Source organism: Schistocerca nitens, chromosome 5, assembly GCF_023898315.1.
Source record: "Schistocerca nitens isolate TAMUIC-IGC-003100 chromosome 5, iqSchNite1.1, whole genome shotgun sequence".
In the NCBI taxonomy this organism is placed as follows: Eukaryota; Metazoa; Arthropoda; class Insecta; order Orthoptera; family Acrididae; genus Schistocerca; species Schistocerca nitens.
The window spans coordinates 429,551,046-430,623,942 of record NC_064618.1 but is presented as its reverse complement, the minus strand read 5'-3'; the positions used below and the strand labels follow the sequence as shown (position 1 = coordinate 430,623,942).

Genomic DNA, 1,072,897 nt, shown 5'->3' with positions numbered 1-1,072,897 from the left:
CATAACTGAATAATATAAAAATCAAGAGGAAAATGTATAATCTCTTCAAACATACTACGAACTCTTTATACAAAAGAAGGTTGAACAGACTGAATAATTTAGTAAGAAACCACCTAAACAGCTGCGAACCCAAAAATGGTCCACACAACCATAAAACTGGATAGTAAAAAAGGTTTACTGTTTTGGAAGACCTGCAAAAATACAATGGGAAATGTCAATAAAGGAAGTCCACCTTTGGTCCATCAGGAGAAAATTGTAACACAAGATGAACGTATAGCTGAAATCTTCAGAAGTATTCTGAATAATGTTCACCTGTTTCCAACTGATGTTAGTTTCGATCTAGATCATGAAAAATGGCTCTGAACACTATGGGACTTAACTTCTGAGGTCATCAGTCATCATACGGAGTGGCCGTGCGGTTCTAGGCGCTACAGTCTGGAACCGAGCGACCGCTATGGTCGCAGGTACGAATCCTGCCTCGGGCATGGATGTGTGTGATGTCCTTAGGTTCGTTAGGTTTAATTAGTTCTAAGTTCTAGGCGACTGCTGACCTCAGAAGTTAAGTCGCATAATGCTCAGAGCCATTTGAACCATTTTTTATATATCATAAACAATTAATTCTATATATATATAACCAGATTTTAGAAAACCACATTCAACCATGGAACCAATTTTTTGTTTAGCAAGCAGCGTGCCCAAGCACTGAACGTTGAGGATTATGCTTTAGTCCTAATGTTGGGTACTGAAAGTGCATTTCACAAAGTCTGGCATTCGGGGCTATATTATAAATTAACAAAACTTGACTCTCCGGTTCAGTAGGTAAAACTAGTTGACACTTCACTTGATAACGCACCAGAATCGGTGTTCATAAATTACAGCAGACCAACATCATTTTATCCTCTCTCTGGGGTACCTCAAGGAGCAAAATATTATCGCCCATAATGTATACGTTATATACATCGGATACTTCCCTACCAATCAAGTGGAATGAAGAATTAGGCTTTTATGCAGATGATACGACTTACTGGTACAATGCATCCACATCTGAAAGCCTACGCAAATCAGCAACACAATATATCACTGCTTTTTGAACCGTGGCTTGCCAGATGGAGAATACCCCTGAATGACCAAAAAGCCAACTCATAATATTTCATAATAGAAATTTGACAAATTGCAATCTGCAAAAGGCAGAAGATTTTGTATTAACAATATGGAGAAAACTAATAACATCCAGGAAATCCGTCAGATACCTTGGAATCACCTATGAAGCGACAATGGCATGTAGGCAAGTAATGAATGAATTAATCGTGAAAGGCAGAGAGAGACTAACTTACTAAAATTAAAAAAAGGAAAATACGACAGAGCAGCTTCATCTATGCTCATATATACAAATTTTAGTTTTATAAGACCGCTATTAGAATATGGAGTGCCTATACGTATGGCAGGGTCAGCACATACGCCAAAAATTTTCAACACTGAAAGAAGGATTTAAGTAACAGCATCAAGACTGTATCCAAGCAGTAGTAGGAGAGAACTTGATAAGTATACCCGTTTACAGTCATTTGAACAACTTTGAATTAAATTAACTGCAAACTTTGAACTGTCAACATTGACAGTAGAAAGCAAAACAACAAAATTGCTAAAGCGGATACCATTTAAAATTAACTTTCCTGAATATAAATGCCTATGCCCTCTAAGCATAATCGTCGAAGGTTTATAAACAATCTAACCCCAGGAAAATAGTATACAGGTAAATCTGCACGGAAGGCGATATTTTTACGAAATCTTAAAGAACACAATCAAGAAGATGAGTGAATTAATTTATATGAAACTCTTCTGAGGTTCTTACAGAAGGTTTTCCTCTGTACTTAGGAAGAATGTAGGATTTATACTTTCCTTCCCGGTGCAGCCAAAGAGCATTAATATTAAAACAAGAGCACAAATCACAATACTTAACAAATAAACATTGTCACCACAGGTTTTGCCTAAACGAACACATCAGTCTGTTCTAAAATGGGTTCTCCATCCCCCATCAGGGATGGAATCAAATGAGAGGAAAGTATGCAGGAGTGGTACGGGAGGCATACCGAACACCTATGAGAAGGTATGGAAAAAACTTGTTGAGTTTCCGCTCATGAAAAACCAAAATTCGGTGCTTATGTTTATTGGTTTCAGAAATATAGACGTGCCAAATCGGATGATTCTTGTTGATATACCCCGTAAATCTTTCAGTTAATACTTAAATAAAATTATTCAAATGGCATAAGTCTTTTGGCAAAATATGTCTGCAACTTGGTGTTTCCTTTCAACACGTAAATACATAGTATATGATAAGCTTGCAATACTGTAATTTGCTAACTAATTCGCATTTTAGTGACTACCATATCATTAAAGCGTAGATCCTTTCCTTTAAGTAATAACTCAAGGTTAAGTGCTCTGTCGGCTTCTGATAGTATCAGTTAAATGAAAAAAGATTTATTATGAATGATGTATATATTGGAAGGCGAAAATGATATAAATTTGGAATAATGTTATCATTCCTGAAAAGAAGAAGTCTGCACTAATTAATATGCGGTGCCTTCCAGTTTGAGCTGTAAGGTGGTCATGTCACTTTGATTTTTGTATGTCATCGATGTGCTCGTCAGAGAGAGCACCAGTTACGTTACTGTTAAGCAATGTTTCGTCTTGTCATGGCACAGTCTTTGCCTCTGGGTAGTCTGATACATTCTTACTTGTATTGTCGTCGGTGATGGACGTATTCAGTAGTGCTCAAAAATGGCTCTGAGCACTATGCGACTTAACTTCTGAGGTCATCAGTCGCCTAGAACTTAGAACTAATTAAACCTAACTAACCTAAGGACATCACACACATCCATGCCCGAGGCAGGATTCGAACCTGCGACCGTAGCGGTCACGCGGTGCCAGACTGAAGTGCCTTTAACCGCACGGCCACACCGGCCGGCTCAGTAGTGCTGTGTTGACTTGTGATGATATCTGTTAGATGAAGAAAGGTTTATTCTGAAGGACAGCAGGGATGAAAATGATGTATACATTGGAAGGCGAAAATGTTATAAAATTTGAACACTGTTATTATTTTTGAAGAGAAGAACATTCGTTTAGCACAATTTCGGATGATGTTTTATGCGTACCTCAGGAATTAAATACGTAGTTTCGCCAACATATCGAGGGTAAATTAAAATCACCACCAACTATAATTGTATGAGTCGGGTACATATTTGAAACCAAACTCAAGTTTTCTTTGAACCTTTCAGCAAATGTAAGACCTGAATTGGGAGGTTGGTAAAAGGATCCAGTTATTGTTTTATTCCGGTTGCCAGGAATGAGCTCTGCCCATAATAACAGGAACTGTCTATTTCAACTTCGCGACAAGTAAGCTACTTCTAACAGCGAAAAACACGCCACCGCTCACTGTGTTTTCCCATCCTTTCGGAACACCGCTAGGACCTCTGCAAAAATTTCGGCTGAAATTATCTCCGGCTTTAGCCAGCTTTCAGTGCCTGTATCGATTTGACCGTCTGTGCTTTCTATTACCGCTTGTAGATCTGGCGCTTAATCACATGTCTTACGAAAAATACACTAAAACCAGTAAACCGCAGAAAAGCTGGCAGAAATAGGCCACAAGAAGTCATTTCACAGCTTAATGCAGTGTAGATGAAAACTGCATCAGGATGAAAGATCGCGTTCTGCATTGATGCCACGATCATTTTGTAAAAAAAGATTCCCGCGTCTGAAAATTAAAAAAGTGTGCATTTATCTAATATCAGAGCGAAAGCTCCCAGGAGATAAGTAGTTATCATTACCTCATAGTAATCTTATATCGTGCAACAAGCTGAAAACTAGAACACAGCACGCAGTCCTACTGTGTTCTGCTAATGAAATCTTACAAAGGGAATGCATCTCACATTTAGGGGTAACGGAAGACTAATCTGCAAGCATGACATCACTTTATGTGTCTGGTTGCAAATAAAAGCAGATTTCATTAGCAGGATACATTACGATGGCGTACTGTGTTCTATTTTCGGGTTTGCTGCACGTTATAAGATTACAGTGAGGCAATGATAACCACTTACCTCATGGCAGCTTTTGCTATCATGTTAGTTAAATGTACGTACTTTTTTTAATTTTCAAACGTATGAACCTTTGTTCGTAAGATGATCGTTGTTTCGTTGCAGGAATGAATGCTGGAGTATATAATGTCTTTCATCTCGATGCAGTTTCCATCTACACTGCATTAAGGTGTAAAATGATCAAACGATAACTGTTATGACGTCTTATGATCCATTTCTGCTGCCTTTGCTGCAGTTGACTGCGTTTAATGAATTTTGTCGTAATGTTTTAAAAAAGTGTGATTGCAATTATTAATGCAGTTTTCTAAGTTTGTATTTACATTTGAAAATGTCGACTCAGTTCGTTGAAACTATTTATGTACTCTTTTAAAAATTCCATTGTTTTAGTGACAGTGGCTTGACGACCGTTAGTGGTGTCAAATAAATATTTTCAATTTCTACGTATTTCTTTCAATCCAACGGTTTTTACGGATTATTACCGTCTAGATAGACGTAATACATGTAAACTGTGTTTTTGAACTGTTATTCTTTATCGTTGATAACAGAAAGCTTATTATCTTTGGTTTTTATTTTTACGTATTTTTTAAAATATCTCTTGTGTTATTTTTTTTGGGTCACAGAGTAACTGGGGGAGGGAGGGGGTGGAGGGGGAAGCTCTGTTTACACAAAATAAAAATTCTAGAGTTTGGTTTAAATTTGCCACTAATCAAAGTTTATTTGAGCTCTATTTCCAAACAACAGTTATTCGTGGATGATTTGCAACGATGCTAATTCCTCAATTAACGACGATAGACAATCGTAAAAAAATGCAAACATGAACGTAGGGGCGACCACCATTTGAGGCCCAGAAGTTGAAAACAAAATTCTAGTCTTCAGCTATTTGACAACGCGACCTACTACCGTTTCCTCAATGCATTGTCACTCACCACAGTAAATTCTGCAAGCAATGATACTCGTAATTCTACTGGAAGCTTACATTAATGATTCCTTTCGGGGAAAAAATTTATGCAGCGGAATAAATCTGCGAATTTACGCTAAACGACAAAGCGAAGTTCCGTTTAAAATATCTAGTGTCTGTGAAACAAAATATCCTGAAATGGAGTCAATACCTTTCTCAAAGCAGATCACCAACCAATCTCCAATACACATAAACCAAATAGTCACTTACTTTAGTGGGTGACAATTCCCGAAGAAGTACTGCAACTACACAGTTATCTTAGGGAGTACCAAATCCCTGCACAAATACAGCAACCACTCTATTGCCATAGAGGTTACCAAATAGTACCACTAGCCACAACATACACAATAAATGGGATCATGTCCGACTGCAACACGCCTTCATACCAAAATACGAATAACAATTGCTTGTTCTAGATACCGCTCTGTCAGTCCAACACAGTAGTAATCTCACAACTGATATACGCGTGCCCTCCATACCGTTATTTCACAAGGTCTCCGTGCACTAGCAGTGCTACCTTTAAATTAAAAACAATTCTAACCATGATAATCAGAACCTATTACATCATATTTAATCGACAGAAAACTCGAAGAGCTAAAAAATTTCCAAGTTTTTATTCTCATTATAGATGCATATGTCAATGCGGTATTCAGATCGTTTCCACACTGCAGCGAGAATGTCTTCAGTTACAGCTTCCACAGCTGCTGTTATGCGATGTCTCAGTTCAATCATTGATGTTGGTAGCGGAGGCACATACAGTTTTTTCATAAACCTGGACAAGAAATAACCTCCTACAGTCAGGCCCGGTAACCATGGAGGCACATAATGTAAGGCTAAATCATTTTGTCCAATGCGACCGATTCAGCTTTCAGTAATCCTTTGATCTAAAAATTCCCACACTTCCAGATGCCAGTGTGTCGTTGCCCCATCCTGTTGGCAAATGAAGTCGTTCGGATCAGTCTCCAACTGTGGGAAAAGGAAGTTGTCATACATGTCGAGATATATGCTTCCTGTAACAGTGTTCATCTACATCTACATTTATACTCCGCAAGCCACCCAACGGTGTGTGGCGGAGGGCACTTTACGTGCCACTGTCATTACCTCCCTTTCCTGTTCCAGTCGCGTATGGTTCGCGGGAAGAACGACTGTCAGAAAGCCTCCGTGCGCGCTCTAATCTCTCTAATTTTACATTCGTGATCTCCTCGGGAGGTATAAGTAGGGGGAAGCAATATATTCGATACCTCATCCAGAAACGCAGGCTCTCGAAACCTGGCGAGCTAGCTACACCGCGATGCAGAGCGCCTCTCTTGCAGAGTCTGCCACTTGAGTTTATTAAACATCTCCGTAACGCTACCACGGTTACCAAATAACCCTGTGATGAAACGCGCCGCTCTTCTTTGGATCTTCTCTATCTCCTCCGTCAACCCGATCTGGTACGGATCCCACACTGATGAGCAATACTCAAGTATAGGTCGAACGAGTGTTTTATAAGCCACCTCCTTTGTTGATGGACTACATTTTATAAGCACTCTTCCAATGAATCTCAACCTGGTACCCGCCTTACCAACAATTAATTTTATATGATCATTCCACTTCAAATCGTTCCGCACGCATACTCCCAGATATTTTACAGAAGTAACTGCTACCAGTGTTTGTTCCGCTGTCATATAATCATACAATAAAGGATCCTTCTTTCTATGTATTCGCAATACATTACATTTGTCTATGTTAAGGGACAGTTGCCACTCCCTGCACCAAGTGCCTATCCGCTGCAGATCTTCCTGCATTTCGCAAAAATTTTATAATGCTGCAACTTCTCTATATACTACAGCATCATCCGCGAAAAGCCGCATGGAACTTCCGACACTATCTACTAGGTCATTTATATATATTGTGAAAAGCAATGGTCCCATAACACTCCCCTGTGGCACGCCAGAGGTTACTTTAACGTCTGTAGACGTCTCTCCGTTGATAACAACATGCTGTGTTCTGTTTGCTAAAAACTCTTCAATCCAGCCACACAGCTGGTCTGATATTCCGTAGGCTCTTACTTTGTTTATCAGGCGACAGTGCGGAACTGTATCGAACGCCTTCCGGAAGTCAAGAAAAATAGCATCTACCTGGGAGCCTGTATCTAATATTCTCTGGGTGTCATGAACAAATAACGCGAGTTGGGTCTCACACGATCGCTGTTTCCGGAATCCATGTTGATTCCTACATAGTAGATTCTGGATTTCCAAAAACGACATGATACTCGAGCAAAAAACATGTTCTAAAATTCTACAACAGATCGACGTCAGAGATATAGGTCTATAGTTTTGCGCATCTGCTCGACGACCCTTCTTGAAGACTGGGACTACCTGTGCTCTTTTCCAATCATTTGGAACCCTCCGTTCCTCTAGAGACTTGCGGTACACGGCTGTTAGAAGGGGGGCAAGTTCTTTCGCGTACTCTGTGTAGAATCGAATTGGTATCCCGTCAGGTCCAGTGGACTTTCCTCTGTTGAGTGATTCCAGTTGCTTTTCTATTCCTTGGACACTTATTTCGATGTCAGCCATTTTTTCGTTTGTGCGAGGATTTAGAGAAGGAACTGCAGTGCGGTCTTCCTCTGTGAAACAGCTTTGGAAAAAGGTGTTTAGTATTTCAGCTTTACGCGTGTCATCCTCTGTTTCAATGCCATCATCATCCCGGAGCGTCTGGATATGCTGTTTCGAGCCACTTACTGATTTAACGTAAGACCAGAACTTCCTAGGATTTTCTGTCAAGTCGGTCCATAGAATTTTACTTTCGAATTCACTGAACGCTTCTCGCATAGCCCTCCTTACGCTAACTTTGACATCGCCTAGCTTCTGTTTGTCAGAGAGGTTTTGGCTGCGTTTAAACTTCGAGTGAAGCTCTCTTTGCTTTCGCAGTAATTTCCTAACTTCGTTGTTGTACCACGGTGGGTTTTTCCCGTCCCTCACAGTTTTACTCGGCACGTGCCTGTCTAAAACGCATTTTACGATTGCCTTGAACTTTTTCCATAAACACTCAACATTATCAGTGTCGGAACAGAAATTTTCGTTTTGATCTGTTAGGTAGTCTGAAATCTGCCTTCTATTACTCTTGCTAAACAGATAAACCTTCCTCCCTTTTTTTTTATATTCCTATTAACTTCCATATTCAGGGATGCTGCAACGGCCTTATGATCACTGATTCCCTGTTCTGCACTTACAGGGTCGAAAAGTTCGGGTCTGTTTGTTATCAGTAGGTCCAAGATGTTATCTCCACGAGTCGGTTCTCTTGCAAAGAAAAATGTACTATACACCTTTTCCCGTGAAACACCAGAAAACATTAAATTTTGGAGAGTCCCTGTCATGTTACACAACTCCACGTGGTTTTTCCATACCCCGTAATATCACATTATGACAGTTCACCCTTCCATTTAAATGGGGTGTTGCCTCGTTACTAAACACTAGTCATGGTAGAAAACTGTCATCCTCCATCTTCCTAAGAACGAAATTGCAGAACTCCACATGTTGTTGTTTGTCACCTTCGCGAAGAACTTGCAGTAGCTGAATTTTGTATGGTTTCATGAGTAAAAAACCGACGCAACACTCGCCAGATGGACATCAGGGGCATGTTGAGCTGTCGAGCTGCGCGGCGAACAGACTTCTGCGCACTCCTTGTGGAACTATGGCGGATGCGTTCGACGTCTGTGTCACACACTCGGGGACCGCTCGGCGATTTGCCTTTACACAAACAACCTGTTTCTCGAAATTGTTCATGCCATCGTCTAATGCTCTGTGCTGTAGGAGGATCCACGCCATACCTAGTACGAAAGTCTCGTTGAACAGTTATTACTGACTCGCACAGCACATAACATACAATAAAAAACGCTTTCTGTTGTCCCGACAACATTTTTACTAGAACTAAAGTGGGAGCACCCTGCTGCTACCTAGCGGCAACCATGTAAAACTCGAGAGTTTTCTCTTTCCAACAGTACGTTATAATTTTTTAAAACAGGATGATTCTTTTTGATGCGTCCTGTGCTGTAGCTGTTACTATACGTATAAAAATTATATCTATTGTTACCACTTGGAGTAACACTTAAGGAAATTACCAATTTCATATTAGAAATTCAAATACGTACGTACAGCATTTTAACAATATCTGCATCTATGTACCAGGTATATGTCAGTCAGATGTAAAACTGCAAAACGTTACATGTAAGTAGCTACATTATTGGAATGTGTAATGGAAAGGGGTAATATGAGATTGATACTAGCGGGGGCTTCTACTTTTCATTTACGCATGTAGTCGTTAATTACTCACAGAAGTACCCCAGTCAGTCATACATACAGGATACAGGAGGTGCTGAGCTCGTGAAGTGTTGATCATGGCCAGGATTTGTTTTAGCGATTGTTTATGAAGTACCAGAGTGTTCTGCCAACTAAATGATGTTTTGTGGTAGAGTATAAAGAATTTTGACTTCTGCAGTAATTCATATTAGAGGAACATGATTTCATAGTAGATGTAGACCCTTCAGAATGTTGTTAACATTGTCAGAAGTATTCCTGGAAACTGACTACATGTACATGTATCATTCACATTATTCCGCCACAGTACAAGCATTTCTCAACATACCCCACGCAGCTTTCGACGGAAACTTAGGAACGTAAAGTTTCAAGGACCACGGCCATTCAACCCAGGAGACTCAGCAGCAGTCAGTAGTGCTTTTACTTAATATTATCAGATTTTCATTAATCATTACTCAGAGCACTGAAGTTCTTGGCGTATGCCTAAGTATAATCTGAAGCTTCCTGTTGTCATAGTTTAATAATGTGTATGTTTTATAATTCTGTGTTTTGTGAGCGTTTTTTAAAAAGTTGCAGTTACCATGTATGCCCAGTTCACTGCGTGAAATTATCAAGTTACACCATTTCGCTAGACGGAGTGCGTGTCTAGTCTTGGCGACAGAGGCGGCTCCTGACTACTAATTTCCTGCGTTAAAACATGTTATTACAACAAAATAAAAAATTTAAGGGCGTTGTTATAAATTTTTATGTGTCAGCCTGGCACAGCATTAATTCCATGTATTTATTGTCAAACCTCACGACAATAAACTTCCGCATATTTTATTGTTTTGGTGCAACACTGGCTTCCAAATACAATAACTGATTTATCTGAGACAACTTCGACTCTCAGCTTCCCGGTCTCTATAGCCTATGCTACACTACTCTGCAGTTCGCCCAAACGGTTTCGTGAGACTTATTATGACACCAACGCGTGAAAGTCATTGGTCTTAATCTAAAAACTGTTGGATTCGCTTTCAGAGTAATTTTTACGATTCATTTGTAGGCAATATTAAGCAATGACCTCTTTTGAGAAACTGAGCACTATACGAATCCCCCAGTAGTGTAGCTTGAAAGTTTTGAAAGATTTACAGAAAGTAACTTTTCACCATTTTCAACCAGCATTTTGCTTTCCACAAAAATAATGTGTGCAACTGTGGCACGGAAACAATGAAATATGAGACAAATAGCCTTCAAGTTGTACGCCAGTAAATTTGTCCGAAATAATTTATTTTTGCAATTACGATAGACAACCTCAGTACGATTTAAAGGAAAAGTTGGGTGTTCACGCAGCGATGCAATAAGTAATAAAAACGTAATAACCAATAAAATAAGCACGATATAAAATTTTTGTTTGTACCCATATCATCAAAAATTGTGTGACGTATATAAACCGAGCAAAATTATTAGTCCTAATTTGATTAGAATTTTGTTAGGATGGGATGGTTTAGGTTTGGTTTCTTATTAAAAATTGTTTGACATGTAAAAACCGAGCAAGTGAGAAAAGGACTCGCAGTCTGAGGGCTCCATGCAAACTTTATACCGTATCTGGATACGTAATACACCATTATAATAATTACTTTTTTTGTAAAATTTTGTGTAAAAAGCATCCAAACTTTTCGAGATCTCCTTGGACGTGTATGTCTGTTAGTTTTTGACTTTTGATATTTTGCTTTATTCACATAATGATCTTTCTCTGTAGCTCTGTATAAATTGTGTTATATTAATTCTCTAACGACAGGTGAATGTTTTCTTGTCACACCAGTACATATAGTTATGCTAACTAACCATATATTAAGAGCTTCATTTTTCACACTTTTTGGGAGGTATGAAACATTTCGACGTGGCACCAATCCACCACTGGCATGACTTTGTTACAAATATTTAATTTCTTCTTTTACTTGTTGTACAACCTCAACCTGCAGCCATTTTGAGAACTAGTCCGAAAATTTTAACTAATTACACCGCGTAGAGTGACAGCCAGATCATGTTAAAAAACTTACGTTTCAAAATTCTGTCAGTCCACATCTGTAGTTGCGCTGCTTCCGATACAAATCTGGGCCAGTAACATCGTACAGCTTCGCCATAAATAGTGCGTGCAAGTCCAACTCTCGCTAGCGACCGCACCCATAAACTTATTAAATAATTTCTATTGTATAAAAATTGTAATTCAACATAGGATTAAAGAGCCATCGGGTTGCCCATAAACGTTAGGTACATTGACCAAAGTTTAGACAACTTCTTGGGGTGTCTTCATCAGCATAAATGTCGCTAAATCGTAAAATTACATTGCTAAAAAGCAATGCATTCTAATTGTCGCTCTTTTGCAACATTTATTCAGATGTAGACACTCCCAGTAGGTGTTGGAACCCTGTTCAGTGTACCTACCGTTTATGTTCAACCGGTTGGCTGTTTAACCCTATGTTAAAACCAGTGTACGGCCGCTAAACAATTTACACGTTCAAAACTGAGAAATTGTGATTGTTTTGATTTTTCCGATTGTCTTATTTTCATAATCGAGTGATCGCTCAAAACGTTATTATATGGTTACCGTAAATCAATTGCAAACTAAAAACTTAAAAACTGAGTAAAATAAGTCACGAAAGGAAAACGCAATTAAACATGGAAATGAAGAAATTAAGAAGCCTAAGTACATTGAAAAAAATTAATGTAAGGGAGAATTCGTTATTATGTTTTACCACTTGAATTAATGATTGCTCGGCTACGATCTCATGCTTTTTTATTTAAATATCACAGCAGCACATTACGTTTCTATCTTAGTTATTTACATACGTACAGCACAAAAGGTAAAGATACGAGATTAGCTTGTCCAAGGCGGACGATCTTGTTACGTCTCGCGTGTAACGGCGTGTTCCGTGATCGAACTACTGTGGTCATTCACCAGCGGTGTTAATATTTTCAAGTGTCAGTTAATGCCATTCATTCGCTTTTGTGATTTGTTAATATTTCAGTATTACGGTAAAAACTCGTAAGAAACAAAAAAGTCACAGGAAAACTCTGGCAACCTATCTTCTGATGGAAAAAGTAAAGATGTAGACATCAATTCAAACGCGAAGACTATCAATGTTGTTGTCTGTGAAACCAGTTCGCAATCTGAAATTGTCACATTTCAATAAGATATGCAATCGACTACCAGTAAAGAAAAGGTCGCGAATGCAATGTTTTTACCTTCAACCGACGTTGCGTTTCCGCACGTACAAGCTCCTAGAGAACACAGTATTCGATAAATATTCCAAATGATATTAGGTAACATGACCAATAAAGGTGAAATCACCAAGTTTAAGAACTAAATTGCTACAATGGCACTAGATGAAATTACCACGTTCTAAAGTGAAACTGAAACAATGATATCAGATGAAATGGCTTCAAGGTTCGATGAAGCAAAGAAACATATCGCAACACAAATTCCAGAGCTCTCATCCATTATGTCTCACTTTCAGTCACAGTTTAGGAACATTTTCGTAGATGTAGGACCAATATCCCAACACAATAAAAATTAGAAACAACAACACTGAACGTTAGGTAGGCATCTAACAAAATTATCAGTTGTCCGACTTTGTCAACTAATACGTACAAGCTCACTGATGGAAATACCACACTTCATGGCATTATACACTCCTGGGAATGGAAAAAAGAACACATTGACACCGGTGTGTCAGACCCACCATACTTGCTCCGGACACTGCGAGAGGGCTATACAAGCAATGATCACACGCACGGCACAGCGGACACACCAGGACCCGCGGTGTTGGCCGTCGAATGGCGCTAGCTGCGCAGCATTTGTGCACCGCCGCCGTCAGTGTCAGCCAGTTTGCCGTGGCATACGGAGCTCCATCGCAGTCTTTAACACTGGTAGCATGCCGCGACAGCGTGGACGTGAACCGTATGTGCAGTTGACGGACTTTGAGCGAGGGCGTATAGTGGGCATGCGGGAGGCCGGGTGGACGTACCGCCGAATTGCTCAACACGTGGGGCGTGAGGTCTCCACAGTACATCGATGTTGTCGCCAGTGGTCGGCGGAAGGTGCACGTGCCCGTCGACCTGGGACCGGACCGCAGCGACGCACGGATGCACGCCAAGAACGTAGGATCCTACGCAGTGCCGTAGGGGACCGCACCGCCACTTCCCAGCAAATTAGGGACACTGTTGCTCCTGGGGTATCGGCGAGGACCATTCGCTACCGTCTCCATGAAGCTGGGCTACGGTCCCGCACACCGTTAGGCCGTCTTCCGCTCACGCCCCAACATCGTGCAGCCCGCCTCCAGTGGTGTCGCGACAGGCGTGAATGGAGGGACGAATGGAGACGTGTCGTCTTCAGCGATGAGAGTCGCTTCTGCCTTGGTGCCAATGATGGTCGTATGCGTGTTTGGCGCCGTGCAGGTGAGCGCCACAATCAGGACTGCATACGACCGAGGCACACAGGGCCAACACCCGGCACCATGGTGTGGGGAGCGATCTCCTACACTGGCCGTACACCACTGGTGATCGTCGAGGGGACACTGAATAGTGCACGGTACATCCAAACCGTCATCGAACCCATCGTTCTAACATTCCTAGACCGGCAAGGGAACTTGCTGTTCCAACAGGACAATGCACGTCCGCATGTATCCCGTGCCACCCAACGTGCTCTAGAAGGTGTACGTCAACTACCCTGGCCAGCAAGATCTCCGGATCTGTCCCCCATTGAGCATGTTTGGGACTGGATGAAGCGTCGTCTCACGCGGTCTGCACGTCCAGCACGAACGCTGGTCCAACTGAGGTGCCAGGTGGAAATGGCATGGCAAGCCGTTCCACAGGACTACATCCAGCATCTCTACGATCGTCTCCATGGGAGAATAGCAGCCTGCATTGCTGCGAAAGGTGGATGTACACTGTACTAGTGCCGACATTGTGCATGCTCTGTTGCCTGTGTCTGTGTGCCTGTGGTTCTGTCAGTGTGATCATGTGATGTATCTGACCCCAGGAATGTGTCAATAAAGTTTCCCCTTCCTGGGACAATGAATTCACGGTGTTCTTATTTCAATTTCCAGGAGTATACATACACTTTAGTTTTAAGTACAACATTTCAGTAATGAACAGGCAAACGTTTTAGAGTTACAGTTCACTGACCATGTGCACAACTTTAGCAGTATTTATTTTGAATGTGTAGGCAACAAAGACAAGCACACTGATAACTGTATTACTGAAGAGTTAGCGCGAGTTGCACAACGGTCGGTGAATGAATACTTTGCAAGCAATGAGACTGAAAAAATTGAACAGAGCCATGAATTTAAAAAACTGAGGAACTAAGACAAACACCGGAAAGTGTAACGCATTCCTCACCCACGGCTGCATCCAATCACGGATGTTCCAGCAGCGTGCAAATTGAACGGAATTTCGGTAATGAAAATGGGTATGGTGCTCACTTCACCGCTAGACAAATGTTGCATAATCCGGGGAAAGTACTCAACTTGTCATCTGTATTTCTGGACGTGAGTTTAGTAAAACACCGTCAATTTCAAGTGTGCATTCCAGAGAAAAAGACTATTGTCCACCTTGTCGTTTTCCTTAAATTATTCACCTAGAACTTGGAATGACGGCAGTAGTGTGAAGCCGACGTATGAGCAAACGAAACAGTAGATAACTGTACCATTATCTACAATTTCACCGTGCTTTCATGCGAAAGTTAGTTCCGTTCGGGACAAATTGAGAAAATAGGTCTTTGAGCCAGAATACTTTAAGCCACGTCAAGGTAGCCTGATGCGTTATTTTAAAAAGTATATCAATATGACGCACTATTGAGGCGGTTCTGCCTCCAAGCACGATGCGTTGTGGATGCAAAAGCAAAATTAACCGTTGAGATACGTGAAAAACGTACACATTTTCGAGAGACAGACACAGAATACCTTACGTCAGTACTCGACTCACTGGATTTAATCCAGGAAGACATATGCACGTCTCGAGTAACAACAGCCACATTGCCTAAACTACATAAGACCGGGTAATTAGCCTACAAATGCGAATCCGACTCGTCAGAAGTATGGACCGAAATCGCCTACCATGAAAAGAGAGACCAAAAACCGTTTTCATCCAGGATTCAATGGTATTCATAAGAAGGAACAACTGGAATGGGAGCAAGAATGACACTGGAAACAGCAACTACGGTAAACGTTGAAATAACGGCAATAGCAATAATTACCAATACAGACAATTTCAGTCGTATCCACCATACAACAATAATAGCTGTCCTGGGAACCTGACTTCCTATAGTAAAAACAGTAGCAATCAAAATATTTCGGAAAATAACATATAAAGTCGTGTTATCCAAGACGACGGGTGCACGCAGCGTCCTCATGTGAATATAATAGAAGTGGTGAATGAATGAAAGCCCGTCACACAAGATTGGGTCTCATCTCACCTCTAATCAAGACCAGGTCAGTACCAAGAACCAGAATAAACCAGATAATAGTCAGACAGATCCCGTATTCATATTGAGGTGTTAGAAAAACATGAATATACGCGACGAGTTAACAAAAGAGGATACGAAATGTTGTGGCCCAAAGAATAAAGTGGTGCATGGTAGAGCACAAGCTATCATGGATGGTGTACCAACCACCAATGTTATAAATACGGGGGCAGTCATATGTGCTGCATCATGAGATTTATGTAACAGGACGACGGTACGATGCGCAATTCCATACTTTCATGTCTAGAAACGGCGAATGACAAGTGCAGTTGGTGTCAAGTAGCGTGAGGTTGGCACGCAGAATTTTGTGACATTAATCTGGGAAATCGAGTAATAGAATGCCCGTTCCCAGTAACTGATCATTTAGTAACTGATTGCCTCATAGGAGTAGATTTTCTGAGAGAGAAAGATGGAATAATCGATTTCTCTTTAGGAATAGGTTTCTTGATGCACAATGGGGAAAATATTGACATAATTCTGGATATAAAAAGCTTAACTCATGGCAAATACTGCCAGAGCTGTCGTATACAATTCTTAGGCAATAATTATGGAAACTGTGTTAGCCATCTTTTAACAAAGATGCGTTATCAGACTTATAGGAAATCGTATGCGAGAAAGCGAATGAATTTAGAGCAAATTCGAGTACAAAGGAACAACAAGGTAAGTTGTATGAATTATTATTACACTACTTACAGGTATTTTCATGAAAACTAGGTGATACTGAAACGTGTATTTACAATATGAAAGTGTGCCTCCATGATGTATTTTGCCACAACACATATGTGATCCCCTGGTTAAAGTGAGCAGCAGCGAGAGCTGAGACCACGCGCTAGAATAGAACATAACTGATCCATATCACCATACTGCAGTGCACTGTTTGCGGAAACCAAACCTAATGGAAGTGTTCGCCGCTTGTTACACACTTGAGCCGCAAATAAGATAACTGTACCTGTACCCACAATACCTGAAAATCTTGATGAGCAGTTTCAAAAATTCCATGGTGTCAAATATCTCACAAGTACTGGTTTAAAAAGTTGGTACTGGCACGTAAACCTAACGCCAGAATCTACAAAATATACGACCTTCATTTTTGGTGGTAAGAGTTGTCTGATTAACGTCCAACCATAGGACTTAACGTTTGTTCTGGAGTGTTCATCGCTGCTTTAGGATCAGAACTGCAAGAAAGTGTACCACTGTATGTTGACGACACTCTCATCGCTACAAATACTTGGGAGCAAACAAACTAACTTCTTCCGAAGAGGCGTTGAAGGCTCAACAGTACCGACCGGCCGCCTTGCCGTCCTCAGCCGTCAGTGGATGCAGATACTGTGGGGCATGTGGACAGCACACTGCTCCCCGGCCGTTGTCAGTTCCTGGGACCGATGCCACCATTTCTCAACCACGTAGCTCCTCAACTGGACTCATAAGGGCTGAGTGCACCCTGATTGCCAACAACACTCGGCAGATTCGGATGGTGACCCATCCAAGTGTTCGCCAAGTCCTACAGCGTTTAACTTCTGTGGTCTGACGAGAACCGGTGTTACCACTGCGACAAGGTGGTTTGAAAATACTTAGGTCATATAATATCGTCTTAAGGAATATGATCAGATTCTGATAAAATTAACTCAATCAAGAATTTCCCATATCCAAACACTAAGAAGCAGTGAAAATAATATTTTGGTCTCTGCTCTTTCTTCTGACCTTTCGTCCCTGACCAAATACTATATAGCACAGAATTCCTACGATTCATTAAGAAGAACGCTTTGTGGCTTTGGACAGATGAATGCGTCAATAATTTGAACGCAATCAGTGCAGCATTAGTAAATTCCAGTGATACTAATATGAGCAAAAAATTTGTGTCCCCACAGATGCCTCATACACAGGTCTCGGCTCCTGTCTGTTTCAGACAGATCAAGAACAACGTAAGTATGAAGTAAAAGTGATTACCTTTGCAAGTAGTACACTCACTGAATGCGAGTGTTCTTGTTCGGCAACAGAATTGGAAACGTTATCAATTGTCTGGGTATTTAAAAAATTCAGTTACTACATTTATGGTAGAAAAAAACGTAGTTAGTGATCCTCAGGCTTTGAGTTTTTTGAAATCTTGCAGATTATTACACCCATGCCAAGTGCACTGGGCATTCTCCTTACAAGAATATTCATTTGTACTAATTAACATGACAGGGAAAGAGAACAGAGTAGCTGATACATTGTCTAGACTGCCACAAGATCTAACTGAAAACACTGGATCATTAGGAAAAGTAGCTGGTTATCGAATTTTCTCATCAAAGACAAACCCTACCGACAATACTATATTGACATGTGAAGAAACACGAAAAGACTACGAGATCCACGTTGGCACAGATGAGAACACAGCTGAAACAGGATAAAGCTAGCAGTTCGGAGCATGTGACACCTTACACAATAATGTATTGTTCTATAAAAGGCACCCCAACACAAACGCTTGGTGTGTATGGATACCGCCTGCAAGCATTAACAAAGACTCATCATGCATTGGGACACAAAGGTATCGCAAAGTGTGTAAGGAAACCCAACATAATCTGCTTCTTTCCCGAAATGAGACGCGAAGTACGTCGATTACTAAACACTTGCGCCATTTGTCAAAAAGCAAAATCCATTAAAATTTAAAAATCCTGTGACTCAAATACTCTTTCGGATTCTCTGCACGACGATGAAGGAAATTTAGTAACAGTGTCTTTTCACTTACATCTTGAAAACAGTTTGAATGCTTGTCATTACTGCTTCTTGCTGTAAATATTCGCGTTGAAGAGCATCCTGTGTAAATCACGTGTTTGGAACTCTCTAAGCAAAGAGTACACCATGTTGAGAGCTATGAAACTCCGCCCATGCCTCTCTACCTCGTATTTCCAAACCACAGTATCAATGGAACAAGTCTCTCTCTCTCAGTATCTGTGAGGTTTCCATGATCTATCTGTGACTCACCATCTAATCTGTGACTCACCATCTAACAACTTCTTGCCCTTCATGTCCTTTTCCAGTTATAGTGATCTTGGTCCTATTTCTTTTTCTCTACTTGTCCACAGCATTCTGTAATTTCAGTTTATCTTTCACTTTTGCTTCTTTCACCGTAAAATATTCTCAGTTTCAATCGACAGGCGAAATGATGCAGCTAAAATGGTATAATGCCATACACCTTTGGAACATTCTGAGAAAGCCTTCACCTTATATTTCCACCTCTCGAAAGTAATTTATGGAACGACTAAGTAAATTGTCCTGAACGTCATATACGGACCTCTGGCAGATATACTTTCAGTCTTTTATTTTCTGCATTTCAAGTGGCAAGAAAAGACGTGTGGAAACTTTAAAACTAATGCTGACAAACGCAGCTGGTAATCGAATCAGATACACAAACTGTAGGTGTGTGTAACCTAAAATAGCGTACCAACAATACAGTAGTAACATTAAGCAAGTGTTCAATTGATTGTCAGGCTTTAAAAGCAGAAAAATAGTTTAAATGAAACAAAGCTAGCACGAGGGGAAGGGTTTTTTTTTTGGCCTCTGCCGCACCTCTTGAAATGTCCAAAAAAATTTATGTGCTCAATGACCGGAAACAAAACATAATTAAATTGTCCATCAAGCAGGATTAAAAAATTAATTATAAATAATTAAAATCGAATATTTTACTAACTGCTACATCTGAAACTCAGTTCCTTTTTCGATGTTAGAAAGGGCCATTGTTGATGTTATCATGGTTCAAATGGTTCAAATGGCTCTGAGCACTATGGGACTCAACCGCTGTGGTTGTCAGTCCCCTAGAACTTAGAACTACTTAAACTTAACTAACCCAAGGACATCACACACATCCATGCCCGAGGCAGGATTCGAACCTGCGACCGTAGCAGTCGCACGGTTCCGGACTGCGCGCCTAGAACCGCGATACCACCGCGGCCGGCCTGATGTTATCATGTATTTTAGACGTGACTCTTAGGCACGGTTGGATCACTCGCCAACTGCCTATGTTATGTCTTCCGTTGTCACACTGTGTATTAAATTTCCAAAGGCGTATCTCTTATGACAATTGTTGTAACATGTGCACCTTTTTATAACGTTTTGTTCATTTACTTAATTATTACCCTTTGCATAAAGCCATTTACCTCTAATTGTTTGAGTACTGAATGTTTACGTTTTACTAATGTCCAATCATTTTAAAACTAATCGCAGGGTATTAATAACATACAGACTTAGCTCTATGAGACCGGCGTCTTCGATATAATACGAGTTCCCCTTCCCCTCTAATCCGGATTCCAAGCCAGCCGTTGTGGCCGAGCGGTTCTAGGCGCTTCAGTCTGGAACCGCGCGACCGCTACGGTCGCAGGTTCCATTCCTGCCTCGGGCATGGATGTATGTGATGTCCTGAGGTTAGTTAGGTTTAAGTAGTTCTAAGTTCTATGGGACTGATGACCTCAGATGTTAAGTCCCATAGTGCACAGAGCCATTTGAACCATTTGAACCATATTCAAAAACCATTCGAGAAATTTTCCCAATTCCACAGATGATACATTGCACTTTATAACTCGATTTATTTTTCTCGAAGATATTTGCTTTTCTACAATTCTGCGTTGTACCAAACCCTAATCTGTCCATCCTTGTCGAATTTACTCCATCGATTTGTAAATGTGTGTACGTCCCTTAAGATTGCCTTTCCCATGTTAAGTCGCATATTGCAACAGTGAACCTACTCATTATTTTGGTCCCATTTGAATTTATGTAGTATCGTTTAACAACGAGCTTCTGTGCTTCCTTCATTAAAAATACTTTGGCGGATGTTGGACATCGGCGGACGGTATATAGCCAGCTTTTAATGTATTTGTAAAGAGTTGGCTGCAAATGTATCTGCCGCAGATGTAACGCAGTGTGCTTGCTCCTGTGTCACAGAGTAAATATACTCCAGGATCGCGGCTAAACATTTAGATTAGGAACGAGGAAATGTTACGCGTCAAGTTCAGTAGTTGGTTAGAAGATTTCATTGCCACGTGGCAAAAGCCCGTGACACATAAGATGCGGGACCATGTTAGTGGCCGTAAGCGTACGTGTTGAAGAAGACTTCATATCATTTGGGACAATAACTGTATTCAAAATAGCAGAAAAGGTAGGAACATACTCGAACATCTGTGTGCTACATTCTTCAACATATCAGTAACCAATTTTTATATCGGTAGGAATATAAACGCTCAATAAGTGTGGCACTTCACAGCCTAGTTCTCTTTCTAACCAGTCAAATATCTTCCAATGAGAATTTTCTACATATTAAACTTGTAAATAGGAATTTTTTTCGCCGTAAATATGAATGCAATGAGAGTTATTAGAAATGAAATCTTAACATCGAATTTAGTGATCACCAAGTATACTAAGAGAAGGAATTCTGTTACTTCAGAAGCAATATAACGTACTATGGACGAAGCAAGGACATAATAAGCATAGTAGTACAGACGAACTAGAAATCCCTGGCCAAAAGAAGGCAGATATCAAATCCCTAATATTTAACTTTCACTTCCATTTATTGGATTTCATAGCAACAGTTGGTGCCATTTCCTCATGACACGAACTTGCTACAGTCAAACCTATTCCACCCAGTGTGACAGTCTTTATACCATCGACGTACACTTCGAAATTAATTTCGAGAACAACATTTTAAAACACTTTTGAAATTCAAGGTGCGTTGTGAAGATCCATAACGAAACCCAGTACTCAAACCGTTCTCATTCTGTGATGCTCCAAGCTCATAAACAATGAGTTTCCCAGCGTGGAGCCACTCTTGGAAAATAATCTTATTACCTACCTCTGAAAACATACTTAGCGTTCCTTAGACGCAGACCACGCGCCTACCTTGCAATCCAAAAGTCTGAAAATGTGCAATTCTGAGCAGCTGTTCACCGTCCAGAAACGAGCAGCTAGCCAACATGTACAACCTTGGGTACATTATGCGGGTCTTGTTTTTACAAACACTTGCCAGCATTAATAGTAACTCGACTTTGCACCACATAGAGAACAGCTGGAGCCGAATCATCTGTACTGCTAGTGACATCTGTTGTGTCATCTATGCGAACCATTCGCATGTGAACAGAATAGGAAAATTGGTGAATCAGCGTTGAATTACGAGCGGGAGAATCAGGGACCACTTGCTAGTGATCTATCAGCCCCTCAAGGACATTAATATCTTCGTGTCAAGTTTGCGACGTTACTGAAGTAAAAATTAATTATATTTAATTTAATTTAAACCTAGGCTCTGTTTCTGTTCGCCTAGGGGCAGATTGTATTACCTAAAATGCGTCACTCCAATTTTAAATAATGTTGTAGAATGGCTACTGACAACTAGTCAGAACAACACTAACTGCTAAGTTGAAAAATAGCTGCTGTTTTAAATCGCTACCGCAGCTACAGTTATTTCAGATTTCACAAATAAAATTTATTGTTGCACTCACCACTCGTCTTAATTTTATGGTGATCAACAAATGTTACTGTGCAGTGATAAATTACACGATTCGAGCCATCAGTGGTGCAAAACAAAGCTCCATAAAGTTAATGAATCAATAAAGTAGCAAGAAAACACCACACTGTGTTCACAGGCACAGATTACGAAAAAACTACCTTACTCAGAACTACGTTACCGACACAACGCTGCAAGTAGTGGAACAAAACGACATCTGGTGCAATTCTGATATAAAATTGATATGAACCAATGATAATTAAGTAATTAGTCAATTAATTATCCCCACTCACTGATGACATCATGGTTCTTCCCCACGTGGCAAATGGGCTCCCCTGAGAGAACTCCCAGCCCCCTCCCCTCCCCCCTCTCATCCACCACAACATCTCCATAATCCCACATGGCCGCTTGAGGGAAAAATGTCGAGCTGCTGGACTGGGAAGACCTGACGACCGTATACTAACTTTTTCTGTTATATCATGTGTTCCGATTGGTTTTATATGGCCCGCCACGAATTTTGTACCTGTGACAACTTCTCCATCTCACAGTACCACTTCCTGTTTATGTCCTCAATTATTTGCTGCTTGTAATCCAATCTGTCTTCCTCTACAGTAGTTTTCCTGTACAGCTATCTCTAGTACCATGGAAGTCATTCCATGAAGTCTTAACAGATTTCATATCATTCTGTCCCTTCTCCTTGACAATGTCTTCCACATGTTGCTTTCCACTCATATTCTGTGCAGAACTTTCTTATACCTTATCTTATCAGTCCACCTAATTTTCAACATTCGTCTGTAACACCATATCTGAAATGCTTTGATTACCTTCTGTTCCGGTTTTCTCACTGTCCTTGTTTCACTACCACACAATGCTGTGCTCCAGAAATGTCTTCCTCAAATTAAGGCCCATGTTTGATACTAGTAGACTTCTTTTGGCCAGTAATGCCCATTTTGCCAGTGCTAATTTGCTTTTGATGTCCTCCTTGCTCCATCCATGATTGGTTGCCGGCCGAAGTGGCCGTGCGGTTCTAGGCGCTGCAGTCTGGAACCGCGAGACAGCTACGGTCGCAGGTTCGAATCCTACCTCGAGCATGGATGTGTGTGATGTCCGTAGGTTAGTTAGGTTTAACTAGTTCTAAGATCTAGGGGACTAATGACCTAAGAAGTTGAGTCCCATAGTGCTCAGAGCCATTTGAACCATGATTGGTTATTTTGCTGCCTAGGTAGAATTTCTAAAATCATTGGGGGAAGTGGCAACAAAACGACTATTCACGTTGGTGTGTAGAATATATGAGTCTGGCGACATACCATCTGACTTTCGGAAAAGCATCATCCACACACTTCCGAAGACGGTAAGAGCTGACAAGTGCGAGAATTATCGCACAATCAGCTTAACAGCTCATGCCTCGAAGCTGCTTACAAGAATAATATACAGAAGAATGGAAAAGAAAATTGAGAATGCGCTAGGTGACGATCAGTTTGGCATTAGGAAAAGTAAAGGGACGAGAGAGGCAATTCTGACGTTACGGCTAATAATGGAAGCAAGGCTAAAGAAAAATCAAGACACTTTCATAGGATTTGTCGACCTGGAAAAAACGTTCGACAATATAAAATGGTGCAAGCTGTTCGAGATTCTGAAAAAAGTAGGGGTAAGCTATAGGGAGAGATGGGTCATATACAATATGTACAACAACCAAGAGGGAATAAGAAGAGTGGACGATCAAGAACGAAGTGCTCGTATTAAGAAGGGTGTAAGACAAGGCTGTAGCCTTTCGCCCCTATTCTTCAATCTGTACATCGAGGAAGCAATGATGGAAATAAAAGAAAGGTTCAGGAGTGGAATTAAAATGCAAGGTGAAAGGATATCAATGATACGATTCGCTGATGACATTGCTATCCTGAGTGAAAGTGAAGAAGAATTAAATGAGCTGCTGAACGGAATGAACAGTCTAATGAGTACACAGTATGGTTTGAGAGTAAATCGGAGAAAGACGAAGGTAATGAGAAGTAGTAGAAATGAAAACAGCGAGAAACAACGTCAGGATTGATGGTCACGAAGTCAATGAAGTTAAGGAATTCTACTACCTAGGCAGTAAAATAACCAATGACGGACGGAGCAAGGACATCAAAAGCAGACTCGCTATGGCAAAAAAGGCATTTCTGGCCAAGAGAAGTCTACTAATATCAAATACCGGCCTTAATTTGAGGAAGAAATTTCTGAGGTCTTGAGTACAGCATTGTATGGTAGTGAAACATGGACTGTGTGAAAACCGGAACAGAAGAGAATCGAAGCATTTGAGATGTGGTGCTACATGTTGAAAAGTAGGTGGACTGATAAGGTAAGGAATGAGGAGGTTCTACGCAGAATCGGAGAGGAAAGGAATATGTTGAAAACACTGATAAGGAGAAGGGACAGGATGATAGGAAATCTGCTAAGACATGAGGGAATGTCTTCCATGGTACTAGAGGGAGCTGTAGAGGGCAAAAACTGTAGAGGAAGACAGAGATTGGAATACGTCAAGCAAATAATTGAGGACGTAGGTTGCAAGTGCTACTCTCAGATGAAGAGGTTTGCACAGGAAAGGAATTCGTGGCGGGCCGCATCAACCCAGTCAGTACACTGATGACCAAAAAAAAAAAAAAAAAAAAAAAATAAAGGTAGTATAATTCCTTAACTTGATCTGCTTGGTGACCATCAATCCTGATGTTAAGTTTCCCGCTGTTCTCATTTCTGCTACTTCTCATTACTTTCGTCTTTCTTCGACTTACTCTTAATCCATAATCTGTACACATTAGACTGTTTGTTCCATTCAGCGGATCACGTAATTATTCTTCATTATCACTCAGGAAAGCAATGTCATCGGCGAATCGTTTATGATATCGTCTCACCTTCAATTTTAATTGCATTGCTGAACTTTTCTTTCGTTTTCATCATTGCTTCTTTGATGTGCAGATTGAACAGCAGGTGAGAAATATTACATCCCTGTCTTACACCCTTGTACATATCGTACATCACACATCTCTCCCTAAAGCTTACCTGTATTTCTCTCATAATTTCGAATATCTTGCATTGTTCCACTTTATCGAATGCTTCCTCCAGGTCGAGAAATCCTATGAACGTGTCTTGATTTTTTCCTTAATCTTGCTTCCGTTGTCAACCGTAATGTTAGAATTGCCTCTCTAATACCTTTACCTTTCCTAAAGCCATACTGATGGTCCTCTAAAAATGGTTCAAATGGCTCTGAGCACTATGGGACTCAACTGCTGAGGTTATTAGTCCCCTAGAACTTAGAACTAGTTAAACCTAACTAACCTAAGGACATCACAAACATCCATGCCCGAGGCAGGATTCGAACCTGCGACCGTAGCGGATGGTCCTCTAACACATCCTCAATTTTTTTCTATTCTTCTGTAAATTGTTCTTGTCAGCAACTTGCATGCACGAGCCGTGAATAAGTGCGATAATTCTCGCACTTGTCAGCTCTTGCAGTCTTCGGAATTTTGTGGATGATAATTTTCCGAAAGTTGGATGGTATGAACCGAGGATCATACGTCCTACACACCAACATCAATAATCATTTTGTTGCCACTTCCACCAAACATTTTAGTAATTCTGAAGGAATGTTATCTCTCCCTTCTGCCGTATTTGACCTTAAGTCCTTTCAAAGCTCTCTTACATTCTGATTCTAATAGTGGATCCTCTATCTCTTCTAAATCGGACCTTCTTCAATCACATAAGATAAATCTTCCCCCTCACAGAGGGCTTCACCATACTCTTTCCACCTTTCTGCTCTCTCCTCTGTATTTAACAGTGGAATTCCCTTTGCTCTCTTAATGTTACTATCCTTGCTTTTAATTCCGCCGAAGGTTGTTTGATTTTCCTGTAAGCTTGTTCTGACTATACGACAACCATTTCTTTTTCGATATCTTCCCATTTTCGATGCAGTCATTTCGTCTTAGCTTCCCAGCACGTCCCATGTATTTCATTCCTCAGCTATTTATATTTCAGGGTACACTAATATAGCGTGAGTAAGACATTGTTTAAACAGTTTAGTTAAGAATATTGTTTGTTTAATTCAGAAATTGCGTTACACCTCGAAATTCAAGCTGGTGTTTGAACAAATTAGACGGCGTTAGACTATTATGATACTTTTCTATTCTGATAGTGAAAGGAACCATGTGAATATACTGTCACAGCTCCCTCTAAACATATCTGAGGAATATTCTCGAATGCACTGCAACCACCGGAGCCATGCGCCGGACTCAGGGCATCGGCTACTGTCCGATACGTAGCAGCCACTGTGCAATGCTGAGCACTTCCTGCAGCATTACCTCAGCTTTCTGCCTCCCTGGCGCACTTTCTTTCTTCGTGGCACATGAGTACTCCTTGTCACTGAACATGAACTGTTTCGGGAGTTATTAAATCTGATGTTTAAGCAACGTGCAGAATTTTCTCAGTAGAAATGCTACTGCTATAGAAGGTGTGCCACAGGAAATGTAAATTAAACGATTCGCTTCACAAACTGAATATATCACGAAACTACTATTCGAAACACACTCGCACACAAAGCACTGTGAGGGTTGCTGCAACCAACTCCAGAATCAGGAATTACATGGATTTTTACTTTCCTAAGCTATGTCAGTGAGATGTGAATCGGCAATCGCGAATTAATTTACTGATCTTGAAACTTCCTGTGAATGGAGCATTCTGACTCGTTCTTACTGAATTTACGCACCAAATTGCTGCTTCTGGTGTGAGGGAACTGTCCGCCATTATTTGCAGACGGACAAATTACGAGATTTTCTGCGGTAACTGTTTTGGTAGTGATCGTAAATCATATAGCACTCGTGTTGCACTGATACTCAAATCCTGCAAGAGTGGTTTACAGTTCATGAAATACGGAAATTATCGCCTAAGACACTTCCCCGGTTACATTGCTCTGTTACTGTCGAGGAAAGCTTGAATTTTTCGACTTGAAATCGTTCTCCAACCAGGTTATATCACCACTAACGATTGTACCAACATACTCGTACCATTGGTACCATTGGTATCCTCCACCATAGAAAATCTAAACTTCTGCATCCAGCACGTAGCTACCGATCGGCAGACTCTCACACATATATTGCGAAGACAGACAGATCCCATAAAACATAAGCACAATAAATGCATGTAGTCGCAACACTCGATATCTTTTGCGAGGTGGCTCGGCTATCCACCATGGCCAACGGTCACGAGGCAACTGCCTACCTAGCACACGCTGGCATCACGCACAATCAGAGTGCCCTCGGACAGCGATCACTCTCCAAACTGATGTACAAAGCCTGGGCTGATTCCCCCCGCACAAATGTGTCCACTAACGATACTGTTTCCGGTTTAGCCTGCTTGCGAATTTCTTCTGCTTTCACATGGTTTGCCAGAATATCATAACATTTACGCTGTTGTTCTAGATATCAAGCACATAGCATTATGCTATCGATCGCTTGCACAGTACAACTCCGAAGATAATAAGTAGGAATTATATCCGTAGAAACTCGAAACTTTAGCGAGGTGATTATGTGGGACGTGCTGCAAACCAATGAGCAAATAGAAACTTACCCAATCTGCAAAGATCTTGATGTGAAATCTCGAAGACAGAGGAATCTGTTCATTCCACTCGTATTTTTTAACGAATACCGATGTAAATAGTAAAACAGATTCTAGATCATCCTTGTACTTTACAAAGTCAACCAGGGTCTTAATACATATGGTCATATGTGTTTCTCAACTGTAGAGAACCAGCAAAAGTTCCTTCCAATATTTTTCACCTTCTAGGTGCAAACAACACATATCACAGTTGATGTTTTCTCAACCAAAGAAAAATGGGAAACATGTAGAATTGCCTATCAATATACATTGGAGGGAATAATTGACCAGCGCAAACAATCACCACATTGAACCTTCTCACATTTGTACAGAAAATTCAGGGAATACTTGCAACACACCCGATCACGAGGGCTGCCCAGTATATATTCGCTATTCATCCATCTAGAGGGCAACACAATTAATCAGCTGCACGTTTATAACCCGCATATAGTGCCAGTGGCGCAGTGATGACTCATGCCGTAAGCAGGAAATGTCAGTTCGTTCCGGCCTCCAGCTACCTCTCCCATGCGCCACGCGCCCCAGTGTCATCCTGGGAGACCAGACATATATTTTCCACTGTAATTATATTTAAATATAATGAGTGATTACCCAGTTTGGTGACATTTGACAATGAGGAAAGTACTGCTGCGTCTCTGAAAATATTAGTATTTATATCCCCCTTATGTCTGGACATTATTTTCTACGAAAAATCTTTCATTCTTCTTAGGGCTATCGATGCGTTCAAATCACAGTTCTCCCAGTCAAAACCATGCCTCCCTTACTAAATCATAGGTATTCTTAACCATTCACAACAATTCATTGTCAGCTAACATTCAGCTATATTTTTATTAAAGTAATAGTGGTACAGGTCGCGGTGGTCTAGCGGTTCTAGGCGCTCAGTCCGGAACCGCGCGACTGCTACGGTCGCAGGTTCGAATCCTGCCTCGGGCATGGATGTGTGTGATGTCCTTAGGTTAGTTAGGTTTAAGTAGTTCTAAGTTCTAGGGGACTGATGACCACAGATGTTAGGTCCCATAGTGCTCAGAGCCATTTGAACCATTTGAATAGTGGTACACGCAGGATGACTGCTGTCTTTGATGCTTTCCTGGAAAAGAAAAGCAGCTGCCTCTAAACTGATTTGGATCTGCGTTAAAGGGTGGTAGAAAGCGGATGTAGTGATGGTTTGAGATCACGTTGTAACGAGGTATGATTTAGTGGTAAACTTATGGTGCATTCTCGAGAGAGATATTGCTGCAGATCATTTATCGCGCATTCAACCACTATTTCCGTTGTTCTTTCTGGTTGTATCAATTGTGTGGTATAACCTGCGTTCAAATTGTATGCCACTGCATGGTCTGTGTGTCACTTAGAGCGCTATCTACCTGAAATTGTTAACAGCAAATGTCTCCATACCACAGTCAGCAGAGAACTGACATGAAACATGCCCGTTGATGGGAATCCTATTTCAACACCATATTCTAGAGGAGCATAGATGTATGCGACGTACTCCATTTTCTCTACCACATCTTGGACATAAATCAAGTCTTCAGTTTCATAACTGTCATGGTTGTAAGTTAGTAGCAGGTGATTGTGAGATACTGCAAACCCTATGAATAAATTTGCTTGACAGTTGTGCTGTTTACCGAGTTAGTGCAGCAAGGCGTGTAATTTCACATGTCTAGCACTGCTGCTATGCGTTTGTCTGCTTCCTTGTAAAAGATAATCTCCGCTGCTGAGGGTCATTTTATACGACTGATGTCATGGTATAATTTACGAACCATGATCAGATATGAACAGTGGGCGACATACATCTCTGGAAAGCTGCATTGCGCGTGTATCACAAACAGTCTATAAAGGAAGTATGTTTATCATCTTAAGGTTTGTCAACGTAGTTAGTGGGATATAAAATTTGAAAGGTCGATGTATGTCAGATGTTAGACGTATACACACATCACAAAGAGTTTTGCATCACCCCAGTTGACAGGATTACTGAAGATAAACGTTGACTGTGGATATTGTATCGCAGAAACAGTCATTTTGACTGTTCAGAGATTTCACTAAACCCAACCAAATATGTAAGCAACCATGCATGAGCAGCGCCTGTTTGACGGAGGGGGTCCAAGAACCAATCATTTCCAATGATTCCACAAGGAAGAAGGTACACGGCTCGTGTTGTCTGTAATTAAATCATCCCTAGATGGTCAATATCGCGGTTCAATCGCGTCCGCATTGTTACTTTGTGCCAGGAAAGGCTTTTAACAAAGGGAGTGTCCAGGCGTCTTGGAGTGAACCAAAGCGATGTTGTTCGGACATGGAGGAGATACACAGAGACAGGAACTATCGATGACAAGCCTTGCTCAGGCCGCCGAAGGACTACACCGCAGTGGATGACCGCTATCTACGGATTATGGCTCGTGGGAAGCCTGACAGTAACGCCACCGTGTTGAATGATTCCTTTCGTGCAGCCACAGGACGTCGTGTTACGACTCAAACTGTGCGCAATAGGCTGCATGATGCGCAACTTCGCTCCCAACGTCCATGGCGAGGTCCATCTTTGCAACCACGACACCATGCAGCGCGGTACAGATGGACCCAACAACATGATGAATGGACCACTCAGGATTGGCATCACCTTCTCTTCACCGATGAGTATTGCATATGCCTTCAACCGGACAATCGTCGGAGACGTGTTTAGCAACCCGGTCAGGCTGAACTCCTCAGACACACTGTCCAGCGAGTGCAGCAAGGTGGAGGTTCCCTGCCGTTTTGGGGTGGCATTATGTGGGGTCGACGTACGCCGTTGGTGGTCACGGAAGGCGTCGCGACGGCTCTACGATACGTGAATGCCATCCTCCGAGCGATAGTGCAACCATATCGGCAGCGTATAAGCGAGGCATTCGTCATCATGGACTTCAGTTCGCACCCCCATCATGCAAATCTTGTGAATGACTTCCTTCAGGACAACGACATCGCTAGACTAGAGTAGCCACCATATTCTCCAGACATGAACCCGGTCGAACAGTTCTGGGATAGATTGAAAAGGGATGTTTATGGACGACGTGACCCACCAATGGCTCTGAGGGATCTACGCTGAATCGCCGTTGAGCAGTGAGACAATCTCGACCAACAGTGCCTTGATGAACTTGTAGATAGTATGCCACGACGAATACAGGTATGCATCAATTCAAGAGGGCGTGCTACTAGGTATTAGAGGTATCAGTGTGTACAGCAATCTGGACTACCACGTCTGAAGGTCTCGCTGTATGGTGGTACAGTATGCACTATGTGGTTTCAATGAAAATGACAGAGACTATGTTTATGTTGATCTCTATTCCAATTTTCTGTGCAGGTCCGGTACTCTCGGAGCCGAGGTGATGCAAAACTTTTTTTGGTGTGTGTATGTTCTGCTTTAGAGTATTAAAAGGGTTACACTCTAAAAGACTAATATTTCGGAAACGGTATGGCTTTAATATTATAGCGAATTTAAGTGCAGAACGGTGGAGCCTTAGGAGTGCATGTGTTTATGCTTCACAATCTTCTCTCTTTTGCCAGCACCATCTTGGTACTGACACCAGATATTAGAAAAATGCTTTAGAATTGATAGTGCAGTTGATTTACGTAAAATGCTTCAAACTCCAACCGTCTGGAGCGCCATCATGCATAAACCACTTGTTTCTTCTTATCCGCTTGTTATATCATCGCAACACTCTCATATCAACTACACAGCAAGAAGTGATGCTAACCTCCTGAATATGCACGCATCTGGAGAGATCTTGAGCACCTGGATAGGTGCATGAGTAAGACTGGTGCGGAACAGTCTTTGATGAGTAGCACTTGGCTCAGTCTGTTCCTTCACAAGATATGAAATGTAGTCGGTATAGTATACTCCTACTTCTAGCCAGCAGCAAATTAAATCGGTGATAGTGTTGTAGAGAGAGGTGGTCAAAGACAATGCAGGGAGATATTTCAATCTCCAATTTTATCCTAAGAATGCGACAGTGCTCTGTTACCCCCATCTAAATAGCGAAAAAGCGTAACCGTAATCGTAAATTAACCACTACGATCAATGTGCAAGAAGTATGTAGATTACCTAACTGCATCGGTACAGGACGCTGTCTGATTTACTTTGGCGTACATATTCGAGAATTAACTATGAATGGACGTTCTGCCCAGTCTACATTTAGTATATAGTACCTGCAAAGCAGAGAGGGGTGGCTCAACGAAGATACAGAAGTTGGGAAGCATTTTACTGTGTCACTGCTTGGCACTGAAAGTGAGGAAAAAACTCGTAAAATTGCTAACACTGATCACATTATCAAGTGGAATGGTTGTTGCAGTTCATCGTCCCATATCGACGGTGTCTTTTCCATCACATCCGTGAACTGGTATGCTGTTGATTACCAAACAATTATTGATTGATTTCCACTTGTTTGAGATGGAGAGAGCCTTGATGGGAACAATATCTTCTGCAGATGACCGGCACTGTAACAGTGATCGCGTACATGGATGCAATTTAGCGAATCGAAGCCCTTGGTCTTTTCAAAACAGAACATGGAGATATATGCTATGTGTTACTGTGAAAGATGAGATTAAATGTAGAAGTCATCACCATCGCGTAGCTCTTCAGAAATGCTCCACAATGCCACTAACTCTTCCAGCTAGCATATGTTGCGATGTCATACACATTTTTGTCAGTAAGGGACACCGCCTCTGCCTTTTATTTAAAGCATCATGGGTGTTGTATGAGTAGTGGTTACATAAAGCTATGACCAGCTTTCTGTGAGAGCTAAAGGATCTAAACGTGTTTATGTTGGTTTAGCATCTGACACAGGTCTCGAAGTGGTGGTAGAAAAACAAAACGTGTGGAGGTGTACGAAAAGTGGAGGTGTACGAAGATACAGCCTTACGCTCCTTTGATGAGTTATAACAGAGAAAAATGTACCAAACTAATTATGAAAGAACGACTCAGGGACTCTGTCTTACTACTGATAATCTGTGGGCTATGGTCCTACTACAGTAAAGGCGACGAAACTGGTATGTCTAAGCGAATTCGATCACTGACCACCTGCTCCAAAGGACCAATATCTGTATAGCTATTAGTATCGTCATATACGCTCGATTTCAGCAAACAGGCAGTGTTTGTTTTCGATGTAAAGATGTAATATCATATCGATTTCTCTACTAGGTGAGGTTAGCGAAGTTTATATAATGCAAAGATATTCTCTGTTGGATAAGGGGGATAGATAGAATGTTTGGGTGACAGATGTGAATGCAGCCTGAGGGATGCAGGTTTTCTTCGCACTGCAGTACGAATATGTAGTTCAAAAACGCGCTGCAATGCAGTAGCAAAATCCTCGCCTTCTTCTAGTTCCCGTATGATAGGGAGTCTTCCTAATCTTCCCGAAAGAAAAACCACAGAAGCTGCTTGTACTGTCTTTTCTACTATCTCATGTTGCAGCAGGAAACTTCGTTTGGCGCTAGGCGCACCTATTCTACATGGTTGGCTGAGTTACGACAACATGTTCACATTTCCACCGAGTGATAAAAACACGGTTCTGCTGCATTAACACTACTCACTATGTTTCTCCATCTGATGCATAATGTGGTAGATATAGTGGTCTCCGGCTGCCGCTCAGTTCCTACTTACAATGGAACGATCACATGGACAGAGCTGCAGGGAGAGTAGGGTAGAGACTGAGGAACAGATACAAGAAATAGAGAGATTATGGTTTTGCTGTAATGTGATTCACCAGTGGCTGTAATCATTAAAAGACATCTCCACAGGATCCAACGCATACGTGTGGCTGAATGCAGAGACTTGGTTCCAAACCACAGACAGCATTTCGACTAGAAAGCTTTACAATGTAGATCTGAGAAGCCAACGTCTCGGTCATAGGATTTTAAATATTTATTATGAGCTCAGTCTGGCGTTGCGTTTTTAAGTGATTCCTGACATAGCACAACATCGACTGCATGTGATCATTATGAATCAGCCATCGTCCTCTTCCACCTATAATCCAGTGGCAATATCGCAGAACCTCTGTTACACAACCAACACGGCATTCAGATAGAATGTGTTAGAAATACCGTTTGATAGCGTGAGAAATATCTGTTGGTGACATGAAGTAGTTGCAAATATCAGCATAACATCATGTTCCATAGCCAAATCTAAAATCTTTGGGAATGGCGATTTTATTACGAGCTTACACGACCGACAGCGCGCACCCGAACTTAAGTTCTATTGATACACACCCCAGTGATAACCATCTATATTGAACGTTACGATATTTGTGTGGAAGACTTCAATCAGAAGCCATCCCCTACTCGATTTATATAGCTTGTATGGTTTTCAGCATGGGTATCCTTAATGTTGCTTGTGTGCCCCAGGACCGCCCATTCTGCGGGCTGAGAGTGACATAGTCGTTGCCATCGCGTTTTCAATACGTTTCTCTTTCTAAGACACACGGGTACCAACTCGCGGATTTTCACTCAGTATTGTTTGGTGCATGCAGCATTCGATTACTGCCGAAGAATTGTACTAGTACTTAGTAGGGGATCTGTTATTGATTCACTGTGATCAGCAGGTTTATAAAATATGTGTTGGGGTGTAATGTTACTGTGGTAGATATGTACAGATAATGACTATGTCCAGTCATGAGGGTGGTATAGATTTTCTGTGGCGAACTGCGATGTCAGCGCATCGATAGCCATATTGGGGATGAAAGATTTTAAGTTAAAAATTATGTCCAGTCACATTGCTACTGATATTTCCAGAGCCACTGTCATCGAGAGGGAGTATTTCGGATACTAGGCTTATTGTGAACGTCACCAGATTGGGGCTGCTTTCGTGATAACTGTACTTAAGGTGATAAATACGTGTTTGGTCTCCTAGGATGACATCTTTTGGCGTGCGGGACTCGTGGCGGAGGTAGGCAGTGGGCGGAAGTAGCCAGTGGGTGGAGGTAGACAGTGGCCAGAACGAATTGACATTTTCGGATTAAGATTGAGCCGCTGCTAAGCCACCTGAACTGGAGTTGCAGAATACAAATGTGCAGCTGACTAACTGTGTCGCCTTCCAGGTAGGTGTATAGCGAACTCATACTGACTATGTGTTGGGTACCCTTCGTCATCATGTGTGTGTCGAGACTTCCCGATTTTTATGTGTAAAGTTGAAAGGGTTAAATATGGCAAGTGTTTGCACTGGACGATTATTCTCTCCCATGTAAACTGACAGGTTTACTACTACTGCTGCCACTCTACACGTTTCCCCTCTTTATTTCGTTGAGAGAACACGGATTACGAGGTGTGTTGTTTGCATCTAGACGCTGAAAAACATTGGAAGAGACATTTGCTGGTTATCTAGACATGAGAAACACGTATATGTATTAAAACCATAGTTGACTTTGTAAAGTACAAGTACGATCTGGAATCTATTATATCATTCACATTGGTATTCGCTAAAAAATATGAGTGGAGCTACCATTTCCCTCCATTTTCGTGTCTCCATATAAAAATCTTTGTACACGAGAAAAGTTTTTAGTCATTTAGTGGTTTGCAGCACTTTCCACATAGTTATCTCGCTGAAATTTCGGGACTCTGCAGATACACTTCCACTCCTTATATTCGGAGTTATGCTGTGCAAGCGATCGCTAGCATAGTGCTGTGTGCTTGATACCAAGAACAACTGCGTAAACGGTATGATATTCTAGCAAAATTTCGGAAACTTCCAAATGCTACTCGATGATTTCAGCACAGAAAGTATCATAAAAACGTCGTTTTTTGGCTTGTAAAATCGCATGCTGCAGCCGATATAGATTTCGAGAACGGAAAATTAATTTGGGATTGGCCACGCGTTTCTCTTCGGCCTTGCTCAGAAAGTAAACGTTCCTGTGATCCCAGAGTCTGGAGATGATTACAACTCGTTACAGAAACCACGGCAGCAAGCAGACCAGACCGGAAACAACGCCGTTAGAGGACACGTTTGTGCGGAGGGAACCAGCCCGGCCTTTGTACACCAGTTCGGGGAGTGGCCGCTGTCCGAGGGCACTCAGATTGTTCATGAGTCCAGCGTGCGTGAGGCACGCTGCCTCGTGACCGTTGACCATGGTGGATGACCGAGCGACGTCACAAAAAGTATCTAGCGTTGCGACAACATACAGTTATTATGCTAATGTTTCTTGGGATCTGTCTGTCTTCGCTGTATATGTGCGAGTGTCTGGCGGTCGACGGCAATATGCTAGGTGCATAAGTGTAGATTCTGTTTGGTGATGGTTACGAATTGTGTTTTCTGCATCGATATGGTTTGTTGGTACAATCGTTAGTGGTGATGTATTCTGGTTGAGATCTATTTCACTTCGAAAAATGCAAACTTTCTTCGACAGTAGCAGAGCAGTGTAGCCGAGGAAGTATCTTAGGTGACATTTTCCATATTTCACTAACTGCAGACCACTCTTACAGGGTTTAAGTGTCAGTACAATACGACTGCTATATGTCTTTCTATGGGTAGAAAATAGTTCCCTCAGAAATTCTCGTAATTTGTCCGTCTGTGTGTGTGTGTGTGTGTGTGAAATCTTATGGGACTTAACTGCTAAGGTTATCAGTCCCTAAGCTTACACACTACTTAATCTAAAGTATCCTAAGGACCAACACACACACCCATGCCCGAGGGAGGACTCGAACCTCCGCCGGGACTAACCGCACAGTCCATGACTGCAGCGCCTAAGACCGTTCGGCTAATCCCGTGCGGCAATTTGGCCGTCTGCAGATAATGGCGGACAGTGCCCTCACACCAGCAGCACCAATTTGGCGAGTAAATTCACTAACAACCAATCCCAATAATCAATTCACAGGAATGTCAATGATGTCGCAGAGTCACAAGACATCCTTTGTGCGGGGTGTAGGAGCCAATACATATTGGCTCAAACAAGATCGGGGCAAGGTGTGTCCGGAAAGTTTCATGATGTCTGAGAGTCACGTGATATCTTCTTTGTTCGAGTGACAAAGAAAAGTCCAACCAGACAAGCGCCCCTGGTTCAGACATGTGGGATACTGTCCCCTACCCGCCACTGTGGCTTTAGAGCATCTCCAGATCTGAAGCTGTAGGATATCGAAAATTCGCCGAAAATTCGAGCAATTTTTCTCGTCTTTAAGACAGGCTTCGAATTCTGTTTGTGTGTAATTTTTTCTTTTTGCGATCTGTTGTGGGGTTCAAAATGTGTGATGAACTTCTAGATACCTAAGTGCCCCTTTTTTACCATCTGTGCTTAGACATCAGTCTGGAAAATAAAAGGAATAATGGCCATAACATCATTGGCTCCAGCAGCAAATATAAACTAAGCCCACTCAGAGTTTCAGAAATGTGATGAACACATAGCAACTGTAGGACTCCGAAATTTTTCTCTCTCTGGCAGCGCCTTCAAACAAGCAGCTAAAACTCGAAAAGTGGCGAGCATCCTATTTGGAGTTACATATATAGTTCTTTCAACTACCGAATATCTCGTTTTGGCGTGTATGATCGGATACTGCTGCTTATATCGATTTGGAGATCGCTAAATTAATCTGCGATCGACATACACTGAAAAGCAAAGTAACTGGTACACCTGCCTAATACCGTGTAGGGACCCCGCGAGCAGGCATAATTGCCGCAACACGATCTGGCATGGAAACGACTAATGTCTGAAGTAGTGCTGGAGGGAACTGACACCATGAATCCTGCAGGGCTGTTCATTAATCTGTAACAGTACGAGGGGGCTGGAGATCAACAGCACGTTGCAAGGCATCCCACGCGTGCTCAATAATGTTCATGTCTGACAAGTTTGGTGGGCAGCAGAAGTGTTTAAACACAGAAGAGTGTTCCTGGAGACACTTTGTAGCAATTGTGGGCGTGTGGGGTGTCGAATTGTCCCACTGGAATTGTAGAAGTCCATCTGAACGCACAATGGACATGAACGGATGCAGGTAATCAGACAGGATGCTCACGTTTGTGTCACCTGTCAGAGTCATATGTAGACGTATCAAGCGTCCCGTATCTCTCTAACTGCACACTCCCCGCACCATTACAGACCCTCCATCAGCTTGAACAGTCTCCTACGGACATGCAGGGTCCTTGGATTCACGACATTGTCTCATACCCGTGCACGTCCATCCGCTCGATGCAATTTGAAACGAGACTCTTCCAACCAGGCAGGCTATATGTTTCCAGTCATCAATAGTCAAATGTCGTTTTTGACGGACCCAGGTGAGGGATAAAACTTTATGTCGTGCAGTCATCAGGGTTATAGGAGGGGGCCTTGGGTTACAAAAGATCATATCGATGATGTTTCACTTGTTGATGGGCCAGCGTAGAAATGTGCAGGCAGTTGCGAAAGTGTTGCACCTATGATACGTAGAACGACTCTCTTCAGTCGTCGTTGGCCCCGTTCTTGCAGGATCTTTTTCCGGCCGCAGCGATGTCGGAAATGTGATGTTTTCCCGGATCTTGATATTCGCGGTACACTAGTGAATTTGGTCGTACGGGAAAGTCCCCACTTCATTGCTACCTTGGAGATGATGTGTCCCATCGCTCGTGTGTCGACTATAACACCATGTTCAAACTCACTTAGGGGGAGCCGGAGGTGGTCAAATCCAAAAAACTTACGATTTTCTTGCTACCGAAAATTAATTGGAACATTCCTCTTTAATGTAAGCTTTGAATTATTGTTCTACTCGCCCTAGAAGTGGAGTTATTACCATTTTCCCCCACGCCTGCTGAGGAAATGGGCGGCCGCTGAATGCATCTAACACCCTCTCGTGACTTCCTGGCGAACTGCTTGGGATTTTCTCGGCCTGTTACGCATACAGCGCCTTATGTTACGCATACAGCGAGTGTGCAAGTGTTGGCTACATTGTTTTCTGTGACAAATATTACCCGTATTTCCTTACAGCTTACTCCTATTTTCCACAGAATTTCGAACATCTTGCTCCATTTAATATTGTCGTACACTGTTGTTCTGGTTACGACGCCACGTTTTAGTAACCGTGTATATAAGAAGGGGAAGAACGTAGGGAAAACAAAATTAACACTAATACCAAGTTGCGATACTACAATGAATAAGAGCCCGGAACATCGTCTCTTGGCGATTTACCGTTTCGAATTAGTTCAGTGTTGCGCCTGTTGTTGGTAGTATTATACTTCTTGTGTAAAGCGGGTAATATGCAGTATGTACTAGAATCAGGAGGGAACAATAAAACCAATTTTTCATGACTTAGCACAGCCAGAATTGTTACACAAATGTCTACACGGAAAGACGCAGAATCCTAATGAGAGCGTAAACAATTTGACTTGGAAAGTGATTCCTAAAAGGGTGTTTGTAAGCATAAAAACACTGCACTTTGGCATTTATGATGCAATAGCAACCTACAACCAAGGGAACAGTGTGAAGTGTGAAGTTCTGAAGGCATTAGGATTTACAGCTGGGGTGAACACTGTACGAGCACTAAGAAATATTGACAGAGAAAGGATAAGAGGAGCAGAAAGATGAGAAAGGCATATGAAGTATCACGGAACAACAGGCCAGAAAAGAAGACAGAAGAGGAAGCTTTTGGAGGATGAAGAAGAAGACCCTGATAATCCATACTATAGTGCAGGAATGTATTGAGAAACTTTGATAGCCATTTCCCGTAAATTAGAATTTTTCGAATATAAGGAACATTTTCTCAAAATCCACTGAAGCTAGAGAACTGAAATTTTAATACAGCACTCCTAGTGGTCAAACTTACATTGAAACACAGCCATTTGGCAAAATGTTCAGTAGTTTTGTTTCAGTTTAATTATAAAGCAATTATTTGTAAAAAAATTTCGGTCATTAAAAAAAATTATTGGAAGGAAACTAGAAAAAATACTCCAAAATCCCTATGTCATAACTGCAATACTAAACCACTCTATATGTAAAAAAAATTCAAATTTTTCTATTTGGTAGTTTATTCATAAATGTTCCTCAGACTTAGTGATTTTAACATGGGCAGCATAGGCACCTCCGGCTCCCCTTAAATCTTGATAACCTTCCATTTTAGCAGCAGTAACCGATCTGACAACTGCACCAGGCACTTGTTGTCTTACATAGGCGTTGCCGACCGCATTGCCGTATTCTGCCTGTTTACATATCTCTGTATTTGAACATGCATGCATATACCAGTTTCTTTGGCGCTTCAGTGTAGCTTATATTGTAAATATTAATGTAATTCCAGAATCTGGAGATGGTCGCAGCTCCAACTACAGCTCTCACAATGCTTTGTGTGCAGGTGTGTTTCGGGTAGTAGCTCTGTGATATATTCGATTAGTGAAGCAAATTATTTAGTATTTCCCATGGCAAACCGTCTGTAGCAGTAGCATTTCCAGTGAAATGCCACATCTTCAAGATAGTTATGTCACCGTATTCCACACATTGCTTCAACACTAGTCTTAAAAACTCGTGAAGCTGTTCGTTGTCAGTTACAAGGGGTGTCTGTGTGCCACAAAGAAAGAAAGTTCCCCGAACAAGCAGAAGGTTGAAGTATTTCCCCATACGACAGAAAGCGCTTAGTGCAGCCCTGCAGCTGCCATATCTCAGACACTGCCCGGCGCAAGGCTCCAGTAGGCAGAGCGCAGGCGAGAAAGTGTTTGAAATATGTTAGCGCAATCTGTGATCGTGTAATTACGTGGTTCCATTTGCTATTGGAATAAAAAGGAGTCCCGCTTTTGTTTAACACCGTATAATTGCTTAAGCATTTCCGTAAATTTTTATGTGTATTCCGTTTTCAGAAATAAACAATATCCTTAAACAAATTTTTGAAACAATGCCTTTTGCAGTCTATATTAGCCTACCATTGTAACGTCTTCCCAGTTCAGGAGCTCGACACAGACTGAGAGACTTTCCCACCATTTTTTCCTGGGCAGCCATCTTGGATTACGTCATGGGAGGAGAGGGTGAGAGGGGATTCGGTGGGTGAACCGGAGGTGATTGGGGTTTGCATTAAGGGGAAACATATGCTGGCTGGGGAAGACCCATAACGTCATCGGGAGGCGGGAGGTAATTAATTGATCAAAATTAATTTGCATAAATAATTTGATACCAATTTGATACCAAAATTTCACCAGAGTTCGCTTTGTTCCACTATTATTTTATTGCGCTGTAGGTCAATTGCATATGGAATTGGAATAACGTTTTCCACTAACTGCTGTGGCACACTGCAGAATTATCAGAGTTCAAACTGCGCAAGAAAAATTTTAAGTCCTGCAGCTGTGCCAGAAACTAAGTCGAGATGCTGGAGAAATTCGTCACAGTCCACACGGAACGTGCAATGCAGACAACGTTGTAGGTGCAGTAACCAGAGCTACAGGCAGTCGTCGTGGGTATTAATAAACGGCTTGAGCTTTATTTAGTCCCTTATTGTCGGATCACTATCGATTTCATAGCATTAAAAGCCACATCTTCAGGTGAACATGTAACTAAAGCACTAGAGCTGAAAAGCTCGGAACCTTGTAACCAACATTCGTTGTCCGTCGAAAAAAAACATCGCGAATAGTCGGTATGTCACAGAATAATGTTTTCGTTATATGTTCACAAGAAAATGTGGCTTCTAGTGCCACGAAACAAGTAGTGATCCAATAACAAAGGAATAAATACAGCCCAAGAGGTTTATTAATACCCAAGACGGAACGCGTAATATTTTCAGGTACCCAAATTGTGTCTAGACCGCGCCTCAGATCTATCATCTTGACTTTCCATCTCGTTGCGACAGACGGACACCGGGGAACCTGGCGGCAGACCTTTTAAAGTCTTCGTCACGCCCCCCCAAAAACGAGCCCGTCTTCACTCACCGTCTCCTATCCGCGAGAGGTTCACTCAGTGACGTCAGACAGGACCCTCGTATGATCAACAGCACAAATTTAAAACCTTTACACTGCACATACATTAAACTGAAATTCTGTCTGCGGCATAAGCCAAGCGCTAAAATTCAAATTAAAAAAGGAAGACATTATAGTAATTTCTAAGTATTGTCCATATATCAAAGATTAATTATTCACAATTTGAGCTTACGACGGCGAAAATTGTCTATGCTCTTGACATCATTGTTATTTGTCTTACAGTTACAAATCGTGTATCATTTTCATCATATTTTCTTTCTTCTTCCAAGTACTGTATTCAAAATTTACGTATATTTGGTGAGATTCAGACTAAGGGCAAAACTACGTAAATTTAACATTAAACAATATAAATGGTTCGTAAAAAGTAACACTCTTATAATCAACATAGTGTCTGTAGTTACAAGTATTGGCTGCCAACACATACTTCGATGCTGTCAGTGTACACTGAGGTGGCAAAAGACATGGGATACCTCCTAATAACGTGTCGGACTTCCTTTAGCCAGGAGTTACTCAGCAACGCGAGTTGGGATGGACTCAACAAGCCCTTGGAAGTGCCCTGCAATTGCGAAAGTGTTTTCGGTGCAGGATTCTGTGCACGAGCAGGACTCTCGACTCTGTCACACGAATGTTCGTTGGGACTCATGTCCGGCTGTATGGATAGCCAAATCAATTGCTCAACGTATCCAGAATGTTTTTCAAACCAATCGCGAACAATTGTGGCCCGGTGATACGGAGAATTGTCATCCATAAAACTTCCATCTTTGTTTGGGAGCGTGAGGTCAAGAGTAGCTATAGATGAAGAGGCTGAACACAACCACTTTTAGTTAATGATTGGTTCAGTTGCACCATAGGACACAGTCAATTCCGTGTAAACACAACTGACAATACTATGTAGGCACCACCAGCTTGCACAGTGCCTAGTTGACTACCCGAGTCCATGAGTATGCACCTCAGTCGAACTCTGTCACCAGCTCTTAACAACTGAAATCGGTATTCATCTGACCAGGCTAAAGTTTTCCAGTCGTCTAGGGTCCAACTGATAAGATCACGAGCCAGTTAGAGGTGCTGCAGGCGATGTTGTGTTGTCAGCAAAGGCACACGGGTCGATCGTCTGCTGCCAAGGTCCATTAACGTCAAATTTCGTAGCACTGTCCAAAGAGTACGTTCATCGTGCGTCCGACACTCATTTCTGCAGTTATTTCAAGCAGTGTTGTTCGTCTGTTAGCACTGACAACTCCATCCGAACGCCACTGTTATCAATTGTCCAGTGAAGGTCATCGACCACAGCGTTGTCCGTGGTGAGAGATAATGCCTAAAATTTGGTACTGTCGGCTGACACTTGACACTGTGGATCTCGGAATTCCCTAACGATTCCGAAATGGAACGTCCCATGCGATAAGCTCCAACTACTATTCCACATTCAAAGTCTGTTAAATCCCATCATGCGGCCATAATCGCGTCGAAAACTTTACACATAAGTCATCTGAGTGCAAATGAAAGACTAGCCAACGCACTGTCCTTTTATAACTTGTGTACGCGACGCTGTCACCGTTTGTATACGTGCAATCGCTATCCCATGACTGCTGTCGCCTCATTCTATCTGTCTTCGTATATAAAATAAGCTGAATCGAATTAATTTCAAATTAAATTCATTGTGTCAACTGAATTATTAGAGTTATAGATGATATGATATATAAAATACTCAGACAATATCATTATATCATTAAGTGTGTAGATAAAGCCTTTTTCGTATGACACTTCGTGTTTAATCTTTACAACTGTCAGATAGTAAAAAACGGATTATAATATACGTGCAACATCAGATTATCGAATAACCTTCAAACGTTGCTGAAAATGTCATTTTAACCAACAACTAAAGACAACAGTAAGGGTTTACTGGAAGTTGAAATCTACAACGTCAGGACTTGTACTGGTGAAGGCAATAAAGCCGAAATAAGCTTATATACTAAAATAAAATATCAAGCAGCATACTATTTTCCAATTCTCTGCATAATTATTTAACTTACATCCAAAATGGCAACAATGAAAATAAAACTAGGCTGCATTAATGTAGAATTACTATGTCACAAGCTAATTAGCAGGACTCAAAAACCCCACACTCCTCCTGTAGCATTTAACATGGTGAACTGCTGCTCTTATTACGCCTGTTAATTGTTGAATGAATTCAGTACATGTTCTGTAGCACCTTACTGATTTCCTATATTATTCCTTGACATGTCGTAAAATCCTTGTAGTCATCTTCAGTAAATAAGCCTATAACTTTGTACGCTTCACATTTGCGTAAGAGTATTATTTACAACTCATACGATTCGACGTGTTTGCAGATTAAAATACATACAAGGTGGACTTAACAACACCAAGAAGCAGAACAACAGGCACTCACAGGATATTTCAAAAATGAACCACAAGCTACAGATATGTTCATTTAAGAAAGCCTGTTTTAGTGGTTCTAGGTTAGTGCAACTGTAATTAATCCACTCAAACGGATATCGAAAGAAATGCATTTCGCTTGGGTTCAACGCAAAGACTGATTCTGGAACCATATATACTGTCTCTGATTTGCTGATGTTTCGTATCACATTAATTTTCTTCCTCTGAATCAAGAATGTAGCTCCAATTGTGTATGATACTTCTTTAAACTATATAGCACATATAAAACCGTTATAGTTTCAACTTAAATCATTTACAAAAAACATTCCTGAATGCTGATAAAAACTTAACTGCTGCTACGACTATAGTAATTATTGCTGACGAATTTTTATCGTACAGCTCGATTACATTGCTTAGTAGAGTTCCAAATTTCGTTGCTACTTCACAAGTTGTATGTAGGCTGTTTAGGTTTTCTTATTGGTAACGCCACGCAGCGCTCTGTATGAAAAATCACTGGCTGTGCTGTGCGCAGTCTGTGGCTACTTTGCATTGTTGTCTGCCATTGTAGTGTTGGGCAGATGGATGTGAACAGCGCGTAGCGTTGCGCAGTTGGAGGTGAGCCGCCAGCAGTTGTGGATGTGGGGAGAGAGATGGCGGAGTTTTGAAATTTGTAAGACTGGATGTCATGAACTGCTATATATATTATGACTATTAAGGTAAATACATTGTTTGTTCTCTATTAAAATCTTTCATTTGCTAACTATGCCTATCAGTAGTTAGTACCTTCCGTAGTTTGAATCTTTTATTTAGCTGGCGGTAGTGGCGCTCGCTGTATTGCAGTAGTTCGAGTAACGAAGATTTTTGTGAGGTAAGTGATTTGTGAAACGTATAGGTTAATGTTAGTCAGGGCCATTCTTTTGTAGGGATTTTTGAAAGTCAGATTGCGTTGCGCTAAAAATATTGTGTGTCAGTTTAAACACATTCATGTATAATCGTTTTAAGGGGATGTTTCAAAGTATAAGAGCTGTAATTGTATTACTAACCATTTAATAAGACAGGTGTTTATTTCTTTTTCTATTTTTGAAAGAGACTCTTCCAGAACATATACTCTAACCAGATAAACAAGTGAGTGCAGTTTACACTATCGGCACTGCACGGTAATGAACAGGAAAAAAAAAAAAAACCAAAGGATCTTTATTGCTTCCAAGGCTCTAAATCTGAAATTGTCTTAGAACTTGCTAACAAGTTTATAGCATTAGATTTACGCCTTTAGGTGTCTACCGAAACACAGGTCGCATTAATCGCACAGTAACAGAGAATTGTGCAGTATTATGTTTGGTGACAGGTGTGTTCTCAAATGTGGTACAGATTTGTTGGGACTAATTTGAAGTGAGGTTTCGAGAACGAAGTGTAATCCTCCAGTTGAGTTTTTAGTGTCGTAAAAGGCATCGTTTATCTTGAACGGAGTTACTTCCGACATCGTTTAAAACTTTCAGGCATAGCTTTCACCTAGAATATCATCGAATTAATGAGCTAATTCCTGTAACAGGTTTATCCATTAAGCTTTCTAACCAACGGCAAGAATAAGGAAGAGAACTGCCAGAAAAATGCTTAAACACTAAATGCTGTGTATTCCATGATTCTTTGGAAATTTATTTACTGAAACTGGTCCTAAAAAGTATTGCAGCGCTTAGAATCATTTTGAAAAGAACTGTTTACGTTGAGCTAATTATCAATACTATTTTGTTTTCCTGTGAAAGTAGAACAGTAGAAAGGCTGAATTCACGATTATTTTGGTAATTAGATGCACTTCATCCTGGTAAAATTGTTGTGGTTGGCAGGAGAGCCATCACCGTGTTACTAGAGGAGGCCGAAATGCACGCGTTTTAGCTCACGCAGGCTGGCGTGAGGTCTGGAACAGGACAAGGAAATTAGAATTTAGAAAAACGGACGTAGCTGGTGGAATAATTAACTTTAATCCATTAATGATGAACGTCGGTCTTGACGGTACATGATTCACAATATCAATAGTCTCTGAATATGGCGCCTTGCTAAGTCGTAGCAAATGACGTAGAGGAAGGCTATGCTAAACTATCGTCTCGGCAAATGAGAGCGTATTTTTTCAGTGAACCATCGCTAGCAAAGTCGGCTGTACAACTGGGGCGAGTGCCAGGAAGTCTCTCTAGACCTGCCGTATGGCGGCGCTCGGTCTGCAATCACTGATAGTGGCGACACGCGGGTCCGACGTATAATACCGGACGGTGGCCGATTTAAAGGCTACCACCTAGCAAGTGTGGCGCCTGGCGGTGACACCACAAAAATAGTTTACTAAACTCTTGTCACGGTTTCAGCTCATTGCGAAGCACTTTATTTCACTCAGTCAAGGATTTCAGTAATTCAAGTTGGCCACCGCACCATAACAACTAAAAAAATGTTTCCTATTTTTATATATTCTCTCCACTGGCTCTTACTACAAATGTCGACCGTAGCGCCAATATCTGAAATATACTGACATCTTTTTCATTTATGCTTATCACTACACTCACATAGAGAAACCTTATGACATTAACATTTGCCGTAAATGAAACTGGACACTAGATACAGCTTTGATTCTAAAGAAATTTAAGAAAGCTAATTGTTCTGTAAATCAACCATCTGTGCAATTACAAGAGTTACTAATATTGCACTTGATATTTAAGGAATGAAGAAACTCGGTCTAGAAAAACATTGATCAATGACTTTAGTCATCGGAGTATGATGAGTAAGTAGCATACAATAAATGTACTTTATTTCCGTCTGTAACCACAAAATCTATGGCCCTTGGGCTACTGGTTTCGATTAGAGGCGATCATCTTCAGAAAAAGGAAGTCCCACAACCAAAATATTTGTGATCATAGAGAGAAATAAAAGATTTCTTGTAATAAGACAGTTTTGGTTGCAAGCGAGATTGCTTTGTTCCAAGAAAGTCATAACCGGTTGTTCTACCATGCACCCAGTCTGGAATGAACAGTTTTACTAGGAATAAAGAACATTTATTCTACACTTTTTAGATCATTATTTTATTCGCGACAATACCACAGCTTGTGAAGTAAATAGCGTTCGCAGATGAAACCAAGTACAGCCATAGTATGACGGTTTTCAATTGTTAATACGAATGTAGATAATGGACTCCGTTAGCATATTAAATTCGTTAACGTATTTCTGTAATAGTAACTACACTGCGTACAAATGAAGTAACAACGTCTGGAACCTTCATTAAAATGAACGAAAACCGTCCTAGCTGTAGCTACGGGCAGTTTGGTGATAGAAATTTGATTTAAAAACTGAGCCTTGGTGGGTCCAGCGAGGGCGCACCCCCGATCCTACTGGCGTCACTTGTGAACGCGTTCCATTGATTGTAGCCTTCGTTCTACGAGCTTTGCTTGATTATGTGTTCCATCTAAGGCGGTGTGGTAGTGGGTGTGTGGGACAGGAAGCTGGTCGGGTTTGCGCCAGTAATCGGTGTCCTGGCAATTGCAGCGTGTTGAAACGGTTGACCGTTGGTACCGGCGAGTTTTGCGTGCAGAGAGCGGCTCTCAAATGGCTCTAAGCACTATGGGACTTAACATCTGGTCAACTCACATCGGGGTAGAATTAACGATCTTTCAGTACAGTACTTGCTGAACAGCCTTCATAAATAATTTCAAATTAATGCCGAAGAGGTCAGTAGCTTCAGGTTTCCAGGTACGTACCGGATAATACCGCCCTCCGGCTCGTAGCAGTCACTCAATACATCTCGGCGTATTTAGCACACCGCAATTGATTGATGCATTTCGTAACGATGTTGCACGCGATGAGAGCCGCTCGCCGGCCCTAGTGGCCGTGGGGTTCTAGGCGCTTCAGTTTGGAACCGCGTGACCGCTACTGTCGCAGGTTCGAATCCTGCCTCGGGCATGTATGTGTGTGATGTCCTTAGGTTGGTTAGGTTTAAGTAGTTCTAAAGAATCCTGCCTCGGGCATGTATGTGTGTGATGTCCTTAGGTTGGTTAGGTTTAAGTAGTTCTAAGTCCTTTAGAACTACTTAAACCTAACCAACCTAAGGACATCACACACATACATGCCCGAGGCAGGATTCGAACCTGCGATAGTAGCGGTCACGCGGTTCCAAACTGAAGCGCCTAGAACCGCACGGCCACTAGGGCCGGCGAGCGGCTCTCATCGCGTGCAACATCGTTACGAAATGCATCAATCAATTGCGGTGTGTTAAATACGCCGAGATGTATTGAGTGACTGCTACGAGCCGGAGGGCGGTATTATCCGGTACGTACCTGGAAACCTGAAGCTACTGACCTCTTCGGCATTAATTTGAAATTATTTATGAAGGCTGTTCAGCAAGTACTGTACTGAAAGATCGTTAATTCTGCCCCGATGTGAGTTGACCAGGAATCCCGTTTCTTTATGCCTTTTAGTGTCCTCATTTGGGGCTGTGTGTGTTAATCCGGTGGTCTCTGCAAGCGCAAACATTTTGCAATGTTAATCTGTTACTTGGTTCAAAATGGTTCAAATTACTCTGAGCGCTATGGGACTAAACTTCTGAGGTCAACAGTCCCCTTTAACTTAGAAGTACTTAAACCTAACTAACCTAAGGACATCACACACATCCATGCCCGAGGCAGGATTCGAACCCGCGACCGTAGTGTTCACGCGGTTCCAGACTGTAGCGCCTAGAACCACTCGACCACTCCGGCCGGCTTGTATTTGCACACTTTCTTATTCCGCACTGAGGAGTCCACCGGCTTATAAGTGCGCTCTTTAACCAGCGTCTGCCATTAGGTGCGTATCATAATTACTAAATTACCTTGACTTGTTTAACATTTTTTGATTGTTATGTGAGTCTTTTTTTAAAAGACTTTGTACATTGTTTCTTTTTATTGCTAGAAAGGTTAACTTCCAATGTTTTTGAGCGGGTCGCTTCTATATCGAAGTTTTAATAGATGGTTTCCTTGAAAATAATATTTTATTGCCAGTTTAAGTATTGGTGTGTATGCTAATTTCAATCAAACTTGTTTGCTGTTTGTTGTTTGGTGTATATTGACATCTTGCATAGGCAGCGGTTGACGCGTTGGTTTTCTGCTGGTCCGGGGCAGGGGTGCGTTTATCTTCTGCTTCGGCATCCTTCCCGACATCGCATGAGGTCTAGGTGCCGGCAAGTCACACGCGCTTCTGCGGATCTCCCGTTACAGCCTCATGTTGTGAAGCTTATGGTCATTCTTTTGGTAGAGTGCTGCGGCGGGGGCGGTTGCGGGATAGGACTTGGCTTTAGGGAGTTTTGGAAAGTATTTTACTCCGTGTTTCTGTTATTGCAAGGTCCTTGTAAGCCTGTGATAAAAGCCTTCGGGCAAACTGAGCACTGAGTTTCTTGATTTCATTAAAAATAAGGGTTTAATTTTCATTATCATTTTAATAGTGTTTCAGGAGCCCTGTTTAGTTTGAGTTTTGTGTAACAGCCTTGTGGCTAATCGGTGAAGTATTACTGTTTTCTTCCGTTTTTAAACGTGGGTAGCGTTTGGCCAATATGGCCGTATCTTGTCTATGTGGGAGCGGAGTAATATTGTTTTATGACACCAAAGTGTCGCCCTTTGCCTTACTCTCCCTAGTATTGTTAGTGAAAGGAAAATTTAACGTTATTGTGTACCTCCTACTGGTGAGATAGCTGATGAACTTTCGATACTAATTCAATTTCTCGCCTTGCAGTAGGCCTCGAGCTTACTTTTGCAGTGGAGATATATGCATTCTAATGTCTTTTGAGTAATATTTGTTGAACTTATATTCAAATCCTGTCCGGGGATCAACCCACAGTTGTTATCGTAGTCGTGAGAAACAGATTGCCGCCGCAGGTCTATTTAATCAGTTTACTGTTTGTAATCGGGCCACCATAGTATGATACAGTTGACATGTTCTTCGAATACCATTTGTAATTTTATGTATAATGCAAATGTCCTTATGCATTGTGACATTAATTTAAGAATCTTTACTATGTGTATGAATTTGGCAAGAATCTAGGCAACTGGATTTTGATACAATTATTATTAATAAAAAAATGTTTGTTTGGGAATAGTAAACATGAAGTTGAGCAACCCTTCCATGTGTCTACCTTAAATTAATCCCTATCCTTGTCCTGGTTCTCAAAAATCATGATGAAACGAATAACGACCTCCATTTTACATACATAATTTGCCCGCCAATTGGCTCGACAACCAAGAATAATATATGAATATGAAGAAATAAGTCCGGAGCATTTGCTGCTTACAGGCGTTGATAAATATCTACGGGGAGAGTTGAAAATGTGTATCCCGACCGGGCCTCGAATCCGGGATCTCCTGCTTACGTGGCAGACGCTCGATCCGACTGAGCCATCGAAGATACAGAGGAGTTCACGACTGCAGCGACTTATCTCTGGCAAACTCCCCGTGAGACCCAAATTTCCAACTTTCTGTCCACGTACTATATTTGTAGTGCCCCTGCCCACTATACTCATTATACGCGGCAATCAGTCTACCGATTCCCGTAAGAGTTTGAGCAATGTGAGTGCATCCAAACTGAAGGAGATAATTGGCCGGTAAGCCATATCTATATTAAGATGGTATCTTACATTGCCATGTAAGCAGGAGATCCCGGGTACCCGTCACCGAGAGGGTGCACATTTTCACTCTTCCCGTTGATATTTATCAACACCTGAAAGCGTCTAATGGTCTGAATTTCATTGTATTTCCATTCATCGAGAGCTGTTAGATCATTCCTATCCACAAACCATCCAGTGGCACAGGGATACAGACCTACCGGCCATTGACCCTTCTTAATTGCGACTACAAGATCTACACCAGTTTACTTGCAGCAAGCTTTAAACGCGTACTACGCCAAGTGATATCACTCGACAAAACTCAACCAGGAGGAGACAGCAATATACAAACGGCACTCAGCGACTACCGCGATGAGACCACACTGGCTACAACATGGCTGCGGGGTGCACTGGTATCGATACACTTCGATCGCGCCTTAGACAGGGTGAGCCACTACTATCTCGTGATAGTGATGACGCAAATGAAGTTTCCAGAGAGTTTTGTCACCGCCGTTATGCGACTACTCCACGGTGGCTCACCCAGAGAGCTCATCAATGTACGCATGGTAGGGCCTATCAGCATCTTACGATCGGTCAGACAAGGGTGTCCGCTGTCGACGATACTGTATGCCATCGCTGTCGAGACGTTGCTCTGCGGGCTCTGAATCGACTCCAAGGAATGACGATAAGGCACAACAAGTTTATATGCAGAACATACGCGGGGTACCTAGTGTTTTTAGCACGGCTGGGCGACGCGGCAAGAGCGGCCTCGCATTGGATTATTTCGTATGGTATGGCTACGGGAAGTGGTATGAACATGGCAAAGTCGGGAGCGATGACCATCGGGAGAGGACTACCGACGGGAAGTGTAGCACCATTACAGCCGATAAACAAGATGAAATGCCTAGGAATTATCTTCACCACAGACGTTCGACGCACGGAGTCACTGAGCTACAGACTACTTCTGCAAACAAGTCGTGCGAGTGTCAGAAGTCGCATGTTAAGGACTCTGGACATGATACAACGGGTCACCTCTTCCAACACTTATCTAGCTTCTTGCATCCCCCATCTGGCCCAAGTTCTTTCTATGCCGGTGTTGTTGGTGCGCCAAATCCCGACGCCATTATGCTATTTTATCTGCATGTAGATAAGGCTTACCGGCCAATGATCTTCTTCAGTACGGATGTACTCACATTGCTCAAACTCTTACGGGAATCGGTAGATTGACTGCCGCGACATTGTGGGCAGTGGCCCTACAAATATAGTGTGTGGACAGTAAGTTGAAAATGTGGGTCTCACTGGAAGCGTGCCAGAGACAAATCCTCGGTGTCTTCGATGGCTCGCAGTCTGAATTCGGCGGTGCTACGGCACTGACGTCTGTTTATATCCCTGCCGTGGAAGTTAGGACGCGCGCTGTTTTTTACCTATTCGGCGTACTCGCACTTTTCGAAGACTCGATGACGAATGGCACATGCATACAGAAAAAGACTCTCAAGATTAGCTTTTCGAATTAATATGCGAGACGGAGAGTCTATGAAATTGAAAGGTTCCTACGAGACGAAGTTAATCTTAACTACAACGAACTTCTTGGAATACACCTCCCCATATGAGCAGTGTAGTCTACGTCAAACTGATTTACGTTGCAGTGTGTGACAGAATGATTCGAGATACTAAACATGGACTCAAATTTCGTCACTCTGATGGACATGTTGGAGAGCTAACTATTGATCACCCAGGACTGGGATTACGAGGCATACGTATTTTCGAACTTCACTTCGAGGTTCCGTCTTACTTGGTGATCGACGCCTTACGCCCATACGGAAGAAAGCTTGGCCACGTAGAGGAAAAATGGTCAAACCTCACGACAAATGAGAATAGAACTGACGCAACATACACCCTCATACTTGTTCCTAAGAGCGGATGCAGAGCAATAGTCATCTACGATGGAAAACGCAAAACGTGCTCCGGGTGCGAGAAAGATGGCCACGACAGTTCAGAATGTATGCAGCGGACGATTCTACAAGTTCCAATTGGCGAATCCGTGCCCACGTCCACGCTGTCGCCACTGACGCTAACGTATGCGGACGCATTTCGAACAGATCCCATCCCGAAGAATGACCAGCTCCAACATCCTGACAGTTTACGGCAACCAACAGCAGCAGAGACCGTCAGCTTTGACGAAACGACGCAAAATTCTGCCACTCCGGCGCCGACGACGCCGTTAACCGACCCGAAAAGATCGGTAGGAGGTATGGAAATTGATCCTACGGCTGGCCGCGTGGGGTAGACGCGCGGTCTAGGGCGTCTTGTCGCTGTTCGCGCGGATCCCCCCGTCTTCGGGTATGGGTGTGTGTGTGTGTGTCGTCTTTAACGTAAATTAGTTTAATTTAAATTAAGTAGTGTGTAAGCTTAGGGACCGATGACTTCAGTAGTTTGGTCCCGTAAGACCTCACCACAAATTTCCAAATTGCCTACGCTTTTGCTGACAGATGCTTTCATCCATGAGCACCAGAAGTCACTCCAACACTCGGACACGGAGGCGCACAAGCGCAAACAACGATCGCCGAAGCGCCACAAGAAACCTGCTTAATGCATCCCACGTCTGACGGAATTGCGTGTAATACCGATACAGTGAATCCGGATGCGCAACGGGAGGTTTTACTTCCCGCGAAGCGAATCACACGAGGCAGGCGTTGAAAACAGGCCCACCGGACGGGGAGCCACCGGTAGGAGTCCCTCAACCCACAGAAGCAACACCTCCGTTTTCGGTCAGCTCGGCCGGAGAAACACGATGAGTGATGGACCTCCAGCACAGCAACTGGGTCGATGAATCCGATACTGATCCACAGATCGGCGACGCAGACGGACTGGTAAGTGCGGCGTCCACCGGATGTTAACCACGCAGAAGACGCCGACTGTCGCACAGACAGCATGTCGCTGAGCAACAGCACAGAAGTTAACATAAGCGTCCATGTGCGCTTTACGCAATGAGGAACAGTGGCCAGTGTATCGAACAGCTTCTATTAATATTAATACAATTACAGCGCCAGTCAGATTGCACTTATTACGAGGCATGCTGCATGTGTCAGACGTCGATATCGTCCTTCTGCAGGAAGTATGTTTTTTTGTTTTGTTTTGCTTTAGGAGCAAAAAAGCAACTGGGGTCATACGCGCCCAAGTCAAAACTATAGAACACAACACAAAGAGGAGATAAACGACTATAAGTCATTCCCAATGGATAGAATAGGCACATGGAAAACGGGCTAAAAAAATTCAGAAATGGAGGTCCAAAACTAAAAATTAAATGACCGTCGCCATATTGCTTCGGCGGATAAAAAGTAAAATGCGATTGACATGGCCGCGTGTCATTTGCTAAAAAGGCTGATAAATCAAACAGCAAACCCAAACTGGAGTGTAAATGGTTAAAAAGGGGGCATTCCAGCAGGAAGTGGCAGACAAATTTTGGCCGCAGTGTGTACAAAGTGATGGGGTAGTGCCACCTAACAAATGACGATGGCTATAAAGGCAGTGCCCAACACGCAGCCGAGTAAAAATAATCTCCATACGGCGGGAGGACCAAGAGGAGGTCGTCCAAGGCGCTGGGAGAGGCTTAATACGCCGAAGCTGAAGGGAGGACCATTGGCGATGTCAAAGGGACACCACCTGCTGACAGACGGCAACGAAGAAATCATCGGAGCAAATAAAGGTACTCGCGGGCTGAGGTACGACGACTGCAGCCTTGGCAGCAGCGTCAGCAGCCTCGTTTCCTGGCAGACTGACATGACCACAGACCCACAGAAAAAAGACACTGGTTCCACGAAGAGTGAGCAAGTGACAGTTTTCCTGGACCCGCTGCACTAAGGGATGAGCAATGTGCAGCGCACAGAGACTTTGGAGGGCACTAAGTGAGTCTGAGCAGAGGACACAACTGGAAAGGCTGTGTCGCCGGATGTACTCCGTTGCCTGATACAAGGTGTAGACATCGGCTGTTAATACTGAGGAATGTGTCGGAAGTCAATATCGAAAGACACAGGTGCCAATGACGAAGGCACACCCGACCCCACAGTCACTCCGAGAGCAATCAGTGTATACAAAGGTAATATCGCGAAGTTCCATGCATAGGTCGTGAAACTGGAGGCGATAGACCGAGGCTGGTGTTCTTAGGAAGCGAATGAAGGCCATGGTTAACATGGGCCGTTTCACGAAGCCAAGATGGTGAAGGGTTCACACCCATTGGGAAAGTTGCAGGTAGTGATAATTTAAGCCGCCATAGCAAGTGGTGAAAGCGGACTTAAGGAAGTAATAGGGAAGAGGGACGAGCCCCATACTGGCGATCAAAGGAATCATCAAAGAAGGAAGCGTATGAGGGGTGTCCACACATGGCAGACAGACGGCATATATACCCACTGAGGTGAAAATCACAGCTGTAGGACAGTGGTAGTCCAGCAGCTTCAGCATACTCTCAACCAGGCTGGTGTAAAAGGCGCCCGTGGCCAAACGGATGCCGTGATGGTGAATAGTGTCGAGACTGTGTAAGAGGGATGGGCATGCAGACGCATAAACAAAGCACGCGTAGTTGAGTTTCGAACGGAAATGGGACCGGTACAAACGGAGAAGGGTGATTCGATCGGCACCCCAGGAAGTACCATCGAGGACACGTAGGAGATTGAGGGACCGCTTACAGCGGGCTGTCAGGTAAGACATATGGGAGAAACAAAAGTGGTTTCTATCAAGCACGAGCCCCAGAACGGAAGGCCAACAGGCCCAAGATGTAGAGATGGTGGGAGAAACCATTTGCACCGCCAGAAATTCATACAGATGGTTTTGTCAGGGGAAAATCGAAAGCCATTGTCGATGATCCAGGAGTAAAGACGATCAAGGCAGCGCTGAGAACAACGCTCAGTGAGACAGGTCCGTGGAGAACAGCAACAGATGGCAAAATCGTCAACAAAAAGAGAGCCGGAGATGTCCGGCAGGAGAGAGGCCATTATAGGGTTAATGGCGATAGCAAAGAGGACGACGCTCAGGACAGAGCCCTGAGGCACACCTTTTTCCTGTATAAATGTGTCCGGCAAGACAGAATCCAAACGGACCTTGAAAACTCGGTCTTGTAAAAATGCCCGAAGAAAACAGGGCAGGCGCCCACGGAACCCCCAAGTGTAAAGAGTACAGAGGATACCAGTTCTCCAGCAGGTGCCGTAGGCCTTCTCCAAATCGAAAAACACGACCACAAACTTTGATTTCCGCAGAAAACCATTCATGCATGACATGGGTGGACAAAGCAACGATATGGTCAACTGCAGAATGCCGCGCTCTAAATCCATACTGTACATTCGTTAGTCAATGGCGAGACTCGAAGCACCATACCAGCGGGCATGGATCATACGTTCCATTACCGTGCAAACGCAGCTGGTAATAGAGATTTGTTGGTAGCTAGAAGGAAGGTTTATGTTCTTACTGGGCTTAGGTATGGGTATGACGGTGGCTGCACGCCAGCTTCCAGGAAATGTGCCCTCTGCCCAGATGCAGTTGTACGTGTTAGGCAGAAAATGCTTGCCCGCAAGGGAAAGGTGCTGCAACATCTAAATGGAGATGACGTCTGGTCCTGCGGCAGAGCATTGGGATAAACTGAGAGTAAGATCTAGCTCCCTTGTAGTGAAGGCGGCATTGTGGCAGATTCGGTGAAGGGTATCGTCCGAGCCTCCTCCGCCCGTTTCCGATAGAGGAAGGCAGGGTGATAGTAGGAAGAGATCGAAACTTCCATAAAATGGCGGTCCAAGGTGTTAGCGATAGGGTCTACTATGAAGTCGTCAGCTAGTGTCAAGCCGGAAATTGGGGAATGGATCTTGGTCCCAGAGAGCCAACGGAGGTTGGCTCACACGGCAGAGGAAGGACGGCACTGTTAAAAGAACTAGTGAATGAAATGCAGCTACCTCTTTCGCTATCCCGAAGAACGCGACGACACTTTGCACGCAACTGTTTAAAATGTATACAGTTGGCCAGCATAGGGTGGCGGTTAAAAACGCGGAGAGCACGCCTACGTGCGCCAATTGCGTCGCGGCATGCCGCAATCCAACAAGGGACTGTGAACACGAAGTGGTAAAGAGAAAGTGCGGGGGATGAAACGTTATGAAGCAGTAAGGATTATTTTTGTGAGCTATTCGACTTGCTCATCACAAGGGGGGAAATCTTGTTCTTCGAAGGTCGCCAAGGAGTAGCGTAGCTGCCAGTCAGCCTTAGGAAGCTGCCATTTAGGCGGGCACGCGGATGGGGTAGGAGTCAGCAAGCCGATAGCACACAGGAAATGGTCGCTTGAATAGGTGTCAGAAAGAAAATGGTTCAAATGGCTCTGAGCACTATGGGACTTAACGTCTGAGGTCATCAGTCCCCTAGAACTTAGAACTACTTAAACCTAACTAATCTACGGACATCACACACATCCACGCCCGGGGCAGGATTAGAACCTGCGAGCGTAGCCGTCGAGCGGTTCCAGACTGAAGCGCTCGGTCACTCCGGCCGGCATGTCAGAAACAACGGACCATTCAAGACGATGGGCAAGCTGGGAAGTGCAAATGGGAATAGGTGTGCGAGGAGTCGGGAAGGAAAGTGGGTGCTCCAGTGTTGAGACAGAAGAGGTTAAATTGGTTAAGAAGGTCAGCAAAGGGAATGATGTGCATTAAAGTCACCGAGTAAAAAAATGGGGGAGGTAGCTGCTCAATAAGTTGATGGAAGTCTGCCCTGGTGACATCTAATGATGGAGGGACATATATAGTACAGAGGAAAATGACAGTTGGGGAAGGAAAAAGCGAACTGCAACAGCTTGAAGATTGGTAGTTAGGGAGATGGGTTGACTATGAATGTCAACCCATATGAGCAGCATGACGCCCCCTGAGTGGGAATGCCGACCACAGGGGGGTGATCAAAATAAATCGGTAAGAAATGTTAAACCTCAAAATGAGGGAGCAATTTCGTTTCCAGAAAGCAGAGTACAAGGGGACGCTGCGACGCTAAAAGCAGTCGTAAAACCTCTTTGCGGTACCGAAGGCCGCGAACGTTCCGTTGGAGGAGAGTCATGTTGATGAAGAGACGTAGTGACAGCTAGGGAAGAGACGCTGCTACAGGGCACAGAAGCAGGAGGATCATGCTCCATGGGGTCCACAGAAGCATCAGGTCACTTGTGCGGTCGGTCTGTGGAGTACAACACCGAAAAACGGTTGTTGGTGTGCACCGGCGACACTGACGCTGGCCGGGCTAGGTATCACATGGAGACACCATCTAAGAGGAACGAGGTGGCGAAGAAGAAGACCCTTTGCCCTAGGTGGGCTTCTTCGAGCATTTCCGGTTAGATGAAGACTCGGGTTTGGTTGGGGGGACAGAGGAAGTCTTCACAGGAGTACTCCTGTCCTTTCTGGCCTACCGGTTGTGCAGCTGGTGGTTTCGCTCCTTAAGGCGAGAGTTTGATGGCTTGTTGCACAGTTGGACGGGACGATGGCGATGCTACCTTGACACTGCGCGATTTCACAACCTCAGAGCTGAATGGGAGGTCGCATGTCTGCGTGGTCACGTCCTTCATGGAGCGAGGTGTAACAAGAGGAGAACTATAGATACCAGAGGAGAGAATGCAGGGTTTGCTACTAGCCACTGGATATGGCCCCTTTTCCTTTACCCAGATCTTTTGAACAGCCCGCTCAGCAAGATACGCCGGACCTTCCCGAGAGGAGGCGGCATGGCCACCACTGCAGTTGATACAGCTGGGAGAAGGAGATGGACAATCGTCCTCGTGCGCAACCCTATCACAAGTGACACATATGGCTTGGTATGAATACGACGTTCTAGTGTGGTTAAAACGATGACACTGGTAGCAGCGTATCGGGTTCGGAATGTATGGAAGGACAGTGATAATTTCACAGCCTTCTTTGAGCTTGGACGAACGCACCACTCTATCAAACGTGAGAAAGAGAGTGCGGGTGGGCACTAAGGAGGAATCTACCTTGTTCATTACATGATGAACGGTAATGACGCCCCGATCAGAGCGGTAAGATTGTGTTTCGGCGTCAGTTCGACCGTCGAGCAGCCTGTTGTAAATTATACCGCGGGAAGAATTCGAAGTTCTATGGGCCTCGACACGAACAGGGTAACCTTGGAGAAGCGAGGCAGCATGCTGTTGTTATGCCTGAGAATCAGCAAAAGCAAAGTGCCATTCCGTGAACGGCAGCAGGATTTCACAGGGCCACCAATTGCTTCTACACCTTTCTGGATAATAAGCGGATTTACCACCGTGAAGGACTGACACTCTTCAGTACGCGAGAACACGAGGAACTGTGGTGCAGCGCGAAGGGTCTTTGAATCATTAGCCTCGTTGCGTTTACGTTTTGTAGACGTTGAATGGGAAGATGATTGACTCATCGCGAGGAAATCCCCCATGATTGCCAGCATCTCCAATGCCGCGCTCCTTCCAACTGGGGGCCCCCTTCACAAGGGAGCGCACCCGCCTTAGGCGATCGTTCGCACATCACATCACACGTCCCGAACACCTGACGGATGGACCAATCGGCAAATTGGGAAGGTTACAGCTCAGGCCATCACCCCTCCCTGGGCCTGGCCTGTACCATGGTGTACGTGCGAACCCTACCTGTTGATCTGGGGCTGGGTATTACGCGTTACCCTGTCACATGTTACGCGCCAGACACGTGGGCCGGCCTTCAGCAGTGCACAAGGAGGAAGAAGATAAAAGAGGATCCTCAAACGCCGAGACGAAGGAACGAGAGGAGAAGGGAAACGAAGAAATGAAAAGCGAGAGAAAAACTAAGGGGATACTGTTCGCACGTCAGCGACCGAATTCAGAACATCCGCAATAATACCCCAGACACGTTCCCATAGGGAGAGGAAAACGAAAAGCAAGAGGATAGATATGCAACACGGAAAGGAAAAAGTGCTGCAAAGTCTGGGGCCCCGTGGCGGCCAAGCACAAACCCGCCAAAGAGTGGCGAGCCCCCTGGGAGTAGGAAGTGTGTGTCCTTGACCTCTATGAGCACGCTACATACACTACACCAACTACAGACGGCGGCAGCCGAACAGTGATACTTCAATGTTGCCCAGGACGTGATGTATCTGCCGTCAGCGCGAGGACTGGTGCTCACAGTGCTAAGAATACGGATCCTTAATATCTACGCACCATCGGGGTCCGACAGACAGTGCGATCGATTCCGGTTTTACGCAGAGTAGATTGCACCAGGCCGGCATGCACATGACTTATTTGGAGGCGACTTCAACTGCGTGCTCACGCTAACGGATCAGCACCCACGCTACAATTCAAGCCATCATTTAATGGAACAACATAAACCTTTATTTCAATTTTCATTATAATATTATTCAATAATTTCATAGGATTATTTTCTTATACTTTTTACCAGAGCAAGCCACTTAGCGTTAACATCGCAGTTGCTTCATCTACAGTTTGGTCCATTGACAGTGAAAACGAAAAACTAAACAGAAAGAAACTCGTCTAGCTTGAAGGGTGAACCGAGATGGCGCTATGGTTGTACCGCTAGATGGCGCTGCCATAGGTCAAAAAGGAAATCAACTGCGTTTTTTTAAGTAGAACCCCCATTTTTATTACATATTCGTGTAGTACGTAAAGAACTATGAATGTTTTAGTTGGACCAATTTTTTCACTTTGTGATAGATGGCGCTGTAATAGTCAGAAACGTTTAAGTACGTGTTATCACGTAACATTCGGCCAATGCGGACGGTATTTGCTTCGTGATAAATTACCCGTGTTAAAATGGACCGTTTACCAACTGCGGAAAAGGTCGATATCGTTTTGATGTATGGCTATTGTTGTCAAAATGCCCAACGAGCGTGTGCTATGTATGCTGCTCGGTATCCTGGACGACATCATCCAAGTGCCCGAACCGTTAGCCGGATAGTTACGTTATTTAAGGAAACAGAAAGTGTTCAGCCAAATGTGAAATGTCGACCACGACCTGCAAGAAATGATGATGCCCAAGTAGGTGTTTTAGCTGCTGTCACGGCTAATCCGCACATCAGTAGCAGACAAATTGCGCGAGAATCGGGAATCTCAAAAACGTCGTTGTTGAGAATGCTACATCAACATCGATTGCACCCGTACCATATTACTATGTACCAGGAATTGCATGACAACGACTTTGAACGTCGTGTACAGTTCTGCCACTGGGCACGAGAGAAATTTCGTGACGATGACAGAGTTTTTGCACGCGTTCTATTTAGCGACGAAGCGTCATTCACCAACAGCGATAACGTAAACCGGCATAATATGCACTATTGCGCAACGGAAAATCCACGATGGCTGTGACAAGTGGAACATCAGCGACCTTGGCGGGTTAATGTATGGTGCGGCATTATGGGAGGAAGGATAATTGGCCCCCATTTTATCGATGGCAATCTAAATGGTGCAATGTATGCTGATTTCCTGCGTAATGTTCTACCGATGTTACTACAAGATGTTTCACTGTACGACAGAATGGCGATGTACTTCCAACAAGGTGGATGTCCGACACATAGCTCGCGTGCGGTTGAAGCGGTATTGAATAGCATATTTCATGACAGGTGGACTGATCGTCGAAGCACCATACCATGGCCCGCACGTTCACCGTATCTGATGTCTCCGGATTTCTTTCTGTGGGGAAAGTTGAAGGATATTTGCTATCGTGATCCACCGACAACGCCTGACAACATACGTCAGCCCATTGTCAATGCATGTGCGAACATTACGGAAGGCAAACTACTCGCTGTTGAGAGGAATGTTGTTACACGTATTGCCAAACGCATTGAGGTTGACGGATATCATTTTGAGCATTTATTGCATTAATGTGGTATTTACAGGTAATCACGCTGTAACAGCACGCGTTCTCAGAAATGATAAGTTCACAAAGATACATGTATCACATTGGAACAACCGAAATGAAATGTTCAAACGTACCTACGTTCTGTATTTTAATTTAGAAAACCTACTTGTTACCAACTGTTCGTCTAAAAGTGTGAGCCATATGTTTTTGACTATTACAGCGCCATCTATCACCAAGCGAAAAAAGTAGTACAACTAAAACATTCATATTTCTTTACGTACTACACGGATATGTAATAAAACATGGGGGTTTCTATTTTAAAAAAAACGCAGTAGATATCCGTTTCACCTATGACAGCGCCATCTAGCGGGCCAACCATAGCGCTATCTGGTTTCCCCCCTTCAAGCTAGTCATGTTTCGTTCTTTGTAGATTTTTCGTTTGACGCTTATTTCGTGAGATATTTGGCCCGGTCACGATCAGTGGACCACCCAGTATACAATTAAAATTTATATTACTTGGATGAATCAATCACACTAATCACATATTACACAAGGGGCTCCTTGGGCAGCTGCGGCAACTGATACAGAACATGAATCCAGTCGATAGATGAGAGACGACACATGGCTACAGACACGGATGTACCTATGTAACTCGGCAAGTCGCCTCGATCGAATTTACGTAACACGTCGTCTAGAAACTGCAATCCTCGATGCGGAATTGTGGCCCGTCTCCTTCTAAGATCGCATAGGATACATATGCAGGTTTTCCCTAAGTCATCAGCGAATGTGGAGGAGTCGCAGTGTTTGCAATCCGAGCGCAAACATTTATCGGACACGTCGGGCACATTTGTGAACGACGACTCCCAACATATCCGACGACATTGTGGCTGGAATGCGTTAATCCTGTACTGCGCCGAGCGTTACTTGCATATGGAAGAGAGCAGATGATGCAGAGGCGCCACACGACGGAATTTTATTTCACGATGCTCCACGAATTTTCTGTACAAGCGTCTTTGCAGGATCGGTGTGCTGCTGTAAAACGAGCACAGGCCCAAGTAATTTCCATAACGCGACGCCGTCTGGAGGGTGTCGCAGTCCGCGCAAGGGCATTTGAACGAGTCTGTGGAGAATCACCGTCGATGTATTACGTTATCAGAGACAAACAACGTAGCCGTAGCACCTTAATACAGGCGTCGTATTGCCTGACGGTCACCGTATGTCAGCCCAAACAGACATCGCCAACGCCTTTGTGGAACAATACGGTTAACTCTATGAAGAAGCGGAACAAGATCAGGCAGCCTTCCATGAGGTCCCACGAGCGCTAACCACGTGCCTCGACGCGACGGCCGACCAAGAGTTAAGGGGGGGGGGGGGAAGGTCACAGATGATGACGTAATAGAAGCGGTCAATAAGGGAGCGTAGAACCAATCTCCCGGGGCCCGACGGGTTTCCTCATGACTCCACGATGGACTTCCATGTATCGCGAATTGATGTCTCCCAATGTGCCTCTTCCACCCTCCTTCGTAAAAGGAAAGATCATTCCTATCCACAAACCATCCGGCGCCACAGGGATACAGGTCTACCGGCCACTGACCCTTCTAAAGATCAATATCAGGATGCTTTCAGCGCGCTTTAAACGCGTACTTCGCCAAGTGATATCACTCGATCTAACTCAACCAGGAGGAGATAGCAATACACAAATGGCACTCAGCGATTATCGCGATGTGATCGCACTGGCAACAACATGTCGGCTTCGAGGTGCACTGGTATCGATACACTTCGATTGCGCCATTGACAGGGTGAACCACGTCTGTCTTGTAAAAGTGATAATGCAAATGAAGTTTCCAGGAAGTTTTGTCACCGTCGTTATGCGACTACTCACGGCGCCTCATCAAGAGTGCTCATCAATGGGCGCATGGTGGGGCCCATCACCATCTTACGATCGGTCAAACAAGGGGGCCCACTGTCGACGGTACTGTGTGCTATCGCTGTCGAGCCGTTGACTGCGGGAGCCGGAACTGACTCCAAGGAATGACGATAAGACACAGCAAGTTTATGTGCAGAACATACGCAGATGACTTAGAGTTTTTAGCACGCTCGGGCGACGAGGCAAGAGCGGCCTCGCATTGGATTAATTTGTGTGGCATAGCTACGGGAAGTCGTATGAACATGACAAAGTCGGGAGCGATTAACATCGGGAGAGGACTCCCCACGGCAAGTGTAGCACCATTACAGCCGATAAACAAGATGACATGCCTAGGAATTATCTTCACTACAGACGTTCGACGCATGGTGGCACTGAGCTACAGACCTCCTCTGCAAACAAGTCGTGCGACTGTCAGAAGTCATAGGACATGATGCAACTGGTAAGCTTTGCCAACACTTATCTAGCTTCTTGCATCCTCCACCTGCCCCAAGTTCTTCCTGTGACTGTGGTGTTAGCTCGCCGAAACTAGGCGGCATTAGGATATTTTGTGAGCGCAGGTATGCTTTTTAAGGTCGGATCGAAACCCGCAACCTTGCTAGTGGTCGTGGAGGTCCTGGACTATTCCACGTCGGCGACCGAACAGTGGCTGTTTACGTACACCGGACAAGTCTGACGGGCACGTTGGTAGACGAACTGACTCCATCTTCTCGTCTGGCACCGGCAGCGGTGGTTCACATCTCATCATCGCTTGCCCATATATGAACCTCCTCTCGTGGAATACAGTTATCTACATAGGGGGCTACCGACTACCAGGACGGCAACGGCACATGATATGTATCGCATCTTAACTCGACGACGGCCGAATAATGCCGTAGAGCGCCGAAAATCAACCATGACATGGTCAGTGGTATGGCGTACAGTGCACCACCCATTCCTTGATACGGGGACACGCGCACTGTGGTATCAGGTAGTAAATGGAAAATTTGTGAGTAGTTCCAGGTTGCATACAATTCATTTGGTGGATGCGGCACTGTGTCCACAGTGCAATATTATAGACGCAGAGGAACATCGCCTGATAGGCGGGCCTTCGGCGGACGTATGTTGTTTGGTCCAAAAACTGACCGCCTTTCTGCTTCGGGTGGTGCCGCAAGCAATATAACCATGGACAATACTTCTCCCAGATATGACATATTATCCCCGAATACAGACGAATGCAGAGACATGGATTCGGTGCCTCACTGTGCTTTACCTTTTCCGAGAGGGCAGTAAGAATGTACTCAACTTTTTGCCCTTACTACAGTAACATCATTCACAAATTATGAGAAACCCGAGATGTAGAACATATTACGGAAAATTTTTGCTTGGTCCCCAACTCAGTTGGGGTGTACCAGGTAAAAGAATGTTATTATTGCCTATAAGTATTCCCAACCAGAAAGGACTAGGACATCGGAGAGGATCCACCTCCAAATTTGAAGACTTACCCGGTACCAAAACGAGGTACAACGGATTAGCGAGGGACGCGCTCAAGAAGAGGGAAATGGTCCGCTTTGTTTTGTACTGATAGAAGCAGTTTATGTTTTTTATTGTTACACTATTATGTAAAGAAAAAGGGGACTTATTTACGTTTTGTAGAAATATTTAATTTTGCACAGAACATCGTCTTACTTTTTCGCAAAAAAGTCGGATAGAGCGTCTGCCACGTAAGCAGGAGATCACGGGTCCGAGGCCCGATCGGGGCACACATTTTCAACTGTTCCCGATGATATTTATCAACACATGTAAGCAGATAATGGTCTGGATTTCACTTCGAGAGCTTCAGGATCACCAATATAATATGTTCTTTCGGGCATGTCCTAATAGCGTCATTTTGACGAGATACGGAGGGAAATGGGGACAGCGTACCGCTTTCGCGTTTTTGGAATCGCTCCGTAAGAGTCAACTACATCCTCATTAGGTCTCTCAAGACTGCACCTCTTTCCAGGCCTCTCATCGGTCGCAAAATGGAGACCACAGTGAAAACCAGAAACATTCTATTTGTAACAATTAGGTATACCTTCCACCTACTTCTCTACATAGTCGCTGCTCCATCTTCGAGTTATGTCGTAGTGCTGTATCAACTTTCCAATATTCTCGTCATAGAAAGCAGCCCCCTGTGCTTTCGGCCAGTTATCTGCACTGGTCTGCAACTCGTTGTCTGTGGAAAAATTTTATCCCCATATCCAGCGGTTCTTGTGAGCAGAGATGTGACTCAGGGGGAGCCAATTACGGACTCTATTGTGGGTGATCAAACACTTCTCAACGGAAAAGCTGCAGGAGCGTCTTCATTGCCCCTGCAGTTTGTGGCCGTGAATTGGCATGAAGATGGAACTGCTCGACAGCTGCGTTATGTGGGCTGCATGACACAGGCGAAATCTCTAACCAGGCCCTCATACTTGGCGGGAGACACTATTCTTTATACATCTTTATGTGCTCACTGTTGACTCAAAACCGAAAAGAGCGACCGACATGATCGACGGGCATAGTAGAGCCACTGTCCAACACATCTGTGCCAAGCTTTACCGGATTTTCCCAGTGGTTTCCATTTCGCGACCGATCGGAACTTACTTTCTGGACAACCCTCGTAGCTAAGGAGGGTGTGTAGGGAGTCATCTACTTACCTTTTATAGTGTGGCCAATAGGGCAATGTAGAGGCTTCGCCATGCTATAAGATTCCGTTCCCATCAAACGTATTGATTCCCTAACAGCCACCCTCGGCCATACTGCTGTAGTCGTTAACCCCACATATCGCTAAACTGAAAAATAAAGGAATTGCAACTTCGAGATAATAAAGCGGCCACTGAATTGTCTGGTAATTTTCAAGACTTGTTTGAAAAGCAAGTTTAATAACACATTGTACACAATCACTGGATTTTAAGATCACTCGGCCATTGTGATCTGTACTGCGACACGTCACCCATTCTGCCAACTGTGTTATTGAACTTTCTCTTCAATTATGTCCTGAAAATTAGTAGGCAATTCCGGGGCTGCTTTATTATCTCAAAGTTGCAATTCCTTTATTTTTCAGTTTAGCAATATGAGGGATTAAGGACATCAGCTGAATTTTACCGGACTGCGGCACCCCGATGCTTCCTAATCCTTCCCTAACATAATCTTCTGTTTAATATTTCCTCGGGTATCCTGTGACCAGTAGGTATTTAGGAAAGTCTCTCTGAATTCACCTTAACTACGGCAGTTTTCTGCAACGCTAAGCATTTGTTCTACTATTGAGCCTTCCAGGTATTCGCAGACCAATTCCAATTTGTAGACTAGTGGCCATGATTCGGATAGTACCCCGTCATAATGAGCAATCGATGACTTGGGGAGTAACGAATTGTGCTTGTTTTGTAAATCAGTAAATTTTGAACTGAGAGACAATGTTTTAAGTCGAAGTATTGATGATTTTGCGACCCTGGAGGTGGTCCGGCTCCTTACTTAGTTTGCCGGCCGGTGTGGCCGTGCGGTTAAAGGCGCTTCAGTCTGGAACCGCGTGACCGCTACGGTCGCAGGTTAGAATCCTGCCTCGGGCATGGATGTGTGTGATCTCCTTAGGTTAGTTAGGTTTAATTAGTTCTAAGTTCTAGGCGACTGATGACCTCAGAAGTTAAGTCGCATAGTGCTCAGAGCCATTTGAACCATTTTGAACCTTACTTAGTTTACTACTCGCCACTGACTGCGCGCGCTCGGCCGAACGTCGTACCCCGTCAAGCGGGCGCTCCTGCCGTGTATCGGCCTTCGCCAGGAATTTGGCTCCAGGTTTGGTTTTAAGATTTTGTCTTTGCATTCGTGGTGACCAACGACCTCACGGCAACGTGCTGTTTATTCTGGTTGAATTTCTACAGGAGCGACCCGTTAGCAAATTTGCCTCATCTCATCCGCCAGGGCATTCTGCTGGGTAGTGACAGCTGTTTGCTCGTCTTTGATTTCTAACAATTCTTCCTGCGTCTTTTCAGCCACTTTCGAAAGCAGGGAAAGCCTTCCTGGTTGCGCTCACTTCAAACCTAGCCAGCGCTGCTCGATCTCGCATAATTTCGGTATATTTTCACGCATATGGTGCGATTAATCTGGCTGACCTTGCGTCACGCTATTTCTCGCGTCTCATCTGACGTTTTCCTAATGTCATCAGTCTCCGATTTTACACCATTAACTTCATTCCTGAAGTGATTTACGTTTTCGTCAAACTGATCAGCCCTCTTTTGAATTTCTTTAACTTTTTTGATGACTTCGTTCTCTGTTTCCCTCCTTGTCTTGCCGCTTCTAAATTTCCCCAATTTCATTCCGCATCTCCTGTATTTGGCCTTCTCCCTGCCGTCTCTTTCCTTCCCTTTGCTTCCACTGGTTTTCCTCCTCCTGTCGTTTCTTCTCTGCCTATTGCATAAATTGAATGACCGACTCCAACTTCGTACTTCCAGCAACGTACCCTGGACTGGTTCAAATGGCTCTGAGCACTATGGGACTCAACTGCTGTGGTCATAAGTCCCCTAGAACTTAGAACTAGTTAAACCTAACTAACCTAAGGACAGCACACAACACCCAGCCATCACGAGGCAGAGAAAATCCCTGACCCCTCCGGGAATCGAACCCGGGAACCCGGGCGTGGGAAGCGAGAACGCTATCGCACGACCACTAGATGCGGGCGTACCCTGGACTACACGTTTGCGACTCAACTGCTAAAGGACGCCTTGCCCGCCAAGTCGGACTATTACTTTCGCTTCCTGTGCGTCTTTCCGTTTTTACAGAATCTATGTGACCAGCCACCTCGGCCCCGTTTCCACTTTCATTCTCTGAGTGAACTGAACGCCCATCATCGCAGTATGCTACATTTCAAGTTTTTGTCCTGTTTGCAGAGTGATTTAAATGTACTTCTTCCACCTTTCTGTCTTGTTCTGCAGCAATAGCTAGCTCATGTTCCATTTTGGACGGCATTGACGCCTAGCTTTTCTTTTCTACTCACACCAGTTTGGCTTCTCGTAAGAATTCAAACCAGTTGCTACTTGTGTACACACAACAATGATTTCCTTTGTTTGCAACCAGTCCTGACCAAAATAAACCTGGCGCCAAGTTCGAATAACTCATACATATGATACCAAATAACAGGAAAATAACTTGACTTAAGATATTACATAAGCTAATAAAATCTAATTTGTAATGAGAGAACTAATCAAAAGTAAATGCTCCAAATCGACGAAGACCAGCTAGATATCTATTACACTGCACTGTCACGGGGTCTTTTAATCGACGGACGTGTAAACCTCTCTCTTGCGACACCACATAATCATAAGTTACGTATAATGCAGTGTCAACAAAACATGCACGGTAAACATTAATGAAACTGAGAAACTGCTGGGACGGATTCCTCGCTGGAAAAAAAGGGCCGAAGGTCCGATGGACATGTGTCCGGAAATGCATGGTTGCCGCGGTAGAAGGCGCTGACGAATTAATATTCCTCTGACCGCGTACCATGTTTTCCTTACGTGCTGTAGGCTGTGTCATTGACGCAGAATACTTTAAGCAACAGAATGGTCTTTTATTCAGCTTGGGAACAAGCCGAGATGGTGTCTGTGTACGGACAATCAGATGGAGCCGGTCGAGAGGCAGCACGGCCACACCAAAACAAGTACCCTCACAGACACGAACCACATCACACTACATTCAAGCCATTTTCGGCATTTTTGTGACCATGGACCCTTTCAGATCGACGAACGTGCAGGGAGGCGGCAGACTGTGTACACCACACTTGGACGACCGTGCTACCTCTCGCCCGTTTCCATCTGCTTAGCCGTGTACGCAAATACCTGAATACCGGTTAAATCTGCTGCATTCAGTACGCTGCGTCAATCACACAGCCTACAACACACGGCACATGATCAGAGGAACTTCCATTTTTCAGCGCCATATACCGCGGTAATGAAGTATTTCCGGACACATGTTCATACGAGCTTCTTTCCTCCTTTTCCAGTCAGGAATCCGCCACTGCTGTTTATCGGTGTTATTAACGTTCACCCCGTCTAAACAATTTATGTTGAACAGCCGGCTCCGGTCCTCCTCCGTGCTGTGAGGAAAGGTAGGCAGACATCTCTGCAAACCCACCAAAGCGCGGATACCACGAAGCCCAACCGGTACGTCGCCGGCGCGACACACGGCTCACTGCCTACTGACTTGTTACAAATGGACCTACACAGCTCATTAGCTGTCTTTCGAAAACCTTGTTAGCAAGAACCGTGACCTGTGCCGACCGTATACTGATAAGGTGACACTGATAAGGCGACACTGCTACGTGAAACTTCCATTGCAGTTCCAGGAACTGCTCCATGGCAAATGTAATGACACGATAGAAGTATTCAAGAGCGGTCTACGAGAGTTAGATTTTGTCAAAGGAGGCACAAAACGCGAGGGACTGAATGAGACACAATGAACGAAATTCGCAAGGTGCATCAGGTGGGAATAATGACGGGCAAAACACAAATTGAAACAGGGTGACAAAAAAGAAACCAGTGTCAAGGACAAAGATTTAGCAATGAACCTCAGTGGAATGATAGAAGTAGACAGGGGACGTATGACGGTAACTTTCACGAAAACAGAAATAGCAATAGGAGGGAAATGCAAAATTCTAACCACTTAAAGCAGCGGGTCTGCAAGTCATGGCAAACAAGGAATATCGGAGGCATTGGTAGGCGAAGCCCGCAACGGAATCACCAATGATGCAGTGGATCAGCAAAAGTCCGCAAAGCAACTCACAGTCGGCCGCAGCGGCCTCCTTATAGCATGAAGTTAGTGTTAAGAATCATTTTTTTCCAATTCATTTATGTAGTCCTTTGGCGTATTGTTCTTTATTTGTCTACATCTACACTTCTTGCATGATTTATTATTGTAATTAGCGGATAAGACCTTATCCTGTGACATCTGTTCAATGCGTTTGGTGTTTGCAATTTTCTGTCCAGCTTTTGCACTTTGATAATACACCGTAAATTTGAGACTTACTGGCAGCCTCTCATTTTTCACAAAGTCAAATCCATTTCGTGGATTGGAATGTGCCGATTTTTCGGCGGAAACCTGTTGGCTTTATAATAAAACTGGGTGGTTCGACACTTGAACATTGTTATATTAGTAGCTTGTCACGCCACAGAAAAGGTGTGTGTTAGAACAACGCAAAGATATATGTTATAACAACGCGAAAATTGCACTTTTTGGTTCATAAATAATTTCACATGTCTTGGAGACATTATTCTTCTCAGAATTCATCTTGAAATGGAGTAATGGTTTCGTTTCTTCCGTTGATATTGTGCGCATTGCCGGTGGGGCGTATGCGCAGTCTGTTTCACCATTCGGAATGAGGAGGCTATAGTTGTGCCACGGAAGTTGATTTCTGAACCGATTGTGGATCTTGGCGTGAATTTGATCATGCCACCGATAACGATGGGGTATCTAGCGAGATGGATATGGGTTGTCCACGCCAGAGGCGTATTGACGTTACAGTATGGTTATTTTTCGCGCTGTGGTTCGATTAGGGGTATCGACAGTGGGTCGACTTGTCCTCTTTGTTGGTTTTAGGTGTGGTTACACTTACAGATATCCGCCTATGGTGCGATATTTTTCGCTGGTGGTACTACTTTGTCTGTGATTATTGTATATGGATTATCGCCAGTAGTGCGGTGGTGTTTGCCTTGTGGTATTTCGATTGGGGATCGCCAGTGGTGTGTCATAGGCATTTGATATCGGTAAGTCGCTCTTTGAGAGTTATTGGTCAGTTTCAGAGACAAAGGTGAATTCATGCCGATGTCCGATCCATGCTGACAGCACAGTAAGGAGTGTACAAATGGCGGTGAGCAATATTAGCCGGCTGGTGCGGCCAAGTAGTTCTAGGCGCTACAGTCTGGAAGCGAGCGATCGCTATGGTCGCAGGTTCGAATCCTGCCCCGGGCATGGATGTGTGTGATGTCCTTAGGTTTAAGTAGTCCTAAGATCTAGGGGACTGATGACCTCATAAGTTAAGTCCCATAGTGCTCAGAGCCATTTGAACCATTTGAGCAATATTCGACTCAAAAATGGTTCAAATGGCTCTGAGCACTAATCTACTTAACTTCTGAGGTCATCAGTCACCTAGAACGTAACTAACCTAAGGACATCACACACATAGATGCCCGAGGCAGGATTCGAACCTGCGACCGTAGCGGTCGCTCGGTTCCAGACTGTGGCGCCTAGAACCGCACGGCCACTCCGGCCGGCTATTCGACTCAGATTGTGCTCCACATAACTGCATCAGTATGGCCATCCAGTAAGTTAACATCAGCAGGAGTATCAAACTTCAGATTACGGTAAAGTAGAAAGGGCTGGAGGCAGCTAGACTTGGTAATTAGAAGTAAATGTTGCATTGTGTGAGTGTATGAATGTGCAGGCTGTGCCAGCTTAGCCCATTGTGTTTTATGAAAGGTGTTGGGAAACTCAAAAACACCGCAATATACAACAGCTACGTGGCTTCACAACTAGAAAACGGTTGTTATGTCTTTTAGATAATTGATTAATTAGCAATAATAGTGCGATATCTTTTATGAAGGATCCTTAGTAGTAACATCGCTTAAATGAGAGAAAGCAGTAAGCCACTTTCTTGCTTTAATCTCATTGTGAAGTTTCACTTAGAAACAGTTCCTATTTTTGTTATGATTTTCTACGTTTGCGTTTTCGTAAACATTCATTGTGAAAACACAACCCTATAAAATATGCGCTGAGGATTGTGCAAAGGACCACGGCGTTCCAAACGGCAAGTAGGAAGCGTATCGTGGCTCGACGTCACTGGGCGTGCGGCAGGCGCCACATATGGCAACGTTGTTGATAGGACGGGCTCGTGACGTAGCGCAACCTCCAGTGCCCCTGCTGTCATAACGTCACAGCAAGACGACCACCCCAGGAAAGTGACTAGCTGAAGTGACGTCACTGCATGGCAACATCGGCAGCAGGCAGCTGTCAGCTATAGGCGACCTGTCTCTCCCTGAGGCAACAGGGAAGGCAGCGTCCTGACGTGATAACACTGGGGCAGCTCAAGGATGATAGAGACGAAAACGGAGTCCCACTTGTGCCGTTGGAGGGTGAAAGCACCACCAGCGACGCCTCGCCTGCGGCCAGTAGGTTACAGATTCTCGCTCCTGACGTCACGCCACCACCTGGAGCCGCCACTTTTTGATGCAAGAGTCTCAAGCGGCCAGATCTGTATGTAGTGCAACTGCTGAAGAGAAAAGAAGGATTAGAGTGCTCCGAACCAAACGATTGACCTCGCCAGACACTTACCACAACGCTGACAACTGCTGCTGGAGGACGGTCTTCAACAAGAGCGACAGTTTGTCAACTAATGCCCTACCTCTGGTCGGTCAGTAGTCCAGATGCTTGCATCTTGCTGCCAAAGCCTAGAGCCAGGTCTTGCCACAGACACCGCTGCCACCACTGATGCTGCTAAGTAAGAGGGTAACTTTTCTCTTAGCTTCCAACTCACCCCTGTACGCCTGCCATGACCAAACACGACTTGAGTGTAGTACTGTATTTAGTGATGTAAAGTAAATTTTTGGACTCCCTAAACATCTTTGAGAAGTGACCAGTTATTTTTGGTCATCAGTCTTCTGACAGGTTTGATGCGGCCCACCACGAATTCCTCTCCTGTACTAACCGCTTCATCTCAGAGTAGCACTTTTTTTTATTTCTATCATTGCTTCCTCAATGTACAGATTGACCGAACAGTAGGGGCGAAAGGCTACATCATCGTCTTACACCCTTTTCAATACGAGCTCTTCGTTCTCGGTCGTACACTCTTATTATTCCCTCTTGGCTGTTGTACACAATGTGTACCCAAAGAAATTTCAGAATTTCGAATATCTAGCACCATTTTACATTGCCGAACGCTTATTTCAGGTCGACAGATATTATGAATATGTTTGGATTTTTCTTTAGTCTTTCTTCCATTATTAACCGCAGCGTCAGAATCGCCTCCCTCGTGCCTTTACCTTCCTAGAGCCAAACTGATCATTATCTAGCGCATCCTCAATTTTCTTTTCCAGTCTTCTGTATATTATTCTTGTAAGAATCTCGGATGCATGAGCTGTTAAGTTGATTGTGCGATAGTTCTCGCACTTGTCAGCTCTTGTCGTCTTCGGAATTGTGTGGATGATGCTTTTCCGGAAGTCAGATGGTATGTCACCAGACTCATGCATTCTACACATCAACGTCCATAATCTTTTTGTTGCCACTTTCCCCAATGATTTTAGAAATTCTGATGGAATGTTATCTATCCCTTCTGCCTGGTTTGACTTTAAGTACTCCAAAGCTCTTTTAAATTATGATTCTAATACTGGATCCCCTATCTCTTCCAAATCGACTCCTGTTTCTTCTTCTATTATATCAGACAAATCTTCCCCCTCATGGATGCTTTCAATGTCCTCTTCGCAACTACCCATTCTCTCCATTGCATTTAACAGGGGAGCTCCCGTTGCACTCTTACTATTTCCATCGTTGCTTTTAATTTCACCGAAGGTTGCGTTGACTTTCATATATGCTGAGTCAGTCCTTCCAATAATGATTCCTGTTACGATTTCTTCACGTTTTTCATGCAGCCATTTCGTCTTAGCTTCGCTGCACTTCCTATTTATGTCGTTTCTCAGCGACTTGTATTTCTTTATTCCTGACTTTCCCGGTATATATTTGTACTTCCTCCTTTCGTCAATCAACTGAAGTATCTCTTCTGTTACCCATGGTTTCTTCGCAGTTACCTTCCTTGTACCTATGTTTCTCTGATGGCCCATTTTAGAGATGTCTATTGTTCTTCAACTGTACTGCCTACTGAGCTATTCCTTATTGCTGTATCTAGAGCATTAGAGAGTTTCAAGCGCACCTCGTCATTCCTTAGTAATTCTGTATCCCACTTCTTTGTGTATTGATTCTTCCTGACTAATTTCTTAAACTTCAGCCTACTCTTCATCGCTACTATATTGTGATCTGAGCCTATATCTGCTTCTGGGTACACCTTACAATCCAGTACCTTACCTCGGAATCTCTGTCTGTCCATGATGTAATCTCACAGAAATCTTCCCGTATCACCCGGCCTTTTCCAAGTATACCACCTACTCTTCTGATTTTTGAACAGAGTACCCGGTACTGCTAGTATTCGCTACTACTAGCTGAAAATTGTTACAGAACTCAGTCTTTCTCCTCTCTCATTCCTTGTCTGAAGCCCATATTCTCCCTTAACCTTATCTTCTACTCCTTCCCCTACAACTGCATTCCAGTCCCCCTTTACTGTTAGATTTTCATTCCCCTTTACATACTGTATTACCCTTTCAATATCCTCATACACTTTGTCTATCTCTTCATCTTCAGCTTGTGAAGTCGGCATGTATACCTGAACTATCGACCCTGTCACTGAACTGTTCACAAAGACACACTCTTTGCCCTACCTTCCTGTTTATAGCGAATTCTACTCCTGTTATAATATTTTCTGCTCCTGTTGATATTAGCCTGTACTAATCTATCCAGAAATCCTTGTCTTCTTGCCAGTTCACTTCACTGACCCCTGCTATATCTAGATCAAGCCTTTGCATTTCCATTTTCAGATTATCTAGTTTTCCTACCACTTTCAAGCTTATGACATTCCACGCCCCGATTCGTAGAATGTTATTCTTCCGTTGATTATTCAATCTTTTTCTCATGATAAACCCCCTCTTGGCAGCCCTTCCCGGAGATCCGAATGGGCGACTATTCCGGAATCTTTTGCCAATGGAGAGATCATCATGACACTTCTTCAATGACAGACCACATGTCCTGTGGATATACGTTAAGTGTCTTTAATGCAGTGATTTCCATTGCCTTCTGCATCCTCATGCCGTTGATCATTGCTGGTTCTTCCGCCTTTAGGGCAGTTTCCCACTCCTAGGACAAGAGAGTGCCCTGAACCTCTGCCCGCTCCTCCCCCCTCTTTGACAAGTCCATTGGCAGAATGAGGGTGACTACTTATGCCGGAATTCTTCGGCCGCGAATGCTTATTATTAATCAAAATTTAAGCAGCGGCGGGATTCGAACCCGGGACCGAAGACATTTTAATTATGAATCAAAGACGTTACCACTTGCTGTATTTACTTCATAAGGTTAAATGTATTGCGTTCACTTTTCTATCGTACTATGTTTGTCGTGTGAGTCAACACCATTTTTAGATATGTACAATGTCACTCTCATCTAAAATCTAAGATAGACAAAATATCACACACACCAAAAATACATTATTATTCAAATCACTTCTTGAGAATGACTAAAATTTGTAAGTTGTCTTTCTCATTTTAGTGAAGTCTCACTATGTTCCACATATCATTGAAATATTGTTTTTGTTGTGTTAACATCATTTACTCCCTTGTACTAAAAGAACTAGATTTGTTGAATGCTTTGATAGAATTTGTCATGTTATTGTTTCTATGGAAGACTGGATCACTTTGAATGCCTGGGCATGAATAACAAAATCTCTGAGGCAGAGAATACTCAACGCTCAGCGATAGTGTACTGTGTTTAGGGAAACCATCTCACCACTGATCTCAACTTCATTGTGAATGGGTTAGTTAAAAGTCTGCATGACCTTTCAACCATTTAGTCATTGTATTTATGGTCAGGCGTATATGTCAAAGACCTAAGGGTCCACAGGAAGAATCCTGGCACCCAGATAATCACTAAACAATTGCAGAAATGCAGCAGTGAGCGTACGTTTGACTCTTGGTTGAATAAGGTTAAGGCATGGTGTGATATTTTTTGGTTTTTATTTGGTGAAGTTGTCGATGTACTGCATGGAATTCTCGAAGACCCAACTCAGATGTCGTAATTTCGTCAGCTCCACGTCACACTAACCTCATTATTGCAGTGTGACACTCCCCAGGCAGAATATATTGAATAATGTGGAGGTAGTGAAAGGTAGCATACCAATCTCTCAATTTAACAACATTGTCAATCAGATTAATATTTTAGGTTATGATCTCTGTGTTCATCAGTATTACATTTGGTACCTCTCGTTTACAAAGTTTTTACATGAGGAGATTGTGGGCAGAATGAAACGCAGGTAACAGTTTCAGTATAAGAAAGGATAAAACACCAACACGAGGAAGGGATGGTTCAAATGGCGCTGAGAACTATGGGACTTAACATCTATGGTCATCAGTCCCCTAGAACTTAGAACTACTTAAACCTAACTAACCTAAGGACATCACACAACACCCAGTCATCACGAGGCAGAGAAAATCCCTGACCCCGCCGGGAATCGAACCCGGGAACCCGGGCGTGGGAGGCGAGAACGCTACCGCACGGCCACGAGCTGCGGACGAGGAAGGGAGATCCATCAGATAGTTCGTCGTTTTCACCAAAGTAACATTTATTTAAGAAAAGCATACCGATCAATTAAATTACAAATTAATAACAACATGAAAACCTTGTTAATTCGTCTGAAGGAGAAAGTAGTAAGCACCCGTGGAGGTGAAAAATCAAACATAGTTTTAACTGTATGAAGTGTTAGTGCCGTAAAAGGGAAAGGCAGGCCTAGAGAAGCCGCCGAGACTGAATGGGCTACTGCCCAAGAAAGCAGGAGAGGAGGGCGTCCGATCGGGTCGGAAGTTGCCAGCAGAAGAGAGCGAACAGCGTGTCCGCTCTCAGCAGCTGGCCGTGGTGCCACCTCCACTTCACGGACACTCTATTGGCTGGCCAGATCGTAAGACGCGGAGTTCGATAGCGTTACCTCGTCAGCAACACGTGAATTCAGCTGCTGATGGTTCAACACGTGAGTTTCAGAGTGGTTGTATTCGGCTCTAGGCAAAGTGACTGAGACGCTGCAACTTGCCGCAAGGCATAAGGCACTGACGAACATCAAGTGAAGAAAACTCCAATTTTTATATTCATAAATCCATTCAGTATCGGCCCCCACTGTACTCCCTTCTCCCCTTGGCAGGGCTGAAGCGTAGGGAGGTGGTAAATTGACACTTACTAGAGGGGCTCCTGCGAAGGACGGCCCTTACATAATTTTAAAAATACATTTTGATTATTTGTGTTTTATTGTTAGATTTGTATTAAAAATGATAATAATTGGGTGATAAATGCTTGCTTGACAAAGGTTGGACGACGGTAGATGGTGCGGTGGTGGTTTGAGACGCTGCGAGTGGCGGTGCGAGGTGCGGCGATAAGCTGTTGACGGTAGCAGCGGCGAAGGTCGCTGACGGAAGGTATAAGCGGGTAAGCGGGGAGTTCCGGAAGGAACGATGCACAGATCACAGGGGGGGGAGTGTTGACACTTTTGAATCACTTCGCACTCATACTTTGCTGCTTACATCTGCATGTTACGTCACACTACTGACACCAATTGTAAAAGTGTATGATCCCACTTCTGGTCACCCATTGTAAATGTATACGAGGTTTGGTACAGGAGGTCGAGCTGTCAGGATTAGAGAGTGAGCATCCAGGGCTGGGGTTAAATGACAAAACGGGAAATTACGTACAACAACGAGAATATATTTCAGGGTACGGTATACAAGGGGCGTATACAAGGGGCGCGTCTAGGGTCGGAAGTTACCAGGTGTAGACCAGTCTAGGAGGTCGAACAATTCATTGAAATGGGCAACGGAAGGGGAAGCGGTTCATGTTAAATTACGTTGCTGGCCGGCCGTGAAAAGCAGAGGGAGAGGCTCTGCCTTCATCGAAGATGTCTGTTCTTTTCGAAATCTGGATTACATGAGAGAGAAGGAACCGTGTTCGGCTCTGCAGAACACTCCACCGTCCACACACGTGATCGGAATCCCATGCACGCTATTGGCTAAAACCAATGGCGTGAATTCGCTAGCAGTTTCAGCAGAGGGTTCAAGGCGTCTCTTGTCAGCAGCTTTAACTGGACAGAACTGCCACGGTTTTGAAAAGCAAATGACTTGTGTCACGTAGGAATGGCTTAAGTTAGGGGAGAACAAAGATTTGACTGGGCCTTTGAAATAATTTTTTTAAACTTATTCCCTAAAATATTCCTTGACTGGCTGCCACCATGTGCTACCATTATAATTATAGTGACATATAAAGTGACAAACTACTGAAATTTACCAGTATAAGCAAAAGCAAACAGTATTCGATAAACACAAAACATTTAAGTTTATGAATAGTAAAAAAGAAATTTGAATCTTTCAGCAAAGGGAAATTACATTTACCAAATACAGAGCACACCCGATTTTATGAAGAATAGTTAGTAAAGAATTCGGACACTCTTCTTTTATGAACAATAAGAGGATCAACAGATTGATTATAATTTAAACCCGTTAAACTCCACAGCCTACAACCCTGGTGGCCGATGCTTAGAGGGTGGCGGTTCGGTCCTGAGGGGAACGTTCACTGAATGATCAGCTGGTCACTGATAGAGATTCTGAAGCTCGGGGAAACTGTAGTTTCTTGAGTAAATTTGGTAAACTACCGAACCCAATCATGCTTCTTTATTGGAGGGCGCAAGGAACTTCAGAAACGTTAAGCCAGTGCTTCGAACGTGTGCGTATGGCAGTGTCAGGTCTCGATATGGGCGAGACTCAGGCGGAGAGCGTTTCTAATATGTTAGACGGGATGCGACCTCAGGATCACTTTCGCTTGAACTTTTCCCACCGGCCTAGTAGTTTTGATCAGTTTTGAGAGCTGATTAACTCTATAGAGGCACTTTCGTTTTTAGATGAACAACGCAAGAGGGAGGAAGGAACGTGGATGTTCCCTTGAGTACTGAACCCCCAGTGGCACGAGTGGTAAATCGGGATTCTAATTACAGTCGGTGTTATTGCTTTGGAGCGCCAGATCATTTAGTGAGCGAGTTTCCTGTTAGGAGAAATCCTAGATCTACCAGCAGACACCATACCATGTGGGGGTCGCAAGCGCCCGGGCATCTGGCCTTGGTATTGGAAGGCTGTTAGTGTTCCTAAGTATGTGGCTCTACCGTATGTATGTGCCCGACTTGGACCAGAACCTGTGTGTCCCCTCCTTGATTCGGGCAGTTTAATGCCATTGTTAGATTCCCAGTGATATTTGGAATTCCGCCATTTGTGTAAATTCTCTTCCACGCATCCTGTCGCTCAGATATGTTGTATGGCCGATGGGTGGGAGTTACCTCTAGTGGGCAAGGTGCGGGGCAGCTTTTCCCTGGGGAATTTTTCTTGGTCGGTTGACCTGGTTTTGGTAAAGGATCTTATATTGATTCTTAATTACGAAAGTTCATGAGTTAATCCCGCAAAACTACTCACCCTACAAACCTGGAGGCAGTCGCTCAAGCCAGGTATAGCTCCAAAGAACAAGACAACTACTCAACTTTTGTTAGGTACGACAGGCGATGTGGCAAAGAGCTTCCGCGGCAATAACTTTGACCTCGGGCTTTGGGCAGGATGCCGCCAATGTAGCGGCCCAGAAGTCACGGCTGCAAACACCAAGGTGGACTCGAGTGTTTCGCAGTCAACTGTGAATGTAAATCACACGTGAGGCAGTGCCCTCAAACAATAAGAGAACATACACTAACATATGATGAGACTAATTTTTCTAAATCACAATTAGATTTCAAATTCATACACAGTACCTGATACAGTACCATGACATTGCCACAGAGTACATTGCCTCTCACCGGTGTTATCCCTTCAATTCATAACATCGCACCCCAAGTGGATGCACACAAGCGGTTTACCAATTAACAGAATAACGTGGCTTTAAAGAAGACACACTAACATCTATTAGCCACTATCAGGCCAAAGCAGACTGCAGAACAAAGAAATGCATATTATTCACTGAAAAAGAAACAATAACACTGCGTCAATTTTCCTTCAAACAATAAAACCATAGGGCCAGAATATCAATAAGCAGTATGTTATGGTGCACTCTCCCCACCACCAAATATCCTTTTAACTCCTTTTCAAATAACGGAATGAGGCCCGCATCACCAGAGCTCCCAAGCGCAACCTTCGTCACCTTATTTAGTGGCTGGCCAGCATTCGACAAGTAGCTTGGCGATTCGGCCAGGTACAGTCATGCTCAAAAGTATCCGAACGACCTGAATTGCATTTCGCCTGATTCGCATGCAACACACATAACGAAGCTGTAAAGCAGGTCCCCTAATCGTTCCTTGGTACAGTCATTTGACCATTGAAAATGGTTCCCTGCTCTGTATCGCAATAACTCAAGATGTAAAGTAATACTACGATACTACAAATATCAGGGAACACCTTATCACAGGTAAGACTGTTCTTAAGGCTTGTAAACTCACATTTATTACAATAAATAACATACCTGAAATGTTACCACTGTCATTATTACGTCAGATGGCAATGCATGTAGTAAGGTCGTCGTATTCATGATTTCCCCTTCAAAGTAACAAACCGTACTTATTATTTAACAAAAAAGACATTAAAAATTAAGGTTATTCACGAGCAGGTAGTTGAGAATATGTATGAAGTTCAAATGACACGACAAACCGTCTCGTTCTGCATATGGATTGAAACTCAGGTCATGCAGACTAAGCAAATATTTCGTGACTGACGGAAACTAACAGGCATTCCTGATTAGGCATACAGAGAGTGATATACCTCGATTTTAGACAGTATCAGTTAGCAAATACCAACTTTAAATTTTATAACGTAGACATTTTTAACGGACACGAATTCCTACCCAGCACCTATTGTCCCTGTTAACGAACTACGAGAGATGTTAAATATTGCTTCTTAACAAGTAACTTATTTGAAATGCCGTGAGGCACAGTTTTGTGTTGGACAGGGATTCGAACCCAGAACCTAATAAGATAGATATCGAAGCACAATCGACTGTGACATATCGGATTTTCTCGGCAGTAGCTAGACGTTTTAACTGAAATGACGAGACGAAACATTAATTTTTTCCTTCCCAGCACTCCAACCCGGCACCTATAGCTGTTATATTCTAGAGAAAACGAACATTAAATATGGGTTTGTTGAACCAGCAGCTACAAGTGAGCATGTCTGAGCTAGAAATAATATGACAAAGAGTTCATGGATGACTGGGAATAGAGCTCCACACATATCGTTGTTGACTACACTCAAAGAGACGTCAGCTACCGAAATTTTCTCCACCAGCAGCTCGGAATAACATCTTGAACTTAAAGTGATCTCGCAAATAGTTCTGTGTCTCACTGGGAGTCAAAAGCGTCAAATATCGTTAGTGTTGGCAACGAATGAAAATACATTAAAAATCGAAATTATTATCCACCAGCAGATAGGTGTTCTCATGCTAGAGCTTGATAATACATCATGAAATCTTTAGTGCCAGGCCAGGATTCAAACCCATTCACGCGCAGTATGTGGAGATGTTGAGGAATCTGCAGTTTTGAACAAACAACAAATTGTAGCCGAGCTGTATTGTCACGAAGGGATCAAATTCCGCGTTAAGGGCGGTCTGAGTTGCATTCCCAGTTCAGAACCAATTTTATCGACATACAGAATCTCAGATAAAAGATGGAATAAGTGTCCTGTGAGCCAACATAGCGTTTGTTTCGTCACTAGAGATAAATAACTAGTATAAGAAACGTTACTGATGATAGAGTTTCTACATGTCGCCACTCCAGACTTTATTATGGATCAACATAACGTCTACTTGGTAGAGAAGGAATATCATTTTTAATGTGAATTTCAGACCACAATGCCATTATATCTTCTTCACTTGCTGTAGCCAGAAGAGAATAGAATCTGTCTCTCCCTATCTAAAATCATTGGCCAAAGTTGAAAAGCAACCCAGACTATAGATACATGAAACTATCATCAGCCCAACAGACCACCAAATCCTCTTCTCAGGGGCTCATTTTTCTATCATAACGTCGTTGTACCACACTTTCTGAGAATTCTGACACACAGGCTCCCTGTATCAATTTTCAGCATGTTCAGTAAATTCATTTACTTGGTTGACCGAATCACCATGAACTACCTGCCTCGGCCACCCAGTGTATGCATTCATCTTCATTTTGTAATCACCAAAATAAAATCACGTAACTGCCACCAACACAGAACTGCCAACAGTGTAGGATGCAGAAATTAAAATAGGAAATGAGCTACTCTATTGCGCTATCGGTTTGTTGAAAACGTCATGCAGTGCAAAAGAAAAGGTATAATTGTTTGTCTCTCATAAGTATTGACCTGGCGATATGCATCATCCCACAGCGCTGTGGAATGCAGAAGATCTGGAGGAATTGTTCTTGACTTCTGGAGCTGTTATAGCTACGTGTCAGCTAGTGGCGTAATGGTAAGTATCGCGCACGGTAGATAAGATATCGTGAGTTCGAGTACATTCTCTGCTGTATTTTTTAAAACGCAATTCTGCTGTCTGCTAAAATTATCAATCTAATGGAACTTGTAACATAATTTCCTTCACTTCTCAACCCAAAATAGTCGTATGTGGAAAACGGGCTAACTTCTGCTACATTTTGTTCATTTCAGGTTTAATAGACAGCCAGACAGTAGATGCATCTCGAAACTTTTGTATTATGTATGGGTAGAGCGCATCGTGCCAAAATACGTCGGAAAAATATTTTCTACATTAGCTGTCGTCTGGTAGTGGCATTTTATTCTTCTTCAAACCTTGTTTGACAGCTTTAACTCACAACCAGTTTTCTACATGCAAGTAATCAATAAACTGTATGTGCATTTTCAGACTGTTATAGATGACATCAGAGAATTCGCATATATCGTTGATGATTAATTTCTCTCTCATGTTTACTATTGTTTTAACAACATTAAAGGAAACTTACGAAAATTGTCAACTGTATTATAAAAAATGAAATAAAACTACCCACGATAACCTATTATCTGTACACAAGCGTGCCTCTATCATCAGAAATTGGTAAAACAGTACTCACTTAGATTTTGATTGGGTCTGTGTTTAATTGGTATGCTGTGTCCTACTCAAGAGGTGTGCAAATGTGCCATTTCATAAATAAAGTTACGCATTCCTAGAAACCCAAAATTTTGCTTGTCAGCAGCGGAAAGAGGCGTTACCTGTTGTGAAGCATTGTAAGTTTTTCACCATTGCACTATGAGCCGAAAGTATTTTCTTGCGATTTCCTTATCGATGTTTGATCTGGCTGCTTGTAGCTCTTTCACAGAAGGGATAAAAACGCAACACTCAGTGAGACTGGAACTGCGAACCATATCAGAAGCCTTTTCACAGGTCAGTACGTTCCCACAGAGCTGGCGAAGAAGTATGTGTCTTAGCTTCCTCTTACGAGACCAATAGTGGCTAGAACTCGTAAACCGCTCAAAAGGGCTCTGAGCACTATGGGACTCAACTGCTGAGGTCATTAGTCCCCTAGAACTTAGAACTAGTTAAACCTAACTAACCTAAGGACATCACAAACATCCATGCCCGAGGCAGGATTCGAACCTGCGACCGTAGCGGTTTTGCGGTTCCAGACTGCAGCGCCTTTAACCGCACGGCCACTTCGGCCGGCCCGTAAACCGCTACTTGAAGGACGAGATTAGTTGCGATTTCCACGTACAACGACTTTCCTGAGCTGAAAACCGTAAATTTACAATCTTTTGTTACACCTCAAGCGATAACAACTCAGATTATTTAATGGAAATGACAGGAAAAGTCAAGTGAACTTTGTGGCTTAATTCTGTGCACATCAGGAAGTAACTCGACGATCACAGAGTTGCCAAATATACCTTGCCTTTTTGCCAAATCTCAGTTACATTACCAGCAGGAAGAAGACGAACCGATGTGATCCTACATTGGGCTTGGAAGTGACCATAGCTGACGTCTCAAAGGCGCGGCTGTTACGTCCTGGATTACGTAATCCGTCTCAGAGTAGCACTTGCAGCCTACGTCCTCAATTATTTGCTTGACGTATTCCAATCTCTGTCTTCCTGTACAGTTCTTGCCCTCTACAGCTCACTCTAGTACCATGGAAGTCATTCCCTCATGTCTTAGCAGATGTCCTATCATCCTGTCCCTTCTCCTTATCAATGTTTTCCACATATTCCTTTCCTCCCCGATTCTGCGTAGAACCTTCTCATTCCTTACCTTATCAGTCCACCTAATTTTCAACATTCGTCTATAGCACCACATCTCAAATGCTTCGATTCTCTTCTGTTCCGGTTTTCCCACAGTCCATGTTTCACTACCATACAATGCTGTACTCCAGACGTACGTCCTCAGAAATTTCTTCCTCATTAAGGCCGATATTTGATATTAGTAGAATTCTCTTGGCCAGAAATGGCATTTTTGCCATAGCGAGTCTGCTTTTGATGTCCTTGCTCCGTCCATCATTGGTTATTTTACTGCCTAGGTAGTAGAATTCCTTAACTTCAATGACTTCGTGACCATCAATCCTGACGTTGTTTCTCGCTGTTCTCATTTCTACTACCTCTCATTACCTTCGTCATTCTCCGATTTACTCTCAAACCATACTGTGTACTCATTAGACTGTTCATTCCGTTCAGCAGATCATTTAATTCTTCTTCACTTTCACTCAGGATAGCAATGTCATCAGCGAATCGTATCATTTATATCCTTTCACCTTGTATTTTAATTCCACTCCTGAACCTTTCTTTTATTTCCATCATTGCTTCCTCGACGTACAGATTTAAGAGTAGGGGCGAAAGGCTACAGCCTTGTCTTACACCCTTCTTAATACGAGAACTTCGTTCTTGATCGTCCACTCTTCTTATTCCCTCTTGGTTGTTGTACATATTGTATATGACCCGCCTCTCCCTATAGCTTACCCCTACTTTTTTCAGAATCTCGAACAGCTTGCACCACTTTATATTGTCGAACGCTTTTTCCAGGTCAACAAATCCTATGAAAGTGTCTTCATTTTTCTTTAGCCTTGCTTCCATTATTAGCCGTAACGTCAGAATTGCCTCTCTCGTCCCTTTACTTTTCCTAAAGCCAAACTGATCGCCATCTAGCGCATTCTCAATTTTCTTTTCCATTCTTCTGTATATTATTCTTGTAAGCAGCTTCGATGCATGAGCTGTTAAGCTGATTGTGCGATAATTCTCGCACTTGTCAGCTCCTGCCGTCTTCGGAATTGTGTGGATGATGCTTTTCCGAAAGTCAGATGGTATGTCGCCAGACTCATATATTCTACACACCAACGTGAATAGTCGTTTTGTTGCCACTTCCCCCAATTATTTTAGAAATTCTGATGGAATGTTATCCATCCCTTCTGCCTTATTTGACCGTAAGTCCTCCAAAGCCCTTTTAAATGCCGATTCTAATACTGGATCCCTTATCTCTTCTAAATCGACTCCTGTTTCTTCTTCTATCACATCAGACAAATCTTCACCCTCATAGAGGCTTTCAATGTATTCTTTCCACCTATCTGCTCTCTCCTCTGCATTGAACAGTGGAATTCCCGTTGCACTCTTATTGTTACCACCGTTGCTTTTAATGTCACCAAAGGTTGTTTTGACTTTCCTGTATGCTGAGTCTGTCTTTCCGACAATCATATCTTTTTCGATGTCTTCACATTTTTCCTGCAGCCATTTGTGTTAGCTTCCCTGCACTTCCTATTTATTTCATTCCTCAGCGACTTGTACTACTGTATTCCTGATTTTCCCGTAACGTGTTTGTACTTCCTCCTTTCATCAATCAACTGAAGTATTTCTTCTGTTACCCATGCTTTCTTCGCAGCTACCTTCTTTGTACCTATGTTTTCCTTCCCAACTTCTGTGATGGCCCTTTTTAGAGATGTCCATTCCTCTTCAACTGTACTGCCTACTGCGCTATTCCTTATTGCTGTGTCTATAGCGTTAGAGAACTTCAAACGTATCTCGTCATTCCTTAGTACTTCCGTATCCCACTTCTTTGCGTATTGATTCTTCCTGACTAATGTCTTAAACTTCAGCCTACTCTTCATCACTACTATGTTGTGATCTGAATCTATATCTGCTCCTGGGTACGCCTTACAGTCCAGTATCTGATTTCGGAATCTCTGTCTGACCGTGATGTAATCCAGGGCCGGCCAGAAATTTTGCACGCGTGCTGTGCTCCTGCACATGTGCAACCTCCGGGCCACAGCGTGCACGCCGCAGCCGTGAGCGTTCACGTAGTGCATGTTTCTACGCACAGATGTCGCTTTATCCACTTGCTGGGATACTCTGTACCGGCGAATTCTAGTGCTCTTTCCACAGCTTGCAAGCCAACCATGGGAAGGTATTTCGCTTATTAAACATTACTGTCACAGTCTGCTCATTGAAACGTCTACTTTCATGTTAACAGTTTAACCCAGTAAGACAAGCAATACAGTTAACAACCGTGGGTTTTTCTTAAGGCAGCTTGACTGACGGCACGTAAATACGTGTAATGTTTTTGATCTAGTATTTAAGAAAGAGAGCATTTAGCGACTTCCAACGAAGTTTATTCATGATTTCAAATAACATTAAGCTAATGCACCCACTTAATTTCTGACTTACTGATATCTGAAGAGAATGACAACCGCAGACCTCTCGATGATCACCTGTTATTTCCATACCATTAATGCTGTATCTTTCATCAGTTTCGTCTGAAATCTGCATAATAACCGACAATTAGATGAATGTTATGTTTTATCGATTTCAGCTGAGCGTAGCCCTTCACACATTAATAAAAACCTCTAAATGTAAGTATACATTGAAACAATCGGTTTAATGACCAATTTTCCTGATAATAATGTAACATGGAGCACCATGAGGCAATAATGCACAATTAGTAAACAATAATTTTTAATTATGAAAGGAATAAATCCGAACACGTTTATCACTGGTCATGAGAAATGATACAGTTAAAATGGTGCGCAAAAGCACGGCTCATAGACAAACGCAAGCAGTTTCGAAGATTTTCATCACTTATGCTTGATCGAAACCTTGACTTATTCATTTTTATCACCGAGAAAAATCTTTCACAAACAAGCTCTTGCTTGTACCACATAAACAGGGAAGTGGAACCGCGGCCGTTCATTTAGGACACATGTCTAATAACAGGTGTCGCTGTCGCTCGCTGTCGCACTCGTGCGCACATGTGCAGCACTTCCGCACGTCTGCACACTGTGCAGCGTTTGGCCGGCCCTGATGTAATCTAATTGAAATCTTCCCGTATCTCCCGGCGTTTTCCAAGTATATCTCCTCCTCTTGTGATTCTTGAACAGGGTATTCGCTATTACTAACTTGTTACAGAACTCAATTAGTCTTTCTCCTCTTTCATTCCTTGTCCCAAGCCCATATTCTCCTGTAACCTTTTCTTCTACTCCTTCCCCTACAACTGCATTCCAGTCGCACATGACTATTAGATTTTCGTCCCCCTTTACATACTGCATTACCCTTTCAATATCCTCATACACTTTCTCTATCTGTTCATCTTCAGCTTGCGACGTCGGCATTTATACATGAACCATCGTTGTCGGTGTTGGTCTGTTGTCGATTCTGATTAGAACAACCCGGTCACTGTACTGTTCACAGTAATACACCCTCTGCCCTACCTTCCTATTCATAACGAATCCTACACCTGTTATACCGTTTTCTGCTGCTGTTGATATTACCAGATACTCATTTGACCAGAAATCCTTGTCTTCCTTCCACTTCACTGCACTGACCCCTACTATATCTAGATTGAGCCTTTGCATTTCCCTTTTCAGATTTTCTAGTCTCCCTACCACGTTGAAGCTTCTGACATTCCACGCCCCGACTCGTAGAAGGTTATCCTTTCGTTGATTATTCAATCTTTTTCTCATGGTAACCTCCCCCTTGGCAGTCCCCTCCCGGAGATCCGAATGGGGGACTTCCGGAATCTTTTGCCAATAGAGAGATCATCATGACACTTCTTCAATTACAGGCCAAATGTCCTGTGGATACACGTTACGTGTCTTTAATGCAGTGGTTTCCATTGCCTTCTGCATCCTCATGTCGTTGATCATTGCTGATTCTTCCGCCTTTAGCGGAAATCATGGTAAACAGAAATACAATCGCCAGTAAACTTACTTACATTAGAAAATTTTATTTTATTTTATGAACCGATAGCCATTTAAAGGAACAGGGCTCTTACTTTACTTGCACTTGATTGAACTAGAGACGTTGAAAAATTTGGTGCTGGACCGTGATTCGAATTCGTATCTCCTCTTTCGAGGATCTGAATCTCTCGGAACGGTATAGTTCAATCATTTTGTTCCTTATCTCAAGACTGCAGTCTTCTCTAGGTCTCCTCCAAAGGTACGTATATGGGTCCGAATCCTGATCCAGTACAAAATTATTCATAATTTCATTTCAAGCCCTATCACGTGCACACCGGTCTGTTAGTGAAAATTAACGTGCATTTTTAATGCCTGTTCATGTGCTGCCAACAATCGCAATAGGTGTCGTTATTTCTGGTCAAACACGCTTACATCTTACTATTGGTGAGTAAGCAACTGATACTATATTCGTGGATGCACGGTAGGTAAGCAGTTCGATTGTCGCTTGGGCACAAAAGTTTGTATCCTTATTTTAGAGTGAAGCACCTAGCAGCTGGTAAGAAAAACCTATACGTAACATTTGATTTTACATGGTTAACAACCCGATTACGTGTTGGGTTCGTATCTCCGTCACATAACTTCACATCATGCACTTCATCTTTAAATGCATGTACACTTTGTTACTTCAGAATAGAGGTATATCAGACTTCTTTCGTGGTTAGTTAACAGGGACGAAAGGGTCTAGATAGATGTCCCGGATTATTACAAAAACTGTCGTCTTTTATTTTCAAGTTTAGTTTTGGTTCCTGGTATTGGCAAAAAATTCGGTAATTCATGACTCTTCATGGCAAGACATCATTTTGATATTATTAGAGTAGATTACATTAGATTAATTCATATTTCATAGATCATGAATACGATATTTCGTAATAATGTGGAACGTGTCATTTTTATGAAATATTTCTTTACAAACCATGATTCAACTTCTTTACAATTTTTTACTTCCTCTTTCTCATTATTTTTGATTTTTATCTCTCTCTCTTTCTCTCTCTCTCTCTCACACACACACACACAAATTCTTTTTTTTTTTATTTGTTTGTTGTGCTCGAACATCGGAGAGTCACGAAAACGTCTGTGAATGAATTTCATAGTTTTGAGTACACTTACGAAAGAAATATAAAAACCACTATGAGAGTTACTGATTTATGATGCCTACTTTGCAGTCGGTTCTGAGTATTTTTAGTAACTACGCTCCAGTCCCTAAACCTAGTTACAGACATGCGAATCCTTGTCAACTCCTGTTAACTCAGACACTGCTCTGATTGTTAAACGGCGATCTTATCGTACAAGTTTACCGATTTTTTGAATGTTTGCATCAGTTTTTGCTGACAACGGTCTGCCAGTGCGAGTGTCATCACTGGTGTCTTCGCGGCCATCTTCAAATCGTTTAAACCACTCAAACACTTGTGTTCGCGATAAACAATCATCGCCGTACACTTGTTGTAACATTACAAACGTTTCACTTGCAGATTTTCCTAGTTTGAAACAAAATTTGATGTCAACACGCTGCTCTTTCTGTACACTCAACATTTTCCGACGCACAGACAAAACGTCAACTACTTAGACGCCACGGGCAGACTGAGTGCAGGAGGCTGATGAAACTCGAGCAGTAGGCGGAGCAAGTGTCACGTGACAGGCCACGCGACTTTCAGCCTTATTGCATTCGTTTTATTGTTTCACCAGTACTAGTCCGGTTTTTTTCTAGCCACACCTCGTATTTACCGTGCGCGGCACTTATCATTACGCCACTAGCTGACACGTAGCTATAACAGCTCCAGAAGTCAAGAACAATTCCTCCAGATCTTCTGCATTCCACAGCGCTGTGGGATGATGCATACCGCCAGGTCAATACTTATGAGAGACAAACAATTATACCTTTTCTTTTGCACTGCATGACGTTTTCAACAAACCGATAGCGCAATAGAGTAGCTCATTTCCTATTTTAATTTCTGCATCCCACACTGTCGGCAGTTCTGTGTTGGTGGCAGTTACGTGATTTTATTTTGGTGATTACAAAATGAAGATGAATGCATACACTGGGTGGCCGAGGCAGGTAGTTCATGGTGATTCGGTCAACCAAGTAAATGAATTTACTGAACGTGCTGAAAATTGATACAGGGAGCTTGTGTGTCAGAATTCTCAGAAAGTGTGGTACAACGACGTTATGATAGAAAAATGAGCCCCTGAGAAGAGGATTTGGTGGTCTGTTGGGCTGATGATAGTTTCATGTATCTATGGTCAGGGTTGCTTTTCAACTTTGGCCAATGATTTTAGATAGGGAGAGACAGATTCTATTCTCTTCTGGCTACAGCAAGTGAAGAAGATATAATGGCATTGTGGTCTGAAATTCACATTAAAAATGATATTCCTTCTCTACCAAGTAGACGTTATGTTGATCCATAATAAAGTCTGGAGTGGCGACATGTAGAAACTCTATCATCAGTAACGTTTCTTATACTAGTTATTTATCTCTAGTGACGAAACAAACGCTATGTTGGCTCACAGGACACTTATTCCATCTTTTATCTGAGATTCTGTATGTCGATAAAATTGGTTCTGAACTGGGAATGCAACTCAGACCGCCCTTAACGCGGAATTTGATCCCTTCGTGACAATACAGCTCGGCTACAATTTGTTGTTTGTTCAAAACTGCAGATTCCTCAACATCTCCACATATTGCGCGTGAATGGGTTTGAATCCTGGCCCGGCACTAAAGATTTCATGATGTATTATCAAGCTCCAGCATGAGAACACCTATCTGCTGGTGGATAATAATTTCGATTTTTAATGTATTTTCATTCGTTGCCAACACTAACGATATTTGACGCTTTTGACTCCCAGTGAGACACAGAACTATTTGCGAGATCACTTTAAGTTCAAGATGTTATTCCGAGCTGCTGGTGGAGAAAATTTCGGTAGCTGACGTCTCTTTGAGTGTAGTCAACAACGATATGTGTGGAGCTCTATTCCCAGTCATCCATGAACTCTTTGTCATATTATTTCTAGCTCAGACATGCTCACTTGTAGCTGCTGGTTCAACAAACCCATATTTAATGTTCGTTTTCTCTAGAATATAACAGCTATAGGTGCCGGGTTGGAGTGCTGGGAAGGAAAAAATTAATGTTTCGTCTCGTCATTTCAGTTAAAACGTCTAGCTACTGCCGAGAAAGTCCGATATGTCACAGTCGATTGTGCTCCGGTATCTATCTTATTGGGTTCTGGGTTCGAATCCCTGTCCAACACAAAGCTTTACCTCACGGCATTTCAAATAAGTTACTTGTTAAGAAGCAATATTTAACATCTCTCGTAGTTCGTTAACAGGGACAATAGGTGCTGGGTAGGAATTCGCGTCCGTTAAAAATGTCTACGTTATGTAATTTAAAGTTGGTATTTGCTAACTGATACTGTCTAAAATCGAAGTATATCACTCTCTGCATGCCTAATCAGGAATGACTGTTAGTTTCCGTCAGTCACGAAATATTTGCTTAGTCTTCATGACCTGAGTTGGAATCCATATGCAGAACGAGACGATTCGTCGTGTCATTTGAAGTTCATACATATTCTCAACTATCTGCTCGTGAATAACCTTAATTTTTAATGTCTTTTTTGTTAAATAATAAGTACGGTATGTTACTTTGAAGAGGAAATCATGAATACGACGAACTTACTAAATGCATTACCTATCTGACGTAATAATGAGAGTGGTAACATTTCCGGTATGTCATTTATTGTAATAAATGTGAGCTTACAAGCCTTAAGAACAGTCTTACCTATGATAAGGTGTTCCCTGATATTTGTAGTATCGTAGTATTACTTTACATCTTGAGCTATTGCGATACAGAGCAGTGTTTTCTAGTGGTGATTTGTGGGAACCATTTTCAATAGTCAAACGACTGTACCAAGGAGCGATTATGGCACCTACTACACAGCTGCGATATGTGGGATGCATGCGAATCAGGCGAAATGCAATTCAGGTCGTTCGAATACTTTTGAGCACGACTGTACATGTGTTGTCAAACCCAAATCTGCCCAACCAAACCCCGCCGCCAGGGACTGACACTCCAACCCTCCTCCTTCCGTCACTTCCATTCATCACTCACTCCCTCCGTGCCGATCCTCCACACCTCAACCAGGAATATCAAAGATAAGTCACAAATGGGGTGATTATCAATACTGGTGCCTGAGGTAGTTAGGCCAGCTAACCAAGCCGCCACTCTCACAGAATGTTCTCATAACTCTATATGTGACCTGTAGAGAACTTGTACCCGACGGGCCATAGTGGAGATGATGGAGAACAAGGTGAGAGATGGATTGGGGGCCATAAATTCGGAGTGCTGCAACCTGGATGTGTGAGTGATTCTGGGAAGCAGCACTCAGTGGATCGTACCTACAGAGGGACTTTTTAGTCTTAGCACTCTCCTTCTCCCAATTAGGGTCAGACAGGAAGGCGCCAGTTCGCAAAATATTTAACCTGAATCAGGTGGCAGTCCATTGTGAAGGCATACAGTTGGTGTAAAGTGAGTGGAGTAAACCATTTAAGAGAAACTGCTGTAAGCTGAGCCCTTGTAAAAATGGTGGGAAGGTCATAAAACTCAGTGCCTCTTCATTTTGTGTGATGTCCTTAGGTTAGGTTTAAGTAGTTCTAGGGGACTGATGACCATAGATGTTAAGTCCCATAGTGCTCAGAGCCATCTGAACCATCTGAACCTCTTCATTTTGCAAACTGGGACGATATGGACAGAACGACTGTTGCACGTGTTTAGCGGAGGCAATACTGTAGCCCCTCCTGATGGCAGGAAGTTGCTGCGTCCTTTTAGCGAGCCTTAAAAAGACAGATATATATCATGTGCACGACTGTCTGGTAAAAATGGTTCAAATGCCTCTGAGCACTATGGGACTTAACTTCTGGTGTTATCAGTCCCCTAGAACTTAGAACTACTCAAACTAAGGACATCACACACATCCATGCCCGAGGCAGGATAGAACCTGCGACCATAGCGGTCGCGCGGTTCCAGGCTGTAGCGTTTAGAACCGCTCGGTTACTACGGCCGGCGGTTGTCTGGTAAGCTTAGAAGCCTTGCTCCATAAACTGGAAATTCGCCTGGAAAGATAAGATCTATCTGTAACTGAGGAGCTGTGATCCCATCTAGGTACTTGTATTTTCGGGCAAACATGGCCATGCTTGCCTTCAGAACAACGCCTCGCTAGTCTAAAAACTTCTTTCATACCAGATAGGTTTGGAGTCGCTTATTGGCTCCTCTCTGGATATGCAAAATTTAGACTTGCTCCTCCAGCATGGGAACCCCAGTGCTGTGTCTGGATTGGCTAACAGGCGAACAGAACATTCAAGGGGGGAGATTCAATGAGTAGAGGATAGTTCCATTGGTTTGTGCAATGTTGGGGAGGTTCCGTTTTTGCTAATTATGCTCCCATTCCTAAGCTTGATGGAAAGTGATGGTGATTCTTTGCATTCATTGTCTTCTGGTCCTCCCTGGTGGACCACTTCTGGTCAGATGAGACTTGTGGTCTGTATCTTGTGGTGGACTAAGGCCAGTGATAGTTTCCAACTGTAACAAGAGAGGAACTGCATATAATCTCAGACACGTTTCACGAGGGTGAACTTATTCTCTTGAGTCGGCCATCCGATGTTTGACAATTCCAGCATGCACCGTCGTGATTAGTTTGGTTCTAGCATGCACCGTCGTGACTGGTTTGGTCAAACCAGTGAACAGGTACACCTCACATTGAAACTGCCAGGATTTCAGGACTCCGATAGGGAAGTTTCCCTTGTGCTGATAATCAGAACGCCAGACCCCGTAGTCTGTAAATTTCCATGGATGCGTCAAACATTACTGCTGCCACAGATCACCACTCCTCGGCCACAGCGCACGGTTTTCTGCTGCTGCCTGAATCAAATTGAAAAGGTAAAATACTGCTGCACAGGGGTGGGGTTGTTAAATGATATTCGAAGCTCCCTGTTCTCAGGTGAAACATAGTTTGTGGTTTACTTGGTCGTAGTTGAATCCATTTGAATAGCGTGGATCTCACAGTGGATTCATGTAAAGAGAGCCTGATTGCCTTGTAAAAGGGATTAATTCAAAAAAATGGTTCAAATGGCTCTGAGCACTATGGGACTTAACATCTATGGTCATCAGTCCCCTAGAACTTAGAACTACTTAAACCTAACTAACCTAAGGACATCACACAACACCCAGCCATCACGAGGCAGAGAAAATCCCTGACCCCGCCGGGAATCGAACCCGGGAACCCGAGCGTGGGAAGCGAGAACGCTACCGCACGACCACGAGATGCGGGCGATTAATTCAGGGGAGAGTTTGTGTAGCTTCCACTCCAATGTATACTTTGCCATTAGAACACCATCCCTTTTCTGATTTGTGTTTGACATTTTTTGTGTAAGAGTTATCAGCGTGTTGTAGTTACAAAAAGGATTAATAAAACTTGCCGTTATTTTATAAATTAAATGCGTCACCGTTCTCGTTCTTAGTCCCTCAACTACTCACTATTTTTATTTTATTGTGGTCGTACATAGTTACACGAGCAATGTAAGGTTCAAACTTATTAAATTTATTAAATTGATTATTAATTTGAGTTCTGAAAGTGACTGCAGTCATGGGAAACAGAAGGGCCATAAGTAAATTCACTACTTTCATGTATAAAAACTAAGGGCTTTGCTCACGATTTGGAGGTTATTGACAAGATAATAATTTTCTTTATGTAAAGATAACAATTATCCTTGGAGACCATGCCCATCTCCTCTGTCCCCTTGACCGTGCAGTTTGCTTTTCCTTGGCATGATCTACTGGCAGGCATCTACCGACAGGATAATGCAACATGCCGAATAGTTCGCAGTTTATGTGCGAGGCTTCAAGAGCATCAGGATGAGTTTAACGTACTCCTCTGGCTATGAAAGTCCCCAGACTTAAGCCCTGTCGACAGTCTATTGGACCACCTCTATCGGGCTGTGCGCACCATGGATTCTAAGCGGAGAAACGTAGCGCAACTGACCACTACACTGCAGTCAGCATGGCTCCACTTCTCTATTGGTACATTCGGTAACGTCACTAAGTGTCTTCCTGTACGTCTAGCAACGGTCCGCGCTGCGAATGCCGGTTATTTAGGCTTTTAATAAGTGGTCTAGTTAATGTTACTGGACAGTGTATTTGCTAGAAAGTCTTCAGTTCCAAACAAAACTCTCCCGCTATACAGCGAGCGCCAATACTGCCACCTAAATAAAAGATTCTAACTACTGAAGGCACTAACTACTGATATGCATAGTTAGCCAATGAAAGATTTTAATAGAGAACAAACAATGTATTTACCTTAATAGTCATAATTGACATCCAGTCTTACAAATTTCAAAACTCCGCCATCTCTCTCCCCACAATACAGCGAGCGCCACTACTGCGAGCTAAATAAAAGATTCAAACTACGGAAGGCACTAACTACTGATAGGCATAGTTAGCAAATGAAAGATTTTAATAGAGAGCAAACAATGTATTTACCTTAATAGTCATAATATATATAGCAGTTCATGACATCCAGTCTTACAAATTTCAAAACTCCGCCATTTCTCTCCCCACATCCACCACTGCTGGCGGCTTACCTCCAACTGCGCAACGCTACGCGCTGTTCACATCCAACTGCCCAACACTACAATAGCGACTATTCCAGCAATGCCAACCAGCCACAGACTTCACACAGCACAGTCAGTGATTTTCATATAGAGCGCTACGTGGCGTTACCAACATAAAAACCTAAACAGCCTACTCACACACTGTGCGAGCTGGTGGTAACTCCATAATGGCGTGGCATGTGTTTACATAGAATGGACTTGGTCTTCTTGTCCGACTAAACCGATGCTGACTGGAAGTGTTAATGTTCGGCTACTTGGAGACCATTTGCAGGAATGAACGATGGTATTTTTGTGAATGACTTTGCACCATGTCACCGGGCTAAAATTTTTTGTTATTGAAGAACATTATGGACAACTCGTTCGAGTAATATGGCCACCGTGGTCGCCCGACGTGAATCCCGTCGAAAATTTGTGGGAGATAATCGAGAGGTCAGTTCGTGCACAGAATCCCACACCGGCATTACTTTCACAGTTATAGGCGACTACATAGGCATATATATTGGCCACGACATCTTGGTAGATGATTATTGCAGTGTCTGTGAGTTTATGGGTTGCATTTTTTCATATGACTTGTCAAGCCAATGGCAGCACGGCATCTCTTGCCGCAATTGTCACACGTGTATCTGGCTGTTGAGGCAGGAGCAGTGGTAACATTGCGAAGCTTTTTCTGCCTTAATCTTTCTAACTAGCCTTCATCGTGCTTCGACATTCCAGATGAAATATCATCACGCCACTCTGGTCTCATGCTAGCCCGTGCCTCCCATCTGTTTGTGTCGATTCCAAAGCTCTCCATATCTCGTTTACAGGAGTCCTTGAACCTCAATACAGGACGTCCTACAGGTCTTTTGGCTATAGAGGTCTCTCAAGGGGTAATCTGTCAGGATCCATACGGTGGACATGTCCCAGCCAGCGGAGTCGTCTCTGCTCCAAGATAGCTGAAATACTGTTGCAGTTAGTTTTAGATAGCACTGCTTCGTTGGTCACTCGGTCCTTCCACGTTACTCCGAGGATGGATCTCAGGCACCGCATGTGGAAAGCATTAAGGCTACGTTCTTGTTTGGCATAGATAGTCCATGATTCCGATGCATACAAAAGGTTGCTGAGGACGCAAGTTTGATATACAAGAATTTTGGTGGTCAAAGAGAGTTTGTTGTTTTTCCAAACACGAGTAAAGAGTGGCTTTTGTTGACATAGGCATAATGGCTTAATATAACTGCAAGGGACTTCCGACGACTTACTGAGTCCGTGCAACGTCGAGTTGCTGCACCACTCTGACTAAAATTAGGACTCACACCATATTAAGAGGTATCCCACGGCTTCTGTTACCTCACTGTCGACTAAAAGCCAGAGATTCAACATGGGCAGGCACCTCGGCGAATAGTCTCGTATCGACGACCTGATGTAGTCTCATCCGAGAACTAAGAAGAGTAAAGAGGAAGTTCGTGCTCGCTCTACTCCAGCTCCCCACGCTGCTGCCGCCGACAGCGTCGTACGTCACAATAAATGCCGGCGCTTTCATTTTCGTTTAGGAAAGTCGCATCGTACGTTGACATCGATCGCGGTCCCCGGAAGAGGGTGCCTACTGTAGCAGTGGCCGCGATAATGGAGAGGGAGGGCCCGGGAGGCGGCGGCGGCGGCGGCGGCGGCAGCGGCGCGGCTGGGCGCGGCCGAAGCCAGCGGGGCTCGCGTCGTCGCCGGCGGAGCGGCGAGTGCTGCGCGCGCACCTCAGTGGCGCTTCAGACGCGCTGCCGTCCGGACGCCAGCGGCCCGCGACGAGCTCAGCAGGCAGCAGCCCGCGCCACGCCACGCCACGCCTGCCGACGCGACGCCGGAGCGCGCACGGTCTCCTGCGGCACTGTGCTACGTGCGGCGACACAGTGCTTGCTTAACAACGCGTGAAGCGATACGCTGTAGAACCATTTATAGCTTTCATTATACTCTTTGTCATCAGCTGATTAGTGGCTGTTGACGTAAAGGTGCAGTTGTTTACATAACCTGCTCGGACCACGTAAGGGATTGTTTACGAAGCATCGGCGAGGGCTGCACAGCGACGCGGACGTCATGGGGTCCAGTGTTGGCGCCCTGTTAGCGCTCTGCTGTGTCCTGTGTGCCGCCGAATGCTCCGCCCAACTGGGTGAGTACAAAACGGGTGGGCGTAACCAGCGCTCGCCGTGCCGCCGTGGTCACTGTGCACTTGCTACAGGCGTTTCCTGCCGCTATTGTATCTGGCGCGTGGCGCCCTTCTCGGTACGAGTGCATAGTGGTGCATTGTGAATAGCTCTGCGCCTAAAGTACTGTTGACCTCATCGTGCGTTTCAGACCTTTTATTCCCGTTTATGCATGTGTATACCACCGCATGTATGTAGTAGGTGGTACGTAATGCACCAATAATAATTTCCACTTATTATCTGGCTTGCAAACGGTATTTTGGAACAATGAATGGCACCTGCGCTTACTCCATAAGGTATTCATCAAATAAGTGAATTTATTTTTAAGGGTGAAGAGATAGTGAAAAATTGTTACAATGAACTACAGCAGGGACACATGTGTTTTATTAATCAGTAAAAAGGGGAACACAATAAAGATGCTCAGATTTCCATTTACATAAACTTAGTTAAACATTCAAAACTAAAGATTGGCAGTTTAGGTCGTAAAATAAGTATTCCTCTGCTACGCTGAAAGTTACACTTTGAATTTACAGTGTTGTTACTAGTACTTACTCTCCCCTCCTTTCCTTTTTATAATATCTTTCATTTTAAATGAAATCTATGTTTGAACCATTATCTTGTGCGAAAATGTAATCCTACGAATGATCCGTGTCTTTCACACTTCTGGATTAACGTCTTTTTAGGATGTTTATGTATACGTCTGGGCCATAATTCCATCAACGGAACAAAAATCGCCTAGCCATTTGTACTCATGCCACCCCAGACAAGTTCTGAACGTCCTCCATGTGTACATGTGGCTATTATATTTCCGTCTTCAATTTCAGAATTCCTTTTTCTCCGTGCTGTTACTCGCCCATTTGACTTAAACAGCTCAGATCGACTCTAGCCAGTAAAAACTCCATACTCAGCTTCATAAAGCACAGACTTTCCTGTAGGCATATGAACTGCTAACAAGGTTTGGAGGGTTTACGTTTGGTTTTTTCTTGACTCCTGTAAGTATATCTGATAGAACTGCAGGAGGATCGCTTTGCGACTGAGTTTCGTACGGATTTGTTCTGATGAAAGCTGTATATAACTTTCTTCAATATACTGTGGGTCTGCCAATGATTTCTACGACTTCCTGAAAATATTGTCGAAACAACCTGATGCAAGTTTTTCTGCAACGGCTTTGAAAATGGACAGGGAATTATCCACTACAGTCGATGAATCACAACTGCGTGAGGAAAAGGAGAGGGACGTGTGTCAGTGAAGCAGCATACCTGGGATCTTGTTTACTAGACGAATATTTGTTTGGCATCAAATAGGGAATGATTTTAAATAACGCGGATTTGTTAGCAAATTAAGCAACATATGAACCCAAATAGCGTTTTATTTCAAAATACAGATAGTAACCAATGTTAGGAAGTAGTTATTGTTCGTTTCTTAGCTTTTATTTATGACTCTGCCTGTTACATTCTTATCGCTAAGGTGGAATGAATACTTATTGGAATCACTGTATCTTCGTTAAACGTAATTAACTAGATGTTAAAGGTCATCATAATTACAGATATGTCTGTGAACGGAAACCTATAATATTTTATTTATGTCGGACCTGTAGCTCTCTAAATCTCAAGACTAAGCATTTCCCTGAACAGTTTAATAATACAATCGTCCTAATGTCCTTTCAACATTGCTTTTACTTCATCAATGTATAGTTATAACAAAGAGTTTTATATTTAGGTCTTAAAGTGATATTTTATGATATTTATCGCAATGTCATCATGACAGAAATTTGTACCTGCGAATTTTGCTGATTTTTTACCTATATGACATCGCCATGAGTAGCTCGCCCATTTTGTCTGCACGGTTTCCAAAGGCGACATCGGTCACCAGACTGTGTACAACACTGATGTGAAGATGTCAAACAGTGAACGGAATCAGTGATAACTGTGACAAAAAGTCCATCATTTGACTTAGATGACATTCCCACCTCTGTAGCCTCTCTCCCTAAGTATACAGATCGGGTTTCAACAACTCAGTTTCTTTCTTTACATCCTCCACATTTTACTTTAATCGAATTTAGCGAGGGTCGCACAGTGAATAACGACACTAAAACTGGGTCTGAATACTATTATGTGAAGAATTTCGAAAATTAGAAATTATATTTCTTGTGAATTCCTCTAGTCTGTCGCCGACATGTTCTGTCCGTACAACTAGACTTGTTCTGACCCTTCACATTGAATCCCTCCAAATGAGTCATATCTATAATTTGAATGCTGCCACCCTGATTGCTGTCAGTTATATTTCTCATTTCATCAGTTCTCGTTTCATTTTCACCTGTGTTGACGTTGCAGTATCCAGATAGTAGTAAATGTTTTGAATAATAGTATTTTACACAATAAAATAAGCAACATGGTGTTCTGAATATGAGTTTTTAACGCGGTTTACACACGTAATTATTTACTCTTCGAGCTCATTTTATTGATATAAGGGGAGCTTCACTTACCCCGAAAAATCTGCCAAATGATGATCATTAAAACGAAGGAAGATTAAGGTTTAATGTCCCTCAACACCGAGGTCATTAGAGGTGGAGCACTAAGAAAATTTTAAGGATAGGCAAGGAAATCCGCGTGCCCTTTGGAAGGGATTATGAAGGAATTTTCCTGGAGCAATTTAGGGAAATGGGTGGTCAGAGGCGGATCTTAACCGTCTTCTTTCAGAATACGAACCCATGGTGCTAACCACTACGTCACGTCGCTCTCTCTCTCTGTTCATCGTTCTGAACTTCCCAACAACTGTCTGATAACGTCTTATCACCTTGTACGTACCACGATAAGGATATGTGACGATTACACATGAATCCAATTGAGGAAAAGCCCTCGGTTCACGGAAATATACGGCCACTGATATGAATCCCCTTACAGCCGACAAGATACAAGGTTCTTAGAGTTTTCCTGTGTCTCTTAAGAAAAATGCCCGAAAGATTCTTTTGAAGAGGACAGGTCCGGTTTACTTCCAGACTGTTGTCTAATAGCAGCTTGCGCGCCAATGTCAGTGGCATCGACGGCATGTTAGTCCTAAATCTGTTTGCAGAGATTTTTCTTTCAAATTTCCTTCGGTCGATTTTCTGCATTAATGGGACATTAAACCACCAGTATTCTGTCTTCATTCCTAGTATACAATGACGCCTGTTAACATCGTCCAGAATTACCTACACTATCAATGAAGTCTTTCTCGTGTTTTCCAACAATGTGGGGCTTCGAATATTTAGTAAATGATTTGAAGGAAGAAATATTAAAGTTTAACACCACGTCTAAGATGCCTGTGATATAATGAAATTAGGGGTGGCTTGCTTTTTTTATATATAATAAAGTAGCAACGCCCCTCTTCAGCTCGTTCGAGATCGTTCGAATTCCTTGTTTCGAAAACCGACAGGAAATGAGATACGCCCATTCAGTAAAATTTGCAAAAGAAATAGAACTACTCTTTCCTTGCCGGCTAATTAGTGAGGTGAATCGCCATACAAACCTCTTCATTTTAAAGGGTGCACTGGAAACAAATTTTACATCACATTAATTGTCTATTCTAATCATCTCTAGCGTTTCCAAGAGCAGTGTACCACTTCACGTAAGAAAACACAATGACGTCAAACCGCGTCCAGAAGCACCTACGCTATCAGCTGAGTATTTCTCATGTTGTCCAACAACAAGGTGGGGCACCTAATTCAACAGTCTCCTTTTCTACTAGTCATAGTCGATAACTAGTTCCGATCACATGTAATTATCGTCGTTGAAACTAATAAAGAAATAAAATTAAAAATTAATAAATAACTATTTCTGTAGATGATGCGCAATGATATCTTAAATATTTTCAATTTTGTATACAGAAATAGTTATTCATTAATGTTTTAATTTATTTCGTTTTTAGATCCTAAAATGACAATTAAATTTGGCCAACACTGATTATTAAGTGTGAGTTATAGCAATTGAGATTCTTAAAAGAAGTATTTTAGAAAATGTATACAGTTGTTGCATCTCTCGTGCCAGTACATCCATTGTTAAAAAAAGTCTTCTGAAGAGTAATGCAACACATCAACTAAAAAAAGAAAATATTGTCCTTAATATCATTTTAAGAAGCATTTACGTACAATAAATGCACAAATGAACACTAGCCTTATGCATGTTAGTAGTTGTCGAAATATTTATTTCCATGTCGCGATCATTTATGAACATCGACATGTTTCCATATAACGTGAGATATGCTGTGTGTGGTGAATTCTCTGTATTAGCTTATTGCGTTCCTTAAGATTGGTCTAATCTTCTCTTCATACGATGCGTCCCTATTCAGAAAGAAGTAGAAAAATTAGTTTGTTAATAGACCATCAAACTAGTATACAGTCATCTTCTCGTTCACTTACTAAACGTTCGCTGTTGTACATCAATAGTCCGCAAACAAATGCGAAGTGTATGACAGATGGTTCTTTCTATTGAAATACTGATTAGGGCTCCTTCGCAGTCCATTCCTGTGTGGAACGTTGTCTCTGCGAGCCGTAATTAATCGAGTCTTCGCGATACGTATGGATCTGTGAAAAAACACTAGTTTCCTCAACTAATACCGCTTCGTCAAACGTTTTGTGTAGGCTTCCGGGGAAAAGATAATGCCAGTCTCCAGAAGTCCGGCATTTCAGTTTTTTCAGCATTACTGTGACTCTCCCATGGATCACTCAAGCCTGTTGCCACATGTGCTGTTCTTCTTTGTGTAAGACCAATAAGCTCTATTTTATAGGGTACCACAAACAAGCATTATTTCCGGGAGGGTCCCATGAGCGTTCTGTAAGCAGCTTCCTTTGTAGAATTAGTGCATCACCTCAGTATCCTAGCCGGCCGCTGGTGGCCGAGCGGTTCTGGCGCTACAGTCTGGAACCGCGCGACCGCTACGGTCGCAGGTTCGAATCCTGCCTCGGGCATGGATGTTTGTGTTGTCCTTAGGTTAGTTAGGTTTAAGCAGTTCTAAGTTCTAGGGGACTTATGACCTCAGCAGTTGAGTCCCATAGTGCTCAGAACCATTTGAACCATTTTTTTTCAGTATCCTACTAATGAACCGATGTCTCTCACCTGCCTAGTATACGACTAAGCCCATATAATTATTTCATTTCGTATCCCCACAAATAGTTACTCCTAGTTGACTGGTTCCAATTGTGACTCACTGATACAGTAGACACAGGGTACCACCTTTTCCGTTTGGCGAAGCGCACTATTTTACCTTTATAAACGATTAAAACGAGTCGCAAATCTTTCTACGCTTCGAATCTTAACCATATGTCACTGATTATTTTTGCAGCTTTATTCACACAATTATATGCATCATCTGTGAGAATTCTGAGGTTAGTGTTAACACAGTGTACACAAGTATTAACACGTAATATGGATAGCGAGAATTCCGTCGCAATTCTGTTTGTCACGCCTGAAGTTACTTCTACATCTCTCGATGACTCTCCAGCCAATATAACATGCTACGATCTCGAAACCAAGAAGTCCTCTGTCCGGTCATCAATTTCGTTCGAAATCCCATATGATACTTCCTTCATTAATAAGCGTTGGTTTGGTACAGTGTCAAAGGCTCTTCGAGTACCGGCATAATTTTCCTCACTCCCTAACTTCGCTAATTTAGTCGCTGTTTTTTTAGTTCTCTGCGCACGAGAATTAAAATATTACTAGGAATCACTGTGGTATTAAATGTTTCATAGGCATGACCAAACCTGTTCATCACCCTACCAAACAAAAAAAAAAAAAAAAAAATCACCGATTTGTTAACTGACGGAACAGGTATCGTACAAATGTTTAAAAAAATTTCTTTTGCACGTAAACTACGCCTTCTTATAATTATTGAAGCACTCTGCATTTCGCATCTTGCTTCCTCTCCGTAAGATTCACGAGGTAGAATTCTCCCACAGACACCGTCGACAGAGAGTCATTATGTCTGACATGTGTCATATCCACTCTCTAAATTACGAACCTGCTAATAAAGTACTTAAGCAGAAACTCTAACTTTCATCTATGTGTGCGCATTGGATTGCAATTTCTAATGTCTAATGGTAGCTGTCTGTCATTCGCTTTTATTTGAAAAATTTCTAGGGTCAGATGAAAATTTTTGTGCGTTGCTGTCAGATACAGTATGTGAATAATTTGGATTTGAACATCTTCTAGGATTGTGAGTCCTAAAGTATGTACAAAAGATGCTCATTTGCTCCTTCCTACGGGCATTTTTGTACAAATATTTAAGTAAAGGAGCCTTTCCAACAGTCCTGGTTTGACGTTACCAGTTTTCTTGTAATCAGAGTTAGTTGTTTGTGTTGTGCTTTAACGTTACTGAAAAAAGCAGAATGTGTGTTAGTGCCGTAAAATGCATCTTAAAATTTGGACCTTGCCTGGGAACAATGAAACCGGTTTCAATGAGGATTCCTTATTGGTAAAATACGTAGTAAATAGAGAAGTCAGGAAGATATTTAATTTCAGGATTGAAATTAATAACTTACACTCTTTAACCTTCGTTTTCCTAGTATTGTACGACAATCTGACGTCATGCAACAATCTTAAAACTGTCTTACAATGTGTGTTGTTGTTTCTTTTTCGCTTTAGGCCTTCCCTCTTTGGCGTGCAGTTATTTGATGGATAACTAGTTACTACGTTAAGTAGTACACCTGTTTCCGAACTTTGAACAAGGGACTTTCTAAATGCAAGTAAGATGTTTGAAGCGTTGAAGTACACGCACCGCCTCCGACAGAGGTTAAAGAAAAGGATAGATTAGCGAACTATATTATTGATAGGCCGGGGTTTCATTTGTCATTGTGCCCTAAATCTCGTATCAGTTACCCATCTGGTCGGAGACGAATTTCGATTGAACCACTTTAGAGCACGGTCATCTGCTTCCGTAAAAAGCCGCACTATGTATATGAGTGGTAAGGAATGTGAATCATTCAGCTTTCATCAGTAGACCACCTAAAAAGGAAAAAGCAACTTGTCAGTATCATTTACAACTTCTCATTTGAGAGCTAAGGAATCAGTTGTATTAGACAAGATATACCACTTTGCATTCACTTCTGGGTATTATCTACCATATCGTCTTTACTAATCTCTTTTTGAGAGTATGCTGTTATGCAGTTTCTTATTTGCACTTTTTCTTTCATAGTTACACTACCTAGCCCAGTATGCCTTGATATTTTGCACGACCAAGATTAATGTCATTTCCTGCTTAATGAATACGCTTGGTTCCTAGCATCAGTAGTCTGACTTTCAAATGCATCTGGTGTAAGAATTCTCCAGTTTCACCAAATACAGCTCTTAGAGTCTAGATTGTGTTGCTGTTCAGTAATTAATGCAATAGAAACTAATCATGATACGATATTACAGTGCCTGTGTTGTTCCGAATTCCGATGCAAATTTCCTTCAGACACTCATGCATATCCGAGGAAACATTGCATTGTAATTTGGAATAACACAGATACTGCAATATCATAACTATCCGGGCAAGCGACTTTCAAGTAAAATATCACCTCTGAAAGGGAATATACATAATGGAGGCATGCGTACAGGATGTAGACATATGGTTGATGACATATGGAAGTTTGGGTCGGGCCATGTCTCGTTCTTTGATAGTCAAATAGTATGGCAGCCGCTCGCGATAAGCGGGAAATTCAGTTTCGAGTGCCGTTCCGGCACACATTTTGACTGTCGTCATTCCATTATAAAACTGATGGTTGTCCATCGCAAATGCGAATACATTGTATGTACTAATAATTATGGTTTGAACTCTAAAACAATGTAAATAATAAGCATGAATATTTTCACAATCGGTCCCTTTCAGATTGTTTTTCATAACAGTGTCTTATTCTTAGTCGTTCATTTTTTGAAGAGAGGTAACGCACCATCAACAACTAAATTGCTATAAGACATACTGATCGGTAGCAGTAGACGGCTATGTTAATTTTTAATGAACCATTTCAGTTTTCACTAAAGAGACGTTGGGGAATCTCCAACTACTTAAGATGATATGCCTGTATTCTTACATATCTTCCGTATTTTAATGATAACTTGCTCATTTTATACGTTACACACACACACACACACACACACACACACACACATATATATATATATATATATATATATATATATATATATATATATATCAAGAATGGTTCTCTCTCTATTCGTTTAGTCGGTTCCGACTCTCCGTGACCCCATGCACCAAAACAAGCCAATTTCTGCTGTCTTGCACTTTCTCCTGTACGCCTTCCTGGTTGGATCACGTTATTTCTGTGATGCCATCGATCCATCTCATCCTTTGACATCCTGTTCTTCTAATGCCTTCGATCTTCCCCAGCATTTGTGTTTTTTAGAGTGAAACATGTCTTCTCATGGTGTGTCCAATCTTGTCAAGGTTTAACACTGCTTTTCTACCAAGCAGTAAGCGTCTCCTGATTTCGTGGCTGCAGTCACCGTCAGCGGAAATCTGGGAACCGAGATAATTGAAGGGAGACACTACCTCTACTGTTTCTCCTCCTATATGCCATGAAATGATAGGCGTAGTTACCATAATACTCATTTTCTTAACATTCAGCCTAAGACCAGGTTTTTCACTCTCAGCTTTGACCTTCAGCAAGGGAGTCTTTAACTCTTCTTCGCTTTCTATCAGCAGTATACTATCACCTGCGTATCTAAGGTTGTTTATATTTATCCCAGCATTTATCTTCATGTAGCCCGGCATTCCTCGTAACGCGCTCTGAATAAAGATTTAATAAGCAAGGTGATAACATGCAGCCTTGCCGTACCTCTTTCTGAATCTTGATCAATTTGCTTATTCGATACTTAATTCACACCTTGCCTTATTGGCCAGTGTATGAACTCCATATGAGATGGATGAGGTTATTTTTGAGTTCTTCCCACAATTTATTCTGATCGACACAGTGAATGTTGGCAATTTGATCTATGGTTCCTCTTCCATTACAAAATCCATCCTGCTCTTGCGGTAGTTCTCGCTATAGATACTGGTGAATTCCACTTTGTAAGCTTTTCAGCTTCACTTTCAAATTCAAATGGTTCAAATGGCTCTGAGCACTATGGGACTCAACTGCTGAGGTCATTAGTCCCCTAGAACTTAGAACTAGTTAAACCTAACTAACCTAAGGACATCACAAACATCCATGCCCCAGGCAGGATTCGAACCTGCGACCGTAGCGGTCTTGCGGTTCCAGACTGCAGCGCCTTTAACCGCACGGCCACTTCGGCCGGCCAGCTTCACTTTGCTAGCATTTGAGATAAGGGCGATTGTTCGGTGATCTGAACATTGTATATAAATTCACTCCTTTGGGATTGGGATAAAAACCGATCTTTTACAGTCCTCTGGCCACTGTTGCGTGCTCCATATTTTCTGACATATTGAATACATCATTTTTACTGCATTATTTCTAGTGACTTGGAACAATTCTGCTGGAATTTCACCAAGTACACTAGTTATGTTTTTAGCCGTATTTTCGAGAGCCGATTTGACATACTCTTCAAAATATCTGACTCAAGTTATGAAGTAACATTATCTTCATCATCGTCAGCGTCGTCGGTATGCAGTCCTTTCTTATATAGATCTCCTACACATTCAGCCCATTTTCCTTAACGTCCACAGCTTCTGTTAGATCTTTACCGCTTCTACCTTTTATCATTTCAATTTTCGACTGGAATTTTCCTTTGATATCTCTAATTTTCTTGAAAAGATCCCTTGTCGTCCCCATTCTGCTCTCATCTGCCACATCTTTGGACTGTTCGTTTAAGAAGACATTTTTATCTCTTCTGTCTAATTTCTGAAACTCCGTATTTAAATTAAACATTGCTGATCCATCCCCTTTGATTTTTGCTTTCCTGCATTCTACCGCAACTGTCAGTACCTCAGCCGGTAGCCATCTGGCCTTCTCGTTATTCTCTTTCTTGCGAAAGTGTTTTTCTGCTGCCTCCTTAACAGTATTGGCTACCTCTGTCCACATATCTTGTGGGCTTTCGCCTTCTAACTCTATAGTGCATCAAATCTGTTTCGGACTTTTACTGTGTAGTCAAAGGAAATGGTCTCAGGGTCATATCTGTAAGATGGAAGAGCTTTTGCTATTTTCCACAATTTCACCCGGAGGCAGGTCCAGGTCTTGTAGCTGACTGAACCTCACTCCTCCGCCTCTGATTACAAAGTATGTAATCTATTTGATTCCGGTGTCGGCCGTATGGTGAAGTCCAAGTATATAGGCGTCGTCTGGAAGCTGGAATAATGTGTTAGCGATAACCAACGAATCGTCTTGGCAGAATTCTAGGAGTCTCTGTCCTACGTAATTTGTAGTATCAAGACCAGACTTTCCCGTTACACCCTCTATAATTTGATTTCCCATTTTTGCGTTCCGGTCTACAACTATGAAGATGACATCCTTCTTGGGTGTGGACAGCGATAATTCTGGTAAATTTTCTTAAACCTGGTCAATAATTTCCTTTGCAGCATCGGTGGTTGGCGCATAAATTTGAATGACCGTGATATAAGGTGGTTGACCTTTAAGTCTGATGGACATCATTCTGTCATCTTTATAGTTGCATCTTATTAAAGCCTACCCTACTCTGTCACTAACTATGAACGCTACTCCATTACTTCTGTTGTTCTCTTGTCCGTAATAGTATAGTATATGGCCGTACGAAGCAAGCAAATTCTCCCTTACCAGTCCATTTCATTTCATTTATTCCCCGTATGTCGATGTTCATCCTCTCCGTTCCTCTTTTAACTAATCTAATTTTCCTTAATACATGCATATTACATTCCATGTTCCTATGCAGTGCTTCTCCTTGCAGAAGCTTTTCTCAATGTGGCTGGGACAGCCGAACGGGACACTTGAAACTGCGGAACATTTTGAGTTGAGCAAAGCCTGCTAAGCGACTCAATTTTCCATTGGGGTTGGTTACCAATTCTTCTGCTGAGTTGCTCGGCTTAACAGGGGCACAACGTGTATGATGGAAATTGGAGAATTGAGGTGACAGAGACTGTGAGAACTGTCTTGCTCAGTTCTTGTAATCGCCTATCACTCGATTTTATGCCAGGTTTCAAGGTTTTTGCAGAGACTCCCACAAGAATGGTTACACTAACGTCCAACAGATCAGAGGAAAGTAGACGTCGGCAAGAACAGTGCGTACTTGGAGGTATTTATTAACGTATTTATTTATTTTTTGCTTGCCGCACTTCTCACGGAATGACATAAGATACTGCACTGTTTTCGATGTGACAGTGGTTGATCAGTTTGCAAGAAGCCGGTTATACGACTCCATACAGGATTCGCAACTTACAAAGAAGATTTTGAGAATTCAGCAAACCAAACGATATTAACAGTGGGTGCAACTGGTCAACGACATTAAGAAAAAACGTGTTGTTTTAATATCCAAAGAACATTATTTACGAACTTGAGCCATTTCATAACCACAGTGCAGTACTTTAAATTGTTATCACTGAGTACACGAGAATTCAGGCCTTAAATTCTATTCCAACCTTGTTCATCTTTCTATTTCACAATTTCTCTCAAGCTCCTGAGGCTTTTGCCAGTGGTGAAATTGTGTTAAATAACAATGAATCCTTAAAGTATTCAGTCACTGGGTACGTTTTTATTGCATACACGGATCTTACAAAAATATAACAATAGGCCACTGTTGTGCCCATAATATGCTCACGCTGAGTCCTGTTATTTATTACATTACTGTTAATTTTCTTTCCGGCTCTCGTGAATGATCTGTGTCGGTAACTTGAGGAGCCCTTGGCGTTATATCCTCCAAAGAACTGACAAAAGGAGTTTTCAGAGAAGAAAAGCATTATTTCAAGATTTACAAAAAATCGCAACGTAACAGGACATGGCTGTTTTTATAACAAAAATAAAGTCTATAATTCAAAGTAAGACCATGTACTAAACAAATGTAGACAAACGGATAAAAGACAAAGTTGAATACTTTAACAGATACTGCGTTCAGAAAACATTGGCAATGTTCTGGATGTAGAAGACACTAGTCTATACAGTACTGCAGCTATGTTTGAGCTCGCTGTATGACGGCGAGCACTAGCTTACGTATGCAATGTAGGAAACGGTGTGGATAATTTTCTTGCCGGATGACATCTTGTAGTCAAGAATATTAGATTTATATTTATTTTTAGTGGTTGCCTGGCATCAAAAGGTTAATTTATATTCTGGTCCACGTCGGAAACATTAATGTACAATGAATGACCTGTGAATGGTAGGTGTCATCAACTTTGCCTGCTTCAGCACAGGGGACGTCGTGAGCGTATCTGAACAGTTAAAGATACTCTTGTATACGTCTAGGTTGAAATTGTGGTTAACTTTGCACGTTAAGATGCCAACGGGCTTGCCGCAGTGGTAACACCTACTCCCGTCAGATTAGCGAAGTTAAGCGCTGTTGGGGTTGGCTAACACTGGGATGGGTGACCGTCCGGTCTGCCAAGTGCTGTTCGTAAGCGGGGTACACCCAATCCTCGTGAGACAAATTGAGGAGCTACTTGACAGAAGCAGCGGCTCCGCTCACGAAAATTGATAACTGCAGGGATAGCGGCGTGCTAACCACATGCCCCACTATGTCCGCATCCAGTGACGCATGTAAGCTGAGAAATTTTTGTATATTTGTGGTAAGGTTCTATGGGATCAAACTGCTGAGGTCATCGGTTTGGGGGGGGGGGGGGAGGGGGAGGACCCGCGCGAACCATGGTTGGTTGTTTTGGGGAAGGAGACCAGACAGCGAGATCATCGATCAAAGTAGGGAAGGACAGGGAAGGAAGTCGACCGTGCCCTTTGAAAGGAACCATCCCGGCATTTGCCTGGAGCGATTTAGGGAAATCACGGAAAACCTAAATCAGGATGGCCGGACGCGGGATTGAACCGTCGTCCTCCCGAATGCGAGTCCAGTGTCTTACCACTGCGCCACCTCGCTCGCGCGCGAACCATGACAAGGCGCCCCAGACTGTGCGGCTACCCCGCGCGATTGTAGGCTGAGGATGACTCTGTGGTCGGCCCATACATTCGGCCTTCCGAGGCTTGTTCGGACGTCTTTTTTATATTTTTTTTTTATTTGAGCTCTGAGACAGGTTTCCGGTAATTTAAGGAGAATGTCCAACTTCGATGGTTAATATTCGATCAAAAACGGTGTCCTTAGGAAGGTAGCTCAAGGTAGGATAGATCAAAGGCAGATCCAGGCAAGAGCCATAATGCATATAGGGAAACCATGAGACAATCCCATGAATCGATGGATGGACAGAAGTTTCAACAGCCACATACCCAAATGTGAAGCCTGTACCATAACCACTTCCCAAAATCGATATAATGAATTCGAGTCCTGCGTTTACACTGAAATATATAGTAATAAGTGAACATTAAGGAGAATAATGTGTCACTTCCACTGACATAGATGGATTAAATTTGTAGCGTACACAGAAATAAGTGCTTTAGTGTCGTACAGAAGGCAACAGAAGGAAATACGCAATGAGACGAACAGAAATTACACTTTAATTCAAAGACAATAGTTACACTGACGTCACCGCGATTTATGATGATCCTCAGGACATTAAAAAGGGCGTGACATAGTTATTAATTGGTGTGTGGTCATCACGGACGGCAGTGGAAGCTGTGCAACGTGTTCTAATGACGGCTACAGGGTTAACGAGGAATGCTTGTGGTAGGACGTTCCATTCACCCATCAGTGAGGTTAACAACAGGTGGATGCTGCATGTGTACATACTGCAATACTTCTCCCCAATGCATCCCACACGTGCGTGATGTCGCGTATGTCACGAGAAAGGGCAGGTCAGTCCAGTCACCACACAACCCTTCGTTGCAAGAGCTCCTCCACTTGCGTTGTTCGATGTGGCCGCACACTGTCGTCCATAAAAATGAACTCCAGGTTAAACGCACCACTGTAAAGACGCATACGGGGAAAGAATACAGTGTCAGAAGGATGTTGACGGCTGCGTGTAGCATGTTCAAAGTTATGGAGGTCACTAACCCCCGGCAGCATCGCGCCACCCAATGCTGTAACACCTGGCCCACCAAACGAACATTTTCTAAGATGTTCCTGGGTGCATCGTGTGTTCACATCTCTCGCCCTACGAGGGTACTTAACCCAAGACAGTTTTTGAACATGATCGTTTTCGTGGCCCATGTGTTACGGTGAGGCGAAACATAGCGTTCATATCGTTGTTTTGGCATAATTACCTCCAAGTGTGTGAACACCATACACACATTGGTGAAGGTAGTTGTGACAGTATACACTTTCAAAGTGTTCGTCTTCTCAGAGGTGAATTCGTTCCTAACTTAATTTCTTATGGATGACGATGTGCGACCTTATCGAACAGTGCAGGTAGAGATGCTCCTGGAACGAAAGGATATTCGTCGAATGGACTGGCCTGCCCATTCCCTCGTCATAATTCCCACCGAGCATTTGTAGGATACGTTGGGGAGATGTATTGCAGCAGCTCCACGTGCTCCAACGGCCTACCGTCAGCTGTGAATTGCGTTGGATGAGGAGTGGAGCGCCCTACCACTAGAACTTCGTACCATGGGAGCACGTTGCAGAGACTGTATGGTCGTTCGTGGTGGTGGTCCATCTTCTACAGTGTCCACGAGACCATCACCAATCACGTGGCAAAGTGACAAACCTGACTTTTTTTATTGCCTAGATACGCAAAATTTGAGAAAAAATTCACGTACCAGCTACTAGCGTTCGGTCATCCAATTTCTACCTGGAAACTAAGATGATCTCCAAAGTGTTTATGATACATAGATTTCTAGACACCAACAGCAGCCCTTGCTAAAAATAGGTCCGTAACTTACACATAGTAACAGTTACAGGCAGATTGTCAGCAGTTGTAGAGATGATCAGTTAAACGTATAAGACAATGTGCTGAGGAGGCATTCCGACATCTCAGCATACTCCGAACCAGAATTTGGTTCTGCTGGAAAGTACCTCGATAAGCCATAACATAAAAATGGGTCCGTTACTTACACATACCAATTGTTACTGGCAGATTGTCAGTAGTGGTAGAGATGATCTGTTAAACGTATAAGACAATGTGCTGAGGAGGCAGTCCGCCGACATCTCAGCACACTCCGAACCAGAACTTGGTTCTACCGGAAAGTACGTCGATAAGCCACAACATACCCGCCAACTGCGCGTGGAATGGAGACTCCACAAGTTCTCGATAGTCTTCCGGAGATATGTGGCACCAGATGTCTCCGCACCAGGCACGCAATCCCATTACACTGTTAGTCGGTGGTTTATAAGTGCGGTACTGGAGGCCGATAGCTTCCTTGATGTGTTCTGAGAGAACGTGATCAGATGATTTTGATGATTAAACTAATCAATACGATTCACGTACCGTACTTTGTCACATTGTCCTACAGGAAGATGCTCTTGCCGAAGGGGGTGATATCAAACATGAGGGGATGGAAATGGTCCGCAATGATAATGAGTTAGCCTATTGACTGTGATTACTAGCACACGCCCTATGAAAGATCAGATGAATGTTCCCCCCTATCATAATACTGTCCCCATCCATCTGCGATCGTGATGTAATCCACGTTTCGAAGGTAATAAGTTGTGCTCTCATGCGATAGTCATTTATTTTCAATTTCTTTGCCAGATAAAAAAGCACCAGCAAAATAAATATTCTAAATTTTCGTAGAATGGAAGAAAGTGCAGTCACGAGTGTGTTTATAGCATACTGAACATAGAACCTGTAAGAAATATGGACCGAGAAAAGAGGGGAGGAGATGATGGACAAACAGAGGGGAAAAGAGAAAGGGGAGGAGGAGAAAAGGAGAGAGAGGTAGAGGGTAAAAGACAGAGGAAGGTGAAGTAGGTGATGTGGAGGAAGGGAGAGAGAGAGAGAGAGAGAGAGAGTGAGAGAAGAAGCAGGAGATGGACAAGGAGACTAGGAGGAGAAGTTGGACAGACAGGGGGAGAAAAAGATTGTGACGAATATCCCATTTTCGTATAGAGAAACGCCTGCCTTCTCTTCTCTAAGCCACAGAAATGTGTGGCCGGAACAGCTAGTTTTGAATAAAAATAATCAGTGATGATTCTGTGTAGGCATGACAACCAACAAGCTGTCCGGCCACATGAATGGCCACCGACAAACTGTGGCCAAAAAACAAGTGGACTACCCGTTGCTGAACACACTGCCAAACATGCAATATATCCTACGTTCCCCTGACTCTCCTGGCCTCAACCTTCGTTAGTCACTGTCCTCGCCCATCCAGCCCCCTCCCTGTTCCCATTCCACCACTACTCAGCCGTCATTTCACCGCCACACCCAGTCTTTTAATTTCTTTTTTAACCCTCAAATTGCCAATGGAATTGTAGAAAGAGGACACGGCAGAGGAGACAGAGTAACAGGGCGACTGATTCCCCTTGGGTAAGAGATTACCTCTAAAAGGTGGAAGAATCGGCAATAATTAATGGAATGTGAATGAAGAAGGCAATGGAAACCACCGCATTAACGGTACAAAAAAGCGAATCTACAGGACTGCGTCACATAAAAGGAGTGACATATTGAACTCACCATTGCAAATGATCCCGGATTAACCCCTCATTCGGTTCCCCGTGAGGAGACTACCAAAGGGCAGGCGATCATGAGAAAAAGATTGAGTAACCAACGAGTCATACCACGAATCAGAACATGGAACGGGCGTATGAACGTAGCAGGTAAGCGTGAAAATATGAAAAGATACTGTAAAGGCTCAGTTCAGACTTGGAGGGCGCCATTGAAGTGAAAAGGAAGGAACATAAAAGTTTCTGGTCAGAAGAATATCAACAACAGAAGAATACGGTGTAACGAGAGTAGGTTTCACTATGAATAGGAAGATAGGACAGAGAGTGAATTACTGTGAACAATTCAGTAGTAGAGTTGTTCTGAACAGAAACCAACACCTCCAACAATAGTCCAGGTATACATACTGACGTCTCAAGCGGAACATGAAGAGGTAGAGAAAGTACGTGATGATACTGAACGGTATGTAAGAGGGATGATAATCTAATAATCACGGATGACTGAAACGCGTTAGTAGGGGGAAGAAAAGAAGAAAGAGCTAGGGGAGAATAGGAGCTTGGTAGTAGGAATGGAAGGACAGAGCGACTGAGTTCTGCAGTAAATTTAAGGTTGCAATAGCAATACACAAAACTAGACAAGGAGGTATATTTCGAAAAGGCGGTAGTTTAAAAGACTGGTTCAGAAGAATTATTGTGAAAATAGGAATGACCGAAGTGAAGTTCTCTAACGCTGTAGAGAGACTGCAGTGGTGAAGCAACAGAAGTGTTTCAGTTGAAGAGCAGCAGAAATGTCTAGACAGGACAGTTGTATAAGCTGGACTAACATCGATACAAGGAAGGAAGTTGCGAAGAAACCTTGGATAACAAATAAAAATCGTCACTGATTGACAAAAGAAAGAAGCGCAAAAATGTACAGGAAGAGACAAGAATACAGCTGCATAAATGGACGAGGTAGGAATTAAACGTAAGTGCAGCGAAAAAGAATTTGCTGTCGGAAGGACGTAAGGAAAATACAGGAAAGAATAAAAAGTACTGGATGATATGAAAAGCAAGGGTGGCCTCATTAAGATTGCAATGGAATTCCACTGTTAAAAGCAAAGGAGAAACGAAAAAGTTGAAATGAGGCCTCTGCGAGGGGATAACTCGGCAATACAAGAACAAAGGTCAGTCGAAATGGAAGGATCCAATGTTACGAGGGCTCGCTGAAAAGTAATGTCTCCGAATTTTTTATTGTGTTCTCAATATCAGTTGAGGTATTACACGTCACGAGTATTACACGGTCGACTTCCACTCTTCCCTGACGCAAGTAGCAGCACTCTGTCGCTAGAGGGCTCCGAATTGTAATGGGCAACCTTGCAGTGTGTAACACAACTGTGTGAGTGTGTGAGAAACAGAACGCTGTAATAGAGTTTAAAACGGCGGAAGAAAAAATGGCTCTGAGCACTATGGGACTCAACTGCTGTGGTCATTAGTCCCCTAGAACTTAGAACTACTTAAACCTAACTAACCTAAGGACATCACACACACCGATGCCCGAGGAAGGTTCGAACCTGCGACCGTTGCAGCAGCGTGGCTCCGGACTGGAGCGCCTAGAACCGCACGGCCACCGAGGCCGGCAAACCGCGGAAGAGCTCATCCACACTTGGAGTACCCTCTCCTTCAGCATGACAATGCCATACCACAAGGAGTGCATCTGCAACAATCTGACGCCTTGGGTTCGCTGCCATCGACCATCCTCCATACAGTCCCGCCTTGGCTCCATCCGATTTTCATATGTTTCTAAAACTTAACAAACACCTTCGAGAACTTCACTTTGAGAAGGACGATGCGGTGCACGCAGAGGTGAGGTTGTGTCTGTGCTAACAAAGTCAAACATTCTAAGCTGACGATATCAACAAACTGATCTATCGTTGAAAGAAGTGTGTTCGTCAACAAGGAGACTACGTTGACAAAAAAATATATACAATAGATATGAAGAATATGAAGAATAAATACGTACAATGTTATGAAAGGTTGATTTACTTAAAACGCATTAAGAATTTCGATTTAAAACATTATAAATCATTATTTTTCAGCACTCCCTTGTAGATTAAAAGAGTTGCATTGCAATAAGGAAAGTGAGACAAACAATATACCGCTGGAATTACCAAAATCATTGGAATTGCAAGTAAACGACTGTTGAAGTTACTGTTTAGAATAAATGATAATGGGCACACACCATCAAACTTTCAAAAAATTATCATTCATATAGACCTGAAGACAGTGAGGGCAATAAGTGCGAGTGCTGTTGTATAATCAACTTAACAAATCGTACATCCAAGTTGTTGACAAAAATAATATACAGAAAAATGTAAAAGAAAACTGAGGGTGTGTTGCGTGACGATCGCTTTAGCCTTAGGTGAGGTAAAGGCACGAAGAAAGCAGCTCTGGAGCTGTGCCTGAAAATGGAAGCAAGAGTTAAATAGAATCCAAATAGGGTTAGAAGACTTGTACACCAAGAAATGCGTTCGAGAGTGAGAACTGCTGCAAGATTTACGAAATTATGAGAAAAATAGGAGTAAACTGCAAGGAAAAACGAGTAATACACAATATGTACGAGAACCAAGAGGGAGCAATAAGAATGACAATCGAGGAACGTGGTGTTCGGACAAAAAATGGTGACCCATATCTTTCGCTCCTGAAGTTCCATCTATAACTTTAAGAATTAATAATGGAAGTAAAAGAAAGCTTTATGGTGGGATTAAATTTCAGGATGAAAGGAAATCAATGATAAGTTTGGCTGATGATTTTGCTGTCCTTATTCAATGTGAAAAAGAAATACAGGATCTTTGTATTTGAAAGAACGGTGTAATGAGTACAGAATGTGGCATCAGATTAATCCGATGAAAGACGAGAGTAACGATCATTAGTTGAAGCGTGAGTAACGGTAAACTTGATATCAAAGTTGATGATCATGAAGTAGATGAAGTTAAGGAATGCTGCTGTCTTGGAATCAAAATAAACCATGATGAGGACGGAGCTAGAAGCTTCTAAAAAGCAGACTAGCACAGGCGAAGATGGAATTCTTAGCCGTAGGAACTGTGCCAGTACCATATGCAAGTCTGAATTCCTGGGAGAAATTTCTGATAATGTAAGTTTCGAGCACAGCATTGTATGTAAGTGTTTATGGACTGTGTGAAAACAAGAAACGAAGAAAGTCAAAGCATTTGAGATCTGATGCTATAGTAGGTTGTTGATAATTAGGTAGACTGATTAGGAATGAACACTTTCTTCGCAGAATCGTGGAAGGAAGGAAAATACGGAGAATCCTGACATGAAGGCGGGACATGATGATAGAACGCATGTCACGACATCAAATAGCTACTTCCACCGTACTAGGCGTAACTGGAGAGGGTAAAAACTGTAGAGGAAGACATAGATTGGACTGTATCCAACACATAACTGAGGACACAGGCAGCAAATTCTATTCTTAGTTGGCACGAGAGAGGAAATTGTAGGTGGCTGCATCAAACTAGACAAGAGACTGATGACGCAAAAAGAACCCGTCGATCACCCGTCGCTGTCATGTTATATTTTTATGTGTGGCACCCATTTCACTCCACTATCCTCACCTACATCTGCATCTGTATCCACTCGTACATCAACATGACCCCCAGCAGTTCATCCTTCGAACAACCTACGGACTATTTCTGTACCGTTCCAGTCTCGAACAGCGCGAGGGGAAAATTAACACTTAAATGTTCCTCAAGAGACTCTTATTTCTCTTATTTTATGATGATGATCATTTATCCCTATGTAAGATGGCGTCAATAAAATATTTTTGTCCATTATGAGGATAAAGTTAATTGATGCATCGAAAACGACATTGTCTTAGTGATTCCCGACCCAGTTCGCTGTAGTACTCTTGATACTATCTCCCCTATTTTCCGACAGTGAAAAAAGACCTGCCGTCTTTTGACTTTCTCGGTGTCTGCCCTCAATCCTGTTTGATAGGGTTTCTATACCGTACAGCAATACTTTTGAAGAGAGAGAACTATCATAGTGTAGACGGTATCTTTGGTAGACCTGTTGAATGCACTAAGTGTTCTGACAATAAGACGCCAACGTAAGTCACGTTCCCCACAACATTGTCTATGTGATCGTTCTAATTTAAGTTGTTCATAATTAGAGACTATTTTGTTCTTCCCAGTACTGACGCTGGAAAAAGGGGGGGGAGGGGGGGAGGGGGGGGAGCGGACAGCGAGGTCACCGTCCTGGAAGCTACAAGGGCTCGTTACCCAAATCATTTTTTTTTTACGCCTACAACACCTTTATTTCCCAGTGCCACTTTTTTCTTTTTTCTTTTTTACTAATGAATTTGGTACAATGTTAAACTTCCCGTTAAAGTAAGGCTTCATTAACAATAATTATATTATTACCAAACAAGTGTACTGACTCTAACTGTTAATCTATTTACCCGCCTATTTAAATGAAACGTCAGTTAAGGTCTCTATAATAATGCTGCTGAGTTGAAGGGATGGGTTGAAATGGGCGTGACGCATTGTTTTGAAGCAGATTCTATTCATTGCGATTCCAGCATCCAACTAACGTTTCTTCAAGAAATCATACTAACACACCCATTAACACTTTCTTTATTACAATGTTTCGGATTTCGAATCGCAAAGACTCTCACTACATGTTACTTACAGATTCTCACAATTGTAATAAAATAATACAAATTACTTTCCACACAATTATAATAAAATGGAGTACCATTGACTTTCCATCCAGTTATAATCAGACACAAATCTCTTAATTCCAGTTAACAGTCATGTATAATTTAATGACTTGCTCGTCGAGCTAGAAGCAATATCAGTAATCTTAGAGAATACGCCCCTTTCATTCTCTAAATATTACAATATTGTAATATACTTGAACAACGAACTATACTTATGCAAACCTCTCAACTAGTTCCGATAGGGACACAAATCACTAGTTAACTGTATGATGCAGCTCGACACCATTCTTAATCTTCAGAACAGGCAGCTCCCGATAAACCTCAGGCAAAAACAACCCAGGCATTACGGCTTACACAAAGACACCATCGGATCCTATTCATATGCAGCACAGCACCAAAGCAGCCACATGAAAACCTCAGCCAACCCATGCAGCCTGGCCCGCCAAATCTGCAGTCCAACATTCAACCACTCTGGTATCGACCCCAACTATTACACCATATTACGTGGATTTTGGCATTAACTTCCATTATAACAGATACGGACCAAGCAACCGCTCTGCAGTGGTGCGGCGAGCAGCGATCTGCGTGGAGAGCGAAGTGATTCCTTGGTACTTCCAAGCCGAAGTCTGAATGCAGGAGGACGCTCCACACGTGTTCCCGGTAAGCCGCAGCTGCAACTAGGCGGCGACACAGTTGCTCTGCTCCCAGCACCGCTCGCGTGAATACAAGTCAGCTCAACTCGTGATGACTTGAGGTCGGCACAGTTTCCGAAAATCAAGTGAATGAACTAACAAAAAGCTAGCGGCCTTAATGGAACGGACTCTACTGAACTTTAAACAATCAAATTTAATCTTACGTAAAACTTAATTGACCAGACAAAACTTGAAAACGTTGGAGAAAATTAGTTTCAGCTGAATGACAAGAAATTTTGTAGAACAAATTTATGAAATATTAAACAAGAGAATACATCTGTTACACGTAGTGAAAACCTAACAATGAAGAATATATCAACCATGGTGGTGAATGAACTGGTTTCGATAAGCGAGACTGGAATGTGCTGCCGTTACTTAAACCTTACATTCTCGTCCAGACGTTAATGGGCCTGAGTTTAGTACAGATAACGATTTAGTGAAACACAATAAACAATTATGTACAATGCACTGTACATACTGACATAAAAAAGGATTATCTGAATCATATCGCAAGTCCGGAAACTGACTGATCCAAGCACCGCCACATAACACAGGAAACACAGAGAACAACTGGTTCCTTGGCTATCTCTCAAGTATATACAATATTGTAATGGGGTAAAAGAGTTTCATCAGGAAATGAATAACAACCATGGGCATTACAAAAACACATGAGTCTGAACACAGTTACAATGTTTTATTTGGAATTGATGCTCACCAGATTAAATTAACGAAGCCACAATTTTAACGTGTTACAATTAAAAGCTATTTCTTTGTAGCAACTTTGCGTGAACGGTAGCGTAGCATACACCACACTCAGGAAAAACTAGGGCCGAAAACTTCCATCCCATTCCACAGCGAGTAGTTCGCCCCATGAAATAATGACGCTGCAAGCTATCCACTGCTGTCCATCTGTGTGTCTATGTACTCACAACAGGCCTGCTGTGCTAAACATAAAGGAGGAAGTCTCTCCGCATGTTTGCTCACTCACTTGCTGCCACGCCGAACTGTGAAAGCATATAAGCAGTGAGGACAGCAAATATCTTTGATTTTCTCAACAATCGAATCGGGCCGCACCATGGCTCATATACACTGTTACTGTAAAAATATTTTTAAAAATCCCGAAAATAATCTTAAATAATTCGCTAAAATTTTTTTCGAAAGCAAGCGAAAATACTTCAAGGCTGCACCAAATGTATACAGTGTATACTGGTGCCTTTATTGAGCCACAGAACAACTTTTACACCATTATCAGTGCATCCTCAGGTCATTACCTGTATTGAAAACAAAAGTGTTTTACTACGAGGGACGTTCAATAAGTAAGGCAACTCATATTACCTGAAATCAGATTAATTTTATTCAGTATTCCAATAATTATTTTCCACACTTCTGGCTACAAAACCATATTTTTCAACATTATCTCCGGTCATTGCGACGTCCTTAAGCCACTTTACTGGGAGGGCCTGTATGCCCACGTGTTACCACTCTACTGATCGACGTCGGAGCCAACGTCCTGCTGCATCAAATATCTTCCCCTTCACCCACGTACTGCTTCCCGCAGAGTGCATCCTTCATTGCCGCAAACAGGAGGAAGTCGGAAGGTGGGAAATCCGGGCTGTAGTGTGGAAAACTGGGGGCACACGGTTTTTTGCACCCTAAGAGGTGGACGAGCGTGGTAGCACTGTCAACAAGACGTCAATTTGTGCAGCGAGATGATTGATTGTGATCCGTTTATTTCCTCAAATAAGGGTGTCCCCGAGTCCCAACATTGCAGGGGTCACAGCTGTGTGCGACAGGTCAGCATGCGGGAGCTCGGAGAGGTTTGCGCTGCCCTGTTGCGATGCTGACAGACGCTTGGCCAACGAATGACAGTGTTTTTGTTCACTAAGTCTCTGCAGAGAGCCTATGAATATCTGCGATGCTACGGTTTTCCGCCAAAAGAATGACAGCTCTGTGCTTGAAATGGAACTCCGTGCAGAAGTCATTTAGAAAGGTACGTCAAGCGCCGCCACCAATCGGAACTTCAAGAAACTATAGGGAGTGAAGCGGGAACACTCCACAATGTTAACCAAAAGTTCCGCATTTTTTCAACCGAAACTGACCTAGAAAAAAAAGTTGCATTTCTTACTGAATGCACCATCTCTCTCTCTTTTTCTTTGTATGTATGTATGTGTGTGTGTGAATGTGAGTGGGGGCGGGGGGTCTACTACATGTCCGACAGAACACACATCACATGCATATGTACGTAGTACATTTGTAGAAGTGCCTGCCTGTGACAGCTTCAGTGCTGATGGACAACAGTGTCCAAGCCTCTTGCGGGAATACAGGACTCGCTGCGAGCAATTAGGTGAATGGACAGTGGACGCTGCTAGCGTGTGACAAGTTGAGAATTCGGATCAGACGTGTAGCGTGTCCGAACGGCAGAGGTGGTTAAGGCAAGCGCTTGCATAAGCAAGAGATGCGGATTCCAGCCACGGTTCGGCACTGTCTTCTAACTTTCATCATCGAATTATATTAAGTCCCGATTGCGACTAGCGTCGGTCTTTTCTACGAGAAGTGGAAGACGTATTTTTATAAAATGGTGTTAATACATGTCTTATAACAGCGAGAAAAAGGAACAGGTTATTCATACAACGTAGGCTTTCACGGCCGGTGTTGTCTTCAGTTGAAACTTCCGGGCCGACGTTTCGTCTGCATCTGCAGGAGACATCTTCTGAGGTCGTCTGGCTACTGCCACTGACGCTCTTTTTTTTTTTTTTCTTTATTGAATTTCAATTCCCCCCGAAGGGGGCGGGCTGGCAGCAGCTGACTACGCCGCTCTGCAGCCTACAGAATTTGTGTTAAAAAGATGAAGATAATAAAAAATAACAGTTGGCGATAAAATCGGTGACTTAAAGGTAAAATGGCAGAATATTCTAGAACTTAAAACATAAAACACATGGGTGATGATGCTAAGATAATGCACAAGAAGCAGAAAAATAACAGACAGACAGTTAAAAAAACACGGCGACAGTCTGGTTTCTGTTCGCAAGATATAAAATGCACACCCAGCGACAGCATGATTTCTGTTCGCAACACTGTGGAAAGACGCACAACACTGAACACTCACTTAAACACGGCACTAAAAAGTTGGCACAAATATGACATACCACAGCCGAGAGCAGGTGGGGGGGAAACTGGACAGATGATGAAGAAAATAAAAAAGGGGGGGAAGGAGAAGAAAAGTGAAGGGTGGGAGGGGGGAAAGAAGCCAATGGAGAAGACCCATAAGAGGGGTGGGGGGTGCTGAGCAGACGTGCCAGGGAGTGGGGAAGGCAGAGGAGGGGAATGCAAAAGGACTCGGGGGGTGGGGGAGGAGAAGGGACACAGGGGGAGGTTAACTGACGCTCCAGGTACTCTAGCATTTATAGAGCGGATAGAGGGCACCACCATTCGTCACGTGATGCCGACGGTATGCCTATCTTTGGAAGGCATCTTCATTCTCGATTAAGAGTAATCGATTGTCATTCCGCTGGCGCAACGTCGACATCCATATTTTGTCTAACTTTAAAACTTCCTCTTTCCTATTAAAATTGATATGGTGTTTGTGACTCTCTATTGCTTCTCTATACATGCGCGCATAATAATGGGATGTTCGTGCTAGAACGCTTGTCTCATTAAATTTAATTTCGTGGTCGGCCGATGTGGCCGTGCGGTTAAAGGCGCTGCAGTCTGGAGCCGCAAGACCGCAACGGTCGCAGGTTAGAATCCTGCCTCGGGCATGGATGTTTGTGATGTCCATAGTTTAGTTAGGTTTAAGTAGTTCTAAGTTCTAGGGGACTAATGACCTCAGCAGTTGAGTCCCATAGTGCTCAGAGCCATTTGAACCTTTTTTTTTTTTTAATTTCGTGGTACCCATCACGAAAAACATGCTCAGCTACGGCCGATTTCTCGATGTGTCCTAAGGGACAATTTCTTTAATGTTCTGCTAAGCGGGTGTTTACACCTCCTTTTGTTGTTCCAATATATACTTGTCCACAACTGCATGGAATTTTGTATACCCCATTTGTTGCTACGAGGTGTCTGGCGTCTTTTGCAGTTCTTAAATATTCCTTAATCTTCTGTAAACGAAGCTATTTCACATATAGCAGATATTTTTCCGACTGACATAGTGTCTTTATTTAAACACTGCCTGACGACACTTATTTCCGGTACAACAACGAGTCTTACGAACAGATCGACGGGGTGGCGATGGGAAGCCCTCTCAGCCCAGCTGTTGCCAATTTATTTATGGAGATCTTCGAACAGCGAGCGCTGGAGCCTCAGTGGTAGTAGCCGGACGACCTCAGAAGATGTCTCCCGCAGATGGAGACGAAACGTTAGGTGGAAATTTTATATATCGACCACAGCCTCTCAGCCCGGAAGTTTCAACTGAAGAACAGGTCATTATTCACAACTATTTACTTCACATGGCTAGGTGGAATGTACGACGTCCCAACCTTCAAGATAAACCGATGAATTGCCTAACCTTTTGAAAGGTTGTGATTCTTCAGTTTCTCCCGGCGTATTTCTTGCTCGAACAGCCCACGGGTGCCCGTTAGACACTATGGACCGTCAGTACACCCGTGGATTGTTCGAACTGTTTTGAAAGGTTGATGTTGGAGTGGTAAGATCAACGTCGAAAGCTTCAAAACTCGTGCTCCAGTAAAATACCTGGGGGATGAGAGCAAATCGTTGCAAACTAAAACATACAGGGCAGAAACAGTGAGAATGGACGCTGTATAGTGGTACATGTCACTCACTGAAGGCTGTGTTATAATAGATATAATAGACTCCAGGTTTAAAAAGTTCACTCCTTATTAAAAGTAGTGCTAAAATTTAGTCCACATTAAAAGAGGAGTGCAGTTAAAAAATGGTTCAAATGGCTCTGAGCACTATGGGACTTAACATCTATGGTCATCAGTCCCCTAGAAGTTAGAACTACTTAAACCTAACTAACCTAAGGACAGCACACAACACCCAGTCATCACGAGGCAGAGAAAATCCCTGACCCGGCCGGGAATCGAACCCGGGAACCCGGGCGTGGGAGTGCAGTTAGTAAACTAAAGATACCCGCCAGGGGAATAAAACCATAGTCTTGTAGATCACCCACGGTGAAAGATGAAACGACATTTTTTGGTACGACTGTACTGGAACATAAATATGGAAAAAAATTGGACTGCAAGCGGAAAGTTGTTAGAAGGGAAGAACTGAGAAGAAATTTCTTTTTTAAATACTTTCACATAAAACTGTGCTAAGACAGTGATCATATGGTTAGTGATTCTTGCATTAAGCTATTGAGAGCCCCCCTTGCATGTTACCCATTACATTGGACCATTATGACAGTCCCATAGTTGAAGAGATCACTGAGGAGCACTAATAATAACAACGCGAGCAGAGCAGATGTGGTGTGAATGAATGAAATTTATCGTTACGTCGAGGTGTTTCCACGACATCTCAAACACCAACTTTCTCCTCCGCATGCGAAAATATGTTGTCGATGCTCAGATATAATAGGGCGAAATGATCTTCGTTGTACAATAAGGGAAATGAGAGTTCGCACGGAAAGAGTTGTGTGTTCTTATTTCCCTCGCAGTGTTGGAGTGTGGGACGGTAGTGGAATAGTCTGTAGACAGTTCGACGAGACCTCTTCCGTAGCTGGGTGCTCAGCGCTTCCTACTGCCACGCGGAGGACACGGGTTTGTTTCCGGGTTCTTCCAGGAATTTTCTTGGTGGGAGGAGTGGCCTGCTATGCTCCCTTGCTCGTCATGCCAACTGAGGAATAGCGGCTCCTGGTCACGGGGATCGGAGTGCTGACCCTCGCCCCTCCATACCGGATCCGATAACGCCATTGGCAGAGGGCGGCACGGTGGTCGATCTGTACCGAGAAGACCACCCGGGCCTGTGGACTCTGTTTACTTGCTTCGATGAACTCTCGGCCAGGCACCTAAGTGTGGTCTGCGGAATAGACATGTAGACGACTTATATGTAATGTCGCCATTGTTTAATTTATGATCATGGACTAAAGATTGTGTAAGTCACTTTACTTTTTTAGAACTAGTTGTCATACAATTGATGACATTGTACACAGCTGTTTTTAATCACACTTAACAAACAGAATTCAAAATGTTATGCTGAATAATTTAAACAATGTCGTAAGGGTAGAAAATCACTGCAAACTGAAAACATACAGAGCAGAAACAGAGGTAATGGACACCGTGTAGTTAAATATGTCACTCACCCAAGGCTGTGTTATAACAGACTCAACGTCTCAAAAATGTACACCTTATTAAACGTAGTACCAAAATGCAGTCCTCATTAAAATTTTAGTGACTAGGGAGAAAGCAGTGCGCAGCTCGTGGTCTCGCGGTAGCGTTCGCGCTTCCCGACCACGGGGTCCAGGGTTCGATTCCCGGCGGGGTCAGGGATTTTCACGTGCCTCGAGATGACTGGGTGTTGTTGTGTGATCTTCATCATCATCATTCATCCCCATTACGGTCGGAGGAAGGCAATGGCAAACCACCTCCACTAGGACATTGCCTAGTAAGCGGTGCAGGTCTCCCACATCGTCCCCTACGCTCTGTTACGGAGCGTGGGACTTTATTATCATGATCATTGGGGAGAAAGTACAGGGTTCAATAAGCTTCAGTTTAGGGTTAGCTCCTACTCCTTATGTATGTGAATGACCTATCACTTAACATTCAGTAAGCAGAACAGCTACTATTTGCAGGTGATGTTAGTGTTAGAATAAATCCCATTAGAGAGGTAGCAGCAGAAGACGTGGTAAATGATATTTTTCAAACAGCTGTGAATTGGTTATCAGAAAATAGACTATCTCAATTTTTATAAAGACACTATATTTAGTTCTGTACAACAAGTAGTCATACCAAAAATTGATGTAGCACCTGAGCAGGAGTCAGTGAACAACGTACAGTTCTCCAAATATTTGGTTGAACATATTGATGAAAATTTCAACTGGAAGGGGCACAGTGCTGAGCTCCTTCATCAATTATGTTAGCTAGATTTGCTCATCATATAATTGCTATTGTTGGAAGCATATAAATCAGAATATTGTGCATATGTCTACTCTATTTCTTATATTTACACTCAGTAATGCCGTCTGGAATAGCTGCATGAGATAACTCACCACTTAGAAAGAAATTACTGATTGCATAATAGTGAGCATTAAGAATAATACGTGGTGTTCTCCGACGGACGTGTTGTTAGTACCTCTTCGAGCAGCTAGGCATTTTAACGGCGCCGTCACAATACAGATATTCGCTAATGAAATTCGTCATAAATAATATATCACAATTTGAGTAGAACAGTGACGTCCATACCTAAAGGAACAGCTACTTATAATCCATTAATGAATTTCTCCTTAATTCTGGTAGCCAGTTAAAAAAAAAAGAAGATAGAACTTGATTTTAAGTGAAGTGTTAACATTAACCACGTATACATATCCTGCAAGCTGACTCATTCCACGTCAGTTCGGTAAAAGAATCGTTCAGATGCAACTAACTAATCTATTATTGATTAAAATTCTCCTGGGTATTACGCCGCATCATTGCTAAAAACTGACAGCAATAATAAACTAAAACCGACGTTTCGGCCTAATTGCAACGGCCTTCCTCAGGGCACGAAAGCCGTTGCAATTCGGCCGAAACGTCGGTTTTAGTTTATTATTGTTGTCAGTTTTTAGCAATGATGCGGCGTAATACCCAGAAGAGTTTTAATCACTATGACACCGGACGCGGAAGCATACGTTCTTAATCTATTATTGTCAATCATTTGTTAGCAATGGAGATGAGTTAACTAGACATATCATTGCGAAAAAGACAGCACTTTGGGGTTGGGGGTACTGCTTATGTAGCTTTGTCATAGCAAATAAACGGGTAAAAAGCACAACGATTTCAGCTTCGGTAGAAGTTTGGCATTATGATTTCGATCGATAGGTCCGTCTCACCGGAGCTGGCTACGTACAGTCATTGGGCTGCTGACGTGGCGCCACAGACAAAGCAACGTCACCGCGAAAACCTGGCGGCAGCGCGCGCTGACGGGATCTCGCGGTTGGCGCGGCGAGGCGTCAGCGGCGGGCCGCGTGACGTATGAGCGCCGGCGCATCAGAGTCCCGTGGCGGCGCCGCAGGCCCGCGTATTGTGGCGCGCCGGGCGCATTGTGCGGCGCAGTTGCTAATACGGCGGCGCTCGCCGCGGCGGCCGCCCGGCTAATCCCGACATGGGACGCGGCCCTGCGTCCACCGGCCCTCTATACGCCGTGGTCAGGCTTAATGGGAGATGAATGAGCCGTCCGCATAATGCTCCTCCAAACACGGCGCAGCCTCCACCGCCGCCGCAGCCGCCTCGCCGCCGCCGCCGGCTGCCTTCCTGCGCCGACGCGTTGCCTTCAATTGGCATCAATTAAAACGGAACCGCCGCCGTGAATCATACCGCCCTCGCCGGCCTTCTTAAAATACTCCTCCGCGTCACAGTGACCCGTCCGTCTCGTATCGCAGTACCGTCTCTGCTGGTGCTAAATTACCATAACGAGTCCACCCAGGGAGGTCAGAGTGTCGCCGAATCGTCACTCCGGACGTCGAACCCCTCCTGGATTCCACCAAGTTCATCGTGGACTAGAATGCCCGTGCCCTCATCTAAATTATTGTCTGCATCTTAAACCTACTGCAGCAACGCAGCAATGGGCAGGGAAATCACAAATACAGTCACAAATGACTGATAACCCCAGGATGGAAGGATGAGGAAGCGTGAGGGGGCAGAGCGGTAATCTCATTTGTAAATTTAATTGACTTTAGACTCAGGTATTCATATGGCTAATTAAACATTTCAGTTGAATCAGAATTTCACGTAGCCACCCAAAAGAAAACTCAGACCCAGTTATATCATAAGCCTGTTTAAACAATTAGAGAACTAATTGACAATCAACCCTGAAAGTAATTCCTAATACAGTAAAAGGATAAATAATATTAGTTAAATAATTTCCTTCAGCCACTGTAACTGGACTTAAGCGACCAAATTACGCTTGCCATAAATAAAGAGGGGAAACCACCTTTAGAAGGGCACTGAAAGGCACAAAAATATAATTAATAAAAATACTAACAAATAAGAAAGAGGCTCAGTCATTAATCACATTAAATACAGTCCTTCAGGAAGCCACCAAGATCGGGCAAAGCCAAAAGCTCTCCTAGTACAACACTGTGCATGGAAGGTGAAAAATGCCAAGGAAAGTTGAATATTGTCATGGCAGTATTAAGGGAAGGTTTACTGTCTTTTGGTTCAAAAAATAGATTTTTTAAAATTGCATTTTTGGATCCATAAAAGTGTTTAGAATCCACCCCTGAAACGGTTTATCCGAATAAGGAACGGAAATGTTTGTTATTCGCGGTTGGACAAAAAAAATGCACCTGCCTGAAATCGGCCTTTTTCACGCACCAGTTTTTTGTTTTGTTTCGAAGGACGAGTTATTGTACAGGTGCTTCGGAGGAAACACACAAAATTCAAATGAAAGTTAGAACGCGTGTGTTTGGAAATTAGCCCCAAAGCATTTGCATTCTGGTGCGAAGACTGTGGAGATTGCGACTTTTCTGGCAGTGAGCAGCTTCAACGAAGGGTATTCAGCAATTCTGAAGACCATGACAACGATGGACGTCGCCCGGGGACTCTATTCGACGCAGTTCGCCAAGCATTCGGACGACCACCGGATTCAAGCGGCCGAAAACAGCTTGTCACTGGCCGTACGATCGGCCATGGAGCAGCGCATTATGGCCCAGATCGAGCAGAATGCTCTCTATGAGGAAGAGGAAGGACTAGTCTATGAACCCGGAATAGCAGATTGAAAGTAAGTTGCATAATATTGCATTTATATGTAGTCTTAACTTCTAACGCGTTTATCTCGAAATGGCTTTTTTATCGCGTGGTATGGTAACTTCAAATCTACTGAACCGATTGGCATGATTCCCTTGTTTCCGACGAAGCTAACTAAACTGCCTAGGAGTTATACCACTTTTATTCCGATTCATCAATTATAAATACTTTTACTTGGCCGACGAAGTCGAAAAATCGATGAAAAGAAACCCTATTTTTTTCAAATGGCCACTATTTTGTTTCCTATGGTCCAAATAACTTAAGCTAGGTACAACTCCTAAAGAATCTTATATACTTCGCTAAAGTCAACTCAATTTTGATTTCACAAGAGCCGGCTGACCTGTGACATACCGCGAGTGGAGGTCTACATCGAAATTTTGTTTCGTTCCGACGGCACTTCCGCCTTTGCTCTTCGACATTTCCGGTCGAAAAAATTGCAATTGTTAGAGTAAATATCAATAAACATTTTGACTAAATTTGACACTGATATCTAAAACACATCCCGAGAAAAAAATTCTCGAAGAACATGCTTTTTTCGGACCAAAGATATTAAACCTCCCCTTAAATATCCAATCTCACACAGCACTGAATAACCTGAATCACAAACCAGCGGACGTCGACACGACTGAAATTCATACCCCGTCTCTCCAAAAACTGCAGCAGATGAGAAACGCTAAGGCCGTGACCAAAACAAGAACTCGACAAATACAGCAGCCGCTGGTAGCCCGGGCCGCTGGTCGTCCTGATCCGCCGTACCCAGATCCGCCGTGGCCGTGTCCTTCTCCTCTATGCACCGCCAGAGATGTTGCTTCACAAGAAGAAACGATACACAGAGGAAATGTATAGCTACAGACTCATACAACTACGGAAGGCAGAGAAGAGTTGAAAGGAGTCCTCGCCACGGCTCAATGACAACATAATGTTACTTACAATCCGTCTTGATTGCAAATTTTTTTATTCATATGACCGGTTTCGGTTTATTCTGAACCATCTTCAGATCTGATATTTCAGTTACAGGAGTAACCCGTCCCGTTGATGTGACGCAGCATGTGAAAGTTGCTGGATTTGGACGGGTTACTCCTGTAACTGAAATATCAGATCTGAAGATGGTTCTGAATGAACCGAAATCGGTCATATGAATAAAAAAATTTTCAATCAAAACGGATTGTAAGTAACATTATACAATCACTGATTGCTGCTATCCCATCAGACATTGTCTGTTTTTGTCGGCCGCCCGGGATTAGCTGAGCGGGCTAAGGCGCTGCAGTCTTGGACTGAGCGGCTGGTCCCGGCGGAGGTTCGAGTCCTCCCTCGGGCATGGGTGTGTGTGTTTGTCCTTAGGATAATTTAGGTTAAGTAGTGTGTAAGCTTAGGGACTGATGACCTTAGCAGTTAAGTCCCATAAGACTTCACACACATTTGAACATTTTTCTGTTTTTGCAAAATCAATGATAACATTTAATCTGCAGGATTCTTCGTTGATATGATGTTAATACTCCTGTGTTTTGCTGCATTGGTTGAAATTTTGGACCCCAAAATGCGGCTGTGTCGTATGCATGTGATCAAATGGGTGGCAAGCTAGATGCACGAGATCATGCTGGTAAATATTTGAGTAGGACAGATAGAGGAGTCCAAACACATAGGTTACCGCCTGTGGTGTCGATACATGTGGCTATCGGAGAAAGAATAGTCCAGATTTCAATAATCATACTACTGGGTAGTTGTAATTAAAGTGCAGCTTCTCTCAGAGCCCACTGTGGGCCGTAATTATCGTATGGCAGCGAAACTTGGTAGGTATTGTATTGCATTAATGCGAACCTGATTTATGCTCCAAAAAAAGAAGTTCCTAATTTGCCCATAAGGTACAAATCTGGCTCTGCAAATGCAAGAAACATCTATGGAAATGTTTTCAGATCTCATGGATAAGGAAAGTGAGGTGGTCAGCAAAAGGTCAAACAAGTGGTGAAGGCATTGTGACGATTTTACTATTAACTGCCGCTCACACAACTTCTTCGATTTGAGCACCGGAGACTTCGATGAGACGTCGAAAAGCACCGCATTTGCATCTGGTGGCCAAAACTGAAACAACTTTTTCCAGTATAAATCGGTTCTACATTAACGCATTAGCAAATCTACAAACTTCCGCTGCCATAAGATAATTTCACCCAACTGTGGCCGTTGCATTTCAATTATTATCACCCAGTATAACATGGTCGTTTGCGAGGCCATCTTCCGCCACAGCTCTTATAATAGATCATAACTGGCTTCTGCGTCTTACGTTTACTGCAGTAAAGGACTGTTTTCCACCAGGCGCTTTAAATTTTATTTATAAACCGTCTTTTGCGGTCATTTGTCTTGTGACAGCCAGAGCGAGAGCACCGGCAGCAGCGAGTACTGTTTGTATAAAGCGTTTATTTTGCATTTTGTTTACGACCTTCCACTAAGGAAGGGATTCTATTTGTGTTTATCTGCTCTGCATAGTAACTAACAGTTCTTGATAAAACTTTACGTAGTTTTCGTGTTAGATTTCTTAGTGTTTTCTTGATCGTTTAGAACAGAAAGCGCCCTAAAACCGTCTTTTGTTTGTTTCGCGGCCGTTAGCCACTAGTCACTTGAATCAGCAGTTGTCTTGTGACAGCCAGAGCGAGAGCACCAGCAGCAGCGAGTACTGTTTGTATAAAGCGTTTTTGTACTTATTTGCTGCGCTTAGCCTTTAAATAGTTTTTCTGGGAAAACCTAGCGTAGTTTTCGCGTCTCGTATTTCAGTGAGTGTTTCTTGATTATCAGAGTAGCTCATCAGAAGATTATCTTGGGAATTTGTCACCGTATAGAGTAGGGTAAACATAGTCATGTGTAGGGACTGTGGTTGTTGTGAGCGGACGCAAGGAGAATTGGCCACTCTTCGGGGGCAGGTGGAGGCTTTGTCTGTTAGGCTCATCGAGCTCGAGGCGCAGGCGTCGGCTCGTAGTGGCGTTGGGGCAACTGTGGTGAGACCTATGCCTACTTCGGTGGCCTTGGAATCACATGGAACCCCTGATGTCGCTGCGTCTTCCGGCAGTGAGCATCTTACCGGTCAGCCATCACTCCAGGGTGAATGGCGGACAGTGGTGGGCTCGCGCGTGCCTGGCCGAAAGGCGAAGGTGGGATCTGGCCGCGTGGCAGCTGCCTTACCCCTTTCCAACAGGTACGGGATGCTTCCTAGTGGTGATGACATCGTTTCCGAGCCACCACAGGATGCCTCGCCTGTTGGGCCAGTGGCCGATTCTCCGGCAAGGTCCCGACAGTCACAGAGGGCGGGCCTATTAGTTATAGGGAGCTCCAACGTTAGGCGGGTTATGGAGCCCCTCAGGAAAATAGCGGGTAGGTCGGGGAAGAATGCCAGTGTGCACTCGGTGTGCTTGCCGGGGGGTCTCGTCCGTAATGTGGAGGAGGCCCTTCCGGCAGCTATTGAACGCACTGGGTGTGACCGGCTGCAGATAGTAGCACATGTCGGAACGAATGACGCCTGCCGCTTGGGTTCTGAGGCCATCCTTGGTTCCTTCCGGCGGCTGGCTGATTTGGTGAAGACAACCAGCATCGCACGCGGAGTGCAAGCTGAGCTTAATATCTGCAGCATAGTGCCCAGAGTCGATCGCGGTCCTCTGGTTTGGAGCCGTGTGGAGGGTCTAAACCAGAGACTCAGACGACTCTGCGACTATAATGGTTGCAAATTCATCGACCTCCGTTATTGGGTGGAGAACTGTAGGGCCCCCCTAGACAGGTCAGGCGTGCACTACACACCGGAAGCAGCTACTAGGGTAGCAGAGTACGTGTGGCGTGCACACGGGGGTTTTTTGGGTTAGAGGAACCCCCCCCCCCCCCTTGGGCGAAACGATAAAATACCTGACGGCTTACCAGAGATAACATTATCATCGTTGATAAAGAACGTCCGTCCTCAGAGACCAAAAACAGGAAAAGTTAACGTAATATTGGTAAACTGCAGGAGTATCCAGGGCAAGGTTTTTGAATTAGTATCTCTTATTGAAGGAAATAGTGCGCATATAGTATTAGGAACGGAAAGTTGGTTAAAACCGGAAGTGAACAGTAACGAAATCCTAGACACAGAATGGAATATATACCGCAAGGATAGGATAAACGCCAATGGTGGAGGAGTATTTATAGCAGTAAAGAATTCAATAATATCCAGTGAAGTTATTAGCGAATGCGAATGTGAAATAATCTGGGTTAAGTTAAGTATCAAAGGTGGGTCAGATATGATAGTCGGATGCTTCTATAGACCACCTGCTTCAGCAACCGTAGTAGTTGAGCGCCTCAGAGAGAACCTGCAGAACGTCGTGAAGAAGTTTCGTGATCATACTATTGTAATAGTGGGAGACTTCAATCTACCAGGTATAGAATGGGATAGTCACACAATCAGAACTGGAGTCAGGGACAGAGACTCTTGTGACATTATCCTGACTGCCTTGTCCGAGAATTACTTCGAGCAGATAGTTAGAGAACCAACTCGTGAAGCTAACGTTTTAGACCTCATAGCAACAAATAGACCGGAACTTTTCGACTCCGTGAATGTAGAAGAGGGTATCAGTGATCATAAGTCAGTGGTTGCATCAATGACTACAAGTGTAATAAGAAATGCCAAGAAAGGAAGGAAAATATATTTGCTTAACAAGAGTGATAGGGCACAAATCGCAGAATATCTGAGTGACCACCATCAAACGTTCATTTCTGAGGAAGAGGATGTGGAACAAAAATGGAAAAAATTCAGAAACATCGTCCAGTACGCCTTAGATAAGTTCGTACCGACTAAGGTCCAAAGCGAGGGGAAAGATCCACCGTGGTATAACAATCATGTACGAAAGGTACTACGGAAACAAAGAAAGCTTCATCATAGGTTTAAGAGTAGTCGAATCATAGCTGATAAGGAAAAGCTGAACGAAGCGAAAAAGAGCGTAAAGAGAGCAATGAGAGAAGCATTCAACGAATTCGAACATAAAACATTGGCAAACAATCTAAACAAGAACCCTAAAAAGTTTTGGTCATATGTAAAATCGGTAAGCGGATCTAAATCCCCTATTCAGTCACTCGTTGACCACGATGGCACCGAAACAGAGGACGACCGAAGAAAGGCAGAAATACTGAATTCAGTGTTCCGAAACTGTTTCACTGCGGAAAATCGTAACACGGTCCCTGACTTCAGCCGTCGCACGGACGCCAAAATGGAAAATATTGAAATAAACGATATCGGAATTGAAAAACAACTGCTATCACTTAGTAGCGGAAAAGCATCCGGACCAGACGAGATACCCTTAAGATTCTACAGTGATTATGCTAAAGAACTTGCCCCCTTTCTATCAGCAATTTATCGTAGATCTCTGGAAGAACGTAAAGTACCTAGCGACTGGAAGAAAGCGCAGGTCGTTCCCATTTTCAAGAAGGGTCATAAATCAGATGCGAATAATTATAGGCCTATTTCGCTTACGTCAATCTGTTGTAGAATAATGGAATATGTTTTGTGTTCTCGTATTATGACGTTCTTAGATAATACAAATCTCCTTCATCATAACCAACATGGATTCCGCAAACAGAGATCATGTGAAACTCAGCTCGCCCTATTTGCCCAAGAAATTCACAGTGCCGTAGACACTGGCGAGCAGATTGATGCCGTATTCCTGGACTTCAGGAAGGCATTTGATACGGTACCGCACTTACGTTTAGTGAAAAAAATACGAGCTTACGGAATATCGGACCAGGTTTGTGATTGGATTCAGGATTTCCTAGAAGAAAGAACACAACATGTCATTCTTAACGGTTCAAAATCTGCAGATGTAGAGGTAATTTCGGGAGTACCGCAAGGAAGCGTGATAGGACCTTTATTGTCTACAATATACTGAAAGGTCTCTGTTGGATTCCTTTCATGTTTAATTTCTCAAATTTGTTGTCTTTTAAGGAATAAATTCCTCTTCTAAATTTACTGTGGCGTTTCTGACTATCTGGGAGGAGACTGAGTAGTGGAACGTGTTACTTTTACACGTAAACAAGAACGATCTCTCACACTACTACACTTTAAAGCACAGTTTATATGTAATTCTTATATGTAATTCATGTCACACAGTCTCATACGGAACCTACATCCGCTTTCTTTTATATACTGTGTATGATAAGATACTGTCATCCCCCTTCCCTTCTGTGTGAGAGGATGAATGATCAAATGTGTTTGTAGCTGCATGCTTGAGGGTAGCAGACAAGGCTGTCTGCTAGAGAACAGTAGGACCAACGTTGAAACAGGTAGCTACGGTTCCTAAAAGCAGAGAGGTTTCCATTCTTAGTATGGTCCGGTCCGTCCCCTGTCATGTTGGTATAGGAAGCTGCCCCTCTGGCGCCTTCCGTTGGTCTTTGTGAGCGACTCTCGGGAGCACGCTGGGTAGTTCAGTGGGAGTCTGGCAGCTGGAGAGTAAGAAGTTGGAGTCCAGTAGTAGCGCAGGGCAGTCCAGCAGTTGCAGTCTGGCGGTGCGAGCGTCTGAAGTGGTAAGATCTCCGGCCAAGCGCGTGTCTGTTAAGTCCATAGGACAATGGATTTGTTAAGTTCAGGTTAACTGAGAATTTAATCATTTTATTTCGGGTTAGCTTTAAAATAGCTAAGGTTATCTTTAATTGCAGCGGAGTGTAATTCTCGTGTCCAGTTCAGATTAATTGGCGGTAGTTGCTTTGTTATTACTTTGTGAGTAAAGTGGAACCACGTGTTGGTCAGTAACTCTAAGTAAGATCAGTCTTAAAGGCAAATGCTTGTGTGATTATAACGTATCGTCTTGAAAAGATTTTGAATATACCAACTTTTCTTTATGTTCAACCCACGTGGCGTGTACTTTGTGAGACCAGTACCACGTGCTTATATAACTGTTTGACCCATCAGGTTAGTAGTAAGACGTTAGTAACCAGTTCGAGGTTTTTCTTTTGTAATTTGCTTTTCGATCGAATGTATTTTTATTATCTAAATTATTGTGGAGTTATACGCTTTCTGTAAATCAAGTTGACCACGTGGAGCATGTGGTGTAATCACCAAAGTAGCCATCAGCTATTCTTCTTGGGAAGATTTCACAAAGATTTAATGTGAATTTAGTATACCAGTGTGTGGTAATTACATGACGGACAGGATTGTGCTTCGAACGGAAACTCTTTGGGTAAAAAAAAAAAATATAAGAGAAAAAACATGTTTTACAAAGTGGTTATCGCAAAAAAAATTCTATATCTTATAAAACTAATAATCTGTAGAATTAACCTAACTATGTGGCACTAATTTAATCACTCTACAATATTTCAGTTAGTCAGCAAACAATGAGCACTGTGTCATTATACTGAAAGTACAATAATTGTGTGATTGTTACCCTTAAGGGGTTCCTCACAATAAATATGCCCCATGCAAAGGCTAATCGATCACAGTCCAATGAGAATGAATAGCTATCTGACTCATAAAGGAAGCAGTGCCACAGCAATGAATTTTCGAAACAAAATATCACAGATCTAATACCTAACACAAGAACAAACATTGATCAATAAAACAGTACAATAGTCAACATCTAAAACAAAACACCAATAAATAAAACACCTGCAAAATACAATAGTCAAAGTTTTTAAAAAAAATATAGAACACCTGCAAAATACAAGCGTCAAAGTTTAATAAAGACCAATAAATCGAGTCCCTGCAAAACACACGAGTCAAAGTTTCTGTGACAGAAACACACGTATATGCATTGAACTAAGAACCGTATAATCACTGTTCACTGATACACTCACTAGTTCCACTGTTCCGTGGCACAATATAAGGGGTGGGGGAGGGGGTTGGTCGCCGCAGCTGTCAGTAGGGATTTTTGTCCATCTGTTGCGTGCGATCCCGCCGTCTCTGCCCTCTCATGAAGTTTCTCTTGTGTCACGTACATCTCGATTTTGTTCCATGTTTGTATTGTCAAATTCGTGCAGTATCCTCGATTGACATGCCAGGTTGATATTCCTGGGCAAGGATGACACTTCAATGGCTCTTCTTCGTGTCACCCTTAGCGACCAGAGAACATCTAACCATGAATTACTGTCGCTTGACAGTGGGCATCCATCAGGAAATGTCGATAGGCGTCGTTGACGTCTGCAAGTTTCTTTGGACAGTACCTGTCAAAAGGTTCCACGCCCCTTGTGTTGTTTCTCCGCGGCCGTCTCGTCACGGTCGCGTGCGTTGCCAGGAGATGGATTTCCGCGCGGTGGACCGCTCGCCGATCTCAGGTCATTCCCTTCAGCTAGGGTCGCGCGGGCGGCCGCCCATTAGCTGCAGGTATACGGGAAAGTGTTTGCGGCGTAGGGTCTTTTGTTGTCGGCCGCGCTCCCGAAGTGGCCTGGCTGACAGCGTGTCCCGCTGGGAAACCCGCCAGTTTACAACTAGCTGGCTGCTCCCGCTGTCTCTTAAGAGTTTTGCCGGTTCGCTTTCACGTTCTCAACTGCATTCACAGAAATTTTTTTATCATCCTTATGTGATTACACAATGTCATACATAATACCACTTAGTATTGTCTTTCACAATTTTTAAGAACAAAGTGAGATGAATCGACAATATAAAATTAAAAGTTAAATGACTTGACAATATAAAAAGATAAAAGTGAAATGACTTGACAATGTAAAAAAATTAAAATTAAATGAACTGACAATATCATATTTAAATCCACATCACTAATGTGGTTCACTTGTGTTTTAATAAATCAAATGCCACTTATTAATTCACTAAAATGAATAGGGTTATGCGTTGCGCAAGTATAGGTTAGGAGAGCATGGGGTTCACATGTTATTTACACACACACATGCACACCTGTTGTCTATTCTACAAACTAACTACCCATAAACATGCATTACTCAAAATTCTACTTCTATCCACTACTAATTAATCCCACAAGCCACTTCAATGCTACTTCAACAAAGTGTTTACACCACTACAGAAATGTTCTAATTCGCCCTCTTCTTGACGCTCGCGGCATACGTCTTGTCACATGATAAATGGAGAACTTTCCTTAAACATACACAGTAAAAAGAACAATGGTTATTTACACGCAAAAACATTTATACCAGTTCACACACCTGAAAAGAGACTCGCAATTATACATTTATCATACTCATATATTCACACATAACACAGTAAGAAAATTTCATCTAAAATTACGTTATTACAAGAATTAATCACACAGATGGCTCTGAGAAGGTTAAATTATTTGCATTATACAGGTTATATTACATTCTCTTACCCATTTTGCTTCGATTTCGTTCCTTCTTTACGTTACCTTTCGCTTCCAAATCAGTTATTTCGCCTGTGGTGGTTATTCTGGATTCATTTCTCATGAATGGCAAAATTGTGGTCACCTCTATTCTGTAAAACAGTTTCATCTTTACATATTTGAACTTACAACAGACACAAAAGCTCCGAATCCTCCTGTAGTTTAAATGACAAATGTTTTGCTTCATCCTTATTACCTTAAACCAAGCTTTCCTTCGTTCCCATAATCAAAATTATTTAATCATCCTCTACCTTCAAGAGGGAAATTTCCTCAGTACAAATCCTATACGCTGCAGTGCATCCCGCACCAGCGAAAACAGTAGGCTGTAATGCTCACAGCATCAGCAAAATCACATAAACGTCGCTTTTCTAGGACAAGTATTAACGCAGAATAAGTTTTCCAGGCTTTGGCTCAACATCAATCAAGACTACAAAAAGGATCCATATTTCCGTTCCATCCTCCATTTGCTGAAAAAAAAAAAACTGCTCGTATTTGACTATCACAATAATATTTCAGGGCCACGTAAATTACACAAACCACAATTCTTCTTTCACCTTGAAGGGAATCAATATACTTACGAAATCCACAGACAGCACTTTACGTACTCAGCTATAAAGAACAAAAAAAACATATATCATCAATATTAACATATCATCGCATATTGGGAAGCCATTGGTTAAACAATCGTATTATCGCATCCTGTTTTCAAGATTCCAGATTTACTCATTCCTTTCTCAGAGTTCTCCTATCTTAAAATATTCATACAGCACGCATACTATAGTAAGAGATCCTCATTTATACTGACAGATATAGAATAGTAATAGATAGATAGTAGCACGGAAAGCAGAAAATCGGAAACAAGGCTACTAACAGCTGGGGACCTGGGTTTGCCAGACCCATAATACCCACAGATCGGATATTCCCCTGAGTTTTTGCAATTTCAGCAACGATCTTGCTTCTCTCAGGAGCGACTCTTTTCAATTGACACAAAAAATAGCATTTCACTTGTTCACAAGGAAACCTTTTATCTTTACGTTTGAATCAAACTAAATCCTAATTGCACAAGGAAAGAAAACAAATTAACAACATCACTTCAATCAATCACATAAAAATATCTTTATCATTATTTTTACTAACATATTATTCAAAATTCATACGCCACAAATTTAAACTAATCAATTCATTCTCCGCTCTATAAATCCTATGTACTCATTTGCCATGTCGCTCATTTGTTCCGATTGGCGCCTTCTGGGCTGATCATTTGTCATTGCCGGTTTCGTTCATTCCCATTTGTTGGACTATGTCTGGGGTTGGCCGGCCGAATTTCGACATCATGTGGGGCTCCGCCTACAATTCTACTCCCACCGTGTTCATCGTAGTAACGATGCTGGTTGCCGTACCTGTTGCGTTCACGATCTTGTCCCCATCCTCGATCATTTCTGTTGCTCCATCTGTGTTCGCGACTGTTACCCCAGTTTCTGTACGGCCTGTCTCGATTATTGTTTCGTTCGCGTCGCGACGACCAGTCACGCCGTTGATTAGTAATACGGCCACGACTGCGATCGCGCTGCTGAGCCCCGTAATAACTTTGTGCCTGATTAGGCGGGCATTCTGGTGTATTGTATTCCAACTCTTGGAGAAGCGTTTTAAATGTTTCCACGTCCTCTTTGCATCGTCCCGCAAGAATGACGTGCCGCAAGTGCATCGGCAATTTGGTGATGCATATCCTAATTAGTTCCGCAGGTCCGTATGGGTCGTATAAAAATTGATTTGCCTGCAGCATGTGGTCGAATAGGCGTGCAGGGCTGCCGAAACCAGACTGGTTCAAATTTGGCAGCATAATTATGCCATGTTTGACCCTATCTTGTGCCGCTTCCGACCAATAGGCGGAGAGAAAGGCTTGTCGAAACTCCCGAGTGGAGTTGCAGTGACGCGCTGCCGACCTCATACGACTCGCCGGTTCGCCTTCCAAATAGCCACACATATACTCTATTTTATGTGAACTTGCCCAGTCGGGAGGAAGACAGAACTCAAATTGCTCGAGCCATGCTCGTGGATGTATGCCTTTTTGAGAATTACGGAATATCTCAAATTTTCTTACCGTAAGGAAATGTTTGAAATCAAATCCCCGCATTTCCTCCTGGCGAGGCCCTTGAATGTTTCTATTTGTCTCATGTCTGCCCCTTAAATTACATTTTTCCCTGTCGTCACAATCTCCCTCGTGGCCGGAGTCCCTCTCTGCACTGTTCGTACGGCTATTTTTATTGCTATTGGCGAGTTCGGAATCACACGCCATGCGGTTTTCCAGATGCGCCACGCGTTCTTGTAAATCGCCTGTTACAGCTTTGTGCTGTCTGTTTACTTCAAACTGTCCCTTCTGGAATTTAAGAAGCGAACGCACTTCTTCGGTCTCTGCGGCCGCTACCTGTGTGATATTGTTCTCGCTTTCCGTCAGCTTCATTGTGCCTACAATGTCCGCTAATGCCGCGATCTTCTCATCTATTTGTCTCTTGTCCTCCGCCCCAGTCTGCTTCAATTGTTCGACCTGCAGTTCCAACGCGTGGATCGCTAAACTGTTGTCCGCTATTGTGTTGCTAACGGCCGTGGGACAATGCGTTTCAGCATCTTGGACCCTCGAGAGTACCTGCTGACGATCTCTTTGGCATTGTTCTCTCAGCTCTTGGAAATTCCTAAGTAGCCGTTCTTCGCTTTCTTTAGATTCCGCCTCGCCACACTGCTTGCTCTGTTCTAGGGCTTGCAGACGGTCATCGATTTGTTCAAATGTACGGCCTAATTCTTTCATAATATCGCTTTTTATTTCACTTGCCAGATTGTTTATTCTTTGTGAGATATCATCGGACACTCTCTGCATCGACTTGTCGACTTTATTTGTCTGCTGGATTAGTTTTTCGTCTATTTGTTCGCCTAGCTCTCGGATCGATTTCTCAGATTTTTCTGATTTCTGCGTCATTTGTTCGCCTAGCTCGCGGATCGATTTCTCAGATTTTTCTGATTTCTGCGTCATTTGTTCGCCTAGCTCGCGGATCGATTTTTCGGATGATTCTTTTTGTTCTCGGAACAATTCTTTATTTTGTTGCAATAAGGCTTTCATGAATTCCGCCAAATCAATTTGGTTATTTGGAGGCGAATTAATTTCTGGCTCTGATGTGAGCCCGTTTGTGCTGTTTTGCATTTCGTCTGAAGTATTCCCCATTGCATTTTCGGAACCGCCCGACGCGTTAATATTGGAAATCAAATTATCCCCTTGGTCCATGTTGCTTAAGTTGTCAGACCGCTTACTTTTAGCTTGGTTACGTGTCAGCATTAGTGCAATTTACACCCAGTACGTAACACACTAATCACAATAAATGTGTCCCCCAAAAATTACGACAGTCACAAGAAAGATACCCAACCTAGTACGCAATTTTTCATACGCAAAACAATTTTTTATCTTTGTTAGAAACCGTGGAATTTACAAGCGAAGAGAAAAAAAAAACAACACACATATATAGAACAAACAAATATAGAAAACAAAACAAGACAAACAACACAACGCCGATCAACAACGCCGTGAATCTTTTGAACGTCTGCTCGGAAACAACGCAAAAGTTGTTTGAGCGCTGTAGGAAAAAAAATTAAGATTATAACACGCTCGCAATCTAACGTATCAGAGATTCCAGAGTCTAGCGGAATCACAGAACAGGGTCGCCATGTGAAAGATTGTAACTCTAATTTGCTTTGCTGAATAGCGTAAGATTGTGACTTGAATTTGGTATGCTGAAATCGAGTGCTAATTAGACCATGAAAGCGGTTACAAGCCGTTGAGCTGTCTGGGGAGAAGTTAACCGTGCGTTTACTGGGCCACTGTTTCAGCAGGTAACTAGTCTAAGTTTACCATATTACCAATCAGTCTATCATTGATTATAATCTTTTACAGTCATACAACAACCGGTAATATATCTATATAAAAGGAGAATTTAAATAAAAAGAAAGAAATCAGTTTATATTTGCAAATTTATTTTAAAGATTGTTCATTGAAATTTCAGCATATTATACGTGAGTTATAACTGAGCTGGTGCCTTATTTACGATTGTGAGACTGTGAGATTGGAATATTACGGAACACATAAAATATGGAGTCAAGATTGGGAGACTGGATACAACACTGCATTCATAAAACAACACACAAAGAACATTGAAACGCATGCAAGAGAAAGTTAATCACTACAAACAGATTCAGAGATTACTTTCATAGCACAATCCTGTCCGTCTTGTAATTACCCTTCACGTGGTCAACTTGGTTTACAGAAAGCGTATAACTCCGCAATAATTTAGATAATAAAAATAAATTAGATCAAAAAGCGAATTACAAAACAAAAACCTCGAACTGGTTACTAACGTCCTACTATTAACCTGATGGGTCAAACAGTTATATAAGCACGTGGTACTGGTCTCACAAAGTACACGCCACGTGGGTTGAACATAAAGAAAAGTTGGTATATTCAAAATCTTTTCAAGACGATACGTTATAATCACACAAGCATTTGCATTTAAGATTGATCTTACTTAGAGTTACTGACCAACACGTGGTTCCACTTTACTCACAAAGTAGTAACAAAGCAACTACCGCAAATTAATCTGAACTGGACACGAGAACTACACTCCGCTGCAATTAAAGATAACCTTAGCTATTTTAAAGCTAACCCGAAATAAAATGATTAAATTCTCAGTTAACCTGAACTTAACAAATCCATTGTCCTATGGACTTAACAGACACGCGCTTGGCCGGAGATCTTACCACTTCAGACGCTCGCACCGCCAGACTGCAACTGCTGGACTGCCCTGCGCTACTACTGGACTCCAACTTCTTACTCTCCAGCTGCCAGACTCCCACTGAACTACCCAGCGTGCTCCCGAGAGTCGCTCACAAAGACCAACGGAAGGCGCCAGAGGGGCAGCTTCCTATACCAACATGACAGGGGACGGACCGGACCATACTAAGAATGGAAACCTCTCTGCTTTTAGGAACCGTAGCTACCTGTTTCAACGTTGGTCCTACTGTTCTCTAGCAGACAGCCTTGTCTGCTACCCTCAAGCATGCAGCTACAAACACATTTGATCATTCATCCTCTCACACAGAAGGGAAGGGGGATGACAGTATCTTATCATACACAGTATATAAAAGAAAGCGGATGTAGGTTCCGTATGAGACTGTGTGACATGAATTACATATAAGAATTACATATAAACTGTGCTTTAAAGTGTAGTAGTGTGAGAGATCGTTCTTGTTTACGTGTAAAAGTAACACGTTCCACTACTCAGTCTCCTCCCAGATAGTCAGAAACGCCACAGTAAATTTAGAAGAGGAATTTATTCCTTAAAAGACAACAAATTTGAGAAATTAAACATGAAAGGAATCCAACAGAGACCTTTCATAACCCCAACGCTCCGGGAAAAGACTGTGCAGGGAATTTTCTGGCCATGCTAGGACATTCCCAAGCAGGCTTCTCACACCCTACTTAAACCAAAAGTGTAAAGAAAAAGGCAAAAGGTCACCAGCTACTTGCTAAAACACAATAATTTCAAACATCTTTACAATCTACCAATTTCAAAGAGAGAAAAAAAACACACAATCTGTGACACCTATTTAAAAGGTCGTGTAGACCTAAATCGGTCAGCAAGTAAAAACAATGGTTCCTGTGTCATTGATATGAAAACAATTTCTGGTTGTTACCCTTATGGAGTTCACCAGTATTTGCTCATTGCAAGAGCCAACTGATCACAGGCAAATTTATGACAGTTTATTAACAGGCAAAATTTATGAAAATAGCAAAGGTGCCACAGCAATTAAAAAAAGAACATCAAATAACATCAGTATCATAAAGTAGAACATTACAATGCACAATTCGCAAAAGCAAAAAAAAATATAAGAGAAAAAACATGTTTTACAAAGTGGTTATCGCAAAAAAAATTCTATATCTTATAAAACTAATAATCTGTAGAATTAACCTAACTATGTGGCACTAATTTAATCACTCTACAATATTTCAGTTAGTCAGCAAACAATGAGCACTGTGTCATTATACTGAAAGTACAATAATTGTGTGATTGTTACCCTTAAGGGGTTCCTCACAATAAATATGCCCCATGCAAAGGCTAATCGATCACAGTCCAATGAGAATGAATAGCTATCTGACTCATAAAGGAAGCAGTGCCACAGCAATGAATTTTCGAAACAAAATATCACAGATCTAATACCTAACACAAGAACAAACATTGATCAATAAAACAGTACAATAGTCAACATCTAAAACAAAACACCAATAAATAAAACACCTGCAAAATGCAAGAGTCAAAGTTTCAAAACAAAACAAAAATATAGAACACCTGCAAAATACAAGAGTCAGAGTTTAATAAACATCAATAAATCGAGTCCCTGCAAAACACACGAGTCAAAGTTTCTGTGACAGAAACACACGTATATGCATTGAACTAAGAACCGTATAATCACTGTTCACTGATACACTCACTAGTTCCACTGTTCCGTGGCACAATATAAGGGGAGGGGGTTCGTTGCCGCAGCTGTCAGTAGGGATTTTTTGTCCATCTGTTGCGTGCGATCCCGCCGTCTCTGCCCTCTCATGAAGTTTCTCTTGTGTCACGTACATCTCGATTTTGTTCCATGTTTGTATTGTCAAATTCGTGCAGTATCCTCGATTGACATGCCAGGTTGATATTCCTGGGCAAGGATGACACTTCAATGGCTCTTCTTCGTGTCACCCTTAGCGACCAGAGAACATCTAACCATGAATTACTGTCGCTTGACAGTAGGCATCCGTCCGGAAATGTCGATAGGCGTCGTTGACGTCTGCAAGTTTCTTTGGACAGTACCTGTCAAAAGGCTCCACGCCCCTTGTGTTGTTTCTCCGCGGCCGTCTCGTCACGGTCGCGTGCGTTGCCAGGAGATGGATTTCCGCGCGGTGGACCGCTCGCCCATCTCAGGTCATTCCCTTCAGCTAGGGTCGCGCGGGGCGGCCGCCCATTAGCTGCAGGTATAAGGAAAGTGTTTGCGGCGTCCCATCCTTCTTTTGTTGTCGGCCGCGCTCCCAAAGTGGCCTGGCTGACAGCGTGTCCCGCTGGGAAACCCGCCAGTTTACAACTAGTCTGGCTGCTCCCGCTGTCTCTTAAGAGTTTTGCCGGTTCGCTTTCACGTTCTCAACTGCATTCACAGAAATTTTTTTATCATCCTTATGTGATTACACAATGTCATACATAATACCACTTAGTATTGTCTTTCACAATTTTTAAGAACAAAGTGAGATGAATCGACAATATAAAATTAAAAGTTAAATGACTTGACAATATAAAAAGATAAAAGTGAAATGACTTTACAATGTAAAAATAAAAATTAAATGAATTGACAATACAATATTTAAATCCACATCACTAATGTGGTTCACTTGTGTTTTAATAAATCAGATGCCACTTATTAATTCACTACAATGAATAGGGTTATGCCTTGCGCAAGTATAGGTCAGGACAGCATAGGGTTCGCATGTTATTTACACACACACACACACACATGCACACCTGTTGTCTATTCTACAAACTAACTACCCCTAAACATGCATTACTCAATATTCTACTTCTATCCACTACTAATTATCCAACAAGCTACTTCAATGCTATTTCAACACCGTGTATATACCACTACAACATTTTTTTACTTCGTACTCTTCTTGACGCTCGCTGCCTACGTCTTGTCACATGATAAATATGGAGAAACTTTCCTTAAACATACACAGTAAAAAAAAAAACAATGGTTATTTACACGCAAAAACATTTATACCAGTTCTCACACCTGAAAAGAGACTCGCAATTATACATTTGTCATACTCATAGATTCACACATAAAACAGCAAGAAAATTTCCTCTAAAAATTACATTATCACAAGAATTAATCACACAGATGGCTCTGAGAAGGTTAAATTATTTGCATTATACAGGTTATACTACTTTTTCTTACCCATTTTGCTTCGATTTCGTTCCTTCTTTACGTTACCTTTCGCCTTCAAATCAGTTATTTCGCCTGTGGTGGTTATTCTGGATTCATATCTCATGAATGGCAAAATTGTGGTCACCTCTATTCTGTAAAACAGTATCATCTTAACATTGAACTTACAACAGACACAAAAGATCCGAATCCTCCTGTAGTATAAATGACAAATGTTTTGCTTCATCCTTATTACCTTAAACCAAGCTTTCCTTCGTTCCCATAATCAAAATTATTTAATCATCCTCTACCTTCAAGAGGGAAATTTCCTCAGTACAAATCCTATATGTTGCAGTGCATCCCGCACCAGCGAAAACAGTAGGCTGTAATGCTCACAGCATCAGCAAAACACATAAACGTCGCTTTTCTAGGACAAGTATTAACGCATAATAATTTTTTTTTTTTTTTTAGGCTTTGGCTCAACATCAATCAAGACTACAAAAAGGATCCATATTTCCGTTCCATTCTACATTTGCTGAAAAACTGCTCGTATTTGACTACCACAATAATATTTCAGGACCACGTAAATTACACAAACCACAATTCTTCTTTCACCTTGAAGGGAATCAATATACTTACGAAATCCACAGACATCACTTTACGTACTCAGCTATAAAGAACAAAAAAAGACATATATCATTATTAACATATCATCGCATATTGGGAAGCCAATGGTTAAACAATCGTATTATCGCATCCTGTTTTCAAGATTCCAAACTTACTCATTCCTTTCTCAGAGTTCTCCTATCTTAAAATATTCATACAGCACGCATACTATAGTAAGAGATCCTCATTTATACTGACAGATATAGAATAGTAATAGACAGATAGTAGCACTGAAAGCAGAAAATCGGAAACAAGGCTACTAACAGCTGGGGACCTGGGTTTGCCAGACCCATAATACCCACAGATCGGATATTCCCCTGAGTTTTTGCAATTTCAGCAACGATCTTGCTTCTCTCAGGAGCGACTCTTTTCAATTGACACAAAAAATAGCATTTCACTTGTTCACAAGGAAACCTTTTATCTTTACGTTTGAATCAAACTAAATCCTAATTGCACAAGGAAAGAAAACAAATTAACAACATCACTTCAATCAATCACATAAAAATATCTTTATCATTATTTTTACTAACATATTATTCAAAATTCATACGCCACAAATTTAAACTAATCAATTCATTCTCCTCTCTATAAATCCTATGTACTCATTTGCCATGTCGCTCATTTGTTCCGATTGGCGCCTTCTGGGCTGATCATTTGTCATTGCCGGTTTCGTTCATTCCCATTTGTTGGATTATGTCTGGGGTTGGCCGGCCGAATTTCGACATCATGTGGGGCTCCGCCTACAATTCTACTCCCACCGTGTTCATCGTAGTAACGATGCTGGTTGCCGTACCTGTTGCGCTCACGATCTTGTCCCCATCCTCTATAATTTCTGTTGCTCCATCTGTGTTCGCGACTGTTACCCCAGTTTCTATACGGCCTGTCTCGATTATTGTTTCGTTCGCGTCGCGACGACCAGTCACGCCGTTGATTAGTAATACGGTGACGACTGCGATCGCGCTGCTGTGCCCCGTAATAACTTTGTGCCTGATTAGGCGGGCATTCTGGTGTATTGTATTCCAACTCTTGGAGAAGCGTTTTAAATGTTTCCACGTCCTCTTTGCATCGTCCCGCAAGAATGACGTGCCGCAAGTGCATCGGCAATTTGGTGATGCATATCCTAATTAGTTCCGCAGGTCCGTATGGGTCGTATAAAAATTGATTTGCCTGCAGCATGTGGTCGAATAGGCGTGCAGGGCTGCCAAAACCAGACTGGTTCAAATTTGGCAGCATAATTATGCCATGTTTGACCCTATCTTGTGCCGCTTCCGACCAATAGGCGGAGAAACAACACAAGGGGCGTGGAGCCTTTTGACAGGTACTGTCCAAAGAAACTTGCAGACGTCAACGACGCCTATCGACATTTCCGGACGGATGCCTACTGTCAAGCGACAGTAATTCATGGTTAGATGTTCTCTGGTCGCTAAGGGTGACACGAAGAAGAGCCATTGAAGTGTCATCCTTGCCCAGGAATATCAACCTGGCATGTCAATCGAGGATACTGCACGAATTTGACAATACAAACATGGAACAAAATCGAGATGTACGTGACACAAGAGAAACTTCATGAGAGGGCAGAGACGGCGGGATCGCACGCAACAGATGGACAAAAAATCCCTACTGACAGCTGCGGCGACGAACCCCCTCCCCTTATATTGTGCCACGGAACAGTGGAACTAGTGAGTGTATCAGTGAACAGTGATTATACGGTTCTTAGTTCAATGCATATACGTGTGTTTCTGTCACAGAAACTTTGACTCGTGTGTTTTGCAGGGACTCGATTTATTGATGTTTATTAAACTCTGACTCTTGTATTTTGCAGGTGTTCTATATTTTTGTTTTGTTTTGAAACTTTGACTCTTGCATTTTGCAGGTGTTTTATTTATTGGTGTTTTGTTTTAGATGTTGACTATTGTACTGTTTTATTGATCAATGTTTGTTCTTGTGTTAGGTATTAGATCTGTGATATTTTGTTTCGAAAATTCATTGCTGTGGCACTGCTTCCTTTATGAGTCAGATAGCTATTCATTCTCATTGGACTGTGATCGATTAGCCTTTGCATGGGGCATATTTATTGTGAGGAACCCCTTAAGGGTAACAATCACACAATTATTGTACTTTCAGTATAATGACACAGTGCTCATTGTTTGCTGACTAACTGAAATATTGTAGAGTGATTAAATTAGTGCCACATAGTTAGGTTAATTCTACAGATTATTAGTTTTATAAGATATAGAATTTTTTTTGCGATAACCACTTTGTAAAACATGTTTTTTCTCTTATATTTTTTTTTGCTTTTGCGAATTGTGCATTGTAATGTTCTACTTTATGATACTGATGTTATTTGATGTTCTTTTTTTAATTGCTGTGGCACCTTTGCTATTTTCATAAATTTTGCCTGTTAATAAACTGTCATAAATTTGCCTGTGATCAGTTGGCTCTTGCAATGAGCAAATACTGGTGAACTCCATAAGGGTAACAACCAGAAATTGTTTTCATATCAATGACACAGGAACCATTGTTTTTACTTGCTGACCGATTTAGGTCTACACGACCTTTTAAATAGGTGTCACAGATTGTGTGTTTTTTTTCTCTCTTTGAAATTGGTAGATTGTAAAGATGTTTGAAATTATTGTGTTTTAGCAAGTAGCTGGTGACCTTTTGCCTTTTTCTTTACACTTTTGGTTTAAGTAGGGTGTGAGAAGCCTGCTTGGGAATGTCCTAGCATGGCCAGAAAATTCCCTGCACAGTCTTTTCCCGGAGCGTTGGGGTTATGAAAGGTCTCTGTTGGATTCCTTTCATGTTTAATTTCTCAAATTTGTTGTCTTTTAAGGAATAAATTCCTCTTCTAAATTTACTGTGGCGTTTCTGACTATCTGGGAGGAGACTGAGTAGTGGAACGTGTTACTTTTACACGTAAACAAGAACGATCTCTCACACTACTACACTTTAAAGCACAGTTTATATGTAATTCTTATATGTAATTCATGTCACACAGTCTCATACGGAACCTACATCCGCTTTCTTTTATATACTGTGTATGATAAGATACTGTCATCCCCCTTCCCTTCTGTGTGAGAGGATGAATGATCAAATGTGTTTGTAGCTGCATGCTTGAGGGTAGCAGACAAGGCTGTCTGCTAGAGAACAGTAGGACCAACGTTGAAACAGGTAGCTACGGTTCCTAAAAGCAGAGAGGTTTCCATTCTTAGTATGGTCCGGTCCGTCCCCTGTCATGTTGGTATAGGAAGCTGCCCCTCTGGCGCCTTCCGTTGGTCTTTGTGAGCGACTCTCGGGAGCACGCTGGGTAGTTCAGTGGGAGTCTGGCAGCTGGAGAGTAAGAAGTTGGAGTCCAGTAGTAGCGCAGGGCAGTCCAGCAGTTGCAGTCTGGCGGTGCGAGCGTCTGAAGTGGTAAGATCTCCGGCCAAGCGCGTGTCTGTTAAGTCCATAGGACAATGGATTTGTTAAGTTCAGGTTAACTGAGAATTTAATCATTTTATTTCGGGTTAGCTTTAAAATAGCTAAGGTTATCTTTAATTGCAGCGGAGTGTAATTCTCGTGTCCAGTTCAGATTAATTGGCGGTAGTTGCTTTGTTATTACTTTGTGAGTAAAGTGGAACCACGTGTTGGTCAGTAACTCTAAGTAAGATCAGTCTTAAAGGCAAATGCTTGTGTGATTATAACGTATCGTCTTGAAAAGATTTTGAATATACCAACTTTTCTTTATGTTCAACCCACGTGGCGTGTACTTTGTGAGACCAGTACCACGTGCTTATATAACTGTTTGACCCATCAGGTTAGTAGTAAGACGTTAGTAACCAGTTCGAGGTTTTTCTTTTGTAATTTGCTTTTCGATCGAATGTATTTTTATTATCTAAATTATTGTGGAGTTATACGCTTTCTGTAAATCAAGTTGACCACGTGGAGCATGTGGTGTAATCACCAAAGTAGCCATCAGCTATTCTTCTTGGGAAGATTTCACAAAGATTTAATGTGAATTTAGTATACCAGTGTGTGGTAATTACATGACGGACAGGATTGTGCTTCGAACGGAAATTCTTTGGGTAAAAATTTGAATCTGTTTGTAGTGATTAACTTTCTCTTGCATGCGTTTCAATGTTCTTTGTGTGTTGTTTTATGAATGCAGTGTTGTATCCAGTCTCCCAATCTTGACTCCATATTTTATGTGTTCCGTAATATTCCAATCTCACAGTCTCACAATCGTAAATAAGGCACCAGCTCAGTTATAACTCACGTATAATATGCTGAAATTTCAATGAACAATCTTTAAAATAAATTTGCAAATATAAACTGATTTCTTTCTTTTTATTTAAATTCTCCTTTTATATAGATATATTACCGGTTGTTGTATGACTGTAAAAGATTATAATCAATGTTAGTCTGATTGGTAAGGTGGTAAACCTAGACTAGTTACCCAGTCGTGAAACAGTGGCTCAGTAAACGCACGGTTAACTTCTCCCCAGACAGCTCAACGGCTTGTAACCAGCTTTCACTTTTATTGATTAGCAGTAACGCTTCCAGCATACCAAAATTCATGATACAATCTTTCAATACATAAATGACTTAGTTGACAACATCGGTAGCTCCGTGAGGCTATTTGCAGATGACACGGTTGTCTACAAGAAAGTAGCAACATCAGAAGACTCGTACGTACTCCAGGAAGACCTGCAGAGGATTAATGAATGGTGCGACAGCTGGCAGCTTTCCCTAAACGTAGATAAATGTAATATAATGCGCATACATAGGGGCAGAAATCCATTCCAGTACGATTATGCCATAGGTGGTAAATCATTGGAAGCGGTAACGACCGTAAAATACTTAGGAGTTACTATCCGGAGCGATCTGAAGTGGAATGATCATATAAAACAAATAGTGGGAAAAGCAGGCGCCAGGTTGAGATTCATAGGAAGAATTCTAAGAAAATGTGACTCATCGACGAAAGAAGTAGCTTACAAAACGCTTGTTCGTCCGATTCTTGAGTATTGCTCATCAGTATGGGACCCTTACCAGGTTGGATTAATAGAAGAGATAGACATGATCCAGCGAAAAGCAGCGCGATTCGTCATGGGGACATTTAGTCAGCGCGAGAGCGTTACGGAGATGCTGAACAAGCTCCAGTGGCGGACACTTCAAGAAAGGCGTTACGCAATACGGAGAGGTTTATTATCGAAATTACGAGAGGGCACATTCCGGGAAGAGATGGGCAACATATTACTACCGCCCACATATATCTCGCGTAATGATCACAACGAAAAGATCCGAGAAATTAGAGCAAATACGGAGACTTACAAGCAGTCGTTCTTCCCACGCACAATTCGTGAATGGAACAGGGAAGGGGGGATCAGATAGTGGTACAATAAGTACCCTCCGCCACACACCGTAAGGTGGCTCGCGGAGTATAGATGTAGATGTAGATTTCGTAAAAATTGATACATGATATGTCCCCATGTTGATATTTACAAACAGTACTTCCTTGTAAGAGTGGTGTACAATTCATTTACGGTGTTGGTAATTTCGTGTACGTAATCTGCAACCGATAGCTTTTTCCTTCGCTTTTTGTGAAGATTTAAGTCAAAAGAAAAGTTTTTGGACGTTCACTCTTGCCAGTTTTTTGCCTTCTTTTAACTAAAACAGTGTAACAAAAAGTGGATTCAAAAGGGGTGAAAATCACGAAGAGGGACATTGTAATCAAGTTTCTTTCGACCTCAACCGAAACTAACTATGGAGGGAAAAGGTATTGCTTTGGAAAATATTTGAACAAGAGGTAAAAATACCGTAAGTAAATTGTACCCAAATTTTATTAATAAATACTGTTTCTAACCTACAAATACCAAAATATAGATACATATTATGTATCCATATTTGCTGAATGTGTAAGTAGGCTGTTTAGGTTTTTATATTGGAAACGCTATGTAGCGCTCTATATGAAAATCACTGGCAGTGCTGTGTGCAGTCTGTGGCTGGGTGGCATTGTTGTAATATTCGCCATTTTAGTGTTGGGTTGTTGGCTGTTAACAGCGCATAGCGTTGCACAGTTGGAGGTGAGCCGCCAGCAGTGGTGGATGTGGGGAGAGAAATGGCGGAGTTTTGAAATTTGTAAGACTGGATGTCATCAACCTCTATATACACTCCTGGAAATGGAAAAAAGAACACATTGACACCGGTGTGTCAGACCCACCATACTTGCTCCGGACACTGCGAGAGGGCTGTACAAGCAATGATCACACGCACGGCACAGCGGACACACCAGGAACCGCGGTGTTGGCCGTCGAATGGCGCTAGCTGCGCAGCATTTGTGCACCGCCGCCGTCAGTGTCAGCCAGTTTGCCGTGGCATACGGAGCTCCATCGCAGTCTTTAACACCGGTAGCATGCCGCGACAGCGTGGACGTGAACCGTATGTGCAGTTGACGGACTTTGAGCGAGGGCGTATAGTGGGCATGCGGGAGGCCGGGTGGACGTACCGCCGAATTGCTCAACACGTGAGGCGTGAGGTCTCCACAGTACATCGATGTTGTCGCCAGTGGTCGGCGGAAGGTGCACGTGCCCGTCGACCTGGGACCGGACCGCAGCGACGCACGGATGCACGCCAAGACCGTAGGATCCTACGCAGTGCCGTAAGGGACCGCACCGCCACTTCCCAGCAAATTAGGGACACTGTTGCTCCTGGGGTATCGGCGAGGACCATTCACAACCGTCTCCATGAACCTGGGCTACGGTCCCGCACACCGTTAGGCCGTCTTCCGCTCACGCCCCAACATCGAGCAGCCCGCCTCCAGTGGTGTCGCGACAGGCGTGAATGGAGGGACGAATGGAGACGTGTCGTCTTCAGCGATGAGAGTCGCTTCTGCCTTGGTGCCAATGATGGTCGTATGCGTGTTTGGCGCCGTGCAGGTGAGCGCCACAATCAGGACTGCATACGACCGAGGCACACAGGGCCAACACCCGGCATCATGGTGTGGGGAGCGATTTCCTACACTGGCCGTACACCACTGGTGATCGTCGAGGGGACACTGAATAGTGCACGGTACATCCAAACCGTCATCGAACCCATCGTTCTACCATTCCTAGACCGGCAAGGGAACTTGCTGTTCCAACAGGACAATGCACGTCCGCATGTATCCAGTGCCACCCAATGTGCTCTAGAAGGTGTAAGTCAACTACCCTGGCCAGCAAGATCTCCGGATCTGTCCCCCATTGAGCATGTTTGGGACTGGATGAAGCGTCGTCTCACGCGGTCTGCACGTCCAGCACGAACGCTGGTCCAACTGAGGCGCCAGGTCGAAATGGCATGGCAAGCCGTTCCACAGGACTACATCCAGCATGGGAGAATAGCAGCCTGCATTGCTGCGAAAGGTGGATATACACTGTACTAGTGCCGACATTGTGCATGCTCTGTTGCCTGTGTCTATGTGCCCGTGGTTCTGTCAGTGTGATCATGTGATGTATCTGACCCCAGGAATGTGTCAATAAAGTTTCCCCTTCCTGGGACAATGAATTCACGGTGTTCTTATTTCAATTTCCAGGAGTGTATATTATGACTACTAAGGTAAATACATTGTTTGTTCTCTATTAAAATCTTTCATTTGCTAACTATGCCTATCAGTAGTTACTGCCTTCAGTAGTTTGAATCTTTTATTTAGCTGGCAGTAGTGGCGCTCGCTGTATTGCAGTAGTTCGAGTAACGAAGATTTTTAGTGAGGTAAGAGATTTGTGAAAGGTATAGGTTAATGTTAGTCAGGGCCATTCTTTTGTAGGGATTTTTGAAAGTCAGATTGCGTTGCGCTAAAAATATTTTGTGTCAGTTTAAGCACAGTCATGTATAATTGTTCTAAGGGGACGTTTCATATGTCGACCTTTAGCCAAGGATACCTCACTGGAATCTTCTGATTTTTTTTCTTGTAGTTTGTGTAACTAGTGAAGCTATTGTTTATTGCTAGCGCGTAATTGTAGAGAGAATCTCCTTTGTAGTTGCAGTCTTTCATTGTTGTGGCATGCATGTAGATTTGCACCAAGTATTTCGCAGCAGCGCTTGCATTTAACTAGATATTATTTTCAGTGCTATGTTAATGTGTTTTCTTATTTTGCTCTTCAAATTATTCTTTTCTGTGTTGTCGTGTGAAATGTTGTGACAATAATGGAGTGTGAAAAACGTAATACTAGGCTCCAAAGTAAACTGAGAAATGACAGTGAAGACGAAAGCAGTGTGTTAGCGCCACAGTGTAATGAATTAACTAATGTTCAAACTAGTGATTTGGTAATTGTGCATAGGGAAATGGAGCGAGCGGCAAATAATGGCGTAGACAGTGAAACAAAAAAATGGTTCAAATGGCTCTGAGCACTATGGGACTCAACTGCTATGGTTATCAGTCCCCTAGAACTTAGAACTACTTAAACCTAACCAACCTAAGGACATCACACACATCCATGCCCGAGGCAGGATTCGAACCTGCGACCGTAGCAGTCGCACGGCTCCGGACTGCGCGCCTAGAACAGTGAAACAATTAGTGAACAGGGAAGCATTATCGATAGATCGGTCGGCAATAGCTCGCCTCAGGAATCCGAAATGACAGGACACAATCTCGCAAATACTGTAGATTCAGGTTTTGGGTCCTCACCGTTTTCTCAAATAAGTCAAGACACATTTTCTGCTTGTCAGAATGTGAATGTTGCCGGTGAAAATTCTCTGCCGAAAAGCACTGAGGAACATGTTTCAGACACCAGTGCATTGTTATTACAATTAATACAACAAATGGGACAAACACAGCAAAAGCTTCAGAAGTTAGACACAATGGAGCAAAATCTTCGAAAGTTAGACACAGTGGAACAAAATCAGAGACAAACACAGCAAAAGCTTCAAAAGTTAGACACAATGGAACAAAATCTTCGTTAGTTAGACACCACGTTTGAACAAACACGTGAAGATTTAACTACTGAGTTACATAACATTTAATCGAAATGTCAAAAAGTCTGTAATGACGTAGAAACACAAATTTGCGAGCATTTTCAACCTATTTTTTCGCGGCATGAAAATGCATTACAGAATCACGAAGCAGCCATAAAAGAACTGCAAACTATTGTTCATGAAAATCATGAGACCTTGGAAGCTAAAATTAACTTAGTTGCATCTAGTATTCGGTTACGCAACTTGCAAAAACTCAGGAAAACTTAAAGGACACAGTAGATACTCTGAAAATTGGTTCAGAAAGACACATGGAGGAAATTAGTTCATTATCAAAGAAAGTAGTTGAACTTTCGGATCAGCTAAATAATTTATCTACGAAGGTAGACGATAATCTGAATGACTCAAAACCGGTAGTCTTTAATGACACAGAAGAGTGCGAACAAATTAGGAAATTCAAACAAAATCAGAATCAAGTTAATACAAAACACCAAAGAGAAATTCGGGAAGTACAAGATCAGCTGACACAGGTAATACAAGAATTATGTATTTCAGAGGACACTCGCGCCCCAATACGGGAAGAGGGACATAGAAATACGGAACAGCCACAAAATAATAACACAGCGCATTTCGGAAATTATGAAAGAAATTGGCAAGGTGCACCGAATTTTTAAATGGAACCGCCGAAACGACGTAACAATGACCGATATGCGACTCGCAGACATGATGATTTTGACTATAAGCTGTTCATTACTACACGTAAATTTAAAACATTTAAGCCCGCTGAAGTGGCCGCGCGGTTCTGGCGCTGCAGTCTGGAGCCGCGAGACAGCTACGGTCGCAGGTTCGAATCCTGCCTCAGGCATGGATGTGTGTGATGTCCTTAGGTTAGTTAGGTTTAACTAGTTCTAAGTTCTAGGGGACTAATGACCTCAGCAGTTGAGTCCCATAGTGCTCAGAGCCATTTAAAACATTTAAGAATTCTGGCAACGACATTCATCCACAAGCGTGGCTTCATCAATTCTCTCATTGTTTTCCTCCCAACTGGTCATTAGAGCACAGATTAGAATTTGTGTGTGGCTACTTAGAGAATGAACCAGCTGTAGGAATGCGATCGGTCATTCACGATTGCCACAGTGAAGGAGAATTTTACCATGCCTTCCTCTCAGCATACTGGTCTCAAGCCACACAAAACCGAGCAAAACATAGCATCCTAATGATGAAACATTTCGAACAATCTGAATTTTCCAGTCTTGTGAAATATTTTGAAGACATGTTGCACAAGAATCAGTACCTGTTAAACCCTTACAGCCCCTCAGAACTCATTCGCATTTGCTTAATCAAATTGCCTAAACAATTATGACATAGTATTTTTGGCAGGACGTTGCAAAGACGACATTGAAGCTTTTCAGGGACTCTTACAAGAATTAGAAATTGACACTGACAATCGCGGAACGCGAAAACAGGAACATAACAATTACAGGTCACATCCGTCGCAATTCCACGATGAAAGAAATAATAACTGGACACGACAAGGCTATTCTCACAACACAAATCGTGACCAAAACAGACACCACCCGTATGACAACCGTTGCCAGAGTAGTAATAATTACAGGGAAAGATCACCTCTCCGTAGTAATGAATATGACAGAGATTACCATAGAAACAGACAATATGGGAACAAAAACAATTATTATCAAGGGAGACATAATAACTTCAGACTATGAAACGTCCCCTTAGAAACAATTATACATGACTGTGCTTAAACTGACACACAATATTTTTAGCGCAACGCAATCTGACTTTCAAAAATCCCTACAAAAGAATGGCCCTGACTAATATTAACCTATACCTCTCATAAATCACTTACCTCACTAAAAATCTTCGTTGCTCGAACTACTGCAATACAGCGAGAGATGTGTCTGGTGAACCATATTCTTCTAATTACAAACATGCTGCCAACAACCTGAAGTGCTAAAAGAACAGTCAACAGTCGGCTACAAAAATTGGAACGCTTCAACAGTGGTACAAAAATTTACAAATATGAAACAAATTTTGAATCAAATGGAGGGATCTGATAACCACTTTCACACAACTTATCCTGGTTCAAAAAACTTCAGGGATGTAGGAGGAAAAATAATATAATATAAAACTGTTAGACAACGGTTTTATGTCCTATGGACAGGATTAGTATAGACGGAGGTAAAATGAGCTAGACTATTACAATTATTGGCACTTTTTCTTGTTAAACATCCCAGTCCACGACTAAAGTGATCGAGAGAGACCATAATTAACCAGGACCTTACCTGGGTTTGAGCCCATCTCATCCAAAATAGTCGTATCTTGCATCGGCAAGAGACGAAGAGGCACCGTCAAAACCCTAACACGGTAAAAATATCAAGATTTATAAGAGATTTAACTTCGTAATTGCATCAGAAAAACACCGTTTTAGTTACGAAATGTTATTTGTCGATAACATTATACTTTATCTGTCTTCTACAAGACGTGACTGTGTACTGAAAATACAAAAAAGTGTTCAAATGTGTGTGAAATCTTATGGGACTTAACTGCTACGGTCATCAGTCTCTAAGCTTACACACTACTTAACCTAAATTATCCTAAGGACAAACACACACACCCATGCCCGAGGGAGACTCGAACCTCCCCCGGTATCAGCCGCACAGTCCATGACTGCAGCGCCATAAAATACACTATAAGTATCCGGACATCCCTATGTAATGCGGGTTTGACAACTAGATGCCACAAGAGACAAACCCGCCAGTACGGATAGAGAAGTTACACCAGAACGGATCTGTCAGAAGAACTGAGTAACTTAGAACGTGGACTGCTCCCTGGACATCACCTCACTGATTTTTGGTGTTTGAGAAATCCGAAGAAAGAATTGCAGATAAACCGAGACCAGGCAGGCCTGATGGACTGGAGGACAGGGGCCGTCGAGCGTCGTGGTGGATAGCTGTAAAAAATAGCGTGAATTTAGCGGGGAGCAATCATTTCTGAGATTAAAAAAAAAGTGGCTCCGAGCACTATGGGACTTAACATCTGATAACATCAGTCCCCTAGAACTTAGAACTATTTAAACCTAATTAACCTAAGGACATCACACACGTCCATGCCCGAGGCAGGATTCTAACCTGCGACCGTAGCGTCACGCGGTTCCAGACTGAAGCGCCTAGAGCCGCACGGCCACAGCGGCCGGCTTGTGAGTTTCAAAGTGCTACCAGCACTCCAAATGGAACAATGACTGTTCGCACGCCGTCAAAAGTAACGAGTTACAGTGGTCGAGCAACTTCTCATTAAGCGCACCTTTCTGTAACGAGTGCTAAGCGACGCTTCAGGTGGTGTAGTGAACAAAGCCAATGGACGGTAGATGATGGTGTGAGGTAACAGGCGAGCTGTGCAGCCCTGTAAATATTCTTAGTTGGGAGATGGCGTGGCTGTACGGGACGCTCAGCAAGCCATGGCTCGTCAGCAACCACGTGGTGCCGAAAATTAGCTGGAGCAAGAGGGGTAGCCCCAGTGCGAGGTCCAGGCCGGCCGCCTGGCTGGGAATCCCATGTTGACACTGTGTCTAGGACTGTGCTTTGTTTCTATGAAGGAGATTTGTATGCCGGGAGTGCCAAAGATGGCGGACTTTGTGAAACCTTAATGGCAGACATTACACAGTTCGTGTACTAATTAATAATAGCTAGAGGAATCATGATACGTTGAAAAGAAACATGTACATTACCATTGTCTACACGACGATTATGATGGTGTAATGAGATTTTCAATATCTTTTTTAGTTTAAAGTTTAGTACCTGAGTGTAAATTATACATCTAACAGCCAGCAACGAGTTTCCAAAATCTAAACGGTTCATCCGATTTTGTAGATCGATGTGTCTTTAGAAATCTATTAGTGTAAACCTAAATTGGTATGAATTACAGGCACGTTACTTGATTAGTGCATGAGTTATTGGAGGTCAAAGTTGTCTATTACTATTGATCGCGTTAGGCAATAAGTACTCCACAGTTACACGGAAACACGGTAGCAGCATGGTTATAAATATATTTATTCGACTATGTCCTTTTTTATATCCGAAATATATTATTCATGAAGAAATTGGTCAAATATTTACTGTGTTTTAGAAAACACACAGACATTACGCTACTGGCCTACTTTTGCTTCTATTCCTTTGATATGTGTGTATTTAATTTGTTTATGTATTTAATAATGAGTGTTAGAGAGTGTTTATGGTCCAGCAGTAGGAATATTTATTTAATTTCAAGTTATTTAAAAGTAAATCCATTATCTCGTATGTGTTTTAGTATGTTTGTGAGTGTGCATTGGCTTAGAGACATGGCGGGAGCGCTCTAGCCAATCACAGTGCTTGTTAAAATGGTAGGCGACTACCGAAGTCAATGGACAGACTGTATGGAAGTGGGGGTGGAGCATCGGGTTGCAGAGGACAAGAGGTGTGCTGGACGAGAAGGCACGACAGAGGATCGCAGGAAATACTTGGAGAGTGTTGAGCGGTTTGCGCATGGCCACTGGAGATAGAAATATTTCGTATTGCCGACTAGTGCACTTGTGAGATTTCCGTGGATTCTGTAGTGAAGACGTAGTATGGGTTGAGAAGTGAATATCGTGCGAGCTATGTTGTTGCCCATAACTAATTAAGTGAAGTAAGAATCTATTGTTTCCCTGTTACTCAACTTATATTTTATTTAATTGCAATCTTTCATTTATAGATTTCTATGTTACATTCAAAATTCGCAATTGCTGAGTGATTGGAACCTTCCACCACTCGATTCATGTGTATAAACATATTGTATACTGTAGACTCAGCAGTATTTGGCTTGCAATGCGGCAACTACGTATCCCAGCCCCTAGACAACGAAAGCAGTCAAAACTTTTAATATTTCAACTCTGAATCTGAGGGTACGTTGTTGAAGGCCACCACGCCACATCATTTTATTTGAAAGCCCTTAATTAGAAACAAGAGATTTGGAGTGATCAATCACACCCTTTGCCAGTCCGATGGAAAGTACGGAGTTTCCCGTCATGGAAATTTCACGTGCCATCACGTGTAGCGCCAACAGTGAAATAAGGAGCAGCTGGTGTTATGTTACGGATCGTTTGCCGTGGTTAGGGTGTGGTCCTCTCATTGCACTGACGAAAATGCTAAATGTGGTAGGATATGAACACTTTACAGCATTGTGTACCGTGCACAAGAGGAGAACAGTTCAAGACGTTGATTGTATTGGTATCACAATGCTCCCTATCACAAGGTAGCATACGTGAGGCAATGGTTTATGGACAATAACGTCTCTGAAATGGACTGGCATGCCCACAGTCCCGACCTGAACCCGGTAGAATACTTTTGCGGCGGTCTAGGACATTTACATCGTTCCATACCTCAGCGACCAACATCACTATCTTTGATTTCGGCCCTTGAGGAAGAATGGGGTGCCTGTCATTCCTCCGCACACATTCAGACAATTCGCTGCCACCAGCAGAATTGTGTCATGAGGACGGAGGGTGGACATACCCGATACCAATGAACACTACTTGGTGTCTGGATACTTTTGATCCGATATTGTAAACACAGATAACTACAACAACCAAGGACGTGACAGCTGTGCTCGAACGTGACACTAATACTGACCATTAAATATAATGCTCTTTTAAATTACCGTGACTGCTTTAATAAACTGAATCCGTGTTTACCATAAGCCTGTAATTCCATAGCACGTTAAAATAATAGGAGGAATGAAGCAACAGTTCACCTTTGAATATACGAGTATTTCAGAAAATTTGACATTAATATATGCGTATAAAGCAGCTATAACATTCAGAAATTGTAATCACTGTAACACTACGTTTCATGTTAACACCAGTTTAGATCAGTATATTTGACCACGCAGCGATTGTCTTTTGTGCACAAAACCCAAGGAACTGTATCTTGGCAAGGTATGTTACATCTTCGAGTGGAGTTTTGGGTAAAGTGGAGCATGTACAACGTATGCTAGACGTTGGCGGAATTATGGCGACAGTGAGTGTATTTACAGTGAAAATGATTAATCAATGTCAATAATCAATAGAGATGGAAGCTGCCAAGTGCATGCTAACTTCAGTAAATAAAAGAATTCGTTTTCCTCGACAACTCACCATACATACGGTGACAAGTATTGAACTATATGAAATAAAATCGTCATAACGTTTGAATGGTTTGCATTAGGACGTTCAAACGGCACGGTTGGCCGCGGGGCACATGGGAATTAGTATGCGCATGCATGATTTGGTTTAGTGACGAAGTCCACGATTTCATTGGGATGGGTACGACAATAACGAAAATTGGCGCGTTTGGGGGACTGAGAATCCGCATTTCGCGACGGAGACGTCTCTCTACCCTCAACGGGTGACTTTATGGTGTGCAATGTGCAGTGACAGAATAATCGGTGCGATATTCCGTGATGGCACTTGATTACCGAACGGCACGTGAAGGTTTTGGAAGATGATATCATCCCTATTTTCCGAAGTGACCATGTGTTCGACATGATATGGTTCATGCAAGACGGAGCTCGATCCCATCGAACCAGGAGCGCTTTGCGGAGCGCACTGTGGCTATGAGTTACGCCGAGGCCACTGGCATGTACCTCGATTGGCCGCCATATTCTCCCGATTTGGAACATGCGACTTCTGATGTGGCTTCGTAAACTTTCCCGGCGTAGTAATAGGTTGTATTCATGTCGGGTCTCCAGCCGGAACGTATCGTCATCTAGACACCAGATATCCAGATGACGTTATGTCCCGCCTGGAGACCCGACATGAATATAACAATAAAATAATAATAATAATACAATACTGCTTTTTGTGGAGCTATATTAAAGACAAGGTGTACAGCAATAACCTCAAACCCATTGCTGAACTGAAAACAGCTATTCGTGGGACCTTAGACGGCATCGATATTCCTACACTTCAGCGGGTCATGTAGAATTTCGCTATTCGTCTGTGCCACATCATCGCCAATGATGGCAGGCATATCGAACATGTAGCATAAATCCGAATATCTGTAGTGACGTTTACATGCCAAATAAAGTGAGTGCTCGCAGTAGTTTGTAACTAAGTCCAGTAATTACCACTCTCTAACTATCTCTCATGACGCTGCATGAACCTTTTTTTTATGTTTTCTTGACACATACTAAATTCCCAGCATCATGATACGGAAATAGGGGTTAAGGATGTAGCTTCCACGTGCTCTATCTGAAGACTGACCTGAAAAGTCTTGAAAACTATGGAATACACAAGTATTTCAAAACTTACTTGTCACAGTTTTGTATAATTGTATTTTGTATTATATTTTTCACCCCCAGGTCACACAAATGGGTCATAACTGCCTTCAGAGTCTTAGCTAGCCGTCATCAGATTTGCTCTAGTTAATGCCCTTCAGTTGTTTCGTTCTAAGTATACTGTTACAAAAATGGGTAGCGACACCGACTGTATAGTTAAATTTCGGTAAAGGAAAAGAAAAAAAGCTAACCAACAAAATTTGAACTAAGGAAGATCAAACGACCGCGAAGCAGAGATTCCTCCGTAGAAGACATACCGACCAGGACACGGTTTCATTGAATGAGATGCAATATGGAAAGAGACTATACGGTAATTCTCTCTCTCTCACTCTCTCTCTCTCTCTCTCTCTCTGTAGCTTTCAAACGGTTTCATTGAATGAGATGCAATATGGAAAGAGACTATACGGTAATTCTCTCTCTCTCAGTCTCTCTCTCTCTGTAGCTTTCAAACGGTTTCATTGAATGAGATGCAATATGGAAAGAGACTATACGGTAATTCTCTCTCTCTCTCACTCTCTCTCTCTCTCTCTCTCTCTCTCTCTCTGTAGCTTTCAAACCTGAAGTTAGTCTACAGTACACATTTCAGCGTATGTAGTGCATCCCACATCATTCATAATCTGCTAGATGTATGACACCCTTGGTAGTCCCGGCGACTCCTTCCCTCAACAGCTCTTTGTGCTACAGTCCCAATGATGTTGTTGTGTTCCAATCATGTTGTTGTGTTATTCTTGAGTTTCTCCCGGCGTATTTGATAATCAAAATATCCACGAGTGTACTGCCGGTCTGCAGTGTCCAATGGGCACAATATTTCGGCGATCATACATGTCGCCATCATCAGGTGAACTGACGGACTGAGCTCCTGTGAACGTGCCGGTACGGAGATCAGTACGCTATGGTTGCTCAGTTCCCCCTGAGACACTGTAGACCGGCAGTACACCCGTGGATATTTTAATTATGTTGTTGTGTTTTAAATGTGTCCTACTAGTTTGTCCCATGGTTATTGGTTGTGCCTCCACAGAGATATGGTTTTCTGGACACTGCCCAACACCACCTCATTCGTAACTTTTCCTCACCTGCTGATGTTCATCGTCCTTCTGTAACACCAAATCTACAGAGTTCCTAGCCGTATTTCGTCTTGTTTTCCTGCTGTCCAAGCCGCACCAAAAAAAAAATTTTTTTTCATGGGCCGGTCCCTTACTTCCAGACTGATTTTCTTGCTGGTGAGTATGACCTTTCACAAATTAAATGGAATTTTGGCCTGCTGTATTCTGTTCGAAATTTTTTCCGGCTTCTGTCATGCCTTGTGATTTTGCTTCCCAAATAGGTAAATTCCTCAGTCACTTCCATCCCCTCTCTTCCAGCTCTTATTCCTAAAGATTCATATTCTTCTTCAGTTCAAAATGGCTCTGAGCACTATGGGACTCAACTGCTGAGGTCATTAGTCCCCTAGAACTTAGAACTAGTTAAACCTAACTAACCTAAGGACGTCACAAACATCCATGCCCGAGGCAGGATTCGAACCTGCGACCGTAGCGGTCTTGCGGTTCCAGACTGCAGCGCCTTTAACCGCACGGCCACTTCGGCCGGCTCTTCTTCAGTACTGCATACTAAAACTTAAGTCTTCACTTGTTTGTTTTGATAACATACCGATTACAGAAAATTGTTTCCATTGTGCTGAGGGCCCTCTCTAGAGCTTAATAAATTAACCAGTATTGTCATTTTAAATATTTTCAGTCCTTTCCTTTAGTTGCTCTAAATATGTGGAGGTACGTACCGTCTGTGCAACTAAATGAAGGCAGTTTATTTCTTGCCATACGCGTTTCGCTTCTTTTATTTGGGAAGCATCATCTGTGACCTGAAATACATATTTCTTTTCACACATACAATATATGTATTATGTGATATATATAATATGCTGCTATATAATATTTTGTCATCTTTTTCTCTTGCTTTTTAGGTTAGAACTGACTTTTGTAGCACAAGTTCCGTATTGTGAATGTATCGTTCGGTGTTACAGCCGGCCGGTGTGGCCGAGCGGTTCTAGGCGCTTCAATCTGGAACCACGCGACCGCTACCGTCGCAGGTTCGAATCCTGTATCGGGGATGGATGTGTGTGATGTCCTTATGTTAGTTAGGTTTAAGTAGTTCTAAGTTCTAGGGGACTGATGACCTCAAATGTTAAGTCCCATAGTGCTCAGAGCCATTTGAACCATTTTTTGTTACTTACGTTTCACAGCGCTGTTAACTCCAGGACCACACACATATGTTAACAACTCTGGAAATCGTTAGTAACACGAGTGATACATTCACAATAGGGAAATTGTGCCACAAAAGTTGCTTCTAGCCTAAAAATCAAGAGAAAAACATGACAAAATGCAATGTAGCGGCATATTATATCAATCATATAATACATATATTGTATGTATAAAAAGTAAAATGTATTTCAGGCCACTGATGATGCTTCCCAAATAAAAGTAGCGAAACGCGTGTGGCAAGAAACAAACTGTCTTCATTTAATTACATAGACGGTACATTCCCCCACAAATAACCATTATTGATTGTAAAATATTTTATTCATAATTACCGTTTCAATATTTTAAGATAATCTTCAGATAACATGGTCGGCAATAAGCAATCTAAAGGTAATTGCCGGCCGCGCTGGCCGAGCGGTTCTAGGCACTTCAGTCGGGAACCGCGCACTTGCTACGGTCGCAGGTTCGAATTCTTCCTCGGGCATGGATGTGCGTGATTCCCATAGGTTAGTTAGGTTTAAGTAGTTCTAAGTTGTTCCCTTCCTCAGCAGCTTCACTTCCTGGATGTAAGCACTGAATATAAGAGCTTAGAAAGCAGATCCTTCTCTGACGCTTTTTCTGATTCTTGCTTCTACTTCCTGTTGAAAATTTCTTTCTACAGCTATTTAGTTCTTATAGAAGCTGAGTACCATCCATATGGCTATGTATTTTAGACCAGCTATCTTCAGCATTCTGAACATAGCTTGCGAGATAACATTATCAAACGCTTTTCCCAGATGTACAAAGGTGATATAAGTTAGTTTATTTTTCTTTGTACGCTTTGTGATAAGAAGCCTCGGTGCCAAAATCACCTCGTTTGTTTCTGGTTCTTTCCTGAATCAAAACTGATCGGTACTCAGCATACCCTATGTCTTCTCTTCAATTCTCCTCAAAATGTACGTATAAGGAAACTTATGGAATAGAAACAAGCAGGTGCAAATTCGTTACATAAAAAAGCAAGACAAGAACCCATTTGTCAAAAAAACTAAACTGTGCAGATACAAACACGCAAGAAGCAACCCACTTTATCTTCGTTTGCCTATTACGTCACGTTTAGACAGTATTATAAGGTGAAAATCTAACTTTTATGTAGGTAAAACACGTAGGTAAATCACATGTAGGTGAATCATGGTGTGCCGGCCGAAGTGGCCGTGCGGTTAAAGGCGCTGCAGTCTGGAACCGCAAGACCGCTACGGTCGAAGGTTCGAATCCTGCCTCGGGCATGGATGTTTGTGATGTCCTTAGGTTAGTTAGGTTTAACTAGTTCTAAGTTCTAGGGGACTAATGACCTCAGCAGTTGAGTCCCATAGTGCTCAGAGCCATTTGAACCAGTTTTGAATCATGGTGTCTCGGATGTTTCTCAAGTGAAACTTTTTGGTCCAGAAGTAAGCATCCATTAGGGCATTTCTTGTACGTTCTGTAGTGTAGATTTGCGGGATTTTTTCATACGAACTCATCAGTTTACCGCAACACGTGAGTCCCAGTGAATGTTCCATATGCTCACGTACGTAAACAATTACTGCAAAGGAGATATGCTGTTAACATTACTGTTCGGAGCTGCGAAAACAGAGTATTCCCTCGATAAATGAGAAAATTATCTTAATATTTCAAAATGGTTCAAATGGCTCTGAGCACTAAGGGACTTAACATCTGAGGTAATTAGTCCCCTAGAACTTAGAACTACTTAAACCTAACTAACCTAGGGACATCACACACATCCATGCCCGAGGCAGGTTTCGAACCTGCGACCTTAGCAGTCGCGCGGTTCCTGACTGACGCGCCTAGAACCGCTTGGCCACCGCGGCCGGCTCTTAATATTTCACATCACGTTTGAAGGTGACGTTGTTTAATAAATGCGTGAACGTGTTTGACAAGTTCATCTGTAAGTATACAGGGGAGGAAGCTATACGCTATTAACAAGTAACATTCGGAACTGCATCAGCTCTAATTACTCTAAATGAAGCTTCATTCAAAACTTGACCTCCAACTTTGTGCTTGCAAAGTTTCATGACAGCTCCGAGCCCTTGAATCCCATCACAATATTTCCCGCGAACGACGTTATGAAGTTGTAGCAGCATAGTGTCTCCACAGTTTCTCCGTTACTTCACCCGCACGCTGGATGTTGGGGTAAATGAATGCAAAATTAATGAATTCGGTGTCGCGTCGCCGTCGCCCCACATTGCAGACGTGTAAGAAATGTGCCGCCGTCGCCGCAGTTGGCAGCCGAAAGTTTGCCTTGTATAAACAGGTTGTGCGAGGGACCTAATGGAGCGAGTCGCATCTGCGAGGCGACGCCAGAGTGGAAACTCGCGTTGCGCTGCACCCGACGCAAACACCTAGTGTCGCCGGTGTTGTAAGTTAGGGTAATCTCTCACAGCGTCCCCTTATACTTATTATTTCTTTTTCTTATTAATTTGTCGAATACGCGCCTGAGTTCTGTCGTTCGAGAGGATCCCAATTCGATCAAAATCATATGCTGTTCACTGAGACATATAAACTTATATGTCTAATATCGCTTTAATTGCCACCACGTTGGCAGGACAGTTGTAAGATAATAACAGTGGAGGGTACGTGGTAGCAATATTATCGTTTATCCTTCTGATTCTATTCGCATATGAAGTGACAGGAGTATAATTGTTTATATGGCTCACTACGTGCCATACACTCATCTTTTTATTACGATTCCTCAGCGAGATATATGGCGGTGACTTCATAACAGTCGTACAGTCGTACAGTCTTCTTAGATACAGATTCTCCAAACATAATCAGCAGGGTTTCGCAATATATACGTCATACTTCTTTCAAGGGTTACCATTTCAGTTCCCAAATAATTTATGTTACACTTTGGTATGAGATATGCCGGAATGGTAGAAATCTAGCAGCGTGTCTCTGAGTACGTTCGATGGCTAGTGAGGCATACTCGCTAAGGACGCTGAACTGTGGACAAAAAGTTTTTGCGCTAAATTTCCCGTCACAAAAAGAGGTAGAGAATGTTGGTATCGCCTTCTTATAGTTTTTCCAGTTAGTGATAATTTCAAATTTTAATAGAAAACCCGAAAAAGTATTTGGAATCTCTACTTTTAGTCTAGAATATGACAGACAATTTTCCAACGGAATTACTTAGCAGTCACAGAGCATAGATTATTAGGACAGGTATCCGTATTTTATCAAAGTCTCTGATGCATGTTTCGTATCTTGTAGATGTACACCTGAAGATGTGATTCGAGATCACGAAACCGGTTGTGTTCCTGTAAAAGTTCATGTACAGCTTCAAGCGGTTTATTTGAGGAACCTTAATGTACGAGTGCTAGTCGGAAAATAATGTCCGATTGGTTGCGAAATGAAAGCACCAGTGAACATCCGATGAAGCTTTGCACAGACTTGTTGAATATGCCTGCCGATCGTGTCACATCGCTCTTTTCAGGTCTTAGCACACAGTAAGCACGTAAAAAAATGTCCAGAACAATAGTGTTCATATGGGGTTCATATGGCTCTAAACACTATGGGACTTAACGTCTGATGTCATCAGTCCCCTAGACTTAGAACTACATTGACCTAACTAACCTAGGGACATATCACACATCCATGCCCGAGGCAGGATTCGAACCTGCGACCATAGCAGCAGCATGGTTTTGGATTAAAGCGCCTAGAACCACTCGGCCACAGCGGCGGGCAACAATAGTGTCACCCGCCAAGTATGGGTACCCGCTGCGAGCTTTCTCGTGATTTCATACAACCCGACGTTCTGTACCTGTCATACATTTCATTCTTCATGACAGTTCTCAGCCACACACCGCTGGAGCAATGAAGACGCCCATGGAGCATTTCCGATGTGAGGTGTTTCATCACCCACCACATAGCCCGGACTTAGCTCCCTCTGACGTTCATCTCTGCCCACTTGAACCGCTTAGCAGACTACATTTTGGCACAGACAACGAACTGCAGCCCAGCGTGGTGAAGTGGCGGAAAGCACAGACGAATGTCTTCTGTGGCTCTTGTTTACTATCGTTATGACTATGTCATTGGAAAACTGGTACAACGCTACTACAAATATCTAAGTTGGACAGGCGAATATGTAGAGAAGTAGATGGAAGGTGTATCAGACTTTGATAATAGAACATTTTTGATTTTTCCTACTGGTTTCCATTTTGCGACCGATCGGACCTCTCTTTCCAAATAGGCCTCGTACTTTCAAGCAACTACGTCCACTGATGTCGAACAAAACATATATGTTCGTATAGTTTTGTGGAACACAAATTTTATCGAAGTACACTACAAGACTATTGTTCTCAGCACGCAGTATGTGCAATGTACACAAAACTGCGTTCTTGCTGCTGCAGTGTCTCTACACTCCATTAAAAATTTTCGTCCATCATTACACTTTCTTAATCAAAAACCAAGAGCGCATTCACACTTAAAAAGGCTTTACTGTTTCTACGTGAGTAGGATACGATAGTAAAATCTTGTTGTCTATGTAGTGTGGCTCACACAAGTTTCGACATAGAGTATGATCCGCTGATAGGCGGGAAACCCGCATGATTTCTGCTCACGTTATTGGTACTGAGAAAATGTTTCACATGTTTGATATGGATAGGGAAAATAGAATGAAACAAATAATGCAGTCGATTTTCTGCGGGACGAGCTGCGATATAGTAATAGGATCGTTCCACAAACGCTAGGTATGGGGCGAAAAAGTGAAGACTCAAAATTAAAACAGATTAAGATATCTTTGGATCTTAACGGTGATGGTGAATCTACACTGGCCGAAACAAATCACATATGGTAAGGTATAGGATTGGTAAGCAGGGCACATATGCTGACTCCATTCCAGGATACAAAAATTTATTTCAACCACATTAATTAAAATAGAACTGGTAACAACACAATGATTAATTAACATTTCCAAAATGCGATGATCCACACCGATTATTCATTGTATAAAATCGATGTGATTAAAAAATTTTAAAAGAAAAACAGCCTTATGGCCCCAATTTTAAATTAATAAAAAATTCCTCTACACATATATGGCTTTAACATAACAACAGATCTGAGCTCACAAGTTGCGAAATTAAGTCAATTATCAGGCCGTGTGAATATGAAAAACAACAAATTGTGAAAGCTATTAGTGTTGTTGATGAGGTCCTCAGTCCAGAGACTGGTTTGATACAGCTCTCCACGCTACTCAATCCTGTTCAAGCTTCTTCATCTCCCAGGTACCTACTGCAACCTACATCCTTCTGAATTAGGTTTCAAAAAAATATTCAAATAGCAAGATCTCATAATTACGTGAATTAACTATAATGGAAAACATTCGGCAATATAAAGCCTGAAAGATCTATACAGCAATCAGCACATTCTCTACGTTTGGCGTTCACATAGGCCGCGCGTCTGAATTCCGTACTCGAGAGCTCAAGAGACAACAGGCAGGAGGGCCTGCGCACACCAATAACGGCTTCTAGAACACACAAACCCTGTATTAGTACACAGTTCACTAAAATGGAAACCAATAGTCAAGCACTGGGTAGCGCCAGTAGCCGGAAGAGATGTAAAACGTTATAATGTGTTAACCACAGTTACTATTAAAGCTATAGTTCATTAAACAATCTTCAATGACGTGAAATTTCAGTTGATAAATTTATAAACCACAATTAGCTCAAGGTTATAATGACCAGATAGTCCGCACACAACCTTAAATACCAAAGCACCGTTGGACGGCGCAAAATAGTTACTACACTCCTGGAAATGGAAAAAAGAACACATTGGCACCGGTGTGTCAGATCCACCATACTTGCTCCGGACACTGCGAGACGGCTGTACAAGCAATGATCACACGCACGGCACAGCGGACACCCCAGGAACCGCGGTGTTGGCCGTCGAATGGCGCTAGCTGCGCAGCATTTGTGCACCGCCGCCGTCAGTGTCAGCCAGTTTGCCGTGGCATACGGAGCTCCATCGCAGTCTTTAACACTGGTAGCATGCCGCGACAGCGTGGACGTGAACCGTATGTGCAGTTGACGGACTTTGAGCGAGGGCGTATAGTGGGCATGCGGGAGGCCGGGTGGACGTACCGCCGAATTGCTCAACACGTGGGGCGTGAGGTCTCCACAGTACATCGATGTTGTCGCCAGTGGTCGGCGGAAGGTGCACGTGCCCGTCGACCTGGGACCGGACCGCAGCGACGCACGGATGCACGCCAAGACCGTAGGATCCTACGCAGTGCCGTAGGGGACCGCACCGCCACTTCCCAGCAAATTAGGGACACTGTTGCTCCTGGGGTATCGGCGAGGACCATTCGCAACCGTCTCCATGAAGCTGGGCTACGGTCCCGCACACCGTTAGGCCGTCTTCCGCTCACGCCTCAACATCGTGCAGCCCGCCTCCAGTGGTGTTGCGACAGGCGTGAATGGAGGGACGAATGGAGACGTGTCGTCTTCAGCGATGAGAGTCGCTTCTGCCTTGGTGCCAAAGATGGTCGTATGCGTGTTTGGCGCCGTGCAGGTGAGCGCCACAATCAGGACTGCATACGACCGAGGCACACAGGGCCAACACCCGGCATCATGGTGTGGGGAGCGATCTCCTACACTGGCCGTACACCACTGGTGATCGTCGAGGGGACACTGAATAGTGCACGGTACATCCAAACCGTCATCGAACCCATCGTTCTACCACTCCTAGACCGGCAAGGGAACTTGCTGTTCCAACAGGACAATGCTCGTCCGCATGTATCCCGTGCCACCCAACGTGCTCTAGAAGGTGTAAGTCAACTACCCTGGCCAGCAAGATCTCCGGATTGTCCCCCATTGAGCATGTTTGTGACTGGATGAAGCGTCGTCTCACGCAGTCTGCACGTCCAGCACGAACGCTGGTCCAACTGAGGCGCCAGGTGGAAATGGCATGCCAAGCCGTTCCACAGGACTACATCCAGCATCTCTACGATCGTCTCCATGGGAGAATAGCAGCCTGCATTGCTGCGAAAGGTGGATATACACTGTACTAGTGCCGACATTGTGCATGCTCTGTTGCCTGTGTCTATGTGCCTGTGGTTCTGTCAGTGTGATCATGTGATGTATCTGACCCCAGGAATGTGTCAATAAAGTTTCCCCTTCCTGGGACAATGAATTCACGGTGTTCTTATTTCAATTTCGAGGAGTGTATTTTAATTGCCAACAAGGAAGAGGTTAACAATTCCAATTTAAATTAGCCGCTAAAGTTTTATATAGAAAATAAACTTTGATTCATAAAATTAACGTATTAACAATAAAAAGATAAAGGACTCTCCGAACATCCACCACAATTGTGATTCGAGATAAATGCAACGGAACCAGGGCACAGCACAGTTACACGAACTTGCAATACCAATTATCACCAACCCACGTCAAAGTGGTTTAAGGAATGACTGCCGATAATCAAAGTGGCTACGCGTAGCAATCACATACAGAAACTCCGCCACAAAATGGCTCACCCTTTAAAGTTAGTCGAAGAGCTCGCTGTTAACATGCACACCAGGTTAAACTCGCGCGCTCTCCTAAGGATTCGAGATAGACATGAGCTTGTGTTGACCGGTGACTGCTTCCGCACTCCAATTCCGCTCGCCGTCAGACCCAGGCGCCGGAATGTCAACACCGTGTGTCCTCGTAGTACACAAATAGCCGACTGAGTACTCGCGATGCTCCGTGCGCTGTCTTCCCTGTCTTACTGCCGCCCACCCAGTCTCCGTCACTGACCCCGACCGAGTCTCATCTCGCGAGCCGCGGCCGTTCTAAGCGCGTTAGCCAATCAGGACGCCTCAAAGCGCGTAACTTCCCAGAGAAACTATCTTGCCAAGAGCCTCGCAGGAAGTCACGGCTCAGCAACATTAAAAGTAATTAATGTAGAGCAATGAAATTTTCGGTAATACATTTGTCTAGGTAACATACTTAAGTGATTAACATTGCAAGATCAGAGGTTAGTGTAAGTACTAGACAACCGTAACCTTAACCGTGAAACCGTCACAATATCGAGTGCAAGCAAGCAAACATGCGTGTATCGTGTTGTACAGGTGCCGTATGTGTTTGGGATGGACTTCCACACCTGTTACACTTGAACTGTCAAAGCAGAGACTGCTAATGCTGTTTGTGGATAATGATGGAATTGTCATTCGATGACGTCCATATGTGCTCGACTGGAGCGAGATCTTGTGACCAACAGCCAAGACAACATGTCGACACTCTTTAGAGAATGTTGTGTTACAACAGCAATATTTGGGCGAGCGTTATCCTGTTATAAAACACTACCTGGAATGCTGTTCATGAATGGTAGAACAACAGGTCGAATCACCAGACTGACGAACAAATTTGCTGTCAGGGTGTGTGAGATAAGCCCGAGAGTGCTTCTGCTATCATACGGCATCGCACCCGAGACAATAGTGTTAGGTGTAGGTCGCGTCTGTCATAGCCATAAACACGTTTCTTGCAGGCGTTCACCTGGCGTCGGTCTAAAAAAAATGCGGCCGTCACTGGCAGAGAACCGGAACAGACTTTCATGAGAGAGCACAATACACCTCCACCCGGCCCTCCAATGAGCTCTCGCACGACACTACTGAAGTCGCAAAATGGTGATGGTCTAACTTTCTAGGCGCTTCAGTCCGGAACCGCGTTACTGCTACGATCGCAGATTCGTCCTTAGGTTAGTTAGGCTTAAGTAGTTCTAAGGGGACTGATGATCTCAGACGTTAAGTCCTATAGTGCTTAGAGCCAGTGGATTACACGCTACAGAGCATCTGGCTCGAGGCTGTCCTTGAAGTAACCGATTCGTAACAGTTCGTTGACACACCCTTGACTAACATCGTCAAATCACGTTTAATCTCAAAGTTAACTAGCGCTGACGACCCTCACAACAAGTATTTGAAGCAAACGTGATTACATCAGACTGGACCGCAGATTTCATAAATACGTTTATCAGATGTAGAAAGACGCCTACCAACTTCCAGATAAGTTGTTCTTGTTGTTGTCCTCAGTCCTGAGACTGGTTTGATGCAGCTCTCCATGCTACTCTATCCTGTGCAAGCTTCTTCATCTCCCAGTACTTACTGCAACCTACATCCTTCTGAATCTGCTTAGTGTATTCATCTCTTGGTCTCCCTCTACGATTTTTACCTTCCACGCTGCCCTCCAATGCTAAATTTCTGATCCCTTGATGCCTCAGAACCTGTCCTACCAACCTGTCCCTTCTTCTTGTCAAGTTGTGCCACAAACTCCTCTTCTCCCCAATCCCATTCAACAACTCCTCAGTAGTTATGTGATCTACCCATCTAATCTTCAGCATTCTTCTGTAGCACCACATTTCAAAAGCTTCTATTCTCTTCTTGTCCAAACTATTTATCGTCCATGTTTCACTTCCATACATGGCTACACTCCGTACTATTACTTTCAGAAACGACTTCCTGACACTTAAATCTATACTCAATGTTAACAAATTTCTCTTCTTCAGAAACGCTTTCCTTCCCATCGCCCGTCTACATTTTATATCCTCTCTACTGCGACCATCATCAGTTATTTTGCTCCCCAAATAGCAAAACTCCTTTACTACTTTGTCTCATTTCCTAATCTAATCCACTAAGCATCACCCGACTTAATTCGACTACATTCCATTGTCCTCGTTTTGCTTTTGTTGATGCTCATCTTATATCCTCCTTTCAAGACACTGCCCATTCCATTCAACTGCTCTTCCAAGTCCTTTGCAGTCTCTAACAGAATTACAATGTCATCGGTGAACCTCAACGTTTTTATGACTTCTCCATGAATTTTAATACCTACTCCGAATTTTTCTTTTGTTTCCTTTACTGCTTGCTCAATATACAGATTGAATAACATCGGGGAGAGGCTACAACTCTGTCTCACTCCTTTCCCAACCACTGCTTCCCTTTAATGCCCCTCGACTCTTATAACTGCCATCTGGTTTCTGTACAAATTGTAAATAGCCTTTCGCTCCCTGCATTTTACCCCTGCCACCTTTAGAATTTGAAAGAGACTATTCCAGTCAACACTGTCAAAAGCTTTCTCTAAGTCTACAAATGCTAGAAATGTAGGTTTGCCTTTTCCTTGATCCATTTTGTAAGACAAGTCGTAGCGTCAGTATTGCCTCACGTGTTCCAACATTTCTGCGGAATCCAAACTGATCTTCCCCGAGGTCGGCTTCTACCCGTTTTTCCATTCGCCTGTAAAGAATTCACGTTAGTATTTTGCAGCCTTGACTTATTACACTGATAGTTCGGTAATTTTCACATCTGTCAACACCTGCTTTCTTTGGGATTGGAATTATTATATTCTTCTTGAAGTCTGAGGGTATTTCGCCTGTCTCATACATCTTGCTCACCAGATGGTAGAGTTTTGTCAGGACTGGCTCTCCCAAGGCTGTCAGTAGTTCTAAAGGAATGTTGTCCACTCCCGGGGCCTTGTTTCGACTCAGGTCTTTCAGTGCTCTGTCAAACTATTCACGCCGTATCGTATCTCCCATTTCATTTTCATCTACATCCTCTTCCATTTCCATAATATTGTCCTGAAGTACATCGCCCTTGTATAGAACCTCTATATACTTCTTCCACCTTTCTGCTTTCCCTTCTTTTCTTAGAACTGGGTTTCCATCTGAGCTCTTGATATTCATACAAAGGGCTCTCTTTTCTCCTAAGGTCTCTTTAATTTTCCTGTAGGCCGTATGTATCTTACCCCTAGTGAGATAAGCCTCTACATCCTTACATTTGTCCTCTAGCCATCCCTGCTTAGCCTTTCTGCACTTCCTGTCGATCTCAGTTTTGAGACGTTTGTATTCCTTTTTGCCTGCTTCATTTACTGCGTTTTTATATTTTCTCCTTTCATCAATTAAATTCAATATTTCTACTGTTACCCAAGGATTTCTACTAGCCCTCGTTATTTTACCTACTTGATCCTCTGCTGCCTTCACTACTTCATCCCTCAGAGCTACCCATTCTTCTTCTTCTGTATTTCTTTCCCCCATTCCTGTCAATTGTTCCCTTACGCTCTCCCTGAAACTCTGTACAACCTCTGGTTTAGTCAGTTTATCCAGGTCCCATCTCCTTAAATTCCCACCTTTTTGCAGTTTCTTCAGTTTTAATCTACAGGTCATAACCAATAGATTGTGGTCGGAATCCACATGTGCCCCTGGAAATGTCTTACAATAAAACCTGGTTCCTAAATCTCTGTCTTACCATTATATAATCTGTCTGATACCTTCTAGTATCTCCAGGATTCTTCCATGTATACAACCTTCTTTTATGATTCTTGAACCAAGTGTTAGCTATGATTAAGTTATGCTCTGTGCAAAATTCTACCAGGCGGCTTCTTCTTTCATTTCTCTCCCCCAATCCATATTCACCCACTATGTTTCCTTCTCTCCCTTTTCCTACTCTCGAATTCCAGTCACCCAAATTTTCGTCTCCCTTGACTACCTGAATAATTTCTTTTATCTCATCATACATTTCATCAATTTCTTCATCATCTGCAGAGCTAGTTGGCATATAAACTTGTACTACTGTAGTAGGCATGGGCTTTGTGTCTATCTTTGCCACAATAACGCGTTCACTATGCTGTTTGTAGTAGCTTATCCGCACCTCTATTTTTTTTTATTCATTATTAAACCTACTCCTGCATTACCCTTATTTGATTTTGTATTTATAACCCTGTATTCACCTGACCAAAAGTCTTGATCCTCCTGCCACAGAAAAACCTATCCATTTCCCTTTTTAAATTTTCTAACCTACCTGCCCGATTAAGGGATCTGACATTCCACGCTCCGATCCGTAGAACGCCAGTTTTCTTTCTCCTAATAACGACGTCCCCGCCCGGAGATCCGGATGGGGGACTATTTTGCCTCCGGAATATTTTACCCAAGAGGACGCCATCATCATTTAACCATACAGTAAAGCTGCATGCCCTCGGGAAAAATTACGGCTCTAGTTTCCCCTTGCTTTCAGCCGTTCGCAGTACCAGCACAGCAAGGCCGTTTTGGTTAGTGTTACAAAGCCAGATCTGTCAATCATCCAGGCTGCTGCCCTTGCAACTACTGAAAAGGTTGCTGCCCCTCTTGAGAAACGACACGTTTGTCTGGCTTCTCAACAAATACTCCTCCGTTGTGGTTGTACCTACGGTACGGCCATCTGTAACGCTGAGGCACGCAAGCCTCCATACCAACGGCAATGTCTATGGTTTGAGGATAGATAAGTAGCACAACTCGATCTTGTTGCATTATATTCTTGTCCCGTCAGTGTTTTTATAAGATGGGGCACAGTTATCCGACCGCGAGAAATTTTTTTTCTATATGGATAAATATGGTACTAGCTGGCAAGGGGTAAGGCATGTCAAAAACGGCAGTATTTCATTTCCTTCTGGAACTGCTGTGCAGTGATAATTAGAGCTCGTCCATGACATCTAAGCTCATCAAAGGCATTTAAACGTGTCAGATGATACTGTAGATAACAAAGGAGAGAACCCTACATTAGTGTTGTTAATTAACCTGTGTTTCTACTTTTAATAGCGAGAACGTGGGTAGTAACACATGTTTCCACTTTGAGGGTAAATGCAGTCTGCTCCTTAATTATGTACAGCACTGGTGCGCAAGACTCGTGTGTTGAATAGCAGTACGACGCGATAATGAAAGAGAGGTAGCGCCTGGTTTACTTTGGAACGAACACAAACGATTGACAATTGTCTTTGGCGTAAACGGTAGGCGAGCGCGCTCGAACTTGATCATGTTCAGCTGCTTGTCGGACTTTTCAACGAACCATCTGAATAAATTCGCATCTCTTCGTTTCAGCATGAGCAGCACAGATAGCTTTCGGTTGTTATGTTGTCTGCCTTTTTTATAGAAATGAATTGCATGAGCTGTGGAACGGTCTGACGACAAGGAAAATATTTATAACATATCTGCTTCTGGGACCCAAGAGAACCAGAGTAAAATTGCAGATAGTAAAGAAATATGTTTGGCAGCAGATTGCCGTAGCGCTCAAAGGTCCTATTGGGAACAATAGAAAGACTGTAAAGTTATAAGATGGATGTATCAGGCGTGAAATTACTGAACAAGCACTAGCTTTCTATTTCTTCTTATTAAGAAGGAAATGTTCAATAAATTTCCATGAAAGTAGACCAGTGCAAATATGTACGTATTACGAAAAATAACATTAAAAATTTACGAAAGACGTGATCATTCTTCTTGCTGACGGTCATAGTATCTGTAATTATTAGGCTTTGATAGTTATTTTTGGTGACAAATACAGATGAGTTATACGGAATAAAGCTATCTGCCTTCTTAAAAAATTTTACATACGATTTTATAAAGTAGCCTTTGTGATAAGTCGTAGGTATGTTCCACACTTTATTAATCTTATTTCATTGACATTATCTTCATTCCATGTACTTTAATAAAATTCTTGAAATGCCTTTTAAATGGCACTACAGACATCAGAAACTGCGTGAGATACAGCAGCTACTGAAATGCAAAAATAGTCACTAGCATAAATGCATAAATGTTTCCAACTGCTACTGGCTAGGGTGGAAATGCTAAAGTTTCTTCAGCTTATGTTGGTTGTCGACAATTAGTGTTCTGCTCTCAAATTTCCTTCTCAAGTGTAATGAGAGACCAGCGAAAAGCACCAACAGACACCTGCGTGAAGTTTGATATATTCCTAAGGAAAGAAGGAGCAGCAATTCAGTGTCAAAGCATTATCTCCACGTATTTCAAGCTTACACGTAAATTTAGACACTTCAGTTCTTCTTTTCCTACGACAATTTGCTGACTTCGTCAGAAACAATGCGTTCGCCGTGCTAAATAACACTTTATAAATATTAAAGTTTTGCATCGTGGCTTTACCTATGTAGTGTTATTTTGCCGTGCTAAATAACACTTTCTAAATATTAAAGTTTTGCATTGTGGATTTACCTATGTAGTGTTATTTTCTGTGTGCCAAATCTCAGAAACAGAAATTAGTACGGCAGTTTTCACACCATTTACTTCCGATCTCTGTAGCGTAAAGGCTTGATTACATATATAAATGAATGGTAGTGAAAACAAACGAATGGTATGGAACACTGGCGAATTATCTAAGAATGCTCTTTCACTTGTGTTTGCTCCTATTCGCTCTACTGTAAATAAAACTTTGGTAGACTTCTACCGGGCGTACTGCAACGGACCAATAAGAGTATTACGAATTTAAGTCGTAATACTTTTATAAGAGGGTATTTTGTGCTTTATAAGTCTGTGTCAGAAAATCTCCATCTATTAATCCTGCTCGGTACCTTGCTATATTCACTCCTCGACACTCCACAGATTCAAACAGATTAAATATTTGTTAGATGAACTCAACTGTTTTATTTTGAAGTAACACTTAAAGTAACACATAACCAGGCAAAAAAAAAAAAAAGACAACTCTTTGGATGCATGGTTACGGAAGGAAAAGGCTGTATCTTCGTACATACCATTCGCAGTAAAAGATTTAGATAAATCAGGGAAAATATGAATGATACACGGACGAGGAATTCAATTCATTCCTTCCGAAAACGATTCCAGTTTCTATACACGAGGGGCGTTTAGTTAGTAATGCAACCTATTTTTCTCTGAAAGCAGTTTAGTTTTATTCAGGACTATAATAAACCGTATTATTTTTAACTCTTTCGGTTACAAAACCTTGTTTCCCAACATAATCTCCATTTAATTCGATGTCCTTATGTCACCTCACTGGGAGGGCAGGCGTGCCCACACGATGCCATTCTACTGGTCGACGTCGGAGCCAACGTCTTGCTGCATCGAATGATCTCCCCATCATCTACGTACTGCCTACCGTGGTGTGAATCCTTCGTTGGGTGAAACAGATGGAAGTCGGAAGGTGCGAAATCCGGGCTTTGGGGTGGATGAGGGAGAACAGTTCAGCGACTTTTTGTGAGTTCCTCTTGGGTGCGCAGACTTCAGTGCGGCCTTGTGTTGTCGTGGAGAAGAAGTCCGTTTGGTTTGCATTTTTGTGGCCTCGAACATGTTAGTCACTGCTTCAAATTCGTAAGGGTGTGTGAGGTCAGCCGGCACGCGGAAGGTAGGACAGATCTGCGCGACTTGTGGTGATGATGACAGACGCCTTACCCAACGACTCACTGTGGTTTTTGTTTCACTGCCAGGCCACCGTAGACATTCAGCAAGCGCCTATGAATATGTCCGATGCTCTGGTTTTCCGCCAAAAGGAACTTAATGACAGCTCTCTGCGTGAAAAGCACCTCCGTTAGAGATGCCATTTTGAAGGTTACGTGTAGTGATGACACCTATCGAAAGTACATGAAACTGTGGGGTGTAAAACGGAAAAAATTCGCGATGTGCCACAAAATATTCCGATTTTTTTCATTTGAAAATGGGAGAGGACGAAAATGTGTTGCATTACGTATTGAAAGCCCTTATGTATACTCAACAGTCCACCTTACAGTATTGAATGGTGGTGGAACTTAAGAGTACCAATGTCACATGCCACATCCCTGTGTGAAAAATCCACTGTAGCTCAACCTCGACTCAGCTGCTATCTATGAATCTATTGCCATAGTGGAAGGAAGAAATATGTTGCCCAACATTTCTTGGGAAGGAAGCTCAACCACTGAGCTTTTCTTGCATATTTGTAACGGTCTCGTGCTTACTAAGCGTTTTCGTAATGAAACGGGCAGCTCAAGATGGGTCTCTGTTGCTCCTTCGTTGACCGTTCTCTGTTTCTCAGACTTGATAAATGTCTCTTATACATGAACAGTACTCAATATTAGGTGGAGTGAGCGTTTTGTAGAAGTTTCGTGGATACGTAATATTTCCACATCTTCATCGCTACTCAGCAAGCCACTCATAGAATATAATAGAGAGTACTTTTTATCCCTCAGTTACCTCCGCCATCTCCTCTTCCAGTCAGAATGACTGGTGGGAGAGTAATTGTTGGTAAGCCTCCATGTGAGCATGAAATACTATAATTTCACCTTAATAGTCTCTTCGTGAGATATATGCACAAGGAACGAATATATTGGTTAACCTCTCTAGGAAACTATGCTCAACCAATATTAACGGTATGTCACTTCGTGATGAAAAACGCTTCTTTTGTAAATTCTACCACTGTAATTGGATTAGTATCTCTCTGGCGCTTTCATGTTAAAAGAACCCACAGGTTTGCCTGTCCTTCTTGGATCATCTGTATTCGTCGTATCGATCTTTTCTAGAGTGGTCCCGAGACTGCCGAGCAATTTTCATCGATCGAACAAGAGTTCTTTAAGCTACCTCCTTTATTGACTGAATAAACTTCCTGAAGAAATTACTAATGGATCTTATCTATCATTGTTACGTTTAATCTCATGTGGTCGATCCACTCAACATCACTGCATATGCCTATTAACTACCGAATGGATGTGAGTGCTTCGTATGTTTGTCCGACATTTGTTTGTGGTCATACAATAACAGGTTTTTCCGTCTAATTATGGGCAATAGATCACAATCTCTTACACTGAGGACCATCTGCCAAACCTTTATCGAAGCATGTTTCCGTTTGAAGTTTATCTGCAATTCGCTACTCTTTTGTAGCTCTGTGTAGAACAGAATCATCCGCGAAATGAATTGGCCATTTTGCACTCCCATGGGGCACTCTAGAGGCTGTACATCTCAAGATTCCTCTTCATTAACGGTACTGTGCTGTGTTCCATTCTTACGTAACTCTTAAATGCATTAACAAAGATGGTCTGGTATTCCACTCGCTCGTATGGTATTCATCAGGCTGCAATACCGAAATCCCTTTCCTTCAGTAAGTTAACGAACTTGACTTCAACCTGGGCGGTGGTATTTACTACCTTCTAGGGCTCGTCGACGAACGGATGAAGCTATACATATCTTAATAATTGCTTTTTCAGTAATATCATATCCGAAAAGTAATTCATCTCTTCGCCTGTTGCTGGGAAATTCGTTAAATTTATTTACGTACACCAGCCATTGATCCTTCACAGGTCTTCCTGCTTGTCGTTAATCTACTGGGGTTGCAACATTCAAGTAAACAAAATCGCCGTCTGCGTACAGCCTCATGGAGCCTCCGTGGACACGTACACACACACACACACACACACACACACACACACACACACACAAGTATATTAGATGTGTTCAAACACATACACACACGTATGAGTATCTTAGATGTGTTCAAAAGAAAAGTTAGAAATAACACTGGGTATAACTGAAGACTCTATTCTAAAGTAATCACCAGAAGCCTGAGCTCAACTATTCCATTGTTTCACGATCCGAATGCTTCCCTGTTCCCAGAATTCCTGTGATTGTGACAGGATCCTGTCCTCCACTGTTTCTTTCCGTCATTTGTCTGAGCTGTAGCGCTTCCCTCTGAGAGATTTTTCTGAGCGGACCAGACACACGTAATCCCCAGGGCGACATGCCAAGTCTACGTCGCTGAGGAATGAAATAAACAGGAAGTGCCGAGAAGCTAAAACGAAATTCACATTTGTTGAAATTAAGAGCAAGGGTGGTAACATGAGTGCCATTACCGCTGTTACATGCAGAGGAGAAGGCAGTTAGGTGGACAGAGCACACTGAAGGCCTCTGTTAGGGAAAGACTTGTCTAATGTGATAAAAGAAGAAACAGGAGTATATCTATAAGAGATTAGAATCAGAATTTAAAAGAGCTTCGGGAGATTTAAGATCAATAAAGGCAGCAGATGTTGATAGCAATCCATCAGAATTTCTAAAACCATTGTGGGAAAGAATAACGAAATAACTATTCTCGTTGGTGTGTAGAATGTACGAATCGGACGATATACAATCTGACTTTTTGAAAAACATCACTCCTCACAATTACGAAGACTGCGAGAGCTGACAAGTGCGAGAATTATCGCACACCAGCTTGATAGGTCATCCACGCAAGTTACTGACAAGAATAATATACAAAAGAATGTGAAAGAAAATTGAGGGTGTGTTAGTTGACAATCAGCCTGGCTTTAGGAAAGGTGAAGCCACTAGACAGGCGGTTCTGACGTTGCAGCTGATAATGGAAGCAAGACTAAGGAAAAATTAACATCCGTCCATAGTATTTGTCGACCTGTAAATAGTGTTTGACAATGTCAAATGGTGCAAGATGTTCGAAATTCTGAGGAAAGTATGGGCAAGACACAGGGAGAGACGAGTAATGTAAACCATGTAGAAGACCCGAGAGAGAATAATAAGACTGGAAGATCAAGAAGGAAGTGATCAGATCAGAACGGGTGTAACGCAGGGACGTAATCTTTCGCTCCCGCTGTTCATTCTATACATCGAAGGAACGATGATGGAATTAAATGAAACGTTCAGGATTGGGATTAAAATTCAACGTGAAAGGATATCAACGATACGACTCACTGATTACATTGCTATTCTCAGTGAATGTGAAGAAGAATTACATGATCTGATGAATGCAATGAGCAGTACAATGTGTACAGAATATGGATTGAGAGTAAATCGAAAAAACGAAATAAGTCAGAAGCAGGAGAAAGAAGAACAGCGAGAAGCTTAACATCATAATTGACGGTCAAGAAGTAGATAAAGTTCAAGAATTCTGCAACCTAGGCAGCTAAGTCATCAATAAGGGGCGGAGAGTGGTGGACTTCTAAAGCAGACTCGCACTGACAAAAAGGGCATGTGTGGCCAAGAGAAGTCTACTAATATCAAACATAGGCCTTAATTTGAGGAAGAACTTTTGAGAATGTACGTTTGGAGTACTGCATTGTATGGTGGTGAAACACGGAACTTGGGAGAACCAGAACAGAAGAGAATCTAAGCATTTGAGATGTGGTGCTACAGATGGATGTTGAAAATTAGGTGGACTGATAAGGTAAGGAATGAGGAGGTTCTGCGCAGAATCGGAGAGGAAAGAAATGTGTGGAAAACACTGAGAAGGAGAAGGGACAGGATGGTAGCACATATGTTAAGACATCAGGGAATAACTTCCATGATATTAGAGAGAGCTTTAGTGGGTAAAAACTATAGAGGAAGACAGGCACTGGAATACATCCAGCAAATAATTGAGGACGTAGGTTACACGTGCTACTCAGAGATGAAGAGAATGGCATAGTTCGTCGCAGACCGCATCGAATCTGAGACTGATGGCTCAGAGGAGGCTGACGCTCAAGCTGCTCTCACTTAAAGTTGGGAATTACACTTTGTGTGATCCTGTATACGTGTGGACGTGCTTTATGGTGGAGCAGAATCTCTCTGAGCAGCCTAGTGAGTTTGCTATTGATGAATTTGCGTAGACTAAGGAGTGTCCCACAGTACATGTGCTTGAGTAATTCGATGAGTATCCGATCTTCGAAGTCCAAGATGGCCGTGGGCGTCACATTGTCTGTTGAGGGCACAGCTTTGAATTTTTTATGGGGAGGTGACGACACTACTTTTGCGTCCCTAGAGGTCTCCCAAAGCGGCGTATACACTGATGAGCCAATACATTATCACCACTGCCCGCCGCAAGGTTGTATGGTTCCTGGTGGCGCTGTGGGCGCTTGACTCCGTAAGAGAAGCATACGATCGGAGCAGAGACGAACTGTGGTACATTTTAGCGACGGCAAATGCGAAAATATGCCTACCGCAGAGACTTTGACAAAAGCTAGATTGTTGTGGCCAGTACCTGGTCGGCTGTTCGCGTGATACTCTAGTGAGAAATTGTGGAAAGTGGTTGAAGAATGCTGAAACCACGAGTGGACAATAAGAAGTTGGTCGTCCATGCCTCGTAACAGAACATGGGGACCAAGGCTTGCCCGCTCTGTGAAGTACGATAGGTGGCGATGGGTGGCAGATCTGACGACAGAGTTCAGTGCTGACGCAGGCACAAGTGTTTCTAGCACACCGTTCAGCGCACGTTGTTTAACATGGTGTTCACGGCAGGGGACCCCTACGCGTTCCCATGCTGACCCAACAACATCGTCAGTTATCATTACAGTGGACACGGGGTCATGGAGATTGCACCACTGATGAATGGAATCGCGTCGCCTGGTCCATTAAATTCAGTTTATTGTTATACAAGATCAATAGTCGTGTCCTTATACGCTGTCATCCAGGTGAACTGCTGTACAAATCACGCAGCGCTCTATGAACGCAGGCCTGTCGTAGCAGTTATGGGGGACATACACCTGGGCTTCCGTGGGACCTACGGAAGTAACCGAAGGCACCAGTACAGCGGTGGACTCCTTGAACATTGTTAGGGACCACCTGTAACCCGTTATCCTTGATGTCTTCCCCAAAAGCTATGGCATCTTCCAGCAGTTTCACTGTCTGTTTCAATAGGCCAGAATCGTGCTACAATTGTTTGCAGAGAACGATACTAAACTCACGTTGATGTCTTGGCCTTCAAATTCTGCTTATCTAGACCCGACGAAGCCCAACTGAGACATTATCGGGCGTCAGCTCCGCACCCACAGACGAACAGGGAAGTGTGAGATCTGTGCGTAGACATCATGTGCCGCAAACCTTTGGAAATCTATCAAATCGAATTCAGGTCTCGCAGAATACGAGGTGGACCAACGCGCTTTTAAGTAGGTAGTCATAATATTTTGTCTCACCACCATGCATATTCCAACCGGTTTGGTTGTTACGATTACTTTTGTGTACTGCGTAGTTACCTTTCGATCTGTTTCGACCCACTAAGAACAACGTGCTGAATTCTGAATCCGGTCGAAAATCTGATCCGATACTCGATAACCGCCGGCTGGCGTGGCTGAGCGGTTCTAGGCGCTTCAGCCTGGAACTGCGCGACCGCTACGGTCGCAGGTTCGAATCCTGCCTCGGGCATTAATGTGTGTGATGTCCTTAGGTTAGTTAGGTTTCAATAGTTCTAAGTTCTAGGGGACTGATGACCTCAGATGTTAAATCCCATAGTGCTCAGAGCCATTTCAACCATTTGAACTCGATAACCTCGTATTTTAATCACTGAACGACAGTGCGGTGCTTTCTTGAGTGCCTCCCAGAAGTCAAAGATGACATCACCTGGGCTGCCTCTGGACTTCGAGGGCGAAAAGAGTGCGCAGAGGTTTGCAAAATATCTGTTAGGCACAAATTTACAAACGATGGATGTGTAATTATTTCTGTAGTTTTGTCCAATAAGTTGGTTCCCTTAATTTCTCCAGCGACGTACGGTTAACTAGTGGCAGAAGGTGAGGATAACATTTCCTTTATTTCTTCAGAAACTCACTGGTATCTTATCCGGCCCATGTAATTAGCAGTATAAGTTGTTTTCAGTATTTTTTTTTTCAAAATCTCAAAGTAAATGTCTCGATGACACTCCATCTCCTGTGTGTTTCATCCAAGATGACTACAAGACACTGAGCAACCAGAACATTATGACCATTGACCTGCTATCGACATAACCCGTCCAGGCAAGGAATAGACATACTCATGGTTCCCGTAGTATCACTGAGCGTACTGTCCGTGTATAGAATGAGGAAGGCGCGCAATCTGTCTGAGTTTGACCGAGGGCAGATTTTGATGGCCCGGAAGCTCGGCACGAACATTTCGTCGGAAACTGCACTACTTGTCAGGGGCTCAAGGAGTGATGTGGTGAATGTCTTCAACACGTTGGGAAACCTAGGAGAAACCACGTCCAGAGGACGTGGCGCTGGACGGCCAAGCCTCAGTACACAAGTCGGACGTCGTAGACAGGGCAGACGGGTAAATCGGGTCCCTCAGTAAACTGTGCCGGAACTAACACGGGATATTAATGCAGGACAGAGCAAAAGCATGTCTGAACACAGTGCACAGAACACTCCTAACGATGGGCCTCTGCAGCCGACGACCCATGCATGTGCGAATGTTAACACCAGGAAGTCGGCAGCTATGACTGAAAGGGGGTCACGTGACAATCGACACTGGACGTCGGCTCAGCAGCATTGCGTTGCATGGTCTGATGAATGCCGATACATTCTTCACATGCCGATGGGAGTGCGCGATTCGTCGTCTCTCAGGGGAACGGTTCCGTGACGCCTGTACTGCTGGACGGTGACAAGTTGGCGGCGGATTCGTCATGCTCTGGGGAACACTCACTTGAGCATCTATGTGTCCAGAGGAGTTCGTGCAAGACACCATGACGGCCAAGGTTGTACGATACACTGGTTGCAGACCACGTAGCCTACACCTCTTATGACGATCATGTTTCCCGACGGCAGCGGCATTTTTCAACAAGATAATGCGACATGTCGCAAGGCCAGGAGTGTGACTGAGAGTTCCAATTGACGTGCTGGCTCTCCAAGTCGTCAGATCTGAAGCCGATCGAACACATATGGGATGTAATTGAATGTAGCGGCAGATCTCGTCACGGCCCTCCCTAGGTTTGCACGAATTGGGTTACTTGCGTGTGCAGATGTGGCGCAATTTCCCTCCAGCGACCTGCAAATGCTACACTACTTACTTGCCAAGATGTGTAGCTCATATTATCTGTGCCTAAGATGGACATAATGTTTTGTGGTTAGTTCCTATGGGACCAAACTGCTGAGGTCATCGGTCCCTAAGCTTACAACTTCTTAATCTAACTTAAATTAACTTACGCTAAGGAGAACAAACACACCCATGGCCGACCGGGGGGAGCCACGCGGACAGTGGTAAGGGGCCTCAGACCGCGCGGGTAAACCGTGCGGCGGTGGACATACCGGCTATTAGATAGGTGGTCATAATGCTCTGGCTAATTAGTGTAAATCCTACACAGCTGACGTATGCACAAGAAATGGCTCCTGTCAGTATTACTAGTTCGACATTTTCATGGTGCAGATGAATGACTATTTACGTCATCCACTAACGGTATTTTTCTTAATTTTACTTATAAGTTGCTTAGAATTTTATTCCCGTTTGATACGTGCCGTCTGTTAATCTCAAAGTATTTTTAACCATCATGTATCATTATCTACTGGCTGCAGTAAAGTTTACAGAGTTTCAGAACTATCGCCTCAATTTAATTAAATATTTTGTCTGAGGGTACACGTTATATTAACTGGATGGCCAAAAGTCACGGGAAGGGGTCTCTGAAAGGTGTGTCGTGTATGACGCCTAAATGTTGCAGCTCTACGCGGCGTATAGAGGGAGTGCACACATGGTGTGCGAGCAGTGTTTACAGACAATTATGTACTCAACATTGCCACAAGCTTCGAATTAACCGACTGTGAACGTGACGGTACTCACGGATCACTGAAAACTTGACACTATACAAGAACTCGTGTTTCCTAGGTAAATGTGTCTAGTGTGGATCTTCAGCATTCCAAATCTTCCCACTCACGTAAACTACTAGAAAGTACTAGAACGGTCCTAACTACTCTACCTTCTGATTAACTCCTACTTCTGTATCCATATAGATTAAGACAGTTTTATGCAAGTTAGCGGAGATACGACTGTAGTTAACAAGTAAAGGCAAAATCAGTATCCATCTCACTCTGTATTTAACACTGTTATAACAAGAGTACGCTATAATGTCTTGAATACGTAATATCTTAGCACACAAACGGTCCAATACAGCCGTTAGCTGGTTAAATGAACTTGATATGACACCCCCCACAGTCCAAGTCTACTTAAAGCTAGCAGTTTATAAATTGAAACGAAACACATATGAAATTATCTGACAGTTAACTCTTCTCTTTATATCTGACTGAAATGAACAATAAAAACACACACACAATAACGCTTGAAAACCAGTATACCAATGAAACACAAAAATAGATCAAAAATAAAAATACTTCAGGCATGACGGTATTGATGATTGTTGCTGGTGAACTGCTAGCTATAGGACATAGATGGAGTGGGCTAGTAACTCAAATATCTCTATGTAAATATTATGCACAGAGCAAACGAAGAGAATAGCTTTACCGATGCGTATTGACAGGTCAGTGGAGTAGAAGTTTAGTTCGATCGTAATAACAAAATGCAAATTCCTGTGTGTGCTAGAAGCATGTATCGATGTGAACTATAGCTGCAGTAAAATGCTTTGTAATGTTATCTTGTCTTTAATACAAATGTTTAATAATAATACTACGCTATGTGATCTCAGTTTAGAGCATCTTTCGGCTGAATGCAATGTTCTGTTATTCTTCGCAACAGACTCTACATTTAAACTCGTAAGAGGAAGTAAATTAATATCATGTTTAATTTCACTTGCCCAGCGCACTTTGACCCAGTGCACTTAGATGTAATCCGCTGTCGGGACTTTTATCTGTACGACACACCTATGAGATGGCGGCAGACTCACTGAGTCATAGATTTTCCAGCCTCCTGATGAAGCGCAGTGTGGTGGATTCTGTCTCCCGTCGTTGCGATGCGGCTGGGTCGCCGAAAAATAGTGACATCTCTTTTGTTAATTAAAGTTTGAACAACTAACGAAAGGATAACGTTCTATGAGACTGGGCGTGGAATGTCAGAAGCTTGAATGTGATGGGGAAGATCGAAAATTTGAAAAGGGAAATGCAAAAGCTCAATCTAGATACAGTAGAGGTCAATGGAGTGGAATGAAAAGACGACAAGGATTTCTGGTCAGATGAGTATAGCGTAATATCAACAGCAGCAGAAAACGGGATAACGGAGGTATGATTCGTTATGAATAGTATGGCAGGGCAGAGAGAGTTTTACTGTGAATATATCAGTGATAGGGTTGTTCTTATCATAATTGACAGCAAACCAACATCGACATTGATAGTTCAGGTATGCATGCCAACATCGCACGCTAAATATGAAGGGAGGGAAAAAGTATATGAGGATATTGAAAGGGTAATACAGTACGTTAAGAGAGATAAAAATCTTCTGGTCATGGGGGACTGGATTGCAGTTGTAGGGGAAGAAGCAGAAGGAAAGGTTACAGGAGAAAATCGGATTGGTACACGGAAAGAGAGAGGAGAAAGAGTAATTGAGTTCTGTAATAAATAAGAAAGTTTCAGCTGGTAATAGCGAATACTCTGCTATAGTAAGGCGTACCCAGGAGCAGATATAGACTCAGATCACAATGTAGTAGTGATGAAGATTAGTAGAAGTTAAAGAGACTAGTCAAGAAGAATCAATATGCAAAGAAGTGGGATATTGAAAGACAAATGAATGGCAACATAGTCTTGAATTTCTCTAAGGCTATAGATGCAGCAATAAGGAATAGCTCAGTAGTTAGTATGGTTGAAGACAAATTGGTATCTCTAAAGAGGGCAATCACAGAAGTTGGAAAGAAAAACATAGGTAGAAGGAAAGTAACACTGAAGAAGCCATGGAAACAGAAGAAATACTTAAACTGATTGATGAAAATGATCAGGGAAATTCCGAAATACAGAAATAGAAGTCGCTGAGGAATGACATAACTAGGCGATACAAAGAAGCTAAGACAAAGAGGATGCATGAAAAATATGAAGAAATCGAAAAAGAAATGATTGTCAGAAGGACTGACGCTACATATAGAAAAGTCAAAACAACCGACGGTGACATTAAAAGCAAGGGTGGTAACATTAAGAGTGCAACAGGAATTCCACTGCTATATGGAGCGGAGTGAAAGGAAAGGTGAAAGAGTACATTTGTCTGATGTGATAAAAGAAGAAACGGAAGTCGATTTAGAAGAGACAGTCGATCCACTATTCGAATCATAATTTAAGAGGTATTTAGAGGACTTACGGTCAAATAAAGCAGACGGGATAGATAACATTTCATCAGAATTTCTCAAATCATTGGAGTGAATGGCAACAAAACTATTATTCACGTTGGCGTGTAGAACGTATGAATCTGGCGACTTACCATCTGACTTTCGGAAAAATATCATCAATACAATTCCGAAGACTGCAAGAGTTGACCAGTGCGAGTATTATAGCATAGTCAGCTTAACAGCTTATGTATGCAAGTTGCCGACAAGAATAATATACAGAAGAATGGAGAAGAAAATTGGCTAGGCGTTAGATGACGATCAGGTTGGCTTTAGAAAGGTAAACGCACGAGAGAGGCTATTCTCACGTTGTGGTTAATAATGCAAGCAAGACTAAAGAAAAATCAAACACTTTCATAGGATTTGTCGACTTGGAAAAAGCGTTCGAAAGTAAAAAGAGCTGTTCGAAATTATGAGAAAAATAGGGGTAAGCTATAGGGAGAAAAAAAATGGCTCTGAGCACTATGGGACTCAACTGCTGTGGTCATAAGTCCCCTAGAACTTAGTACTACTTAAACCTAACTAACCTAAGGACAGCACACAACACCCAGCCATCAAGCTATAGGGAGAGATGGGGTAATATAGAATATGTACAAGACGCAAGAGGGAGTAATAAGAGTGAACGCCCAAGAAGGAAGGGCTCGGATAGAAAAGGGGTGTAAGACAGGAAGATAGTCTTTGCCCCTACTGTTCAGTCTGTGCATCGAGGAAGGAATGATGGAAATAAAAATGGCTCTGAGCACTATGGGACTCAACATCTTAGGTCATAAGTCCCCTAGAACTTAGAACTACTTAAACCTTACTAACCCAAGGACATCACACACACCCATGCCCGAGGCAGGATTCGAACCTGCGACCGTAGCAGTCCCGCGGTTCCGGACTGCAGCGTCAGAACCGCACGGCCACCGCGGCCGGCTGGAAATAAAAGAAAGGTTCAGGAGTCGGATTAAAACTCAACGTGAAAGGATATCAATGATACGATGTACTGATGAGATATCCTAAGAGAAGAGGAATTACAGGATCTCATCAATAGAATGAAGAGTCTAATGAGTACAGACTGTGCATTGTGAGTAAATCGAAGAAAACGAAAGTAATGAGAAGTAGCAGAAATGAGAACAGCGGGATACTTAACATTATGATTGGTGGTTACGATGTAGATGAAGTTAAGGAATTCTACTACCTAGGCAACAGAATAACCAGGGACGGACGAAGCAAGGAGAATATCAAAAGCAGACTAGCACTGGCAAAAGGAGCGTTCCTGGCCAAGAGAAGTATACTAGTATCAAACATAGGCCTTAATTTGAGGAAGAAATCTCTGAGAATGTACGTTTGGAGTACAGCATTGTACGGTAGTACAGAAGAAAACCGGAACAGAAGAGATTCGAAGCATTAGAGATGTGATACTACAAAAGAATGTTGAAAATTAGGTTGTCTGATACATGATGTGATCAAAAGTATCATGACACCCCCTAACACATACGTTTATCATATTAGGTGCATTGTGCTGCCACCTACTGTCAGGTACTTCATAACAGCGACCTCAGTAGTCATTAGACATACTGAGAGAGCAGAATGGGGCGCTCTGCGGAATTCACTTACTTCGAACGTGGTCAGGTGAATGGATGTCGCTTGCGTCATACGTCTGTACACGAGATTAGCACTCTCCTTAGCATCCGTAAGTCCACTGTTTCCGATGTCATAGTGAAGTGGATACGTGAAGAGAGATGTACAGCACAAAAGCGTACAGACATACCTCATCTGTTGACCGACAGAGACTACCGAAAGTTGAAGAGCGTCGTAAAGTGTAATAGGCAGACATCTATCCAGAGCTTCACACAGGAATTCCAAACTGCATCATGATCCACTTGAAGTACTGTGTCAGTTAGGCGGGAGGTGAGGAAACTTGGATTTCATGGTCGAGTAGCTGCCCGTAAGCCACACATCACGCCGGTAAATGCCAAACGACGCCTTGCTTGGTGTAAAGGAGCGTGAACACTTGGCGATTGAACAGTGGAAAACGTTGTATGGTGTGTCGAATCACAGTACACAACGTGGCGATCCGATGGCAGGATGTGGGTATGGCGAATGCCCGTGAACGTCTTCTGGCAGCGTGTGTAGTGCCAATAGTAAAATTCGGAGGCCGTGGTGTTATGTTGTGGTCGTGTTTTTCACGGAGGTGGCTTGCACCCCTTGTTTTATTCCGCTGCACTATCACAGCACTGGCCTACATTGTGGTTTTAAGCACCTTCTTGCTTCACACTGTTGAAGAGCAATTCAGGGATGGCGATTGCACCTGTGGATAGTGCACGGCCTGTGGCGGAGTGGTTACACGATAGTAACATCCCTGTAATGGACTGGCCTGCTCAGAGTCTTGACGTAAATCCTATAGAAAACCCTTGGAGTATTTAGGAACGCCGACTTCGTGCGAGGCCTCACCGACCGACGTCGATACCTCTCCTCAGTGCAGCACTCCGTGAAGCATGGACTGCCATTCCCCAAGAAACCTTCTAGCACCTGATTGAACGTATGCCTGCGAGAGTGGAAGCTGTCATCGAGGCTAAGGGTGTGCCAACATCATAGTGAATTCCAGCATTACCGATGGAGGGCGCCACGAACCTTTAAGTCACTTTCAGCGAGCTGCCCGTATACCTTTGGTCACATAGCGTAGGGTAAAGAAACAGGGGGTTCTACGCAAAACTGGAAAACACTGACAAGAAGAAGGAACGGGATGATAGGACATTAGTTTAAACGTCCGGGAGTGATTCCAATTGTACTAGAGGGAGCTATAGAGCGCAAAAACTTTAGAGGAAGAGAGAGATTAGAATATATCCAACAGATAATTAAGAACGTAAGTTGCAAGTGCTGCTCTGTGTTGAAGAGGTTGGCACAGGAGAGGAATACGTGTCGGGCGGCATCGAACCACTTGGAAGACTGATGACTCAAAAATAAATTAAAGAAAGATCGAAAATATGAAATAAAATGAAATGTACGTGTGCACGGGGCACTGTTTCGTACCTAAACACAAGGTAGATGAGCCATAACTGATTTCAGAACATGCGGCCCAGGCTGCATCAGGTGAGTACTGAGAACACGGATTTTCATTTTCACATGGACGACTCCTTGATAGAATATTTGAGTAGCATACCACCAGTTTATTTCTACTTTCAGAATCGTTCGGAAGCTTGGAACTCACTCTAGTTTAGAACAGAACCGCTAGCATTTAGATGCATTGCATTCTATTAAGATATACCTTAAAACGGTAGTTTCCGTGCGGTTCTAGGCGCTTCAGTCAGGAACCGCGTGACCGCTACGGTCGCAGGTTCGAATCCTGCCTCGGGCATGGATGTGTGTGATGTCCTTACGTTAGTTAGGTTTAAGTAGTTCTAAGTTCTAGGGGACTGATGACCTCAGAAGTTAAGTCCCATAGTGATCAGAGCCATTTGAACCATTTGAAAACGGTAGTTTTATGAACTGAATTATAGTCATCAGTCCAAGTCGTCATGCCATAGTATGCTAAAGTTGATTGGCTCTGTTTTTTGGCCGAATAAGTGTCACCTATGATCAGAGAAACGACAGAAAGTCGTACAGAAAGCATGCGACAGTACTGTATGATTGGAACAGTAGTGCACAAATACTGAATAGGTTACTCACTAAAGCGCCATGAGCTGCTTAATGACTGACTTTGAGCTAATATATTGTCATTCATTCTGAATAGATGACGTTTCATTACGTGACCTATTCAGTATTTGTGCAGTGCTGTTCCAACCAGTCGTAATACCGGCCTCCGTAGCCGAGGTCGCTAACGGACACTTAATGCAGGGGCGCTCGCCCGTGGAGTACGCTGGGTCGAATCCTGAGGGTGGATGAAGTTTTCACTGCCAGAAATTGGTCGGAAAGAGGAGGAGAGGTCCTGGTGTGAATCTCGTGAACATCAATCACTGTGTCAAGGTCCTGGATAAAATTTCAAACCTCTCCACAATGTCTCATGAAGTGAGGGCATGTGCTACTGTTGATGGTGGTCTGTCGGTCGTTAAACTCGGCGGCCGTCTTGGTGCTAATCACGAGGAGTAGGCTATGTGCAGCGCCGAGTTTCAGCCTCTCCCGTCTCCTGTCATCTCCAGCACTACGCTACGCACACATTTTACTCACGTACACTTCACAGTTACACTTACGTACTCTTCACAGTTACACTTACGTACACAAGTTTCAGCAGGCTCAAAGAACAGAGAAAAAGCTTTACAGTTTTGCGGCTGAACCTGCCCTTCGTGGTATCCCAGCCATTCATGCCATACGAATTTACCTTCACTACTTACAATCGTTCGGTTTGTTGCCCGGTTGCGCTGCGATGTAACACTGTTCTTGTAATCAGATGGCTGCTGATTACAGAAAGTGCAATATGTCTATAGTCTCCTCGTTTCCTTGGCGTCTTCTGAGATGACTTTCTAAATTCTCTTGCTGTTAATTTCTTTTTTTCTGCTCCTAGTGTTTTCTGCACTTGGGCATCCCCTTCGGAATTGATATTTCTTCTCAACGTTTAGAAAAATAGAGCCACATCAGTGCATTACTCGCTTTCCATAATGATGTATGTGCAGTTAATCTTTCCTCGCATATAACACCGTCTACTGCCTCGAAGTTACTGCCTCAGATTTTCTCCGGACTCCTACAACTTTCAGTACTACCAAAAATGTCCTTTTTTCCACTGTTAGATAAACCTTTAACCGATTCACACCACACTCGTGACTGATCAGTCTAGACACTTCCCCACCATCCCCACTTCCCATCTTGAACTACTTACTGTTTCCCAGTGGCACATACTCTTTCTCCAAGCTCCTTCTACACGTGGCCATCAAGAAACACTTCTCTCCTCAAAATATACTGCCTTTGCCGGCGATAATTTAACTCACTACACTCGACCGTCATCACACGGAATAGTTCCGTCATTAACTACTGCCCTAATCATCTGTATCTAGACCCTTCGCGATAGTTTTAGATAGGTGATATTTTCTCTGCTGGACCGAAGCTTCCAGAAATACAAAAGCAATATACTGATTTACGGTTAGAATAATATACTCAAAGAAGAAGTATTAGTTTTATTAATAGTTTTTCGTAACATGTTCACACTAGATAAATGAAGTTTGAAGAAAATAAAATAAGGGAAACATATGCAATTTTATGATTCTTATTATGAGATATTGAAATAGAGGAGAGGCTGTTACATAACAGACATCAAAAATTGGACTGAAATATTCCCGTCTCAGGAGGACCACTAGCCTTTGACGGAGAGACGTCACGTCGGATCAGCAAAACCAAACGGACGATCAGTGGATTCCTGTAAATCGGGTGGCTGCCGATTTGAGTGTGAGGCATCACGATCCTATTTCTATCACAATTACACAGAGAGAGCTGCACTGCGCAGGATTCGGCATCAGACGACCGTACATCACATCCGGTGCCTTACCACGACTTTTGGCCGTTCAGAGAGTGTGTCAGACAGTGACATATAAAAAAGTGTCACTGATACGCCCGCTAAACCCGCTGAGGAGAACAGGTGATAGGATTGTGGAAAAGGCCAAATAAGGATGGGGTCAGTTTCACCTCAAAATTGTAATTTATTGCACTTTAATAACACATTTACAACCAAAGTGCCACATAGCCGAACTTTTACAACTACGAGTTTCAAATTCCAAATCTTTCACGGCAGAAGGCCTCCAGACAAGAAATCTTAAAGAGCAACTGCAGTTAAAACTGCAAATAATATATACAGCTAGGCTGAAAAGCCTCAAGGCAAGGGTATATAGACAAACATAAACAAGGTGCAATACAAACGGCTGAAGGCGTACAGTAAAATTTTCAAGATTTTAAAATAAATTGCCATAACCTTTCAAAGGCAGAAGGCCAAAATGTTTAAGCTTGAAAGGTAATTTTAAGAATAAGGTTCCAAGGCTGAGGGCCCACAATTAATTTTCCAAAATCTTTAAAAAATATAACCATAAGCGTTAAGTTTTAAGTAGCTGAAACCGCACTAAAAGAAAAGACAACACAACGGTAATAACCTTTCAGCAAATATCTACTTGCCAGAATTCAAACTTACTTACAAAAAACACAGAAAAACCAATAATGTTTTGTTAATCATTAGCTACGATAGATTATAAACAGACAGTTAAACACCGGTGAGAGAGACAGTAAAGACAACAGCGGTCAGAAGCCTCCAGGGACTCGGTCTGCCCTCGTCCACCTAGGTGAGACAGGTGTTGAGCCCAACTACACTTGATTCGTCGGAACCCAACCAAGGTACAGCCACGGACCGATCGACAAACGACTTGCTTGCCACCAATCGATACATGAGAATTCAAACACAAAATGTCACGGGCGTGATTATCCACAATCAAGTATGTCTATGTATTAAGCTGCCAAAACTACACCGTGTAGGACAGCGACTACAGGTGAGGAAAAGACACTGCCTGAAACTACGTTAGTGGCCATGGCAGGTAACGGCCACAAGGCTGGAAATTCCGCTGGTGAACTCGAACTATAGTCAACGAATATATTTAATTCCACGGCATGGCGGCCAAATTTCAGCAATACAAACACTCATGTGTTGCTCACAGGAAAACCTCCCCAACAATGAACCACCGAAACGAATCACACAACATGAATGGACGTGGCTTGCGTACTTGAAATCACTACTCAACTTTGACGACCTCTGTCGGTGAACCACGAAGCTCGTAGCGATCGGACAGCTCCACACACGCTCCGACACTGCTCAGGGACCGCCAGCGGACCCAGGCGACTGCACCGCGCGGAGATAACTTCCGTGGTCCGCAGCAACCGACCGACTCCGCAGAATGCCGAAAACATAGAAAATAGTCGTCAGCGGAAATTGGTTGGTTGGTTGGTTGGTTGGTTTTGGGGAAGGAGACCAGACAGCGTGGTCATCGGTCTCATCGGATTAGGGAAGGATGGGGAAGGAAGTCGGCCGTGCCCTTTCAGAGGAACCATCCCGGCATTTGCCTGGAGTGATTTAGGGAAATCACGGAAAACCTAAATCAGGATGGCCGGACGCGGGATTGAACCGTCGTCCTCCCGAATGCGAGTCCAGTGTCAGCGGAAATAACGCCAACTAAACACACAACCTGACAAACAGTGCACGAAGACCTGAACGATACCAAACAGTAACTAAGCACGCACGAATACAAATCGGGAGTCGATGCACACTCACGCAACCGACTCATGAACGATCGGCGAGCAAAAACGCGCCGACCGGTAGGACGACAGACCGACGATCCACCAAGAAAGACCATGGCCCAGCTGAAGTGATGCCTGGTGGCAATGGTCGGGCGAGCCATGTCGACTCAGACCTCACTGCTGCTTCAACCCGACTGCACTAGTGCTGCATTGCAACTCCGCGACTGGCAGGTCCGGACTGCGCTCCAGACGCGTTCCAGCTCACTGGTAGACCCGAACTCGCGACCCGAACTGTTTACGGCAGACAACCACCGGGAAGTAATAGCAAAGATACTACGAGAGGGGATATATAGATACGCGCTGCTAACGCCGCTCACGGTCAGGCAAAGCAGCAACTCAGTGACAGTAGTAATTTAAATTAACGTAGTGAGGTGCAAGTGCGTTAAAAACTTGGTTTAAAATACATGATGGCAGGAACACGAGCCACGCACGGCTCAGTGACCTTCAGTCAGGTATCACTGAAAGTAAATTGTGTGTAACATGTGTTACATTTCGGCGCGATTAGACATTCGTAACGCAGTCATGTTCATGAAGTAAAGCATCCTCGAAATCCGGTAGGAAACAGCAAGTCACGTCCGCAGTCTATAGGCCTCAGAGACACACGTGACAAACGGCACTGAGGTACGAGACTGCTTAATTTCACTGCAACGGTCTTTGTTGGCAGACGTCTTGACTACGGGCCTTCTGCCTGCGATTTGTACGCGTTACGCACACGGCCTTTAAGTCATGGGTAAGTGGAATGGCTCACTGAAACTGGATGTACGGCCGGATCATTCGCATATGGAGGCCGGCCAAGCTTAGAGCGAGTTCAGCGGCTCGTGCAGTGCCATTTCATTGCGGTTGGATAAATTTTACAATGGAGGAGACAATAAAGAGCAGTACGGGCTAGGTCGGTCACTTTCTGTAACTCGGAACATCATCCTCGTACCACGAGGCGTCCAACAAGCGTTACTCCTGCCTACACTGGAGATCTGAAGGTTGCCTTTCCCGTTATACTTTGTACCTTCAATTACGAAAGACTGACTTTCACTTTCGGCAATCCATCCCAGTTATGCCACCTAATACAGAAGCTTCGCATCGTCTGATGGCTATAGCGACCCACTGTGCGTTGATCGGGGAGTGGATGGCATCACCTTCCTGTTTGAAAAACAGTTTAGCTTCGAAAATAGTTTATTTGTTAATTATTTAATCTGATCAGAGTAACGTCTTCGGGCTATCTGGACAAACACACACATCCCTGCCCAAGGGAGGACTCGAACCTCCGCAGGAACCAGCCGCACAGTCCATGACTGCATCGCGTTAGATTACTCGACTAGTCCCGTGCGGCCGTCTATATTACAGTTAAAGATAATTTTACAACAGTAAACAGTAATAATATTGTTGCAATACTACTAAAAATCGTTTAAAGCAAGAAACTGGCGTATTGCGTCTTTACTTCGTCACTGTTAAAAAGGCATACAGCGGTGCTAGTGTTCTGAACTGGGACAGGATATTGTTATCACCTCGTACACTACCGTATTTGGTTATAATAGGGTACTTTGTGAGCTGCGGTCCTCAGGGACGACATTTTAAAGTGGCATGTGCACCTGTTTCAATTTAACTAATTTGTTCATGGTATGGAAGTTAACACACAACCACAGAGCGCTTGCCACACGCTTCAGTCCGGAACTGCGCAGCTGCTACGGTCGCAGATTCGCATCGTGCCCCGGGCATGGATGTGTGTGATGTCTTTAGGTCAGTTATGTTTAAGTAGTTCTAACTCTAGGAGACTGATGACCTCAGATGTTAAGTGCCATAGTGCTTAGAGCCATTTGCCATTTGAACCATTTTTTTAATTAGTATTTTTTTGTTTTTTTTTTTTGTTTGCCACACAGCATATGCACTATAATCTGAAACCTAATAGTCAACTTGATCGCCGATTAGAATGTAAATCAGAGTATGTGGGACGTTCTAACGACGCCGCTTGGCTCCCCTGCTAACTTCTAATAGATCTATCTTCATCTAGTAACCATGCTCAACGGCTTGATACACAACCTCACAGAGAAAGTGAAGCAGTCAGAAGACATTGTCGGATGTCAGTTTATGTAAATAATCTTTTTAAACATATCGGGCATAGCAATGATCACAATGAACAGTAATAAAATATTACATGGAATAGCCTTGATCAATTAAGAACTCATTTATTCACCAGTGATGACCGGTTCCGACTCGATGTGGATCACCTTCGTACCACACTCTCGTGATAACGTGTCAGAATGCTGGCACGAAGCAGGAACTATGGTTACCACCCCCTGATGTTCAAATGGTTCAAATGGCTCTGAGCACTATGGGACTTAACATCTATGGTCATCAGTCCCCTAGAACTTAGGACTACTTAAACCTAACTAACCTAAGGACAGCACACAACACCCAGCCATCACGAGGCAGAGAAAATCCCTGACCCCCCCCCCCCCACCCCTGATGTAAACACGTCATCACTGTAGGGTGTCCCGAAGATGACCCACGTCAGGTCGAAACCGGTCACCACTTATGAATAAAAGTATTTTAATGTGATTAAAACTGTTGTATAGCATATTTTTAAAATGGTATATGAGTGCAATTCTCTGTGACGTACAGCGACCATGAGAATGCGCTGGTGTTCATTCTGATTAGTGTTGTTACTAGGCCTGGTGGGGCATACAAGGGACGTGAACAGCGTCAGATTTTGAGTGATAACTGTGAAGGACATGAGGGTGCAGCGTACTGGTAGCGTACTGCTATGAGACAGCGGTATCAGCACTTGACAGAGTTTGAAAGTGACTTCGTTGTGGGCTCCCTCTTGGCCAGCTGATCGAATCGTGTGGTGTCCAGATTTGTGGGCCATCCAGTGCGACACTGATCGATGTTGGACTGCATGGGAAAGTGAAGGGAAGCATATTCGTCGTCAAGGATCTGGTCAACGAGGCCTGACCACCAAAAGGGAGTATCGCCGCACTGTACACAAGACACATCGTAATCCCTTACCATTTGCGCTTGTCACCCGAAAACTAGGAATGAACGCAGTGCAACACTGCTTGCCATCTCATTACATTGTTCGGAGACTGACAGTAGCCGTACTAATGCATTATAGACTCACGCATAGGCTGCCATTAACATCGCAACACAGACGGTTGCGTTTGGAGTGGTGTTGTTAACAGGAAACGTGTACATCTGATTAATTATGTTGCACTTTGTTCAGCGACAAATAGCGGCTCTGCGCTGCTACCACGTTGGCGAACCTAACGGTGACCTGTGTAGAGGTCCCATTCTCCCATTGTTATGGAGAGGCATAACCGTGTTACTCTTTGCCGTTGTCTATGACTTATAGTTACGGCTGATATCGACTGAAGGAACTCTTGAAGGCCCAGCGGTACGTCAGTGACATCCCGCGCCCTCACATGAAGCCACTCATGAGGGTGTATCGTTGTGCCATTTTTTCAATGGACAATGTCCATCCACCCACGGTACGTGTCTCCAACTGCCTACGTTATTTTGTGGTACTCCTGTCCACACCAAGATCTCCAGATCTGTCGTTGGTAGAACATGTGTGAGACTAGCTCGGACATCCTCTCCGTCTCAGTGCCAGTTTTGAGGGAAGGGGAGTTGTGGGACAGCTTGCCTCAAGAGAAGATACTATGACCTTACGACACCATCCCCTCCCGAATCTGTACGTGTATCCTGACCAGACGGGGCGCAAAGTTATACTAATATTGTGCTCATGCTACGTTAGTTCGTTAAAAATTTTGCGTCCTCGACCACTAAACCTCACAGCATGGCAGCGTTCGAAAAGTTGCAGATGTTTAGCACTGATGTCGTTACGTGAAATATTCACAAAAAGCTTTGTCTACGTAGCAAAAGCAGTACTGATACTGGTAACAAGTTGTCTAGTTTTTTTGCCACGTCGAAGGTTGAAATTTTATGTTCAACTTCGATGTTCCAGTGATTCAAAGACAAGAGTTCCGATGTTGAAATACCGATTTTTGAACTCTCGGTACCGACATTTCTTTAATATCGACGAACGTCGAGCATCGCTAGTTGCACATATCATTACTGTCCCCGAAGATAGAAATCTGTGAACTTTACCTGCACATAGCAAAGTGCAGAAACATACACTCACTCTGGGTTCCGTATGGAGCACTAGTTATTTATAGTACACACGCCCATCAGTCGGACATAGACGGCCTAGAGGACCCGCTACAACCTTACGCTGTAACACTGAAGACCTTTATTGCTACAAGTATATTTTACTACAGCCTAGTGTATCTGAGATACTACTTTATTGTAAAGATTCCATTAGTCTACCTCTTTTCTGTTTCATCTGTGTTGGAGCATTGTTCGCAGAGCGTAAACTGCTTTCAGTTTCAACTCTAGTCACACCGCTACGAAAATGTTTCGTAACTGAGTGTGGCAGGTCAGTAGACAACTATTTAACATGGTGAACACGATAGCATCATCACTGATTTTCGTTAGACCTTACAGTTCGTTTGTATCCGATTTTGCAGCTTCTATTACTCGCAAATAATGTCAATATTATTCCGTTATTAGTTTTGTTTTCCAAATTATGTCCCCCAGTGACCCTTTTCTTCGCGCATTTGAGTATGAAGCTCGTCTTCCTGACAGTGTTAAAAATTGTCTTCTCATTTAAGTCAAGGTATGACTTCATGTACACTGTACTGATGATAAGCATCATTACAACAGTAGAAACGTTCCTTGAATTTGGATGCATTAGCTAAGTATGTTGGGATATATTAGTTTTTTGTATGTTGGTTGTGACTCGGTGGCTTAGGTAGTATGAGGCACACCAGAAATCCAAAAATCATACTTTTGAGCCACTCAGTAGTTGTCGTTGCCTTTATTTAATTATTTTTGTTCTTGTCTTACTGTACAGAAGTTGTAATTTAACGATGTAAGGCACCCATTAGATATCTGTAAGAGTTGGGAATAAATCACTTCAATTTTTTCTGTTTTTTAACACACGTGGCAAATGTAAATGAGAGCAATGCAAAGTCTTATCATGCTTCAGTGTCACCGCTACTCTGCAATTCTTCCCATAACTGGCTGAGTAACTCAGTTCGAAGGTCGTAGAAACACAGTGACATACCACTTCTTATAGAACTACGCAAACTTATGCACTGACGTGATCAACGTTTGGATTAATGGTACCTTTAACATTGCCTTGTGTAAGTTGAATCTATTAGTTATGTTTACGCTTGTGTTATCCAGTTATTAGAATGGCGTGATCTGAGCTGCTGCCTACTACTGAACATGATCTAGAGACTCTAGTACGTAATTGTACCAGAACTAACAATCATAAAGAAATAAAAAAAATTCAAATCGGTGAAGTACGAAATGAATATTGGAAAACTATTAGCTGGGCTTCGGCATGTATGTGTCGTATTTGGCTGCCGGATATTTCTGTGAACTGTCTGCTACAGGAAGTCGACGTGTTTACTGAAGACAGCGTTTCCATGAATTTCTGCCGCTATCGCGACGTCTGCCTTGCGTCCTGGTCTACCAAAATGTCGACCACAGGTGGCTATTCCTGGAAGACGTTCAAGTCTCGGCATGTGCTTGGCTGCTAGCCACGTGTCTCATCATCGGCAAAACTTTCGAACACATATGATGCGCACAGATAGCTGCCCACCACTTTGAAACAAGGTTACTTTAAGGTTCTCTCGCCTTTATGGTCGTTTACGTCCTCCTTTTCCTGCTTTTAGAAAATACTGTGCGCTAAGTTTAATCGGTCAATATTTTTAAAAAAATTGATAAACGACTTTGCTACACCACACCTTTCTCCTCTGTTTCATGTTACGAGAACTGTTTTCCTCCATATTTTCCTTTCATCTAATTATAACAACTTTTCCTTGTGTCTCTGTCTGATATCGGTGCAGGGACGACAATGCTGTTGACTGCTTTGGCTTGGTTACGTTTAAGTGTTGATCGGATGCCCATCCTGTGTGGAGTGCCATTCATGTGAAAATGGGCGACGTTTTTCTAAATGCTGTTGAATCGTGTATCTAAATTTACGATGGATGCTTCATTATGTGATCCTTTTCTTCTTTGGTTCTGCTGTAAATTGTTTCTGTCTACAATGAATGAAACAGTGCTGGTATTTAGACTTCCGAGTTTCGTTTTTCTACTCCCCCTACGGGAATATTTACTTACTATTCTTCTTGCTTCAAATTAATGTGTTACGTGGAACTAATCCAATTCTTCGGTTACGCTTTTTTCACGTAACTCTCTCTTAACTTACAAAGACAAATTGTATATGTGAATTCGTAGCTGAATTCGTATTTTTCATTAATTCCTTAACTACAGGTGCTTATTTTTTTTTCTTTGTTCGCTACTGCTGCCTAAATAGGGACAGTGATGGGGCCTGATTGCAACATGACAGCTTGCGTGATGTGGGTGAGAATGAATGCTTGAGGACAGGGCTGCGACTCCGGAACATAGAATCAAAATAAAAATATAGCTCTGAAACTGATACTTACAGGACAAAGAGTTGAATATATTTCCCCACTTAAGAAATTTCTTTGACTTCCACAGTGAAGATAGATGGGGAAATCAGGAAACGTTCACTTTTACTTGCAGATTCACAGTTGCGTCACAAGATACAATACGGTACGGTTGACATACTGCACTCGGAATTCAGAGGAGTGAGTTTCCAAAATTTAGGATCCCATAACCTCTGTAAACAGTTTACTTGTCGATTGTGTTCCACAGCTTCCGCGAGTTGTAGAAATGGCCTTGCGTAATATCTTAAGCTGGTGTGTAATTTATGCTTCATTCTGCGACCTCTGTCGGTCAGCGACTAATAGCAAGCACAGATTTTTGGCAACAGAAGCACTATGAAACACTATATTTACCTTTCCAATCATAAAGTTGTTTATAAACGTTATATTTTTTAATATATTTTCACTGTAGCTTGGGATTTAGGTGTAATGGAGCTCGGGCCCGCAGTTGGGTTGACGTGGGGCTCACATTAAAAATAATTTATTTAGCGTCAAAATTTTCAAGTAGCAAAATAGAAACAAGTTACGTTAAAGCAACATGATTCTCTGTAGCCCTAAAGGAGCAGGATCAGCATAATTGAACATAAAGTATCCTTTTATAGGGACAGAAAAAGGTCAAATGAAGAACAAGTTATGGAACAATTATAAAACATTTACTAAAAGGAATAATCACATTAGCTGCTAGAGGGTACTGAAATAAATCACTGGGAAAAGTTGAAAATTTGTACCACGCAGGGTTTCGAACCCGGATTTTTCCGTTTCTTACGAATGGTTGACGTGACTGCCTCAGCCACGTGGACATAGAACCTGACAGACCCAAATTCCCAAGTTATCGATACACTACTGGTTTAGTGCTCCTACCCATTAGTATCATTATACTCCCATTAACCAATTTGTGACTGACAAATGACCGTGGTGGGGAGCAGATTTCCCGGCTGGTAAACAACAAGCCACGTACTCACGCGGTCGGTAGTTGCTTACGCACCAAAAAATAAACAAGGCATCACCTTATCGACTTTTGGAAGGCCAGTGGTGGGGCCGGCGGCGTCTGTAGGAAAAACGATGCCTCTAATACGGCAATCATATCACTAACCAGGCAGCGGATACACTTATTTCCTTCTCGCCAGCAAAGCAACCCGTTCGTGAACCACAGACTTATCCCTGTGTTGGTAACAGTCTGTATCCAATTGACTCTTAAACAAAGTGCTGCTTATCTTCCATTTCCAGAACTACCGTTGTCTGTCAGAGTATTTTTTCTGAGAGTTTCGACGCTGTTACGCAACAAGTGACTTAGCAGTAGAACTATGTCATATTAAATTGCTGTTAATGACACTTACCTGCTTCCCGACGAATTCATTCCTGTGGAATCCTTCGAAATTGTTGATGTTACTCTGAAATTACATGTATTTTGCCGCGCGCTGTGGCCGCGCGGTTTGAGGTGTAGTGTCCCGGATTGCGCGGCCCCTCCCGCCGGAGGTTCGAGTCCTCCATCGGGCATGGTGTGTCTGTTGATCTGAGCGTGTGTTAGTTTAAGTTAGTTTAAGTAATGTATAAGTCTAGGGACCGATGACCTCAGCAGTTTGGTCCCTTAGGAATTCACACACATTTGAACATTTTTAAACGTATTTTCCTTTCATACCAAGAAGAGCTGGAGAAAGTTTCACAGATTCCAGTTATATAGTCTTTTAGCAGAGACATATCCCCATTGCATTTTATTACACCGATCAACCAACAAAACAAGGGAATAATGATTTATATAAATTTTCAGTTTTTTATAGTCATGCACGTAGAAATGAATTACAAATCATACGGTTTGTTAAGCTTATACCAGGATTAGTGCTAACTGGAAGGAGAGCCATCAATTTTAAGAGCACATTAGTAGAAGAGCATGGTTTTTCTTACAGAAAAATAACAAAATATCAAAAAATTGTCTGAATATGTATTTGAAGTCACGACCAATCTATTACTCGTCAAGTGCTTTGCACTCACACGAACTTGTCACAAGGACAATACTGTTAAATTTAATTTTGTTACTGTACACTGCAACTGTAATAACTTAGATTTCAGTTGTGACTGCGTAAGATAAACTGCTTAAGAAACGAGAAGGACATATATGATTTTGGCATAGCGTACGGTGACAGCTTCAACTGTAGCGCTCTGTGATGACTCCATTACTTAAATTTGTTGGATATTATCGTTAGACATGGCTCTCCTTCCACCCTTAAAAATAATTTCGGTATGATAACTGCATTTGATGTGCCGTATGCATTTCATGTGCAGTAATGTATGGTACAAGTACTGTCCACTGTATATACAGCAGCAAGCGAACACATTTTTCACTGCAAGTTCCCCAATTTAACTGCTGCTTGCTTCTTAATTTCAGAATATCATGCTGACTATGAGCACGAAATACAAGTTATAAAGTGAAACTGTAAGATGCGAAGGAATCGATGTTTCCAACCAATCACTTCCTTTACGATTGATATTATGAATGTGACCTATTTGTTCTACTTTTCTGCAGTTTACGAAAGTATAAACTTGCACAAATTTTGTTGTCTTCAGTCCTAAGACTGCTTTGATGGAGCTCTCCATGCTGCTCTATCCTGTGCAAGCCTCTTCATCTTCGAGTAACTACTGCAAGCTACATCCTTCTGAATATGCTTACTGTATTCCTGTCTTGGTCTCCGATTGTTACCCACCCAGGATTCACTCAAGAACTTGATGTCTCAGGATATGTCCAATCAGTCAATCCCTTATCCTAGTCAAGTCGTGTCACAAATTTCTTTTCTCCCCCCTTCTATTCAGTACCTCCTCATCAGTTACGTGGTCTACCCATCTAATCTTTAGCACTTTTCTGTAGCACCACATCTCTAAATCTTTATTCTCTTCTGGTCCAAACTGTTCATCGTCCTAGTTTCAGTTCTATGCTTCGTTACATATCACACTTTGCCGGTCGAAGTGGCCGTGCGGTTAAAGGCGCTGCAGTCTGGAACCGCAAGACCGCTACGGTCGCAGGTTCGAATCCTGCCTCGGGCATGGATGTTTGTGATGTCCTTAGGTTAGTTAGGTTTAACTAGTTCTAAGTTCTAGGGGACTAATGACCTCAGCAGTTGAGTCCCATAGTGCTCAGAGCCATTTGAACCATTTGAGCCACACTTTCAGAAAAGTCTTCCTTACACTTGAATCTATACTCAATGCTAACAAAATTCTCTTCTTCAGAAACACTTTTCTTGCCATCGCCAATCTATATTTTATATCCTCTCTCCTTCGACCATTATCAATTATTTTGCTGCCCAAATAGCAAAACTTGACTACTACTTTAAGTGTCTCATTTCATAACCTAATTCCCCCAGCATCACCAGATTTTATTCGACTACATTCCATTATCCTCGTTTTGCTTTTCTTGATATTCCATTCCGTTCAACTGTTCTTTCAAGTCCTTTTATCTGTCTAAGAGAATTACAGTGTAATCGGCAAACGTGGAAACTCTTAATTCTTCTCCATGGAACTTAAATCCTACTTCATATATTTCTTTTGTTTCCTGTACTGCTTGTTCAAAATACAGAATAAATAACATCGGGGATGGGCTATAAATCTGTCTCACTCCTTTTCCAACCGCAATTCCCAATCCTTTCATGTCCCTCCTGCCGTCTGGTTTCCGTAAAAATTGTAAATAGCCTTTCGCTCCCTAAGTTTATCCCTGCCACCTATAAAATTTGAAAGAGTATTCCAGTAAACAGTATCAAAGACTTTCTCTAAGTCTACCAATGCTATAAACGCAGGTTTCAACTTCCTTAACCTATCTTCTATGAGAAGTCGTTGGGTCTGCTTTGTCCCGCGTGTTTCTACATTTCTCCAAAATCCAAAATCATCTTCCCCGATGTCAGCTGTCTTCTGTGAATAACTAGTGTTAGTATTTTCTCGGCTGGCCGCTGTGGCCGAGCGGTTCTACATCTACATCTACATTTATACTCCGCAAGCCATCCAACGGTGTGTGGCGGAGGGCACTTTACGTGCCACTGTCATTACCTCCCTTCCATGTTCCAGTCGCGTATGGTTCGCGGGAAGAACGACTGTCTGAAAGCCTCCGTGCGCGCTCTAATCTCTCTAATTTTACATTCGTGATCTCCTCGGGAGGTATAAGTAGGGGGAAGCAATATATTCGATACCTCATCCAGAAACGCACCCTCTCGAAACCTGGCGAGCAAGCTACACCGCGATGCAGAGCGCCTCTCTTGCAGAGTCTGCCACTTGAGTTTATTAAACATCTCCGTAACGCTATCACGGTTACCAAATAACCCTGTGACGAAACGCGCCGCTCTTCTTTTGATATTCTCTATCTACTCCGTCAACCCGATCTGGTACGGATCCCACACTGATGAGCAATACTCAAGTATAGGTCGAACGAGTAAGCCACCTCCTTTGTTGATGGACTACATTTTCTAAGCACTCTCCCAATGAATTTCAACCTGGTACCCGCCTTACCAACAATTAATTTTATATAGTCATTCCACTTCAAATCGTTCCGCACGCATACTTCCAGATATTTTACAGAAGTAACTGCTACCAGTGTTTGTTCCGCTGTCATATAATCATACAATAAAGGATCCTTCTTTCTATGTATTTGCAATACATTACATATGTCTATGTTAAGGGACAGTTGCCACTCCCTGCACCAAGTGCCTATTCGCTGCAGATCTTCCTGCATTTCGCTACTATTTTCTAATGCTGCAACTTCTCTGTATACTACAGCATCATCCGCGAAAAGCCGCATGGAACATCCGACACTATCTACTAGGTCATTTATATATATTGTGAAAAGCAATGGTCCCATAACACTCCCCTGTGACACGCCAGAGGTTACTTTAATGTCTGTAGACGTCTCTCCATTGATAACAACATGCTGTGTTCTGTTTGCTAAAAACTCTTCAATCCAGCCACACAGCTGGTCTGATATTCCGTAGGCTCTTACTTTGTTTATCAGGCGACAATGCGGAACTGTATCGAACGCCTTCCGGAAGTAAAAAAAATAGCATCTACCTGGGAGCCTGTATCTAATATTTTCTGGGTCTCATGAACAAATAAAGCGAGTTGGGTCTCACACGATCGCTGTTTCCGGAATCCATGTGGATTCCTACATAGTAGATTCTGGGTTTCCAAAAACGACATGATACTCGAGCAAAAAACATGTTCTAAAATTCTACAACAGATCGACGTCAGAGATATAGGTCTATAGTTTTGCGCATCTGCTCGACGACCCTTCTTGAAGACTGGGACTACCTGTGCTCTTTTACAATCATTTGGAACCTTCCGTTCCTCTAGAGACTTGCGGTACACGGCTGTTAGAAGGGGGGCAAGTTCTTTCGCGAACTCTGTGTAGAATCGAACTGGTATCCCGTCAGGTCCAGTGGACTTTCCTCTGTTGAGTGATTCAAGTTGCTTTTCTATTCCTTGGACACTTATTTCGATGTCAGCCATTTTTTCGTATGTGCGAGGATTTAGAGAAGGAACTGCAGTACCGGTCTTCCTCTGTGAAACAGCGTTGGAAAAAGGTGTTTAGTATCTTCTAGGCGCTTCAGTCTGGAACCGTGCGACAGCTACGGTGGCAGGTTCGAATCCTGCCTCGGGCATGGGTGTGTGTGATGTCCTTTGGTTAGATAGGTTTAAGTAGTTCTAAGTTCTAGGGGACTGACGACCTCAGCAGTTAAGTCCCATTGTGCTCAGAGCCATTTGTTAGTATTTTGGTACCGTGACTTATTAATTTCCAAATCTGCCATCACCTGCTTTCTTTTGAATCGGAGCCTCTTTAAATCCTGACTCTAATGATTCGTCTCCTACATCTTTGTTATTGACGTCAATTTCTTTTTCCATCATACGATCAATCAGTTCCTCTCTTTCATTGAGGCCTTCAGTGTACCTTTCCCACATATCTTTCCCCTGCGGTAAACAGTGTAATTCCTATTGCTCTCTTAATGTTACCAGGCTTGCCTATAGTTTCACCGAAATGTTTTACGACGTTTCTGAATGCTGAGTCAGTCTTTCCGAGACCTTTTCTTTTTAGATTTCTTCATATTTGCTGGAGCCGTTTCGATTTGGCTTCCCTGCACTCCCTCTTTATTTCGTTCCTAAATGATCTATACTGCTGTTTTCCTGTCATCCCATGATCACGTTTGTATTTCTTGCTTACGTCGATCAGTCGAAGTTTTTTCTTCTGTGTCCCAAGACATCTTCAGAGTTACCCTCCTTATAGTTGTGTTCAACTGTCCAACATTTCTTATTGTTCCTTTTAGAGATCTCCACTCATCTTCAGTTGTATTGTCCACCACGGTATTCTTTATCGCAGTAACTATATCCTTAGCTAACCTCAAATGCTTTTCATCGTTCCTCTGTGTTCAGTATCCTACTTCCTACCACATGTATTATTCTGGACGATTCCCTTCAACTTAAGTCTTCGTTTCATCATTATTAAGTTGTGGCCTGATCTGTATCTGCTTCTGTGGACGCCTTAATGTACAGTATCTGTTTCTGAAGTCTGTGTCTGAGCACGATTAAATCCAGCTGTAATCTCCCCTCGCCTCCGGGTCTTTTCCACGTATACAATATCCTCTTCGGAGTAATGAACAGAGCATTCGCTATTACCATCTGAAATTTATAGCACAACTCAGTGCATCTTTCTGCTCTCTCATTCCTACTGCCTAGCCCACTAGCCCATATTCTCCCGTAACTTTTTATTCTATTCCTTAGCCTACAGCCGTGTTCTAATCCTCCATGATCATTAGGTTTCCCTTTACATACTGAAGTACCCGTTTCAGTATCCTCATAAACTTTCTCTCTCTCTTCATCTTCTGCTGAAGACGTCATCATATATTCCTAAACTACCGTTACCGGCATTTTCTGCAGTGGAATCTGATGAGAAAAAACCTATTATTAAACTGTTCACAGTGCTTACTATGTGCCGTACTTCCTGTTCATACTGTGCCATATTCGCGGTAACGCTGCTCTCTGTTGCTGTTGATATTACCCTTGACTGGTCTGACCAGAAATCAGTATCTTCTTTTCGTATCACTTACTTCAAATTTTAAAGTTCGGCTAACAGTTATATGATATGCTGAAAACAAAACTGTAGTCGGCCCCGAAAGCTGTTAGTTACGATACCTGCTACTTGTATTGTGTTAACGTTTGGACCTATTATTAATATAGATTACCAGTGCTCACCTCAATAGTGCTGAGAGACATGAAGTTACATCGAATGTTAGACGGTTGTTCCATTTAGAGCCCACCCTTCCTACTACCTGCGAATTCCAGACCAGCTTCAGGATAATTGTGCCGCCGCTGACGCATGTGTGACGTGACTATCGCCTCTTGAGAGGCAGAAACAACTGGCAAACGGTGCCCCACTAACCAATCCCATCGAAATTCCGCTTCCGTGCTGCGGAATGTGCAGCCACACAGAAATAATCACGAGCGCAGAGGACGAGAAAATCGATTAGCGCACAATGCACACCCGAGAAAACAAAAGAGAATGGAGGTATTGTTAGGAGCGCCGCACCAGATAAAAGGCGGAACAGAACCCGATTTGGAGTAAAACGGAGGAAAGCGACTTTACGAATTGCCGGCAGCTACTACCGTAAACGGTAAGGCGAAGATAAAACCAGCGCTTGCTGTAGCACAGTTGACGCTGCTGCTTTGGCAGTTATTTATTAGAAGCTTTCACTACGGATTTCCTGCAAGAAATTGCTTGTAATTGAGATAAAGGCTCACTTCACGAAGGATCTATTAATCGTTTTCGTATATTTACCACCGCATAACACATTACCTCTGTAAAAAAAGCCTGCGTGAGCAATCGTAAAAGTGCCTATAGGCTATGAAGCGTGTTGGTTATGGAGTACTTGTGGCGTTCGCTGTGTTATTCATTGGTTTGGTATTTAACTAATTTGTAAATGAAAATGATAGTCTCATTTTATTACAGTGAGTAATTACTAAATAATTTTTCTCCCGGCTAAAGAATTTGTCAAGTTGCTAAAGAACTCCAAGTTAACGTTGTGTTAAAGTGTTGTCTGTAAGTTGTGTAAGCGTCACTAAATCACAGTTCATACAACAGATTCTATACAACTATTGAATATGATGGAAACAGTTATCTTCAGCAAATGATCATTAAAACCACCGAATATCAGACTTGCACAACACTGACGTATGCTGCCTGAAACAATATTCTTCGCAACTCGTGCGTAATTAATTTCGGCTCCATACATCAGCTAGAAAAGTTTGTTATATGGATCGTGCTATGAGCATTGTTTTTAAAGAACAAATCTGATTCGAACTATTTTCATTAAAATGAGTTCGGGACCACCGGTGCACATTTATTTTTACAAATTTTTATTACCTTCTGCATTTATGTCTGCAGAGTTGCGTAATTAGAATTTGCCGTTGAGATAATTGTTAAGATGGCGGCAGACAATTGATAGAGACTTTCTATTGTTAGAGCATATCTTTTTTTAACAGGATAAGTATTTGAAGTGCTTATTAAACTTTACTTTCATATTGTGCACTATTTAGACTAATTTTCATCAATCAAACCTTTGTCATTTTCGTAAGAAAAACAGATAAAAACGCGATACAAATCGCTATATTCAATGGCTGCGCTCCTTGTATCAGAAAGAATTAACACAGATAATGCTTGTTGAGAGAGGAATTAAAGTTACAAATAATTATTCACTCATATTTATAATAATAATGAACTCTATTCTCAAGTAACAATTAACAAATAATTACAATTTCTTAACAGACCTCAGTTTGATATGCGTCTTGCGTCCCCAACCTACAAAAGCCAATCAACAGAAAGTAAAAACAAAGGATGACAAACGCAGATCATAAAAGGAGTTTACAATCATCATTGTCTTTGTATGATACACATCGATACATCCAATTACATCATAAAATGTTATATAAATAATTAATATTTATTTCACTGTTTTTTCATATGTCAGATTGATAATGTTTATAACTGTTAGAGGCATAATTTCCTCTCGTCGCACTGTAGTTAAAATTTGTCTCGTGGACGTTACATACTGATGGCTTCCTCGCTTTTCTGTGGTTTGATGGTTAAATATTTTAAGATCACACGTAAAAACACAGGTGTATTGGAAATCAGTACCGTGAAACATGTTTAAAAGAGAGTGATGAATAACTAATAATGTAAAGCTACGTTTATAACATACGCAAATCAGTGTGTGTGTTATGGTAATAGCAGTTACAACATTGTAGTGCTTGTCGCCATTTACTTGGAGACCAATTCGATACTATTGTAAAAAGCGAGTAAGTAAAATTAGATATACGACTCACGTCACACTGTCATTTCTGGCTTGTAACTACCGTTTGTATGCACCTTGATCCAACGAGCCACATAAAGCAATGCCGTTTCATTGCTGGCGATATTGGCTATACGATTGAGTAAGTGCGCATGTATTGAACCAGGGACCTAGAAACGACGAAATGGGTTCGTCGCGCGGTAGCCCTCGGTGTTTCACAACCCCACAACAGGCCACAGCAGTCCACCCGCCCCACACTGAACCCAGGGTTATTGTGCGGTTCAGCTCCCAGTGGACCTCCCCCACCCCCCTGGGAACGTCTCATAACAGACGAGTGTAATCCCAAATATTTGCGTAGTAGAATAATTATGGTGTACGCGTACGTGGAGACAGTGTTCGCGCAGCAATCACCGACGTAGTGTAACTGAGGCGGAATAAAGGGAACCAGCCCGCATTCGCCGAGGCAGATGGAAAACCGCCTTAACAAACCATCCACAGGCTGGCTGGCACATCAGACCTAGACACTAACTCGCCCGGTGGATTCGTGCCGGGGACCGGCACGCTTTCCCGCTCGTGAAGCAGCGAGTTAGACCGCGTGACTAGCCGGGTGGGCATGGGTATACGATATTGAAAGTACTTTAGCAGTTGGTCATCTGTCTTTTATTGAGGTGTAAGTCGTGCTAAAGTTTTCAGATAATAACACTGACGCCATTTGACGGTATGTATCTTACTGGAACAGAGTGGCTTGGGATTGAATGACATTTTGTTTCAGAGTTACGATTAATTTCTTTCAGAAAGTTTGTATTTTAACATTATGGATGCATAAGCTATTCAGATTTGTTAAATTGTGTATTTTCTGCATGTGTATTCAGCGCAAGGCCGAATAAATCACCTGTTTACCATCCTTAATGAGATACTGCCATAAAAAAAGGTTAGCTACGTAACACAAATACTCGTATACAGTGGTTTATGCCCCTCTCACTTGAATAACAATCTCTGAGCTATCTCAAATGAATCGCCAGTAAGTTCTTGTTTAGATGTGTTTATTCCATAGAAAGGCTTTGTGTTCTCTAATTGCAACACAACAGTTGGCGTGAAAGTGTATCTGCGGTGTATTAATTGTTCTCTTATTTAATGACGAGATTCTCGATTAAATATAGAGATATGAGCCATAAAATATTGATGACGACTTGGAATGTAAAGGTGTCTCACATGTGCCCATAACACTAAATGCGGACGTGTTTTTCACAGATATTCTCATTATGCCACACATTTTATCATGTAGAAGTTATATTATTTTTAGTTTGGCAGGTGCGCTTGAAAACTGCTGAAAAGTCGAAATAACTATGGTTGAAATAATGAAGTTAAATACACAGTTAAATATGAGGCAGTGTTATTACTTAAAAACTTATTAGCAGTTATCGTCTAGCCGGCCGAAGTGGCCGTGCGGTTAAAGGCGCTGCAGTCTGGAACCGCAAGACCGCTACGGTCGCAGGTTGGAATCCTGCCTCGGGCATGGACGTTTGTGATGTCCTTAGGTTAGTTAGGTTTAACTAGTTCTAAGTTCTAGGGGACTAATGACCTCAGCAGTTGAGTCCCATAGTGCTCCGAGCCCAGCCAGTTATCGTCTGTGCAGCCAACGAAACGTTACATCGTTCTACTAATAGCAGTGACGTGTTGTTTCGGCTTTCTAGAGCCTTCTAGACGTTTCGGGTGGATTTAGTGCTGATTACACCGGCGTTCATTTCTCAATGATTTTACGGTCTGATAAGCTGTCTTCTCGTAGTAGCTAGCATATAGCCAATCATTTACTAAATATATCAACGAAAACATCATCTGAAGAAAATAAAATACATAATGATCTACATCTACAATTACATCTACATGATTACTGTGCTATTCACCATAAAGTGCCTGGCAGAGGGTTCAATGAACCACTTTCAAGCTGTCTCTCTACCGTTCCACTCTCGAACGGCGCGCGGCAAAAATGAGCACTTAAATTTTTCTGTGCGAGCCCTGATTTCTCTTATTTTAACGTGATGATAATTTCTCCCTATGTACGTGGGTGCCAACAGAATATTTTCGCAGTCGGAGGAGAAAACTGGTGATTGAAATTTCATGAGAAGATTCCGTCGCAACACAAAACGCCATTGTTTTAATGATTACCACTCCAATTCACGTATCATGTCTGTCGCACTATCTCCCCTGCTCCGCGATAATACAAAACGAGCTGCCATTCTTTGTACTTTTTCGATGTCATCCGTCAGTCCCATCTGATGCGGATCCCACACCGCACAGCAGTACTCCAGAATAGGTTGGACAAGCGTGATGTAATCGGTCTCTTTAGTAGGCCTGTTGCACTTTCTAAGTGTTATGACAATGAATCGCAGTCTTTGGTTGGCTCTACCCACAACATTATCTATGCGATCGTTCCAGTTTATGGTCTTTGTTATTGTAATCCCTAAGCATTTAATTGAATTTACAGCCTTAGATTTGTGTGACTTACCGCGTAATCGAAATTTAGCGGATTTCTTTTAGTACTCATGTGAATAACTTCACACTTTCCTTTATTCAGAGTCAACTGCCACTTTGCTCTGTGGTGGGTCAAATAGTGCGCCCAGCGTTCCCTTAGATAACGCAAATGACACCTGCGACTGTCTTAACACAGTGAGACACTAATGAGAAGCACAGGACGCTCCTATGGAACAGCAATCCACTTAACAGTGCACCTGTAACGTGGAATCATAAACAGCAACAACCTTCTAAATGAAAATAGAGTTCTACTGAAACAATTGCAACAGAAGTCTCAATAGCATATACACTGTTACAAAAGTCTGTCGTGCATACACGCACCACACACACACACACACACACACACACACACACACACACACACACAAAGAGTTGGAATGTCGGGATACGATTTAAAGAGTTTGAATGTTAGGCATATGGAAGACCTTATGGCTAATACGCGTTAATTGGAAAATGAACATTTGTGTTATATCTTGCTTTCCGTTATTCCGTATGAGGATCACATCATGCCGACCAGCAGCCGTATTATCCTCCGTTTAATGGCATTGTCCGACGCAGCTTTACCTATCTTGGAGACGCTACTTTCCAAATAGTTTCTCAACAGGCGGGGCACATCCCACTCCCGTCAATCAACCAATGGAAAAAAAATCCCTTGTAGTACCGAGAACTGAACCCGGGACCTCCACATGTTAGCGGGACGAGATTATCACTTAACTACGAAGTTGAACGCTATTCAGTGTACTGGTATAAATATAGCAGATTGAGAGATAAAGCTATTGACAGTGGCTAGAACCGATTATTTCAGTCAAAATTGATTATCAGTGATTTCTGCCTTAACGATCAACCTTATAGTCTTTACCAGAAGAGCTGCTGCGTTACAACGACATCCGTTAGTTCAAAACTGAAACACTGGGGTATTCCAAGTGACCCATTACATCGTAACCAAGCATACAGGTCTGAAATTCATTCTTATGGCTAAAACTGACCATTATAGCTCCAGTAAATCCGCAACAGAAATTGAAAGAAATTACCAGTGCCAGATCACTACTGTAATTTAATTCTAATATGGGACCCGAACGTAGACTTTGGCCGGCCGGAGTGGCCGAGCGGTTCTAGGCGCTACAGTCTGGAACCGCGCGACCGCTGCGGTCGCAGGTTCGAATCCTACCTCGGGCATGGATATGTGCGATGCCCTTCAGTTAGTTAGGTTTACGTAGTTAAGTTCTAGGGGACTAATGACCTCAGCCGTTAAGTCCCATAGTGCTAGAGCCATTTTAACTGTTAAGTCCCATAGTGCTCAGAGTTATTTGAACCATTTTGAACGTAGACTTTCTCCGTATTTTGTCTCATATAGGTAAATGATACGCATACGGTATTGTTATAGGTACTGTAGGATGCAATAGTTATTCGCATGTGAAAGGGTTGCACAGGATAGAGCCTCATGGGGAGCCAGTCTTCAGACTCAAGACCACAGCAACAAGAGTATCTGTTTTACAAAAAGGAAAAAGAAAAAAGAACAATCTATTCTTTGAGATCTACAACACCACACATACATTTATGCTCTAGCGTTAAAAGGTTTTTGCTTTTCACATTTAACCAAATACGACATTGATGATGATAATTTATGGCAATGTTTGCCGACATGATAAAGAATGCAACCTTTAACACTAGATTGCGTACTCACGGCAGTTCTCCTTGGCCGTTTTTTGGTACGACTTGGAAAGAGAGAAAAATTAATGAATGATCGCCGATGCGTCGGTTCTCGATTGTGTTCAGGAGACGTACAGATTGATTGCGCGAAAATAGTTTCTCAGATGACCTCTTAACCCGGATTGCTTTCACGCAATCAGACTCTTCAATGAAATTACCTAAGGGACCTATTTGAATAATAAATAAAAAAATGGAAATGAATGCAAAACAGTGAAATTTTGTAAAAAAAAATTGTCAGGTCGGAAATTGAACACATTAATGGTCTCCCAAATACAATAGAGACACCGCGATAAAGAGCGAACCTGTAACAAAGTTCATTTAAACATAAACATTATTTGTGGTTAATTTAAAGAAAAGAATAAGCATAGATTTTCTGTACAGTGAAGCATCAATATATTCTCAAAGAACAAAGGCGTTAAACTATAAACATTAACAAATTTACAATGAATACAACACTTAAATTTTTATGTTTTTCTCATACATGGAGCTGTCCAACAATCGCTGCATTTGTATGTGTGATATTTTGTAAAAAATTAAATGTCCTGGCGCGCGCGTATTTTTTATCGTCACAAAGTTTACAAAAGCGTTTTTTTTTCTTGGTGATAACGTGGTTTTTCACACTAAATGAAATATAACTTGTACCGGTGTTACACAACACGTCTTAACAAGTCGGCAACCAAACATCAAAGGTAATGAAGTACATGTTAACATATCGGCGACCAGAAGTACAACAGCTATAAAGACTCTAGAATTTTCCTAACAAATGATAAATTGTTCTTTCTTCTGTTTCGCAGCTTCTGGCTATCAAGCGCTGCGGCAATGATTTTAAATATCTGCGCCCAGCGAGTCATAGTGTACCTTTTAAACGCTGGCCGCGCGTCTTGGTATAAAAAAATGGCTCTGAGCACTATGGGACTCAACTGCTGAGGTCATTAGTCCCCTAGAACTTAGAACTAGTTAAACCTAACTAACCTAAGGACATCAGAAACATCCATGCCCGAGGCAGGATTCGAACCTGCGACCGTAGCGGTCTTGCGGTTCCAGACTGCAGCGCCTTTAACCGCACGGCCACTTCGGCCGGCCGTCTTGGTATAGGCGCACGTTATAAACAGATTTCATTTCTTTACTCTCGCGTTGTCATGCTTAGTATCATTACAAACTACAGCTCGGTGGCTATCCTTTTCTCATATGCAAAATGTCTGAAATCCAATAATATGACAATGCATAGATCAAGATGATAATATCGAGGTTTTTTAACAGTTCGGTTTAAATTACAAGGTACTTTAGGGATACATTGTAACAGACTTTTGAGATTTCTCGTATTACCATAAATTTTGCAGACCGAAATTTTCTCAATTAAACCACAAACTGCTTCAAACTTTTTTGACATTACATTGAGTGGTTATCTGAATGTGCTTTCAGAAGCTTTTGGATAAGATTGGCAATGTACGACAATCGCTGCTGTAGGGGATTATTGACTGTTCGAGGCAACTAACTTGAGCATGCAACGCACGGCCCTCACGGGCAACTGAAACCACAAGAAAGTCGTATTAACACGGAGGACTCTACTACTGTTTCACGATTCGAACCATCTCGGCACAGTTCCCGTTTCCGAGAATGAGCCCTATTTCCCGACCAGCTTCAGAATCGCGCCACTGCGGTAATACGCACGGTGCCGCCAACCGAGCGCCTCTTAACTACGCCCGGAGAATGAAACCGTAGCTAGAACACCTGCTGCGAACAAACAGAGTCGCCGTCGTGTTTTGTTATCGCGTGAAGACGGCGGCGGCGTCAAAGTAGCCGCTTTAGGGCTATTGTCCGCGGCTGTTTCTCATCTCGCGGCCACTACACAGTGATTTAAATGAAAATGCAGACATTGTGCAGGAGCTTCTGCACTGGAAATGCTGCTTTCTACGCTCCCCTTCCTCTTTACTTCCGTGCACAGAGAAATAAATGAATAAATGAATTTTAAAAGTGCCTCAATTTTGATGCTACTACTGCTGCGGCGGCCGTTTAATTTTTCTTGCTGGAGGGGGTCTAAAATGTGTAAAGACGGCACCACAGGTTAACGAAATTAGATTAAGGTTTAGTCCATTCAGGACAAACAAACTGGAGTGTGTTCTCTTGAGCGACAGTTGTCGCGGCTATATGCAGTTTGTACTGTGCAGTTTCGGTTCCCGTGCGGCAAGAACCGTTATGAGCACCGATGAAGCTGCTTGCCACTTTCGTTCTCCGTGGTTTTGTGAAATGGTATGTCGTTTGCATTCCACGAGAGCAATGAGGATTACACGTTACTGTTTCAAATGCATATGTAGAGCAACGGATTCTTCCCCTAGAGAGTTTTCTCTATGTGAGGTCAGTAGCTCACAAGTAGACACTTCAACTAAATCCCTCTCAACTTTAATTGGATCTCTGCTATCCATCTGTGCTCCGAAAGGTGGCTTCGAGAAGCAGCCTGGCTGATTTTTATTTTGAAATTAAAGTTAAAACACCATAGATCGTAATGTAATGTTTATAAAAAAAGGAAACTGGTATCGGTAAAACATCACTGTCTTCAGACCATTTGCACTATTAGGGCAGATGGGGGCGGTGCACGGAGCAGGTATCGTCACTGCTCAGCACACTGTTGCTAAAAAAAAATGGTTCAAATGGCTCTGAGCACTATGGGACTCAACTGCTGAGGTCATTAGTCCCCTAGAACTTAGAACTAGTTAAACCTAACTAACCTAAGGACATCACAAACATCCATGCCCGAGGCAGGATTCGAACCTGCGACCGCAGCGGTCTTGCGGTTCCAGACTGTAGCGCCTTTAACCGCACGGCCACTTCGGCCGGCCCACTGTTGCTATTTGACGGAAACCGGTTGCCATTTTTAATAAATATTCTGTTGCGAACAAGACCGTTTTAATTTTAAATCATTCCATTGAGATCGCTGTCTCGCCTCCATAAAAATACCTTCAACACTTATTTTTACTTCATTCTTTTTTTGGCGACTCATGTTTGTTCCGCTGCCGAACATCTACCAGGATACGTTTGTATGAATATTACAAACGTTCTGTATCCCCACAAGAAGAAGATAGGCTCTGAGCGCTATGGGACGTAACATCTGTGGTCATCAGTCCCCTAGAACTTAGAACTACTCAAACCTAACTAACCTAAGGACATCACACACATCCATGCCCGAGGCAGGATTCGAACCTGCCACCGCAGCGGTCACGCGGTTCCAGACTGCAGTGCCTAGAACCGCACGGCCACTTCGGCCGGCCTGCATACAGTACATTAGTAATCTGAGGGACATGGTTGGCAATAATCTACCACTTTCTGAGGATTGTGCTGTAGGAAGATACACCACGTCTTGGAAAGAATTTCTATTGGTGTGATGGATGACACCTTGCAGTAAATGTGGAAAAATGCAAGTTAATGCTGATGAGTCGTGCATGCTCGAATACAGTGTTAGTGGGTGAATTATGCAGGTCACGCCGATTAAATATCCAGGCGTAACTTGACATGACGACTTGACATGAAACTAGCACGTAAGATCGATTGCAGGGAGGGTGAAAGGCTGGCCTCTGTTTATTGGGAAAACAAGAAGGAGGTGTAGTTCATTTGTGAAAGAGAACGCGTATGCAGCACTTGTGTGACCTATCCCTGAGTACTGCTCAAAGGCTGAAGATCACCACTAGGAAGACAACGACTCAATACAGAGCCATACTCTTACATTTGTTGCCGGCAGTCTTGACCGACATCCTAGAATTATGGAAATGCTACTTGAACTCTAATGGGAATTCAGGGACGGAAGAAGTTCATTTCGCGTAGAGCTCTTGAGAAAATTTAGAGAACCAGCATCTGCGACAGACTGCAGAACGGTTCTACTGACACCAATGAACGAAATGTTTGTTGACAATGTACCCGCTATTTATGAAACACGACTCGTGTGATTTGCTTTATAAAAACAGATACAAGTGAACAGGTCGATTCTGCCTTCCTAGACTTCGGAAAACCTTTCGACGGAGCATCGTGTCGTCCACTACTATCATACGAAGTATCTTCACATATATATGATTGGCACAATAAGTATTTGACTAATAGAATTGAGTAGTTGTAATGGCCGGCGAATGTTCTACAGTAATGTTAGTAACATTGGATGTCCGCCAGGAAAGCGTGTAGTACTTCTAATATGCAGGGTGCAAGCTATAATTCGAAGTAATAGTTTGTGCTCATTAGTGAAGGTTTGGATGTAATAAAATGTGGTCAGTAGACTAAAACTTGGCTCTTCAACGATTTCCTTGGAAATGAACATTAATAAAATGAAGATACTAAGCACAGGCTACCAACCAGTTACAGAGACCAGTGTGTAGAGGCTACTGAAGAATACGTATATCTTCGCCACTAGTTAAACTATGGAAAAAGAATCAAAATTGCAGAAATTACTCGCACAGTAGAACTGTTCTGTGCAGCATTCCAGAACCTAAGATTTTTCCTGACCATAAAGGGTGTATCAAATAACGTAAAGATTAATGAAGTGCGCAATATGTGCAGACTATGTACAATATGTACATTTCACCAGTCAAAACCAACGTTTTGGGAACTGTGACTCCGGCTGAGACAAATGCTCGTAAATCAAGGCCCACCCGACGAGCCATAGAGCGACTGACGCAAGGAGTCAGCCTCAGGGATAGAATTCGATCAGACATTACAAGGAGAGCAAAGGTAACAGACGTCCTTGAGAGAACATCAATACTGATGTGGCAATGGGGCGGACACGTAGCGACAACATCATAGCAGGTGGACCCCTAAAATTGTTCACTGGATACCACAGGACCGCAAGCGAGGCATTGGAAGACCTCCAAAGCGATATCTTGTTGACATGAATCTGGTAGCTGGAACACGACGGTGCCAAGAGGCTCAAAATTGAAGACAGTAGAGACATATTGAACAGGCCTATATCCAGCAGTGTACTCAGATAGGTTGAAGAAGGAGAAGAATGAGAAGAAACTTGAATTGTTTGTAACGTATCATAATGGTGTAGAGGAAGTCGAGTCTAAGAATTTGATGCAGGACACTTGTTACCTATCACGATGGGAAACTAATTCGAACTGACCTACAAAAACAACTTAACTAATGTGCAAACGGTCTCTAAGGGCAAACTATTAGGCCCAGAGAAAGAATTGAATAAGACTTGTGGTATGGGAAATATAATGTAGTTAACAGTTCAGTGAGGTGACTCGATACAGCTTGAAAGGTGGCTACACTGAGCCACAGCGCCAGAGATCGCGCTAGAGAGTATTGTTCCGCCGCCTCCACTGGCAGTGATTATTGAAATGTCGTAGTGGGCAGTGCTTGGGGAGAGCTCGTGGTAGTCAGTGCTTGTTAAGAACTCGTAGCAGAGAGTGTTTTTTTGAGATGTGCTAGTAGGGAGTGCTTGCTGAGATGTGATACTGAAAAGTTCTTGTTGAGATGTGGTAATAGCGAGTCGGTGTGGAGATATATTGTAATGATTAGAGTGATTTTGGTCAATATATGAAGGTAACGAAACTTGATTTATTTTTCATTATTTAATGTCGTAAATAATGCTTCATTACAGGTTCAGTCAACAAAGCATCTGGCATGTGTTCTTGGATTAGAGGGTGATTCTGGTTTTCTTGAGTAATTATGGTATTTCTATTTCCTTTAATTAATTCAGTATAAATGATATTTAAAATTTCTTGTGTTGTTGAAGAAGAACCGTGCCAGATGCGTACGTTGAGTCATACTTCCACACACAGAACAGTTATACTTGTGCTTTGGTTTCGTAGGTTTTATAGTTGCTGGGGACTTAATTAATTAATTGTGTTAATGAAAATTTCCATTTCATTCTTTGTTATTGTTCTATGCAGTCAGATAGCGTAATAATACTAGTCAGGGCCAACCGTTTACGATACATAACGTAATCGAACAGACAGCTACTAAAGCAAAAAATTAAAATTATTTGCATTCTATTATAATTAAGCCCCCATGCAAGCTGTCAGGTATTCAGAGAATTGCATGTTTGTCATCAGTTGAATAAATTTATTTTCACCTATTTAGGGCGTAATGACCACCTTCACAGGAAGAAAAAAAGCTGTGCATCAAATGAATATGGAGTACAACTTTCCATTGGAGAAACTGAAAACCACAAGTCCAAAAATGCTTAAAGAATCGCGCATAACACATCATGATTTCGATAGCAGCACAAAATTGACTTCACTATAATTACACAAAAAGATCATTGGGATGGTAATACGAGAACTGGCCTCATACTTTTTCGGGTAAGTTTAAAGAAGCAGTGTTCGAAGAAATATATGAGATCATTAGTCTGTCACTGTCATTAAAATCGCATTTGAGGCCACAGAATAAGGGAGACTAGAGCCCGTACAAATGAGTTTTTACTGTGCACAGTACGCGCATTGTATATGAGAGATAAACGGTAATAGTATCCTCCGATAGGCATTGTACACTGACTTGCGGCAAACTAAACGGCCTGACAAAAAAGTTGTCAACCAGAAGGGCAGGAGGAGACGAAATGAAAAATCACGTGTTGAGACAGTATGTGATGTTATTGCAGTGATCACAAAATCGAGTCAAATTTACAAAGAGCTTATAAGAATGGCCTTGCGTCTTCTTTGATCTGGATGAAAGCAGTTGTAACTGTACCGGTACAATAACTCGTGCTCCGAAAGAAAATAACTGGTGCGTGAAAAAGGCCGATTTCAGGCAGGTGCATTTTTTTGATCAACCGCGAATAACAAACATTTCCGTCTCGTATTCAGAAATACTGTTTCAGGGGTGGATTCTAAACACTTTCATGGATCAAAAAATTCAGTTTAAAAAACGATTTTTTAACCAAATAATAGTAAATGTAATAACCGCCGACGGTAGTCATCCGGTGTAGTGCAGAACCGCGATTCACACTGAATACAGGGCGACGTCGTTGATTGGCAGTGCGATACAGCACCATACCAAATGCAGTTCATTGTGTTGAGGTGTACACGGCAGGCTACACATGGGATGGTAATGCACTAGTCCGGCTGCCGCCAGTCTCCGACTAAAAGTGCAGGGTGACAAAGAATGTTCCAGACGTGAAGGGGTTACGATGTGCTTGGTACTCGATAAGCCAATCCTCCCTTGCGGTGATAAGATGCGGTCGACCGGACCTTGACGAAGACTATCCCTGCCCTCGTTTTCCCATGCAGAGCAAGTCGAGCCATTGCCACATCCGTACGACCCAAAAATCTGGATATTACACAGTTCGACCAGTCGGCGAAATGGAGATGCGTAGTGAGTCTCCTTCCAACCTCTATCAGATAGTGATAATGTTGTCCCTCCACGTTCTTCACAGTGATAACATCTGACGCTGTTCAGGCCCTTTATATGCCGTACAGAGCCTAGAAACAGCACTATACGCGAAAAATCGCTGGAGGACGTTCTACCTGTCAGAGTGAGTCGCAACTCTAATAATCAATGTACTCACGGATCTTGTGTGCGCGTACGAAGTTACACCGACATCCGACAACTATTTCTGAGGGCTTCACCTGTATCAGGCAACAACGTTGCTGCTGTTAACGCTTCGCTGCAGGCCGTGAGTGGGGACAAGAACAGAGGACGTGTGTGGCAGCTGTTGCTGTGTCGCCGCTAGCTGCCGCTGGCGGCGTTAGCAGGTGGCTTGGCGCATCCGTCCCCGCTGCGTCCACCGTGGCTCTCGCCTTCCATTAGCGAGCTGTCTCCTATTTCACGGCGGGCAGACGGGAGCGCGTGCTGACGCGACGTGCGGCCGACCGCCTTAAATTTAGAGCTCCAGCCGTTCAGAACGGCGCAGCGCGTGCAAATTTACGGGATCCCCAGTCTCCGAATAGCTGCGCGCGTCGCGTAAACAGCCCGAGGATGCTGGAAATAACACCCCACTGACGCCAGTGCTGCCGATAACAGCATCATGCAGATCTCGCTTTCTTCCAACTGAAACTTCGTCTGTCTACCGACTTTCTCTTAATTTGTACTCAGTCTTGGAGGTTTACCTGCGCCACCATCGATTTCTGTAGTCCCTTTTTGATACTGGAGCCCCTCATTTACCAATATGTCGAGTACTGACGCAGGGTGGGACATGAACAGTTGACAAATTTTATATTGTCACAACACTTTTATTTCTGAAATGAAAATTTTCAAATCTTACACACGGTTAGTGTGTGGTCCGTGGAAATTCATTTCCCTTTATACATATTTGATATGCACTCTATGGCACCGCACTACTTCGCGAAGGTGAGTACACATATCCCTTACAACTTCGCGGCAGAAGTATCTCGTTGCACAAATACACTTTTCGGTCACGCATTTGCATAATATTCTGTGAACTCAAAGGGGAAGCCATCTTGGGTATTAATAACAGCTTTATCTGTATTTAGTCCTTTATTACTGGATCACTGCCGGTTTGGTGGCACTAAAAGGTGCCATCTGTATGACAACGTCTGTATAACAATAAATCCAGAAGGAATAACAACCCTGATATGCATCGATATGGTAAAAAAAAATTAAGACAAAAATATTAAAACTTCAGCACTTATTGTTATACAGATGTTCACCTGAAGAAATGGCTTTTAGTGCCACGAAACCGGCACTGGTCCAATAACAGAGGACTAGATACAACTGACGAGGGTTGATCATTCATAAAGCCCCAGAAAATAATTTATGTGTTAAAATGTGAACTTGGAGGACGCCAAAAGAATACCCCATGAAGGCGCAGCGGGAAACGATGGAACATTATACGATTGCCAGATATATCCTGTCACATATCCAGAGCAGCATTGGCTGTAGGAGGTGTTGAGGAATCGTTACTAAGGCCCTGTGTGTTCATTTGAAGACTGGTCGCAAGATAATGTGGCACAAAGTAATTTTCCAGCGTTGACTTATATCGGTCAGCATTGAAAATGTTATTCAAAACCGTTGATCCTATTAGGTCATGACTGCGTAGAGCTACGCACACGGTGACCTTTTTCCCATGTGTCATTTGTTCATGAGAATGGACATTTTCTCTGCCCCAAAGTAAAACATTTTGTTTGTTTATAGTTCCCCCGAGGTGGAAATCAGCTTCGTCTGAGAACATGTCTCGAAAATTATTTCGTCTTTTTCTTCTGCCCATTATGAATCCGCTAACTTAGCTTTTGTAACACAGTCATTTTGTCAAGGAAGAGCTTAAGAATATTCGGTAAAATTAATCGTACTGAATGACGAGATATCCCAATTCCCCTTGCTGGTTGCCGGCATAACTTGTTTGGAGTTCGCTGAATACCGACCAGTAGCACTGTGATGTTTTCAGGAGAACGAACACTCAGTACCCGAGGTCCTTACCCTTCACATTAATCGGAGCACTATCCCCCTGAGGGAGCACAGCACGTGTCAATCATTGTCCTAAAACTCATTTGCCTTGCTGATACACTTTTGCAATTCAGTATAAAGATGAATTGCCTTAAAACGCTACTGAACAAATAAACGGCCATGCTCGGTCATGGCGAAAAGCTGTGAAACCAGGGACTGGCGATATTGCAACAACACGACCTGTACCGACATTTCCATGCAACAAAACAAGTTGGAGCGAAATTTGGATGAAACATAACTAGAGGTAAAAGTTTTTTCATTGTTAAAATGTGCCAATTATTTGTACGCTACCTTCAATCTACAGTCTCTTTACGGTATACTATTCCATCAATATGTAATTATGTTTAGTATCGTACTCGGGGCCTCTGAAACTTACCTCATATGGGGCCGGACGGGGTAGCCGCGTGGTGTGAGGCGTCTTGTCACGGTCCGCGCAGCTGGCCCCGTCAGAGGTTCGAGTCCTCCCTCGGGCTTGGGTGTGTGTGTTGTCTTTGCCGTAAGTTAGTTTAAGTTAGATTAAGTAGTGCGTAAGCTTAGGGACCTATGACCTCAGCAGTTTGGTCCCATAACACCTTACCACAAATTCCCAAGTTTTTTTCCTCATTACGGGAATTCGTCTCTATAGTGAAATTGTGTCGAAGATAAACTATCGCCTACTTCGTGAGTCGGAACTGCAAAACTGTACTCTCTGTTGATATCAGTGACTAACGTTATTTTTTTAAAAGCTCTCCCAACAATTTTGATGACAAATTAATCGTATAAGATGACTTTCATCCCCATTTTATTGATGTCTTTCTCTAGCAGGAAAAGATCTTTCCACAAGAGGTAACTGGTATTGCAATATTCGCAAATAACGGGAGTAAGGGTAAGAATTTCCAGCAATTCACTGGCCGACGATTTTCTCGTATCTTAAAACTACTGTGCTATCGCTCTGCACCATTACTTCTCTACCCTCCTTACTGCCGTACCTCGTGTTTGCTGTGTTATTGCATCTTAGCGCAGACTTCTACAGTTGTTAAGAACAGGTTTGAGCACCTGACTGTGTTAGTTCCGAGCAACTACGTCTTTTTGTAAGCAGCGACTGCTGCTAATACGGATAAAAGAAGGCGGCCATAATGTGACTCGACAGTACGGTTTAAAGGCTAGCATCATCACAGTTATTTCAATTTAGTGTTGTCTTCAAGGGGTGACGACAGCATATAATAATTGATGAAAACCGCTTCAGCTGTATAATCACATATCTATTGTGCTACGACAGGTTTTGAGCTTTGATTCAAAGAACTAAACCGGTCGTTGAGCAGTAGAATTGTTATTGTACACCTGAGGTAGTTATCATCAATTATCAAAATTTGTCAGCCTTAATGCTCATAATGACCGAGAAACTAGATGTTACTTTTAGTGGCGCCAAAGGCATTCCTCGTCTCGTTGTGAAGACTTTTCCAACAAAGGATATTTATATTTGGAGCAATATTTATGGAAGCATAATTTGAATCAAAGAAAATAAAAGCCAATATGTTTCTGCAGTTGGTAGTAATATGTTATCATGGGAAGATGGACATGTTGGTCTAGTGGCCCCAGACTATCAGGTAAACAGTGTCAATCCAAAGATTAAATTTACTATCGATACGGAGAGGGATTGTAGGTTGTCATTCTTGGATGTTCTAGTTCAGTCGGAGGCAGGAGGCTCGCTTAATCATTCAGTGTATAGGACACCGACACAAAGTGGTATTGAAAACGTTACTATACAGAGCTATGATTATTTAGCGCCACGTCCACCTGTAGTCTGAATTGCAGCACATTAAACGCGTGATCACAGGAAATGGTTATGGCAAGAGAGGCATTGCGTTGAGCATAAGAACTATCAGTGGAAAAGGTCAAGCCTGCTGCATTCCTTCCATACTGTGAAGTAACGAACAGCAATGTAGGACATGTGCTACAAAGACTCGGACTGAGACCAGGGTTTCGGTCCACCTCCAAGGTACGAGATGTGTTACTCTTTGAGTGGCCAATGTGTGTGGTGTGTGAAGCGAATGTGGCAGCGTATACACTGAAGAGCCAAAGGAACTGGTACACCTGCTTAATATCGTGTAGGGCTACCGTGAGCATACGGAAGTGCCGCAACACGACGTGGCAAGGACTCCTGTAATGTCTGAAGTAGTGCTGGAGGGAACTGAGCGGGCCGGAGTGGCCGAGCGTTTCTAGGCGCTTCAGTCTGGAGCCGCACGACCGCTACGGTCGCTGGTTCGAATCCTGCCTCGGGTATGAATGTGTGTGATGTCCTTAGGTTAGTTAGGTTTAAGTAGTTCTAAGATCTAGGGGACTGATGACCTCAGACGTTAAGTCCCATAGTGTTCACAGCCATTTGAACAATTTGCAGGAAACTGACACCAAGAATTCTGCAGGGCCATTCATAAATCCTTAAGAGCACGAGGGGGTGGAGATCTCTTCTGAACAACACGTTGCAAGGCATTCGAGATATGCTCAATAATGTTTATGTCTGGAGAGTTTCGTGGAGAGTGGAAGTGTTTAAACTCATATGAGTGTACCTGGAGCCACTCTGTAGCAATTCCGGACGTATGGGGTGTCGCATGTTCCTACTGGAACTGCCCATGTCCTTCGGAATGCACAAGGGACATGAGTGGATTCAGGTGATCAGATGCCTTCGTACGACTCACCTGTCAAAATCGTATCTCGGCGTATCGCAGATCCCATATCACTACAAAATGCACACGGCTCACACGAATACAGAACCTCAATCACCGTGAATAGTCCCCTGCTGATATGCTGGGTCCGTGGATTCATGAGATTGTCTCCATACCCGTACACGTCCATCCGTTCAATGCAATCTGAAACGAGGTTCGTTAGACAAGGCAACATGTTTCCAGTGATCAACAGTCTATCCTCGGTGTTGACGGGCTCAGGCGAGGCTTAAAGCTTTGTGTCGTGCAGCCATCGATGATGTTTCGTTGAGTGGCTCGCACGCTGACACTTGTTGATGTAGCAGTCTGGTCCCTTTGATCCCCCAAACCAACCAACCAACTTGTTGATGGCCCAACATTGAAATCTCCAACAATTTGTAGAAGGGTTACACTTCTCTCACGTGAACGATTCTATTCAGTTGGTGGTCCCATGCTTGCAGGATCTTCTTCCAGCCGCAGCAATGTCTGACATTTGATGTTTTACCGGATTCCTGATACTGACGGTACACACGTGAAATGGTCATACGGGAAAATTCACACTTCATCGCTACGTCGGACATGTTGTGTCCCATCGCTCGTGCGCCGACTATAGCATCACGTTCAAACTCACTTAAGTTTTAAAAAACCTGCCATTGTAGCAGCAGTAAACAATCTAACAACTGCACAAGACACTCGTTGTCCTGTATTGGCGCTGCGACCGCAGCGCCTTATTCTGCCTCTTTACATATCTCTGTAATTGAATACGCTTGCCTATACCAGCTTCTTAGGCGCTTCAGTGTATGTGTATTCACACTGTTGCTGACTGTCGTGTGTGCTCAGCAATACACTAGAAGCTAGGAGAGAGCGACTAGTTCAGGCTTAACGCCGGCACCTCGCAACGGGGCCAACGAGAAATACGGACCCAACAATGAACTATGTTAAAGAAAGTGACCCTGAGGTGTTGGCCATAGCTGAACATTAACTGGAAAACGGACCAAAAATACAATTTGATAAGACGGAAGTCATCACTCATACATCATATCGGGATATTGTCATAAAATAAAGGAAGTTGTCGAAATTAGAATAAACCGTAACAATTTTAAGAGAGACCAGCGGTATGCAGTACTGTTAGGTGGTGGTCTGTAGAAATTAAGCGAAAGCAAAGATGGGTGCTTTACACTTGTAGGGAGGCGAGGGTGAATATTTCGAGCGTAACGCTGGCCCCTCGCGCCAGGACCAACGAGAAATATGGGCCGTGCTACGAACTTGTGATGTGTTACTAGAAGGCTTGTCCGCTACATGTCGCGATCCATGCAGGGCCCACGGGAAATCAATACGTAATTGAGAAGGTAGCGATTAAGTCTTAACTTTGTGTACTATCTAGAGCTTGTATGCCTTGAAACACGCACTTAAGAATTATCAAGCTCAGAGATGGCTGCTGGCGCTCGTAAGACATGCAGTGTCGCGTGCTGTGACGTGCGCTGAGTGTTATCTGAAAATAAACAGCGAAGATTTTGTTCTGGTGGTCTAATGGTAAAAAACGTGCCTGGAAAGCGACCGGTCTCAGGTTCTAAACCCAGTCAAACAAACGATATTTTCCATCTACCTTTTATCTCACCTACACTTTTCAACGAGGTGGGAAGTCTCCATGAACGACCCAGAATCTACTCTGTAGGAATCAACATGGATTCCAGAAACAGCGATCGTGTGAGATCCAACTCGCTTTATTTGTTCATGAGACCCAGAAAATATTAGACACAGGCTCCTAGGTAAATGCCATTTTCCTTGACTTCCGGAAGGCGTTCGATATAGTTCCGCACTGTCGCCTGATAAAGTAAGAGCCTACGGAATATCAGACCAGCTGTGTTGCTGGATTGAACAGTTTCTAGCAAACAGAACACAGTATGTTGTTCTCAATGGAGAGACGTTTACAGACGTTAAAGTAACCTCTGGCGTGCCACAGGGGAGTGTTATGGGACCATTGCTTTTCACAATAAATATAAATGACGTAGTAGATAATGTCGGAAGTTCCATGCGACTTTTCGCGGATGATGCTGTATAATACAGAGTGGTTGCAGCATTATATAATTGCAGCGAAATGCAGGAAGATCTGCAGCGGGTAGGCACTTGGTGCAGGAAGTGGCAACTGAGCCTTAACATAGGCAAATGTATTCCGAATACATAGAAAGAAGGATCCTCTATTGTATGATTATATGATAGCGGAACAAACGGTGGTAGCAGTTACTTCTGTAAAATATCTGGGAGTAGGGGTACGGAACGATTTGAAGTGGAATGATAATATAAAATTAATTGTTGGTAAGGTGGGTGCCAGTTTGAGATTCATTGGGAGAGTCCTTAGAAAATGTAGTCCATCAACAAAGGAGGTGGCTTACAAAACACTCGTTCGACCTATACTTGAGTATTGCTCATCAGTGTGGGATCCGTACCAGGTCGGGTTGACAGAGGAGATAGAGAAGATCCAAAGAAGAGCGGCGCGTTTCGTCACAGGGTTATTTGGTAAGCGTGATAGCGTTACGGAGACCCTGCAAGAGAGGCGCTCTGCATCGCGGTGTAGCTTGCTGGCCAGGTTTCGAGAGGGTGCGTTTCTGGATGATGTAGCGATATATTGCTTCCCCCTACTTATACCTCCCGAGGAGTCACGAATGTAAAATTAGATTCGAGCGCTCACGGAGGCTTTCCGGCAGTCGTTCTTCCCGCGAACCATACACGACTGGAACAGGAAAGGGAGGTAATGACAGTGGCACGTAAAGTGCCCTCCGCCACACACCGTTGGGTGGCTTGCGGAGTATAAATGTAGATGTAGATGTATATGTGGCTCGGATTCGGCGTTAAAGTATAGGCCCTCTTTCTACCAGTTGACTAAATGGGATAAGGTACAGAGGCGCAAGTCGCCGCCGTGGGGTCTAATTGAAAGACTTGTACTTTACCAATGAGCCAAACGAAATTATAATCATCGTGCAAATAATTACGGTAACCATAAATTAAGTCTGCGTAAGTCTGCACATCTGAGTCTTCTCGAACATGCAATCAGTGTCTCAACAGGCCCTTAATATTGTGTTTACTTACTTCAGTATTTGTAAGGACAAATTTACCATTTGTTGATTGGCTTTAATAATTTTTTCAGTGGCAGAAGAATGTATAATGAATGTTCTTGCATAAACGCACATTCTTTCTAAATTTTAACGACTTTGCTTCTGTGTGTGCCTGACATGTTCTGCGTGTAAGGCCAGGAAAAAAAAAAGAAAACTCTCCATTCAGCTCGGCGTGGCATTTGTAAAGCTGTTTTCCGGAATGTATTCACCACCACGCGAAACACGTGCAGCAATTTTTGACGTACTACGGTTTGGCGTACAACGTGGAAGCATATTCATTACTACCGCCTGCCTTGCAGCCGCTCATTATTATAGCAAACTTTTTCGTTCTTTCCTTTTTTTTCATTTTAAATTCGTACTACACTTGCCGCCGGAACTGCCAAATGCCCATTCTTTCGCATGTTACATCTGATGAAACTGCTGCATTTATTTCATAAATTAAATGACTGCTGCCGTACAAACAGGGGACTCATAATAAATAATGCGAGCCGCCGAACGTTGGCCGCGCTGCGAGTGGGGGGTCCGTATTTGGTGGAGCGACACAGACTGACCGCGCGACCTGCGGGCTGGTGATTGATTAACACGGCAGCATCACGGTATCATTCGGTTACACAACGGTCGAATTCGGCTCATGTTGAATTTTGTAGCGCCGGTCCCGAGCAATATTTCTCGCAGTGGTGGGAGGGGTATCTGGATAAAAAGCTAAATTGTCGCCTTTGGAAATACAGCGAGAGTGGCATTGCAACATTGGCAAACACGCGATATGCCGTATTTAACACCGAATTTTGCCTCGGCGGATGGCGCTGATCATCACACAGAGCGCACAATACCCGCGTCTACGAGAGCTCGATGGGAAAATACGTAACTGGCTAGTTGCTTAGAAATGAATATTAGAGTGATCATCAATTCGAGCATTGCTCTTAACGCCACAGCGGTTTTGTATGGATAGCCCTCTTCGAAGTGCCGTTCCACTCGCTTCCACCCAGCTTCTAAAAATCTTAACCAGCTAGTAAAAGCGGGGGGTGCAGCATAAAATGGGACTAATCCATAGTTTGTTTTAATCAAATAGACCTATATGGTTCCAGAGACCTTTCGAAGTCTCAAACATCTATGAGGTACATTTGTGGGCGGAAACAAGAGGGGACTTCGGTCAAAGCCATTTGTTCAGGATCGTCGGGAAAAGTGATTTGCTTTAAAACCAACGTTTTTATTAATTTTTTGTAATTTAACAGACTTAGATTTGTCCTCTACAACATACAGTCGATAATGATACAATTTCGAGTAAACAAAACACTCAAATACGTCGTTAAAATAGTGAAGTCAATCGTAGAGAAAGCTAGCCCTTACCGCTTATGGAGAAACATCACGGGCCGATAAGAGGTCCCTTTCCATTAATACCCTTGGCTAACACACATCACTTTGAAGATCTCTAAGGAATGCTAGCGGCAGTTGGTACAACTATTATTGGTCTCTCTCAAGAGAGGAACGTTTCCTGATAACAGCTACAGGTCTCTTTACCTTCCTATGTTTACAGGCCATTAATATTGCAGATCCTCAAAATTTCTCTGCGCATTTCAAGAGTTCATGATTAAGAATGATTATTAATTTTAAACATATACCGTACTGTATTTAGCTTTTGCAAACAAGCACTGGTAAGGATGCAAACTACTCCAAATCGATTACGGGAGCAACACTTCTGACTGAGTTTGTTTCTGAACTGTTTGTCCAGTGTCTAATTCAAATTAAGAGTGATTATAAAGTTTCACCTGTCTTCCTATGATTTACTGATGGGTGTCTAGTAGAAATAAATGAAGATAGAGTTTTAGATGTATTACAAACTGATGGGTGTCTAGTAGAAATAAATGAAGATAAAGTTTTAGATGTATTACAAACTAATAGTTCGTTGTAGGGAACCAACGTAAAGTCTACTACAAAATCGGCATTCCAGGGAATGTATTAGTGCACCTCATTTTACCGGTAGAAGACGGATCTCACGGATTTACCGATGTAGAGACTCCGGAAGGAATGACAAGGGAACGTCAAGAATACATCATACCAAACTGTAAAGACGAATTCAAAGACGTTTTATGTTCTCATGTTGGTCTCGAACCTGTTGCAGAACCAACAGTAATGCAGAGCCTGACGATCGACATGCAAAATTAAAGCAACAGCAGCCCTCGTTCGCAAAAAAGAAGTCTTTTGATCTAAGTTTCGGCACTGCTATGAGAGCCTTCATCAGAAGTGAAACACTGAAAATGGCATGTCACGTATAAAACTAAATATCAAGCGATAAAGCTTTAGACACAATTTTTTCTGATGCTACCGTAGCTCCACACGTGTGAGCAGCCCATAGTGGCTTGAATTCTATGTATTCTGTTTTAAAAATTCTGTGTCTAAAGCTTTATCGCTGGATATTTAGCTTTATACGTGATATGCCACTTTGAGTGTTTCGCTTCTGATGAAGGCACTCGTGGCAGTGCGGAAACCTAGGTCAAAATACTTATTTTTTGGACCGAGGTCTGCCAGTGCTTTAATTTTACTTTGTAAATGGTCGCTGACCACGCAGACATGTTCAAAACTTTAAGGTCGATGCGTAGTTGCTGAACCCTCAAAGAAGCGTCGAAAAGGTTCAGTTTAAGATGCCGAACATATTTTTATACTCTTTAAAGGAGGACACTTAAAGCTGTCTTTTGGTATTAAACTGATGTGTTAAATGTAAAGTACAAAGGTACGATTACTTTGAACTTCTGAATGCCCATATCGTTAACGTCGATATGCAGCAGGATTTTGGAGCATATATTGTGTTCGAACATCATGAATCACCTCGAAGAAAACTGTCTATTGACACACAGTCAATTTTATTGTACAATGATCTACAACTGTTAAACTACTTTTCTACATAGCTTCCGAAATTTTGTAGGCAGTTGTCATAGCGTGGCACAAGTTTTTGTGTGCCTTCTTCATAGAAGGTTGCCGCCTGTGTATTCAACAATTTGGTAACATGTTCTTTCAGCTCGTCATCATCGTTGAAGTGTTGACCACCAAGGACAGATTTTAGGTGTAAGAAGAGATGAAAGTCTGTAGAAGCGAGGTCCAGACTGTACGGAGGATGATCAAATGCGTCCCAGTAAAACTCCCGTAAGAGTTGCTTGGTCACATTCGCCGTGTTAGGTTGGGCATTATCGTGGAAAAAACAACACCTTTTGACAGTAATCCTCGGCACTTGTTCTGTATTGCGCGGCGTTATTTCTTAATGGTCTCGCAGTAACCATGTGCATTGATTGTTTGGCCTCGTGGTAAGAAATCAATCATCAAACTGCCTTTTCTGTCCCAAAACAACGGTGCACATGAGGTATCAAGATTTGCTTAGGCGTAACCCTAATTGGGGATGAAGTGTGCCTCCATTCCATTGATTGCCGTTTTGTTTCATGGATGTCGTACGATACCCAAGTTACATCCCCGTGACTATCCGAGAAAGAAAACCATCGCCTTCTTCATTGTAGCGTGTCAAAAACTGAAGTTCACGGACAAATTTCAGTTTCTCAGTAACAATTTCATGAATTAGTGATCGTGAGATTTGCGGAACTTCCATAGCAAGGGCACTAAGTGTAAACTTACGGTTGTGATTAATGTTTTCTTCAGTTGTGTGAACCAGTTCATCAGTAACCACAGGCGGACGTCCACTTCGTTCTTCATCCTGCACTTGATTACGTCCTTCACTGAACAGTCTGACCCATCGTCTAACCACTGAATCACTCATAGCATTTTGTCCGTAAACCTCGCAAATTTGCCGATGAATTTACTTTGGTTTAACTTTCTTTGCACCTAAAAAACGAATCACAGATCTGATTTCACACGCGGCGGCATTTTGAATTACGGCTGACATTATAAAGAAGCACTACAAAGCACACGTCGGAAGCAGCGATATGAAAATGGCGTACATGTCTCCTCCTTGAGTCAGAGTAGCCGCGCATGCTGGGAACAGCGATCGTAGCGCTGTCGCGGATATACACTCCTGGAAATGGAAAAAAGAACACATTGACACCGGTGTGTCAGACCCACCATACTTGCTCCGGACACTGCGAGAGGGCTGTACAAGCAATGATCACACGCACGGCACAGCGGACACACCAGGAACCGCGGTGTTGGCCGTCGAATGGCGCTAGCTGCGCAGCATTTGTGCACCGCCGCCGTCAGTGTCAGCCAGTTTGCCGTGGCATACGGAGCTCCATCGCAGTCTTTAACACTGGTAGCATGCCGCGACAGCGTGGACGTGAACCGTATGTGCAGTTGACGGACTTTGAGCGAGGGCGTATAGTGAGCATGCGGGAGGCCGGGTGGACGTACCGCCGAATTGCTCAACACGTGGGGCGTGAGGTCTCCACAGTACATCGATGTTGTCGCCAGTGGTCGGCTGAAGGTGCACGTGCCCGTCGACCTGGGACCGGACCGCAGCGACGCACGGTTGCACGCCAAGACCGTAGGATCCTACGCAGTGCCGTAGGGGACCGCACCGCCACTTCCCAGCAAATTAGGGACACTGTTGCTCCTGGGGTATCGGCGAGGACCATTCGCAACCGTCTCCATGAACCTGGGCTACGGTCCCGCACACCGTTAGGCCGTCTTCCGCTCACGCCCCAACATCGTGCAGCCCGCCTCCAGTGGTGTCGCGACAGGCGTGAATGGAGGGACGAATGGAGACGTGTCGTCTTCAGCGATGAGAGTCGCTTCTGCCTTGGTGCCAATGATGGTTGTATGCGTGTTTGGCGCCGTGCAGGTGAGCGCCACAATCAGGACTGCATACGACCGAGGCACACAGGGCCAACACCCGGCATCATGGTGTGGGGAGCGATCTCCTACACTGGCCGTACACCACTGGTGATCGTCGAGGGGACACTGAATAGTGCACGGTACATCCAAACCGTCATCGAACCCATCGTTCTACCATTCCTAGACCGGCAAGGGAACTTGCTGTTCCAACAGGACAATGCACGTCCGCATGTATCCCGTGCCACCAAACGTGCTCTAGAAGGTGTAAGTCAACTACCCTGGCCAGCAAGATCTCCGGATCTGTCCCCCATTGAGCATGTTTGGGACTGGATGAAGCGTCGTCTCACGCGGTCTGCACGTCCAGCACGAACGCTGGTCCAACTGAGGCGCCAGGTGGAAATGGCATGGCAAGCCGTTCCACAGGACTACATCCAGCATCTCTACGATCGTCTCCATGGGAGAATAGCAGCCTGCATTGCTGCGAAAGGTGGATATACACTGTACTAGTGCCGACATTGTGCATGCTCTGTTGCCTGTGTCTATGTGCCTGTGGTTCTGTCAGTGTGATCATGTGATGTATCGGACCCCAGGAATGTGTCAATAAAGTTTCCCCTTCCTGGGACAATGAATTCACGGTGTTCTTATTTCAATTTCCAGGAGTGTACATAGAAACGGAACTTACTTTGTGGACGACCTTCGTATTATACATTATACACCCAATTTTCCGTGGTGCATTTATTTCTCGCTGAAGTTCGCGGTTTTGGGTTATTTGTGGTTTATACAGAGAAATGGTCAGAATTGTCAGTAACCTAATGAAAATCAAAGAGGTAAAACTAGTTAGTTTTTGCTTTATCTAATACTCTTCTTATACTTATTTATATGCAGTTTATTTGATACTGAACCGCCATTTTTAACACATGAATCAACATTCCTGCCAATAGCTCAGACTGTACTGCTTTAATGAAAACTGTAAGGCTGTTTTCCGGGAGTGCTGTTCAGGCTCCCTTTAAGACCTCTTACGGAATTTAAAAGTTATTAATTTTTAAAAAATAATATGTATGTTCACATCATTCGTCGTTAGTATCTCAATTATTAGGAGAAGTCTAATGAAAACGACTCAAGTGGGAAACAAGTAAGTAATCTGTTTATTATGTGGGCGGAACCATAAGCTGCCGCCCTTTTTTCTACTACGCTACAGAAATTTGGCTGGGAAGCAGTTATGCATCCCATATAATACCGATCTCTCCCCATGCGATTTCCTTATTTTTGGACATTCGCGGCCGCCGATATGCATCGGATGAAGAGGTGCATACCTGGGTACAAGCCGGTCTGTGTGGCCGTGCGCTTCAGTCTGGAACCGCGTGACCGCTACGGTCGCACGTTCGAATCCTGCCTCGGGCATGGATGTGTGTGATGTCCTTAGGTTAGTTAGGTTTAAGTAGTTCTAAGTTCTAGGGGACTGATGACCTTAGATGTTAAGTCCCATAGTGCTCAGAGCCATTTGAACCATTTTAACCTAGGTACAAACTTGGTTCCATAAGCAATTCCAAACATTTTTCCATGATAGCATCGACAGCCTTGTGGAACTAAAGAAGAACCGAATCGACAGTTGTGGTTATTACTTTTGAAATAATAAACAGTTTTTTCTTTTTTCGTCCTGTCTCTTTTTCATTTCATTGCTCCTTATGTTGACACAAGTACAGGATGGGTGTTTTTTTTTTTTTTTTAAAGTGTGTGAAATCTTATGGGACTTAACTTGTAAGGTCATCAGTACCTAAGGTTGCACACTACTTAACCTAAATTATCCTAAGGACAAACACGCACACCCAAGCCCGAGGGAGGACTCGAACCTCCGCCGGGACCATCCGTACAGTCCATGACTGCAGCGCCCTGAGACCGCTCGGCTAATCCCGCGCGGCGATGGGTGTTTTAGACGTGTTTTATGGCCTCGTTTCAGTCTTACATCTGACAATTTTGTATAATTATTTATAACTTTTTCATTATGAGGCGACTAAGGAATAATTTGCGGCCCCTAAGTTCCCGCCATGAGGGCCATCAACGGACACTCGGATTAACCCCAACTATCTGATCTCACGCAAGAGACAACTTACTTCATGGCCTTCATATTCCGCCAACAGCAGAGCGAACAGTAGACCTCTGGCAGCGCATAATGCATTTGAGTCGCGCATCGACAAATCGAAGGAAATCTCGCTTAGTCCCTTGTCCTAAATAGAGCCCGGCGTTACAGCAAAGAATGCTCCGCTCGTAATAGTGCTCCTCTCTGGGGAGAAAAGAATGTCGTCGACGAGCGCGCGAACGCTGGAAATACGAGGAGCGGAGCATAAAGAACAATAAGAGAGAGGACTCGTCTGAGAGGGACGAATGGGCGGCATGCGTCGGGCAGCGGTTGGATGAGGGAGGGTGGGAGGGAGGGGCCACCCGGAAGCAGTCTCTGTGCCGCGGCGCCTCCCCCCCCCCCCCCCCCCCCCATACCCTCCACCACCAGGCGCCGTGGCGTGTGGCGTGCCGGCGCACAGTTCGCGTGTGCGGCTTGCCCTCCAGGAACCGACGGCAGCGCCGGCGTCGACCGGACACGGCGACTCCGACGAAGGTCGCCTGACGCTGCGGTTACTGCCGTCCAGGCGGCTGGTGAACCCTACGCGACCGCCAGAGTTGGTGTCAGCTGTGCGGAGATAGAATGTGTTGGTATTTTTGCGGCGCCAAAAACTTTTCACGTAGGTTTTTGCTTTCACGTTCGTTGGCTTGCGATGTGCCGGGGCTAGCAGTGTATTTAACACTAAATTCTTCTAGAATCTTCATATGGAAATGATGCTCTAAGCCCCTTTTCTAACTCCGACTTTTACTGGTACACATGGATTAAGAAGAAACGCGAACTGACTGTTGTCGGCCCTGCAAGTGGAGTAGAAAAGAGTTTGGCACCTGCAATAATATAATTGGATAGAAATTAATTAGATAAAGGAAAGTTTCATAAACGTAGTGAGAAATGAAAGGGTTGATCTACCGATTAACAGAATGAGAGTTCTGTCCAAAATAACAATTTGATTTATTATGACTAAACTCAAAATCATAAACAAAACACATGAAACATTTACAATACATCAAATTGGATACTCAAATAAGTGTGGTGAAGGTGAAGTTGTCCATAAACTAGATTGTGACATTTATGGCCAAGTGGTATGTGGAACCAATTCCTTGCGACTCAAATCTTAAGAGGAACACCCAGACAAACCAACATTAATTGCTGCTACATTAGTGATAACTCAGACAATGAACACCCAAGACAGAACAAAGTTGGGAAAGAAGAACAGGCGCGCTCTGCTGAGCTCTGATTATCACCTAGCAAAATTCCCTGGTTTGTCGGCGCTGCGGACGTACATTACCAAGCTGTCTTCTTAACTGCAGGGACACGATCTGGCATACCGGAGTCGATGGCTGGTTGCTTCGACGTCCCGTCGTGGTGATGATAATGTCGCGAGTATAGCCCGAAACTAATTATCCTGGTCTGGTTGTTCCAAACTAAAGACTTCCTAGCAACAGAAATACGCCTCTGAGGGAGACAAAGAAGGCTCGCTACACAATCACTGACGGTACAGTGAGTGATTTTAACCAGAGAAGTCACACAGTAACTGCGGCACAGTCAACTTCAGCCAAAACGGCTCAAGACGGACAACATAGGCCGCTTGCACGCAGAACGCTCAATTGCCAGCTGTACTCGGAAAGTTATGCTGAAGTCGAAACTTCAGCAACTTCGTCAAACAGTTACAATTAAATGAAAGTATATTAGACACCTAACGGAAGACAGGCTGTCCAGAACAGCGAGAGCTCAATCTTGTAACCTAATCTGACCGAAAGGCGAGAGCCGACCCTCTGGAGAGCACCCTTACAAGCCGAACACAGAACATTCCCGCCCCCACGACCGTGGCTGTAGTTAAACGTTCCAGTCAGCAACTCGAAAACCGGCGGAAAATTCCACTCTATTGCCTACGCACTACTGTTCCACCAATGGAGATACTTGGCGCCAATTTCTGGGCCGTTTTTGCTACGTCACGGAGCTATCCCTTGAACAAGCCAATCACAGTTGTGATTTGGCAGAAAACGCGGGAATTTGCCCGCCAAGACTGCCTGGGAACACAAGTCATTTCCAAGCCTCGCTGGTAGCTCGCCAGAAAGTGTTTTCACTAAGTTTCTGCGAAGTAACGGAATCTCTAGCCCAGCCGCTCCGTCAGACCCCTGTGGGCGTGTCGCCCCCGGTCTTATGACAATGTCGGCGTCTGGAAAGCATCCACTCGAATCCCTCGCACTCGTCGGCTTAACCCTTTCAAGATCAGGAGAACCCGCCTGTCACCGGACCACCCGGGTGACGAGAGAGGCCTTCGTGGGAAGTCCGCGTGTGAAGGAATAGCAACTTTTCACTGCGTGCAATTAGAGAGGAAAATCGAATTACTCAAAGATAGAAATATGAGAGGGGGCTCATGCCACCTCTCAGGCTTCGCCAACTAGTAACAAACAAGTCACAATCCAACGTAACCTGTGCCCTGGGCTATATGCCACAGAACAGTTTGTCACTACATTTAGATTTTTTATTGTCATTTTCGTTGGCTACCATTTAGTTTCCCACTCAAGACGTCCTTGCAGACGGGAAACACCAAGTCGCTCTTGACGGTACAAAACTGACAAATTGAAAGGTAATTTCCTGAATATCTCAAGGAAGTGTGATAGGACCATAACTGTCCGCAATAAATGGAGGGAGCTCCAGAAATGTTGCGGTAAACTTCAAGCGATTGTAAAGTGCGCTTTGAGGAACAAATCCAGGGTAGGAAACCGTGTCCAGAAAAGCCAACCAAAGACGTTACAGAGCGACGAAGCTATAGCCGCCAATTCCTGCCCACTAGGCCACCCCTTCAGCAGCGAACGTGACTTTGTACGGCGACGTATCACGGGCGGTAAGTCTGGCTGTGATTGTTATTCAGTGATCGGCAGTGCAGAAGATGGAGCTAGCTGCTGTTTAGATAGGCCTTGTCTCCTGTGTCTGCGAAGCTCTGTTGCCTCTGTGGATGACGGCTTTGGAATCGGGTTCCCATTCGCAGTTGATCTTTCACTCTGAACCCTCTAAAATCTTCGTTGTTTTTCAATACAGAGGAGAGAAAAACTGCAGTTGGAAATCCGTCTTTGAAACCGTCATCCACCGAGGCAAAAGATCATCGCATTCATAAGACACAAAGCCTGTCTACGCAGCAAATTGCTCTCTCTTCTTCACTGACGACGATGGGAATCGGTCACCATCACTGAACAACAAACGACATTGCAAGACTTTCCACCCACGGTCCGTCGGTGTGCGAAGTCACGGTTGCTGTCGAAGAGGTGGACCAGTGTCACGCAACGGCGCCTGTAACTTCGATGCATGCGTACTCTTACCGAGACGCACGGATAACATCACAGCCCAGCATCCTGTGATCCACTTACTAGATAACTAACATGTTGACGGTGGTGACAGTAGAACTTTTGGTCTGGTCATCACGTTGGTGCGGGCGTGGAGGGGCACCATCTCTTATTTAAAAGTTGACCCTGAACGTAAATAAATGTAACATATTGCGCATAAACCGGAAATCTGTTGTTCAAATATACTACTGATGACAAATTGCAGGAAACATTTTCTATCGCAAAATATTTAGGAGCAGCTATCTGAAGCGATTTAAGTGGAATGACTGCATAAAACAGAAGGTAGGAAAAAGAGATGTCACACAGGTTCATAGGGAGAATCCTAGGAAAAAGTATTTCATCCACTAAGGAAGTGACTTACAAGGCGCTTCTTCGATCGATTTTTGAGTACTGTTCATCTGTGTGGGCGCTTACGAGGTAGGACAGAGAGAAGAGATAGAGAAGATCCAACGAAGAGCTGCCCGTTTTGTCACTGGGTCTTACAGTCGAAGTGAGATCGCTACAGAGACTCAACAAACTACTCTGTCGCCGCGCGGGATTAGCCAAGCGGTCTAGGGCGCTGCTGTCAGGTTCGAGTCCTCCCTGGGGCATGGGTGTGTGTGTTTGTCCTCAGGATAATTTAGGTTAATTAGTGTGTAACTTTAGGGACGGATGAACTTAGCAGTTAAGTCCCGTAAGATTTAAAAATTAAAAAAAATAGAAAACTACTCTGTCAGTCGCTACGAAAGATGCGTTGTGCATCACGAAGTGGTCTGTTATTGAAATATTTCAAATATCCCAGAAGAGCTGCTGTCTTCCTTGGTGGAAGTAAGGTAACATTCACTAAAGTGTGCGGGTAATGTTTCTTCAAAAATTGCCAAGATATTGAAGAAGCATAAAGTAGATGTGGTCTTTCTTCCACTGTCCATAACGGCAGCTGAGATACATCAAAGACGACCTGCTTTTATAAATGCCGCTATATATGAATTTCTTCGTGAATGTGCTAAACAATACACACTGTAGAAGAACGTTGGATTGAACCGGCTCAATCGTGACGAGGGTTCCAGCTCAACAAATAATGGATACCCTTTACTTCATGTCTACGTTCTCAAAGGAAATATTGTTTTGCGTATTCACTGTCTGGCATTCCAACACATGCCATCCAAAATAATCACCTAAAAGCTTCGTACGAACTAAAGATTCACGGACTCTGCGTTTGTTTCGTTTTGCTCTTAGACGTGTAAAATTTTGTATTTGTTTGAAACTCTTGCAACGAGCAGGGTTATCTCTGACACATGCTTGATCACTTCACTATATTCTGAAAAATGACTTAAAAATATTGAAGCAACTCGCCTAGAAAATGACTGAAATGTAGTCAACAGAAGAATCGTAACAAGAATTAATAATATCCCGGATGCAAGCCCGAAAGATGATATTCGATACGCCGGGAAACTTCAAGAAACATACAGATATATATTATTGTTTGTGGTAGCCACCTTACAATGTTTCAAATATGATGTATGAACACGAAAAAAGGTTGCTGCTCATACACTTTTACTTTTGTGTCTACAAATAATAAGAAGTAAAGGAATTGAGAAAATATTCCTTTCCAGAAATTATATTTTTATTATAATTATTTCGCTTTTCTTTGCTTTGAAGGAAGCAATTTCAATAAAGATATTACTGAAATCAATTTTAGTAACTGTGCTTTACTTTATCGACTTCTGGCTGCTTTCAGTCTTACTCGAACTAAAGTTTTTTATCATCTTTAAGGGGGGTTGGACGTGAAACATGCCGACTTGGAGCAGGAGAGGCACCACAGAACATTTTAATTTGCACTGTCTATACTTTTACAAATAAATTCATAAAACTTTGTCAGCATGACCAGGAAGGATTTCGAATTCACACTAATAGCAGGGGAAGTTCAAAAACATAACAAAACAAATTTTTTTTACATGTGAAATTTCATCATTTTGTTCACTTGGTATTGGCTACATTTGTTGCTGTAGGTACACTTTTCTTCATACGTAAGAGAGATTCTTCGATAAATTTTGCACAGCACACAAACCATACTTACAGGTGTATGAAACTCTAGAATTTCCCAAATCTGTTAAAAACTGTGGTAAAAATTGGGATAATTAACTATAAAATTCGAGTTTTCTCTAAAGAAGAAGTTTAAAACGTAACAGCCCATTCATTTTTCCATAGATTAAATAAATTCTAGAGTTTCATACACCTGTAAGTATTGTTTGTAAGCTGTGCAAAAGTCATCGAAGAATCTCTCTTACTTATGAAGAAAAGTGTACCTATAGCAACAAATGCAGCCAACAGTAAGTGAAAAGAATCATGAAATTTCTCATTTAAAAAATATTATTTTTTCGTGTTTTTGCACTTACACTGCTATGAGTGTGAATCCTAAATCCTTCCTGGTCATGCTGACAAAGTTTTATGAATTTATTTGTGAAAGTATAGACAGTGCAAATTAAAATGTCCTTTGGTGCCTCTCCTTCTCGAAGTCGGCCCGTTTGACGTCCTACCCCCCTAATTTGCTGAAACTGCCTTTACAAGATGCTGCACTCACTGACGTTGTCACGTACGACAATGCTTTTCAGATATTTCGATAACATATCTTACCATTATTTTGAAAAAAAGTTCTTCGAAATATCGAAACGGGAAGCCGTGGCAATGTTTTTAATTAACTCCGTCATCTGGAACTTGAAAACAGAGTGTAGCTGTCAACAGGCTTAACGTCTGCCAACCCCCGTAATATCATTAATCAGCTACCAAAGGGTTATTGCCGAACTGTTTTTTACTTACATAGTAGATCTAGCAACTTAAACAGGGGAGCAGAAAAAATACTGAATGAAAGAGGAAGTAAATTACATTGTGTCGACGCAATTAGACGAAAACTATCTATGAAGCAGTGAAGAGTGAGATATCTTTGTTTGGAAACTTCTCTCTCTCTTCCCACCTATCGACTGGCATGTTTTGTTTGTGTGTTCCGGCCGCTGTGACCGAGCGGTTCTAGGCGCGTCAGTCCGGAACTGCGTGCTTGCTATGGTCGCAGGTTCGAATCCTGCTTCGGGCATGGATGTGTGTGATGTCCTTAGGTTAGTTAGGTTTAAGTAGTTCTAAGTTCTAGGGGACTGATGACCTCAGATGTTACGTCGCATAGTGCTTAGAGCTATTTGAACCATTTTTTTATTGTGTGTTTCTAGTTGCAGTGTTTCACGTATCTCTCACTGAGTTTTAATAAAGTGTGTGCCATCAGTATCAACGAATACATACCGTAATTACTGTGGATCGATGTCTCCCACAACATACCTATCCATAATTTTTGCTTATTTGCTACGTAGTCGCGCCACCATTGAGTATGTAGTCGGTAAAATTTGGCAAATATCTAATGCGTTCCGTGAAATAGGATATTTACTTCAGCACCCACTCGTCGACCTTTCATATTCTACATTACTGTAGTAAAGCAGAAGGGATAACTCCCTTGTTGAACCCGAGCGATATGTTTAGCTTGCAGTTGTTGAACCAAGTCCACTGTTGCTACATTAAACCGTGTTAGCGACAGACCTCCGGTCAGTAGGACTCATTCCCTTACGATACTGCTTGAACGAAGTGACTCGATAAAAATTAGACTGTGACAATAGCGCGCGTTTGCAGTGGCTGGCCGATTTGGTGTGTGTTGCATTGGGTATAGTAGTCTCTAACGCAGATGCAACAATCTGGTTTTCGTTTAACACCGAACATGATTAAAGGTACGACAGTGAATACGAGAGAAACACAAATCGAGAGATACGAATTCCAATCGGGAGCTTTCTGATTCCAATGAGTTGTCCAATCGGCCTGCCTGCAGCGACGTGAATACGTCGTCGCAAACGTGATGAGAATCAAGACATCGGCGCTTCCCACGAAGAGACCCCACAATCGGCCGCAGGGGGAGTGCGTCATTTGAATATGAAGAGTCTCGTTGCCGCCTTGGTCGCCTTCTGGGCTCTGATGTGATTCACAGGTTGGTCTTCCTCGCTTTACGCACCACAGCTGCGGGCTCTATTCGGGGAACGGCGTTTGTCGTGACAGACTTACACAATTTGAGGCCTTCAAGTGAAAAGATATAAAAGCTCAACTATGGCAAACTGCCTCATACTTCTCTTCATAATCTTATAATGGAACTTTTGTGAGCAACTATCTATTCATGGAGAACATAGTAGAGAACGAACAGAGCTCTGAAACGCACTAGTCAGAACCACCGGTCAACACATTGAGAAGAAAATGGGCCAATGCTGGGTTTCAAGAGATTATGATCACAATCCCTCGATATTACCATTGGAAGTGAAAAACGTCCTTTTCACTTGGTTAGAATACTCAGCTTTGTAGAGAACAGTAATCTTTTTTTCATGTCTTCAGTTTCATTTCGATACGTGTAAATGTTGCTCAATATATTACATCGTGATTTACAATAGTCAATGACACTATGAGAGGATGTACTATGGTTAGTTCCTGGATAATATAGTAACTGTCACAGACTACTTTGGGTATTATCTTTTGAGCTTGGACTCGTATTCAAACAATATGTATGATACTAAGAACACCAAAGCAGTCCAAAAAGCGTCATTTACCATTGCTCGTAGGAAAAGATGAAACCTAGAGCTGTTGCTAGAGCTCGTAATAACTACTATGAGGCAAATGTGGTTCCTAGCTGTCCGCAATTATCTAGCATGTGGACCCAAACCACATGCCTTATTAACATTTCCATACTGTCTGAAGACCTACGTCTAGGGACTGTCACGCACGAAGCAATGTAAGGAAAAGATAGACTGCTACTTACTGTAAAGTTGACACATTAAGTTGCAGACAGGTACAACTAAAATATACTTTTACACATTGGCTTCCGGCCACAGCCTTTGTCAGAAAAGGAAGAGCGCGCTCGCACACACACACACACACACACACACACACACACACACACACACACACACACACATTCCTTCACATAAGCAAGCGCAGCTCACGCACATAAGACTGTTATCTCCGGTATCTCCAACCTGGAGTTTCCATTGTTTGAGTATCATGCTTGTTCATATATGCCATATTGAGCAGAAGCTGAGGATCAGGGACAACATAAATTTTCGCTTTAAGTTTATGATCACAAAATTATTTAATTTATAATCATTATTAATAACCCACAAACACTGCTTGGCCGATGGCTGCATTAAAATGTGCTAGTTGCAAACATTTAAATGAAACTCTTGCTACTGTGGTTTACAGTACTTTTAACTACCATACTTCTCACAACTGAAGTTACAATCAGAGAATTCAGACGTTCCCTTGCTGGAGAGACCAATTAACGCGGAAGGGCTCTCCATATTTGTTCGCGTAATGTGTTGATATCACCGTGGTGTATCCTGTAGGATTGACATCACATTTTCTAAAACTATGGAGAGTTTAGAAATAGGACCCTACCATTTTTATTCTGTTGTACGCTGACTCTACTGGCTATTCTTTCGATTAAACAGCCGTCGTATTTGATTCTGCTGACATGAAAATCGTGCTGTTCGGCAATGAATGCTTCTGAAAGGATTTTCTTTTGATTTGTACAACAGGGTGGCCAGTGTGATTTATGAGTGGTGCATGTATAAAGCAGTTGAATGGTACAGTCGAACAAATATTATTTCAGTAAAACATCTCTAATGCTATAAAATACAGATTTGGAACTGAAGAAGGCGATCTGAAAGTTTATATATGAAGCATAACAATGTACGAAAATGAATTGAGTCATTGGATATACGGAGAAGAAAAAAAGGTAAGAAGTTTTACAAATGTGATTCTGTCGATGAATGACACAAATTACAGACACAAATACAGCACAAAATGAGGAAATACTGAGACTAATAGCTGAGGACAGAAGTCTATTTGAGACGCTTATCAGAGTAAGACACAGTTTAGCGGTATATCCGCTACAACTCATAGGAGTAATTTAAGTGCCTCTGGAAGTAGAAGCAGAGCAGAGAAATAACAGGAGCAGATTAAGATTAGGAAATGCGAAACATTGTAAACTATGTCGGGTGCAATAATTTCGTAGAGAAAATATGAATAGCAAAAAGCAAGGTACGACCGTTGAAAGAAATAAGTCGAACGACCGGTGACTCGCGATCGGTACTTGGAGTAAGCTGAGGGAGTACCTGGAGCAGGCGAAAGGACGTTGTGGGATTCGGTGGTTTCCAACTACTTTCCGGGGCTACGATTCCTCGGCCGACTGCTCGACGCACACTAATGCAGTTACGTAAACGGTTGAACGAATTTGCAGAAAAGCTATCACAAAAATTTTCTCTGTTATAGATCTCCACAACAAGTACAATAGCGCTGTTGGTACATGGTGGAGGCAGTCGCTTGTGACCTCACCATTTCACAGAATCAGAGATCCCATCGGATGTTTTATTACTATTGTGTAGAGGATAAAGCTAATCCCGTAAGTAGGAGATTAAGGCTGCTGCCATAAGGAGGATCCGATCCTCTAACAGGTTCTAACCCGTCTTTTATCTTAACGCCTGCGTGTTCTCTTCCAAGGGTCTATGAAGGACGTAAATCTATGGAAAACACTTACCAGATGGGTACGTAGGTGCCTATCTGATGGATCTTTAAGAGTTTTTGGTGGCACTGCGATAGACACTGATTTTTACCAAACGAATAAATTTGCTTTACTTTCTGTTTGTAGAGGAGGCACCATTTCTGCACGTACTGACAGTACCAGTTCGTGTAGAAATAACAGTTCAGAGTAGGATATTTCAATCCTGGTTGGGTCTCATATTGAAATAACTCTTTTATGATCCATGCATTACTATGACTTGACCCTTCACTGTAACACAAGCTATAATGCTTGCTGAGCCTTTCTTTAAAGAAAATGTCAAGAAAACAGAATCCTAAAGTGCTCGTCTTACTATTGGTCAAACGTACCCCACAGATGGAATAGTGCAAGAAATGCAGGATGCTCTCCTCATGAAAATTAAGAAAAATGAAGTAATTTTCTGCTGGGTACCTGGACACTTACGGATCCGGGAAAAAGACGCGGCTGCCAAGAATGCCTACTCCCTTCCACTTTCTGCTCGCTGGAAAGTCCCCTTGCAGGCTGTTGCCACAAACGTGATCCAGAAGACTCAGTGGCTAGAAGTGAGGAATAATAAACTGTGTTCAGAGAAACCTTCAGCGCGACCGTGGCGTACCTCCTTCCGACCACGAAGGACTGAAGAAAGCAGCGCTGTAGTAGCCTAGCGGTCTTAGGCGCTGCAGTCGTGGACTGTGCGGCTGGTCCCGGCGGAGTCCTCCCTCGGGCATGGGTGTGGAGGAGGAGGAGATTAGTGTTTAACGTCCCGTCGACAGTGAGGTCATTAGAGACGGAGCGCAAGCTCGGGTTAGAGAAGGATGGGGAAGGAAATCGGCCGTGCCCTTTGAAAGGAACCATCCCGGCATTTGCCTGAAAGGATTTAGGGAAATCACGGAAAACCTAAATCAGGATGGCCGGAGACGGGATTGAACCGTCGTCCTCCCGAATGCGAGTCCAGTGTGACATGGGTGTGTTTTTGTTCTTAGGATAATTTAGGTTACGTAGTGTGTAAGCTTAGGAACTGATGACCTAAGCAGTTAAGTCCCATAAGATTTCACACACATTTGAACATTTTTTGACTGAAGAAGTAGTCCTTATACGGTTTGGAGGAAGACATTGTCTCTTTTTCTTACGTGGCGAGGAACCACCAGCGTGTAACAGATGTGAATACAGCTTTTGATACGACAAGTTGTAGCCGAGTGTGTTTTATATGATGGCTTGAGGGCTGTTCTACGTCTTCCACAGGACCTGCCCTCTATTTTGATTGATAATGAGGCGAGGGTGATTCAATTTGTGTGTGACGTCTGCACTTTTCCCCAAAAGATTGGGTGTGGTGTTTAATGTGTCGCAGAACGGCTAGGTCCCCATTATTTCTAAGTATTCACCCGACCACGACATACGACCAATTTTAACAGTTTCTGCTATGATATTTTATCCTTGATTTTACCTGGTTATTCGGGAGTGTTTTGTCGGCTTCTTATGATTGATATTCGTTTCGCACAGACTTATAGTCTCACTATTTGTATGTCGACACCACTCTGATTTACATTTTACTATATATTCGTTTTGTTTTTTTACCACCCTCATTTGTATTTATTCCAAGTAAAGGCATTAATGACCTCGCTCTTTAGCGACCTGAAACACCAGCCATCATCATTATTATCAACAGGACAGAATAACTTTTTGACTTACTAAAATATGACAATAACATAGCTTAAGCATGCAGAATTTTTGCAGTAGGTTCTTTGCAACTGTGGGGATGTTACTTGCAAAACTGGACTAAATGGTTCGTTTATAACTTTGACAAGAGAGGAACACTACTGCAGCACTGTATTTTGACTGTTGCACTGCTTTGAGGTACCATACCATACGCAATATGAGAGTGAACGTCATTTGGTGTTATGAAAAATGGTTCAAATGGCTCTGAGCACAATGGGACTTAACATCTGAGGTCATCAGTCCCCTGGAACTTAGAACTACTTAAACCTAACTAAGCTGAAGACATCACACACATCCATGCCCGAGGCAGGAGTCGAACCTGCGACCGTAGCTGTCGCGCGGTTCCAGACTGAAGGGCACAGAACCGCTCGGCCACACCGGCCGGCTGCTGTTATGAGTTAGTGTTTATTGGCTGCAGCTTGGCAATCTTAACAGAGTTCAAGCGTTATTGCATATTGCTTTAGGTTGAAGATAAAATATATTATCGCTTCTTTACTTTCGAACAGGGTATAGAGCGCGTAAAAATGGGTTCAGTCTGAAATCGGTGACACTGTGATTTCATTTGTAGAACGAACCTGCAGAATAACTCATATATTTTACACCTATGTCTCAACAAGCGTTCGAAAAACGCGCCAGCGCTACAGAATGACACACGCGAGGGTCTTTGAATTTACTGTCTGATTTGCAGAGGTGTCGGGGCTGGTAGTCTAGCGGTAAATCGCATGCCTAGAGACAGACAGGTCGCGAGTTCAAATCCCCGGCTGACAGCAGAAATTCGTACAGTCTGCCTTGAATCTGGCCCTCACCTATCACCGATGTGAGAAGTTGCCATCAGATACAGGTGGTTCGCATTCCATGTTGAACTTCAGCCGCGCAGGGTGGCCGCGTTGTTTAAGACGCCACGTCTCGCGGATTGCGCGACCACTGCCGCCGGAGGTTCGAGGCCTCCCTCGGGCATGGGTGCGTATGTTGCTCCTAGCGTACATTAGTTTAAGTAGTGTAATGTCTAGGTGCCGATGTCCTCATCAGTTTCGTCCCTTGGGGATTCACACCCATCTGAACATTTTTATTACACTGTAGGGCCCCTTTTCCGAATCGGGTAACTGGGGTAGACTAGGAAGACGCATTTGTGGCGTCCAATTGAAAGACTTGCACCAGGTCATTGCGCCAAAATTGTAGGCGTTACAGGTTGCTAGTATGCAACTAATGCGGTGTTTACCACTGTGACTACAGCTGTAATCAGAGCCAATGTGTGAAGACTTTTTGTCCACCTGAACTATTGAAATATGCCGCTATCCTTTTACGATTGGAAGTTTCAGCTGAGCTCTTGTACAGACTGGCTTAGCAGACTATTTCACGTATACTTACAAGTAATTTTTATCTTTGGTGTTTTCTAAAACGGTGTTAGCAAGTACTTCCCCTGAAAATGTGTGCCGGGATGCAGACAGACATTGCTCTAGTTATTATGAATTTCTTGGCTGCACAGTTTGCCATAATAGGGTTCTGTCGCGGTCGTGCTGTTCCATGGCAACGCCCTCGATCATAAAATGCGAAGACGGTGCTCCGACTTAATGGGATCGTTACTGTTTACGAGACTCAGGTGGACATTACCGTAGGAGAAACTACTAGGGTAGTCACCGAAGCTGAAAATGTACGCCAGCCTCCTAACGTAGGGCAGTGAAGCTGTGCTGAAGTCGTTTCAGATTATCATGAGGGTTGTCATTTTATTAAAAGGCGAGTAGTAACACTAAGAAAAGTACGTCGCACTTCCGTTTAGCATTGTTTTAAGAGGGGAGAATAGAAATTAGCTTCTTGTTGTTAACGAGCTCATCAGAGCATAAACTGTGATTAGGGAAGGAAATTTGCCACGTTCCTATCAAATGCGGCATCTCGGCATTTGCCTACCGATCTAGGGAAGTTTTGGGAGACCTAAATCTGGACGAACAAATGGAGATTTCAACTGTTATCCTCCCGAATGCTAGTCCCAGTCTCAGGTAAGTGTAAGTGTAAGAGTAAGTGTACACCAATTTTTACTTATTGTGTTTTACCCTGCTTATTGTTATTTCTAATTTTTGGTGATAATTTACTCCTGTGTAACACTTGAAAAAGTCGTAAGGATAGGATCTATTGAGTGAAATAAACACATAATGTTAAGCTTCTCAACCTACTAATAGTTCGATTCGCATTCGGATCATATTTAACAAAGGTTACTGTGCACATTTACAACCCTGTTACGAGTTTTGTTATCTGTGTGTTTGCCTCGTTCTTGGAGGAGTTGCTTTTGGGCAGTCTCAAGAACATCGTGTTTTTATTTACATTGATCTTGACTGACAGAGATCAGACAAACATTTCAGTAACAGGGAGATCCTATGTACGCAATACAGCTGGCGCCAATTTATTCGCATCCAGCGAATTTATTTGGATCTAAAAGCCGCTCACCACGCTCATTCGTTCATTCATATGTGAGTAAACTCAACTCGTTTTGCTTGGTAGAATATATAACTGCCTTTCAAAATCGCTTTTAGGTTTGAATAATATGCTATTCAATAAAATCAAATGGCGCTGTTACGCCAGGATGCCTGGTGGAAACGGGGCGTTACCGACAACCTAGAATTCCGAAAATTTCTCATGTTTCTCGGTACTTATTTTAAGATCACGTTGCTGTAGCTATGTTTCACGAATTGATACAATTCCAAGCCGCCTCAGTACCAAGTTGGAAGACTGCGTGTAAAATAATTATGATGGCACTACGCAGCAAGTGACAGTTGCTGCTGTGATTAGAAGGAAATGAGCAATGGAAAAACGACTGAAAGGTACAAGCTTCCGATTATAATTATTTACAATAAAGTGTCGCCATTCAAAGACATCGGTATTTTTCCTGTGTTGAGCAGTGGGAGCAAAAAAAAAAAAAAAAAAAAAAAAAAAAAAAAAAAAAGAAGAAGAAGAAGAAGTAGAGAGTCTTACACGAATTCTTGCAGGTTCTATAGTGATAATGTATTATGGGTTTCATATCTACGAACAACTGACGGTTGCAAAAATGTTTCTTCGAAAACATGCATGGCGAGGTTTACTCATCATGCGCAGTGCCTCGTATCTAACTAGGGTCATTCAATACACTTTTACAGCCCTTTATACATATAAAGCAATACATCGTTTTAGGTACTTCTAATCTGATGTTTCTTCTGCGTGTATGTGAAGTTTTGACCAATTCCGACAGATGGGAGACCTGTTGTCAGCCATCGTAATGACACATATGCAAGACACTCGTTACTAGCATATGTAATGTACTAGAAAAGAAACGGTTGTGCACATCCATAAAAAATTGCGTATAGTATATGGCAAATGAGTCGGTTGATTGCAGTACTGTTGGGCGGTTGGTAAATTGAGTTAAAGTGTCAGGCTGTGAGAAGACTGAATTCCACGTCCGGAACGTCCAGTCACAGTCATTGCTACTGACACAATTAACCGCGTGGATGGCGTTATTCGTGCACACCCTCGCATCAGAATTCGATAATTGGCTCTACGGCTGTCTGTGAGCATTGGATGGATATACGTGTACAATGATTGCGACTCTTGGATGCTGAAAAGTGTGTTCGAGACATGTACCAACAATGCTCGCAACAGACCACAAGAATCAAAGAAAAGCCGTCTCATCAGATCTGCTGGAGCAGTTTCAGATGAATCGAGAGTTATTTATGTTAGTTACGGATCGCTTCAATTGAGGAAGCCGGGGTACATCAGTTTGAGCCGGAAAAAAACACAGTTTCTGGAGTTGCACCGTCCACATTCACACAATAAGAAAAAAAAAATTCAAGGTACTGTGATGGAAAAGTCATGATAACGGTCTTTTGGGATAGTGACGGTGTCATCATTGTAAATGAGCTGTCAAATGGATCAATCATTAATTTAGGGGCGTATGTGAAGCCTCTGAACAAACTGAAGAACCGTATCAGATGTGTTCGGTCTGACAAGAATTCAAAATAAATCTGGCTCCAACACGACAACGCTGACGCTCATGCCCCAGAACGTGCCAACAGATCGGCAGATTAGATTGGTCTCATCACCCCGTAGTCCATAACGGAGTCCCGGACTTCATCTGCCTAAGGATTCTCTATCTGGGAAACACTTTGAAGATGGTGAGAAAATAATTCATGCATTAAAAACATAGCTTCGAGTATAGGACAGAGATTCTATTGACAAGGAATACACTGCTGGAAAAAGATAGTACACCTGGAAAGAGGACATCGACTTTTATCCGTTGATCCTGATGATAGTAAACTACCAATAACGCTTTCAGTACCGACCGCCAGCAGATAGCGTAGTGACATAGCTACTACTGCACCATCTGTGTCTACCCTATAATAGGAAGTGCTCACAGCCAGAAGGTACTGTGTGATGCGGATGTGTGAAGCATGATGCACACGTGATTTCTACAGCTAACTGAGCAAGGCTAAAAGGGGTGAAGCTGCGGCATTTCGAGTGGTGCATATGCTTCATCAGTGGTGCAAAGATGCTGGTATCAGTGGTCACGTGAACACACTTACAGCCTTATACGAGATTCTGGACCTCCATACAGCACAGAAGCTCGCCAAGATCGTCGTATTGTAAGGGCAACACTCGCAGATCGTACAGATACTACGACACGGAGACGAGGGCTTATTGGCCCACACGTGTCGACAAGAACTGTCGCGAATCGGTTATTAGAGAGAGACTGCGAGCACTCACACCTTCAGCCCATCTTCCACCCACAGCACAGCATCGAAGTGCGCGGCTCGACTAGTGCATTGAAGATGAAATGCACGCCGTTGTCTTTATAATGAAAAGTAAATTCTGCCCGCACCCAAGTAATCGTCATTTAGGTGTGTGGTGTCACCACCAGACACCACACTTGCTAGGTGGTAGCCTTTAAATTGGCCACGGTCCGTTAGTATACGTCGGACCCGCGTGTCGCCACTATCAGTGATTGCAGACCGAGCGCCGCCAGTTGTACAGCCGACTTTGCTAGCGATGGCTCACTGTCTACAGACGCTCTCATTCGCAGAGACGATAGTTTAGCATAGGCTTCAGCTACGTCATTTGCTACGACCTAGCAAGGCGCCATATTCAGTAATTAGAATGAATTCTGAACAGACAATATTGTGAATCATGTACCGTCAAGAGCGACGTTCATCATTAATGGATTAAAGTTAAGTATCAAACTAGCTACGTCCGCTTTCTGAATTCTAATTCCTTGTCATGTTCCAGACCTCACGTCAGTATAGTCCTTCCCTCCTCACGCCAGCCTGCGTGAGCTAAAACGCGTGCATTTCGGCCTCCTCCAGTAACACGGCCAACACTACAAGGTGTACGACGTAGACATGGTGAATACCGTCTCTTAAAATGTGTTCGTCCAAGAGTGATAGGCCTCAACCCAAGCCTTACGGCCTGTGGTGAGGGGGGGGAGGGGAGGGGGGGGAGGGAGACTATAAGCTTCAATTGTGATTCACCTTTGGTGTTTCCGGAGGGGACGCTAACCAACGCTCGGTACATGCAGTATGTTGTTAGACCCGTACTTTTGCCATTCTTGTAACACGAATGTCATGTGTTGTTCCAACAGGATATTGCTGACCCACACCCTGCCCGTGAAACTCAACGTGTCTGTATGACGGGCAGCAACGTCCTTGGCCAGCAGATCTCCGGATTTCTCTTCAATCGAGCACGTGTCAGGTAAGATGGGACGAGAAGTGACGCGTGCAACTCGTCAACCAACAACTTTTACAGAACTACATGAACAATTCGTGCAGTCGTGGCACCGTATCCCAGGACAGCTTACGCGATCTGGGTGCCAGAGTCAGCGTCAGCATTGCTGCCCGTGGACACTGCATCAACTACTGATACGGGTGTTTCGGCATAGGTCTGCACCTAGTACCTCAGAGCCGCTTGTGCCTCTGGTCTGTAAATTTAATAATTCATGTGCTCCAAAAGGTGGTCCAAATGGATGTACGCACTCTGAGGTCACCAGTCCGCTAGACTTACAACTACTTTAACCTAACTAGCCTAAGGGCATTGCAAACATCCATGTCCGAGGCAGGATTCGAACCTGCGACATTAGCAGCAGCGTGGTTTCTGACTGAATCGCCTAGAACCGCTCGACCACAGCGGAAGGCCATGTGCTCCATATGCACTGTTGTAAATGTTAAGTGAAATATAAACTGCTAAAAGCGCTTACTATTTTTTTTTTCTACAGTGTACATGCTCTTACGCAAAACTAGCGTATGGCCTCAGAATGTAGAAAAATAATATACCTGAAGGAAATGCTACGTAATTTTGTCAACATATTCTAACTCTTAAGAATAAGTAAGTTCTGACAAAATATTCTTAGGCCTTTACTTATTGACCAATCAAGTAAGGGACCCTTCTTATAATGAAATCTACAGGAAATTAGCCATTTCTGATCAAATTTTCTGGGACGTATTTCAGACGTCCCGCGCTAGGAAGCTCTGTAACAGAAGTTTAATACATTTCCATACACCATTTTTCAATGATGACATTCACTTGTTAAATGGAGCAGTCTGTTTCTCAAATTGCAAGAATTACTTCGAAAAATAAGGTTTTACCAAATGTGAAAATTGTTGCAAGGTAGAATACGATCGTGTACCTAGTAAAAAATATTTTATTGAAATCTGAAAGCGTTTCAATACAGAAGAACATTGTCAATACTCTATTTAGTCGTCCATGAGCTCCGTTATTACTCTATTACGAACCAGTAGTCAGTAAGTGAAACCAAATTGTACAAAATTATTTTGAAAGGCTAGTAACAAATACATCTTGAAACAGAGGCTACTGAAAACTACAACAAATTTCCATTTTCAAGACTGGTGAACTATTGTTAAGACATCAGAGATATTCAGTTTATTCGCATGTGTAACATGTTCCATGAAAAACAGACCTTCGTCTGTTTGAAGGCACAAGATGATATGTGCCTTAACTGCCCACATATTATATAAATAGTTCTAAATATATAAAGCAGTTTATTGAATATAAAATTCTGTGCCCAAAGAACTAACGATGGATTTCAAATGGCTTTAACTTTTTTTACAGCACGTAAATGTCTATATCACGAAATATTTACAAATGGCTCTGAGCACTGTGGGACTGGACTAGCATTCGGGAGGACAACGGTTCAATCCAGTGTCCGGTCATCCTGATTTAGTGTTTCTGTAATTTCCCCAAATCACTCCAGGCCAATGCCGGGATGGTTCCTTCGAAAGGGTACGGCCGACTTCCTTTCCTAATCCGATAAGACCGATGACCTCCCTATCTGGTCTCCTTCCCAAAACAACCCAACCCAAGCACTATGGGACTTAACATCTGAGGTCATCCGTCCCCTAGAACTTAGAACTATTTAAACCTAACTACCCTAAGGACATCACACACATCCATGCCCTAGGCAGGATTCGAAACTGCGACCGCAGCGGTCTCGCGGTTCCGGACGGAAGCGCCTAGAACCGCTCGGCCACAGCAGCCGGCGAAATATCTACAAATAATGCACAAAACATAACCTCATTCTAACAACAACAAAAACGATTAAAAATGGTGGAAACTACTGGAGACAGTCTCCAATCAACGTTCCTTCAATGTTTCTAAAATCAGTCACTAGACACGTGCTGACTAAAAGACATCACGTGTTCTTATTTAACTATCCTCTAGGTTACAATACCTATACATGATCATCGGTTCCCCCTATCGATCGTTTCATGCGACATGCCATGTTATATCCGGCCTTCAGAAACCACGTGCGAGATTTTCGTATACTCTCGCTTGCTACGCGGAAAACCGTTAGTCCTACAGAAAAAAATGAGCAGTAACTTTTCGTATGAAATTTAATATAGTTAAATTTTGTACTGGGATACGTTTTCGCTGGAAAGAATGATTCTCGCGTTTTTCAACAAAAATTACAAAAGTGACATTTATACGCAGCTGCAACAGCACACTCATCTCTCGCTAGTCAGTATTTCTGGTATGTTATTCGTGTCACTCCCTCTCACTACTGTACAAAAATTTCTAACTGCCGAACTGTTCCCGATATTCAATCTTTTTTGCTCTCTATTGACTGGGCTGTTGCGCCAAAAGCACAGTCGGCTACTTCATTAATGGTGTTAATTTAAACGTTACCTTAAGGGTAGTGAAAGAAAAAAGACTTTTCCAGACGTTACACTAAAACTAATTAGTTGACAATTCGATGCAATTTTAATCCTTACTGTCCGCAGCTCGTGGTCGTGCGGTAGCGTTCTCGCTTCCCGCGCTTGTCTTCCCGGGTTCGATTCCCGGCGGGGTCAGGGATTTTCTCTGCCTCGTGATGACTGGGTGTTGTGTGATGTCCTCAGGTTAGTTAGGTTTAAGTAGTTCTAAGTTCTAGGGACTGATGACCATAGATGCTAAGTCCCATAGTTCTCAGAGTCATTTGAACCATTTTTTTTAATCCTTACTAGCACAGTAGTTTCATAGTCAGAAGGCCTGACAAATACAACGATGTAATGGGTTATTTTATGCTGCGAAAGTTAACAAAACTGTTAGTTAAAATTACCACACACATCAATTTTAGAGTTTGCGAGTGCTCGACGAGGGCGGTAGCTTAATATTGAAGACCAAAAAGCTCACTTCTGTGAAATAATTCGTGCAGCGGCAAATTTTAGTATATTGGTATCCGAGAGTGCTATAAACAACATTATAGAAATCATGACCGGTGGTGGCAGAATGTGGCAGTGGGGTTGTGACTGAAAGTCAGTTGTGAACGTTTTTCCTGAATAAGTCTGAAATACGGCCTCTGGTGGTAACGTATCCAATACAAAAGTCGACTACATTAAGTTTCCTATAAAAAGTCCTGTTCGTTTTTTCTGTAGGACTAACAGTTTGATAGTAGCGAGCGAGTGACGGTGAAAATCCTGCGCGTGGTTTTAGAAGGCTAAATAAAACATTGCGGGTTGCAGAAAACACATCGGTAGGGGCAGCTGAAGGACGCTGTACGTGCTACATTTCTTTCTAATAAGGAGTTTTTAGAGGTTAAATAAACTTTTCTCTAGCATTTTGGCGGAGTTTCACTCATTTTAACGAAGTTGATAAATTTTCGCTGTTCTCAAAGTAACTTTGTCATCTCGGTTTTTCTTATTATTATTTCCTTTAACATGTATAACTTCTCTGTAGGTCACAAGTTCGCACAATTTGCAATATTTGGCTTCGAGATTATTTGTGATGATTCTGGAGCATTTTCATTCGCGTCATTTAAGACAGCGCCTGAAAGGAAGGAAAGAAGTGGCGAAGTTGTTTGGAAAATATTACCCTGCCGAGGACGTGTTGACGTGCTCAAACAGCACTTATCGACAGCAGCCTCGTCGCGACAAAGACGCGGCTTTGGCGATGCGTGGGACGTGTCAGCCGTCGGCTGAGGCGACACCGGACCGTCTTAGTTTTAATGAAGTCTGACGGCCACGCATGACCCGGCACGGCAGGTATGGATTTATGGCAGGGACAAGTCCACGACAGCCCCGCCGGCCCCACGCCACGCTTAATTGACGGATGTGCCAATACAGGCGCCCGGTGCCGGCGTCCGCTCTGGATATTGCACCCGCTGCCGCTGCCCGCAATCATCGCGCTGATGAGGCTGTAATGCAGCCGCTACCTGTGATTTCAAAGCACATTACGGCCCACCCGCGTGTTACGATCGCGCCCTGCCCTCTGTAGGCTCCGCAATTACGGCACACTACCCGCAGTGGACATCGGTCACGATGAGCAGCGCTATTAAGCGACGCTGAAACTACCACATTTCCTTCTGCCACTGGAAATCTAGATCACCTTTGACACTACAACATAATTTACGTGATACTCAAAAGTACAGTCTCTCGCAGCAATTTAAAATGACATGACTTTCACCGGCAGCTGATTTATAAGTTGCAGTAGTTTAAGAGGACCTAACATCGACAGATAACATTTTCACCCCATATCTCAAATTCTGAGAGAAGAATGGGTAAAACACAGAGAGCGAAAGATTACTGGCAGCTTGATACAGAAACCAGTTGCCGCTTATAGATAGGCGAAGGGGATGCAGGGGGAGTAGCACTTTTTGAGAAGGAAGTGAAACATCCCCAATGTTATTCAGACTGTATACTTAGGAAGCAGTAAAGGAAAAACCAAGGAGAAATTTGTAGAAGCAATCAAAGTTCAGGGAGAAGAGTTAAAAACTTTTGATTCTTTGATGTCAGAAACTTAGAAGAATCGATGAACGGAAGGGACAGGGCCTTGAAACGAGGGTATAAGATGAACAATAGCAAAAACGAAACAAGCGTAATGGACAGTAGTCCTATTAAATCGGGAGACGCTGCAGGTGTCAAATTAGGAAACGAGACACAAAAAGTTGTGGATGAAGTCTGCTGTTTTGGCAGCGAAATAGCGGATGATGGCCGAAGTACAGAGGTTATGTAATGCAGACTGCCCATAGAAAGAATAACATTCCTGAAAAAGAGGAACTATTAAAGTCTAATGTAGATGGAAGGGTAAGGAAGTCTTTTCTGAAGATTTTTGTCTGGAGTGCAGACTTGTGCGGAAGTGAAATGTGCACGATGAGCAGGTGTAAGCAAAATGAGAAGCCTTATAAGAGTGGCGTTACAGAATAATCGTTAAGGTTAGGTGGGTAGATCACGTTACTAATGAGGAGGTGCTGAATAGAATTCGAGACAAAAGAAATATGTGGCACACCTTGACTAAATGAAAGGATCGTCTGATACGACACATTCTGAGAACCAGATAATCAAGAATATAGTATTGTAGACATGTAGAGAGGGTAAAAAATATAAAAAAAATCGAAAAGATAAATGCAGTAAGCAGTTTCATTTGGATGTAGGTTCAAGAAGTTATTTGGAGATGAAGAGGTTAGCACGGGGTGCACTAGTGTGCAGAACTACATCAAACCAGTCTTTGGACAGAAATCCACAACAACACCTAGAGAGTGCGTTACTCTTGCTCTACAATATTTAGAGTGTTCGGTTTGTATGTCAGCTCTGCTTAACATTAGGCAAATCACTGTTAGAAATTACGTTTATTTATTTATTACAGTTTAACTACTAAAACAATTTGTCTACCAAATAAACTCTGAATGCATGTTTAGTTTCCAGTAACGCTCTCTGGGACATCATATACACTCAGACATCCATAGAAATACATTACGCTTCGCATGTAGTGGTTTGGAATATAGCTGCGGAATAACAATTTATTTCAACTAATATAGCGGTAAAATTGTGTCGGCAGAATGCGAACACGAAAAGTTATAATGCCAGCAAAACACCTTGCTCTTATAACAATCGAAATCAGAAGCTGTATTAATTGTTTTAATCGGTATTGTGAAGTTAACGAGAATGTTATAAATTATGAGCTTGAAAATTAGCAAATTATAGTTGTATGGTGAAATAACGCGGTCACTAGTTTGTAAACGGGCAAAAGATATGAAACTGAGATATTCTGAGAGAAAATACGATTTTACGTAACACTTTTAGAATATTATGTAGGCGGCAACTTCTACCACTTTGTGGCAGTGTGTACTGTTTCGGGCAATTCACGTGCAACGTTACCTCACAGTAATATTCACTGTCTTCAGGTTCCACTAACAATTACTTTCTAATAAACAACACTCATTAGTACAAAGAAAATAACTGAACACTTAATATGTCACAATCAGCAACAACGGAAAAAGATAACGCAGGAAGTACGAAAGCAAAGACTCACACAACACATAAGTCAATACATACAATTATTTAATGTTAGTAATTAGTAATTTGAATTTTCCGAAGCATTAATTTTGATACTTGATTAGTACTTTCTGAGATAGATAATAAATGTGGTCATATTTACATGTTTTGAAAAAGCACGTTCAATTACGCTTAAAAAAATTTTTAACTGAAGTAGCAAATCGTACGACATATTTTCTGGCCCTCTGTGGAATTTAGTATGCAGGTCCCTTTCACTACTGTGGCACCTTGTTATTGAAGTGATAGTTGTAGTATCCTACAACTAAAAGCGATGACTTAGGAAATTATTAAAACCTGGTTGAAATTACAGTTCAACTAAAATTATAATGTTAAAAAATAAATCAACCACGCTGTCAAGTCTTTTACATTTCTAATTTTGTGAAATTGCACTCTTACTTTTAGGTGGAGCAGCTGCCGGCTTGATGTAACGATTTGATGCCCTCAATTCTTAGGTAAAATGCCCTTCTTTTCTCTGCGAGCTAAATTAGATGTACTCGTATTTGTCCATGCAGTGCTCTTCTTCCATTAATAGTCTCGAAACTCTTCGAAGATTATTACTGTATTGGGGATTATACTACTGCTCATTATCTTCACAGCCCCTTGCCTAACATTTTATCGCCACTTGTTTGACTCACATAATTTTGCACTCGTTTTCTCCATTAATCACGTCCGACCTCACTCAATCTCAACTTGCAATAACAACAGTGGTCGTGTTCTAATGCACCAACGAAGTTAGTACAGTGCCGACATTATCTTTGGCCAGCGATTGTTATTATACATAGCAATATTCTAGACTTTTTTGACATGTCTACGTGATTTATAATAACATTCTTTTGAAATGATTTGTAATTTGCATTACTATATTTCAGATAATAAGTATTGACAATAAATGGAAGCAATATACGTTAATGATTTGAAAGTACTCCCAAAACTGAGGAAAGAAAATTTGTTAAAATTATGAAGTGCAGTGTAATTGTGTAGTACGTTTTATTACAGACTACCAGATATGATGCATAGCATATTATCTGTAGACGGTGTAGGAAACCCGACACAGTTTAAATCAAGTTGTATGCATGATGGCCGGCCGGTGTGGCCGAGCGGTTCTAGGCGCTACAGTCTGGAACTGCGCGACCGCTACGGTCGCAGGTTCGAATCCTGCCTCTGGCATGGATGTGTGTGATGTCCTTAGGTTAGTTACGTTTAAGTAGTTCTCAGTTCAAGGGGGCTGATGACCTCAGAAGTTAAGTCCCATAGTGCTTAGAGGCATTGTTTTGTATGCATGATGTCACAGGTTAACGACACAGAAATCTTAATGTGAATTCAAAATTCATCTCGCAAGGAACTGTTGTAATAAGTGAACTGTGTAACGCAAAACTGACATACAATCGCAGCGCCCCAGTCGTTATAGATCAAGAATAATATTTCCTCAAACCGTGATTTGAATATACTACCTACCACGTCTGTGCCCTTTAACAAAAACTGTCCACGTCTGACGAACTTTAGATGGACTGTGTGTTATGCTTTTATGCAATGACTTTTTTTTAAAACTGAAATGCATCTGTCTATGAACCAAACAGAAGGAGGTGACGCAGTGCTAACATAAAGGACAAGTATTTAGAATGACAGATATCAAATCCATGACAAACCATCCAAAATTACGGTCTCAGTGGTCTCACTTAAGAAAAATGCGGGATAGTTAGTTTGAAAACGAAACAGTCGCTTTCCTCCTCCATCCTTGGGGAAAGTGTTTCTTTCTGCGAGTCTAACGACCTCGTTGATATTTAATGTTGATTTTTCATTTCCGTTAGCCGTCAGGGATTTTCCAAGCACTTACGCTCTGAGACCATGACGTTTTCGTTGATGAGATACGGAAAACCCTACATATTAAAATATTCAAGAAGGCTGACTTTCCAATAGTTTCCTATATACTCGCAGTTCTGTAATATAATGAGTGGGGGACATGCTATAGAAAACACACAATTATGAAGGTTGGAACTTTAATAGAGTTCACCATTATGGAAAGTTCATATAAAATGTATACGTGTTACAAAGTTTTACTGCCTTCCAACACTGTTTATAATCCTTCCAGCATTGTGTATAATCAGCTGCCAAGGATGTGAAAGTCGTAGATAACCTTGACAGTGATAGTTGTGTTGATAGTTGGAGTGGAGCGGTCTATTGGCCGACGAATGTCTGTAGCAGTTCTGACGTGAATGCTTCCTTGAGTTTAGGAATCAAGCTGGAATGACAAGGACTTAAGTCAGCCACAACTTTCGCCTTAAGCGACCGAGCATTGTGCTGCAATATATTGGCTGGGTCCTGCAGAACGTGTCGCCTTCTTCGTTCTCTAAGCTGGTCGTCTTTGGAAGACAGTCGGCGACCAGCTCAGAGAAATATCGAGCGACAATTTCTCCAGGAACAGCCCATCATTTTGCAGGAGTGCTCGGGAACATATGACTCAAATTGTGTGACTGATTTGATCGATCGATGGGACTGGGAAGTGCTGTACCACCCACTACACGCCTCGGAGTGATAACCTTGTTACTTCAGCTCCACTCCTCTAATGAAGCACTTCACGGCATTCCCTTTAGAACTGTTACAGAGGTTCGTCAGACAAAAGACCATTCCAATGAAAACATCAATGAAACTGGCGCTGCTTAAGGCATCCTACGACTTACACATCACTGGAGACCAATTATACACAGTGCTACTGACTACTCTGAAGTACACTGAAACTTTGAAACAAATATCTATTTCATGTAAGTTGTAAATAAATAGTTGTCACCACTAAAATTCCAACCCAGGTATGTAGAATGAGGGCTCCTTAGAAAATACCCGAAAGCAATTGTTGTCAACAGAGGGACAGGCGCAAAGATAAATATATTGGTGGACGCACAATGAAGAAATACGATGGGACTGACATTACTCACGATATACATAAAAGATGTGAGTCCTCACGGACGAGGGATTCTTATACAGCGAGATAAAGTCACACAAAGCATATAGTCCTACAGATGAAGCATGCTCGTTGCAGAGACTGGAAGTTGGTCTTCACCATTAGTACATGTAATGCGCTGTAATATAACAACGTACACAACGTAGGGTAAATTTGCAGTGTCGGTCACTGAAATCAATCCCTTCTGTTAAATATGTTATGTTGCCAATACGAAGAAATTGAAAGTGAAATGTCGGCATAGACGTAATTGTATGAACAGCAAACAGTAACACGAGATACAACGGAAGATATTTATGAAATCCATGTACAATGAAGCTTCTTTCATAACCTCGTACGACCGATTATTATGTATTAACGGTGCTGCTTACATTGTCGTATTGACGTAATGAGAATATGACTATGTGAAAGTACTGAAAGATTCTTACTGAAAAACGAAATCGCAACCAACATATGTTACTTACACTCTTTCGACTTTTAGTAAGAATCTTTCAGTATTTGTTAAAGGCCACTGAAGATGCTCTATAAATAAAAAGATTTGCGTTATAAAACGATTACAGGTATATCACGATATTACAGGTTTTTGTTATTCTCGTACTGTTAGAGAAGAAAAAAACTTTCCAGACTGCAGATTTCGTAAGATTAGGGGAAAGTGGCCCAACATGACGTAGTAGGGCAAAAGGGCATATTGGCTTTTTTTTTTCAATTTGGCAGCTGACAGGATCTTAATCTTTGGTGTTTCTTGACAGCTTGTGGTGGCTACACATTGGCCACAAGCCATTAATCTTTGCCAGCTTCCATTCGCTGAAGTGAAACGCGGAAAACCATATTTTAAAGTCAACGAAACCAATATTTCTATTAGATAACTTTCAGATTTGTGCAGTGTTGATTATTTGTGAGGAAAATTTACTACCAGGAGGACATCTTATAAAGGTAAGTCTTTAAGTCTGTGGCAATATTTTGATGGTGTGTTTGTTAAATGGTTCGAATGGCTCTGAGCACTATGGGACTTAACATCTTTGGTCATCAGTCCCCTAGAACTTAGAACTACTTAAACCTAACTAACCTAAGGACATCACACACATCCATGCCCGAGGCAGGATTCGAACCTGCGAGCGTAGCAATCGGGCTGTTCCGGACTGAGCGCCTAGAACCGCTAGACCACCGCGGCCGGCTGTGTTTGTTAATTGTCGAGGTTACGGCCAAGGATTACGCTAGTGTTGAAGACGGCAAAATGACACAGGACTATGCCATTTTGCCCTGCTGTGCTAGATAGCTATTCAATTGCTGAAATGCAGTGTGCCTATTTATAAAAAGCCTATTAGAAATTAACAAAATAACTATCAACCATAAAATAATACTTTTCTGCAACTTTCTGAAACATTTTTTGCAGACAATTGTGTACAAATACAAATGGACTTCAAACATTGTCTCGTGGAATGGAAGTGACGTGGAATCTGCCATTGATGCCATTAGGGAGGGTAACGTGGCATGGGTTATAGCTTCTTTGGTGTACTGTGTACCTCAGGTTACGCTAGGACGACACTGTTCTGAAAAAACAAGGTGGCAAAAGACGGCAAGAAGACACTCGATCGATTTCGTACTGTATTTGATCACAAGATTGAAAAGCTGCTAGTTCAACATATTTTAGACCTGAAATCGCAACTTTTTGGGTTAACCTGTACAGATATTCCGCGCCTTGCATTTGATCTGTCTCAGAGAACGGGCATTGCTTCTCCTTTTAATGCTGACTGTCAAATTGCAGGCAAAGACTGGTTGATAGGTTTTCGAAAGCGTAACCCTGAGATCAGTCTACAGCAGCCAGAACAAACCTCTGCAGCACGTGCACAGGCTTTTAATTAGCCAGAAGCCTTACAGTTTTTCTCTCTGCTTGGATGAATAGTTAAGGTTCACAATATGTTGCCAACACGAATTTGTAATATGGACGAATCAGCACTCACAACAGTTCAGAAACCTCCAGGAATTTTTGCTGAAAAAAAAAAAAAAAAAAAAAAACAGGTTGGTGCTATAATGAGTTCTGAGCGTAGAATTCATGAGACTGTCGTAGAGCATTGCAGTTCCAGTGGACAGTACATTTCACCTGCATTAATATTTCCTCGAAAGAAGCTGAATCCAACGCTTTACGATGCAGCTCCATTGGGCACCGAGCGTCTGTACATTGAAACTGGTTACATGACTGCAAAATTATTTGTGGAATGGCTGCAACACTTCATTTCCACTGTGAAGCCAATGAAAGCAAGAAAAATACGCCTAATACTAGATGGCCATAGTAGCCATAAAAGCATACATGTCCTTGAACTGGCCAAAGAAAATGTGCCTTCAGCCACGTTGCACCCTAGACTTAACATTCTTTGGACCACATGACAAGTACTATAACCAGGAAGTGAGGAAATGGCTGAAGAACAACCCAGGAAGGGTTGTTTCCGTTTACCAAGTTGCCAAGCTTTTCTGGGAAGCCTATTTGTTAGCAGCAACTCCAAAAAATTCCAAACTGGCTTCTAAGTCTGTGGAGTATTGCCGTTTAACCTAGATGTATTTCCAGAGCGTTTGTATACAGCCAGCAGAACAACAGCTCAGCCAACTCCTATAACAGATGGAAAAGAAATGAGCGTTTGCCTTGGTGCAGGTCTTATTACATTCGACGCCACATTGGGCGACCTGCACGCCGGATGGGGATGAAATGATGATGAAAACAACACAACACCCAGTCCCTGAGCGGAGAAAATCCCCAATCCAGCTGGGAATCAAACCCGGGTCCGTAGGACGGCAATCCGTCACGCTGACCATTTAGTTAACGGGGCGGACTCCTATAACAGACCAATCCACCTTATCAACATCTGACCTTTCTTACACTCGTGGCATCAAATGAGTCAGTCACAGAGCGAGCAGAGACAATCTTCCAGGAGATTTCTCCAACTCCTTCCAGTTCCGGTATCCCCCCGATGGAGAAGTAGCAGATATATACGTCAGTACTGATGAGGAAGAGCACACTGCTTGTATTTGCTGTTGTGATTTTTTACAGCCGATCAAAAGAAAGGAAAGTGTGGCTGAAGTGTATGAGCCGCTCAAAATGGAAACATGCTGATTGTGCTGGACTTTCCAAGTGTACTAAAAGGTTTGTGTGAGTTGAGCCAATAACATATCTTTTTCTTACTAATTGAACTGAAAATATCATCCGTCAATTGAATACTGTTCAAATTTGAAATGTGATTTGCATGATTATAAGTCCCTGGAAATAAGTTTATGAATAAGCGTCAAGAAAGCACTCGAAAAATAAATAAAATCTGGGAAAGCTTAAATGTATCCACATATACATACACTCCTGGAAATGGAAAAAAGAACACATTGACACCGGTGTGTCAGACCCACCATACTTGCTCCGGACACTGCGAGAGGGCTGTACAACAATGATCACACGCACGGCGCAGCGGACACACCAGGAACCGCGGTGTTGGCCGTCGAATGGCGCTAGCTGCGCAGCATTTGTGCACCGCCGCCGTCAGTGTCAGCCAGTTTGCCGTGGCATACGGAGCTCCATCGCAGTCTTTAACACTGGTAGCATGCCGCGACAGCGTGGACGTGAACCGTATGTGCAGTTGACGGACTTTGAGCGAGGGCGTATAGTGGGCATGCGGGAGGCCGGGTGGACGTACCGCCTAATTGCTCAACACGTGGGGCGTGAGTTCTCCACAGTACATCGATGTTGTCGCCAGTGGTCGGCGGAAGGTGCACGTGCCCGTCGACCTGGGACCGGACCGCAGCGACGCACGGATGCACGCCAAGACCGTAGGATCCTACGCAGTGCCGTAGGGGACCGCACCGCCACTTCCCAGCAAATTAGGGACACTGTTGCTCCTGGGGTATCGGCGAGGACCATTCGCAACCGTCTCCATGAAGCTGGGCTACGGTCCCGCACACCGTTAGGCCGTCTTCCGCTCACGCCCCAACATCGTGCAGCCCGCCTCCAGTGGTGTCGCGACAGGCGTGAATGGAGGGACGAATGGAGACGTGTCGTCTTCAGCGATGAGAGTCGCTTCTGCCTTGGTGCCAATGATGGTCGTATGCGTGTTTGGCGCCGTGCAGGTGAGCGCCACAATCAGGACTGCATACGACCGAGGCACACAGGGCCAACACCCGGCATCATGGTGTGGGGAGCGATCTCCTACACTGGCCGTACACCACTGGTGATCGTCGGGGGGACACTGAATAGTGCACGGTACACCCAAACCGTCATCGAACCCATCGTTCTACCATTCCTAGACCGGCAAGGGAACTTGCTGTTCCAACAGGACAATGCACGTCCGCATGTATCCCGTGCCACCCAACGTGCTCTAGAAGGTGTAAGTCAACTACCCTGGCCAGCAAGATCTCCGGATCTGTCCCCCATTGAGCATGTTTGGGACTGGATGAAGCGTCGTCTCGCGCGGTCTGTACGTCCAGCACGAACGCTGGTCCAACCGAGGCGCCAGGTGGAAATGGCATGGCAAGCCGTTCCACAGGACTACATCCAGCATCTCTACGATCGTCTCCATGGGAGAATAGCAGCCTGCATTGCTGCGAAAGGTGGATATACACTGTACTAGTGCCGACATTGTGCATGCTCTGTTGCCTGTGTCTATGTGCCTGTGGTTCTGTCAGTGTGATCATGTGATGTATCTGACCCCAGGAATGTGTCAATAAAGTTTCCCCTTCCTGGGACAATGAATTCATGGTGTTCTTATTTCAATTTCCAGGAGTGTATATCAGTAAATAATAGACAGAATATCATGATTCATGCCCAGTTTTGTGTTACACGGGCCACTGACGTTTAGTTCGAAGGAGTGATTCCAATGCTGGAATAGACTGTTCGCTACTATTTTGGGTGTAACAGTAGATGAAGGATGTTAGAAGTCGCTCCTGACACGGCACGGCATACTTGATAGATCAGTCTTGTTATTTGCACTGCAAGGAAATATTTTGTTCTAACATGGAGAGAAGAAAGACTTTATCTCTCAAATAGTGGCGGTTCTGTGAATAATGCAACTTAGATCTTGATCGTCTTACCGACAAGTTTACGCTGAACAAGCATCTGGAAGAATTTTATTGATATTTTGGGTATTACATATTTTGTATTTGACAACCATAGTGATTATGCCTTGTCATAAGTAAATACCAGCAAGAGGGAACAACGGTATTGTATGGCAATGTGTGACAGCCAGATGCATTTGGAAAAGTCTGACTACGAAGTGGAAGTGAATGACGTATGTTTGGTTTCATTTAGATTAAAAAAAAAACATGCATATTATATTGTTGTAGGATATAGCAGCTGAAATGGTATGGTGTAAGAAATTCATGGGTTTAATTACATATGCCTACTCGTTGAATTAACGAAAGTAGCAGGTTTTTATTCTATATGTTCCAGTTTAATTTTCGCATGATTACGGGTTATGAGAGATACAATGTTGACTGAGGCTATTAAATAATGTAATATAAACGTATGGATGGAGGAAAGAATGTTCAAAATTGCACAGACTTCATTACAGCCGAGATAATTCAACAAACTGTAGGTTGAGGCATCATATCACTCACGAAGTATATTGCACGCTCAAATTGCTAATAAAACTCATTGTACACAGTCAAGAATAATACGTAATTAGACGGTATTTCAAACATTTCTACTCCTCATTTTCCTGTGGATGGTCGAATTTACATCACTGAGATTTAGGCTAGGGAGACTTTATGACCATTTCACGCAGTGCGACATATCTGTTGTACAACGCCAGTACAGAATATTACGTCATATTTATTACTAAGTATAACGGCCCTTGAAAAGTGTCTACTGGTAATTTTTCTCATTCTTTGTTCTTGTCATACAGGTATTAATGTTCATAGCTTTGGTGTTCTATTCATACACAAAAATTTCATGTCTAACTGAATAACTGCTTCTTCTCAGATATCCTACTACCTACTGTACTATATGTTTACTTAGTGTCACTGACTTTCCCAAATCTGTTTAGTTATTTATTTATTTTTTTTTGTATCTACGTGCATTTCTAGTTCCACATAATTCCACTTATATGTTCATTATACGACTAACACTTAACTGGTGGAATATCTTTAAAGCGCCGCAAAAGTAGGTGAAAACGTGTCCGGCGTCTTTCGTTGTCTATAGGTATCTACGAAGTAATTCATAGTCGCATTCCAGCGCAACCTTGCAAAATATTTCATGCAGTTATCTGTTAAAATAGGTACCTTGGAAGATATACTTGATCTCAGGAATTGTTAACAATTTTTTTCTGCAATAATACAGTATATTAACGGGAAAAGTGTATTGTAACGTAATCATGCGTAACCAAAATAGCTGATCGAATCGTCTTGAGGAAAAGTTCTTTAGAAGTAATATGAAGAATATTTTATTTCCGGAATATATCTTCCAGAACTGTAGTGAACTTCTTTATTTGTTTAGATACAAACGATTTCGAGACCAGGACGTCATTATCAAATTCACTCTGACAAAATTACATAATTTATAAATACCAGTTTTCTAAAGAAAATCATTAAAGTGAAGCATCACATAGCCCAAATTAAATCTTCCATTTTACAGTCTGTAAGAAGCCTTACGGATTATAAGATCGTGGTCCACGAAATTTTTCTGTTCCTAACGTTTCATTCAGAAATACACTGGACATCTTCAGAGGCGTTGCTCCTCCGTTGAGTCTTGCCGACTGAGAGGTCGCACACCTAGGAGCGACAAATACAGCGTGTTCATTTTAACTGAGGACATGCACATATCTGGAAAACTACAGATTGGATCAAAAAAGTTATGGCTCCAATTTGTCTGCTCGGAGGGGGACATCCAACGAAATCACACTCGACCACCCAACCACAACCGAACTTGGGCGGCGGGGGGCAACTTGGAAATCTTCAGTGGGAACCTCCGTTTTTTATTGCTGACTAATGTTCTATAGCCAAATTTACAGACATTTGGTCTGAAGCATTCCCTTCTTTTCGAATGTATTAAGCCAGGGACCTAGAAACGACGGAGAGGCTTCGTCCCGCTGTAGCTCTCAGTGGTTTACAACCCCACAACAGCCCCCTCCTCCAGATAACGTCTCATGCCAGACCAGTGTAATGCTAAATGTTTGTGTTGTAGAGTAATATGATGTTCGCGTACGTGGAAACTGTGTTTACGCAGCAGTCACCGACACTATAACTGAGGCGGAATAAGGGGAACCAGCTCGCATTCACCGAGGTAGATGAAAAATCGTGTTAAAAACCATCCACAGGCTGGACGGCACACCGGACCGCGACAATAATTCGCAGGGTGGATTCGTGCCAGGGACTGGCACACCTTCTCTCTCGGGAAGCAGCGCGTTAGACCGCGCGGCTAGCAGAGGGGGCTCAAAGGTGACTATAGTCTAGCAGAAAAGTACGGCAGTGTGACAATGCTGTAGGGATGTGGTTAATATCTATTGGCGGGTCCAGGTAGGGTGGCACAATTTCCATAAGGAGGAATGAGATCAGACAGCTATGGTCGCATTTCCAGTGCCATAGGTTCAGTAGCACGAATAACACCAATGACGTACACATTATTGAGTCAGAGGCCGCCACCAGCCACCAGGAGAGCGAGTGTCGTGTAATTCACTTTGAATAGACGTCCTTAATTCACGTAATGTCCGAAGGCTGCCTGGAGTCTGTCCACTGTCGTTGGTGGCGTCGAAAATATTCTTACCAAATATATAATCTTCGAAGCCAAGTAGGCGTTAACTAATTCGACCTCATGCGGTGCATGTAGGGACTGTAAGGAGTGTAGGCCGATACAGGCGCGGATATTGTTCAAGAGGCGTTTGTATATGAGAGACTGTGCGGCGCGTAGTCTTAGTGTACACCACTCCCAAACATTTCGTCTCTGTAAGCACGTTAATGCGGCCTTCCGGTTGCGCTGATAATCCGGAACCAATATGCATAATTCCCGAGTTTTGCCTGTTCATTCGTGCATCAGCCACTTTGCCATATCTCTCAATCAGGACCAGTTCCATGTCAATCTCTTCGAACTCACTAAAACGATTATATCATCCGTGTACTCCCGGCACACAAATTTATTTCCATGCACAGTGACACCCCGTAGCGTTTTGTGGAGTTGAATCAACAGCGGCCCAATCGCGAGTGCAAACAGGCCCCTGGAGAGGGGACACCACTCTCTGACAAAGAATTGTGTCTGTACTGGTCCTGCTAAAAGTTCGTTGACTAAGACCATTGACTGTGATCCGTGAAAAAGCCGCATTAGAGTCGATGTGGAATATTCATCGCCTCCACTGTTGCGCGCAAAGAAGTCATGGCCGACTGCATCAAAGGCTTTCTCTAAGGGGACCGCAGGCATAGCGCCCTGAATGCTGCATGCTCTGCCATAGCAGTCAGATCACGGTAGTCACATAATGCCATGTGAACAGCCCGTTTGTCACCGACTCCTGTCTGGTCTTTTCCCGTCAACACTGTAAGGGCTGGTTTTAAACGAAGTGCCAGAAGTTTGCCAGAGGGTTTGTAGTCGTTATTAAGAAGTGTTATCGGCAGGAACTGATGCACAGAATATCCTGATGATGTCTTCGGAACGTGGATGATCAGGCTTTGCGTAAAGTCGCGAAGTAAGGTCACTTAGGGGTTGAGTTACTCCTGGAAAAACTGTCACAACGTCGGCGTCAGTATATCTTGAAAATCCGTGTAGAATTATATGAAAAATCTGTCGGTTCCAGGTGATTTACTCTTGCGACCCTTGCCAAAGCCACCGCCACCTCCTCTTCCGTCACATCTACTTCCATCTCATCAGCAATCTCGCGGTCCAGTCGCCGGAGCAGTGCCGTAAGAATGTCATCGAGTGCCGCTCCATCCGGAGTCTTCTGCGAGCACAAATGGACATAGTAATCCGCAAACCCTTTTTTTTATCTCTGTATGAGTTGTTAACTCCTGGTCGTCCTCTGATCGAAGCGTCCTGACGAGTTTTCTTTTGGACTTCGTCTTTTCTCTTACAATGTGGTGCATGGAGGGTGGGTGGTTCATGACCTACCACAGACCCCTGTCGTGCGCTAATGACCGTGCCGACCGTCTTTTGCATCTTTTGGCGCATGAGGTGCTACAGTTTGGCTTTGACATGGTTGATTTCTACACAGTGAACCCTTTGCAGTTGTGGACTGCTGTACAGATCTCGGAGGATACTGTGTCGTTGTACCATCGCATTCTATCTCGGGAGTAGTACATTAGTGTCCGCCTCATATCCGGTTTGATGGACTGTATCCACCATAGGAGCACCGACTGTAAAGCACGTTTGCGACGTAAGCATTTCGTCCAGAATTCGGTGACTACTGCACGGCAATATCGATCCTTCTGAACAGCTACATTCGAATTCCACAACCCTCTGATTAGATAGGTGGCCTGGCGCGCCATGATAATGGTACGGATGTATGCCAAGTGGTCGGGAAAGATCGTCGACCAGAGTTCCGAGATTTGAAGATTGATTCTAAGCTCGCCCGACTTGTACTAGCGGCCCAGGCGGCTCCCTGACGAAGTCATAAAGTACGTGAAGCCTGGGGCGTCCCTATATAGGCAGGTCCATGTGTCCAGCAAGACCATGTGACGTATGATGGTAGAGAGCTTTGGGAATGTGTTGTAATTCGGAGTATGATCGCGGAGTGACAGCACACAGCTGAAGCCACCTCAGAGAATGACATGATTGTTCCTGCCCGCGTCTGTTGCTGGAGCCAGATAGGGCGTACACATTGATAAGTCGGACGTCGGCGAGCGTAAACGCTGTTCCAATGGCCGATGGTAGAAACTTGACATCCGTAACTTCGATATCCTTTTTGTTAGGATTGCAATTGCCAGTTGGTGCGCGGTACCAGGATGGATATGGGCGTTATAAATGCGCAAGGAGTGGAGATCCGGCTTCCTTACCTCCTGTAACAAGGCGATATCAACTCCTACTGCCCGTAGCTTGTCACTTAGAAGCTGTAATTTACGATCACTGCTGATTTTGTGAATGTTTATCGACGTTATTCGAGATACCTGTTGAGGGTTCATTCAGCTTAACTCCGCTACACATTCTGCGACTCCACTCGCCGTTCTCTCTCCGAGACATCGACTGTGTCACTTGCACCTCCTCGTATTGCGATGCCCATGGTAACCTGGTTGTCGGCCACGTCCTGTGATGGCGGTTTGTCCGTCGTTCCTGCATGCTGATTGTCAAACTCAACAGCATCTCCGAAGTGGGGTTTTCCCGTACGAACAGTTCACGAGTGTAACATGAATATCAGGAATCCTGTAAAACATTAAATATCCGTCATCGCTGTGGCTGGAGAAAGATTCTGCTAAAACGGAACCAACGACGATCGAAGAGAATCGTTCAACGTGACGGAAGTGCAATCCTTTCGAAAATTGCTGCAGATTTCAATGTTGGGCCATCAGCAAATGGCAGCGAGCGAACCATTCAACGAAACTTTATCGATATGGGCTTTCGGAGCCAAAGGCCCAGTCATGTACCTTTGATGACTGCACGACAAAAAGTTTTACGCCTCGCCTCAGACCGTCGACATTGGAGTGTTGATGATTGTAAACATGTTGCCTGGTCGAACGGGTCTCGTTTCAGATTATATCGAGAGGATGGACGTGTTCGGGCATGGAGAAAGTCTCAGGCACCCGTGGGCCCTGTGCGTCAGCAGGGGACTGTTCAAGTTGGTGGAGGCTCGCTAATGGTGTGGGGCGTGTGCAGTGGGTCCCCTGATACAGCTACATACGACTCTGACAGGTGACACGCACGTAAGCATCCTGTCTGATCACCTGCCTGCATTCATGTCCATTGTGTATTTCGACGGACATGGGCAATTCCAGCAGGTCAATGCAACGCCCCGCACTTCCAGAATTGTTACAGAGTAACTCCAGGAACACTCGTCTGAGTGTAACCACTTCCGCTGGCCACCAAGCTCCCGAGTCATGAACATTAATGGGCATATCTGGAATGACTTCCAACGTGCTGTTCAGAAGAGATCTCAACTCCCTCGTTCTCATACGAATTTATGGACAGCCCAGCAGAATTCGTGGAGTCAGTTCCCTCTACTTCAGCCACCAGTCGAGTCCATGCAACGTCGTGTTGCGGCACTTCTGCGTGCTCGTTGGGGCCCTACACGATATTAGGCACGTGTACCAGTTTCTTTGGCTCTTCAGTGTGTATCACCTACACCTGACGTTTAAGCAGGATTAACGCCTTTTCGCTCATTGCTAAGGTGGTATTTCAATATTGGAGAGCCTTGGCAATAGTGATGCGAGTTTTGAAGGTGAATAGCAACCGGCTGTGGTTGGAGTTGGAATAACTTAATCATAGCTAACTCTTGGTTCAAGAATCATAAAAGAAGGTTGTATACATGGAAGAAACCTGGAGATTCTAGTAGGTATAAGCTAGATTATATAATGGTAAGACAGAGATTTAGGAACCAGGTTTAATATTGTAAGACATTTTCAGGGGCAGATGTGGACTCTGACCACAATCTATTGGTTATGAACTGCAGATTTGTGCGGCTGGTCCCGGCGGAGGTTCGAGTCCTCCCTCGGGCATGGGTGTGTGTGTTTGTCCTTAGGATCCTTTAGGTAAAGTAGTGTGTCAGCTTAGGGACTGATGACCTTAGCAGTTAAGTGCCACAAGATTTCACACACATTTGAACATATTTGAACTGTAGATTAAAACTGAAGAAACTGCAAAAAGGTGGGAATTTAAAGAGATGGGACCTGGATAAACTGACTAAACCAGAGGTTGTAGAGAGTTTCGGGGAGTGCATATGGGAAGAATTGACAGGAATGGGGGAAAGAAATACGGTGGAAGAAGAATGGGTAGCTCTGAGGAATGAAGTAGTGAAGGCAGCAGAGGATCAAGTAGGTAAAAAGACGAGGGCTAGTAGAAATCCTTGGGTAACAGAAGAAGTAGTGAATTTAATTGATGAAAGGAGAAAAATATAAAAATGCAGTAACTGAAGCAGGCAAAACTGAATACAAACGTCTCAAAAATGAGATCGACAGGAAGTGCAAAATGCTTAAGCAAGGATGGCTAGAGGACAAATGTAAGGATGTAGAGGTTTATGTCACTAGGGGTAAGATACAGGGTGTTTCAAAAATGACCGGTATATTTGAAACGGCAATAAAAACTAAACGAGCAGCGATAGAAATACACCGTTTGTTGCAATATGCTTGGGACAACAGTACATTTTCAGGCAGACAAACTTTCGAAATTACAGTAGTTACAATTTTCAACAACAGATGGCGCTGCGGTCTGGGAAAAACTATAGTACGATATTTTCCACATATCCACCATGCGTAGCAATAATATGGCGTAGTCTCTGAATGAAATTACCCGAAACCTTTGACAACGTGTCTGGCGGAATGGCTTCACATGCAGATGAGGTGTACTGCTTCAGCTGTTCAATTGTTTCTGGATTCTGGCGGTACACCTGGTCTTTCAAGTGTCCCCACAGAAAGAAGTCACAGGGGTTCATGTCTGGCGAATAGGGAGGCCAATCCACGCCGCCTCCTGTATGTTTCGGATAGCCCAGAGCAATCACACGATCATCGAAATATTCATTCAGGAAATTAAAGACGTCGGCCGTGCGATGTGGCCGGGCACCATCTTGCATAAACCACGAGGTGTTCGCAGTGTCGTCTAAGGCAGTTTGTACCGCCACAAATTCACGAAGAATGTCCAGATAGCGTGATGCAGTAATCGTTTCGGATCTGAAAAATGGGCCAATGATTCCTTTGGAAGACATGGCGGCCCAGACCAGTACTTTTTGAGGATGCAGGGACGATGGGACTGCAACGTGGGGCTTTTCGGTTCCCCATATGCGCCAGTTCTATTTATTGATGAAGCCGTCCAGGTAAAAATAAGCTTCGTCAGTAAACCAAATGCTGCCCACATGCATATCGCCGTCATCAATCCTGTGCACTATATCGTTAGCGAATGTCTCTCGTGCAGCAATGGTAGCGGCGCTGAGGGGTTGCCGCGTTTGAATTTTGTATGGATAGAGGTGTAAACTCTGGCGCATGAGACGATACGTGGACGTTGGCGTCATTTGGACCGCAGCTGCAACACGGCAAACGGAAACCCGAGGCCGCTGTTGGATCACCTGCTGCACTAGCTGCGCGTTGCCCTCTGTGGTTGCTGTACGGGGTCGCCCTACCTTTCCAGCACGTTCATCCGTCACGTTCCCAGTCCGTTGAAATTTTTCAAACAGATCCTTTATTGTATCGCTTTTCGGTCCTTTGTTACATTAAACCTCCGTTGAAAACTTCGTCTTGTTGCAACAACACTGTGTTCTAGGCGGTGGAATTCCAACACCAGAAAAATCCTGTGTTCTAAGGAATAAACCATGTTGTCTACAGCACACTTGCACGTTGTGAACAGCACACGCTTACAGCAGAAAGACGACGTACAGAATGGCACACCCACAGACTGCGTTGTCTTCTATATCTTTCACATCACATGCAGCGCCATCTGTTGTTGAAAATTGTAACTACTGTAATTTCGAAAGTTTGTCCGCCTGAAAATGTACTGTTGTCCCAAGCATATTGCAACAAACGGTGTATTTCTATCGCTGCTCGTTTAGTTTTTATTGCCGTTTCAAATATACCGGTCATTTTTGAAACACCCTGTAGATACTGCCTATAGGAAAATTGAAGAGACCTTTGGAGAAAAGAGAGCCACTTGTATGAATATCAAGAGCTCAAATGGAAACCCAGTTCTAAGCAAAGAAGGGAAAGCAGAAAGGTGGAAGGAGTATATAGAGGGTCTATACAAGGGCGATGTTCTTGAGGACAATATTATGGAAATGGAAGAGGATGTAGATGAAGATGAAATGGGAGACATGATACTGCGTGAAGAGTTTGACAGAGCACTGAAAGACCTGAGTCGCAAGAAAGCTCCGGGAGTAGACAACATTCCATTAGAACTACTGACAGCCTTGGGAGAGCCAGTCCTGACAAAACTCTGCCATCTGGTGAGCAAGATGTATGAGACAGGCGAAATACCCTGAGACTTCAAGAAGAATATAATAATCCCAATCCCAAAGAATGCAGGTGTTAAGAGATGTGAAAATTACCGAACTATCAGTGTAATAAGTCACAGCTGCAAAATACTAACGCGACTTCTTTACAGACTAATGGAAAAACTGGTAGAAGCCGACCTCGAGGAAGATCAGTTTGGAATCCGTAGAAATGTTGGAACACGTGAGGCATTACTGACGTTACAACTTATCTTAGAAGAAAGATTAAGGAAGGGCAAACCTACGTTTCTAGCATTTGTAGACTTAGAGAAAGCTTTGACAATGTTGACTGCAATATTCTCTTTCAAATTCTAATGGTGGCAGGGGTAAAATACAAGGAGCGAAGGGCTATTTACAATTTGTACAGAAACCAGATGGCAGTTATAAGAGTCGAGGGGCACGAATTGAAGCAGTGGTTGGGAAGGGAGAAAGACAGAGTTGAAGCCTCTCCCCGATGTTATTCAATCTGTATATTGAGCAAGCAGTAAAGGAAACAACAGAAAAATTTGGTGTAGGTATTAAAATCCATGGAGAAGAAATGAAAACTTTGAGGTTTGCCGATGACATTGTAATTCTGTCAGAGACAGCAAAGGACTTGGAAGAGCAGTTGAAAGGAATGGACAGTGTCTTGAAAGGAGGATATAAGTGAACATCAACAAAAGTAAAATGAGGGTAATGGAATGTAGTCGAATTAAGTCTGGTGATGCTGAGGGAATTAGATTAGGAAATGAGACACTTAAAGTAGTAAACGAGTTTTGCTATTTGGGGAGCAAAATAACTGATGATGGTCGAAGAAGAGAGGATATAAAATGTAGACTGGCAATGGCAAGGAAATCGTTTCTGAAGAAGAGAAATTTGTTAACATGGATTATAGATTTAAGTGTCAGGAAGTCGTTTCTGAAAGTATTTGTATGGAGTGTAGCCATGTATGGAAGTGAAACATGGACGATACATGGTTTGGACAAGAAGAGAATAGAAGCTTTCGAAATGTGGTGCTACAGAAGAATCCTGAACATTAGATGGGTAGATCACATAACTAATGAGGAGGTATTGAATAGAATTGGGGAGAAGAGGAGTTTGTGGCACAACTTGACAAGAAGAAGGGACCGGTTGGTAGGACATGTCGTGAGGCATCAAGGGATCACAAATTTAGCATTGGAGGGCAGTGTGGAGGGTAAAACTCGTAGAGGGAGACCAAGAGATGAATACACTAAGCAGATTCAGAAGGATGTAGGTTGCAGTAGGTACTGGGAGATGATGAAGCTTGCACAGGATAGAGTAACATGGAGAGCTGCATCAAACCAGTCTCAGGACTGAAGACCAGAACAACAACAACGAGGGAGACAAACTAGGGTATGAAATTCCCTGCAGATTAAAACTGTGTTCCGCACCGCGACTCGAACTCGTGCTCTACCAACTGGTAGAGCACTTGCCCGCGTAAGGCAAAGGTCCAGAGTTCGAGTCTCGGTGCCGCTCACAGTTTCAATCTGCCAGGAAGTTTCATATCATCGCACAATCCACTGCAGAGTGAAAATCTCATTCTGCATACTAGGGTAGTCCGTGAACGGCGTAACGGATAGTGGATCTGCCTAGTTACGTGGGAGCACAAGTTCGAATCTCGGTGCCGGTGCACGTTTTAATTCGTTGCTTTTGTCTACATTATTATCAGTTATATGATAAATCCATGGTGCATGTTCACACATTTTCCGGTTGTATTTGGTTGCATGCATCTAAACACGTCTATTCAAAGCTTGGGATAAGACATGGTATAAAATGCCGCCGCGTAGGCCTGCCAAAGTTTCACAGTTTGAAGCGAATACAACGAATAAGCGAAGCGGGTTTTGCGTGGGCACGAGGAGTTTGAGGCACGCGGCGAGGCGCGCCTCGCATGAATAAAACATGATCTCTCACACCCCTTTTACATCATCAATTTCGAATTCAATATCGGCTTTTGTTTAGAACGTCACTAAATCCTCATAGAAGCGCTGGTAGGGGAGCACGGCGGCCCGGGGCCTAAGTGTCGGCCGGAAGGCGCGCCAGGACATTCCAGCATCTGTCTCCAGGGCGACGTTCGCTCGAGATTGGCTCGGAGACCGCGCTCTCTCGTCTCCACCCCGCCTCCGCCCCAGCGACGGACAATTGCGTGGCCGGCCCTGCTGGCCCAGCCCGCGCCGTCCAAGTGTTATTGCCGGCTGCCTCGCAAGAATGTGTTTCGTATTTGCGGCAACGGTGGCCGCCGCCGTCCGCCCTCGGAACACTTTCCGGCGCCCGCAGAGCTTCTGGCCCTAACGGACCGACCGCCGGCCGCCGCTCCGGGCCAACAACGAGTCCGAAAATGCTCTAAGCAGAACACAGGCCATTACGACGAGTAGCAGCAGAAAAAGCATCTTCTGTGCATTACACATGCAACTAACAAAAGGCTGCAATGCTAAAAGTTTTGTCACACGATTGAAGTTTCTCGTAATGAAAACGAGAAGGAGCGATCTGTACATAACTTTAAAACACTTTATTATAGCCTAGATTGCGTTCGAAACTGCCTGTTATTGATCGGTTTCGACAGGTGAGACTGTTGTCTTCAGATCTTTAAAAACGTTTTTATTTGTACGCCAAGTTCCACAGTCCGATCATCACTCAGCATATACACGGTGAAAGGTATTTAAACCGACAAACTCTGGGATGTTGTAGGGGACATCAAAACAAATGTTTTTCCCTAATGTCATTTTTTTCCTATGAGGAGTAGTTAAACCCGTAGAGGAAGATTTCTCTGGCGGCAAATTAATTAAACCAACAAACACTTTTCAATTTTTTTTGTGACCAAGAGACAACACATTAACACAACCCAATCTCAATTACAGTAGATTTCAAATATGCCTCCATTCACACGTGAACAACGGTTAGACCGAAACTTCCTGGCAGATTAAAACTGTGTGCCCGACCGAGACTCGAACTCGGGACCTTTGCCTTTCGCGGGCAAGTGCTCTACCAACTGAGCTACCGAAGCACGTCTCACGCCCGATACTCACAGCTTTACTTCTGCCAGTATCTCCTGAAAGAAAGGATATAGTGGAGACGTGGCTTAGCCACAGCCTGGTGGATGTTTCCAGAATGAGATTTTCACTCTGCAGCCGAGTGTGCACTGATATGAAACTTCCTGGCAGATTAAAACTGTGTGCACGACCGGTCGATCAAGAACGAAGTGCTCGTATTTAGAAGGGTGTAAGACAAGGCTGTAGCCTTTCGCCCCTACTCTTCAATCTGTACATCGGGGAAGGAATGATGGAAATAAAAGAAAGGTTCAGGAGTGGAATTAAAATACAAGGTGAAAGGATATAAATGATACGATTAGCTGATGACATTGCTGTCCTGAGTGAAAGTGAAGCAGAATTAAATGATCTGCTGAACGGAATGAACAGTCTAATGAGTACACAGGATTTGTTTGAGAATAAATCGGAGAAAGACGAAGGTAATGAGAAGTAGTAGAAATGAGAACAGCGAGAAACTTAACATCAGGATTGATGGTCACGAAGTCAATGAAGTTAAGGGATTCTGCTACCTAGGCAGTAAAATAACCAATGACGGACGGAGCAAGGAGGACATCAGAAGCAGACTCGCTATGGCAGAAAGGGCATTTCTGGCCAAGAGAAGTCTACTAATATCAAATACCGGCCTTAATTTGAGAAAGAAATTTCTGAGGATGTACGTCTGGAGTACAGCATTGTACGGTAGTGAAACATGGACTGTGGGAAAACCGGAATAGAAGAGAATCGAAGCATTTGAGATGTGGTGCTATAGACGAATGTTGAAAATTAGGTGGACTGATAAGGTAAGGAATGAGGAGGTTCTATGCAGAATCGGAGAGGAAAGGAATATGTGGAAAACACTGATAAGGAGAAGGGACAGGATGATAGGACATCTGCTAAGACATGAGGGAATGACTTCCATGGTACTGGAGGGAGCTGTAGAGGGCAAAAGCTGTAGAGGAAGACAGAGATTGGAATACGTCAAGCAAATAATTGAGGACGTAGGTTGCAAGTGCTACTCTGAGATGAAGAGGTTAGCACAGGAAAGGAATTCGTGGCGGGCCGCATCAAACCAGTCAGTAGACTGATTACCAAAAAAAAAAAAAAAAAGAAAGGGGACATATCTGGAGATCGAGGAGGCCATGGTACTGGACCACCTCTGCCAATCCGCGTGTCTGGGAACCGTCAGTCCAGGAATCGACGCACACGATGACTGAAAAGTGCCGGCGCCCCGTCATGTTGGAACCACATGCGTTGTCTTGTAGGGAGCGGGTAGTTGATAAACTCGCTGTGCAGCTCGTCCGTTGTGGTGCGCTACGTAATACGCACCAACCATATCAATGTACTCACTCCAGGTGTATCTCTCCATTAGTAAACAGAGACAATGCACTACTACACTGGTGGACAGCAGTTGCCTACAAATGAAGAGCGTAATACGCCCTCTAACAACTGAAGATCGTAATACGGCCTCTAACAACTGAAGAGTGTAATACGGTCTCCACCGGTTTAAATAATCCTCGTAGGAAAAAATGACATTAGGGAATAATATTTGTTTTGATGTCCGCTATAACCTCCCAGAGTTTGTCGGTTTAAATACTTTTCACCCTGTGTTAATATTTTAGTCGGTAGTACATTACACATTCCCGATAGGTACATCAAAAATTAATTTACAAACAGGTTTGTCACAATTAAACATGCACACAGCTGAAATACACCTTTGCATATTTGTATGTCTTCATATTTCATAGCAATTTGATCCTTGTCAGTTGTTATGCTCTACAATACATAGCGTGATTCAGCTACCCCTACTGACAGGTTTTATACAACCCACAATGCCTTAAAAAACCACGAGCAAATTTTCATATTCTCTCGCTCGCTAAGCGCAGACTATTAGTCGTGCAGAAAAAGTGAACACGACCTTCTTCTGAGAAATTTAATGTAGTTAAATTTTGTACATGGGTAAGGTTTTACTGGGTGTCACAGTTTACGAGTTATTTAAGAAGTTTTTCTTGACTTTCTTCTTCAGTTTTCGAGTTATTTAAGAGGTTTTTCTTGACTAATTCGAAAACTACAGCATCTTGCGAAAATGCATCCTATTACAAAATTTAACTACACTTCATTTCCTACAAAAACGTTCTTTTCAATTTTTTTAAATTTTTTTTATTTTTTATTATTTATTTATTTATTTATTTATTGGGAAGGGGGGCTTATAGTTTGCATATAGCAAGTGAGAAGATATGAAAATCTTGGCAAGGTATTTGAAGGCATTGCAGATTGCATAAAAGAGATGATTCGCCTTGTACAGTAAAAGTGCAAATTTGTACCAATGTTTACATTTACATGTCGCGTGAAACGTATCTTGGAACTATCTCAAATGGTAACATGACGTGACTACTCAATATACAATGGAAAAAGACGTTCAACCAAAAATGTTCTGAAAGATCTGAAGATGACAGTGTTATCTGTCGAAACTGGTAAATAAAAAACTGTTTGAACGGAATCTAGACTACAAAAAATCTTTTGTTACGTGATTTTTCAACAGTACGAGTTCTGGAATAAATCTGAGTCTGGAAATAACGTTCAATTGATTTTACCATCGAGGACTTTCGCAAACTAAGACGTCATATGTTGAACCTATAAGTAAGTGAAACACAAATATCAAAATAATATTCAGATCAAGGTCTGTATTATTTTATTTTTATGCATACACTAACACTGCTACAAGCAGGTCTCTCAGCAACATTAAGAAAAGAGCAGAGTGTTATACCTTGGAAAACTTTTTACTTTCGCCTTGTACCAGAAATTTAAATTATCTTTTAAAATTTTTAAATGAAAGTATCTACGATTTGTATTCTGAAGTCTTTCTGCACAATTACGAAAATTACTCCGGTAGCGTAACGTATTACGAAATGGAAAAAATTTTCCGAGGTACAGCATGGTCGTTTTAAACAGTTGCAACTGAGTGCATCTGGTCAATATTATCTGTTGCATTGTCTGTGTACTACACACAAATAATCAGATAATCAAATCAGATTCAGAGAAAGTATTTTCAAATAAGTGTTATAAGTTAAATACGTTTTGAAACAGAAGCTGATGGATACGGAATCATATTCATTTTACACATAGTTTATACCGTTAAAAACGCATTAAAGAAACCAACTTTACTTGCAAATGTCACATATTCAGTGGCAGAAGACAGGGCACGATGCAAAGTACAAAAGAGCGTACGATCGGCGAAGTGTGAATTAATCGCCCACCCATTATAAAACTAATTTTAAAAATGTACAGAATTTTCTCACCATAAAGTTCTGTAAATGAAGAATTAGTAATACCTTCCGAAGAGCTTTAATAGAGTATAGAGCACTTAATGTGGTAGAATTCTAAAAGTTTACAAACGCCGCACGAAACACAATCTAACGGCTCACATAGCCAAAAGCAAGAGAAAATGTCGGAAACTGCTTATGGTGCTACGTAGAGCGTGTTTCTTCATGCGTCTGTAAAATCCGTCTCTAGATTGAAACACCGAACAAAAACAGCATATGTGCCCAGTTACACTGTCGTAAAGGTAAAACATTCTCCACTACTGTGTTACGTTTTACGTACGGAAGTTCCACCTTTACTTTTTCTCTTCAACATTCATCAACAGACGGTCATCATAACGTCATCTTCCTCAAACATCCTGACAAAGTGGTTTTCCTTGCTTTTCACTATAATGTTCCAGACTTTCAATGAAATAGTGAACAGGAGAGTTAATGTAGTTGGCTTCTAAATTCAATTTACAGTCCATCTCCTTGAAATTTTCCAACAAAATTCACACTACTTTCTTGTAATTTAAATGTTTTTATTCATGTTTTCTAATCCCTTGAACGTTTTCCGTTCAAGACCTGAAGACAATTTAAGAGTTTTTTTCTCTAAGATTCATTATATTCTCAAATTCGCCACACTTGACGTATTTGTGAATTTGATGACCAGTGATGAAGATAAATTTGCTAGAAAGATAGTTAAAGCGCGATAAACCTTGTTTAAGAACCCTTTAAAAGATGTCATTGGCCCAGCCTCAAAATTTCTCTATTTGGTCAAACCTTTACCCACCAGCGCTTTTGCACCCATATCAGGTGCATAGCGTTTTCGTGTACCCAGCTTCCAGTGTTAGAAAAATTTCTGTATCTAACTTTATTCCGTAATGAAATGAGTAAGAAAATTTTTAATCTGATAAGAAAGTTACATAGTGTTTTATTTGATGTGTATGTCAACCGATAGCACTTGATATGATGAAAATTAATTTGAAATTGTGTCTATATAGCCTATATAAAATATTTCAATTAATTCATATAATTGAGGCGGCCGGAGTGGCCGTGCGGTTCTAGGCGCTACAGTCTGGAGCCGAGCGACCTCTACGGTCACAGCTTCGAATCCTGCCTCGGGCATGGATGTGTGTGATGTCCTTAGGTTAGTTAGGTTTAATTAGTTCTAAGTTCTAGGCGACTGATGACCTCAGAAGTTAAGTCGCATAGTGCTCAGAGCCAAGCCAATTCATATAATTGAGATATACTATTAGGTGAATGATGTCGGAATCCTGAGATATCGTTTCATACAATACCTCAGTAACGCCAGAGGGTTGTTTGTACACAGGAACTAGAATGAAATGGTTTCCCGACCAAATAGCCGTGGTGGATAAGTGCCGCTTCCGGGTGGTGGAGGTGCGCCTGCACTGAATCGAATCCGCCCCCCTCCCCCCCCCCCCCCCGGGTTGACGACGAAGGTCGGTGCGTCTGTCAACCTAAAGTTGTCGTTAGGCCGGTACCCACATCTCGCCAGATTGATAATGGGCTTGTATCCAGGTCCACCCTCACCCGCACCATTCGCAACCATTTAGAAACCTTTCACTCACTTTCAAATGAATGAACACTACACGTACACAGCTGAAATACATATATTCCTTCGCACGAGAGGGTGGAGGAGGGGGGAGGGGCAGAAAGGGAATCTTGCCACTACTTAAATTAAGCATGCTAAGTCCACCTAATACGCATGGAGACCCTGCGCCGATGCGGGACAAAGGCACGAGAAAGAGATGAAGAAGTTTAAAAGAAATGGTTTTGTGATTCTGTATCAGATTAGATAGGATTAATTCATGCAATTTCTACCACAGAACACCTATTATTTATCTGTGACTGAAAGACGGTTATGACTGTCAACGAATATTGGCATGTTGAGTCATGAACTCAAGATAGGAAACAGTTTTGAATACTTTAACAAGGTGTCATCTGATTGTGTTGATATATAAAAGAACTAACCAGGTGCGAGGGTGACTCGCACTCTGAGGGTTCTATACAAACTTAATTATGGATAAGGGCAATTAATCCGGAATCGAGAATCTCGATGAACCGGCAAGATACAGGTCCCGTGAACTCCAACATTTCAGTTTTACGTTTTAAGACGGATAGCAAAGGACAACATATTATTTTTTGTGTGCTATTACTGCAAATTAAACCTTTTTGGATGCTTTCTTTTGAGACACAAAGGGTTTACAGCCAGTGACTGCACATTAAGTGTAATCAGTGGAGAAGGTTCAAAATCTGTGCAGCACCAGTATTCAAATCCGAGTCTCCTTCTTAGTAGGCGGACACTCTGACCACCAAGCAATCCGGACACAGTCGTCATTGCAACTGCGCGTAATACCATTGCACGCCTCCCGTCAGACTCAGATTCTCAACTTATCCACACACTGCTAATGTAGCGCCCCTTGCCCAGTATCCTCATTACTCACGACGTTTCGCCGTTTCCCGTAAGAGTCAAACCTGGTGTGCATCGGCACTGAATATATCATAGCCATCTCGTCTTAATCCGATCATTGCAGATGCACCCCAGGCCCGCGAGTAATGATGACACTGGGCGAGGGGCACTACATTAACAGTATATGGATAAGTTGAGAATTTGACTCTGACTGGAGGCGTGAAAGCGTATTTTGCGCACGTGCAATGACCTCTGTGTCCAGATGGCTTAGTGGTCACGGCATCTGCCTTAGTAAGCAGGACAATCTGGTTCGAATACCCGTCTGGCACAGTATTTCAAACTTCCCCATTAAATACAATTAATGTCCACTCTCAACCAATGTCTGTATCGTCTTTGTTTCTTGATTCACAATGGCTGCTGGACCGAAATGGTGGCTGTCCTTATGGACTTGTCCGAAAGAACAGACACCAAACATATTATTTTTCTTTTGGTTATACTGTGAAACCTGGCATCTTGTCAAAGTTGATGGACGCAGTTCAATGGGAAGTGGTATATAGGTTTTAGTGAGAAAGTTCGCGAATATTAAAATACAAGTATGTAACATAAATGGCTGCACATTCTGATTGTATTGACTTAGAAGCTTCAATGTGTTAATCCGCCAAGGGACTATAGACGTTACTAAATGACATAAACTTCAACTTGATACGGCTACCCGTTTCTGGTTTTTAACAACCGAACTGCTGAAAGACAGACAGACAACGAAGTTATACTCTAATGGTCCCATACGGAACTCTCTAAATGAACTGAATGGCCTGATTCATTACCGCAATATTTACAGCCTCAGAGGACTCCGTACACAAAGTCATTCCTCAGTAGCGAAAAATACCGGATAAAAAGACGTTCGTAGTATTTGAGTAGTGGTGAGCCAGAAGGACGCTGAAAAGTAAGTGGACTCATAAAATAAGAAATATGGAGGAGTTCTGTACAATCGACAGAGTGAGGAGTTGGTGGAAAACACGGGCTAGAAGACATGATGATAGGACATATATTAAGACCTGAGGGAATAACTTCCACGGTACTAGAGGAAGTCGCTGACGACAGAAACTGGAGGGGAAAACAGATTTTTGAATGTTTCCAACAAATAATCGAAGTCACTGGGTGTGTGTTGCAATCTCAGCTGAAGAAGTAGACACGGCAATTGCGCACCCCTATTGACTGTACCCTATTAGTCCAAAAGGTTTCCAGGCTGGGTCGATAAAAGAGATGCAAAAGTTAAGATGGTGGTTTTAATACTTCAGCTGTTCTCATGGTCTGCTCCCATTTCAGTAAAACGCATAGAACATTTATACAGCCATGTGAACATGTCATAAAACTCCTTCCTTGGGATGTTGTTCTATTCGAACGTCACATCGGCTAGAATGTAAGTTGTGTCGTGAAAGCGTTGACAATTCACGTGCACTTTTTCAGTTTGTCGTTGTATGGCAGGTCCACGCTGGTAAAACCAAGTCCCATCACCCGGGATGATGTTTTCCAGAAAGGAAATGTCCGTGTTTAGCATTTAATCAAGTTCCAGCAGGCATTCATTCGTCGTTGTTTTTGCTCAAGGAACCAAAGGTGTTTGAGACAAACTTTGCACATACTTTTCTCCTCTTGAAAACATTGTGGAGAACACATTGAACACTCGGATAGAGATGTTGCTCCATTGTGATTTGTGACGCAACAAATTTGACCCAGTAAGGCCGCACGTCCACATCTTCATAACTGATTGGTGGAATGACTGTCCGTTGTTTACAGTTGTTAGTACAAGCTGCCACCGTAGCTACTGCGTTGACGTCTCTTATACGCCAGGAATAAAATTTGTATCGGAAATTTTTAGATGGACAGTGTACTTTGTGATAAGACGGATTATTATGACCAGTGTCCATCTGGAGACTGGTCACGATGTTGGCACACGACTGCGGTAAAGATAGAACGTATGAGGAATAGAGATGAATGGAGAAAAATCGCTTAAAGCTACGTCAAACCGCCGTCCCAAGCGCACCTTTCAGCGGCCGAAAGATTTTAGCGTGGCGGAGCTTCGCAAACAGCGGGATGTTTACCGCGCCCTGAGCCGCACTTTATTACGCCGTTACTTAGGCCGTCCGTTTCCCACAACGATCAGGTGGGTGGGCTGCCACAGCCCGCCCTGCGCAGTCTGTTCTGCTTGTTCGCCTGCGTCGTATTAAGGGCTCCAGTGCCGTCGACTGTTTACGTTGATATTATCGGCGTATTTGGCAAACAAGTGTTTCTCACGGTGTCGATCTTTCCTTCGCCTCTAAAATTTTACGTAAACAGTGCCTCTTCAGGGGGACAGAATTACTTGTTTTGCTGGCAGGGACTTGCTTACAGTTTGGTACAATTTAAGTGGGAGCTATGAAGAATCTCGCCATCTTTATGTGTATACACTCTAAGACAAAAAAGAAAAGAATAGAGAAGCACGGCGAAGGAATTATCTGAATGGGACGAGAATCGAGATATGTGATGCGCATGTACAGACGAACAAAGACTAAAATTTCAGAAAAAAAACTGGAGTGTGAGATTCAGCTATTTGTTGCCACGCTATATTGCATATGTAAATTTATTGAGTTTGTGATAATAACCTTGTGTATGTTGTAGAACCAGTTAATTTGAGCCACTTGGCCGCGTTCTTGTGATACGTCACGCGTTCTACCGATCGGTGCGAACCGCTTGCAGAGCCAAAGAATAGCCCAGAATGTTTTGTAACACTTCCACTTTTAAATTTGTTATTATAGTTGTTGTATGTCTTGTCTTAAAACATTATTTAAATTGATTTAAATGTCACAACAAGTGCCCTGGCTGACTGGAGTGGCCGAGCGGTTCTAGGCGCTACAGTCTGGAACTGCGCGACCGCTACGGTCGCAGGTTCGAATTCTGCCTCGGGCTTGGATGTGTGTGATGTCTCTAGGTTAGTTAGGTTTAAGTAGTTCTAAGTTCTAGGGGACTGATGCCCTGAGAAGTTAAGTCCCATAGTGCTCAGAGCCATTTGAACCATTTTTAAGTTTTCTGATTTGGTCAATTATGTGGAAACTTGTAATTTTAGTAAATTGTGATTCGTGCATTAATGAATGATGCTCAGTCCCCATCCGCCATTTGTTCTTTGTCGGACATAGTAGAAGCGTATTGCTGTGTCTCAGGCGAATCACCGTTAACAATATTATATGCACTCATTTCATGCGGCACTGCGGACAGGTTTGGAATTCAGTCAACACTGTTGCAAAGACTGTGGAGGGAAACTTCCCATGCCGGCCAAATACTGGCAGCGAGAATTTCATTCAGCAGCGGGATTCGAACCGTCTTACAGGGTGACAATTACTGAACTATATGAAATAAAACCGTCACAACGGTTTGCATTAGAACGTTCAAACTGCACGGTTGGTCCCGGGGCATAATGGGAGTTACTATGAACACGCATGGTTTGGTTTAGCGACGAAGCACTCTTTCATTTGGATGGGCTCGTCAGTAACCAAAACTGGTGGATTTGGGGAACTAACAATCCGCATTTCGCGATCGAGAAGTCTCTTCGCCCTCACCTTGTGACTGTGTGGTGTGCAATGCGTAGTTACGGAATAATAGCTGCGATATTCCTTGATGGAATGTACCATGATTTCATCCCCATTATCCAAAGTGACCGTGATTTCGACAAGATGTGGTTTATGCAAGACGGAGCTCGACCCCATCGAAGCAGGAGAGTGCTTGATGTGCTGGAGGAGCAATTTGCGATCGCATTCTGGCTGTGGGGTACCCAGAGGCCACTGGCATGGGCCAAAATTGGCCGCCATATTCCCAGATCTGAGCACGTCTGACTCTTTTTTGTCGTGCTATATTGAGGACGAAGTGTACAGCAATAAACCCAAGAACTATTGTTGAGCTGAAAACAGCCATTCAGGAGGTTATCGACAGCATCGATGTTCCGACACTTCAGCGGGTCATGCAGAATTTCGCTATTCGTCTGCGCCACATCATCGTCAATGATGGCAGGCTGTCATAATGTAAATCCGAATATCTGTAGTGACGTTTACAGTTCGAATAAAGTGTGTGCACCCCGTAGTTTAGCCGGCCAGTGCGGCAGAGCGGTTCTAGGCACTTCAGTCTGGAACCGCGCGACCGCTACGGTCGCAGGTCCGAATCATGCCTCGGGCATGGATGTGTGTGCTGTGCTTAGGTTAGTTAAATTTAAGTAGTTCTAAGTTCTAGGGGACTGATGACCTCAGATATTAAGTCCCATAGTGCTCAGAGCCATTTTTGATCCCCGTAGTTTGTAACTAACTTATGTTTTTATTCCCATAGTTCAATGATTGTCAGCTTGTACCTTCGAGCCGAGCCCCACCGGACAGCAGGGCGTTAGTGACGACGGCTATGGAAATGGATGTGGAACAGATGGTAAATGCAAGAAGTGTCGCTATCGAAATGATACAGTATCAGATATTACATCAGCTTGTAGAAACCTCGACATAGGCGATTATATGAAAAGATATTTGAGGTCTCAGAGATAATCCACCAGAATACTGAATAATGAAAGATTTTCGTCTATATTAGAGATGCGATACTCTCACTGTTTAAGGTGACGAAAAATTCAAAACTATGTGAAACTGAAGAATAATTACCGATAAAACAATCAGATGTAGTCATTCTAACATATATGTGCTCAGTAAAGACGAGCAATTTATGTCTTCCACATATACACTGCAAAACACAATCGCAAACCGCTGTCATAATCGGAGGATGACTAACTTCACGGATCAGGCCGACGTAAAATTACATGGGAACGTAAGTCTGTGAACATAATACTTGTAGTAATGTTAGACATGGGTATTGTCCGAAAACTTATTGTGAAGAACATCCAAATATTTCATTTCGTTAGCTGCGCGGTCAACGCTGCGTATTGCCAAGCGGTTCGATTCATTGAAAGCTGGGACATTTTATCCGCTCAGGGACTGTGGTACTTTTGTCCTTAAGTTCGTTTCGTTGTCATTGACGTTTCACTTTTAAGCTGCCTTAACGGGCGCTAACGGAATGCCAAAAAGCCAAAAAAAAAAAAAAATAGGAGATCCAAAACACAATACTCCATCCTGATAGCTAATGTGTTGTATAGTTCATCGGGCTCTGGGAAAAATGTTTTTGGGGAACATGTCCTCCTGATTTGTTTTCTGTGTCCTTCATGAGATATATGATCTTCGGTGCTCGTATTCCTCGGTTGCAAATGTACAGGGTGCTCCACAGATGACGCAAACTCGGGCTCAAATCTCACACGGGCTCCACATTGGCTAGTTATATCGTCAGTTAGCGTGACAACTCGAGCAATTCTGGAGCTGAGGGTGGAAAAAAATTGCAAAACCAATAAGGAACTGTGTGACATAAACGAAAGTTGGTAGACGTGAATTTACAGCAGAAAGATGACGTCTGTTTCAATTACGCACCAGTCGCACAGAGTGGCGATAGTAGCACCACTTTGAGAATGCGTATCGGGTTTGCTTTAAATACATGCTGTAACGGTAATGAGCGTTAGTTACCTTTGAGGATTGGATTGATTGGCTTGAGTTGGGGAAGAGACCAAACAGTGAGACCATCGGTCTCATCGGATTAGGGAAGAATGGGGAAGGAAGTCGGCTGTGCCCTGTCTAAGGAACCATCCCTGCATTTGCCTGAAGCGATTTAGGGAAATCACGGAAAATCTATATCAGTATGGCCGGACGCGGGATTGAATCGTCGTCCTCCCGACTGCGAGTCCAGTGTGCTAACCGCTGCACCACCTCGCTCGGTACCTTTGAGATTGGAGGTGGTGAGTTTCAGTTAGTCAAAATAGCTTTAAGGCAACACAGGTGCCATTATCAACACTCACTGAGTTTGAACGAGGTCGTGTAATAGGGCTACGAGAAGCTGGATGATCCTTCTGCGATAATGCAGAGAGACTCGGAAGGAAAATTTCCACTGTACCTGATTACCTGTGGTGTACGGCCGCAATAAGACCGGGCTCTGGATGCCCTCGTGGCACTACCGAGAGGGAAGACCATCGTATTAGGCGCATGGAAGTGGAGCATCGTACTGCATCTGCAGCAGAATTTGAGTAGCAGTTGTCACCTCAGCGACACCAGAAACTGTTACAAATTGATTACATCGAAGACACCTCAGAGCTAGTCGCCAGGTAGCGTGTACTCCACTGAATCCAAACCACAGCCATTTGCTGCGACTTCAGTGATGTTAAGCGAGTGCTCATCCGAGCTAAGGGTGGAGGTCTGTTGTGTTTTCAGATGAAAGCTGGTTCTTCCTCGGTGCCAGTGATGGCCATGTGCTGGTTACGAGGAGGCCAGTTGAGGGCCAGCTATCAACCTGCTTGCGTGCTAGACCCACTGGACCTACACCAGTTGTTATGGTTTGGGGTGCGGTATCGTATGACAGGAGGAGGACTCCCATGGTTATCCCACGAACCCCGAATGCAAACTTGTACGTGAATCTGATGATTAGACATGTTGTATTGTCATTAATGAACAGCATTCCAAGGGGTGTTTTCGAACAGGTTAATGCTCATGCACGTACCGCTGTTGTAGCACAACATGCGGTACAGCTTGTAGACATGTTACCTTAGCCTCCTCGATCACCAGATCTGCCTTCAGACAAGCACATATGGGACATCATCGGACGACAACTCCAGCGTCATTCAGAAACAGCATTAACGGTCTTTTAATTATCCTGCGTATGCCGACAGAAAAAAACATTGAAAATGGCGTATACAAAATTGTTTCCTGACACGTCCAATAGGACGGTTTCGGCAATTACCACCAATGACAAACGTTACGCCTTCAAGGAGTCTTTCCACCTGGTGCAACGGTTACTGGGAGCGTCCGACGTGGGCACAAAAATGATTCTTAAGGACGAAAGTGTAAGGAATAAAATTGTATCATCAGATTTAGCATTACTCTTTATTTAACCTGAAAGAAGTCACGAAAATCACGTACTTTTCATTTGTTCAAAATGGGATAGCCTCTTAAGTATTATTTCTGTATTTAACTTGCTCATTCCACGCATATTCTATGATTAACGAAAGTTAATTGTGGTCATTACTGTCAGAACATCTGTGATACCTTCGCTTGATGGATACCCTTTGCTTCGTAAGTTTAAGGTGCGTGTATGAAGCTGCAATTGCCATGAAGAATGTTATGAAATGTTCGTGTGCCATAGTTTATTGTGTAATGTGTGCGTGCTTGTTCCATTTGTACACTTCCTAACTCGCACTGCACAAACGCTCAAGAATAAAATATTCACTGGGACAAAGTTTAAGTGCACAAAACTCATTATACTTATATGTTTTGAATTGCATACAAATTAGTATATTTTTCTAAAGTGGTACCAGATGGTCATATTTGATCCATATTAGGAAACCACCGTTTCATTCGTATTTGGGTTGGGTTTCGAGCATCGCCATGTTGACAGTTCGTTCAGGAAGAGTTTAGAGATGAATAGTGCACTGCCAGATATAAATGTTCAGAAATAAACTCTCTTTATTTTACGTTTCCCAGAAGAAATTCCCCAGTCATTCATCAATAATAGTTAAAACGTGTAAGTAACACGATGGTACAATGTTTTTCGTAGTCTGCATGTCGCCAGTTTGTAGAAAACGGAAAACAACGCTGATGAAATGTATCGCCAACCTCAGAATTCTTCGTATTTTACTTTCGTTTTAGCCCAAAGTGTCGTAGTATACTCCAGCGTCTCGCAAATAACGTAGAGGCACACAAAGAAACTATTTAGTGTCAGAAAATCGGTGTTACTGATATCAAGTTGCGTTTAAGATCCGTATGGTTCAAAAACCTACAATAGGAAAATTTTTCACACTTCTAGGTGGGCTATGGTGATGAAATTTAGGTGACTTATACAACCCCATAACTGATGAAAAGTCACTAGACCATTTGGTCCTGTGATGGTTGTGGAGGAGGTAGGACCCTCGAAAAACCCTCGTCGGTTAAAATTTACCCACGTCGTACTTAGTGTTAAAATACTCTTACGACAAGGTGCTGACGATTCTGATAAGCAAGCGTTGCCCCGCAACTCTTCATAGTAATAAAACAAAACATCTGAAAAGTATTTGCGTCTGGTTGTGGTCACCCTCAACAATCTTTAGTTCGGTGATATTGTTATGTACTGTGTGGATGTGACCTCAGCGTTAAGGTATTTTGATGAACGATTGAGTGTTTTGGTCAACTCATTTCAGATTACTATTCTCTTCAAAGTTATTTCACACAACGTGTAGTTCGTATAAGCAATTTATTCCGGACAGAATTTCACTAATCGTATCAATTTATAGATTGTAAAACACTTTCTATGCGGGATTCAGTTCCTTCGCTGAGACCTATAATTGTACCTACTTGAGTACAAAACAGTCTTCTTCTTAAAAGACATCGTAAATGAAGAAGCAAGTAACAGGTTGGAAGTTTTAGAGCACTTGTAAATTGTTCAGTTCGTCTCCGGAAAGGGAATAAGAAAAGGAAGTGAGAGAAACAGAGAAAGGAGATGGAGCGGTGCCGCCTTGTGTCTAGCGGAAAGTCGTTAGTGTAAATGAGCTCTATTTTCTGCTGGAAATAGGTTTCGCTAGAGGCGCTGTGCAGTGTCAGATTGGTCTGTCAACGTGCCGGCCGGTTGTCAGAGCAGAATCGGAGGTTCCATCCAGCCGCTAACATGAATCACGGAAATTACGTTAAATTACAGTGTAGCGATCAACTTTGATTAACGTGATTTCTCAGGAACTTGAAACCTCTAAACAACTATTACGTCCTTTGACCGAAAACAAGGTTACACATCTCAGTTATCGAACTATAGCCACAGAGCCTCTGACGGTTAACTACTGTACAAACGAGGGTAAGAGCTTCCCACACATCCTCAGATTGCTTTAGAGACAGTAGTATAACAGTTTATAAGCTGTCTACCTGATAACACGACTAAAAAAAAAAAAAAAAGGACAGTAGGTCACAGAGGGAAAATCACTAGGAGTTATTCGTGACAATAGTTCACCAAATTAAGTATATAAAAAAACTGAAAAATGGAAGATTAAATTCCGACTTAGGATAACAAAGTAATATGCGACACAGAGCACTGGGATACGTATAACAAGCCTTAATAATCGGAATCGACACAATGCCCTGTACGAATTGTTCATGACGTGTTCAAGAGGATTATGTAAATGGTGTGTCGCTTTTACGAATCATAAGCTGTGTTTTGACTTACTTTCCTGAACTTAAATTCAATCGTGTTTTTGTTTTTTATGGGTGAAATGAAACTGAATAAAGGTAGCGAATTAGATGTTTTATTCGAACTCAGCTGTAAATGTCGGTTTTGTTCGGTTTGTAAATAAAATATAGTTTCCAGCATGAGATATTCGCTCCGTAGTGGAGTGTTCGCTGACATGAAACTTCCTGGCAGATTAAAACTGTGTACATTACCGAGACACGAAGTCGGGACCTTTGCCTTTCGCGGGCAAGTGCTCTACCGTCTGAGCTACCCAAGCACGACTCACAGTTTTAATCTGCCAGGAAGTTTCATATCAGCGCATACTCCGCTGCAGAGTGAATATCTCATTCTGGAAACATCCCCCAGGCTGTGGCTAAGATGTCTCCTCAATAACCTGTCTTCCAGAGTGCTAGTTCTGCAAGGTTCGCAGAAGAGCTGTGAAGTTTGTAAGGTAGGAGACGAAGTACTTGCAGAATTGAAGCTGTGTGCTTGGGTAGCTCAGACGGTAGATCACTTGCCTGCGAATGGCGAAGGTCCATAGTTCGATTCTCGGTCCGGCACACAGTTTTAGTCTGCCAGGATGTTTCGAAATGAAGTTTGATTAAAACCTGTGTGCACACAAACGTTACTGCAATCACTAACTAACGTGATACAGTTTGTATTTAAATGAATTTTGCCACACCGATACTATTAAAGACTAATATGCAAGAAATGACAGGAAACATCATTTACTATATTTTGGGGTGATCTACATATGTAAGTACAACGCCTGACAACACTTAAAACGTTTCAAGGATAATAAGAGCAATTTGAGAATAGTGATGACTTTCTTCACATCCTCCGTCGGTTATATGTCAGTTAGTAGTATAAGCGTGCTGCGTAATGAGACCTTTTTCACTGTGGGAACGAGAAAACAATAATGCTACCACAACAACTGGTGGTGAAAATGTCCATCACAACGTCTCTGCCTTAGACTAACGGATTTATAACAACCAGTTGACTAATTTTGTGTACGGCGAGTGAAAAAAGCATTAAAATTTATAATTCAAAATTATAAGGACGACTGTCACTTAAAAGCATTTTATCTACACATACGTCTACATTTATCACTTGCAAGTCATCTTACGGTGCGTGGCGAAGGGTACCCTGTACCAGTAGTACTCATTTCCTTCCCTGTTCCACTCGCACAAGTAGCAAAAGAGGTTGCCAGTTCTCTAAATTTTCCCAACTGCGTTCCTTAAACAGAATGTCGCCTTTCCTCCAGGGATTTTCATTGAGATCCCAAAGCATCTCCGTAATACTTGCATGTAGTTTGAGCTTACCGGTAACAAATCCAGAAGCCCGTCTCTGATTTACTTCGGTATCTTCCTTTACCCCGACCTGGTGCGGATCCCAAACACTCGGGCAGTACTCAAGAATTGGTAGCATTAGTGTCCTATATACTGTCTCCTTTACAGAAAAATAAACTTTCCTAAAAATTCTTCCAATAAAGCATCTTGGTTTTCGCATTTGATTTTAACTCTCGCTAATATTTCTATCGCACTATGCTATCCACCTCCTTTCGTCCCGTTTCAAGATCTACCTCCGCGCGTACCTGTTAGAACCAATTGTATCAGTAATTTTTAATGAACATTTAGTCTTTGACACAAAGCTTCCCTCCTCCCGTTCCCCTCTCTGTGATATCTGTGCTGCAAGCCAGCCTTGTGGTAATTACTTTTCATAAGTTCTAGTTCACCTTCTTTCCGATTTTCAGCGTGTCACTAGTTAATATTCTTTCACTGAATTCACAATGGTACCACAATGAATTTTTATTGCACTCTATTCCAATCGTTAATAGTATTTGAAGTATATTTTGCTGTCGCCATAGACACATAGCATAAATTTCTACGTTTCAGGAAGGACTGCTACATTCAAGAAAAGCGCCGAGAGTCTAAAACAATTTTCACAACTTGTTGTAAATAAGGTGAGTGAACACTTCTGTATAGCTCTTAGTTTTGCGAAGCAGCCTCTGGTGACCTATTGGCATTAATTAACGATTGTTGGAAGTGCTATGCTTCGACTTCACCACTCACTTGAATGCGGTTATTCGTCAATAACTGGACTTAAAGTGTATGTTGATTCTGATGACTGGAGAATGTTATCAGATGAAACTGTATATAACTAATAATTCGACTGGTTCGTTTACTCATTGTCGCAATTGACAGTCTTATTAAAGCTATTAGTTATAAGCACGAATATGTTCTTCGTAATACTGCTCATGAGAATGGGATCAGTGTTTAAGTGTGAAAAGCACTGGATCTCTTTCAAAACTCTGTAGTACAACTTTATGAAACGAGATATGAAAATTATTGTCTGCATGAGTTGTGGTCTTCAGTCGGAAGACTGGTTTCATATAGCTCTTCATGTTACTCTATCCTGTACAACCCTTTTTATCTCCGAATGACTACAGTAACCTACATGCTTCTGTATCTGCTTACTGTATTCATCTCTTGGTTTCGCTCTACCATTTTACCCCCCCCCCCCCCCCACCGCCACCGCATCATTTTGTAGACCAGATTTCAGAAGCGTCTATTCTCTTCTTGTCTAAACGGTCTGTTGTCCACGTTTCACTTCGATACATGTCTATAAGCCACACAAATACTTTCAGAAAAGCCTTCTAGACACTTAAATCTATATTCGTTGTTGACATATTTCTCTTCTTCAGAAACACTTTCCTTGCCATTGCCATTCTGTATTTTATATCCTGTCTGTTTCCAGCATCACTTATTTTGCTGGCCAAATAGCGTAACTTAACTACTATTTTAAGTTGCTAGATTCCTGCTCCAGTTCCGAGTGCATCACCTGATTTAATTCGATTACATTATCCTTCTTTTTCCTTGTTGATGTTTATCTTATATCCTTGTTTCAAGGAACTGCCTGTTCCGTTCAACTACTCTTCCAAGTCCTTTACTGTGTCTGACAGAATTGCATTGTCGTTTCTTCTCCCTGGAATTTAATTCCTACTCCAAATTGTCTTTTGTTTCCTTAAGTGCTTGCTCACTGTACACATTGAATAACATCAGGCATATGCTACAAACCTATCTCACTCCATTCTCAACCACTGCTTCCCTTTCATGCCCCTCGACTCTTCTGATTGCTGCCTTGTTCCTGTACAAAGTGTTAACAGCCTTTAGCTCTCTGTTTTTAACCGCTGCTATCTTCATAATTTCAAAGAGAGTATTCAAGTGAACATTGTTCTCGAAGCCTAAAGTGCTATAAACGTGGGTCTGTATTTATTTAACCTAGCTTCTAAGAGATATCGTAGGCTCAGTTTTGCTAGTGTATTCCTACGTTTCTCGAAAATCCAAAGCGATCTTCCCCGAAGTCAGCTTCTACCAGTTTTCCCATTCTTCTGTAAGGAATTTGAGGTAGAACTTCGCAGCCGTGACTTATTAAACTGATACTTCTGCAATATTCACACCTTCCACCAACTGCTTTCTTTGGAAGTGGAATTATTATTTTCTTCTTTAAGTCTAAGGCTATTTCGCCTTTCTCATATATCTTGCACAAAAGATGGTAAATTTTTGTAAGGGTTAGCTCTCCCAAGGGTACTTTTGTCATAGTTTGCTCTCCCTAGGTTATCAGTAGTTTTGACGGAATGACGCCTACTCTCGGGGGCCTTATTTCGACTTACGTCCTTCAGTGCTCTATGAAATTCTTCTCGCAGTATCGTATCTCTCATCTCCATTTACCTCCTCTTCCATTTCTATAATATTGCCATCGAACACATCTCCCTTGTGTAGACCCTCTATATACTCCTTCCGCCTTTCAGCTTTCAGTTATACCAGTTGAGAGTACGTTTACATACCCACTACGTGACAAACATGCATGTGTCGCATCATGTTTGTTACTGTACATTTTTCTCTGTGTTTGCATTTACTCAATGCCACTTTTTATCAGTGTGACTGCAGTTGCAAACATGAAGAATCTCAAAGTTACAATGTGATTTTTATGCACAATGTGTTTTTTGCCAAGACTGTCCTTTAAATTTTCGAACCTCTCTTTCTTTCGTTTCTTTCTTCTTGTATGTTCGAAAAAAGTGCATGACTGTTTCTGATAGTGTGTATTGTTTTTCAAAAGCGTGCTTTCGTGAGCAACAGATCTGATCAGTAAGAGAATAAAACACTTCAATTGTACAGATTCACTTACTAATGAAGGATATAACAGGTTACATAATTGGAGAGTAAAAGGTAGAAACTTTTTTGGAACACAGCAATTTGTGGAGGAAAGCATGTAAACATCTGCCTTCATCTTACTCTCTGTGACGAAGTAGTACTCAAATTGAGATTTGCAGTTATAATACGTAAGTAACAATATTATTGTGGTGACGAAGCGGATTATTGTATTCTGTCTTCGAACATTATGTGATCCTCATACGAAACGTCATGTTATTCCTAGCTGTAACGAAAGCCGGTAGATTTAGCGTAGCGTATGTGTTGATTGTGGTAATCGTGAAATGCACGAAAAGGATAAGGCCTGTATGATGTTTCTACATAGACAATTAACGCCTTAGAGACTCCAGTGACCCCCTAGAACAAGAATCTCAACCAGTGCACCGCTGACAATTAGAGTGCTCCATGAAGTTCCTCTAACCGGACAAGAGAGAAAGGAAGGATATTACTGCTGAGCTTGGTAAGTTAGATCATGATTTTCTATACAGACAGTCTTCCCTCAGTGCTCTTTATCAGGTCGAAAATTCCTGACTGAGATTTCATCTATGTGGCTCTAACCTGTAAACTTCCTCTCATATTATCTAGCTACTGGGAAAATTCTCAGTAGATTCATGTGTAAATATGATATAAGACGTACAGTTATTCAGTATATAGACGGAAAATTCTTAGGGAAAAAAAAAAGGAAACCATCGCCTTGCTTTTCTTGCTTTTGTTTCTGTTTATGAAATTACAAGATTTTGGATATCGATTATACGACAAACCCGAGCAAGAGGTAATATTCCTGAGATGGCATCTTTATGCATTCTGATTTAGTTTGAGCCTTAATGACCATTTGCAGTAAGCTCAGTCAGTGAGAGAGGCCGGAACTCACACCCAAATCTCATGCCTTTCGCCAGGATTACACCACATAAGTGCACTAACCCTGTACACCTCATAGAGCGAGACAGAGTTTAAACATTTTCAGTTGATTTCTTCCATACTCTCAATACTGCACAAGTGTTTAGGAGTCATTTCTCCAGTCAATATATTCATCACCACGTTGCTATAACATTATAATCCTCTAGAAACTGTTTTGCATATTCTATTCTCACCCTGCCCCTACTGTTTCTCACCTCTGTCGTCGTTCTAGCTCCAGGTGAAGTATACCTGGTTGCCATATCAGATGTTCCATTAACCTGTCCCTTTTTCCTTTAGTGGTCTTCCATAGACTTCCTCCTCCAACACACAGCTTTTTTCATTTCGTATTCTGTCTACTTAATTTTTAATACCTCTCCGACATTTTCTTTCAGTTGCTCCACCTATCAAAATATCCCTACATCCGTATGTAATGTGGACTCGACCACCAGATGCCACGAGAAGCTGACCTTTCAGCATAAAAGAAGGCGGAGAGTACTGTCAGTGAGGAGTGGAATGAGTCGATGAGGAGAGCTCAGTGATTTCAAACGTGAGCTGGTCATTGTATGTCACCTAGTGACAAATCCGTGAGGCGCATTTAACCATTCTAATGCTGCTCAGGTCGACTATTGGTGATGTGACTGTGAATCAGGAACGCGAAGGAACAATTGCAGTTAATACAATAATCTAACTTAATCTAATCTAATCTGAGATATCTCATGTACTGCAGAGCACGGAATGTCGAATATTGCGGCGGGTTGTTGTAGGTAAATGAAACTGAGTCATGCACGGATTCATTCCTGCGTTCCAAAGTGCTATCAGCAGTTCAGACATCACAGCTGTTGTGCGTAGTAAGTTAAAAAGAATGGGATACAGTGATCGAGCAACTCCCCAAAAACTACATATTATTAAAGACTTTGCTAAGCGAAGCTTGAGGTGGTGTGAAGGACGAAGCCACTGGTCAGTGGATCACTAGAAACTAGTGGTCTGGAGTAATGAATCGCTTTGTACCCTACGGAGGGACGGATCTGGGTTTGGCGAATTCCTGGAGAACGCCAACTGCCATCTTGCGTAGTGCCAGCAGCAAGTTACAGAGAATGTGGTGCTATAGTATGGGGGGTTTTCGATGTTCAGGTGTCGTCCTCACACTGTGCTTATGAAGACGCTGAGTCTTTTAAAGGAACAGCTCGGAGACGACTAACGTCTCTATCTGCATGACAATGCGCCCTGCCATAAAGCAGATTTGTGAGGCAGTGGTCTGTCAACAATAACATTCATGAACTGGATTGGCCTGCCCAGAGTCCCGATCTTTGGGATACATTAGCACTTCAGATTTGCTACAGACTGCAGCCTCCAACACCATTACATTCTTGGGTTACGACTCTTGAGGAAGAACGAGGTGCCATTCCTCCACAATCACTCAGGCACCTCATTGAAAGTTATAAAGGCGAAGGGTTGGCACACCCCGTATTAATTGCCCAATAACAGGTGTCAGGATGTTTTTGACTGGATTGTGTACTTCAGTTTCTTCGTCTCCGGATTCCGATGGTCTACGCTTCACATCATATCAGATACTTCTTTCGTACTAATGTCGGATGCATGCAGAACTCTTTTATTGAAGAAAGCATGTACTTCTGTTATCTTCGTTTATGTGACCATTCTGTGTGATCTTGTTTCTTAGATACAAGAATACCTTCACTTCGTCCACAGCTGTGGCTCTCCCAGTGTCAACGTTAAGCAAGTAACTATTTTGGTTTCTATTGCTCTCCGTCAGTTTTGTCTTCATTAGGTTCACCCATAAGCCCTTTTCTGCACCAAGTATGTTGTCCACTGCTTTCAACACGTCTTCTAAGTCTTCGTTACACTACGACCAGAAGAGCAATGAATTGTGAGAATCTTAACATTAGAACAATACACACACCGATGCCCGAGGGAGGAGTCGAATCTCTGGCGGGAGGTGCCACGCAATCCTCTTACACTTTCATTCCTCTTCCATAATTTTCTTTTCTTTCTTTATTGCTTCTGTGACGTGCAAGTAGAGCCAGAGGGATGATAATCTGCAACTCTGACTCACATTTTGAACCTATTTTCCTTCCTTCCATGATCCCCATTTGATGTTGTAAACTGTAGTATATTATTTGCTGTATTTCAGCCGCAATATCGTAAGGTTTAAGAGTATCTTATTACAACTTACACTGGCGAGTGCTTTCCCCTAAACCTACGAAGGCTGGGAAAGTCTCATATTTTTTCTTTCACTTGGCTCTTCTTACAAAGTGGCACGCCAAAAATGAGCCTGTGGTTCATTCTCTCTTACTGTAATCAAACTAGTTCTATTCAATAAGTTTCGAATTATTCTGTACATTCGCCTATATATAATCTTTATAGCAAGTCTCACGCAAGACTTGTCCGACGATTCGTTCCACTGGTTTCACATTTACCTGCTTAAGTTCAAATGTGTGTGAATTCCTAAGGGACCAAACTGCTAGAACTACACCCTACTTAGACTAACTTCGATAAGAACAACACACACACACACACACACACACACACACCGATGTCCGAGGGAGGACTCGAATCTCTGGCGGGAGGTGCCGCGCCATCCGTGAGATGGCGCCTAATACTGCGCGGCCATTCCGCGTGGCGATCTGCTCATGAAGTCTTTGACAGTTTGATGGGAACGCTTCTCTAGGCATCTGTTGGTAAGTAAAATGCGTCATATATTTGTGACCCCAAATGAGTCAACCTACTTCCTGATTCGCTCACAGATTTAAATAACTGTGACTCCTTTTGCCTTCTTTGAGCTCATTTCACTTAGAGCATTGTCAAACATTATTAATGGGTCAATTAATCCTTCTACCACATTTTCCTCCTCTTGTCCCACATTGTGGGCCTTTTATGTAATTCTGCAATCCATTTGCCATTTATTCTGCATGGAAGGGAAGTTTTCCACCTGCGCCTCGTAGCATAAAACCTTTACAATTTACATATCTGAAGCTTACATTTTTCTTTAAGCCGCATCGATTTGTCTGACAACAAAATATTTCTCATCATATTGATATATTTATCTCACACAATTTGATATAATCTGGAATTTCTGTTAAGTGACGGATACAAAGTCAGCGTCATAGTACGCCTGGCTTGAAATTAAGATTCTTGTAGATTCCTCTTCTGTCCATGCACTCGAGTATTTTCGGAGCTGGTCATGTCTTATTTGTCCCTACTTTCGGTGTATCGGATTTCATTATTTCCGTCTTTATTATGTTCCACACTTTTTTTACTGAACTACTAGCGACGTTTTTACTTAGGCCACTGCTGTTTTGCGGAATTTTCACGTCGACTAATGCTGCCCTAAACTTTCAGTATGTAACTTCCTTGACCTCCTTGAATTTCAGCACGTTCTTCATCAATGTTAGCTTATATAGCCACACTATATTCGCAGTTAACTATTGTTTACAGTCCAAAATTTCATTATTTACTACTCGCTACGAATCTTTTGTATGCGTCTACTCCGAATAACAATTACGATTCATGAACAGCTGGTAAACAGACATTAATAGTTTTATTTCAAATTCATTTCACGATCTACCTATATAACTCTTCAGAAACGTATTTGGCTAATTTTTAAATCCAAATATTAATAAAATTATTGAAGAGTCACATTAACAAAATATTTTAAAACTGCTGATCGTTTCTTTTTCCCCTTATTAACAGACCAGGGACGCCGCTAGATTGGGGGTTGAAATTGAAAATCTTGATAAACGAAAACAACTGTCAAAGTCAGTAAATTGCTACTGAAATTCTTGTTCATTACGGCACTCCGTATAAACACAGTCAGCCTTTTCCTGAAAGCGGTGCCATTTTCATTCTCGTCGGGATGTAGAAAATAATCATGTTTGCAGTGGCTGAGCAGTCCGTAATTAAGTGGGTCTCAGTCACGGCCATCCTAGTACATTATCGAATAGGTCAGGACGTGTTTGGCTTTTCTGCTATGCGTAAGTACGTACACATCACAAATATTTAGGACACAAACAGACCAGTCCATAGCAAGCCGCTACCTTTCTTTTTTTTCTTTTTCTTTTTTGCAGAATCTGAAGAAAAAATCTGAAAACGGTTCTGCTAGCTGGTGTGTAAAGGGAAGAGTGAAAAAATATTCATAGCAAAATAGAGGTTTCTCTATATCTGTATTGCCTGTTTCAGCTGAGATCATTAGGATAATCAACAGTTTGTAAAGAGGACATCGACAGCTGGCAAACAGCTCACATACAGTGACATTATGAACAGGGTAGCGGTATACTTGCAATACGTTTTACAAGTGTACAGGCAGTGTGATGACTTTAAAGTTTATATTCAAGTTTATAGCGAAACTCAATCTATGTTTTTGCGAAATCGTGCCTCTATCTTCTGCATCGTTATAGCAATGTTTGATTTTGTAAGTTTTCGATTTAAATGCCACTACAGAACTACTGCAATGTACCTATCATGTATGTCGCTAACAAACACTATTGTGTGATTTAAGTACCATTTTCATTACATCGGCTCTTCATACCATATTAATTGCTTGTTTGTTAAAGATTGTGGTCTGCACACATGTATGAAGGCTTCTTTCACTTCTGTTTATTCTAAGCTTACTATTACTTCCTGTGTGACTCTATTCTTTGTCACACCGGTTCTCAAAGCAGAAATCTCGTGAGATGGCGCTCCTGCGATTGATTTGCGAGAAGTGTTATAATCGATCGTACTGGGTTGAACGTCGTTAGTGACTGCGGAATAGAACTGAACAGCATCTTTTGCATAATATCAGGAAAATGTAGAAAATACTTATAATTTACTAGCCGCTTAATAACCAGGGAAACTTAACTATGATTTTAAAAGAAGTAGACACTCTGGTTACACGTCCCTTGACTTATCATAGAAATGGACAATGTTAATTACATCTTACCAATATGCCGTTGGTTAAGAAATATGAAATTCTGTGGTTTTGTTGATTTGCAAATTTCACGACACCATACCCAACAAAGGGAGCTTGTTCAATTACATTACGTTAGGTGTAAATAGAAATTCCGCGCTGAGCTAGTGGGACAAATGTACTGCCCAATGTACATCAATAATTGGAAAGTGTAAAGTTATCGCAGAATTAACGACATATAAGTGGTCAACTATATTGGCTGCTAATTTGCGGATTCGTTTTGCTACTCTCGCTGTAACTTGTTGGAGTCGATAACTTTCCGCTTATATTGCCCCGAATTATTGATGTTAATAACAGATCTAATTCGCTTCCAAATAGAAAGTGGAATTCAACGCCTATTCTCTTCCGCACTTCTGGTGATTTTCAACAGTGCTTTTATTTCATTGTTACTTCGGTTCAGTCAGAGAAAGGTATATTCGATCAAATTTGTGTAACCTACTGTCGTTTCTCTTAGAATACGTGTTACACAGTTAGCGCCAGTGTATAAGGATGTTCTGGTCCATTGATAATTCCTTGGTCGTCAGGAATTTCTAAGCATTTTTCCCACTGAATAGTCTGGTTCCTTTCATGTCTGAAGCAATATAAACTCATCAGAAGTGTGTTTTGCGCGTCAGCTGCGTTAATATTATATGTTGTTTTATAGGTGTTTCGATAATTAACTTAAAATTTCATTTTCTTGCCGATACTCTTCTTCCTCTTCTCCTTTTTCTTACTCTTATTCTGATTTTTCTACTCTTTCTGAGTTGTCAGTCTTCTATCTGGTTTGAAACGCTCCACCTCTAATTACTTTTTTGTGTAAACACCTTCTTCCCAAAGTAGCACGTGCATCTCAGTTTTTAACCTCTACAGTTTCATCTACTACCATGGAAGTCACACCCTCATGTCCAGTTGTCCTGTCCCTTCTTTATCAGTGTTTTCTAGATGTTTCTTTCTACACATATTCTGTAGAGGAGTTCCTCATGCCTTATATGATCAATCCACTTAGTTTTCAACGTCGTCCAGCAGCACCACGTCTTAAACGACTCTTTTTCCGTTCATCCCATAATTCATGATGCACAATCATATAAAACTGGGCTCCAAAATGATATTCTCATCAATTTCTTCCTCGTGTTAAGGCCTCTGTTTGTAACTTGTAGATTTATTTTGGCTGGGAACGCCAACTTTCCTGTTGCTATTTTGCTATCAATGTCCTCCTTGCTTCATTCGCCATACGTTATTTTGATTCCAATGTAGCACATTTCCCTCATTTGTTTCCATTGTAGTAAACGATGTTGATGTTAAGTTCAACGCTAATTTCATATGTTGCTCCTCATTAATTTCGCCTTTCTTCAGTTTACTCTCAATCTGCCTTTTTTACTCATTAGACTATTCGTTCCATTCAACAATTCCTGTAATTTTTCTTCACTTTTACTAAAGATAGCAATGTCATCCGTGAACCTCATCACTGATATCCTTTCACCCTAAATTCTAAACACACTCCTGAACCTTTCTTTCGTTTCCGCCTCTGCTTCTTCGGTGCACATACTGAAAAATAGGAATTAATGTGTTACACCATTTTTTTTAAGCGGGGCATTTTGTTCCTGGCCTTCCATTCATGTTGTTCTCTCTTTGTTCTCGTACATAGTGCATCTTACCCGTTTACCCTATAGCTTACTCCAGCTTTTATGAAAATTTCGAAATATAACGCTAATTTATATGAACGTTTTTTCTTGATCGAGAAATTCTATTAACGTGCCTTGATTTTCCTACATTCTTCCTTTAGTTGTCAACTGAACTCCTCTTTGATGCCTTTATCTTTCCGAAAGACGAACCGATTGTCATCCGGCATGTCTTCAGTGGTTTTTATTTTTATTTTTTTCTTTCTTGTGTTTTTCTCTTATCAGCAAATGAAATGTATGGACTCACAAGCTAATTTTGCTGTAGTTCTGGCAATTATATGCCCTTGCTACCTTTGTGGTTGTGTGATTTATGCTTCTCCAATAGTCTGACGGTATGTCTCCAGACTCGTAGGTCTGCAGAGCACCTCGATTAGTCATTTGGTTGACAGTTTAGAAATTCTAAAGGAATTTTTTCTATCCCTTCTGCTTTATGAGATATCATACTTTCTAAAGACCCGCTTACTATTTCTTCCCCTATCACATCACAGACAGTTCTTCCCCATTATAGCGGCCTTCAGTGCACTCTCTCAATCTGTCCGGTCTCTCCTCAGTGCTTAGCAATGGAATTACAATTTCACTCGTAATGTTGACACCCTTGCTTTTCATATCACTGTAGGTCGTTCTGACTATTCTACATGCTAAATCAGCCCTCCCAATGATCAGAGCTCGGAGAGGAGAATCGTTGGGAACGTCTCGACTCTAGAGAGAACTGTCTAGACGAAAATAGAACCATCGTTTCACTGAAGCAGGTGTAGAATCCCTGATACCCTTTAATGCTTACCATTGGCAACGGTTCATTAATGAAAATGAGGTGTGTAGGAGAAGGGGATGGAGATTACTGTTATTCAGCAAGGTAGTCGTTTCTATCTTCAAGATTACCAGAGTCCAAAGACGTACTATGTATCAAGAAAACTCGTCGTGTGGTGGCACCTTAAGTTGGTAACCATAGTGAGGATTATGCTGTAGGAAAAACATCATATACATTCTTTGTTCGTCTCCAACCATAATTCGCTGAAGAATTATCCTGTGAGGTCTGACGTTATCACTTATTACCATCGTGCCTGGTCACACTTCGGAATCCAAACTTCCAACGGAATAACTCCCGTACCCCTACCGCAGGACAACATAACGTCCTATACGCTAGATTACTCTTACCCTAGCTTTAAACGTCTTCAGAGAATGCTCTATTCTTCCTTACTTCCCTTTGTTGTATCTATATTCAATATCTGTAAAGGGTGGTCACAAACAGCCTGAAAAGTTTTTAAGCATTGCAGTCTTGCGCATTATCATTTACGCTATGGATACAACTGACAAAAATTGTTTCGGAGGAGCTACTAGAATTTGTGTGTGCAGTCCTCATTGGCTAATTTCAATGCTAATTAACTCGGAAACTGTGCAACTGCCTACCTTGCAACTACAAGGTTTTCAGCCTGTTTCTGACGACCCTGCTTTTAGATTACTAATACATGATAAATGCTTGTAAAAAGTTCCATTGTGGTTGTAATTGCTGCTATGGAATCTACCAAAGATGATCTACGGCCAACAAATACATAGGACATAATAAAATGCTATATTTACTCATACAAAGACTAGTAAATTTTTCATTACCTTGCTTTCAGGGGCATTCGAAAGTGGAGTACCGAAATCCAAGTTCTAAAGTCAATAGTTCACTCTGCCGTTTTGAAACATTGCAGGTAGGCCGGACTACAAGCACAACACGAAACGTTACTTTTCGCAGAAAATTCTCTTATCGACTGAGATTTTTCTTTTTTTCTTTCTTTCTTTGAGTTATTATTCATCTGATGTGTTTGATGAGGCCCGCCCCGAATTCCTCAAATGAGCCAAAGTTTTCTCTGAAAGTTTCACTTGCAACCTCTGTACCTGATTGCTTATTCCAATCTCTGTCTTCCTCTACGGTTTTTACCCTCTACAGATCTCATTAGTAGTGTGGTGTCACCGCCAGACACCACACTTGCTAGGTGGTAGCTTGAATCGGCCGCGGTCCATTAGTACATGTCGGACCCGCGTGTCGCCACTGTGTGATCGCAGACCGAGCGCCACCACACGGCAGGTCTCGAGAGACGTACGAGAACTCGCCCCAGTTGTACGACGACGTTGCTAGCGACTGTACTGACGAAGCCTTTGCTCTCATTTGCCGAGAGACAGTTAGAATAGCCTTCAGCTAAGTTAATGGCTACGACTTAGCAAGGAGCCAATTGTCACAGTGCATGTATCTTACGAGTCTCATTTGTATAGTCAAGAGAGATGTATCACAAGGATTGATTAAAAGTTAAGTATATTCCAAAGATACGTATTTTCTTTATAGTATTCAATACGTATCCTGTTCCAGACTTGACGCCAGTCGGCGTGTGTGTACGCGTGCCTTTCGGCTTCCTCCTCAGTGTGGCGTGACTAGCTTGTTACGCCACAACAAGTAGCATCGAAGTTAGTCTCTGATGTCTTAATAGATGCCCTATCATCCTGTCTCTTCTTCTCGTTAGTGTTTGCTATACATTCCTTTCTTCGCAAAGTTTGCGGAGGACTTCCGCACGCCTTATCATTTCACCTACTTTTCAACATTCTTCTGTAGCACCACATCTCATACGCTTTGATTCTCTTCTATCCCGGTTTCTCCACCATTCAATACTGCGCTCTAAACGCACATTCTCAGAAATTTGTTCTTCAGATTAAGACCTATATTTCCTGCTAGAGGATGTCTCTTATCTATGAATGCCCTTTATTCCAGAGCTAGCTTTTTATGTCCTCCTTGCTCCGTCCATCTGTCTACGTAGCTGATTTCCTTAACTTCTTTGGCTTAGTGATCAACAGTTCTGATGTTAAGCCTCTCTCTGTTATCGTTTGTGCCATTACTCATTCCTCTCATTTTCATCGATATACTTTCAATCCATATTCCTTACTCGTTCGACTATTCATTCCATTCAACAGGTCATGCAATTCTTCTTCATTTTTACAGATGATAACAACATCATAAACAAATCTTATCATTGATATGCTTTCACCTTGAGTTTTAATCCCACTCTTGAACCAATTCTTCGATATAAAGATTCAACAGAAGGAGTGAAAGACTACATTCCTGTCTTATACCCTTTTCAATCCGATAACTTCGTTCTTGTATGAAGCTGGTATCCGTTCTTTCGGACATGTCCGAAAGAACAGATACCATCTTCATATAGTTAAGGATAACTGGCCATTGACCTACTTCTTCTTTGCCTGACGCAGACACATTGCCGAACTCGTACGGGTGCCGGTAAGATTGTCCGTCGCGAGTAATGAGTGTAATGGGCAGGGACAGTGCGAATGTAGTGTGTGGACATTAAGTTGGGAATTTGGATCTCACGGGGAGCGTGCAAGGAATGAATCCCTGCAGTGGCACAGTCCTCTGAGCCCTTGGTGGCTCAGATGGATAGAGCGTCTGCCATGTAAGCAGGAAATCCTGGGTTCGAGACCCGTTTGGGACACACATTTTTGGCCTGTCTCCGTTGATGTATATCAACTCCTGTCGACAGCTTAGGGTCTCGATTTCATTATCATTTCACTTCGTTCTAGTTTTTCAAGTTTTTCGCTTCTTCAATATATAGACTAAACAGTAGGGCTGAAAGGTTACAGCCCTGTCTTCCACCCTATTTAATCCGAGCACTTCATTCTTGGCTTTCCACTGTTAGTGTTCTCTCTTAGTTCTTTATATTGTATATTACCCCTCTTTCTCTATAGCTTAAACCTATTTTTCTCAGAATATCGAATACATTGCACTATTATATAGTGTTGAATGCTTTTTCCCAAGTCGACAGATCCTGCGAAAGGGTCTTGTTTTTCCCTCAGTCTTGCTTCAGTTGCCAAACTCAACGTCAGATCTGCCTCTTGGATGCCTTTGCCTTTCCTAAGGCCAGACTCATCTCTATCTAGTAGATCCTCAATTTTCTTTCCATTACTCTCTATATTATTCTCGTCAGCAGCTTGGATGCTCGAGTATTAAGCTGATTGTACGTTAATTCTCGCACTTGTGTGGATGATCTTTTACCGAGAATCTGGTGTATATCACCAGTCTCATTCTACACACCAACGTCAGTAGTCGCTTAGTTTTCCTTCCCCCGATGATTTTAGAAATTTTGATGGAATGTTATCCATACTTTCTGCACTATTTGATTTTAAGTCTTCGAAAGCTCTTTTAAATTCTGATTCTCATACTGGATCACTGATCTCTTCCCATCGACTCCAATTTATTCTGTTATCACGTCTTCAGTTAAGTCCTCCCACACATAAGGGACTTCAATCTACCCTTTCTACCTATCCCCTCGGTCCTATGCATTTAACAATGGATTCCCCATTGCTCATTTCATGTTACCTCCATGCTTTTGATTTCACCGAAGGTTGTATCAGTCCTTCCGACAGTCATTTCTTTTACGATTTCTTCACATTTTTCATGAAGCTATTTTGTCGTAGCCTCCTACTTATTTCACTCCTAAGAGACTTTTAATCTGTTGTCCTGAATTCCCGAACATTTTTGTACTTCCTTCTTCGGTCGATCAACTGAAGTATTTCTTCTGTTACCCAAGGTATCTGCGCAACTACTTTCCTCGTGCCTACGTTCTTCTTCCCAACTTTTGTGATAGCTTGTTTTAGAGACGTTCATTCTTATTCAACTGAGCTATTATTTATTGCAGTATCTATAACTTCAGAGAACTTGAAGTGTGTGTCTTCATTCCTTGGTACTTCTGTATCTCACTTCTTTGCGCATTTATTGTTCCTGACTAGGTTCTTGAACTGGAAACTACTCCTAATCATTCCTAAACGGTCATCAGAGTCTGTCTGATTTCTGAATCTCCTCCAGGTCATCATGTAACCTAACTGGAAACTTCCCGTAATTCGCACCTATTTCAAGTACACTTTCTCCTGTCGTAATTCTTGAACAGATTATTCACTGATACTACCTGAAATAATGGAGAACTCAACTACACTTTCTCCCCTCTCATTCCTGCTACGAAGCCCATATTCTTCCGCAACTCCTTCATCTACTCCTACCCATACTATCGCATTTCAATCCTCCACTACTATGTCAGTAGCTTTCTGCTAGTATACTGTTACAGAACTCGTCACACATAAAGTGATTATTTCATTGGGGTTGACACTTCACCTTCAGTAAGGCCACCATATTTCCTGATGATTAATTTACTACACATTTAGGGATCCAGATGTATTGGAGCACATGTACATTATCACGAGTGTTTTATCGGCCTATGTAACAAAATGAAAGAATCGATAGTAATTTCAAATCACGCAAAACAAGAGGCATACATTTTAGTATGCAGCATATTGGACGACGATTGGACTGGTTACAAGAAAATAAACTGGTGTACAATATGCATTAAATGATTGCTTAAAAAGAACATCGTACGATATCGTGCAGGAGGATGTGTGGACATAATCAAACATAAGTACTTAACTGCTCGGAATCTCAAAAGTTGACCTAAACTGTTTAGCTATTGAAAGTTCCAGAAATATTGACAACAGCAAAAGCATTAAGAAAACGAACATAAGCAAGGTCACTATGTCTCACCCCTTGATTTAGTAACACACGGCGTGTGGGTACGGCACAATATAAATATGACTGTTAGTTGGTTTGTATGGGCCTGTAATATATATTGTTATGCTGTATATGAAGAAAAGGCAGACTGCATCCAAAGCAATCGTAAGTGACAAACGAAGCAGTACTGTAAAGTGTTTGCGCAGTAAGATGTGAAGGGCAGTCACATGGCTGTAGTTAATGAAGCTATACAAGTCCCACTGCATCAGCTTGCAGGCTCTCACCTACAACTTTTTTCAGGAATTGTGCTATATTACTGTCTGGCTGTCTTTGAATTCCCCCTAAATTTTTTGTATAACGATGTTTACAGTCGTGTTTAAGAAATATCGATTAATCTACAAGTGTGATGAAATCATATCAGCTAAATACTGGCATAAGCGTAATCGATAGTAGTACGTTTGAAGTCTTTTCAGAGTACTCTGTGTATCGTCGTAAGGAAATTACAAGTCCTGTGATGTTTTTCGTAGAGACTTCTGTGATCACTGGAAACACACTTGTGCTTGTTCACTTTCTCTAGAACTCAACAGATATTAGGCATCACATCCACCCAGTTTCATCTTATGAAGTCATTTTATTGAGCTCTCTGTGAAAATCTATGACCGATTGAAACTGCGTACCGGACCGTAACTACAACCAGGAACCTTCTGATTTGTAGGCCATGCGTTTCCCGGATGAGTCATAAAAGCACAACTGACAATCCCATTTAACAGTCCACTCACGCCAGTATGTTCCTGAATTATCTTTTTTTATTGTCTGCCAATTAATGTGTTAGGTTTTCTTTGTACTTGCGTAGCTGCTCTAATTTCAGTAAAGTTCTCCGCACATTATGTCTTTGCTAACAGTAACAAACTTTTAGAGTTGGAGCGTGTGATAGACTTCTAAAATGCCAATTTGTAAGGAACATCTTGAAACAGTTTACAGTGATTAGCCAGAACCATAGGACCCCCGACCTACTACCGATATAAACCCGTAAAGGTGATAGCAGCCTCACCTGAAGGTGAAAGACTGCTAGTCAGACCGACGCACGGTGCATGTGGTATCAACGAGCGTGCTGTCGGTGTATAAAATGGGGAAGACGCGTAATGTATCTGAGTTTGAACGGGGGAAGATTGTGACTGCCCAGAGACGCGGCATGAGCATATCGAAAACAGCACGACTTGTCGAGTGTTCGAGGAGTGCTATAGTGAGTGTCTTCAACACGTGGTGAAGCCTAGGTGAAACCAAACCCAGACTTCGTGGGATTGGACAGCTATCCAACTTTACAGATGTCGGTCCATGTAGGCTGGCCAGACTGGTAAAACAGGATAGGCTGCGAACTGTGCCTGAACTAATATCAGACTTTAATGCTGGGCGGAGTACAAGTGTGGCTGAACACACAGTGCACCGACTATTCTCAGCGTGACAGAAATGGCATCTGGCCATCGGCACTGAGTTGCATGGTCTGAATCACGATACCATTTTCATCATGCCGATGGTAGGGCATGAATCCATCGCCTTCCAGAGGAATAGCTCCTTGACTCCTGCACTGCAGGACAGAGACATGCTGGGTGTGGATCCATTACGCTCTGGGGAATATTCGCGTGGGCATCCACAAATTCATTGGAGTTCGTGCAAGGCATCATGACGGCCAGGGAGTATCACATACTGGTTGCAGACCACGTACACACTTTAATGACGATCATGTTTCCTGACGGCAGTGGCGTTTCCCAAGATAATGTGCCATGCCACAAGGCCAGGGGTCTGATGGAGTGGTTCGAGAAACGCTGAGTTTCAATTGAGGTGTTGGCCTTCCAATTAGCCAGATCTTTACCCTGTCGAACATATTTGGGATGTGACTGAACATGGCGTCAAACTCATCGTCCCCTCCCTGGAATTTACGGAAATCATGGGAATTTTGTGTGCAGATGCGACGCCAACTCCCTCCAGCGACCTATCGAGGTATCATTGCTTCCATGCCTTGACGCGTCACCTCTGTTATCCGTGGCAAAAGTGGACATGCCGGCTTTTAGGTAGGTATTTATATTTTATTACTGAGCAGTGTATACACCAATATTATAAAAGAAAACTGATCAAGGAAGCATTTCGATGTGTGTAATACAGTAGAAAACAGCCACCGCTGTTGCGGTATCAGAACGATTACTTCGAGATTTGGAAGTGCTTCTGAAATATTAATGGCGTTCACGCTACGCAGGAGAAAATACAGGTATTAACATGTGTGATTCGCTCTCTGACAATACCCTACACATATTAGATGTCTTGCAGGAGGCTTCTTCCTACACGTCAAGAGTAGCAGACGGACGGGAAGTGCGAGCCAGCTAACAAAGAGGATAAGAAATCCTGGGAGACGACGAGGGCCATTGCAGACAGCTGCACCCTCACGTGTCAGAAGCACCGTCAACTGTTTCTCCTCTTTGTGCCGCGCTCGCCCTGCGCGCGATTTAAAGGCCATAGAAAAGAATGGACACGCCAGCCGTCCTCTTTCCTCCCCCCCCCCCCCCCAACCCTCGCACAAAAGCCTTCCTCCAGCGACCAGCGCGGGGGGTTACGGCGACAAGCACACTCCACCGTGTTTCGGGACTGCTTTGTGTTGGCCGTCGGCCATTGCAGGCCCGCCCGGCTAGCAGCGCCCTTCCTAATCTATCGCCGTGCACTCGTCGCACCGTAATTATTAACTAGCAACCGTGCTCGCGCTAAGGAGGGGAAGCTGTGGATAACACTTCTTTGCAGCATCAACCCAGCTAAAAAACTGTTGCTTACGCTAACGAGCTACGCGAGTTAATGGCTGCAGCTGTTTGACGTAACGAGGACCGTAGAGCAGTCAAAGTGACGAAACTGTAGGGGAGACGAAGGCGACAACAGCATCTTCACGAGAGTGTGCTGGTGTCACAGTTGTATACTGCCATCTCTGCTCTTCATTAATATATCTGTTACTAAGGGATTTTCCAACCACGACTGCACTCAACCTGTATAACAGCTTTCAGGGGCAACAAAAATTTGATTTTCGTACTTCTTGTAGTTATTGACCAAATTAAAATTTTTTTAATGCTGTTATAATCTACTCATTACGGAGCACAGTACTTAACACAATAAGACAAGTATTTCTTTTAGAAATTACGTGTTTTGTTTGAGATAGTGTACAAGTGACGCACAAACATCCGGAAATTTGTTCACCCAGTATTTGGGAAAGGAAGCTCCGTCAGACTTCCAGCTAACTTTACATATAATTTGAAACTTTTAAGTATCTTTTTATCTCTAACAGCCAACAAAATTAGGAAAGAAAAAAAAGTTTTTCTGTAACTATATTGTCACTGTTCATGCAGTGAAACTTCAGCATCAGACAGGACTTTTTGATTTATTACTTCTTTACTGCCACCTCTATTGGCAACACACTTTTCGGGCACTATCAAAATATATCACAGAATATACCTGAAAAATTATGTGATTCTACGACCCATAGATTATCTATGACGTCATAAACATTGAGATGCATGAGAAATTAGCTTTTGCTCCAAACGAAACGCAAATTATCCCGAATGTGTTCATCCAGTATTTCCAGGTTAGCCTGGGAAAAAAGGGCTTTCCTCGAAAAGAAAAGTTTGCAAGTACTAAACATAGACCTTAATATGAGGAATACATTTCAGAGAATGTAGGTTTGGAGCAGAGCATTGTATGATAGTGAAACATGGACTGAAGAAAAACAGGTAAAGAACAGTATTGAAGCATTTGAGATGCGGTTGTCGTTCGGCTTTATTCCCTGTGCAGATATGACATGTCCTGGGAGGTCTTTGTATTGTGTTCCAAATTTGGATTTTTTCAAGTTTACCATCACCCCATGTTCTCAAAGTGTTTTCAGTAAGGTATCAAGAATTTCATTGTGTTTTTCCCACAATGACTCTGCTATGAGTATGTCTTCCACATAATGTGTCAATCGCTCTTGTAACTCCTTAGGTAGAATACTTCCTAGACCTCGAATAAAGGCTGCAGATGAAATGTTCAATCCAAAGGGGAGTATTTGAAACGTATAAAACCTTACAAAAGCAGTAAATGCAGTGAATTTCCTGCATTCAGAAGCTAATTCAATTAGCCAAAAGCTTGATCGTACGAGGGCAGTTCAATAAGTAATGCAACACATTTTTTTTTCTCGGCCAATTTTGCTTGAAAAAACCGGAAATTTCTTGTGGAATATTTTCAAACATTCCCGCTTCGTCTCGTATAGTTTCATTGACTTCCGACAGGTGGCAGCGCTGTACGGAGCTGTTAAAATGGCGTCTGTAACGGATGTGCGTTGCAAACAACGGGCAGTGATCGAGTTTCTTTTGGCGGAAAACCAGGGCATCTCAGATATTCATAGGCGCTTGCAGAATGTCTACGGTGATCTGGCAGTGGACAAAAGCACGGTGAGTCGTTGGGCAAAGCGTGTGTCATCATCGCCGCAAGGTCAAGCAAGACTGTCTGATCTCCCGCGTGCGGGCCGGCCGTGCACAGCTGTGACTCCTGCAATGGCGGAGCGCGCGAACACACTCGTTCGAGATGACCGACGGATCACCATCAAACAACTCAGTGCTCAACTTGACATCTCTGTTGGTAGTGCTGTCACAATTGTTCACCGTTTGGGATATTCAAAGGTTTGTTCCCGCTGGGTCCCTCGTTGTCTAACCGAACACCATAAAGAGCAAAGGAGAACCATCTGTGCGGAATTGCTTGCTCGTCATGTGGCTGAGGGTGACAATTTCTTGTCAAAGATTGTTACAGGCGATGAAACATGGGTTCATCACTTCGAACCTGAAACAAAACGGCAATCAATGGAGTGGCGCCACACCCACTCCCCTACCAAGAAAAAGTTTAAAGCCATACCCTCAGCCGGTAAAGTCATGGTTACAGTTTTCTGGGACGCTGAAGGGGTTATTCTGTTCGATGTCCTTCCCCATGGTCAAACGATCAACTCTGAAGTGTATTGTGCTACTCTTCAGAAATTGAAGAAACGACTTCAGCGTGTTCGTAGGCACAAAAATCTGAACGAACTTCTCCTTCTTCATGACAACGCAAGACCTCACACAAGTCTTCGCACCCGAGAGGAGCTCACAAAACTTCAGTGGACTGTTCTTCCTCATGCACCCTACAGCCCCGATCTCGCACCGTCGGATTTCCATATGTTTGGCCCAATGAAGGACGCAATCCGTGGGAGGCACTACGCGGATGATGAAGAAGTTATTGATGCAGCACGACGTTGGCTCCGACATCGACCAGTGGAATGGTACCGTGCAGGCATGTAGGCCCTCATTTCAAGGAGGCGTAAGGCCGTAGCATTGAATGGAGATTACGTTGAAAAATAGTGTTGTGTAGCTAAAAGATTGGGGAATAACCTGGTGTATTTCAATGCTGAATAAAACAACCCCTGTTTCAGAAAAAAAATGTGTTGCATTACTTATTGAACTGCCCTCGTACATCTAATGATGAGAATACTTTTACATTATGAAATTTTTGGAGCAACTCTTCTAGTCTCTCGGTACGATCTGTTTCTGGAACTATGATTGTGTTAATTTGTTTGGAATCTAACACCAAATGTATCGTTCCATTCTTTTTTTCACAACAAGAAACGGGCTGTTATAAGTTGAAGGCAACCTGTTCAATAACACCATCCTGTTCCATCTTCTTTACTCCAAGAATACAGCACATCGGTAACTCAATGGGATGTGATATGGGGCAACTCAAAGGGCTTATGGTCCTTAACATCTAATCTGTATTAAAGATCTTTAATTGCTCCAGGCTTCATTTCAAAAACAATCGCCTGCTTGCGTAATATTCCATCTAATTCTGACCTTTGCTGATCTGTTTTACCATTACCCCGTGTTCTTAAAGTGTTTACAGTAAGGTATCCAGAATTTCATTATGTTTTTCCCACAATGACTCTGCTGTGAGTATGTCATCCACATAATATGTCAACCGCTCTTGTAACTCCTTAGGTAGAATACTTCCTAGACCTCGAATAAAGGCTGCAGATGAAATGCGCAATCCAAAGGGGAGTCTTTGAAACGTATAAAACCTTACAAAAGCAGTAAATGCAGTGAATTTCCTGCATTCAGAAGCTAATTCAATTAGCCAAAAGCTTGATCGTACATCTAATGATGAGAATACTTTTACATTATGAAATTTTTGGAGCTAGTCTTCTAGTATCACAGTACGATCTGTTTCTGGAACTATGAATGTGTTAATTTGTCTGGAATCTAACACCAAATGTATCGTTCCATTCTTTTTTTTCACAACAAGAAACGAGCTGTTAGAAATTGAAGGCAACCTGTTCAATAACACCATCTTGTTCCGTCTTCTTTACTCCAAGAATACAGCACGTCAGTAAATCAATGGGATGTGATATGGGGTAACTCAAAGGGCATATGGTCCTTAACCTCTAATCTGTATTATAGATCTTTAATTGCTCCAGGCTTCAGCTCAAAGACAATCGCATGCCTGCGCAATATTTCATCTATTTCTAACCATTGCTGATCTTTTTTTTTTCTTTTTTCGATCTCTGTGTAAATGTCTTCAAGTATTCCCGAATCCATAGGCACTGGCACGTTCGTCCTTAGATATCGCGGATTATTCTGGCAAACAATATCTCGAACTACCTGCATTTGTAACTGTGTATAATTTCGACACATTTCTTCATGCCTCGGATTTTCCTCGAATTTTAAGGTGATTTCTCCTGAAGTGACACTTCCTGTGCCCATATCCATCACAGCTTTTGTTGATTAAGGACGTCAGCTTCGATTATCATATCGACTGACATCTTCGGTACTATGACCAAATTCGTTTCTATTACATGACCCTGGTAGTCAAATGAAAGTCTTGTCTGCCTTGTGACGTTCGAGAAACGCCCCATAATTGGTCTGAGTACTTTGACCTTTCGTGTTTTTGACACCAATAAGTCATTCTCACCATTGTAACGATTGAATAACGGTTCTGATTTCGCCGTAACTCACTCCCACTATAAACTATTGAATTAACGACAATATCCTTTACTGTTACACGAATATGGGACTAATCTCTGAAGTACTCGCGTCTTCGACTTCCACAATTAATATGTCTTCAATTACTTAGTAATTTAACCGATGTATGTGTGTTCGTTCTGCTACAACTGGATGTTTATGCACATCGATATTTGCGTCATTTTACATTTACATTTGATGGTCTTCATCGAGAGTTTGGGGAGAAGTACTTCCCTTTTTTAAATTGTCTAACTTTAATCTCGCTGCTTCTAGATCAGTTTCTGAAGTAACCCATCTAGATTCGAAATCCTCATATTCACATCTTGCTATTTCCTTTAAGTTTGTCTCCTCGTCACACGTCTGTGTAATCGTGTTTAATTTGGATTTTAGAGCCTGGCAAGTATGTTTTAAGTGTGACAGTACTTCACTCTTAGATTCTGGGGTGTCGTGAGAATGCCGTTAAGTGTGTCTGTACTCACACCCTGATTCAACTCATCATCATATTTGTTATCTGCCACTGAGAGTTGTAGATTAAAATTTTCACCTGTGTCGTCAATTATTACGATCCTGTTTTTTGTGTCTGGTGTGATGATTAGAAGATCTCGGTTATACTGCCGTACTAAGTCCTCGTATGTGCCAAAATTGTATACATCTGAATGTGATTTATCAGACTGTTCACATACTTTATAATCTGGTTCGTTTCCGATCACGACGGGATATTTTCCTTGTTATTTTCCTTCGATTAAAGGCTTGTTCTTAACGATTTTGTTCGATTCCCGCAGTCCACAATGCCTAAGACTCTTTCTTTTTCCTTCCAAAGTTTTGTGGAAGGATTTTAGTAGATCCTGTAGCGTGTCGTACTTTTGATCAGGTGTACTTATCCGTACCTCCTTCTTTTCTCTATGACCTGTAGTAGCCGTATTTTGTGGGTCAATACCACCATCTTGATCAATCGTAGCGTCACGGGTTACAGTAGGATATGTATTATCCTGCTGAAGATCATTTTTCGTGTGTGCAGAATTTAACATCTGCACCATACACATCAATGCTTCGTCATAATCAAACGGTTTATTACTAGGTAATGATGGGAGTTCATCCTCGTCGTCAGTGTCAGTCCATCTTATCTCCTTCCAACACTTCAGTTGTGACTTCCTCCCTATTTGTAGTATCTGTGCGGATCTTTCTTTCGTTCCTGTTCCCAATTCCGATTCTTGTACGTCACACCTTAACCTACTTAATGCTGCGGACGCCTTGTCATACGTTGCTGCAGAAAGTGGAGCAGTGGAAAAACAAACCACAATGTAATGGATATTGATATGGATAGGCCCCGGGTGTAGACAACATTCCATTAGAACTACTGACGGCCATGCGAGAGCCAGTCCTGACAAAACTCTACCATCTGGTGAGTAAGATGTATGAGACAGGCGAAATACCCTCAGACTTCAAGAAGAATATAATAATTCCAATCCCAAAGAAGGCAGGTGTTGACAGACGTGAAAATTACCGGTTTAATAAGTCACAGCTGCAAAATACTAACGCGAATTCTTTACAGACGAATGGAAAAACTGGTAGAAGCCGACCTAGGGGAAGATCAGTTTGGATTCCGTAGAAATATTGGAACACGTGAGGCAATGCTAACCTTCCGACTTATCTTAGAACAAACATTAAGGAAAGGCAAACCGACGTTTCTAGCATTTGTAGACTTAGATGAAGCTTTTGACAATGTTGACTGGAATACTCTCTTTCAAATTCTAAAGGTGGCAGGGGTAAAATACAGGGAGCGAAAGGCTATTTACAATTTGTACAGAAAGCAGATGGCAGTTATAAGAGTCGAGGGGTATGAAAGGAAGCAGTGGTTGGGAAGGGAGTGAGACAGGATTGTAGCCTATCCCCTTGCTGTATATTGAGCAAGCAATAAAGGAAACAAAAGAAAACTTCTGTGTAGGTATTGAAATCCATGGACAAGATATAAAAACCTTGAGGTTCGCCGATGACATTGTAATTCTGTCAGAGACAGCAAAGGACTTGGAAGAGCAGTTGAACGGAATGGACAGTGTCCTGAAAGGAGGGTATAAGATGAACAGCAACAAAAGCAAAACGAGGATAATGGAATGTAGTCGAATTAAATCGGTTGATGCTGGGGGAATTAGATTAGGAAATGAGACACGTAAAGTATTAAAGGAGTTTTGCTATTTGGGGAGCAACTAATGAGGAGGTATTGAATAGAATTAGGGAGAAGAGGAGCTTGTGGCACAACTTGACTAGAAGAAGGGATCGGTTGGTAGGACATGTTCTGAGACATCGAGGGATCACCAATTTAGTATTGGAGGGCAGCGTGGAGGGTAAAAATCGTAGAGGGAGACCAAGAGATGAATACACTATGCAGATTCAGAAGGATGTAGGCTGCAGTAGGTACTGGGAGATGAAGAAGCTTGCACAGGATAGAGTAGCATGGAGAGCTGCATCAAACCAGTTTGAGGACTGAAGACCACAACAATAACAACAACATGGTTTTAATAGTGATTGAAACAGAAGGAATAAAGACGAAAACAGGAATGGAAACTAGCAAACTAGGGAAAACCGACAGACTGACTTTAATCAGCGATCTCCAGGCCCATGCAGAGATAGCAGATTGTTGTAGGACGTGAGGTCCGCCAGCTATGCAAAACACCGTTTTAGGGAAGACGCTGTTATGCCTAACTGGCAGGCCTCACATCCTACAACAAACACGACAAACACAAAGGGCTGCAAATCCAAATGATGAATATGACATGTTATTCTTTCTTGAACAAGTGATCGCAATCAAAACTCTTTCCTACTCTTACCGTGATGTTCTGGCATACGCTGGTTTGGACTAATTTCTCGTTCGTGGCTTGCGGTATCGAAGTGATATCCATAGTGCCTTTGCGTCTTACGTCACACGTAATTTCGGGTACCCTTTCTGTCGTATTATTGGCCAGTGTTGATTTTTCAGTATTCACAGTGGTATCTACCGACACTAAAGTGGATTCTACCGTCGTCTGCGACTCCTCACTAACGCTTTCTACGTCACCACGACATTCGATCAAACGTAAAACTTACGATCTCAGCCACTGAAACTGGTGTTCGTGTTTTTCTTGTATTTTTGAGATACCAACATCGAATTTCTTTAATGACACTTTTTTCGTAGTTTTGCGAGACCTCTCTCAACAATGAAATGTTTCGCCTTCGATGGCAAAAGCTTCGACCTGTTGTTTAACCTTTTTGACACTTTGTTGCGTATCTTCACGCAACATAATATGTCTGTTTGGGCAGTGGCAATGCCTCTTTTCAATTGTTTGTGTCCTGTAACGAGCGTTTGCAGCGTGATTTGCGCTTCTTTATCTTCAGTTCGCATTTGATCTAATTGGCCTTCAATATTTTCACGCGTTTTTTGTATTTCCTTGTTAGTTCCTTTCAGCCTCAGTGTTAATCTATGCGCCCTTCCAATTATTTTTGCCCTTGTGTTACGCGCCCTTCTCTACGCTTTTTTGATTCTTGAAACTGTGTTGTTACACTTTTCTGATTCCTGGGATTGTTGTAATAAACGCTGCGACATTCCAAGTATGTTGGCATTTTCATCTACACCATTTCCGCCAGTTGCCATCTGATGCAACCTTTCTCTATCTCGTTTTTCGTGAATCGTTTCCTTAACTTCCGAACGTAGTGTAAGAGCACTAACACTCGTTCTTTCATGCAATTGCAAGCCTGACTGATTCAATATGATTATGCTTGGTTCAATATACCGTAAATTACTATCTACAGACTCAGCAACTGATTCATTAGTAACGCCGTTTTCAGGTCCACTCTTTGGACCATGTTAAAAATTACGTGTTACATTTTCGGTCTCATTCTATATTCCTACATGTTCTGTCTTGTGTTGTTCACGCTGACCTACCTATGGCGTGTCCAACTCGATCCTATCAAGATATTCCATGACTCCTTTTCTGTCTTTTTTGGGCGTTCCACTAAGCGTTGCTGTTCGCGAATTTTCCGAACGGGACTACGCGTCAACAATGATCATAAGACTTGATTCTACCCAAAAATATCATCCACAGTCCTATATTCAATATTTGGACCCACTTCATCGTCTGTTATATAACCTTCTGGTCACTGGAGTTTGGCCAGAACAACACTTACTACACCGTTGAGTCACATTTATATTAACTTTTTTATTTTTTTGCTCCAATTTGCGTCAGACATTTGGGAGACATATGTGTTTTTTACCTATCGAAAGCTAACCCTCAATCGGTCAGAATGGTGTAATTTCGCATTCTGGCAGAGTCGCCATTTTGTTGTATGTCCGACCTTTGTATCTGCACAGTGAGTATACTAATGTGTGCAAACTTAGCTTACCACATAGCGCGCAAATGAACAAAACATCTGAACTGTCTTCTCAAGCCCAGGGTGTCAAACAGGCATTCTAAATGAATATGATCCTTGACCTGTAAGGTAGCTAATATCAGGTGCGGATTATAACAAAAATCATTAAAAATGCTGCTGTCACGTACCTAGAATGCATGAATTAATAAAAGTGAAAGTTTGAGGTCTATTCTAGAAAGACAAAACAGCTATTTCTTGTTTTATTCTACATATAATTTATCAGCTGTTGCTTTCAGGAGTCAAATAATAAACAACAATCATGTTCAATTACTTTTGACACTCGTTAAGAAAATATTTAATTCTTGGATATATTGAAATGACGATTATTAAAATCGTTATCTCAACACATGAAAAAATTTTATCATGGGAAAGAATGATTATTAAAAATCCTCATAAGCTCATTTAATTCTACGTTATCATAGCTGGTCAATGCACTGAGTTGGTGGAGAATAAATTTACTTTTTGACCCAATGAAAGAACTCTCATGTACTCAAAGTGAGGGTAGGTCAGTATCCTAGCTTTTGATATTCAATGGTCGAAGCGTAGGTAAGTTCGAGTGAGAAATATCAACGTTTTCTGTGGCGTAACGTGCAGTCATTGTTTACCGAGCGGCATCTGCAACAGCGTTGTCTGTGTGATGGTTCTGAAATGCTAATTCCCTACTCTGGCCTTGATTTAATTCATTCAGTCGCTACTTTCCTGCTTTCGGTAGAATGTTAATCTTTCCATAGTCGAATAATGGCTATTGCACTCTCGCTATGCTTTGGAGTGATGTTCACAATTCTTTTGCCCACAAAAATTCTCTCAGGGATAATTAACTACCGCCTTGCTATCTGTCGCCACAACATCTGAAGCATACCGTCCTCACTTCGCAGAGAGCAAAGCTCTCAAGATCCTCTTTTATTTCCACACACTTCTGTGGTCTGCCGCAAGATTAGAGAGACATAGAGTCTTAAGGTCGCAAAATGCTTTTGTATAATGGGGATCTCCCCACTGTGTCACCTCTGCGTCGCCAAGTATGGCTTCAGCCAATCACCGTCTCACTAGAGATGAATAAACATTTTAATTTTTCTTGCTGCGTTGCGGCCTAGCTCTGTTAATGACGTGCAGCCCCTTACCCACGGTCAAGGCCTTATCCCTTTCTGCCCTGAAGCTCGCCGTTCTCTTGCTACGTGGGAGTTTTACGATCATTAACCACCTCCTCGGTTTGTCTCCAAAATGCGTTTCATTTTAACTTGTTTGTTCATGCCAGTCCATATATTGGTAGATACTGTTTTGTTAGTTTTCGGTACATGACATTAACTGCAGTTGCCTTTCGTTGATATAATGTAATTATTAGTTTCTGAGGATCTCATACCGTTTCGTCTTGTCTTTATGGATCAAGCTCATGTAAGGTCCGTAAAATCCGGATGCCTTACATGGAGCTACAGAAGAATGTTGAAAATTAGGTGGACTGATAAGGTAAGGAATAAGTAGGTTCTGCACAGAATTGGAGAGGAACGGAATATATGACACTGTCAATAGCAATGGACTGAACAATAGGACATGTGTTAAGACATCAGGGAATGACTTGTAGTGTAGTAGAGGGTGCTGTAGAGAGTGAAAGATAGAGGAGGACACAGATTGTCATACATCTAGAAAATAATTGAGGAAGTAGGTAGCTAGTACTACTCTGAGATGATGTTGGCACAGGAGAGGAATCGTCAAGACAATCAGAAAACTGATGACTGAAAAACAGCAGAAAAGTTTTCCTTGTTTCCCAGTGCCACAGCCGGCCGAAGTGGCCGTGCGGTTAAAGGCGCTGCAGTCTGGAACCGCAAGACCGCTACGGTCGCAGGTTCGAATCCTGCCTCGGGCATGGATGTTTGTGATGTCCTTAGGTTAGTTAGGTTTAACTAGTTCTAAGTTCTAGGGGACTAATGACCTCAGCAGTTGAGTCCCATAGTGCTCAGAGCCATTTGAACCATTTGAACCCAGTGCCACAGACTGACTAATCATACATTACAAATTTCCCCTCGCTCTCTGTAGAGATGCAGTTCTCAGGCTAACGTATACTCAGTTAATGGACATAACAGTATTCATTTGTTATATTATTTTGCAGTCACACCTTCATTCACATCTATAACTAAACGTATTAAATCAGCAATGATTAAGAGAAGCTATAATATTGTCAACAGATACTTTTCTATTTCCAAATTTTTGTTCTTACTGCTTCGAAATTCATCATTCATGTGATGATGACATATTTTTCTGCAACTGGTGTTCCCAAGTATTCTAAAATTGAAGATCCTTGGTTCAAATGGCTCTGAGCACTATGGGACTCAACTGCTGTGGTTATCAGTCCCCTAGAACTTAGAACTACTTAAACCTAACTAACCTAAGGACATCACACACATCCATGCCCGAGGCAGGATTCGAACCTGCGACCGTAGCAGTCGCACGGTTCCGGACTGCGCGCCTAGAACCGCGAGACCACCGCGGCCGGCTGAAGATCCTTGAAAACTGTTATTATGAAAGTGAACACAAATCAATAACTTCAGCAAAATAGGATGCTAATGAATTCCTTTTCTAGAGTTACTTCATTATTTCAGAATATTTATTTTATCCGATTTCTCATAATTAAAAAAACATTAATTCCAGCACAAATCACCATTTTACGTAATTTGCAACATAGTTATCATTGTTTCTATCAGTGTTCATACAAAGTCCCGTACATTGTAGACAAGCCACAGTGACTCTCAAAATCGACACAATGAAATATTTTACTCAATACTGAAAGGTATTACGTCCTAAACTATAAAATAATTTACAAAATTCTCCATCCCACTACCCTTCATTAAATCCATTCCATACTTCCACTAAACTTTTTATATCATAACACTCTTCATATTATAATAGTCACATCAGGTAATTTTCCACATTATTAATTCTAATTATAGTATTAATTTTCTATCACAATAGCGCATCGATGTACAGTTACATACCTTCTCCCTCATTAGTTTCTATACATAATGATTGTTTTATAATTCACATCCAGTAATCTTTATTATTTCAAAACTTATTACCTATTTTTCATCGCGAACACCACCTCCTTCAACAACAAGTTAATGTATTCTGTTATGAATAGATAATTCACTGATTAACCATCAGGTGAACTTTACTTCATTTTTCAACATCCTTCTGTGTAATTTCCTATACAGCACCACCCCCTTGTGCTGCAAGTCACATAATTTCACCAGTAATTTCCGTATACTATCAATTTCACTTTCATCACACCTCTAATAATTTTTACACCTCCATTTCAATATATTTTAAATATTTTTCATAACAACAACATCCTCTCCTAAACAACAAATTACTTTAATTCCTTATCATTTATGTTCTTTGTTAACTACTTTAGTTGGCAATGCTCTTTCTATGTCCATTAACCATTTTCTCCCTCAGTGTCAGTACCCTCTCCTCAGATAACTTCAGTATGAGAACACACATTAATCCTCCTACTTTTCTGCAGATAGCGAAGAATGTTGAAGATGATAAACGTAGTTCAGAATGAAAGAAGGGGACGATTAAGAGTGTGAAAGAAACATTAAGTTCAGAATGAAAGAAGGGGACGATTAAGAGTGTGAAAGAAACATTAATTATTACTGCCACTAACTAGAGTATATGGTGATAGTTGTTCACCCAGCATTTCTGAGTGTGTAATGCCCTCTAAGGTCTTTAGCTTCAACACCTATCTAACTCATAAAAATCTGCCACCCATATCTCTATTTTATTTTGCATCAAAATCAGTTCCTGCAGATCCAGCCCCTCTTCTTCGCTGTACTCGTTATACCCTCCCAGTATTTCCTTTCTCCTACAGTACCTTACAGAATTATTTTATTTCTCTCAGTCGTCAGTTTCATCTTCCTAAAAAATAGTTACAGTAACCTTTGTCCTATTTATGTCTAAAATCACAGAATTCTCTTTAAAATGCCAGTTTTCTTTGTATTTATTAAAAAACTCTACACGAATCAACATGTTAATGTTCAAGCCAGAAATTATTGGAAAGTTTATACAACTGGATACTATTTATGTCAATTGAAACATTCATTCGTATTTAACACCGTTTCTTTACCTTTCCTGTGGCTATAATTATCTGAATATCCATGAAAGGCATTATAACCAATTTCTCGTAGTTAGGTAATGCAAGTAACTATTTATTTAATAACAGCGTAAGGATCACTGCCACTCTCAGCCAAACACTGCACTTATTCACCATGTAACAACAAACTAATTACTTTATACGTGAATTGAAGCTGGAGAGGGAGAAAGGAAAAGAACGGGAAGTGACTGTAGATGTCAGTTGTACAAGGACTTTGCCCGGAATCAGTGCCGACGAGTGGAAATGTGTGCTGGACGGGATCTGATCCCGGGATCTCCTGCTTGCTAGGGAGTTGCCTTAACTACTGCCCTAACTGGACACGGGATTTACTCTAACTGTGCGAACTGTCCCGGCAACCCTCTCGGCTGACCACAACCCCACCTAGCGAAACCTGTCTGCAGTCACTGTCCATGTGCTGCATGCTCGCTACTGTGAGATTTCCGGCAGGCCAGACGTAATTGTTCTCAGCAATGAAGAAGGTGGAGTAGTTGGCCATCGGGGCGAATCAGTTATAATAATGCAGGGTGTATGATCTTTCGGACATGTCCAAAAGAACAGCGGATGCGCAATTATGTCTGGTCTCGTGTGTAAATCTCACAGTAGCGTGCATGGAGGACATGGACAGGGACTGGCGATAGGTGGCGTTAGATAGGAGTGTGGGCTGCCCTAGAGACTTGTCGATATAGTCTGCGCAGATGGAAAAATATTGTGAGTGGGTGGTGCAGTGGTTAACACAACTGCATAGTAAGCAGGAGACCACGGTATCGGACGCCAGTCTAGCATACATTTTCACTCGTCGCCGCTGATTCCTTCAAAAACCCCCATGCAGTGGACATCGATAACCCCTTCTCTTTCCATTCTCCCCTCCCCCACACCCCTCCCCCTTCATCACCGTTTAATGTTTCACAGCTGCGGATTCCCCACTGTTTCTGTTCTTTCGGACGTTTTGAAAACAGCAGACACCACGCATTCACGTAAAGGTAGTTACTGGTTGTCCTGTCTTTTCTCCAAATTGTTGACTTCCTCTTTCTCCAGCAAAACATGTAGAACTTCCCTTTTGTCAAAACCTTCTCAGTGGCTAGGGATTACACACACATTTATAGGACTGCACTCACTATACATCATTTCAGCACTTGTCACCCTTTCTCCTTTGCTACGTATTACACGCAGAGTTATAGGACTGCACTCGTTATGCATCCTTTTAGCACTTGTCGATCCGCCTATTAATGATGGATCAAAGCACTTCTCGAAATCTGCGTTCCGTCTTTTCGCAGTAATAAAATTTTTCATTGACTCTTCAAATTCCCCATCCTCTTCATCCTCATTCGCACTGTTACTAGTTGGCTGAACCGCATTATGGTAATCACCTGCTGGTACTTCTCCCTGTGCTATGCATAAATATTCGTTAATTACCGTCGATATTTCCACCAATCTTTTCTCCTCTAACTCCTGCAATCCTTCGCAATGGCTGGACCTTCCTTTCCTCATGACCAAATTCCTCGCCAGTTGTTCTATACATGCTTTCCTGTATATCTGATGTTTCGTCACTTTCCTTGAGACCATCTAGCAAATTCTCTTCATCCTTTACTATTAAAAAATTCTTCCAATCCACAATTCAACATCCGTAGTCTAAGTTCATTAATCTCACTTGCCTACGTTGCATCACCTCTGTTATCACTTTCAAGTTCAATTACTTTGATATTATGGCGTACAAAGAGCATTTCTAGCACGTTGAAATTACTGTTACCCATTCTGCATATGGTAGCCACTTCACAGACGGGATCCAGTTTCTCATACTCCATGACTCTACTTTATTTCCTCTTTGTACTCCCACATGTTGCCTTATTGAACGTCGTTATTGTCACGAATCGGAGAATGCAATCTATAAACAGACCCTCAATCTCTGTTAATTTGTCTGTTTACCGTAGTATGTCGCCACCTTTCGGCTCAAATCCTATTATCATCACAAAATGCACCCATTCTGTTTACCTTTACATTCTGGTGGCTTTCCACAGTTCCCTGAGGCCTAATATTTCTGTTAGCTTGCTCTTCTCTTTGCAATAATTTTCTCACTGTCTGCAAGTAGTTACCAAACGCGTTAATGTTAACCCTGGGAGCTGGTACAATGTTACTATACCAGTTCGTTGGCAGCTTCGCGTATAAACCTTTGAACTTTTTTTCAGGCTCCTATTTATTCTTTAAATAGACAAATTAGTAACCCACATCAGTGCAAACATATTTACACTCACATTTCTGGTAATAGACTTTTCCACTCCGTGTAAATTATTTGTCAACTCCATCTGCTTTAGTTTCCTTCAATATTCTTTGCTAAAGGCTTCATTAAAGCTTTATAATATGTAATACCGTACGGTAGCAGTCACACCTCATAGCTTCACCCAAGAATTTTGACGTAACAAAACCAGTCTTTTGCCAATCAGTCCACAAACTAGGCAAAAATATTTCAAAACCATTCCAAAGTTCTCTTGAATGCTCCGTTTCCGACAGATCAAAATGTAAATATTATCTGTTAGTAATACACATTATTTCGGATGATTCCGTCACCAAATTACACCACTATTAGTACCAGGTATATTCTTACGCTCTACCTTAGACAGTCTGTTGTCTTGTTCAAGCAGTTTAGTTTCTACCTTATTAACCTGCTTAGTAGACTGTTCTGATTTAGATTCTATCAATTCCACACGATCACACACTGGCACTGCAGATGTGAAACAATTTTCCCTTTCTGTATTTATTTTATTGTCTACAACTTTATGATCATTTTCAGAAATAAATTCTACAGCAGCGACTTCCTACTCGATTTGATGTATATTTTCTTTAACTTGTCCAATCCTGTTTTTGTTTCCAAAACTACCTTTTTAAAAATCGCTGTTAACTGACATTTTACACTTTCTAAGGATTACCTACATTGATTCGTAACTTGGGAAATTCCTTCGTCAACCTTAATGTCAAACGAATGCGAGTCATTCTCTCACATTTCCTTCAGATCTTAAGTGCAAGTCTTCTAATGATTTCAGATTTAACTTTCTGAAGCTCACCATCTCAATTATGTTTACAGGTAGTTCTTGTGTTCGCTAGTTTGTATCAACTTGTAGGGCATTAAATTGTGACGACAAGCACAATGCCAGTGTGCATATATATTCCGTCACACTTATAATACTACGCGTTAGATTTTGACTATTGATATATAGTTTTAGTTTTCTATCCTCCATAAGGTAGATAGCATAATGTAGTCATTCATGCGAATATTAATGTAATATATGTAGAAATAAATGACAATTATTAACAGATAACAATAAACTGTATGGTTTTGCACATGACCTCCAAGCAAGTGTGCCTTGTTTACTTTCAAGTGTTTGTGGTTTCCCTGATGAGTGCCGTTGTCATAGCGTTGTCATTGGCCTCCTCTGACACGACGGTAACTGGTTCGGTATCTGTTACCAAACAACAAACAACAAATTTATCAGGCTGAAAAATACATACAAAATGTCATCACTTTGAAGATAATAGGGTTACTGTACATCGGCGTATTGTAGCACAGCCAAATGAAACATAATTAAATCGCAATTACGTATTAATGCGGGAAATTCTCAAGAGTGTACCAGTTACATAACTGATCTTCCAATAGCTGCAGGCAGAAAGGTAAAGATGACAACTTTTGTTTCACATTTAAAAAAAGGACATCAGTTCGTAACATAGATATAAACTCCGTTTTAAGCACAAACTTTTTTCGCTGATTTTAGCGAAATTTAGCACTTCCTTGTAGGTTCAAGTAAAACAAGCGACCGCTTGGGGTTCCAAGCTAGGAACGGTGGCAGAGGTGCCCAAGAGGAAAATTAATGTCCAAGGCGAATAGTTCTTAGTAGCAAAAGTTGACACGGTTGTCAGTATACAGTAACAGAAGCAAAAACGTTCGAGGGAACATAGGTCCAGAAAAGACATTTTGCAAATAATTACCAGTGACTAATTATCAGCCACTAGATACTTCAGTAATAAAAATTATACTCAATGAGATTCGAACCCAAATTAGGTGGAGAACTATTAGAACAGTATACATTTCAGATACAGTTGTATCAAATAGGTCAATATTTATGCTGAATTCCATGGCGGCTCATTGTTTCTGTTATCGTGTACTTTTGCAGAAGTGAATTTTCGATATTAGTTGTGATCGTAGCTTAAATAAAATAACAAAACTTTCTGTTATAATATTTTGGGATAAATAAATATTAATCTTAAGTGGTTCAAATTTTGGGGCAAACGTTTTCATCTGATACCCTTTCTGTGATTGGTTTGACATTTTAAACTGGTGTCAATAGTAATCGTATCCAGGTAAACCGTATGATTTCTCATTCCCGGCACATATTAATTAGTGATACTATTTTCAGTTGTTTGCAAAAAAATTGAACATGTTTGTTAATTTTCAACTACTTTCTTGGAAAATTTGAAAAAAATTACCTAATTATTGCTGAATTTACCTCACATGTAACATACAGCATATCGTCTTACGTTTAACACCTTGGTATAAAATTAGATGGTAGTTTTCGTATGTGTGTCCCGCTTTCATGATGCAGAATGATATAACTTGTACAAAGTACAACTTAAAATTCCGTTATTAAAATAAAAGATTGACGGACATCGTATATTTTCATTCTCTCCAAGAAAGATACCAGGAATTCGCTTACATACAACGACTGGTTCCTTCTTTTAATAATTAGCACGGGAATAATATTAAGAAATGTATTTCTGTTAGGAAGGAATGTCTACGTAGACCTTACGTTAAAACAATAGAAATTTATACATCAGTATATTGAGATTTATTTTTAAGATCCTACCAATAGCCAGATAATCTCCGACCGATAGTGATGGACTCTACAGAATGACGCAGGAGGTCCATTACTTGTTCTCGGAAGGCAGGTGCATATATGATGGTGCTACAATGATCTTGGTGCACTGTACGGCGATTCTCCAATTTCGTTGTCAGGCGTGGTCAACCGGAGTCATGAAGACGAGTACGGATATTGCACGATTCGACAAGTCAAAGAGAGTTCCACAATGAGGCCTGTTTCGAGTTCTGTGAGATGCCTGTGTCACTGCCTCACACGAGTTCGCGGCGTGTCCGTGTCCCCCCACTCAGATCTGGCGCTGTTCGCTCCTCTTATACACCCTACCAGCCTTGGTAACAACACTAATGCACATGGGTGGGAGTCCTACCTGTGACAGAGGATTGCAACTCAAAACATTTAAATACCCGCCGATGGTGCGCACATGTAAGAAATTATATTGATCTCTTACCATGTCTTCTGAGCCCTTCACTCGTTTCGTCTGGCAGTGTATGGATTCTGGAATATGTTGCTTTCACCAAAATCTTCCTAGCTAAAATAAAATCCATGACAGCCATAAAGTAATTTGACGTCCTTTCAACAACTGCCATGAATGTAGACCCATTGACAAGAGACTAATTCCCAGAGTTATTAACGAAGCAGCTGCAGGTGTTGTACCATCTACTCTCGTTATTTTCAGTAGGACAACTTCATGCATACGTCATAGATTACATTTCGCACGTTAATAGAGCAGTTGTTGAGCTCATTTGATTCCTATAAGTACGGTAATGGCAATAAATGTTACACTACGTTCTATCCGAAAACAGAACGTGAAGTGCGTTCTGTGTTTAAATTAAAACGTCTTTTGCAAAAGCACTATAGAAAATGTAAGTGTAATATCCTCCATTCATTTCGCCGAGCTTGCTCTTCAGAGAGGATAGGACAAAGGGTGTGCGCGACATAGCTCGGGACAATTACACAGACGTGCTATTCGCGTGCTAGAGGCCCATTACGGTAGTGGCGTCACGCAGGTGTCTCCCGCCGGCGACACGAACCGTGGACACGCCGTTTAATATCGCAGGACTGCGCGACAGTCCTCTCCTGTCTTGTTCCCACAGCGACATACATCATGTCCTCTGTCAACGTTGGCTTCCCGACAGATTCGCTTCTAAATAAATGACCTGAGTTGGTATTTACCTCTCCCATCTCCCAACAGATCAGATATCATTCAACCATTTCTCACCTGAAGCTATTTATTTCAAAGGTCAGTCCAGTAACAACAATATGACGGAAGACTGGCCTTAGGGCACAGAAGCAGCAGCAATTCCTTCGGAATTTCTAAACTTATGAGCGGAAGAGGCAACCAAATATCTGTTCAAGTTGGTTTGCAGGGTCCACACCATTAAACATTTGGAAAAATATCATCCACACAATCCCAAACATAGTCAGAACAGACAACTGCGAGAACTATCGTGCAATCACCTTAACTGCTCGCGCAACCAAGTTACATGACATTTGAGGACATGTTAGATGACGATCAGTTGGATTTTCAGAAAGATAAGGGCACCAGAGAGGCAGTTCTCTCGTTTCGGTTGATAGTGAGAGCAGTACATGATCACAGGATCTCAATATATAAAAAAACCGTTCGAAGATGTAATATGGTGAAAATTATAGTGATTTTCAGAAAAATTGTTTAAGTTACCCGGGAAGACCTGTAATATAGAAAATTTTCAAGAAAGAAACAACCAAGGGAATGAAAGACAAAGAACGAAATGCTTGGTTTGCAACAGGTATAAGACAGGTATATTCTATTTAAACCTTTGCTCACACTGAACACCGATGAAGCTGTGATGTAAATAAATGAAAGTTTCAGGAGTGAAATTAAAATTGAGGGTGCAAGGATTTCAGCAGCAGGATTCCCTGATCACACTGCTATCCTCACAAGGGAACCTCCCCATCGCACCCCCCTCAGATTTAGTTATAATTTGGCACAATGGATAGGCCTTGTAAAACTGAACACAGATCAATCGAGAAAACAGGAAGAAGTTGTGTCGAACTATGAAAAAATAAGCAAAATATATGAACTGAGTAGTCCATAGGCAAGATAGGCAACATCAAGGATGATGTGAGCACAGGAGCGCCGTAGTCCCGTGGTTAGCGTGAGCAACTGCGGAGTGAGAGGTCCTTGGTTCAAGTCTTCACGCGAGCGAAGAGTTTACTTACTTTATTTTTGCAAAGTTATGATGTGTCCGTTCGTTCATTGACGTCTCTGTTCACTGTAATAAGTTTAGTGTCTGTGTGTTGCTATCGCACCGCAAAACCGTGCGATTAGTAGACGAAAGGACGTGCCTCTCCAATGTGAACCGAAAACATTTGATCGCAACGTCATAGGTCAACCGATTCCTCCACAGGAAAACACGTCTGATATATTCTATACGACACTGGTGACGGCATGTGCGTCACATGACAGGAATATGTTGTCGACCCACCTAACTTGCTCACTTGGCGAATAGGTAAAAAGATTCTTCTACCTTGCCCGATTTAGGTTTTTTTGTGGATGTGATAATCACTCCCAAAAAAGTGATGAAAACATAAGAGTGTGTCACATAAAATGCAACAGTTTCACAGTCGCACAGTTTTCTGTGTGATCTGTCAAAACATATGTTTTTAACGTTCTCAAATTTTTCCGTGTGTAGACCGTCAAATCCTGCATATGTCCAAGCAAATCTGAACATGTTCTGGAATTTTGGAGAGCGAAGTTGATGATGTGTGAGTGCCTGAACTCTGATAATTGTCTGAAAATAAAACATTTCACTCGAGGGAAGACTTGAACCAAGGACCTCTCGCTCCGCAGTTGCTCACGCTAACCACGGGACCACGGCGCTCCTGTACTCACATCATCCTTGATGTTGCCTATCTTGCGCATGGACTACTCAGTTTGTATATTTTGCTTATTTCTTCATAGTTCCACACAACTTCTTCCTGTTTTCTAGATTGATCTGTGTTCAGGTTTTCAAGGCCTATCCACTCTGCCAACTTAGAACTAAATCTGAGGGGGGTGCGATGGGGAGGTTCCCTTGTCAGTAAAAGGGAGGACGAATTGCAAGAACCTGTTGAATGGAATGAATTCTGATAAGCACACACTACTGATCGTGAGTAAACCGAAGAGAGAATAATAAGTGGGCAGTATAAGTGAAAGGAGCAATAAACTTAACATCGAAACAGGAGACCACAAAGTAGATGATGCAAAGAGTTTCTGCCACTTTGGACACAATATTACACAGGACGGACACAAAAGGCAAACTCGCAGAGGCAAAAACTGGATTCTTCGTTAAAACAATTGTACTGATAGCGAACACCTGTCTTATTTTGAAAAAGATATTTCTGAGCATGTACGTTTGGAATGCAGCATTTGATGGAAACAGAATACATACTATGAGCCATAAAGAATAGTTCAGAAGTTCAAATGTGTGTGAATTCCTATGGGACCAAACTACTAAGATCATCGGTCCCTAGACTTACACAGCATTTAACTTAAACTAACTTATTGTAAGAACAACACACACACCCGTGCCCGAGGGAGGACTCTAACCTCCGGCGGGAGGGGCCGCGCAATCCGTGACACAGCGTCTCAAACCGCACGGCCACTCCGCGCGGTAAAAAGAACAGTAGAATATCAGAACCTTTGAGTCGTGGTGCCGCAGAAGCATACTGAAAATGAAGTGGACTGATAAAATAAGAAGAAGGTTCTCTGAGGTATGGGTGAGGAAATCGATACATGAAAAATATTAACAAGACGAGACAGAATGATAGGGCAGGGAGTAACTTCTTTTGTACTTGGAGGAGCTGTAGAGGGTAAAAACTGTACGGCAACACAGAAATTAGAACGCAACCAACAAATAATTGAGGATATAGAGTGGAAATGTCATTTTGAGATGAAAAGGTTGTCGTAGGAGAGGAACACGTAGCTGGCCGTATCAGATCACGTACAAGACTGGTTACCAAAAACCGTACTAGCGTGATATATTATTCAAAATTTACATTTTTCAAAGGATCAGATGTCAGACTACGACCTGAAGGCTTGTGAGTTGGTCGTGTTCGACTACATACAGCAGCTATACACCGTAATGTATGGATAAGCCTAGAGCAAGCGTTTGTTCAACAGTGGATGTCATATTGCTGATTATGATGATGATTTTGATGATAATGATTATGATGAGCCTAAAATCAGTAGTACTACTCTCTATTAGGGATTTTGCTTGCATAAAATCTGCAGATAGTACAGCGAAGTAAATTCGTATTAGAGCTTCTGATCTCAGTTGCATTTGCTTAAGAAACATCTACATCATATTGCATCAGTGACTCCTTTCTGTTGCTTAACCTCGAGCGAGAGAACCAGTCCTGTATTTTGGCTTCCATCGGGAGAGGTGCTCCGAATTTCACACGAGTTTTCGACACGGGCTTTATCGGCTATGGCAACTAGAATCTCATTCGTGTGAGATGCGTGATGTCATGTGGAGCACCTGAGAACGATTTATATTTTGTCGTTTGCTCTCACAGAACCAGTCCTGTATTTTGGCTTCCATCGCGAGAGGTGCTCCGAATTTCACACGAGTTTTCGACACGGGCTTTATGGGCTATGGCAACTAGAATCTCATTCGTGTGAGATGCGTGATGTCATGTGGAGCACCTGAGAACGATTTATATTTTGTCGTTTGCTCTCACTCTGTCTGGTTTGCATACAAGACTATTTATTAACAGGCTGACTCCTTTGCGCATACTATCATTTTACTTACTGTTTTGCATTCATCTTTGATCTGCGTTGCTGTGAAAACTATGTGCGGCCTCCTGCAGGTACGGACATATCGTTGATGACAAACGCTTATTATACCCATGCTATCGGTCGTGACGTCACTTGTGCCCAGTTTTAGTCCGCTGCACATGTTCCATTTTCGCTGTCGGTGTCTGGCACACGACACGCAGCTGGCAGCCACCGTCTTTATTGAGGCTATTTACTGCTATTCTAATTCCAGTTGTATTTCCTACGATCCAGGAACCCTTGTCCTCCTGACTATAAACGTTTCCACCGGGCGTTTTATATTACCAACATCGAATTTCATTTGGTGGTACTTCTTTCCTCAGACTGACAAACCGCGACTGAAATAGCTTCATAAAAGTAAAAACAGAAATAGGACTAGAGGGAAACTGGCTCTATAAAAAAGATGGTTAGAGTGGTTCAGAGACAGACACAGCTGTTCGAAGCGAGCACAGTGGACGGAGTATGTAGGCATCTTGTAAAACTGACAAACTTGATCACATGCGAATAGGAAGCATTTACAAAAGTGACTTGAAAGATTGAAAAAACGAAACAATTTTTAATAATCTAACTATACAGCTATCCTGTCTGGCTGGTGACAAACAGGATTATAACCTCATTCTCGGAATAAGTTTTCTCACTGTAAATACCAGTGTGATTTTTTTTCAGCTAGTGACTGATAGTATTTGGGTTAAAAACAATATTCGCCAGTCTAATATCCACCGTAATCCTCTGATATATCTTAATAGAGCTATCCTGTAATAGAACAGACTCTCTGCACGTTATGGCTTTCAAAGTGGGAAAAAGCTGGAACCAAAAGCCAGATCTCTGTATGTTGTCGCGTTTAGCTTGAGTACATTCGAGCTATACGCCCTGACTTGAGAAACCAAGGATGAGAAATGCTCACAGCTATACTGTCGTCCGAAAAATTTACTTATCATTTTAATACACAGTACGTGTGGTGGAAAAAACTTTCGCTGCCAACATGTGGCTGGCAAGGGGAGGAGAGATGGTAACATAAAGTTCTTGAACACCAGTCTCTGTGCCAAAGACCTGGCTTAAATACCAAGCTTCACCGCAGTGTCTCATGAAGTGGGGGCATATCACACTGTCGATGGTGATCTGTCCGTCGGATTGGGACGTTAACCCAGGTGGCCCCTAGGTATTATGCGTGAGGATTGGGCTATGTGCCTGCACCGGGTTTCGCCCTCTCCGGCCTCTCATTATCATGATCATCACACACACACACACACACACACACACACACACACACATACACACACACACACAAACACACACACACACACACATGTGCTATTGAAAATATTGTAATGGAACATGTTGTAAATGAATAAAAATTCACAAAATACACAGTATATAAAATTTCTTGTAACTGATAAGTCTCTTGCCCAAGAAGGAAATTCTTTCTAAAATTAAGGTAAACTAATGTATTAACATCACTGATTTTTTTCAGAAACTCAGAGTTTTCTACGCTGCACCTTACCCGATTAGGTCCCGATCTGATAGCATCATCAAAAGTTGAAGCAAATGTTGCCTGTGGCGCATTTACTGTGCGTAATATTATTCGCTTGTGGTGAAAGGCCTCTTCAACAGAAAATGCTCCACACTTTGTGGGGACTAGTGCAAACTGGTGTACTTCCATATCTCCGATATCGATATTCTCAGAAGATAAAAAATTATGTACGCCAATTTTTGAAATAACGATTATTTCAATCTAGCGAAAATTTTGAGTCCCACGATTGTTCGACTGAAGTCGCGCTGGATTTGTTTTAAGCCGCAACCTAGCCTAATTTGTCAAAACCCTTGAAGGGAATATAGAATGGCTTATACAAGCATGGTAATGATGGCCTCATGTGTCCAAGAAAACTATAGCTGCAGATACTGTTGGCATGTAGTTTCTTGTATATGTCGAACAGCCTGTATTTCTGCATGATTATCGAAAATGTCCGCTCATATTAGTTCACATTGAAAGATATGTGTTTAAATTTCCATTAGTGAAAGTGGATCTGGACGTTGATGGTGTTTTTAATCTTAATTGTCTGTCTGATGGTAAACTTTGGAGTTCCTGTTTTGAATGGTGAGCACACAGTTAGCTAGGCTAATGCTAACTATTGGTGAAAAAAAAATTAACTTCGGGAATAGATAGGGAAATATGAGTATATTAATTTTAAGAAAATCATGCTTGTTTGAAATTTATTGTTATCACATAATCTCAGTATGAAGTTTGATTACTTTGGAAGTAAAGTTGCTCGTTGTGAAATTTAAGTAAAGAAATAATCTGTTTTCTACACTCCTTCCCTTATCTGGGTCGCACTGGATAATGCTGTGCAAACTGCTCTCATAATCACAGCGCGTCTTCGATAACAGAGCTGCAAAATCAAACTACTGAGATGCGTCAAGGTGCAATGTGTACTCCAAAATCATCGATATCATTCTCGGGTGGTAATAATTTGTAGTGGTTGTAAATAAATTGATAATTATTGACTGTGCCGTTGTTTCCGATTTATCAACGAAGGTCATGCTATGATTTACAAATTTGTTGATAACTGCATTAATTTTGCTATTATATCAAAAGCAGCTCTGTGAGGAGTCACGAAACAGGTTATGCACAGGAGATGCCCTGGAGACGAGTGCATAAAGTTGCTCCACATTTCAGCCGGTAGATTGGCTGTGGGTGTGAAGACGTGACGCTGCTGGATCACGTGACCAGTGGCCGAGGCCTCAGTGTTGCGGGACTCTCACGCCTTTCCGCAGCTGAAACATGGAGGAAATTTGAAACGTGATCCATCAGCAATCCTTCATTTTACAGAGGGAAGGAAAACAACTTGCTAATAAGGTCACAGCTGGACAGGAGGCGGCCAGCAGAGCAAAGTTTTCGAGGTAACTGTAGGTCGGAAATGCACTACTGTTGAGATGCGCCCATAAAACGACAGAAACTTAGAACGAGAATGAGTCCGCTGAAGTATTACGGTAAGCGTACGTTTCTGGGTGTGTCTAGCTTACTGATGTGACGCTTCAACAGCATAGATTGTTTACTTAATAAATTAATGGCATTACAATATTTTTAAAGTTACTGATTTATTGGTAAGCTTTACCCAGAACAAATGAAAGAAACATACAATTATTCCGTAAGAGGAATTTAGACTTCCCATAGCTCTGTCTATTCAGCTGAAACCATTATCTTCAGTTAATTTAATCAGTAACGGCACTGTTTAGCTGGGGCAAGGTAGCTTACAGCTACACTGTTCCACGCCGAAGGCTATCGTTTCCACAGCGGTGCATCTGACCTCATTATCAGCAAAGTTTTCTCTTCCCTTTAGTGTATAAACACGAGTAGTCGTTGCTGTCTACTGTGATTCTTAAGTTAATGATGTCTAGTGTTGAGAGGATAATTAATGGACACCCTGAATTACATGATGACTAAGAAGGGTGGGAATATAAGTATGAATTCGTGCAAAACGTAATTCAAAACCTGGTAGCAGCATAAGGTAAACGAGATGGTCTGTGGTGGCCGAGATAGCTTATAATGTTTTGTTTCCTCGTTCATACACATCATCGCATATACCGTTACTCGGCCAGTGGCTCACTAAACGCACATTCAGTATTCAGTGTATCTCCACGTACGGCCCACCATCGAATACATTGGGAATGCTTGTTCACAAGTCTTGTTGGTATAGAACCGTGATCCGGTAGATCTGATCCTTCATAAAACTCCGTAGTGGTGTGACATCTGGTGTTTGCGGCGGCTACCGAATCGGTACATCGCATCCTATTCAACTACCCGGAAAAATTGCATCCGTAAAACGGTCGTTGAAGGAGCGGTGCGGTTGTGTTCCATTCTGCTGTAGTACAATGACGTCAGGTTAAGGGTGTTCCAGTTGTAGCACGACAAGCTCTATCTGGTCCAGGGAAATATCGCTTATGGCTAAAGAGTTATTGAAAATGAACTAACCAATTATGCAACTGTACATACGTGTTCACGAAAAATTTCTCTTGGAACTTTCTGTTTCCATTTAATGTGCAATTTAACGACACTCTGAAATCTATATATAAACGTTATGACGGATCAGTGTGACGCATACATAAGTAGTTCAGTAATGGGAGAAACAAATCTTTCCCAACATATCCTTGCGTTAGTGTTGTCTACAATACCCTCTGCTAATTCTTATCTGTTAGCTCCAATACCTGAAGCAGCTGCACCTTGTAGACCTTACGGAAGACTTTGTGCACTGTCGATCATGCATTTCCATCTTTCTGATCGCCATATGAACTGCTTTTGTCGGGCTCCTTGCTCCAAGCCTACATTCACATGTTGCCATCTGAAGAGACAGGTGCCCAGCCACTTGTTTATTGTAAGCATATGCCATTAGTTTGGTCAGGACGTTGGTCCGTTTCCATACTGTGTCTGAAAGTTTCGATACCTTCGGATATCATTTTGTCGCCACTGAAATTTCTGCCACTGCAAGAGCGTTTTTTTTTATCAGATCGTCAGTGCCTGGAAAAAATAAATAAATAAAAGTTGTGATTTCTCTTTCCACATATCTCCTGGCACTGCGATGCCATTGGAATCTAGTGGTGAATGGCAGAATTCCTTAGAATCATTCATATACATTGCTGTATAAAATAGCTGAGCACCCAGTGTTGTCAGGTTTATATTTATTCCTAATTTACCAACCCATCTTCTCATTCTCCCTCCTTCTGTTCACCTCCTCCTACTCCTCTAAGTGCAGCACCGTCCTTTCTCTGTCGAGCTCCTCCCCAATCCCTTTGTCCATATTTTTCCACCCCCCGTCCATCTGCTCCTTCGCCCTCTCTTCCCATCTGCTCCTCCCCCTCTGTCTGTTACTCCCCCTCTGTCCATCCAGTGCCCCCCCCCCCTTATATCAATTTAAGCCTACCCACTTTCTTCAGTTGCAGTTGAAACTTCCGGGCTGAGAGGCCGTGGTCGATGTATAAAATTTCCACCTACCCACTTTGTCCATCATCACTTTCTCTTTGGTCCATCTGCTGTTTGCCCCCATCTTCTGCTCCCTCCTTCCTCTGACCATGTTCTCCTCCCACCCCTTCTGTCCATCTGCTCGTGCCTCTCTCTGTCCATCTGCTCCTCCCTCTCTCTGTCCATCGTCTCTTCCCTCCTCTGTCCATCTACTCCTTCCCCCTCTGTCCATCTCCTCCTGCAACTTCTATCTCCACCTCATCCATTCTCCCCTTCCCCCATCTTGTGTCCATCCTGTCCTTTCCATCTCTTCCTTCCTCTCTCCATCTCCTCCTGTCCTTTTTCTGTCCGTTTCCTACTAGCCATCTCTCTGCCCATATTCTGCTTTCCCTAGTCAGCCCCTCTCCTCCTCCACTCCCCACACCTCTGTCTCTATTCACTGCCTCAGCTTCACTTCCTCTATCCATATTTCTCTTCGTCTACCTCCGTCCATCTCCTTCCCCATTCCTGTATAAATCTCCTCCTCCCTCCTATCTGACTATCCATCACTTCCTCTCTCTCTCTCCGTAATATGTATCACCAGGCACTTTCAGAATTGTCAACCCAAACCGTTTGTGCTATACACAATCTACTAAAAATTAAAGTGCACAAAATGAAATGCCGTGATCGATAATTGACTGGTATCGCTCACTGGTAGCTCATTGATATGCATGCATATTACGTTGTAATCTCTTCCCACCGTCAATCTGTAATCTTGTAAGTATATAAATGTCAACAAACTGCAAAACTGGTTTCATGTACTGTTCATCCGGTACATGTATTTCATTGTTTTCAATAAGTTGTGTTATGTTTGGTAGATGCTTCAGAATGGCACAAATGTACAAATGTCGAAATTGCAATAGTATAATGAATTCAGTAACAGCTAAAAGCAGCAAGACGCATTTGAAAAATGTATATAATCCGTGAACTGGCATTGCAAGAGAGTAAAGTACATATTTTTTTATTGTCTCCATCTACAGTCCCAATGCCCAGTTATCCAAATTCAAGCACTCTTTACGTAGCAAATTTTCGGTGCCGTTCGACGGAGTGTTTGTTGGTCAGAGATGAGACTGCTTGCTGGGGAGCCTCCTCAAAGGAGAGGTAAGTAACCGTAACAATTAACATGCTATAGCGTGTAGCAACGCCGCGAGGTATCAAGCAGTGCCCGGCCGCGGTCGGCGGCAACCACAGCGCGGCTACGCCACTATAATGCCGGGCGGGCAGGGCGGCAGGGGGTGGAGCCACCCTTGCGGCGTGCGCCGGCATTCCAGGAATAAGCCAGCCAGCCGGCTGCAACAGCTAGCAGCGCCCCATGCGGGTGTGTATATCAGGAGCGGCGCCGCGCCACGATAAAACGGCCGGCTCCGCGTTTGTTTTATACTCGCCTTTGTGAGGGGTCGAGTGCGTGCGCGCAAAGACTAATAGCGTCCCGCAGGCACGCGGCCAGCCAGCCCACCAGCCTTTTGCGCTCCCGCACAGAACGCGGCCGGCGAAAAAGCGCCGACCTACTAAATGGTGAGCCGGCCATTTTTGGACCGCTGTGGAGGACGTGCAGGGCTTCGCCATTCACTCCTGCACGAAACAGTTCCGGCTGCAGAGACTTTACGGTGAATGTCAAATGTTGCAGCACTCCTCGTTTCCTCTCTGTGCTACCGCGTAATTGAACACGAACTCCCCGAATGCGTCGTACAGTTCGCAAAATTATACCAAAGTTTTAGAAAGTCGTGAACCACTTGCTATTATTCATTTATCACCTACAGCTTACTCGTTCCACATACAGGCCTTTCTACCAATTTTCATCCGTCATTCAGCTTTTCGTAGCGTGGGCTACTCCTTACATTTATACACTCCTGGAAATTGAAATAAGAACACCGTGAATTCATGGTCCCAGGAAGGGGAAACTTTATTGACATATTCCTGGGGTCAGATACATCACATGATCACACTGACAGATCCTCAGGCACATAGACACAGGCAACAGAGCATGCACAATGTCACCACTAGTACAGTGTATATTCACCTTTCGCAGCAATCCAGGCTGCTATTCTCCCATGGAGACGATCGTAGAGATGCTGGATGTAGTCCTGTGGAACGGCTTGCCATGCCATTTCCACCTGGCGCCTCAGTTGGACCAGCGTTCGTGCTGGACGTGCAGACCGCGTGAGACGACGCTTCATCCAGTCCCAAACATGCTCAATGGGGGACAGATCCGGAGATCTTGCTGGCCAGGGTAGTTGACTTACACCTTCTAGAGCACGTTGTGTGGCACGGGATACATGAGGACGTGCATTGTCCTGTTGGAACAGCAAGTTCCCTTGCCGGTCTAGGAATGGTAGAACGATGGGTTCGATGACGGTTTGGATGTACCGTGCACTATTCAGTGTCCCCTCGACGATCACCAGTGGTGTACGGCCAGTGTAGGAGATCGCTCCCCACACCATGATGCCGGGTGTTGGCCCTGTGTGCCTCGGTCGTATGCAGTCCTGATTGTGGCGCTCACCTGCACGGCGCCAAACACGCATACGACCATCATTGGCACCAAGGCAGAAGCGACTCTCATCGCTGAAGACGACACGTCTCCATTCGTCCCTCCATTCACGCCTGTCGCGACACCACTGGAGGCGGGCTGCACGATGTTGGGGCGTGAGCGGAAGACGGCCTAACGGTGTGCGGGACCGTAGCCCAGGTTCATGGAGACGGTTGCGAATGGTCCTCGCCGATACCCCAGGAGCAACAGTGTCCCTAATTTGCTGGGAAGTGGCGGTGCGGTCCCCTACGGCACTGCGTAGGATCCTACGGTCTTGGCGTGCATCCGTGCGTCGCTGCGGTCCGGTCCCAGGTCGACGGGCACGTGCACCTTCCGCCGACCACTGGCGACAACATCGATGTACTGTGGAGATCTCCCGCCCCACGTGTTGAGCAATTCGGCGGTACGTCCACCCGGCCTCCCGCATGCCCACTATACGCCCTCGCTCAAAGTCCGTCAACTGCACATACGGTTCACGTCCACGCTGTCGCGGCATGCTACCAGTGTTAAAGACTGCGATGGAGCTCCGTATGCCACGGCAAACCGGCTGACACTGACGGCGGCGGTGCACAAATGCTGCGCAGCTAGCGCCATTCGACAGCCAACACCGCGGTTCGTGGTGTGTCCGCTGTGCCGTGCGTGTGATCATTGCTTGTACAGCCCTCTCGCAGTGTCTGGAGCAAGTATGGTGGGTCTGACTCACCGGTATCAATGTGTTCTTTTTTCCATTTCCAGGAGTGTATACAATGAAGTGACGAAAGTCGTGGGATAGTTGAAATTTTGTGCTTGCGGAGATCCACAGCATCCAGATGTTTAATAAACGTAAACATGTTCCATAGTAGGCTGTAATGCGATTTTTATTTAATCCTGTGATTAGCTAATTTTGACGATCTGTCATTGCCAAGTACTAAGATTAAGATAAAACATTACTGCACAAATTTGTTACAACCACGTAGTAACTGACAGTTACATGCTGGTTGTCAGTTACCATGTTGTTGTAAGAAATTTGTTAAGTATGTTTCATCGAAATGTGAGGTGCTCGACAATGACACGTAGCCGAAATTGGGCATTCGCACGATTAAACAAAAATCGTTTTACAGCCTTCTACGAAACTTGTTTACGTTTGCAGAATGAGATTTTCACTCTGCAGCGGAGTGTGCGCTGATATGAAACTTCCTGGCAGATCAAAACTGTGTGCCGGACCGAGACTCGAACTCGGGACCTTTGCCTTTCGCGGACAAGTGCTCTACCAACTGAGGCACCCAAGCACGACTCACGCCCCGTCCTCACAGGTTTACTTCTGCGTATTTCGTCTCCTACCTTCCAAAGTTTACAGAAGCTCTCCTGCGGTCCCTGCTGAACTAGCACTAGAAATCTGCCACGAAGTTTCATTGTTTACGTATATTAACCATATGCTAGTGATACGCACATAAACAGATGGCGGTAATATCGCACACATAAAGTATAAAAGTGTAATAAATTGTTGGAATTGTGATTTGTGATCAGGCGACACGTGCGAAAAGGTCTCAGACGTGATTATTGCCACTTGACGGGATATAACAGACTAAGAACGCATAATGTTAGTCGGAGCTAGAAGCATGGGATAGTCCATTTCCTAAATCGTTAGGGAATCAAATATTCTGAGTTCCGCGGTGTCAAGAGTGTACCGAGAACACCAAATTTCAGGCATTGCCTTTCACAACGGACAATGTAATGGCCGACGGTCTTTACTTAACGACCGAGAACACCAGCGTTTGCGCAGAGACGACAGAGTTTGCAGACAAGCAACACTGCGTTAAATAAGCGCAGAAATCAATTGGACATACGACGAACGTATCCATTAGCAGTGTGTGGCTGAAACCGGGGTTACTGGACTACGGCAGCAGGCGACCAACGCGAGTGCCTTTGCTTACAGCATGACATTGTCTGCAGCCCTTCTCCTATGCTCGGGACAACATCGGGTGGACACCAGAGGACTAGACAAACATGGCGTCGGGAGATGAGTCCCGATTTCGTTGGTAACAGCTGATGGCATGGTTCGGTTGCGGTTCAGACGTCACGCATTAATCTGTAAGGCACTGTGCAAGCTGGTGATGTCTCCATAAAGAGCGGGCTGTATTTACTTGCAATGGACTGGGTCCTCTGGTCCAAGTGAACCGATCATTGACTGGAAATGGCTATGTTCGGCTACTCAGAGACCATTTACGACTATTCAACGATGGAATTTTTATGGATGACAATGCGCCATGTCACCAGGCCACAATTGTTCGTGGACAGTTTGAAGAACATTCTGGACAATTCGAGTGAATGATTTCGCCACCAGATCGCGAAACATGATTTCCAATGAATATTTGTGGGACTTCATTATCGTGCACAAAATCCTGTACCGGCAACACTTTCTAAAATATGGACGGATACAGAGGAAGCATAGCTCAGTAATTCTGCAGGGACTTTAAACAACTTGTTGAGTCGACGCCACGTTGCTTTGGTGTTCTACGGCAAGCAAAAGGATTTATCGCTTCGTGTAGTATCATTTATACCGGTTCCATGGCCCATCATAATTATTCCTCGCTCCAGGTTATGCATTAACGTGTCACTTTTCCTTGTTACACTGTTTCCCGCAATTGTTGTTTTTAGGAATTCCTTTATGCTCTATCTTTCTTTAGTCTTTTATAGTAATGCTTTTTAAATTTTTGCAATTTACTCTTGCGTCGTTCTTGTTGTTTGCTGTTCGAAGATTAGTTTGATGTTGCTCTCCGTGCTAGTGTATCCCTGACAATCCTTTACATCAGTGCACAACTACTGCAACATACATCCAATTCAGCCAACTCTGGTATTCATGCATAGGTCTCCTTCCACAATTTTTATTCCACACTTCATTACACAACTGATTATTCCTTGATATGTCACTCTTTGTTCTGTCAGCCAATACCATCTGTTAGTCATATTCATTTCTCCCCCGTTTATCATTATTTAGCCGATATACCCATCTAATCTTGAGCATTCTTCTGTATCACAACATTTCAAAAGTTTGTATTCTCTTCTTAACAGAACTGCTGAAGTCTATCGTCCATGTTTCAGTTACGCGCAAGGATACTCTATACAAAATCTTGAGAAAAAATTACCAATCAATTAAAATTTTATTATACAATAAATACCTTCTTTTCAGAAATGTTTTTCTTGCTATTAAAAGTCAAAATTTTATATCCTCTTATCTTCGGCCATCATCAGTTATTTTTCTTCTCAAATAGCAAAACTCATATACTATATTCAGTGTCTCAGGAAGTAATCTACCTCCTTCATCATCGCCTGGCTTAATTCGACCACAGTCCATCACCCTTGTTATACTTTTGTTGGTTTTCATCTGATATCTCTTTTCAGTGATTCCATTCAACTATATTATCAAGTCTTTTTATGTCTGTGATAGAATTACAGTGTCATCGGTAAGCGCCAAAACTTTCTTTTCTTGGTTCTGAACCTCATTTGTCTTCCTAAATTTGCCTTGGTTTCCGTTACTGCTTTCTCAATGTCCAGAAAGAAACAATTTGAGTAGACTGCAACCTGTCGTACTTCTGCTCATAAAGTGCTTCTCTTCCATGTTCTTCGACTGTTATAACTGCAGTCTGGTTTATGTACGAGTTGTAAACAGCTTTTAGCTTTCTCGATTTTATTTCTGCTACCTTCAAAATTTCAAATATCCAGTTCAGTCAACACTCTCAAAAGCTTTATCTGAATCTACAAATGCTATATACGTAGGTTTTCTTTTCTTTGATCTATCTTCTACGATAGATTTTAAGGTCACTATTCCCTCGTGTCCTCCTGCATTTCTCCACAATTCATAACGATCTCTGCCAAGGTAAACTTCTGTCTGTTTTCCCGTTCTTCAGTAAGCAATTGGTGTTACTATTCACAACTGTCAGCACTTGAATTATTTGGAACTGGAATGATTACATTTTTCTTCTCTACGATAATGATGGAAGCTAAAAAAATTAATTAGAATTTGTGCTACGGCCGGGACTCGAACATTATTGTAGATAAAGATGAGACTTCAATGTCTCGGGAAAATTTAATTATAACATTCTTCTTGATATCTAAATGCTGTCTCAAAACCATGTCTGTGCTTCGTATCAAATACCTATTTTTGTGAAAAAATTCACCTGCAACCGTTTAGTTTTGTGTTTGTCGCTTTGGCCTTCCAGTGTGATAATGTTTCCATTACTGTTTCATGTATTTTTGATATGTATACTACGAGAGGTATTCTTAATATTTAAATATCATCTCGAGAAAATAAAGGTAAGTAATTAAATGTTTTATTCATTTGCAGCTACATCTCTCAAATTTTGGTGCACAATGAAATCCGAGAACCACAGTACCGTAGCACATTGCAAGAAACTCTAGAACAAAATTGTGTAGATAACTGACAACGGTGAGGTGGGCTGTACCATTTGGTTTTGACGCCTCTAGCGTCGTTCTCCGGTACTGTTGCTCTCTGATTTCCTTGTGTACCAAAATCTGTGATATTTACCCTAAAAAAATATTAATTACATAACATAATATTTACGAGCGGTAGTTAAGACTATATGATGATCTCGTTTCCCATTTCGATGTTCCAGAAACAGCTATTCTTCTTTCCACGGCAGCTTAACTTACCTTGTCAATCCTTATCCCCTTTTATGTGAAAACCTACTATCTTGTCCTTTGAGAAACTGTTATTGATGTTACTTACTTTCTGTCGGAAGGATAATGTCATCTGTTATGTTTTGAGTAGTTTCACTCTCCCCTCCTATAGCTTTTATATTTCTCGAAAATCATGTTGTATCGCAATAAGTTGCTATCAAATTCGTAATTGTGCCTAACGGTTTCGATTGTTACTGATGATCATCAAGAATAAGAAGTTTTGTAATTACATTATCCGAGTAAATACGGACAAGAGGCAGAATCCCACTTTCCATAACTCCAGAAACACGAACATGACATTAGATCTCAGTTCGCAGAATCTTTTCGGATACTGTAACTAACAGCAGGAACTGGTTACAACACTATAGCCTTTAATAGCAGGTTTTGCCGGGAAAACAAAATCTTCCACGATAGCTGCAAATATTATGGAGCACCAGCTATCAAAGACTTCATTTCTCTTACTGAAATTCTCTTCTTTCAAAGCATCATAAACATACGGTGTATGTAGAATCACCGGAAACATCAAACTTTAGGTTTGTATTTAGAACCAACATGTATTGTTGTGCTGTGGTGGTGGAAATTGTTGCCCACAAAATGCGTGAATGTCGCGTATTAACTTAAGTATAAGACTTGTAATAGATGTGTGTAAGAATTTGAATATATGTCGATCTAAAAGAAGAATATATAACAAAAAGACAGACGAACACAACAAAGCATATAAAAGCAGTACCTCAAAATGTTTTCAGCTCGGAGGAATACCAATTTATGCTTCCTCAAGTGTCATAAAAGTAACGGAACTTTAGGCTCTGAATGAGGTCCTTCACTCGAAAAAACGTTACATATCACGAAGATGTTGAAACATACGGGAATAAGAGAGAGATCATTATCTCCTAATAAGGTATTCTGCTAAAATACATATTACCGCTACACATCATAGAGTGACTTGTGGATTACAGATACAGATTTGCCGTTTACCCTACATACCAATCGGTTTAGACACTTGCGCCTTCTTTAGGTTCACCTGTAGCGTAACATTGATCACAGACAGGAAGTCGATCAATATAAAATGTATACAGTTAAACTGTCTGAAGCGTCTAATATGAATGCAGTGCAGCACCATTCGTTGTGGCTAACTCGGATTAAAAACTTATTCTATGGGCGCTTCGAAACCAAAATCTCTTTTTATAATATGTAACTCTATATGTTGATATCTGTAAGGAACGTTTGGAAGGTTTTCGTTTGAGATCGTTGTTGCAGCGTGTATGCAACCCAGCGCTACACCGATGCCAGTACACTGCACATCACACAACATTTCAATTCTCTGGGTCCTTCCAGACAGACGAACGATCAGGTAGGCGACACACTGCTTACACCAAATCTGAAGGATGCGTACACCAGATTTGATGGACCGGGCGCAACAGGATATTGAGACCAACACTAGTACAAGCTCCAGGCAAGTAATGCGCCAACATGGTCTAAGCCGAAGTACTATTACGTGTATGGTGCATGGCAACCGCTACTATTCCCATCATCTTCAATCCCAAACAGGCCACTTTGAAGATCTGTTCTGATGTGGATGCGATGCAGCTCTGTACTGTGCTCCGACACGATTTATTGTCGTTTCACGGACACCGTCCGTTTCCGGACACATATTCATAGCACCTTTTCTCCTCCATTTCAAGTCAGGAGTCTGTCCCTGCAGTTTATCTTTTTTATTGTTATTCATCCTTTAAATACAAATGTCTTCTTTTTAAAGACATTCCATTGCATAGTAAAAAGCGATATAAATTTCTTGCATGTTTGTAGGCAAACAGCTAGCCTGCTGTGTATGCTAAATACCAAGTGAAAGTTTAGAGATTCAACAAATTTGCAGGATGTGGCAAGGAAGGTGAACTTCACTGCGCCCAAACACAAGTCGCTCTCATTTTCAAAACATTTTGCGTCTAATTTTGTGAAAATTTGCTCTTGTGTTCCCTAGCAATCCTTTACGTTTTATAAACTGTTAATAATGTCTAATTGGGATCAAAAAGTTGAGACACTTCATAGCAACTTTTATACATAGTAGTCTCTGAAATTCTGACATTATTCCCAGTTATTGATGTACATGGGCTGTTTGGTAACATGAGCGAATGGAGATTTGTCTAGTACGTACGGAATCTGGCTGACATTCGAGAGGATTCACGATTCAGATCACTGTGCGCCTTCCAAGATTTAAATTGGCTGTGGTTCCGCTGAACTGCTTATGATAATGCAGGGATGGATTCTGTGAAAAAATCTAGACCGAATATTTTTCCAATTCTTGTTCGACCCGAATCTTGTAAGTCTGTAATGACTTAATGGTACACGAGACGCTAAAATCCAGTCCCCCTTCCTTCGCCCATAGCTCTCTTACTACTCAACGTTCTGGTTTAAACCGCTGCGTGAATATTTCGGCTCACTTCATATGTTAAACAGACATATTGCATGATAATAGCACTGTTAGCACGTAAGAAATAGTTGTTGACGGTCACGAAATAGATGAAGTTAAGGAATTCTACTACATAGGCAGCAAAATAACTAATGATGGATGGAGCAATGAGGACATCAAAAGCAGACTGGCATTGGCAAAATGGGCATTCCTGGCCAAGAGAAGTCTACTAGTATCAAACAAATGCCTTAATTTGAGGAAAAAATTTTGAGAATGTGCGTTTAGAGCACAGAATTGTATGGTACAGAAACATGTACTGTGGGAAAACCGGAACAGAAGAGAATCGAAGCATATGAGATATGGTGCTACAGAACAGCGTTGAAAAATTAGGTGATAGGGCGGAATGTTGAGGTTTTTGCAGTATCGGAGAGGAAAGGGACGTGACAAGAAGAAGGGACAGGATAATAGGCAATCTGTTTAGACATCAGGGGAGGATTTTCCCTGTACCACACCGCAGAAACTGTAGAGGAAGGCAGAGATTGGAATATGGTACATCCAGAAAATAATTGAAGATATAGGTTGAAAATGCTACTGTGAGGTTGGCACAAGAGAGGAATTCATGATAAGCCACATCAAATCGCCAAAAAAAAAAAAAAAAAAAAAAACGACTCGGACAGCTGCGCGAGTTAAAACAATGCTTTTGTGATTCAGGGAGGCTCCCGGAACATGACAGGATGTATCCGGTGGAATAATGACGGCGGTTGGTGTGCCGGTCAGTCTGTATGTGATCTTTTGGTGGATTTCCGCTTCCGACAAGGAAAATACCGCGCTGGTATCCATGTCCAGCCTCAGTTACGCGATTCGAAAACAATTACAAAACTTTCGCAGCCTTTCATGGGGCATAATACTAGGTTCAAACAGATGGAGTTAACAAATGCCGTCGCGGGTGTGGTGTCACCGCCAGACACCACACTTGCTAGGTGGTAGCTTAAATCGGCCGCGGTCCATTAGTACATGTCGGACCCGCGTGTCGCCACTGTCAGGATCGCAGATCGAGCGCCACCACACGGCAGGTCTCGAGAGACTTACTAGTACTCGCCCCAGTTGTACGGACGACATTGCTAGCGACTACAAGTACGAAGCCTTTCTCTCAATTGCCGAGAGACAGTTAGAATAGCCTTCAGCTAAGTCCATGGCTACGACCTAGCAAGGCGCATTAACCATATCTGGAGAGAGTCTCACTTGTATTATCAAGAGAAATGTACCACAATGAATTAAAGTTAAGTATACGAGAAGCTCCGTTCTTTTCTTTATAGCTTTCATCACGTATCCTGTTTCAGACTTAACGCCAGTCGGCGTGTGTGTACGCGTGCCTTTCGGTTACCCGTCACTGTGGACTGGCTGCCTTGTCAGTCCACTACAGCGGGAGTCGAGCAGTGGCGACAAAAAGCCCATCCGGGCCGCTTCCTGTACTGACATTGCCAAATCCGAAATATTAACATGTCTATCCAGTGCAGATACGGTATAAAGGCCAAGAAAAAGAGGGGAAATAAGCAAATACAGAATTCATATGAAAATATTTCCGTGGATCGAAAAGTTTATATATGTTGAAATAGTCATATCAACAGGTTTTCATAATGAATTTCATTTCAACGAATTTAATACTTCTACAAAGTTGTTGCCCTGTAAACATTCACGGAAGAGAATTGCGACACCAAGAAGGAGCTGTGAGAGATAAACGAAAGTTTCTATGTCTGAAAGATGATATATACTCCGATTTCGCTCCAGTCACGTAAGAGTGGCTCTAGAAGATGCAAATCAGGTTTGTTTTAAACAAAAGCAGAAAGGGTCGTGAGCGCTAGTTATCATTGAAATTCATTTTGGTGGGTTGACGTTGGTCGAGATTTCCTTTAAAGCGATAAAGACACCATTATCGACACCTCTCTGAGTTTGAATGAGGTCGTGTAATAGCGTTACGAGAAGCTGGATGTTCCCTCTACAGAGCTAGAGAAAGACTTGACATGAAAGTGGCCACTGTACATGATTCCTGGCAGCGTACAAGAAGTACGGTCGCTAGAAGACCGGCCTCCGAACGCCTACGAGGCACCACCGATAAAGAAGACAATCGTGTTTGATCTATCGCTGTGGCATATCGTACTGTATTCGCAGCATGACTATGAGCAGGAGATGCCACTACAGTGACTAATAAAGTATTGTATTGTATGGAACTGAGGACCTAGAAACGACGGAGAGGCTTCGTCCCCGCCGTAGCCCTCAATGGTTCACAACCGCACAACAGACTACAGCAGTCCACCCACCCCACCACCGCCCCAATCCGAGAGGAAGGCCCCCGCCCCCTCCCCGTCGAACTTCTCACACCAGAGTAGAGTAATTATGGTGTACGCGTAAGTGGAGACGGTGTTTGCGCAGCAATCGCTGACATAGTGTAACTGAGGCGGAATAAGGGGAACCAGCCCGCATTCGCCGAGGCAGATGGAAAACCATCTCGAAAGCAGTGCGTTAGACCACACGGCTAACCGGGCGGGCTACAAACAAGCTACTTAAATGTCAGCTCCTAAACAGACGTCCTGTAACATGCATTTCACCGACCCCTAACCACTGCCATATGCGACCTGTGCCAAGCGAGAGCTCATTTGAAGACAGGGTGGAGGTTTGTTGTGTCTTCTGATGAAAGCTCGCTCTGTTTCGGTGCTAGTAATGGCCGTATATTGCTTAAAAGGAGGCCAGTTCAGGTTCTGCGACCAACTAGTCTGTATACTACACAGAGCAGGTCTACACATGGAGTTATGGTATGGGGTGCTATTTCTTATGACAGCAGCAGCACTTTCTTGGTTATGTTACACATCTTTACTGTAAATCTGTACGTCAACATGGTGATTTTACATGTTGTGCTGCCATTCATGAACAGCATTCCAGTGGGTGTTTTCCAACAGGATAACGCTCGCTGTCGTAACCCAACTTGCCCTATGGAGGACCAACATGTTGCCTTAGTCTGCTCGATCACCAAATCCGTCTACAATCGAGCATATACGGGACTTCATCGGACGACAACTCCATAGTCATCCACAGACAGCATTAATCGCCCTTGTATTGACCGACCAAGTGATACAGGCATGGATATCCATCCCACAAACTGACATCTTCCACCTGTACAATACAAACATGCTCGCGTTCAGCACTCTGGCGGTTACACCGATCACTATTAATGTGCCAAAATTTCACATTTACACTGATTTATCTCGTGCTTACACTCACCTGTGATCTTGCAGTGTTAATCACTTAAATGTACAACATACATAAATGTATTCTCTTAATTAATTATTGTGTGCAATTTTTTCCGTCAGTGTATATTATTGTTTTTAGTTAACAAACAAATAAAAAACATCCATAATAAAGTGAATTCTAAATTCTGATGCAGAATGGTTCATCAAACAGAAATACTAATAATTTCTTACACTAAAATTGTGGAGGTGATTCTTTTACGTAACTCGGATAATTGCCAGAAAACAACTGGTGAAGCAGCAGATGCCTAATCCGTCTCGCTCTATGTAAATGAAAGGTGAAGAGGTAGGTAGCTGAGGCATTGTTATACGCCACATGGAACACACAAAGCTCATTCCCGGTGTTAAAACGCTTTGCATGCGCTGTTTTATGCTTGCCGACTACAGAGTGTCGGCTGATTGGTCAATTGTTCGAAGGGTTCAAATTTGGAAAACAGATTTGCCTCTGACCTGAATGCTAATAACAGAGAATGTTGCATGCCGATGCGTCGTTATTCAGATCGCCTCTGTACTGAAGCAGGGAAATTGCTGCTTTGAAATACTGTTATAACTAGTGGGGTGCACTGTACATGGCAACGTCTACGCAATCGATAAGGAAACTACTGGAAACTAGATCCCGTATGGGAGCATATTAAATGGTCACATGCACCAAATGTAAGATTCGGGTCACTGTTATCTATAGTGAACGACTTCTTGCGAATTTATGTTGCCATCGGTGCAGGTCGGAGAATATATGAACTATATATATTAAGCGCAATAAACTGCAATACCACTTCAGCGTTTTAAGGTACCGTCGACCCGAGGTCATAAGCTGCGGAGAACAAACTCTGATAAGGAAGTAGGAAGGAATCGACATTGGAACTTTCCTGAATTTGGTCTGAAACCGTGAAAAGCAGCAAGTGAAGATTTTTCAGTGTAGCTCGAGCATCATAACCACGGTGCGCTTTACATTGGGCGACTATTACCTCACCGGTGGGTAGAATCTACAAAATATATGGCAAAGAAAACTAAAAACTGAATCAAAAATTCTGTACTAGAGAAATCACAGGTATTTATAAGTAAAGGCTAAATCAAGAATAACAATTACAGAATTTATTTCTGTGACAAATGTGATTAATCATAGTTAAGGTACATAAGATCTGGTATACGTAAAAGACGAAAAAAGTTCCTCGAAAGCGTTTATATTCTACCTTAGAATATGTTAGGAACGTAGTTAAAAAATAAATTACCGTTTCATATATGTTAGACGAAAATGTTTACGTGATTTTACGGACTTATTCATACACACCTGCCGGTGAGAAAACGAACCGCTTCAGCTAGTAGTTACCTGCAACATCACAGACGCAAGCGCGAGGCGTTCCTGAGCTCGCCGTTAGACAAGTTACGATTGGGTTTCTTATGAGGTATACTTTTCAAAATCTACGACAGTATGAGCACTAATTTCTTAGGGGTGTTTCGTGTAATACAATTAATGAAAGGCAATTGTTATTGTGACACACGCGTTTGGCTCCATTTTTATTTGTGAAGCATCTTCAGTTGGGTTTAATAGAGTTTTTATATAATATTTACGTTGCACAGTAATTACAGGTTCGTTACTACATCACAGTTTTGATTATTATTTGGTTATTAGGTGTGAAATAACTTTTCAAAGCTCAAGTTTCGTAGTGTTAAATTACTATTTATTTTCGATATAATTAGTGCTTAAGCGCCGTGTTTTACAGGATAACAATATCAACGATGCGTTTTATTGATTAAGTTATTCATTAAAGTTTTGTGAGTTGCAAGGGCGCCTTATACATGACAGATTTTCTGAAATATCTGGAGTTTTCTGTTGTGAATATTCATCCTAACAACTTTCCTTTGCGTTTTCATGTTTGATGGCTCATGTTATACTCCATAACGATAGATAGGCAATATTAAGAAAGCAAATCCTAAATGCGAACAATATTAATTAAACGTCACGAATCTTGACTTACAAAAAGTTATTTCTCACCTAACAACAGAAGAATAAAGAAATTATACAGTAGTAACAATTAATATACAACCCAAATAGTATGTACAAAGACGAAAAGTATTTCAGGCTACTGAAAATGCTTCACAAATAAAACGGAACGAAGTGCCTATGAAACAACAAAAACATGCATCCATTTAGTTGCATTCGACAAACCACATCTCAACAATATAGAAGCAACTTAGGAACGACAGAAAACATAATCAATTACAATGTTTTGAAATTGTGCGATAATTTTAGAGTAATAGCAAATATAAACATTTTGTAATGCACGGACATCGATATAATTTGTTATGTCTTGCACTTCGCTTACTTATTTACGAGACAAATTACCTAGATTTGCGAAGATAACATATAAGCACGGTACACTGTTTAGCGTTGAAAATAGATTTCTGTGTTTTCACAAACATGGTGTGTTAATAAATACTGCTTGCATATAAAATCTGGGTTCTTCCTTCGGTTACTTCACGTTTCAGGCTATCATGAAACCATGAATCTCAGAAGATATTTCTTCGTATTTACCGACTATACCAAAAGAAAAGACAAGACATGGCAAACATCTGAGAAATTAATCAATGGAAGCAATAAGGCTGGTGAACCATGAGGGAATGTCAGTTTATGCTGCTGCAAGAGACGTGGGATCTTCCGACTTTTACTGAAAGATGATCGTTTCCAACATTGTATTGAGGCACCTTCATTAAATTCGCGTAAGTTAGAAAGGTTGTATTCAGTGACATCGTACGTTAAAACTGATCTTTTAAATTACTTCATCAAAATTGGTTTGGGCGTAATCACTACTGTGGTAAGTGAAGTTACTTTCGAAATGTTTGCTGAGGGTGGCCAAGAGAAACGCTTAACCTCGAATTCTGGTGACTTAATTCTACTGACACTTACGATTCCTGAAAACACTGCTTACACTACTATAGAGGGCAATAAGGAGATCGTTTCAAAGTTCAACGAAACGTTTTGAGAGCTTCTAAAGTGACTGGACGCCAAAGACAATATCTACGCAGTTGTGAACTGAAAAGATATTGCCCATAAAATTCTACTTCAAAATCATCGCTCAGTGTGTAGCTTGTACTTTTAACAAAAATAATGCTAATACTTCTTATTTTCAGATGATTTCTTTTTTTACTACAGTTTAGAAATTTTATCAGATATTTTGCGTTCGAGAAAAACTGTTCAAAAATGGTTCAAATGGCTCTGAGGACTATGGGACTCAACTGCTGAGGTCATTAGTCCCCTAGAAGTTAGAACTAGTTAAACCTAACTAACCTAAGGACATCACAAACATCCATGCCCGTGGCAGGATTCGAACCTGCGACCGTAGCGGTCTCGCGGTTCCAGACCGCAGCGCCTTTAACCACACGGCCACTTCGGCCGGCGAGAAAAACTGTAACTCTGTCGTGAACATAGCTCACTTTATCTTAGCGTGCGTAATTCAATAGTGACTATAAATTAACCCCAACAGTAATAAGCGCCTACTGCTGAGTGTTGCACTGTTAACAGTTTCAGAAACAGTGTAAGCCATTGTTTGTGCAGACATGCTGTCACTGCTGTCCAGGAAGGCCGGCTACTGGCAGCAATAAGCTTCCCGCAGGAATTTTGATATTCCGGTTTGAAAATGTAGCTGCATCGCTAACGTTTGAAGATACTCAGCCACGGTAAGAAACTTTTGTAATTGAAGCAATCAATCTTCATAGTGTTCAGTCCAATGAAATATTTGACCACCAGGCCAAGCTGGCTATCTCAGTTGATTGACGGCGACTTAGTACTAAGCAAGAAGTTGTCAACGAAAGTGGTTTTGCATGGGATAGTTTTATGCAGCATGACTGTAACATAATCAGTTTACGTGTTTGTATATGTGTGTTGCCGCGAGTCGTCTTCTTTTCCTTATGCTTCTGCCCGCATCAGCACTTATTTGGCGTTGTTGTTCACGGAGTTGGAGTGGTTAACCTATGGCGTGGCTGGATGCCCTACCTGTCACCACACCGTTACCCCAGGGATGGAATATATACATCCCAACTGTCTGCGTGTAGTGTTATACACACGAAAGCGAGTGTGTGAATAGAGTATCTGAGGGAGTACCTGGGTACCAGCCTGATATTCACATAGCGGGATGTGGGAACCCACCTAAAAGCACATCCTGGCTGGTCAGCACACCGATCCGTCGTCGTTAATCCCCCAGACAGATTCGATCCGGGACCGACGCACCTCCCCGTCACGGAATCGGGGCTTTAACAGGCGCCGCTATCCGGAGGGTTATTAACTATCGCGAGTGATACCTGTTTTTATGATTTCCGTTAATTTTCGGTAATGTATGTACTGTTTCCACCAAGGTGACATATGTTTGACTGGTACGTACCAGTAAGAAGCTTGCCATACGGAATTAGTCCCAACTGCAATTTTAATATCACGATATATAAAACAGTATATCTAGGAATTACCAGATGTCAGTGTTACAGAACGCCTGATTGAAACCAGAAGGTAAAGCAGCAGTACAACGTCTTTACCCTTTCTGTTCGATGTTTTAAAATAACTGCATCCATTGCTTGTTAACTTGACGCTTTATGAGGATCTGTTACTAGGTACTACGTAGTTACACGTGTCGTCCCACGATCAATACATGGCGCAACAGAGTAGAGCATTGTGAGAAGCGAGTACCTGCCCCTGCTTTCCTGCAGACACCGCTTTGCTGCTGTACGGTTTACAGGTGCAACACAGCGTACGGTAGGAAAGGCGTGACAGGTGGAAAGGTACTCCAGAGTTGAAATAGACGGGACAGTACGACTGTTATGGACAAAACGTCTGAAGTACACAGAATTCACCGTGTAATTCTATCATTACATGGACTAAATGCGATATCACCTCCAGCAAAGGCCACATAAACGTGGGTGACGCTGCTTGGGAAGACTAGACCTTGCTCCAAAAGATTTCCAACTTTTCGGCGAGTTGTAAGAACGTCGTGGGGGGCGGGGGGTTGAAAGTTTCCCAATAATGAGATCGCTCACAAAGCGGTTCTCGAATGGCTCCGTGTCCAAGGAACGGATTTCTGTCGTCGAGAAATTGCACGATTGGTAGAACGTTCTGACAGTGTTTGTAGAGACTTCAAAAAAATGGTTCAAATGGCTCTGAGCACTATGGGACTCAACTGCTGTGGTCATAAGTCCCCTAGAACTTAGAACTACTTAAACCTAACTAACCTAAGGACAGCACACAACACCCAGCCATCACGTAGAGACTTCAAGACTTTGTTAAAAACTATCGTCATTCACCTGTGTTGCTCCAACGTGTAGTGCAGCATTTAATAAAATGTATATGGCTTGCTTACATTTTGAAGTACCTCGTATGTCCTCTGTATGTACCTACATAAATTTGTTTTGATTATGAAAAAAAAATGGCTCTGAGCACTATGGGACTTAACATCTGTGGTCATCAGTCCCCTAGAACTTAGAACTACTTAAACCTAACTAACCTAGGGACATCACCCTCATCCGTGCCAGAGGCAGGATTCGAACCTGCGACCGTAGCAGTCGCGCGGTTCCGGACTGAGCGCCTAGAACCGCTAGACCACCGCGGCCGGCTTTGATTATGAGGTCTGTTGTTTGTGCAGTACGGTTCTGTCTGCATGAATGTACGCAACCCTCCGGACATAAATAATTTCCAGGTGAAGACGTAAGCCCACAGAAATATTTCCGTACTAATGGTCACAGTTGAAACGCTTGCAGTTTTAATTTTCATAGACTGAAAACTGTGTACGAAACCATCTTTAGCTTAATTTTTTAGTGTTGTTATACGCTACGATTTTCCCGTGACTCTCACCAGGGAAAACGGAGAGTGGTTAATATATAAACGAAGCCTGTCGTTGTGTAGAAACAGAGAATTCGTGATCCGTGGTCTCATATGAAAGGTGTTGGATGAAGGGACAAGATATAATGGTGAATGATAACAGGAGAATTTTAGAAAAAAAGCGTTCCAGGTGTACTGGTATTATAGGATGATTATGTCACCATCGTTATCGACCTTATTTAGTAACCGACAGAGGAAGCCCGGAGAGATGAACGGAATTACCTCTGTTTGCAACTTTTCTGGACGAGTCTGGTCGTATTACATTAACCTGAGCCGTACGATTTTCACAGTAAGTGCACAGCTCGCCGAACTAAAACTTCTAAATCTTGGATGTAGAGCCTGTATGCACAGACAGAGCAAAAAGTAATACTCCACCATTCAGAAGGGAACACCAACAATGATAAATTATCCATTAACGTTCGCTACGGGAGTTGTTGTCTGTTAATGAAGCTCATCATATACTAACGGACATCTGTCACAGTTCATCTACTTCATCATCTCTGTACCAGTGTATTACATAGTTTTGAAGACAGTGAAGTAACGAGTTACTGTGGACCTTACTGACATTCAATAAGAAAAAGTTCATCAAAGACCCGGAGTGATTAGCATCTGAATCGCTTCAGTTCATTCTAAACAGGTTACCGTAGAAATACAAAACTTTGATAACTGGAGAGTGGACGTAAACCAAGGATCCGAAAACAAATAAGAATTTGCAGTATGAATTTTCACTCTGCAGCGGAGTATGCGCTGATTTGAAACTTTCTGGAATGTTAAAAGTGTGTGCCGGATCGTAACCCGGAACTCAAAAAATGGTTCAAATGGCTCTGAGCACTATGGGACTCAACTGCTGAGGTCATTAGTCCCCTAGAACTTAGAACTAGTTAAACCTAACTAACCTAAGGACATCACAAACATCCATGCCCGAGGCAGGATTGGAACCTGCGACCGTAGCGGTCTTGCGGTTCCAGACTGCAGCGCCTTTAACCGCACGGCCACTTCGGCCGGCACCTCGGAACTCAGATCTTGGCGTTTAGGGGCAAGTGCTGTAGCAACTGAGCTACCCAAGCACACACTTATAACCTGCTACAAAGTCTAAAATCAGGCAACACTCTCTAGGTGATTAAAAATTCGTTCTGAAAGCAATCCCACAGCGTGAGGCTCTCATGTTTCCGCAATATTCTTTCTTGCAGGAGTTCTGTCCTCGCAAGTTTCACAGGAGAACTTCTGTGAAGTCTGGAAGGTATGAGATGAGATACTGGCGAAAGTGAAGTTGTTAAGATGGGTCGTGCTAGGGTGGTTTAGCACTTAGAGCACTTCCTTGCACAGTTTCGAGTCCCGCACCAGCACGCACTAACTGTGACATGAAATTACAATAAAGCCATTATCCTGCTGATGACTATAACATTGTGACTGACACTAATGCTAAGTACATTCACATTCATATTAGTGTTTTGTTTACCAGTAGTTTTTAAGGAATGTATTAAGATTTATGAAACCTTTATAATTAAAGAGAGTTTTTGTAATTAGCTCTAGATGATGGACAGTGATGCGTATTTTGTTTCATCCTTCCATTCCTACTACAAGTAATTTCAAATACAGCAATAAAAATGAGGCGCAGCAATTAGGAGGAATTCTAAATGTAGTAATTCTCAGCGCGGGTAAAATAAAGAAATAAGAAATCATACACATAGGAATAATCATGTGAAGAAATTCTTGTGCGGCTGTTTGCTGATGATGCTGTGGTGTACGGGAAGGTGTCGTCGTTGGGTGACTGTAGGAGGATACAAGATGACTTGGACAGGATTTGTGATTGGTGTAAAGAATGGCAGATAACTCTAAATATAGATAAATGTAAATTAATGCTGATGAATAGGAAAATGAATCCCGTAATGTTTGAATACTCCATTAGTAGTGTAGCGCTTGACACAGTCACGTCGATGAAATATTTGGGTGTAACATTGCAGAGCGATATGAAGTGGGACAAGCATGTAACGGCAGTTGTTGGGAAGGCGGATAGTCGTCTTCGGTTCATTGGTAGAATTTTGGGAAGATGTGGTTCATCTGTAAAGGAGACCGCTTATAAAACACTAATACGACCTATTCTTGAGTACTGCTCGAGCGTTTGGGATTCCTATCAGGTCGGATTGGGGGAGGACATAGAAGCAATTCAGAGGCGTGCTGCTAGATTTGTTACTGGTAGGTTTGATCATCACGCGAGTGTTACGGAAATGCTTCAGGAACTCGGGTGGGAGTCTCTAGAGGAAATAGGGCGTTCTTTTCGTGAATCGCTTCTGAGGAAATTTAGAGAACAAGCATTTGAGGCCGACTGCAGTACAATTTTACTGCCGCCAACTTATGTTTCGCCGAAAAACCACAAACATAAGGTAAGAGAGATTAGGGCTCGTACAGAGGCATATAAGCAGTCATTCTTCCCTCGTTCTGTTTGGGAGTGCAACAGGGAGAGTAGATGCTAGTTGTGGTACGAGGTACCCTCCGCCACGCACCATATGGTGGATTGCGGAGTATGTACGTAGATGTAGATGTAGACGAAACTGAGAAGAACACAGAAAGTTTAAGACGTCAGTAGATTTAAAATGGAGCCGCATGAAGAACTGGGATGAAAGGCTTGCGAAGCAAAGGCACACTCAAACGCAAGAGAGGCAATTTAATATTTCCAGCTATTAAATATTGATTACAGCAACATGTAATTTAGGTCAATTACAGTCATTGCATGAGACCAGATAACGTGTAGTACCCGAAACTACAGATTTAGAAACTATCGTACACTGTATGAAGAGCAGTTGTAAATTCTTCCTTCTCCGAGACCAGAAGAGACTGCTATACCCTCTGGCTACTAACCAGCTGATTACGTTACACATGGTACAGAGTTAGGGCATCTAGGAGTGAATTCTGCGAAGCATCAGACACATTGCGAGACTTTAGCGAGTTCTGGGGATCAGCGGTGTGGATACTTCTACTGCTTTAGATGCTCCAGTACATTCAACTTCAACGGTATCAGCCATGGATGGTGCGCTCTAAGAACCATTTCTTGATAAGTCACCGCGTCAGCACCAATCCCTCTAATTTTATATTTATTGTATATTAGTCAGAACTGCTTAGGAGCAAGTAATATATTGATTGAATCGTCTTGGAATGTACGCTATCGAAATTTCAACTGTAAATCAAATCGTAAAGCACAATATCTCTCGTCTAACATGTGCCACTTTAGTTGGATGAAAATTTCGGTGACGTCTTCGCTGTTTATAACAACACCTCTGACAAAACGCAGTGCTCTGCTTTGGATCTTCTCTTAGTTGGATGAAAATTTCTGTGACGTCTTCGCGGTTATTAACAGAATCTCTGACAAAACGCACTGCTCTGCTTTGGGTCTTCTCTATTTCCTCTATCTATACTACCTGATAAGGGCCCAACACAGTCAAGAAATACCCAAATATCTGTTTTCTTAGTGTTTTGTAAACCACCTCTTTCGTGGGTGGGCCCCACGTATGGCGTTCTGCCAGTGAATATGTCTGTCATATGACTTTTCAGTGTTTATTTTTGTGTGTCTGTTCTTCTTTAGATCGCTCTTTACGTATGCTACTATATAATGAATTTGACTGTATCCAGCGATTTTTCAGGTGTCGTGGAAATCATATTAGGTCTACATCTTTGCTTTCGCCGTTTTCCAATAGATGGTAGTAGTGGCAAGTGGTTGTGCAGGTGGTAAGTCGCTAGGGCCATAGAATAAGAATAAATAGAATAGAATAAAGAAGAAGGCTTTCGAAGCTACTGAAACTGACGGAAACAGTCACAGGAGTTCCTTATCGAAAGCAGTTAATGTGTCTGAGCCGAGCACTGAAAAACAGCCACAACACACCGATAGACATGACAAGGTGACTTAGCTGCTTTACAGTGCATATCGCAAAACGATGAAAACGTGCTTGGAAACGTTGAAATGGGAAGTCTTACCCCACCCACCGTATTCTCCAGTCATTTCTCCATCTGACTACCACCATTTTCGATCAACGGTACACGAGCTGGCTGACCGGCACTTCTGGTCATATGAACGAGCACGAAATTTAATCGATTCATGGATCTCATCAAAAGACGCCCAGGTATTCCACCGCAGAATTCGTATGCTGCCCGAAAGATGGGAGAAAGTAGTTCCCAGTGATGGCCAGTACTTTGCATCGTAAACGATTTTTAAGTTTTCTACATTGAAGATTCGAACTTGGGGAACTGGAAGAAAAGTCTTAGACTTAATACAGTGTCTGATCTTTCACTCTAATTATGCACAATACTTTTTTTGAATGATTTTGTCATTTGAATGCAATAATTTTTGTTTTGTTGTTATATAATCCTGATTTTGGCCTTAGGTCATTTTCAAGTACAAAAATTTATTTGCGCTTCAAAAGACGTTTAAATAAGTTTTTCTTTCTTTTTTTACTTCAAAATGTCCTAAGGCCGAAATCTGGATTACAAAAACTTATTTACGTGTCAAAAGATATGTAAATAAGTTTATCTACTTGAAAATGGCTTTAGGCGGAAATCAGGATTGTATGATGATAAAATAATAATTCTAACAGTCAAATGGCGGCAGCATCATTAAAGAAATTAGAATGACGGTGGCTCCAGCCAAAATAAAAATTGTGAGCAAATGTTACATTTGCTCATGGTGAGGTGCCACTTCCAATCCCCGAACATACTCCAAGATGACAGTCGGGATCTGGCGGACGGCTGTCCACATTCGGACCGCGGAAGGTCGAAATTGTACGGCCAAAAGCTTTTTTGAAAGTATAAATTACTGAAGTAAACTGTTTAAAAATATTGTACTGTAGATCTGTCAGTTTGAGTACCGCTCTTATAATTTTTCGTAGTATTTCTCAGCCAGCTGTGTGACTGATTTAACTTAGTAACGGTTAGTAGGAAAATTAAATACCTGTATGTAGTTGCTATGGTTTGTAGTGCAGCGAGGATACTGAAGAGCGGAGTCAGAAGGGGAATAGCTGGCAGGCCGGTATAGCTTTTTAGGTCGAACCACACAGAATCTCCGGACACCCGAAATTTCGTTTAATGAAATACGAAATTTTATGAACCAACCTCTGTTTCTGGCAACCACTGAAGCCTCTTTTAATCATAACAGGCACATTCATTTTAACACAATTTTCGTGCTCGTAACTCGAACGGAAGCTTAACGCCACTTTATGGAACTCTGAAGTGAAATGGCGCTTTCATCTTTCGGGCAGGTGTACACGTCGGAGACGACCTCTGACGTGGAAGCGGCTCCTTGTCCGTGCGTCGACATACACGGAAGCAACTCCTCTGCGGTGCGTCCACACGCCCTTTACGTCCGTGGCGGTACTTTTATGAAGAACGTCTAAATGAAGCAGACCCATTATCACATCGACAGTGGTTGTTGCGATCTTAATTCGTTTCTTATTGTCGAGGCTTATAATGTTCTTCTGCATCGATATGGATCCTAAAGAGTTAGTATTTGACTGAGTGGAATGAAAAGTATTGTTTTACACTGGCTGATAATCCTGGGGATGTTGGAGTTCACTTAACATGCAATAAAATTGTCGCCCTAGTTAAAATTGGTAATTCAAAATGACAGAAACAACTCATCAGCACCTGCATAAAAATTTTCCTCAGGATAGTGAACGTTGTCGAGGGAAAACTCCACGCATATCTAGCTTCTCAGAAAAGAAACCTTGCTTACTAATTCGCTCTATGAGTCAACAGGAAAGATCTGCCGAAAAGCGATGCGTGTGTGTTGAACGCCAGAAGCGATTTTCAGATTCTGAGACAGTAACAAAATTGATATTGGATTTGAGCATTGTTGGAAGAGGAAAAGAACGTTGGTGCAGCGTTTCAAGGTATTCCACTAGACAGTGGAATACATGTAATACAAGAACAACCGATATTTTGGCTGCTGACGATAAAAATACTTTGCTCAAACTTCTGCAGAAGACTCACTACTACGCCATAGCACTTTATGGATCATGTGACAGTGTTGATGGAAAAACAAATGTCTACTTTCGTGCTTTTTTGGATATTGTAAGTAAATCATTTAGAGAAAAACTGCTATTACTATTGTCGTTTAGAGGAATAACTCAAAGAAAAGTTTTATTTAGGAACTTAAATGTCTTCATGACAAAATCAAACATTAGTTATGCTAAAATGTTGTCTCTTTCAACTGACGGGGCCGCAGTGGTTACTGGCAAAGAAGACGGACTAGTTATTTAAATCAACGTTAACAATTTTGGTTACTATCTAATCACTGGGAAAACTACCAGGCAGTATTTTGTGGTAAACTTACTGCCACTCTGAGAGAAGTAGAGGACAGCTGATCAAGTCGATTACTTTTATGAGGTCTCGTTCTGCTCTTCAGCATAGACTGTTAAAAGAGTTTCCATCTGAGTATGATTCGGCACAACCTGCCTTACCGCAGCTCAGTAATGTTCATTGGTTAAGTGGAGATCAAGTGACTGAACTTATGTAGCAGAAATGAAGGTTGAACTAACCTCCTTCTTAGACAACGTGGGTACACAAGAAGCAAGGAAGCTCTGGAGCTCCTAGAAAACGTACGCAATATTTTTGCTGTCACTGAAAGACATTCTGAAACATTGAAATGCGCTCAGTACCTTTGGCAAGCTGGAGATGTGTGAAAAAAATTGCAGTTCTATAATTTATTCGCTTTCCAACAGTTCTAGAATATGAAAACGGTACTGAAATAGACTTGGCAGTATTTTCAGATTTTATGTCCGATATTAGGAAGGAATTTGCAGCAATCTTCCAAGACTTCACACAGAGAAGTTGTTACGATTCATAAAATCGCCTTTTGACGTCTCTCCACCGGTAGAACAGGCTGATGTGCCTGCGAAGTTGTTCGATGTTTCGAAGCCTTCATTACAAACGGAGATAAGAGACTAGCAGAAAGACGTTTCCTCTCAAACATACAACACTGCATCCGCCTAAAAGTTTTTGAGAAAATATGCCCAAGAAAAACTACAAAAAATTACCCATTTTCCTGGTTATTACATTTGGGTCCAAAATGTTATGAAATTTCATTTCCAGAAATGAAAGTTTGGAAGAACCTGTATCTCTCAAGACTGACGTCTGCCCACATTGATGACACTCTTAGCATCATTTTCTCCCTGCGCGAATCTAACATAAAAATGTGTGTCAAAACAGTTAATTTAATTTCTCGCATTGATGGTTGAGTAAAATTATGCTTATCCATTGTATTTAAATTATTTTTGAGTGATACTAAAATAAAAAAAAATATATTGAGCGATATGAACGACTTTTAGGTCGATAAAAATTTTCAGAAATAATCAGACCCATCTAAAATCACTTGCCGACCACTGCTCTAAGTCAAACTGAGTTCAATTTACTGAGAACTCGTGTGACATATTGTAGGCTCGTACTTTGTTCATCTTAAGGAAATGTAAATCATGTTATTAAATAACAAAGTACTATTCGTAATTAAACGGAGTATTTGTGATTCTCTTGTTTTATTTCTGTACGCCTGTAGATAGCTTTTCAATAATACATTCGTTTTTACATTCACAGTGTATACTTTCGCATTTCTGACGGAATGTTATATTTCCCTTTTGCCATATTTGATTTTAAGTCTTCCAAAGCTTTCGTCAATTCTGATTCTAATACTGGATCCCCTATTTCTTCTAAATCGAATAATGTTTCTTCTTCTATCACATCAGTCAAATCTTCCCCCTCATAGAGTCCTTCCTCGTACTCTTTCTACGTAGCCGATCTCTCCTCCACATCTAACAGTGGAATTCCTGTTGCACTCTTGTTACTACCCTTGCTTTTAATTCCACCGTAGGTTATTTTGACTTTCCTGTATGGTGAGTCAGTCCTTCGGACAATCATTTCTTTTTCGATGTCTTCACATTTTCATGCAGCCACTTTGTCTTAGCTTCCTTGCACTTCTTATTTATTTCATTCCTCAGCGATTTGTAATTCTGCATTCCTGAATTTCCTTCAGCATTTTTGTACTTCTTTCTTTCATCAATCAACTGAAACATTTCTTCTGTTAGCCATGGTTTCTTCGCAGCTAACTTCTATGTACCTGTCTTTTTCTTTCCAACTTCTGTGATTGTCGTTTCTAGAGATGTCCGTTCATCTTCAGCTGTACTGCCTACTGAGCTGTTCCTTATTGCTGTATCTACAGCATTAGAGAACTTCAAGCGTATCTCGTCATTCCTTAGTACTTCCGTACCAACCTCTCTGCGTATTGGTTCTTCCTGACTAATCTCTTAAATTTAATCCTGCTCTTCAGCACAACTAAAGTGTGATCTGAGTCTATATCTACTCCTGGGTACACCTTAAAGTAAAGTACGTAATTTCGGAATCTCTGTCTGACCATGATGTAATCTAGCTGAAATTTTCCAGTATCATCCGGTCTTTTCCAAGTATAGCTCCTCTTCTTGTGATTCTTGAACAGAATATTCGCTATTAATATTCGCTATTACTAACTGAAAATTGTTACAGGCCTCAAATAGTCTTGCTCGTCTCTCATTCCTTGTCCAAGTCCATATTCTCTTCTGTTTCTTCTACTCCTTCCCCTACAACTGCATTCCAGCCTCCCATGACTATTAAAGTTTCACCTCTCTTTATGTGCTGTATTACCCATTCAATATCCTCATATGCTTTCTCTATTCTTGATCTTCAGCTTGTGACATCGACATATATACCTAAACTGTCGTTGTCGGTGTTGGTTTGCTGTTGATTCTGATAAGAATAACCCTGTCACTGAACTGTTCACAGTAACACACACTCCCCCCTACATTCCTACTTATAATGAATCCTAATCCAGTTATACTATTTTCTGCTGCTGTTCATATTAGCCTATACTCATCTGACCAGAAATCCTTGTCTTCTTTCCGTTTCACTTCACTGACCCCAATTTTATCTAGATTGAGGCTTTGCATATCCCATTTCATATTTTCTATCTTCCCGACCACGTTAAAGCTTCTGACATTCCACGCCCCGACTCGTAGAATGTTATCCTTTTGTTGGTTATTTAGTCTTTTTCTCGTGGTTATCTCCCCTTTGGCAGACCGCCGGCGGAGATCTGAATGGTGGACTATTTCGGAATCTTTTGCCAATGAAGAGATCATCATGACTCGTTTTCAGTTACAGGCAAAATATACTGTGGATACGCATTATGTGTTTCCATCGCTTTTCGCATCCTCATGCCATCGGTCATTTCTGATCCTTTCGCCTTTAGGGGAACTTCTGTCGGCTCCTGACATGGCCGTTGGCAGAATAAGTGTGACTTCTTATGCCGGAAATGTTGATTATTAATCAATACTTAAGCGGTTGCGGGTTTCGAACTCGGAACCGAGCACGTTCTTGATTACTAATCAAAGACTGTACCCCTAGACTATGGATGTGAAAATACATTGTGGGTTTCTTTCTATAGCATGTCATAAGACTTAGCCTCTCACATGATTACACTTCCTAAATAAGACAGTTGCCATTTGAAATAAGCTGTAAAATTGGTTGACTGTTGCCATATAATTAAAACTTGTTCACAATCGGTTTTCTGTGATTAACGCCCCTAATTCAACTGACGACGAGCCACGGTAATAAATAATCGTATACAATTATTTTCGTTTATTCTTTTATACAAGTAGTTCGTTTGCTAAAACCGAAGTAATTGTGTGAAGTGGCAGTGAGTGTCACTTTCTCAAAACCTCACAGGTATGTATATTCACCACGTTTGGAGAGAAACATGGAAGAGCCTTAATTTTCCATATCCTCTCCAGTCTGCGACACACCTGTCTATGGTATCAGGGTCAGTCCTGTCTACACATAGATCCTAATTTCAAAGCTCAGTTTAATCCCCAATTTTGGTTAATTCCACGGTCACAACGAACAATGCCTAAAATTTAGCTTATCAAATTGACAGCTATTAATCCTATGGAAGTATCTTAAAAAATAATGGCCATTGTTCAGTGAAATATGTGCCAGGCTGTAAGTGCTATTTCAGAATCAGTGACGCCAGTTTGTGGGATCACAGAACGCCATTAGCTCTACAAACACAGTTACAGCAAACAGTCCTTCACACGCTGCAGCTCATACATTCGTTCACTGTTTATCGTCCATAACTGCCAGAGCCCGCGGGCCCAGTGGCACGCCACATTGATTTATTTCTTCCATACGTGACCCGAAATAACTTTTTATTAACGACGTGATAACGCGTCGCGCCTCCGTCACGCACCACCGTCGGCGTCATTGTTACTCGTTTGGCCGTCTTTGAGCTCCACGCAGCGCCTTTCTGTCCCTATCTGCAACAGCCACCCGTATTAGGCCGCTCATTTATCAGTGAAAACGTCACATTAAAGAAAAAAAAAGACATGTAATTAGTAGACTACCTAAAGATGGGACACTCAGGTTTAAAGTACACTGCTGTTCGTTAAAATTTGGGATGCAGGGAGGAGAGTAAATAACGAAAATTTCGTATTATGTATGTACATACTGTAGAGAGAATACCTGATTTACTTTATATCTCCTTGAGAGGTATACGGAGTGCGAAATACTTTACAGAGAGCTGCTACCTCTGGCAGCAACAATGACCCTAGGCCGGCTGTCATCGCGTCATCTTGGATGGTAGATTCGGGTACACCATCGCTGCTGCGTCAAATCTTTACCAGATTTCGTTAATCGTAGTGGCTGACCTGGCGAATGTCCCCTGGGAACGTTTGTTCTCCTTGGAAACTCTGCATACGCGGTGCGACAATAAAGTAATGAGACTGATGTGAAAAACAAAGTTGCTTACCGTTTCAGTCGTTTTATGTTGTATTCTTCGAAGTAGTTCCCTTCTGATGGCACACACTTTTTTCAGCGCTTCTGCCATTGATGGTAACATTTCTGGAACTCATCTTCTGTAATATCCTCCAAGACCCTCGTCACAGCTTTTTGGACATCTTGTGTTGTGTGAAAATGGTGTCCCTTGACCGCGGTTTTGACTCTTGGAAATAGAAAAAAGTCGCACAGAGCGATATCTGGTGAATAAGGTGGCTGTGGTAGTATTGAAATTTGTTTTGAGGTTAAAAATTTCTGTACTGACAGAGCAGTATGGGATGGTGCATTATCGTGTTGCAGAATCCAATTATCAGCAATGTTGGCACGGACACGAAGAACTCTTTTACGAAGTCTTTCTAAAATTTATTTGTAGTAATATTGGTTAACCACCCACTCTTTATGAGCAATTCCCTTGGAATCAAAGAAGCACACAAGCATGCATTTCACTTTTTTTGGTCTGGGTGATCCCTTTGAGCACCATTGCGAACTTTGGCGTTTTGTCTCTGGATCGTACTGAGAAAACCAACTATCATCACCAGTGATAACACGGCTCAACAATTCTGGATTGATTTCCGTTCGCTCTAACATTTTCCTGTGTTTCTCGTTGTTGTGGTGTGAGATTTTTGATGACCACTTTTGCACAAATCTTTCTCATACCAAGATCTTCAGTTATTATTAGACGAACCGTTGCTCGATGGACGTTCAGTTCTTCTGCGATCATTTTCACGGATAATCTTCGATCATATCTACGAGTTCACACACCCTGACCAAGTTGACATCCATCCGTGAGGTTGATGGTCGTCCAGTGCAGTCTTCATCTTCAACATTCGTTCTGCCTTCACTAAACATTTTATACCAACGAAAAACTTGAGCTCTTGACATAACCTCCTCTCCAAAAACCTTCGGTAGCTTACCGTAAGTCGTCGTCTCGTTTGCACTCAGTTTAAGGCAAAAAGAAATGGCAAACTGTTGCGCAATATTGTGCGGTTCCATTTCCGTGACGAGAGACACAAACACGTGTTGACTTATTACAGCAAAACACACGACTGAGCAGTCGCATCAATGTGCCGCTTGGACTAGAAGCAGCTTATAGACCAAGATCAAACATATTGTGCTTATGCAAACCTGCAGGTTTGCCAGATCTTGCAAAGAAAATCAGTCTCATTACTTTATTGTCGCACCTCGTATTCACGCGGCCGCTATATTTGTCAGTATTGCTGGTCGCTTTCACAACGCTAAAGTTTTGGTTCTTTTAGCATCTCTTCGAAAACGATAATAGCTGTTGCGAAACATCTTTTTGTCCGAGTAGTTTCATGCAGGGTTTGAGTGGCTCAGGGGCTGCGATAGCTTCTGTTTCAGAATCAGAAACTTCAGGCATGTGGGTGATGACCTACTTGAAATTATTATTAACTTAAATAACAGTCCCGAAAAAATACTGTACCTCTTAATCGCGAGACTACAGGCATTGTTAATATTGAAGCCTGTAAAACATTTACCGATAATCTAATGTGCTAACAAATGAAACGAGACAGATGGAAAGAAAGTAAGTAAACTGATCATTATTTCAAAAATAATCGCAATAATTGTCATCACATTTAACCCACTGTGAGACAAGAGGGTCAATGCTTTCAAGAAAAGAAAATGTTTACGGTTGCCTACTGAACTATGATACTACCCAGGCGTGCTTCACTTCATCCGAAGCAAATCGACGGCAACGAATGTTTCCCTTCAGGCCTCCAAAAATTTTGAAACCGCATGGGAAGAGTTTAGGACTATAGTCGAAACAACCTTGACAACCTTGACAACAAGCTTGTTTCGAATACATTACAAGAGTTTATCAGGGAAAATGTTAAACTTCCTCCGTACAGCCCCGATCTCTTTCACGCGACTTACATATTTGTGGAGCCATGAAGAAATTATTGGTCGTTGATTTGCTTCGGACGAAGAGGTGCACTTCTGGTTACAATCATGGTTCCATAGGCTAGCTGATGTTCCGCGAAGGCACTGACAATCTTGTCTCTCAGTGATCTAAATGTATTAACAATTACGGACATTACTTTTGCAATAATAAACTATTTATTTATAATTTTCCATTTGTTTGCTTTTCATTTGACTGCACGTTATACATACCTAGATTGCAAATCATTAGCCTGGATTAAGGTATCTGTTGCATTTATTTGCATCTTTCACGGTATAAACTTTATTCTATTTCTGAAAAAAATACATTGTGATCCTAGTTGTACTTCGAGTGCTGAATTCAAAGCAGTTTTTAGTTTTTTGATGTCAGGGATAGTTTATGCATAACCGCAAATTTATTTCTCTTTTCTGTTTCTGATATAGTGGAGCAAACATGAGGTGACATTCGATAAACAAACCCCTTTTTTATGATGTTATAAGTTCATCACATTAATGGAGGGTGAGATCTTACACATAACAGAGTAATCTTTGTGGATACGCTTTGTAGCATTTATTTGTCATGAGAAATTACAGAAAATTCACAAAAAATGAGCTTCTGTATCGTAATGCACTTCTCTTTGTAAGTAGGCTGTTTAGGTTTCCTTATTGGTAACGCCACGTAGCGCTCTGTATGAAAATCATGGCTGTGCTGCGTGCAGTCTGTGGCTGGTTTGCATTGTTGTTGGCTATTGTAGTGTTGGGCAGTTGGCTGTTAACAGCGCGTAGCGTTGCACAGTTGGAGGTGAGCCGCCAGCAGTGGTGGATGGCGGATTTTTGAGAGCGGATTATCTGGACTTGTGTCCATCAGAAACAGTACATTTGTAAGAATATATAATGACTTTTGAACACTGTTAAGGTAAATACATTGTTTTTTCTCTATCAAAATCTTTCATTTGCTAACTATGCCTATCAGTAGTTAATGTCTTCAGTAGTTTGAATCTTTTATTTAGCTGGCAGTAGTGGCGCTCGCTGTATTGCAGTAGTTCGAGTAACAGAGATTTTTGTGACGTAAGTGATTTGTGAAAGCTATAGGTTATTGTTAGTCAGGGCCATTGTAGTGATTTTTGAAAGTCAGATTGCGTTGTGCTAAAAATATTGTGTGTCAGTTTAGTGTTGATCAGAATAGGTAAAGAGCGAAATGTCTGAGTACGTTCAGTTCTGCTGAGCTGTTTGAAAATCAAATAATGTAAGAGGTTTATCAGCACAGTAATTCACTTATGTTTCTAAAGGGACGTTTCAACTTTTCTCTGTTGTATTGTGGAAAACAGCTGCCAACGTGAGTTACGTAGAAGCAAATATCCTTGGAGTAGTGAAATAATTCAAATCACTTAATAAAAGCAAGTCTTATGGTCCAGACTGTATACCAATTAGGTTCCTTTCGGAGTACGCGGATGCATTAGCTCCATACTTAACAATCATATACACCCGTTGGCTCGACGAAAGATCCGTACCCAAAGACAGGAAAGTTGCACAGGTCACACCAATATTCAAGAAAGGTAGTAGGAGTAATCCACTAAATTACAGGCCCATAACGTTAACGTCGATATGCAGCAGGATTTTAGAACATATATTGTGTTCGATCATTATGAATCACCTCGAAGGAAACGGTCTATTGACACACATGGGTTTAGAAAACATCGTTCCTGTGAAACACAACTAGCTCTTTATTCACATGAAGTACTGGGTGCTATTGACAAGGGATTTCAGATCGATTCCGTATTCCTGGATTTCCGGAAGGCTTTTGACACTCTACCACACAAGCGGCTCGTATGGAAATTGCGTGCTTATGGAATATCGTTTAATTTTTGTGACTGGATTCATGATTTACTGTCAAAGAGGTCACAGTTCGTAGTAATTGACGGAAAGTCATCGAGTAAAATAGAAGTGATTTCAGGCGTCCCCCAAGGTAGTGTTATAGGCCCTTTGCTGTTCCATATCTATATAAACGATTTGGGAGACAATCTGAGCAGCCGTCTTCGGTTGTTTGCAGATGACGCTGTCGTTTATCGACTAATAAAGTCATCAGAAGATGAAAACAAACTGCAAAACGATTTAGAAAAAATATCTGAATGGTGCGAAAAGTGGAAGTTGACCCTAAATAACAAAAAGTGTGTGGTCATCCATATGAGTGCTAAAAAGAGCACGTTAAACTTCGGTTACACGATAAATCAGTCTAATCTAAAAACCTTAATTTCAACTAATTACCTAAGTATTACAAACAACTTAAATTGGAAAGAACACATAGAAAATGTTGTGGGGAAGGCTAACTAAAGACTGCGTTTTATTGGTAGGACACTTAGAAAATGTAACAGACCTACTAAGGAGACTGCGTACACTACGCTTGTCCGTCCTCTTTTAGAATACTGCTGCGCAGTGTGGGATCCTTACCGGATAAGGCTGACGGAGCACATCGAAAAAGTTCAAAGAAAGGCAGCACGTTTTGTATTATCTCGAAGTATAGGAGAGAGTGTCACAGAAATGATACAGGATTTGGGCTGGAAATTATTAAAGGAAAGGCGTTTTTCGTTGCGACGGAATCTTCTCAAGAAATTCCAATCAGCAACTTTCTCCTCCGAATGCGAAAATATTTTGTTGACACCGACCTAAATAGGGCGGAGCGATCACCACGATAAACTAAGGGAAATCAGAGCTCGTACGGAAAGATATAAGTGTTCATTCTTTCCGCGCGCTATACGAGATTGGAAAATAGAGAATTGTGAAGGAGGTTCAATGAGCCCTGTGCCAGGCATTTAAAAGTGATTTGCAGAGTATCCATGTAGATGTAGATGTAGATGAATCTTTCTTCAAAAAAATGGCTCTGAGCACTATGCGACTTAAATTCTCAGGTCATCAGTCGCCTAAAACTTAGAAGTAATTAAACCTAACTAACCTAAGGACATCACACACATCCATGCCCGAGGCAGGATTCGAACCTGCGACCGTAGCGGTCACTCGGCTCCAGACTGTAGCGCCTAGAACCACACGGCGAATCTTTCTTCTCTCGAATGATATTGCAGCAGTAATCTGCTAACATAGAAGATACCCACTTCCGTTCATAACGCTTTTCTATGGTAGAAATGTCTTTATGGAAACTTTTGCCACGTTCATCCGATTCGTCACTACAAATCTCTGTGAAGTACTCCAGATGAGAGTCCATTGTATGCACCTTCAAAGACATATATCACCCCATGTCGTAATACGCTTTGATCATGTCATTCACAATTGCTTTGTAGTTAGTAGCTCTTCTTCTTCCGAGGAAGTTTCCTAACACCATACCATGCTGTCTTTTTTTTTTTTTTTGGTGAGTTAAACGTGCCTCAAAAATTGCGTCTTTCTGCAGCTCCTTCATTTGTGGGCGCGAAAATAGAACTTCCTTTATTTAAGTAGCTGAAAGATGGGGGAATCTGGTAGCTAGATATTCTAACCCATTGCCTGTTGCATCCGTGGCCTTCACGAATTGTTTCATTAGGCCAAGTTTGAAATGATGCAGTGGAAGTAGTAATCTATCAGACTTTCACGTTGTACATTCTTTTCGCCCACTTTCCATCTCCGCCTAGGCCATTTCTTTTTCACGTAGTGAGAATTTCTGTCTCGACTATCCCACTCGCGAAGAAAACAGGCATAATCCGTGTAGCCTTGTTGAATTCCCAGTACCATAGCAATTACTTTGAAATCTGCACCTATTTTCCATTTGTATTCATTGAATTGTAATACCGTTAGCACACTTTTTACGAATTCGTAGTTCTCTTTGGTCAAGCTGGTGTAAGCTAATGGAACAGAGGGTACTTTATTTCCGCTATAGAGCAGAACACCTTTGAAAGTTGTTTTCGACGCATCCATGAAAAGTCTCCACATCTGTGAAGTTCAGGACTTACATTAGGCCAACAACGTCACTGAAAAATGTTAGTGCTCCGTCAGTTGCTAAACAGGAAATAAAAGCATGTTTTCTGTGCATGAATACAGTGATTTAAGTGCTTTGGTGGAGTAGATTATACTCTTGTAATTTTCATCCTAGCAGCTGCGACTTTAGTTTACTTAGTCCTAGATCATATACTACATCATCTAAATCTCCTTGTGTTAAGAAATGTTGCGATGACTCACTTTTGCAGCGATTTAAAGGATCATCATCTGTGATTTCTTCAGTACTATTTACTTGACTGTTACTCCGAATTTGAGCTGGACCGCTTGAAGGTATTGGAAGGCTGTCAGAATGCTGCACTGGCATTCTCGCTGAAGGCAGATATGAGCAAGGAATGTGCCTCTTCGATTTTTTGTTTGTAAAACCCTGAATTATTGTTAGTAACGTAGTCCTTAGGCTCTCTCCACACCAAGGGCACAGCGAACAACGCCACTTTCTCTTTACCTTTCCACTACTGTATTAGCTTGCAGTAACATGTAGCACAACAGAAATGTGTAGCCCATTCTTTATCTTGGTCTCCTACCTCTACTCTGAAGTAATGTTTATATACTTTCTTTATGACTGTTGAAATATTCTTCCTATTTCTGACAAAGGTGAACTTCCCACAGATACAGCAGAAGTTGTCTGGCTTATATCAACATTCAAGACGACGTGGCATTTCTAAAAATTTAAAAATACCTCTTCAGTAATACACTTGTAGTACATTAATACTAGAGAACTTGAGAAACGCTGATATGTGAAAACAATTTACCTTCAGCATCAGGCTAAATCAGTTTAAAAACAGGAACTTATAAGTTCAACTGTGCTCGCAAATATGACAGAGACGGTTACGTGTCAGCCAAAATACCCACTCGTTAAGATTGATACAAATTACGGCTAACACTACTGTTGTAAACGAGATGCACCTGCCTCTAGGAAACGTGAAGTTTAACTGCGGAGGCAGCCACCGGCTGTCGCCGTTTGAGTTTATGAGCTCCTGCAGTTCGTGTTAATGACATAGGTGTGGCTGGGGATAATCCAGTGACGTCTGATTCTTCCCATCTGCTGCTGAACAAGAAATTTTCAAGCTCCATCACTACTGGAAGCTGCAACATACCCGTATCTGTCCATAACGTCCCGTGTTTGCCCTGAATTGTAGATACACACACACACATCGATAAAAAGCATTCCTGAAAACGGTATTTTGTTTCCATATTTGAATTTCCAGTGGTAAACTAGTTTAGAAGCACACACTTTAATATCAGAAATAGATCCGTTTTCGAACAGCGTTATTAAACGTGGTTGTTTCCGCTTGCGGTTACAAAAAATTATTTCAGTTTTACTTTATTGCGTATGCAATAGTCGATATTACTCATCATCGGGCAAGAATCTATATTACAAACATTGCGATAGAGGATTATCGCTATATTTGTTGCAGTGATTTAAGCAAATCACGGAAAACGTAAATAGGAATAGCTGATGGGGACTCTGATCGAAGTCCTCTGGCGTCCAGTGTCACTACCAGTGGGACATGTCGATGAAGGAAATGTGTGCGTACCTAACATTGACGGATAAGCAAACGATTTGAATGTTCAAATAATGGGTCATCTTAACCGTAAATCATTTTTGCTGACAGACATTCTTCTTATTTGGTATTTTCTCTGTTGCTATCTTTTTTTAGTCTTTACATTTCTCCATACCTATATATCTTCCAATATAATTTTCCACTTTACGACCTGTATCTGCGTAAATCATCCCTTAACACAGAATGAGACAAACCATTACGCCGAATAAAATATTTTTCAACTTCCACAGTATTTTGTTGAAGTCTGCAGAGGAAATTTTCTCTCTTTCTCTGTCTTCACTACGATGTTATACAGGTAGTATTCTTTACTGTGTTGACAAGCTTCGTGACTGCGTGGTTTAATTACAGTCTGTGAGTGCTAACACGTTTCAGTTTTTGCAGCATGTAGACGATTCTTATTCATAATTTTGTGATAAGACTGATCCCTGGATTTTGTTTGTACGATTCAATTTCAATTTTCTGCAGAAAACTATGTATTTCGCATCCGTTACTGTATTTAAGTTTTTACACAGTTGTTGCGTGTGCTAGTATCTTTGGGGCTTGAATACGAGATCAGTTATGAAATGTACACTGGCAGAATAGTGCTAAACCGCTTTTCTTCTCGTAGGATCAGAGACTCGGATACAATGCTTCCGTAGCTTAGGTACGCTGCTAGTTCTTGTCCCCTCAAGTGAAGCGAGACGCAGGAGTTTCTCAACTGATGGCCAGCCGGAGGATAATAAAACTTCCGCCAACACAGAGTGAGAACTTTGTACGGACTGACACCGCGCCCGCAGGCGGGCGGGTTCTGCCGTGACGAAGTGAAATTTACCATCCAGGTGATATCCACGCCACAGAAACTGGATTGGGGGCTGGGACGAAGTATGGCAGAAGCAGAGCGGATTCTCTTTTTGATGCAACGTTCAACTTTTCAAAGCTAAAGTAAGTAGTAAAGCAAGTAATTAATTTCGAACGAGTTGCTATGTAACATATTCAATTACATGCTGTTGTATACAGTCGCTTGTAATTTAGTTTCATAGTATTTTACTGTTCCTCCTTTCCTTTTTTATTTATTTATTTATTGTTCCGTGAGACCAAATTTAGGAGAAGTCTCCATGGTCATGGAACGAGTCAATACATGAAATTTTAACACGATAGTAGAAACAGATAAAATGAAATACAAGAAACGTATTCGGGCGACAATTCGTAAGTTTAAATAAGGAAAATGAACAATGTAACACTGGAATTTGCTTACTTTTTCAGCTCTTCCAGGAGCACCTCGACAGAGTAGAAGGAGTGAGCCATGAGGAAACTCTTCAGTTTAGACTTAAAAGCGTTTGGGCTACTGCTAAGATGTTTGAGTTCTTGTGGTAGCTTATTGAAAATGGATGCAGCAGAATAGTGCACTCCTTTCTGCACAAGAGTCAAGGAAGTGCATTCCACATGCAGATTTGATTTCTGCCTAGTATTAACTGAGTGAAAGCTGCTAACTCTTGGGAATAAACTAATATTGCTAACAACAAACGACATTAAAGAAAATATATACTGTGAGGGCAATGTCAGAATTCCCAGACTATTGAATAGAGGTCGACAAGAGGTTCTCGAACTTACACCACATATAGCTCGAACAGCCCGTTTTTGAGCCAAAAATACCCTTCTTGCATCAGAAGAATTACCCCAAAAAATAATACCATATGACATAAGCGTATGAAAATATGCGAAGTATACTACTTTTCGTGTTGAAATTTCACTTATATCAGATACTGTTCTAATGGTAAATAAAGCGGCATTTAGTTTCTGAACAAGATCCTGAACATAGGCTTTCCACAACAGCTTACTATCTATCCGAACGCTTAGGAACTTCAACTGTTCCGTCTCGCTTATAATATGCCCATTTTGTCTGATCAAAATGTCAGTTCTTGTTGAATTGCGAGATAGAAACTGTAAAAACTGAGTCTTACTGTGATTTAGCATCAAATTATTTTCCACATGCCACGAACTTATTTCATGAACTACATTATTTGATAATGTTTCAATATTACACACAAGGTCCTTCACTACCAAGCTGGTGTCATCAGCAAACACAAATATTTTTGAATCACCTGTAATACTAGAAGGCATATCATTTATATAAATAGTAGCGGCCCCAGCACCGATCCTTGGGGAACGCCCCCCTTAATAGTGCCCCATTGGGACTGAACATCACTACCACTCTCAATATTGCGGAGAATTACCTTCTGCTTTCTGTTCTTAACGTAAGAGGCGAACCAGTTGTAAGCTACTCCCCTCACTCCATAATGGTCCAATATCTGCAGTTCTATCGGTTAATTACGAAGAAGTCTAAATCATTAACGATGCCACTTGGTGGATCTGGGGTGAAATACGCAAAAGAGGAACTATGACGTAACACAACTGCCTCATACAATGAACATTATGAAAAATATACACTGTCGGAAAAAAAATCGCAGCACCGAGAAGGAGTTGTGCGACATAAACGAAAGATGGTTGGCGTGTTTCTGCATCTGAAAAATGATGTCTACTCAAATATCACACCTGTCGCATAAGAATGGCGTTAGTACCGCCACGATGAAGATTCAAATCACGGTTGCGTTAAATGCTCGCTGCAGCGGTCGTGAGCGCTGGTTACCTTTGAGTTTTTGGTAGTAAGTTGACGTTAGCAAAGGATGCCTTTAAGATGAAAAAGACGCCATTATCAAAACCTCACTGAATTTGAACGGGGTCGTGTAATGTGGCTACGAGAAGCTATATGCCCCTTTTGCGATACTGCGGAAGGACTCGGCAGGAATGTAGCCAGTTGTACATGATAGCTGGTAGCGGTTATCACGAGAATGTACGGGCGCAAGAAGGTCGGCTCCAGACGGCCACGTGGCACTACAGTGAGGGAAGATCACCGCGTTCGGCGTATGGCTCTGGCGCATAGTACTGCATCTGCAGCAGCAAGTTGAGCAGCAGTTGGCGACACAGTGACACAACGAACTGTTTTAAATCGGTTACTTCAAGGACAACTCCGAGCCAGATGCACTGTAGCCTGCCTTACACTGACCGCAAAACACCGCCACTTAGTGACTTTAGTGGTGTGAAATGTCCGCTCCCAGTAGCTGAGTGGTGGCCGACACGGTAGCTTAGCGTGTTGGGTCAGACGGCTGCGTGCTCTCTGTAATAAAAAAACTGAGTCAACTTGAACGGATGTCTTGTGACGTCCGCCCAGACCAAACGCAACGAATTATATCGAACAAAAAAAAGTGGTTAGTGCGACAGAATGTCAATCCTAAGGGCTCCGGTTCGATTCGCGGCTGGGTCGGAGATTTTTCCGCTCAGGGACTGGGTGTTGTGTTGTCGTAACCATCATCATTTCATTCCCATCGACGCGCAAGTCGCGGGAGTGGCGTCAAATTGAAAGACTTGCACCCAGCGAACGGTCTACCAGACAGGAGGCCCTAGTCACACGACATATATGTAGTGGCGTCAAGTGAGAGCCCACTGGAGGGAAGTGAACGTCTTATGATGAATACTGGTTCCGCTTCGGTTCCTGTGACGGCCCTGGGTACCTTAAAAGGAGGACCGTTGACGGTCTGCAACCAACCTGTCTGCGTGTAGACATAGTATACGTACACGTGGAGTTATGGTGTGGGGCTCGATGTAATACGACAGCAGGAGCACTCTCTCTGACTGCATACTTGTACGTCAATCTGGTGATTCGACCTATTGTGCTGCCACTCATAAACAGCATCACAGAGGTGTTTCCCAAAAGGGTAACGCTCGCCAGCATACCGCTGTTGTAACACAACGTGCTCTTCAGAGTGTCGACATGTTGCCATGGCATGCTCCATTAACAGATTTATCTCCAATCGAGCGCATGTGACACATCATCGGACGAAAAGTCCAGCGTCATCCACAGACAGCAATTACCGTCTCTGCAGTGACCGACTAGGCTTAAAAGGCGTGGAACTCCAACCCACAAACTGATATCCTGCACCAGCATTTCACATTTGCAGTGGCTTACCTCACTCTCAGATTCACCTGTTCACCGGTGATCTTGCTATGTTAGTCACAAATATATTACCTACACATGTGTATTCAAGACATTTTATTACTCTACATTATTTATTTTGTAGTGTTGCGACTTGTATACCTCATGGTATGTGGGCTAGAAAATTCTATATATCTTTTGTTTGACGTGGGATGAGACAACAGCCTCCTTGTAATTATTGAACGAATGGAATATAGGATGCATTTATGCCTATCTCCAAGTATGTTGTGTCTTATTTCGAAGCCACGAAGTGCTAGCGACTCTCGACAAATGCCAAAAACAGAAATACAGAATTTATAAGAAACAAATGTAGTTTCCTGCACACACTTAACAGTGAACCGCTCGTGCAATATCTAAGAAGCACTCGTGTCACGAAATGATGAACAAGGAATGTCTATAGGTCACAAAAATTGAAATATTTTAATGATCACATACTGTAACTAAGCAACCACGCAATCACGAAAGTTGCGAAAAGAGCAAAGAAGAGCACTTGTCTAACATCGTAGCTGAGGGAGAAGAACAGAAATATTTTTCCTTTCAAGAAAATAGTTTCCACATTGTGGTAGAAGAAATGCAAACATCAACAAAAAACTGTGGAATATGAAAAAATTTTATTCGGCAAATTTAACAGGTTAATGTGACATCTATTTTGATGTTAAGAGGTAGTCGACACAGGAATAAGAAATAAAGGGGATAATTGTATTTGAAAAAATAGTTTGCAATATATAAAGCACTAGATGTTACCCGCAGCTGCACATACTTGTCAGTGGTTTTGTTATCGTGTGCGATGGTGAGTAACTAAGCTATTGTACGTGCAATAGCGTCACCTGCTTTCGCGTATCTGCCTGTTCGGTAAGCATCTCTCTTCATGTGCTCCTCCCCCCCCCCCCTTCCCCACCTCTCAAATGTCCAAACGCACAGTAAAATCAGTGTCGCTGCCGAGTAGTGAATGTGCAGTCCACGGGCATCTATTCATTACGCAATGGGTGCACTGCGGAACAGATTTAATAAGTCTTTAACGTGGTTTATGTTCAGTGATGTAGAAATAGGGGCCGATTTTTTTGTTTTGTTTTTTAAGTTGCCTGTGTTCCTTCTCAGCGTTACACTGGACTCGCATTCGGAAGGACGACAATCCAAATCGTGTCCGGCGATCCTGATTTAGGTTTTCCGTGATTTCCCTGAATAGCTTCACGAAAATGCCGGCATGTTTCATTTGAAGGGGCACAGCCGATTTTCTTCCCCATCCATACCTAATCCGAGCTTGTGCTCCGTCTCTATGACCTCGTTGTAGTCGGTACGTTAAAGACTAATCTCCTCCTCCTACTCCTCCTCCCCCTCCTCCTCAGCATTCAAGATATCTCCATACCAAATTTCACTGAAATCGGTTAAGAAATTTAGTCGTGAAAACATAATGGCAGAGTTATTTTCGCTTTTATTAGTGGTAGTACAGAGGCATGAATTAGACACTTTGAAGATTGCATAAGCATCAGTAAAATTAAATGGGTTGTATGTGTGGCGTTATTGACCAGAGAACCCGGTCACTCGGTGCAAGTCTTGTATTCGACACAACTTCGTTGACCTATGCATCGATCATGATAAAATGTGTGCGTGTGTGTGTGTGTGTGTGTGTGTGTGTGTGTGTGTGTTGAGCTGGGGCAGATCCCAAGACCCTGTGATTGAAGGTAAGGATGCTGACTACATTATCACGAGCTATTCACGTGTATCAGTTTTTCTGATACGATTATTGATGGTCATGGCAGTAATATCAAATGTGGATTTAAAGTTATTGGAAAGTATTAAACAGATGTTATAAGCCGGCCGCGGTGGCCGTGCGGTTATAGGCACTTCAGTCCGGAACCACGTGACTGCTACGCCTCGGGGATGGATGTGTGTGATATCCTTAGGTTAGTTAGGTTTAAGTGGTTATAAGTTCTAGGGGACTGATGACCTAAGATGTTGAGTCCCATAGTTCTCAGAGCCATTTGAACATTTTTTTTAATGTTATAATTCTTTTTCGTGCAATAACTCCAGCTGCCCACATGTGTCTGACTGTTACCCGCGGATGCGGTAGCATTGCATAATGAAATTCAACCACATTCTACACGTGAAGGGAGGATGTCCCTCTGTTTATCGTACAGCATTTAAGTGATGCTGTCGCTATGAGTCGTTAAGCATCTCAGAAGCTGTAAGACCCATGTGACGCTCAGTGGCTACAATGTGACAGACTTATGACCAATATTAGTGTGGAAGTATGGATTACATAAGTTGAGGATTATATAAACTTTGTGTTCATTACGGTGAATCGCATTATGTAGAACTTATCGAAGGATAAAAGCATTTTCAGATAGATGATGAAGTTCGAAAGTCACACTGTAATAGCTTTTCCAAAGAGAAATTGTTCTTCCCCATTTCACATTACATTCTTAAAACCATGCCGTACGGGGTAGCGGTGCTGTCTAGGGCGCCTTGCCGCAGTTCGTGCGGCTGGCACTGTCGGAGATTCGAGTCCTCCCTCGGGCATGGGTGTGTGTGTGTTGTCCTTAGCGTAAGATAGTTTAAGATAGACTAAGTAGTGCGTAAGCCTAGGGACCGATGACCTCTGCAGTTTCGTCCCAGAGAACTTACCATAAGTTCCCAGTTTTCTTAAAATCAACAGCTTTGGGGTACTACACACTTTCTAAAGCAGCCACATTCTTCTTCGGCGTTCATGCTATCACCATGCAAAATTTCATCAAAATCAGTTCAACGGCTCAGTCTTAAAAGCATGGCAGACAGATTTACTTTCGCAATTATAGTGTTAGGATGGGTTATCGACAAGCTCAAGGCTAATAAGTGTGTATAAATGTAAATATTACATAGAGATTGACATTTAAAAATGAAATAGGTTTAAGTTGATTAGTTTTTGAAGTATTTATTTCCTTTGTTTATAAATATTATGAGTCATTAGACCGCGCCATATTCCACTTCGAACTTCTTCACTGCGCTAAGTTTCGAGCCCTCTGCTGGGATGTTCTTCCAGCTTCTACTAGTTTCCCTGAATGGCTGAACGTATCATCAGTGGCTACAACCACTAAAGCCTGGAGTCTAATATACATTGAAGCACCAAAGAAACGTATAGACTTGATTATTCAAATATGGAGATACGTAAACAGGCAGAATGTGACCCTGCGGTCGTAATCGTCTATATAAGACAACAAGTGTCTAGTGTATTTGTTAGATCGGTTACTGCTGCTACAGTGACAGGTTATCAAGATTTAAGTGAGTTTGAACGTAGTGTTAAAGTCGGCGCACGAGCGATGGACAGAACACCTCCGAGGTAGCGATAATGTGGGAAATGGGGGTTGCCCGTACCATCATATCACGAGTCTACCGTGAATATCAGGAATCCGGTAAAATATCAAATCTCCGACACCGCTGCGGCCGGAAAAAGACCCTGCAAGAACGGGACCAAAGATGACTGCAGAGAACCGATCAACGTGAGAGAAGGGCCACCCTCCTGCAAATTGCTGTAGGTTTCAATGCTGGGCCAGCAACAAATAACAGCGTGCGAACCATTCAGCGAAACATCATCTATATGGGCTTTCGGAGCCGTAGTTCCAGTCGTATGCCCTTGAAGACCGATGACCGCACGACACATGTCTGCAAACATATTGACTGGTCGGACGAGTCTCTTTCCAAATTGTATCGAGCGGATGGATATGTACCAGTAGGGAGACAACCTCATGAATCCATTGACCCTACATGTCAGGAGAGAACTGTTCAAGCGGGTGGAGGCTCTGTAATGGTGTGATGCGTGTGCAGTTGGATGTGGGACTCCTGATAGGTCTAGATACGACTCTGGCAAGTGGCACGTATGTAAGCATGCTGTCTGATCACCTGCATCCATTCATGTCCATTGTGCATTCTGTCGGCCTTGGGCAATTACAGCAGTACAATGCGACACCCCACATGTCCATAAGTGCTGCAGAGTGGCTCCAGGAACACTCTCCTGAGTTTAAACACTTCCGCTGGCCACAAACTCCCCAGACATGAACATTTTGAACATATGTAGGATACCTTGCAACGCGCTGTTTCACCCCTCGTACTCTTCCGGATCTTTCGGCAACCCTGTAGGATTAATGGTGTCAATTCCCTCTAGCACTACTTCTGACATTAGTCGAGTCCACGCCACGTTGTGTTGCGGATTTTATGCGTGCTCATGAGGGCCCTACACGATAGTGGACAAGTGTACGAGTTTATTTAGCTCTTCAGTGTATTTGTCTCCTTTCTTTACTCGTCAAAGTTACTCACACATTTTTTCCAGCTATCGGCATTCCAAGTAGAGGCAATGAGCAATCAAAAAGTGTTTCAAATTTCACACCGGCCATTCTGGTTTAGATTTCCTGCTTTAGGTTTCCGGAGTTGCTGATACGGACGTATCTAATTACTATTAAAAACAGTCTTGATCACGATTTATTTAACAAGGTGACCGGTTTCGACCACTAATGTGGTCATCTTCAGACCATTGAGTAGGAACCTCTTTCTCCAACAGAAAGAGGTTCCTACTCAATGGTCTGAAGATGACCACAGTAGTGGTCGAAACCGGTCACCTTGTTAAATAAATCATGCTCAAGACTGTTTCTAATAGTAATTATTTATAAGACATTGATCACTGCTGTTCCCGTAATGCATTCAAAAGTAACGGACGTATCTATTTGAAAAGCTCGTTGGCAATTCCCGCTATCACCCTCGTCGCTTCAGAGCTTTTCTCCATTTGAAACGATTTAGCTATCGACAGAAAATTAAACCATATCTTAACTGTTCGTTTTCACGATCAATGAAGGAAAGGTGATTTGGGTGTAAGTCGGTTTTCGAAAGGGCTTATCCTGTGATTACTTAAGTGATTTAATAAAGCCAGAAAAGCCTTACCCGGATGGGCGGACGGGGATCTGAACTGCCACCCTTCCAAAAACAAGTGCATTTAATGTTCTACCGAAACTTCTGATGGCGCGAACCTTTTACGACCAGGCAATGTGACAATCTTCCGTTAGTATCTTAATTTTATCTTCACCCAGTTATTGTCTGATCAAAAAGCAAAGCTCAGCGTTCTGGCCCTGATGAGCCAAACGGGGCCGACCGACTGCCGTGTCATCCTCATACAATGATGTCATGATGTACCGTATGAAGGGTCTTGGGTCAGCATGCAGCTCTTCCGGCCGTTGTCGGCTTTCTTGACTTTGAAACCAGTACTTGACATTCTGGTAACTCCTCGTCGGGCTTCACATGTTTGGATGCATTCTGCACCATCCTCTCACGGAGGAAAAGTGCCTGGTAATATCAGGAATCGAACACGGATCCTCGGCGTAGCAATATTACGCATTGACCACTGAGTTGCGGACGCGGTCATGTATCATCTGAGGGTTTGTCTTTATTTTATCAGAAGTAATCTTAAGTATCAATATTCGCGAAATAAAATTACAAGAAGGAATCAGGGGAGATCTTACTGACCGTTAAGTTTAGGCACTGCATCTGCAATTCTTTCGAACATCTGCTGTAGTTTTCCTGAGTTCAGCAGAGATGACCCACTAACCGAACTACTCCGAATGATAAGTACTATAATTTATCGTGGTAGCGGAGAAATATAGGATTAACGATTTAAAAGTTCATGAAGAGTAAATTTCCGTACATCAAAGGTCTTTTGGTAGATAATATCGTAAAGCGAGGAATACTTCTGTGAAACTGTGACCGTGATCGTAGAGGGTGGAGACTGCTCTAGCGGTGGAGAGATCATAGAATTTGCTGCACCGTATACGATAAACTTTAACGCTAAAAATTGATGGAATCGGGAAAATTTATGGAATCAGGGTCTCTGCGACTGAATGACCACGCAGTAATTTTGTCGGCCGTAATATTGGGTGACGTGCGAATATTCAGTGGCAACCTGTAAATCGTAACACATCTTTTACTAATGCCGATGGTGATTCCACAAGACTGTCGAATAATGTAAACGTAGATTTCCTAGTCATTTATTATACATGCTAGATGCTAGATGCAGCAGTAGCCCAGCAATTTTCATGCTCAAAATTCGTGCTATTGAGCGCCAATATGCTGTACGTTTACATGCCATATGGTACGAATTAGTTGTTATCACTGTGATCGCCGTTCCGCGATAGTTGCACGTTACAAGACATCGAGCTTTCTTTGCCATCGTTCCTACAATCAATAGGATACAACATACAACTATTTTTTCGGTGGAACAATATTCTTTGACACTGCTCAATCACCCACTCGAAAACGATAGAGAGATGACTCTGATGCTTGTTTGCAAAGACCTTGTGATTTAATTGCAGTTTCCTGCGGATGTGCCTACATAAAAGGCTGACTAAATGTCGAAGTCTGTGCAACTTGCAGTCTGGAACCGCAAGACCGCTACGGTCGCAGGTTCGAATCCTGCCTCGGGCATGGATGTTTGTGATGTCCTTAGGTTAGTTAGGTTTAACTAGTTCTAAGTTCTAGGGGACTAATGACCTCAGCAGTTGAGTCCCATAGTGCTCAGAGCCATTTGAGCCTGTGCAACTGACTGATTCTTAATTACTGAACTGTGTTTTACTTATATTTTAAATCTACCAGAAGCTCCATGAATTTCGACTGCACATAATATACGAGGAGACTTCAAACAGTTAGTTACACATTATTGTGGCATATTAAGTAACTTTTATTGAATGCTACACTACGCCTAAAACTACCACATGCATGCGGCACTACTTTTCAGCTTAGTAATCAAGTCTTTATAAACAAAGGGATCGTTTCACCAGTCGTTTAATACGACGACAGAAATGCGCTTGTTGGTCACTAATAGCGCCTTTGTTAGAACTAGCTTCCTACGGCCTGACGCGTCATTGCATTTGTCCATACAGCGCCAGAATTTCCCGATAGAAATTCGTACTGTTTAGATGATGAGCCCACAAGAATTTCCCTGTCCCGCACACTTCTATTTTGGAGTACGTTTTCAGAAACTGAGACATTTCAGTCACAAACTGGAACCGCAACAGAAATGTGTCTGCAAGAGACCGAGACACTGCACCATTCTTGGTGCATAACGGAGGAGGAGGAGATTAGGGTTTAACGTCCCGTCGACAACGAGTTCTTTAAAGACGGAGCACAAGCTCGGATTAGGGAAGGATGGGGAAGGAAATCGGCAGTGCCCTTTCTAAGGAACCATCCCGAAATTTGCCTGAAGCGATTTAGGGAAGTCACGGAAAACCTAAATCAGGATGGCTGGACGTGAATTTGTACCTTCTTCCGGAATGCGAGTCCAGTGTGCTAACCACTGCGCCATCTCGCTCGGTGGTGCATAATGATCTTAGCGTGGGACGACATGAGTGTAAATTATTTTCTTAAGTCCCTACGCATATTGTTGTTGTGGTACGCATTCCGAAGACTGGTATAACGCTATTCTCCATACTGCTGTGTGCTAGTCTCTTCATCTCGGAATAGCTGCTCCGAGCTACTTCAATTTCAACCTCATTATTGAAGTCTTGGCGTCTCTGTACAGTTTCTGCCGCCAATACCTCGTTCCCTCACAAAATTATGTATTCGTTGCAGCCAGGGATGTGTGCTATTGATGCATGTCATCTTTAAAACATGTCGTGGCAAAAATATGCGTTCACAACGATAAGATTCAGTGCCTTTTCATTGGTTGCCCTACATACCCATCTTGTCCTCAGCACATTTTTGAAAGATCACTTTTCAAAACCTTTAATACTGCTCTTTTCTGCACTGTTTATAATAAAATTTTCACTTCCATACAAGGCCACACGCCTGACAAATACTTTCAGAAGCTCTTCCGACTGCTATTTCTCTTTTTCATAAAGGCTTTTCTCACTATCGCCAGTATTCATTTCATGACATCTTTGTTCCGGCCATCGTGAGTTATTTAGCTGCTCAAAAAGTGAAACTCGTCCACTACTTTTAGTACCTTAAAATATAATCCTCATCGTCACCTTATTTAACTCGGCTATATTCAGTTTCCCTTGGTGTCCTTTTACTTATATCCATTTCATATTTTCAAGTTATTATCGATACCGTTCAACTGATCTTCCAGGGCCTTTGCCGTGTCAGAAGTGCAGGACAATACTGTATTGTTCCCAAACCTAATTTTGATTTCCATTAATGCTTGCTCTCTGCACATATTGATTACAATGGGCGGATAGATAAAAAACCTGCCTCACTCCTCTGAGTTACTCGCTCCCTTATATGTCCGACTCTTACACACCGCACATCTGTGACACAATATTTCATTTGACTGAATAAATAGATCATTTCTTATTGATATCCAACATTCAAGTTCACATCTCTCTTTTGTGTCAACCTATATTGCAAGAGAGTGAACACGTAGACCAGGCTGAAGCTGTGTTGTGGAGGTAGTTCCCTCGTACCTGATATGTAGTGATTAACTTAGGCCACAATGCTTCATCTGATCATAAACCCTGTAACTATGATTTGTGTTACTGCAGGCGACGTATGGTATACCTCGGTACAGCTAATCAAATGCAAGTAAATTGATGTGTTTTTATAAATACTGAATTAATTATTATTGTAAATTAACAGATCTAAAAATTTGTTAACATAATTGCACTAAAGTGCTGATGCTAGACACAAGATGTGTTGATAAATTTCAATTGAATTAAAGACTTCAGTAGCTTATTGTGTAAGGTGGCAATATTTTACCTCAATACGTATAATATTATCCCATCTCGTCTGCATATTTTATTCGATGTGAGATCGCTGTTCATCTACATCTACATCTACATTTATACTCCGCAAGCCACCCAACGGTGTGTGGCGGAGGGCACTTTACGTGCCACTGTCATTACCTCCCTTTCCTGTTCCAGTCGCGTATGGTTCGCGGGAAGAACGACTGTCTGTAAGCCTCCGTGCGCGCTCTCTCTAATTTTACATTCGTGATCTCCTCGGGAGGCATAAGTAGGGGGAAGCAATATATTCGATACCTCATCCAGAAACGCACCCTCTCAAAACCTGGCGAGCAAGCTACACCGCTATGCAGAGCGCCTCTCTTGCAGAGTCTGCCACTTGAGTTTGTTAAACATCTCCGTAACGCTATCACGGTTACCAAATAACCCTGTGACGAAACGCGCCGCTCTTCTTTGGATCTTCTCTATCTCCCCCGTCAACCCGATCTGGTACGAATCCCACACTGATGAGCAATACTCAAGTATTGATCATTTCTTTTTCTGATACTCGGTATCAAAAAATGGTTCAAATGGCTCTGAGCACTATGGGACTCAACTGCTGAGGTCATTAGTCCCCTAGAACTTAGAACTAGTTAAACCTAACTAACCTAAGGACATCACAAACATCCATGCCCGGGGCAGGATTCGAACCTGCGACCGTAGCGGTCTTGCGGTTCCAGACTGCAGCGCCTCTAACCGCACGGCCACTTCGGCCGGCTACTCGGTATCACCACGTACTAATATTTTTATGAAGTGTTGCATGCCTGGGAATTAATTTGATCTGGACGCTGACAACAGGGAGCGTTCCTATGAAAGTGAGATAGGCAAAAGGGAGTTTAGAAGAAAATCCGTGTCGTCATCGACGAGGAAAGATGTTTAGTTCGCTAAAGAGAACATAGAGGAGGCAGCGGCTTTAAAGGCTTGCGGGCGGTCTCCCGTGGCAACGCCTATGAACTTTTGTCAGAGGCACTGCTACCGCTAAAAATCAGTGAAAACAGAGTAGTGCTGGAAGCCGGGTGAGGAGAGCGATAGCATTTTAAAAGAGAGGAAGGCGTACTCTTAGCACGGAATACGCTGGAGTCACGAACAGCGGACGTGAGTTGACCTTTCGCACATCTTATCACGCGAAGAGGCGCGCCATAAAGCAAGGAAGTGAATCTGAGATTTGTTTGGCTGAGTTCATCGTCATAGGCGGAGTTTTAGAATGTTCTAGAACAATGTGCTGTACGGAGTATGCACTGCCAGTGAGTATCTGGCAGCTTAATTTCCTTGTACTGGGAGGCTCTGCTTTTGTAGAGGGTGCAGGAATTTGTTGCAGAGAGCGCACACCCGGACACCGTGAGCCATGCTGAAAACGGGCGTACGGCGTGTAAAAGTGTACTCTTTTGCGAGCATCGAAAGAGGACGTATCATGCGAGGAGTGACTTAGTCTTCGCTGACACGAGCATGTTAGAAGTTGCAAAGTGTTGATTTCGCCGCTAGGAGCGAGTTACGGCGTTTCTGTGTAAGCATAGAGACCTTGTGGAGTCTGCTTCTTTTACGAACGAATACGTGAGTTGAGTTTCAGATCCTGGCTTATAAACAAATAGAAATCTCAACACGAGTTCTGTGTCGTACTGAAGTAGTTTCAGCTGTAGAAGTGTGCGGACGCTGTACAGCGCCCACAGTGTAGACAGAATTAATACGTACGCAACGTATATTCTCTGTACGGCAACCAGCGGCACCGAGAACACCTACGCTGCCTGCAGTGCCACGTCTCCCAGCACTGAAATTGTTGAGATTTGCACTGCAGCTCGGCAGGTAGAGGAACAATCACAGTAAAAGTGTTCACTTCAATTTGCTTGTTGTTTGTGCTCTTTCTGTCAGTGCCATTCATGGTGGAGGCCTTCTGTTTCTCGGGGTTAATCAGTACCGGTACCACCAAATTAGTGCGTCAGGAAAGTCACAGATGTTCTCCCAGTCTCAACGCTGGATTAACCCTGAATTCACGAGGTGAATTTTCTATAACGTATACAACGTGGGGTCTCTGGGACTCTTGTGTTTAACCCGAGAATTATGGCACAAATCATTTGAAATATTTAAGTTCTATAGCAATTACTTTTATTGTTCTTTAAGTTTTTAAAATACTCCTTGTTGATTCTTTTGCTCTGAATAATGCCAGAAATAGTTTACTTTTTACTAAATAAAGTAACACACTTCCGTGCGTTTTTTTTAAATTGTACACATAAACAAACTATTACAGAACTGAATTTCACATTCTGAAATATTTTAGTATCATTGCAACAAGTAAATGTTCACAAAAAATTAATTTCCAAGATTTAAATATGCACCTAAAAATTGCACTCTAAAGATAAAAAAAGAAAATCTGCAAAACTCATATTTAGTGCTGGTATCTGCATTTTTCTTATCACCACTCAGAACACATTTTGAGAAACACTTTAAGCATTTTTATCGGAGAAACAGTTCGCCTCCGTAGCGCAGCGGTAGCGTTACCGCCTACCACTCAAGGGTGCCCGGGCTCGATTCCCGGCAGGGGACTGGGTGTTGTGTGTCTTTCATCATCGTTTTCCTCATTATTGACATGCAAGTCACCGAAGTGGCGTCGACTAAAAAGGCCCGTAATACGGCGGCCGAACTCCGAAGGGGATATCCCTGCCAATAAATGCCACACGATCATTTCATTTCATTGGAGAAACAGAGATGTCCCCTAACAACCCTCCTGAAGTTATTCCTGTATCAGTACTATGATCACTGGCAATTGTAAAATCGTCTTTTTCGTCTATTTCTTGATGCGTATCACTGACATCTGCATCCATTCACCGATTAACAATTTCATCAACCTTAGGATCGTTAAAAGTGAGGCGTTCCTGCAAACGCATTTTGTGCTATACTGCAGAAAACAGGTATGTAATTGACGAGGCGCATGCTAAGAGACAACAACACGTGTCAATAACTCGTGTCAACAGCCCGCTGAGGAGGGGATAATGCAACCGACAACGAAACATGGTAGGGTTGGTGATATGCGGAAGATAGATGAAGCATAAAGGCATTCCGCTGGAAGGGACCTTCAAAGAGCGAGTTTGAAAATTTTTGCACGGTCTGAGAGACCACATCTCGTGAGTTAAGGGTTATAGGTAGGATTTAACATTCCGTATACAGACATGCATTATTCTGTTGCTTGAAAACAAATAATTTTACAGTATCTACTTGTATTCATCCTAGTAGGATATCGATTCAGAATAATCGATCTCCTAAGTAAGCCAGAACTGATTGTCTTCACGATTAGATATCTCATCTAACGTATTCCTTTACGTGTAGATTGTCAATTTCAGGGCTATTTTTAATCTTTTATGCACGTGACATTTAAGTTGCTGACACATTATCAGATAGCCATACCTTCAGTGAATACTTACCACAATAGCAGTCATTCTGTTAGAGAGACAGTTACTTATTATAGTTCCTTTATTTCTGTCTTAAACTGATATTCAGGCAACAACAGTGTTTGTAATACATTTTGATTCATATGTGATGATGCAGATGACGCTGTATTTAAACAAAATCAATTCACACAGAAGGTTTCTGAGCTATCTTACGAGTCAGAAGTGTGTCTGTTATTGCCATCTGCTACATTCTTCTTAAGAATTTTGAACTGGTAAGGTCTTAGACGTATTGGCTAATAAATATATCTACCAGCTATCTCTCCTATGGATAGTCAGGTGCATTTCCTCTGATGGTTCAGCAGATATTAACAGTTTTACTTTTACCAACGTGTAGATGGTCTCAGACCAAAGTAATTCTCTCCATCTTGTCTCCCATACGACGTGCAGCGTCGTCGGAATTTTCTAGTTTGTTTCTCGTTTCAAACAAAGTGATTTTTAAATCGAAATAGTTCATATTCATTCGATAGAGCGCTATCAGTTTATGGAAGTGCGACATTCATTTTACCGATATGTATTTTCAGGAACAGTGAAACATGAAGAATAACCAGTACTCTAGCAGCGACCGAGGAATACGTCTACATTGGGGTAGCAGTCAGAGCCGATCTGGTCGGCACATAAAAATTACACTTTAAACATAATTAGGTTTGTAACAGAAGAGAAACCGAAGCTTCCCATTGACGCATGCAAGACGTGAAGAGAAGTATGTGGTAAGGCTGACTTCAGCTAAAGGCTGCAAAAATATAATTGCAAATATATGCCTCAATACAACACATCTGGTATCTCTTAGGAGAGATACCATAGCTGAAGGCAAGGGGAATCAACAGCCGTATTTAAGCTTTACTCTATAGTAAAATACGATGATGGCGTCCTCTTGGGTAAAATTTTCCAGAGGTAAAATACTCCCCCATTCGGATATCCGGGTGGGTACTATTCACAAGGACGCCGTTATCAGGAGAAACAAAACTGGCGTTCTACAGATCGGAGCGTGGACTGCCAGAGCCTTCAATCAGGCAGGTAGACTAGAAAATTTAAAAACGGAAATGGATAGATTAACGTTAGATATAGTGGGAAATGGTGAAGTTCGGTGTCAAGAGGAACAAGACTACTGGTCGGGTGAATACAGTGTCATAAGTACAAAATCAAATAGGGGTAATGTAGGAGTATGTTTAATAATTAATAAAGGACAGGAACGCGGGTAGGCTACTACGAACAGCATAGTGAACGTATTATTATAGCCAAGATAGACACGAAGCCCACGCCTACCACAATAGTAGAAGTTTATATGCCAAATAGCTCCGCAGATGACGAAGAGATTGAAGAAATGTATGTTGAGATAAAAGACATAATTCAAATAGCGAAGTCATGGGGGACTGAAATTCGATAGTAGGAAAGGGAAGAGAAGAAAAAGTAGAAGATGTATATGGAATGGGGGTAAGGAATGAAAGAGGACGCCGCCTGGTTGAATTTTGCACAGAGCATCGTAGCTAACACTTGGCTTAAGAATTATAAAAAAAGGTTGTATACGTGGAAGAGGTCTGGAGACACTGGAAGGTTTCAGATTAATTATGTAATGCTAAGGCCACAATCTACTAGTTATGATCTGTAGATTAAAACTGAAGAAACGCAAAAAGGTGGGAATTTAAGGAGATGGGACGTGTATAAACTGAAAGAACCAGAGGCCGAAGAGAGTTTCAGTGAGAGCATTAGGGAACTATAGACAAGACAGGGGAAAATAGATACAGTAGAAGAAGAATGGGTAGCTTTGTGAGATGAAGTAGTGAAGGCAGCAGCGGATCAAGTAGGTAAAAAGACGAGGGCTGGAAGAAATTTTAGGGTAACGGAATAGATATTGAATTTAATTTATGAAAGGAGAAAATATAAAAATGCGGTAAATGAAGCAGGCAAAAAGGAACACAAACGTCTGAAAAATTATATCGACAGCAAGTGCAAAATGGTTAGGCAGGAATAGCTAGAGAACAAATATAAGAATGCAGAGGCGTATAGGATAAGATACGTATTGTCTACAGGAAAATTAAAGAGACCTTCGGAGGAAAGAGAACCACTTGCATGAATATCAAGAGCTCAGATGGAAACCCAGTTCTAAGCAAAGAAGGGAAAGCAGAAAGGTGGAAGGAGTATATAGAGGGTCTATACAAGGGCGATATACTTGAGGACAATATTATGAAAATAGAAGAGGACGTAGATGAAGTGGGAGATATGATACTGCGTGAAGAGTTTGACAGAGAACTGAAAGACCTAAGTCGAAACAAGGACCCGGGAGCAGACAACATTCCATTATAACTACCGACTGCCTTGGGAGAGGCAGCCCTGACAAAAAACTACCACCTAGTGAGCAAGAAGTATGAGACAGGTTAAATACCCTCTGACTTCAAGAAGAATATAATAATTCCAATCCCAAAGAAATCAGGTGTTCACAGATATGAAACTTATCGAACTATCATTTTAATAAGTCACGGCTGGAAAATACTAACGCGTATTCTTTACAGACGAATGGAAAAACTGGTAGAAGCCGAGTTCGGGGAAGATTAGTTTGTAGTCTATCATTTGTAGTCTTAGACAAAGCTTGTAACAGTGTTGACTGGAGTACTCTCTTTCAAATTCGGAAGGAGGCAGGCGTCAAATACAGAGAGTGAAAGGCTACAGTCTCTACGGAAACCAGATGGCGCTTATAATAGTCGAGGGTTATGAAAGGGAAGCAGTGGTTGGGAAGAGAGTGAGACAGTGTTGTAACCTATCCCCTATGTTATTCGGTCGGTATACTGAGCAAGCAGTAAAGGAAACGAAAGAAAAATTTTAGTAGGAATTAAAATCCATGGAGAAGAAACAAAAACTTTAAAGTTTTCCGGTGACTTTGTAATTCTGTCGGAGATAGCACAGGACCTATAAAGACAGTTGAACGGAATGGAACGTGTCTTGAAAGGAGAATATTAAGATGAACACCAACAAAAGTAAAACGAGGCTGAGGGAATGTAGTAGATTTAAATCAGGTGGTGCTGTGGGAATTATTTCAATCTTGGACCATCGTCACTGGTAAGGGTTAAAATGGTTTAAGCCACCGTATTGCATTAATCATTACTTAAAAGGGCCGGCCGGAGCGGCCGAGCGGTTCTAGGCGCTTCAGTCTGGAACCGCGCGACGGCAGGTTCGAATCCTGCATCGGCCATGGATGTGTGTGATGTCCTTAGGTTAGTTAGGTTTAATTAGTTCTAAGTTCTAGGGGACTGATGACCTCAGAAGTTAAGTCCCATAGTGCTCAGAACCATTTGAACCATTACTTAAAATGTGTAGTGCATGCCATGAATGTAAGTATATCATGCAGGACTTTAGAAGCAAACATACGAACATGAAATGTATAAAGAGCAGAAAATACTGTACCGGTACTGCTCCATTGTCGTCGGTGGCTTAGACGGATAGCCGGCACGGTAACTCAGCGTGTTCGGTCAGAGGGTTAGCTGCCCTCTGTAATAAAAAAAAAAAAAAAAAAAAACTGAGTAAATGGATCAACGACGAACTGAAACGGGTGTCTTGCGACGTCCGCCACGAGCAGATACAACGAACGAAAACTAACAAAATGAGATTTAAAAAAATGGATAGAGCGTCTGTCATGTAAGCAGGAGATCCCGGGTTCGAGTCCGGGTCGGGGCATACATTTTCAACTGTCCCCGTTGACTTGTACCAACATCTGTATGCCGCGAGGGGTATTCATTTTATTGTAATTTCATTCTAACGAGCTGCATGGTGATAACGATACAAGAGAGACACCTTAGGGACAAGAAAAGTAAACAAAACCAGTATCACGACTTCCTGGTAATGAGGCTCGTCCTCCTTGTTTCCTTGCATTAAATAAAGAATGTACATGTAAATTAACAGCAAAGGACATGTAAACTTGTACGCATGTTAGTTGTAAATAATCTAGAAAACAATAATGGTAGACAAGTTTACTTCCGTAACTCCTTAAGCTGGCTTCTCAATCCCAGGTACCCTACCTCGGATTGTTCAGTGGAGCATTCTCTACGACCTATTACATTTTTGCACTATCTTACAGAAACACCCTGTATACACACATATACAGATGCCAGCGCCTCTAGTTATGACGAGCTGAAGCGTTGTTTCTGGACTTGAGATCGTATTCAAAATATTATGTATTCACTTCCGTCAACAAGCCCTAGACCGCTTTAACGGAAATTTCCAAACACGCTTTAAAAGAATATCCCTTCTCCTTGGACGTTTCACGACTGCACAGTTTTCGCTGTATGGATACTGTCAGGTGTATGTTTAAACCTAGCAAATGCAAATGTGTCCATTCTATGGTTATGATATACAACTGTAACTGGCGACACAGACCGAAGCTGTGTAATAGCGAAAAAGACGAAATGAAAGTGTATTCTCATCCACGTTATGACAACCTGTGCGACTGATTCAGAAATAAGTAAATCCATTTTTTACGCCATGTTCTCACTATGATTCATGTTGTACGCGATGTCTGGCGGTCGCGACTAAGCCAACGTTTGGTGCCTAGGAAGAGAGTTGTTAAATTGTAAGCCGGCCGGAGTGGCTGAGCGGTTCTAGGCGTTACAGTCTGCAACCGCGCGACCGCTACGGTCGTAGGTTCGAACCATGCCTCGGGCATGGATGTGTGTGCTGTCCTTAGGTTAGTTAGGTTTAAGTAGTTCTAAGTTCTAGGGGACTGATGACCTCAGAAGTTAAGTCCTATAGTGCTCAGAGCCATTTGAACCGTTTGTTAAATTGTAGTGTGCGGCGGTCCGAAACAGTTATTCCGCTGTTACCTGAATGGTTAGCGACGGTGTCCAGCAATGAGATGGGTTAGCGAATAACAAAGCGAAAATGTCTCTTTGGGGGAGAGGGGGGGGGGGGGAAGGGGGCTTGAGAACTGGGATGGGTGTGGGAAAACCTTAATCCCACCGGGAAACCGCCCGGGCCGTAGCAGCGCTACCGCGGGTTCCTGGTTCCGCCAAAATGAACGAATAATTCGGCCCGTTATGAATATGAATGAGCTGGGATTACGGACCTCCTCCCCCTCCCCCCGAGCCCTTTTCTTCACTACCCCGCCCACCGCCGGCCGTGTTATTAAGTTGGCCCCAAGACGGTCGACGATACCTGGCGACGAATAGCTGTGCGGGGGTGGATGAATAGGATGTAGTGGGAGGGGGTGGGGGAGGAAATGAAGGGAGGAGTGGGCAGTTGCACTTTGGTGCTACGCTGCTCTCACGCTGAGCTCCAGGATAGCAGGCGTCCGCTTAATTAAAAATAGCGACGGCGGCGCGGCTAGGTGGTCCCGGCGTTGGTGGGGTAAGGGAGGGTGGGCTTGCAGGCTGTGCCAGCTGCTGCAGGTGTCGCTCCCTCTGCCGCCCCTCGCCCCCTGCCCACAGCATAACGGACGCCGACTGCCGCCTCCCGCCTCCCGTCGCGTAGGCGTTTTGTCTTGGTTGGTGGAAGTGGCGCGGTCTGTCCCTCTGCAGGAAGGACACAGTGCCATTCCTCTTGTCACCGCTGCCTGGGCCGGCGGCAACCAGTAACAGGGCGGCTCCGACTATCCGCCCGCTCTTACGAATGTTGCCACTTAAATGAAAACAGACGGCGGGCGGTTAAACGGAATGCTCCATTTTCCAGCGTCTCTCGTTTCACTGTTAAATCGTCCTTTCTGCGAAACACATTAAGAGCCAGGAATGTATCTGGAAACAATGACAGTTATTAAATATCTACCAATGAACTCGTATAGTTACGAGCTTAAAGTTGTTGCTAGTTCATTGATCTTCCTCTCTGGAATGCTTTCTTACTTTCATTCCTTCTTTAACAATTCTTGCACTTACGTGTAGACATGTACTCAGCAATCAGTCTTACAGAGTGTGTCAAAGGGTGCATAACACAACACTATTTGGCTAGAAAGAGATATAGGAAGACTATATTATGAGCCTCTTTCTAAGCAATTTTAGATCAAGTTTTGTGATTACCAGGAGCGATAATTTAACAGGACCTCCAATCAAAAAAGAAGAAAACAAGAAAGCCACACGAAACTCAAAAGCAATAAGTCAAGAGAACCTGATGAAATTTCGTGCTACTTTTAAACTTCTTGATTAAGAAGCTATCAGAGTCTTATACAAATCTTTCCATCACATATTTATACTTTCTTTATGTTATTCTGGCTCTTTCACTCGGTCCACTTTCATAGTTTAGATGTTTTGTGACGGATGGATTATATTCCAGTTTTTGTATGTCTGTGCTTGTGCCAGGAAGTCTGAGGGACTACAGCCGTTCACTGCTGTAAGGATATGAAACACCTACAACCGTCCTTATGTTGTCATTTATTGTGTAGCTACCAGTTCCGACGCTTCAGGGCACCATCCTCAGGCCTTAGTTGATGCTGAAGGGATTATCGCGAGCCATATCTATGATGCATCAGTGGCCAACAACTGGTTTACGCACACTGTGTTATGTCGTCTCTCCAACCATAAACGGTCGACAGTTGACAGTTGATGGTTAGAGAGACGACATATGCGCAAACCAGTTGTTGTCAACTGATGCATTGTATATATGGATCGTGATAACCCATTCACCACCAACTAAGGACTAAATATGGTGGACTGAAGCACCGAAACAGGTAACTACACAATAAATGACATTAGAAGGACGGCTGTAGGCGTTTTATTTTCTTACGATTGTGTATACGACGACCTTAGCGTCTATTTTACATTGTATGTGCTTTTATGAGTGATGCGTCACGTATCCAGCTACCTTTAGGCAAGTATTTTTTTTTCCTCTGAGTACCACGTTCCAGCTTCAGTTCTTCGTTCTGTGTTCTTTTCTTTTCTTCCAGTATGCTTTAATCTGTGCACTATGTTTCTTCTTCCTGTCTTCAGGCTTTTTAGCTATCCTGCCTAGGACTCCTTCCAATACGTTTTCCCGATAGGCTTCTCTGTTGTTTATATCTTTGCTGTTTGCCATTATTCCTTTCTAAATCCTTTTTTACTTCGTTTGCCCAGCTTGTTGTGGACTTCTTACACAATGTATGAAAATATTTTTGGTTAATCTACTGTCCTGCACTCGAAATAAATGTCCGAAAAACATGAGTCTTCTTTTTCTCATTACGTTTGAAACCTATTCTATATTTTGGTATAGTTCAGGTTAACTTCGTAATTTCCAACCTTCTGCTGTGTTTTGTAGTACTAATATTTTCGTTACAATTCACCTTTCTATACTTCGGATTTATCTGAATTACAGTTTAATAGCAGACATTCACTTCCATATAGGCATACTAGATTCAATACTGTGTTGTAATGCGTTATTTTTGCATTTTTTGATAGGCACTTTTCATTGTAGGGGTCTTTGGAGATATCATATGACCTCCCCATTTTATGCAACCTTTCCTCTGTTACGGATTTCTTGGATTACCTCCCGTAGGTATTTGAATTTTTTTACACTATATTGTATTCGGCCAATATCTGTTTTTCGGAATTTTGGAGCATCCGTAACTATTGTTACAAATTTGGTTTTTTTTTCTGCAGAAATTATGAAACCAGTTCTGCTGGATATTTCTCCTCGTAGATTTATTTGTGTTATAGCAGATGCTACATTTTCAGAAAGTATATCAAAATCACCTGCAAATGTAAGACAATCGATTTCGGTATTTTCACTTCCTCTTCGTAACATATAGGCGAGATTTTGAGTTCAGTAAGTTTTTCGTTCCAAATTCTTGCTATTTCCTCTAGGACACTACTAAATAGAATTGAGGCTAGGCCGTCACCTTGTAGTACACCTGCTTTTATTTTGACAAACTGTGAAAATTCTCCAATAAATTTTACTTTAGAGACCATTTCTGTAAGTTGTTCACGGTTTGGGTTCGCCCGTTTATAATTTAAGCCAAACTGGCGAATTGTTCTACGTATAGTTTCTCTGTCAACAGAATCAAAAGCATTTTTAAATGCACAAACGTAACTGCAATGTCCTTTGAATTAAGTAATCTGTGACAAATTAATGACTCGAGATTAAATATTTGTTCTGAGCATGATCTTCCTTTTCCTAAAACCCACCTTGATATTCACCTAAATGGCTGTCTAGTGTTGTTTCTACTTTGCTTAATAACATCTTGGAAATTACTTTATACGCTACGGGCAGTAAAGAGATTCATCAATAGTTGTTTACATACTGTTCATTACCTTTGTTTATGGAGTGGATGTATCAAGACGACTTTCTATTCCTTTGAGATTTTTTCTATTTTCCAGATTTCTTCAAAGAGTAAACTTAACGTCTTTGCTATAAGTGGAAAGGATCACTTTAAAATTTCAGCTATAATAGAATCTTCTCCACTAGCTTTGTCGTTCTGAGGGTCTTAATTACTTCTTCAATTTCTTGTGTAGTTGGCGGTAAATCTCCTTCCAAATTTTCATAAATATCTCAGAATTCCAATTTTTGACTAGGGTCAGGACAGTTCAGAATCTGATGAAAATATCTTGCTAGTATATCACAATTTTCAGTGTTACCTTCTTCATTTTTGAAGCAGACATTTGGACATTACTTCTCATTCAATTTGTTTGTTAAAGTTTGATGAAAGTCACGAGTATTATTTTTTACAATAATTATTGTCTATTTCCAAAAGTGTCTCCTTTTCAGAGGCTCGTTTGGTATTTCTGATGAACCTGGTTGTTCCTTTTCTTTGTTTTTTAAACTGATCATAATCTTCAATTTTCTTTGAGCATTTACATTTTTCTCATGTTTTAGTTCTCTCTGCTGTTTTTTTTTTTTTTTTTTGCATATGTCATCCCACCACATTTTCCTTTTATTTTCTATTGACCCAAATGTTTCCTGTGGAGCATTACTGCTTGCTTTGGATATTTCTTATCAGTTGCCATGTTTATCCACTTCAATTTGATCTTGATAGTTTCAATTGATCATTTTTTTATAGTAAGCATGTCTGTATTACATTGTATTTTGTTGACACTTGTGACTTTCTTTGCCCTTTATTAGACAAGAGTTTGACTTGCAGAGGTAATGATCAGAATCAAATTTACCATTTGTTATTACTTTCGCGTTCATATTCACAATTACCATTATACTTTTTCGCGAAATAGCCACATGTTCTAACTGAAATTCTTCTAACATTGGGTTGGGAGATAGCCACGTTTTAGCTTTTCTTGGGAGTTTACTAAATTAGGTTGACATTAGTTTCAGGTGAGAGCTTTGAAACAAATTGATTAGCTTCATAACATTTGCTTTGGTTCTTGTATGAGATGAGTATTGTCGTACTACATCTGTAAATTTCTTTTCTTTGCGTATTTGTACATTGAAGTCGCCGAATAGTAATATGGTGTTCATCTTTGAAATTTTAGATATTTTATTTTCTAAAAGATCACAGGATTTCTCTGGTTTCTTGTTAATTTTGCCTATTGTCTTCATTTATTGGGGCACAGCAACCAACAAATGTGAATATCTTGCTTTTGCGTTTCACTGATAGGAGAGGTACTCTCAATGAGGTGGATTTAAATTCAGTAGCATCCTCTACTATCCTTTTATGAACATAGAAAGCTATCCCAATAATGGCATCTCATTAATAATTTTAATTGGCGGTTTACCTTTGAAGATTCTCTAGTTAAAGTATCTATTACATTTTCATCTAGGAACCTTGTTTCCTGAAATGCAAATATCTGAATTTTGGATTTATCTAAAAGTATTTCTAGATACTAGTCTTGATTAGAGAATTAACATTTAAAGTGCCTAGAAAGAATTCCTTTTTGAATTTTATTTTAGAAGGATTCCAAGTTTGCTCCGATTTAACCCTCTGATTGCAGTTGCTGGGACTCAACAGAATCCTTGTCCCAGTGCATTGCGTGAATTCATTTTGCGGACTTTCCATACTGCAATTGAAATTGTATTACATTCAAAGTAGGGAATTGAATTCCGAGATAAAATCCGAAATACGATTTTTTGTTCATGGTTCACTCCACTAGGCTCTCCCATTTTCTCACTGTTATTAATTAAATCAGACTTCCTCTTCCCCCTTCGAGACCAATGGCCGGGTTTCACCTGTAGCCTTAAGGCAACTTAATCTTACGATAATAAATTATGGATCAAACCAACATACATAAATCAATGATATAACAATGAAGAGCTTATTCTTATGTCACCCTCATAGGGCACGACCATCCGGCACGTTGTTTGCGTAGCCGTGCAAGATAGAACCATGCCCTTTTCCTCCACTTGTATCTAGTTGGTTAGCCCTCTTATTTTTGACGACAATGTGATGATGCCCAAAAAGTGAGGAGAAGTGTCATTGACATTAAATAATTTCGCACCCGAAACTGTTTTTAATCTGAAATTCTGTTACACAAAAGTTTCAACGAAATTTGTATATGGGTCATTAGACTGTCCAATGGCTGTTGCTAACTTTCATTCCCCTGTCAGGAAGAGAGAATGCGCGAAAATATGAAGATCATAGACTGATGGTTTTATGGGGAATTCCTCGGAAATATTTCTGAAAGTCATCCATTGTATTTTATTGCATTGTATGTTAACTGGGGACCTAGAAACGACGGAGAGAATCCGTCCCCGCCGCAGCCACAGTGGTCCACAACCGCACGACGACTACCGCAGTCCACTTTACCCCTCCGCCGCCCCACACCGAACACAGGGTTATTGTGCGGTTCGGCCCCGGGTGACCTACTTCACACCGAGCTCCACCTATCTACAGTACCAGTCCATGTTGTCTCTGTTCACTACTTTGAGATTTCCGCAAGGGATCGAACGTAATTGGGAATCTACACTGGAGGTGGTGGACTCATTGCCTATAGGCGATTCAATTATGTATGAATACGACATCTCGTAAAGAACAGATACTACGCATTCATGTATAATAAAGACCGATAGAGTCCATCGATATACGTGGTTTTGAGTCATTCTAAGAGCAAGAATCCGTACCCTGTCGCATGTCACGTCCCCTCAGTTGAAAAGATTTACAGTCAAAGTGTTAATAACAGTAATTACAATTTTATTTAAATTCCTTATGCAACACAGACACGATCATAAATTAATACTAACTGATTCGAAAGCCGTTTTCCTTCTACTCAGAGCGTTGCATTACTACAGCCCTAATTTAAATCGGCGGCCGCTGTGGACGAGCGGTTCTATGCCCTTCATTGTGGACCCACGTGACAGCTACAGTCGCAGATTCGAATCCTGCCTCGGGCATGGATGTGTGTGATGTCCTTAGGTTAGTTAGGTTTAAGTAGTTCTAAGTTCTAGGGGACTGATGACCTCAGATGTTAAGTCTCAGAGCTATTTTTCAACCTAATTTAAATCATATTCTTTCCTACAAATATGTTCCGTATTTGTGTATTACCGTCCGTAGAGACGCATTCACGAACCCACGAAATTTCTCTTAAAAGGTACGAGGCACATACGCCAATAAGCCATCAGCACTTGAACACAGACTTGAAAACATTCCCCCTCTCACATACCAGTAGTGGCCGCGGTAGGTAGTCCTCTGTCCCTGAGATAAGCGGCCGGTTTTACGTACTTCACGGCTGAATTCACCGTCTTAATTGAAATCAGTCACATCTCGAAATATTTCTTTCGTTGGAAATATTTGTGTTTGTTACCGAGCAGGAAAACTACAGCGTGGACCATTGATCGTGACCGGGCCAAATATATCACGAAATGAGCGTCAAACGAAAAAACTACGAAGGACGAAACTTGTCTAGCTTGAAGGGGGAAACCATATGGCGCTATGATTGACCAGCTATATGGCGCTACCATAGGTCGTACGGATATCAACTGCGTTTTTTAAAGTAGGAACACCCATTTTTATTACATATTCGTGTAGTAAAGAAATATGAATGTTTTAGTTGGACCACTTTCTTCGCTTTGTGATGGTGCTGTAATATTCACAAACATATGGCTCACAATTTTAGACGAACAGTTGGTAACAGGTATGTTTTTTAAATTTAAATACAGAACGCAGGTACATTTGAACATTTTATTTCGGTAGTTCGAATGTGATACATGTACCTTTGTGAAGTTATCATTTCTGAGAAAGCAAGCTGTTACAGCGTGATTACCTGTAAATACCACATTAATGCAATAAATCCTCAAAATTATGTCCGTCAACCTCAATGCATTTGGCAATACGTGTAACGACATTCCTCTCAACAGCGAGTAGTTCGCCTTCCTTAATGTTCACACATGCATTGACAATGCACTGACGCATGCTGTCAAGAGTTGTCGGTGGATGACGATAGCAAATATCCTTCAACTTTCCCCACAGAAAGAAATCCGGGGACCTCAGATCCGATGAACGTGCGGGCTTCGACGACCAATCCACCTGTCATGAAATAATGCTATTCAATACCGCTTCAACCGCACGCGAGCTATGTGCCGGACATCCATTATGCTGGAAGTACATCACCATTCTGTCATGCAGTGAAACAACTTGTAGTAACTTCGGTAGAACATTACGTAGGAAATCAGCATACATTGCCCCATTTAGATTACCATTGATAAAATGGAGGCCAATTATTCTTCCTTCCACCATACATTAACCCGCCAAGGTCGCTGATTTCTACTTGTTGCAGCCATCGTGGATTTTACGTTGCTTAATAGTACATATTATGCTAGTTTACGTTACCGCTGTTGGTGAATGACGCTTTGTCGCTAAATATAAGGCGTACAAACAATCTGTCATCGTACCGTAATTTCTCTTGTGCCCAGTTGCAGAACTGTACACGACGTTCAGAGTCGTCGCCATGCAATTTTTGGTGCATACAAATATGGTACGGGTGCAATCGATGTTGATGTAACACTCTCAGGACCGACATTTTTGAGATTCCCGATTCTCGCGCAATTTGTCTGTTGTTGATGTGCGGATTAGCCGCGACAGCAGCTAAAACACCCACTTGGGCATCATCGTTTGTTGCAGGTCGTGGTTGACGTTTCACATGTGGCTGAACACTTCCTATTTCCTTAAATAACGTAACTATCCGGCGAACGGTCCGGACACTTGGATGATGTCGTCCAGGACACCGAGCCACGTACATAGCACAAGCCCGTTGTGCATTTTGATCACAATAGCCATACATCAACACGATATCGACATTTTACGCAACTGGTAAACGGTCCATTTTAACACGTGTAACGTATCACGAAGCAAATACCGACCGCACTAGCGGAATGTTATGTGATACCACGTACTTATACGTTTGTGACTATTACAGCGCCATCAAGCAAAAAAAGTGGTCCAACTAAAACATTCATATTTCTTTACGTACTACACGAATATGTAATAAAAAATGGGAGTTCCCATTTTAAAAAACGCAGTTGATATCCGTTTGATCTATGGGAGCGTAATCTAGCGGGCCAACCATAGTGCCATCTGGTGTCCCCCTTCAAGCTAGACGAGTTTCGTTCTTTGTAGTTTTTTCGTTTGATGCTTATTTCGTGAGATATTTGGCCCGGTCACTATCAATGGACCACCCTGTATACTCTCAAGCTTTTAACGTTAGTTGCCTTTTTGGTTTCGGCTGTTAGGTGCTAGATTCATGTTATTACTAAATACGGCTGGGAGCCACGGGCCGAATGAATACTTGATTGGAGCCGCATGTGGCCCACGAGCTGCAGTTTTACCACCACTGAGCCAAATCGTCACACGCAAAATTAACGTTTAGAATGCTACGAAGTGTTGAATTTGGATCGCCGCTGTATGTGTAACATATGCAAGATGAATTGTCAGTTTATATGGAAATGTCACCTGCAGAACGTACACATATTCTGCGATCACAAATTCGTCTTCCATTGATTTGAGTGATCACTGGTTTGTTTGGTAATTACCATCAAGGTTTTTGCTTATAGTAACGAGCTTCGGACACCGGGAATCGGAACGAGCACCCACGTGAGAGACTTCCCGTTTCTTGTCGGCAATATGCAGGATATATGAGGAACAAAAAGTACTCCAGATTCACTTAAATCGCTCCCCCAGTACCCCCCTGGATTGCCGCACGCCTTAACACGCCGTTTCCGGGACGCAGGGACACACGCCAGCCCCGTATCGTCTCCGCCAAGCGGATTAACGATGCACTCCATTGTGTCGAGCAGCGGTTATTTGAAGTTTAGTCGATTTCCATGACCCGACTAGGTGAATTCCGGGCTCGTGTCGACGTCCGTCATAAGTTATACGAATCGCAAACGTTTGAGAAACTTTCGCAGACGTTCACTAGGTATAAAACTAGAAGGGAGACAAATAGGCTACACAAATTCTATCCCGGGGAGGAAGGGACGGCGACAGGAAGTGTATATCCGGACACCATTTACCACTAACAACATTTTCAAATCTTATGATTAATATGCCGTCCTAGTGAAGAGACAGCATAAAAGCCAGTAAAAAAAGACAAAGATGAAAAAACTCGCCAAGTAGCGCCATGAGCGAAGCCCGGTGCAAGTACGGCGTTTCATAAGCTTTATTCGCTGCAGAAACTTGCTGTATATTTGGCGACCAATAAGCTTCGTTAGGATGAAACAACTCCATAAATCCTTATAGTGTGATCTTCGACGCATGTATTAGTTTTATGTTCTTCAGATTTGGCGATTGTGAACCACAGAAAAGCAGCGATGGTTCTGTAAATATTGGTTCGAATGGAAAATGCTAAGTTATCTGTTCGTCCATCGACATTAATAAATATAACGTTTTCAGTATTACTGGGAAGAAGTACCTATTATTGTTGGCTTACACAACGTATGATCAATCAGGAAACAATGACAACCGTAAAATAACATGGAGTAAAGAACGAGTTATAGTGGTAAGACCAAATAAAATAGTCGTTGGCAAAATAAATTTGTTACGTCGACGTCACGGGGCTACCCACTAGTCCCACAGACGCACTCAGACGCTCAGTAATGACCTTGTCTGTAACTGCGACGTTATCTGTCCCGATTTCAAGATTGTTTGCTCCAATAGCAACATATTCCATCCACTTACACAGCTCTTGAAAATGATCGCGAGGAAAAAGTTTACAATCGTGGCTGCTACGCTCCATTCACCAAGAGAAAATTGAAAGATTACAGTGATATTTGAAGTATCCTCCACCAATCATCGTATAGTGGCTTCCGAAGTAAAGCCGTACAGAACTGATCCTTAATGAAAGGGTCATGTTTGCATTTCGTGAAGTGCTTAAAGAAAGGATTTCTTGACGTCATGGTATAGGTACACGCCATTAAAAATGTAAATAGTTCAAAACTCTCATCATGCTTAAAATTTTTTAGAAAGTTATTTACCTGAGTACGACTGGATATCATGGAATGATTCGGTTTTTCTTTCAGGGATAAAATACGTTAATCTTTTCCCACTATAACAGTTCTCTGCTCCAGTCATTATTCTGTAATGTTTATTTTTATTTATTTGCTGTACTGATAACAGTGGAATACAAAACTGCTGCATTCTGCTGGTCGGTGGTTATTATAATTCTTCACAGCAACTGTACATCACTTGTTACACTACTGACAGTATAAAAATCACTAATCGCCAAAACTCTCTTTAAGTGAAGCTTGGTCGTCCTTCTAAATGACGATGCTGATAGAAATTAAATAGCAAAACTCGAAAAATGAGGAGGTAACGGGTATGAAAACAAATTTCAACCGAAGTTGGCGAATTCAGTTGCCAACAGCGTATTAAATACACACTACCTTTCGCGACAGCGAAAATTGCAATTACAATGAACATAGATGCTAATCCATTGGACGATATTGACAGAAAAATAATAAACACTCATTACTTGGATCTAGTTTTCTGTACGGAACGGAAGACGAGAACAGTATGCATTTTCAGTTATGGAAGATTGTTGTTGATGAGATACCCTGGCGAAGATAGAGCCGCTACACGGTTGTCTGTATGTGGATGGCTTAAACGACGAAACCAGTCATACCTGGAAGACTTTACAATTGACACTAAAAATGAAATTGTTTTACAGTAACGAACACTGATGCTCGAACATCATATAGTTAACGTAACCGTGAAGTAAAGCTCAAGTGGTAATGTACGTCTGTTGTAACATGTATGCTGGTAGCTAATACAATTCAGATGTCAAAATTTATGCGAGAATCGAAACGCATAATTGAAGAGGAAGGAAACTATTGTCATTATTAATAAACACTGGAAAATGTTGTTGTCTGTAATCTCGTCTGTTTCATACTGCTAGCGCAGGATATTCTAAGCGAGACCAGCTTCTGCAATTCTTTTACTTGTAAGATACGAAGGATTAGTGGTTCGGTTTTTATAAAGAAATTATTTGGTTCTAGCGATGTGGGTAAACTGACTCCTTCCGCAGTCACGGACAAATGGGCTGGTACTCTTTGGAATACTAAAGCCGCGTGGCCTACCGCAACCTGTAACTCAGACTTTTACTTTCGCTGCAAATTCTCTACTAAGTGAGCCCTTGGACTCACCTCTTTCCACTTTGGAGGAAACACAAAAACTCCATGACTTCCAGGAATATAAAGTCGAGCGTTGGACAACTAACAGATAGACCAAATTCTTTATTATATCTCTGGCTGTTTAAAAGAAGGGAAGGAAGTTAACCGTTTCCCCTCCTACCTCATCTAAATGATTGTGAGAAATAATTTTCTCGTTCCTTGGCGATTTCACCATCACCCAGATTGAACTGCGTCCAGTTACTTATACCACATCATTGCACCTTTGTTCGGCGAAAAACACTGCACCTGATCTAGAGAAAGGGGCTAGAGTATGATGGTACCCGTCTTCACATTGGAATCTTGTTACGCCGACAGATTGATCTATAGCGTAGCCAGATGTCAGTGTTCATATGAAAGGCGAGAGTTTCGTTGTGAGCTAAGTAAACGATTGTGAACGCGAATCAAACCTATGTTAACTGATTGATCTGTACCGTAACACCGTGTCAACGTTAGGATACTAAAGTTTTAAGGTAAATTTGAAAGAGATGTAACAGATAAAAGACTAATCTCCGACCAGCATCTTGCTGCACATGAGCTAGAGAAAGCAAGGGTTATGGGGAATTAAGTAACACTTACAAAGAAAGGAAACAATGACTCATTCACATGAGGAGTAAGGAAGAGATGTTTCACCCTATCAGGATTCACAGACAGTACCTATAATTACAAAGAGAAAACAATACATCGTTTGCGCGTCGGCAGTTGTCACCAAAAGGAATTGGCATACACTTTTTTTTTTTTCGTTGTGCAAGTGTAAGTTACGATGCTGTATATGAAATGTGGGGGCAGATGAGCCTGGGAAAACCCTTCTTCGTATCTCTGAAAGTTCCAAGTAGCAATAATAAATGGAACAAGCATATCAGCGCTACTTACTTTCTCCGTGGCATTCAAAGCTACACTCTCAGTGCTAACAGCCGTACAAAAATTCGCGGAGGTTGCTCTAGTGACTCTTGCGGTGCTAGAGTGGCGATGACAGCACGCCTGGCTAATGGTTACACAGTGCCTTGTGACGCGACGCCGAGGCGTTGCGCAGGACTGGATTCAGTGGGAAACTTCTGCAGCAGCTGACGCAGTGAGACAGCTGCGAGCGTCACTTGACCCTCGAGCTCATCAAGCGAGTCAGAGGCTTCCGCCCCCAGTGTTCCTATCCTTAAAAGTCTCTGAATATGTTTCAACGTAAGATTCTACATAGATCTACACGTAGATGGATACTCCTCGAGCCACCGTCCGGTGCGTGGCGAAGGGTACCATGTATTACTTCTAGTCAGTCAATCCCCTGTTCCACTCGCAAATTGAGTGAGGGTAAACGACTGTCTATATGCCTCCACATATGCCTCAATTTCTCGTATCTTATGTTCTCGGTCCTTACGCGCAATGTATGTTTGCGGCAGTTGAATCGTTCCACAGTCATCTTCAAATGCTGGTTCTCTAAATTTTCGCAATTGTGTTCCTCGAAAAGAACGTCGTCTTCCCACCAGGCATTCCCATTTGAGTTCCTGAAGCACCTCTGTAACACTTGCGTGGTGTTCAAACCTACCTGTAACAAATCTAGCAGTCAGCTTCTGAATTCTTTCGATGTCTTCCTTCAGTCCGACTGGTAAGGATTCCAAACACTCGCGCAGTACTCAAGAGTAGATCGCACCAGCGTTCTACAGGCGGTCTCCTTCACAAGTGAAACACACCACTTTCCTAAAATTCTCCCAATAAACCGAAGTCGACCATTCGCCTTCCCCACCACATTTCACACATGCTCGTTCCATTTCATATCGCTCTGCAACGTTATGCCCTGCTGTTTAAACGTCTGTGTCAAGAAGCACACTAGTAATAACATATCCGAACATTTTAGGTTTCCCGGTTATAGGTTTTAACTTACAATTTTCTACATTTAGAGCTAGCATTGCCGGCCGGGGTGGCCGAGCTGTTCTAGGCGCTACAGTCTGGAATCGCGCGACAGCTACGGTCGCAGGTTCGAATCCTGCCTCGGGTATGGATGTGTGAGATGTCCTTACGTTAGTTAGGTTTAAGTAGTTCTAAGTTCTAGGGGACTGATGACCTCAGAAGTTAAGACCGATAGTGCTCTGAGCCATTTGAACCACTTGAGAGCTAGCATTCATCACGGCAACATGAAATTTAATCTAACCTGTCTTGTATCTTCCTTCAATCACTCAACTTCAACATCTTACCGTACACCACAGCATCATCAGGAAAAACGAAGATTGCTCTCCACCCTGTCTGCCAAATTATTTATGTACACGGAGATTAACAGCAGTCCAACCACAATTGCTTGGGGCACTTCTGACGATACCCTTGTCTCTGATGAACATTCGCCGTCGAGGACAACATCCTGGGTTCTTTTACTTAGCAAGGCTTCAAGCCAGTCACATATCTGTCTGCTTGCTCCATTGCTCGTATCTTCGTTAAGAGCCTGCAATGGGGTACAGTGTCAAATGCTTTCCTTAAATCTAGAAATGTGGAATCAGCCTGTTGCCCTTAACCCATAGTTCGCAGTATATCAAGTTAAAAAGGGGCAAGCTGAGTTTCGCAAGAGTAATGCTTTCTAAAACCATGCTATTCGTAGACATAAACTTCTCAGTCTCAAGAAAGTTTACTATATTCGAACTGCAAGGATTCTGCAGCAGAATGAAGATAGGCATATTGGTCTGAAATTTTGCGGGTCCGTTCCTCTGTCCTTTATATGTAGTGGAGTCACCTGCGTTTTTTCCCAGTCATTTGAGACATTCTGCTGTGCTAGAGATTCACAATAAATGCAAGCTAGATAGGAGTCCAATGCCGTAGAGTACTCTTCGTAAAACCGAACTGGGATGCCAACCGGACCTAGTGCTTTATTTGCTTTCAAATCTTTCAGTTGTTTCTCTACGCCAGGTATGCTTCTTACTATGTCGACCATACAGTAGTCTGTCAGATGGTCAAATGACGGTATGTTTTAGTGATTTTCGAGCGTGAATGATTTCTTGGACGTAAAATTCAAAACTTCTGCTTTCGCTTTGCTGTCTTCAACTCCCACACCAGACTGGTCAACAAGGGGCTGAATGGAATCCTTAGACCCGCTTAGCGATTTTACGTACGACCACAATTATCTCGGAATCTTTGCCAGATCTTTTGCTAAGGTATGACGGTGGTAGTTGTACGCTTCGCGCTTAGATCGTTCTCATTTTAGAGGAGAATGGAAGGACAGATGCTTGGAGCTTCTGGGCTACATATTGTTTTAAGCTCACATATTGTTTAATATCACATATTGTGAAACGTTTGGAGAACGAAAATTTGTCCAATTAAAAAAATCAACATTCCGCAAAGAGAGTCCTTCCGAAATTCAGACGGCTCAGCTCGCTCGTAAAATCCAGAGCACGGTGGACAACGGCGTCCAGAATGCGTCAGTGTTCGTTGATTTCAGGAAGCCGTTCGGTACAGCTCCTGATCGTCGTGTAGTGAACAAAATACGAGATTATCAAGTAATGACCGGACTTGGGACACCCACTGAAGACTGTTAACAAAGGTAGGGGCCTATAGAATAGCTTCCCAGGCCCGTCTTAAGTAACAGAATCCAGTATGTTGTCCTCGTCGCGGCGAGTGTTCATCAGAGATAAGGGTATCGTCAGGAATACCTCAAGGAAGTGTGATAGGACCAGTATTATTTTCTGTATACATAAATGATGTGGATGACAGAGTGGGCAGCTGTCTGCGCCTGTTTGTTGATGATGCTGATGATGTACGGGAAGGTGTCGTCGTTGACTGAACTAGGAGAATACAAGAAGACAGAGTAAACTCGCAGTTGTTGGGATGAGTGGCATGTAATGTTACAAAGTGGTATGAAATAGAATGAACGTGTGAGGATTGTCGTATGGTGGACGAATGGTCGATTTCGGTTTATTGGGAGAGTTTTGGGAAAGTGTGATTCATTTACAAAGGATACAACATGTAGTTCGCTGATGCTACCTGTTCACGTGTACTGCTCGAGAATTTGGTATCCGCAGCAGGTCGGATTAAATGAAGACACTGAAAACAATTCTGAGGCTTGCTGCTAAGTTTAATACCGGTAGGTTCGAACAACGCTTAAGTGTTACGCAGATGCTTCGGGGACTCATAAGGAAATCCCTGAAAGGAAGGCGGCGTTTTTTCTAGATACGTTATTGAGAAACTTCGAATAATCAGCATTTTAAGCTGACTGCAGAACGATCATACTGCCACCAACGTTCATTTCGCGTAAGGACCGCGAAGGTAAGATACGAGAAATTAGGGCACATATGCTGGTACGTATATAGAAAATCGTTTGTCCCTAGCAGTATCTGTGAGTGCAACAGAGAAGGAAACGACTAGTGCTACAGGGAACCCTCCGGCGCGCACCGTACGGTAGCTTGCGGAATATGTAGTCTACTGCGCACAGTTTGAGTAGTAACACGATGTCCTATGGCTGTACGAAAAGGATTGTTCAACGTGGCGGAGTTGCTGTCAGGGTTCCTCCAAGCTATAATCCATAGGTAGCGGTCATCCACTTCAGTAGTAGATGTAGATGGATTCAGGACATCCTTGCTGATACAACTGCCGGCCGTTGTGGCCGAGCGGTTCTAGGCGCTTCAGTCTGGAACCGCGCGACCACTACGATCGCAGGTTCGAATCCTGCCTCGGGCATGGATGTGTGTGATGTCCTTAGGTTAGGTTTAATTAGTTCTAAGTTCTAGGCGACTGATGACCTTAGAAGTTAAGTCGCATAGTGCTCAGAGTCATTTGAACCATTTTTTTGTTTCACGTTCTTCACAAACTTCCAGGACTGTCTTTATGAGGTTAAGAATCTGTAAGGGACTGAGTAACTATTTTATTCTTTTTACTCAATTTTAAAAACGTGTATTATTAAAGAGTCTTTTCATTTAAATGATTATCTGCCTTTTGGTCGATTTCAAAGACTATGATGTGACTACAAAAGAAACATTCAATAAATTTCAGTTTTATTTAGTAAATTGTGGTTTTGTTTCAGTTTCTTTTCACTTTAATCATCGAACATATTGCTTTCTCCTAGATATTTCTCGCGACAAGACCGTGAAGGTAAAATTTAGCTAGATTCGAACTCACAGGGAGGATTGCCACTCATTGTTCTTCCTGTGGAAGATTCGCGACTGGAATAGAAAAAGGGGGAAATGGCAGTGGCGCACAATGTACCAATTGCCAAGTTGTAGCGAACAAGCAGACAGGCAGATGACTTAATGAGAACCTGTCAAACAATATCTAATGGAAGTATATCTAATGTATAATATCTGCTCCTGCACCATGGTTTTCGCAGTCTGTATCTAATCTAACAGTAATGGATCGCCTGATTAAGTGAAAATGTTACATTTATTTACGATCAGATTTGAAAACAGCATATTTTATTAACGCTCACACGCCAACAACTAAGTTAAGAGAGATGTAATGTCTGTGGAGTTGTCCGTACATCGCAGTGTTAGAAAGGCTCTTCGGTGCTTGTAACAAGAATATTTTTCAAACTGTCCTTAGCTCAACGTAAAATGCTCGAACGGAGCAAATGCTCTCCCATAAAACCAAAGCCCACGCTGTGCCCGAAATGCAAAGGCGTGGAAACTTTGTTTGCAGTGATCGTGAACATAATAGTATGCCACAATACACAAAAACCTACACTGAAAAACGAAACAATAATTTTTGTTCTTGCAAAACAGCCATCCTTAATTCATTATTAGTATTCTGAGTTATTTGCCAGATAAATACTCAACAGTTGTCATTTCAATTAGACTATTTTAATTTAAAGCTGCTACAAAAGATATTTAATAATAGATGTTCCACAACTGCCAATAAAACAAGAATGACTTTAAGACTGATACTTTCAGCTACTGAATTACAGAAACTTCATTCCCTATGAATGGCAGCCCACATGACCGTTGTCAAGTATGAGAGTTTAATTTCTTATCTGTGCGTTCCTTATACACATCAAAGAAAGTTTTGCATCACCTCGGTTCCGAGAGTTCCGGAACCTATACAGAAAATTGGAATAGAGATCAACAGGAACACTATTTCCACCCTTTTTATTGCTTACGAAAACCACACCTTGCATGTTGTACCACCATACAGCGAGACCTTCAGAGGTGGTGGCCCAGAGTGCTGTACACACCGGTACCTCTAACACCTAGTAGCACGTCCTCTTGCATTCATGCATGCCTGTATTCGTCGTAGCATACTATACACAGGTTCATCAAGGCAGCTTGATCCAGATTATCCCACTCCTAAACAGCTATTCGGCGTAGTGTTTGGTGGGTCACGTCGTCCGTAAACAGCCTTTTTCAATCTATCCAAGGCATGTGCGATAGGGTTCATGACTGCAGAACATGATGGCCTTAGTCGAGCGATGTCGTTACTCTGAAGGAAGTCATTCAAAAGATGTGCACGTTGGGGGCGAGAATTATCGTCCACGAAGACGGACGCCTTGCCAATATGCTGTCGACATCGGTCGGAGGATGGCATTCACGTTTCGTACAGCCGTTACAGCGCCTTCCATTTGCCACAAGCGGCGTACGTCGGCCCCGCATAATGCCATCCCAAAACAGCAGGGAACCTCCACCTTGCTGCACTCGCTGGACAGTGTGTTGAAGACGTTCAGCCTGACCGGGTTGCCTCCAAACACGTCTCCGACGATTGTCTGGTTGAAGGCATATGCGACCCTCATCGGTGAAGAGAACGTGATCAAAATCCCGAGCGATCCATTCGGCCTTTTGCTGAGCCCATCAGTACCGCGCTGAGTGACGTCGTGGTTGAAAAGATGTACCTCGCCGTGGACGTTGGGGGTGAAGTTAAGCATCATGCAGCCTACTGCGCACAGTTTGAGTAGTAACACGATGTCCTATGGCTGTACGAAAAGGATTGTTCAACGTGGCGGAGTTGCTGTTAGGGTTCCTCCAAGCTATAATCCATAGGTAGCGGTCATCCACTTCAGTAGTAGCCCTTAAGCGGCCTGAGCGAGGTATGTCATCGACGGTTCCTGTCTCTCTATCTCATGTCCGAACAACATCGCTTTCGTTCACTCCGAGCGCCTGGACACTTCCCTTGTTGAGAGCCCTTCCTGGCACAAAGTAACAATGCGGACGCTATCGATCCGCGGTATTGACGTCTAGGCATGGTTGAACTACAGACAACACGATCCGTGTGCCTCCTTTCTGGTGGAATGATCGGAACTGATCGGCTGTCGCACCCCTCCATCTAATAGGCTCTGCTTATGCATGGTTGTTTACATCTTTGGGCGGGTTTAGTGACATCTCTCAACAGTCAAAGGGAGTGTGTCTGTGATACAGTATTCACAGTCAACGTCTATCTTCAGGAGTTCTGGGAACCGGGCCGATGCAAAACTTTGTTTGATGTTTGTGTGTGTATCACTGTCATGGGCTGGTTACATCCCATTGGGAAGCATCCATTTACTAAATTCTTCACTTATACAGATTTATTCGTAAGTACCTCCGAGGCTTCAGAAGCAACTGCCAAAAAACTACATACAGAAAAATGGCATAAATCAGTGGACAGAGCTTCTATCCAAGTTGTTAACTCACATTGGTCCTGATCAATATGGACACAGTCTGTGACACGCAAATGCTAATATGTACGTAAGATTCTTCGAAGTTGCAGCTGCAGCTGTGCAGGAGAGCACACCGATAGCAGCTCGCTTTGGAAATGCTTTGAAAATCAGTACATTGAGTTACCTATTTGCGGGTGGGAACTGTGGGCCAATACAGAGTGAATGTTTTTTTTTTCTTTACATATATAAAGGCACGCTTGTCTCTTGGCTCTTGGCCACGGTCAATAGTACAAATCGCCACTAGGAAAGCTGCTTTATTCAGTGATATTCGTCATTTTTCTGGAAGTCTTATACCTTTTTTGCAGCCGTCTTCTGAAACCCTGGCAGTACTTATCAGTCACTCCGTGCACTGGCCCTGTAGCGCACATCCACACAATACTACAATGCTATGGGCCACAGCCACAGCGTAAAGTCGTAACTGGTACACTAGTAGACGTATTCAGCAACTGGGCTCAGCGACCTGTCTATACGGCGAGCCCCCATGAGTACCGCCTTCCTGCTTCCCCGCCGGTCGCCATCCCCATGATCATAGCCCGGACCTGGTGGGACACTGGCCACTGTGGGAGGTGTTTGTATGAGACATAACAACGCAACACTTCCCGCATGGTCATCCCATGACGTCACCCTGACGTAGTCAAACAGCTGGCTACACCGTGACGTGCAGCAGGTGTCTGACAATGCCGCGCCGATGACGCAACCACCACCACTGTCCCTGTGTCTCGAAACTTCGTCGCCTGCTTCACAACATTTTTACCCGGGCAGTCCTTCTCTGTGTTGCCTTCTTGGTTGTATCATCTCAAAATCTAGCCATCCCTTCATCTGCCGAGGTTCCAACGAAGGACTCCGTCGATCTCTGCCACTGGAGCGAGGCCCACTCTTTTATATTCCCGGTGACAGCAGCTGGCGCCTGGCCACCGACGCGCCGGTAGCGGGAAACGTTCTTAGACGCAGCAGCAGCGACGGCGCACGGTCTGCACTACCACTGACAAGCCGGCACTGGCATGTCAATAAACCTTGAGTGTGAACGAACAGCAATAAAGGGGTTAGTGTACACGCGAGCATACTTTTCGGCTGCAAGATGCCCATATCGGGTAAAGAATCACCGTACTCACCATCCTAAACACCTTGTACTACCCCGTGCTATTTCAGCAGTGGCATATGAGAGTTAAATGAATACTATTCCGGTCTTCACAGTAAAGGAATTATCAGTCTGCGAGTACTGAATATGTAAGAGGCTACACGTGGAATGTAGCCAGCCAGTGACAATATTAGTAACATTTAGAGTTGAATTTCAAATTTTGTTCCTGAAGATGAGGATGTGAACGGAACCAGGTAGTGTATGACGTTTTTTAATTGAGCGGCTGAAGTTTACCGGTAGTAAGATGTTTTTCCTGATGATCTTGATTATTAAGTTCAATTCTTTTGCATGTGTTCTTAATTCGTAGGCTTTTCTTTTTTAAATCTATATATTTGCTTTAAATTTCGCTTTAGATCATAAAAATAGATTTAATAAATTGTATGACGTATATTCAACCACACTCATTTTGACATTCCATTTCTCTGATTGTCGAACCACGGGTATTGGAGGAAAAAAAGCAGATCCTTTCGCCTTTGTTACGAACGCGGAAGGAAGTAACAAATTTGTGTAAACTTACTTTCTACCTCGCTGCGATTACGAAACGCAAGTGGGAAACTACAGTGGCAGTGGTGGTTTCTCCGTTAATATTTATAACACTCCGTAATTATTCACGGTGTGTCAGCTATTAGCCGGCCGGTGTGGCCGTGCGGTTCTAAGCGCTTCAGTTTGGAACCGCGTGACCGCTACGGTCGCAGGTTCGAATCCTGCCTCGGGCATGGATGTGTGTGATGTCCTTAGGTTAGTTAGGTTTAAGTAGTTCTAAGTTCTAGGGGACTGATGACCTCAGTAGTTAAGTCCCGTAGTGCTGAGAGCCATTTTTGTGTCAGCTATTATCGATTCCCTCCTGAAACATAAAAAGTGCCGCTATTCCCTTTGGGACATAACGCAGGTGGTAAACATGAAATAACTGGTTAATGGCTGTCCAGAAAAAGTCGTTATTACATTTATTTTCTCCTTTGCTTTCATCAGAGTAATATACGAATTTCACTGTCCTCGTACTCTTTCAGAGATTATGACGTAATACATGCTTTGGAATTCATTTCAAGAAAACTCATGGTGATCATATGTCTTTCATAAAAGGGAGCCGAGTGTGGGAAAATATTTCGTCTCCTGCACAATGGTTGCTATACTTTGATGTGATTAAAATACAGGACTGACGTAATAATTTCAGTTCTTGGCTAGGTCCAAGAGATTTATCACCCATCAGTTCCGGAAACCGAGGATTCACTTTTAGAGCGTGACAGGATCAATATAAAAAAAGGTTTTTCTTCATCTGTCACTGGTTATCAAGCAGTCACTGAGATTTTAAAAGCAAATAAGTTTTTCTAAACTTTTTGGTGGCCCCAGCGCATGCTATCTGGAACCACAGATTTGTCCACCCTCCATTCGTTCTTTTACATTTTCTGGAGCAACTTTACTTCAGTGTCTTACTTATATATGGGATATTGTTCAATGGCTATCGCTTCGTTCTAAACCAAGAATGTTTTGAGAAATAGACCGTAATGCATGGTAAAGTTTAAGGGATTCGTTTACCCAACACTGAATGTCAAATAGTAGATGACGATAATGATAAAGAAGATAATGAAACAGAATTCTGTAGGAATAGAAGAGAAAGATAGTGAAAAACTTGACAGGAGAAGGGCCAAGTTAGGGGAAAGTGTACTGTACGTAATACGATACTGGGGAGGAAAGTTTTAGGTGTAATAATCACAGTTTAATGAGCCAGTGTCCTTAAAAGTGGTGCGTATTTAACGTTACTTGAAGTGTATTTTAGCAGCATCGATATAGTCTCCTAATAATGAAGCGATCTTTGGGAACACATCGGACAGTTTTCATTATGTGCATTTGTATTCGCTCCGAGATTTATACGAGTACTTCACCGACCGATTTGTACTTGCTGTATTTTACTTACTTAAAAATAACGAATGCTTATTTGTGCTGACTGAAGATGAGTAGTCGTAGTTACATATCCAGTTTCAGCTTCTTGTTTCGTTCTGGAGCAACGTAGAAACTGACCTGCGCAATCTTAATGCATATAAGAACATACTGGCCATCTAAAGAAAATCAGGCGCTTGTTCCCAGTACAGGTTATTTTTATTTATTTTATATTACCTGTGTACCACGTTTCGCCTGGGTACAGATTCACTGCAGTTCAGTCTATCTCCTCGATCTTCTCTCTGTCCACTTCATCCTCACAAGCCCCCCCATAATCCATTTCCTCCAGCCTCCTCTGTCTCCTCCTCCTCAGAGTCCATTTACTCTTCCCCCTCTCTCCACCTCTTTCCTGTCTCCGCGCATGTCCTCCTCTCCCTCTCTCTGTTCATCTCTTTTTCCCTTTCTCTGTCCATTTCCTCCTCCTCCTCGTGTTTGCGAACGTTAAGCATATGAATGGGTCCAACCGGTCTCCAAGTAGCAGAATATAACCATTTGCAATCAAAGATAGATTCGGTGGGACCAGAGCACCAGTCAGTTCAAAAAATGGTTCAAATGGCTCTGAGCACTATGGGACTCAACTGCTGAGGTCATTAGTCCCCTAGAACTTAGAACTAGTTAAACCTAACTAACCTAAGGACATCACAAACATCCATGCCCGAGGCAGGATTCGAACCTGCGACCGTAGCGGTCTTGCGGTTCCAGACTGCAGCGCCTTTAACCGCACGGCCACTTCGGCCGGCGCACCAGTCAGTTCCATGTAAACACAGCCCACACCATTATTGAGCCACCATCAACATGTACAGTGTCTTGTTGTCATCTTGGGTCCATCGCTCCGGGGAGTCCGCACCACACCCGAATCCTACCATCAGCTCCAGCCAACTGAAATCGGGACTAAACTGACCAGATCACTTGTTGCTAATCGTCTAGAGCCCAACACATATGGTCAGGAGGGACGCTGTATGTGATGTCGTGCTGTTAGCAAAGGCATTCGAGTCGATCATCTGCTGCCATAGCCCGCTAACACCAAAATTCGTCGCACTTTTTAACGGATACGTTCTTCGTACGTCCCATATTTATTTCTGCAGTTACTTCACGCAGTGTTGCTTGTCTGTTAGCAATGACAACTCTTCGCAAATGCCGCTGCTCTTCGTCGTTAAGTGAAAGTCGTTGGCCACCGTGTTCTCTGTGATGAGACGTAAAGCTTGAAAAATTCGGTGTTCTCGGCACACTTTTGACACTATGGATCTAAGAATATTGAATTCCCTAACGATTTCCGAAACGAAATGTCCCATTCGTCTAACTCCAACTACCATTCCGCGTTCAGAGACTGTTACGAGTAATTACCGTCGCACGACCACAAACGCGTCGGAAACCTTTCCACATTAATCACACAAGTGCAAATGACAGCTTCGCCAACGCAGTGCCCTTTTATACCTTGTGTACCCGGTATAACCGCCATCTGTGTGTGCACATATCGCTATTCCATGACTTACGTCACTTCAGTGTAGGTGTTACTCATTATTGACGATGCACGGTTCTCCTTCTTATGTATAAAGCTGAAACGTCCCCTTAGAAAAATAAGTCAATTACTGTGCTGGTAAACCCCTTACGTTATTTGATTTTCAAACAGCTGAGCAAAACTTAACGTACTCAGACATTTCTCTCTTTACTTATTCTGATCATCACTAATCTGACACACAATATTTTTTAGCGCAACGCAATCTGACTTTTAATGATCCCTACCAAAGAATGGCCCTGACTAACAATAACCTATACCTTTAATGAATCACGTACCTCACAAAAATCTTCATTACTCGAACTACTGCAATACAGCGAGCGCCAATGCTGCCAGCTAAATAAAAGATTCTAACTACTGAAGTCACTAACTGCTGATAGGCATAGTTAGCAAATGAAAGAATTTGATAAAGAACAAACAATGTATTTACCTTAATAGTGTTCAAAAGTCGTAATACATATATCTCACTTCATGACATCCAGTCTTACAAATTTACTGTCTCTGATGGACACGCGTCCAGATAATCCGCTCTCAAAAAATGGCTCTGAGCACTTTGGGACTTAACTTCTAAGGTCATCAGTCCCCTAGAACTTAGAACTTCTTAAACCTAACTAACATAAGGACATCACACACATCCATGCCCGAGGCAGGATTCGAACCTGCGACCGTAGCGGTCGCGCCGTTCCAGACTGTAGCGCCTTTAACCGCTTGGTCACCACGGCCAGCTATCCGATCTCAAAACTCCGCCATCTTTCTCCCCACATCCATCACTGCTGGCGGCTCACCTCCAACTGCGCAACGAAATGAGCTGTCAACAGCCAACTGCCCAACAGTACAATAGCGACTATTTCAACAATGCTCACCAGCCACAGACTTCACACAGCACAGTTAGTGATTTTTATATAGAGCGCTACGTGGCGTTACTAACATAAAAACCTAAACAGCCTATTTACAAAGTATGTTTATTGTTATGCCTGAAATCTCCTCTGTAACATATGATGATTTTTTTTCTAGTCCGAAAACAAGTAGGATAAGTATGGATGCTTTCCACTATACTACTACTAGTTCTCCTACGCGTTCGATTCGCGTCTGCAGCGTAGAAGAATGATGGCTTGTATGTCTGTGTGCACCCTTTAATTAGTCTCATTTCAGCAACGGTAACAATAGATAGTAGACTGTGGGCTAGTCCTAGATCCTTCCATTCATACTGGTTCTTGAGACTTTCAAATTAGGCATTAGTGGGATAGTAGGCATTTCTTTCAAGTGTCTGTGAATTCAGGTTTTTCAGCATCTATGCCACTCGTTCTCACTGTTCTAAGGAAACCTGTGACCGTCCATACTGCTCTTCTTCCTGTAACCACCTGAGGCCTCTTGTAACATATATGCTACATCACTTCTTTCTAGCACAGGCAACTAATGCAACTTGCAGTTCCTGGTTGCGTTTTACAGCAAGTGATTTCTGTGCATCAGTTGTTTTCGCTTCTGCTAGCTCCCAGGAGGCTTCAGCATCTGATTGAAGAAAACTATTTATCACAGTGGTAGCATGGCTTTGAGAAATAAAGATATTTCCTGAATGAGATTCTGGCAGAAGTAAAGCTGTGAGGACGGGGCGTGAGTCGTGCTTGGGTAGCTCAGATGGTAGAGCACTTGCCCACGAAAGGCAAAGGTCCCGAGATCGAGTCTCGGTCCGGCACACAGTTTTAATCTGCCAGGAAGTTTCAAAGATATTTCCTGTTTATTTTAAGTTTGAACTACAATGTGTTTAGCATGTGATCTTATAGCGACATTTAATAAGTGATTATTCCTTTTTTCACGTCAATATGGCGATATATATATATATATATATTTCTATTTAGGGCTGGGACTATATTCGGGAACAACCTTTCCTTTCACATTCCCAACAGTGAATGCAAGAGAAAGAAGAGAACAAAGAAGAAGAGGAAGATGTTGATGACAAAGGCGATGCACTACTCATTTCCAATGAGTAAACTCTCCAGAAAACCAAAGCTTTTGCATCACCAGTGACAAGGACGTTCCATGGCCTCCATCTACCTGGGATGAAGAATAAAACCCTGAAAACTCGTTAAAGATGTGGGCTGTCTGGATATAAGTACTGCCTATATGTGTAGCGCACTAAATACAAAATGTGTCTTTGTTTCGAAGAAGATAGGAACAGTTTTTTTGCAATTCCATAAAAAAACAATGGAATGAGGATATACGTAGGGACCTAAGTCGACTCACGGTAAGATCGTCACAAAACAACACTGGCGCAAAGAGAGTACACATTCTGTGCGTCTGCAGACACGATTCTGCTGCGCACGAACGACAAGAACATAACAGCATGGGAGTGAAATGCCGCTGTACCTGGAAACGTACTCCAAAGTTGAACAACGCAGGGCAGTAAGATTCTGATGGGCGAAACGTGTAAATTTCACATACATTCTCCGTGAGCTTCTGGAGATATGTCGACCGAATAGAATGTCGTGTCCAGCCGTAGTGAAACGGTACAGACTGTTTGATCCATGACGTACAGATGTTGGTGATGCTGACCAGTAAGAGAGGCCATCGATATCGACCACATATGACAATGTGCTGGCAGTCGAGTAACTGATTCGCAGTAGACGCGCGTTTCCCTACGATGAATACCTTCACACATTGGTTATCGGATGGCTGCGTGACCAAGGAGTGCATTTATATAATCCGACAGATGTTTATGGGTCACTTGCAGGTGTATAGTAGCTTTCAGTAAAGGCTGTATTTGAGTGGTCGGTTTATAAATTAAATCTATCAACGGGATCTCTGGAAATATGTCACAATTTCTGTATTTTGGTAAATCACAGCAGTTCTTAAAATTCGTATTTAAGTCTTATTTTTGCCCTAGAACAGCAGATTACCCAACGATATACACTTTTCGTTCAAAAATATACGCTCAGCGCTGAGAACTGTATGTTCACCATTCCTTGTTACTGCTACTTAGTATAGGCCTCGCACATCTGAGGGTGTCCTTATCAATCGACTTTGGAAAATACATTATAAGAATGTCCTCCCAACGAACCGAAGTCTCTCAGCTACTTTACCTACTACTTGATTGTGCAGTTCGCTGTGGAGACCATTCCGTAACGAAGTTCATCGAAGTGATGTGTAAGTTGAAAATGGCTTCTATAATCACTTTTCTCGTCATTATGAATTTACGCAATAATGCACCTAAACTATATCTGAGTCTTCAAATGGTTCAAATGGCTCTGAGCACTATGGGACTTAACATCTATGGTCATCAGTACCCTATAACTTAGAACTACTTAAACCTAACTAACCTAAGGACATCACACAGCACCCAGTCATCACGAGGCAGAGAAAATCCCTGACCCCGCCGGGAATCGAACCCGGGAACCCGGGCGCGGGAAGCGAGAACGTCTGAGTCTTCAGATAAAATGTGGAGCAAATACTTAAAATTAGTGGTATCACAGGACACCAAGTAGACTAATTGATTAAAAGTACCCGAACACCGCCCACCCGGTTAGCTGCACGGTGTAACGCGCTGCTTCCCGAGTGGGAATGCGTGCCTGTCGCCAGCACGAATCCGTCCGGAGAATTGGTGTCGAGCTCTGGTGTGTCGGCCAGCCTGTGGATGGTTCTTAAGGCGGTTTCCTATCTACCTCGGCGAATGCGGGCTCGTTCCACTAATTGCGCCTCAGTTACACTATGTCGGCGATTGCTGCGCAAACACCGTTTCCACGTTCGCGTGCACCACAATTATTCTGCCACGCAAAAATTTGGAGTTACACTCGGCGTTGGGGTTGGTGGACTGCTGTGGCCTGTTGTGGGCTTGTGAACCACTGAGGGCTACGGAGGGGACGAAGCCTCTCCGTCGTTTCTAGGTCCCCGGTTTAATGCATAAAAACATACATATATCCGAGCATCACTACGTAACGCGGAACTGACCAATAGTTATCACAAGAGACGCACCCGCCAGGACTAAAGGAGTCAGGGAGAATTGTCAGCAGAGAAGCAGATACAGCAGGTTGGGTCAGTAGGGTGACTGCATTGGCTTCACACAAGAACTAGTCGTTGGATGTGACAAGAGTAACAAATCCGTTTCAACCCTTATAAAGGTTCACAGATCGATTGTTGGAGATGCGATTGTGAAGTGCATACGTGAAACAACAACCACCGATAACCCAAGGACGTGGAGAACTTATGTACTTTTGGACAAGGGAAATGGAGACTTACGAATAGTTCCTCGTAAGCCGAACATTTCTGAAGTCAGTGCTAAGCCATACTTGAGGTGGGGTAGGGAGGGACGATACTGGATTGTGGATGAATGGAATCTAGTGGTTTCTAGTGATGAATCACGATAACCCCTGTGGCATTCCGATGTAAGAGTTTGGGTTTGGAGAATGTCTACTGAACGTTACCTGCCACCATGTTTAGTGCTTCCAGTGAAGTAGAGATGAGGTGGTGTTAGGGTATGGGTGTGCCTTTCTTGGTTATGGTAAGGTGTCCTTATTGCGCTGAAGGATTCGCTAAATGCTAAAGAATGTAAGCACATTTTATAGAATTGTGCACTGCTACAGTTCGGAGAAGATGATTGTATCGTGATGATAATGCAATCTGTCATAAAGCCACATCTTTGAAGCAATGGTTTTTGGAGAGTAGCATTCCTGAAATGTACTGGCTTTCCCTGAACCGGGACCTGAACCTAGTGGCACTCCTTTGGAATGCTTCATGAGCGATACGTCCATTTCGCTCCGTATATCAACATCGCTACCTTGCCTGGCTTCAGCTCTTGAGGATGAATACGCTGCCATTCCTCCATACACATTGAGACACCTCACTGAAAGTGCCCCAACAGGAATTCCTCATAAAAGAGAAAGGCGGACATTCCGTGTTACTGTCCGCTAATAATGGCCTCGATACTTCTGATCATTGTATAAAACCGAAGACAGAGCAAAGAGGAAGATAGAATCAGTAATTAAGAGAAAGTCAAAAGTGCAGTCGCTGCAATAATTTTAATTGACCTTTTTCAAGTTAATGAAAATACATACTGAGCTAGAATCTACAATATAACGAGCGACGTAGTAACACCTGTAATATTTATTGCGTCCGATTCTTGGCTCAGACTATTAAAATCAATGGATGTTTTTAATATAGCCCTGTTCTATCCACTACGTACGTTTGTGACTGATTATTATTATTCAAATTCTATGCAGACGCTCATTTTTATCTCATACCCGCTGCATTTTCCGATGCTTTGGTGTGATGGAATGAGCTGATGGGTCTCTACGTCAAAACCAAAATGAACTTCGATATCGTGCCGGTATTTGCTTGAGAATATTAATAAAACACCAAAGACGACGCACTACAAACGAATGGCGCAACAAACAGAATTTCTGATAAGAAGAAATGCAGCTTTTATCACGGATTCGTTTTTAAATTGCAACCGAAAGAATTAACACATGTCAATTAAGTGGTCGTAGTGCCGAAGCTACACGGAAATTGGTCAAAGGTAATAGTTTATTCATTTCACTCTGCATGCTATTAACAACTTCCATTATAGGCGCAATCGAAATTCAATTAGATCCTTTTGTTGTCCAGTAATTACTTTCGGCCATAGTCATCACCGCAGCTGTCAGGTAAGCACACATTTGCAGGGCGTTTCAAGTGCGTGTACACCCGTGCTTGCACACACACACACACACACACACACACACACACACACACACACACACACACACGGATGTGTACGGGTATACAAAATATGCAAAACGCACTCACGTACACGCAGACACTTTCATAAAGTCACATTACTAACTGAAAGACCTGTTTCCGAGATGAAATCTGTAACAACGAACGTAACAGCGGTCACACAACCGATCAGCAGTTACATAAGAAAGTAGTTCCTTCACAAAAGAAATACTATCAAGAGACTAAAGGATCAACAGTAAACGAATTACTTACTTTGTGATTCTTGAGATTTTGCCGGTATAAATAGAATTCCATTAAAGAAATTTGTGGTAAGGTCTTATGGGACCAAACTACTGAGGACATTGGTCCCTAAGCTTACACACTACTTAATCTAACTTAAACTAACTTACGCTAAGGACGACACACACACCTACGCCCGAAGGAGCACTCGAACCTCCGACGGGAGGAGCCGCGCGGACCGTGACAAGACGCCCGAGACCGCACGGCTACGCCGGGCGGCAGAGTTCCGTGAAGATTCGGGATTGCAGCCAAACAACGTCGGCTTTTTGCCACAACGTTTCGGCTGACAACCATTCAGTCATCTTCAGGTGAGTATTTTTCACTGGAGGTCGCTAGTTCAAGTCGCTAATTTTATACCAAGACACTGACGCGGTTACGCATGCACAAAGGCACCCCTTTCAATATACGAATATGACCCGAAACTCGATAGAGGTTGCTCAGGTAACAGCTCCCCTTTTCGCATCCATCTCCGCGCTTAGTTTTAGTATAAGTTTAGCGATGTAATCTAGGAATCTCCAGTGCTAAACACTCAGCTGAAGATGGCTAAATGGCCGTGAGCCGAAATATCCTGTCAAGAATTCGACGTCATCCGGCAGCAATCCCGAAACTTCATGGATTACTTACGGATTCACAGCATGACAGTCCATCACTTTTTTTCATCGGACTCAACAACTCCGCGCACACGACGAGTAGTTTATAACATACTTGTTCTTATCCTCATGTGGAATGCAAAATGGAGTTCCCAGATAAGGTATATATTCATTGCTTTCAGCAAGGGAAGTTACCAAATGGCTCTGAGCACTATGCGACTTAACTTCTGAGGTCATCAGTCGCCTAGAACTTAGAACTAATTAAACCTAACTAACCTAAGGACATCACACACATACATGCCTCAGGCAGGATTCGAACCTGCGACCGTAGAGGTCGCTCGGCTCCAGACTGTAGCGCCTGAAACGTCCCCTTTGAACAATTATACATGATTGTGCTTAAACTGACACACAATATTTTTAGCGCAACGCAATCTGACTTTCAAAAATCCCTACAAATGAATGGCCCTGACTAACATTAACCTATACCTTTCACCAATCACTTACCTCACCAAAAATCTTCGTTACTCGAACTACTGCAATACAGCGAGCGCCACTACTGCCAGCTAAATAAAAGATTCAAACTACTGAAGGCACTAACTACTGATAGGCATATTTAGCAAATGAAAGATTTTGATACAGAACAAACAATGTATTTACCTTAATAGTCATAATATATATAGCACTTCATGATATCCAGTATAACAAATTTCAAAACTCCGCCATCTCTCTCCCCACATCCACCACTGCTGGCGGCTCACCTCCAACTGCGCAACGCTACGCGCTGTTCACATCCAGCTGCCGCTGCCCAACACTACAATGGCAGACAACACTGCAAACTAGCCACAGACTGCACACAGCACGGCCACTGATTTTCATACAGAGCGCTACGTAACGTTGCCAATAAGAAAACATAAACATCCTACTTACATAGCCCGCATGCTCCCCACAAAACATTTTACAAATTGTTTTTGGCAGTGGCCAATAATGATTTGATAAAATTTTTCATAATTACAATAACAAAGGAATCAAAGGCACACACTTATTGATACAATGTTGGTCAAAAGCTAAAATTTTCTCACAGTCCATAAAGACAGTCCTGATCATTCATCACAGTAACATTGCAGTGTTTTTCTCAAAGTCTGAGCAGTAAAAGAGAATGCACACGGAAGTAGTGGATTTCCATGCTGTCTTGAAGAAGTAGTGTTGTCCTTCCGACGGAAAGACAGTGCTGACTCTTGACATGCAGACAGGTAATGGGCCACAACAGAGCAAACCCACAGCAGAGTCAGTCGAAGTTTTGAAGGATATTGGTATGTAGGTCGTCACAGAGCAGACCCATTGTAGTCCTGGTAGAGATTACGGTATTGGTGGGCCACCAGAGGTGCAGACCCACTGTAGTCCTTGTAGAAATAATGGTATTGGTGGGCCATCAAACATGCAGCCCCAATGTAGTCCTTGTAGAGACGGCTAGCAGCCAACCGTTGCGACTGTGCAGGTGCACAATCACCATCGAAGAGTCTTGCAGAGAATATAGCAAGTCCATAAACCACCACTAGTGCACTCACAAGGATTTTTTCTAATTGACCTTAGAACCAGCAATGCTGTCATCCAGTCCCTTGCTGAATTATTAACACACGTGCAAACACTAACAGTCCCTACATGTCACATATTGTCCATATACTATGACCAACAGAAACGTGTGCAGTGAAATGTAACTTACAAGTTAATAATATGATGAACTGGTGTCAATTACAATTTTAGAACATAAGAATACAATTACATAGGTACAAAATACATCATCAAAAAACATAACAATACAGATAACATTTGTAGTACAGGCTTTACAAAAGAATCGAAATAACATATACATCAGTGTTACAGGAATTATGACATGAGTACATACATAAAAGATCAGAATAACTTTCGAAACATCAACTTCACACATGAGCATTAAAACAGAACAGAGTAAATAATGTTTAAACATCTTTACAAAGTAAATAACATAGTATTAGAAAAATTCTACAACATAACAACATCAGCTAAACACATAAAGACAGGAAAAACACAAATACACAAGGGAACACAAACACATAGTGGGATAACACAAGGAAAGGACAGGGTTTCTTTTACTGCAGTGTTTTGCAAACAAAACTTTCTTTACTTCTCGGAGATCTCCCTTCGTTCTTCATTATTCCCAAAAGGTCCTACCTATACCTGCTTTCTGTACTTTTTTTGTATAACTTCTCAATGCATTTCTTCCAATTCATCGCAACTCACTCTCTTATATAGTCTACCCCCTCTTAAGCTAACTTAAATCTACTGAACTCAGATACTAAACTAAGGGACGAGGCAATGCAGCAGTACAAAACAATTAACACAAACAGCAATGACAAAATATTCAAATTGGCCAAGCAAGCAGCAATATTACAACTAATATTACGCAATGAGCAGAAAACAAGAAAAATAAATCAGTAGTAAAACTGGCTTAACAGAGTAATGTAAAGTGAAATTTAGTAGTACTATGCCTGGAAAACAGCAGAAGCAAATGCAATAAATTATATCTAAGCATGACAAAGCTGAAGCAGAAAAATATTACAGTAAAGACAACAATGCAGTTAAGGGAAATGTCTATTCACATCTTAATATCTATGTCATTAAAGTGGTGCACCACAACTTATTCTACAAAATAAATTACCAAGTACTTGAAAAGAAAATTATGAATGCAGTTCCTGTGAAGGTAAATGTCTTTTTGTGCTACCTCATTTTTTTTAAAAAAAATTATTATTTACTCGATCTGTAGACAGAAAATATTTATATTAGTACATCTATAAATTTTATTTTAACCAATGCTGCAGCGCAGCTAGAAACTAAATATTAAACAAATTGAGTAAATAAATACATAAAGCAAGCCATATGGCATTTCTCTCAACTAGCAAGACAATAGTCGTGAAATGTTTCTCATCGTTTCATTAGGCATTTTAGTAAATATCATAAATTAAGAGCTCCACAGTATAATCATATGCTTTCAAGTTTGAGCGTGTCGTATTTGTGATGCTTTCTACAAAGGAATGTCAATAGCGAGGATAATGGCCTCCCTTTTTTTTCTACCTGTGCCTCTGAAAAGGCACACACTAATGGCTTTTTCTCCAGGCATCTGACACAGCTGGGTGCCCATGATGCATTACGTGCAAGTGGTCACTTAACTTTCTTATGGAAATATTTACGACAGCAGTTTCCGCTACAGTGGCAGTCTCATATAAAAAAATTCACAGGTCGAGAATTTGCGTTGCAAATGTGTAGAAACAAAATCCTATGAATATAACAGTGTCCAAAAAATTTTTAGTGGCATTGTGATACATTCACACATGTACACACACTTCATAACTCTTAATATACGATTCTCGGTTTCCAACATCCTTTTTCACAAAGCAGAGTCCCTAACCACTACTCATTATTCCTTACTTTATTCGTCAACACTTCTTCAATATTTCATCATAAAAGATACGTAGCATACTCAAATAACTCATATAGCATCAGCTTATTGATCATAAACATACCGCAACAGCATAATACACATAGTCATCGTAATAATAACATCATAAAACCTCATTCAACTCTCAAAATCGTCGTAGCTTCCTCCAATAATTTAAAAACCTAAAAAAAATTCTCTGCTCATGTCAAAAGTTTCATCCACCTCAAACGTACTTTAAAAATCATGATCCCATACCAAATACATCATTCAAAGCTCTCATAGTATCACAATGGTTCTGAAAATTATGAAGGGTTCACACAGTACACACAAAATAAAATTTCATAAGTGTGAAGTTATCCAGCTGTGTAATTGCATAAACGTCTGTCACTGACGTAGAAAAAAAATGTTTGTCTCTCTCAGTTAAATGATCAAATAGCTGTGTAATTCTGTGTTAGAGAAATATGGTACCGATGTGTAAAGTTGTATAAGCAAATACCATATTAGCTAGGGCTCCTTGTGCTTGCCACACACATGGTACACAAAGTAGGCGTGTACCCGCCTGAGGATTACTGTAATTATACCCTCAGGTGTTACAGATTACAGCAATGGAATGAAATGTATCATGGAAAACTTTCTTTGTAATTCAAAAATCTTTAAAAATAAATGTTTTAAGTACAAAATTAATCACTGAAATGTGTGTCCTGTAGTTCTAAATGTGCGTCTTGCTGTAAGATAATTGTGTTGAAGTGTCATAGTTATTGTCCTCCGAAAGCTAAATTCTGCAGAAGCCAGTGTACTTACCTCATGATTGAAATGCTTTGCGTATAGATATCTTAGTTATTACGCTTATTGTCGTGATGAAGAAAGTACTGTACTGTAACGTATTGTTGTGCTACGGAAAAGGCTGTCTCATTGTAGCTATACCACAAAAGTTACTACTAAAACATGTTTTACTTTCCAGAATAATACAGAAAAACTGTGCAGATATAAAAAAGAAACACCTCAAAAGCAACATTGTAAATGGTCACTCATTAGTAGCGTTGTGATAAAATCGTGTAGCTGTCAAAGAAACCAAATGCTAAGTCATATTTAATCCCACAGAAAGTACTTCAAATAAAGAATGTCATTTCAAGTAAACCAAAATGTTGCATGAAAATCTCATTAGCAGTGCCGGTATATGTTCTAAGTATGTGAGCCTTATAGTCGTTACGTGACTGTGCAACTAACAAGCAAGAATGTACACACACAATAACACTGTGGCGTCTGTTCACTATAACAATGCATCGTTATTTCTGTTTAACTAAGTTCTCTTGGTTCTTGATTGGATATTTAACTTCAAACATTGTTGCATGTCAACAGATTCTAAGTCTGACAAAGCATACTGGTAATGTAAAGTGAAAAATTTTATAGCCAAGACTAAGTTAAAAAAAACAGATTATCTCTCAATAAACAGTTTTACATGTGAAACGTGGTGCAATCCTTTACTCTTCATAGTACTCAGAGTTTCAACTTAAACGCAATTATCATGCGGTATACATCGGTAAAGAATGCTAAAATTTTTCTCAAGGTTAGCGTCTATGTTATTTTTCACTGAGCCAGCCGGCGCATAAGGCTGCCTGCGGTGCGAGTCATTGTCTGTCTCTTTGTTGGCGCACGTCGTTATTGGGATTAGGAGATCTAACTTCTACAAATTCACCTTGACGAGAAGTTCCTGCCCTGTTTGAAGCTCGCCAGTTCTGATGAAATTCAGGTCTGTCGTTATGATTATATCGTCTGTCGTCATGTCGGTAGTTCCTGTAGTTTCTTTCTTGTCGGTTAAGTGGTGGAGAATTTCTCCCTGAATTATCACTGCACGGTGGACCGTTGCATCTGAAGTTATTCTGTCTCCCGTGATAATAATAGTTCTGGTTACCATATTGTCTGTTTCTATGATTGTCTCTGTCATGTTCATTACTACGGAAATGTGATCTTTCTCTATAATTATTACTACTCTGCCATCGGTTGTCATACGGGTGGTGTCTGTTTTGGTCACGATTTACGTTGTAAGAATGGCCTTGTCGTGTCCAGTTATTATTTCTTTCATCTCGGAATTGCGACGGATGTGACCTGTAATTGTTGTGTTCCTGTTTTCGCGTTCCGCGATTACCAGTGTCAATTTCTAATTCTTGTAAGAGTCTTTGAAAAGCTTCAATGTCGTCTTTGCAACGTCCTGCCAAAATAATATGTCGCAAATGTTCAGGAAATTTGATTAAGCAAATGCGGATGAGTTCTGAGGGGCTGTATGGGTTTGACAGGTACTGATTCTTGTACAACATGTCTTCAAGATATTTCACAAGACTGGAGAATTCAGATTGTTCGCAATGTTTCATCATTATGATGCTATGTTTTACTCGGTCTTGTGTAGCTTGAGACCAATATGCTGAGAGGAAGGCATGATAAAATTCTCCTTCACTGTGGCAATCGTGAATGACCGATCGCATTCTTACAGCTGGTTCATTCTCTAAATAGCCACACATAAATTCTAACCTGTGCTCCAATCACCAGTTGGGAGGAAAACAATGAGAGAATTGATGGAGCCACGCTTGTGGATGAATGTCATTGGCAGAATTCTTAAACGTTTTGAATTTACGTGTAGTAATGAACAGCTTATAGTCAAAATCATCGTGTCGGCGAGTAGCATATCGGTCATTGTTACGTCGTGTCGGCGGTTCCATCTCAAAATTCGGTGCACCTTGCCAATTTCTTTCATAATTTCCGAAATGCCCTGTGTTATTATTTTGTGGCTTTTCTGTATTTCTAAGTTCCTCTTCCCGTGTTGGAGCGCGAGTGTCCTCTGAAATATGAAATTTTTGTATTACTTGTGCCAACTGATCTTGTACTTCCCGGATTTCTCTTTTGTATTGCGTATTAATTTGATTCTGATTTTCTTTGAATTTCTAAATTTTTTCATACTCTTCTGTGTCAGTGATGGCTACAGGTCATGTGTCATTCAGATCATCATTTACCTTTGCAGATAAGTTAGTGAACTGATCCGAAAGTTCTACTACTTTCTCCGATAGTGTACTTATTTCCTCAGTGTGTTTTTCTGAACCAAGTTTCAGAGTGTCCATTTGTGTTGAAATCGTATCTACTGTGTCCTTTAAGTTTTCTTGAGTTTTTGCAAGTTGCGTAACCGAATCGGTAGATGCAACTGAGTCAATTTTAGCCTGCAAGGTGTCGTGATTTTCATGAACAATAGTTTGCAGTTCTTTTATGGCTGCTTCGTGTTTCTGTATTGCATTTTCACGACGCGAAAAAATAGGTTGGAAATGCTCACAAATTTGTGTTTTTACGTCATTACAGACTTTTTGACATTTCGATTCGATGTTATGTAACTCAGTAGTTAAATCTTCACGTGTTTGTTCAAGCGTGGTGTCTAACTTTTGAAGCTTTTGTTCCATTGTGTCTAACTTTTTAAGATTTTGTTCCACTGTGTCTAACTTTTTAAGATTTTGTTCCACTGTGTCTAACTTTTGAAGGTTTTGTTCCATTGTGTCTAACTGCTGCTGTGTTTGTCTCTGGTGTTGTTCCATTGTGTCTAACTGTTGCTGTGTTTGTCTCTGGTGTTGTTCCATTGTGTCTAACTTTTGAAGCTTTTGCTGTGTTTGTCTCTGATTTTGTTCCATTTGTTGCATTAGCTGTAATAACAATGCATTAGTGTCTGGAATCTGTTCCTCTACGCTTTTCGGCAGTGCTTTTGCAATGGCAACATTCACATTTTGACAAACAGAAAATGTGTCTTGATTTATTTGAGAAAACGGTGAGGACGCAAAACCTGAATCTACAGTATTTGCAAAATTGTGTCCTGTAATTTCGGATTCCTGAGGCGAGCTATTGCCGATCGATCGATCGATAATGCTTCCCTGTTCTCTATCTGTTTCACTGCCTACGCCATTGTTTGCCGCCCGCTCCATTTCCCTATGCACAATTACCAAATTACTATGTTGAACATTAGTTAATTCATTACACGGTGGCGCTAACACACTGCTTTCGCCTTCACTGTCATTTCTCAGTTTACTTTGGAGCCTAGTATTACGTTTTTCACACGCCATTATTGTCACAATATTTCATATGAAAACACATAAAAACACAATTTGAAGAGCAAAAATAAGAGAACACATTAACATAGCACTGAAAATAATATCTAGTGAATTGCAAGCGCAGCTGCGAAATACTTGGTGCAAATCTACATGCATGCTACAACTGTGTACAACAATTAAAAACTACAACTACAAAGGAAATTCTCTCTATAATTACGCGCTAGCAATGAACAAAAGCTACACTAATTACACAAACTACAAGAAAAAAATCAGAAGATTCCAGTGAGGTATCCTCGGGTAAGGGTCGACATATGAAACGTCCCCTTTTAACAATTATACATGATTGTGCTTAAACTGACACACAATATTTTTAGCGCAACGCAATCTGACTTTCAAAAATCCATACAAATGAATGGCCATGACTAACATTAACCTATACCTTTCACCAATCACTTACCTCACCAAAAATCTTCGTTACTCGAACTACTGCAATACAGCGAGCGCCACTACTGCCAGCTAAATAAAAGGTTCAAACTACTGAAGGCACTAACTACTGATAGGCATAGCAAATGAAAGATTTTGATAGAGAACAGACAATGTATTTACCTTAATAGTCATAATATATATAGCACTTCATGATATCCAGTATAACAAATTTCAAAACTGCGCCATCTCTCTCCCCACATCCACCACTGCTGGCGGCTCACCTCCAACTGCGCAACGCTACGCGCTGTTCACATCCAGCTGCCGCTGCCCAACACTACGATGGCAGACAACAATGCAAACTAGCCACAGACTGCACACAGCACAGCCAGTGATTTTCATACAGAGGGCTACGTAACGTTGCCAATAAGAAAACATAAACAGCGTACTTACACGCCTAGAACCGCACGGCCACTCCGGCCGGCGGAAGTTACCAGATTTCGGAATGATATTTCTATTCAACTTACAGACACCTAGACTTTGTCTGTTTCAAAGCCATTAAGACACAATCCCAGCAGCGTTTACCTGTCGTCAGACAGACATGGAAACTTCCTCTTGAATATCCATGAACATCTATGCCGAATTGTCCGCATTTTCATGAATGGTATCGACATGGCGTCATCACAGATCGTGTTCTAATTTTCGCAAAAAAACAAAAAAAGTCACATGGAACATGGTCTGGGATATAACGTTGCTTTAGAACGATACTCGTTCCATATTTGGCACAAAACTCTTGAACTGGCAAACATGAATAGGCAGGCCTTCGGCACGATGACGTAACTATTATTAAAGTTCCGCATTTGCGATCGTTTTTAGAAAATGTTCTGGCACAATCTTTTCATAACGCTTGTATATAATGACGACTCATAGTTTTACCTTGAGAACAGGAAAAGATGATTACGTTGTCAAGGAAATTAAAGCGAACATTCCTGTTTCACTAGATCGAAATCGTTATACTCTCTTTTGAATCCTCACATCTTCCAACATCTTTCATTTATGAGTAGACTGTTGTCTCAGTATGCTATTTGCAGTGTCTGTCTTGGATTGTCTGTTACGTCCTTCAGACGCCCATGCATGTCTGAAGGAACAGACTTTGCTGTGATCTACAGCTGTATGAAATACAACAAGTATATTCGGAGTAGCGAATACGATTAGCCTTCCGCTGAACAGTTTATTGGCGACGTAAGAAAATTTTGGCCGAATCGGGGCTACATCCGGGATGTTCCACTTTACAAGCGGTAACCGCAATCACTTGCGCTATGCGAGCACGCTTCCAGGACCGACCAGAACCCCCATATGTGACTATGTGTCCAAGCCCTATGCTTGCACAATGGCTGTGATCCCCGAACAGGAATACATTTCTTGTATTCCACACAGCTAGAGATCGCAGCGGTTTCTGCTCTTTCAGACATGCATGCATGCCTGAATGACACTGCGCTGTAGACCGTTAAACACAGTCACAACAACAGCGCTTACATGCCTGGCCAAAGGTCGCGACAATAATAAGTAAGTCTCACTATGCTACAGAATCACAGGGACTATATAAGTGTAGACTGGGACTCACGGTGACATGTGGAGGTTTGGTTCTTGTCATGGAAGCGTGGTCGGTATACAAAGTGGTTAAGACGACCACTCGCGTAAAGCAGAAAATCCGCGTTTGAATCCCGGTTTGGCACAAATTTGAATACGTCACCTGTAAACCACACAGCAGGAGTCTCATCATATTTGTCATTGGAGGTACATTTCTCATGTTGCCTCAGAGTGTTTAGTAGTAAATCCAACTATGTTTTCCCATTATAATCCTCTGCGTGAATGTTTGTCAGTGTTAGCTTGTTCAAGGTACTCCTTGTAAATGCTTACTCGGTATTTATTTTGCTCTTCGGCCGCTAAACGAGGAAAAACTCGATACTCGATACAATATAGAGACAATCTCTTAACAGAAACTAATTTTGGGTGTGAGGATCCATAGCTAGGGTTGAAAGCCTTCCCGGTCAAGGGTCGCACACCACTGATGACTGTCCTCTCCTTGAACAGAAGAACGAGTCAAAATACTTCATCTCTTATAGAGCATCACGTGTGTAAGCTTTCTTCATAATTTTAAACGTTTACGCATATGTTTTCTCCATTGTCACGCAAATTTTCACGTTTCACTATTTGTCACATAAAACCACATAAAACACATATTGCTACAATCATTATAAACACTGCACCATCATTCACCCAAGTAACACAGTTTCGGCAACTGTAGGACGTATCAACAATGTGAATCAACGAGGTTTCTTTGTTATGACTCTGGTTCTATCAACGGCTTGTTTGCGGAAATATTCTTTGCGTATAAAGAATAAAAATAAGTCAGTATTACCTTACTATTCACGTACTTCCACTTTTGAAGGAGAAGCTACAATAAAAATAGTTGTATGTAGCGTTGTATAATTAATCTACTTAAAATTGCCAAATTTCATGACATTACAGATATTCTAGACTAACCTAATACGTAGTTAATATATATTTACCACAAAATAATAAAGGAAGATGTGTTGATGTCTTAAAAATAAGATTATACCAGTGTAACAATACTAACCTAATTTACATGAGCTTCGTTAGTGACACATCGTGGCAGATTAAAAATGTGTGCAGGGCCGAGACTCGAACTCAGGGCTGTAGAGTGAAAATCTCTTCTGGTAACAATCCCTACACGGTGGCTAAGCCATGTCTCCGCACTATCCATTATTCGCGGAGTGCTAGTTTTGCAAGGTTCGCAGAAGAGCTTCTGTGAAGTTCAGACGGTAGGAGACGAAGTACTAGCAGAACTGAAACTGTGAGAACGTGTTGTGAGTCGTGCTTGGGTAGCTCGGCTGGTAGAGCACTTGCCCGCGAAACACAAAGATCCCGAGTTCGAGTCTCGTTTCGGCGCACAGTTTTAATCGGCAGTAAGTTTCAAAACAGCGCACACTCCGCTGCAGAGTGAAAATCTCGTTCTGGAAACTTCGATAATATTCATTACTAACGACAGTCTCTAAGTTTGCGTTTGGAAGAAAGACGGTTTTGAGTCTGGTGACCTTGACTGCGATTATCTATGGTTTTCGTAAGTCACATGAAGTGAGTATCAGGACTATTAATTAGACAACAGAATAACCGATTTGCATTGCATTTCTTTCCCAGCTGGAGTTGTGCTCCGTCTGTACAACCTGACATAGAAGGGACACTAGGTTTTAATGTTACAGAGTTTCTCTTCACTAACTGAATGGTTTAGAGACAAGATAGGCTCTCACACTGGAGCATATAATAGGTTTGCGTTTTAGTACCTGAATTTTGATCTCCTGATTACAACAACTGAAATACACCGATGCATCTAATTTGGAAAGAGCACTTGCCTGAGAGTGAATTACAGCTAAGTTTCCTTTAATTTACGTCTGTCTTCACAAACTTTTTCTTAACAGATTACCGGTTTCGGTCTATAATGACCATCGTCAGATCTGTTTATAAAAACAAAGTCCTAGTGTACTGCAGCCATAGTGGCATCGTCAAATGTTAAATGCAAAATCAGCACCAGCTGTTTACGCTGACGCCGTCTCTGAGAACACGATCCACATCTTCTTCGATAGGTTTAGACCATCCGAGAATTACGTTCAATTTCTTCACACGCGGTGAGAAATTATGTCCATCACGATTCCTTATGCTTTCAGTTAGATTGGAATGAAGCGCGTTACCATGAGATAAAGCAAAGTTACTTGAAGCTCTTGGCTGAGAGACCAACGGCGGCTAATTCGGCAATCTTTCTTGTCCAAATGGTTCAAATGGCTCTGAGCATTATGCGACTGAACGTCTGAGGTCATCAGTCACCTAGAACTTAGAACTAATTAAACCTAACTAACCTAAGGACATCACACACATCCATGCCCGAGGCAGGATTCGAACCTGCGACCGTAGCGGTCGCCCGGTTCCAGACTTTAGGGCCTAGAACCGCACGACCACCCCGGCCGGCCTTTCTTGTTCACTTCAGAAGTTTTACTTTGCGTGTTGTGACAGCTGCATCTTACAAGAATTTATTGAGTTTGGATGACTGATGAGTGAGTCTGGAGTGCTGCGTCTGTGTTGTTGGCAATGAAGATAAAGAGAGAGAGAGAGAGAGAGAGAGAGAGAAGAATGAAGTCGAATCCGCTGCCAGCGCATAACTCCATCTGTCAGATAGCAATAGGCTTCACCTTATAATACTCCAAAAAATTCCGTATTTAGTCCAGGACATCGTCACATATCAGATAATCAGGAACACGACCCCACCTTTTCCTCCATTCCGTGCCGCCCAAATACCGGTGGATGAAAATTTCTTCCATCACCGAATCCTGATTCGCCACCGAATTGTGAATTAACGACCTATCTACGAATCCGGATCTGAGCGACATGCCTTTCGTCAATATATTAAATATTTATACCTCTAGTATATAAAAACATGTCAGGGTGGATATAAACGTAGGATTCCGTGGCCATTGTCACATTCAATAAAAATTTTCTGGATTTCTTCAGAAGATGGTCGCTTGCAGCAGGGACCGAAACGTCGATAGTTTTATATACGTCGTATACTGACGATGCGGTCACAAACCCAGAAAAATTTTATTGATGATATCAGGGAAGAATTTGGAAACTGCATTCCAGTACGCTTGCTGTCTAGTTGTGTGCTCTCTGGCATATTGTCACTACCATTCTGTATATCTGTATCCTGTGGTTTGATGGTCACTTTATACACTTCACATTTTCTCACACTTTTATAGTCAGTAGTGGCTTATTTTGTATCCCGTTACCAAGGATGTACGTCCGTCGAATCCTATAACCAAATGGCTTTTAGATGCTGCAACTACGAAATGAGTTGTCACAGATATTTGCCCTAATCTTTTAACATACATCTCCAGAAAATAACAGCCTTCCTTTAAAAGAATCAATAAATATGATGGTAGTATTGGTTAACAGTATCATCAACTGCGCTTGTGCAAGGGATTCTACCCTTAACGCTTTTCTCGGACATTGCAAACCAGATCTTATTAAATTTCAGCTATGCAGGTTTGGAGGGTGGCTTCAAGAGAAGTCTTTACTTTCTCTGTGAATCATCACAACAAATCACTAAAATCTGATTTTAATCTGCTACTTTATCACAAATCGTCTCTTATATTTGTATAGATTGCTGTTAGTAACCTGAGTTTAGTCTAATACTTGCCTGAAGAGATAGATAACTAAATAATAAGATGTATTCCACATGCACGCAGGCTCATGCTGATGGAGAACGCACTGCGTAGATCACATTAGGCCGAACAATAATTTCCTGTTGTGGTCCAACGTAATGATTCGTGTAACAGTGGAAATGAAGTAACGTATGAATGTGAAGTAATAAATTTCGGTAAAAGTCGAAGGACAAATATGCTATCTTCGTAGAGATGTACAGAGAATAAGGACAGGAAATGAACTTCATAACTGTCAAGTATCATTTCAGGCACCAACAAGGATAAGAGTGGACCACATAGAAAAAGTGTGATTTATATTATAAAAAACTGGTATTGATTATTTTACTGATAGGCCCAGTCATTTGCATAAATTTAAGTAGGCATCGCATGTGATCCATGAACGGAGTCTGCAGCAAGTGTCATTGATATATGAAGGAAAAATGGGATTAACATCCCGTCGACATCGACTTCATTATAGAAGGAGCACAAGTTTGGATTGTGTCAACGATGGCAAAGGAAATAGGCCGTTCTTTCAAAGGAACTATCCTAGCGTTCGCTGGAGAGATTCAGGGAAATCACGGAAAACGAAACTGGAAGGCCGAACGTGGGTTTGAACCGTCGTCCTCCCGAATATGCTAACCATTGCTCCACATCGCTTGCTGCCGACATATGAGACCTACGTATATTTTTATTCCAAAAAGTCATCGCTTGAGATGAGATGTGGTGCTATCAGTTCCATCTCGAGAAGGATAAGCAGTTATTACGGTCGTGGTAAACAACTCAATAGCCGCCTGAACTGATGTAACTGCAGTGTTTCGATTAGTTGGAAAAGTGAGCTAACAACAGCTTGGTGGACTTTCTAGGAAGTGAACTGTCACTTGTATGTTGACTACTTTTGCTTCACTATTTATTTCAGTTGCATAAACGCAGTTATGTTCAGTGTCAAAAGGTGATGTAACAACATTAGTGACACTCCCTTCTCGGTAGAGACATAACTATTGAGATTTTCAGTACTTAATTTGGTACACAACTTTATGTTCGTTTAAAGGTAACAGAAAAATTTTTTGTTTCCCTGAGAAAAATACCATACCTTATATTTCTCTCCACTTATCTGGATCCATTTTGTTTGTACAGTTGTGAGGTTGACGACGGAAGCTTTACCTATTACAGTTGCTAGTGTTTTACTTTTTCCTAAGCGTTGAAATACAACGATCACAAATTACGAAGAACGTATGTAAACGATGGGAGATGAAAAATGAGGCGTTTTAGGTAGTCTGTTAATCGTGGACAGCAGGGCGAAAGTTCAATACTGCCATCCTGGAAAGAGATGTAATGAATGCGATCTACTGACACTGTACCCTGCCCACAGCTGTACATGGTAAATAATGATTATATTGTCCATGTTGCAACAACAAGGCTTGTTGAAGTGACCGAGTGTATCAGCCTATGACTCGGATAGCTGACACATGGAAGTATGGTAAAGTGAATCGCGTGTTACTCCTATTCCTGAACTTAGAGGTTTAGGAGCAACGTAATGCTGAAGCAGAAATCATTTAGAAACTGTCGGGTTGTCTCAAAACATTGTCGCAGATGAAGTTCAGTAGCACAGTCACCGTTGTGTAGTGTTTATGATACGAGGCTGTTGCATGGAGGGTGGTGAGTTCAAAACTTACATGCACTCTAAAATTTTAATTTCTACACTCGGTTCGAGTACATTCTATAAGTATTCACAAATGTCAACAATCATTGTACAGGAATTTTCTGTGACTGTATATATACAGTAAGTGTTCTGGTCGCAGGCACTTCGCTCCACGCTGTCGTGTGTGCAAGTGCTGACTAAACCTTCGTTAATTCAAGTTAGTGTTTGTCATTCACCTAATTTCACCTTCTTCTACGTGATAATATTTGCTGCTGGCAGTGACGACTGTCGCACCAAAACCACTCTTTTCACTGACGTAAGCTTTCAGGAACCATTTCATTATGGATAAAACAAGATCGATTCTTAAATCTGCCCGGAAATTCAGGGCTGGCATTTTAAAACCTCTCGTGGAATAAATCAGGCAATTTAAGGAGTGAATGCGTCGGTTCCTCGAGGGAACATGCCGATTTTTTTTGTCTTGTGGCAGCCGATTTACGAAAACACAACCTTTTCCCCGATGGGATGCCGTTTTGTTTCAGTGGTGCGGATAAAATGTTCCATCAACGGGATTAACGAAGACAGAGCATTAAAAACGCATTTCATAATCCTGCAACATCAAAAAATAAACGAATATGTGTCAATAAATGGAACTGTAAACAAACGTACATCATATTCGGACGGATTATAGCGTACAGCGCAATATTTATCAGTCTTTACAGCCACGAATGGTAAAACCAAATGTAGAGAGGGAAACCGCATATCCAAATTACGTGGTGCTGACACAATTACAAGAATTTATACATTTCAGTCGTAAGAAGTACATTACTTGCTTTATGAAAAAGAAATGATAAATGTCTAGGTACTATCGAAGCTATAATCACCATTTCAAGAACGGTATTTCTTGAGACAGGGATACATTTTGTCGCACCAGGTGACAGACTGGCAACACATACAGATTTGATCTTGGATATGGCTGATGTCGGATAAATCGATCACGTTCACTAACGATCCCTGTTAGTATCAAATAAGACTGAGAGTGAAAAATCATGTAAATGGGAGGTCATCGTCTAATGATTGCATGAAATATACTTATCTCCCACCCGAAGTAACTGTACGGTATCTAGCTCATCACCAGCAATTATAGCAATGCAATTTGAAGTTTTCCCGGCGAATTGAATGTCCGCAGAGATTTCGGGACTGCAGCCGGTCGTCGTAAACTTCACTCGACAATATTTTGACTACACACCTGCCAGTAATCTTCGTCAGTCTTCGATGGCTCACCTGAAGACGACTGGCAGGTATCCAGTTGAAATATCGTGTAGTGAAGTTTACGAAGACCTGCTGCAGTCCCGAAATCTCTTCAAACAATTTTAGCGAAATATGACATTCATACGACGTGGCAGACCTTGATCATGCTCTTTCCTATAAAATATTGTTGGTTTTAGCTACTATCACATCATTACAATCGAAAGAACCTGCATTTAACAACAAAACTGCCGCCAGTGCTAACCGCAGATTGATCAATTGGATTGTTCAGTTCATTCAGCGCAGGGAAATTTTTGAGTCGCCTTTCGTAAACAGCCTAGGCGAAAGATTGCTCCATAGTATTAATGTAATATTTTGTTTAATCAATGTAATGTTTGTTTAATCCTGCGGTGATGAGCAGAGGTTTTCTGATATCTGTTCCGTTAATGATATCTCAACATTTATTTCATGTAGCCATTAGCTGATTCTTCTCCATCTTCATTACTTTTTCTGAGTACAAAATTGACATACTTTGTAGAAAACTGACATTATGAGACCGTGATTGTGTAGCTCTTAACATGGATAAATGTAGGTTAATAGGATGCGTAAAAAGAACAAACCTGTAATGTTCGGGTACAGTATTAGTAGTTTCCTGCATGACACAGTCGCTAACATGTCTGGGCGTAGCGTTGCAAAGCGATAGGAAATGGAACGAACATGTCAGAGCTGTGGTAAGGAACCAAGAAGATAAGGTTCGAGAAATTAGGGCTCATACAGAGGCATATAGACAGTTGATTTTTCCTCGCTCTATTTGTGAGTGGAGCAGGAGAGGGAATGACCAGTAGGTGTAAATGGCACCCTACACCACACACTGTACGGTGGGTCGCGAAGTATCTACGTAGGTGTAGTAGATGAAGATGTAAAATACTAGTTGATTCTGGCAGAGAAGACAAAAACCAGCCGCTGTTTATACACATAGCGTGTGTAGATACACATTTGTTGTTATTGTTTATATTCGTATCAGCTAGAGTTGCAGGGAAATAGACCTTTTCTCACATCGTGTTTTGCTGCAGGGCACGGCAACCGCAGGAAACTGTCATTATAAGGGGGCAAAAAGAGACAACAGCTAGTGTAAACAACAACAAATATGCATCTAAACATGAACATGAACTCGTCGATTGGGTACCGATAGCAGCGCTACTCTGTAATTAAATAGCGTTGTTCAGATTACTTGTATATAGTTATACAGGGTGGTCCATTGAGAGTGACCGGGTCAAATAACTCACGAAATAAGCATTAAACGAAAAAACTACGAAGAACGAACCTCGTCTAGCTTGAAGGGGGAAACCAGATGGCGCTATGGTTGGCCCGCTAGATGGCGCTGCCATAGGTCAAACGGATGTCAACTCAGTTTTTTTTACATAGGAACCCCCATTTTTTATTACATATTAGTGTAGTACGTAAAGAAATGTGAATGTTTTAGTTGGACCACTTTTTTCGCTTTCTGATAGATGGCGCTGTAAGTCATACACGTTTAAGAACGAAGTATCACGTAACATTCCGCCAGTACGGAAGGTATTTGCTTCGTGATACATCACCCGTGATAAAATGGACCGCTTACCAGTTGCGGAAAAGGTCGACATTGTGTTGATGTATGGCTATTCTGATCAAAATGCTCAACGGGCGTGTCCTGTGTACGCTGCTCGGTATCCTGGACGACATCATCCAAGTTCCCGGACCGTTCACCGGATAGTTACGTTATTTAAGGAAACACGAAGTGTTCAGTCACATGTGAAACGTCAACCACGACCTGCAACAAATGATGATGCCCGAGTACGTGTTTTAGCTGCTGTCGCGGCTAATCCGCACATCAGTAGCAGACAAATTGCGCGAGATCGGGGATCTCAAAAACGTTGGTGTTGGGAATGCTGCATCAACAACCATATTTCTATGCACCAGGAATTGCATGGCGACGACATTGAACGTCGTGTACGGTTCTGCCACTGAGCACAAGAGAAATTACGGGACGATGACAGATTTCTTGCACTCGTTCTATTTAGCGACAAAGTGTCATTCACCAAAAGCGGTAACGTAAACCTGCATAATATACACTATTGGGCAACGGAAAATTCACAATGGCTGCGGCAAGTGGAACATCAGCGACCTTGGCGGGTTAATGTATGGTGCGGCATTATGGGAGGAAGGATAATTGGCTGCCATTTTATCGATGGCAATCTAAATGGTGCAATGTATGCTGATTTCCTATGTAATGTTCTATCGGTGTTACTGACGTTTCACTGCATGACAGAATGGCGATGCACTTCCAACATGATGGCCGTTCGGCACACAGCTCGCGTGCCGTTGAAGCGGTATTGTGCAGCATATTTCATGACAGGTGGTTTGGTCTTCGAAGCACCATACCATGGCCCTCACGTTCTCCGGATCTGACGTCCCCGGATTTCTTTCTGTGGGGAAAGTTGAAGGATATTTGCTATCGTGATCCACCGACAACGCCTGACAACATGCGTCAACGCATTGTCAATGCATGTGCGAACTTTACGGATGACGAACAACTCGCTGTTGAGAGGAATGTCGTTACACTTATTGCCAAATGCATTGAGGTTGACGGACATCATTTTGAGGATTTATTGCATTAATGTGGTATTTACAGGTAATCACGCTATAACAGCATGCGTTGGCTCTGAGCACTATGCGACTGAACTTCTCAGGTCATCAGTCGCCTAGAACTTAGAACTAATTAAACCTAACTAACCTAAGGACATCACACACATCCATGCCCGAGGCAGGATTCGAACCTGCGACCGTAGCGGTCACGCGGTTCCAGACTCAAGCGCCTTTAACCGCACGGCCACACCGGCCGGCAACAGCATGCGTTCTCAGAAATGATAAGTTCACAATGGTACATGTATCACACTGGAACAACGGAATTAAATGTTCAAACGTACATACGTTTTGTATTTTAATTTAAAAAACCTACCTATTACCAACTGTTCGTCTAAAATTGTGAGCCATATGTTCGCGATTATTACAGCGCCATCTATCACAAAGCGAAAAAAGTGGTCCAACTAAAACATTCATATTTCTTTAAGCACTACACGAATATGTAATAAAAATGGGGGTTCCTATATAAAAAAAACGCTGTTGATATCCGTTTGACCAATGGGAGCGCCATCTAGCGGGCCAACCATAGCACCATCTGGTTTCCCCCTTCAAGCTAGACAAGTTTCGTTCTTTGTAGTTCTTTCGTTTGACGCTTATTTCGTGAGATATTGGCCCGGTCACGATCAATGGGCCACCCTGAATACGTGTTGAAGCCTACTATCTCATAAGATAGGATGTAAGGAGCAATGACTTGAATGTGTTTATTAGTTGACTGTGGAATGTGTAGCCAACCCGCCTCGCCGCATTTAAACACCACATTCGAGTTATGCATGCGCACTCACTCCAATCGATGGTAGAAAGAATGACAGATCTCACCTAAATTGCAAGAAAATGTTACCGTGCACGGGAAAGTAGCGGAATGTGTTGCGTACTGCCACACTCCTCAGGATCTTATTAAGTTGTTTTTCTGATGAATGGCTAGCTTTTGTTAGAGATTCACTGTCCGTAGCTGACTGATTGAAGAGCTACAAAGAGAGGTTGCGGAAACTTCAACAATAATTTAAAAGCCTCAGAACTCGCCATATTAGTTGTTACATAGCATGTCCGCCAGGCTACTTAGGCAACGAGTGGGTCGTAGGAGAGTAAGAACACAAGACTGCTATTTTACATGATCTCTCTGTATCATTGTCAGATCTATGTAGTGGCATCAGCAAACCATCGGGTTATTGACGCCACTACATAGGTCTGAAGATGATCCAGTGATGGAAATTTGTCATACATTTAAAATGATCAACTGAAACTGAAGAATAAATGAAAATTGTTTTAAATTCTAATATATCTGCTGTTCTCTCACGACGAAATGTCAGATATAGTACAAGATTAGAAATATGTGAGCATATTCCCGTTACTTAAAATAAATATTTTTGTTTTATCTGCTGTTTTCATCGAGCCACAGGCACGCCTCAATAACCCTGTGCAGTGGCGATCATCCCGGCCCGAAAGCTCACTAGTTGACCAAATAGTAGCTGGATCCCAACAGATGACAGAGAAACAGTTGCTTGGGCAAGGGAACACCATGTACTGTTAGTAGTTGCTGCAATAAATTAAACTGCAGCGAGTGGTTAAACTTACTTAGACAATAAACTGCGAATGTTACTTTATAATACCACAAAATTCTACAAAAACAGCATATCAACAGGAAACATGTGGCCTTTATGTTATTGCGCACTGCTCCAATGACTCTTCCCGTGCACCACGTTGCAGCAGCCTCAAGATTCCTACTCTACTTGAAGGCAATCAGACATCGGAGAAAATTAACTGAAGTCTTACCTCTTGTCTCGTTGCAGTCGCTTCCTTTTTGTCGGGGAACATCCGGGCAGGCTCTATGCTGGTGCTAAGACTTTAGGACTAGAAATGATTTAGGTCGTTTTCCGACGTATTTATTATTCGTATACAGAAAGCAGTTAGACACTCAACTTTAAACGTAATGACATTTTAAAACTGTGTGCGACTCGAACCCGGGACTGTTATCTTTCGCAGGCAGTTCCCTAGGTACGGTGTCTCAGTCTGGTGCACAGTTTTAATCCGCCATGAAGTTTCACATCGGCGCACAGTGAAAATTCACTCTGCCGTACAGTGATCTTGTTTATTTGTAAAATGATATCTGCTATTTCACAACGTTAAGAGGTAGGTAGGGCTAGAACATATGCAAGCGTACGGCTGCTAAGGTTTTCCCATAAAGAAAGCAGAACAGGGAATCAGTGGTCATAAATCGGTTACTGCATCTATGATTTCAGCCATAAATAGGAATATTAAAAAAAGGTAGGAGGATTTTTCTGTTTAGCAAAAGTGACAAAAAGCAGATTTCAGAGTACTTGACGGCTCAATACAAAAGTTTTGTCTCAAGTACAGGTAGTGTTGAGAATCAGTGGACAAAGTTCAAACCCATCGTAAAACATGCATTAGATGAGTATGTGCCAAGCAAGATCGTAAGAGATGGAAAAGAGCCAAAGTGATACAACAACCGAGTTAGAAAACTGCTACGGAAGCAAAGGGAACTTCACAGCAAACATAAATATAGCCAAAGCCTTGCAGACAAACAAAAATTACGCGAAGCGAAATGTAGTGTGAGGAGGGCTATGTGAGAGGCGTTCAATGAATTCGAAAGTAAAGTTCTATGTACTGACTTGGCAGAAAATCCTAAGAAACTTTGATCTTATGTCAAAGTGGTAGGTGAATCAAAACAAAATGTCCAGTCACTCTGTGACCAAAATGGTACTGAAACAGACAGACTAGAGCCCGAAATACTAAATGTCTTTATCCAAAGCTGTTTCACACAGGAAGACTGCACTGTAGTTCCTCCTCTAGATTGTCGCACGCATGACAAAATGGTAGATATCGAAGTAGACTACACAGGGATAGAGAAACAATTAAAATCGCTCAAAGGAGGAAAGGCCGCTGGACCTGATGGGATACCAGTTCGACTTTACAAAGAGTACACGAAGGAACTTGCTCCCCTTCTTGCAGTGGTATACCGTAGGTCTCTAGAAGAGCGTAGCATTCCAAAGAATTGGAAAAGGGCACAGATCATCCCCGTTTTCAAGGAGGGACGTCGAACAGATGTGCAGAACTATAGACCTATATCTCTAACGTCGATCAGTTGTAGAATTTTTGAACACGTATCATGTTCGAGTATAATGACTTTGCTGGAGACTAGAAATCTACTCTGTAGGAATTAGCATGGGTTTCGAAAAAGACGATCGTGTGAAACCCAGCTCGCGCTATTCGTCTACGGGACTCAGAGGGCCGTAGACACGGGTTCCCAGGTAGATGCCGTGTTTCGTGACTCCCGGAAGGCGTTCGATATAGTTCCCCACAGTCGTTTAATGAACAAAGTGAGAGCATAAGGACTATCAGACCAATTGCGTGATTCGGTTGAAGAATTCCTAGATAACAGAACGCAGCATGTCATTCTCAATGGAGAGAAGTGTTCCGAAGTAAGAGTGAATTCAGGTGTGCCGCAGGGGAGTGTCGTAGGACCGTTGCTATTCACAATATACATAAATAACATTGTGGATGACATCGGAAGTTCACTGAGGCTTTTTGCGTATGATGCTGTGATATATCGAGAGGTTGTAACAATGGAAAATTGTACTGAAATGGAGGAGGATCTGCAGCGAATTGACGCATGGTGCAGGGAATGGCAATTGAGTCTCAATGTAGACAAGTGTAATGTGCTGCGAATACATAGAAAGAAAGATCCCTTATCATTTAGCTACAATATAGCAGGTCAGCAACTGGAAGCAGTTAATTCCATAAATTATCTGGAAGTACGCATTAGGAGTGATTTAAAATCGAATTATCATATAAAGTTGATCGTCGGTAAAGCAGATGCCAGACTGAGATTCATTGGAAGAATTTAAAGGAAAAGCAATCCGAAAACAAAGGAAGTAGGTTACAGTACACTTGTTCGCCCACTGCTTGAATACAGCTCAGCAATGTGGGATCCGTAAGAGATAGGATTGATAGAAGATATAGAGAAGATCCAACGGAGAGCAGCGCGCTTCGTTACAGGATCATTTAATAATCGCGAAAGAATTACGGAGATGATAGATGAACTCCAGTGGAAGACTCTGCAGGAGAGACGCTCAGTAGCTCGGTACAGGCTTTTGTTGAAATTTAGAGAACATACCTTCACCGAGGAGTCAAGCAGTATATTGATCCCTCCTACGCATATCTCGCGAAGAGACCATGAGGATAAAATCAGAGAGATTAGAGCTCACACAGAGGCATACCGACAATCCTTCTTTCCACGAACAATACGAGACTGGAATAGAACGGAGAACCGATAGAGGTACTCAAGGTATCCTCCGCCACACACCGGCAGGTGGCTTGCGGAGTATGGATGTAGATGTAGATGTAGAAAGCAATTTTTAAACTGATCACCTCTTTATTTTCCCCCCATGAACCATGGACCTTGCCGTTGGTGGGGAGGCTTGCGTGCCTCAGCCATGCAGATACCCGTACCGTAGGTGTAACCACAACTGGGGGGGGGGGGGGGAGGTATCAGTTGAGAGGCCAGACAAACGTGTGGATCCTGAAGAGGGGCAGCAGCCTCTTCAATAGTTCAGGGGCAACAGTCTGGATGATTGACTGATCTGGCCTTGTACACTAACCAAAGCGGCCTTGCGGTGCTGGTACAGCGAACGGCTGAATGCAAGGGGAAACTACTGCTGTAATTTTTCCCGAGGGCATGCAGCTTTACTTTATGATTAAATGATGATGGCGTCCTCTTGGGTAAAATAGTCCCCCATTCGGTTCTCCGGGCGGGGACTACTCAGGAGGACGTTATATCAGGAGAAAGAAAACTTGCGTTCTACGGGTCGGAGCGTGGAATGTCAGATCTCTTAATTGGGCAGAGAGGTTACAAAATTTTAAAAAAGGAAATGGATAGGTTAAAGTTAGATATAGTAGGAATTAGTGAAGTTCGGTGGCAAGAGGAACAAGTCTTCTGGTCAGGTGAATACAGGTTTATAAATACAAAATCAAATAGGGGTAACGCAGGAGTAGCTTTAATAATAAATAAAAAAATAGGAATGCAAGTGTTATAACCAGGAATAACACAATAACCTCTTCAGTCTGGTTTATTAAATCACAAATCACTTTTTAACAATTATGTTAGCCAAGCGTCTACCCAGGCTCACACTCAGAAGTAAAGCAGAATTAAGTTTGTTTATACCAAGGTCCGAAAGTGCATGGTGCGGTGCACGTCCCGTAATTATTCCCAAGTCCAGTGAAGTTCAGTCTCTCCAAGTGAAGTCGCAAGATTTTCCGCCGAGCAGCCAGGTATCCTCGAGCGGTGCGGCGAGTCATCCACAAGCAACTGGAACACGGCGTACTGCACTTCCCGATGAGAACTGTCGTTTGCGGCGGCGGCCGGTTTTATATATATAAGGCTTGCTAGTTAATGGAGCCGTCGGCTGGGGTCGCTGTTTTCCAGGGAAAACCAATCGCAATGTTTCCTGGCGTAGCCAATTGCTGTGTGCTGACAAACGCGCGAGCGCGAAGGCGGCCAGCGATGGTAGCCGCGAGCCGCCCGGAGAAGTGCGGTCAGCGATGTATTTCTCGGCCACGTAAGGGAGCGTGCGTGTGAAGACGGCCAGCGATGGAAGCAGCGGGCCGCCCAGAGAAGTGCGGCCAGCGATGTATTTGGCGGCCGCGTACTGGAGCGCGTTGTTCAGTGTTTGTTAGAAGTGGTGTATACCACACAAGTAAGCTACTACAAACAGCATAGTGAACGCATTATTGTGGCCAAGACGGATACGAAACCCACTTCTACTGCAGCAGTACAAGTTCATATGCCAACCAGCTCTCGCAGATGACGAAGGGATTCATGAAATGTATGATGAGATAAAGGAAATTATTAAGATAGTGAAGGGAGACGAAAATTTAATAGTCATGGGTGAGTGGAATTAGATAGTAGGAAAAGGAAGAGAAGGAAACGTAGTAGGTGAATATGGAATGGGGGTAAGGAATGAAAGAGGAAGCCGCCTGGAAGAATTTTGCACAGAGCGTAACGCAATCGTAGCTCACTCTTGGTTCAAGAATCATGAAAAAAGGTTGAATACATGGAGATACAGGCAAGTTTCACATGTATTACATAATGGTATATAGTGATTTAGCAACCAGGTTTTACATTGTAAGACATTTCCAGGGGCAGATGTGGACTCTGACCAATATCTATTGGTTATGAATTGTGGATTAAAGCTGAAGAAACTGCAACAAGTTGGGAATTTAAGGAGATGGGACCTGAATAAAATTACGGAACCAGAGGTTGTACAGAGTTTCTGGTACGGCATTAGGGAAAGATTGACAAGAATGGGGGAAAGAAATACAGTAGAAGAAGAATGGGTAGCTTTGGGAGATGAAATAGTGAAGGCTGCAGAGGATCAAGTAGGTAATAATTCATTGATGAAAGGAGAAAATACAAAAAACGCAGTAAATGAAGCAAGCAAATAGAATACAAACGTCTCAGAAAGGATATCGACAGGAAGAGCAAAATGGCTAAGCAGGGATGGCTAGAGGACAAATGTAAGGATGTAGAGGCTTATGTCACTAGGGGTAAGATAGATACTGCCTACACGAAAATTAGAGAGACCTTTGGAGAAAAGAGAACCACCTGCACGAATATCAAAAGCTCAGATGGAAACGCAGTTCTAAGCAAAGAAGGGAAAGCAGAAAGGTGGAAGGAGCATATAGAGGGTCTATACAAGGGCGATGTACTTGAGGACAATTTTATGGAAATGGAAGAAGATGTAGATGAAGATGAAATGAGAGATATGGTACTGCGTTAAGAGTTTGACAGAGCACTGAAAGAACTAAGTCGGAACAAGTACCCGGGAGTAGACAACATTCTATTCGAACTACAGATAGCCTTGGGAGAGCAAGCCCTGACAGAACTCTACCATCTGGTGAGCAAGATGTATGAGACAGGCGAAATACCCTCAGAATTTAAGAAGAATATAATAATTCCATTCCCAAAGAAAGCAGGTGTTGACAGATGTGAAAATTACTATCAGTTTAATAAGCCTAGGCTGGAAAACACTAACACGAATTCTTTACAGACGAATGGAAAAACTCGTAAAAGCCGAACTCGGGGAAGATGTGTGGATTCTGTAGAAATGATGGAACACGTGAAGCAATGCTGACCCTACAACTTATCTTAGAAAATAGATTAAGGAAAGGCAAACCTACGTTTCTGGTATTAGTAGACTTAGAGAAAGCTTTTGACAATGTTAACTGGAATACTCTCTTTCAAATTCCGAAGGTGGCAGGGGTAAAATACAATGAGCGAAAGGCTATTTGCAATTAGTACAGAAACCAGATGGCAGTTATAAGAGTCGAGGGCATGAAAGGGAACCAGTGGTTGGGAGAGTGAGACTGGGCTGTAGCCTATCCTCGATATTATTCAATCTGTATATTGAGCAAGCAGTAAAGAAAATCATAGGAATTGTAATTCTTTCAGAGACAGCAAAGGATGTCGAAGAGCAGCTGAACGGAATGGACAGTGTCTTGAAAGGAGAATATGAGATGAACATCAACAAAAGAAAAACGAGGATAATGGAATGTAGTCGAATTAAATCGGATGATGCTGAGGTAACTATATTAGGAAGAGGGACGCTTGAAGTAGTAAATGAGTTTTGCTATTTGGAGAGCAAAATAACTGATGGTAGTCGAAGTAGAGAGGATATAAAATGTAGACTGGCAATGGCAAGGAAAGCGTTTCTGAAGAAGAGAAATTTGTTAACATTGAGTATAAAGTGTCAGGAAGTCGTTTCTGAATTTTTTTAATGGAGTGTAGCCATTTATTGAAGTGAAACGTGGACGATAAATAGTTTAGACAAGAAGAGAATAGAAGCTTTCGAAATGTGGTGGTACTGAAGAATGTTGAAGATTAGATGGGTAGATCACATATCTAATGAGGCGGTAATGAATAGAATTGCGGAGAAGAGAAATTTGTGGCACAACTTGAGGAAGGGATCGGTTTTTACGACGTATTCAGAGGCATCAAGGGATCACCAATTTAGTACTGGAGGCAGCGTGGAGAGTAAAACTCGTAGACAGAGACCAAGAGTTGAATACACTATGCCGGAGTGAGTGATCGAGCGGTTCTAGGCGCTACCGTCTCGAACCGCGCGACCGCTACGGTCGCAGATTAGAATCCTGCCTCGGGCATGTATGTGTGTGTGATATCCTTAGGTTAGTTAGGTTTAAGTAGTTCTAAGTTCTAGGGGACTGATGACCTCAGAAGATAAGTCCCATATGCACAGAGCCGTTTGAACCATTTGAACCAATACAATTCAGAAGGATGAGGGTTGCAGTATGTACTGGGAGATGTGAAGAGGCTTGCACAGGATAGAGTAGCATGGTGAGCTGCATCAAACCAGTCTCTGGACTGAAGACCACAACAACAACATTATCTCTTTATGTTTGTTAGGTTGCCGGACCTGGAATTTAATGACTGTGATCTGTTACTACTGCGATTACCGATTGTCATCTGGCATTTGTGCGTATTATTATCAGCTAAAATACAGCAATAGATCAACGCATCCAGATTTTGAAAGTGCGTTTGAAGTAGTGGAAGTGCTATGCAGAGATCGTCGTAGCCAAAATGAACTTAATGTGTGAATTGTGCAGAGAATGGTAAGGAAAGTTGATGGGTCGACCAACATCAAATCACCTAGACATCCTCCTTCTCGCCGATCGGTAAGTGTGTCTCTCTCGTCATTGAGAGCGTCGCTACAAGTCCAGTGAAGTCCATTAGCCGCCGTTCTCAACAGTCAGCTATTCCGAGAAGCAGTTTGCAACCAATTTTGATAAAAGATCTGCATTTGCATCCTTTTGTGATCCCAGCAGAAGGCGATGGACCACTTAAAATGTCGAACATTTGCTGATTGTGTATTCAGAAAAGAAGAACTCGATAGTGTTTTTCATAAGAAAGTGACGGGGCACACTTACAATTTAATGGTTACGTGAATTAAGAAATTTACCGGATTTGGGGCGCACGGAGAATCCTCGCTTGGTCCGTGAAAAGTGTCTTTATCCAGAACTAGTCACTGTCTGGTGAGGGTTATGGGTGGCGGGCTAATTGGACCATACCTTTTTGTAGACGATACTGGAAAAGCACTGCTACTGAAACAACAAGGTTGAAGAGAGAAGAATTTCCCGCTCGTCTCATCTCTCGCAATGGCGATCAGAACTGCCCACTGAGGTCGTGTGATTTAGCACGATGTGAATCTTTTGGATGTATGTGTGTGTGTGTGTGTGTGTGTGTGTGTGTGTGTGTGTGTGTGTGAGTGTGTGTGTGTGTGTGTGTGTCTGAGTGTGTGTAGGTGGTACGTGAAATCTTGTGTTCATGTGAACAATCCATGAACCATCTCACATCTCACAATTCAAGGCAGAAATTAGTCTTTAATGGGTTAAATTTAAGAGGAACTTTGCTCTAGAGTTGTCTAAAATCTTGTCCACGGAGTGTATATGTGCCGCGAAGCTGCGGACTAGAATTTCCTGATATTTTATGTCTCGTTAAATTGCTCTCTTTTTATTTCATATTGTCTTAATAATACTAGCAAATTTCAAATAAATTACGTGCTTTACTATTAAATTAAAAATTGAGTCCTTTATGGGACATCCTATACAACAACAAATGAGCGATATTTAAGTGTGTAAGAATTTTCCCCTGTTTATAAAACAAGCTAAGAGAGAAACTCTTAAACCAGTAACAAGGACTTATGCTTTCGCTTAGAATCACTGGATTAAAGTTATACTAAGTAACACCAGTTCTCCGCCAAGTCTGACCAACACAGCAAAATGTGTAGTGCTTGGTATTAGACAATTCATGTTCTTGACCGAACTTTCCTTAAGACCTCGTTTATTTACACCTATGTTCCTGTATTACGTAACGTGTCTAATAAGTGAGTTTAGAAAATGTCTTTCTCTTTAAAATGTCAATAACAATACACCAAGCTAACAAAATACACAATACCTGGAGAAGATGGACAGAGAGAGGGGTCGGAGGTGAATCAGAGAGAAGGAGCGAAGGAGAAGATGGACAAAGAAAGGAGGAGGGGAAGATGAACAGGGATAATAGGGAGACCGGGACGTATATCTCAGTTTTCCAATCTGTACAGTATAGTCTAACAACTTTCACGAATGATGATGGAATGATGAGGACGACACAAACACCCAGTCCCCGGGCAGAGAAAATCTGTAACCCAGCCACGAATCGAACCCTGGACCCCTTGATCCAGTGGTAGCAACGCTAAATACTAGACCACAAGCTGCGGACGCCAGTGGTTATAGCTGGAAAAGAATACGCTGTTATCACTCTGCCAACACGTGGAAATGTCACAAATTTATCCTTCCACAATCCTGTATTTATGCCCTTTTTTGACAATTTTATTAAGATAAAAACTTGTGGAGTTCGGTGATTAGCAACGGTTATTAGTATACAGCAGTACTGGCGGCAAATCGGTCCGGGAACTGCATGCGTCACGCGTCTTACCCTAGTGCGGCTCTTATCGACTTGTTTATGCCACCTTCTTGTCGCCTTAAGCCGCTGTAAGTGCCTAGTAATTTCATTATAGATGTGTTACGCAGACAGCTGTAAAACTGTCGACTACAACAGTTCAAATACCAAAACACACCGATAGTTGAAAAATTTCTTAGAAGAAATAAACAATGACGAGCTCCGTAATGACATACCTTGGTATTGTTTAATTACATGGCAATCAGGAGAAGAAAGAATTTTTCCAGTTACTAGATCCAACAAAATTTCTGCAAATTAAAGAAAAATACTTGAATTAACATGACGCTCCATAGTGGCTGACTTTTAAGACAACGTTGAACATATAACATAGGACTGGAAAATAATTCCTGATGTACTACAGGGTGAGTTTAGGGTGTATAACAAATTCATACTGTTTTGTAAAGTCACTGAGAACAACCATTCGCTCATTTCAAAGAGAAAGTAATCCTTCCATTAAAAAAAATAGATTCCACACTTAAAACTGTTAAGTAATCGAGCCGGTAAAACTCGTAGTGAGTTATGATTTTACTTCTACACAAGCTGCAAAAATTAGATAAACCAAGATTTTAGTACCAGCTAGCTTCATTCTTATGGGAATCATTAATTACAGTCGACTATATGTGAACGACATGTAAGCAACCAACATCTAAGAGAGACGCCTCAGTGTAATTTACCATTCATGTACGCCGCTGCTCACCACACTATGGTCTTCTTCTTGCAAGTTCTTTAATAATGTAAGAAGGCTTCTCAAAATTTTTTTCTTGAAAAGGAAGTAGGTCTTATAATTAAAACTGGGGGCACTTTGGTAATAGGAATCCAATTTTTAAGTCTCCAATATAAATAATTACATGATGAAGAGGTTACAAATGGAAAGCCTTTATTCAAAGAAATACGAAACAAGAAAAATGCAGCACGATTTTGCGCATGAACTGCTTTCCTTACCGTGATTGGAGTCGGACTGACGCTGGCGTGCCTCGAGTTTATTAAGAGCCGACACAGCGGAGAGATCGATTCGAAACTGCTTTGTGTCCATGTAATTAAAGTGGGCTTTGTTTGCGGCGTCCCTTCCCTGGCCCTGAGCTGTTTACGCACCAGATCAGACTTACATTGCTGTAAAAGAACAGTCGCGCGAAAATCTCTTGGCCACATAATATTTCTCAGGCTATTCTGCGTCACTTTCCTTCAGATTCTCTGTAATTTCAACCACATGTCGTGCAAATTATTGAGAGTAAAGCGATTAAAATTTGCCAAACGATTCTGACAGTGGTGGACATTATTTTGTATTTGTTTGTGATATTAAAATTTGTTGTGGCAATATATTCCCCAGGATGTAAGAGAACCTTCTTATTTTTCTTAGCCGTTTCCCATATCTTCATCGGGGGTTAGCATGTTAACCTGGATTCAACAAAGTTCGTTGTAGAGTATAGCCTATTGCCCGTCCACTAGCCACAGCCCCTTCCCCACCCCCCCTGCCCCCCTTCCCATCTTGATATACACAAGGAAAACAAGCAGTGTGAATTCAAAACCACTGAAAAAGGTGATCAACATACTCGATGTCGTCCATTTGTACAATAGACTAAAGCGATGGGTTTTCGGTTAATAAGGTAAGGGAGTCCACTCTGTGAGCACACTGAAAGGGCGAGTCGGTGATGGTGTCATAAGACATTCTGCCGAGTTTAAAGCGAGTATGCAGAGCTCGTTCCAATCGAAAGCTCATGAAGTTAAGGGAAGTCGTCTAAGAGGCTGTTTTGGTTCCAGGACACCACCTCAGCTCACTCTGCATGCGACATTATCATACACAGGATCCAAAAAATATGGAATCAGCTAAAACGTAGCACATTACCATGCCTGATATGGTGTGGCTAAACAGTTGGCATTCAAAACAGCTACCAGACGTCTCGGAACGGACGAATACAAGTCCTGTACGGATATCAAGGGAATCATATCATTCTTCCTGAAGAACAGTGGCAAGTTCAGTCAACGATAATGGAGGTAAATAACGTTCGCAAGCCCTTCTCACCAAAGTAGACGACAAATGCCCAATAATAATGATGATGATGATGATGCTCGGTTTGTGGGGCGCTCAACTGCGCGGTCATCAGCGCCCGTACAAAGTCCCAATTTTTACACAGTCCAATTTTTTCACAGTCCAATGTAGCCACAGTCACGAATGATGATGATTATGATGATGAAATGGTGAGGACATCACAGACACCCAATCTGCGGGATAATAATGAGATCTGCTGACTTTGGTGACCATGGGAGATGGGACACTTCATCTTCGTGCTCACAAAACCATTCCTGGACGTCGTGAGCAGTATGGACATACGCCCTGTTTTCTTGGAAGACAGCATTCGTTCGGGAAGAAACATTGTACCATGAGATTGACATGATCAGCCAAAATCATCAATCATTGTACCATGAAATGGGGTGATCAGCCAGAATGATCAAAATGGTTGAACGCGCCCCTGCAGAGTAATCATGAAATACAATGATTAGGTGGTTGAAATCGTCACCAAACGCTATGCTTCCCTCTGAGGACCTAATTCGGCCGGACGATGGGAACAGTATGAAATAAGACTCATCCGAGCACACTTTTGCGTACTGCATAATAAAAGGAAACACGTCAGAGATAATGATTCTTATTATCGACGTGACACTGCACCCTAGCATAAGGAGCATCTGTGAGACAATGGTTTGTGAACAATAATATTCCTGAAACTGCGTAGGCTGCCAAGAATATCTACCTGAACGGAACACCTTTGCCAACAGTTACAATGTCGAAAATAGGAGTAAGGTATAGGGAGAGACGGATAGTATACAATGTGTACAGGAGCCAAGAGGGAATTATAAGAGCGAACCACCATGAACGAAGTACTCAGATTAAAAAGGCAGTAAGACAGGGATGCAGTTTTTCACCCATACTGTTCAACCTGTATATCGAAGAAGCAGTGATGGAAATTAAAAACAGGTTCAGGAGTTGGCTTAAAATTCAAAGTGAAATGATATCAATTATGAGATTCGCTGATGACATTGCTATCCTGAGTAAAAGTGAAGAAGAATTACAGGATCTGCTGAATGGAATGCTCTAATGAATATAGAATATGAGTTGAGAGTAAATCGAAGAAAGATGAAAGTAATGAAACCTAACATCAGGATTGTTGAGCACGAAGTAGATGAAGCTGAGGAAAACTGCTACCTAAGCAGCTAAATAGCCAATGGTTCAAATTGCTCTGAGCACTATGGGACGTAAAATCGTAGGTCATCAGTCCCCCAGAACTTAGAACTACTTAACCTAACTAACCTAAGCACATCACACACATCCATGCCCAAGGCAGGATTCGAACCTGCGACCGCAGCAGTCACGCGGTTCCGGACTAAAGCGCCTAGAACCGCACGGCCACCACGGCGGGCTGAATAACCAATGACAGATGGAGCAAAGAGGATATCAAAAACAGACTAGCACTGGCAAAAAGGCCAAGAGAAGTCTATTAGTATCAAACAGAAGCCTTGAGGAAGAAATTTCTGAGAATATATGTCTGGAGCACAACATTGAATGGTAGTGAAAAATGGACTGTGGGAAAACCGGAACAGAAGAGAATTAAAGCATTTGAGTGGTGCTACAGACAAATACTGAAAATTTGGCGGACTGATAAGGTAAAGAATGAGGATGTTCTCCGCAGAATCGAAGAGGAAAGGAATGTGCGGGAAACACTGGCAAGGAGAAGGGGCAGGATGTTAGGACATCTGTTAAGACATCAGGGAATGACTTCCATGGTACTAGAGGGAACTGTAGAGGGCAAAAACTGCAGAGGAAAACAGAGGCTGGAATTCATCCAGCAAATAATTGAGGACGCAGGTTGGAAGTGCTAGTCTGAGATGTTGGCATAGGAGAGTAATTCGTGGCGGGTCGCATCAAAGCAGCCAGAAGACTGACGATGCAAAAAATAAATAAATAAATAAACAAATAAATAAATTCGTTCACTTCGCTCCAGAACCCCATCTGCCAACAGTACCTTTGATGATTTCGTTTCTTGACGTTGCCATTCCTTCAGGCACGTCATTTGAAAGTGTTCAAGCCGTCATAAATTCGAAGGGTGATCACATCCAACATTAAAGTCCTATAATAAGTGTCCAGTCACTTTTGGAAGTTTCTTCTGATGGCTTCACCCAGAAGCGACGTTGTCGCAATCTGTTTGTGACATGGTCGTAACACCTCACTGGAGGAGAGAAGTGGCGGAGAGAACGGACCAGGACCTCCGCGTCTTGCCGTCAGTGGCAGCGGCGGGGCCGCCGCCTGTTGACCTAATTGTCCCTAGTTGGCGGTGGAAGACTGCGACGCAAGCGACCCCGGCATTCCTCGGCGCCGTCCCACGGGCAATTACACGCTGGTAGTGGCGGCGGTGGCAGCGCGCGGGGCCAGAAGCGGACAGACGTAGTGGGGGAGACACGGGGGGAACCTCACGGCGCGGCTTGCCGGGACGACACACGTACGACCCGGACGCCGGCTGACCCCGCGTCTGTCTGCTCACAAAAAGACTTCAAACGCGCCGTCTGGCCGGCCCAGGCAAATTGTGTCAATGGACGTGTGAAAGACCGATCGGTAACACACCGTAGGCCCCGAGAAACGCCGTCGCATTTATGTTGGATGTTCGTTTCTTTTCCTTTGAATATTAAAAGTACTTGTTTGTATAGTTCTTAACACTCAGTGCACTAGCTGGGTCGTGAGTCAAGTCAGATTAAATCCACGCAGAGACTAACAACCGTGGACATAACACAGCAACCAACCGGAGTGTGGTTTTAAGGCTATTTTTGCGTATGAAGCTGCCTGTTGTAGCTGTGGTCTTCAGTCCGAAGACTGATTTGATACAGTTCTCCATGCTACTCTATCATGTGTGAGCCTCGTCATCTCCGAACAACTAGTTTAACCTACATCCTTTTGATTTTTCGTATTGTAATCTTGCCTTGGTCTCCTTCCACGATTTTTACCATCCCCTCCCCACACACATACACTTCACTCCACAGCTAAATCAATGATCCCTTGATAGAGCGTATCCTAACAATCGATCCCTTCTTTTGGTCAAGTTGAGCCAGAAATTTCTTGTCCCCCCCATGATATTTAGTATTTCCTCATTAGTTACGTGATCTACCCATCTTATCTTCAACATTTTGCTGTAGCACCTTATTTAGAAAGCTTCTGTTCTCCTTTTGTCGAAATTGTTCATCTTCCAGGTTTCTCTTTCATATATGGCTATAGTCCAGATAAATAATTTCAGATAAGACTTCCTAACATTTAAATATTTATTCGATGTTAAAAAATTTCTCTTCTTCAGTGAATCTTTTCCTGCCATGGACGGTCTATGTTCTATATCCCCTCTACTTCGGGTACCATGTTGCCCAAATAGCAAAACACTTGTACTACTTTAAGTGTCTCATTTCCTAATTTAATTGTGTTAGCATCGCCTGATTTATTTACACTGCATTCCATTTTCTTTCTTTTGTTTTTGTTGATGTTCACCTTCCATTCGCCTTTCAAGACAATGTCCATTCCGTTCAGCTGCTCTTCCAAGTCATTTGCTGCCTCTGACGGAATTACAATATCATCGGCAAAGTTCTGAAGGTTTTTTTAAAAAAAGCGATGTCACAATAATATTACGACGTATCGGTCACTGCAATAATCAGACCATCTCTTAGCGCTCACAAAAGGTAAATGTCGTATACCATTAAATCTACGTTTAAGTGCTTAAGTCACACACTGGGCAGATACCCAATCTACACGTAACGCAATACGATACACGAAGAGTTCAATTACGACAATATACGTAACAAAGTTTACACGATTCACAGAGAAGTGGCACACAGGTTTCCTCCCCTACCCCCTCTCACCCCTCCCCGTCACTACCCTCTCCACCTCTAGAGTAACTGACGATTGTGTCAACATGAAGGAGATCTACATCTAGATGTAGCCTTTGCAGGCGACTGTGAAGTGTATGGCAGGGGTACCTCCCATTCTACACGCTGGGGCAAATGAAAGTGGCCAGTAGGAGCAAAAGACCTGCAGTTACTTGCAACAGCATGGGGTAACTGTCAATACAGACGGCCGGAGCCTGGAGCACATTTACACAATCTTCACGCCTCACAGAGTTGTTAACAGAACTCACTCTGCTCTTAGAGGTCACCTGAGGGTGTACCGCAACAACCCTCGTAGTCTTCAAGAACTGCAACAGAATATTTCGGATGAGGATGCTCCAATTAAAGCAGTCCAGCTTCGATCCAGCTTCAAAAACATTCAGACCAGGTCATAAAAGTGCCAAGAGATAAATAGCGCTCACTTTCTACATCCGCTATAGTCACGTTAACAGTGCATTTCCTTTCTTCTATGTTTCTTCGTACCCTGGAACTCTGTTCTTCAGGCCACTTCCATTTGTCAGATCCTGTAGTAACCACTAGAATTTCTTCGTATTCCGTTTACGTATAAAGTGTCTTAAGTTTAACCTTGTTTCCGGGATACCTATGGGAGTAATTGGGGCTGTACTATATTTCTAGACTCCTAACTTAAAAAATAGTTCCTGAAACTTCTTAGCTAGACTTTTACAGACATTTCGGTTTTGTATGCCAGCGACTGCCAGTTCAGATTTTCCGGTCATGGGACAAACAAATTTGTAACTATTTGTTTTGCCCTTTTCATGTAACAATTGAATATTCCCTCTTAGTCCTATAACATATGGCTCCCACAGACTGGATGAGCCGTAAGCGCGATTTTTAAGCTCGTTCGCTGGCTTATTGCATTTTCCTAATATTCTACCAACTAAACGAAGTCTGCTATTTTTGTTCTTACGACTGAGCCTATACGAAAGTTTTATTTCTTATCAAAAGCAGCTAGATATTCCTATTACATATACATTAAGCTTTTTTCTAACGTGGAACATATAACTTCGATAGAAATACTCCATGATTATTTCATCGTACAACATGCTTCATATGTTACCATTTAAAACATAAGAAAAGTAATTTGTTCATTCTTAATCGTGCTCTAAAATTCCTCTTACTACCTGCTAGACCTTATAGAGGGGACTCAGTAGATAAAATTTTGAATTGGAACCTATGTCCAGAAATGCACCGTTTCTCTGCTACAACCATCTGAAAATATGCTGATAACGCTACCACTTTTACAAGCAATTTATTAATCGTGACCCTCAACGTTACTTGTTTTACAGCTCCACTCATTAAGGGGATCCGGAACGTCCTATACCTCCAATGTTAAATGTAAGGAACATTTTCTTATGAACTATTAACACCAAAATGATGAAACTTTTACAGTACAATATTACATATATTTAATACCATGCACCATAAGGATTTTAATTTATTGGTGTTTTTGGGAAGATATTAATTATTTTGTTACTGTAAATAATTGACACATTTTTGGCGTAGTATCTTTGAAATAAAATCTGTTATCAATTATGTATCACAAAAAGGCTATTATACAAGGTGTATATTGGCACTACTTACATTCCTTGAAAATTTTAAGTCTTTATCTCTAATAGTTTAGCAGAAAATGTTCCTTATATGGCAAAAAAGTGAACTTGTGGAAATGGAGTTTCAAAGTTTCACTAACATTTTAGTGGAGTCCAACACCATAAGAGGGGTTTTCACTGTCACTAGACATCTCCCCATCTAGCCTTCTTTTCATACCTTTCATTCTTTGTCTGGCTTGCCTCTCACACACCTTTTCTTTCCTTTCAGCATCACGTTTCCTCTCATTGTCTATCGTCATCATTGCACTCACCATGAACTTTCCGGGCATCACATCCAACTTCTGCAGCACATTGCACTTTATAATGTTACCTTTGTTGTACGTAGCAATGGCATCATATACTCCAAAATGAAGAGTATGAATTTCCGCAAACGAATTTTTTGGGATTCTGGTCCAAATTACATTATTCACACTCTCATTTTGAATTTGTGTACGTCTATGGAGACATTTCTTCAAAAGTTCAGTTGCAGAAAGATCTCTGAAAATTGGTTTTATAGCCTTCATGACAGTTTCTGGTAGATTGTGATGATGCTTGTATACATATTCAGATCCCTGATATTTGTTGTACTTGCACCAGGAATAGGGACCCTGTGGGCATAGTCCATGTCGTGGTTCCTCGTCAGTCGATATGGTGTGGTAGTAAAGTGTCATTACAGCCTTTTCCGTTGCATCAACAATGTGAGTATTTTGTCTTATTGCCAGTCCATAGTCTCTCTGCAATCTGTTGATTACCTCGTCTGTCAATCTTTTAGCTCCACCCAAAGGTTTTCCATCAGTGAGTACTTGGCCTTTCATTGTGGTCTTCAGTCGACGCAGCCTTGTCCCCATACGTTTCTGAACGTGACCTATGCACTCTTGTTTATTATTGGTAACATCATTTCCATAAGGTTTCAGCTCAGATACAGCAGCAAAAGATTTCGAATCACCACCACCCAGGAACTGTAGGTATCTGACCTTGTACGACAGAAGAGAGCGACTGAAAATGTCTTTCACACCGGAAACTTCCATGGCCTCACTAGACCAACTGTATTTCCTTCGACAGTTTTCTGCATGCTCATCCTTCACTCTTTTAGGACACCTACAGTGCTTGGATTTAATTACAACAATCTATAAATTTCCGCGGGACGAAATTTTCGTTAGATGTGATTTATGACACTTTTTGAATCATTGGGAGAGCCTAGTATTAGTATTTGCTTACATTTTTAAGCATCACTTAAAACGGACATGTGACACACAGTAAATTGGATGAGAAATGCAAATGTACTACAGCGTTCTGACTGGCACGCTGATGCATTTGATAGCTTGCAGTTTTTCGATAATGTCTGCATTTTATCATTTAAAAACTTCATTATGTACTTTATGAGTCTGACGATTGTTGCACGAGGATCTTTAGGAATGGAGATACTTAGTGGCTTGCAGGCTGAAAAACTAATATCGCCATTACGTACGACAGGCGCCCTGCTTCCTTATCGTATTCGTACTAACTGAGGAAGTCGATACACTATCTGTTGTTGTGGTCTTCAGTCCTGAGACTGGTTTGATGCAGTTCCCTATGCTACTCTATCCTATGCAAGCTTCTTCATCTCATGTCCCAGTACCTACTGCAACCTACATCCTTCTGAATCTGCTTAGTGTATTCATCTCTTGGTCTCCCTCTACGATTTTTAACCTCCACGCTGCCCTCCAATACTAAGCTGGTGATCCCTCGATGCCTCAGAACATGTCCTGCCAACCGATCCCTTCTTTTAGTCAAGTTGTGCCACACACTTCTCTTCTCCCCAATCCTATTCAATACTTCCTCATTAGTTATGTGATCTACCCATCTAATCTTCAGCATTCTTCTGTAGCACCACATTTCGAAAGCTTCTATTCTCTTCTTGTCCAAACTATTTATCGTCCATGTTTCACTTCCATACATGGCTACGCTCCATACAAATACTTTCAGAAACGACTTCCTGACACTTAAACCTATACTCGATGTTAACAAATTTCTCTTCTCCAGAAACGCTTTCCTTGCCATTGTTAGTCTACATTTTATATCCCCTCTACTTCGAGCATCATCAGTTATTTTGCTCCCCAAATAACAAAACTCCTTTACTACTTTAAGTGTCTCATTTCCTAATCTAATTCCCTCAGCATCACACGATTTAATTCGACTACATTCCATTATCCTTGATTTCCTTTTGTTGATGTTCATCTTATATCCTCCTTTCAAGACACTATACATTCCGTTACAACTGCTCCTCCAAGTGCTTTGCTGTCTCTGACAGAATTAAAATGTCATCGGCGAACCTCAAATTTCTTATTTCTTCTCCATGGATTTTAATACCTAGTCCTAATTTTTCTTTTGTTTCCTTTACTGCTTGCTCAATATACAGATTGAACAACATCGGGGAGAGGCTACAACCCTGTCTCACTCCCTTTCCAAACACCGCTTCCCTTTCATGTCCCTCGACTCTTATAACTGCCATCTGATTTCTGCACAAATTGTAAATAGCTTTTCGCTCCCTGTATTTTACCCCTGCCACCTTCAGAATTTGAAAGAGAGTATTCCAGTCAACATTGTCAAAAGCTCTCTCTAAGTCTACAAATGCTAGGAACGTAGGTTTGCCTTTCCTTAATCTATTTTCTAAGATAAGTCGTAGGGTCAGTATTGCCTCACGTGTTCCAACATTTCTGCGGAATCCGAACTGATCTTCGCCGAGGTCGGCTTCTACCAGTTATTCCATTCGTCTGTAAAGAATACGCGTTAGTATTTTGCAGCTGTGACTTATTAAACTGATAGTTTGGTAATTTTCACATCTGTCAACACCTGCTTTCTTTGGGATTGGAATTATTGTATTCTTCTTGAAGTCTCAGGGTATTTCGCCTGTCTCATACATCTTGCTCACCAGATGGCAGAGTTTTGTCAGTACTGGCTCTCCCAAGGCTGTCAGTAGTTCTAATGGAATGTTGTCTACTCCCGGAGCTTTCTTGCGACTCATGTCTTTCAGTGCTCTGTCAAACTCTTCACGCAGTATCATATCTCCCATTTCATCTTCATCTACATCCTCTTCCATTTCCATAATATTGTCCTCAAGAACATCGCCCTTGTATAGACCCTCTATATACTCCTTCCACCTTTCTGCTTTCCTTTCTTTGCTTAGAACTGGGTTTCCATTTGAGCTCTTGATATTCATACAAGTGGCTCTCTTTTCTCCAAAGGTCTCTTTAATTTTCCTATAGGCAGTATCTATATTACCCCTAGTGACATAAGCCTCTACATCCTTACATTTGTCCTCTAGCCATCCCTGCTTAGCCATTTTGCACTTCCTGTCGATCTCATTTTTGAGGCGTTTGTATTCCTTTTTGGCTGCTTCATTTACTGCATTTTTATATTTTCTCCTTTCATCAATTAAATTCAACATTTCTTCTGCTAACCAAGGATTTCTACTAGCCCTCGTCTTTTTACCTACTTGATCCTCTGCTGCCTTCACCACTTCATCCCTCAAAGATACCCATTCTTCTTCTACCGTATTTCTTTCCCCCATTCTTGTTAATTGTTCCCTTATGGTCTCCCTGTAACTCTGTACAACCTCTGGTTTAGTCAGTTTATCCAGGTCCCTTCTCCTTAAATTTCCCACCTTTTTGCAGTTTCTTCAGTTTTAATCTACAGTTCATAACCAATAGATTGTGGTCAGAGTCCACACCTGCCCTGGAAATGTCTTACAGTTTAAAACCTGGTTCCGAAATCTCTGTCTTACCATTATATAATCTATCTGAAACCTGTCAGTATCTCCGCTTCTTCTATGTATACAATCTTCTTTTATGATTCTTGAACCAAGTGTTAGCTATGATTAGGTTGCGCTCTGTGCAAAATTGTACCAGGCGGCTTCCTCTTTCGTTTCTTACCCCCCAATCCATATTCACCTACTACGTTTCCTTCTCTCCCTTTTCCTACTGACGAATTCCAGTCACCCATGACTATTAAATTTTCATCTCCCTTCACTATCTGAATAATTTCTTTTATTGTTGCTCTCAAATCATATCATAATGATCTGATGAACTCTTCAAGGGGTAAGGGTAGGGGTACTTTTTCATTCCATCATATAGTCCCTCTCTGACATCCTTTGAAATACCTATCACAAATGGGAAGCCATCTGTCTAAATTTTCTGGCCTTGGAACAGGCCCATAACAGTATCCCGAAATCAATCAATTAAGTGCTCGCGCTTTAGACTGGCTCCCCGACACTGTCACTACCCCGTGGAGTTCATGGAAGGATTCATAAGGATGAACCAAGGTACTAAACGTATGCCTGTAATTTAATTGCTAATGAGTGCGTGTAATTCAGAGAAATAGAATGACTTTCATGAATGCTACACGTTAACAATGTTGCTCTGCAAATCAAGATAACGCTATTCCTGACGTCATAATTGCAACGTAGAAGTGCAACGTTTTATTAATTTCTTAGGTTTTATAGCACTGCATGGTTCCTCAACGACAGTGTTATTGTTGTCTATAGTGTTGTTAACTATGTGTTTGTGTTTCTTTACAGTGGGAAACTACCCGATTGTTGAGGCAGTGCTGGGTGGTACGGCACGGTTACCGTGCGATATCTCGCCACCAGCTGACAATGACTCTTTCACGCTGGTCATCTGGTTCAAGGAAGAGGCAACACCCATTTACAGGTGAGCCACTTCCCAAGTTATCTTTCCAATGTGAAACAGAAAAGTTTGTTTATGCAGTGCACTCTGAAGCTTATATAATTGCCAAAATTGTAGCTGTAAACTAGAAGTGTTAGGCAACTCGTCATGAATCATCCACCGACAGTACGCAGCTGTCAGAAAAGATTCCTCCAGAGATGGTGTAAGTGCTAATGAAATGTACATGTCCGTTTGTAAGTGCACGATTTCTAATTACTAGGTTTTCCGCCAACCCGCGGCAATTCAGCGCTAGCTGTTGCGTCTAACTTTTGAAAGCGAACAACTGTTCTAGTTGTTCTCATTCAGACTCAGTTCGACTCTTTCCTTAACCGGTATAGACTCGTTGCTGCTACCAGAGGTAGCTTACCCGCAGAACAAGTAAAATATCTTTGTTACCTATTGCTTCTGTTTCAGTTTCAATGGTCATCAGGACCACTAGAAACTACCACTGTGTGTCACTTACTACCAATATCAGCGAGATAATAATTCGTAAAAAGCGAGTACAACAGAGACTTCGAGATTGTTCCAACTGAATTAACGAAATTCAGAAATCAGCTACTACCATCTCTCCCAGATGTTACTCTAAAGTTTCTGTTCTCTAATTAATCTAACAAAAACGCTACAAGACACTCTTCACAATTTTTGTTAGTTCTTCTAGTTATATCAGGACTACCGAGCAGATTCTAAAGTAAGGAAACTGTAGAACGATTGACACTCTGATTTACGAACATTTAGAAATAAAGGAAGACTTGGCAAGTAAGATGAAAAATTTGTGACAATATTATGAAAACCTTATCTGAAGAGGTTACTGTCCTTTAGATCCTATTAAATGTCTTAGTTTCTAACCGTCTGTTAGTACCTGACACTGGATGAGTGCGTTTACAGCACATTTTACGCTGACGTTCACGTTTTGTTACAAGGTCTATGACAGTACCTGACACTGTAGTTATATCAGCCTACATTGTACTTAGACTATATGAGTGTACCTAGAGTAGGAGGAGATACACTGTTCCTGTATGATAATTTATTATTCATGAACGATAAAGTATGCAAAATGTTTCTTTAATTTTTAGGCCGTCTCTTTGCTATGAATACGAAATTTTTCGGTGTCTCATTTTTATTCAATATATTCTAGTTTCTAACTGAAACTTGTTACTGAGCGTGTTTGCTGGAAAATATGAACTAATAAAGATATCGGAGATCATTGGAACCGAACAGAACGAAGTTTAGTGCTTCAGCTATCACCGACAACGGATCATCGAAACTGAAACATTTTTCAAACGAACCGTAACACTATGTGTCTCAAGCAGCTTTTTGTACCAAAGAAAAAAATGTTGATTTTGAAATTGAGATTTTACCGACTGAGAGCCCAGTTTCTTAGAATGAAGCTTCCAGTCTGCACCGGAATGTACGCTGTTGTGAAACTAGTTGGCAACTTTAAACTAGGAGTCAATGAGGAACTAGAATATAGAGAACCTTGTTACGACTGTTATCCAGGCAAGACGTGACCTATCTTCGCAGTCTTGTTTCTCTCAGACCACTCTCCCGTAATTTAGGTGTAGCCTTTTTCAATAGTAATCAAAACGATTTAGTTACCGGGTTTGAAACCGAACACTACTTAAATTTTGAATAAAAACGTCAGCAGTGACCGCTGAAGTCTGCCGGTGTAAGGAGTCAACCTCATTCTGTCAATGACACTGACAAAGAGAACGGAGGACTGACGGAGTTTCAGGGCAATCTCCTGCTCTCCGCTTGGGGAACTGCCCTTAAAAGATAATAGAATCAGCAATGATCAATGGCATGAGGATGCAGAAGGCAATGGCAACCAGTGTTTTCTATCCTAGTCTGCCTAGGTAGAACACAGTTTACGATCAATCCAACTAGCGGTGATGTGGAGACCAGTAGAACATGCGGCTCCTGTGGCTGACGATGACGGCGTTCTATCCTAGTCTGCCTAGGTAGAACACAGTTTACGATCAATCCAACTAGCGGTGATGTGGAGACCAGTAGAACATGCGGTTCCTGTGGCTGACGATGACGGCGTTCATGAAGTGAACGAGCAGCCAAAAGCAAAGTTGTCTCTAGCATGCGAAAAAAGTACTGGGTAAGATCCAAATCGAGAAACGTAAGCACAGGTAAGGTACACTCTACTATCAAAATGAGTTGTTGGAGGCCTCAGCGACTAGCGAGAACTACCAGAGAAGAGCGGAAATTAGGTACATGATCGCAACAGTGAGTGAGCGCACATTACTTGGCTTGCAGCGATGGCAGCGTGCTCTACAGGAGTAAACTATGGTCATGGTATGAAGCAGGAGAATCTATTACTGTCCCTCCATATCGACATTCGGGCTGGGAAGTGACCGCGAATTACTGACGGATACTGTACCCTGCATTAAAGACACACACTGTGTATCCACAGGACATATGGCCTGTAATTGGAAAAGTATCCTGATGATCTCTCCATTCATCACAGATTCCGGATTATCCCCTACCCGGAGCTCATGGAGGTGACTGCCAAGGGCAAGGTACCCATAAATCCGTAATTACTCTATAAATCGAGGTTTTAAATTCACTTGCACAGCGCTTCCTTCCTGAAGTTTTGTCTTGAAAACCATAGGGTGACCTGTTGACGATGTCACCTGGATACATTCCCGTAACGTGTTTGAACATTCTATACGCTGGGAGGAACTCAGGTCTCACAGCATCCAGGCAGATCTTCGTGTTAATGTAATGTTCTCTGACTGGTAAATATTATATTAATACGACCTCCTTGTCTTTCTCGACGAGGAGGTTGAAGGCGCAGGGGGAGGGGGGAGGTGGAGGGGGGAGCAGCTAGCGCGCAGCAGCGCCTATATGTGGATAACTAAAACCACATCTCGACACGTCTCCTGAAGTCTGTTGGAAAGACACTCATCGAAACTTCGTGACATTTCGAAGAAATCACTCGGCTTGAGTCCAGGGAGACATACATTAGTTACATAAATAATTTACTAGCTACATAATTGAAATTAAAATTAAGTGGGAGAAGCAGTAAACACAGTGAAAATGGCAGTCATTTCGTAACTGTGTTAGACGTCCCATACAATTGTGCTTACGTATCGACGTAGCCAAACAGTACTGTATAAGCTGCAATCCACACTCCTGGAAATTGAAATAAGAACACCGTGAATTCATTGTCCCAGGAACGGGAAACTTTATTGACACATTCCTGGGGTCAGATACATCACATGATCACACTGACAGAACCACAGACACATAGACACAGGCAACAGAGCATGCACAATGTCGGCACTAGTACAGTGTACATCCACCTTTCGCAGCAATGCAGGCTGCTATTCCCCCATGGAGACGATCGTAGAGATGCTGGATGTAGTCCTGTGGAACGGCTTGCCATGCCATTTCCACCTGGCGCCTCAGTTGGACCAGCGTTCGTGCTGGACGTGCAGACCGCGTGAGACGACGCTTCATCCAGTCCCAAACATGCTCAATGGGGGACAGATCCGGAGATCTTGCTGGCCAGGGTAGTTGACTTACACCTTCTAGAGCACGTTGGGTGGCACGGGATACATGCGGACGTGCATTGTCCTGTTGGAACAGCAAGTTCCCTTGCCGGTCTAGGAATGGTAGAACGATGGGTTCGATGACGGTTTGGATGTACCGTGCACTATTCAGTGTCCCCTCGACGATCACCAGTGGTGTACGGCCAGTGTAGGAGATCGCTCCCCACACCATGATGCCGGGTGTTGGCCCTGTGTGCCTCGGTCGTATGCAGTCCTGATTGTGGCGCTCACCTGCACGGCGCCAAACACGCATACGACCATCATTGGCACCAAGGCAGAAGCGACTATCATCGCTGAAGACGACACGTCTCCATTCGTCCCTCCATTCACGCCTGTCGCGACACCACTGGAGGCGGGCTGCACGATGTTGGGGCGTGAGCGGAAGACGGCCTAACGGTGTGCGGGACCGTAGCCCAGCTTCATGGAGACGGTTGCGAATGGTCCTCGCCGATACCCCAGGAGCAACAGTGTCCCTAATTTGCTGGGAAGTGGCGGTGCGGTCCCCTACGGCACTGCGTAGGATCCTACGGTCTTGGCGTGCATCCGTGCGTCGCTGCGGTCCGGTCCCAGGTCGACGGGCACGTGCACCTTCCGCCGACCACTGGCGACAACATCGATGTACTGTGGAGACCTCACGCCCCACGTGTTGAGCAATTCGGCGGTACGTCCACCCGGCCTCCCGCATGCCCACTATACGCCCTCGCTCAAAGTCCGTCAACTGCACATACGGTTCACGTCCACGCTGTCGCGGCATGCTACCAGTGTTAAAGACTGCGATGGAGCTCCGTATGCCACGGCAAACTGGCTGACACTGACGGCGGCGGTGCACAAATGCTGCGCAGCTAGCGCCATTCGACGGCCAACACCGCGGTTCCTGGTGTGTCCGCTGTGCCGTGCGTGTGATCATTGCTTGTACAGCCCTCTCGCAGTGTCCGGAGCAAGTATGGTGGGTCTGAAACCGGAGTCAATGTGTTCTTTTTTCCATTTCCAGGAGTGTATAAGAAAAAGTTGGTTGATAGCAGTATAACACGAAGCAGTCTGTATAAAGTTTATTTTCATACACGACTCCAGTGAATAGAATCTTCAGAGTTAATACTTTGAAACTATTAAAAAAAGTATCTCCTTGTTCTACCAAATTTTCATGTAATATACGCAACATAAACAGGAGACATTTTAGACGTCTATGCAGCAGTTCTGGTTCTCACTTGACGTTGTTTCTACTATGTACGGTAGTCGTCTTGGGACAGAGTGCAGAACGCCCTCCACACATACTTAAGGCAGGATGTATTTCATTGCCGAATGGCTTAGAATGAATGCATAAACACATGGCCTCACACGTGTTGTGTCGCAGAGTGGACTGCAGCTCATCCCAGACAGGGATCTGAAGACAAACATTTCGTGCGTGAGCGGTATACTGAGTGACCGTTGAGCTGCGGCGGACGCAAGCTACCCCTGCGTACCTCTGAAGGATTCTCTTCAGTCCTTTCTCTGACAAAACGATTGTGTTTCTTTATTTAATGGGGAAAAGGTGGTATCACACGTTCAACTCCTATGAGTATACACTTTTATAAAACTTGACGTTAGTCGAATGGATAAGATCATGGTACATACGGTTTCACGCGACGTGCAACTTCCCCACAAACCGATCAGTTAGACCACAATGCCCGTGTAATGGTACGCCCAAAAATTCAGAAATATGACGCAGTGGTTCCCGAACTACTGCCGAAACGAGATACGAGTGGGTAAACAGACATGTGCTGCCAAAAATGAAAGTCTCCGCAACTACTCATCTTTAGAGTAAACAATACATGCTAATTTGATGTAACATGGTGTTTATAGTTTTGATTCTGCTTTGGTAGCAAATAACCACGTTAATTCCGTTTCACATTATAGCGAATTAACATACATTTTAGAAACTAAATTTATCGCTACGAAACAGTATGCATGATGTAGCGACAACTAGCAACAGAACTTCGTTTAACTCCGCAGTGTTGGAGAAATACTCTGCACATAATTTCCCACAGTGCGTTTTAGATAAATAAAACACTATCTTTAGAAGCCTACAAAGTATGACAGACTGTGTTCTGCTAAATGTGGTCATGACTTACTTACATTTTCTCAATCAAAAAGGGGGAAATTTAGCAGCCGATAATTCAGACCAAGCGCAAGCGTACTGAACAGAAATAGCTTAATACTCACAGGTACGGATACAAGAATTGCGGATGAGGAAAAGGTTAACGTTAGGACGCGGAGAGCATTGTTTTTACCCTCGCAGACTTCTCCTCATTTGGTATAACAGTGACCTAGCTCAGACCTTCCTTAGATTTGTTGCTGCTTTTAAAGAGGCTGGAACAATTAAGATTTCTAACTAGGTTCCCTATAAACCGCCTCAAAAGTACATACTTAATTAAATTATATCATGCTTAAGTTACAAAATTATAAATGCAGTTTGAGTAATATGTATTTATTTGTTTACTACAAATTATTCTGTAGCGATTTTTTTCGTAGTCTTCTAACGAATTTTGAATAACTTTATTGAATTGATCTTGTTGTGGCGTGGTACATTTTTTTAATTTTTTTTTATTTTTTTTTATTTTTTATAACGCAGTCTTCTGACTGGTTTGACGCGACCCACCACGCAATCCTCTCCTGCGCCAACCTCTTCATCTCACAGTAGTGAGCTTACGCTTTCAATTATTTACTGGATATACTCCAATCTCTGTATTCCTCTGCAGTTTTTTGCCCTCTACAGCTCCCTCTAGTACCATGGAAGTCATTCCCTGATGTCTTCACAGATGGCGTATCATTCTGTCCCTTCTTCTTGTCCCCGTTTCCGCAGAGAACCTCCTTATTCCTCCTTATCAACTAATTTTTCAACGTTGTTCTGCAGCACCATATCTCATATGCTTCGATTCTCCTCTGTTCCGGTTTTCCCACAGTGCATGTTTCTCAACCATACGTTTGTATGCTCCAAACGTACATTCTCAGAAATCTGTTCTTCAAATTAAGGCCTACGTTTGATACTAGTAGACTTCTTTTGGCCAGATATTACCTCTTTGCCAGAGCTAGTCTCCTTCTTACTTTGTCCGTCATTGGTTATTTTGCTTGGCTCTTGTACATATTGCATATGACCCGTCTCACCCTATAGCTTAACCCTATTTTTCTCAGAATTTCGAACATCTTGCACCATTTTACATTGTGGAACGCTTTTTCCTAGTCGACAGACCCTATAAACGTGTCTCGACTTTTCTTTAGTCTTCTTGCCATTCTCGACCGCAACGTCAGCGTTGCCTCTCTGGTGCCTTTACCTTTCCTAAAGACGAAGTGATCGGCTTCTAACAAACCCTCACTTTTCTTCTCCGTTCTTCTGTATATTATTCTTCTCAGTATCTTTGATGCATGAGCTATTAAGATGATTGTGCGATAATTGTCGCACTTTTCAACTTACGCAGCCTTCGGAATTGTGTAGATAATATTTTTCCGAAAGTCAGATGGTATGTCGCCAGACTCATACATTCTAAATAGCAAAGAGAAAAGTCGTTTTGTCGCCACTTCCCCCAATTTAGAAATTCTGAATGAATTTTATCTTCCCCTTCTGCCTTATTTGATCTTAAGTCATTCAAAACTCTCTTAAATTCTGATTCTAATACTGGATCCCCTATCTCTTCTAATTCGATTTGTGTTTCTTCTTCTATCACATCAGTCAAATCTTCCTTCTCATAGAGGCCTTCAATGTACTCTTTCCATCTAGCCGCTCTCTCCTTCGCATCTAACAGTGGAATTCGCGTTGCACTTTTAATGTTACCACCCTTGCTTTTAATGTCATCGAAGGTCGTTTTGACTTTCCTATATGGTGAGACAATCCTTCCAACAATAATTTCTTTTCATATTTCTTGACATTTTTCGTGCAGCCATTTCGTCTTAGCTTCCCTGCACTTCCTATCTATTTCATTCCTCAGCGAGTTGTATTTCTATAGTCCTGAACTTCCTTGAACCTTATTGCACTTCTTCTTTCATCGGTCAGCTGAAGTATTTCGTCCGTTATCCATGGTCTTTTTTACAGTTCTTTGTACCTAAGTTTTTCTTCCCAACTTCTGTGATGTTTCTCTTTAGACATGTCCATTCCCCTTCAACTGTACCGCCTCTCTTTAGACATGTCCATTCCCCTTCAACTGTACCGCCTACTGAGATATTACTGTATCTATAGCCTTAGAGAACTTCATTCCTTAGTACTTCCGTTTCCCACTTCTTTTCGTATTGATTTTTCCCGACTAATCTCTTAACTTCAGCCTACTTTTCATCAAGACTACATTGTGATCTGAGTCAATATCTGCTACTGAGTACGGCTTAAAATCCAGTATCTGATTTCGGATTCTGTGCCTGATCATCCTATAATCTGAAATATTCCTGTATCACCCGGCCTTTTCGAATTATACCTCCTCGACTTGTGTTTCTTGAACAGAGATATTTGCTATTACTATCGGAATTTTTTTACAGAAATCAATTAGTCTTTCTCTTCCGTCATACCTTGTCCTAAGCCCATATTCTCCCGTAACCTTTTTTTCTACTCCTTCCCCTTCAACTGCCTTCCAGTCCACCATGGGTATCAGATATTCATCTGCCTTTTCCCTTTCAATATCCTCATATACTTTTTCTATCTCTTCATCTTCAGCTTGTTACGCCCGCATGTATACCTGAACTATCGCTGTAGGTGTTGGTTTGCTGTCGATTCTGATACGGACAACCCTATCACTAAACTGTTCACAGTAACATACTCTGTGTCCTAGCTTCCTATTTATAACGAATCCGACTACGTTATATCATTCTCTGCTGATGTCGGTATTACCCTAGCTCATCTGACAAAAAATCCTTGTCTTCTGTCCATTTCACTTCACTGTCCCTTACTATATCTAGATTGAGCCTTTGCATTCCACTTTTGAAGTTTCTATCTTCACTACCACGTTCAAGCTTCTGACATTCCACACTAAGATTGGTAGAACGTTATCCTTTCGTTGGTTTTTCAATCTTTTTGTGTTGGTCACGTCCCCACTGGCAGTCCCCTCCCAGATATCCTATGGGGATCTATTTCGGAATCTTACATACTACAACTTTTAAGGAAAATTAACAGGAAGCGCACCCTCCCTTCGCTTTGACGGCGCCATGAGCTGTGGCGAAGACACTTTAAATGAGTTCTGAATTGTCTTTGGAGGAAAGGCAGCCCTTTTTCCCTCAAGGCGAAACCAGAGGTGGTAGTGATGTCACATACTGCGGTCTGGAGCTGAGTCGACGTTCTAACACTTCTCGAAAGTGTTCTATTGGATTCAGTTAGGGACCTGGGCGTGCCAGCCCATTTCAGAAATATTACTGACCAAAACCATTGCCACACAGATGGAGATTATTCACAGGGTGCAGTTATCGTCTCGTAATCCTTCCTCTAATGTACGCAGTACACAGTGCTATGAAGTCTGTTCTTATCTTTTCCCAATTGTCAATTTGCTAAGTGCAACAAGAGGACAATACCCTGAACACGAAAACCACACCCTTCGTACTTCGCTGTTGCCACTGCACATGATAGCAGGTAACGTTCTGAAGGCATTGACAAAACCTCAAAGGTTCCATTGGATAGCAACGGCATATAGCATGGTTCGTCACTCCAAATCAGTCATTTCTTGTCATCCGCTGTCCAGTGGCGTCCCTCTTGCATCGCATGAAACTGACTGCAAGAATGTGTGGCTTATTGGGAGCTGTTCGAAGATTGTACCGCATTATTTTTAACTCTCTACGCTCGATCATCGTGTTAGCTAGGCTGCTGGTAGCACTTTGGAACTCACTAATTATTCCGTCTACTGATAGTGTGAGATTTTTTACAAACACTCTCCGAAGTGCTCGACGGTTCCTCTCCATCAATACATGATTTCTCCCTGACTTTCGTTTAGTTGCGCCTGTTCCTTCGCACTTGGCAGCAGGGTCAAATATATCTGAAGGATTCGTTGCTCTGGTGGCATAGAATAACTAGTCCACCCTCGAAGTAAACTAGCTACTCTCACAACCCATTGTGGTGTTACTGTTTTTCTACTGGCTGCTCGCCTGTTTTTTCTCTGGCGGGTCTTCCTCTCGCGGCTTCTTGTGGCCTCCTCCGCATTATATAGGAGCGTTCGGGAACCTTGACGTTGTGCTTGTTTGAGGTAGCGTAACTCACAGCACGCAAATTGCCCAGAGTATATTCGTCCAGTGTTTGAGAATGAGAGCACTTAGCGACTTTCAATAAATTTTACGTTCATCCTCAAACCTTTTCGAAATTTTTTCTAGATTATATCATTCCACCTCGCCCTCTCCCCCCCCCCCCCCCCCGAATAAAAAAGAAAGGAAAGAAGCAGTATCACTTACTACAGTGTCGTTGTTCATGCAGTAAACCTTAGCGTCAGGCATGACTTGAAATTTTAACTTCTTTGCCACTTACTCTATTCGCAACACATACTGCAGAAATCATCCACATACTTCACTGAATGTAAGTGAAAAATTACTTGATTGTACGGCTTATAGATCAGGAGATATGGCGCATAAACAGTTAAAAGCGTCAAAAGCTAGCATTTTCCATTTTCTTAAAACGGGGCGCGAATAACTCAGATCCAATGTTCGATGATGAGAGTAATTTGCAACTTCCAACAAAATTTAAAAATAACTTAAAAATTTTTCTGAACTTCTTCTCGCCTACAGCATCACGTTAAATCTTTGGACTAATAATAAGGTTTTTAAAGTTGTTTTTGTACAAGGTAGCCCGAAGTTTTAAAGAATCGGCGGGTGGAAGGGGTTACTGGTTAGGAAAGAAAAAAGGTTTAGTAAAAGCCCATTACGGAAAGAGTTCCCATATGAGCATCACAGATTTTGATGAAATTTCATGTGAACATTCGCACACCTTCACAATGAAGATTGGTGAAATTTCACTCTCAGTCGTTTAATACATGCAGCGATCCATCTATCTGTTTGGCCTGTAATATTGCTTTCAATAGCACACTCGAGAATCCAGGGTATCAAGTAAATTAGAGACACAATATTTCCAGGCGATATTTCCTTCAGTGAAATATGACTAGGCCTTATGTGGAGTAATAGAAAAAGATACCATAAAAAAGTTTTCATAAATTTGAAGCAAAGTTGGCAGAAAAATAGCCCTCAATAAAAGGCGGGTAGATCCGCGTTTTATATCTGCGGAAGTAAGCGCGTGATATACGTGGAACTTTTCATGTGGCAACTTAACAAAACAAGGTCTTCGAATATAGAACTTCATCGTCTACTGCTTCCCAGTTGTTTACAAACTGAGAACAAAGGTGTCGATTTTTCTAAAAAACGTCAAAATGTTCCTCAACTATTTCGCACCAAACCTTACATGTGGTTTATAAACATTTACCCTACTAAACAAAGACTTAACAGGATTCAGGCAACAGAAATGAGATTAATTACAATTATGAAATAAACAGATCGAAAGGACAAAACCCGGAATGAAGTGAATAGAAAAGTAACTGGTACTCAGATTCCTGTTACCAATGTCATAAAAAAACGCAGGCTTCAGTGGCATAGTACATAACGAGAATGAACAGCGACAGACCTGGCAATAAGTATGTCAGCCTGAACCTCGTAGCGAGAAGACCACGAAGAAGATCAAGAACACGCTAGATATAGACAGTGAGATCAGATGTGGATGGGAAGCGACACTAATGGGAAGTTGTCCTGGAACAGAAGACGTATGAAGATAGAAGTATGGTTCAAATGGCTCTGAGCACTTCGGGACTTAACATCTGAGGTCATCAGTCCCCTAGAACTTAGAACTACTTAAACCTAACTAACCTAAGGACATCACCCACATCCATGCCCGAGGCAGGATTTGAACCTGCGAACGTAGTGGTCACGTGGTTCCGGATGAAGCGCCTAGAACCGCTCGGCCACAGCAAGGCAGACGTAGATGGTGAGCGCTTGTGCACCACATCAAAGAAACTAGAGTTGGTAAATTATGGTCATGATGATGAAGAGAATATGAAATGATAGTCAAACACAGTAAAAAAATGTCAGATTTGGGCACTAGCAGAATATGGGCTTTTTTTCATTGCACCTTCACTTTGTCATTATTTATTAGGATGTTATATGCTCGCACTGCAAAACCAAACCTAGTTTTATTGGTGGTATTTCTTATGAAAATGGTTCAAAAGAGTTTTCAGCAAATACCCTTCTATGAAAGAAGAAGGCTGAAAATGCCAGTACTGGGCGTTTTTAGAGAAATTATTAGCTTTGCTCTCAATTTGTAAACTACTATAATGCGGTAGTTGAATAAAATTTTACATTCGAAGACCTTGTTTCAATAACGTATTACATGCAAAAGCTACACTTCACTTTTTTTTTCAAATAGCTATTTTTTCACTTACTGTGCCTCGTATTATCTAGATGAAAGCCGTTCGTGAAAACTTTTCTCTATTATTATACTTATGAGAAGTTACAAGATGATGATCTAGTTTTGCTTCTTTCAAGAAAATACTACCGGAGATACTCGCATGTGTCAAAGTTGCCGAAAACTAAGGGGTGTACTATTGAAAGCTGCGTTATGGAGTCAAACAAACGACTGAATCTGAGCCAAGTATCGAGCAAATGGTCCTGAAACTTGGCCAATCTTTATTGGAAATATGTGCGAATGTTCACTCCAAAATTTCATGAAAACAAGTGATCGTCTTGTGGAAACCTCTAGATCACTTGTCATGGAATGACTCCGAAACTAAATGTAATGGTATTTTACTATTATCATACACTTATACGGTCTACAGCTGTATAAAATAAAATTGTGAATACATTTCTCCTAAATGCAATGGGATACCTGTCCAAGCATAAGATCCAGAAGATGTTCCGTGTCGAGGCTCCTAGAGGCCTTCGCGAAAGGCGTGTTGTATTTAGCACGAGAGCACATGTTTTCAGAGAGACAGCCAGCAACACGTGCCCGACCTAGGCACGCAAGCAGTGCAGGGGGTATCTCCAGTCGGAGGCTGGGCTCCACGCGCAAGGGGAAGCTATTTAAACTTCTGCCTCGCGCTCGGCTTCAAGTTCACGCACTCGCGTCGGCCTGTTGCTAGTCTTCTCGGTCTGTTTGCCTCCGTCGGGATAAACTCGCCAAGTTGTTTAAGCCGGCTTTGAGCGAAAGTCCACAATCCATAAAGTTATTTGTTTTTCTGCAGGAGGGAGGCCCTGTTGGATTTAAAGTCAAGCTGTCAGGAGGGAGTAATCGGGTTTTGCTCCTCGGCTGGCGCCCACTCGGTGCTCACTCCCCTGGATACCTGCGCCTTCTCCAGAACTTGGGCCGCCCCAGTCTGCTGGGAAAAAAAAAAAAAAAAAAACCTACGGCCGGCAACTTCTGCGTTCATGCGCGCCGCGAAAATGAGAGACGAATTTTTTTCCCGTCATTTTCTCACAGACTAAGAGAGCGAGTGGAGCTTCAGAAAAAGCTCCTACGAAGGCAGCGTTACCCGCCCTACAGTCTTCATCAGAGCTGTGGAAATATTTTCTCTTTGTTTTTATGGTTTTAAAGTCCGTGTGCCTGTGGCTTCATTAGAAAGGGCTTAACCAATTTCTTGGCTAACTTTGTTTAAAAGGACGACGCAGGTAGTGTCTCCGCTGACACGAAATACTCTCAGATTATGAAATCCACATGGTCAGCAACTGTGTAGAGAAAACATATCTCAAATCGAGTAAGGTGGGTTTTAAAACAGCAACAATATAAAGCAGAGCGGTAATAGGCACATGATCAATTAAATAACATATTTCGTGAGGAACTAGTTTGCGCGACGACATTCTAGGATACGAATTTCTCGGTATCATTGCCACGCTGTTTGTCTGCAAGCTCAAGCTTTTAACGACATCTTGTTTGTCTGCAAGCTCAAGCTTTTAACGACATCTTCTGACATCATCATAGTAATACAATGGTGACTGTCGTACTAATACACCAATATATATATATATATATATATATATATATATATATATATATATATATATATATGGTGTTACAAAAAGGTACGGCCAAACTTTCAGGAAACATTCCTCACACATAAAGAAAGAAAATAAGTTATGTGGACATGTGTCCCGAAACGCTTACTTTCCATGTTAGAGCTCATTTCATTACTTCTCTTCAAATCACATTAATCATGGAATGGAAACACACAGCAACAGAACGTACCAGCGTGACTTCAAACACTTTGTTACAGGAAATGTTCAAAATGTCCTCCGTTAGCGAGGATACATGCATCCACCCTCCGTCGCATGGAATCCCCGATGCGCTGATGCAGCCCTGGGGAATGGCGTATTGTATCACAGCCGTCCACAATACGAGCACGAAGAGTCTCTACATTTGGTACCGGGGTTGCGTAGACAAGAGTTTTGAAATGCCCCCATAAATGAAAGTGAAGAAGGTTGATGTCAGGAGAGCGTGGAGGCCACGGGATTGGTCCGCCTCTACCAATCCAACGGTCACCGAATCTGTTGTTGAGAAGCGTGCGAACACTTCGACTGAAATGTGTAGGAGCTCCATCGTGCATGAACCACATGTTGTGTCGTACTTGTAAAGGCACATGTTCTAGCAAAAAAATGGTTCAAATGGCTCTGAGCACTATGGGTCTTAACTGCTGTGGTCATCAGTCCCCTAGAACTTAGAACTACTTAATCCTAGCTAACCTTAGGACATCACACACATCCATGCCCGAGGCAGAATTCGAACCTGCGACCGTAGCGGTCGCGCGGTTCCAGACTGTAGCGCCTAGAACCGCTCGGCCACCACGGCCAGCCATGTTCTAGCAGCACAGGTAGAGTATCCCGTATGAAATCATGATAACTTGCTCCATTGAGCGTAGGTGGATGAACATTGGCCCAATCAAGACATCACCAACAATGCCTGCCCAAACGTTCACAGAAAATCTGTGTTGATGACGTGATTGCACAATTGCGAGCGGATTCTCGTCAGCCCACACATGTTGATTGTGAAAATTTACAATTTGATCACGTTGGAATGAAGCCTCATCCGTAAGGAGAACATTTGCACTGAAATGAGATTTGACACATTGTTGGATGAACCATTCGCAGAAGTGTACCCGTGGAGGCCAATCAGCTGCTGATAGTGCCTGCACACGTTGTATATGGTACGGAAACAACTGGTTCTCCCGTAGCACTCTCCATACAGTGACGTGGTCAACGTTACCTTGTACTGCAGCAACTTCTCTGACGCTGACATTAGGGTTATCAGCAACTGCACGAAGAATTGCCTCGTCCATTGCAGGTGTTCTCGTCGTTCTAGGTCTTCCCCAGTCGCGAGTCATAGGCTGGAATGTTCCGTGTTCCCTAAGACGCCGATCAATTGCTTCGAACGTCTTCCTGTCGGGGCACCTTCGTTCTGGAAATTTGTCTCGATACATACGTACCGCGCCACGGCTATTACCCAATGCTAATCCGTACATCAAATGGGCATCTGTCAACTCCGCATTTGTAAACATTGCACTGACGGCAAGACCACGTTCGTGATGAACACTAACCTGTTGATGCTACGTACTGATGTGCTTGATGCTAGTACTGTAGAGCAATGAGTCCCATGTCAACAGAAACACCGAAGTCAACATTACCTTCCTTCAATTGGGCCAACTGGCGGTGAATCGAGGAAGTACAGTACATACTGACGAAACTAAAATGAGCTCTAACATGGAAATTAAGCGTTTCCGGACACATGGCCACATAACATCTTTTCTTTATTTGTGTGTGAGGAATGTTTCCTGCAAGTTTGGCCGTACCTTTTTGTAACACCCTGTATATATAAATATATATAACAAGAAGAGTATCTGTTTCTAATCATACAAACTTACAGTTTTATTCCGATCTTGATGAAATTTTGGACAGTTTTCCTTCAAGACAAGAAGATGATGATTTTCTACATAAAATTTCGTAATCTTCCATGAAGGTGTAGTAGCCTTTCTAGTGGTACGGTTGCAGTTATACTCAGAGGAAGTGGAACATGTTAATTTACTAATTAATTATTTGAGGTAAGAAAATAAATTGAAAGGTTCAGATGAATATCTTGTTATGGTTGTTTTGATGAGTAATAGAAGAGGATTTAATTTAAGGTAATTGATTTTAGAATTTCTACTTTATAGCAGCAGCTTGCATTACGCATTCTTCAGCAACCAGAGACTTGAGAACAGGGAAAGATAAAGAGCCAAGAATAATTTTCAATTTGGATTTTATATTAAGAATATGGACCTTGCCGTTGGTGGGGAGGCTTGCGTGCCTCAGCGATACAGATGGCCGTACCGTAGGTGCAACCACAACGGAGGGGTATCTGTTGAGAGGCCAGACAAACATGTGGTTCCTGAAGAGGGGCAGCAGCCTTTTCAGTAGTTGCAGGGGCAACAGTCTGGATGATTGACTGATCTGGCCTTGTAACATTAACCAAAACGGCCTTGCTGTGCTGGTACTGCGAACGGCTGAAAGCAAGGGGAAACTACAGCCGCAATTTTTCCCGAGGACATGCAGCTTTACTGTATGATTAAATGATGATGGCGTCCTCTTGGGTAAAATATTCCGGAGGTAAAATAGTCCCCCATTCGGATCTCCGGGCGGGGACTACACAAGAGGACGTCGTTATCAGGAGAAAGAAAAGTGGCATTCTACGGATCGGAGCGTGGAATGACAGATCCCTTATTCGGCAGGTAGGTTAGAAAATTTAAAAAGGGAAATGGATAGGTTAAAGTTAGATATAGTGGGAATTAGGGAAGTTCGGTGGCAGGAGGAACAAGACTTTTGGTCAGGCGATTACAGGGTTATAAATACAAAATCAAATAGGGGTAATGCAGGAGTAGGTTTAATAATGAATAAAAAAATAGGAGTGCGGGTTAGCTACTACAAACAGCATAGTGAACGCATTATTGTGGCCAAGATAGACACAAAGCCCATGCCTACTACAGTAGTACAAGTTTATATGCCAACTAGCTCTGCAGATGATGAAGAAATTGATGAAATGTATGACGAGATAATAGAAATTATTCAGGTAGTGAAGGGAGACGAAAATTTAATAGTCATGGGTGACTGGAATTCGTCAGTAGGAAAAGGGAGAGAAGGAAACATAGTAGGTGAATATGGATTGGGGAGAAGAAATGAAAGAGGAAGCCGCCTTGTAGAATTTTGCACAGAGCATAACTTAATCATAGCTAACACTTGGTTTAAGAATCATGATAGAAGGTTGTATACATGGAAGAACCCTGGAGATACTAAAAGGTATCAGATAGATTATATAATGGTAAGACAGAGATTTAGGAACCAGGTTTTAAATTGTAAGACATTTCCAGGGGCAGATGTGGATTCTGACCACAATCTATTGGTTATGAACTGCAGATTGAAACTGAAGAAACTGCAAAAAGGTGGGAATTTAAGGAGATGGGACCTGGATAAACTGAAAGAACCAGAGATTGTAGACAGTTTCAGGGAGAGCATAAGGGAACAATTGACAGGAATGGGGGAAAGAAATACAGTAGAAGAAGAATGGGTAACTCTGAGGGATGAAGTAGTGAAGGCAGCAGAGGATGAAGTAGGTAAAAAGACGAGGGCTAATAGAAATCCTTGGGTAACAGAAGAAATATTGAATTTAATTGATGAAAGGAGAAAATATAAAAATGCAGTAAATGAAGCAGGCAAAAGGGAATACAAACGTCTCAAAAATGAGATCGACAGAAAGTGCAAAATGGCTAGAGGACAAATGTAAGGATGTAGAGGCTTGTCTCACTAGGGGTAAGATAGATACTGCCTACAGGAAAATTAAAGAGACCTTTGGAGAGAAGAGAACCACTTGTAGGAATATCAAGAGCTCAGATGGCAACCCAGTTCTAAGCAAAGAAGGGAAGGCAGAAAGGTGGAAGGAGTATATAGAGAGTTTATACAAGGGAGATGTACTTGAGGACAGTATTATGGAAATGGAAGAGGATGTAGATGAAGGGGAAATGGGAGATAAGATACTGCGTGAAGAGTTTGACAGAGCACTGAAAGACCTGAGTCGAAACAAGGCCCCGGGAGTAGACAACATTCCATTAGAACTACTGATGGCCTTGGGAGAGCCAGTCATGACAAAACTCTACCATCTGGTGAGCAAGATGTATGAGACAGGCGAAATTCCCTGAGACTTCAAGAAGAATATAATAATTCCAATACCAAAGAAAGCAGGTGTTGACAGATGTGAAAATTACCGAACTATCAGTTTAATAAGTCACAGCTGCAAAATACTAACGCGAATTCTTTACAGACGAATGGAAAAACTGGTAGAAGCGGACCTTGGGGAAGATCAGTTTGGATTCCGTAGAAATGTTGGAACACGTGAGGCAATACTAACCTTACGACTTATCTTAGAAGAAAGATTAAGAAAAGGCAAACCTACATTTCTAGCATTTGTAGACTTAGAGAAAGCTTTTGACAACGTTAACTTGAATACTCTCTTTCAAATTCTGAACGTGGCAGGGGTAAAATACAGGGAGCGAAAGGCTATTTACAATTTGTACAGAAACCAGATGGCAGTTATAAGAGTCGAGGGGCATGAAAGGGAAGCAGTGGTTGGGAATATTGAGCAAGCAGTAAAGGAAACAAAAGAAAAATTCGGAGTAGGTATTAAAATTCATGGAGAAGAAGTAAAAACATTGAGGTTCGCCGATGACATTGTAATTCTGTCAGAGACAGCAAAGGACTTGGAAGAGCAGTTGAACGGAATGGACAGTGTCTTGAAAGGAGGATATAAGATGAACATCAACAAAAGCAAAACGAGGATAATGGAATGTAGGCAAATTAAATCGTGTGATGCTGAGGGGATTAGATTAGGAAATGAGACACTTAAAGTAGTAAAGGAGTTTTGCTATTTAGGGAGTAAAATAACTGGTGATGGTCAAAGTAGAGAGGATATAAAATGTAGACTGGCAATGGCAAGGAAATCGTTTCTGAAGAAGAGAAATTTGTTAACATCGAGTATAGATTTAAGTGTCAGGAAGTCGTTTCTCAAAGTATTTGTATGGAGTGTAGCCATGTATGGAAGTGAAACATGGACGATAACCAGTTTGGACAAGAAGAGAATAGAAGCTTTCGAAATGTGGTGCTACAGAAGAATGCTGAAGATAAGGTGGGTAGATCACGTAACTAATGAGGAGGTATTGAATAGGATTGGGGAGAAGAGAAGTTTGTGGCACAACTTGACTAGAAGAAGGGATCGGTTGGTTGGACATGTTTTGAGGCATCAAGGGATCACAAATTTAGCATTGGAGGGCAGCGTGGAGGGTAAAAATCGTAGAGGGAGACCAAGAGATGAATACACTAAGCAGATTCAGAAGGATGTAGGTTGCAGTAGGTACTGGGAGATGAAGAAGCTTGCACAGGATAGAGTAGCATGGAGAGCTGCATCATACCAGTCTCAGGAATGAAGACCACAACAACAACAATTAAGAATAAATGCTGAATATTTAGTCATTTGTACAAGTTGTAGTTTTGAAATAGCTCTTTTGATGTTAAGGACTAGTTACGTTTGTCCACTGAAGAACGGTAATTTTTTTGGTTCAATGTTTCTGAAGTACCAAAAGAGATATTTTTCAATACAGAACATTTCAAATCAGAAAACTAATACATTGTATGCTATAATTCAGCCCAAGTCATTATCTACATCCAAAGTCCACTCAAAAATACGTGTTACCATTTTTCTTATTAACATTTACTAAGAACCATGTAGGTTTTGCTTCTTTTGTTTTCAAATGAGAGCGCATCGCACGAGACGCATCTCAGTAATTAGTTGTATCTCGGCAAATACGACACTCTTTAAAGACAAGAACATTGTCACGATTTTTCCATTGTGCCACAGTTAAGACAAAACTGAATGATAAAAAAAATGTGAACACTGAGTTTTTCAAGGGACAATTTTTTAGGTCAAAAGTTTAATTATTCACAGTCTGAATTCAGACAGTATTCTTGCGATTACAAGTGTTAAACAGACAGAGCAACTGATAGGTACTTTCAAGTTACTGTCTCGCAGCCAGAATTTTCATTTCATTTTCGCAGTCGAATTCTTATGTTCAAAGTTCACAACTTCCCATGTTGACAGATTACGTCAGCTTGCAGACAGCCCACACTGCCAGTAATCAAAACTCAATGACTAACGAAAATTGAATTATTTTTATTTAAATAAATTTCATACCATAATTTATTTTATTAACATAACTGTCAATATATGTACGTAAAATGTAAACGGAATAGGTTCTTAGCAAAAATCTCTAAAATCTCTTGGCCGATTTACTGCAGATATCTACATGATTCCCTAACGATGGTTTCGGGCGGACTTAGGCTACCTATTTTTAATATGCACAATACACCCTATAAAATATACAAGGAGAAATGTCGCTACCAAAAATGTCGAAAGGTTCTTGGACGATTCACTGCAAATTTCTTAATTCAGATGAAACAATGAAGAAACTTTATGTAATATTAAATGCCTAAGAAAAGAAATATATCAGAAAACTGACCGTAATTCCTATAGATACAATAATTATAGGTGCTATAGATGTCTGGGAGATATCGCCACCAAAAGTCACTAGATTCCAGAATGATGAAAGCTGGAGAATTGGACAGAATCGTGTTCGGAAACTATTAACTGATTAGTAGCCGTTTTTGCATACGACATACACACTATAAGATATTTTAGTGTCTGCGTTCAGTTGGCATTCAGAGATTCAAACAAGCCCTTCGGTTTAAAGCGATAGCGCTTTCACAAGCGGCTTGTATTCGGTTTGATTATGAACAAGGCAAGGGGCCAGTCACTTTGTGGGACCGATATTAAACATCCCGGACAACGCTGGGCACTGCATCTGGTATGGTATGTAGTTGGCCGAATTACGTCCTTAATCCTCCAAACGCTACGAGAGATTCTGTCGATATCTGCGATATAGAAAGATTAGTAGTGGCCTTTTGATGGTAGATTGATTACGTCTCTCTAACTCTTCCGGATCGAGTTAACGTGCTACATATAGTCGCTCAGGAGGCCTACGACCATGATGTGAACTTGAGCTGAGTTATGCCGCTGCTGAGTAGATCGCTAGAATACCTGGTTCCTAGCTGTTCAAAAATTACTTATGGACGCGTTTCTGGCACAAACCATCATCCGAACACCTGCCAAAGAAAAGTACAGAACTTGTGTTTATGAGTCTGTACTTTTGTTTGGCAGATGTTCGAATGATGGGCACAGACCGAAACACGTCAATAAATAATTTTTAACAGCAAGAGGCCAGTTATTATAGGGACCTATGAGAAAGTGGCGCAAGTCTCCACAACTTTCAGAATCGAGCACCCCTCTTCCATGCACCATTCACATGTTCCGGTAAATGTGTACGTTTGCACATTCTGATCTCAACGGCCACTATGACAACAGAATCCCAGCATACAGGTGCAAGGTATAATACTTTAGTTCCATCGCACATAATGGTATGTGATATAAATGGATGGAATTCCGTCGAAAGTGTGACTTCTTTCAACTGCGGTATGCTGAAGGTCTGTAAATAATGGTATTTATCTTGTAAGGTTGTGTTCAGCAACAGCAATTTGTCAAAATCGTCAAACTCGTCGTACTTAATATGGCTTCGTGCTCTGTGTAGCGTTCCCCAAAGCACATGCGTTGACTGCCCAATGCAACTGCTTCCGCTTTCATAAGAAATATGGGAATGTGCCACACACCACAGTACAGGGTGTGGCAGAGTAACTTGATTATTTGAATTTGGCTCCCTGAAGCGACGGTTGCTTCCAGGAGGAGGCGGATGCGCACATTCAAGAGGATGGAGCGGAAAGTTGTGGCTCTGCTTGGTTTAGTTACCGTCATGGAGTGGACGAAAGTGCAACGCGCTTTCGCTGTCGAGACACACTTCTCCAACGGTCGCTCAGTCATCGCCACGCAACGTGCATTCCGAACCCATTTCTGTACTGCATCCCGTAGTCGCCTTCCTGGCCAGCAGTCGGTTGATTCAGGGGTAAATAAGGTCAGAGAAACCAGTGATGTGAAGCAGAAGAAAACTGGGCTTCCTGGAACAGCAAAGACGCTGCTCAGGGGGAACTGGGTTCGGTCGCGGCGGCGGCCGATTTAAATACCCTCCGCCCGCGGCGTGCTCCCTTCGTTGTCCGCGCCCCGCGCCACGGTCGCGCGGTGGATCAGATTGCGACGGCGTCTGAGATGACGTCGGTGTGATGGCTCTGTCCTGCTGTCGAGAATTTATCTATGAAATTTCGACAGTTCTTTTCTGCTTAATGCTTTCCTGTTCTTTGTGGTTTTGAAGATATGACTTCCATCATTTCATCATATAAGTGAGTCTGCGATCTTGCTCCCCTTTGTTCGGTACGTTGAAAAATTCTTTCCTTTTTTTGTTTTTTATTTTATTGAAATATTTATTTTTTTGCTTTCGCCTGGTAGAATCCTTGAATGCTTCCATACTTGATTCTGACTTCAAGTGATTACAAAGCGGTTCGAAGTTATTTAAATGGGGATCTCGTTTGAAGGAGCTAATACAAAACACGTCTCATCACGAAATAATTATAGATAGTAAAACTCAATTAAAGTACAAAAACATGCATATATGTAATCTTTCCCACGCTAATGACACATCACTTCACCGACATAATAAATTTCCCTGAAAATAATTATTCATAAAATACATCAGGTGTTATTACTTACTGAGCTTCCTTTTTACGCTGTCTTTTAGTTTTCGGAACTATAATTCTCGTTCTACTTCCTTTCAGGCTCTATCTCGTGGGTAAACATTCCTCCAAGGTGATCGAAAGTGCACGTTCATGTAGTTAATGCTGTTAGCTGTAGGATGAAAACAGTGGAAACAGTAGTCAAAAGATCGGGCTATTAACGCATGCCAGGAAACTTGTCCTGAACATAATAGTTCTTAAAAGTCGTATCCAGTGCACACAATACGATTTGATCTGATTTGTGTTTTTCAACGCCAAATTACTATGCGAAAGGATACGAATTCACCTGATCTGACTCAGCAGCGTTCAAGAACATACCACAGTAGGAGTGAAACCGCATCAAACTGTATTTTGACCTGGGATGCATTTAATACGTTTCGAAACGATGCTCTTGATCTATGAACTTGAGGTTACTAACACGTTTCGGAAATCGACTGAGTCTAAAGGTATAAGCGAAAATAGCTCTTCTACGTATGACAGTGAATTACATCTTCCAATATATTGTGGCTAAGATCACAGGGTAGTCAACCCCGACGGACAATTAGGTGTAGAGGCTGGGACAATAAATAATCTAGTAATTCCGTACATTGTCTATACTGTAATATATTGCAGCCTGTGTTTACAAGCTGAAATACTACCGCCCTGTGTCGGAACTTGCACACATGATTCTCGTTTATGGCCAAGTAAATGGAAGCAGCAGGGAAGTGGAAAGGTTATAGACAACCAAATATCCGTTAGAAGACCTCTGGCTAACCCCATGTTTCCAAGATTGTTCCAGCGATTTAGTGAAATAGGCAACTAGTACTACTGTACAACGACCGAGGAGCACGACAAAATACATGAACTGCCATCTTCAAAGATACAGTGCGCAGCTTCGACGCCTGTAGTCAACAGTCGATAAGTTGCACGTGGAATAAATGTTTCGCACCATACTGTGTGGCGAATATTGCGGAGGATGAAGCTACACCTCTACCATCCACATAAAGTGCATGCTCTGACCCCTGCTAACGTCAGACCTCGTCTCATGTTAAGGTAATAGTTCTTAAAGCGCGTTAAAGTCTAGCCTCACTTTACTGCATACTTTTCAGGATGAAGCCTGTTTCACCAGAGGCGGGATGCTAACTAGTCGGAATAGTTTTGGCTGATGAGAAACCCCACGCTAAAGTTATGAAGAGCCATCGACACAGATTATCAGTCAACGTATGTGTGCAGGCATAGTCAATGATTACATGTTAGACCTACATCTTCTTTCTGCCCGCTTAAATGCGCCAGAGTACACAGAGCTTAAAAGAGGTCCCTGGAACATATTCCGCCTGTTATTTGTCAGATGTGGCTCCAACTTGATGGAGACCCACCAAACTTTGGACTGAGGGTTTTTCAAAATCTGTATCTGACATTCCCTGAACAATGGAGGATGTTCAATTTCATAGACAGTACGTTAATTTGATCTCATCTCACTTGATTCTTCTTGTTGGGGCATGGGAAAAGTCTTGCATACTAGCCACCTGTCGGGAGTGAAGAGGATCTCCTGACAAGAATTCTCGCTGCTCTGAGACACTGTGGAAATGACACTGAGGATACGAGAACAGGTGCGGCACAACACTGTACGACAACGCCATGCCTGCATTGACACTGCGTGTATCATTTTCAAGAAGCGTTGTAAATGTAGCAGCTTGAGAAACTTGTGCAAGGAACTAGATTTCATTATGACTGTACCGCAGACTTGGGATTTTCGCTCTCTCTGACATGTGTACCGTTACCATCCTACAATAGGGGAAACTATCTCAGGCTATCCAGCTGGAACTATGTACGTCATGACCAAGAGTCAGAAGTTGATGTCCTTAATTGGAGCACTGCGTGGGGGTAAGGCAGAACTTGAGTAGATTTTCACCCATAAGTTTCGAATCTGTCGTTTCGGACTAGGGTCCCTTACCTCAAATTGATACATTTAACCTTCTTCATAATCCCTGGAACTTTCTTACATCTTAACTGATTCATCTTGCAGAAGTCACTGCTACAGCTTCCGTTACCTTTCCTCGAGATAATGAGAAAGTCAGAGACCATATCCAGACATAGAAAATTTTTTTTACTATTTAAACTGATAAACCGTAGAGTAAATCGGCCTAAGTTTTAATGAAAATGTCTAATCCACCCATATTTTGTGATGTTATGGTACTACAATAGTACTGTTCACAGATAATGTAGGTAAATTTGATCAAATATTGAAAGATCATAACAGCAGAAGTTTTGAAGGGAGTATGACTACCTTTTACAATAGAAAATAACGTACAAAGCACATTACGTTGCCAGATTTTAACGCTGATGACACAGTACCAGCTAATGCGGCCTTACGTGTAGGCCATTTGAAGACAGTGAATGAAATAGAAAGTGAGACAAAATTGATTCGAGTGTCCTTTGTACACTATGCAAGATTATCACAACTATGTCTCTGAGGGAACCGAAAAAAAAATAGAACTGGTATGTTACCTGTTTCGACTTACGGCAGTGAGATCCGTAACAAAAATCCGACGGTCGCTCAGCGATAAATGTAGACAAGCGTTTTGGAATTAGTAGAAGAGATGCAAAGTGAAACAAATGTATTAGACAAGAGAGGAAGTGTAGACAAGCGTTTTGGAATTAGTAGAAGAGATGCAAAGTGAAACAAATGTATTAGACAAGAGAGGAAGACACGTAATGATGTAACGAAAATGAAATGGATGTAGGCGACACATGTAGCCACCTGAATGGATGGAATATAAGTTACGTGATAAGAGAAGATCTTTACGACTACAACACACTAGTAATGGTCTACCAAAATTTAAATACCATAATTTACTTTGTAATCAGATGGTGACTTAGTCTAATTACTTTTACTATTTTATTCGTTTTCAGAAACTGTATTTCCATTAGCTGAAATAATCAACAACCAATTGCCCGAAAGGAAACATAATTTCTTATATTCTCTTTACATTACACTGCTTGAACGTACGGGTGTTACACTGATTAATTACACGGGAATGATGTGACCAATATATGAAACTAAATTTACTGTACAAATCGAAAGGAATAAAATTATTCTCATATACTCGCCATATACCTTTACTCAAATATCGAAAACCTGGATGAAGAGAGTTAAAGAAACATATTCTGGCATTTAATGTTGTCACATGTATCTAGAATCAATGATACTGCGTAATAAGCACCCTGAAATGCACCCAGTTATTCGAAATAAACTGTGACACCAGCAACTCGTACAATTCGTGTAAATCAGCTTGTCACAAATCATTTACTCCAAAATAAATTACTCTTTGTCTTTTAAAACTTCTTCACGATTTCTTAATCCATTACCTTCATTTCTTTTTAACAAATTTCATTTATTTCAGTTTTATAAATTGAATGAAGACCTTCAGTTGCCTGTTTAGTTGTTACTCCCAGTAAATTACGTGTTTCAGTAAACTCTTTACATTTCAGACAGTAAGTGTGATTATGATTCCCTATTTATACAGAATAAAAAAATGATTAAAACTTTTCAGCAAATATAATGAACTTTACATCAACTGTAACATCTTTAATCGAATCTGTTATTCTTACAGTTAGAAAATTTGGTTTGTGCACTATTTTTATTGACTATGTGTCAGGATTTATGGCATAAAGTTTTTTCAGAAATATCATATTCCGTAACTGTTAAATGTCTGTCCATGTTTTAAGAAAGACAACAGCAACATTGTCAAGAATGAAATGATATTCATTGCAATTGTGCAGTTATTGTTCACCTTCTGTCAGTAAATTCAATAATTTGTTTATCACATACTTTATCTTTAAGGTTACTCTAGTCCAGTGCTGAGCAAATACCATTTCATGAGTATGGGCACTCACAGATGCCTCCAAGGCCTGCCTGCAACTCTCCCCCACTCTGCCAGCCAGCAGTACCCGCCTACCCGCCACCATGTACTCACCTAGCCATGCACATCACTGCACTGCAGACACACCCAGGCCATTTACTTCCTGTCATTTCTGTTGTCTGTGTAGACATTACATTCAGTGTTAGTGACAGAACAGAACTAGTGGGTGGAAAATGGCTGAGGAGGAGCTAAAATCGTTGAAACGAAATTCTGTTCAACCCATAATTGTTGATCTACAGTCAGAAGAACAGTACTTTTTTGTTGGAACACAAAGTGGACCTCTGTGTTGGACATGGAATGCAACACTGCCTTCAAGGAAGAAGTACAATATGAATGACATTATCAACTGCTTCACAAAAAGGATGTTGTCTGTTTGAATAATGAAGAAAGAAAGGCCAAACTTACCAAACTGAAGCAGAAAAGGAAGAAAGACATATGTATACATAGAGATAAGTATGACATAGATTCACATTATTACGGTTACTAATAATATGTTATGTGCATTTTCCATCACTTTTACCTTCTCCTGTAAATATTTACAGGACGAAAACCCCGTCATCCACATAGGTGCAGCAATGACATTAAATTAACACGCTGTTCTCACAATAGCTAAAGCAGCACAGCCCTTTGGCGATGGAGAATTTGTGAAAGAATATTTTGTTGCTACTGCAACAATTTTGTGGCCAGCAAGTCTTCCTGTTTCTGAAACTGTTCCTCTTTCATGGACAGCGGTTTGCAGGTGCATTGAAGAAATAGCACACAATGTGGAAGCTCAGTACGAAACAGGAGGGAAGATCTGGTTTTCTTTTCATTAGCATTGGACAAAAGCACTGATGTACGTAATGTTCCTCAATTTTCAGTCTTTTCGTAGGGGCTGATGCTCAGTTTAATGTGATTGAAAAACTCCTCGATTTAGTGCCAATGCATTAGACAACAATGACCTACGATATATTTTCGTGCATAGAACGTATAAAAGAGAAATACGAGCTATGTTGGGAAGAACTTTTATGGAATGCAACAGATGGGACGCCTCCAATGATTGGTCATATGCTCGTAAGTCTGGTGCTGTTGCTATGATACAACAGAAGGTGAAAGCCGTCGGGGTCCAGTAGGAACTACCAGCTATACATTGCACTCTTCACAGTATTAATGTGCCAAACTAGTTGGCGTCATGGACGTGGTTTAAAAACAGTTAACATCCTCATATCACACGGTTTGGGACACAGACAATTAAAATTGTTCTTGGGAGATCTCGAGTGTGAATATGGCGATGTTCCATAGTTTTTTGAGGTACGCTGGTGGTCAAGGTGCTACTCATGGATGCAAAAGGAAAATTGGTGAGATAACTGGAAGACTCACAGTGAATTTTTGACCTTGTGATTTTAATGGACATAGCCAAGCATCAGAATAACTTGAATGTAGCTTTTCAAGGTATAAATAAGATGATTGGCGAAATGTTTGACACTGTTTTGGCACTGAAGAGAAAACTGCTTTTGTGGGCAAAGCAAGTGTCACAAATGTCGTGTGTACACTTCCCAAGCGTTGCACTAGTTGCTAGTGAAAACAATTTGGAACAGGAGAGACTCAAAGAACATTTTGATGGGTCTGTAACGGTCCTACAGTCTCTCGAAGACATTTTTGATAGTATATTTGAGGACTCCTTTTGCAGTTAACGTTTAAAATGTGCCTTTAGGTAGTCAGTTAGAACTCATTGACTTTCAATGCAATCGTGTGTTGAAGGACAAGATTCACTCTGGAAAAAATTTGGAAAGCTTCTACAAATATTTCACTTGTGAACAGTTTCCATTGTTATTTAAAATAGCTGCTCATGTGAATAGTTCTTTTGGGACAACATACTTGTGTGAAAGTGTTTTCTCCGTAGTGAAACTGGCAAAAGAGAAGCCTAGGAGCACTCATACTGTTGTTCACCTGACTGGTGCAGTGCTCCTAATGACCATTAATTTCACACCAAGTATTGGGATACTAGTACAAATCATTTTAAAAACATCCAGGATGATGTAAATTAATGCCTAGGTCCTATTCATACATAGTATCCCTCCTCAGAACTACACAAATCTGTGTAAATAAATGGTAACATATACAATACAAATGTGTTCGTTTCCTAACCCTTTACATCTGCATCTTATTTGTGGCCATGAAAGTAGAACATTTTACAATGGTTTTAAACTCTGTTTCATCCGTTTGCCCAACTGTTGCATGGTACAGGATACACAAACTTTGGGTAAGCATGTTCTACACTTACATCCCAATTGTGCATACAATTGGCCTCCTAATAACCATGTACCGCTGCCGAGTTTACAGGCACCACATATGCAAGAAGCGACCTTGAATGAATAAGTGTTTCACCTGCACTATGCTCGTTAGCTTGTCCATACCAAGCTGTGTGTGCAAAGCCCTCTCACAAAAGCACGGTTGCCCCACATGTAGTGAGCATGACCAAGTGGCCATCCACATCAAACAGCTCTGCTACCTGCACTACATGCCCTCACAGCTGCTCAGCATTGCCCTCACAGCTCACAGTGTTGACAGGCAACTATGCAGGCAGTTCTCTTGCCCAGCCTTGTTGTACTCATTTAAATATGGGGTTAAATTTGTTTTTGAGAAATATGTGAAAAACCATTTGCTTTTCCTTTCAAGTAAAGTACACTTTAACCACATCTGAGGTAAAACAACAGAAGCTGAGGCATTTGTAAGTCGAAATTTTGTACATATCTTTAAAATAAAATTTAAGAACCATTTTTCATATGAGTATATGTACAAGTGTTGAAAATATATGTATTCATTTTCCAAAAATACTTATTGCTCAGAAATTACTTATGAACTAAATGAATAAACAGCATTCAGGAATTCTGCTTTTGACTGAAGATATTATTTTCACTTTCAAGAGCACTTTCATCAAAATTGTTAATACAGTATTACTCAGTGTGTACAGAGATTAAATACAAATATTTTGTATCACTCTAGAATGAAATTAAACGCTTTACAACAATCGTTATTAATGATTCTGCACAAAGCTACACCCACAAAAAGTTATTAAGGAAAAGGAACTGACATATCGAACTTTCTGCAGGTTCTTCATATTTTTGTACATTTTCACAGACTCATATCTCAGTAGCTGCTCCGACTTTAACTTCTCTAAGAATGATTTATGTGTAATTTTGTTTAAAATGCACTGGTGAAACTAAAAAAAGTGGCATTTCTTAGCGGTTTTTCAAGATGGCAGATAATTCACAAGGGAGAGACGGTCTAAAACATAGATTATTCAAGAGAGCTTTAATGCATACAACACATCTAAAAATGAAAACAACTGCACTTCTTGTAATCCAGAATGCTGTTTCTACTTGGTCACATTATACATCTGTCACCGGTAATGGTAGGACTGTGGTACTGTCACAGCCGTTTTCTTGAGCTGGAAGTGGAATGGTATTTGAAGTGTGTACAGTTTGAAAAGTTTTTGTCGCATTTTGGTGGTCTTCACTTCAAAGGCTGGCGTAATAATGCTCTCCGTGCTGCTCTATCCTGTGCAAGCCTCTTCATCTCTGAGTAACTACTGCAACTTAAATCCTTCTGAATCTGCTTACTGTATTTATCTCTTGGTCTCTTTCTACAATTTTTACCCACCATGCTTCCCTACAGTACTATGTGGGTGATCCCCTGATGTCTGGGGATGTGTCCTACCAGCCGATGCTTTCTTCTAGTCAGGTTATGCCACAAATTTACGAAATATGTTCTTTTATAGAATGGCACTCCCTAAAGAGTTTCAGTTCGGTGATTAGTAGGACTCAGTTCATGGTTGATGTCCATCAGAACACAGTCACCGAAACGTTCAAACCTGATATCGTGCACACACATTGTTCCAGTAGTGACCCATTGCGTCCATTGCATATGTGAAAACTGTCCAAATCCACTCTTACAGAAACCAGAGGCCACTGTTTACAGTTTACTCAGTATTAATCACCGTATTTTGACAGTTCATAGGATATGATACAAATATTGATTTATATGTCGGTGTCTATACTTAACAGAAAAGCAGCACACTACCCAGGCCAGAAATCTACAGTCAACGTTCCCGTAATCACAGCCAAATCACTTGATTGTTGAGTTTCGATAACCGGAAACACGCTCTGTTATAGCAAAGATACAGGCAAAACATTTACACATTTATGTTCTTGTATAACTTGAATGTACAAACATTTAATTTGTAAACATACTGAAAAAAATCAAATAATATATAATACACCAAATAATATATAATACACGCAGGAGCAGCATGGGTACGTATTGATGCAGAACTCAAATTCCAAAAATTTCTAGAGGAGACCTTTATATATGAGCAGGTATGACATGACTAATGATGATAATGATGGTGGTGATGCCTATGGCATAAGTACCAGTGATCACTCAGTTTTATTTTACACAGGAAAACCAAACATCTGTCGCAGTTGGTGACATTCAATAAATTGTAACAGCCACTCTGAAGGAGAGATTTATTTTTGAAGTACCAGACTACTTTCAGCCTATCTGAACGTGAGTGGTTGCTACGCTGAACACTACAAAAAGGTATAAACCCACGAAGCTCTTTAACGAATAGCAACACACTAGCCAGGCCGCAGGTCAACAATCAACGTTCCTCTACTAACAGCCGAATGGTAGACTGATGAGGCAAGGAATGAGGAGGTTTTGTGCACAAATAGAGAAGAAACGAATCTGTGGAAAACACTGACAGGGAGAATGGACAAGTCATGGACATCTCTTAAGGCATAAGGGTCTGACTTCCATGGTACTAGAGGGAGCTGTAGAGGGCAAAAACTGTAGAGGAAGACAGAGACTGAAATACATCCAGCAAATAATTGAGGACCTAGGTTGCAAGTAGTTCAAGTAGTTGGCACAGGAGAGGAATTCGTTGCGAGACACACCAAGCCGGTAAGATGATTAGATGACTAATAACAAAAAAAAAAGGAGAAGCAGTTAACAGGGAGCTCCTCTCGCGGTTATGAAATTGGAAATATGCGTTTAGTGAAAGCGAGACTACAAAATTTAATTCATCGAAGAATTACTACAATATATACAGAAATTGGTCTCTGAATGCAAAAGGTGAATGGAATTGAGATTTTTCCCCAATATTTACGCGACATAGGCAAAAAAGAAAACGACAGCACCAGTCCAATCTTATGAAAATATTAGCTACAGAACAACAATAGTCTCTAAGATATTGGAAAGCATACTCAGGTTTAAGTTACCTGTTACGGAACTGTAGAGTACAATGTACTGTTTTTTATGTCCTGACGAAACAGATACCAAATATTACTACCAAAAAATGCTACCAAATCATAGTGTTTCGAATATTTTCATTTCTGATTTTAATATTGTTTCGACCCTTGGACAAAATGTCGCCTTGGGAATATAGAACCGTTGACTGGTAACAAGAAACATTAATTTTGGGCGCTTAAGATGTATTATTTTTCTCATGATAATCATATTCTGTGAACCCAACAGCTCAGACTCTGTGGCTGCAATAAGCAGTAAAGAGGATACAAAGCGATTAAAAAATATTCAGCATTTCTTTACAAGAGAGCTGTGATCCTTAACATGAAATGTTACCTACATTGTAATGTTTAGCATTATGGCGTTACGGAGGAAAACTCTAAACGGTCACCCGTCTCTTGAAGGGCCAGTTACACAGCTTGATGTAAGTGGTTCTAAGAAACCTCATGGGAGTGGAGAGGAACCAAAGGGACAATGAAACTTCGAGATAATCTGTGACGCTATTTATTGGTTCTTAGTTTGAAGGAGTGTAAAGACTGAGTGTCCAATCGAAAATTATGTCATTGTAGACATCATTGCTGTACAAGTACTGCGAATTAAGTCGCCGTCGATTCATTGAACCCCCGAAACCTTAACACTGTATACTGTGAAAGATTTTTGAATTGCACATATTCCGATTGCAACTATAAATGCGTCTCACTTTGTAGCTGAATTTTAAGACCAACTTTCTTCAAAATCAGGTGAGTGAGAAATGGTATAAAATTTTATGTTCTTCTCTTAGATTGTATTATAATGCATACTTATATATGCTGTGGAAAAATAATCTCGAGCTACAATTAGCAGATTCAGCGATACTTATGCACTATAGCCTACTGTCTATGGGGACAATATGTACCTAACGATTACATCTGAACAGAACAGAATGTTAACCTACCTTAGTCAAATCTGATTCTAAGATTTAATAAAAATTTTAGGACTAATATTGATGTTTTGTTATGAATAACAAAGGTTTTGTCTCACTTCTCTTGGTCTATTCCGCTGTTTTCTTTCTTTTATCTTTTAATGTGTTTGATGTCGATTTAGAAGCAATTAGGATTAATTCTTCTGATTCTATAGCATGTTATCGATTTGACACGTCACCGCAAGTACATCCAGTTAATGTACGTATCTTCTACTGCAATCACAATAATAGTGAGATACCTTTGTAAACAGTGTAGCATCGAGTTATTTTATCATGTAATCTCTGAACGCCAGTAGCCTAAAACACAGGAAACCTGCGTTACAAACATCTATGTTAACGCAAGAGATGAAGACATGAATGTATTTGTCCGTCCTTGTGACGTGGGAAAGGGTTATTTATAGACTTGTATAAACTCTTTTAACTAATATGTGCTTTCCAGTCTTAAGCACTAAAACAGACTGATGATAACCGTATATTCCGTCAAATTAGAAGACCGGACAAATCCGATTGGTTCTATTAGCGGCAAGGTGGTATCTTGGATTCGTTCAAAAGTTGTTTATAAAGGGAAGCTTCGAAACTGTACGCCCTGTGATGTAACGATATGATTGAATTGTGCTGTGATTAAGAGGAAAAGGGCTAAAGGAGTGACCAAGTTACTGAATGGTATGAAAGAAAATGAGCACCACATAACGAAAGACTGAACTGCACCAACATCCGGGAAGGTATCTGGTGCAGAGCTGAGTTTCAACACAGTCCGTTTCTCATCAAAAGGTATTTACGTTTACCCACATTAATCGGAAGGTTAATTATTGAGAGTCGACTGTGAGTCCGGTAGCACTGTCATTTACTCTTTCGCTACAGCACCTTTGATGTAGATGCATTCACGGAAAATTGTTTCCTTTGTTTACAGTCAGCTGTAAAAGGCGACAGTGCAACTCAGCGGCAGGTAGCATTAAACAGCTGATCTTCACACAAGTTACCAATGGAAAATAAAATGAAAGATGGAGAATGATCGATAGAACACAATACATAGAGAACATGCTTAGAAACTGTACTTGAAATCACATTGCATGAAGTGCGAGCTGTTCGTATTTGCTGTTTACATATCATGAAGGTTGGCTGTGCCTGGATAGAAGACCTACACCAGCTTAATAACTAAACGTGTGCTATATCGGTCATTCTGACTGTGGTGTTCAAGCGGTTTTCCGCATTTATTTATTGTAACGCAGTGTTGGTTTACAATCTCTGCCATAAAAAAATACAAATACCGATAAAATAACAGTACAGTGCTGTAAGTCTGCGATTTCTTGTCATTAAAAGGCTTTGCGAAACGTGGAATAAACGCTGAAGAAAAATTAAGAAAACTAAACAATATTTTTGATAAAAACTGGTGTTGAATCTCGCGCACTAAATATGAGGTCACGATGATGCATTCGCTTCATGAGTCAGAGTACTAACCGTGATCTCTATCCTTCTAGTTATGAGCACAACAGTTCTATTTTTCTACCACGCACGCGTTATGGCGACAAATTTACACAAAATGTCTGAACAATTGCCAATATTAACTGTAATTCAGATTACAGGGCTTTGGTCGTAGGACGATATACAACACGGTGAATCACCTAAAATTTGCTCCGAAAATACTGCGGAAACAAAGAGCACTACTCAAATGAGGTGTGACAGAACGTTTTGCTAGCAATATTGAGCCACATTTCCTCTACACATACTACGAGAGTTTTGCCGGAGCAGGATTTTGTGCACGAACTGATCTATCGACTATGCCCCATGAATATAAGATGGAATTCATGTCGGGCCATCTGGGTGACCAAATTATTCGCTCGATTTGTCCAAAATGTTCGTCAAAACAGTCTGGAACAGTTGTGGCCTGATGGCATGACGCACTGTGATCCATAAAATTTGTGTCTTTGTTTGGGAACATGAAGTACATGAATGGAACAAATGGTCTCGAAGTAGTGGAACATAATCAGTTCCAGTCAACCATCGTTTCAGTTGGAGCAGAGGACCGGGTACACAGAGTCCGCACCATCATGGCGCCACCGTCAGCTTGCGCAGTGCCTTGTTGACAAATTGCGTCAATGGCTTCTTGGGATCTGGGCCACACTCGTAACACTACCATCAGCTCTTCCCATCATGAATCGGGACTCACCTGACCGGGCGACGGGTTCTCAGTCTCCTAGCGTCGAACCCACATGGTGAGGAGGCCACGAGAAGCGCACTCGAGTCGCTCCTCTGCCGTCGTAGTCCATTAACGACAAATTTCGCCGCACTGACCCAAAGGCTTCTTTTGCCGTACGTCCTACTTTGATTTCTGCATTCATTTCACGCATTGTTGCTTGTCTGTTAGCACTGACATTCTACGCAAACGCCGCTGCTCTCGATTTTCTATGGTGAGAGATAATGCCTGAAATGTGGTATTTTCGGCACACTGTTGACACTGTGTATCTCGAAATTTTGGATTTCCTCAACTCTTCCGAAATGGAATGTCTCATGCATCAAGCTCCATCTACCAACCTGCGTTCAAAGTAGGATAACTCCCGTCGTGCGGTAATAATCATGTCGGAAGCCTTTTTGGATTCATCATCTGAGTACAGATGACAACTCTGCTTTATACCTCGTGTACTCGACATTACCCTCATCTCATTATGTGTCCATTTCTCTGTGCTATGACTTCTGATGGTGATGATGATGATTGGTTTGTGGGGCGCTCAATTGCGCCGTTATCAGCGCTCGTACAAATTCCCAACTTTTCCTAAGTGCAGTCTCGTCACTGACATGAATGATGATGAAATAATGAGGACAACACAAAGACGAAGTGATCTAGAGGCAGGTGAAAATCCTTGACCCCGCCGGGAATCGAACCCGGGACCCCGTGCTCGGGTAGCGGGAACGCGACCGCGATACCACGAGCTGTGGACCCTGTGACTTCTGTTGCCTCAGTGCATGTAATTCTGTAAGCTTTTGTGTCCTTTGTTACCGAAGTTAATGTTTTCTGTATTCTTAGGCCACGCCACATTTCTGCTTAACGATCGAAGTTTCGACCCCTATGTAGGGGTTATCTTCAGGATCTTGTGGCGTTTACTATAGAATGATCGTTTTAAAGAAATATGACGTGGCCTAACAACACAGAGGATTTTAATAAACATTGATGTATTGGATACCAAATTCGCCTGACCTACTATCAATACCTCTGAGACACATTCGGGGCCAGATCCGCGCCCACCGACCAGTGGTCAGTAACTAACGGGAATTTCGTGCCCTGTGCGTAGAAACCTGCTGCTGCATACCTCTGCGAAAGCTCGTCGAACACCTGTCAGGCAGATTCGCTGCTCTGCTGTGGTCTAACTGCGAGTCAACGCGCTATTAAGCTGGTGGTCCTAATGATTGAACTCATCAGGGTAGTCTGTACATTTACATGTAATGCTGCAGAGAAATAGTTTTGCTGCGAGATGTGCTGCAATGCAGTGGTAACATTGCGGCCTCGTTGTCGAAACGGAGACCGGCCGAGCGCCGGTTGGCGGGTCAGCAGAGCACCTGCGGGGCGTGTCGTGCAGCCGGGGGCCGCGCCCGGAGGCAACAAATCACCGGCGACCAGAGCGGCGCTTCTTAAGAGGCGGCCGGGGGCGGCTTCCGCGCCGGAAACAGCCGGCCTGAGTTATCTGCCCCCGGGTGCTGCCTGGCACTTTGCAAGAAACACTCAGCCCGGCCACCGGCCGCCGTCTGCTGCGCCGCAGCACTCAGCACTTTCACGGCGAGCGGCTTTGGGGGGCATCCAGGAGGAGCGACGACGTACTCCTCTGCTGCGGCTGTGACCGCTCAGCGACGACTGGTCGGCCAGGACTCGTCCTCACTGACGAGCGAAGTGATCCTCTCACTGACGAGCGAAGTAGTCCATTTCTCGATGAACGGTCAGGTCTGACTCGATTGATGCTATCTAAGTTCTCGTTGATGCTGAACGATACACCATCTTCCATATGGAGGAGATAATAGATATAGTATTAGAGCTTAAGACGGCTTTGGAAAAAGAGGAAGGATGGAGGACCAGGGTTCAAAGTCCCATCGACAACGAGCTCGTTAGAAATAGATAAAAAAAAATGGTTCAAATGGCTCTGAGCACTATGGGACTCAACTGCTGTGGTCATAAGTCCCCTAGAACTTAGAACTACTTAAACCTAACTAACCTAAGGACATCACACACATCCATGCCCGAGGCAGGATTCGAACCTGCGACCGTAGCAGTCGCACGGTTCCGGACTGCGCGCCTAGAACCGCGAGACCACCGCGGCCGGCAATAGATCACACGAGTGGACTGTTTCTAAATTTGTGATGGATATTGGCCTCACTCTTTCAAAGAGACCGTCATGACATTTGCATGGAACTATTTACCGAAATCATGAAAACCTGAAGCTTGATGGTTGGAGGCAGAACACAAATTTTCTCCCGAATGCGAGTCCAGCTTGCTAACCATTCCGCCACACTCCTCGGTCAGAATTTGTAAGACTTATGATCAGACTACTGTAGACTAGCGGGAGCAAATGCAGATACGGCAGTTTTCCTTGTAGCTTTGGTCAGTTAAGTTCGTGCTCTCATTACTTGTCCATCAGTTGCGTTGCACAACTTTTGGCCACTACCTCACACTTCCCTTGTGTATGCGATCAGTGTCTAACTAAATTTCCCTAAAGACTGGAAGTGGTGGACCGTCTAGAAACTGAACAAGGAAATATTAAGGCCCGGGCAACCTACAGAACACTGTAGTTTCACACATTTATCCTCCTATCTGTTACTTACAAATAATCAGTATTTATAGGAAGATTAAAATTGTCAATGTTTGATTCAAGTTTTATTCGAAAATTGTTGATTAATAACGTGAAAATAAGAGAAGCCATACAAATTTATCATATAGCGCTGGAAAACGCAATTTACTCAACAAAAAGGTAAATAAAAAGAAGTTTCAGACTACGCTTCAATGCTTGATTCTGTTAGTCATAAATAACTTCTATTTATTAACAATAACATCAAGTTATCGCCTTTTATCATAATGAAGAATATTCTATTGAGTACAAAATAACAATATAAATATTGTTTTTGCATGAAAACTTTATTTGAATCAAAAGTAATTGCTTTGGTTAGATAAAAGCATAGAAGTTACGTGACCAACTAACTTTTATTGCTTGTAAAATGCAACTTATATTCTGTAAGGCTACAAGATATACAAACCCTCTAATGTTTATTTCCCTAACAATGTAGCCAATACTACCGATAATCCTACAATTTTCTACATCATTTCCGTAGTGTACCAAAACTATGGAACTGAGGTTTTGTTGGAGTGGAACTCAAATAAGGCGAAAGGATAAGACATCATTAAATCTGAATTTCTAATATCAATTTTGCGGTCGATGCCAAACAGCTATTTCAGTCTGTTAGTAGAAGCTATGAGTCTTGAGGCATATCATGCGGAAAATATCACCCATAGAATCCTCAAGATAACAAGGACAGATAAATGCGAGGAGTGTTTCACAATTAGTTGAACAGTTCATCATCCCAGTCGCTGCAAAAAATAAACAAATAAATAAATAAAAATAGAAATAAGCATAAAAAATAAGAAAACATTAGATTCTAGAGACAATCAGTTAGGAAAGGTCATGAAACAAGAGAGGCAATTCTGACATTGCGCTTTATAATGGAACCAAGAGCTACGAAGAATCCAGGAAAGCTCATGCAGTATGTTAACTTAGAAAAAGCGTTTGACAATGTAATATGGTGGAAGATGTTAGAAATACTCAGGAAAATAGGTGTCAACTTGCAATATATCCACACTCTCTGTTAATTAAATCACACGAGTACATGACGTTTGTTATTTTCAGAAAAGGCATTCATTCCGAAGAATTTTACGACAGCAGAATGCAAAAACATGTACTACTGAAAATTATTGTGGAAACTAAACATCTTGCGCTAATAACGATCGAAACTAGGAAGATATGCAATTGTGTTAAATAATTATGAAATAGTTAATGAAAGTGTTATTAATTTAGAACTGGTAGTTGGCAAAACTGTAAGTATTTGATGATATAATAATGTTGCCAGCTAGTATTTGAGCAAAAGTTATAAAACTGGCTATGTTAAGTGAAAATATACAATAATTACTTAAATTTACGTCGGCAGTAACGGTCACTGCACCCGCGAAAACTCGGTTGGAACTCCAAGATGTTACAAAATGTTTGGAAGTCATTTAACTTGACAATCATTGTAGTAATCTAAAATCAGATGTATTTCCTAATTTTGACGTGCCGTGTAATGATGATAAAAAAATATTGCTTCCCTATAATGTTCACTGCGTTTTTATCAACCACTTCTTTTCAATAAACACGACTCGGTACTAGAACCTCACTAAAGAAACACTGAATACATCACAATCATCAACAATGGAAACAGGCACGGCCGATATTAAGAAAGCCAAGAATCGTAAAACATACTGTTGAAATTAATTATGTACTGTAACTTTGGCAAACTAACTGATTTAAATAAACTAGACATCCCTTTCTCAAAAAAGATTTAAATTTGCTGAAGTTAATCAACATTCTTACTTAAATTGTAAAGTTTCACTTTTCACTGAGCAACAAAATTTATGATTCATCGTCTGACCCTTTCACAAATTTTAATTCCAAGCCTTTAGCATATGACGATCGGTTGTTACACTAGCTGTTGATAGAGATGACCTGGGATAGTTATTAATACTGAATGAGTTTGAAGTTGGCAAAGTATCTACAATATCAAGGTGTTAATAATTATGCGCTGGCAAGACTTTTACATTTCTAAATATCTTAATTGGCTGGTCTTACTTAGCTGTGGAGTTGCTGCAGGCACTGCGTGGTTACTTAATGACAATTGTTTGGCAAAACACTCATCCGGGTCCCAAGTTTGATTCCCGGCCGAGTTGGGAATTTTCTCTGCCGGGGACTAGGTGTTTGTGTTGTCCTCATCATTTCATCATCATCCTTGACAGTGGCTAAATTGGGCTGAGTAAAGAAATTGGACAGTTTGAGAAATTGGGACTTTGTATCGGCGCTGATGACCACGCAGCTGAGCGCCCAACAAAACCAAACATCATTATCAAAAGTCTCATTCTCTCTTATGGACAGAATTAAATACGATTTTCCACAAAGTTTCTTCTTCTATTAATACTCTTGAGTCTCTACTCAGATAATTACGATACTGTGGCCCATATTGTTGCTCGTTATCTTTATACTGCCTCGAACCTTTTATCAGCACGAAGTTTACAACCAAGCTTTGAATATGCTTTCACAGTTATTCATGCCCGACTTCATTCACTGTCAACCACCGCATCTCTGTGTGCGCGTTATCACGTACCAAGGGTGTTGGTGCCATGCCAAAATTGTATTTGGTCAGAATTGGTTCAAATACGCAACAAAAGCTTTCACTTTGCTAACGCGTGCGTTACATTATTTACAACATTGCTTTTAAATTATTTGTAATAAATTTGTGCTTGAATATCTCTAGTACTTAGTGCAGACAGTAAAAATCTTAAAATTTATGATTTGAAATTATTACTAAAATGTGAAGTACTTTATCGTAGTGCTATAAGATATAAGGAAAGTTGGGCAACATACAATGCGTAAGAGAACCAAAAGAACAAAATAAGTATGGTGCACAAAGAACGAAGGGATTCAATTAGAAAGGGTATAAGACAGGGATACGTATTTAAATTATAATGTTTTCGTTTCTGATTCTTCGGAAGACCGTGCGGAATATTGATCTTTTCAGATGTGGTCCAAACTTTCCGGTGGGCACTTAATGATAAATAGGCCTACATTACACAGATAGCAATGAAGCATCCAGACTGCATATGGGCAGTATAGTGTATGAATGATTGCAGTCACGAACTGTTCAAAGAACAAAATAAGTATGGTGCACAAAGAACGAAGGGATTCAATTAGAAAGGGTATAAGACAGGGATACGTATTTAAATTATAATGTTTTCGTTTCAGATTCTTCGGAAGACTGTGCGGAATATTGATCTTTTCAGATGTGGTCCAAACTTGCCGGTGGGCACTTAATGATAAATAGGCCTACATTACACAGATAGCAATGAAGCATCCAGACTGCATATGGGCAGTATAGTGTATGAATGATTGCAGTCACGAACTGTTCAATCGGTTATGTGTCTTTCCCCCCTTGAGTGAAAGCCTCCATTTAGCTCTCATATCTTTTTCAAAATTGGACTTATCTTAAACACAACTTTTTTTTTAGTCATGTCGCCTCACTGGTTTGATGGGCCCCGCTACGGACTCCTCTCCTGTACCAATATCCTCATTTTGGAGTAGCTGTTGCACCATATGTGCTCAATTACATGCTGTCTGTATTCACATCACTGTCTTCCCCTGTAGTTTTTACCCTCGACATTTCTCTCTAGTACCGTGGAGCTTATTCCCTGTTGCCGCAACATATGTTCCAGCTTCCTGTCTCGTCTTGTCAGTGTTTTCCGTCCATTCCTTTCCTCATGGATTCTGCAAAGCACCTGCTCATTCCCTACCTCATCCGTCCAACTGATTTTGCACATTCCTCTGAGGCAGCATGGCTCTAACACTTCGATTCTCTTCTGTTCCGGTTTTCCCACTTTCCATGATTCACTAATATACAATGCTGTGCTTCAAACATACATTCTCAGAAATTTATTCCTATGTTCGATCCCATGACTTTTCTTGGTCAGGAATACCCTCTTTGGCTGTGCTAGTCAGCTTTTTATGTCCTTGCCTCGTCCATCATGGGTTATTTTGCTTCTAAAGTAGCAGAATTTATACTTCGTCTACTTTGTGCATTTATAAGCTGTGTAACTCACTTCCCCGGTTAATCTTTCCATCCAGTTTTGTAACTTTTAACAGCTTAAAATTAACAGTTATTTCGTTTTGTTTCTTCGGCGATCTTACTAGGAGTGTGCTGTTCTTCTAGGGGTTATATTTAGATCGAAATGTAAACGCAATTAGTTTGTACATACTGTTTCCGTTTATTATACTCGATGGAGAGTTTAAATTACCAACATTTATTTTAGCCGTTAGTCTTCTGACTGACTTGATGCGGCCCGCCACGAATTCCTGTCCTGTGTCAACCTCTTCATCTCAGTGTAGCACTTACAACCTACGTCCTCAGTTATTTGCTGGATGTATTCCAATCTCTATCTTCCTCTACAGTTTGTGCCCTCTGCAGCTCCCTCTAGTACCATGGAAGTAATTCCTTGATGTCTGAACAAATGTCATATCATCCTCTCCCTTTTTCTTGTCAGTGTTTTCCCCATGCTCCGTTCTTTAGCGCAGAACCTCCTTTTTTCTTACCTTATCAGTGCATCTAATTTTCTACATTCTTCTATAGCACCACATCTCAAATGCTTCGATTCTCTTCTGTTCCGTTTTTCCCACGGTCAATGTTTTACTATTGTACGGATATTAATGACATAAAAAAATTTAATAAAGCTGACTGAATAAGTAAGTGGTGTAAGAAGGTGAGAGGATATTCCGAGTCTCACATGGCTCAAATAACTTTTGTAAGCCAGCTTGTGTTGTTTTCCGGCTTTATGAACCACAAGTGTACAATTTCAAAGCATTCGTCTTCACTTCTCTTGCGAGATTATGGTACGTTGCAAACAGTTATGGTCCATTCCCTCCAGACCCGGGCCGGTTGCAATGAGTTATCGTTCATTCCCTTCAGACCCGGACAATAATCATAAGAATAACTGTCCGATATTCCCTTGCATCTCTACCTAACATTCTGAAACTCTTCGATTAGCTACAGTGAAACACGAAATTTCGCTTCGAATTACGACGAGCTACTCCAGAGATCGGCATGCCGTGGTTCACGAGCCGCATACGGCTCTTTCTCTACAAATAAAAAATGACAATCGATAAATTGACCAATAACAACCAGAAAACCAACACGCTAAGATAAACGCTACGAAACTGCAGAGTGGGTGTTCCCGAAGGAACGACTTGACCTATAGTTAAAATCCGCGCACTTGATGTTGGCAATTACACCTGCCTTGGTGCGAAGCGCGTTGACTGACCAAGTTTCCCTACTGAGCGAGGTGGCACAGCGGTTAGCGGACTGCACTCGCATTCGGGAGAATGACGGTTAAAACGCGCGTCTGGCCATTCAGATTTAAGTTTTCTATGATTTCCCTAAATCGCTCCAGGCAAATGGCAGGATAGTTTCTTTGAAAGGGTACGGCCCATTTCCTTCCCCATCCATCCTTGACGCAGTCGAGGCTTGTGATTCATTTCTAACAATCTCCATGTCAACGGGACGTTGAACTCAGTCTCCCTTCCTTCTTCTTCTAAGCTCCCCCACCAGTGGGGTCTTCTTCACACGCTGCCGATCTACGCATTTAGAAGAAGTTTTCCATCACTCTTTAACCCGAGCTTGTGCTCAGTCTCTAATGACTTCACCGTCTACGGGACGTTAAGCATTAATCTCCTTCCCCACAAAGCGCTTGTTCGACCGATCCTTGAGTATTGTTCATCAATCAGGAGCCATTACCAGATAGGACTGATATAGAAGATCCAAAGAAGGGCAGCGCGTTTCTTTACGGGATCGTCTGACAGATGCGAGAGCGTTACAGACACACTCAACAAACTACGGTGGCAGCCGATACAAAAGAGGCATTATGGATCACCGAGAAAGCTGCTACTGAAATTTCGAGAGAGTAGTTTCATGGACGGGTTTGACTACATATTACTCTCTCTTATATACACTGGTTGGTTGGTTGGTTTGGGGGAGGGGACAAAATAACAAGGTCGTCGGTCCCTTTGGATTAGGGAAGGATGGGGAAATAAGTCGGCCGTGCCCTCTCGAAGGTACCATCCCGGCATTTGCCTGAAGCGATTTAGGGAAATGACAGAAAACCTAAATCAGGATGACCGGACGCAGGTTTGAACCGTCGTCCTCCCGAATGCGATTTCCGGTGCGCTAACCACCGCGCTACCTCGCTCGGTCCCACATAAATCTCATGAAACGTCCACGACGAGGAAATTCGAGAAATTAGTGCTAATGCATAGGCTTGCCAACGCTCGTTCTTCCCATGCGCCATATGCGAGTGATCGGTGAAGGAGAGTTTAGTTAGTCATACCGCAAGTACCCTCCGCCCCACACCATCGGGTCGTTTACGGAGTACTGATATAGATGTAGAATTTAAAGTTGAATGGACCGAGACTTTCGGATGGCGTTCCGACACCTCTTGTCATAAAAATGGCCCCATAACAAGGAATCGAATTTGGACTGACACTTTACAACTCAACATGTCCGATTTTCTTAGTCAGTATCCTGACGCATGAAAGAATGCAGAACAGTGAAGGAAAATCAAGTTCTGTATTTAAGTGTTGAATGCTACTTTTTAACAATGTTGATATTGCAGGTTTGGTGTTTTGTCAAGAGATTGCTATGAGGGGAAAGCCACCGTCAGGCGGCGAATATACAAGGGTGAACTTGTAAAATTATGTTACAGATGTTGTTCCAAGCTAAGACCAATGCGCAAGAAGAGTGGCGCCTTGGCGAGAAAGAGTGGATTTCCCACACACAAATTTCTGCTGCGGTTGGGATAACAGTTAGGTCACAGTTTTGGACTGAAATTCCGCAGCAACTGGAAACGTACTCAATAGTTGAAATACGCGAGACAGTATGATTCTTATAGGCAAAATGGCTAAACTGCACACATTCACCGTCAGGTTCTGTGCACTGAAATGCCTTACGTCAAAGATAAAATCTATCAATTACGTGATGCTGCTGTCTCCTTCTTTTCCCCCCGTGTAAATATTCCTACGGCTTCTCTAAAAAGCAGAAGATAATGGTTCGTTATTGCAGAAAACATATTGGCTGCGGAAAAAAATTACTTCATGGTTTCCTTTCTGAGAAGCATGCTGTAATAAGCTGGGTTTTGCTGCTTTCTCTAGACGACAAAACATTTGTGTTTCTGCAGGCGTGTATTCGCGATCTTCTTTGAAGTTCCAGTGTAGGCCATACCACACGTACATGAAATTTTGTATATTCCGCATGCCGACAGAGGAGGGCGTTCGTCTCTTACATACGTGAGAACATATTTTGTTTGTTAGTTTAAAACTAGTCTGATAGAATGTTTCTATGTAATCTATGTCGGGCATGCCCGTCTAGCCGTAAAGCTCGTGCTTAGAAATCGATGGGTTGCGACATCGAATATCGATCGAACCATCTCTCAACGTTGTGAGGAACCACCGCATGCAATATGTGGTTCGTATTCCACGTTAAACTGTAGGTAGCCTTTCCCCAATTAGGTAACTGGGATTCGGTTAGCGACAAAATAGTCGTCGAAGCGACGTCCAATTGAAAACCACACGAAATTATTATTATTACTATTATTATTATTGATATTATTATCATGATTATTACCGATGTGACCAGTTACGATTTTAACAAAACTGTATTCTTTCATTATTGTTTTCCATCCAAGTCCTTTGACTTTCTTCATTTGTTCGCAGAACTTTATTTACGTCAATTTCTGGCCCACAACCAAACAATCCGAAAGATTTACCAGCAACTAAGACAACCGATCATGAAAGCCTTCACTTTATGATTTTTTGAAGTCATACAAACAATCAGTTTTCTTACAATTATTTTTTTATGTCGGGTGCCACAGCCATAAATTTATTGAAATACAATTTGACGTTAAATGTAATTTGGAAAATGGAATCGTCTTTTGAAAAATTTTCCTACATTTCAGTGGGAACATAGAAGAAGAACGTTTAACAAGAGGCAAATTGTAGAGATTTAATTTTATTCATCTTAATTTTCAGACTACAGCTGTATATCGACTTGAGTGGTATTAAAAGAGCAAAGCGTATTTATAATGTCTACGATGTAATTTTGCTTCTACGAATTCTTTCATGGTGGCATGCTTCAGCAAAATGTTCTCGGCTTACAAGCCACGTGACGACGAAGAAAACACTCGAGATTTCAGTATCGTCCTCAGGACTGACAATCACCTACATGGAAAGTGGAATGAAGTAAAACAAAAGATTTCATATAAGATTATACTGATGCAGACACAGTGCCCCGGCAGTCAGTAATTACAGCTACTTTTGAAGATGGCGGAGATGTGTGTCGAAATTTAGAGTATTTTACTCGAAATGAAGCAGCTTGTAAAGCGGGAAGGCTTTATTGATAACATTTTGCATAAATAATCTTCATTTATGGAAGTTTATAGCAACATCTGCTCCGATTTGTTTTTGTAAAGAGTTATTCAGTGTCTACTGAAAGAACCAAACAGCTGCATCTAAAAGAACAACTTCAAAAATTACATTGCGATTTCTACTAACTACTGCATGCGATAATTAAATAAATATAACACAAGTCAGCGATTGAAAGGTTAAGTGCATCTAGAAGTACGAAGTAAATATGGATTAACTTTTAATTATGCCGTTGTATGTAGTTGCTACAGCGTAGCGATGTGCGGCTACTTATTTTGCAGTAACGATGATGAAGGTATGTACGTGAAGGAAGCTCTACTAACTTGTCCACTTCACTACAGCCGTTAAGGGCGAGTAGCTGTCAGGGGACACATACTGATAAAATATTCCAACTACAACTTTTGGCGCGAGACAAGAGGGTCGTTGTGACTTTGGACATCTGCGGGGGTGTTCGTTCTTCGTGTGCAACCTATTTAATATTCGTAAGATGAGCTATCCAGCGAAGTAGACGATGGAAACTGAACGACTTTCGCCACAGGAACAAAATAAGAACTTTTATTAATCCATGAACTTCATAGAGAAACAAGTGCTCTTCTGTATGACGGCTCAAGAAATACTCATGATACATCAGCTTTCTCAGCTAGCGAGCAGCGAAGGACTTAACAAGTTTTACTTTGGGAGGATTTTAAACATATAGTGGAGTCGTTCGTATCTCTCTGCTTTCCTTCGCCTACCATCGCTAAAGGTGTTACGGACATTACGTCATATTAGAATGAAATTTCCAAACTTTACAGAAGTTCTCCTGCGAACCATGCAGAACTCGGGGCGTGAGTCGTGCTCGGGTAGCTCAGTCGGTAGAGCGCTTGCTCGCGAAAGGAAAAGGTCCCGAGTTCGAGTCTCGGTCCGGCACACAGTTTTAATCTGCCAGGAAGTTTCATTACGTCATATTGTCTTCAATTATTGCACAGTCTTGTGGCCTACTCATTTTTAGTATTTTTCAGTTATTTTCTTTCCATGATTTACATACGATTTCGCAATATTTATTTTACCGTCGCACAACTGCCTCGAACAAGTAGCCGACAACCCATGTGCAAAACAAATATTTTAGTCCTCGTGGCCAGAAGTAGGTCGGTTCTTTAAGAAAGTATCACAAAAAAAAGAGTTATTAGTGAGCATTCTGGTAAAGACTATCAAAGAAGCTTGGAGAGTATTTACGTTTGGTCGATGAGATAACCTCCATCAGATTACTTGAGATCATCAGTTGTGGTTAAAGGTAAAAGACGTAAACTTCGTTCTAGATAAATTTGTATCAAGTAAAGCAATAAACCGCCGCCAAGATACACCTTGCTTTAATGGAGTCACTCATAGACTGTCGGAAAAACAGAGATTACAAAGTTCTAACTACGAAACAAACTAAAGGGAAACAGAAAACTTAATGGGAACTATTGCATCGATAGGAAGGGTCAAGCGTGAATTTACAAAAATTCACATTAAGATCCTGGTGAGAAAAATGTTACAAAATTCTCGTACGATCAGGACAAGTGAAATCAATGGTGAGGTCGAAACGTTCCATTCAGAGCTCGTCGATCCATGCAGTGAACAGAAAGCAGAAATATGAACTACAGAATTTAAAAAGTATCTGAAGATGAGGATACTATCCTACGAATGATTGAACACCGCATAGAATTACAAATTGGAGATATTCTTATTAGCATACCCAGTATATAAAAGAAACTAAGTTGTGGAGTTCATTGCCGTCTTTAGCAATTGAACTAAAACGACTTATTAAGACGAGACGCGTTTCGCTTTATTTTAAAACACCTTAAGTGGTCAGGTTGTTTTTTGTTGTTTATTCCATTTTTCTTCGTCTTCCACGTGTATATGTTGAGTACTTGCATATGCACACAGCACTTTTGCTTGCGCTTAACACATTCACACTTATGTGTGCTCTTCTCTCAACGCATAAACGTGGAAGACGAAGAAGAATGGAATATAAGACATTTATTGACCTATAAAACTTGTATATGTGCTACTGCGGAAAAAAAGAACAACAAACAAGGAAGACAACATATAAAAAAAGATTAAAGACAAAAAGACCCCAGACCCTGATTGACTCCAATTAGATTTTAAATTGAACACGCTGCGGAACTGGTATCTTTTCTCGCTTCTGTTCATAGGGATTCTCTTGCGTAGGGAATAAGTCTGCGTGTCTGGAACAGCAAGAATGCACAGAGGTGAAGGCCAGTATCGCTGGCGGCCATTCTGTTACAAGGTAGTTGAACATTTTCTAAACTGAAGGGTTATGACGTTTCTGGAAGAAAACAAGTTTCTCTCAAAGAAACATGGATTGTCTCAAAAACAGCTAGTTCTGCTCATGCACGACATCTTGGCCCTGTTCCATATCGTCGGCCACTAACCGAGGACAGATCATACGAAATAGCTTCAGGAATTTGTGGCTTGATTAATGTATGACAAATACAACCAAGTACGTTATACTGAACGGTGAATGTTGTGCAGAAACGGAAGCGTCATCAGGTGTGGCCCATAATAGAACTTCTAATGTTTCTAAAATATATTATCGAATTATCAGGATCAAGTGTACTAAAGGACTGTTATCTGCCGATGCTGACATCTACAGGATATCATGGTTGTTGGACGATCGTAAGGATTTGCGCAAAGGTCTGGAGAAAATGTATACTTCGTGCAATGAAAGGCAGCTTCCTTTACAGTATCTCTCATTAATTTATGTAAGTCATAATTTATACCTGAAATTCAATTATGAACACAACGTAAACTTTATTCCTCCAAAGCCTAATTATATGCATTTAAATAAGAATAATACAAAAAGAAAAATTACGTTTCACTTTCACCACAGTAACCTCCCTTGTATTTAATGACTGGCTCACAAGTGTGAGGCCTGTGGTCAGTATGTGTTTGTAGGTATTGCGAGTTTGTGCTATTCCACTCAACCTTAACGACATTCCAGAGATGTTCCTTGTCTGTTATGTGACATTTCTGGATACTTCTGTCCACCTCATCCTAGATCATTTCAATACGTTTACAATCGGGGCTTTGGGACGATCACACTACGCCTTTCAGTACCTTCTGTTTGTCCTTTCATACTACAAACTTCCTACGGAACACCTACAGATGTTTTGGGTCGTTTGCTGTTGTAATGTGAACTATTTCACTGTTGAGCGCTCTTCATACGCTATCGTTTCATGCTCAAGTCCGCTATGGTATTCTTCTGTTTTCACAATGCCGCCAACTCTACCCATGAGAAAACAAGCCTAAACCAAAATAGGATCCCTATAGTGTTTAACAGTACGTAGAATGCACTGGTCCGTTACTCTTTCAGCTACAGATCGACGAATAAATTGCCTCCTCCTGATACAAAAAATCAAGATTTTTGACACATCTGTGAATAACAAATTCTTCCGCTCTTCATGTATCTACTTACTGTGCTTCCTGGTTTATTCGAGTCTCTCTTTTTTGTTTTATTTGTTTACGTGCATCTGTGCTTTCAAGCTAGCATCAATTAATCTCCTTTTAACTGTTACAACATACATGTTTTACTTGTACATTTCTACCACTTCTATGTGAATCTTTGCAGCTGTCTCGCACCTATTTCTCTCACTAGTAGTTGTGCTGAATTTGTGAGTTCTTTTACCAGTTACATCCTGGCAGTACTATGTCCCTATTGGTACCTGTTGTCTTCTGGCGGTGAAGGACATGTTCTTAACTTACGGCATAGATGGACCTGCTCGTGCGAGTGCTACATTTTCAGCACTTTGTCTACGGGTAATTCCCCTTTTAGAGCCATTACAATGATCTTCACACTTTCAACTGTCATAACGAACCGAAGGGCAGTAAACATGTAGTATGTTTCGTAACACTTCATGAAGTACACTGCAGACATCACAACATTACAGGGAACAACAGATCTATATGGAATGGGCATCCTTTCGTCACACAGTTCAGCCTATTATTCTGTATGTATACAATACACTTGCAGATAATATTGCATATAGATGTAAAGAAACACATAAAACTGACATTATTACAGATCTTTAGGTAACTCTTCCTTTGTTTACTTAACCACAGCAGTTGTGTTATATGATATGTACAAGGAATTACATGTCACTTACTAGGTTTATTGAAAATAATTAGAGGCAGTGCAAGTTTGGATAATTCCTACAACAAAGCGAAAGAAATCGTTAATACCCCATAACAAGACCGACTGCTAACGACTACATCAGGTCACATAGTGTAAGCATTTAGGTTCAATACTAAGAAACGGTATGAAAAGGGACGATAATGTTATAAACTGCTACACTAACGCAAATGGTAGACTTAGATTAGTAGGAAGGATACTGGGAAAGTGCAGTGAGCTGGTGATGGTAACGCGTATAAGACGTTAGCGCTACCAGTTGTATTGTTTCAGCGTGTTGATTTCTTTCAGACGTAACAACAGATATCCAGGGAATTCAGAGGTGCACTTCCCACGAACAAACTCCTTGTCTAGGCCTTAAAGGTCCAAGGGCCGTCCATCGGCCGCCGTGTCATCCTCTGCCATGCCGCATCATATTGTGGTCAGCACATGGTCAGCATACAGTTGTCGCGGCCGTTTTGCAGACTTTCCATACCTTATAGCAGCTACTTGTCAGTCCAATAACTCCGTATATTGCATCACTAAGTTGAGTGCATTCCATACAAGTCCTCTCACAAAGAAAACAGACTTGGCATTACCGGGAATTGAACCTGGACCCTTAGCATGACACCCATCTACACTGACTACTCAGTTGTGGAGGCAGACACGGTATAGCTCATACGAAGGTGTAATAGGAGGGCCATTCAGAAGGTAGGGAACGTTTAGGCATTAAAAAGAAACTAAATACAAGAAATACATTCTATTATATACATCTGAAAGAGCGACTGACACTACTTTTTCACATAGTCACCAAACACTTTGAAGCACTTATCATAGCGATGGACAAGCTTTGAAAGACCTTCGTCGTAAAATTCTGCCGCCTGAGACTTCAGTCAGTGAGTCACGCCCGCCTGGAGCTCCGCGTCGTCATCAAAGCGCTGCGTTGCAAGTCAGTTCTTCATCTTGGGAAACAAGTATTTGGTGCAAGATCGAGGCTGTAGAGCGGATCAGGGAAAATTTCCCATTTGAATGAATTAAGGAGTGCGGAGTGCGGTTTGCGTGTAAGGTCGGGCATTGTCGTTCAAAAACAAAATTTTGGACGTCAGCTTTCCTCGGCGTTTGTTTTGAACTGCTATTCTAAGGCTGTGCAAAGTTTGACAGTACTAGGCAGAATTTACGGTTGCTACACGTTCGAGAAAATCAATAAGACGCACACCTTGCCTATACCAAAACACTGTCGGCGACAGCTTTCTTGCTGACAAGGTTTCCAAACATTTTCTTGGTTTTTGGGGTGACCTTGTATGCCCCCACTCCATGGACTGTTATTTTGTATCGCAATTGACGTGTTTCCCCAAAGTCTCGTCACCTGTTACGATTCGATCCAGTAATGAACCACAATGTTTGTGGAATGCCTCCAGAAATGTCAACGTTGCCCCAATTCGCTGTTACTTATCGTGCTCTGCATGCATTTTGGACTCCCTATAGATCAGAAACAATAGAGGGCCTATAACACTTCCTTGGGGAACGACGGATATTACTTCTGGTTTACTCGATGACTTTCCGTCTACTACTACGAACTGTGACCTTTCTGACAGGAAATCACGAATCAAGTCGCACAACTGAGGCGATACTCCGCAGGCACGCAGTTTGGTTAGAAGACGCTTGTGAGGAACGGTGTGGAAAGCCTTCTGGAAATATAAAAAAATGCAATCAATTTGACATCCCCTGTCGATTGCACTTATTACTTCGTGAGTATAAAGAGCTAGTTGTGTTTCACAAGAACGATAATTTTCTGAATCCGTGCTATGTGTCAATAAATCGTTCCCTTCGAGGTACTTCATAATGTTCGAATACAGTATATGTTCCAAAACCCTACTGCAAAACGACGTTAGTGATATAGGCCTATAATTCAGCGGATTCCTCCTACTTCCCCTTTTGGGTATTGGTGTGACTTGACAATTTTCCAGTCTTTAGGTACGTATCTTTCTGTGAGCGAGTGGTTGTATATAATTGCTAAATATGGAGCTATTTTATCAGCATACTCTGACTGGTATACAATCTGGACGGGAGGCCTTGCCTTTATTAAATGATTTAAGCTGCTTTGTTACACCGAGGATATCTACTTCTATGTTTCTCATCTTGGCAGTTGTCCTTGATTGGAATTCAGGAATGTTTACTTCGTCTTCTTTGGTGAAGGAGTTTCGGAAAACCATGTTACCTCTGCTCTAGTGGCACTGTCATCAGTGACTTCACCGTTGCTATCGCACATTGTAGGTATTGATTGCGTCTTGCCACTGGTGTGCTTTACGCATGACCAGAATCTCTTTGGGGTTTCTGCCAGATTTCGAGACACAATTTCGTTGTGGAAATTAATGAAACATCTCGCATTGAAGTACGCGCTATATTTCGAAATTCTGTAAAACTTGGCCAATCTTGGGGATTTTGCGTTCTTTTAAATTTGGCATGCTTTTTTCTTTGCTTCTGCAACAACTATCTGACCCATATTGTGTACCATGGGGGATCAGTACCATCACTTATTACTTTATGTAGTATATATCCTCAACTACTGTCGGTACTATCTCTTTGAAAACATTCCACATCTCTTCTACACTTACATGATCAGATTGGAGGAATTGAAGACTGTCTCTTAAAAAGGCATTAAGAGCATTTTTATCAGCTTTTTTAAATAGATATATTTTGCGTTTCTTTTTGATGGTTGTAGGTGTTATGGTATTCAGCCTAGCAGCAACTGCCTAGTGGTCGCTAATCCCTGTATTCGTCACAATGCTTACTATTTGTACAGGATTATTTGTTGCTTAAACACAAGTATGCTTTCGCAAACATTTACGCTTAGAGTGGCCTCATGAACTAATTGTTCAAAATAATTTTCTGAAAAAGCATTCAGTACAATTTCGGATGTCGTTTTATGCCTGCCGCCGGCTTTAAACGAATAATTTTTCAAGTATATCGAGGGTAGAATGAAGTCACCACCGACTATAATTGTATGAGCGGGGTACTTATTTGAAATGAGACTCAAGTTTTCTTTGAACTGTTCAGAAACTATATCTTCTGAGTCGGGGGGTCGGTAAAAGGATCCAGTTAATAGTTTAGTGCGATTTTCAGGTATAACCTCTACCCATACTATTTCACACGAACTATGTACTTCAATTTCGCTACAAGGCAAACTACCTCTGACAGCAATAAATACTCCACCACCAGCTGTATTTAATCTGTCCTTTCCGAAAACTGCTAGATCGTCTGAAAAAATTTCGGCTGAACTTATTTCCGGCTTTAGGCAGCTCTCTGTGACCACAACTATTTGAGCTTCAGTGCTTTCTATTATGGGTTGGAGCTCTGGTTCTTTCCCAACGCTGCTACGATAATTTACAACTACAATACCAATCGTTTCTACAACTGCCTTACTGTGTTTTACCTGCCCACATTTAGACGGACGCCCCTTCGGTGGTTCCCTGAGACCCTCTAACCTCAAAAACCGCCCACTCCCTTCCACACAATCCCCGCTACCCGTGTAGCCGCCTCCTGTGTGTAGTGGACTCCTGACCTATTAAGCGGAAACCAGAAACCCACCACCCGATGGCGCAAGTCAAGGAATCAGCAGCATACATGGTCACAGAACCGCCTGAACCTCTGATGCAGACCCTCCACTTGGCTCTGCACCAAAGGACCACAGTCGGTTCTATCGACGATGCAGCAGATGGCGAGTCCACCTTAATTTCGGAAACGATGTACCCTCCGCATATTACAGTGTCTTGTGAAGTACATATGTAGATGTGGATAAAGATCTATGGATCCAGATCTCGTAGAAGGATCACATAATGGTGCACCTTCACTCCATTCGGTCCTTGGGTCATTGCATCGGTACGAAGTCGGAGCTCATTTGTTGCTGACGGCAGATCACAAGCGATGAAGATTGTCTTATCGACAAGGACTAGTTCGCAAGTGAAAAAGTTCCCTTAGCAGCCACACGTTTAGGCTGGTAGTGTAAACCTAAAAACACACAATCAGGCGTTGTTAGCCGTTATAAGCAGTCGGTGACACAGTGTTGCTGTGCTTCCATCGTGTGGCATTGATTATAAAATGAGAAACACACAGTAATCTAAACTAAAACCAACAATGGACGAAACAGTGGGGCAGCAGGGAAAGTATGCAAATAAAAAGTATCTTAGTCTCTGATATATCCAAACTTTATTTTTGTAAAATACAACCACTATCCAAGCAGTAGCCTTACATTCTACAACGCATAAGAGAGCACTTTGTACTGCGAGCAGCAGATAAACACACTCGAAGAGATCGTGACTAATTCCTGTCAGATCATCTTCACATACGTTTTCTATGGAATGCTTAACCAAGTAAAGAACGTATTAGTCTTATTTCTGTACCTTCATTATCAGACATACGTACTGTTCTGCTTTATAAAGAGTACGGTATAAACGTGACCTATAACCATCCGCTCTGAAAATACAGTTACCCTAGAATAGAAAAGATAGCGAACATTACAATGAACACAAGAAACAATTATCTAAGAATCACTACTTGTCGTACATTTTGAGAAATTGCATTTATAATTTGTTGGTTGTCTTCTTTAAACTATATCGTACTAGTGGTCCCACATGCTGACCTTTCCCAAGTGCATACTATAGTTTCTAAGGGAAAGATGGCGGGATGGTTTCTGTTTATCATCTGGGTCCACTTCGCTATCATCCGGCACATGTTACGTACATGTTGGATTGTCCAGACAACCAAGCACGTTATGGTTAAGCGAGCACTATAGCTTTCTAATTTTTTAAAGTAAACGTATTGATAAACTAAATACACATGTGCAGATGAGGAAATTTACAGGAGTCACTCTCCAACAATTTGTTTAATGCAGATCTAGGTTTCCACCAGTGTGTGTGGCTATCATCAGCGCGGTAAGATGCAAGTCAAGCCATCACAATTGGTTGTCTATACAAATAACACCTACTGACGTGGACATTCTACCAGCGCGTATTTGTATAGACTAGCAACAGTGAAGATCTGATTTTCATCTTACCGCAAAGATGATCTGCAATAAACAGGTTGTTACCGACTGATTGCCGTCAATTTTCTTAACTTGAAACAAACACCGTCGCTGAGCACATTCGTTCCATATGGAATAGAATGTGATAAAATTCTACCTGTTGGTATAAGCGATGTCTATCAGATTCACTGAACAGTCACTTTGACTGTTATAAGAAACATCCAGGTTATCTACCAGCCCAGACAACCACAGCACGCAGCTTGCGGAATTCGGGCAGGCCCGCCGGCATCGAATCATATTCGCCCGGCGGATGAACGACGACAGCCTGTGAGCCAGTCAGCCATGATGTACTTTTTCGGTGGTTTCCCTTATCCGAGTAGGTGAATGCTAGGCTCATAACCATGTTCCCGCCTCACTTACGCAATTCGCAAAGCTTTAAGGAAAATCTGGAAATCTGTGGTACGGTGTTATGGGACCAAATTGCTGAGGTCATCGCTCCCAAAGCCTACACACTACTTAATCTAACGTAAACTAATCTATGCTATGGACAACAGACACACCCATGTCCGAGGGAGGACTCGAACCTCCGACGGGGGCAGCCGCACGGTCCGTGACCAGGTGCCCAAGACCGCGCTACCCCGCGCGGCGCAAAACTTTAAGCACCAACTCATGGCTATAGCTGCAGGCAGACAGACAGTTGGCGTTGGCGTACAGAAATTCCCTCCTGGTGATTGGGGGGGGGGGGGGCGAGAAAGAGGAGGCGGTGGAAGGGAGGGAGTACAGGGGTGACGACAGAAGCGGCATCCGGCCACCATCAAATACCACATCCGATAATAACCATGCCAACGCAGTCTACGTACGGCATACACGCGATAGAAAAGTAAGATCCAAGCTCTAAAACTGGTCGTTTGTTGCTGGTAAGCATAGCAACTCGCAAGTCACTTGAAAGAGAACTTGTGGCTCCAAAAAGGATGTGGTCATTCATGCTTTCCCTTGTGTGAGGTTCAATGAAGTCTTTGCCATAAATTGAAGCAGCACTCAGTCACCTAGCCATTATCCTATTACAACGATGACATCACAGAACCGAGGTTTGTTTGGTTTTACATCACTACAGAGTAAGGTTAATGAGTGAACGGCTACGAATTGAGGAAAGTGGATGTTTATGTCACCGCTTAAATGCCGTCTTTTAGTTGTTAAGTGGATTTTCTGCGTCACTGTAAGCGAATTCAGTCGACAAAAGTGGAACGAGATGGGGGTGAAAAGACCAATTTGGGAAGCGTACAGTGAAATCAAAATCAATATTTCACCAGTCAATTAAATTCTTCATTGTCTGTGGCCACATTGTCAACTATAAAATTCCGTCGGTTCGGCGACTATTGCAAGACGCCTTCCGCATGGTGTATTGCTAACTGCTGAATGAGCGTTAGTTTGGTACCTTATATACTATGGAGGAGTGCTGCCAATGGATATGAAGCTGAGGAGGATCTCATTGGGTGTGAGGGTGAAGAGGAAGGGTATTAGGTGTTCTTTTATTGGTCTTTGCATTGCGCAATGCAGAAATCTCCTTCATAACAATGAAACAGGATTTCAAGAAGAGGGATCTTGCGAAAATCAGCTCTCTCTATTCGTCCTCGAGATCTAGAGCACCGCTTCGTTTGGTGTCCACGTTGAAGGTGCGTTCCTTGACTTAAGGAGAGGTACCTATGAAATTGCAACCCAGTGGTTAAAAAAAAAATCAGGGGCCTGAAAATACGTTTCATAACATATCTTGGCATGCTGAATTTAGTAGGTAAATCCAATTTGCTAAACAAGTTTTTTTTATCACTTATGAATTTTTGAGTTTTGAAAAAAACCATTATTTATTTCAAACCCATACGTGGAGTTATTGATTATCACGAAATGGACGCTTAAAATATTTTGGGCCAAAAAGTTTAAAATTGACAAGGAGTAGCATTTTTAGCAGCTTTTTTGATTTTTGTTCCAAAAAAGTTAAAGTATATTTAGTTTTCTATCACTAGATAAGTATGGGCAGTGCAGATATTAAATTGAAACACTTATTTGATATGAATTTGTGTTTAAATGTGCATAAGTGATACGTACATCCGCAATTGTGCATGTATATGTGCCCAAGCTATATGTGCATTCGAAATCAATGTAACTAAATAAGTGCAACCATCGTCTATATTTTTTTTTTTTTATTTATTTATTTATTTTTTGCAGTTTTTTGACATGCCGATTTACGTTCGCGCGGACTGGATTGTCAACTGGAAAGTAAATATTTGTAAATGTTTCTGATCCAGAGTGGGTGCCGGCCGGAGTGTCCGAGCGGTTCTAGGCGCTACAGTCTGGAGCTGCGCGACCGCTACGGTTGCAGCTTCGAATCCTGCCTCGGGCATTGATGTGTGTGATGTCCTTAAGTTAGTTAGGTTTAAGTAGTTCTAAGTTCTAGGGGACTGATGACCTCAGAAGTTAATTCCCATAGTGCTCAGAGCCATTTGAACCATTTGAGCCAGAATGGGTGGCAACGTGGTGTGAGGTTCGCAGGGCGAGATGGCGATCGACATTCGAACACATTTTAGTTCCTTTACGTAATTTTATTCAACCCACGGTAAATACGTACACTCTAGAGATCAACGCCCCTGCAGTCTAACAAGGCCGGCGATTTATGACAACACGAGGCCTGCCATCAGAACCGGCGCATATCAATTCCGGGTCGCCAATTGTACTCACGGCCGACGACCTACCCGTGCGGACGTAGCGGGAGCTGCAATATGTAAATTGAAAATAAAGATTAAAATTTTCAAACTATCTAGTAGTCTGTTTTTCTGTTTTTCCTTCATAATGTGGCAAGCATTCTATATTGTCATAGCAAACTTATTTTATGATAAATTCTTGTCAGGTATTATTTTTGTAATTGATTTACACTTCTCCTATGTCTATAGTGTTAAAAAGGTCGCTATATTTCCATTTATTTGAAATAAAAACAATAAAATGCTACAATTTTAAACTTTTTTTTTTTTTTGTGAGTACGTTCCTTGATAACCAACAACTCCCAAGTGTGGGTTTGAAAAAATTTTGATTTTCAGAATGAGATTTTCACTCTGCAGCGGAGTGTGCGTTGATATGAAACTTCCTGGCAGATTAAAACTGTGTGCCGGACCGAGACTCGAACTCGGGAACTTTGCCTTTCGCGGGCAAGTGCTCTACCAACTTTTTTTTTAATTCTCATTTTGTTCGTTTTCGTTCGTTGTATGTGCTCGGGGCGGACGTCGTAAGACATCCGTTTAAGTTCGTTTGATCGATAAACTCAGTTTTTTTATTACAGAGGGCTGCTAACCCTCTGTCCGAACACGCTGAGCTGCCAAACTGAGCTACCCAAGCACGACTCACGCCCCGTACTCACACTGGCAGAAGTAAAGCTGTGAGTACGGGGCGTGAGTCGTGTTTGGATAGCTCAGTTGGTAGAGCATTTGCCCACGAAGGGCAAAGGTCCCGAGGTCGAGTCTCGGTCCGGCACACAGTTTTAATCTGCCAGGAAGTTTAATATTGATCTTCTTTCAACAATCTATATTTCGAAAGCGATGAAAAAGATTTTTTTAGCATATTGGATTTGCCCACTGAATTCACCAGGCTAAGATATTTTTGAAACAAATTTTCAGCCTTCTCCCATTTTTTTACAACTGAATGGCAATTACACCGGTACCTCCCGTTAGCAAAAAACACTTTATACAGCTATGCAGTGTCGCTTAGTGAACAAATTACGAACTTACCGACCAGATTTGTGACTGAATTCTGGATTACCTGGCAAGAACTCAAGATATTTCTTCCATCGGAACAAAATCGACAGCTTTCAGGTGTGCTCGATAGAAGAGTTATAGGGCCGTTACTGTTGACGACATACATAAATAATCTGGTGCATAACGCAGGCAGATGTTTGAGGCTGTACGGTTCAAATGGCTCTGAGCATTATGGGACTTAACATCTGAGGTCATCAGTCTCCTAGTACTTGGAACTACTTAAACCTAACTAACCTAAGGACGTCACACACATCCATGCCAGAGGCAGGATTCGAGCCTGCGACCGGAGGTTGTACGTATGTGATGCTGTTATCTATGGGAGAACTGTAGCGGAATACAGGAAAATCCTAGAAGAATCCATGACTGGTGCAGGGCCTGGCAGCTGACCCATAAAGTAAATGTACTGAGATAAACAGGTGAAGAGTCTCATTAGTGTTCGATTACGCTGCTGACCAATAAACCCTGAAAACAGAACAAGAACATAATTCCAGGCTCAAAGATGGGTTGGAGGAGTCTTAATGGAGTTCATTCGCGGAAAAAGTGTTTTAAAAACACCGATTCTTGGGTACTGTTTCGTGATCTAGGAAGCTTACAAAGTTAGATTAATACAATAAAGAGAAAAAATTAAAGAGCGGCATGTTTCGACATTGGATCGTTTAGCAGATGAGAGAGCGTCATGGAGTTTGTGAACAAACTCTAGCAGCAGACGCTACATGAGAAACATTGTGTGCCACCGAGAGGTTTAAAGAGTAAATTAGAAGGCAATAAGTTCAAAGGAGAGTACTTGCTGCCACGTACCTATCGTGTAGTGACCACGACGGCAGAATTGGAGCTAATAACGCGTATTATCGACAGTTATTATTCCTACACGCCATTCAAGAAAAGAACGGAACAGGAACAGAGGGGGATGCATGGGAGTCGAGGGGTGAATGGAAGATAGAGGTACCGAAAGTACTGTCCTCTAAACACCGTAAAATGGCCTGCAGAGCATACGAGGGCGTGCTGCGAAGTAATACGTCCGAAATTTTTATACTGTTCTCAGTACCGATTTATGTATTGTGTATCATACATATTACTCGGTCGACTTTCCCGCTTCGCTGACACAAGTTTGCAAACCTCTGCCGCTAGAGAGCTCCGAATTGTTGTCTGTAAAATGGCAGGGTTTGACGTAACCATTTCAGTGCGTGAGAAACAGCATACTGGAATCGAGTTTCTAAATGCATAGAAGTTCATCCACATGTGGACATATTGAGCATTTCCTGTAAAGAACTTGCTTTGTCTTACTTTGATATGCTAATTATTGCTATTCTGTTCAGGTGAAGCGCCATCTGTCGGACATTTTTTTAACTTTTGTATTTTTATGGTTCTAATAAAACCCCATGCCATTCCAAGCATTGTGTGTCAATTTATACCTCTCTATTTACATTATTCCGTGATTTATTCAGTTTCCAAATTGATACTGACTTTTTGGTCACCCGGTATATCTCTGTATTTGAATACGCATGCCTATAGCAGTTTCTCTTGCGTTTCAGTGTACTTTCTACGTTAATGGCATAAATGGGTTCCCGATACGTTTTTACTAAACTCTAAGGTAATGAGACGCTAATATCGGGTCATCCTCCTGTTATGAAAGAGAGCCTAGGCATTATTGTAGGAACATAAGATGATACACAGATTATCAGAGTAAAGTAATAAGTCTCATAAGAACTACATGTATCACAGCTAAAATTCCCCAGTTACCTGACAAAGTAACAACTGCCACCCGAAGCTAACGGTGCGAATTCCTCGTCGTTTACATATTGCTTCCGTATCCAAACAGATACTGGGAACAGAAGCAGAGACTGCAGAGCCTTTATGGAGGATAGGGAACCCTCAAACTATGTGATTCTGAATTTCTGTTCCGGAAAAGCAAACTTTACCGTATCCGACGGACGCCAGTGTTCCCTTGTCGTACTGACACAAGCTGCCGGCACCAATGCGGCACCGAGTAATTGCTTCCCGGAACCCACGATTTAATTCAGCTGCAAGACCGCAATGACATGAGGCCCCCTTGCTGTGGCAGCGCTGACACGGCTGGCGGTCGGATTGCAGGCGACTCCTCGGTCCAGCTTCCCAGTTGCGCATCAGCAGAGGACCGGTCCGCTATGAAAAGCAGCCTGGGGAGGTGGCCGCACGCGCCCATTGAGTCCGTGGGAGCGGCGGCCGCACCGCTGCCCCTGCTCCGGTCTCGGCAGACGCTGCCTCCGCGGCTGTTATATATAGCCTGGACGCGCGCCAGCCGAGGGCCGCGATGACTGACCCGAGTGGCCGCCCGTGGAATAGGCCCGAGATCGATCGCACTCCTCCAGCTTCCTCCTGGGCAGCATAGGCCAAGGACCTTGGCAGTACACCCACCCTGTTCTCTGCTCGTGATATGAGGCACAGCACCCCGTACTGGAAAGGGATATTGTGCTCAGCAACACTAGGGCTAATGCATTACTGAGTAACGCAGAACTTACAACAATATAAGTTGTATACTCATATACAAAATAGACGAAATACACCTGGGCGGAAATATATTTCATGAATCGTAAAAGGGATCCTTTGGCTGGTTCTAACTACTTACAAAAACCTCGAAGTCCTGTATATATTATGTAAGAGGTCCATGATTAAGATATTTATTGCTAGCGCACTCGAGCAGTTGTAATTTCGATGGATTGCTTTCGCGCTGCCTGTGATATGTAAGCTATAACAGAATCTCAGACCAGAGAGCAGTATTGTCAGCGGTAGGAAATGTGTGGCAGCAGGAGTAAGTAGCTGCTAGCGAGCAGTCGTGTGTGTCGAGTTGGCTGGGCCGGTCGTGGGGAGGGATGGCGGAGCCTGAGCGTTGTAGTATAAGGTAAAAGCAGCCTCGCGCGTATGTAGTATTGTTATATCAAGTCCCATGTAAATGTTTCTAAAACAAAGTCTCTTGATAATAATCTTTCTTATAAAAAGTAACTTTTGACAATCACTCATCTCAATTTAAAGAATTTATTAATTTCTACAATGCATGGTCATCCCGATTATTGTAAAGAAAAATCAGTTTTTTTTTTAATACATGACAAATCGATTGGCCAGCATTGCACTGAGCTGTGCCACAAAAGTTTCTTATAGGAGCAGATATATAACTGACTACTTCTCAGAAATTCACAAAATACGATCCTGGCCGGTTGTCAACAAGTGTAACCTCCCCACAATATAATATAATTATGTATAGCATTGACATTTACCGTAACCTCCCCAAAAAAAATAAAAAAAATTATAGAGCATTCACATTTAGCATACCCTGCCAACAGATAAGTTCCGTAACCTACCAATAATAAAAATGTGACTAATCTCTCAATAAAATTGTGGCTCACTTATAACCTTTCAATAACTGACTGTGAATTTAAACTGGTAAATTTTGGACGTCAGCAGTGCTATGTCATGGCCCTGAAAGATCATTCTGAATAAAAGATGAAATTCTTAGCTCAATAAAGTCGCCGGATAACGCGTATATATCTGCTCCTATAAGAAACTTTTGTGGCATAGCTCAGTGCAATGCTGGCCAATCGATTTGTCGTGTATAAAAAGAAACAACTGATTTTTCTTTACAATAATTGGGATGACCATGCATTGTAGAAATTAGTAAATTCTTTAAATTGAGATGAGTGATTGTCAAAAGTTACTTTTTATAAGAAAGATTATTATCAAGAGACTTTGTTTTAGAAACATTTACATGGGACTTGATATAACAATACTACATACGCGCGAGGCTGCTTTTACCTTATACTACAACGCTCAGGCTCCGCCATCCCTCCCCACGACCGGCCCAGCCAACTCGACATACAGGACTGCTCGCTAGCAGCTACTTACTCCTGCTGCCACACATTTCCTACCGCTGACAATACTGCTCTCTGGTCTGAGATTCTGTTATAGCATGCATATCACAGGCAGCGCGTGAGCAATCCATCGAAATTACATCTGCTCGAGTGCGCTAGCAATAAATTTCTTAATCATGGACCTCTTACAATTAAATTTGATATTTGTCATACCCTACTAGTTATTTACACCTGAGACGGACATCTGAATATTGATTAACATCTTCCAAGGATATAAATGAGTGGTTGGGCCGCAAGGAAAACCAGCAAGTTATAACGAAAAACGTCACTTGGAACGAGTTCGGCCGAACCCAACGCGACCCATCGCGCAGTGGACCAGAATACTGAGAATGTAGCGACAATTTCAAAATATTCTCCATTTTGGCCAAAAATTGGTATAATGGGGTTACATACACTACTGATAACGATTTCTACATCAAAATAAAAAAGATTCCGAATGGCGGACCCAATACAGCGATAAGAATCCGGAAAAGGGTGATCAGATGTATTTGCGGTGAACATTTATAATTTTAATGGTAAACTTTATTACAAAACTGCCTTATTACTGTCTTTATTAAAGAAATATTCGAGTGTATTAATAACAAAATTGGAAAGATCTTCTTAATCTTATTACTCTTGTACTCCTTGTTCTTCATCGTTATTTACTTCTTCATCTTCTTCCTCGTCGACATCGGTATTCTCTGCGTCATCCTCAGCATTTGATTCCTCGTAGTCCACTGCATCAGGTATCAAGATGACTAAGAAAATAACAAGATCTCACAAATTTCTCTTAAAAATGTCTCAAAACCGGAGTTGCGGCTAGTAACTGCATTTAAATTCTGACTCGCGAATATCTGCACATACTTAAGGACACACTGTAAGAGGTTCACCACTTTAAGGGGTTCACCACCCTGCTGGAGAAAGTGTAATTTCGATGTATTGCTCACGCGCTGTCTGCGAAATTACATATGCTTCAGCATGGTGCTGAACTCCTTATAACATTGAAAAATAAGATGGAATCCCTTGGAATCTGAACCTTGTATCTCTTTTTTTCTCGCGTTTTACAATTTTTTTGCTTGTGTTCTGGTCAGAAGTTAATTACCCAATTGCAATTGTCATTTAATGATTAAATATTGAAATAAACGTTCCTAATTAAGTGTATACCTTCTGGAATGGCCTTCGTGTTAAAAAATTTCCGTCTGATTTCACTGAAGAAAAACATTTCCTTCAAACTACGCACTTTTTCAACCCAGGAAGTTAGTCGCGCACCTCACAAATTAATGACGTGTTGGATCTGCAATTCAGCCTTTGGAAGAAGCAGCTGGTCGCTTTGAAGACCGGGATTCAATAGTCCCAACATTACTCTAGCCAAACTACTAAACGAAACTTCTTATCGCGAGCTTTCTTTTTCTTATTTATCGCCACTTTTTTCGGAATTCTGACCAGATTTGTGACGGGATAAACAATTTCTTTGATTATACTGTTCTACGTAAATATTAGTTAAGTATCCACGAGGTCAAATTAGATTTGCTGGGAAATGAAAAAGCGATCACGAATCGGTCATCTACTCATGAGTCAAAGAGAAGCGGTTAGTTGAATTAAGTGAATGAAAGTAAGAGAAGTCTCCGCTTCGATGAGTTCCGTAAGGCTTAAATATCTCGTCGGATTGAAAAATCTGCTGGAGCCTGGCATCCTATTAGTGATGCCACTGTTACCAAAACTGACGTCCGGCACCGTAGAGTGGAGGCAGTTCCAGCTGCCCCAGGGACTCGGAGTCTACACCACTTACGGTAGGTCGCCAGAATTGAAGCCTGCCAGCGTTAGCAATACCCCCCTCCCCCCCCCCCCCAAATTTCCTAACACGTTTACCTATTTCCTATCTCAGTTTCATTTAGTCTCTCCTAACAAAAACGCGTAATTTGCTTCGTCCAATCAGAACTTTGGAACAACGGGTCCATATGTGGGACGAGAGAAACAGGAATTTGCTGTACCCTCTCACCTGTAGTTTAGTGAATGGGCAGTCAGATTTTACCACCCGTGAGTGGAAAAGTTCCTTGTTTACGAACTGTGTGGTGCGTGTCTGTCGCGATGAAAACTATTTTGTGAGCACAGGTTTGCGTGAGTGGGCAGTGCTACTCCGGTCGGCGTCAGGAAACACTTGCTTCGTGAAGAATAGCCACGGGAAGAGGAACAACAGCTTCGTTCTCAACCTTGAGATAAGCAGGAAAACTTACGTCACCCATGCCTGGGGCGAAGCTTTTAAACGGGAAGTCTCATGCTACGTACACAACTGGTAACACTGTTCCCCTTCTGTTACCTTTGCACTTGGATTTTTAAAGACGGAAATAATTCTAAAACGCATAGTGCATAATTTGTGATTAATAAAGTCATTATTTACTTGCTGTAAGTGATTTAATGCGACCGAGACAGATTAACTACAGATCTATGCATATTTAAATTTACCCACCCTAAGCTGCATAAAGTATTTTCCTCTGTACATGGTGTTTCACCTTTCGATGGAGACACTGTGTCCGAATATAAACTGGAGACAACGCTGCAGTGGCAGACTCAGTTCGCTTCGTATGCTTCGCCTCCATTCTCAGATGCAGGTGGAATGTTTTTGTCGTTTTAGTGTTGAGGATTTTTTATCAAAGGACAGTTACGTTCCTGCTCTCCAAGGTACTCTACCCTTCGTAAGCCTCTTCTCCTCTGAATAACCACTGCAACTTACATCCGTTTGAACCAGGCTACTTCATTCATCCCTTGTTTCCTCCCAACAATTTTCTACGTCTCCACACCTCCCTATATTACCAGATCCAGGATTCCTTGATGTCTCACGATTCATCCAACGTTTGATCCTTCTTTTAGTCACGTTGTTCCATAAATTTCTTTCTTGTCCATTTAGATCCTGTGTTTTCTCATTAGGTACTATATTTGCTCATCTAATCTTCAACATTCTTCTGTCGCATCACTATACAATGAATTATACTCTCTTCGTATGTGAACAACGTATCGAATACGTTTTACTATCGTGCAAGGCTACTTTCTACGCAAGTACCTTTGTCTCTTTCATGGGAATTCTTGTCTGTTATAGCTAGTCTGCATTTTGTATCCTTACTAAATCTGGTATAAGTTCATAGGTTTGCTATTTTGTCTAAAACTGCCAAGGTGAGACCGTGGCTGTGTACAATTAATGTGGGTTAATTCTTACATAGAAGAAAACAGCAACCAGCCACTATTAATACTGCTATTTATTTTAGGTAAATAGCGCCGTTACCGGTTTCGAACTGGCAAGTTCATCATCAGACGGCTGTTCACATGATTTCCAAAATACACTTTACATTATCGTCCGTTTCCGATTTTTATTATTCCACTGTGGCGAAGTATTTTTGGTGTGTTGTTGCCCTTCGGTAGAAAACAGTGTCAGATGCGCACTATGTGAAAGTAACTAACCTCCAAACGATGAAATACAGCGTAAACAAATATGTGAGGTTAAGTGTTTATGGTACTTACGTCGAAAATTGCGCGGTTTTCTTGTGAAGTTGCAGGATTGTATTTTTCGTATATTCCAAAATATATCCATCGTTTGGAGGTTAGTTACTTTCACATAGTGCGCTTCTAACACTGTTTTCTACCGTAGGGCAACAACACATAGTAGATACTTCGCCAAAATGGAATAATAAAAATCGTAAACGGATGATAATGTACAGTGTATCTTGAAAATCATGTGAACAGCCGTGTGACGATGAAATTGCCAGTTCGAAACCGGTAACGGCGCTATTTACCTAAATAAATAGCAGCATTAATAGTGGCTGGTTGCTGTTTTCTTTTTTTTGTAAGAATTAACCTACATCTATTCATAGGTTTGCCTTTCTACAATCTATCCTCTAAGATAAGCGAGAAAGTCAGCATCGTGTCGCGTCTTGCTATGTTTCTACGAAACGTAAACTGGTTTTGGCCGAGGTCGGCTTCTACCACTTCCTCTATTCTTTTGTAAATAGTTCGATTCAGTATTTTGTAGCCATGAACTATTAAACTGACGGCTCTTTCTTATTTGAAATTGGAATTATTACGTTCTTCTTGAAGGTTGAGTATATTTCTACCGTCTCACGTGTTTTGCACTACAGGTGGAATAGTTTTGTCAAGTCCGGCTAGCCCAAGGATCTCAGTAATTCTGAGGTAATGTCGTCTACTTCAGAGTCTGAAAGACCTAAATCAAATCAGTTACTTAGATCTGCAGGTTTTCTGTCAAACAAATCTCGCAGTACCGTATCACCCATATATTCTTCATCTATTTCCTTTTTCTTTTCTATAGTAATATGCTGATCTGGCATGTGGCGTATCGGTCTGATTTAAATTAGTTACAACCCATAAGTTTAACATTTTCACAGCAACACGATTGTATGAAAGCAGTCTGCATATCTTCCCTTTCTCCGCAGCAAGAAATAATGTCTTTGAAGTCTCTCACTCCTCGGAAGCTGGCTAAAGCCTGAAATAAGTTCTGCAGAAATTTTTACGAGGTCTCCGACGGTGTTCAGGAAAGAGAGATTAGGCAGAATTGGTGGTGGAGTGTTTGTGTCTGTCAGTAGTGGTTTATCTTGTAGTGAAGTCGAAGTAGATACTCCGTGCGAATTAGTATGGGTGGGGGTTATACTTAACAGCCGAACTAAGTTAATAATTGGCTCCTTCTACCGACAACCAGACTACGATGATACAGTTGCTGAACAGTTCAGAGAAAATTTGAGTCTCGTAACAAATAAATACCCCATTCATACGGTTATAGCCGGCCGAAGTGGCCGTGCGGTTAAAGGCGCTGCAGTCTGGAACCGCAAGACCGCTACGGTCGCAGGTTCGAATCCTGCCTCGGGCATGGATGTTTGTGATGTCCTTAGGTTAGTTAGGTTTAACTAGTTCTAAGTTCTAGGGGACTAATGACCTCGGCAGTTGAGTCCCATAGTGCTCAGAGCCATACGGTTATAGTTGGTGGGGACTTCAACCTTCCCTCGATATGTTGGCAAAAATACTTCTTCAGAACCGGTGGTAGGCAGAAAACATTGGTAGGCAGAAAACATCTTCCGAGATTGTCCTAAATGCTTTCTCCGAAAATTATTTCGAGCAGTTAGTCAACGAAACCACACGAATTGTAAATGGTTGGGAAAACGCACTTGACCTCTTAGCCACAAACAATCCAGAGCTAATAGAGAGCATCATGACTGATACAGGGTTTAGTGATCACAAGGTCGTCGTAGCTAGGCTCAATACCGTTTCTTCCAAATCCACCAGAAACAAACGCAAAATAATTTTATTTAAAAAAGCGGATAAAGTGTCACTAGAGGCCGTCCTAAGAGACAATCTCCATTCCTTCCGAACTGACTATGCAAATGTAGACGAGATGTGGCTCAAATTCAGAGTCATAGTAGCAACAGCAATTGAGAGACTCATGCCTCATAAATTGGTAAGAGGTGGAACTGATCCCCCATGGTACACAAAACAGGTCCGAACGCAGTTGCAGAGGCAACGGAAAAAGCAAGCGAATTTCAGAAGAACGCGAAATCCCGAAGATTGGCTAAAATTTACAGACGGGCGAAATTCGGCACGGACTTCAATGCAAGATGCCTTTAATAGGTTCCACAACGAAACATTGTCTCGAAATTTGGTAGAAAATCCGAAGAAATTTTGGTCGTATGTAAAGTACACAAGCGGCAAGACGCAGTCAATACCTTCGCTGCGCAGTGCCGATGGTACTGTTACCGACGAATGTGCCGCTAAAGCGGAGTTATTGAACGCAGTTTTCCGAAATTCCTTCACCAGGGAAAACGAATGGAATATTCCAGAATTTGAAACACGAACAGCTGCTAGCATGAGTTTCTTATAAGTAGATACCTTAGGGGTTGCGAAGCAACTCAAATCGCTTGATACGGGCAAGTCTTCAAGTCCAGATTGTATACCTATTAGGTTCCTTTCAGATTACGCAAATACAATAGCTCCCTGCTTAGCAATCATATACAACCTCTCGCTCACCGATAGATCTGTACCTACAGATTGGAAAATTGCGCAGATCGCACCAGTGTTTAAGAAGGGTAGTAGGAGTAATCCATCGAACTACAGACCTATATCATTGACGTCGGTTTGCAGTAGGGTTTTGGAGCATATACTGTATTCAGACATTATGAATCATCTCGAAGGGAACGATCTATTGAAACGCAATCAGCATGGTTTCAGAAAACATCGTTCTTGTGCAACGCAGCTAGCTCTTTATTCGCACGAAGTAATGGCCGCTATCGACAGGGGATCTCAAGTTGATTCCGTATTTCTAGATTTCCGGAAAGCTTTTGACACCGTTACTCATAAGCGACTTCTAATCAAGCTGCGGGCCTATGGGGTATCGTCTCAGTTGTGCGACTGGATTCGTGATTTCCTGTCTGGAAGGTAATAGACGGCAAATCATCGAGTAAAACTGAAGTGATATCAGGTGTTTCCCAGGGAAGCGTTCTGGGACCTCTGCTGTTCCTGATCCATATAATTGACCTGGGAGACAATCTGAGCAGTTCTCTTAGGTTGTTCGCAGATGATGCTGTAATTTACCGTCTAGTAAGGTCATCCGAAGACCAGTATCAGTTGCAAAGCGATTTAGAAACGATTGCTGTATGGCGTGGCAGGTGGCAGTTGACGCTAAATAACGAAAAGTGTGAGGTGATCCACATGAGTTCCAAAAGAAATCTGTTGGAATTCGATTACTCGATAAATAGTACAATTCTCAAGGCTGTCAATTCTACTAAGTACCTGGGTGTTAAAATTACAAACAACTCCAGTTGGAAAGACCACATAGACAATATTGTGGGGAAGGCGAACCAAAGGTTGCGTTTCATTGGCAGGACACTTAGAAGATGCAACAAGTCCACTAAAGAGACAGCTTACACTACACTCGTTCGTCCTCTGTTAGAATATTGCTGCGCGGTGTGGGATCCTCACCAGGTGGGATTGACGGAGGACATCGAAAGGGTGCAAAAAAGGGCAACTCGTTTTGTATTATCACGTAATAGGGGAGAGAGTGTGGCAGATATGATACGCGAGTTGGGATGGAAGTCATTAAAGCAAAGACGTTTTTCGTCGCGGCGAGATCTATTTACGAAATTTCAGTCACCAACTTTCTCCTCCGAATGCGAAAATATTTTGTTGGGCCCAACCTACATAGGTAGGAATGATCATCAAAATAGAGAAATCAGAGCGCGAACAGAAAGGTTTAGGTATTCGTTTTTCCCGCGCGCTGTTCGGGAGTGGAATGGTAGAGAGATAGTATGATTGTGGTTCGATGAACCCTCTGCCAAGCACTTAAATGTGAATTGCAAGGTAATTATGTAGATGTAGTTGTAGAATTCACGTACAGGAATCTGAAACTCACGTGCAATATAGGCCACTACTGAGATGTCTTTAAGCGACTGGTATTCATTTCAGTTATTATCGGAGTTTCGTTAACATTTTAGAAATTGACGAGATTATCTCTTCCAGGAAACTGCTTCAAGTGTATCACGTCAAACTGATTAGGAAATTACCTTCCTTGGAAATGGGCGTTACGTTTGCTATGCATAAGGTTTTTATTTTATTTATTGATTTTTGTCGTACTGTCAATAAGGTTATTGACTCACAAAAAAAGGACGAGTTGTTAAATTCTGTTCCACTTGCAAAGATCCCGTAAAAATTTCGAAATTCATAAACGATATATATTTCTATAGTATATCTGTGTAGGTGAGGGCCGGCCGGAGTGGCCAAGCGGTTAAAGGCGCTACAGTCTGGAACCGCACGACCGCTACGGTCGCAGGTTCGAATCCTGCCTCGGGCATGGATGTGTGTGATTTCCTTAGGTTAGTTAGGTTTCAGTAGTTCTAAGTTCTAGGGGACTTATGACCACAGCAGTTGAGTCCCATAGTGCTCAGAGCCATTTTTTTTGTAGGGGAGCGTCTCCTGAATTCTACAGCTTCCTAATTCGTACCACTATAATAAGATCAGTATCTGTTGTACTCTCCTGCATATAGTGAGGTCTGCGTGAACGACGTGTTTCTTGAAGTCGTATCGTAAGCTATGAATTTAGTTTATCGAGGAACAGATGGTCTGAACACAGCGCTGGTTTCTTTGTACACTGGTGTCCAAAATTAAACCAACAAACCGCTATTTCCCCATCTGCACAGAAGATGGCATTCCGGGCCACCAACAACAACGCCGACGCTGACGTCAGGGCACCTTTCAATCGGGGTAGTGTTCACCGGCTTTTCTCACATTAACAATCGCTGTGTACACAGTCACAGGCTGTGAAGGGTGGCACAGAAAATACGCCTACCAAGGCCGTCGGAAGATTGAAAGTAGGACGGTTGGAAACTGATGTGGCCCGATGACTTAATATAAATCATTCTCTTGTTTCTCGGATGTGGCAAGACAACGGCAGGGCCGATCACCTGTGACATCAGAATGAGAAGACCGTTAATTGGCTGTAAGGGCACGACGGTACCTCGTTAATACTGCACGGCCGCTAGCATGTGACTTCTCAGCATTCACTGGACGTGTTGTATCGAGGCAACGGATATACAGAAGAGCAGAGTGGCCTTTATTGTCGGATATCCGCCGTATGTGTACCTCTGACAAGTTTTCACGGGAGGGAACGTCTAGAGTGGAGTCGTCAATATGCCACCTGGACAGTCGAACATTGGGCCAGTCTTCGCTTGACAGACGATTACTGAATTGGTCTGTAGAGTGATTCTCGCCGGGATCGTGTATGGAGGTAACATGGAACACGATGTTGGAATCCAAACAGTGTCGACAGAGACCTGTATCGAAGAGGATCCCTAATGGTGTGCAGGGATTATGTTGACCACTCGAACACCTCTTCACGAAATTGCACGGGTAAATCGTGAAGAATTAATTGGTGTCAGGTTTCTTGACGAGATCTTAGGACCCCATGTGCCGTTGTTGCGAGGTGCTGCGGACTTCGTGTTGTTGGACGATACTGCTCGACCTCGTAGAGCGTGGCTGGTCGGCGTTTTCTAGGAAACAGAAGATACTGCATTCACGACGTAGCCTGCACGCTCTCACGATTTTAATCCCATAGAGCATGTCTGGGATGCACCAAAGAGACGGGTTGCACCACGTCAGCATCCACCAAACACTCTCCAAGACTTTCGAGCGGCTCTTCAGGAAGAAGGCGCTTTATTGCCTCAACAAGAGATTGACACATGCTCCGTCATCGGCAGGTCTCTTCTGCTGCCAGAGGTGGTCACATCCATACTGAGCACATTATCCAGTTGTCGGAATGTGTATGCAAATTCGTGAAGTCGCCTGTAATTTATCGTTCGAGGTTTCCGATATTACACCAGTGCAGTTTCAGAAAGTTGCTCTTATTGTGAGCTTTAAGAATGTGTTGTTAGTGACACATAAAGTTTTAAAAGGATGTGGTGAATATTCTAACGCTTTCTTAGATAGTTAGTAATTAAATAATTATTTGGTATTAGAATATGGTGACAGAAAGATCCTATAAACAGTTAATAGAGTTAATAGCCTTGCTGAACATGGAAGAAAAACTGAATACTGGGATTTATTTATTTTTTTATTTTATTTTACTTATTTATTTATTTTTTGCAGTAAAGTGTTTCCCATACAAGTTGAAAACAAATTGGAACAGAATATTGTTAAGTCCTAGGAAATGATGTTCGGTTTAAGCATGTCAAACGTACGAAAACTTGCGTCAGACAATGCAGCAACGAAGCGAATAGCTCAAACGTAGCTGCATATTGCGGTTAGAGGATACATAGGCGTACTAAAGGCGGTTATATATGAAAAAAATATCATAACCAGTGCGATTATGTAAAAGGAAATAGAATGAAGGGAGCAATGTAGTGTTTTAATTTTAGCAGCGAATAAAGACTTTAATAAACATTTAATTGAAGCAGAAGAGCTTCTGTGAAGTTTGGAAGGTAGGAGAGGAGGTACTGGCAGAATTGAAGCTTTGAGGAGGGGTCGTGAGTTGTGCTGCGGTAGCTCAGATGGCAGAGCACTTGCTCGCGAAAGACAAAGGCCCCGAGTTCGAGTCTCGGTCCAGCACACAGTTTTAATCTGCCACGAAGTTTCAAAGGATAGAGTTTTGCATCAACGTTTACTTTTGAATAAGGATCTGTAGGAGGTTCGTAACTTAAAATGTGTCGGATTCTTAAAATTTCCACAAAAGATTTATTAAAAAATGAAAGCTGATCTTGAACATGAAACACATACACATAGTCCCCACTAATGATAAAATAAATCAATTGTACGTTAACACAGGAAGTAGCACACTACTTGGTGTACGTGACTGTCCATAGCACCTCATTGCATTAAAAATGTTTGGGACAGGCATGTGCTAACATATGGAGTCGACATACAAACAGAAACAGTCACTTGATCGTTCACTCGATAAATAAAGGTAACAAATGTTATCTTCACTTTAGACAAAAGGTATGAAACACTATTACGTACACAGCAGTGAGGTGGAACTCTAGTCATTGAAAAGTGCAAATCGCGGAAAGCATGTCAATTAGAAAATTACGAACACGAATAAAAAACTGTCCAAATATAGAGGTACTTGTTACACGTATAAAATTGAGAACTGTTCATTTTTCACTGAGCTGAACCTGTACACACTTTGGGAAACACGTGGATGTACATGTGCCAAACCATAAAAAATACACTACATTGAGAATTATAAAAATGAATAAAAATTGTCCACACATATAGATATTTGTTCAGCGTGAAAAGTTGAGTACATTTCATTTATGAGTGAGACATGAACCTGCATGTTCCCTGAAAAGGACGTGGATATGCATGTAATAAGATGGATTAGAAAGACCTATGCCACCACATAATTACCTTCAATCGGTAAGACACTCGTTAACTAAAGAGGCGCCAAAGAAAGAAGGACTCCTCACAATGGGACTGAACAAAGACACAAATTCCCGCAAACGAGACAAACTATGAAATTCAGTACCATGTTTCCTTGAGTTTACGAAACGCATTGGAATGAATGTACTTTATGAGTTATTAAGCAAATACACAATTACCTTGCATTACCACAGCACACTGTAGCAATTCAGTCTACACACGAAGTGCTTCCCGCAGAAGTTACAATTATTCGTGGATACGTAAGTTTAATCCGAAACACCAACCAAGAATTCCAAAACCTTAAGCCATATCATTACTGAGTGCCTACCAAAACCACTGAAGTTGGCGAGACTGTTATAGCAGGCTACCAATTTCCGCCACCTGCGAAAACCTACATTCAGAACGAACATAATCGTGTATTCTGAGTTTAACCACAGGTTTAGGACACAACTGCACAAAACAAAGAGATAGTGGTTGAAAACAACGACTCTTTTCCTATTTTGAGGCTTGCTGGCATTATGTACAGCCCAGCATGAAGCAGCTACTTACTCGACAATGAGACTTAAAGTGTATGAAATGGATCTGACATGTACGCTTCGTTGCCCCATAATTTCAATACAGAGAAAGCCATGGCAGACAGAAAGCGGGCAGAAGGTGTCCATCCAAGAAATATCGTGGAATCCAAGAGACATTATGAACGCCCCTAGCAAAACTTTAAAGTCTACCCAAGGAACCAGTGGGCGGACGAGCAGCCAAAAAACTAACTGAAGCAAAGGAGAAGTCTAGACATCATTTCCACCCGCAAAAAGGAAGTGGATGGGAGACGTAGCGCCAAAGCCACCACAGACACTTATTCGTAAAACAGAGAAGTAGTAAAGATCGAATAGAAGAAATGATGAAGTGCATGAAATGTTAAATGTGGATTCATGCTAAATGTGCAGGGTTGTGGAAGGAAGTAAAAAAGTTATATTGAAATGCCTACAAACAGCGATTAAAAATAAAACATTGAACATTTCCTTAAGCTTACACTAGTATATGTCTTTCAGTTTGGGGACATAGTTTATACGGTTGGCGCAATTTTCTGTATCCACTGGCACAAATTGGGAAACCAGATTAATAATTTTTACCACCAGCAGATGTTCAGAAAACTAAGTGTCATGTGATTATTTTTCTCTTAAATGCGATTCTGAAAATGAGATAACAAGCACAATATCCCCAAAATAGGATGTCATTGTTTAAATATTTTCTGTTTAGGCTGTAATAAAATTTGAAAATTGGTACAACTTAATTGACTCTCGGTTATGTAAAATATGGAAATGAAGTCCTATGCTTCTTGAAAGACCGTAAGGGAACGATGTGGGAGACCCGCACCGCCGTACTACACAAGGTCCTAATGGAGGTGGTGGTTTGTCATTGCCTTCCTTCGACAGTAATAGGGATGAAATACGATGATGATGATAATGATGATGATGATAATGATGAAAGCGACACAACAGTACCCAGTCATCTGGGGCCAGGTGAAAATCCTTGAACCCGCCTGGAATCGAACCCGGGTATCCAAGCTCGGGAAGCGAGAACGCTACAGCGAGAACACGAGCTGCGGACATGTAAAATATATATTCTTAATTTTAATTACATGGGGAACTCTTTTTTGGCAATATTCGAAATAATCGCTACCAGAAAAGTTTCCTGAAAACTGGAGGGAAACATTGCTTTATGCAGTGCAAGTGGCATCTCAGTGGGAGCCGACAGCGGCAGTACAGTTCCTAATGGTGCTCTGCTCGCGGAAGCAGTCCAGCCCAAAAGCTTACAAACACGAACCACAATATGTCTATAAAAGATAGTCGCAGTTTAAACTGTATATTACAACAGGTTAGACTACTTACAACAAAACGTGTATTAAAATTGACGACGAATGGGGTGAGGTCATGTGAATGGGGAAGCCAGCGGAACTTCTGTGTCGTATTGATCATGACGAACAATCCAACAGACAGGAAGTCTTACGCTCAACCAATCTCGTACAAAGAGGTGCCAATGGAGAGAGGCTCCGTCTTGTTCCCGGGTAACGTTCCCTTCTGATCATGGAAAGAGCCTTTCTTGCAACATACCCAGATAAGCCACACCTGTTATGGTAGCTTCAGTGAAAAAAATGGTCTGTAAACTTGACATCGGCATGCAGCGGTGAACAGTTTTAATTCTGGCGAATGTTACTGGTATTGTACAGCTGTGTGAGGATGTTCTGATCGTCAGACAAGAACATTACGGGCATTTACCGTGCCACGTAAATGAAAAGTTGCCACATCACTGAACACCACATGATGAAGAAAGTCATCTTCTTGTTGCAACCTGGCGTACGAGCTGTAACCGGTATGATTGATTGCGCTAAAGCTCTCATAAAGCTTTCCACGCCGTCATCCTTCGTAACTGAACTTGAAGACTTGTTTTCCAAGCAGACCCCCTAGGACCACGAAGGTAAGGTGTTCTAACACGGTCAACCATCTTCATATATTTTTTATCGTCCCATGTTTTCCCCTTTACACGCACATCTTGGCGTTTCGATCTGACGATATCATCGGCTAATGTCGTTGTCACACTGGTGATCGCAATTAAACTTTGAAGGGAACCAAAATGTAACTGAAATAACAGACTCGTGCTCAGAAAACTCCAAATACAGAGTTCTTTACGCTCCGGAGTCACTATATTGCGTATGTGGCACTACAAGCGGGTAAACAATATAGCAGTACCAGTGCATGCGCATATCTAAGACCTTGAACCAACACTGTGCAGCCCTTACAGTTGATACTACTAAAGTTTGTTCAAATGGTTCAAATGGCTCTGAGCACTATGGGACTTAACATCTTAGGTCATCAGTCGCCTAGAACTTAGAACCATTTAAACCTAAATAACCTTAGGACATCACACACATTCATGCCCGAAGCAGGATTCGAACCTGCGACTGTAACGGTCGCGTGGTTCCAGACTGAAGCGCCTAGAACCGCTCGGCCACACCGGCTGGCTGAAGATTGTAACTGAGCATTCTCTTAATGATACCCTGTAATTTAAATCTAGCTCAGAGGACCTAAGAACGACCTTAGGTAGATGTCTGAGAAATTCTTTGTTCCATCTGGAGTCGTCGTGTAGGATCCTTTCTACCTGTTGTGCTGAGAATCTCTCGAAGTTACTGTCCCTCGCAGAATTAGTATGAGTGCCATCGGGTTCTCTGTGATGTGCAATTCTACTTCCTGTGATTCTAAGTTATGAAGCGGGAAGCTCTATTATTCGTAATAACGTTCAAAAGGAATGCGTCTGTGAAGATTTCATGTACTAAACACCAGAAACTGACAATATCGACACAATTAATGGCAATTAATTGAAATTTAGCAATTTCCTGACAGCATGGTCTTACGACTAAACTGGATCGGAAGGCACGCTATCGGTGACTGACGACTAGGACACAGAGCCAGTATCTCGTACAAACACTCGTGATATTTCGTAGCCGTTCGTACATATTCGTTAGCCTAAACACAATGTGTTTATGTATTAAGATGATCGAGTTTTGGTGTTCTAATATTCTTGTCAGAAATTACTTAGCTAATATTTATTAGTCAAGATTGTTCATCGGCTGCTTCAGGCAAAATAGGAAGTGAAATCTTACTCCCAATTGTGTGCGTTATGCAGTACCGCTTTAATCACTGAATGCTACACGGTGTCTGCTGACGCGATACACAACTGAAAAATAAGGAAATAAAATGTGGCTGGAACACAAGGGGTTCCCTATAAGATATTTTTCCTGATTAAATGTGGCTGCAATTATCGTAATCAAGAAACACGCTCAACAACAGCCTTGTTTGACTATGTGGTTTCCTTTGTGCTGTACCGAACGACGGAACCTGTCTAATGCTCCGAAAACTCACGGTGACGACCGAACCTGGCAAACTTGAATTAATATTAACTGTGAGTGGAAGAAAATACGCGAAACGGAAGAACTAATTTAGTCTACAGAACAGCAAATCAATTTTTTAACAAACGTAAAAGAGCACTCTCAGGCACAATAGAAAATAAAGAGGGGAAAATGATGTTTGGTGAAGAAATGGTGTAGAGATGGGAAGAATACATAGAAAAGTTGTATGCCGCAACACCTCTTTCAGAGGAACTAATAGGAAGAGAAGATCAAGTAGACGAAGATGACAAGGGAGATGACATTATGAAAGAAGAATTTGACAAAGCTCTAAAAGAACTACGGGACAACAAAGCAACGGCTATTGATGACATCCCTGCAAAACTAATAAAGAATGCTGGTGACAGCATGAAAACGATGCTCCTTCAACTTATTAGGTCCATCTATAGCACTGGAGAGATACCGATAGACTTCCAGAAATGCATTGTTGTTCCTATACCAAAGAAGGCAGCAGCTACAAAATCTGAACAGTAGCGAACTTTAAGCCTAATATCACATATTACATGCATCAAAAATTCTCATAAAAATAGTTCTGAAGAGAATTGAAGAGAAGGTAGTGGATATGCTGACTGAAGATCAGTTTGGTTTCAGAAGGGGATTGGGCACACGAAAAGCTATTCTGGCACTCAGACTGCTTGTCGAAAGGCAATTACAACTTATATTGCCTCTGTAGACCTGGAAAAAAGGCATTTGGCAATGTTATCTCGCAAGAGATGTTCAGAGTGCTTAGGAAAAGTGGAATGAAGTACAAAGACATCCGTGTGATGCACAGTTTCCATAAAAATGAGGAGGCAGTGATTAGGAGCACTTGCAGATGATATTGCTATAGTCACGGAGACAAAAGAAGATCTAGAGGAAGTCTTCAGAACAAGGGAAAGGATTCTATGCAATCTGTATGGAATGAGAATAAGGAAGAAAAAAGACTTCAGTGATGGTATGCAGTGCAGGAGCAGAATATGAACCTCTAAGATTGAGAAGTGGAAGATAGGAGCTGGAAGTGTTAGAGGAATTTACTTATCTGGGAAGCAAAATCACAAGGGAAGGACAGAAGTCGGAAGAAATTGCGAGCAGAATACAAAAGGCCAAATTGCATTTAATCGGAGGAGGAACTTACTCACCAGCAAGAATATCAGTCTGAAAATAAGGAAACGTATCATGAAAGCTTTCGTTTGGAGTGTGGCCTTTTACTGATGTGAAACTTGGACAACTGGAAGAGAAGAGAAGACAGCTAGAGGTCGTGGAGATGTGGTGCTATAGAAGGATGATGAAGATCAGCTGGAGAGACAAAGTAACAAATGAAGATGTGCTTAGAAGAGTACAGGAAACCCGATCTCTGTGGAGGCACCTCCAAACAAGAAGAGACAAACTTGTAAGGCATGTCCTATGATACAGCTTCGTTAGAATAACAGTAGAAGGAGCTATTGCGGGAAGAAATCGGTGGGGGCGACCAAGGATGTCATAAGGATATCATATATGCGACATATCATGATTGACATTTGAAGAGCAAGGGCGACAGAAAAGAGGAATGGCGCACTGCTGCAAACCAAAAAGAAAGATGAAGCAGTGACTGTGTCGAAATTCGTTACTCTCAAAACAGGCAATTCACCAATCACTCCAGGAAGACTCAGACGTCTTTTTTTCCCAGATCAATAGACGGTGGAATTTTCATCACTTATATCAGGGACCCCTGCATCAAGTGAACATACGGATCTGGCGAGCACAATGTGGCGTGCAATTATACCAGTATGAATTATTAACCTATTTTTGTACACTATCACTTCTCGGAGGTATATGTACAACATACTGTAGAGTTTTTTAATAGAACCAGCTACAAACGGAAATAGCTTCGCTTACTTCAAGCTCGGCACAGGAGCGCTCACAGACAGTGGTTCTATGTCAGTATTGCGAGATAATTCCTTACCACGAAAGCGACTTGTGTAGCTGGGCTAACACCCAAACGTCACTCGCCGAAGTCTGAGGAAAAGCCCACAGCGCATGCGGCAGCTGGAACCTGCCTGATACTTGTTCACCCTGGACGCGCTCGCGTCGTATCTGAAGCCCTACACTAAGCTCTGCTGCCCACCTCCAGAAGGATTAATCCTTGCCAAACCTCTCAGTAGTAAAGTTTCGGAATTTAATCACTCGTGAAATATCTTAAGTGTGTCGCGGCACTACTGGGGGCACTTTCGATAGCGTTCAACACCGAAGTAGCCCGCTAGGATACTTGAGTCCAAAGAAATCACATAAATTAGTGACATCAAGGAGAGATTATGTAAGTACGTACAAATTTGTCACCGTTCTCTATGCCATCAATTGTCTCTAAAACCCAAACCGCAGTGCATAAGGGCGTAATGTTCATTTGTCCGTAGGATGGGAATGAGGGATTCGGAAACCCGATGGCTGTACATATGTAACTTTCCTGTGAGTCAGTGTCATTTCGTTGACGTGTCACGGAACATCAGCACTACTTTCTCGCATTGGCTAACGCGCCAACTGACGAGTTTGGGGATGCATTTCAAGTGGTGCTTTTTATATGGTTTATAACGAATATGTTATGAAAGCCGGTAGTACAGCGGCACCTACATGAAATTTAATCAAATAGCAAGGCATTTCTTATTCATAAATCCTTCATTCAGCAGTGAGGATATAAGGAACATAGCACTGATTTCTAATATATTGCAATTGGTGCCGTTTCCATGAAGCACAAACTGCTTAACAAAGAGTGAACCATTATCAGAATAAAGTCACACAAACACACACACACACACACACACATACACACATCGGCTAGCAGGGGCCATACATCCACTACAGTGAATGATCAATAAATCCAGTAAGCAGAACCTAGTGACAGGATGTGCCAAACAAAAGGGTTTTTAATTCTCTAATTGCAAATTAATTCTGGTGTAATTATAACACTTCCTCCATCAAATTGTTCTTACATTTTGGACACTATTACGATTTATGTTCTGTAGACATTTTCAGTTGATTTATTATTACCCTGCGATAAGTTCTTCACGAAATTTTGTTACCAAATTTGATGAAATAAGAACTGTACACGCATGATTTTGTTCCTAAGTCGTGCATAGTTTCTGATTAAGGAAAGATAGGCATTCTTAGGAAACTAATTTCTATTAGTGGACATGGACATGAATATGAACTGCTGCTGCTTTACTGGACTTTCTGCTTGGATGGAACTGCGGCGCTACTCCGTTTCATCTGTCAATTCATGACGATCTGAGAGAAAAAGTTAAGTATTTTAAATGTGTAAACCTCATTACACAAAATTAACAATTCGTGTACTAGCTATAAGCCATCTTTCTCTTCTATGTTCACAACGCAGCATTAAATTCACTGCTCTGTCTATATCTCATCCATGATGATTAAAATTCATTGCGTGCATTGCAATATCACAGTGCCAGCTCCGAAAATATTGCAAACTAGAATACTGAATGCGAATCACGGAAGGTAATAACTATGCCACTTCGCACTGCAGATTGCAGCTACAAATTTGCTGTTCTAGCTACTTGTTGGTTCAATAAAATAGCTGACCATTCATACATCTTGTTTTCGGGGGAATAGTACTACACACAGCATCTGCAAAACTTTTATGGATGGGAACGAAATGTGAGAGATCACTTTCTATGATTCTGGCTTCACGTCAGTATTGTATGTAACACTAGTATTAATCAGCGCTCGTATACGTAGTAGCTACGTGTATTGCTTGCACTATTTCCTTTTTTTTAAATTTAAGAACGAAGCCGATGAGAAATGTGAAGAGAGTTCCGACTGTTACATATTAGAAAAAAAGTAGATCATTTGAGGGCAATAATTTATAGATTTTTCTCTACGGCTACGTTTATGTCAGATACACCAAAAGAGTTGGAAAGTCAATTGAACGGAGCGAATAATATCCTGGAAAGTGCTTATGAGATGAACGCTCAAAAGTAAAACAAGGGCAGACAGGGTGTAGTCAAATTAAAAGGGCAGGGGCAGAGGGAATTACACTCCTGGAAATTGAAATAAGAACACCGTGAATTCATTGTCCCAGTAAGGGGAAACTTTATTGACACATTCCTGGGGTCAGATACATCACATGATCACACTGACAGATCCACAGGCACATAGACACAGGCAACAGAGCATGCACAATGTCGGCACTAGTACAGTGTATATCCACCTTTCGCAGCAATGCAGACTGCTATTCTCCCATGGAAACGATCGTACAGATGCTGGATGTAGTCCTGTGGAACGGCTTGCCATGCCATTTCCACCTGGCGCCTCAGTTGGACCAGCGTTCGTGCTGGACGTGCAGACCGCGTGAGACGACGCTTCATCCAGTCCCAAACATGCTCAATGGGGGACAGATACGGAGATCTTGCTGGCCAGGGTAGTTGACTTACACTTTCTAGAGCACGTTGGGTGGCACGGGATACATGCGGACGTGCATTGTCCTGTTGGAACAGCAGGTTCCCTTGCCGGTCTAGGAATGGTAGAACGATGGGTTCGATGACGGTTTGGATGTACCGTGCACTATTCAGTGTCCCCTCGACGATCACCAGTGGTGTACGGCCAGTGTAGGAGATCGCTCCCCACACCATGATGCCGGGTGTTGGCCCTGTGTGCCTCGGTCGTATGCAGTCCTGATTGTGGCGCTCACCTGCACGGCGCCAAACACGCATACGACCATCATTGGCACCAAGGCAGGTTGAAATATTTCGTTTGATGCAATTCTCGTAATATAAGTAAATAGAACTAATATACCACCGCTGAAGACGACACGTCTCCATTCGTCCCTCCATTCACGCCTGTCGCGACACCACTGGAGGCGGGCTGCACGATGTTGGGGCGTGAGCGGAAGACGGCCTAACGGTGTGCGGGACCGTAGCCCAGCTTCATGGAGACGGTTGCGAATGGTCCTCGCCGATACCCCAGGAGCAACAGTGTCCCTAATTTGCTGGGAAGTGGCGGTGCGGTCCCCTACGGCACTGCGTAGGATCCTACGGTCTTGGCGTGCATCCGTGCGTCGCTGCGGTCCGGTCCCAGGTCGACGGGCATGTGCACCTTCCGCCGACCACTGGCGACAACATCGATGTACTGTGGAGACCTCACGCCCCACGTGTTGAGCAATTCGGCGGTACGTCCACCCGGCCTCCCGCATGCCCACTATACGCCCTCGCTCAAAGTCCGTCAACTGCACATACGGTTCACGTCCACGCTGTCGCGGCATGCTACCAGTGTTAAAGACTGCGATGGAGCTCCGTATGCCACGGCAAACTGGCTGACACTGACGGCGGCGGTGCACAAATGCTGCGCAGCTAGCGCCATTCGACGGCCAACACCGCGGTTCCTGGTGTGTCCGCTGTGCCGTGCGTGTGATCATTGCTTGTACAGCCCTCTCGCAGTGTCCGGAGCAAGTATGGTGGGTCTGACACACCGGTGTCAATGTGTTCTTTTTTCCATTTCCAGGAGTGTAGATTAGGAAAAGAGAAACTGAGGGTTGCCGATGTCTTTTTGCTGTTTAGGCAACAAAATAAATGATGATTCTAGAGAGATGATGCGAAAGAACTTTCTCACTTTCTAGCAGCAGTTTATCGTACGACGTTGAAACCGCAAAGGGGACCCATTTGGAAAAGAAAGCCAAAGTCGTCCCAGTTTTGAATAAGGTCCGTCGGACAGATGGGCATAATTATAGATTGACTCCAATCTGTTTCAGAACTGTGGAACTTGTTTTATGCTCAGGTTTTATGACATTTTGAAGAAAAAATCTCAACTGCATAAACCAACATGGTTTTCACAAGCAGATATCGCAAATTTCAGCTCGCTCCGTTCGTCCACGAGATCCAAAGCGCCGCACATAATGTCGCCCAGATCGATGTCGTGTTCCTTGCTTTCACGCAGGTATTTTACACATTTACGTACTGCCGATCAGTGAACAAAATACGAGGTTACCGAGTATCTGCTCAGCTTTGTGACCGAATTCACGACCTCCTTGTAGGGAGTGCTCAACTCGTCTTTCTCAGCGAAACAAAACGGACACGTCGATGGTAACTGAACGAGAACCGCAAGGGAGTGTTATGTGCCGCTGCTGTTTACCATTTATGTTAATGACCTAGTGAATAATGTTGGAAGTTCGCGGAAAACACATCCTGGAATGCTGTTAGTGAATGGCAGTACAACAGATCTAATCATCAGGCTGACGTAGAAATTTGCAGTCCGTATGCGTGGGATAACCGCGACAGCGTTCCTGCTGTCATACGAAATTGCACTCCAGACCAGAACTCCAGGTGTCGGTCCAGTGTGTCAAGCACACAGACTGTTTGGTTGCAATCTCTCAACTGGCATCCTTGTAACCAACACACGGCTTTCAGAGACACTGAGGCAGAACCAGTTTTCATCAGAGAACACAACAGAACTCCACCCATCCTCAGGCTCTCGCTTAACACCGCTGAAGTCGTAAATGGCAGTGATTTGGGGTCAGTGGAATGCACACTACAGGGCGTCTGGCTCAGAGCTGTCCTTGAAGTAACCCATTTCTAATAGTTAGTTGTGTCACTGTGGTGCCAACTGCTGCTCAGATTTCTGCTACAGATGCAGTACCATGCGCCAGAGCCATATGACGAACACGATTGTCTTGTCTCCCGGTAGTGCCACGTGACCTTCCAGGGTCCGGTCTTGCGATGGTACATTCTCTTGTCCACCACTGCCAGCACGCTTGTATAGTAGCTACATTCCGGCCAGGTCTTTTATAGTATCGCAGGAAAACATCCAGCTTGTCGTCGTCCTATTAACGACCTCGTTCCAACTCAGTGAGGTGTAGATAATGGCTTCTCTGTCCCTTAAAGGCATTCATGACCAACATCGACTACCCACGTCCAATCTCAAAGGTAACTAACGCTCACGACCGTTACAGCGTGCACAACGTGTTAAAAAAACAGACCACGTTGAACGACTACGGATACAACGTTCATATTCACAGGACATGCACATTAGCATGTTCTGCAGAAATTATTAGCATATTAGCATTTGAATCATGTCAGCCACCAGGTTCAAGGTCAACATCGATATCGTGATGCAACACCACCTACCGGTGAAAAGTCCCTGCGATTCTCTTTGTCGCTATAAACCGAAGGTGAGTATAACTAGAGCAGACGTACAGGATGACTTGCAGACGTATGTGCGAACGGTGCCATCAAATCAGTGACCTTGAAGGAAGGCGAATTATTGGCATGAGAGGATGTATTGGACCCATCCGGGAAATTGCTGCTCCTGTGTTGCGAAGTGTTTCAGTAGTGCACCGTGTGTGTCCAGAATGCTTCACGGAAGGCGTAGGACACGACAAGTTCGGTCAGGTCGCTCCACCCAGACCAAACCCCTAGAACATCAACACCTTCTCCTAATGGCATTGCCAGGACAGATCTGCGGTGTTCTCGGCTCTGACGGAGCAATGGAGCAGTGCGATACATTGTACACCATGTGCGCTAATAGTATGTCGCCATTTGTTGTGACATGTGTTACGTGCACGTCGTCCACTTCTCCACCTACCTTTGACGAATGTCCCGATAGACAGGAATGATGTATATAACGACATCACTGGAGACAGGAATGGCATCAAGTAGTGTTTTCGGAAGAATACGAGTTCTGTTTGTTTGAAAGTGACGGCTGCATTTTGATTCGCAGCAGACAGGGAAGCGGCATCACAGTGACTGCATTAGCACAAGACATACAGCGCAAGCTCATTACCTTATGGTGTTGAATGGTATTGGGTATAACCACAAATCACAGTTGGTGCGTGTCCAGGGCGCTGTGACCTGTGTGACCTACGTGAATGACGGCGTGGGATCCTTAGCCACACCCTAGGTGCCATTTTTCCGCATGACAATGCACGACCACATGTTGCTGCGTAAACACGTGTCTTTCTTGGTGTCATAGGATGTCAGCCATTTGCCCTGGCCCCTACAGATCACCGGACTTGTCACCAATCGAAAATGAATTAATAAGCTACCAGGGCCCATGGCAGACTATGTGCCTCCTACACTAGAGGACACGTGCTAAACCGAGGTAACTGAAATGATAATCATTTCCGAGGGAGATACTAATGTACATGTCCTGTGAATATGAACCTTCTCTTTCTAGCCGCTGCCTACCAACCTTCGTTTATGTCCCACAACTCGTTCGTAGAGTTGCGATTCTTTTTCCGTCAGTGTATAAGGACAGTGAAATGAAAGCCGAGCACCTACCACAACGGGATTACGAAATGGTTCCACTGAAAAGTTTTCGCAATACGTGTTAAGACACTGGTCTCAGTGAGAGACCAAACGATCAAATAATGTTTCGTAGAACGTGGTCGGCAGTTGACTGATCCTCAACCGCTCTCACTCTTACACTTCTTCGTCCGACTGAAACCACGCGTGTCTTTCTCAGGTCGTCAAAGAAGTGAAAATCACACTATAAAAGATCCATGCTGCACATAGGATGTTACGCTATTCCCCAACCAAATAACGGCAGCATACCCCTCTTCCCATTGTCGGTGTGGTGGCGGGCGTTATCGTGTTACTTACTTGTGCGAACAGCTTTGGATTTCTATAGCGGGAGAGGAGTGGCATGTTTCCAACGTTGACTTCGCCGTCCGCACTGCGGCTTGATTATCTTCTTCTTGCATCACAGGGGCTCTCTGCTCTCTGAGTTCCTCGAGCATGGAACCAAAATCAACGTGCAGTGTTATGAAGATACGTTGCACAAACTCGGACGCGTCGCAAAGACAAAACGCCGAGGCAAGTTGCCGGACGAAATCTTTCTGTTGCATGATTACTCCCGCCCCCACACTTCCAATTGGACGATGGCTACGCTTCATGGATTTCATGGATTTGGATGGTACCGTTGTAGTGGATTTCAGTTTTCTTTTGACTGCACCTCATATTACAGCTCTTACGGAGCCTTCCAGAAAGTAATTATGCCCACATGCGTTTGTGAGAGTGCAGTAGTGAAGGGTGAGGGGGGGGGGGGGGGAGAGATAGTGAACTAGTGTGAAAATTATCTCACCAAGTAGTAAAAAAAGTATAAGAGTGGTGTGCTATTGTACAATAATAGAACAATTTCACAGTGGAGTAGCCATCGGCTTCTGAATGTGACACCTACGAGCGTCGGTAGTCGATGTGTCACAGTGTTCATTTTTTCCCCACCTGATATGCTTGCACTCGCTTGTAAAATAATGTGGAAGAAGCTACTTTTCTTTGTGTGCATTAAATTCTGAATTCGTCAATTAAAACCATACAACTTGTCTGAGAAGAGAAAAAAAATAAAAGAACAAGAGAGCGAGAGAGAAAGAAAGAAAAAATGAAATAAAAGGGAGAGTGTTGCAGAACGTTGTGCGAAAGTTTTCGTATTCGTTATTTTACTGTACAAGGTTAACAACTCTGCGGTACGAGAGAAGTTTTTATGCTTCTCCTGAGGCAGTCTTTGTGCGTTGCTTGTTAGGTACAGTACTTGTCCAGTTAAGGGGAGTCTGGTTTCGGCTTGTATAGCACAGCACATGCCCATTCTCATCAGGTAGTACGCTCCTGTTTATCACATCATGTTTAAAAACAAGCATTCTGTGCATTTCGTGAACTGTAGTAAAGGTGAGAGCTGATCAGTCTCTTCCAGTAGAATCCAGTCTTATTTCCTCGCATAACGTGCCGCTGTTTATTATGAAACAGAAGCAGTTTACGAACTCGAAACACTCAGTACGGCTCATAAAAAAATCGTCGCACCAAGTGAAATTCCTTCCGACCACCATTTCCTGATCTCAAAATACTCAGTTTGTCATCCGCAGGTATGAGTTCGAACGTAAATAGCCGTCATGTAATAACAGTTGATTATAAATGTAGAGACGTTTTTATGTCACAGAATGTGGCAGTGATCATATTTACAACTTTACCAACAAAATAGTCTATATCACATTTTTCTGTTTCTTATAATTACCGGTTTCTGCGATATTAAGTCGTGGTGAATAAAAAAGTAAAATTACGAAAACCCACACATTGATAATTATCTACCACTAAGTTTACTTATAGTAACAATGCAAGAAACATCTAATAAAATCTACCACGATACGATGAACATAGCGTCGCCTAGTGAGCGTTGTCGAAACAAAAAACTCATCTAAGGCTTTCGTTGCGAAAACTATGAAAAGCGTAGGAACCCGCCAGTGGGCACCCGAAGAATGGAAAAAATGCTTGGACATCAGACTAAGAGATATTTGGCTGACGCTGTATTTTAAGCAACCAGGTACTTTTACATGAGTATGTATTTCTTTCATGTATTCTGTAAATAACTGAAAGTATTGGTGATTATTAATTTTTTTTTGTTTTAATTCTCCTTTTAGATGTGCATATGACGTAAATCGGCGTAAACCGGTTGTTATGACTAAAAACAAAACATTATGTAATGTATATTTTATTTTGTGAGATATTCCGCCTTATGCAAGACACTATTTGTTTGTTTCACTTTTCGCAAACATATTTCAGCACTTTTGTGATATCCACATCGTGACTTTTTTCCAGCCGGCAAATTGTTAGAAAATGGCAATAGTGTAATTTCATGTTAAGATTTTTTTTATACGTATAAAAGAATCATAATTAAACGTCATGTTTTGTGTTGGTTTACATATGTAGTTGATGACACCTGTCACCTAAATAATATACGAAATATCGATTGTTATTGATTTTGCGAAAATTTGGCCTAGCATACCGGTTTGAAAAACAATTTTTTTTGAAGTATTGCACATACTTAGATGATGCTAATAAGTTGTACTTCTGTTGGTAGCTTTACAGATGTCACATATTTTCTTACAGCCTTCCGCTCGCAAAACATACTCAACGGATTCAGACTTTGGTTTCTCGTCCGTTTCAGATCGAATATATCGTTATTTAGCTTGTTAAGCACGATATTTTGTTCTCTTTTCTTGTTTCCTATTAATACCGTAGCGCTAACATCTTTATCTGCTCTATTACTGGAGTTCTGATGTTTTCATACGAAATTTTGTTTATTTTGTAAAAAAAAAATCTACATTTTTTTCTTTATTTTCCACTGACAGCAACCCATCAACAAATGACCGACAGTTTTACTGTCTATGGGAAGAGAAGATGTGAAATTCCAGATCAGTGTAGATTCTTGAAAATGATTACTGCTTATTTCGATTAAATGAGGAGCAACGGTACAAGAGAAGAAATGTGTCAGTGAGACGTAACACACATGAAGCGAGAGTCGTAGCTTGAGGCGTAGTGCCAGTGCGTTACAAGGCTGAGAATCGCTTTTGAGACCTTGATGATCTATTTACGGACACCAGGGCCGTAGAAACTATTTCTCAGCTGACGCCTGTGAGCCAGAAAACAAATATTTTCGGCACCAAACGTCAGTAGCAGAACCATTATTTGTCGATGCAACTAATATAGGGCTGAAGATGCTTGTAATGATGACTATAATTCAATGGAGCATGTTGCCAGTGAATGAATTTGGAGTTTCGGTATTCTGTAAGGCACTTATTAAAGAGTAAAAGCAAATACTATCGTAAACCTGATATGATTCCAAACTGGGACTGACCACAAGAAACGTAACTAATCGGTAAAGTTATCAAGATTACTTTGATTTAACTGCTACGATAATGTAACCTGCACAGGCAGGGTCAGGCAGTTTACATCAGTGGACACTGTTCGTATTTGTCACATTCTGTGTTACATACTAACTCAGAAGCAGTGACAGTTATGGACTCTGTGGAACGAGATGCGTGTTCCACAATAGCAAATAATACTTCGTAGGCTCCATTGTGAACATATTGCATCGCTCATGACACAAGCCTCAGTAAACACGGCAGCGACCGTGCTGTGGCAGGCAGAAGTGTTACACCTCGTTCTATCTGTGTTGTCTATTAAGGGTTTTTTAATCGACAGCTGTGCGTGATACGTTTTTGAAGACAAGTGAAAACAAGTGAAAACAAGTGACACGTCTAGCAAATAACATTTATTGCACTAAGCGCTTAAACGCAGAAACAGAGGACGAGAACTAGGAAAAAGACAGATAGACGAAACCCGTCGATTTTGTGTTCGTCCCTACGCGGTCTATGAACAGCGAGAGAACTTCAAATTATTGGAGAATACCTCCCTAAACTGCTGTGAAAATCTGATTAAGGGTTTCCAAGACAGACTCATGCGGTGGCTTGCATGCTGAGTAACTACGTTTTGGTACAGAAGTCCAAAGTTTTGGCTTTCGATCGCAGTAGAACCAGCGATTAATTTTGTCATTTAACGCTAATATCACTTCAGAGAGATAAATATTTTAAACTCATCAAAGTTTTCCGTGATTGGCATTCACCTGTAGCTCACTGAATATGTCACTTTAATTACAGCAAAAGTAAGATCGCACCTCCTCCAATAGGAACTGCATTTTATAGCGTGATAAAGCCAGCAATCGGCCTGATGGTTATTTTGCCGTACATAGCTCAAACAACGTGAACAGCAGGAACACAGCATTGGAAGTCACTGTAATTGTCACACGTCTGTCAGAGAGACCTGGCAACTGATATTTAACTCTATAGTTGCCCTGAAAGAGAGGCATTGTTACTCGCCCTCCAAAATTTCGCCAATCAACTTTCAATGATATAGGAAAAGACCGAATCATTTGACTAGTAATTACCAACATGAATAACTGTTCCATTTGTGGCACACACAATGTAGAGGAGGGTCAAACTTTGCCTATTATGCTGTGTGATATGCAAATACGTTTCAATACTGGGAGCCTGTGTGCTATTATTCCATGTGTTGAACATAGTCAGCTTACGAGAAGAAAGCGCACGATTCAATGCTTCACTTACTCCGTTAAATTCTGTGACAACTGATTCCCGACACGCTCTGCCCGCAAGAGACTGGTGACACTTATTTTACTTTAAATTTCTCTTCACGGAATCGTTGTTCTATGATGGTGCGCATGTTTGCTGTTTGATCTCTGCTGCAGGACATATCGCGTAACGTGATCCACTCATAAGGCTGTGATTATTTGTAGATAATTCCGGATATTATGACGCTCGGTAAGTCTCACAATAGTTTGAACAAATGAATCACTAAGATAACCTTACTCACTGGCGATATCTGTAGGCCAGATTAAAACTATGTATCAGCGCACACTACGCTGTAGAGTGAAAATTTCACTCTGGAAATGTCGCACAAGCTGTGAGTAATTCCTGTCTCCGCAATATCGTTTCTTCCCGGGAGTGCTAGTAAAGGTCTCGGGTTCGAGTCTCGGTCCAGCTCACAGTTTTAATCACCGATGAAGTTTCATAACAGCGCACACTCCGATGCAGAGTGAAAAGCTGATTCCAGGCCAATAATTATTGGAGAAATCAACGAAGAGTCGTCATTCCTCACTGTTGTGAACATTTTCAGTGCTTCAAACAATCCATCGATATTACTACAATACACAAAAGCGTTGAAGGATGAGAAACAGGTTTCATACTCAATCTGGCGCTTCCTACATGAGGTCACTTAAACTATATGAGCGAACAAGTTCTATTCTTACAATCGCGAACCCAGTAACTCAGACTGTGCCTGTGACGGATTTAGGCCCCTAAAGAGGTTGTTAAGTTCTCCGTACGTAATGCGGTGAGCTGATTTGATTGTAGTGGCAAATACTCCTGTGCCGGCTGCTGCTGCTGTTTCGCTCCCACTGCTGTCGAATAGCATGCCTATCCTTTGTTCATCAATGGTCCAGTTAATTATAGCTTAGGAGGTGCAGAAGCGTCGTGAGGAACTGGCCGCATGGATATGGGAGGTTTGGATATTGAACATTATGTTCTGATTTTGCAGAATACACTTTCCCTTCGGTCGAGAAAATATAGCAGTCAGTGGCGTGATCCTTCCGTTCGTGCCACCAGTGAATCTCGACAACACTGTAGCCACATGTGCCCCGATAAGATGAGGAGCAACTCGCATGCCTTCATCACTAAGGTACGTTTTGTTACGTCGTCCGTTCTTCACAGTATAGTTCCTATAAACGTAACGAAACACTGACATTATTCAAACATTGTCTAGAATTTTGCACAAGAGTTTCTGAGAATATATTCGTGTACCACTAACCTTAAATGGGCGTAACACAGCATACGTTAGTAACTGCAATTACAGTGTAGCACAAATATTCTTCATTCGAAACTGCATGAAAACTCACCAGGTGGCAGAACACGGCAGGATTGTCATTTCTGTTTACGACAGCTAACATCAGGTAGACAAGCACAGAGAGATTATTCAAACGTTGTCTAGAACTTTGCACAAGAGTTTCTGAGAGTATACTCGTGTATCACGAACTTTAAATAGGCGTAACACATGATACGTTAGTAGCTGAAATTACAGTGCAGCACAAATACTCTTTATTCAAAATTGCATGAAAACTCACCAGGTGGCAGAACACGGCAGGATTGTCATTTCTTTTTACGACAGTTAACAGCAGGTAGACAAGCACAGAGATGCAAATACACATAGAGGAAGAAGTTTCTCTCTTTCACGTGCATTGAAACTTATTCCAATTAAATGAAGGCATATTTCCGTGGCAGAAAGAAATAGATGTGAATGAAGAAGCTGTACGTGATGAACGAAAACTAAAATCAAGTTAGAATTCAGTGTGCAAAAATTAGTCATAATCACCGATATTCATGCACAGGGAAAGAAGTGTGTTGTGAGATGTAATGAGAGCAGTACACTACAAGGATAACAGAAATCGTCGAGTGCAGTCGTGTGAGTGGAGAAGTGGTATCCTCATTTCCGAATATGAACAAATTTCTGTTATATCTTCCAACGTTTTACTTTCATCAATAGTCTTTCCAAGAGCTGTGTACGTCATGCCTCGGACGGTAGCCACTTTCAATACTACTATAAAAGCTATGGTAACTTGTCTTCCTTCCCTACTGTGCAACACATTTCATCTATCGACCAAGTGGTCATAGCCATAGGTATACATTTTACAACACATAGTTTAGACATCTTTCGCTTGTTAAATCAAATGGTTCAAATGGCTCTGTGCACTATAGGACTTAACATCTGGGGTCATCAGTCCCCTAGAACTTAGAACTACCTAAACCTAACTAACCTAAGGACATCATACACATCCATGCCCGAGGCAAGATTCGAACCTGCGACCGTAGCGGTCGCGCGGTTCCAGACTGAAGCGCCTAGAACCGCTCGGCTACATCGGCCGGCGCTTGTTAAATCCACGCCATCACATTTTATAGTACTCGTATGTCGATGGAGCTGTGGTTACAACTGTGTATCCACAAACAGAGAAAAAATGTAGGGATTACCTTCATTACTACACGATGTAGGAGACAGGAATTAGCATCATTAGACGACCAACCTCCGACGTATGCATGAAAAAACAAAACAAAAAAATGTAAATACACTCCTGGAAATTGAAATAAGAACACCGTGAATTCATTGTCCCAGGAAGGGGAAACTTAATTGACACATTCCTGGGGTCAGATACATCACATGATCACACTGACAGAACCACAGGCACATAGACACAGGCAACAGAGCATGCACAATGTCGGCACTAGTACAGTGTATATCCACCTTTCGCAGCAATGCAGGATGCTATTCTCCCATGGAGACGATCGTAGAGATGCTGGATGTAGTCCTGTGGAACGGCTTGCCATGCGATTTCCACCTGGCGCCTCAGTTGGACCAGCGTTCGTGCTGGACGTGCAGACCGCGTGAGACGACGCTTCATCCAGTCCCAAACATGCTCAATGGGGGACAGATCCGGAGATCTTGCTGGCCAGGGTATTTGACTTACACATTCTAGAGCACGTTGGCTGGCACGGGATACATGCGGACGTGCATTGTCCTGTTGGAACAGCAAGTTCCCTTGCCGGTCTAGGAATGGTAGAACGATGGGTTCGATGACGGTTTGGATGTACCGTGCACTATTCAGTGTCCCCTCGACGATCACAAGTGGTGTACGGCCAGCGTAGGAGATCGCTCCCCACACCATGATGCCGGGTGTTGGCCCTGTGTGCCTCGGTCGTATGCAGTGCTGATTGTGGCGCTCACCTGCACGGCGCCAAACACGCATACGACCATCATTGGCACCAAGGCAGAAGCGACTCTCATCGCTGAAGACGACACGTCCCCATTCGTCCCTCCATTCACGCCTGTCGCGACACCACTGGAGGCGGGCTGTACGATGTTGGGGCGTGAGCGGAAGACGGCCTAACGGTGTGCGGGACCGTAGCCCAGCTTCATGGAGACGGTTGCGAATGGTCCTCGCCGATACCCCAGGAGCAACAGTGTCCCTAATTTGCTGGGAAGTGGCGGTGCGGTCCCCTACGGCACTGCGTAGGATCCTACGGTCTTGGCGTGCATCCGTGCGTCGCTGCGGTCCGGTCCCAGGTCGACGGGCACGTGCACCTTCCGCCGACCACTGGCGACAACATCGATGTACTGTGGAGACCTCACGCCCCACGTGTTGAGCAATTCGGCGGTACGTCCACCCGGCCTCCCGCATGCCCACTATACGCCCTCGCTCAAAGTCCGTCAACTGCACATACGGTTCACGTCCACGCTGTCGCGGCATGCTACCAGTGTTAAAGACTGCGATGGAGCTCCGTATGCCACGGCAAACTGGCTGACACTGACGGCGGCGGTGCACGAATGCTGCGCAGCTAGCGCCATTCGACGGCCAACACCGCGGTTCCTGGTGTGTCCGCTGTGCCGTGCGTGTGATCATTGCTTGTACAGCCCTCTCGCAGTGTCCGGAGCAAGTATGGTGGGTCTGACACACCGGTGTGAATGTGTTCTTTTTTCCATTTCCAGGAGTGTAATATGTGTTGCATGAATGGTTACAAATGATAGCCACAGAGGTCGAACTGCATCTCAAACATGAAATTGTGTCTCCACACTGGGATTATAGACAGTCACGAAACTCCAACACAGTAGGTTTTACTCTAAAACACTATTGTTCCTCATTCATTCTAACACCTTTCTCGAGACCTCTTCTATTCTCCACGTACACTGACGATAGTAAAAATAGCAACACAATAAAAGCTGGACACAAAGAACGTAAAATTTGCTATGAATTGTACTACCGTGGGGTTAAAAATAAAATGCAGGTACTCACGGAGGTCCAGTTTCGGCTGCAATTATCGTATGGCAGGGAAACTTGGTAGATATGCGAAAACTTTTATGCGGAATCATTTTACGCTGTAAAAAATACAATTTCAATTTTGGGCTCCAAGTGCAAATCTGGCGCTGTACATTATCTCGTCGACACCGACTCTGCTTTACTCACATTGAACAAACTGCGAAAGCAGCGGTTCAGAATAAAATAAACGTTATGCCTTTCTCACTTGTTTAACCTTTTATGCCCACGTCTCGTTTTTAACATATTATATATGGAAACATTTCTGTACACCTCTCTTGCACTCAAAATGCATGATTTGCGACTGGTTGCCAAACCCGGAACTAATTTTTTTTGCCGTCGTAAATTTGTTCCTAATTATTGCAGTAAAATATCTGCCAAGTTTCGCTACCATTTGATAATTACTGCCCACACTATGAGTAGCTGCACTTCTGTTATAGCTACCCGATACATGTTTGGGTACGCATTGGCTTATATTTCAGTGCGGTTTCGCAATATTTGCAGAAATAATACCTCGTACATTCTCAGTGTGAGAAGGGATTACACAGCGTTTCTCACACAGAAATTTGGTTTGAATGTTATTTCTTCTGAGAAAATTGTATATGTCTTGTTTGAGAAGGTGCATAGGCTACCAGTACGTGTTTGATTTCGACAGTGAGCTGCTGCTGATTAAAGAATTCGAAGAGCTTTAGCACCTTACTCACCCCGCGGGGCGGAGTAAGTGTACATCATCAGTCTGCGTCTCGCCTTAATTCTATGTGGAAGTTTGAGAACGACTTCTAAATGCAGGATATATATATATATATATATATATATATATATATATATATATATATATATATATATACCTCCTTGGTACCGAGTGGATTAACTAAGGTAATATATATATATATATATATATATATATATATATATATATATATATTACCTTAGTTAATCCACTCGGTACCAAGGAGGTACTTAACGCCTAACTTTGAAAAATACTGTGAACGAGCGAGTCAGTTACTTTATAATTAAATATATCAAACAAATGTTTTTGAATCAGTTCTCCTAATAGATTTGATAATTTTTTAAGTTTATCCGTTGCACTTCACTCAAATTTTTTAAACTTTAGTAATAGATTCACTTTCTTCATTGAATGTCTTATTTAATATTTTAAGGTTTATCACGCTACTTACTTTCAAAAGCGTTCTAAAAGTACGTTGTGAGTAAAAACTAATAGCATTTAACGAAACATGCGTACTGAAATTTCCTTAACGTGGGCGTGAAGTAAACTCCCGTTCTCCCCACTCCTACCCGTTGGTACTCCATGTCGGTTACGCGATAAATCACTCTAATCTAAAAGCCGTAAATTCAACTAAATACGTAAATACCTAGGTATTACAATTAAGAATAACTTAAATTGGAAAGAACACACAGAAAATGTTGTGGGGAAGGCTAACCAAAGGGTGCGTTTTATTGGCAGGGCACTTAGAAAATGTAACAGCCCTACTAAGGATACTGCCTACACTACACTTGTCCGTCCTCTTTTAGAATAGTGCTGCGCGGTGTGGGATCCTTACCAGATAGGACTGACGGAGTACATCTAAAATGTTCAAAGAAAGGCAGCACGTTTTGTACTGTCGCAAAATATGGGAGAGAGTTTCACAGAAATGATACAGAATTTGGGCTGGATATCATTAAAAGAAAGGCGTTTTTCGTTGCGACGGAATCTTCTCATGAAATTCCAATCACCAACTTTCTCCTCCGAATGCGAAAATACTTTGTTGACACCGACCTACATAGGGCGGAACGATCACCACGATAAAATAAAGGAAATCAGAGCTCGTACGGAAAGATATAGGTGTTCACTCTTTCCACGCGCTATACGAGACTGGAATAATAGAGAATTGTGAAGGTGGTTCAATGAACTCTCTCCCAGGCCCTTAAATGTGATTTGCAGAGTATCCATATAGATGTAGATGTAGATGTAGAATCTCTGTAAAAAGTTTCTTGTTAATATAAGTCAAGAACAACTTACGAATTTAGTTACTTTTTTGTTTTTTATGGTGAACACAAAGTATTTCACCGCCACTTATTAATGTGCGTCATGGTGGAAAATGCATTAGTAGTGTAAGAGTAAATACATACGTTAAGTTACCATACGTTAAGGTACCATTCACAGATGAGAGCAGCCAACGGCTGGTTCAGTCTGCTTCCAGCATCGATCAGCGGCACGTTACGCAATGTTTACGCAACAGCAGTTTAAACAGCGCCTACAGACAACCTTTGAAATCTAATGGAGCACTTTACCGGTCACTGCTTTGACGGAGAGTGCATCACTGTCTCCATCTAGCGAGCTACGTGATGTCGTTGCGAGTGTTGTAGAGTCATATTGTGGAGGACAGATGGATCAAATCGTCAGCTGTCACGATATTTCCTTTGAAAAGGCTGGGCCGATTCCATAATGTGTCCTTGTCGTACCAGACTCAGCTCTGATGACTTTTCATTATCTCGACCTCTGCCTTCATGGAGCTTCTGTTACACGTAAACATCTCTATTAAACTCATGTAGTAGATGTTTGGCCGACTTCATGAAAAGGATGACAAACAGATACCAATAATTACAGAGGAATTCCATTACTACTAATACAATAAAAAATCTTCTGGAAGATCTTCTATAAATATGGAAACCTTACTTAGATAAACATATTTGGATAGTATCAAGCTGAATTTAGGAGCAACACATTATTTCTAGAACAAATTCTAAACCTTAAAGAAATAATTTGGTATATGAAAATATCAAGTAAAGAAGGTAGTGCTAATATTTGTTGATTTTAGAAAGGCACATAATTTAGAGACTCCAGCCAGAAAATCCTTGAGGAATTCACAGTAGACATGAAAAGTCTGGAAATAACTAAACAAATTAAATTTCTTGGAACAACCTCTAGTCCCTTTCAAATTGTATCTGGAATCAGACGAGGAGACGGTTTATCGCTATTATTATTCAATGTGTGATGAAAGAAGTTGTGAGAAAATGTAAAGTAGAGGAAGAAAAATAAAGGCAGTTCGAAAGAAGGAATAAGTCGTTTGGCCTTTGCAGACGATCTGCTATTAATACTCTGAACTTCAGAGAAATGAAGTAAAAAACAAGAACTTCTGAAGGAAACAGCTGAGAAGGCAGGTGTACCAAAAACAAAATACATGACAAATTAAAGTAACTCACGAATACTTTTAAAAACCAAATATGGCAACGGCAAGAGAACAGGAAACTTCATCCATCCGGTTGAAAATATAAACATAAAAAGTGAAAAAGAATTAGCTAAAATCAAGCCTAAAAAAAACTAAAAGAGCGTAAATGAAAGTAAGAAAGCTGTACAATAAAAAAAGTTTTTTCAAAACATTAAATTTCGGCATTTATAGTAGAAAAACAAGTCGTCTTCTGTTTGTCGGAAATAATACTTTAGTAGGAGGTAAAAGGACATCAAGATATTTGGAAAATCCAGAAAACAAGAATCCTGCGAAAAAAATAGCTCCAATCAAGAACAAGGGTGGAAACTGGATTTTGAGATCAGATCAGGAAATACACTCACTGTGCCCTAAAAAAACAGATAAAGACAGTAACAGTCGTGTTAGATTATACGACCATTTAGAGAGAATCAAGGGGGACTAACATACAAGATTCTTCCCAAACAGGAAAACAGACAAAGAAAGTGAGTGGGAGGCAAGGCATGAAAGGACTTAGAGGAAATGTAGACCTTACACGACAGAGACAAATTCGGACAAGCAATGAAGAAACTAAAATAGTTCAGGAAACAAAAAAAAAAAAACAGAAAAACAACTGCTGTCAAATAGTACATAAAAAGGAAAAGAGTTCGTTCTGAGATAATGGAAGAGTTTTTGAGAACAATGAAGGATAAGAGAAATAAATAGTTGTCATTACGTGGTCTTCGCATGGGCAGCAACAATAACTATTAGCTGATGTTTCCGTAGATACAAAGGCAGCAGGTACTAGCATTTCACTCATAATGTAAATGTAACGTATTACGAAAAATTAAACAAAAAAGACTAATTAGTGTTTGATCACTCTATTAGCAAAAAGTCACTGGAAACGATAATAATAATAATCATCAAATATCTAGGATTATCCATCCGGAGGGACCTAAAGTGGATCGACCACCTAAGACTAGTTCCTGGAAAATCTTACACTTAGATTGAAGCATCATACAAACCAGTAGTTCCAGCTGTTTTTGAATTTTGTTTGTTAGTCTGGAACCCTTACCATTTAAAATTAATGGAGCAGGTGGAGAAGATTCAAAGCAAAGCAGCAGGATTTGTCACGAGTTAAGTCAATAATCGCGAAAGCATTTCAGTCTTACTGATCGGACCCATTGCACACGTTAGAATAGAGATGTCATGCATCACAGACAACTTTGCTTATATAACTACAAGATATTAGTTACCAGGAATAATTAGGCAACATATTATTTCTTCCAACACAATTTTCACGAGGCAACATATTATTTCTCCCAACACCTTTTCACGAGATGACCACAACGGTGCAATGCAGAGAAACATAATGCTATATTGAGGCCTACCAACATAAGGTCTGGCCACGCAGTGTTCGCAAATGGAACAGGACGGTGGGGAAACTTCTTCCGCCGCCTGTAAAGTGGCTTGTGGAGTATAGATGTAAACGTGCCTATTATGCATGCCGCTAATTACCCTTGTCTACTATTTCCCATGCATATCTCACTGGCTTAATTCAAGCCGTATGTGTATTATGGATGATCATCTCAGTTGCGAGAACACACGGAACTGAGACTGAATACAACTCGCAGAACGTTCGTACAACTATGTGAAACGGTCAGAGAGGTCTTTCTTTGGAATGTTGTCCTACTCGCTGTTTGTAATAGTTCGTATGACTGTTACATCGTCAAAGTTTTCACGCTTTAGTGAATTTCTGCGCTTTTGTCCTTTTTTTTTGGTAGGTTCTTTACCATAAAATAAAGTTTGCTCGCCTGTGATGACTTTTCCAGAAAAGAGTTGTCAGTGTTTTGCATTTCAGTCATGGGATAGACTTCTACGCGCCGTTGTTTTTCTTTTTCTAGAGCCTAGATGTGCACGGAAAAATTTACACACACATTTCTCTTCTTCAAAATATTCTGTCTGGTTTAGAGGTGTTGTACACTGCAATTTACGACACAAAGCGGTACCGCAATACGCTCGCACGTTCGCTGCTTAACGCTGCCTGCTCACAACTAACTTATCGAATGCACTACTGTTGTTTACAGTCCTTAGTTCAATATGTAACCATCGTTATTATGCCGACGGTACTTACGCAGCACGAACAAAATCATTCTTGGAACCTTTTGTACAACTTATAAGATAGACAGAGTTTATTCACACAGACTTTCATTAGTTAATATGAAAGTAGCTTTCATTAATAGAAAAATACAATTCCACTTGTGGCAGGCAAACACTGTGACTAACATCATTAGAATCTCATGTAATACAAAGCACGAATGAAATGAAAGCTCATTGCATGAACAAGAACTGTCTGCGGAAATTCGCTAGTGAAATTATTTGATGAGGTCATAAGGTGCCAAGTGTATGACCTTCGTAAGATTCAAAAATCTCACAATAATTTGAAAATATATCGAATTATAATGAGTAAAGTGATAACGAAGTAGTAGGAAAGTTCAGTTATCGTTTCAGGAAAACTTTTATGTAAACCCTTCAATAAATATGTTTGGTCTAAGGTATCGTGAACTATTCTGCCCCTCAAGGATACGTAACAGGTCGGTTATTTTTTCCATGTTCTCACAACGGTGACACATTTACCTATACAGACATCCGGGACAGAAGGAAAACGGAAAGCTCTTGTGGAAGAATAACTGTTATTCCCAGTGTTCTCCTTAGGGAATTCTAAATGTTTCTTTTCGAATGACAATGAGATCATTTCAGAACGATCCTGGATCTTATTATCTTCACATCCTATTATTTATTGCGCTGATCTATTTAATCGAAATTCCTTTCCCTTGCTGATAGCATAGAACACAAGAACGGTATTTTTCTGACTTTCGAACCTTGAACACTGCCTTTAGTCTTGAAAATTGAAGAAGTACTCAGCCGGATGAACTCAGTCAACAGACATGAAGTTAAAATTATCGAATACGTTTGTTCATTTCTTAGTTTTACTTACATGTTTCCAACGGTGCTATGATAGGAGAGGCGAACGATAAGGCATTCAAGAAATCGCGACTTAGAGCTAATTTGGATATGTTTTTTTACTTTATGCGTACTTACAGAGATTGACGAGAGAAAACCATGAACTAGACAGAGATTGAAATTTTCTGATATTCTTATTTCCTCTGGAATTTCACACGGATCTCTTCGCGTCTTCAGTTAGCTTTCTGTTTGTCTCAACCACATCTAAAGCCCACTGCATCGCTTCTTTACTGCTGTAGGACTAGCATCGTCGGGGAACTGGGTGCAGCGGAGATTTTCATTTAACTACAGATACACAACTGCTACTCACATAGAATTAATTTACTCTTTGAAGAGTTTATACTGTGACGACGGAATGAGTCGAGTTAAAACTGTCTCCCCGTGCGACAGACAGGTTTAACTTGTCACATTCCACTACGCAGAGAAGGATGTAATTATGACAACCCACCGATGCAGTTTCACATGTTCAAACGCTTTGACGGGCAGCGATGAAATGGTTCGTATGAGCTCTATAATTGACCATGCGATGTTGTGCAGGTAATCGGCTCACAGAATTAAAAACACCATACCCGAGACTCGCATTAAAGCCCACCCTAATAAACTGAAAAATAAAGAAAAGAAAACGAGGGGATATTTTCAGGTTACAAGCACAATTAAAAAATAGTGTACGGTGGAGAATGACGTTGGGAATTGTCAAAACAGTAATTTAAAGAGCAGGGGCACAATGTTAATTAGGCAGTAAATGGATCGTTACGGGCTAACAGGACAGAGCTGCAGTTTTTGACATTGGTTTGAATCGCGACACGACCACCATAGACGGAAGATGTCATTATCACGGAGGACACACGCCTAATTGATGCCGTCACGAATAAGACTGAAAAATAAGCAAACTAACTCTACGGAACAGAAGCTATGCGTCATGATGGCGTTGTTATTAACGCCTTCAATCATATTAAAGACTAAATATCGCATGACATTGGAAAATAAGGATTTCAATCTGTGACGTAAATGGATTTTCGCAATACGGAATATGTATTGGGTGTTTCGTAATTCATGTTGCACACTTCTAGAGGGACTTAATACACTCCTGGAAATTGAAATAAGAACACCGTGAATTCATTGTCCCAGGAAGGGGAAACTTTATTCACACATTCCTGGGGTCAGATACATCACATGATCACACTGACAGAACCACAGGCACATAGACACAGGCAACAGAGCATGCACAATGTCGGCACTAGTACAGTATATATCCACCTTTCGCAGCAATCCGGGCTGCTATTCTCCCATGGAGACGATCGTAGAGATGCTGGATGTAGTCCTGTGGAACGGCTTGCCATGCCATTTCCACCTGGCGCCTCAGTTGGACCAGCGTGCGTGCTGGACGTGCAGACCGTGTGAGACGACGCTTCATCCAGTCCCAAACATGCTCAATGGGGGACAGATCCGGAGATCTTGCTGGCCAGGGTAGTTGACTTACACCTTCTAGAGCACGTTGGGTGGCACGGGATACATGCGGACGTGCATTGTCCTGTTGGAACAGCAAGTTCCCTTGCCGGTCTAGGAATGGTAGAACGATGGGTTCGATGACGGTTTGGATGTACCGTGCACTATTCAGTGTCCCCTCGACGATCACCAGTGGTGTACGGCCAGTGTAGGAGATCGCTCCCCACACCATGATGCCGGGTGTTGGCCCTGTGTACCTCGGTCGTATGCAGTCCTGATTGTGGCGCTCACCTGCACGGCGCCAAACACGCATACGACCATCATTGGCACCAATGCAGAAGCGACTCTCATCGCTGAAGAAGACACGTCTCCATTCGTCCCTCCATTCACGCCTGTCGCGACACCACTGGAGGTGGGCTGCACGACGTTGGGGCGTGAGCGGAAGACGGCCTAACGGTGTGCGGGACCGTAGCCCAGCTTCATGGAGACGGTTGCGAATGGTCCTCGCCGATACCCCAGGAGCAACAGTGTCCCTAATTTGCTGGGAAGGGGCGGTGCGGTCCCCTACGGCACTGCGTAGGATCCTACGGTCTTGGCGTGCATCCGTGCGTCGCTGCGGTCCGGTCCCAGGTCGACGGGCACGTGCACCTTCCGCCGACCACTGGCGACAACATCGATGTACTGTGGAGACCTCACGCCCCACGTGTTGAGCAATTCGGCGGTACGTCCACCCGGCCTCCCGCATGCCCACTATACGCCCTCGCTCAAAGTCCGTCAACTGCACATACGGTTCACGTCCACGCTGTCGCGTCATGCTACCAGTGTTAAAGACTGCGATGGAGCTCCGTATGCCACGGCAAACTGGCTGACACTGACGGCGGCGGTGCACAAATGCTGCGCAGCTAGCGCCATTCGACGGCCAACACCGCGGTTCCTGGTGTGTCCGCTATGCCGTGCGTGTGATCATTGCTTGTACAGCCCTCTCGCAGTGTCCGGAGCAAGTATGGTGGGTCTGACACACCGGTGTCAATGTGTTCTTTTTTCCATTTCCAGGAGTGTAGATAAGGTTTTACATAGGAATTCATGTCTGGAAATCATCCCGTATAAACATACACTTACAAGCTCATATAACGTTGATGCTTTGTAGCGTCGTTGGGTTACGTCCGGACGTGAGTTCCTATGTAAAACTTCATCTTCAAGGTCAGCCATTAATTATGTTTCTCCTGGCAAGTAATATTCGGTTTTTCGTCACCGTTATGTCCATTCTACTAATGTTTAACAAAGCACGAACCAGTAAATCCTTTCCTTACTTTTCATTGTGTGTGACTGGACATCTCTGCTGTTTAGAGCCCACTTCATAACAGTGTAAATAGCAACAAGTACAGCGTTTGTCGATCTTAGTACGTCAATCACGTTGCGATAACAAGAAGTGTGGGATTCACGCTTGCTTCTCTCTCTCTCTCTCTCTCTCTCTCTCTCTCTCTCTATATATATATATATATATATATATATATATATATATATATATATATATCAAGCAAATAACACCACATTGCACATTGACGTTGACGCTCCCAGCGCTTAGTACAGGTACTCGGGGTAATGGAGCACATTCACGTGCTGACGTTGGCAGAGGGCAAATATTAACATAAGCAGAATGCACACCCGCCATTCCGACAACCATCGTCGGTTTTCTGTGAATAGAATGTACACCTACGAAGATAAGGTAGAATTGCTACTCATCTATTGCGGCTGTAAGTAGCAGAACAGTAATTACAATACTGATTTCTTATTTACGGGCACATTTAGTACAGTAGTTTAGTCCTTTTAAATACTGTTGTGTAGAGTAGGCAAACAGTAAACGCTGTCCTTTCTACAAACTGCATCGACATAACGTTTCTTTTATTGTTGTTGTTCAAGGTAGCCTAAATGCTACGCAGGCAGCGGAACTGTACAGAGAGCGATATCCTGACAAGAACCCACCTGCCCGACTGATGTTTTCTCATCTTATTGCGATGCTTCAGGAAACGAGAAGATTCAACCCACGACAACGCAATCGTCGTAGCACTCGCACGGACGAAGTTGCCGAAATTACGGTTCTCGCTTCCGTTGTTATAAATTCGCATGTGAGCACGCGACAGCTTGTACACGAGATTGGCATTCCTAAAACCAGTGTACATCGTATTCTTATACGTCACCAGCTCTATCCTTACAATGTACACCTACATCAAGAATTGCATGGGAATGATTTCCAGAATTGTGTACATTTCCGTCAGTGGGCACAGCAGCAAATACTCGCCAACCCGAACTTCTTCTCCAATGTTCTATTTACCGATGAATGCTCCCTCTCAGACAACGGTCAGGTAAACACAAGGAACACGTATTATTGGTACAGCGACAACCCACGATGGCTTGGACAGGTGGAACATCAGCGTCAATGGAGAGTTAACGCATGGTGCGGGACGCTTGTTACTACAATTATTGGCCGTTATTTCATCAATGGAAGTCTAAATGGCACAGCGTATGCCATCTTCCTCAGACCAATTCTTCCGCCTTTTCTGGTTGAAGTGCTGCTAAGAACCAGAATGCTTACGTGGTATCAACACGATGGATGCCCAGCACATAATGCCTTGCGTGCACGTCGTATTCTGAACCGAAGGTATCCGGCCAGATGGACTCGTCGAGGAGGAACAGTTACTTCGCCTGCTAGGCCTCCTTATTTAAATCCTCTGGACTTTTTTCTTTGGAGATGCATTAAAGACGGTATCTATTGCGATACTCCAACAACTCCTGAGCGCATGCAGGAACGTATCATGCTTCTTTGTAATTCTCTTCAGCGGGCAACACTCGAAGCAGCAAATAAGTCTTTCACTCAACGAGTGCACCAGTGTATCGGTGTCCAGCGTCACCACCATGAGCGCCTTTGAATTTTCTACTCCTGGGCAGAGGTACAGGAGAGTCAAAGTCAATTTTGTGTTACGTTTTTACTTGGTTTTCGTTTGTTTCCTGACAACTCCAGTAAGTGTATGAGTTCGTGATCCCGGGGTCAAAGTTAATGTTATGTTATGTAATTAATAACGTTGTGTTTCAGTGACTGGTACACTGTCATACATTTTTGAATAGGTATTTAGGAGAGGAAATGAATTACTGAATAAAAAATAGAGTGTGGCATTTAAAAAGTCACACCTCTGTTCATATCTTTGTAAAAAACGAAGCTACAACGAACGAAATCACGCTGATTGATGTCCCCCTGACGGCTAAAGAACATTTGCTTGAAACTTTTTGTAATTTGCATCTGGACAAACAGTTATTTCTGGTCAAGAGAAATGGGAGCCCCCCCCCCCACACACACACAGCCACACACACACACACACACACACACACACACACACACACACATATATATATATATAACACAGTTGATATTGATCGCCATCTCCCCCACACACACACACACACAGCCACACACAGCCACACACACACACACACACACACACACACACACACACAGTTGTTATTGATCGCCATCTCCACTAGACCACGTCTAAAGAATCACCTTTTGCAGCGTGGGCCACTGCGAGACGTGCAGGAAGAGAGTCAGTAAGATTCTCGATGTTACCTACATGCCAAGTCCACTGCTGTTGCCAGATGCGCAATTTTTTTCTGTAGAGGAACCATGTCGAGAAAAGTAGGACTGAGGCGGTGCCATAGACTCGCGACTGGGTTTAAATCCGAAGAGTTTGGTGGTAAGGAGATCACTGTATACTCATCCTAGACCTCTTCGAACCGCACACGTATGATTCCAGCGTTGTGACATACTACATTGTCCTGCTGGTAGATACCATCGTGCTGAGGAAAAACAATCTGCATTTAGTAGTCGACATGGTCCCCAAGGATAGATGCATACTTATGTTGATCAATTATGTCTTCCAGAATGACGAGATCACCCGAAGAAAGCCACAATAATATATGCCTCCTTGTTTGCTTTTTAGACTATTCACACCGCACAAGCCAAAGGATATCTGTCTGATGGAGCATAAAACGTATTCATCTGAAGAGACCATCTGTCGCCGCTCTGTGAATGCCCAGCTGTGGTGCTGTAGTGGAAATTCCAGTCTCCGTCGCCGATGAGCGACATGCACTTGCTGTGGAGGCACATATATAGCAATGTTTGCTGAAGGGTCGTTGAGGAGACACTGTTGGTACCCCTTTGCTTCATCTTGGCGCTAAGTTGCTCAGCAGTTGCACGTCTAACCGCCCTATACATATTTGCAGTAATTGTTCGCCACCGTAATCTATGGCCCATGGTACACCACAGTTGCCCCTGTGCCGGGTTTGGAAAGCGCAATTTTGCCATGCACAGCGTACTGTAACCAAGGCAGCAAGCGAACGGTTCACAAATCATAAGCCAAGGCATGGAGCATGCTCCTTTCGGAATCAAAAAATCGCTCCGTTTTCACATTATAACTACAACTGTACTGTTTTCTGCGCCTCCGAGACACGTTTTGCATGAGGTCCACTGCTAGTCTTGCCAACTGGCGGCTGTGACTGGTTACTGCACGTAGATATCGAATATAGGAGGTGTCGCATTAATTAGACTTAACCTTGGATGTATGTAAAACCTACCCGCATCTATAAGTGTAACATACAAACAAAACTATTCTCGATATGTATCAGTATGCACACAAATATAACGAAATAGCCCCGTTGTGGTCATTTCGCGACATATACGTCGAAATATTGTCTTATTGTTCTTGGAAGGAATGCTGTCGTCATGTTGAAAGTTAGCTTCTCTGAGATACGCAAGTCTCTCCTGAAGTGTCTGCCAGTAGAGTTTGATGTGTGAATCTCTAACGCTCTTGCGATTACTAAACGAAGTGACGAATCGTTCATCTTTTCTTTGAATCTTCTCTATTACCTATGTTAATCATAGATTTCAGCGCTGATGAGCAGTACTTAGAAAGAGGTGGACCGAATGCTTAGTGAGATACATCTCTCACGGGTGGATTCAATGGATCTCAGTATTCCGCATCTTTTGCCTAGTACTAGTCTTATGGAGTCAATTCACTTCACGTTGCTCCAGATAATCCTAGATTTCTTTCAGTTACTTGCTCATTGCAGTACTTTATTGCCCATAGGCTCAATCCACTTATTTAACATGTAACTTCATACTTAAGAGGTAGCAATCGCTCACATTGTTTTCTAAACTCGCTAAACTAATTATGAAATACGGCGTTTTAACTGCGTTTGGACGCCCATGAAAGCTATGTTTGTCGGTACAATTTATTACTTTGTATAAAGGTTGGTTCTCTCATACTGGCTTCTTTAGTTGTATCGTATTGACGTGGGCAGGATTGCCGAATAGCTTTACTCCAAAGGTACACGTATTACGGTAATAAAGTTCCTAACCATGTGCCAAAGTGACATAAGCTTAATCAAACCCCTACCCTCACTATTCAACAAAACGGACGCAGTAACACGTAAAAGATGCTGAGAAACTTTTCTTGAAGGCAGAACATTTTTTTCCGAGACACTATTTTTATTATGCTTTACCTTTATGGAAAACGTGTCTGCCTTGTCTAAAGTTCATCAAAGTACATTAGCATTCACACGTTTCAACAAATCCACTCGAGCTAGGTGATGCTTTTCTAATTTAGACATCTCGCAGTAAAATATAAACTCCCGCATTTCATAGAAAACTAAAATGACTCAACAACTTTCACGCGAATTTTCCGCAGTCTTAGGTTGCACACCACTTTGCCCTGCGACTCACTCTGGTGAGCCATTCTACCAAATCGTCAAGCGCCAGGACGCTTCTATACTCAGATCATGGAGCATCCCTGAGCCACCGGTAGGCTCCAGTCCAGGAGAGATGAGTAACGGCAGTATTCGACACTTAGGAACTGTATCGATATCTGCAACCTTTATTAGCAACACTTTGTAATCCATATTTTTACGACATTTTTGTGGTGTGGGGGGGTCTGATTGCTCGAGAAATTAAAACCGTCTACATCTACATCTACGTAATTACACTGCTATTCACAATAAAGTGCCTGGCAGAGGGTTCAAGCTGTCTCTCTACCGTTCCACTCTCTAACGCAACGCGGGAAAAACGAGAACTTAAATTTTTCTGTGCGGGCCCTGATTTCTCTCCCTATGTAGGTGGGTGCCATCAGAATGTTCTCGCAATCGGAGGAGAAAATTGGTGATTGAAATTTCATGAGATCCCGTCGCAACGATAACCGCCTTTCTTTTAATGATTGCCACTCCAATTCACGTATCATGTCTGTGACACTATCTTCCTTATTTCGCGATAATACAAAACGAGCTGCCCTTTTTTGTACTTTTTCGATCTCATCTGTCAGTCCCTCCTGATGCGGATCCCACAACGCACAGCAATACTTCTGAATAGGACGGACAAGGATTGTGTAAGCAGTCTCTTTAGTAGACCTGTTGCACCTTCTAAGTGTTCTGCCAATGAATCGCAGTCTTTGGTTTGCTCTACCCACAATATTATCTATGTGATTGTTCCAATTTAGTTTATTAGTAATTGTAATCCATAAGTATTTATTTGAATTTACAGCCTTCTGATTTGTGTGACTTACCACGTAATCGAAATTTGGATGTTTCTCTTGAGTACTCATACTAATAACTTCACACTTCTCCTTATTCAGGGTCTATTGCCACTTTTCGCACCATACAGATATCTTATATAAATCATTTTGCACGTCGTTTTGATCATCTGATGACTTTACAAGACGGTAAATGACAACATCATCTGCAAACAATCTAGGACGGCTGGTCGAATTGTCTCCTATGTCGTTAATATAGATCAGGAACAACAGAGGGCGTATAACACTTCTTTGGGGAACGCCGGATATTACTTCTGGTTTACTCGACGACTTTCCGTCTATTACTGCGAATTGTGACCTTTCTGACAGGAAACCACGAATCCAGTTGCACAACTGAGGCGATACTCCGTAGTCACGCAGTTTGGTTTGAAGACGCTTGTGAGGAAACGTGTCTAAAGCCTTCTGGAAATCTAAAAATATGGAATCAATTTCACATCCCCTGTCGATTGCACTTATTACTTCATGAGTTTAAAGAGCTAGTTGTGTTTCATAAGAACGATGTTTTCTGAAACCATGCTATGTGTCAATAAATCGTTTTCTTCTAGGTACTTCATAATGTTCGAATACAGTATATGTTTCAAAACCCTACTGCAAATGGACTTCAGTGATATAGGTCTGTAATTCAGCGGATTACTCCTACTTCCCTTTTTGGGTATTTGTGTGACCTGAGCAATTTTCCAGTCTTTACCACTATAAAACTTTGCGCACATATATTGCACAGTGTCTGTGGTATGCCCGTGGATCGCATCACGTCGCACTTTTCAGTTCTGAGCGCACGGTGTGCAGTTAGAGATGCCTGAAACAATAGAGTCTCCCGGCAGATGTGAAGTACGAGGTGTTATTCCATTTCTATATGCTCAGGGGTTCAGCCTGATTTGATGCAGCGTGCATAGCGTATTTACAGTACGTGGAACTTACATGCAAGCAGTCAGGGATGAAAAACAGTGTCAACCGACGGTCTTGTTACGCTTCCTGACCGGACGATTTGAGAAAATCGTTTATAATGTGCCATTGAAAACAAGCGAAAAGTGTTGTGTCAGGCGTTGTACTTCTTCGTGACAAGGCTCGGTCGCACGCAGCATCTGCAACACAGACGCTTCTGGAGCGTTTGCTATGGGAGCTGTTTTGATGACCTACCATAGAGATTGAAATTGGCTTCATCTGATTTTCATCTTTTTGGTCACCATGAACCGTTGGCTACACTGACAACATTTTGGCAAAGACGATGAGCAGCATATCTGAGTAGAAAATTGAAGGAGAGCACAGCCGGTTGCATGTATGACGGAGGTACTGGAAAGTAGGTAGTGGGCTGCGACAAATATCTAAATTGGAGCTGCGACTACGTATGGAAGTAGCTGGAAGGTGTAGCTATATGTTGCAAATAAAACTGTGGTTTCCATTTCTTGAAAAAATAGTGTTACTAATATCACTCTGCTGAAACATATTTCCCTGAAAGGGCCTGCGGACAGGTAACGCTTCCGAATTTTTTACGTGAAAGCTTCCAAGGCTTCTAACATAAAACAAAGCTTAATAACGTTTTTCATCTTTATTCTTCATGTCTACGTATTTGCAACCCTCTGCTGCAAGAGCGCTCGGAATTGCAGCGCGTAACATGATGGTGTGTAACGTAAATATGTCGGTGTGTGACAAACAGCTTGCTCTAATCGAGTGTCGAATTCTAAGAGTTCGTCCACACAAGGATAATCCCCTTCTTGAGCAAGACGATGCAAGACCACATACGAATGCCACGACATCTCAAACAATCCGACGCCAGTCCCCTACTTGACGCCATTCGATTGACATCTGTTAGCAAAAGAACACCTTAGAGGATTCGCTTTGATGGTTATGAAACGGTGAGAGCAGAGCTGAGGTTCTAGCTCCGTCAGCAAATTGAAACCTTCTAGACTGAGGTGTCAACAAACTAGTCTCTCGTTAGGAAATGTGTTCGTCGCCAGGGTTACTATGTTGACAAATTAATATGTAGACATGAAGAATAAAGTTGTGAAACGTTAACAAAATTTGTTTGATTCTAAAAGACTCAAGAATTTTTGCACAAAAAATTCGGAGGCGTTAATTTCCAACACGACCTCGTGGCTATCACTTTAGCTAGCACATTCGTGTTACAGAACAATGTCTGTAAATGTAACTCCAACTTAGCCCTTACAAGACTTAAAATATTTGAAATGGAATCCTAAATTCACTGTCACCAGAGGGGCTACGGGCAACTCAGCAACTGGAAGCCGGTGTTCTCAGTTTTGGTAACCTATATGATTCGTTTAAACGATTTTGTTGGCTTCGTGGGAAAGCTGACTTCAGTCATGCGCTTTTGTTGGCAAGACGAGTAGTATGTCGTACTGTCAACGTCCAGAGCAGACGAGATGGTGACTGATGCTGTAGATCAACAGGCATGCCAATGGTTTTTCAAACATGAACCAACATGTGGAGCCGACATCTTGCACTAAGGGCTAGAAATAGATGCTAGGCGCCGACATCGGGATACAACGGGCTTGCCAGAACACGACTCATACGTTACGCGACAATACTGTTTAGGCAGCGGCCATGGCTATCGATATGTATTGATAATCAGTTACCACCGTTCGTGTCCAGTACAAATCACCCCAATCAACGTTTAACGCATTTTATAGTACATAAACTCAAAATACGCCAACACGAAAAAGTTCATCCTGCTTTAGAATGCTATACCAACTGCATGAATTCGGAAGAAACTTAAGATGGACTTTAACTTAAGCACAAAACAAGAAAATTTTTGAAACTTCCTGGCAGATTAAAACTGTGTGCCCGACCGAGACTCGAACTTGGGACCTTTGCCCGCGAAAGGCAAAGGTCCCAAGTTCGAGTCTCGGTCGGGCACACAGTTTTAATCTGCCAGGAAGTTTCATATCAGCGCACACTCCGCTGCAGAGTGAAAATCTCATTCAAGAAAATTTTTATTTTCAGAAGAAAAATTTCGTTTTACCAGCGCATCAGTTTTACAAGCATGCGCATACACTTTTTACAATTACGTTTAATATTGCAGCGCATACACTGCCCGTTTAATGCCACGTGTAGGCAACGAAGTACGCTCTTCGGAGGATGAAAGATTAAGGATTTAATATCCAGTTGACTTAAAAATCGTCAGAGACATATCAAAATTTTGGACTGAGGAAAGGTGGAGAAGGGAAATTGTCCGTGTCCTTTACAAAGGAAGCACTCCGTCGTTTCGTTGAAGTGAGTTCACTAGAATCGTTAATCTCTGTTTCCGGAGAGAGAGAATTAAAGTACGGTTCTTACGATTACGTTTACGATTCCCGTCCCTTAAGTACCACGCCAACTCGCTCGATTTCAAGATTAGAATTTTCGTCCTGCTCCTTGGACTCATCTAAAATACACAATACAGAATGAGATTACACGTTTTAACGTTGGAAAGTCAGTCAGGCGCTCTGCACATGATTATTAAGGACTCCTTTCTAACGCATACGGCTACAACGCTGATGTTTATCCTGAAAGCGTTACGTTAGTAACTTCTTCCGTTGAACTTTAAGCTATCAGTCATCTATCCGATTACTCTTCTGTTCTCCACCACACAGTCCTCTTCAAAGACACCCATACATGACTCACTCCCAAGCTGTTTCTGGTATCACAGGTCGCTAAATTCAATTAAGAAAGAGTTACGGCATCTGCACTGAAAACACGCTCGCTCAAATGCACGTGGGATATCGAGGCTTCGGACTTCACTCGGCTTCAGCGATTATTCATACAGTCTTCCACCTGGACACAGCTTTCCACTTTAGTTAATACTATGAGCACATTAGTGAATAACACCACGCTTTGAATGATGTATGTGCATTCGCAGAGAGCGAGGTCAGTCGGCTGTCTCCACGAGTTTAATCTCTGCGCGTGCCTACATTAATTCTAAAAGGAAGATCTAAAATTTCAAAGTGGCTTTCTTAATTACTTAACAATGCATGTCATAAAATCCCACTGCTTATCCGATTACCGTAATGTGTGTATATATTTAGTTTGACAACAACGTACTTCTATCCGTTACACACGAATAATTTTTATTTTCCAACCACAGATCTCGATTTTTAAACTGGTATGTTTGTTGCCCCGTAATTAAAATAATTCTGAAGCCAGCAGCGCAGCCATTCCTGGCTCACAGTTGCCTGTGTGTCATTATTATGCAACCACTTGGTTCTCGGTATATCATAAGATTTATATCTCTACTATTAATCTTTCACCTTGCAGAGTGGTATATACTGTATTAAAACTTACTTAAAATTATAATTACTGCGATGGATTAATAATAAAAAATAGAAAATTTGTGCATCTTGTGTGTATGGCCTAGTTATATTTTGTGGATGCATATGACAGGGGTCATAATTTATGGAGGGTATTTTAATAATACATGGATTGGAAAATAATAATGATTGTCAATGTATTGTAACGGAGAAACAGACGTTAGCGAGAAACGACTATGATTAATCAGGTACTTAAACACGGGAATCGACTTGTTCTAACTCTGATTTTCTTACTAAGGTGAACAGAAATAATGTTCTTTCAGGACTATCTTCGGGAAGATCAGCATCCAATACTTAGGGCAAATGGTGAACTGCGGCTGCCCCTAACGGATAGGCTTTTTTTTTTTACTTTGGGCGAACGGAACAGCCTAGTCTGACAACGAGCGAACAGTAGCACAAATGTCGTATGTTGCCTTCCGCAATGTCACAGCTTCGTGCTTGGACCTGTAACAAAAAACAGCGCATCGGAGATAATAAACATCAGGATTAATATTTGCTCGAGACATGAGTGGTGACTCTTACCTTCTGCTGCCAAATAAACGTTGTTGCACAATGCCTTAAAAAATGTTATAAGCCCATTCATTAAATGATTATAGCTAGTGGTGCACACAATATATAAACACTTTAAACGGAAATACAAACATACTTATAGGATTTTGTGCACGACTTTCTTCGTGCGTGAAAAGGGCGTGACAATAACAGCGGAACAGAATACGACCATAGAAAGATTACATCAAGAGAACGCTAGGAGGTGGAGTCAAATTGAAGTATAGTGAGAACCAAGATGACGCTAATGGGCAGAAAAGCGCATAAGGACACAGCATTTTCAATATCGATCATTAAGAAGTACATGTGGCTTTAAGAACTAAAGCCCAAGGGCCGACCCCGTGTCAGTCTTAATGGAAATATTTTCATTTTGCACAAACGTGTACATACATTCCATATCACTGACAAGCTACAGTTCCAGACATCTCTCATCCCCTCGGCATAGGACTTTCCATTTATTACAGGAGTGTGGAGATGGTAGGCACGTGCTCTATCAAAGTCAGTTGGTCGCGGCACCTGGTGATAATAACTCACGTTGGGCACCAAATTCTGGCCGTCCACTCGATCATTCTAACCTCATCATCCATGTATCTGGAAAAACTGACGAGTCACCTATCCTCATTTTACTGAGTAGTGAGTGTGGTGAAATGCAGTGTGTGACTCGTTCGTTGACGATTTTACAAAGAAGCCTCTGCATAAAAAATCATTATATAAACTCACTTTTAATTTAAATGTAAAGTCGTATGGCATTACTGGTTGGAAAGCCCAGAGGGCTTGGTTCAGCAATCATTGCCTTTCACTGGGTCTTACAACACTACTAACTTCCCGTAAAACAGTAACCAAAGATGATAAGCTATTTTTAATTCCACTTGACACAGTTAAGGATAGTTTAGTACCTTAATTCAGATCTTATAAATGTTATGTTTCCCCTGTTACTGGCGTCCTGTCGCATATCACGACAAATAATTCAGAGATCTCAGCATGAACTCGTCGTGTAAACTGAACTGTTTGATTCACAGCTTCTGAGACTGTTACGTAAAAAACTAGTGATTTTCATAGTTTTACGTCATTTTGCACACTTTTAAATATTTCCAGACGTGGAAATTCCTCCACTTAGAGAATCAGAAGAAGCAGTTTAGCTAATCACACCGAGGCATAGGTTCGTAAAAGAAACACTGTAAAAGCTAGCACAACATCACGTTACAGTAAAATTTTTCTGTGTTTGCGTTGATAACGTTTACGCATCAATCAAATATTCCTTATTTTATTAAAAGCGTGTTTTTAATGTATAAAAGTAAACCATGTACATACAATACTTTTCACGTAATGACCCTACATGAATTTATTTAATTACTCGAAAGTAAGATTAAATATTGACCAATCGAGAACATATCCGCTATGTTTTCACTTTGTTTCCGTTGGTACGTACCATTGAATTAGAAAACTCCATTAAAGCAGTAAGCATTACAACACCAATAACGCTATTCCACAAACGTAACTTGTTTTGTATTTTAGCTTCGGAAATATAGTAATTGGCTCAGAATAATAGCTGCAATAATGGAATGCCCTTATTGAAGAAGCAATCCAAGAGAGGAAAAGGAAAACAAATGTAAAAATCAAAATGGTGCTTTTGTGATATTTGATCTCAAAGTCATTTGAAAACTCGTATGAGAACTGCTGTGAGAAAGTTAAGGGTTGCTTACCAGATAGCAACAGAAATAATGGCTGGGCTGCAACGTCTTTTACGGGCTCAAGTATTTCTTCCTAATTAAAGAGGTTAGTGTGGTTATACTAATATGTGCTAATATAATTACGGTTAAGCGAGCTGCGAAGAATTCTTTACGCTAAGAGTGAAGTAATATGATTTGCAGAAAAAATTATACAGAAATACAGAAATTGCCTCATATCGTTTTTCATGCCTAATGTTCATCATAACTTCCTTAAAATACGATTGGCACGCAAATTTGAAATTATTTCACAGATTTCTACTAGAGATTTTCAGTATCTTGGAGTTCATGCCGTTAAAATTCAAATGCAGTGGTAAATTAAAAAGGTTACCAATGTTTAGTTTTTCTTACATATTCTGGTTACTAATTAGAACCAGTATCTTAAAACCTGGGTAATATTCTTTTCACTTGTTTTGTGGACAATGAATTTTTTAATACTTCGTTCCTTTGAAACAGAATAAAGAAATCGACCACAGTTCTAGAAAGAAAATTTGAAAAATCTTCATTCTGTTTTGACATGTACATAAATTGGTGATTTGTGGCTCACATACCTATTTTCAGTTTAGGTGGGCGGTATTGTTGGTGTTTATCCACCAATGAGGAGCTCCCATCATAAATTTATGTCAAATGTAAGTGTAATACTACACTATTGTTAAGTTGCCGATTACTATACAATTTGCTGTTTACCGAGTAACATTAAATGCAGAAAAAAGTTATTTTGATTTTGTGTCAGAAGGACATATTTTAAAATTTATTAACCTCCTGCTAGATGAGGGGTTGTATTCATAACCAAGTGATACTTGCATGTACGGAAAATATTTTACAGAGTCGGCTGTCTGAACTGCATAAGATAACTAAAAACTTTAAGTTGATCGTCTTTAGGGAAGAAGTTAAAGTCACATATAGCGAGCACATTAAGAGATGAATTTGTTGAACAAGAACGTAACCTTAATTTTCTTCTTGTATCATTTCGATATGAAGTTGGTAATAACCAAGAAACTTAATTAATTAGATACAGGCTGGGTAAGAATTATGAGAAGTCTCAAACGTTGAGCCCGGAAATACTCAGAAGTAAAACCTTACAAAACCATTGTGATAACATTGTGCCTATATGATCTGCCATTTCTCCACGGTGTAGATTACCAATATAGCGTGCGTGACCGAGTATCGAAGATCGAACATCAATCGTCACACAATGTTACAGACATCCGTTTCATGTACAGTGCATTAGCATGTAGTTGCTAGGAAAGCGAAGAATAGAGACGGAAACCTTTCCATCTGGCCTCATTTACTTCAGTAGAAATATATTACCGTGGAAAACAACCTCCAAGAAACTGGTCCTGTAAACTCAGAGAGAACGGGTCAACTAACCCAAAGAGACCTCTTCGCACAATGGAATCTAGGATGCTATTGGTTAGTGTTGGAGAAGATTCATCAGTAAATTCCCGTCAGCCTGCTCTTAGAAGATCGCAGTTTGAATATTATTGGTACAGTAGCATTCACACCCACGCCATAAATCAAATTAGCAAGGAATAACGACAAATGATTTTCGAATCTTGCTTCATTTCTGTCAGAAAGCCATACAGTGCAGTACTGCAATGCCGACCATAAGTTACAATTTAAAACAATGGGTTGGAGCCTGCGTTGTAACAAGATGACAAAAATGTGAGTAGTCAATTCTGATCGTTATTCCCTTACATCGAAATAATCATTTTAAGATTATCTACTGGCTACATGGGTTTTCCCCCTAAGAGATAGAACACTTTGGATAGGAAAACATCATTGTACTAAAAAACAGTAGAAATGAAAAGAGTACAGATGTGAATGGAGCAGAGACGTGTTTCAATTAATCTGTAAATCTGTATCCCTCAAAAATAAATGATACTAGTAAAAGCTTTAAGTAATAGGAGATAAGATTCTATCTGGTTTCATTCCACCATCCACAGTTATGTCTAAATATTCACCCAGAGCGATTTTCAGTGGGCGAGCACATAAATATAAGTTTCGAGAATGCATTGGAAGAATTATAACTAATTGCATGTCCTCGTAAAACACACTTGAAAAATCTCGTCCGACTAACTCTTGGTATAGTTGGTCCGCTCGATTAGCTGCAGACCTGATGAAAATTCAGAAGAGTGTGTAATTCGCCACTGTCGTATTCACGCAGGATCACGAACTTATTGAATACGGATTATCAGTTTCTGAGAGACGAATTCAAAAAAAGTCAACAAACGTAGTTTCTGTTCTCACACTCTTCTCAAGTGGTGACCATTAGATTCATTTGGTTCCATGCAGCTGCGTACTTTCACCCTCTTACTTCCTGCGCCACCAAGCTAAGAAAAAGTACGAAATCACTCTGATACAATACCCCCAATCTAACAGAAAAGTTTAAAACAAGCACATATTCTGTAACAAATAATTCCTTTTGGAGCACAGCTAAAAGTACATACCGTTTGCAACAAAAAAAAAAGTTGCAAGGTAAGAGTGAAACAGCACTGTCTGAGCCATTAGAAGAAGCAGCTCTTCAAACCATCCAGCTACAGAGACAAGTGACCAAAGCAAGTTTATAGATCTGCATCAAAAAGACACTATAGAAAATGGACATCAAACCATATCCTAGACATACGGCAATAGAAAAAGAGAAATTCCTGAAGTTTGATATATTGAAATATCTAGGAGAATAGGTAGAGACTGGTCTGGGAGAAAAAGAAGGCGTGGGAGTACGAATAAACAAGAAGAATTTAGCAGACAAACTCACCACGAATATCAGCAATGAAAAGAACCATTTGATAAATGAAAAATTATTGCCAAACTGTAATTTGCCAGGAACTAATTACTTACACGTTGTGCAAAAATCAGGGGAATTCAGGAAAGTAGAGTGAGGTAATATGAAAAACTAAAGGATACATCCAGCAAATAATTGAGGTTGCAGGATGCACATGCTGCTGTGAATGGAAGAGGTTGGCGCAGAAGAGAAATTCGTCACGGGCCACATCAAAATTGTCAGATGACTGACGACTCGAAAATAAGAAAAAAATAACAGCTTTGTTAGCAGTGGTTGGATGATGATTCTACTCTATTGCAGTAATTAATCTGTATTTTCACACCGTCAGGATTACAACAAACCGGTTTTCAACAAAACAGCATGAACTGTGTACGCACGTAGAGAGCGTCTGAGGCACCCTAAGAAAAAGAAGGACTCTAGCCTTCTGACATATCCTCAGAATGGTAACAGGAAGGTTGACATATCATGTCATGAATGTTCTTATAAACAAGAAAACCAAATTACGCTGGATTCATCGGGTACAAAGAGATATGGAATACATGGGAAGAGAAAAGACTATTTTGCAGTAGAATGTATTTCAAATGAAAAATTCAGGGTGTCACAAGTTGTCAGAACAGAGCTAGACAAAGAGCAAAAACGTGAACAGTACAGGGACAAGCAATGAAAGAGTACTGGACGAGAGAAAAGACCAAGAGAAAGAAAGTGTCTCATTCGAATTAACAGGGTTCTCACATCTCCAAAACAAAAATAAAAATATGAAAGAAACAATAATGAATTCCAAAAACTATGCAACTTCTGACCTTCTCTGGAACTGAAAGTATTAAACAATTAAAAAAATGATTTTTCTAACCTCGCGTACACAACTGTTACGTAGGAGTTAATGATCTTGAGCTGCAGTTACCTTGAAGATGGCAGTAGCTGTTTTAGTACATTATTTGCAACACTAAAAGTGATTATAAAGATTATAACTTCTATCTCAACGCCCATCATAATTTTTTTAAATGTTGGCACTGTAGTCTCACAGAATGATTTTTTGTGTGTGGATGAAAAAAGTATTCCTGGTATGTTAAGTCGATAATAAGATGTTAGAGCCTGTTGAATTCACATTAAACTAAAATTTGTGGATAAAAATTCTAGGTCAAGGTAGCTAAATTTATTTTACTGATCATTAGTTTCAGTTCATTGACGAGCCATCTTCAGATCAATTATAATTAATTCGCTGTGTATCAGCCACCAGGAATTGACGTCGCCAAATATTTTGATCTGAATCGCCGTTGTTGTCATGTACACATCAAAGTACATCGTCATTATTACCTAGTGTGTATACAACAACAAAAGCGATTATGACTATGTATGATGCCTGATGAGTGGCTGATACACACTGAATTAAGTGATAATTTTTATTGATAGGAAGATGGCTCATCAGTAATCAGAACTAGCAATCAGTAAATGATTCAGCGGTCTCGAACAAGGAATTTTATCCACACATTTTAACACAACAGATCACCAGTGACCCGATATTTTTCAACTTTAAATAACAAAGCCAAATTAAACTGATAAATTCCGTATATGTAAATACCTTGAAACTAAATAACGACGTGCTTCCTACAACCACTTAAATCGTACACCATCATGCACACTCTATGTTTTCATTAGGTACAACAAAGATGCAACTACAGACAGCACAGTGATCTTACAAAGTATCGACTCGTCTATGTCTAGAGACATTTATATAAATATAACCATGGTCGCCGTTGGTGGGGAGGCTTGCGTGCCTCAGCGATGCAGACAGCCGTACAGTAGGTGCACCAACAACAGAGAAGTATGTGTTGACATTTGTCTGAAATGTGTGGTTCCTCCAGTGGGGCAGCAGCCATTTCAGTAGTTGCAGAGCAACAGTGTGGAAGATTAACAGACCTGGCCGTGTAACACTAATCAAAACGGCCTTGCTCTGCTGATAATACGAGCAGTTGAAATCAGAAGGGAAACCACAACCGTAGTTTTTCCCGAGGGCATACAGCTTTACAGTACGGTTAAATGATGATTGCTTCCTTAGGTAAAATATTCCGGAGGCAAAGTAATCCCCCATTCGGATCTCTGGGTGGGGACTACTCAGGAAGATGTCAATATCAGGATAAACAAAACTGGCGTTCTACGGATCGGAGCATGGAATGCCAGATCCCTTAATCGGGCAAGTAGATTAGAAAATTTAAAAAGCGAAATGGATAGGTTAAAGTTAAATATAGTGGTAATTAGTGAAGTTCGGTGGCAAGAGGAACAAGACTTCTGGTCAGATGAATATAGGTTTATAAATACAAAGTCAGATAGGGGTAATGCAGGAGTAGTTTTAATAATGAATAAAAAAATAGGAACGCGGGTAAGCTATTACGAACAGCATAGTGAACACATTATTGTATGCAACATACACAAGAAGCCTACGCCTTCTACAGAGGAACAAGTTTTTACGCCAATTAGATCCGTAGATGATGTAGAGGTTGAAGAAATGGATGATGCGATAAAAGAAATTATTCAGATAGTTAAAGGGAGAAGAAAATATAATACTCATGGGAGACTTGATTTCGATAGTAAGGAAAGGAAGAGAAGGAAAAGTAGTAAGTGAATATGGAATGGGGTAAAGAATGAAAGGGGAAGCCGCCTTGAAGAATTTTGTGCAGAGCATAATTTATTTATAACTAACGCTTGGTTTAAGAATCACGAAAGAAGGTTGTGTACGTGGAAGAGACCTGGAGACACCGAAATGTTTCAGATTGGTTATACTGTATAATGGTTAAAAGGAGATTTAGAAACCAGGTTCTAAATTGTAAGACATTTCCAGGGGCAGATGTGGACTCTGACCAAAATTTATTGGTTATGAACTGTAGATTGAAACTGAAGGTAAGAATTTAAGGATATGGGACCTGGACAAACTGCCGGCCGCGGTGGTCTAGCGGTGCTAGGCGCTCGGTCCGGAACCGCGTGACTGCTACGGTCGCAGGTTCGAATCCTGCCTCGGGCATGGATTTGTGTGATGTCCTTGGGTTAGTGAGGTTTATGTAGTTCTAAGTTCTAGGGGACTGATGACCACAGATGTTAAGTCCCATAGTGCTCAGAGCCATTTGAACCATTTTTGAACCTGGATAAACTGAAAGAACCAGAGGTTGTGTAAAGTGTCAGAGAGAGCATTAGGGAACAGTTGACAAATACAAGGGAAAGAAATACAGTGGAAGAAGAATGGGTAGCTTTGAGAGATGGAATAGTGAAGGCAGTAGAGGATCAACTAAGTAAAAAGACGAGGGCTAGTAAAAATAATTAGGTAGAAAAAGAGATATTCAATGTAACTGATGAAAGTAAGAAAATATAAAAATGCAATTAATGAAGCAGGTGAAAAGGAATACAAACGTGTTAAAAATCAAATCGACAGGATGTTCAAAATGGCTAAGACAGGATGGCTAGAGGACAAATGTAAGGATGTAGTGGCCTATATCACAAGGAGTACGATAGATACTGCCTACAGGAAAGTTAAAGAGACATTTGGAGAAAAGAGAACTGCCTGTATGAATATCAAGAGATTTGATGGAAAACCAATCCGTCGGAGGTTCGAGTCCTCCCTCGGGCATGGGTGTGTGTGTTTGTCCTTAGGATAATTTAGGTTAAGTAGTGTGTAAGCTTAAGGACTGATGACCTTAGCAGTTAAGTCTCATAAGATTTCACACACATTTCAACATTTTTTTAAAAATCTAATCCTAAGAAAAGAAGGGAAATCAGAATGGTGGAAGGAGTATATAGAGGGTCTATACAAGTGCGATGTACCTGAGGCCAATATTATGGAACTGGAAGAGGACGTAGATGAAGATGAAATGGGAGATATGCTAATGCGTGAAGAATTTGACAGATCACAAAAGACCTAAGTGAAAAAAGGCCCCGGGAGTAGACAACATTCCATTAGAGCTACTAATAGCCTTCTGAGTGCTAGCCATGACAAAACTCTTCTATCTGTTAAGCAAGATTCTTCAGACAGGCGAAATACCCTCAGACTTCAAGAACATAATAATAATACCAGTTACAAAGAAAGCAGGTGTTGAAAGGTGTGAAACGTACCGGATTATCGGTTTAATAAGTCACAGTTACCAAATACTAACACAAATTCTTCACAGACGAATGGAAAGACTGTTAGAAGCCGATGTCGAGGAGGATCAGTTTGAAATCCGTAGAAATGTTGGAACACCCGAGACAATACTGACCCTAAGACTTACCTTAGGTGATAGATTAAGTAAAGGCAAACCAATGTTTCTACCATTTGTAGACTTAAAGAAAGCTTTTGACAGTGTTGACTGGAATAATCCGTTTAAAATTTTGAAGGTGGCAGGGGTAAAATACAGGGAGTGAAAGGCTATTTAAATTTGTACAGAATCCAGATGGCAGTTATGAGTCAAGTGACATGAAACGGAAGCAGTGGTTGAGAGGGGATTAATACAGAGTTGTGTTATATCCCCCATGTTGTTCAATCTATATATTCACCAAGCAGTGAAGGAAACAAAAGAAAAATTTTGAGTAGGAATTTAAATCATTGGAGAAGAAATGAAAACTTTGAGGTTTGCCGATTGCATTGTAATTCTGTCAGAGACTTCAAAGGGCCTGGAAGAGCAGTTGAACGAAACGACTAGTGTCCTGAAAGGAGAATATAAGATGAACATCAACAAAAGTAAAACGAGGATTATGGCATGTAGTCGAATTAAATCAGGTGATGCTGACGTAATTAGATTACAAAATGAGACACTTCAAATCGTAGATGCTTTTTGCTATTTGGGCAGCAAAATACCTGATGAAGATCGAAGCTGATACGATATAAAATGTTGACTGGCTATGGCAAGAAAAGCGTTTCTGAAGAAGAGAAATTAATTAACACCGTGTATAGATTTAAGTGTCAGAAAGCCTTTTCTGAAAGTATTTATATGAATGTAAAACATGGACGATAAACAGTTTAAACAAGAGAATAGAAGCTTTGAAAATGAGGTGCTATAGTAGAATGCTGAATATTAAATGGGTAATCACGTATCTAATAAGGAGGTACTAAATAGAATTGGGGAGGAGAGGAATTTATGGTACAACCTGACTAAAACAAGAAATCGATTGGTAGGACAGATTATGAGACATAAGGGGATGACCAGTTTAGTATTGGGCGAAGATGTGGAGGTTAAAAATCGTAGAGGGAGGTCAAGAGATAAATACAGTAAGCATATTCAGAAGGGTGGAGGTTGTAGTAGTTGTCGGAGATGAAGAAGCTTGCGCAGGATACAGAAGCACGGAGAGCTGCATCAAACCAGTCTCTGGGCGGAAGATCACAACAACACAACAACAACAACTAAGTCTTTCCGAATTTTTGCAGTATAAATTACAAATATTAAAATATTGACAGTAATTTCAAAGGTAATTACAATTTGAAATGAATTTGGATACAATGAAAATAATGTGTTGTTTTAAAGATAATAATGCGTGGACTGCCGCTTGAATGTAAGTTTTTATAGTTGAATATAAGTAAAATAATACATTATTATTTATTCTTTACAAATTCAAATTTATGTAATTTCAGAAAAATATTTTTTTTTATCACGTTGTAAAATTCTCAGTATGTACTGGCAAGTATGAAAAATGAAGAAAATAGCGTCACTGATATATTCCATTACAAACTCCCTCAGTTGTTTCGTGAAAGTGCGCTTTCGGCTAGAAAACTTAACAGCTCTCTGTAATCCTTTCTATAGAACAAGAAACTACCAGCCTTTTCCATTCTCATTGCTCAGAATTAGCAATGTGTATTCATTTGTTTGTATGAGAGACTAAGGACGCGAGCAACTGATCTCGGTCACTGGGTAGCCGTTCGATGGGAAACCTAAAGCTGCGCTTCCATGCGGTTATTCAGCTTGTTCTTCCCCTTTTACTTTTTTTGCCCTCGCGGATGCCTACAGGCTCTCTACACTGGCAGAGAGGAACAGCTGGCACCGAGCAACACCGGCCCACCAATAAAACCGCGTGGAACCGTGTATGTTAATAAATAACTGCGTGAAAGGCAGTAATTGACTTCGCCTCGATGTAACGTACGGAAAAAAATCCTTTCCAGGGTTTTACATGTCAGAGAGAAAAATGCTGATGTACGGTTTTCATTTCGGCGTCGTTTCCCACCCACCCTTTAAATATTGCGAGGGCAGATTCGCCGTTTCGCAGTTGTCTGGCACTGCGTGACAGGTAGTAAGCCAGTGACGGAATTATTAGGAGTCTCGAAAAAAATAGGTGTCTCTCTTTTCGCCGCATGCATTAATTTTCAAGCCTATTGCACAAATTCAAGATAAAAAAAAAACTTTTGCACCCTTTGAATTTTCGGGCCATTCCGAACATATTCCGTTATACGAAAATATTACCTACGTGCTTTAGTGTTTTAGTTGTTCTACGATTAATTAGTTATGGCATTTGCTACTCACTCGCATATACAAACAACAAATTGTAAGCAGTTCTATCCCATTGTCACAGATTTTAGAACGAAAGAGTGCACACAAAACAAAATCAGTACTAAAATTTATCATATATTGTGACACATAGCACATTTAAATGAGTCTGTTACGGTGTTTCGAGTATTAATCGAAAATGTATAAGTTCGAAAATATGAAATTGCCAGAAATATGTTGGTAAAGCGAGAAGTGATTTGGCTGATCATTTATTTATGGTTACCAACGCGACTGGAGGGCAGCTGAGTTAGTTTAGCTGGATTAATGAGATTACTGTGACTGCATGCCCTGGTTATATTTCCTTTTATTTTTTTAAACTTCTCTTACCCGAATTTTGAGTTGGTATACCTTTTCGGCCGGCCGAAGTGGCCGTGCGGTTAAAGGCGCTGCAGTCTGGAACCGCAAGACCGCTACGGTCGCAGGTTCGAATCCTGCATCGGGCATGGATGTTTGTGATGTCCTTAGGTTAGTTCGGTTTAACTAGTTCTAAGTTCTAGGGGACTAATGACCTCAGCAGTTGAGTCCCATAGTGCTCAGAGCCATTTGAACCATTTGGTATACCTTTTCCTGCCTGAATCTGGACAGTGTGAAATGCTGTGGGTAAGAGGTAAACATCCCTACGTTCACTGTTCCGATGTGATAGTGAAGCGGAAACGTGAAGGGACACGTACAGGCCGATCTCGTTTGTTTACTGACAGAGACTGCCGACAGTTGAAAAGGGTCGTAATGTGTAATAGGCAGACATCCATCCAGACCATCACACAGGAATTCCAAACTGCATCAGAATCCACTGCAAGTACTATGACAAGCGGGAGGTGAGAAACTTATATTTCATGGTCAAGCGGCTGCTTACAAGCCACACATCATGCCGGTAAATGCCAAACGACGCCTCGCTTGGTGTAAAAAAATGGTTCAAATGGCTCTGAGCACTATGGGACTTAACAGCTATGGTCATCAGTGCCCTAGAACTTAGAACTACTTAAACCTAACTAACCTAAGGACATCACACAACACCCAGTCATCACGAGGCAGAGAAAATCCGCTTGGTGTAAGGAGCGTAAACATTGTACGATTGAACCGTTATGTGGAGTGACGAATCACAGTACACAATGTGGAGATCCGATGGCAGGGTGTGGGTATGGCGAATGCCCGGTGAACGTGATCTGCCAGCGTATGTAGCGCCAGCAGTAAAATTCGGAGGCGTTGGTATTATCGAGTGGTCGTGTTTTTTCATGGAGGGAGGTTGCACCCCTTGTTGTTTACCGCGGCACTATTGCAACACTGACCAACATTGATGTTTTAAGCACCTTTTTGTTTCCCACTGTTGAAGAGCAATTCGGGGATGGCGATTGCATCTTGCAACATGATCGAGCACCGCTTAATAATGCACGGCCTGTGGTGGAGTGGTTACACGACAATAACATTCCTTTAATGGACTGGCCTGCGCAGAGTCCTGACCTGAATCCTATAGCATACCTATGAGACATTCTGGAACTCCAACTTCGTGCCAGGCCTCACCGACCGACATCGATACATCTCCTCAGTGCAGCACTCCGTGAAAAATGGGCTGCAATTCCCCAAGAAACCTTTCAGCACCGGATTGAACGTATGCCTGCGAGAGTGGAAGCTGTCATCAAGGCTAAGAGTGTGCCAACACTATATTGCATTCTAGCGTCACCGATGGAGGGCGCCACGATTTGGTAAGTCATTTTCAGCCAGGTGTCCAGATACTTTTGATCACATAGTGCATTACAGTTTCAGAAGATGCCACATAATGTGCAGCTAGTGTCGAGCACAATTGGTTGAGAGACCACCGTTTGGAAGTAGTGCGAAGTTTGTTTAGAAAAGAGAAGAGGAAATTCAGATAACGGCTCTTTTGACATTGTTCCTCTTTTTGGCCGGATATTATCTTAAAGTGGCAAATACAACATTGGTGGTCACGTGTAACTTTAGAGAGTAATGGAGATCGAGTTTTTCTTGGTGGAGAAAGAGAGCAGTGAGTTCTTTACTGGCTTGGAAAGACTTCGTCTCTGGGCTTGGTATTGAACACATCGGTTCTCCATACGCTGCGCTCTCAACTGGAGGAGCCGACTGGAGTCAAATATTCGAATCCTCGGTAGAGTGATCATAGTGTCAAACGTCATGGGAGCATGAGACGTGTCACCATTTTCCTGTTTACACTAAAGATTATGCTGCTACCAGGACCGGAATGTCACGACAATCAAGAGATAGAATTTCAGATTAATGATACACTGCACTGTCTCACATTTGTCAGTGCATCTTCAGATCTACGTATTCTTTCAGTTCTCTATTCAGACGAAGTCACTGTATTCGCTACATAGTTAGGGTGTGATAAATATCACAATCAGATGTGAGATTATTAAGCATTTCTGATGTCATCGAGTAACATCGTGTAGCTCCAGTTTAATTATTCTAATGGTTAATTCTGTGATTGTACTTTATTTATTTCATTACCGTTTTGGATGCTTTGCAATTCTAATGCTTTTTGTAATGAAGTGCCGGCCGAAGTGGCCGTGCGGTTAAAGGCGCTGCAGTCTGGAACCGCAAGACCGCTACGGTCGCAGGTTCGAATCCTGCCTCGGGTATGGATGTTTGTGATGTCCTTAGGTTAGTTAGGTTTAACTAGTTCTCAGTTCTAGGGGACTAATGACCTCAGCAGTTGAGTCCCATAGTGCTCAGAGCCATTTGAACCATTTTTTTTGTAATGAAGTGAAGAGTTCTTTTAAATCCTGTCTTGCAATCAGAGGCGCCCTGTCACGGTTCGCGCGGCAGCCCTCGTCGGAGGTTCGAGTTCTCCCTCAGGCTTCGGCGTGTGTGTTGTCTTTAGCTTAAGTTAGTTTAAGTTAGATTAAGTAGTGTGTAAGCCTAGGGACCGATGACCTTAGCAGTTTGGTCCCATAGTCCTTTCCGCAAATTTCCATACTAAATTATTTTTTTTTTTTTTTTTTTTGCTATAACTTTTAATATTTCTCAACGACAAAATGCAAATTTCCCACCTCAAGATTTGGTGCTACGGCCACAATATTTCATCAGTCCTTTACATAAACTAATTCCACCACTGACTCTCAACTGTATCTCGATTAAGTCTAATTCAGTTAAATCCACTTACATACACTCGGGGTTTTACAGGTTCAAAGTTTTAACTAAGCTTCAGGTCGGACCTAATCGAATCAACGCAAGACGAGATTTGCTATAACTGACGGAAGAAACGTGGTCCGATGAACAATGGAAAGTACCTGTCTGAGAAAGATAAAATGTTGGGAAAGAGCGTGTACAAGGTGGAATAATAATATAAAAGTAAAAACAAAAAGAAGGTACGAGGATGGCAAAACAATTTTCAGGAACGTACGACGAAGAGCCAAAGCTTGTTTGAGAAGAGTAAAAAAGACCTACGTTAGGGATTTGTAATATTTGAATCGAGAAGACTTTACTGAAATGAAAGAACAGAACCGTTAGTAAAAAGAAAACCATTTAAAATGGACCAAAGTAACGAAACTCACGTATAAGAAACAAGAACGGAGACGTACTTCCTATAATAGATAGAAAATAAATGGTCTAGCTGTTTAAAAACCTTAGGAACAGTGAAAAACTAAGCGGCATTCTCGATCTTCTTGACCCCGTAACCAGTGATCTTAGTGATACTCAGTCTCACCTAACTAGATAAAAAAAAACCTCACGGAATTCTACAAACCGCCAACGTCAGAATCACTTAGTCGTATTTGACTGATCCAGGAAGCACCCAGATATATACTGAAGCACAATAGTCCAGGTTAACCTGAGTTTCTTCGGTAGTCTACCGTATTTCCTCTGAAACATTACCAATATATGTAAGGGAAGGCCGGCCGGAGTGGCCGTGCGGTTCTAGGCGCTACAGTCTGGAACCGAGCGACCGCTACGGTCGCAGGTTCCAATCCTGCCTCGGGAATGGATGTTGTGATGTCCTTAGGTTAGTTAGGTTTAATTAGTTCTAAGTTCTAGGCGACTGATGACCTCAGAAGTTAAGTCGCATAGTGTTCAGAGCCATTTGAACCATTTGTAAGGGAAGCTGTCACCTTCAGGACCCCATACTCGTCCTTGTTCTATCACACGCGAGATGTGCCCTCTCTATATGATGAGCGTAAAAATATTCCGATTCCGTATGCATCTGAGGTGGAATGCTTTCGGTTTCAGGTGGTGGCAAGTGGTGCCCTTGGAGAACGTAGATTTAATTGAGTAAGGTACCGCTAGAGAGAATTTGCGAGTGTAAGAAACGGTAAATGTATCATCAACAAGGCGACAGGACAATTTGAGTTTTAAGTAATTCAAATTAATACTATAAAAAGAATTGAGTTTGAGACTGTAAAATGAAAACGGCTGTAGGAATCGTAATGCCGTCACCTACGAAAAGTGTGCTTCGTATAAGAGCGCCGCGGCCTCAAATTCGCCGCTAGAGGAACCTGCAGGGTAATGGCTACAACCGCGTTGCCGATATTCAATTATGAGGGCATCTAAATGCTGGACAGCGGTATGTGTAATGCGGTGCGGCGTTCCAGACGGTGCATCATCGGTCAACAACATCCGTCCTTCCTTGAATCGTTTGCGCTGCGCATTGATCACTGCAGTGGACATGCAGTGCTTTCCATGTACATATATGATTATTTGATGTATTTTCGTTCCCTGAACCTCTTCGGATGTCAGGAAAGACACTACAGCCCTTCGCTCGTCTTTTGATGGCTCCTATTCACTGTGTTATCACGACTGTGGGCAGTGGTCGACGACGCCTGCCTGTGGTCACTCTGTCGTCTCGTGGCTGTACGCCCATTTCCATGTACTGGCGAGTTTGGGGTCTCAAGCCCTCTTATGGGGACCACCCCTTCTTCCATAGAGAATGCCATTACGATCCCTTCAGCTGTTTACATATTACAGCCTCCTGCTCGGTTCTTTTTCAGTGACACTAACACGTTCTCAAAAAGTACAGAAAGTGAAACAGGGACTAAATCTAGGAGCTTCTACGCTCTCTTCAAACTGCTGATCTCTGACAGCACGTTAGGAGTTTTAATGCTTGTACATCACTCGACCCTGTTGTTCTGTTGGTATCAAACTTGAAGCAAAGAAAACGAAAAGGAAAACGGCTTCAGACTTCTGAAAGATTCTCAAGAAAATCTACGGGCCGTTAAGAAGTAGGAAATCAGGGCGTGGTGAATCGTCAATAATTTAGAGCTAGGACGTCTACACAAGAATCTCAAAATGGTAGCATTTTTCTTTGAACTTGGGTCCACTGTTAAATTGATTTCGTAAACGTATCCTCCCTTATTTAGCTGTCGCATTTTCGTTTATTTATGGACTGTAGCTCAATTTTGGCATTAGACCATTTCGGATACTCCACTAACAGTTTCACACAACAATATTAGACCTTGAAGACATCACTTACAGTTACAGTTAAATGTAGTGACTTAACTGAATTTAGATTATTTAGGCGTCGTTTTGCTTAGTATACACTACTGATTCAACATGATAACTTCAGTAATCTTCAGTAACTTGACTTTGAGGCATAGTGTATAAATATGCTAAGGTACGTGAGTAGAAGGAGACATGGAGTCATTTAAAAAAAAATTGCAACTGTGATCCCGACTATAAGAATTCCGTTGACATAAACTAGCAATCAGTAGCTGAATGTTGCATGTAGTCATTTAAGTCTTTGGGCTTTATTAAGAGTAGGCCCTAACAATGAACTGGATGTCTGGATACAAAATACCAGACTATAGCTAGGGATTGCTTTCGAGATGGTATCAGGTAGTACCAGACCCTAGGGAAGGCTTCGGAAGGAGTGGATAGAGAGAGCAAAAGAAACCGCACAAACGACTGGAGTCTGGGACCAATGGGGAGCGCTGCAGGAAACGGATGTGAGATAAAGCGTTAGTCATAACCAACGTTCTGACCTCTTAAAGTAATTACTCTCTTAAAAATGAAGGATTTCCAACATAAATATTCCACGCAGCAGCGGAATGTGCACTGTTTAAGTTTCCTTGCAGCTCAAAAGTGTGTAAAGAGCCGAGACTAGTTTTTGAAATCTTGTCTTCAAGGTTCCTCTTTCGAGTCCCAGACCGGCACGCACTTAAAGTCATTAACGTTTTCCATGCCTTCTTAATGATGTTTCTGTATTATAGCAACGTTACTCTGAGGTTTTAAAATAGTAAGCAAACCAGTTTATATCAAATTGTCATTTTGATGTCCATGTTGTCAGTTAAAATTTTACGATTGTTCTCCCGGTAACGTCAGCACAAATTCAATTAGCCTCGGATGCAACACATCCGTCTCAACAACTAGCTGCTCTCTCTGGTAAGCGCTTTCCTCGTATATGTCCCGTCCGCTATCGTCTCCTATCTGTTTAACTTTCTTTTACCTCATCTACAACTTCGATTTTAGCAACATACAGTGATACAGTTTTAACCTGATTTTGCTTTTTATTGTTACGTAGCAGTTCCGTTCTACTAGTAGAATATCCATAATTTTAGGAACATATTTTAGACATCCAGTATATTTTTTCTTTATGTGTCTCAGGCTTGTTTCGTCCGCGCCTTTCTGTTTTTATACCATCTATTTTGGAGAAACCAGTGTGGTACACCTAAAAATCTACATTCTCACACTTATTCAACGTATTCATTTCTTCACCCCGCATTATCTTTGTGTACCCATTGTTTTATTCGCTTGAATTTCTTTATTGCCCACTTTAATTGCTCATACTAGGGCCTCAGATTCGGAGATTTATGGACGCTCATTGGATTTTACAATTTTGGCTTCGAAATTTACACAATAAAACGTCAAATATTTAGCCAGATATATAGATGTGCTACAGCTTGAAATAAATGTGGGACGCAAAAGGTCAGTTTCGTGACGTTACAAGTTGATTAATTTGGGTTTTTTAACCTTCACGTGAAGTCGAAATGTACAAAGATCAGCAAAGCTTTAATCCGAGGCGGATTACTCAACTATGGCTTCTTAATGTGGTTTCCAACAATTCTTTTCCTCGGAAGACAAATTCCTGTTTCCCCGAAGAATGTAGAGTTGGTAGCAATTTGTCATTCATTCGATTCCATAGCATGACAGAGAATGTTTTCTAAATGGATTTTCACAAGCTGTGTTATGTTTTTACCCAGGTCAGACTGTGCTATGCTTAAAATTCACCTCAGTCTATAACGAAGGGCGTTAAGTAAGTGATACAACACATTTTTCTCGGCCAATTTCGTTTGAAAAAATTCGACGTTTGTTGTGGGACATTGTGAAATATTCCCACTTCAACCCGTATAGTTTCATGAAGTTCCGATTGGTGGTGGCGCTACACGCAGCCTTCAAAATGGCATCTGTGACTGGGATACGTTTCGAGCAGACAGCTGTCATAGGGTTACTTTTGGTGGAAACCAGAGTATCGCAGATATTGATATGCTCTTACAGAATGTTTGAGAATACCTGACAGTGAAACAAAGCAAAACGAATTGTTGGACTTGGCGTCTGTCAATACTGCAACAAGGTCGCACAAGCCTGTTCGATCTTTCGCTTGCTGGCCGGGCACACACAGCAGTGACTCCTGCAATGTTGGAACGTGCATGCACTTTCAATAGACGTGATCGACTGATTACAATGAAATACATCGCTGCACAATTGGACGTCTCTGTTAGTAGTGCTGGGTTCGTCGCCGCCTAATAGAAGACCATAAAGAGAAACGAATTACCATCTGTGGAATTGCTTGCGCGTTACGAGTCTGTTCGTAACAATCTTTTGTCGAATATCGCCATAGATGATGGAACATTGATTCATCACTTCGAACCGTAGATAAAACGGGAATCTATAGAGTGGCGCCATTCCACATCTTCTTCGAAGAAAATGTCTAAACCATAACCTCGGCTAGAAAAGTCATGGCTATTGTCTTCTGCCACTCTGAACGTGTTATTTTGTTTGTTATCCCCCTTCAGGTTGCAACAATCAACTCTGAGGTATAATGTACCACCTTCAGGACAATGAACAGCTGCAGCTTGTACGCCGTCACAAATATGCGAATGAACTCCCACTTCGCAATGAAGACGCGAGACCTCGCAGATGTCGGACCACCCGAGAGGAGCCAACAAAGCTTAATTGGGCTGTTCTTCCTCATCCAACCTACATCCCAGATCCAGAATCTCCCGACTTCCACCCGTTTGGCCCAATAAAAGATGCACTCCGCGGGAAGCAGTACGTGTATGATGAGATTATTGATGCAGCAAGACATAGGCTCCGAAGCCGACTAAGTAGGGTGGTATCATGCGTCCATAGAAACCTTCCCAGCAGGCCGGCCGGGGTGTCCGAGTGGTTCTAGGCGCTACAGTCTTGAACCGCGCGACCGCTACGGTCGCAGGTTCGAATCCTGCCTCGGGCATGGATGTGTGTGATGTCCTTAGGTTAGTAAGATTTAAGTTGTTCTAAGTTATAGGGGACTGATGACCTCAGCAGTTAAGTTCCATAGTGCTCAGAGCCATTTGAACCGTTTGAACCTCCCAGCAGGATGGCGGAAAACTGTCTTACTGAATGGAAATTACGTTGAGAAATAGGGTTTTGTTTTGAAAAGAATGGGGAGTAATATGATGTACTGGGGTACATGATGAACTAACGTTCTTTAAGAAAATATGTTGCATTGCTTATGAACGCCCCTCGTACTATCTACGAAACCATAAAATTGACCTGAGTTAGGCAATCTGGTTTAAAAATCGATAATTACTTTTAATAGACGGGACAGTAGCTGATAAAGTTCCACTCTGAAATTTTATTAAATCGCATGCTATAGTGAGTTAATTTCGTATGAAGCTCGTTACTGGGTGGAAAATTGTTTTTGCTTATGCTACAATTTGAGGATCACTTCTGTCATACTCAGAAGAACAACTGCAGTTGTACAGTAAGTTTAGTTGCGAGCAGATAGGAGCGTGAATAGTATTCTGCCACACGTTTTCAACTCGGGAAAGAAGCCAGGATTAAAACATGTACAGTAAACAATAACTGATTGTGTAGTACGTATTTATCTGTGGCATTTGCACTAACAGAACTCCTTGCTCCCTGACTCTACACGTATTGTGGAAGGAAAATAATAGGTCAATTTTTAAATATAATTTAGAAATTTTGCTAACAGTACGAAATTCTGTGATCATAATTCTGATAAACTACACAATCTTAATATATCTCACAATCTTGGTACATCTCACGTCTCAGTGAAATACACGATGCAGGCTAAGTGACTTCCAAACTGTTTAAGCAGTACCGAAACAATCTTCGTTATAGGATTTGTACACCCTCGTAAATTATTGCCAATTTTTTTCTACTTTATTAAATTTAATGAAACTACTGTTTTTTAAAATTGCATAGCTTTAATTCACCTCAACACCGAAAACTATCAGCTTTAAAAGCAACTGTTATGGAGACTTACACGTGGGTTAATGGAAACATTATTTTTCTATTACCTTTGAAAAAAATACTTGGTTTAATCATACTCACTTTAATCATCGTTTAACTTAATCTGATTGACTACTAAATTGCTTTCCATTGTCCTGTGAAAAATACGTTTTAGTGATTAAACACTATTCACCCACTTCATTTTCGAGATAAGTGTCAAAACATTTCGACGTAGAAACACAATCACTTTGCGTTAGTAAGAATTTTTTTTAAAGAGTGTGCTTTAGTCACAAATATTTCCGGAACCAATGTGCCAAAGACTACAGAAACTAATATGAATCTTGGTGGAATAATGTAAATAAAATAATTCGGCGCTCTGATCTTCACGTTAAGTGTAGTACTAGAGGTAATGTCAAGACTCAAGAATAAATTCCAAAATATGCTCACATTCTAAATACTGTAAAACAATGTCACCCATAAAGAAATCCAGCAGAACAAGTTTTATAGAACCACGATAGTAAGTCATGAAAAAGTGAACATGTGTGTCAATGCATCTGCGGACTTCCCACTATTGCCAGCATCATCAGCGATCAGAAATCAACTGGATTTGTACGCGTACTTAATGAACGCGACAGTCCCACCTTACCTCTCGTTTATACATATTCAACGTTTCAGAGGAAAAGTTACTTGGTTTGTACGTTTTTCCACTTCGTCCACAGATAACGACACCTTCTCTTCCGTTTTCGTGGTATCATTCGGGAAAGTTGGTAAAGTTAATATACATTGTAAAATAGTTCCTCTTCGACTTCAAAATATGCAAATGACGGATCTGGACGACGCCTCCGATAATTGAATGGAAATTAACTACCTTACGACCGTTCTCTAGACAGGGCCTCATCCGGCGTTACATTCCTCTGTTTCATAATCGTAGTTTTAGAGAGTTCTAGTCCCTTCGTCAATGTTTTTCTCATATTATCGGCATTTACAGCACCATTTTCGGATTTAATCCAGTAGTCTGTAAACACAAGTTAAAGATTCCTACGCTTCTGTGAGTTCCAGATATCTACAAATTATCGTTCTGAATTAGTCATGCGTGTATACCACACTGTGAATTAATATTTGTTGCGGAATTTTGAAGAAGAGGGAGGGTGCTCTGCTATCCTGTTTCGCAGTAATACATCTTTCGTTCAATGTGGATGTAACAGATTGTATGTTCAGCTTTACTGCGTTTCCATTTAAAAGAATATGTTATGTCTAATGCAACTGGGCTCTCTGACTGATATCATTTCACTGGATAATATAGCTATATTCATTTCAAGTCTGCAAGTACAACAGCAGTAATAGGAAAATACTCGAAGAAAACTGTTATCCTGCCGATATGAAAGTAATTACTTCACTTGAACATAGCTCCAAAGCACCAAAACATTTTCTGTCTTCTCTCAAAAGTGACTATAAACACTCTAATGAGATTCACCTAAAATCTGCGTTGGTACTTTGCTATTTATACTCTCCCTTATAAAAACACTTGACGGTTCAGAAAAACTATATAATTAAATTCAAATGTGAGAGCAATGGCATTTAACTCACGGGTGCCGGGAGGATGTTCAAAGCTTTTATGGTACAAAGGCCGCCAGGAAAATAGTTGAGCGACGCAATATAAATGTAAAATAAAACCAGTTCATGGGCTACAATAATGAAAAGAAATGCAGCGACGGTGAAAAAGAGATTGTTCGTTCTAATATTACCAAGAGACGTGGGCGACAGCCTATCGTAGTTCCGGCGACGTACGTTAGGAAAAGATAATGAGATATAACTTTGCAGCCCTACGACCTATAAATTAAGAATTTGGGCTGATATGAAACTTCCTGGCGGATTAAAACTGTGTGCCCGACCGCCAGTACCACTTGAAGTACAGCTGTGAGTACCGGTCGTGAGTCGTGCTTCGGTAGCTCAGTGGTAGAGCACTTGCCCGCGAAAGGCAAAGGTCCCGAGTTCGAGTCTCGGTCGGGCACACAGTTTTAATCTGCAGGAAGTTTCATATCAGCGCACACTCCGCTGCAGAGTGAAAATCTCATTCTGGAATTTGGGCTAATTATTGTGGCACACCTAAATACTACACTGGTGTGCAAAGCCTAAAGACGAAAGTGACATAGGCATGACGTGTCACTGCCCAGTTATATAACTCGATAAAACGTGGACCACACAAAGAGAGAGCTCTTACAGCTTGTACAGAAGGTAACTGAAAGAAATACACAATGAGGCGAACAGAAATGAAACTTATATTGGAAGACAATAACTGCACTGAAATCACTATGACTTGTGATGAATACCTTGACAATACGTGGGCGTGCCATCACCACGGACGGCACTGCACGCTCTAGAATGTGCTCCCACGCTGTCCAAAAGGTTGGTAAGGAGACCCTGTGATAAGGTGATCCGTTGCGCCACCAGCGTGGTCGACAACTGCTGGATGGTCACTGGTGCATCTGGACGTGCTACAATGCCTTTCCCCAACGGGTTGTCCAGTCCACTCGCCATTATTGTCTCGTTTTAAGATTTCTTCCACCCTCGCAGTTCGATGCGATCGCGCGTTGTCATCCACAAAAATGAAGGCAGGGTCGAAAGCACCCCTGAAAAGACACACACGGGGAAGGTGTGCAGTGGCGCAATGACGTTGAGTGGTGAGTGTAATGTCTGGAAAAATTTGGATGCCAGTGCGCCTGTGCAGCATTATGATTCTCCACACCATTACTTGGCCCACGAAAAGGATCACGTTCGACAAAGCTCGGCGTACCCTCATTTATCGAGAAGTGGGACCGTGTGAAGTACACAGGAACATGTCCCACCTTTCGTAATGCCCAGTGGAGCAAAATAGATCGTTGTGACTTGAGCGTAATTATTTTCTTTGAGTAAAAGCGTCATTTAGTCTCATTGCTTAAATATTACAGGTAGCTTCTTTACTATTCCGTACCATCTGTTTCTATGTTTGTTCTAGATTGCATCGAGCTATTTTACTTTTTTCCTTAAGTTTGGCATACTAGGCTATAATCCTACCGTCACAAAAGCCAGTTCCAATAACGAGCGTTTGAATTGTGTGCATCATCCTAGTTAGTGAAACATCCACTTGCAAGAAACCACACGTCTATGCAAGAATTCCTCAGTCGGATTATACCGCAAGACCGTGCTGGTACATGCGCACGCCATGGCTACCCCCAAATGACGACTGTTCGTAACGTCTAAGTCGAGCGGCCTCAAACTGCAAAGAGAGAATCTCAAAGATAAATATACGAGTATATAATAGTCCACGAACGTCCACATTAGATGCTGTGCCGCTAAAGGTATAAGGACCTGTTGAATAATCATCTGATACACAACTTCCTTCACCTACGCTACACTTGGTCTTCGTTAATTTCCAACAACAATGACCAAGTTCGAAGAAAGCAAGGAAATTTCGTGCTTTACGACCATATAATATTAATCCTTATATCAGTTGCTTAAAAGGAACTAATCTGAACGTATTTGTATCAAAATGTCATATTTTGTTAACACTACTCATAGGAAGCCAGAGCTGACTTGAAGATATTTCGACACATTCGCACCCACACTGTTACACACTCTTCTGTGATTTTTCTGTCCGAGTTTCTGACGACTATTAATGTTCCATGTCCTTCTTACTCAATTTTTTGAGGTTTTGAGGTCTGACGACACAAATCACGTATGGTACAATGTATTGAATAGACCTGTTATGCCTGTGATACAATTAATTTAATTTATTTTTGCTAGTTCACTGTCTTTCAGTTAGTAAGATGTGGCTATACAGTTCAGCGATTTTTATGCAAATGTATTTATCCCTGTGAATTTACTTCACTTACTGCAACTATTGTCACAAATTCCGCTACCATATTCAAAACAACCGTTCCCCAAATGTTGCCTATGATGGAGAGCAAACTGATAATGGCCAAACAAATAAACACAATGCAAAGCACAGCTGTCATGAGAGAAATATGGAAAATAGAGAAAGCACTAGAGATGAATATAGTATGCATCCAAAAACGTGGTAACTTTGTGGGATCACCTCCATAAGCCCCAGAAGTAGCAACATGTTATTGCTATTTTGATAAAAAATGATATTACTGTTATGAACATAAGGAGCACGTAGTAACAATAGTAACAATGGCTAAAGGTATCAACTATGTGCTAACAAGTAACTATACTCAGTTTATTCGTGAAAAAAACCCCGAATTCACTCACATTTAGAATAGCTGCTGCTGTTGGCACTGGCCCTACAAGATGACACGTCTACAAGCTAACGCCAAATGTGTTCCGCAGCATAGCAGGAATAGAAGTCAACTGGGGACCAAACTAGAAGATTTGACACAAGATCCATGGTTGCAGTTACTGAAAAGAAAACTAGCCCTACATATGCACAGCACGCTACAGAAAAATTGTACGTTACTCTGGTCGATAACACTGCAGTTCGACGCGTCTTTATGTGACGAGTATTAGATCGGGTCACTACGAAGGGTCATAACATGATCCACATTCGACCTTAAAAAACCGATGGTGTTACAACACTACCAAAATTGTGCCAAGTGTGTTTACAATTCCAAAAAGCCGACTGAGAGCGTCTGAGGAACGAAATTATGCTACAAGATCAAGCGGTAGATTTAAGTATTGACACTGCAGCGCGGGACTTAACAAGAGGCCAATCATAAAACACAGAAAAGGCTAATTCCAACTTGTTAAGCTACAGCTCAGTGCCTCATATATATCAAAGTCACTTCATTCTGAGATTTTAAAACAGTTTTTGGTAATTATGTGTACTTACGAGTTTTCTCAGTAATTAATCTCTATGAAACTGTAATATGATGCTTGAAGAACAATAAATTAATAAGAAATAATCATGTCAAGGATTTGAAGTAAGCACGCTGCCAATATCAGGGAAATTTATACTGTAATGAGCCCAATGAATATATTTTAAAGTGACAATAACGTCGTTGTCGCGAGCGAGTGGTCGCGGCAGAGGAGGCGAAGATAATTGCTGTCGTCTGTGGTGGGATACGGACGTCGAAGTGTCGGCGCGCTAATGCCTAATGGAGATTGTACTGGTGGTTATAATACGCGGCAAGGAAAGTATATAACTGAGCGAGGACGTGTGTGGGCAGAGCACATGGTTATAAGATTTGGTAATCAGGGAAGATTACTGCATGACCGAGAGTTACTGAAGCTGCTCGCTAACTAAGAAGATGCTACTACCAATAATGGAGACCATTAAAAAGATTACTTCGTGCCACGAGCAGCTAGTCACAAAGTAAAAGATAGCCAGTTATTTTTCAGTTTTGTACAAGGCTTCCCAGCGTAGTTTTAAATTTTTTAAACATTATAGTGTTGAATAATCAAAGGATAAATTTAGCGAGTGGAACTCATTCACACGAGTCATTACCCATCAGCAAGGTAGCACATTCCACCAAAACTTCCGTGGGAGTCACAAGTGAAAGAAGTAATTACAAGAAGGTACTTCCAATAATTTTACAGTTAACTTTTATCCAAAAAATTATTGTAATCTGAGGCAGTAGTAATGACAGTTCTTCATACGGTATAGAACTAGTGCTACAGACTATCAGTCAATCGAAAACTTATTTAAAAGCAATTTATATTTCAGTGACAAGAGCATGTTGTTACTATTGCAGTCAAAGTAATTTAATAATTATGTGTTGCGTTTTACAAAAAATTTCATGTGTTTACATCCTCATAACGTTGGTACTGCTAGATAGCTGCTGCTAAAAATGAAACCATTTATGACTCTAATTTTAGACGTAACCAGGAAGGAATAGTAATTAGTTTTGATCATGTTTTTATAAATTTTCAAACATATAGTATTACCGTGAGTTACGTAAGTAAGTACTATTTCCGTAAAGTACTGCTGTTCATTAACTGTTGTTGGTGCTCGTAACTATAATAATATGACTTTATTCCCAAATATTATCATTTTATTATTCACTCTCAGTTCCTAAATCAGTCATTATGAAAACGTTGCTTTTGTTCGGTTTTGAGCAGGCTACCGTGATTATTCTGCAATCTAAATTGATTCAACCATTTAATTATCCAAAAATTTGCTGGCTGCAGTGAATCACTAACTTATTATTGTCTTCTATTTCGATCGTTGTTGTACGTAATAGAACCCAGTGCTGTAACAAGCACAATTCTTCTGAATTGATGCCTCTTTCCCATTAATTGCAGAACATTAGCTAGACGTGACCCAAAATCTTTTATACAACGGAGACTACAGGTACTTTTTAAACCATGTCTTAAAATCTCAACAAACCATACCAAGGACTGAAGAACTGACGTCGCTTAAACGCAAGCTTAATACTAAAAGAAAGGTTCATCAAAGAGCGTTGGACCGATGACCTCGCAGTTTGGTCTCTTCCCACAAAACAACAACAAAGAACGATGGAATGAAAGGAAAAGCGGTTGTAAATTTATGGGTAAGTTAGGAAAGTGCCCAAAGATAAAATACGTAGAATGCACATAAAGAAATGGGAAACGTTTGTCACGAAAAATTTGGATATGAATTCGTAGGCAGTGCCTTTCAAAATAACAGAAGAAACTCTGTTGTCACTGGTAATCTCAAGGAGTTGGTACAGAACTCTGCCGAATTTCTAAGCATTCTGTTACCAAAGGACGATGAAGAAGTTGAAAGCCAACAACAGTGGTTACTTAAGAGGCCGATTAACGGGCCGGGCAATGTGTCACCAGTAGTAGTAGGGGATAAAGAGTTCTAAGAATTTATAGCAGTTTGCTCACCATAACATTCTGTATCTGAGGAATTTGCAATATATTTCTAATAGTTTTAATACACTGTACAGTACTTAAATGTGAAGAATCTGAAATATTTACAAATGCTGGCAAAATACAACCTCATATCTCATAGCAACAGTTGAAGAAAAAAATACTGAAAGCCGTAACTTTATTATTTTATTTGCTTCCCAGTTACGGTGCCTCATTGGCACTATCGTCAGCCTAGATAAGCCACCTGAGGCATTATATGGATCAATAATTTCAACTGTCTGACGTAGATTTCCAAAATATCTCTATAGAGGTGGAGTCTCCGCACATACAGAGTAGTTCTACAGATCTACGGAGACCAGTTGAAGTTATCGATTCATATAACAGCGCAGACGTTTAGATGATATATCTTTTGGATAGGGGCCTGAAGATGGTGCCAATGAGGTAACGAAAGTGGTAACCAAATAAAATAGTAAAGTTACGGCTGTCAGTATTCATGTTCTTCAAGGTATGACTTAGCAAGTACGAAGACAAGCGGTAGAAACTCTCAGTGGGTAGGCGGGTATTACCTTGCTGAAATATAAGTCCAGGATGGCTTGCCATGAAAAGCAATAAAGCGGGGCGCGAGGGTGTCGCTGAAGACAACCAAAGTGGTTCTGCTAGGAAATTAAATGGCACCCTAGACTGCCACATCTGCTCGTCGGGCCTTATTGCAGTGGACAGTGAGGTTTCTAATCCACTGCGACTGGGACCTCTCCAGACACGCCTCCGCCGGTCATCGGGGGTCAGTTTGAAGCGGGACGCATCACTGAAGACAATTCTACTTCATTTATGTATTTTTGCAGGTGGAAATATTCAGCCCTAAATAAGTGTTAAAATTCTTGTAGAAATTTCACCTGACATTTATTTTGCACATTTCGCAACTAATTTTGTTCATTGACCATTATGAAGCTTAGTTGGCATAAACGGCGGGAAAGTTATACTTTAATTTAAACAAAAGTAATTTGCTCTTTTAAGCCCACCATAATACGTAAAAATATTTCTGACTATAATACTTGTGTACGATAATTTTCGTCAAGAAACAAGTCCACATCGATAGCTAGTGGCGCACATTGTGTTAATCAGGTATAACTTCCATACCGTTTATGCCACCTACGTTTGATAATGATCATTGACCGAAACTAATAGCGAATTGTGCATAATAAATGACAGCCGAAGGTTTCCCCATGAATTTTAACGATTCCATTTAAGTCAGTGAGGCTCCAGGGCAGGCCGGAGTGGCCGAGCGGTTCTAGGCGCTACAGTCTGGAAACGCGCGACCGCTACGGTAGCAGGTTCGAATCCTGCCTCGGGTATGGATGTGTTTGATGTCCTTAGGTTAGCTAGGTTTAAGTAGTTCTAAGTTACAGGGGACTGACGACCTCACCAGTTAAGTCCCATAGTGCTCAGAGCCATTTGAACCATTTTTTTGAGGCTCCAGGCCGAAGACGTGTCTAGAGTCCCCACAGAGAGCGGTGGGGTTCCAACCTGACTGTCGACAGCCATACGGCCCGACAACCAGAACTGATGGTCAGGGATGCAATTTCTTTTCATATCAGGACGACTTTGGTTGTCATCTGTGACACACTTATAACACAGCGGTATGTTAACGACGTCCTACGGTGTCTTCGTGCTTGCCAAACCATACCTTGGCACGTATTGTCGCCTGCTCTCTCGTCGAGCGAGAATATTCGGAGCATTATAGGCAGGATCCCCCAACGATATCGGGGTTTGGATGATCCAACGCAACTGTTGGACAGAATCTGATACGATATCCCTCAGGAGGACATACAACAGCTTTTTCAATCAATGCCAAGACGAATAACTGTTTGCATAAGTACGAGAGGTGGATATATGCGTTATTAACTTGCTTACTATTTGAAATGCTCTCTCTTGAGTAAATCATCCAGTTTTTCTGAAACTGTAAAAGTTTGTTTTTGTGTACATATACGTCACGTCTACCGATTTACGTTCTTTTTTCGTCTTGGAGTGTGTATTTATTTGAGACTGGTAAATTACTGCAAAAATTGGAAAGTAGAATGGAGCACTCAAGTGTATTACAAGAAGACATCGCGAAGGAGAGTTCACAGGCATCCTTGTGTGGGTCTATTTTTGGAACATAGAGCGCCCTCTTGGGCTGCTGGAAAGAAGTCAGCAAGTTAGTGGAGATGCGCTATATGCAGACGAGCTGCTGGTTATTGTCTCAGAAGATTGCAGACCATAGATGAAAAATAAATGTAATGAAACTTCAGCTACAGTGCAGAGATGACACTTGGACGACATTTTGTAGTGGTAGTAAGTAAAACAACATTCAGGAAAGGTAGATTGTCTTTCTATCCATCCAAGTAACAGCACGTGTGTCGGTATCTCGGTCAGCATCTAAATGAAAGACAGACTCCTAATTACCACCTAAAGGCAGTGTCCGACTGAGCAAAAGGAATTATGAACGAGATTGCTAGTATCGCTATTGTCCAGTGCATAATACCGTCTGACGTAGTGGGAAAGTATAATGAAGCTATCTTGACAGCTGTAGTTAAGTTCGGAGCCAGTGTCTGGGCACACAAACGGAGGTAGGGAGAATGTTGAAAATCCTCGGAAGAATGCAGAGGGGAATACTTTTACAACACACTAGTGTACTAAAGGCAACTCAAATGGAGCCCCTATTAGAAATCCTGGAACTGTATCCCATAGTGTTTGAGATCCAAAGGAGGGGCGCCATTAATTGGCGACCAGGAGGAAACAAAATAAAAATGTGGGTAATAAGTGGTGACTTGATGAACAGTAGAAATGCAGTACCGAGGTGAGTGAACAAAGAATGGCAAACAAATTTGTACAAGTGTATTACTGGCAATAGGACACAGCAGAATGAACAACTTAGTTCTCAATAAAGGTCTTGTCCACTTCATCTCGAGGATGGATCCTACTGCTCCTTTTGAATGCTTGAAGTGTGGAGAAGATGACAGCTAAGCGTGTTGTGACACTGGAACCCTGAAGCATGTCACTCTTCATTGTAGGACAGATAATGGTAACGTTAGAGATGTGTCGTCCGAGTAATGTCGACGTAGTAAATACTGAAACCCTGAGAGACATGCTGTAGCATGTATTCATTTGCAAAACTAACTGTGGGCGTACATCACTCCTAGGACGCCACTTAATATTCCTAGGACGGCGATGTGCGACTGCGGCAGAGAATTCGAATGCTTGATCCAGCAAGAACGTGACACATCCAGCGCTGACACTATGTAGATCTCGTAGTAAAAGGGCCATAAGACGTAAAGCGAAATATACTGTCTGGGTCGTCTCAGGCATGGACTCGTGATAGTCGAGGACATATGCCGAAGGTTTACTCCAGGTATTCTGTCTCCGAAGTCTAAGGAAATAGAAACCAGTGCCACAAAAGGAAGAATCTCGAGGCGAAGTGGCAGTGAAGCGGAGAGCTACGAGGAAAGAAGATATGTTCACATTCTCTTCTGATAGACTCGCAGTTGAATGAAACAGCACAACATGCACTAATAGAGATCTGGTTCATATCACCCTGCTAGAGGCTGATATTTAGTGAGAGGTGTAGTAACATCTCTATCCTTCTTCACGCCCCCCAAGTACGGGGGTGATATAAATGTATACTGACACACTAACATATTGCAATTAGAAACGCAGCTACATTATAATCTAACATAGCAGGATAATACTGCTATTACGTTGAGCAGAATACATGCGCAATCAGTTTACTAACATAAGTAAAACGACTTTCTGTGGTACATAGGCAACAAGTCCAAATTCAGAGCCAGGAGATAAATAAAAATAAATAAAAACATTTAATTCCAGACTTTTGTCTTACAAACTCTTCCAATTTATCGCATAGCTCGCAGGTTACTTTTCTCATTTTCTTAACATCTCTTTATATTTTAGTTTCACAGTTAAATATTTTTACGTATTTAACTGCCACTTTATTACGGAAATATCAATTGCGTATACTTGTTGGTAAGTGGTAAGTCCAGTATACTTTTAAGTAAATGGAGTCTAAGATCGCGATATCAGTGCAGTATCAAACGATTCAAAAGCACCCACTACTGCTAAGGATATTTAGCACATTCCATGAAAGTATCCCTACAATATTCCAAATGAAGTCTATCGCTGACAATCGCGCTGTTAATTATAACAATTTTATCTGAAGTTTCACAGCTGTCTGGAATTCTTAAAAACCCTTCTGGCGAGAGCACGGTTTTAAGTCTTTAATAACGTGGCAGGGGTTTTGTCGGCTTCTTTCGCCGTAACTGCAGAGCGTGTAAATCTGGAATCACATTGCATAGAAGTGAAGACGATGCAATGCTGATAACTGAATGGCCAAAGCGTTCCATTAACAGAATAAGGGGTTAGATTAGTGCATCTTATGCAATGAAAGATGGAGCAGTTCACGCTCCGTGTGAAACAGAGCTTCCATTAAAAGAAATCATTCAAAGGTGCACGTTCCGTGCCGTAGCTCAAGAATTAGCTATGGAAGCAAATGCTATATTTCCTGATTTCATGACAACCATTCGATGAAAGAAACGAAAGACAAAATATTTACAGCACGTTGAGGGTTATTTCGAAAATGAATCCAAGAAATCACACAGCAATGCATGGCTAATATATGATAAAAACGTGAACATTTAAGTCCACTCTTCCTTCTAACGCGCGTTCACTCTATTATACCAACATATTCTGTAAAAGTTTTCGGATCTGGTAAATGTTGAATCGAGAGCTCTGTACAGTGGGTACAGCGTGCAAATATTCTACCAGGTTAATTTAAAACTGAACCTAACTCCTCGCTTCTGACTATCATTCCAGGTAGGCACTTGTTTGAAATAGACCTCACAAATGTCAACAAACGCTGTAGCCGAGTACTCATGAGAATAATAGTGTCGCTGTCTGTGTCCCAGAAAAATTAGATACGGCTATTAACGATCTATGTACTTGGAAATATTATTTCATGGTGATTCTGTTGATTACTGTGAGATGTCGCTTCTGGTTACCTATAGAAAGTTCCGAGTTTTGCTAGGGAATAGTTTCTCTAGCTGCAGTGCAAAGCATTAAATCTTCATTGAGAGCACAGAAGAAATAAAACTGTGGTATTCCAATGTAATGCATGAAGAAAAAGCTTGGAATATATAGACGGATAACTGGGGAAACGGATGTGAACTGGAGTAGACCTGTTATACTGAGCACAAACGGAAATTCTGGGAGAGTGCGGCTCGTCTTCTAAGAAGACACCACAAAGAGAGTGAGAGTACTGTGCGATCTATTTTCCAGAACCGCCATACTGTGTGGGAGTTTCGAAGAACTGATTAGAGGGAAGACGTCGGAAGGGCTCAGAGTTAGCTGCTGGCGTTTTATCTCGTCGACTCAGACGTTTCTATGATGTTGCGGAGAAGCTTAGGGATCTCAAATGGGCTCCATTTTAGGGAAAACTTCCACACAAAGAAGTCTGTAATGCACAGTGTTGCCGCCAGAGATGGCTCTAGTAATCCTCCCTGGAACTGTAACTTGAGCTATTGATGAATATTTAACTTTACCTTATCCATGTTGTTTTGAACTGCTTGAGGGCAGAGACTGTGTTATAAATTTAAGAAATTAACATGTTGCAAATACTACAGCGTTAACAATCGGTACAAAACCTCACCGGCACACCCAGCAAATAATCCTCACCTCATTTCAGATTAATGTTCCGGATGATCAAATAGTCAGTATAAATTTGAAAACTGAATAAATCACGGAATAATGTAGATAGAGAGGTAGAAATTGACACACATGCTTCGATTGACATGGGGATTTATTAGAACCAAAAAATTACAAGCGTTCAAAAAATAATCAGAATAGCAATAATTAGTATAACAAAGTAAGAAAAAGCAAAGATGAAGTTCTTTACAGCAAATGCTCAATATGTCCACCATCATTTCTCAACAACAGCTGTAGTCGAGGAATAATGTTGTGAACAGCACTGTAAAGCAAATTATGTTGAGGCATTGGCGTCGGATATTGTGTTTCAGCATCCCTAGAGATGTCGGTCGATCACGATACACTGGCGACTTCAGGGAATCCCAAAGCCAATAATCGCACTGACTGAGGTCTGGGGACCTGGGAGGCCAAGAATGACGAAAGTGGCGGCTGAGCACACGATCATCACCAAACGACGCGCGCAAGAGATCTTTCACGCTTCTAGCAATATGGGGTGTCTTTTTTTTCTAAAAAATTCCATGTCATTCCAAGCATGTGTGTCAATTTTTACCTCTCTATGTACATTATTCCGTGGTTTATTAAGTTTTCAAATTTATACTGACTTTTTGATCACCCGGCACATGCATCTGATGATGGCAGAGTGTTGCCGAAACGTAACATTATACTAAATATTAGCGACTGAAGCAGTACAAATTCTTTCATGAACTGATGAACATCTCTTTCACCAAGGAAACTAAAGCTGCCGTGTACGTGTGTCTGCCGTGCAGCTACGACGTGCGCGGCAAGCTGCAGCTGCCGTCGCTGCACTGGCAGGAGCGGCGCGTGCTGGGCGACCGCGCCAGCTTCGACGCGCCCAGCCCTGTGGCGACGCCCTGGGCCTCCGGCGTCGCGGCGCTCACCATCCGTGACGTGCAGCGCCGCGACGACGCCCTCTACCGCTGCCGCGTCGACTTCCGGCGCTCGCCCTCCAGGAACTTCCGCGTTCAGCTCGCCATCATCGGTGAGTACATGCCTCGTCCAGCTGCGGCCTTCGTTGCTGCTATTCATGTGCTTTGCCTCAAAGTCCTTACACGTCGATTAAATTTCATTTATTTATTCGACCCTTAGCCACTACCCGCCATTTACCCAGCGTTTATATTATATACTATCTGAGTACCCGGCCTTACACGGGTATGAAAATATTCCAATCTCCTCTTTCACCTCTCTCTGTCCATCTCTTCCTACCCCTTCTCTCATTTCATCTTCCCAATCAACCCATTCTCCATTTCCTCCTGCCCCTCTCTCCGTCCATCTCCTCCCACCCACTCTCTGTCCATCTGCTCCTACCTGCTCTGTCTGCCCGTCTGCTTATTCTCCCCTCTGTCAATCCTTCCCCTCCCCCATTTCCTCCTCCCCCTTCTGTGTGTACATCCTCTTCTTCCCCCTCTCCCTGTCCATCTTCTCATCCCCGTTATTCTGCTCCCTTTTCCTTCCTCAGCCCATCTCCCCCTCTCCCTCTCTGTTCATCTACTTTTCCCTTTCTCTGTCATTTCCTCTACCTCTCTCTCTCTGGTCACTCCTGCTTCCACCACTTTCTCAAATCGAGTGAGGAAAGCGCAGTGGTTAGCACACTAGACTCGCTAGACTCGCATTTGGCAGGACAGCATTTCAAACCCGCGTCCGGTCATCCTGATTTAGTTACCCCGTGATTTCCCTCAATCGCTTAAGGCAAATGTCGGGGTGGTTTCTTCGAAAGGGCACTGCCATTCCTCCATCCTCCTTAATCTCATGCTCCGTCTCTAATGACCTCGTTGTCTATTCTTCCTCTTCCTCATCCTCCTTCTCCTTCTCTTCCCCCCCTGTCTCTCTCTTACTTCCCCAATATCTCTCCGCCATTTCCTCTTTCCTTTCTATGTCCATCCCTTCCACTCCCCTCTCTCTGATCGTTTCCTCCTCCCCTCGCTCTGTCCATCTCCTCATTCCACTTCTCTCTCCAGGTTATCATCCTCACACAATAGGACGCTAGTGGTTCTTAACCTCACACTATTTCTTTCCACTTCGTAAGTACTATGTGTACCAGATTTGGTTAAAATCGTTCCATATGTTTGGGATGAGCATCTACTCTTGGCTTTGGCCGCGTGCTCATATGTCAAATATATTGCAAGTATGTTTCACTTATCTCACACGTATTTGTTCACGTATTTCACCTGTATCTTGTATTTTTTTTATGGAAGCTTTGTTTCATACGGAGTGTGAGTAGCCCGTCTTTCACCGCAAAAGATGCATTAATTTACCCTCTTATTCTCTTAATCGAACGCTTTGGCCATTTAATTATGAGCGTTGCTTCGTCGTCACTTCGTCTTCCAATTGCACTTTCACTCAGCTCAGTGTTCATAACAACGTATCTCCTGAACTGTATGTCCTCCAGTTATATAATTTTGGTGGTACATCCAGCAATACATGTGCGTACTGTCTGCGAAATCGGTTCTAGGCGCTTCAGTCTGGAACCGCGCGACCGCTACGGTCGCTGGTTCGAATCTTGCCTTGAGCATGGATGTGTGTGATGTCCTTAGGTTAGTTAGGTTTAAGTAGTTCTAGGGGAATGATGACCTCAGATGTTATGTTCCATAGTGCTCAGAGCCATTTGAACCATTTGTCTGCGAAATGTTTTGTGAGTGGAGGTAGTGCGTAGTAAACAAGTAACTTTGCACGCCTCTCAGTATTTTGTAAAATGATAAGAGTATATTTTGTAGGTACATTCAGTGACATATGTGGATGCTGTTGCAAAAAAATGAAGCTGTCAGAGGTAAGTAACCCTGATCCTGAAATGTCCGAATCGGAAGTTACAAGCGAAAATCTTTCTCATGTGACTGAGAGTGGACCTCTTGCAATGCAAGCTCTTTGCTTTCCGCATTTTGAGAGGATGTAGTACGCACAAAAGCAAGAAGAAACTGTCTAGTAATCATGGGCTCCAAACTATATATGTCAAGAGCTGTGAGCACTTGTTCACTAGAAGAGAAAGGTTTCATGGTGCTCACAACTTTAGAGCCCACGTTTACTAGACTTTTTGCTTTTTTTGCTTGTGTGCTCTCTAAATATGGAAAGCAAAGAGTGTGCAGTAGAATAGGTCCAGTTACAGAGATATCAGAACAATATTCGCTTCTAACTTTCGTCTTGGTCGTTTCTGGAACAGGATCCCTTACCTCAAACTGAAGCATATACCCTTCTCCATCATATCTGAAAGTATGTCACATTATCACGAAAACACCCTGTATATTGATTAAAAGAATATGAAAACTAGAGATGAATCATACGTACAGTATGAAAATTATTATTACGTCTGTTAAAAGGTTCCCTTCTCCCCCTGAGGGAGGAATTAGTGGATAGCTGCAGCAAACCAGTCAGAAGACTGATTACAAAAAAAAAGCGAAAGAAAAATCGAACGCTGACTGCCTACTTCGTATGCTAAATGTCAGCATTAATTTCTCGACAGCTGTCATTCAATCTTAGGCTGTTTACATCTCGACAAGTAGCCGGCAGTTCTTTTATGAAAAAATTTATGCTTTTAAGGTAACGAAAACAAAACTTATAGAGGATATCTGTAAGGAGATATATCATTTCCTCTATATTTGTTATTAAAATATTCCGTTTACGAACTCACAACTCTATCCGTAGCAGACTGATTGTGATTAGCCTCTCTTCAAGTGGAGGTTCTTACAGGCCATGACAGAATTTTACATCGAGGTGCAGATAGACTACTCCGTGTCTATTGGAACCTTCACCCGTGTCGACTAGTAAACACATTAGTGCATTGGCAATTAGAAGCAGACAGTGCTCCCTGCCGCCGTTGGATAAGCAGCTGCAGCAGCAAGTCGTATACTCCTAGCTCACTCATTTCTTACATAGTTTAATTCTTAATTTCTTTGAGTGTTTTTGGTACTTGCATTGTTTGATACATAAATTTCGGGCGTATTATAGTATTTGAGAGTTGTAGCATCGCGTTTTAGTACCTGAATAGTGTAAATTCGCGTAGTCGTTTGTCTTTTGTTTTTGTTTTGAACGGCCAGTGTCGGTTGGTCACAGTCAGTGTGCTCCCTGCCGCCGTTGGATAAGCAGCTGCAGCAGCAAGTCGTATACTCCTAGCTCACTCATTTCTTCATAGTTTAATTCTTAATTTCTTTGAGTGTTTTTGGTACTTGCATAGTTTGATACATAAATTTCGGGCGTACTATAGTATTTGCGAGTTGTAGCGTCGCGTTTTAGTACCTGAATAGTGTAAAATCGCGTAGTCTCCTTCCGCTGCCGAGCAGTGTGTCAGCAGTGCGTTAGTAGCAGCATTACTGCATTTACTAGGCAATCTTGTATTTTAATAACCGTTTAAATTTTGTCGATTTGTTGCGCTCTCTGTAGATTAGTTCAGACGTTCTTTGCAAAACAGTTTTTAGCATGGATAGGGACTGCAACTGCTGTGTTCGGATGCAGGCTGAGTTGGCATCCCTTCGCTCCCAGCTTCAGGCAGTGTTGACTTCGGTCACACAGCTTGAGGCTGTTGCCAATGGGCATCACTGTGGGGGTCCGGATGTGGGTTTGTCGGGGACGGCCAGCTCGTCCCACGCATCCCCCGATCGGACTAAGACTGTGGTTGCCCGGGATACTGCCCGCATTGAGGCTGATCCCTCACCTGTGGTAGAGTGGGAGGTAGTCTCAAGGTGTGGCAGGGGGCGAAAGACATTCCGGAGGGCTGAACGGAAGGCCTCTCCAGTTTGTCTGACGAACCGGTTTCAGGTTCTGTCTCAGGCTGATACTGATCTTCGGCCTGACATGGCTGCTTGTCCTGTTCCAGAAGTTGCCCCTCAGTCTGCAAGATCCGGGCGGTCGCAGAGGGTGGGCTTACTGGTAGTTGGCAGCTTCAACGTCAGGCGCGTAATGGGGCCCCTTAGAGAAATGGCAGCAAGAGAGGGGAAGAAAACCAATGTGCACTCCGTGTGCATACCGGGGGGAGTCATTCCAGATGTGGAAAGGGTCCTTCCGGATGCCATGAAGGGTACAGGGTGCACCCATCTGCAGGTGGTCGCTCATGTCGGCACCAATGATGTGTGTCGCTATGGATCGGAGGAAATCCTCTCTGGCTTCCGACGGCTATCTGATTTGGTGAAGACTGCCAGTCTCGCTAGCGGGATGAAAGCAGAGCTCACCATCTGCAGCATCGTCGACAGGACTGACTGCGGACCTTTGGTACAGAGCCGAGTGGAGGGTCTGAATCAGAGGCTGAGACGGTTCTGCGACCATGTGGGCTGCAGATTCCTCGACTTGCGCCATAGGGTGGTGGGGTTTCGGGTTCCGCTGGATAGGTCAGGAGTCCACTACACGCAGCAAGCGGCTACACGGGTAGCAGGGGTTGTGTGGCGTGGACTGGGCGGTTTTTTAGGTTAGATGGCCTCGGGCAAGTACAGAAAGGGCAACAGCCTCAAAGGGTGCGGAGCAAAGTCAGGACATGCGGGGACCAAGCAGCAATCGGTATTGTAATTGTAAACTGTCGAAGCTGCGTTGGTAAAGTACCGGAACTTCAAGCGCTGATAGAAAGCACCGAAGCTGAAATCGTTATAGGTACAGAGAGCTGGCTTAAGCCAGAGATAAATTCTGCCGAAATTTTTACAGAGGTACAGACGGTGTTTAGGAAGGATAGATTGCATGCAACCGGTGGTGGAGTGTTTGTCGCTGTTAGTAGTAGTTTATCCTGTAGTGAAGTAGAAGTGGATAGTTCCTGTGAATTATTATGGGTGGAGGTTACACTCAACAACCGAGCTGGGTTAATAAATGGCTCCTTTTACCGACCTCCCGACTCAGCAGCGTTAGTAGCAGAACAACTGAGAGAAAATTTGGAATACATTTCGCATAAATTTCCTCAGCATGTTATAGTCTTAGGTGGAGATTTCAATTTACCAGGTATAGACTGGGACACTCAGATGTTTAGGACGGGTGGTAGGGACAGAGCATCGAGTGACATTATACTCAGTGCACTATCCGAAAATTACCTCGAGCAATTAAACAGAGAACCGACTCGTGGAGATAACATCTTGGACCTACTGATAACAAACAGACCCGAACTTTTCGACTCTGTAAGTGCAGAACAGGGAATCAGTGATCATAAGGCCGTTGTAGCATCCCTGAATGTGGAAGTTAATAGGAATATAAAAAAAGGGAGGAAGGTTTATCTGTTTAGCACGAGTAACAGAAGGCAGATTTCAGACCACCTAACAGATCAAAACGAAAATTTCTGTTCCGACACTGACAATGTTGAGTGTTTATGGAAAAAGTTCAAGGCAGTCGTAAAATGCGTTTTTGACAGGTACGTGCCGAGTAAAACTGTGAGGGACGGGAAAAACCCACCGTGGTACAACAACAAAGTTAGGAAACTACTGCGAAAGCAAAGAGAGCTTCACTCCAAGTTTAAACGCAGCCAAAACCTCTCAGACAAACAGAAGCTAAGCGATGTCAAAGTTAGCGTAAGGAGGGCTATGCGAGAAGCGTTCAGTGAATTCGAAAGTAAAATTCTATGTACAGACTTGACAGAAAATCCTAGGAAGTTCTGGTCTTACGTTAAATCAGTAAGTGGCTCGAAACAGCATATCCAGACACTCCGGGATGATGATGGCATTGAAACAGAGGATGACACGCGTAAAGCTGAAATACTAAACACCTTTTTCCAAAGCTGTTTTACAGAGGAAGACCGCACTGCAGTTCCTTCTCTAAATCCTCGCACAAACGAAAAAATGGCTGACATCGAAATAAGTGTCCAAGGAATAGAAAAGCAACTGGAATCACTCAACAGAGGAAAGTCCACTGGACCTGACGGGATACCAATTCGATTCTACACAGAATACGCGAAAGAACTTGCCCCCCTTCTAACAGCCGTGTACCGCAAGTCTCTAGAGGAACGGAGGGTTCCAAATGATTGGAAAAGAGCGCAGGTAGTCCCAGTCTTCAAGAAGGGTCGTCGAGCAGATGCGCAAAACTATAGACCTATATCTCTGACGTCGATCTGTTGTAGAATTTTAGAACATGTTTTTTGCTCGAGTATCATGTCGTTTTTGGAAACCCAGAATCTACTATGTAGGAATCAACATGGATTCCGGAAACAGCGATCGTGTGAGACCCAACTCGCGTTATTTGTTCATGAGACCCAGAAAATATTAGATACATGCTCCCAGGTAGATGCTATTTTTCTTGACTTCCGGAAGGCGTTCGATACAGTTCCGCACTGTCGCTTGATAAACAAAGTAAGAGCCTACGGAATATCAGACCAGTTGTGTGGCTGGATTGGAGATTTTTTAGCAAACAGAACACAGCATGTTGTTATCAATGGAGAGACGTCTACAGACGTTAAGGTAACCTCTGGCGTGCCACAGGGGAGTGTTATGGGACCATTGCTTTTCACAATATATATAAATGACCTAGTAGATAGTGTCGGAAGTTCCATGCGGCTTTTCGCGGATGATGCTGTAGTATACAGAGAAGTTGCAGCATTAGAAAATTGTAGCGAAATGCAGGAAGATCTGCAGCGGATAGGCACTTGGTGCAGGGAGCGGCAACTGTCCCTTAACATAGACAAATGTAATGTATTGCGAATACATAGAAAGAAGGATCCTTTATTGTATGATTATATGATAGCGGAACAAACACTGGTAGCAGTTACTTCTGTAAAATATCTGGGAGTATGCGTGCGGAACGATTTGAAGTGGAATGATCATATAAAATTAATTGTTGGTAAGGCGGGTACCAGGTTGAGATTCATTGGGAGAGTGCTTAGAAAATGTAGTCCAGCAACAAAGGAGGTGGCTTACAAAACACTCGTTCGACCTATACTTGAGTATTGCTCATCAGTGTGGGATCCGTACCTGATCGGGTTGACGGAGGAGATAGAGAAGATCCAAAGAAGAGCGGCGCGTTTCGTCACAGGGTTATTTGGTAACCGTGATAGCGTTACGGAGATGTTTAATAAACTCAAGTGGCAGACTCTGCAAGAGAGGCGCTCTGCATCGCGGTGTAGCTTGCTCGCCAGGTTTCGAGAGGGTGCGTTTCTGGATGAGGTATCGAGTATATTGCTTCCCCCTACTTATACCTCCCGAGGAGATCACGAATGTAAAATTAGAGAGATTAGAGCGCGCACGGAGGCTTTCAGACAGTCATTCTTCCCGCGAACCATACGCGACTGGAACAGGAAAGGGAGGTAATGACAGTGGCACGTAAAGTGCCCTCCGTCACACACCGTTGGGTGGCTTGCGGAGTATGAATGTAGATGTAGAATGTAGATGTAGACATGGGGCTTACATTGTATATGACAGGAGTAGGCACTTAACACTCAGTTAGTCGTTGATCCTACCCCCCTTGTATGAAATCAAGTTACGAATGAAAGTAGTCTTGGACACAATAAGACAAATTTCATTATTTCTCCTTCACACAGAAAAGCGAACAGGAAAACCTAAATGACAACAATTGTTGCAACTGACTGTAGCAGTGGTTATAATGGGAGTATTAAGCACACAAGAAGTTAAGAGGTGAAGGATCGTACATCTCCCCAGAAGCAGTTGGTACGCTCTTACAGTCCCTTCATTATGTGAAATTGTGATACTGGAGACAGGGGTACGCACTACATGAACAAAATAGATATCTTTCGATTCAAATTTTTTTGTTTTTATAACATTTTTTACATCTTTACCTAGTGATTGTAACACTTTGTTTGGTTTCACCTGTGTCATTACTCCTCCTTTGCTCATTCACCCCTAGAAGTTCACCATGTGTAGATGACAGAGATATAGAGATACATGGATTTCAGATTCTCCCATTCTGCAAGTGGAAAATTCGTTTAATACACCTCAAAGAAAATACACATGAAACATATAATATGCTTATTTATTTCTTCGACGTTCAGTGCTGAATGGAACCCAATGATCTTCATTTTGCATTTCATAAGGCAATACAGGGAGAACACGTATTTCCTACAATATCAAATTTTATTTTCATTGTACAATAGCAAAATTTCAAGTTCATTTAATTCCCTTCTTCAACCTCAATCGCACCATAAAAATGTAATCTGGAAAGCAGGATGGCAAAGTTCTTCATATCAGTACTTTTCACTTACTTGCTAAGGCTCGTCAGGTATCTTTAACCGCACCAATTTTCAAATTACTTCTGTAATACATTTTGTAATCAACTACAGCGTATATTTTTACCCTAAACTTGGTAGGATTTGAAAGAATATATCGCACATAGCTGGGTTACAGTTTACGTTAGTTCTGTTTCACTATTTTCATGTCATTTAATACAGCTGGTTATAAAACTTTTAAAGCAACCTCTGACTGCCAGAACGTGATTAGTTTTGTTTGTTAAAGACCTTATTCTTCTGTCATTAGACTTAAACGAAGAGATGTAAACTAGTTTTAGTTCCATATCTGGACGAAGCATTTCAGTTCGGAAGCCGTCGTATTCCATATTTATTCGAGATTCATTCACCTTGCTTTCTACAATCCACGTACGTCAAATAATGCTACAAAGTCCTTTCTCTCAGTGAAAGCAGTCTGCCTGATTTGTTTGCGACACCAAACATCGTATATTTTATTCATTTTTTTCACTACACTTTCCCACATAGCAGCGGTGTAAGTCAATTTTGTTCGATTCTTTATTTTTGATGAGGTGTAGGGTAATTTTATTCACAGTCAAGATTTTATGATTTTTCTGTCCTCCTTACACAGAACTTTATAAAATTGTAGACTCTCATGGTCTTGATGAGACCACGAAATGCATTTCTCGTTACTCTGTTCATATCGGAATTCTCCTCCCTGTCCTCGATCATCGTAGAAACACCTGTGTGACATTCTTCGCATTCACGGCTATCAACGTCTCCCTCTGTAAGGTAGTCATTCAATAAGAGTTCCAGAAGTTTCTGGATATCCTGTTCTCTGCCCAGTTAACATATTTTTGTCCGTATCATTCTTTAGCAACGAAAAAATTCGTCAATATTTATACTGACGAATATATGTAATAAATTTCAGGAAAGACTAACGTCCAGAGATCTGGAGAAGTAGTTTAATAAAAATAGTTGCCAGCGTGTCTTTGATACACAGAAGCTTCTGACAATATTTGGGTATTGTTAAAGAAGGTGAAAAGCTGAAATACTTGTAAAATTAAGTTATAATCTGTAGTTGGAAGAACATTTAATTTACACAGAGGTAATTGCACAGTTGGTCTCTCATAGATGAAATTTGGCCCTGACACGCGTAATAATGCACAACTCATGACATCGACAATACTGAGAAACGTGCTCCTGGAATACACGAAGATAGACAGGTGGGGTCTATTTCCAGAGTTACCTAGCATTCCAACAAAATAAATGTATTTGTACCTGAGTACACAAAGCGACTAAAGGTGTTTTAAAGAGCGTGCCCATCTGTGCAGTCTTAATGTGGTGTGTTACAGTATGATAACGATGAGCTTCGATTGAACAGTGCCAACAGAGATTTCCAGTCAGAAAAGGAATCTTACTCTATAAATGGATGTACAAAATTAGGAAAGTGCACATAAAACAAACCCAGTCTTCTTGTCAATTTTTAAGTTCCTGACTTGAGCTGAATTCAATGTTTAATAGAAGTAAATGTTTAATAGAAGGAAACAATAAGATGGCTCATCTCAGTTTTTCTCTTTGCCACTACTATAATTTGATGCCTGCATAGCAAACACTAGACTACTAGCATTTGATGCAAGAGGTGTGTGTGTGGTGGGGGGGGGGGGGGGGGGGGAGCAATTTAAATTTTAAATTTTAAGTTTACAGTAGAAATATTTTTCCAATCAGAAACAATTTGAAATGGATACCTTTTTTATAAAGAACATTTAGACGTTTGATTATTTGAGCTATATTTCATAGAAAAGGCTATAAAAATTTGTACTGTCTATTCATGCCTGTAGTTTTTCAAGTAGTATACTGTAGCGTGACACTTCACAAGCTAAATTAAGTTTTATTTTGCTGATGATAAAACTTACACGTTCTATTGATAATCAAAGAGCGTTTTTCTGAGTTACAACCAAACATTCAGATTAAAACATTCCGAAGAATATCTACGTTTGCATACGTAACAACAATATCGTAAATATAGCCACAAAAATTGGATAACGCCACTGACTTGCACTAGATACTTGTGCAATACCGCAAGGCATCGTAGGTTTTGTTGAGACACAGATATTTTTCTGATGATACTTTCAAAGAAAGGTTAGATATGCATCTGGTTACTTCAGCTGGGATAAACATTCAACAGTGTTCAAACACGTGAAAAAATATCGTGACTGAAGCATAGTAATATTCACAACAGTCTGAGCAGTGGCACCTTTAAAGCTATCTCAAAAAGCAAGAGGCCACTCGATTTCCTTTGCACAGCCGATTTCCTTCCCTATCCTTGAAGCACTGCGAGTTTGTACCCCGTCCCTAATGACCTCGATGTCGAGGGAACGTTAAACCCTAATTTTCCGTCTTCGCTTAGAAATCGGTTTCCTTAGAAATCGGTTTCTTCCTTATAATTGAAAGGGAATTCCAGAAACTTGCTAGTAAGCCACACATAGGTCCTTATCCTACGAGCGATCTAGTTCTTCCTTCGCAACATCTTGCAAGGTGTGTAGCGTAAGCATTACGTAGTAAAGTAAACACGAACCTCTGTATTTACAGGTCATCCTAGTCCTCAAGCAATTACCTTGTTCGTTAGTTAAATGTTCCATTTGTCATTTGAACGAATAACACTCTGTCCTATAAATAATTTTATTCTTTTCCAGTCGTACACTTAAAACTAGTTTTTACAGGTTATCAGTTTCTAAATAAAAATTCTTCTAGGGATAAGAAGGAGTTGTACAGAAGAAGTGATCTGAGGCTACATTTGAAACTTGCTCTGCTACCTGCCAGACGTTTTATGTTATTGGGTAAATGATCTAAAATTGTCTCTCTTTTGAAACCTAGGATTGCTTCAGTAATGGTTAGTGGAAGTCAGTTTACTTCTAGTTTGACACGTGTGGATTTCGCCATTGCTTTCGTATTGAGGTGGATTATTTACAACAGATTTCGTTAGTGAATATACACGGATGAGCCAAAACATTATGACTACCCTCTTAATGGTGGGTTTGGCCGTCTTTGGAACGAAATACGTCACTGATTCTACGTATCAAGGATCTGACAGTTTGTTGTTAGGTTTGTGGAGGTACGTAGCATTAGGTGTCTACGCAGGGGACGTCTAATATGCTGATTTGTGTATGCGGTGATGGCACCCGATAGCGACCCAGATGGGTACCATTGAGTTTACATCAGAGAGAATTTTGTATGCGAGACATCAACGTGAATCCACTAAAATGCTCCTCAAACCACTGCTTCACGGTTCTAGCTCTGACACACAGACAATTGTACCGCTGAAAGAAGACATCGCCGTCGGGGAAGATGTTATGCATGAAGGGATGCAGTTGGTTCGCAGCTGTCAGCGTGTCTTCGATTACTGTCACATGTCCCATGCAAGCGCTGGAGGATAATACTCCATCGACCAGTCTTCGTCGACCGTGCGTTGCACGTTTGGAGCCGCCGTTCACCTCGATGACGGCGTTTGTGGAGGCGACCATCGACTAGTGTACCAAAAGTGTGATTCACCCGAAGAAGCGACACGTTTCCATTGATGCTCCCTGCCGCCGTTGGATAAGCAGCTGCCAGTAGCAAGTCGTTGGTACTTGCATTGTTTGATTCATAAATTTAGGGCGTATTATAGTATTTGAGAGTTGTAGCATCGCGTTTTAGTACCTGAATAGTGTAAAATCGCGTAGTCTCCTTCCGCCACCGAGCAGTGTGTCAGCAGTGCGCAAGTAGCAGCATTACTGCATTTACTAGGCAATCTTGTATTTTAATAACCGTTTAAATTTTGTGTCGAATTGTTTGTGCTCTCTGTAGATTAGTTGGTTGGTTGGTTGGTTGGGGAAGCAGACCAGACAGCGAGGTCATCGGTCTCATCGAATTAGGGAAGGATGGGGAAGGAAGTCTGCCGTGCCCTTTCAAAGGAACCATCCCGGCATTTGCCTGGAGTGATTTAGGGAAATCACGGAAAACCTAAATCAGGATGGCCGGACGCGGGATTGAACCGTCGTCCTCCCGAATGCTGTAGATTAGTTCAGACGTTCTTTGCACAGCAGTTTTTAGCATTGATAGGGACTGCAACTGCTGTGTTCAGATACAGGCTGAGTTGGCATCTCTTCGCTCCCAGCTTCAGGCAGTGTTGGCTTCGGTCACACAGCTTGAGGCTGTTGCCAGTGGGCGACACTGTGGGGGTCCAGATGGGGGTTTTTCGGGGACGGCCAACTCGTCCCACGCTTCCCCCGATCGGACTATGACTGTGGCTGCCCGGGATACTGCCCACATTGAGGCTGATCCCTCACCTGTGGTAGAGTGGGAGGTCGTATCGAGGTGTGGCAGGGGGCGAAAGACATTCCGGAAGGCTGAATGGAAGGCCTCTCCAGTTTGTCTGACGAACCGGTTTCAGGCTCTGTCTCCGGCTGATATTGATCTTTGGCTAGACATGGCTGCTTGTCCTGTTCCAGAGGTTGCCCCTCAGTCTGCAAGATCCGGGCGGTCGCAGAGGGTAGGCTTACTGGTAGTTGGGAGCTCCAACGTCAGGCGCGTAATGGGGCCCCTTAGAGATATGGCAGCAAGAGAGGGGAAGAAAACCAATGTGCACTCCGTGTGCATACCGGGGGGAGTCATTCCAGATGTGGAAAGGGTCCTTCCGGATGCCATGAAGGGTACAGGGTGCACCCATCTGCAGGTGGTCGCTCATGTCGGCACCAATGATGTGTGTCGCTATGGATCGGAGGAAATCCTCTCTGGCTTCCGACGGCTATCTGATTTGGTGAAGACTGCCAGTCTCGCTAGCGGGATGAAAGCAGAGCTCACCATCTGCAGCATCGTCGACAGGACTGACTGCTGACCGTTAGTACTGAGCCGAGTGGAGGGTCTGAATCAGAGGTTGAGACGGTTCTGCGACCGTGTGGGCTGCAGATTCCTCGACTTGCGCCATAGGGTGGTGTGGTTTCGGGTTCCGCTGGATAGGTCAGGAGTCCACTACACGGGTAGCAGGGGTTGTGTGGAGCGGACTGGGCGGTTTTTTAGGTTAGATGGCCTCGGGCAAGTACAGAAAGGGCAACAACCGCAAAGTGTGCGGGGCAAAGTCAGGACATGCGGGGACCAAGCAGCAATCGGTATTGTAATTGTAAACTGTCGAAGCTGCATTGGTGAAGTACCGGAACTTCGAGCGCTGATAGAAAGCACCGAAGCTGAAATCGTTGTAGGTACAGAAAGCCGGCTGAAGCCAGAGATAAATTCTGCCGAAATTTTTACAAAGGCACAGACGGTGTTTAGAAAGGATAGACTGCATGCAACCGGTGGTGGCGTGTTTGGCGGTGTTAGTAGTAGTTTATCCTGTAGTGAAGTAGAAGAGGATAGTTCCTGTGAATTATTGTGTGTGGAGGTTACACTCAACAATCGAGCTAGGTTAATAGTTGGCTCCTGTTACCGACCTCCCGACTCAGCAGCATTAGTGGCAGAACAACTGAGAGAAAATTTGCAATATATTTCACATAAATTTTCTCAGCATGTTATAGTCTTAGGTGGAGATTTCAATTTATCAGATATAGACTGGGACACTCAGATGTTTAGGACGAATGGTAGGGACAGAACATCAGGTGACATTATACTGAGTGCACTATCCGAAAATAACCTCGAGCAATTAAACAGAGAACCAACTCGTGGAGATAACATCTTGGACCTACTGATAACAAACAGACCTGAACTTTTCGACTCTGTAAGTGCAGAACAGGGAATCAGTGATCATAAGGCCGTTGCAGCATCCCTGAAAATGGAAGTTAATAGGAATATAAAAAAAGGGAGAAAGGTTTATCTGTTTAGCAAGAGTAATAGAAGGCAGATTTCAGACTACCTAACAGATCAAAACGAAAATTTCTGTTCCGACACTGACAATATTGAGTGTTTATGGAAAAAAGTTCAAGGCAATCGTAAAATGCGTTTTTGACAGGTACGTGCCGAGTAAAACTGTGAGGGATGGGAAAAACCCACCGTGGTTAACAACAAAGTTAGGAAATTACTGCGAAAGCAAAGAGAGCTTCACTCCAAGTTTAAACGCAGCCAAAACCTCTCAGACAAACAGAAGCTAAACGATGTCAAAGTTTGCGTAAGGAGGGCTATGCGTGAAGCGTTCAGTGAATTTAAAAGTAAAATTCTATGTACCGACTTGACAGAAAATCCTAGGAAGTTCTGGTCTTACGTTAAATCATTAAGTGGCTCGAAACAGCATATCCAGACACTCCGGGATGATGATGGCATTGAAACAAAGGATGACACGCGTGAAGCTGAAATACTAAACAACTTTTTCCAAAGCTGTTTCACAGAGGAAGACCGCACTGCAGTTCCTTCTCTAAATCCTCGCACAAACAAAAAAATGGCTGACGTCGAAATAAGTGTCCAAGGAATAGAAAAGCAACTGGAATCACTCAACAGAGGTAAGTCCACTGGACCTGACGGGATACCAATTCGACTCTACACAGAGTACGCGAAAGAAATTGCCCCCCTTCTAACAGCCGTGTACCACAAGTCTCTAGAGGAACGGAAGGTTCCAAATGATTGAAAAAGAGCACAGGTAGTCCCAGTCTTCAAGAAGGGTCGTCGAGCAGATACGCAAAATTATAGACCAATATCTCTGACGTCGATCTGCTGTAGAATTTTAGAACATGTTTTGTGCTTGCGTATCATGTCGTTTTTGGAAACCCAGAATCTACTCTCTAGGAATCAAGATGGATTCCGGAAACAGCGATCGTGTGAGACCCAACTCGCTTTGTTTGTTTATGAGACCCAGAAAATATTAGATACAGGCTCCCAAGTAGATGCTATTTTCCCTGACTTCCGGAAGGCGTTCGATACAGTTCCGCACTGTTGACTGATATACAAAGTAAGAGCCTACCAAATATCAGACCAGCTGTGTGGCTGGATTGAAGAGTTTTTAGCAAACTGAACACAGCATGTTGTTGTCAATGGAGAGACGTCTACAGACGTTAAATTAACCTCTGGCGTGCCGCAGGGGAGTGTTATGGGACCATTGCTTTTCACAATATATACGAGTATAAATGACCTAGTGTGATAGTGTCGGAAGTTCCATGCGGCTTTTTCGTGGATGATGATGTAGTATACAGAGAAGTCGCAGCATTAGAAAATTGTAGCGAAATGCAGGAACATCTGCAGCGGATAGGCACTTGGTGCAGGGAGTGGCTACTGACCCTTAACATAGACAAATGTAATGTATTGCGAATACATAGAAAGAAGGATCCTTTATTGTATGATTATATGATAGCGGAACAAACACTGGTAGCAGTTACTTCTGTAAAATATCTGGGATTATGCGTGCGGAACGATTTGAAGTGGAATGATCATATAAAATTATTTGTTGGTAAGGCGGGTACCAGGTTGAGATTCATTGGCAGAGTCCTTAGAAAATGTAGTCCATCAACATAGGAGGTGACTTACAAAACACTTGTTCGACCTATACTTGAGTATTGCTCATCAGTGTGGGATCCGTACCTGATCGGGTTGACGGAGGAGATAGAGAAGATCCAAAGAAGAGCGGCGCGTTTCGTCACAGGGTTATTTAGTAACCGTGATAGCGCTATGGAGATGTTTAGCAAACTCAAGTGGCAGACTCTGCAAGAGAGGCGCTCTGCATCGCGGTGTAGCTTGCTCGCCAGGTTTCGAGAGGGTGCGTTTCTGGATGAGGTATCGAATATATTGCTTCCCCCTACTTATACCTCCCGAGGAGATCACGAATGTAAAATTAGAGAGATTCGAGCGCGCACGGAGGCTTTCCGACAGTCGTTCTTCCAGTGAACCATACGCGACTGGAACAGGAAAGGAAGGTAATGATAGTGGCACGTAAAGTGCCCTCCGCCGCACACCGTTGGGTGGCTTGCGGAGTATAAATGTAGATGTAGATCTACGGTCGAATCCTGCAATTGTCTGTGAGGATGTCAACATGTGAACACTTAAGGGATGATCTGCTGCGGAGCTCTATCTTCAACAGTATACGATGAACAGTGTGCTCCGAAACATTTGTGCGTGCACCAAAATTGTGCTCTTTCGCCAGAGATGCCTTATAACACCATCTATCCTACTTTACAGAGCTGGCAAACCTCTAAACATCACGTTCTGTGAATTATCCTGGACTTCCCACCATTTAGCGCCTAGTTCTAGTTTCACGCTCTACCTCTTTCCGTAGATGGTCATTAGAGTAGAGCGCGACCTTCAACCAGTTTCGCCGTTTTCGATATATTCTTTCACAGGCTCTGTGTAAAAATAATCTGCCATTTGCCAAAGTCGCTTATCTCAATGGATTTCCCCATTTTCAGACCATATCGTCGCAAGTATGATACCCCGTACCTGTCTGCTCGCTTACATACATTTGTTATCGCGTCCAGTGCCGGCAACTCCACCAGGCGTCGTGGTGGGCAGTGGCTTATCAGTGATATGATGTGAAGGTGCAGATAAAAAGCTTGATTCCTTGAAGGTGTACCTACAAGATGAGTACAGGTGAAATCGTATTTATCTAATTGTTTCCTGTTGAGCAGTCAATATTTTTAAGTGATGAATTTTCCCTGAAAATGATTCCTTAATATATTATGGAGTGAATATAAGTTAAATATGGTAGCCAGTCCGTAATACGATTTTCTCAGTTCAAGTTTTCATCATGTACACCCAGACCTTGTTTACTGCCTCAGTAATTGGTATGGCCCTATTAATATACAAAACTAAGCAAAATATGTTTGCTCCTAATTAAGGGTGAGTAAGTTTGCAGTGAACCACTTAATATTGCTTTGAAAAACTTCGTTAAGAGTTTCTTCTGTTGCTTTCCCTCTTGCAGCACTACGGCCATCTGCGAAAAAGACCAGTTGTATTTCGGGAATGTAAGCTGAAGATAATTCACGTATACAGGGAACGCGAATGGATCCAGAATAGAACCCTGATAGACTCCATAATTTCTCCCCAGTCACCAAAATTTTCTCTCATCCCAATATTGTATTATTAAGTATAACTTTTTACATTCTGTTTGTTATGATTCAAATTAGTTATTTGTAGCGACATTAGTTCGTTAAAACAGCTTTCTCTAAGAGGGTAATAAGGTCTAAAAATCATACAATTTGGACAGTTCAGTAAAAATAACAATCTGCGATATTTTATCATTTAATGCTTGTAATATTTAGTGAGATAATGTATAATTACGTGTACCTTTCTCAATAGAGCAACCCTTCTAGAACCCACATTACGTCGTAAATAAATTGTTGATTGGCGACTCCATGGAGTGCTTTGTGCACAGCAGCCATATACGTGAAATTAGAAGGAAGGTCAGCATTGGACGTAATATTGATGGTTTATTGTTAGCAAGATCGATTTTCAGTCACATAGTGATCATCTTCAGTGCTGTAGTGCACAAATGAAACTCATAGGCGCTGCTATGAAGTTATAATCAGTAACTAAAGATAAGAAACAGTCAGAATAACTCAAATATTGATGGTTTATTGATAGCAAAATCGATTTTCAGTCATATGGTCGTTGTGCACACAGCACTCCATGGAGACGCTAATGAGTAAAATTTTGCCTAGCTGGGCATGTGCAGCGTATTTTAAATATAAGAAGTTAATAATCAAACTGGTGATCACAAGTCAACGTACCCTGTTCAACAATGAGTGTATCAAGAGTTATTGTGATCGTTTTTAGCTTTGGTGACTGATAATAACTTGATACCAGTGCCTATGAGTTTAATTTCTACACCACAGCACCGAAGATGATCACTATGTGATTGAAAATCGATTTTGCTATCAATAAACCATCAATATTACGGCCAACGCTGACCTACCTTCTAAATAAATTGTTTCTTCGTAAATGTGATATTACTGAGAGTAGATTACTTTTTCCGAATATTTTGAAAAAAAGATGTCCTTATGGAAATTGGAAGATCGTTATTTAAGTCTTTGTTAACTTTACTTATAATTAAGTTTAAAAATTACATGGTTTAATCAGCCTAAAAACATCTCCCTCTGCCAGTGATGCATTACATACGTCACCGTTGACATTTCTTTTGAAACAACTCCTCATAATTCTGTTATGATTCTATCAACGCCATAAGTGCTTTCGTCTGTGAGAACTTCTACAAATACATTGATTCCAGTGAAGGATTTGGTGCTATTTCCAGTTGTTTAAAGTTTTGTGCAGTGCCAGTGCATTGAGTATTGTTTGATTTAAAAAAGGGAACTGCTGAAAGCATATCTCGAGCTTTGCTGAATCAATGAGCAAAATAAAAGCTCACGAGAAGTCAAAGTACTGAATTGTCCTGTAACAGGAATTTCACGGTCATCATAAAGAGGCAGCAACTCTCCTGGATGCGAGAGTGGGGGTCACTGAAGTAACAACCTCTAATTTATTAAGGATGCTGAGGACATCTATCCACTTGAAAAGTAATGGTTGTATATTGTTTTATTAAATAACTGTAGTACTATAAACAACGTACACCGCACACCAGTTAATGGATTATACTGAGTCCATGTACCTTCGTGTTAACTATTTTTTCTTAAAGATCGGTTGTAAAGAACTGATTTAAAATACAGCCTGATAGAAATAATCCATTCTTGTAATTATTAAATGGCACTTGAAAAGTAATTGTTGTATATTGTTGTATTAAATAACTGTAGTACTATAAACAACGTACAAGGCACACAGAATGCACACAGAATCCATTTGCCTTCGTGTTCACTATGTTTGGAAGGAGTGGTTGTAAAAAACTAACTTAAGATAAAAGCATGATAGAAACAATTCCTTCTTGTAATTAGTAAATGACAGCTTTTTCTATGTAATATCTAAACCAATAATGTTTCGGAAGATATATATCACAACTGATTTATATTATTTCTTACACTATACACTATATTATTTCTTATACGCTATGGATTTCGTGGACTAATGTCCCTCATAAGGAAGGAAACGCGTATCAGGTAGGAAAACGGAAATGAACTGTTGCAGTAAGAACATGATTATTATATAAGAAAGTAATCTGCTTGATTATTTCTGCTAGAGCGTCGAAGTTTACTGTTACTGAAAGGCAACGTTGAAAGGAATCTTTCATAGTATAAAGGAAGAACCGCGACGATTGAAAACTTACAGAAATAGAAAAAGGTAGGCGAGTATCCAGATTGTTGAATCAGTAATTACCAGAAATGAAAGCTACGCAGAAAATACAAAATATTACATGCTTGAAGATACGAAAGGAGCCTGGGAATATTTAGTTTCTCTCCTGGTTTCTCCCGCGTCTTACAAAACTTTTATTGGTGCTAAAACGCCATAATAACATTCATCACGGGAGTCATTAAAATTGCAGCACCATGAATAATGACTCCAGCGGAATGAATTCAGTACACTGATTTCACATGACGTAGTACAAACATCATTTTAGATTCAGCGCAGGACAAAAGTTTCCTGCTGAGTAAAAGAGCAGATGAAGTCTCTAAGTGGGGCAGTAACAACCAAGCATACGTAGGGAATTCTCAGACCGACGCTGCATGCAGAGGAATAGATCGATGACGTCTCCTCTAAGCCACATGAATGTAATAAATGTGACATTGTTGATGGTTGCCCGTCCAGTATACTGAATATTGAGGATCGTTTATTGCTGTCACAGGCTACACACTCGCACCACGTACTCCCGTCCCCCATCCCCTTCTCCTCATTTCCCCTTTGCTGATGACGTTATCTACAACTTATCACACGCAGCAAGCGCTCGTCTCTATTAGAAGGAGGACCCAACACTCACACCTGACGAAGAAAGAAAACCTTCCCATTGACAATATGGGCAGCCATTCATCCGCAGTTGTTACATCAGTTATGTTTATCATGTAGATAAGAAAAATTTCATGTTTTACAACTGAAGGTTTATTTTGTTTGTAACTAGACAAGTTTCACCTATTCATATTAGGCCTCATCAGTGGTTTGTAATATAGATAAAATTATTTTAATATACATATTTAGTTGGGAGATCTGTAGTGGTTTTTAGCAGTACATTTAAATTTTCTAGCTTGGGAGTGGCAAGTCGTTTTAGGAAATAAAGGTAATGGGTGCCTTTTGTAGATAACTATACGACAGCATGCGTGCCTAATATGTTCTAAAATGGCATGCATAAAAACCGGAGCTCTGTTGGTTGTAAAAACGTTTAGTCAAGTGTTCTTACAGCATTTGGGGTACGGGCAATTTTTCCACTCAAAAACTAGATCGTCTTAGTGTCATCACCCCACAGTAAAGGGCCAAAGTATGAATATTAGACACTTCCCGTTACTTGGAAAAATGGAGAAAATCGGTTGGTTACTTTTGCTTTTGATGTGGTGATTAAAGAGGCACTATTAGCTCATCAGTAGTTTCTCGGAAAACTCCACAAAAAGGGATTTTGCTATACTTCCTCTGTAACCAGTGGACAAAAGCCCTGCCGAGGATCCCAAGCCGGCTATGCACCGTAAATGGCCGAAACGTATTTAATATATTCCAGATATCGTTCCCGAACAATTCTGAAAATTTTCTTGATTTTTTATCCGCTTTCAAGATACAGAGGTTTAAAGTTACCCTCCTTTTACACGTAAAATTTGAGGCCAAAGCTATGAAATAAATAAGTGAAGAAAATGGTTGAAATTTAGCGCTATATTCTCTAGGTATTTATCTAGAAGATTCATCTCTTCGTTTTCCAAAATCTCTATCCGTTATCGAAAAACACCCCAAAAACTTTTTTTGGGTACCAAAACGGAACCGTGGATTCCGAGACACTTTTGCACAGCAAATCGCTGTCGTTCTTACGAAGCATTCCTAAGATCCAGGTACTTAACAACCTTGACAAATTTTTTCACATCTTTACCCGTTTCCCAAATACAGAGTTTCAAATCTACACTTATTCTACACGTAAAATATGAGGAATGAGTTATTAGCTGTAAGAGAGCAAGAGAGAGACAGTGACAGGTGACTGTAGTAGTTTGACGGAACAAACGTTACAGAGATTGTGACAAGGAAAAAAATGACAGACAGAGACACAAAGAGATAACGGTAATGAGTTGGGCTGGGTGAGTGAGTGAGGAAGGCCACCTGAGAGTGGATGAGTACGAGTGACTTACAGCGATGGACTAGTGAGTGTGAGTGAATTTGGGGAACATGTGAGAGTTTGGGGTAGGTCGCATTTTAAAAAAAGCGCTAATATTTTCGCACGCCAAAAGTTTTGGGAAAAATTTTAAACGTGATTAGGAAGGTTGAATGAGGCAGCTGGTACCCCACTTTTCAGTCAGAGTCTTTTTAAACAAACATGATCAAATTCGCATTTTTTGTGCTCCGATAGAAGAATTTTTCTGCTAGTATAATACTGTGATTGAAGATAGTGTGCTACCAAAAAACTGTTCTTAATCTGGACAGCCATGGACGAAATTTCTCTTAAAGAAAAAGAAAGTTACCTGAAAGTTAAATCATTATGTTTCACTACTTCCCTCAAGCCATTGTGAAGAGCTACAGAAGAGTTGCGCTTGCCCGTCTAAACGCGCGGAAGGCACGCTTGCCCTCAAGAAGCACGCCTTTATCACGAACCCTTCAAATTACTTGATTCCGACGTTGAGTAACAAGGTAGAAACAAACGGCACTAAACTGCAGTATTCGTCCTGCAGGGCCATTTACATAATGTGACAGCCACGACATGCAGTGGAGACATTACTGTGCTGTCCACAGGCCGCCTTAGGGTCGTTTATTCTACAGGCGAAACGGAATAAGCGGTTTTCGCGTATGCGCAACGGCGGTGCCGTTGGCAGTAGAGGATACCATCGTCATTTTTCATGGAAACGGGGAACTGTTAACCGCAAACGAAAGGCATATGGCGGAAAGCAAACCGAATTACAGTGCTGGTACCAACAGGTTAAAATGTCGCATCGCGCACTGGTATTTTAAACACTGTGTGTGGCACAATGGATAATCCAAGTAGTTACCGATAATCTTACTTTCTCATAACCGGATGTGCTGGTACTTTAATTGTTGAGATTATGCTGGAATGCAATGTACATAATTACTTCTCTAAATTACTTTCACATCCCAGTACAAAACTGAGAGCGGAAGGCGGGATTAGCAGTGCGGTCTAGGGTGCCGCAGTCATGGACTGTACGGCTGGTCCCTGCGGATGTTCGAGTCCTCCCTCGGGCATGTGTGTGTGTGTGTGTTTGTCCTTAGGGTAATTTAGGTTAAGTAGTGTGTAGGCTTAGGGACTGATGACCTTAGCAGTTAAGTCCCATAAGATTTCACACGCATTTGAACATTTTTTTTTTTGATAGCGGAAGTGTGATTTAGCGATAAGTCGAATGATGCAATTTATAGATAAGCGTTTTGTTTCTCTGAAGAGGTTAATTAAAATTCGAAATGTGTTTAATACATTTATATTGCTTAGAAGGCAATTCGTTCGTACAGACTTCACATCAGACTTAAGCGTTCCTTAAATAGCGGTTGTCGAATTTCGAGATTTGCAGCTAGGAGACCACAGCATTCATTTTGATAGGACTCAAATGCTGGTAGCCACAAGCGGATATCATGAAAAGCTATATAGGGAGAGTATAGAGATTGTTAAAATCTGATGAATTTCAATAGGAAGGACAAGAGCATGAAACGTGTTCATACAGCCATCTAATTAGAGAAAATGTCATTTTACGACTGGTTTTGACAATTTATGGTGTAGACATTATTTAAGTAACATGTGATTAACAATGAACTGATTGGACACAAAATAAGATTTACAATAAGAGAATACGAAAACGAGTAAACAAGACGAAAACGTAACAAAGAATACACACTGGTCGTATACTATAAAAATCCTACTATTAACACAATAAGAAATGATAAATCGCAAATGGTACACATTTGGGATATTGCAGATTCAGTCCACACTAACGACTATGTACCCCTATTATCAAAAAACTTTTCTCCGTACATTCTGTGAGAGTTATTACAAAAATAGCGGATAGAGAACTGAAAACGTGTGCAGGTCAATAAGTACCATCCAGACAGAACAGGAGAACAGTTTACAAGCGCCATAGTTGCATGTTACATCCAAACGTACAGTTACACATGCATTCAGCCTCTTACACACAGTAGATACATAGTGACGCACATTTAAAATCTGAGCGTTCTGTATTTTGTAGTGTAGCACGTAGGGATATAGTCAATTGAGCTTTGGTCTTCCCCTAGCATTCTACGTACCAGATGCATTAGTATAACCTCGTAGGGAGCTATAACATGATTATGACACTGTTGACGAACTCGTACAGTAGATTATACGTTGCAACACTGTTAGATGCTAACAAAATCTGGAGGCTGCTTGGCAAATGATGACTAATAGCTTGAAGATTAATAGCACGGATTTATATATGGTTCGTGTTCTGAGGACATTGTAGATATACATGGTTCAGTTTTATTTCCTCTCCGTAAACACACAGACGGGTGGCGGTTAGGTGCTTGTTGGACTTACAGTGATTAAATTTCGGCCTTGCTGTAATTGACGTGAATTTTCTTGGTACTTGTGCCTTATTATACTGCCGTACACTTGGAATAGAAGCACGAATTAGTGTTTAGGAAGTGCCAATAATTTAAGATGTCCGAGACCATTCCACTTGCCTGTCGGACGACAACTTCTTTCCGACCATACGAATAATATACATGAGATTGTGTTTATAATATCTAATTAGCCTGTGCAGGTATGCCTGGTTTGCTAGGGTATCTACTTGTTCGTTTCTAGGTATTCCAGAGTGACCTTTTAACCATAAAATCATGATGTTGCGACAGTTGCTCGGCACACAAAACAGGAAGTTGACAGTTGCCACAACTATGGGTTTGGTACAACTACTATGGCGGTTTCGAGTCATTTGTAGAGATGACAGAGTAAGAGACATGATAATTACTGTGTCTGACGGGGACGTCTGCGTGAATAGTGGGACTTCAAAATACCAATCATTTCCGCTGTTATAATATTGGAATGTGGATCCAGCTTCTACAGGCTTTGTTGTTTGCTTCGGGTTATTGTTTGCTTCAGGTTACCCAATAAGCACTGCCTGCGCCTACACTAGACTTGGTCCCATTTGTATAAACCACGCACGCGTCGCGATAAACAGAAATTCCACTGCTGTTGCGTTAGCTGAATCCTAGTTTTGACACCTTAAACTGGTCCTGACATCAATCTGCAGAGTACACGTGCTTGAATAATATCTTAATTCAGGTGCAGAGGAAGATATATACCGTGGAATAACAGCAACAGCGGTCGACGGCAGCCGACAACGGACAATTGTACTCGGGTAGTCAAGGCATGCGATGTCACGCCACTGCGCGTGAACACGTATAAACGGTATTTTGCTGCAGTAAGTAGCGAGCCAGGGTGTGAATCGTTCACCCGAAATGTTACGATACCCCTCGAAGCTGTCATCCGCAGACGGAGACGAAATATTTTTTTAAAATGTGAAAGCTATTTGACCACAGCGTAACAGCCAGGAATATTTTATTTATTGTGACATTACCAGATGCGAAACTTTACATTTTACAATAATAACTATTCCAACACCGCGTTTATCTCTAATCGTCTTTGATTTCATTAACGGAACACTTAACTAGGACACATTCCTAAGCACTTAATCACACAAAGGCTAACTAACTGGAAAGAATGATAATCGTGCTATGTATAAAATAGAGTCGTTTCCTGTCAACGTCCATTTCCCGTTCCAGCCCGATCGTAATGATACAAATGCAGCACAATATCCGTATTTTACTGTTATTAATATCTTCTTGGAAACGCGGTTCGTTTATACAACTAATTAAAAGGCTGTAGGTGTTTATGCTATATGCATTTAACTCCTTTTTTATGAAGCAATGTTTTGATATCTATAATTACATAATAAATGTGTTTCTAGATATATTACAATATTACAGTTTTTCGTTATTATTTTATGTTTAGGTAGAAAACAACGTTTTGGAGCGCAAGTTTCGTTAGTTGAAACTGCTGGCTGACTCTACTCATGATTTTTGGGAATATTGTTATTATTACGTATTAGTTGTCATTGAATTGTATCTCCTCATCCTGTGTACAGCACGATGTCCGATTTTCGGTGTTTGCAATACATTTCATATAATACTTCACTTTTACACTGTGTATTTTTGAGAATGTGTGTTGTTTACGTACGTCTGCTATTCATAATGTTGCTAAACCGCTATGAGTTTTTCGTCGTCTGTTGTTTGCAACTTGGTATCTGTATGAATTCTGATATTCTTTTTTTTTGTTACGTAGAACCCTGTGTTATTATGAGTTTTCTGGAATGCTCCGGAAAAAGGGCGGAATTGTGAGGGGATAATTACAATATTTTTCGTACGGAAGTGTCAACGGTGGCGTGATTGAGTACATTATTATTTAATGTGATTACGTTCTATTTCCCAGTCTGTTATTATTTTGTAATTAACGTGATCAGAGATCCGTTAATTATGTTAATGTACCCTTTACTACTTTTTTCCATGTAAGGGCTCATTGTATATAAAAATGTTCTCAACTAATAATAAGAGAATCACGAAAAACTTTGACATTCATACCTTCTGCAAATACATTTATTATGTGCGTCCAAAAACATGTATTGCACTGAGGATGCCTCGCAAAAAGGAAAAGCGAAATGTGTACGACTTAACAGCAAACAACCTTTATTAGTTGCATGTAGTTGCACTTCACGGACGGACCTCATCTCGAAGCAGATACTACTAATAATAGTATAAAAGGAACTAGTGGACGACAAAAAAACAAAACAAATCTGTATCTTGTTCAGCATATTTCAACTGTTTCTCCAAATATAACCCACCACTTGTGTACTGGCAGCAATACTTCTAAATGAAGTGTAGGTCATTACTAACGAATGGAAGTACCAGTGTCCGTATAATGCCGGCTTTCATTGCCGGTATTGGATCATTCGTGATTTTTGTTCAGTGGTCATTAGACTATGATCTAGGGACATGAAACGTTCATCATCATCATCATCATCATCATTTAAGACTGATTGTGCCTTTCAGCGTTCAGTCTGGAGCATAGCCCCCCTTATAAAATTCCTCCATGATCCCCTATTCAGTGCTAACATTGGTGCCTCTTCTGATGTTAAACCTATTACTTCAAAATCATTCTTAACCGAATCCAGGTACCTTCACCTTGGTCTGCCCCGACTCCTCCTACCCTCTACTGCTGAACCCATGAGTCTCTTGGGTAACCTTGCTTCTCCCATGCGTGTAACATGACCCCAACATCTAAGCCTGTTCGCCCTGACTGCTACATCTATAGAGTTCATTCCCAGTTTTTCTTTGATTTCCTCATTGTGGACACCCTCCTGCCATTGTTCCCATCTACTAGTACCTGCAATCATCCTAGCTACTTTCATATCCGTAACCTCAACCTTATTGATAAGGTAACCTGAATCCACCCAGCTTTCGCTCCCATACAACAAAGTTGGTCGAAAGATTGAACGATAAACAGATAACTTAGTCTTGGTACTGACTTCCTTCTTGCAGAAGAGAGTAGATCGTAGCTGAGCGCTCACTGCATTAGCCTTGCTACACCTCGCTTCCAGTTCTTTCACTATGTTGCCATCCTGTGAGAATATGCATCCTAAGTACTTGAAACCGTCCACCTGTTCTAACTTTGTTCCTCCTATTTGGCACTCAATCCGTTTATATTTCTTTCCCACTGACATTACTTTCGTTTTGGAGATGCTAATCTTCATACCATAGTCCTTACATTTCTGATCTAGCTCTGAAATATTACTTTGCAAACTTTCAATCGAATCTGCCATCACAACTAAGTCATCCGCATATGCAAGACTGCTTATTTTGTGTTCACATATCTTAATCTCACCCAGCCAGTCTATTGTTTTCAACATATGATCCATAAATAATATGAACAACAGTGGAGACAGGTTGCAGCCTTGCCTTACCCCTGAAACTACTCTGAACCATGAACTCAGTTTACCGTCAACTCTAACTGCTGCCTGACTATCCATGTAAAGACCTTTAATTGCTTGCAAAAGTTTGCCTCCTATTCCATAATCTCGTAGAACAGACAATAACTTCCTCCTAGGAACCCGGTCATATGCCTTTTCTAGATCTATAAAGCATAGATACAATTCCCTGTTCCACTCATAACACTTCTCTATTATTTGTCTTAAGCTAAAGATCTGGTCCTGACAACCTCTAAGAGGCCTAAACCCACACTGATTTTCATCCAATTGCTCCTCAACCAATACTCGCACTTTCCTTTCAACAATACCTGAGAAGATTTTACCCACAACGCTGATTAAAGAGATACCTCTGTAGTTGTTACAATCTTTTCTGTTTCTAGTACTGTGTCCCTGTACCTTGTCCATTCCTTTTCCAATGACTGTAATTGACTACATTCAACTAACTGGTACCTTTCTGAGATCGCTGTTATGCACTTGTGCCTGATTTCCTTATCCTGAAGTTTCTCCACTCTTATCCTCCTACATATGGACCTGACCTCCTGCACTTTCGGCCTCACGATCCCAATTTCACTGCAGATTAAATAATGATCATTGTCATCAAAGAATCCCCTGAATACACGTGTGTCCCTAACAGCCTTCCTGAATTCCTGATCTGTTATTATATAGTCAATGACAGATCTGGTTCCCCTGCTTTCCCAAGTATACCGGTGAATGTTCTTATGTTTAAAAAAGGAGTTTGTGATTACTAAGCCCATACTGGCACAGAAATCCAAGAGTTGCTTCCCGTTCCTGTTGGCCTCCATATCCTCTCCAAATTTACCCATAACTTTTTCATACCCTTCTGTTCGATTTCCAATCCTGGCGTTAAAATCACCCATGAGCAGAACACTGTCCTTGTCCTTTACTCTAACAACTACATCATTGAGTGCCTCATAAAAACTATCCATCTTATCTTGATCAGTCCCTTCACAATGCTAATATACTGACACAATCCTAATTTTATTGCTAGACACTGTCAAATCTATCCACATCAGTCGTTCATTTACATACCTTATTGCAACTACGCTGGGTTCCATTTCTTTCCTGATGTAAAGCCCTACACCCCATTGTGCTATTCCTGCTTTGACTCCTGACAAGTAGACCTTGTATTCTCCCACTTCCTCTTCTTTCTCACCCTCTTATCCGAATGTCACTAACAGCTAAAACGTCCAGCCCCATCTTACTAGCAGCCTCTGCCAGCTCTACCTTCTTCCCAGAGTAGCCCCCATTGATATTAATAGCTCCCCATCTCATTACCATTTGTTTGCCGAGTCGTATCTTAGGAGTCCCTGGTTTTTCAGTTAGAGGTGGGACTCCGTCACCTCCAAAGGTCCGAGGCATTTTGCTCTGATTGTTGCCAGCATCATATTTAAAGTACCAGGGAAGCAGGTTGCTAGCCTTACTTGCCCCGAGTCCCATTGGGTTTTACCCCTAACGGCTGAGGGACTAACCGGTGGATTTGGTAGTCTTTGCCGTATGAGCACAAAGGTGACCACGACTCAGAATATGTCCGAGATGCCAGGCCTTATTCCAAAGTAACTGGTATCCCGACTGTCGGGACCACTTACTTGGCCACTCATACGTTGCCCGTGGTTCATGAACTAGGACATGACTACAGGAACCCACACCATGAACCACAAAACCACGTATCGTAACATGAAACGTTAGTAACAAAAAAATACTTTCTGGTGAAAGTTCTTGGTATTACAATAAAAAATGTACAAAACCCAAATAATAGACCGACAACACTTCCTCAGACCAAAATCCACTACTGCAGACTGTTCTTTCAGTTATTTCAAATGTGAGGAATGCAGAACTAACCAGCACTTACTATGTGTGGAGTTTTTTCATCTTTACGTTAGACTTCAAGTTTTCTTTGTAAAATGACGAATTTTATATGTTAACGGATTCTATATTCTTTGCTTGAGAAAATTGCGTCGTTTTCTTTAGTAAGCGTGTTACTATGTGTAAGCATTAGCAACGTAATACCCATTACGAAATTTGGCTCTTACCTCACTGTTGATCAACTCTTCTGTTCCATCTGCCAACAGTGCCGCCGGACGTGCCACGTATCGTAACTGACGAGGGGGAGGAAGTGACTTCTGTTGCTGGGCCCTACTTCGAGGGCGCCACCATTGCCCTCACTTGCGTGGTCTCAGGAGGTGAGTGACAATGCTATGTAAAGAAGTCGTTAAGTCATACACACTGTACTAATCAAACATTCGATGCAGACTTACCGCAAACAGTGCAACTCGAGGTTAGAATTTTAACTGGCCTATGGAACACCTTTCACCGGAATTCTCTCCCTACTTCTTCTAAGTGGTTTGTCAACTATCTCTACGAATGTGAGTATACTAAAATCGCTCCGGGAAAACGCTGGGATGGTTCCTCATTCTTGCAATACTCCGAGCTTGTGCCCCGTCGATAATGATGATGTTGTCAGCCCTAATCCTCCTTCCCGCCTGGCTGTACTCCGATAGACAATTTATATTTATCTTTTTATACTTTGCTATTTTTTTTAGGTTTCCTTTATGTATAGGATTAAACGCATGTTCATAAATCTCTGAACTTAGTCCTTAGTTTTATTCTTTGGTCAGTGTCACATCTTTGCACATTTTTCATTCCTTAAGTACACGTACAACATGTCAGACCATCAAGAACCGTACTGCCTTCAAACTAAAACGAACGGAAACACATAATAGTAGGGACAATGTAACCTTTGTAGCGCTTTAATACTCATAAAGCAAGTCAACAGTTTTCAGAATTTGAAAGCAGCAGTGCATTAAGGACAGCTACAAACTTTCGGGACTGACTTCTTCAAACGGCAGCCAAAAAAGTGATAAAATTCTTGGTATAGCAAATCACACTCGTAACTTTATTCAGTGAATGGGGCTTTTTTCACCTAGGCTCTGTTCACGTAGACTACTTCTTAGTTCCACCACTGTTTTCAGATATCGAAGTCGTTATCATGTGTTTAGCGGCGTCAAAAATGAACTTACATTCAGCAGACAGCTAATCAAAACGTAAGCAACGATTCCGTCCATAGTTTCCCCACAGAGAACTATATTTGTGGTTGAAATCTTTCTCAGACAGTTACTCCTTACTTTCGTGGCATGTGACGTCGTCATCCTGCGCAGGAAGAGAGGAATAACATAATAGAAAGGAATATTTGCTTCATTTGATAGAATGCTGGTTACATTAAGAAAAGGCCACAAAATATGTGAAGACTGTATAGACCAACTTTAAAATCGATGTGTATTTTCGTTAAATATTTTTATATTGCCATTTTAGTCTGACGTTGCTTTATGAAATAATTTGAGAGAATCAACAAATATTTGTGACTTCAGCGGTCTCTGAAGGAAACATTTTCATATTTTTAAATCACTTACCGCTGGTTAACATTCAAGATGGTTTTAAATAGTTTTATCTATATCACACACACGCTAAGTGAAAATTTCAAATTTTAGTTTCACATATTTTAAAAAATTTATATTTATCTTTTTATACTTTGCTATTTTTTTTAGCTTTCCTTTATGTATAGGATTAAACACATGTTCATAAATCTCTGAACTTAGTCCTTAGTTTTATTCTTTGGTCAGTGTCACATCTTTGCACATTTTTCATTCCTTAAGTACACGTACCACATGTCAGACCATCAAGAACCGTACTGCCTTCAAACTAAAACGAACGGAAACACATAATATGAATATACAATACCATCATTTTCATATGTATTGCAGCATTTTCTAGGTTTTGTTGACACTACTGTATTCCCGTTTCGTTGTGGTTATGTTGTTCTGTTTTTTTTTTAGAAAGTCAAGCATTCGATAATGGCTTAAAAAATCCACCGCTAATTATGGAAGAACGAATAAATACAGAGTTAGACGTCAAATGGCGCCGTCATTTGACTAAGGGGATATGTACGAGTATTTTCCGAGCTGCATTCTCAAGTCCGTTCCAGTACAAAATTTTTACTTTTGAAATATGGAGAACATAGTGCTCCACAGAGACAAAAGCTATGTCCTCTCAGTTATGCACGTGTTTCACGGAAACTAAAAGGATATTCCTGTTGCTGGCCCTTGTCAATACTGAAGCAGTTCTCAGTCGCCCAAGAAGTTTTCATATGAAGCTTTCTTTCTGTGCTCCCGTCATTACGTAACATAACATGATGACTTCGTGTTAATTTTCTCTTACATAAATAAAATATGAAAGAGCGTGTACAGAAGGTGAATGGGGTTGTGAAGTTCAAAATAAGTTAACCTTTTATTGACTTAGGTATCCGATGTGGTGTTGGGCTGTTCCTTATTGTTTCATTGGAAGAAATATTGGCACATTACTTTTGCAGGACCACGGTAGAAAAGCAATATAGTTCTCTAGCAACGATGCTTATTTCCGACGACGCAGTGCTTTAAAGATATTTATCGTCACCTGAAAAATGCGAGTAAAATAGCACTGTGAGAAGGCTGATAAAAAAAATCGCTTTGTAGATTGAGCGCTAGTTTACACAGATATAAATGCCATTACGTATTAGGTTTCAATAACGTCTAAAACAAAGGCTATCAGAACGCCCATGTTATGGAAATCCACTGACAAAAGAAAAATAATGAAAACGGTAATTTGAAGCTACGTCAACAGCTACATTTCCGCTCTACAAGCAACCTATGGAGTATACCGAAAGTGGGTTGCGTCCGTGTTATTCTACTGCTGTAGTCTTTACCATGTTTGCAGCTGAGTCATAGTAACTGAACGCAGGTCTGTTGTCGAAAGGTTTTCTTTCCAGGAATTTTTAGAGGAGTCATTTCTAAAACGAGCTTTATCTCTCTTTTATCGTTAGAAAAACAGTCTGTTCAGTATATTTGTAACATACTCAAGAGAAAAATTAACGAGGAAACGAAGGCTTGCGCAGTCATAATACCTTTCAATCGCAATGACCCAGTGTTTAAAACATTGGCCGGCCGGAGTGGCCTAGCGGTTCTAGGCGCTGCAATCTGGAACCGCAAGACCGCTACGGTCGCAGGTTCGAAACCCGCCTCGGGCATGATGTGTGTGATGTCCTTAGGTTTGTTAGGTTTAAGTAGTTCTAAGTTCCAGCGGACCGATGATCTCAGAAGTTAAGTCCCATATTGCTCAGAGCCATTTGAACCATTTTTTTTTTAACACTGGACTGGCACTGAAGGGAATTGGAGCTCAAATCCCCATTCGGTAGTTCTGACAAGTTTATCGTAGCTGCTTTTTAAGTTCCTTTGAAAGGGACACATCGATTTCATTTCCATAATTACGGAAAACGAGCTAATACTCTGCCCTGAATGCCCACGTTGTTGACGAAAATAAAGCATAACTTTTCTTCATCATTATCAGCCCATATCAATGGAGACCGATCATCGGTCTACATACTTAAGCTTCAGCTTGCTCCCGTTCGAGGCGCTTCCACGAGAAGCATATCACATGGAACCGACCACTGATGTGAGTCCGCCTGTAAATACTGCAGCTCGACAATTCCCAGTCAGCCTCTTATTAGTCTTTGAACACTTTAGTCACCCACCATTGAAGAGCAGAGTTTTGAGCTTTCTTTTTTTTTACGTTATTGGTTCGGAATGCTCCCTGTTGTATACGCTTAAGACGACTTTGGTACTCTCTGATTTTTTTGTCCATAAGCCGTTCCCTTAATAAACTGCACTGCCATTTACCAGAGGAACCGCCTGTTTGCAAGACTAGTCTCTGTGTTACCGCCGGTGCGATTTACCATAAACTGTGTTAAATCTGCTTAGAGTATGATACAAAGGTGGCAAAGAGATCTTTCTAACCGTGCATGGATTCCGAGTGTCTGAAGTTGTGGCAGCAGCAATTGCAACCCAAGCAGCAGAACCTTCAACAACAGCAACTGAGGAAAACGAAAATGGGAATTCCTCCATCAACAGAAAAAAATTCTTTTACAATTGCTGCAAAATCACCAACAGTCGGCAGCTGCAGTTTCCTGTCCTCCCCCTCTTCCGCTCATCTGTTTCGACGAGGCAAACGAGAATTGGAAGGTTTATTTATATCGTTTGGTCCTTCTTCACTACAAGGCAACTCAAATGACTCACCCTAATATTAGAGGAACTCTTACTGTTTTCTAGAAATAAATGTACAAAGTGGTGCATAAACTACACCCACTCTCGGACCTCAGTAAGTTGAGTTTTTCTGAGGTCTATAATTAGATTAATTACTAGTAGGGTCACTAAACTCACATCGTCGCAAGTAGGCCCAAGTTTAATGAGTATGTCAAACAACGTAAGCAATCCTAGGAGGCATCTGTGATGATTTGCAAGGCTTGGCGAACAAGTTTGATTTTTCTGTTATCACTGTGGCGCACTGTATGTGAAACCCTTAATATGGCATATTATCAAATGTGTCACTCCTGTTAGAGATGTTAGCGTCCAGGCTTTTTTCACCATCGACATGTCCCAAAGGGAACGGAGGTTCGTGCAACTGTTCCTTCTCCATTGTTCTTAAAGGTTCCAGAACAGGGCGGGCCATCAGATCGTGTTCAAATTGCAGCCGACGCCATCAACGGCGTCAGTGCCCTTTCCGTGACGTCAGTTGTTTTGCATGCCGCTAACCGAGGCACCTAACGAACGTCTGCCTTTGCCGAAGTGTATTAACAACATCGGTCATCAGCATGCCGTCGCTATCGTGTCGGTGCTCTTAGGAATAGCAGGCGGGATGCAGAGGCTCGTGTTGCAACTGGACATTAATGGAGTGACGGTCGATATCCAATTTGATACAGGCACGGCTGAATTCCTGATTAATGAGGACAGGTACCGGTGAATTGGTTCCCTACAGCTGAGGTCCCCTCAGCCCAAGGCGATGACGTCCAGTCACCAGTCTATTTTGTTGCGGAGTCAGATCGTTGTCAAAGCTAACTATAAAATAGTAGCTCGGCAACTAACGGCGCTAGCACTCAACTCTTGAACAACTTTTTCTGGCTTAGATGCTTTTGCTATCTTTCCTTTTCGAATTCAGGACCAGGTGAATCTAATTTCAACTGCAATACGATTTAAAGGGCTTGATGCTTTATCTGCCCAATTTAAACAACTGTTTGAACTTACATAAGGTTATGCAGCAGGGCTGCAGACCCACGTATATTTAAAGCCACCAGCAGCTGCCAATTGTTGTACAGCTTGCCTGGTACCTTTCACCATACATGAGTATGTTAAAGCAAAACTCAGTATTTAGCAAAGTATGGATGGGAGTTACATCGCCAATGTCGTCTAGCCAGTAGCCTGAGTTCATGGTCCTAGTTAAACTAAACTGATCACTTACAATTTGTGGTGATCTTCAGTCTACCGTTAATGCTCAAGCAAATCCGATTTCGTAACACAGAGCGGATCAGGGTAAGGTTGTGGGCAGGGGCCAAGATCAGTTACTGTTAGTTATTCAAGAAAACACACAACTTAATTGCTCAAACCAGTGCACAGTTTTCTCTTTAAAACTATAAAGATCGCTTCAGGGCTGAGGGCCCAAGTAACTTCTCCAGAATAAGTCTGAGTGACGGCTTTCAAAACACCAGGATTTAAATTAACAGCTGAAGGCGTTACTTAAGCAAAATTACGATATCTTCTCGGCTAAAGGCCGAAGTAATATTTCAGATCAGCTAAGGAATTCTTTAAAAGCCAAGCATTTAAAAATTCCGTCTAAAGGCCATATTAAGGAAAATTCAAGTTAATTCTTCGGCTGAAGGTCCAATAAAAAATTTTTCCTTACATAATAAAACAGTGGCTTTAGAGATAAGCTTTTACACAATACAACAGAAAAACATCTTAAAAAAGCTTGAAGTATCTTTCAGCTCAAGGCCCAAACAATTACTCAAGAATAATTAAAGACAACCTTAAGATAAACATTTACAGAACACTGCTGAAGGCCTTTTCAAGAATTCAAGATAATTAAAGGGAAACATTACACACAAGGATTTACATATTAAAGCCACAGATTATGAAACAAATTCGTCTGAAGGCATAATTACAGAGCGACAAGAATTTTAATTCAAACATCGATAAAGTCCTAATTTCAATCATTAAAACAACATTAATGCACTAGAAAATGCCAAGCATAGTACTTACAAAATTACAGAAGCGGATAACACAAATTATAGCCATAACAAGTGGTGTGCAGAAAATACTCCAGGATCGGCCTGAGAAGGTCCCTTACGGGCGTGGTGAAGTGGGACAGGCAACCAAGGCTTAAGGTCAGATAAAAGAAGGCAGCACAACCTACTGACGGTTCACGACCGACCGACAATCTGACCGATTTCCAACCGTCACATCGAACTGCACAAAAAATAATAAATAGCGGCCGATGAAGAGTAAACCAAAATACCTGTACTTCGGACACGGCCTCACCAAGATCAAGACATCACACACCACTCAAGACTAGTGTAATAGAAAACAGAAAACAAAGTCACAACTGTCAAACCACTACGGAAGAAGGTTGCGGGTTCTAGGCTACAAAACACACCACTTGCTATCACACACATGCACGGCTGAGGAAGGAACGATCCACCAAAACGAAGAAATCGTAACAGTCTAGCTGTAAGAACAGGCAACTAATTACTCGAGGATCCTGCTTCGGAGGAAAGCGAAAAGTCGCTCACACAGCTAGGGCATCTAAATGCTACAGTGCGTGCCCACCGCCAAAAGTACCGGTCTGGCTTCGCGTTGTGGATACAACGTCGCTGCTCAGTTCCAACGAACCGACACGGTCCAACCACATCCCAACTCGAAAAATGGTGTTCGTCTTGAGGATCCAAGGCGTCGTCAAAAGAGATGAGCGGCCGAGCAAACGACCAACGGCAGCCCACTTTCACCAACTGCGGTCACGGCGAATACTAACACCATACGGACCCGACCTTTGCTGGCTGCCAACTTTTCGCCGGTGTCAGTGCTCAGCAGACCACATGTCGCCATCCGAAGACCAGCCAACCGACCGACCATCTGCGTCAGCCACGGTCCCGCACGGTGCGGACCTGCCTGCTACTGACTGCCAATTCGTCTAACAGCCGAGTAACTGCGAACCCGACACAGTCTTCAATCCGAAGGGGACTGAGACTCAGAGCCGACTGACTAACATGCGACTGTCTGCCTTCCGAGTGGCTCTGCCGACTCACTACACCGACTCACTCCACCGACTCCATCACACCGCCTCCTTCCTGTCAGTGCAGAACTTGAAAATACTCACGGTCGCTCCACAGATAGTATCACGAACCTACTATCGATAACGCTGGTGCTGCCATTCACGGACAGTGAAGGTGAGCAAGGATAATTGCACCTGAATAGACTAACACAAAACAAAAAAAATTACAAAAGTTCTCGACGTTTCAGAAAAGCAGGAAGAACAGATCACAATTATGAGCCACGCACGGCTCACAAATGGCTGTCTGTATTTATTACCTTGGTCGGAGGAACTGCTAGGATATCTGACTGAGGTCCATTATTTCTCAAAGATATGTGTCACCAACGGCTAATTTCAGTAGCCTGTAGAAGGTCAGACAAAGCGGTTTTTAGTGATTAATATACAAGCTGGCATGTACTGTTATAAAAGACTGCAATTTGACGCCGTAACTGCTTCCACAATATTTCAAAGATAGGTTGAGCAAATCATTCAAGATATTTCCATCTGTGGTAATTATTTAGAGGAGATGCTCATTACTGGGAATAGCCGTGAGCAGCACCTGCGCAGCCTACAGATGTTATTTGTGCGGTTTCAGACCCATGGTCTGTGTTGTCGACTAAAAAAAAAAAAAAAAAAAAAGGCCCCAAGCACTATGGGACTTAACATCTGAGATAATCAGTCCCCTAGACTTAGAACTATTAGAACCAAACTAATCTAAGAACATCAAACACATCCATACCCGAGGCAGGATTCGAACCTGCGACCATAGCAGCAGCGCGGTTCCGGACTGAAGCGCCTACAACCGCTCGACCACATATGTCCATACACTTCTCTATCCACTCGCCAACTGTTAGTCCGTTCAACCACAGAATCACTTGCCGAGGGCGCAGAGCGGCTGTCAGCGATATTAACATAGTCTATAGCGATGCCAACATACAAGCAAGCTACTTACAAAATCTGTATTTGTCTCTGGTCTTCAGTAAATCAGAAAATTAAGAGCAATGTTAAGTTACTGTCAAAATTTTGTTGTGTGTCATCAAAATGTGAGTAAAATATTGTGTCAGTTTTTGTGAAAGACATTCCAGCTCTTAACCATCTAGATTGTACATGATAGCGAAATACAAACAAGAATGGCTACGAGCAAATGGGATTAAGCTCTCCAGACTAAATACTAGTCGCCTGCAAAGTGCGTAAAGTGGCCACTTTGTAGCGCTGTGGACTTTGTAGAACTGCTGCCAGATAGTTCTGTGATCCTCAGCCAATGACATAAGCTATAGTAATGAAGTAGTGAGTACGCCGCAACCTGTTTTAAGGAATCAGAGCAGTAATTAGAATCGACATGTACGCTTGACACACTGCCAGAAAAAGGCTGTCCTGTTTTGACATTCCCATGACCACACTGTGAATGAAGCGCTGCTGACCGTCCGATGTGTACCACTTGCAGGTACGTAACACTGCCTAGGAACAGTGTCGCGACATACCAGCTGAAATTGGTTTTCAACCCGACGGGAATGGCAGACGTCAGTGATTGCACGTCTTCAGTAAGCCGAACAACACGGAAACTATACAATATCCAACTGAAGGGGGTAATGTGGAACAATGATGTGTGACAGTGACGTTTCTCAAACGATACTGGCTGCCGAGTGCGTTAAAGGCCCAGTGAAACGTTTAACCTGACGTGGACGGAGACTAGTTCATGTCGAAGGTGGTTCTGTGATGTCCTGGATGTGTTTTTCGTACCATGACTTTGAGCCGGCTGCGGTGGCCGAGCGGTTCTAGGCGCTTCAGTCCGGAGCCGCGTGACTGCTGCGGTCGCAGGTTCGAATTCTGCCTCGGGCATGGATGTGATTGATGTCCTTAGGTTAGTTAGGTTTCAGTAGTTCTAAGTTCTAGGGGACTGATGACCTCAGATGTTAAGTCCCACAGTGCTCACAGCCATTTGAACCATTTTGAGGATACCGTTACCATGAGCGAAAATGTTCTACTTGTACTTCTGCATCTTCAAGATATGTATTCTGTGAATATTTTCGTGTTCCAAGATAACAACAGCTGTGTTCACAGGGTTCCACGTAATACTTTCGTCGTTTGACAAATATTCGTGCCACTTATCAACCCTGGGGTCGTGAGCTAAATCACTCAACCTTAATCCCACTGAAAATACATGTACTCCTTGGAACAGCAGGTAACACGTAGCAATCAAAATCATCCCAAACTGGTAGCTGTATGTGGTCTGATCTTCAAATACCAGCGTAGACTTTTGATGGATGTGGCGTACCTACCCCAGGCAGATATTGTGGCTATATTGAGCTCAGTAACTGGTCTAGTCGGTGTTCCGGGGGTAAAATGTTGAAAATTCTATTTGATATTCTCATTTAGATTTCTTGTAGTCATCTCAATTCACATTAACTTGTCGCCCGTGTTGTTTCACCATGAAAGCCATGAACGACTGAAACGTGCTTCCACATCTGGTTGAATTCGGGCTACACTATGTGATTAAGAGCATACAGACACCTGGCTGAAAATTACAAGTTCGTGGCGCCATCCATCCGCAATGCTGGAATTCAATATGGTGTTCACCCACTCTTACTCTTGATGACGGCTTCCACTCTCGCAGGCATACGTTCAATCAGGTCCTGGAAGGTTTCTTGGGGAATGGCAGCCCATTCTTCACGAGGTGCTGTACTGAGGAAAGGTATCGATGTCGGTCGGAGAGGCCACATCCCAAAAGCTATAGGATACAGGTCAGGACTTCCTGCAGGCCAGTTCATTACAGGGATGTTATTGTCGTGTAACCACTCCGCCACAGGCCGTGCATTATGAAGAGGTGCTCGATCGTGTTGAAAGATGCAATCGCCATCCCCGAATTACTCTTCAACAGAGGAATGTAAGAAGGTGCTTAAAACATCAATGTAGGCATGAGCTGTGACAGTGCCACGCAAAAGAACAAGGGGTGCGCTCCCCCTCCATGAGAAACACGACCACACCATAACACCACCGCCTCCAGATTTTACTGTTGGCACGTACACGCTGGCAGATGACGTTCAACGAGCATTTGCGATTCCCACACCATTGTCATCGGATCGTCACATTGTGTACAGTCATTAGTCACTCCACACAACGTTTGTCCACTGTTCAATCGTCCAATGTTTACGCTCCTTGCACCAAGCGAGGTGACGTTTGGCATTTACCGGTGCAATGTGTGGCTTATGAGCAGCCGCTCGACCATGATATCCATGTTTTCTCACCTCCTAAATAATTGTCATAGTACTTTCAGTTGATCCTGGTGCAGTTTATAATTCCTGTGTGAAGGTCTGGATAGATGCTTGCCAATTACACATTGTGACCCTCTTAAACTGTCGGTGGTCTCCGTCAGTCAGACGGCCGGTGTGGTCAAGCGGTTCTAGGCGCATCAGCCCGGAATCACGCAGCTACTACGGTCGCAGGGTCGAATCCTGCCTCGGGCATGGATGTGTGCCATCTCCTTAGGTTAGTTAGATTTCAGTAGTTCTAAGTTCTAGGGGACTGATGACCTCAGATGTTAAGTCCCATAGTGCTCAGAGCCATTTGAACCACTTGAACCACATTTCAAGTCCGTGAGTTCCGCGGAGCGCACCATTCTGCTCTCTCACGATGTCTAATGACTACTGAGGTCGCTGATTCGGAGTATTTCGCAGTAGGTGACAACACAATGCACCTAATATGCGTAACGTATGTCTCTGGAGGTGTTCGGATACTTTTGATCACATAGTGTACCGGGTGATCAAAAAGTCAGTATGAATTTGAAAACATAATAAACCATGGAATAATGTAGATAGAGAGGTAAAAATTGATACACATGCTTGGAATGACATGGGGTTTTATTAGAACCACAAAAAAAAAGGTCCACAAAATGTCCAACAGATGGCGCTGGACAGAAAAACGTCAGTGACTGCGCATGTCAATAGTGAATAAAAGGAACTGTATTGAGAGAGAGAATCAGATGCGCTAGCAGTCGCAGCATGTTGACGTTACCTGAAAAGGCGCTTTTAGTGAAGCCGTATTATCAGACGCGTGAATGATCTCTTGCTACCGTCGTTTGGTGATGATCGTGTGCTCAGCCGCCACATTCGTCATGCTTGGCCTTCCACGTCCCCAGACCTCATTCCGTGCTATTATTGGCTTTGGGTTTACCTGAAGTCGCAGGTGTATCGTGATCGACCGACATCTCTAGGGATGCTGAAAGACAATATGCGACGCCAATGCCTCACCATAACTCCGGACAAGCTTTACAGTGCTGTTCACAACATTATTCCTCGACTACAGCTATTGTTGAGGAATGATGGTGGAAATATTGAGAATTTCCTGTAAAGAACATCATCTTTGCTTTGTCTTACTTTATTATGCTAATTATTGCTATTCTGATCAGATGAAGCGCCATCTGTCGACATTTTTTGAACTTTTGTATTTTTTGTTGTTGTAATAAAACCCCATGTCATTCCAAGAATGTGTGTCAATTTGTACCTCTCCATCTACATTATTCCGTGATTTATTCAGTTTTCAAATTTATACTGACTTTTTGATCACCCGGTATATTGGTAACAGTATTATTGCAAGTGAGACGGCGAAAGGTTTTCTCTCTTAATAGCCCCTTAGGGTTTTCTAGTATCCCACACGACACTGATCGTAGTCTACCTCGGGAAACAAAGTACGATTGCCTCGACGCCCCATACTGCTTATACTGTTGCGCGTGGTGTAGGTGAAGCTTCATTTAAGCGAATACCGACTTCCCTCCTGCGGAATACTGCGTTGGATCGACCTGCATCCGGACCGCAGACTGTTCGCCATTCCAGCGATAGCTAGTTTTTGTGGCTCGTTGCCTGCAGTCAGAAACGGCGGCAGCAGAATGCGATGCGACTGCCGCTGCTCTAAAAGGAGGCGTCTGGAGCGGCGGTTTACTACGACTGTGTAGATGGAACGGCAACGATGCACTCTTGGGGAAACCGACAGGAGACTAGAAGAGTGAAAGATACCCCAATACTGTTTTCTCTCACGTTTAAAAAGTTTTCAAAAGTATACAGATGGAAACACATACCTGTAAATAACAGTACACTTCTTTGCGGTAGTGAGTCTCTATGGGATATGTTTTTGCCCCAATTCTGATATATCGATTATAGTTTGACACTATTCATAGAGCAATATGTGTCAATACTTGCCAATACATCCTTGTTCCATTATGCTCTTCTTTGGAGTAAAATTAGTTTACGATCAATCACCTGCGACATCTCAATAAACGAATCGCCCTAAATCTCTTCCATCAGCAGACTCTACTGCAGTAATTATTCTTTTTACTTATTCACTAGCAAATCTGGCAAGGCCTCACAGTTATTAAGATATATGTGCATTGGAAATACGTCTCAACCTGGGGTATCCGGAGATTTGTGTGAGGACGAGAAGTAGCTTAAATTATATGGGCAAACAGTGTGGGATCATTAGTATACGGGCTGCTACTTGATATGTGGGGATAGTAGCATCAATGACATTATTTCCCATAGTTTTAATCTGTGAAGTGGAGGTATTCCAAAGTTTGTGGCGATTCAGCTTGCGTAGTAAGCCGACTTCGGACTAGGTAGTGGGAATGACAGAGCGGAAGACTAATAGTGTTCTGCAGAAAACGTCAGCTAATAACAGCGAATACTCTGGTCAACAATCACGGTTGTAAGAGATACAGTTGTAAAATTCCAGGAGACAGGGGAATATTTCCGGATAAATTACATCTTGGTAAACCAGAGATTGCGAAGTCGCAAATAATAAGGAATGAAGAGAGGTGTTTGAAGTTCTCTGAGGCTCTAGATAACACAATAATGAAGAGCTCAAGAGGCAGTTCATTTGAAGAATGGACATTTCTGAAATGGCGTTTACAGAAGTAGGACAGAATAAAATAGGTACAAGGAAAGAACTGCGTAATAAATGGTCAATTATCTCTTCAGTCCAGAAGCACACTAGAATCGATCTCTTCCGGCAATCGGTGAACTGCCGCGAGTAATGAGGATAATGGGCAAGAGGCACTACATTAGTAGTTTCAGTGACCACGGTGTCCGGATGCCTTCGTGAAGCATCTGCCTATTAAGCAGGAGATCCGGGTTCTAATCCCAATACACCACCAATTTTGAATTCTCCCCATTCCTTTCAATAAGTATCTGCTCGCAGCCAACGTCTGTAATTCCTTCCTGTCTTAAGAAATACTTCAGATGAGCGACGAAAGAAGAAAGTACAAAAACGTACACGGAAATTCAGAGAATCAGAAACTAGAAATGCAATTCACTTGTAACGACACAAATAAGTGGGGTGGGGGGGGGGGGAGCAAAGAAGAAATGGCTGGGCGAAACAGTAAAGAAATCTAAGAAGAAATAATTGTCGGAAGGACTGACTCAGCATAGAGAAAAGTCAAAACAACCTTCGGTGAAATTGATAGCAAGGGCGCTAACATTAAGAGTGCAATGGGAATTTCGCTGTTAAATCCTGAGAGCGGATAAATGGAAAGAGTACATTCAAGGCCTCTATGTGGTTGAGGAGGAAACAGGAGTCGAGAGGGAAGGAATACGGATGCTGTATTAGAACGAAAATTTAAAAGGGCTTTCGAAGACTTGAGATCAAATAAGGCAAAAGGGATATACATTCCATCGGAATTTCGAAAATCATAAAGGGAAGTGGCAACAAACCGACAATTCCTATTGGTGTTTAGAATGTATGACACTGGCAATATATCGTCAGACTTTCGGAAAAATATCATCCACACAATTCTGAAAAATGCAAGAGGCAACAATTGCGATAATTATCGCTAAGTCATCTTAACAGCTAATGCATCCAAGGTGCTGGCAAGGTAATATGCAAGAGAATGGAAAAGAAAATTGAGGATGTGTTAGATGACTACCAGTTTGGCTTTAGGGGAGGTAAAAGCACGAGACAGGCAGTTTTGACACTGCGGTTGATAATGGGAGCAAAAAAGAAAAATCAAGACGTGTTCAAATAATACGTCGATCTGGAAAATGCGTTCTACAATGTAAAAGGTACAAACATTTCGAAGTTCTGAGAAAAATAGAGGTGGACTATAGGGGATGTGCAGCATGTGCAACAACCAAGATGAAACAGTAAGAATGGAAGACAAAGATCATCCGACTAAAAAAAAGAGTGCAAGACAGGGATGTGGTTTTTCGTCCCTACTGTTCATTCTGTACATCCAAGAAGCAAGGACGGAAATAAAAGAAGGGTTCAAGAATGGAATTAAAATTCAAGGTGAAAGGGTATTACTGATAAGATTCGCTGATGACATTGCTATCCTCAATAAAAGTGAAAAAGTATTATAGGTCCTGTTAAACGGAATGAACAGTCTAAAGATTACGGAATACGGACTGAGAGTACGACGAAAGTAATGAGAAGTACCAGAAAAGCGAAGAGCTAGAAATGTAACATCAGAATTGCTGATGTCGAAGTAAACGAAGACATGGAATTCTGCTGCCTAAGCAAAAAAATCATCCATGACGGACGCAGCAAGTAGGACATAAAAGCAGACTAATACTGTAAGGAAGAGTATTCCTGGTCAACACAAGCCTACTAGTATCAAACATAGGCCTTAATCTGAGGAAGAAATTTCTTAGAATATACGTTTGGAGCACAGCATGTTTTGGTAGTGAGTCATGGACTGTGAGAAAACAGGAACCGAATTAAATCTATGCGTCTGAGATGTGGTGTTACAGAAGAATGTTGAAAATTAGGTAGTTTGATAAGGTAAGGAGTGAAGGGGTTCTCAGCGGTATTAGCGAGGAAAGGAATATTGGAAAACACTGACAAAAAGTGGGGAGGGAATGATAGGACTTCTGTTAAGACATTAGACAACAACCTCAAAGGTAATAGAGCGAGATGTAGACAGTAAAAGTTGTAGAGGAAGCCAGAGATTTGAATACAACCAGAATAATTCAGGACATAGGTTGAAAGTGCTACTCTGAGATGAAAAGGTTGGCACAGAGAGAAATCCGTGGCGGGACGCATCAAACCTGTCAGAAGACTGATGGCCTAATAAATAAGAAGCAAGCGGATAAATAATAAACACATAATATATTGGTTTATGTTAACAACGATTGCAAAGAAAAAATACAAAACAGCAGTATTCTTTGTGTAGAATTTTGTTTAAAATTATAGCTATATACGCAGAAACAAAAAAAAATGGAACAAACAATTTGTTCTATCGCTATGCATAAGACAGCATGCGCTATCAAGTTTGTTCCAAAACATAGAACATAAAAAAGGGATTCATCCAGGGCTCGTTTTTCGGGTTCTGTTGGTGACAGAAAGTCAGGGACAAGAGTTCTTGATAACACTTGGGCTGTGGACCATTTGTATACACAGCAGAAAGATCGTCTTGGTGTCGCTATACGACAGTACAGAGCCGAAGTATGACTATCACACACTTCCTCCTGCTTAGACAAATGTTACAAATCGGTTGGTTCGTTTTGCATTAGATATGGAACTCGAAGGATCTTAATGGGCTTAATGGAACCACCATTAGGTCATGGGCCATTCATCAGAAGATCGCAAAAAATTATTTTTAGTCATTTATTCGTACCAAAACCGTGCCGTGGGTTCCAAGTTCGTTATGTACAGAAAATGGCTGAAATTTTTGCGGTATATTCCTAACATCCAGATTTCGAAAAGCATTGAAACATTGTCTGATATCTTTATCCATTTCCGTAATAAAGAGGTCCAAAGTTACCTTACGTGTGCACGATAAACACGGAGGCAAAATCCTGTGAGAGGCGAAGTAAAAATAATAAATGACCACAGCACACTGCTTAAATTTAAACATTATAGTGGGTGTTCGTAAATTCCAGTTACAAACTTCTAGGACTAGTAGGAGGAGTTAGAAAATAATACCTAGAATAGAAACCTATGTCCAGAAACGTACCGTTTGTTTGTATTAACACTTAAACACTACGAGTTTATATTATTCCAAAACAAAAAAGATGCCAGCATACTATATGTACAGAACAGTACTGATACAACAGCGGCTGGATGTGGCGACCACCGGTGTTGTTACGGACGCTGTAATTGCGAAGCATGTTCTGATGTACTCTCTCCGGCCCACCTGGTGTCTCTGAATTTCCACTGCAACGGCCAGAACTAGTGCTACCAAACGTGCTCTGTCTCCACAGGAATCTCGTGAATTAAACATCAGTGGACCGTCTGACATAGTACACAACATCCTGTCTAGCCTCTTCCATATCAGGACACGCAAGTCTAAGACTATTCTCTTCCCTTAGCAGACGTAGACGCGTTACATAACTGAATTAAAACTGTCATAGAACGGACATGGGTCCATATTCAAAGTAACGTGTACTCAGTATCCTCTATAAATCCTAAAAGTGTGTAACGGTAATTTCCGAAAACCCGGTATTTGCTAAGTACTGATTTCGAAGTGCCATCTTCTCATTCCCTAAATTCTTATCCTTTACTGAGAAACACCACAAAAACATGGTTTTCGGACACAAAAACCGTGCCACAAATCCCAGGACAGCTCTAAACAGCATATGGATGTAATGTTTACGATATATTCCTTAGGTTCAGATCTCGAAAAACCTCCAAAATTTTCTATATATTTATCTGTTACTGAGATAAATAGGCTTAAATGTACCATACCTGTACAGGTAAAATACGCAAGAAAAATTCAATGTGAGGTGAAAACGTAGTTTATAAATGGACGTAGCATGGAGCAATTTGCTGTAAAATGTCTCTATTATCATCAGCAGTGTTATGGTAACCTCATGTTGTAATACTGAAGAACGTACAAAATTTTTTGTGCATGTAAATTCCGGTCTGAGGGGTTAAAATAGTTTGGCGCTATTTCAGTTTCACATGAGTACACCATAAAATTTTACTGACCCATAAAGTTATTTTCATATGAGTGAGACACCCTGCTGCGGCAGGGAAGAGAATGGAACAGACTGAAAAATACCCATATCGGAGCACAAAGAACCGAACATGCACATGTTTAAAAGACTGACCGAAAAGTAACATAATCAACTGCCTCATTCACCTTTCTCTGCAACTTTCAAAATTTTCCAAAAAATTGTATTATGAGAACATATTCGCTCTTTTTATGCTGAGAGAGGAGACAGTTACCGCGGGAAAAATAATAAATGCTGAGAGACAGTGCACCTGGACAGTAGTTGTGGTACAGAAAGAGAGAAGATACAATATCATTGTAAGAGAAAGAGAGAGACATAGTGGCAGCGGACCATAGTGGACACTAAGAAAAAAATTCTAGTGATACAGTCATTGCCAGTGGTAGAGGAATACAGTGACGGAGAAAGTAGAAGTGGACGAGAGCCTGTCGTAATTAGAGTCAGACTCTATGACAATGCCAACGAGGAAGAGAGAGAGATAACGACCACGAGAAGAGACAGCAGCAGTGGACGGGAAGGAATGAGGCAGCAGAAGTAAAAGAGGGAACGGTCAAAGTGTGAGCAGACAATAACAAGAACAGAACGACGTCTGTAGCTGTCTGAAAGGAGACAGCAAGGAGACAGTAACAAAGAGACACATAGAGATAATGATCAAACGGCACCCAGGAGGTGGATAATTTAGTGGGAGGACCGGAAAGGGGTGCGGCTAAACATCATTCACTATTTGTAAAACATTTGTTATAAAATGAAACACCTACAGCGATCCTTATGATCTTATTTATTGTGCAGTTACTAGTTTCGGCGCTTCAGTGCGCCATCTTCAGGCCTTAGTTGATGCTGAAGGCGTTATCACGATCCATATATACGCTGCATCAGTGGCAACGTAACTAGTTTACACGGACTATCTGTAACTGACATCACTGTTACAGACAGTGTGCGCTAAATAGTTGCGTTTGTCACTGATGCAGGCTATATGTGGATCGTGTTAACCTCTTCAGCATCAACTAAGGCCTGAAGAAGGCGCACTGAAGCTCCGAAACTGGTAGCTACACAATAAATAAGATCATAAGGACGGCTGTAGGCGTTCCATTTTCTTACTGTAATGAACGGCCGTAGTTCCCAAACCCTCCAGGCCAAAAGATTATACGGTGCAAAGATCCAATTTCACAATAGGCTAACCTCCTGGACATAGGTAACACTTATTACCGCTTAATAATGGAATAAATAAAAAAAATTTAGAAGTCAAAAGGGCGCTTAAACAAAATTTGAAGAAGAAACAGTGGTATTTAATTTTGAGTTTACACATTTAGGAAAATAGAGAACAAATTATCAGTGTCAACATGCAGATAACTATTCTGATAAAGATGACCATCTAGCGTTCTAGAATCTTATACCACAATTCAGTTCTACAAAAGGGATCCCGACTAATTGGAAACCAAGATCATGGTGGGTAATAAGCGAAATTATCTATAAATGCATCCATTAACATATTGCCTCTACATCTAAGAGCCCCTTTAGTTAAGAAAACTTACCCACTGACACAGTAAAGAAATCCTTAAAAAATTGAGAAATTATGAAACGGCCAAATAAGGCTCATCAAAAATTTATACTTGGCCAGCGCCAGGTAATAAAATTTAAGAAAAGTTAACAACCCGGCCAACTGCGGTATACAGTCCTGCAAAACATTAACCTAACAGTGTCAAACTGTTAAGCTCATCTTATTTAAAACATCGATTAAAAAAGAAAACTGTAACAATAAGAGTGCAATTACTGCGGCGGAAAAACTGTGACAAGGTTACATAGCTTAATTCCCTGCGGAGTGAGGTGATGGAGGAGGCGGCAGGCTCGGCGAAAACAGTGTCGGTAACCGATACACGCAGGTCGCCTGTCCACTACAGATCTATGGGGCCAACAGCTTCGTTGTCCACTGGGTGTGTCACAACAGTCTTAAGCCTGGAACAAGTAAAGGAGCATCTAAGTTGTGGTACTATAAGCCCCTTTTACAGTCTCCTGTAATAGGGTATTCAGTCAGAAAAGGACTCCTTTGGCAGGCGCCTTCTCCGCAAAACTGGACAGTTCTCTGCGCAAGGACTCATCAGTCATTTATACAATTTTAAATATTTTTGCCCTGGTACTTTTACTATTGGGCATAGGAAGCAACTGTACGATTGCTACAATCACGTCTCACGAACTGTAATCCCTCGATTATACCTAGCACCAGGAGGCAGGGTAGCCCCAGTGTCGCCTTCTCCTGACTTAGCCTCCAAGCTCACTGGGCCGACAGACAGCAAGGTAATCCCATAATCCAAAGACGAAGCACCTAATGAACCAATCTTCAAAATGTCCGCAGCTCGTGGCCCCGCGGTCGCGTTCACGCTTCCCGAGCACGGGGTCCCAGGTTCGATTCCCGGCAGGGTCAGGGATTTTCACCTGCCTCGAGATGACTGGGTGTTTGTGTTGTCCTCATTGTTTCATCATCATTCACGAAAGCTTCGAGTTTGGACTGAGAAAAGTCTGGGAATTTGTACGGGCGCTGATAACCGCGCAGCTGAGCGCTCTACAAACCAAGCATCATCATCAATTTGCAAAACATCCAGAAGCTTCGTACATTAGTCTTTAACACTAAATCCCCAAGTGAGGAAAACGACTTGGCAAGGAACAAACAGGGTCAACATCGCTTACAAGACTGCGCACTTCGTAAAGTTGGAGAACCATCATGTCAAAAGGCCTCGAACCAAATACAGCCAATGTCATCAAAGCCCGATCACACTGACAGCAATTGCCTGGCCGCTCGGAGGGTCACCGTCGCGGCCCCTAGTTGGAAAGCGCTGTAGTGAGAAATCGTAGTTCCCTGATGTGCATGGAGGGAGATTTGAAAGAAGGAAGCCTCCACAGCTTTAGGGTCCAGTTATCGACTCTCCTTGACCTGACCAGCATGAACTCACTATGATTTGCCTATGCGCAAATTGCAGACAAGAGGATCACATGACTCAGAACCCTCACAATTTGAGACGGTCCAGGAAAAGAGGGACTAAATCGGAAATCTGTGGTAACTTCCTGTGGGACAAAACTGTTGAGATAATGGGTCCCTAGGCTCACACATTACTTCATGTAACTTAAAGTAACTTACGCTAAGCGCACCACACACACCAATGCCCGGGGGAGGTCTCGAACCTCCAACGTGGCTGAGCTTCGCGAACCGTGGCAAGGCGCCTCAGACAACGCGGCTACACCGCGTGGCAACGAGACACTAACTTACTAGTGAAAAACAACTTCCCTTTCGATGGAATGAGCATGAACAAGTGATCCCCAACCTTAACCTTGAACTCCCGTCGGCCTTGATTGTAACTGCAGGTCAGGCTCGTATGTGCAAGTACGATGTTCCGCCTAGTCCTCCTCCAGTTCTGTTGCACAACTTTTGAACTAACCTGCAGCAGGAAGAGATCGTCAATACAACAAAAATTACCAATATGGAATTAACCGCATACGCCAAAATAAGAGAAGTCGTGCTGTGCAGAACTGAAAGCGAAGCTGAACCAGCGTATCGAGTGATGGCACTTCCTCTGAACTTTGCTGGAATATAATGAGAGCTGCCATTTGGATCGCTTCATCCTCTCAGTAAAATAAGGCTGCGGGCAATAAGAGGTAGTAGTGACAAACTGGATGGCGTACTCAAAGCAGGTCCTCTTTCACACCTGGGAAATATAGGCAGGTTAGTTATCAGTAACGAGAGTTCTGTGTGTCCCATAACTGGGAAACATCTCTGAGAGACGATGAATAGATAAAGGAGCCATCACCTCTCTGCTTGGAACCATCCAACGAAAACTGAACAAACGACAAACAAGATATACGTATTCCTACCGTAGGTACGAGGGAGCGGCCTAATTAATCGATATAAATTTTACCTACAAGATGATCCTCCGTGGATGACAACAAAAACATCTTACCGAATTAGTGTTAGACTTGACAGTCTTACTGATTTCGCACTCCCCCGACAATCTAAATATCTTTAGAAATAGTAGGCCAAGTAAAGTGTTGCTTTGTCTCAGCAGTAGTTTTACAATTCTCCAAGTGCCTACCTACCACATTGTTGTGGAAATAACGAAATATGGTCACTACCAGTTCCTTGGACAAACAGATCGTGGGACTGCGCTCGCCACATCTACTCTAGTAAAGCAGCCCCCTATGCGTATACCCAGACACCTACTCTCCTCACAACCATCTCTGCTTAATATCAGTTACCTGCAGAGTCCTCTCCGTGTTTGCTCTTCAAATTCGCAAACAGCTCCAGAACCTCAATCAACACCTCCGTTATCCACTATTGAGGGGAAGCCGCTTGCTCATTACAAACCAGTCCCTCGCCCTTGAACGTCCGACTTACGGCATCCTCCACCAGATTACCAGGGCCTCTTAAACATCAGACTTTACAGCTAAAGGGGAATATGGGGATTGTCGGTAAAAAATTTCATCCAGTTTTTCTGGGACAGTAAAGCCTGGTTATTGATTTCTAAAAGAAACTCTCTATGCTCCAAATAAAAATCATTCTTTTCTAGACCAAAGGTGTCTGCCAAGGCTTCCCATTCGTTACAGAATATTTCACCTCAGCAGACGACAATTTCCTCGACACGTAGGCTATTGGACGTCCCTCACCATTTTGCTCTTGTAAAAGGGGTGCCACTATCCAAGAATGAAACACATTCGTTTCGATCACAAATAGAAGTTGCGAAGAGTAGAAAGGGGTGTGTTGCTAAGAGCAGACTTAATGACTTCAAAAGATGCCTGATGACTTCAAAGGACAGAAACGGCAACCTTCTTCCGCATATCCTTAAGAGGACCTGTGCAAAACTCGGTACAAATTTACGAAGTAAATTGGCTATGCCAATGCATTTGACGACACCCTTCTCATTCTTAGGCACAGGGAATTTATGCAATCACTAGTCCACTCCTGGTCAATCCTAATGCCATCGGCATAAACTAGATACTCCAAAATGGAAATATGACGGTTTGCTAACGTGATTTTAGATGGCTTCAGCGTCAGTCCCGACTCTCTAAGGCGGACCAGAATTGTCTCCATGTGTTGCAGATGTTCCGAAAATGTCCCTCTAAATGACTGCGTCATCCAAATGATTATAGACACACTTGATCTTAAGATCGCTCAAAACAGAATCTGGAAGGCGGAGCAAGATGGCAGCTCCCACTGACAAACCAAAGGGGAATTCGTATAGATTTCAATCAGTACAAAAGGCGGTAATTTGCTTGGAATCCTTCTTAAAGGAATCTGGTGATAAGCCTGGTTGAGATCAAGAACTGTAAAAAACTGAGCCCCAGCAAACGAAATGAAACAATTATGTAACTGTGGTAGCGGTATAGATCCAGAACCACCTTGTCATTGACTAACCTATAATCAACTATTTGACAAAACTCTCCCCTCCTGCAATTCGGTACCAGAGATATGAGTGAAGCACATGGTATGTGGAAGGATTGATGACCCTCTCGCATGGTATACCATCAATAAAACTACGTAAACTCATCTTTGACAGAGAAAGCCGATATGGAACTCGCCTCACCGGGATCTCATCAGTAAGGAGGATCTTATACTCAATTTTATTGGTAGCCCCCAGTTTGTCTGTCACCAACTTGGGGAAGCGACTAAGCACTTTTAAAAGCCGGTTTGCCTTGACCAGAGGCAAATGACTGACCTCGGATCTTGATTGAGGTGGTAACACACCATTAATTCCCGACGAACGTCGACGGGAGCCCAAGGCTAACGTCTCACAAGGACGAAACTTAAATTAAACAACCCTATCCTGACAATACAACATCAAATCTGTGATTCGTATAAAATCACAACCCAAAATCAAGTTTAATGATAAATTCTTGACCACCATCCCGTTCATTGGCTATGAGAAGTTCAAAATCCTCAAATTCGCTTGCTACTCCCCAACCAGAGGTAATGTCTGTCCGTTAATAGCCCGTCATCCCCGGGAGGAAGGGCACAAAGTACCACCAGTAGTCAAGGAGGGAATCAGAGCTACCTGAATCAATAAGTGCACACAGAGGCACCTGATTAAGTTGGGCTCAAAGGCAAGGCAGAGGCTCCCCCACCACAGCATTTTGGCAAACCATACACCTCTCCTGTCTTGCATACAGGGGGCTGGTACGCAAGAGAACTATAGGGACCAACAGGTTTGGTGTCCTCTGCATGTGTCACAACAGCCGCAAGATTGGAATTAACTAAGGGAGTGACCAAGTTGCGGCACCACTAGCGCCTTTCAAAATCCCCAGTAATCAGCTGTTCAGTCAGGAAAGAATTCCCTTAGCAGGCACTACTACTGCAGAAGTGGACAGTTCTCCACGTTGAGTCGTCAGTCATTTACACAATTTTAAATATTTTTGCCCTGTCAGATTTACTGATGAGAAAAATGTATTCACAATATGATTACTAGAACTATGGGACTGGAAAGAAATCCTGACACCATCAATATCCCCTTTCCTGATTTAGTCCTTATAACGTGCTGAAGCAGGTCCAAGTTCATTTGGCCGATGGGAAGCACAGTACACCCATAATCCAAAGGCCAAGGAGCTAATGAGAGCGACGGGCGATGTGTACACACCTCAGAGCCAAAATCAGTTAAATAAATCAAATAACTATCAAATCCAACTTCATCAACAGTGTTTCACCATCGAATCCGTTATAAAAAAAACTATTGTAACGCAACCTGAATCCTCAGATGACAAGAAAATGACTTGCACTTACGCTCGAGGAACACACAGGGACAAGATCGCTACAGTAATGCGCACTCTGGAATAACATCAGAGAACCGCCGTGTCAATAGGCCTCGTACCAAATACTATGGGCCAATGTTACCAAATCCGGGCCCAATAGAACGCATCACTCCCAGCCGAGTCGAGGTAGCGGGAGGTGTGAAAGAGGGATGATGCTGCTGCTCAAATGACTGAGTGATTGAGTGAGAATGGGTAAGTGGAGTGGATGGGTATTAGAGACTTACAGCGATGGCCTAGTGTTGGTTGGTGGATTCTGGTGAGGGGACTGAACAGTACGTGTCGGTGCAATCGGATTAGGGAATAACAGAGAAGGACGTCACCAGGGCCCTTTCGAAGGAACCATCCCGGCAATTCCGTGAAGCGATTTATGGGAAACACGGAAAACATAAATCGGGATGGCCGAACGCGTATTTGAACTGTTGTGCTCTCGAATGCGTGTCTAGTGCGCTAATCACTGCACCACCCCGTTCGACGCTAGTGAGTGAGTTACAGTTAGCGGAGATTGTGAGACTGACGGGTGAACGGCATGCCAAAAAGAGCGCGAATATGTTCGAATACCAAAATATTCTAGTGCTCCGACAGGAGCATTTTTGAGCTGGTGGTTTACATGCCTCGTTTCCGTAGTTAATGCGGCGAAAGAAACCAAAAAGGCACATTTAAACAGAAACAGTGTTGTAGTGTGCTACTTGACACAGTCATGTTGGTTAAATCTCTAGGCGTAACGTTGCAAAGCTATATGAAATGGAATAATTGCAGTGGGGAGGGCAAATAGTCGGCTGCAGTTTATTGGGAGAGTTGTTCGGAAGTGTGGTTCATCTGTGGTTCATCGCTAGTGCAATCCATACTTGATTACTGGTCGGGAGTCTGCCATCCCCACTAGGTCGGACTAAAGGCAAAGACGGTTTTCGTCTATTTGCGAAATTTCAGTCACCAACTTTCTCTTCCGAATGCGAAATTATTTTGTTGAGCCCAACCTACATAGATAGGAATGATCATCAAAATAAAATAAGAGAAATCAGAGCTCGAACAGAAAGGTTTAGGGGTTCGTTTTTCCCGCGCGCTGTTATTATTTTTTTTTATTTATTTATTGTTCCGTGGGACCAAATTAGGGAGAAGTCTCCATGTTCATGGAACGAGTCAATAAATGAAATTATAACACGATATTAGAAACAGATAAAATGAAATATAAAAAAAACATTCAGGTGACAAGTCGTAAGTTTAAATAAATAAAATCAACAATGTAACACTGTTCGGGGGTGGAGTGGTAGAGAGATAGTATGATTGTGGTTCGATGAAACCTCTGCCAAGCACTTAAATGTGAATTTCAGAGTAATCATGTACATATAGATATAGATGTAGAAGGAGAATATGGAAGAAATTCAGACACCGCCGGCTCGATTAATTACCGATGGGTTCCATCAACACGCCAAGTATTGCGGAGATGCTTCGGGAAATCAGATGTGAATCCTTGGAGGAAAATCCACGATCTGTTCAAGGAACGTTACTGAGAAAGGTTAGGGTACCGGCATCTGAAAATGACTGTAGAACGATCCTACTGCTTCAAACGTTCATTTCGCGTAAAGAAAACGAACATAAGAAAAGGAAAATTTTGGCTCATATGGGGGCATACAGACAGTCGTTTTTCCCTCGGCGCACTGGCGAGTGGAACAGGAATGGAAGCGGCTAGTAGTGGTACAACGTAACCTCCACTACGCACCGTATGGTGACATTCGGGATATATATGTATATGTCCACGGTACTGGAAGAAAAACAGTCTTAGTAAACTTGGGCTGTAAAAAATAGAGGTGCGAGAACTTCTTCATCTTCGATACTGAGAAGCGAGTCTCTTCTACTGCAAGCCCTCTGTTTTCCATATTTTGAGAGGTGTTAGTAAGGGCCGAAACAAGAACAAGAAATGATCTGTAAATATGGCCTTTAAAGTGTGTACCTTAAGAGCTATGAGCACATCCTTTGCAAGTGTGATACACATCTCTTCTGCTGAACATGCGCTCATAGCAATGAAAGTATGCACATTGGACTCCAGATTTACTGGATATTTCCTTCTTGCTATGGTCCATTCTACTAGGGAGGATTGGAAAGAGACGCACAATAATTTTTCTCTTCCTCAGTATTTCAGCTGGAATGTTAAAGTTCCACGACGTTATTGTTTACAGAGGGTATTTTGTTTTCATGTGGAACTCTAACGAGAGAAGCCTGTGCTACGAAACAAACATGGCGCGCATTTTACTACCGTCAATTTGTGAAGAGTAGAGAAGCATAGTTAGAGATTTATGGGCCAAAGGACATAAACCGATGGAAATTCAAAGGTACATAAGGGCCGTGTTTGAGAATCGTTGCACGAACCGTAGCAATGTCTCCAGGTGGTGTGCATTCTTATAAGATGGCCGTGTGAACCTAAGTGATTCGACATGGTGCTGGTGGCCGGTAACAGCTGCAACCCTGCAGAATGTCGGAGCCATCGAGACCGCCATTTTGAACGACCGGCGTGTGAAACTGCTAATCTCATCGTAGCAGTTCAACATTATCTACGGCGCAGTGTACGATATTTGTCTGACATGTTGGAATTTTGTAAAGTTAACGCTCGCAGGGAGCCTAAGAATCTATCAGATAAGAAGCTATATTAGACAAAATGCACAGTTTACATTATTTCATGAAAAGTAGCACAACAAGGAGAGTACACTCAGGTAGATTGGAGCTGAGGGTACCGACCGCAATGGACGTCAGAAACGAAGTAGGAGAGGGAGAGAAAGGGCGTGAATGAGGAACGTGAAAGAACGCAAGAACTGAAGAGCGGGGTAAAAAGTGTAATGTTACTGATTCAGAAACAAGGATAGCTGGGTGAAGACGTAAACATTTACTTTACTAATTGACACAGACAAACTGGCTATGTGTGTTAATATGTTAGCGAAAATATATGAGGTTCACAAAAAAACTGCATGTGTTATTTTTTTTAAATGGATGGAGGTGGACAGCAGCTACATAGCCGGAGCGTTTGAGTATTTTTCTAGGACGGATGAACAGGTAGGATATTAGACAAATGAGATTATGATGTGATGACAGGTAACAGGAACTTAACATCTGATCTCAGGTACTGGGGTCCACGCACACTGACCATCAGCCGGAGTACAAGCAGCATATAGTGGCTAAGTAAATAGTCTGGCCCCAACCATCCTGACTGGGCGTATGAATCGTTGACATAATGAAAGAGACGAAAGTTGCAGATGTAACGAACACGGGCACTCGTGGGTAGCTATAGACGTTTAGAGTTTTCACTGCTCGAGGAGTGTTGGATCATATGATGGTGAACGCGAAAATTCGAAGGTATTGTCGTTGATATTCGTAGATATTTACCGCTGCAGACTAAGTACTATTGCAGAGCACTGTTTCACTTGTTGACATTGAGAAACGCTCATTTGTCTAACCATACCACATATGAAAATTATAATGTAACATCTCTACAGTGGACTGCGTTTTGATGAGAAACCGTCACCATTTACTTGCACATGAGATACAGGAACCAGAAAAGTGTACGCTGCACGGGATCGGACAATCAGAATTCAATCTGAATTCCGAAGATGTGCAACTGAAGCCAGAATAATTCTGCAGTGCGCGACCGTTTGCATAACATTTCTTCCCCTTCCTTGCCACGCGAGGCAACTGCCAGTAGTGAGTATGGCTTTCTTCACTCTAAATGCTTTTTAAAAAGTCAGTAATATTACCACTATTAATATGAGCTTGAAACCAAGGATCTTAAGCGATCGATGTTCCATTCCATTCCCAACACCAGTTTAAGGTGTGCGCGCCACGTGCTTGAATACCTCTTTCCGTCTGTTGTGGCACGGAACTAAGCAACCTCCGATTATTTCCCAGAGGAATATGTTGCAATGATTGAAACATATGCTTCGTCAGTTCATGAAGACTGGTGGCGGGAGGCTGGAATAAAAGTATGCTTCTTCCCTTAGACTACCAGACATTCTCCTTGGGTGGCTTGTCAGGGGATAGGGCAATCCAGCTCTGCCCCTCGTCAAGGCAACTGTGGTGTGAATTGTAGTGTGAGGCCTTGCATTATCATGTTGGAGTATGCCATTTGCCTCCTTGATAACAAATAGTATGACGGCAAAGTTTACCACCCTTGCTACATGCTGGCAAGCGATCTGGCTCTATTCAACACTTACGATATCAAACTCGTTTTCATATGGAATAGCTCCCAAAATCATGATTTCAGTAGCTGGAAAAATTGGATCTCGACAACTGGTGCTTTATGGTATCTGACACGAGGTTGTCTACTGCCACATTCGCGCGACACTCGTCACTGAACACCACAGAATGCTGGTCTGTGTACCATTTCTCTCTGCGAAGGACGGAAAATAGGATTTAAGGTCCGTCGACGTTGAGATCGTTAGAGACAGAGTACAAGCTCCGACTGTGTCAAGAATGGAGAATGAAATCGGCTGTGTCCTTTCAAAGGAACCATCCGACATTTGCCTTTAAGTCGGTTTAAGGAAATCACGGAAATCCCAAATCAGAATGACCGGATGCAGGTTTGAACCGTCGTTCTCCTGAATGCTAGTGAAATGGTTCAAATGGCTCTGAGCACTCTGGGACTTAATAGCGAGGGTCATCAGTCCCCTAGAACTTAGAACTACTTAAACCTAACCTAAGGACATCACACAACACCCAGACATCACGAGGCAGAGAAAATCCCTGACCCCGGCGGGATTCGAACCCGGGGAGTGCTAGTCCAGTGTGCTATGTGCTACGTGTCCGATAGGCATCGCCTCACTCGGTTGTTCTCTCTGGATCTACACCATAAAATGTTCAGCTGCCAGTGGTGTGGCGCGTGGGGTTCTGCGTACTCGCCTCGTATAGGGGGCCTAAAGGATGCTGCGTTCTCGGAATGCTATAAAACAATTCAAGAAAATATCATTAATAGTTTCTATTACGATAAAGTAGAATGACAATACTTAACTCTGGATTTCACAACAACTGTCGCAAGTTATGGTCGGCATTAAAACAGTAATTTTCTTGGTTACAGACAATGTCCTTGTAACCAATTGATATGGATCACTACCAGCTGCAATCGTAACACTGTCTGCAAGGCCTGTGCTAATACTCCAAATACTGAATCGATACTGCGCGGCCGAGGCTGGCAGGAGCGGAGCTTATGTTCTCCTCTTGTAGAGGCCGCTCCTGTCGTGGTGCGGTGCTAGTCAGCGCACCATTGGCTGATGTCCTTTCACCGCCTTCTCTTCTCTTGCGTTCTTCATCTTCGTTCCAGCACTTTGATTACGCCAGAACATGGCGTCAGAAGTTAGCTAAGCATGGTGACTGGTCCGCAGCTAGTGGTCGTACGGTAGCGTTCTCACTTCCCGCGCCCGGGTTCCCGGGTTCGATTCCCGGCGGGGTCGGGGATTTTGTCTGCCTCGTGATGACTGGGTGTTGTGTGATGTCCGTAGGTTATTTAGGTTTAAGTAGTTCTAAGTTCTAGGGGACTGATGACCATAACTGTTAAGTCCCATAGTGCTCAGAGCCAAGCATGGCGACTAGAAATCTCTACAGGATTTCCATTTACCTATTCCTGGCTGTTCGTCACTACTTTTTTCCTTTAACCTGTCCCCTGATTTCAGGTATTGTCATTTGTCTGCTCGTCAGAACCAATCGAATCGTCCTATGATCTTCTTGGTGAAATCATTCTAAAGAACTCGTAGCTACTTTCTTGCCATATTGTTACTCTGAGACCTTCTAGAGGGAGACACCAAGGTGCGAACTAGAAACAACCGTTACTTTTTCTGGCCACCTCTCTATACACCAACTTTCTTAGAAACGGGGCCCAGTTGCAAAATGAACCCCCAAAAGGCGGCATAATCCTTTCCCATGGTATTTCGTTTTAACGAATTCACCATGTCACTTAGAGCACAGAAAATTATCTTTTAAATCAGCCCAGCGAATGATTTCATGGGTTGATGAGTCGCAGAACACGATTTTACACTCACAGGAGACTCTGTAAATGTAGCACTATCCTGACGATCTGTTTTGAGCAGTGTATATTGAACATACAAGGAAACTAAGTGAGGGCGATTTAGATATGGAATATATTGGTCAATGATATAATGAGTTTTGGTGTATATAAAATTATTATGTTTTATAAAGAGTGCTAACAGTCTGAGAGGACCATTTTTTTATCGGTATCACCACGTCTCTGTTCACAGCTTAAGGATCAGTTAGTGGTGATTTAAATGTATGGCCTCCGATTTGGAACCTTCAGAGAATATCTTTGGGATGAAGAAGAGTGATGATTATGTGTCCGATAGGCCGCACCTCAACTGTAATTAATCACAAGCCGATAAAAATATTAGGAAAACACGCCACCACGATTCGGAACTTAATATTAAGCCTTTTCCGAAGATTAAATATGGTAACTTTAGGAAAGTGTCGTACCACTATTTTTCAATCTTAGTGGTGTTTATTTATGATATGAAGCCATTTTTTCGCCTACAACTATCCTCCACAATTTTCCAGTGTTCTGTAATATCAGCACATTTTACATTACAGTCCTCAGGCTTCACAGGCGTTTCAGACTGACACTATAAACAACAGGGAAAACCTATTTATTTGGTTAGAGGACATTGTCTAACAGTACTACTTTGTTTCGGTGTATAAGGCAGTTTCCTTTACTTTCTCTACTCATTCTACTGATCTACTGTATTATTTTGAGGATCGTCGTTCGTAGAACTGCACAGACTTGAATGTACCCTGTGGATTCTTTTTCTGGTCTCATTACGCGTGACTCAAGCACTTGCGTGACACAGGCAATTCTTCCGCTGCAACTACTACTGCCTTTGCTTAACGGGATACTTGGGGAGATATTGTCAGTAAGAAACGACTCTTTGTCCAAAGATCATGAAACATTCTCTCGTTTACATAATTCCCTCTTGAGGCGTAAACTGCCTTTTTGCCGTAGCAAATCCCCGAGTAATAGCTGAAAATAAGCAAGAGCACACCTTAGGCCCTGCATTTGTGAATTACTGACACTTGTTACGGCATAGATCACACACGAAACTCCAAAACATTACGAGTGTGGTTCGTAGTAGCCTTCGTGACAGTGGAGCTAAAGGTGGTCTTTCTAGTACAGCGCTGCAGTGTCAGGCTATCGCCGAACCACCGAGGCAATTATTCGTACCAGTCATTTCGAAGCTGTGAAGGAAAGCTATCAACGTTGTGTACTGTTTTCAATTTAAATGTTGACATCGTCACTGGGCTGCAGCTACTGCACTGTTGGTAGTAAACCGTCAATATTGCAGAGGGTTTTTATTAACATACGACTGATTTCAGCACCTCGCGCACGAGGCAGGAAATCCTTGGCCACGTACGTCACCTCGGTGTGAAGTGCCATATTATAGGCGGCAGAGGGCAGTTCACAACAAGCATTTTATTTATCGATTGACACATAAAGCTGTGAAACCGGTTGTACCTTAATATAAATACACTGCGACCGACAAGGACAATTTTTATATTACTTAATTTAGTTTGATGTATATACTTTCAAACAGCACACGTCTGCTGTTCTGATTTCTCTGCCTGTGAATATAGTGATAGGAATATAAACTCTTACTGCTCTTTAAATTCTCCTACGAAATGTTGAATGCCTGATCTCTCAGAGAACTGTTGATTGGAAGTTAAAACCTTTCGCGTAGTACTCAAACCGGAACAGTGTGTCAGTCGATACAGACAAACCATTGGGCTTAAAAATCGCAACATTTGTAAGAATGGCTAATTCCCTAATAATAATTGGACATCCATGTCGGAAAAAATCCCTTTTTCCGGATCAACCAGCGTCTGTATGGATTTGTAACCATCTCTCTGGCAGCAGATGATATTTGATTTACACTGCTAATATTGAGACGTAGCAGTCGTCCATAGATACGAACAGAACTGTTTACTGGGCAACGCTATACGGAACTGTTAACAAGAAGATAATATTTTCAGTAGTTTCAAGATAACCCTAAAGTTGTCTGTCCAACTGGAAAACAAAACTTCTAGAAGAAGTCTTAAACGTTAATAAAATGTTCCGAGCAATGGGCTAATGTATAACATCACGATTGCCGAACGTCTGCTACGTCAACTGCCACATGGAGAGGCACTTCGCTACATGTCTGACCGCTAATGGAGACGGAGAAATATCATAGCCAAAGCCATATAACGTCGGGGTGACTGTGTTAGAACACGTAAAAATTCCCAAACCGTAAACTACTTTGTTAAAACTGTTCCTAGATCGTCCCTTTCAGGGATGTGACTACGCACGAGCAACTAGGATATTGCACAGAGGGCCCCCTATGATTAGGGACACCTGGTACCTGAAAGAAAGAAACGGAAAAAAGAAGGAAAAATGGAATTGAAAAATTAGTAAAATCGATCACTACGTGAACGTAATTAAAGCTGGTCTTGTAAATCATTCCCATTATTTTCACGAAGTTCCTTAAGCAATCAATCAGTCGCAGGTATGCGAATCATTTAAGGGTCTGGTATCCTCTTAGATTACTGTATTGCCTAGATCGCAAGTTTTGTTAAATAGGTAACCGGTTTCATATAGTTAAATGGCCTACTTCAAATCCTTAATCCCCTGAATTAGCAACATATTAGACACTGAATACAGTACTGAGCAATCTCACATAGCGCAAAAAAGTGGCACAGAAACACTTTTGTATGATGATCTTTATGAAATTATAACAAAGAGCAGTGTAATACGCCATCCTGAGAGACATAGGAACCAGTTAAAGTTGTACCGCAGCCTGCTTCCGTGAGCGTCTAGATAACAAAACTTTCGCTCTTGCCAATAAAGTGTTCTGAAAGGATACTAGACTTTCAAAGACAGAAGATCGCCTCCTGCTTTCCACTGACGGTGTCAGGTAATCACATAGTATCATTTAGTCAACATCACCTAGTAGACGATGTTCAGTGCGTCTACGTACCGGTGAACGAAAGCAGATGTAGCACGCGGAGTTAAAGATAGCAGAAATGTTATCAGCAAATATAATTTAAAATGGTTTTAAATTACTGACGCATCAAATGAAGGTGTTTGCATAAAATACTGAAAGCTAAGATTAGCAGCGACCAGAAACAGGTGAACAACTGATGTCATACACAGTCTTTCGACTTCTGTCGAAACAGCCACTGTCTTCCCGAAGTGAGCGGTTAATAATTGGTCGTAAGTTGTTATGCAGAAAGAAGATTCTCTGCTTATCACCGAAATGACAAATGGCATTAAATAATGACGATTGTAGTGTTACGCCTAGCGTGCACAGTATCATTTGATCGCCAAACATGGCAGCGAGAAGATTCAAAATATCAGCAGCTCGCGTTTCAGTGACCTGTACCGATTCAGATCTCGTGAGATAACAACTCAAGAAAATGGTTATTGCACTGTACTGGGACTAAGCATACGAACTGAACTGACGCAAAAAAAATGAAAGGAGACCCATCTCAGTTGTAAGCGAAACAATTTCAAATCGAGCTTCATTTCGGTTTTAAGTCACCTACGATTTAAAATGCAAATTACATTTCTGACAAAATACAGTTTAATGTTTGAGATTCGTCTATAATCGTTATAATTATTAGAAATGTATTATATATTATGATAACACCATGCAAAATGCGTGTTCCAAATGGGCTTTTATTTTGTTTATTGTCAGAATAAGCTGTGGCTTTCGTTGTTTTTCACGTTTTGCTTTATATTTGGTTTCCTGTTCAAGTTTTTCATATTTTTGTTACCCCGCTATCTTCTCGTGAAAAACTGCACTTTCCAAACTTTCACTATTACTGTTTACAAAACAACGAAACTTATTGTTTTCGTAGTTTTCCAGAAAATGATGAGTAAGACGATCTTCCAAACATCGCGGTACAGTGACACTGCCACCTGGCTGTGAATCCTAGACCTTTTCATCAACCTTTTTGTTGGTGAAAATGTGATACCGTGGTGGACTTGACGAAGAGGAAGAAATAAACATATCTGAGAAATCGTTTAGGGGAACTCACGTTTTAGTAACAATTCTCAGTAACGGAACCTTCGAAACGAAGTAATAACCAATGATTAAATCAACTTCACGATAGTATTCTGTGTAATGTACCCAGGGATGACAACATATGACGATTCAGTGACGATGTCGAGGGCGATCAAGACCAATGCTTTTCTCTTCATGGTCACTACCTCTTTTCTACGTGCTATTTCTCACTTATAGTCACTGCACTGTTACGTATTGCTGATATAATTTCTCCGCGTTTTGTTTGCAATTTAACAATAAATGAATTACTATGGCAAAAAGATGGTCAGATCGCAAGTTTCTCACACGGATTAAGGAAGCAAAAAAAAGTAAATTTATCCGGCCGAAGACTCAGAGGGAACGTAATTATCCTGTGCGGTGACACCATGTAGGAATGTCTTCCATACAATTATCCATAGGTCCACGTGAGGTCATTCAGTGGTTAACAGCTGTTCCTAATGATCTGCTGCATCATGAATTGCTCTGGGCTAATGGTGGCAATACGGCTAATTTCCTAAATGGCCCACCTGGGGTGTCAGATATGCATCGTCGGTTTGAATGCCTCATTGCCTGTTAAGAGCAGCTGAGCCAATTGCTGTCTGCCTGATACTGTAGGTAGACCACATTCCGAAACAATGGAGGGTAATGCTTCGGAAGCGCAGAAGAGTATAGCAGAACAAAACGATGAAGTGTTTCTTCCCATTCGTCTAAACTAAAACAAGTGGAAGTTAAAGATGATTGTTGGCAAGGGATCAACAAGTTGGTCGTGAAGGACGCCTGGGGGAGATATTGTCTTGCTATTTTTCGGATTTGTGTCCTGCCTACGCTGACCTACTATTAGGACGCCCAATTCTGTCTCTTAGTGCGTAGTTGTACGTAACTGCAGGACGGTGTGGCCGAGCGGTTCTAGGCGCTACATTCTGGAACCGCATGACCGCTACGGTGGCAGGTTCGAATCGTGCCTCGGGCATGGATGTGTGTGACGTCCTTAGGTTAGTTAGGTTGAAATCGTTCTAAGTTCTAGGGGACTGATGACCTCAGCAGTTACTTCCCATAGTGCTCAGAGCCATTTGAACCATTTTTTGTACGTAACTGGCAGCGGGATCCTATTTTGCAGCGTGTTTCACTGGAGGAAACGATAGGAATTGCACCTGAAGTGGAATGCAAACCCTTCGAACTCACTCGATAAGAAATTGATACTTTTTGACAGAAGATGGGAAAAGAGATACATCTCGAGGAAACTTCTCAGAAACTCTGCGAAACTGCGTGGATGGAAAATCGAGAAGCCTTTACAGTAGCAAACATGACACGATTAACTCTGTCAGCAGGTAACGACGTCCATTAGACAGAGCGGTACAGATACACTAATCAAAACCAACATAATTTAAGTTTCACAAGACCTACTCGCTTTGTATCACATTTACCCTTATTAGTTGCCTTTAATTCGCAGTTGTGAGTTTCGGGCCGTGGAGTGGGGGGGTGGGGGGGGGAGGGAGAGAGAGAGAGAGAGAGAGAGAGAGAGGGAGAGAGAGAGAGAGAAATGGCTGCTTTGAACATAAATTTCAGAATGGCGGTGGAGCGGGAGGGGATGGTGGAACCCGGGCTCCACAATGTCTGTAAAGCTTCCCTTAACAAAACCGACTCCCATTTCTCATTAGTGAGACAAAATTGTAATGTATTCCTGTTCATCGCAGATGACCAATCACTGCCAGTATAAATAGAAATAAAAATAACTGATTTTTTTGAGTTATCAGTCCCCTGACTGGTTTGATGAGGTCCGCGACGCATTTTTCTCCTGTGACAACCTCTTCATCTCAGATTACAGCTTCATGAATAAATTACCTGATGTATTAAAACACGGAAATCAGATGCGTACAAGAAGTACAGGATGACCAAGCTCTGCTCCGTCATGAGATGAGACCTCAAAGCCTAGAGAGTAACTGGGTCCCTAAGAAACAGCGCACGTTGCAAACCGCTCAAATATTGCGGCGTATGGCTTCGTACAGTGGAGACAGTAAGCAGCTGTTAACACAATTTACGTAAGCGAGGTAAATACCCAAACCGACAACTGTACACAGGGAAGAGACAAGACAAATACACAACGGTCACGACCGAAATGTGTCGTCACAGGTAAGGATAGATCTGGCAAACCAGGAAAGAATGAATTTATGTTCAGACGATAACTAAATAATAGAAGTGTTACGGCTTGGTAGCGATACTAAGTTGGCAACGTTACAGTACTTTATCACAATGACTATGTAAACTAGGACAGTTGCTTAACCAGAGCACAATATTCAACTAGATATAATTTTCAATATAAAAACCGGATATGGGTCACCTGAAAACTGCATGTACGGGGAGAAGGTAACTAATATTCAGAGGTTCGACAGAATAAGACTTTCTAAAACGAATGTCACGCAGCCTGGTGCCGGTATTCTAAACGCCACGTAAGCCGCTTGTGTTTTATTCTTTAAAATCGTTACATAACGTGCAGAGGACTATTAACAGCGAGCAACCCAGATTTCACGTAGACGATTTCGGGGTAGTATCTACAAACTATATGACAGTATTTTCTAATCCTTTCTTAGGGGAGTCAGCGAGTTGGTCGGATAAATTGTCTCTAAATATCAAACACATTTCTCGTAATATGAGTGTGCGCTATATGTGGCGGATCTAGGTGACGTGCATCACCTACATCTCATAGTCGTCGAGTTTATTGAAGACAGTACCGGAACACAGGAAAAAAAGAAAAAAATGCTCAAAGCTAGCGCAACCACAGAAACTGTATTAAACGTACTATACGCGTGATACGAGCTTACTGGTTAAAGGAAATGAATGAACACCATTGTACGCTTACCAATGGCCATCATTCGTATCACATTAACGAGAATTAACAACTGATTAGGGACTATCTAGCAGCGTTAACACACCCCTCTCTCTGATGGTGGCGTAAGACAACCATCTCCGCAGGTTCTACACAGAGAGAGGACGGCGTTGGATGAGAGGTTCCCGTCTGTGGCTCTATGGCGCCCCTAGACGTTTGACATGTACGACCGAAAGCACAGATACACGTATTTGTCGAGTCTTCCTCAAAACTGTTCCAACACCATTAGGTGATTAGAGGAAGCGGCAATAAAGTTTACGTTCCTCTTGGTGCCAAAATGGTCGGTTCAGGATTCCATGTTGAGGCAGGCGTGTGTCATGTGTAAGGGCAGAACGTAGTGAAACTTATGTAAATTGTGCTGTTTGTGTTTGTCCCTGTGTCACATATCGATCGTTTCGCTCAAGAAATGTCAAAATTATGGATGTTTTAATCCTCGCATAGAGAGGTTGGATTTGCCCCACATGTGTTGTTCAGCCTGAAGCAGAAAGTGTTTCCCTGTAAATGTGTCGTACAGTGATCATCTAATCCTGAAAGACAGCTGTTTGCTTTCACTAGTACTGTCTGAGAACGTAACATTTTAGGATAGGCGCCGATTTGCGACGCATTCGTCTTAAGAACACTGTGTTTCCTTTGATCATATCGAACGAACAGTGAGCTGATAACCACCTATACTTGATCGAATCAGACTGCCTGTGATTCGATATGAGTGAGGAACTCTCGAATACGTATTGATGTAAATAGCGCTTTTCATAGGCGGTGCTGAACAATACGTCCCCAATCATTTGCTTATTAACGGCAACGTCCAAGTGGTTGGAGAGATTTCAATGGAAGGGCGCCCACCTGGCCTCTGTTAGCATGTTTCAGATTAGCTTTGTTTCTGTAGAATACGAGATTCATGCATGTTCAACATTCTGGGTTCGTGTGCTTCACTTTTGGTGGTACGTGCGTTCTGTAAGGTGGTTAATACACGTTCATAATCATTCCTGTAGAAGTTTTAGATTTATTGGAATATTGACTGTAAATAGAAAAGAATTACCCTGGCTTAATTTTCAGATGGACCTCATGTGTCACAATTTGTCGAATACAACGATTAACTCAATATTTGCCACCGTCCTTTATTTATTTTTATCACTCCCACTGTGCTGACATGATCCGTAACTGGATCCTACTTAGGGCCAAAACGAGCGTTTCAATTTTACATGGTGCGATGCTACTGCCACCTCTCTACCTGTTTTCGTGATGTTGTTAATACTCGTATATATTGTTAATATATATTGTTCCACGTAGCATTCGCCCACAGAAGCGATATCCCTTCAAATACCTAGTACTGGACAAAATACGTAGCTACTGATTGCGAATAGTCGACGCGTAGCATGCCATGTGCTCCCACCAATTGATTACGTGAATCGTCCAGGTAAAGAGTCTTACGAGGTCTCACAAGGTCACATCCATGGATGGTTGGTTGAGTTCGAAATGTGTGATACGTTGTTATGTTGGACGTTCAACTTCTTTCTGTGTGTTGTAGCCGGACTCTGAGTACTTTACTGCATCTGTGGCTGATGCAGATTTTACCTCATGTATGTTATCCGGATGTCTAAACAGCGTCCTTTTCGTAAGTGGGATACATCACCTCACATGTTCCCCACACTGTTACATCAAGGCTTCAATGTGTGCCACATCTCTTCAGTGAGGGTGACATCTATGGTTCTACGAACGTCCAGTCGCTGCGCTTTCTGTGTCCATAGTAATATCTATGATAAGTAAACAGAGTTGCACGTCTCGGTAGTATCTGTACATCATCCGTGAATAACGAAAGGTGTGACTACATCCATGTGAGTAGTAAAAGGAATCAGTTAAATTGCGGTTACACGATAAATTAAACAAATCGAAAGACTATCAATTCAACTAAATACCAAGGTATTTCATATGAAACGACTGCATGGATAATGCCAGGGTAAAGACGAACCAAAGACTGACTTTTAGAGCACTTAGAAGATGCAACAGGTCTTCTACACACACTATGCTTGTCCGTCCTCTTCTGGAGCACGCTGCGCGGCATTGGATCTTTACCAGATGTGATTGACAGAGGACATAGAGGAAGTTCAAGGAAGGGAAGCTGCTTTCGTATTATCACGAAATAGGGTAGAGAGTGTGAGAGGTACGATAAGCGAGTTGGGATGGCAGTCATTAACAGAAGGATGTTTTTTGTTGCGGTGAGTTTTCACGAAATTCAGATGTTATCTTTTTCTGCTGAATGCGACAACATTTTGTTCATGTGATCTATACAGGGAGAAATGACCATCGTAATAAGACAAATCAGAGCCCTGACGGAAAGATTTCAGTATTCACTGCTGCATAGTGATATTCAAGAATGGAAACGCAGAAAACTAGTGTGTGGTTGGTTCAGTAGTTAACTGTGAATTAGACTACACACGTAGATGTAGATGTTGCTGTCGAGCACAGAACTGTTGCTTTCTGTAGAGTACGACTTCTACCCATTACTTCTCTTAAATGACTTTGTGATGAGCATTCACTCATTAATTCTGGTGTCTTGGTGCAAAACTTCATTCTTTAAATTATATGTGATAGTAACTGTATAACAGCAACATTGATTTCTATTTTTCTGTGCAGGCTCGAGGTGAACATGGCCCAAGAAAATAGAGAATTCGCAGGGAAAGTGTTGCTAAGATCCTTTTTTAAGTCATCAGTCTTCTGACTGGTTTGATGCGGCCTACCACGAATTCCTCTCCTATGCCCACCCACGTCCTCAGTTACACTCCTGGAAATTGAAATAAGAACACCGTGAATTCATTGTCCCAGGAAGGGGAAACTTTATTGACACATTCCTGGGGTCAGATACATCACATGATCACACTGACAGAACCACAGGCACATAGACACAGGCAACAGAGCATGCACAATGTCGGCACTAGTACAGTGTATATCCACCTTTCGCAGCAATGCAGGCTGCTATTCTCCCATGGAGACGATCGTAGAGATGCTGGATGTAGTCCTGTGGAACGGCTTGCCATGCCATTTCCACCTGGCGCCTCAGTTGGACCAGCGTTCGTGCTGGACGTGCAGACCGCGTGAGACGACGCTTCATCCAGTCCCAAACATACTCAATGGGGGACAGATCCGGAGATCTTGCTGGCCAGGGTAGTTGACTTACATCTTCTAGAGCACGTTGGGTGGCACGGGATACATGCGGACGTGCATTGTCCTGTTGGAACAGCAAGTTCCCTTGCCGGTCTAGGAATGGTAGAACGATGGGTTCGATGACGGTTTGGATGTACCGTGCACTATTCAGTGTCCCCTCGACGATCACCAGTGGTGTACGGCCAGTGTAGGAGATCGCTCCCCACACCATGATGCCGGGTGTTGGCCCTGTGTGCCTCGGTCGTATGCAGTCCTGATTGTGGCGCTCACCTGCACGGCGCCAAACACGCATACGACCATCATTGGCACCAAGGCAGAAGCGACTCTCATCGCTGAAGACGACACGTCTCCATTCGTCCCTCCATTCACGCCTGTCGCGACACCACTGGAGGCGGGCTGCACGATGTTGGGGCGTGAGCGGAAGACGGCCTAACGGTGTGCGGGACCGTAGCCCAGCTTCATGGAGACGGTTGCGAATGGTCCTCGCCGATACCCCAGGAGCAACAGTGTCCCTAATTTGCTGGGAAGTGGCGGTGCGGTCCCCTACGGCACTGCGTAGGATCCTACGGTCTTGGCGTGCATCCGTGCGTCGCTGCGGTCCGGTCCCAGGTCGACGGGCACGTGCACCTTCCGCTGACCACTGGCGACAACATCGATGTACTGTGGAGACCTCACGCCCCACGTGTTGAGCAATTCGGCGGTACGTTCACCCGGCCTCCCGCATGCCCACTATACGCCCTCGCTCAAAGTCCGTCAATTGCACATACGGTTCACGTCCACGCTGTCGCGGCATGCTACCAGTGTTAAAGACTGCGATGGAGCTCCGTATGCCACGGCAAACTGGCTGACACTGACGGCGGCGGTGCACAAATGCTGCGCAGCTAGCGCCATTCGACGGCCAACATCGCGGTTCCTGGTGTGTCCGCTGTGCCGTGCGTGTGATCATTGCTTGTACAGCCCTCTCACAGTGTCCGGAGCAAGTATGGTAGGTCTGACACACCGGTGTCAATGTGTTCTTTTTTCCATTTCCAGGAGTGTATTTGCTGGATGTATTCCAATCTCTGATCTCTGTCTTCCTCTGCAGTGTTTACCATCTATTATCCGTCTAGTACCATGGAAGTCATTCCCCGATCTCTCAATAGAAGTCCTGTCATCCTATCCCTTCCCCTTGTTTTTCAACATATTCCATTCCCCTCCGATTCTGCGCAGTATCTCCTCATTCCTTATCTTATTTTCAACGTTCGTCTGCAGCACCAAAACTCAAATGCTTCGATTCCCTTCTATTCCAGTTTTCCACAGCCTAAGTTTCACTACAATACAATACAATGCTGTGCTCTTAACCTACACTCTCTGTTATTTTTTTTATCAAATTAAGACCTATGTTTGAAACTAGTAGATTTCTCTAGGCCAGAAATGCGTTTTTACCAATGCTAGTCTGCTTTTGATGGCGTCCTTGCTGCGTCCGTCATTGGTTATTTTGTTGCCTAGGTAGCAAAATTCCTTAACTTCACCCCCTTCATGACCATCAATCCTGATGTTAAGTTTCTCGCTGCTCTCGTTTCTGCTACTTCTCATTACTTTCGACTTCCTTCGATTTGCTCTAAATCCATACTCTATACTCATTAGACTGTTCATTCCATTCAGCAGATCATTTAGTTCTGCTTCATTTTCACCCAGGATAGCAATGTCATCACAAAATCGCGTCATTGATATTCTTTCACCTTGAATTTTAATTCCTGTCATGGACCTTTCTTGTATTTCCACCATTGATTCTTCGATGTACAGACTGAACAGTGACAGGCTACAGAACTGTCTCACAATCTTTTTGATCCCAGGACTTGGTTCTTAGTCGTCCATTCATATTATTCCCTCTTAGCTCTTGTACATATTGTATATCAACCGTCTCTACCTATAGGTTACCCCTAATTTTCTCGGACTTTCGGACATCTTGCACCATTTTAAATTGTCGAACCCTTGTATATGAGGTGTCTTGACTTTTCTTTAGTCTTTCTAGCATTATCAACCGCAACGTCAGAATTGCCTCTATGGTGCCTTTAACTTCCCTGAAGACAAACTTATCGTCATCTAACACATCCTCAGACTCTTTTTAATTCTTGGGTATAATATTCTTGTTAGCAACTTGGATGGATGAGCTGTTAAACTGATTATGCGATAATTCTCGCAGTTGTAAGCTCTTGCGGTCTTTGGAATTCTGTGTACGATATTATTCTGAAAGTCAGATGGTATGTCGCCAGACTCATACATTCAATACATCAACAAAGTAGTCGCTTTGTTGCCACTTCCCCAATTATTTTAGAAATTCTAGTGAGTGTTATCTATCCCTTCTGCCTTATTTGATCTTAAGACCTTCAGAGCTCACGTAAAATCTAATTCTCATTCTGGATCCCTATGTCTTCTAAATCGACAACTGTTTCTTTATCTATCACATCAGACGAATCTTTCCCATCATAGAGGCCTTCAGTGCACGCTTTCCACGTATCCGCTCTCTCCTCTGCATTTAACAGTGGAATTCACGTTGCACTCTTAATATTAATATGTTTCACCCAAGGTTGTTTTGACTTTCCAATAAGCCTTCCGGTAATCATTTCCTTTTCAATTTCATCACATTTCTCATGCATCCGTTTCGTCTTTGCTTTTTTGCACTTTTTATTGCATTCCTCAGCGAGATGTATTTCTGTATTCCTCCTTTCATCGATCAACTGAAGTATTTCTTCTGTTACACATAGTTTCTTTGCAGTTAACTTCTTTGTACCTACGTTTTTCTATCCAACTTGTGTGGTTGCCCTTTTTAGAGATGTCCATTCATCTTTAACTGCAGTGTCTACTGAGCTATTGCTTACTGCTGCATCTATAGCCTTAGAGAACTTCAATTGTATCTCGACATTCCTTGGCACATCCGTATCCCACTTCATAGTGTATTGATTGTTCCCGACTAAAACCAGCCTACTCTTCATCACTAGTACATCGTGATCCGAGTATATCTGCTCCTGGGTACGCCTTATAATCTAGCAACTGATTTTGGAATCTCTGTCTGAGCATGATGTAATCTAACTGAAATCTTCCTGTATCAACTGGCCTTTTCCAAGTACACCTCCTCCTCTTGTGATACTTGAACAGTGTATTCGCTATTATGAGCTTAAATTTCTTACAGAACTCAGTTAGTCTTTCTCCTGCCTCATTCCTTGTCCCAAGCCCATAATCTCCTTTAACATTTTCATCTACTCCTTCCCCTACAACTGCGTTCCGTGTTCCAGTCCATCATGACTTAGATTTTCCTCTCCCCTTACGTACTGTGTTACCCTTTCAATACCCTCATATACTTTCTCTGTCACATCACCTTCAGCTTGCGATGTCGGCATGTATGTGATAACTATCATTGTTGGTGTTGGTTTGCTGTCGATTCTGATAAGAACTTCACTATCACTGAACTCTTCACAGTAACACACTCTCTGCCCTACCTTTCTATTCATAACGAATCCTATTCCAGTTATACCATTTCCTGCTGCTGTAGATATTCCTTTGACAAGCAATCCTTTTATTTTTTCCATTTCATCTCAATGTCCTCTACTATATGTAGATTGGGCCTTTGCATTTCCGTTTCCAGACTTCCTAGCTTCCCTACCACATTTAAGTTTCTGACGTTCCACACTCCGACTCGTAGAACGTTATACACTACTGGCCATTAAAAGTGCTACATCATGAAGGTGACGTGCTACAGACGCGAAATGTAACCGACAGGAAGAAGATGCTGTGATGTGCAAATGATTAGCTTTTCACAGCATTCACACAAGGTTGGCACCGGTGGCGACATCTACAACGTGCTAAGACGAGGAAAGTTTCCAACCGATTTCTCATACACAATCAGCAGTTGACCGGCGTTGCCTGGTGAAATGTTGTTGTGATCCCTCGTGTAAGGAGGAGAAATGCGTAACATCACGTTTCCGGCCTTGATTAATGTCGGATTGTAGCCTGTCGCGATTGCGGTTTATCGTATCGAGACATTTGTGCTCGCGTTGTCCAGATCCAATGACTGTTAACAGAATATGGAATCGGTGGGTTCAGGAGGGTAATAAGGAACGCCATCCTGGATCCCAACGACCTCGTATCACTAGCAGTCGAGATGACAAGCATCTTATCCGCATGGCTGCAACGGATCGTGCAGCCACGTCTCGATCCCTGAGTCAACAGATGGGGACGTTGGCAAGACAACAAACACCTACACGAACAGTTCGACGACGTGTACAGCAGGATGGACTGTCAGCTCGCAGGCCATGACTGCGGTTGCCCTTGACGCTGCATCACTGACAGGAGCGCCTGCGATGATGTACTCAACAACGAACCTGGGTGCACGAATGGTAAAACGTCATTTTTTTCGGATGAACCCAGTTTCTGTTTACAGCATCATGATGGTCGAATCCGTGTTTGGCAATATCGCGGTGAACTCACATTGGAAGCGTGTATTCGTCATCGCCTTACTGGCTTATCACCCGGCGTGATGGTATGGGGTGCCACTGGTTACACGTCTTGGTCACCTCTTGTTCGCATTGACGGCACTTTGAACAGTGGACGTTACATTTCAGATGTGTTACGACCCGTTGCTCTACCCATCATTCGATCCCTGCGAAACCCTACATTTCAGCAGGATAATGCACGACCGCATGTTGCAGGTCCTGTACGGGCCTTTCTGGATACAGCACATTCTCCAGATCTCTCACCAATTGAAAACGTCTGGTCAATGATGGCCGAGCAACTGGCTCGTCACAATACGCCAGTCACTACTCCTGATGAACTGTGGTATCGTCTTGAAGCTGCATGGGCAGCGGTTCCTGTACACGCCATCCAAGCTCTGTTTGACTCAATTCGCAGACGTATCAAGGCCGTTATTATGGCGAGAGGTGGTTGTTCAAATGGTTCAAATGGCTCTGAGCACTATGGGACTCAACTGCTGAGGTCATTAGTCCCCTAGAACTTAGAACTAGTTAAACCTAACTAACCTAAGGACATCACAAACATCCATGCCCGAGGCAGGATTCGAACCTGCGACCGTAGCGGTCTTGCGGTTCCAGACTGCAGCGCCTTTAACCGCACGGCCACTTCGGCCGGCCAGAGGTGGTTGTTCTGGGTACTGATTTCTCAGGATGTATGCACCCAAATTGCTCGAAAATGTAACCACATGTCATTTCTAGTATAATATATTAGTCCAATGAATGCCCGTTTATCATCTGCATCTCTTCTTGGTGTTGCAGTTTTAAAGGCCAGTAGTGTACTTTCGTTGGTTAATGAATCTTTTTCTCATAGTCACCTCCCCCCTAGGAATCCCCTCTCGGAGATCCGAATGAGCGATTGATCCGGAATATTTGGCCAGTGGAGATATCATCATGTCACTTCTTCAATTAGTCGACATGTCCTGTGGATACACGTTATGTGCCTTTAACGCAGTGGCTTCCACTGCCTTCTGCATCCTCATGCCGTTGACCATTGCTGTTTCCTCCACCTATAAGGGAAGTTTCCCCTCCCACGGACAAGAGAGGGCCTTCAACGTCTGTCCGCTCCTTCGCTCCCTTTGACAAGGCCTTTGGCAGAATGAGGGTGTCTTCTTATGCTGCAAGTCTTCGGCCACCAATGCTGATTATTAATCAAAATCCAAGCGATATTACGTTTCTAACGCGGGACGGAGAACGTTTTAATTATTTATCAATGACGCTACCCCTATGCCACGGACTATGATTATCTTTTTTTCTATTTGAAAAGGCAACACGGCCAAACTAATATGTGAAGCTATGTTTGGTACAATGAATGGTATCTGTCCTTACTACTTCAGTATCGAGAATTGGGTTGCTTTTTTTAGGAGGGGAAATTTCAGTACTGAAGATGAAGAGCGTCTTGGATTGCAAACTCAAGTCACCGAGGCTGCTGCTGCTTCCACGACCCTGGATAATCGGAGGATAACGGCTCAGAACGTAGCTGAAACCCAGGACATACCACGAGGACATGTTGGTTATATTATTCATGAGATTTAGGATATGAGAAAGCTCTCAGCCAAATGAGTTCCACATGTCTCAATGCACACGAAGAACGTGAACGAGTTGATGCTTTACTGTCCATTTGGTTCAGTTTCGCCTGGATTATGTGGGATGTTTGGATCGTCTCGTTACCAAAGCTCAAAGGTGACTATACACATGATCCAGAGACTATCGTTAAGTCCAAAGAATGGAGATAAAGTGTTTTTTCATGTCCAAAGAAATTCTATACGAAAATATCAGCAGACAAGTCTTTTGGGATAAAAATAGAATCCTCCTTATTCTTAGAACTAGGTAAAAACATCGCAGAAAACTACTATGCTGGACTTCCTCACAAAATGAAGGAACAGTTAATCTGCAAACGGCTATCAAAGCTGAGAAATGGAATCTTGTTTGTGCAAGACAATGCCCTTCCTCTCAAGGCCACTATCACCCAGCAAAAATTGACGTCATCACTTTTTAATACTCAAACAAGCCTTCTATTCGGCAGACTTGGCCCCGTGAGACTTATCTGCTCCCATCAGAAACATTTCAGGGAAAGACTATTTCTGAATACTGAGGAAACCAGAATGACTGCGCATGGGGGATTTTCTCCACGTATATTCTTATCCCCCCCATGAACCATGGACCTTGCCGTTAGTGGGGAGGCTTGCGTGCCTCAGCGATACAGATGGTCGTACCGTAGGTGCAACCACAACGGAGGGGTATCTGTTGAGAGGCCAGACAAACATGTATTTCCTGAAGAGGGGCAGCAGCCTTTTCAGTAGTTGCAGGGGCAACAGTCTGGATGATTGACTGATCTGGCCTTGTAACATTAACCAAAACGGTCTTGCTGTGCTGGTACTGCGAGCGGCTGAAAGCAAGGGGAAACTACAGCCGTATTTTTTTCCCGAGGACATGTAGCTTTACTGTATGATTAAATGATGATGGCGTCCTCTTGGGTAAAATATTCCGGAGGTAAAATAGTCCCCCATTCGGACCTCCGGGCGGACGTCGTTATCAGGAGAAAGAAATCTGGTGTTCTACGGACCGGAGCGTGGAATGTCAGATCCCTTAATCGGGCAGGTAGGTTAGAAAATTAAAAAAGGAAATGAATAGGTTAAAGTTAGATATAGTGGGAATTAGTGAAGTTCGGTGGCAGGAGGAACAAGACTTTTGGTCTGGTGATTACGGGGTTATAAATACAAAATCAAATAGGGGTAATGCAGGAGTAGGTTTAATAATGAATAAAAAAAATAGGACTGCGGGTTAGCTACTACAAACAGCATAGTGTACGCATTATTGTGGCCAAGATAGACACAAAGCCCATGCCTACTACAGTAGTACAAGTTTATATGCCAACTAGCTCTGCAGATGATGAAGAAATAGATGAAATGTATGACGAGATAAAATAAATTATTCAGGTAGTGAAGGAAGACGAAAATTTAATAGTCATGGGTGACTGGAATTCGTCAGTAGGAAAAGGGAGAGAACGAAACATAGTAGGTTAATATGGATTGGGGGGAAGAAATGAAAGAGGAAGCTGCCTTGTAGAATTTTGCACAGAGCATAACTTAATCATAGCTAACACTTGGTTCAAGAATCATAAAAGAAGGTTGTATACCTGGAAGAATCCTGGAGATACTAGAAGGTATCAGATAGATTATATAATGGTAAGACAGAGATTTAGGAACCAGGTTATAAATTGTAAGACATTTCCAGGGGCAGATGTCGATTCTGACCACAATCTATTGGTTATGAACTGCAGATTGAAACTGAAGAAACTGCAAAAAGGTGGGAATTTAAGTAGATGGGACCTGGATATACTGAAAGAACCAGAGGTTGTAGAGAGTTTCTGGGAGAGTATAAGGGAACAATTGACAGGAATGGGGAAAGAAATACAGTAGAAGAAGATTGGGTAGCTCTGAGAGATGAAGTAATGAAGGCAGCAGACGATCAAGTAGGTAAAAAGGTGAGGGCTAATAGAAATCCTTGGGTAACAGAAGAAATATTGCATTTAATTGATGAAAGGAGAAAATATAAAAATGCAGTAAATGAAGCAGGCAAAAAGGAATACAAAAGTCTCAAAAATGAGATCGACAGGAAGTGCAAAATGGCTAAGCAGGGATGGCTAGAGGACAAATGTAAGGATGTAGAGGCTTGTCTCACTAGGGGTAAGATAGATACTGCCTACAGGAAAATTAAAGAGACCTTTGGAGAGAAGAGAACCACTTGTATGAATATCAAGAGCTCAGTTGGCAACCCAGTTCTAAGCAAAGAAGGGAAGGCAGAAAGGTGGAAGGAGTATATAGAGGGTTTATACAAGGGCGATGTACTTGAGGACAATATTATGGAAATGGAAGAGGATGTAGATGAAGACGAAATGGGAGATACAATACTGCGTGAAGAGTTTGACAGAGCACTGAAAGACCTGAGTCGAAACAAGGCCCCTGGAGTAGACAACATTCCATTAGAACTACTGATGGCCTTGGGAGAGCCAGTCATGACAAAACTCTACCATCTGGTGAGCAAGATGTATGAGACCGGCGAAATACACTCAGACTTCAAGAAGAATATAATAATTCCAATCCCAAAGAAAGCAGGTGTTGACAGATGTGAAAATCACCGAACTATCAGTTTAATAAGTCACGGCTGCAAAATACTAACGCGAATTCTTTACAGACGAATGGAAAAACTGGTAGAAGCGGACCTCGGGGAAGATCAGTTTGGATTCCGTAGAAATGTTGGAACACGTGAGGCAATACTAACCTTACGACTTATCTTAGAAGAAAGATTAAGAAAAGGCAAACCTACGTTTCTAGCATTTGGGGACTTAGAGAAAGCTTTTGACAATGTTAACTGGAATACTCTCTTACAAATTCTGAAGGTGGCAGGGGTAAAATACAGGGAGCGAAAGGCTATTTACAATTTGTACAGAAACCAGATGGCAGTTATAAGAGTCGAGGGGCATGAAATGGAAGCAGTGGTTGGGAAAGGAGTGAGACAGGGTTGTAGCCTCTCCCCGATGTTATTCAATCTGTATATTGAGCAAGCAGTAAAGGAAACAAAAGAAAAATTCGGAGTAGGTATTAAAATTCATGGAGAAGAAGTAAAAACTTTGAGTTTCGCCGATGACATTGTAATTCTGTCAGAGACAGCAAAGGACTTGGAAGAGCAGTTGAACGGAATGGACAGTGTCTTGAAAGGAGGGTATAAGATGAACATCAACAAAAGCAAAACGAGGATAATGGAATGTAGTCAAATTAAATCGAGTGATGCTGAGGGAATTAAATTAGGAAATGAGACAAAGTAGTAAAGGAGTTTTGCTATTTAGGGAGTAAAATAACTGATGATGCTCGAAGTAGAGATGATATAAAATGTAGACTGGCAATGGCAAGGAAATCGTTTCTGAAGAAGAGAAATTTGTTAACATCGAGTATAGATTTAAGTGTCAGGAAGTCGTTTCTGAAAGTATTTGTATGGAGTGTAGTCATGTATGGAAGTGAAACATGGACGATAACTAGTTTGGACAAGAATAGAATAGAAGCTTTCGAAGTGTGGTGCTACAGAACAATGCTGAAGATAAGGTGGGTAGATCACGTAACTAATGAGGAGGTATTGAATAGGATAGGGGAGAAGTGAATTTTGTGGCACAACTTGACTAGAAGAAGGAATCGTTTGGTAGGACATGTTTTGAGGCATCAAGGAATCACAAATTTAGCATTGGAGGGCAGCGTGGAGGGTAAAAATCGTAGAGGGAGACCAAGAGATGAATACACTAAGCAGATTCAGAAGGATGTAGGTTGCAGTAAGTACTGGGAGATTAAGAAGCTTGCACAGGATAGAGTAGCATGGAGAGCTGCATCAAACCAGTCTCAGGACTGAAGACCACAACAACAACAACATATACTTATATAACTGTTAAAGAAGTTGAAACAAAGATGCCTAACAGCGTTTCGCATAACAGCATTTTTTCTTCTCAAAGCTAACGATTTATCTGCAATTACTCGTAGACTGCGAGATCCACAACTCCCTTGAATATACTTATTTTCTCATCATTTGTTGTCCAAGGTAGCTGATCCACCGCTTCATACACCATGTGATCAGATGTATTCTGACGCATGGCCGAAAGTGACTAACAAATTCGTTGCGCCCTCCATTGGTAATGCTTGAACTTGATATGGTTTTGGCCCACACTTAGCCTTAAAGACAGCTTCCACTGTCGCAGGCATACGTCCAGTCAGGTGCTGGAAGGTTTCTTCGGGAATGGCAGCCCACTCTTCACGGAGTGCTGCACTGGGGAGACGTATTGGTGTCGGTCGGTGAGGCATGGTACGAAGTCGGCGTTCCAAAACACCTCAATGGTGTTCTATAGGATTCTGGTCAGGACTCTGTGCAGGCCAGTCGATTACAGGGATATTATTGTCGTGTAATTACTCAGCCACTAACAAATTCGCTGCAGTCGCTCTCCCCGACTTGCTCTTCAACACTGGGAAGCAAGAATTTGGTTAAAACATCAATATAGGCCTGTGCCGTAATAATGCCATGCAAAACAACAAGAGGTGCAAGCCCCTTCCATGAAAAACACGACCATACCATAACACCAACGCCTCCGAATTTTACATTTCGCACTACACACGCTAGCAGATGACGTTCACCGGGCATTCGCGATACCCATATCATGCCATCGGATAGCCACAAGCTGTACCGTGCTTCGTCACTCCACACAATGTTTTTCCACTGTTCAATCGTCCAATGTTTAAGTTCCTTACACCAAGCGAGGCGTCATTTGGCATTTACTGGCGTGATGTGTGGCTTATGAAAAGCCGTTCGACCATGAAATCCAAGTTTTCCCACCTCCCACCTAACTCTCATAGTACTTGTAGTTGACCTGACGCAGTCTGGAAAGATGTCTGCCTATTACACATTACAACCATCTTAAATCGGCCTTGTCAGTCAACAGACGAGGTCGGCCTGTGCGCTTTTATTTAGAACACGACCGGTTTCGGGCTCATACACGCCCATCTTCACGTTTTATAACTGAGTGCTGTGACCCAGAGCGCTACACTGGATAGTACAGGGCACGGTATATTACCAGAGAGCGCGGAACACGGAGTGTCGGTAATACGCCATCTCCTATACTGTCCACTGTGTCGCTCTGGGTCACAACACGATGTTATAATACATATAAATGGGCGTATAAGATCCCGAAACCGGTCATGTTCTACATAAAAGAACCTTACAACCGTAGCGGTGTTTTCGCCTTCCTTAGCTGAGGCTGCTGCAATTATTCTAGTTACCAGTAACGTCAATATCGTGGCGTAGGGCAAGCGTTTCATCAGAATTACGAGGTCCCTTATGACTCAAATTATGTTTCTGGCAAATTTCATTGAAGCTTATGGCTAACTATGCAGATAATTCATGGCTTATAAGCAGAAGAGGGAGCTCCACACAAGTTGTCAGTTCTGACGTTATGAAAATTGTGTTGATAATATACGGATCGTACCGGGTTGAAAAGCCGTAGAAGACCTTGTAAGTAGGCTATTTAGGTACGCCACGTAGTGCTGTGTATGAAAAACGCTGACTGCGCTGTGTGCGGTCTGTGGCTGGTTGGACTCATTGTTGGAACATATGCTTGTGTAGTGATGGGCAGATAGATGTGAACAAAAAATAAAAAAAATGTTCTGAGCACTATGGGACTTAACATCTTAGGTCATCAGTCCCCTAGAACTTAGAACTACTTAAACCTAACTAACCTAAGGACATCACACACATCCATGCCCGAGGCAGGATTCGAACCTGCGAACGTAGCGGTCGCGTGGTTCCAGACTGAAAGGCTAGAACCGCTCGGCCACACCGGCCGGCTGGATGTCAACAGCGCGTAGAGTTGGGCAGTTGGAGGTGAGCCGCCAGCAGTGGTGGATGTGGAGAGAGAGAGAGATGCCAGAGTTTTGAGAGGTTACTATGAGCGGACGAACTGGACGACTGTCCGTCAGAAAAAGGAAATTTGTAAGACTGGATGTCATGAACAAATTGCTACACCAAGAAGAAATGCAGATGATAAACGGGCATTCATTGGACATATATATTATACTAGAACTGACATGTAATTCCATTTTCACGCAATTTGGGTGCATAGATCCTGAAAAATCAGTACCCAGAACAACCACCTCTGGCCGTAATAAAAGCCTTGATATGCCTTGGCATAGAGTCAAACAGAACTTGGATGGCGTGTACAGGTGCAGCTGCCCATGCAGCTACAACACGATAACAAATTTCATCAAGAGTACTGACTGGCGTGACCCAGTTGCTCGGCCACCATTAACCAGACGTTTTCAGTTGGTGAGAGATCTGGAGAACGTGCCGGCCAGGGCAGCAGTCGAACATTTTCTCTATCCAGAAAGGCCCGTACAGCACCTGCAACATGTGGTCGTGCATTATCCTGCTGAAATGTAGGGTTTTGCAGGGATCGAATGAAGGGTAGAGCCACGGGTCGTCACATCTGAAATATTACGTCCACTGTTCAAAGTGCCGTCAATGCGAACAAGAGGTGACCGAGACGTGTAACCAGTGGCACCCCATACCATCACGCCGGGTGATACGCCAGTATGGCAATGACGAATACACGCTTCCAATGTTCGTTCACCGCGATGTCGCCAATCACAGATGCGACCATCTTGATGCAGTAAACAGAACCTGGATTCATCCGAAAAAATGTTTTGCCATTCGTGCACCCAGGTTCGTCGTTGAGTACATCATCGCAAGCGCTCCTGTCAGTGATGCAGCGTCAAGGGTAACCGCAGCCATGGTCTCGGAGGTGATAGTCAATGCTGCTGCAAACGTCGTCTAAGTGTTTGTGCAGATGTTTGTTGTCTTGCAAACGTCGCCATCTGTTGACCCAGGGATCGAGACGTGGCTGCACGATCCGCTACAGCCATGCGAATAAGATGCCTGCCATCTCGACTACTAGTGCCGTTGGGATTCAGCACGGCGTTCCATGTCACCCTCTTGAACCCAACGCTTTCTTATTCTGCTAACAGTCATTGGATCCCGACCTATGTTAGCAGCAATGTCGCGATACGGTAAACCGCAGTCACGATAGGCTACAATCCGACCTTTATTAAAGTCAGAAACGTGATGGTACACATTTCTCCTCCTTACACGAGGCATCACACCAATGTTTCACTAGGCAACGCCGGTCAACTGCTGTTTGTGTATGAGAAATCGGTTGGAAATAAATTTATTTAATTGTTTAGTTTGCAAACAATACAGTACATTAATGTGATGATTAGTTTCGGTTTTTACACAACCATCCTTTAAGGGACATTGGCGTCAACAGTCTTGAGGCATATGTATATTTCAAAGAAAAGCAACGTACAAAATGCAATCGCATATCAGTCATGTTAATGATATCTAAAGGTTAGGCCTCACCGTCTGCATATCTTGGTACTACGGAAGAAACAAAAAGCAGCTGTCAGTTGATCGTGACAGCATTACAGAAATAGGGAAGTGATCAACAGCAATGACACACCATTCTAATATAAGAGGCAACTTGAGATAAGTACTCGCTATACCAACGGGATAAAAAAAGTGATAAAAAAACAAAAACTTTAATTACAAATAACGAAACAAATCAGCGTAAAATATAAGTTGTGATAAGCACAGCACATGAATAATTATAAATAAATACATAAACATGCCACGCGTGTAATACTGCACTTTATTGTAATTTTCTTTGTTTCTTCTTCTTTTGTTTTACATTTTATCTTAGTGAAATAAAATGATTGTGGATCCGTTCATCTGAAAGCTACTTTTTCTTTTTTACGTAGTACCTATAAACTCAGACGATTCTGTCTAATCGTAGTGTAAACATTAACTGCAATCAGTGATGTTCTATTACACTTTGTACGTTACTTTACCATAGTATATGCATTTAAGATTATTTACGTCTGTGTAACTAAGGCAATTTTCTGTTTGTATTTGTTCTTTTAAATCTGAGAATGGTTGTGCAATCCACAGAAACCAGCTATCACATTTAATGTTCTGTAGTTTTTCGATCTACAGAATAAAATGATTTTGTATTTAGTATTTTTTTAAAAATTGTCTGAATATACTTAAGATCGATTTCCCTGTTTGTGTATAGTGTCAGGTATTACTAATAAAAACCAAAACTTGAGCCACCTAATGGCAGCTCATGAGATATACAGACAAGTAGGAATAATTTCAAACGGTTTTCTGTAGTGGACAAAGGGATCTGTTATGTTACGTCTGGACCAACTTTTATTACTTTATTTAGTTTAGTACGAACAAAGCCGTTAACGACTAAAGCAACTGACATCTGAAGCAATCCATCTGGGGTGGATCCATTCGTCGCAATAGATCTTCCATCGATCGTCTGTTACAGTTCGCGGTAATCGATAGGTGTCACTTGAGAACGTGGAGCATGATAACGAGCACAGTCACATCTTCGGTGCTGGGGTGCTCCATATGCCGGGAACCCAGAATGAGAGCGTATCTTTACTGCCATATACTTGATTGTCACGTCGGCAACCAGTTCGTAGAAGGCTAACAACTTTCAGGCACGTTACGCGATAAACTACTTCATTCTACTCAAGAAGAATGAGTGTAATATCGTTTAAGGTACTGTATCATAGACGACTTATGATACAGGTGAAGCTGATATCAAGCACATACCAGAAGATAGTACATGGTGAATTTTACATGAATACTAAATAAATGAAATTCTGGTGACACATAGGAGTCTAATTTGTTGAATTATGAACAATAACTGATCGTCTTGCCGAAAATAACACAACGACTGGCTAACACTACGAAAGGCTTCTGGACTAATCGGAATAAGAAAGAATGAAAATAATGTCAGGATATCGTGTTTCCACACCAAGTAAATTCGAAATTGGAAAATGTCTCGGCTGATCACTAAATTGCGCCTCCTCTCCCACCCACCTTCTAGCTCCACACATTTAACCCTATGGGTAAGGAAATTTTGGCTAGAATAATAAGTTATACAAATTATCTGTTAGTACAGTTTTGCTTTCTTCAATGGTACCTTTCGAGAGCATCCTTCTAGCTCCACACATTTAACCCTATGGGTAAGGAAATTTTGGCTAGAATAATAAGTTATACAAATTATCTGTTAGTACAGTTTTGCTTTCTTCAATGGTACCTTTCGAGAGCATTTACCTTCACTTCAAGTGGGTCACAAGACACTAGAATTTCTTCTCCTCGATATAGCTGGTTGTCTGAGGTAACAACCATTTAGCTATAAAAGGTACGATGTGCCAGTTGTTATCATAACATGGCACAGAAATCATAAGACCCTAAGACAAAAAAAGGAAAAAAGACTCACCACGAGGCAATTACCCGAATCGGACGGAAATCGGTAGATGTGATGTACATGTGCCGACAAATAAACGATTGCAGTTTGAGAAAAATTGGATGATTTATTCAAGAGAAGCAAACCAGCACCTCTGGGTTTTATGCAAGCATTTACTCGGCGTGGCACTGACTGACAGAATTACTGGGTGACGTCTTGGGGGACATCGTTCCAAATTCTGTCCAATTGGCGCTTGAGATCGTCAAAATCTCGACCTGGTTGGACGACTCTGCCTATAATGCTCCAAACGTTCTTAATTTATAAGAGACAAGCAGTAGAAACTCTGACCGAGTGAGAGAGGGCGTTATCTTGCTGAAATGTAGGCCCACGATGGCTTGCTATGAAGGGCAACAAAACGGGGCGTAGAACATCGTCGACGTACCACTGTGCTGTGTGGTTGCCGCGGGTGACAACAAATGGGTCTTGCTGTGAGAAGAAATGACCCCAGACAATCGCTCCTGGTTATCAAGCCTGTCTCCAGACGCTGTTTCATCTCTTTCATTAGTCGCCTTCAAAACTGTAACACCTAAAAGAGATCCGACATGCCAACGCTTAAGTATCAGAGAGGCGGCGATTGCGCAGTGCAGACGTGCTCCTCGGAGACTGCTAGCGAGGGAAGTTTATCCGCTCTCTCCATCGCGCCAGAATCAGAAGCAGAACACGGAGTCGGGCTTAGTGTCTCGTGGCGAAAATTAGGCACACGCACAGCCCCCGCCTGTCCTCTCTCCGCCATGGTGATGCCGGAGATGGGAAACTCACGCCGCAGGGTTGAGACCCGGTCTGCTGGCCTTTCTGCCAGGTAGCTCCGCGTTTTGATTATCTTCCGCGCTCAGCGGCAGCCCCGCCATAGCAGCGCAGTGTGTCTGTATCCTTTCCACACCTGTGTTGGCGCCAGAGAGCGGCGAAGGAAGCCGACAGCGGATGCTCCGCGAATAGCTCGTGCTGATGGAGTGTCTGTCCTCTCGCAGGTTCCCTGCGACATCAAGCAACCTACATACGTGATTGTTTTCTGAAGGTTTCCCAAATTTCAAATGAAGCTTTACAGATTAAGTGTAAAAAAAGGACTAATATTAACACTAAACCTAATTTTTATAATTCGCCACCAAGTTTATATTAATACTATGATTTGGTAGCTTCCCTAGCTGCCATCTCCAGCTGTATCGACAACAAATCTCGTTCGTTACATTTCTGGACTTCAACCATACTATGAACACTTGCCGATATGGCGAGAAATAAAAAGTTGTCGATCATTGCTTGCCAAGTTTCGAGTCTACTTTGTTTGCGAAGCGGTTCTATGGTTACACAGTGTTATGTTACTGTGTGATTTTAATTGAGGTATAGATGCCGACTGCACAATTACAAGGTGCCGAAATTACAAGGTGCATGGTACACGGGAAGATCCCAGCTGGATTGCAACACCGCCAGACAAATATTGTGAAATAAGGTATTGATTGTACTCAGGAGCAGATACAGACTCGGGCCATAATCTATTAATGATGAAGAGTACAAAATATGGCAAGAAATGGGATACTACTGGACTGAGGGATAGTGGGATCCGTTTGAAGTTCACTAAGGCTATCGGTATCGCGATAGTGATTGCTTCAGATGGCAGATGAATGGACATCTCTACCAAGGACAGTCTCAGAAATGGGAGAAACAAGTTGAAAAAAAAAAAAAAAAGGGCGGTAACCACGATGAAACGTTGGGCAACAGAAATAATTCAACGGATGGACATATGAAGGCGCTACAAAAATGTTCAGGGAAAGACAGGAAACTAACAACGTAAGTAAATACGAAATGAGGGAAGTCAAGGCGAAGTGGTTGCAACGGTAATCAAAGCAGATTGGAAAGGGAATGTTCGTCGGAAGGACAGATTAAGGATACACAACAGTCAAAATACCTTCAATGAAATTAAAGCAAGGGCTTTGTATTTGGGTAATAATGGGAATTCTAAACTGAAATGCAGAGGAGAAAGCGAATTGATGGAAGAAGTACACTGAAGTCCCATAGGAAGAGGACGTCTGATTATGGGATAGATGAAGATATGGAAGTCAGTGTGGAAGATGTAGAGGATCCAGTTATAAAACATGTGTTTAGCAAAGCACTGGAAGACTTGGCGATGAAACAAGCAAAAAAGGAATAGATAGAATTCTTTCAGAATTTCTAAAATCATTGGAGGAAGAAGCAACCAAAAGGATATTCACATTGGTATCTAGCATCTATGAGCTAGTAGACATGCCATCAGTCATTCGGAAAAATATTATCCATGTCATCCCGAAGATGGCAAAATAGGTAACTGCGAGAACTACCGCAAAGTCAGCTTAACAGTTCACGTATCCAAGTTAATGATCAAGATAATATACAGAAGAATCACAACGATCAGTTTGGCACTGGAGAGGCAGTTCTGACGTTGGGCTCGATAATGGAAACAGGATTACCGATTGAGAGTAAACCAAAGAAAGACGAAAGTGATTAGGAGCAGCATAAATGACACCAGGGGCGAACTTGACGTCACAATCGGCGACCACGAAGTTAAGGACTACTGCCTTCTAGGAAGCAAAATAATCCATGACGGACGAAACGAGGATGACATAAAAAGTTGATTAGTACAGGAACAGAGGGCCTTCATGGCCAGTAGAAGCCGAATATTATCCATCGTTGGACATAATTTCAAGAATGAATTTCTCAGGATGTATGTTTGGAGCACCGAATAATTGGTAGGGAATCAGAAACTGTGAGAAAACCCGAAAATTAGAGAGTCAAAGCATTTCAGATGTAGTACTGTAGAGAGACGTTGAAAATTGGTTTTACTGATAATGAGTGAAGAGATTCTCCATGAATCAATGAAGAAAGGAAGCTATGTAAAACATTGACAAGAAGAAGTGACAGGATCATTGGACGTTTATTAAGAAGTGAGGGAATAAATTATATGGCGCTGGAGAGAACTGTAGATGATACCTAGGTTGTAAGTCGAATACTGAGACGAAGTGATTGGCGCAAGAAAATAATTCACGGCGTGTTGCGTTAGTAAGATAAATGATAAGGTTATTTACACAAAGAGTGTATCAGGGCCGCTGAACTAATTACGGATTACTCTGTTCGCTACAGCAATTATCTCCGCTTCTGTGAAAATATTTTCACAATAGTGACAAAGCCTGTAACACACACTCACCAAAACATACAACACACAGTAATGCAGTGGTTGAATTTGTGATGCGGTTGCGGTTACTGTTTTAATACAGCGTTGTGGTGTTGCTCTTCCTTAGCATTAAGTGAACCCGTATACGCTACAGTCTGGAACCGACGACCGCTTCGGTCGCAGGTTCGAATCTTGCCTCGGGCATGGATGTGTGTGATGTCCTTTGGTTAGTTAGGTTTAAGTAATTCTAAGTTCTAGGGAACTGATGACCTTGAAGTTAAGTCCCATAGTGCTCAGAGCCATTTGAACCATTTGATCGCGTATATGAGTTGCATATCGACCAACTCTTCATCAGTAAACCTATCCATATTGCTGTCTACCAACTTTAATGTACAACTGACAATGACAGTGCTGGAAAAAAAATGAAACAAAACCGAGCAGTACTGAATTCAAGTGAGAGGTTGAAGCCTGAAGTGGGCGTCAGCGTCAACAGCAGGTGTCATGAGAGAATGCTTCAAGTTGGTTTCCCAACACGACACACAGTGGATACGGTTGACACCTGGAGTGGTGTGTAATTGTTTACACTGCAATATAGATATAAAGATAAACAGGCGTAGGGAATCAAACGAAATAAAATTCCTCTGTAACAAGCTACCGAAGATCTACGTGCTCCATACAATATACTCAGAAAATATCCCTGAACAATGTCCGAACTTTTCTTGTTTATAATCCGGTATAGGGTGGATAGAAAACACTGGAGGGTCTGAACCTGGTGTCGGATTGTAATGGATTGATTTATCAAGTTTGTTTCTGTTTGTGGAAATATTGCTTTATCTTGTTTAGGACGACGTCGATATTTAAGTCATATAGGTAATGGTACACTTGGATGGCACTGATCAAAGCTTAATTCTGTAGAACTCGAACCACTCTTTCATTCATATCAGCAGCTGTTGACCGAAATACGTAGTAGTATGTGATATGTGATGATAACAAGATGCACACTGTGGAGGTTAATCTTCACGTAGAGTACTGACTTATATGGCATTTCAGAAATAAAGGCAGTTAACAATCGAGTTTATAAGGGAATGATCGACCAACTCATTACTTCTTTTCCAGAACTCTGATATTTTTGACGAAGAATTATCGGTATCCCACTCTCACATGATGAAAGTGTCTACATTTTCGTTGCATTTCATCAAAGGTGAACACTTATCAACAAAATTAAAACAGTATAAATTCATTAAAAAATACTTATATGACACATTCGTTGAGCAGTAGATGCATGGACTTCTTTTCATCAGGATTAAGTAACTTATTGCGACAAGTTCAGTTATACTGATACTACTTACGGCGATCCAAGTCACAGCTGGCTCAAATGGCTCTGAGCACTATGGGACTCAACTGCTGAGGTCATTAGTCCCCTAGAACTTAGAACTAGTTAAACCTAACTAACCTAAGGACATCACAAACATCCATGCCCGAGGCAGGATTCGAACCTGCGACCGTAGCGGTCTTGCGGTTCCAGACTGCAGCGCCTTTAACCGCACGGCCACTTCGGCCGGCCAAGTCACAGCTGATTTAGAAGAATGGAGGAATCTGTAAAACCTATCATATACGCCAGCCGAAACATGCTTGCTGAAGAAGAACTCCCGCATTCCAAATAAGCACGATGTGAATGTAAGCTCGCCTCCTTGCACGGTGGAATGAGCCCTGATATTAACTAAGGAACGGTGAGAAAGAGTTGATATCGGGTATTTCCTAAGCAGTGAGTAAGTGTAGTCCCAAACAAATTCCAAAGAGTAACATCGAAATCTTACGTCACAATAGGAGATTAATAAATTCAGGAAGTCTGGGCAACATCTACACGGGCAGCAACCGTTCTGATTAATATTAAGATAAAACAGACATAAAAATCATTTATGCATGCTCACAAAACGGACATCTTGCTATATTTGAATTGAACACTTTCAGTTACCTTACTAACTGTAGCGCACGTATAAAATAGACACTCTGAAGACAGACGAATGACGAATGTGAACAAGTCTTCCTAGCGACGTAACACCGTCATACATACGAAGACTCAAACGGGCACAAACTCTCAAACGTAAGCATAGATACTTGATACTGTTCGGTTGTAAGTGGAAAGATGTTGATAGCCAACTTCCGTTAACAGCTCGAGAAAATGGAATTTTGGACACACTTGTGTGAACTTGTTTCCTTATCTTCGAGCAACGAACCTGTCCCCAATGTTACGCCAATGCTCGTTGCAAGAGATACTAAGATTCCCTCTTCTGCACGAGAGGCGTTTATTCCCTTCAGACCCATTTGAAGGAAATACCGCACATATGGACATATCTGGACTATCACAGGTATACTAGTACAGTAACTACTTCGTTAAAACGTAGACTCTAACCGATATAATGCTGTTGTTTAGAAACGCTTTCAAATCAATCATAGCTATAAAAAACGACGAACGAGTTTCATTACTTCAGTGTGTGATTACTTCATCGAGAACTGATTCTGGAAATATGTCGCTGTTCTAATGCTCATTAACGAATTTTTTCTCATTCCACTCTCATGCTACTTAACAACTAGCATCCTATGACTACAATGAAGCGATGATATTAATCTGCATCTCCAGGAATTCGTAAAGATTGGATGGTTGTCGCTCCACTACACTGGAAAACATCAAATGCTTCTGCCGTAGATTGAAATCTTATATATTCAGTTACATGTGATTAGTGAAACTACTTACAAATAGCACTGATGAAAGTATAACTTACAAAAGAAACTCCATGGAGCAGTACCAAAATTGTTACTGTGCTAAGTAGTCGTATCAATAATGCTTGGTAAGTATTTGTTCTTGTAACTAGGTTCGTTTTCATTAAACTGTCGACCAATAACGAATATTTTTAACAAGAGGGATATACGAGTCGTCTTTCAGGGTAAGATATTTTCACAAATTCTTGTGGACGACCAGTTGCGTCAAAAATCTCCAGCAATAGATGTTCTGCTCATTCAGAAAATCGTACATCCTCCGTTTCACAGTGAAGTTCAAGTAATATGTAATATGGTGGTTCTAGATTGCAACAAAATTATTCCATAGTTTAGATCACACACAAAGATGTTCCTCTTTTGGATTATGAGAATGCGATAGGATGTCTGTTCCTCCCATTATTTGCGGGTTCATTAGGTAGCAGTGCTGCCAATGAAAGGGAATTGTGTATCTTCTTTCACTGTGGTTTTTTCTAAGAACTGAGTCTGACATCGGTACCGCTTTACTTTCACTTTAAAACGTATTAGAGCTGTTTTCACTGAAAATAAGGATTTCCATTACGTCGACCTTCTAGCCTCAACGATTCTGGTTTCCAGAAGACATGATTCGCTTTTCATTCGGCATTACCCACTTCACTAAGCGAAAATAAGGTACAAAGAACTTAAACGTTCTTGGAATTCTTACAGTGTCGTTAACTGTTTGGAATACAGCTACTTAATTAACTGGAAAACAAGGTTGAGTTGCTCCCCTAGTATATAATTCGTCGCGACGATTTCAGTCCCCAGAGTCATTTCCGTCGAGAAGGGCTGTAAAGTACAAGAGAATGCTAAGTCCAACAGAAGCAAGATTGTTCCTCGCATGGTTTGAGCAGAGGAGGCTATTATCTCGGGACTGGCTGGCATTATCCCGGAATTTATGTTAGTAGCGGCTACTGCTGGATTATCGCTGGGACTCCTGTTCTCCTGGAGATCAGCTCCCTGCGCCAGCAAACCACCCCTCCCCTCCCTCATCCTCTCCCCCACCTCTATATTCCCGAGCAGTACAATACTCCTACACAGCAAGCTACTCGAACGGCATCAGAAAAAAACGTGCTCTCCATTATAAAACCAATCATGTACATGTCGTAAACGCTACGAGATTGTTTTCTTTACTGTGATGAACAGTCAGCCGTCGACGAATGACCTAGAAATTCACTTTTTAGCCAAATGAACACTGTAGATCCTAAAAATTATAATTAACGTGGAAATTTAGTATGTCACGTTAATACAAAAATAAATTCAACCGTAGTTTTACAGGTTGTATGCTGCTATAATCATGACTGTATTGTCGAAGACGTAGGATTTTTTCCATGTTTTTGCATTCGCGACATCTCGTGTGGGAGGAGTCATCAAGTTCACAAATAATAAACATGGTTACAGGCAGGCCTTTTATGAAACTGCACTTTTTGTTTTAAACAAGATCTAAAGCAAAAATTTAATAAATCTAACCCAACCTAGTACCCTTTCAGCTCAAAAGTTTAGTAGTGTATCAATGATAAATATAGAAAAGTTAAGATGTTGCTTTTAATTCTTCAGTTGTTCTGCGTGGTCCCGTCCCCTCATCGCGTGCAATACACACAAAAATTCATACAACCGTGTTAGACTGGCAGAAACATCCTTATTTGGGATGTGGATAAGCTTTAGCTCAAGCGTCTCATTCGCTGCAATGTCGCTTACATCGTCAATGCGTTGACACTTCTTGTGAATTTCTTCACTTTGTCCTTTTATGGTAAGTTCATATTGACAACACGAAGTTTGGTCACCCGTGATAATTTTTTCCTGAAAAGAATTGCTCGGGTTTGGCATTTCAATGCAGCCGTGGCAGGCGTTGTTTTTATTCGGAAATCAAGGTGTGCAGGACAAACTTTGCACACACTTTTCTTTTCCAGAAGACAATCTGGAGAAAGTCTTGAAGACTTGATTTAGAGATGTTGCTACATTGTGACAGAATTGCAGCGACACTGCCGCGCTTCCAACGAACCTCCAGCTCGCAGCTGGCTGCCTAAACGCACATGTATCGTTTATAGTTGTTCGTTCAAGTTCCAGAGTAGTTATTGCGCTGACGTCGCTCATACGCTTACGGCACTTTCGACGGACAATGAGAAGTTAACTGTTGACTGTTTCTAATACGAAGCTCGATAAATGGAATTTCTCGATAAATCAGTCTGGTCCCTTGGAAAAAAACCTCGATAAAAAGACGAAATGTATTATGCAGATTGAAGGTGGAGGGGAGAAAGGAAAGGGGAGTGTGTACTAATGTGAGTTGCATCGAGACTTTGTACGGAATCAGCGGAGACGAGCAAAAATGTGTGCCAGATTTGGACTCGAACCTGGGATGTCCTGGTTACCAGGCAGTTGCGTTAAGCACTGCGCGACCCGGACACAGTGTTGATCGAAGCTGCGCGGACTATCTCGGCACGCGTCCAAGTCCTCAAGGCTCGCTGCTTTGAGATTACTGCAGCAGTTCGGACGTAATTGTGCGTCCACAATGAAGGTGATAGAGTCATTGCCCATCGAGGCGAATCAACTGTATGAATATTGTCAGGAGATCACGGGTTCGAGTCCTGGCCCAGCACACATTTTCGCTCGTCGCCATTGGTCCCTATGCAACTGACGTTAATAGTTTCTTCCTGTTGATATCCTATGCTATTTCATACGCATCACTGGTAACGGATCCACTGGACTGAATAAATGTGTGAATCTAAGCGATCGGTTCTCCATGTTTCCCTATTCTTCCCTTGAAAGAGTTTTACTTTATCGCATAGTGCATAACTGTTAAAAGTATGTTTGGGACTGCATTTGTTATTCGACTTATCAGTACCCTCTTCTTCCAAGACACTCAAAGGACCATTAGGTCCTCTGAAAGATAAACCTTGTCTATGCCAAAATGTTCCAAACTCAAAGGTACCATAAAGTCCCCATCTATTCGTGTAATGCGAAATACAGGCCCCACGCCATACAATGGGACTCATCTAGCCCCTCATTCCAGGCCACTGGTTGTACATGCACAACAATTCCTTTGATAAGCCTATACCTGCATTACAGTTGTGGTCACGAACGATGGCGTCGAGTTTAGGCTTATTCTGTGCACTTACGTCGTGCATTCTCCGACAGCCAGTGAGCGTTCAGCATCTTCTGAGCGCTCTGCTGCGAATGCCGAAGCTAATGCGAACATTAATCGTCATCGTAGAAGGCTGTTTAGTATAATTAGATTCCATTTGTTGCGTGTTGTCATCGCTGATTTTGGTGGCAGGTGATAAATTATCCATAAGCAAGGGAGAGACATAATTTGCAGAATATACGCTTTCTCCAAGCGAAAAGCACGCACATGCCCACACCGTAACTGTCACTTGGAATCGCCAACAATGTATTTCGCGTATGTGCCTCGACATACGCGAACCGCCATCGTTCGTGGCTCGGGCTATGCCCAGATCAGTTCCCAGTACCTGCTGGTAAGTTATGAATTAATCTTTAGTGTACTGTACACAGTTTAACTGGTAACCACCTTCGTGACAGGAGCAACTTGCGTCGTTATCTCCTAGCAGCTCTTTCCCGTAGTGCAAACAATGCTCCACCAAGTTCGGTTGTACGCCACTAAAGATCAACTATAGTGCAATGTTTATTCAGAAAATCGGTTCCGAGAATTGCACAGTACCTCTCACTAAGATGTGGTAACACCTCTATGTGCTCATTAAACCTTTCAGCCACAATGCTAGAAGTGAACAATTTTGGCGCAACAATTTTGTCTCATTGTTACACACTCCGCGTAAACTGTATTGTGGAAACTGAAGTCTCTTAACACCAAAGAGGCCCAGAGAAACAACTGACACACGTGTGTCTGTGTCCGTCAAGAATTCATGTCCCATATTATTTACTGCACCAAACAAGTGAAATCAGTCTGTGCACACGTTTTTGCACTGAATTATCTAGTCGGGAATGACGTCTGACGACCAGAACATCCCAGTTTGCTTTCACCGCATGCGTCTTTCTATTGCGCTTATTCTGCTTCCTAAGTTGCAGTCATGCACCTTACGCCAGAAAAAGATGTGATGAGACTAGTTGCCATAGGATCAGTAGATAGAACAGGCAACTTTACTATGATGTTGGTATCACCTTCCTGCGACATCGTCAAGTTAGTTGCTGCACGTAATGCTTCTAGCTCGCTCAGTACTTTTTCGCGAGCCTGACTTCTTTCTATTTTATCTTGACTAACGCGCTGCATGCGCTTCTTGTTTTGTGCAATCGCTTTTTCGGCTAATAAAACAGAACACGTGGGTACGTAGTATATCGATACATTAGCAATAAGCAAAGACAAGTCTATTAATCTTTCCTACACATCCTCGCCCAGTGGGACTCATTGCACTTCCGTGCTTCAAGGCGAAACCTTCTACACGTTTGACGCGCTATAGTCACTGCTTTAGTACACGGTAATTAGCGTCCTGATAAACTATAATACTGACACCTAGTTGGCTGTAAGTGTACTTCCCTACAGTTACTCCGAACTGTAAGAGGTCTGCAGGTTCTTGTTGCCTATACAATGTCACTTTCAAATTCATATGCAGATCCCGCCGACTTAACGTAGGCCCAAAATAAAAGAAAATGCAAGCAGGCCAACAAAAGTTGGTCACTCACCGCACAGCACAATGACATGTTGAAATAAAAAGTAATCTGAGAGGGAAAGATGTCGATAAGGCTATAGTGATGTAATTTAATTGGGTGCCAATTATGTCGTGAGGAATTAACTAATTAATTAACGTTGATAAAATTTGTTACTGATATTCTGGAGAGCGGTATTTGAAATTTATTTAATAAATAAAGTGTGTAGTAGTGTCACCAACAGCGGCAATATAGACACATTAAATTTCATTTTATTTGCATAAAAGTTCTTTTTGTACCACGGCTAACAAATTTCGCTTACCCTTCCTAAAACACTATTATAGTCTATTTAATATCATTCCATCATCACACTTAAAAATAATAACAGAATAATGTACCTATTACACTAGTGGCAATTTCTTACTATGGCTACAAAAAGATGTTGGGTATTGCTACTCCGAGACAAACGGTAAAAATACATTGAAGTCTGAGATGTAACGAAGTGAGCTAATGATGGCTTGCATCGAAATACCTACACCAGATTTATTTCTCCCCTACTTTTCCGCAAAGTGTTCTGTGGGTATGTCCATGCATCTGACTGCCCATGTACTTACTCTCACCGTAAAAATTATTTAGTAACATTTTTCAAAAATATTCAATCAGTTCCTGCAGCACATAAAAACTATAAGCACGGTGGATATCTCCATTTGCATTTTCCTTGAAAAGTAGCTTTATATTTGCTAATTATTTTTATCACTGTAGGTCCACATCCAGAGCCTACCAAGGCTGTTACATAATGGTTCCCCAAGTGTAACGAATGGCTCCTGCGTGTATTCAGTAGAACGGCTTCACAAGTACACTAGAATTCGTATAGGGTGTAGAAAAATAGCTGCTACCAGTCACTCTAGAGAATGTCTTTATTTAATGCACGATAGGTTTCGGTTTTGTGCCCTTCTTCAGTTACATATTTTAATTCCCAGCGTTAGAGATCAATACGGCTGGAGTATCCATGGCGTTTCCACATTACATTCATATTTTTTACACCAATATCTCGATTTTTCTTGCACGTTAAATGTATATAATACAGCATCTTAAATATTGGCACTTCCATGTTATGTCTTGGATATAGTAAATGTTAATAACTTAAGAAACAAATACAGTCACAACGTCAAACGTGTTTATATAGGAAAACATTTCCTTATGTAAGCATGTTAGATGCTGAGAACATGTATGCTTCTGAGCAATGAAACATGTAACTGAATGTAAAGGACCCGAAGATGGTCACAAGACCTTAACTGGTAGTGCATTACATACAAACATCTAGAACTCCTGAAGATAGACGCTGACTGTGGATTTTGTATCAGACACAGTCTATCTGACTGTTCAGAAATGTCACTAAAGCCACCCAAAGATGTAAACAACCATGCACGAGCAGCGCCTATTACACGGAGGGGGTCCGACAGCCCATCAGTTCCAGTCATTTCAGCAGGAACGAGGTACACGGCTCGTGTTGTCTTTAGTTCAATCATGCCTAGATGGTCAATACCTCGGTTCGATCGCGTCCACATTGATAGTGCCAGGAAGGGCTCTCCACAAGGGAAGTGTCCAGGCCTCTTGGAGTGAACCAAAGCGACGTTGTTCAGTCATGAAGGAGATACAGAGAGACAGGAACTGTCGATGACATGCCTCACTCAGGCCACCCAAAGGCTACTACGACAGTGAATGACCGCTATCTACGGATTGTGGCTCGGAGGAACCCTGAAAGCAACGCCAGAATTTGAATATGCTTTTCGTGCAGCCACCGGACGTTGTGTCACGACTCATACTGTGTGCAATAGGTGAAAGTTCCCTGCTGTTTTGGGGAGGATTCATGTGGTCCGACGTACGCCGCTGGTCGTCATCCAAGACGCCGTAACAGCTGTACGAGACGTGAATGCCATTCTCTGACTGACAGTGCAACCATATCGACAGCATGTGGGGGAGGTATTCGTCTTGATGGACGACAATTCGAGCCCCCATAGTGTACATCTTGTGAACGACTTCCTTCGGGATAATGACATCACTCGACTAGGGGGACCAGCGTGTTCTCCAGACATGAACCCTATCGAACATGCCTGGGATAGATAGAAAAGGGCTGTTTATGGACGACCTGACCCACCAACCACTCTGACGGATCTATGCCGAATCGCCGTTGAGGTGCGGGACAATCTGGACCAACAGTGCCTTGATGAACTTGTGGATAGTATGCCACCACGAATATAGGCATGCATGAGTGGTACTGGGTATTAGAAATACCGGTGTGTATAGCAATCTGGACCTCTCAATTTCTATATGTATGGTGGTACAACATGCTATATGTGTTTTCATGACCAATAAAAAGGGCGGAAATGATATTTATGTTGATCTCTATTCCTATTTTCTGTACATGTTCCAGAACTTTTGGAACCAAGGTGATGGAAAACTTTTTTTTATGTGCGTAAAATCACGTTCTGCTGTGACAGGCAGTGGTTGTTATGGTGCACCTTATAAACGGACAGTTACGGTGTTTAGTTATATACATTACGGATAAAATTCATAAGAACTCGTACTCAGGATGCTGTTGTGACTTATTTCAGCACAGACAGCACTTCCGGGGGAGCTGGCAAGACTAGACTGCCATGTCAAATGATGTTATGATGCCATACGCAGCCGCTCTGACTTAGCAGCGCCAGAGAAAGACTAAGCAGCCTCAAATGGTTCAAATGGCTCTGAGCACTATGGGACTCAACTGCTGAGGTCATTAGTCCCCTAGAACTTAGAACTAGTTAAACCTAACTAACCTAAGGACATCACAAACATCCATGCCCGAGGCAGGATTCGAACCTGCGACCGTAGCGGTCTTGCGGTTCCAGACTGCAGCGCCTTTAACCGCACGGCCACTTCGGCCGGCTAAGCAGCCTCACTCGTATAAATACCACCTAAATTAGTCTCTCACTCTCACTTCTGCTCAGTCTTGTTCAGGATGCTATTCAGTCGATTCCAGCCGGTATGCCTCCCACCAAACTGCACAAGGAAGCCAGCAGCCGTGGCTGCTTTCTGCTATCCTCTACACATCACCGCCGCCTTGCGTCAGCGCCTCTACTGCTGTGGTGAGAGCAACACCCCGCCGACAGCTGCTATCACCTCGGATACAAGCCAGGCACCACCCTCCTGGTGGTCTGTTGCTGATGTCAGTATACTATCGCCGTCCGTGGCCGCCTACATCACGGACACCTTTGACCGTCTCTCCGGCTCTGCCTCCACTACCGTAATTGTTTCGAACAAAACAGTGTCTCACCTAGCAATGTTTCCACGGTGGGTCACTATCTCACTCCTGCTACCACCAATACTGTTTCCATGCTCGTGCAGTGAAATGTCATACATCCTGGCGTATCGGCAGCCTAACTCAACTGCCACTATAGAGGTCATGCACCCGTGCTCTACATTTGGTGGCAGAAGCGGTCACTGCAGCCTCTTTGTTGACAGCTAAAGATTTCTTTGTCAACGTGCAGTTCGGTGAGCGCACTACTTCTTTGTGTTTTTTGCGAGTTGTTTGATCGTTTTGCAGACTGGGGAAATTAAACACAGGCGGTGGTCTGAGGATTTTAATAAAAATATACGTTAATTTGCGCCATTTGGTATGGATTACGTAATTTGTTTTCAGCAAGAGTATGGCCCATTGTTGTTTGTAGAAGGTGACAAATATTGAAGTATATGAAATAAAATCGATTTAACGTCTGAACGCTTCGCCTCAGGACAATGAAATACGCACTGTTGGTAGCCAGACATGATGGTAATTATGCGCATTATGGTTTGGTTTAGCGACGAAGCCCGCTTCATTTTGGAGGGTTCCTCAATAAGCGGAACTGGAGCATTTGGGGGACAGAATCCGCATTTCGCGATCGAGAACACTTTTCATTCTCTACGGGTAACTGTGTGGTGTGCAATGTCCAGTCACGGAATAATCGGTGAGATATTCCTTGATGGCACGGCGACTACCGAACGGTACGTGAAGGTTTCGGAAGATGATTTCACACCCACTATCCGAAGTGACCGTGATTTCGACAAGATGCAGCTCACGCAGACAGAGATCGACCCCATCGCTGCCCTGGAGAAGCACTTTGGGGACCGCATTCTGATTCTGGGATACCCATAGGCCGCTGGTATGGGCCTCGATTGGCCGCAATATGCTCCGGATCTGAACACATGCGACTCCTTTTTGTGGGGCTATATTGAAGAAAAGATGTACAGCAATTGTATTGAATTTTATTGTATGGAAATGAGGACCTAGAAACGGAGAGGCTTCGTCTCCCCCATAGTCCTCAGTAGTTTACAACCCCATAACAGGCTACAGCAGTCCACTCACCCCACCGCCGCCCCACAAAGAACCCAGGGTTATTGTGCGTTTCAGCCCCCAGTGGACTGGCTCTGGAACGTCTCACACCAGACGAGTGTAACCCCAATGTTTGCGTGGTAAGTATGGTGTACGCGTTCGTGGAGAAAGTGTTTGCGAAGCAATCGCCGACATAGTTTAACTGAGGCGGAATAAGGGGAACCACACCGCATTCTCCGATGCAGATGGAAAACCACCTTAAAAACCATGCACACACTGACCGGCACACCGGACCTCGACACTAATCCGTCGGGCAGATTCCTGCCGCGCACCGGCACGCCTTCCCGCCCGGAGAACAGTGCGTTATACCGCAAGGCTAACCGGGCGGGCTGTACAGCAATAACACCAAAACCATTGCTGAACTGAAAACAGCCATTCAGGAGGTTTTCGACATCATCGATGTTCCGACACTTCAGCGGGTCAGCAGAATTTCGTATTCGTCTGCGCCACATCATTGCACTGATGGCAGACATATCGAACATGTCGTAACCGAAATCCGAATATCTGTAGTTATGTTTACATGCTGAATAAAGTGTGTGCACGGCGTAGTTTGTAACTAATTTACTGTTTTTTAAATATAGTTCAATAATTGTCACCCTGTAAGTAAGTAAAGCAGTAAGAATAATCAGCTATTCAGATGGAGAAATTAAGGAAGAAGTGTTATGGTAGTATTAGATTTAAGAGTTCTTCTCATCGTTTTGTTTTCCTGACGTTTCTTTCCTTTCGTGGAACAGACAGACTTTCGACCACGTCTGGTCAGTACCACTCGGGCCACCTTTGAGCATATGCTGCCCACTGCAACAGTTGAGTTAGCTTCGTTAACAACAGACAATGCAAATGTGTGTGAACAATTGAACGCTCTGAATGAGAATGTGGCTGTACCCAGTTCATCTACACTTGCAATACTTGTAACTATCATTGCCCAAGTTAAACCTTTCGACACTTCTGTAGACAGGTTGGACGAGAGGTTATGTAGACTCATGGAGCCACTTGCTAATCATTTGGAGAATGAAAAAAGGCGTAAGAAAATGTGTGGTTGATACACTTTGCACCTAAGCCGAAAGTCAGGGGAAGAAAGTTAATACACTCCTGGAAATGGAAAAAAGAACACATTGACACCGGTGTGTCAGACCCACCATACTTGCTCCGGACACTGCGAGAGGGCTGTACAAGCAATGATCACACGCACGGCACAGCGGACACACCAGGAACCGCGGTGTTGGCCGTCGAATGGCGCTAGCTGCGCAGCACTTGTGCACCGCCGTCGTCAGTGTCAGCCAGTTTGCCGTGGCATACGGAGCTCCATCGCAGTCTTTAACACTGGTAGCATGCCGCGACAGCGTGGACGTGAACCGTATGTGCAGTTGACGGACTTTGAGCGAGGGCGTATAGTGGGCATGCGGGAGGCCGGATGGACGTACCGCCGAATTGCTCAACACGTGGGGAGTGAGGTCTCCACAGTACATCGATGTTGTCGCCAGTGGTCGGCGGAAGGTGCACGTGCCCGTCGACCTGGGACCGGACCGCAGCGACGCACGGATGCACGCCAAGACCGTAGGATCCTACGCAGTGCCGTAGGGGACCGCACTGCCACTTCCCAGCAAATTAGGGACACTGTTGCTCCTGGGGTATCGGCGAGGACCATTCGCAACCGTCTCCATGAAGCTGGGCTACGGTTCCGCACACCGTTAGGCCGTCTTCCGCTCACGCCCCAACATCGTGCAGCCCGCCTCCAGTGGTGTCGCGACAGCCGTGAATGGAGGGACGAATGGAGACGTGTCGTCTTCAGCGATGAGAGTCGCTTCTGCCTTGGTGCCAATGATGGTCGTATGCGTGTTTGGCGCCGTGCAGGTGAGCGCCACAATCAGGACTGCATACGACCGAGGCACACAGGGCCAACACCCGGCATCATGGTGTGGGGAGCGATCACCTACACTGGCCGTACACCACTGGTGATCGTCGAGATGACACTGAATAGTGCACGGTATATCCAAACCGTCATCGAACCCATCGTTCTACCATTCCTAGACCGGCAAGGGAACTTGCTGTTCCAACAGGACAATGCACGTCCGCATGTATCCCGTGCCACCCAACGTGCTCTAGAAGGTGTAAGTCAACTACCCTGGCCAGCAAGATCTCCGGATCTGTCCCTCATTGAGCATGTTTGGGACTGGATGAAGCGTCGTCTCACGCGGTCTGCACGTCCAGCACGAACGCTGGTCCAACTGAGGCGCCAGGTGGAAATGGCATGGCAAGCCGTTCCACAGGACTACATGCAGCATCTGTACGATCGTCTCCATTGGAGAATAGCAGCCTGCATTGCTACGAAAGGTGGATATACACTGTACTAGTGCCGACATTGTGCATGCTCTGTTGCCTGTGTCTATGTGCCTGTGGTTCTGTCAGTGTGATCATGTGATGTATCTGACCCCAGGAATGTGTCAATAAAGTTTCCCCTTCCTGGGACAATGAATTCACGGTGTTCTTATTTCAATTTCCAGGAGTGTAGTTTGAGCTTAAGTGATGTGCGAAGTAACAATGTTGTGGAAGTGAAGGAAAGTAATGTGTAATGATCTGCTCCAGTATCTAGTGCAAATCTGGGGACTGAGCCGGCTGTAGAGCCAGAGGAGTTTGATGTGTGTTGTAGACGTAAATGGTGTGAATAGCAATATGGGTGATATTGATTTACATGTGGTATGTACCGCGGTGTATGATGATGGACGTTGTGCAGAGACTGTGGAGCCTGGGCAAGATGAACAGACAAGTCTATATGACAAGGATTTTTGTGTCGTCCAGCACATAGCTGCAGACGGTGGTTTTGTTGCAGATATTGCAAAGCATGCACATGAAGCTACTCAGGATTTTAATTGTGTTGCAGTGTTGTGGATAACGAAGTGATAGAGACGCATTTATTTCCGACAGACGCAGGTTCGCTGTCACCTGTGATGTCACCGCTTCCTCAGAGGGGGAGGGGGGGGGGAGTGACAGGGGTAGTGGGAAGGGGCAGGAGAAGGAGGGGAGGAGAGAACAAAGGGGAGACGTGCTTGTTAGATTAGTTATGGGATCGAAGAGGCTAAATGTTTTCAGGAAGTGTGCCTGAGGCCCAGAAGGTTCTCAGAGTTTCAGAGTTGAAGAAGCTTGCAAAGTAATAGGTGCTGTGGAAACAGATAACGTCGTTTGAAAACTGATCTTTCGCGCTGCGAAACTAGGGGAGACATTAATTCAGCCGAGGAGGACTATTGTCAGTGACTTGCTCACAAAGTTCACTTGTTGTAAAGAATGAACCAACTATCTGCGTACGAAATCATTAAGATTCAGTTCCTGTGATATAATGCCGCGCCGCACAGGGAAGCTGTTTTAGGTGAAAGAAGGTACAAGGAACCATAACACAGCAAGAAAATTCAGTCTGTAATTAGCTCTGTAGCAATAAGTATAAGCAGGACTGCTGGTCAATATCTTACTAGTATATAGCGTAGTATGCATTGTATCAAGAGACCACGACACATTAGAAGTGCGAATAACTGCTCACATCATTTCTGTTACGTTCACGTAACTGGTAGAAGGGAATGATAAATAACTGTCAAAATAGTTGATGTCTACTGCTATATGTTCAAATGGCTCTGTGCACTATGGGACTTCTGAGGTCGTCAGTCTCCTAGAACATAGAACTACTTAAACCTAACTAACCTAAGGACATCACACACATCCATGCCCGAGGCAGGATTCGAACCTGCGACCGTAGCAGTCGCGCGGTTCCGGACTGAGCGCCTAGAACCGCTAGACCACCGCAGCCGGCCAGGATTCGAACCTACGACCGTAGCGGTCGGGTGGTTCCAGACTGTAGCGCCTAGAACCGCTCGGCCACATCGGCCGGCTATTCTCAGTAGACATTGTTCCATTTGAAAAAGCGTATGTTTCCAAAAAAAAACTGCACTTTCCAAGTATTATTAAACTCTGTTCGTTAGGTAACAATACGAGTCCCTGACTACCATCCATTCTGTGGAACCCACACATCAATAGCACTTTCAACATCCACAAAATTTGCGTTGTAAGTCTTGGGTCCTTCAGAGTGTATAATCCCCAAGTTTGCTTGAGAACGAGTGACAGATGCACTTAACAAACAAGCAAACTCGAGACATCCCATAATGGAGCAATACAACTGCGAATTTGTTTACATATAGCCACTGCTAGACGGCAATGCGCATCTTGAGTCCCAACAAGAAATAGTAAAACATTTCAAATACGTGCATATACGAGTAATAGTAACTGAATTGTCATTTTGAAAAGAGAGAAAGAGCGATCTGTTTTAATTGATAGTAAATTCAAAAGCCAAGCTTGCATAAACACCTCTTTATTTAAAACAACCTGTTTTGACGGATCTAGCTGTAATCTTCAAGTCTTAAATACATTTTTGTTACGAAATGTGTTCATTTTACGTTGGACCTCACGTCAAGTTGGCATGTAGGTGAAAATCAGCACACTGTATAAGGTTTTTCCATACCTAAAATATTCAAGAACGTACAGCACTTAGTGCAAATAGCCATTTCCATGTATATATCGCTCACAGATGTTTGTTACGCCGTAAAAACACAGTATGCAGTAGCACGTCTGTTTACCATACGCTGGACATATTTGTATTCTAAGACCCGAACAGAATACGTCCAGCTTACGTAAACTAATTTTTACTATTGCTGTTAACAAAAAGACACTTAAGGACTGAAGATGACATCAAAATCTGTCGAAACTGGTTGTTCTGAATAAAGAAATATTTATGTGATCTTGGCTTTTGAATATTTTCATCTACTGAGTTACTTTAATTACATGTGTTGTTTTTTTGTAAGTTTTAATAAATATGTGCTTGGTAAAATCACATTTTTTGTGACGGCCTTCGTAGCGACAACACTTCGCTGTAGAAACGGCCTACGAAGTCACCGCCACACTTTTAATAGCGGGCCGACCGGTCCGCTGGAACAGTGAACAGAAAGATGAAAACCCAAACACTCGGATTAAATGAAAGTCGGTACTTATCTTTATTAACGACGATACAGAACACAGTGGTGAACATGGTCTACAGAAATCTGTCTAGTTCGAGTCGGAGCGGCTAGGTCAGCGTCGGCTGACGACAAACAACAACTCTGCTGCGATGAACACACAACTGACTAGCAGGTACACTATTCGGTGGTGAGTATACAACTGAGCGGCGAATCCAGAACTGTCCTAGCGCTCGCGACTCCAGCGCTTAAGAAGCCAGAAGCCAGCAGTGGCGCGCGCAGACTTGCGGCGATTTCCTGTATCGCTGGCGCTGCTTATGCGGACGGCGTCCGGACTTTGATGCTGCCAACGTTTTTGGCAGCGGGCTCGGTTGGCATTACTGGCTAGGATATAACACTCCTCCCCCCCAAATCGCCGCACCGTCGTTGAATAATGACGTGGCGAGCGTCGACGGCGGGGGAGGGGTCTGGCCGCAGACGTAGCAGAAGAGACCGGGGTGGAGACTGTTGTCGGTGGCAGTCTCCGGTCCGCACCCCAGCATTGGCTGCGCAGGGCCTCGGGAAACACCGACTGAAAACCGAGGTCAGGGTGCACGCCTGTGACCACGGGCGCAGCTTCTGGTACTGGACGCGACGGGGCGTCGGGACCCACGAAGAGAGGCAGCGTCTCCTGACGCTGCGTCGACGGCTGCTGAGTGGGCGCCGGACAAGGCGCTGCGGTGTCAGACTCCTTGGGGGTGCCCAAGGAAAGCGGCTGCTGTACAGGCTGCACAGCCACCGCTTGGGAAGGCGGCCCGGCTGAGGGGTCGACGTCCCTCAGCTCCGAAGGCGGTGGCGACTGAAGAGGGACCGCAAGCGCCGGAGCGACCACCCGGGGCGCTCCCGCATGAAGCTGCGCGGGAGGCATCAACGGGACGGGCTGTCAGCGTGGTAGCGACGACGGCTGCTGCTGCTGCCCTGGGGGCGGCAGCGAAGTCGGAAGGCGCGGCTGGAACCCGCTGCGGACCAAATCTGTGGACAAAGAACGAGCGGCAGAATCCGGGCGGCCAGCGCGGCGCAACTGGTTCTGATGCCTCCTGTGCACCCCAGTAGCACCTTGAACAGTATAAAAACCGCGACCCTGGACACTTATCACTGTACCACGTTCCCAACGACGGCGACCGTGATAAACTCTGAAAAAAACGGCGTCGTTGCGCCGAAAACGCGTGCGATGCTCAGAAGCGGCGGGTCGATCCGGGGGGTGCAACAACCGTAGTAGGGTGCGATGACGACGGCCGTGGAGAAGCTCCGCAGGCGAAGGGCCGTCGCGTGGCGTGGTCCGGTACGACGACAGGAACGTGATGAGGGCCTGCTGACGAGAGTGCGTAGCACGAAGGCGGTCCATATGATCCTTGAATGTGCGTACAAAACGTTCCGCTGCACCATTCGATTGAGGGTGGAACGGCGGAGTAAGAACATGGCGAATGCCATTGGCAGTACAAAAACTTTCAAATTCAGCAGAAGTAAATTGTGGACCATTGTCAGACACTAAAACTTCTGGAAGACCCACAATACAAAAAATTGAAGTCAACGCCTGTATAGTTTGTGCAGACGTTGTAGACTGCATGGGCACAACAAACGGAAAATTACTAAATGCATCTATCACGATGAGCCAACGAGAATTCCAATATGGACCAGCGAAATCAATATGTACTCGCTGCCAGGGACCGGCAGGGCGTGCCCACTCAAAATAGCGTTGAGGCGGAGCAGCTTGGTGTTCGGCACACGTCGAACAATCTGTAGACATCTGCGTAATCTGCTTATCAATGCCGATCCATGTACAATGACGGCGGGCAAGCTGCTTGGTGCGGACCACTCCCCAATGACCTTGATGCAACAAGTCGAGGACCTGGGATTGGAGCACTTGGGGAACCACTACACGAAGCTGGTCATTCTCGGTGCGTAACAGCAAAACTCCGTGCGAAACAGACAACAGATGACGTTGCGGATAATAGCGACGAACCACAGGATCCGATATGTCCTTTGCCTTGGACGGCCCACCACGTTGAACAAAACGTAGTAGTAAACGCAGATGAGGATCCGTAGCTGTCTCACGTGCCACCTGACGATAATCAATTGGAAAATCCCGGAGGGATTGATGCTCATCGGCGTCAATCTGATGGCAAGAGTCGTCAGAGGAATCGAAGACATCATCCGCAGCAATCGGCAATCTAGAAAGCGCGTCAGCGTTTGCATGCTGAGCTGTAGGGCGATATAGTATCTCATACTGGTATTGTGATAACAAAAGAGCCCAACGTTGTAGTCTCTGAGCTGTCCGCTGAGGAACTGGTTTAGACGGATGAAACAGTGACGTCAGGGGCTTGTGATCTGTTACTAAATAGAATGGTCTACCATAGAGGTAGTGATGGAATTTTGTGACACCGAACACAATAGCCAACGCTTCCTTGTCCAATTGGCTATAATTACACTGAGCTTTGTTTAACAATTTAGATGCGAACGCAATAGGACGTTCGGTGTTACCGACTCGGTGAGACAACACAGCACCGAGACCGAAAGAAGAAGCATCACAAGCTAACACCAGAGGCTTGTTAGGGTCGTAATGGACCAGACAACGATCATTCAATAAAGCCTCTTTTAGCTGCTGAAAGGCTGATTGGCAAGCAGCTGACCACACAAACGGAACATTCTTACGGCGGAGACGATGCAACGGTGCAGCCATCTGTGATGCATTAGGTATAAACCTAATATAATATGTCAATTTGCCAAGAACTGCTTGCAATTCATGCAGATTGCGAGGGGCGGGCAAATCACGAATAGCTGCTAAATGTGACTGGGAGGGATGAATGCCTTGAGCATTAATAACATGTCCCAGATACTCCAACTCCGTAAGGAAAAATGAACATTTATCGATGTTGCAACGTAGGCCTGCCTGAGACAACACTGTAAACAAACACTCCAAACTACAGAAATGTTCAGCAGGCGTCCGACCGGACACAACAATATCGTCTAAATAGTTGCAACACGATGGCACATTAGCCAGAAGTTGTGACAAAAAACGCTGAAAAACAGCTGGAGCTGACGCACAACCAAAAGGCAAACGCAGAAAACGGAACAACCCCAACGACGTGTTTATGACAAAATACTGTTGTGATTGCTCGTCGAGGGGCAATTGCAAATATGCTTCACGGAGATCAATTTTGGAAAAGAAACGAGCTTCCCCTAACTTATCCATCAGCTCGTCCGGTCTAGGTAAAGGAAAAGAATCAATGACAGTCTGAGGATTAACTGTCGACTTAAAATCAGCACACAAACGTAACTTGCCAGACGGTTTCTTTATAATAACTAAGGGAGAAGCCCACTGGCTCGCTGAAACGGGTTGAATAACACCGTTGTTTTGCCAACGACGAAGTTCATCTTCTACAGGTGCCCGGAGGGCGTGAGGCACTGGACGAGCACGAAAAAATCGAGGCTGAGCATTATCTTTTAACGTAATATGAGCGGCAAAGTTCGCAGCACAACCGAGTTCGTCTTTAAATATGTCACTGTATCGGTTACACAAATCGGTTATGCTGTCTTGAGGAACAACAACAGAATTAAGTTGCAACACATTGTCTTGGATAGACAGGCCAAACAAGTCAAAACAGTCTAATCCGAAAATGTTTACACTGTCTGTAGCGCGGAGCACTGTGAATGAAACCGGTTTTGTGTTGCCCCGGAATGTGGCTGGCACGCTACATACACCTAACACAGGAATTTGTTCTCCACTATAAGTAGCCAAAGAATGTTTGCCGCTGAAAGTTTAGGGCGGCCGATAGCCGCATACGTAGCACTATTTATGAGAGTCACAGACGCACCAGTGTATAATTGAAAATTGAAGGTCTTATCCTGGATGCGTAGCTTCACAAATAGTTTATTACACTGTCTCTGGATCGGTGCAGCGGCGGCGGAAGACACAAAATCAGCGCGTTTAGCGCGTGTTCGCTGCTTACAACTCGTGGGTTGGGCGGGTGGAACAACAACTCCCGCTTCACTTGCAGTCTGTACATTACGTGTTACAGCGGTTGAATTACGCTTGGGTCGCATAGCAGAGGGCTGGGTGGGTGGCTGATTGCGAACAAGTTTATTACCCACACGAACCGTGGAAGAGTCTTTAAACGCGACCTTCTGGGCGGGCTGGCTTTGAAGAACATGAATATCCATGGGCTGGGCAGCACTAGAATTGTTCTTGCGTTTACGCAAACAAACAGTCTGGATGTGTCCTTTCCTTTGACAAAAGTGACAAACCGCGTTTCTTAACGGGCAACGTCCACGAGGATGAGCAAGAACACACTTAGGGCAAGACTTAACTCTATCATTTTGCACACGCGGCCGACGAATGTGTTTAACATGACGCGGCCGGCTAGTGTTTACAGTCTGACTCTGCCGGTGGGGCCGCGGGCGTGACATAACTTGCTTAGCACAGGCAATTTGAGAAATACATGGCTGATCTAACTCACACTCAGCATAGTCAAAAGTATCTTGGGCTTCAATAATGTTTATCACAGTCTCCAATGACGGGTCAGGAAACTTTAAGATAGCAGCACGAATACGAGAATCTGCAATGTTTTGAGTAATAGCGTCTCGTAACATGACATCACTGTAGGAAGCTCCACACACACAATTAAATCGGCACTGACGGGTGAGGCCCCGTAAATCTGTTAACCACTGTTTATTAGATTGATGTGGCAGTTTCTTTAATCTGAAGAACTTGAATCTGGCTGCTGCCACATGAACTCGCGACTCGAAATACTCAGCAAGCTTGGTAACAACAACGTCATAGTCTAAAGCTTCTGGCTTGGATTCCGGGAACAACTTACAAAGTAGTCTATAGACTTCCACGCCTGCAGTGGAAATTAAATAAAGCTGCCGCTCATTACCTGTGATTTTGTAGACTGACATGTGCGCCTGCAACTGCGCGAAATATTCTTGCCATTCTTCTCGTGATGCCTCAAAAGCACGAAAAGGCGGTGCTGCCTGTGCTTGTTCCTTGTGTGGTGGTGGATTAGCCGCTTGTTTGGCGATTGCTTCCACCTGACTTTGTATTTGCTGACTCTGTAACAAGATCAACTGTTGTAATTCGGCAGACATAGTGAACACAAATTAAACCAGTCCCCAAAATTCTATCTCAAGAAACAAGTGGAACCAGCCCTGCACACGAGTTCGGAAGTCCTCGTCGCCAGTTTTGTGACGGCCTTCGTAGCGACAACACTTCGCTGTAGAAACGGCCTACGAAGTCACCGCCACACTTTTAATAGCGGGCCGACCGGTCCGCTGGAACAGTGAACAGAAAGATGAAAACCCAAACACTCGGATTAAATGAAAGTCGGTACTTATCTTTATTAACGACGATACAGAACACAGTGGTGAACATGGTCTACAGAAATCTGTCTAGTTCGAGTCGGAGCGGCTAGGTCAGCGTCGGCTGACGACAAACAACAACTCTGCTGCGATGAACACACAACTGGCTAGCAGGTACACAATTCGGTGGCGAGTATACAACTGAACGGCGAATCCAGAACTGTCCTAGCGCTCGCGACTCCAGCGCTTAAGAAGCCAGAAGCCAGCGGTGGCGCGCGCAGACTTGCGGCGATTTCCTGTATCGCTGGCGCTGCTTATGCGGACGGCGTCCGGACTTTGATGCTGCCAACCTTTTTGGCAGCGGGCTCGGTTGGCATTACTGGCTAGGATATAACACATTACTTATCCAAGAATTTGTGTAAGTTATTTGCAGTGTGAAACAAGAGCTTTCGTGAAGAGATTAATTCACGTAAACTTACTAGTTATTCACCAATACATGCTGTTGACACGATAACTGAGCATAACTTGATAAAGTAATGCATTGAAGTTGGCTTTTTGCGCGATATGAGGAAGCTCGTCTGAGAAATGTTTTTTTTTCTAAGTAATAGTACTTTATTTTGTGCTCTAAGACGGCATGACATAAAATCTAAGTGCAATGTATCTTTCGCTGTGTAGTACTGATATGTGGAGGGAATTCACCGTAAAATATTGAGTATTCAAATTATCCCTCTCTACCATTCGTTCAAGTCCAGTATGACAACAGCTCACCGTCTTAGCCGGAGCCTTCACTGTAGAAAACACACCTGACACATCTTTCACAGACCTTACGCAGTGACAAACCGTATTCGCGACAACAATGGGGGGAAACCCACGCGCTGAGGCCTCTCTCTCCTTACGTTGCCCTCGACTGTTGACCGGCCGGTCTGCAGTGATTTCCTGAGCCGTAAGTCAGCGCCCAGTCTGTCGGCGGGCATTAATCTCGCCCGGGTCAGAGGAGGGGCCCGCCAGCCTGTGACGGGTGTGGTCGCGTGCCGGCCGGCCGGCCCGCCGTGGCCTTGCAGCGGAAGCGTTTCCGCTCCGGCGGTAAATAATGGCTCCGAACGCGTGCGGCCGGCGCCCGGCGCCATGCATATGGAACACGTATTTCTTCCACTTACCGAGCGCCAAACTGCCTCTAAACAGACAGATTGTGGTTTTCTGTACGGATTTCCGTTGTAGTGATCTACGAGAGGAAATCTAAACGTAGTTTCCCTTACACTGCGCTGCCTGCAACTCACGGTTTTGATAGACAAGGAAAACGTAGATGGTCGTATGAATTACGTAAACAGATTGTGTAATTTTTCCTCCTATCTATGTAATTATGTAGTTCTCAAATAGTTCGAGCAATCAATCATTCATAATAGGAAACACAGTCATAGCTCAGTCACTCAAAAATGATTCAGAAATTTTACTTGTTAGAATGAAATCAGGCGATGATTCTTCTTCTCTGCAGGCTCGTGCTTTGCAGCAGTCCGCTAATCTGTACAAATAAAATGCCTCGTATTTTTGAGAGCTTTGTATAATCAGTCGGGAAACCTCAGATCAAGCGGATATTTGGCTTTGATGAAGTTTAACCTTCGGAAGAAGTAATGGAGCTCTTGGATTATTAAATGCAGCTTCGTATCCAGTCTTTCGGAAGTTCCCTTTTGATTAACAACTACGCAATATATCGATGAATATCATTAATTCCCAAATGTCAAATAATGTAAATTGTTACGCACCTTTTGTATGAAGCAGCAATATATATATATATATATATATATATATATATATATATATATATATATATATATATATATACGAGGGTCGGTCAAAAAGTAATGCCTCCCATTTTTTTTCTACTTAAAGAAATTAAGTTAAGTGAAAAATTTGAATTTGGCGCCATTCCTCAAACCTTCTTCTGCAATCCACTGCAGTAGTAACTTTCTGTGTCAACAGGTGGCAGCACAGCAGAAGTTTGTAAGATGGCCGACATCGATGTTCGTTTGAGACAGCGTTGTGTGATTTAATTCTTGAATGCAGAAGGTGAAACGCCCATACGCATTCATGAAAGACTGAAGAAGGTGTATGGTGTTGTGACAGTGGATGTCAGCACTGTCAGACGATGGGTTCGTCGTTGTAAGGAAGCTGAAGGGCAAACACCGTTGACTGACGAAAAGCGGAGCGGCAGGCCGGTGAGTGCAGTGACTCCACACAACATTCAGCAAGTTGATGACATCATTCGTGGTGACCGTCGGGTGACTGCAGATGAAGTGTGTCGCATTATTTCTCTTAGTAAAGGCAGTGTGATCACGATTATTAAACAATTGGGGTACTCAAAAGTTTGTGCACGGTGGGTTCCAAGAATGTTAACCGATCAGAATAAAGAGGCAAGGAAAACAATAGCCTCCCAACACTTGCAGCGCTTCCGTTTGGAGGGAGATGAGTTTCTGAAAAAAATTGTGACCGGGGACGAAACATGGGTGCATTTTTTTGAACCCGAATCAAAGAGGCAGTCAATGGAGTGGCGTCACACAAGCTCGCCGAGGAAGAAAAAATTCAAAACTGTGCGATCGGCAGGGAAAGTTATGGCAACAGTTTTCTGGGATACAGAGGGTGTGATTCTGGTTGATTTTTTGGAGCAGGGATGCACAATAAATTCTGTTCAATACGTCACAACCCTCAAAAAACTTAAAGCACGTCTTCAGCGAGTTCGCCCAACAAAATCAATGGCAGATGTTCTTCTTTTGCATGACAATGCAAGACCACACACCAGTCGTCACACCTCTGACGAAATTGTCAAAATTGGATGGGAAGTTTTGCCTCATCCCCCATACAGCCCTGACCTGGCACCATCAGACTTCCATCTGTTCGGGCCACTAAAAGAAGCTCATCGTGGGATTCATTTTGAAGATGAGGAGGCCGTCAAAACATCTGTGCGTCAATGGCTTAGGAAGCAGAGCTGTGATTTTTACCGTGCTGGGATACATGCCCTTGTTCAAAGATGGACCAAAACTGTAGAGATGGGCGGAGATTACATTGAAAAATGACAAAATGATCCTCAATGTTGTGGTTTTCAACCTATGTAATTGCATTTAAATTTCCTGACAATTAAACGTAGAAAAAAAATAGGAGGCATTACTTTTTGAGTGACCCTCGTATATATATATATATATATATATATATATATATATATATATATATATATATATATATATATATTTTTCTCTTTTAATCATACGATTTGGTATCAGTTATCTTTTGTCATAAATCTCAATATTTAGATTACAATTCTTCAAACAATGCTCAGGCTAATCGGCACGAAGACAATCTCGGAAGCTTTTTTCTAACAATCACCAGAGAGAGTACTACAAAGAATAATTATGCGCTCATGGCATAGCTATTGTATGGAACTACTTTGCGCATGGATTCTGCGAGTATGAATATAGAAAATTAGTAAACGTCATTCAAGGGTAGAATTGTACCAGAATAATTCATCGAATATAAAGTGATATTACAATTGGATACGCAAAGTAAATTTCGTAATGCTGTTCGCCTATATTCTGGAGAGGCGGAACTCAAATTCGACCATGGAGAATAAGGATTTCCGTAGTTTCTTCGAATATACTGAACCCCCTGAAATATATCCACTTCAGTCTTTTATTATACTAGCACAGAAAGCCGGCTTGGCACATGAATTTACTTACAGGTGGGCGTCCACTCCCCTATCACGATACGTCTGGCCTCGTGCTTAATGTTTATGTCATATCTTCTGATGTATGTGTCGAACATTTACATAATACTGTATCTACATTCAGTGGGATATGTAGATACTGCCTGTAAAATGTGTTGTGAATGAAGTTAGCAGCAACTATGTAATATAAACATAGCTCCACAAGAAAGTGTACGTCATAATTTCAAATGTAACGTCCGCAGTGACATCTCGAGTAGTGGTCTCGAAACTGTAGTCAACGCACTTTTGCAAAGTGTATAGACACACAGTGTGTTTGAAAAAGAACTGCCCAGTTTTAATGTGTCCTAGAATCTGTACAAAGTGACATACATTATTCTGGTTTGTGGTGTTTGATTCATCAGCTCTGTAAGTTTGGCTCCCCTGCAGTTGGCAGGTTTGCTTGACCTTGAGACGGCACCAGTGCTGTTTTTCTCCTCTGCTCCCTAAGTTCAGTCCATGTGTGCGTGCAGTGCAGTGCAGAGCAACTTAACAACAATGTGTACTCCGCGACAGAAAGCGCGGTGTGTTATTTGGCTTGTGAAACCTGAGTCAGTCATAACAGTGCAACGTAATTTTAGACGTCAAATGGCTCTGAGCACTATGGGATCTAACGTCTGAGGTCATCAGTCCCCTAGAACTTAGAACTACTTAAACCTAACTAAACCAAGGACATCACACACATCTATGCCCGAGGCACAATTCGAACCTGCGAACGTAGCGGGTGCGCGGTTCCAGACTGAAGCACTTAGAACCGCTCGGCCTCACCTGTCGGCTTTTAGACGTCGGTATGGTGGTGAACCACCTACAGCGAAAACTATCTGTTATTGGCTAAAGTCTTTCAAGAAAACCGATAGTGTTTTAAAAGCAAAATCACCAGGTAGACTGAGAACTTCTGATGATATTGTTGAACAGATCCGTGTTTCGTGTGTTCGGAGCCCGAAGAAGTCATTGGCCAGATGTAATCAACGATTAGGAATGCTTGAAGGTACTGTGTCTGAAGTTGTGCCTAAAAGACTTAAGTTGCACGCCTACAAATTTCCACCGTTATATGAAATAAAACCTAGTGATAACATCGAAAGGTATTAGTTTGCTGTTGACTTTCTACACAGAATTGATGATGTTATCAGGTTTTTAAAAAAAGATTTCGTACAGTGAAAGATTAGAGACATCAACCATTTACGGGACAGAATGTTCGCGGCGGTTGAGACAGTTACACCTGAAATGTGGTGAATACGTGGCAAGAAGTGGAATATTGTCTCGATGTGTGCAGGGCAACATATGGATCATAACGATGACGTCTACTAACATTAAACAAAACTTGAAGGAACTCTCTTTCATGATATGTCGTTAATGCTGTGTCCGCAGCTCGTGGTTTTTGAAGTAGTGTTCTCGCTTCTAGCGCACAGGGTCCCTGGTTCGATTCCCGGCGGGGTAAAGGATTTTCCCTGCCTCGAGATGACTGGGTGTTGTTGTGTCGTTTTCATCATCACGACTCATTCCCATCACGGTCGGAGGAAGACAATGGCAAACCACCTCCGCTAGGAGCATGCCTAGAAGGTGGTGCGTGTCTCCCCCATCGTCCACTACGCTCCTCGGAATATGGGACCTCATCATCATCATCACTTACTGATGTAATTTTTTATTAATTTTCCATTAAATTTATACTTAAAACTAGGAAATTCTTTTACAAGCACCCGTCATAGATAAACAATGTGAGAGTTGAATGTTTTGTTTTGTCGGTTGCAGTTTAACATGAGTGCAAGATATCTGAAGTGTCACGAGGCAGTGTTCCTTGTAAATCGTCCACAGTGAGCAAAGCGTTCGTGTGGAGCTGATGCTATCTTCCTTACAAAGTCAAAGACAGTCGTTGCGAAGAGGGGCCAGTGATATTGAGAAGTTGGAAACGTGAATGATTTACCGGAGCGAAGCCTAAGGTGCTAAGCAGTAATCGACAATGGCGGTGCTTGGATCAACTATTAGATTCAAAATGTTGAAATGTGTGTAAAATCTTATGGGACTTAACTACTAAAGTCATCAGTCCCTAAGCTTACACACTACTTAACCTAAATTATTCGAAGAACAAGCACACAGACCCATGCCCGAGGGAGGACTCGAATCTCCGCCGGGACCAGCCGCACAGTCCATGACTGCAGCGCCTTAACTATTAGGTAATTGTGCAATTAGCAACAACATGTATTTTCGTGTAAACATACATTTATAATAGTGTCTTTTGTTTCATACAGATAATAACGAACGCTTTCTTATGGAACTAACTGTATTTAAACGTCTAGCATGATGCGGCAGTCTTTAACGCACATCACTGTTTATGACACCACATCTCCTGAACTACGAGTTGTACAGTGATATAATTTTGTAGGTACATTGAAAGGCATATGTGGATACTGGCTGCAAAATGTGTTGTGAATTGAGTTAGCAGCAACGAAGTAATAAATTTATACGTCATAGACTTTACGGTAGTCCTTAACGCATCTACGGTTAAGACTGATTCTCCTATACTAGGTGTTTTACGATGACATAATTTTGTTGGTACAGCCAGCGGCATATGTGGATACCGCTTGCAAAATTCGTTTGAATAGAGTTGGTAGCAGAGAAGTAAGAAATTGAAACGTCATGTATGATGTGGCGATAAAATTCCGTGTGCCTAGGGCCTCCCGTCGGGTAAAGCGTTTGCCGGGTGCAAGTCTTTCGATTTGACGACACTTCGGCGACTTGCGCCTCGATGGGGATTTAACGACAACACAACACCCAGCCCTTGACCGGAGAAAATCTCCGACCCAGCCAGGAATCTAAGCTGGGCCCTTAGGATTGACTTCCTATCGCGCTGACCACTGAGCTACTGGGGGCTGACAATGTGGCGGTTAATCAGGCGTATCACCGAAACTTCCTGGCAGATTAAAATGTGTGCCCGACCGAGACTCGAACTCGGGACCTTTGCCTTTCGCGGGCAAGTGCCCTACCATCAGAGCTACCGAAGCACGACTCACGCCCGGTCCTCACAGCTTACACTTGCCCGCGAAAGGCAAAGGTCCCGAGTTCGAGTCTCGGTCGGGCACACAGTTTTAATCTGCCAGGAAGTTTCATATCAGCGCACACTCCGCTGCAGAGTGAAAATCTCATTCAGGCGTATCACTGTTCATGACGTCATACCTACTGAACAATATGTCGAACGATGATATAATTTTGCAGTTGCATTCAATGGAAACGTGCGTACTGTCTGGAAAATCTGGTCCAATTAATACAATTAATAGTAAAGGAGTGATAAAATACCTCATGCTGTACTTTTACTGCATGAAGAGCAGAAAGGTAGTAAGCGATAAACTTCTTTCCTTTCATCATTTTTAGGGTTTGTCAGCGAGAAAACCAATCCGTAAATGCTTGAAATTATGTGTAAAGTTAGTTGCAAGTCGCTAACTGCTGTTATTCTCATATTCTGGGGGAATATAGTCTGGGAATTCAGACATCGCAGACATTTTCACCTCCACGCCTTTGATAGGTTGATGGTTCTCACTCCCTATCCACACCAAGGATTGTTACCTCACAGTAAGGTATATGTGTAACAAGTCTGGCTGAATTTGGTGCAGTGATTTAGCATGTTATGTCGGCCATACAGACACACACATATACAACATTCATTTTAAAATTTATAAATTACGTACCGTACCATTAAGAGGATAAAGTACACGCACTCTGTGGGGAGATCTTCACTAATACATTCTAAATTGAGCAGTATAAATTAAAAATTACCATGAAGCAACACATAAGATTTTTGTGTCACGCTACTTACTGCTTTGAATCACCGTCTATGTTAGTATGGATACTGGGTAGGTGTATCACCTGAGACGGTTCACGTAGAAAAAAATATATTTATCTAATTTTCTAGAATTTTTTTTATTGATAGAATACACGGACAATATCACCTAGTAAAGCGGGTTCGACTAAAATTAAACACACATTTAATTATAGAACCGCAATCGTTTCGTCATCAGAGAATAAACGCTACAGTTCTGCGAAAACTCTCTCGTGGCTCACTGTATAACATAAATGGTGCTATTAATTATTTCTCTAAATCATAATAAATAGCTAATCAACTGAAATGCTATCGGAGTAGCGCATTTATTTAATGGAAATGACTAATGGCACCGGTCAGCGTGGCAAAAATTTACCTTAAAGTCACTAAAAATAACAAACGTTTGCGAGCAGAATGCAGCGCCTTTGGCACTTATACAACAAAATCATAGATACAAATTATTCATACAATATGGATGTCACCGACAAAAGAATGTCAAACATATGAATGATTCCATAGTCATATAACTTTCGGAAATCTGTTGCGTCACCATAAGAACAGAGCCCACGTCAACAAGTCAGGTGGTAACGGTATTCTCATTGTCAGGCGGCAAAAGTGATCTCAGAAAGATGTATAATGCAATGCTGGCATATTACATATTAAATTATTAGCACTTAGTAAAAACAATATCCCTCCAAGAGAAAATATGTTAACGGAAACCCACTTTCGAGGAATTTCCGATGGGTTTGTTTAATTTTGAGAAGGTCTGTATGACTGAGAATACTGATGAGCATTAGCAGGCACTACAGTATATACTAGAATGGTAACTTCTAGAACGTCAAACAGCTGGGCCTTTTGATTACTGTATAGACTGATGAGCGGACGTCTCAAGCTTTTGTTTGAAAATCAAAACGTGTAACCTTGGTATGAGAAATACACGGGAAAATAAAGAAGTCTGAGTAAAGTAGTAAGTATTTTTCTTTTTCCTACAGTAAGCTATCTCATTCAAAACATTAGGGATAACTTTATTTTAACTATTACGCGTATTGGTAACGTACCGTTACCATCCGCTACTATTTAATGGCTTCACGATCCTTTTATTTGTCAACTCGAGGTTTGACCATTCTTACTACTCTTCAGTAGCCAATTTCTATTTCATGTGCATCTACATATTTCTTCACTCTACATAGTGTATTTCTTTAATACCGTCGTTTCTCGCACACGTACGAGTAAAATCGAGCAGGCTGTCTAAAGAAGAATGTTCTAAATTAAAAATATCCCTGTGTCAATATCGGAAAGGATTTTATCGTTTATCTTTTTCTACATTTCGCTGTCACTGTGGCAGCCAGCCACGAATCAGGGCCCTTCCCTTTGGTGGGGTGGCTTGCGTGCCAAAGCGATACAGACAGCTGTACTGTAGCAGCAACTGCAAGGGGAAATATTTGTTGAGAAGCCAGAGAAACGTGTGGTTCCTGAAGAGGGGCTGCAGCCTTTCCATTAGTTGCAGGGGCAGCAGTCTGAATGACTGACTACCTGCCCTTGTAACATCAACCAAAACGGCCTCCATGTATTGCAAAAGTCTGAAACCAGCCGTAAATTTTCCCGAGGGCATGCAGCTCTACTGTATTTTTAAATGAAGATGGCATCCACTTAGGTAAAATATTCCAGAGGTAAAATAGCCCCCATTCTGATCTCTGGGAGGGGACAGTTCAGGAGGATGTCATCGGAGCGTGAAATGTTAGATCTTAGATTAGAAAATTTTAAAACGCAAAAGGATAGGTTTGAAGTTATATATAGTGGGAACTGGTGGGAAGAACAAGACTTCTGGCAAGATGAATACAGGCTTATAAATACAAAATAAGGTAGGAGATGCTTTAGTAATGAATACGGAAATAGGAAATGGGTAAGCTACTCTAAACAGGGTAGTGAACGCATTACCATAGCCAATCCCCAACTGATGAAGGGATCGAAAAGGAAGAGAAGGAAAATAGTAGGTGAATATGGAATTGTGGAAAGAATGAAAATGGAAGCTTCCTGTTAGGATTTTGCACAGAGCATAATTTAGTCATCACTAATACTTGGTTTAAGAAACATTAAAGCAGTCTGTAAACGTGTAAGAGACCTGGAGACACCAGAAGATTTCAGACTGATTTTGTAATTGTAAGAGAGAGTTTTCGGAACCAGATTTTAAGTTGCAGAAAGACATTAATGGGATTGGGTATGGACTCTCACCTCAATTTATTGGCCATGAACTATAGACCAAAACTAAATATATAGCAAAAAGGTTGGAAATTAAGGAAATGAGCAAGGGATTCTTTAAAAGAACAGGAGATTTTTGGGAGCTTTAAAGGAAGCATTAGCCAACAATTGACTAAGGTAGGGGAAAGCAACACAGCAGATGACGAATGGTTAACTTTGAGAGATGAAGCAGTGTAGGCGGCCGAGGATCAGATAGATAAAATGACAAGGCCTAGTATGATTCCTTGGATGATAAAAGGTTTATTTTATTTAATTGGCGAAAAGAGAAAATATAAAAAAACAGCAAATGAAAGAGGTAAATGGGAATACAGAAGTCTAAAACAAGGGATTGACGTGAAGTGCAGAGTGGCTAAGCAGGAGTGGCTAAAGGACAAATGTGAGGGTATAGAAGCATATATCACTAGAGGAAAGATAGATGCGGCCTGCAAGGGAATTAAAGGTGTCTTTGGAGCAAAGAGAGGCATCTGCAAAAATATTATGAGCTCAAATGGAAAACCAGTCCTAAGCAAAGAAGAGAAACGTGAAATACTTAAGTATATAGATGGTCTATACCAGGTATAAGAAATTGAAGGCAATATTATAAACTGGAAGAGGCTGTAGATGGAGATGAATTGGGAGATATAATACTGCGAGAATAATTCGATAGAGTACTGAAAGGCCTCAGTCGAAACAACTCCCCGTGAGTAGAGGACATTCCGTCAGAAACGCCGATAGTCTTGGGAGAGCCAGCCATGGCAAAACTCTTCTTTCGCGTGTGCATGACCCGAACTCACAGTTAAAGAAGAATATAAAAAATTCCGATTCAGAATGAATCATGTGCTCACAGGTGAGAATACTAACAACTACCAGTTTAACAAGTCATGGTTGCAAAATACTAACACAAATCAGTTACATAAGAACCGAAAAAGTAGTAAGAGCCAACCTCGTGGTGGATCTGCTTGGATTCTGTAGAAAAGAGGGAACACTCGAAGCAATACTTATCACACTGCTTATCTTAGAAGATAGGTCAAGGAAAGGCAAACATACGTTGATAACATTTGTAGAGTTATCGAAAACATTTGACTATGGTTACTAGAGTATTCTGTTCGAAGAGGGTAAAAAAACAAGGAGCGAAAGGCTATTTACAAATTGTATGTAAACCAAACGTCAGCTATAAGGGTCGGGGTGCATGAAAGAGAAGCAGTGGTTGAAAAGAGGGGGAGAGAGGGTTGTAGCTTATCCCCGATGTTATTCAGTCTGTACACTGAGCAAGCAGTGAGGGACACCAAACGCGAATTTGGAGTAGGACTTAAAGTTTATGGAGAAAAAATGAAGACTTCGAGGTTTCCCGACGAAACTGTAATTCTGGAAATGGCTTACAAGAGTAGCTGAACGGAATGGACAATGTCTTGAAAGGACGATGTAAGATGAACATTAAAAAAATGGTTCAAACGGCTCTGAGCACTATGGGACTTAACATCTGAGGTCATCAGTTACCTAGAACTTAGAACAAGTTAGACCTACCTAACTAAGGACATCACACACATCCATGCCCGAGGCAGGATTCGAACCTGCGAACGTAGCGGACTCGCGGTTCCAGACTGTAGCGCCTAGAACCGCTCGGCCACCGCGGCCGCGATGAACATCGACAAAAGCAAAACTAGGATAATGGAATCTAGACTAATTAAGCCAGGAAACGAGACACTAAAATCAGTAGATGAGGTTGGTTATTTGGGCAGTAAAATTACTGATGATGGCCGAGGAAGAGAGAATATAAAATATAGACTGGCAATGGTAAGAAGAACGAGTTTGAAGAAGAGAAATTTGTTAACACCGAATATAGACTTTGTGTTAGGTCTTCTTTCCTGAAAATATTTGTATGGAGTACAGCCACGTAAAGAAGTGAAACATGGACGATAAACAGTTTGGACTACAAGAGAATAGAATTTTGTAAAATGTGGAGCGACAGAAGAATGCTGAAGATTAGATGGGTAGATCACATAACTAACGAGGAGGTACTGAACAGAATAAAGGAGAAAAGAAATTTGTGTCGCAGCCTGATAAAAGAAATGATTCACTGGTAGGACATATTCTGAGACATCAAGGGATCACCAATTTTAGCACTGGAGGGAAGTGAAGGAGATAAAAATCGGAGACTCCTCTCCAGGGTGATTGATAGCATTTAGTTTCAATTAGATTACCTTTCACTTTCTGACTTTACTCACGTGTAAGATCTGAATCTGTTAGTGTCGTTTGTAGTATGAAAACACTTGAACTTAATGTGGTCTAGTTGCGTCTTAATTGCTTATTTCATTATTCTGTAGACTGTGAAAACTTGAGTTTTGCGGATTATGATTAAAGAGAAACATAGAATACGAAATAACAGACGGAATAACACTGAGAACACAATTGTTGAGGATGAGAATGGACGGCGCGTTACTAGTGTTTTGTTACGTAAACCGACTTCCAGGCTGAATAATTTTTGGTTGGGCCCTCCTTACGCCATAAACACAAACACACACACACACACACACACACACACACACACACACACACATACACACATACTTACTCACACATACACTACTTGGGAACCAAGTAGAGGAGGACAAGAACAGAGTGATGATAAAAGATAAATAGAGAAATAATAGAAGTGTCTTTATAACGACGAAAATCAGTTACTTATAGTGGCTTGCAAGCTCATAGGTACATGAATTGGTGGTTTTGAGAGCATCAAACAGTGGATCCTAATATTTTAGGGTTTTTATTGTGACGATTTGTAATCTCAGAATATATTCTCCATACGGGAAATAAATCGCTCTTCACAATCAGTGTAAAACCCTGTGTTGTCTTGTAACTACTAGAATGCTACAGTCTAGAAGTCAGTGGAAAAGTAGGTTGAATCAAGTCTAAAAGGAGTCTTTGATGTAGGGGGTTTCGATATTCAGATTTACCTTTCGGAAGTCAGCACTTGTCCAGTGGGTTGAGACAGATGTGGGGACTGCTACTAAGGGTCACAGATTTACAGCTTGGAGTGTAAATAGACAAATATACAAACATTTTTCCCTCATTGTTGCTTTGAGTGTATCTACTTTCACTCAATGAACACAATGTAATGGGCTTCATTAAAAATTGTTTACAGTGTGTTTTGTTGGGATAATGAATCTACAATCTGCTGTAGTGAGGACGGGAGGCACCGTAGTTTAATATTATCCTTTGACCAAACTGCATCAGCAGCTAGCCAGTCAAAACACCGCCTCATCCAAAAAATTAAGGAATCGGTTCTGGGGATTACAGATAAACGCAGTAAAGTACACATTTTAACATCTTAGGAAGTAGTTTTTCTCGTGAATTCTAATTTTGTTTACCTTTTTCTTAAGTGTTGCTTTCGTTTAACGCATTGTTCTAGTCTTTGGAATATAATTCTATGCACTAAGTGGCAGTTTATGATCCATAAGTATGAAGCTTCCCTTGTAAAATAACTTAATCATGCACATAGAGCCCAAAATGTTATCTATATGAAGTGGCAAGGTTTCTAGTCTAATCGTCTTGTGAATCGGTAGTCATGCTATCGCTTACGATAAATAAATCCGAAACTTTTACGAACGTTATTGCATATCTTCTTATTCTGGAATAAAAGAAAATATAAATATTACGAAGTATCAAAAACAAAACGTTGCTGAAACTGTTGGAAAACATAATTACTATGTGCGTAAACTATTCACTGAAACGTTAGAAGTGTAGGTTACATCTGACCATTATCTCAAAGAAGACACAGATACAATTGTTCTACTATGTGACTGTGGAAAGAAGTATCTCGACCAGTGTAAAAGCATAAATGTCATTTATTCAAAAAGCTAAGACATTTTTCTTTTAGAGAAATGATAAGTTGAACAGACTGTGACTCTTAATATGGTGCGTGTAAATTTCGTTCTGTCTTGCATATTAGTCTTCAGTGTTGAGAGTATTACAACATACTGACAACATATTCTAGAAGGAGGGGAATATAATCATTATTGTGAAGAGTATGTGGTAGTAGAACACCACGAGGATATAATCTAACAGCTGATATGGATTACGCAAGAATCATTTTAGACGAAAGCACTAGAACAGAACTATGTCAGATTTTACCGTTTCTGGATTGCAGTGCGATGTAACTGCAATAAGAGATGCTTTAGACTACCCAGACCTCACATTAATATAATTTCCCGCTACGTTACAATTTTTCTTGGTGTCTTCAGGACCGGACATTGAAAATCCAGGCTGTAATTCGATGATCTCTTACAAGATAAGCAGTTCTTATGCGGCAGGGATTACGTGTACACATTCGACAAATTTAGCACATCGTTATATTTTCAGTGGCATATTTAACCTTCACACCAATACAGCAGTGTATTTCTCCTGCTCCACGTGCTCCACAGGCAGTATGAGACAGACGACAGACGACACCTATCACTATCGCCCAGTAATGATTAACTGTCATTTCCTTCTTGTTCCTGTATTCGTGTATCTTCAAAATGGTTCAAATGGCTCTGAGCACTATGGGACTTAACATCTATGGTCATCAGTCCCCTAGAACTTAAAACTACTTAAACCTAACTAACCTAAGGACAGCACACAACACCCAGCCATCACGAGGCAGAGAAAATCCCTGACCCCGCCGGGAATCGAACCCGGGAACCCGGGCGTGGGAAGCGAGAACGCTACCGCACGACCACGAGATGCTGGTGTGTATCTTCAGCAGAACGTCTAGAGTCATAATGATGTCAAGTGCAGTAACTTACGCAGTGTTTTTGTGAAAGATACAGACATAAAGGAGTTAAAATTAGAGGTGAATCTCCTAGACGCAGAGATTTTGTGGTTGCGCCGTAACATGGAACATGCTTGTTTGATAATCTGTTGCCACTCTTTGCTGTCTGTACATGTCTTTCTGTTAGACTGCAAAACACTCGTGTGAGGATCACAAAGAAAGAAAAGCGACTGACGCGGAGGCACCAATCGTAATGTGGAACATATTGGGAGAAGAAAGGACCCACACCTCCTCCTCCCCCATTCTCACTAACAACGCCTTTAGATATATTATTTGGGTCCTAATGATGTTTAGAGCTATCTTTATGAGCAACGTTATCTTTATGACCACTTTAGAACACGCCATTAACATTGCCATGTCGTCCGTTCGAAGCCAGAACTAAAGGAATAATCACTAATGAGAAGACACACGGAACGTCTTAAATTATAGCGTTGTCCTTACTTGGAAAGCTATAAAACAACGTGAGACACTAACGACACAGAAGGTTTACAAACACAACGATCTTTCGTTGTGATGCTTACACGAGGGTTTTGTAATCTGACAGAAAGATATATGCATACAGCAAAGAATGGCGACAGATTATCGAACAGCCATAGCAAACGTTCCATGTTGTGGTGGAACAACAAAAGCTCTGTGTCTAGGAGATTCACCTCTAATTTGAACTCCATTTTGCCTGCATGTGATGTATCACAAAAACACTTCGCAAATTACTTCACATGACATCATTTTGATGTTCATCGTGATTTGATTTATTTTAAATGTATTGGGAACTGCGAATATTGACTACCGTCAGCTGTAGAGAGGAATGACGATAGTGAAAATGTGTGTGAGCCGTGTGTGGCACGTGTTCCCGCCATCATCTATTTTAAATGCTGTTTTTTTAACGCACTTCCACCTCGATACGTTAACTCAAATTACTAATGTCACTGAGTTGCTGCTTTACCTGACCGTGACCGGCGCTAGCAGCGCGTATCGATGTATCTCCTCTTGTAGTATCTTTGTTCGGCTGCTATTACATTCCGCTCGTTGTCTGTTTAAGTGAGTTGGTCGCAGTGCAGGTGGCGAGTTCGGGTCTGCCAGTCAGTTGGAACGCGTCTGGAGCGCAGTTCGAACCTGTCAGTCGGGAGATGTAATGAGGCACTACTGCAGTCGGGTTGGAGCAACAGTGAGCTGTGCGTCGACATGGCTCGCCCGACCATTGCCGCCACACATCACATGAGCCGGGCCACGGTCTTGGTGGATCGTCGATCGGTCGTCCAACCGGACTGCGCGTTTTTGCGCGCCGATCGTTCATGAGTCGGCTGTATGTGTGTGTGCATCGACTCCCGATTTGTCTTCGTGCTTGCTTAGTTACTGTTGGGTACTGATTAGGTCTTCGTGCAAGTGTTTGTCAGGTTGTGTGTGTAGTTGGCGTTATTTCCTTTGACAAGTGATTTTAAATGTTGTCGGTGTACTGCCTCTGAGACGTCGGTCGTATCATCGGACGACCGGTAAATGGTTCTGCGAGCGCTTCTGGGCCCCTTCAATTAACGTCTTGTGGAACTTCGGTCGGTCCTTTCCTGGTGCAGGGATGTTGTTTAGCCAGTGGGCGTCCTTCCTCTGAGTGGTTGGGTCCGAGCCGGTATTTCCGCCGTCGTGTGTCTGGAAGTGAGGGAGAGACGCACGAGCAGTGCAGTCGCGACGGAGCAGCAGGAGTCGGTCGGTTGTTGTGGACGAGGGAAGTTCTCCGCGCGGGGCAGTCGGCTGTGGCCGCTGGCAGTCCCTGCGCAGTGTCTGAGCGTGTGTGGAGCTGTCCGATCGCTACGAGCTTCGTGGTTCGCCGACTCAGGACGTCAAAGTTGAGTGGTAGTATCAACTACCCAAGCCACGTCTATTCATGTTGTGGTGGTTTGCTGTTGGGGAAGTTTTCCGGTGAGCAACATCGAGTGGTTCTACTGCTGAGATTTAGCCGTCATGTGGTGCAATTAACTATTTTGGTCGACTACGATGTGAGTGCACCAGTGGAATTTTCTGTCTTGTGGCCGTTAGTGTTCTTGTTAACTGCCCTGGGCACTGACGTAATTTCAGGCAGCGTCCTTTCCTCACCTGTTGTCGCTGTCCAACACGGTATGTAATTTTGACAGCTAATACGTACTCCATTGTGGATTATCATGTTTTTAACATTTCCGGTTGGGGTTCTCATGTACTGATTGACGGGAAGCAAGTTGTTGTGTCGGTCGGTCCGTGGCTGCCCTCTAGTTGGGTTCCGTCGCATCAAGTATAGTTGGGCTCACCACCTGTCTCACCTAAGTGATCGAGGGTAGACCGACCTCCCTGGAGGCCTTCTGAGTGCCACTAGTGTTTAGTTATCTGTTGTCAGATATTTTAAATTTCAAGCTTATGGTTATTGTTAGTTTCTTAAAATTTTGCAAATTAATTTTTAAATTTATCTTTCAAGCTTAAACACTGCGGCCTTCTGCCATTAAAGGTTATGGTAATATATTTTGAAATTTTTAAGTTTGATTGTGGGCCTCAGCCATTGGTATTGACCCTTGCATATGTTGTTTCTTTAAATTATTTTGTTGCTATCTTAAATGGACTTTTATCTTGTTGATTTTTAAGATTTCTTGTTGTTGAACATGCTGGCCTTCTGCTTTGAAGGTTTATGGTAATATATTCAGAAGTTTTGTAATTTAATTGTGGCCCTCAGCCATTTGTATCGCACTTTGCGTATGTTTTTATTGAATTATTTTATTGCTATCTTAAATGGATATTTATGTTGTTAAGATTTCTTGTTAGAGGCCTTCAGCCGTGAAAGAGTTTCTAAATTCCACTAAATGACAATTAGAAGCAGAAACTGATTTCAACGCTTAGCCCTTTCCAAAATCATATTACCTGTTCTGCCTAGCGGGTTTAGCGCCCTATCAAGACACGAAACTAGATTTTCCGATTATCGCGAACGGTCTCTTTACCATTGGTTATCCATCCAAGAGTTAAGGCCAAAACCCAAACTCCCATTGTCGTCAGACATGCGTCTACAATCTGGATCAATGCTGTAGCCAGTTTTCGAAGGTGGATGGAGTCAGATTTGCCAGATTTTTTTTTATTTGAAAAATATGCATGAAGGATGATAAATTATTTTATTCAACAATGGTATCTGAGTTTTCACCAAGAGGTGATGTAATCTCGTTACTTAGGAGTGTTGTATTTTGGCAAACCACTAAGAAGCAGTTGCTCCAATCTCCCTTTACCCTAAGATCGTCTTATAATCTTCTTTAAGCGTGAATATGAGCTGAGGGAGTGAGTTGATTTACTGAGACACCGTGATTATCGCCGAGAGGGCTTTTGGAATGCGACAGAGAAGTTAGAACAATATTTGTGGTGAAAATGCAGAGTCTGATTAAAATAAGTCTATATCGCAGTGAGATTTACTTATGACCGGTTTTGACTTCAACTTACAATAGGCATCACTGCCTTCTAGACTGTTATTTTAACAAAATTACAGAAGGAGATCGCTGTTCTCTTACGGACAATATTGTCTAAATTTACGAAAAATTCAAATGTTCTCGAAATTGAGTCTTACACTTTTCTAAATTTCCTTGTTTCAGTAAAAATTTCTCACCTAATGCAATGTAGAAGGATCATTTTCTGCGTAAAAGAATGTTCTGGCATACGAAAGGATTAGCCTAAATGAGGAGGATTCGGATTATTATTTACTTATAGCGTGGCTTTCAGTGCCGGGAGTCTCTGTGAAGAGACGCTCGACTCGCCCTCGATGCAGCTCTGTTCATATAAACAGAGGAGCTGCATCTTTTAGGGGTACTGGAATCTGTCAGGGAAGAAAAGCTTTGCGGCCGGTGTGGCCGAGTGGTGCTAGGCGCTGGAACCGCGCAACCACTGCGGTCGCCGGTTCGAATCCTGCTTCGGGCATGGATGCGTGTGATGTCCTTAGGTTAATTAGGCTTAAGTAGTTCTAAGTTCTAGGGGAATGATCAGATGTTGTTCCATAGTACTGAGAGCCATTTAATTTCCATATCCCAAGTTAGTATTGTTTATGAAAAATCGCTGGAACTGCTTGTCCAGCGATAACTCTAGATATGTCTCATATAAATAATTCTTTGAAAAGACTCTGTCCTGACCCAACCTGTCTGTTCGTAGGAGAGGAAAGGAATCCACAACAATTTGTGTGATTACCATCTTTGAAATCAGCACACAGATATAAATGTGGTGTCACCGTCAGGCACCACACTTGCTAGGTGGTAGCTTTTAAATCGGCCGCGGTCCGTTAGTATACGTCGTACCCGCGTGTCGCCACTATCAGTGATTGCAGACCGAGCGCCGCCACACAGCAGGTCTAGAGAGACTTCCTAGCACTCGCCCCAGTTGTACAACAGACTTTGCTAGCGATGGTTCACTGACAAAATACGCTCTCATTTGCCGAGACGATAGTTAGCATAGCCTTCAGCTACGTCATTTGCTACGACCTAGCAAGGCGCCATGTTCAGTTACTATTGATGTTGTAAATAATGTACAGACAAGAGCTACGTTCAACATTAATGGATTAAAGTTAAGTATTCCACCAGTTACCTCCATTTTTTCTGAAGTCTAAATTCCTTGTCCTTGTCCTTTTCCAGACCTCACGCCAGCCTGCGTGAGCTTAAACGCGTACCTTTCGGCTTCCTCTAACATTCGTGGGTTTGCTCTCCTGCCAATCCACAACAATAAACCTCCTGAAGTATTACCAGGAGGAACGCCTACTGGCTTGTATCACCCCATGGTCTCTCCATCGTTGCTGTTGCAATGCAACCTGCCGACATATAGCATGGGCGACACGCTTAGTACGATAAAATCGTTCTTGTGCGTTATCCTTGACGGTAAAGCATGTGTCAAAGTCTTTAGCCCTTTGTAATTCTGGATGAAAAAGTACAATGCACTTATTGCACAAGTCAGGACCTGGGCATGAGGCATCGAAATACTAAATTGCAACACTTTGTTTTGTATGCACACGGTGAACTAATCAAAGAACTCTAACCCAAAAATTATTGTCCTGTTGCTAGAATATAGTACGTAAATTGAAACACACTTCATAATATCACGGAAAGTTTCTGGCAAATGGCACATGTCTAGCACTGGTATTTCGTGTCCAGTATAAGCAGGTGAAGACGTAGGATTTTACAGCCGTGGGGTACTGAAAATATCATATGTCTCTTTATTGATCAAGGAAACAGATGTAGCTGTGTCCAATTGAAGTTTAACTGTCTTGTGAACCACTCTTAAGTAGTCAACAAGTTTGTTCTCCTGGCTGTGGACAACAATGAAAGATTTCCAGGAAGCGGAAAAACGAGACATAGTTTGTGCCCGCCACACTGGCTCGGCCGTTATAGCATCAAGTTCCTGAGAACTCCACTGTGGTTGTACGTTAAACTGGCGCCTTGCCTGGCGGAGATGCCAACAGAAGTCTGTGTATGGCCTACCGTCTCATATTTCAAACACTTAGATTCACAACATGGCCAAGCTTTCCTGTCGTGAGTGGGAAAACGCTGTGAGCAAAACCTCCACACCTTATTCTAAATTACACGTCTTGTACGATGTAAACGAAAACTATTATTTTTACTTTGAATTCGAGCCCTATTTTTAGTCACTTTAACATTATCTGCAAACTGAGTGCCTTGTGCACTACGAACATGAGAAATAGATTGAGCACCAAAATCTACTTTAGTTGTGGCCACAATACTTAGAGACTGTACAATTGACAGAACTGTTTTCAGATCCCGATCTGGCATGTAGAGGACAGCAACGCTTTTTACACAAACTGCTTGAATGCATCACGTAGTGAAACACCACGGTAATTTTGTCCACAAGAACACTTGAAACTGTCATGTCTCGTTGGCCCTTTAAGGTAGCAATGCACTGCTTTACTGACTTCTCAGGGTGCTTCTTAAGCAGAAAAAGTATAAATCCCACCGCAGCGACATGAAACCGTGTCTCGTAATGTTTGTCGAGTTTTCTAACGACTTCCTCAAATATAACACTTCCGTATGACATTCGGGACACAATCTTAGAAACAGACGATAGAAGACCGGTCCAACAGTGGACAGGAATAATTCAATGGGCGGTGTACCTTTAGTGGTGTAGGCTGAGAAAAGCACTTATAGTTCAGACAGTATTCTGACAAATCATTTTCCTTGCAGTTAAAGGGTCGTCCCTGGGTGCAGCAACTGGCTGTGGTGTTAGTTGTTGCAGCAGAAAATTCGTCATCTTTTGAACACAGAGCTCCAACAGGTCACCTTGTCGTGCCTGTATTTGAGGAACTTCTACTACTGATAGTTCACGTGGGGGTTCATATATGGTTAGACACTTAAGATTAAACACAAGATCACAGATAATAAGTTGCCGTTGTGACTAGCCGAATACCAAGAACATCGGTTCAAAAACTCTTCGTCGCCTTTTTCATATGTCGTAGCAAATACAGTTGTACGGTCAATGAACAGAACAAAAAATTGCTAACGAAGTATCCTTAACATTGGTTTGCTGCAGAATTCTTGAACATGTTCTCACTTCAAATATAGTAATTTCTATCTTCTGTTCGTAAATCATCACAGGTATAGAAAGCATCGCTCGTGCGAAACACGGCTTGCTCTTTTCTCATGTGATATCGCATGAGTCTTGGATAAAAGGCAACAGGTAAATTCCATATTCTTAGATTTCCGGAGAGCGTTTGACACGGTAGCAACTGTTACCGAAGCTATGAGTACATGGACTAGGTTCTCAGATTGGCGGCTCGAAGACTTCTTAAATAATACACTACTGACCATTAAACTTGGTACACCAAGAAAAAATGCAGATTGGTATTGATTGAACAAATGTTTTATACCAGAACTGACATGTGATTACATTTTCACGCAATTGGGATGCATAGATCCTGAGAAATCAGTACCCAGAACAACCACCTCTTGCCGTAATAACGGCCTTGATACGCCTGGTCACTGAGTCAACAGGTACAGCTGCCCATGCAGCTGCAACACCACTCCACAGTTCATTAAGAGTAGTCACTGGTGTATTGTGGCGAGCCAGTTGCTTAGCCACCATTGACCAGACGTTTTCAGTTGGTGAGAGATCTGGAGAATGTGCTGGCCAGGGCAGCAGTCGAACATTTTCTGTATCCAGAAAGGCCCGCACAGGACCTGCAACACGCGGTCGTGCGTTATCCTGCTGAAATGTAGGTTTCGCACGAATCGAATGAAGGGTAGAGCCGCGGGTCGTAAAACATCTGAAATGTAACGTCCAGTGTTCAAAGTGCCGTCAATGGGAACAAGAGGTGACCGAGACGTGTAACCAATGGCACCCCCTACCATCACGCCGGGTGATACGCCAGTATGGCGATGACGAATACACGCTTCCAATGTGAGTTCACCGCGATATTGCCATCACGGATGTGACCATCATGATGCGGTAAACACAACCTGCATTCATCCTAAAAATGACGTTTTGCTATTCGTGCATCCAGGTTCGTCGTTGAGTACACCATCGAAGGCGCTCGTGTCTATGATGCAGCGTCAAAGGTAACTGCGGCCATGATCTCCGAGCTAATAGTCCGTGCTGCTGGAAACGTCGTCGAACTGTTCGTGCAGATGGTTGTTGTCTTGCAAACGTCCCCATCTGTTGATTCAGGGATCGAGACGTGGCTGCACGATCCGTTACAGCCATGCCGATAAGATGCCTGTCATGTCGATTGGTAGTGGTACGAGGCCGTTGGGATCCAGCACGGCGTTCCGTATTACCCTCCTGGACCCATCGATTTCGCATTCTGCTGACAGTCATTGGATCTCGACCAATGCGAACAGCAGTGTCGCGATACGATAGACCGCAATCGCGGACGGCTACAATCCGACCTTTGTCAAAGTCGGAAACGTGATGGTACGCATTTCTACTCCTTACACGAGGCATCACAACAACGTTTCACCAGTCAACGCCGTTCAACTGCTGTCTGTGTATGAGAAATCGCTTGGAAACTTTCCTCATGTCAGCACCATGTAGGTGTTGCCACCGGCGCCAACCCTGTGTGAATGCTCTGAAAAGCTAATGATTTCCATACCACAGCATCTTCTTCCTGTCCGTTAAATTTCGTGTCTGTAGCACGTCATCTTCGTGTTGTAGCAATTTTAATGACCGGTAGTGTATAACCCAGTAGTTTGTCCCCGACGGCGAGTGTTGATCACAGACGTACTGACGGTCAAAAGTGTAACAGGGGAGTGTGATAGGAGCTCTCTTATTCTCTACAATGCGCAAATGACGTCTCCGACAGAGTGAGCAGCAGTCTGCGCCTGTTCGCTGTTGATGCTGTCGAGTACGGGAAAGTAACGTCGTTGAGTGAATGTAGGAGAATACAATAGTTGGTGTGCTGATCGGCAGCATGCTCAAATTGTAGGAAAGTGTAGAGTAATGCAGACCAGTAGGAAAAACAGTCACGTAACCATCGAATACAGCATTAGTATGCAGCATGACACAGTCACCTCCATTAAACGCTCTACATACGCGTAACACTGCAAAGCGATGTGAAACAGGATGAGCACGTAAGGACTGTAGAGGGGAAGGCGAATGGCAGACTTCGGTTTATTGTGCTTATTTTAGGAAAGTTTAGGTCATCTACAAAGTAGAACGCATGTGTAATACTAGTTCAGTGTTGCCCGAGTGTTTGGGATTCCACACATTCTGCGTTAAAGGAAGACACAAAACAATTCAGAAGCGTACTGTCACAGTTGTTACCGATAGATTAGATCGTCAAGTGAGTGTTGCAGAGATGATTCGTGTAATCAAATGCGGATCTCTGGAGAGAAAATGACGTTCATTCGGCAAAACACTATTGAGAAAGTCAAGAGAACTAGCATTTGAAGCTGAATGCAGAAGTGAGGACGAGGGGTTCAGTTAGGATGGAAGTTCACCTCTCCTGTAATGTCACTCCTTAAACAACAACTACCAAATACATTTTTTATTCAAAACAGTTTAAGACAATCAACACGGGCATCTTTTTAAGAAATATTACTAATATCTTGCTTCTCAAGCAAGACAGCAGATAACAATTACCTACAGACTTAACGCACAGACAACCCACAGAGATTTCAAGTAAATCACAGTATTACGCTGAATTAAAATAAATGGTACCAAACTTAAAAAAAAAGAAAAATTACAATATGGTAATTTACCAAAAGCATCAGTTCGTTTACAACCCGCAGAAAACCAACCAGCACAACAGGTAACTATAATAACAATCCATAAGCAACTAACATAAAACCCTTTACAAAAAATAGGGTCGAGGGTGACTTAACTTAAATGTCGGATGCAGCCTACCAGCCGTCCAAATAACACCTAAACGTCGGGGCTCAACCGGGAGTCAGTTCCCATTAGACGGCACGTCAGAGCTTCTGTGCACCACAGCGGGACGTGGCGCCTCAGCCACGCACCCCAACTCGCAGAAACTGTAACAAACAGACCGCAGAAGACACGGCAAACACCAGCCAAACATCAATCAATATACGCTAATAACTCGATAAAATACACAAACCAATTACTGTTAAGTGAGTGCATTCAGTGAGTGCAGGTATATAAGGAAGTACTTATAAATGAGTACCATTACCAAATACAAGCTTTACTAATAACAGAATAACGGGTTGCAATATATATATATATATATATATATATATATATATATATATATATATATATATATATATATATATACCAGGGACGTCCCTTGATGGCAATAAACCCAAAATCACACTCACGCCTTCGTGCTAATCTGCCTTATAATAGTCATCCAACCTGCTGATTTTAAAGCTAAATAGAAACTGCTGATCTGCTTACAGTCACAAAGATTCTGCCGGCTCGCTGCAACGCATATCGTTTTACGAAACGAAGGCACCAAAACCACTTAAACGTACAATGGAGAGCGTTGTTCGAGATGGTCCCGAGGGATGGGTCTCTCCGAGAAAACAGGCCCGAAAGTAATGCGTCGAGCAGCGCCCGAAGTTGACATGAGACAGGTCCACCACAAACTCCGTCTTGCAAGGTAGACAGGCCGCGCCACCGTTGCCCGAGCGCGCGTGCTTGCTCCGTCGTCCCCTCAAGCACGCCCTAGCGCCTTGTAGCGAGTCCGGCGAACAACTCGCCTACCGCAAATACCCGCCGACAGATTACACAGGGGCAAAGATAGTAGTACAGTCGGGTAATCGCCAGTACTGCCAAAGAGCTGGTGTGCCAGAAAAGGCGCACCACGGCTCAGATGTTACTGCCTCCAACGTAAATTTTGCATAAGGAACACGAAGATAGGAGAAATTTGGGGTCCTGCGGAGGCATATACATAGTAGTTTTTCCATTTCTCTACCGGCGAGTGGAACAGGAAGCGAAATGACTAGTAGTAGTACGTGGTACCCTCCGCCATGCACCACATGGTGTCTTGTGAGTATGTATAGACATATAGATGTTGATGTCGTGGAACTTAAAATTCTAGTTACATTCTACCAAAGCTTTTCCCAATTAATAAGAAAAAGGTATCTGGTCAGTTTCAAATAATTGCAGTACTATTTTGCTACATTGTCTGAGAAATGCGGCGAAAATATTAATCGGGCTGTGTAACACGAATTCAGAAACTTTTTGCGTATCGTGTACCACAACCATAAATTTACTAAAACACAATTAAATATTTCACCTTGGCTGAATTACGAGTACATATACTTCACTGCATCAACTGACTTCCACGATGTCTCATTTTCATATCGTCGTAATTTTAGAAAGTCGTCTAGTGTGGGAGTAAGCAATTTACGCCACATCAGTCTGTGGAGAACAATGTGCGATATGTCACGAGTGAGTATGTTTCCGTACGTATGTTACTACGAAATTACTGTTATTTAACTCTTTACTACCAATTTATCAATTTTTTTTCTGTAGGAGTGAGTAATATTAATGTGTAATTATTTCAGTTAATGTCGTCGTCAGAGGTAACAATATGAAAAAAATGTCCTGCCGTTACATATTCCAATGCATGAGGGGTTGGACATGAGTGTCCCAGTGGTATTTGAGGCGGGATTCATATGTTCCAGTGCTAATGAAATGAATGATATCCTGTGTTTTCATTTATGATGTACATTTTCAGATCATATTTATGATCACAGATATTTCCCATGTCGGTACATTACGTATTACAAATAACAAGCTCTTCATCATTACAATCAAATTGTAGTGTCTCATGTGACAGTCGCATCCATCCTGCTTGTGATAGCGAGTGTAACGGTTTTTGCACGAAGCAGTTTGACACGTGATGTATAACGACAATACGTAGCAAATTCCCATTTTTTCTCTGGTAATCTATGGTGGCCGGAACAAATACATTCAAAGGGAAGAAGAAAGGATTATATCATCGACGACTATGTTACATTGTCCCCTTTCGAGTTACATACTTCAATGAGAGACGTGCACTGTATGAATCCACAAACGGTGACTATAATGTTACAAGGACATGAGTGTAAACGTGATACAGCACGGCCTGACCATCTTCAGGTTTAGCAGTTATTGCAAGGTCATTAGCTTCAGACGACGATTGCTTTCCTTCTCTTGTATATTTGTGGATCATCTGTCATTGGAGTCCTGAAACGTCCCGCCATGTTGTTCTCTAGGAGTAATTAACTTCTGTAACCTGTGTGTAAAGGGTTTTGAATCACCAGTCTTACCGTTTCGTTACCAACAACGACGTAAACTTCCGTAATATCACGTTGGAAACTACAGTAACAGGTTCCTTTACTCTACACACACACAACCACAACCACACACATACACACACACAAATGTGTTGCGTCACCCTGGTTCCCAAAACTCCTGCAGATAGATGTTGACTGTGGGTATTGTATCACAGACACAGTCCCTTTGACTGTTCAGAGCTGTCACTAAAGCCCCCCCCCCCCCAAAAAAAAGATGAAAACAACCATGCAAGAACCATGCGTCTGTTGGACGGAGGGGGTCCGACAGCCGATCGGTTCCAGTCTTTCCACCAGGAAGGAGGTACACGGCGCGTGTTGTCGGTAGTTCAACCATGCATGGACGGTCAATACCGTAATTCGATCGCGTCCGCATTGTCACTTTATGCCAGGAAGGACTTTCAACAAGTGAAGTGCCCAGATGCCTCGGAGTGAACTAAAGCGATGTTCGGACATGGAGGTTTTACAGAGAGGTTGGTTGGTTTGGGGAAGGAGACCAGACAGCGAGGTCATCGGTCTCATCAGATTAGGGAAGGAAGTCGGCCGTGCCCTTTGAATGGAACCATCCCGGCATTTGCATGGAGCGAGTTATGGAAATCACGGAAAACCTAAATCAGGATGGCCGGACGCGGGATTGAACCGTCATCCTCCCGAATGCGAGTCCAGTGACTAACCACTGCGCCACCTCGCTCGGTCTTTTACAGAGAGAAAGGAACTGTCGATGACATGCCTCGGTGAGGCTACCCAAGGGCTACTACTGCAGTGGATGATCGCCACCTACGGATTATGGCTCGGAGGAGCCCTGACAGCAATGCCACCATGTTGAATAATACTATTCTTGCAGCGAAAGGACGTCGTGCTACGACTCAAACTGTGCCCAATGGGCTGCATAATGCGTAACTTCAATCCCGACGTCCATGGCAAGGTCCATCTTTGCAACCACGACACCATGAAGCGCGGTAAAGATGGGCTCAACAACATTCCGAATGGACCTCTCAGGACTGGCATCACGTTCTCTTCGCCGATGAGTGTCGCATGTGCCTTCAACCAGACAATCGCCGGAGACGTGTTTGGAGGCAACCCAGTCAGGCTCATCGCCTTAGAAGCACTGTCCACCGAGAGCAGCAAGGTGGAGGTTCTTTGCTATTTTGGGGTGGCATTATGTAGGGCCGACGTACACCATTGGCGATCATGGATGGCGCGGTAACGGCTGTATGATGCGTGAATGCCATCCTCTGACCGATAGTGCAACCATATCGTCAGCATAATGGCGAGGTATTCGTCTTCATGGACTACAATTCGAGCCCGCAACGTGTACATCTTGGGAATCTCTTCTTTTAGGATAACGACTTCTCTCGACAATAGTTGCCAGGATGTTCTCCAGAATGAACACTATCGAACATGCTTGGGGTAGATTGAAAAGGGCTGTGTGTGGACGACGTGACCCCATAATTACTCTGAGGGATCTAATCGCCGTTGAGGAATGGGATAATTTGGACCAACAGTGCCTTGATGAACTTGTGGATAGTATGCCACGACGAATACAGGCATGCATCAATGCAAGAGGACGCGCTACTCGGTATTATGGGTACCGGTGTGTACAGCAATCTGGACCATCACCTCAGAAAGTCTCGCTGTATGGTGGTAGAACAACCAATGTGTGGTTTTCATGAGCAATAAAAAGGGCGGAAATGTTGATTTATGTTGCAATTTTCTGTAAAGACTCCGGACCCTATGAACCGAGGTGATGCAAGCCTTTTCTTGATGTGTGTATATTACTAAGCTACGAACTGGTGGCGCAGTAACCCAGTCGCAGCTGAAAGCTGCCTGTCTAGCACTACACTTAGTCAACAAAAAATTGATTAGCAATAGTTCATATAACAGCTCATGCATCGAAGCTGCTTACAAGAATAATATAAAGAAGAATGGAAAAGAAAATTGAGAATGCTCTAGGTGACGATCAGTTTGGCTTTAGGAAAAGTAAAGGGACAAGAGAGGCAATTCTGACGTTACGGCTAATAATGGAAACAAGGCTAAATAAAAATCAAGACACTTTCATAGGATTTGTCGACCTGGAAAAAGCGTTCGACAATATAAAATGGTGCAAGCTGTTGGAGATTCTGAAAAAAGTAGAGGTAAGCTAAGGAAGAGACGGGTCATATACAATATGTCCAACAACCAAGAGGGAATAATAAGAGTGGACGATCAAGAACGAAGTGCTCGTATTAAGAAGGGTGTAAGACAAGGCTGTAGCCTTTCGCCCCTGCTCTTCAATCTGCACATCGAGGAAGCAATGATGGAAATAAAAGAAAGGTTCAGGAGTGGAATTAAAATACAAGGTGAAAGGATATCAATGATACGATTCGCTGATGACATTGCTATCCTGAGTGAAAGTGAAGAAGAATTAAATGATCTGCTGATCGGAATGAACAGTCTAATGAGTACACAGTATGGTTTGAGAGTAAATCGGAGAAAGACGGAGGTAATGAGAAGTAGTAGAAATGAGAACAGCGAGAAACTTAACATTAGGATTGATGGTCACGAAGTCAATGAAGTTAAGGAATTCTGCTACCTAGGCAGTAAAGTAACCAATGACGTACGGAGCAAGGAGGACATTAAAAGCAGACTCGCTATGGAAAAACAAGCATTTCTGGCCAAGAGAAGTCTACTAATATCAAATACCGGCATTAATTTGAGGAAGAAATTTCTGAGGATGTACGTCTGGAGTACAGCATTGTATGGTAGTGAAACATGGACTGTGGGAAAACCGGAACAGAAGAGATTCGAAGTATTTGAGATGTGGTGCTATAGACGGATGTTGAAAATTAGGTGGACTGATAGATAAGGTAAGGAATGAGGAGGTTCTATGCAGAATCGGAGAGGAAAGGAATATGTGGAAAACACTGATAAGGAGAAGGGACAGGATGATAGGACATCTGCTAAGACATGAGGGAATGACTTCCATGGTACTAGAGGGAGCTGTAGAGGGCAAAAACTGTACAGGAAGACAGAGATTGGAATACGTCAAGCAAATAATTGAGGACGTAGGTTGCTAGTGCTACTCTGAGATGAAGAGGTTAGCACAGGAAACGAATTCGTGGCGGGCCGCATCAAACCTGTCAGTAGACTGATGATCAAAAAAAAGGTTCATATAATTACTGAACAAATTTAAGAACTTAAAATGCTATCATAATGTACTCATTAAGAAGGATAATGTTATGTTACATGTTTAAGACAGTAAGGTATGCGTCACGGTTATAATATACACTGCTGGCCACCGTAAATGCAACACCCTGAAGGAAGCATCCGAATCAAGTGAAATTTACACCATGGGTTTGCAGCGATGAGATATGCAACTGATTAGAATTTCAGCGCAGACGCACATCACGCGCGCCTGTGGCGCCACCTCATAGCGCCATTTAAGGCTTGGCGATTTCGATGAGTGTACGTTCGGCACGTGTGTTTACCTTGTGGTTGTTTCACAAGACGATCAGTTATGCCTCGTAGACAACAGCGAACATCTTTTGATCAGCTCCCCAGCTGCCACACCTGATGATCTTTGGCAACGTGTGGAAGCTGCTTGGGCTGCTGTACCCCAGGAACACTCTTGACTCTATGCCGAGACGTGTGGCAGCGGTGATCTCCAACAATGCCGGCTACTCTGACTACTGATTCTGGCAGGAACCACATGTCACAGACGTCTGTAAACGTAATCATCTGATACTTGGTCAACATGTTATCTACAAAATAAATTTTGTTGTGCTACCTCATGTCTTTCGTGGTGTTGCATTTACGGTGGCCAGCAGTGTATATCGAAGCAACGTAATTCACGGCGCTCAAATGCCTGGATTTCATTCATAGAGTACTTCAGAATGAGAGCACTGAGTGACTTCCAGGAAACTTTAAACAAAATTTAGAACGTTTACGAAGCTTATTCTCATTGCAGGCAAACTTCAGTTCAGGCATGACATTTGAATTTACTACTTCTGTACATTTCGATTCTCAATAAATGATGTGAGCACTATCCACGTATACCAAGAATGTACATGCAAAATTATTTGTACGACACATAGCTCAGGTGATTTGATAACATAAACGTTGAGAAGTATGAAAATCTAGCTTTTAGTTATAACAGAGGGCAAATTCACGGACTATTACCAGCGAGTGTTTCATAATAGCTGCACTTAGCGAATTTCAGCGAACTTTAAACAAAATTCGAAACATTTCTATATTCTCCGACCTCCCCAGCTCGCATAGGTAAAGTTCGGAGTGCAGGCGCTACATGGATCTATCTTGACCGACCGACCGGCGTGTCGTCGTCTTTTAATGGCGTCGCTGGATGCGGAGAGCGCATGGGGCGGGTGTACGTATCAGCATAGCGCTCTCATGGTCGTAGTAGGGCTTCTTAATCTTGGAATCGCTACAGCTCTGTCACGTAGCTCCTCAGGTGGCCTCACGAGGCTGAGTGCACCCCTGAGTGCTGGAGGGATTAGGAAACACGAATCTTGCAAGGCTGTCCATAAATCCGTAAGAGTACGAGGAGGCGGAGACCTCTTCTGAACAGAACGTTGCAACGCATCCCAGATATGCTCAGTGATGTTCATGTCTGGGGAGTTTGGTAACCAGCGGAAGTGGTTAAACTCAGAAAAGTGTCCCTGAAGCCACTCGTATGGGGTGTCGTATTGTCCTACTGGAATTGCCGTAGTCCGTCGGAATGCACAATGGACAAGGCTGAGTGCACCCCTTCCCAGTGCAATAAGCAAGGCCAACTACCTGTCAGTACTGGAAACAGAACCCAAGTGCCCCGCGTGACGGTCTGCCGCGCTGACCACTCAGCTACGGGGGCTTACTCTCTCGCACATGGTTACCAGAAAATATTCAACGCTTTGCCTCATTTGTAAGTAGTCAGACATTTATAGCGGTTTTTTCTTTAATCTTTTCAATCTATAATACAAAAGAAATGTAATTCTAAAATTTTTACAAAGGTATCCTTTGGTATGACAGTAAGCAACGAATACAAGAAGAAATTGACAAAAGTAAACAAACAACTTTATTCAGAAACCACTATGACATAGAGTTTTCAGCCACCCCGCGTTTCATGTAATATATTCGGAAGCAAGTTTGCGTTTTCCCGCATCTCGAATCTTCCATCAGCTCACAAAGCCTGAAATATAGACTTAAACAGGAAACAAAACAGGACGTATAATTTTGTATCAAAGCTACATAATTCCCAGTGATTTCATTTCGAAATCTCTCATAAACGCAATGATATAAACTCAGATTTACATTCCAGTTAGTTTCTTTCAGTGTCAATGATCTCCTCAATATGACCACTATAGGAAAACCGCATGACCTAATTCCCAACAATAACGTGGTACAGTCCTCAAGCTGACTCTGACTTTGAACGCTGTGGGTGTGTCAATGCACTACACTCGAACTCAATGTACTACTACACTGAATAGCCATAGATAGTGCTACGTCTGCCTAATATCGTGTGGGACTTCCGCGAGTACTCAGAAGAGCCGCAACACGACGTTTCAACACGACTTGGCATGGACTCGACTAATGTCTGAAGTAGTGCTGGAGGGATTAGGAAACACGAATCTTGCAAGGCTGTCCATAAATCCGTAAGAGTACGAGGAGGCGGAGACCTCTTCTGAACAGAACGTTGCAACGCATCCCAGATATGCTCAGTGATGTTCATGTCTGGGGAGTTTGGTAACCAGCGGAAGTGGTTAAACTCAGAAAAGTGTCCCTGAAGCCACTCGTATGGGGTGTCGTATTGTCCTACTGGAATTGCCGTAGTCCGTCGGAATGCACAATGGACATGAATGGATGCAGGTGATCAGACAGGATGCTTACGTAATTGTCACGTGTCAGAGTAGTATCTGGACATATCGAGGGTCCCATATCACTCCAACTGCACACGCCCCACACCATTGCAGAGCCTCCATCATCTTGAACAGTCTCCTGCTGACATGCAGGGTCCATGAATTCATGAGATTGTCTCCATAGCCGTACACGTCCATCCGCTCGATAAAAGTGGAAAAGAGACTCATCCGACCAGGTAACATGTTTCCAGTCATCAACAGTGCAATGACGGTGTTGACGGGCCCAGGAGAGGCGTAAAGCTTTGTGTCGTGCAGTCTTGAATGGTACACGAGTGGGCCTTCGGCTCCGAAAGCCCTTATGCATGATGTTTCGTTGGATGATTCGCACGCTGACACTTGTTGATGGCCCAGAATTGAAATCTGTAGGAATTTGCGGAAGGGCTGCACTTCTGTCACGATGAATAATTAATTGCCTTCAATCGTCGTTGGTCTCGTTCTTGAACGATCTTTTTCCGCGCCACAGCGATGTCGGAGATTTTATGTTTACCAGATTCTTGATGTTCACGATACACTCGTGAAGTGGTCGTGCACGAAAATCTCCACTTCATCGCTACCTCGGAAGTGCTGTGTCCCATCGCTCGTGCGCCATTGTAGCAGCGCTAACCGATGTTACAACCTGTTGTTGCCGACCGCAGCGCCGTATTCTGCCTGTTTACACATCTATGTATTTGTATGCGCATGCCTTTACCAGTTTCTTTCTCGATCCAGTGTAGATGTCTCTGTCTGGCAACATCATCAGTGGCTTGATGCTAAGGGCATTGGTACATCAGAAAAAAATTAACTAAACGGTGGTTTCAGGCAGAAACAACTTGTACTGAAAGTGCTATATTCTGATACTTTTGCTCTCGCTTTTGTATTTTTGTCTGAGAGCATACTGTTGAACTGAAATGTTCCTAACAGGACGGCCGATGCCTACCGTTCGCTGGTGGAGGGGAGAGCGCCTGCTGGCGGTGTCGGAGCCTCCGGTGCCAGAGGAGCCTCCTGAGGGACAGGAGGACGTGGGCGCCGTGGACCCTCTGGAGGAGCTGCTGGAAGAGGAGGAAGAGGAGGAGGAGGAGTTGGAGCCGATGCGCAGCCGCGTGCAGCTGGGCCCGCTGGCCAGGGACGACCTGGGCGCGCGGCTCACCTGCCAGGCGTCCAACACGAGGGCCGCGCCGCCCGTCGCCGCCACCGTCGCCCTAGACCTCGTCCGTGAGTACCGCACAGTGCTTCTGCTCGCTGTGAATGCTGTTTTATGGCGGTGTGATTCGCGTCTAATAGCTCACACTGTCGCCCACTAGCACGCGCGCAGATGCAGGGCTCTGATGGGATGGAGGGGGGCGTGTCACACATATTTCGCAGCTGTTCACGGCTCACCCACTCTCTACGCACCAATAATAACTGCAATGACTCCCACTTTTAACACGGCACAGATGCCTAAGATATTAACAAAAATGATAAGTTATAAAATTATTTGAATATAATACCTCTTTAAAAGACTCTGAGAGAAATGTGAGGAAACAGCTGTGCGGTGTGCGTTAGGATGTTGAAACTGCACGATTGGTCGCGGGGCATGATGGAAATTAGTAAGTGCGGTTTAACGACGAAGCCCACTTTCGTTTGGATGGGTTCGTCAATAAGTAAAATTGGTGCATTCACATTCAAAGGGTGACCGTGTGGTGTGCAATGTCCAGTCATGGAAAAATGGATGCGACATTCCTTGATAGCACGGTGCCTACTGAACGGTACGTGAAGGCTTCGGAAGATGATTTCATCCCCATTATACAAAGTAACCCTGATGTCGACAAGAAATGTTTCACGCAAGTCGGAGCTCGATCCCATCGAAGCAGGAGGACGTTTGATGTCCTAGAGGAGCACTTTGGGTACGTCATCAAGGATCTGGGATATCCAGAGGCCATTGGCGTGGACCTTGACTGACCGCCATATTCTCCAGATATGAACGCATGCGACTCCTTTCTGTGGGACTACATTAAAGACATGATGTACAGCAATAACCCCAGAACCATTTCTGAGCTGAAAACAGCCATCGACAGCGGGTTATGCAGAATTTCGCTATTCGTCTGAGCCACATTATCGCCAATGATTGCAGGAATATCGAACATTTCATAACCTAGATCTGAATATCTGCAGTGACATTTGCATATTGAATAAATTATCTGCATCCAGCAGTTTGTAAATAATTCACGTTTTTTTTCTTATAGTTCAATAATTGTCGCCCTGTATCTACGCTCTTTTAACACAGTACATTCTAAGAAGTTTCCAAAGTTTTCTTCATACTTAACTCATTATATGCAGTATCTCCGTCTCATTACCGCTGTCCACATACTTTCTTTTCCACTCACTTCTCACTTTCTTTTATTTTACATCCATTGCCACTGTCTCCTCTTTGTCTGACACTGGCTATTTGTTTTTCTTTACCACTGCCACTTTGTCCGACATACCTTGGCAGTTCAAAATTTTTAGGCTCCAAATTAGTGTATCCCTATCGCCACGTATTTCAAATTTCGGTCCACAATGCGTCCTTCTCCATACCTTCGTGTTGTAGTTCGCCGGTCTGGATGACTACAGAGCCCCCAAGCCTGTCCATGGTCTCCTGTGAAATTTATTTTTCGTTTCCATGGTCTCTTCTCTCCTTTGCTCGCACTGCTCCTATCTTCTCTCGCCTCTCTTTCTCTTTTACGTCGATGACTTTAGCTGACGATCTATGGCTGCCTCTCTCTGGCTCTAACTGCTACTGTCTTCATCCATCTCTCTATTTCTTTTACTGCCAGTATCTCTCTCCCACCACGACTGTCTCCTCCCTCTTTCTCTCTCACTGGAACTGTCTCCTCTCTGTTCTACCACACGTCTATTAATCTCTTTCAGAAGAAAAGAGCTCAAATATTTTTGCATAGCAAAAGTGTGGTGAGGAAGGCAGAATGAGGACTGAGGCAGCTGGTCTCCCCCCCCCCCCATTTTCTTTATTTTATTTTTATTTTCAATTTTATTTCACACTCCTAGCTCCGCAGGAACAAATGGAGTAGCAAATCTCCAAGATCATGGAACGTGTCAGTACATGTAATTACAACATAACAGTAATAACAAATAAAATAAAATGCTTATGAACCCAAAAAAGACAAGCCCAAAGTTTATATAAACGCAATCAACAATATAACATAGGAATCAGTTTAAATTTTCAAGGAGCTAGTCGACAGAACAGAAGGAGTGACCCATGAGAAAACTCTTCAGCTTAGATTTGAAAGCGCGTGGATTGCTGCTAAGGCTTTTAAAGTCTTGTGGTAGCTTACTGAAAATGGATGGAGCAATGTACTGCACACTTTTATACACAAACAAGAGTGAAGGAAGTGCGATCCAAATGCAGACTGAATTTCCGCCTGGTATTAAATGAGTTAAGGCTGCTAATTCTTGGGGATAAGTTAATGTTGTTAACAAGCGACGCCAGTAAAGAATATATATATATATATATATATATATATATATATATATATATATATATTGAGTGGACATTGTCAGAATACCCAGACTAGTGAACAGAGTTCGACAAAAGGTTTGTGAACTTATACCAGTTATTGCCCAAAGCGTCAGTTTCTGAGCCTAAAATATCCTTTGAGAATGGGAGGAGTTACCCCAAAATATAATACCATACGGCACAAGGGAATTAAAATAAGCGAAGTATACCACTTTTCGTGTCGAGCTATCACTTACTTCAGATACCGTTCGAATAGTAAAAATGGTAGCATTAAGTCTTTGAACAAGATCCTTAAAGTGGGCATTCCACGAAAATTTACTATTTGAACACCTAGAATTTTGAACTCTTCAGTTTTACTAACCGTATGCCCATTCTGTGAAATTAAAATCTCGGGTTTTGTTCAGTTGTGTGTTAGAAACTGTAAAAAACCGAGTCCTACTGCGATTTAGCGTTGGTTTATTTTCTACAAGCCACGAAGCTAAGTTATGAACTGCACTATTTGAAACAGAGCCAGTGCTGCACACAATAACCTTTACTGCCAAGTTAGTACCATCAGCAAACAGAAATTTTGAAAATTACCTTTAATAATAGTCGAGGGCATATAATTTATATAAATAAGGAATAGGAGTGTCCCAGCACTGATCCCTGTGGCATCCCTCGCCCCCCCCCCCCCCCCATTTGACCATGCCCCACTGAGACCATACATCACAGCCATTCTCAACATGATGAATAATGAAATTTTTCTGTCTGTTGTTAAAGTAGGAGGTGAAGCAATTGTGAGCTGCTCCCCGTATTCCATAATGGTCCAACTTCTGGAGCAATATTTTGTGATCAACACGATCAAACGCCTTAGATAAATCAAAAATGATTCCTAGCGTAGGAAATCTTCTGTTTAATCGATCCAGTCCCTCTGAGAGAAAAGAGAATACAACATTTTCAATTATTAAACGACGTCTAAAGCCGAACTGTACGTTTGATAGCAAATTATATGAAATAAAATGATCAGTTATCCTTGCATACACAGCCTTTTCAATAACTTTAGCTAACACTGGCAGAAAAAGGACTAAAATTATCTTCGTTATCCCTTTCTCCCTTTCTATGAAGCGGCTTTGCTACTCAGTAGTTATCATTCAGGAAACTGTTTATACTTAAAGAAAAATTTACAAATAATGGCAAAATACACGGCTAACATGTGCAGCACAGTACTTAGATATTCTGCTAGGCACTCCAAGAGTGTCCTAGTCTTCATTGATTTAATTATTGACTCAATCTGCCCCTTGTCAGTATTACAGAGGAGTACTTCAGACATCAATCTCGGAAAGGCATTTTCAAGGGAGTTATACGATTCCCTGTAGAAACTGAGACACAGTCTTTTAAAGTCTAACGTATTCGCCTTTTTTCAGCTCCGGCGGCAGCATATTTCCACTGGTTTGTTTATTTTCCATGCTACAGCAAGATGAACTGTGCTTAAGGCAGCGAATTCTATAGGCCAGTAAGGTTTTCAGTTTTTTTCTGCTTCGGCAGATTTATATACTTTTTTATACACAAATAAGTACGAAAAATGTAAAGTTAAGACAAAATCATATGTGTTACAATTTTTCTGGGTACTTTTTTAGCCGATCGCAACTGATTGCAAGCGCCCGGCTCATGATTTGTGCCTGAAATGAGTAGAAATGTTATCACACACATTTCACTGAATTTTGGGTCTTCCCAGTTTTACATCATTTTGGACAGTCATTTTATGTTATTTTCAGGGATACTCAGATCCTTTTTGTCACTGCAGTAACGAACAAGGGAAGTATCTATTGGATCACAAAGACCAACATTTTCCTTACACCAGGTAAACATAATAACAGAAAAATTACTGCATTCAGGCGCTTCACAGTAATCACTTGTTTTAAGTAGACAATGCTGGAGTGGAGTAAGATATGTTAATGGCCCTTGTTCTACATATTGTGCTGTGTACCGGCATATTTGATCAAATTCGTAAAGTTTGGTGATGAAAACTGAATGTACAGAAATGTCTGATGTTTAAGAATGCCGTTCTGCTGATAGACCTGAAACGACAAAGAGTTAATGGAAATTATATTTCCCAAAAACTTTCTGAAAAATATTTGAAAGTTTCGATTTTTTTCTAATGAAACTATTAGTTTCGCGTGGAATCTTAATTACATTTGCCGTGTTTTCCCCGTCCTCCTGAAGTCCAACAAAAGCAATCAGTTAGTGTCGGTAAATGGTACGAACATGTTTCGGATCTATAATGAAAATTATTCTTTGCAGTTTTTCAGATTTTGCTGCTTCAGTTACAAGATTTTTACAAGTAAAGCGTCCCTTTTTTGTAAAAATTTTTTGGTCCTAGTTTGCCCTCATGTTCCTGCAGACATTTATAAAGTTGCAGGATTCCACCGATATTTATCACTTGCACTTTTATATACGAATGTGACTCAGCACTCATCAGCTGCACAAGTGACTGTCTTTCTTTGCTCGAAATGATGAAATGGAGTTTGCACGAAACCTGGCTGACCGGCTTTATATGCTACTTTTAGGGGACAACAAGAAGCTTCGCCTTCACGTCAGCTACGAGTCTCTTTATTGTTTTTTCTATAAATGAAGTCTCATCTGCACAATTATTTTAGGGCAAATTTGCTGAAGAGGTCTGGAAATCGATAATGTCCATCTCAAATTCTATTCAGAGCACCCAATCTCACAGGTCTCCTTGGGTAGTGGTGCACTGACTCTTGCGAGCATTCTAAATCTCTTGAATTGTTTTTCCGTCACATTTTTGCGAATTATTATGACACATACTTCATACTGTTTCTTCCATTTAAACAACTGATGTTCAGATTTACGGAAAGAAACAGCCTTTGCACTCTATTTAATTGTATGTTAGTTCTCTCTCCATTGTGAACCAAAACATTTGTAGCGTTCTTTTTATCACTGTAAGCAATTTTTGGAACGTTTTCTATGTGCCAGCAAGGTACTCTATTTTTATTGTGGACTTTAATTAGCTCAGTAATTACCGATCGTACGACAGTTCACGGAGTCGCCCCAGTTATTCCCTGTTTGCTCTAGTGTGTCCACAATTTCTAGCGAAATGTCGACATCATTCGAATGTACGTCGAAGAAGTTACAACTGAACAACACATACACTCCTGGAAATTGAAATAAGAACACCGTGAATTCATTGTCCCAGGAAGGGGAAACTTTATTGACACATTCCTGGGGTCAGATACATCACATGATCACACTGACAGAACCACAGGCACATAGACACAGGCAACAGAGCATGCACAATGTCGGCACTAGTACAGTGTATATCCACCTTTCGCAGCAATGCAGGCTGCTATTCTCCCATGGAGACGATCGTAGAGATGCTGGATGTAGTCCTGTGGAACGGCTTGCCATGCCATTTCCACCTGGCGCCTCAGTTGGACCAGCGTTCGTGCTGGACGTGCAGACCGCGTGAGACGACGCTTCATCCAGTCCCAAACATGCTCAATGGGGGACAGATCCGGAGATCTTGCTGGCCAGGGTAGTTGACTAACACCTTCTAGAGCACGTTGGGTGGCACGGGATACATGCGGACGTGCATTGTCCTGTTGGAACAACAAGTTCCCTTGCCGGTCTAGGAATGGTAGAACGATGGGTTCGATGACGGTTTGGATGTACCGTGCACTATTCAGTGTCCCCTCGACGATCACCAGTGGTGTACGGCCAGTGTAGGAGATCGCTCCCCACACCATGATGCCGGGTGTTGGCCCTGTGTGCCTCGGTCGTATTCAGTCCTGATTGTGGCGCTCACCTGCACGGTGCCAAACACGCATACGACCATCATTGGCACCAAGGCAGAAGCGACTCTCATCGCTGAAGACGACACGTCTCCATTCGTCCCTCCATTCACGCCTGTCGCGACACCACTGGAGGCGGGCTGCACGATGTTGGGGCGTGAGCGGAAGACGGCCTAACGGCGTGCGGGACTGTAGCCCAGCTTCATGGAGACGGTTGCGAATGGTCCTCGCCGATACCCCAGGAGCAACAGTGTCCCTAATTTGCTGGGAAGTGGCGGTGCGGTCCCCTACGGCACTGCGTAGGATCCTACGGTCTTGGCGTGCATCCGTGCGTCGCTGCGGTCCGGTCCCAGGTCGACGGGCACATGCACCTTCCGCTGACCACTGGCGACAACATCGATATACAGTGGAGACCTCACGCCCCACGTGTTGAGCAATTCGGCGGTACGTCCACCCGGCCTCCCGCATGCCCACTATACGCCCTCGCTCAAAGTCCGTCAACTGCACATACGGTTCACGTTCACGCTGTCGCGGCATGCTACCAGTGTTAAAGTCTGCGATGGAGCTCCGTATGCCACGGCAAACTGGCTGACACTGACGGCGGCGGTGCACAAATGCTGCGCAGCTAGCGCCATTCGACGGCCAACACCGCGGTTCCTGGTGTGTCCGCTGTGCCGTGCGTGTGATCATTGCTTGTACAGCCCTCTCGCAGTGTCCGGAGCAAGTATGGTGGGTCTGACACACCGGTGTCAATATGTTCTTTTTTCCATTTCCAGGAGTGTATGTAGGTCTTCAGGTGACATACTTGATTTCGATTGCGTACCACGTCCATCATTCTCCATTTTTACAAGGTTGAAAACATTGATTGGATTCGAGATTACTGTGAAACTGTGGAACGTGCAAAAAGACAGATGCTATTTATCTATGAAGAAATCGCAAAGAAAATTATCTCCTTTGTTAACATTTAGCGATACGACAAAGATAAAAAAATGGCTCTGAGCACTATGGGACCCAACATCTTAGGTCATAAGTCCCCTAGAACTTAGAACTACTTAAACCTAACTAACCTAAGGACATCACACACACCCATGCCCGAGGCAGGATTCGAACCTGCGACCGTAGCAGCCCCGCGGTTCCGGACTGCAGCGCCAGAACCGCACGGCCCCGCGGCCGGCACGACAAAGATAACTGTAACTATAATGGATATTAAAAGAGTAACAATTTCGAGCAAGTAGTAGCTTTAAACAGTTATCACAGAGAAACTATCAACGGAAACTGAAATTCGCATTATATATTAGTATAGCGTATTTCCGTGTTATCTGTTTACCGTTGGCCGTCAAATAAGGATATGTCCCTGCCGTATCCCTCTTGTGCTGTCTCCTACACCCACGGCTGTATACATTTGTCCAGCCTCCAAGTGAACTACGAATTTCGGAAATTTTAACACTTTTTAGATATGTGCAGTGAATCTTAGCGTCTAAAATTTTTACATTGTGTTTCTGCGTATTCCTTGCCGCAGTGGATACAACTGTTCCCGTGAGATCACCGAAGTTAAGCGCTGTTTGGCGTGGCCGGCAGTTGGATGGGTGAACATCGAGTCGCCATGCGCTGTTGCCATTTTTCGGGGTGCACTCAGCCTCGTGATGCCAATTGAGGAGCTACTCGTCCGAATAGTTGCGGCTTCCGTCAAGAATAACATCGTAACAACCGGGAGAGCGGTGTGCTGACCACGCGCCCGTCCTATCCGCATCCTCCTCTGAGGACGACACGGCGGTCGGATGGTCCCGGTAGGCCACTCGTGGCCTGAAGACGGAGTTTTCTGCGTAGTCGTCCTGAATAAAAAATTTAAAAATTTCAGGACAGGTTTCGCCATGTTGGATTGGACAATTCCCTTGTTATTAGGAGAGGCTGTCCCATGGGCAGACGGGTTTGGTTTACCCATTTACGGGTTAGAAGGTGCTGATAGATGCCGATTATTGGGAAGCTGTAGAGGAACACAACTGTTGTGTCCCACATCACTTTCCTTTTGTCATCGTCAGTTGTGAGAAATCCAATCTTAAGCGAACACTCATTGTTACTACTGCTACACAGATGAACTTCATAGAAATTTGGGACACTTCGTTGTCAAGTTTGACGAAACTGTTACGTAGCTGTGTAAAATGTTAATGAAAAAATTGAATAGCGTCTATCTACTATCGACACGTACGTGTATTTGAAGAGACTTGTATTAAAAACGACTTATTTATATCTATTTCCATAATTTTTTAACAGTCGTACATTTGAGGAAGTTCAGTCTTACAGCAATTCTATATATGACGGTAGTATCTGTTTGTAATGTCCCCACAGAAAATACACTCTACCACGCAAAAATTAATCATTGTCAATCAAACCATCCACATTCATTCACTTTGGAAAAGTATCTGATCTGATTTTCTCGTAACATATGCGGCGACAGCTAGACGACGCCAAAGTATTTTCTATCGCGTTTATTCTTTGAAATAACATAGATGCATATATGCATTCTCCATGGTTGTTAGAGGGGTAACTAGAACAGCATCTGGAGTAGGGATTGAGGGATTGACGTGTTTCTGAGAGATACATATTCTGATTTTCTTCTCGCTAAATCGAGCGAATTAACTTTTGTGCCACTAGCGGTTTGTTTGAATAGAAAGAGAGTGTAAACGGAAAATAATTAAGACGTGGAATCACCGGAGATCTGGACATGTAATGGAGATGGATTTAATACACAATTTCCTTCATAAATAAGGTTTGTGACTTTTTGTTCCGGAGTGAATGAACGAATGAGTTTTTTTTCTGAACTATTTGATGATCACGTTGGCCCTGTAATTAGTGGGGAAGATTCAGCTGTGTAGAAGAGAGCCTGCAATAACTGAGTCTGTGTTAAATCGTCCAAAAAGGCTTCGTACACATCTGGAATTCGCAATCTTTCATAAAAGGAACAAAGTGTCCACACGATTGATTCTCCCGACTGAATACAGTGTTTAACAGTGTTAAACGTTCCCGGAAGAACAGTTACCGTTGACGACCATACAACTTTTGCTAGAATGAAATGAGAATTAAGTGGACACCCTAGCTGCTAAGAGACGTTGATATACTTCATTGGGGACATGTTGAGAATGTGTGCCCCGATCGGGACACGAAACCGAGATCTCCTGCTTACATGGCAGACGCTCAATCCATCTGAGCCACCGTGGGCACAGAGGATATTGAGCCTGCACGGGCTTATCCCTTGAATGCTCCCCGTGAGACCCACATTCCCAACATGCCCACAATACTACATTCGTTGTGCGCCTAATAGGTGTTTGCCCATCGTACTCATTACTCGTGGCATATTAATCTACGAAGTCCCGTACGAGTTCGGGCATAGCGTGTGCGTTCGCACAAGAAGGTCAATGGCCGGGAAGCCATATTTTAACTATATATGACGGTACTATCTGTTCCCGAAAGAACAGTTACCGTTGATGTCCATGTAGCTTTTGCTAGAATGAAATGATAATTAAATGGAAACCCTAGCTGCAAAGAGGCGTTGATATACTTCATTGAGGACATGTTGAAAATGTTTGACACGAGCGGGATTCGAAAGCGGGATCTCCTGCTTACATGGCAGACGCTCTCTCCATCTGAGCCACCGAGGACACAGAGAATAGTGCGATTGCAGCTCGGTGGCTCAGATGGAGAGAGCGTCTGCCACGTAAGCTGGAGATCTCGGGCTCGAGTCCCGGTCGGGGTACACACTTTTAACATGTCCCCAATGAAGTAAATCAACGCCTCTTTGCAGCTAGGGTGTCCATTTAATTATCATTTCATTACAGCAATTCGTTCATCCGACTGATATAATGGGGTAAAAATAACCCTGTACGTCCACCTTTGAAGCAACTTCTCTATTAATTTAGCCGGCCGCGGTGGTCTCGCGGTTCTAGGCGCGCAGTCCGGAACCGTGCGACTGCTACGGTCGCAGGTTCGAATCCTGCCTCGGGCATGGATGTGTGTGATGTCCTTAGGTTAGTTAGGTTTAAGTAGTTCTAAGTTCTAGGGGACTGATGACCACAGCAGTTGAGTCCCATAGTGCTCAGAGCCATTTGAACCATTTTTTTCTCTATTAATTTAACTGATGTCTGTAAATTATTCAACCTAAACAGTACATATAATAAAATCTTGAAGTATTTTACTTATGACTTAGAACACGGTGCATACTTTCTCTGTGTACTGAACAGAATTTGTTTCCGCTTCACTAAATTGCCTGTGTCAGCCATAATTGTGTTCTAAGCGCAGACATACCTTTCACTCTTACTCGTCGAAGTTTTTATTTTATTTCCAACAAGTCTATCCGAAGCAGGCCAAAGCTGGCAGTTGGTCTGTGGGAGAAGTTTCCTCCGACACGGGGAAACTCATGCCGTCCGCGATATTTCCCGAGAGCGATTAGCTCAGAGGTCAGCGTCCGCGGTAATAGCCGCCGATGCCTCACGCGATTGCCCTTCGGGGTCCCTCGCGTGCCGCACAAAGAAGTTGCCGCCACAGAGAGTCGGCCGGCAGACGGACTGCCGGAGCGCCGCGACGCGCCGCTGCGGATCCGTCTGGCAACTCCGATGGGGCGCCCGCGCCTCCCAGCAGACCGGGAAAAAAAACCTTCGTCGAAAGCAGCTCCCTCGGTCGTCCCGGCATTTATAATTCTGGAAGTTTACTCAGCCAGGTCCTAGGTCGGAGTCGTTTCTTTACTTTGTACTCCCACTGCAGTGACGTGTATCGGCTCCTGTCTTCGCTGAACAAACGGCAGGTGTGCTATTTTTATCTCCCTGTGCAGTGACACACGAGGAAGTTCTCTCGACCGCTGTGGAGGGGCACTTGCGCAGTCCGTAGAGCTCAAGCAACTCTGTGGAAAAATGAGGGAATAACTGGCTAATATGCGCTGAAGATGCAACACAGCAGTGGTCATGCATGCAAGCGTGTTACAAGTAGTTTCTTACCGTATTGCCAAAACCAGACTCTTATACACGCTGAAGCGCCAAAGAAACTGGTATAGGCATGCGTATTCAATTACAGAAGCAGAATACGGTGCTGGGTCGGCAACGCCTGTATAAGACACCAAGTGTCTGGCGCATTTATTAGATCGGTTACTGCTGTTGCAATGGCAGGTTATCAGGATTTGAATGGGTTTGAACGTGGTGTTATAGTCGGCGCACGAGCGATGGGACACAGCATATCCGAGATAGCGATCCCGTACCACCACGAGTGTACCGTCAATATCAGTAATTCGATAAAACATCAGATCTCCTACATCGCTGTCTCTGGAAAAAGATCCTGCAAGAACGGGAGCAACGACGACTGAAGAGGATCGTTCAACATGACAGATGTACAACCCTTCCGCAAATTGCTGCAGATTTCAATGCTGGGCCATCATCGAATGTCAGCGTACGTACCGTACAACGAAACGATAGGAGCTTTCGGAGCTGAAGTCCCACTCGTTTACCATTGATGGCTCCACAGAGCAAATCTTTACGCCCCGCTTGGGCCCTTCAACACCAGCATTGCACTGTTGATGACTGGATACATGTTGCCTGGCCGGACTAGTCTCCTTCCAAATCGTATCGAGCGGATGGACGTGTACGGGTATGGAGACAACTTCATGAATCCATGGACCCTGCATGACAGCGGGGGGCTATTGAAGATGGTGGAGGCATTGTAATGGTGTGGGGTGTGTGCAGTGGGAGTGATATGAGACCCATGATACGTCTAGATACGACTCTGACAGGTGACACGCACGTAAGCACCCTGAATTATCAACTACATTCATTCATATCGATTGTACTCTCTGAAGCACTTGGGCAATTCTAACCGGACAATGCGACACTCCATACGTCGAGAATTGCTACAGGGTGACTACAGGAAGTCTCTTCTGAGTTTAAACACTGCCGCTGGCCACCAAACTCCATAGACATGAACATTATTGGGCATATCTGGGATGCCTTGCAACGTGCTGCTCAGTTGAGATCTCCACAGCCGTACTCTTACGGATTTATATACAGTCTTGCAAGATTCATGGTGTCAGTTCCTTCCAGAAATACTTCAGACATTAGTCGAAATCATGCCACGTCGTGTTGCGGCACTTGTGGGTGCTCGCGGGGGCGCTACAGCATATTAGGCAGATGTATCAGCGATAGTGAGGCTTTCCTGTTGTGTTGTACATCACTAATGGGGCTTACATTCAGCAAAGATTTGTAGTGTCCTCACACCTAATAGGTTTAGATCATGCTGCAAATTCCAAAGATAAAACAACAATATAAAAGTATTGCACAAACTTGTCAAAACACGAATTGGTTTCATTAGAACTGCTGTATGCGCATGTACGTACTCAGAACTGTCAATACGGATTACAGTAATAACAATGCGTGATGTATCCAGAGACAATAACGGAGAAATCTGCCATTTCTTTCCTGCATTTTATTGGTCGTTCGTGATAACAAACAGCTTGCAGTACATATTAACAGTAACGAAGGTATGCATATATGAGTCCATGTTTATTGGATATTTTTGGCCCATACTATTACTTCTCATCATATGGAATAACTTTTTTATCACCCTGTATATGTTGCACATCAAAATAGTGGATATAGACATGGCTGAAAATACACAATAACAGAAGCAAAAGCACTTCGTGGGGACGCTACAGGATATTAGGCAGACGTATCAGCAATGGTGACGCTTTCCTGTGTAGTGTTGTACATCACTAATGGAACTTACATACATCAAAGATTTGTAGTGTCCTCACACCTAATTGAACGATTTATTTGAGAGTTAACTGCGGATGTAGCGTCACAAGTCGCGAATGACATGAGTATGACGTTACTACAAATCTATTCGGAATGTAGCTTTCGTCCATTATATCACAATCTAGTAGGAGTTACATCTCACCCATAGCACACTTACATAAATGCTAATTTCGCGCCTACTTATGTACTGCATCAGAACTAGAAACCATTGTAGTATAATGAGCGGCGGCACAGACAAGAGCGGACACGGCAACTCGTAACATTTTTTAATCATTTCACCGAGTTATTATTTTCGATAGTGCAGATAGGGCATACATATGCTTGTAACAGGTCGTATCGTGATGCAGCTAGTGAAGAAAGAAAATAACGCATATGTTTAAATAACACTAAACGCATGTTTCCATTTTCTTATGTTAGTGACGATAGATAATTATCTGATATTCGTAATTTCTGTCTCTTCATTTAAAGAACTTCATTCGTTTGATTCTAGAAACTTCAAGTTCATGCAAAGTTTCTCCATATGGTCCTGAGGAAAAAATTCAAAATAGTTTAGGTGTCTACCTGAAAGTGAACTTTAACAGGGTTGGCTTACCATGCCAAAATGTTCGCATATTAAGAAACTTTATTCTTTAAACGGTTTCAGGCATCTAGTGCCCTTCTTCAGGATTGATAACTATCGCATTATTTGCGACGGTCAAAACTAAGATATAGCAGCATATTGCTTTGGTCTCGTGGTTCAGAGTGCCTGTGCAACAATGGTACAAGGAAACCGCAGAAGTGCACACATCATGCCAGAACAGGAGATAATCAGCTAAGTCGCTCCAGTTCTGGCATGATGTCTGCACTTATTGTTCAGTTTCTTTATACATTCGTTGTTCAGACACTGTTAAGCACCATCAACAAAGCAGTCTCCGGCACACATCTTACATTACTGTCCATTAAAACTACTACACCACGAAGATGAGGTGCTACAAACGCGAAATTTAACCTACAGGAAGAAAATGCTGTGATATGCAAATGATTAGCTTTTCAGAGCATTCACACAAGGTTGGCGCCGGTGGCGACACCTACAACGTGCTGACATGAGGAAAGTTTCCCACCGATTTCTCATACACAAACAGCAGTTGACCGACGTTGCTTGGTGAAACGTTGTTGTGATGCCTCTTGTAAGGAGGAGAAATGCGTACCATCACGTTTCCGACTTTGATAAAGGTCGGATTGTAGCCTATCGCGATTGCAGTTTATCGTATCGCGACATTGCTGCTCGCGTTGGTCGAGATCCAATGACAGCAGAATATGGAATCGGTGGGTTCAGGAGAGTAATACGGAACGCCGTGCTGGATCCCAACGGCTTCGTATGAGTAGCAGTCGAGATGATAGGCATCTTATCCGCATGGATGTAACGGATAATGCAGCCACGTCCCGATCCCTGAGCCAACACATGGGGACGTTTGCAAGACAACAACCATCTGCACGAACAGTTCTACGAAGTTTGCAGCAGCATGGACTGCCAGCTCGGAGACCATGGCTGCGGTTACCCTCGACGCTGCATCACAGACAGGAGTGCCTGCGATGGTGTACTCAACGACGAACCTAGGTGTACGAATGACAAAACGTCATTTTTTCGGATGAATCCAGGTTTTGTTTACAGCATCACGATGGTCGCATCTGTGTTTGGTGACATCGCGATGAACGGTCATTGGAAGCGTGTATTCGTCATCGACATACTGGCGTATCACCCAACGTGATGGTATGGGGTGCCATCAGTTACACGTCTCGCTCACCTCACATTGACGGCACTTTGAACAGTGGGCGTTACATTTCAGATGTGTTACGACCCGTGGCTCTACCCATCATTCGATCCCTGCAAAACCTTACATTTCAGCAGGATAATGCACGACCACATGTTGCAGGTCCCGTACGGGCCTTTCTGGATAGAGAAAATGTTCGACTGCTGCCCTGACCAGCACGTTCTCCAGATCTCTCACCAATTGAAAACGTCTGGTTAATGGTGGCCGAGCAACTGGGTCACGCCAGTCAGTACTCTTGATGAAATTTGCTATCGTGTTGGAGCTGCATGGGCAACTGCACCTGTACGCGCCATCCAAGCTCTGTTTTACTCAATGCCCGGGCATATCAAGGCCGTTATTGCGGCCAGAGGTGGCTGTTCTGGCTACTGATTTCTCAGGATCTATGCACCCAAATTGCGTGAAAATGTATTCACATGTCAGTTCTTGTACAATATATTTGTCCAATGAATACCCGTTTATCATCAGCATTTCTTGTTGGTGTAGCAATTTTAATGGCCAGTAGTGTAGTTTTGATGCTCGCAAAAAATGCGATAGTTATAACATTCTGAGGATGGGCACTAGATGCCTGACATCGGTAAAGGAATATAATTTCTTTTGTGCAACTGGTTGCTGATTATTTCAACAAACAGAATTGTAATTGTTGACGATGGATAAAATACTAAATCTGTTATAAAGTGGAATCACAGGGATGCCTGACGAAGCATTTGTCATTCTTTTTAAACAGTTATTTTTATTTTATATCATTTCTGTATTGTAGCGCACTACAGTAGATACAGAGATTGAGTTCCAATTCCACGGTAACCATAAAATGGATCGTCTCTAAATGAAATTCATCCACTCCACTTCTACGGAATTCGTCATCTCAAAATAGAGTTCATAAATATCATTTAACTCTTGTGCCGGCCGAAGTGGCCGTGCGGTTAAAGGCGCTGCAGTCTGGAACCGCAAGACCGCTACGGTCGCAGGTTCGAATCCTGCCTCGGGCATGGATGTTTGTGATGTCCTTAGGTTAGTTCGGTTTAACTAGTTCTAAGTTCTAGGGGACTAATGACCTCAGAAGTTGAGTTCCATAGTGCTCAGAGCCATTTCAACCATTTAACTCTTGTGGGCAGCGACGGCCCTTTAGTTGCCTGTCTGCAAACCAGTGAGATATTCCTGACACAATACAAATTTCGTTAAGCCCTATTAACCAATATGTGACATTATGTTTTATACTTTCCACATCGAAAACGTTTTCTAATTTATGTTAGGTCATTTGCTATTGATTTTATATGTCTAAATTATTTTAACTATTGGAATCACATTTGTCTAAATTTTAGTACTTTATTTAGTCCGTTGTTTGAATTCTGAGTGCAGACGTATTAATTGGTAAGGAACACGAATACAGTCATGTAAACAAACAATTAAATCATGATTTTCGATTAACTGTTTATTTACCACATTTAAATAAAAGACGTGTTTGTTATATCCACAGATTAACACCTATGTGCGAACAAAAATTTTTATTGTGTGGAGCAAGGCCACCGCTTAATTTTACAAAAAGATAAACTTTCTTCGAAAACAAAAGGTCTCATCTTCTACCAAAATTTTATAACAAACCAAAGAATATGCCACCTTATTGAATTGAAATACTAACAACTGAACTTAATTTAGGTTCCTTTGTCGGGTTTTCTCTCGACGCTTTCCGGCGGATGCCGAGGAAGTAGACTGGCGCAGAATCCGTGGTCAATGGCCGGCGTAGCGAAGACGTGGCGCCTGGACGTTCCGGCTGCGTCGAAGTATCTTCCGGGCGGTAGTCCGCGGCGGATCGAAAGACGCCTGTTTCCCTTTCTTCCGATTATTTAACACGGCGGCTCCAGTCTTCCTCCGCTGATTCCGGAGTGATTATTGGCGGCTGTTGGCAATCCCTGACTGGTGGATGGTGATATCACAGTGTGACCATCCTCGCCGGAAAAAAAGGCTCGTGCACGTATGTAGTTCGCGGCTGTTTGAATGTTTGGCGGTAACGCCTCTAGCGCAAGCTGGCGGAACGCGCCGGCACTAAGTTGCAGGCGCCGCTTAACTCTGCCGCGGTAGCCGACGCTTCGTTTGTGTGGCTGTGCGCGCCACGCCAGTGATCTATACTGTTCTTTTCATAGAATAATTTTTCTAGAGTAATTAATAATTTTGCACTAGACATCTCTGCAAAAAATATAGCATACGTATTCCAACGCAGATAAACTCGGTTTGTAGAGTAAAAATGTTTTATTCATTCCAATGAAACTTCAAGTAACCTTACATAAAAGTAGCAATACAAATATTAGATTCGTTTAAAGGAATCTTCGGATGTGGAAATCCTGCAGAAAGAAAAGATGAAAGTGGAATGATAACAGATAGAGTGTTCTGTATTGCATAAGATCAATAACTTAACATGGCTTACCTATTCTTCTTATAGTTCTAAAATAATAGGCTTGAAATGAATCTACACTTAATTTGCACGGCAAAATCTCTCTCTGCAATAGTTCCGTATTTGCATATTCATTCATCAGCATATGCAATATATTCTCTTATGCTGAAGAAAAAAACATTGATATACTAGGTACGTGCCAGCATGGATTAGAGGATGATGATATAGATGTGCGTAGTAGGTAACCACAATTTAAAATTAATCTGTACTGTGATGAACATTAACACAATCGGCGTTCCAGTCAGAAGGTAAGTATGTACATGGACTGAAATTAAAGGCTCATAATGCATGACCTTGTGTTACTAAAATGAAAGTCTTGAGAACTCTTATAATGATTATAGTTACAAAAGGTATTTAAAAACGCTCTGAGAATATGTAAGGTATCAGAAAATGTGAAGAACAAATACTGGAAGTAAGAACTTCCACGTTTGCCAGAACATTTGTCATGTACAGATCAGATGTTAAGCACGCTGAGAAAGTGCCTCCAGTATTAAGGGATAAAGAAAGTACTGGGAATAATCAAAACGACGTTCACGAATTACGATGAAAAAATGGAGATTACGTTAACAACGCCCACAGTGCAGCTCATGAGAGGCGGGCTCCTTCAGTATTAATGACACAAGGATAAATTTCTATTCACCAATGTTGCACCCGCGTTTCCGTCTACTGGAAGTCCTTATTGTCTCCTCTGGCGAAGCTAACTAAGACCTAAGTTTTTCTGATGCCCAAAGAGTTTCCTTTCTCAGGAATACAGGTGTTGAGACTTTCCGTACTACAGCAGGTACCTCGTCTGCTGATGGCTGACATAACACTAGAAGACTAAGATTCAGCGTGAGTAAAAGTCTAGCGAATCATCGTGGCCTACGTAGGCAATCTTGTTGTACAGAAAGATTTCGTGATGATGTTACAAACTTTCAGGGCTGATTGAGACGGGTAAATGTATAAATTTTAGGTAAGAAATCCTGCTCCGGAAACGAACGAGTAAAAAGATGTAACGAGAAACGTTTTAATACCTCTGACTGTGTAGTACATGTACCGGTGCAATGTTGGTAAAACTGTGCGTTAGGCAGTTGGGATAGTAGCTCAACTAATCGGATGCAGATGGCGTATTGTGTACTGACATGAGCAGTCCTGGTGTGCGATGTGTTTATTGTAGTAGAATGAAGCCTTTGTTTACATGTTGAAGTGCTGACGTCGATCAGACCTATCCAACTGAATTTGTACCCTGTGATATTTGTCTGTGGGCTAGGAATTGGAAGCAGCAGAGAAGCAGGAAGGTTGTATAGGATCAAATATCATCGTAGAAGACATCCTACACACACAGTTTTTCCAAGACTATCCCAGTGATTAAGTGAAAAAGGCCAATTATCAGCACTGTAAACGACCCGGGAGGACGATGAAGGTCACGGACTCCCAACTTACAAGATGCTGTGACTGTTCGAGTGGATGAAACACCTGCAATCAGCACTCGAACAATTGCACGTGAAATGAATGTTTTGGGGAGTATTGTGTGACGAGTATTACACCCTATGATCCACAGAAGGTGCATGCTTTGATTCCTGCTGATTTTGAACCTCTTGTCTCATTCAGGGAAAGGTTCTTCCAGTGCCTTACAGTCGATCCTCTCTTTCCTGCTTATGTACTTTCCATGAATGAAGCCTGTTTGATTAGACACAGAACGCTAAATGGTAACAATAGTCATGTTTGGGCCGGTGAGTATCCCGACTCTACAGTCGTGAAGGGACGTCAACCCAGATTGTCACTCAATGCATGGACAGGCATAGTCAGTGATTCCATACTAGGCCAGTTTCTTTCTCCTCCCTGCTTAAATACACCAATGCAAACACTGTTTGTCAGAAACATTACTACACACGTTCCTGGAACGCATCCCACTTGCCATTCGTCAACGGGTGTTGTTCCATCACGATGGAGCCCCAGCTGGCACTGGACTGAGTGTTAGTGAACACCTGGATCAGGCGTTCCCCGGAGAATAGATAGGCAGAGAAGGTCTTGTTTCATGTCCAGCACTTTCATCTTGATTTCTTCTTGGGGGGGGGGGGGGTTATGTGAAAAGTCTTGTGTATGAGACGTTTGTCCAGACTGAAGAGGATCTCCCTGCCTACGACAGTGTTCAAGTCGACAATGGGTTGACATGCATCCCGAAGGCAAACTCACTGTCTCACCGCTTCCTCTTCACTCTCTCGGTGGCTGCCTGAGTGTCCGATTTATTGCTCACTGAATCTCTCGGATCTCTTGCCAGAAAGCACCCCTGGCACATTGCTCCCAGACTATCTGGCTTTTCCGTCTCACTGGCTACGTTACTGCCTGCCCGAATTTGCAGTTCCACTCAGTGGTCAACTGACGTTTCGTGACCATGCCTCCCAATTATCATACAGGATAATATTTTACATTTTCAGGCACCTGGTGTGTGGCTCAGGAACTCCTATTATGTACTCTTGTGTCCCATGTTGTGACACTAGCTGCAATGTTTCCAGTGAATTGCTGAACTGTTTGTGTGCGAATCAGAGTTTTCACGATAGCAACCACACAACAACATAGCCTCTGGTTTGTCTCGCATGCACTTTATCCCTGTGTCTGCAGACGTCCATGACTTTGTGGCATGGAACTAGCTGCCTGTCATATCTTACGCAGAGCACCTTTCTCGAGCAAGCGCAACACTTCACAAGCTATCCCTGTGTCTCGTCTGGGAAAGCCTCACGCAATCTGTCACACAGCTAAAAACGCGCTACTATGTAATTTAAGCGCGTGCACTTCATTCATAATCTTTAAGGTTATCCATTACTTATCTTCATCCTTCTCGCCGACTGCCAGACTTTACGCACGACAATCCTTCTGAGGCGAGCCAAATACTTCGGAAGCTCTCTCTGTGAGGCCAAGAGAAAGCACGCGCACTAATTTTGGTTAAAACATGCTCCGTAGTCCTGAGCGGCCAAATAGTGCACTCTACAAATTTTCTTCAAATTAGTATTTCAGGTTAGTTTGTATTTCACATTACGACTATAGTATGGTAATACATTATGTTGTTTAGTCATTTTGTTCTATTGTAATTATATGAAATTTACATCCTTCCCCTCCTTCCACATCCCAGACATCCCTCTGTATGGGATAAATGGAACATGAGTAGTATAATACAATATAACGTATCTGCTAAGGCTCAGTGAATTTACATCATTTTTGCTCCTAACATTGATTGGGCTTGTTAATGGATGAAATGTTACACTTGGATGGTAGTGATTGTTTTTTTCTTCTTATTCATCATGAGTCAAAATAACTGTCTTCAATATATTACTCAGATTTCAGAATGCTGAGTGGGAGTATCTTATCACTTCTGTGGCATCGTTGTATAGTATATGCGCACTGAGGGGTTGTAGTTTTAATGATCAATTTGCCAGGGTCATCAGTGATCAGATGGCGCTTAGGTGGACTGTCTGCATACTGTCTGCTTTAACGCTGCGGCCGTGAGGGGTAGCCGCACAGTCTCAGGCGTCTTGTCACGGTTCGCGTGGCTCCTCCCGTCGGAGGTTGGAGTCCTCTCTCGGGCATGGATGTGTGTGTTGTCTTTAGCGTAAGTTAGTTTAAGTTAGATTAAGTAGTGTGTAAGGTTATGGACTGATGACCTCAGCAGTTTGGTTCCACAAGATCTTACCGCAAATTTATAATTTAACGCTGCAGGCAGTAACTGTGCCCAGCTGTGCCCAGCTGAATAACGTTTGCAACAATCATTCAACTGCACGACCACGCCCACCGACGAGTACACACTTCCGTTGAACAGCCTCATTCATTTGAACGCAGTCACACTGTGGACCTATGCAATGCTGGATGCAGTATCGAGCAATTACTGCTCGTAATGGGCGCAATGAAACGGTCCTAGGTTGCTCCTTTATCAGAGGTCTGTGGAATATTGCACCCATATAGGCCAGGCACTGAACGTCGCTTGGTCAATATCAACGAGTTCTGTGAGCAGCGGTGGCCCACTGAACATCATCCAGGTACGAAATCCGGCCACATGTGGCATATTCTACGTAATCAGGGACAATTCGGAACCATCTGCTTCCAAGAGGACCATTGACACCACCAAGCGTGGTACGCTAGTATCGTGGAAGAATTGATTGAAGAATGGAATGGCGCTCTGTTGCCTTCATTGATGAGAGAAGGTTGTCTCTGTAAGCAAGTGATGGACGTACACGTATATGGAGTAGACTTGATGAGCTGCAAATTCCAGAGTGTCTTATCCTCTGACATACACCCCCATCCCTTGGAGTTTTGTCTACCGGTGATTACTTTGTTTCCTCCTAAAAGTGGCAGAGATGGAGGTCTTTCCCCCGACAGGCAGGAAATACAACACACTGCGGAGAGACTCACATGTCTGCAGGATAAAGTAACTAGTGCCCACTACATTGTAGAGACTATTATCCTCGTGCTGATGCCATTTCTTCGACACGAAGGTTATGTGATTTTCCAGCAGGACGGTGTGAGTTCAGATAAGGCTGTAGCGACGCAGCGTGGTCGTCGTGGTGCACAGCTATTGCTCTGGCATCAACATCACCGAAACTTTCACCAACTCAGCACATATAGGATGTGATGAAGCGGGAACATTCTTCTCCACGGCCTGCAAGAACCGTTGCAGAATCATAACAAAAGACAGAAGATGCTTCGGAAGTCTGTCGCAGAATGACATTTGGTACCTTTATCATCGTCTGCATGCAAGATTACATGCCTGCGCTGCCGCCAGAGGGAAGAGGGATACACAGTGTATTGACGCGATGTATTGATGCGACTGATTTGACACGCTTTTCTATGACATTTGTGTTTCACTTGGTTTGAATTTGTTATCATACACTCCTGCAATTATCAACTACCTGTCACTTGTGAATAAAATGTCTTTTTCCTTGACAGTGTTGCAGTCTTTCTCCGGCAGTGTAAAATTTAATAAAAAAAAAGTGTTGTCATGTTCTAATAAAAATTTGTGAATAAGTGTTTTGTCAATTGAGGTAAATAACTGTTGCAACACACTAACTGGAAATGCGAGCATTCAAGTAACCCATTATAATCTGTATTAAGAGAGCTACATTCTGAATTGATAACGTCTGCAGTAGAGTGCGACGTTTCACGAACGTTGCGTTGGTTCATGTCACTTCAGAGTGCTTGCACACATTTCGCAGTGTCGAGTCATTAGAAGAGAAAAGACAGTAACGTCCTCTCAGTAAAACAGAAGCACTGGTATTTCTGCTGTGCTTAATTTACTACGTCGTATTTCAGTGGCTCCATTTCTGCGGTTAACGTGCCCTCTCCAGTCACCGGGACATCTTTTCTATTTATTGCTCTTGGACGCTCTCCAACATTCGAAGTGTCATATTTCGCCAAAATCCCGCAGAGTGTCTGGGCTTGTATGAACACATTGTGATTGTTCTAAAAGAAACCAGTCAGAAGTAATAAAGCGCTGCTAAATGTGTACCTTATTAATAATAAAACACTGGTCGTTGACAGTCGACAGTCTCAGATGTTTTCAAACGTTCTGCCAGAAATTTATCTCACTAGAGAAGCAACTGGTCATTTAAGATCACTAAACAATGTTTATGGTTAGGCATCATTTGCAACTACTCGTTAAGACATTACACACTCTAGTCGTGATGTAGCAGCTAAATCCTGTTTTCAATTAATAAGTCTAGGACTGAGAGGAACAGAGAAGGCTCGGAGTAAAGTTTGTGGCGTAAGGCGAATATTCGGTGCAGTACGAAGTTTCTGTTTTACCAGTAAGTTGAAGATCGTTTCTCTGTAAATTATCTCTTCAATTTACTTAACTTTTATGTCTATGGATTTTCTCTAGTACAACTTAAATACGTTAAGTTTCAGCACAATGAAAATAACTTGCAAACTTCTACCAAAGCTATTCATTGGAATCAGGGGTGAAGTTTGCTTAAATATAGAAGCAGTAATGCATGAAGAAACTACCATTTATATGTTTTCTTCTTCGTTAACATTGTTTTCAACTCAGTTGCTTGCATAGGCGCATAGAGTAGCAGGATGCTGAAGACCTGATGATATCAGTATTTTACAGTGTTTGACACTCAGTGGATGGAGAAAAGTTGAAATATTTCGCCAGACGGAAGCAGCTGAGTAGCTGCCTCATATGATAATAAAAAAGGCGTTGCTAAAGTTGCAATTAAATAATGTCTAGGGAGAAACATGATGAAGCAATAAAGTTCATGGAAGGAAAGAGACACTTCAGCTAATAAAAACACTGACGTAAACTACGTTCACAAGCCTTTGCATACCCAACGGTACCGACCGACCGCCATGTTGTCCTCTGCCAGTGCCGTTACAGAGTGCGATATGGAAGGACGTGGAGTTACCACATCGCTTTTCCGGGCATTTTATGTGTTCGTGACCTGCAGCCACTGCTGCTCGGTCCAGTGGCTCCTCAGTTGGCATCACGAGGCTGAATGACCCCATTCCAGTCCTCCCACGAATGAAAAATCCCTGGCAGCAGCTGGAATTGAACAAGGCACATCCGCATGGCACTCAGCTATGGAAGCAGAAATGTATCTCAATAATATTACGAATCTTTAAAAACTTTTTTGTTTCTTCTGAATACATTAAACAGTAATGAATGAAGAATACAATCGGACTCCAAGACTGATCTGACAAGATACTTGACATGCAGAACCTCTTATCATGACCTCACGAAGGTGGAACTTGGAACGTATATAAGAAAAGTGGAACATTTTCGAATATATAATCAATAAAAAGTATATGCTTTCTGTTTCTGTCATGATAATAATGTTACTTATTGGACGCACACATGGTATGGGTTCTTTGCAACAAAGCAGCACTACAAAGGAAGGAGAAGGAAATTAGTTTTCAACTTCCTGTACACAATTAGCTCATTAGTGACAGAGTAGATGCACGGATTAGGGAAGTGTGGGGAATCAAGTTACCTCCCATTAGGAATGCGGGTACACTCTAGGCACAAGCGAAAATCTAGATCTGCCTAATAAAACGTGAAAGAAAAGGATAACTGATTGATGTGCTCTACCAACTGGAAGTATGGGGAATGTAACTGGTCGTTCCCGCTCAAGGGAATCATCATGGCATTATCTTAAACGGTTTATGAAAATCACAGGAAACCTAAATATGTATGGCCGGACGGGAATCTGAACCGTCATCCTTCAGAATGTGAGCACATTGGGTCAACCACTGCGCCGCCTCGCTCATTTAGCAGCACTGCAGTTCACCATACCGTGAAGTAAAGATTGTAAAATATTATAATACTTATATGAAGATTATCAGAAAGTACGAATGTCGTTAATATATTACAAATATAAGTGAGGTTCAATACTTACAGGTGAATTAATTTACACTTCCTGGTAGAAAAGTGAGTCACCCAGATGAAATGGTCGGATGTCCGAGTAACATCGTACCAACACACGCCACTGCCGGTTATGAAAATGATAAAGTTGCAATTCTCTGTGACAGGTACATCTACATCTACGTGGATACTCTGCGAATAAAATATAAGTGTCTGGCAGAGGGTTCATCGCACCACCTTCACAATTCTCTATTATTCCAATCTCGTATAGCGCGCGGAAAGAACGAAAACCTACACTCCTGGAAATGGAAAAAAGAACACATTGACACCGGTGTGTCAGACCCACCATACTTGCTCCGGACACTGCGAGAGGGCTGTACAAGCAATGATCACACGCACGGCACAGCGGACACACCAGGAACCGCGGTGTTGGCCGTCGAATGGCGCTAGCTGCGCAGCGTTTGTGCACCGCCGCCGTCAGTGTCAGCCAGTTTGCCGTGGCATACGGAGCTCCATCGCAGTCTTTAACACTGGTAGCATGCCGCGACAGCGTGGACGTGAACCGTATGTGCAGTTGACGGACTTTGAGCGAGGGCGTATAGTGGGCATGCGGCAGGCCGGGTGGACGTACCGCCGAATTGCTCAACACGTGGGGCGTGAGGTCTCCACAGTACATCGATGTTGTCGCCAGTGGTCGGCGGAAGGTGCACGTGCCCGTCGACCTGGGACCGGACCGCAGCGACGCACGGATGCACGCCAAGACCGTAGGATCCTACGCAGTGCCGTAGGGGACCGCACCGCCACTTCCCAGCAAATTAGGGACACTGTTGCTCCTGGGGTATCGGCGAGGACCATTCGCAACCGTCACCATGAAGCTGGGCTACGGTCCCGCACACCGTTAGGCCGTCTTCCGCTCACGCCCCAACATCGTGCAGCCCGCCTCCAGTGGTGTCGCGACAGGCGTGAATGGAGGGACGAATGGAGACGTGTCGTCTTCAGCGATGAGAGTCGCTTCTGCCTTGGTGCCAATGATGGTCGTATGCGTGTTTGGCGCCGTGCAGGTGAGCGCCACAATCAGGACTGCATACGACCGAGGCACACAGGGCCAACACCCGGCATCATGGTGTGGGGAGCGATCTCCTACACTGGCCGTACACCACTGGTGATCGTCGAGGGGACACTGAATAGTGCACGGTACATCCAAACCGTCATCGAACCCATCGTTCTACCATTCCTAGACCGGCAAGGGAACTTGCTGTTCCAACAGGACAATGCACGTCCGCATGTATCCCGTGCCACCCAACGTGCTCTAGAAGGTGTAAGTCAACTACCCTGGCCAGCAAGATCCCCGGATGTGTCTGCCATTGAGCATGTTTGGGACTGGATGAAGCGTCGTCTCACGCGGTCTGCACGTCCAGCACGAACGCTGGTCCAACTGAGGCGCCAGGTGGAAATGGCATGGCAAGCCGTTCCACAGGACTACATCCAGCATCTCTACGATCGTCTCCATGGGAGAATAGCAGCCTGCATTGCTGCGAAAGGTGGATATACACTGTACTAGTGGCGACATTGTGCATGCTCTGTTGCCTGTGTCTATGTGCCTGTGGTTCTGTCAGTGTGATCATGTGATGTATCTGACCCCAGGAATGTGTCAATAAAGTTTCCCCTTCCTGGGACAATGAATTCACGGTGTTCTTATTTCAATTTCCAGGAGTGTATATCTTTCCGTCGCAACGAAAAACTCCTTTTTTTTCTTTTTTTAATGATGTCCATCCCCAAACCCTGTCTCATTTCTGTGACACTCTCTCCCATATTTCGCGATAACACGAAACATGCTGCCCTTCTTTGAACTTTTTCGATGTACTCCACAGTCCTATCTGGTAAGGATCCCTCATCGCGCAGCAGTACTCTAAAAAGAGGACGGACAAGCCTAGTGTAGGCAGTCTCCTTAGTAGATCTGTTACATTTTCTAGGTGTCCTGCCAATAAAACGCAGTCTTTGGTTAGCCTTCCCCACAACATTTTCTATGTGTTCCTTCCAATTTAAGTTCTTCATATTTAGTTGGCTTTCGTATTTAGTTGGCTTTTGGATTATCATCGTATTTAGTTTCCTTTTAGATTAGACTGATTTATCGTGTAACCGAAGTTTAACGAATTCCTTTTAGCACCCATGTGGATGACCTCACACTTTTAGTTATTTAGCATCAACTGCCAATTTTCGCACGATTCAGATATCTTTTCTAAGTCGTTTTGCAATTTGTTTTGATCTTCTGTTGACTTTATTAGTCGATAAACGACAGCGTCATCTGCAAACAACCTAAGACGACTGCTCAGATTGTCACCATAGTGCATTAGTGCTGTTCTTACTTAGTGTAATAATATTTACCGCGCAAGGTAAGATATGCAAGGGGCGCGAAGTGTTTCAGTAGGTTGGGTGATCACTGTGAAAGATTAGAAGATACCGCATAAGCGTGTGAGACAGCATTATCAGAACTTGACACAGTTTGAATGGGGCCTCATTTGGGCCTTCATTTGGCCTGCTGATCGAATTGTGCAATACTAGGATTTTTTGGGCATTAGAACGTAACAGTGGCCCATGTTGAACTGTATGGGAACGTGAGGTCAGGCTGACTCTTCGTCAAGGTTACCACAGGAGGTGACAGCGCACCAAGCGTATCTTAACCCCTTTATATCTCCGTGTGCAATGCGAGATTCCCTGGGACATTCTGTGACACGCCGAATTTCTAGACTAGGGAAATAATGTCCGAGGAATAGACTGCCGTTACCACCACAACAGAAATTGCAGCGTTTTGAGTGGTTCCGTGACTGAGAAGTCACATTGTCACATTGTCACATTATGTTCATTGGTTCATCATTATTCTGAATGACCAAGGTAGCAACCTGACAGAGGGCCCAGTATTTCAGTTCTTTGTAGTGGCTTAGTGGTGTTACATCTGGCGTCAATATGTGGGGAGCTACAGGTTAAGACTTCATGTCATGCCAGGTAGTCATTGAGGGAAAGCAGACTGCAGAATAGTACGTCCTGGACATCTTGAATTCTCATGTCTTATCGTAATGCGGCAGTATCGAGGCACCATTTTTCAGCTGGACAATGTGCTTGTTCACACATGCCACATGTCTCCATGGACTGTCTGCATGATGTTTAGGTACTCATATGGCCAGAAAGATCCCGAGATCTGTCCCCGGTCTGGCACTACCTCGGGCGTCAACTCCGTTCCAGTGTTCGTTTCCAGTTATAATATTTGTGTGCCAGGTTGCTTCAGCAGAGGATACAACAGCTTTATGACACACTTCCCAACCTAATCATTGCATGCATTCAGGCCTGATTAGATACAGCTTCGTTCAGATACATTTGTTTGTGCTACCAGGTTCTCCGTAAATTTGAGACACTTTTAGTGTATTAAGATGACATACTCTCTCAACCTGTGAATGTACTTTTCATTTCCTCCATCCCTACTAGGTATTTAACTCTTTTTGTCAGGTCGTCTACGAGAATAAAGAAAATAAGACACAGCATCACGACGTTCACTCTACAGAGAGGAAAAGTAAAGTAACCAAAGCCACAGAAACCACTGTATGCGTAAAAAATAGTGGACTAATGAGAATTTATAACTTAAAATAAAACCAAATCAAAAAAGAAGGGAATTCACTTAAAGATAAGCAGAGAAAAAAGACCAGAAATGTGTCTTTTAATGAAAATCAATTAAGATGAGAACAAACTAACTATAAGAACTGGTGGAAGTAAAGCTGTGAGGACGGGGCGTGAGTCGTGCTTGGTTAGCTCAGACGGTAGAGCACTTGCCCGCGAAAGGGAAAGGTTCCGAGCTCGAGTCTCGGTCCGGCACACAGTTTTATTCTTACAGCAAGTTTCATATCCGCTGCAGAGCGAAGATTTCGCTCTGGTAACTATAAGAAAGTTGATACGCTTACTATGGCACGCAACCCACAGCATAAGTTTTAACTTACACACCGTACATTTCATCAACAAAAAAGGTACAATCGACGAGTATCAGGAAAGATATGCGTGATACGAAATTCTAACTGTATCAGTAATACTATTTCACAAGACTCATCAGTATCAATTAAAATTTTTATATTTATTTCCTTGAACCATGCAAAGGAAATAACATATTAAGCTAGAGGAGTCCTATGTGGAATCTGTGTCCTGGGTAAAGCCTCAGGCTACATATGGACTACTGAATTGAGTTGAAGTTTCTACGACAGCGAAAATTATTTCCCCTTTTATTTATTGTAAAATTTGACTATTTTATCATATTTAAGAAACTGAATTTTGTTCTTTTGAATTTGGAAAGGTCGAATTCGAGTCTTTCTGTGTGAGTTCCTAAGAACTATCCTAGTATGATGGCAGTAATGAACAGTATTTGGAGATTAAATAAATCAGGAGAATAAAACTAGTGTCTCAACAAGCGAAAGCAGAAACACAAAAAGTCTTTTATTCAGTACCACAAGTCGTGAGAGTGTAATTTTGATTAGGTGCACATTTACTGTCACTTCAAGTAAGTGTGCTCCTGCTAAGTGATGCTAAATTTCAATTATTTCTCCCCTCTGTTGATGTCAGGAAATGTTCTAACCACTAGTCACTCCCTCGGTGTTCTCATGTTTAGTAGACCAACTCGAAAATATCGAGGCACGTTAAAGACTGAATTTATACGCACAAATTACGGTACGGCTTTCACATAACGATATCTAAAGGTAAAACTGTAAAATTCAATTATTTGAAAATGTCTCAGTCGAAGGAAGATTATTGGGCAGTTACTGAAAACGAGCGAAACCGCAGCATGTGAGAGACGTTTCACGAATCACAGTATGTGTTTAAATGAGAATAGTCACAGTTCAAAGGGTTCCACGCACACTACGGTCCTTTGTTCGCGGTACACCAATATTCCGCCTCCTGTAATCTTGGCCAGCGGAAGTCTTTACTGGACGTCAGCACGTGCAACCAAAAACAAATAAGAGCGCTCACACAATGACTCGTAGACCAAAGGCTGCGGAGCACAGAAAGCAAATAAGCAATACAGCTTCGGCCCAGTACAAAATAAACGTAGAGTGAGTAATGTGTGAATACATCACAGATGTCTAAAAAGACTGTCTAAGAACTCCTTTAGGAATCTGAGTCAGTCATAACAGAAGCCGAGTGATTTAAATATTGTCTCATTTAGAACTGGGTTCTCTTGCAAGGAAAAGATTCACAAAGGGCAAGGTGAGGGTGTTTTCACGCGCTCTCAATTTAATTTTGAAGGAATTAATGAAAACTGTAAGAGATAATTATTATTATTACTATTAGTTTGTACACAGGGTGTCCCACAGCAGGTGAGGATTATAAAAAGGTCGTATTCTTAACCACCAATAGCTCCTGATATATAAAACTTCATTGTACATTGTTTTCAGTCATATGATGATCTTTTAACAACAACTGGTTATTTAAAACAGTCTACGTGACAACTTTCTCACTATAGCGTGAAACTGAATAACTATTCTGTGTGACTGCTAACATTAGTAAAATGCAGCAGTCAGCAGTAAAATGCACTGCCATATTCAGATTACACGTTATTAGGTGCAGTGCTCTCTGCATATTGATCATTGAGACAAATACAAAGGTAAGTATCCTGCAAATAATGAGTGGACTAGACTTGTTTACTTTTATAAGACGCTGTCCCTTGAAACAGGAAATATGAAATAACACAAAGAGAGAGTATTTAATGACTCAACACACTAGTACGTTTCATGAAACTGCTCATTAAACGGCCCTAATGCTCTCTTTCTGTCGCGTGGCAAATACGTTTTATTGGATTCAAGCGAATTACACGGAACTAATTTCACAAGACAGCTGTCGTCGTGACACTAGTATAACAGTTCCATACCGAGTGGTAGCCTGTCTATTGACAGAGGTTACACTATCACAGCCAGTAAATACAGTCATCAGTAACCGTCAAGCACAAGCCAAAGTTACTGGTGTTGACCCATTCTTGAAGGACGAGATACGCAAGCATGACTCGTAATCAGGATGGTACAACTAAGTGTAGAGGTTATTGTTCATGCAAATGTGAATATAAAGACGATAGCTCTTGCTATTTCTGACATATTTGCCACTCAAAGCATTTCGACCACATCTGTCGTTTGAAGTGACAACATCCTGCAGCAAAGCACCATCAGAACGAAACGCGAGTGCTGCTAGTTCAGATAACGTTTAAGGGCGTTGTAAATGAGCCCAAATTTCAATTCTGACAAGAACTGTGAAATACACATTTTCGGCAGAGCTCATTTTATTATATCTCAAGGTATTCATTTTTAAAATTTATACATTTTTCGCTTGTTGCTAACAATTTTGAGAAGATTTTCGATGTCTGATATTGATGCCTTAAAAACTGGTTTTTGGGTAGACTCAACAGTTTCCTGAGGTGGTGCAAATCACGGCCCACGCATTTTATGTTTGAGACGAAAGGGGAGCTGAATGCGGGGAACGAAATTGTATTCATTGTTTTCTTCGTGTAATGACCAATTGTTTAACGTGCTCAGAACAGGTAACATTGTCCAAATGTAGAATGATGCGACCTTTTAGGTTCTTTTTCCTGCTTCAATTGATGAGTTTTCGCAAAGAATTTTCTTCCAAAGCAGTTATCGCTACTCGTCCATTTCACTCAAAGAAGCAAGCGGTCGTATCTTTGGAAGTGCCTCGCGAACAAAACAATTTGTTGGTTTTGGTTGATTGTGGAACACGCAAACAGTTCTCTGCCGCTTAGTTTCCGGATCTTACGTACATACACACTATCAAAAGTATCCGCACACTCCCGTGTAATGCAGAGTCGACTACTAGATGTCATGATAGGCCAACCCGCAACTATAAAAGGATGCAGGGAGTACTGTTTTGTCATTAGAGAAGCTCAGTCACTTCGAACGTTAAGTAGTCTTGGCTGTCACACGAGTAACAGATCCATCAGGGACATTTCAACCCTTCTACAAGTACCCACATCCAATTTTGGTGATGTCATTGTGGAGTGGAAAAGCGAAGGAACACCCACAACTAAACCAAGACCAGCCAGGCTTTACGTATAGACGGACAGGAACCATCGAGCATTGATGAAGGTGGTCGTAAAAAAACTATGAAATAAGAGGAAGGAATCATTTTTGGGGGCGAAATTGCTTCCATTAGTGTAGCTAGTATAATGACTTTACTTACGGAGTTTGCAAAGGATAGGGTACAATGATCGAGCAACTCCACATTAGCTACCCATTTCTGTAGTCAGTGATATGCGATGCTCCGCGTGATGTAAAGAGCGATGAATGGAAACGACAGATTAGGTGTGATAAATCAGGCCTGTGGCAGTCCTATGGAAAGGTTTGCGTTTGTCGAATTCCTGGAGAATGTTACCTGGCAGAAGTGTTCAACATGCCGTCTCCTTCATGGATGACCTACAGTTTCCCAGATACTTCTAATAAAACTGTGCGTATGCATATTAGTCGCACATCTGCGACTTAGTGCCTTTTTCACGCCCGGCGATGGTGCTATTGACGAAATCTGAGGAGCTTTAAGGGAGAGTTACTTGGCGGGTCTCGGTGCAGCAGGACGGTTGGTGACAGCTAGACACGTAGACTGTTGGAGGTTTCGAAGGTACTTCTCTGGCCAGCAGCACAGAGATGGTTTTGGAAATACGGCAGTACTTATCGGAATTTCAAGGAGTAATGACCAAGTGGTGATGTCTTATAACTGTGACTTGATTTACCAAGTGTAGTTTCAACAGTGCGTTACTCAGAGAATAGTGTTTCTGTGTAGAGGTGTTTTTCGTGGTTATGGTGTGGGCTGCTTATTGTGTTTAAGGAAACGCTCAGTGCGGATTTAAATGAACACTTTTTATATCGCTGTGTCGTGCGTTCAGTAAGTATTTGTATCAGTATGACAATACATGCTGTAATAAAACAGCTTCTGTGAAGCAATTGTTTGTGGACGGTAACATTCTTCAGATGGACTGGTCTGTCCATTCCAGATTTGGAGCCGGATAGTACCTTTGGAAAGTGTTAGAACGTCGAGTTCGCTCTAGTTCACAGTGTCCAGCAACACAACTTTCTCTGGTTCCGACTCTTGAGGAAGAATGTGCTGCCATTCCTCCACACTCATTCAGACCCCTCACTGAAAGTGTCCGTAGCGGAGTTCAAGCCGTCATGAAAGCGAAGGATGGAATACCCCATATTAATGTTCACAGATAGCGATAGATGTCCCAATATTTTTAATCACAAAGTGTATGTGTTAGCTCCTCGGCTACAATGTTATACACTGACTTTTCTTCTAAGCAGTCTAAAGTTTGGAGCATTTCCTTACACCGGTTCGCACAAGCCACTTGCTGAGCCTCGGTCAAGTCGTGTGGAATCCACAGAGAAGAGAACTTTTCACAGCTAACTTTCACTCAAAACTGGAATAAAGGCAGTATTCGAATGTCTAAGGAAGTTTCTGTCACTCGTTAATTCAAATGCTGATCTTCTTTTATAATGTGTCACGCGGCGCCGATGTTTTCTTTGAATGTAACCGAGTTTGGTCCAGCTTCACGAAATTCATCTCTAACGGAAGCAGGACTACTAAGAAATTTAGGGACCAACTGCAGGCAAACTTTCCTGATTACCAATTTCGAAGGAAGCGATTCGAAACATTTTGTTGAGTTTGGTGTTTACGAAATTCGTAAAACGAAAATCCAGCGACAATTTTCAAGGGAGATTTCCATTTTTTGCATAACACTGTTCGTTTAAACGCATGCTGTAAAAGGACCACTCTGTCAATTTCTGAGTTATCAGTGTTTCAGCAAGAACAAATGAAGAGTGAAAATGTCGAACGTTCTATGTGACATCCCGATACATTGTTGCATGTCTGTACTTTGTTATAAGCGACAAATGATGGAGAAAATGTTTCAGACATTCATTACTATATGCCGCATTGCATCTGTGCCAAACAGTGCTTCCCTCTAGAGGTGCAAGCACATCGTGTGTCAAGATCTACTCCGTTCAAGTAACGCACAGTATGTGTGATAAGCAGAGTACATGTAAGCTTTTGCTTGTATCAATGAAACATCTTTGTAATCTCTTTACACAGAATACTCTGTGACACTACCCTTATTTGGCTTCCATTTGCCGCAAAGTGGCAAGCGACTAGGAAAACGCGCATTGACTACTGTGTAGTGTAAGAAAGGTAAAACAACGTACCCGCGTAGTTACACACCAATATCCTTAACATCGGTTTGCTGCAGAATTCTTGAACGCATTCTCAGTTCTAATAAAATAAACTTTCTTGGGACGGAAAAGCTTCTGTCCAGAAATCATCATGGATTTAGAAAGCATTGCACGTGCGAAACTCGGCTTGCCCATTTCTCTCACGATACCCTTGCGAACCGTAGATCATGGAAACCGACGAATTCCTTACTCCTAATTTCCCGGAGACATTTTACTACAGTCTGTTTACGAAAGTTCGAGCATACGGAATGGGTTGCCCGATAGATGAGTGGCTCGAAAAGAAACCAGGATATCGTTGGGAGTGCCCGGGGGAGTTTGACAGGACCGCTCTTATTCCATAAGTTCATAAATGACCTGACGGATAGGATGAGCAGAAATTTACAGCTGTTTGCTGATGACTCTGTCGAGTACAGGAAGATTTCGTCATTGAATGATCGTGAGATAGCACAAGACAGGCAGAATTTCTATCTTGTGTGATGAATGTGATGAATGGCAGCTTACTCTTATTGTAGATGAATGTATGTTTAGTCTGATGAGTAGGAAAAACAATACTGTAACGTTAGAATACAGCATTAGTAGTATGCTGCTTGACAGTCACCTCGACCAGGAGTGACGTTACAAAGCGATATAAAATGGAATGAGAGCGTCTGATTGTTAGTAGACACGTCGAATGCTCCGTTTCGTTTCGTACCAAAATGATAGGTGGAGTGAGGACTGGGTGTTAAATAGACAGACTGATACTTTCGAGAATTCATCAAAACAAATGTTTATAAGGTACTTACAAACTGTTAAATTATCAACCGTCAGTGTTAAGTAGACTCTTCTCAGCTTTTTGTCCAAAACGTGAATTAAGGAAATGTCAGATTAAAACAGTTTACAAAGATCTTCAATTCCAAACTACATCTGATTCCGTAAAGTTTTCAAGTTTCTGGAAATTCCTTAGTTAGTGATGATTAACTTTGAGGAATGAAACAGTGAAGGCAGAAGAGGATCAAGCAGGTAAAAAGGCGAAGGCTAGTAGAAATCCTTGGATAACAGAAGATGTATTGAATTTTATTGATGAAAGGAGAAAATATAAAAATGCAGTAAATGAAGCAGACTAAAAGTAATACAAACGTCTCAAAAATGAGATCGACGGGAAGTGCAAAATGGCTAAGCAGGGACGGCTAGAGGACAAATGTAAGGATATAGAGGCATATATCACTAGGGGTAAGATAGATACTGCCTACAGGAAAACTAAAGAGACCTTTGGAGAAATGAGAACCACTTGTAAGAATATCAAGAGCTCAGAGGGAAACCCAGTTCTAAGCAAAGAAAAGAAAGCGGAAAGTCGGAAGGACTATATTGAGGGTCTATACAAGGGCGATGTACTTGAGGACAATATCATGAAAATGGAAGAGGATGTAGATGAACATGAAATGGGAGATATGGTATTGCGTGAAGAGTTCGACAGAGCACTGAAAGACCTAAGTCGAAACAAGGCCCCGGGAGTAGACAACATTCCATTAGAACTACTGACGGCCTTGGGAGAGCCAGCGCTGACAAAACTGTACCATCTGGTGAGCAAGATGTATGAGACAGGCGAAATACCCTCAGACTCCATGAAGAATATAATAATTCCCATCCGAAAGAAAGCAGGTGTTGACAGATGTGAAAATTACCGAACTATCAGTTTAATAAGTCACGGCTGCAAAATTCTAACGCGATTTCTTTTCAGACGAATGGAAAAACTGGTAGAAGCCGACCTCGGGGAAGATCAGTTTGAATTCCATTGAAATATTGAAACACGCGAGGCAATATTGAGCCTACAACTTATTTTAGAAGCTAGATTAAGGAAAGGCAAATTTACGTTTCTAGCATTTGAAGACTTAGAGAAAGCTTTTGACAATGTTGACTGGTATACTCTCTTTCAAATTCAGAAAGTGGCAGGGGTAAAATACAGGTAACGAAAGGCTATTTACAATTTGTACAGAAAGGGTAGCAGTTGTTGGGAAGGGAGTAAGACATGGTTGTAGCCTATCCCCGATGTTATTCGATTTGTATATTGAGCAAGCAGTAAAGGAAACAAAAGAAAAAGTCGGGGTAGGAACTAAAATCCATGGAGGTGAAATAAAAACTTTGAGGTTCGCCGATGACACTGCAATTCTGTCAGAGACAGCAAAGGACCTGGAAGAGCAGTTGAAAGGAATGGACAGTGTACATTGGAATGTAGTCGAATTGAGTCGGGTGATGCTGAGGGAATTAGATTAGGAAATGAGACACTTAAAGTAGTAAATGTGTTTTGTTATTTGGGGAGCAAAATAACTGATAATGGTCGAAATAAAGAGGATATAAAATGTAGACTGGCAATGGGAAGGAAAGCGTTTCTGAAAAAGAGAAATTTGTTAACATCGAGTGTAGATTTAAGTGTCAGGAAGTAGTTTCTGAAAGTATTTGTATGAAGTGTAGCCATGTATGGAAGTGAAACATGGACGATCAATAGTTTGGACTAGAAGAACATAGAAGCTTTCGAAATGTGGGGTTACAGAAAAATGTTGAAGATTTAATGGGTAGACCATATAACTGATGAGGAGGAACTGAATAGAATAGGGGAGAAGAGAAATTTGTGGAACAACTTGACTATAAGAAGTGATCGGTTGGTAGGACATGTTCTGAGGCATCAAGGGATCACCAGTTTAGTATTTGAGGACAGCGAGGAAGGTAAAAATCGTACAGGGAAACCATGAGATAAATACACAAAGCAGGTTCAAAAGGATGTAGGTTGTAGTAGTTACTGGGAGATGAAGAAGCATGCACAGGATAGAGTAGCATGGAGAGCTTCCTGAAACATATCTCTGGACTGAAGACCACAACAGCAACAACAACAGGAGGACACAGAAACAACCATTTTCATTTGAATAAATTAAGTCAGTATAACAGGGTGCTTGCTCTCTACATGCAATGAGTTTTTGTAAACAATGAGATATTAATTAAACTCAGGAATTTAATAACACTATTCACACACCTTGCACGCAAGGGAGACAAATACTTTAAGTTATACTGCAATCAACAAACACGGACAATAATTAAACCTTTCAATAAAATGCCAAATACTTACCAATCCGTGATGTAGTTTTAATGGTGAAAGCTCGACCAACACAATGGAGACGCCCCAGTCACTTGCAGGGCCGCTAATATTAACAGCCGTCAGTAGCCAGACAGCGGCAAATGGCGTCAGATTTATTCTTTTGTTAACATTTACCGGACATGCAACGCCCATACAAAAACATCATATTTCAGAACCATTCCTTCAGGTAATTAGAGAGCAACCACAATTATTTCCTGGAAACCAACGACATTAAAGCGTATTCTGTATTATACAATGTTTAATCAAAAGACACTGGATGCTACCAGTTACCTCTTCAGTAACTTCCCATTTAATTTAATAGTGAAGGATACCTTTAGTAAACTCAGAAACAAATTTCTCTGCACATCTGCATGGTACGCTTACCAGCGCAATCTGAACTTTCCGATTCACGACTCTTCTGCCACAGGAAATTACCAAATTCGCATGACAGTTGCGGTACCAGCACTGACGAGGATAACCTCTTTCTTAAGTCAGTTTCCATTAGCAATAGCACGGCTGTCTCACGTCATAAATTAATCAGTCGCATAACATCACGACTTTGCTGAAGGTCCAACGTGCATCAGTATACAATGTTTAATCAAAAAACACTGGATGCTACCCGTTACCTCTTCAGTAACTTCCCATTTAATTTAATAGTGAAGGATACCTTTAGTAAACTCAGAAACAAATTTCTCTGCACATCTGCATGGTACGCTTACCTGTGCAATCTCAACTTTCCGATTCACGACGCTTCTGCCACACACAAAATACTACACATCGTATCATCCCATTAGCACACTGGACTCGCATTCGGGAGGACGACGGTTCAATCCCGCGTCCGGCCATCCTGATTTAGGTTTTCCGTAATTTCCCTAAATCGCTCCAGGCAAAACCCGGGATGGTTCCTTTGAAAGGCCACGGCCGACTTCTTTCCCCGTCCTCCCCTAATCCGATGAAACCGATGACCTCGCTGTTTGGTCTCTTTCCCCAAACAACCCCAACCCGTATCATCCCACCAAAGCGTATTCTGTGGTATTCATAATGCTCAATATGGCGATGACCGAATGAGATACGATCTGAGTTAGCACAAGATCAACACCAGCTATTAATACAGTCAGTTCAGCGGTTCAGTCACCACAGCTGCAAGGCAGTAGTGTTAAAAGTGGTATAATTTGTGCATAGTTAGTGTACCCCATGACTTGAGCCACCGGAAATACAGACCATCCTTGAAAACAGCAGAATTATAGGGCGTAGGAACACACAGGTTGACGTATTGCATCAGTCCTTTCCTGTGTGTAGCTCTGTCACCATAATATTTCCGTAAGAAATTTCAATGATCTCTGCATCAAACCACAGTTATAAGACATCTCCTCTTCAAGATTACACTATTAAATCCGGGTAAGGACTGGCGTATTCCCAAAACCATCTCTGCGTTGTTATCCAGACAGGTGAGCTCGAAACCTCCAATACTGCTGCATATGTAGCAGTCACCAGCCGTCTTGCTGCACCGAGAGCCGCCAACTAACTCTCGCTTAAGGCCCCTCTGATTTCAGCCACCAATGGCGCCATCGCCGGGCCTGAGAAGGCACTAAGTCGAGATATGCCACTAATCGACACAATTTTATTGGAATAATATAGGTAACTGTAGCTCATATATAAAGGAGATGGCGTGCTTAACACTTCTGCCACCCACTCTTGAGGACCGCTCGAGTTTTGGGTTACGACCTGGTAGAACTGGAGCTCGATACCGAAACAATTTAGAGGGGGTGAAGCTAGATCTGTTACCGATGGTTCGATCAACAAGCAGGTACTACAGAGATATGGCTCTGAGCACTATGGGACTTAACATCTTAGGTCATCAGTCCCCTAGAACTTAGAACTACTTAAACCTAACTAACCTAAGGACATCACACACATCCATTCCCGAGGCAGGATTCGAACCTGCGACCGTAGCAGTCCCGCGGTTCCGGACTGCAGCGCCTAGAACCGCAAGACCAACGCGGCCGGCACTACAGAGATACTTCGTGAACTCAGATGGGATTACCTGGGTAATGTTGACGTTCTTTATGCGTATTGCGGTTGAGAAAATTTGGAACGGCGTTTGAAGCCGAGTAAAGAATGATTCCACTGCCGCCATTGTACATTTCGCGTAAAGACCACGAAGACAGGACGGCAGAAAAAAGAGCTCTTACGGAGGCTTATGGACAGTCGTTCTTTCCTCGTTCTATTTGCGAGTAGGACAGGGAAGGAAATGAGTAGTAAGTATTACTCTCCTCATTGCGGAGTATGTTTGTAGGTGTGGATATGATGGAAGGAATATTTGACTCTATAGAGAAAGAAAGTAAGCAAGGCCATTATTCAGCAAGATTTACACATGATTTTTGAGTCAGGTACGGCAATAAACACATCCAAGTGACTTCTTTGATTTTAATGATGGTGCTGAAGCATTGCCGTCTTTGCTGGCGTGAATGATCTCAAAATACAGTATGATCAAAGTGTCTCATACTCATCAACTCGGAAACAAAGAATGAAAAAATGTCACTGTATTCAATGGCTGATAGACAGTGACTGATGTACGCCCTGCCGTACTTCATCTAAAAGATTAGCCACGTTTGTCAGTGGCAAAACAGAAAAACCTGTTCGTGATGTTGCCCTTTCTTCCACAACGGCAAAGGGAGTTTTACTGTAAACATTGCAACATCTGATCTTAAAAATAGAGTTGTAGAACTAGAGACATAGGGATCTCCTTCTTGAATTTAATTTTGTTATTCTCTCATAAAAAATTTATTAAAACGTCTGAGAAATGGTTTTTATTGACCATAGATCTACTAGCTAAACATTACTGCTGCATTTCCGCACTTCTAGTCTCAAATAAATATACCTCATTATTAATGGATTTTGAAACGAAAACTTCGTTATTGGCACTCAGAAACAGTTAATTTCATGGCGTGCATTTACAATGTTCTTAAGAAATTACTTATTTTCTGATATGAAACTTCCTGGCAGATTAAAACTGTGTGCCGGACCGAGACTCGAACTCTGGACCTTTACCTTTCGCGGGCAAGTGCTCTACCATATGAGCTACCGAAGCACGACTCACGCCCAGTCCTCACAGCTTTAATTCTGTCAGTACCTCATCTGCTACCTTCCAAAGTTTACAGAAGCTTTCCTGCGAACCTTGCAGAACTAGCACACCTGAAAGAAAGGATATTCCCCCACAGTCTGGGGGATGTTTACAGAATGATATTTTCACTCTGCAACGGAGTGTGCGCTGATATGAAACTTCCTGGCCGATTGAAACTGTGTGCCGGAGCGAGACTCGAACTCTGGACCTTTGCCTTTCGCGGGCAAGCGCTCTACCATCTGAGCTACACGACTCACGCCCCGTCGTCACAGCTTTAGTTCTGCCAGTATCTCGTCTGGATATTTGTTTTCTAATTGGTGCAATTCTCCTTTCTAGTGATGAGGTTATGCAACCTCATTCTGTAGTATCAGAGTATGTTCTCAGTTTTTGGCCACAAATAACTTACATAGAGAATGAGATACGTTGTCATGCGATTCTCCTGACAAATGTGAGTTTTCGCACTTTCAATGTATTAATTTCTGCTCTTCATATGAGAAATTTTAAGAGAATACTGATGTCACGAGCCGATAGCGAAACCTAGTGTTCTCTTGCAACTACAAAGAAACGGAAGACATCAGCACTACACAGACGATGCGAAACAGGTTTCTGGGCCGGCCGGAGTGGCCGAGTGGTTCTAGGCGCTACAGTCTGGAACCGCGCGACCGCTATGGTTGCAGGTTCGAATCCTGCCTCGGGCATGGATGTATGTGATGTCCTTAGGTTAGTTAGGTTAACGTAGTTGTAAGTCCTAGGGGACTGATGACCGCAGAAGTTAAGTCCCATTGTGCTCAGAGCCATTTCAACAGGTTTCTGGAACGTGGTACGCGTGTTAATGCTTGATGTTACTCTGTCCAGGGGACGTGTTGCCCGAGCTCGGCTCTGGCACGCACGGTGATCTGGCTGGTGTGTGTTGCAGTGGCGCCGCTGGAAGCGCGCGTGCTCAGCTCGGACCAGGAACTGTCGGCGGGGCGGCGCTGCAGCTTCACCTGCCAGGCCACGGGGTCCCGGCCGCCCGCGATCGTCACATGGTGGCTCGACGGCCACCTGCAGCCCAACGTCTCCGTCTCTCAGCAGGTGAGCTGTACACTCAAGCATGCCGCAGCATTAGAACGCGTAACGGAACACAGTGCCACGTCCTCTCTCCTACTTCTTTTGTGCCTATCTTCATTACCGTTTCTAACACCACCACAGCTATATCTAGTTTTCTTTACCTGTACACAGTAGTGCTTCTCTGTAGTGGTACTGTGCAACGCCAACAAAAATAGGAAGCATTATACCATGAAGCACACTACCACCTCCTAATTCTTTTGTGTTTATGCCCATTATCCTTCATAGTTTTCTTTCCCTCTACACAGTAATCCTTTCCTGTAGTGTTACTGTTGTACGCTGAAAGAAATGAGAAGCATTATACCAGGAAGCACCGATATACAGGATGCCGCTAAACGATCTCAACACAGTGTGTCGTGAGAAACAAACTTAGGATAGGAACCCGTGTCCGGAAACGTCAGTTACAGGCGCCCCTGCCACTGGGCCACACTTTCGACACTAGACGTGACTTTTTACGCCGACGGACTGCAGATGCCGTGTTTCTTGACTTCCGCAAGGCGTTTGATACAGTTCCCCACAGTCGTTTAAGGAACAAAGTGAGAGCATAAGGACTATCAGACCAATTGCGTGGTTCGATTGAAGAATTCCTAGATAACAGAACACAGAACGTCATTCTCAATGGAGAGAAGTCTTCCGAAGTAAGAGTGAATTCAGGTGTGCCGCAGGGGAGTGTCGTAGGACCGTTGCTGTTAACAATATACATAAATGACCTTGTGGATGACATCGGAAGTTCACTGAGGCTTTTTGCGTATGATGCTGTGATATATCGAGAGTTTGTAACAATGGAAGATTATACTGAAATGCAGGAGGATCTGCAACGAATTGACGCATGGTGCAGGGAATGGCAATTGAATCTCAATGTAGACAAGTGTAGTGTGCTGCGAATACATAGAAAGAAAGAGCCTTTATCATCTAGCTACAATATAGCAGGTCAGCAGCTGGAAACAGTTAATTCTATAAATTATCTGGGAGTAGGCATTAGGAGTGATTTAAAATGGAATGACCATATAAAAGTAATCGTCGGTAAAGCAGATGCCAGACTGAGATTCATAGGAAGAATCCAGAGGAAATGCAGTCCGAAAACATAGGAAGTAGGTTACAGTAAACTTGTTCGCCCACTGCTTGAATACTGCTCACCTGTGTGGGATCCGTACCAGATAGGGTTGATAGAAGAGATAGAGAAATCCCAACGGAGAGCAGCGCGCTTCGTTACAGGATCATTTAGCAATGGCGAAAGCGTTACGGAGATGATAGATAAACTCCAGTGGAAGACACTGCAGGAGAGACGCTCAGTAGCTCGATACGGGCTTTTGTTGAAGTTTCGAGAACATACCTTCACCGAGGAGTCAAGCAGTTTATTGCTTCCTCCTACTTGTATCTCGCGAAGAGACCATGAGGATAATATCAGAGAGGTTAGAGCCCACACAGAGGCATACCGACGATCCTTGTTTCCACGAACAATACGAGAAAGGTATAGAACGGAGAACCGACAGAGATACTCAAAGTACCCTCCGCCACACACCGTCAGGTGGCTTGTGGAGTATGGATGTAGATGTAGATGTAGATGTAGATTTAGATAGGCAAAATGTCTCGCGGTGTTGTGTGTTGTTCACTGATCATGAATGATTGTCACGATCGTCAATGGAGAAGATGGAACTAGCAGTGCCTAGACAGGCCTTGTCTCCTATGAATGCGATTCCCTGTTGCATCGATGGGTGTTGATTTCGGATGCAGGTCTCGATCCGCAGTTTATTTTTCTCCTTTGTATCGAAAAACGTGTAAGATTTTGGAGGGTTCCAGAAGGAACGCAAACTTCGTATGGAAACCTGAGTGCGAGAGCGTCATCACATTATAGGAGACAAGGTCTGTCAACGCAGCAACTTGCTCCATTTCCTCCATTGGCGATTGTGGCAATTAGTCGTAATCGCTGGGCAACAAACAGCATTGCGAGGCGTACCGCCTATGGTCTCTCAGGGTTAAAGTCACGTTTGTTCGCGAATGGGGCCTACCGACAGACATTGGCGCTTATAAATTCGACGGTCTGTAGCGTCGTTGCATGAAATTTCCGGACACGAGTTCCAGTATTGGATTTGTTTCTTGCGCCACCCTCTACAACACCTCGAAGTCTGTCGTTATCGTTTCCTAACACCCTGTGTGTTAAAATTTCTAGAGGTGTTCAGAACTCACAGTAAGTGGTTAAAAAATTCATTCCATTAAGAACTAATGCCCGTCATCAGCTTTGATGTGGAGTGGAGCCATACACATGAGCCATGCACTCACGAAATCATTCCTCTGTTCTTGATGCAAGCAAACGACCATCTGATGACATTGCTGTCCTGAGTGAAAGTGAAGAAGGATTGCATTATCGTCTGAATATAATGATTACAGAATATTGATTGAGAGTAAATCGAAGAAAAACGAAAGTAATGAGAAGTACAGAAACGAGAACAGGTAGAAATTTAACATCGGGATTGATTGTCTCGAAGTAGATAAAGTTAAAGAACTCTATTACCTAGGCAGCAAAATAACCAATGACGGACGGAGCAAGGAGGACATCAAAAGCAGAGTAACACTGGCAAAGAGGAGCATTATTGATGGACAAGAGTAGTCTACTAGTATCAGACACAGACCTTAATTTGAGGAGGGACCTTCAGTGAATGTACGTGTGGAGCACAGCATTCCATGGTAGTGAAATATGGACTGTAGAAGAAACCGGAACAAAAGAGAATCGATGCATTTAAGATGTAGTGCTACAGACGAATGTTGAAAATTAGGTGGACTGGTAAAATAATGAATGAGGAGGTTTTGAGCAGAATCGGAGAGTAAGGGATTATGTGGATAACACTGACAGGAGAAAGGGACAGGACGAAAGAATGTCTATTAAGATATCAGGGAATAACTTCCATGGTATTTGAGGGAGCTGTAGAGTGAAAATCTGTAGAAGGAGAAAGACTGCATTACATTCAGCAAATAACTGAGAACGTAGGTTGCATGTGCTACTCTGAGATGAAGATGTTGGCACAGGAGAGGAATTAGCGTCAGACTGCATCGCACCTGTCGGAACACTGATGACGCAAAAATAAAAGAAGCATTTAAAGCATTTGGAAGTTACGTCTAGCCTGTGGAGCCACACACAAAGAAACTGCTTCCACATGGCGTTTGTGGTGTGAACTGCAGAACGCGGTCTAATATTCTTTTAGTCAAATATGTCGTTGATATCCCACCCTTAATAAAAGGAATTACCATTCTGGGCGCATAGTGTTGAGCAATCTGCTTCTGCTATTTTCCCAAAAACGAGGTATACGTTGAAATTTTAATCAACAAATTTCACTAGCATGGAAATACTGGAGTATCAATTTAATAGAGTTCGGTCAATATGCTCATGGTATATTAATTTGGATCAGACTTTTTTTAAAAGTCTGTTGTCTTCTGAATGGGCTGATGCTTCCCGCTACGAATTAATCTCCTTTACCAATCTATTCATCTCAGAGTAACCCTTGCAACCGTCATCCTCAATTATTCGACGCATGTATTCCAGTCTCTGCCTTCCTCTACAGTTTTAACAACTCTACCGCTCCCTCTAGTACTGCCAGTACCACGGAGGTTATTCCGTGATACCGTTAACAGATGTGCTACCATCCCTTCTTGTTGTCAGTGTTTTCCACATATTCCTTTCCTTACCGATTCTGCAGAGAAGCTTCTCAGTCCTTACCTTATCAGTCCACCTAATTTCAACATTCTTCTGTAGCTTCACATCTAAAATACTTCGATTCTCTTCTTTACCGATTTCCATCCGCCCATATTTCACTGTGCTGTGCTCCAAACATATATTCTCAGGAATTTCTACCTCTATTTAAGGCTGATGTTTGATACTAGTAGACTTCTCTTTTCCATATCACGCGCTATTTTGGTGCCTAGGTAGTAGAATTATTTAACTTCATCTACTTCGTGATTAACAAGTGCGATTTTCTATTTTACCCTGTTCACATTTCATTACTTTCATCAATCTTCGATTTACTCTACATCCATATTCTGTACTCATTAGATTGTTGATTCCATTCAGCACATCATGTAATTAGTCTTCACTTTCATGGATGATAGCAATATCATCAGCGAGTCGTATCATTGATATCCTTTCACCTTCAATTTTAATTCCACGTTTGAACCTTTCTTTTATTTCCGTCATTGTTCCGTCGGTGTACAAATTAGCAGTAGAGGCGAAAGACTACGTCCAAAACTTATACCCTTTTAATATGAGCTCTTCGTTTTCTGTCTGGTACCCTTATTTCATCCCGCTTGGCACCTGTACATGTTGTATATTATCCACCTCTCTCCCTATAGCTTACCCCTATTTTCTTCAGAATTTCGATCATGTTCCACCCTTTCACATTGTCGAACGCTTTTTTCAGGTCAACAGATTTTACGAACAAGTCCTGATTTCTCTTTAGTCTTGCTGTCATTATCAAATGCAGTTACAGAATTGCCTCAGAGATGCCTGAAGCCAAACAGATCGTCATCTAACACAGTCTCCATGTCTTTTCAATTTTTCTGTACTTATTCTTATCAGCAACTTGGATCCATTAGATATCAAGCTGATTGTACGATAAATCTCGCACTTGTCAGTTCTTGTGGTCATCGAAATTGAATGGGTGATATTTTTCCGATAGTTAGATGGTATATCCAGACTCATACATTCTACACACCAACGTGAATAGCCGTTATGTTTCCACGTACCCCACGATTTTAGAGATTGTGATGGAATTATATCTATCTCTTTTTCCTTAAGCCTTCCAAAGTTATTCTAAATTATGATTTTAATACTGTACCCCTTATCTCTTCAATATCTACTCCTGTCTCTTCTTGTGTCATACCAGTAAAATCTTCCCCCTCATAGAAGTTCCGATGGACTCTTTCCATCTATCCGCTCTCTCTTCTGCATTTAATAGTCAAATTCTCATTGCACTCTTAATGTGTTTTTAATTTCACGGTAAACTGTTTTGACTTTTCTGTGTGCTGAGTCATCCATCCGAACAATCATTTCTTTTTCGATTTCTTTACATTTTTCGTGCACCCATTTCGTAACTTCGCAGCACCTTCCTATTTATTTCCGTCGCAAATGACTTATATTTTCAGTATTGCTGAATTTCGCTGAATATTTGTATAGTTCCTAGTTTCATCGATCAGCTGAAGTATTTTAACCGTTAACCAATGTTTCTCCGTAGTTATTTTCTCTGTACCTATGTTCTTTTTTCCAGCATTTGCGATTGCCCGATTTAGAGATGTTCATTACTTTTTGAATTGAAATGCCTACTGAGCTGTTCCTTATTCCAGTATCTAGAGCCTCAGAGAATTTCAGGAGGATCTATTCATTCCTAGGTACTTTATCACCGCGGCTCTTTGCGCATTCGTTCTTGCTGACTACTCTCTTACATTTCAACCCACTCTTCAGTACCACTTCAGTACTACTATATTGTCTATGTCTGTTCATGGATAATGTTTTTGGGGCCCTCAACTGCGCGGTCATCAACGCCCAAACAAATTCCAATTTTTACACAGTCCAATTTTTCACGCAATCCAATAGAGCCACTGTCACGAATGATGATGATAATCAAATGATGAGGACAACACAAACACCCAGTGCCCGGGCTGTGATTATCCCGAACCCGGCCGGGAATCGAACCAGGGACCCCATGATCCAGAGGCACTGGCCACTAGACCACGAGCTTCGGACGCTCATGTATAAGACTTACTGTCCAGTACCTGATTTCGCAATTTGTGGCAGACCTTTTCCATGTATATCTCCTCCAGCATGCGCTTGCTTCAGGCAACCATGAAGACTATTCGTCCACAACGATGGCTGAAATTTTCTCGCCAACACCCCAACTGGACGTCCATTGAATGAGCAAGGAGGGCTTTTTATGATGAGTAAAGTTTTTCGCTCCACCGGACGGATATCCGTTGTCGCGCACCGCGTGAAACGTCTGAAAGCAAAGCGATCCATGATGGAGGAGGGAGCATTATTTTTTCGTGGAGTTGTCTGGGTTATCTCATCTGGAAGACACAATGGATCAACACAAGTACGCATCTACTCTTGGGGATCACATCAATCCCTACATGCAGTTTATTTTTATTTTATTTATTTATTTATTTATTTATTTATTTATTTTTGCTCAACGTGATGGTACCTTGCAACGCGTCGCACGGTTCGAAGAACCCTAGGACGTGTTTGCCGCTCTCCAACTGGCCACCAAACTCCTCGAATTTAAACGCAGTTGAGAGTCTGTCGGACCACTCGAAGCTAGAAGATATAGAAGAAGTAAGGCTGAGTTTCTTACAGGATTTATTAAATATATATGATCAGGTTGTGTACATCATAGATAATCATTGTTACAACGTGTTGCAACGTCAGGGACCTCGATCCAGCTGTTCGCGTCATGACTCCTCAACCAAGAAAAAGTCGGCTTCACATCCCTGTCGGTACCGTGCAGGAATTCATTTACTCTGAAGATGGTATCTGGTTTTTCGGACATGTGCGAAATAACAGATACCATCATTATATAGTTAAGACTAACTGGCCATTGACCTTCTTCTTCTGTGCTGGATGCACACGCATTGCCCGAACTCTTACGGGACTCGGTAAAATTGCCTGCCGCGAGTAATGAGTGTAATGGGCAGGAGCACTACGAATGTAGTGTGTAGACATTAAGTTGGGAATGTGGGTCTGACGGGGAGCATGCAAGGGATAAATCCCTGCAGTCGTATTATCCTCTGTGCCCTCGGTGCCTCAGATGGATGTAGCGTCTGCCGTGTAAGCAAGAGATCCCGGGATCGGGTCCCGGTAGGGGCACACATTTTCAACTGTCCCCGTTGATGTATATCAACGCCTGTTGACAGGTTAGGGTCTTGATTTAATTATCATTTCATTCATTTACTCTCTTCCTGCACGTCCTGCAGCACTCCGCACTGCAAAAGATGGTTATTCAGGCTTTCGAATAATGGTGGTATTAACGTGACAGGATAGCGGATATTAAACTTCTATCACAAGGCTGGGTAGAGGTGGAAGTCTGGAAAGTATATCCAGTTACAGAGCTCAACCCTGGCGCAGAACCGAGCAGTGCCGAATGCAGGGTTGAGAAAGAAGAGACGACGAGCGTTACTGTTTTCATCAACAATATTCTTAGTGCAATGAAAATACAAAGATAATTGAAGGTAAGAGCACAAACGAAATGTACTTCCCCTGTAGCGAGGCACGGAATACCGTGGGCTACTTACATGCAAACACTAAGAGCAAATTTGGGGTTCATTCTGTGTATTGTAAAACGGTAATTTTTTGCGGGGTGTTGAGCGCCATCGAGTCATTCTTTTTCTTACTACTCCTATCAACAATGTGTAGAAGTTCGTCTGAGTTTCGTAGTCGATTTATTAAATACTGATGATCAGTTTGCATGTATCATTGATCAGCATTGGTTTTAGAACTTGTTCCGACGTCATCAAATGGAGACGTGTCTAGCGCAGGTTTCAGAAGACGGCAACGTGACGACATCGACGGTGACGCTGACGCCGTCTGCAGCCGACCACAAGCGGGTGCTCACCTGCCGCGCCGAGAACCCTCGGATGAACGCCGCCGTTCAGGAGGACCTCTGGAGGCTCAACGTCAACTGTGAGTTGCACCCTGACCCGGGAGCTTACGTACTGAGGCGTCCGTCTGCAGTAGAGAAAGTCGTATTGTTCTTCACACAAACGAAATTTTTAAATTCTACTAATGAACTGTTACGTTTAGAGGCGCGGTGTTAAACAACAAGGGCCTGTATTTATAAATTATATGCGAGATGATATCTCAAAGATAGCCGCCCTAGAATCAAGTTGTAATGCTGACTCTGAAACTTAATTTAAGTTTTTCTAACGTTCTACATAATTCACAAAATAGCTTATAATATTTTAAAACTTGAGTAATAAAAACCCAAGTATAAATTAAAATTTCAATTCAGTTCTGTATTTTTACTGGCATAGCGCCCGCTGCTCCGCTGACGTTGACTATATGGTCTACACAGATTTTTTTTTATCATCTCCTTTAATCAAATTTTTATGTTGTTACGCCCATTGCCCATGGGTAAATCTACACACTATAAAAGGCTTAGTGACTCTTTAAATTGCTGATGGCTGCCAGCCTTTACATCAGTAAATCTTCCAACGGGTATAATCTAATTTCATACAGCGAGTTAAAACAAGAAAGAGACAAATCTGGCTGAAATCTGTGCTGAATTCTCTCATCGCAAATGGATATTCGTGCACATGGACTCGAATTTAACAGTGGTATCTACCGTATTTCGTATCAATAATGATTACTTGGCGTATTAATTACAACAAAAATTATTTTATAAACCCGAATTAAGCCTAATGGGAAGTTAATGTATTAAAGATCCGCTTCTTTCTCTATGTAATCCTGACAAATCCCACTTGTCCTGGGATTAGTCCACAAACCGAAACACCTTCTAACCGCTTCACTCTCATTAAGGCCTTGGAAGCATCGTCTTCTTCAGACATACTGCTGAACAAAAAGCGATACTGCTTTAATAACGAAATATTTTCATAAAATCTTTCATCCCCTATTTCACCCCTTAAAGGATTGAATTTCCAAAAATACCGAAGAGCGTATTTATTTATTTATAATCGAGAATCCAAATATCAGATTTCAAATATAATGATTTACTAGTTCTTTAATAATTACTTATTTAAATAACAGCTTAAACCCGTCATTTCACCCCCTTAGGCGCTGAATCTCCAAAAATTCCGAAACGCATTTCTTTTATTTCTGACCAGGAAACCAAATAGCAGTGTTTGTGGTTGATCCTGCCTCAACATCGACATATTTTGAAAAAATCATTCATCCTCTCAGGGGTAGAATTTAGAAAAACACTCTGTTTTTTATTTCCAGCCGAGAAGTCAGACACAATTTCTGATATAGTTAACTTTAAAAGATCTTTGATTATGAAATATTTTCATAAGACTGTTCCTCTCCTATCTCACCTTCTTATGGGTTGTTAACAAAAACGCTTAACCTCTTTCTTTTTTATTTCCAACCGAGAAACCAAGTACCAAGTTTTGTAGTTCTAGATTCAAAACTGCGGTAACAGCCAAATATTTTCTGGAAAACCTTTCATTGCTTATTTCACCCCCTTAAGGGTGGAATTTCGTAAAACCAATCTTAGATGATGCCTACAGTGTAACGTCAACTAAAAGTAATCTCCGTCAGAACAGGCCTCGGAAGACCCTTGCAGTATTCACCAACTGCCGTGTCATCCTCAGCCTATTGGCTTCACTGGATGGGCATGTGGTCAGCATACCGCTCTCCCATTTCTCACTAAGTAGCTCCTCAATTTGCTTCACAAGGTCTGAGTGCATCCCGCTTACTAGCAACATTCGACAGACTGGACGGACACTCATCCAGATTCTGGGCAAGCTCATCAGCGGTTAACTTCGGTGATCTGCCGGAAACCGATGTTATCATTCCGGCAAGGCTCTTGGCCTGTATAGCATCAACACCCTCCCGAAATTTGAAGTTTCTATCCTTAGCGGTTTGGGTTGGGCCAAGTTAGGTCAGTGAATCAACAGGACATTTCATTTTGGATATAGAGCTAAGTAGCAACATTTAATTTACAGACCTTATCGTTTTATACTTCCTCGTAAAACCTGCATATTTACTTTCCCTTATCTGCACCCAACAATAGTAGGCCATCGTATCTTCACACATACTCATGAAATCTTTGCCAATGCGTTCTTCTAGCTATTCACTATAACGTTCTTGATTTTGTATGGTATAATGATCATAATGAACGTATGAGTATGGACTAGTAGTAAGCATTTAAAACCTGAACGAAAAAGAGTGACACGATAAGCGTCTGCTCCTTAGGCAGCTATAAGAAGCGAAGCTGTGACAGGAAAGGTATCTCAGATAGTTGGCATCTGTTGCGGCATTTACATAGTTGCGCCCAGTAAACAACCAACTCTTACAGAAAACGTGAACCAGGCAACTGTGACCTTCTTGAACTGGTAAGATTATTGACGCTGGTTGTAAAAAATCGTAACGGGATTACAACCAATGCCCACCGCGACATTGGATGCCACCTGATGGCGTTGCGGTCACGGGACGCTGTAACAAGAGTATGTAAGGAGAGCAGACACGCAAGATGCATCACCCAAATGAAGTTATTGGCTGCAAATGGGGAAATCAATTGAGATACGGGACTTTGACAAAGGGCAGATTGTTATTACGTAGAGCCTGCGAGCGAGTATGTTGAAAACGGTGATGCAAGTCAAATGTTCACGTGCTATTGTTTTGAGCACCTAAGGAAGAAGGTAGTAGGGCAGTGAAACTACCACTAGCTGCTATATGGATGGATGTCCACGACTCTTCATACAATGTTGATTTCGGAGGCTTCTCTGCTTCGTAATCATTTCTGCCGAAAGAGCACAATGCTGGTGCACACAAATGTTCCGGAGCACACCGTTCATCGCATATTATCATGGAGCACCCCTATGTAGACATATTTAGACCCAACGACATCGTCAATTACGATTGCAATGGACATTGGGATACGATCGTCGATCAACGCAAACGTGACGACTCTTCAGGTGAATGTCATTTTTCCTATACTACGTCATTGGACGTCTCCATAGTCATTGTGAAAGGCCGAAATGCTAAATGTCGTTTTCCAAAGCTGTTTCACAGAGGAAGATTGCACTGTAGTTCCTTCTCTAGATTGTCGCACAGATGACAAAATGGTAGAAATTGAAATAGATGACAGAGGGATAGAAAAACAGTTAAAATTGCTCAAAAGAGGAAAGGCCGCTGGAACTGATGGGATACCAATTCGATTTTACACAGATGATCGTGTGAAACCCAGCTAGCGCTATTCGTCCACGAGAATCAGAGACACGGTTTCCCAGGTAGATGCCGTGTTTCTTGACTTCCGAAATGCTTTTGATACAGTTCCACACAGTCGTTTAATGAACAAAGTAAGAGCATGTGGACTATCAGACCAATTGTGTGATTGGGTTGAAGAGTTCCTAGATAACAGAACGCAGCATGTCATTCTCAATGGAGAGAAGCCTTCTGAAGTAATAGTGATTCAGGTGTGCCGCAGGGGACTGTCGTAGGACAGTTATTATTCACAATGTAAATAAATTACCTTGTGGATAATATCGGAAGTTCACTGAGGCTTTTGGCGGATGAAGTTGTAATATATCTAGAGGTTGTAACAATGGAAAATTGTACTGAAATGCAGAAGGATCAGCAACGAATTGACGCATGGTGCAAGGAATGACAGTTGAATCTCAATGTAGACAAGTGTAATGTGCTGCAAATACATAAGAAAGACCCTTTATGATTTAGCTACAATAAAGCAAGTCAGCAACTGGAAGCAGTTAATTCCATAAATTATCTGGGAGTAGGCATTAGGAGTGATTTAAAATGGAATGATCATATAAAGTCGATCGTCGGTAAAGCAGATGCCAGACTGAGGTTCATTGGAAGAATCCTAAGGAAATGCAATCCGAAAACAAAGGAAGTAGGTTACAGTAAACTTGTTCGCCCACTGCTTGAATACTGCTCAGCAGTGTGAGATCCGTACCAGATAGGGTTGATAGAAGAGATAGAGAAGACCCAACGGAGAGCCGCGCGCTTCGTTACAGGATCATTCAGTAATCGCGAAAGCTTTACGAAGATGATAGATAAACTAAAGTGAAACACTCTGCAAGAGAGACGCTCAGTAGCTCGGTACCGGCTTTTGTTGAAGTTTCGAGAACATACCGTCACCGAGGGGTCAAACAGTATATTGCTGCCCCCTACGTGTATCTCGCGAAGAGACCATGAGGATAAAATCAGAGAGATTAAAGCCCACACAGGGGCGTACCGACAATATTTCTTTCCACGAACAATACGAGACTGGAATAGAAGGGAGAACCGATAGAGGTACTCAAGGTACCCTACGCCACACACCGTCAGGTGGCTTGCGGAATATGGATGTAGACGTAGATGCAGGGGTGGTGAACGGCGGCTCGAAACGTGCAGCGCGCCACGGACGCAGGCTGTTGGTAGCAGTATTACGCTACGGGAGACGTTCTCCTGCACTTGCATAGGGCCTGTGTTAGTAACCGAAGATGCGCTAACGGCTGCGAACCACCTGCATCCCTTCATTCGGGATGTCCTCCCCGACGGCTCTGTCATCTTTCAGCAGAATAATTGTCCGTGTCTCAAGAAAAAGCCGTGCTACAATGCTTTGAGGGTCATTATAGTAAACTCACGTTGATGTCTCGGAGACGAAATTGGCCTGATGTAAATCCTATAGATACAAAGCGGGACGCTATCGGGCGTTATCACCGCGTACGCTATATAGCGACCCATTATTAGGCGAATTACATGACCTGTGCGTAGTCATATAATGTTACGTACCTCCACACATCTACCCACAAAATGTCGGATCCATGACCTACAATGATCCATTCTACAGTGATGTATTTCGTTCCAAAGATGGAGAAACAGGCTATTAAGCAGGTGGTCGTAATGTTCTGCCTCATCAGTCCACAGACACATTGCTTCTAGATATTATTACAGATGCTTACTTCAGAGCGAAAGATACTAGACATACACATTTTTGAAGAAAATTTTTACTGCACAGCCGCGAAGACCTGCTGATAAATAATTTGGTGTTAACTACAGGTTTCGTTCATCCGATGAATTTTTTCTGTCGACTACTCGTATATACTGTATTTGACTATTGACAGCGGTGTCACTATATGACTTACATTTTAACTGTCGCTACCGTAAGAGCGTTGTCATGCAGACTATTGTGAAAAATTTTCAGATGCCTGAGGGTGATCAAATGACCGAAACTGGTAGTAATAGAGATTTATTTATTAGCAGCTCTTGGCACTACTGAAATATGACCCTCTCACATATATATGAGTCGTGAGGCACCATCTGCTCCAAATATATCATTTTTGTTGAATGTCACAAATTCAATTAAGAGTTTTCGCCGACTGAGGTCGACCGTTAACATGACACTAACCTTCACCTTTTCGATCAAACCTTTCTTTGCCATTTGTAATGCATCAAGTGACTTTAATGGTTGTAGTATACTTAATTACTTTTTTTCTATGTCTCAGCATAAAACTAGCTTTCAGAGCATTTTAATGCCTACACAGTGTAACTAAAATAACTTTTACGTACTGCTCCACTGATTTAAAGCACTCGAGTTCCATTTTAAATCACTTATACAATTTATATACAGAGTCAGTATACTCGTGGTGTAGCGTTCTGTGCACATGAAATCTATTATTTGTCCCACAGTTCCTATCACCACTGCTTCCTCGTTTCCCTTCAAAGCAAAGACAAGCATAGTCTCTAGTCCAAGGTGCCACTTTTTCCCTACTACACAAAAGGAATGGTTCCCTGCCACTTCATGCGTAACCTTTCCGGTATCTTCCCAATAATTCTAACCATACAAACTACAATCCTAAACGTTCAGTAGCTACTCACACAAACCGTACGGTAGAGCAAGCGCTGTTGTTCGCCTATATTTTACAGTTCAGCAACTGGCAGCTTCCTCCAACAGATATGTCCGATCAGGACGGCAGACACTAACCACCTATAGTTAGTTTAATGTATCAAATGAACAGCGCTTTTCCTTCTTCTCAATAATCAACTGCATTGTTGCAATGTTCTCCATTAGTGGATTTAAAGATTGGCATGTACTGCTGTTATTAATTCCAGTTTTCTTTTCTTTTTGGGATGCGCTTTCTCAGTTGATTGCTAGGTTTCCCGATAGGCGTATATAGACTTTCTTTGCTTCTGATGGAATTCTTAATTCATGGAGACGTCTGCTTTTTCTTTGGACAGCACACTGTAAACGAACATGTTAATATTTCATTATTATTATTATTATTATTATTATCACTTCTATTGTTGCTATTATTACACGATTAATTAATACAAAGATAATTTAATAACAGTATATATAATTTTCACTCTACAGCGGAGTGTGCGCTGATATGAAACTTCGTGGCAGAATAAAACTGTGCCGGACCGAGGCTCGAACTCAGTCGGTAGAGCCATTGCCCGCGAAAGGCAAAGGTCCCGAGTTCGAGTCTCGGTCCGGCACACAGTTTTAATCTGCCAGGAAGTTTCATATCAGCGCACACTCCGCTGTAGAGTGAAAATTTCATTCTAGAAACATCCCCCAGGCTGTGGCTAAGCCATGTCTCCGCAATATCGTTTCTTCCAGGAGTGCTAGTTCTGCATGGTTCGCAGGAGAGCTTCTGTGAAGTTTGGAAGGTAGGAGACGAGGTACTGGCAGAATTAAAACTGTGAGGACGGGGCGTGAGTCGTGCTTGGGTAACTCAGTCGGTAGAGCACTTGCCCGCGAAAGGCAAATGTCCCGAGTTCGAGTCTCGGTCCGGCACAAAGTTTACTAAATCCACCTAGGTACCAAGTAAAAATCGTAATCTTCGACCGGAACTGTGAGTCGGTTCATTGTCAAAATTACGTATGAGAAAAAAATGTCAGAAACGTGGTCGCTATATTGAGACGACCAGAGTTGGTTTCAGGCAAAACTATTCCTGTACAGACAACCTGTTTATTTTACAGTACCTAAAGCAGATGGTTATAGTGATACGAAAACAATTACACATTGCCTTTCTAGATTTAACAAATTATTATGACACGATTCCTGGAGCAACACCTTGGGAATATATATGTATATATTCCCCCAGTTTTGTTCCACAAATCATGGACTCTATCACTGTGTTATGGTTTTGCTTGGGATTGGAAAGTACTCCCATTCCTTCTATCCAGTTACCTTCTGAATTTTTATACGAGCAGTCTTCCTGCCTACTTATCTAACTGCACAGGCCGCAGCTTTACCAGAGGCGTTCGCTTCACGGAAAGGCTTCGTGCTAAGCTCCAAGACCGGACACACGAAGAACAAGAAAGCAGTATATTAAATCCATCAACATACATCTCGCGAAGTGATCTGAGACATTCGAGCGCTTACGTAGCTACAGTGTCTTGTGCGCCGTTGGTGGATGGAACAGGAAACAGAATAAATAACTGTTGTAAATGAAGCAGCCTCGACGTCTTTGTAGGGATCCTTTAGGAACTATGCAGTTTTTTCTCATATACTACTGAATTTCATGTAAATGGTTTAAGCTTAAATCTGAGAATAATTGTGGGACTTTTGCATGTCACTAATAATCAAAAGTTGCTGTTAGAGTATAGTACAGCTCATTCTGTAGAAAAGAGATGATTATGCATTATCCGTGATTCAAGTTTCTACTCGTAATTTTGTATACCCAATTTAAGATATTTTCTCTTGCACTTTAAATCTTTATTTGTTTTCACAGTCCCTCCTTCAGTGGAACTGCAGTTGGGAACTAAACTCAACGCAGACGACATTAAGGAAGGGGAAGATGTCTACTTCGAGTGCAATATTGAGGCAAACCCCAACATCTACAAACTCGTCTGGAAATTGAATGTGAGTATCTGTCATAAAAAAAAGAAACAAAAAAATTGAATGTGAGTATCTGTCATAAAAAAACAAAAAAAAACGCCCGCGGTCATTATGGCAAACTCGGTTAATAGTCCCGTTCAACAACACTTAATATTTTTCACGAATCCTTGTTGCCTTATAAGACGATTACATCCGGAAAATGGAATATTTCCGTGCATGTAATCGGCACTCTCATGTCTGTGTTCTTACGGATTCTTGGAATCCTACGGAGGTTGACGTCACATAATTTCATTCAAGTCCAGTTTTGAACTGCAATTTCAGTGTTGAGAATGTGCAGAGAAGAGATGCAATATTTTGATTATCCTACTCAGTTTATAGAACGCTACAGCATTAATTTGGCGGATGCTTAAATGCGGCTAACTTAAGGGAAAGATAAAATTGTTAATCTTTTCAGTATTAACTTTCTGTGTCCGGTGGCGTTTGACAAGCTAAGCTGAGCATGCCCGAAAGAAAGACGTAGTGTGGAAATGACACTGTTTTAATGTCAATATTTACAATTTTCTAAAATACACATTGTTGTGTTATAGACTCTAGGCTGTTTCTTATGCACTTACATGGTATGTTTCCTTCTGTTTCGCTATATCTTACACACTGGTCCGTGCGGCTGCCCCCGTCGGAGGCATGGGCATGGGTGTCTGTGTGTCGTCCTTAGCGTAAGTTAGTTTAAGTTAGATTAAATAGTGTGTAAGCTCAGGGACCGATGACCTCATCCGTTTGGTCACATATGACCTTACCACACACTTCCAAATTACTCACTGTACTTAAACAACAGAAAAATTTGGTCTGTTATATTTTTCTGTCTTTTTCCATGAACTTATGTACGTGATCCAGCGCGAAGGACTTCCTAATGTCATAATAATTGTGGCCAGTATAAAGCTTCCAAGACCTTTTATGTCGGCTCTACAAACCGTAGAAAATATTTCTCTTTCAAGTACCTCCTCAGTTCTCCCCACGATACTGAATAGGCTCCATTCCTGACTTACCATCGAGGAAAACCTTTAAATATTACTAAGAATCAAATACAGGTCCATTCTGCAAGATTCAGACGTCATGTCCTCTAACCTACTGAGTGGAAACCTACACGGATTACTTATTAGAAACATGTTTTGAAACTTTGTGTGTGAGAAATATCTCACCTTATTTCGCTCCCCCTTAACTTCATAACAAGACCATGTGACTCTTCGACATTAAAATCTAACACAGTAGGAAAAGCGGTGTACAGTAACAAGTGAATAAATCACACTTCCCATACACGTTATTTGTCACCTACGAATTGCTACTCTTTCACGTCTTTGTAACAATGCTTTTTCCACGAACCCCACTTCGTGCGAGGTGTGTACTGCAGGCTTTTGCGATGCACGCAATCCATCTAAGCGACGTAATTGCTGCACTGCCGACGAGGAAAATGTTTATCGGTGAACCTGGGCCATTTCCATGCGAAGCCATATTTCTTTGTTTCTTCATTCTCTGCTTTAAGGAGTAAAGCGGGCAGCATGAGATCCGACACATAAATGGCAGATATTTTCATCTATTTAGCAGGCTAACTGGTAGTGGGTCGGACGGATTACCAACTGGAAATAAATGGGAGAGGATTATCAGTACTGGTATTTTTGTTACTAGGGAAACCTCCTGATAACCTTGATCGGAATCAGATGATCGTCCCAGACAAAAGAAAAAGAATTAATTGTATTGAGATGTACATATGTTTATTTGAAATGGCACTGACGCTAGCCTCTACTAGTAATGTAGACTCCCAAATCGACAACCGCTGTGAATTAAAATTATTTTATGTTAGTTGGTAGTCCAAGACTGCAGATCCAACCTTAAGTCAGCTGCGGGAGACAGCTAGTGTTTCAGAGAAATGTAGGGTCACTCTAGGTAGTACTAACCGTACGACTTACAATGTAGGAAGTACGACGGTGGAAAGTATCGAGCCGGTATCATATCGATGCTTTACACCGCTTCTATCTGGGAACAAATTGTGTCATATTAAATGTGGGCAAAATCATACTGATGCACCAAATTAACCTGCTTTGCACGGCTTTTTTTTTACTGACATCATCAGGTTACCTTCCATTAGGAACGTGGGTGCGCTCAGCGACTGTGATACGATTTTATATCTGTATATAACTCTTACATCATTTACCTAATCACACATCGGGCGTGGTGATCTAGCTTTAAAGCGCATGCCTGGAAACCGGGAGGTCGCGGTATCGAATCCCGGTCGGACTATGGAAATTTTCATTATACTTTTATTCTAGCTTTCGACTCTCAATGACGTGGAGATTCGTGAGGAACAACAGGAAGCTCGGATTCAATGTTAAGCTGTATGTCCAATTCCCGCAGTCGTGCAACTGGGCTACGTTAGGGAGACGCAAGTCGACAAATTGGCGTCCAGTTATAAGACTTGCACCCGGCAATTGACCCATATACAGTTATTATCTAATAACCTCAGACAAAATTTTGCTTTGCTGTTGACTTCTTTTGTTTCACACACTGTCGTGGAATCCAACTGCTCTATAGATGAAAAATTGATAATTATACATCACTTCAGTCATAGGGTAAAGATGTGTTTGCCTGAACACCATAGTGTTTTACTAGCGATTACGATATTGTAGGTGTCACACTGTTACCACTCGCTTAATTTTTATGTGACTTATCATCGAGTTACAGGAGGGCCATTAGTTTAACACGACTTTGAACCACAGCATCAAGGTATTATTCACATTAAGAGACACTTTTATAACTAAATTTCACGAGTACTTTCAGCATAGCTCTAAAAATTCTTCTATTCGTTAATAGAGATCTGCACTAGGAACTAACAGTACACCATCACTTACGTTGTAATGGTTCACTTAGGATTCATCACCTATTATTCCTTCTTTTTTTCAGGTTAGGAAACTGGAAACTTCCTCTACGGGTGCACGAAATCGAGATGGTGATATGTAATCTCCCCTGTTACCTAATTTCATTTTGTGCTAGCCTAATGACGTCTCAGCGGAGAGTAGTTTTCCACAGTAGTAATGAATATTTTGATAATGTCTTGTGTCTGAGTCTTATAATATTTGTGTTGTTTTGTCCAATTCCAAATTAGCACCCTATACATACACTACGTGATCAAAAGTATCCGGACACATGGCTGAAAATGACTTGAAACATAGTGGCGCCCTCCATCGGTAATGCTGGAATTCAATATGGTATTGGCCTACCTTTACTTAGCCTTGATGACAGCTTTCACTCTCGCAGGCACACGTTCAATCAGGTGCTGGAAGGTTTCTTGGGGAATGGCAGCTCATTCCTCACGGAGTGCTGCACTGAGGAAACGTATCGATGTCGGTCCATTACAAGGATGTTATTGTGGTGTAGTCAATCCGCCATAGACCGTACATTATGAACAGGTGCTCGATCATGTTGAAAGATGCAATCGCCATCCCCAAATTGCCCTTTGACAGTGGGAAGCAAGAAGATCTTAAAAACATTAATATAGTCCTTTGCTGTGATAGTGCCACAAAAAATAACAAGGAGTGCAAGCCCACTCCATGAAAAACAAGACCACACCATAACACCAACGCCTCAGAATTTTACTGTTGGCACTACTGACGCTGGCACATGACGTTCACCGGGCATTCGCCATACCCACACCATGCCATCGGATCGCCACATTGTTTACCGTGATTCGTCACTCCACACAACGTTTTTCCACTGTTCAATCGTCCAATGTTTATTCTATTTACACCAAGCGAGGCGTCGTTTGGCATTTACCGGCGTGATGTGTGGCTTATGGGCAGCCGCTCCACCAAGTTTTCTCACTTCCCGCCCAGCTGCCTTAGTACATGCAGTGGATCCTGATGCAGTTTCGAATTCCTGAGTGATCGTCTGAATAGATGTCTGCCTATTACACATACGACCCTCTTCAAATGTCGGCGGTCTCTGACAGTCAACATACGAGGTCAGCCTGTACACTTTCGTGCTGTATGTGTCCCCTCACGTTTCCAGTTCACTATCACATTGGAAACAGTGGATCTAGGAGTGTGGAAATCTCGCCTAAAGAAGTATAACACAAGTGACACCCAGTCACCTGAGGACGTTCGAAGTTCGTGAGTCCCATGGAGCGCCTCATTCTACTCTCTCACGATGTCTAATGACTACTGAGGTCGCTGATTTGAAGTACCTGGTTGTAGGTGGCAGCACAATGAATATACTCGTAATATGACAAACGTATTTTGCCGGCCGATTAGGCCGAATGGTTCTAGGCGCTTCAGTCTGGAACCGCGCCACCGCTACGGTCGCCGGCTCGAATCCTGCCTCAGCATGGATGTGTGTGATGTCCTTAGGTTAGTTAGGTATAAGTAGTTCTAAGTTCTAGGGGACTGATGACCTCAGATGTTAGGTCCCATAGTGCTCTGGGCCATTTGAACCATTTGAACAATCATGTTTTGGGGGTGTCCGGATGTTTTTGATGACATAGCGTATATATACATTACTTGAAACTTATTAACCACCCTTCCCCTCTCAAGTAACATACACAAGACTATAAGGCTGAAACAGATGACAAATAAAAATACATTAGGAAATTCTATGGTATACACCAATGACGACTTTTCTTGGTATGTGATAGAAATCCATTTGCTTTGCAGGGTCAGGTGCTGGTGGACGGCACTCGCACTAGTGTGCGTGTGATCAACCACAGTCTGGTGCTGCGAAACGTCGACAGGCGGCGAGACGCCGGCAACTACACGTGCGTCGCGTCCAACGTCGAAGGCGATGGAGTCAGCAACACCTTCCACCTCAGAATCAAGTGTGAGTTCCCTAGCAGTAAGACAACATATTTTCAAACGGGAAGTATCTTAATGTTGGGAAAGGGAAACGCGGAAGGATGCGTCTCTAAGCTAATTCAAAAATTATTTCAGATGTGAACAGTTTAAAACCCTTGTTTGTATTTACAGAAGGACGGAAATACTGTTTGAAGCCGACCTCGGAGGTAGAGAAAAATGTAGGAACACGCAAGATCATATTGACGCTACGACTTCACGTAGAAGATTGAAGGAAATACAATTCCTGTTTCTGGAATTTGTAGGTCGGGAGCAACCTATTGAGAACGTTGACATGAACAAACTCTATGAATTTTTTACGGTATCAGAGGTGAGATACAAGGAGCGAAAGGTTGTACAGAAATCAGACTTCAGTTATAAGAGTCGAAGGACATGAAAAGGAAACAGCTGCAGAGGAGGAAGTAGACATCCGTGTAGCCCCTCTCTCTGTGCACTGAGCGAGCAGTAAAGGACGCCAAGCAGAAATTAGGAACGGAAATTAAAGTACAGGTTAGTTGCTGAAATTCTGTTTCCGTCAGAGAACACATAAACATGCAAGATAAGTTCAAATGAATGGACAGTATCTTAAAAAGAGATTATAAGAGGAATAGAGTATGCAGATTCGTCGAATTAAGTGAGCTGATGCTGACAGAATTAGATTAGGAAGTGAGACACTAAAACTAGTCCATGGGTTTCGCTATCTGGACAGCCAAATAACTAACGCTAGCCAAATTATCGAGGATGTAAAGCGCAGACCTGTAACAGCCACTAAAGCGTTATTGAAAACTAAAAATTAATTAACAATTTAAATGTTGGGAAGTCCTTTCACAAGGTATTTGGGAGTGTAGCCACGTACAGAAGCCTAACAGGACAAGAACCAGTTCACACAATAACAAAACACAAGTTTTCGAGGTGTGGTTCTACAGTAGAAGTTTAAAATTAGACGGACAGATCGAATAACTAAAGATACTGTACTGAATAAAATCGTGAAAAAAATAGATGTGGGACATAACAAAGACTCTGTGCAGGCCAGTCCATTACAGGGACATTATTGCCGTGTAGCCACTCTGCAACAGGCCGTGCATTATGAACATATGCTCGCTCATGTTGAAAGATGCAATCGATATCCCCGAATTGCTCTTCAACAGTGGGAAGGCAGAAGGTGCTTGAAACGTCAATGTAATCCTTTGCTGCGATAGTGCCACGCAAAAATACAAGGGGTACAAGATCCCTCCATGAAAAACACGACCACACCCTAAAACCACCACCTCCGAATTTTACTGTTGACACTACGCACGCTGGCAGATGACGTTCACCGGGCATTCGCCATACCTACACCATTTTTGTGCTTTCAACATTGCAGCCCAGTCAGCACTTATGATAATCAATTATATAAGAAACTATCTGCCTCGATTGCGGTAATGAAACCAACCTTTACCTAGGTTTCAACCCAACTAATTGAGCCTTCTTCAGAAGATATACCTGAATGTATAACTTGTCTAAGAGGGCATGGTCTAGAAATAAAACTAAAACAGTCTGAATAGGCATAGTCGCATTTTAAAAATGCGTTACACAAGTACTAAGTCAACACCAAGACTTAACTTAGGCTCTGGCATGAGCCTCGTCTCCATGGACGCCGTGCGGTGGGCCTCTGGAGCTCACGTGGGACTAAGTAGGACTATATAAGGCGCTGCAAATCAACATGGCGGGGAACATTGCGCATGTATAACTGAGACCATGTCTGTCAAGGATAAAAGACCAACGCAGTTATATCTTACAACAAATATCTTACAGAAAGGTTGAGAATCTTAAACATAAAGCCTCTGCACCAGGTTATGACTAAAATGTAAAAAAGTATGCATAGATTTATGTAAGTTCGAACACACTGCCCGACTTACACACTATTATAATATATCGGCGCTTTCACAACGAATGCTGCATAATGCACACAGCGAAACAGTAGTATGTAAACGCCATAATGCAATAATCTCGGTTACCCTGTATACAGATGGTAGAGTAGGTGTTTATCAGTTGATGTAGATATACTTCTTATTGCTGAGAAGCACTGAATGAAGAATATTATTAAGATTAATTTTTTATCTTATTACTAAAAATAACACATGAGTGAAGGAGCAACGCCACGTCATCTCCATATAATAGCAAATGACCAGCATCGCTCAAATTATGTTTTACGTGTAAAATATGTGGTAATTGCGTGCAGCCCCCTTTCATCGCCCTTATACTTTATCTACCGCATTTCTAAAATTTGATTATGCCTATTCAGGCTGTCTTAGCTCTATTTCTACACCATGCCCTCTTAGACAAATTATACGTTCAGGTATATCTTCTGAAGAAATCTCAATTATTTGGGCTGAAACCTAGTTAAAGGTTGGTTTCATTACCGCAATCGAGGCTGATAGTTTCTTATATGTACCTACACCATGCCATTGGATCACCCCATTGTGTACCGTGATTCGTCATTCCAAAAAACGTTTTTCCACTGTTCAATCGTAGTTACTATCTAGGAACTAACTGGAGATGAAATTTAATGGTTCGTGGTCGATCACAAATTAGCATTACCCCTTAACTCGTACACTATACTGATACCGTTGTAGAAGTGCTGTAACGAATACATCACACTGCGAGCTATTATTTGGGTAAAAACACTCACACCATAAAGTCAACGGGCGGTGTTCTGGTCTCGGAGACATCCCTTGTCGCTTCCACATGTACTGCTTATTGCTACATATAAGGGGTAGTCAAATGAAACCGAACACGCAACAGAGTGGGACGATAGAATTGTGTAACTGAAGCCGATGTCCACGAATGTCTTTCTTCAGGTCGCCATAGATGCGAAAATAACTCGGTGAATGGCTCAAATGACTCTGAGCGCTATGGGACATAACATCTGAGGTCATCATTCCCCTTAGAACTACTTAAACCTAACTAACCTAAGGACTTCACACATCCATACCCGAGGCAGGATTCGAACCTGCGACCGTAGTGGTCGCGCAGTTCCAGACTGTAGCGCGTAGAACCGCTCGGCCATCCGGCAGGCAACTCGGAGAAAGTTCCGAGCCGTAAGGATTATGCTACAGCGTCTCTCAATCAAATCACTGAAGCGTAGCTTTCGTCCGAATGGCAGTGTGACGGTGGGCGTTATCATGCAACAGAATGTTTCCGCCCGACAGCGTTCCTGGGCGTTTTGACTATGGTGCATCACAGTTTCTGCAAAGTGTCTTCATACACTCCGTGGAACGCGAAGAGCAGAGCATAGTCATCATGACCTTATCGGAAACTACTGGTGTCATAAAGATGTGATTTTATGTGTATAGACTGAAGCTGTGAGTGGAACTTTTATCTAAACCCGGGAATCGAACCAGGGTCTCCTGTTTGCTATGCAGGTGCAGTATCCACTAAGCCAACTTGGCACAGCGTTTCGCACGACTGCACAGAAACCCCTGGCACGCCTCCCTCTTCGTTCTGCACTGGGGCAGCAGTGAGAATTTGGGTCGAGGAGGGAAGCGTTCCATGGTAATTCGTGCAGTTGTGCGAACCGCGGTGACAACGTGGCTTAGTGGCTAGCGCACCTGCGTAGTAAGGAGGAGATGCTGTTTCGACTCCCGGCGTTGGTACACATTATCACTCGTTGCTGGAGATATGGTAAGTTTCCAGTTTTGGCTTTGCCGTTGGCCCTCGGGCTATTGGGACGCTGTGGGACGAAAGCATCCTGTTTCACTATAATGTCCACCTTCACACTGCCAATCCGATCAAGGCTGCGCTTCAGTGGTGTGTTTGGGAAACACTGCAGCGTCCTCCTTCAACACTGATCTTTCACCGTGTGATCTTCATATCTTTGTCGACCTGATGAAAGACAGTCATTGATGTTGCTTTCAGTCAGGCGAGAAAGTGCCAGAGCGGGTGTGGTAGTGGATCTGTCAGCGGCAGACTCGCTTCTACGAAACAGGAACTGATCGTTTCGTCTCTCAGTGTGATAAATGTCTTAACGCTTTTGGTGATTACTTTTGATGGAACTATTCTATGGTCCTGTTGTGGCAGGTATTCGGTTTTCATTTGACTTCCTCTGACTTATTACACCGCATGACAGTAAGGTGAAGGGGAAGAGGAAACGAAATGACACTGCCCGAGCTGAGACGGTATCCAATGTTATTTCAGTGCTTTCAAAATCGACTCAAATTTATAAACATCTTGGTAGTATGAGCCGACTTGACAGTAGTTGTACCGCCGCTGTCCAGGATAGACTTACTAATTCATTAGGGTAGGGTGCCCAGAAGCAGTTCTATCTCGTCGTGATGCAAAAACTGTTGTAACTGGTCCGTAATATCCTACCGCTGGAATGAAGTTGACTTCCGAGCTGTTACTGTTGGAGGCAAATCAGGGGTACTGCTGGCCACAGGAGTACCTCAGCACTACGCAGACTGTTCATACAGACACGTTCCATATGTGGATGTGTATTATCCTGTTGAAAAATGGCACCGCGTTACTGTCGCATGATACATGACGATGCGGAATATAACTGACGTACGATTGTGGCGACAGAGTTCCCTCTACCACCTTCATCCGTGATTTGAAGTCGTATCCGATGGTTTTCCAAACCAGAAAGAGAGGAGAAACAACATCGTTTTTCATCAGAACATTGGTAGAATGGGATCTCACCTTAGGTCGAAACCTTACTCGCTCACGGTGGACATATAGGGTACTGCAGAATCGCGATTAATCGATGAACCTAATGCGATGTCGTTCATCAGCAGTCCATGCTTACCAGTCACTGCCCCACTACAGCGTCGCTGTTTCTTTTGCACTGCTTACAGCAGCCCACGCATGGGACAGTAACTTCCTAGCCGGGATGCTGTTAGTCTCGAACAAATATTGCGGGATGAGACAGCATCTTTCGGGGATGCTTGTCAAAGGGTTATAGTATGCCTGGCACATAAGGCGATTCTTCCTTGTGGTGGGCAGAGAAGGTCGAATGGAACGTTGACAACGAATATGCCTGTCCTCATGTTCCCATGGAGACCTACATCAGGCCACTGTCGCATCGGAACGCCTCATTAATGTGGATAGTGCGTGATTCGACCATTCGAGATCTATAATGAGGCCCCTTTCAAACGCTGTCAGATGTTTATAACGCTGTCACATACAAGTACCCGTCATCATTGTGTCCTGCACAGTGACAACTCAACATCTGACGCTGTTCACTGCGCCTATATACTCTACCAGGTCTGATAACAATTCTAAACAGAAAAAAGTGTTACACGATCTGACACCCGTTCCGCCTCATACAACGAACTGGAACTCTACTGATTCAAAAATCTATGTGAGTGAAGTTATGTTGAGGTTCAATCAAGTAATTGGTACGTTTCAACTCTTTTGTTTAGAATTGTACCTCTAAATCACTCTTCATGTGCCATAATTACGAAATATCCAATTTATATTACAAATAGCAAACAACTTAGCGGGACAAAAAAATCAGTGTGTATCAGAACCTTCATCATAGGTGGCACGTAATCTGTGCAAGATGAAACTCGTGCCATCGTTAGGTTCTTAGCATGCTAAACTTCGGTATTAGAATTTCTCCATTCTTTTTTCATTCACATGTTGCTTCTGGCGCGACAACACGCCGGTCACGACTATACAACAAAACTTTTAGTTTTAAGGTAGTTGAATTATAGAAGTAACAGAGGACATTTTAAGGAAAATTAGCCTTTGCTCTATATCTGCAGACTTGGTTTCCTTTGCTTGGATTTGTTATTGAAGTATTCCATTCATATTATCCAACATAAAATGTATCAATACCTTATTACAAATTCGAACAGATCTCCCAAGAGGAAAACCCATCTTCTCTCCCCTATGCCCTACTGCCATAACATTTGTTGCAGGAGATGGCGTCTGTGCACGACTGCCTGTGGTTTCAGCTGCTTGCTGCCTCTCAGCTGCGCCCTGCAGGCGTCCTGTGCTATTAAGATATAAACAACGTCTAAATTCAGTATTATCGGCAATACAATGATTTAAATAAACGAACTTTCTCACCCACTGTGATGGTAACCGTCGCATTCTTACTATTAATAATGGAGAATAATGAAACACTATATTTTTGACAACCTAATTAATTAAGCCTCAGTTCACAGTCTCGAGACCAATAAAATGACTGACGACGTGGAGAAAGTATGTCCCTTTGTAGACACATTCCGATAATAAGAGATGTAGTCCCGCAATGGTATGATTCAGTAAGGCATTATCGTGAAATTTTTGTAAGTTTGTTGCTCCACAGCTTGAAACTACTTTTAAAAGACATCTTGTTCACACAGGTATTATCACGATATAAAGGGGATGATCTTCCAGCGAAGATCCTGCCTGCCATTTTCAATCGAGTGATACGTGTACAGTGCAAAGAGATCTACCTCCTTCATACAGTCTCCTTAGCTACTGAATAAACACATGGATAATGATGTCGATTAGCGTAAAGTATCAGTTCTGTATGAGGTTGTCTTATTATTATGAGCTAAGAGACTGTCAGCAGACTTCTTGGCCAATAAAAAGCAACATATGTATTATGTGAGCTACAGTGATGGAGGTATGCAACCCGCAAGTTTCTGGCTTCTAATAGGTTACTCAGATATATGTTCAATATCACGCTACACGAATTTTAGGAGATTCATCCCTTACATCATAAAACTTAAAATGATTTTCACATTGAAATTAATTGTGACTTTGTAATCCTGGGATTGAAGCAAGCTGACATTATATCTTGGAAAGTAGAGCTCAGAAATAATAAATAACCAAGGTGACCAAGAACGAAATACCGAAGATACTCGTTCGTCAGAGACGATTGAGAATCAAAATAGGATAATTGAGGAGAAGGTGAAATACCTTATGAGGACCTCTGCATTAATCCATGACAGATAATAGTCAACTACATATCTAAAGATGATGAGAATGAGAATTATCTAATCAAATACACTCCTGGAAATTGAAATAAGAACACCGTGAATTCATTGTCCCAGGAAGGGGAAACTTTATTGACACATTCCTGGGGTCAGATACATCACATGATCACACTGACAGAACCACAGGCACATAGACACAGGCAACAGAGCATGCACAATGTCGGCACTAGTACAGTGTATATCCACCTTTCGCAGCAATGCAGGCTGCTATTCTCCCATGGAGACGATCGTAGAGATGCTGGATGTAGTCCTGTGGAACGACTTGCCATGCCATTTCCACCTGGCACCTCAGTTGGACCAGCGTTCGTGCTGGACGTGCAGACCGCGTGAGACGACGCTTCATCCAGTCCCAAACATGCTCAATGGGGGACAGATCCGGAGATCTTGCTAGCCAGGGTAGTTGACTTACACCTTCTAGAGCACGTTGGGTGGCACGGGATACATGCGGACGTGCATTGTCCTGTTGGAACAGCAAGTTCCCTTGCCGGTCTAGGAATGGTAGAACGATGGGTTCGATGACGGTTTGGATGTACCGTGCACTATTCAGTGTCCCCTCGACGATCACCAGTGGTGTACGGCCAGTGTAGAAGATCGCTCCCCACACCATGATGCCGGGTGTTGGCCCTGTGTGCCTCGGTCGTATGCAGTCCTGATTGTGGCGCTCACCTGCACGGCGCCAAACACGCATACGACCATCATTGGCACCAAGGCAGAAGCGACTCTCATCGCTGAAGACGACACGTCTCCATTCGTCCCTCCATTCACGCCTGTCGCGACACCACTGGAGGCGGGCTGCACGATGTTGGGGCGTGAGCGGAAGACGGCCTAACGGTGTGCGGGACCGTAGCCCAGCTTCATGGAGACGGTTGCGAATGGTCCTCGCCGATACCCCAGGAGCAACAGTGTCCCTAATTTGCTGGGAAGTGGCGGTGCGGTCCCCTACGGCACTGCGTAGGATCCTACGGTCTTGACGTGCATCCGTGCGTCGCTGCGGTCCGGTCCCAGGTCGACGGGCACGTGCACCTTCCGCCGACCACTGGCGACAACATCGATGTACTGTGGAGACCTCACGCCCCACGTGTTGAGCAATTCGGCGGTACGTCCACCCGGCCTCCCGCATGCCCACTATACGCCCTCGCTCAAAGTCCGTCAACTGCACATACGGTTCACGTCCACGCTGTCGCGGCATGCTACCAGTGTTAAAGACTGCGATGGAGCTCCGTATGCCACGGCAAACTGGCTGACACTGACGGCGGCGGTGCACAAATGCTGCGCAGCTAGCGCCATTCGACGGCCAACACCGCGGTTCCTGGTGTGTCCGCTGTGCCGTGCGTGTGATCATTGCTTGTACAGCCCTCTCGCAGTGTCCGGAGCAAGTATGGTGGGTCTGACACACCGGTGTCAATGTGTTCTTTTTTCCATTTCCTGGAGTGTATAATTCTTATAGACGTATGTAACATCAAAAATCTGTAAAGCCAAACACAATAGAGATGATTATTACATTTTTCGATATCCATTTCATCATCATAATGTCATTCTTACGGCTTCACTTTGGTTGAGTAACTATTGTTTTAAAATGCACATTGCGTTAACTACTAATTAAAATCTAGGAAAGAGCGTATTGTCCTAGTGTCTCTTTTATTCATTTCTGCTGTTTAATTGCAGAGACATGTTATCATCATCAACATCATTATCCATTTATGACCTGCTACTAGATGTTTTTGCCTGTTCGCGTTCTCCCACTTTTTTTCATATGCACTAAGTGTACAAATTCGTCAACTATTCGTGTAACTCAGTCATTAGTCTTTACTATTATTCTGTCAGCATACTGTGTCTACATTACATTGGTGTTACGGTAATTCATCTTCAGTACTGTTAATATACTTGCTTTGTTTAGCATAAGAATATCATCTGCCAATCTATGGTGGTTCACTTAAGAAAGGTTTACACGATTACCTCTAAATTCACATTTAAATATTTGAGTATGTCTTGTAAGCTTCCGAAAAACAGTTCTGGGGAAATAGAAACGCCTTACATAAAACCTTTCTCAATTTTGAACTTTTCAGTCACTGGATGTAATGGAATCTTAAGCCTAATGGCATATATATATTGTTCAACACACAGATGAAGTAATATTGTATTCCTTCGTCCTCACGGTTTTTTTTAGTGACAACCTCTCTCGCAGCCAGCAAATGGATAACTGAAATTCGTTATTTCTTTGGTATCTGTCATTTATTTCCGTAACTAAGATTTGTTTTTCATTCAAATTCCAGTTTCAAATTATGTTCCTAATATTTTTGTGATAATTTTACTTTCTTGATATTGAATGATTTTCGTTTTGGATCTGTCACGAATATAGTTGTTAAAATGCTTTTAACATAGAGATAGTCATACGTGGCGGCGATAAGGACGTTTTCAGGCTATGAAAATGCTAGAAAGATCTGAAGATTACCAAATCGGTCAAAACTCATAATCGTCGATATCAAATCGCAATGTATGATGTATTATGCTTCCAAACTAAGCTTGTTCGCTTACCTTGTCAGAGTCGAGAATATTTTCGAGGCAATTGGAAAAGAATTTTTAGAATATATTCTCTACCACTGGGAAAGGTTAATGGGCAGGTAGCTCTTTAAATATTTGTTGCTCCATTGCTCGTGGGTTAGAACTACAGAGTTGGGAAACTACTCGTGTTTGGTATCACCTTTCATACCAACATTCTATGAGTAAATGTGAAAATTTTGCTATTACAACTTCTGTCTCTGCATTTATCATCCTTACTGTTATGAAATAGGGCATATAAGGGAGCTCAATCTAAGCTGTCATGATTTACCTCAGCCGCAATTGAGGTCCAAGTAACGAGTGCGTTATAGCGTATTTAGTACGTTGTTTCTTCTTTTCCTCCGAATGCCTCATAATTCAGTGACAGTATTTCTTTTTTGCGTTCTTGCATCAATTCCTTGCTTTCCCAGGTAGTAGCTTCTCAATCATTTAGGATTTGTGAATAAATTCATAAACTGAGTTACATCTTTAATGATTTCTTCATGAATATCAATTTCTTTTAGGTCTCCATTAACTTCTGTCAGCCAATTGTTTTGGTGCTAATCGACAAGGTTATGTTCAGAGCTTTTTTTGGGGGGCATGATGTTTCCATTTCATATAGGTGACTGTGTAACTTTAATCGGCGCCTTCTGTGGTACCTGTCATTTTTTTCCGTAACTAAGATTTGTTTTTCATTCAATTTCCAGTTTCAAATTATGGTCCTAATATTTTCGTGACAATTTTACTTTCTTGATATTGAATGATTCTTGTTTTGTATCTGTCAAGAATATAGTTGTTAAAATGCTTGTAACACAGAGATAGTCATACACAGCGACGATGAGGATGTTTTCAGACTACGAACATGCTACACTACTACCCATTAAAATTACTACACCAAGAAGAAACGCAGATGATAAACGGGTATTCATTGGACAAATATATTATACTAAAACTGAAATGTGATTACATTTTCACGCCATGTGGGTGTATAGATCCTGAGAAATCAGTACCCAGAATTACCACCTCTGGCCGTAATAACGGCCTTGATACGCATGGGCATTGAGTCAAACAGAGCTTGGATAGCGTGTAAAGGCACAGCTGCCCATACAGCTTCAACACGATACCACAGTTCATCAAGAGTAGTGACTGGCGTATTGCGACGAGCCAGTTGTTCGGCCACCATTGACCAGACGTTTTCAATTGGTGAGAGATCTGGAGAATGTGCTGGCCAGGGGCGCAGTCGAACATTTTCTGTATCGAGAAAGGCCCGTCGTGCATTATCCTGCTGAAATGTAGGGTTTCGCAGGGATCGAATGATGGGTAGAGCCACGGGTCGTAACACATCTGAAATGTAACGTCCACTGTTCAAAGTGCCGTCAATGCGAACAAGAGGTGAGCGAGACGTGTACCAGTCTCACCCCATACCATCACGCCGGGTGATACGCCAGTATGGCGATGACGAATACACGCTTCCAATGTGCGTTTACCACGATGTTGCCAAACACGGATGCGACCGTCAAGATGCTGTAAACAGAATCTGGATTCATCCGAAAGAATGATGTTTTGCCATTCGTGCACCCAGGTTCGTCGTTAAGTACATCATCGCTGGCGCCCCTGTCTGTGATGCAGCGTGAAGGGTAGCCGCAGCCATGGTCTCCGAGCTGATAGTCCATGCTGCTGCAAACGTCGTCGAATTGTTCGTGCAGATGGTGGTTGTCTTGCAAACGTCCCCATTCTGTTGACTCAGGGTTCGAGACTTGGCTGCACGATCCTTTACAGCCATGCTGATAAGATGCCTTTCATCTCGACTGCTAGTGATACGAGGCCGTTTGGATCCAGCACGCCGTTCCGTATTACCCTCCTGCATCCACCGATTCCATATTCTGCTGACAGTCATTGGATCTCGACCAACGCGACCAGCAATATCGCGATACGATAAAGCGTAATCGCGATAGGCTACAATCAGACCTTTATCAAAGTCGGAAACGTGATGGTACGCATTTCTCCTCCTTACACGAGGCATCACAGCAACGTTTCACCAGGCAATGCCGGTCAACTGCTGTTTGAGCATGAGAAATCGGTGGGAAACTTTCCTCATCTCAGCACGTTGTAGGTGTCGCTACCGGCGTCAGCCTTGTGTGAATGCCCTGGAAAGCTAATCATTCGCATATCACAGCGTCTTCTTCCTGTCGGTTAAATTTCGTGTCTGTAGCACGTCATCTTCGTGATGTAGCAATTTTAATGGCCAGTAGTGTAGAAAGATCTGATTATTACCAAATCCCATAATCGTCTATTCCAAATGGCAGTTGTGGCTACATAAGTAATCTGCTATAACTATCTAACATTTCCTTCAACTCTCCATTGACACAATGCTTATCCTCAGTAATTTGACTGTGTGTTTGGGGATAAGAGACCAGCGCCGCCTGGCGCTTTCCTCGTGGCTTTCAGTGGAGACTACTGTGCTCCTGTGTTTAACCTGTTGCAGTCAGGCCGGTGTGCGCGCCGGAGCAGCCGGCGACGCTGGCGGTGCCGGCGCACGACGTGGCCAGGGTGCTGTGCCGCGTGGAGGCGCACCCGCCGCCGCTCTTCTTCCGCTGGTTCTTCAACAGCAGCGCGCCTGCCGACGGCGCCGCCGACGCCATCGCCCCGTCCGTGTCGGTAGTTGGTACGGACTCCATAGCGACATGCTTCCTGGATGGTTTTGTTCAGCCTGTAACTCTGTGTTTGTTGAACTACCCTAGCACGATAATTCCATTAGTTGCATTCAGATACTAACTCTCTATTCATATATGTGTCTCGATATACTATATGTGACCATCAATCAACATGCCTTCACTATAAACCTACATAAAAAAGGTATATTAACAACTTCAAAAGAAAGACATTACATACTTAAGGTTTGTTAGTTAGCAGGTACGTCACTTCAGTGCTGGTAAGCAATGAAATTTTAGCATCACAGTGCTACAGTGTGCCCTTAGAGAAGCTATAAAAATGGCGCGGACCATTTACACTTTATCAAAGACTGCAGTAGTGGCAATATGTAGTATTTTAGGATGAGAATTTGGATGCATACCAAGACTGCGGACGTGTCCTTCCAGCAAACAATAACTTAAGTATATAACTTTATTTTTTCGAGTTGATGGTTAAAACTTTCTGATGATCTCTCCTACTATTACGTCGTAGTTAATGAAATTTGTAATACACTCATCCCAAAAGTCAGACTTCAACGGTACAAGAAAACTGCCAACAGTATTCACTACTGTCAATGACTCCCCTATTAATTAATTTTTCTGCTTTCCCTTTTTTATATCGAGGGAAACTTGTTACTTTTTGCAGCCCTGGGGGCTGTTTTACCTGGCTCATAGCACCATGGCATGCTGTAGAGAAGGTAAAACAAAATGTCGTACACAGTCTACACTTTATCAATGACTGTAGTAGTGGTAATCTATAAAAGATTGTGGTGACGATTTGGATACGTATCAAGACTGCAAACATATACTTGTCAACAGAAAAGAACAATTTTGTAACTTTTTCGAGTTGATGGTTGAAACGTTGTGACTAACACTCCTACTCTCGCATGCTAGTTTACGCCCAAAGTCATGCAAACTATTTTCATTATGTATTATGCTCATCCCAATAGTCAGTCTTTAATGTTACAAGAAAACTGCCGACAGTATTCAACACTGTCAATGATTGTACTATTAAATGCTTGTTCTACTCTTTTCCATTTCTTACCGTGAGGGGGAAACCTGTTACTTTCTGCTGTCTTGGGGGCTTTCTTTTGTTGTCTCACGACAGGGAAGTTAATTTAGGAGTGTTATACACTTTCTTGGTGCTAAAAGCCATCGCCACACAGGTATCTAACAGAGAAATAATAGTCTCCTATGTCCACACAGCAGGAGGGTAGGAGAGGGACGACTATTTTCCATAACTCTACGTTATGTGAGATACTAGAGGAATATTTTGCCTAGATAAGATCTAAAGGCCAAGTGAAAAACACAGAATATATGAGACCAGAAAGTGAAAGCTTCATTCCAGTGCAGGAATGTCCTTTGGAATCTGTGTCTGGGGGTCTGTGACTCGCTCAGTAATTATATCGGTAGATGACGCATTATCTCAAATATCCCTATTTGCAATGCTTTTTATTGGCTGGGATTCAAAATCCGTCATGTAGTGGGAGAGATTTTCTGCCTTTCTTCCCATACCATGACAAAATAAGTGAGAATAGCAAATCGTTAAATTTGATTATAATATTATTACTGGTCTGAATTCACAACGTCAACTGTGATTGACAGGTAAGATTCCGAAGTTGGAATAACCAGCTAAATTTCGAACAGTCATAACACACTTTCAGCAGTGATGTCGAAGAGTACACTTGCTTCATGGATCCAATCCAGAATGCTCTTCACATTAGGCAGCTGCAGAGAGAGACTTAGGACAATGTCCAGAGGTTGATCTGGATTCATAATTGCCAGTCAACATGCTGCAGTCTCCCACACTCTTTGCGTTTACGAGAAGTAAACTTTTGACATCGATGCAGCCACTGATGTGAGTGGTATGCAAACCTATTGAAATTACGTCACGGTTTAATTGCGCAGATTTAACATTGACAGCTAGCTAATTATACTCATCGCGTGCTTTTGCGAAAGTATTGGTGTTCGTCCTTGCATTTCTGTGGTCCTTCTTTATATCACTGACCATTTTGATTGCCTTTGCCATATTACGCTGTTATATATCCGTTCACGCGTGCCGTCGGCAGCGCACGGTCTAGTGGATTGCTGCCTCTGGACCACGGGGTCCCAGGTTCGATTCCCGGCCGGGTTGGGGCTTTTATCTGCCTGGGAACTGGCTGTTCATCTTGCCCTTTATCATTTCATCCTGATCATCATTCGTGACAGTGGCTGGATTGGAATGTGTAAGAAAACTGGACTGTGTAAAACTTGGGACTGGTGCTGATGACCGCGTAGTTGAGCGCCCTACAAACCAAACATCATTATCATTCATCTGTGCCAAGGCCATAGTTTACATTTGCAACCCCTTATCCATTCACTAAATGTTTATATGCTCGATTAAGTGGATTGTCGAAATGAACCAATCTGATTTAGAACAAACACGAAGAACCTGCAGCAAAATATCAAGACAAAGGACTTCAACATCGATCCTTCCGATTTTGAGTCCAAAATCTCTAATTTTCTGTGAAAGTTTCCACAGAATAGCCTGAGTTCTCTCGAACCATTTAATGAATTTGCATAATTTTCTGTAAGCGCAATTCTGTGTCCTGGAAGTAGACTAACGCATTGCAGATGGAGCAAGAAGTTTGTAAGAGGCCGAATAAAACAGTCCATGAGGATTTTCTTCATCAGATAACGTCTAGGTACTTCATTTTGACCGTAACTTGACACATAATTAAGGATAAAGATCTGAATCACAGATACGTACAGAAGAGAATTGTAGACCGAAGGACAACCGTAAGAGAATCTACGTGTTTCTGATGTGTCGAAAAAGAAGGATGCGGAAAATTATGTATGTTTAGAAGTAGCTAGATACTCCACAGAATCAACGAGGAAAGAAATACACGTAAACTACTTTCTGGAATAAGAGGAAACTTATTTAGATACCTGCAAGTAACATTCTCCTGTACTATAGGAAGCTTGACACATAATTAAGGATAAAGATCTGAATCACAGATACGTACAGAAGAGAATTGTAGACCGAAGGACAACCGTAAGAGAATCTACGTGTTTCTGATGTGTCGAAAAAGAAGGATGCGGAAAATTATGTATGTTTAGAAGTAGCTAGATACTCCACAGAATCAACGAGGAAAGAAATACACGTAAACTACTTTCTGGAATAAGAGGAAACTTATTTAGATACCTGCAAGTAACATTCTCCTGTACTATAGGAAGCTTCCTATAGTACAGGAGAATGTTACTTGCAGGTATCTAAATAAGTTTCCTCTTATTCCAGAAAGTAGTTTACGTGTATTTCTTTCCTCGTTGATTCTGTGGAGTATCTAGCTACTTCTAAACATACATAATTTTCCGCATCCTTCTTTGCAGAGGAAGAGATTGGAACATATACAGCAAATAACAAAGAAAGTTTGTGCTATATGTTACTCTGAGATGAAGATATTGCCACAGGAGCAGAAAACATAGCTACCCTTATCAAAACGACAGAATACGCTTGTGATTTAAGTGCGATATGTCAATCGATAAGTTACAGGACATCTGAAAAAAACATGTGGGGTGTTAGGCGTAGAGTTGCAGATATTTCTGTTGATGAGTGAGGACACTATACTGAACAACATTACGTCACTATGTACCTCATTTGCAGACTGATAGTTACAGCTTTACAAGTAGTGTGTTTTTAGGTCGCTTAGTACCTCCAAATATGTGTGCCACAAGAAAGCCATTAATGTTTATTTCCCCATGGTCAGAAGGTAGCATGTATCGGAGTGTGGACTGTCTACATTGAGAGGCGTAGTCCATCTTTGAGTCGCAGCTATGACCATACAGAAAACATTGGGAAGTAAATTAGGTGACGTGTCTGCTGGAAGACTGTCACACACAGAGCAATAACAACATTCTGAATTGGATACATATTACGGTACCAGTGTTGACAATATCTGTACACATATCCACTGGATAAATAACTGCGGGGTACCGCAGCATTTGGTGGAAGTACGGTCAGCAGATCTTGCTATAGCATCGAAACATTTCACACAAAGAATGGAATGCTAAGCACATTGAAATATTGATTAAGAATTTAAGGAGAAAGCCCTCTGAGAAGAGCACCGTATACCACTAATCCTTTTTAAAATGTATCTGGATGACGAAATACGAAAATGCTAAACTCAAACTGATGTAAGTATTCTGATAAGTAACAACATGATTTTAACCTGTCTCACATACAGAAAAGGACCGAAGCATTTCATATGTGGTGCTACAGAGTAATGTTGAAAATTAGGTGGACTGACAAGATAAGGAATGATAAGGTTCTAGAATCGGTGAGGAAAGGCCTACACGGAAAACACTGATAAGTAGAAGGGTCGTTACATAATTTTGCCTCTTCACATCTTTGTATGGTACTAACCATTTTGCCCTTACATAACTGTATTGGCGTTTGACTTCGAAATGATTATCTATCATGTATTCCTCCCTCTTATTCTTCCTTTTATCATGCCCCGTCATGCAGCCTTTAATGAACATTTACTCTTTGTGCACTGTCGTAAACGATTATTCATATTCCTTGTCACTTTCTGTAGTAGTTGCACATTCTCTTCCTTCCATACCCTCGCGCCAGACGCTACTCTCTTTTGTCTTTCTTTATTGCTCATACCTCAAACCCATGACAAAAATGACTAGTCATTTTAGTTAAGTAAGTCCGTTGAGAGACTGTATACCAATAAGATAAGTATATACTCGACAAACTAACGCAATCCACAAATTGTTCAGGATAAACACAATAGCTGAAAAACAAAAGGAAATGGATATGACTGAAATATTCAAGATAATACCGTGGATTGTTCACATTGTTGCGTAGATGAAAGTGATCAGACATGAATGAAAATCAAGAAAGAACAGGATTAAGGCAACAAAAATTAAATATCTTGTGGTGTTGGTGGTGTGCAAAATATATATATATATATATATATATATATATATATATATATATATATATATATATATATTCAGAAACCCGCTGTGAAACACATGTCAGAGGGTACTTGGCATTACGCCAAGTGTCTGGGTTTCCTTCCGTTGCAAAAGCTTTGTGTGCCGCAGGAAAATTATCGCTTGAATGCACGCTGTAATTAGTCTAATCTGGCATTCTCGGTCAATAAGCGAGAAGTACGTAAAGTGAGTGAAAAGTACTTCTGGATCCTTCACTTAATTCCAGTTCCTGATAGTTTGTATGCGGCTTTCCTGGGGTAACTGGTTCTTATCCTCCAGCTACAGATTCAGATTTTCAGCATTTTCTTGACGCTCTCCCGCAAGTAAAACAAACCTTGGTATTCGTGCTGTTCTTCGTTGAATAATCGTTATACCCAGATATTTGTATTAGTTTATTAATTATCACTATGATGCACAGATGTTCTAGTCTTAGGCTGTACTATTCTTCATTCTGTGCAATACACAACTTTCAATGACTACACATCGGAAGCAAGTTAATACTTGCAGCACACTGAAATATTATCAACATCTCACAGGCTATTCACGCAGTTTAACTGAGATATGATTTAATTATACAAGGTGCGTATGAAAATTTCTGTGTATCATGTCAGAAAATAAAGGAAACAAGAGTTATAAAAATAATATCCTTACTGGATTTCAGTGTAATCACCATTAGCTGCAACACAAATCTGATATCTCTTGTAAAGCTGAAGGAAACTTTCTGGAAACTCTTCTTGTGGAATCACTCGAAGCATCGTTGTCACGCGTTGCTGGATATCCGCAATGCCTGCGAAGAGTGAGCCACTTACGGCTAACTGAAGTCGGGGAACCAAAAAGTAGTCTGCCGGCGCCAAATCTGGAGAGTAAGAGGGTGTTTAAGGGCAGTCGGGACTGTCAGCAGAGGGTGAACGGAAGGGGTCCTTTTCACGGAGGAAACTGCGCTGTCCGCTCCGGCGCTATTCTTGCCGAAAGAACTGGATGCGTTGCAGGAACCGTTTCAAAACTTTCTCGTGAAGTCCTCCGTTGACAGCTTGACCCTCAAGTGTAAATTCGTGGTTGATCAAGCACTAGCAGTCGAAAAATATGGTCAACATCGTCCTAAATCTTAGATTTAGTCAGTCAATTTCTTTTGGGAAGCAGGGAACGATGAACACTAAGTCACTGATTCACTTGGTGTGCGGATGGTATTGGCAGCACTAGGTCTCATCTGTAGGATAGTAATTGCAGTGTCTTTTATTATCTTCAGCTCTTCTGCTAACATTGTTATAGACAACCGCCATCATCTGCATGTATCCGTCGCGAACTTCTTAAACCTAACTAACCTAAGGACATCACACACATCCATGCCCGAGGCAGGATTCGAACCTGCGACCGTAGCGGTCGCGCGGTTCCAGACTGTAGCGCCTAGAACCGCTTGGCCATCCCGGCCGCCGCCGTGACAAGTGTTCTCATACTGACTCCCTTAGCTTGGTCGTAGTTTGCACCATAGCTTCACTTCGGTGCTTTCCATCTGCTGACATGTCTCTCAGTGCATAGGCGTGGGCACCTCATTCTAACCTGCGCGATTTTTAACATGTGGAACCATTCACTGAGCTTCTCATTCGCACTTTGTAGATAACGGAATAATTTGTGGAAGTCAGAAGTCATTCTGAACCGTAATTTTACTTTCAAAATATTTTCTTAAAGAATTTGCTTTATTTACTATCGATTCAACAAGAACATTAACACATTTAATCACACTAGGAGAGCGTGGAAGTAGTTGCTAGGAAGTAACTGATGGAAAGTAAAATTACTTTTAACAAATGTGAATTTTATTCCTAAAAGCCTTTTCAAAAACAGATTTAAAATTACAATCAGAAAGCACCCTCTAAATATCAAGTTACAATTATTCAGAGGCAGATTAGCATTTTTTTTTTTTTTTTTTTTTTTAAGGGCCTTCGGGCTGAGTAGCTTCCGCTCTCTTTCAACACGGCCGTAGTCATGACCGCTCACAACGACTTCTGAGAAACTGCACTGGTGCAAATCTGCAACACACCAGATTACTTTACACTAAAAATTTTAACAACTCACACAAACACATTAACTATGCACCCTATACGAGGGATGGAAATGGTACAAACACACACACTAAGAAATTATTTGCCACCAAAGGTGCAATTTGTTTTTAAAGGGCTCTTACGGCGGAAGGGTGGCAACTTTCTAAAAATGACTATGTAAATAAAGCCCATGAAATTCAGACTTACATAAAGTGTACAACATGCTATACATTAAACATATACCGACTCGCAAGAGGATAGGCAAGATAAAAACATATTTCTGGAATTCGGCCTTTAACTTAATTCTATAAATTCATTAACATCGAATCCGACAAGCATGACAGAGGCAGCTATTAACGTACGGCAGACCGACAGACACTAACAGCCTAACAAATGTGGACGAGAGATAGACGAGCAAGCTGGGGACGGGAGACTGACCAAGAACAAAAGTCGAATTGAACAAGTAACTGAAACAACAAATCACTAATCACTTCTAATAACTGCAATTTCTGGCGAAGACCTGGCGCAGCATCCTCAGTGCTCTCCCGAACCGTCCGCTGAGAGCCGCTTCAACGGACGCAGGAAGGCGCGCCGATCTCCCGTCTCACGGCGTCGCAGCTCGCCCCAGCCAGTCCTTTGTCGTGGGTTGACTCCTGTTGCTCTCGTGTCGGCCACGAAGCCACTACTCCTCGCTATACGGCGCGGGCCACTGGACTGACGTGGCGACCTCACGTGCGCCGACGCTCAAGACGGACAAGTGTCCCAGTGCGCGACCGACCAACCGATCGATCCAACCGCCAATGACCGTTGCCTAAACAAATTCGAACAGACTGGCGGCCTAACGCGCAGACTCAGATGCAGGAACTCAGCCCCGACCGTGCGACCACTAGCTGAGTGCTGTTACTGGCGGAGTGGCAAGACTCTCATTTTCTGGCTTTAAAGTTGATTCAAAGGACGGACATACTAGCACTCCGACGGCAGACAGACACTAACTGCCGCACAAATGCAAACGAGAGACAGACCAGCAACTGGTGACGCGAGACTGACCTAGCCTCACTCCGACTGACTCCCTTAACGCACGGCAGACCGACAGACAGAGAGACACTGACTGCCCGACACTGAGCTGGCTGACCAACTGACTAGACTCAGACTGACAGACTGACCGACTCAGACTCACCCACTGCCGAGCTCATAGCGCCCCTCAAATGCACATGAACAGGTAACTTTCCCCTTTTCCCACCAGAGGGAGACACCAAAGCTGCGATTGCCACAGCGGCACCACCGCCAGAAACGGAAGGCGACTGCTTTACACTACGCGTTGCGGCGCGCTCTTCAAAGAGCAAATTTCAGCACTGCTCACATTGCTTACGTTTTCCGGGTCATTGACATATAAAATGAACAGCAATGTTCCTCTTATACAATCCTGAGGCACGCCTGAACTTACTTTTACTTCTGCTGATTACTCTCCATCCAAGATAACAAGTTGCGTCCTCCCTACAAAAAAATCTTCATGCTTTTGGACAGTCAAGAAATTCCGTATATACGTGACTGCCTTGCTGTCTTGATTCATGGATTGCCGGATGTCGATAACTGATGTTTTATGAATCCTTGGTGGCTCGCAGGGAGGAAGTCGTTCTGTTGGAGGCACTTCATTATATTTGGCATCATAACAGGTTCTAGAATTTGGACAGCAGATGGATGTCAATAATACTGGGTAATAGATTCGTCTATTGCTTCTGCTGCCATTCTTGTAGACGGTTATGACCAGTGCTGGGAACAGCTTTTTATTTTAGAGATATATGGTATATTATGATTAGAATGAGAGCTAAATGATCAGCAAATTCTTTATAAAAACTGATCAGGATTCAGAATGTATTACTAGCGATTAGAATGTATTACTAGCGATTAGAATTAAATATTACTGTTAATCAATAATAAGACCTGATAAGTGATACAATTTCTAGTACCCATTGCCGTGCGCTTCACAATGGTTTGTAATGGAGGTAGGACAAGACGTAGAAAGCAGTTCTAATTGTGTAGAGGAAATTTATTTCCAACTTGCCTTCTGTAGAAAAAATTTTGTTCCTTATTTCGTTAAAGATAGCAATAATCCGACGAAAATTGTCATCGTTAGACTGCGCACGTGGATACTCTATACCCCGAAAACTAGTTGTGCTCCTTGTCTCCATGCTCGTCGTAATATCGTTGTTGCTTAGGGTACTTCAATATACGTGTAATGGGTGTTTTGTGAAGTATGTGCTGAAACAGTATCTGAAGAACTTTCTGTGCTGTATCTGACGTTATCTCTCTGCACATAGTTTCGATCTCGGGAGACACTAGATTTCAGTTAGCTGTTTCTTAAATTGGGAGGGGCGTCCTACGATATTACCGAGATTGACCGCTGCGCTGCATCAATACTGCAAAATTTTTTAACAAGAAAGAAGAATGATACGTGTTTTGTTTTACTTTTTGCATGGTCTTACAATGGCCAGAAAACATTTATTTCTGTACGACATTACAACAGAATCATCTAAAAGCTACGGAAAAATAGGGATGCGTATAGATTAGCATTTATCTAAACTGTATCCACAACGGAATGCTAAGTATCCGTCATGTTTAAGCACAGACAGATCTGGCTTACCTTCCCCGTCGTTTTCATATAAAATTATACAACATTGCTATGGCATTGCACGGTTTCCTGCCTCAGTCGACAAGGAAACAGAATTATTCCGGCACAACTACTTATGGTAGTTTTATCGTTAACGAAAATGAGATCTGAAAGTTCTCTGACTGTTTGTGGGAAGCATTCCCGAATGACATGATTGTTTTGAAACCGTCCGTTTAATTACTACAGAAACCTTTAAAATGAGCTGAGGAAATTCTTTGGCTAACAATAATGTAATAGTGCTATATTAGAGAAAAGTTTCGGCGTTCTTCCTGACGTTTTTATGGCCTATAGAAGACAAGTAGGCCAGTTTCGAACGTTGTTTCAAAATGTGACTGTGTCCCAGATGAGTGAATGTACCGCAGAAATGCATACAGTAAGCTAGTATTCCCTTTTCGAGAAAACGGTGTAGTGTAGGCTAGTGGTTCTAACGGGACGAGGATAGAGTACTACGACATTGGTTCCCTGCAGTGGTTAATTCCGTTCCAGGCCCCCGGTTCTTAGCGTTCAAAGAGTGCTGTTGGACACCAACGTGTCAATCGCGCAGTTCTGTTTCAAGCTAATGTCAGGAGTTTTTGGACCAGTATACTGCTACTACGTGTTTTTGGTGAATTATCCGTACGTCTCCGTGTTACCGGGTTCCAATCATTTCGTCCGTAGAAGTGAAAATGAATTTTGCATTCGTGACAGCAATTCTTGATATTTTCGTTCACCCATTTTCCCAGAATTGCTAGTGATCACTTCATTGTGTTTACACGTTCAAGGAAATTTCTATTACTTTTGAACTATTGCTTTTGTAGAGGTAAAATTAAAACATTTCACCTAATTTAACTGTGGCTATTTGCCGAAACATTGTGCCGAGAACTTTTCACGAAATTTCAATTGCCAACTTTCTCCTCAGAATGCGAAAATATTTTGATGACGCACACCTATATAGGGAGAAATGGTTATCGCAGTAATATAAGAAAAATCATAGCTCTTAAAGAAAGTTTTAAATGCTCATTTTTCCCGAGTACATTCGAGAGCCGTTGCCAGGTACTTACGTGTGAACTGGAGAATAATTATACAGATGTAAGTGTAGATTGTGAGACTTACACTAAACACCGTTTCATTCGCTCCGTGTTTCAGTTAAGTACTAATTTAGAAACATTAGCCTTTAATTTTCGGCTGATTTTATATAATCGTAGCATTAGGAGAACTGATTTCATTACTACATTTCTTTATGTGTGTATTAAAATAACGTGCCTACCTCCAGAGCATAAATCTGGGGCTGATTTGGTGGAACCTTTGTAACACTGGCATAGGAAATTGATCTATCTTGTGGTACACTGTCCTCCCTTTGTCAAGAAGTCATTATTATGTGTAATTGGCTTACTCGTCTTTTCTCTGCGTCCATCCTAATGAATAGATGGATCATCTGTTCCTCATCCAGCGTTTGCTTCCCGTCTTAATGTCAGAAATAAATTTGCCAATGAAGTGTGAAGATAAACAATCCCTCGTCAGAAACCACGCACACAGCATTATACATTCGCTAAATGCAAAGCAGAGTAGAGTATTAACGTACGATAAAAATTTTAAAATTTTGGAAACTACCTCCAGTTTTGTAGATACTTTTTCTGGGACCCAAACACAACTATTTTATTACTGTGAACAGTAATCCCGAAATCATTACATGAAAGTCATTTAAAAAATTGAATATCGCATCACTTTTGTCACCCTCAGAAAGTGGACGATGTAAATGGCTGACTCTGTAGGGATTTCGACAAATGAATAGGTTAAGTCTGACGAGTAAAAGGTAATAGACATTAGGTTGGGAAAGTGAAGCTGTATGTATTTCGGGAACTGAATAGGTTAATTCTGCTGGGTAAACGAGAACAGCTATTGAGTAGGAAAAGTATAGTATGGTGTCACAATGGATCCTAGACTTGTGAAATTTCTGCATTAGAGGTGGTTGATGTGCGAGCGTTTACTCCACTGATGAGTTGCCTCTGATGATAAAAATAGGGTGAAGCTGTATTTCCAGAGATGCCGCTCCAGAACAATTACAGTTAGAGAATGTATCTTCCTACAATTGAAGGTGCACAATGAAGTTTTAGACGTACATGAAAATTAGGATAATCTGAAAGTTCCGTGCGTTTCAGGACTTTCGTGAATGGCAGTATGCCTGACCAAAAAATCATGACAATCTACATTATAGCTGACCTGGAGTTTTCTGGCTGTTAAATGGAATCTGCTCAATAACGGACTAAAACGGCAAAGAGAACGTTGAAAGCCTTACTACTTTTGTCCGACATTGAATAAAATCAACACAAACCTGCTCAGGGTATGAAATGAAGTCGGATGAAATCATGAAATGTCACCATGAAAACAACGAAGTCATTTTTGTAGTTATTCACAAAAATTATTAGTGTTGTAGCCTTGAGACAAAGACGCACCACGGAGAACACCGATTTTATTATTTTATTTCGCCGAGAAACTATATTTTGAGATAGCAGGTGCTCTTTCGTTTTAAGGGAAAGACACTTACGCGGCTTTTGAGAGAACAAACGGCAATTTACTTTTAAAATTAAGATTATAGTATCTGTTGAACTAAATAACATGACGCATACGTAAATTGGTTTAGACGCATATTCCATATCGAGAACGTCCTAAACATGTAAATTAATCACATAAATGCATACGTAAATTGGTTTCGATCCATATTCCGTATCGAGAACATCGTAAACATGTAAATACTGAATTTTCAGCAGTGGAGTTTGATACCATACATTGCAAAGAAACCGTTCCTAATCTTAGGTAAATATTGAGGGAAGGTAACGGTTCAATAAACGTTTTATAGTTGTGCAAGAAACTGGCTGGTTAATTTTTACACCGTTGATACTGAAGTTTAGGGAATGTGAGCTATTTCATTTTCAAGCAAATAAGCATTTAATAATTGTGTAAACGTGAATTGTGTACAGTATGGATTAATAAAACTGTACAGCAGAGATAGTAATCAATACATGGGTCTTTTGGTCTTCTCTATAGGCGTCATGCTCGGTGAATAAATGAAGCTTGTTATTTGTATCTGTATGATTTATAACCGTTCTGGCACAAGAAGTGGTGTTCTGGTGAATGCTGTGTTGTCTACATGTACATTAATTCAACAGACACTTTTTGCCCTGCTAGAGGCTGCATCTGTATTCTCGCACACGCATTATATAATTTAGTATCTTATCTTTTGTGCACGGTCGTAACTTCACCATAAAGTGAACTACACTTGTCATTATAGATTAACCGTTTTGCGTCCAGGCACCAACACTTTGCCCAGGGGAAAATAAACATTGACGGCTTCTTCGTGCCACACGTTCTTGGAAATATTAATCATCCTCAAAACATACAACTTGTAATAGCTGTAATTGCCAGTCTGCAAATTAAGTAAATATTGCTGTAATTCCCGCAGCCATCCACAGAAATACCTACACTTATACCTCTAACAGTTTGTACAACGATGTGTGGTCCAGGGTAAGGGTGGATATTATGTAGGATTTAAGGCGTACTCGAGGATCGAAATATTTTTAGATTTCACGTTGAAGCCTACTACGTTAACCAGTAGGAAAATACGTCACAAAATTCAGGTACCCGAATTCTGTTCGTATTTCTTGTGTACACAAGTAATGAAATCCTCAAAGGACTGTAATGTCGATTAGCATAAAGAAAGATTTACCTATTGCTGCTCCGTGTGTTACAGTTGCATCGAATTAAGTAGAGCAAACGTGTAGCTTTGCTAAATTGCCTAAGCGCTTTACTCCACCAGTGTACTACACCTTTATTGCCTCAATTCCCTCCCCCCCTCTGGTATTGAAAAAGAAAAATAACATGATTATCGTGTTCAGGAACTCTGAATTCTTCTTGGTCACAAGCTTGTAACCTCCCAACAGAAAAATTATAATTATAGCATTCATTCACATTTAGTATAACCTATCAACAGAGAAATTCTGTAACCTACCAATAATACAATGTGACTAACTTCTTAATAAAAAATGTGTCTCATATATAGCCTTTCAATAATTAACTGACTGTGAATCTGAACTTGTAAATTTGGACGTCAGCAGTGCTGCGTCATGGCCCTGAAAGATCATACTGAATAAATTGAAAATTCTTACCTCAATAAGGTCGCCGGATAACGCATATATATCTGCTTCTATAACAAAATTTTCTGACACAGCCCAGTGCAACGCTGGGCGATAGATTTGTCATGACAAGAAACAACTGATTTTTATTTGCAATAATCTGTAGGACCATGGATAGGAGAAATAGTAAAATCTTTAAATTGAGATGAATGTTTGTCAAAAGTTAATTTTTATAAGAAAGATTATTATTAAGAAATTTTTTTAGAACATTTACATGGGACTTGATGTAACAATAGTACATATGCGCGAGGCTGCTTTTACCTTATACTACATCGCTCAGGCAGCGCTATCGCTCCCCACGACCGGCCCAGCCAACTCGATACACACGACTGCTAGCTACAACTTACTCCTACTGCCACACAGATCCTACTGCAGCCAACACACTGCCCTCTGGTCTGAGATTCTCTTATAGCTTACATATCGCAGGCAGCGCGTGAGCAATCCATCGAAATTACATCTGCTCGAGAGCGATAGCAATAAATTCCTTAGTCATGGGCCTCTTACAAGCTTTATGAATATTTTGCAGCCTTTCATATTTAAAGTGCTGTCAGTACTACATTCACTTCTTAAGGAAGATTTTCTGTCGCCCCAGTATGAGGGGGTTTAGGGTATACTAGGGTTAAGCGCTTCAGAATATGCTTTTCATTGCCTGTTTGCCTGTCTGCTTTTACGCACCAACTACATTTTCGCTTTTTCTGCGCACACTGAACTAAGAGTTTCTAAAATATCTTCTCATTTTGTCTACATAGCTTGCTCATTTAATCACAAAAAGCTAGAAAAGATGATGATGATCATCATCATCAGTGTTCTGCCTAAAGGCAGGTTTTCACATGGTAGTTCTCCAGGTTGTCCGGTCTTCTGCCATCCTCTTTAGTTCTGCATAATTTCCTCTTCCCTTTATGTCGTCTATCACCTTGTATCTCCTTCTTCCTCTCAGTCTTCTCCCACAAACCAATCCTTCCAAAGCATCTACTAGCAAGCACTCCCTTCTCAATGAATGTCCCAACCAGTTCTTTTTCCTTTCTCTTACAACCTTCAGCAGACATCTTCTCTCACCAACCCTTTCCAATACTCTTTCATTACTCACTCTATCCATCCAGCTTATTTTCTCCATTCTCCTCCACATCCACATCTCAAATGCTTCTAACCTTTTTTCATCCTCTCGTTTCAGAGTCCATGTTTCTGCCCCATATAGTGCCACACTCCAGACAAAACATTTAGCAAGCCTTTACCTTAGTCCTTTATCTGATTTGCCACATAAGAGTCTCCTCTTTCTGTTGAATGCCTCCTTCGCCATGGCAATTCGAGTTTTCACCTCCTGGTGACATTTCAAGTCTTCAGTTATTGCGCTTCCGAGGTATTTAAATTCACTTACTTGGCTAATGGTAGATTGTCCTATTTTAATATTGGACAGTCGGCATCTTGTACTGATGACCATACTCTTTGTTTTTGCTGTGTTTATTTGCATCCCATATTCCACACAAGCTTCATTCAGATCTTTGAGCATGTTATTCACTGTCCGCTCACTTTCTGCCACTAATACCATGTCATCAGCAAATCTTATACATTCTATTCTCTTTCCACCAATACATATTCCTCTTTTCCCATCTAAACTTTTCGCAATAATCTCTTCAAGGTATACGTTAAACAACAGTGGGGAAAGGCAACAACCTCGTCCAACACCTCGTCCAATGCTGCTTCCTTCTGACATTTCATTTCCAATTCTTATCCTTACTTTCTGGTGTAAATATAGATTGTGTATCAGTCGTCTCTCTTTCCAATCCACTCCTTTCCTCTTCAAGGTCTCCATCAGCTTGTTCCACTGAACTCTGTCAAAAGCCTTTTCTAAATCTATAAAAACGGCAAAGATTTCTCTACCCTTTTCCGTATACCTTTCCCCTATAGTTCTTAGCAGGCCAATAGCATCTCTTGTTCCTTTTCCTCTTCTAAATCCGAACTGTTCCTCTGCAATCCCTCTATCCAGCTTGCCATATAACCTTCTATTCAACACTGTCAGAAAGACTTTAGCTGCATGAGAAATTAGACTGATGGTCCGGTGCTCTTCACATCAAGATCAAAGCTACAAAATATCTTGCAATAATAAGACCAAATGTGGATACAACCATTGTAGCTGTATGATGGCCGTTTGTGATACTGTCTGAATGTGGACTTGGTGCAGGTGGCGGTGCGGTGTCGACGTCCGAGTCTGGAGAGTTTCCCCAGCTGCCCGCGGTGCCGGAGGAGCGCTACAGGATGCGGGGCGCCTCTGGCACCACGTCGCTGCTCACCTACACGCCGATCACGGGCTCCGACTACGGCGACCTGCTCTGCTTCGCTGTGAACGCCGTGGGCAGCCAGGGCGAGCCTTGCGTTTTCACCGTCCTGCCGGCCAGTAAGTACCGCCGACCACACAAGACTGCTGTAAGGGTTGGGGTTGGGTTGTTTGGGAGAAGGCACCAAACAGCGAGGTCATCGGTCTCATCGTATTAGCGAAGGACGGGGAAGGAAGTCGGCCGTGCCCTTTCAAAGGAACCATCCCGCAATTTGCCTGGAGAAAGTTAGGGAAATTACGGAAAACCTAAATCAGGACGGCCGGACGCGGAATTGAACCGTCGTTCTCCCGAATGCGAGTCCAGTGTGCTAACCACTGCGCCACCTCGCTCGGTGACTGCGCACACTTCGTCCTTTACTCGTATGCGAATTTTAAGAAATATAGATTTATTCTCATTGCGTAGCCAGTAATAAGCGAAGTGCGCAAAATTGTCAGATAACTAGCTGTGCGGATAAGGAGCAAGAGGTTATAAGGGGTGACGAAAAATTTTCAGTGCTAAGGCCGTATAGGGCGGGAATAGTACGCCATGAAGGCAAGATCGCCCTGAGTACTGAGGCACTCAAGCCACCGATGCACTAGATTGAAGATAACCGTTTGGCAAAACATGGTATCGTGCTACGTGAAGAGGTACGTAACTGGAATGAGATTTTCACTCCGCAGCGGAGTGTGCGCTGATATGAAACTTCCTGGCAGGCTGTGGCTAAGCAATGTCTCCGCAATATCCTTTCTTTCAGGAGCAAGGTTCGCAGGAGAGCTTCTATAAAGTTTGGAAGGTAGGAGACGAGGTACTGGCGGAAGTAAAGCTGTGAGGACGGGGCGTGAGTCGTGTTTGGGTAGCTCAGTTGGTAGAGCTCTTGCCCGCGAAAGGCAAAGATCCCGAGTGCGAGTCTCGGTCCGGCACACAGTTTTAATCTGCCAAGAAGTTTCAGGTACGTAAATGCCTGCCGTACGTCCTAGTCGGACAGGAATCGTCGAACCTTCACCCCAAGGGACCGAAGGCGTGGTAATCGCGTAGCGAGAGAAGTACTATAGTGTCTCCCACTTGATTCGGCATTATCTTCTGCGTTACGTGTGCGATATGGGGACGTGCGCTATCATGAAGCTGTAACACCCCGTGTCGCACTGTTCCCCAACGATGTTTTTCGATGGACATGCTGCCCCATAAACATTCTTCACACTCCGATGGATGTCTTTCGGCAACCAAAAAAAGAATAACAGTACATTGTACCTGATTGGACGCATTTGGTAATATTGTCGCTGTAGTTCAGGTTTACGCGTTTACAGCACGCATGTCGGTAAGACACGAACACCACACTAACCCCGTGCCTACATGTCTGTACTTACGTGCCCGCTTCGGAAACGCGCTATGTTGCGTATATTTTTTTATTTTACTATTTATTTACTGTTTTTTACTATTTAATTAGGTCCATCAGGCCCACTCTTACATCGGACCTGGGTTTCACATATGCACTACCGTTTTTGTATCGTAGATACATGAGAAACAGCGGTATTAAAATTATTTGAGCGCCTGTACTGGAAGGAGAGTAAATAATCCTCTGAAGTAATAGCGGTAATACTGGTTTTACGTGTTCTGATGTAGCTGCTTTCGGTAAAGTGACAATAGTAATAATAATATAATGAGAATAATAACAATAGTGTCAATGGCAGGTACAAAGAAGACTTTATAAGCGTACAAAATACGTGTTTTGTGATATGGCGATAGGTAAAACTTTACCGCTAATAATCAGTTGAGTTGAATGCAGGAATTAATCCTGAATCAAGTCCACACCTGTTTGAGTACCTAAATTTTCTGTAAGTGGCTAGACCTTATCTCTGTACCATTCTCGTTGTTGCCCTTTGGTAGATGTGATTGATGTCACACCCAATACCTTTAATTCCTTTGAGGTATTGGGTGTTACATTAGTCACATCTACTATGGTGTGTTATAAGGTTTCGGACACTACGCAGATAAGATCCGAATAAATCAGAGCATTCCTTTCGTAAAACGTTCAAATTACTAAACGGAATAATAGCGGACATGATGTTAAATAAATCTTGTGTTTGAAAAGCAAAGACAGGAAAGTCCTAAATTGAAGTCAAAAATTTAAGCTTGTACTGGTTGAGTCCTACAGAAAATGTTGGTGGTCTGCGTGAAACTAAATAGTCATTACGAACAGAAGAATTTGCATGACATGTCTCACTAAATGAGCGAAAACAGCCGTATTCTCGGCTAGTACCCAGGGAATCGACAAGTCTAGATTTATATGACAGAGTCACGTTCTCCTAACACTGGTTGAAATTGCGTCTTGAAATTAGTGCACAGGGTATTGAATGACAAACCACGAGATTGTATATGTTTCAAAAATTCGCATACTAGTCAGTAAATATGACTACTAGAAGGTAACGATAAGGCAGACACAGAAAAGTCGCCAATTCGACTGAAAAAAACGCAGTAGAGGATGAAATTCACCACTAAAAGTGTCGATGAACAAAGCGAGAATCGTTTTCACATTAGTTGCCTTCAGCAATTCATCATTCCAGCCTATTCGCATTGCGCAACCCATTACAGGATCACTTATTTGAAATCACTTATTTGAAACCCCCGTAGTGGAATACAAATAAAACAGTTTCTGCGTCAGTCACTTGTTTATTTTGCCTCTATGCTTTTAGATGGTTCACATCGATATCTTCAGGTGGAGAATTCTTTATTTACGTGGCTGATGTTGGTGAATAGTACAGCCGTCTTTTCACAGTAGGAGTTCTTGGGCTGCGTAGCATATTTTGCGTCTTTTGCTACTGATAAAAACTGTTGATTTAAAACAAGAATTTTAGAAGTTAAAAAACATGAATTCCTGACAGTGAAGTGTACTTACAGGGGCGTTAGAGTTGTAAACGTTCTGCATACTTTTCTATGATGTATATGTAACAGCATGGCGCAATTCGACGCAACGGTTCAAACAGCAGGGTTTTGGCAAATACCAAGAAAAGGTTGAAGCTCAGCTCATGTTAGGTGTAAGGTGGGCCAATACATACCATATTGCTATCAAATTTCACCACAGCTCTGCCCAGTGCCGCCGTGGACATTTCACCAGACGGGAGGGTCATCGCACGCCCTTTTACCTACATTTCAATCCTTCTTTTGACGCCTCTGCGATGGAAGTCAGAAGCACGATGGACAGCTTTGAAATCACGCAGTTTCGTTATGGGTGGCCGAGAAAATTATTTCAGACACAACGACACTCAGAATCGACAAGAAAAGGCCTAAAGAAGTGGTATAAAGGGCGTCAATGAACCCAACCTTTCCGATTAGGTGTTGTTTACCATATATTTCCTGATCGAAAACGACATTTCACAGGGTTATGAGCCACAGAGCGACGTTCTTGACAACGTTCGACACGGCTGTCATCCTCCTGACGATTCAACACTTCCTTAAAGACATCGTTGGGCTGCAAACCCCACTGAACGTGCTCTGCCGCTTTGCGGTGTATCGACCGCAGTTTTGCCCCTGGTGTACAGGGTGCGGTCACTAGGAACCTGTACAGAGACTTCGACACGCATTCACCTGAGTGGCGTCCTGCCGCTGGTCTAGAGCCTGTCTGTGGGCATGTCGGTGGGATGTTGATGTGGTGAATGGCAGCTAGAAAACATAAGCTAATGCAGACGAGTAAGAGAAACAAACCAATAATGTCGAGTACAGCATAAGTAGTGTGGTGCATGACACAGTCACGCCGATTAAATACCTAGATATAAAATTGCAAAACAATATGTAATTGAATGAACGTGTAAGGATTGTAGTTGGGAAGGCGAAAGGTCGACCTCGGTTAGTGGGAGAATTTTAGAAATGTAAAGGAGACCGCATATAGGACACTAGTGGAACCCCACTGTTACTGGCCGCACCAGGTTGGAGCAATTCAGAGGCGGGTTGCTACATTTGTTACCGGTGGATTCGAACAAAGCGTAACTCAAATTCAAATGGGAATCACTGGAGGGAAGGTGACGTTCTTTTCCAGAAGCACAATTGAGAAAAATTTAGAGAACCGGTATATGATGCTGATAACAGAACGATTCCATTGCCTGCAACATACATTTCGTGTAAGGACCACGGAGACAGGGCTGATACGGATGTATGCAGACAGTAATTTTTCCATCGCTCTATTTGCGAGTGGAGCACGAAAGGAAATGACTATTAGTGCTACAGGCTACTATCCAACACGCACCATATGGTGGCTTACGAGGCATCTGGAGGTAGATGTGGAATCTAAGGGGTGTGGAAAGTGTTTCAGTGTTTCATTGATGCACTTTTCGCCACCTCTTGAGACCTGTGCGGCGGTGTGCCGGAAACGTTTTCCGTGGTTAGCCATTAAAACAGCGTGATTTCTATGCAGTGATTCACGGTCCTGACCTCCACGGCAGATGCATCGAAAGAAAGAGTGAACTGTGGATAAGAGGTGGTGTGGTGACCTTCCCATCGTATACGTCCACGTAGGCGTTGTTCGGAATTGTGACGAAATCCTGTCTCAATGTGACATCATTAACCTAAGAAACTTCCTGGCAGATTAAACCTGTGTGACGGATAGAGACACGAACTCGATACCTTTGCTTTTCACGGGCAAGTGCTCTACCAGCTGAGCTAACCAAGCACGACTCACGACCCCTCCTCACAGCTTTAATTCCTCCAGTACCTCGCCACCTACCTTAGCTCAGCTGATAGAGCACTTGCTTGCGAAAGGAACTGCTCCCGAGTTCGAGTCTCGGTCCGGCACATAGTTTTAATCTGCCAGTAAGTTTCACATCAGCGCGCACTCCGCTGCAGAGTGGAATTTTTATTCTGAAATCATTAACCTAACTTCCAGCTCAGAAAATAAACTTCTGAACACTGGACTTTTTCCCAAGCGTCGACCCCTGCTGTTTGAAGCGTCCCTGCGCCGAGGATGACGTTGCATGGTGCCCAGTTTTTGCACCGTTACAGGCGCTATAAGCACCTTTGATCAAAATTTCGAAGGTCTGAATTTTAATGGGAGACAGTTACGTAGTTTAATCGACCGTTTAATTGTGTTGCAAAGCGTAGATCAGATGCAGATCAATTTTTCACTACAACAATGTTTTTTTTTCTTTTTTTCATATTCGTAGGCTTCGCCAGCTCACAAACAGACCACCCGCGAAAAGCCGATTATCCCAGTAAGATACTCAGGTTCAGCAGAAATTTTTCCCTGCAAATGTGCCAATTGACAATCCCGTTTTATTTCCTGTCGCCGGCAATTGATATCCCCAAGAGATGTATTTGCCTGGACCCCCTAGAGTGGCGGCTGAAAGTAGTCTGCTCTACATCTAGAATACAGCAATCGCTGTATGAGTCTGTCTCCATTTCGCGGGAGGGCGGGAATATTATAATTTCGATGTTAGTTCGTTATCTCGGACATTACACAGTATTTCAGACGGATATCAGGAAAACCGGGGCGTTTTCCGTTGCGGCGGAATCTTCTCAAGATATTTCAATCACCAACTTTCTTCTCCGAAGGCTAAAATATTTGTTGACGCCGTCCTATGTAGTGAGAAACGATCATCATGATAAAATAAGGGAAATCAGAGCTAGCTCGAAATGATAGTAGGTGTTCGTTCCTTCCGCCCGCTATTCGATACTGGAATAATAGTAAATTGTAGTGAAGGTGGTTCGATTAACCCCCTGCCAGGCACTTAATTGTGATTTGCAGAGTATCAATATAGATGCAGATTCAGATGTATATTACTTCTTCCCAATGGGATTCATATCATGATTAACTTCATGACCACTGCAGGCCAACTAGCGGCAATAGAACAGACTATTTTTTTTTACCATGTAGGCTAAGCAGTTTGACAATAGGAGATGAGGTTTAGTAAGGTGAATTATTATGAACTATTATGTTTCTCTGGCGAGACACATTCGTATCACTGTGTTATCCTCAGGTCTCTCTAATAACGACTGTTAAGCGATGATTCCCTTCTTTTTATGACTAAGAAGGATGTGTTACAGTAAACGAGAAACTGTGAAGTATAAACAAACACAATTTTTCTGAAATCAGCACGGGTGCTGAGCGTAGCAAACGCAACAAAAATTCATACAAAGGTATTCAGACAATCCCTCACAAAGGGTCTCTCAGAAATGTCGGCACTAGTGGGCTCACCCAGCTTTCAAAATCCTCTGAACCTGTGCGAAATGTAATAAAAAAGTTGGAACAAAAATACCACTTACTGTTTGCGGCACAAAGCGCTCCGTCAAGGCGGCTGAGTGGTCGTTCAGCCTTCAATAGAACGGAAAGCCTTTGCAACCGGCAGGGTGAATAATACAAGTGTTTTCAACAGGTAATCAATGAGTGGCGGAGCCGGCGGCTCCGAGTAGCGCTGAAACAGCCTGCATATTGCAAAGAGCCCGCCGCGCCGACACAGCGTTTAGCCGCGTGGCGCGCCCCACCTTTAACACACCGACTCCTTAATGATAGAGTAGTCCACCTGCTCGAGGAGTACACCTTTAATCGCAGCAGACTTTAGGGGCTTACCGGCGTCTTGGGGTTGAACATGCCGCAGCATTTCACTAAAACTCGTCGATTGTAGTTTTCACACTAAGCATTCTCTACTGCCAAGGCCAACAAAACCTTTCAACACCTTACATGCCGTTTCCGGTCCCGTCGACATAGAGAGATTTCAGCATCGTCCTTGCACTGTTACGAAAATCTCATGAATAGCCTGTCCTCTCCGATACTCGAAAAAGAGTGAAAGCTGCAAAGGTTTACAAATTAATATTGTAGATGCCCGTCGTTTTCGGATCCTAGAGGATATTCAAAGTTGAACCACAATGATTATCCTGAAAGAACAGAATCTTCTCTCAAATAATCGGTAAAAGTTCAGAAAAGATTCAGCTTACTTTAATAGTACACTATTACACTATGTGATCAAAAGTATCCGGACATCGGGCTCGAAGTGACTTACAAGTTAGCGGCGCTCTCCATCGGTACTGCTGGAATTCCGTTTATTGTTGGCCCACCCTTAGCCTTGATGATAGCTTCCACTCTCGTAGGCATACATGTTCAATCAAGTGCTGGAAGGTTTCTTGGGGAATGGCAGTCCATTATTCATGGAGTGCTGCACTGAGGAAAGGTATGGATGTCAGTCGGTGAGGCCCGTCATGAAGTCGGCGTGTGAAAATATCCCAGAAGTGTTCTGTAGAATTCAGGTCAGTCCTCTGCTAAGGTCAGTCCATTACAGGGATGTTATTGTCGTGTAACCACTCCGCAACAGGCCGTGCATTATGAACCGGTGCTCGAACGTGTTGAAAGATGCAATCGCCATCCCCGAACTGCTGTTAAATGGTTCAAATGGCTCTGAGCACTATGGGACATCTGAGGTCATCAGTCCCCTAGAACTTAGAACTACTTAAACCTAACTAACCTAAGGACATCACACACATCCATGCCCGAGGCAGGATTCGAACCTGCGACCGTAGCAGCATCGCGGTTCCGGACTGCAGCGCCTAGAACTGCGTGAACTGCTGTTAAACAGTGGGAAGCAATAATGTGCTCAAAACATCAGTGTAAGCCTGTGCTGTGGTAGTGTCACGCAAAACAACAAGGGGTGGAAGCCCTCTCCAGGAAAACACGAACACATCGAGACATCACCGCCTCCGAATTTTACTGTTGGCACTACACACGCTGGCAGATGACGTTCACCGAACATTCGCCATACCCACACCCTAACATTGGATCGCCGCATTGTGTACCCTGATTCGTCACTCCACACAATGTTTTTCCACTGTTCAATCGTCGAATGTCACACCATGCGAGGTGTCGTTTGGCATTTACCGGCGTGATATGTGGCTTATGAGCAGCCGCTCGACCATGAAATCCAAGTTGTCTCACCTCCCGCCTAACTGTCATAATACCTGCAGTGGATCCAGATGCCATTAGGAATTCCTTTTGTGATCGTCTGGATAGATGTGTGCCTATTACACATTACGACAATCTTCAACTGTCGGCGGTCTCTGTCAGTCAACAGACGAGGTCGGCCTGTACGCTTTTGTGCTGTACTTGTCCATTACGTTTCCACTTCACTATCACATCGGAAACAGTGGACCTATGGATGTTTAGGAGTGTGGAAATCTCGCGTACAGACGTACAACACAAGTGACACCCAATCACCTGACCACGTTCGTGCGTTCCCCGGAGCGCCCCATTCTGCTCTGTCAAGATGTCTAATGACTATTGAGATCGCTGATACGGAGTACCTGGCAGTAGGTGGCAGCAAAATGCACCTAATGTGAAATACGTATATTTTTGGTGGTGTCCGGATACTTTTGATCGCAGAGGGTATTTCGAAACTTGTGTGTTATGTGGCACTTACAATTTGATAAATAGGTGTACTTTCTTTATATATTCTTGACACAATTACCTTACATATATATGATGAAATGAAATTAATTCTGGCATCGTAATTAAATCAGTGATAAGTGAAAATTTGTGCCCGACCGGGATTCGAACGCGGATTTTCTCTTTTACGGTCACCTTAACCGCTTCGGCTATCCGAGAACACTTTCCGTTGACACAAAATTTTAACTTGTCGCATACCGCACTTGTAGCACACCCTGTCCTTCACATTCTCTGCTCGCAGCTTCACCTGATTCCCGTAAAAGTTCAAACATGGCTTGCATTCGCATTGAAGGTGCATGTTAAGGTGCATGTATATATTGATATGTGTGGTGTCTGAAAGAAGAGACAGCACTCTTATTTGATTATATACGAGCTGACGGTCATTAGCACCATTCCATTATGGATGCACTCTCTCTCCTAACTCTTGCGGAAATCCAGCGCGATGCAGCGAGCAATGAGTATAATGGACACAGGTGCTACATGTGTAGTGTGCGAAAAGTTGAGATCCTGAGTCGGACGGAATGCGTGCTCGGATAGCTGAAGCAGTTGAGCCGGGTTCGAGTCCCAGTCGGGGACAATTTTTCGCTTGTCGACACTGGATTAATTTGAGCGCCCAGTTGAGGCCGGGTCTGAATTTCTCTTACGTCTTGGAAATGTACCTTCCAGAGATGTCGCAACAGATACATGGTTAACTCTGGTCGTTTTCGCACGCTCCCAGCCAATCACATCGCCGCCTGTTAGTTGACGGGACTCGTTCTGGGAAACGTGCTGTGGGTAGACGCGAGTCAGCCGCGGCGGCAGCAGTTCAGCATATTTTGTGGCAATGTTACATTTATTCGAAGTGACAGCTAATAGACAGAATGCTCCACTCGGTTTATTCGAGTGGTGTTTCCACAGTATGGGTTTTATTTTCACTAATTTTGCATGGTGAACTTGTGATGAATTGCAAAGGTGAGCTAATATTTAGATACGTGGGTCTACCTTTGAGCTGGTTAGAAGATCTTGTTGGATTATTCAGTCTGAAGAGTTATGCAGCCAATATATTGGAAAAACCGCCTCAGTTGCGAAAATTATCTGGTCTTGACCCATGTTTCGTCTAGAATAACCTAGCCTTCTTCAGAAGCATAAAATTACTATAACATGACAGAGTATGGCATAGTCAACAATAAAAATTAAAACCTATAGTACAGTTGTACCATGTCGAATTAAAACCACTTAACTGAAGTCCAGCCCCGGCCTCACTTCACCACGCGGTCGGTTGGTAGCGCCAACTACGTTGCCACTGACCGTTGCACGCGGAATTGCACTGAGCACATAGCAACTCGTGCGCGTGCGCAGACTGAGAGTTAAGGCTAAGTTCTCCTTTACTTTGATTCATAATTGGTACATTCATCTATGCTATTGACAGACATAGGTCACGCATATTAATTAAAGTTTGGCGGAGGGTACAACATCTCCGTCATCACGCTTATGTGCTATTGACCGACATAGGTCAAGTGAACCACCAATAGCACGTAAGTGTGATGACCGAGATGTTGTATCCTCCGCCACACTCTAATTAATATGCGTAACCTATGTCGGTCAGTAGTAGTTACGTGTGATGACAGGGGCGTTGTACGTCCAGTTACACCGTAATTAAATTATGATAATGATTAAGGTTTTATATAAGTGAGACAAGTAAGGTGCTCCGCTATTAGTCATGTTTGGTGGGGATACTTTACTTGATGACCATACGTGCTTAAAGTCATAAAGGTAATCCTTAAACTTTATATACCCAACCAAGAAATTTTCCTACAATTTAATACAATTTGCGTATAGTTAATACACATAGGGACTTCACCTACATAATGCTTAGTTTGCTTACAATTACGGTTATTAGCTCCCTACACGTGATATACAGACAGCCAATGATTACAGCCTTAACTTTCCTTATGCGCATGCGCACGAGTTGCTATGTGCTCAGTGCAATTCCGCGTGCAACGGTCAGTGCCAACGTAGTTGCCGCTGCCAGCCGACCGCTTGGTGAAGTGAGGCCGGGGCTTGACTTCAGTTAAGTAGTTTTCAAAAAAATGGCTCTGAGCACTATGGGACTCAACTGCTGTGGTCATTAGTCCCCTAGAACTTAGAACTACTTAAACCTAAGTAACCTAAGGACATCACACACATCCATGCCCGAGGCAGGATTCGAACCTGCGACCGTAGCAGTCGCACGGTTCCGGTAAGTAGTTTTAATTCGACATGGTACCACGGTACTACAAGTTTTAATTTTTAATGCTGACTGTGCCATCTACATCTACATCTACATTTATACTCCGCAAGCCACCCAACGGTGTGTGGCGGAGGACAATTTACGTGCCACTGTCATTACCTCCCTTTCCTGTTCCAGTCGCGTATGGTTCGCGGGAAGAACGACTGCCGGAAAGCCTCCGTGCGCGCTCGAATCTCTCTAATTTTACATTCATGATCTCCACGGGAGGTATAAGTAGGGGGAAGCAATATATTCGATACCTCAACCAGAAACGCACCCTCTCGAAACCTGGACAGCAAGCTACACCGCGATGCAGAGCACCTCTCTTGCAGAGTCTGCCACTTGAGTTTGCTAAACATCTCCGTAACGATATCACGCTTACCACATAACCCTGTGACGAAACGCGCCACTCTTCCTTGGATCTTCTCTATCTCCTCCGTCAACCCGACCTGGTACGGATCCCACACTGAAGAGCAATACTCAAGTATAGGTCAAACAAGTGTTGTGTAAGCCACCTCCTTTGTTGATGGACTACATTTTCTAAGGACTCTCACAATGAATCTCAACCTGGTACCCGCCTTACCAACAATTAATTTTATATGATCATTCCACTTCAAATCGTTCCGCACGCATACTCCCAGATATTTTACAGAAGTAACTGCTACCAGTGTTTCTTCCGCTATCATATTATCACACAATAAAGGATCCTTCTATCTATGTATTCGCAATACATTACATTTGTCTATGTTAAGGGTCAGTTTCCACTGCCTGTCCGCTGCAGATCTTCCTGCATTTCGCTGCAATTTTATTATGCTGCAAATTCTCTGTATACTACAGCATCATCCGCGAAAAGCCGCATGGAACTTCCGACACTATCTACTAGGTCAGTTATATGTATCGTGAAAAGCAATCGTCCCATAACACTCACCTGTGGCACGCCAGAGGTTACATTAACGACTGTAGACGTCTCTCCATTGAGAACAACATGCTGTGTTCTGTTTGCTAAAAACTCTTCAATCCAGCCACACAGCTGATCTGACATTCAGTAGGCTCTTACTTTGTTTATCAGGCGACAGTGCGGAACTGTATCGAACGCCTTCCGGAAGTCAAGGAAAATAGCATCTATCTGAGAGCCTGTATCTAATATTTTCTGGGTCTCATGAACAAATAAAGCGAGTTGGGTCTCACACCATCGCTGTTTCCGGAATCCATGTTGATTCCTACAGAGTAGATTCTGGGTTTCCAGAAACGACATGATACGCGAGCAAAAAACATATTCTTAAATTCTACAACCGATCGACGTCAGAGATATAGGTCTATAGTTTTGTGCTTCTGCTCGACGACCCTTCTTGAAGACTGGGACTACCTGTGCTCTTTTCCAATCATTTGGAATCTTCCGTTCCTCTAGAGACTTGCGATACACGGCTGTTAGAAAGGGGGCAAGCTCTTTCGCGTACTCTGTGTAGAATCTAATGGGTATCCCTTCATGTCCAGTGGACTTTCCTCTGTTGAATGATTTAAGTTGCTTTTCTATTCCTTGGACACTTATTTCGATGTGAGCCATTTTTGCGTTTGTGCGAGGATATAGAGAAGGAACTGCAGTGCGGTCTTCCTCTGTGAAACAGCTTTGGAAAAAGGTGTTTAGTATTTCAGCTTTACGCGTGTCATCCCCTGTTTCAATGGCATCATCATCCCGGAGTGTCTGGATATGATGTTTCGAGCCACTTACTGATTTAACGTAAGACCAGAACTTCCTAGGATTTTCTGTCAAGTCGGAACATAGAATTTTACTTTCGAATTCACTGAACGCTTCACGCATAGCCTTCCTTACGCTAACTTTGACATCGTTCAGCTCCTGTTTGTCTGAGAGGTTTTGGCTGCGTTTAAACTTGCAGTGAAGCTCTCTTTGCTTTCGCTGTAGTTTCCTAACTTTGTTGTCGAACCACGGTGGGTTTTTCCCGTTCCTCACAGTTTTACTCGGCACGTATCTGTCTAAAACACATTTTACGATTGCCTTGAACTTTTTCCATAAATACTCAACATTGTCAGTGTCGTAACAGGAATTTTCGTTTTGATCTGTTAGGTAGTCTGAAATCAGCCTTCTATTACTCTTGCTAAACAGATAAATCTTCCTCCCGTTTTTATATTCCTATTTATTTCCATATTCAGGGATGCTGCAACGGCCTTATGATCACTGATTCCCTATTCTGCGCCTACAGAGTCGGGTCTGTTTGTTGTTAGTAGGTCCAAGATGTTATCTCCACGAGTCGGTTCTCTGTTTAATTGCTTGAGGTAATTTTCGGATAGTGCACTCAGTATAATGTCACTCGATGCTCTGTCCCTACCACCTGTCCTAAACATCTGAGTGTCCCACTCTATATCTGGTGAATTGAAATCTCCACCTAAGGCTATAACATACTGAGAAAATTTATGTGAAATGTATTCCAGATTTTCTCTTAGTTGTTCTGCCACTAATGCTGTTGAGTCGGGAGGTTGGTAAAAGGAGCCAACTATTAACCTAGCTCAGTTGTTGAGTGTAACCTCCACCCATAATAATTCACAGGAACTATGCACTTCTATTTCACTACAGGATAAACTACTACTAACAGCGACAAACACGCCACCACCAGTTGCATGCAATGTATTCTTTCTAAACACCTTCTGTGCCTTTGTAAAAATTTCGGCAGAATTTGTCTCTGGCTTAAGCCAGCTTTCCGTACCTGTAACTATTTCAGCTTCGGTGCTTTCTATCAGTTCTTGAAGTTCCGGTACTTTACCGATGCAACTTCGACAGTTTACAACTACAATACCGATTGCTGCTAGGTCCCCGCATGTCCTGACTTTGCCCCGCACCCTTTGAGGCTGTTGCCCTTTCTGTACTTGCTCGAGGCCATCTCACCTAAAAAACCGCCCAGTCCACGCCACACAACCCCTCTTACCCGTGTAGCCCCTGTGTAGTGGACTCCTGACCTATCCAGCGGAACCCCAAACCCCACCACCCTAAGGTGTAAGTCGAGGAATCTGCAGCCCACATGGTCGCAGAACCGTCTCAGCCTCTGATTCAGACCCTCCACTCGGCTCTGTACCAAAGGTCCGCAGTCAGTCCTGTCGACGATGCTGCAAATGGTGAGCTCTGCTTTCATCCCGCTAGCGAGACTGGCAGTCTTCACCAAATGAGATAGCGGCCGGAAGCCAGAGAGGATTTCCTCCGATACATAGCGACACACATTATTGGTGCCGACATGAGCGACCACTCGCAGATGGGTGCATCCTGTACCCTTCATGGCATCTGAAAGGACCCTTTCCACATCAGGAATGACTCCCCCCGGTACGCACACGGAGTGCACATTGGTTTTCTTCCCCTCTCTGGCTGCCATATCCGTAAGGGGCCCCATTACGCGCGTGACGTTGGAGCTCCCAACTATCGATAAGCCCGTCCGCCCCCGGTAGCTGAGTGGTCAGCGTGACAGAATGTCAATCCTAAGGGCCCGGGTTCGATTCCCGGCTGGGTCGGAGATTTTCTCCGCCCAGGGACTGGGTATTGTGTTGTCCTAATCACCATAATTTCATCCCCATCGACGCGCAGGTCGCCGAAGTGGCGTCAACTCGAAAGACCTGCACCAGGCGAACGGTCTACCCGACGGGAGGCCCTAGCCACACGACATTTAATTTCATTTCACCGATACGCCCACCCTCTGCGACCGCCTGGATCTTGCAGACTGAGGAGCAACCTCTGGAATAGGACAAGCAGCCATGTCCGGCCGAAGATCAGTATCAGCCGGAGGCAGAGTCTGAAATCGGTTAGTCAGACAAACTGGCGAGGCCTTCCGTTCAGCCCTCTGGAATGTCTTTCGCCCCCTGCCACACCTCGAGACGACTTCCCACTCTACCACTGGTGAGGGGTCAGCCTCAAAGTGAGCAGTATCCCATGCAGCCACAGCCGTCGTCCGATTGGGGGATGCGTGGGACGAGTTGGCCGTCCCAGACAAACCCCCATCCGGACCCTCACAGTGATGCCCATTGGCAACAGCCTCAAGCTGTGTGACCGAAGCCAACACTGCCTGAAGCTGGGGGCGAAGGGATGCCAACTCAGCCCGCATCCGAACACAGGAGTAACAGTCCCTATCCATTTTAAAAACTGTTGTGCAACGAACGTCTGAACTAATCTACAGGGTACAAACAATTCGACACAAAATTTAAACGGTTATTAAAATACAAGGTTGCCTAGTAAATGCAGTAATGCTGCTACTTGCGTACTGCTGACACGCTGCTCGGCAGCAGAAGGAGACTAAGCGATTTTACATTATTCAGGTACTAAAGCGCGATGCTACAACTCTCAAATACTATAATAAGCCAGAAATTTATGAATTAAACAATGCAAGTACCCAAAAACACGAAAATAAATTAAGAATTAAACTATGTAAGAAATAAGTAAGCTAGCTGCTGGCAGTTGCTTATCCAACGGCGGCAGGGAGCATAACATGCCATACTCTGGCATGTTATAGTAATTTTATGCTTCTGAAGAAAGCTAGATTATTCTAGCCGAAACCTGGGCGAAGACCAGAAAATTTTCGCAACTGAGGCGGTTTTCAATATATTAATCACAGTTCCTGACGGGGCTGCAGTATACTAAAAATTCTTAGTTTTGCAGCCACTTTCTTCACTTACTCCTGCCATTTAGGTTATTATGTATGTTGCTGGGAGTCTTGCAGCAATTACTTATATTCAAATGGTTCTAAAGGCTCTGAGCACTATGGGACATAATTTCTGAGGTCATCAGTCCCCTAGAAATTAGAACTACTCAAACCTAACTAACCTAAGGACATCACACACATCCATGCCCGAGGCAGGATTCGAACCTGCGACCGTAGAAGTCGCGCGGTCCCAGAATGTAGCGCCTAGAACCGCTCGGCCACTCCGGCCGGCAATTACTTATATTCAACGTGCACGTTGAAATCCAAGTGGTTAATATGTTTGTTTGCTTGATGTGAAGTCAGCACAGTTAAACTGCATTTCATCTTTCTCATTTCCACTGTCCTACATCATTTATTGAATATTAACTTATCTCAAGATTTTAAACATGGCTGAAACAGCAACTGTTGAAATCCTTCGCGGTAAATGACGACAGCCAAAACAGTCTTAGCTACTGACGATGCCTTTGGCTCAACTGTTTTATTATTCTCCATTGCAGGATGTAATGTTAGATATTTTACTGCTGATGAAGGTATGTTTATATGTACCGAAACCTTGGTCAAGAATTTTAATAAATCTTTATCCTGCAACTGTTTTGGCTGTCATCATTTACCGTGAAGATATTTACTTATATTTCAGGTGCAACATTAGTCCGCCGACAACTTGTGCACACATCCTGCAAAGTACCCCATTTCTGAGTACTAGAAGATGACGCATGGTACAGAAATTGAAGAGTTCAGTTCTCACAGAGCTTTCCCCATCGGTAGATATTAATTTACCATTTTCTACCCCTAAATTACCAGATGTGAAGATGCTGAATGTAGAATTGATTTGGCAGATTCCTGCAGAGCGTGTTTCCATGTTCCTTATGCAGACCACTATACTGAAGTGTTCTACATTCCGCTTGATTCACGCGTATTCTGTTCTTTCGAACCACAGATTCATGGCTTGTGGTAATATCATCAGCAATTATTCATTTCCATACGTATGTACTCTGATTAAAAAGGTGGAACACGATCTCCATCACACAGCTTTTAACTATGCCTTGAGTAATTTTTATAGGATCTTAGGAGAGATTTTCACAGTGATGTTCAGTTATACAATCTATGCCTGACTTGCACTAGTCGTGCGATTTGTTTTAAATGTGAGTTGTACCATCTTATGTATTCGAATAGCTTTACGAAACTGCTTGTAGAATCACGAATTTCTTTATAAGACGGCAGAGTTGCACTAAATCGGGGCTTAAGCACTACTTGCATCATTAGTCAAAGCAACCTTAGAACATGCAGACAGTAGATGATGGTGCTCAGGAATGTTCTGTCTTCCTAGGTTTCCAAATGGTGTTTGCCACTGTACCACACTGCCCAGTGCTGACCACAGTACGACGATACGGAAGTTCTTCGCATACTTTTCATTGGCTCGGTGAATATTTGACAAATGGAATCCAATAAGTTATATCAGTGGAGCGTGAATTTCCAGCAGAGGCGAAGTTAATATCGCATGAGCATCAGACCTCTGACGTTCTTGGATACATCAACGAATTATCAGAGAAGAGCAGCAGCACTAGAAGGTCGTTCATACATGGTGCTGCGGTTTATAGCAAAAAACGTGTAGGAGCACGTAGAAGAGCAAACTGACGTGGAAAAAGTTTCCGCTTGCGACAATGAATCGCAGTTCTCCTTCTACGTGGATAAAGACAGGATAATGTAATAGAGAGAGGGAGCCGGATAGAATGCAATTATAAGATTGCAGGTGAACATTTTCAGCATGACACATCGTAAATGTCTTCAGAGAATACTAAGAAGCGATATGAAAAGGGGTGAACACGTATGCCAAAAGGACGACCAAAATTTGTTGGAACGGTTCTGGCATATTGCAGTGCGCCGGTAGAAGAGAAAAATGGCACACAAAAGGCTAGTGCCACTATTTATAAGGTTTTGTTTTAAAGCTCAGAATCCTTATCAAGCAGGAACGTAAACGAGTTCATTTAGAGAAAGCTGTATTCGAGGACGTCTGGGCGATCATTCTGATGCCACAATTATAAATGGACGTGGCGAAAAGTGATACCTCCGAATTTTTTATGTGGAAATTTTCAGAGTTTTTCAAATAAGGCCTACTTTATAAACATTCAACATTTTTATTCATGTCATAGACGGCTCCGAATTATAGCGTGTAACGTGGCGATGTGTAACGTAACTTTGTCGATGCCTTAGAAGCAGCACACTGTAATGGAGTTTCGAATTTGAGGATTTCGTCTACACATGGAGCACCCTCTCCTACAGAATGACAGTGCCAGACCATACACTGGCGCTGCGACATCTGCAACACAGCCGACAACTTGGGTTCACTGTTTATCCGCCATACAGTACGTCTTCGCCCCAACCGATTTTCGTCTGTTTCCCATACTTCAAGAACCGCTCCGAGGAGTTCACTCTGATAGCGATGAAGCTGTGAAAGCAGAGGTGAAAGGGGGGGCAGGCTCCTTCGACAATGTCAAACATTCGACGGAGACGACATTAACAAACTAGTCTCTCTTTTGGATGAATGTGTTCTCCACCTGGGTGAATATTTAAATACACACATCAAAAAATGTTTTGCATCACCCCGATTCCCAGGACTCCTGAAGACAGACGTTGACTGTGGATATTGCATCAGAGACACAATCCCTCTGACTGTTCAGAGATGTCACTAAACCCACCCAAAGACGTAAACAACCATGCATGAGCAGCGAGTATTAGACGAAGAGAATCCGTCAGCCGATCAGTTCCAGTCATTCCACCAGGAAGGAGGTACATGGCTCATATTGTCTGCAGTTCAGCCATGCCTAGACGGTCAATAGCGCGGTTCGACAGCGCCCACATTATTACTTTGTGCCAGGAAGGGCTCTCAACTAGGGAAGCGCCCAGGCGTCTCGGAGTAAAAGAAATGTTGTTCGGACATGGAGGAGGTACAGAGAGAGACAGGAACTGTCGATGACATGCCTCGTTCAGGCCGTCCAAGGGCTACTACTGCAGTGGATGACTGCTACCTAGGGATTATTGTTCGGAGGAACCCTGACAGCCACGCCACCATGTTCAATAATGCTTTTCGTGCAGCCATAGGACGTCGTGTTACGACTAAAACTGTGCGCAATAGGATCCATGATGCACAACTTCACTCCCGACATCAATGCCGAGGTCAACCTTTGCAGCCACGACACCATGCAGCGCGGTACAGACGGGCCCAACAACATGCAAGGAAGTGGGTGCGTGGATATGGAGCTTAGGTGTGTGAACAGTATGGTGTAGGCTTTCTTGTCGTTCGCACTCTATTGTATTATTGTTCAGCCCAAGTTTGAATGGCCATTCTTATGGGTGTTCGTTCAGATGATAATACAAGCAGTAAAGTACATTTTCTCCATGTAGCAAATTTATTTTCCTTACACAGGAAAATGCTTTTGCAGTGTGTGAGCGTGAGAACAGCGCCATCTCTTCAGGAACCTCCACAGAATGGTTAGCCGCTAATCGTGAACGAGGAGAAAGCCTCTACAGATACTGAAGCCAACTAACACATATTTATTCAACGAAAACTTTGAAGGCTCGGTTGTCTTAGACGCTGGTAAATCTTCCAAGATATGTGGTCGTGATTCATAAAACTTTTCCATTCCTAACGTTTCATCCAGAGCTGCACTGGGCATCTTCGGAGACGCTCCTGCTTTGGCTGAATCTTGTCGATTTGCAAAGACCCAGTGAAACCAAGAGGCTCTCTGAAGTTGCCCAACGCAGCTCTGGACGAAACGTTAGGAATGGAAGAGTTTTATGTTTCACACCTATGTAACCCGGATGGTATACCAGCACTTAAAACACATTTAGCTGCAACAACAGCTCGCGAATAATAATATGCCAAAATATTCCGTAAAAACTTTACTAGTTTAGTTGTCGACTGTATGGTACAATGAAGCACTCGTTACGGAAATCGGGGATGACAGAATGTATGCTTTCATGTGTAACTAATGTTTGCATAATATGAATAAAGCAACCTAAGCGTCTTATGAGTGGATAAGTATTTATTTGACGCTGTATTTCACCAAAGAGTTTTACTGAAACCAAAAGGTAGCTAAGAAGTCATTTTCCTTCCATAATATGCATATAAGAGCGTTGTCGAAAGATTAAGTTTTTACATAACGGCAAGTAGAAGCATTTGGTGAGAAAATGTATTGGGGACATGCGCATTTCTTGAAGTACATCTCAACACATAGACTATCAGAGCTGACACTCCTGCCCAGTGGGTTTGCCTTTCATTTTAATATGTCACAGAATCCAGCAGCTTGACAGTCAAGTGTGCGAAATCGTACCATACGCTTCTCAGTACATATACCTCAGAAATGTGTTGTGCGTTTACCCGTAAGCTGTCTACTGACCTTCACGTCGCTTCCATGGTACGGTATTGATGTACACAGTTTTCTGGTATCTAACGCTACAGATAATGTATCCGATATTACTTTCGTTACATATTTGAATCTTCAACTACTCTTTATCCTATCAAAATTTTAGGCCGTTTCAATAAGAAGACGAACAACACCTATCTCTGGGCAGAACCTTCACTGATGAGACGTGACTTATCTCTGATAGTAACAAAACGTAACGGCCACTCTCAGAAGCGAAACGCAGCTCGCAGTTTCTTACACGGGCTCAAGCGATATCTCCAAACAGCGGTGTCAGAAGCTGCAAGTCTAGGCAGACTTGTTTTAGTGGTGCTTCTTTCCATAAGATGAAAGTGTTTCAAAGTGTTACGGACTGGGGAGTTCAAAAGTGTAAAAAAACTGCACAGACCCACAAAACATATAAAAAGCTTTAGTGATTCCTTCGTCGTTGACACAATACAGAGAAAATGGAAAGTCCAAAATGTGGAACAGAAGGTTACATCTCAGTGCTATAAGTGGTGATTTTCAAAGCGATATTGCTAAATACATCTTTGTCCCTCTGAGCGTGGTATGAAAAATTTTTTGCAAAGTAGCGCCCTCTGCATCTACATACATTCTCTGCCAACCAACGTGAGGTGCATGACAGAGGGTTCGCCCCATTGTACCCGTTATTAGGGTTCTTCCTGTTCCATTAACGTATGGAGCCCGGGAATAATTATTGTTTGGATGCCTCTGTGCGAGCAATAATTATTTTAATCATATTCTCACGGTCCGTATATGAGTGATACGTAGGGGATTATAGTATATTCCTGAAGTCACCATTTAAAGCCGGATCTTGGAACTTTGTTAATAGACTTCTCGGGACAGTTTAAGTCTATCTTCAAGAGTCTTCCAGTTCAGTTCCTTTAGCATCTCTGTGACGCTCTTCCACTGATTAACCATACCTGTGCCCATTCGTACTGCCTTCTCTGTATACGTTCAATATCCCCTGTTACTCCTATTTGAAACGGGTCCTACAAACTTGAGGAATATTCTAGGATGGATCCAACATGTGTGAACTGCAAGCAGCCTCCTTTGTAGACTGACTGCACTTCCCAAATTTCCTACCAATAAACCTAAGTATACCTCTTTCTTTACCTGCGACTGAGCCGATGTGATAATTCCGTTCCATGTCCCTATAGGGTGTTACACCCAAGTATTTGTAATAGTTGGCTGATTCCAACAGCGACTCATTGATGTTATAGTCATAGGATACCAAGGTTTTTCGTTGTGTGAAGTGCACATTTTCACATTTTTTAACGTTTAAAGTAAGTTGCCAATATTTGTACCACTCTCAAATCTGATAAGATCTGACTGAACGTTTATGCAGCATCCTTCAGACAGTACATAACTGATAAGTGCATCATCTGCCTGATGTTACTATTGATATTGTCCACAAGGTCATTAATATACATCATGCACAACAATGGTCCGAACACAATTCCCTGTGGAACACATGAAGTTACTTCGACATCTGACGATGCTTCTTCATTCAAGTTAACATGCTGTGTATTCCCTACCAAAAAGGCCTCAATGCGGTCTCAAATTTCACTTGATACCCATTATGATCGTTCTTTTACATCGTAGTTATGGTTTGGAGACAAGTGCTGTTCGGAAGCCAAGAAATACTGCACCTATATGGCTGCCCTTGAGCCATGCTGCGGCCCCCGTTGTTGCTGTTTGTAGATTTCCGCCCTCTCTTGGAGGCCAGACGATATCGTTTACTTTGCATGGATGAGGTTGTGTGTCTTCTTCTCGTGTTGACTGGCGCCACTCGGTTTCGCAAGCGCGTTCTCTCCGCTAGTGGCAGCAGCAGCGGTTATCGGTATGTAGTAACTGTTACCCTATCTTTGGAGCGACGTCGTTGTTTTTTCGGGTCGTGGAGTGTGCGAGTTGGGTTGGGGACTCAGGAGGAGCCAGGTCCGTGCAGTGCCAGAACACGCCAGGACCGCTGGCGGCAAGCATGGACTGCCGGATGGAAAGGCTGTGGTTACGAGGGTGCACGACCTCGTTGTAAACCGCATCCAGCAAAATCGAGTGCATTTCTATCCAAGTAGAGAAACCTCCACCATTGTGGTATCTCGCGATTCTCCAGTGGCTTGGGTTCGTGTTGCTGCTCATCGTGTCGCTGAGGCGAAGAGCAGCAAGAGGAGTGCTTGGAGAAAGTAGATCTGATTAGCTTTCCTCGACTTCTTAATACAAATTACTGCGCTCGGCTTGTTACAATTTGTCAAGTTCAACCAGCGGTGTTTTCCTGTCTGGTGACATATAACGCCTAAGTTACCTGACCTGGGGATTGGTGTATGTAAGGGCAGTGTAAGTTTCCTTGCCTTGCTGCTGCTGTCCGGTAAGGCGTGTAGTTTTGACAGCTTTCTTGATTGTAGGCCGATTGGTGATTCTTCTACTATGGTGGTGGTGATTCCTTTCTCGTTACGGACGCTCTCAACACAGTATTCTAGGGACGTAGTGCAGCCCGCCGGTTCCGGCTTTGGGGTATTGTTCCATCGCTGCATTTGTTTTATCGAACATCAGGTAGCTTCAGCAAGATTATCATTAGTCATTCGTTAGACTGCCACTAATCTGAGTAACCATCTTGTAAAGTGAATGCAACTATTGGCTGCCTATCTCACCGCTTGCGAAAGTGTTTGTTGCCGGACCTTCTCAGAGGTCGACTCCTGGAGCACCGTCTGTGGCCCCTTTGTTCTTGTAAGACAAGTGTGTTCTAATTGGAGGACTGATGGCCAGTAGATCAGTGTAACGCTCCTTCAACCCACGTATTCTGTTGGTATAATCCCCTTCAGTAGCCTTTAAAGAACTTATGTACTGGTCCTTGTGTTTTATTATTGCATTATTTGTTACAATACCTTGTAATGCCTATATGTCTAGTTAATAGTTCTGGCCCCCTTCTGGAATAAATCTAGCACTGTAGTGTTTAGCGGATGTTAAGGGTTGCGTTACAAAGTTTACCTTCATCTTATTTCACCCATTTGGTGGTCAGCTGCACGTTTTTTAATTAACCTTTGCTATTGTATTTGCTGTTTTACAGCAGGTTTCAAAATTTTTATGTAATTGCGCTTTCTGGCGTGTAAGGCCTTCAGCCGTGATTGTGGCCATTTGCCTTAAAATTCTAATTTGGTATTTGTACTTACGCAGCAAACCTTTAAAACATTATTTACTGCCATTCTTGGCGTCTGATGTTTCTGCTGTGTTTGTGGCGACTTGCGTTTAATATTACAATACCTGTAAGTTGTAGGCTTCAGCGAATTTTAAACGATTCTTAATTTATTTCCATTACTAGCGTGTAAGGCCTTCTGCCCAGATCACAGTGGCTTGCGTTTAAAACATTATCTGCTGTATCTGTATTTAATGGTGATTTGCTAAATTGTAACTCACTGAAGACACTTTTATTTACACAGTTGTTTATTCCGTCATTAATAACGTTTGGTATTTTTATTTATTGTTGAGTCGGGAATTACTTGTTAAAATAAGTTGTGTGTGACAATGAAAGGCAACCAATAGTAACTGATTACGGCCCCGTCCACAATCGTAACTGAATCCTGCCTTCCGTTGACTACCAGGTTTCAGCCCTGATCCTAAGCTTATGTCATTGGAGAAAAGTGCAAGTTGGGTTTCACATGTTTTGTGGGTTTTGGAATCCATTTTGGTTGGCACTCAGGAGGTTATTTTGTTCAAGATACCTCATTACGTTTCAGCTTAGAATATGTTCAGTAAAAATAAGGTGTTATACTAGCTTAAATTTCCTGCGTCCACGTTTAGTGTTGACACTGCCAAGATTAAATGGCACGAATGCCGAAATTATCGCGACAATCGAGTACGAATGTGTGCTAGTCAAGAGAACCGTGCCAGCATAGTTAAGAATATATAAACAGAAAAGGTTGTTTCAAATGGCTCTGAGCACTATGGGACTTAACATCTGTGGTCATCAGTCCCCTAGAACTTATAACTACTTAAACCTAACTAACCTAAGGACATCACACACATCCATGCCCGAGGGAGGATTCGAACCTGCGACCGTTGCGGTCACGCAGTTCCAGACTGAAGCGCCTAGAACCGCACGAAACAGAAAAGGAATTGCCAGTCTGAACATTAATGCTGGTTTATACTGTGTCTTGAAAGCCCCATCTAGTAATGTTAACTGGATATCAAATACTGATGTAAATCTGAGAGTTTGGACTGCTGTGTCCGATGTAGAATTTATTATCTATATTAATTTTTGTTTACTTTTCATGTTGTGATTTTTTTGTATTAATAATTTGAAATGCATTCCTTTTAAGAGAAAAAATAAATTTGCCACCGATAATGAAACTTGTAACCGCTCTGGTACGCGTCTGTATTTCTGAGAGCATAAATCTTGTCAAACTACATATATGTGCGGCAGCTTTAGAATGTCCGACTCTTCACCAGCTGTGGAATTTTACGTTATATTTGACAGGTATTGTTCTACGAATATGAAGGATATATAGAGATAAATAAAGAGGCGCTATAAAACTGAAATAACGAGGAAATTGGCAGACGACGCTTACCATCGCTACAGATAAAATTGCCTCTATCCTGAACTTCATCGTTCGAAAGATTGTAAATTAGGCGACAACATCATGAGGCTTTCCCTTTAAAACACATATATTATGTCTAACGATGAGGATACACATGATTTATGTGCTAATGGAAACATATCCTTGGAGCAATATAGTTTAGTTTTATAGTACACCAACCTCCCTCATTATTTGTAGCTTAGAAAAAAGTAGAAAAAAAATTTAATAAATGATGTTAACGTTCCGCCGTGAAAGAAGAAAGCATCGTAACATTCCATTAGCAGAAATCATTGACACAAAATGTATCATTATCGGAATTATTTTATTTCTAACTACATCTACGTAATTACTCTGTACCTGATAGAGGGTTCAATGAACCACCTTCAAACTGTAATTCTACCGTTCCACGGTCGAACGGCGCTCTGGAAAAACGAGCACTTAAATTTTTCTGTGCTAGCCCTAATTTGTCTTCTTTTATGGTAATGATCATTTCTCCCCACGTAGGTGGGCACCAACAGAATATTTTCGCAACCGGAGGCGAAAACTGGTGATTGAAATTTGATGAGAAGATCCCGTCGCCACGAAAAACGGCTTGCTTCTAATGATTGCCATTCCAATTCATGTATCACGTCTATGGCACTATCTCTACTATTTCACCATAGTACAAAACGGGCCACCCTTCTCTGAACTTTTTCGCTGTCATCCGCCAGTCCCACCTGATGCGGATCCCACACCGCACAGCAGTACTCCAGAATAGGGAGAACAAGCAGTCTCTTTAGTAGACCTGTTGCACCTTCTAACTGTTCTGCCAATGAATCGCAGTCTTTGGTTTTCTCTACCCACAACATTATCTATGTGATCGTTCCAATTTAGGTTATTTGTAATTGTAATCCCTAACTATTTAGTTCATTTTACAGCCTTAAAATTTGCGTGACTTTTCGAGTAATCGAAATTTAGCGGATTTATTTTATTCCTCATGTGAATAACTTTACAATTTTCTTTATTCAGGGTCAACTGCCACTTGTCGCACCATAAAGACATCTTATCTAAATTATTTTAAATCATTTAGCAATTCGTTTTGGCCATATGACGATTTTACAAAACGGTAAATGACAGCAACATCTTCAAACAATCTAAGATGGCTACTGAGATTGTCTCCAATGTCGTTAATATGGATCAGGAACAAAACAGGGCCTATATCACTTCCTTGTGGAACGTCGGATGCTATTTTTGTTTTACTCGATAACTTTCCGTCTATTACTACGAACTGCCGGCCGGAGTGGCCTAGCTGTTCTAGGCGCTTCAGTCTGGAACGGCGTGCCGCTACGGTCGCAGGTTCGAATCCCACCTCGTGCATGGATGTGTGTGATGCCCTTAGGTTAGTTAGGTTTAAGCAGTTCTAAGATCTAGGGGACTGATGACCACGGCCGTTAAGTCCCATAGTGCTCAGAGCCATTGGAACCATACTAAGAACTGTGACCCTTGTGACAAGAAATCACGAATCCAGTCGCACAACTGAGGCGATATTCCATAGGCACGCAGTTTGTTTAGAAGACGTTTGTGAGGAACGGTGTCGAAAGCCTTCTGGAAATCTATAAGTATGGATTCAATCTGACATCCCCCGTCGATAGCACACATTACTTCACGATTATAAAGAGCTAGTTTTGTTTCGCAAGAACGATATTTTCTGAATTCGTGCTGACTACGTGTCAATAAAATTTCTTCGTGGTACTTCGTAATGATTGAATACATTATATCTTTGAAAACGCTACTGCAAATCGACGTTAGTGATATGGGCATGTAATTAAACGAATTACTCCTACTTTCCCTTCCGGGTGTTGGTGTGACTTGAGAAATTTTCCAGTCATTATTTACGGAACCTTATTTGAGCGAGCGGTTGTATATAATTGCTAAATATGGAACTATTGTATCAGAATACTCTGAGAGGAACCTGACTGGTATACTCTGGACCGCAAGCACTGCTTTTATTAAGTGATTTAAGCTGATTTTCGACACCGAGGATACCTATTTATGTGTTTCTCATCTTGGCAGTTGTTCTTGATTGGAATTCAGGAATATTTACTTCGTCTTCTGTGGTGAAGGAGTTCCGGAAAATAGTATTTAATAACTCTGGTTTAGTAACACTGTCATTAGTGAGTTCGCCGTTGTTATCGCACAGGGAAGATATTGATTGCATCTTTCAACTGATGTGCTTTATGTTATCGCACAGGGAAGATATTGATTGCATCTTTCAACTCATGTGCTTTATGTATGACCAGAATCTCTTTAGGTTTCAGGTTATCTACCAGGTTTCGAGACAGAGTTTCTTTGTGGAAATTATTGGAAGCATATCGCATTGAAGTACGCTCTATATTTCGAACTTCTACAAAACTTTGCTAGTCTTGGGGACTTAGAATTCTTTTAAATTTGGCGCGCTTTTTGTTGCTTCTGCAACAGCGGTGTGATCCGTTTTATTTACCATGGGGGATCAGTACCATCACTTATTAATCCATGTTGTATACATCTCTCAATTTCTATCTCTCAATTTCCGTCGATACCATGTCTTTGAAATCATTTCACATCATCTTTTCTACGCTTACATTATCACATCGGAAAAAGTGGACACTGTCCTTTGAAAAGGCGTTATGAGACTTTTTTTGTCAGCAATTAGAAAGAGGTACTTTCTGTTTCTTTCTGATGGTTGTAGGTGTTACGATATTCAGCGTAGCAGCAACTGCCTGGTGGCCGCTAATCCCTGTATTCGTCATGATATTCCTTCGCTGTCCAGGATTATTTGTTGCTAAGAGATCGAGTATGCTTTCGCCACAATTTGCGCTTCGAGTGGGGTCGTGAACTAATTGTTCAAAATAAAACGTTTTATGCCTGCCGCCGGCTTTAAACGTATAATTTTTCCAGCATTTCGCAGGGTAGATTGAGGTCACCACCGACTATAACTGTCGAAGTGGGGTAACTACTTGATATGAGACTCAAGTTTCCTTTGAACTCTTCAGCAACTGTATCTTCTGAGACGTGGGGTCGGAAAAACGATCCATTTAATAGTTTAGTCTGATTGTCAACTACAACCTCTATCCATACTAATTCAGGTGAACTATCTACTCCAATTTCACTACAAGTTATACTACTTCTGAGAGTAATAAATACGTCTCCACCAACTGCATTTAATCTATCCTACCTGAACACTGTTAGGTCGTTTGAAAAAAATTCGGCTGAACTTACTTCCGGCTTTAGCCAGCTTTGCTTACCTATAACTATTTCAGTCTCAATGCTTTCTTATAGGGCTTGGAGCTCTGGTTCTTTCCCAACACAGCTACGACAATTTACAACTACAATACCGATCGTTTCTACAACTACCTTACTGTTTTTCATCCGTCCCCTTTTGGATGGACGCCCTTTCTGTGGTTTTCTAGACCCTCTAACCGAAAAAACTGCCGAGCCTTTTCCACACAGCCCCCGCTACTAAGGTGATACAAATAAGATTTTGTGACTTGGTTTGTGCAATTATTCCTGTAAATTTATGGAACATACATTAATTATGACATTTTTGAAGTTGCAGTTCACATAATTTGTTAGGTATTTGTATAGCATTTCAACAGATGATGAGAGCTAAACCATCGCAACGTGTCGAGAAATGCGTTTTTAAGGTGGGGCACGTCGCTTCCGCGTCCCAGCCCATTCTCCATCGATCGGTACCTTCTCATTCTTGTGTTACGGCTTCTCATAAATTCCTAAACGTGTAGTTGCGTGACGGTGTCTCTCTGTATTTCCATTCATGGATCAAAACAGTTCCGAGAAGAATCGATTAAATGTATCCGACTCAATGCCGAGCAGTCAACAGTTTGTTCTGAGTGAATGTGTTTGTACTTTGGAGGACCCTGTTACTGCGAAACTTAGTATGGAGAGGATGGCTTCGTACAGGAATGCCTTTCAGGTGCCCCTCAGCACATTCATATTTAGATTTCACATCTCTACCCTAAATATCTAAGGGAAAATGACGAGATGGACCCTCTTAAATAGAAAAAAAAAGAATTTTGTTTCCCATCATTCCTCAACCTGAGCCTTTAGATAGTCTCTAATGACTTCGTTTTTGTTGGGATGCGAAAGTTTAATGTACCTTCACATTGTTGCAAAGAAAAAGCAACGAACCATTTTACTCGTATGTCTTCTAGATAGACTCCCGTTCTAAGACAGCTACACTCCGTAACAACCACACGTGGTACTCACCGATAAGAGACTGAGAAGGGCATTAACAGCATCGGCGAAAGATAGAGCTAGGAATGTTTAAACAGATGACCTGCACTTCATTACTCCAAAGAGGTCATAATTGACAGTCATGAAGAATGATCGCGTTTCAGGTTAACTTGCTAACAACTCTTGTTTACTCTTAAAGAAAACAGTGAAGCCATTTCAATGCCTAGAGAAACGCCCTCCAGTATTACACTAATCTACGTTTACAACAAAGTGAACCAAATCATACAAATTGCAGATATCCAGTATGTTACATAACTATATTTACATGGCTTTAGTTATGTTTGCAACAGTTAACAGTTCACTCACTCACAAACACAGACACACACACACACACACACACACACACACACACACACGGTGAAAAAGAGCAATGGGAGAGAGTGGGAGAGAGGAGGGAGAGAGAGAGAGAGAGAGATGTGGGTGGGGGTGGGGGTGGGGGGTGCGGATAGGGAGGGAGAGAGAGAGAGAGAGACAGAGGGATAGGGAGGGAGAGAGAGAGAAGGTATGGAAAGGGAACTATCACTTACTTAAAAATTTCTCTGCCCAAGTTAGCTACTATCCAAACTAATTATTTCAGAATCACATCAACTGTACAGAAAAGCTGACGGTAAGTACATCAAATACTTCAAATGCTATAAAAATTAACACTTGTTACACCCGCAACCGAGAATTATGTAATGGTAACAGTAGGGATCTGGTTTTCACCAGTTATAGTAAACTTAGTAGATATGACTCTAAACTACCGCAACAAAATCTTTGGAACTGATAGTCACTGTAATTACATGACATGCTATTTGATTGCACAGAAATTTATTTCACTTTATTCAGGAAAGAAGAAGCATTCTGCAGGACGATGTCGTAGTCACTCATGTTTCTTCAGACCCTAAAAAGGGAATCCACTGAAAACTTAATAAGGCAATGGGGATGTGAACGCAGTCTCTGTGTAAGCTGACAGGCGAGCAGCAGTTCCCCGTTTCATTACATTCGTAATTTAGAAGCTGGCTGAGAAGAAAACTTAATGAACACTGAGAGGTTGGCACGGGAAATGTCATCGCCTTTGTATGTTGTTATATGAATTTCTTAATTGGAAGCACTAAGTTATTATACTGAGTGGCTTCAACGGGAACCTTTCTAAAATGTAATGAGTTATGGCTGTTAGGCACTACGCTTCTAATTTTCTTCCTTGTGTTATCTCTAGTCGACGTTTCTGCGTTCTTATCTCTAGTCGACGCTCCTGTGTTCCGTTCACTTCATCATTAAGGGAGGATATATACGAGCTGTATACTTAGTTGCTATCATCGATAATCGCTGGTTACATATCTTCGTCTTCTTATCTCCATTTATCGATTAGCGTATGACCTAAATTAACAACACTGGCTTACTTTACATTAACAGGTGAAGTTCGGTCTGTTGCCGTGCCAAGGCAAAAGTGAAACGTACCATCGACGGTCAACGCTTACGTAATTGTACTGTATACTCGTATTTCTTTCAGTAACTCTTACTCTTCGTCACACTGATCTGTGGTATTATCACATACCGGGTGACGATGTTTCTGGAAATCTTCGGTATTTTTATTTTTGTTATTGCGTATGACTGCACGTACGGTCTGTTATTACCATACATAATTATATGTATTTGTAAGTACATAATTTTCAACATTATTATCTTTGATATAATTTTTTCATACATGGTCTTTTCTGTACAACTGTGGTCACGCTAAACGTGAAATCTTTTCGGTCTGTTCGTAAACGAGTATGTGTCTTTTGTTACGTGTACTACGAAAGCTGGAAAACTGCCATTTTCTAGAAAGTGGCCAGTAGTGGCGAATCATAACATTTTATTCAAATAAATTTCAACGTTGACTGAACCATCTTTCTTATTTCTTTTCTTTGGACCCAAGTATTTGGAATAAATCGGAATAATAATGTATTATGGCAAATTTTAGACTGTAAACAGCGGACTAAGTATGGATCTGTTTCATCTTGGAAATGTGTTTTCATATGGTCGTTGGAGCAACCTGTACACATGCTGACGGGAAACGTATGCCAACGTATAACAATATTCGTTTGCGTAGTTCCCTGTGTGGGAGAGCGAACGTTGGCGTTCAGGTCGAAGAGGCAAATCTCTTCATTTTTAATTCAGTTCCTCTAGTTCCTTGACATTTCAGCAGCGTCATTAGGCGTTATAGCAGTTTTTAATACTTGATGTCGCGTCGGTTATTCGATTGAATTCGGAAGTCTCTATCGCAGCCAAACATGTTACGTAACTCTTATCGACTTTGCCCCTTCCACCTGTTTTAATTGTCTCAAAAGTACTTTTCATTACTTTTAATTCACTGTTAAATATGGAAAATAGTTCACAGGAAAACTAAAATTGCGATAGCGGTGCCGTACTTTTACAGTTTGAGTGTAAGTAGAAAAGTAAAACAGCGTATTGGTAATTTCAGACTAGGGTCGTTCAGGAAATTTCCAATGAAATCTGTCTCGCCTTTTAATGGTACAGAAATTAATGTGACCTAATTACTTTGGCTGAATACTGCAACAGCAGATGACAAATGAAGGGTAATGTTTACAGTTAATGCAACACGTTCGTCGGCGAATTTGCTGACACACTAACTGTAGATATGAAACAGAGGTAACCAATTCCAATCAGACTGCAGTCAGTCTTTCAATCAACGTAGTGCGTTTCACTTGAATGAGAACGAATTTGAAAACCCGAAACAATAACGAACGCACTATTTCCCAAAACCGACTGTTGAACTAATAGTTCCCGACGCCTGACACTGGTAGACTATTCGCAGAGCATTAAAAACCACGTAGTGAATTATGGTGTGCTGATTTAGATAAACAAAGCTTTTACATTGTTTAGAACGTAAAACATTCTCCAACTATTCAAATGTGCCATCCAAATTATTTTTCCATCATCGAAGTCTTACAGAAGATAAAAACTTCGAAAACTGAACATCATTTGAGAAGACCAATTTATTGGACGTGTAAGTCGAATACGGATATAATCATATCTATGGTAAAAGGTAATGATCCTCTTTCCATAGTAGGAAGACGATCAAGACTGCAGTTCGGGGACAATGTATTACGTGCCGTCTCGGCCGAGGAGCTTGTCTGCGGAAAAAAAAAAAAAAAAAAAAAAAACTTATATAAATACTAACACGTAAATGTTTCAGTAATGTGAGACTATACTTCAGAAAACCACGTATTAATTATATTGCTGTAGATATTATTAAATGTACTTCATGAACAGCAATACCTACCGGTTCTATGTCTACAAAGGGCTGTACAGTAAGCGCTGGAGAGCACAGTTATCGCTGTTGGAATCATAACCTACTGATGAAGACCCACCAGTATTAGGAAGTTTCCGACTCACTGCAAACGTCCGAATTCTACTGTTATTGAAGTAAACAACACATCTTAGAGCATGAATTAGGGAAAACATGTTTCCTAGTGGGCTCTGCTCAATCTCGCTGAAATGTTGGAGGAAGAGTATTTAGTACCAAAGAACAGAGTCCCATTGCGTATTACGAATTTCAAAAATACCACCACAGCTCGAATATACAGTTATGGTGTTTACCATTTACGTCAGATATAACTTAAATTACGACTAGTAACTATGTTTTGATGGTTGGTTGTATTTTAATCCTCTTCAGCTGACTCTGATCACCACTTACAAATTCTTGGATAGTGGTCACAATTTTCTATTGAAACTATGTGTTGCGAGGTAAGATCACTTTGACATATGGTGATATAATTTTCGTGCGCACCTCAAAAAATGTGTGACTCTCGTTGATATTAATATTGAATTGCATTACTATCTAGAACATGTGGGTTGAGACGAACGACGTGGGTCACGTTCATTTCGTAATGGTTTATGTCATAGGGATGATGCCTTCACCTGCACATATACGTCTAATTTTATTTGAAGTCGATTTCGGTTTTACATTATACTACCTTTAGGCTTCTTTATGATAGCAAGTGAAGATGGATGTGCGGAGATCAGTAACGTTCTGTTAGCCTTTTATCTGTTATGGAAGCAGAGGATGTAAGAGTATCAGACTACTTTTAAGCTTAGCCCATTTGGTGCTGATGTCAAAGAAAGGGATGTTAGACGGTTGGTGACCACCCCATTCTTCAAAATTACTCAACAGCATGTTCATGGATATGTATGTTTCACGCATCTACGTACATGCCACTTAAACTTATTAGGTGGTATGCAGGAAAATACCTATACTCAAATAGGATATTGTTCGCTTTGCACGATGCACATTGTGAGGTCTAAATTCTGTGAGAAATGTGAAGAATTGAGTAAGAAGGAAAAAATAAAAAAAATAAGAGAAAACGTTGCCAGGAGTGGTTGAAGACTAATCCATATTAAAATTTTGATAATTTCCTAAATTAAGAACTTATAAAAATTAAGAAGCTAATTTTGCAGCTAGCTGAAAAAATAAAATCCTTGTACTCACATCACAAAGAAGCTGAGAAACCGGGCCAGTCGGAATGGTCGAGCGGTTCTAGGCGCTACAGTCTGGAGCCGCGCCACCGTTACGGCCGCAGGTTCGAATTCTGCCTCGGGCATGGATGTGTGTGATGTCCTTACGTTAGTTAGGTTTAAATAGTTCTAGTTTCTAGGGGATTGATGACCTCAGAATTTAAGTCCCATAATGCTCAGAGACATTTGAACCATTTGAGAAACAGGCCAACGATCTACCTCGTTTCTGAACTGTTATTATCGCTAATGCTGATATTTAAGAAATTACCCTCTTCGTCTTTTTCTTTCTCCGGCATTTCTCCATAGGTTTGGCGTTTTCGACTACCACCGGCCTCTTCCATTCATCCGGTTCTATAATTCCGTCTCCCATTGCATCCTGTTCGTATTTCTGCCGTTTTAGCGCTGGTCTTTATCTCCTTCTGCTTCCGTGCGGCTTCCATATGAAAATCTTCCATGGCTACCTTTCGACGGGCAATCTCTGTGCCTCATTTCCTGTATTGTCTTGTGGTGGTTAGTGTTTAACGTCCCGTCGACAACGAGGTCATTAGAGACGGAGCGCAATCTCGGGTTAGGGAAGGATTGGGAAGGAAATCGGCCGTGCCCTTTCTAAGAAACCATCCCGGAATTTGCCTAAAACGATTTAGGGAAATCACGGAAAACCTAAATCAGGATGGCTGGAGACGGGATTGAACCGTCGTCCTCCCGAATGCGAGTCCATTGTGCTAACCACTGCGCCACCTCGTTCGGTTGTGTATTGTCTTGTATGGTTAACTGCAGACAAGTTTTCATATAGTACATTTCAACTGTTCTAATTTTCTCCCAAACTTTCTTTGTTTCAGACCACACCTCCTCTCTATATAGAATTACGTTCCCCACTACAACGAGAAATATCCTTTTTTTAGTGTATTGTTGAACATTATTATTTGATACTGTCCCATGCAAAGCCTTAATAGCTCTCTTGCTCATTGCTATTCTGGAACTAAAATCCTTGTCACATATACCGGAGTTATCTATTATTGTTCAGTTTCCATCAATTCCTGGCTCACACATGTACACTCTGTGTTGTTCAGATTTTTCCGAATTTCCATTTGCTACGCTCCTTTTTAAGGTTTCTTGCCATGTTTCCCATATCCTTCACATCTTCAGTGTGGGCTGTTTTGGCCTAGCGGTTCTAGGCACTTCAGTCTGGAACCGCGCGACCGCTACGATCGCAGGCTCGAATCTTGCATTGGGCATGGATGTGTGTGATGTCCTTAGGTTAGTTAGGTTTTAGTAGTTATAAGTTCTAGGGGATTGATGACCTCAGCTGTTAAGTCCCATAGTGCTCAGAGTCATTTGAACCATCTTCAAATAATGTTAGCCGCGCATCCTTATACATAGTGTCAAGAGTACCTTCACCAATCTTTATTCCAATGTCTCAGGCTTTCCTGTAACAACCAGTCAGCGCCTCTTCCAAGTAAATGTTAAAGAATTAGGTGATGGTCCGCAATATTGTTTTAGACATCTGTCAACGAAAATACTTCCCATAAACTTATTTCCCGTTTTAAGCATTACTTAGCGTATTTGTATACCTTTTAACCGCGTTAATCCATTTTTCTCTCACATTAATCCTTGTCACTGCTTATCATAATTTCATTCTGGGGACATTGTTACAAGCTTTCTGAAGCTCTACGAAAGTCATGCATGCGCTTCTAATGTTATTTCCACATTTTTACAATAACTGTCTGATGCAGTACATGTTACCAAGATATGGTGGACCTTGTCTAAAACCGCAGTGCTCGTCAATTAAATCTGCCATAACCTTTATTATTTTCCTACAGAAAATATAGAAGAGAAGCCTAGTTGCTGTAGCGAAAACATTTTCTCTGTAATTTGTGTATACCCTCTCGTCCACTTTACTTATATACCGAGGAGATATACGGCAGATTCCATACCATAGGATTTGTCAATCTTCTCCCTCCTCTACTTTCTCAAAAAGTAGGTAAGTAGAAGGGCTGGATGATTAAGTGGGTTATTTCAATAACAATTTTCATTAAATAAAGTAAATACTTAAGCTCAACGGCCATCTTACCAAAGAAATTTAAAACTTAAATCAATAACACCAAAGCTTTTAATTTTGAATTTGAGAAAAATCAATTTAAAACCAATAGTTACATATAATATACAGCTTAGCGAAAACATTATACTAAAACTCATTTTAAAATTTTAATTTGATTGATACATAAGAGGCGCGATAATAAGAACAACGGTTAGAATACAGTGAATAGGCGCAGCGATCATTTTAGTAGAATACATTCAAAAAGACTGGATTTAGCTGAGCACGCCCAGCAGCAACTAAAGGATTTGAGATACAATATTTATCTTGGACAATCTGAAACTTCACAGGCTGAATATGAGGCTATACAATTACAAACAAGGGAGTTTCTTTCACCACCTTATTTAAAGGAAATTGTTGTCTCCTTCTAGACTGCTAGCGGTTGCATCAGTAAACCTGTTGGCAAGCCGCAAGGTAGGAGCTTGTCACACCCAGTACAGTATTCAAGGGTTAGCAGAGGTGAAGCCATAGCTCGCAACCAGCGACGGTCACCGTCGGCTGCCCATGCAGATCTGACGGCTCATTCCGTTCCAGGAAGCGTTCTAGCCGAGCGGAAGCCTCACTTCCCCCAACAGTCCGCTGTTGCCGCGTGCGACGTCTAGCGGAGCGAACCTCGAATTTGCGCGACTGGCAGCCACGTAATGGTGCGGTGTTCAACGCGGCACTACCTTCCGCCCACAAAACATCTTCATGGGATAGCAGCTTCCTGGGTAGAGAACTCAAGACATTATTAGTACCTTTTTCCAATAGAGCCTTAAAATGAAAATATCCTGCGTAAAATCTCGTGACCAGGATGCATTTTCCAAGAATACAAAATTTAATGTACGTAAGGGTACAAATAACCCCTCTTATGGGTCCTCATCCTCCATAGGCCCCCTGCCCCCCTTCGCTTTTCCTTTCCTTCCCCCCTTTTCTATTTTCCCATCATCTGTCCAGTTTCCCCCCACCTGCTCTCGGCTATGGTATGTCATATTTGTCAACCTTTTAGTGCAGTGTTCCAGTGAATGTTCAGTGTTGTTTCGTCTTTCCAAGTGTTGCAACCAGAAACCATGCTGTCGCTGGGTGTGAATTTTATGTCTTTTGCGAACAGAAACCAAACTGTCGCCGTGTTTTTTAATGGTCTGTCTATTATTTCACCTGTCTGCTTCATATGTATTTTATTAGCATCATCATCCCTTTGTTCTATGTTTTAAGTTCCACGATTTTTTCGCCATGTTACCATTTAAGTCTCCGATTTTATCGCCTGTTTTTATTATATGTTATCTTCACATTTTTAAAACAATGTCTGTAGGCTGAAGAGCTGCATGCTAAGCTGCTGCCAGCCCGCCTCCTTCGGGGGGAGTCGAAATTCAATAAAGAAAAAAAGGGTAAAAATACACTTTTCCCTAACCACACATTCTTTAGGATTAAATTAATGCAATACATATATCATTCTTACAAGGTTTTCTCGCAAAAGATTCGTTTACTCTGCTTGTTTCTTACCAACATGGTGACTGAATCACACTGCCGAAGGTCCTGACCGACCCCGTAAACCTTGGCAGCAACTTCCCATTGTCTTATCTTTGTCCTTACTGCCTGCCTGGAAATTCTGCACCCATATCTTGTCACCCGGATTGAAATGAATAGGAAACCTATCTTAATCGTACCCCTAGGCTTCTGTTTCACAAAGTAGTACGGCGGTGTTCTCTTTCACGTTCCAGTTTAGCTCTTTCTTATATTAGCTCTAAATATGATTGATCGGTTTGTAACCATTCTTTCTCATATAATTAAAATAAATATAATGATTCCTACAATAGAAATTGTGGACCCAATTCTTGATACTACATTTCATGATGTATATGCATCTGGATAGTCTGAATATCGTCGTGGTATTCCTGCTAGTCCTAGAAAGTGTTGAGGGAAGAATGTTAAGTTTACTCCAATAAATATAATTGTAAATTGGATTTTTAATCATGTATTATTTATGGTTAATCCTGTAAATAATGGGTATCATTGAATAACACCTCCTATAATTGCGAATACTGCTCCTATGGATAACACATAATGAAAGTGTATTTCTTCCACTTGTACCGAATGTGCCTGTAACGTTAGTTGCAGTCTGTGGGATTCATGTACCACCGTAATGAAGACAAAGGCTAAGCAAGGAAGCAACTGGTCCCACCTAGAATGATCTTTAGGGTGGCATGCTATGAGGGCGAAACAAAAATTTCGGATTATCTGTTCCGCAAATGAAGGGTTAGAGAATAAGGGGTGGGATTGGGGGTGGGGAGGGGTATGCGGAATCCTCCTTTCCAAACAGAAACCACGGAACAGTCTTGTCGTGACTGCTGCAGAATTACCAGATACTAAATATTATGGTTGCCTGAAGATACCAAACAAGGACTTGCTAGAAGATAGCAAACAAGGACTGTGAAGAACCTGTAGTGCCTTGCGCGGTTGTATCAAGGCTCAGAAATAACCAGCAAATCCGGTAAAGGCATCCACATAAACGAGAATGAACCGCTTCCCGACTCGCGACCATGGCAGAGGGTTTACTTTATCTACGTACAACCTTCGCACAGATGATGTCACCTACCCATAAGCTAGCAACCCATGTTGTGTATTCGTCCTCGGTTTACTCACTGCACACGCCTTGCAAGACTGTACCCATTCCCTTATTTCCTTGTCCAAGCCCAGTCAGACCAAATTTTCGTGAATATTTAACACAATTTTAAAAAGTTCTAAATGTCCTCCGACTGGCTCCTCGTAATATTTACAGATTAAGGATACTAATTCTGGGGGTGAAAGTTTTGTCCCGTTTACTTCCTTGTCTGGATAGCACAAAATATTTCCTTTCAAGTTGTAGGGCTCCACATTTTTTCCCGCCTTTATCTTCACCTTAATTTCCTTTAACTTTACATAGGTGTCTTCATGTCACAAAAAGAGTCAGTCGAGCGTCAATGAATTCCGTTTCATGCTGACTACTGCCTTGAATGGTCCAGTCAAAAATGGTCTCCTCCCCAAGCATACGACTAAGTCTTTTACCAACAAATTATCCCTGCTGTATATATAATGCACTCTAAACTGAATGACAGAGATCCGATGCGCCATCCAACGATCCGCGCTCTCCGCCTTCATCATCCCAGTACCAAGCTCAGGACCTGGTTGTTTCGCGCAAAAGTGGAAAATGCTCCAGATATACACGAAATTTCCGTTGTTAACACCTCGTAAAGTGAATATTTAGTCTCTAGCCGCGACAAACTACGGGAGCCTTTCCCTAATAGTTTTCTCTCGGACGGATGTTTTTGTAACAGAACAGCTGCAGCACCTGACAGATGCGCATATTTTTGAACTACTACTTCGTTAGAAAAATCAGGTGTCGCCAGAAATGGTGCTATTGTTAACGCCTTCTTAATATCGTCGAAAGTGGCTTGCTAGGAATTATGCAGTTCACATTTATTTCCTTTCTTTCGTAATTCGTACCATCTGGGCGAAGTTAGATACGAACTTCCGAAAAAAAATAATCATGCCAGTGAATCTTACCACAGTCTTAGGACTCCCAGGTGACGGCGAACTGTGGATAGCCTCAGTGAGACTTTGATCAAAAGTAGCTCAAACCCCCCCCCCCCCCCTTCACCCAACGCTTACTGGCAGAATCTTTCCTCAACGTGTTCAACAAGCTACATGCTCAGAAAAATTCTCACTAAATATAACCAAGGTGTACTGGTAGTGCTAAACAAAGTCAATTTTAATATTTGGAAAAATACACTACTGGCCATTAAAACTGCTGCACCAAGAAGAAATGAAGATGGTAAACGGGTATTCATTGGACAGGTATATTATACTACAACTGATATCTGATTACTTTTTCACGTAATTTGAGTTCCCAGAAAAACCGCCACTGGCCGTAATAACGGCCTTCATAAACCTGAGCATTGAGTCAAACAGAGCTTGGATGGCGTGTACATGTACAGCTGCCCAAGCAGCTTCAACATGATACCACAGTTTATCAAGAATAGTGAGTGGCGTATTGTGACGAGCCAGTTTTCAACTGGTCAGAGATCTGGAGAATGTGCTGGCCAGAGCAGCAGTCGAACTTTCTCTGTATCCAGAAAGGCCCATACAGTACCTGGAACATGCGGTCTTGCATTATCCTGCTGAAATGTAGGGCTTCGCAGGGATCGAATGAAGCGTAGAGCCACGGGTCGTAACACATCTGAAATGTAATTTCCACTGTTCAAAGTGCCGTCAGTGCGAAGAAGAGGTGACCGAGACGTGTAACCAATGGCACCCCATACCATCGATGACGAATACACGCTTTCAATGTGCGTGTCGCGATGTCGCCAGACACGGATGCGACCATCATGATGCTGTAATCATAATCTGGATTCATCCGAAAAAATGACGTTTTTCCATTCGTGCACCCAGGTTCATCGTTGAGTACATCATCGCAGGTGCTCCTATCTGTGATGCAGCGTCAAGGGTAACTGCAGCCATGGTCTCCGAGCTGATAGTCCATGCTGCTGCAAACGTCGTCGAACTGTTCGTGCAGATGGATGTTGTCTTGCAAACGTCCCCATCTATTGACTCAGGGATCGAGACGTGGCTGCACGGTCCGTTACAGCCATGTGGATAAGATTCCTGTCATCTCGACTGCTAGTGATACGAGGCCTTTGGAATCCAGCACGGCGTTCCGTATTACCCGCCTGAACCCACCGCTTCCATATTCTGCTAACAGTCATTGGATCTCGACCAACGCGAGCAGAAATGTCGCGATACGGTAAACAGCAACCGCGATAGGCTACAATCCGACCTTTATCAAAATCGGAAACGTGATGGTACGCATTTCTCCTCCTTACAAGAGGCATCACAACGACGTTTCACCAGGCAACGCCGGTCAACTGCTGTTTGTGTATGAGAAATCGGTTGGAAACTTTCCTTAGGTCAGAACATTGTAGGTGCCGCCACCGGCGCCACCCTTGTGTGAATGCTCTGAAAAGCTAATCATTTGCATATCACAGCATCTTCTGCCTGTCGGTTAAATTTCGCGTCTGTAGCACGTCATCTTTGTGGTGTAGCAATTTTAATACGCAACAATGTAGTAACCGGGAGACAGGAAAATACCACCGCTCGAGAGTCCGAATTGAACACCGTTAAACTTTTGGAGATTGTAATCGGTTGCAACGGCTTTGATCGTTTTAATGTCCTCTGACAGGAAAATGTGGTAATAAACATGGTTGAGATCTAAGATACTCTAGAGTTTCACCTTACGAAACTAGGAGAAAAACGAATCCAAATCGGTATTGAAATGGACTGCAAAAGTCCCAAGTCCCCCATCATAGAGCTTAAAACATGGCTGATGAGTACGGAGAATGAGGAGGTCTAATGATTCAGTCCTTAACCATTTCCTCAATAACCACTTTGAGCTCTTTCACCCACGAAGGAGAAAGCCTGTATGGTGTATATCTGACAGGAATATTGATAGTAAGTGCGATTTCGTACATGCTGAGTTTTGCAACTCCAGAAAATCCGTTAATGAAATCCGGATATGCCCGACCAGCGCGCCATAATTGAGCGGCCTGGTCAGAAGGCAGATGACTAATATTGTCACACTCTTCTTCCTCGGTTTCTTTGACGATGTGAACCTACGCCGATACTATATGACTGTAGATACACATCTTATAAATTCTCTCTCTAGAGAAACGGAATGAAACTTGGCGTTCCTCCCAATTAATAATCCTATCAAATTGTTGGATAAAATCAGTTCTAAGAATGGCAGAAACGACTGATTCACACTCTACCTTCAACTTACTCTTCCATCTAGGGCTGAAATTAGAGGTGAAGCACGTGAGAAGCTACTGCGCAGTAAACAGAGAGCGGTAGTCCGATTGACAGGAGACTTGCCAACATACACCAACAGGGCAAAGAGGATCGAGAGTGCTGTGAGCTGTGATCTGTTTGTCTGTTCGTTCAAATGGTTCAAATGGTTGAAAATGGCTCTGAGCACTATGGTACTTAACATGTGAGGTCATCAGTCCCCTAGAACTTAGAACTACTTAAACCTAACTAACCTAAGGACATCACACACATCCATGCTCGAGGGAGGATTCGAACCTGCGGCCGCAGAGGTCGCGCGGTTCCAGACTGTAGCACCTAGAACCACTCGGCCACACTGGCCGGCTTGTCTGTTTGTCAAGTTACCTGATCCTTTACTTGGGTTCTACGAGAGAAAAGAAAACTGGCGGTCAGCAGTCAGGTACATTATTTATTGCAGTTCCTACTTGAACTTCAGGAACAAGGTTAAAATTGTGGTTAGAGAGGACAACAGTTTTTTAAGATGGTATAGCTAAAGTGTGTATCGTAGTTAACGGATTATGTCAAAATGTGACAAATTCTGAGCTTATTAGTGAATTTCCCGAACTCATGCATTTTACCAGAGTAGGCCACCATGCAGCCACCAACATCCCAGCTCAAGGGAGGAAACCACACGACGATTGACACTCGTGATACAACTCTTACCTAATTAACGACAGGGTGCTTCCCTTGTCAAGTATGGCACACACACTGGCTCTTCGCTCTGACTAAGAGAAATAAGTAGAACAGGGGCCGTAGGTGAACCCTTTATCTAATTACACACTGGGCGTCTGCTCGCTGTAAACTAGCCCCTATTCCTAGTCTGTAGTCAGTAAGAAATCTCCTTCTTTGTCTAGTTACCTGGACTATCCATTTTAAAGTGTTGTGGACGTCCAGAGCTAAAACACATATACGGCATCCCATGCGCAGGAAGGCAGCCCCTTCTACCTACCCCAAATGCCTTCCATTCCTGTGTCCCACTCTCTGCCATTCTCTTCATACTCGCAGAACGGACAGCGTCCACCTGCCGTAATACGGCTTGAAAATCCGCGAATGACTGCAGTCTAGTCACTGTGATCTTGACTTATCTTCCATACTTATGCCTTCGAGAATTTTACTAATAACTTCTCCTTCACTGTACGACAGACACATTACCTTTACAGTATGCCTGATATCTCCGAATACATCATCTGCAAACTGCACCCTATTTTGAAACTTCCTGGCAGATTACAACTGTGTGCCGGACCGACACTCGAACTCGGGACCTTTGCCTTTCGCGGGCAAGTGCTCTGCCAAATGAGCTACCCAAGCACGACTCACGCCCCGTCCTCATAGCTATACTTCTGCCAGTACCTCGTCTCCTACTTTCTACACTTTACACAAGCTCTCCTGCAAACCTTGCAGAACTAGCACTCCTGAAAGAAAGGATATTGCAGAGACATGGGTTAGCCACAGCCTAGGGAATGTTTCCAGAATAAGATTCTCACTCTGCAGCGGAGTGTGCACTGATATGAAACTGGCAGAAGTAAAGCTGTGAGGACGGGGCGTGAGTCGTGCTTGGGTAGCTCAGTTGGCAGAGCACTTGACCGCGAAAGGCAAAGGTCCCGAGTTCGAGTCTCGGTCCGGCACACAGTTTTAATCTGCCAGGAAATTTCATATCAGCGCACACTCCGCTGCAGAGTGAGAATCTCATTCTGCACCCTATTTTGTTGCTCCCGCGAGTAGTACTTTCTTACTAATTCCTGCAGTGCCTGCAGGGTATTAATTGCTTAAACAAATACGCCCTAAAATTCACTAAGGCTATACTGTACCACTCTAGTTGTGTTGACATAATCCGTTAACTGCCATGTACACTTTGAATATAAAACTTAAAAATCTGTCGTCCTCTCAAACCACAATTTTCGCCTTCTTCCTGCAACTCAACTAGGAACCGCGATAAATAATGTATCTGGGCTCTGTCCACCGACAGTTTTTTTTGCTCTTGTAGCAAACCAGGTAAATGATTAGAAAGCTTGGCAAACAAAACACAGCACTCTCTGTTTGCTGTGCCCTCTTGCTGTTTGTCGACAACTCTCCTATCAATCTGACTACCGTACTCAGCTTTCTGTGCAGTAGTTTCCATGTCCTTCACATCTAATTTCTCCCCTAGATTCGATGCAGACATTTTCCAATACGCTTCGCGGGGGCAGAAGCTTGTTCCTGTAGCTGGTCTACCTTTTTATAGAAATGCTCAGTAATTTTAATGTAATACAAATAAAATGTAGAAGAAACTATCAGCCTCGATTGCGGTAGTGAAACCAACCTTTACCGAGGTATCAGCCGAAATAATTGAGCCTTCTTCAGAAGATATACCTGAATCTAATGTCAAGCTTACCAAAAACGTCACACAAATTCATTTTACAGTCTGAATTTTATTGAAACACAATTGCCACAATTATAAGAACAACAGTTTAAAGGCAGTGAATAAGCGGAATGACGACTTTACAAAAAGCCTTGAAATTAAATTTAATGATGAAGCTCAATGGCCACTTTACCAATATTTGAGTTAGATCGCGACACAGCAGGCATTATAATAAGATGAATAATTAGAAATCAGTAATTAGGTGCCGAGGAGGCGCTCGTCGCGACCGTCGCGAAATCCGAACGGGCTGCGGAATGGTGTCGTGTACAGCACGGCACAATCGCATCATAACGCTTTCTTCTACTTTAGAAGCTACATTCTTATATTTATGTTCGTATATTTCTATTCCCATATTTCCTGGGGTTTTGTTTACAACATCTTCAGACAGCGCGGTTTTCCGATCCTTCTCAGATATTTCTCTATTTTCTCCATCTAATGTATGTATGTATAATATCTTCTCCCTAGTAGTCCAACCTACATTCCGCCAACAAAATTGAACATCTGTCCATTCTTGACCGGGAACTTTTCCCTAGTGTCCTTACACTCATTGTTATATCACATTTTATTAACTTACATGCTTCAGCATACTTATTACCTCCTATTTTCGATTTATATTCCTACGCAGCCTCTCCCGATGTTCATTCGTCTCCATCCTGATATTCATTTCAACCTGCTCTCTGATATTGGCATCAATGTCTCTTGGTTCTGACTACTTTTCATTTAAGAATTTCATGTACGTTTTTTTTCTTTTCCTGAATCGTCTTCAGATGAATGGAAAACTTGGCGATGGACTGATTTAGAAAGCACGCTAAAAATGACCGCTGTGAGCAGGTCTACTTTTTGCTTTAAAAAGTGACACGGTCCCCAAATGAAAATGTCTCCGCTACAACATGATCTATTTTATTATGATTCATCAACTACGAAAACTACGTCCACCTCGCTTTCCTTCTAGAAGAAAATAAGTGTGTCATCACTTAGTAATCTGAAATTATGGTGGCATCGGGACAAGTGGAGGGGATGTCTTCTCACATCATTTCCTATGACTGAAGTTCCAAAGAAGATACTAATTTTATTCTCGTTCTATAGCGGTTCAAATCACCCTGATCACTTCACAGAACGTCTGTGGACGTGATTTTCACTGACGATTCAGCCACGCGGAGAAGCTTTTATTAAACGAGAAATTAGTATAGTGCTTGAAGATGGAAGCGACTGTCGGTATTAAACTGGAGTCGATTCCGACTTAACAGAAATATGCTTCCCTGGGTACTGCTGCAGATAGTAACTATCAGGGTCGGGTTAGCCCATCAGAAGAACTGCCGACGGAACCGTCACTACGTATTTTTTTCTGAGCAGTTTTAGGCAATGCAATTTCCCTTCCCCTGTCGGGTGGCAGCTGGATTTTTGTGATATTTGTTCCAGTTGCTTGGAGTGTGGATACATTTCACTAAATCAAATCCCGATTTGAGAATGATGTATTCTGTGATATGTAGAATTCTTCAACATTCTTACCAATTCCTAGACATACTATTGTATCTACATTGGAGGTAGTAGACGAACTGAAAGGAATATACTGTTTGTAATGAAATTATCAACCAGACACGTGTTATTTCAATATCTAAGTGTGCTTTCGCTTCCTCTTTTTTTTCTACTTGTATCTATACGTATTATCAGTTTTGTCGGCACACGTATTTTATTAGGTGTCAACGGCGCGGTCCGCTAATTGCGGTAGGAGGTGTACGTTGATCTTATATCAACATCCACATTGCCTGACAGGAATAATCCGACAGGTGCCCATTAATAGCAAGATGAACTGAAAAAGCGGCAACCTAGTTTTCTCTGTCTCTCACCAGAGACAAGCGATATCTGCAACTATACCAAAGCAAGGAGAGTTCTTTGGTGTAACGCCTCCATTTTTAAAGCTCAACTTGTTTTTCTACACACATCAAAAAAGTTTTGTATCACCTCAGTTCCGAGAGTTACGGAACCTTTACAGAAAATGGCAATGGGTATCAACATAAATATCATTTCCGCCCTTTTTATTGCTCATGAAAACCACACATTGCATGTTGTACCACATACATTGAAATCGTCAGAGGTGGTGGTCCAGATTGCTGTACACACTGGTACCTCTAATACCCAGTAGCACGTCCTCTTGGCTTCATGCATGCCTGTATTCGTTGAGGCATACAATCCAGAAGTTCATCAAGGCATTGTTGGTCCACATTGTCCCACTCCTCAACGGCGATTCGGCGTAGGTCCCTCAGAGTGTTTGGTGGGTCACGTCGTCCATAAGAAGCCCTTGTTAAGAGCCCTTCCTGCCACAGAGTAACAATGAGGATGCGATCGAACCACGGCATTGACTGTCGAGGCATGGTTGAACTACAGACTGAACTACAGACAACACGAGCCGTGTACCTCCTTCATGGTGGAATGACTGAAACTGACTGACTGTCGGATCCCCTCCGTCTAATAGGGGCTGCTCATGCTTGGTTGTTTACATCTTTGGGCGGGTTTAATGACATCTCTGAACAGTCAAAGGGACTGTGTCTGTCTATCTTCAGGAGTTCTGAGAACCGGGGTGATGGAAAACTTTTTTTGATGTGTGTATTTATTTTTCATTTCTTTAACTGCATTTTGGAAAATCCAGGACCTGCTGGTTAAATAAAACTTTATTGACTATAGGTTTCGACCATGTGATCAATAGCAGGTATCACAAAATTATTTACAGCAGTCTATACGAGAACATTCTTAATGTGCCATTTAATACAATTCAAGCCATGCTGTTTTACTGCTGTCAGTAGTAAAATTTAATATGCATTACACAGTAGATACATTACTGTAATTGGCTTACACAGTCAGATTCATCATACTGAATGGAGTGTACTCTGAATCTTGACAAGTGCATGAAGGATAGGATACGATTGTTACAGTGTACGATCGTTAATTAACTAAACGGTATATTTAATTGTCAACTCTACGTAGCAGACGTAAAGAGAAACCAATTCTTTAATGTTAGAATACAGTATTAGTGTTGTTGTGCTATACACAGTAAAGTCAGTTAAATATCCTGGCGTAACGTTGCAAAGCGACATGTAAAGGAAGGACCACTTAGCGTCGTTTGTAGGAAAGTCGAATGATCGACCTTGGTTTATTGGGAAAGTTGAAGAAAAGTGTAGCTCATCTATAAAGGAGTCTGCATACAGAGTACTTGTGCGATCCATTGTGGAGTACTGGGAAAGTGTTTTGGATGTTCATTAGATCGAATTAACGGGAGATGTCGAAGCAATTGAAAGGCATGCTGCTAGGGTTGTTACCATTCGGTGCGTCCACAACGCGGGTATTATGGAAGTTGTACGTGAACGCAAATTAAAAATGGTGGAGGAAAGAGAACGCTATTATCACGAAACGATGTTTATGAAATTAAGGGACTGGACATGGGCAACAGAGTGCATAACCATTCTATTGTTGTCAAAATAGTCAGTCCCAAAATTAAAAGGAAAATTAAGACGGCAGCTTTATTTAACTGTTCTACTCGTACACACTCTTCTCCCAGTTGAACGCTCATACAACCATGCGAAACTGCCAGAGAACTCCTCCTTTAGCACTTTTTTCAATGCGGGCGTCACACTGGCTTCAGTGTCGGTTATGTTTTCGAAGCGTTGACTCTTTTTATGAATTTCTGCACTTTGTCGTTTTGTGGTAGGTTCATATTAATAAAAGGAAGGCTCGTAAGATGCAATAATTTAATTCAGTAAAGAGTTGTCCATATTTCGCATTTTAGCAATTCGCACCAGTCATCCATGCGTCATGATCTGTGTTCGGGAGTCAAGGTGTGCGGGAAAATTTTTTGACACACTTTTCTGTTCTTCAGAACGTTCTGGAGAATATCTCGATTTAGAGATGATTCTCCATTGGTGTTTCTGACAAACTGCAACCTTACGTCCAGCGATTAACGCTGTTAGGAAACAACTTATTGATCCAGTCTGTTGTGTATAGTTCTAGCTGCCACCGTAGTCACTACGCTGTCGTCGTTTGGACGGCTTGAATGAAATCAGTCTCGAAATTGTTTGTACGGGCGAAGTACATCTCGCATAAAGACCGTGAGGAAAAGATCAGGGAAATGAGGGGTAGCACTAAAGCATTTTAATAGTGGTTCATCTCAAGATCCATTTGCAAGAGGAACAGGAGACGGTGTGACTAGCAGCTCGCATGGTTCCCTCCTCGATGCACCATATGGTGACTTGTGGATGTGGATAAAGACGTAAATGTGGATCGCATTTTATTATTGCCAAGAATGAGGCTAGATATCATCTACTTTACGGTGTATGACGACAGCCAAAACCGTTGCAGGATAAAGATTTATTGAAATTCTTGACCACGGTTTCGGTATATCTAAATATACCTTAATCAGAAGTAAAATACACTAAAATCATATCCTGCAATGGAGATTCATAAAACAATTGTGCCAAAGGCGTCGTCAGTAGTTAAAACGTCATCTCCATTTATACAACATAATTATGGACAGAGGGTCGATGCGAACACAGCTTAGCATCAGTACTTCGCCAATGAACTAACGTGAAGCGGGTGTGAAAACCCTAGGCAGTATATGATTTGAGTGTATTTTCCTTCTGATGAAGGAATATTTAGATATACCGAAACTGTGGTCAAGAATTTTAATAAATTTTTATCCTGCAACTGTTTAGGCTGTCATCATTTACCGTGAAGAATTTCAACAGTTTCAGCCATGTTTAAAATCTTGAAATCATCTACTTTGCTTGTCGCCACAGCAAATATTTTGCCATGTTGGGTACTGTAAACGATTTTTCGATGCCTGATGATGGTAACACGTTCGAAGGTGGTAAGTAACGATTTATTTCATCAGCGGCCCATCATGGTTTTGAAATCGACTATTTGTCCTAACGAGCTGTGAGAAACCAATTGCTCGAACCGTACTATCTCTTCTGTAACTGATGTCTTTCGTTTCAGGCAAACCGGATCCTCCCAGCAACTGCACGTTGATGAACCAGACGTCGACGTCGCTGCAGCTGGAGTGCCTGGAGGGCTTCGACGGCGGGCAGCCTCAGACTTTCGAACTGCTGGTGGAGGACGCGGTGTCGGGCCGCCGCCTGGCCAACCTGTCGTCCCGCTGGCCGGCGTTCGGCGTGGCGGGCCTGCCTGCCGGCCAGGAGCTGCGGCTCACCGTCGTCGCCGTCAACAGTCGCGGCCGCTCCGCGCCCGTCGCCCTCGACACCTTCACGCTCAAGGCCGCAGAGCTACGCACAGGTACTGTCGCCAGTGTAAGATTACCTGTTCCTGTAGGATTATCCGCCCATCCGTGGAATTTGAATGTGCAAGCTCCTTGTAAGCTCCAGGTATGAGACAGGCTGGGTCCCTTCACTCTTGTCGAAGAATTGTAGGTCTGAATGAGGAGACTGAACGTATGAAGATGGTGTGGTGTAAGTGCGAAAGGAGGACGAGTATATTAGTGTTTAACATCCAGTCGACGATGAGGTCATTAGACACGAAACACAACTTCGGATGAGGGGCGGATGGGGAACGAAATCGGCCGTGCCCTTTCAAAGGAACCATCGCGCCATATGTCTGAAGTGAATTAGGGAAATCACGAGAAACCTAAATCAGGAAAACCGGATACGGGTTTGAACCGTCATCCTCCCGAATGCTGGTCCAGTATGCTAACAACTGCGGCACATCGCTCAGTAAGTGCGAATGGGTTCAGGGTAGACTGAGAAGGAAAATGTTAGAAACAAAACTGGGAAGTGGTGGGTATGTGCGGGAATTTGATCTTGAGTTTATTTATCATGGTATCCAAGATGCAAATTACGGCACGAGGAAAAGTTCAGGAGCCTTCTTCGTAGCTGATGGATTAATGTTGGATGATGCGCAAGATATTTTGGAGTGTCTTATACATATGAGTGTTTGGAAGCGGAGAAGATTTGTCGCATTGTGGAAAATTCCGATTTAGAGGAACCCGAATTTCCTATGCATATGTGATGGCAGGGAGCTTTCATTAGACAATTTCATGGACCATATGGTCTTGTCTAAGACCCACAACGAAATCATAGAACATGGCCGACACTTCATGTGCGGCTATGTCAGACGGCTACGCAGGAAAGTGGCTTCTGGGAGAGACGAAACCACCTCTGTTAATCTGTAGCACTTGCCACATAATGTCCATGCGTACCGCACTATCATCTTTAACACCTGCCTCGACCAGTTCACTAGTTAGCTTTTGCTGCAAAATATCTAAGATGTTTCAGGAGGAATGGCAAATATTTTAGTAGGTGGTAGTATAGATTATTTCGAATGAAGCATTCCATATAACACGTGTCTAATTTTGTTAGTTACAGAGATACCGCTGCTAGAAAGTAACTGAAACTCTCAATCACTGAATGTGTTAAGCTAAGGCAAATGATTCACCTCAGAGTTGATTTTCATAAATTCCACCTCCGACTTTAAAGCACTTTCGAATTTGCTTGACAGCACATGCATAGTTCTTCTGAGGTCATTTTGGTGTTCTTTTACTAAGGCAACACTGATCATGATCTGAATGATCGATTCATCCGTATATCTTTCCTTCTCTTGTAGCCTTCGATTTACAATCCACCCCACGGATACAAATCAAAAGATATAAGTTCAGGGAACCTCGATGGCCAACTAACAAGACAATTTTTGTCAATCTATTTCCAGGGGTTGTTAGGTTCAGATTAGTGTCACCTGATGACTAGAATATGCAGGAACCACGTTATGCTGAGAAAATAAACCCATCATTGTAGCAAAAGCAACGTCTCGAAACGTTTGCGAAAGATCCTTTTCAATAAAGTCTAGGTGACGTGGGCATACAAGACAGTGCCGTAATAAAATAACACAATCAACTGATACCGCATCACGCATTTACAGAGCAGCATTCTTTAGAATTTGTCTACATAGAGAAACGTCGATTTTAGTCGCACAATCGAAGTGAATTACAAATTTTGTTACGAGTAAAATTAGTTTGCCTAAGTTAACATTATTAATCGGATTACTCGGCCATTTTAAATCATCTAACAAGGAAATTCCAATCGTTTTCGTCCATCTTCTTTTATAAGGGGTTGAATCTGTTGTAAATATTAGGACAAAGACCATATGTGCCTAACGTCCGCAATATTCTTGTATGATAAATTTCGATTTCTGTAGAAATTATATGTAAGCTTCTGAAAGAATAATGTCTTCTATCTCGTCCACACTTAATTAATTTGTACGTTCAGAGCAAATTCGTCTGCTATTCACTGCACATACGAACATAGTTTACTGTAAACACGATTAACCAATTTGAAAAAAAATTTGGATACGTAAGGCACACATAACCAACATAGAAGAATTGGTCTGAAATCTATTAGAGATAAAAGAAATCGTCTTCTATTGTCACCATCGTCAATATTCAATATTCCTCCTCGAACATAGTATTTCGTTGTAGGAGTCATGAGATACAGAGATGTATTTGGTGATATGTTAAATGGAACAGTAGCAAACTATATACTAGGATCCGTGAGAACACTTCATGAATGTGTTTCCAGAAATTAACGGTTTTCATGATATTGCCATTAATTCATGCTACAAATGCTAACAAATTGTTGTGGGTGATTTGATCTTCGTCTAATGACTGGCGTGATGCAGCCTCCCACAGCAGTCTGTCGTGCGAAAACCTCTTTGCCTCTGCAAAACATATGCAACCTACTTAAGTTTGAACCAGCTTATTGGCATTCCTTTGCAATTATCTTCCCCATTACAAAGCTGGCTATTCCGTAACATCTTAGGATGTGTCATGTCAAAAGATCCCTTCTGTAACTCAGGTTATGTCATAAATTTAATTTCTCTCCAGTTCAGTTTAACACCTCCTCATTAACTATCCGATATTTTGTCATCAGCATTCTGACCAGTTTGAGGCACCACAACCCGACTGCCTCTCCTATCTCAACCTCTTAGTCTCTCAGTAGCACGTAGACCCATTCAGTTATTTAGGGAACATGTTATACTTTCGGTCTTCCGCTGCATTTCTGTCACTTTAAACTCCCTGTAGTACCATAGGGTCTATTCCCAGGCCGGACGGTGTGGCCGTGCGGTTCTAGGCGCTTCAGTCTGGAACCGCGCGACCGCTACTGTCGCAGGTTCGAATCTTGCCTCGGGCATGGATGTGTGTGATGTCCTTAAGTTAGTTAGGTATAGGTAGTTCTAAGTTCTAGGGTACTGATGACCTCTGATGTTAAGTCCCATAGTTCTCAGAGCCATTTGAACCATTTCTATTCCCCGAAGTCGCTACTCACACCCTATCATCTTATCCTTTCTTACAATTTATCCTGATGTCCATGATTGATTTCCGTGCAGTTCTGTATTCCATTTGCACAGTCTCTTAAACTTCATCCTTTTTTGCGGGGGAACTCCTCCTTGTATTATCTTGATCTCTTTTGGTATCCTCCTAGCTTCGTACACCATACGGAGTTTTGCTTCAAAAGTGCAGAACTCCATGACTTCCTCTACTTCGTAATTGATGTTAAGCACATTACCAGTCTCCGATTCTCCTTTATCCACTATCAGACCGATTCTCCAAGGTTTACAAGCCCAGGGGTGTATGTTGAATAAAATTAATCCTTAAGTGACCTAATTTTGAGTAAAATCAAAGCAACTCCTTGAGACAACCTCACAGGGTTTGTCGATCCTAGAATTTGATACTAAGACAAAATTAGAGTAATTACACAGCATGTAGCAACATTGAAATAACCATTTTTCCTTCATATGTGCGTGAAACTGGGAATTATTTGCTCTAATAAGTGGTACAACAGCAACGCGGGGTAGCCGCATGGTCAGGGGGTCTTGTCACGGACCGGGTGGCTGCCCCCGTCGCAGGTTCGAATCCTCCCTCGGGCATGGGGATTAAGTAGTGCCTAAGCTTAGTGATTGATGACCTTAGCAGTTTGGTCCCATGAGACCTTACCACAAATTTCCAATGAGTGGTACAACAGGAAATATTCTTTGCCTGAGTGGTTTACAGAGTATGTATATGTATATGAACGCAAATTAAATTAGTTGTCTTTTTGGAAAAAGCCTTGCTAAATGTTGTCGAAACGTCCAAATTAGTCGAGGACTGCTAATACTGTATTCGTAGCAATACTCGCGTCTCAGTCCAGCCTCATTCCTTGAGAGTTATTTTATACAAATGAGTAGAAATTTTCTCAATTTTTCCGAGGAAGCTAAGTAGCATACCTTATGTATCGCCAACATGGGGTAACACAGGCATAATTAACTGTTTAAAAGGAGTCATTTTGCACATCAAGTAGTAAAATCTCTATCGAATTGTTGTATCGGACGTTCATGGCTCTCACTAAATTTTCAGAGGAGCCTCTCGGAATGTGCTAATACATTATGTATGGCTATCAAAAAGATATGTCAGACAACTTCTGCATCAGCACTGGTGCACCTTATATTCTGACTGGCATATGTTTGAGATGGTCACACATTGCGTTGCTGCAATAAATTTTGCTTGCTCGAGAATTTTATGTTTGTCGAAATCTCGGTGAATTATGTTTCCAATGGATAAAAAAAGGAATTGGAACATCATGTAATAAGAAGAGAAAAATGCACAAAATGGTCGAAATCAGCGACATTGTGTAACTGATTTTATATTATAGTTTTTCTCCACCGAGAAGAGTTATAAAAGAATCTAGAAGGTAACGTGTAAAGTCGGAAAGTAATACGTTCTCAAAGAAAACCAAAACAAATCTAGAAAAGGAACTGGGAAATATGTGAAGAAACTAGGTCATTAAGTGACCAAAGATAATAATCAAATGACTCATGGCAGCAAACATGAGGCAGCTAGCGTTAACAACTAAGTCCTCAACATACTAATAGATTCGGCGTAGTGAGCGCAAAAGGAAGCCCATACCACTATTCACTAAAATCAGGAGCACATAAGTTCAGTGAATTTACTATTAGTCTATTCCCTGAGAAATCATGAAAATAATTAATAATTACAAAACTAAAATTCACAAAAAAATGGCTCTGAGCACTATGGGACTCAACTGCTGAGGTCATTAGTCCCCTAGAACTTAGAACTAGTTAAACCTAACTAACCTAAGGACATCACAAACATCCATGCCCGAGGCAGGATTCGAACCTGCGACCGTAGCGGTCTTGCGGTTCCAGACTGCAGGGCCTTTAACCGCACGGCCACTTCGGCCGGCCTAAAATTCACATGTAGTTAATGAAAGTTAGAAAAGAAATTAAAAGTGTATCATTGCGACACAGTTATTGTACTCATCTACAAATGTAAGTTATCTTTCCTAACAGAGTAACGTCAAGCCATTGTTACTTCTCACTTAATGGAAGACATCGGAACATCTGTTAGAAAACATCAACCTGTTTCTCTGTTAATGTGTGTCTCAAAAGGTTTGGAAAAAGTAATATACTTAGAAAAGCTTGCTCATTTCTGAAACTATGATGTTGTGATCAGTAAGTAGCTCCCCAATGAAGATGCAGTGAAACGTTTCTGCTATCCTTTAATACAATACCTGAATGACAGAGACTTACAGGGAGATTTTGTGACCTGTTTAATCCATAAGATTGGGGAAGTATACCATCTCACTTAAGGAACGTAAACATCATGGCCTTTGAGGTAAAGTGGTTCATACCATATTTAACTAACAAGAATCAAAAGGTCATACTGGGTAGCGTATGCAGAACACAAAATACTACTAGTTTGCAGAGTATAATTTTGGGTCTAACCTTATTCTTTATTTTCTTAATCACCTTCTCGTGTTCACAGATAAAAGAGAAACAGTTCTGTTTGATGATGTAAGCAACATAATCCGGCTCAGCAAAAATGTAACAATAGATGGAACAACAAAAGGACAAATCAGAAAATCTATGTATCGGTTCTTCATAAATTATCAATAACTTCACGTATAAAAAATTCAGATCACTGGGTTCAGTATATGGAAGAACGCATCATCGTCATCAATAATAATAGGGACAGAAGGCAGGAGTACACGAAAGTGTCTTAAAAATTATTTTATTTGAATTCTGAACAGACATTGGACTGAAAACCACATATTACAGGTCTTCTATACATCTTTAATTCAGTAAAATCTTTTTTTCGTGATATTACTGATTTTATTTTTAAAACGCTGAGAACACTGGCTTACTTTGTACACTCATATTCTATAAGGTCAGCATCGTCAGTATTGTCGTTAGCCATTTGGCATCTACACCTGGATAAAGGCCTGCATTAAGCCATTTCATGCATTGAAGTCTTTATCTATACAAAGCTATATTGCTCCTGCTTATTTTTAAAGCTATCTACGAACCATCATTTAGGGCTTTGTTCCATTATTTCCTTATTTCACGGAACCCAAAAAGAGTCCTACCTTCTACTCGTTTGAGTAAACAGTTAGATCAACTAAATTTCCACTATGATACCATGATGTCTTCATCCTGTACTCCCTAATCCATTTTCTTTTCTCGCCTTGTGTCTAGTAGTTTCCAGCATACATTTTTTAATTTCCAGCTAAGTAATTCTCAAACGTGAATGGTGTCTGCATGGTCACACAAAAGCGAGAAATAAGCATAATATGTGGCGTTCAGTTACAGTCATTTTCTAGGGACCTACTCAAAGAGCTGCTCATAGTAACTGTACCTTCACACTACGAGGGTTGGAACTTTAATAATGGCAACTATTTATTTACAGCTCGTACAAAATAGATACGTGTTTCAAAGTTGTACCGACCTTCGATGTGGTCAGCAGCATTGTGTACAACCCGTTGCCAGCGATATGGAAGTCCTAGGATACTCTTATCAGTGCCAGTTGTATTGACACTTAGAGCGGCGCGGCCATTGCCCGACGAATTTGTAGCAGCTCTGAAGCGAATACCGTGAAGAGTTTCCTTCAGTTTAGAAATCGATTTGAACTTAGGAGGGCTTAAGGTAGGGGAGTGCAGTAGGTCGTACAGCACTTAGCAGCCCCATCAGTCAAACAGATCAGTAACAGCTTGCACTGTACGTGCTTGAGCATGGTCCTGCAAAATGTTGGTCATGTCCTGCAGAAAGTGTCATCACTTCTGCCTCTATGCTGTTCAATTTTGGAACACAACCTACGATCAGCTTAGAGACAGAAGTGATGACAGTTTCTGCAGGACCTGACCATAAGTAATCTGCCGGCCGCTGTGACCGAGCAGTTCTAGGAGCTTCAGTCCGGAACCGCGCTGCTGCAACGGTCGCAGTTTCGAATCCTGTCCCGGGCATGGTTGTATGTGATAGATTAGTTAGATTTAAGTAGTTCTAAGTTCTAGGGGACTGATGACCTCAGATGTTAAGTCCCATAGTGCTCAGAGCCATTTGAACCATAAGTAATCTATCAAAATTTGAGAAAGGTCGTGATGTCCATACCTGCCGCACTAGAGTAAAAAATAACCTTCATTACACTTTATTAAAGCTGTAGTGACTCATAAAGGAATTTACTATATGGCAATAAAAAGCTTTAGTCATTTGCCCAGTAACGTAATATGTTTGGCAAGTAGGAAAGCAAGATTTAAAATTAACCTGACAGTATTTCTACTGAACAGGTCTTTCAGTTCCACGGACGAAAATTTATGTGAAAATCGTGGTCTGGAACCTTTAGTTACATAAAAGCCCGGTGTCTGTTCTTTTCGACATGTATGAAAGAAGAGACACTACGCAGAATGCGCAGCTGTGATGCATGTTTTTAAATTTAAGGTGTAGGGGCCAAAGCAAAGGGAAAGGAGAGGACTATTGATGACAGCTGCATCGGGACTTCATGCGAAATCAGCAGCGACGAGTGCAAAAGTGCGTTTGACCGGAATTCAAAGCCGGCATCGTCTCTTGTTTATCGGACAGTTGCGTTAGCCACTGTGCCACTCGGACAGAGGCGTTGTCGCACCAGCACGGGCTATGGTGGCACGCCTCTCGGCTGATGCACACTCTCACAAAGCGTCACCTATCGGCAGTCCCCGTACATGTCCTCCACGCTCGCTAATTCGACATTCCCGCAGGAGGTCGGATGTACTTGTGCATCTACACTGAAACTAGCGGATTCATTGCCCATCCAGGCCAGTCAGTTACAGGAATGCAAGGTGTCAGTGCGGATGCGTAATTGCGTTCGACCTCCTGTGGGAATCCCGAAGTAGCGAGCATGGACGACATGACCGCACTGCAGATAGGTGGCGCTAGGTGGGAGTGTTGATTAGAGAGCCTGTATAGGGAGAGAGTGGTCATCGTACGATACGGCGGCCATTTTTCTGCCAAACTGCGGGCGGGGCTTTTGAATGGCCTCTAGTGGAGTAGTGGAGTACACACTCACCGAATCAAAAGCACAAGACAATATGGCGAAATCATTCGTTAAATGCCTTTGTTTATAAAAATAATGTGTTATAATAATTTTCACACAGGCAATTTATAGGTCTGTATTCAAATTTAACTATGTATATTGCAAGTTGTTTTATATGTAGTAAAAAGCAAAATCGACTTACTTCGCATAGATAAGAGTACTTGGTTGGTTTCCACAAGGCACCTGTTTGATTTATGTCAGCCCTGTTGACTGCTACAGCCCACTCCTTTCGTCTTTCTTCATTGCGTGGATATGCTAACATGCGAAATCCACCTTCGCCTCTATTGAAACAACCAAATGCAGCACAACCTGGCATCGTTTACGAACGTCTGCATATGTCTACAGATGTCAAAAACAATACTGTACAGTTACTAACGTGACTACTTCAAACATGTAGGCCTACCGACTTGATCACAAAACGCCTCATTATTTCAAGTCGTATTTAAGAACACAAACGCTAATTACGTACTAAAAACGATATACAACTGAATCGAACATGCATGCACAACGCATAACAAGTCTGTCAATAATTCAAATACCTTTTATTCGTTTCCAAAAGTCCTCTAAACTTCAATTCAACTCAAAAGCACGGCGAGCCTAGGAAGCGAGAGAGACGTTTGGCGCCATTTTTCTGCCAAAGCTAATCAACCAATCACGGGCAATTTCACGTATGGCCACTCTCTCTCTATACAGGCTCTCTAGTGTGGATCGGCCGAGAGAGGTGACGAGACAGTCCGCGCAGCTGAGATGACTATTCTGTTCTGGTGAGGCAGTGGCTAACGCAACTATCTAGTAAGCAGGAGATACCAGTTCGGCACACATTTTCACTCGTCACAGCTGATTCCGCATAAAGTGCCGATGTAGATGCCGTCAATAGTTCAATTTCCTTTCCTTTGTCCCCCCTCTACCTTCAATTTAAATAACATTTGGTTGTAATTGTAGCTGAGTTACTAGACCTGGAAAGAGCTCATTAATGTTAATACAAATCATGTTAAAGTTAAATATGTATTCGTGTCCTGTAAACTAAGTAGTTCTGCCACCATTTCGATAAAAAAAGTTGGTCAAATGATTTTTGAATGTGTAACTAGCTGCCTAACATGAATAGTTCAAATGTTCAAACGTGTGTGAAAGCTTATGGGACTTAACTTAAAATTAAGCTTAAACAGTACTTAACCCAAATAATCCTAAGGACAAACACACACACCCATGCCCGAGGGAGGATTTGATCCTCCGACGGGACCAGCCGCACAGTCCATGGCTGCAGGGCCTGAAACCGCTCGGCTAATCCAGCGCGGCTAACATGAACAGTCCATGTCTCACTGCCACGAGACAAAGCTGGTAATACTGATCGTCTAATTGCCTTTGAAACACATTGGTAGGCCTAATTTGGCTTTTTACAACAAAATTTTGTTTTCCTACAGGACATTTACTGTTGTACGTACTTCTTATGCTTGTACTTGGAACTGTAGCATGTATTAAAATAGTACAGTCCTTGACGAAAAAGTAATATAGGCTGCCACTGATCGACGATGTCAGTGCTCTTCATGTGGCAGTCACGGATGCTGGATATGATGCTGATTATCTGTCCTGTCTGCACAAGCGTGGCTGTTAGAATGGCAGACAGACGATTCTGTAGCATGAGGCCGATGCCAGGGCTTTCTGATATGTTGGAACCGTTGCTGGTGGCCGTGCTGCGGATCGACTGCCTAGCCCACCTGCATCTAGGAACACAGAATACAGCTTATCATAGGACAGGCTAATGCATGATGCAGGAGATGGAGAAGGCACAGACTATGCAGCTGGTATTGGCTGGATGCTGCTGCTGAAGGCCGTACTGCTAGGCACATGTTCCATGTGCCCAGATGTTGGTACTGGGCTGGGTGTACGGCGTTGCTGGGCCCTGCTGCAGGTCGCCGGTCGTCGCTGGAGCTGACGCCGGTGCTGGCGGCGCTGCTGGCGCTGGTGCTGGTGCTGCTGCTCCTCGCCGTGCTGTCTGCCGCCTGCGCCGTCTACCTGCGCGTCCAGAGGTCCAGAGACCGCGCCGCGGCCAGGCCAAAGGACCTCGCCGTCAAGGACAAGCGCCTGCTCGACAAGGACGACAAAAACCCTGACGTCGTTCCCTCCGCCAGTGGTAAGCCATGCTCCTCTTCTCAGAGTAACCCAACTCAAAAATAACGTGATCCCATTATTTGTTGACCCTATGACCTTTTGAGGAGTGGGAACGCCATCAGAGCGAACTGATCTTAGAAAACATCAAGTCACATAATTACTTCCACTCGTTACATATGAAGACCTTGCTAGGGGAATGAGCTGTGAATGAATAGCACAGTGGTGGGGAGGAGACCAACCCACATCACTGTCACAGCATACTGGATTATATTTTTTGTGATTTCACTACAGTACTACACAAGAATAATGGGTATTGTTAAAAGCTAATGCTGATTCCTTCAGATATACTTGAGAAATACAATCTACCCACTAATGGATTTCGCCGTGACGTAAATTGATATTCTACGCTCCCTCTCATAATCGATAAAACAAATGCATGGTATATTACGTCACGTATTTCCTGCAATATGCATTCACAAATCAATATATACATATCAAAAAAGTTTTGTATCACCCCGGTTCCCAGAACTACTGAAGATAGCCGTTGACTTTGGATATTGTATCACAGACACAATCCGTTTGACTGTTGAGAGATGTCAGTAACCCTGCTCAAAGATGTAAACAACCATGCATAAGCAGCGCATATTAGACGGAGCGGATCCGACAGCCGATCAGCTCCAGTCATTCCAACAGGAACGAGGTACACGGCTCATGTTATCTGTAGTTCAACCATGTCTAGACGGTCAATACCGCGGTTAGATCGCGCCCACACTCTTACTATGTACCAGGAACGGCTCTCAACAAGGAAAGTGTCGAGGCGTCTCGAAGTGAATCAAAGCGATGTTGTTCGGACATGGAGGAGATACTGAAAGACGGGAACTGTCGATGACATGCCTCGCTCAGGCCACCCAAAGGCTGCTACTTAATAGGATGACCGCTACCTACGGATTATGGCTCGGAGGTATCCTGACAGCCACGCCACCATGTTGAATAATGCTTTCCATGCAATCTCAGGACGTCGTGTTACGAATCAAATTATGCGCAATACGCTGTATCATGCGCAACTTCACTCCCGACGTCCATGGCGAGGTCCACCTTTGCAACCGCGACAACATGCGTACTTGTCGTATGATTTTGGAGGCATGTAACAGTACCAAATTCTGTTGGTATGCGTAACAGCGAATAAACAGCGCATAGAGACAGAACTGCTTCACCAATTGTTGTAGTCCTCTTTCTCTGCCCGCCATTACTGAAGTGCCATCATATGTTTGACTAACCACTTCTCCTTCCACATTCCATTCTTTCAATACTGCATGAATAATGTCTGACAAACCTTCAGCAGTTTTATCTCCAGAAACATCGTAAAATCCAACGAATCTTTCCTCAATTTTGTCTGCATTGCAGTACCTGAATATTATATTCATTTGACTCTTGCATGACACTTCTAATGTTTCATCAGCCTGAATCGAAATGAAATTGCAGTTGTGAATTTCATATTTTATTTCCTCATTAACTGTCAGAGTTATCATTTTTTCTAATACATCATTCTGTATATCTGGAGAAGTTCCTTTAAAGGTTGAAGATGATGACACATGGTCTCGGATTAACTGCTCTCCTTCAGCTGATAAATCCACCAATTCCATATAGCTACCTTTGTTGCTGGAGGATTCGTCTTCTCGATGACCGCGAAAAGATAGTTCTTATTTACAAAAAAATACATTTGCCTGAATAAGACGAGTCAATACTCTCCTGTTTGATGCAACTTGTTAGTTCTGTTTTATTGCTGTCAGACGAGCGGCTTCAGAAAGGGTGTGTTCAATGCTACTTTTGCCCGATAACTGAAATTATTCTTCGTTCTGTGGTAGACTTTTGTATTTGATGCTTTTGTGCATCCTTGTCAAAGTTCCTTATTGTGCAAATGCCCTCATTGCACCATTCCTTTTCACCACCAAACAGAAGACATATATAACAATATAACCTGTCATTAACTGCATTCGCAGTCAGTCACGCATACTTCTTGTACGAGGCTGTCTGAAAAGTGCGTTTTTGTTTGGCTTCACTTAAAACTACGCTGAGTATAGGAGTAGGTCGTTGTCCTTCAAATCTCACTTTTTTCCATACGTTAATGTAGAATAAGGCGTTTTTAACAAAAATTCTGTAAGGTGTTCAGTTGCTGGCTCACTCATGTTGGCGAAACAACGAAAATATGCACTAAAGTCACACAAGAATGACTATGAACACAAACCGCGGGACTGTTCACTTCCGTGTTAGAAGCCAGCATAGAAGCGGCAGAGAATAGTCTCGATACCTGCTAGCAAGTGCAGCGCACGGGCGTTCGTAGAAGAGGGGAAGTGGAGGGGAGCCGAGAATGCCACGAAAGCGCAGGCGCACACAGCCAGCTAAGGGAAGGGATGCAGAGACTGAGAGCAGTCGAGTCTCAGGTAGGCAGATACACGAATTCTCAGATTGCGGCGCGGGCTACAAAACTGATACCTTCGCACATTTAGAGCTCTTAGTAGAAAGATGTTTATATTTTTGGTGAATTACTATTGCATCTTTTTTAAGTACGAATACTGGGGAGGCTAAGTCTCGAAGTCTCCCCTCACGCTACGCCACTGGTGGCCAGCATGTTCTCCAGACATGAACACTATCAAACATGCCTGGGATAGATTGAAAAGGGATCTTTATGGACGACGTGATCCACCAACCACACTGAGGGATCAACGCCGAATCGCCGTTGTGGAGTGGGACAATCTGGACCAACAGAGGCCTGATGAACTTGTGGATAGTATGCTACGACGAATACTGGACATGGTATTAGAGATACCGGTTCGTACAGCAATCTGGACAGCCACCTCAGAAGGTCTTGCAGAATGGTGATAGAACACGCAATGTTTGGTTTTCATGAGCAACAAAAGGGCTGAAATAATGTTTATGTTGATCTCTCTTCCAATTTTCTGTACACGTTCCGTAACTCTAGGAACGGAGGTGGTGCAATACTTTTTGATGTTTCTATTAAACATAAGGTTAATTTTATGTTTGTTGGATTCTTACATGTTGTATAGAATATTGTAACGGTTCTGTAAGCGAAATGACGTCGAACGAGTCTGTTTACATGATACATATACATCATTAATTTTAACATTAATGAACTTTTTTTTTGCAGTTCTGCTAATGAAACTGCACTAAAGATCTAGTGTTCACTACATACAATATTGCAGTGACTATGTTATTACGAATTACGATGCAATGTTCCTTTGGAAATACATGCATGTCCAAAGGAACATTGTATAGTAATACGGAATAACAGAGGTACTGCAATATCGTATTTATCCGCCGATACTAGGCCAGCGACTTTAGCACAAAATGTCTCGCCTGTATTGGAATACATACAGGGTGAGTCACCTAACGTTACCGCTGGATATATTTCGTAAACCACATCAAATACTGACGAACCGATTCCACAGACCGAACGTGAGGAGAGGGGCTAGTGAAATTGTTTAATACAAACCATACAAAAATGCACGGAAGTATGTTTTTTAACTCAAACCTACGTTTTTTAAATGGAACCACGTTAGTTTTGTTAGCACATCTGAGCATATAAACAAATACGTAATCAGTGCCGTTTGTCGCATTGTAAAATGTTAATTACATCCGGAGATATTGCAACCTAAAGTTGACGCTTGAGTACCACTCCGCCGCTGTTCGATCGTGTGTATCGGAGAGTACCGAATTACGTAGGGATCCAGAGGGAACGGTGATGGACCTTAGGTACAGAAGAGACTGGAACAGCACATTACGTCCACATGCTAACACCTTTTTATTGGTATTTTTCAGTGACGCACATGTACATTACCAAGAGGGGTGAGGTACACGTACACACGTGGTTTCCGTTTCCAATTACGGAGTGAAATAGAGTGTGTCCCGACATGTCAGGCCAATAGATGTTAAATGTGGTGGCCATCATTTGCTGCACACAATTGCAATCTCTGGCGTAATGAATGTCGTACACGCCGCAGTCCATCTGGTAATGTACATGTGCGTCACTGAAAAAGACCAATAAAAAGGTGTTAGCATGTGGACGTAATGTGCTGTTCCAGTCTCTTCTGTACCTAAGGTCCATCACCGTTCCCTTTGGATCCCTACGTAATTCGGTGCTCTCCGATACACACGATCGAACAGTGGAGGAGTGGTACTCAAGCGTCAACTTTAGATTACAATATCTCCGGATGTAATTAACATTTTACAATGCAACATACGGCACTGATTACGTATTTGTTTATATGTTCAGATGTGCTAACAAAACTAACGGGGTTCCAGTTAAAAAAACGTCTGTTTGCGTTAAAAAACATACTTCCGTACATTTTTTATGGTTTGTATTAACCAATTACACTAGCCCCTCTCCTCACGTTCGGTCTGAGGAATCGATTCGTCAGTATTTGATGTGGTTTACGAAATATATCCAGCGGTAACGTTAGGTGACTCACGCTGTATATAATGGATGTACGAGTACAGGTTGTAGACAAGTGGTTGACGACATGTGGGAGTCTGGTCTGGCCGTGAGTCGTCCGCGGATAGGCTATCCGCGGACGACTTACAGACAGACTTACAGCTCGCTTTTGTGAATTCAACACTTTCATCCTAAAGGATGATTTACTACAGAAAATCAGTCCATAAGGCGTTACAGATTGGAAATATGAAAAATATTTTTGTCGGTTGATTCATTTGTTTCGACGATGAGCAACCATACGAAGAGCGAATGTAGCGGAACTTTACTGTTTGAGAATCTCAGTAGTATTTTTCTATAAGTTCAAGATTTTATCACCATTTATACCTTAAACTTTCTGGCATTTTAACCAGTTTACTGACTCCTGTTCATGTGTTAAACCAATTGGTGGTACAACAATCTGTTCCACAGAACTGCATGTAGTGTGTTTTGTCAGAATTTTTGGATAGTCCATCTTCATATAAACACTTAACAGTTATTTGAAAAATATCATTAACAATCTCTTCTGTTACTTTCTGTCTAATGGGATTTATTACAACACTAGTTTTGTCCGCAAGAAGTACTAATTCTGCCTGATTAATGTTAAGTGGAAGATCATTTACAATTGCGACTCTCTTCGTCATTTCTCGCCAGTCATCAAAATTTCTCAGTTTTCAACATTGTTTAGATTATTCTGTTTATTAAGTATGATTCAGATCAGCTTTTTATAAAACATTTAGTTCCATGAAACTTGCGTTTTCCTGAGAGACTAACATGATCTAAACAATGAATCGTCTTGGAAAGATCACAAAGAAATACCAGCCGGCGGTATTTTCTTACGTAACGTTTGTAATATGTGGTGAGTGAATGTATAAACAGCAATCTCAGTCGAACAGACTAAGCTACTTATTCAAACATTCCTATAATACATTCGGACCATACTTAAATAATTCTGTTGGTAAGTATGTTGGTCTGGGAAATTGTCCATTGTTTGTACCTGACTGTGAGAATATTCCACAAAAGTGTCTCATTAACGAAACAGGACAATAATCATTTAGTTTATGTCGTCTGTCTTATAAAGGGGATTACAAATTATATATTTTAATCCGCCCGGAAAAATTCCCTGTAACATCAAGGACATTACTTATTAAGTTAGAATAATTCCTCAGAAATATGTCTGAAATTCCATCAATACGATATGAGCTATGGTCTTAAAGTTTTAATATACACTCTTCCTAAAAATTGCTCACATTTCACATGTATAAAGGAGACGATATAGATAAAGATGATAGTAGCCTATTTTTACAGTAATGTTAGCTATTTTTGGAACTAGCAACTGTTGTCTAATATATATCACAGAAACTACTAACGTGGTGTCACCAAGTAGACTACATCAAGATCAACGTCAAAATTACATTGTATGTAGGCGTACCGAAATGCTAATATGGAGCAGATTCCGATAATAAATAGGAAATACAACTGTCTGGCATTTACCTCAAAACTCCACTGAAAGTACAGCGTACAACGGAAGGAATGCCAGTTGTATATCGACAGTAATGTCTTGAGTATGTCCGACATAACAGTCACCGGATTCCTGACGTAATGCTTGCTCATAAAAATCATGTTTTCTGGCTTTATAAGACGATTGGTTTTCGAAACGCTAATCAAGAATGTAGGACATCGCTTACCAAACACTCGTGCAACTTCGTCAATTTCTTGTGGCTGCCATAGTATAAAGTTGACAAGAGCATGTAATTTTCTAAAATTATGGATCCACACAGAAAGTACTCTTGAGCGAGGTGTATATGGGGCAATTCTCTTAACACACAGTCGCCATTAATAGTCTACACTCTTGCCCTGGAAGAAACACAGCTTTCTGTCACTCGCTCTAATTTGTTCGACTGATGGCTATGAGAAACAAAACATTAATCTCTTAGTACTTTCCTGATCCTTCAAGTGCACAGGACATAAATTCTACATTTGGCTTCCGCCTTGCTTGTTGTGCTAGTTCTGTAAATGATACTACGCTTGCTCCTCAACGAAAAGCAATCTACAGAATAAACCTAGACGCATACCTACGACAGACGAGGATACAACTTATCTTCTTCATGTGCGGTTCCTCCAACTGTCACCGAATTCCATGCATCTGTTGTCGCCCTTAGTTTCCTCGCTTCCTCGTCTTCTCCTTGTCTCGTAGTCTCCTTCATACCACCTCACCATGCAACCTTCGGTCTTTCTCTTTGTCTTCCCAAGTACTCGTATAATCCTACATCAAAAACTTCTTTGGCCATCTGTCACCTGTTATTCGCACTGCCTATCCATACTAGGCGAGCTGCACTTCTTCTATCTGTGATACTTCCTTGAGTATGTGTCATTTCCTTACTCATTGTATCTCCTACGTGGTCTTTCCGAGACATTCTAAACGATCTGCTGAGATAATGGATTTCTATTACTGTCAGTCTACTTTTATTATTTCTAATCAGCCACAAGAACTCGCATCCATATTTTTTTTATAGGGTCTACGATACAGTTGTACAGCATCTCCTTTACTTTCCAACCTGCAAGGATACCTTAACAAAGGGATTAAAAACCTAGGTTGCTATTTTTACACTGACCACTTTTTGTTATATCTCCCAAAAATCTTGTTCTGTCTTCCCAGAGGATACTACCCAAAAAATAAAATATTGTACATGCCTTGATATGATGGCCGTCTACTTTTATGCTTTCAGCGTTTTCTCCAATGTATAGGTATTCATTCTCTTGAAAATTTGCTTTCAGTCCTAAGTTACCAAATTCAAATAATAATTATCTTAGCAAAACGCGGGTAATACTCTGTTCACTAGCCACAACTACCTGTCTTTCGGGACTGTATAATCACTCACAGTGTTTGTAACACTGACTCCAAAATAATTTCTGTGTGTCTTCTTACTATCTTTCGTATGCAGTGGAGTTACATATGGCAAGTTCCATTCATCGGACACTTCTTCGCCCTCCGACGTATATGCACTAAGCTACTTATTCAAACATTCCTATAATTCATTCTGACCATACTTAAATAATTCTGTTGGTAAGTATGTTGGTCTGGGAAATTGTCAATTAGTTTCACAGGTCCTCCTACTTCTGTTATCGTTATTTTCTCTAAATTTCCCACACATAATTCATTGTCAAAATACAGTTCTATGTCCTCATACCCGATTTCTGTCTTCGGTAAACAGAGTCTTTAAACCACTTCTCCAGTCTCTAATGTCAATAACTGTTACATTTGTTCCTTCTTCCAATTCTCTTCTTAAATTCTTCACAGTCCTCCAGGCTTCTGCTGCGTTTGTGACCCCCCCCCCCCTCCTCCCACCCTACACCTATTTCCTCACGTCTCTTTCACACATCTCATTTTTCCTAGTAATAATTTCATTTTAATTGCCCTGTTTATTTCCACAAACTTTTGATCTCACCCCGCCCCCCACCTTATATAATATCCAATACTCAGCCAACTGTTATACATTTTCTTATTAACTTTCCTTTCCCCTAAGTTCTCTGTCCCAATCTCTGAGGTTTCTTTCCTTTGTTCACCCAGCTTTTCATATGGTGCCTCATGGATGCATCTTTTAATTTCTTGTTATACTTCTTCAACGTTTCTCGAATCACCAAAATTTGGCAGCTCTCAATCTACCCTCGATTTATAAATAAATATAACAGTTTCATCTCTGAGATTATTTAAATTACATCTAAAACATCCAGAGTGTTAAGAGAAACAATATGTTGCTGAGTTTCCTTTTCCCCATGGTGGAAAGACAAATGTTGCTCCAAGCAGGAGGTGCTCAGGGCTAATTCGTGGGCTTTCATATACCCTGACGTAATTCACCCTACGTTTACAATATTGCTTTTCTCTGATGTAATCTATGATTCTCAGATTTCTTGAATGACTCTGCCACTTGTATTTATGCATCAAATGGTCCAAATGGCTCTGAGAACTATGGGACTTTATTTATGCATTCACTAACCATTTAGCACTTTCAGATCCCATGCAGAGCGTGTATTTACAAACATTCCACCATTTTAATTTATGATATTCTTTCCGTATCTTCGTACTACTTCATCGTCTAATTCTGTACCTTTTCTCCTATTGAAATCTACCGTAAAGTCAAAATCGTTTTTAGGATATATCTTTTCCAGAACCCTTGTTAATTCCTCATAAAGTTCAACTTAGATTTTGCTATCAGCGCCATTTTTTTGGGCATACAGTTCCACTGAAGTGCACTCATGTCTTTGCTTGGAAAAGACTATAGCTATGATTCTTTTAGTTATTTGTACCCATCCCTCAATCCTCTGTTCATGATTTTTTGAATTAGCAGTGACAACCCGATATTGCTCCTCTCCTCCTTCCTGACATTACAGTAGAAATGAACATAATCTCTCGTCATTTCAATTCCCTTCTCTCCACTTTTTCCTCTCGTTAACACCCCGACAGCAATTTTAACGCTTACAAGTACTTGAAAACGCCTTCTTTCTTAATATTCAGGCCATGAGCATTCCAATTTGCCGCGCGGTTCTGGCGCTGCAGTCTGGAACCGCGAGACCGCTACGGTCGCAGGTTCGAATCCTGCCTCGGTCATGGATGTGTGTGATGTCCTTAGGTTAGTTAGGTTTAACTAGTTCTAAGTTCTAGGGGACTAATGACCTCAGCAGTTGAGTCCCATAGTGCTCAGAGCCACTTGAACCATTTGAACCATTCCAATTTCGCAAAATCGAAGCACTTTTTCGGAGCCATACTCCGTCACGTTAAATTTTTCATCCGAGACTTGTTTTAGAAACTCTGAGAAGCTGGCCAATGATTTCTGCCCTATGCAGACTGTCTTTCCGGGATTCTAAACTTTGTCTGCCAAACTAGAGAGGGAAGATGGGCCGTTGTGAGATACCGGACAAGGACAAAGTTGAGTTAATTAATGTTATGATTTATAGGAAATAATAGTTCACAATCTCGTTCGAATACAGGCAGCGAGTACAAATAACAGCACAATTCGCTAAACCTGTAGTGGACGACTGGGTCGGTCGTAGAGATATTAGGCTTAAAATGAAAACTCGAAAATGAAAACTCGAAGGAATGCTATTAACCAGCTATGTCGAATGTGACTATGGCCACTTATACAATTTATTTTAAATTTATTAGTTGTTTCAATCAGAATAATTTCTTATATGTCCGATTACCACTGAATTAGCCTTCATTAGATCCATGATCATTGCGCTCGCGAATGTCAATACGCCACTATTCCGCATAGCAGTAAGTTTGCGTGTTGTGACTTGAGATTTTTAAACATACCAATTTCTTTCGTTGAACTAAATCCTTTGTTTATTTATTTTTTCCTTATTTAGCCTGACCTAGAAAGAAGTATTCGGACTGAAAATGCTGTATGACAGGGATGTAGTCTTTCGTCCCTTCTTTTCAATCTGTACATCGAAGAAGGAATGACGAAAACAGAACAAAAAGTTCAAAAGTGGGACTAAAATTGGTTGTGGAAGGATGTCAGTGTCAAGATTCGATGATGAAATTGCTGTCCTCTGTGAAAACATAGAAGAAATACAGGATCTGCTAAGTGGAATGAACACTCTAATGAGTACAGATTATGGAATGTCAGTAAATCGAAGAAAGACGAAGGTAATGAGGAGGAGTAGAAGTGAGAACTGTGAGACATTTAATAATAATTTGTGATTAAGAAGCAGGTGAAGTTAAGGAATTCTGATAGCCAAGCAGCAAAACAACCCATAATCGACGTAGCAAGGAGGACATAAAAAGCAGCTAGCACTGGCAAGAGTGTCATTCTTGGCCAAGGGAAGTCTACTAGCATCAAACATTTGCCATATTTTGAGGAAGCAATTTCTGAGAATGTACTTTTGGTGCACAGCCTTGTAAGGTAGTGAAATATGGACTGTGGGTAAACCGGAACAGAATAGTATCAAAGCTTTTGGGATATAGTGCTACAGACGAATGTTGAATGTTACGCGGACTGATTATGTAATGAGCGAGGTGGTTCTCCGCTGAATCGGTGATGGAAAGAAGATATGGAAAACACTAACTACAAGAAGGGAGGGGTTTACAGGACATGGGTTAAGACATCAGGGGTATCTTCCATGGTACTAGAGGGAGTTGTAGAGGGTAAAAACTGTAGTTGGGCACAGAGACTGGAATACATTCAGTAGATAACTGAGGACATAGGTTGTAATTGCTATTCGGAGATGTAAAGTTTGACACAGAAGAAGCGGGCAGACGACTTATATATATAAAAAAACCTAAAAACCCTGACTACATACGACGCTCTCTAACAATTGACCAGGAACAATACATACCAGCCGTTTAAGAAAACATTCACAAACTAATAATAATAATCATCTTCATAATAAGACTACAATAATGATAACCCTTACGGTAGTAATAATAGTAATAGCAGTAGCAGCAAAGTGCACGAAGAATGATATTTTATCAGGAGAAGAGGGGTAAAGAGAAAAGAGAAGATTGAAATTGCAGTGATAGGAGGGAAAAACGATATAACTCTGGTGTCAAGTGGGAGAGAAAGGTTTAGACGGTGGAGGAGTGGTGAGAGTGAGTTGCAGAATAGTATGCGGGAGAGCTGGCTATTGAGTACAAGGTGAACCATTAGCTGTCTTCTGAAGTCTGAAAGGAATTTTTCTCTACTATTTTGGGGAGGTTTGCTGCTGAGTCTAGTTCCTGTTCCCTAAAATGATTTAGAGTATATAGAACTGCTATTCGATGGTACTGAGAGAATTTCGGTCTGTTGGGTACGAATATTTCTGACGTGCTGTTCAGACAGTAGTGTAAGAGTTGTTGATAAGAGAATGATTGAAAAAGCGATAGAGCAAACATGGAAGATTTGGCTTATTGGCACGTAGCAACACGTACCCATGATAATTGTACACTCCTGGAAATTGAAATAAGAACACCGTGAATTCATTGTCCCAGGAAGGGGAAACTTTATTGACACATTCCTGGGGTCAGATACATCACATGATCACACTGACAGAACCACAGGCACATAGACACAGGCAACAGACCATGCACAATGTCGGCACTAGTACAGTGTATATCCACCTTTCGCAGCAATGCAGGCTGCTATTCTCCCATGGAGACGATCGTAGAGATGCTGGATGTAGTCCTGTGGAACGGCTTGCCATCCCATTTCCACCTGGCGCCTCAGTTGGACCAGCGTTCGTGCTGGACGTGCAGACCGCGTGAGACGACGCTTCATCCAGTCCCAAACATGCTCAATGGGGGACAGATCCGGAGATCTTGCTGGCCAGGGTAGTTGACTTACACCTTCTAGAGCACGTTGGGTGGCACGGGATACATGCGGACGTGCATTGTCCTGTTGGAACAGCAAGTTCCCTTGCCGGTCTAGGAATGGTAGAACGATGGGTTCGATGACGGTTTGGATGTACCGTGCACTATTCAGTGTCCCCTCGACGATCACCAGTGGTGTACGGCCAGTGTAGGAGATCGCTCCCCACACCATGATGCCGGGTGTTGGCCCTGTGTGCCTCGGTCGTATGCAGTCCTGATTGTGGCGCTCACCTGCACGGCGCCAAACACGCATACGACCATCATTGGCACCAAGGCAGAAGCGACTCTCATCGCTGAAGACGACACGTCTCCATTCGTCCCTCCATTCACGCCTGTCGCGACACCACTGGAGGCGGGCTGCACGATGTTGGGGCGTGAGCGGAAGACGGCCTATGGGTGTGCGGGACCGTAGCCCAGCTTCATGGAGACGGTTGCGAATGGTCCTCGCCGATACCCCAGGAGCAACAGTGTCCCTAATTTGCTGGGAAGTGGCGGTGCGGTCCCCTACGGCACTGCGTAGGATCCTACGGTCTTGGCGTGCATCCGTGCGTCGCTGCGGTCCGGTCCCAGGTCGACGGGCACGTGCACCTTCCGCCGACCACTGGCGACAACATCGATGTACTGTGGAGACCTCACGCCCCACGTGTTGAGCAATTCGGCGGTACGTCCACCCGGCCTCCCGCATGCCCACTATACGCCCTCGCTCAAAGTCCGTCAACTGCACATACGGTTCACGTCCACGCGGTCGCGGCATGCTACCAGTGTTAAAGACTGCGATGGAGCTCCGTATGCCACGGCAAACTGGCTGACACTGACGGCGGCGGTGCACAAATGCTGCGCAGCTAGCGCCATTCGACGGCCAACACCGCGGTTCCTGGTGTGTCCGCTGTGCCGTGCGTGTGATCATTGCTTGTACAGCCCTCTCGCAGTGTCCGGAGCAAGTATGGTGGGTCTGACACACCGGTGTCAATGTGTTCTTTTTTCCATTTCCAGGAGTGTATGTAGTCAGGAGCGGTATGGCCGAAATATCGTATGTCACAAATGCATCGTACACAAGCACTCACCGCCAGTTCTGGCCTGTGCGAGATTTCGTTCAAACGTTCTTGGACAACAGCATCACCATAGTCACGTGCGTGTGTGTGTGGGGGGGGGGGGGGCGGGTTGGCTTGTAGGGTGCTGCAAAGTCGCAGTTCAGTCAGAGTGAAGAAGATCCTTGCAATGGAGGTTGAAAGGTAGGTTTTTGTAAGTGTTTTATGACTTATCGACTGTGATTGAGCTTTCGAACAACTATCAGAAATTTATTACTGTCGCTTCGCTTACACTTCGGCGTAGCAGTATCTTGTGAACTTGTCTCTCTCGACGGCGGGTGGTTTGGTTCGCAGTGGACGGACAGACTGCGTCGGTGGCGGAGACGCCGGTGCAGGCGCTGCCGCAGCCGCAGACGTCGCCGCCCCCGCAGGAGCCGCCCCCGCTGCCGCCCCCCAACCCCGTGTCGCCGCAGGCCGTCCGCAACGGAGACCTCTTCCTCAAGTACAACAATGACACACGGAGCCGCGCGTGCGCGTGGGACTCGCCGGTGCCCCCGGGCAGAACGGTGAGCGCCGACCCCAGCAGCCGAGGCACTCCTGCAGTCACAGCTAAGCGCTGACTGTATAAGCATTTCCTTTCAGTCAGATTATCAAACTTTTGCTTCAACCTGGGCATATATTTCTGTAGTTTCTTCACCCAGCTTACATACTGTAAGGACTGTTCGCCATTTAAGGAACTACATGTCGGTCCTCCCTGTTTTACTGTATCTTCCTCTACTACATAGCAACAAATTTTGGAAATCATTGAGCACCAATTACTTCTGCATCATTTAGATACTTTGGTGTTCATAAAATGATTGAAGTACAGCGTCACCCATATTTCAGGATGTTTGGAATACGACAACGTGAAAAAGGCAGGGTGCCCAGCACAGAAGACCTTGATTTCAAAATTAAGTATCTCGAAAACCAAGACCGATAGACGAGTGCAAGAAACGCTATGTTTATAGCAAAAGTTGTAAGAATTATAAAGGGAAGTAATAAACTAATTACTAAAGGTTTTAAGGGCTGCTAACATATGCCGATGTGCGCTGTTTAACTCGCACCTTATCAGCGGGCAGAATTAAACTCGTCCTCAGCGAGCAGTCTATGCAGTTACATCACTATCTTTTCGAAACGTCCAGCACTCACAGTGTGGAGGTGACCAAACGAACAATGAACTTTGCCATCAAATCCTTTAGTGTCAGAACGGAAATGGATTCAGTGGCCACAGAGATCGCCGATTGAAACTTGTCCAGCGGCGTGGACTACGAAACGTAGTCTCATGGTTTCAGACAGGGCGAATATGGAGGCCAATTCGTAGCTGTGCCAGTAAATTTCCAGTTATCCAGGGCAGCGAATCTATTCCCGAAGTATTTATCAAGGAAGCGAGACAACTGTTGTGCAGTGCGGTCTGGCTCTATTGTGCAAGAACTACTCTATGCCTGATCGATCCTCGAAGGCTGATTGTGTGGCGACAGACTGTTCCAGAATTACAACGTGATCGTTTCTCTCACGAAAATAGGGCTAATAATTTATCTCCTGAACACTACAGTCCAAACAGTAAATCTGGGAGAACGCACTGATTCCGTTTCACACAAATGGTGATTTTTGAACCACAAATTCACCAGTTATGTTCATTCACGACTCAGGTGTAAGTGTGCTTCATCTCTGAACCAGACGTAGTCTACATCAATTCGTTCATTCTCAGTCATCAGGAGAATCTTGTTCACAAAGGCGGACGTTAGTCGCAAAACTCGTACGCTGTACTCTTTATGCTGTGCATTTTGAATCTAAATATGTGTAGGCAGTGACGGGGTGTTTTCTGTATGTTGAAACGCTTCAAACCAGTCTCTGCTTGAGTTATTCAGACGGATTTCCTTGGGTTTTGTTGAATAATTCCCCAAAACAGTGGCGACATTTTCGGTAGTAACTACAGTTTGCCTGCGGCCAACATTCCCTTCTAGATCGTCAGCCACGTTGCCTGTCCTTTGAAGTTGGGCGAAGGCTCTAAGAACGGTTTTCGAATCGGGTTTTGCGGTATTCGAGTATAGGGAAAAAACCTCTTGTTTCGGTACGCTAACAATCTTGCACTTTTCTACGGTATAATTGATCGTTCAGAGCTGTCGCGCATTTTATTTATACGCACTACGTATTGCGATAATGCCGCCATGTGTTAGCAGCTTTTCTAACTATTTCAAAAGCTTTGTACAACTTCTATATTAAATTGTTACAGATTTCACAATAAACATACAGTTTGCTGCACTCGTCTATCAATGTTAGCTTTCGAGAAATTTTATTTGAAATCAAGGATTCCTTCTCTGGGCATCCCATACAAGACAAACAGAAATTAGGCACATGTCAATGCAGAGAATCACTCCAAGTATTTTACTACCATTGCAGCTGCTTAGTACGGGCACAGATTGCGACGCGGCGCGAGTCAATACGTCATGAAATTCATTGAAATCGCTAGTATTGCTATCCAGAAAAGCGCACGTTTGCGGCTCGCTTTGGAAATATTTTCAATGGATTGCTTATCAGAAGACTCAAATCTATTAGCCGCGCGGAGTGGCCGCGCGATGTGCGGCGCCATGTCATGGACTGCGTGGCTCCTCCCGTCGGAGGTTCGAGTCCTCCCTCGGGCATGGGTGTGTGTGTTGTTCTTATCGTAAGTTAGTTTAAGTAGCGTGTAAGTCTAGGCACCGATGACCTAAGCAGTTTGGTCCCTTAGAAATTCACACACATTTTGAACAAATTTATTCGACTCGACAATATGGATCTATTGATTTATGTACGTGTTCTGTGACACCTGTTCCTTACTGATGCGCTACGCCAATATAGATATTACTAGTCTAAATCTTCAGAGATGCTTCATCCAATGATATAACGTAAACACCAATCGAGGGTTTAGCCTTAGGCGTGCTGTGGCTGGCCGACTGCTGCAGACAAGAGAGCACGAAGAGCGATCTGTAATCAGCGTGTCACCAGTCCCTCCAGCCGTTATTGCCAATAGATAAATCAAGATAGTACGCTTCTTTGTTCAAGCAGCTCCCCGTTTGACCTTGCGGGGCTGAATGGACTCCGTTTCAGACCTCACTACCTCAGAAAAAATATGAGGAAGCACCGGGAATCAAACACGGTCCTCCGCGCCAAAGGCAGTGGGGCTAACTATTTGGCTACAGACGCAGTGTATCTTCTGATATGTGTAATCTCCGGCGTGACCTGTATCTGTTGCTCAGTCATCTGTTGAAACCCCAGAGGTATTGCGTTCGTGCATTCGTTCGTAGCGTTTCTCAATACGTTTAATAAATGTAACAGATGCACATAACAGAGATTTTAGTCATGACTAATACGTTCTTTTTCGAAATATGCAACATTTTTGTCAGTGTTGGAGCAAATTTTTGATTCCGCGGCTGTAGAAATGTTCGGAGGGCATTCTCATCTGGAAAGAAAGTTCGTTGTAGGTCACAGGATAGAGAGCGGAAAAGGTGAAAATCTGAAGGCGCTAGATCAGGTGAATATAACTGGTGTGGAATGACGTGCCAACCGACTCCCTGTCTAGTGCTTTTGTCAGTCTAGCAGAATGCGGGTGGGCGTTATCGTTGTGCAGCATCACTTCACGCAATCTTCCTGGTAGTCGTTCTCAGATTTCGTCTCTTAGAAATCTAAAATCAATTTCAGCAGTGATGGCTACCCCTCGGGGAAGCAGTACATACCTCACCACACCGTCGCTGGTCCACCAGATTCATTACACCATCTTTTGTGGATACATGCAGATCTTTGTACGGCGAGTTGTTCCATTGTTTTCGATCAGCCATTCCTTTCCTTTCCTTGCGTTAGCATAAAGACATAATTCTTCGTCACCAGTATTGGTACGGGATAGGAGTGGTTAGTGTTGTTCACGAGCCAATTGGAGACGGGCAGCAGAGATGCACGTACCTGTTGATTTTCATGATTTTGGATTAGAGGATGGGGTACCCATACAACCGATTGTTTAACCTCCCCACTGCATGCAAATGTCGCACAGCGTGAAATCATCACAGTTCATCGCATTCGCCAGCTATCGAGTACAGTGACGTGCATCACTGTGGATTACTGCATTTAAACGATCTTCATGAAACACCTAGATCTTCAGGAACCTGAATAGTCCCTAACGTCAAAACGATTTTCTTTAGAAAGAGAAGACGTTTTTCTTTCCGCACTTGGTCGAATTGCATTTATCCTCATACACGGCGGAAATGCTTGCGGCTGTCTCGGGTGCTGTTACCCAACTCAGACAGAAGAATATTTCAGAAATGTTTCTATTTTCTTACTTGACGCTCCATTTTCTATTGTTCACAGCTCCACTCACTATAGCCAAATGATAAAATGATAACATTTAAAGTTAGATAGCAACATCGAGCTACAATAAAATATGGCAATCGATAAACAAAGAGGTAGCAAACGAAATACCAACATGCAAAACAAAAAAGTTACCAACTTATCCTCCAAACGTATACTTCCGAATAACCCTGTAAACATGCTACCAGCAATCTGAGTCTTCTAGGTGATCGCCTCGTGCGTAAACTAAACTCGGACGCTGGGACATCGTTCTTGCCGCCTTTGATCTTAGTTTATGCGTTTCGTCAGTGCCCAACACTGTGCTCCATTTTCCAACAGAACCTGATTGTCAATGCCACTCCTCGTTTGCTACCAAAATTCCTTGTAATTACGGCTTGTCCGACAGATCTCCCGGATTATCGTGCTGTGACTAATACTGTGCTTCAGGGTGTTTGAATTCCGATTTTCACGTAGCATTTGGACGAGAATGGAATTAAAAACACTTGATAGCACGTCATTAATTCGTAAATGGTTTAATGTTGCAGTCAGTCTGTAATTTCTTGAAACTGAAGTATAAAAAAAGTCAAATTATGACTTCATCCGTTTTGAGCTGTACAACAGAAAAATTTCTTTGCTATTTGGTCAAATAGGAACTTACCACAAAATTAGAGTTAGATATCAGCGGCAATCCGTAACCTCTGTTCTTAATGCTTCTGAGTACAAGAGACAGTCCAAGAAGGCCCAACACCCGCCATCACGGGACCTTTCAAATATAATCACCACACACGTTCAGACATTTATCCCATTCGGAGACGAGGCGATCAGTTCCTGTTTCGTAGAACGCGGTCAGCTATTGAATGATCTACATCCGCATTTACTCCTGCACTGCGTATTCCGACTGAAACAGAAGTCCACGAATGTCTTTCTTCAGGTCAAGGAAGATGTAGCAGTGTTCTGCAACATGGAACCGTCTCAGGGTTCCGTGGAAGCGGGTGTTCGGTTTTCATTTGCCTGCACGTTTCACAATCGCCGTAAGCCAGTACGCTGTAGTATGTTTACTAGAACTTGGAAACGCCATTAACTGGGTAGCAAATGTCAAAACGAAGTAATATAGGCGACAATGTTAACCGACGATATGCAGCGCTATTGAGTTTTTAGACAAATTAATCTGTTACCCAACAGACGCTCCGGGTCCTCGACACAGGTTCGATAGATAAGTGGACTTACTTGTGAACAGTTGTGTAGATAGATAAATAAACAGAGTGAACGGTTTTAGGTCCTCGTCCCTTTTGACGTTTCAGTTATCGCGCATAATTTTTCGCCATAATCTAGTGGTTGAAAGAATGGAACCACGTGTGATCACTGCCGCACTCCGCAAAGTTTTACAGTATGCCGGACAGAAAACGCACGTAAAAATATCCCTCTTTCCACATGAGGTAAATGACTACGTCAATTGTCCTAGCATTTCGTGAGATCCTGGAGTGCCCAGACCGTCATGATTTATCAGCTGAAGACATAAAGTCTGAAAATGAGTCCGTGATCCTATTTTCTGGCACTTTATTTTACAGGTTCTTCCATCTTCACATCTTAAAATATTCTTATGTAGTATCAACGTCAAACTTAACATGTAGGTACATTGTACGTGCACTTATTATGCACCTACATGTTTAGTTTGACGTTGATACTACATCAGAATATTTTATGATCTGAAGTCACGATTCATGAAAAACTTTCTCTCTATGTGTCACATCGACCACAGTCGTAAATCCCTCCATCGTAGTAAAAACATCGTGTCGTAACTGGACTAGTATGTGGAACTTTGCTTTAGCTGTGCAATATTCTTAGCTACTGAACTGTCCATAAACAAATCTGGACCCGCCCCCAAAACGTTAATTCTGTCACTACGTCCTACTTTCAGAATTTTCACAAGAGTACTCACACAGTAGCAGAGTAAGATATACGTTGTGGAAAGAGCCTCAGGCACTGGGTACACATTTCTCAGAGATATCCTTTCATCCAGGGTGTGCCAGTTCAGCAAGGTATGTTGGGGCAGAACTGATGCTGTGGGTGTGGGGTCATGAACGGTTACTTCTAAAGGGCTAGTTGGTAATAGCATTGACAGGAAAAGGAGGTGTGCTACATTAGAGTCGCGGTCAGTCACAGGAATCTTAAAAACAACACATATTTACAGCCAGAAGAAATGTTCATATACATGTAAAGTTTCAGTTTCCATTTTCAATGGAAATCAGTTGTGTGCATTCAGATGGCGAAGCGAGTAGCTGTTCCATATTTCCTCCAATATAGAACATGTTGTTATCTACTTTCCGTACTTCAGTATTACTATACAGGGGCCAATGATATGCAGTTATAAGCTTTGCCTAAGTACGAGGAGTATGCAATTGTTTACAAATATTTTATAAATATCTACCTTCGTTTTCGGAAGTGTAAGCTTTTATAAGGAACAATAACGAAGAAAATGTTTGCAACATAAATATAACGCAGAGGGGAGAGATTCGGATTATAAGTTTCGCGTTTAACGTCTGGCGTATTTGTCGAAAGTCAAAACTACACTCCTGGAAATTGAAATAATAACACCGTGAATTCATTGTCCCAGGAAGGGGAAACTTTATTGACACATTCCTGGGATCAGATACATCACATGATCACACTGACAGAACCACAGGCACATAGACACAGGCAACAGAGCATGCACAATGTCGGCACTAGTACAGTGTATATCCACCTTTCGCAGCAATGCAGGCTGCTATTCTCCCATGGAGACGATCGTAGAGATGCTGGATGTAGTCCTGTGGAACGGCTTGCCATGCCATTTCCACCTGGCGCCTCAGTTGGACCAGCGTTCGTGCTGGACGTGCAGACCGCGTGAGACGACGCTTCATCCAGTCCCTAACATGCTCAATGGGGGACAGATCCGGAGATCTTGCTGGCCAGGGTAGTTGACTTACACCTTCTAGAGCACGTTGGGTGGCACGGGATACGTGCGGACGTGCATTGTCCTGTTGGAACAGCAAGTTCCCTTGCCGGTCTAGGAATGGTAGAACGATGGGTTCGATGACGGTTTGGATGTACCGTGCACTATTCAGTGTCCCCTCGACGATCACCAGTGGTGTACGGCCAGTGTAGGAGATCGCTCCCCACACCATGATGCCGGGTGTTGGACCTGTGTGCCTCGGTCGTATGCAGTCCTGATTGTGGCGCTCACCTGCACGGCGCCAAACACGCATACGACCATCATTGGCACCAAGGCAGAAGCGACTCTCATCGCTGAAGACGACACGTCTCCATTCGTCCCTCCATTCACGCCTGTCGCGACACCACTGGAGGCGGGCTGCACGATGTTGGGGCGTGAGCGGAAGATGGCCTATGGGTGTGCGGGACCGTAGCCCAGCTTCATGGAGACGGTTGCGAATGGTCCTCGCCGATACCCCAGGAGCAACAGTGTCCCTAATTTGCTGGGAAGTGGCGGTGCGGTCCCCTACGGCACTGCGTAGGATCCTACGGTCTTGGCGTGCATCCGTGCGTCGCTGCGGTCCGGTCCCAGGTCGACGGGCACGTGCACCTTCCGCCGACCACTGGCGACAACATCGATGTACTGTGGAGACCTCACGCCCCACGTGTTGAGCAATTCGGCGGTACGTCCACCCGGCCTCCCGCATGCCCACCGTACGCCCTCGCTCAAAGTCCGTCAACTGCACATACGGTTCACGTCCACGCTGTCGCGGCATGCTACCAGTGTTAAAGACTGCGATGGAGCTCCGTATGCCACGGCAAACTGGCTGACACTGACGGCGGCGGTGCACAAATGCTGCGCAGCTAGCGCTATTCGACGGCCAACACCGCGGTTCCTGGTGTGTCCGCTGTGCCGTGCGTGTGATCATTGCTTGTACAGCCCTCTCGCAGTGTCCGGAGTAAGTATGGTGGGTCTGACACACCGGTGTCAATGTGTTCTTTTTTCCATTTCCAGGAGTGTATAAGATTAAAAGAAATGGACATGATACAACAGAATTTTCATTGTACATAAAATAGCTAACGCAATGCTAGTGTGAAGGAAAAAGGACATATACGTTAGGAGAGCAGTCTTGCTCTTCGGACAATGTCTTTATTTATCCTTATCTTTTACTATTATTTTTCATTTCTACTTAACTAATCAGTTACTACCATCAAGAAATTATTTTACGTTTTCTCTTCGACTGACGATCAATTTCTACTGTATGGCACTGTAAACTAAGTTCAGTTTACGCATTCCATCTTCTGATGACGATAATTCATGTACTTCGTCTCGTTAATTCGTTTTGATTCCTCTTACTTGCGATACAAATTTTTAAAAACTTTTGTGACACCCAGTTGCAGTTGCATCCGTATCTCGCTTCTCTATTTATAACTACCGTCTTCTGTAACACAATTGGCTGTTTTGAGAGTGTGAATATTTGTTAAACTTTAAAAATATATTTCACAATAACAGTAGAGAAAAAGTTGTAGACACTTTGTGATGTGTTCTGATTTGTAAGACTCGTCACTAGGATATCATTACAAGCGAACAAATTTAGCATATGCGTTCATTGTATACATTAATAATATTGTTCCCCTGAAGTCTCCGGTTGAGCGTCTGAATAGAAAAAATTGGCATATTCTGAGGTAATGTTACTCTGTTCAGTGGCGTGTGCTATGTACGACTAAAAATCCTGATTTTCTCTTTGCTCAATAGCCTCTGATTAACGGAAGCATGTTTTAACACACAGCTCTATGCAGCAGGGTCAATAGTTTATTGCATTGTGATATAGACATTACTTAGTAGGGGATAGTTCAGTTAAAGTTTCGGAGTTCTTTTGTATTGCGACGGCCTAGGCTACGTGATCTTCTCAAATCCGTTCAGACTGGGAAACATCAACAGCAAACACAGACGACGACAGTCAGCCGAGCGACTGAACAGATACTCCCGTTGGCGCGATTTTGTGTACCTCTTTATTCACTTAGCACCACGTGGAATAGACAGCATGCCTTTCCGCACATAAATTATTTCTTGTCGTCACTATAAATCTGTACACGGTACTCCAGAATCTCATTAATGAATGGGAGCATACATTCTGTATGTTCAAAAATGTTCACATGTGTGTGAATTATTAAGGGACTGCTGAGGTCATCGGTCCCTAGACTTACACACAAAATAACTTAATGTAACTTATACTAAGAACTACACACACACACCCATGTCCGAGAGAGGACTCGAACATGCGGCGGGAGGGCATTCTGTATGACCTTAAAACCAGTAACAACGAAGATGTTAACGTACAATTTTATAGTGCCTTTCTTCACATTGTCGTGCATTTTCATCACTTACCGCTAAATGATAGCCGAAAGCAAAAGATAGAACTTCATAATACCACCTGAAATTCTTATAGAAACGTTATATAAACGTAGGATATTAGCTTTTTGTTTATTTTATGTATTGTTTCTTTTATTTAGATAACTTTATACTTTTAGTGTTTTATTTATTTATCTTTGTGAGAGAAGAAAATTTCTCTGCATGAAGACGCCGTAGTGCTTTTGGAGGAATTTTACGAAGAACAGGATAGACTATCCAATATTTTAAAAATTAACCACGTCCAGTGGATTAAAATTCATGAGCTCTCGACCGAGCACTCCTCGGCCATTGTCACGTGGTGACTGTCGTATGACTGCTGCTGCCGTCTTCATATAGCTGCGCTTTCTTCAGTGAAGTCACTGGTGCTCGCTCCTGCGCCAAATATGGCAATGTTTTCATTGCGTGCTTGCCGCACCCGCTTTAACTTTCCGATAGCTTGGTTCCTAGCTGTGCTTAGCTGCAGGCCACCGTCTTTGCTGAAGGTGTTGTCAGAAATTTTTAACTAGATCGCCTTTTGTATAACACTGTCGCAGAAACTAATAGTCCGCGTAATAACATGTCGCGGCTAATGCAATACGGTGTCCGTTTCCTGAATCATATTCAGCCACCGTTAAAGAACATACCTTAAGAAAGATACAGTTTTGGAATAGAAGTGACGAGGAGTAGTTTAAGACGAGCAGGTACTTAATTAATATCAGTACTTATGGCGACGCAGTAGAAGGTGAAACGTCCCCTTAGAAAAACTTATACATGACTGTGCTTAAACTGACACGCAATATTTTTTTGGCGCAACGCAATCTGACTTTCAATACTCCCTACAAAAGAATAGCCTTGACTAACATTAACCTATACCTTTCACAAATCACTTACCTCACTAAAATCTTCGTTACTCGAACTACTGCAATACAGCGAGCGCCACTACTGCCAGCTAAATAAAAGATTCAAACTACTGAAGACAGTAACTACTGATAGGCATAATTAGCAAATGAAAGATTTTGATAGAGAACAAACAATGTATTTACCTTCAAAGTGTTCAAAAGTCATAATATATATATCAGCCAATGATATCCAATATTACAAATTTACTCTTTCTGATGGACACACGTCCAGATCGTCCGCTCTCAAATTTCCGCCATCTCTCTCCCCACATCCACCACTGCTGGCGGCTCACCTCTAACTGCGCAACGCTACGCGCTGTTAACAGCCAACTGCCCAACACTACAATAGCTACTATTGCAACAATGCCGACCAGCCTCAGACTGCACACAGCACAGTCAGTGATATTCATATAGAGCGCTACGTGGCGTTACCAATAATAAAACCTAAACAGCCTACTTACAAAGGTTCTCAAAATAAATTTTACATAACGGCCAAAAAGAGGAACACTTCAGGTGAAGAAAGGTTTCCCAACAAAAGCTGTCAACACTGGGGGATGTTGTTATCTTAGTTGATAAAGTGGATTCAAAATGGACACGTTTCGTACAAAGAACTGTGCAGACATGATTTGTAGGCTACAAGAAATCAGGAAATATGGAAACGTATTCGCAACTGCAATCATGATATGTGATCAGACACCAGCTGCGCAATGTAGTGTTGACAACGAAAATCTATGCCTAACTGGTATTCGAACCCGAATTTCCCATTGTCAGGCTGTTGCTTTAACCGCGTCGGCCAACTCAACACGCCTCCAGGATCGACACAAATTTCCGTATGTCATCGTCTGCGTACGTCCTGTACTCACTCAATTGCTATGATTCCCGCACGGGGTGAGACTCATGATTATCGTCGCTGTCTCGTCTTGCAGTGAAATACTATATTGGAGTGGCTGGTTGATCCTGGACGTGTGCTTGGCTGGCTAGGATTGTTAAGGAGACGTTCGCGTTAAGCGGCACACCGGGGTTCGAGTCACAGTACGACAAAAATTTTCTGTATATCCTGTCCATTGTGCAGCTGTAGTCTGACCATATTCCCGTTTGCGAATACATTTCTAGTATTTCGTACCAGTTTTGCTCGCAACAGTAACTAGTCCTTTGCACACATTCGCACGTCTAAAGGACATTGCAGAGAAATTTGTAAAAAACACATGCGTTTTGATATAGAAAATACTGACAACATGAAATTAAAAGTGTTAGCAATGTGATGCTATAACCTCGTATCTACAAGGTGATACAGACTGACGTTGTGAAAATTTGGAACGTTATAGGAGAAGAACTCTGGAACGTTTTAATATCAGGAACCTACAGCCGGAGACGTGAAACTAAGTTTCCATAGCCACCACTGAGCTGTTGACAATATGCGCTCTATACGAGAAGTTGCCAGGTTAGTTTATCAGTAAACATTTGGCTGGAGTTCTTCGAGATGGCCTTCCTGAGCCACCATATCGTTTGAACCTTCCATGGTATTTGAACTTTCTGGACAATGTGTTTCCTAAACATTTGGAGGATGTTCCCTTGCAGTTATGCATTCATTTGCGGTTTCAGAACGAGTGTGCTGCAGCGCACTTTGATCGTCAGCTGAAGCCATATGACAGATAATTTGAGGCACAGAGTAATTTGAAGGGGATGCCCTGTTTCTTAGCCTGTGCCTTCCCGTGACCCCACTTCTCTAGACTTTTCCTTCTAGGGTTACGTAAAGTCCCTTGCTTACTCAACACTGGGAGGTGCAGTACCTGAACTTATAGAATGCATCTTTACAGCATTTAATAGTGTCACAGGGGACAACGGAATCTTAGAGAGAATCAGACAAAACATGATTCTTTGTAGTACATTATGTAACGAAGTTGATGGTCATCATGTTAAACATATCTCTGCATTAAAGTCACTGATTCCGTTTACGGGATTTGATTGTGAACCACTGTCAATAAATGTTTTCCAAACTACAGTATACTAATTAGCATAACGACTGTACATAATGCTCGTAGTGCCGTAGAGACTTTCTTTCACGTCTCCAGCTATAGCTTCCTAATCGCAAAATATTCTGAAATTAATCCTCTACCATCTCACAAATGTTTAAAACGACCATCTGTAACAAACTATATGAATAAGAACTAGAAGGGAAGGTAAAACGGGATGTCTGTGGACAAAAGTTACCAGAAAAAGGATCAAGTTAATAATGGTTAAATCGTTATCGGTCAATGAATGGAAGTCCTAAGGAGTTCGATGACAGAAAAATGTGTTGGTCGACTACAGTCGTTAGTATATGCATCACGAACAACCAGAGAGCTCTGATATATCACATGAGAAGAGCCTGCAGCTAATTGAGAAAAGCAAACAGTGGGAAATGTGGTGACTGAATGAGTGGCACGAAGTAAAACAACTAGGATAAACTAGCAACCCAGTTCTGCCGTATGCTTTAGAAATAATGTTGGATGCTATTAACCGTAAGTAAGTCGTTCTCAAGTTACGATGAGGACTAGTTAAAATTCTCATATATTCCGTGTATATCCTATTGAGACCTTCTAAGAGGTTCATGGCGCCGGTAAATGCTGACAAAAAATGTGTGTAATCTCATTAAATTTTATCACTTCCAGTCTAACAGAAGGTTTTTGAGGAAAGCATTGGTCATTACGAGGCTAATTACGTACAAAATCCCCACGTCACGCGTATTTAACTTATAATGTTTTCTCATTTTCTTGTAAAGAGGTTACCAGCTATGATGTTATTTGGTTTTCATTGCTTTGCTGGAAGGCTTCCACCATGCACTATAGAGTGAGCTGTGTATATGTTTATGCGGAACAATGTGGAAATTGAACCACGGTTATTGCAACATAACCCGGTGATGCTTCTGCAACCATTAAAATACATCGAATGCATATGGCTGGCTGATGTCTGACTCTTCAAGTAACAGGCGGCAGTAGTAGACAGTTGCAGCCACTCTTCGAGTTAAAAACGGATGACTATTAGTATCACTTTCTCGTCAAAGGTATCCGGAGACGTATTTGTGGATATTAATTTGATATGTGTCCATCTTTTGTCTTTAATGGCGGCAGAAATTCAGCTGGGGCCATTTTAATGATGAGTCTGAATCCGTGTGGAGTACGTTCTTCCTCAAGCGCCCAAACCGGAGAAGGTTTGACGATGGGATGTGGAGAAAAGTCCTCCCCCTCATTCATCCCAGAGGCGCTGCATTGGGTTCCAGTCCCGGCTCTCGTCAGGCCAGTCTATTTCAGGAATATTATTGTCTACAAACTATCACCCCACAGCTGATATAATCACCGTCTCCGGAATGTTCCTCTACTGTACGCAGTACAGGTGGAAATTAAAACGTGTCCATCTACTTCTGCATCAATGTTTTTTAAGCGCTAGAAAGACACCACGCCCTAATCCTGAAAAACACCGCCAAATCGTAACACAACTTTCTCCGTACTTCACTCCGCATTACACATCATGGCAAGTAGCGTTCTCCAATCCTTCGCCAAACCCAAACACTTCCATCACGTTGCCGCAGATTATTGCGTGATTCATAACTCCAAACCACTCCCTTCCAGTCACTTAGTGTCCTGTGGCGTCACTTTTTGCACCAAATCAAGGTCGTTATCACTGGATACAGAAATGTGCGGCTTATGCGGAGCTGCTCTGCCATTGTACCGCATTATTCTGAACCCGCTGCGCAAAGTAGTTGTTCTGATTGGACTACTGGTAGCACTTTAGAACACACTAGTGATTTGTGCGATTTTTCACAACCAGCGACGACAATACTCGACGGTCCCTGTCCGTCCGTAGTCTTGGTTTGGCTGTGGATATGCCTCTACGATTTCACTTAAAAATTACACCAGCAATAGCCGACTTTCGCAGCATCAGAAGTTTTCAAATACCCGTGATAGATGTGATTCTGAGATAACATCCAGTGACGAGTCAATGTTACTGAGTTCTCATGACCGATTCATCCTGCTATTATTGCTCCTCCAGAGACGATACAATACTCCCTTCCCTCTTTTATTAAGGCAGGTCCGCCTCCCGTGACATCTGGTAGTTATTATACTTTACTTTGGGATGTGTGGATGTTTTTTGATGATATACTGTATTTATTAACACTTGCGACTGGACCGTAAACAGTGGTGTATGCTTGTTTTATAGATAATTATTCTAAGGTTATGTGCACTGACGACTATGCTACGTGTGATTGTGTCCACAATCACTTAAGCAACTGAAAGTGAACACGCCCCCAAAAATAGCCATTAATTCTTAATAATGAACTTACCTAAATTAACAGTGTGGTTTAAACGATATTCTTTAACTTATCGATGCCATGGTGCCATTGAAAGTCGAGAAAGACTTGTTTAACTAATAAGCTGTTAAGGACTGATTCGCTATATAAATGTGGCAGGGATGGACAGCGGAATGAAATATTACGATATTCCACAGTAAAATGAATGGGAGAAAGTGGAAGTGGATTAAGGAAAGTATCTCTAACGGACGTGTAATTTCTGTTAAGCATTATTGATATTGTTTCATAAATGATTAGTAGCAGAGCTCCAGCTCCTTTACGAATAATACTGCTGACTATCACCTCTCTGCCACCAATCTGGCCACTACTTAAATACACATCACTGGCAACGCGTTGGACCCAGCACAAGGGCATCAAAACAGGGAGGCAAAACGACGACTTTAAACTGAGACCCCAATCGCTGTAGGGATGACACCGACTGTTATTCGGAAGTCTAATAATCTTTTTTTATCGGGCGCTCCTCAGTGAGAAGTGCACGAGAACACTTCTGCTGGTACCGGTATTAGTTTAATTATTTACGGTATCTCCGGAACATATAAGCTATTCAGTCTTCTCTTGATGCTTCATCAGAAAATTATGAAATGTACCCTTCGTATGCTTTTCATAGAAATTAAACTCTAGACATGCAACAACTTATTACACAGGTGCTGAGATTTTAGTTGCTTTCATTAGAAAGCTTCTGCCCTGCATAATTTCCTTCTTAAGATGTGTACATGACATGCAGTAGTTCATAAATTAAAAACAACTTGTGTTTGAAAAGCTTTTATGCGTGTAAAGAGACGAGACGGTATTAACTCCACGGAGAGAATGGTAGAGAATGTTAGTCACCCACTTTTATTAAAAAAAAAAAAGAAAAGAAAACCTGTAGTGCTTAAGTGCGGTCAGTAGGTGCACACCTAGCTCCCCCATACCGACGCAAGTCGTGGCAGCGAAGTGATGTGTCAGTGACAAGCGGTTTATAAACGCGATAGGAACAGCTGCCCTTAGTGAGTACACGGCCCTCTCAACCGGATTCGGAACGGACATTCACAATATAACTCCGTGCAATTGGCAGAAAGCCACAGATGAAATCGGTAAATGATTTTGCACCTTTTCAGTGTGCCAATCAACACTAGCTGGCTGAGGACGTGTAGTGTGATACGAAGAGTCACTATTTACATTCATTTAAAATGATTCAAGGATCATAGAAGACCGACATCATAATGAAGTGTTTAACTCACAGGAGGTGGAGGGTGCAGGGGAGCCAGGAGTTGGTTCTTTGGTTTTCTTTGGATTGTATTTCATGCCAAGACTAGTGTTCACTCATTCGGTTGACCATAAACATGAACCAGGAACTTTATTTCAGCATCAACCATGAGCAGTGTACATGACATACACTAGTCTCGGCAATACTGTGAACACTCCTGTCTTTCAAAAACGCAACAGTCCTTTTATAGGGATACACAGAAAGAAACACTTGTATGAGGAACACTCAGGCATCCTACGGCACCTATATTGGCCAGCTGTATGTCATCCGATACTGATTCCATAGAAAATTTAGTTCGAATAAATTCGGTAAGTGTAGGGGTCGGGCGTTAGTAGCATACGAAAATATGTGTTGGACTGGGATGCAAGTAACGTTTCCTGCTTATTGTGAGCGTCACCTTAACGACTTCGTCTACCTGTACACGCCTCTAAGACCATCCAAATTCCAAATGTCACACTGTATGCATAAGTGTAAATTAGTAAAACTGGAGATTTGTGGTAAGATCTTATGAGAGCAAACTGCTGAGGTTATCGGTCCCTAAGCTTACACACTACTTTAAACTAGCTTACGCTAAGTACAACACACACACCCATGCCCGAGGGAGGACTCTAATCTCCGACGGAAGGAGTTGCGCGGATCGTGACAAGACGCCCAAGACCGCGCGGCTACCCCGCGCGTCCTGTAGCATAGTCCCCTACATTGATGACTTGATTCTCACACCATTATCCTGGCTTCCCGCTCCAGTGACAATTAGACCATGAGAAACCGTAAGAGATGATGTTCTAGTTTTCACCCTGCCTTGGCATGGATTATTTACAAGCTTGTCTGAAGGAAGTAATATAACGCGATCGACAGCAGCACAAATGTAGTTCGAAATAAATTCGCTGAGTGTGACTATCTTGGCGTACTCTGCATTAGGTGTAGACGTACTTCCTGTTAATGGCTGTCAGTGCTGGGCTTGTGAGATACACATTTCCCGCTTATCTCAAGCAGTCGCCTTAACGAGCGGTCGCCTTAATCACCTCTGTTATCCGTGCACGCCTCCCGGACAGAGCCACACCCTCATATGTCACACTGTCTACATCCCTGTACCATAGTCCCATAAGTTAATGACTTTGATACATGCAAGTAAGTATTGCACGACAAGACTGGCAAAAGACGATAACATTATTAGTCACGATTCCTCATGCTCTCACTGTCACTGGTGCTATCCAGAGTAATGATGCGAGCATCAAGTCAGGAATGAATGGTACAGTTATTTAGGTAATGTGACTTACGAAAATCTGGGTCAATCCAGGAGGCGTGCACTGATAGCCAAAGCGATTAAGGTGACCCCTCGCGATTAGCGGGAAACACAGTTTTGAGTCTTGGTATGACGCAAGTTTTCATATGTCACGGTGCCTAATATTTCCGATGCCAAGACTTTCGCATCAGAAAATTCATTTCGAACTGAATTCGCGCGGCTGCCGATCCTGCGTGATGTCTGTTCTTTGAGATATGCAAGTTAAAATCAATAGACAACGTGTGGAAATATTAGGAAGAGAGGCTACAATGTAGCACTTTACATTCCCGCAATTTGTTGGTTCTGCAGTACCGAATTATCATCGAGTGGCTTCAGCAGGATTTTAGTACATATAGAGAAATTTCAGCACTCAGTTCCCAAACGAATGTGGCCATTTGTCAAGGCTAGCGGCTGCGCTACACAGTATTAGCGTGAAGCCAGATGGTACTACTCTCGTGCTCGATGTGTTCATGACGTGACGTGAGAAAATCAAGAAGGTTACTGTGAAAACTATAGTTATTTATATATTTTAGTAATAATATTTTGAAGGGTAACATGATCTTAGACATCTTGCACTGTCCGTGAGCATTTCGCTTTTAGATGCCCGCACAGCGCTTCGTTCCAGCACGGCCTGTTCTGTGTCCTGGGCACCAGACGGGGTAATGTACTGCTTTAGACCTGAGTGATCGATCGTTATGGATGTTTACGCTCGTTCAACAGCGGTCATTTGTCGTGATAACGGTCTGAACTCCTGCGGCCTCGGCTGACGGCCTCTGTTTTCCTGTTGTTAGTGCGGGAGCTGGGAATCAGCTTAACTCGTCCTTCACGCCAAGTCTAGAAACATTTGTTCTAATAGCGTACCCAGCACGAGACCCGATTTCGCACGTACCCACTGCAGAATGAAAGGAAACCAATCAAATACAGTCAGACTGGAGTGAAGGAAAATAGTTTTATAGACATAGCGGATCGAAGTAGTTTAAGCAACACATATAATTACTAACAAGAAACTTCGTTGGAACTGTACGTCGTAACAATAGTCCTCCCAGGGATTTCGAATAGCTGACAGGAACCAGGACCGGCAATTTTTCCGAGGTGGTTGTGTTGAGCGATACTTTTTTAAAGTACAGTGTATACAATAATACATAATAGGTGATGCGACATAGACCAATAAGGTTACCTAGTTACAAAAGTCAACGGAACAAAGAAACGCTGAAAACGATAAACGAAACAGGTTGCAGTCGAGTAAAAGGTAGAACTCAGTCGACATCCATGAACCTCTTGAATATTTTAAAATTATTAATAAAGAGTCTTGATCGCATGTAATCCGTATATATCCCGTCTGGAGACCGGTTTCGGTTTTTTGTAAGACCATCTTAGGACCATATGTGTTGCTGAGTAAACAAGAGCTCTACGCATCGTAGGTGGTCGAGGAATCTACACAGTCATAGAAGTAAGATAACATAAAGTAAAATACTGGTATACGCTTGGTGATGGCAGGTGCTTGCGGAAATAGCAGACCGCTCTGCAGACGTACGGTACAGTGCTGGGTGGAGCTCAGTCGTTGTGGTTTTAAAGTGGGAGCTCCGCACACCGTCTCATGCGTAGTCCCACGAGCAGCCAATCGCAGAGAACCGTGACTGTAATCTGCGAGAGCTGTTCGTAAAAGAACGTTATAAGTTAAAGTCATAGAAAACCTTACGGAGGAGGCTGTGAGCGGAGCTCCATTCGGCACAGTACCACACGTCTCCACAGCGGTCTGCTAGCGCCACTAAGGGGATACCAGCCATTTATTTTATGTAAACTTACTTCTGTGATTGCGTTGATTCCTCGACCGTTTACGATATGTACAGCTCTTCTTTATAGAGGGAAAGAAATGGCGCGGTGATAGTCTTGCAAAAGACCGAAACCGGTCACCAAGCGAGAGATACACAACTTATTTACGATGAAGACCGTTTTACTGAAATAACTGGAATATAATTTAGCAGATCGCTTTTTCAATACAGGGTTCCAAAAAAATTCTTCAATAATTTCCTTCAGTTACTGCACTCACTGAGTATTTATGTTTCAGCATGGTCTTTACGTGTACTCTGAACACAAATATACGTCAAAATGCTTCGATTCCAGTTCCACTTTGCGACCATTGTAATCGGAGCAGCCTGTTGTGTCTGAAGACATTATTAGTTGCTATTTGCCTTACGTCATAAAACAGGAGTACTCCATTTATAACAAGCAAGCGCATCTGAACAGATTTAGCAGATCTATATGATTATTATCTGCAGTAACAAGTATACTTTTTATGTACTGGAGTAAAGATTTACCGCTAATTGATAAAGATTACTGACGGCGTAATTCTTCCTCAGCAGGCTCACGAAATGTGTGAACACAGCCTATGAAGCAACGCTGGCACAAAGTCATAACATCAATAGTTGGAGTCACTTTTCTCCTTCACCTTGCTGGTGCGTAGTGTATTCTAAGTAAAAGTTCTTTCAAAATATTCTTGTTGAATGTTGGGCTGAAGGTACTCGACATGCTGAAAAAGCTATACGACGGCTGTCAAGAGTTAGATCATTTATTATAATAATGTCAAGAGCTGGATAAAAAGTTTACGGGAATGAAACTAAATGTTAATGACCAGTAGGGTGGTGGAAACTGTCAGCTACGAAGACTGACTCGAATTTTGAGCGAATGTACACGTCAGGTTAACTTCATCCGTGTCACCTTGCTGCATACCTAAATTGTCACTAAGGCATACAGAAGATGCGTCAAGGTTAGAGCATGAGATAGTATGGTGAGAAGATGTGAGCACCTTCGCAGTTGACCAAAGTTTTGAGAGAGAGAGGTAACTGACGACACCCTTTCCGATATGTGACGAAATCCCCGTTTCTATTAATTTTAATCTAGAACTGTAGCACATCTCTTGTTCAAGGTATAAATAGTTTAAACGTCACCAGTCTGCTTAGACCCTCACGATGATCGTTTCATGAAACAGCTGTGGTAAAACACTGTACTCACATTTGAGAAGACGGCAGTTAGAATGGTGTTCTCATCATCCATGTTTACATTTTGCATTGCATCGTAAAATCGTTTAAGCCATACAACAAAATGGTTCCTTTGAAACTGTTATTATTCAACTGGTTCTAGGCAATAATGTCTCCTTTGTTAACATGATCACCACTATATTGAGCTGCGTATATCCAGCTTAGCTTTCCGTCAGTCACTAAGCAAGTGAGAGAGAAAAAGCAATGGCTTCCTTTTAGTATTCACATCAGTTTTAAATGGAATGGAAGGTATGAAATATCTCTTTTAAACATATATCTCTTTTAAACACAAGTTTACTGATAGAGTGTAATATCAGCTGGTAACGTAAGTTTTCGTCCCTAATCACTGCATTATTAATATAATGTAAAACCTTCAGAATGAAGGGGATTGGCGATGCTTTTGACTGACTGCTAAACTTCACAATCTATCATCGGAAGACAGAACTCGATTTTCATGCAGTCAGCAAACAGCTCCCACAACCCTTAATGTAGATTTTCGACACTGACACCATTATCGTTCTTTGACATATCTCATTCATTCTCAAGTGGAATAACACAGTTTCAGAGAGTTTACTGGTTTCGTACAGGTATCATTTTATGTATACAGACTGAAGCGACGAGTGAAAATTTGTACCAAGGCCGGGAATCGAATCCAGATCTCCAGCTTACAAGTGCCACCTTGGCACATCAGTTCACACAACTGCCCGAACTACCCTGGCACACCTCCCTCCTTGATCCAAATCTTCACTACCACCCCAATCTACTTTAAATTTATCCTTACACACGAACAGGATTTCTGAGGCTCTCCATGTATTGGAATAGCAGATCAGCATCAAACATAAATGGGGAATCCTGCCTGCAGCAAAAGTGCAGGTACTTATACAAAGAAAATGACACAATTTCAGAGACGTTACTGGTGTCATTGTGTCATTTCATTTGCGTGTAATTACCTACGCCTGGGTTTCAGGATGGATTCCACCATTTACGTTCGATGCTGAGGTGCTGTTCGAGAACATACAGTGCCTCTCATTTTCTTTTCGTGTGTAAGTGGGAATTTGAAGTAGACTGTGGCGGTAGCGAGAATTTGGATCGAGGAGGAAGGTGTTCCAGGGTGATTCGTGTAGTTGTGTGAACCAGAACCCACCATGACAAGGTGGATTAGTGGCTAACTTACCTGCCTAGTAACCAGGCGACCTGGGTTAGATTCCCAGCCTCGGTACAAATTTTAACTCCTCGCTTCAGTCTATATACATAAAATCATGCATTTTGCTGATGAGGGTAGGTAGATAACGTTCCAGTCCTCGCAACAACGTAGATCACAACAACGGAAATCGATCTCGGAACTTCCATCTAATAGACACAAGTGCTGGCCGCTCATTTGCGGAAACAGAAAAATCATGTTTTGGACTTCTTGTACGAGCAAAGTCATAGAGCAGCTGTGACCTGGGAGAGACGCTCTGTCCCAGCAAACTTACGTGTTTTGCGCATATGGTCAAACATTCAACAAGTGTAGTACGTCACATCTCTTGGAATAACTCTCTGTGTTTCTTATTCAGATTTATGACAAGGCTTATACTAGGAATTAGTTTTAATATAAGTTGTGGAAAGGCAGAATACGGTATACAGCTAGCTAAAAAACCAATAAAAAGAACTTACGTAATATATCTTTTTCAGATATCATAAACTGAGAACATCTAATACGTACGTATCCTTCAGATGAAGTTTCACATCAGGAGACTCTGTGTCAGATTCCTATGTAAATTTTGTTACCTTGTGTAATAAAGCGACTGTCAGAATAACTATTAAAATAATATTCAAACACTGTCCCTTCAGAACAATGATACAGGGCAACGCACTAGACTCTAACCACCCGATAAATGTACTGCTATGTGTTCACAGGTCATGCCGACTCAGTTCTACAAATATTGAGATATTTTCTATCTCGCAAGCATCAGTGATCGATCGGAAAGTAGATATTCTGGGTCGTGCTGGTAGAATCATAAATATACTTGCTTTATGTTTGTCCTTTCCTACAACACGTTTTTATTAGGTCGTTTTTGTGTCTGTCTCTTTGGTGCAAATTTTGCAGCTGATTTTAAACTAACTTCCCGATGACCTACAGACTTGGCATTTTAAACGAAGCTCAAAATCTGGTTCTGGATGACAGAGCAGTAGGATGTTTTACGGACCACCTTCTTGCAATAGGATAGGAGGGTGGAGCTGAAAACGGAATGGAAGAACCATAACGAAAAGCATAGCCTGTCAATTTGACTGCCTGCACAACGGCTGTGCTGAGCATATTGCGGTAGAACTTTTACAGGCTTAATGTGAATAAATTGGCCGATGCAAGAGGACTGTGTGACATTTCATTCCATTTATAGGCGCATCTCTGTAACGACTGAAACAGTTTCCACCAAATTCTGCACACGCGTCAAGTTACTGTGGCAGCGAGACTCCCGCGCGATCCGTACCGTACCAGAGAGGACGGGTGTGGAAAGGGGTAACATAAAAGCATAACTCAGGCAGGTCTGGAGCAGTATCAACAAAATTTCATGTATACATGACACAATTTACGATATTTATATTAATTTGCTCTCTCGTTTCTCTATTCGGTACTAACTTTCCAATTGCTCATAAAGTAACTTATCGGCGAGGTAGAGTCTAAAACTCACACCATAGATCATAACTTGATTACGATGAAATATCAAACTTGTGTGGTGTGTGGAAGAGGGTAGTTTATTTACCACTGTCCTTTCCCAGTGAGGTAGAGAGTTGAAACGTTCAACATAGATCAGAACTGGGTGCCAATGCATTGTTATTTCGCTTCCTTTTCTCGTGTGTAGCGAAGGGCCATTTCTCTCTTTTCCTGTACCACCTGCGTATGGTTCGTGGAAGGAACGGTTGCTGTTGAGCCTCAATGTGGGCTCAAATCTCTCTCGTTTGTGCCTCCACGGTCTTTCTGTGAGATACACATAGTAGGATAATTGATAATTGGAGAGTGGAGAATGGGAGCTACGATATGATACACCAACGTAACAGAATATGTACCCATTACAAAAGAGCAGTAGCTGGAATAATGGGCCCTCAGTTCAGAAATCAGTTGCTTTATGTTGGAGAGCACGATCCGATTACTCTTATTGCTTATGGCCCTGCAACACAGCGTTGTCAGTATCATTGTGATAACTGAAGAAGCTGATTTCCAGTATCTGCGTTTAGTAAATAAAATAAAATTCTACGTCTACATCATTCCTGTGCAAGCCACTTTACGGTGTGTGTTGGAGGGCGTTTCATGTAGCACTGTCACGTAAGCGATATCCTGTTCCACTCGCGAACAGTGCATGGCAATAACAGCTGTTGAGCCTCAGTGTGCCACCGAACACTTTAATTTTACATTCATGGTATATTCAAGAAATAATCGTACATTTTACGAAGGATAAAACAATATGTTCGTTAAATGTTAAGCAATTTCTCGCAATTTTACCATAAAACGTCACCGTGAAGAACAGCACCTTCTTGTTGTGTCTGCCATTGGAACTGAGTGAGTATCTCCGTGGCGCTTTAACACTTACTACAATAATAAGTAAGTGATCTATGTATTTTCTGTTTTCCACTAGTAAAACGTGGTAAGTAAGGGTCCCAGACGGTGGAGGAATATTCAGTTATAGATTAACCGAGGGTTTAGAAGCTTCCTCTACCTGAGTGGACATAATGAGGATTCTTCTAATGGATCTCTGCATTTCCTACTAACATTATCTGTTCGTTCAACTTTAAATCGCTTCACACGTGTACCACTTGATGTTTAGTGGTTGTAACTACTCCAATGATTTCTCGTCAATTATGTATTTAAATGATGAACCTTACCGTCTACGTCATCGCAATAAGTACACTTCTAGCGTAAAGATTCAGATATGCACAACACCATAATCCTTGAAAAGCCTCATGGAGTTTCCAACATTAATTGGTAAGAATGTGTGTATACTGTAAACAGTAACTGACCTATAGTAGACGAGGGATACTTTAAGGGGACCCGGAAAGTCCTATGCCTCCAATGTTAAATGTAAGGAACATTTTCTTATGAACTATTAACACCAGAATGATGAAACTTTTACAGTATAATATTACATATATTTAATACCATGTACCGTATGGATTTTAATTTATTGGTGTTTTTTGGGAAGATATTAATTATTTTGTTACTGAAAATAATTGACATATTTTTGGCATAGTATCTTTGAAATAAAATCTGTTATCAATTATGTATCACAAAAAGGCTATGATACAAGGTGTATATTGGCACTGTTTACATTCCTTGATAATTTTAAGTCTTTCTCTCTAATAGTTTAGCAGAAAATTTTCCTTATATGGCAAAAAAGTGAACTTGTGGAAAACGAGTTTCAAAGTTTCACTAACATTTTAGTGGAGTCCAAAGCCATAAGAGTGGTTTTCACTGTCACTAGACATCTCCCCATATAGCCTTCTTTTCACACCTTTCATTCTTTGTCTGACTTGCCTCTCACACTGCTTTTCTTTCCGTTCAGCACCCCGTTTCCTCTCATTGTCTATCGACATCATTGCACTCACCATGTACTTTCCGGGCATCACATCCAAATTCTGCAGCACGTTGCACTTTATAATGTTACCTTTGTTGTACGTAGCAATGGCATCATATACTCCAAAATGAAGTGTATGAATTTCCACAAGCACATTTTTTTTTGGATTATGGTCCAAATTACGTTATTCACACTCTCATTTTGATTTTGTGTACGTCTATGGAGACATGTCTTGAAACGTTCAGTTGCAGAAAGATCTCTGAAAATTGGTTTTATAGCCTCCATGACAGTTTCTGGTAGACTGTGATGATGCTTGTATAGACGTTCAGGTCCCTGATATTTGTTGTACTTGCACCAGGAATTGGGTCCCTGTGGGCATAGTCCATGTAGTGGTTCCTCGTCAGGCGATAAGGCATGGTAGTAAAGTGTCATTACAGCCTTTTCCACTGCATCAACACTTTGAATATTTTGTCTTATTGCCAGTCCATATTCTCTCTGCAATCTGTTGATTACCTCGTCTGTCGATCATTTAGCTCCACCCAAAGGTTTCCCATGACTGAGTACTTGGCCTTTCATTGTGTTCTTCAGTGGACGCAGACTTGTTCCCATACGTTTCTGAACGTGACCTATGCACTCCTGTTTAGTAATGGTAACATCATTTCCATAAGGTTTCGGCTCAGATACAGCAGCAAAAGACTTCGAATCACCATCACCCAGGAACTGTAGGTATCTGACCTTGTACCACAGAAGAGAGCGACTGAAAATGTCTTTCACACCGGAAACTTCCATGGCCCCACTAGACCCACTGTAATTCCTTCGACAGTTTTCTGCATGCTCATCCTTCACTCTTTTAGGACGCCTATAGTGCTTGGATTTAATTACAACATCTATAACTTTTGTAGTATCAGCATTTGTTGCCGTTATTACCCCATAATGTGAAGTGTGCCCGCGCTTCTGCCACGTACCATCTAGCGCGACCGTCAGGTCCCGAGGATTCTGAACATCTGGAATTTCTTCATTCACCGCAACAGCCTCCTCCACTGATTCTTTCATGGATTCTTGGGCAATATCTTCAACACAGGATCCAACAACCGAGTTATATTTTGAGCATTTCGATGGTGGTGGTGGTAGATTCATTACACCACAAAACATTTGACCAGCAGATTATCCCTTACCGATTGACCTTAGAGCATAAACACATCTACTATTTTACACCATAGTACTTGATTTTCTCATTATCAGTTTCACCTTGGCCTATTTCGACTGATTCTGAGTTCCAAAATGAAACACTGTAATGACAATGGAGACATATTTCTGCTGCAAGTCCTATTTGTCGCTTGACATTTACTGACATACTCAATTTGCAACATTCCTTACACAGTACTGAACTCTCAATCACCTTTTATCCTCACTACACTTCTCCAATAAACTGCAGTATTTTTCAGTTGATCCATGCAACTTCTTGCTTGTGCTAGAGACAGGAGTAGATGTCACTTCATGATTAATCTCACTATTTTCACAATCATTTCCCAAGGTCGGGGAAATTGTCACAGTTTCACTAGTGTACCTCGGAGGAGGCTTCTTCCTCTTGTAAACTCTGTTACTAAATCGAGGCATATTTGATAGGTTCCAGTTATGCAATAGAAATACAACACAAATCGTGCAATAACCACCAAATGCTCAATATAAATAACAGTATCCAAAGACTACAACACACAGACAAAACAATTGCCTATCAAATCGAGTTGCCCACATAATATAAAGTCTTTGTAAAGACCGTCAGTTTTGAAAAACGATGTTTTCAATGAACATGTATCCATGGAAATTCAATGTCGCGACATGCCCTCTACAGCACATTACTGAAAATAATATTTTCAATACTTGGAGTTGAGCTAGAGGTAAGCTTAATATGTCATTTTAAAGAGGAAGTTCTGTAGTATTTTATTTCACAATAAACAGAAAACCCAAAATTTCATCATTTTTAGGTTCCGGGTTGCCTTAAACAACTAAGGATTTCTCTCTTTCAAGAACAACTTGCTGGACTCTGTTAGAAGCTCCTCAACACAGTGACAAAGTATCTGGACCGTCAGACAACTGTGTTGAGTTTTATCGAAAGCCTTCTGCAGTGAATCAATTTGGAGTCAATTAATATGCCGGTACTCTGAGCTGTTTAATTGAAAGTGAGAAGCTGGAAATTATCGCTCTTTTTGATTTGTGGAACGAACACCGAAGTGAAGCTGATTTTCGATCTCTGATTCCATCAAGCTGTATGTGGATGACTTTTTTCATGATTACTGTACTTACCGTTCTCCTTAATCGAGTATCAACTCACTGATAGAATTTCTGACGTAACTAATTACACCATCTTTCATCGGCATCGTATTCAGTTTTGGTTCAGGCATGGTTGCCCGTTACTGTTTAATTAGATTGTAGCTGATCTGTCCATCCCTTCTTACGACGCCCAGCTTTCCTTTTCCATTGAGTTGTATATCTGTAAATTGATTTACTTATTAGTGCATCTGACATCCTGTGAAAAGTTTCAGCCTATTTCTTTCTGTACTCCTTTATTTTCTGAAGTATGCTTTTGACTCCCGGTTCATTTGTAATAGGATTTTTTTATTCGATCTATGAGTTTGTAAACAGGTTAAGTTCTTAGCTGTCTCGTCCCTGCGCTTGGATTTTCCACTTTTTACTCGCGGTAAGAGTCCAAGTCTCTGGGCTATATATTAGAACTGGTGCTGCCAATATGTTTTAAAGGTTTAGACGTGTCTCTTTCCTGACTGTTTTGAGCAGAATGTGACTTATAGTATCCAACTGCTGGAATTTTTGCAGCTTGTATTGTTGATCATGGTATATAATGAGTTTCCACAACCCTTATATTTAGAAGTACTTGTTTAATCTAGACGTTAATTATCAATTATTACTTTTGCTCTTTAATGCTCCTTGCAGGGCATGCCATTATGTTAGCTTTATCCTTAGATGTTGTAATATTACAGTGATTGGTTACCTTGTGTAAGGACGAAATTGTTCTCTGTAATGTAACTTCTGATTCCGATAAGATTATTTGATCATTGGCAAAACAGGAGTGTATTTGTAACTTGATAATAAGCTTACAATGGTGCCTACTTTATTCTGCTGTGTCATTATGACGTCGTCTACGTATAAATTAAATAACGTAGCTGATAAAACAGACTCTTGCCTCACTCGGTGAGAGATAGTTCTCGCATATGGGCTTTCTTTTTGTACAGTGATTTTGCTGGGTATACACATACTTGGAATTACACTTATTATACGTTGAGGTACACCATCTCTTTCTTTAATTTCCCCTTATGTAACTCCTTCAACTACATCAAAAGCTTTGTCATAGTCATAATGACTGTGTATGTGGGATAATTGCATTCTCTGTCTCTTTCATTTCTTCATATGTGTGTGAATACCTAAGGGACCAAACTGCTAAGCTCATCTATCCCTAGACTTACACACTACTTAACCTAACTTATGCTAAGAACAACACACACACCCATACCCGAGGGAAGACTCGAACCTCCAACGTGAGGGGCCGTGCAGTCCGTAACAAGGCGCCTCAAACCACGCAGCCACTCCACACGGCTGCCTTTTTCAATAATTTGGCAGACAAGAGAAACACTGCCTATGTGAGGTCTTCCCTTCCGAAATTCATTCCGTTCTTCCGTGAGAAACGTTTCTGAAAGTACCTATAGTCTGTTTCTTATTAGCTTCTCATACATCTTGTATACATATTTCAAAAACTTTGATATTTGTCAGATATTGTGTCCCTATTTAAGGCAACGCTCTAACGACAAGAGTTGGCCGATCCTATGGCCTGTTGCTGTATTTTCAACGAGTTTTAACAAATTTTTAGATTTTTAAGGGCAATGAGTCTGAGGCAAATTTAAATATTTCCACGTTAAGATTGTCTTTCCCTGGATAAATTCAGTTTGAGGATATCTGTAACATGGCCTTTTATTCTTCGGCCGATATAAGCTCACCCGCCACTTTAAAACCGAGCGAGGTGGCGCAGTGGTTAGCACACTGGACTCGCATTCGGGAGGATGACGGTTCAATCCCGTCTCCGGCCATCCTGATTTAGGTTTTCCGTGATTTCCCTAAATCGTTTCAGGCAAATGCCGGGATGGTTCCTTTGAAAGGGCACGGCCGATTTCCTTCCCAAACCTTCCCTAACCCGAGCTTGCGCTCCGTCTCTAATGACCTCGTTGTCGACGGGACGTTAACCACTAACCACCACCACCACCACCGCCACTTTAAAATTAATCCTGCCACTCATTTTCTTAAATTGAGTTACTCTGAACCATATCTCATTCGTCTGTATTAAGTTTTTTCAGCATCTTATAGGCTTCAGTTTGTTGCCCACGTATACCACGAATCATTTCACTATGTTCCCACGTAAGTTGTGCTTTATTTCACTCAGAAAATCTTACCAGCTCTGTTGTTTAATTTTTCTTGTCTATCTTCTGGCCACGGCTGTGTGCCACTTTTACACGATATAGTATCCATGGTTCTCTGATTGTAGATATTTAAGGAAACAGTTTGCCTCTAGGAGAGATAAAGCACCGGAGAGGCAGTTCTAATTATGTGGTTCATATTGGAAGAAAAACTGAAGAAATATCAACGCCTCTCATTGGATCTGTCGACCTAGAAAAAGCTTTCGACGATGTAAATTTTTGCCACATATTCGAAACCCTCAGAAAAATAGGTGTGAGCTCTGCGGAAATGATACATGTGAGCTATAGGAACGACGGATAATATAAATCATGTATGTATTTTGTGAAAACCAAGATCGCTTACACTTTTTCGTGCATTTACGCTTTGTTCTGAACATATCGACAACACATGTATGTGAACATATATGCAAAGTGTAATGCCAATCTGAAGATGACACCAGGATTCTGCCGAAACTAGTAACTGGAATTAAAGTGAAGCGACTTTGGTTTTCACAGAAAATATACATAAACAAACATCGCCCACTAACATGTGTAAAATATGTAATATAAATCATCTATAAGAGCCAAGAAGAAATTATAACAATAGAAGACCAAGAACAAAGTGTTGGAATTAGAAAGATTGTGAGGAAGGAGTTTTATGTTTTAGTCCCTACTGCTAAGTCTGTACATCGATTTAGGAATGACTGAAATTAACTGTTCTAGAGTGCGATTCATATTCATGGGGAAAGGACTTCGTTGCATTAAGTAAAAGTGGTGAAGAGCCCTGAACACGTTGAATGAAGCGAACAATCTAATGAGAAGAGTATACGGATTGAGCGTAAACCGAAGAGAAACGATAGTGCCAGGGAGTAACAGAAATAACATTAATAACGTACTCAACATCAAAACTGGTGACCATTACGAAGGCGAAGAAAAGCAACTGCTACCACGGAAGCAAAAGGTTCGAGATCGGGTAGGTCTGAGACAAAGGGTCTACGCTGCAATTGATGCCATAATACTCGTCATGCTCATGAAGATGTGGCAAGGTGGCAATGAGAGGACTACCGTATCGGTGACCGTATAGCTAGAAACGGTACCCATACTGAACTGTAACAAAATGAATCAAGAAGTTTGAGCTCCTGTGTACAATGTTGGACAAATACGAGGCCTGTTCAGATAATTCCGTAACTTTTTCCACAAAATTTTTCTATGCTTACCTTTTACTTATTGTGCGTGGTTTCCATCGAAATATTCTCCTCCACAACTGATACAACACCCTCAATGTCGTATTCACTTCCGGAAGCAGTCTTCCTACGCCTATTTCTGGATCGCGCGAAGTGGGGTCTGAGAATTTTCTTTTATCTTGTCAGTCGTTGCTTATCTTCGTCCTTTCAGCGGAGTTTTCAACCTAGGAAATTAAAAAGAAAAGTTCACAACGGCCAGGTCTGGAAAGTACAGAGGATGATAGCAGCACAGTGATTTCGCTTTTTGTGCAACAGTCACACAGCAACAGGCATGAAGGTGTGGGTGCGTTATCGTGATGCAAGAGCTACGCATTGACTCGCCACATTTCGGGCCGTTTCCCTCTCACATTATCTCATAGGTGTCGCAACACGTACCGATAGTACCATCGACAACAGTCTGTCCCAGTGGCACTAATTCATGATGAACTAATGCTTCAATATCAACTTAAACTACCAGCGTGGCTTTGAAATTTGACCTTACTTGGTGAGCCATTTTTCGTCTTGGACATCCTTCCCCGACCGATGGTGAAGATTGGACCTTGGTCTTGAAATCATATCCGTAGACCAACGTCTCATCACCAGTTGTAATTCTCTTAGGGGAGACAGAAGGCAATTTCCATCCGCATTCTGCCAATGCTATTTTACCCTTTGAATAGGTGCACTTTTCAAAAGAACTATAAGTGATAAAACAACGAAAATTTTACTGCATATATATATATATATATATATATATATATATATATATATATATATATATATATATATATATATATATATGCCTCAATTTACAAGTACAGTGAACATAATACTCCTTATGGTTTTGAAGAAAAAAAATTATGCTTTCACTAGTAAAATTTAACTTTTTTTGTACATTAATTATTATAAAACTGTTTCTAAATGTTTGGTGTTTCTCAATTTACTTGTAATAACTTACTACTATCTGCAGTACAAATTGACGTAATTTCATGGTTCTAACTCCATTAGTTTTTCAAATAATGGTACGTGAAAGTAAAAAATGTAGTTTTGAGAAAAGTTTAATATTGCAATTCAGGTATAGTTATTGACGAGAATTACCTACCACTAATATTTTCCTCCACCATACTGAGCATCATCTGAATCATACTGATCTCCTTTTCTTCTCTTGGTCCCTCTTCTTTTCTGTCAGGCTTCTTTTGTGCATTTTAAATTAGCAATATTTGCTTTGCAGATTCTCTCTTACTGATGCAGGTAAAGAATGTTTGTGGTTATATCTGGCACTTCTCCTGTACTTGCACCAAGTATCAGGATCATTCGGGCAAAGACCCTGCAGCGGATTTATTTGTGGAAAGTTTATGCAAAAAGATAGACCATTCAGCATTTTTCATGCTTTCTAAGTTCTCTATATTTCTTCTTATGGCCAAGCTATAATAATTCTGTAATCAATCTATTTCAACATTTGTCAGGCGACCTTTACCACCTCTCTTCTTACCATCTTTCAATACTATTTTTTACTTTTCTTTCAATAATCTTCTCAACCTGGACCCCATTCTCTTCTGGACATGCCCAATGCACTCCAATTTCGAAATTGTGACATTAGAACCATAGGGTTGTTATGCACATATCCGGCCATAAGCCTTGCTGTCACTGTCCCGTAAATACGGTATGTATCTGACACCTCTATTTGCCACTGAACGATTAAAAATCCTGAGAACTCCTGCTACTTCCATCCCACCACTTGGACCAGTATAATTCATCTGACAGTTACGTTCATGCTCTGTCTCAGTTCGACTGCCACAAGTTTTACAGTACATACTTAGAATCTCTACATCAATTACCTTGCTGGTATCAAATGATGAAGCTGTCACGACACCATTTAGTGAAGTGTGTCCACGTTTCTGCCAGCTGCCATCAAAACATTCACAGATATCACTACTTTCACTGTCATCACTTTCTTTGAGTGCTTCTTCAGCTGCTTCCTTCATTGAGATGTTACAAACTTCAGCAACAGCAGTACCAATAACATTATTGTAAGTCATAAATTTTGCAGGAGGATATGGAATGCCTATCTTCATCGCTTTACCAATAGATCTGAGACCATAAACTAGCCTTATGTTGTTCTCATATAAATTGTTATTTGCCATTTTGATATCATTGTTGTAGCAACTGCACCACCTTTTGTACAACTCAGTGTCAGGTTTGACACAAACCCTTTACGAAGACGCTGATTCTCACCAAAAGGTACGTCACCACCACATATTCTGCACACAGTATTTTTGGAAATGAAATCACAGAGCATGCTAAGGTACACCATAATATTTCCAACGAAATTTCATCTCCACAAGCTGACTGGGAGGAAATGCCTTGAAGACACAGCACTTCTTTCTTGATGTGCTGACTTTCTTTATGTCTAACATTCTTGGGTCCTTTGAACCACTAACCTCATTTACGTATTTATTTCCTCTGAATTTTAATTTAGGCAAGAATTTCTTTATTAAAGGTATTTTTATGAAAACACGTGGAACCAAAGAAAATACAAATCAACACGTACTTCACTCAAAACAAACTTCACTAAGTACAAACATTAACGCTCGAAAATAATAAGACACACGATAATAGATAGAGGGTAGGAAACACTGAAGCGATAAAACAATAGAAGCGTGAAATAATATACAAGGTGCAAAACAACGCTGTCCATTATCTCTGCATGGCGTAAAAAGGAAGGCCAGGTTGCACAGATCATCAGGAAAACCGTCATACCTTACGAAAAAATTGTCTTATTTATATAAAACTAAAACTGTTTCCCACAGGAAAGACCAGGCAATTCAAATGTGCTAAAATCTAAAAATCGAATTTTTGAAGCCTACTTCCCTTCCGTTTCCCCTTAAGGAACGTCTCTTTCTCATTTTCGCTATCCAAAAGCTTTTCAAAGATTTCGAGGCAGAGAAAGGTCGTCCTGGTCTTCACTCATTATCTGTGGAAACAACTTGGCGGAAACACGATTTTGTGATGTGCTCCTACTGAAATGTTACGGCCTTCTGCATTCTATCGGACAATCAGTCTTCGATTGGCACGCACAGTTTCGCTGACGTCCTTGACTCGAGTGTCGTCCGTAGACGTCGAAGGGCGTCTTAAAAAGAGAAATCTTTAACTTCCATCCGGCCATTTTGAATCCTTGTGAACCATTTGTAACATCGGTACGACTTAAGCACTCACCACCGTACGCTCCCTGCATCATTTGGTGTGTCTCTCCAACTTAATACAGACTCGTTGCTCTTCTAACTCTGCCACTTCGAAAATCGCAGCTGTGCGGCACAACATTCTACTCAATACTGCACTGAACAATATCTAACACATAAACAACAATGGAACTTCTGGCAATTACACATTAAACACAGGCGTGTGCACGGATGGAAACCACATTTCGCTCCAATACGCCACTGGCGCAAAATTGCGAATGTTCCGGAATTTTTAAGCAGACTTCGTAAAGTCATAAATCTTAATAGGTTCCGAAATACAGAGGGGTCCAAAAATAAGCATCCACTGCTTAAAAGTCCATAACTGGCAAACTAATTGACGGAGTTGTCTCATCTTAGGTAGTGTAATATTTTATAGTTCCGGCAATCGCCACACAAGCGTTGTAATCCGTTGTTTTGTTTTGTCAGATGACAGTTGCCAGATAGTTAGTGTTTCGTTCTCAGTTGCACCTAGTTATTCGGGTAAACATGGGTGGCGCAATGCTTACATTCGATGAAAGGAACTCAGTTTTAAAGTGGTATTTTAAGTACGAAAACATTAATGAGGTTCAACGGCAATGGCGAAATGAGTATCATACAGAGCCACCAACACGTTTAATGATTCGTCGCATTCGAGACAAATTTGAAGCCGAAGGCTTTGTTAAAGATGTACGCAAAAAACGATCTGGACGACCTGTAACAGTAACAAGTCCAGCTAACTCCCGTCGTGTGTTACAACAATTCACTCGCTCACCACAGAAGTCTGTGAGACAGTGTGCCCATGAAACTGGAGTGAGTCGCTCAAGTGTTCGTCGAATTTTGAAGACAGCAAAGTGGGAGTGCTAAATCCCACGCAATGAACGAGGACGACAAAGATAGTAGAATGGAGTACCGTACTGCGAGTGGTTTACTAACATGGTGCGCAACGATGAAGAAAGAGTTTGTAGAGATGATTGCGTGGTCTGATGAGACACAGTTCAAACTCAGTGGTACAGTAAATCGCCACAATTGCACCTACTGGGCCCCTGAAAATCCGAACGTCCATATAGACAAAGCCGTGAATTTGCCACGAGTAAATGTGTGGTGTGGATTGTCTTATCGGGACTTGATTGGGCCATTCTTCTTTGACGGCGCAGTTACCAGTGAGGCGTACCTTCAGAAGCTTCAGACATCCATTTTACCTTCCATCCGAGACTTGCATGGGGACGGAAGAGTTTACTTTCAACAAGATGGTGCCCCAGCCCACTTCCAAAATCGTGTTAGGGCGTATCTCGACGAAAATCTATCAGGAAGTTGGATAGGCCGTACAGGTGCTGTGGAGTATCAACCACGTTCCCCAGACCTAACTCCTCTGGACTTTTACCTGTGGGGAACACTAAAGAACGTCGTTTATCGACAAAAGCCACGCACACTGGATGAACTTCGAGAATCCATCGTACATTCATGTGCAAATATCCAAATGAACACGTTGCAGTCAGTAGTTCGTCCTGTAGTTCGACGGCATCGTTTGCGTGTGGATGTTACTGGTGACCATCTCGAACACGTACTATCTTGATTGGAGGTAGGACGTCAAACGGGCCGACTTGGAGCACGAGGGGCACCACAGGACATTTTAATTTCCATTGTCTATACTTTTACAAGTAAATTCATAAAACTTTGCCAGCATGACCAGGAAGGATTCAGAATACACACTCATAGCATTGGAAGTTCGAAAACGTAACGACATAATTTTCTTTACATGTGAAATTTCATCATTTTTTCCACTTACTAATGGCAGCATTTGATGCTATAGGTACACTTTTCTTCATAAGTAAGACAGATTCTTCGATGAATTTTGCACAGCATACAAACCATAATTAAAGGTGTATGAAACTGTAGAATTTTCCACATCTATTAAAAACTATGGTAAAAATTGAGGTATAACTACAAAATTTGTGTTTTTTCTAAACATGAAGTTTAAAATATAACAGCTCATTCGGTTTTTTATAAATTAAATAAATTCTAGAGTTTCATTCATAGAAGAATCTCTCTAACTTATGAAGAAAAGTGTACCTATAGCGACAAATGCAGCCATAAGTAAGTGAAAGAATTGTGAAATTTCACATGTAAAAAAAATAGTTTTTTTATATTTTCGAATTTCCACTGAAATGAGTGTGAATCCTGAATCCTACCAGGTGATGCTGAGAAAGTTTTATGACTTTATTTGTAAAAGTATAGACACTGGAAATTAAAATGTCCTGTGATGCCTCTCCTGTTCCAAGTCGGCAGCTACACGTTCACCAAAAATGAGACAACTGTGTCAAATAATTTGCAAGTTATGGACTTTTAAACAGTGGATAAATTTTGTTGGACCCCTCTGTATATAAAAACCTCTTTGTATGTTTCTATCCCGGACACGCTGTACCTGCCTGTTTTGTATAACCGCAATGTAGCCGGCGTGTCTGCGCAGGTGCGGCCAGCGAGCGCCGACGTGACGTACGCGGAGCTCAGCCTACCCCGCAGCGTCAGCGGCGGCGGCCCGGACGCCGCAGCAGGTGGTTCCGGCTCGGCGCCCCGCAGCCGGCGCCGCGACCCGCCCACCGTGTACGCGCAGATCGACCACTCGCAGCGCGCCGCAGCCACATCCATGCCGACGTCGACGCCGCCGCCGCCGCCTCCGCCGCCGCCGCGCGAGATCGTCACGGTGCGCACGCCGCTCGTCGTGTCTCCGCAGGAGAGCTGCGTCTAGGCGCAATTCGCCGACGCGTCGTTCGCTGGCTGCGCGCTAGCGTGCCGCTTCGTTGCCAAAGGGACAACTCCAAGCGACCGTTTCCTCCGGAGACTTCTGTCTCTATCTAGTCAGGTCGCACCTGTAGCCTTCGCGTGCTCTTTGTACACTCTTTTCCTTTTGCTACGTGCGCTACCACGTGGCACTCACATCTTGAATATTTGTCTTCCTAAAGGAAACAGACAGGAGCTAATGGTGGGCATGAAATACTCGGTTCACAGCCGTTTATGTGAAAGTAAATTGTTACGCTAAACTAAGTCTTGCTGAGGTACTTCCTCGTCCTCACTCATTCTCCAAAATAATGTCGAAGAATGAAACCAGTCAGTTACGAATCTAACAATACGCGGTATTATTTAATTCTATCTGATTGATTAGTGTACTTACCTAATAAGATACAATATGAACTGAGTATGAAAATGCTGTGGAAGCAGTCAACAAGAGCCTGCGCAGTTGCTTAAACTGTTCATTTGATGGGGCACTCAGAATGCATTAAATAAGAAATGTTAGTAGCCCGTGTCAGTCATGAGAGATGGTCGAGGAATTCCTTGTAGCAACCCATTTGTGTCACTTGTAAAGACGACTTCGTATTCTGTACACCGTCTGTACTTTAATACGTGCACAAAACAGTTCTGAATAAGACCTCTGTGGTGTTTCATAGAGATTTTTGCTGTTATTTTTCTTCCGGTAACGAATTCCTAACCGTAAAATACTTAGATGCGTGTGAAGCAGGGTAAAGTTGTGTTCATTTTCCTTTCATGAAACCTAAGCTACGCTTTTGTCCCTACTTCATCCGTGTTTTGTTAATAAAAAATTTACTAGGAGACTGTTTTCAGGGTTTTATAGTGAATTTGTAAGATTGAAAGAGATAATCAACGTATGATTCGTATGCACAGTGTGTGCATTTAGAAATGATGCTGTCCCTTTAGCTTGCATTTGAAATGCGGTAACGTCTTGATGATTAAATTAAAAAGCTCCGACCAGGTTCAGTCGCTGCGCCACTAGCGATATAAAACAACTCCCACCTGCGCTGTACGAAACTTTAGAGTAATTGTTACAACACGCTAGTCAAAGAAATGGATTTCCTTATTTTTGATTTATTCCAGCATGGCATATATTACCAATCATGATCGCTTTATTGTTATTTCTAACTTATTACCGTTTTCTCAAATAATCAAGCTTTGGAAACGTTTAGAAGCAGGGATCTTTCACAGTTTCATTCAATCTGTCGTTCCGCAAAACGTCAGTTATACATTTCACTACATTTACAATTTTTGTTTATACACGTAATATGTGTATGATCCTACATGTACCAGGTTTACAATTATATTCTGGAATAGCTCATAGTCTACTTTTGAACGACGTTAAGTATTAAGAAAACTTACTACTGATGTACATGTACGTCTCTCCTTTCTAGGAAGAACACCAATAAATACGGTAACCAACTTACTTCTTTTGCGAGGTATTCACGTTAATATAGAAAATGATTGATTTCGTAAAAACGAATTTATAATTTTAGGTAGAGTGCAATTTATTCCAATCTTTGATGCATTTCTGTTACTTGTGTGCACTCAGAGATAGGTTCACTATTTCCAATAAGGTTTCCTTTTTTTCTGCTTTTAAGCCACCATTTGTCGAAATAATGTTGTCGCTCTGGAAACGAGCTAGCGATATAGAAAGGCATAAAACTGATACGAAATGAGACTTTTTTCAAACCTAGGATCCAGGTGATATTACAATATGCTATTGGATGTACAGGAGTTTTGAGTTTTCCTTAGAACAGCTGTCTCCGTGCTCAAATTGCTTTGAAATTCTCTTTATTCTTTAATTGCTCCATTAGGAGCAAATCTTTAGTGGTAGAGCACTGGCTACAATTTGTTTGTGGACGTATGTGTGGAATAGGATAACGTTACAGGAAGCACAGGGTTTGATAGGGTATATGTAAGAGTGAAAGAAATTATCTACCTATGATTCGTATGCACTATGTGTGCCATAAGTGACAATGCAATTAAAAAGGAACTGAAGGAATAGACACCACGAAACTAAACGTGTAGAAAGTAGACAACAAACTCGGTTCTAGAATGTATATGACATAACACATGAAACTATTTTTGTATGAATGTTTTCTATAGCTAAGAGTATTCTATGAAAGATTAACAAAATGGAACAATGTTTCTTAAATATTTCACGTCTGCACAGGTTTATACTCCACATTCAAAGTCTGAAAGGAAAGACGAAAACCATTTCGAATCAAGTATAAATATCAGAGATTAAGAAATTCTCAGAGTGCATACCAGCACTTTAGCTTTTGGGACATTCACGTAGAGGTATTTGGGATACGAATATAACATTATTATGTATTGTAATCACTGTGTGTCATTTGGTTCTCTATATTTCTTTTTCTTTACATGACTGTGATATTGGCAGTAATTTTCATATCGGTTTGTGCCGTTATGGCTGCTCTCCATTTGAAGATGTATAGAGCAAAATATATTTTAATATTACTTTTAACAGAACTTGTTGAAATATTGTATGTTTCTGAATGAAATAGTATTAATAAAACAGAATATAAAATGATCAGGTTCCTTTCTAATATGATATTAAGAAGAACCAGCAGAGAACTTATGCATTGATCTGAAATATTTCTCAAGTATATTATTATAAAATAAGCAGATTACCAATGGACATTGAATGTGTACATGCTGTTATTCGAATAAAGTGTAAGGAACTGAATTATTTCAAATCCATCAATGTTGCTTACTCGATAGAAAATCTGAACAGTGGTTTTCTGTAAGTAATATTGGAAACAGTTCTGCTGTGAGCATACAGGGATTGTTTGAAGTTTGAGATCTGTGTTTCCGAATGCATATTGGCTTTCATATTACGTCAAGTTCATGACTAAGTTATTCACTACAACTTCATTAACATTCAAATTCTGTCAGTCTTCAACTCCAAGTCGTATATATTTATCGTCTACAGCAAATGTTTATTTTCTACAGAAAATGTAATGATGTCTGTTTATAAAAGGTAAGGCAATTTATATTGTGTTGTTTTCACAGATCAACTAAATGGTTGCCTCTACTTACACGATTGGCGATACACGATATGAAAAGCAATGTTAGCTTTTCTTTATTTTACTGTATTTGTCTATGATATGAAAAATAACTACAAATCATAAAACAGTACTAGAAGCACCTTCATGTGAACGTTGTCAATTGCCTTCATAGTAGATACTTATTTCGCTTACCATATTATTCTTGGAATCGCAGAGGGATAAATCAAAACAGCAGTGTAATTAGTCGGAAATCACTTCAGTTAGTCAAAGTGTCAAAAAATTGTATATGTATTTATGCTTATAAAGCTGAAGAAGCCTTACGAGTGTGGAAATAAGAATAATCTCACGTAAGAGCTTGCTACTATTTGTGGCAACTTATGAGATGAAAATTACATTAATTTGTAAAAGACAGTAGGGAAACTGTGAATATAGTTTTCGAAGTAAATATTCCTGTCTTTGTACCCATCGGACTGTAACAGTTTTAGAGGAATGAGCGGTTACAGCCACAAAACGTTAACAGACTACAACATGTATCCAGAATCATTATTACAATGTAGTTGATGGAGGACACCTTTATGGTTTCTGGTGTAACAATTCAACCAGATTTGAAGATTACTTCATTTCAGTTTTGGATGCGCCACTAATAAGTGGTATTGTACACACTTTCATTCATTAATATACAATGGAAATTGAGATATACCTCCTGTTTTTCATCCTCACAACCAGGAATGTTAACTGTATAAATTCATATAATAACTACACAAATCATATAGTAAAAATAACAACTAAAATAGACCCGATATATTTTTTATAGATCCTTCTTCAAACCTACACACATTTTCAATTTGTATTTGTGGGAAGTTCAGTGTCTAATGGAAGAAGCAGCTCATACAAGGACGCTGGGTTATAAGATAACTTTGTCGGAAGAAACATCTTGCTGTTCATATTGAACAGCACCTCCAATCACAGAATGTGAATTATACAGTTAAAAGATTTAGTAATATACTTTGTGAAAATGTGAATGTAGGTAAATCAGTTCTCAAATTTAAGTATACTTTATAATTTATGAATTTGAGTTTTAAATGGCGCAGAATGCAGCGGCACTTACGTTTTGCTATTTCTAAGCACGCTTGGCAAATTGATTAAATTACTTTCTCACCTCACTTCCGCTGCACCATCACTGAAAAGTGAAGAGTGATTCACTTAAGCTATTAACTTAAGCTATTTCCTGAAACGTTTACGGAGCCGTAATTATTGCACTTAAAGGAATTGTAAGGAAATGAAGATTACTTCCCTTTCATGGTTACAGTTATTTTTTTCAACGAACGGTATCGCAATTGCAAAAGAGACTAATGCAATGGTTTTCACTCTACAAAACACTATTGGTAGTTTCGTAGATATTTCAGTATTTCGAACATAGGATTTATGTTAGAATATGAAACCGATTGCTTTCTTATGCGGAATTTCGTGTTTTTATAAGGACCTGTTGCTTCAATTTCATGGGGCGCTCCATATTTACACGACTAAGGGAGTCTACTTACAGAAACCGAACAGTGAAAAGCTTAACGTAAAACTAATTAGTCACACGTGGCTACACGTGGCTGCACCGACACACCAACTGGGAGGCACAGGAGGCTGCATTTAAGGATGATTCGCCAGTTAACTACGGTGACAGGTACCCTAGAGAGGCTGAGAGAAAAGTAACGTCAGAAAGTAGATGAATTTGTATGATAGGGAACTGATGTAGAAAGTTGGTTAAATAATAACGTCGCGTAGTGAGCTTAACGTAGGGTTACGCACTTACACTGCAAAATTACATTAGCTACAAAATAATTTGGTAATACACGCACTTAAAATTCAATTTATTTAATCAAGTTTTAGAAATGTTCACCGTCTATAGCAGTACATGTTTGCTGTCTCCCATACAGTTACCTCTATAGAGAATGAATAGATTCCTTCTGATTTCATTGCACATACTGCAACAGTTCAATGATTTAGATCCTTTAACTTTCGAAGGACAATTATTTTTTTCAAAGAAACCAATACGCGACACAACTGATCGACACAAACAGAATAAAAGCATTTCTTCTGTGCCCTTGTTTACCGGAATCACGGCAGTACAACACTCCTCTCTTATCTGATGTATTTCCTTAGTTAGGTAAGGTATCAAGACCTTCTGCATAAGACAAATATTGGTTTCGAAACAGATGCTTCCTAAGTTCTAAACATTGAAATTACTCTGAAATTACTAATAGGATTTTGAAAATAGAAACAATGTTGAATTCATCTCTTTTATACCTCCGGTATTAGCAGTCAAAATTAATTCATCATTTGAAACAGCGAAATGGACATCGATGTCTAAGTCATTTATATGGCTATGAAATGAGACTCTACATCGTTTAATCAGAACTTTGTAACTAACTATATGAGAGAGAACGCAATTACGATATTTTGAACCGTTCCGGAAATATATGAAGTGAACATTTTCACCAGACCTCTATCCCTAACCACTTACTCGAGTCACATTTACCTAAAAGAGTCACACCATGCATCAATAGAAAGAAATATATTATTCTTTCAGTAACGGATGACAGCACATCGCGAGATATTCTGTAACCATATACACTCCTGGAAATGGAAAAAAGAACACATTGACACCGGTGTGTCAGACCCACCATACTTGCTCCGGACACTGCGAGAGGGCTGTACAAGCAATGATCACACGCACGGCACAGCGGACACACCAGGAACCGCGGTGTTGGCCGTCGAATGGCGCTAGCTGCGCAGCATTTGTGCACCGCCGCCGTCAGTGTCAGCCAGTTTGCCGTGGCATACGGAGCTCCATCGCAGTCTTTAACACTGGTAGCATGCCGCGACAGCGTGGACGTGAACCGTATGTGCAGTTGACGGACTTTGAGCGAGGGCGTATAGTGGGCATGCGGGAGGCCGGGTGGACGTACCGCCGAATTGCTCAACACGTGGGGCGTGAGGTCTCCACAGTACATCGATGTTGTCGCCAGTGGTCGGCGGAAGGTGCACGTGCCCGTCGACCTGGGACCGGACCACAGCGACGCACGGATGCACGCCAAGACCGTAGGATCCTACGCAGTGCCGTAGGGGACCGCACCGCCACTTCCCAGCAAATTAGGGACACTGTTGCTCCTGGGGTATCGGCGAGGACCATTCGCAACCGTCTCCATGAAGCTGGGCTACGGTCCCGCACACCGCTAGGCCGTCTTCCGCTCACGCCCCAACATCGTGCAGCCCGCCTTCAGTGGTGTCGCGACAGGCGTGAATGGAGGGACGAATGGAGACGTGTCGTCTTCAGCGATGAGAGTCGCTTCTGCCTTGGTGCCAATGATGGTCGTATGCGTGTTTGGCGCCGTGCAGGTGAGCGCCACAATCAGGACTGCATACGACCGAGGCACACAGGGCCAACACCCGGCATCATGGTGTGGGGAGCGATCTCCTACACTGGCCGTACACCACTGGTGATCGTCGAGGGGACACTGAATAGTGCACGGTACATCCAAACCGTCATCGAACCCATCGTTCTACCATTCCTAGACCGGCAAGGGAACTTGCTGTTCCAACAGGACAACGCACGTCCGCATGTATCCCGTGCCACCCAACGTGCTCTAGAAGGTGTAATTCAACTACCCTGGCCAGCAAGATCTCCGGATCTGTCCCCCATTGAGCATGTTTGGGACTGGATGAAGCGTCGTTTCACGCGGTCTGCACGTCCAGCACGAACGCTGGTCCAACTGAGGCGCCAGGTGGAAATGGCATGGCAAGCCGTTCCACAGGACTACATCCAGCATCTCTACGATCGTCTCCATCGGAGAATAGCAGCCTGCATTGCTGCGAAAGGTGGATATACACTGTAGTAGTGCCGACATTGTGCAAGCTCTGTTGCCTGTGTCTATGTGCCTGTGGTTCTGTCAGTGTGATCATGTGATGTATCTGACCCCAGGAATGAGCCAATAAAATTTCCCCTTCCTGGGACAATGAATTCACGGTGTTCTTATTTCAATTTCCAGGAGTGTATTTAAGGAAAGTTTACTTTTACACTGCCTGATGCTCTTATGTACAGTTCGGTGCAGAAAGTAAAAACATATATACATACTAAGATGGTCCGAAAGAAGCTGTTATATATATATATATATAGTTAAGGGTCACCGGCCACATGGCCATCTTCTTCTTCTGTGCTAATACACGAACAGTGCCACAACTCTTACGGGAATCGGCAACGCGCGACGCGCCGCGAGTAATGAGCATAATGGGTGGGGGCACTATGAATGTAGTGCGGGACAATACGTTGAGAATGTGGGTTTCGCGGGAGACGTGCCAGAGATAAATCCCTGCAGTGGTGCTGTCGTCTGTGTCCTCGGTGGCTCAGATGGATAGGGCGTCTGCCATTTAAGCATGAGATCCCGGGTTCGAGTCCCGGTCGGGACACACATTTTCATCTGTCCCCGTTGACGTATGTCAACGCCTGTAACTAGCTATGGGTGTTCATTTCATTGTAATTTCAAGTAAAAACCTTATATACAATCGATCAGCACTTCAGCATTAAGGACAACTGCAATTTTCCCGATCATGGCAAAAGACAGAAGTTCTAACTGATGCGTCACTAACTCCAACTGGTCCTGTCAGTTTATACACAAATGTCACAATCATTGATCTCTTGCAGCTTAGTCAAAAATAATTTACTGGCAGATAGAAAGGCGACTGTACGTGAAGCAGATGAATAAGTACAGTTGTATGAGCTACCCACGATATATATTTATTTTCCTTTTGATGTTTAAGTTCACCACCAACCTGAAGGTTTAGTGATGGTTATGTTGCTTACTGCTGTTACGGATTCGTTACTTATGTGATACTTACAGCAGAAATTCCTTACTGAAAAGGAAGTGGAGTGTCTGCACGGCTACCAACGAACCAAAATTGAGGCGATAGAATAAAAAGTAAAAATCAGTCACGAATCGGTTCTCAATTGCCAACACATTTTGAATATCACAAAGGTCACTACCTGCAGGATTTCGTGACTGTTCACACTCATCCCAAACCTCAGTGGAGCCGAGAAAGCCGTGAAAATGTTGGAAGCTGTTTTTAGGCTAAGAAAGCAGAGATACGTGTGTGAACAGGTGAATTTTTCACAATAAGAAAGACAAAAACTCAAAATCTGGTGAAGATGGTAACGGGCATTTTCAAGATGAACCACCGCAGGAAGCTCAACGAATCCGTTCCAGCTCATTCTGCACAAGACACAGTAACACATGCTGCTTTTCTGGGGCGTGGAATTTTACCTCGTCATACATATTCACCGAACATGATGGCCAGTGACTTCTTCCTCTTTCAACGAAAATTTGTATCCACTGGAGCTGTAACTTTGTGTAACAGTTTTACCAGCGGAAAAATGTTCCTTTCGGTGCACAAAAAAGTCGAATACACTAATGTTTCAAAGACTCTCACTGAAGCGTGGTTTACCATCTGCCTCATTGTACTTTCCACAACATCTTTAAAAATTTTCTCAAAAAATTTTGGCAAGCGAACACATTAGTGCTCCTTTTTACATGATGTTCACCTGTTACCCATACAAGCTCCCCTAATTATAACTTGGTCAAAACCTCTTGTCCATCACTGTAAATCGCTCATATTCATCCATTCCCACATGCCAATTCTTACCCGCTCATTCAGTCCAACTCATTCTCATTATCTTCATGTCTTTCTCTGTGGCTGTCTCCTGTTTCACAGTCACAGTCTCCTTCTTTATGCTTTACTGTTTTCTGCCGTTGTCTCCCTCTTGATCTCTCTTACTACTACTGTCTCATTTATTCCTTCCCATTTCACTTGTATCTTCTCGGTGTCACTGTTTCTCTCTTCCCATCTGTCACCGTTATACACTCTCTTTATCACTGGTTCTCATCCACTTACACTTCCTCTTCACTCTTCTCCCATTGGCAGTGCCTCCTTCACTCTTTTCCTAGCACTGTTCTGTCACTACCAACTATGTTTCATTGTCACTGTTGTATCCACCTACTCGTCAAATATGGGTTGCCTAGGAAACCTGCATTCTCGCATTGCTACACAACAATTCAAGCCAATCCTAATAATGAATTATGTTACAGTAAGATAAATGACCATACTTAACTTTGAGAATTTACAATGATGTGTCGCAAGCAGAGGGGCAAGCAACAGAAGCAATTTTTTCAGGAAGTAAAATTCCCAATAAAACTGAATTAATTCAGTTGGTAAATTGCTACTATACAAGTGCCTGTTCTTGATGCTACTGTGGAAGTGCGAGTCTTCAACTGGCTGTAGGGAGGCAGTGCGGCGTTTATGCCCTCTTCGTGTAGATGCCGCTGCCATCGCGTTGTCGTCCTGGAGAGTGTTTGGTCAGCGTACAATTGGTGCTGACGCCATCTCACAGCGCTCTCTGCTCCATGTCTCGCCTTGCGTGCCGGCGTTCGACTTTACGCCAGAACAGTCACTGCGTCTCCCTCTTTCTCTTACGTTATTATCGTTTCCACTCTCTTTCTATAGACAGCTACTGTCTAGGAGTACTGTCTTACAGTGTATCTTGCTTTTCCGTCTCTTTCCATGTGCCACTGTATCCTTCCCTCTGAGCATAAGAAAGTGTGAATACGTTCCTAGGCCAGAATTTTTAGGAAAATTCTTAAAAGTGCTGAGGAAGATACAGTGAGTCAGCTGGTACCCCACTTTTCCGTCAGATTCTTTTAAACAGGAGCGTATTTTAATTTTCTGTACTCAGATAGGAACAGTTTCCCCCTGGTTACCTTCTTTTCCCTGCTACAGAAAGGCATGTTACTAATATGAAAAATACCTTATCCGTCAGTGAAATTTTGCTATTTTACTTACGTGAATTTGAACTAACTGCCAGTCCCAGAACCCTCCTGATGATAATGGAAACACTTTACAGCATATTTTACTTTAATGACTTTATAGTCTAATTTTCGCCTCACACCGTATTTTATGCGTAGAAGGAGGGTTACTTTGAACCTCTGCATCTCAGAAATGAATAAGATATCAAGAAAATTTCAAGGTTATTGGAGATCGGTATCTTAGGAATACATCGTAATAATTACATCCGTCTGCTGCAGATATCCGTCTTAGTACCCAAAAACCAAGTATTTGAGGTGGTTCGCGGTAACGTATAAATATTTTTGAAAACGGGAAGATGGCATTTCGAGATAGGTGCCTAGAGAATATACCGTTAAAATCTTAGCAATTTGCCGCTGTTATTTATTTTGACATCCGCTGCTGACATCGAACAAAAATGGTGCAAGACTGTTTTGGTTTTGTCAGGAACGACTACGCGACTAAATTGTGTCTCTATAAGCCCCTAAGGCGCTTCGTACACCACAACTAGTACAAAAAGAACTAACCGATTTGCCGGCCGAAGTGGCCGTGCGGTTAAAGGCGCTGCAGTCTGGAACCGCAAGACCGCTACGGTCGCAGGTTCGAATCCTGCCTCGGGCATGGATGTTTGTGATGTCCTTAGGTTAGTTAGGTTTAAGTAGTTCTAAGTTCTAGGGGACTAATGACCTCAGCAGTTGAGTCCCATAGGTCTCAGAGCCAGCCAACTAACCGATTTGCTCCATTTTCCTAAGCTGAAGAAAGTGTGTAAATTTCAAACTTTGACCCTCTAGTGTAAGACAGTTACAGTAAGACAATCCTTGTGTTAAGTATACAACTGACCACTGTCCCAAGAGCTCTCCGAAACGCATGATACTACCGAGCCCCGATATATGAGCCCCGGAAAATCCCCGTTGATATGGGCGGCGTTTTGGAACATATTGGTACCCTAAGCATGTGTACCAATTTGCTGTTGGCCAATTCCGATCTCAGCGCCACTGCCAAGCATCTGCATGTAAATCGCTATACGTTTGCTGTGTATATCCTGTACATGAAGTCAAAAAAGTGAATAGCAGACAGAATGCCGGAGCTTTTTCATGCCAGCTTTTTCAAGCCAGCGTGCCTCAGCATTCTCCCCAATTATACTTTTTTTTACTTTGTTTATTGTCTACAAAAATGAAATCTATAACCACTTAATTTAGTTGCATGATAATGATAATGAGGCTGAAATTTTTCATCAGCAGATAGATGTATTGCGTAAAAAGTTGTAATAACAGTGCAAGATCGTCTTCAAGTAGTATTTGATGTTTGTGAATCGCCTTCCCTGGGATGAAGAAGTCTTTGCATGGTAGGAGTTAACACAATGACACAGAAGATGATTTTCCTAAGCAGCCAAAACGCAGACCTCTACACCCAAGGTCAGTCAGATTTTCTATCGTTGGGAAAAAAAGTGTCGCACTGTAGAGTGAACACATAGAGGAGAAGTAATACCGTCACCAAGTTTCATAGGTGTAGCTGGATTTATCTAGGCTATAATTAATACCTTATCCCTGATACGCCTCCCGGGTTACTATGTTCAAATAAAAGATTTTCACTGGTCATTAATTGTGAAAAACCCAGTAATAAGTAGACGTTCGAATTCTGTAAAACATTTCCATATTTGTCTGTCTGCATTAACACGTACTTATTGTCATTTCATTTTTATTTTTAGATATGAAGACAACCGTTCTATATGAGAGAACCAAGTCATCAGTCATTTATTTCACCCAACAGAGAATGTCAAAAGAAGCTATTCTTAAAATAATAAACATTATCTGTGAAATGTGATGTGACTACATCTCAGTAACAGGAATAGCGTCCGAAAGAGTGTGGTCCATACTGTGGATGGAAAACTATATTAATTTTGTAATACATTGCAAAAAGAGAAAAAAGTCTAAATGATATTTGTTTTGTGTTGATATGCGCTTTTTCTTTAAATGGAAAATCAGGGTCTCTTACTTCTGACCAAGAATCCTTTTTACAGTTTCGTTTGAAAGTAACATTGTCCTGAACACAAAAGCGGAGGTACTATTTTAAAAACACTAAGGACAACAATACCGTAACTGCTGTTACTACTACTACTACTATCATTACTACCACTACTGCTACTAATAATAATAATAATGATAAAATAAGTGATAACAATAAAGGTTCTACATAATACTTCTTCTCCAATGAGAGAATGATTGCATCAAATAACTGTAATATGAATCTGACATCTACAGGAGTAAAATTCAGATGTTCAGGATAATCTGCAACATTAAGAAGTACGAAAGGCTTATCTGCAAGTAAAACGCTCAGTTGTTTTCCTTAAATTCCACCCTTTTCAGGCTGATGTCGAACCACAGTGCACAGGTTAAGAAATTTGACATTTAATTACAAAACGTAAAATTATACAGTCGATATTATAAACCAACTTGCTGAATTTATGCTGATTCAGTCTGTCCAATGACTGAAACGGTCTATACTTTCATTTAGTAACATAATAGTGAGAAAAATCAACCCTTTTAGTAATAACTGCTCCAAATAATTTGCCAACGACTTATATTCCTCCATCGGTGAGCTCTGCAGTATCTGAGAGGAATGCTTCTCGAAAACTTTTTGAAGTAAACATACGTGTTACGCAAATACGAACTCTCTCCTCTGGTTATAATATTACTGCCTTTATAGAAATGACTGACGTTGATAAATTTTCTGTATATAGATGCAGCGTGAGAGATTGTCTTCCTCAACCATGACTGCACAGTTTCTCTCGATATTATATCACTATTCAAGTTACTGCTTACAAAGAAAATGGCACGCTTGATGCGACGTTGCATACAGGCATAGGATTGTTTATAAAGTCCAGCTGTTACATTTCACTTTAATTATTTATGTGCTGTTTCTGAGCTGTCGATTAAGTCAAGCTAGGGTCTGTCAATCAGGATTTCACTTACCCTTCACTGTCATAAAGTTCAGTCAGCATAACAATAAATACCCGAATTCTAGCGTGTGTTGTTCTTTATTATTACTTCCCTGGGACTTCTGGTTAGATATTGATTCATGTGTTTTATGTTTCTGTAAGTTAGTTGGATCTGTTTGAAGTCTGGGAAAAGAAAAATATGAACACATCACTGACGAAGAGATTTGTAAAAGAGTGTTATGCTGTCAGTCTTTCTCGTTTTATACAAATGTTACTGTACTGAGTAAAGTAATTGTAGCAGCAGTTGAACAGGCATTCTATTGGGCAGATACTTAACATAGCAAGAATGTATTGAGACTTATCTAAAATTGTAATAAAATGCTTGTTTTGTGTAGCACTGAAGACAAGGCAGACTGCAAATACGATGATAGTTATACGTTAATATAAAATATTGTGGTTTTTGTTGCTATGGTTGTTGTTGTGGTCTTACATTCGAAGACTTATTTGATGCCAAATCTATATGCTAGTCTATCCTGTGGTAAATATCTTAATCTCAGCTCAGCTATCCCATCCTACTCCACATGAACTTTTTTACTGTTCTCAAGCACTGTTTTCTCTCTACTTTGCTTATGTACCAAAGTAGATATTTACTGGAGCTTCAGAAAGTGTCTTGTCAGCCTACCCCTTATTTTAATCAAGTTATATCATAAACATCTTCCCTTCACCATTCTTTCCGAACATATTAATATATCTACACTTTTCTGTAGCACCCCACTTCTAAATCTTCTGTTTTCTTCCTATTTACACCTTTCGCTGACCGTGTTTCACCTCCATGTTAAGCTCACAATGCCCCTTCAAAAGATGTGCTATTTCTCCCCATCCTGCTCATAGGCAAATAACTGACTTTCCCATAATGTCGTGGCTTCTAGAGTTTTGTACTAAAGAACAATAATATTAAGAAACAAATATGTTATTTTCTTAGATCTTAATATAGCGCCCCAAAAAATTCACAAAAAACACAACATATTTTTTAATCTGAGATACTATGAAAATTCTTCAATTATGGGCTGCCTGCATGTCACTGAAGAAGACGAGTCTATCCTGATTTTATCTGATTAAGATATTAATCGACTCATAACTCCTGTGTACTACGGTAAACGTTTTCCACACACAGCGATGCGGCTCACAGGTGTAATACTGTGTGCGTGGGAAGCTATAACAGTGCATTTCTGTAGTCGTTTGTTGGCGTTTAGCGATACATTCTTTGGACGACTGGATGTTATTTGAGCCGCTAAGTCTACCTGCAAGCTACAGCCAGCAGAATTCTATTAAGAACAAAAAACGGAAATATAATCATAATTAATGTGGCAGAGTGCCACAGCAAAATGATACATGACATCCATCTGCTGAATTTTTAACTCAGGGTTTTCTTAACAACAGAGACACAACGATACAACTGACTTGTCGTTTCTGTTAGCGCTTTTCCCTCTTACAGCCCCACATTAGGTTCCACTTTACACCATCTCGTCACCGAATGTTCACAGAGAGCATGATAGATATAGTGAGTCTAATACTGAAAACAATAGCGTGTCACCCCTGGGCAACAGTTCGCGAACGGAAATGAAGCCTGCATAAAGGACGAGTCTCTGTCCGTGTGATCTTTCAGTTTTCACACAGCAGTAGTCACTTCATACATTATTCAAATAAATGAATACGCTCTTCTCTGTTGTCTTACAAGTATGAGGATTAACATACATATGATACAACGTGTAAAGCTACACGGTCATAAGAACGTATATTGCAGACAAATAGGCCTACTTTCAGTAAGCACTCCGTAATTTGATCTAGTCGTTAACAAATTTGTCATTTTCGGAAAGGGTTTCTTGCTATTGTCAGTCAACAATTTCATTTCTACTGTCTTCAGGTCTTTTGTGTCCTAACATCGAAATTCATCTTCTATCTTTCTCGCGTCATTCCCATATTTTATTCTACTACTATCCTTCTCGAACTTACATATCCTTGCCATGTTCGGTTCTGCGTGAACGATAGTTTTCGGGAAGTCTGATGACACGTCTCCCTACTCAGGGATGCTGCAGACCAACTTGGATAATCGCTTTGTTGCCATTTCCCCACAGGTTTTAACATATTCCGAAATAATGTTACCTATCCCTTTTCGTTATTTGAAGGCAAGCCTTCCAAGGCCCTGTTTTTATTTTATTTTATTGTCTCTAGAAAAGACACTCACAGAATTTGGATACACAAACATGGTTGAAAAGGATGCCACTGTACAGAAACCTTCGCTAACAGAAGACGACGAAAGACGGAAGTACCAAAATGTTGAGGGAAATTTATTAATACAAGAATATAGCTTCAACTGAACTGAATACTGTAGTAATCATTACCACAGTACCTTTTAGCGTCATAGAACTTCGAATGCATCCCGTCATTCCTCAGTACTTAAGAATACCACTTCTTCGCACACTTCTTCTTCCGGACGAATCTCTTCAGTATTCTCTTCATCGTTAATAAGTTGTCTCCGGGCCTAAAAATCCAGTATCTGGTTTCGTTATCTCTGTGTCACCATAAAGCAATGCAGCTGGAATCTTCCCCCATCTTCAGGCGTTGTGCAAGTGAACCTCCTTCTCTTACGTTAGTTTACCCGTATGTTTTCCATTACGAGGTGAAATTTATTGCACAACTGAATTAGATTTTCTCCTTCCTAATTCCTACTCCCATACTTTCCCGTATCTCTTTCTTCTATTCCTTTCGCTACTACTGTGTCCCAATCTTCCATGATTATTTCAGTATTAGCTCCTTGTCCTTTCTTGTTTACTGCTTGTGGTATCGACACGTATATTTGAAGAATTTGTGTTGGCTTTGATTTGTTGTCAGTTATCTCTGAACTGCTAACAGAAACACACTCTCCGGCCCTCATTTCCATTGATAACGAGTGCTACTATCGTTATATCATTCTGTGCTCCTCTCAATATTATCACACATTCGCCTAACCAGACATCGATATCTTCTTGCCACTTCATTTCATTTATCCCTGATAATTATAGTCTCAGCTTTTGCGTTCCTCTTTCAGATTTTCTGGGTACCCTACCATCTTAAGAGTTATGACATTCCACACTCCGACTCACGGTAATTTACCCCTCCTTTGGTTACAAATCTCACATAGCTACCTTAGATAAAACAGTGCCTCACTGGAATAGAAATTGGGGGATCGTTTTCCTAAAGGAGAGATCATCATGATATTTGTTCAGTTACAGCCCACATGTCCTTTGGGTCCACAATTTATGGCTCTAACGAAGTGGTTTCCATTGGCTTCTACTACGTCTTTATGCCTTTGATCACTGGTAATTCTTTTTAGGAGAAGCTGTACTCCTCTGCCCTTTCTGACAAGAACAAGTCATTGTATCTTAAGTCTTTGGCAGCCATAGCATTGCTGACACCTTTATTCAGAATGTAAGCAGTGGCTGGGTTCGATCCTAGGACCCAGGACGTTTCGTTTGCTAGTGAAAGACTTTAGTCATTGACACTCGTCTATAACCCTTGTTAATGATGTTTCACAGTAACATTGCCGTCCTTCATCCACTGACTGCTGTATACGTTCCCCGAGTGACACTGTTACACTTCTGTGTGAAGTATACCTATTATACCGTAACAGGGCTTCTCAGATTATTTCGATTTGTACTGATAGTGCTATCTGACAAGAACCCCAAACGCTCGAGAAGTACACGAGAACTGGTAGTCTTAGCGTCTTCTATGAGGTTCTTTTGGCCGGCAGAAGTGGCCGTGCGGTTCTAGGCGCTACAGTCTGAAACCGAGCGACCGCTACGGTCGCAGGTTCGAATCCTGCCTCGGGCATGGATGTGTGTGATGTCTCTAGGTTAGTAAGGTTTAATTAGTTTTAAGTTCTAGGCGACTGATGACCTCAGAAGTTAAGTCGCATAGTGCTCAGAGCCTTTTTTTTGTGATTCTTTAAGAGTTTCACAGCAAATTTCCCAGACATCTCCCAACAAATGTTAGCAATCCGTTGCCCTTCTTAATAGCTTAGGTTTAGTCCGGTACAAGAAACATAAATATTAATGAAACTCGAATCATCGCATGTTGCGGTAATCGATATAGCGGGCGGGTAATGGAGCCCTGGTATGAGCTACAGACTCAAATCTGTGTATGGCGAAGCTGTCGAAGTTGCTGTGAGAAAAATCCTTTATTAGCGGCGACTGCTTTCGGACACAAAGTCTACTATCAAACTATCGCCTCGATCGTAAGTGCTAAAACACAATACAACCAGTACATCTGCAAGTAGTCATAATCGGCAGTCAGTGCCTCTTGTCAACAGCACCACATGTATGTTTTTCTTACCTGCATCGTACAGCGGACAGTGTCCGCCATATTACGTCCGCTATTGATCTTGCAGGGTTCAAAATGGTTCAAATGGTTCTGAGCACTTTGGGACTTAGCTTCTAAGGTCATCAGTCCCCTAGAACTTACAACTACTTAAGCCTAACTAACCTAAGGACATCACACACATCCATGCCTGAGGCAGGATCCGAACCTGCGACCGTAGCGGTCGCGCGGTTCCAGACTGTAGCGCCTAGAACCGCTCGGCCACCGCGGCCGGCGATCTTGCAGGGACTAGCGGATATATGGGCTGCAAATGGAAAATCCATTGTAATAAGCGACTTTGACAAAGGGCAGATCATTATTACGCATTGTCTGTGAACGAGTATCCCGAAAACGGCGAACCTGGTCGAATGTTCACGTGCTACCGTCATGAGAATGTACAGAAAGAGGTAAAGGGACAGTGAAACTAGGAATAGGAGCTAAATGTTGGGCGTCCATGACTCTTCACACAACGTGTGGCTCGGAGACTTGTCTGCTCTGTAAATTAGGATAGATGGTGATCTGTGACACCTCTGTCGAAAGAGCGCAATGCTGGCCACTCACATGATAGATTGTTGAACTTGGAGCTCTGCAGCGGACCAGCCACATTTGTTAACAAGTTGACCATACGACATTGTCAATTACGATTGTAGTGGACACGGGACCATCGCGATTCGTCCGTCGATCAATGTAAACGTGTCGGCTCTTCGGGTGAATCACATTTTTGGTAAGCTAGTTCGATGGTCGTCTCCACACACGCTGTCATCGAGGGAAAGGTGTAGCGAGACAGGGACGCAGGCTGATAGGAGCAGTAGTATACAGTGGGAGACGCTCTCCTGTGCTTGCAGGGGGCTTGTGATATTAATGGAAGGAACGCCGACAGGTGCAAACCACCAGAATCCCTTCATGTTTGAAGTTTTCCCCGACGGCGATGTTATCTTTCAGCAACAAATTTTCCGTATCTCGGAGCCAGAACATTGATACAATGGTCTGAGGAACGGTATAGTAATTTCACGTTGTTATCTCGGCTGTAAAATTCACCTAATGTACATCCTATGGAACCTATCTGGTTCACTGCCGGGCGGCATCACCACGTAGGTAAATCATCAGAGGCCCGTTATTTACGCGAATTACATAACCTGTGCGTAGACTTCTAATGCCACGTATCTTCGCAAACCTACCAACAAACTGTCGGATCTTTGATCCGTAGAGTCAGTGATGCATTTCGTTCCAAAGACTGACAGACGAGCTATTAAGCAGGTGGTCATAATATTTTCGCTCATCGGTGTGTATGTAACTAGTATCAGTAGTAATTTATTTTTTGTGATGAATTACATAAAGCCATAATGTCAAAACAGATTGGCTCATTATACCTGTTCCCAACAAATGTAGAGAGTTGATGGCGCATTGGATTTTTGGTAGTTGACTGCAGAGAAAGATAAAGATATTCGGTAGAGCATTGTTACCGCTGCGATGAGACACTGAGATTTAGTTTAACGTGATCAATTGCAAGTTCGCAAATATCTCTAAGGAAATGACAAGTGGGTTGTAATGTTATGAAAATAGTATCGCTATGAAATTGAAGGGCTGGGGTAGGTCGAAATGCATTTACTTATCCATATGACTAGGACAAACAAACTGGATTTATTGTAAGAATGGGAAACTGCGCCGAACCTACAGATATTATGAGAAATCTCTCCCACGCTCATACTTTTATTAATTAATAAAATTTTTTTATAATTTAAGGGAAAACTATTGCTTTTATTTTTACCAAAAATAAAGCGCAAACTCCTTGCTTTCAGCCTAATTAATTATTACAGAGAAGCTGCACAATTAGATGAGGCTCTATACAGAAGTACACTTCAAAATACTCTCAGTTCAGTACATTTGTGAGTTCAGTAGATGACCCCACTTGTCAGAAGGCCAAAGACATGCCTATGCTCACCCCTCCGCATCGACGGAATGCTCCAGTCCATTCGCGCCGCAAACATCCCCAGCTCATCAAAGACCAGTTTATAGATTTAGTTGGCCACCATATTATCGCTCGTCTCCTGATATAACGCCAGCGCGCCAGCAGGTGGCTCGATACATAGAGGTCCACTGTTCAAACCCTATTATCTTGTCGCCTAGGCCATTGTCCGTCGCATGGGAGGTGCTAGCTGTCAGCAGCTCCAGTTATACGTATCCAACTTGCGGGTATTCGGTACTTGAAAGCAGTTCTGCGCTTATCCATGGTGCTATCTCGCGGGTTCCCATGAGACGAAGACTGTGCCGCATAGTCTTGAAGACACAAGTTTGTGAACGAAGCCAATAAAAAAGTCCAAACGATCAAGGGTAGAGCACGAACAGGAAGACAAGTTGCAGAAACAAGAGGAGGTGTATCTTATGGTAGTGCAAAACTTAGGATTAATCCTCCATTTCTATCCTTGTTCTCGCGCCATAACCCCTGGGAGAATAAAAGAGATAAGCTCCGGGCTACAGTGTTCACTATGTTTCATTTCGTGAATACAGAGTCAAATGCTAAAGCCACGTCCCCAATCCCCGCCTACAACAGTATTCCGTATAGCGAGGTGAGTTCAAGTGAAACGTCTGCCGAGAGGGGAGAAATAAGGCGACCCCTGAGACGGCTTCACTACCATCTTCGTCCGTGGCATAACGTTTTGCATGAAATCTGGTGTGTGAAGGCAGGAGACAATTTTAAGTAGATGCTCAACGTTACAAACATTAATGTGAAGTGGCTACTGTATTTCAAAGCGATTTCAGGAGAAACCACGTACAAAGAGCAGTAATGTCTTGAATGCGATAATCGTATTTTTAATAAGTTTTCATATAACCTCAGAAGCGTGAACATTTCAGAATTATTACGTTGATGAAGCTTCATGAACCCGATCTACACATTAAGACTTTGGAAAGACAGGCTAACCCAGATATATTCTTAACAAATTAATATTTGGAAGTACATTTTTCGTTAAGTTTTAACGGACAACAAGAGAAATTTTCTGATGCACGTAAATGATTGTTAACGTATACAGGAGAAGTTCATAAAATTTGTACAGTAAGTATAGCGGAAATGGAAAATGGTGTTGACGTGCGGTTTTCACAGAATGGATTGCTAGTCAGGGACTGGTATTGTTAGCCAAACAACAGACTGTGATAACACTTAGAAAGTGTACTTTAGTGCAAACACACATTTTTAAACGGAGGGATGCCTGTTGATATCAATAACCTATAAGAAGCGTACATTAGAATGTCAGTGGTGTTTGTTGCAGTATTCTAGTGCGAGACCTTTGCGAGATATCGCAATCTGAATGGTTCCCACATCGGCACTTGTGCAATAGCTATGGTAGCACACAGTAAAGAACAACACGAGTTCATACACTACCAATGTGGATTCTGACCAGTATCGAGACAACTGACAATCACAGACTGTGTTCGAAATGGTCACCGGCAGCGACAAGTTGCCAGTCCGGTATTCATGCAGTCATTTCGTCTTAGCATCCTATTCGGTTCATTGCTCAGCGAATTATATGAATTCCTGAATTTCCCTGAACACTTTTTTACTACCTTTTTTCATCGACCAACTGAAGTATTTCTTCTGTTACTCATTGCTTCTTGGCAGTTGCCTTCTTTGTACTTATGTTGTTCTTCCCAACTACGATTTTCCATTAGAGATGTCCATTCCTCTTCAACTGCACCGCCTGCTGTCCTCATCATTATTACAGTACCCATAGCCTTAGACAACTTCCAGCATATCTCTTCATTCCTTACTACTTCCGCATTCCTTTCATTTGCGTGTTGATACTTCCTGACTAATCACTTAGGCGCTGCAGTCATGGACTGTGCGGCTGGTCCCGGCGGAGGTTCGAGTCCTCCCTCGGGCATGGGTGTGTGTTTGTCCTTAAGAGAATTTAGGTTAAGTAGTGTGTAAGCTTATGGACTGATGACCTTAGCAGTTAAGTCTCATAAGATTGCACACACATTTGAACATTTTTGAAGTAGTCTCTTAACCTTTAGCATACCCATCGTCAATATTACATTATGATATGAATCTGTATCTGCTTACAATGCAGTATCTGATATCGGAATCTCTCTCTGACCGTGACGCAGTGTAACTGAAATCTCCACCGTATCTCCCCACCTTTTGCCAGCGTTCCTCATCCTCTTTTGATTCCTGTACCAATCCCATATTCGCCGTAGTGCTTTCTCTACTCCTTGCCCTACGACAGCATTCCAATCCCCCATGACTATTACATTTTCTTCTCCTCTTACGTACTGAATTACCCATTCAATATCGTCATATATTTTGTCTGTTTCTTTATCTTCAGCTCGCGGCGTCGGCACGTACACCTGAGAGTTGTTGTCGGTGCTGGTTTGCAGTCGATTATGAAGAGAACAAACCAATCACTGAACTGTTCACTGTAACATACTGGCTGCCCTACCTTCCTATTAATAACGATTCCTGCTCCTGTTATACCATTTTCTGCTGCTGTTGATATTACCCTATACTCATCGGATCAGACATCATTGTCTTCTTCACATTTCATTTCAATGATCCCCACTATATCTAGATTGAGCCTTTGCATCCCCCTCTTCAGATTTTCTATCTTCCCTGCTACGTTTAAGTTTCTGACATCCTACGTCCCGAGTCGTAGAACGTTGCCCTGCCGTTGTTTATTCAACCTTTTTCTCACGGTCACCTCCCTCTTGGGAGTCCTCTCCCGGAGACCCGAAAGGGTGAGTACAATGGAATCTTTTGTCCACGGATAGATCATCATGACATTTTTGCAATTACAGGCCACATGTGCTGTGAGTACAAGACCGTTGAGTGAATGAGGAAGAGTTCTTATGCTGGAAGTCTTTGGCCACCGGTGCTGATTTTTATTCAAAATTGAAGCGGTTTGCAAATTCTGACCACCAGACCGAGGACGTTTTGATTACTAATCAAAGGCGTTAGTTACCCAAGACCACAGGTGCCCTCCTAAATCTGGGGTATCATGCCTTAAGTCTTATGTATGGAAATTTAATACGATTTCAATAATCATTTCCATGCTGCTTTTGAAGAATAAACATAAATAGGGATGGAACCTATGTCGATGGAGAAGGCGCGGGACTCTTGCCTCGCTCATGCCATTTCCTGGCGCAACTGCGAGGGTGCTAACGCGTCGTTCTGCAGCAATAGCAGCAAGAACTTTAATTTCTCTCACTTCTGTCGTCACTGTTTTCCGTCACTTACTGTGTCTAGGTTTTAAACTACCATTGTCATGAGGTATCACTTTCACGAGTTCGATAAATAGGTGCCAAGATGGTTGTCGTCTACTGGAATATCCTACTGCATACACCGTACAAGAAGTAATTGAATTTACCATGAACATGCAATCTTACCGCAAAAATGAGTAATCTCAGCTTTTTCTGCGTTGGTGAGTCCCATCGTCCACTCTGGAGCTGCTGCTTGTACTGCAACAAACTAGTTGATTAACAAGTCGCAATTAAGGAATACAAAAGCACAATGCAAGCAAACATATCAACAACGTGCCTAGGGATTACGCTGGTTGAATGGCACGGACAGGTGACTGCGTGGAAAGTTTTCAAAGAAAGACATCTGGTAAGCGACTCGCACTGATAACCCTAAAACAAACAACAATGACACTCTCAATTATTGGATGTAGCTTCCGTCTTTTATAATTTATCCCTCTTCTATGGCGCTGGAGAATTTCAGCGACCTTACAAGCTTGGAATCTGATCGAACGGTATCGAGACAACAACGCTTCAAAACACTCCCGTCAAAAACAGAAATCCACAAACGTCGGCCCTAGTGTACGAAATGTAAGCATAAACGTAACTCATGTATGTTTCTTGTGTTTATTGTTATGACTATCGTATCAGGTGCTCAGAATGTTCACTGATACATGATACTGCGAATACGCACAGAGAATATTGCATGTGGAATTTCATCAGAACTTTTCGCAACAGAAGCCAATGTCTTGCAGCGTTTCCTGTAATTTGGCGTCGTCGTTGTTTCCTTGGCGACATTGTGTTTCAATTTTCCCCATAAATATAAGTCCCGAGGAGCTATATCTGTTGAGTACGCAGGACGTTTTCTGCTTCCCAAACGACCGATACGATATAACTATTTGTTCATTTAAGAAAGTCTGTAATTAGCTGTACGCTATGTTCGAGATATCCTTCATTGGTATCACTTGGACTGCCTTGTCTCCGTGGGATATCACCGGATATCTGTTGCACCTTAGACGATGGATACAGATTCTGGCTGTCTAGAGTAGCATCAATAGATCAGGGGCTGATGATGTGATTCGTGAGGGGAACGCACTAGGCAAGTCAAGGTTGTTTGCTCACCTTTGTCAGCGAGCATGGACAGTTGTGTCTGTTGCGATGACTGATTTACCCATGCGATACCATTTTCGTAAACACAGTCTTGCACTGAAACACCACAACGCCTTACAGTTTACGTAGACACCAGTCAGAGAACTGTAGCCGAATTTAAAAGCCATTGCCTTTTAAAACTGTCGATGAAGTGAAACGTGGAAAATGTGATATACGTTGGAATGTTGTATCCGAAGAAAATTCTTTTAAATGACCCCATTCGCTTTATCAGATTTCCTCGAATGGTTATGTAGATTCTGTGCTAACGCTACTAAAATGTTTTATACGAGTACATTTCTGTGGCCGCAGAAAATTTATTATCTATTCACGATACTTCCGAGTAGTTCCAAATCTTCCTGCTCAATCCCTTTTTGTTTTTGATGAGAAGATCCAGACACGAATGTAGGATATTTAAAAAAATAGCAGGAAATGTAAAACAGAAATTAAAGAAGATGGTGAGCCATAGATTTAGACACGCACACACAAGTAATTAGTGGTACAACGGGGCATCAGGGGTTTTGTCAGCGTGGGTTACCTAGATCAGGGGGAAGTACACATTCAGGGGCAAACCTGTTGTTCTCTTTTGATAGACAGGTTATGACCCCCTGGTGATGATCCTTCCTTTTGATTGACAGGTCCTTATTCTATACTTGACCCAGCCCCCTCCCGTACCTGGAAACTGGCGGCTCTGTGCTTGACAGCAAGGATCTCATGACAAGAAATTCATTTACGTAGCAGAGGGTATATGGTTTATTCACTACAAATTCAGTTTGCAATGTTTGGATCTCTCTTGTTCATCATTCTCTGCCGTTTGGGAAGATGCAGGTCTTGTAAAGACGCAATCTCGCAAGGAATACCATCATGAAATACCCATTACACGTAATTACACTGTTAGAAATCTTTCAGTCTCAAAGCACGCACCGTCTGTCATCCCATCTTGCTACCCACACAGGATGCCCCAGCTATAAACTCCAGGGCCGGCGTCGGCTGCTGGACTACGTCACACCGGTGAGAGCCTGAGAAGCGGCGGTGTGCTAGTGCCACGTGGCTGACATCAGATGTCATGCTGATCCCAGAACACAAGCGCCCGAGAAATTCTTGTCGAAACACCTGCTCTTTCTCTGTTTCTCCTCGTGTCTTGCCGGGGCTGTACGTGCCGTTGGTGGCAGTCGGACCGAGTCGCAAACAAAACAGCGTTTACCTGGTAAACACCTGTGGAATACTGACGTCCACGAGTACATCTCGTGTTGCGGAATATTGATGCATACATGATTTGAAGATATCATAGGAATTAAATCTACCACTCCACAAAGAGAGAGAGCTTTGCAGATGATGCGAGAATATTTATACAATTCCGAGGAATACCTTCAGCGCCACACTTGAACACATACTCTAAAAGATCACGACACACTTGCGAAACTATGCATGAGTGCTTTTGCAGGAAATACACTTGTCTTTGAGCACGAATTGCTTCAGGATTTACTGAATCCAAATGAATATGCCTGTAAATACAATTTACAAACTTAGTTGCTTCGGAAATGCTTGTATCATTTTCCAAAGGGCCAATGACTTTGGACGGCAGATAAATCACTCTGTTTCCGTATTACGACAAGCACCATTCCTACCGCGTCCCTAGTAATGCCACCTGCCGTCTGTCAACGGTCATTGCACGTTGATGTCGAACATAGACAGTTGTCATATTAATGTGACTGGATAATGTATATACCCGTTCCGGATTATTTCATATAGCTTCCAAGAGCTGTCTTACTCGGTATGAAGTCAGTATGCTGGAAACTGTAACACGCGTTTCCATATCTGAATTTGGGTTGGAGTGAGTGCCTCGCTGTAGTTCATCCAGAGACAGCAAAAAATCGAACGCAGGAGAGCTTCTGTAAAGTTTGGAAGGCAGGAGACGAGGTACTGACAGAAGTATAGCTGTGAGGACGGGGCGTGAGTCGTGCTGGGGTAGCTCAGGTGACAGAGCACTTGCCCGCGAAAGGCAAAGTTCCCGAGTTCGAGTCTCGGTCCAGCATGCAGTTTTAATCTTCCTGAAAGTTTCAAATCAGCGCACACTCCGCTGCAGAATTGAAAAAATATTCTGGAAACATCACCCAGGCTGTGGCTAAGCCACGTCTCCGCATATCTTTTCTTGCAGGAGAGTTAGTTCTGCAAGGTTCGCAGGAGAGCTTCTGTAAAATTTGGAAGGTAGGAAACGAAGTACTGGCAGAAGTAAAGCTGTTAGGACGGGGCGTGAGTCGTGCTTGGGTAGCTCCGATGGTAGAGCACTTGTCCGCGAAAGGCAAAGGTCCCGAGTTCGAGTCTCGGTCCGCCACATAGTTTTAATCTGCCATTAAGTGTTAGTGGGAAAGTTGGCGGAGATGTTCAGCTACACATAAATCTGACGACGTGTCGTCCAATACGTGCTAAATAAAGTGACACACCACGACGTAAGTTGGAAAAGTACAGAAGTATGTGTCATGGTTAATGGTCAGTATTATTAAGTCTGTAAACACAACTAAAGCAGCAAAATTTGCAGAATGTGCAAGAAAAATGTAACTTGTCTTTAGATGCAAACAAAGGCGTTAGTCGAATGCCGTTCTGACTCGGTTCACCAGTGAAAGTACCAGTGATTGTGATATGCATATGAAAGCAAAAAAAAAAGGGGTACTACATTTTGGGCTTCGTAAATTCCCTTAAAAACGTATAGGACTTGTAGAGGGGAGTGAATGCATACTATTCTGAGCAGGAACCCATGTCTGTGACTGGAAGCGTATAGTTTCTGTGCTACAGCCGTTTCAAAATATGCTTGCTAAGTAGGTATACAAAAGGGTAGTCATGCTGGGGAGAGCTCACGTCGGACTGGTTGCTGTCATTTGACGTCTGTCTTATCTGTATGACCAGATCCGAGCCTGATTCTAGTTTCTGTGAGTGCTCGAGCAACATTGTCGCATACACATTTGGTGAATACACCGACATGATCTTTCTGTACGGTGAAACTCACCATAATGGAACAGCTGCTTTTCACCTTTGTCAATATCGTTATTCACAAAGTATGACTCCACCGCACAACCCGTTGGTCACAATTACGCAACGGCTTCGAGAAAGGGGTACCTTCACCATCAGCAAGCGTGACTGTGTTGCTCCAGAGCGATGCTGAACACTCTAAGTGGAAGAGCCCGTACGGCACCATGTTGAAGAGAAACCTTCAACGAGTACACGAACAATTTCTTCGGATGTTAATGAGTGAATATGATTACAAGGGATGTACTGGTTCAAGCCTAAAAACTACTTGTAAAGGTGATGGCGTTACCAACATGTCTTCAAATTGCAGTAGCACGGACACGGTGCGTTTCCGGCCATTGGTTCCTGTTCAAAATATATTATGTACCCCGTGCCCTCTACAAAGTCCTAGAAGTTCGTAAGCGGAATATCCGAACACCCTGCATAAAAGTAAATCCAAAAGCGAATTAAACGTAAATGTACAAATTCGGGATTATGGTGTAGTGAATCGAATGTTCATTTTGCACAGGGCATCTGCAGCGTTCTAAAGATGCGATGGATATAAACTTTGTACTGACGAAGATATAAATGTTTTGATCCAACTGTAGATAGGAGACAGCCCTCATCACGTCTGGACGTAAGCAAAGTCAATCAAAAGCGGTTGCTTGCTTTATTTCTACGCGTAACTCAGTAGCCATCAACGTGGATAAATGACAGCTTACTATGATTAGAAATGGGTGACGCAAGCACCTTGATATACGCATAGTTTTCCTGAAACAAGACTCAGAGAAACTGAGAGTGATTTGGCAGTATACTGTATTACTTTCAAAAAAATGGTTCAAATGGCTCTGAGCACTATGGGACTCAACTGCTGTGGTCATCAGTCCCCTAGAACTTAGAACTACTTAAACCTAACTAACCTAAGGACATCACACACATCCATACCCGAGGCAGGATTCGAACCTGCGACCGTAGCAGTCTCACGGTTCCGGATTGCGCGCCTAGAAACGCGAGACCACCGCAGTCGGCATACTGTATTACTGAAATTGTTTACTGTAGGAGAGCTAAAGAAGTTTGGGTATGTCCATCCTGTGGGACTTCGGCCGTTCACTTACACACAAAACAATTGAACGCCTACAACGGTCGTTCCGAAGTTATTTTGTTATACTGCCAACAGTTTCGGTGACCCAGCGCACTCTGCAGCCTTAACTGACGCTGAGAGAATGTATACGATTGTTCACACCCACAGCGTCATTTAAGGCCAGAAGATGTTGTACTGAGTCACCGAAACTGGTTGGAATATTGCAAAATATCGTCAAAACGACGGCTTCAGGTGTTTGATTTTATTACGCAAAAGAATTTTCGTCCTGTCATCCGTAGGTGAGATCTCGTATTAGGGCTCCCACTTCATGACACTTAAACAGCTCGCATAAACTGCACCGCCCACCTAGACAGTGACCTGCAGGAAGACTGCTTTGTGACATACCGGTGGTATGTCATCGATGTGGCCTAGTATCGACGTGTGAGCGTGCCGCCGTCGCGGTCAACATTAGTGGCCTCTGGCATGTGGAGCTAAAACATCACAGACAGAAGATTCACACTTTCTTGGTGTACTACCATGTGTGCCTTCTGTTGCTGGGACGTACAAGTGAAGATCTTTTCATTCTTTCTCCTTTCGTCAGTTAAATTTAGTTCCTCAGGCAAGATATCTAACTAAGCACACATAAAGACAAGTTAACGTGCATAAATGGCAGCCTTCTGAATTCAGCCTTTTGCTTATTTACACGTAGGTTTCTGATCGATTGATTTCTGATGAGCATTACTTTTTGTTTATCAATTCCTAATGAGTAAGAACAACACAACAAAGAATCTAAACGCTAAATCTGCCAGTTATTGCAGGAGAAACAGGAAATAGATTCTTTGCGTTTACTGCAAGTCAGAATTTCGCCTGCTTCATTTACTGCATACATTTTTTGATATCATTGACTAAACTCAGTATTTCCAGTGTCAACCAAATTATTGTATTTGGTCTTGTCGGTATACCTATTTCATCCTTTTATCTCCTTCTCGTGGATTTTCCTAAGTTGGAACTCGTTTCCGACTCACTTCTTTCTCCAGGTTATGGGACACGGGGTGTGACAATATGTTTTATGAGGACCTAACGTGAAGGTGCATTACGATATCCTGAAATAATTTTTCGAATGAATTGAAGAACTGACTGAAATAGTAATATAGAAGCCGTACGTGCTTGTGTCTCCTCACGACATTATTTTAATTTCAGTGGTTAGTAAACATTTTCTACGAACAGTAGAACAGTAGCACGTCTGCTAACATGTGTACAAGTGTATGTGTATTCTTGTGAGTAACAAATGAAACAGTGTCGTTGTCTGTATTCCGTGATACGTGCTTCATTTGCTGCCTTCAATTCTACTTCTCTCAAAACTACCTACTCGTCTTCTACTATATACCATATCCCTCCTTCCGTCTAACGTAGCCTAATCCTCTCTCTGAATCTCTCAATATCCGGTAGTTCTTTCAATACATTTCGGTCACATATCTTAATTTCTTGCCTCTTATGTAATTTATTAACATACATTAAATAACCAATTACTTAAGATCGGAGTCCATCAGTTCCTGGAAATTCCTTTCAGTATAAAATCTAGTTTTGAAATCTCTCGCTTGTCATTATACTGCATAATCTAGCTGAAACCTTCCAATGTCTCCAGGTCTTTTCCACACATACATCACCAGATGCACTGATGGTAATCGTACAGAGTATCTAGCATGATTTACACTTTAAATAAATTTTACAGCACTTAGATAATTCTTTATTTGTATTTCTTTTTAATAACAAACCCTGTCACGGCCCACAAATGTTAATTAATCGGGTTACTAATTTCGGTCAAGGACGACCATCTTCAGGCTTGACTATACGCGGTGTGCTACACTGCTCGTGTCACTGCGTGTTTTCATGGTACAGTCACCAGAGGGCTTTATCATTGGCTTGCACTGCTGCTGAAACTGGAGTAAGTCTTTAATGTATCAGTGTGGGTTACACGATCAAATCACGTATAGATTCGTTTTTAGTGGAACATCCGGAGACAGAATCTCACTATGGTAGGTTTATAGTGCGACGGCTGTACAATATCCCTGTTGACGACAAAGAAAAGTCAAGGAATTATGTACGATCGTATATTGCCTAGAGTAAACAGTGACATAAAGTTAAATTCATCACTACGAGATCGTGATTAGCATTAGCAGCAAGAAAGCCTGAACCCCTTGTAAGCTGTTAAATCCTTTGTTATTTTACGAATTATTAACGCTAAGGATCACTTTCTGAAGAAGTGATTACGAAAATTTTATTTTTTCATTTAAATAGCCAAATCATATAGCATCATTCTCTAACTCCACAGCGCGGCTTCTTACTAAGTTTCACTTAATATTTGTATAAAGCAATATATCATGAACGAGACACTCGATTAGTATAACGTCAACCTTACCTACTCTTGTGTTATAGCTAACCGTTTTGGCACTCCACGTTAGCGCTACCTGGTATCTGTGTCCCGACTGAACTCAACGCGAAGTTTATGAAGCAGAGCATTCTCAGTGGATTCAGTCATAATTAGGTACTAAAAACCACCTTGTTTCTGATGGACAGGGTATATTCTCTGTCCTCATTTACTTTCATTGTACTTGACAAATTCGTTCCCAATAATCAGATAAACTACTACTTCGTGAGGTTCTACGATTTTCTTCCTCACGCTGGTAGCCGCTGATTTTTTTACGTATTACATATTTTATTAGCCTCGTAAATCAGAACACAATTTTATAACTTCTTTCAGGATAACGTATTGCACTCGGTTTGAAACAAGTGTTACGAGTCACACGTCGCTAAATCTTTGTATTAGATCCTGTCTGAAGATGTAGTAAACTGAAACATGAAATTCTGTTCTTGATAAACTCGAAGAAGCCAAACAGGTCGCTACAATCACATTGAAAGTTAGTGAAATTCTAGCGCCAAAGTAACTTCATTGAAAATTAAATGACGAAATCTATATTTACTTTAACACTCACTAAACTTAGAAATATTTATTCGCCTTATCCTCAATACGCTAAATTTCTTTTTATTAGCTCATAACAGAAATTCACCTCTTGTTGGATTAATACCTGAAGAACAGGTAAAAATTATTTTGGTTTCCTCTATCAGATTATTATCAGCGAGTAAATTATGCAGAGATTTTAGTTAACTGGTGAGCAGACATACGCTACCAGCTCAGAGAAGCAGTTTATTCTCTTTCATAGAACACTGTATTTTTTAAACATTTTTTGATTAAGATGTTACGAAGTCCACAATGGTGGAATGTGTTGTTAATTGTAAGCATGTCTGTCACCATTCTTGGTTTTACTCACTTTTCTTCACATTAACTATTTTAAAGTATTTCTTTGGCTAAAGCCCTTACTCGCATTTTAATTTCAGTGCTTTCTTTCTTTTTTAATGCTTATAACTCTGCTTCCCTGGAACCAATGTTGTACAGTACTGGACGTAATAACGTAAGATGTATCTCTTATTTCACACAGAAAGATAACAGTCATTACCGACATGTTAAACCACATGTCAATCAAGTACATACGAAACAGTTCTACACGCATGGGTAATTCAAAGGAACTACAAAAAAAGGAGGCAAACGTTTCAAGTGAAAAGCTACATAATGTAGGTAATTATTTACGAGTATTAGCGAAGACATGCAATTCACATTTGGGGAAATAAATGTCTCAATACAACGCAACTCAGTAATATACATTAAAGGTTACATTAATTTCTTCTTAGTTTGGTGAGTGTACTGTTTATTTTTATTTTCTATAATTCGCTGAATGCAATGAGACTGGAATAAGCTCAACTGGTTCATGTTTCTTCTTCCACCGTTTCGTAACGGCCTATGGAAAACCGGGGCAAGAACAAAGGCAGCGCCTTCATTCTCATGTTATAGGTAACTCATATTTCTCATTTACAAAAAGTTGTTAAGAGGGTGCTTGTTTACAAACGGGAGTATAAGCTTATGTAGCTGGGGAAAATCAGACAGGGGTATGACGATATAGGCTTTAAATACAGAAGTGTGGCTGAAGATCAGGGTCGATTTGTGAATTACGATGTTTTACAGGATGAAGAAATTAGTTAGGTAAATTTAGCTGTGTTCCACATTTCTATATCAGGAGCGTGAACACGATTTTTAAGGCTGTGTGTATATGTCGAGCTTTCTCCTCAGCCGAGTCATTCAAGATGTGTGCTCTTGTTTGGTTGAGCATCTGACTTACGACAGGACCACTAGTGGAGATGTCTGCTCCAGTATCTTCACACCACCAAGCAGAACATCAGATGGCAGCAAAACATGTAACAATACAACTAACATAAAAAAATGTGTTACATAATTATCTTCCTGGAAATCAAGTCGTAAAACAAAGATATAAATCGAAGAAGACAGAGCTACACAATTTTGTGACAAATGGTTATAGTCATACAACGTGAAATCGTCAGGATCCGGTAGAGTGTAGTCTAGGTATGTACTGTGATTGCCGATAGCTCTTATATTTTTCATTTTTCACCAAGTCCACGAGCAAGAATTATCGTTCTAACCATAAATCAGTACCATTTACGTACTCTCGGTTCATAACAGCTGACAAGTGCATTCGTAGATGATTTTTTCAGTCTGTCATTCATATTTATTTAAGTTCCGATGTCCACACCGCTGTGGCATCCGTTTCACTCATCTGAACGGCAGAAACACGGTCTGGTGACATCTGACTGTCGGTTCCGCAGGGATTACGTTCGTGCTCAGGTAACAGTTTTCCTAATATCAGTGGGGAGTGTTTGCACATGTTCATCTGGACATTACAAAATATTTGTGTTCATGAGGACAACAACATTCATAGCGAAAACACACACATGCACATTCATACACAAAAACACACACACAGTAACAGGACTTGCACTCACCGTACTTATTGCAGGTAAAAGGTAAGTCCCTTGTCACCGTCCTTAAGAACACATTGCTAAGTTTTCGTGACAAATAAAAACACCTACAGCCGGCCTTACGATTCTATTTTATTTTGTCGCTACTAGTTTCAACGCTTCAGTGCGTCATCTTCAGCCTGTTTTTGGTGCTGTACGTGTTGATGTGATCCCCGTGCATAACACATCAGTTGCTAGCATTACCGGATACGCAGATAATGTGTCAGCATTCCTAACATCAACTGCCAACTGCAAAGGTTTGTCCTCGTCCCATCAGGTATACTGGTTCATGATTCACAAGCACTGTGATCGGTTGAAGCTGAATATGTATGTATCATCAGTCTGCTAATTCAGATCTTATTGGTTCACATCACATCTTCATAATTCAACATATTCGAGACCATCGCTCCCAAATCACATGCGAAAATAATACTGCATATACGTCTAACTGCAATGTAAATGCTATTATAAAAATTAATAACTAAACTTGTAAACTATACCTCTGCTTCTTCAGAATTGTACTTGGTGTACACCATCACCTAACAATTCCATGAAAGGAACATTGTACTTTCTTTAGCTTAATCATCCACAGTGTGCTGTTACATACCTGGTCTGTTACGTCAAAAAAACATGCACAGAGGCTCAGTTTTTACGCTGCCTTGTCGTATATCTAGAACCTGTCAGAAGATCCATACAATAGGCAGAAAGTCTAATTTGACGCCACCTAAACACAAGCTAAAGTACATAAATTACAGTTTTCTAAGTTCAGCCATCTGATTACTTATTCATAGGCTTCTGATAGAGTGATTTCTCATTATCACTACTTTAGCTAACCAAATTTTTATGAATATGGAGAACAAAAGAAAGAAGCTACATTCAGAAATCCTACCAGTTACAGAGAAAAAAAAACACAAGTTGATTTATTTGTATCCGCCGAAAATCTTGCTTTGTCAGCCACAAGGCTCTTGCAGTTATAACACAGAGAAACGCGCAGACATGTACATACATTAGTAATTCTACTACAGCTTTGCAGTCCATGAAAAACGTTTGCTAACCCCTCAAATCAACATCATGACTACAAAATATGCTTCCTTAGGCTGCACAAGCATTTACACCTTCATACATCGTAATTTCAGTCACTGCTTAAGCTTAATTGAAAAAAAAATTTCCGGTTACCATATTGCTCCATCATGTTAGATCGCAACGTAAGTATACACCAATATTTATACCCTACAAGGTAATCACTGTGAGAATTTACATACACAGTCCTCTTAATTACACGTATTGGCACACACTATCAAGGTTCAACGCACATATTGATTTACAAGAACTGATTATAACATATCAAGGAACTAATCATTTGAAGTAGTCTTTTAGATCCCGATGAGGCTATAAACTTTTATATATTAATAGACCCAGGATAGCACAGTAAGTATGCACAGAAGTGAATTGTTCCCACAATGACAAATGAGCGAGTTTTCAGTAATTTCTGTGATGACCGACATCAACTTGTAGCGTATTGCTTTAGTCATGACTAATTTTTTGCCCAGGGTTTGGAGTACGAGTTGTGACAATTCTTTTTGTGGGGTACTATATGAAGTTGACTTTCATAACCACAAATTATTCCAGCATTTCCTTCAAATACAGTCATGTACATTACAAGACTGCCTTTCAATTGAGATTGCTGGCTAACATTTGAACAACCAGATTCATTAACTTTGTTAATTACTTGTTCAACAATATATTCAACAGAATGCAACTCAGGCTGTAATCTTCACCCTAACATCTTGGCAAAATTTACCACAACAAGAATCCATTTGCAATAAATCCACTTCCACTCCCTGCCCATCAACCTTGATACAATATTTTCCCTTTGGAGAGTTCACTTTAGCGTCTCTCCCTCTCAAACAGAAAGTCAATCCATGCATATAATCCACCAGTTAATTGTCAGCCACTACGAATGTGATCTGAATAGCAACATTTCCTAAAGGCAATCTTATCTTGAGATATCTTATACTGGGTCCAATTGATCCCATGATTCTTGAGCTGGTAACTGGCAAAGTAGGTATTTTGGCAGATTCACACATCCTCTTACACAAATTGATAGACAGAACATTCGAGACAGCACCATTATCTAAAACAATCTCAAAACCCATATCTTTTTATGCTTCTACATTGGGGTGAAATATTTTCACAGCTGAATAGTATATTCATTTAGTTTCTGATATAATTCTGCTTGTATGTTACATCCACCATTATAAAGGGGCATGTTAACGCTTCTGGCATTCTCACTACTTCTACCGATGACCTGCTTTCTGGGACTCAATGTTGTCATTCGTATTTTCCTGTTCGGAGGTGGTATAAAAGTAATTAACCCCTCCCACACTCGATTTCAGAGTATGACAGTTCAAAATCACATTTTGTGTCCACTACTGTCTGTGAACTTGCCACACTATCGAATTCTGATAGCCAAATTTGTGCTAGTTATTTCGTCGTTGTTGCAGTGCCCTTTGGGCAGAGCAGGACGCTATAGGATGACTGCATCTGCGTAGTTTTCTTCACAAGTTTTGTCTGCCCTTCTGCAACAAAGCCGTAAGTGCCATGGCCACCACTGTCAGCTCACCCATTGTAACTACCACGCCAACAGTTTTCTCAGCGTTCCAATTCGTTCCTACCATGACGCACGTAACATATTGCCACCTTTGGTTCTTCTTGTACAATGTCAATGAAATCCCCACTCCGATACATACTCCTCAAGGTTAGCCTCTCTATACATACGTGCATAATAATGCGAAGTCTTAGCTAGCACGCTCGTCTCGCTTAATTTTACTTCATGGTCACCCGTTTCAAAAACATGTTCCACTACAGCCGATTGGTCCGTGTGTCCCAGTCGACAGTTACTTTTATGTTCAGATAGGCGAGTATTGATACTTCTTTTTGTGGTTCGCATGTGATGTAGTTTCTCTTGCAAATAAGCAGGCTCACAGATTTTATTAGCCCTGTCCACCAGTGTCTTGGAGAAAAGAAAGCATTATGGGAGATTAATGCGGACAAGAGTAATATTGTACTTTTTGCTGACAAGGGAAATGCTACCGTGGTGATGAAGAGTGAAGACTACCACAAGAAGATCAGTGACCCTTTGGATCTTACCACTTAGATAAAGTTGAAAAAGGATCCTACAACGAAAGTGGTGACAGTTACCAATCAATTAATAAAAAGTCTTCTATTCCTTCAGAGGATAAAAAAGATCTTTGCAAAACGGACGCTTATCCTCCTAGATTATATGGGCTACCTAAGGTGGATAAACGTAAAGTCCCACTGAGACCGATAGTAAGTGCTATTTGATCCCCTACTCAAGAGCTGGCTAGACATCTTGCCACCTTGGAAAAACTGATCATCACATTAAAAACTCTATGCACTTAATCGAAAAATTGAAGGAGACTACCGTCAGCCCCCGTGATATTCTTGTCAGCTTTGATGTGGGGTCTCTGTTCACCATGGTCCCTGTCAACGAAGCTCTTGCTTGCATATGTGACATATTTCCTATTGATATAGTAGCTTTGTTTAGACATTGTCTTTCCACGACTTATTTTCAGTACTCTAATGGGTTCTATGAACAAATTAATGGAGTGGCAATGGGTAGCCCTCTAAGTCCAGCCGTTGGTAATATTTTTATGGAATTTTTTGAACAGCAAGCACTGCAGTCAGCCGGGAAAGGCCTTTGAAGTGGTATCGGTATGTGGACGACACTTTTATCATATGGAATCACGGTGAAGAAGAACTGAACCGTTTTTTCAAGCATTTGAATAGTATCAATTCAAAGATACAATTCACTATGGAGACAGAAAGTAATGGACTAATTTTTTGGACGTCTCAGTAATTAAACGAGCTGATGGGACTCTTGGTCACAAAGTCTACAGAAAAGATAAGCATACCGATCGTTATCTTCATAAGGATTCAAACCACCATCCCAGGCAGAAGAGAGGTATTATCAAGACATTGGTGGACAGGGCTAATGAAATCTGTGAGCCTGCTTATTTGCAAGAGGAACTAAATCACTTGCGAACCGCTTTCCAGAAAAATGGATACGCTGGAAAGGAGATAGATCGAGCACTCCATCCCAGAAGAAAAATGTCCGAAACGTGCAACAACAACGACCATCGGTGGGGAAAGTTTTTCTTCCATTCATCCACAATATTACGGACCGTATCGGGGAAGTGCTGGCCAAGTTCAGAGTTGAAACAATCTTCAGACCCACCAAGAAGATTAGTGAATGCGTAAGATCCACGAAAGATGCACGACACCCTTTAGCTACTCCTGGTGTGTATAAGATCCCGTGTAGTTGTGGGAAGGTTTACATTGGAACCACAAAATGAAGTATCAATAGTCGCCTAACTGAACATAAAAGGAACTGTCGACTGGGACACACGGACAAATCGGCGGTAGCGGAACATGTTTTTGAAACGGGTGACCATGAAATAAAATTTAGTGAGACGAGCGTGCTAGCTAAGACATCGCATTATTATGCACGTATGTATAGAGAGGCTGTAGAGATTTTTAAACACCACAATAATTTTAACACGAAAGAAGAAGGCTTGAAGTTAGATAAGATATGGCGATCGACTTTGTACCAAAGATGTGACAATCGATTACCTTCGATCGAGAGCAATGACGCCAGCCAGAGATAGTTATACTGTTGACAACACGTGACGAGTGGTGGCGCCCTCTACACGCTCTATATAAACAGCACCTCCACGGCCTAGCAGCCAGTCGTAGACTCACCTCAGATGATGTTGCCCGCAGCTGGCAACGAAACGTCAGGGAGAAGTATTTCTACTATTGGACCACGGCCTCTTAGCCCGGAAAAGTTATCTACTGTAGATTCAGCTTGTTACACAGAAACTCATCTCATCTTAGAAATTTCATTTTCTTCAATTAATAAGTCCAGAAATGAAATTATTCTCTAGCATTGCAGGTAATCTTGACTATGAAACCAAAATCAGACATAATTTTGGAAAAATTATAAATTTTCACAATTATTAGTATTTCATGTTATTCTATTGAAGGAAAAAAAACAGAATCTTACGGGCTGCATTTACCATTCTGGAACATCGGAAGTGATTTCTGTTAAATCCTGTAACCTAATATGTAACAAACTCTAACAAAAGATTCTATTTTTGACATTACAAAAACTCAATAGATCGCTATACGCACAGAAACGAAAGCTACTGAAATTCTATTGGCAGTAGCTACGATTTATTTGGAAAAAGAGAACATATTAGAATGTAGTTCTTCTAGTGCATCTGAACATGGAACAGTGGAAAATGAACTAGTAGAATCTGTATTTGAAGTAGTCCTTACCTGAACACGGGATCATTTATTCTACTAAATCTCTTTACGCAGAAATGTCGGTTTATTAGCTTGTAACAAAAATTCACATCACCTTAGATCAGTATCCGGGGAATGAATAAAACTCATATTCTCTTCCTCTAGTTATGTGATGGAGATCCAAATTGACATCTGTGGCTCAGAAACTAATCGCTATCAGACCAGAGACACAATTTGTTCTCTTTTATAAAACACTGTAGTTTGTAAAATACTTTCTCAGGTTACGATGCTACATCAGAAGCCACCATTAGTCGTATTGAAAATGATTTAATTTCTAATTTTATCATAACCTTGGGAAAGTATATCTAAAAATCATAGCTTGGCTTCGGTGAAAGTTCGATGCTGGCATTTGACGAGGAGAAGATAAATTAGGAAGTCCGTGCGAATCTTAGAAAGTGAGTTTATGTCTAGCTACCGAAAAGGATTATCGGGGTGACAAGTTGCAAAAATGAGATACATCTTGACCTTTAAGGGTCTGTAATGAATTTAATTCATTTGTTCAGCTGCAGCATTTTGACACGCTATACCTTATGAATTTCGACTTATCACTGTCTGAATAGTAGAGACCGGTCAGCGTGGCAACGCTCAGGAGATGCCTTTACTGTTTCTTGGCATTTCTCTTAATGAATGACACTTCTAAGTTCAAAAAGAGTGACAACGATTATCACGTGAGAATATCCTTGTACTTTGACACTGCAACGTTTCTGTTGTAGGGACAAAACTGACTTTTATCGGAGGAGACCCATTAGTCGACTACCGTGTAAAGATTTCTGTACCCTCTTACGAGTGACATAGGAAGTAAAAATGCTCACAAAATTAAAACCATATGTATGACAGAGTATCACATCGTTAGTTTGATACCTTGTGTCTAGTTGAAAAAAACACATTTAATCTATTGCACCTATGAGATCGTTCAGTACATCCGTTTCAAGAGTTCATAACACGGTTTACAGCTTTGTCTGACGTGGTAGGCTGCATGTAGAGAAATGAAAGTCGGTAAGACCAAGTCGTTCATTAATCAGTGGCAAATGCAGTGGAAAGACGAGGCACGTTTCAGCTGGAGTGACAGTCAGATGAGCTGATTTATACGCGACGCAGATTACATTGCGTGTCGTCCGCTCTGGATTTGCTCGCACTAATTATCTCCGGATTGCCACATCAATCATTTATCTGTCAGTTGGTTACAGGGAGTGTTACACAAAGCTGCCTCACCGTGAATGACAGCAAAGTTGGGCGATAAATTTTTACGTACACACCTTGCATTACGGATTTGCTGAGGAAACGATTCGCCAATATTCAATAAATTATTCTACTGCACTTGTGACATTAACTTTCTGCTGATTATGTCATGACACGAAAATTGCTGCTGAAGTACTTAGCTATCAAAACAGGTGAGGTAAAGCTGTTTCGACATCCGACATCCAATAATTTGTACATTGGTACTAATGGTTTCTAAGGAAATTTGCTGCTTATGGAAAAATACAGTTATTGAAAATGTTTAGTAATTACGCTAATGTTTGTCTTTGTACATCAATTGGTAGCATTTTTTGTGCTTCAAGAGAACTCTTATAAGGGTTAAGAGCAATGAGTGCCACCATAACAAGCAGTGAATGTATAATAATAATTATTAATTATATAATTTTGCCAGAGTCTAGACAGAAATAATTTAGTAATGCAACACTACGGAGGAAAACAGTACACTGAAAAGTCTTAAAGTGAAACAGTTTCAAAATACACGAAGACAGCCTCAAATTTACATGAATGCCAGTATAAGAATGACTTGCAGGTTATGGTAAAAAAAAGTCTTCTCACATTTCGGACATTTACAATGAATCAAAAAACTATTCCTATTGCGGTGGAAGAAGAACACACAAACCACTTTTCAAGCACAAAGCAGCTATAAAAGAAACGGCGAAACCGGCTGCGAGAATTCGTACGCTTGTATATTGAGAAAGTTTTGCAATTTTACAAATGTTCCTGTTTGTGTAACTATAAACTGAGTAGCATGGAAAATTCATTCATGGTGACTAACAGTTGTACCACTACTGAAAGCATAATTCTCGCTACTCGCTTTGCCACGCTTGTAGCCCTGTATTGCAATGTTTGTGCATGTACACATTACGTGTACTATAACTGACGGTGTTAACGTCGCTGATCGCCGACGTGTGCAGCGTGCTTATGAACAACGTTGTATGGCACATATTATCGGATGTTGGGACGCTATTGCAGTATCGCCGCTTATGGCTTTATCTTACGCTACTAGCAGTATTTCTCGTGGTAACCGTTCCGGTACTGCACAACAAGCGATCCAGTGTAACAACACTCAACATCGCAGATCTGCTGTCAGCAGCAACGACAAATTAAAATCGTAATTACAAATTTTGAAGAACACATAAAGTTTTCATACCCTTTTTACCATAACTTTATATGTTCTTCAAAATTTGTAATTACGATTTAAAAAACTAATATTTACTTGCATACAAACAGTAAAGAATATTCTTTGTAGTTAGCAGCCATAAAGAAAAAGCCCATTCATGATGCTGTAACTGCAGTGAAACATTTTTGGGATATAAAACAAAACTGTGCTCTGCTAAAGGCGGATCCCATCCAAAGACGTATGTATTGTTAAAGCAAACACAGACAAAAGTGCTTCAACCTCAAGACGATTGTAGTAACGGGAATGTCGCTAAGTAATAGAAAACAAACTAATAACGTACGATGAAGTAAGTTTTACACGGACCAGTAAAAATGCGTAAATAGGCGAAGATACCGCTTTGATTTGATTGAGACACACGTCACGAAAACGGAAGCTAGTCCCGGCGTAACGGTAACAAATGTCAGTAGAATAACGTGGTAGACAAGTATTGTAACTGTCTGTACGAACTATTTGCTTAATACAGTAGACAGACAATGCGTGTCTTGTGAATGGTGCTGCCTATCACCAAAGACAGACAGGTAGACCGTCATTCGAATGTAACTTTGGTACTTTGGTAGGGAACTGCACTCCAAAATCATTTCTATTTTTGATATTTCTGAGTGACAGAAGCGTTTTGTAATTTCAGATTCCAGTTAATCTTTGAGCATGTAGACCTACCGGATAGCAGATGCAAAATTGTGTGAAGTGGTTGTGTTCTTCCTTTTCTTTCTAGCAGCATTTTTGGGACATTTCGTACCCTAATACAGTGCTACTGTGAATATTTCGTTCCACATTCCCGTTTTTATGAAGGCTTTACTGTTGTTGTCGTGGTCTTCAGTCCTGAGACTGGTTTGATGCAGCTCTCCATGCTGCTCTATCCTGTGCAAGCTTCTTCATCTCCCAGTACCTACTGCAACCTACATCCTTCTGAATCTGCTTAGTGTGTTCATCTCTTGGTCACCCCCTACGATTTTTACCCTCCACGATGCCCTCCAATACTAAATTGGTGATTCCTTGATGCCTCAGAACATGTCCTACCAACCGATCCCTTCTTCTAGTCAAGTTGTGCCACAAACTCCTCTTCTCCCCAATCCTATTCAATACTTCATCATTAGTTATGTGATCTACCCATCTAATCTTCAGCATTCTTCTGTAGCACCACATTTCTAAAGCTTCTATTCTCTTCTTGTCCAAACTATTTATCGTCCATGTTTCACTTCCATACATGGCTACACTCCATAGAAATACTTTCAGGAATGACTTCCTAACACTTAAATCTATACTCGATGTTAACAAATTCCTCTTCTTCAGAAACGCTTTCCTTGCCATTGCCAGTCTACATTTTATATCCTCTCTACTTCGACCATCATCAGTTATTTTGCTCCCCAAATAGGAAAACTCCTTTACTACTTTAAGTGTCTCATTTCCTAATCTAATTCCCTCAGCATCACTCGACTTAATTCGACTACATTCCATTATCCTCGTTTTGCTTTTGTTGATGTTCATCTTATATCCTCCTTTCAAGACACTATCCATTCCGTCCAACTGCTCTTCCAAGTCCTTTGCTGTGTCTGACAGAATTACAATGTCATCGGCAAACCTCAAAGTTTTTATTTCTTCCCCATGGATTTTAATACCTACTCCGAATTTTTCTTTTGTTTCCTTCACTGCTTGCTCAATATACAGATTGAATAACATCGGGGAGAGACTACAACCATGTCTCACTCCCTTCCCAACCACTGCTTCCCTTTCATGTCTCTCGACTCTTATAACTGCCATCTAGTTTCTGTACACATTGTAGATAGCCTTTCGCTCCCTGTATTTTACCCCTGCCGCCTTCAGAATTTGAAAGAGAGTATTCCAGTCTACATTATCAAAAGCTTTCTATAAGTCTACAAATGCTAGATATGTAGGTTTGCCCTTCCTTAATCTAGCTTCTCAGATAAGTCGTAGGGTCAGTATTGCCTCACGTGTTCCAACATTTCTACACTATCCAAACTGATCTTCCCCGAGGTCGGCTTCTAGTAGTTTTTCCATTCGTCTGTAAAGAATTCGCGTTAGTATTTTGCAGTTGTAACTTATTAAACTGAGAGTTCGGTAATTTTCACATCTGTCAACACCTACTTTCTTTGGGATTGGAATTATTATATTCATCTTGAAGTCTGAGGGTATTTCGCCTGTTTCATACATCTTGCCCACCAGGTGGTAGAGTTTTGTCAGGAGTGGCTCTCCCAAGGCCGTCAGTAGTTCCAATGGAATGTTGTCTACTCCGGAGGCCTTGTTTCGACTCAGGTCTTTCAGTCCTCTGTCAAACTCATCACGCAGTATCGTATCTCCCATTTCATCTTCATCTACATCCTCTTCCATTTCCATAATATTGTCCTCAAGTACATCGCCCTTGTATAGACCCTCTATATACTCCTTCCACCTTTCTGCTTTCCCTTCCTTGCTTAGAACTAGGTTTCAATCTGAGCTGTTTGTGTTCATGCAAGTGGTTCTCTTATCTCCAAAGGTCTCTTTAATTTTCTTGCAGGCAGTATCTATCTTACCCCTAGAGAGATAAGCCTCGTGTACATGTTCCAGCTGTGCGCCCATGTACCTCTAGTGGCGAGTTTTGGAAGCCAGCGCTCTTACAGTGTTCGCACATTCATCCGCAGGCAACGGCATTACGATCCCTTCAGTGGTTTTTATTTTACAGCTTCCGGCTCGTTAGTATGGTATGCTCTTAATACTATAACTACGCCTTTCGGAGGATTGAACCTCTATCGCCAGATGGATTTACGTATATTAAAAGCGTAGATGTATTGAATGTTCAACTTCTTAGTAGGCTGCAGCTCTGTATTTCTTCGATCTACATGACAATTACTTTCTGTATAAAGCAGTACAAAAAGTATATAGAAAGTGTATGTGCTCCAGATACCATTGGAATGGGAGTCTCAGACAACTGACAGGTAGTGCCACAGATTACCCAGAAGTCATACACAGAAATCGTAGATGACTGACTGATACAAAAAATAATGATAGGGATAAAATTTTCCAAAATAAGTAGTGAAAAGTATGAGAAATGTGATTCCTTTCGGCAATCTGTATTTCCGAATGATAAAGAGGTAAATATTGAACCATATCAACATTTCCCACTGTACGAGTATGAAGTAAATAAAGAACAAACGTTGTGGAGGAAAAAGCAGCGAAAAAGAGAAGAAATGACCTCGTCTGAGTCATGCAGTTATTACGAACGGCGTTCGTTGACGTCGGAAAAATAAAATTAAATAAAAACATCGAGTAAGTACCACCAACAACTGCCGGCCGAAGTGGCCGTGCGGTTAAAGGCGCTGCAGTCTGGAACCGCAAGACCGCTACGGTCGCAGGTTCGAATCCTGCCTCGGGCATGGATGTTTGTGATGTCCTTAGGTTAGTTAGGTTTAACTAGTTCTAAGTTCTAGGGGACTAATGACCTCAGCAGTTGAGTCCCATAGTGCTCAGAGCCATTTGAACCATTTTTGAACCACCACCAACAACTGAGGACGACCTATGTTCGATTTTTAGTGAATGACTTAGTTCGTATTGTGATTGGTCATTAATTGTCATTATTGTTAATTCCCTGAAAAGTGACTAGGTTGTAGCATCTCACTACTCACTTTTAAAAAAAAATTGAGGTAATTAAATCATGTCCTTAAAGATAAAAATCAACACATGGTATTGTTTATGCAGGCCATCTTCATGTGGCGCTTACGGTTTACGCGGTAATAAATGGGTAATAACCTTAATGTTGAAGTTGTGCAGGATGTTTATCATGAGTTTGTAGGTTAGGTGGAACACAATTTCAGAGGTTCTATGATAATCTTCGTAACAGTTGGGCTGGTGAGGATCACGAAATAATGAGGAGGAATGTGGAAGCATGGTGGATGAGGAGCTGATGTAACCATTTGGAGAATAAAATTTGTCATATCCCTTCCGAGGGCTACAGTTATGTGATTGTACCTTGTTGTGTATGTGAGAGGGATTTGGTGCAGCAGGGTTGGAATTATGAACGTGATAGCGTGGTAGCGGTGTCAAATAAGGTGACTAAACAAGAGAAAGCGAAATGGAGTGGTTCTAGGAGTTTGAGATGGTGGCACTTAAGTGATATGTATATTGGTTCAAATGGCTGTGAGCACTATGGGACTCAACATCTGAGGTCTCAGTCCCCTAGAACTTGGAACTACTTAAACCTATCTAACCTAAGGACATCACACACATCCATGCCCGAAGCAGGATTCGAACCTACGACCGTAGCGGTCACGCGGTTCCACATTGAAGCGCCTAGAACCACTCGGCCACCCCGACCGGCGATACGTATATTGTCATTCAAATGGATGGCTATTTTGGTTGACATTTGTCATGAAACGGATTGTATAACCTGTAGTGGGATGGGATGTAAAGAGGTAATCGGATGGATTAAGGTGTCTATATGTTGGATGCAGACATTCATCAATGCTTTGTAACGTGCCATTTTGCCTTGCAACTGGTGGAAGAGGTCAGGTGGGATAAGTATCTGGCCTTCCATTAGAGGAGACATTGCTAATTGCAGTAGGGACAGCGTTTTTTTGCCTTGACATCAGGAAGGTCCTGCATGGTTTCTGTAACGTTGTTTCAACGGCGGATTCCGCAACCTGTAGGCAGTGGACCAAATTGGAACGCTCGTTTCCTGTACTGCTGTAGTGATGCTCTCTTCACACTGCCTCATGATTATGTCGCAAAGCAGTCTCCATTAATATCTCATTCTGACCCACTAGATATAGACATATACGCAACAGTAATTATAATCAGAAACTAAAGTAGGGACCGTCATATGATATGTGTCATATGGTATGTCTTCCTTTCTCCTTTGACCCTCTACTCAATTTTTCACAACAATTGAAGTGTTTAATTATTATCGTATTCCATACTTGTGCTTGAAATGAACTTAATTAATCTGGAAGCGCTCAGTCGGAGTCCCCTCTTATTATAATTCTCTTTTTTTGTGTACGATGCACGTGTGTAGAGATTCCTAAATAATTTCCAGTGACATCCTAGAAGCATTCAACTATTCATGCATTCAGGGAAGTAGGTGCCACAAATAGCTGATTCAAACCGCAAATGTGGCAGAGCAAAAGTGGTGTTCATTAAATTTTGCTGAAGTATCTAAATGAACAATCTCATCCTTAGAACTACAGACTGATCGGTGCTTGGTATTCTGCTGCCGTCCCTAGCAAAACCTATCAACATAACAGGAAGAGACTATATTGTGGTACTAGTTTACAATATTTCTGTCCAAACCTCCCTTTTCATCAGTGTCATAACCATCGTACTTAGTGAGAATAGGCGGGAAGGAAGGACGTCTACCTTTGTCCAGCGTTTGCACTGCTCCCCGAGATATTCCAGCCGAATAGTTCGGAGGTCCAGTTGTTTTTGATTATGGTATTTTTTTCACAGTATGCAAGGATATGATTGCATTTTGAAATGTAAGCACTAAGTGCGGGACGCAAAGGAATAACTACTACATTACGGAGAACGTAGATACAAGCAAAAGGAAAGCATTGCTTATGACGGTTTTGCAAAGAGAACTTGTCCGTCATCAGTATTTTCATTCATTCATTTCTCGGAGATGATATTCTTAACTATTAGAAGGAACTAAATGAAGAGATAATTGTTTAATTAATAGTGTATCTCAGTGACATTATTTTTTCTTTTCCATTACGGTATATCTAAGCTGAAAATTAATAATATTCTCCCTTGAGAACATTTTGCATTCCTTTCTATCGAGCCAGTAATAAAATAAAACTCAGGGAAGCCCTTTTAAAGAAACCAGAGTCGTTTAACGGTATTAATTAGCTGTGGCTTTAATTAAGCAACTTCACGCTCTTACAAATTTAAAGGCCTCAAATTGCGAGCAACTTAGCTCATTTTACTCGGACAGTTCTGATGAGCAGAGTTGAAGACAAGTGAGTCTTGTAAGTAATAAGAAGACAAGAAGGCGCTACCGCCGAGGTTGGCTTCATGTAGAAATCCTCTGTTTACAAGTGGGGGAATTGTAGGCACTCATTCGGGATACTTTGAAAGCAGATCACTGATTACCCACATAACAACACTCAAGAGGTTCACAAGTGGTTCACGGTGCTAAAAGCTACTTAAATATCATTAACATGTTATAAAATGCTACACAATGTAGTACAAAATTTAATGACTCTGACACTATTTTCGTCCCGTGGTAGTACTGTCCAATATTACCAAGAAATGTGACCTTTTAGCCTTCTACACATAGCAATCTGTGTACCAAAAAGATGGACGTCATTTTTGACATAATATATTTCATACTTCACATAAACGTACTTTCATACAACCGTAGATATTCATACTACTGACGATGGACCATACTCCCGAATACGGATCTATAAATCCTCCTACACCATGACTATGGTGCAACAACATTTTGATCTACACGGAAGCGCCAAAGGAACTGGTATACGCATGCTTATTCAAATAGAGAGGTATGTAAACTGGAAGAATACGGCGCTGCAGTCGGCAACGCCCGTATAAGACAAAAAGCGTCTGGCGTAGTTGTTAGATTGGTTATTGCTGCTACAATTGCAGGTTATCAAGATGTAAGTGAGTTTGAACTTTGTGTTATAGTCGGCGCAAGAGCAATGGATCACAGCATCTCCGAGATAGCGATGAGTTGGGGATTTTTCCGTAGGACCATGTCACAAGTGTATTGTGAATATCAGGACTCCGATAAAACATCAAATCTCCGACATCGCTGCTGCCGGAAAAAATCCTGCAAGAACGGGACTAACGCGACTGAAGTGAATCGTGCAACGTGACACAACTGCAATCCTTCCGCAAATTGCTGCAGATCTCAATGCTGGGCCATCAACAAGTGTCAGTTTGCGAATCGTTCATCGAAGCACCATCGTTATGGGCTTTCGTAGTCGAAGTCCCAAGAGTGTATACTCTTGTTGATTGCACGACAAAAAGGTTTACGCCTCACCTGGGCCCGTCAGTACCGAAACTGGACTGTTGATGACTGGAAACATGTCGTCTGCTCGGACGAGTCTCGTTTAACATGTTATGGAGACAGCCTCATGAATCAGTGGACCCTGCAGGTCAGCAGGGACTGTTCAAGCTCGTGGAGGCTCTGTAGCTGTGTGGGGCGTGTGCAATTGGCGTCATATGGGACCTATGATACGTCTAGATACGACTCCGATAGGTGACAATTACGTAAGCATCCTGTCTGATCACTTGCATCCATTTATGTCCAGCGTGCATTCCGACGGGCTTGGGAAATTCCAGCAGGACAATGTGGCAACCGACAAGTGACATAACTAGGTGTAACTGAATCAAACTGGTCAGAGGTCACCCAGTCGTGCACAGAAAGTTAGACGTCACATGGTGTAAGGTCAGGTTGACTATGTCCGCCCCCGGTAGCTGAGTGATCAGTGCGACAGAATGTCAATCCTAAGGGCCCGGGTTCGATTCCCGGATGGGGCGGAGAATCGTCATTTCATCCCCATCGACGCGCGATCGCCGAAGTTCCTTCTAATCGAAAGACTTGCACCAGGCGAAAGGCCTACCCGATGGGAGTCCTAGTCACACGACATGCATTATTTAGGGTGGCTATAACGCAAAATGGGGCTGCACCTATACATGTGGCAGTTCAATGATCGGGAAAAAAACAGTGTGTCAATCAGCGAGCTGGTAGAGTGCACTAGGGTCGTGGCCATCATTACGTTTCGGCCCAGAGACAACACCATTCGGATGACCTTACACGGGGAAGGATCATCTGGAAAAAAGAAGGACGGGGTGCGTTTAGCGTAGCCGAGGATCATTTTACCACGTGTATGGACAGCATTCTGAACGATGACAGAACACTTGGCCAATGGACTTGCCTGTTCCCCAGGCTTAAATCGGACCCAGCCAACTGGATGCGTTGGGGAGACATAATGCAGGACGTCCACATTCACAAGCGAAGATCCAGCAATTGCCAAGCGCGCTGGTGGAGGAATAGAACACACTGCTGCAGAAAATTATTACAAACCTTGTGGCCAGGTGGGAACACGTTGCTAGAGCCTACATTGTCGTCATCGATAATAACGCGTCCTATTAAGAACCATCTCTCCCCTTTATATGTCCAGTAAATACTCTAAATGGCGGAGACCTCATTATAGTAATGGTTTTTGAGTGATATTGTCATTTGCCCCCAGGGGCTCAGCATTCATTTGCTGGGTACGGGCTTGGCGACCCCGGGGTTCCTGAGCTGGGGACTGGTAAGCGCCGCCAGTCCCCTGTCACCGTAAGCTCTGAGCATACTTCAGCGAGCACCGTGCGGCGCGGCGGTGGAACGTTGTGTGTCTCAGGGAATGGGGATCTTGGCTTGACCGCCCGGATCGCGAGTATGGAATAAACCTCTATAAAAAAAACCTCAATCTCAAGGTGTGCCGCGCGCCGATGAGATGCATGGCTGTTGAGGTGGAGCAGTCGTTAGCGGGCAACCTCTGGGGAGCCTGCCGCACCTCAGTTGTATAAGGCTTACCTAGGCACGCGGGGTTCTGTCTAGGTGGACTCCTAGTTCCCTAGCTGCTCGTGGGACCGAGATGGAACCCTCGGAGTTTTCTTCTACTCCTCCCAGCGGAAAGGGTGGGTCGCTGGTAGGTTCTAACACCCAATCTCACAAGAGGGCTCGTGTAGCCAGTCCTCCTGATTCAGGTAGTAGTAACAGAACGCATGCTGCTTCGAAGAATGTGTTTCTTATAATTAAAAGAAAAGATGGGAGTTTCGAAAAAGTTTCGCCATTTTATATCCAGAAAGGCTTAGAAGGTATTGCTAGCACATTAAAATCTGTAAAGCGCTAGCGAAATGGCACCTTGTTGGTTGAAACATTTAGCTTCCAGCAAGTCCAGAACCATCAGAAGGCACAATTTCTTGGGGAGTTTGCGATAGAGACTGAATTTCACAACACCTTGAACTACAGCAAGGGTGTTGTGACTTGCAGAGATCTCGTTGACATTCCCCAAGACGAACTGAAGGCTGAATGGTCCCGGGAAGGAATTGTCGACGTGCAACACGTTATGAAACGGGTGGATGGTACTCTCATAAAGACTGACTCATTTATCCTTACATTTAACAGCACCAAATTGCTAGAGCATGTGAAGGCAGGTTTCCTACGTCTTAGTGTACGGCCTTATTACCCCAACCCCATGCGGTGTTTTAAATGCCACCACTTTGGACACACCACTCTCGGCTGTAGAGGGGAAGCCACTTGCGGGAATTGTGGTAAAGCCGCCCATGAAATAGTTGGTTGCTCCTCTCCTCCCAAGTGTGTCAACTGCTCTGGGGATCACCCTGTGTGGAGTAGGGACTGCAGAGTTTTCCTTGAGGAACGGAAGATCCAGGAACTTAAGACTACAAAACGCATCCCGTATGCTTCCTTTTCTTCCGTTCTCAAACAGCCAGTCTTGAAAACCGATGCCGCTACACAAACGGAGGTTGCTACTGTCAGCACTAGCACCTGCGTTTGTCAATGTACGTGTGCTGCTGTTATTCCTGTGAAGCCTGCTGCTCCCCCCCCCCCCCCCGGCCTTCTGACCAGGCTGTGGTAGCTGACATCATGGAACTTCCTGCCCCTTCCCGGGTCCAGTCTTGTGCACTGCCCAGTGCTGCTACACCCCCTACTGCTTCTGAGGTTTTGGCTCCAATGCCACCTCAGTCCAGAAAATCGAAGCCAAAGACAAAGGTGAAGACTCGCCCACTAAAGGAGACTGAAGTTCTACAGTCTGCTGATGTGGATGTCATTCTCTCTGACATCTCTCTCGACTCCTCTTCTGAGGCGATGGAATTTGATGTCAGACTGGGGCAATCATCTCGCCCCAAAACTGAGCCTCCACCTGTTGTGGGCTCTCCTCCCCGACAGAAAGTGAGAATGAAGGTACTCCCACCCTGATAGATGGCTCCCATTATACAGTGGAACATGAATGGATTCTGGGCACATGTGGAGGAACTGAACCTCCTAGCACGGCAACGACCCCTGTGCTTGTGTTTACAGGAAACGCATTTCAGACCATCTGATGCTCCTGCACTAAGGGGCTATACGTTATATCGCCGAGATGACCTGACTAGAGACAGGGCCAAAGGCGGAGTCGCCGTGTTTGTCGATAATGACCACCACTCCTCTGCTCTCCCCCTGGATACCGACCTGCAAGCAGTTGCAGTTGAAATTTATTCCCGTCGGAGGCTTACCGTTTGCTCCCTTTATTTACCCCATCTGGAAGCAGTGAACTTACAGGCTCTCACAGACCTTATCGACCAACTACCCCGCCCGTTTCTTCTCCTGGGAGACTTCAATGCCCATCATGTCCCGTGGGGCTCCAGTTCTCTTTGCGCTCGAGGTCGAATTTTGGAGAGCCTCCTAACATCTCAAGTGTTGTGCATCCTCAACATAGGTACTCCGACTCATTTCTCTAGTGCTACAGGGTCATTCTCAGCCATTGACCTATCTTTCTGCTCTCCAACCCTCACTGACTCCGTTCACTGGGAGGTCATTGACGACCTACGTTACAGCGATCACTTCCCTATCCGCATTCATCTCCTGGATGGTGTATTGCTGGAGCAGCGGCCACCATCGTGGATGATTGGCAGGGCTAACTGGCCACTGTTCACTCGGTTGGCTGTCTTTGACCGCCGCAACAGCGTACAGGAATGGGTGGATCACCTCACGCTTGTGATCCACCATGCTGCTGACCTGTCCATACCACAGTCTTCTGGCACTCTCAAGCGGCGCCTTGTGCCTTGGTGGACAGAAGAGTGCCGTTCAGCCATCCGGGACAGGCGTGAGGCTCTTCGCCGATTTAAATTCCGCCCAACAGCGGTCAATCTTACCGCCTTTCGTATCGCGACAGCCAGGGCACACCGTGTCATTAAAGAGAGCAAGAAAAGGTCATGGCAGGAGTTTCTGGACTCCATCAACCGTTCCACTTGTTCCACAAAGGTATGGGAAGCCATCCGGAGGATTTCCGGTAAACGCAGCCGTTTACCAATAGCTGCAGTCCTGAACCAGGGATGCCTCCAAACGACACCCAGAGCCATAGCTCAGTCGCTGGCAGAGCATTTTGCACAAAGTACTGCCACTGCAACCCAGGATCCAGCGTTTCGTCGCTACCGTGCGACTGTCAAAAGAGCGAACTTGGACTTTCGGTCGAACAGTTCTGAGGCCTACAACTCCCCTTTCTCCATGTGGGAACTTTACTCGGCTCTTACTGAGACTTCTGAAACTGCACCAGGTTACGACCGCATCCGGTACTCCATGCTTCTACATCTGCCAGCGGCGTCAAAGGAAATCCTACTCGTATGTTTTAATCTCATATGGCAGACAGGAGTGTTCCCCACCTCGTGGAGGGAGGCAATCCTCATCCCTCTCCTCAAACCAGAAAAGGAGCGCACATGTCCCAGTAGTTATCGTAGTATCGCCTTGACAAGCTGTGTCGGAAAGACCCTGGAACGGATGGTTAACCGTCGTCTGGTCTGGCTGCTAGAGACCAGACAGCTCCTTAGCCGCTTTCAGTGTGGATTCCGAAAATTTCGGTCCACAGTCGACAACCTGACCCTCCTCGAGGCGGCTATTCAGCAGGCTTTCCTCCGTCAGCATCACTGTATCGGTATCTTCTTTGATATCAGTAAGGCATATGATACTACTTGGAGACACTGTATTCTTGCACAACTGCATCAATGGGGCTTTCGTGGCCGCCTCCCCATTTTCATTCGGACTTTCCTCTCTCAGCGGTTTTTTCGGACCCGCGTTGGTAACACAATGTCTGATCGCTTTGAGCAAGAGAACGGTGTTCCCCAGGGCAGTGTTTTAAGCGTTACCCTCTTTGCCATAGCCATAAACAGTATAACGTCTACAGTGAGGAGTCCAGTACAGTGCTCCTTGTTTGTGGACGACTTTGCTGTTTTCTGTTCCTCCTCCAGTGTTGCATCCGCGAGCCGTCAATTGCAGCTAACAGTGCGGCGGTTAGAGGAGTGGGCTGCAAAGACGGGTTTTAGGTTTTCTCCCGATAAGTGTGTTTGTGTTCATTTTAATCGTTCTCGTCGTCTTTTTACGTTGCCTGCCTTGCATGTGGGGGATACTGTCCTACATTTTAGAGACACAGTGCGGTTTCTGGGCCTAATTTTTGACTCCAGGTTGTCATGGTTGCCACACCTACGTGACTTGAAAGCCAGAACGCTGAAGGCACTGAACATCCTCAAGTGCCTCAGCCACCGGTCTTGGGGAGCGGACAGGGCGCGTCTCCTTCAGTTTTATCGAGCTTTCGTGCGCTCACGGCTGGGTTATGGGTGCACAGTATATGGGTCAGCGAGGCCGTCTTATTTGCGGATCCTTGACGCTGTTCACCATGCTGGGATTCGACTGGCCACGGGTGCTTATCGGACCAGTCCCGTACCCAGCCTCTGTGCTGAGGCTGGCGAACCGCCACTTACCATCCGGCGGCAGCTCCTGCTGGTGCGCCAAGCTTGTAAGTTTCTTGCAGCTCCCAGCTCGCCTGCTCACCATCTTGTTGTCCATCCACCTCAGGACCGCCTTTTTTCCCGCCGACCCCGGGCTACGTTGCCGTTTGGGATCCGAGTGCAACGTGTGCTTGAGTCCCTCGGTGTGGAGTCTGTACAACCGCAAAGCCTGGGTTTTAACTGCCAGTCACCCTGGTTACTGAAGAGGCCCCGTGTGATTTTAGAATTATTGCTGTACAAGAGAGATTGCACTCCTGCCAGCGTTTTTAATGCAGCATTTTCTGCCACTTTATCTGAGCACCACGACTATGTAGCTGTTTTTACGGATGGGTCGAAACAAGGGGATTCCGTGGGTTGCTCAGTTATTTCTCCGGATCGTGTCCTCAAGGTCCGACTGCCTCAGACTTTTACTGTCTTTGATGCAGAATTGTCTGCGATCTTGCGGGCACTGGAGCAGATAAGACTTTCTTCCTCTCCTAAATTTCTTGTCTGTTCCGATTCACTCAGTGCCCTTCACTCATTGCAACGTTTGTATCCGGCGGACCAAATAGTCCAGACCATCCAGGATGCCCTCCTCCGACTACAGCGACTGGGGAAGGTTTTAGCTTTCTGCTGGGTTCCGGGGCATGTCGGCATTGCTGGGAATGAAAGGGCAGATCTCGTAGCCAAGGAGGCGTGTCTCGAACTACAAGTATCTCAGTGTGCTATCCCCTTGCACGCACTCACCTCGCTGTTGAGCTCACGAGTCATGCGTCGGTGGGAGGATGAGTGGCTGGAAGTGACTGACAATAAGCTCCGTTTAGTCAAGCCCACAACGCGTGTGTGGTGTACTTCCTTGCAGCCCCATCGACGGGACGAGGTTCTCCTCACGCGGCTTCGAATAGGCCACAGCCCTATGACGCATGGCTTCTTGCTCCGGCGAGAGGACCCTCCAATGTGTGGTGCTTGCGGCGTCCAGGTCACTGTGCACCACGTTTTATTGGATTGCGTTTTATTTTCTGACCAGCGGGCCGCGGCTGACTTGCCGGCGGACCTGCCATCTCTTTTAGGCAACACTCGGACCAATGTGGTTAAAGTTTTAAAGTTCTGTGCCATGTCACATGTTTTTACAAAGATTTTAGGGAGAGGATTTTAACTTGTTTACTGTGTGACAAGCTCGCCCATATTTTATGTAAGTGGCCAGCCAATGACAATTTCCTGTGGCATTCTTGTTACTAAGTTTTCCCTTTCCTTCGGTTTTACTTTCTTATGTAGTCTTTTCCTTCATTTTCTGCTTTCTTTGAGTGTGTTTTTCAGTTTTATTAGGTCTGTCCACATTCGTTCCTTTTAATGCGTGTCAGGGCGCTGATGACCTCGATGTTGAGCGCCCATAAGCCCCAACACACACACACACACACACGATATTGTCATTTCTGTTGGTGTCATTGTGTATTTCTTTTAATTACCTTTTCCACAACACTGTAGCATTTCTTTCTGTGTATGACCCAAGATCCTTAAAGCTACATTACTTGGCAATGACACTTACCTGAAAGTTCCGTTCTTAAGTTTTGCGTACCAGAGTAATAGCTCATGTCGGCACAAACTATGCTTGCTGCTTGGATGCTGACGCAGTTTTCGGTTCGTTTAGATGGTTAACTGAGTTGGTGAAAACAACCTGCCTTGTTCGTGGGTGGAAGGGAAGCTGCCTATTAGCAGTGTGGTATTAAGAAATGATGTAGTCGTTATGTTTGGAGACGAGCGGAAGAACTGAACCAGAGGCTGAGACGTTCAGCGTCAATCTCAGATGCGAGTTTCACGACGACTGCTACTGTGGAGAATTGTAGGGTCCCTCTCAATACGTCAGGCGTAGAATACATGCATGAATCGTTAATTAGAGTAGTGGTGTAAGTATGTAGTGCACATACAGGATTTTGTGTTGAAGGAACCCCTCCTTGACTGCCGAAAACGAAGATAAACCAGTAACTTCACTGTCAAAGAAGGATTTACTCCCATACAGAATGGAAACAGGCATTGTTATTGTGGTATTAGTCAACTGCGGTAGTGTCTATGGTAAGGTAGTCAGTAACAGTTATGGCGCTCATACAGTACTAGCTGCAGAAAGCTGCCTGTAACCAGAAGTGAATAACAACGAAATTCGATAGATTGGAACATAAATCGAAAGGACAGGCTAGAACGCAATGCCGTACAGATCTCTATAACATCTAGTGAGGTTATTACAGAATCTGAATGTCAAATAATCTGGGGAAAGTAACCACCAACATTGGGTCGAGCATACAACTTGGACTGTGTTATAGTCTGCCTGCCTCAGCAGCTGTAGTAGCAGACGCTTCAGATAAATCTTGGAGAATGTATCGATTAAGATTCCCGGTAAAGCCTATAGTAGACGGAGAATTCAATTTGCTAGCTATAGAATGGAAAAGTCATGAGGTTAAAACTGATGGCAGTGATAGGAATTCGTGTGAGTTTGCTTTAAATGTTTACTGTGCGGGTTATGAGATAGGTACCCTAGTAAACAACAGCCCGGAGGCCTTCGAATCATTTAATGTGTTGGAGGGCATCAGTGATCATACGGATACACATGGGACAAGGAATGTTAAGAGTGGTAAGAAAATATTTTTGTTTGATAAGTGAGATAGGAAACAAATTGCGGAAGATCTTAGGAGTCAACATCAAATATTCAGTTCTGAGGACTAGGATGTGCAGCAAAAATGAACAGAATTAAAATGCATCGAACCATACATCTTAGGCCATTATCTACCGAGTACGGTCTGTAGGGATGATAAAAACTCACCGCTGTACAAAAGCCTCGTTAGAAAGCTGCTGCCAAAGCAAATAGATTGAAACATAATTCAGAAGTAGAAGTTACACTAAATTGTAACGACGTACGAAAAGCAATGTGAGAAGCATTACATGAATTCTAAAGGCACGTTTTTCCAACCGATCTGACAGTAAGTCGTAAGAAGTTTTGGTCCTAAGTACAGCAACTAAGCCGACAGAAATCACCCTTAGAGTCATACAGTGATCAGAGAGCATCGAAATGGAAGATGAAAGACAAAGTTTACTATCCCAAAATTGTTTCACCGCGAAAGATCTCCTTTCAGTTTACACACGAAGGCCAAGATTAAGTGACCGTGGAATACATAAGCAACTAAAATCACTTAACTGTGGTAAGGGTTCGGAGATTTTACGAAGGGTACGAAGCGATTACAAAAAAAGTAAAATTCATTTCCGATTTCATGAAGGATCTTAAAATTGATGCACATAATTATGGACCTATATCGCTGGCATCAGTTCTTTGCAGGACTATAAAGTAGATTTCTGCCTTTACGCAGACGAGGTTTGTGGGAAACGAAGATCTCTACTATGAAATCCAGAGTGATTTCGTAAACAGAGATCTTGCGAAATTGAGCTCGCTCTGTTCGGTCATGAAATCCAGAGCGCCTCTGTCAAAGACTCCCTGGTTGATACCATGCTTCTTCGATTCTGGAAGGCTTTCGATATAGTTCCACACTGTCGTTTGGTGAACAAAATACGGGCTTCCCGAGTCTCAGACCAGCCGTGTATAAGGATATAGGACTTCCTCGCAGGCAGAACTGAACACGTAGTTCTTAAAGAACAAAATCGAAAAATCTGAAGCTACGAGGGTGAGTCAAATGTAAACATTACATATATTTTTCAAATATTATTTATTGTGCAGAAGTGGTACAAAGCTGTATCACTTTTCAACACAAACTCCCCCACGCTCAATGGAAGTCCTCCAGCGCTTACAAATTGCATAAATTCCTTTAGAAAAATATTCTTTTGGCAGTCCGCGTAACAACTCATGCACCGCGTGGCGTACCTTTTCATCAGCACGGAACCTCTTTCCTCCCATTGCGTCTTTGAGTGGTCCAAACATTCGGAAATCACCTGGGGGCTAGGTCTGGTGAGTATGGTGGATGAGGAAGAGACTCAAAATGCAGGTCTGTGATTGTAGCAACTGCTGTACGGGCAGTGTGGGGCCTTGCATAGTCATGTTGCAAAAGGACACCTGCTGACAGCAATCCACGTCGCTTTGATTTGATTGCAGGCCGCAGATGACTTTTTAGGAGATCCGTGTATGATGCACTGGTGACAGTGGTCCCTCTAGGCATGCAATGCTCCCAAATGACGCCTTTTTCGTCCCAAAAGAGAGTCAGCATAACCTTTCCTGCTGATGGTTCTGTTCGAAACTTCTTTGGTTTTAGTGATGAGGAATGGCGCCATCCTTGCTCGATCTCTTCGTCTCCGGTTGGCGGAAGTGAACCCAGGTGTAGTCTTCAGTAACGATTCTTGCAAGCAAGCCATCAACTTCTCATTCAAAGTGCCGAAGAAGTTCTTCAGAAGCATCAACAAGTCGTTCTCTCATTTCAGGAGTCAGCTGCCGTGGCACCCATCTTGCAGACACTTTGTGAAACTGGAGCACATCATGCACAATGTGGTGTGCTCATCCATGACTTATCTGTAAACATGCTGCAATGTCATTCAGTGTCACTCCGGGGTTTTCCTTCACTACGGCTTCAACTGCTGCAGTGTTCTGTGGAGTCACAACTCGATTTGCGAACTTCCTACTCCATTCGTAGACTTGCTGCTGTGACAAACATGCATAAACGTACTGAACCTTCATTCGTCAATAAATTTCAATAGGTTTCAAACCTTCACTGCGCAAAAACCGAATAACAGAACGCTGTTCTTTCCCGGTGCAAGTCGCAAGTGGGGCGCCCATCTTTATCTTGATACTGCGACGGTATGTGTGCATCTGCACTATGTTGCCACCTACAGGAAATTCTGCACGCTGTTTGTAGCACGCTTATCAACTTACAAGATAACGGTTCGAAATTTCGATTTGTTATTACAAATTTAAGGTTTTCATTTGATTTGCCCTCATAATTTTGGGAGTACCCTGTGAGAGTGTTATAGGACCGGTACGATTTAAAGTTTACATTAGTAATCTGGGGAATAACGTGGAAGGGGAATAACGTTGAAGATACAGTAGTCTACTAAAGATTTCAGCGTCAGCCGACTGTAGCGAAATGCAGGAAGACCTGCAGTGGATCGATGATTGGTGCTTCAATTGGTAGTTGACACAGTATATCACACACTGCGCAATAATAGGCAAAGCGATTTACGAAAAGTCAGTGGAAAAGTAACACCCGCAAAATATCTCAGAGTAAATGGCCTGAGTGACGTAAAGATCAATGAACTCGTAAAACAATTGGAAGGAAAACGTGAGCCGGGCTGAGATTCATTAGAAGATTTTTGAGAAAGTATTGGGTTGTTATAAATCAACTTTTACTACTTGAGAATATGTAGAAATTAAAAACAGTTATCAGTGCCGTAACTTCCCATTAGACGCCGGTACTATACGGCGGCATAGGGGTGAAACACAAACATCGGCGTGCGTTACAGTTGCAGGCAGCTAACACTGGTCTGGCCAAGGTTAGCAGAGCTTTACTCGCAAATCTAATTTAGCAAAACAACAGCGCTGCTGCTCTTCGCGAGTATCGAAGCATTCATGGGTCACGGGAAGGTCCTTCTCCTCAGAAGCGTTGAAGAACATGATTCGGAAGCTCGAATTACCTGGCGTTTTGCTGGTTGTTCCTGGGACATTCCGACTGTAAATTGTGCCACAAATTGCTGACGAAGCTAGTGTTGCCAGGCTGAGAATTCTGGATCAGATGTGTGATCTTCAAGCAGTGAACACTGCGAACTATAATCCCAAAAATGTTCGGGCCCACATCTGGTTCCTCTTCGTCGAAATGTCTTGGCTCAAACTCGTCTAGGGGTTGAACCGCACGTGTCACATTACACGCCCTAAATTAGACCTTGTGAACCTTTGGTTAAATTGTCTGCCTGATAGGAAGTTTGCGAAATTGTATGAAGTTAATATGACATATAATAACAGTAATAGTAATATCGGGAAATAAATTAACGACCCATAAATGATATAGGCCACACATTTGCGATTTGTTTACAATAATGTATATTCAGAAAGAAAACAAAATAATAGCAAAAGTGGTCGTATTTAAAATTACTCTTCCACTCGAGCGCATATCCATTTGACACATTTCGATCACTCACAATCTCATCGCGAAACACAAGTGCAATACTCAATATCGATATTCACACCAGGCGCGCGGCTGCTCACCTCTCAGAGACTAAGTCCCGCGATAACACACTACGCGAAATTTTCTAAGTCGTTTCACTTCCTAGGTGCGTAAATACCGACTGTCCGCTTTCGCGTCTCAATCCGAACTGTTCGCTTTGGTGTCTCCAGACGACCTGTCCTCTTTCGGGTCTGCACCTGCACTCCCTCTGTCCGTCCCCAGCCGCGTTTCCCGCGCGCCGAATACCCTCGCTCAATTGACTGGGGCAGTTGCCCTTCCTGAAGCCCTCCATCTGATTGGCTACAGCTTGACCACTTTCACATTCTAAATAACGTAACAATATCCATTGTTAAATTCTGTTACATAAAATCAATACAATTTCCTTCTTAACTTTGAATATCACCGCCAGTGGCCTTGCATAAACGTGCTTTCTGATAAATAAATAACGAACAAAAGTTTGTATTATGCACTAAACTTTACAACAATTATTCTATTACCTAAAGATTCAATAAGGCGTCATTCTGTCATCGTTCAATTTGTTTTGTGTGGAGGAAATGATGATCTGATGCTTAACTGAAAATATTGATAATTTAAATTTACAATATCTTTTAAACAAATAAAGTTACACAGTTGATATTTACAACGTTTGTGATTTTAATGATGCGCTTCCATATGAAATGTCGATCCTTAAGGTCGAGCAAAGCGTTCAGATTTTAGCATTCAGGTCTTTGTTACAAAACCTGTAAATTTCACCTTAACAGTAAATCCTAAACTATTTAGACACCGACTCGAATTTGGGAGGACGACGGTTCAATCCAGCGTCCGGTCATCATGATTTCGGTTTCCCGTGATTTCCCTATATCGCTCCAGGCAAATGCCGGGATGGTTCCTTTCAAAGGGCACGGCCGACTTCCTTCCCCGTCCTTCCCTAATCAGATGAGACCGATGACCTCGCTGAATGGTCTCTTTCCGCAAACAACCCAACCCTAAACTATTAAAGATATGATCAATATTCAAGTTTTTTTGGGATCAGCATGAAAATTTATGTAGGATGGAAGATTAAAATTACTGTGGCTTCATTCCCTGCATTACCACAGAATTAAATCTCTTTCATAAATGTTTCCCTTTATGGTCGTTCTTAGGTCCGCCATATTTTACAGTACGACGTCTCCTTGGCAACTAACGGCTGCTACTGGGCTTCCCTGTGATGTAGGTTCACGTCTGTTTCATTCGCACACTACAGCTCTTAGGCCTCAATAAACAATAGACGTATGTGTGATTCCTCATCTCGTGGTGAAACTGCGCTCTTTGTGGCACCTGGTCCTGGACGACAGGGTTAGTTTCACAATTCGTGAAGGTTCGCTCTTCCGGCCATATACTTAAAAGAGAGCGAAATGCTCGTTAACTCGCAAAACGCTGTATCACCACAGTTGAATGTTCAGTGGTATAGGGGTCGAAAAGCCATGCGAACAACTGTGAAACGGTATCTATAGTGTTGTTCCAGGCTGCTGTGCATACAGATTGTCGTCATATTGAACAACATTTGTAACGTTTAACATAGACGTGGTACGCAGTTAAGAAATGGTACTATCTTATTTGGAATTCAAAATATGTTTATTTCAATTTTTACTTGTTATTTCTCTTCCGCATGCCCTTACAGATGTTTCCACTATGTGTCAGTGTCATACGGTCACTCGTTTCTTTTCCATTGGAGCACTCTCAAGCATCATAAGTTTAATTATAATGCCCCTCTCTTATTTGTCTACAAAAGAAATGTCTTACAGAACACTTTTTCATCTCTTCTTGACTGTTATTGATCCGTCTTGGACCCTTATGAAGTAGGACTATCAGAGGAGATAGAGAAGATCCAAATAAGCTGCAAATTTCTTTCAGGCGTCAATTAGTAAATGTGAGACTTTACGGAGTTGTTCAACTAACTCCAGTCGCAATCGCTACGGAAAGGCGTTGTTCCTTTCGAAGTAGATTACTATTGAAATTCTTAGAACGATCGTTCGAAGAAATGATAATCCACACATGTGATAGTTCCTCCGGTATATGTGTAGCCAAATGACAAAAATAAATAAATAAATAAATAAATAAAAATTTAAAAAATGGAAAAATTAATGTTCATCCAGAAACCATTCTTCCCAAGCGCTAGTGGAACAGAGAAGAAGAAAAATGGTAATGGTATCAAGGTACACTCCACCGAGCATCTTAAAGCGGCCTTCTGAATGTAACGTAGATGTAGGCAGAGACGTATGTCACACGCTCGTTGACGCCTTTGAGCACTTAAGTGACAGTGTAGCGCAGTACAGGGTTATACGGTACCTAGGACAGTAGACAAAGTTGGGTGACACGGTGCAGGCATACCTTGTAACCTTTTTATTCTTCTATTTCCCCCGCAGCTACCGCCACGTCCGCATATTTCACACGTGTTACAGACAGGCACAGAAATGCGCATATCCAAGAGATCCTCTACCTGCTCTGTTTTATGCGGTCACACGTTGTCATCCATAAAAAAAAGAGTCTGTGAAGGCCCCCATTATGAGGTGAAACTGCGCCCTCTGTTGCACCCGATTCTGGACGACTAAATGAATGCATTGAGAAGGCGACCTGCAAATCTCTTCCCAGAGGTCGGTATTCATCTGCTCAAAATTAAACATACGAACTTTAGACACAAAATACAGAGTAAAAACAAAATTAGTTTATTTTAAACATGTAGATGAAATACTCGAAGCTGCTTCGGGAGGAGAAAATCTCACAGATGTCACTGAGACCAAGAACAAGGATCTGGATTAATTTAAGGAAAGCACGTTGAATGGTGACTCAACTTGATGCGTCAATTATCATTTCCAAACCAATATTTTTATTCAACAACTATTCAATAATGACTCAACTGACAGTTACCAAGATTCTTGGGAAATACATGCAAATTGTTAAGACTTTTAAATTAATTTCACAGTGTAAGAGGAAATTTGCAACATAAAACAGTATTCAAAGAATGTCAACTTAACAACACAGTGGAGGTCCGGCAGCAAACAGTTAATCTGGTGGATCTGGCCGCGAACTTGGTCCCTCAGCATTCCTGTGACATGCAACAGACGAGGCAGTCGCTCTAGGCCGACGTTGGGATGTTAGTTGGCTGGGTCGGAAGCTTTCATGAGAGTGAATCCAATGTCTTTGTTGATCGGCCCGTCAGAAACTCGTATTTCAATAGCTTCCTTCAGAGTACAATCGCAAACCGACGAGGTCTGTCGTAGCACTTCCTCTTCTTCGTACTTATGGAGTCCCCTGCAGTGTTCTGCAACCGCACATTTTGTTGGTTGCTTAAGTTTGTGTGTCTTCTGTGTAAGGCATATAGCAGGGAGACTGTATGGATAACAGAAGAAAGATGCAAGGATCACAGAAGCCACACCGAACTTAAGAAACCAACAAAATATGCGACTGCAGAACAGTGCGTGGCTACAGGGGACTTCATGACAGATGAACAAACGGAAGTGCTAAGGCAGACCTCGTCATTTTGGGACTGTGATCCGAAGGAGTGTGGCGGTCTGTTCAACAGGCACACATTGCTGACTCTCAGCAATGCTTGGGACCCAACATTAGGCAAACTAAAATCACAGCATCGGCCCGCAGTCCTCAGGAACACTCAGGGACGAGGTTTCGCGACCACCATCTGGCGTCCTTCCCCCCTCCCCCCCTTCCCCTGTCCCACCACTCCACCCCACCACTCCAACCCAACCATCGAATCGTATGACCACCGCTGAAGGAAAGGGTGGGAAGCGGTGAGAATATAAAGAGGCTCGCTCTACAGATAACGCCTGAAGAGACGGCAATGTACGCTGTCGACATGGAATGTTACGAAAACTACTCCAACCGGATGGACACCAAGCAACAGTACAAGAAGTAGATTCACCGTCAAAGCCTAAGATGACATCAGAATGCGTATAGTTGTATATAGAAATTTGTGTGATTTGCGATTTAGTTTGCAAGTATTTTGCTGTAACTCTTTTCGTTAAAGCTTTTCGAGTATGAGAAAGAATGGCGTACACTACGAGCATGTACTATTACAGTGTAATCTTGCTGTACGCTAAATGATTTTATATTTTCCTTAGCTCACGCTCCCTGCGAATGGATTAAATTGAGCAGAATCTCTCCTAGTAACCTAGCTGTACCACCATTCCTGGAGTACAGGTAGGTGCAGAAAGGAGGGCAGACCTGCCGGCCTTTGTGAGGACAGGCCTGTCTTAGTGACTGAATTACCCACGAAAAAGGCGGTTCTAGTTTCTAGCTCTGCTACGACACACAGTTTCAGTATCCTTGGGAACTCCGAAATACTGGATTTTGAAAGATTTATTAGTCTCTGACAGGATACCCGTTAATCATACAAAACACACACTCACACGCATACATTTAAACATGCAGACAACCTTGTCGGTGGGGCAACCACATCTATGAATAGTCATCTTGGGTATTAATAACCGCTTCGGCCGTATTTACTCCTTTATTATTGGATAGTCCAATAATAAAGGACTAAATACAGCTGAAGCGGTTATTAATACAAAGATGAAATGTAAAAATGTTTAATATTATAACTGGTGTCGATGAAGAGCGTGTCTCAGATTGTAACAACGCCCATGACGAAATGTTTAGTGTTTTTAATAAATTAGTTTAATAGAGGAAGGTAACAATACAATTATAAATGAACATTTTCTTCCAGTCGATTATATTACTTTGCAAATTAATATGTAGAACTGAAACGCAATCGGTGAAGCGCATGTCTCATTAACTTACAGGATAATGAAACATTACCTGTTAACGACAGAAAATACCCGCCATCTGCTTTTCATGCTTCATTCAGTAAAGCTTTCTATGTTTCTTAATGGGTGAATTTGTTTAAATGAATGTTTAAATGAATATAAGAAAAGAAACGAATATTAGCACCATCTGGAGGATAAAGAGGTGAGCTCTCTTTCTCCCTTCACTTTCAGGTACTAGGACGTGTTTCGGTCTAATTACTTTTAGGTTTTTTGAAGTCAAAAAGTAGACCCCCATATATATGTTAACTGATTTTAGGTGTAAATTATAGCTTACCAGATGTTTTCAGAAAACATATTTTTCTTTATTTGTAAAAGTATATCATAACACAGTAGTAGTGGAGCATATCATCTGACAAAGGAAGTTCATTGCAGTCGGATTTGTTTTTTAGTTTTTAATATTTATCCTAAGTGAAGTTCAGAACTCAAGTATCATTCGACCAGTTCAGTTTGATATAACTCTAAAAAATTATCAAGAAAATCAGCTTTGAAGTTCTCCAAACAACGTTAATTTAATGAAGGGAGACCAAAGCCGGGCAGCGGAAAGAGCATATTTCGGACCGTCATGAAGTAACTCTTCTTTGGTGCAGTGTGGCGCTAGACAGAACCGGCTACAGAGCAATTCGTGTACGGGTAATTACATAGGCTCCGTGGCCAGCGCCAGTTGGCATAAAATTTTTCTGGGTATGATAGCTCGTCATCCTATATAAAATATGTACTACTTACGGTACCAACGTTTCGTCCACTGTTAGAGATGCCTTTTTCTTGATCTGTTGGTTCCCTGTTTCCTCTATCAACCATATCTTGTTCGAGCAGTATTCGAGAAACAATCGAATGACTGTTTATCCGTGGAAGCAGCATTTTTCGAATGAATCTGTCAATATGGCTTAACTGCGATTATTTTTAGAGCGTCTGATACAAAAAGTACAGCACACAGAAGTGGAGGAGGAAACGAAGTGAACCTTTAGAGGCCCAGAGGGTGCACGATGTTGTTTCAGTGATTAAAATATCGGATTAGATTTACAAATAACAATTCAATATGAAATCAGTTACCAGTATGACGTTGCACCCCAAGACTTCTGGGTACGTGCACTGCTTCGGGTGGGAGAGTTGTTGTCATAACGCCGTTGTATTCTCTCCTGAGCCAAGGTGGCCGGCAACTGTTGAAACAGGTCCTCGATATGCCTTGTTCTGCCACTGGCACGGAATTGACGTCCGAGCAAGTCCCACATTTGTTCTACTGGGTTCAGATCTAAAAATCTTGCAGGCTAAATGAATACATCAACATCGCGCAGACAGTTCATAGAAACACGTGCCATTTGTGGACGAACATCGTCCTGTTGAAAAATGGCAACAAAATACTGTCGCATTAGAAGTAAAACGAGAATAGTCGGTGCTGTACCGATCTGCTTTCAGAGTTCGTACAGACACTACCAGCCAGTGAACTAAAGTAATACCCGCTGGCTCCCCATAACATGAAGACCGGGTCACAGACTATTCCAGTGAGTCCAGTACTTATTCTAGAATAATAGGCACTGATGTGAAGTGGTTGTGACGTGCTTTGTGCACAGTAAAGCGATCCTCCGTTGTAAGAGTGAGGCATAGTCGACCGAAACTTTGACGATGAGTGTGCCAGTTCTTAAGTCTCCAACCAGTCCAGCATCAGGATACTGTCACAACAGAAGGCAACACAAACCGCATTGCACGACTCGAACAGCTGGCCAAATCTGGACCTGGAATAAGTCCCTTTTCAAAGGCTGTCAAGTGCTGATAACACTGTCTAACATGGGTCATATCCATGTTCTTCAAAGATATCACTCAGTACCTGATGCTATTCATGGTCTTTGCATACCGTATCATGCCTGATCTTCTTTGAGCCTTAAGCCTTGTGACTGGTTTGATGCAGACCGCCACAAACTCCTCCCTTGTGCCTATCTCTTCATCCCAGAGCAGCGCTTGGAACTTCATTCATGCTCGACGTGTTCCAGTCTCTGTCTTCCTTGACAGTTTTTGCTATCTACAGTTCCCTCTGGTACCACGGAAGTCATACTCTGATGTCTTAAAAGACGTCGTTTTATCATCCAGTCCCTTCTCCTCGTCAGGGTTTTCCGCACACTCCTTTCCTCTCAGAATCTGCGCGGAACCTCCTCATTCCTCACCTTATCAGTGTACCTATTTTTTAACACTCGTCTATAGAACCACATCCTTCGATTTTCTTCAGTTCCGGTTTTCTCACTCACTACCATACAATGATGTGCTCTAAACGTACTTTCTTACATATATCTTCGTCAAATTAAGGCTTATGTTTGATACTAGTAGACTTATTTTTGCCAGGAATGCCATTTGGCCAGTGCTGGTCTGCTTTTGATGTCTACCTTGCTCCATCCGTCATTGGTTATTTTGTTGCCTAGGTAGTAGTTCAATCCATTGAGCAGATCAAGTAATCCTTCTTCACTTTCACTCAGCGTACCAATCTCACCAGCGAATCGTATCATTGATATATTATCACCTTCAATTTTAATTCCACACCTGAACGTTTATTTTGTTTCCGTCATTGCTCCTTCGAGGTACAGATTGAACAGCAAGGCGAAAGACTACATTCCTGTCTTACATTCCTTTTAATCCGAGCACCTCTTTCCCGGACGTCCATTCTTATTATTCCTCTTGGTTCTTGTACATATTGTATATTACACCTGTTTTTATCATAATTTCGAACATCTTGCACACTCGACATGACGAACGTTTATTCCAGGTTGACAGGTCCTATGAATGTGTCCTGATTTTTCTTTCGTCTTTCTTCCATTATCAAGCACAACGTCAGAATAGCCTTTCTGGTGCCTTTACCTTTCTAAACTTATCGTCAACAAAAAATATACGTTTTTGGTTTTCCACTCTTCTGTATATTTATTGAATGGATGAGCCGTTAAGCTGATTTTTCAATAATTCTAATACTTGTCAGTTATTGCACTCTTCGGAAATGTGTGGCTGTTATTTTTACGAAAGTCTGATGGTATGTCGCCAGCCTCATACACACTACAAACCAACGTGAATGGGCGTTTTGTTGCCACTTCTACCGATGATTTTTGGAATTGTGACGGAATGTTGTCTACTCCTTCTGTCTTATTTTATCTTCAATATCCAAAGGCCTCTTAAATTCTGATTCTAATGTTGTCTCACCTATCCCTTCAAAATCAACTGTTTCTTCTTCTCTCTTCCCCTCATAAAAGTCTTCATGTACTCTTTACAAATCTCCACTCTCTCCTCCACCTGATAATGGCCTGATAATAAACTAAGTATTAACAACATGGCTGCAGTGTACTTTTCGTTCTACATGTCACAGAGAACTGCAACACCAATCATTTATGTGAGAGCCTACGATGTTTATGTCTTCGAAGCTCTACTGACATCCAACCACGTCTTCTTGGGGCTTGACTTTCTTGGCAGGCAGCATATTGTGTCGTTCCACTTCAGACCACGCCTGTCGGATATTCACTGTAATGCAGTAGATGTTAGTTCCTCCATTGGTTGTTCTTCAGTCGTCCTATCATAACATAATGGGTCTTTTTGCTGCTTATGCGCAACACGTTACAGCGGCGTCCGCACGCACACTCCAACCGAACCGCAACCAAAGCACATCTTCGTTTTTCTGTTGGTCTATGCTTCAGGAGTTGTCCACTTTCTGCTCAGTCGTCCGCGGGCCAAATATGACCAAAAAAGCCCCGAATAGCAAACCAGTAACAACAATAAATACAACTTAAAATCAGATAATATACAAAATGTTCAAATGTGTGTGAATTCCTAAGGAACCAACTGCTTAGGTCATCAGTTCCTAGACAACTTAAACTAATTTATGCTGTGTTGTTGTTGTGGTCATCAGTCCTGAGACTGGTTTGATGCAGCTCTCAATGCTACTCTATCCTGTGCAAGCTTCTTCATCTCCCAGCACCTACTGCAACCTACATCCTTCTGAATCTGCTTAGTGTATTCATCTCTTGGTCACCCCCTACGATTTTTACCCTCCACGATGCCCTCCAATACTAAATTGGTGATCCCTTGATGCCTCAGAACATGTCCTACCAACCGATCCCTTCTTCTGGTCAAGTTGTGCCACAAACTCCTCTTCTCCCCAATCCTATTCAGTACCTCCTCATTAGTTATGTGATCTACCCATCTAATCTTCAGCATTCTTCTGTAGCACCACATTTCGAAAGCTTCTATTCTCTTCTTGTCCAAACTATTTACCGTCCATGTTTCACTTCCATACATGGCTACACTCCATACAAATACTTTCAGAAAGGACTTCCTGACACTTAAATCTATACTCGATGTTAACAAATTTCTCTTCTTCAGAAACGCTTTCCGTGCCATTGCCAGTCTACATTTTATATCCTCTCTACTTCGACCATCATCTGTTATTTTGCTGCCCAAATAGCAAAACTCCTTTACTACTTTAAGTGTCTCATTTCCTAATCTAATACCCTCAACATCACCCGACTTAATTCGACTACATTCCATTATCCTCGTTTTGCTTTTGTTGATGTTCATCTTATATCCTCCCTTCAAGACACCATCCATTCCGTTCAACTGCTCTTCCAAGTCCTTTGCTGTCTCTGACAGAATTACAATGTCATCGGCGAACCTCAAAGTTTTTATTTCTTCTCCATGGATTTTAATACCTACTCCGAATTTTTCTTTTGTTTCCTTTACTGCTTGCTCAATATACAGATTGAATAACATCGGGGAGAGGCTACAACCCTGTCTTACTCCCTTCCCAACCGCTGCTTCCCTTTCATGTCCCTCGACTCTTATAACTGCCATCTGGTTTCTGTACAAATTGTAAAAAGCCTTTCGCTCCCTGTATTTTACCCCTGCCATCTTTAGAATTTGAAAGAGAGTATTCCAGTCAACATTGTCAAAAGCTTTCTCTAAGTCTACAAATGCTAGAAACGTAGGTTTGCCTTTCCTTAATCTTTCTTCTAAGGTACGTCGTAAGGTCAGTATTGCCTCACGTGTTCCAGTATTTCTACGGAATCCAAACTGATCTTCCCCGAGGCCGGCTCCTACTAGTTTTTCCATTCGTCTGTAAAGAATTCGTGTTAGTATTTTTCAGCTGTGGCTTATTAAACTGATTGCCCGGTAATTTTCACATCTGTCAACACCTGCTTTCTTTGGGATTTGAATTATTATATTCTTCTTGAAGTCTGAGGGTATTTCACCTGTTTCATACATTTCGCTCACCAGATGGTAGAGTTTTGTCAGGACTGGCTCTCCCAAGGCCGTCAGTAGTTCCAATGGAATGTTGTCTACTCCGGGGGCCTTGTTTCGGCTCAGGTCTTTCAGTGCTCTGTCAAACTCTTCACGCAGTATCGTATCTCACATTTCATCTTCATCTACATCCTCTTCCATTTCCATAATATTGTCCTCAAGTACATCGCCCTTGTATAGACCCTCTATATACTCCTTCCACCTTTCTGCTTTCCCTTCTTTGCTTAGAACTGGGTTTCCATCTGAGCTCTTGATGTTCATACAAGTGGTTCTCTTATCTCCAAAGGTCTCTTTAATTTTCGTGTAGGCAGTATTTATCTTAACCCTAGTGAGAAAAGCCTCTACATCCTTACATTTGTCCTCTAGCCATCCCTGCTTAGCCATTTTGCACTTCCTGTCTATCTCATTTTTGAGACATTTGTATTCCTTTTTGCCTGCTTTATTTACTGCATTTTTATATTTTCTCCTTTCATCAATTAAATTCAATATTTCTTCTGTTACCCAAGGATTTCTACTAGCCCTCGTCTTTTTACCTATTTGATCCTCTGCTGCCTTCACTACTTCATCCCTCAAAGCTACCCATTCCTCTTCTACTGTATTTCTTCCCCCCATTCCTGTCAATTGTTCCCTTATGCTCTTCCTGAAACTCTCTACAACCTCTGGTTCTTTCAGTTTATCCAGGTCCCATCTCCTTAAATTCCCACCTTTTTGCAGTTTCTTCAGTTTTAATCTACAGGTCATAACCAATAGATTGTGGTCAGAGTCCACATCTGCCCCTGGAAATGTCTTACAATTTAAAACCTGGTTCCTAAATCTCTGTCTTACCATTATATAATCTATCTGATACCTTTTAGTATCTCCAGGGTTCTTCCATGTATACAACCTTCTATCATGATTCTTAAACCAAGTGTTAGCTATGATTAAGTTGTGCTCTGTGCATAATTCTACCAGACGGCTTCCTCTTTCATTTCTTAGCCCCAATCCATATTCACCTACTACGTTTCCTTCTCTCCCTTTTCCTACACTCGAATTCCAGTCACCCATGACTATTAAATTTTCGTCTCCCTTCACTATCTGAATAATTTCTTTTATTTCATCATACATTTCTTCAATTTCTTCGTCATCTGCAGAGCTAGTTGGCATATAAACTTGTACTACTGTAGTAGGTGTGGGCTTCGTATCTATCTTGGCCACAATAATGCGTTCACTATGCTGTTTGTAGTAGCTTACCCGCATTCCTATTTTCCTATTCATTATTAAAGCTGCTCCTGCATTACACCTATTTGACTTTGTGTTGATAACCCTGTAGTCACCTGACCAGAAGTCTTGTTCCTCCTGCCACCGAACTTCACTAATTCCCACTATATCTAACTTTAACCTATCCATTTCCCTTTTTAAATTTTCTAACCTACCTGCCCGATTAAGGGATCTGACATTCCACGCTCCGATCCGAAGAATGCCAGTTTTCTTTCTCCTGATAACGACATCCTCTTGAGTAGTCCCCGCCCGGAGATCCGAATGGGGGACTATTTTACCTCCGGAATATTTTACCCAAGAGGACGCCATCATCATTTAATCATACAGTAAAGCTGCATGCCCTCGGGAAAAATTACGGCCGTAGTTTCCCCTTGCTTTCAGCCGTTCGTAGTACCAGCACAGCAAGGCCGTTTTGGTTATTGTTACAAGGCCAGATCAGTCAATCATCCAGACTGTTGCCCTTGCAACTACTGAAAAGGCTGCTGCCCCTCTTCAGGAACCACACGTTTGTCTGGCCTCTCAACAGATACCACTCCGTTGTGGTTGTACCTACGGTACGGCTATCTGTATCGCTGAGGCACGCAAGCCTCCCCACCAACGGCAAGGTCCATGGTTCATGGGGGGGGGGGGGTAATTTATGCTAAGAACAACAAACACACGCATGCCCGAGGGAGGACTCGAACCTCCGGCGGGAAGGGCCGTGCAGTCCGCGACATGACGCCTCAAACCGCGCGGACACTACGCGCGGCTCAGAGATAATATACCACTTTAGTTTTACTGATACAATGACGATCAGTAAAAGTATTATAACCGAACTGGTTTATCATATGATTTCACGATGATCAGTTGCGAATGTCCTGTTAACCTAATTTTGTGAAATACAACGTACTCATAACCATCAGGAACGCGGAACGACAGCATTGCAGGCGCTGCTCTCGCCGTCTGGTATTGTTTCCAATTCACGACAGGAGGCGCAGTCAGCTCGGCTGACGGTCGTCATCAGACTATGATACTAATGCTTTCCAGTGTGAACAGATCTCAGCAGATCACGTAGCGCGGACCGTCGCGATATAAAAGGACATCAAAAACTTTAATTGAACTCTATCTCACGCTACGTGATATCTTTAGCGCAATCTGATAAACTACTGAAATTGCTACACAGGCCGCTGTGTTAGAAGATACTTCGATCAGTCACAATCCGATGAGCAAAGTGAGTCAGGTTTCTTAGTCGTATTTGGCACACACCACTGAACAAAGAACCATTCTCTTTTTTGTTTTCTGACATTCCACCGTTTACTTCAAGGGAACAATACTATTAATGTATACACTCTATGCGTGTGCTGCTACCGCGCGAGGTAGCCGCGCAATGTGAGGCGCATTGCCACGGTTTGCGCGGCTCCCCACGTCGGAGGTTCGAGTCCTCCCTCGGGCATGGTTGTGTGTGTTGTCCTGGGCGTAAGTTAGTTTAAGTTAGATTATGTATTGTGTAAGCCTAGCGACCGATGACCTCAGCACTTTGGTCCCATACGAACTTTACACAAATATCCAAATTTTTTCCAGCCCCGGGACTATTTTCCTCCGCACGCCAGGTGCCCGGAAATAGTCCGCACTACACGCCTCCGCCTTAGATGTACTCATGCTGTATTCAGCCTCCGGGCAGCCACGACGAAACTGCATCGTAGGAGTGATGTCGTATTGAGACACCGTTCATAACATGCAAACTCTAGATCGTACTGTTTCTCTCCCATGCCACAGGTATAAGGAGTCACGTTCCACGGTACAAAGCAATATGACGTCATTCCACCGAATGGAGGTATGCCGACATATGGGCTTTGATAAATTGACTTCAGAAGTGTATTAATGAAATGATTCCCTGCATCTCCACACCTCACAGTTCGAAGTCAAAATGGTGATATTTATTGGTATTAAGGAAAACATGGAAGGGAGGATCCACCAATATAACTTGCTTTTCACGTAACCTGTTCGTTTAACAATATGTAATCATAAATTTCCTTTGCTTACAAAATAACAAATTTGTGAAATGAACAAGCCTTCACAAGAGAAACAAAACAGGAAAAACAAGACAGTAAATACAAAGGCCCGGACCTGCTGCCGACCCGTTATCAGGTGAAACAGCAGTGTTTACTACCGCGCTGGACACACTTTTTCCTATTAAGTACCCTTCTCCTACACATATAATTAATATTGACGACAAGAGTGCTTCAATTACTCAAGCAAATGTCATATTTTTCTTTTTTTAATTTGGGCACTGAATGTCGAAAGCTCGGGGTCAAGATGCGCACCTATGCGTAAAGGCTAAACAAATTACCCAACAATTATGACATTGATAAGGCTTGCTTCAAATCGAGCAATCTTTTCATTTCTATCAGCAACCAATGTGCGACTTCATCCCAACCCATCCCTTTTGACAATCTTATTCTGACTATAGCTCAAGTAACAGTTGGCTGTTAATAAGTCAAAAGTTAAATTATTTTTCAGTTATAAAGGCCGCTCTGAAGGAACGTTTCAAAACATTACGTATGAGCACTTGTTACAAGAGAACTCATTTGGTGGAACCACAACATCCAATTAAAAATACGCCAATAATTACCCGGTCATCCAAAGACAGGAACGCACAGCTTAGTACAACTGGTAGTTCAGATTATCTCAAATGCAATTACAATCAAGAAATTGAACCGGTTAACATCTAAATCTAGCCACTAGACCCCTGCTTGTTTAACGGAAACCTGTGTCTTGGTACAATGTTATGAGTGCATTTCCAACCAGGAGCTGATTCATTAAAACATTAATCATCGGGTGTAAACTAGAAAGGAAGAGCAATATAATATCAGAACAAATTTTCAAACGACAACTAGTGTCTAGTACAATACTACGGTCTATATTTTCGACCAAAGAGCCGGCCGAGTAAAACCCTGAGGGTCGGGTACAAACCAGGAAATGACACGAATCACCACGAGGATTACAGAATATTACTCCCCTTTATCAGCAAGCAGCTCCGTGGATCCACGGTGCGTCGCGGTGGTTGCTGAGTGGTGCCAATGACAGCCATGTAGAAGCGGGCAACCAGACCACGAGCGGTCGTCCGACACAAATGTTGCCTGCTACTTGCAGTCGACCCTGACCCCGTTGAAGCACTGTGCGCAGGCCCTCCTTGCGTAGCTCGCGGCTTCGGCCACTAGGACCTCGTGACCGCCTCTTGTCGCGACGCAACGCTAATCCCCAAACTTGGTGCCCCTCTCACGGGACAGCGATCCCGTATGTATATCGGCAAGCAAAGAGCTTCTGAGGACACAACCCACAAATACCAACTCTTCCTCGTAGATATTGGCAACGGGGCCGTAAGAGGGATAGTCTATACTATCCTTGAGCTAGTGGCGCCAGACAGAACATTCTACTATCTTAATAGTTCCACGGCTCAGATGGAGATTCAGCGTAGGAAAAAAAGGCGGTCATCTTATGGCCTTAAACCGGGCAGCTGTGCTAACTGCTCCGCAGTTCACCACAGTTATTCATACAGAGTAGCTTCCAACCAGTGACGCTCTCACCAATCCTGGATAGATTTTACATGCAAGCGGACACTGACAGCAGACCTGGGCTTCCTTCTACTCCTCGCCGTTCTAGGGCTTCTTACGAATATTCCAACAGAGCTGCTTGATACTGTTATCTCCTCCTGTAATTCTCATAAGAGCTGCACCATTATGTGTAGTGTTACATATTCTTGCAATAATATTCAGAAGAAACTGGCTAAATTTCCGCTCTACTCCATTGCTGTTGTTCCTGCGTGTTCATTCACAATTCGCACAGGCAGATACTTCAGTTGGATTGGTGCTTGTTGAGAGTCAATGGCGAACATTGGATCAAGCATCAGCTCTCTGCAGGTCATCCTACACTTCGGTACTATTTTATAAGCATTACTACTTCTCTGTGTTTAAAAGCATCGTCCACGATTAGCCTCAAGTAACTTTCGACACAAAGGCAGAATAATTTTCAGTTGGCGTGCGACAGAAGTTACATCCACATCAACATCTACAAGGACACTCTGCAAATTACACTTAAATGGTAGAGTGTTCATCGAACCACCTTCACAATAATACTCTATTATTCCAGTCTCGAAGAGCGCACGGGAAAGACGAACACCCATATATTTCCGTGCTAGTTCTGATTTCTCTTACTTTTATTGTGATGATCATTTCTCCCCGGGTATATCAGCGTCAACAAAATATTTTCGCGTTCGGAGTAGAAAGTTGGAAAAAGTTTGTGATCAAAATATGAGAAGTTTACGGCATAACGAAAACCGCCTTTATTTTAACGATGTCCATCCCAAATCCTGTATCATATGAGTGACACTCTCTCCCCTATTTCCAAATAATAAAAAACTTACTGCTCTTCTCTGAACTTTCTTCATGCAGCTCGCTAATTCTGTCTGGCAAGTATCCCACACACTGCAGCAGTACTCCAAAAGAGGGCGGACTTGCGTAATGTAGGCAGCCTGTTTAGTAGATCTGTAACATCTTCTAAGTGTTCTGCCAATAAAACGCAGTCTTTGAATCGCCTTCCTCACAACAGTTCCTATGAGCTCTTTCCAACTATTTGTATTTCCTAGGTTTTTAGTTGAATTTACAGCTTTTAGATTTGACTGATCCATCAGGAGACCTAAGTTTAACGGATGCCTTTAGCACTCCCGTGGATGATCACACACATTTCATTATTTAAGTTCAGTTGCCCGTTTTCGCACCATACAGATTTCTTTTCCAAATCGTTTTGCATTTTATTTCGATCTTCTGATGACTTAACTAGACAATAAACGACCGCATTGTCTGCAAGCTATGTAAGACCGTTGCTCAGATTGTCTCCTAAATCATTTGTATAGACAAGGAATGGCAGAGCGACTACGAAACTACCTTGGAGAAGGCAAAAAATCACTTTTGTTCTACTTGATGACTTTCCGTCAATTACTACGAGCTATGACCTCCATGACTGGAAATCACGAATTCTGTCACAAAACTGAGACGATATTCCATTAGCACGCGATTTGACTACAAGTCCCTTGTGAGTTACAGTGTCAAAAGCCTTCTGCAAATCTAGAAATAAGGATTAGATTTGAAGTCCTTTGTCAATAGCACTCAACACTTCGTGTGAGTAAAGAGCTGGACGGTGCTTTCTAAGTTCGTGTTGATTGTGTGTCAATAGACCATTCTCTTCGAGGTAATTCATAATTTTCGGACAGAATATATGTTCCACAATCCTGCTGCATTTGGACGTTAGCGGTTGCATTTGAAGTGTGGAGCTATTGCATAAGCTTACTCTGCAAGGAACCTAATTGATATACGGCGTGGATCGGAAGGCTTGCTTTTATTAAGTGATTTAAGTTGATTCAGCGCTCCGAGGACAACTACTTCTAAGTTACTCATGGTGGCAGCTGTTCTTGTTTCGAATTCTGGAATATCTGTTTCGTCTTCTTTGGTGAAGTAATGTCAGAAGGCTGTGTTTAGTAATTCTTCTTTGGCAGCGCTGTCATCGACAGTATTTCCATTAGAATGAAATTTTCACGCTACAGTGGAGTGTGCGCTGATATTAAACTTCCTGGAAGATTAAAACTGTGTGCCGGACCGAGACTCGAACTCGGGACCTTAGCCTTTCGCCGGCAAGTGCTCTACCAACAACCCCCAGGCTGTGGCTAAGCCATGTCTCCGCAATATCCTTTCTTCCAGGAGTGCTAGTTCTGCAAGGTTCGCAGGAGAGCTTCTGTGAAGTTTGGAAGGTAGGAGACGAGGTACTGGGGGAATTAAAGGCGTGAGGACGGGGCGTGAGTCGTGCTTGGGTAGCTCAGTTGGTAGAACACTTGCCCGCGAAAGGCAAAGGTCCCCAGTTCGAGTCTCGGTCCGGCACAGAGTTTTAATCTGCCAGGAAATTTCAGTATTTCCATTGATAGACAGCAGAGAAGGCATTGACTGTGTTTTGACAGTTGCATATTTTACATACGACCAGCATGTCTTTGGATATTGTGTCAGGTTTCGACAAAAAGTATCGTTGCACAAACTATTATAAGCATTGCGTATTGAAGTACGCGCTAATTTCGAGCTTCTGTAAAAGATCGCCAATTTTGGAGATTTTGCGTTTGTTTACATTTGTTATGCTTTATGCGATGTTTCCGCTGCAGTTCCTGCAACAGCTATTTTTATGTCTGGAGCATTCTCCCCGTTAAAACGGCATGTTTTGTTGTATTTGCTAGGATCTTTTTCATACAATGAGAAAGTTGGTCTGATATTCCGTACTACTGTATTTTGTTGATTCTGTGATGGTGAGAAACAGTGTCAACCCGCTTCTGGAAGGCAAGGAACTCAGCATTAACCTGGGGTCCTGTTTATATTGCCTTTTGTGTCTTGTAGAGAGATGGGTTCCAGACTATCGTTGTTCTGAGCGAATATCTCACAGCGCGTTTAATATTTACGCTGCATTTTAGAGATAATGTAGCAAAACGATATAGCAGTTCGTTGAAATGGACTAGCTACCCTGTTACTGTGGGTGGAGAAACTTTGGCAGAATGGAATTTGCATTTTATGATTGACTACATCTACATACATACTACTCAAGCCGCCTTCCGGAGCAAGGTTGAGGGTACCTTTAACCATTACTAGCCATTTCATTTCCTGTTCCACTGGAAAATACAGCGAGGGATAAACGTCTCTCTGTATGTCTCCGTGCAAGCCGTAATTTCTCTCACAGTCATGGTCATTACGCGAAATGTACGTAGGAGATAGTAGAATTCTTCTGCAGTCAATTTCAAATGCCGTTGCCCTAGAGTTTTTCAGTAGGGTTTCGCTACGACACCGTCGTCACCCCACCACTGATTCCCATTTGAGTTCACGGAGTATCTCCGTAACAATCGCATCTCGATCGTAACTACCGGTAACAAATGCAGCAAGCCGCCGCTGAATTGATTCGATGTCTTCATTTAATGCGACCTGTTGGGGATGCCAGATTCTCCAGCGATAGTCAAGAATGGGTCGCAGTGTAGATGAATTACTTGTTTGTACAATTCTTCCCATAAACCGGCTTCGTCCAATCGCTTCCCAAACTGTCACCCTTAAGTTGCTCGTTTCATTTTATATCACTACGTAACATAATGTCAAGCTATTTAATCAACGTTACTGTGTCAAGCAGCAACTACTAACACTGTTTTTTAACATTACGGGATTGTGTTTCCTACTCATCTGCATTAATTTACATTTTTCTACGTGTAGAGCAAGTTTTATACTTCACAACAACTAGAAATGTTGTGTAAGGAATGTTGTATCCCCTTCAGTCACTCAACGACGACACCTTCCCGAACAGCACAGCGTCATCAACAGATAGCTGCTTATTGCTGCTCACGCAGTCCGTCAATCATTTATATATACAGACAACTAGTGGGGTCTTATTGCACTTCCCTGGGGCGCTACTGCCGATATCCTTGACTTGATAAAAGGTCTTGAGGCCTCTCACGTACCAGGGAACATATTCCATATGCTCGTACCTTCGTTAAAGGCCTATGTGCGCCACTGCGCCAAACGATCTCTGGAAAGCTGGAAATATGAAATATCCCTGTTGCCACCATCGATGGTTCGCAGGATATTGTGCGGCAAGTTGAGGTTCACACCAGCGAAGCTTTATAAACCCGTGCTTATTTTTGCCGACGGAACCACACCTTCTCAAGAGAATGTATTATATTCGAACTGAGAATATGTCCAAAAATTCAGCAGGGAAATGTTAAGGATGTCGTTGTTGCTATGGTCTTCTGTCCAGAGTCTGGTTTCATGCAGCTCTACGTGCTACCCTATCCTGTGGAAGATTCTTCATCTCTTAGTAACTACTACAACCTACATCCTTCTGAATCTTCTTAGTGTATTCGTCCCTTGGCCTCCCACAACGATTTTTACCCTTCCCGTTTCCCTCCAATACTAAACTGGTAATCCGTTGATGTGTCACAACGTGTCCTACCAACCGATCCCTTCTTCTAGTCAAGTTGTGCCACAAATTTCTCTTCTACCCACCTCTATTCAGTATATCCTCACTAGCTACGTGATCTACTCATCCAATCTTCAGCATTCTTCTGTAGCACGACTTTACGAAAGCTTCTATTCTCTTCCTGTCAAAACTATTTATCTTCCATGTTTCACTTCAATACATGGCTACAATATATACGAATACTTTCAGAAACGACTTCCTGACACTTAAATCTATACTCGATGTTAACAGATTTCTCTTCTTCGGAAACGCTTTCCTTGCCATTGAGAGTCTACATTTTATATCCTCTCTACTTTCACCATCATCAGGTATTTTGGTCCTCAAATAGCGAAACTCGTCTACTACTTTAAATGTCTCTTTTCCTAATCTAATTCCGTCAGCATCACCTGATTTATTTTGGCTACATTCCATTATCCTTGTTTTGTTTCTGGTGATGTTCATCTCATATCCTACTTTCAAGACACTGTCCATTTCGTTCAACTGCTCTTCCAGGTCCTTTGTTGTCTCTGACAGAATTAAAATGTCATCGGCAAACCTCAAAGTTTTTATTTCTTGTCCATGGATTTTAAATCTTACTCCGAATTTTTCTTTTGTTTCCTACACTCCTTGCTCAATATACAGATCGAAAACATCGGGGATAGGCTACATACCTGTATCACTCCCTTCCCAACTACTGCTTCCCTTTCATGTCCCTCGACTCTTATAACTGCCATCTGATTTCTGTAGAAATTGTAATTGGACTTTCGCTCCTTGTATTTGACACCTGCCACCCTCAGAATTTGGAAGAGAGTATTCCAATCAACATTGTCAAAAGCTTTCTCTAAGTCTACAAATGCTAGAAACGTAGGTTTGCCTTACCTTAATCTATCTTCTAAGATAAGTCGTAGGGTCAGTATTGCCTCACGTGTTCCAACATTTCGACGGAATCCAAACGGATGTTCTCCGAGGTCGGTTTCTACCAGCTTTTCCATTCGTCTTTACAGAATTCGCGTCAGTATTTTGCAACCGTCACTTATTGATCTGATAGTTCGGTAATTTTAACATCCTTCAACAACTGTTTTCTTTGGGATTGGAATTGTTACATTCTCCTTCAAGTCTGAGGGTATTTTGCGTATCTCATACATCTTGCTCGCCATGATATTGGTCTGTAATTTTCGGATGCGTTCTTTTACCCTTCACCACGTGAGATTTTTACGAATCACTTGGGGGCTACGAGCTGGGTGAGAGATTCGCAATAAATGAAAGCTAAGATTTGTCCAATCTTTAGGAGAACATCGCCCTCTCAGCTATCTACGGTACACAGGTGCTATAAGAGGAGCAAGGTCTTCCACGTGATGCACGATCATGTAGGTATATCGCCATGGCGCCTTCCCGCAGTTGAGCAACTTGTTCATTCTGTGCACCGCTGCCACTTCCGTAATTGACAAGCCGTCATTATAATTTTAATTTCATTATAACTGTTTGGTTGGTGAAAATGTGAGGTTCATACGCCGCTTCTGCAAACACATGTTTCAAGTGAAACTGTTCAGTATGGTGTAAACAGGAGAGAAGTTTGAATGTATGCTTTCCCGGCGTATAGAGCTGGCGAAGAGTTCTCGGGCTTCCAGCCGGGTGGCGGTGTCTTCGAACTGCGACGTTTCGACGAGTGACATACTCGTCATCTTCTGGCCAGAAGATGACGAGTATGTCACTCGTCGAAACGTCGCAATTTGAAGACACCGCCACCCGGCTGGAAGCCCGATAACTCTTCGCCAGGAGAGAAGTTAACAAAACTAATGTTGAAAAAAAACCTGAGGTAGGATTGTTCACTTGTTAACTGAGCTGTGAGAACGGTAAAAAAATAGTTAAAATCCTAGCTGTCGACTAGATGCTTGAAACATAGATGTGAAATATAGATCCACAGTAAGACGAAGTGGCTACAGATTATCTCGGATCACGCCCGAAAGGTGATTTAATATCTCAAGCGTAGTTTTTCAGAAAATCATATTTGCACCAACACTACCTCTGCCACTTTCTCGGAAACAGGCTTTTAACTCGTGTATTTACTATAAGATTCGCACACAGTTGTCTCCTGCCGTTCTTAGAAGATTTTAAAGTAACATAACACAGAGAATTCATGTTGAAGAATTGCGTATTCTTTCTTCAGACGCAAGAAGCGTGTGCTTACACACACACACACACACACACACACACATACACACGTACGTGTAGGTTCATTTTCGTTGCGGTGCTCGATTTTGCAAGGCGAGTTGAGTGTAGGCGAGGCGAGGCAAGCTACAGCGGAACGCTTTATCTCGCCGTCCACCGGCAGAGCGGCAGCTCGGCGGCTGCTGCTACTACTGTATTTATATTCAGCCCCTTTTGTTTGCCGGCCGGGAAGTTCTCCGTTTTTCCGCCTCATTAAAGGCGCCACTGAGGCTCCCCGGTTCCACCTGCGGGCGCCACTGTTGCAGAGAACGTCTTCCTCGTTCTCACTACCGCGTGTACAGCATTTCAACGGACACCGCTCGGTCGAAATTATACATTAGTGAATGGCTGTTTCATTACAGGGAAGTGGGTGCGTCTGATTAGCTCACATAGAGTTCGTGGCTTAATATTTGAAAGAGTAAAACAATTTAACGTAGATTTCTCTTGTATCGTAAACTTTTTATAAAAGCAATAACATTTTGATACGAATTATTGTTTTGTTAACGTATGTACAGTCATAACAGGGTGTCTATAATTATAGTGCAGCTACTCAGACATGTCCAATGTGGTCTGTAATTATCGTATAGCAGCGAAACTTAGCAGATATTCTGAGGTGTTAAGGCGGAACTGATTGATGCTAAAAAAAAAAAAAAAGAAATCAGTTCCAGGTTTGGCCAACAGGTGAAAATCTGGCGCTGTGAATGCAAGACAAATGTATAGCAATGATTCCGTGTGCAATTGATTAGGAACGGGATATGGGCAGGAAAGGTCAAACAAGTGTGGAGGGCATAATGTTGATTATATTATTAATGGCCGCTAACACAAGTTGTTCAGTATTAACACCAGAGATGTCGACGAGGTGCTGTACAGTGCCGGATTCGCATCTGGTGCCCAAAATTGGAAATACTTTTTTCTGGCCTATATTGTTCCACGTTAATGGATTTGCCTATCTACCAAGTTTCGCTGACATACGATTATCACAGCGCAGACTGGACCTCCGAGAGCAGCTTCACTTTAATTGTACCCACCCAGTACATGTCAAATTAACATAGGCGAAAATTTTTGTGATGCAGTCATAACTTAATTTCTCCTTCCTGCAGTAATGAATATTACGCTAACATTGGTTGCAGCCGCATCAAGCTGTTCCCACACCATGCGTTGATGCTATTTCAGTTTCAGTATTGATCTTGGAGATTACCGTCTTTTAATCGCTTCGTAATGCACCAACCTGCTGATATAGCATCCCACTGGACACCTTACCAGCACGCAGACTCCACGATTCAACGGCAGACAGGAAAGGAAAAAAAAAACCTGACCCTTACTTGATAGTGATCATAGAATGAAAACATACACTTTTATTTTCAAATGAAATCACTCTGCTTTAGCTATTGAAATATTATTCATTGCGATTGCAACTTTTATACGTACTCATTTTCAAGCGTTCTGAAAGCAGTCTGTCGCCAAATATAATTCACTTAATAATCAAACTGACGAAAGCTGAAAGTATAAATTTCTCAGCTACAGTATTTACGTGGGATGTTGTAACCCATTCCATAGCACACAGCTGTGACATGCTGTGTAAGAGCTGCTGTATGTGGTGGTGTGAATTAATCTGTTCCATGTATCATACACGGCAGAAAGCTGGTGAAATAATGATATAAAAACTTAAGCTGAAGTTTCGTCTTGCAAGTGTGTTAATCGTATCACAAAAGGGTCAAAGATGTAAACATACAAAGAGTATGAGATACGGAGTGCAAAGATACTACACTCCTGGAAATTGAAATAAGAACACCGTGAATTCATTGTCCCAGGAAGGGGAAACTTTATTGACACATTCCTGGGGTCAGATACATCACATGATCACACTGACAGAACCACAGGCACATAGACACAGGCAACAGAGCATGCACAATGTCGGCACTAGTACAGTGCATATCCACCTATCGCAGCAATGCAGGCTGCTATTCTCCCATGGAGACGATCGTAGAGATGCTGGATGTAGTCCTGTGGAACGGCTTGCCATGCCATTTCCACCTGGCGCCTCAGTTGGACCAGCGTTCGTGCTGGACGTGCAGACCGCGTGAGACGACGCTTCATCCAGTCCCAAATATGCTCAATGGGGGACAGATCCGGAGATCTTGCTGGCCAGGGTAGTTGACTTACACCTTCTAGAGCACGTTGGGTGGCACGGGATACATGCGGACCTACATTGTCCTGTTGGAACAGCAAGCTCCCTTGCCGGTCTAGGAATGGTAGAACGATGGGTTCGATGACGGTTTGAATGTACCGTGCACTATTCAGTGTCCCCTCGATGATCACCAGTGGTGTACGGCCAGTGTAGGAGATACCTCCCCACATCATGATGCCGGGTGTTGGCCCTGTGTGCCTCGGTCGTATGCAGTCCTGATTGTGGCGCTCACCTGCACGGCGCCAAACACGCATACGACCAACATTGGCACCAAGGCAGAAGCGACTCTCATCGCTGAAGACGACACGTCTCCATTCGTCCCTCCATTCACGCCTGTCGCGACACCACTGGAGGCGGGTTGCACGATGTTGGGGCGTGAGCGGAAGACGGCCTAACGGTGTGCGGGACCGTAGCCCAGCTTCTTGGAGACGGTTGCGAATGGTCCTCGCCGATACTCCAGGAGCAACAGTGTCCCTAATTTGCTGGGAAGTGGCGGTGCGGTCCCCTACGGCACTGCGTAGGATCCTACGGTCTTGGCGTGCATCCGTGCGTCGCTGCGGTCCGGTCCCAGGTCGACGGGCACGTGCACCTTCCGCCGACCACTGGCGACAACATCGATGTACTGTGGAGACCTCACGCCCCACGTGTTGAGCAATTCGGCGGTACGTCCACCCGGCCTCCCGCATGCCCACTATACGCCCTCGCTCAAAGTCCGTCAACTGCACATACGGTTCACGTCCACGCTGTCGCGGCATGCTACCAGTGTTAGAGACTGCGATGGAGCTCCGTATGCCACGGCAAACTGGCTGACACTGACGGCGGCGGTGCACAAATGCTGCGCAGCTAGCGCCATTCGACGTCCAACACCGCGGGTCCTGGTGTGTCCGCTGTGCCGTGCGTGTGATCATTGCTTGTACAGCCCTCTCGCAGTGTCCGGAGCAAGTATGGTGGGTCTGACACTCCGGTGTCAATGTGTTCTTTTTTCCATTTCCAGGAGTGTAATATATGGAGTCGATATCATGTGGTTTGTGAAATATGGGCACAGAATGGAGAAAAGTGACAGAAATAGAAAAAAGCATCCACTAATCACACTGAGAATATAGATTAATAGCCGGTAAAAAGCTGAAGTGACTATCGAGTCATAATAAAACAACAAAACCAGCAAAATGTAAGTACAGGAGATGGTCCTGCAGAGACATAGCTGCTCTGCAACCACTGCCAGATTTCACGACGACAGAAAACAGTTCCTCTTGTTAAATAAGTCTCGTGGAACTCAAAATACGGCAAAAATTGTCTGACAACCGTATATTTCACACGTTTTTCTGTTCATTCAACATTTTTGTTGGAGGCTTTATCAGGTGTTCGTACATCTCTATCCCATCGAAAATATTCACAGTTTTGTCCTTATCTGCTCTACCGACAAATTTCAAATTCCTATCCATGTCCTTTAGCTGTTTGTGTGTGCTATTTATCTCTTCAACACACCGATCAAAGGAATGAATGTGTCGTCTATATATCGTCCATAATGTACTAGGGTAAGCCAAAAGTAAGGTCTATAAGTACAGAACTCTGATTGTGCGGCAGTTGGTCACACTGTTAGGAAGAGTGCTTCACGCGCTATGTGTAAACATGCGCACGCCGCGCTGTGGCGCTCAGTCTTGGCAGGCATTGAGAATGGAGGTCCCGTTCGATGTTACCGCCATGTGCGAATTGCTCGCAGTTACTGGGTTATTGAATGCAGAGGGAAGTGCGCCGATTGAAATCCATCGCCAATTGACGGAAATGTATGGTGAGTTGTGCATGGATGTCAAAAATGTTCGTAAGTGGTGTAGAGAGTTTGCAGTTGGTCGGAGCGAAATTCACGACGAACAAAGGAGCGAGAGACCGTCAGGTTCTGAGGAGACAGTGTTAAAGGTTGAGAAAAGCATGCGTGAAGATCGGCGGATCACCCTGGATGATCTCTGCAAGTTGGTTCCTGAGATTTCCCGAAGCACAGCTCACAGAATTTTAACGGAAACTACCGGAAGGTGGGCGACAAATGGGTGCCACGCATGCTGACAGGACAACATGCGGCAACGAGTTGATGCTTTCCGCGCATTTCTTCACCGCCTTGCAAACAAATAGGACAACTTTCTGGACTCATATGTCACGGGTGACGAAACCTGGGCACACCACTTTACACCTGAGACCAAGCAACAATCACGCCAGTTCATAACTTTCTGAACAGCATGGCGGCGAGCTTCTCTGACATGGGCATACAAAAACTACCACAGCGTCTACAAAAATGGTGACTATGACGAAAAATAGCTAAATGTTCGAGCTGTAAACTGATGTAAGCGATTGTAGAAATAAACAGGTCCATGTACTTATAAAAAGTAGGAGACCTTACTTTTGGGATTACCCTCGTATGATTTTAAGTGCACTTTGCTTGTATTTATTAAAAAACTTCGATCTCTGTAACGATATCTCACCGACAAAATGTTACAGAGAAAGAAAGCTCCTTTTTCAGTTGAATTTTCTCCATTTCTCCACTCAATCAGTTTTGGTAGGGTTTCAGCCGGACGAACAAATGTTTTGTAAGAAACCTCTCAAGTGTACAAATTACCTTCCCTTAAGATTTTGCCTATCGGTTATAGGCCTGGAAATTGGTTTTTTCTACTATTATTTATAAATGTCCATTGCACATTAGGTATACCTCGAATGTTCCTCTTAGATATTCTGCAGTAGTTTCTTTTACTGTCGCCGAAACTACGAGGGTAAGTCAATTATTATCCGCAAAGTATTTATAGCATTTTACTGTAATCAAATAGGAAACTTACAAGAAAATCATTTTACGACATAGTCTCCTTGCGTTTCAACCTACTTGGTCCATCGTTATACAAGCTTCCTGATACCCTCATAAAAGAAGGTTTTCGGTTGAGCTGCGAGCAAGGAACGCACCGCTTCTTTCACTGCTTTGTCCGAGACAAATCGACGGTCCCTTAATGCCTGTCTGAGTGGACCAAATAAGTGATAGTGAGAAGGGGAAGGATCGGGACTATATGGAGGATGATCTTCAAATTTGAGTTTCTGGAGCGTTTCAGCAGTGTGAGCACAGTATGCGGACGGGCATTGTGGTACAACAACACAACATCTTTTGACAGAAATCCTCGGCGTTTGCTTCGAATTGAAGGCTTTAGTCTGGCAGTAAGCATCTCACTATAATGTATACTGTTTATTGTTGTGCCCCTTTCCCCATAATGTTTCAGTACTGGACCTTGTGCGTCCCCAGAAACCGTAAGCATCAGTTTTCCTGCTGACGGTTGGGTCTTGAACTTTTTCTTGCACGGCGAATTTCGAAGTTTCCATTCCATACTCTGCCGTTTATTCACCGGCTCGTAATGATGGATCCATGTTTTGTCACCAGTAATGATCCTGTCTAAGGAGCTGTCCCCTTCGTTAACAGAGCGATCCAATTTTTTTTTGCAGATGTCCAAGCACGTTTGTTTGTGCAACTGTGTGGGTTGTTTCGGAAACATCTTGCACAAACCTTAAGGAACCCAAGTCTGTTGTGGATGATTTCATAGGCGGAAGCGTGACAATATGCAGACGATGTATCACTTCGTCAATAGTTAATCGTTTGTCTAAAAGAATCATTTCATGTGAACGCTCAATGGTTTCATTTGTGGCGGTAAACTGTCGCCCGGTTCCTTCACCGTGCGGAACACTTGTGAGACCATTTCGGAATTTTTCAATCCAATCGTAGACAATCAGTTGTGGCATAACACTGTTCCCGTACTGTAACAGAAGTCTTCGATGAATTTCAATTCCTGTTACGCCTTACGACCACAGAAAACGGATAACTGAACGTTGCTCTTCTTTGGCACAAACAGACAGCGCAGCAGCCATGATTAACAATACGACATGGATAAACAAAGCATGTGTCATCAACGTAAAACGACAGTTCTACCAAAATAAACAAAAATATAACTAAATTGCTGGTAATAATTGACTTACCCTCGTATAATCCAGCAGCAGTTTCCCACCAGGCTGAAATACCCATTTGGTAGAACTCCGTCTCCAACTGCACAGAGAAGTCCCGGCCTGCTGCACCTCCTCGTTGGACGGGAATCGTCGACCTTTCAAGGCGGTTTGTTAACGGACCGAAGGCGTTATAATTGAATGAGGAGAGATCACGACTGTAGTGCGGGCGCTCGAGTGTCTCCTACAAGAGTTGGCGGTACGATATTAGCGCAATATGGGAACCTCCGTTATCGTGAACTGGGTTACCACTTAACCACTGTGGTCTTATCACATACACATTCACCTTTCTCCAACGGATATCTGCTGGTGTTTGTCCTCGGGCAATAAAGAAAAGAATAACAACACGTCGGTCCTGTTTGTAAGCATTTGTTAATAATGTCGCCATAGTTCAAGTTTTCACATTTACCGCACGCACTTCGCAAAGACACGAATACCACACTAAATCCTTGCCCACATGTCGGTACTTACTGAACAGCATAGGAGTCGCGCTACGCTGTGTATAAGCTGCAACACTGACCTCAAACATAAACTTTTCAATCACCCCTATGATTATTTCTATACAGATTTTGCTTCTGGAAAACGTCATAATCCATGAGCATGAAAGTGTTTTTTACCGTTTGTTTTCTAATTTATGGGCTTGCGAAACGTGTACACAGAACCACCGCGATAGTAAAATATCCGTTACTAAGATACTAACATGAGATCAACACAAGACCATTCACCGAGCGGAGAATATCAGAAACCCTGCGGAGAAGCGAACCCGGGGCCCTTTGGTTGACATTCCGTCGCTCTGACGGAGCAGCTACCGAGTCGGACACTTTTTTGGTCGACAATAGACTGCTGCTAGCGACGCAGGCTGTGATTATGTACACCTGTCCGACGACCCTTCTTCGAGACGGAATGGCCTACGCATTTTTCCAGTAGCCAGAAATACTCCAATGCTGCAACCACATATAATAAACTTCTTCTAAAATAGGTAAAAGTTCCCTCACATAAATCATAGCCTCTTAGGTATCTCGGGAGAAACATTTGATTTTACACTACTGAATAGTTTTATTAGATCGCTAGCTTAGAAACTCCTGTTTTAGAGTTCGTGTGATGACAGAGAGGAAGAGATTAATTACTATCTGCCGTAATAAAATAGCTAAGGAAGCACGTATTCCCTATGTCATCTTGCTTTTCAGTCCTTGTATGGTCAATGAACGACTGAATAGATGAGTTCCATCCACTTACTGTCTTTATGTAGGACCATAATTTCTTAGGATTCACTGAATGCTTGTCGTACTGTTCTCCTCATGCTGATTTTGGCTTCGTTCATATTTTCTTCGCCCGCATCTCGTGGTCGTGCGGTAGCGTTCTCGCTTCCCACGCCCGGGTTCCCGGGTTCGATTCCCGGCGGGGTCAGGGATTTTCTCTGCCTCGTGATGGCTGGGTGTTGTGTGCTGTCCTTAGGTTAGTTAGGTTTAAGTAGTTCTAAGTTCTAGGGGACTGATGACCACAGCAGTTGAGTCCCATAGTGCTCAGAGCCATTTGAGCCATATTTTCTTCCGAAACTATGCTTTGATTTGTCTTAAAGTGCATATGTAGCAGTCTCTGCTTTAGTGGCAACTTTCTAACATACCTCGTTATTGTCGATGCGTCTTTGCATTCGTAAAAAGCTTTCTCGGAGCATATTTGTTCAAGGTATGTGCTCCGCGTAGCTGTCATCGCAATTGAATAGTTTCTATTCCCCACTTACTATGCAGAATGTATTTCGTCACTCTTGATAAGTAAAAATACAGCGATGGGAAAAAATCGCAAGCCAAGAACGATTTATGCAGCGTAAATGAAAGTTCGTTGGCATGCTTCTACGTCTGAAAGATGATATCTGTTCGTATATCGCGTCAGTAGCATAAGACTGGCGCCAGTAGCGCCGCTTTGACGATGCAAATCGAGTCTGCTTTAAATAAACTCTGAAACGGTCGTGAGCGTTAGTTACCTTTGAGGTTATACGTAGGGAGTTGTTGTTAGTCCCTAATGCCCTCCACGCGACAAATACGTCTCAACCGACAGCTAAATGAGTTTGAACGAGGACGAGCAACAAGGCTACGAGAAGCTGGATGTTCCTTGTTCGGTACTGCAGTAAAACTTGGTAGCAACGTAACCACTGTGGATGATTTCTGGCAGCGGTGTTCACCAGAATATACGGTCGTTCTGAAACAGTAATCCGCACGGTCACGTGCACTAACGGCAGAAAAGGCTATCCTGTTCGGCGTATGGCTCTGGCGCATCGTACTGCACCTGAGGCAGCAAACTTAGAAACAGTAGGTGCGACAGTGGCACAATAAACTGTTACAAATCCGTTACTTCAAGGACAACTCTGAGGCAGAAGCCCTTTAGCGTGCCTTCCTCTGATTCCAAACCATTCCATTTGTGAGCGTGAGCTCACTGGAAGGCATGGTGGAGGTCTGTTGTGTATTCAGAAAAAAGTTGGTTCCGCACCAGTGCCAGCGATGGCAACGTGTTGGTTAGAAGGAGTCCAGTTGAGGACCTGCAACAAATCTGTCTGTGGGCTAGACATACTGGCTGTAGTGTGATTTCGTATGACAGCCAGAGCACTCTCGTGGTTATGCCACGCACCCTGATTGACAGTTTGTACATTAATCTTCTGATTCAACCTGCTGCGCTGCCAGCGTTGCAGAGAGTGTTTTCCAAAAGGATAATGTTCGCCCACAGACCGCCGTTATAACCCAATATGCTATGCAGAGTGTCAACATGTTGCCTTGGCCTGCTAGATCATCAGTTCTGTCTCCAGTCGAGCACATACATCATCGGGCAACAACTCAAGCGTCATCCATAAACAACATTAACCGTCCTTGCATTGACAGACTAATTGCAACTAGCATGGAAATCCGTCCTACAAACTCAAATCGGGTACCTAAACAACGAAATGCGTGCACGATTGCATGACTGCCTTCAAGCTTCTGGCGGCCACGACGGTTATTAATGTACCAGAAATTCACATTTGCAATGGATAATATCGCGCTTACGTTAACCTGTGATCTTGCAATATTAATCACTTAAATATGTTACCTGTACAAACGCATTTCTTAATTTTTACTGCTCTACGTTAATTAGGTTTTGGTGTTGCAATTTCTTTCCCTCAGTGTATATTCGGCCTTGTTGTTATAGATGACTGGTTTCATGCACCTCGCAACGCAAGACTATTCTCTGCGAGACTCTTTGAATAATTACCGAGACTAACGATCATTTTAACTAGCTGAGTGTATTCATCCCTTGGTCTCCTACAATTTATATTTCCACAATTTCTGGCAGTGAATCCTTGACATCTAGAGATACGTCTTATCAACTGAACCTTTCTTCTGATTAAGCTATGACTTACGTACATTGATGCCCCTCTCAACGTTAACGAATTCGAAAGTTCGGGCCTGTCACTTAGTGTGTTGTCTAAGGCATTGCTGTCACTCGTCTGTTCTGTCTCTACTCGATGAAGACGACAAACTAGCTATTCAAACCAGTATATGATACCGGGTTTACTCTGATGACTCTCACAGTCTACTTCTGGCGTGTAGAAACAAGAATCAAAGTAATGTGAAAACGACCAATAACGTACTCATAGCAGATACTTCTATAAACAGATATACATTTTTTTTTGTTACAGGACTGAGAATGTGTTAGTATTAAGATAGAAGCTTTCCGTGGGCTCATAAGAAGTACACCTCTGCGGCGTAAAATGTCAGAGATGTAACCAAACACATTGTGTATAGGAATATCGACTGCAATTAAATGGGCATAAATGCACATTTTGTAAACAGCAAAATATTTTGAGCTATTTTGTTATTAATGCTACAAACGGATTTCAGTGACACGCCAACAACAAATGAGGTGAGATAAATGATTCAATTTAGAGACGCCTTAACACATAGTTACAAGTATAGTACAGAACTCTTGATGAAGAGAAGCATTAATTTTTAGTGGCATATAACTTGATTTATAGAGATTTCATTCTGTACCGACTGAAGACAAACAAGTGCACCTTTGTTCTAATGTAGCTTGTAACCTGTTGAATGTATGTTTTTCCTCTCGGATTCCGAAGTTCTGCTAGTTTTAATGCGGTTACTTAATAGAGTTACTTGTTCATCTCTGAAAAGCTATTAACGTCTCTTGGAAACAGGGATCAAATAAAACTTCCCGTCAGATTAAAATTGTGTGCCCGACCGAGATTCGAACTCGGGAACTTTGCCTTTCGTGGACAAGTGCTCTACCATCTGAGCTACCCAAGCACGACTCAGGCCCCGTCCTCACAGCTTTACTTCTGCCAGTACCTCGTCTCCTACCTTCCAGACTTTACAGAAGCTCTATTGCGAAACTTGCAGAACTAGTACTCCTGAAAGAAAGGATATTGTGGAGACATGGCTTAGCCACAGCCTGGGGGGATGTTTCCTGAATGAGATTTTCACTCTGCAGCATAGTGTGCGCTGATATGAAACTTCCTGGCAGATTGTGTGCGTACCGAGACTCGAACTCGGGATCTTTGCCTTTCCCGGGGAAATGCTCTACCATCTGAGCTACCCAAGCACGACTCAGGCTCCGTCCTCACAGCTTTACTTCTACCAGTACCTCGTCTACTACCTTCCAAACTTTACAGAAGCTCTCCTGCGAAACTTGCAGAACTAGCACTCCTGAATGAAAGGATATTGTGGAGACATGGCTTAACCACAGCCTGGGGGATGTTTTCGGAATGAGATTTTCACTGTGCAGCGGAGTGTGCCCTGATATGAAACTTCCTGGCAGATTACAACTGTTTCAATCTGCCAGGAAATTTCATATCAGTGAACACTCCGCTGTAGGGTGAAAATCTCATTCAGGGATCAATTAATTCCTAAATACAGCGACACTTCAAGAATTTTAGAACCGATAACATAACATGTTTAAGCGAAGTGCGCGGTCATACATGTAGAGCTAAGAATCACTGCAAAGCAAAAAAATGCTATAAGAATTGTTGAAATTATTTTCATAATTCCAAAAGACAATTGTTGTTGCATTGAGTCATCAGTCTTCGGAATGGTTGGATGCGGCAACTGAATCTAAGTTTTGAGGTCTGTCGAACCAGGTTGTTTGTGCCTGATGACCATAAAACATTTAAATAGCGAATGAAATTCTTATGCAACCTCATACACGCACTGAGGGTTCAGAATCCAAAAGACAGGACAAAAAAAGTAAAAAGAAACCCTGTAACTGAGGAAGCTGCCATAATTAAAGCCCATCTAGATAAAAAACGTCAAATACCTTTCCTGGAAACTCCGTAATTCAATGTGAAACACCCTGACCCATACTTACCGGCCTGCGATCCTAACACGTTGCATGTCTCGAGCAACCTTTCACCTTGATGGTGGCATATCCGGACACGAATACCGTGGTTAACGTGACCAGGTGACACATTTCCTTTGATTAATGAAAAAGCTGCTTTATTTGCTCTGTAGAATTTAATTTAGTCCACTTCCTGTTTTGGCATTTTTGTTAAGCCATTCTCAAGTGGAGCTGAACCTGCCACATAAATGACAGATTTATACAGCAATACGATAGAAGATGAGATAAGGAGACTTACATATGTTTATCTGCAGGCAGACTATAAAACTTAAAAGTGAGAAGTAATGTCCGTTAGATGTAAGTACTTCTCTAATAGGTTAATAATCTTGCTTGTCTATTGATGTAAGAACACAGTCGTCTCAAGACTGTATAACGCAATACATTATAATTATTCTTTTGGTTCATGGAGATTTATGTTTTGATATATTTGAATTTGTATGTTGTATAAGAAAGAGGTGACAAATAGTTTTTAATAGAAGTGCATAATAGAAGTGCAACATAGTTGCAACAGAAGCGTCATTCAAGTCAAGTGCAGAACTGAGGTCCTGGTGCAAAAGACGTTGAGTTACTTGGAACAACAGAGACCTTTCTGTGACAATATAGCGGAGGTGCTGAGTCGCAGACAGGCACAACAAAAATACTCTCACAATTAAAGTTTCCAGCCATTAATGCAGTCGTGTATGTGAGTTGCATTTGCGTGTCTGTGTGTGTGTGTGTGTGTGTGTGTGTGTGTGTGTGTGTGTGTATGTGTGTATGTTTGTCTATTGTTGACGAAGGCCTTAATGGCTGAAAGCATTAATTGTGACAGTCTTTTTGTTGTGCCTATCTGCGAATCAGCATCTCCACTGTGTAGTCACTAACAACCTTCCTTCTCAAAATATTGTTACATTCCATCCTGGATTTTCCCTTGTTTGATTTAGAGATGTTTCTGTCGTCCTCTAGCGTAGATTCGATGTTAGCAGAGTTTAGACGCGTTTTGGACGGCTTACAGGATATATTTACAAACATCAATATACCATCTAGATACAGTATTGGACAACCATGTACTTATATTATTTGACAAGCAAGATTTTGTATCTATCAGACATGCTCTTACATGTTTTGGACATTATTTCTGTGCTGTAGGTTTTATAATGTGTACTTAGAAATATGTAAGCCAAGTACTTTCATTTTCACGTATACATGTAAACACCTATCATATGTATGCCAGTTTCAGATACAACTGAGGTGGCTTAGCAAAATGCCGAAATTGGTAGTTCTACAGTGGAATTGGAGCACTCTTTGATTATTTAAACATACAGATCCGCATCCACAAATAACGTTTCCATCGACCCATGGACCAGCCTCGATGGTCCTGTGCAAACTGCAGTCATAATAGATGATGTCGTTGGATCAACGGGGGCATGTAGGGCTCATGCTCTGCGTCAGCCCTCCTTCAATAATGTGCGCTGAATGGTGAGCTCGTAGCAGTTGTATATGCCACAGAATTGTACTCTGTCGACAAATCTGCTAAATATTTCCCTCTAGCCTACTTACAGAGTGGGCATGCTTCTTGCCTCCAGGTTCTGCGATGAGGCGTGGACGTCCAGTACGTTGTCGCCTAGTCGTGGTTCACTAGTCTTTATCCACTTTCGAGATATGCCCACGACAGTGTCACGTCAACAGTCGACAAGCTTCACTGTTTCTGTGATGCTAGTTCCAAGATACCTGGCCGTAAAAATCTGTGCTTTGTCGATGTAGCTTATGTCAGGATATTTCCTCACATGCGCCCACGTCAGCAGCAACATGATTCCCCATTTTGATGTGCTCAAATTATGTATCTTCCTTACAGCATGCCTACAACGCTGGGAAGTGGCCATAATGTTGTGGCTCATAAGTATGATTTAAGTTGAAACCACGTGTTCAAGCAGTACAGCATTGAGGGTTCCAACGTGAAATTCTTTAGTATTCACCAGACTAAATAATGCTTTCTAGACAACTGGACGGTTCTTAAATGATTACCTGTTTCATAACGGGAAATTCTGATAAAAGGGAAGTTCGTTTTGCCCGGGATTAAAGCTGAGTGGGTTTGTGAGGCTGTAGAGACGGGGGGCTTAATTTAGCCGTTGTTTTATTTAGTATCAGAACTTTTACTTAACGTAACAGAAAAAACTCGCATTTATATAATGTTTTGTAGCCTGGTGGAATTAAGTAGGGCTGAAATAACGAAGCACAAACATCGGTTGACAGTAACAGTACAGGATCAGATATGGAATAAACTTAAATTTGCCATACCAAGGGCCACCAGACAGCAACATACTTTTGAAAATGTCTGGCACTCTGCCACAATCAGAAATGAAAACGGGAAACTGACGATGCCAAAGAATATTTAAATTGTTTGTGATGAGTAATATAACCTGTAGCTGCAAGTTGTGCTACTATTGTCACTGACACTCGAAAAGTAAGATATCAGCTACCAACAACACTAAGAACCTACTCTCTTATGCCTGAATAACTTCACCTGTAATACATGTATGAAAATTCGTCAAATGAAAAGGCTACTATTGTCACATGTAAAGAAATTATACTAAAAATATAGTTACACTCCGTGTATAGTATTACTACTATACATGATAACGATGACAACCGCTCCTAGCGCACAGGAAGGGCGTGGTGGATTTCAGTGTAGAAGATCCTGGGTTGCTGAAGGATCCAGTTTTCCAAGGTGTTCAGCATTTCCTTGTCGCAGGTGAACCTCGGAAGTTTCAGAGGTCACCTTAAGGGGCCAAAGATACGCGAGTCATGTGAAGATACCCGATTTGTACGCAGGATGTTCCAAGATCTTCCATGGAAGTTTTTCAATGAGCTCGAGTGTCTCCTAGTCCACAAGTGGCCTATCATTGTCCTGGAGAAGTACCCATTCGAGAGTTACAGCAACATGTTGCAGTACTGCTGAATATTAACTGTTGCATCCTGTGTTAGTCAATCGATGAGTAGAGGTCCTTATTCGTCGAAAAAGGAACTAAGAATCACTTTTATGGCATTCGTGATAGACTGGACTTCTTTTGGACGAGTGGATCCGAAATTCTGATAGTATTCATCCATCTGAAGGCTGCATCAAAGGGGTGATAGCACTTGCCACAATCTGAGCAATGGAGTCCTTTCTATGCTTCCCATATCTCAACCGATGGGTCACACGAACTCCCATTCTCGCATTCTTCTGATTCTCTTACGCATGCCTGCGTACTCATTGAGCACAAAATTCGACTTAACGAAGCTTCTCGTAGATTATGTGATGCATAGTTCCTTTGCTTGTCGATAATTCAATAGCAATATCAAGGGTGGCTATCCAACGATTCGTTCTTATGAGTTCCTCCACTGTCGAAGACGGTGCACTGATGGAGACTACATGCGCGTGTGCAGGGCGCGGCATGACCTCGATGTTTACACGTCCTGCCTCATACTGCTGACATCAATGCCAATATTATGCACCATGCCGAAAATTGCTCATCGAGCATGTCTTTGATCCTGAGATAAATTTATGAAGCGTGCTCCCCTTCCGCAAGAAGAAATTGGGTAACCGCTCTTTGCGCTCATCAAGAGGAATCAATCACGCAAGAAAGTACCAAACCTACTCAATACAAGTGAGGAAATGACTGCGAAGACCTTCACTCTTCTTGCAGAACTGAGAATATGATCACGCCATCACTCGACAAAGAGATTGATATACTGGGATTACAAACAACTCCGTTTACATCGAAGGTCTCCTTTTCAGTTGGTCATACTTCATATGACAGTTTATCAACGTAAGGCGATAACAACACAAAATCTTAATACACCAGAAGAATCCATTATCTTATTCAGAAGAATTCAATGCACAATCAAGTCATAAATGCAACTGATTAAAGCTCAACGATTTAATTTGCCTAATCACGCACAACTATGCCTTCTCTGTGTCACCCCATGTCATAAATACATCAAGACGTTACTCAGCGGTCTTAAAGATGTTGTTTTACAAGTGGCTGCACATTCACACATAAAGCGGTTCACTGCTTCAGCCATTATGCCACCAGGTTCTTTTTTGCTAAATAAGACTGTTCGAGCAAGAAATACGCCGGGAGAACTTGAAGAATCACAAGACTGTTCTTGTTACTACGGAAATGTAGTCCCCCAGATACCATAGAAGTAAACATTGATTACTAGATTTGGTGAAATTAAGTAACCGTCTTCAGATCATTTACTTTTTACAGGGCTAGTCCATTTCTTCGACTGTTCTCACTAACTGGATACAACTTATAAAGATGACAATTCACAGCACCGTGTCTCGCCATACACTAAGAGCAGTTTTGTATAACGAGAGTCGGTACTATTGCATCTCGTCTCTGTAAGCTGCTTCTGCTTAGCGTCAACAGGAGACGAAATGGACTGTCGTGTAAAAACTTCTTTATCCAAGTGATCTGAAGATGTCTACTTACTACTACAGAAACTAGTAAGAATTGTTTTTGTTTTTTTGCGACCTGGTTGAATAAATTTCTGTAATAAGAAGAACAACCGCTTTAAGATTCTGTAATAAGATTCTGAGATCGCCTTCAATGTAGCTGACAGTTCAGATAATCACCACATTATTTTTATTTATTTATGACAAATTTAGGCACCTGTTACCTGCTATTTTAAAGTAGGCTGTACATATTACAGTCTTCGTTTGTCACATTTCCTGAAGGTTTTTCGTTCTGCTTTTATCAGCAATATTTCAAACGTCATAAATACTATATAAGTGAAATTTTATTGTTTTAAAAAGGTTGTAAAAATATGAAAAGGCTGAGGAGAGACTTGTTAGTGCCACCACCGATTTTGACTAGCCTTGAATACCTGGGAATGGTTTTGAGATGTTGACGGTAATAACAACAAAATAATTTATAGTTAGTAGAAGAAACATGTTATTGCATATCCTATGCATTCAAGTTAGGTATTCATCAATGTACAACACAGGGCACTTTCTTCGTTAGACTGCCAGCACCTTACACTGTTTTTAGTCTAATGTTCGCTATTCTTAACGCCTATTTGACAAATATGAGTATGTACAATTTGTTAATGGATTTTAGAATATTATGTCCGCTTCGTAGTTCTAGGAGTCTCATCTCATCTTCCTCCTCCATATCCTCTTGAGTGTCACGATTGCCGTTATCATTGCGGGTGTTGTTTCCGCTCTCTGGAAATAGTTGTTACGTTGAACCAGTTTACCACCATTAACAGTTAGGTAGTGCTTCTTATAACCAAGAGAAGCAGTTCCTTCCCCTCTTCTGGTATTGCTATGGGTCCATCCGGATGAAGCGAGTAGCTGCTCCACTTTGTTGTTGTCCACAGAGCCCTCTGTCTCTTCCGCCCACACACCAATTCTAGAGATCCCTCAGGATTGCCTCTGTCCAAGAAATAAAGCTTCATATCTCTGCAGTAAGTGTCTTCACCGTCTCTTTCAGCTCGTATGCCGTACAGACACAGATTCCTTTGCTGTCAATCGCTAAGCACAGCTCGAGACGCCGGCGTGCGCCGCCGTTAAGACTGACAAACACGTGCCACTTTCACCGACGACGGGTACGGCACTGGCTACCGCTAGTGTTACTACTTGCTGCAAGTTGCGTGTCACTTTGCACATAGTCCAAAGGATAGATGCATACTTTTGCTGATCCACTGTGCCTTCCATAATGTCGAGATCATCAAGGGAACGAATGTAGCTCCTAGTTTTCTTTCAGCGGGTGTTTCCCACCTTACATGTCATGGCCATCTCCTGATAGAGAGTAGAACGTGATCCATCTGAAAAGGCAACCTGTCGCCACTCAGTGAACGTCAGATGCGAGCCTTGCGGGATAGCCGCGCGGTCTTGGGTGTGTTGTCACGGTCGGCGAGGCTGCCCCCTTGGTTCGAGTTCTCCTCGGCCAGGGCGTTTGTGTCGTCCATAGTGTAAGCTAGTTTAAGTTAGATTAAGTAGTGAATAAGCTTAGGGACCTATGACCTCAGCAGTTTGGTCCCATAAGACCTTACCACAAATTTCCAATTCAGATGCGGTGTTGGTGTGATAATTCCAGCATTGTTACACCACAACTTCCCTGCCGTTTATGTGAGCTAATCATGGTAATAGTCATTGACTCAAACTAGTACCGAGTTGTGCAAAATATACGGCAGCTGAAGGTTTCACCATGAATTTTAACAATTACTTGGCGGATGAATATCAACACCAGAAAAAATGCATAAATTCTTGCCTTCCTCGCCGATGAATGGCAGGCAGCGTGTATGCATGAGCAAGGCACCTGCAACATAGGCTCATACACAGCAAAATTCGCTGAACGGTCATTGAGGAAATAATATTTATTGCCAGTTGGTTCGTCTGGGTGGTCAATTGCTCAAAAGTTGCACGTCTGTCCACCCTACATATTTCCGCAGCCGTCATTAACCCATGTCACCTGTAGTCCGTGGTGCCCCGCAGTTCAATTATCGCCGGTTTTACGTAGCACACTTTTGCCATGCACGATGTACTTTAACAACGGCTGTATTCGAACAGTTTACAATTTTAGCAGTTTCAGTAATGTTTCCATCCTTGGCCCAACAGCCAATGATCAGTTGCTGTTAGATGGCTGGAGTACACACATCGGGGTAAATAGCTATCCATCAGACCAGTGAATATGCATGGTGCCTGTCCGAATGCGGAATATCACTATTCAGTTTGCACGGGGGCCTGAAGATAACACAAATGCAGTGTCGAAACTGGTCGCGTAGTTAATATAATTTATCAAAAGCTCTTGGTGTTATTTATTTCTACAAAATCCACAAACCTGTATCTTGCCCTTCAGTATGTCAGGCAAACGGTTCCGTTCCTTGCACTGAAACATCCTGGAAGATCAAAATTGTGTGCCGCATCGAGAAATGAACTCGGGACCTTTACCTTTCGCGGGCACGTGCACTACTGGTAGGAGAAGGTATGAGCGAAAGTGAAGATGTGGGGATGGGTCGTGAATCGTGCTTGAATTGCTTAGTCCATAGATCACTTACCCACAAAAGGCAGAAGTCCCAAATTCGAGTCTCGGTCCAGCATGCAGCTTTGATCTGGCAGGAAGTTTCATATCAACGCACTCTCAGCTACTGAGTCAAAATTTCATTCTGGAACCTACCCCCGGTCTGTGGTTAAACCATGTTTCCGCAATATCCCTTCTTCCACTAGTGGCAGTCCCGCATGTTTCGCAGTAGAGCTTCCGTAAAGTGAAGAGGTAGGAGATAAGTACGGGCGGAAGGAATCTACGAGGATAGGTCGTTAGATGTGCTTGGGCTGCTCAGTCTCTGGAGCCATTTCCCGAGAATGGGAAAGGTCCCAAGTTTGAATCTTGGTGAGGCGGTGAGTTCTGATCTGCCAGAAAGTTTCAAATCAGTTCACCTTCCGCTGCAGGGTGAAAATTTCATTCTGGCAACAATTGCACTGTTTCCGAAGCCACCTCCTCCCCCTCTCCCCCCGGACACTCTTTATATGCCCACCACTGCCAGTGCTGCCACTTGTGCGCGGTTATTGCACGTGTTCACTTGCGCCTTCATATGTACTTCGTTTCTTCACGTACAAAAGATGAAGAAAAGTGATTTCTGTCGTAGAAGCTAACCTCTGATGTTCACAGTAAGCTTTAAACGCAATTTTTTTTTTTTTTTTTGGTAACGAATGCATTGGTAACAAATTAGACACAATTATTCATCAGAGTTGACACTGGCTTGGGGCTACAATTTACAAAACAGCGAAGGGAATTCATGCAGTCTTTTAACTGTCCGCGTCCAAGTTTCTTATTGATAACTCTTGAATCGTAAATATTCATTTCATCTCGAGAGTGCTCATGAATGTTTAATCAATGCTGAGTACAGTTTCAGTATTCGGTACAAGCGCGCTCTCAAATACAGATGCCGTAAGTTTGTTGTTCATTCTTCGGGTACAAAGCGGTGAGACAGGGATGAGGCAGACGTATCTGTTTCTTCCAAAGGAATGACAGGAGTATAATTTCCTTTGCTTGCTGCTAAGAAGTTCTGCGAAGTTCCGTCGTTGCTTTCAGCATATTAAACACTATGCAGTAGGGCAGAGACTTCCTTGGATAATCTCATGACAAATTTGTTTCTTACATCCACACTCGCAAATAGTAGCCAGATACAAAAAAAAAAAGGAAGCCTTTTCTCACTCGCCTCAAGTATAAGAAGTATTTTTGGAAATCCCTACATAGATTGAACTCGGATACGAACAGATAGGAACAATTGTTGTGGGTCAGTTAGTAACTGCGCTCATTGTGATGCTACCGTAACGGAAGAGGGTATGATGAATGTCGAAATACTAAAATCTGTCTTCCGAAAAAGCTTCCCGACGAACATATGCATTGCCGCCGCACCATTGGCTGTATATAATAGTGATGGATTTAAATAGAAGTTAATGAAAAATTTAAAAATAGCACAAATTCCGCAATAGAGTGGATGCCGCATGCTTCAAGTGGGTCCAACTGGATTATGTAGTGGCCCGTATTGCAGTATCAGTTTACAGCAGACCGCAGCAAATACGGCCAGTGTCTTAAAAACTGAAAGAAAGATGCAGGTCGTCGCAGTGAATAAGAAAGAGGGTAGAGCAGATGTTCAGGATGTTAGGCATACCTCACGAACTTTAAAGTACTTTAAAGTAAAATAAACTGCTTGGGAGAATATTGTCCAATAAACTGAAGTCGCAGTGCAGATTCAACAAAGAATCACTCCAACCTACGAAGAAAAAGCAAGAAGCTGCTGTAACTAGTGTCCATTGTATTGTCCGTAAAACACGCCTATTACGCCTAGTGTTTACCTACCTACGTTGTAATAAATTCAAGTATTTTAAATAAAATATCAGTGCAATCCAAACTGGTCTGGCACAGTCTATCAAGAGCACAATACGGCGAATTAATGTACACAGGCACACTTTCTTTACGTTTTTCGTTCGGAAGCACCTCTGGATACTGAGTGGCTCGTTTCAATTAATAGCATTTTGCAATAGTTTTTGACCAACATTAGCACAAACTATGTCCCTACTTGTAGTACACTCGGCCAATCTGCAGTAATGATCGACAAAATCCCTTGTCTTTACAATGGCCTCGAGGATTAAAATTACGTACTCACAGTCGTTCTACGTAAATTCCTACATTAACCACAAGTTACAATTTTACACAGATTTACAAAATCAAAATGGCTCTGAGCACTATGGGACTTAACATCTATGGTCATCAGTCCCCTAGAACTTAGAACTACTTAAACCTAACTAACTTAAGGACAGCACACAACACCCAGTCATCACGAGGCAGAGAAAATCCCTGACCCCGCCGGGAATCGAACCCGGGAACCCGGGCGTGGGAAGCGAGAACGCTACCGCACGACCACGAGTTGCGGACACACAGATTTACACATTTGAACACAGGAAGGGATTTTACGACACGTAGCATTAATAAAAAATGACTCCTAAAATTAATGATTTATTCGGCTGAAATATACTTGGTTCTTTGAAGGAAAAATGTGTCTGTAATTTGTGTAATCATTTGAAAGAAAAAGAATAAACTATCGCAGAAGAGATTCCTAATTGCAAAAGATATAAAATATATTTTAGACTCCCTTACAGTCCAAATTACGGTGTGTTCAAATGGTTCAAATGGCTCTGAGCACTATGGGACTTAACATCTATGGTCATCAGTCCCCTAGAACTTAGAACTACTTAAACCTAACTAACCTAAGGACATCACACACATCCATGCCCGAGGCAGGATTCGAACCTGCGACCGTAGCAGTCGCGCGGCTCCGGACAGAGCGCCTAGAACCGCTAGACCACCGCGGCCGGCCTACGCTGTGTTGGTGGGATCTCACCAAAGGAACGATGTGGCGTGCATTCATCAAGACCAACTTAACCACCGGCATGTCATGAACATCTACAACATGTGCATGATTACTCTGCAATGCATAGTTAACTATCTGGCAGACGGTTTATCGAAACACCTTGAAGCTATTACTGAGTTGTTCCACGGTCGAACAGATCGTAGGAAAAACCAGCACTTAAATCTTTCCGTGCGAGCTCTGATTTCTCTTATTGTACTACGATGATCATTTTTCCCTGTGAAGGTTGGCGCTAACAAATTATTTTCGGATTCGTAGGAGAAAGTTGGTGAAAGAAATTCCATGAGAAGATCCTGCCGCAATGCAAAACATCTTCTTTCTTAAATTCACTCTCTCTTTAACACAACCCGAGCTATCCTTCTTTGAACGTCTTCGAAGACCTCTGACAATCCAACATCATACGTATACTACACCACCCACGAGTATTCGAGAAGAGGACGGACAAACGTAGTGTAGACCTCTTTCGCTATCTAAGTGTTCTGATAATTAATCGGTCTTCTATTCACTTTCTTCACAGCATTATTTATATGATCGCTCTAATTTACGTTATTTAGAATTATATCCCTAGTATTTAAATGAATTCACAATCTTAAGATTTGTGTCATTCACCATGTAACCGAAATTTAGCGGATTCCTTTTAGTACTCGCGTAGATGATTTCAGGTTTGGATAATTTCACAACTAATTAATTACAGTAAATTGTGACTCTTGACACCACACAGATTTCTTGTCTCAATGATTTTGCATTTGTGTTTGATCATCTGATGACTTTATAAGACGGTAAATAACAACATCATTTACCAACAATCTAAGATGGCCGCTCTGATTGACTCCTTAATCGCTTATGTAGATCAGGAACAGCAGAGATCCTATAACACTTCCTTAATTACGTCAGATATTACTTCTGTTTTACTCAATGAATTTTCCTCAGTTACTACGCACTGTTACCTTCTTGACGGGAAATTGCGAATCCAGTCGCACAGCTGACACGATCAGTATACCAGTTGCGTATCCTGAGAACGAAAAATGGCTCTGAGCACTGTGGGACTACACATATGAGGTCATCAGTCCCCTAGAACTTAGAACTAGTTAAATCTGACGAACCTAAGGATATGCCACACATCAATGCCCGAGGCAGGATTCGAACTTGGGACCGTAGCGGTCGCTCGTGTCCAGACTGAAGCGCCTAGAACCGCTAGGCCACACCGACCGGCCCTGAGAACGTTACGGTTCGTATTGCGCTTCCTTGGTGCCCACCGGGCGTTACATTCACTTCTGTGGAACATCCGACGTCCATTATAAAATACTGAGTTCTTTTAGCCAATGTTTCATCAATCCAGTAGCACAGCTTTTGCATGATGATACTTCGTATGATCGTACATATGATTCGCCCTGAAAGCTCCGTACTTTCCAAACTACGAGATGAAAAAGCATGACTGATGCATGAATAGAGCCACGAACCCTCCACGTTCACATTTTGCACCGTCGCAGTCATCTCGCTGAAGAAAAACTGCCCGTACAACTTCGTCTGTGATACTTCACAGAGAACATAAACTTTCGGCGAACCTCTTTGCTGCTCCTCAACTTCATGAGGCTGTTCAACGGTCCACACTCTCACAATGTGACGATTAACATTTTCAGATAAATGGAAGGTTGCGTCGCCGCTGAATCTCAGCTGGACGTGCCTCCTTCACTGCGGCGTAAAACTGAAAGGGCCGGATATTCCAGTATTAATTACTACGGAAGCTGGCGGCGGTACGGTTTGAAATTCGTGCAAAATATTTCACACAGCTGCAGTTCTGGAAGTTCGATCTTGGGCGTACCGTTGATTTTTGTTGAACTTCACACGAAAGTTTGCCACGCCCTATCCAACGTGGCATCTAGAACACTTGGTCGAGCGGTAATTTTCTATTTCCAAAGACAACCGCTGTCCCTAGTCTCTCATCCTCACAATTCCTCCTAAATGCATGCTGCAATGATGTACCAGAAAACATTTCACACATTCACATTCACATTTCTTGCTTTTCCGCCATTTTGTCAAGGCACTGCACTTACACTATTGGCCATTAAAATTGATGCACCACGAAGACGACGTGCTACAGACGCGAAATTTAACAGACACGAAGAAGATGCTGTGATATGCAAATTATTAGCTTTTCAGAGCATTCACGCAAGGTTGGCGCCTGTGGCGACACCTACAACATGCAGACATGAAGAAAATTTCCCACCGATATCTCATACAAAAACAGCAGTTGACCGGCGTTGCCTGGTGAAACGTTGTTGTGATGCCTCGTGTAAGGAGGAGATATGCATACCATCACGTTTCCGAGTTTGAGAAAGATCTGATTGTAGCCTATCGTGATTGAGTTTATCGTATCGCGACACTGCTGCTCGCGTTAGTCGAGATCCAATGACTGTTAGCAGAACATGGAATCGGTGGGTTCAGGAGGGTAATACAGAACGTCGTTCTGGATCCCAACGGCCTCGTATCACTAGCAGTCGAGGCCGGCCGAAGTGGCCGTGAGGTTAAAGGCGCTGCAGTCTGGAACCGCAAGACCGCTACGGTCGCAGGTTCGAATCCTGCCTCGGGCATGGATGTTTGTGATGTCCTTAGGTTAGTTAGGTTTAAGTAGTTCTAAGATCTAGGGGACTAATGACCACAGCAGTTGAGTCCCTAGTGCTCAGAGCCATTTTGAACTAGCAGTCGACATGACAGGCATCTTATCCGCATGGCTCTAACGGATCGTGCAGCCACGTCTCGATCGCTGAGTCAACAGGTTGGAATGTTTGCAAGACAACAATCATCTGCACGAACAGTTCGACGACGTTTGCAGCAGCATGGACTATCAGCTCGGAGACCATGGCTGCGGTTACCCTTGACGCTGCATCACAGACAGGAGCGCCTGCGATGGTGTACTCAACGACGAACCTGGGTGCACGAATGGCAAAACGTCATTTTCTCCGATGAATTCATGTTCTGTTTACAGCATGATGATGGTCGCATCCGTGATTGGCGACATCGCGGTGAACGCACATTGGAAGCGTGCATTTGTCATCGCCATACTGGCGTGTCACCCGGCGTGATGGTATGGGGTGCTCTTGGTTACACTGAAACGTCCGCTTAGAAAAATTGTACAAGACTGTGCTTTAACTGACACACAATATTTTTTAGGGCGACGCAATCTGACTTTCAATAATCCCTACAAAAGAATGGCCCTGTCTAATATTAACCTATACGTTTCACAAATGACTTACCTCACAAAAATCTTCGTTACTCGAACTACTGCAATACAGCGAGCGCCACTACTGCCAGCTAAATAAAAGATTCAAACTAAGGAAGGTACTAACTACTGTTAGGCATAGTTAGTAAATGAAAGATTTTAATAGAGAACAAACAATGTATTTACCTTAATAGTCATATTATATATAGCAGTTCATGACAAATTACAAAACTCCGCCATCTCTCTCCCCACATCCACCACTGCAGGCGGCTCACCTCCAACTGCGCAACGCTACGCGCTGTTCACATCCAGCTGCCG

The 1,072,897-nt window shown here is 42.4% G+C and overlaps 1 protein-coding gene and 1 non-coding gene across 2 annotated transcripts; both read left to right on the top strand.

Moving 5' to 3' along the window:
- Positions 1-98,047: 98,047 nt before the first annotated feature.
- On the top strand, positions 98,048-969,783 carry LOC126260507 (nephrin-like). Its single transcript, XM_049957838.1, has 15 exons — positions 98,048-98,400; positions 477,796-477,928; positions 625,394-625,626; positions 654,845-654,955; positions 768,589-768,879; positions 809,721-809,878; positions 817,427-817,571; positions 825,311-825,441; positions 830,115-830,277; positions 842,280-842,459; positions 858,520-858,732; positions 907,086-907,382; positions 917,402-917,623; positions 930,818-931,029; positions 966,910-969,783. Exons 1-15 carry the CDS (start codon positions 98,328-98,330, stop codon positions 967,186-967,188), a joined length of 2,841 nt encoding a protein of 946 aa, XP_049813795.1. The 5' UTR covers positions 98,048-98,327; the 3' UTR covers positions 967,189-969,783.
- Positions 969,784-974,662: 4,879 nt separating this feature from the next.
- Trnak-uuu (transfer RNA lysine (anticodon UUU)) lies at positions 974,663-974,737 on the top strand. Its single transcript has one exon. It is a non-coding gene; the product is annotated as a tRNA-Lys (tRNA).
- Positions 974,738-1,072,897: the final 98,160 nt, after the last annotated feature.

What these genes read in the sequence shown, in the direction of transcription:
- LOC126260507 (XM_049957838.1), top strand. Translation starts at nt 98,328, where the DNA reads ATGGGGTCCAGTGTTGGCGCCCTGTTAGCGCTCTGCTGTGTCCTGTGT. An exon ending in AACTCGTCTGGAAATTGAAT is followed by an intron (nt 825,442 to 830,114) that starts GTGAGTATCTGT and finishes TTTGCTTTGCAG; the next exon opens with GGTCAGGTGCTGGTGGACGG. An exon ending in CGGTGCCCCCGGGCAGAACG is followed by an intron (nt 931,030 to 966,909) that starts GTGAGCGCCGAC and finishes GTGTCTGCGCAG; the next exon opens with GTGCGGCCAGCGAGCGCCGA.